A 1,112,635-nucleotide genomic window follows, 5' to 3' on the forward strand; every position below is an offset into this window, starting at 1 on the left:
GGTTTTTCTTCTTCTCAAATATGTTATGACAGAGGTGTTCCCACCATTCCTGATGGGCTCAGCCTTGGCCAGGAGCAGGTCCATTCTGGAGCTGGCTGGCATTGGCTCTGCTGGACACAGAGGAAGCTTCTGGCAACTTCTCATAGAAGCCACCCCTGTAGCTCTTTCCCCTGCTACTAAAACCTGGCCACGCAAACCCAACAGTAGTTCAGGAAAGGAAAAACGTAATTGCAATTAAAACTATAAACACGAATTTTTGTGATTAAATCTCTTCATTATGAGATGAGTATTATTCCCTGATTAGGTATGTACTCGTTAAGAGTCGGGCTCCTCTGTACAGGAAATTGTTTTTGAAATTTTCACATGACACAGAATTAGGGATTATTCTTTTTAAAATACCTTCTATCTTGAACGCTCTTTCCTAAACTTATTACAAGGATGTAATATGTAAGGTACAACATATAAAGCACTCCATGAATAAAATGTAATTATATATAACATAAAATAGACAAAATTTTAAAAATATACACAAGAACTCAAGAACTAAGAAGTTAATTACAGAGGAGATTTCAGGTATGACTTTGCTCTCTTTGAAGCATTCAAGCCTACTTAGTCTGCCAGAAGTGGACAAAAAGAGAAACTGTTTCTAATAAGATCAATGCAACTGTGTTTTGAAAAGGAGAAAACAGCTAGACGAAATGCTGACCTTTTTTCTTTACTGAAACTGTTCAGTAATTAGATTGAGAATGCAGTTTCCAGGAACAAAGGGTTCAGATGTAGACTTTACATGAGCAGGGCTTTTGTTTGGTGTTTTTAATGGGGAAGGGAAGGCATATTTTGGAAATTCTGATTTCATTACTTTTTAAATCTAAAAATCTATGCTTGTTTTCCATGTTGTCAGATTCATATCATGTCATAGTTCTATTGTATATGCACACTCAGCAAGAGAATGTGCAAGTGCTGGTGTTTTGTTACCCTGTTTCTCCCACTGCATTTGCTAAAAAGTAGAAAATAAATACACAAATAGAAGCAATATTTACTATCTAAAATCCACAAGATCCAAATAAATCAAGACCTGTTAGTCTTTGGACCCACTGGACAGATTTGTTGACAGGGTAAGCATGAGGCCGTGAAGTTTTGTAGAACCCCTGGTAGCTAAGGGATGGTATCAGCTCTTGGGCAGTACCCACTCAAGCAGATTGGATTTACTAACCAGGAGCATTCTGCATGATGGTGACATTCTCCAGACCCATATACTCTTCCAGCCCTTTCATTTTAGATATGCATTACTTTCAGAAAAGGGAGCTTCCTTTGAGTGCACTATTTCCCTTTCCTTAATACACCTTTAATGTGATGATCCTTTTAAAGACACACAGTGAGGTATACACGAGGATGTTGTTTGTGCCTCTTCCTTTTCTCAAGGGACACAAGGCATCAAGATCACACACATGGTTCAGGTACAAGATACACTACTCATTCATATTAAACATTTCAGCATGCACTGAATGCCATGGAATTAAAACAATGTTTACAAAACCGACAAGATTATGCTTTTCTCTTTGGTGAAATATCTTGAAAGCACAAGTCATGATGATGACAAGGGAGATCCCCTTCTATATTTTAAAAACCATACTTATTAAGGGGAGGATGAAGCCAATTAGAGATTAGGTATGTGGCTGAGAAAAAATTAAATTTAAAATCTCTTGTGCTTGTGTCCAAACAACTGCATTGCTATTCATAGCAATTCAGTAACTGAGAAATGAACTGAATCTAGTTTCTTTAACCCTGGGATAAATTTAACTCAAGAACCCAGGTGGTTTGTATTCTGCACGTGTGAATGGTCTACAGCTTTTCTGTGTTATTAGTCTGGTTTCAGCCATTTTAGCAATTCCATTGTATTTTGTTCACAGCTTTTGACTTCCACCCTTTTTCATTTTCCGTTTCTTCTGCCAGACACTTAATCAGCCTCTGGGAACTAATATAGCTCCCATGACCACTGTGCAAGAACACCTAACAAACATTAATGCCTTTTTATCTTCACTGCACCCTTATGAATAAGAACTGTGTTAATTCACATTATATAGAGAAGGAACAAAAGGACGGAGACATTAAATGACTTGGCTGTCAGTGGGAAAGAAATCTGTAAAGCATCAGGAACTGAAGGCAAATGGTTAGGGTTAGCCCCAAGCAACTGCTTCCTACTCCCTGCCCTATCCAGACTATGAGCAGCCACAAGAATCTGTTACTCTGTCAAGGTACATGGAAGACTCTTGGAATTCCCGTAATGGAAGTGCCTGTGCTGGGAGTTGTCACATCTCCACGGTGAGAAAGCAGCTCTCCCAAAGGATAATGGTGAGAATCAAAGTTGGGAACCCCTCTGTCTTTCCCTTTCACTCTGTCAAAAAGCTAGGATGCCTGGGCTTCTAAATCAAGCACCCAAACCTGCTCTCTAAAGTATATGGTATGAGTCATTCAGCTAATATAAAATGCCCTATACTGATCCACAAAGAGAATCCCATAAAGTTTTTCATGTCTCTTTTACTTGCCCACACGTATGTATCACTCATCATAGTAGTATCTGAATGCCTGGTTTAACCAGTCACATTAATTCCTTTGTTTTAATGTTGGATTTTGACTACTGGTTGCTGTACTCATTTCTAGTTTCATCTATTTTTTATCTGACATGAAGAATGCCATCCTGTTATAAGGCGAGGTGGGGTGGGGTGTGAGCAAGCTCCACAAATTCTGCAACAGCTCCCACCCCTCCTGTAACCCACTGACTTTGCATGGAACGTTATCTGCCTATCGATAACCCTTTATCATGTTCTGCAATAAAATCATATTCTCCCACGGGATGCTTTTTCTTTTCTCCCTTCTCTTGTCAGATATTGGGGGCTTAATAACTGTAGCAGTTCGGATTCCTCTCTGTGTCCCTACAAGAAGCCAGGAAGGATGAAGAGGTAAGTGAATGTTGCCTAGTCTCTTTGTCCTCGTTTTGGAGAGTGTTATTTACAAAGATATAAACAGATACGTAACTGTACACATTTATCTCATATTGCTCAGCTATTTCCTGCTCCTCCACACTCCCACCCCATACAATGGGTTGTAAGAGTTCAAAATGCCTCTGATCCAACCCTGTACCTATGCACAAGCAACTCCATCTCTTCCCTCTGTGTGTGCACCTGGAGGGTAAATGCAAAGGAAGAAGGAGTGGCTACTCCCCTGCACCTTTGTGTAGGAATGGGAACAAATGTATTGAGGGGAGTGTCAGAATTTGAGTTATGTTTTATAGAACCTTTGTTTAGTATAATAAACATCTGCAAATGACTATTTATTTTGTAAGTAATTAACATTCCTAATTAGATGCACCTTGCAGCTGCTGTTAATCTTAATTGGCAATAATGCAGTTACATTTTGATACATATCTTCAGAAGAGTTACAGAAGACAAGGGAAAAAAAATAAAGACAAAAATCTGAAGGGAAGGAAATAAAACTGTTCCCACACAGTTCAGAGAGTTCGCACAAAGAAGATCCCATGGCAACAGCGAGGCCCACAGTTTGCCTTATAAAAATCCAAGAATAGATAATGTATCATCTCTCCTAAAACACTTCGCTTGGAAAACCGGAGGGGGGGGGGGGGGGGGAAGAAAAATAAAGCACAAGAGGTGAAGCGAAGCCGGTTGACCCCCGCGCGTGTTGCGCGTCCGGCGCTCCCCTCCCGGCCGTGCCCTCGCCGCTGTCCCGGCAGGCGCCGAGCGGAGCGGGCCCGGTGCTGCGGACCGAGGCGGCGCGGGGAGGCGGGCGGTGCCGGGGCGGAGGGAGGGAAGGGAGGGAGGCCCCGCTACCCAGGAGTTTCTCCAGGATCCCTTCGGAAGGGCCCTCCCCGGCGGCTCCCCCCGCAGAGCGGCGCGAGTGCGGCGGTGTCCATCGGGTGGCAGTGCCGGCCCCTTCCTGCCGGCCCGGCGGAGGGCGCGTTCCGCCGAGCCAGCCAGCGAGCCCGTCTCGTAGGAACACAGGGATCGTTTATGCACTGCAGTTTCTCTCGCCTCTCTCCCTCCCTCTCTTCCTCTGCTCCCGAGGATATTTTGGGTGGATTGTGGTTATCAATCAAGACCTCCTCTTCTTTGCTGATCACTTGTCATTTTCACCGGGGATTAGTATCGTTCGGGGCAAGCGGACAACTGATTTTTTTTTTTTTCTCTTTCTTCTCTTCCATTGGGAGATTTTTTTTCCCCAAAACCTCCCCCCCCCCTAAATTTTTTTTTTTATTTTTTATTTTTATTTATTTATTTTTTTTTTTTTGGCGCTGCGGTGCGGGTGCTAGGACCCTTCAAGCACCCTCCCCCGGCCCCCCCGGAGCGTTTTCCCCACGTTCACCCAGCAGCAGGAAAGGAACCCCCTCCGGACCGTCGCTCGCCGGATACTTGTGCAGGCAGCCGGGATCCGGCCCGCGGCGGCGGCGCGCTGGGCGCGGAGCTGCCCGCGGGCAGCGCGGGGGCCCCCAGGTCGGCCGCCCCCTTCCCGCCGCCCCCCTCGCCGCACCTGGATGGTACCTCCCGCCGGCGACGCGGGCACTTTCTGAACTCGGAAGGAAGGGGCGACTCGGGGGGGTGGGGGGGCGCCGAAGTCTGTATGGAATTACCTGCGCCCGCGGCGGAGCTGGCAGCGGTGGATGGATGGGCGCCGCGTCCGCGGCACTCGCGGCCAGCTGAGCCCCAGGAGTAAACACGGGGCTTCTCCGGCCGAGTGCGCAGTGTGGTGACTGGCACTCGCCTCGCTGACTGATCGCACCGGAGGAATATTTCGGGAGACTCCTGTGGGTAAGGTCATTTTATCTAGGCAAAAGCCCGGCATTGTTAAACTTGGTGGCGGGTGACTGAAATGGGCACTTTCGGGATTGCTGCATTACCCTGATGCGAGGGGCTCCAGCCGCTATTGGCAGTTGAGTGGAATAACTGCAGTAGGTCTTCTGGTGAGTGCTTTTTGCGATAAATTAAAATAAAATAAAAATCTCTTCCCTCTATTCATGCATCCTCTGGATTTGGGAGAGTACTGTAAGAGCAAGGAGTCTTTAATTTTTCCTCTTTTTAATTTTTTATTTCCCCGGTTGTAATATATTTGACTGGAAAGGGTATGTGACAGCAAAGAAGCCCTCTGTGATGGAATCTAATTAATATGAGATCGGATCCCATCCTCTGATTAAATAGATCTTTCCAACTCTGTGCAGCGTTCTGCTGCATTTCATAGCTGCAATGAAGGTAGAGAAAAATCTGCTTTTCAAGTTGTTAAACTTTAAGGTGGTGATCCTTATTGATCGTGGTACAGTGCACTGGTGCTAAAGGGGTTAAATGCCATTGGTAATTTGGGATTACAACTGTTCCTGTAAATCTTGCAAGGAAATTATAAACTGAGGGGCGGTAAGGACAAAAACCCCACAGCTTCATAGTAGAGAAATACCATAAATGTCCCTAGCCTGAAAATATCTCATCCAGCTGCTCTTACAAAATATCTTTTTTTTTACCAAATAACTTACCTACTGAAACCTCGGACCACGTGTATGGGAGTTGGAAGATGTGCAAACAGTGATGCTATCTTCGGTATTTCATACATGCATCTGGCTAAGGGACTGTGTGGGAATTCATTCCTGTTACTTGTGGTGTGAAGCGAGACGAGAGAAAAAGGAAAGATCATCTTCTTAAGAACAGAAGCGAGTGAGGGAAGCACTTCAGCCTTCAAAGATTTAAAGGGATCCGAGCAATGCAGATTGGTAATCTCTCTCTGCAAAATCAGTTCTGATAAGAGGGGATGAGGGAAGGTTGAGGGAATCGATAGTGATGACGTTGTGCCGTGCAATGCACTGCAATGCTAAAGTTACATAGTGTGTGCGAAAATATGTACCCTTATGTACTGCTGGTGAGTTCATGCATAATGGATGGAAGAAGATATGCAGATCTGTCTGTAGGAAGATGGATGTATTTGTGCAAAGACGGTGATTATGTAACTTGATTACATCAATGGCATCGGTCGCCGATAGTGGAATAATATGCTCCTATAGCGTATCGATCACTTGTCTTAACTTTGTAGCGCTCCCGGCAGCGAGGGATGGAGACCTGGGCAGAGGCGGGGAGATCCTTGCTCAGCTCCTGACGAGGGGTTTGCCTCTTGCAGGCTGCCTTTCGCATCAGCGTGCTGTTGGCGGAGTTTCCCCGGGACAGGGAGTTCACGGAGGAAGAGGAGGAGGAGGGGGAGGCTGCCGAGGTGCTGGTTCAGCCACACCCGGGCAGAGGCTCCCGCAGAGCCACGGCGAGGCTGCACAATGGTCCCATTGAGCGGCGCGCTCCCTGGCAAAGTCACGCCGCAACCTGGGACTTGGGTGCATGGCAACAGCTGAGCGGAGGAGGAACAAAACCGAGATTAAAACCGATCCTCCTCCTCCTCTCCCCTCGCCGGCGCCTGCCTCCGAGCACGGCGTTGTGCTGACCTCTCTCCCGGTGCTCCCGGCAGAGCTGGTGCCGCTTCCTTCGCCCGGTGTGAGCGGCGCCCGGCGCAGACAGCGCTGTGTCTCTCCCGGTGCGGGCAATGACTGCTCCTCGCAGCTCTGGCAGGGCGCTGCTGCTTCAGTGTGTTACAGCCCGGCGTGACTGACGTGAGAAAAAAAGTATTGTCAGATACAACAGCTTCATACACCTGTTACATTTGCAGGAGCCGAAAATGGGGTCCTTTAACGCGTTTCAAGCATCTTTCAGAAGTGAGTGGGTGAAGAGCAAAGGTGTGGCAGGAGTCCCATTGGTTTAACTCAGACTTTTTTAGCAAATTGTCCTCGAAGATAGCAGTATCGGGATATGCCTTAATGCCCCTTTTACAATCCAGAATCACTTTTCCTATCTGTTCAGGGGGAGGAGGGGGAAGAGCATTCCTTGAAGATAGATAAGCTCAAAAAGGCACTGCTGAGGGCCCATACCTCTAACACGTGCATTTTCTGAAAAATGTAAGCCTGATGAAATCTTTACTCAGCTGAAATGAGTGATCTTATCGCCAGTGACCTGTGTCCTTCCCCACTTCACTCTGAATTCATTCTAGCAAAATGTCACTAAAATACTTCTCAGTTAAGAAGAGGTGAGGGCACAGTGGGTTTTATATCTCCTGATAAACACGATACTAGATTCACATACCTACTAGATTTAATGCACTATCAAACTCACAGTAATTTTACCCTACAGCAGCCTGAAAAATAATTTTTTCCTGCTTCCCTGAAAACATCAGTATTTTAAAGTTGGTTCACCATTAGTTCATGACTGTATTCATATTTCTGGAGGATAGGTCTGGGCAAGCAAAAAATCCTGTTAATGCAGTTTAGAGTTTGACATTCATAGAGTATACTGAATAAACCGGAAAAAAAAGGATATGAAGTTAACTCTGTTTCCATCCTTCAGGGGTCAGAATAACACTATGGCAACTCCTATGCATTGCTACTGCTCTTAAAATTTTCAGAAATGTCCATTGCATACTCTCTGCCACACAAAATTTCAGGCATGCTCTTGCCATTGATTCCTTACGGGACCTCTTGTGACACACAGGCTGCATACCTGTGCCACCCATCTTCCAGGAAAGAAACATTGTCTCCAGAAGGTGTTATAAAACTGGTGCTGTAGAGGAGTAGGCACTGACAGTGTGGGAATGTATCACATGATACGTGTAAAGTGGCATGCAGCATGCAAGGATTTGCAAATTCGGGACAATAGAGAATGGTAAGCAACCAAGTTTTACTTATAGATTAATTTTATTGTTATGCCAGCTTGGTAAAAATAGAGGATTTCAGCACCAATGCAATATTTCTTCAGTTTGCACCAAATGTAGCTTTTTTGAGAAGAAACTTTCCTTGCTGAAGTAAAGCTGTAAATCACTCGGACAAATGAAGAGAAAATGGGAAGAGAAATATTTACATGAAACATTCCCAGGCTCCAAATCTCAGACCACTGAAAAGCAGTGAGAGTTTGGCCACCCACTCCTCACTATTGCTGGAGAACTGGCTTTTAAAAAAAACAGCAGTGCATGAAGAATAATCTCAGTGCCTTGCTCTGAAAGAGCAGGCTTCTGACTGTCATTGTCATAGAAAGCAGTAGACTTGTTTTAGTGCTGATAGGAAAATTTGAAACTGGGCAGATCTTAATGAAACTTTTTGACTATTCAGTGATATTCTTGTAATGTATTTGGAGTACTTTCTGTGGCCATTGTGTTGAACCCATGCATTAGGAAAAAACAAAACAAAACAAAAAAAATGCACGACCAACTAAGGTTTTCCTTCAGTATATTTGCACTTACAGAGAAGTGTTTAGATATACTTCTGTGTTTCATAACAGCTATGATATTTAGCAGCTGGGAATCTTTTTATTTTTATAGTTCACACTGCATGATAATATATGGCAATTGAAACATGAGGCTCTGATTAATATGATTAAAAACTAGCAACTTATCTAGCGGTGCTGAAGTTGTAAAGTTTAATTATAGAAGCACCATTTGCACAGCTATAGGTAAGGTTGTGTCAGCATTTCTATTATAAACCTCTATGCTGTTTCCATCCGTTTTGTCAGGGGTCCATGAAATAAGGAGGATTCACAGTAGAGACCATAATGGCTGTTTAAGGTTACTGTCATGGCCTGTCAGGTCAGCAATCCATGTGTTTCTTTAAGTCTTTATATGAATGTCTACAGCAGCACCAAAGCAGCCATTATTCTTCGTCAATTCAAGTATATTCTTTTATTTTAGAATGTAATTAAATATGCAGTGATGGACCTCAGTTACTTAGTGACTCAGGGGGGATCATTTAACATATCATTTTTTAATGCACTTTCATATAGCTTTCATACAGCTTTCATACTACTAAAAAAACCCCAGATGAAATGCAGCAACTAATTCTTTTTGTGACAGCTTAAAATTAATTTGCATTTAGGTGAAAACTTTTGGAGGGTGACATGGAAGGAGAGAATAATGGAGATGAAAATTTGTGGTTTTTGAATGTTAATATACAAGCTTTGCATATTCCCCTGAGGTAGTCACATATGGAACTCCATCCTGCAGAAGGGGAAAATCCTCTGTCATTTGTCAAAGCTCTGTAAGACCAGGGCAAGGAAATCAGATAATGCTGGTTCTCTGTTTTAACATTGAGTACTCTGTTTTTCTATGTCTCACTGTACCTGTGTATTATAGGTACTCCTAAGTCATTTCATGGTGTTATACAGCACATTATTTATGCCTCAGTAACTTGGTCTGAACAAATGAACGAAGGGTGTCAGTCTTACTGCTTTATGAGCTTTAAAGTTTCATGTTCATAGGAACAGCACACAGACATAATGATAATCCTTAAACAGTCGTAGCATCAACTGCAGCATTTCCTCACAAAGACTTTTAAACTGGGGATGAAGTAGGAGAAATGGAGAACATGAAAACATTTAGATTTTTGCCAATGCAGTAGGTACTGTTTGCATTTTATTTTTTGCTTCTGGGAATAATTTAGGAAATGATCAGTGTCGTTTACAAAAAGAAATACAGAAACCTAATTCATGGGTTGAGAAGACCAATACCATCTGTACAAATCTATACAAACAACAGGCAGACAAGGGGTGGTGGTGTCAGAAAGTTTTCTGTTCTCTGGCCCTTCACAGCTGCCCACAGTGAATAGAGCATTTTGAAAGAGGAAGAAGATGGAGACATGGAGACTGCAGAATGGGTTAATGGTGAAGTATATTCTCTGTCTTCTGAGATGGAATATATTGGATGAATCTGAGATTCTGAATTATGTATTCTGAGATGGAATATTTCTATATTCCTCTTGTCTGTTCTTTACTAGGGATACCCAGATGCTTAACGTTGTTGCAGTTCCCAACTCCCACTGCTTTTTTTTTTTGCCTTTTTTTTTTTTTTTCCCTTAAAATCTTCAGTGCAAGGGCCATCAACTTTTTGTTTTCAAGCCTATTTCCAGTCATGCTATGAGATGGTGATCTCTCAGCTGTGGTAACTTGAGGTCCTTCTCCATAAAATAATAAATTATTGTCAGGAACATGAGATAAACGATGTTTTCTGTTAGGTGAAGAGACTGAAAAGAAAAGGCCAATAATTTTAGAAAAGAGTGATAGTTTGCAGAAATCAGACTTTGCTCTGACAAAGTATAAACCTTTGAATTTCCAACAAGGATTTCACAATGCTCTTGCAAGACTGACATCAAGGTAGTGCAACTGCTGTGTAAAGCCTCAAAACCTCAGTTTCCCCTGTTAAGTTCACTTAGTAATGTGTGCTTGGAGTGTCATGAGCAATTTCTTCTCAATCCCAACCAAAAGTTTAGACTGTTTCAGGGAAAATGAAGTCATAGTAATGTGCATCAATTGTCATATGCAAGGAAAGACTTCTGCTGCTGGTTAAGAGTGGGCTTAACCAGCTCTGAGTTCCCTGACCATTTGCCTCTGACTGAGAATTGCTGTACCTGTATGGTGTAAGGGACCTGCATGTACATTTGTGCCTGCCTACATCCATTTGACAGTGCACCTTTAGTGGATTTGACTCTGAGCTCAGATCATATGCCTCAGGGATAATTCCTACACCAAGAAGATCTGTTGGTATGATGGAAACCTTGGGACAGAGCCACAATGTCTGCACAGGAATGTGTTTGGCCAGGATGCTTTTGTGTGGCACTGATCCCTGGCAGCAGTTTCAGCCCTGTGTCTGTCAGGTTGCTGCTCAGTGCACAGAATTTCAGGATGGCAGCAGAGCACAGCTGTTACCATACAGCACCTTGGCATTCTGCATCTTCGACTTTCCTTTAATGCTTTCTGTCTCTTTCCACATTAAAACTTTATTTTCCTCCCCCCACCCCACCCACCAAACTCTTTTGCTCATTTTAGAATAGCATAACTGGAAATGCATGTTGTTTCAGCAAGTTGTGCATGGGATGGAGATACATATGTTTGTGTACCTGTCTGTCAATAAGATCTGCATGTTTAGTATACAGAGTTCACTTTATTCAACATCTACAGAGCAGACAAGGCCTGTGAACTTTCTCCTAGACATTTCCTTGGGGGATCCCATAGCTGAAGGTGGTGTGCCTACACCAATGTTAAATCAGGCTGGCTCGTTGGCACTCTCTCTGCACCTACTGTATATATTTAGTTATCACAGAATCATAGAATATGCTGAATTGAAAGAGGCCCATCAGGATCACTGAGTTCAGCTTCTTGGCCCTGCACAGGGCACCCCAAGAGTCACACCACGTACCTGAGAACACTGTCCACACAACACATACGAAAATTTCCATGTGAGGAAAGAGGTGAAGGTTTTGTTCTATTCAGAAAAAAGAAGATACAATATGGAAGAACAGGTGATGCAGGGAATGGGAAGGCTATGGGAAGATACTTTGACTTATATATTGTTTTCCTGATGACCAGTAAAATTTAATTGAGGAAAATGTAAAATGAGTAAAGGAAGGCACTCCTTTACAGAGTTCATTCAAATCCTTTGTCTCCAATGGACAAGGATACAGTGAAAGGAAAGGTCTGGTAGAATAGAATAGCTTGATAAAAACAAAGTTTTGAAAAGTTGCATTGTAATAGATACTAGATAAGAACATTACCAGGCTGTGTAACAGATAGTTAGAAGGCTATCACCTTGTGTACCCCAGTTGTGGTGTAATCAGTGGATGTATGTGTCTGTGATTTCTGGTGTGTTAAAGGCTGCTTCTTCCAAAAGATAACATAGGAGGTCTGCTGGCTGTCTGTCTAGATGGACTGTGTGTTCTTGAGACTATAGTTCTTCACTCTCTGTTCATTTTACAAACCCAGCAATTGTAGTACTGCTTAATAAAGATTTTATTAATGTTGGCTGAACAACCTAATTTTGCTGTTTAAGTCCTTATTACAAAAGGGCTGGTACAGAACACAGTGATGGAAATAAAACGAGGCCTACTGCACTCTGTAGGTATGGGATCCATCTCCAGCACTATCATCTAATTTCCTAATTTTTTTTATTTTCTGTGGGAAAAAACTGCTTATGTTTAATAGGTTAACAGTGATCACAAAAAGAAAATATTCTAAACTTTAACAGAATCCAATAATGGCTTACTGTATTATTGACAGTATAAACTGTCGTGTTAATTTCCATCATTAAGGGATATGCAACCCCCATATTTTGTTCATTCATGGAAGGGAATGTCTAGTTTCTTAAAAGGTTGTTTCACTATCCCTGGTCTCTAGTACTTTCAGTTGCTGTGATGGAAAACTCAGAAAGATCTTTAAAATCAATCACTAATAATATATGCAATGTTTGTGGACATCCTGAGCTAGTTCTTTCTAAAAATTGTCAGGTTAATCAAAATACAGATAGGTTTCAGTCTTTAGTTAGTTTAACTTATCCTTCTTTGTCTTACTTCTTCAGTATATGTATAATACTGTATAATTTATTTATTATGTATAATAATATATTTTCTGTCAAAGGACAGTCACATGGCTCAATGGAGAGACACTCTATTTCTATTTATCTCACTTTCAAGGGACCTTCCTTAATTACTGTTTTCTCTTGATTTTGTTCATTTGTAGTATCACTTAATGCTTAAGACTGCCATATTAGCTAATACAATGTATGTCTTTTATTTCTTTGGTGTCTGAAATCAGGCCCTTTCACTAGTTCCAAATATTGCTTCTCTGTAAACTTTGTTACATGTGTCCATATTTCAATTTCTTGTCTCTAAACACTGAAAGACATAAACACATTCTGCCTTCTTGTATTTTTAAGTCTTTCATCTATTTATAATATAAACTCTTTGCTTAATATTTCTATTTTATGCTCTCTGAAGTAGGGCTAGAGAAAAAGTTAATGTCAATTTCATCTTCCTACCTCAGTAGAAATTAAATTTTTACCAGCCCTTGGAAAATCATAGAAAGTATTTCCATTCTTCCATCTTCCAAGAAAAGAAGTAATTTCCATGTTGGTTGGAGAGTGGATTTTTTCATATTTTTTGTTTATTAAGCACTTAGATTTCCAAAGGATTGAATCAAAAGATGCCATTTTAGACATAAAATTTTAATGAAAACATTTTCTGCTCAGTGGAAAATTAATCAGGGAAGATATTTTCAGGGTACTTAATGCAAGTTCTTAGCAGAACAGGACTCTCAGCTAAGGTCTTTAGATGCTAAATAATACAAATATGAAAATAGTATTGTGAGTCATACTACTGGGGGTGGCTGGGTCAGCTGCCTGTTTCCTAAATATTAATCAGTCTTTTTAATTTGAGATTACTTCACTATTCATCTTCTCATTTTTTCCCTGTTGCCTGAATTAATTAGATATAAAATATGGATGGTCGGGAATCAAAGGTAGCTTGTGATTTTTCTTTTCTGCCAGGGTTCAGGTGTAACCCACCTGGTTAACAGAACAAAAATGTTCATAGTGATTGGGCTTTCTGGTTTTGATGCTGAACTTCAACTCTGTGTTTGCTCTTACTCATCAGGTCTTAATCCAGTGCCCGTGGTGTTGTGTTAAAGGCTGCTGTTGGTCTCAGTGTGTAGTGAATTAGATTTGGGAATTTTAAAATCTCAGCAGCGAGGTTCTGTGTTTCCTGCGGCGCGTTTGCCTGCCGGTGCAGAGCCATCACCTGCTGCCGGCTCGCAGGTATTCCTGCCTTCCCAAGAGCAGCTTTCCCCCAGGGAGAGCCGGAGCAGGACAGCTCCTCTTTCCCCGGGAGGAAACCCCAGAGCTGAGGGGGTCTCGGGTTTCGTACATGAAACCTTTGCCGGTTTTATTTTCAGGTCTTGTTGCCGTGATGGAGCAGCCGTGCTGGGCGCCGTCCTTTGGGCTAATTCCAGCTGACGGCTCCGGGCCGGGCCGGAGCGCGGCGCTCCGCGGGGACGCCGGCGGCGTTTCCCCATCCCGGCAGGAATGCCCCGCCAGCGGGCTCCGTGCCCACCACAACCTGTCGCCCGGAGACTTGTGGTTTCCATAGCTTTGTTTAATGGGAGACATTTTGGTCTGCTCTGAAGATACTCGTGTGCGCTGATTTGGAAAAATATTAAGTGAAGCAAGGGTAAACCGATTTCACACGGAATCTCCTGTCAGGGCTCTGTTTTGTCAAGAATAATACTAGAGTAACTCCAGTGAAGCTATTTCATTTGGCTTGCCAGATTGAGTCCAATGTGAACTTTCAACACAGATATTATTGCATTAATTTTAATGAATAAAGATCACAGACTCATTTAATTAACATAGCAAAAACCACTGTCAGCAAGCAAAGAAGTTATTTTGCACAGCCACTCTAATGCAATCACAAGAGTATACTTTATGGCTATGAGAACATAATTTTCTTGTTAAAAACCTTTGATATTTCTTTAAATATATAAAAAAATACAGGAAACGTGTAAATAAGGCTTGCCAGCTATCTCAAATGCCTTGTGTTAAAATTAATCTTTTAGCTTTAATTTGTGTTCATTTTGATGGGTTTCAGATAATCCTGAAACCCATATATACAAGCATATATATACGAGCGTGTATATAAATATAAGTAGAGGTATGCATATACATACAAAACTTTTGTTATAAAATCATAGGTGTTAATACTGAAAACACAACCATTATGTCAATTTCCATATTTTATTTTTATCATTTTATTTGCACAGTTAAGGACTGTTTAACCATTAGAGTTTTACTTTTCAGGCTTTCTTGCCTGGTCCAACTAGATAGAAAATGCTCCTTTAATTTGTTTTTAGGGAATTTAAGAGCACTGTATTGGAGGTTTGCCTACTCCACCAAGACCCAGTGTGCAGTCTCGCCTGCGTGTCTGGTTTAGACCTACACATGTTTTTCCATCCAAACTCCCTCATGCATTGCCACAGGAGCTGGTTTAAAGTTTCTGGAAGTCAAGGAGTCAAGGAGCCACCAGTCAACTAAATGGCAGTATCTTGTCATGTGCAAGACAGGCCAGTGGCTCTGTGCTAGTCCTGAATTCATAACTCAGAGGGAGTCTGTTTTGTAATAGGGGAAGCTGTGGGCAATACATCTCATAGCGTGGCAGGAGCTGCTTGCTGTGTAGACAGCTTTAGATTACTATTGGAGTCAAGATTTTAACATGTACTTTTGGTGTGTTTAATCCCACACTGATATGGAGTATGAAAACCATTGTTTGAAACCCATATATATGTGTGTGTGTGTGTGTATATATGTGTGTGTGTGTATAAAAATGTGTATAAATAAATAAATAAATAAATTTATAAGTCAGAGTCTAGTTTATTAATAAAGAAACCTGAATGCAAGAATGCAAATACAGAATGAAACCCAAAGTGTATCAGGCTATATCAGTGATGCCTGAAATATGTAAATAAGCAAATTCATTGTTTATTTGGCAGGGACTGTGGTTCTACAGTCCTCTCTTTGATTGTCATTTTTATTGACCTCTCAGAATGCTCTCAAATAAGCTTTCAGCCTTATGCTTTGTTTTGATGAATGAGGATGACTGAATTTTTAACTAGAGACAGTTTACTATAGAATTATCTTGTATTTTTTCTAGCAAGGTTGGCACAATATTTTTTTACCTAAAAAATAAGTTTTTTCTTTATTTATTTTTTTACTGAAAATTTAAACTATGAAGGTTTTTGCAGGATAGAGGAAAAATACAGTAAAAATATAATACAGTAAGACTGTGTTCAAATAATAGCATTTTTTTGCACCCATGAACTTTATATTTTATTTAGAGGTTTATCTATTAAGGCTCTAATTAAAAAGAAAAAAAAAAACCAAAAACCCCACCTAACTTCCCCCCAGAGAAAAGGGAAAGGGCACACCATAAAGACAAATTTTTGTTATTAAATTTAGATACCCATTTATTTAAGTCCATAACTTGTTTTAAAGTACAAATTGTCTTTCTGCTTATCTTAGAGGGTAGACGGACCCTCTAACTATTTAAAGCTTATTTTTAAAATAGCTTCACTGTGAAGGGACACATTTTTTGCTCAGTCGTTATCAAAGAATAAAATTTAACAAAATACGCTGTCAAGCAACACTCACTTTCCTTTTGGTGGTCAGAACTGAAGCAGAGAACCATCACTGATCTCAGTATCAAAGTTGTATATGCTTCTAGGGGTTTCCATAAAATTTAGTTTACGGAACTCAAAAGTTTTATGACAGTTATATGGGAATTTTGCATATGGAATAACTGATTTTAGTAGGAGGTTGTGTTTTGTTGATGTCAGATATTCTAGCTCACTTTTTGTGTTACATGGTGTGTGTGGTGCATAGCTTTCATGGTGACTACACACGTGAAACAGGAACTAATTTATCAGTTCCCATGGGTACTGTCTTTGCACATCTCTTTTTTAAGTGAAAACTAAATTTTATTTGAAAACAAAGACATAGAGGAAGAAGTATCTTTAAATGGTCCTTTATTTTATGTGCTGTGATACACAAATAAATCCATGAATTACCTTCAACAATGTGGAATTTATTTATCTCTATCAGATGAGACGTTCTAGCTGTCACCAGTCACTGACAGTGATTGTGACACCCTGCTGCACACATTGCTTACATTATACAAAAATTCTCTATTTATGTAGCGCATTGTTCCTGGGGTTTCATACCACAGGTGAACAATTAGCTGTATACCTGCCAGTTAAGATAACTGAGCTCTGCAATTAGATGGTGTGACAGGTTTTGATGAAACTCAGCCTCCTTCTAGAGGCAGACTGTGAGCTGGCAGTGCCTGGCTGGCAGGGAGTATGTTGGGAGGGTGGGCAGGGTGTGCAGGCAGTGCACCCAGGAAAGGGGCTTGGAAAGCCACAGGAGTGGTCAGCAGAGCTGCCTTTCCATCTTGTGAAGCCCTGTAGTTACCACGTCCTGGGCAGCAGCTGACAGGCGTGGAGGAGCCTGCTTCTGAGATGGATTTTAAGGAAAAACTATGAATAGTGAAGTAGTGAAGACACAGAGAAATCCTCAGTGTTGGTCAGCGGTCTCTGGCATGACTTTGGTTTGATCTCATCTTTTCTGCTGCATACGTCATCCCTAAGGAGGGATTGCTGCCTCCTTGGCCAATGTCACACCTTGGTTTAACATCAGCTCCCGAGTGAAGGAGAGCTTGGCTGGGAGGCTGTGTCCCCACTGCTGCACTCTGGGGCCAGCTGGCTAGGTGGCAAGGAGGGGGACCAGCTTGTGCTGGTTTTGGCTGTAATACAGTTAATTTTCTCCAGGTGGTGGAAAGCAGTTCATAGCCACACTATCTGATGCCCATACCTTCTCAAACAGGTTGCTGGGGACTACAATATTTGCCATTTGACTTTGGGTTCTTTCTGAGCCACCTGTGGGGGACTCCTAGTCGCAGTTATTACTATTAGAGGTGGTTTTTTTATGTAGGTTTGTGGGATTATTTTTAGATTTGTCTGTGTGAAGTACAGCCTCCCCTGCACCGTAGTTTTTTCAGACACAAAACTGGTAGATGCTGTGCGTCCTAGCCTATGTGCTTTGGGATAGGATGGTGTCAGAGGACTGTTCAGTACAGACCAAACCAAGCCTGTCACCTTCGTGTTAGAGGCTATCTGTGGAGTGAGCTGCCTCACCTGTTGAGCCCAGAAACCAGCAGTGAACTCACACTGTGCAGTGTAGATGATCCCTGTGAGGGAGTTTTCTCCAAGACTGCACTGCTTGGCACTGCAGACGTGTTGCCTGACTTGGATTCCCAGGAGCAGAATGGGGTGATAGCATTTCTCACCTCCCTGGCATGCTGAGGGAACAGACACATTAGAGACTGTGAGATGTGAAGATATGGTAAGATGTGGTGTTTTGTGGTGTGATGAGAGTGCAAAAGACAGTCTCCTGTCTGAGAAGATGGATGAGCTCCCTTCACTAAGGCATTAACACGTGCTATATCCTTCCTCTGAAATGCGAGCTGGTTGTCACAGGCTCTGCAGTTGTTTCTGGGGATTTTATTTTGCAGATGGTACTTTCTGATTATCACATTTTAAGACTCAAACACGCATGAAAAGGAATAGTGAAATGGAGAGGGGTAACCTAACTGAATAAGAGAAGCATATTTATAAACAGATTTTTTTTTTCCCTGGGATAAATTAGCTTGCTCTGAGCCTTACACATTGAAGCTCAGTCTGGCTATATCTGAGTTTATGAGATACCTATGCATCTTTTTTTAATTGCCCTTTGAAAAGCCCCAGAAACATGACTGTCATCACTGACATGCTGTGAAGACAGGTCCTTGCAGAGTACTATTCCCCCTGTCTGTTTCTCTCCGTCAGGCTGGTCAGGTGTGTGCCTGCTGCTCTTGAGTCAGGACTGGAAAGGCAAATGGGTCTCCAGTCAGGTCCAATGTGGGGCATCACCATGTAACACAGATACTCTTCAGAAGTAAGCTACAAAGCTTCTTGGCCTTGTATACTCCTTCCCACAAATTGCCCTGCCAAAAAAAGGGCCGGTGAAACAAAGCTTTGGTGAAATAATTCCATACTTTCCTTTTGTAGGAGTGCTGCACTGCATTCAGCACTCTAACAGATCATGTTTGTTCAGCAGATTTCAATTAAAGGTGTTAGTGCTTTTAGAGGCCAAGCTGGACTTCTTCCAGAGTGTATTTTTATTTTCCACTCCATACGTAGCTCCATAAAATGTCTTTGTACAGACAAAATGTGCATCTGCCTATACCCTGAGAAAGCTTTTGTGATTAAATTGTGGAAGAAATTCTTTTACTTTGCCCTGTCTGAATTGGAAATAGTGTATGCTTGTGGGAGGAAGCAGACATTATGGTTCAGTTTGGATGGGAATAGGGATTTTAATGTTGGTGGAGGAATTACTATGATTTCTTTCTATTAAAAGATTTCCCATAATCACCCAGTTTCCATTTCTCTCTGTGTTGTGCATGCTCAGAACCCATGCCATAGAGCTTACAAGACAGAGAAATTGGATTGGGGCATCTGGGGAGCACGAGGTAATAACAAAACCATATTGGCAACACTCTTGACAGTAGCCATCAGCTACCGCATCCTTCTCAATTTTTCGTAGGCATCACAGTGGAGAAGGGATTTGAAGGAACAGAGAATGGAGTTCATTGTCTCTTTAGTCTGCTCAAATGATTGAGGAAGGCTGTAAAAAGCCACCTCAGGCTTAATTTCGTAGTAGCCAATTCTCACAAACTGTCTGTCTGTAGGAAGAGCACAAAGCTTCAGCAGTGCCAGGCCATCTGCAGATGTCACTGAAGAAGAATACAGCCCAGTTTTCATTGGACTATCAAAACAATTCAGTTGCTCAAAATCACGGTGGTTCTGTAAGTTGATTTTAGCTACAGAAGAATAAACTTCTGCAAAAATCTCTATGAGCTTTTCAGAATTCTGTATCATAAATCACACCCCCATTGGTGAAGTCTCAGTTTAGAAGACAGAAAACTAAACTATCACTAGTGAGTAGTTAAACATAATTTTATACTACACAGTACTCAGAGTATTGAAGATATTTGGGCTCTTAATTTGAATTTGGACTTGTCACCTCATATTAATAAGCAAGTTTTAATTTGAAGGGTTTTTAATTTTTAAAGTAGTTTGTGTCATTTTACTTCCTTAATAATCAGAAGGTCACATGGCACCAAATGAAACACTTTATGACAACCTAAATTGCGTGTGTCATCATTATTACCTTTATCAGTCGGAAATAATTAATTGAATTATGAGTATTGCTCATAGATCATGATGTCTGCTTCTGAAAAATGCACTGACCTATAAATTGTCCTCCAGTAGCCATCCCCAGACTAGACAGGAGTTGCCAGAAGAAATTTGTAGAAAGATGTCTTCTGAATGATGGGTGTTTGCACAGTTAAGCTGAGTAAGAAGGCAGCTATTCAAAGCCTCTTTTTAAAGGTTTCCTGTTAGATCTTTTTTTAAAAAATACAGTTTTCTATTTCTAGAATATGAATTAACATAAATCCCATATGAGATATATTTAATTTCTTTATTTCTGTCTAGTTATTTCCATGTAAAACAGGACACTGTAGGAACAAAATACTAACCACCACACGAATTTATAGTTACGTGTTCCTGGTGCCACATTAAATTTTACCCAAATACAGTAAAATTGTTCAGCAGACAATTCCCGAAACAAGTTATCTTTGTATTTATTTTTAAAGGCTGATTTTACAACGATTCATAAACTTTATTTTCAGCTGTTTATCATTTGTTTCTCAGGATATACTCCAGTTTTTAATATATACACCCACTCTTAGGAATAGAGGACAACAGGGCCTTATTGTTATGCAGTCCCTACTCTCTCTTAAAACAGTTTTCTTTTAGGCTTGTCCTTCTAATCTGGTTTCTGCTTTCAAGGCCTAAATAGTTGCTGGACAGCTCAGATTCAGTGCCCTTTAATTGACATGACTTTTCCTCTGACTCATGTCTGTTCCCTGATGGTATACAGAAAGAAACCATAACTTCTCTGATATTTATCACAATAAGCAAAGCTAAAATATTCCATTCCAAATGGACTTCTGTTCCCCTTGTGTGATTTAACAGTTGCCTTTGCACTTGTGGTCTGAGTTCTTTTGGAGAATACTGACCAGAAGCCTCTCCATTATGCTAGAGGAGGTCTTGCTAGTGCTGTTTGCTTTCCCACACACCTGTCTTCAAATGCAGATGCTAAATTTGCAGCTTCTCAGTAATATGTCATTCTGGTTTTTCACTTAAGATATTGTACTTATTGCATGCAGGTTTTCTGACAGCCGTGCTTTGCTGTCAGTCTGTGGCTGCCCCAGCTTGTGATGCTTTACCACTCTAACTAAAGTGTGTATTTAGTGCTGAGAATCTACCCAGAATCTGAACAGAAGCAAGAATTATTGCCCTCTCTGCTCTTGTAAGTGTTCTTAACAGTGAGCTTTCTTCTGGCAGTGTGGGGAATGGAATTAATTGTTCATAAGCTGGCTTAAAAATTCATCCTGGTACCAGAGTGCTGGAATATTTCAGTGCTATTTCATAGCATATATTATGCAGGATATCATGGTAGCTACTAGCATATAGGTATGTAAGATTGAACAGGTCATTCTTGCTCATGGAATCTGAGTACGTTCACTGGATCACCAGAAATAGTGGTATGTCTGAAGCTCAGACCTCATTGAAAATATCTTCCCATAATAAGATGCTATATTTCTCATTGGTTCCTATAGTTATCAGATACTATTTAAAAATACCCTCCTCTCAGCTCTAAAACCATGCCAGCAAATCTGACATTTTAATGCAAGTCACAAATGCAGCTAAGAAAAATTTTATTCTTTTTTTTTTATTTCAGACCTACAGAAACTTCACATGGCATATGTTTAGAGATGCAATACTCAGACACTTCATTATTAAAAAGTCAAGAAAGGGAAGAACAAACCACTTGGCATAGGAGGAGTACTAGCCTTCAAAAAAAAGGGATTCTAGGAAAGTCAAGTGATGGTAAAGTGTAATATCAGCATAATTTTAAGTAATAAACCCCCAAGATTTGGCTCAGTTTAGCTGGGAGTCATGCAAATGAGCCTTTGTAGAGCAGTTGCATGTTTAGAGCAATTGTAGAGCAAACCCTGTGTTTAATGTCCTAAATACTTTGTTTGTGGTTCCTCAGCCTTATGGTCTCATCATATACCAAATTTTTGTGAAAAACCACTTCAACTTACATGCAATTCAGCTTTACTGAGGACGTAAAATTACAGTATAGCCAGTGTGAAATAGGATCATCAATGATGGTGGCATCTGTCAGATGCAAGAATAAAACTACATTATGAACCCCCAGCCATGATTGTATCATTCATTTGCATAACCAGTGTTAAAAAATCCAGTTATGTTAGGCACTTAGCATTTCAGAATGGCCTTTAAGCACAGGAGTGAGGCTAGGAGGGGGCACCAGATAATTTTAAATTGTAGGATTAAGATGCCAGAAACCATCTGGATAAGCAGCCGTGCCTGCAGTGGTGAATACAGCAGATCCATGGACCACTCCAGTCCCCCTCCAAACCATAGCTATGCCAGGGAGAGCACTAGCAGGGAGTGCAGTGGGAATGGCTGCAGATCCAACATTTGAGCTTTCTTCCTGGCTCTATTTCCTGTTGTACTAGTGCAGCCAGGGAGTCTAGCTGACTGCAGAAATGTAATATACAGTTAGTTTAAAAAGGACTTCAGAGCACTGACCTCACACCACTTACACACCAGAAGTTCCAAGCTAATAACTCCCAACATCCTATAATTAATTAGAATAAAAAAAGCCCTAGAAATTATGATGTGCCACAGAAAGAGAGCAGGAGAAATCAAGGGCATTAAGGGTGTCCTAGTATATATATATATATATGGTGCAATGGTGAGAGTACGGACGTAAAATTCTTTATGAAAGTAAATTAAGAAGTTTAAAAGAAAAAAAATACTAAAGCTATAATATAGGAACAAGTCCCATGTTGCATAAAAATGGTATAATTTTTCTTCATTAATGTGTAAGATGGGAAAGGACAGATGGGAAAAAGCAGTCCAGAAACAATATGCTATTAGCTACATCAGAAAAAGGAGATCCAAATGAGACACATCTAGGTGGGGAACACTTTCACAGGCCCTTCTGTCTCACCACTGGGCACGTAGAGAAAATTGCTCTTACTAATCTCAGGTATATTTAATCAGCTAAGCAGAGGTGTATTCATCCTGGCACAAGATGTAATAATTGCCCAAGGAAGCAGCAGGAGGAGGAAGGATTGCTTTAAGGCTGTTGCAGAACTCTGGAGGAGCTAGGCAGGGGTGAAAGTATTTCCAGAAGAACAAGGGCACTGATTTTTCAGGCTTATGTCTTCTCCCCATCACTTTAGGGTAAAAGTGTTTGGGAAGTGCTAGTAGTTATACACCCACGTCAAATGAGTCTCCCCAGACACCACCTGAAGAAAAATGACAGGAAAGAAATAGATGCCTGTTAAATTTTATTTTGGTTTGATTTTACTTTGCACTGCGGAAATTAGTATTGTGCATTTAATGAAGTTAATAGATGTGAGGTTAATGTGTTCACAACATTTACACATAATTTTGAATATTTTCAAGGTAAACAGAATACACATTTCTGTATCACTAGAGGAAACAAACTACGTGTAGAACACAGGAAATTAGTATGTTTCCCCAAGCAGTAATTTTACAAAATTTCTTTTCCAGTTTCTAAAAAAAGAGAGGATTTATATTGCTCCATGAAGTAAAGTTTAAACCACTCTTGTATAGAAAAAAAAAAAAAGGTGAAATATATTTTTGATGAAGTATGATGTTCTTAGTACATGAGATTCCAAAGGGAATTAATGCACTTTTCTCTCAAATAATTACTCCAAAATTTATAAAAACAGAGAACAGAGCACTCTGAAGAACAACTCAAAAAAACCAACAAAATACCTCAAATCCACCTGGTTTTGTGTTGGTTTGGCCCTGGCTTGATGCCAAAACTGTTCTGTCACTCCCCTCCTGAGCTGGACAGGGAAGAGAAAATAAAATGAAAGGCACATGGGCTTGAGAGATAAGGACAGGGAGAGATCACTCAGCAGTCACTGTCATGGGCAAAACGGACTCAACTTGTGGAAATTAATTGAATTTATTACCAGGTGAATCAGAGTAGGATGTCGAGGAATAAACTCAGATCTTAGAAAACACCTTCCCCTCACCCCTTTCTTCTTCCTGCGCTCAACTTCATTCCTGATTTCTCTGCCTGCTTCCTTCCAGGGGCACAGGGAATGGGAGCTGTGGTCTCTGTTGGTCCTTCCTACTCAAATTCTTACCCTACTCCAATGTGGGGTCCCTCCCACAAGAGGCAGTCCTCAATTAGCTTCTCCAGTGTGAGTCCTTCCCATGGGCTGCAGTTCTTCACAAACTGCTTCACCCTTGTCTCTTTCCAAGGGGTGCATTCCTTCAGGAGAAGACTGCGCCGGTGTGGGCTTTTTCTCCATAGGTCCACAGGTCCTGCCAGGAGCCTGCTCCAGCATGGGCTTCCCACAGGGTCATAGTCTCCCTGGGGCATCCACCTGCTCTGGTGTGTGGTCCCTCTGTGGGCTGCAGGTGGATTTCTGCTCCATCAGGGACCTCCATTGGCTGCAGGGGCACAGCTGCCTCACCATGTTCTTCCCCACAGGCTGCAGGGAAATCACTGCTCCAGCACCTGGAGCACCTCCTCGCCCTTCTTCACTGACCTTGGTGCCTGAAGGGATGATACTCTCACATATTCCTCTCTTTGGCTGTTGTTGCACTGCATATTTTTTCCTTTTCTTAAATACGTTATCCCAGAGGTGCTGCTGCTGTCACTGGTGGGCTTGGCCATGGCCTGCAGTGAGTCTGTCTGTCTTGGCTGGCTTTGGCTCTGTCAGACAAGGGGGAAGCTTTTGGCAGCTTGTCAGAGAAGCCATCCCTGCAGCCCCCCCACAACCAAAACCTTGCCACTTAAACCCGGTACATCTGGGTCAGAGTGAATGTTGCTCTGGGCTGAATGCTAATTAGGCTGAACGTCGGAGAATGTTCTGAATTGCATGAGCTGTGGTGGGCTCTGTCTGCCTTAGCACTTTGGTTTGAAACAGTAGCACAATCTTGAAGGAAATCCCTTGGTTGTTCCCACTTCCCACATGTCAGTTTAGTTTCCAGGGCAGCTTTTGTATGATGTGAAACAGGTGGCCCTGCAGAACAGAGAGCACTGTTGGCAGCTCCCTTCCCCTCTGCAGCAGCAGAGTTTGGATCCCCAGCAGGCATGTGTGGGTCGAAGTCCCAGGCTGAACTTCCAGCCAGCCTGGAGCTGGTTCCAAGGACAAGATAAAACCTATTCTGAAGTGCAGTCTACTACACAGTGCAGAAATTGGGGATTACATGCCACATGATTTAATGCAATTATTGTTTCCCTCTCTTTGCCAGGAATTAGCTGATAACATGGAAGGGGTATGGTTTGGTTTTTGGGTTTCAGATTATTTTGAATTGTTGCTGTTAAAAAGGAGGGAAAAGCCCAATGATATGAAACCAGGATAAGTGGAGAGAAGGTAATTTTTGTGGATGCTGGTAAAAGCATTAAGGATATCATATGTAGTGCAGTAAAATAAAGTAAATTGAGTTGACTGAAGAAGCGCCTTTACCTTTATGGAAGAAATTAGTTTCCTAGTAAAAAATGAAAATGAGTAAATAAGTAAATTTCAACAAGGTACTGCTGTGTGGGCTAATCTTTCTTAAGTGCTCAGCCTGAATTTTTTTTCTAGAGCTGCCATTGCTGCTGTTAAATCAGGAACATCAGCTGTGGGCATGCACATTCCAGCCTACCCATCTAGCCCTTCTGGCTTAAAGGAGGCTTCTTCAGATGGTCCGTAAATCTGACAACCAAATTTTCTTAAGCAGAATTTGGTTTAGAAATTTGACCCAGTTTTGCAAATAATTTTAAAAGAGCTGAAATGACACTTTGGCTCAGGAAGAAAAGAATATTAAAAAACCCCTGAAAATAGGAAGAGGAGATTTACACATTTCACAGCACTATTTTGTCAGTTTTTGTAAGAAATGCATTATATAATACAGCCCTTTAATCCATAACAAGATTAAAAGTAATTGTTTTCCCATGTTCTGCTTTCCTCTGAAGCTGGTTCAGTACATATCCCATTGTGTGTGTAATATTGCATTATTTAGTAAAATCCTCAGATATTGAACAGCTGTTTGTTGGATTTGACCTGCGACATTGGAGTAATGGCACTACAAAGACAACAGGTTTTGGCAGCTGTAATTTCTGTACAGCTGAACTATGATATTTGCAATAATGTGTTGCTTGCAAAATTACATCTGCTTGGTTTTGTTTCTGACTGTTTTTAAAGTAGTACCATTTATTAGACCTAAGAAATTTTGGAGATGAGTGCACATTATAATGAGTTTGTGTTCATTGCATTATACATTTCATATCCAAATCTAAATTTGGTGTTCTAAAGTGGTCTGTAGAATTTAAGAACTACTTGATAGTCAATGCTGTCTTAATAGGAAATGGGGTATTCATAGTAAAAATACAATGCAGGTGTTAAATTTTGCATTTTCTTTTGTAAACATATATTGCATTTTATTTCAAATGGCACTTATCCCTGTTATTTTAATTGCAGTAATAGAGTCCGAGATGCATTTTTTAGAATTTAATGCCAAGAATTAATTGACATAAACTCTATTCACTGCTTAACTCTAAACTGTTATTTGTCTTAATACGGTTAGTTGTCGGTCGTTCCTTCACTGAAGGGAAGAGATGTTAGATTAGGAGCTGGAAGATGGCGACTTGAGGAGACTTCACCAGCTGCATAGACAAACAAGGCTTACTTTATTATTGCCTTAATAACAGCTATTGAGGCCTGAGTACAGAGCAGCTCCTTGGCACCTCGTTCCCATAGTGCAGGGAACATCCCATCCTCCCGTTAAGTGGTCTTCTCAGTTACTCTTCACTTCTCCGGCCTGTTTTTTATTGCTTTCCAGCCATCCTCTAGTCTCACTAAACAAGTTCCTAAGCAAATACAATAAAACTCTTCCAAAATATAAAAACCGTCCAGGAGGTGGATGCTGCTCCATGGCCTCTTGCTGGAGGTGAACTTTTCACCCCCATTGAATAGCTCCTGGAGCTAAAAAATCTGCAAGGTTGATTCTCCGTGTATTTATTTTTGTTTAGTTTCTAAAGAAGGTTTTGTATTAGCCAAACTGTGTTTGCATTAGTCAAAAATAAGTAAATTTACCTGTATCATAAACTCTTGACCTTTTTTGTATTTTCTTGATATATTGCTTAGTATTGTCAGAGTCCTGACACCCTGATATGATGTATTTCCAAACAGAAATTTTTACCATGACAACCATTTTGATGACTTAAAGAATCCTAATTCATGGTAACCAAAAAGGAATTTTTTTAAAGAATATTTTATATGAAAGTAAGGAACAAAATTTAACTCCCTGAAAGTCTTGTAGAACAAGAGTGAAAACATATTTGAGTATTACACAAAACAGTTGAAATAGTTCTAATAAATAGGTTTTTTTGGTCTTGTTCACATATGAAAAATATAGAATCTGTGCTTAACTATTCAATAGTCATTCAGAGAAATCTGTGCTTGATCAATATTCTTGACAAAGGTTGATTAATATTCATTGTGCTTCACAGTGAGCAATCTAGAAAGAGGTGATGGATCAGTTTGCAGTCCTGGAACTAAAGATAAGACTGTAGCAGTCTGAACTTAGCCAGCCTGTCTTCAGTTAATAATTCCTAGTTAACTCTTTTTGATTTTTAGCTGTAACTGAGTTTGATTGTATCTGTTGAGTAGAACAAGGGATTTTGTTTTTGTTCTTAGATGTGAAAGAATGATTCAACAGGTTGCCAAGTGCTCTGGCATTCGTGCAACAGAACACATGCTCAAGTCCTTAAATGCCTTCACTCAAGCCTTCAGTCGTTCTTGTTTAGAGTTAAGCAGATGAAGAACATTTTTGCTGGAGATATAAATAAATCATCCTAGCATGTTTCTCTGTAAATTAGTATACTGGATTAGTCTTGTTTTATTTACTTTGCTGCCTTAGGCCATTTGACAGAATCACTCTAGCTTCTTCGATTTTGATTAATCAAGGATGGGGACATGTTTGGTGGTTCCATGTTACTATCACTAAACAGAGCAAGTGGCTTGCAATGTCTGATCCTGGAGAACATTATTTTTCAGTATTCAGATTGGAAAGAGCTTGTATAAGACTTTCTCAAATACCTCTTGCTCAAGTTGCATTTTTTGTTTAAGGTGGTCTGTTTGTGCTCTCAAAAATGATTCAAATATATTATTTTACAAGTTGGTTTTTTATTTGTATAGCTAATGGGAAATGCAATACATTTCTTAATGATAGATTTGAAAATTAGAGGACACTTGAGTTCTGCAAAATGATGATTTTTTTAAAAAATTTTGTTTACAAACCTCAGAAAGGTAAAATTTTCCTGATTTAGTTTGTTACGATTTTTTTTCTCAGTCTGTTGAAACAGCCCCCATTATCCTGTTAAAAATCTTTAATGACACCTGCAATTAGTTGTTCCTGCTGGTTTTATCATCTCTATGCTGCAATGGTGTGCCATACATTTAAGTATGACAGATGTAATATAGGTATCTATGTTTGCTATTGCTTTTTCAATGTAGATTTATCTCTTTGCAGAGATAGTGAGGCAGTGAAACAAGGTAATGGAAAGCAAAACAGGAGGTGAAGAAGTGAGGACTGTGCTGTGTGTGCCTCCTTCACTCCACTTGACAGTGTGAGAGAGGAAGGGCTAAGGGCAAGCAGTGCAGTGATCTGAGCTGGAAGGAGACCAGGCTCACTCCTCCTTCCCCCATGCAGGAGCATCCCAGGAATCCCCAGAGCTTGCTTGTAGCGTGACAGATGATGTCGGAAAAGACAGTTTAAAATAAAACAAGAGGCAGTGTCTGTTAGATGCATCTATTTATAGTTTAGGTAAATATGTTCATCTCTTCATTGATGTCTTTGAAAAACAGTGTGGATCATTACAATTAACATATAAATATCAGCTTGGCTTTCATGTGTTGGCTTGGAGCCAGCTCTGTGAGTTTTTAATGGTGCTGCCAAGTTTATAAGGTTCTCTCATGTAACTGAGGTTATTCATGTGGATAAGTGGTTATAGGGCCAAAGCCTGGTGTCTTTGCAAGCACATAGCAAGGCCTTTAAAAGAGGTTTAATGGCAGAACTAACAGACAGTTCCTCCAGTCTGAGTGCTTTGTTACTGGTGTAGCTGATAATATTTGATAATTAATGGCACTTAATAAGTGAGAAATTCCCTTTTTTTTTTCCATGCAGAAGGAATATAATATTCAGGTTTTGTATTCAGTGAGCTTCTGTTTACCTTTAATCAATGGTAAAAGAAAAATATAAAGACAAGACACAAAAAAGATAGCTGTTCCTTCCTGCCAGTAAATAACTGGGTTGCAAGCATTAGTGCAACAGTATGGCAGAGAGTTTGTTTGTTTGTTTTTGTTGTAGGCTGGGTTCACAAAACAGCTTAATTGAAATTCAGTACAAGTTAGGTTTCTTTTGTGTAGGCCTAAATTGGTAATGCTCAGACTGAAAGGTATTCGAGGATGAGGATGAACTGTTTGTGGAGAGCCTGTCATGAGGGTGCACCTTATGCACTAACAATGCAAACAGTAATATTTGAAGAAACAGGATGTTTTCATGTATGTTTTTCTACTAATGTTTTACAATTGGTACTTTGGAAAATAGGAAAATATATTTTTAAAAAATCAAACACATATACTTGACATGCTCAAGCATTCAAATATGCTCGTTTAAGAAGATGGAAGAGATCTTCAAAATTTTATTCTACAGCCTATGTTTACAGTTTTTTAAATGAGAATTTATATATTAAAAAAAAGCAGAACAGATCAAGATATCTATGCTGCAACAGAGAAATTCTAGTAACATGCACTAAAATATTAATGAACCATGATGCTTCATTGGTTCCAAATTTATTGTAAAGCTGCTTAGTGGTTTTTGCTGTCCAGGAATATGCATACATCCTACCTTATCTACCAAGTTCATGCAAAATTTGATCAATATTTAGCGACTGATTTAAAATACATACAGGATTTCGTGGACAACAAGGATCTTCAGCTTTACCTTTCTTTAAAAGGCATGAAATCATGTAAATTCTACAAGGTACCATGCAGACAATTTTGAAGTATGCTATCCCACAATATTTTCCTTAATGTTTATTGTTGTTTAGACAAACGTTTTTATTATTCCCATATTTGGATGTTTACACTTAAGTCTTCAAAGCATGCAGTATGACATTTACAAAAGTTTATGAAAGGCAGGTCGTTCATGACTAGCAGTCTCCTATGGTATGGTGATGCTATGTAAATGAGGAAAAGGCTATGGATGTTGCCTAACTACAGTTCAGTAAAGCATTTAAAAATGTCTCCCACAGCATTCTCCTGGGGAAACTGACTGTTCATGGCTTGGTTGTGTTCACTGTTCACTGGGTAAGAAAATAGTTGGATGGCAGATCCCAGAGATTGGTGCAGAATGGAATTACATCCAGCTGGGGTTGGTTCCCCAGGGCTCACCACTGGGGCCACTCCTGTTTAACATCTTTATCAATGATGTGGACAAGGAGATTGGGACCATGCTCAGGCAGTTTGCAGATAACCCCACACTGGGCAGGAGTGTTCATGTGCTGGAGAGCAGGAAGGCTCTAAGGAGTGATCTGCACAGATCTGCACACAATCTGGGATTAATGGGCCTAGGCAAATTGTGTGAGTTTAAACACTTGGATGTGAGCTTGGATCACAAACCCATAAATAAAGAGTGGCTGAAAAGCTGCCCAGTGGAAAATGACCTGAGGAGGCTGGTCAACAGCTGGCTGATGATGAGCTGGATGACCTGGAAGGCTGCCCAGGGGGCCAAGAAGGCCAGTAGCATCCTGGCCTGAAACAGTGTGGCCAGCAGCACCAGGGAAGGGACCATCTTTTGAGGCTGCACATCAAATCCTGTGTTTAGTTTTGGGCCCTTCTCTGCAAGGAAGACATGGAGGTGCTGGAGTGAGTCCAGAGAAGGGCAACAGAGCTGATGGAGGTTCTGGAGCACAGGTCCAGAAGAGAAGTTGAAGGACTTGGAGGGGTTTAGCCTGGAGAGAAGGAGGCTCAGGGGGGACCTTATCAGTCTCTACAACACGCTGAAAGGAGGGTGTAGTGACGTAGGGGTTGTCTCTTCTCCCACATTAACAAGGGACAGGACAAGAGTAAGTGGGCTCAAACTGCACCAGGTGAACTTTAGATTGGGTAATAGGAAATGCTTCTTCTCTGAAAGGGTTGTCAAATGTTGGAACAGGTTGTCCAGGGAAGTGATTGAGACACTTCAGGAGTGTGTTCAAGAGGTGTCTGAATGTGACACTCAGGGACATGATTTAGTGATGGATTTAGCAGTGGTGAGTTAACAATTAGGCTCGATAGATCTTAAGTCCTTTCCAGTCTAAATGATTCTGTGAAATATTACAGGCTAGAGTTTGTTTTACAGTAAAGGAATCATATATACCAAGCCAAAGTATCATGAAATTGGTGACGCAGAGGTTTGAAAAGAGAGAGATGTGCCTCCTGTTAGTGAGCTATGCCCTAGAGTGGTACTTTGGCTGGAACATATGACATGTAGTTTATCAGAATTTAGATATCTTCTGCTGTTCTTCTACCATGACATACATTTTTGAATAGGCTTTGGGATCAGAGGCAGATTCCCACATCTTCCTAGTAAGTGCCAGAAAATGAAGCTGGCACTGCTAGGTACTAATAGATATATTTACAGAAATAGTATAAGTAATAGCAGGAATTTGTTCCTCACAGTAGCAAGATAAGACTTTGCTCCAGGTTTCAGGAATTTTAGGAAGAAAACTGGATTCTCAAAGTGCTGTAGTTACACAGATCACATCAAACTCAAAATAACACAAAATACTGAGATACCTTTCCCCATGCTGAGGATGAACAGTTACAGCATGACTTTCAAGAGATGCTTAGGCAAGGTGGGAATTAACCTCTCCCAAATGCAAACATTTGTAGACTGATTTTTTTGGGAGATAATGTAAATTGAATTATTTGCTTACACCTTATGCATATAGGGGTTGATTTTTGCTGTTTGTTTCCATCTCTCACCACTTTTTAAATCACTTTGCTGTTTATTTTGGGCTTTCTAATTATTTCCCTTATGAAAAATATGTACTTTTCTATGCCAGAACATGACAATTGCAAATATTGAACTATCTTCTACCAGATAAAACTTCTATTTCAGCATATGTTAACATTTTACTGTCTGCCATACTGTGGCTCATTTTGGTTTCAACATATTAAAATGCCCTGCTTGATTTTTTCACACAGGACAATTATGATTTTTAATGTGGGGAGATAAGGCTTTCAGTACAACTTCTATAATTTCCTTTGAGGTCTATAACTTCATAAAAGTATCAGACCTGACTGTGTGGGTGCAGAACCAGTGGACTACACACTCCTGTAGAGAACAGCAGCTCCCCAAGGACAGGGTCCGCAGAGCTTAGTAAACATCTTAGAGTATCCTCACATCTGTCATCCTTACAGCCATTAGGGCTTGAACTTACGAACATAAAAATATTTATTATGTTATATTAGTTTTTCTGTAGGTAATACTCCACTTTGAGAGCGGGCAAGAACATTTTTTCCCCTCTATTGATCAAAGAGCTTTTATCAGAAAGGCTTATTTTCATGTAGTCATGTAAAAAGAGTTATGCCTAGGATCCAGAAAAGTTTATGCTTAGCTTTCTTTACATTCTGAATCAACATTGGCGTATACGTGAGGGTAAATCTGGGTATAGATAGATGGTAAAACTAAAATTATATAAAAATCAGTATGTACACACAGTGTTTGCAGACAACATTTTGGGGACAGGTAAAATCCTTACAGACTCCACTTCAGCACAGAATTGTAGAATGGTTTGTGTTGGAAGAGAACTTCTGGGATTGTCTAGGTCAACCTCCTAGGAAGGGTCATCATTAACCCTAGGTTACTCAAAGCTCACCCAATCTCACTTCAAGTCACAGAGCATCCACAGTTTCTCTGGGCAAACTCTGAATGTCTCACCACTCTCACTTAAAAAAAAAAAAAAAAAAAACCCGCAAAAAAAACCAAAGCAAACAAACATTATTGCAATCTAAATGTACTCACTTTTAGTTTAAATTTTTGCCCTTTGTATCTTTTGTTCTGAGAAACACAGAATGGTTGGGGTTGGAAGGGAGTTCTGGAGGTCATCTAGTCCAAGCTCTTGCTAAAGCAGATTCTGTTTCCTTATACACTACAAGGAAGTGAATCTTCTGCAACAGACCTGACCTTTGTGTTTATGCATGTCACCTCTGATGACTTTTCTGAGATGATTTTGGCTACTTGTCACTCCTGCTGGCACTAAAGATTCAATACAATTCAGGCAAAGCCACATGGTTTTCATTCTAGGCCCCTCAAATTCACTTCAGGATAAGGTACTGTTACTGCAAAAGATAGTAAGTAAGGGAGGGAAAAATATAGATTAAAGAGATGAGGAGGAGAGGAGCGGGCTGACTTGCATGTTCAGGAATGTATTTGCATAGCTGTCAATTCAAAAAGCCTTATTTCTCATTTAAAACCAAGAGGTTTTGACCTGAAAATAATTGTTAAGAAAATCATAATCATATCACAATATTTAAATAACTTCTCAGAGTAGAGATATCTTTTAAGTTGTGAATACAAGCAGCTATTACCTAGTTACACAAAATTAGAAAAAAAAGGTAAAACTACATCTCAGCTGATTGGTATGTTCATCTGCTCCCATGGCTACACCTTTCTGTACAGAGTTCCAAGGTTTGAGTTAAAGTTATTGTTTGAATAAAGATACAGTATTTTCTTTTTTTTTTTTCCTGACTTATATCCTTCATTCTTTTACTTTTCCATTCATTAGCTGACTTACCTTTAAAACATTTAGAGCTCAACTTCTCTGTTTTCTCTCAAGAGCAATAGTAGTGATATCAGTTATTTCCACTTCCAAAGTCTTTTAAAACCTGAGTTTTAGACTTGCTAGCCAGGATTCCAGTCTTTTCTCATAAAATTTACCTTTTATTGAAGAAAACACACATTTTGAGTGGACAAATTGTCATTGCATCCCCAGGTACTTCCCGCAGTGATTTCCATTGACTGGAGTACATGAGCTTGTGAAAACAGAGATGATCGACTGCACTGAATCAACAACACACTCATTATACTACCAGATGCTTTTATTTTCACATAGCAAGAGGAGTGTTGTGGACCACTGTTTTCTTTTTCTCCCAGAAGGATTTTTCAGTGTACTTATAATTCCAGAAATGAATGCTCTATTGCATATTTAAAGAAATTCCTGTCAAGACCTTCAGAAATACAGGCTGTGCTGCACAGACCCATTCTTTATGAATGTACTGAACTCTCAACATTTGTTTTAAGAGGTAATTCTGGAGAAAACCAACAACAGCAACAAGGAACAAACACCACCCCCTCCCTACCTTCTTCTCTCATGACAATAATATATTACCTGATTATGGCTTTTTGTAATCCATCATCCTTCATGTCTCACTGTATGAACACAAATAACACTACCTGAACATCATCCCTGAGAGGTTATTTCTGTGCTTTCTGTATGTTTACAAACAAAGTGTGTTGTTTTCCCTCACACATATGTTATTATCTTTCTCTAAGTACTTGTTACAAATCGACTGTAATTTATCAAGTGCCTGTAATGGATGTTGTGTATTTGGATATAGTTGGATTTCTAAAGGTCATGTTTATTACATCTTTGGGAAACCTATTGTAAAAGTTTATCAAAGCCTTTCAAAACTGCTGATGGGTGTGGGAATATCACCAGATTACTAATGCATTCTGCTTCTTCTGGTCTAGTCAGCAAGTGAGAAATGTAAAAAACCTGGTATTTTGTACTTCAGGTTGAAGCTAAAGCAAGAAGCACAGAATGAACATGTTCTCAGAAATAGTCTGTGTTCTGCTGAGCGCTAAGAAGCAAACACATGGATTGAAAAGTTATTGTTTGAATAAAGATACAATATTTTCTTTTTTTGCTATTCAGTCAATTTTTTTTTTTGTGGCGTCGTACATAAACTTTTAAATATTTACTCATTTTTCTTACTGTCCTGGATTAAATTCAGCTTTAGTACAAGAAGTGCCATCACATTAAGCTAAGGAAGACAGGGAGAAATATAGATTTCCACATCTGTTAGAGAATTTATAGAAGTCATTAGAGCTGTAATAACGTATAATTATATAGTTCTGACTGCAGTCAGAATCAAGACAAGTAAATGCTGGTATGCTAATAGCATTTCCAAAAAAAAAAAAAAAAAGAAAAAGAATCCTAGTCTTTTATTCCTTCATGCTCATCAAACAAGTCAGACAGTCACAGATGGATGCAAGAAGAGATGAATCTGTGAAAGGTCTCTTTTTGCAGAGTGGTCAAACAACCTGTCTGTGTCACTGTTCAGTTGGAAGGGAGTGTGAATGTTTCTAGTATTTGCTAGAAATGGAACCAAATTCAAAATATGAGCATGAAAAGTACTTTTTAGAATGTTTAACCAGGAAGAAGGAAATGACACTGCCTTCTTTACATGTAGAAGTGTCTCAGATTTATGTACTTATTCCCACCAAACTGGGGGCATTTTGGTCTTACACACTGCTGCGTTGCTTGGAGCGCTTCAGAGTCAGCCCTGAGATTGGCTGCTTGTGAGATGGGAGAAAATATTTACAGTTATGTACTTTCTTCTTGAATCTGAGCTTAAATGGAGATACACACATGAAGTCGTGTGAGAACCAAGAGCAGTGATTGCATGGCACCACCCAGAAGGGAAGTATATTTTCATTTCTTTTTCATGTATCATTTAGTGCTCAAGGCTTTCATTTTGCGTATCTCTTAAGTAATCAAGGTATACAGACAGAAGATAATTAATAAATAAATAAAAGGAGGCAAAGAAATAAAGAATGAAAAGCACAAAAGAAAAGTCAGTAGGTGAAGTACCAATTGGAACATTGTCACTCTCTTGAACTCATATCATACATCCTCGAGTTTCAGACATAATTTCTGTATCTTGTAATGAGAGGGGAGCAGAAAACAACAGCAGGCAATTACATTCAATCCTTGGAAATTCCAGCTTCTGCCAGTTAACTGGTATGTGATAGGATATCTAAGACTGAAAAGCTGACTGGAGGAAGGATCACTGTCTGGTCTGCAGCAACCTTCCATGGCCCTGAGAGTGTTGTGCTCTTTCATTACCTGGGGAATGACCAAAGCAATAGTGCCTTCATTTCTTACAGTAGTCTTGCTAAAATACTCATTTTAAATCCCCATTGTAATTTTACCTTAAAATTACGTGTTAAAATTGTTTAACACAGAAATATAATACTCTAGTATGACATCATTAGCACTGGCTGTTGTCATCAAACACAAATCTCTTCTGGACTGAGCACATCAGACCAGAGAATAGATAAATATAATAGGGACATCATCTCTCTGATCATTGCAATATGTTTAATAGTCCTTTGTCTTGTGTTACGTCTCTGAAAGGATCTTTGAAGGTAAAATCCATTTTCCATCTCCACCAAGGTCTTTCCTGTTTTCTTATCTGTACTTCAGTTGTGTAGACTGGCTTCTAATAAATATTTTTGATTTCTTTGTCATTCATTTTGGAATAAATACAATAAAACTGTATCTGTAACTGCCATATTAAACCTCATTTTGCAACATTGCATATTTCTAATATTTTTCAAAACATTAATCTAGTGGTGAGAAATTGAAAACGACACAATACTTTGGAAGAAACAAATGATCTTGAAGCTTTTGTTCCTGCCACAGAAACCTGGTGTCAGAGTTCACAAGATAGACACTTCACCTCAGCTGTAGAGAAAGCAAATTTGATAGAAATCACAGAAGCACAGAATGCTGAGTTTGGAGGAGACTGGGGGATGTCAACTGCTTGACCTTTGCTCCAGCAGGGTGAGTTGGAGCCATGTCCAGGTGGCTTTTTTAGTAACTCCAAGGTTGAAGATGCCACAGCCTCCCTGGACAACCTGTGCCAGAGCTGAGTCACCCTCATAGTGAAGGTGTTTCGTGATGTTCAGAGAGAACCTCCTGTGTTTCAGTTTCCTCCTATTGCATGTCCCTTAAGGAGAGCGTAACTCACCCAGACACCAACATTCAGGAGATGTATATGATGAGTTTCTTTGTGCTGTGCTTCAGGCATTCATACAGAACTAACATTTCACCTTCCTTCTGCATAGGTAAAGGAGAAGGTACTGTGAAGCAAGTGGCTGAACTTGATCACTCATATCCTGAATTGTTTCCTGCATTGCAGGATATTCTGAGTAATAATTCCTTAGTGGTACCTCTTGAATTTAATCTCCACTGGTTAAAACACTTAAGTATTGCTTGTAGCAAGAACTGAAATTCTGGGCTTATAGATGCGTACCATGGCTAAAAATAGTATCTATCCTGCCCAGCGTGTCATACATGGTATATTTTGAACAGTACAAGAATATTGTAGGGGAAAATGGTCAAGATACACCACAGTTTGGTGATTAAACCAGTATTCTGGCAGGAAAGGGATGTAAATTCAGTCTGCTCTCCAGTGTAAGTAGAGATGGGATCTTGGTTCTTGCCAGTTTTTAACTGCAACTTCCGTATTTCAACTTCAAAATCTTACCTTAGTTGTGGTCCCTAAATCCAAGAGCAGACTAAGAGTATTATCTTCTTCTTACCTTATCCTGAATGCAAGGCTTAAGATTCAGAAAGCACCTTCTTACATTCATGAGGAACCTGTTCATTTAAATCAGGCATGCAGACACTGCTAGGCCAGAGGTTGCCAAGTGGGAAACTCTATAAAACTTGGTTTGCAGTGACTGAGTGTCTTTGATGACTGGGATTTTTATCTTACTTGGTTCTGCCTTTCAGTATGGCACCATCTAAAGATGATTACCTTCTCTCCAAATATACAGTGCTAAAATCCTTTCCAGCTCTTAACACCTTCCAGCTCTTACCAGCCAGTCTGCAGATACCAGCTCCAGACTCCTGAACAAAGCACTTGCCTGCTGCAATTCAGTGTGTACCTTGCTTGGTCCCCCTTAGATGTAGAGTTTGATAAGACCAGAAGAGTGTTCATGAGATGATCACATATATGTGTATAGAGTCTCTTACATGGTCTTATTTCTGGTTTTTTGCTGCCTTCATGGCCTTTTGTCAGAGTTGACAGGTACTGATAACATGTTGGTGTAGTTATGTAGAAGTATGTACTAGATCTAGCCATTAGTGGAAACACATTCCTTTATCTACAAATCATCTGCAGTATTACAATGTCAAATTTTAGATACACCTAAATTTAAATTTATGAGATATAAGTTTTGAGGTTAAGCAACTTAAATTGTCATGACAAGAAATATTTACTAATAGGCTAACTTTTTGAAAAGGTTCTAAAAAGTCTAGTGACCTTCATGGTGACTGATAGGCTGCCAGTCAGAGGCATCCCTTTCCCTCTTTACGCCACTCCCACCAAGAGAAGCCAGCAAAAAAAAGGCAGTAGGTGTGGTATTCAACCCCAGACTTAGAGACTACATACAAAGCTCTTCTCCTATGAATGTCCCAGTAGAAATGCGGCTAGACAACGGTCTAACTGAATTTAGAAATTATGCAGAGCATTGTCCTCTCTGGTCTTCCACACTTAACTCATGCTTACAACTTTCTTTAGGCGCACTGTCTACCCGTTCCTTGACACTATTTAACATTAGGAAGAGAATGTTTCCCAGTGACAAAAATGAAAATTGTCTTACCATCTAATAATGAGATGTAACTTCCATAGAAAATGATGGTATCTTTTTTCTGCATAGACATTGCCTCATGCAGCCTATACTTAAGTAAAGGAGTGATGTAATCATGAGGAATATTAGTACAAGGTGAAATGAAAAAGTAGAACTAGTCTTAGTTATTCCTCAACTGTGAAGCCTACTCTATGGTCTTCTCATTAATGTCTAGAATGCAAACAAGAGAAAAGCTGAGCAACAAAAAGTCATTTAATTTGTTTTGACTGAAAACATTTCTTTAAATTATTTAATTTTATCCAAGCTGTTTAAGCACTAGTGGAAACAAAACATGCTAAAAAAAGCTTCATAGTGTTTCAGTTCAGATAGGATAGTAAGGAAGCATTTTCTTCATCTTTAAACATGGATATATGAGAGATATAACACAGAGGGTGGAAACAAAGGTCCTGCATTACAAATTTGTTTGGATTAATCATGCCTTTTCTGTGAAAATGTTTTAATGTAATTAAATGTGAACCAGTTTCAAGCAATTTTTTAGCTATTTGGTTTATGTTTGATAATAAACAAATGATTGTAATTAATGGAGGAGTGAACTTTTCAGCACATCCACCTGGGAGCTAACAGACTGAAATAAAAAACTCTCCCAGTTTTGTAGGTCAAGGTGTATTCAGTCAACCCAGTAACAGCCCTAGATATTTTTTTATAACTGACTGTATAATCCTGATAAATGATCAGTAGTCTCTAGGTTGGAGCATTATCTAACACTTTACAGGCAGATAATGCATTTTGTACTTTCAGTTGCCTTTGATAAGCACTATTTATGTCATGGCAAAAGTCAGTCTAGTGGATTTTGCTTCTGATGATCTTGCTGTTGTCTTTACTGCTAAGGAGCCATAATGTAATAATTTCTATTGGAACTATGAGAATTTTTTAAAGAACGTAAAGTGAAGAATATGCCAAGCTGCTATTTAAAAGATGTCCCTGGTCTGATTTTGGCAACCTGGAAAACAAATAGAGATTCTCAATGGGATCTTTTGTAAGGTAGTCCTTGAAGATACTGTAGGAGTGCTATGGTTTTGAAAGGGTATTTTAGCTTCAAATAACTAAGAGTACATACATTTAGCACATAATGTATCTACATCCTGAAGTAGTGGGTTTTTTTAAGAAGAAGTCATGAAAGAGAAACTGATTGAAAACTAAGATCACATGTCCAATATTTAAATTTGACTACTACAGAAGTTTCTTTAGGATAAAAAAAATTCCTTTTTTTCTGTTGATATTATCTCACTGGTTGAATACATTTAGCAAAGAAAAGATTGTACTTTCCAGTGCTTAAAGGATGGGTAAGATTCTTGGGGCTTAGAGGAATAGGGATAGAAAGATTCAGTAGGTGGCACTCTTTCCTTTGAATATTTTCACACCAAAATCTCTTAAGTTGCTTTTGTAGGCTGGTGCCTTTTAAAATGACCTTACAATAAAGAGGTGCCCTCAAGTGGTTAGTCTAGATTGGATGGGAGGCTTTAGAAACACTGTGCTTGCCCTAACCAATTATTATATCAGAAAATATACTCTAATGACTTCCATTTCCTCAGTTGTGTCAGTTGGTTATCATTCCTTTTCCAAAATATGGAGAATTGTTGTTCTCCTTGAAACAGTGGCATTATCTCTCAACAGTTACTGCAATGAATTTAAGAAAATGCAGGTCCTTGTAACACCGTAGTTATGATACCATGCATTGGTTGTTTTTTAGGATCACTGAACAATGAGTGAATTGCAAAAGCTCAGTATTTTTTTGTCTAGATAGGACCTGTACAACCTAAATTCACCTTTTCTTAGAAAAAAAAAAATCACATTTTCTTAGGCAAACAGTGTGTTTTCCTTAGAGTGATCTGACATTTTAAGAGCTGACGGACACTTCTCAAAACTAACAAAAGTTCAGACGTTTTTCACAGACCTGAACACTTGGTAGACAGTTGTATTCTTATTTAACTAGACAAGATGTAAAAGACAGTATGAGTATAAACAGAAGATACTTGGGGCTGGTCAAATCAAGGACAGAAACCTTTAATGCTGATACATGTGTTCTCAGAAATGAATGCACATTTACACACATACAGCTTTGAAATACTGCCCATTAAGTTTCGTTTTCTCTTATCTGTTCATCTCCATTATTTTACTTTTCATGTATTTACTGGTGCTATAAGAAGCAAGAAACATACAGTTTTCCTGCACTGATGCACACTGGGGTAAGGTGGACCCAGTGGAGTGCTCTAGGACGATGGACCCCTAGGAGGAGCCCAGAAGGAGGTTCCAAGGTAATTGAAATGTCAGTACAAACCATTACCAAGTTTCCAGCATGGCTCCTGTGTATCTCCCAGTCTAGTTCTACTGGTAATTGGTGGCATTCAAAGACTAAATGTGTCTGTTGGGCTTACTCATCCATGACAAATCTTTTGCAGATTTGCCATTTCATTCCCTTTTGGTGTTCTTGTAGCTTAACTGAATTACAACTCCAATACTAATAGTGCTGAAGTGAGAATGAGATTTATTATACAGACACTTCTCTTATACTCCTCTAGGCATTGACATAATTTCTCTATTGAGGAGCACTTTTTCTTTAAAATTCATATTTGCGAGATGTCTTCTCATTGTTATGATTTGCGGTCTTATAGTTTTATTTCAAGGGCAAATGCACACTTTTGTTCAGGGTAATTTTCCAGAGACAATGTGCTTCAAAGTGAGATTTATTCCTTCTCTTATACAATTAGTCTTACTTAACTAAGTTTCTATTTGAAGACCTGTTTTCTTCCCTTCATAAGAACATTTAAGAGAAGTGAAGGGTTATTGAATTGAATCAATGTAGCAGCTGGGCTAGTCTGTTTTTACTCCTAGTAGTTGTTTTACTAGCAGAAAATGCCCACTGTATGGTCTGTGAGGCACTGAAGGAAAATAGTTGCTTTCATGCTGTAAGAATTTAGTTCAATGTACTTGTAGTGCCTTTCTCTCTTCTCTGTACAAAGTGATTGGATACCATCTTGGCACTGTCTGGGAAATAGAAAAAGTCAGGAATACAACTGGCCAGTTTCTAAGGTCTGCGTCAGACAATGCTGTGGAACTTTCTCTGATGGATGATTACATTTTGGATAGAGGTTGGGGTGCTGACCTTGGTCTACAGAACCTGATATGATTTAGGTCTTTGATTGGTGGTGCAATCACAGCTGAAATTATTTCCCCTTCTTAAGAAAGGGTAAATTAGTGTCAAGTTATCCTTATTGATAATCATTATTTGAGGGTAAGGAAGAAAACTTAAATCAGGCAAGTTGACATGTTGATTATCATTCGTTAAGAGTTTTGAAATACAGCAAAGATGGGCAAAAATATAGCTAGCACATTTATGTTGTTTTGGAAAAAAAATACTGACTTGACTTCTGTGCTAGGTGCTATGACACTGTCCAGTCACTGAATATTCACACAGATGATTTGCTCATCTAGGAATAAGTGTTAAATTCAAAAATGGTCCAGTGGGAAGTAAGAATCTGTATAAAGTTTTGCACCACAGGACTCTTTGCTTTCTGTTCTCATAAATACTCCTTTTGCTGACATTCTCAACCTTCAAATCCATAAACAGGAAAACATGAGATATTACATAAGGCTAAACAGATTACAAGTAGTAGTAGCCTAGAATTCTAACAGTATCGCACTTCCCAAATTAAAATACATTGATATAAAACATTTAGATTCCAATTTTCAATGCATTAAAAATATGATGGTGTTTCCTTTACCCCACAGTTTTTTAATATACGATAAAAAAATTTCTTCGATCCAGGACTTTCATAAATAGAACTTAACCAAGATTAGGCATCAGAACTTTGTCTGTGTTGTCTGTGTCATGACACAGTGTCTGTGTCTTGAAAGAGATTTCAATAAATTTCCTTCAAAACCTTGGTCTTCCAGTTTGTCAGGAGGAATAGCTGATTTCTTACTATATCCTTCTGTTTGTCACAATAAAAAGAAAGCTGTACTTAACTCAGTCTTTCTGTAGATCTTTCAAAGGTTTAAAATTGTAGATTCCTTGGGAACGAAGTAGTGTGTGAAGCATTTCACACTTCTTAAAACTGCCCCCAGTGAAATGGAGAAACTGATTATAGTCAAATCTGCTTTCCTTGCATTCACTGTGTGTTCATTTTACACTCAATATTTTACAGTCTACCTGCACACCACCACAAGTGCCAAGAATGTTGAATAGTTATCTTATGTTAGATTTGACAGAAACTTAACATTAACTTCTGCTATTACTTGTGACACCTAAAGTGAGCACCTGCTTGAATCTGTTTGATCTGAACAGGTATTCAAGGGTGCACATATTTGAACTTAAAGAAAATAGAGGAATTATTATGAAATGAAGATGTGCGTATGTCAAACATCTGACGTATCATGCCATCATCTGGGAAAAAAAAAAAAATCTTGGTCCGTGTCTGAGGTATTTTGCTTCACATCAGTCAAACAGCTACCAAGGAAAGCAACCTTTCATTTGGAATCAGTGAAGTTCTGTGTCATCACTAAGATTTCCAGGCTCACAGAGGAGCTGATCAGCCATACAGCCAAGTCACTAAGAAGCCCTTTTGAATAATTGGCACCAGACCAAAAGAGACAGAAAGTTTGGGGAGTTCTGTGGTGGTTTTTTTTGTTTGATTTTTTTTTTTTTTAACTAGAAAAACAAAGCAACAATAAGGCCAAATCTGAAAATCAGAATCCAGACTACTACTTAAACTGCACTAATCCAGATTTTGTTCATGCTTCAAGTTATCCAGAAATAACAAATCTACATGAGAGTTAGCTAAGATTTCCCCATTCTGCAGCTACTTATTTCAGGAACTAAATATTGTTTAAAATTTAAGAATATAACTTACTTTAAATTCAGAATTTTCAATATACCTTCATGAAAGAGTGAATTATTCTGGTTTATATGAATTGAGATATTGTGCAAGAAGTGCCAAACTATTCCAGATGTGATACTTGTTAGGAAAGGGCCCTTAGTATTCTTTTTAATTAATCCTTATATCTGAGTATCTCTAGCGAGTTGGTTTTGAAGTTAAATGTAGAAATTAGCACACAGAGGTCTCACTTCAGAAAAAACAAATTCAGCTTTTAATTTAGGTCACTTTATCTCTGCTTCCTTCCTGTGTACTCACTTTCAGAAGACTGGAACATAATGTGACTCAGCTTGACTCTCCTGGCAGGGTCTCCTCAACAGAGGTTCTGTGTTAAGACATTTGCAGGTCAGAGCTGATGAGCACTGGTGGGGCATGGCAAGCATTAGTGTGTCTATCTGCTTAAAGTCAGAGTTATTAGTGCTTTGCTTCTTATTAGGATAAGTTCATTATTTTTCCTGTTTATCTGTTGTTCCAATAATTAACTCATAGTGACACTTCTATTTGCTTAATGGCCCTTTTTTTGACCTAATTCTAAGTATTTCTGCAAGCATTACCCCTTAGCCTATGTTCCAGATTAGCATGTAAAAGACTTTCTGCAGCTTTCTGCTTTAAAACTTTACCAGTCAAATGATTATTTCTGCTTTTAACTGGATTTTTTAGCCTCAAAGTGGGTCAGTGTCATCTGCCAACCTAAACTGGTTATATGCAAACATGCATGCACTAATGCAGGTGCACTTCCATGCCTCTGACTTACCTGTGGAACAAAGAATTTGGATAATAAAACTGATTCAGGTAACTCTGAGATCATGCGCCTCAGTAGCAGGGATATAAGCAAATATCCAGCATGTCACTTTTCACAGGCCTTCTCTTCTTCACTTTTGTGACATGTGCCTAAAGGAGTGATCAAGAGACAAGTGTCTCTTTGAGGAGAATAGTAGTAAAATGACACAAGTGAGAAGAGGAAAAGGAGACATCAGATAATACTTCAAAAAGAAGCTGAAAAGCTACACAGACTCCAGCAGCATGAAGCAACATTACTACATGGTCGCTCTACATTGGAAAAAGGGAACCTTCAATACAACAGTGACAGCATGAAGTAAGAAAACAGAGTTTTCCCAGTAAAGATTTGATGATTTCTCTTCAGCTTGTCTCAGGGACAGGAGAGAGCACTCCCTAGCTTTTCAAAACTTAGTTTTTGCATCATAAAGAACATACCTTTTTTTTTTTTTTTAATTAGTTAATTTTCTCACTCTGGAAGATAATGTCAACTAGATTTGTATTTTTTATCTTTTTTTTTTCTGTTACCTTTTTTACTTTTTTTAAAAAAATCTGATTTTAAAGTTGAAACTCTTCTTGCCTAAAGGCACCAAAACTTCATCAATAAAGCATATTCATGCCAGCATGTGTAAATAAACTCAAATTTTTTTGAGTAAAGCTTTAAACATTACTTATCCTTTCTTAATTTTAAAATAATCAAGTTGTAGTACTTAGTTTTTTTCCTTAGGATTTATCTACTGGCTGATTTTTTAATATTTCCTGTGTTTTTTGCATATTATCAAAACATCTACCCAGTTACATATTGCATATTACATGTCTTACCTGCACGTTCCTTTACATCTGGGCAGCAGGGACACAATGTAGAGAATAATTCATGGTCTAAAACACCCTGCTGTAACAATTAATGGAATTTCTGTAAAGTACCTGCAGAGTTCTGACAGCTGAGAGTCAGCACAGTGAACCTACACACTGAAAGCTGGTGCCCTGGGCTTTTATAGCACTGCCTCTCTTCAATGACAATTTACTTTTCTAGATCCCACTCGGCTCACACTATTACTCATCGTTATCACTAGCATGTCACTGTTACTCTAAAAGCTGTCCTTCCTATATTTATAAAGCAAATTATATTTTCTACAGGTCATATTCTTGATTTAGTTATTCACCTTATAATTCTACATAATTAGTATCTCTATGTTTGTAGAATACTATGTAAACTGTTTTCATTAAGCCTCTGGTTTTGAAACCAAAATGGGCTAGGTTTGTCTCAAAATATATTTATTAGAGTGTGCTAATTAGAGCAGTTGAAATGCAATGTTCTGAAATCACAGAATGATAGAGTAGTTTGGGTTAGAAGGGCCCTTTAAAGATCATCTGGTTCCACCCTCCTGCCATGGGCAGTGACACTTTTACCAGACCAGGTTGTTCTAAGCCCTGTCCAGTCTGACCTGGGCTCATGTTGAACTTCTAGTCAAGATGAGAAGAAACAAATTATCAAAGATTCCCTGTGTAATATTTTAAGTTAATTTACCAGAAACAATAAATAGAAGGTGTATTTTGATGACCTCTCCCCTGCAGATTGTGGATGTAGCCATATAACCACAGCGCTGCTAAAGGGTACTTCAAAAACTGCAGTACAAAATCAGCATCACACAAGGCATCTAGTTTCAGGGAGAAGAAGATTCTAAAACATACATGCAGACTTACTTCATCTGCTTAAGGTTTATTGTGTACCTTCCTTTATGTCAATCAATTTTATTCCAGCAGAGAAATTAAGAGGTAAGAAAAGCACAGGGAGAAGGTTCTTCACAATCACTTCTATAGCAACAGTAGCCTGAAATTAGGCTGGAAAAAAAAAAAAAAAAGGAATATCACTAATCCTTGAGCTATGAACATAAATTAAAGAGGAGCTAGGAGGAAAAGGTATGTTTTGCATCCTTTCTTGCCTTTATACTTAGGAGACTCATTTTTGGAAATAGGCCCCCAAAGACTATGTTTGCAAGAACATTAACTGTAGTTTTTAAAGATAACTTTTTAAATAGGCAAGGTATATCTCATTTCTTTTGAGCTTAAAGTACTGCTTGCAGAGGTCTTTGTGAAAAATTAGTCTCAATTTCCACATGAACATTTTGCAGCTGGTACTTTTCTGAAAGACCTAATTTGGAGAAGGTACTTCCCTATCACTTTCTGCTTTCAAGTGCTTAAACCTTGTTGGTTTCTGAATGTTTAAAATGCTGGCATAGAAACAGTTGAACTTTTAAGTGTTTGACTGAAAGTTATTCCATACCCCTTATTGCCTGGTGGATGTTGTTCAAGTTCAAATTAATTATACTTTAATGTTAAAATAGCTCCTTCTCCTACTCTACTTTCCCCCAAGCTGGCTTAAAGATAATTTGCATAGGAAGATTTTTTAGACAATATAGTAAGATTTTCATCCTGGTAAAAGGTTGTATTTATTGATGGTTGTGCTCAACATGTTTGGTATGTTCTCTTGTTTTTTTTTGGTTTTTTTTTAATGTATGTGATAGGTATATATTGTTGTTTGGTTTTTCAGTGCTTTGTTCTTGTGCAGCTGCAGTGGAAGCTTATGATTTTCACACTGAATTTTAGCTTTTTAAGCAAAAGTAAAGATGAAGGGTCTAATTACTTCAGCCGTGTAATTAAGTCTTTCTTAAAATTACCTTTTCATCGTAATTCATTGTAAATACATAGATTTATGTTTGATTATTTGTTTGTTTTTCCTGGTCAGTTAATGTATGCAATAAAGAGGAACAGTTTCAAAATATTTAGTTTAGCCAGTCTGAAAGGACAAGCAAATAAAAATCTCATTGGAAGATTTATTAAGGAAAATCCTTATCTATAATCCATTTCTATATGATTAAGTCTTCACAGCCATTGAATCAGGCAATCAAACATTGAATGGCAGGAACTAATGTGTGACTGTTGCAGTCAGCAGATTTATGATCATATGCATGCAGCCAAATAGTCATGCGTCTCATGGAATGACCAGAAATGATTAATAGAGCTGAAAAGCTGGGCCGTGTGTCTCCTCAGATTTGTTTCCTCTCCTCTACTTTGAGCAAAAAAGGGCACTGCTCAGTTTCTCAACATTTTATTCTACTGTGTCTCAGCTCGTAAGTCTATCACTGGATCTCTTACTTGTGAAGGCTGACCATTTGCCATTTATCTGAAATGCACTGTATGCATAGATAGATATTATGCTTGGACAACATGTTTTATTTCCTTGTGTTTAGTAAGTTCAGTTGTTCAATACAAAATTTAAAGAGTTGAGTTTGTTTTTTGTTTTTTGTTCTTTATCTGATAGATGAAGTCCATTTGCTAAATTTACTCAGCTACAGTATTTTCCAATGCACACTATTTTGGTACTTCCAGACGTATTTACAGTCTATTGATTGTTTGGCACATTCTGATGATGAATCCTTGTCACAAAGCATAGTACATACCTCTGTCAACTGGATTGCTGACTAGATCAGGTACTATGGCACCAATATAATCTATCCAGAGCAATCCAGGAACTTCCTCTCCTCTTCCTTTCTTTTCTTTTTCTTTTCTCTTGAGCCTAATTCCACACCAGTAAGCTCTCTGAAGTTTTCCTCATCCCATTGAATATCTGTGTCAATTCTAGGCAGCAAATATTGCTGTTGGTCCTGTCATCCCATGAAAGAGTAATCCCACCAGCCACATAGCCATGCTACTAACTTACGTTAACAGAAAAAGAGGGTGTGGGGATTGGTTGGTTTGTTTGTTTGTGTTCTGCTTTCAATTCAGTTCTTCATACCAAGGTCACCTTCCTATTAAATGGAGAAAAACATCTCTGATTCACTTTGCTTACTGTTGGCCTTTTAGGAGAACCTCACTGATTTTTAAAAATTTAGTCCAGCAAGACCTGAAATTCCACATTCCCCACTCAAGCCTGACTAATGTTACACAAAATACTATTATTTTATGATAACACTACTGTTGGCTCATGTTTTCTTGTTATCATCTTTCATAGCTCTGGTCACTCTGAGGTGACAGCGTATGCCTGTGCAACAGCTGTATTCTGCAGGGACTGCCTTGGTGAGGTGACACTGTAGCTGGTGAAGAGTTCCATAACTGCTTTCCGCCTTGAAAATCAGATGTTTAATTTGCATCATGAAGGAGGTGTGGTTTATCTGCTGTGCAGTGCGAGCCTGTTCCTGCATAAGTGCTTCTATGGTGGCTCCTCAAAGTTGCCTTCCTCCTTCCTATTTTACTTTCTTCTCCTTCAGAATTGCTCTGACTGCAGCAAGCCTAGCCCTACTCCCAGGATGCTTACTGGAGGTCTGACATAAAAACCAGACTAAAAGACAGAACTGTGTTTGACTTTTGTAGGAAGCAGAATGGAACATCAGTGCTCTGGTCACCAAACCCCAATTCCTGATTGTAACTTCAGCCAAGTCAATGAAAGATGAGTAATGGTCTAAAGCAGTTTTGAATCATTGCCAAAAATTACTGAGGATCTATAGAAGTAAGAAATGGATGTGAACTTCCAGTATAATTCTGGAAAACAGAGCCTTGAAACTTTAAAATGTTGGCCAATTTCCCTTCCTCTAGGTGACTCTCCCCATACTCTCTCAATGTCCTGTATTTTTAGCCCTTCCATTGACTGCAGATCTCTAACCATAACATGGCATTTAGTCTCTTCATATTATGCCATATAAGAATGTCTCAATGCCTGCCAACAGAGAGAAGATTCATGTGTCTGTTTTTAATGGCAACTGTTAAAGAGATTTTTGTCCACACTCTCTGCAGCACATTGTTGTTTTTGTCTTTTATTCTTCTAGCTGTTGCTCTTTTCAAACCCTAAGCAACTGCCATTCACCCTGACTCTCCCACGTGCTTGGCTAGTCACTTTTTTTTTTCTTCTTGGTGATTGTCATCCTGCCAGTCCCCAGGGAGAGCTGCGAAACAGATCCCTACCTGCATTTGCTCAGCACCTTATTCCCCATCTGGTGTTGTGAATTCCTGTTTTTTTTCTGAACTGCTATTTGGGACAGAAAAGTGTACCTTCGTGCCCTGAGGAGGCATGGTTTGACTGCTTAACAAATAGCCATCCCAGTAAAGGTTTGGAAACATGGGCGAGGCAATGTGATTTCACTGTGCTAAATTCTAATTATTTTGTTAACAAAAATTGCAATGACAACTTCTAAGTTGCCATTGGAAGAACATTGTTCTAGTATCCTCAGATGAATCTCAGTTACTGTGCTGACCAAGCCAGAGAGATCTGAAAGTCTTGCTCCCAAGGTCTTACAGTGTCAAATGAAACTGGTTGTACTGATGGTCATGATCTCCATATTCCTCAAGGCACTGTTGTGTCAACTGCTTTGACAGGGCTGACCCTGACATTAACCCCAGTGAAATACTGCTTCATACCAGCAGTTTGCTTATCCTCATGCAATTATTGCTAGAGATACTTGCATCTGTAATGCCTCCTGAAGAAATAAAAGTAGCATTAGTAGCCATGCTGCAAACATATGGTGCCTCAGAGCAGCTGGGAAAACACGGTGCTCCAGCTTTCTTGATGGAAAGCACTTTTCCTCTGCCAACTGCATTTTGTAAAACAGTTCAAAGCCTTTTACCAGCTTTCAGGGAGCTGCTTGCCACAGGGAAATGCTTGTGAAAGGAGTGGGCAGGCAGGCACCCAAACAGCAGAAGTCATAAGCTGTCTTGCCACCTCTCCCCATCTTCTAGTTTCTACGCAGAGTGCTGGGATTATCTGCTGGGAGGAAAAATTTCTAAAGGTATTTGGATACAAGCCCCCTACATCTATAGGATGGCCAGTTTAGATCATCAGGTTAACTGAGCATTGGGCTTTTAAACATGCATTCTCTAGGAATGGTGTTGCTAAATCAGAGACTTCCTGCCGTACACTTCTTTTGGTGTGCCCCATTGATATTATGTGTCTTTTTGGCCCCCTTTTCTTCCCTGTGGTCAATACTTCCTGATCCCGTATCTTGACCAGTGTGTTTTCATACTGCTAACTTCAGATCTAACACTTAACCAGATGCAACCTCATGGAAGGTCCTAAAGATCAGCTGTTTGATTTCCTTCCACCTCCTTCTCCAAGGGCATTTCTCTATTAGGTGCTATCAAATCTGATCTTCAGGTTGTGGCACTGTCTGTTCCACTTCTTGTTGAGGGTATTGTACTTCTCCTTCAGACTTACAACCTCAAAACCATAAGTCAGTTCAGGTCAGAAAGGCCTCAAAAGTTCATCCAGTCCAACCTTCTGTGGGAAAGAAAGCCTACAAAGAAAGGAAGACTTAAGAAAGGAAGAATATTATGTGTATCAAGTCCATCTGTAGACAACATCCTACAGTAGATAGGAAAAATAGGAATAATTTTAAAAATATTTTCTTAGGTTTACTGAATATAAAAACCTCTCTCAAGGGACGGCCACAACACATTTTATTTTCCCAGCTCAGAACATCAGCATCATATGACAGCTGCTCCCTCAAAGAGTAGAATAACCAGAGGAAATATGGGATTACTCATAGGAATGGTATGTTCTTTGTGTGTCCTTAGTTACCATGCTCCCATTCAGGATGGGGATCCATATCATGTATTCTGAATTCTTCCTGAACAATTTTCTCTCAAATTAAATGAATATATCTCATGACAATAAAGCATCATTCTAAAGCACTGCAATGAGACCAACATCTTTAGTAAAAAAAATATCTCTCAAAATGTTAAAGAAAAGGAGATAAAATAAAGTAAAAGGTACACATACAGGTTCTAAGAAATTCAAGGAAGGAAAGCCTTCCTTATTGAAGCAACAAAGATTTGTGACGTAACCTAATGAGTCATTTCCAAATAATTACATGAACCATTGGGTGTATCTTCTACATCTCTTCTTTCAAGATTTTAATAAATGTTGAGTATATATTCTACACCTCCCATAGCTGCAGTTTAATTATCACAAAGTGTACTTACGGTATTTGGTATATAGAATCTTTATAATGTATTCCTTATAAGTTTCTGTAAAGCTGACACATAAAAACATTAAAAAAATCTTTAATGTGTTCTTCAACTCAAGAACAAGTAAGAGTAATTGAAAGCTAACCTGTCTCAGTGTTTCAGAACAGTAAATGTGAGCAGATGAAGTACTTAAATGACAGTGAGGCTCCTGTTAGTACCTGTGGAGAAAGGAGTCCATGCTGGAGCAGGCAGGGCTTGTGACCTGGCAGGGCACCCACACGGGAGCAGCCTCTTCCTGAAGGACTGTGTCCTGTGTTAAAGAAGATTTTGGGGAACTGCAGCCTTTAGGATGGACCCACCTTGGGGCAGTGCAGGAAGATCTGCCTCCCACTAGTGGAACCCCATGTTGGAGCAGGGAAGAGTTTAAGGAGGAAAGAGCAACAGAGACAATCTATAATGACCACAGCCCCCATTCCCTTTGCTCCTGCACTGCTGCTTGGGGAAGGAAATAAAGATATTGGGAGTGAAGTTGAGCCCTAGAAGTAAGGAGGTGCTTTTGGTTTTGGTCTTGATTCTCACTGTCCTACTCTCTTATGAATCAGCAATTCATTCTATTAATTTCCCCCAGCTGAGTTTTGCCCATGATGGTAATTGATAAGTAATACCCCAGTCCCTGTATCAGCTCACAAGCTCACTGTTGAATTTTCTCCCTTGGTTTTGTTGGGTGTGGTGTGATGTTGTGGCTTGGTGGACCCTTGTCAGTTAGCCAGGGTTAACTTGCCACACCAGCCAAGAGTGACCTTGCAGGAGGTAGGCAAATGTAGGGGGTTTGGACCCCTTTTGTTGTAGATTTCAAGTAATTCACTTTCCAGAGTCAGTCACAGTAAAGTGTATATAGCTTATTACAAACATCAAACTTAACTTTTGCATGACCAAAAAAGGGTAGACCATTACTTCAATTGCCATGACTGTCGTGCTAGAGGTGGAAGGGAAAATATTATTTGAAACTGCAGTTCAAAGTAGTGTTCAACATACATTTAAGCAAGTATGTTAAGAAAAACACATTCATCTATAATAATATAGAGCAATTCAAATTTCAACGCTTATCTTACTGCAATAAGTCAGTGGGATTCCCAACAGAAATAATGTTCAAGGTTAATAGAGCCTAATGAGGAAAAGGTTACTTGATTCAAACTGGTAGACATCTCCAGGCAGTTTTCAAAGAAGTTCCCAGTCACGCGGTTATTTACATTCAGCGTTGCTAAATTGTCTCCTGGTTTCAATCATTTAGTGTTTTTACTCTTTAGAGCTTGATGAAGTTAATTTCTTTCCTATGTTCCTTAAAACACGTATCAACTAAGTACCACTGATTCAGTTAAATTGCATTGTCACAAAAAATGAGCCTGAAAAATGACCTTCAGAATTCTGATGAATTTCTGATATCAAACATTGTAAAACCACTAGAAAATTTGAATTTGCATTTTCAATTTTAAAATTTTCTCTGAAATTTAAGAATGATCATATTTTACCTAGTTGTTATACTTGTGAACTAAATGGTAGTCATGTGGGTCTTAATTCAGGGCTTAAAATTAAGCAGATGTAGGAAGTATAGCAGATCTGGATGCAGCAGAGAAAGGAGGAGAAAAAGTAAGTGCCTTAGGTAGATTATTATAAAAATATTACTGTATTGGAATCATCTCATAGAGTAAGGGTCATGACTGTGCAGTGATCTTATGTTAACTTAATTTTACAGTAAAACTTGAGTATTTGAGGAAAAGGAGAATGGATAGCAGATTAATAATTTTCTCTGGATGTTTTGTCCACTGTGGAAAGAATTCTTGCCTGTTTTCAGGTTTATGATTTGTTTCACAGATTAGTTGCTTTGGGATTCTTCTCATGTAAACATAACAACTACTTACTGAAATAAAAATAGAAAGTTATTTGCTGTGGTATTTGGAAATTTTGGTGATGAATGACATATACTAAAAAGAGGCAATACCTGACTCAAGAAAAGTATGAGGAAATAATTACAGCAATCAGGTACATGGAAGAAAAATGGTGATCAAGAAATGTCTAATGATTGACAAAGATAGATGAGGCACATTCAGAATGCTAAAAAAGTTGCAGCAGCTGCTTTGGGAGTTACCCATGTATACAGAACTCCACGGGAAATAAACAGATGCAGGGTTACCCTTAAGTGCAGTAGAGTGGAAGAATTAAGTGTCTATGGACCACACTGTTCCACCCCTCTCCCAGAGTTGGGATATAATTAAGGTGAATGGGTACAAAATTAACGGAGAAACTTGTGTTTAACAAAACCTCTGTGTGTGTGTGTGTGTGAAGGGTCTGGAGCGCAAGTGCTGAGGGAGCTGGGGTGATTTAACCTGGACTAAAGGAGGTTCACTGGAGGTCCTTTCACTCTCTTCAGCTACACAAAGGGAAGTTGTAGAGAGGTGGGGGGAGGTCTCATCTCCCAAGTAACAAGCAATAGAACAAGAGGAAAAGGCCTCAAGTTGAGCCAGAGGAGTTTGGAGTGGATATTAGGAAAAACCTCTTCACAGTGTTATCAAGCACTGAAAAGAGGCTTCCCAGGGAAGTGGTTGCATCACCATCCCTGTAGGTGTTTAAAAGATGTGTGGATGAGGCAGTTGGGGACATGTGTTAGTGGTGGATCTGGCAGTGCTATGTTAGGGACTGGACTCCATGATCTTACAGGTCTTTTCTAACCTAAATGGTTCCATGTGCATTTGAAAAGTACAAAAGGCACAGGAGACCATGGGCAGAATGAATGTGAACTTTAAAATGCGCTGATAGAATGCTGCCCAAAAGGCTTGTCAGCCAGGTGTTATATCAAGGATGTTATATACCTAGCATAACTTAATGAAGATATATTTCATTGATAGTTCTGAATAAAAGCTTTATTGCATTGCAAGCAAAAAGAAATACAGGGTGGCTGGTGAAGTGTCAGAAGAATGAATATTATGGTTATCATTTACCCTTTATAAGAAAGGCAAGGAAAGCTTCATCTTTCAGCAATAAAACTTTTTACTTGAGAATGGATAAACAAGCATGGTCAGAACTGAAATACAGGTTAGGCTTGCTTATATTCACATCTTAACTCATACTTGGATATGGAGAGCTCATTTCTGGGTTTCAGGCTTGTCCCCAGTGGGATCACAACTAAGAAAAAGAGAGAGAAAAAAAAGTTGGTCTTAGTGTTATTCTTTGAAAGGATTAGTATGTTCCAGGATTTGAGTGTAATTTAAGCTTCTTAACCATGCATATGTCTTCAGTAGATTATAAAAACAAAACTAAATTTCCATTGTCGTTATTAGTATTAATTATAGCTTGCAATTCTTCTCACACAGCAATGGGTATGAGTGAAGTCATCCCTGGAGCAGTTTTGTTATAGACTACTCAGAAAAGCAGCGTATGGTGAAGGAGAAGTGGGAGGGAAAGAGAGACATGTTACAGGGCACGGAGATGGTAAAAGAGGTGTATGAATTTTAATATGATCAAGAAGAATTAATATAATAAATAAGTCTACATGGGGAGAGAAAGGGAGTGAACTGTTCTGAACAGCATACATTTCAACAGCAAAATGGATTGCAGCATTTCTAACCATAGGAGGTAGATTCAAATGAAAGCAACAATGATTAGTTTGGTTTGTGGGGTTTTTTATGTGTTTGGTTTACTGGGGTTTTGTTTGTTTGTTTTATGTAAGCAAAACATTAAAGAAATATTTGAAGGAATAAATGAAGATTTACAGGAACATATAGCTGTGGAGAAGAAAAAAAATAAGCCTAAAGTTCATAGATCTCCTGTTGGTAGAAAGTGTAGACAAGAAATTGTGGCATAGGAATAAAAAGTCCATTAATAGCTATATGTAGCTCAACAGTTGTTCTGTGATAAAACCAAACATGTCTACTGCTACAACTGACTGCCTGTGAATAATTCCTCCATACTTTGGTTTCAGCTGATGGCACCCTGGCAATTCCATGTTTATGAAATCAGATACACAATCTTTATTAAAAGATTTTGACACTCATATGCAATCATAAAACATCACTGACTAATGTGTTGTTTATTGTAGAAACAGAATAATAATGGGTTTGGACTGGCATGATGCTATTTGGAGAACACTTCTCAGCAAAAAAAAATTCCAGGCCTTAATCTTTTGGGAGGTTCTGAGAATTCAATATTAACAGTACCTCCAGTCAAGAGACAGCAGAGCTCAGTACCTGTCAGGATTAAGTCTGGTTTGCATTTCAAAATTCAAGGTGGACAAGGTTAATTTTTGTTTTTCTTTTTTTTTTTCCTTATAACAATAGGGAATAACAATGTAGCACTTCTGAAGGTGTGTCCAAGAAATACAAATTAATCTGTTCTGCCTCTGTGAAGACTTTCTCTACGTGTGTCATATACTGATAACATTACTCAAGTAGTTATCATTATCTCTGAGCAAGTGTTTCCAAACATTTGATATCTTTTAATAAGGAAAACACAATGCATTCTGCATAGGAGAGCTGGCAAGATTCAGGTGATATGGTTACCCAGGAAGAGAACTAGGGGAACAGAAGATGTATTGGGGATAGGAAAAAAAAAAAAAAGAAATAAAGAAAAAAAGAAAAAAGGAAGAAAAAAAAAAAAAAAGCAGACATCGAATGCATAATGAAAACTGCTCCTGTACAGCATTATTGGTTAATAAACATCATCATGTCTCACAGGGGCACTGAAGGCTGAAGGGATTTAGCAGTGAAATGTAGTTACTCATTGGATGTAACTGTAAGACAGTTCACAGAACTGCAAACCACAGTTCACAGAGTGGAGCACAGCAATGGAATAACAAAACACCCAATACACTGTGTATATACATGACACCTTTTTAATTTACTTCACAAATGCACTGTTACTGTTTACTTTAGTTACTTGATTTTCACTTTTGGCATAATTTAACACTCCAGCTGCAAGAATGATTAATTAACCTGCAGTTAATTAATGTCATGGTATAAAATAATAATGTATCAAATACTGTGAAAGCACCATAGTGCTTTTTACCATATTCCACAGGTGTTACACTTTCCTGGGAAACATTTTACATCATTGAGGGTTAAATATGAATTAATTTGTCCCATTTTGCTTTTTCCTAAGCCAACTAAAAGTTACATGTGCTGTTACAGAACTGTGATTTAGAATGATATAAAGGAGTGCAGCAGTCTCCTGATCTCTCTTTCTCTTCAAAAATATTAGCTGAAATAGCTGCAATTTAATTAGAGGAGAATAGTATAGCTTATTTTTCCTGTTTACAATCAGGACACAGTGAAAATTTTCATTAACAAAAAATAATGATTTTTATTGTTTTGACCACTATAAATCATCTTGCCACTTCTATAATTAGAGAACTGATTTTTTTTTTTTCAGTCTCTGGGAAAAAAGTACGGCGTTGTTTTTCTATTTCTTCAATTCTTTGCATGGTCTGAACTTTAGGGTGAATCAGAAAAGCTTTTCTTCCATCACTGTTGCTATCTAAATAGCAGTGGGGTGGATGGTAACCCAGCAATGCACATATTTCATTTACATCAGCTTTAAAATTTTGGTTGAGCAAGGAGTTCATTGGAGGATCTCTTTCTCCTTTTGTTGCGTATGATGGCAAGTTTGAAAACAAGCCTGTCCCGTGCCAGCTTTGTCATGGCAAGAAAAGTCCATTCCTTCAGTCTGGGTGTCAGCCTGAAATCCTGCTGGGAGCTTCTAGTTTCATCAAATACTGGTGAAATCCACAAGGATCCTGCGGTCTTTCCATTGCCTCTGAAAATTTGCTGTGGTTTTGCTCCCAACTGCAAGCAGTGCTCTGTTTCCCTCAGAAGTGTCCCAGTTCAGATGGGCAGCAGCAGGGAAAGGGAAGCAGCAGTGCACACAAGGTTTTGTTTTAGATCCTGAAGCACTTCAGTACTGTCTAAATCTTCAGTACAGGCCAGCTGCTCGTTGTACCTTCCAAGCAGATTTCCCCAAAAGGAGGAGGCAAAGTTGCTCTCAGCGAAGCAAACTCTCCTCTCTGGTGCTGGAGCAGAGCAGAAGGAGCAATCCCACAGCCAATCTTTGGCTGTGCTGCTATTTAAAACTTTTTGTGTAGAATTAAACATGCAGTGGAGGTACAATGAGCTGTAAGCAAGCAGATTGTTACAGCAGTTGCTGTACTGGCTGATCTAGATTAAATGCCCAGCTCAGTAATGCTGGTTGATAAATTGCTTCTGAATTTAACCTTCCCACTTGTCCTGGTTTAGGGCAAATTTGGGAGAAAACCCCCGAATGGGGTCCCTCTGGGAAGCAACCCCAAATGGCCCCTCCCCCCAGCCAGTCTGGGAAAAGAACTTCTGAGAAAAGTGGAAAGATCTATTTATTCAACAAACAAAGTGCCCACAAGCATAAAGAATGAATAATATGAAACAATAAGACCTTCCATTCTGGAGTGAGAATGCAAATTGAGAAAGTCTTTGCTGTGGGTGTAGCTGGACTTGGTCAGTCTCCTGTCAATCCCTCCGGAGGTCCAGGCCCCGGTGGGCCGCAGGTGCCAGCTCTCCGTGCTCCTCTGTGTGTCCCAGTCCAGAGCAGGCTTAAACAGCCCCAAGGAAAAGGAATAAAACAGTCCAGGAAACTTCTTTGCCTCAGCTAGCTGAACTAACTGAAAGCAAAAAAAGATTTCTCTCCTGCTGCCTCTTCCAGCCTCTGCCGAGAACTCAGAGTCCTGAAGCAGGAATGCAGAGGAGTGAACACTGTTTTCCAAAACAAACTCTGCACTTCTTCTTTCCCTGCTTCACTCTCAAAACCAGTCTTAAAGGCACAGAACTCAATATAGAGCACAAACAGAACAGATGACTGGGGATACAAGCATCACAAAGTCACCCCAGGACACCACTGCATCTTACAAGACCAGAAATGTCCATGACACTATGCAGGTCTGACTTAGCCTTTGTAGGAGTGAGCAGGTCTGACAGCACTCCAGCATTTACCAGGCTCCATTGTGAGCTGACCAGGTTTCCCTGCCTAACTGGAGAATGTGTGGAACTTAATTTTTTATATTCCTACTGGGGTATGCGCCTTAAATTATGAGAAGGTACTTCAAAAATTAGTGTTTCAATGGGAACTGTGTGCTGTGCTCTCGGTCTGTTATGTTAGATAATAGGTTTAGGGACTTTCTGGGCTCCTGCTCTTCTTTCTAAACATCAGAAACAAAGAGGTTTTCAGTCAGCTGGAAGTCAGTGGGAGAAAAGGTAAAGGTTTAGGAAGTGCAATGACTCAGGCATTCAGATGCAAAGGAAAGAATGCATTTCCTCACCTTTATGAATATTTGTTGGATGAAAAAAAGTCTGGCAGATAATAACAAGCCCTCTCCTCGCTTGTTGTTAGCATATCTCTGTGTAAGCTCCCCCTCTCATAACCATTTTATATTCAATCACAGGAATGACTTCAGTAATGAACAAAGGCTGCACCACTCCTGTCACTGTCTACTGATCCTTGTCATCTTCCTGCTGTGTGTGCTGAGCTGCCAGTTTAAGATAAAGCTCTATTATTCGAAATCACTGAAATGAGAGTGACACTGTAACAGCAGGAAAATGCACAAGAAGGAATTGTTTTAAACAAGCCTTATCTGTAAGAATTGAGGTTGCAAATCTATCCAGTTGTGTGTTAATATCAGTGTAAGTTAGTGAAGAATGCAAAAGGCCTGCCTTGAAGCCTTATGGGTTGCCTTATCCCCTTTTGTTGTCAAAGAGAACCATGGCAGACTGTCATAACCTTCAGGCCTTGTTTAAAAAAAATTAAAAAAGCATTGAAGTAGCAATAAAATTAAGGAGACAATATGCTCACCTTCAGGGAATAAAGCTGTCTAGAAAACAATCAGTGAATTATTAACTGATGAGTGAGAAAACTCATGATTCCTGACTGACCTGGACAAAGGCTATTGCTTTTAAATTATCTGCTTTACTCCTTCCTTCTTCTCCTCTCCCATCCAGCTCTCACATCCCCAATCAAGTATGTGGAAGTGGAAAAAAAAGGTAAAACAGTCTTAATGTAATTTCAGAGTTCACTGATTTAGCTTCAGTTGTACCTCTGACTCTTGAAATGTTGCAAGGCTCTAAAAGGAGAAAACAGTATGGAGAGAGTAGACATCATACTCAAAGGGACAGGATTTGTACAGTCTAAATGGAAGTCAAACGATGTGTATGAAAATGTGATAATATCTCTTAAGCTGTAAGAGAAGAAAACTCATTTTCTTTTCAATAAACTTATCCTTAAAGTATTACCAATCTGTATGTGGATGACTTCTTATATAGAAAGCAGATTTTATATACATAAGAAATGTGTTTCCTGTATATGTGAATTCAATTACTTCTGTTCCCATTAGCCAGTGCAGGTCAATGCTTTCACATTCAATGAGTCTATAGTTTGAGCTGTGGCATGAAATATGCTAAAGAAAATTCTTGGAGCTCATGCACCTCTACCTCTACAAAAATTGGTTTTGCTTCCAGAAACTGAGTAAAATCATAATGCTTTGTGTGGCTTTGATCTCTCTGATGCTGCTCATTCTCATATTAAAGGAGAGAAAACTCTCTGTAGATTTACTATATATTAAAAGACTAAGTTTGGAAATGGTGAACAATATAAAACATTAAGGAATTACTGGTATGATTTGCATGTCGCTGCTGAACTTGGTTCCTTAGTTAGTTAGTGAACCTTTTATTTCCAGTTTGTCCTAGAGAGTCATATCTGAGACCCTGGATACAAGTAGTTGCAAAATTATTTATATTATCTTGACTATGAAGATCACCTTTAGTAAGGTAATGCAACAGTCAGTTGAAAAAAAACAGAGCTAAAAATTACCTATGTTTTTAACTTTTACATTATGTCCGTGCTTTGGAAGATGAATCTGTGGTTCAGTAAGTGTGCTTTTTCTTATATATAGCATATCCTATGTAAAAGTGTGTATTAGGTTTAATCAGTCTGCATATGCTGCAAAGCTGCTCATGTTTATAGAGCATTTTTATTCTGACCTCACATGGCTTACGACTGCAGGAATTGAACAGGAATTCCTTGCAGTTGTTCCCCCCAGGAGGTCCTGCATTGCTTGAAGATATAGGCAAAGACATTTACAGTCACACAGAAATCCTGTAATTGTGCAGTGCCAGAAGAAAGGGGAAAAATATGAACAGTATGCTGGATGGAGAAAGAAAGAAGACCAGCAGCAAGTGGTTTTGGGAAGATGGTCAGAAGTAAAGAAGACTTAAAAGCACGGATGACACAGACTAAGCAGGAACTACAGATGTCAGAAGAGGTTAGAAGTGAAGGAAACTATTCTATAAATAATAAAGCACTGATGACTGCAAGTAATGGAAATGTGGAGTTGTGAATAGTTTCATTAAAGAGCTGTCATATGTACTGGTAAAACTCATGTTGCCACTCCAGTAAATCTCTATTAGAGAAGTCAGCAACTCTGTACTGCTACCTTCTCCTGCCTTTTTGACATAAAGTCCACTGACCTGATTATTCAAGGTTAGGATGTTTCTATGTTAACAAAGTCAACATTTCTTCAATTTCACCTGAAACAGAGAAAAAGGAATATAAATTTTATGTCCCTGAGTCTTTTTAAACAACATTAGGATTTCTTTTTACCATGAATAACTAAAATCTTACACTGCTCTAGAATACAGCCAAATGTGCAATCTTCAGTGTCTGGTACCTGTATTCATAGTGAAAACCTAATTCTGTTACATGTTTCTGAATAATTTTTGGATAAGAGCTAGCATCCAAGGAGCTAGCACTGATTTTGCAAGTTCCATTTACAGAGATTTGGAGAGCCTGACTGCTGAGGTGAGGCCATGTGTTGTCTCTCACCTGCCTTCCTGCTTGAGAGCTTTGCAGGGAATACTTGCAGGGAACTCTGGTGGGACCTGAAAGGGAACTGTAGGGGGGCCAGATTGCTGCAAGTGGTTCAGCTGAAGATGTATCCTTAGGACACAGAAAACATAATTAGGCTTTACTGGATCTCTCAGACAGCCATAGCTCAGCTCTGACTAATTTAGAGAGTATTAAATTGGAACTGAAGTCCATCCATCACACGCACTCACCTGCAAGATTAAGGGACATCACAACACTTGTGGGCATTTTTGTTTCTCAGCTGCTCCAAGCTGTTACAGGAGGTGCCATGGAGGCACCTTTTCCAAGGGGACTTGAGAGTGGATGAGGTCCTGGAAAATGAGGAAATCATACAGACATGATGCAGATAATATGAATTTAAAACTCTCATAGTTTTCTGGAGATAGAATTTCTCCAGTATTTGTCATAATTCATGCAGAAGATATTTTTATTTGCTTTTTGTGCCTGTCAGGGAAAACTGGGGTAATTACTTTTGTTCTTTGTGATGTTCCTGGTCACAGGAAGAACATCTGTCATGAATAGAGAAATATTTTTCTTCCTTTGCCTTTGGAGAATTGCTTCATGAAAAATACTTACCTCTGAGGAAAGATGTAAATTGTTCATCATGAATCTTAAAAAGAAGCAAAGAAAACTATTTCTCAACAGATAACGGAAAATAAGAATTTTGGGAAAACACTGGAAAATATGAGAGTTCTACCCCAACACATGCTACCTTTTATTTCTTATTCTTCTCCCTGACTGTATTGATTCTTATTTTCCACCTTTCTGTATACTCGCCTTGTATTGCTGTTTCAAGGTGAGGGGTTTACTTTCTGTTGAATGCTATGTAGCTTTTCCCAGTGAAGGCATTAATTTATTCCACACTAGAGAGACATTGTCTCTTAAGTTTAATTTTCGTTGAAATCTTTTGCTGTGTTATCATCAACACTAATCTGAAAGCTGAGTAAAATCAATGTACACAGAAAATGAAATGATTTATTCAGTGCTTGTTCAATCTTATCAGTCATGTAAAGATTCTGACATACAAAGCAGATACATATCTGTTTCCTTCTCCTGTTTCCTTTCAAAAACTTAATTCCTTGATACTATCATTTCATGCCTACAGAATGCAGAAAGATCATGTTTTTTTGCTGGTTTATATAATCTGAATTTTCACTTAAATAGGTGGAATTCTGGAGATATTAAATTTGTATTGATGAATTTTGTAATAGTGAAATGTTAGAGAATATTTATAACATGCTTGAAAATATTTCTCTGTGATACAGTTTTTGATAACATGATAATTTCATATGATTTCATGAAAATTTCATTTTGTCTTTAGCACACCCTCAGTGTTGCAAAATAAAAAACTATAGTCTACTTCTCTATGAGAGAGAAATGTTCCCAATTCTATTCTAGAAATGTGTACACTTCAAGGAATACACATACTGGGACTGACTTACCCATGCTTATCCACTTGTATAATCTTTACTTGTACAAACAGTCCTGTTGAAGTTAAAACTCCTAGATACAGCACAATTACTCACATGCTTTAAGGTTGCATGGATCTTGACAATCGTATTCTGCCCCCCAGCTAAAGGTTTGCCTTAGCTTCATCTGATAAAACTTTCTAGCTGAGTACTCCCTGCTGGAATATTTATTTTGAAAGCTGACAAGGGTATGGCTTAAGAAGTAGAGAACCAATTATAAACTGCCACACAATTTTTATGAAAACGCAAATCTATCTTGTTTTTAATATTATAACTCTCTTTTCAAAACTGTTGAGCTTTGCTGTTTACCTCACTTTACAGAATTTGTTCTCAAGGAAGAAATGTCTGATTATAGATTTCTTGCTGATGGTAGGAGAAAGAAGAAGGAAGATGTGAATATTTTCAATACCACTCTTAACAATGACTTCCTTAGTTGGGGCAAGAACTGAGGTCATATTTGGCACTTAGCCCCAGACTGTTCTGCAACAGTGCTCTGTCCCAGAGTAGACCTTACCAAAGAATTCTGCTCTCAAAACTGGAGGCAACTATTTGCAAAACAGCAGTGCCAAAGCTGAATTTTCTAGTCTCTCAAGGACAATAGTAGGCTGGCTGCATTCTAGGTTATACTGTGTCATGACTGCTGGGTACCCACTGTACATATACAAACAGACTGTACACACAGAATTTGTCTTCCCTATGATACTAATAATGTTAAAACTTTCAAAGTGAATGGTGCATAATCTAGTGAATTATCTGGCTTGGCTTTGCTATGATAGGTGTCATAAATTGATTTTACATGTCAATAGTGGCTATTAGCTAATTGCATAATGTGGCTTTTGGATGTGCTTCACATGCAGCATTACATTTAAACAAAGCTTCCAGCTGAAGAAGGAATTAAGTTTCCTTTTTTTTTTTTTTGTTCCCCTCCTTTGAATTACTTAAATACTTAACCACATCCTTATCTTCCACTGAATGTAATTAAATGATTCTTAGAAAATTATTAAATCAAGAAGTCTTTAGGAAACAGCTATGCTTGTGAATGAGTGAGTGTATGTGTGTGTGGAGCAGAAAGGGAGTGATGCTGGGAGTGGGGATGTCTTTGTTGTTATTTGAACAAACTGAGTTAATGAGTGCTTTCCTGCAAATGCCCAACTTTACAAAGCATTTCCCCTCAGAGTATTATTGTAATAAGCGTTGTCCTTTAGGAGCTCTGATTCTCCATGCTGAATTTCTCTCCACAGTACAGTGGGATTTTTGGCAGGAGCTACAAAGAGCATATGGGATCTCAGTATTAGAGAGAGATGTACTGCTGATGGAGAAAACCGTTGTGCCCTTACCTTGCAAAGATGTGTTATCATGCATGGGAATTGTGCGGGGGTATCTGAACATCATTCCTGGTTTAGTCAATTCCAGAAGAACAATACTGAAGTACATCAGTCAAAATGGTGTGGAAGCAGAATAATTAAGTTATTTAATATCCATTTATATTCTGTGAACTCAGTTTATGGAACGTCTGTGGTATTTGCATGGGCATTTGAATCAAATGTGTATTTCTTCACTGTAAAATGAGTGTGTGCCTCTGCTCACACTCTGCCACAGAAATTTCTGCAGCTCCATGCAAGTGAGCAAAATAGGGCAAACTTATACCAGTAACACTATGACCCAAATACTTGCTAAGCTTGTACATGTCATCTCATTAGATGCAGACTTGCTACTGTGGATTTTTAATATCAGCTGGCTACAGCATATTTTCAGCTATTTAGCCCATGTCTGTTTAGCAGGCAGTATAATTACTGCTGTATATGTCAAGACTAAACTAAGGTGATAAGATCTTGTTCCACTACTCCATTTCCCAAACAAAGAAAAAAATCAGAACAACTCGGTGTTACTTCTTTTACATTGGTACACATTTGCAACAGCCTTTCAACCTAAGGTGAAATTGCCAGTTTACAAGTAAGGGCAACGGTGATAAAATTGCAGTCCTCTGCTCCATGTCACATGTAACACTACCAACCTTCCCTTCTCTTTTGCAGTTCTGCTACCCACAAAATTAACTTAGCTTTCTTGGTGTGATAAAGCCCATCTGAATTATTATAGTTGCAATGTACTTTCCTCTGTAATTTAGAAATGTTTTATTGCTCTAAACACTTTTTTTGAAAATAAATTGACAAATAAATGAAAACCTTCTAGCTGCTTATTTACTTCATGAAGAGTTTATTATAATAGTAACATGGGAAGAAATACTGTATTGGGATAGTTCAGTTACACTGTTTCCATACATCAGGTCTCATTCACTTGGATTCATTTATTATTTGTTAAATATGAGCCCTTTATGTGTATTAAAAATAATTTGATACAGCTTTTTCTGTCTCACCTGCATTAGACAGGTTGTAAAACATAATTTGCAGAGCACTGTGGCCAGCAGAATTGCTTAAGCAGCCTTAGCATATTTCTTTTTTAATAAAAACCAGCCACTAATTTCACCTAAATAGTATTCCTGTCTTTGTAATGGTTGTGAGATTGAGTTCTCTGCCTTTAAAACTTCAGTTTGCCATAGACCTGCAAGAATAAGTTGAGAAAGATTATTTACCCCATTATTCTTTCTCTATTTTTCTTTTTTAATAGTAGATAGGTGTGGCTACTAAGTAGTCCTTTTCAGTGCTTTAGGAAGGAATGAATAGAAAAGAAAGTAATATAACTTTTAAAAGAATGTAATTTTCCATGTTTCTACTTAGAAAAACTATCATCAACCTATTTGATGAGAAGTAAATGAAAGAAAAGGTTATATTTTGCAGACTGAACTTCCGTATGTACAGGATGTTAACTTGTGAGTATCTAACATGTTGGACAGGGACACATGACACTGGGCAAAGGGCTGAAATAGCTTAAATGATTGATTCTGTTCCCGATGAAGCTTTTCTCAACTAAATATCAGATAGTTAAATACATAAATAAATAATTATAAGTCTCCTGCCTCTATGACAAGTATATCCCTTCTGAAGGGGTTTTACTCTTTTGGTCCATTTCTATTTCATCAGTATTTGATGGAGCAGCATGATTATTTTGCACTAATCCATGGGACACATACTACCAGGGATGTCAGTCTGGGAATGGAAGGATTTGGGGAGTACAGGAACAATTGTATTTCATAGAAACAAGTTCTAAGTAAGATAACCAGAAATCAAGAAGACAACTGCTAGCCCAGGAGCTGGGAAACAGCTCTTCATTTACAAAAATCCACTGGAAATGTGTGTGGTTTATTCCTCTAGGTTAGAAACCAACAAAGTAACCGGAGAATCTCATATTCCATTGGCCTTTAAAAATACTCAAACCCCATCACAATGTCTCAATTTTTTAAAAGTGGGCAGGAAGGTCTATTTCAGCAGTATTGTCATTTTCTTGTCTCTTTGGGACAATACACAGGGAGAGGAGAAGGTAAATCTTTCTTGTCGAATTCCCATGTAAATGAATGAAAAAGGAAAACACTTGAGAAATTTTCTCCATAGCATTCTATAGAGACATATATTTATATTGGTGCCTTATCTACAAGAACATATTATCCAGAGGTCACCAAAGAGTGTCACTGATGAAGCATCTCAACTGCTGTACCATGCCAACCTCAGTATACTAAGGGCATATTTTTAAACTACTTTTAATCTCCAACAGGGGTGTAAAGACATAATGATCTTCTTAGGAAAACAAACAAACAAACAAACAAACAAACAATAACAACAAAAAAACCACACACAAAAAAACCCAAAAAACCAAAACAAAAAAACAAGAATCAACAAAACCAGATTGATTAGAAACTATTTATTCTTTGAAATGAACAGCTATTGTTAGTGCTGCCATAGAGATTATACTTTAAAGAGTAGTGTTTCCTCTCTGCATTACATATATTTTATTTTATTTTATTTTATTTTATTTTATTTTATTTTATTTTATTTTATTTTATTTTATAATCCTGTGAAAAGAAGCATTTTGAAAGAGTCTATGGAATGTCATGATTCCAACTGATCTCCTTTGTTTCTGTTACTAGATTAGATTTCTCCGGTCTCATACTTCTGCAATAGCCCTTGAAAGATTATGCAGCTGCTAGTATAAAATTCAGACATTTTCTATGTTAGGAGATTATTTTCTGCTTTTATGAGAAGATGTGTATCTTTTAAACATTTGAAGTCTGCTGCCAAGTACAGTTCGTAATGTGAAGATAAATAATGTCATTAAACTAAAAGAAACCCTTTTTATGATTGGTGACTATTCAGTGGGCTTAGCAATTTAAACTAACACTTCTCTAGAAAAATCATCACAGTTACTCAAAGTTCTAAGCCCAACAATCATTTCAAGACAATGTGGCATTATTCTTTTATAAAGTGGGTCACTGGTGATTTTCTGAAAGCTTAGCCCAGTAATTTTCATATTCTTTTTATTGCTATGTGGAAGAAGAAATATAAAATGTGGTTTGGGTTGTTAAAATGGCATAACATTATTTCAATTTAGCAGAGACTGTCTAGGAATAAGGCATGCTTTGGAGGTCATTCTTAATTCCCTTGAGGACAGTTGCTGCGAGCTGACAGATTTATACTTTACCAGCCCATTGTTTTGCCCTTTGTAATGCTGAAGGGAGAGATCAAGCAAATTCTTATTACAGAGTTTTTCTGTTCACTCCAGCTTTTACTGTTTACTGTGTCTTTTACTGCTGAGTACCAGCAAATTATAGAGACTAACACTTGGCTTATGTACTTCTTTGTCTTGGTTTCGAAAAGACAGGTGTCTGCCAGGGTAAAGCTGGAGCTTCCCTTGGAATAGAGAATTTAGACTCCCTCCCTTTGAAGTATTATAATTTTTCAGTTAAGGGCCATCAGGCAAAGATTTGGGAATAGGAGTAACAGTTTTTCACTAAGATTATTAAAAATTACAAATGTAGTAAAGCAAACAAACAAACAATCAAAAAATCCTAGAAACCCTAACAGTCAGAAATACAACCTGACACCCTGTTGGTCAGGGTGTTGGTAGCAGTCAGATTAGGTCCTTCTGGAGCAACAGATGTGGTTCTGTTGGAGCAGAGAAGATCCTGTAGAAGGGTCCAGTGGTAGCGAGGTGGGTCTGGTCTTCCTCTGGGAATCCAGTGGAAACAGGCTGTCCTGGTGTTCTGAATCCCAGGTTTTATCCAGGTAGGAATGCTTGGCTCCTCCCGCTGGGGGGAGCATCTCACAACGGGATGATGTAATTTTATCAGTGAGCCTTAATGACCCATTAACAGAAGATATCTCCCCTGGAGGGAGGATGGGTTGTGGAAAAGATAAGAAACATTGCTCCACCTGGTTTTAACAGCAGGCCCATTAACAGAAGACACCTGCCCCCTCCCCCCTGGAGTTAAAAGAAAAAAACACTTTTTCAACTGATTTCAACAGATTGGGAATAGAATACACACTTTTGGTTATATATTGCAACTCAAGGTATTCTTTTATTTTACACATACGTAGAAAATATTTTCTATCTAGAAATACCCAGAATATATGCAATTTGTAATTTTTAGTTGAAGAGATGTTCAATAAATCTTAAAGCACAGTAAGACAGAGAAACACTCTAAATGCTAAAATGAATAAGTGATGAGTGTATGTGAACAATTTTACCAGAAATTAGAACTAAATCTTTCTGTCATCCTAAACATGAAACAATGCAGTATTTATTAATTTTCATTTTAACAAGCAGAAATAGGAAAAGGTTAAGATGTTAATAAGTTAATAAGTTAATTAAAAAAAACTTGCTTTTTAATTGTTATTTTTCTAAATGCAAAAATCTTTTCTAAATTCAGGTCAAAATTTGTCAATCAAATATTAATCTAGAAATCTTCTTCCATCTGTAGAAGAGATGGTGTACTCAGAATTGTGGCACATATTAAAGATAAGATCAGAGTGCATTCTTGCTGATTCCATAGCACAGCCTGCAAGGAATGATGCACTGTAATGGATATTCCCTGCAAGGCTCAGCATATCCCTCCCCTTGGGCCCTTTTGTAGTTTGTTATCTCTTCTTTCCACACACATTTACTCACTTCTAGAATCTTAAAACACTTTAGCACATTAACATTTAATTATAGTTTTGGTGAATTTATTCTCTTGTCCACTCTGCTGTATGACTCAGAATTTATTAGGCTGGTATTAAACACCAAAATTATGTTTACTCTAGCACTTCCTAAAAAATAGAGATGCAATTGTAAACAGAGCATTCACACTTTTGTAACTTCTTGATTTGGTTGAAGGGTCAGGGATTGTTCCAAACAGCATTTTAGCAGAATTATTCAAGATTTTCCAAGTTTACCTTCCTAGAAGTCATATGCCCAAATACTGAAGCTTGTGAGAGCTTGAAAAGATATTATTACTGTGATCTTTTCTGGTTCAGATACCTAAGTGACTCATTGTTCTTTGCTTAAAAATAAGTGATGCTGTTTGACAAATGTATTATTCTATGAAAATAGAATCTCTAGACAGGTTCTCAGAGAGATCCATTCCTTGATTTTTTGCTTAAAGTATAAAAATCTAAAGGCATGGTGTCACATCCCTTGTGAAGGTTAATTGTTAAATTTCATGAACTCCTTTTGGTCCCTCCCAAGGGCTGTATTTCAGAATATACTAAAGTAGGCTTTGCTTCTATTTTTCAACCTCTGAATAATCATGGTGCTGGTAAATATTTTTTTTTCAGGTTTGTTTTTTTTTGTTTTGTTTTGTTGGGTTTTTTGTGGTTTTTGGTGTTTTGTTTTTTTTTTTTTCTTCCCATTCTTTTCCTTTTTACCACTTTTTTTGTTTAGCTGTCAAAGGGTATTTCCACTCTGTCCAAGTCTGCCCTTCATGTTCTGGATAGAGTCCGCCCTTATAGAAATCAACAAATGATTTATTTTTAAATATATTAAATAATAAAAATTTTGTTGTATTTATCTGGAGCAGTACTAAGCAACAGACCTATGAGCTGGTGGCTTCAGAGTACATCTTTGGATCTACATGAGCTGTAATGAGTGAAGGAAATATTTAGATTTCCAGAAAAGCATTAATGTGTACTGTTGATGTGTTTAAAGCTTTGTTTCTTTATCAGATTCTTGATTTTAGTGAAGGGTAGCAAACCTGGAAAACAAACGCATTTGACAACAATTAATTCCAAAATGTCATCATGACAAGAAAATAAACTATGAAGAAGTCCTTGAGTTTTTATGTCTATGCACTCATCCAAAGTGAGAGCTGATTCTGGTGGAGTTTACACAGATGATTGTCTTCAGAGACCTTGGTCAGCACTTCAGCTTATAGGAGCAAAACAGGAATTCTCATCGTCTTGGAAACAATTTGCCTTTAAAAAAGGGCAAAGGAAAACAAGAGAGATGCATTAATCCTAAAACCGGTCTCTTGGGTTCTAATAAGTTTTACTGAGTAAGATCCTCAGATATGGTTTGGGAATGGTGATGAGAGAATAACTCCTTTCAGTAATCTGGCTCCTTGTCTTGCCTGTTTTGGTAATAATCAAATTGTGCCGGGAGTAGGATTACAAACTGAAGCCCTTTTGTTTCAGAAAATATCACACAAGCGTCATCTGTTGTTAGGGAGATAGTCATCCAGGGAACAGTCATCAAAGATAGCATGATGTCTCTACCAAATTCAAGCCATAAACACTGTTCTATTGAAAGCAGAATGGTCCCTTCCCATTTTATTTTAAGCTACACTAGCAGCTGCTGTAATACATAAAACAGCTAAATTATTTCAAAACAGCAATAATGAATTTAAATGAGACCTGCAATCTGCTCTTCATCAGTCCAAACTTTCAGGTACTTGGGATGGACAGGGGCTACAGTTTGAAGGATGTCACCCCTGTTATCTAAAAAAACTCCCATTGGGAATTCTATATGTTCACAAATGATGTAGAATTAACCTTGTTGAGAAATTGTCAACCAAATTGTTCTAAACTAGCAGCAGAGGAAGGACTTTATTGGCTGTATTACTGATATTTTCCACAATAGGGAGACAAAATTATTACCAAATTGGTGTGGATAAAGAACCAGGGAAGATGATATGTGGACATAATTGCAGAGCTTCCATTTAATCTGCAGTTTAGAGAAAGAGATACATGAAATATTCTAGCTAAGGTAAATTCAACAAAGAACATCTTGTATATTTAATTTTGACTACATAGTTTTAATATTTCACTAGGAAATATGTCAGTAAAGGATTACTAAACTATTAGAGCAAAGTTTTTGTAGCTTATTTTCATTTTAGGTATTGACAAATGCCAATACTTCTTATGACAGCAACAACTTTAGGTAGATCACAATCTCTGTTCCCTGTCTAAACACGTGTTAATATTGGGAGACATGGATTTGATGGATGGAGCACTTGGTGGATGAGAACTTGATGGTGAATAAGGATGGCCACACTCAAAGGGTTGTGGTTGGCAGCTTGATGTCCGAGTGGAAACCAATGACAAGTGGTGTTCCTCAAGGGATCAGATTTTAGTTGGGGACATGGACAGTGGGATTGAGGGCACCCTCAGCAAGTTTACCAGTGACTCCAAACTGTGTTGTGTGGTCAATGTGCTGAAGGGCAGGGATGCCATCCAGAGGGACCTTGACAGGCTTGTAGGATGTGTCTGTGCAAACCTACTGAAGTCCAGCAAGGCCAGGTGCAAAGTCCTGCACCCGGGTCAGAGCAGCACAGATGCATCCCAAGCACAAGTACAGGCTGGGCAGAGAATGGATTGAAGGCTTCCCTGAGAAGAAGGACTTGGGGTTGTTGCTTGTTGAGAAGCTCAACATGAACAATTACTGTGTGCTTGCAGACCAGAAAGCCAACTGTCTGGGCTGTATCAAGAAAAAATGTGACCAGCAGGTCAGAGAATGTGTTTCTATCTCTTTATTTTTACTTTTTAAAAGTAAAAAAAAACAAAACAAAAAACAACCATGACTTTGACAACATTTTTATTTGGTCTGTTTCATACCACTACAAAATTTCTTTAAGTCACTTTTATTGAAAAATACTTTGCCTCATCTACTTACAAAATGAAAATACTACAGGCTAATCAAACTAAAATTTAGTTTGTTTAGTAAAAGTCTTATTAAGAATGCCCTTAAGTACAAGGTCTTTGCTCTGTTGGTTCAAATTCAGTCTTTTAAATTCAGAAACTTCTTCACAAACACTGGATATTTGGATAAAAAACAAACACTCTTTTTGTATGCATGGAGTCAGGACCTCTCAGCAAGCTGAAAATGTAATTCTCTTCTGGGATGACTGTTTTATCTGAAGAGAACTACTTGTTTGTGAACTATACAGACAGTTCATTGCTGCCTGATATCCCAGGATATTAATCCAGAATTAACAAATGCATTACTCAGTTCTCTAACTTGCTTTGCTGACGCAAGGTTCCACTCAGTCATTGCAGTGGGTCAGGTTAGTCAGCAAGATAAAAGGATGGCATCATGAACTTTGTAAGCAAGTTAAACCAAAGGTTCAGTGAGTCCTAGCAGACTTAAGTGATGATGTCTGCAGCTCTGCTACCTCCTTTCATGTCTTCTTTCTCTTCCACATCATCTGATGCTTCATTGAAGATTCCTTGTTTACAGCAAAAGTGAATAGCACACTCACACAGTTCAGGGAAATAATTGTATTCTCAGTGCTGGCCCAAAGTCAGGTAAAGGCAAAAGTGGAAATAGAACGGCTCAGTAGATATTTTTTAACTCTAGAATCAAACCAGGAAAGATTAGGAGTTAAAATCTAGGGAAGATTTATGTTCCTTCAATGTGTTTGAAAGAGAAATATTTAATAAAATAAACATAAGGATGTACCTACACTGTAATCTTCATGTTGGATCTGACTTGTTTTACTTTAACAAATCAATCTTTTAATCTACCTGTGACAATTGAAGTTAAATTTCTTTTGGTGGACACCTGTCAAACTGCTGTAGAGTTTCGTTATATTAAGTCTCTGTGTTTAAAACTTGAAGAATCTGAATGGCATCTTGCATTGACTTCTACCATACCTTCTGTTTCATGCAGTGCTGATTAGCCACTTCATGTGAGGTGAGGTATTATAACCTGACTTTCCTGCCTTTAGAACTCTTACCTTCTTTTTAGAACTCTATTCAAAGATTCTTAACTACCACACCACCACATTTTATCCCAGTTGTCCTGTCTTGGGAGGTCACTGGAATGCTGGCAAAGGAAACAACAACATTTAGAATTTCTTAAGTAGCACAAAATGCATATACAAGATGAAAGAAACCACAGGCAGGGCGTGATGGAGCAAGACAGTGTTTTAAGACTCCTGTTGGACTGTGCAATGCTTGCAGCAGTGCCTCAAGCCTCCATCTGCTCCTCCCCTGATTCTGCCATATTTGTCCCTGTGCTGTTAGAGTTCTTTCTCTCAGCCTTAACAAGTCCTATAGTGTTTTTGTTATGAGGGGGTGTCTTTGTCTTGTTCTTCAAAACGTGGGGTTTTTTGTTGTTGTTGTTGTTTTTTTTTTTTGTTTTTGTTTTGTTTTGTTTTGTTTTGTTTTGTTTTGTTTTGTTTTGTTTTTTAACTCTGCTTTGGGAACTGCTGTCCTTTGGAAGAGTTACCTGTACTTCCAGGCACAGGGTGGAGAAAATACGTTTTTTCTCTGATGTGGTTAATGCTTTAATTCTCCTAGCTCCTGAGTAGTGCTTCAGATCTCCAGTATAAAAAAATATCCTGATGTTTCTGTCAGGTCAGTCTTTCACAAGACCCTTGATACAAGTCTTGTCTCAGTTTATGAATGATGGAGGACAGAGTAAAAATAGTAATAGAAATAAAGACCCTATTAGTTCAGTTAATCAAACTGAAATTTGGAAATAAATTTTCCTCAGTGCATACACTCATCTACCTTTTTTACTGGATTTTTATCAAAAGTAATGGAAAGTTCATGTTTTTGTGTGGTTTGGTGAAGATTAAGCCTATAGAAGAGTGTAGTGGATTGTAAACTTCCCTAATATTTTGGTGTTGTTCTAAAAATCCTTAATTAACTCACATGTAGCAACCCTGTAAACGGGCCTTTTTGCAGGTTTATGGAGGAATTGAGCCATGGGTTCAGGCTCCACTTCCTGGCCCTGAGAGTGGCCCATAGGAGGTGCCCAGTGCCTGGGGCTAGGGCTGCCCTGGTGCCAACTGCTGCTCCTGGCTGGGGACATGGGGAGCCCTGCAATAGCCCCATCCCATGGGGACCTGCAGGCCTCATGGTGCCCACAGTGAGTTTGCTCACAGCAGAAGACACTGCTTCAAACAATTCATTTAATGTTTTTAAAGAAAAAAAATGCACTTCAGTAAGAGACTTAAGGATTATTTTGATGGTCCTTAGCCCTATACTGTCATATATGTTCTTCTAGGCTTTGTGTCATTAAACTGAGAAGGAGGCAATGAGGATTTCTGTCTTAATGCAAGCTGGGTTGCTCTGTTCATTGTTGAAACCACTGCTTAGCCCTACATTAGCTATAAAATGAACAAGTTCTAAAAAAAAAAAAAAAAAAGGAAAAAGAGTCCTGTTTTTAAAAAAATAGCAAGGTGCTTTTGTGTAGGAGGCTGCCTTTTTACTAGTTGCCTGACCTGCAATAAGTAAACAATTGAGAACCCTTGATAATTAATATCTAATAAAAGTGCTTTCATGAATGTGTGTGAGCATCAGAGTTAGTAGCAGTGGTAAGAATAAGCTGTCAGCTGTCTTGGTAAATAGGAGTCATGAGCTCCTCATCTACCTCTGCACTCTCTGGACAAAGTAGTTAGTATTGACAAGCCCTCAAATCAGTATTGAAAGGGATATATTCTGCCCTGGTAACACTGAACATGCAGAGAACTAATAATTGCTTAAAAATAACCTTACTATTAGGGTTTTTTGTCAGGGTAGATGGCATCTCCATTTTTCTGGGAATTATCCTCTGCTTATGCTACTATATGTTTCAGCCAAGTTTTTCAATATTCTGTTCTTTAAGTTCACAAAAAAGACTAAAATTTCTACAGAGAGTTAAACTAAGGGCATTACCTTGCCTGTCCAAATATACATACCTAAAAAAAATTATCCATGTAGCAAATTAGTTTTTAGATATTGTAGACTTAAATACCTTGAAATACTGCATAAGATTTCATATAAAATAAAGTTTCAGTGACAATCTGACAGCAGATACAAAACCCAGAGTATATCAGAGAATGCTAAATGCTTATCATGACTTCTGCTTTGAAAGCTGGAAATGACTTGCTTGACATGGGATCAAAGCATATTTTAAAATATATTTCTCTTACAAATTGAAGTTCATAGAATCATAGAATGATTTGGGCTGGAAAGGACCTTAAAGATCATCCAGTGCCACTCCTCCTACCTTGGGCAAGGACACCTTACACTGGACCAGGATGCTCCAAGCCCCATCCAACCTGGCCCACAACAGTTCCGGGGATGGGCACTGACAGCTTCTCTGTGCAACCTGTTCCAGTGCCTCACCCCTCCTACAATGAAGAAGTTCGAGTTAGTTGATTGAGACAAGATAATAGTCAAAACTCTGTCAGTATCTAATGGCTTGTACATAATAGAGCTAAAATCTTCTTGGTAAACAGCTAATACTTGTTCCATTAGAACTGTGCTAATATCCTCTATTGCTAAAAGCTTAGGATTTTCTTCCTACACTTGTTTTCATTAACAGTTCATTTGCTTATAATTACTGACAATGCATGCACATTAAACAGAAAATAGGCTTCTGTCCTGAATGGACAAATGGCAGTAAAGAATGTCCTGACTCCTTTAGCTGGGGCCCCACTGTGTGCAGTGATTGCAGCTATTAGGCATCACAGAACAGTCTAGTGTGCACAACTGTGAGCAGGATGTGAAAGGCAATGAATAATGGTCAATGGTTGGAGCAAGGATGTTACACCTGTGTCTTTTGTTTAAATGGGATCTAATGCGGATCTGTGAGGTGCCTCACTCTGAATTCTTAAATTCTCCCTGTATTCTCTCCAGTGAGACTGAGGATGGAAGTAACTATGAGGACATTTCAAGGCTGTTTATCTCTGCTTGACACAATACCAGAAACTAAAAATGTTTAATTTAACAGATCTTTTATTTTTTTCACTCTCCTGAATCGCATTTTACCATAGATCAATGACACTGATGTAATTACTGTGTTTTCATCTCCTTTATGCCCTTCCCTTCCCTTCCCTTCCCTTCCCTTCCCTTCCCTTCCCTTCCCTTCCCTTCCCTTCCCTTCCCTTCCCTTCCCTTCCCTTCCCTTCCCTTCCCTTCCCTTCCCTTCCCTTCCCTTCCCTTCCCTTCCCTTCCCTTCCCTTCCCTTCCCTTCCCTTCCCTTCCCTTCCCTTCCCTTTTTTTTTTTTTTTTTTTTTTTTTTAACTCCAGACACCATCATGAGCCACAATGCCATACCAAATGAAGGACATGTGTCTTTTAGATCCACCTCAGAATTTCTTGTCCCAAAATGGTGGGCAAACATCAGCAATGGCAGTATTTATTCTAGGAATGCCTATTGTTTCCAAATAATGTTGAAGAGGTGAGACAGAATCAGTGTTTCTACCTGTTATGACTGCCCTGGCTGCTGAATGAGTCCTTACAGCACCATCATTTGTTTTGAAATGACACATTCTGGGCAGTGGCTGCTGCCAGTACTGGTGGACTGACCACTGTCTATGCTTTACACTCTTGCTCTCTCTCTTAAACAACTCTATTATTCCTTGTTTGTTTGTTTTGAAGAAGTGTTTTCCAGAATGTGTGGACTTCATAGACATCCAACTCTTATTTTCAGAGGAAGTTTCATACAATCAGAAGTATGGAATTCCACTGCCCAGTGTCAAGGTCAGCTGTACTTAGTCCTTGTGTATAAATGATGAATGTACTTTTAAAAATATTTTTAAAAACATAAAGGTTCTACAACTACCCTGCTCTGTGCACATCTCAGGATGACAACTTTATGTTAGGAAATGTAGTCTGACTGGTACTCAGCTTCTAATCTACTATAATTGATAGAGCCTTTCCTACAGAACAAATTCCTAGCCAGCTGTTATTCATCCTCCCTGCATTTGGTTGATTAGATCTTCATAATTTGACAATTTACATTTGTTTCTCTGGAGGTGTGTTTTTCTTTCCTTTTCATATGATTTCTGTAGTCTGTCAGCATAATTTTCAATACTATCACTGACTTTAAAACCCTTATGCAATTCATCCCACCTTGTTTAATCTGGAAATGTAACAATCCCATCATGTAAACAACCAATAACTAATGCTGAGCTAACAACAGGAAATGTAGAAGTCCATTTGGTATCTGGCCTTCCAGAGTATTGGCCTTTGGTGGTCCTGATGAAACAATGGGACACTTTCATTACAGAATTGATTTTGGAAGCTCTAGTTCACAATTCTTCATGAGAATAATCTCCTTTAACTAAATGTATTAAAAAACCAAAAAAACTAAAAAAACCAAACCAAACCAAACCAAACCAAAACAAAACACCTACTGGAACCCCATAAACTGTTTTACTTCTAGCTTATTTAATAACTCTTATAGCTATTATAAATCCCTTGGTGTTATAATCAATGAAGAGTTAATAAGATTTATATGTGTGGTATGAAATTCACTGCCTGTAAAATAAATTTACCTTACATCTGCATCCACTTCTAATCCCTCAATCGATGTGTGAGCACAGCAGCCTGGAGCAACTGAGAGACAGGAACAGATGACTGTCACTTCTTGTGGGTCAGAAGTAACCTAGAAAATACTGTGTACCCAGTTCATTTACAGAGGCTGGGCTGGCTGCTCTTGGAGAGGGAGTGATCATGTTCTTTCTCAATGTGCATATGGGGAGTATGTCCTAGAATCCAAAATCCTGTGTAAATAATATAAGTTACTGCATTTATTTTTAGAATTTACCAAAAACCTTTTATTTTAGGCATCATTTCTCAAGGAAGTAAAACCTCAGAAGTGTTAGACTAATATAGATTTTGTATTTATGATTTATTGCCATAATCGTAGTCAGTCAATAGCAGAGATTCATGGGCAAATACACCTATGCTAAGTTTTGAATTTTGCAGAAACCAGATGCATTTCTAGTGAGCTTTTAAAGCTTCCTGGGGGCCTTCACAATAGGAGCTGATAAAATTTTATGTAATGCTCCACTTTTATGTTTAGAGTATGATGGGAATCATTCTACCCAGTACAACAGGGCAGAAATTAACTGAATAGTTTTGAATGAGCTACCCATAAACATTTGCTGCATTTATTTTACTAGTTAACGTTTTGCTCATCACAAACTGTTCCTTTGAAAGCATACAATGTGTGTATGTGTTATGGAAGTACAGCACAGGCCCAGGAAATGAAGCATTATTTTGTAAGTCTTCTTGATTTGAAGGAGTTGAACCCACATATCCCAAATGCCTCATCCAATTATTTTGATGACAACAAGCTCTATAATTTCTGGGGAAAACAAGGTGCTGTGCAGTTGTGCATGCTAAATCCAGGGTCCTGGAAAAAGAAGCAAAAGGACACAAGTTCTGGCCTTATAGCTTTAACACTTCTATAGGAAAGAAAGAGTCCCAGGATTACAGTATTTTCTCCTGTTATTTCTGATGTGCCTTTCATCCATTTTAAGACTAAAGGTTTTGAATAAGTGTCTTGGAATCCCAAGCCTCACCTATCACAGGCAAGACCAGAGTGATTCTCAGTCCATGAGTATTTGAAATTCCAGTTTTGAAAGTCTACATAAATTCTTGTTATGGTGGAAGAAAATATTACTGTTTTCCAGAGAAGTTATTTTTCGGATTTTTTTTTACTTTTGATCATTAATCTCTAATCGAGATTTTGAGGAATGTCATTATAATATCTCCCAGCTATGAAAATTGCTAGCAGTGTACTGAATATAATGCAATTTAGTTTGTGACCTGATACTTGTGATACTTAGCTTGTGACCTGAATATAAGTAAATCTTTACTTGATTTATATTTTCCACTGTTATAGTCTGAAATTTTAATTTTGGAACAGCGATTGTTAATTATCAGGATGTTGCAGTGTTAAGTTAAGATATTACGTATTTCATGAGTTCTCATTAGTAATACATAATTGGTAAACTGGAAGCTCTGCCTCTTCTGAAACCATCACCTTGCTCTTAGTGTCAAATCACAAAATGCAGCTACTAATAAACAGTACTATTCAGCAGCTTAAAACTGTAAATGACTGTAAGGAAGTTAAATGCAGCAGTTATTTAGGCCAGCCACACTGCTTTGTGACCTCGGATCTCAGTACAGGCTGAGATTACAGCTTAAAGTAAGCAATAATCATAGATCTGCTACTTTCCACTGAAGCAGTGTGCTGGGATTAGTTGGTAGTTGGTTGGTGCTAGGGCAGTGAAATAGCAAACAGAGTTTGGCTGGAAATTAAAGGCATTGAGATATGCTTTTCAAAAACTAGCTAAACAAAGCAACAAGATCAACACTAAAAATGAAGCAGGACTAAGAAATGCCATCCCTGATGGAGTGATGGGTCTGGGCAGTTTCAAAGTAATCTTGTTCAGTGCAACTAAATGCTCTACAATTTTAATGGGAGAAGTTTTAGTCCTATTTGCAATACTTTCTTCCTTTTACACTTCTACTCCTCTTTATAATAATAGATCAGGACTTATGAGATTGTGATGTGATTGTCAGTGGTGCAGGAGAGCTGACTTACATTGGTGGGGTGCAGAACAGAGCAGAAAGACCTGCTCTACTATACCCACCACTGGTATAGTTGCATATCATCAATGCTTGAATTCTTTACAAACCAATTAAATGATGATAACCTTTGCAGAAATGGCTCAGCTTTAAATTATGGTACACAGGGTGATGTATCAAAATGGTAAAGCTGCCTTATCCTTTGTATGGATATTTCTCTTCAGGTCCTTGTTCATATTCAAATGGCAAATTCATCAGATGGACTCTTGTCTTTGTCAGGCAGTAACTTGCCTGTGAAATGTCATACAGATACTGAATTGGTGCTGCTCAAATGTTTTTATGGGATCTTGCTTATAGTCTGGTGACATCTTAAAAGAATTATATCATAGATAATTGATAGGAGAGTGAACTTCTAAAGCTTTTTCTAAAAACACGAATCTGTTTACAGTCAGTTTCAAGGGGATGCAGCAATTCTTCTCAGGATATTTATAGTATTAAACTTTTCTCCCACTGGGAATGAGCAGGTTTGGGGTAGACATTGGTGAGTAGTTGTTCTGGATTTCAGACTCCTTTGAGGAGCAAGGTGTCAGGGTGTGGTGAAGGTGGACTGTCCAACCCCAAGAGTGGCACTTGAGTGTGCCCTCACCCAAGGGGTGCAGTTCCACAGTCTTTGAACATGGGGTTTGTTGTGGGGTCTGTCAACAGGCATGGCAGTGGTGAGCCATGGCCAGGGGCTCTGCCTAGAAGATGTCACAGGAGAAGGCTAGAGGTGGCACATGTGTGAGGAATCCATGCTGAGATCGGTTGCCTGGAGTGTTGGCAGCATCCAGTCAGGGCCAGCGGTGGGGCTAGAGCCCAGAACTCCTGCAGTGTCACCAAGGCAGGGACTGACATCCCCAGGATGAGTTGAAAGGGGTCCCAGGCCCAGTGGGGGACGTCTCAGGGTAGGCTGGGCAGGGACACTCAGGCCCAGTACTGATCTCAGAATCTGACAACAGGTTGTCAAAATCTGGTTTGAACAAGTGTAAAGGGCTTGTCAGTTAGTCTGTGAGAGAGAGGGGATAAATGAAACACTTGTTTATCCCTTTTCATTACTCTAAAGTGCAAAGGGAGCTCATATAGTATGAAGTGTAATGTAAATTACAGACAACTTCCCTAACATCTTAAATGGCAGGGTAGGGCAAGCATTAAATTAGAAACAAGTAATGTGTAATAGGTCGTGTGTAAAGATTACCTTGTGTTAGCAAAATTGTGTTTCAAGTATCAGCTGTGGAAAACCATTCATGTTGGTGTGATGTAAACTGATGTGATGGTAAGGGAGGGTTATTATTTTGGGTATAAACATTCTGTCAGAATATCCACAGTGGATCTTCATCCTCCACATCCTTCTGTCCTTCTTCATCTTGAGGGAAAACATCTTATCATTAGTGACTCAGATGGAAGATACTATTTAGGGAATTTTTGGAAATAAATCATTCTTGTAAAGTTTATTGATGGTCAGAATACTTAAAAACTTCTGTTAGTGTCTGAGAAATAACTTAATTATTTTAAAAAATAACTATTCAGAAAATTTTATGAAGACTGAATTTTTTAAAAAATTCTTTTATCCTAACATAAGCTCAAAACTAGATTTCCTTTAAGTTACATTTTGCAAATTTATTTTTCAAACATATTACATTGTTATTTAACTGTTACTATTCATAAACTAGAAAATGGAAGGAAAGTACTCATACAGGAAACTAGAGAATTCAGTTGTTCTGGCATGGTTTTACTGCAAATGGTTAGCCTTTGAAAACTTGCCATATGCAGAAAAGGAGCTTGAATTCCACAAACCCATATAGTGAAAATACTTAGCATAGATTGGAAAAAGGGATAATGTAGCCTCAATTTTTAAAAAGGGAATTGGAGAAGACCTGGGAAACTACAGGGTGGTCAGTCTCACCTTAGTGCCTGGCAAGATTATGGAGCAGATCCACCTGGAATTTTTGCTAATGCACATGGAAAATGAGGAGGCGTTGGCTAACAGCCGACATGGCTTCACTAAGGGCAAATTATGCCTAACAAATTTGAGGGTCTTCTGTGTCAGGATTACAATGGTGGTGGATGGGGAGAAGAACTTGATGTCCTCTACCTGGACCTGAGCAAAGCATTTGACACTGCCCTGCATGACATCCTTGGCTCTAAAGTGGAGAAACATTAATTTGATGGGTGGACCAGTCAGCGAATAAAGAATTATCTGCATGGTCTCACTGAAAGAGCTGTGGTCCATTGTGATGGTTCTGGCTTCTTTTTCTCTGCCAGGGTTGGGATTAATACATGGGAGTCATAGTTTCATGTTTGGACTTGGATGTTTATTAATTCTTATCTATACTACAGTCTCATTAGCCATGAGCTCTAACTAGCAAGTTAGAAAAACAAGTTAAAATGGAGTACCTCTCTATGTCTACAAGGTCTTTTCAAGGACAATCTGTCCAATTATGAAATGCCACCCAAATTATTTTTACTTTAAACCCAATAACTAACTACTTGAAATCCACAATGTGGATTTTACCAACCAGTTACAGAAAACCATCTAAACCCATGAAGAAGAAGGAAGAGGAAGGTGAAGAAGAAGGACTTGGACAGATCCTTAAATCCTCCATATTACTTCACCTGACTAACTACACACTAAAATCTTAAAATCTAACTTTCCAGAATTCCAAGAGTCAATGGCTCAATGTCCAAGTGGAAAGCAGTGACGGGTGGCATTCCCTGGGGGGCTGGTACTGGGACCAGCATTGTTTAACATCTTTGTCAGTGACACGGACAGGTCCAGGAGCTTTAAGGTCCCTTCCAAATCAAATCATTCTGTTTTTATGTTTCTGTTATTCTACTGCTATTGTGAATATTTCAGGAGCTCATTTAGTTGCCTAAAACCACAAACATAATTATCCAACAAAGTCACACTTGCAGTATTAAAACCTTGTTAGTTTAGGCAGAGGTGGAATTTCCTCTTGATACAAGCACAAGCATACTAACCCTCAAAAAGCAAAGATACAGAGTGGTCAAGGAACCAACACAAGAGCACATAAGTGGTGGTAGATATCTCGCATCCCAAAATTGTGCCATAAGTTGAGTGATGGTCACCAATGCACACAGATTTGAAAGGAAGGCCTTTTTCTTTATTTGGAAGTGCACCAGTTCAAAATTACACTGATACTCTTTGAATTTTTCTTCTTTATCTGACTTTACATATTTAGGACTATAAAAAGGAAGAGGTCTTATATTTATTATCTTCTACAACTCCCTTTAGAACTTAAGTCACACAGATTCATCTTCCAGCTATCTTTGTTTAAACATTGCTGTTGAGCTAAACTTTTTGATTGTTGCCTGTAAGTTTGCTGCCAAGTTGCTATAATGTTTTTTGTTTGCTGTGCAGAAAAAGAAATTATGGTTTCAAATTTTTCATTAATCCATTTGCCTAATTCCCATTATGGGAACACATTTCTTATGTATCCTACTGGATACGTTGGAAATATCAAGTATGTTACTCTAGATTGATTACATTTTTTGTTGAAAAAACCTTTCTTTAGTTTCAGATTCTTATGATTCCTTTATGATCTTGAATTCTGAACTGTTAAGAGGAAGGCATCTACTTCTAATAACAGTATAAGATTATTTTAAACTTAGGTTACTTTATTTTTTATCTCAAGTAAAGGCTCCTAGAAATGAACAGAGACTTCTGTCCATCCTTTGTCCCCTTACCCTGTAAATAACACACTGCCTCACTATCCAAGGATTTTCTTCCCTGCTCCATTTGCATCAGCACTTCTGACAGACTGACCCACCTTGGTAAATTATCTGGGACTGTCAAGGACACCCTTCTAACCTGGATCCCACAAGGTCCTATGAGACCATTGGAAAGAGACTATCATCTTCCTTTTGTACGTCTTTGCTGAATCTGTATTTCCTCTTCTTAGCCCCTGCAGTTCTCCAAATTATGTGACAGATAGTTTTCAGCTATGTGACTATTTCAGTCTGTGGTTCAGAAGGACAAGATGTTTATCTGTTTCTTCAAAAGAAGTTCCTCAAGCAAATGACAAGTTAAACTTCAGGTATCTGCAATCTGCTACAATTTATTTGTCTCATAATAGAAAAAGCACAATTCAGAAATCTTTTTCATTACATAGTACAGAAAAAAGTCACTTAATAAAATATTTAGAAACACGTTCAACAATCTAAATAGGGTGCAAAATATGAGTGTTTGCTAGTCCGTGTTCCGTTCAAATACTGTTGTTGACATTACTTTTTCACATAAGACTAAGAAAATAAATATTCATCCCATATCAGGATTCTTTTTCATTGTAGAATAATTTTAAATTCTTTTATATGTTTATGTGATGTATGTCTCTTAATGGAAACATTTGGGAAAAGTAGATTTTATTTTCATATACAGAGATACATGGAATAATAATATTAAGTTTCTCCACATAGATTGCCATGTTTACTAGACCTTGTATGATGGATGGAGTCAATAAAAAAGTATATTTTAGAGGCAATAATGAGTACCAGGTTTCATAGGAAGAGTCATAGTGCAGTTGGTTGGAAACCTCTCCAAAGGCTCCATGGAATTCCTGTTCACAATGTGCCCTGCAAGACAGGTGGCATACTGGTATTTGGTTATCTCAGTTTAAAACACTGTCACCATTCCTTTAACCCTTAGTGCTTGTTTGATAATCTTCTTTCCTTTTTGTTTTTGTTTGTTTGTTTTTGTTTTGTTTTGTTTTGTTTTGTTTTGTTGTCATGATCCACAATGTGCATGAACTTAGGAATGCTGCTTAGCATGAAGGAAGAGGGATGAACTGGAAAGCAAATGAAGAAGCTTATTGCTTCCTGTTGCTTTTGACTGGATTCTCAGGAATTCTTTATAATTTGATTGCTGATTTTTTTTGTTTACAGGGACTCTGGAAAGGTCTAATTTTATATATTTTTGTATTTGAAACAGGTATATTTTCTTTTAGCTACCATTTTAAGAATTCCTAAGGTTGTCTTACTGTTCTAGGTCAGCTCATGACAATGAATTGACACATTTATGAAATCACATTGATTCTAATTTTAGTTTTTCCTTGCATTTTAGGAATTTAAAGCTTTTTTTTTTTCTCTCCAAGATGTTTGAATTGTGTTCTGGACATACCGAAGTGTCCTTTACACCTTGTGAGACCTAATGTCATTCTATTCAGGGATTTCTAAAGAACTTCCACATAAAAAGATACAATAACTGAACCAAACAGGCATTTTTGTTTTGTTTTGTTTTTTCTTATGTTCTCAGGTAGTTGTTCTTTGTAATTTTGTTACTCATTCATAATTTACTATCACTTTCATGTCATTACTGCAGAACAATCGTGAAATATCCTGCAGATTTCAGAGGATATTGCAATATTCTTTTCCTTTTTTCTTTTCCTTTGAAGGGCATATGATGGAGAAAGATAATGTAGCAGTTTTTAACATGTATTAAAAAAAAAACCAATCTTCAAAGTTGGAACAGCAGTAAAGGAAGAAAAATGATTTTCAAATAATTAGTCAACACACATCAGCTAGCATTTATAGATTAAGTGACAATCAACTCCTTAAATTTTAAGGGATTGAGCCCATGGAAAATTTCTTACTTCAGTTAAGTTTGATTCAAGTATTGGGAAAGGCCCGATAGTAAATATAAGTACAATAAGGAAATCAAACTTTTCTGTTTTCCTGCCTTATGTGGAACTGCCTCATGATAGTTAATTTAATGTCTGCTGAGCTGTTTTGGGAAGCATGTGTCTATATGTGTGCATTTTCCTCACAGTGAGTATTTATGACAATTGAAGAGAAAAAGCATTCTTGGCATTTCCCCGAAGAATGTTAGTCTTGATATACAGCTGTATTTCTATTTCTGTCTCAGAATTAGATACTTTCTGATGCAGATGCTATGCTATGGCATTTTTGTGTCAAGCAGTGACACCTTCTACAGAAAAGAATTTTTTAAAAGTTATTAATATGCCCAGTTAAAATTTGTGTGCAATATATTTATGCAGAAATATTTAACATTTTTTCAGTGCTTTGGTTTGTGGAAACAAACAACCCACTGCTTCAAAATTGAAGTTGTGAATACTGTTTAAAGATGAAAGAATATTTCATCTTTGGTATTGTATGAAGAAAAAGCAGCCAAAAAACCCTGACTCTGAAAACTTTCTTAGTCTACTATTCACCCTTGGACTATAGGAGTCTTAAACCCAAAGGACATGTAAAAAGTGTTAAAATAGATTCAGATTAAAAACCAGAAATTAAGTTTATAACTACCATACATTGCCTTGGCTTTTTAGTGGAAGTAACTGAAAATCAGAAAAAAAAAAAAAAAAAAAGGAAAATGACTTCTATAGATGTATATGTGAGCTGTCTTTTTACCTATTGCTTGCTGAAACAGCAGACTTGTTCTGCTTGTTAAAATCAGAATTTCTTAATGTTAGTTAAAAAAAAGAAATAGATTACAGCTAAGCGACTAGTAAAATAGTCTCTTCCTTAAAAAAATTCGTTGCTGAAAGAAGGCTATTTCCAATTCATGAGATATCACACTCGACTTAGTGTTAAGAATTTGCCTTCTCAGACTTATGCCTTTTATTTTGTTTTCTCGTTTAAAAGCTACCTGAATGTGTTACAGTGTCTAGGCCTCAGGCATACTCATTGCAGCAGTGAAGGCATTTTCTGTTGACTTTGTTGACTTGTTGTGAGATTCCCCTTGGGATATTCCTTTTATATTTTCTTCTGACTTGCTTATTTTGTTTTCACAACCAATTTCACAAGGGTGACATTTTCTAGAATAGTCAATTTCCGAGGCATTCACCCGGAACAAGGGACAAGAGATGTTAAGTATCTGTTTTGAATCACTCACATGAATAACCAGAGGCCGATTTTCCAATGCCCAGAAAACTTCCGGAGCCATGAGGCACCAGCTCCAATAAACTGATCTTTACTTCTTTGCATTTTCTCTGGTTGAGTGCTTGATTTTTAAAGTGTAGAGAAGACCAGAAATACTTCTCACAAAAGGGAGTGTAAACAGCAGAGAAGGGTTGGAAGACTCTGGGGAGAGCCTATGTAAGATCTGATTTGTTGCTTATATTGCTGTAAGGAGGCAGCGGCTGCTGTTGGGAGTGATCCCTCCCTTCTTTTTTTCCTTTAGCAGTAAGTTCTTTCTGGTATTTCCAAAGACAGTAGCAGACTTTACTTTCTAGGGATTTATGACAAGTCAGGTAGGCAGCAACCAGTTTAGCTTGTGCTTTAAGCTAGACATGAATCTCTGAGAAAAAATGCACATGAGAATGTCTTCCACCATGATATGTTTAAAATGCAATTCCTGCTATAGTGTTGTAGTAATGGTTCCCTTGTTGACTTGACAGCTTAAATTAGTGATATATGCATGGACCAAAATAAGGTTTTAATTTACTGAACTTTTTTTTATTGATATCATTGTATTTACTGAGGCTTGCTTTGATAGAATCAATCTTTGTAGCTGCTCCACAGGAAACTACTGTTTCCCTACACAAATATCTATAAATAGAAATAAATACATGCATACACATAGATATGCAAATATATGTATATATTTGCACTTATTCACAGTGATCAGCGGTATTATCTTTGGATGTGTGGTCAAAAAGGATGTTTTTGGATATGCTTTCACAGTCAGAACCTATTTACTGGATTTGTAATTGCATAGTAAGATCCCGTGGTTCTTTGGGCAATATTTATTAGGCTCACACAGAGCAAGGAGCTGACTCTTGCTAGCTCCCTGGAGGCTGAAGATATCAGCTTCAGGATTTCCTGCGGCATCAGTTAGTGCAGTGACTGAGAAATGAGATTTTGATTTTGATTTTTGAAAGCTTGACTAAAGTCTGCAGTAAAATGTGGTGTAACACATTGTGGTATCTACTCACTGTGCTCCTGGAAAATTAACCTTTATTGCTTGCTTCTAAATTTCTAAAAATCTGTATTATTTATAACTGCCAGTGGTCATGCTATGTTGTTAAATTTTAAACCTAACTAAAAATGTTAGCATTACACTTAATTTACCTCCTAGCAATCCCACATTTCATATTTAATTCCTAAGTTGCCTGGATTCCCTAAAGTAGCACGTGAATGTAGGCAAGTGACAGTTTTTCACTGTGATATTAGCATGCTGAAGCTTGTTAAAGACCATGAATGAACAAACACTTGTGTATTTCTCTGAGTGCAAATATTGTTTTAAAAAATAAGATATCACAGATATCAAAATACATTGTCAAAAATATGTTTTCAAAATATATTATCTCACTTCCTCATCTTTATTAAATACATAGTAATGAATGTAGTAGATTTGTGCTTAGTTCTGAAATGTAATGAAATGTAAAGCTTTAATATGGATTATATATGAAGTCATAATTTTTCAAGCAATTCTTCCCATAATGTCCTTTTCTGTACTCCTGCTCTTTCTTATTTCTAACCTGCTCTCTTCTAAAATGAAGATATCCCTAGATACTGCTTTCAAAAAATGTCTTGGGTACTCAGTAACATGATTATCAATGAAAGTGCAAAAGATTCACAATCTCTTTTGAAATCAAAACTTGTACTATGTGGTACCTTCAGAGAATTTTTTCAGTTGCTGTCCAGTGTGGTGATTAAAAGAGGTGAATATCAAAACCGCATTGGTTTAGCCTGGGTCATAGTTGTAGTATTGAAGAACCGTCGATCCTAGCCCTTTTCTCGTCCCCATTAGACAAGAATATTTTTTTGTGTAAGACACTCTAATGAATATAGATAGCATAGATAGGCTGCTGTCTAGCTTGAATAGGCAGATTTCTCCTCCTTTCCTCATTCAACACACTGAAATGTGAGATACAAGCCCTATCAACCTATCCTTAAGAAAGTTGATAATCACCATGAGTAGATGACACCCTCTTACATATATGAGGAATTAACAAAATGTTTAGTCCCTGCTTTCACCAGCAGCTCATACCACTTAATACCCAGAGTAAATAAAAATGCAAATCTTTTATTCGCATGTTGGAGGTGAAGACTAAAACACAAACTGTGCTCTGTTCATCTCCATTCTAATTAACATTCACTTCTGATTTAGTGCAGTTAATATGTTAGTTTGAACTTGCATGGGAACTTGCTCACCTAAAAGGAAGTTACAAGTGTCTCTGCTGGTTACTTTGATGTGCTCTTATTTTCCCCCTTTCTCTGTTCCTAAGAAGATGATCAGATTTTTTTTTTTTTTTCAATGAAATGTTCATTTTACTGTGAATCTTCTGCTCAACTTATGGTATTAATAAATGAAAGCAAAACTAATGAAGAAGGGCATTATTTTCTTTTTTGTGTTGGTGGGGGGGAAAGGTTGTATGATAAAAAGAAATAAATAGATGCTTCAGGAGATCTGTTATAAAGTTTTAGCAGGCACCCAATGCATTTTCAATGAGTATACAAAGTTGTGACTTAAGCTCCAGGGTTAAATGTAGTATGTGCATGTGTTTGTTTTATGGTGGTTTTAGTTTGCATATTTTTTAAAAAATAAAGAATAGAACATTTTTAGTGCTTTAAATTTCTCACAAAAAAAGTGTATTTAGTTTTTCCACAATGTCAGTATTATGAATATTTACATCAGGGTTGTTTCAGCACTAGTGTACAACCAGCGTTTCTTTCTATTTTTTGGTACTCCAGGAAGCAGCCACGGAAAGACAGAAGATGAAAGCTCCTATTCCCAACTTGATTCTCTTGTATGCTACTCTGACTCACAGCTTGAAGGTTGTAACCAAAAGGGGATCAGGTAAGTAAATCTTTATCTCTGTGGTTACAGTGTGGCTTGGAAAGAAGTGCTTAGTGTTTGCAAGTGTATACCAGGATGTTGTTATGGTGGTTTGAAATACAGTTAAGAGGATTTCAAATTCTGCAGCAAGAACTGTTGTCAACTTCTATATATTTTTAGACTATGGTTTTGTGTGGACTTGATGAAAAAAAATCTGGTATGTAATGTGAAATGAATATAACTTTTCACCTGCTGAGGGAAAGTTATTCCCAGAACTTTTTAACTTACTTAAAAGACTATGTTGCAGTATTGTATTGCATTGTATTGTATTGTATTGTCTGCAGTATTGCAGACTATGTCAGTGTTTTTGGGTTACCGGATTTATCTGTTTTACTATATACTTTGGGAAATTAAGATCAGAGAGTTTGGGTTTAAGCAACAACAAATAGATCAAACACATTAAATTTAATAACCATGAAAAGTGAATTGCAAAATGTGTTTTTGAAAGGGATACCAATACGTGGTTGAGGAGTTTAATTCAGCAAACAAAAATAGTCAGTATTCAGACAGCTGGGTGGTTTTGGATTCATTTTTTCTCCGTCACCCTGAAATTCTAATTTTACTCTCTTTGGCTTTTCACTGGATAAAGAAAAAATAGGATTCTACTTCTGCAAGCTATCTTGCTATATTGCACTAAAGAAAACTAAATCCTTAATGAAAGCCTTAATTCCATGTTGGTGGATTAATGAAAGTCTTAATCCCATGTTGATTGAATTATTAGGTTTGTTGTTCGTTGTAAGTTTCCTTTCGGCATTGGAGTGTTTTAGGTAGCTTTTGTTGTGCTGTTACAGAAGTCTGTCTCTGATTTATTTTTGTCTTTCAGTTGGTAGTAGTTGCAAACTGGTGCTTGGGGAGAACACGGCTCTTTGTACACTTTTGGCAACATCTTAAATTATACCTTGCATTTTCAATGGATCATATTTGTAACAACAGGGTGAAACAGATTATGTCTCCAATATTTTAGTGGCTGGAAATGTTGATGTAGGGAAGGCAAACAGAGAGCACCACTACAAAGTAAGGTATTCCTTAATGAAAACTTGAGATTAAAGTTTATATGGGGTTATTTAAACTCAAGAAAATTTAAACACACAGACTATGTGCAGAGCAAAGGATTTGGTGAAAGGTCGACGTGTTTATAAAATGCTGTAGCCTAGACATATGATGTAGATATCCTTTGAATGTGCCTGGCTAAGATTGTCCTGTTTGATTAAGATTTAATACTTTTAAGCCATAAGTCAAGGCCGCTTAATCCAAATTTAGTAAAAACATTATTGATCATCTTGAGGTAAATTTTACAAAGACATCTATTTTTAAGTAACTAAAAAAAAAGTCCAGCTATCACCTTTTACTTGAAAGTTACATTGATAACTTGGGTTGTCTTTGCATTGCATTTCATAATTTTTTGCCTGTATCCTCTTCATCTGATTAACCAATGCAAGGAAAAAAATGCTAAATATACAATTTAATTTATGTTTGGAAAAGTAATATAATTGCTGTCCAGCAAAAGAAAGCAACATACAAAACTTTTCAAGATATATAGAATTTGTTCTCAAGCTGATTCTGTAATAAAAAGGAAAAACTGTAATGGAAACCTTTGGATCATACCTTACTGTTGGAGTTTTGATGTTTTTGCTTGCTTCTCCTGTGTAAAGCTTCAATTAGATGCATCACCAAGGGGGCAGTTTGTCATGCTGTGTGTGCAAAGGAAAACATCTCCAGTTTACTGAAATCTCAGTAATGGTTTGGCCGTGTTGCTTTGTGATTTTAGATTTGAAGAAGTTCCTTGGTGCTAGGTGGAATGTAGCAGTGTGTGATGGTTCTTGGTTTGCTTTTTTTGTTGTTTGGTTGGATTCGGTTTGGCTTGGTTTAGTTTTTTAACCTCCCTTGGGTGCTCAGGTGGGCTATTTTCGCACTACTGCAGTGTTTCTGCAAAGAAAACCTTATTTAACAGAAGTTTTAACAAAATAAGGTTGACTTACATGTACTGTGAAAATATAGATAGTTTCCTAATATTAGTGCAACTCATAATTGGAAGTAGGAAAAAAAAAATCAACTTAGAGAGTAGAACTTAAGTTTTACGTGAACATGTTAGCCAGAGTCAGAGTGTGGTGAGAGCATGGTTTAAATCTCTTCAGTCAGTTCCACTTGTGAATGCATTTTGTCCTTGAAATGTCAACATGAAAGCGAAGAAAAAAAAGAAGGTTTTTTTTTTTTTAAACTTAGTTACAGTATAACAGTTATAAATATGGAATTGCAGTATCCACCTTTTTTGAGATACAATACTTTTATTTACTTCCTTCTCTGTTACAAATTACAGGAATGTAATAAAGAAAATTTCATTAATGTGCTAAATATTTGTTTTAATTGGGATTTATTCCTTCTAATTCACTTTTGTTTAGCTTGTTTCTGACAACCAAACCTAAAAGCACAGATCTTGTGTTCTTTCTTTATTTATTTATTCAATTTATATGCTTTCACATGTATTATTAATTATATTAAATATGTATGATTATGTATATTTAATGTCTATTTTATATATTCAGTATTCCATATTGAAAAGGGATCTGTCCTTGAAAATACTGTCAGAGTACTTAACCTCTTTTCTATGTTTATTTATCAGTTCTGCTGAAAGGATAGTAATTAATAGCAGAATAAGTTTTTTCAATCTGGTAGAAATACATTTCCAACGACTTCTCTGATTTTTCAAGAACATGAAAGTCGACATTCAGAAAGTTATTTTCTGAAATCCATAGCAGTTCTGACCATCTATTGGCTTTCAGGACTGAAGCTATATCAACTAATTAGCTATATGTGAAAACAATTAGAATCAATATAGCATTCATGGTTTTTGTTTGAAAGGAAGGTTAATAAAACTTTTCAGAAATCTTAGGCTGTGCTGCATTGGATAAGTTGTCTGATCATGAGAGCAGTCCTTGTACAAAGTACTTAAGTTACTTAAAGGTGGACTGGGAATCTTCATACCACTGGCATGAATCAAATAAATATAACAATACAGGGAATAAAGGGAATAGTGTTAATCAAATATTTATTACATTCGCCAGAAAACATACTTTAAATCAGTTTGCTCACAGCTTTTCAGCTTTCCTATTTAACACTTTATCTTGTATGATTGTCTCTGTCTGACAGAAGATACTTTTCCCTAGTTAATACTTTAAATAAGTTCTACACAGTTTCAAGTTACGCTGTAATATGTGTTGGATTTGTTTTGCATTGAGAGCATGTGATGACTGTGCTTGTTACATGAGGATGGATGGGTGAGCAGTTGCAGCAAAAATTCCATTACTAAATACAGATAATGCAAGAAACTTTTTCCTAATTCATGTATGCTAAACACTTATAAGCACACCTTTTCTTGTCAATTAGAGTTCACCATGCAACACCTACAGGTTGTAATGCCATCTCAAGCAATAAGGGATTCTTTGCTGTAAGCTTCCCTGTTCCAACCATGGACTTCACAGTGGACATCATGTTTATGAATTGAGAATTTCAGGCATTCAGTGAAGTCTCCCTGAACATAGAGGCTTCAGAGCCTGCAGCAGTAATTGCAAAGAGGAACTTTCTTTTGTCAAATAATAGATCTGAGATAAGATTTGCTAAATGGGAAGCTGGCTCTTCCACTACTTCTCAGCACCTTTGAATATCTTAAAGCATCTTCCTTCTGATCCTTCTGATCCTGTCTGATCACAGTGATCTGCTTGATGCAAAAGAAGAATAAATGCTTAAAGCATACATATTTTGATTCATTCAGCACACAGTTTTGCGGGAATTGAATGAAACTTCAAAAATGTAGAAAATAATGCCTGTTTCTTAGCATAAAACCAAACTACATGTAAATTTGTGATGTGCCTAAAAAGTGTGTAGGTTTACTTTTTGTGCAGTTCAGTCCTTGACAGTATTTTGAGAACTTTATGGTAATGCATTTCTAAGTGTTTTCCTTTCAGTGATTTTTCCTGAAATTATCCAGTTTCATTGTTTGAACTGAATTGATTTTTTTTTATTTTTTTATTTTTTATTTTTTTGTCATGTGGTTTTACACTCATAGAAACCTAGATTTCTAAAAGTCTCTTCTTTGCAGGTTTGAATGGTATTTGATCACTTACTTGTGCTGAACAGAGTTTTGGCTTATGAATTATTTAATATTCATCAAAGAGGAAACAGGATAGGAACGAGAGCCTCATGCTGATGCATATAGACCTTTTTTCCCTATAATATATATGTTAAATGAAATACTTGAACACTGCATTGCCATCTGGTGGTTTTTTCCAAGGATGCTGAATAGACAATAGAAAGAAAGATTTGGCATTTTTTATTAAAAAACAAACAAACAAACAAACAAACAAACAAACAAACAAACAAGAACAACAAAAAACCCAAAACCAAACCCACAAATGTGGTAAAAGGCAAAATATGGAAAAAAATCTGAAAGAGATTACAGTACATAAAACAATTATGAGCTGATCAGTATATTCAGGCAGTATTATTGTATTCGCTTTTTTCATGCTCAGATTGCCTACTAGCAATCTGGCTGCTTTGTATCTAAGAGGTGAGAGTTGCTAATACTGCCTGTAGTTTTCTGCTTTTCTACGGACTATTTTGCATTATGAGTTAATTAATATTCTGTGTTCAGTTCTGCTGTTGTGAATAGAAAATTTCTTTTCTAGATTAAATTTATTCTGCAATGGAATGACTTAACTGTAAGAAAAATGATGGGTTTTTGGGATCCTTCACATCATTATGATGAGATTGAAGCCTAGATATGTATTTTGGTATGAAGCAGATGATTTCTCTTTTTAATGTCTAGTATTTTTTTCCTAAGCTATCGTTACTAGGTATGGGTGGTTCTTGTTGTACTTGGATGAAAGACCAATATTATAAAAACAAGGCAGTAAAGACTTTGACACTGAGATGCTATTTCTGAATATTATTTTATTTTTTTACAAGGAAAATATTAATTTTAATGAGGCAAAATTATTCAAGTTTTTTTTTTTTTTTTTAGAAGTAGCGGAACTCTGAGGAACAGACTGGAAATACATAATAAAATCTCAAGTAGTTACTCTTTAAAAACTATAAGATTATAATTTTCTGAATTATGACCATCCATGATTTTTTAGGATTTATTGCTCATGAAATAATAAGTATATTTAAGATAATAATGACAGATGTATAAAATAATATCTCTGAATAAAAAGAAAGTTGTTGTTTTTATTTGACTTTTTAACTGGAAAAGGAACATACCTGTGCAATACTGGCCTTAATATCAACAAAGCCAAGATTTTACACTTCATGAGGAAAGTCATAATGAGAACTCAACAATGTAGTTAAAAATAAAAAAGGAATATAAATAAGTCAAGACAGTATGAGAATACTTTACATCTAGGAAGATTTTTTGAATTAAGTTTACTCATCTGTACTTAATAATTGAATTTTCACTATTTTATAGAACATATATATATATATATATATATATATATGTATGTATGTACATATATATTTCAGTTTACATGGCAAAAACACTGTGAGAAATTGTACATAATTAAGTTCTGAGGCTTAGCAGAGATTTGGTACCCAGTATTTGAGTATTTGTATTTTTAATTTACTTTTTATAATACCTCCATGTGAGATTTGGTGTCCTAATTGTTTAGATTGTGTACGTAAATAGTCCTATTCTTCTTAGTATCTCCCTTTCAGTAATTTAATTCTGGTTTTAATTCTGACTGTGTTTTGGTTGCCTAAGTATTTTCCTTTTGGCTTCTTGTCAAAAGGTAATTAGATGATGGATGTCATATTAGATCTAGTATGCACTGAATAGTAATAAGAAGATTCAAAATTAAATTAATATACCTGTTGTTCTTTTTTCTTATACCGTTTATAAGCAGAACACTCACCTATACCATACTCCAGGTACTGTGAGCTTGGAGGAAAGCAATTACAGCAATTAAGGGTATGCTTCTTGTAAACCATTGGAGTTTGTGTCAATTGATATTAATGGCTCCTAGCTGTTGTTTTCACTCTGTTACAGAATGTTAGTTTCCCATTATTAATTGATGAGACCTGTGGCTGTTGTGGTTGTGCAGAACCTGAAATAATATTTAGAATCTATGTCTATTTGATGTACAAGATTAACTTCCGAGAGCAGTGGCTTTTTAAACTGGAACAATCAAGACTACTGTTATTACTGTGAAAACTTTTTTTTATCTCTCTGTGTGGTAACAGGAAGAAAAAGTATGGAGAATATCAGTCCTAAGCAAATATATGTGTACCTTTCTTATTACACAGGGGAACGGAATTATTTTTGCATCATGACCTGATTAAGAAGTGAATCTTGCTTCTTATGAGGATTGTTTCAAAACACTCATTTTGAATTGGCACATAAATATGCAATATAATTTATGGTTATAGCTGTGGGGCTGAATGGGGAAAACTGTGAAATATTTTTCTTTTTGAGGGAGAAGAGACAAAACAATGAGGCTGAATCTTTACAGTTAAAAACACAATAGAGATAAACAGAAATCCTTGTTTCATTCTCAGGCAACTTTCTTATATTGTGATCTATTAATTCATTCCATATTGATTTTATTAACACTAATATTCTTCAGGTTTTTTTTCCTAAGTATAAAAGATGTTTTAGTTTTCTTTTTGCACCTGTTTTTTTGTTTTTTTTTATTTTTTTAAATCTAAAGATGGTTATTCTTCACCATTTAAATGTGTAGTAGAAATCACTGTTTAATTTTTAATGTTTTAACTTCCTCTTCATAGTTGAAGGATTAATTGAGTGTATCCACTTCCTTGGATTTTTTCTAATAACTCTGCAAGATATAGCTGTATGTCAGTGGAGGAGGGGGTTTCTTGCTTTCGTACTTGCACATTCCTTTTAATGATAGAAAACCTTCTAAAGCAATACAGTCATGGGGTCAGCTGAGATGAATTTCTTATGCCTGCTGCGAGGGAGGCCAGGATGATCTAGCGATCACAAGGACTGTGTAAATGCTCTGCCTCCTTCCTCAACACTTGCAGTCTTTGCCCTGAACTTCTGCTGTCTATTGGGGAGAATTGTGAGGCCTTCTGTCATTAATATAATCCACAGAAAATTTTTAATATCTTGCTATTACTACGTGGCACCAGGATGTCAGAAGAGCAATTAATGTACTTTAGTACCTTATTTAAACATCAAAAGTATGCATATCCCTATCCTGCAGCAATTCTGACGAAGCCATTTACACCAATTTTGGTATGATCCTCAACTTCTTTCTCAGTTTATGAAGGTAAACCTTCATTTGATTCTTGTTAGGTGGAAAGCATGACTTGCTGTTTGTGAATCAAGGGGTACTGGAAGAAAGTAGAGTGATGAATCAACTTATTTAGTAAATTTCTGCATATTCAGGAAGTTAGAACTTTCCTTTAGAATATGGTTTTGAACCTGGGGTTTCGGTTTTTTTCTGTTTGCTTGTTTATGCCAACACTATATTGGAAGCATTAGATTTTTAAAAAAGAATAATCTTTTACAATACTGCATATTTATTTAGCTACAGAGTATTTTATGTGTTGCATTACTGTGAAGTAATTTTCAATGTACAATTTTCATTTGAAGAGTGCTGAATAATAATAATGTTGCTGGAAGGAGCACCAAGTTTTGCTAGTTACCTGTGCTTGCTCATGGGGATGGTTTGGCTCCAATGGTCTCTACTCTGCTTTTATAAGCTAAGGATGCTATTCAATACGTCAGATGAACAGCAGATATGAGGATTGTGTACCAAGGGGTGGCAGGGAAGCTATACTGTAAAGAAAGAAAGAAATAGAATTGTGTTCTACTGGAGGATTTGGGCAGTAAGGAATGATTGCATCTCAAGCATAAATCCTTTGTGACACATTACTTATTTTGGAGACACTATGAAAGCAGTAACTGTTACTTGTCCTGTGAGCATTTATGAACAGGATGGCTGGCATTTTAGAAATAGTTATATGACCTTTTGTCGTTTCTAGGATCTATCCTGATAGTTTTCAGAGTCCTGGCAGGTTGTGAATGATACCACAGTATGTGAAAAGACTGTCTGTGTTTTGGCAAAGGGTCAATGCTTTAGAGTGTGCAATATATATTAAGAAATGACTAATGATAGGAAAGGTGAAAAAACAAAATCTGAAGCCAAAAGGACAGTAATAGATATTCTTACATAGTTCGGTCATTGAGTTTTAGCAGCTGCTTAGGATGACTCTTTTCTTCCACAGTCCCTATTTTTCCTGGGGAGCAGTTAGTGGTTGTTTTACTGATTGGCATCTGTTGGCAAAGAGCCTAAAAGACTTTAAAGAGCCAGTGACCTTTGATCAGAAATTACTGTTGCAGGAGATTTATTTATTTGAATATTATCCTGTCAATTTTATGTAGAATAATGACTGTGGAAAATAAGAAGGTAAAGAACCCTCAAGGACAAGTAATGGCCATCTGATATATTCGTTGTTTTATTTTTTAAGTGTACTCAGTAGTGAAAATTATTAAAATATAGAAAAAATAGCAATTAAAATAAGTTCTGCCCTTTAGAATATAATTTGTTGTTATACTTAAAGGAAATTAAAATTGATTAAATCTATCCTATTAAAATACTTCCTGACAGCTGGAGGGACAAAGTACTAAAAGTGCTATATACACAGATATATGGGAACCAATTTAGCATGAAAACAAGAAGTTGTCCTTTAGATTGCAATACTGAATTCTTCAAACATTCTTGCTCAGACTTGTTTCAGCTTTTACGGTCTTTACTTCAAAAGCAGGATACACAAGTTCTTGTAATATTTGTTTTTTTAAAATATTTTTTTCAAAGTGGTTTTTTTGTTGGGTTTTTTTGGGGTTTTTTTGGGGGTTTTTTTTGATTTTTTGGGGTTTTTTTTTTGCAATTAGAAGGAGAATTATCAGACTTTTGTAATGGTAAATTATAAGACAGTTATGTTAGTTGAGAGGTGAGTGCTCCTGTAATTTCATCACCTTGCTCTGAAGGTGTTAACTCATTTCAGGAAACTGTTGGTTGTACAGATGCAAAGCAGACAATTGTGTTGAAATGATCTGAAAATTCATTTAGTGGATTAGTCCACTTCCACAAATGACTCTTTTTCATCCTTGACAAAAAGGAGCAGTTTTTACTCTCTTGAAAATAACAACAACATACATGGCTTGCTCAGACCAAAAGAGAGCAGCCAGCAGTAAAGCTGTTGTTAATACCAATTTTAATAAAAGTACAAGATAGACTTGTCTTAAATTACAAATTTTCTGCTGAATGCCATTTGATGGTATAACCCAGAGCGAACTCTGAGGCCAAAACAGAGAGACAGGGAAGAATAATGCAAAATCCATATATGTGTACGTAGGGATACCTGTGCTATGAAGGAAGGCTGGACTCCTTTCTGCAGATCATGGAGCCTATGGAGATGCTGTTAAGCTTTCACACAGGTGATTTCTGGGGAGCAGCACAACAAAAGAGGAGGGAAAACACGGAGCAATAGTGTTAACCTCTGAGCTCTTTCTAATCAAACAGCATGAGCCAGGTCTGAGAAGGAGTCAAGCTGCCATTTCTGGAAGTGACTAATGCATAACTCATGGGTTCTCAAGGGTCAGGCCAGCATGGAGGCCAGTCAGTGCACAGTTTTCCTTCTGATGACTGTGCCAGGCACATCACACACGCTGCAAAAAAATCACTTTTTTGTGTCGTATGAGTTTTTTTGCAATTGGCAGTGTTTTAAATGCAATTTATATTTTTGTTATTTGAGAGACAAAAAAAAAATTAAACTTTGTATTTTTCTAGGAAATTGAATGAGAGTCAGTAGCAAGGCATTCTAGTTCAGTAATATACATTTTTTGAAACAATTTTTCAGCAGAAATGCTAGGTGGTATAAATTTACAAATATGCACGCTTTCATTTTTTTGTGTACTACTTGCTGTGAATTTTTAGCAAAATGGGACTATTAATGGATGAAGCAGGAAGCATAAAATTAGAGAAAGTCTGGAAAAAACACATGGCAAACTATTTTTGTCAGAAAATACATTTTTATTGTGAGAAGTAGCTCTCATGTCAAGGAGAGAAGGAACAAATCATTTCTGGTGATTATGAATAGTAAAATAGGATATAATTTTTCTAATTATAATATTTTTTCTCTATACATTTGAAATATGTACCATAAAACCCACTTAAAAGTAATATGTAGGATTTGAGTTAAAGGAAATCACTTCTTTTTCTCAAATTTTCAAAGTAAACAGATTTATGACAAACATATTAATGAATCAATAAATTTTATTGGTTTGCTTGAAATAACCACTGTTATTGTTACCTGAACTTTTTTCTTATAATTCATAGTTAAATTATTATACATCTGTGCAATGAAATAATGAGATGTAGCAAAAACCAGTTTGAACAGTTTTAACAACCTAAAAACTTATCGCTAAGAGTTTGCTCAACGGTACACCAAAATGCAAGGTCATTGCCCAGTAATTGCACGCACACACAAAAAAACAAAAACAAAAACAAAAACAAAAAACCAACAAAAAACCAACCAACCAAACAAACAAAAAAACCCACAGAAAAACCCCAGTGGACAATTTTCAGGATGTAAGTGACTGAATCCTAAAAGTGTGATTGTACTTTTACAATGTCTAGAGAATCTGATAACCCCTCTTCACAATAAGACTCCATGAAAAAGCAGTTGTCCTTATAATCATCTGACTAGTTTCATGCTATCTGTAATTCAGGGAAACTGAAAATAAATGAAATTTTATGTATATTTAAGTAGGTGGACTGCTTTATTCATTCATGACTATATTTCAGTTTGTCACTGGTAAGTAATGCATGTGTAATAAACCTTTGCATTTCAAAGTAGCTGAAACTCATCCATGTACAAAGACAGCATATTTTGTGTGTGTCTGGTATTAAAGCCAGTTATGTTAAAATACTGCTGTTAATTCCAACTCTGCCATAGATAGTGCATGAAGTGTTGCTCAACATTGCTGTTGAGGATTTTATGCCCAAGTTCTGAGTTACTTTTCCTGATAGAGTACAGATGCAAATGTTAGTAAACTATAGGAACTCTTGGGAAATGAATTACTTTGACAGGCTGTGCCATGTGGGAGAGGGATCTGGATAGGTTGGGCTGAGTGCAGTTGTATGAAGTCAAAGTGCCAGGTCCTGCCCTTGTGTCACAACAACCCCAGGCAGAGCAACGGGCTGGGGGAAGAATGGCTGGAAAACTGCACAGAGGAAAAAGACCTGGGGGTCAACAGCAGCTGAACATGAGCCAGGTGTGCCGAGGGGCCAGGAAGGCCAATGGCACCTGGCCTGGATCAGCAATAGTGTGGCAGCAGGACCAGGGCAGGGATTGTCCCTCTGTACTGGGCACTGGTGAGGCCACACCTCAAATCCTGTGTCCAGTTTTGGGCCTCTCACTCCAAGAAAGGCATTGAGGGGCAGAGGAGAGTCCAGAAAAGGGCAGCAGAGCTGGGGAAGGATATGGAGACTGATGAGGAGCAGCTGGGGGTGTTTGGCCTGGAGGAAAGGAGACTCAGGGGTGACCTTATTGCTCTCTATAACCACCTGAAAAGAGGTGTTGACATGTGGGGGCCAAGCTGCACTAAGGTTAAGGCTAGACCTCAGGAGCAATTTCTTCACTGAAAGGATGGTGAAGCGTTGGGATGGGCTGCCCAGGGAAGTGGCAGTCACCATCTCTGGAGGTGTTCAAGAAACGACTGGACGTGGCACTTAGTGCAAAGGTTTAGTTGACATGATGGTGTTCAGTCCAAGGTTGGTCTCAATGTTCTTAGGGGTCTTTTCCAACTTTAATGATTCTATGTTTTTTTTGTAATTTTTAAAGTATCTGATTCTCTAATTATTTACTTACATCAAAGATGCTTTGTTATACTCGGAGAATCTCCCAGTTCCTTTCTTTTTCTAGCTTCAGCTATTAAAAGTAATTGAATTGAATTGATGCTTTATTAGGTTGATTTAATTAATATGCTCAGTGAAATAGCTCTTTATTTTCTCTCCCATTTGCTTGATCTTAATTTCTATGCCAAATTTAATAAGAAGGCCTTAAATCTTGTCTCTTGCTTAGGGGAAAGGTCACGCATCAAGTTCCATCATGCTCTAGAGGGAAAAATAATGTGTTATATTATGCTTTATTCACAGTCCTTTACTGCTTTAAGCAATTGTGAATGACCAATCACATATGAAAGTAGTTTTTGTTTGCATCTGCTTCTCTCAAAACAAACTTCTTGCCTTTCCCCCCGTAATTGAATACCTCTCTTGCTGAGTTTTGTTGGTTTTGTGGATTTGTTTTGGATTTTTTTTTTTTTTACTATAGTTAGTTTGGTATCAGTAGAAAACCTGTTTTAATTTTTTTAATTTTTTTTTTTTAAATTTTGGGCTAAAATTATAATACCTGCTGTACAAGTCTCTATTTGACTTGTGGTAGCATAATGACATATTCTAAATACGACTAATTAAAGGTGTCTGTATGTATGAAATATAAACAAATATGGAGGCACATTCCATTACCTGGAATCTACCATTCCAGTAACTGGTGTGGATTGCCTTTGCTACAGTTGTTAGTAGAAGAATACTGATGTGCTTTTTTTACCACAACTGAAGAAGTTTCTCATATTTATGTGGTTTTGTTGGCACAAAGATTTGGTTATGAACTGAAGATGGCTGAGCCAAGTAATAGTTGTGATTTTTTTCACCTTTCTTTTGTAGCGTAATTCAAGTTGGAAGAGATCTTTGGATGTCTTGGGTTTAAGGTAGGGTCAGCTCTGACATCAGGCCAGATTGCTCAGGACATTATCCATAAGATCTTTTAAAACCACTAGGGACAGAACTTGCACAAGTTCTCTAGGAAATTGACAGACTCTTGCCTTCTGCTAGGGGTCTCAAAATACTTTTATAGTTCAGAATGACCTAATGCATGAATTCAAAACTAAATCTGGTAGACTCAATATCCTAAGAAAATCTGAAAAAGGAAAAAAAAAAAGACAAAATCAGCTAATTGAATACAGGCTTGGTTATCTGCTGCAAAATAACAAAAAAAAGAATTAATCTAAATAAAAATAATTAAATTTTTTCTTGGAAAAAACCTTAGAAAAAGCTTTATAATTAAATAAAAAGATAATTTAATATTCAATTAGTTCAACTTTCTGCATAATTTATTTCCATGTGTATGCTTTTCTTTAATGTAAGGTTTTCTTTCTTTTCCTTAAGGCACTTTACTGCTTCTGTTAAAGGCTAGTGAAGATTAAGTTCCTGATGTGAATAGAAACCTGACAGACCCATTCATTTTTTATTTTGTTTACATATAAAGTTATTGAAATTCAATACTCCAAACTTCATTTTTTTTTTTATGAAATGAAGGGTTTTTAAATAAATTGCAGCTCTGATATCTCTAATATATTAGTAGTTAGAGTAAGACCTTTGAAACATTGTGTGACTGGGAAGAATTCTATGAAGTGTAGCTAACCCTGTCAATAAAACTTCTACAATCAGAAAACTGTTCAATTCTTATGTATTGAGCATACTAGAATACACCATTGAAGCAATGAATGACACTAATTATTGAGCAAGAAGCTTAGGTTTTCATTAGCTACCTTGTGACTTCTTGAAAGAGGGCAGTAATACTTGTAACGCTTTGCTCCTGGAAAAAACAAACAAAAAACCCTATCAAAAATAACCACAAAATCAAAACAACTTTTTGTATGGTTTTAATTAATATTACTCCTTTTAATTTGGTATAGGCACAAAAATTCCAAATCACACCGTTTTAAGTGTTCAAGAAGTTCCAGCTTAGTTAGTGATGTTGTCTGCTTCAGATTGGATCGATGGATAAAATGTTTTCATGGTAAGCACTAAAACATTTGTGGATGAATCTCCTTGACCGCAACTGACTCTTTTTTTTAAGGTGAAAAGAGCACTTTTTTTACCTTCTGAATTGGATATTACAGGATCTAATACTTTCCTCAGGACTCTGCTGGATATCTATCATGCTTGAGGATGAACCCTTCAAACAATGGTCAGTTTATGTAGGGTTTTCTTCATTAGTTTCCTCTTCCTTCTGATGTTGGCATCCAAATAGATTAGTGTGTCATCTTGGAAGCTGATCACAGGTAATTAAATTGATTCGTATGCAGCTGAACTCAGGATTTAAAGAAGGGTTGAACTGCTTTCTCTGAGAAAAGAAGGAGATAAAGACCTGGCCAGAGGGAGGGGGGAGTTTAATAATGAAAAAAAACCCAAACAAAATGAAAAAAAAAAAAAAACACAAAACACCTGACTTAATTTTATGTAACGTTCTTTTTTCTTCAGTTCCCAACACAATTATATAGCTTTCTCTGAAAGGATAATTAAAATAAAATATAAATATAATTCTAAAGCAGTGTGGTTCAAGTTTAATACTGGGACTTCAAAATTGTTTTTACCTGTGTTCAGTTCCTGACTTTCTCTTAGTATTGGCTGCCTGCAGCTAACATGGGATTATAAAGAGGTGAAGCACTCTGAGATGAAGGGAGAGCTAATGTGTTTAAAACAAAATCTGGATGAGGAACTTAAATTTACCTTGCAATGAATTGCAAGTCCTACGCAAATTATCAGTGGCATGAATCTTCTTCAGGAGTGTGAAAGATCTACTCAATGAACTGCAACAGAAGAGAGAGGTCAAAGTGCAGCATTGGTCTGAAGACATCTCAAAACACAGTGATTTGGAAACTTCCGCTCAGTTGCATATTACAGTCAAATCCTCCGTATTTAAAGCCAACTATGTTAGTTTACTTCAAATGTTGGAAGAACTGGGAAATATATTTACCCTGAACAAGTAAAAGATATAACCTAAATATTGAATTCAATATACTTAAGCATGGCAAATATATTGTCACATGAAATACTTTATTAGAAAAATGTAAACTTCCATGAGAACTGTGTATTTATAAAAAAAAAAATTAAAAAGGCAGAAAACCTAAAATTCTCAGTCTTTAGTCTACCAAGATAATTTAATAGCTTTTAACTAAATCCAATTTAATTTGAAGTTCTTTTCCCTTTCAAGTGTATTATTTCCTCCTTTCTGGATACTCTCCCTTGTTTCTACCAAACAATCCAATTTTTTGGCAAATTTCCCTCTTTACTTTTGAGCTGTTACTGAGCTTCTCGCCTTGACAATCTCTATGAATAGAAAGTACTTCCTCTAGATGCATTTCAAGATCACTGTTCTTGGCAATCAAACTCCTCAAAAATCTTTTAGAATATGTTCAGAACAGATGTCAATCTTTTCAGTTTAAAGAAACTCAGTGGCTTTCAGGTGAATTATACATCACTTTGATCTATAACATCAGAAGAAGAAACAAAATGACAAATCACTCAGTTTTAGTCCTTACGGATCCCAGAATCAGAATGGATAAGGTTGGAAGAGGCCACATCTGGCCATCTGGTCCAACCTCCATGCTCAAGCAGGGCCATTCCAGAGCACATGGCACAGGAGTGTATACAGCTCTTTAACATCTCCAAGTGAGGGAGACTCCACAACCTCTCTGCACAGTTGCTGCACAGTGAAGATGATCTTCCTCATATTCAGAGGGAACTTCCTATGCATCATTTTCTGCCTATTGCCTCTTGTCATATTACTTGGTAGCACTGAGAAGAGCCAGTGAATAAAATTGTCTTGCTGCCCCTCAATGCCAAGCAAGCATTGCATTAAGGCAGCCATTAAAGTCACCCTTGGGGGTCTGGGATCAGGCTTGGCATCACTGTGGGGACAGCTACAGAGATTGAGACCTTTTTGCCCCCCATGTCCCGCTGAAGGGTAAATGCAAGCTGCCCTTTTCTTCTGGGTGCCTCATCATGTCCTCTGCTGAGGGGAATAAGAAAAACGCTATTCCACGTTTCATTGTGTCTGCAGCCTGCAACACCCATTCAGAATTAAGGACTTTCTGAAAGCCATGCTGGATGACTGTTTTTATCAGGAGGAGGTTTGTGATCAAGGGAGGAAATAGTATTTATATAGTAAATAAAAGTTTCATAATTCTTTATTTCTGTCCCATTCCTTTTCAGTAAGTTCCGCTTTCAGTAAGTTCCGCTTTGGTTTTCAGTATGCCACCATCTCAGAGGTGAGCTGAATACTCTTTGTCTACTTTTTTCTCTTTTTCCTTCCTTTATCTGCTCGGCTTCTTTCCTAGTGTCTATCTGTAACCATGGCAGCTCCAGCCCAAGGCCCTCAACCACATGATTTTCCCAATTCACATTCTAATACAACCCTTGAGTAAGTTAGGAAGGCTGGCTGTGAAATGGCATTATAAGATCTTGCTCCACTTGGGTTTTGGTCCTTTCAGAGCTTTGCCTTAAAGGGCAGGAATGTCTTTTCCTTGCTGGAAACTGGAATTCCAGACCATTGCAGTGTGTGCCATGGATCACAGAGGGGAATTACTGAGGCTCCAAGGGTGCTGTTTCTGCTGTGCCTCCCAAGGGAGCTGTTCAGGTGCAGGTGACAAGGTTCTGGAGCCACATGGGCTCCCAGAGCAGACAGCAAATGTTTGTTTGCTGGACATTTTCAAGCACATTCCCAGCTCAAAGCAGAGGGAAGAAGAAAAGGGAAGCGAAGAGCTGATAGAATCATGGAATGCTTGCATCTGGAAGAGACCCTGTGCAGGTGTTATGATCCCATTAGGAAGAAATGCCTCTACCCAAATGAAGATGGAAATGAGAGCACATGACAACAACATACAGATTTCATTTAACATGAATGTTATTTAACCAAAAAAGGGAGGTGGAGAGATAGAAGTAGACAGGAAAGACGTCACAGAGAGAGGGAGAGAGAGTAGAAGATAATCAGTTCAAACTAGATAATCTTTAAGGTCCTCCCATTAAATCTATGATTCTAGAAGATGTGTTGATGTGTATTTTAATTCAATATTATTATTAACAACTACTGGTATTTCATCTTCTTCAACTTAGTCATCATCTTCTTTTATTTTGCTACTATTCCTTTTTCTTCATCTTAATCATTCTTATTTTTCTGATTCTTCTTATTGCTTTTCCTATTTTTTTCTTATTTATTTCTACTCTTATTTCTTCTTCTTCTTCTTCTTGCAATTCTTATTCAAATTTTTATTCTTATTCTTTTTCTTATTATTATTCACCACTATTATTTCTTCTTCATCATCATCTTTTTCTTCTTCAATTACTACTACTACGATTTTATTCTTCTTATTCAACTTACTATTTTTATTTTTTTTCTTACTATTATTATGTACTACTACTACTATTTTTTCATCATCTTCTTATTTGTCTGCTTTTTTGTTTGTTTTTTTGTTTTTTGGAGGGGGATTTTTTAAATGGGTTTTTCTGTTTGTTTGTTTTTTTTTTTTTTTTTTTCTTAATAGTACGGTTTCCTAAACCCAAATTTCATTATAATGGAAGAATGGGTTTTGTTGCAGTCCTGCTCAGCCTGGAGGGACACATCCTGGCAAAGGATGGCTGGCTCAGCCCATCTGGCTCGCTCAGGACGCTGTGAAGACTCTGTCACAGCCGCCACCTGCGGGGTCCAGCTTGGCGCGGGCAGCGGCCACTCTGTGTCCAGCTGTGTCCTCAGACAGGAGCAGCGGAACAGCCCCCGCAGCACCCGCCTGAAGCAGGACAGGCATTCCTTGGGGGGCCCTGGCAGCTCCCTGAGGGCCTGGACTCCCAGGTGGGGAGATGAGGGGTCTGGGGAGAAGCAGGGGCTGTGTGGGGCAGGGTCCTGGCTCTGTGCCCCTTCTGCCTTCACCTGCTCAGCCAAAGCTGGAGAAGCTGCTGCCTTGGCCGACTCCTGGGGAGCAGCACTGGGGTCCTGCAGCAGCTCTGGGTACAGGGGGTTGATCCAGATGGTACGGATGATGATCTCTTCCCAGTCCTCCTGCGACTCGTCTTTGTTTCTGTCATCTCCATCCTGAGACAATTCTGGGTCTTGACTGGCTTCCCATTCAGACAGCTCCTGGTGAATGGAGTGTTCCCATTGGCGAAACACTTTGTTGCTTCTCTCTTCCTCTTGGGACAACTCTTGGGTTCCCACATCAGGCTGCTGGGTCGGCTCTTGGGGTCTCTCCCAAATGGACAGATTCCTCCACTTGGGAAGTTCCTGGTCCATGGAGGGCTTTTACTCTCCCTCCTCCCTGGCCCAGTCCCACTGTCCCCACTTAAATGTTTCCTCCCACTTCTCTAGGAGCTCTTCCAGCCCCCACCCAGGGGAGAGGTCTAGGGGGCAGCACTCTGTGCCCCAGCTGTGTGGGAAGGGCGAGACTGTCTTTGCACATCAGGGGCTACAAGGCCATGGCCCCCAGGCAGCTGCCCTCCGGCCCCATCCCAGCTCTCTCTGTCTTCTCTCCCTCCGGGGCTGCTGTCACCTGGGGTCTCATGCACAGGCCCAGCTGCTCCATGGTAGGGGGAGAGTTGGGGTTCGCCTCCTTCATGAGCATCTCCATCTTGCTCTGCTGCTGACGCTCTCGGGAGCTGCTTCCTCATGAGACAACTGCTCTCATGGGACTGGGCACCCCAGGGCTCTGCGTCCCTTAGATACCCCTCTGACAGGGCTCCGCCATGTCTCAAGAGCCTCGGGGCACCATAGTGTCTCACATCACCAAGGGCCCTGACACAACGGGCCTGTGTCACAAAGGCATGACATCCTGACATCCCTTCGACAGCCAGATGCACTGAACTGACATGGAGCTGGGCTTGGACTTGGGCACTTGTAGCTCCCAATGTGCCCAGAGCCCTGTGAGGCTTTGGACACGGTCCCACATGACAGCCCGAGCCCCATACTGCAGAGCCCTGGCTTCGGAGGGTGGGCTATGCAGGGCATGAGCCATGGGCCAGATGGACACAGCCAGAGGGTTGTGGTCGGTGGCTCTGTTGAAATGATACAACTTTTAAAATTTTTAAGTCACTTTTGTCATGGTTTTTTTTTTGCCTTTGCCAAGGTAGGGGAGGAACTGAAGGTTTTCTTCAAAAGACTCTTTTCACCAAGGCTTTGCATTTTGCTGGCTGAGGCCTGATGGGCCTCAGTTAACAACAAAGAAGATTCCTAGACTGAAAATTTAGCATCTACAGGCTGGGAATAGCCAGAAGATACATGGACATTAGCAAACATTAGCCCCTGGTGTGGGTGGAAACACAGATTTGTGTCACCAGCAAATTCACTGAAGGTACACTCTGCGCTGCCATCCAGAATAGGCAGAACAGGGCAAGAATGCTGCCAAGGATGGGCAGAAAGGGGAACTTTCCTTGGGGAGAGTGGAGCAGGAGAGGCGTTCTTCAGCCTGCCAAAGACACCAGTGTCAGACTCAGAGGCTTTGTTGGCTTCCCCTTCCCCTTCCCCTTCCCTCAGTGTTACAGAGTGATGTTGTCTGCACAGTAAGCAGCAACTGTGAAAGGGTTATGTGAACAGCCCCACATCCTGTGTCATGACAAATAACCCTATTAATGTCACCTGTGGGCACTTGGCTTTGGTTAGGAATGGGCCAGTCTGAAAGATCATAGCATCTTTGTCCTGGAGGGCCTAGGCCTACTCACCTGACTTGTGGTAGAATTAACTTCAGATACTTGCATTGATACGGTCCCCTATATATTTTAAAACAACCTGAACTTTTTTATAGTTTCTCCCAATAACTGATTCTAGCATTTTATTGCCTTTATTAAGCATAGAAAGTGCATCAGTTGAACTACATTATTTCATGAGATGCCCTAGAGCCATCAAAATTCAGACACCTTTCTGAGTCACAGTGTCATTCTTGCTTTGGGCAAGAAGGTAGCAATTTGCTGCTGGCCTAGTTTTACTAGCTCAAAGTTTCCAGTTTCTCCCCTACCTTCTCTTCTTATATGTGCAGCTCACTTCTCTGGTCAGCAAAAGCTCACTGATCCAAGTTTTTGACAGACTGAACAAGGAATGAAGGGAGATGTTGCATTGCATTAGTCTTGAAAAAGTGCCTTATTCAGGAGCAGCTGAGATCTTCAATTTTCATCTCCCTCCTGTAGGAGCTCTGTTGTGTTTTGACATTTATGAGTACATATTAGAAACCAACAAACAATAGAGCAGTGATAGTAAGTTACTTTTGCTGGTAGTTCAACTTTTCATGTACACTTTTCATGTGTTTACCTAATGTTCTAAAGACAATTTCTAATATTTTGGTAGCAGCCAACTTTCCTTCAGTGTCTGCAAAACAAAACAAATCAGTGAAACTATGGACTGCTTTTGAAAAAAAAAAAATTAAATATCATATGTGAGAAATCAGAATTTGACTTCCAGAATTCACTTTTTGACCATCAAAGATGATCTAATTTTTTGTTTCTCTATCCATGGCTATACACCTTTTCATTTATTTTACTGTGTTGTACGGCACGTCCCTGGTATGCTGTCTGAGAACTTTTTTTAAAGTAATGAAACATTTCCTGAAATGCTACAGTTCTAGGAGAGATTTTATTATATGGCATCACATTTATTTCTGTTCTTTGTAGTATATGCTTGTGCAATCTAGTCTGAAATAGGTTAGTAGATCAAAAATAACACAATGGGATAACCTGTGTGATTGATAATGGAGAGGACTGGCAGGGCAGCAGTCAGGCAGACTGCATGGTATATTTGGCATTTCTACAAAATCATTGTGTTAAATTAATAGCCACATCATTTTCAATCCCATAAAATTTGGCTCCACTTTTAAATTTATGTTATGATCACAGGGAGGACTAATTTTCTTTTCTGATGTTTGACTTTTATAAATGTACCGTAATTCAAAGCTATGACAGTGTAGTGTTATATTACTAAGGAATGAAGTTAAGCAAAGACTTTTTAGGTGATTTCAGGTTTTACAAAATACTTTGAGATAAAATTTAGATATTAAAAGTTGCATGTCGCCTAGCATTTTGGAATCAGGTACTTCTTGATTTAAATATCTCAGAACATGTGTCTCAACTATTTTTGAACCTTTTCTGCAATAGGAGCTCATATGGTAGAGATGCTGTCAATTACCACTGAAAGAGTTGACTTATAGTAATTTTTAAAAATAGATGTGGCAGTCAATTTAGATTTTGTGTTCAACAGAGCAGAAAAAGAAAGTTTGAAACATGGATTTTAACTGAAATGGTAAAAAACTGTCCTAAACCAAACAGATGTTGTAATAGTATTGAGTTAATTAATGTGTTGAGGAAAAAAGTCTTGTTCAACCCCATTTTTAACATAATTCAGAATTCTCTTACTTCTCTGTGTTTTATTTCCGGGACTTGAGGAAGTGGACTATTTTAATTCTGGAGATAAATTTCATCATTTCTAATTTTAAATAGTTAAGGAGATAGTGTTGAAGCAGATTTTCCTTTATGGAGTTGTGTTAAGCCAGTGTAACATAGTGATGTAAAGAACTCTTCCTATTTACCTAAGCACTTTGTATTTGGAGAATACAGTTAAAGATTACTTGGCATAAAGGCAGTGATCCTGTTTTTAGGTCTGAGTGTGATTAAGTATTTTTTTAATACATGTGGGTATTATTTATGTGAAAATGTTTGCGCATGTTTCAAAAGTTTGGCTTTATTTAGACAGATAAAGTTAAGAAATGCAGAGAAACGTGACTGAGGTCTCAGCAATGGTGGTTTTGTGGAAGCTGTTTATTTTTGGTGTCAAGAGCATAGGACTGGTTTATACACGGACATGCACAAAATCGTGGAGCTATTGAAGAGGAACCCTCTTTACAAGGGAACATGAGAGAACATCTCTATGAATCTTTAGCCTTAGGGGTTTCTCAAAATCCCCTAGCAAATCTATGCCTCACTGATGCCATTACAGTACACTTCCATGAATAGTTTGGAGCACTTCCCTTCCTTTCTTTCTTCCAATATCTAGTCAGTTGATAAAACCATCTGATAGTCTGTAAAGAAGACACATTTCTTCTGTGATTTCTGTGCAGAGCAGAAAACAATAGTCTTTATTCAAGCTTGTTTTTCATCTTTTCAGCAACAGTAACCCTACTAGAATTTTCTAAGCCACCTAACACCTTTCTCATTGCACTTAAGAACCCAGAGTGGTCTAATGAAGGTAACATTCTGCTGAGTAATATGATGTAGTATTTAATCTCATTGTTCCAAGGAAAAAAATAGTTTTATTCTTTTCCTATGAGCTCCTGACAGCATTGCACATTGCTTCACATTTCTTTTCCCCAGGCAGAAACTGACCATTAAATATATTTATGTAGCTTTGTCCAGCTACAGTTCTCAGAGTTTGCTTACTATATTACATTATTTTAAAATACTTTCTTTGACTCTATGTAATAACTATATCCATTCCTACTTGCTTAAATTAATGCAGAGTGAAGGGAAGATCAAAATCACTAAAAATTCCTTCTTTCTACCTGTCAGTTTTTCAAATGCTCAGAAGTTGAATTTAAATTTATGAAATTCATATTTTTACCTTTAAATTCAATCTTCTTCAAAAGGTTGAGAAATCAAGTCAATATTTTAATTTCTTTGATTATTGAATAAATCTATTTTGAAGTAAGCAGACCAACAGCACTGTCTTTAAAAGCTACATCACAGAGTCACAGAATCATTAGGTTGGAGGAGACATTCAAGATCATCAAGTCCAACCCAGCCCTAACACCTCAACCAAACCATGGCACTGAGTGCCACATCCAGTCTTCGTTTAAACATACCTGGAATAGTGACTCCACTAGCTCCCCAGGCAGACAATTCCAGTACTTTATCACCTTTTCTGTAAAAATCTTTTTCCTAATATCCAACCTATATTTCCCTTGGTGCAGCTTGAGACTGTGTCCTCTTGTTCTGTCAGTTTCTGCCTGGAGAAAGAGACCAACCCCCACGTGGCTGCAACCACTCTTCAGGAAGTTGTAGAGAGTGATAAGGTCATCCCTGAGTCTCCTTTTCTCCAGGATAAACACCCCCAGCTCCCTTAGTTGTTCCTCACAGGGTTTGTGTTCCAAGCCCTTCACCAGCCTCGTTGCCTCCTCTGGACACGCTCAAGTGTTTCAATGTCCTTCCTAAACTGAGGGGCCAGAACTGGACACAGCACTCGAGGTGTGGCCTCACCAGTGCCCAGCACAGGGGAAGAATGACCTCCCTGCTCCTGCTGGCCACACTATTCCTGATATAGGTCAGGTGCCACTGGCCTTCTTGGCCACCTGGGCACACTGCTGGCTCATGTCCAGCTGCTGTCACCTGTACCCCTAGGTCTCTTTCTGCCTGGGCACTGTCCAGCCACACCATCCCCAGCCTATAATGTTGCAGGGGGTTATTGTGGCCAAAATGCAGGATTCAGCACTTGGGCTTACTAAACTTGGTCTTATTGGACTTTCAAAACCTAGTTGCCCATCCAGGCTGGACATTTGCCTCATTGACTCATCTTTCAGCACACAGGGACAGTCTATTCCTCTTCCCTCAAGATCTCTGTTTTGAAGCATGCCCACCTTTCCTGGATTCCTTTATTTTTAAGGGCTGCTTCCCAAGGAACTCTCTGAATAAGTCTCTTAAATAGGCCAAAGTCTGCCCTCCAGAAGTCCAGTATAAAAAAAAGTCTTCTTGATGTTCCTCCTCATTTCACCAAATATAGAGAACACTGCATTTTCACGATCACTGTGCCCCAAGCAGCCTCCAACCACCACATCTCCCACCAGCCCATCTCTATTTGGAAGCAACAGGTCCAACACAGTCCCTCCCCTGGTAGGCTCACTCACCAGCTGCAACAAAAAGTTGTCCTCCGCACACTCTACGAACTTCCTGGACTGCCTTTTTTCTGCTGTATTGAGTTCCCAGCAGATGTCTGGTAGGTCAAGGTCACATACAAGAACAAGGGCTGGTGATCCTGAAACATTCTCCATCTGCTTCTAGAATAAGTTGTCCACCTCTTCTTCCTGGTTGGGTGGACGATAACAGAGTCTTAATGCGATGTCAGCCTTGTTGGCCTTCCCCTTAATTCTTACCCATAGGCATTCATCTTCGTTGTCATAAGTTTCAATATCCATGGCATCAAAAGCCCCCCTAATATAACAAGGGCCACCCTCTTCTTCCTTTCCTGTCTCTTCTGAAGAGCCTATAGGCATCCTGAGCAGTATTCCAACTATGTAAATCATCCCACCACATTTCCATAATGGCAACTACATCCTAGCTTTGCTGCGGCACCATGGCTTCCAGCTCCTCTTGTTTGTTACCCATGTTGCATGCATTGGTATACATGCATCTCAGCTGGGCTACTGATTTCACCCTTAACTCAGGCTTATCGCCCTTGGGCCTGCTTCCAGGAAGCCCAGCTGCATCCCCTTCCCCCTTCAAATGTAGTTTAAAGCGCTCTCAGTGAGTTCTGCCAGTTCATGAGCTAAAACCTTCTGCCCTTAACAGAGAGATGGGGTCACTCTCCACTTCCAGAAAGCCAGGTGCCAAAAATGTTGCCCCATGATCAAAGAACCCAAAATTTTGCTGATGACACAAACCCTTAAGCCACTTGTTGATAATGTGGGCTCTCCTCTTCCTTTCATTGTTTTCTCAGCCACCAAAGGAGCTGAGGAGAACACTACCTGTGCTCCTGCCCTATCAACCACTTGACTCAGTGCCCTAAAGTCCCTTTTAATTGTCCTGATACTCCTCTTTTCAATCTCATCACTGCCAGCCTGGAGTATCAGCAGTGGGTAATAATCAGAGAGCCAAATCAGCCCAGAGAATCTCTCGGTACATCTTTCTATCAACATCAGTTTTTAAATTCCACATATGAAATAGAAAACAAAATGCCTACTAAAAGTATATTTTCTTTTATTGAAAGCTTGCTGCTTATAGTTATCTCTCTACTTCCAAACACTGTAAGTAACTTCTTAAGGTGCTACTGCATATAAAATTCCTATAGGTTTACAGTCCATATTTCTTTTCCTTTTGCATCTTTAGTATTATACTGCTGATCATGTGTATTTTGGTGTATTCTGGGAGTAACTGCCCAGTCTTTTCTCACTGCTTTGTGAAGAACAAGGATGCCTTTAGTTCACTCCTATCCTTTAGAAGGGGAAGCATGTGTTTATTTTCCCAACACAAGTCTTAATGGCATCTCAAGATAATCAAATTCTGGGGAAAAAAAAAAAGTTTTCATTTTTATTTAACCATTCTAATGTAGGCATTCACCTTGAACTTTCCAGAATAATATACCTGTCTGTGGTTGTATACTTACGCATACATATGAATGAAAGCAACAAGATCCTTTTCAATTGGATGATGCATGTTTTACCTGCAAGCATGGAGCATACAGTTGAACATTCACAGGCATTTTGTATCTTGCCCAAAGAATTTGGGAGAAGTTAGATCAAAGACAAAAATTAACATCTGAGAACTGATGTAAATAAAAGAGACAAATACTTGAAGCCACATAAGGACTCATCAGAGAACCACTCAAGACATTTTAGTCAGAAGTAAAAAAAAATTATTTATTCAGTTTCAACACATCCTCTGTCACATCCTCTACAGAAACCCCCTATTCAGTTGTTAAATACAGGACATCACCACTCTAGTTTCCATTAATTTATTATGAATCATATTTAATTCTTTAAAATTCTCCTTAGCCAATTTAGCTTCATCACAAGAGCAATGTTCATCTGAATCAGTCCTGTGGGGTTGATTTTTTACAGTTAAGTAGGCATTCATTAGCTACTAGCCCATAGAAAGCAGGATGTTACTTTGTTTAAGTGTTAATCAATAGATTAACCCTGTTCTTCCTGTTTAATTTTGTAGACACTGGAAAATTCATGGAAATATCCTTTCATTCTTCTTGGAAAAATACTTATGTTCTAAAATAAATGCTGAAGAAGATATGATAAACATTTTTTCTCATTGATGACAAAATAAGATACAAAAAATCACAGAATTACGATTTCTTTAGATTTTTTTCCTTGACTATGCTGACATTTTGGAAAGTGAGTTTTGCTTTATGTGATGTCTGGTTCTACAAGCTGTGCATTTGATTCCATATTCTGGAATGAGTCAGTATTAGCATACTCTTTCACATAGGTACATTCCCTTAAAATAATGGAACACTTTTTCAGCTACACAGATTACTTCTATTTTTAAATATATTCAAGTAAGTTTCAATAATTTCAGCTCTTATTTCTGGCAGTTTTTGATTTCCAATGTTTTCTTTTCATACAACACACTGAGATTTTTCATGTTTATTATGATATAATGGAAATCAGACTTAGTCTTCCGATTTCTTCTCTCCTTGGAGCTTCAGATAATTGAAAAGAAAAATAATTGGAGCTTGTTTTAAATGACCAGTCTAGTGTAGATTGATTCTCCTCATTTGCACCAATATAACAGGGTCTTTCTGACTCTCATAGAGTAATTATCTCCTGATTACTTGTGAGTCAGACCCTCAGACAAAGGTCTGACATGGCAATGCTAATCGGAAACTAAATTGTTATATTATGTATTTTAATAAGTGCCAGAGACAAGTCAATGGAAATTATAGTGGTACAGTGGAAATTCAGTGAAAAAAATAATCTCACCAGAATCAGTAGTTTTGTAATGAATTGGAATGGCTTGCAATCCAATGGTGTTCAAGCAGCTGTAATTTCAGGATTCCAAAGGGCATTTCAAGGGTTTCCCTGAGATTCACAGGAGCAAATGATACAAGACATAGTATAGTGAAATGGAATATGCATATTTTTCATTTAATTTGATAATTTACACCAAATTCAGTAAACTACTTCTATTTTCTTTTAAAGGGCTTTTGATATGAGCATCTAGGTGTTCGTAAATATTTACAAAAGCTAAATCATTTCTGTCCATACATTAATAAGGAATTTCTGTAAAAGTTACTTTAATATAAATACTTGCTTTATCTTCAAACAAAGAAGTCTTTTAGTGTGACGTTTGTTGTTTCCAACAGATTTAAGTAATGTAAGCTTTCTGTAACTCCAGAAACGAAATACTTCTCAGCTCTTTAGTTGCTCATGTTTTAGTGAAATATGAAATGCTACAAGACACACAAAGAACTTTTTTTTTTTTTTTAACAATAGAACAACTCCTTTTTAAAGAGTCCTTCAAAGCTAATAGAAATTGGAAAATGGAATACTGTAGCACCTCTACATGTTATTCGTTAAGGCAAAGGCTAATTCAAATTTACGGGAAGAATAAATCAGTTTTTGCTCCAATCTTTTCTTCATTTAGTTTCTTTTTCTGAGATTGTTATGTGTTAAGATTATTCATCTTATTTTAAAGTTCCTCCTCTAGAAATGCAGTTAGTCACACAACTGGTACTATGTAAGCTGTCCACTCATGTGTGCATCAGACCGAATTTTTTCCATGGTAATTAATTCTGATTTTGGTCTTCACAATTGTATCTTTATAACAATTGTAGTAAATCCAAGTTGCTCTGTACCTGTTAACATGAAAGGTGCTGAGGTCATCTGAGAGAAGCAGAGGAGTTCACAGAATTTAAATAATCTGAGGACAAAACAGAACTTTTATTTCTGGAACTTTTTTTATATGCTTCTAGAGATCAATAAAGTTGAGCTTGTCATGCTTCTATTTGTGTAAATTAAGGATTGTTTCACAGGAATGCTTCCTCTCAAGGATTACATTAAAACAAAACAACAACAACAACAACAACAAAAAACCCCACAACAATGTTAAGGGAAACAGGACAGTCAAGCAATTCCTAGGGTTTTTTTCCAGCATTATTGTTTTCGCAGAGAATTCCTAGAAACAAATAAAGCAATGCTGTACCTGTCAAAAGGCATATAATTAATTTTGTGTCAAAATAATACTTTGGTTTTTTAGAATTAGAGCTTATTTCCTTGCCTACAAGTATAAAACTTTGCAGTACTAGTAGGGCAATTCAGTACTTGGCTGAATATGTTTGAGTGGAAGTGTGTCTTTGATTTTGTCAGCAAATAGTGTTCATATTTAAAAGCCAAATTTGTCTTTTTGTCTCTGTGAAAATGAAAGCATTTGAGGAAAAGAAAAGAAACTGAACATTAGAGTAAATACAGCTTAATATGAGCCTTGTACCTGACCTGGAGGTGCCATTTATCCAGTACAAAAGTAGCAGGGAAGGGAAGGGAAGGGAAGGGAAGGGAAGGGAAGGGAAGGGAAGGGAAGGGAAGGGAAGGGAAGGGAAGGGAAGGGAAGGGAAGGGAAGGGAAGGGAAGGGAAGGGAAGGGAAGGGAAGGGAAGGGAAGGGAAGGGAAGGGAAGGGAAGGGAAGGGAAGGGAAGGGAAGGGAAGGGAAGGGAAGGGAAGGGAAGGGAAGGGAAGGGAAGGGAAGGGAAGGGAAGGGAAGGGAAGGGAAGGGAATATATGTTAGTAGCTGAAAGATTTCTATTAAGGCAGAGAAGATTTAGATTTAGTGGGCCAGAAAAAAATATACACACATACATGAATACTGAGGATAAAAACCTCACAAGAAGATTATATATCTTGTATCAAAGTCATTAAAAACCAGTCACTAAATGAGAATATATTAATTATCCATCTTCTCTGTGTTCCAGACTGTGAAACAAAACACTAGTATGGGTTTACATGAGTATCTTATTATTATTGTTATACAAAATTAGATTATTGGGGCTATGAATACATAACTGATTATTTGCTTCATTTAACTGATTTATTGAGTTTATTAGAATAAGTTTTGGTAGATGGCAGTGCTCTCAGGTTTAGGGTAAAATTAAGTATCAGAAAGAAAAACTGGAATTTGGATTGTTCTGATTTCCAAGTTCTATTCTAGCTGTTATAATCAAAAACATGGTAATCTTTGGTTATTACAAAAATTATAGCACTTTTCCTTATAAAATTTGGAAATAGATGCAGAATGCATTTTTTATAGTTCACCTAATTCCTCCTCCACTGTTCCATTGCTTTGATCAAGGGTGCAATGTGGTCACAATCTCAGTTCTCCTGGTTATATCACAATAGTGAGTCTGCACTTTCCAAAAGGCTGGTAAGATAAAACTGTGGAAAATTAACCGAAGAATATTTTTTTTGTTTGTTTTTCTACATGCTCTATAAATTTTTATCAGATCACAGTAAAGCACAGTGAAAATGCAATTATAGCAAACACAGATATTTCAGAAAGTATCCTCGAACTCCTAAGGAACTGCTAGAGGTGCTGCAATAAAAATATTTATACTCTGTGTTCTTATTGGACCCTAGTTTTTCAAGATTTATGAGCATCAGTAATCAGGAAATCATTTCCTGTAAAAAAGCAAGACTTGGGCTTTTTTTTCAGCTTTAGAAGAAGTAGAACAATAGTGTGAAGTCTTGTTACCAGGGAGTCTTTATGGATTTCAACACTTCACATGAGAGGAAAAAGTACAATACAAATGGCTTGTGGCACTGCTGTTTGTTTTGTAGATTTTTGGGGACAGATAAGGAGCTTCTTTTCATTTGAACCCCAGGCCACTCTGAAATCATACAGAAGATTTTCTGATGGGTAATATGATCTTCTTTAGCTGATTCTCAAGAAAAAAGATTCTTTTAACTTAGAGTGTTGACTATATGGATGTTATCCATAGTGGTGTTGTGTAAATTACTTGGTATACACTTTTCTGACAGCAGAAATATTTCAGATATTTCTAGTTATATTCAATGGAAATAAAATTTTGTGTTTTATCATGTTTGAAAATATTTTATACTTTTATGCTTAATGCATAGTATAAAAGTGATTTAAAATGTTACATTACTTGAAGGTAGGGGGAGCTAAGAAAATATTAATTGAAAAAATTGAAATTCACATCCTCTTTAGCAGTATCTCAAATGATATGTAGCCAATTTGGTGTTGCTGCGTGATCCTCATAACCTCTCTTGAGGTTTAAAGAATGTATCTTAGGAGTATTGGACTGCAAACCCTCACTAATGTAAAAGGCTCTTTGATCTGCCAGGAAACAGACAATGCATTTTAGCTCTGTTGGAAAATTAATAGCTTAGCAAGATTTGCTTTAAGAAGGTCAAGTATTGTCTGAGATTGTACCTCATGTATTCTATGAATACATTTTTCCATGGACTGAAAATCATCCCTATATACAGCCTGATACCCTGAGCTAGTTTATAAATAAAATTACAGCCAGTACTTGTTGAAATACAGAGTTTTAAATAGAGTCAGTTCATTGATGAGATAAACAAATTTGTCCAGAAATCCTTCAGAACTATATCACAGCAACTTTTTGTCATGAAAATTATTCTAGTGCGAACTGAATCTTATACATGATAACGTAATGTAATTTTTAACACATACTTTTGAGTCTTTGTCAGGATCAGTATCAGAATCAGTTTTTAAACTGCTCATTGACACTGAATTCAGAATTTGGCAGTCTCTAAGTAGCTTGGATTGTGTGTAGTAGTACTGTGCAGTAGTAAATTGGCCTTTCCTGTCCTTTCAGACCTTCCCACGACAATATAAAGTTGAGTACCCCCATCCAATTAATAAATAAAGATTGCTTACTCATATTTTAAGAGCTCTGTTTCAGAATTTAATGTGTAGTAAGAACAGACTCAATAGAGCACACAGAGAGCTTGCATGACCTAATTAGATTATTCAATCATTTGTTAAAATCAAAGAATATGAAGATGTCTTCATCTTTTTTCACCATTTCCCTGAAGACTGGAAAAAAATTTCCATCACTTTACATTTACTGGCAAGGTCTTTGAAAACATTTTACATTATGCCCTAGTTACACATGCATTTAATTAAATCTACCTGTTTACAGTACTGAAAAGACTTGCTTATCAATAAGTGCAGCTAGGATAAAGTTAGAAAAGTGACTACAATGCATATTCTATCATCTCTTACTGTGATTATTAAATCAAGTTAACATTTTAACATATCTTCTCTCTTTTTTTTTTTCCTAGTTTAAATAGAAGTGCCTTGCTTAATCACTGTTTGTCAGATGCCGTAACTAACATTTCATTAAGTACTAATAAATCCAGTACTGTTCATGGGGTGGTTTCTTTTTGTTTCCAAATATGAAAAAAGTATTCTTGTGGCATCACCTTTTCCTGTCTTTCATTTGAATTAGAGTTCTGTCATCTTTCATGACAATCAGAATACATTTACTGATTTTTTTTTTTAATCTAGTAGAGCAGAGGCAACAGATTCAGACAAACTTAGAAGTCATCAATTGATACTTTCATTTTAATAATAAATTTCTAAATGGAATAATTTAAGAGTAATCTCCTCTGGATAACTGTGTGAAATCCCAGTAATCACAATGAGACCAGACAAAATTTTGTTTTAAAAGATTTGTTTCAATAAAATCTATTAAATTAAAGCCTGAAGGGGAATATTAAATTATCTGATCTTTTATGGTGCAATCTGTAAAATTCCATGTAGTCCATTTCTACACTCGGTTGCATACTTGTGTAATGAGAATGTATTTTTCAGAATTATAACTACTGTTTTTTTATCTTCTGGTTCTGAAGTTTCAGATTTCAATGTTTAAGCTTAGACAAGCTGATGTTCAGGCTGTTTTGCTGGCTTGCTTTTGTGTTTGTTTCTTTCAGGTTTTTTTTTAAGGAAAGAAAAAAGATAAAAGTATTATATCTTAAAATTGCTGAGCTTTGAGGAAAAGGAAAAAAGAAAGAACTGATGAATCAAAGGATGAAGAGAGTATGATCTTTATCCTTTAATGCTCCACTAGCAAGTTAAAAAGGAGTAAAATAATTTAAAAAGTCACAGCACATGAAAACAAAAAGGGGTTAAAGTTTGGCTTACTTTCATGAAAAGACACATCTGCAGATCTTGGTGCAGTCTTGTACAAATAGTAGCAGAAAGTTAAAGTACACTGTGTTGCTTCTCTATGAATACTATAGTCAGTAAGCTTCTAAACTAATAAGCTGCTGAGTTTTAACATTTGAAAAACAAAAGCATTGCATTTTAAATTGATACATGTCTATACATAGGTCAATATATGAGGATGTCATTTATTGTAGAGCTGATAATGGGTCTTTTTAGGCGCTTCTGTCTTTTTGCTCTATTTTTCTTATTAAAAGCAAACAAACAACAGCAACAACAACAACAACAACAAAAAATCAACCAACAACCTTCCTGTAAGTTCAATAGGGTTTTCATACTTGTCGCTTAAGAGATCTGAAAAACCTCCCCTACTTCTAATTCTTTACCATTGTAACCAGTGTCCTGTTCAACCTGCTACATCCACAACTCCAAACCAACTCCTTTCATTATGGTATCAAGTCAAGCTATGTACTCAGCAGCTTCTCAAATCCAAAATTTTTAGCAGTAGCAGTTAATTTTTTCAAACATAGAAAGGGTCAAAATATGTTCTAAACACTCATGTCAGATTGCCTTTTAGTCTAATTACTTTAACTTACAAAACCTCCAAAGCATGTAGCTGAGACCAAGACACTGCTTTAGCAGTGCAAGTTTAATTACTTAAAGGCAAACTCTGCCTTCCTTTGTGTTTTCTCTTGGTGTGAATGCAGCTTTAGGCAACAGTGTATGATATTAATATGCACTGAAATAATTATATCAATAGAGTTTAACCAATTTAATTTAGATAAGGAGCTAAAGTTTACTGTTTTTAAATCCCCCAAATTCACTGGTGGTTCACAAACCTTTACCACATGAGAGATGAAGAGAATTGTTTCATTTCTTTGCAATTACTGAAGGAGGTTCTGGAAACATCATAATCCAACAGATTTGAATGTACTCTCAGAGTCTACCTGTGAGTGTTGGGATGTGACTTCTAGAGCCAAATCACATGTGTGCTTGTACCAGCAAAGGAGAAGTTACAGAAAACAAGTTATTGCAATATTCCCCAAAAACTACTGAGCTTTCTGCAGTAGTCACCTTTGCATCAGTTCTCCTTCTCTTCAGCAAGACTAAATGACTTCTCTCTCGCTCCAATTAGACTACATTGTTTTAGTACGGTTCATGTTTAATTCCAGATTGTGCTTTCCTCCAAGACTTGTATTTTGAGAGAACTCCTGAGAACAGATTGAGTATCCTTTGCCTGGGTCTTTCCCCCCACGTAATGATACTTCTGGCAGCGCTTGGAAACTCTATGCTGCCCTTCCGAGGCTCTCAAAACTTTTAAAATCTGCCGTGTGATGAAATTTTGGGTTGAGGTAAATTAGATAATGTAACTGAGCTTGTTTAATTTATGTACTCTTTTTCATGAAACATGCATTACTTCCCTCACAAAGGTTGTAATGAATTTTTTTATTAGGGCTTCTTGAAGTAACAAGCTGTGAATGTAGCTGAGGTGCCATAAGAGGACAAAGTAAATAAACAGTAGTTTTTGTGAAAGAATGCAGACTCATTTTCAGAATTCACTTCTACAAATGATTGTTATGGTTAAGAACTGATTTTTTTTCTGTCCTTAGTATGTGCTGGAATAGTGGCTTGGTCAGGTAATAATTACTCTTTTTTTTACATCAACTTATGTTTCAAACAACCCAGAAAGTATGTTGTCTAATTATATTCTGGTTTTTGTTGTGGCTTTTTGTTTGTTTGTTTTGGTTTTTTGTTTGTTTGTTGTTGTTGTTGTTGTGGTGGTGGTGGTTTTTTGGTTGGGTTTTTTTTTGTTGTTTTGTGTTTTTTTTTTTTTTTTTTCTTTTTAACAGAGGAAGACAAAATTATAAGTCTTATCTTCAGCAGAAGTGGCCTTACTCCAAAGTTGCACAAGGTGAAAGCTTTTTGGTTAAGAAAGTACATTAAAGATAGTTTGATTCATTTTATGCCTACTATGCCTGAGATTTAACTGCTCACTAAGCTGTACATTTATTGTACTCATAAAGGTATTTGAGGGTTGCCTGGATCAAATGATGGTATTGTTACTCGAAAACTTTTGGGTTCTTGTGGGAGTTTTGCAGCATGTTTTGTTAAAATTTTCGTCTAGAAGGTTGCCAGTGCCATAAGGAGGAATCAACTTTGAATGTTTCAAGAAAATCGGGAAATTAAGAGCCTAACTCAGTATCAAATGCATACATATTGACATTCATTGTGAAGCTATTATTATAAGTATTTTTTTTAATTTTTTTTTTTTTTTCAATTCTTGCTTAGGCTCCTCAAAACTAAACTTGATTTCTTACTTTTCCTGCCATGAGGATTAGATGGGTTAGGTCAATGAGAAGTAATTCTCTGTGAATACAACTCAATGAGTGGAAGGATTAGCAATATTATCAATCACTCTGAGGATATTTTAAATAGTCTGTGTAAAATTGTAGACCTGAATTAATCTGTGCCTTCAACAGATTTACCACAGCCAAAAAGAGTTGTTTATCATATGTTTTAAAGGTTTCTTTTCTAAAGCCTCAATATTATTTTTAGCTAAGAAAGGATGTTTTATGTATTTCTTAACATAGAAATCAAAGATTTATTGTTTCATTTTTTATTTATGGTGGGTCTCAGTTAATAGAATTACACATTTATGACGAAAGTATAATTTGATAATCAAATGACCTCATATAAATTTCTTACTCTCCCACAGGCCACATTAAGAAACTCAGTGCTTATTTCACTTACCAACTAGCCTCTCTTTCCTTTTCTTGTTTTAAATGAAGTGTCTATACTTGAAATCTGCTGTTTAAACTGAGGTGTAATTTATTTTTCCTTCATGCTGAAGGAGCCTCAATACGGAAGGATTTTCCTAAGTAAAATTTTGTTGTGTACCAGTGTAATTCCTGGTCCCACATGAAAATACCTGTGCTTCCATAAAGCACTATTTAATAGAGTGAATTAATCCCCCCCTAGGAAGTGTAACTGGCAAAGGCAAAGCAATGAAACATTTTATTGTACAAAGCCATAGCAGACATGGACACACAACTGTATTTTTTTCAACATTTTCCTTGTGCTGAGATGTTGAGAGAATGCTTTGCCAAATCCTGTACTGCCTGATCTCCATGCTGCCTGATTTCCATGCTTCATGAATCTCTTCTTTGCTCCCTAATTCACACTGTTAAATGGCAGAGCCAGAGCAGGAGTGGCCCTGGGATGACAGAGTCCCCCAGGCAGGAGCCAACAGTGTTGGCCGTGGAGCTGGAGGCCCAAACAGAGCAGGGACCCTGTCATCTCAGAGAGGGCACAAATAAGAGCTTTAGCTGAAATACACAAACAAAAACTAAATAGAAGTCACTGAAATAGAAGTCAATAAAATTAAAGGAAGTAATCAAAACTTTGCAGGCTGAAGCAAATCAATTATTCTGGCAATTACTTGTCCATACCACCATATGATTTTATATAAATAATTTTTCCCCCTTATATTTAACTATTTGATCTTGATTCATGAAAGTGAAACTTGCTGTAGGTTGACATATTAAAAATTCTAACAATAAAGTATCTTGTACAAGAATTTTCTAGAGAAATAAAAAGAGCTGCTATGCATATTAAATGCCTTGCAGGAATTTCAGGCTTAGGTTTTTTGTCTAGGTAGGTAGTGTATAAATTTAGGTATTATTTTGAGTAACACAGGGAGCAAGAACATTCAAATGTTTTAACAAAAGACATGAATCTGATCCATGTGGCCTTTCTAGAAAAAAAGGAACACATTTTGGGCAGGTACTTTATAATAAATACTGGCTTCACCCAGCAACATTTTTTTCAAAAATTATTTATAACTTAGTGTTTGCATTGCAGTGTTACAGAAAAGAACACTCAGGCCACTAAAGTGGGTGTTTTAGAAATGTTTTCATCTCTCTCCTATCAATAGTCATATCAAATATAACTGCTGGATAATTTAGTAGAAAGACTTGTAGATTCTGTCTTACATAGGTTTTTCTGCTTTTCAGTGTATTGTTCCCTAAAAGCTCATTGCTGCTATCATCTATTGAGCTTTTTCATGTCATAGAGGAATCCCGAGGGATTGGGGCCAGTTCAGGAGAACACTGACAAATGGTGCACTGACTATGAAAAGCTCCTTGGTAAAATACAAGTTTCATGTCATCCAGTTTAATAACTCTTTAGTTAAACATGTCAAGTATTCTCTTGACCTTTCACAACCTAATTTTGAATGTCATGTGATGATGTAACGGGATAAAAATTGGGACAATACTCTTAGCAGTAGAACTTTCAGATTACCAAGTCTTTTAACAAAATCCTGAAACAAATAGCTTTCTTCCAGAAATGCTACTGTGAAGGTGACAAATACCAGCACACAGGTTTTTGCAGTCAGATTAAAGAGAATCCAGGAATCTCAATGCAACCCTCACGTGAGTGTGGTGAAGGCAATTTAGGATGAGTGTAGTCATTACTAGAGGCTAATGGGCTAATGCCGAAAGGGTGGGATATTTTAAAACTTTCTTCTGGTTCCCTAGATTTTAGCCCCTTCTCTTGTAGTGGAGATGCTGCATCACTTGTGGATGTTTCTTATTGAGTATTTCTATTAACCTGTGTTTACATTTGTAACTATTAGCATTAGTTGGCATTTAAGTACAGAGGCTGAAGAATTCACTGTTGTAAACACTGTGTATACAAATGTATATCTGAATTTATTAGCAGAGAAATGAATAATTTAAATGATATGATATGGAATAAAATTGACAAACTTCTGAAGCTGTATGTGTAGCTGAAGAAGTACTAAGACAGGGAGAAGGATAAACTGAAATTTACCTAGTGTGGCATAGAAGTGACTCAGAGCTCTGCACACACTATTTTTATACCTCCTGATATTAAAAGTGACAAGAATGTCCTCCTGAGGAAATTCTCTTCTTAAACAAAACAAACAACTTCATTGTCAGCCACTTACCAGAAGAGAAGTTGTTAGGGATAGGTTTCCATTTTCTGACGTTCTTACTGTCACCCTTTGATCAATTCTAGAGAAGGGCCAAAACAATTAGGGGTGGAGAACCTCTCCTATGAGGAAAGGCTGAGAGAACTGGAATTATTCACCCTGGAGAAGAGAAAGTTCAAGGGGACCGAATTCTGGCCTTCCAGTACCTGAAGGGAGACTACAAGAAACATGGAGAGAGACTTTTTACAAGAGTGTGTAGTGACAGGACAAGGGGGAATGGCTTCAAACTGAAACAGAACAGGTTTAGATGAGTTGTTGGGAAGAAATTCTTTACTGTTAGTGTTCTGAGGCACTGGAACAGGTTACCCAGAGAAGTTGTGGGTGTCTCATCCCTGGAAGTGTTCAAGATGAGATGGGACTCTGAGCAGCCGTGTCTCTTGGAAGTAGGTGATCTTACGAATCCTTTCCAACCCAAGCCACTCTAAGACTTTATGATTCTGTGAACCAGCACTGCTGAGTTGAGAGTGACAATTTCTTGCAATAATTTTTGGAATGGAATAAGGAAATCAATATCTGAGAACCAGCCTGGGATATAAGGAGACTTGGATCTGATTGCTTCCTCCTTTTGCTAGGCTGCTTGTGCGAATTGTGGCATATATGGGAATCTAAATGCCGTTTTTTCAAAGCTGTTTAAACACCTCAAGCTAGTTGTAATTAGTGGTGGTAAAATATCGTTTTGAAGAATGTTTTGATAATTTCCATTTTTCCTGTGGGTGTTGTGATGTTAGGGATAATTTTGCTCCATGGAGAAGAGTAAGTTTCAGTGTTCAAACTGCTGAACCAAAAGGTGAGACCTTTCTTATTTATATACAGTTAAGAGCTTATTTTCTTTTGGTGTTAGTGGTGGAACAGTTTTTCAGGACTGTACTCAAGTGCCTGAGTGTGTAGCACTGTTTAAGGTGCTGTGAAGAATTCAGCCTGGCCTCTAGCTGCCCATGTAGAGCCTTCCTCCACTCCAGCATCACATCTGCCAAGCACATGCAAGTGGGAAGCTTTGAGTGTCTAAATGTGTGAGCCTCTGCCTGACCATCTGGCATGATGTACTGGAGAAAAAAAAGTGCTTGAAACAAGAGGATAAGTCTGATATTTTTTGTATTATATTGTATTAAAATTTTAACTAGTCTCCAAGTATCAAATACACCTGGTAGGAAAGTTACCACTGTATTTATATAAGAAGCTGGCATGTGTGTGTATGTGGGGGTGTGTGTGTAACTTCTATCTCTAATTTTATATTTGTGTGTATAAACTTTTCAGAGTTTAGGATTATATAATGATTTATTTGTAAGAGAGTAGTTTACATTTTTTTTCCTGTAATATGCCTCTTTTTAATGCAGAAAATGTAACTTGTAGATTGATTCATCATTCTGTTGTATAGCAATGACAAGCAAACACATGACAATAATGGCCATCAGTCATACTCCCCTGAGGGAGATTTTACAAATGCCCTAGAGAATTAAATGTTTCTTCTGCCTTATTCTTTTGTCCCTGATCCACAGCAGCTGAAGTTGGGGGGATTTGGCGATGTAAGGCTGCTGGTGACAAAGGAGATTCTGCCCCACCTGACAACTCTGGTGTCAGCCCTGGCAATTACATGTCCATGCAGAGAGTCACATAGGGTGACAAATCTGACAGAAGGGAAATGTCCAAAATTAGTTACAGTTGGGAATAAAAGGACGAGGACTGGGAATAGGGAGAAGCAAGATTGCAGGTAGACGATATCAAGCCATTTGTAAAACTTTGTCTCAAAATACACAGAAATGAAAATTGTCTTCTTAGTTCCACTCACACTTTAACAAAACAGCGTTTTTACGTGTAACTTCACTAACTAATATCGCTGTACTTTTCTGTTATCTGAAAGCTTACATATTTGGTTAAATGATGGTACACACAAGGCTAGAGCAAGGCACATCTCAATAATGTGCTTCTACAAATCAAAATGAAGAGTATGTATTTTGTTCTAATTATTTCTATATCTTACAAGTGAAACCAGAAATTAATCTAAGTACAGATAGAATGTTTGAAACTCAGGCTGTATTTCCAGTAGGACTTCTTTGTACTTTTATAGCACAAAAATGAATACTTGGAAGATGTAACGATCCTGATATTTTCCATTTTGTAAAAAAATCTTGATACAAATAATAAAAAAAAAGGAAAAATATTTGGCTTTTCATCTTTCATGCTACTCATGAGAAAGTCCAGAGGAAGCCTACCAAGATGACTAGAAAAATGGAGCTCCTCTCCTGTGAGGAAAGGCTGAGAGTAGTTAGGATTGTTCAGCCTGGACAAGAGCAGGCTTTGGGATGACTTTGGAGCACTTTCCAGTACCTGAGAGGAGCCTACAAGAAAGATGGAGAGAGACTTTTTACAAGGGCATGTAGTCACAAGACAAGGGATAATAACTTGCAATGAAGAAGGGTAGGTTTAGATTAAATATTAGGAAGAAATTCGTTACTGTGAGGAATGTGACGTACTGGAAGAAGTTGCTGGAGAAGTTGTGGCTGCTGTGTCCCTGAAGTATTCAAGGCCAGGTTGGATGGGACTTCAGGCAGCCTCATCTAATAAAAGCTGCTTCTGTCCATGGCAGGGCCATTGTATCTGTACGGTCTTTAAGGTCCCTTCCAACCCAAACTGTTCTATAATCCTGTGAATCTGTGATTCTGTGTAAGTAACTGTGGTGGTTGACCCTGGCAGACACCCACCAAAGCTGCTCTGTTCCTCCACACCTCAGCCTAGGGGAGGAGAAAAAAATGTAACAAAGGGCTTTTGAGTTCACATAAAGACATGGAGATCACTCACCAGTTGCCATCACAGGCAGAACAGACTCAGGGCTTGCAGTCAGTCCATCCCACATTGTCTCTGCCACTCCTGCCTCCACAGGGGAGGGAGGACTCCTCCCAGTCTTGACATGCTCAAGAGCAGGGTCTTTCCCACAGGAGACAGGTCGCCATTTCTCCAGCAGAGTTCTTCCCATGAGCTGCAGTTCTTCACAAACTGTTCCAGTGTCCGTCTCCCATGGGTTACAAGTCCTACCAGGGCAGCTGGTCCAGTGTGAGCTCCCCACTCCTCAGGGACACAGGTCCTGCCTGAAGCCTGCTCCAGTGTGGACTTCCTACAAGTCGCAGTCTCTTTCAGGCACCACTGCCTGCTCCAGCGTGGGGTCATCCAGGGGTTGCAGCTAGACCTCTGCTTCACTGTGGGCCTCCATGGGCTGCAGGAGCACAGCTGGTCTTCACCACTGGCTGCAGGGGAGTCTCTGCTCTGGTGCCTGGAACATCTCCTAGCCATCCTGCACTGACCTTGGTGCCTGCAGGGCTGCTGCTTCCACATGTTCTCACTGCTCTCTTCAGCTGCTGTTGTAGCTTGGCTTTCCCCCCCTTTCTTTGACACAGGAGGCACTACCACCATTGCTGATAGGATTTTTGTCTTGGCTGTAGCAGGTCCATCCTGGACCTGCTTATCTCCATCCAGCTTACCTCTTGTACAGCTTCTGGTGGCTTCTCAGAGAAGCCACTACTGTAGTCCCCCAGTACCAAACCTTACCATGCAAACCTTAGAGCAGCCTCTGCAGAGCCTGTGACTAAGCCATTTTGTTGTTCCTGTGGTTGTACAAGGCTCTAAAGTTAGAACATATTTCCCAATTGATTTACTTAATGATAATTTAAGTGTGTTTCTCTTGAATAATTTTCACTGAAAGTCTACAGTCCTGTAATTTACTCTAATACTCACTTTTAGCCTTTTCATCCATAGATATACTCACATCATCAAGACACTATCCAGATACATTATTCTAAATTTGTGGCATATATTTTTTATCCCCTTAGTTAACAGTCGTTATATATGAAACACGGGAAGGAAGACAGTATTTTCACCGAAGAACCAAGGTCTTCGAAGGAAATTATTTAGAAAAGTATTTCTTTATTACTTTTCTCTATGGATTTCAAGTTAAAATTCAACACCTTGAATTTAAAACAGAAATATACAATGCACTGACATTCTTAAAAGCAACATTGTAGGAAGGATTAAAGATGTAAATGTCTTTGAAAATTTGGAGTGCTATAGAAGACTACTGTTGAGAAGGAGAGCAGGTAGACATTAAAGAATAGAGAATAATCCATTGCCCTCTACTACTAGTGTCATTTAATCCAGTTTATTAATATTTGGATTTAGATCTTCATAAACAGGTTAGAAATATGTAAGTAAACATCTGCACAGGTCTAGATCCATGTAACTTACTGGGAAAAGAAATAATATTAGGAACCTGAACTTCTGCATCCTCTGGTCTCTACTTGCAAATTCCAATGCAGAAAGCAATAATTGGTTTTAAATAACTAAGTATGAATTTAAAACACAATAGTTACCAAATCTTGGGTATCCCAGTTTAAAAATTGGCAAATAGATAACTGAATTATTTGTAATCGAACATAAATATGAGAAATAACTTTTTCAGAAAACATAGTTATTAAAATTATTAAAAAAAAAAAAGAAAACCACTTAAAATTAACACCATACTGTTTAGTTACAATACAAAATCAGTCCCCACTAGGCATCCTTTATATCAGAAAGAGGCAATCAAAAGAAAAAAATCAGGTATTAATTTACTGTAAAGATTGCATCACACTAAGTATGAGGCATATTCATATACTTTATTATTTCAGGTTAAGATCCTGGAACAGAATAACCGAATTTAAAAAAAGGAAGTCAGGAATACTTTATCTCTTTATCTGGCTGGTGGGGTTGTTCTGGGATTTTTTTTTTTTTCTCCTTTATTAGCTGAGCTTCCTATGTTTGGTGTAAAGGGTTGAGGCAGTAGTCTTTCTACAGAAGGATAAATTCAAATCAAAGCCTTGTTTTCTCTTACTAACAATTTAAAACAAATTCTAAAGCATTAATATTTATTTGACAGAATATCGATTCTGATTTTTTTATAAAGCTTGTGAGATCTAAGTTTCTGCTGAACCATATATCTTTACATCTGGTAAAGATATACACAGACATTTGGTTTCTGGTGTTCCTCTCCTAGAATGTGACAGTCAAAGCTTGAAAAGATTTCTTCATTGATGTTCGCCAGTTTATAGGATCTGTGCTTCTATATTTATCATGCACACAGTCCCTGTATTTTACTCTGATTCCAATAATCTTCTTTTTCTAAAATGTCAAACTCTGCATCTCCAGAATTCATGAAGGGATAAAATGTAGAATACCTGGGAAGCTTACTGTATAAATCAGAACATAAGAGTAGAACAGCAAACACATGTCTGTCTGCAACTCTACAGCAAAGGATTAAACCAGAAATATTTAGGAAACAAAGTATCTCAGGTATTTCTACCTTAACTAAATACTTTTGCTGTTAAAGGAAATAACTACAAAACTAGTGGGGAAGACATTAGCCATTTTTTAAAAAATTATTTGTAATCATGTCTGTTTAGAAACCCCTATTCAGAGAATTTTTCACTTTTCGGGGTCGAAGAAGTAGCCAGAGGGTTCTGGCTGGATAGGATGCACATTATCCAAAGTAACTGCACCATATTCTTTCACTATGAAAGGAAACTACTCTGTAACAAGTGGATAAAATTTCAGTTCTAAGAGAAATTGACACAAAGGCATTTAAAAATAGAAGGCATAAGTAGAATTTGTTGTTATTCATTGCAATTAAAAATATTAAATTAATTTTCCTACAATAAGGAAGCCCTGCATAAATTATTTATTCATAGCCACCACTTATCCAGCAATAATGCTGCCTTTATTAGGAGGAATATTGATGAGTTAGATGAGTTAGATGAAACTCTGCCTACATGTGCAAACAAATGTGATTCATTCCCTCTTTTTTATTGCATGTTATTTATGCAATTTGTGTCAGAGACTTGTGTATTTCAGGCATGTTTTCATGTTGCATATGCTGTCATATTGTTGTACAAAATTATTTTCTCTTTCCATTGTATTTATTATGTTGCTTGTGACGTCCGAGAAAAATATTAGAAATATTTAGTGAAAGGACAGCTTTTCGATACTACGAAATACAGTGTTTGGAGACTGGTCTGAAATCTGTTTATTTGAATATTTTTGATGCTTCAATCTTTTGAGTAGAAGATCCTTTATTTTTTGTACCCCAAAATCTCCTTTTTCAGCATCTATTGTATCTGTTGTATGTGACGCTTAGTATTCCAGTAGACTCCAGAGCCGACACATTTACAGTTTCTCAAGTCACCCTTGGGCACATTTTGAAGTTGGTGACTGAGTTATCATTTTAACTATTGTGTTGTACTGCAGGATTTAAGCACTAAGCATATTTTACCTTGAGAAGGAAAGCTTGCTACAGTTTCTGATTTCAGAAGCAAATTCTGACCTTGGCTTCTACCAACCTCAGAGGAAGATCAGAGCTGCCCAGACCACTGATTAATGGGTAAAGGTGGCTCCAGACTGGGAGTTTAAGAGGAGAACAAACAAGGATGGAGTAAATGTAGTAAAACAACTGCTTTCCTTCCGGATCAGTTAGGATGGTTATGAGTTGCAGTGAACCATGCTTTGTCTTACTTCTGAAGGATGTGTATAGTTAAAATCAATTTCCAGCTAAACTTCTAGGTGTGACCCTTCAGTGGTGTAGCATGAAATGCTTCCCTTAGGCCAGCACTACCCTCTGGGGATCTATCTGCTATTTCGTTTGCTGAAAATTATTGGGTTTTGTGTGTCAGTTCTTTACAGTAAGATCTAAAGAAGTACAGGTATTCTATAAATATATATTTACACAGCAGCCTCTGTAAAATCCAGTTAACTTTCTTAGAAGGCAAACTGAAAAAGTCACAGTTGTATTGTAACAGCAATGTTAAATGGGAGTTTGAGGAAATAATGAAAAATTTATTGTGAGCATGAATCACTCCAGATAATACAAATCTGCAATCAGTAATTTTAATGTCAGAACCTGGAGGTTTCACCAACAGGTACTGTGCAGGCACTAAAATTAGAAAAAAAATATTATGCCCTTTGAAAAGACACATCAGACCCATGGATTACTCATGGCTGTATTATACAAAATTTACTTGCAACTTTCTTCAGGGTAATAGAACTGCTGACTCCAAATAGGGGTAGTGATTTATTCTTACTCAGACATCCCTAATGTTGACTAAATATTATTTTAGTATATTAATTCCTTTTTAAATGTGCAAACTAAAATAATGTAGAATGATTGAAATTTTAAGTTCAAGTAAATGTTTGCTGATGTAAATATAGATAAGCTGCAGAGCCAGTGAATAATACAAGGAATGAAGTTAGGAGGTCTTGAAAGTCTTTGTGGAGAACAGTTGGAATCTTTTTTTTATGGCGATTCACTATTCATGATGCTGAATACTACCACTTTTTTTGGATTTGCAACCTTTAAAAAAAAGGATAAAAAAGGAAGTATGCTTTCAACTTCTGTCATTTGTACACTTATTTGTTGCCTTTTGATGTTTTAACTGTACCTAATTTTGAATAAAATATAGATCTTTAATACATTATTAATATACATTGAAAATACAATGACATTCGTTCTCTCTGGGTATTTTGTATGACATATCAATATTGCAACCTCTGTGTGACTTATCCTAACCCACTTTATGCCTTAAAGCAGACTGGGCTTTTAAGGAAAAGATCCATCTATCCAAACCACTGGACTATTCCTTGTGATGTCTCTGTATTGGTTTAGGTCAGCAGAAATGAATATAAATGAAACAGTAGACAGTCACATGTTGATTGCCAAGTGATTAGGATCACGCTACGTGACAGTTGATATTTATGTGCATTTCTGATTTTAGAAATTTTTTAGCAATTTTAGAAACAAACATTACAAGAAAGCTTCTTATATTACTAAATTCTTGTAACAAAGTAAGTTATTTTATTTCATTTATTAATATTGAAACAAAGTGAAGATTCACTGGCTTTAGTAGGAGACCTGTTTGTAATTCTGTGTGAAAGACTGAGTCTCTAAATCTTGTGAGTGGTGTTCTGTGAAAATGTATGCTATTTGAGACAGACATTGTGTTTTTACTCTTAGGACTGTGGTAATTAGAATTGATTTTTTACAAGAAAATATTTTAACTTTCCTACCTATTCTTGATAACTCTTATGGGTCTAGATAGTTCCAGCAAATATTATGGACTTTGATTCTCACATTTTTCACTGGTTTTATTCACAAGGACCTCTAAGGAAGGTGAAAAGCTACATATACATATATATGCAGATTTGTAGCCTCAGTGGTTTCCATTTATTTTTTTCTATTACCTATTCTTGAATTAGGGGAAAACTGAAATTAAATGGAGCAGTAAAAAAATCAGTTGTGTTCTGAAGTGTTTGATAGGAGAGATCTTGGGGTTGGCTAATTTGTGTTTAATTTACATAAAATGTTTAAATCATAGGCATGATATTCAAATAGAGAAGATTTTCAAAACTGTTGTAAATAAGGGCAAGACAGGAATTACTGCACCCTGAGTGTTTCCAAGTGGTTTCCCTATTTCTGTAGAAACTAAGTAATTTATTTGTTTCATTTTGATTCCAAGATAGGAAATTCTATGTAGTTTCAGACAAAGCAGGGAAATAAGGAGCCAACAATTATCAGAGAAATTCTAAAAATTTAGCTGTGTGACATGAGTATGCAATCTTTGATGGTGTCTGTGAATTAAAAATTCCTTTTGTTTTGTCTTTGTGAAAGGTCTTCCTAGATTAAAACTTTAAAAAAAAACAGGAAAAAGAAGGATTTTGAAGATATTCACACTCTGAGAATATATTGTTTTTATTTCTTTTCAGTGGAATAATATCTGTGCACATAAAAACTCCATGATCCTTTCAAGTGTGGTGGAGGGCATAATATAAAACTATTAGTTTTTTTTCTTGAACATCTTTATACATTTCTGTAGGTCACAGGTCTCTACAATATTCGCAAAGCCTTTGTTATTAGGATATCTTTTCCAGAAAATTGGTTTAAGGGGATACCTGTTTGACTTCTACTGAACTATCTTTCCTTAAAGGAAATAAATGTTAACTGCTGAATATTTTCCTGCATGCATTGCTATGTTCCAGCTGGGAATCTGAAGTGTGTACACACATTTTCTTGCTGTTCAGCTACACTAGTACTCTACCTAATAGATACAGCTGGCAAGCTCTACCAAGAAATGGTAGAGCCCTTCAGTACAAGAATGCAAAACCTACTTTCAGACACTGTATATTCTGAATTAACTTGAGCATATGTTTCAGATCTGTGTAAGTGACAAGTAGTAAAATATCCTGCTGAAAATTCTGTGCTTTGAAGATATGGTGATGATGATGATGATGATGATTATTATCACGGTTATCATTTTAATCAATATTATCTAGGGCACTTCAGGAGACATTGACCCAAGAGGTTAAGATCCTAAAAATAGTGTACAAAAATAACTTCCACTTCAATTAAACTCTCCTACTGATTACCTGAAGTCATTATAATTTTTTTAATATTCCATTGAATAAATGAGTAAAACTTTTCTTTTGACTATAATGTAAGTTACATAAGACACAATCTGGATATGAATTTTTTTGTAACTTTTCCAGCAGAAGCCTTTTCTTATGGCAAAAAAGGTAGCAAAAGCAATTTCCCTTGAGAGTAGAGGATAAATTAATGGGCATATGGTGCCTTTTGTTTCCTCAAAGCAGCTGTAGTTTTAGTTTCAGTTTTATAATTATCTTCACATCATTCTTGATTACTCATTTTACCTTTGCTGTGATCGTGTTGGGAATAAAGAAAGCAAGGCCATGTTCATGATGTTGAAAGAGAGAAGAAAATAGAGGTTATTATGGTTATTCTACAAAAAAAAAAAAAAAAGAGAACATTGTCAAACTTATGACTTGTGTAACAGCCTCGTAGATAGGAAAAGCCCCACAGATGTCTTCACACCAAAGTCTTAACTAAGCAGGCCCTCAGATGCTTATCCTTTCATTTTAGGAAGATTGCATAAAGTGATTGAAGTGAAAATTGTTACTGCTGCTGGTATATTTTTTTTGTTTTAGTAAAATTATTAACTTTTTTGGTCCTCCTTTCACCTGCAGCAGGAGGGTAAAGTCATTCCCAGAGATAAATATTAAGAGTTTTAACTCAGAGTAAATGCTTATAAAAACAGTTATCTTGCAATTTACTGAGACCTAAGCTATTTAAATAGATGTTTTAGAATTTACCTATTTTTAATTGGAAACAAGTCCCTACATATTTGGGTCAAATGAATAGCATTTTTCTATTTAAAAAAAAAAAAAAAATCTATGTTGGTAATGGGATGCTCAATAACTTGGCAATGGATTGGTTTCCATGTTAAAGATGGGATTGCCAGAGCATTCTGTAAGTGCTCAGGGTAATATCCCTGAAAAACTCTGTAATATGTGAAGTTCTCAAAAAAAAAAGAAAATGAGGATAATCTAATTACTTGCAACAGACCCAGTAATGAGCCAGTATTTCCAGTCCTTAAAAAGTTGATGGAATTGAAATCACAGATTGTTCACAAAGCAAGTAGATCTGGATAAGTTGGAGGTTTTTGATGAACTCTTCCAAAAGCAGGGGTATTCTGCTAGAATCAAAAGTTTAACCAGTATACCTGATGATGTGTTTGCCAACTTTGATGAATAAAAGGTGTGAAAATTAATTTTGTTTATTCTGCAAGTGTGGCAGATTGTTAAATCTGGTGTGAATGTCTAATTATATTTAAAAAGACAAGAAACTCAGCTATCCTAACACTAACTTCTAATGAAATACTAAACTAAGGATTAAGAAAACGTGCTGAATGTAATAGTGTTATTTTAGCACATCTGATAAAGGCAAAACACTGCAAGTGTTGATAGGTCTTTCATGTCCTGTTAAACTGTTAAACTGAAACTTATACCAAATTAAACTCACTTTTAATGACTTTCCTTTAAATTCTTTATGAGGCAAGGATCCTTTGAACATCTTGCTACCTTTGTTGATCTGTTCCATGTTGCCTGTCCACTGTTGTTGTAGGTGTTACACCTAACAATTTAATATCAATTTTGCCTATAAATAATTTTCTAAATATTTTTGCTTATTTTTTCCTTTCTCTTAATGAAAACTGAGACTTTATAATATTGTTGGGGAGGGGCTGGAAATCTGTGATTTTCCTGTCCCCACAAGAATAAGCAGAATCCAACCAGCAAAAAAATGGGGGTCTTTCAGTTAGATAAAAATGCAGCATTATGGTATTTGGACTATTGAAGCAACTGAAATATCTGGGGGGAAAAATAATGTGAAATACCTACAAATTCTGTTGGATAATTCTGCAGTTTTGCATCATAGCAAAATTCTCAAATTTCTAACATATTGAAGTAAAAAGTGTTCTGGCAAATTTCCATTCCTTCATATTCTTTTGAGTCAACTGTTTTGACACTACTTCAGTTCGTCTTCTGGCCCATATATCAGATGGTCAAGCTCTGCTGGAAACCTTTCTGAAATAACCATCTGCTTTTATACACACTGTGCACTTTAAAAACTTACTTATTGATATCTCTCACTTGTTTCATACTGTTTCTTAAACTTCATTTAAATTCAAGATTTTCTTCCTCCCTTTCTAGTTCTTTCCATCAGTTTGCTTCTCATTGCCTTGATTGTTGCCTCTCGTATATTTTACCTCTCTTTGGTAGACTGCTTAGTACAAATCCACTAGAAAATATTCCCCTTCGTTCCTTATAATACTACAAAATATCTGAGTGTTCTTGGTTCTTCACCAAAGCAATTATTTGTAAAAAAATACCTCTATTACGTGTCACTCCACGTAACTGTGACCCTTGATGGAAACATTAATAGAGAAGATGAATTACTTATGCAGTCAATATTAAAAGCTCGTGCATTGTAAATTCACTGTGTATTCTCAGCAGAAATTAAATTAACATGTCACATCATCAAGAAATGGCTGAGAATCAAGGAAGAAAATACAGTTCTGATACCAGTAATATACTTCCTGTGAGGAAGCAACACATTACATGTGGAATGCACACTTGGTAATTTAACTGTCAGGTAATGGTTTTGTTGAGTGACTCAGGAAGAACTGGGGAGTGTGGGACAGGGGCAAACTTGGTGTGATACTCTCATAAGATCCTAATCAAAGCAGTTAAAAATCACTTATGGCCACTAAACTGAATCTGCTGTTCTGTTTTTCTAGATAATTGTTTTGAAGGGAGAGTTGAGGTCTTCAAACTTGGTGCACTGAGGATAAATTACTTCAATAAAAATTCAGTTAAAACTGCAGAAAGTTATCTCTGAGATTCTGACAGAATTGAGTGGATGACTGAATACATATAATCTAGTAAGGCCTACTTTAGTGAACAACACTAGAACTTTAGGAACCTTCTATTTGGTCCAGATGACTTAAATGTGAAGAATTACATTTAAAAGAACAATAGAATTGTTCACAGCTGTTAATAGTTGCTATCTTACATTTATTTAGGTCACTGTATAAGCCTTTCCTTAAGAGCTAGTGGAAAGTATTTCTTTTGCTAGTTTACCTTTATCCCTAAGCATAAGTAATTTATGTCTTAAGTAGAATCATGTAATGATTAAAATATTATCTGATTAATGTAGATTAGTTAATTAATATAACTAGATCACTCCCTTATGATCACTCCCATATGTTACTTCTCTCACTATACCACACAAATTCAGTATAGTTTTCCCCCACAAAGCAAGGTTGCATTTAGTGCATTACTGCTCCCCTACCTCCCTTTTCTTCCTTTCTTGAGAAAGGGGGCAGCAGTGCATGGTCCTGTGGTCAGCCCATAAATAACACACTGAAGTTTAGAAGCCTCAAGGTCTCCCCTTTGACCTGAAGTTCTGGCACCTAAATCTAAATAAGTCAATATAAGAAGGTAGACATGCCAGAGTGGTAACATTTGGTGACTGTTGACATTTTCTTTCTGGAGAATGTCATACTTAGCCTTACTGTAGATTATAGAAGCAATATTTATATATAGGAAAAGAAAATAAAAAGTATCTCAACAATAAAATATCAGCAAGTAAATGCAAGATTCATTTGCTGAATACTGGTGGTGCATTTTGCTGTGGCAGTATCCTTTAAAAATGACTGAATACTTAACCCTTTTAGGATGCTACCTGATGGAAGCGAGTAAAGCAATGCATTTTTAAGGGTAAATGATAATTATTAGCTATTATTATGTAAGATCTATGATGCAAAATACATCAAACTAATCAAATCATACTTTTCTTCTCTGTGATGTCATTTTACAAGCTCTGAGTACATTTTACAGAAGATAACAGACTGATAAAAGCAAGTATATCACTTATATGAAAGTTGGAGGAAAAAAAAGTCTTAATTTTGTTTAGCCAACAAAAAATCTGGGGAGAAAAGTCTGAGAAGATTACTGAGAAAAAATCAGATGACTTAATTAGAATTATTCATGGTACCTAGTTGATGATTGCTGTTCAGTTTTTGACTACTCTCAGATTGTGATCTTATCTTTGTTTTTCAGAAGATTATTTAATGTTTATGATTTTTTTTTTAATTACAACTTTCAGTTGTTTGGGGTTTTTTTTAACTTGCTTGTACCCTATGTGCATACATGCTTTATAGATCAGTCATGATAGATTGATCACAAGAAATTGTTCATAAGAGAACATTCAGAGTTGCCAGACCAACTGGCACTCCCTAGAGTGAATGTGGTCACAGCAGAGATTCCCATGAACCCCAGAATCCAGGGATTTCTTTTACATTGATCATTAAGGAGGCTGCTGTTCCATTCTACAATGAAAAAACTGCTGAAGAAATGCTTAGGGGAAAAAAACTCTAAATGAATTATATATAAGAGCATATAATGTATATAATGAAATATCTAATATCAGATTCATTGTACTTCTTTGTTTTAATACATAATAGAATGTTGTAATATTAGAATATTTTACAAGGAATAGAATTTAATCATTTAATAGACATATTTTCACTGAAATATAGTAGTTTAATACATTTCTTTTTCAAGCCTAATCAGTAAAATTTTCCAGTTGTCTAATTTAGATTTTTTTCAAATTGAATACCCTGCATGATGATAAAAGAACTTCTTAATATTTACATCCCTTGAATTATTTAATACTAATATTAAAATCTTTCTACTGTAAATATTTCTTTCAGTATTCTCTGGGTCAATAAAAAGATGCTCCTGGACTTTACTGAGCTACCCATAGAACTGAATTACATAGGTCAACTCAATTTTTTAAAGTAACAACGAAGATCCTGATTTTGGAAAGAATTCAGTCAAGAATCTTTTATGTAATTTTATATCTATGCCTGTGTCATGACATTCCTTCTGGTTTCAAGGAATATTCCTACAATTTGTCTCCTAAATTAGGATTGAGCTGTAGTATAAATCTACTGCATTGTTTATTTCACTTAGTTAAGGTGGATTCCAGGAGGCTGCACGTTTGTTACCTGCTGCTTGCTCCACATTGGCCACTGACATCACAGGGCCACCACCTCCTGATTGCATTTGGGCAACACAATAATGTCAGTGTGAACCTGTATGTTGAGAAGTGCAGCAGTCTCTAAGGTAATTTCAACCATGCATTCACTTTTCTGAGTAAAAGTTGACAATTTTCTGAAGGCTGAATTCAAGTCTGTTGAACATCAGTGTAGTATATTTCAGTGGGTGCTTGTTCAGAGCCTTCAAAATCAAATGTGGTAAATATAAGCAGTGATTTTACTGGTAAAAAGATCTCAATGAAAGTAAAATTTTTGATCTTTGTTCGTTTTTATAGATATTTTTGAAAGAAATAACTTTTTTATTTCAGTTATTGAAAATAACACCATCTAACCCATGCAAGAAAGAGTCATTAAAGATCAATAAGGAAAAAAAAGGAAAAAATACCAGGCACTGATGGGTCTGCCAACAGTTAAAACAGACGGGTTTTGTGTCACTTCTTTTCCTTAGTAAGTTGTTCTCTATATCCTGCTTTGATGTTGGTATGCACTGAAATTGGAACTAATATTGACATAAACTTGCACAAAATCTGTATGTCTAACATGCCTACTTAATGGTAATTCCGGGTTCAGGATTACCAGCTAAATTAAGTCCTGTGGAGTGTATTCATTAAACAAGCAGACATTTCTTTTCCTGCCTACTTGCTTGGGCGTTTTTTATTTGGTTTGATTGTGGTCTTTTGGTATTTTTAAAACCCAAGTACTTAAATTGTTATTTTTTTTTCTCAGTTTCCTTAGTTTTCACCATCTGGATATTGGCAGCTGGCAGTCACTGTTCCAAAAAACATTTAGCTATGGATCCAATATATAATAGAGGCCTCTTGGAAGATTTCAAGACTTCAAAGAGCCTCCAAGATTTTGTAATACTTCTGAAGGCTGTATTTAGTAATGCCTGTCAAAATGTTTACTCTAGGGTCTTTACCAACACTGATGAAAATATAGTATTTAACAAAAGAATTGGATATTTTATGGAATTTTACCATCTGATGGTATCCATTTCCATGCTTAAAGGTATCCTTGGTGTATGCAGCTTCTTATTTTATGTTGATAAGTAAATACAATTTTTTCGTATGCTTTTATTAAGATACAAAGCAACTTTGCAGGCTGAAACTGGCTAGTATGGTTCCTTGTGCCAAAATGATTTTTAAGAGGAAACCTATCTTGTAGTTTAGAACATTTTGCCGTCTTGGGAAGATTGTGTAGACGGGCAATGTGTGAAAAGGTTGGAGGAAGGAAAATAACGATACTTCTATTTACCAAAGGGAACTCTGTTGGCAACAATAGTGAATAAACACCTTGTGTTAGTCTCTTCAGCCTGAATTCTAAAGTGCAATTTAGTTCTTTTTATCTCTGACAGACCATTCATTTAGTATCAGGAACAGCTTTAAGTGTGGCTTGTGCAGCTTTTTATCACAAGTAAATGCTGAGAGGACACATGTAGATGTAATCTGTTGTATTTTTTTACATATACTGGACATGATGCAAATGTACAGCATGCTGAGATCAAATGCCTGTGGGGCTAAAGAAAGATAATAAAGTAAACTATTTATTTTTTCAATAATGCGCACTGCTTAGGTTGCTTATTTGTGGGATCCAAGTGTTTAGGAGAAATTTTATTCATTTTGTACTAGAAAAGGTGCAAGGATATTGTACATCTGTTGAAAAAGAAATGAGATAATAGTGCTTGAAGTGTTATCTTAATTCTCAGCTTTTTTTTTGATATCTTATATTTTCTTCTTCATTCATCCATGACTCAGTTCTTAAACAATCCTACTGTGGCACTAATGTACACGTATTTTTTCTCACTGTCTTGGCATGAAGAATATGTGGGAGTTGGCCATGAATATTTACTTCCTAAAAGGTTTGCCTGTATCAGTGAAGAGCATGGTATAATGCTCAAAAAAAAGTTCTTTTTTCCTTTCAGGTTGTCTAAAAAAATATTTTAAAGTATTGTTGATTAACCTAAATATTATAATCATATATTACATATTTCACAGAAAAGTTGAGCTTCCTACACTGCTGGGTTATTGATGACTCAGAACTGACAGTTATTTACTGTGATGTACAGATGAGAGCTCACTTCCCAGCAAACAGGGACCCTAAAAATAGCCTTTAAAAGGTGCCAGGAGTCTTCTACCCACTGCACTGATGCACCCATCCTCTTCAGATATGGCTGATATGAATGAACCCTAAGGCTTATCAATCAGGCAGAGAAGCAATTTTTTTAATTTTTTTTCTTTTTCAGGAATAGTTTAGTGAGCTGAGAGTTTGCTCAGGAAGGTTCTTTTGCAGGCATCCCAGAACAGCCTGAAATAAATATGTAAAGAAAATATTCCAGCTACAGAGGTATCATGTCTAAATTGTGTATTTGAAATTGTGTACATTTATTTGAAACCATATTTTAATCAGGATGTCTCATGACTGGCTTGTTCTGTCCATGTAAACAGGTGTTTCTGAGTGGTGATGCTCAGGGTGGTGGCCATCCCAGGAAGTGTTCAAAATGTGACTGTGGGCTTGGAGACATGATTTAGTGGTGAATGCAAATGGTGCTGAATTAATGGTTGTACTCAATGATCCTGGAGGTCTTTTCCATCCTTAGTGATTCTATTATTCTGTACTGATCTCTCCTGATTTTGGTTTAATCTAGTTCTTCCTTCTTCCTGTTTAAAGTCTGAGGAGAGATCATTCTATCCAGAGGTGGAGACTTTCCTACTCTCAGGATGTCATCTGTCATTAGAGCTTCTTCCCTTAGACTACTTGCAGGTCACATCAGGCACAGATGAATACATGGAAAATACAGACTAGGAAAAAAGGACTCCCAACAAAAGTGTAAAGGGTCAAATCTGTTACCACAGCAGTAGAACACTCCATGTAAGGCTTGCATGTGAACTATTATGCCCATATAATAAACACAAGGAATCTTCAGCCTGAGGCTTTTCAGGTTGGATGCCAGCTTGAAGAATACAACCAGTGGTGGTGATTCCTGCAAACTGTTTCTCTGCTCATACTGTTCATTTCATGGTCATCCAATCCAGAACACAGTGTTTGCTAATATATTATGTATCAGCTACAACATCAATATCTAAGAAGGTCTTGGGCTTGCAATGGTTCAGGATCTTGCCCGTGTTTGTCTTCAGCTGATACATTTTGCAGCACATTGATGCTTCATGGGCATGAACATTTTTATCATGTGAAACACTTGTATGAAAAGCTTGATGCAGAATATTATTTTGTGTGAAACTTGAAACCCATTTGAAGAAATCTGTTCCATAGATTAGTCTATTACCTTTATTGCACAGAAGGCCAGTGTGGTTGATATCCCAGTACAAAGACTTGCTGTTGCTCCCTGTTGGTTGACAGAATGTCCGGTATCTCATGACTGCTATAGACAAACAAATGTAGTGAAATAAAAGCGTATCTGCCTCATGAGAACCTTTGATTTGTTCTCCATATAATTTTGATATGGTAGAACTCCTGTGGAAAGAATTACTTTGGCTTTAGATTAGGAAAAAGTCAGCATTGTCATACATGCAGAAGGTCTTTTATTGTGTACTGTTCCAGGTTGTTTTCATTTGGATATAGAATAGGATATTAAACTTTGTTTAATAAAGTTGAAGAGTTGTTTAGTAAAAAGGGCCACATAAGTGCTGTCATCTTAGGATGAAGCAAATCATAAGAGAGAGCCTTTACCAGCTGCAGTATTCATAGAGGGTATTGCTTTCCCTAGCTTTTCCTTCTCAATCAATTTTCTACTTTCCTTCTGTGAGTTCCCAGCTTTCAAACTGATTATCCTTTGACTTGGCACCCTCTAATTTTGTCACATTTTCCTTATTGTACTCAGCTTGACATCAAAGCTCTGTGCAACTCTTTCACTACAAAGTAGTGATCCTGTGTAAAGTGTAAAGGCAAAAACTGATGCTATTTTTCATGGAAAAAAAATTTAATTTTGTTTAACTAGGGAAATAAAAATTGATGGTAATACAGGGAAAATTTTTGTTTTCAGAAGTATAGATTCTTCCACCTAATTTCTCAAAGCCATTTTCTGGATAGGCTTCTTTTACCAGCATGAGCACGTGTTAACTGTTTGTCTTGGTTTGGGAAGACAGGTATCTGCCAGGTAATTAAAAAAAAACCAAAACAAAACAACTGGAGTTTCCTTTGGAATGGAGAGTGTAAACCCCCATCCCACCCCCTACCCCTTTTTTCTTTTTCAATTATAAATTTACAATCAGAGGCTCTTAGGCAAAGATTTGGGAAATAGGAATAGCAGTTCTTTACTAGTACGTATTACAAAGCAAACAAACACAAAAAAACCCCACCAAACAACTACAGCATTAATAACAAACGAAAACAGTACCAAGAACCTTGAGGGCTTTGTTTCACAAAACCCAGGGCAGTTTGGTTTCGGTGTCCCTGCAGGACCCTCAGGCTGATCCAAGCTGAAACAGTGGAAATGTCCCGGGCTGGTAGCTGGGATGGCAGAGTGTCCCGGCAGGCAGGGGCAGGATGTCCCGGCAGCGCAGGGGGTGCAGGGTCACGCTGTAGCAAGAGGAGCAGCGCCGAAGAAGCCGAAGGCGAGGCAGAACCGCCCCAGCTCCCGCGGGGAGCAGAGAAAACTCAGGATTCAGGCCGAACCAGTGATAGTAGATTTCCCAGGACTGGATCCCTTTGGCCACAGTGAAACTCTTCCAGCCAGCAACAGCCGTTCTCTCTCTCCCCGAACGCCGGAAAAAGAAAAGCCCACAGCTGCCTCAAGCTTTGTCTTTTACCTGCGTTATCTCTCCCTTCCAACTTTGTCCACCTCTTTGTTTCGGTTAAGTACTCTCAAGTATCTAACACTTGGTCTCCTTGGTAACTTATGGGGAAAAACTTCTTTAGAGAAAGAAGGAACAAACCTAACCCCCAACACTGTTACCAAATTTTCCAGTTCATTAAGAAGATTCTTGTCCTACTAGTATTAATGTGTGATGGAATAATGAATCACCAATGAGGGGGAAGTACCCATCCTTTCCCTTAATTATGGAGGCAAATAACACTGAGAAAGGAGCTAATGGCCAGAGGTACATCTGTGGTGGAATTCGGCTGCAGAAGGCAATTTTGTCCATCAACAAATCCTGGATATTCTGGATCCGGCAGAATACAAGGTGGTTCAGATAGGTCTTCCCAATCTGCTGTGTCCTGTCAGGATAGGTCCTCATTCCAGTAGTTTTTAGTGGCACCTTGGTTTGCAAAAATTTTGTAGCCTTCTCTGGATCTCTAGGAAAATTTTGCATTCTTGATATGCTTTTGATACTTCTGGGTCTGCTGGCTTTCTCTGTCAGCTGTGCTGCCTCATGTTTATGGTCTTCTGTTGAGCTGAGCATTTGCACTCAGAGATTATTTCTGAGCATTACTCTTAAAACAAGAACTCTGCCCTTTTACCCCAGAAGCATCCCCATTTGAGCCACAGTGCATCAGTCAGGATAAAGCAGATGACCTTTCTGGGTGTCCTGTCTCACACCTAAAAGTAAGGCAAAATCAGCACTTATACAATGCATGTTAAACAAATAAAGATTCATGTTTCTGCTCAGTGAGATGTCAGTGAGACAAATTTCCACTCAAGAGTGTTTCACTCGTGCAAAATGCGTGGGAAATTCATCCATAATGTGGAAATTTTCCATTTTGTGTTTTAGTGTTTGATCAGTGTAACTTTGTTGACTTTTTAAAAAATCAAAGTCATCAATGACTGCTGTGTGTTTGACTTTATATAATTTGATGAACTGAAGAAATATTACTGTGGCTTTTTTATCCACCATTCCTTCACTGCTGATCAGAGAGGCAAGATGATTTCTATACATATTTTTTTTCTCTCTATTTTATGCAGAAATGCTGTGAACATTTCTCAGTCACTCCAGTTCTGAAGCTAAGAAGGTATCCTAGGATTTCCTCATAGATATTACCTAAGGAAGAAAGGGTGATTCTTGTGTTTTTCGTATCTTACTCAGTATGGGTAAATGGCTTATAAAATGCATTGAGAGATTGGGGGTGAGAAAAGCATTACTTTCCATTTCGCTTGGTTCTGGAAAAGCAGAGGAATGTAAGCCAAGTTTTTTTTTTCTACCTCCAAGAAAATTCAGTCTTACTAATAGTCTTTCCAAATTTTTGGTGAATTTATCTTGGTGGCACTACTTATTAACTAAGGCCCAGTGCAGTATGAGCTGAAATAGAATAATTGGTAATTCATTGTAAACATGACTAATTTTATGTCCATTTTTCATTTCTTCTTGACTGGTGTTTAGTATTTATACTCCAAAGTAATTGGCTCCTTTCCCATCTTCCAGCTGTGGGGAATGAGGAATTTCTTTTCCTGAGAGAGGTGTGTGTCCTGTATTTAAAGTGTCCACCTTTAGGTTTGTGGAAAACGCCTCTTGGTTTCAAGTAAAAAAGGAATCCACAAAGAATCTCTTTTCAAAATACAGCAATCAAGTTTCAAACTCAGGATGCCAGACACAGAATGAGACTTTTCAATGCTTTCTCAGAGATGATAGCTTGCATGGTGAAAAAGTGGAGATAAAGGAATGTGTGTTTAACGTGAAAAGCATCTCACAACAACAGATAAAATAATTGAATACAGAACAGGGACATGCCAAGGATCAATATGATATTGTGGTGGATTAACCTTGACCGGAAATCAGGTGCCCACCAAGCTGCTCTATCCCTCACCCTCCTCAACTGGGCAGGGTGAGAAAATATGACAAAAACCTCATGAATCAAGATAAAGGACTGAAAGAGATCATGTAGCAGTAATGCCATGGGTAAAACAGACTTGAAGTGAGAAAATTAATGGAATTTATTGATAATTAGTAAGAGAATAGGATAATAAAAACCAACCTAAAAAACACCGTCCTCCCTTCTTCCCGTCTTACCAGACTCAACTTCACTCTGGATTCCTCGACCTACTCCACCCAGGTGGTGCAGGAGTGCAGACAGTGGGGGTTGTAATCAGTTCATCACACATTGTCACTCTTCTCAAACTGCCCACTCCATTGTAGTGTTCTTTTCATGGGAAACAGCCCTTCATTAACTCCTCCAACAGGAATACTTCCCACAGGGTGTATTCCTTCAGGAAGAGGCTGCTTTAGCATAGATCCCCAGTGAGGTCACAAGCCCTGTCAGCAAAACTGTTCCAGTGTGGACTCCTCTCTATAGGGCCACAGGTACTCCCAGGAAAACTGCTCCAGTGTGGGCTCTCCACAGGGTCACAGCTCCCTGCAGGGCACATCTGCCTGCTCTGTTGTAGGCTGCATGTGGATAACTCCTCCACTGTGCACTTCTGTGGGCTGCAGAAGGTCATCCTGCCTCACCATGGTCTTCAGGGGAATCTCTGCTCCTGAGTGCCTGTGGCACCTCCTGCCCCTCCTTCACTGGTGTCTGGAGGGCTGCTTCTCTTACATATTTTCACACCTCTTTCCCAGCTACATTTGTGTATCTTTTTTTTCCTTCTTAAATATGTTATCCCATAGGCACTGTCAGTGTAGCCCATAAGCTGGGCCTTGGCCAGTGGTGGGTCAGTCCTGGAGCTGTGTGGAATGCCTGTGTTGGATGTAGGGGAAGCTTCTGTCATCTTCTCACAGAATCCAGCCCCATGGCTCTCCCACTACTGAAGGCTTGCCAAGTACACCCCATACATGTACAATGAAGGAATAACCTTCAGAGAAAACCCTCACACAGCCTAAATGCATTCTCCCCTTTCCACCCTCCTGTGTCACCAAAGCTTTCTATATGGTGAAGCAAATTATTTGTAAAGGTCAAAATTTCTGTTTCCACTTTTATTGTTATTGTTGTTGGTATTTTGTTTTGTTGTTGTTGAGGTTTTTTTTTTTCTTTTTTTTTTTTCTTTTTTTTTGTTTTGTTTTGTTTTGTTTTGTTTTTTTTTTCCTGTTTGAAAGTTTCTTGGTTTGGAAAGATAGGTGTCTACCAGAGAAAGCTGGAGCTCCCCTTGGAATGGAGAATGTAAACCCCTTCCTCCAAATTGTTATAATTTTGCAATTAGGGGCTTTCAGGCAAAGATATGGGAATAGGAATAACAGTTCTTTACTAGGAATATTAAAAATACAAACGTACAAAAACCAAGCAAACAAAGCAAAATCCTAGAAACCCTGACAGTCAGAATACAACCTGACACCCTGTTGGTCAGGGTGTCAGAAGCAGTCCAAATAAATCCTCCTGGAGTGGCAGATGTGGTTCTGTTGGAGCAGAGATGATCCTGTAGAAAGGGTCCAGTAATGGCAAGATGGGTCCAGGCTTCCTCTGAGAATCCAGTGGAAAACTGGCTGTTCTGCTGTGCTGAATTTCCATTTTTATCTAGGTAGGAATGCTTGGCTCCTCCCACTGGGTGGAGCATCTCACAATAAGATGATGTTATTGTATCAGCCATGTGGTGAGCTTTAATGGCCCATTAACAGAAGATATCCACCTGAAGGGAGGATGGGTCCTGGAAGAGATAAGGAACATTGCTCTACCTTGTTTTAACAGCTGGCTCCTTCCCCCAGAGTTAAAAGAAAAAAAAACACTTCTTCAACTGGATTCAACAGATTGGGAATAGAATACATGTTTTTGGTTATATATTGCAACACAGAGAGCTAAGAAAAGGTTAGAGAAGGAGAAAGATCCTGTAAAGTTTAATGGCTAGGGTAAGTATGAACGTGATCAGGGTTTTTGGGTTTTAAGGCTTCTCTATAGTAAGCATCAAAGAAAACATGCTTTATTTAAATAATAATCCTTACAATATCCTGTTGTAATGACATTACAACCTAGTGTTAAAACCTTCTTCTTAATGCAGCAAAATATTTCCCATGATTTAAACATTTAAATAAAGGGTTTCTATTAAACCAAGGTCTTATAGTATCCACTTTTCAAATGCATACTATTTTCTCTTTCTTGGAGAAATTTGTCGGAGCACAAGCTTTACAGAAATTTCTCAGGAAGTATTATTTCTACCACTAGTATTAGTGGCAGTAGAGGATGTCTTTGTGAAATGAATGCATTCAAGTTAATTGTTTCTCTTCATTTTACAGAACAGGGAAATAACAGGCTTGCAGACAATATCTAAGATACTAGCTCGTCTACAAAGTATTTTTGAAGTAAGGAGAGCATAGGAAATAAAAGTAACTGGTGAAAAATATGTTCCTTTGCATCTTTCTGTTTTAAAGGAAACTAATAACTAAAAACTTCTATTTCCAAAATGGTACCTGGGTTTTACTGTAGTGTGGTTCAGCTGATAAAATGCATCACTCGTTGTATTTGGGTTTTCTGTTAATTTTCACTACTCTTTTCTCACAGAGGAAGCTGGTATATTTTTAAAACATTAAACAAAGTTTACAACTAGCTTACCTTCATTCCTTTATGGATTACGTTATAAGTCACCCTTTAAAAAATGTAGAATGCTTCTTTAGTTGCTATAAATTCACTGTCCTTATTGACTGCAATAAACGTTTACAATTTATATCACTAAATGTCTGGACAGTGAGCTTTCTTTCAGTTGTAAATATAGGAAATACACCATAGTGCTACAAGAGATAGACTGTAAATCCAAACAACATTTCCCTTTACTTGTTCAGAAAGAAATATAGTCATGAGTTTAAGAGTACATGGTATAACTTACACTTGAAGAACTTAATGTCCAATGTGTTCTCATAGAAGGCTCAATGATTACAGTTTATTCACTGAAGTAATTGTGAACATGTAATTATTTCTTCCATTGCTAATAATTATCTACCCATTTTACTTAGACATAAAAACTGAGACCAAAAAAAAAAAATTAGGGCAGCCTGGAAAAGAGAAAAAAATTATGTTCTTTAGTTGTGAATTCTAAAATAAAATATACAGAACCAATAGGCCAAAAAATTGCTTTTTCTAAACAGTTACATAACCCTCATTTTTTATTTCAATTCCTGTAGAACTCCAGTCAAATGGAAATCTGCATCTTTAGCCTTTTTTTTTTTTTTTTCTGGCATTCAGTTTCTTGCCTAGTATCTCATTATGTTTTTCAACATAAAGTGTGCCTGTGTAGAGTGCTGGTTTTTGTATCAGCGATTTTCTCTTGTGAATATTGATACCATTACCCATGCATAGAATTGCAGCTGTGAAGATGGAAGTATCTGAAGGTATCTATATAAATGAAAGAACAAGTCCTACTGAAGAACTTGGTCTTTGAACAGAACTATTATCAGCTTGTAAAGAATGCCATTATGGGGAAATATAAAACAGTGCTATAAAAATCACTGATTAGAATGTAGGTTCTCTGGGACAGGGACTCTTTCTTGGACTATAAATTTGGGAAAGAAGTTGGAATCCACAGTCTGTAGTTTATCTAGATGAGAATATTATTAACTCCTCTTACCTCAGACCCATTTTCCCTGCCTGAATAGTGTTTGTTTTCAGACTTGATGCTCTAGATGAGGTGTCTAGGTACTCTCAGAAATAAGAGATAATTGAACATCCCAAGAGAAAATGTAAGGCATATTCATGCCACATTCCCTTCTCTTTAATTTGAGATAAAGGGTTGAGGAAGAGAGAAGTCTTTGGTACACTAAAATCTTTAGCCTCCAACTCTCTCTGCTTTCTGACAAAGTTGTCGTCCAAATCCTTGTCATAATAGAATTGGCAAATTCTCTTCATAGGTTTACTGGGTCATGCCACAGAACCGATCACTTTAATATGAACAATAGTGGAGCAGAGATCCCTTCTAACCCTCCATACCTCTCACCTCCTCCCATGGCCATGGGGCATGGAACACTGTGATTTGTTTTTCATACAAGCACAACAACAAGAACAATAATAATGACAAAACAAAAAACAACAGCAACAACAAAAACCAAAACAAAACCAAAACCAAAACAAAACAAAAACAAACAAACAAACAAAGCACACCAAAAAATCCTAAACAACTGCATGGAGTTTGTCAATGCAATAATGGTTTACAGTGAAGTATTTATCTTGAAAAATTGGACAAATCATAGACAACCATTTTTTTCCTCTGAAATATATCAAAACCTGTTTAGTACAGGAATGATTCTGTAAATGTGATAGCAGTACAGCTCTTCTAAGTAAATAAAAAATAATTATGGGAACATTTTCAAAAGGCTCATGGCAACTTCTCCAATTTCTCAGCATCACTGCTACCTTTATGAGTATTTTCCAGTGTAACTCATGCTAAACACCATGGGAGGAATCAATTGTGACAAGTAGGAGGACTGGTTATTGAGATGTCCTCAGATTGATCATAATCACATATTTTCCCTGTGGATATGTGCTTCAGCTCACACTCTTAAAGTCCATTTGCATTTTGATGTAATTAAACCTTTGCTGTGTCTGTTTGGTAGGTTGTATTTGATTACACCAACTATGCATATTTTTAAATAAACCTAGTGTGGTGAACCCAAAACATATCCAGATCTGTTTCTAGCATCCATTCTTCAAAGTGAATTTCCTTAAGACAGCCCAGGTACTTTTCCCATGCCCTGAATTTTTCTTATTTATTCTTGCTTACCTGTTAAAATCCACAGCTTCACTAGCTATTTGAGTAGTGCCAACCAACCTGGTGGTTAGGTCATGCTTCACTCTTTTACTAGATTTCTTCTCTAAAGTTAAGGAAGAAAGCCTGATTGGAACTACAGCTTTCTCCCTCCGACAGACTCTTAGCTTGTTTAGGTTTGGGGTTTTTTGATTCCCTTTTTTATATTTTTTTTACATCACTGAGGTGGTGAAAAGGCATTTTACAAAAAACACCTGATCAGAGACAAAACACCTTCAGTAGCAATAAAAATTATAGAAGGAAAAATAGTAAAAAACCCTTTTGAGGTGTCTCACCTCACTAGAGACAGCATTTCTGTGGTTCATTTATCACTAGAAGCTGGTAGTTCTCTATCAAATGTTAACTTCAGTTGGAGGAAAAGCAGGGAGCAAACATAAAATGTGCTCAGATTCCAATTTTTTAACTTTTCTTTTTTTTTCTTTTTATGGATCGCTATAAGGTCTCAATTATGAAGCCAAATCATGCACTGCCTCTGCAAATGCATCAAGGCTTGACACCTCTTCTGGTCAGATTTCATTTGTGTGTGATGAAATTTCTGCACTTATTCAGGCAAACTGAAAACATCACTGTTAATGATTTTTAAGCAGAAGGCTTTCATACTGAAATTGTGTACGTGAATTTAAGTGAGGCTTTTGACACTTGTGAAAGATACCCTAGAGTATAAAAATTGAATGTATCATGGAAATTACTTTTTATCAGATGAGAAACAAAATATAAAGAAAAAAGAAAATTTAGATAGATTTGTTGAGATTATCCTGTAGTCAAATAATTATTTGTCACTTTATCTGTAATAAGTTCTCCCTTCATTAGTAAGTCCTTAATTCCTAAAGAAAACTAGGAAAACATCTTTTTATTAAATACCTCTATTTGTCTTTAACACTAGAATTCCTTTCAAAAAAAGAGAGTGATATGTAAATTTAAATTGGCTTACTTTTCCTTGAGGAAAATTATGTATGGAATTTGATAGGTTTCTTTGCAGAAATGACAAGGGACAGTGATCCAAATGAACAGTTTATACAACATATTCTGGCTTCTTTGTTCCTTGCTTGTCACGATACAACAAAAATTATGCTATTTAGAGTTCTACTAAAAATCTGAAATGCCTGTACGTGTCAAATAGATTATCTGCCCATAAAATTATATTGCGACCCAACAGCATTTACCTTCATCAAAGGTAATATATTGTATTCTGTAGGTAAAAGGTAATATTCAAAGGTAATATTGTATTCTGTATTTACTTCTCATAATGACATACAAAGTCCTAATAAATCTAAAACAAGAGTACTATCAATTTATTTATAATTTCTTTATTGTTTAATGTCCGGCCTATTACTGCTATTAATGTGGTCTGGTTTCAATATTTTGTGCTAAGCCAGTAGTATTTTAATTTGCTATTATTTTTCATTTTACAGAAACTCTGGCATCTGTCCTGTCCAAGTCCTTTTTCCTTGCACATCTTAGCAGTTTGGCTTTAGATCTTACGTACAATGAAGGTGAAAGTTTCTCTGTGTCCAGAAGACTGCTTTTGGAAAATAAAAGCCACAAAAACAAACAAACAGAAAAACAAACAAAAACACACCCGCCCCCCCCCAAAACCCCAAAAAACAACCAAAAAAACCCCTACAAAAACAACAACAAAAAAAAAACCAACAACCAAACAAACCCCCCCCCAAAAAAAAAAACCCCAAAATACAAACAATTTGAATAACATTCAGCTTTAAAAATAGGTAATCCACTGAGACTCAAAGTCCTGAGCTCTTTCAATAAGCATACCATGACTTTTAAAAAGATGCTCCTGAGGGGAGACAGTACTGCTCTGTGGTCTCTGGGACATGGAGTATGTTAGTATTCACAATATCTTATTTTACCATTTGTCATGTCTTGGCAGAGAATAGAGTGCCAGGTGTGAGAATTCTGATGCTTTTGCCACTAGCAGAAACCCTAAATCATCAGCATGTCTAAGAGAGCAAAAGGTATTTAGTCTGATCACTCAGTTCTAGATTTCAGCCTTTCAGCAGCTGGTGGATTTCTTACAAGACTTCTGATTGGCAATGCACAGCTAAGACACTACAATAGTGGACATTTAATGTTAAAATTATGGAACTCAAAATTTTGACATTCAAGTTCATTGGTTATTAAAAACTTCAGGCACACAAGCAGCATTAAATCTAAATTCTGTAATTACACATGGTGTTACGAATAGATCCTCCTGAGACACAATCAGGTTTCTTGGTTAGCAAAATCTTTAGCTAACCCTGCATATTTCCTTGAATTCTAAGGGAAATAAAATAGTCCTCAAAGATGTAGATGTGTAGTCAATCAAAAATATTCACAGAAAATTGGAGGAAGTGTTCCTGTTGGAAAAGACTCTGCTCCCATCCTCTTGTAGTAGATTTCCTGCTCAGTGGAGTTGTCCTCATCTTTGGCAACCATCCAGGAAAGCAGATCCACAACCTCACCGTTGTAAAAATTCACTTCTACTCACATTTTGAATGTGAGAAATTTTTGGTTCTTGCTCTATTCCTTCCCCTATCCCCAAGAACTAACCTCAATGAATATTTGGGTCTCTGAGGTACATTCTGGTTTGTCTGCTGGGATGGCTGTTGTGTGGATCTGCAGAACTGCTCTGTCCTTCTGTGAAATTAGTGCCACTTCCTGTCTGTCTTAATCATGCATAATATTTGTATATTTGTATATTCCTAATGATTTTCGTGGTAAAGAGACAACTTATCCTTCTAAATGCTGTCACTCAGCTTATACTATTAGACTCTTCAGAGAGACTAATTAACCTGAGCAATCTGGCATGAAATTCTGGTTTACTCTGTTTTTAAAAACCTTTAATCAGTGAATCACCGAATCACCAAAACAGCTGGTAGAGGGCAGTTTTATCCTCATTTATTTTGCAAACTGATGCCTCCTTCACCTACTGTGTGATGGTGAAAGTTAGGTAAAACAAGCACAATATTGACATTTAAATAATTTTGAAGGACTGATAATTATGTGTTTAAAAAACACAACAACTTGTATTCTGCTGGCATTTAATCATTCTGAACTATTTTTTAAAATGACAAAATACTAAATGATGAAATACTGGGAGAAATTTCAAGACTGGAAATTCTCAAAAAATTCATGTCAGAGATCTGTTGGCACTTTTCTATGGTGTTAAAAAAATAAAACAAGAGGTATAGTTGTCCTTACTCCTTCATTTTTATTAACTTTTTTCTTAAACAAATTTTATTTTTAGTTGTCTGTCTGATTGTTTTGTTGTGCTTTAAACAACAAAAACAACATTAAAAATGGGGGTTTGTGGTAAAAGAGTACTTTTTCCATTACAGTGGATGCAATTGTTGTGAGAAGAGACCCTTGGTGTTGATTACATCTTCAGAGGAAAGGACAGATGGTGTCCTGCATTTTTGTATTTGAAAACTGACCAACTGATAATTCTATATATTTATTTTGCAGCATTAGATACTTATTAGGCAGAAGTTCAATAATTCAGGGATGGTTTTTTGAGTGCTGCAGTTTATTTATTTATTACAGGATTATTATTCCAGAATTTAATCAGTAAACCTTCCTGATGGTAAGTTTTAGGATGAGCTACACATCCTCTATGGAGTCATTTTTTAATGAATAATCAGGCAATTTTTTGCTAAGCTTGTCTACAACAAAAATCTTTAATGAATTATCTAGTGGCACCTAATTTTAATAGTAAACCAATGTAGATTAGAACAGAGTTTTTTTGGAAATAGATATGGCATCTGCCTTACTACAAAACAAATTTATTTCAACTACTCTTATTGCAGCGAATAGCAAATGAAATATGAAAATGAATGCTTAAAGTCATCATTCTTTCTAATGCACACTGACATTAATGCATATATCCATGATGTAGGAGGAAAAATCATGAATACTGAAAGTTCCAACATGGCTGAAAGTGGGAGCTAGAAAACCAGATTAGCTGCCAGGAAAACATTGTCATAGAGTGATTGTTTAACCTCAGGAAGAATTATGGTGGTGGGTTCTCTTTTATAACAAAGATTGGCTGCGTGGGTTCCTGGCAGCCAAGGTCAACCCACCACAAGGAGTCAGTTTTTCCTCCTAAAAGTATTTTCCAGTTTGAATAAAAATAATTTACAAACTGTCTTATAGCTGGTTTTACGTATGTGGTATTATTAATGGACCTTTTTTGTTTCGAGGTTTTTGTACTGTTGATAAACAAAGCACAAAAGTACACTTATAGATTTAGGTTCATCTTAAAGTTAAGATAGTACTGCACAGTATTACAAAACTACATTTATGCATATCTTCCCGTTGAATATTTTTCAACAATACATTTTTTAAAGATAGAATGAATATGACATTGCTTTGTCTACTCTGCCTGAGATGCATAGAAGAGTTTCAGCTGATCTGACAAAATAGTTACTCCATTTCTGAATTTTCAGTGTGAATATTTCTAATTGTCAAAGAACATTTTTTTATTTCTCAATTCAGTCTTGTAATCTTTTTAGAAAGTATACTTATATTTAAGATAGATAATAAATGCTGTCCTGATAGTCTCAGTACTTTTTCAAAGCTCCGTAATTATCTTATGGACCTTTGGAAATTAAAGTTTTGGTTAGAAATATTAGGTTTAAAATAAATCTGCCTTTTGCTATTTACTCTATTGGATTGTTGATGTGGAATAATTTAATCTGTCTCTCCTTTTTTTCATCTTAATCCCTACATTCCTCTGTATTTCCCAATGCAAGAGACTAAATGCATTGTTGGACTTGGGCTAAGAGTTTTTCCTCTTCTCTCCCACTCCCTTCTTTCTCTCTATCTCAGACAGATTAGACGTCTGTCTTCTTTTTTTCCTTTTCTTTTCAAATAATTTGACATCAGGAATTCAGGGTCTGAGATTCAGATCAAACCCAAATGGTTCAAGGTTTTGGTACTTCCCGTTTTAGCTTTCCTATAGTGTTGCAAAGAACATCAGCAAAAAGTTTCAGTGCTGAATATAGGACATGCAATCAATTTCTGTAACACAAATAGATATTTTTTGGGAAAAAGCTATGAGTAACTGTGGCTCAAATCTAGCCCTAAATTTGGGTAACATCTGCAAGCCTGAAACACAGCCTTTCTTCTCTCCCACTGTTATTTATGATTATTTGGTTGGTGATTGATATATTTGGATTATATATCCATTATAATGGATATATAATCACAAATTGTGTACTTTTTCTCTGAGCAGAGATGTTATGTGTCTGAGGAATAGGAATTTATCTATATCATACAGAAACAGCCATTTGTCTATTAAGCCAAAAGAATTTTACAAAGTGCTAATTCCAGAGGTGTCTTTCATGCCTGCAGGCAACTATTTGTGATTTTTATTTGATGGTTGTAAATAGAAGTCTATTCATTCAGTGCTCCTGATTATTTCTTTGTCTTTGGGCAAGGACAAGGAAAAATAATTCACTCTTATCATTCCTGTATGACAGGAAATACTAATTAAGTATATTCAAAAATTTTATTGGTTACAATTACATGGGCATACAGTTAAATTACACCTCTAAGATCTTTGTATGAGTGTGAAAACTTTCTGTTGGACATATTTTGTACACTGAAACTTGCAGTTGTTCTGAACAGTAAAATAGCACCTTTAATATAAGACTATAACAGCATACCAGCAGTGTATGTTAATTGGAAGTCTTTCAGTCTCAGTCGCCTTTTAGCACGTATTTCCCAGACTGTTTTTTTCTGTATGGGCACTGTTTAAATATACTAAACATTCACAGTTTTCTTTTAGTCCTCTGACATTTGAAGTTTATTGATTGGATTAACATTTCTAAAGACGCTGTGGTACTTCCTCAGATATCTAAGAAAATATGTGCCTTTATCACCTTATGTTCCCACTTAAAACCTAAAATTTAAATGAAGAAAAACAATAAGTAGTATCTTTGGTTGCACAGCACCATATATAACCTCAGTTTGTTTTTTATTGTGGAGTGGCAATATGCCTTATGAGCAGCTTGAGCATGGGAGAGAAGTGTGACTGATGTGCCAGCAACCTGCTACATCTCAGGAAAAGCCACCAGCCTGGTGGTGTCTGTAACTATTTGTAGGATTAACGCTCCATGTTAATTCCAGCTGTTGCTCGTGCCATTGTGTTCCTGATTAGCCAAATGAGTGTCTCCTGTGCCCAGCTAGGGCAGCTGTGTCTCAGCTTGGCATTTAAGAAGTCCTTCTTGAATTATTCAGAAATACTCTCTCTCCATCAGACGGCCCTTTCCTACCTATTTTTAAGAGTAGAATAGTAAGCATGGATGATGCATTGTGGTTTGTATGTAGATGATGTGTTGCTCTGTGATTTAATTCTTCATGTTAAAAGCACTCCTGCTTCTCATTTGCTTGTCCAGGACATTTTCTGGCTTTTCCTGCCTAGGAGCATAGTGTGTGCAGTGAGACATAAGGAGGATTCTAGTGAAAACACTTTTCATTCTTCCCATTTTGCATCAATGTGAAGGACTGATCTCATCGGGATGGCAAAGAGTCCTGGTCTCATCAGCGACTCTGAGCCTTTCTGAGTGCCAGAGGCAGCCTGAGTGACTCAGAGCTGAGACAGTAGGGCTTTTGAGAGCTGCCTCTGGGGCAGAGCCACATGGAGCCTCACAATCACTGAGCTATCAAACACTACAATAAAGCTTCACAATGCCTGCGTGTGAAAATACCAAACTCTGAGGGGGTTGCTTTCTCATATGGATAAGAGCTGTGAATGGTGCAAAAGTTCAAACTCGCATAGCTGGATTTATTCTCCTCATGACTGAAATCATAATAACAGATTTCAAATATCTGATTTAACTCCCAAACCCGGCTGTTTCAATGACTTCTTCCAGATCTCCCTGTCTTTATCACAGTTGCCTCCAGCAATGGAGGCGCACCTGCTAACATGAGTCAGGAAAAGTTAGCAATCCAATGCTAATAGGAAGCACTCTATTAGTCACCATCTCTCTGACAAGCTTGTGTGTGATGCATGTGTGTGGGCTGCTAGCAGATTAGTACCTTGTGTAAGTATATACATAACACACAACCCCGGGATTTCATTAATACCTATAAAATTCCTTGTTACAGTAAGGAGTCTCTTCAGCGCAGCTTATTATACCAGACACAGATGTCCTAAACAAAAACAAGCTAATGAACAAAAAGTGCTCTGTTCATCCTTGTATTATCTTGGTGTCAAGAGATTCTATGTTTTTTTACAAACTCTTTTTTGTTTGCTTTTGAAAGCCTTTTTGTAGAACAATTGTTAGTCCTCCTAACAGATAATTCAAAATTTCATGTGGTGTTTAGGCTTTTTTGTTAATTGAAGTGTTTAATTCTAAGTATTTGGGGTGGGGAATACTTTTTTCTTATTTTCTTCCATAACATTATAATTCATTTAAAAGCAAAAATCTGGTAGTTTCTCTTCCCCATTTTTCCTGAGTGATCTGATAATGTCCTTAGATCTTGCACTTCTGTTTATTTTTATTCAGCCTTTCCTTTCTTCCTTGCCAATAGGTCTTTTGGCTTTATCTCTTCTCTAATGGCAGACATTTTTTATTTCTCTGGCTAATATCCTTTCTTGAAATTAAACTCTTACTCATTTTGTAGAAGGGAAAATAGAGAAAGAAAATTCCAGAGACATAGGACAGGGCTGAATGGCTGCTGAAAATCTGATTAATTGGGTGCAGAACTCCTATCCTGGTATATCACCGACAGGCGAAAGAAATTGCCTTAATCTGGAAAATGAAATACGAAATTTCCAAAACTGGAATACCACAGTGCTGTGTTCTGCTCGGTGGCAAAGCACCCTAACACAAAGAGGAAGATCATCATTGTTCATGCAAGCTCCTCTGTGACAAGACTGTGTTTTTCTGGTGGTCCTGAATATTACTTAATTATGATGATTTAGTTTACTCGAATTTCTTAAAATTCCTGTATTTAACCTGTGATTTTTAATATTTTTTTAATGAAATCCAGGGTTCACCTTACGATGTAGCTGAGGAAAACAATGAGGTAGATTCAGCTGAGGTTTTTTAAAATTTTTCTCACATTTAATGTCCAAAATACAAGAAAAAATTCACTTGATTTTAAGATTTTTTTTTTTGTGCATTTTGGACTACAAAGCTAGATAATGGAACAACTCTTTTACCTATATCCAACCATCTACAGTTGCTGATAGGAACTCTAGAAGTATATCAGAGGACAATATTATTAGTACTTTCCTTCGGTAATTAAATATTACTCTGAATATATTTTGAATTAGAGGAAATAACGAGAGAGAAAAGAAAGTGTGATATTCAAACAGACATGAAAGGCCTTTGTAGGAACAAATAGAGTGCTTAAATTGTAATGGATTATACAATTTTGCTTTGATTTTACAGTTTTCTAATGGGATAATACATATTGGGGAAATGGCATTATTGTAGTTTATGTATTGTAGCTCTCAAGTGTATGAACTTCATTGTGCTAAGGTATATATATAAAAAGAAAAAAATCTTATGTGCAACTATGCTTGTAGAAATTATCAAGGGGAAAAAATTCTATTTCGGTTTATATTGGGGTAAAAAGGTATTGAGAGGATTATGATGGGATGCACTATACTCCCTTGATGTGGGGAAATGATTTCTATAGTCAGCTGTACCTGTACAGAAGAACTGATGATTTGACTTATGATACAAGAATCAGAGCTCTGGGGATCCATTGCGGCTGTTGATATTTCAGCTGAAGAGATTTGCATTCAGGCAGTTATGGACTAAGACAGACTGGCAAAAGAACATCTGATGTGAGCTCTATTTTAGGGAGCAGGCCTATCAAACACCAATTGTATCTTACCCTGCACTAAATCATAGCAAGAGAATCTTCTGTTGTGGCCAGCTCTGCTGTTTTGCACAGGTTAGGTGATATGTCTGACATTGAGGTGTATTAATTAACAATGCTAGAAAGAAATAAATAGCTTTAGAACAGGCTTACAAAGAATTTTATATTCCTCAAAGATATTGATGCATGTTCTTCTCCTCTTGTAAGTTGTCTGTCACAAACCAGGGAAGCACACAAGCAAAATCTCTCTTTTCAGTGATCTGTAAACTTTAGTTGCCACTTGTCATTTTCCTTTTATTCATCTTTTTTTCATGCACAGTCAACAGAAGTCTTTCCAGGAGTGTCAGTCTCCTGCAATGGCAGCAATAGTTCAGCAAAATGTTTGGTGGGCTGCCTCTGCAGAAGATGCTTCAAAGCAGCTTTATTACTTATGATAAACATGTTATTTTATCCCAAATAATTTAGGACAACAAAAAATATCTCCTTGAACATTTGTGAAGAAAAAATTGGCTTTCAGATCTTTGCTAACACTTGATTTTTTTTATAAGTTAGTCATTCCAATTAGTGTTTGAGATAAAAAGGACAAATTCAGAACTTTGGTGCGCTCATATGTCAAACCCATTTCATAATGTTATTCCATAATATTTTAAAGGAAAAAGAAAACAAAAAGCTGTTGGAAGTTGGAAAGTTTTCCTCACTGTAAAGATAAAATAAAAAAAAACAAAACAAAACAAAATAAAATTAATTTCGGTTTTAAATGAGATAGATGTCCTTTTAAAAAGGAATATGATACATTTTCTCTCATTTGTCCAAACCTTTTTCATTTCAATCATATGTAGCAAGGGCACATATTCTTTCTGAATCTATGAAAATCAGACTATCAGTCTTTTTGTTTATGTGTTGTTATTCCATATTTTCACTAAATCTAGCTTTTCTGCAATCTCATTTCTCTACTATTGTCCCATCCTTCCTCAAATTATCACTTTACTATGAAAAAATTCTTTTCCATAGGAATACTGATTCCTTTTTGGCTTATGTTTTCAGCATATTCAATGTGCATTGTCCAATACAAAAATTATTAGTCAATTTAATAACTATTCCAAAGAGAAATAGATACTAATTTATTAGAAAATATTTGGCTTTTAGATTTACCTTCTAAAGGTTAGGAGTTTATTTGTTATAATAATAGATTTTCTGGATGATTAGTTTGCAATTTAATTATAAATCCTTCTCAAGGTAAATAGATCTCCAAAATGATGGTAAAGCACAAGAGTCTCTGTAACTAAAGGTATTGTACTCTGAAGAAGGAATTGTCATTGCATCTGGTAATACAATTAATTATATTCAGGGAATGGCTAGATACCTATTACACTGCATAAAGAATCATAGAATATTTTGCATTTGAAGGGACCTTAAAGATCGTCCTGGTTCCACCCCCTGCCATAGGCTGGGACACCTTCCACTAGGCCAGATCTCTCAAAGCCCCGTCCAACCTGGCCTTGAGCTCTTCAAGGGATGGAGCTTCCAGAACTTCCTTGGACAACTTTAAAATTTTACTTTTTTTTTCTTATTTTTTTCATGTTAAGATTTACACCTAGTCATAAGAAACTTTGGAATTTAGAAGCAGTCATGGGAGAGTAAAGCAATACTGAGAAAAAAAAAATCCATATGTGTTATATACAAGATATGACATGCATTTTTGTGTAAATGCCTATGTGCTATATATGTGTTTGTGGTTTTAAATTTATGTAAATATCTCATGTAATGCCCTATGAAAGAGGATCACATAATGATAAGTTAAACATCAAAAATGAAAGAAAAAAGAAAAGATCAGGTTTCTTGACCAAATAATTTTTCTTTCCCATCAGTTTTTTGTGTAAGCTGCATAAGGTTTATCACTTTCTATGCTGTTCTTGATGCTGTCAGCTCAGCTTCTCCATGGAAATCAACTGTCTTAATCCTGATGTGTAGGCTGGTGTGGTTGTCTGCCATCATGAAAGAATTAATTTGCTTGTCTCCATGATTCCCTTGACTGTATTTTCCTTAAAGTGAGCTATAGCTCTGTTTAATACTCATGGTGCTGCTCCATAGTCACGAATTCTTCTTAAAGTTGCTTTTTGAATACATAAATGATGTCAACAAAAGAGCTAAAGTAATCAAGGACTTGATTAATTGCATTCTGAAAGGCAGAAATTATTTAATATAAAGCATTTTAACTCTAAATCACATGTATTAGTCTACTATTTATTTCTTATAAAATATGGTAAGATTGAGCTTTTTTTTCCTCCTTTTTTTACTGCAGAATCCCCTTTTAATGGGCTGTGTTAATCTTCACATATAGTATAAAAGGACACAGATGTGGTGGTTTTCTCAGACTTCAAAGGCTATCCAAAATCTTTACCAGATAAAATAGTTTTTTTGGTGTAGTGCAACTGTGCCCAGTATCTCTTATTATTATTCAGTTTCATTGACTGATTTAGAATGTTGTTTTACGGACCAACTTCTGTAGGCAAGTTTTGCTCTTCATGATACTTCCTATAGGATCACACGCATTTTGAACAAACACTTAACTGGTTGGAAGCTGAAGGCTAGAGAAAGAAAAACACAGTCTAAAAGAAAAGAAAGACATAGTTCATTAAAAAGAGAAGCGATTGTAAGTTTCACCTGCAATGGCAGGGTTTCAGATGGAAATCCACCTTTATCTTGCTTTGTACACACCTGAAACTCAGCCTCTGACATCCTGCTCTGAGTTTTTCTTTCCCCCACAGGCCCAGCAGTGTTTTGCTGACCTGAGTGTTTATGTTATTAGTATGTGGTAGGATACACACATGTTGATGATTGAAAGATTTGTAGCTTAAGTCCAGAGTTACATCAGTGCTGATCTCCTGTTGGAGGTTGGTACAAATCCAGGCAAGCCTGGAGCACACACTTGGCACAGCTGGGACCTGGCTGTGCACAGGCTGTGTTCTGAGAGGGCTTTCCTTCAGAAGATAAAGTTCCTTCCCTTTTCCTGCCTGCTTTTTCCATTGAAATTACTTTGGCTTTTTACCTTGCAGGCTTCCTTTCAAAAAAAAAAAAAAAAAGAAAAAAAAAAAAAAAAAAAAAAAAAAAAAAAAAAAAAAAAAGCATCCCACAGTTTCTTCCTAGCTCCTGTGGAAACAATTCAGTGAAGTAAAATACCTCAAAGAAAGTAGAATTTTCAAATCTCACATGCCCAAGGCTGTTAAGTAAATCTATTATATAACTAGAAGTACAAAGCCCTCTAATTCTTTTAGGGGTGCCTTTGAAAACTACCGCTGGCATTTACTTTCTGTCATTTGACTGCAACTTTCCTGGACCAGAGGAAATCCTTTAATAACCTGCGTGGAAGTAAAGGCCTCTGTCTGTGTGAAGAGTGCTAACTAGTATATCAAAGATATACTTACTTTGCTTGAACTGAAATTGTGTGCCAAAGCATAGGTATTAAGAAAAAGAAAATAAAATTATTTTCTTTCTGATTTTAAACGTTATGTAAATCCAGTTGGTCATTTCAGATGGTCCTTGAAAAAAGCAGGGGCAGATGGAAAAACTTATGATTCAGGGTTTTACTTTATGTTCAGTCAAGTAAAAGGTACATTTTTTAAATGATTACCCACCCATGCTTTTCCCACTTCCATAATCTCCAAATGCAGGTGATTAGAAATCAGGGAAATATATATTTTTATATACAGTTAAAGTTGCTATAAGTTTTGGTTTGAATAAAAAATCCTCACTTTGCATGCCAAATTATATTTTGTTTCTGTTATTCTATAAAGGGAGCAGAAAGAAATTCTTTCTCCGGTTGTCTTAAAGGAAAATATGTATGAATATACAGTATACAGTACACATATATATATATGTATGTTGGTTTGTTTGTTTGTTTTCTGTTAGTCTCATAATTCTGCATTGTTTCATGTAACAACATTATCAGAGCTTGAATATATAGGCAGTTCTTACTGATTGGTTCTTTGAAGATCCAAAGCAAAGTTGTGCTTTTATGCATTCACACTTCTATCCTCCGTTTCCTGGTTTTAGCAGACATTTTCCTGACTTGGATGCTCTTCATTTTTCCTGAGTAACATCCTACCAGTCTTTCACTTTGTGTTTACAACATTCATTGTCATCACATTTTCAAACATGCAGAATTTCCATTTCGTTTCTGTTCATAGACCTTGAAAAGAATAATGAAGTTATTAAGGGAACATACGGAGAGAGATTTTTTTTTTCTATACTGTGCTATAATTCCAACATGTTTTCTTCCACTTGAATTGTTTGTTAGTATAGAAGAAATTTTAATGATCTTTTGCATCAAATGAAGAAGACTGTGCCTACAGTTTTGCATTTCTATACCAACCTCACTGAAATATCACAGTGCTTTTAAAAAGTTTTTTTATTTCTACATATGAAAGAAAGATGAGCTGTATTTTAAAGGACTGAATCCTTACTGATGCTAGAGTTGTCTGTTGACCCCGAGTAAAATCTTACTTTATAAGTATTTATGTATCTTTTGAAGGATACCTGTGAGAAAAGGAAATAACATTGATCCTCTTGCTATTTCTGCACACAAAGGTATAAAAAATAGCAAAATGCAATTCAGACTTGGGTTTCTGCTAGTGGATCTATTTTTATGTTAATCTAATACACAAAGCTCTGTGTGTGTTGTAAGTATATCATATCTTCATATATATCAAGATCACTTATGATACTTTTAGCAATTTTCGTTTTTTGGGTGGAATAGACTTTGGAGCTGAATCAGAGTTCAGGATTGAAGACGTATCTTGGAAATATATTGGGTAAAGAACCATGACATAGCAATTTATTTGACTTATTTGTACATGAAATTGGTGTGACTCGAATTCTCTTAAACTGCAACCTCTGTTCTATTTAGGTGTCAGGGTGTCTTGGAACATGTGGTTTTATTGTTTTTCTTGAGAATTTCTGAGTATAAGAGGAAGTACCTGGAATAAACCACTGTTGTCACTATATAATTTAAAACTCCAGATAACTCAGGGATTTTTCTTTTAGAAGCCTATGAGTTTAACCTCCTTTCATAACTGGAAAACATGAATAAAACTGCAGATCTCTGTTATTCATACTGTTTAGAAGGTATAGAAGGTAATTAATCTTACAGATTATTTTTACAAATTGATGTGAAATAGAAACCACTATAAATTCCAGACTGGCACAGCTACTAGAAACAAATTTAGCAGCACGTAGCACCTTTTAGGTGACTGATAGGAGTTTCTTTTTTAATTTCCCTCTTATGGAAGTTATGTAATAAATTCTACTTCATAACTCAGGATGACTGAAAGACTAATTTTAGCTCTGAAGTGTTTTTACTCTAAATTGATCAATAAATTAGATGGGTTAATTAATTTCTGCTATCAGGGCCAAGGACTATCAGTGCATGTAACCTGGCTGATGTATAATTTATTAATTTTTCAAACAATAACTTATTTTAACTCTCTGAATATCCCTTCCATTTTTAAGTCTTTGAAAAGGCTTTTAGAAAGAAAAAAAAATTCATCCTGTTAGGACTAACCTGCAAAAAGATGAAAAAAAAACTTAGGATAAATGCAGTTTATTTCTGACAGCTGCATAAATCAGAAAGGAGTTTCCTGACAAATGAACATCATTGTATTTTTTTCCATATAGCCAAGGTTTTACCTGGTCAGATTGAAATTATGTAGGTGAAAACAGTAGAACTGCTGACACATGAAAAAATATACACTAATTCCCATTCACTGAATGAGAAATCTTTTATATTTGGTGAAGTCTTTTGAAAATATTTAGCTTAAAAGAAAATGTCATTCTTTTTTTTCAGAATAATAATAAAAAAGCCAGTACCTAAGGAAGACCTGAGCTCTTTCCACACACCACAAATCCTGGAATATGCAAAACCATCAGAAGTCTTTTGAATCATACCAAGGATTGTGCTACAAGTTCCAACAATTCTATCCCTCAGAAATAATTCCTTTAAAGAATAAACATATCTTCTAAAATGTTGTGTTCTAATGATGAAAATATGCAAGGGAAATTACCCACAGATAACTTGGTAAAAATCTTAAAAAATTCTAGAAAAATTCTACAGAAACAAAGTATAGTTCTTCCAATTTCCTCTCTGTACTTCCTCATCTTCAGTTATGTTTCTTTTTAATTCCTCTGCATTTGAAATTTAAGTAAATGAAAAAATGCATGAGAAAGCATTTAAAAATTATTTACCATATATACATTCCAGACTATAGTTTGAGAAATAAAATGAACCCTTTAGCAGAAAAACAGAGTAAAATGCATTATACAGATTTTTATATGAAAATGAAAAATACACTCATGTAATCATAATGCCCAGTATATGTTTTCTAAATAATGTACCATTTCAGAGTAGTCTTTTATATAATATTTATAGCATATTTATTGCTTCTTCATTTTGTCCCAATGGTTCCATCACTTACTGCTGAATAAGCAGATAACAATATTTCTGAATAAATTACTTTGATTTGGGATTCTTACTGAAAGCAGCTCAACTTAATCTGAATCCTCAGTATTTTTTTCTATTAAGCAAACCCATTTACCTTGGGTTTATAGTTTATAAGCCTTCATTCTGCTGATCTGTAAAACCTTTTGGGGAAGCTGATTTGAGGTTAGTGGTCAGTCTGTTAAATCAAAGCCCTGGTTTGTGTGTTTGCATATCTGTGTTTTCACAGCTGATACAGGGCATATATTTCCATCAGGACAGTTTGGAGTATTGAAAACTGACCAGTTCTTACATGTCCAGTCTTCTCTTCCTCATAAATAGGACATTAAAAAATGTGAGTAATCTTTATTTCTTTCAATTTACACTGATAAAAGCACCAACTTGAAATTGCTATAAGAATTATGAGGCTCTGATTATGATTTCTGTGGAGTGTAACTGGTGTCTGTAGAGGTAGCTGGATTATTTTTTTCTAGGGATGTTTCTTGATCAGTTAATCAAATGGACACATACAGAAGTAAAAAAAATTAAGAAAGATGAGCTGGTTGTTAGCAAAATATGATTCTTACCAATCTCCTCTTTTCATTATTCTCTCTTTTATCCTACCTTCACTTATTATGCTTTATGATTATTAGTGAATTTTTTCCCCTCAATCTCTGGTTAAGAAACTATTTAAAGAATATCAGTATAAAACTAATACACTAAATATTTGCAAAATACTTCATCTTTATTCTTACGACTGTAGGAAGTAGAAAATACATGCATGGTTACAGATCTTCCTTTGGCCAAATCTTAGTAAGCAGTTTTGAACTTCTAGAAATTAGTGAATATCAATAGACACCAGTACACCCCATTCAAACCAAAACCTTGCATCTTGAGATTTTTTTCATCATATTTTTTGTTTATTTGTTCTTTAGTTATGACAATAGGGTGTCAAGATCATTAATTTTGATGCAAGTATCTGTTTACATCTCTGAGAAACTTTTGTTACTTACATGTAGCTCTGGGCAGTTTCTTTTGCTTTCTGTCAGCATTTTATTTATACCAGCTACTTGTAAAAAGTTTATGTTTGGGTTACAGTTTCACACTCAGGTCATACCTGGCTGGAGCTTATGATACCACTACAAAAGATTAGATTCTTCTTACTTAAAATGAAAACCAGAAATGAGAGAGAAGTACCATTTGTCAGTCTGCACTTGGCACTGAATTTCTTTGAATACAGTGCTGCTGTTTGGAGTGCTGTGGAAACAAGGGGTGTAATGTCTGCATATAGGAATCTGACCTGCACACCCTCAAAAACCCAACAAGGGATGAGCTGCATAATGAAATACCTAAATGTCTTTAATGTTCTTCATCTTGTTAGTCCAGAATTCATCTAATGAAAGAAATAGTTGTAGTGATATGACTCAAGAAAAAAGTGTCTGTAATAGGTTCAAAAATTATATGAAGGTGCATACATTCATTGTAGGGGTGCAAGATCCCTCTGTTAGTTTAAGGATAAAAGCATTATGGTGTGTAAGGTGAAGTTTCCAAAACTTGGGAAACACTCCTGAGCTCTTGTGTTAGATGACCTTCATTAGTACATTTCTTGAGTACATAACAAACTTTAGAAAATATTACACTTTGAAAAATCTAGTTTTCATATTACGGTAAGCTAATGAGTTTCTCTTTTAACTTGTTGAATTAACAGCAACACTGCACAAAAGCTTACAATGGCATGATTAAAGCATTAATTTACTCTTAAGCGTTTAAAATATATTACTCAGAAGTAAGAATAACTATAAAAATAAATATCATAGCAAGATGAACAGAGCATTTCAGAAGACTATTGCATATTCTTATATTTTGGAGTCTGCATGTACTCTGTAAACATAGCCCTAAACTGTGCTGCCAAGATTTGCATGCAAAAATCTATTATGGAATTTTTTGTTCCAGTGGAAAAAAAAAAAAGGAATAAGAACACATCCATTTATTGGTGACCTTTTTTCCCCTCTCCCTTTTCTGCCAGTTGTCACAAAGTAGAGAGAATTCAGTCGAGGAAAGAAAAAATCCTTCTGTAAGTAGCTTTTATTTTTCTCCAAGGAGTTATCTTCATGTTTCTGCAATATTTAAAGTACAGATCATGTAGCTCAGCCTTATCAAGCCCTATGAATTAGGAACACTTTTTTCCTATTGCATCCTTGCAGTGCCTGCAGTTCAGGCTTTCCCGGGACTGCACAGGGGTGTCTTGCTGGATGGAGTGTGTAAGACAAGGCACCATTTGTGTTTATTTTTCTTGCTAGGTCATAGTAAGGAGGGAGGATCTGTCCGTAGCATAGCCCTGTTGATTTTTGGAATGAATGAGGATCTGGCCAAGCTGCCTTTGCTTCAAATGGTATTGGGAAAGAAATAGGTAAAAATTCAAGAAAATAAAGGTGCATTTCTTTTCTCCTTTTTTCCCCCCACATTATTAATACACCTTCTTTTTTTTCTTTCTATGAACTAGCTGCAAAGTGCACTGTATACCCAACATTCACATTTCCACTTAATGAGTGGAATTCCTTTTGTGTTTGAAAATGTGTTTGCTTTCACAGTGGAGAGCTCTCAACAGAGTTGCAAAATTAACTCAACTGCAACTGCTTTGCCAATTAAGTTTCAGGAAATTGCATGTGGTTCTGCTTTATATAAAATTTCAACATAATACTGTTGCAACAGTATAAAAGTTATTCTCCAATTTCAGCTGTCATGATCACCAACTTCTTTAAATGGAGGAACTCTTCACGCTTGATTTGTTGATAAGTTTGCAGCATTACTGTACTCTTCATGGCTTTGAGCTGTTCTGTAGAAAATAATGAGATGTTTGAGTTTCATTATGAAAGAAAAACCACAGCCCAGAGGTCCTGAAGTCTGAAAAGAACTTCCCTTACTGGTTCAGGGAGAGAAGCACCCCCTCTGCTTGCCCCCAGCCTGGCCATTCTGGTTTGGGATGAGCAGTCTTACCTAGATGTGGCTGTTAAAATATCTAAAAAAATCTCCATTTGTAATTTAGAGGCATGGAAAAAAAAATCACTGTTGCAAGATCAAATATTTTATTTAATTATAAGCACTGAAATGTTTGCATTGTTATGCAGATTTGGAAAAATCCTTTTCTGAAAAGGGAAACATTACATCCTCGTAGCTTAAAGTGTAAATGAAAAAATGCATTTACATTAAACCTGTCAATTAAAGATTAAATTTAAGGCTTTGGGTTATTTTCTTGAGGTAAAGTTTATATGCACATTCAGATTAAGAGAGAGTTTTAGATTAGGAATTAGAAAGATAAGTAGAGGGGCAAGGCATTGCTCCTCAGAAGAATACAGAATCAAATCCCAAACAAATAAATGCAAATTTTTAGGGCACAGCAACAAGTTTCCTGGAATAATCAATAACTATGATGGTGTAAAATGTTTTAAGTGCTATCTGCATTGTTTTGTCTATTTATTACTATGATATATTCGTTCATTTAGAGGTGAGCATTGCTTGAAATAATCTTTTCCAAGTCACAGACTATAGAACTGATGTATCTGTTCTGTCCCCTACCGTACGGAAATGCTTAAAGCAATATATTATACCAAAATGCTTTATCTCCAGTGCTTTCATTACTACTTGCTCTGTGATTTCTTGAAGTATTCATTAATTAAGGAAGCATAATGCAAATTATTGAATTTCAGACTAAGACCAAAGTAAATGAATGCACCTTTAAAAGGAGAAAAATGCTATTATTAGAACACTTCTAACTTAGTTTATTTAAATTATTTGCATAGTTGTAATTAAGCTATAGTGCACTTCATTTCTGCATTAAAATTAATTAGAATAAAATTATCACTTTTTAATAACATCCAATTAAATGTCATTAATGAGAATTTAATCACCATGTTTCATATTAGATATAATTAGCTAATGATCTGTAAATCTGTATGAAACACACCTTAACAATATAACACTTTACATAATAAAATAACCTATCTAAGCCCAAGAAGTAATTAAGATGTCATATGTACCATACTTCACTGTCCATGAGAGAAGACAGTTAAAGCTCTAATAAAATATACTATAATAAATTTGACTTGCCCTGCCTACCATTATTTATGCTTTTATTTGGTACTTTCTATTTAAATTATCATAATGGTCTTGTATTTCTTTGCATTTGTTTTGATAATTTGTGGCAGGTGAGGAAGTACCATCTTCTTGTGGGTTTCTCCATTAAACTATTGCATAGACTGTGCTGGAGGTGTTTGCTTTAGTTTTTTTTGGGTTTGTTCTTTACATTAAGAATTTTCACCAGAGAATTTATTTTATTAAAATAAAATTTTTCTGAGAGAGAATTTTGTGACTTCTGGGATGAAATTTCTCAGATTCTCTGGGTACAATTTCAAAATCAGTGAGAAAAAAACCTTCTATTTAGTTCCTTGTGTCAGTGTTACCAACTTTGATGACACTCTGACCTAAACTACCCTGCAAGTCTGCTGAAGTCCTGTTATACTTACTCTTGGTTTTTCCAGTCATCAAAGAAAAGAAAGCCATGCAAACCCTAGGAAACAAATTCCCACACCTTATTACTATTTCCTTTCAAAATAAAAAATATTGATGAAAAAAAATACTGTTGAAATGTATTTGTTAATTTGCCCCCTTCATGTTTATTGAACTTTGTCATCTCTATAACTCAGATATTATTTAAAAGCTGTCTGGACATGGTCCTGGGCAATCATCTCTGTGTGGCCCTCCTTGAGGCCCTGCTTGTTCTCTTCAGACACCTTCTGACCTCAGACATTCTGCAATTCTCTAATTGCTTTGCTACCACCTTGTTGTGAATACCTTGTGCCCTATCAGAATTTCAACATAAGATAAGCACGTTTTATCAGCTATTTCTGACTGGGTGCTGTGAAGTACCCTGTAAAAACTGAGAATCTTGGTTGCCTTTAATCAGATGCACCTGTCCTTGAAGCTGACCCATCAAAAGAGCCTTTTAGTAAATATATTGCTATCAGGGCAGACTTTGTACTGGTATTTAATTTTTAACCTCATCTGTATCTACTTTTATTCATTGATTTATCTGTCTTTGGAGACTTGAAACAGAAATTGAATCTTTCCTTTGCACATGTTTTAGTATGTTATAAAGTTGTATACTGCATTACTTACTCAATAAAGACTTAGAGAAGTAAATTTGATCCAGATATGTTAGACAGTTTTTAAAATGTGTATTGTTGTATCACTCATGTCAAGCCTTGCTTAGAAGATCTTAGTAATCAAAATCATCAACATTAGTCTTAAGGAGAGCAAAGATTTTCTGGTACTATAAATGATAACTGAAAATCCCTGTCATATTTTAAATAATTGAAAGTTATTCTCTATTACAAATTATGAAGATTGATTCTAAATACTGACTGGTAGAGAATGAAGCTACATTTAGGCAGAAAAGGATGATCAAATTACTTTTTAAATTTTTGTCTTGGGATAAAGCATGGAGTTTCTCCATTATTGCATTGAAAGAAAAGTATTTTTAAATTCCTGTATTAATTTCCCTCCTTATAAATATTTTCTCTGTAACTCCCACATCTTAGAAAGTGCAGCTATATAAAACTGGAAGCCTACTGTTAAAATTTCACCACTTCATAATAATTGAATTGGATGTCTTGATGTTCTTTGGGTTTCCATTCATTTCACACTGTAGTCCTAACCTAAAAAAAATTAAATGTTATGCTTTTATAAATGTTATGTTTGTATTCTCAATCACAAATCGTTATATCCTTTGATTTCTCTAAGATCCTTCATCACCATCCTCAGAGATCTTTTATCGCAGAGCAATGGTACAGGTAGCAATTCATTAGAGAGCCTTGGTAAAGTGGATGCACATGAAAAAAGATGATTAGCATGTGAAAGAGTGGTCCATGAAGGGAAATTGAAACCAGAGCTGATAACCCCTGCCCTGGGGAGTCTTTGGCCACCAAAGGCTGGAAGGGCTGGCCGGAGATGTGCTGGAGTGGGACTGTCCCTACACTGGCATACTCTACCAACTCAGCACCAAGATCTTTCCCATGGTGGGAGAAGCCCAGCTCTCAGCCCCCTCCTGATCCTGTGCCTGGTTTTGGGGCTCTTGATTTCTAACAGCTGAGAATCTTCCTTCTGTGAGGTCAGGGAACATCCTGTCCTCAAAACATGGTTGTAATCAGCAATCACTCACTTGAGTGTGTGATGATAATCATTCACTTTCATCATGGATTTGCAACATGAGGTCAGACATTTTTCTCCTCAAGGCATTTGAAGGGTGCAATTGTGTGCATTGATTAGGGTAAAGATAGCTTAGGTACTGTGAAATGTTTGAGAAAATCTATGAAAGGAAGCATTTCTCTGGTCTGGAATACATATTTCACCTTCTGAAAATTAAAATGGGGGGAAAATAGACACCATTATCTATTACAAATTATATAAATGAGGAAGATTGGTGTTATATAGCTTTTTATTCACATTCTCAGAAAATAAGATTGGAAATGTTTAGTTCCTAGGAAAGTTTAGCCAGAGGAAAAGAAGACAGACATTCATAGTTATATGTGTGAGGAAACCCAGCGTAAGATGGCACAACTTTGTTCTGTTCATTTTGCATTTCATTTGCATGGATGCACTTTTGCCCTTTCGTATGCCTTTCTGGGGCGTGAACTTCTAGTTCCTCATGGGAGGTGGAGGATAGAATGTGAGGCATGTTGCTGGGTTCTTCCAAGCCAGAGGAGCACCTAGAGGTTTTGGTGTGAGGTGTCTGGTTTCCAGTATGAAGAAGCATTTGAGATGAAAGGTGTGAGAATACGCCATAGTGTGTGTGGTAGGACATAAGCACTGCTGGCTAAGTCAAAAAGTGGAAGGATATTTGGCAATATCATACTTTCTGCATAGCAATGTATTTAAATTTGTTTGGCATTCACTGAAAATTAAGATTTTTTCCAGGACATCCAGAATTATGACCCATATTCTCTGCTGTTCAGTGTTCTACACTGCTATCTACTCCAGTGATGCCAGTTGTTTATTGATCTTCAGCTGCACAATTAAACCAGCAACATGACTGGGCATCAGGTTTCACTTCTTCACCAAATAATTTTGAGAAAATTCTAAAAATTAAAAGATGACCAAATGTTTAAAAACCATATACTTTAGACTAATTGAAATAGGTTTTTTGGTTGCAGATATAACGTCCCAGCTACTCATCAGATGAGGCATATCTCTTGACGTAGCGGTAAGGAGGATATAATTTCCAACTCTAGTAAGTGGTAGTTGCTGGTAAACACCTTCCTTTTGAAATTGTAATGTTTCAGGTTCTAGCTTGATTCTTGTCATTTCAGCAAAGTAGTCTTCAATCCTGCCCAATGCAAGACCTTCCAAAAAGTACACATCTTTTCCTTATTCTCATTTCCCTATTCTGGAAGTTTCAGCAGAGATTAGTCAGGACTATAAATCACAGGGAGGAACTAGTAGGAAAATATTTGCCATGGCTAACCAAAAATCTCTCAGAGAGACTGTGTACCAGAGTCAGATGGAGAAGCAGACTTGTCTTTTTTAGTGTTCACAGCTTGTGAAAATTTAGTCTGAGTTTTCTTCATCATTCTTCTGAGGGTCACAGCCCCTCAAGTTCATTAAGAGCCAAGTGTCTTCACCAACCTGGTCATTACATGTAATGTTTACCTGAGTTTATCAGAAATGAGTTTAATACTATATATAAGTTATGAGTTAACTTAGCAGTCCTAAAAAACCCCAGAATACTAATCAAAACCAAAAACTTCATGTTTATTTATGTGGAAACCATAAAGTTTAGGTATTTTGTTGTTAATTTCATTAGGTCCTGCAATGCATTTATTACCTGGCAGGTAGTAAATCTTAACTCACTTTGAACTGTAGGCTCAGACTTCTGACTTTTCTCCATGCCATATCTATTAAACATATTTGTTCATTGCACGTTACCAATTTGGAGTCCTGCAGTGTTCATTAGGAGATAGAAATCTGTCTATCTGGGGAAAAGACTGTCATTTTAGCATTCTTATACAAGTTACTCTCTAGGAAGCAGTTTCTGGTGTGGCAAATTAAGTACTGCTATAGCATGCATTTTAAGTAATCAGATCCATTCAGAACTCTATCTGGGGGATGTTTCTGAGTCATAAAATGCTGATGGCTGACTTTCATTAAAGGTTTCAGCTTAAGTACTGTTAGTCTTTTTCAAAATCTCACCTTATATTTAAGTTTTTAAAAAATAGGAAACTTTGATTTGAAGACTAGAAACTCTACTAATCCTTGAGAATCATATGTACAATGGAGCTTTCAGATTGTCTGTTAACTGGGTGGCAAATTTATAATAAAAGATTAAGACCAGGAGTAAAAAAACCCTCTAATCTTCAGCCCTTTCCCTGTGTCAATTAGGAGAGATTGCTGTGAAGAAACAGTCTTGTATAACCTTGAATGCTGCATGCCAGGAACATGGATTCCTTTGCTTAATGTAGACTGAATTTTGCTTACATGAAACAAGTACTTTTCTTCAAAAACAATACTTTTTCTGAGGCCATTATGAAATGGCCTCCCTATTCAAGTGAACCCCATAGATTTTTATCCTTTTTTTTTTTTTCTACAGCACTTGAAGTCAATAACATAGTGTCTTTAAGTAAAAATCTATCATATATTTTGTTGTGTGTCTGTTAAATTGATGAAAGGGTTGCTTGCACAGTGTCCTGGACATTCTTTACTGCTACTCCCCTACTTATTTTCTTCAGTGTTCCATCATAACTGGTATTACAGGCAATAGCAGTCAAAGCAAAGAGATTTTATTGTTTCCTTTGTGTTGCAAGTGTCTGAAACCTAGTTCTCAAATTCTGTAGTTCCAAAGAAATACTTGTCTCTAGCCTGGGAGGAGGCTTGCTACTCTGCTCTCTAGTAATAGTGCTAAGTGCTTCATAGTCACTTAAACATAACACCTGTTTAGCTTAATACAAACAGGCAGTGTTAGAAGGAAAGCAACATTTGCCTTCATGTAGGTGGACCTTTCAATTTCTGCATAATAGTGAAATTTCCTGGTTTTCCAAGTGATATCTGGAAATATCTTCTCCTATCTCATGAATTTTGTAACATGTTTCAAAAAGAAGCTATCCTTTGAGTGAAACAAAGAATTATGACGTTATCTTAGTAGTCTGTACTTGCTGTGTATTATTGCAAACTCCCAGTGTATTTTCCTAACTGATACCTCTAGAGTGTTTATCCCAGTTACCTTTCACTAGGTTTGGTTATTTTTTGGGTTTTTGTTTGTTTGTTTATTTGGTTGGTTGGGGTTTGGTTTTTTTTTTGTTTGTTTTTGTTTTTGTTTTTGTTTTTTGTTTTTTTTTTGTTTTTTTTTGGTTGGGAGGTTTTGTTTTTTGTTTGGTTTTTTTTTTATTATTATTATTTATTTTTTGTTGTTTTTGGGTTTTTTGTTTCTTTGTTTTTTTCTATGTAGTAATATCACTGTATTGTTAGCTACATAGAGACTTATTCTGTACAGCACCTGTGACCTTTTCCATAATGGGATATGTGTGCTTGATTTCCACAAAGTTGGTGTCCTTTCCCAAAGCCTTGTCCATTCCCTGTGTGGAGAGATCTTTAAGCCAGAAACAGAGTTGCCACATACTACCAGCAATACACAGAATTTGCTGAAGCTTGAAAACTTTTGCAAATCAGTTTAATGCTGGGGAGCCTTAGAATGTTTTTTGAGATGCAAGAATGTTTGTTCATGCTGCTTGCTATGTCACAGGTTGTATCCATGAGCTGTACTGTTGTGGAATCCAGCTGAAAACTCTACATATTTTTAATTGCAGAAGACTTTTTCTCAGTTTTGAAACCTAACAAGTTTACAAAGATGTCAAAGTTCAAGACAGACATCCCATGATGTCTGAACTTTGTTGTAGAAATGATGACTTACTTTTCTCAGGAAATTTACATTTAAAACTTTAAAGGATTATCTACAGTTCATATGTTACTTTTTTTTCTGATATATTTTTCCAGATTCAGCTATGATGCTAATTCTTCTTCAAAAACTTTGTTGAAAACTGAGAAACTGTCTCTCTAACTTCTATGTGTTGAAGCCTTTTTCTTGTCCTACTTGTGTTTTGTAAATTATCTGTTTCTTGTCCTACTTGTGTTTTGTAAATTATCTAATTAAGCAAGAATCCCTTGCTTAATTAGTATGTGCATTAATTTGTTAAATTTTGCAGAATAATTTCAGTATCAAGTTATTCAGAGAGTTATTGTCAGAAACACATATATTTCATTAATTATCCTTCAGCCTTTTCTGCATTGGTCTTTCTAGGATCTGTTTAAAGGGAGCTATTTGTACAGGAGTGGGCAGATGGGAAAGAATACTTCTGACCATAAATTTTGGTGCTCTGTGTGTGCAGATTAGTGATTGCACATAAATGTTTTATGATTTCTGAGGCAGAATGATTTTTTAGACCTCATATCCTTGATGGAGTTTACTTTTCAATTAGTTTAGGATAAAGTAGAAACAAAAGCAGAAGAAATCCCTTGAAGCAAAGTGAATTAACAAGTTAGGCATGAGGTCAAACAGAAAGTGAATGTACAGCCCATGGGCACTTCAGAACCATCCTGGAGAACAAATATAAGCATGCATGGGTGCTCCCACATATTACATAGGCAAAAAACAATCAAAAGAAATCAACCTTGAGCCAACAAGGTTGAAATTAAGTAGAAGAGAGGGAAGTAGAAAGAAAAACATATGTTGTATTTTTCTTAGGTTATTAGTATATTTGTTCATCATTGGGCAAATATAAGTGTATTTTAAAATGGTTTTTCATGAAGAAACTTACCTTTAAGCCTTTTTTCACATTTCAGAGCCTCCAACAGAACCTTATTTTCTTTTCCTTTAAAAGTGTACTTATTGCCCAAAGTATATGCAGTGGATGTTAAAATGACATTTAAAAGCACTCAGTTTTTCTACCTCTAGTCATTGCATAATGGGTATAAATTTCACATTATGTTTAATCAATATTGTATAGTTGTAATTTTTTTCATGAATTATGAACTTTTGGAAATTAAATGTTAAGAAGGGAGCTGGAGTAAAAGTAATTAAAAAAATTCCAAACCCCTTAAAGATCCACAAAGCCAACTAACCAATTAAAAAAAAAAAAACAAACAGTAAGAACAAAGTAAAGCAAAAACAAAAAATCCACTGCCCTATTAACAAGAACAACCTTAAGTAAGATTAAAGTAAGGTATAAGAGCCCTCTGATACTGCATGAACATTAAACTGAAAAACTGATTAAAACTTAGTTACTTTAGAATCTCAGATTCAGTTTAAATCCCCAATATTTGAACCATCTCACATTTTGAAAAAATAAACAAACAAACAAAAAACCCACCACCCAACCCAAGAAAACACAACAAACCAATTTGGAAAACTGAGTTAAGGATAGTAATTTCCTGTGGAACTGTGAAGTGTGCATGTTCTTCCTTCCTCTAGGGATTTGCCTGTAATTTATCTGCCTGTTTTACCTAGATCTTCACTGCCATGGTGAAACAAAGAAGAATCAGCAATGTTTAGAATCTTATGTGTCAAGTATACTGTCAGAACTTGGTTCTGGCGAACTCTGCTCATATATTTGCAGAGCCATATTTTATGAGTGATTTCTTTATAGTGTGCAGATGTCTTGGTGCCAGTAAGGAATAATCAAATGCATAAATTTAATAACAGCCTCCCTGTGAACATCAGTGGTTGAACATATATTGGCTGCAGCTATTTGGAATCCTAGACTGAAAACAGAATATGAACTTTCATGGTGAAAACAGAAAATGATTTTTAAGTCACATTGATGCTTTTTAATTCACTGATTTTTTGTTTGGTTTTGGTTTTGGTTTTTGGTGTTTTTGTTTTTGTTTTTGTTTTGTTTTGCTTTGTTTTCCAAGGATAAAAGATTTAGAAAGCAAAGCCAAATTCAGAAAGACTAGCATTAAGTTCTACCCCTCACACAGATTCTGCCCTGTGTCTGTTTTCTCTTTAAGTTTTTCTGTGGTTTTCATGTCGGTGGCTGCAGATACTTTCAGTCTGGAGGGGCCAGAAACATGTTCCTGGATCACTTAAGAATGACTCTGGCTCATTTGTTTCCATATTGGTCTAGCTCAAAAAATGAAAATACAAAATATCATTAACTTTGCAATAAATCTTTTATTACTGAAAACACCCCCTGTAGTAAGTTTCTACCATCTCTGCCTATAGTTAAAATTAAGAACAAAACCCCACACAAAATATTTTTGAAAGGTCCAGAAAGACTTTACTGAAAATACAATTAGACCTATTTTTGTGTTTAGAGCATTATGTGCACTGTAAAATAAAAGAGCTATAGAAAATAGATGAAGAAATTTATCTCTCATGTTAAAAATAGCATAAAAATCTAAAAAAAAAAAAAAAAATCAAAACTGATCACTTGTAATCTACTTTATATGTGGGGAATTACAAAGTAGACAAGTTTTACATGCCCAGATCCAAATAATTCATTGGTGTTACAGCTAAGAGTAGCTAATATAGATTTCCTCAAAACTTATTCTTTTAGAAAATGTCTTCTCTGAGACATAGAGTAATGGGGTTTTACAGCACTATATAGGTTAAAAGACCTTTTAACTTATGTCTTGGAACTGAACCAGCATAAGTCAAAGCTTGGTTTTAAAAATAGTCAGCATGAAAATAGAAAATTATACATTGTTTTCTTCCCAGGGAGTGAGTTTCCATAATGAAATTATGATCAAATATGAATTTTTTAAAAGTTCTTTTTTTCTTCAGCTTTGCATCATTTTGAGTAAAGTATTAAAATACTGTGGTTATAATCACAGAAAATAATTTCACAGTAGGAAATTCACTGTAAATTCAGAAAGCTTAAATACTTGAAATACTGGAATTGTGATAGGAAGAGTACACAAATTCCTGTAATTATGGAATTACTCTGAGGACTAAGATCAAGGACTAGATTTGCAAGGAATTCAAACTATAGGATCAATCCCTAGCAATATTTTGTTACCTAGTGTTTAATTGTAAAATGAATTTCTCTTTCATGTTGCTGATGGTAGGCTACTGGACAAATTATAAGGAAGAAGCAACATATGAAAGGACGTGTTTTACACTGCTAAATGAGCTGCAGTGTTGGTGTGACAGAATTAGTGTGTCTATCCTTGATGCAATCTGTACACTCTGCTACATAGCATCTCACAGATTAAAATATTGATACTTAATAAATGCATCAAAATGCCAGCAAAGAATATGCAAAAAAACATATTTTATGTTTAAATTTATGATAGATAAAAGGTCAGTTGGCATAATTTTGGTGCCAGATTTATCACCAACATGCTGTGCTTCTTACAGAATAAATAGAATGTTCCTGTCTTTGAGTCCAATTTTGCTTGCAAATCCTTTAAAAAATAATTTATTTCAGTGAACCTTGCTATTCTCAATATGGGAATTTTGACATTTCATCTACTTACTTACATGGAATTTAGAGCTCCTTTATGATTCCTACACAGAAAGAAAATTCAAAAGGGAATAATCCATAATACCTGCATAGTTAACAAATTGCCAAGATCAACTTCTCCCTTCTTTCATGAAGATGTGTAGGGATTAATAATTGGAAAGCTGGTATGGAAAGTTGTGGAGAGCAATGGAGTGCCCATTGATCTGCATTTCACTCTGTGAAGTAGAAGGGCAGAATCACTGATGAGTTGTTCTTTTTTTAACCAGAGTTCCTCATCTTCATTTCTCACATCCTATTCTCTTTGTAGATTAGGTGAAGACTCATGCAACCCCCTATAGGTGTAGAAAAAAGCATATACAAATCAGAAGTTACATATAAATCATTCAACTGTAAATTTTTTAAGAGAAAAATTGCCAATTTTTTTAGCATTTATTTAAACTTCATTAAGTGGTTCTGATAATGTTATTTGAGATTGAAAGCCAAATTGTGAAGTTAAGAATTAAGCAAGGAATTCAGACAGGAATTACAAACTTCCATTTTACCAAACAACTTGCTTTACATAAGTGTGTTTTTGTATATGCTAGGATCATTTCTTGGGTCCAAGATGAAATTTTGTAACCTAAGAGTAAAAAATCTAAGGAGTTGATTGAGAGTAAGTCACATTATTCCATAATCCTTCACTGTCGTGGTTGCAAGATGGGTTTAGGAGATGTTTCACTGTTCCCTTTTTTTTTTTTTTTTTTTCACCCCCTTCTACTGTGGTTGGGATATTAATGTACTTCAAACCCTCAAGATTTCATATAATTGAGTGATATTCCACTAACTAGTAGTAAGTAAAATTTAAGGGCTTTTTTGAGATGTTACTGACTTCAGGAACATCCTTCTTTCAACAGAAAATATGGTGAGAGCATCTATACTGTGCTGTTTTTATGCCATGCCTTGAAATACCCACCTGAAAGCTGTTTATATTGTCAGAGGAATTCTTAAGCCTAAACAGCTGACACAGGGAGAAGATTTCTTATGTTTTGTGTTATTTTCAAAATAAGTTGTAAGTAAAAAATGATAGAAAGTTATATTAGTTTAATCTCAAGCAAAGAGATTTTCTCTTTTCCTCAATATAGTTGATGAATATAGTAATTGCAACTTGAACAAGTAATAATTAGCAATTCATTCAGAAAACTGGGAAGAAAATCTCTTTTCTGAATAGCAAGATTTTTGAGGCATAAAAGAAAAAGTGCATGCATGCTTGATCTTCTTTTTCATTACACTTTTTTCTTTCTATAAATATATTTCTATTGATAGTGGTTTAAATTGTGTGTCATGACACTTCTTCAGATCCAGTCCTCTATATTTTCTCTATAATTCATCACCTAGGAGGCTAATTATAGCATTCACTATTTTAGCCCTTGTTCTCTTGTGAGGAGAAGAAATGTTAACACACATTGCTGCTTGCTCTTACTAAGACCAAGATTCAGACAAACCAGAAGGATCACCTTTACAGGTAAAATCTAACTATAATTATTTTAAATGCTCAAGATATGAAGTGAACATACGGAAATTTCAGTGTTTTTAAGCATAAACAGACTATCTCATGCAGAATTAAAATTACTTTAGAAGGGCTCTAGTTCATTATCCAAGAGTGAAATGCAGCTGGGCAGTTACTTTAAATAATAAATATATCGTATTTATGAGTAGAGATTGTGGTGCTGATGTGGATGCAGAGGGAGCTGAAGGAAGCAGAGCAGATCTCTCAAGATGCTTCACACTTTATTCTCCAGTGTCCTACCTGCACAGCTTAGCTGTGTGGTGAGGCTGCAACGAAGTCACTTCCGCATCTTGACAGGTGACTATCAACCAGTTTAAGTTAACTTTAGAATAATTCCTAACATTCATAAGATTTTCAATTGAAACTGAATTTCTTGTGCCTTAGTCATTAGTGCTCCTTTCAGATGTTGGGAAAGATTGTCCAGGTGAAATGGATAGAATAAGATTGCATAGGTGTTGTCAGAGGCATGATTTAATTTAAAACTTTATTTCTTGTAGAAAGTAATATTGCAGTTTTTTCTGCTTACCGTATTATTTAAATGCTTGGAAAGCTCAATATCTTTTCCACAAGCAAAATTCAGTATAAAGTTGAGGAGAAAATATGAGCAGATAAATCTACACTGTCAGGGATTTTCAGAATCACGTGGTTTTTTAGAACTGAGCTTCTTTTGAGGTATCACTTTGGGGAAGTCTAATTCCAGAAAAGACAGGCATGCAAAATTTGAATTGTTTGGGGTTTTTCTTTCTTCCCCATAACCCTCATGATAGAAATACTGACATCATGATAAAAGAGCATGGAGTCCAGAATAGCACATTTTGTGTATAATTTTTTGTCGAAACATCAGTGTTATAAATATCTAGTGATGAAATAAGAGAGACGTTCAGGTGTGTATTTAAGAGTTCGATTTTTAAAGCATCTTTAGAAGAGTCTTCTAAAATTATTACACTATGAAATGGAAATCAGTTTTTCTCTAGTCTCCGAAAGGTCCTGCATTTTTTTCAATCACATCAAAGTGCTTTCAGATGATTTTCTGAGAGAGGTTATGAACTGTCATTACATTTTGAGATTTCATACTTTGTGTTTGAACTGATTCAAGTAACAAGCAAGTATTTGTGACTCATCTGTAGACTCCTATTCCTTAGAGATGCTGTTGTTCCCCGTGGGAGCTGTCATAGTTTGAAGGTTATTGTATCCACAGAGGATTAATCTGGAACATAATAGAAAATGTGATTTGCTATTTGTCCTGGCCACTGCAGGACCACCAACATTATCAGTTAAGCAACTACATCCATACTGCTTGCAAATATTTTTGTGTGATGCTTCTCATCCCTTCTCATTTATGATATTCTTATTTTTTAGTTTATCCAGTCCTCACTTTTTTTCCCATGGGTGAGTGTTCCTCATTTCACTGTTTCAGAAAAAGGGCAATTTCATTTGTATTGTTACCTTGAAGATATGATCCATTCTCTGGAGTTTTCAGGTTTTGTAGAGACTACTTTCTTTATCTCTCAGTTTTCCTCACACATTTTATCCTCTTTATCCTTTTGGTTGCTATTCTTTTCATTTTGTCTAACTCTTCTCTAGGTTTTATAACAATGCAACCAAGCATCACAAAGTAAAACTTAGACTTAATAAAATTCAGAGAAAAAGCTCCGAACACCAGATATTTCCAGTCAAACTTAAGGATACTCAGCCTCACTGGGAATACCAGTCCTCAATACAAATTGATGTGTATCCATGGCATTTTCAACTTCTGACTTTTAAGCAAATTTATCAAAAAGCAATGAAAGACCTCTGAAGCAAAGTGAAATTTTTTTTCAAGTGCTTATGCTACTCTGAGAAAACGTTTTGACTAAAAATGAATGTGAGAAGCATAGAACAGCGTGACATCTGGTCTATGAGGTGAAACCAGTGAGGTTCCTTTCCAAGGAGAAGTTTTGTTCATTATCACTGGATTTACATGTAAACTACTGTGATGACATAAGCAGAACACACTCATACACTTCTGACTTTTTACCCTTTTAATTTAAATGTAGATGTGGTAAATCATTTGCCAGTAAAAACAGAATAAAAAAAAGAGCACCAGTATTTTCAGGGTGTGTAAATGCTGGCTAAATATTTGTCTTGCCTCAATATGCTCAGTTAGTGTTTAGTGAAAAATACTTCCAGCCAAAATATTATATAGCTTAAAAATTATTTGAGGGGTTTTGTATCTTTTTGTGCTACCTTAGGATTTAATGGAAATGTAAGAACTTTATGAAAATACTTTGAGAACCAGCCAAATCTCACTGGATATAAACAAAGTACCAGAAAATTCCACAAAACATTGGCATTGTCCCTGGACTTTAGGCAATATTATGTACAATTTTCCTTTAATATTTATGAAAGTAACTGTAAGACTCATTGATAATTATGACATATTTCTGTGGGATTTCTGAGATTTTATATAAGAAAATAGTTGTTTTCATAGGCAAAGCACTGACTGACAGAAGCTGGGCCTACTTTGCTGACCTCACAGGAGATTTTTATGTTTGTATGAGATTCAAAAGTGGCAGTTGAGTTTTTAAACTTATGCTAATTGTTACTTTCGTGACTTTTTAAAAAATATTTATCTCTAAAAATATATATAATTGTGTACATTTGGCTTGTAATTATTATGAAGTATTGGATGAAATAAGATGAAGCATTTTTTTCATAATTGAAAATTTTGCAGCTCTGCCCTCTGATCCTAAATTGTACCAACTTTCCTGAAATAATGCTCAAATACTGAAAGAAAACTTTTTTGCTTTATTCATCTTAACAGAACAACAAAAGCCTGATCCAGACAAGCACTGGAGTAAAAATTAGTGTAATGCAGAATAAAACCTCACATATTCCACCATACTTCATCCAGTAAGCTCAAACACACACAGACACAGACACAGACACACACACACACACACACACAGTGGAACACCTGCTTTTTTCTCAGTGTATGCACTAATAGCTTACAAAGGTAGTCATTAATAAAAAATAAAATTCTGGATTCATACTGAAGATTTGATATTTGACACATACCGAAAATTTGGGGGTTTTTTAAGTGTTATTTGATTGTTGATTTATCTTTTTTTTTTTTTTTTCTTACATATTAATGTGTTTTGAATTTCGTTTTAAAGTCACTATTGCTTTTTCTTTTTGACTAATCTCAACAGATTCCACTGATAGTGGAAATAACATTAAAGACCTGTAAACTGAGAAATAGACTAACAATATTAAATTATATGAAGGTCCCAAAGTGCGTTTCTTTTTCTGACAGATGGAGAAAATAAGCAAAAATATAGAAAGTCTGAAATTAGAAATTTGATCATTTGCATTCAAGACAGGGATTTATAAATTATGGCATCACGATGGTATAAATATGTAGCCAACTTTTTCATTCCTCCTAAGCCCAAAACAAAGTGAGAATAAGGAGTACTGATTTTCCTTCCACTTCATAATCTGAAATGTATTCCAAGGAGAATATTGTGCTGTATAATTGGAATTGTCAGTGAGATTTGCAGAATAATAATTACTGCTTTTTAAATTGTTAACCATTAGTGAGTCATAGGACATGTCTACTTGAAATTATTCAACCTGCAAATATTAAATTAAAAAAATATAGACTATTAGAATAATAATGGGGATAGAGAGTAACCTAATTCCTTTTCTATGGCAATTTAGAATTTACTGATAATAATTGAAATAGCTGGAAATTTCTAAGGTTTTCATGAGCATTTAGGCAAAGCAAAATGCCTATGGCAGGGTGATCATGGGATTTAGGTCAGTTTTTGTGACCATTAATGCAGTGAGGATGAAGAATCTGCTAGACTTGCGGAGAATATGATTTATATTTCATAATGTTTACTTTAGCCAAGGAAATAAAATCCATGGCATTTCTCTTACTCTGCTGAGTACCCCAAATACATAAATAAAGAAGAAAAAACCCCTTTATTTCAGGTCTGTGTACTCCTCTGATCCTGAAATGGAGTGATTTAGGTGAAAACAAAGAAATGAAAGTTAACATTTTGTCTTTGTGAAAAGCTGATGTGAAGCAAACCTCTTGACACCCTTTAGAACAGCAGTTACTGGTCCAGCATGCAACCACGACTGCTCAGATGGATGCACAGGTTTGGCAGGTGTGAAAGGGGAATGAACGCAGTAAATACCTAAGCAAAATTAAATTTACTCTGTAATTAAGCAGGACATTCCCTCCTCACCTTGTTACTTCTCTGCCTCTGGCACAGGGATTAGTGCTCAACTGCTGATTCACCTCAAGGCAGCTTTCACTCATTTGGGGCCCAACTGGTGAGCAGATTTCAAGACAAATAACAGGGAAAAGATGCAGATTTACCCCACTTCAAAGTAATCATTCCAGCAGTTGTTTGTTGGAAAGGTCTGGCACATGTCACAGGCACCGGAGCCTTGGCAGGGATTTTTTACAGGGAGTCCCTCCTGCCTGTCCCAGGACAGCCCAACTGACCAAGGTTGAGTTTTGGACAGGGCACAGCTGGTGCTGGTGCAGTGGGAGCCCTGGATGGCTGAAGTGTGACCCTGTGGGGGAGGAAGAGGCTTTCTTTGGGGCAGACTAAGTCTAGATTCAAGCACCTAAACCAAAAACATGTGAAAGGAGGAAACAGACTCTTCTGTGCTGGAAAATAAGAGCCTCCTACCCTAAATAAAGGGTGGCCTCGTGCAGCCAATGTGTTCATATCCTCACCCTCTTTGTACATAATACCAATGACAATCTGGTGCATTGGATATCAACACTATTAATAATGAAATGTTATTAATTGCAGTCATCTTGCTCTCTTGCTGTACCTACCCAGGCCTGATTTCAGCAATTCTGTATTTTTGCTGCACTATCTCCCTGTTTTCCAAAGCAAAACCCAGCCCATCTCAGTAGGGTTGCCATGGAGCTCCTTTCCCACAGGAGGGTAAGGTTGTAGAAGACTCCTGATTTCTTTCCTGTCTCTTGCATCCACTAATCCACTAACACATCCCCCTGAAGTGTGAGGGGAGGCCTGTGGGTCCTAGAAGGGAGGCCACGGTGAGGGGTGCAGTGGCGTGAGGAAATGCACAATGTTCAGTTTTAGGGAGTGAAAAGCCCAGGGAGTAACCTTGGCCCTTTTCATGGGAAGAGAATTGGAGCAGGTGAATGGGAGACATCCTTCAAATCCCACTGGAAGTGTGAGAGAGAAACTTGAGCAAAAGGAGGAAAAAGGGTGGAGATGGCACTCAGGAGGGTGGGTCTGAAGGGGAGACCCAAGCAGACAATGGGACAGAAAGGACTGATGTTAGTGGATGGGCATGGAGTAGTGCCTGGAAGGGGAGATGTGAGCAGCAGCACAATTATTGGAGCTAGTTTTGGGGAATCAGATGCAGAAATGGGGCATCTGGGCAAGTGAACATGGATCAAGGGATCTGGGACAATACCAGGGGGATGACTGTGTAAGAAAATGGGGAGAAACTATGGAATAGTTTATCTAGAGAGGTGGTGCTTGGATGAAACGTGTAAAACAAATGCCTGAGTCTGAGGCAAGGAGTGGAGACTTGACTGAAAAGTCAGAATAGGTAGAAAAAAACTATTTCTATTTGAAGGTAAGTCCACAGTTAGGAATTTCTCTGATGTTAGAAAAAACATTTTTTCAAGCAGTGTCTCACTATGTAGTTTGGAGGTGGTAAATTGCTATTCTTGTAAGTTTCTCTGTTTCATATATATCTCAATAATAATTTTTATTTTTAGTCATGATTAATTTGACATATTTTGTCTGTTTCCTCTTAAAAGCATAGAAATTAAATGTAAAAAATGTACTAAAATAACAGATTAAATGCTGGTTTAAATAATATTGTAGAAATACAAGAAGTCATTAGGAAGTTCACAGCTTCAGTTCTGCTGCATTTGCATATTTACTATAAATATTTAATAAAAGCACTAAATCTGTACAGATCTAAGTGGTCAGTATGGTCTAATTTGAGCTCCTGCATGCAGGAGCAAGAAGTAATATAGGAGGAGGCATTTATAAAGTACCCGACTGCAATGGAGTAGGAGCACGTCAGTAAACAATTCCTAAAATAAGAAGTCCTTCTTCATCTAGGGAAAAAAAAGGAAATAGTTACAGGTTTTTGAGTTTATATTGGTGATTGATTCTGAAAAAGTATCAAAAAACCACCCAAAAAAACCAGCAGAGATGGTTAAATCAAGTACTGCCCTGCAGAGCTAGATTTTGTCTCTCTGCCACAGTTCCTATGTGAGTACCTTCTCAGAACTGCCATTTTTCTGGGCAATAATGAATGACTTTTTATTTCCAAGTTTTGAACTTCAGATCTGGAAGTCTGATTAGTAACCAGTGGGAACATATCGCTGAAAATATCAAGTGCTTGTTGTAAATTTAGACACCTGAAATTAGAAGACACTTCTAATTTTCTTTCAGTGGTTCTATTTCTTTTCTGTAGAATGGGAATACTGATGAACCCTTGTCTCATAATGGTGCAGAAATTAAATTATTGATAGCTATGTGGAGTTAAAAAATCTGATGAGATATTGCAATTTGTTTCCAGAAAATGATTTGAAGGGTCTAACAATGAAGAGGAAAGAGGATATTGAGGGATTTGTCATTAAACAAGTACCACTCATTTTAAGATTGAATGCAGCAGGTTTCTAGGGAAAAAAACCCCCCCGATATATTACCATGTCAATAAAACATGCATGTGCAAAGGGATAAGAATATTCAGGACTCAGTTAGTTTAGAAGTACTCTGGGGTTTTTTTAGAATAGTTGGTTATTATATAATAAGTGAACTCATAGTTTGAGATAAATGGAGAAAAAATTGTTTTCTCCTTTATGCAGGAACAACTAAAGGCACAACTAAGCAGATACATGTATAGCACAGGGAACTGCTAATACACACTTATACATCCTGAGTCCATTGACTTCCATGGGAAACTTGAAGCAAGTTAGTAGTAAAAGAATTTCACTCCACAAGATATTTTACTTATTTTTTTTACTGATTTTAGACACAGGAATTAAACATTTTATGTTTTATATAAATAAACAAGACTGTGTCTTGTATGCTGTTGAGGTAAAAAAAAAAATCTTCTTTTCCATGTTTTAAGTTTTTCCATTTTTAATAGTATTTTATTCCAGTAAGAAAAATAGTTATCTTTGTATATATCTCTCTTTCTTTAAAATACAGATAGATGGTTATTTCTTTACTTTGGTTACCTACACTGTAGAAAGTACAGGAAGTTAAAAATCAGTGGAATATACTGTAAACATTTAAACTGCATGTGCATTGAAAAAAAGAAAATAATAATGGATATTTCAAGCCTGATTCTGGAAATTCTACACACACACACACACACACACACACATATATATATATCTATATATATCTATATCTATATCTATATCTATATCTATATCTATATCTATATCTATATCTATATCTATATCTATATCTATATCTATATCTATATCTATATCTATATCTATATCTATATCTATATCTATATCTATATCCACATATACTTTTAATTACAGCCATTTCAATTTTGACAGCAGATAGACCTGCATTACATGCTTCCTGTCTCCCTCTTTTCCACTTGCTTCACCTGGCACGACTTTTGGCAAGTTTTGGGAGCTGGTTTACCACTTCTAAATTCCATGTTTCACCTGACTTTTCCATTCCTCAGTAACTGTGTTTGAATGTGGTCATTTAATGAACTATTTTTGTTTAATGGAAGACAATACACTAATCAGTTTGCTTAATTATGTAGCACAGAAATTTGTAAGGGTACAGCATCAAGCCCAGCATGGAAAGTAACTGGCTCTGAGATATAATGATGGAGATCCCAGTCTCAAATGTCACCAAATGACAAGTGCTTTCATTTTGCCGCTGATATGTGTGAAAGAACAAAACCAATCAAGTCATCAAGCCCACAAGTAAAATACAAGATAGTTGCTCTATTGTTCAGCAGAGCACTTAGACACGTGATTCAAATCCTTCAGCAAATGAGTCAGGTGCTAAAGTAACTGGACAAATCCTTTTCCAAACCTGAATCTACCTGTTTACTGCCCAAAAGATTTCTCATCCCTCTCTGACATGCTCTTTCACAGAGGAGGCTGTTGGTTGTATAGACCTTCCTGCTACAGGAAAGTCAACATTTTTCCTTAAAGTTCTGATAATGTCTGGCAAAACTTTACGTTTTAATACTAACTGATCTAACTTCTACATGATTAAGAAAAGTTTCTCTAAATATTGAAGGTTTCTATTTTTCTTTTACTGTTTCAAAGATGTTTGCAAGTGGCATTTCACTATTTCTTTTTTAAAAAGTACAGACCATGCTATTGTTTTTCCAGCAAAATGTTTTGAATTTGTTGAAATAGGACAGAAGAGTTACCTATGTAAAATAAAACATGAAATGTTACTTAGAACATAAATAAATCATATTAATTTATAGGGAGACATTTTTCTGTCACTCTTTGTAGCACATGAAATTGAGCAGAGTGTGTCGGAACAGTACTGATTTTGGGAATTGTATGTATTCAGCACTTCAATGTTCTAGTTAATTATTTAAGAGAGAAAAGAGAAAAAAGAAATGGAGATAAGAGAATGCCAATTTCTTCACTGCCTTGAGTGCACAATAGTAATTAGTAATCTAACAATAGAAAATTCTATTCGCAAAACATGCAATTGGTCTGAATCTTCTTTTTCTTGTCCTTACCTCATTTCCTTTCACCTAGAAACCAAAGACCTGAAATAAACTCTTCCTTCCATTTACATAGTCTGACAGCTTTCAACAGTGAGATGACAGGTTTGGTGGATGAGGGTAGAAGGGTGAGTAAGATTTGTCTTGACTTTAGCAAGACTTTGGGGGCTGCCTCTCAGCATCATCCTAGGCTGATGAAGTGCGGCTAAAATGAGTGGACAGTGAGGTGCACTGAAATCCAGCTGAACATCTGTGCTCAGAGTTTTGTGAAGAGCGGTATGATACCCGAAAAAAGGAAGTGCCAAGTCCTGCCTGTGGGTTGAAACAACCCCAGCCACAGTGCGGACCAGGGGTGGCTAGAAGGCAGCTCAGCAAATATTTCATGGGAAGGAGTCCAGAAGGAACCAGGCTCTGCTCAGTGGTGCCCTCTGACAGGGCAGATGCCAGCAGGCACAAAACAAAACTCCTGAGACTCCTTGTGAGTAGAAAAGGTGATTTATACTGTGGGGATGAACAGCGGGACAGGTTACCCAGGCTGTGTGAAGTCTCCGTCCCTGGAGATATTTGAAACCCAGCCCTGGACACAGCCTGGATGCTGCTCTGGGCATGAGATTGGGCTAAGCTGTCCATGGAGTTGCTTCATTGTGTTGATGAAACCATGACAGGGTCTTCAGATAAAGCTTGTATTTTGTCTCTGGGAAAGACTGATCAGAACTGAGGCAGTATTTTGTCCCTGTTAAAAATGTCTTTCTCTTACCCACGATGTGTAATTTTCTGTACTTTGGGAAGATTACGCCTGTGTGCTTTTTGTTTTCTTGTTTTTCTTGTCACGTTCTTGCTGCTTGTCAGAGAAAAAAGTGGTCACAGATATTCAAATGACAGAAGGCCTAATGAAATGGTTGCATTTGGAGACCAAATGCTGCTTCACTGCCCGTTAGTACATCTCTCTGTTGGGCTCTACAAGGTGAAGACAATGGATTTAGTTTTTATTTGCCTTTGAGTTGGTATATGCACCATGTATGTAAGACTGTTTTGAAAAGTCAAGTAAGCTATGCTGTGAATTTCCTTTACTTTCATTGTCAAATCAGAAACTTCAGGCAAAAAGAATATATACCGGAGGGAGAAAAAGCCAGTATCTCTGCATTCACAGTCATGTACTGAGTGTGCGTTTATACAAGCATTTGGACAGAAACCAAGTGTGCAGTGAAGTGTGACACTGTACATCACTTCTTCATTTTTGAGGAGTTTTCCTGAGAGATTTTCTAAGAGTGTTTTGTTTTTAAAGAAGGAACAGTCAAAAAGTTTTCAGACCAGGTACAGTTAATGGAATATATTCATTATGTCTTATTTCTAAAAAAACAAATTCAAGGAAAATTTTGCCCAATTATCTGTCATGAATGTTGAAAAGCAATAATTATTCTAATCTGCAGTTAAAAACTGACTGTACTCATCTCACTTTGTATTTTTAAAAGGATATGAGAATATTCTAGCTTTAGATTTTTTGAAAGCATTGTTTGTTGTGAATTTTGCTTTTTATTTTTTTCTATTTTCACTTTTTCCCTCTTACTTGTTGAACACAGTAAAGAGGAAAGCTGTTAAATTTACTCATAAATCTTAGAAATACCATTTGTATTTGGGCTTCCAGAATAATAAGTCATCCATTCTGGCCTTGAGATCACCTGTTTTTGTAGCTGCTATTAAAATGTCAACATTTACTATCAATTACCCCAGAAGCATACTTGCAGTATTTCTCAATAGCTAAAACAGGAAATAGCAGTAGTATTTCAGATAATGTAGTGCTTAAATTGTCAGAAAAATCCACTGTAATTGATGCTTTCAGGATTCTTGAAAATCATAAAAGGCTAGGGAGCAGTAATCAGAAAAGATCAGATGAAATACATATATGGTAAAAATTCAAGTTATTAACATCTTACTAATTTTCTTGTTAAAAAAATCAGTAATAAATTTGTGTTAGAAAAAATTAGAAGATATTAGGAGATACAGTCTTTCCTTTCTGCTATGTTGTTTAAAGTTTTGAATTACAGGACATTGCCACTTTTGCAAGATTTTTTTTCTAATTTGCTAAGTGTAAGCATTTATATTTACCTGAAAATTATTCTTTATGAAGTCATTAAAAAAATCTTTAGTAATATTTTACTGAAACTTAACTTTTATTCCAAGGAGATAAAGAGGAGACAAGAGAGAGAAAAAAGGAGCCATGTCTTTTTTAAGTCAATCAGCATTATTCTTATAATTTACTCATAACCACAATTTCTCTGTGATTTTTTTATTTTATGTTTAATCTAAACTATTATAACTACCAGTGAATCTGGAATTAAAATGAGGAAGTCCACTGTGATATACAACTATCCTGAGACCCTCCAAAACTTTTTCTCTGAGGAATTGATGCTGTTCATATTAATGTCAGGTGTAATATTCTAATCTGGTTTCATTGGAAATGGAATGGAGCCCTCATTTTGAAAGATCTCAAAGACCTGTTGTTCCACTCTGTGTGTAACCAGGCAGTAATTACTGGAGGTCAGAGAGGGAAAAAAAAAAACAAAACAAAACCGTTTCTATAGTGTTTCTGTATTGACACTTTAATATTACACTAGGTTTTGTTTGCCTCTCAAGCTAATAACAAGCATCAGTGTTTACTACAGATTTTCCAACATGATTGAATTGTTTCATGCCCTCCACTTTTATCTCTGCAAAAACAGCATGAACAAACCTTTGCTGTATATTGTGTGAACATTACCCATTGACTAACATCAGCTTCTGCCAGTCAGTATAGAAATTCTTGCCCTTTTTGAAATATGTTTTTCAAGGAATGAGTTTGTCTTGTCCATGACAGTTGACTAAAAATCCTGGATGTGCTGTAACTGTTCTGCATGACAAATTGGGGGTGCACATTGTGTAAATAATTGTCTTTCTCATTTGGGACTTACTTTGATTTTGCATGTTTGTCAGAGTTCCATACTCTCTGACCAAGTTGTTTTAGATATTCCACGTGTGGAGGGATATCTGATTTACCTGTATGAAGACAGTTGATGTTCCCTGGGATTTCTGACCTAGCAGAACAGTACAAAATATACCGCAAAACACAATAGAAATGTAAGTTACACTTAGTGAAATACAGCAGTGTGTACAGTCCGGTCAGAAGTCTATAATTCTCTCACCATCACCATGCTGAATGTCCCCCCTTGTCAGGAGGACACATGGGTTGGTTAAGTCAGCCAAAGCCTGTGGAGCCATCAAAATTCCTTTGTTAATTTTTTGGGTTTCATACTTGTTGCTGGGCTAATCCACAGCCTCTCTTCTTCAGATATTTAATCTCACCTGTGCTAAATTGGCCAACTCAGGGAGATTTTCCTCCTCTCCTGATGAACTCAGGGAGAAACTTTTACAATGCCTGTTGGTCCACTCAACTGTGGATAGCTGTTTACCTGAAACAAAGACCACCCTCTGGTCCCCTTGGTGCTAAATCAGCTTCTGTATAATACCATATATAGTTTGGTCTGTCTAACCCTGCATTTTTCCCTGGATTTCATGGAATGTCTCCTTGTCCATCTCCTCCATGCCTCCTTCCGTTGTAAGGGTTTATTGGTCAGTCATAATGTTTTTAGAAAAGGTTATGAAGATAATAAGGAAGTCACATAACATTTTGCAGTGGACTTAAATTTCATTTCAGGAACACATTCTTTGGTTTATAAAGTCCAAAACCAGCAACCCTCATTAATTAAAGTTGGATTTCTCAGCTTATTCTATAGTGCTCATGTATTTGCCAGATCAACAAGACATTTGAGTTTAAGAGCTAAAGTAGGAGGACTTGATAAAACAAAAACTCCTGTGTATCTTGAAAATGAAGCTATAAGTTTTATTGCTTGCTCATGTAAACTTTCTAAATGTCACTGTACTTCCTTGGTATTTTCAAGAAAACCCTAATAATCTAGAGGAAAGTAGACTAGCTTCTATTTATGTCAGACCTGTGGACATCATTTGTAGATCCAGAGCAGTTCTTACATGGCTGTTGCAATTTAAGTGATGATTTCCCACATTTCCTTAGAACAAGCTTCTGCTGCAATGTAACCTTTCTCTTTTTCTTTCTCTGTGCACAAAGACATGCACACCCATGCAAGTACATGCATAAAAATAGATGACCCAAAAATCTCTCTACTCTAATTTCTGCTTCAGCTGGACTTGTGTTTGTTGTATGCACTTCAGCTTGATTCATACATATTATTTCATAAATAAAAAATTATTTTCAGTAGGTAAAAACACTTAAAAATATTTGTGAATACTTTTTATTCTTTCCAAGTGACTTTGTAAGAAGAGTGACTTGAAGAAAATGTTCATTTCATAGCTTTTAAGCTTCCCTTTTTTGATAAACAGTAGTTAATATACTGTCCATGCAGATGTGCATTAATTATTTGTGAAAACAAGTGTTCTCTTAATACAGTTTCTAACTGCAGAACATCACTGTTTACATCTGTGTGACCATGTGTATGTGAGCTTTTCCCTCCTTAAGGCTTCTTGCTAGTCTGAAATAATGCAAATTCTCTTTGTTTGTTTTCCAGTAAGTTTGGTGATACTGAGCTATAGCAGAATGTCAGTGACTGCTTCTCTTCTCGTTAATATAATTGGAAATAGGTTACAACAGATTCTCTCAAGACACAAACTGGACATGCTAAAAAATGCAGATGCTATTTTCAGAACTTGTCTCCAGTGGTGAGAATGTAGAATATTTCTGAATTACGAGGGGAAATGGCTAGCTTATTTCCACTCTGCCATTTTTTTCCCTTCCCTTTTTATTCATGTTCCCATCCAATGTGTTTGCTCAATGTCCAGAGCAGAGCAGAGACAAGACAAGAAATAAATAATTACCCTTCACTCCTACTATATGCTTTCTCTTCCTAGTGTTTTGCTGTGGGTAACTGGAACTTGTAACATATACATTATATGTTATATATATGATATTTTAACTTAAAACATTAGATAACCAGACAACTCAAGACACAGTCTTTGACAAATGATGCCACAATCAAACATTTCGTCTTTACCAACAAATCAGAGATCTAACACAGGGATGTCCCAAGTCAAAGTGTCAGCTGTTAGAGTTTGTTTGTTGGACATGTGTCATCATGATTCCTCTGAAAATAGGAAGAGTTCTGCAATATTTCTTTATCAATAGATTCTCTGTGATAAATGCAAAAAGAAATTATGATCAGAAAATCTGTTATCCATGCAGAAACCTTAGGAATTTAATTATCAGAGTAATGAAAACATATTTTCTGTGGTGTCACATCTTAAATCTCTTTTTATGTATGAGTGTTCTTAATATTTTTGAATAAAAATTAATTTTGATGCCTTTTTACCCACTGGGGAGTAGAACATCCCATCACACTTGTGAATTATTTATCCTTGTGGTAACAGAATTTTTTATGTTAGTGTCTCTAACTTTGCAATCCTTGAGTAGTCCCAACAATTGCTTGGAGTTTGAAACGACAACAGTTATTCCCCTTGTCAAAGGTGGTCCGCAAACCTTTGTCTTTAAATGAGGGATCTAAGCCTGGGTGTCTCAACTAAGCATTACCATGTTCCCTCACTAGAGATCACAGATCCCTGGATCATGAGAGCCACAGACTTTACAATATTTTCAGGGTTTTTTGTTTTTTGTTAGTTTGATTGGTTGGTAGGTTGTTTTTTTTTTTTTTTTTTTTTTTTTTTTTGTGTTTAGGGAAAATTTCAGCGCCTTCTTTTCATGGGGCTTTCCCGTAATCTTGTCACAAGGGAGAGTCTAAAAGTCATAGCTTGAAAGTGGAATCATGAAAGAAACAGGATTAGAGAACTGTGCATGGAAAAAAGTGCAGAACCTGAGATGTTTCCATGCAGCACTTTCTGTCAACCTAATTGACTGAGAAAAAATTATTATTAAATTGCTGGAGCGCCTGAGGGCTTAGAGGTCAAGTGGACCTCAAGGTACCATTTCTGTGAAACAGTAGCAGATGGAGGGTAACTCTCTTGGAAAGCTGCCAAAATCATAATGATAGTGATGGGCAGGGACCTGCTGGGAACAAGTACCTTGATAGCTGCCTAAGTTTCACAGAAATTGCATAAACTATGGTCTTTTAGGTTGGGGTTTTTTTGAAAAAAAAAAAAAGAAAAGACTGATATTTTGATGTTGAAATAGAACCTACAAAATTGTTTCACAACATCTCTTCCAAAAAGATGTTTGTTTATATTTACAGAAGAACAAATGATAAATCCTTCCTGTTGGTAGAGGTATCTGTAATTTTATCAAATAAAAGCCCTCTGTAACTTTATTATTAATATTTTGTTTTTCATTAATGCTTCCTTGCCAATGATGTTCTTCTAGACATACACCCAAAATGCTAGTGATTTTCAGAAAATTTTGGAAAAAGCCTCCATAAGGTTAAACAATTGTTATATATTTGAGTGCTATTTCTTCTCTTTTTTAGTTATTTTGTGACCTTGATCTGTCTACTGAACAATACAGTGTAATATTGATCCTAATTCTGTAGATTTTTTTTCATAAAAAGATACACAGTGGCAAAGAGACATAGGATGAAAAATTGAAATAATGAGTTGTGTTAAGCTCAATAACCCTTATATATCTTGATTAGAAAAAACCCCACTAGTAGTGAGTGGGGTGTGCTTTATAAATATAGATTGAAATGGGTGAAGCTAGGCAGTGACTCAGGAAAGAATTTGCATAACAAAGATACAGCACTCAAAGGGAAATTCCTGTAAACAGAATAGTAAAGTCAGATTTTGGAATATGCAAATTATTTTCTACACTTCATCAGTCCTTTGAAAAATAAGCACTTCATCCTAAATAAGACACCACCTGGGGGATATGGCTGACCCTTTTAAAAGTGACAATGTGAAAATGCTGTGGATAGCAGCAGTGACCACGCTGATGACAGTACATGTGAGTGTTCTTTTCCCCTTTTGTGTGTCATTAAAACTCCAGAAAAGAAGTTTAAATACTCCTACTCCAGGCAAAACTTTTTGTTAGCTAATGTTTCTGGAAATTATCTGTGTACTGCACATGATTTCTGCTGTATAACTTCTCTCTAACGTTAGATTAGGTAATCAGTAAAAGGTCTTTGTGTTATTTGGTTTGGGTTTTATAAATTTGTTTGTTTTCTGATTTTTTTTTTATCCAATACTGGTATGCTTATTTAAAGTAAATCCTTTGCTTAGACATACAAATATCCAAATTAATAAGAAAATAGTAAGGATTAAATAGGGGATTGTCTTCTTGATTAATAACAAAGAAGAGGAATTACAAGAGACTGAGGGAACTGTGTAATCAGCAATATATTTTAAAACTTTGTGTTGAATTAGTCTGTTTCCTTGTTTTTTGCCTGTGGACAGAAACATCCCCTAAGAAAATATTTTATCCCAGGTACTTCTGTATTTTTGCTACCCTCAGCCTAGAATTAGCACACAAAAACCTATGGAAATTGCTTTTTTGCAGTGAAATCAAATATTATCACCACCTTTCCCACCCTTAACTTTTGTGTATTAGTTGTACTGAAGGAGACTAAATCACAAATTTGCTGTCCTTCTTTCAACTGTACATATTCCGTTTTTACACTGTACATCTTCCCCATTTCTGTTTCCCATACCTTTTCAGTTAGAGGGAAGACAGCTCTTTGGTCTCCGCAATTCAACCTCTAAGTGTTGTGGTTTGTGGTAATTTATTTACTATTCTTGCTTCTCCTGCAAGTCACTCTTGTTTACTCTGGGATTTTTTGATCACTGAGGTTCAGTCACTGTATAACAAATTTTTATCTTTATAGTAAAAATTGTTTGCTTACTAGCCTGATACTAAACAACTTGAAATGGATGCGAATTCTGTTAATTTTGTGGAAATTTTCATATTCTTTCATGACAAAAAATTTAACTTACATTCAAAGCATATCAATGGTTTTGTTCACCTTGTTTGCCTTTTTTGTCTAGTGCTATTCTTTTTCTCTAGGCATAAGAGGTTGGTTGATAGGGCAGGTATTATACATATCTTCATTATACATCACAATCTTTTTTTTTTCCCCTAAACTTGTGTTAATAGGTAAGAGAAAACAGCAAAACTATCACTCCTAAGCATAAGGAATGCACAGGAATGTACTAAGGACATTGCTACTAAGTCAAAATCTGCCTGACTGTTAAACTTATAAAAAATGGAACGTCCACTCTCACAGAGAACAGAGATAAAGGAATATTTGAGTTTGCAATTCATAGTCACGCTTCACAGGAGAGATTGAAGGTACAGGAAATATGGAGAGAGAGAAAGAGAGGGAGAGAAACAGAGAGAGGGAAAGAGAAAGAGGATATTCTAACTTCATAAGCTGGAGAGAGGTCCCAGTATCTCTTCTACAAAAAGTGATAAGTCATCTGTAAGAAGGCATCCACGTGCATACATATTTAATGTTACCCTGCAGAGACCATGGAAACTCCTCTTCACTGGGCTGTGATTTTGTGGGGAATAGTTTAGTGGAACAAAATGCATATCTTCGTGATTTAATCTTCATCGATATGAATACTGAATTATTCTTCAGTACTCCATTATTACAACACCAAGAATTTTTTTTCTAGCCATGTTGAATACATAGAAAACCAAGACTGTCAATGAAAAGAGGTGATGACGTATTTTTCACATTTAACTACTTTACAAGAATCTATTAATTGTCTCTGTCAGTTGTTAGAATAAGTAAGCAAGATGCCCTCTGCACGTCTATCAGGATGACTGGCCTAATCAGGCTCAGCAAATTCAATGAGTATTTTGCTAAGCTAATTAAAATTCAGCCCTGCATTTGAGTAAGCCGCAGTGGTTTGGCAGACCTTCAAAGGGCTACATTGCAGCACAACAATAAAAGTGATAAAGACACACAAAACAATAAATATAATGCAAATGTTCCCATTATTCCCAAATCAGGTATGACGTTGCTCCTTTAATTATTTTGTTTTCTATGGTGATAAAATTCAAATTTTTTACATTTTTCATTTTCAATCTCTGTGAGTGTTATTCTTATCCACGTTATTTTATGGTGCTAAGTAATTGAAATGAAATAATTCTAATAAATTAAAAACTATATGTAAATTATTTCCAATACTGAGAGAATTGCATGGGTTTGTTTGGTAAAAATTTCAATGGAACTTCTGTTTTGCAGTGGCAAAACTTCAGACCTTTGGGGGGGATAATGCCTCAGCTTGAGCAGTTACTCCTTCAGGTATAGTCTTCATTTCTTTGACCATATGACCTCAGGTCTTAGTTTCTACTAGCATTATGTAAACTGCAGTTCTTCAACATTAGACATGAAATGGAGCCTTCCCTGCAGGTACTTCAGTTTAGATTTATAAATTAGAATTGTATACCATCACAACACTTGTTTAGTTTTGTTACAAAATCTCTGCTGTTCCCCACATATGTTAAATATCTTTGGGATGCTTATTTGTCACCCCTCTTGAAGAAATGCTAGACTATATTATTTCTTCAGAATTAGAATTGCCTTTTGAAGAAAAGTTTTTTATGGTCCCTCTAAATGGCAAGGGCTCTGCATCACAAATAATTTACAGCATACTCCTATGTCTTGTCATCATGATGGTTCCCTTACCCTTGTCCCATTAGCTTTGTATCCTGGTAGAGGCCACTGATACTTTAATATTTTGTTTTTGTTCTCAACAAACATTACATTGACAGTCAGTTAATCTTGGCCGGAGTTTTTTGGTTTTTGTGTTTTTTTTCCTTTAAAAAGTCATTGCTTGGACGAGTTATGTCATTCCCTATTGTAATGCTAAACCAGCACACCTAACCTCTGCAAGAAAGTAAACTAACAACTATGGTAACAGATTTTATGATGGCAAACAAACCTGTTTTTCAACAACTAGAGAAGCAAAAGAGGAGGAAACAGCAAAAACTGAAGCAAATAGCAATTACTATTGAACACTGTTATGAAAATCAGATTTTGGTCATAAGAAATAAACATTAGGATTATTTAGAATGAAAAATGATGATTCAGAGATAAATGATAGAAATATCACACAGTGAAAAGACATTTGTAGCTAATTACATATTGTGTACTTTGATGTTTCATATTTGCTAAAATTCATTGTCTCTATAGTGGCTTTTAAAACCAGAATCATAATTGTTTTTCAAGATAAACAAGAAACCAATTAAATATATATAAACCATAAGAAAACATGCTTAACAATAAGAAAAATTCTTTCTCCGAGATAAAAAGTATTCTTCTTTAAAATAATTTAACATGCTGCTAATAATACTACTTTCACAACTGAACAAAGTGAAGTCCTTATTCATGTGAACTCCATAAATCTTGACAAAGCATGAAGCTTCTTCCTATGTCCATGGAAGCAGATTACCTATCTGCCATTTTTTCATTTCTCTTTTCTGCAAATCTAATCTGGACTTTGTTAAATGAAAACCTTTGCTTTCCTTCAACAGATTTGCAGAGAGCAGATCCTTTCCTAGGTAGTTGTTCATCTGTCAGTCCCTGGCCATTTGTTCCTGCCTCCTTCCAGCCTTTCTATAGTACAGTGATAGAAATGCTTCCAGAACATTTAGCATATTCACAGGTAATGGCAAGAGGAATAAAAGGAAATTGCAGAGTTGATGCTTTTTTTAAAAAAAAATTATTAGAACTTATTTTATTATTTTGTTTTGAATTATACGAAAGTATCTTGTTAAATGAGGAAGATTACTAAGTATCCAAGGGGCTGAAGGATTGTGAGTACTGCCTACAAACTATGAGTAAACAGTTAATTCATATTAAAAGCCATTCTTTACAATTCAGTATTTTTTCCACTGATTGGGAATATCCTTAGTCACAATGCCGTGACTAAGGATATAAAGGTATATGAACCTTTATAAATAAGGATTCTTTCTAACCATTTTCCCCAAATTTCCTTCTGATAGCATGCACAATTAATCACTATCAGTAAAAGGATCACTTAGAGGCAAGATTTTTTTTCATAAAAATAAAGATTCAGAGTCAAATTCTTTTATAAACACTTACTTATAAATAATTTTTAGCATAATAGGGTTCAAAGAAGTTGGAATATTGTTCAAATAGCTTAATAGAGAGTTGGCTTTCACATATCAGAGTATGGAATGTAAAATTCCAGAGTAAAAATTCCTTGTTCATGCAAATATCTATTTCCAAGTGTGAAATTCTCAAGGCCACCTTGAAGTAGGATTTTTTATTAAGTAATTTTAGCATCAATGCCCTGCCTTTTACAAGCCAAAAAGGAGACATTAGTGGAATTGAGGAATTGAGTTAGATCTAAACTTTAATTCAGATGTAGTAAAACAGTCAGGTATGTACCTGTATATAATATTAAAACTGAGAGACAGTTGCATTTAATCAGACTTTGCTTGACACGAGTCGGTAGCAGCATCTAAAGAGCAATGCCTCTGGACAACTTTCTGGATGATCTTTCTGTATTGATCCTTTCTCTTCTAGAAGCAAGAAAGGCTTTTCAGGTGCTGGTAGCATTCCTCAAAACTGCTGTACTAACCACAGAAATTACTCTTTTGTTTCCCATTTCAATGCTCACAATTGCTTTCTCCTCTTTCCTTCAGTGCTTGCAATAGTTGTCACCTTGTAAAAATTTTGGGGCTTTTTTCCCAATCAGATGTTCAGGGTATCCACAGTAATTTTCTAATACAATATATATCCCAAAGCATTCTGCCAGTTTCTGAAACTTTTTCATTATCTTTGTCTGCTTTCATAAAAACATTAGTAATGATCCACTCTAACTCTTCAGGGTGCAATTTTGTCTGGGATTAACACATAGAACTTTTTGCAAATTAGGAAGGAAAAACAGCATAGAATCTATGGCTGAATTTTGTATTATTCATAGGTATAATTTTTACTTTAATTAATCTGAAGAGACCTTATTTGAAAAACTAGATTGGAAACTAAATAAAAATGGAACAGAATTGAGGATTTGTTTGATGTCATATCAAGTCTTTAATCTGACTCAGTGGGCTGATGTGGAAGTGCCTGTGCCAGCACGAGGGATTAAGTGAAATTTTACCTTTGGGTCAGAGCTGTAGGTGTAAATGACCTTGAAACAATAGGGCAGGCACATGAATAAGTTGCCAGATCTGACTGCAAGCAGAATGTCACTCGCAGCTGAAATTAGTATAAATCACCAGTATGAAGCATGAGATTTATAATTACAGATATCAAAATACTTGGCATTGTTACAATTCACAACAGCTAATAGCTAAACATTCCAGCCTCCACAACAGTGCTGGGAGATGATGAACAGAAAACTGTTAAAGTAGTAGTTTAATAATAGTTAATATTAGTTGAAGGTTTACGGAAAAGGTGAAAGCTGATGCACAGAAGCTGAAATTTGCTCCTAGTTGTTCCACTAGCATTTACTGTTAAAACTGCAGTTTTGACTTGGTATTTTGTCTTGTTTCTGAAATTGCAAGATTAGTAACACATTAAACTAAGAGCTGCACCTAAAGAAGAGAGAAGGTGTTCCCAGAGCCCTCACACATGATGTAGGAAAAGCAGAAGGAGAGGTGCAGAGTGAAAAGTTCTGGCAGCCAGGACCATGGATATCTATTGCTTGTAAGGACACTACTGCTATTATTATTTTCATTTATGTATTTTAAAAATAAAATAGCTGGTCATTTATTGTGGTTGCTATGCAGTTTTTTGGCTTGGGTTTGGGGTTTGGAGGTGTGTTTTTGTTTGTTTTGGGGTTTTGGTATTGTTTGTTTGTTTTTGTCTTTTTTTTTAAGATATGCATTGAAGATATGGTTTAAGCAGAAAAGTATTCATGACACCTAAAGAGCACAGCAATATAAAACCAAAAAAAATCAGGCAAAGATCATGAGTACAGCAGTAAATAAGTGATTTGAGCACTTTGAGTATTTCAAGTTCTACAGTTCAAGAATGTCTACACCAAGGCTTGAGAGTATCTTTATGCACTTTAGTAAAATCTACGTCCCCTTCTAAAATTCTGCTTTAAATGCAGTGCTTCATAACTACAGCAAATTCCAAGGTAGAAATTAACATGAACCCTGTGGTTGTTTGCAGACAGCCCCAGTGCTCTGCCACATTCACCTCTGTGAATCAGCTCAGCAGGACTTTGGGGGCAATTTAAAACTGCACAGACTGCCTGAGCTACACCTGCATATTTGTTTATCATACACCACACAAATCTCTCCTGGTGTGCATGTGTGCCATGCGTGTGAACATCATGTTCATATCTATTTCATGCATGTTTAGTAATTATCTGCATCATATTGCACATCCCTTTAACTGTGTACATGAGGTTTTAATCTACCTTCAGACTCATCACAATTTCCTGTTTCTTACTTCTTATTAGAAAGTATTTGTCTGCAAGGCGGAATTTGACTGAAGTGTATTTCAATATTTAAGTTTTCAGCAGCTGTAAGCCTAAAAATCAGTGTCATTTTAGGAAACATGTCATTTTATCTTACCCTGATATCTGTAGATGGATTCATTTAATAATGCTGAAATTTATATTGATAATTTTCATTCCAGTTCAGATGATGTCAGCATTTAAGAGTCGAGGGGATTAAGAAGGGAAAGGTTTTATATTGCTTTTCTACTCTTCATCCGGTAGTGTGGAAAGAAGCATAATAGCACTGTGACTGAAGTAGTTTTAACTGACAAAAATTAATCTTTTCGTATTTTTTCTTTTTTAAAATAGAACTTTGGAAATGACCTATGTATAGCTCATTTCACTTCATATTACTTTGTTCTGTTATTTTGAGAATTACATTTTTCAGAGCACGAAAGGCATGAGTGATGTTTTTCAATTAGTAAAGCATGGCTTTTAAACTCCACAACTTTTCTAAAACACATGGGTAAATGCAGAAACTCAAGTTATTTTATCATCTCTGAACCCAAGAATATGTCAAACTGACTACATTAATTTATTTGTTCTTGTGCCTTCTATTTAATGTTACCATCTCATATCTGGACACTTGAAAAAATAGACTGTTGGACTCTAATCCTATAAATTTCTCTTACTTCACTTGTTTAAGCAAAAAATGTGTTCCTGGGAGTTTTTGGTTGGCATGAAATCTTACATGGTCCTGTGGGATAAGCTGCTAAAGTGTCATAGAAAAATGACTTTGTCTTCTTACTTTTTTTGATCATGAAATTTATGATAAAGTATTGTTTTGAAAAATGTGGCTGGTTGGAGTGGATTCTGATACATGAGATTAAAAAAGTGCTAACAGTGATATCTGAAAAGAGTATTTGAACATTTATTTTCTAGTAGTTTCAAAAACTGATAAGGTGGCATGTATTCTTATGCTGCTATATTTCTGAAGCTATTATTTTCTTTTACAGAAATTAAATAAAAAATTCTTTCTGATTTATAGGCATGAGGAAAACTGTGCAAATATTGTTTTCTACCCCACCCACTAATAAAATCATGTGGCTATAAGATTATATGAAAAATCCATCAATGGATTTCTTTTTTCAGAAGTATTAATATTACTATAACGTGCAAATCCTGAATATCTCCTCAGGTGTCATGGCATCACAAGTCCTTATCTGGAATCAGTCAAGGATAAATGTTTCATGTCCACATAAATGTACAAGGCACTCTATAAGTGGATCTCCCTGGTTTAGGCCACTAAGTTACCCTTGGAAAGAAATGTGATGAACCAGTCCTCCCAGTCAGTGTTGATCTGATCCTAAATATGCTTCTTGGGTGGGGAATACAAAACTCTGTCTTGTGAGTGTAGGAAAATGAGAGAAACTTACTGTTAATGATTTGCACAAGGCTCCATAGTGAATGAGACAAGGCTAGAACTTCTGAATCTCTTATGAACAATTATGAAATCATAATAATTGTCATTAAATTATTAATATTTTAAGTATAATTCTGTTTACATATTTATAAAATAGCTTCTTAAATTTTAAGTTACATGAGCCCTTTAGTTACAGCCTCCTGATATAACTGCCTCGTGTGCAATAAAAAAATGCCAGGCATATAAACATATGCTTAACTATATCAAATTAAAGGCCTTCAGGAAGTGATCACCAGAAATTAATTTAATATTGTATCTTTGCTGTAGACTTAAAATTTCACATAAACAGACATTGATTTATAAGTTGAACTTCAGATTTTGCTGAGGAAAGTTTTAGGAAAAGGTCTTTCATCCCCTTTCTCCTTCAAATCTTCACTTAGTATTCTGTTCGTACTCAATTTTAATTGCCACGTTATAGTTTGCAAAGATGGTATGCAGCTGTAAAATGCTGTACTTTATTGCAGCAAGAGGAATATTTATCTGAACAGATACATTACTGTTACTGTAAAGAATGGGCCTATTTTACTTTATCAGCAGCTGAGGGGAAGGTTAATGGCCATGATGTATCTTTTACGTTGTCTGTGAAACATGGAGTGCTCTGCACTGTTAAGATTTACAGTGTAGAAGACAAAGTGTGTGCTATTCCAAGCACTCTCCTAACAACAGACTGTAAACTTGGGAATTAACTTCGAAACCCCTAAATATCTTAAAAAAAACATTAGGACTGGAGAAAGAAATAATTTCTTCACATAAATTCATACTTTTAAGCCTAAGTGCATGAAAAGACCTAATACATTTTCCAGATGTCCTAAGCAAGCAAAGAATGCAAATGACCAGGATGTTTTTAATATTCATTGTATTTCCATCTGTAGTGCAGCAGGAAACAGGGACAAAATTGTACAAAAATTGTTTAATTTTTATTGGAGAAAGTCAGTACCTTCAGAGAGGACATGATCATCCTTCAGCCTACTATTGGAAGGTCCAGTCTATTCAGCAAGAAGGGCCAGGTGGCAGCTTATCTCTACATGAATACAGTGATAAATATCAAGGACTAAATGAATAAATAAATAAGATATATTCTCTAATATGACATGTAATATATAACATATAACATATAATATATAATATATGTATTATATATTCTTTATTATATATTACATATTGTATTTTTATATATCTAAATCTCTATATCTATCTATCTATCTATCTATATTTCAGGAATAGGGAAGATACTCGACTCTTGAGGTTTCCTTCTTTTTTTTGTCCTGTAGCTGAAAAACAGTAGAGTGGTGACACAGCATCCCACTGGGGTAGGGTATCCCTTTGACTGCTAGCTGGGCTTCTGTAGGATCACTGCAGTTCTGGTAGGACAGACTCTAATGCCACTCAGCACAGGAATAATTAGGATAATGTCCATTAAAGATTAGGTATTCTGTACTTGTGAAAGCTAGTGATAGCACATACAGAGTCTGATCACTTGAACACAATTCAGGGCTCTTTTTGGACAACTGTTTCATGCATCACACAGGGATGGTTGAGCATGTTAGAGTAGCTCATAAATCACCAAAAAGCCAACTGAGAACAGTCCCAAATGAGTGTGTTTGTTAGAACTATCCAGTAAGGCAGAAATGTGACTTTTGTTTCATCATTTGTTTTTTCTAGAGTCTAGATAACTCCTTTTAATGGCTTGAGTTTTCATTTGTGTGTCTGATGTGTTTGTGAGGGCTTTCATCCCACACCTGTGGAAAAAGGTGTGCACTGTGCAGCTCTCCTTTACTGCAGAAGAAGGGAAGTTTCATTAGGTGTGGAAAAGAACATGAAAGACAGTAATTTTCCCAGTAGAAAATTCAAATGTTTGGAGTTGTTAGTTTTACCCCTTGCTTCCACAGGCACCAGTATATTTGTAAAATTTAGCAATTTAATTTGAAACCTGGCCAAGAGGCCAGGAACCAGATCAGACATCTCCATCCACCCAGATAAAGAGGTAGACCACTGAGAAATAATGCCAAGTTCCTGTTTTTCTCCTGTTTGTAAACCTGATACTGGGGTTCCTTTCAGCAAGGTGACCCACTTTTACTTTCACACAGAGAAATAATACTGATTTCCTCTATAGGAAAATCATAATTAGTGGTTACAAACATTTCCTACAGCTTTAATCTAAAATACAAATCTATTGGATACTGCAAATTGTCATAGTAACAGACTGTGTTCTCCTAGGATTAAAAATTCAGATTCCTGGGTCATGTTCTAATTTTCTTCCTGTTCTATTGTAGTATTTCTGAACAAGTTCAAATGTAGATGGAGCATCAGTACATCAAGCTACTTTGAAGTTCCTCAGGCAATAGTAACGATATCAATTACTAAGTACAAAGTTTCAGGGTTAGACAGAAGATAAGTTAAACATCTCAGGATCATACCTGTTAAGGTGTGATTTTACATAGACACTGGAGACTGTTCTGACGATGTAGCAATCAGAGCATGGCTTCCTTTCGCCATATAATTATTTACCATAAAATGGACTGCCTTTGTTACCTGCAGGGGAGAATCTGTCCATGGACTTTGAGCTGTGTTAGCAGACAGTTCATGTGTATTGTAGAGTTGGAACCACCATAGTATCTCAGTAAATAGTTTGATACACTTTCATGTTTTGAAATGTAAAATTGGTTCCCAGAAGTGGAAGGATATCACCAGGGTCCTATTGATATTACTTATTGGAGCATGTACTTTAAACTCTCTGACTTTCATAGCTAAGAGAATAATGCATTTTTAAGATTTTTTTCTATTTTATTTATCTGTCCGTAATTTACGCTGAAAGACTTTAATTAAAAGCTATGCTCATCTTGATAAAATCTTCCAATGATGATTAATTTTATTTCCTAAAATACACGGGGTTTTTATTTTCTATAACGCCATTTTGGTCTGGTTAGGTTTTCAAGATTCTTTTAATGTATCGTACTTTTCAAAATGCAATCAATTATTATAGCTTCGAAGCTTCAGTTTGAGCATTTTTTTGATGGAGAATAGTTCCATAGAAGAAATAAATGTTAGCTAGTAAAAAAATTATGATTTTTTTTTTTGTTGAGTACTACATCAACTAGATAAAATTAATTGTAGTTCTATATATTGAAATGATCTTTCCACAAATTGATAAAGGGAAAGATAACTTTCTCCCTTTAGTGAAGCTTTCTTCCCTTCTCAGTCCACAGGGAAGATGTCATTAATTGCCTGTTTCTCTTTCTTCTCATTTGATTATTTCTGATAACCTTCATAGACTTTCCAAACTTTTCAAATGACAACATCCTTCTTTTCTTTGTAGTAAAGTGTTAAGAACATTAACAACCTTCCATCTGCAATATTTCAATATTTCATAGTCTGACAGACTTTATACAGACGTTAAAAAAAAATAAAGAATGTTTTGGGATAATTCTGTAATACTTTCCATTTCACATTAAATATATTTGTGAGAAAGAGCTGTAATAGCCAACGTTGCTATAAATGTATATATGTGCTAAAAGTAAGGGTGTAAAATATAAGGCTTTTTCTTTAATCAAGTAACCAGACACTGGTTTGTTTATGAAATATATAATTTTTTCTCATACGCAGTGCTAAAAGGAGGAGGTTGGTGTGGGAAGCAGCTGGCAAATTTGATTGTAGGTGCAAGTCTGAGTTCCTAACTTATCTGCTGTTCAGCTTTAGGAAAACTTCACACTTCTTGTGTCTCATTTTTGATAATCAAGAGGATTTTTAAAAGCATTAACTATGTGCTATGCAATTAATACTGTGCTCATAGAAAAACAGAATATTTTGGATTGGAAAGGGGTTTTAAAGGTCATGTAGTCCAACCTCCCTGCAATGAGCAGGGACATCTTCAACTAGATCTGGTTACTCAGAGCCCCTCCAGCCTGACCTGGAATGTTTCCAGAGATGGGGCATCTACCATCTATCTCTCTGGGTTATCTGAACAATCTGTTCCATTGTTTCACTCACTTCATTGTAAAAGATTTCATCCTTATATCTTGTCTGTATCTGCCCTCTTTTAGTTCAAAAACATCACCCCTTTTAAAACACTTCCAGGTAAATTCTACATTTCCAATTTGACTTTGTGACTCTTCCCATTGTTTTTCTTATTTTATGGTAACTAAAAATGTCCTTTGTTTTTATCAGAAGGAAATGCAATATTTAAAGTTTCTGTTGTCTATCTCTGTTGCTTCTGGTGACATAAAGGTTTCTTTGTGCCCGAGATCAGCTCAGCTGATCAGAGCATGGTGCTAATAATTCCAAGTTTGTGGGTTTAGTCCCTGTACAGGCCACCCACTTAACAGACTTGATGATCCTTGTGGGTCCCTTTCAACTCAGAATATTCTGTGATTCTGTGACATATTCCAATGTATTTACTTCCTCTCTTTCAGGGATCATGTTTTCATGATCCTTGCTTGAGATGAAACTTCCTAGAAAGTGTTTGGGGGTTTGTTTGTTTGAATGTTCCGTATTATTTGTTTGTTTTCTTCCTAAATTCAGGTTTTGAACTACTCTCTGATTTTGCTAGGTCTAGTATCCATATAGCTTAAACTGGTGGCAGGTTTCCCAAACCTTCTTTTTAGAAACTATCTTCCAACATATTCCAAGGAGTACAGTGTCTATGCATTCCTCTCATTCTTGCAGCCAAACTCAGAATATGCCTTTCCAAGATGAGTGATGATACAAGTAAATCATTTGAGACCCCTGCAGCAATGCCAAAGCTGAAAAAAATCCTGTCGAAGGCCATTAACAGCCATAACATCCTGAATTCATAAATCATCTGGGTCAGTTTTTAGCTGTTTGATGTTTTTCACTCCAGCCCTTAAGGAAAGAAGCTGCCACAAAGCAGAACTGTATAAGGTTTAGGTGTGAATGCCCTAAATTCATTCTGTGACTCCCTGTTCCTGCATCTGCTCCACCTGGTAAGGCTATCTGCAAGCCTGCAGGTGAGAAAACAAGATGATGTAAGTGAAAAGACACGTTTGTGTACTGCCAGCATAATGAAAGACCAGCTTTTTCAAAAAAAACCTCACAAACCTCCCCCCCCACCAAAACCCAACCAAACAATAAAACAAACAAAACCCCTAAAAACAAAACAAAACCAAACAAAACAGAACAAAAAACTCAAACAAACAAACAAACAAACAAACAAACAAAAATAAAACACCCCCCCCCCCCGAGATTTCAGTTTAAATTATGGCTTCTAAAAGACAATGCAGAATACAATTTAAATAATGAAAGCTTCCACTAGAATAGCTACAGATTTAAATAGTACAGTTCATTTCTGCATGCTACATAGTTCAGTGATAACTAAAGTTATCATAAGCAAGTAGATCTGGAATTAAAATATTAATAATGAGACCACTTTTGGCAACCCAGAACTGCTCACTCTTCAGAAATATGGTTCCAAACACTGAATGTTGCAATCAAATTAAAGAAATCATCCTGCCATTTAAATTAGATGCAAGCTTTGCCTCACACTTCAGTGGTATCAAAATTGAGGAGCAACAAGATGTCTTTTTCTAACACTGAGGGTTTTTCCACATCTTGGGGTCCTTCTAAAGGCCTCAGTGTACTCAGGTTCTATTTCTATTTTTCCTTTTACAAAACCTCTCTGAGTACAATGCTATCAGTGAGAAGAAATTTATATCATAAATCTGGGATAAATAATGAGAATTGACATTCCCAGGTCAGCTTAATTTTACTTTGTAGTGGTTTTTTTTTTGGTGTTGTGGTTTTGTTTTTTTTGTTCTTTTTTAGAACATGTATTCTGCAGAATTCACATCCTCTAAGCTCTAGCTGCTGTATGTATATGAGATATGGTAGAGGTTATTAATGGTTGGAGATAGATGTGCCACCGAGGATTTACACAGAACAAGTAATTTAGATCTGAAAGATCCCTAGTTCAAAATGTGTGGTTACTTATGCTGGAAGATATTCCTAAAATTTCTTACTTTCCAAAGTATATTGACCAAAATCATAAGATTGTTTTTCTCAACTGTTAAACTTTTTAATAATGCCACCAGTCTCATTATTTGAACTGTAATTATGATCACTATGGAAACTCAGATTTGTGAGTCAGTTTTTCAGATTCAAAGGGCTTATTTCATCTAATTCAGGTAAATAAGATGAGATTAACATTACTCCTGAATAACAAAAATGGGTTTGTGTTTTTTGTTTGCTATCACAGAAGTATCTAGTATTTTTTGATTTTTCTGTTTCAGCTATTTCAGTAACCTAATATTAAAAACAAATAACAAAAAACTGCCTAAAACTATCCAGATGGTTCTTCTGAACAAGAGAAAAACAAAGTCAGAATATATTGGTATGCAGACCTTTATAAAAACATTGAATAATAGTCAAATTATTTTGAGAGACAGATTACTGAGCTGAAAAGATATTCTCCATATGTTGAGCTCTGTTTCTTCTGTTCTTGCCTTTCCTTCCCTTTCCTGTTCCTAATTCCTATTTGGAAGAGAAGAACCAAATAAGATTGTTTTACTGTTGCTATTTTTATAACTGTGGCAATCCCTATCACTTTTACTTCAATTTTTCTTTATTCACAAGTCTGAGGACCTAGAATCTGATGTAAAAACATCATACATAGACTTTTCTGCTTTTTTAAAAACTGAGTTGTAAATTATTTAGTTATGTCTTGGAACAATCCCGTAATATTATCCAAATAATCTTGTCAAGTGATTTCCTGAACTTCTTCTTTGAGACATTTTTATTCTAGAAGTTATTAATTATGTAATCCAAAATCACTGCCGAAATTGAACCTTCCTAACTATCCTAAGGGTGAGATAGTTTCTCTACATCACTTGTATCAAAATGTATCTGCTTAATAGCAGAAATTATCTCACCCTGAAAGTCCACATCAATAATGCTTCTCTTAAAAAATAAGTTGACATTTAAAACTCAGTCTCTATACTTAAGTTTGAATTAAGTAAATGAGAATTCAGATGTATCAATTTTGTGTATTGGAACATGGGGAAGCTGTTTTAAGGAGAAGTTAACACAAACATGCACTTCCTGTATCCAGAAATGGACAAGCAGATTAGAAAAAGAAATGAAAGAGATGACTCAAGATTCCCTTCATGGTTGGTTTGCTTGGGAGCTTAGGGGAAATGGGTGTGTGCACGTGTGTCTGTAGGGTCTCCCCTCCTTTAACCTTAAGGTGCTGCCCCTCCTTTCCCTGGAACTGCATGGCCCTTGAACTGAATAGGAAATCCTGCAAGCTCAATAAAACAACATTTTGTTAAGTACAGCTCAGAGAATTGGCAGATTTTAAGGATTTTCTTTTCTGGCATCTCTTAATGTCACCCTGAACCTCTAATGAATTTTTGCTATAATAGTTTTAACTAACCTTTTGAATGAAGACAAAATATCTGAAATTGGTATAAAACTTCTCTCAAAGGCATCCTCAAATTCAGTTTGCTGCAACTGCATGTATTTTTTTCCTAAACCTATTATACTCCATTGAAAATTTGATTCAATTTTTATGCCACTATTTAGAATATGTATAGTAGGCTTCAATTTATGTCACATTTTTCCTAGGCTTAAATAATTGTGATTATGTAAGAACAAAGATATAGTGATAATACATCTATTAAATACTGTATTTTTAATCAAGCATTGTCTGGTTGTTGCAGATTTCAAAAATAGAAAACTAAAAGGAGAAAAAATTAATTGATTGAAGTGTCCATGCATTAGTTAGTGTAGATAGTCTCCAAAATTAGAGAATTATTTTAATGTTTTAGTTAACAGAGACAATTACTCAACTTTGTTATTGAAAAAAAGAAATGGAGAAGTGACACAAAGTGTTCCGATTGCCAGTCAAGCATCCCTTCCATAGGTTTACAAAAACTGTTCATATTTTTAAGATGCAGTTTCAATACAGAAATGTGGAAAATGATGGGAAAGCATGCCTGAGAAATTTTATTTTACAAGTTCAAAATCCTGTCTTGCAGAAAGATGGATTTTGCTTGTGTTTCTGTAGATTATTGAAAAAAAAATGCCCCTTGTGTGAATTTCTGTATGAGGAAGGCTTGTTTAATTTACTCATATACCTAAAACTGCATAGTTACCTTCCTTGCCCTCTATCTTACATAATATGAGGAAAAATGAAAAGGTGTGTTTCACAGTCTGTGTTCCCTGACAGAAAAAATAAAAAAAAGGCATTTTCTCTTCTGGTTAAAGTAGTTAATTTATTCTTTCTTTTCATATTGTTTTTAAATCTATGACTTCTTCAGATAAAGATATTTAGACTTTTTCTCTACTATCATGTACAGAATCTAAAATGTAATTTTTCAACATTTTTAATGGAAAATACATTAATAATGTAACTATATTTTCTGATTCCTATAAGTAAATCATCAGAAATGTAAATAGATCATCAATGTTCAAATCAATGTTCAAATCAATCATTCAATCAGTATGACTGTTCTCATACTGAGCACCAAATATTCCTGTAAGCCTCATTGTTTTAGTGATAAGAGATCTGCATCTTTTAAGGTCTGATTTCTCCATTAGATCTTAGAGTTGGGTTTTTTTATGAAGAAAACGGGAAAGATTTCAAGACTTTTTTTAGTGCTTGGGGCATAAAGAAAGAAATGGAATTTTAGCTAGGGCTTGAGTCCAAGATGCTCACAGCAACTTACTATAGCAGAAGGGGATTTGTAGTAATGTGAGTCCATAATTGTATGGTCTGAAACACACAGGCAGGAGTCAGAAAACTTTGAAGTTCAAGCCAATTCCACGCTTAACATTTGCTGGGCTTTTTATCTTCATGGAACAATGATCTTTTTACTAATACCTGCTTTTAATCCAACCAGTGACATTGTTTTCGAGTGTCGCTGCTGCCTCATGAGCTTATTTAAACATGTATTCAGGCAAGGTGAACATTCCAGTGTGCAAAAAATAAGCTAAAGTATAAAGTTTTTCAGCAGTCATAGAATTAAGAATGGCTGTTAAAGATTATCTAGTTCCAACCCTCCTGCCATGGGCAGAGACAATTTCCTCTAGACCAGGAAACCTGTGCCAGTATCTCACCACCCTGACAGTGAAGATTTTCTTCCTAAAATTTGATCTATATCTACCCTCTTTCAATTTGAAGCCATTTCCCCTTGTCCTATCACTATATGCCCCTGTAAAAAGCATCTGCAAGGGGTCTTGCATCTGTAAGGCCCCCTTTAAGCACTGGAAAGTGCCATAAGGTCACCCCAAAGAACTCAGTTCTCTCAGCCACCTCACAGCAGAGATTCTCCATCCCTCTGCTCATCTTTGTGGCCTCCTCTGGACTCACTCCAGCAGGGCTGTGTCCCTCCTGTGCTGACAATCCAAGAACTGAATGCACTACTCTGGGTTCAGTACATTGTGATTAAAACCATATAAACTGTAAGTAAACATTCTTCATGTTCAGAGGTTGGAAGAAAAAAAAAGCTTTGTTTTGCACTTCAGCCTGGCATCTAGATAGTGTAATCAATTCATTGAGATAATTTTCCAGCATTGCAGTGTAGAACTATGAAAAGTACTTCCAAGGATTATAGCTGATGTAAGCTTGCAATTATTTTATCTGAGATCAAGAGACAATTGACAGTACACTATCTGGGTCTTTAATGATTTTCTCAAAATTAATTACTTCCTTTTTAATAAAAAAAGGTAAACATGGTCATCAATCTGCTATGAAAGAAACAATTCTGTGTTCAGGTGCTCAGCTACTGAATGAAAAGCGCATTATAACTTTATTTATTTTGTTTGTGATGCTTTTATTATGCAAATATTACACCATTATATTTCTATAAAATATACTCACATTTAAAGCAAGGATTTTACTTTTCTTCCTAAGCTGTTAAAAATTTCTTAATGTTCCTTTTCTGGTAGGCACTCTGTAAAGACAGCATGCTACGCTGAGGCAGCAGAGACTGGACTAAATGAGAATACACTTGCCATAAATTTAACGGGGTTCATTTTCTAAAGTGACTGCTTTATGCATCTGCAAATAGAAAGAAATAGAGCAGCAAGCTCCTAATTTTTCCTGTACATATAAAAACTGAAATAGTGAATGTCTTGATATAAATCTTCAAAGAAATGCTATTTTTATTAGGTGTAGAACAGAGTACAATGCTCAAAAAAGAGGGAGGTGATGGTGGATGTTTGTGTTTTGTGCCTTCAGTAAAAAAATAACTGTTTATTTTTTACCTCTTCACCACATTTTTCTAAATATTAGAGTGCAAATCACTGGATTGTAATGTTCTGTAAACTTCTCCATTAGTGATTGTGTGAGGGTAAAACATTCCATAAGTTTCAGTAGTGCATGTAAAATCTGTTTCTGCAGCACGTTTATTCCAGATTCGATCCATTTCCACTTCAAGTCACTAATAATAATTCTACTGACTGGAATGCAACAGGATCACTAGATTGCATGTCAATTGCTGTTAGCCCACAAGGTGATTGAGTTGAAAGGCAGGAATACCCTTTCTAGCAATTGACTTTTAAAACTATCCCAGATGGGTGTGTACTTGAAAGTACAAAAAAAATTGTCTTTCTGCACATTTCCTGCTTATAAGTCAGTTTTTGTGGGTATTGAACAGAGTAATGAAAATATAGTGTGTGGTCATGAATACTTACTGTAGACTTAACCCTTCAGAATTTTTGTCAGAAAGTGATACATGCCATGAGTTTGAAGCTCTTAAGTTATATTATTCTAACTAAGAGATACTACTCTTTTCATATAGTAACATAAAAATATAATAAAATCAGGCTACTCAAAAGTTACATGTCAGGATAGGTCTTGGACAAAATGAAGCTATTAATGCATCCGAAAGATATGTAAGATAACTGTCTTGCACAAGGAAGTTAAGTACTCATGTGCAAAAGAGATGTCAGAGAGTAATGACACTTCAAAAAGCAATAAAATAATATCTGATTGTAAATATAAAAATGAATGCATTTTCAGGCCAGATAAAATAACTTTTTACTTATTTTTCTAGAAATAATAATTAAATACTTGGGGAGCCTTGAGATGGCACTAGATTTTTTTCATTTATTTCATAGAAACTTTCTGCATCGTATGTTAGATTTTTAACAGAATTTTTCAACCTAAAATCAGAAAGCATTTTCATAATTGTATCTGCCTAACATCTTTCAAATCTGTTCGTGGTCCTTCATGATAAAATTCCATTTGTCTTTTCTCCTTCTTTTAAGTGCAATCTAATGTAGGGGTATAATGCCTTGTATAGAATATAGATAACAATTAGCAAAAATAGTGATTCAGCATTGTGTGAAAATAAAATTTGGGTTGGTAATTTGTTACCTTTTATTCTGACATTAATATATGTTAATTTCACCCTAGTTATAATCTGACTATCACACAGAGTAATATTTAGCCCTTTTTTACCCATTAACTATGAGTCACATATAGAAGTCTTCTGCCAGGAAAATTGGCTGAATAAAAGGAAACCAATGCTATTAGAGGATGTTTGTGTGCATATGAATGATGTATGTATATTCTTGAACAAATTGGTGTTGCAGATTTGTATTACTAGAAACTGGAATGTGTGACTTTCAAGGAAAATGTTATTTATGCATTTTTTCCTGTGTGCACTAACTTTATGCTGGCTTTGTATATTTATTACATCTTATTTGTATATAATATTAGTGTGTTCACCTACAAGATAGAAGTGAACAGGCTAGGTGCTTAATATTGCAGTCTTAATATATTGTACTCCAAAGCACAGAAAGCAATATGTATGCAATCTATTATCCAATCTATTTCTTTTACAAAATCTATACTATTAAAAAAAAAAAAGAGTGGAATATTTTAATTAATTGTGCTGAAGTAGTTTCATGTGACCTTTTCTGGTTTGCTTGAATATTTGGACTGAGTTTCATAGCTCTGGAAGACAAAATGGGTAATGAAAACACCCGATTGTACCTTTTTGCCACAGCCGAAGATGAGAGAGGAAGGGTAGAGCAGGGAATCAGCTGCAAGGTAAAATGCCAAGAGGACATGCGTGTCAGGGTTTTCCAAGATCTGTGGGCACTAGAAATGCATTCAGATCTTTCAGTGTTTTGGTTTCAGTGTCAGTTTGGGCTAGGAGGAAGATCTTCCAGCTCAGAGTGTGAGGGTGTAGAAGTCCACACAGCTGCACTGCAGGGTGTGACAAAATAAAATGGCAAATTTGTCTGTGTCTAAGAGTTTCATTTTAGAGGTTTGTCTGAGCATGATTTTGCTACAAAGATCCTAAATATCATATGTCAAGGCTTTTAAGTCATTGAGGCCTCTGCAGCTTCCAGGTTCTGGGTTTTTTTTCATTGGGAAGTCTCCTGTCTCTGTGAGTTACACATTTTTGTGGCATCATGGTCAAACAAAAAAACCCTGATCTCAGTTCTCTGTCTTTGCAACTGACATTTAATTACACACCATTCCAAGTTTCCTGGAAGGACCCTACTATTTCCTGTGGAAAGACTCAGCTCTCTCAGTGCTATCAACAGGTTCTGTCTGTTCGGCAGAGTGTTATAAATAGAAACTTCTGGTATTTTCCCCTTACCCAAATAAACTCACACAAGCTAAAATTGCTTAAATTATCATATCCTAATGTCTGTAGATATAGTAATATGAAAGTGTAAACATTTCCCTCAATCTTTGGTATGACTTTTGATGCAGATAATGATGACTCATTTCACTAAATGTTTGGACTTTCATTTGCTTCTGTCTTACTAAACCAGACATTTATGTGATTTTGTTCAGCCTAAGTAGACCTTTCATTTAAAAGAATATTGAGATTTGGATCCTTATTTGCAATGAAATAAAAGAAGGAACATCAAATTACTCTTTCCAATTATAATAGCATATGCACACCATTTCAGGCCCCATGGCCTAACTGACAGCATGGGTGCACCCTGGGGAGGCTGGCACATCTTGGGAACGTGCTCCAGGAATCGGGGAACATGCTTGACTAGAAGGAACTATTCCTGCAAGTTTAGTGATCTTTTCAGGGGAAGAATGACATACTAGGTTTTTTATATGTAGATTTAAAAATAGGTAAATGGCTTCAATAACTGTTATAAGAAATTTAAAACTTTTCTTAACATGTGAAAGAAGAAATACTTTTCTAATATACTGTCTTCCTTTACTCTCTTCTTTAGCTAATTGATGTTTAGATTCTGAATTACAAATAAAATTCAACTTTTTTTTCAAGATGATTCCAAAGTTTTTCCTTTCAAATTTGCAACTCTTCAGACACCACAGATTTATAGCATATGGATCATGTATTCTTGAAGTAGATGATGCTTACTTTGGTGTTGTGTCTTTGAGCCTTTGCTCTGATAATGCAGTATTCAAAGAGGTGAAAATAGCCAAGAGCTGTTTACAAAGTATGCAATGATGTATACTTCAATTGAATAGAATATTCCCCTTTCATTGAATGGATACCAAACCTAAATGAAATAACTCTGTGAGGACAGCTCATTCTAAAGTAGTGCGAAAGCAGCAATAAATGTTACATTATTACGTGAATGGCCTTATTTTCCTCATTTACTGTACTTTGATTTGTGTCTTTGGACATTCTTGGAGATAATAATTTGGCTTCTTTTGCATGAAACTAAATCCGTATCTCCAGTCATGATTTTGTGTTCAGTCTGTGAAGCTAGAATAAAACAATCTAAAGTAAAACCTGGAAAAATGTATATCAGAGAGATAAGGTGCACAACACAAGCTCTTTTGTTGTCCACATCAATATGGATGTATACTAAACACTGTATTTATTTATTATAGCATTTAGAAACCAGGAATTTGTGATTTCAAGAGGGCTTGGCTTACATTGCATTTTCTTTTTTCTTTAATGAATGAAACTAGCAATTTGCTAATATCTGTATACTTTTGCTTTTATAATTAAATCTGTTCCTGTCCACACAAGCACTAAAGGAGTAAATGCAATTATTGCATTAGTTAGATATTATTAAGGCAAATCTCTGATGTATTATCGACAGTCTACGAGGTCTTCGGAAGTTATGAATTCTTAAATTAGTTGTAGTTATTAGATAAGGTGATGAAGCAAACATTCCATAATATGCTTACAGTCTTTGGAGAGCAGATTCAGCATAAAAGCTTGGATTGAAAACACTGAAATTACTATTTCATTGAATAACTTTTTTGGGTATGCTTGAACATAAATGTCACAAAGATTTCTATATATCTGTAGTCAAATCTCCTTTTATATACTTTTATATATATATATATATAAAAGTAAATTTACAGCCCAGAGTCATACCTTCCATTTTAAACTACTGCAGCCGCTAAATCTCTCCTTTCTATTTTTTATGGCTCTCATCTTCTGTAAACATGTATATGCACAATTGAACAAGACTGTTGGGTGCCCAGAAACTTTAATGGGCTGTAAGATGTATGGAACTTTAATGAGTCTCTTTGTCATCCTTGTGGCTATTTAGGCAGGTTTCAAAGTGGTACATATTCCCACTGCCCAACTCTTGGTAATGGAACTTGAGTCTAATGTTATTTCAGTCTCTCTGCAGAGAATGGAAAACCAGAAATATTTCCACGATCAAAACAGAAACATTTCTTAATTCAGGCACCTAGTTCAGGATGATAAGCTGTGTCCCCTCCCACCCCCAACGTGAAACACCCTAGAACCTGAAAGAAGGAATAACAAGTTTACAGAAGATACATAGGAGCAGTTAGAGAGCTAATAAAGCTGCTTTCATTATTGATTTCACTTACTGTTGTGGTTCACCAATCATTGCCATTTTAAATTTTTAAGCAACTCTGTTGAGAAGAAAATAGAGGCACATGTCAAGATGAATTCTTGCCTCTAATGATTTTCACTCTGAAGAAAGAGACAAGGGTAGGTAAAAGCAGCAGCTGATCTTCTATCCAAAATACCGGTCCCAATGTGCCTGAAGGTTTTCTCTCATTTTCATAGAAGGAACAATTTTTAACAAAAATAAGGGGAAAAACCCCAATGTTAACACTAAAAGGAGAATCAATAGCACAGGATTTTTTGACAAAACTTTTAATCCAGTGTAACTGAAAACATATTTTTGAAGTTGTAAACATTTCAGAAAATGGCTTTGCTCTGGTGCATGACAGTACAGCAGTACTTTAAATAACAGGTTTATAGCTGAAAATACTGTATAGGATTAGCTTTACCTTCTAGAATTTACTGAAATACCAGAAAGGGGGATTATATGCCTTCAGTTTTCAGACTTCAGTCCATTCTAAACTGTATTAGCAGTAGTAGTGTACTACATTAAAAGTTTACCTGAATGAAAATGCAGTGCCTGGGAAGCCACAGACTTCACATTTTGTGCAGCCACCGGTAGCAGTTTTCCCTTTGGTGCTCTGGCTTCTCCCCCTGATTTTCTCCAGGTAAATGAAAACCTGTGCGCATGAATCTGCTTCAGCATACAAAGTCCAGAGACAGCTGTCTTTTTCCCAGACTGTTTTCCTTCCACTTTTCAATAAATAATGTTGTTCTTATGACCTGTTGATGTTCAATTCCCTCTTAGAGTTAGTTAAAGGAGGACAGCAATTGCTTTCTGATGGTGAATACTTAAGTGGCTTAATATTGTTTTATATAGCCATTTCTTCTTTTCTCATGAAATCTGAGCCAAAGGTTTCCTTGCAGAATAGCAGAGCTGGAAACTGGGACAGTGCTGGCACACACCATGCTGGGATGCAGTTTTTCTTATTTAGTCATCTCCTACTGGCCACTCTGGGGAGGAAACTGAGCTTGATGAGATTCCAATCTGACAGAAGCCATTTCTGTGTTCTTTTACACCTTCAAAATATGTGTCAAGTACAGTATGAGCAGCTCTTTCATGAAACAAAAGTCCAGAAATACATAATAAAATTCTACAGAAAAAAATTTCAGTAATTTCTTACTCTCTGTTTGTTCATGAACCTTATGACTGTTAAAAATGTAAAATGCTTAACCATTCTGGAGCTCAGTGAAGTCTGCAGCACACTGGCTGCTAGTGGCAGTTTGTAAATTGTATCTGCTCTTTGTAGCAAGGGTCAGTTAGTACTATGGAGAAGAGGAAAGAGTGAAACTTCTATAAATTGTATAAAAATGTTAATTGTAAACCTAAAAAAAATATTGAAATACAATTTTGAAATGATAGCTGTTACTTCCTCTCGGGAGTCACTAAAAATCTTCATGTATTTTCAGTGCAGAGATATTAAAATATATAAAACTTCTTTCAAATATGTATTCAAATACAAATATGTATTTTAAAGCAGAGATTTAAATTACCGTAACCATACAGGTTTTTTGTCCCATCTAAATGCTAGGGAATTCTAATCATTTATAGACAACATGCATTTCATAATACTTATCTCCTAAGAGAAAATCCTGAGGTTTCTCTGAGGAAAGTATTTTTCTCAATTTGTTGGGCTTTACAAATCCCACACAGAGTCCAATAGAAGCCTTGCAATGCCAAGTTGGCAGAGGCTGCAGCATTAGCTACAAGAAGGCTTAAGAAAGAGACTGTCAACATTTCCTCCTACAGACCCTAAATAGCTATGGGACATGAACGGAGCTTTGTATAAAAATGTGCTCTTGTCCAGCAAGTAAAGAAAATCAATTCTGAATTCATGCTATGGCGTATCATGACAGTGCCTCCACTCCTCTTCACTAGGTTTTTTTTTCTCTGTAGAATTGCAGCAGAATATAGTCTTAGCCTGCCCTTTTTTAATGTTCATAATTTCAGTCGAACGAAGTGGTTTCTGGTAGAAAGAAGACAAGGATTAGCTTTTGAAAGAATAATATCTCTCATTCTCTCTTCTTTCATCTATCATAAATAAGGAGAAAGACTGAAAAAAATGCAGGTAGTTAGGAACAGTGAAGTGCATTAAGCTTAGAAAGCATTGGATCATGATTCCACTTCATTATTTGATTTTAGGAATAACCAAATTCAAAGTCTGTGACATAAGCAAAAATGCTGCTACTTCTGGCCTGATGGATATAAATCCATGTATCTGTGCTGTTTTCTTTTTTCTCTTTTAGCAGTCAGATCTCTTTGTGATGAATGCCTTTGTTTTCTTCCACCTGTCCAGTAGACTGGTTGTTATATATTGCCGTGGAACATCATCTCATTTTAAATAGAATTCAAGATTTTAATCTTTGAAAACAAGCCAGTACAATGTCACTATGTAAAATTAGACATTCTGTCTTTCCTATGACAACTCCCAGTGAAACAGATATTCACAAGGCATTGTTTTGTTAATTTCTTACATTCTATAAAATACAACTGCTACCTGAGACTAAACAGTTTTTATGAAATGAAACCTCAAATATTACTTTGGTAGTTGCTGAACTGTTAAACAAAACATAGAGAACAATTAAACAAGGACTGATTTTTTTTTGGCTCTGTGTAAGGACACATATTTGAACAATATAAGTCTCCTTCTGCCATGGTATTTCAACTGTAATTTAAACACAAATATTTAATTTCTAGCAGAAAAAAGTTTTTTTTTTCTTCCCAGTACAGAGGAAGAGCTCTTAGAAGTTCTAGCTCAATATGGATGTGCTTGTTTCATGTGCCTATTTGTTCTTACAAAATTATTTAAATTTTTTGTCACAAGGACATTTATCTGGGAACCCACCATTTGCATTTGTATTGAGTTAATTTTATGCATGGTTTATGTGCTTCTACTTACGAGAAAAAAGCTTTTTTAAAAATAAATTTGAAGGCATTTTGGGAAATGATAGTGATATATTGCAGCAAGATAACTTTTCTGAAATCAAGCTTCTCTTATGAACTTCTGATGTGATATTTCAAAATCAACTTTTTCTTTAGACTTAAAATGGTAAATCGAATCTCTGTCTTCTTCATGAGGAAGAAAAAGGCCCTGGGGAGTTTACTCTTGACCTTTCAAACTCTAAATGCTTACATTTTTTAGGACTTCAGAAGGTAAACAGAAAAAAAATAACATTTCTTGCCCCTCAATAGAGTACATTTTCCCAGTTCCTTCACAACTCAGCTATTACATTGGTAATTTTCAGCAGGTTTTTTTTCCATACTCTGGAAATAATTTGTTCTTGGGTCTTTTTACTTTTCAGTTCACTTAGACTTTCATACACATATTTGATTTTAATAGAGATTAAAATCTGTATAATTTCATTTTTCTTTTTGACACCTCTTTGTAAAGACATTTCATTAGTGCACTTAAGATCAATTGGCTGGTACTGGTATTTATTTTGGGGACTCTGTGACACTGAATGTCTGAGACAGGGAAACTATTCTGGAATAAATTCTCTGTCTTTAGGTGTCTACATGAGTAACCACAGCTCTGCTGTGTGTTCAAAATTTCATTATCATAAATGGGCACCTGCTAAATTAAATATTTTAAGAGCAATTGCTCTCCTCCTGAAGTGGTCACGTTGAGCAGTAAAATTAATCTCTTGCCTCAGACCAATGCCTGTATTGGCCAGGGGTAGTATTTTCATGTGAGCACGTATTGACATTTGGGGTGTGCTGGGGTAGCTGAAACACCTGATGCTGCTGTAGGGCACAGCCTGCAGAGACCTGCACCTCTCTGGGGAGTGTGGATCAGGGATGCCTTTCATCTGGAAATTTATGCATCTGCTTAGGCTGCTGTGATGCCTTGGAAGGCTGACCTGAAACAGAGACTGGACAGAGCTAGAGAATAAAGTAGGTATTGAGTGAAAGGCCTCCAGGATTCACCTTGGACAGGACAGAGCCTGACCAGGGCTGCAGCCAAGGTGGACTAAGAATGGTCACAAAATGGATGACCAGTCACAAGGTCTCACACTTCTATAAGTTTTTGTTCATTTGCATATTGGGGTTTAATTGTCCAATTACAGCTTTGGGTTGTGAGATCTTATCCTTCTTGTTTTCTCTCTTCAGTCCACCCTTGTTTGTGCTTTCGGGCCTGACCTTGGTCTTCAGCAGGAAAAGGATTTGTTTTGTCTACCTACTCTGTGAAGAGAGTTTACTAACACTTAATATGAGGCTCAGAACTACACCCCTAGGCAGCACAGAGTCTGAAAATATGAAAGCTAAAGCTTAAGGCATCAGCTGAACCAAGCCTCTGTGTAGGATTTGCTGGCTACCAGAGCAGTACTTGGCACACTGCTTAATATCACTGCCTCATAAATCTGTTTAAAGGTTTTACTATTTTGAGGTAGCAGCTTCTCTTGTTAAACAAGTTTATTCTTCTTCAAGTGAAAGAGGTTTGTGACTTTAGAGTTTTCTGAGTACTTAAGAGAATCATGTGCTGAGGCATCTGTAAATGTTGGTTTCTTATGTTTGCATGGGTTCATATTCCCAACTTCATGTTTGAACTGAGGGGCTGACTTTTATCCTATTTAGTTTTTCTTTTAGCACAAGCATTGAGATACTTGTCTAGCTGTAGAATACCTTGTACTTTATTTTGCTCTTTATTTATTTCTAAAGATAAGATGATAAATTACTGACAAAACCAAATAAATAAAACAGCTGAAAACTTTTCTAATGGATAGAGAAAGAAATATCTGATTTTATTACAGTTAGACTGAAGTCAGGCTGTGTTGTGTGAGTTTTTGTAAAGATAATAAGAACTTCTGTAAATGTTACTTCAAAAGAAATACAAGATTTATAATGTTATCAGATAAATTCACTTTTTCCTAGGATGTGCATCGTCTTGAATTGCTGGATTGCCAATTCGTCTACTGTGTTGTCAGAAATTGCAAAAACATAATCTTATCAGCAGAGATTGTTTCAGTTGCATTTGCTTTCAGTTAATAAGAACATATTATGTGTGGGTTTGTCTGTGTGGGTTTGTCCCCACATCAGATTGTAAATGAAGAATGACAGAGGATAAAAGGCATTTAGTTTTATCATTTTTAAACCAAAATAAAGCTGTCTGATGAGTGACAATAAAATATCACACAACTGCCAATGTTACTAATTAGTAGAATTTACAGGGTTTGATACATTCAGCAGTATGACTTGTGTTTGTGGCTAAAAATGAATGCTAATGATCTGTGTATTCTTAAAATATAGATACTGCATTGTCAAAAACTGTTATAAATGCAAAGAGTCCTTTGTGCAAAATCTTGAAGGACAAATAAATACAGCTATAATTCCCAAATAAGTTATTATCTTCTCACTTATGTGGGCAGAAAACTTGTTCCAAATCAAAGTGTGGCTATTTTCATGTGTTTATTTTCACATGAGTTTCTTGATCAGGTTTGGAAGATTTTGTACTGACCTAGCTTTCTGTTTCAAAAGAGGATAAGTGTCAAGTGAAGTCAAGTAAATAAAATAGATGGAAACAGGTGGACATTTGACTTTAATGTTCTTTAAGAATTCTCTGTCTGATTATATCTTGTATTTACTTGTTTATCAAACTTAGGTCCAGCTCTTCTCCTACTGAAATTGATATAGATTTCTTCTTTTATTGTGCTGGTTATGTGTGTCATGTTCCATTTTTCTGGTAATAATTCCCTTGAAAATTAACCAATACCATTTTTTTTTTCTACGAAAAGGAAATTAGCCAAGGAATAATTACTTTTTCCTTAAAAAAAGTGAATACAAGCATCTTTTTAACTGCACATAATAATCATACAGAAAGTATATACATAAGACTATGTGTAATAGTATTACATTTTTTCCTTTGACAAAATAATGCATTTCAATACTTGGTGTAGTACTTAAGCTTTTTAATTTTCTGGAACACAAGTCATTGGAGACAAGCAAATGCTAATTCAAAGATACAATTATGTATCTGATATCTAATCACTCAAAATAAAAACTCCCCTTAAGAAGAAAATAGAAAGATTGAGGAAAAAGTGATTGTATGGGAAATTGTTCTGATAGAAATAGAGAGGAAAAAGAGACTCTCACTTCAAGTTTAGGCTTTCCTCAGAATTTACATCTCTCGAGGCAAAGAATAAAGGAGAATCAAATTCCAGCTGAATTCACCTGTTGCTTAAACAGTCATTATTGGTAAATTTTAAGTATGTTCATTGGTATTTTAGCTCCAAAATATTGTGAAGCTTTGAGATATTGATAAATGTCTGAGAATGATATTTGTCATATGGCAGTACTTAAGAAAGAAGTAATCTGAACTTCTCTGAGTCCAGGTTGGTCTGTCTTTAAACTTCATGTAACTTTAGAGGACAATAATCCAAGGACCACTCAAATGGAAAAAGGAAGAGCTGATAAGATCTTATTGCAATGTTTTGGCACTGTGTTGGAGAGTAAACGATAGTTGAGAGACAAAGATTGGTAAAAATTGAAGTATCTTAAAGTCCAGCTGAAGCTAGAAACTTTATTAAGCAATATGATGAATAACATTTAGAGGACAAGGAGGACAAGTCAAGATGGCAAGCCTAAAGAAATTTGGGGAAAAAAGGTATGTTGCAAAACTGGAAGATGTATGTAGGAAATCAATCCAATGCAAACTACAGAAGCCTGCATAAGAAACTGGAAGATAAGAGGAGGGAGAGAAAGAACTGACTTAGTAAAGGATTAGACTTTAGATAGGATCACAACTGTAATTGCTACCTGTCAATGAATTTGATGCAGCTCCCTAAAAGGTCATTTGTCTATGGCAACTTATTACAGAGTTTTTACTCTGAAAGGAATAAGGACTTTCAAATAAAAAGTTAGATATCTCAGACTATTCTTCCTTCCTCTTGCAGAATTCTCTTGATTTGTTGAGACCTTTCACTAAATCAGTAATTCAGTAGTTTTCTTTTATTTTCTAGAATGAAGCTAAATAAATAAATAATAATTTAAAAATTTGTCTACTAGAAGATGGAGGAAACAACTTTCTTCAGCGTAACTAGACAGCAGCAATTGTATGTTGAGTTAGGGGACTTTTAAGAGTACAAAAGATACTCAGATAGTGGAAAGACAAAAAAACCCCTGAGAAATGGAGTTTAGTAGCAACTGTAGTCTCTGTGAGAAAGACAAGATAATTTCCTTTGGAAAGAAAGATTAAACAAGACTTAGTTACTTTATCAACTGTGGATATTAACTTTTATGGAAAGAATACCAGTCACCTACTATGCTTGCTGCTTATACCAGTACTTCTTTCCAGTATGTACTTGGTACTTAGTTATTGCATATGCTGCACTTAGTTCCCTAAAATCTGATCTGTATAGTTTCAAAGCTGCGTTTTAAAGTAGAATTTTGATTAAACAATCATCAAAATTGATTATTGTTGATCTCTTTTTCTTGGAAAAACGAAGATGAATCATTCATTTCAGAGTCGTGTCCACCACCTTCTTAGTTATCTGGTGACAAATTCTCATGTTGCTGGTCATGTCTGAATACAGTCAGAATATAGTGAAGTATTTTGCGACGTGTGTCATTTGAAATGCATGTCCTTTTTAAAAAGATGTATTTCTGTATGGTTATATTTTCACTCTAAAGTTAATTAATGTGCTTAAGGATAATCAAGATACATCAATCTGTGAGTGTCATAAGGAATCTAATAAGTACTGAATCTAATAAGTACTGGTTGCCTGTCTTTTTTAAGGACAATTTGAACCTAGGCATAGAGATTTTTGTCTTGGTTCAGAAAGACAGGTATCTGCCAGGGAGGGTTGGAGTCTCCCATAAAATGTAAGCCTCTCCCTCCCTTTTCCAAATTATTATAAATTTGCAATTAAAAGGCTGTCAGGCAGAGATTTTGGGAATAGGTATAGCAGTTCTTTACTAGGGATATAAAAATACAGATGTTGTAGTACAGAATAATAAGCAAACAAATAAGCAAACAAGAAATACTAGAAAACCCTGACAGAGTCAGAAATACAACCTGACAGCCTGTTGGTCAGGGTGTTGGAAGCAGTCCAAAGTAAGCCCTCCTGGAGTGGCAGATGTGGTTCTGTTGGAGTAGAGATGGTCTTGATGAAAAAAAAGGGGTCTAGTAATGGTGAGATGGGTCCAGTCTTCCTCTAGGGAACCGGTGGAAAAACTGGATCCCTAGTGGGACTTTGGCTCCTTTTTATCTAGGTTAAGATGGTTTGGCTTCTCCTCCCTGTGTGGAGCAACTTACAATAGCGCACTGTAATGTGTAATGTCATTGATGAGCTCTTAATGGTCCATTGGCAGAAGGCATTCCCATGGAAGTAGTGAAAAAATGAAGAGAGATAAGTAGCACTCTACCGTCAGATAAGTGACACTGACCCATTTGAGCAAAGATAAGCAATTCTGCTCCACTCAGGTGGAATAGAATAATATGCTCTTTACAAAACCCATGACAATTTTGTAAAATACATTTTGCAAAACATTGGAAAAGCATCCGTGTAATATATGTTGGCAGAGTAAATTGACATTTTTGAGTGAAATTAAACCAAATATTTTCATTCCTCACAGTCTAACTCTCCTCATGTCACTTCTTTTATCCTCTTTATTTATTCTAAATTTAGTGTTTTATAACTGAGTGTGTTAAAGTCTCTAGTGATCAGCAGAGGATGTTGTGCTTCTGATCCCAGCTTTTGATCCTGGTAAGTACTGTATCCATTCATAGAATCTAGTAATTTTTTTTTTTTTCTGAGGTTCTTATGATGTTTGCTGCATTCTTTGCCCTCAGAGTTGCAGGAACTGAAAAACATATTACACAACTGAATTACGAGTTTCCCTCATGTTACTAAAGTACACTATTGCATCCCCTCTGGTAGGCCTGTTACCTGGCTTAGGAGGTTATTCTTTATGCATCCCAGGAGTCTCCTGGAGTGCCTGAGCTGCTTGTCCAGCAGATGTTGAGGTGGTTGAAGTCCCCCAGCAGGACAAGACCCTGTAGCTGGAGCAAGAAGGCTTTGGCAACAGGTTCCCATTGATGGAGCAACCTGCAGCAGACTCCAAACACTGGTTTCCCTGTGTTGCCTTGGTCTCTGACTCTTATCCATTAGTTTTCAACCTGCTCATGACTATTTCTCAGAGTGTGCTTCTATCTTGATGTAGAGTGAAATTCCAGTATTTTGAGAGGTCTAATATATCTATAGTCTAAAGTGTATCTAAAATAAATGTATGGAAGCTAAACATTTAACACAACATTCATCTGTAAGACTCTTTTCACAGTTTTTGGAAGTGAGAAACTACACGTAGGAGAAAAGAAATCTTTGGAGAGCTACCCTTGAGTGCAGTAGGGCTTTTCTTTTTATATATAGAGCATTACTTCAAAAATTAGGTACAATTCCCTAGGTCCCACAGGCATGGGTCAGTTCCAGCAGTTATATGGATACTGACTTTGCTGTCAGCGTGTGAAGGGAGGAGGTGGGTATAAGCTGCTCTCCCTGCTCTGTGCTCAGGTGAAGATAAAGTGTGAGCAGAGAGGACACCAGCAACTGCATTCACCTAATTAAATGATTCATTCTCTCTAGAGCAATGGACTAGAGGAAAATTACAACATAAACTTTTTTGTAGCCTTGTCCCTAAATACATGGCTGGGCAATTACAGATTTTTGCCACTGTCATGGATATTTTTCATCAGACTTTAAAGTTAGGATGATAGGCAAGCTATTGACTTTCCCTTCAAAATGTAATATGTGTTAAATTATATGTAATTGTTTGGAGTATACAATAAAGTTATTGCAAGAAAAAAATTGAGCCTTTGGTGATTGCCCAAAATGCCTTTGCTGCTTTCCATTGCAAAGAAGTTTTGATATCAAATAGATTGCAATGCAATTAAAATATTTCTGAAAGAAAATTCATTTCATCTATTGTAAAGTCTGCTTACACAAGAAAGGACTTGGCTGAAATAATTTTATAGTCCTGTAGCTACTGATCGTGGCTGTACTGATCCAGAGAATTGTTGGCTTTCAATTACTTCAGCGGGAGGTAAATGCACTCATGATTTTAAGAGCAGGACATTTGCCAAATGTTATAAATATATAAAGGAGATCTACTGTATCTGGAAGCACAAGTTTTTATTGCCAGTCACTTTACCACCTGGACTATCCTAACAGAAAACATGTTCATCCATATAGAAAACCCTATGCAGAAAGCTGAAAACTCTGATATAGTGACTGGAAAAAATCTCCTGTGAATTGAATTATTTATAAGTTAGTTTTCCTTTCTAAGTTATTCCCCTCATTTTAGTTACCCCAAAGTTTTTATGTGTATTTTTTTCTTCACCTTGTTATTGCTAGCAGAGCAATAGGTATATTATGTAGATGTCATTTTCTAGAACAGAAACAGAACATTGTTACCTTGGATCCAGACCCATCTCAGTCTCAAACACAGACTGCTTCTGTTGCCCTTGAGATTTTTTTTTTTTAATTATTTACTCAAACTAATATATTTTCTTTATTGATAGATTAAGGTCCACCGCTTAAAGTTTTTAAGTCTTTCCAGTAAATAATACTGGAAACTAAAAAAACGTGTTGCCTGAATATGGTTTTCCCAAATATTGTTTTAAGTATCATCCTACCCAGTCAAAGGAGCATCTAATAAGAATGATTTACCATTTTCCTTGTGCATGAAAATAAATAAAGGATGTAGGGAAAGAAATAGCATAAAAGGCAATCAAAACTCTTTTAGAAAACAAGTCTGTGCCATTTTCACCCCCAAAATTACTATTTTCAGTTTACGTGTTTGGAACAGGGGTATCCTGAGTGCACCATCTCTTCATGAAAATAGTGAGAAATAGCCTTTCTCAGCTTTTCTCTTATACTTTAAAGAATTTCAGAAACTGTAACCACTATTCCTCACACCTCTGTCTTGTAACAAAGATGATAATAGCATGACTTCTCATACTTGTCTGTTGTTGATTAATAAGCAGGAAATTATGTGTTCTGTCTTCAGAATTCTGTGCAGATTACTCAAAAAGAAAAAGACAGTTCCCTCAATAACAATGGCAAAGTTCCAATGACTTTTAAATAGTTACTCTTTGATGTTAATTGTCATTGCAAGCAAGTTTAACAAAAACTGGCCTTTGACAAGAGATTCATTGGCTATACCCTACTTTTGTATCCTATTAAAAATAAATTCCTATATCACACCTTTTTCCAATATGTAGCATAACAATTCCGACTATTAAAAAAAAACAAAAACAACAAAAAAACCCAAAAACAAAACCACCCCTTAGACAAACAAAACAGCATAAAAACTCAGATATGTCAGGGTTAATATTTGAACAGTGATTTTTTTTTTTTTTGCTGGTCTATATTTTACATTAAGGGAAATGATTCATTGCTAAAATAAGCCTAAGTGATTTTAACATCTATCCAAGAGGTATTACAGGTGTTTCAGCTTGTTTCATTTATTAGAGCATTTTGTATTTATCTCTCGAGTATCTTCCTTCAAAAGCAATATCTATTGCATTCCTGCATCATATTCAGCATCAATCACTTTGATTAGGGTCTCACTCCACAAACTAAACAGCTTTTCTTCCATGGCAGCTCCTTATGTTTGCTGCAGCTGTTACAGTTTCCAGGCAGAATGTGACCGTACTCTGTTCAGAGTTTGTGTCCCTGTCAGAGAGGCAGGAAATTATTCCTCTCTGCTTTGATTTGCCTTGAAGCTGAGTGACTTGAAGTCTGCCCTACAGCTAGACTAGGGTTGCCTACAAAAGCACACACAAAATTGCATCTGTATTATTTTTTCACAACTATGAGTCCAAGGAGCGCACACTGCCAAGCCTTGTTCCCACAGCGCTAATTGAATATCAGGTCAAAGGAGTTTCATTGCTGGAGAGGTTCCTCCACAGAGTTTTTAGCCCAGATCCAATGATAGAAGAATACTGGCATGGCTATGAGCATGAAATGTACTGAGATTTATTCATGATTTTATGGTACTACAATACTACAGTAAAGTATTGGTATAACCACAGTCTGAACACAGTGCAGAGAATGTACCAGCTGGAGTCCATCTCTGTTTGAAGAAATACTAAATATTTCTGTGAAGGGCACCTTGAAGATCCCCAGCTTACTATGATTTAGTTACATCTAAGATGAAGCAGAGAACTCAGGTTAGTAGAACACGTATGTATGAATGTGACTAAAACTCCATGCCAGAAGGAGAGATGATTATTTTAAAAATTCTGATCATTGGTTGAGTCTGACAGTTGTTAGCCTTGTAAGAACTTTATTCATCCTGAAAACATATGCACTTGTTCAACAACTAGGTATTGCTGTGTCACTTTTCTTTGGATTTTGTTAGCTGGCTGGAAAAATAAATATGCAATGGATAGTTACTTTTTGGTGACAAAAACCACAGTTTTTCATGCCTTAAATATGCTTTTAATGAAGTTTCTAATAGTGCACATGTTCTGATGACAAGTATTTTTAAAAGCCCTGTGAGTCCATAGACTCAGTTTGACGATTAAGTTCCAACACAGATGAATGAATGTAATGTATTCACTTTACTAGAGGTGTGAAAAATGGCTTAAATGTCAGAATATCGTACTGTTCACAGATCCCCTGTCTCTGTGATTGCACATTACTACTCTGCTTTTAGCAACTCAGTAGTTGGAGAGGAAAGTTGTTCCTGATGATACCTAGACACTGTTTCTCTGTGTGTTGACATCAGGGTGACTGTAAGTAGTTGAGCTGTCACAGCACAGAATTTTCCTGTTTCCCACCGAGAAAGAAAAGCAGGAAGCACATGCAGAATATCAAACACATGGACCATGACAGCAATGCAGCAACTCTTACAGGAGCTAAGACTGTTTTCATAAGGAAACTAGCTCAACGAAAAATCCTTCTCACAGTACCATCTAACTTTTTAATTGATAGTTGCAGGCCTTTGTCCAATCGTTTTGTTCCCTCCTTCCCAGGAAATATAAAGTTTGGCTGAGTATATATATATATTAAAAAAAAAAGTGTCTTTAAACACTTCTCTTTCATCTAATGTACAGAAAACAGACATCTAAAAGCAACAGAATCAAAAGTATCTGGGTTTTGGTTTTCAATTTCCTGACAAAACTGATTAGCCTTTTCACTGGAGGCAGAAATTTTCTATCTTATTTTAAAATCAAAATAACTTTTTATTGTTATAGTAAAAAGGCTTTCTACATTTTTTTTCTTTGTCATTGCAAAAGGAATGTTCTTCAACTCCTGGATGGGAAAAATACATTTATTATCTGTATGAATACCCTTGTCCTACAAAGCACTTAACTTTGAAGTGTGAATGAAGCCACAGATTTCAGAGAAACTTAAGTGCTGCCCTGAACAAGACTGTAGAAGGAAAATTTTTAATTATTAAATTAGCAGAGGGACGTATTTAATTCTGTTCTCTGCTCCTCATACATCTCTTTCCCTAGTCATTAAGTGCTAATGTGAGGGTTCTTGTTGTTTAAGTGTGGAATAGGAAATGAGAAGAATGAAAACACCGGGGAGGGGCAAAAGCCCATCGGGGGAGTCCCAAAGCCCTGGTGCCCAGTGGTGCCCTTGGGTTTCAAGGGGCTCAAGTCCTGTGTTGAGCCCTTCAGCAGTAATTGCAGTCTGGCAGTGTTATTATATGTGAACAGCTAATAATATTTCTGGTCCCTCAGGAAGATTAAATGCTTGCAGATTTGTGCTGGCTATAAACCAGTTTGTGTTCTGGATCCAAATGCTGGAATTCCAGCTAAAATTATCTTCCCTCTGTAACTGTGACACAAATGACATTAGGAAATCAGTTGTGGTTATTGGCTCAGACCTCAAATGCTAACATTTCGTGGAGCAGGTTACTTCTCTAACCCTAATTCAGATTGCAAAGCATTTTTAAAGGAGTAGACAGTGTGTATTACTTGTTAGCAGAGAATCAAAGTAGCTGTATGGTAAATGTTTTCAGAATGTAATTAATGGTTATTTTGTGTAGGAATCATGAACAGTGAGAAACATACTGCAGTGTGTATGAATAATTCAGACATCATCAAAAAATCTAAATGTTTTCTGGTAATTTTTGCTAATTAAAAATCAAATTTACCTGTATTTTACTCTGTGTGCTGTTACTTAGGTATGTTTTAATTGTGGTGAGTCAAAATCTAGTCATAGAATCACACTAATGAGGAAAGATTCTCTGCTAGATTTTCTAGAGTGTCAATAGTCAATGGATGTATGTTGAACTCCTATATTTGTATTTTATTAAATAAAAAAAACAATGTTAATTTAAAGGTAAACTTATCCTCATCTTACCTGTGCACAAATCACTCATATCTATTAAACAAGGTGCTTTTAGGTGTACTCATTTTATGAAGTAGGGTATAATTTTGTAGTCAGCAAGGCTCTTTTGAAGCTTTTCAGACCAGAAACAGGGCATGTTACTGCCCCCCACACAACCACTGACTAAAGTGGTTCTTCTTTAGAATCAAATATAAAATATTTTGATTTCTTGTTTTATTGTTTATGTAAATTTTTGTACAAAGTATTGTGCTTTGTAACATAAAATTCGAATGAAACCAGCAAAAATCTAAATTAAGATGGGAACCATGAGGCAGCCTGCTTCCAGATTAGACATCGTATGTCCTGGATTCAGGGGCGGTGGTTACCATGCACTTAGATCCTGTATCACTTAATACTTGGCAATATTTTATTTCATGTCTTCAAATGAATTCTCTCTCAGTAGCTGTAATGAATCCTTTCCTTTCTGGCAGTGAATTATGATTTCCTAATATTGACTCAGTTCCCTTGAATATTCAATGCAAAACCATTGGAGATTTTTTAACAGAAGAATTAACATGTACCAAAAAGGAATTGCATCAGGGAGATTATATTTGCTAATAGATTTTTTTTTCTACATTGCTAAATTATATTCTTTCTCTATAAATCTTTATTAAATGCTGCCAATTCAGCATCTTTAACCTGATTGTTTCATTTGCATGCTTTGCCTTTGTGATTGGATTACAGTTTGTTGTACTTTACTCTTCATTATCATCTCTCTGGATGTGTAATTATGCATTATTACTTAACACTCAATTTACTTTGTCCAGGATTTGAGTATAAGGTATTGAGGCAATAATATGCAAAAATGTTTTTCTGCTTCGTCAAGCCCTTCTGCAGCCCCTCACCTCAGCCTCTGTAACTGTAGAAAAAATTAACTGGCATTATATTGGTACCCAAATTTCAAACATCATTTATAATACTCTCAAGGACAGCAAATTAGCACAGGGAAAAAAACAATGGTAAAAGATACAAGATTATATCGAAGGTAAATGACAAGTATTTAAATATGCTTTTATGGCAAATAAAAACCCCAACTTCAAACCTATAAGACAAATATGTGTGTTTTCTGATTTACCTAGATTTAAATCAATAATTTACTCAATTGCTACAGTGGAGTGACTTAAGGTGTACCTCATAGAAATAAAATGAAGAGCTATAAGAAGATAAAGAATTGGCTAACCAAGAGAATGCAAAATGTTTATGTTAAGAGTTCTCTAAATAGGGATTAGTAATGAGATTTTTCAAGGATAATTTTTCGTATTCATCCTCATTAGTATGTTGATTAATGGCATTACAGGAAGAATGACAAATATGACAAAGTGATATTGAAGAGAACTGGGGCAATTCATAGCTAATAATGATACAATCCAAAAGCACATCAGTTAGAGATGGCAATTCAGGAAGCATCTGTCATTGAATCAATCTCTTAAGGATGACCAAACTGCAAATATTATATACCTCTGGAAAAGTCTGTCCTGATTTTAGTCATGGATAGAATTGTAGAACATTTTATATTTAAAATGTTTAACCATTTAACTAGTTTTTATTCCGGTCTCTTAAGCTAGAAAAGAACACAGTCTTTTCACAAGTAGCCACGTGAACAAGGTAAGGGCAGCAGGTACAAGTTGCACTGGGACAGACTATCTCAACACAAGAGGGAGATTTTTACAGCAGGAACAATCAATCACTGCAACAACTTCCCAAGAGACATAGAGTCATAGAACAGTTTGGGTTGGAAGTTGACATTGAAGATCATCTAGTTCTAAACCCTCTGCCATGGGCAGGGACACCTCTCACTATCCCAGGTTGCTCAGTGCCCCATCCAGCCTGGCTTTCAACACTTCCAGGGATGGGACATGCTCAGCTTCTCTGTTCCAGTGCATTCCTTCATATATCTAATCTAAAGGAAATCTCTTTCAGTTTGAAGCCATTCTGCCTTGTCCTGTCACTATGTGCCCTGGTAAATTGTCTTGCCTCATCTTTCCTGTAAGTTCCCTTCAGGTACTGGCAGGCTGCAGTTAGATCATCCCAAAGCCTTCTTTTTCTAGGCATTGTAGAGTCTCTACTGCTGCTTTCCACATATGTTGCTAATTGCCTTCTATTTATGTACTCTCATGACAAGAAAAAACCCAAGGGACATGGCAGAAAAAATTACTCTATTACTAGACAATTCTCCAAGTCTTTGTCTTCCAGTTTCACCTGAGAGCCATTTCAGTTAAAGAACTGGACACTGAACAATGTTGGACAAGCCAGAAGAATGGATCTGATTATCTAGTTGAATCTCAAATTTCTGAGCCTCATCAGTGAGTCATGTGGTATTAAGAGAGATGGTAGCCTGTTTTTTTGTTTGTTTTTTAAAGGGTCTTCAGTATCTATTTGAAGATCATTTACTCATGGCTCTGGAAGAAAAAGTATTCATTGCAGGTCAGTTTTAGCAGAAGTACTTGGAACTCCTTTGCAGACTTCATCTCAAAATTACGCCTGAAAATCAGCTCTGGATTTAAATAACGTAAAGTCTGTTATCTTCAGATACGACTACAGCAAGCTGGTAAACATTTAACAGTTTGCAATGAAACCTGTGAGATTAAGCAGCATCATTATGTCTAGCCTTCTGTATCGACTCCTGATGACTGACTGCAAGAAATAAGCAAACACAAATTTGAATACGGATGCTGACTAGGCAAAGCCATTTTGCAAAATGAGAAACAAAATGACTTAATCTGAGGATGCTAACCTTAGGGATAATTTCTGTTCTGAAATATTAAAATTTAGGGAAGATATTAAGGAAGACTTCATTTTTAACTTTTTCTCGTACAGACCAATAAACAGCCTGACAGAAAAAAAATTAAATAAACCTCCTCATTTTTTCCAGCCCATCACTAAAAACATGGATTGGTACAATAAATGATTGGAAAAGCCATCTGTGCTGTCTATAACTTTGTATCATTCAATATTGATAGAACTCTTTGTGACAGACAAGTAAGTATCTTCCCTGGGGTTGCTGTGGCTGATGAAACCCATCACCCTAGTTTTTCAGTTTGGCTTTTAGTTTTCTTTCTTTGTAAACCTGATGGGTTTCCTGTCATAGTCTACAGCATTGCTGTAGATGAACATTCTAAATTACCTTTCAGAAAACTACTTTATATCGTGTGTGAACCAATATTGTTTCTTTCTTTTCCTTTTTTTCCCTCTTCTCTTTAAAAATGAGAATCATACATGTTTCATCAGAGTATATATATGTGTGTATGTATATGTATATTACATATATACATATATGAATGTATGCACCTGAAGAAATACATGAACCCCAATATATGTTTAAAGGACCAGGCACTTTTCCTTCCAAGTTACTATTGCTAAGAAACCAGTTCCTCCTGCCTGCTGCTCTAATAAAAAGTGTTCTTAACAGAGCTGCATGAAATTGTGTTTCTCCTGAAAAACCCTTGTGGTCAATGTTGGAGGGCTTCACTCAGAGACTTTTAAAAAATCATCAATGGAACATTGTTAGAATTAACAATGTAACAGTACTGTTGAGGTATCCCAAACAATAGTTCAATAAGCTCACTTCAGCTGCCTCTTGGTAATTTTAACAATTTTAAAACCACCTTGAGGGGGTCTAACTTTTGTCACCAGAGTAATCTATGGTTTCTTGATACTTTGAATGGGTTGATTGTTCTTATTGTATATAGATATGCCTGAGTCTGTAATACAAACTCAATGTCTTATTCAAAGAGTCACTACAAAAATGTGATTGTTACAGAAACGTATTTCCCTATTTGACTTGCACTTTAGGGATTTTTCACTTTTACTGTTCCAGCTGTTCTTGGTCCTTCTCCAAAGAAGACTAACCAATTGCCACACAATGCCTGGAGGTACCTCAGAGCTTGGAAACTTCAGACTGACAAAATCAGAAGTTTAGCAGAACCTCCTTGTAAATCTCTCAAATACTACAGAAGGAGGTAAATAGTAGTAGAGTGACAAGAATATGAAAAAGTCCCCCAGTTATTTTTTAAAATATAGGATCAATATCATCCATCTGAGGAATTTAGACTCAAAGTATAATCTCCTAAACTTTCTCATGTCTCTTGGCTTTTTCAGTGAGACCTGTATTAAGACCCTACATCTGAAACAATACTTTTGTACATTCATAATCCTTCAAACGGTCCAATTAAAAATCCTCAGTTATCCCTGCACTATGTTCATGGATTCTTCCTGATCTCTCATAAGGGGCCTATTTAATTGTTCTGCACAGGATTTTTCAGGTCCTTAGCAGACCTCACCTGCTCAAGTGCTATGATTAATAATCTTTCTGAGCTTCTGCTGATAGAGCAGTTTCCACACTACAGGTTTTCAACTGAATAATGTTTACATCCTAAACTTTTCAAATCAGAAGAGTTTTCCTGGTAGCAACTCTTTGTGACAGGGAGATGATAAGAACTTACACAGGAAAATGAACATTTTTGGTGTATGGATTAATGTGCTCCATTCTACCACCACCACTGAGCCCTGCTGTGATGGAGAACAAGCCATTCAGTGACTGTGGGTGAAATGTTTAATGTCTCCATGCAGCAGTTGGTCTGTATTTAAAAAGAGAATACAGATTACTTACACCTTTTTCTACATTATATTCAGAGCTCTGGACCAAAATGTGCTGTACAAGTAGGAGCATTACATCCACTATCTCTGCATGTGTAATGGATTCACCATCACTGCCTGTAGAGGGGAAAGACATTCCTAGTAGCAATTTCAGAGGAAGATAGTGCATTTATTATGCTTTTAGAGTTTCATTTGCTTGCTGCCCAACCAATTTCCTAAATGCCACCAGACTATGATGTCCATGTCATCACCTACAGAAAATATTCCCCCGCAGCCCCCCCCGGGCTAGCTCTTGAGAGGCTTTGGAGGGATATCTCAGAGGGACAGGGTAAAAGATTCCAAAAGAGGCTCTTACTCCAGAATTATTCCAAGGCATTTATTCTCGAAGGGTTCCAGGGGCAAGAGGAGAAACAAGGAAATACAGGGGTCTTATCTAGTCTCCCACTCTGGGAGGATGGCTGGCACTCAGTCAATTAGGTCAAGAAAGGAAGGAAAGGTCAAACCATATGGTTACAGGCATTAGGGTTCTTGGGGGGAAAAAAGACATTCCCCAGAGAAATACAACCACCTATTATGTTAAAAAGAAAAAAAAAAAAGCTATATTTAACACTATTCATACTTTTAGCTGCAATTCAAAAACTACCAGACTATTTCTTGGATGAAAATCAGAAAAGCTACTCTAGTTGCTAAGTAAATACTTAAGAGGAAAGAAAAGAAAAAAATCACCAGACAGACGACTTTATACGCAAGAGTTTTTTGCAAGTATGAACTCACAACATGACTTTTATCAAAATTAATTTTAAAGTATGGTTTTTACTTGTTGATTAAAACAAAATATATATGAAATTCGTTTTGTATTAAGTTGTCTTTCAACTTAAAACCTTATAAATATACAAATTTTACACTAGACTATAGGACAGTACACTGCAATATTTGCACTATATTTCAAATGAGAAAGCATATTTCCTACTGTTTTGAGTGGGTTTTTTTAGAAAACAAAGCCAAAACTGTGTATGTGTGCATGTTGTTAGGGAAAGGAAGGGTATCATCCTGAGGCTCTGCGGATGTGTACAGTAATTTACTTTTTTTAATAACACTTTCAGTACATACAGGTAACTTTTTAAACAATTTTTCCAGTCATTTAGCCATTATACTTTGCTATATAACATTGTGTTTCTGTCATCAATGGAAATGATTAGCTGCAAAAATAAAAATATATTTTGACTTAGAAACAATTTCACCTGCTACTTATTTGTAAGAGGTGTAGTGATATCTAAGGCTTTGTCCTAAGGAAACATCAGTATCTGTTGTTACAGTGACAGAAAAATGCAGGCATGAAAGAAAAGTGTTCATTTTCAATAGCTGAAGAACTTGGTTACTTTTAGGCTCATGGAATTTAAAAGAACATATTAAACATTTAAAGGTTCTTAAAGTAAGTATTTAACAAATTTAAGCATTGATATTTATGGAATTAAAAATTTAATTAAAATGTTAACTAAATTTATAATTAATTAATATGATTCTAATTGTGACTTCCTTAATGTGACACCTTTAAGGCTTCTTTTCATACAAGTGTTTGGTGTACTGTAAAGGACAGAGCCTCTGTCAGGTCTCCCCATTACTGAAATGCCAGTATGTGGTGCCCTTCAGTTCAGGAAAAACAGCAAATGCGAGGGAAAACATACTTCATATAAACAATTATATATTTTCTTCTTTCTGAGGATTGTGGGTTGCTAACCATTGCAGGTTATACGTGTTGATCCAGCCCTGAAGTGCAAAGCTGCTCGAGAGCACAGAGCAGAATTCCCTTTCTTGCCTTGCCAAGTGGGGAATACTGCAGCCAACTTAAATTGCAAGTGGAACTAGAAAGATACGAGGTAATTGCTCAAAATGTCTTGGGAATAACACTTTTAATCCTGTGAAAGGTATTGTGGGATCCTTAGTGACCCACGTGCTTATAGTGTTCATCACCTATCTTTCATCTAGAAGCATTTACCTCCATCCACTTATTTGAAGAGGTTTGGGGTGGGTTTTTTTGTGCTCTCAAAAGAAAAGCTGTGTCTTCTGTGAATTTAAATTGCGTCTTGGCGTTTCTGGCTGCACAAACCCATGAAATTCATCCAGGAACTCATGAAATTTATCTTGACTTTGGACGTAGAGTCACAACATATGAGTTGGCTAGGGTAATACTGCTTTATGTTTGGAATTACATTGGAACTTGTCTGCATTAATGCAATTGTGAAAGTTAACCCAAATTGACTAAAGTTGTGAATTCAGAGCATCATTAATTAAAGTAGATTAGTGGATTCACATCCTGAATAAATTAAATTAAACCAAATGCAAGTCCTCTTTAATTCTGAATGAGAGTGTCCAGGCTGGAGTTTAATATAGTTTAACTAATCCATTTTTAAAGTTAATTCTGATTGATCTTAATGGGTGTCCATGAAAATGAGGCATGAGGAGGTGGATATCTGTATGTGTGGGTGAACTCATACAGAAACTCAAAGAAATATAATCAAATTAACAAAATACAACTTCATTCATTTACATTTTCCATTTCAGGAAGTATGCTGATTAAAAATTCAAAATCCTAGATGCGGTCAAGATAAAAGAGTTCCATGTTTCCAGAGATATTAGGTTTGTAAAAATAATGAACTTTTAAGGTCAAACTGTTTTATTCACTTTTGTGTGTGGATCAATCTCATTAAGCCTCCTGCTTCCTTTAATGAATATGTCAGTGGACAGAGGCAACATGAATAATTGTCCATACAGAAAACCTTAAACGAGGTAGCATTGCAGACAACAAAATAAACCAAACAAACTTGAACATCATACACACAGTGTTCCTTTCACAAGGCTTAGCCTGTCCTCAGAGCTGCAGAGACACGAGCTGGGGAAAACAAAAGGGGATAAGGACTTGGGGTTTAAGGACAAAATAAATTGCAATACTCTTCACAGCCTGTTTATTTATAATTTCTCATTTAATTTGCAATATATATTCCCCTTCCATCTTCTGTTGCTGAGAAATTTTCTTCATTGTGAAATTTTTAAGTCATGTTCCCAGCTCGAAGGACGCTTGCATTTCCTTGCTATAAATGGTCCTTCATACTAATGTGGTGACATCCACAAAATTTGTTATTGCAGTTTCTACTTTCTGAATAATTTTAATTATTATTCATTGTAATAATTACCTATTTGTTCAGGAAACTTTTTCAGCTGAAAAACAATTACTGGGGAAGCAAACTTTATATGCTGCACAGTTTAACTAGTCATAACGTGTGGGGTTTAGAGTAGAATGAATGACTTCTATTTTTATAATATTTTCTGCTAATCTTCGATTCATTATTCTTCTCTGAATCAACACCTTGCAGCAATGAAACAATGCACACAAGAAATTTATTCTAAGTGATTGCAAATTTGAGCCAAAAATACGGGCCATTTCATGTGAAAATGGAATATTGTCATATGCAAATTGATAAACTACTGAAAATAGAGTGTGTGAAGGAAGGAACGCTGATTCTTAGGCAGAATGTTAATATGCTGAACATCTAGATCACTTAATCATTAGAAATAAAAGTAATATGTAATGTGGAAAGCTTAACACTCAGTAGTTGTGAACAATGAGAAAGGTCAGATATCTAATTACTGAGTTTATCATTGCCTGGAAGGATCTGCAGGAGCTCAAATGGTAAAATCTGGTTTTATATTGATTTTATGACTGGTCCCAGTTTTTCTTTCTGTATTTGCCAAGTTCCCCACTAGGTATTAGATCTTACTTAAACTTCTTTAGAGAACTGTAATCTCACATTTCAGGGCTAAAATATCAGTTAGAAAAAAGGCAAGAAATTTGTTAATACTTTCATTTTTAACAGTATCATAGCATACAAATAAATTTTTAGCTTCTGCAGTACATTTGCTTTAGGATTGTGTTATATAAACTTTATAAGAGAAGTGTTAAGCTAAAATGAAACTCTGAAGTTTCACCTGTTAGTTTAGAATATTGAAATTTTAGCCATAGTAGCCTAATAATGACATATTTCTATAACATTTATTGAAAATCCAACTCTCTAAGATTATGTTTCTACTCTGCATATTGGAACAATGTACAACTCTGTACATTGGAACAACATCTTCTGTCTCTTGAAATAATGTCTGGATTACATCCTGTCCCCATGCAGGCAAGACTGGATAACATGCAATCTTCCCTCTTTGCCTTGATTTTTGTGCCAAGGACATGGACACATGTAGGCCAAAGTCATCTCAGCTCATGGAAGAGTTCAGAATTTTGGGACTACAGATCTGTATTTGCTGTACAGGTTTAATAAACACTTCCTGCCTTCTGAAGATGAGTTTTAGGATTTTTTAGTCGGACTGTTTCCAAAGCACTGGGAGACTGGGATCTGAGCTGGTTAGTTGGATTAGAATCCTTCTTGTACAAGGTCTGGGGCGTGTTATTTCAGGGAGAAAATCACAATTACTTACATGTTAAATTTTTGGTTAATAGGAAATATTGAATACAGAGTACGGAGGAACATCTTAGTGCATTTTGCTCTTTAAGGGTCTTCAGTATAGAACTTGTGGATGGGGAAATACCCTGTGTTGTTGGGTTGTCTCTGTTTAGGCATCTAAGTTATTTACTTTAAAAATCTCCATTCCAAACCTCAATGGAAATTTAGTACTGCTTTTCTGTAGATCCCTGTACCCATGCTGTCATCTGAAAGCTGCTTGGTGCATTGCAGTAACCCACACTGTGGGACCCCTGTGCTCTGCCCTCTGCACCACAAGGGGCTGAAGCCCATGCCTGCCCCCTCTTTGCTCTGAGCTGGGGGATCTGGTTCAGCTGTGATGGGGGATTAGGTTTTCCAAGGGCAAGAATGCAAAGCCAAGACACACGAAGAAATGTGACATCCAGGTTTTGGAGTTATCACAAAAGAAATCAGCTTTAGAGACTACAAATGGATTTTATCCAAAATGTTTAATACAATCTGGGCTTAAATATGTACTCTAAATGTTCTGTGTGCTGAACTTTTTGGCAAATGCTCCACTCTAAGGAAAAAATAAATATTTTTAAAATATCTGCAGTATTCTTGAGAGTTATTTAATGTGATGTCATCTCATATGAAATGTGATTTTGTGTACAGTGTTCTATCTCATTAAAGAATGGTTAGAACAAGGACAACAGCTATTTTTTTTTTATGCTTTAAGCATATTAGGAAAGGTTAAGCACTTAAAATTATATTGTTCAGTATGACACTGAATAATTAGTTTTCTCCTTTGCCCTATTTCCATTTTCACACAAAGGGAAACGAAATGAAAGTTTATGAGAGAGATTATTTCAAATAGGCCAAAATTATATCAAATTTTGATGGCATATGTAGCCACAAATTTTCATAAACAGGGAAACTAAGGATTCCTTAGAGGTCACAGAGTACTAGGCTAATATGAAGGCATTGCAGCTAATATATCCTATGTGCTTTGAAAGGTGAGGACAATGTAATGGCCCCTGTGAGACAATCATTAGGCAAAACCATTTGAAGCAGTTTTGTCGTTGCTCTGTCTTACTAAACAAATTAGACTGCAGCTGCTGGAGGGATTTAGACAATAGAAATATCATCACATTTTTCCCTGTTTTTCTCTTTCAATTCTGACAAAAAAGTCTGCAGATGTACTCAGAAATCTGTCCAGTAGTAATTAGATTAGCATGGTAATTGGACTGTAACTTCATTTATTCATGCAAATGAAGATTAATCCCTTTTTTCAAGCTTTGGTTTTGTTTTTGTTTTGTTTGGTTTTTAGCAAATAGAACAACTTATTTGGTGTCACATTTAGTTGAATTTTTTTTATGGTGTCAGATTTTTCAGTAGGTGAGAAAGTTTCTTGAGGCTTAAAGGTTATATTATTGTATATGAACACAAGGTCTTGTCCCTTCAGTGATGTTATTATATTTAAGAAATATATAATATGCAAGCCCAAATATGAGGGTTAATTTCATTGAATAGAATTTGGAATGGCCTTGGGGTACTATTTCATTTTTGCATTTAATGCTATTTATCAAGTGAGAAAAAGCATAGAAGTATAGAAGATAGTGACCTATTTAAATCTTAAATATCAAGATTAGATGTACATTTTGCTCAAATTTTAATATTGTATATTTGGCCTAACCTTACAGGTCACGGGTTTCTGAACTGACTTCCTCCTCAATATTGTTAGTATCTAATTAGCTGTAATCTTTTATGAGGATACGTATTGGGTTTTTTTCTCAACTGACATGCATATCTATTCACATGCATGGATACACGCTCAGGTACACACACGCACACATTTCAACTTCAGTTGAATAAAAACAATTTTCAAATTATGCATTGTCACCCTCAACACCTGAAGGACAAAAAAGAAAAGCTCACCTGATCTGTGAACATATTAGGTGTTGTTTGTCTGAAGGGTTCTTCACGAGAATTTGTATTTTGATACATGCACACACTGTAAAATTCGAACGCTTTCAAACTGCAAATACAGATATCTTGCACATGCAATGCAAAAATACCAGAAATGACAGGAAGAACTGCAGGTTAAAATTTATTTGACAAAGTTGAAGAGATTCATGTGGTGTGGAAGAATGTCATTTTTGCAAAGTATGTTCTGTGGTTGGAGAAACAAAGACTGACTCCACCTCAACACTGTAACACAGTTCAATTGCCAGCTGGAACAACAGCATTGATAAAACTTGTAGGATATTTATGTCTAGCAATGTTGAAACAGAGGTGGACATTTAGTCTGAGGTCTGTGATTATCTGTAATATAAACAAAGATATACGCTTGCCCTTTTTAAAAGGTCAGGTGCAACATTTCCTAAGATGATGGGCAAACTTGCAGAGCAAGAAAGGGCAAAGAAGGAAGTATTCAGTGGGAATGTGGGATGCACAACCAGGCATGTCAGCATGTCTGCAGGACCAGGTTATAACAGGGGAAATAGGCATAAACACAGTAATCTCATGATGAACAGTTTTGGCACTCCAGGTCTCAAGAAGTGGAAGATGGATTGCCTCTATCATCCAAAATAGAAGAACAGAATTCTTTTCAGGATTTAAACTTCATAATGCCCCAATCTTAGTTGCATAGACCACCTGGCAAAGGATAAGAAATTAAGCACACAATGCCTACCTCCTACCCCTGGTTTCCTGTGTGTAGGAAGTGCTTTAAGTGCAAATAGGATATGTCACTTTGCTATTTGTCAGGGATTTTTGTAATTTTTAAGTGAAATAATGACTAGACTAAAACCAGGCTAATATTCTCCCAACATACACACACACTCCCAATCTAAATCCCTACTGATCACTCCCATTTTATGCATATTTAAACTGGTACTAAATGAGTGGGAACTGTGAGATTTAGAAGCCACTAAACTGCTGTTTCTGTGAGCAGCAAATGAGCCACTGCTGTGGTTTAAACTCAGTCAGACCCAAGCCCCAGCAAGCCTCTTTGTGTGGTGGGGGAGAGAATTGGAAGGGTAAAAGCAAGGAAATGTGGGTTGAGACAAAGAGAGTTTAACAGGCAAAGCAAAAGCTCTGCATGCAAGAAAAGAAAAATGAGGAATTCATTCACCACTTGTTATGGTCAGGCAGGTGTTCAGCCATTCCCAGGGAAGCTGGGCTCCATCACATGGAATGGTGACCTGGGAAGACAAACACCATCACTCTGAATGTCCCCCTATTCCTTTTTCTTCCCCCAGTTCTATATGCTGACCATGGTGCCAGATGGTATGGAAAATCCCTTTAGTCAGCTGGGTTCAGCTGTACTGTCTGTGTCCCCTCCCAAATTCTTGTGCACCGCCGATTCCCTTCCTGACAGGTCAGGGTGAGAGACAGAAAAGTTCTTGACAGTGTGCAAAGTGCTTCTCGGCAGCAGCTCAGACATCCCTGTGGTATCAACACTGTTCTCACCACAAATTCAAACTGTAGCCCCATTCTAGCCATTATGAAGAATATTAACTCTATCCCAACCAAAACTAGCACAGCCAACAAATAGTTCTTTTACATGCCTTAAAGAGATAAATACACTTTTATGTACTTCACCAAGCAGGGAGAAATTGAAGTCCAGGTTTACAGTTTTGTTGAACTGAGGTAAATATGTATGTGTGTCTATATATAGATACATGTCTGTTATCACCAATGAAAGAATTTAATCTCACTTAAAATCTTACCGTATTCCCTTCAGTTCTATCAAGGACTACTGAAAACAAAACAACAGTGGAATTGCAGTATATTTTTTTTTCTCAGTGTAAAGACCTGAGACTGTCAAGGTGTGAATTTCTACTCTAAATTTTCTTTTTGCTTAATTTATTTATTAATGAATCAGGCTTTCTCTTTAATTTGATGAAATTAGAGGAAACCAAATCATTTGTGTTAATCATAATGTAATTTCTGTATTTTAAAACTGATCAATCTTGGCTAATAAGGATAGGTACTAGGATAATTCAGTCAATGATTAAGGATGGTACAGAGTGTGCTGGCATGCTGAGTAGGAGAGGAATGCTCAAGAAGTGTCAGAAGGTGACCAGGTGACAGATTTGTTTCCCAGGTGTGGTTGCTGGCACTGTGCCCCCATGTCTACCTTGTTCTTTGGAGGCTGTGGCACCATGTGCACTCTGCAAATCACAGGGCAGGAGTGATCAAGAGCTCATATGAATCAAAGTGATTGAAAGAGAAAAGAAGGTTAAATCTGAGCTGAGAGAATCTGTTTTACTCCATTACAGTGTCTGCTGAGAACACCAGCTGCCTGAAGCCATAGTCTGTTAGGTTAGCTGAACCTTTTCAGCGGTGCCATGCTCCCAAAAAACTGTCAGCAGTTCCTGGTTAAAAGCTATCTGTGACCATTATATTAAAATGTAGTTTTAGTCTTTTTTTGTTCCCCACTGGGAAGAAAAGACACTGAGGATGCTGGGACTACTTCACTTTACCATGACCTCTAGAACCACAAGCTTTTTTTAATAAAAATGTCTTTCCAAGAGCCTTACATCTAAAAACTTTGTATTGCTACGCTAGAAAAACCCAGTGACAACATATACAATTCAGGATTACACTTAAAAACATTTTCCATATTTTTTAGTATATCAGAGACACAAAAGTTTTGGTTAACCGTATACATTTTAAAATACGTTGGACAAGTCAAAATATTTAGTTGGCTCTTGATTAATAATTAAACGGAGGCCAACATTTTTCTGTTACCAGTGGGATTTATGTTTTTACTTTTATTCACTATCTTGCAATTCAGTCTCTTTTTTTTTTTTCTGTTTTGTAAATGTCCTGATAAGATTTTAAATACCTTTTTATTTCTCAGTATTTTTTGAAAAGGGTATATGTCTGCAGTAGTCTTTCCTTAAAAGTAGTTCTGAAAAAGTTTCAGAAAGACGAAAATGTTAAACTTCAGTGTAAGGTCCAGGCCTACACATAATCCTGGGACTTACTTTGTGACCATCCCATGTCTCTTATGACCATCAGTAATCACAAAATCAGTCACTGTTGCCCATCAGAACAGAGAAAAAATAATGCATCCAAAGATATATTAGAGCAAAGGAAAAGATTAAAGAAAAAACCAGGCAAAATCCTTTTTGACTTATAGAGAAGAACACAAAATGTCAGATGTAAAAGATTTATTATAACCCTCACATGCTGAAATTTCTTTCAAGGCCATCTGTGCTATTTACGGAATGAGTTGATCATTATTCCATTTTGTATTCAACATGAAACACAAGTAGCATGACATAAATTTCCTTTTCAGGATGATATGAATTTTCCTGTCAGGTACCCTAGATTAGGAATTCACTGCTTTGCTGTGACAGACTCTGATCTGATGATTTTGAGGTACTAACATAATGTTCTTAATTTTTCCCATGGTGAGCTGAAATGAGGCATTAAGGAAAATATACAAGAAGAAAATCCAGTTAGTGTCTATAGGAAACCTCCTTATATGAGACATTGTGGGAGTACAAGCAGATGAAAGTGACTGGTAAATTCATATGCTGTGATTTTTTATTCTGTATTTCATAAAACTTCTACATCTTGGCGTGAAGACTAAAAGTAAATACACCTAAATACGAGTGTGTGCAGGCCTTTTATGTATGTGAAATCCCTGCTATTTTCAATATACATTATTTCCTTCTGAGATGTATTTTATGCCAAAATCTTCTCAAAGAGTATGTTGTCTAAGGAACAAGCTGAGAGTAAAAATTAGTGCAAACCAGTAACAGCAACAACAACAAAAAAACAACACAAAGAAACAAACAAACAAAAACCAACAAAAAAAAAAAAGCTGATAAGAAACTAGGTATTTTGGAGTCCTAAAGTGGTCCCTTGGGTCTTGCTTGAATTTGAAAAATACCTCAGCTGCACAAAGATGATTTTTGAAGACAGTGAAGATATTAGACTCTGAGTAAGAGTTCTAAAAAATCCACATTGCATCACTGGGAATTCATGGGCTGAAAATAAGCTAGAAACCTCAGTTTAGAGCAGCATTCTCATGAATAGTAAGACCACAAATATCTTTTGGACCTTTCAAATGAAATCCAAGGAATTTTCTGTGGAAAATGAATTCTTTTTTCCTAAGTGCCTATAGTACAATTGAAATACCTCTCAGAAAGAACCTCTTGCTAAGACTGATTGAGTTTATGCCATAGGTAAAGAGCATCTGCAGGAAAAAAGAAAAAAGACGAGATAAAACAACAACAAGAACTATTGAAATTAGCAGCTTATACTTCTCTATTGCTTTCTAGTTCTTTTTTTTTTTCCATTTATGGGAGATTAAATATGATATTTAAATGGAGCATAGATACATAGCCTGGAAGTAGAATTTTTTTTTAATATCAAAATTGGAGTAAAGTCTAGGAATTAAAAATGGAAAGATGCTTTCTTCCTGTTTTAATCATCCGTTCTTCTTTCAACATTCTTAGTCTAGTTCTGCCATTTGTCCTCCTCTATAATCTGAAAGCCATTACCATTTCATAGAGGTTTAATACAGTGGGGAAAACAGCATTACAAATTAACAGGGCAAGGAAGAGATCATTGGATGACAGATAGGTAGAAATTTTTCAAGCAAATTTTTCACTGGATAAGAGATACTAGTAATTCAAACAGCCATTTTTAAATTTAAATTACTCAATTCAAAATTTTAAGTCCTAAAGTTATGGAAATTAGAACTTTTCTTTTTCAGAATGAAAGGTTAACTTTACTCCACATCACATTTAACTTGGCAGCATAGTTACTGCATGCTTGAAGAAAGAGAAGTAAAAGAATAATTATTTATGTCAGATGTTTTTGAACTCAAGTATCAAACAATTATAAATTTCTAAATTAATTTCTTTTTCAGTTTGCAGTTTGCAGTTTGCAATAGCTGATCTCATACTCTTTTGGGACAGAAAACTTTCCTGGTCTTTTGTTTAGGGCACTATGAATCTAAGGGACAAAAGAAAAGCTAATAAGAGAAAACAATAAGTAAAACTTTTGTGCACAATCTCTGTGGTCAGAACATTATAAAATAACTAAGATACTGAATTTTTTTGTCTGCATAAATTTCCATTAAACTTGATAGAGTTTACAAAAAAAGTATTGAAAATTGTATTTCTCAGAAAAGTTTGGATTGAATTCTGTATGTTAAGATTTTTCTTATGTTAATATACAAAAAATGCTGCGTTTAAGTGAGTTAGTCACAATGAATCATGCTAAAACAGGGGTGTGTGTTCTGAGAATGATGCTCCTGGTGTATTATGCCCTTGTAAGCTAAAAAAACCCACAAGGTTTTATCTCATCAAGCAGCCTTTGACTTCTCATTGAATGCTCACAATACATTTGTTAGGGGAAAAAAAACGGCCAGGAGAAAGCAGAAGACACATATAGTCAACTCACATTTGAGTAGAATACATTCCCTACCCTCTATATTTGCTTTTGGCGTGTTCTATTTTTTGCTTTACGTGCCAAGTCTGAAGTTCCTGTTGACTCCCTTGCAAGACTGCAGTGGTGGTCTCAGAGAGGTGACTCCACTTAAGTGTTTCGTTGGCAAGGTCATAAAAGGATTCAAAAGTGCTTGCAAGTACTTGAAAAATAAGTTTTTAAGGAAAAAAGAGTAGAAAGCTTATCTATAACCGTATCATATGATCTATCTCTATAACTGCAATATATATATCACTCCCTGAAGTTATCCTCCATTAGCTGTTTGACAGTGACGGTCTACAAATTTGAACCATTAGGAGATAACAAAAAGATAGTAAGTTAAAAAGGAGAATCACATTTTCAGAAAACTTGAGTTGAACTGTTCAAGACCATACCAAAACATGAAAATACTAGTGTTCAAGAAGCTCCTAGAAACAGAAGTGCCTAGTTGTTATCCCTGATACATTAATTCCCTTCTCTGCTCTCTGTTAACCCTGTTCTAGCTGCACTTCTGCAGCATAGCTTATCCTTCATTCAGCTCTACAGGTGTTAGCCAGTGTCTGAAATCGTTCCCATCCACGTATATATGACAAAATTATTTTTTACCTCCAGAACAAAAGCAGTGTCTGCTTCTTACTGTCATGTAAGCAAGGAAATGTTAGCAAGGAAGTGGGAGCTATTTTTGTCCTTTTCCAGGATGATGAGCATTTTGAGCTACTGTTATTTCCCACTTCCTCTTATTCCATATACCACAATGCAAAATTGCATTTTCTCAGGTGCATCTGAGGACTCTGTTTAATAGTTTGCTTGGTTATAAGGGAGGCTATCAGAACCAATGATTTTGATCATGTAATCATATGCTCTGCAGCACCCCACCCCCCCTCCAAAAAAAAAAAATCTCTTGCCATATGAAGAAGTAGTAATACTGGCTTCACAACATTCCTCTTTACTCACTTTTGCAGCACACTCCGAATTTAAAACCTTATAAAAGTCTGCCATTTGAATAATTATTGTAAAATGCTCTGTAAAATGCTGTTGCCACAATTGAAATGGCTCAATCATGTCTTGCCCACTTACAGGGCAAGAGGTTATTAAATTTAAACTTCTAAAAACCAGAATATGAAATATTAAGGCAAGCCACAGATTTATTCTGTAAGACTTGATGTATGGATTGACATCTTTCCCCACTATTAGTATTGCTCTTTAACTTATGCTCTTTCCTGCACACTATGGAAATACCTTCATGGCCACACAGGTTCACTGTTCTCTCCTTCCCTGGGCACTGTTGGTACCTCAGGTTAGGCAAGAGATCTCTGAGGACATGGGGTTAGAGAAAACACTCTTCCTTTCCCTGTGTCCTCTGGAAGTTATAGTGGGAACAAGGGGAGTCTCAAAGACACACAAGCTTCCCGCTGATGGCAGCTTCTTTATCTCTTTTTGGGAATTCAGGCTGTCAGAAAGCTGTAAATTTAACACATAAAAGCAGTAATAATTTAACAGTCTCTGCTATGGGATAGCATGAACTAGTTGTGTTTTCTGGCTAGAAAACCTTATGAAGAAATGTAGAAAATATACAGGGAAATGCAAGGAAAAGGCAGTCTTGTTTAAACTGAAAGTAACATGTATTATAAATGTTATTACTCAGAGGTACAAGCATGCTGATTGATGGGTTTTCTAGAGACAGAATTTAAGAGCTTTCAGTGCATTTGGAACAAACTTATATGAGAGCACCATGTGTGGCCTATTTTGCTTCTGGCTACTATAGATATAAGGGTCCTCTCTTGTAGATTGGTATTTTCCATGATTCAGTGAGCTCTGAAAAAAATACAAACGTGTGTGTGTGTGTGTGTTTAGAAGTCAAAAACCCAGAATCAAATTTCAGCACACCAGTGAAGGAATATTAACATTAAGCTTGAGTAAGCCAGATGCAGTCAGGAGCAAGTCTTAATTTTAGAACTTTGTCCTTAAATGCTCATGAATTATGTACTGGACTTACTCGTCAGTGTGTCAGATGAGTGTTCAGATTTAAGAAAGTAGCAGTGTTTTCCACACAGTACTACTGAAGAAATATTAGGCAAATTAAACAGAAATTTCATCTTGCCTTCCTACAAACTTTTCATTTCAGAAGGAGATTGTACAGAAGGAATCAGTGGTTCACCTCAAGTTCATGGCAATTTTTTGACTGAGTTGGAGTGTAATAAAAATATTTTAATTTTTGTTTCTGTTATTGTTACATCATTATACAATGTCTTAAAAGGTCCTAAGTACAACCTGGTCATTTTTTTTATGCTTCAATATCTACTATTTTTATACTACCTTTTTGAAAACCTTCACCAAATATAAATTGTATATACATTTTGGAAAGCGAAATATTTGAAAGAATCATATCACTGCCAGTGCATGCTATATTTTAAAATAGTTTCCCAATACCTTTTTTGAAGAGTGGGCCAAATATAGGTACTGACATTTCTTCTGCACAAAACTGTGTTTGCTTGTCATTAACATATATGAACTGCCACAAAATTTTATTGCTTATCTGCCAATTTTGGCAACAGGGCTGCAGAATAATCTTTATCCATGACGATCTTAAGGTGGCAAATTTCTCATTTGTCAAAATACGTCTTCTCTCACTTCCAATCTGTCAGCTTGCAGCTGTAGACTTATACTTGTGTTCTGTCCTACAGTTCTGTGCACTTTCCCTCTCTTTCTTTCTTATGAGTAATGTGCAAAAACTATTTTAGTGAAGACTGCTTTTTGCTTGTCACAACACAAACTAGAGTGAGGTCTTTTAGATGGATACTGATTTTTATAAACACAGTTTACAAAATTTTCCTTCATTTTCGTGACTAAAATCAGGGACACTGACACTTCTTCATCCCTATTCTTAGTATATCTGAAGAAACCTCCCAGCTGTTACATAGAACACTGTAATTTTATACAAGTAAAAACACCAGTTCTCCTATGGTAAGTGAACTTAGAGAACTTCTGGAAGAATAGACCAAAGGTCTTTTATATCAGGAATCTAAAAATTAAAGTACCAGTTTCCAAGAGTGACTTTTACACACACTCTGTGTGTGTCTGTGAGCAATTTCTCCACAAAGTTATCTAGAGACAAGAAGAAAGGAAATAGTATGAACACCACGCTATTAAAGAGTAGAATTTAAATTGCTATCCTTAGTCTTAGAATTGATTTTTTTTTTTTGGCATGAACAAACAGCTCTCCATCTTTTGAGTGTCATAGTGTTTGATATTGTGCTAAAATACTTCAAATTTCTTCTCTAGCGTATTTGATGGCCTTTTCTTTTGTTGTTGTTGTTGTTATTGTTAATCAGTCCACTGGAACTCTCTTATCCCAGCTAAGGAACAAAAATATATTTTTCTGTCACAGAAGCACCTCTAGATCAAGTCACGAAGAAGTAGCACAGGAACAGAGAGCACAGAGAGTTGGTTTAGAATGAGTGAAAAAAAAAAATTCTAAGTGCAAAGAGAAGTAAAAATTAAAGCATTTCTTGAGAATTTTTATTTCTGTAATAGCTGAGTTATAATGCAATCTTTAATTACATGCTCATGTACTTTTTCTATCTGTGAAAGTGAAAAATAGTGCAACTTCATCAAATCTTAATGGCTTTACATGAAACTAAGAATAGTGTTTCTTAGATGTGTGACCCAGACCTTACAGAATGCAATCTGCCTTCATCTAATAAATTCCTTCAACAGGGATTTTATTGAAGATTGGGGGTTTTTTTCTTCTGAGTATCTAAGCAAATTGCTATTCCTGCACCTTGTATGAAATACAAGGCCTATGAGTAGGAATGCATAGAAATACTGATATCAGGAAGAGAATCCTAAATGTTCCTTTTCCCATAAACTTTACAGGAAGGCTTCATTTGGATAAATTCCCTTGGTTTTCACAGAGAAACAAAATGTATTGCCCATAGTGTAGGAGAAAGAAGCAATAGGAGCAGTTCTTGTCAAAGGAGTTTTCAGATACTCTTGATCATCTGCTGTCATTTCCCTCCCTTGTATCTAGCTCTGTCCCACTAGTCTATATCACTTGTCTCTTTTATTTGTCTCCATTTCCTCTCCCAGGTTTTCCACAACTGTGGCAGAAAATGTATGCATTACAAGGAGCTCCTTCATTTCAACTTCCACTTCTATCTCAAGTCTTAATCAAGTCTTAATATTCTGTGTCTGCTGTGTGCTGTGGGGAGATCTGCCTGGTTTGAGTTCACAGCCCTCCGCAGCCTCCAGTCCCCCTGTATACTCTAGGCAGGCACACTCAAAGATCCTAAAAATCCTCTGCTCATGACCCTCATGATCTTCTATTTGATTTTGCAGGAAGTGTGTTTTCATTATTCTGTTGTCTTTTCTTTTCTCTCCAAGTTAATTAAAGTTAATTGATTAATTGGTACTCTGCTATAGCAGCTACTCAGCTGGAAAAGCACCAATCTGCAGAGTGATCATATGTGTAGAGTATGTCTAATTTGTTATCTTATGTGAAAAGGCCAGAACTCCTTTTAAATTAGCTTTAACAATGTGTATTTTCCAGGAGAAGCAGTTGGAATAGAGTACAACATAAGTACTCACAGGTTCTCCCCTGCTTTCTGCAGCAGAGGCACTTGAAATCAGATGTAGCTTTGTTTTCAGCCAGGCAACTTCAGGAATCCATCTTCTGTTAAAATGGCTTTCCTGGCTTCTTGCATTTCATATTGCCACCAGTACCCCTGCACATTTAGGGGGAGAAAAGCCCCAACTTCCTTTAATGATATTTTGGCAAGAGGAGCTGGGTACTTCCATAAGTCAGTGGTGGCAACTGAAATTACATGTTTAGAGATGTACTCTCAGTCCTATTTGCATGCTACAATGAAACCTATTGTCAGTGAATTTATAAAAATTGGGGCATTTGTTTCAGTTCCTGGCATTTGCAAGTAGAGTCCACTGCTCTAAGGGCTCATTTTGGAACACACACATCAACAGTCAGCCTTATGTATTGTATAAGAAAATCTCAAATTTTCCAAATAAATCTTAAAAAAGTTAATATTCCAAAAACATTGACTTGATTTAAAATGTTTCCTTATAATTTCATCTGCAATCAGTTCCAAAATTTTCCTTTCTTCTCCTGATTCAAAAATTTGAAAATAAAAATTCCAAGTTATATTTTACATTAAAAAAGTAATTTTCTCACTATTTGCTTTATTTGAGCAGTTGAGTAAAGCAACAAAATTACAAAATATCTTCCAGTCATTGAAGTTTCTGTAAAAAGAAAGATTTGGTGGTTTTCAGAATATGGTAGCAAGATACACATATATTCACCTCTGTAAAGTTCTTTCAGGATGTGTCAGAGGGTTAGGGTAAACCTGAGTTCGATGATTTTCTCTGAGACTGCACACTAATGCTTTTGCTTTCTGTGGAATAACTTGGTTTTGTGCCCAGGGTGGGCTAGAAAATTAATTTCTGAAAGCATGTTTTCCCTGTTGTCCCAGAAAATGGGGTAGAGTATATGGTGTGTCTCTGTAACTTATAGGAATGAGAAATTATGACAATTGAGGGAAAATGTCTATATATGAATTATCTATTTTAATAGACTATAGATTAATTTACAGTTTTTTTCTAAAATGAAAATTTGTTCCTAAGTATTTTCATGTGTATTCAAAGGTGTAGTGTCATACCTAAACTTATCCAATATCTACATAATATGTAATGTATTAGATAGGTTGAGTTGTGAAAAGATTACTTCTCTAATAAACAGAAATTTCAGTTCAACTTATGCTAATCTAATGATTTTGTGGTTAAAATTGTTTATTAACACATTTTCCCTCATTTTATTTTGGGATTTTGTCTAAAGCTTAAAAAGAATATACAGATTCAAAGGCATATGTCACATTTGAGCAAATAATTATTAGTACTTTTATCAGATAAGCTGATCACGGGGGAAAAAAAATGACCTTATCCTTTTGAGTACTGACCATTAAGTTAATTAAGGGATTTATACTTTTCAAGGCCACTTTCTTTTTAGAAATACTTAGGAACTTATAAAACTTTGCAGGGAAATGCAATTTCTCCAGCCCAAAGAACTAAAGGTCAGACCTCATTGATAACATAAATAAAGTTTCTTACATCTAAAAAAATGATAAGATAGATTTACATACAGATTAAATGTAAAATGATTGCAGTTTATTTATTTAAAGGAAAGTGAAATCAATTAAAATACTATACAAAAAGACATCACTGTTCAAAAATCAATATTCCTCCAGTGCAGAATCTAATGAGAAAATCATCATTTAAAAAAAAGAGCATGTTAATTTGGGAGAAAGAAAAAAAAAAACCCACTATGACGTAAACACCACCAGAAAAATCAGGTAAATCACATAATTAAAATAAATTATTTTTCTTTAAAAAACTAACAGCAACATTTCTAAACCTTGAGATAAATCATTAAATATTTGCTTAAACAATATCTTCTTCAGTTGTGGGAGTTATATAGTTTTATATTGGGATGGACATAGTTACATTATATTTATTAAGCCTTATAATTTTATTCAGGTATGTACTTCACTGGAGACAGAAGAAATCTACTTTCCCTAAACAACTTTATTAAATGTTGGTGGTTCATGGAACAACAAACACAAAAGGGACTTTGAAAAATGTCCATTATTGTCATTAATTGTTTTGCTAGGTTTTGTAGAGAACTGTAGCTTGTGGAATAATAAATTAAGATGTGATAGATTTGTTGTAAATAAGAGCATCAATATTAATTGATTTGGGAAAACAGCTCCTAGTTGAAAAAGCACAAATAATAATTTTTGCAGACATTGTTGACTTAACATGATCCATTCTGCCATGGATCCATCATTGTCTGTAAGCATTAATATCAAAGAAATACACACACACCTCAATAATGAGTATGTGAAGAGTGTGGACCCTGCATGCAACTGGCTGGAATTTTCTTTAGCAGTCATTGTTTGAATGAATGGAGAGTGAGTAATTTGTAATATATAGTCCAGTGGTGTCAACAGTTGAAGGTAGGGAAATGAAGAAAAAAGGACAGCAGAGTCACTTTCTCCACCTCTTTAGGAAGGTCAGACCTGGATGATTTTTTTGCAGGAGACATGAACCTCACTCAGTGCCTCTGTGTGCTTTGTACGAAGGAGGTAACATTTCCTGTAATCTGTTCTGTGGGCTGGACCCATGTAATTATGTGACCTCAAGCTCATTTGGGAGGCTGACAGTTAGTTGCTGTTCATGCACTACAACCCATAAAGCATGGAAGGAATTATTAATGAAAGAGAACTTTGCTGCACCTGTCACCTCAGGAAAGATGGAATTTGATGTATCATCCCCTGGATGCACCCACGGTGGTTGCATTTGTGGTTAAGTTTTTATGGACAAAATGCTGAGCAAAGAACAAAATCTGCTGATATGACTGACAGAATTAAATATAACAGTTCCTTGGAGTAATTGTGGACTGCAAGGTAATTCTGTGTAACTACAGGAATTTTAAATATTTGTCATCTTGAAGACACCATGTCTAATCAATCCCTTACAAACTCACCAGAGTAACAAAAGATGCCTATGAGGGAGAATAGTATATGAAATATGTGGCAACAGTTTAAAAGGCACTGAAAAAGTTCTTTCTAGAGTGTCATTATTTAATTTGTATTTAATATGTAAATGATGATATTTGCATTAAAATGATAAATATTTTCTTAAGGTATATTACTTGTTTTGTAGTGAACTTACATAGATGGTGTAAAATGTAAGATCTTTTTAAACTACAATTTAAATATAAGAGTTGTGAATTCACAGACAAAGTCTGTCAACTAACATTCCACTATTTAGTGAGTTAATCTTGCATAAGGGCTACTCGGGAGCAATTCTGTAATGTAAATATTTGTCATTATATTAGACACTCCACAGTGCTTTTTCTGGTCTCCAGTTGCCTGCCCAGAAGGTAAAATGCTCCTTCTATGATCCATGCCTACCAAGGACCTCAGCAAATTGAAACTGCATCAAACATGTCTAATCTGTGTATGAGCATCTGAACCCCCTCTGTCAGATTCAGCCTTGTGTCTCTGATAACAATATATATATCATGGTTGTGTTATAGGGCCATATTTTGCCTATTGTAGGACAATAAAAAGCAGGTAAATAATGATCTTTGGTCACTTTTGTTTCAAGTAAACCTAATTTAAAAGGTCAAGACAATTACTAATTTCTTTCAAAAGTAAGTAGTCTTTTGATCACTAATATTTAACTGTGAATGCAAGACAAGAGAAAGGCTACATTCTACAGCAGAAGTTTTAAAAAACAAATATTCTGAAAAGGATTTTAGACTGAGTAATGAAAAAACTTAAGCCTTTAATTCAAAGACTAGTCAATTTAAGGCTAATTTGGAATGCATATACATTCACTAAAATAAGGTAAATTGATAGCTGCATTTTTCAGATGAAGTAAAATAGGGTGAGCAATAATTTTCATTAAAGCTTACTAACTGGGTACTTTGGAAAACAGCCCAGTATCTAACTATGTTCTAGTCATCTACATCCATGCAAAAATATGACCTTCAGATCTCAGGAATCTTTACAACTTCTTAAAAATCATTCCAAAGACCAGCATACCAAATGAGTACCTAATACATTTTCATTTGCTTTTCATTTTGAAGTGTGGGGTTTTTTTTTAAATCTTCAAAAACATGAATCAATTTTATAAGTTAGAAAGTCATGTGCAGATAACTATCTGGTCCAGAGAGTACACATCCTTAAAATCATACTGACTTTCCAGGTGGAGGAAAGTTTTCATGGAACCCAAATACTGCAGCTCACCTCTGATGTCATGCTGAACTATGGACTGATTTCCAAATAATTATATGAATCATTATGATAATGATCTGAACAATTTGCTGCACTGACAAATCTTAGGATCACTCAGGAGAGAAGAGACCACAGAAGCTTCTAACACAACTTTTGCTCATCCAGGAGCTCCAAACAATACTGAATTGAAGTCAGGTCACATAGGGCTTTGTTGTGTCAGGTCTTGGAAAACCTCCAAGAAGGAATATTCCACAAACCCTCTGGATGACCTGAATCATTGCTTAATTATCTTCAGAGAAATTTTTTTAAACTTAAATGTGGTTGAAATTTCCCCTGTTTCAGTTTTTCACATTTAAGTGTGATGTAAAATAATAAGACTTCATTTCCTTGATGGTTTTATGAATATAAATAATATTGGAAAAAGTAGGGTTTTGGTTGTTGTTGTTTTTTTGGTTTTGTTTTGTTTTGTTTTTTCCTAATTTATTTATTGCATGTGCATTATCTCTTTAGTAAAATGCAGATGTTCACCCATCACTGAATGACAGGAAAATGAGGTTTAGGGGGAATGAATGTTATTTATTGATCATTTTCATCACTGGATTTTTTTCAGCATCCACTTCCTACAAAAAAAATACCCAGTGCAAAACTTTCATAGAAACTGAGCTTTCCCTGAGATATCTGGATGTGTAAAAAATTGGTGTGTATTTGTTAAATATTATATTACAATTTTTCCATTGGAAGGACAGCTTAATCAATGTATTGTTAAATCTACTGACTTTCTATCTACTTGTCAGAAGGGTAGGATGGTATGATTTATTCTCCAAAGTACATGGATGACATTTTTTCTACTAAACCACAAGATGCACTTGCAGGGTTATTATAATTCAAGTAAAAAAGTGCTGAAACCCACATGATAACAATTTTGATAGAGGAATGTCATCCAGATCTGTTCGTACTTGAAAAATCTCTACAGTGCATGAGTAGAGTAAAAAATTGTTCCTATCTCAGTTAGGAAAGTTGTTAGATTGTAGTTCTATTAAGGAAGTTGTTTTATTCCCTCTGCAAAAACCAACTAAGCAGAAGGACAGTATTTTAAAAATCATGCTTAATATAGGAGGGGATGACATGAGAGGAAAGTGTGGCTCATATGAAGGCAAGACCAAAGTTTAGAAGGAGAATTTCCTGAGTGTAGAGTGACTGGAGAATAATGCCTTATTTGCAGATTTGCTCCTTCCTGTGCTCAGGAGGAGACATTGCCTATATTATTAAACTGGATCCTGACCATCTATATTGATGTGAAATACAGTACATGAAATTCTGTGGTAGAGTTGTTAAGCATTGCAATTCATGATGTGCAAAGTGGAAAGAAATCATGATTTCACATTTTACTCTGCAGTATTAAAAAAGTAAGCCCAGACTCTCTTACATATCTCTCTATACCCTTATGTTAGGATATAATTATGATTTCTGTAATACCTCAAGAAAGATGCAATAATCACAATCCTCAAATTCTCACAAATTTTTATAGTGCATTATGTTCTAAAATAAACCATCAGATAGACATTGAAATGTAAAATGAAAGAATTACTTGGCCAAGAACAGGAGAGTTTTGTTCAAAGAAATGGAAGCATCAGCTAGATAATCCCTGATTTAGTCTTGACACATCATCTCAGATTCTCCACTCTTATGCTGACTTCAGGATAGAAATGGTTAACCTGGGGCGTGATTACACATTTCATTACAGAAAGTGAGGAAGCAATACATAAGTCAGTGAGTGTACAATTCAAGGGGCATAGTGAATAAAAGGAGAGAGGAAAAGAATATATAAGTGCTTAAAGGTAGGATGAAAGAAGCATCTCTTTTTCGTTTATTTTGCTGGTCAGTCTTTTTTCTTTCTCTTCCTTCACTTCTAAAACTGCAAAGCTCTCATATGAATAACAGTGTGATAGCAGTTAATCCTTTAAAAAAATTATGTGTTTTTAAATTATTGACAGTGTGTTAAAAGACAGGAAGCTCTGATGGGATATTGATGTAAAACTTTTAAAAATTGGATCCTGAAATAAAATATAATGCATTTTTAGGTGATTATGATATTAAACAATACCAGAACTCTTAAGTACAAATATGACTGTTTGTATCCCTGTTAAGACTCTTGCAGATTTGCATCAGGCAGAGATGCTGTGTCTTGGGAGTATCTAGTTAGACTCTAGAGAGCCCTAAAGAAAAACATGCACCAAGAAGGAAGACATTAATGGGTAATAACTCCAAAATCTGAGAATCAAGACAGCAGAAAGGGAATCTTATATCCTCTCTTGCTTCCTTGCTTTCTGGCCCCGCCTGCAAGCTGAAGTCCCTTGCAGGACTGCAACACTTTTGCCTTTACAATTTGACCATATTGGCAGTAAAGTGGTGAAGATGAGGGGAGAACTTTCTGGCACTGTCCTCAGCCCCAAAGGCTCTTGTGCGAAATGGGTAATGCAGTAGTGGGTGCTTGCCACGGATATTTTCTTTGGTTTGTGTTTCATGCAGAGCTTAGCTGGTATCTCCAGCATCATGACAGACTTGCTATGCAGCGTATAGAATTTTTGTTTTATTCCTAGTTGTTGTGCTTCTTTTCTACAAATTATATTTATATGTTTTGAGGCAGAATATCTATTGTGGTCCATTTGTGCATGGACTTAAAGATCGTCACAATTAATGTTAGAAGATGAAATATTTTCTTCTAAACATAGCTTCTGTTTGTCTGGGAGGGGGTTTGGTTCACTGAATAGAGTCCTGAACATACCTGAACCATATGTTACTATGTGTAACAGCAGTATGTATCTCAAAAGTTATAGAAAGGAGATTTAAGATTGTCTGAGGTCAGTTAATTTCCTGTCTCTGCTAGAGTGATAAAAATATGAAGAGCTAATGAAGCAAAAAAGTCTTTTTCAACTTTCAGAACATACAAAGACTTTCTTGCAAAAAAGTCACAAAGGAAAAGTTAATAGGAGAAAAGGTTATGACTTCCTTTTACAGTGGTAAATTTGTGGCAAATAAATTCCTGGCTATTTTACATCAAAATATTATGATGTTAATTCTGTCAGATTTGTCTATAACTGCTTTATTATCACAAGTCACTAAAACAGAATGAAGCACTTGTTCACAAAAAGAGATAACATTTTCAAAAAAAAAAAGTTTTTAAACCCAAGAATAAATGAAAGTATTTTTAATAAGTAGCTATAAAATAAAATGTGATCTATTATATGTCCTTTAAAATACAAGATGCCAAAAAAACGTTATCTGCAGGAATGATAGTTTGCTGTGCTACAGTATTTCTAAATTGCCAGAGAAATTTTCTGTATTAAAATAAAGAAAGAAATGCATAAATGTTAATGCATTTTAGCATCATTAGAATTTCACCAATTTCTCCTTCAAAGGTTGGATCATTTGTGTTTGCCTTAATATAGTTAAAGTTAATCAACATAAATAAATATGGCAATGCTTAGCTCAGTTAGGATGAAAACATCAGTATTGGGAGAAAGATATTTTCAGGTATGACTGTAATTTTGGGGATAATTTACCTAATTTTTTGAATATTTGTAAAAAGGTTGTTTATCTTTCTCTTAAGATAGTTCATAGAATTCTAATGATTTATTCATATATGCAAATAAATGCAACATTTCATATAATAAAACAGTCTGTTAGCAGCCTAGAACTTGCTTCTGCTTCCACAGGACCTTTTTAACACTATTCATAATCGTGAAGGGTCTTCCAGAAGGTCAAGTAATCCACTTTTCTCATTAGTTATCATCTCATTATCATCACCTTTTAATTAATTTTGACTATCCTGTATAGGATCTGTGACTGGAGAGTGGACCCCACTTTGTCTCCTGTACACCAGCAGCATTGGTGCCTGTCCCCAGCAGGCTAGCAGAGATGAGGGTGCATCATCTGAAGGACAAAACATAGATTGTTGGGGTTTTTGTTGAGTGTGATGAGGAAATAGGAGTTTATGTTTTTTATCTGCAGACTTCTGTTCGTTGGAGGTTTTAAATAAAGTAATACTGCATATAGACCAGAGTGCAAAAAATAGTGACCACTTTCCAACATGGAAATCTTATCCTGCTCTTTGAGTGTCTGTTTCAAATGGAGTAAAACTTGCAGATTGAATTATGGAAATAAGGATTATAAATCTTTGACATGAGTTGCTCATATACATTTTGCAGAAGTCATTTACCATAAGTGCGTACTTAGGTGATTGTCTCGTCTTATGTTTTTGAGAGTTTTTGAATAAGATTCCCAGATGTTACTAAAATACACTATCACCTGCAGTTTCTTTTATTCATGCTAAGGTACCAACCTCTATGCACATATTCTTTCACCTCCTGCTAATTAATAATAATAATAATAATAATAATAATAATAATAATAATAATAGTAGTAGTAGTTTAGTGGGTATTGAGGTTTAAAAGGCTGAATTACAGCATGGCAAGCTACCAATTACTTTCATACAGACAGTAGATAAAAATCCATTCACCATGACTTTCATTCTGAGCCATAAGTTAAATTTTAGAAAGGAACATTGTAATCTAAATGCTGAAATTATGTTAGAAGTGAGAAATCAAAGAAATGGTGTCTAATCTTTTCCTTCAAGACATGCTAATCAGTGACTTTCATTAGACACTTAACAGCAAATACTTACAAGTATTAAATATCAGAAATTCTTGTGCAGGAAACTGCTGCACTGACAGAACTGAGATGGCTCTTACCTAATCTTCACATTTAATCAGTACATTTCTCTGTTTAATAGTGCTTTTTCTCCTGCTGTTAGCTTTGTGATGATGAAAAACACATTTTGGTTTTGTGTCAGTACTGATGTAGGACTTGCAATCATAAAATCTTTTGCCACTCTGGGCTGTGCGAGTGATTGAACAAAAAAATTCAGTCTGTCAAGCAACAGTCAATAGCCATTGTGGGAGCTGATTTTGTGCTGATCAAGGCTTCTGGAGTGAAAGCTTGTAGTTTTGTCCTGGGAATGCTGATGTCCTCAACTGCCCAGCAGAGTTAAAGACAAATAAAGATAAATGTAAGATAAAATTTGATATACAATGACGTTTATTATCTTATATGATGATGTTATTTATGTAACTTTACATATTTATTTATGTAAATCATAGGGATATAGAATACAATTAATATTAAGTTAAATATTAAATAATTAATATTATTATGCAGTTAATGTTAAGAGAGATATGCTACATTCTGTAGGGATAGTGGAAAAGGAAGAGTTTACATTTTCTTAGCCCTTCACTTTCTCATTTTACCATCATTAAAACCCCTACATTGGATTTCTATAGATTTTTTGAACAGAATCATTCACTGTGTTAGGGTATTATCAGTTGGTTACTGAGAGTTACCTTGTGAGACAGCAATGCTATGATATTGGAAATGCTGTTGGTATAAGTTACTGCAGAATAGAAGAGCTGCTTTATTAACAGCTTCAAATATAAGCTATTTACTTCTAAGGGATAAGTCAGCTTTTCAAGTGTAGAAAAACTTGCAAAATTATGTTAGGGAAGCTGAGTTCTGTTATTATCAAACCTAGCACTGCTGAAATGCTTACCTTTTCTTCTGTATTCCATTGAAATGTAAAGCCACTGAATTGGCAAAGCAGCAAACAACCATTTGAAAAGAAATCTTTAGAGCTAGAAAATAAGCATTGGTTTGTGGCGGGTTTGTTTGTTTGTTTGTTTTTGTTTGGTTTTTTTTTGGTTTTGGTTTTGTTGTTTTTTGGGGCGTTTTTGTTGTTGTGGTGGTTTTTTTGCCTTTTTTTTTTTTACTCTCTATTGTGTTGCTTTAAGCACTTTCACCTATGCAGTATAAACCAACTCAAACCCCATGGTGGCTGACCATAACATCTAGTCTAGGATGTGTTTGTGAGACCATGTCCACCAGTCTGTGACTGATATTTCTTAAAGAAAAAGAACTTGATTTATTTGGAAGGAATTTCTACAGACCCATTTATGACAGGCAGCTTGACCATCTTAGTGCTAAGTTGGAGCTGGTAAATAGAAATTGGAAAGCTACAGGACACCTGGCAAAGAAACAATGGTCATTTCTTTTGCTGCAGCAGGCACTTGGATGTCATGTTGGGTTGTCGAGGCTGTAGAAAAAACCATCATTCAATCTTTACTGAGGATAAAAGGTGATGTGAATTTCCTTGGAAAATGATCTTTAGCTGAATCAAAATCAGGCAGAGACAATTCAGGTAACAAAGCAGATGGACTTCTCGATTTTATTTTTGAAAGTAATCAAAACAAAACAGCAATAAACGAGCAGTTCTATAAATATAACCATGTTGAAAAACAAACTACTTTAGGATGTTTTTGGGTGTCTTCTTTCCTTGCTATTTGTTTTGTACTTTTATTTGCTGTTTGCTTTTGGCAATGCTTCATGTGTATACCTACAGGGAAAAACACTCCTGCTGTGGACTCTTCATATGTTTTTGCATATTTTCAGTGAGAGAAGGTTAAGTAAATTTTTATAATTTTGCCCAGTTTTATGCTTCCAGTTCCATTAGGCTTGGGGAAAAAAAAAAAAAAACTAAAACAAAAAACGAACAAAACCATTTCTGCTGTGCCACAGAAAATTGTTGCAAGGAGGCAGTAGATTCAAGGGCAAAATCAAGGCAAGGAGTGGCAAGCAGAATGTGTGAGAAATGTCACACAAGCCCTTCTTCTGGGTGTGCACACCCACAAACAGGTGGCCTGGAGATGGAGAGTGACTTTATGGGGCTGGGACTGGGAGGACATTTGGAGGGACATGGTCACCACCAGTCCACTACTGCTCTGCTGCTGAATTAAGGATAAGAATTTAACAGGCTTTTGATTGGAATTAATTGGTATTAAGGATGAAGATAACTCTGATGATGTAAGTGGAAGAGATGGAAAGAGGAGAATAAGAGGAATTCTTACACTAAATTTTAGACTCTGTTTGGCTGGGTTTTTAGTATCCTCCTGGTATTGTTCCTAGAGTTGGGTGTTCCTGATAAGGGTGGTGGGGTAGAGCTGAGCTCAGACTAGTTGCCTATGCATATAATAAACATATTACATGACTGAATTATTGGAATGGATTTTTTTTTTTAGTTTAATGTAGAAATTCTACAATTAAGTTTAAACTACAAATTTTGAAAAACATGGTTATGTTACTTATGTCTTGTTACATTCCAGTATGAACAAAATGGAATTCAAGAAATGGTCTTACCTCTTACTCATTTTGTTTATCATAATTTTCCGTATCTGTGTTTGGATCAAAATTAAAGTCTTAGTTGAAAATGTCCTTTTATATATAGTTTGCCACTTCTGGATAAATGTGTTTCAGTCAACTAATCTAAGTTGTGCTTCAGTATGTTTGAGAATGGTGTCTTGTCAATGCCAAGTGGTTTGTTTCCATAAAACTTTAAGAAAATCCAGATTGCCAGGCATCATTATCATTTAACAGTGACTAAGAAACATATATTTCTATTTTTATGTAAATGAAACAAGCAGTATTACCCTGCATATGTGAGGTTCTCTAGAGATTCTCTAAAGATCACAGTTTCACTGCCTATAATGAAAAGTTTGCATTGATGGCTTTTTAAATAGGTATTGCTGCTTCTTCAAAGTGTTAAGACAGTAAGGAACAGTATGTCTTGGATACCATAAATAGGATAAGAGCACGTTGAAGTTGTGCTTTAAAACACTACCTCCAGAGCAATGCGTCTGGCAACTTTTGTAAGTTCTACATAACCATATTGTTGTTCTACATAAGTTCTACATAACCATTTAAAAACATAAACCAGAGAAACAACAAGGAAAATGTGACATTTGCATAATCTGGTTATAGCTATGTGCTTTTTCTATTTAAAAAATGGGCTCTTATTCCAAGAGAACAATGGAAAAATGGGGCCTCCTACCTGTAAGGGGGAAGTTCACCATAAATTTTTTGCTTGTCTTGAAGTCCAGTCATCAGAGTAAGTATATTACCTTTCATTCTACTTACTGATTATATTAAAACACTAAAAAAACATTAAAAAGTGTGTATATTTTTAAATATTGGCCTAGAATATCAATCACAGACATGACTATATAATAAAAAAGGAAAGTCATAAATCAGCTCTGTTGCATGTCTTGTCAGAATTTAGGACAAAATCTGTTGCAGGAAGCTGGAAGACATTCATGGTTGTTATTTTGGAGCAGTAATATTTTGCCAGAAGGGAAAATGCTTTGCCTCAAATCAGTGTCAAATTTTGCAGCTGAATCCAAAACTTTCTTATGACTAAAGTTTTTGTTTTTCTCAGTTAGTTTCCTGAACTTGAAATTCAGTAGAAAATATAATAAGGATACAATTTCCTCATTGAAGTTCAGAAATTAATTCTAGAACCACACCAACCACTATTGTGAAATTTCCTAGTAGTTCCTAATGTGCCATGAGGCGAGCAGAAAATTAATAAGAATAACTATATTAAAGTTGTATCACACCTTAGTGTACATAAAGTTGTGTGTGTATATATCATATATATATAAATATGTGAGATATATATATATACATGTATGTATATACATACGTACATAAACACAACATATGTATTGTTAAATGTATAGGAACGTTTGAAAATGAGACATCCCTAAAGATGGAATTAGAGTCCCTTAATAAGAAACAAATGAAGCAAGGATGATGGTATAATAATAGATGACAAGATACAGGAAGCAATTGTGAAGAGATTGGGAAGACATTCTAATAGTTTGAATTTACTCTTGGGTTGTATGAAATCGACAATACCAAGTCAGAAAACAGTTACATCTATTTCAGTACCTCAGTTTTGATCCCAGTCTGTGGCAAACAGAGAAGAAGCAATGGGCAGCCATATTATTATATATTTTTAGGTGTACTCATAAACTCCGTTAGTCAGTTATTACCATCTTGACTCATTCCTTAAAGTTTTTTTTTCCCCATAAATTAGGAGAAATGTTTTGAGCCTATGAAAGCTGAGGCAATCACTTACCTGCATGCACAGAGTTCAACTATGAACAAAGTGATAGCATATTTCCTGTTTTGAAATTCCAGTCTGATGATTTCAGTCCTTTGATTCCATTTTTGTTTTATGACAAGAACACTCATTCCTTATTCACCTTCTTCTTGGCATCCATGCCTTCACAGACTTTTGTTGCATGCCTGAGGTTTAAAGGTCAGACCTTGTTCAGAAGTGTTTGTATATCTTCAGGAATTCTTTCTGCCCTTCTTCACTTCTTTTCAAATCTTATTATCCTTTTGGGATATGAGGGTCATAAGTATTTTATACTCTCTTGCTTCCCTTATTATTTTTATATGTTGTGGTTTTATGTTTCACTCTACACCCTTTTTACTCTTTCCCCTTTAGATAATACTTTCATAGAACTCTTCATTATAATTGCAAATCTTTGAATAAGTAGTAAGGTTAACAACTGGTATTTATGGACTACCAGTGGTAATTCCTTTTCACTGTTTCCATGAAAAAAAATCAGGATTGTTTTCTTCAGTGTACACATTTTCAATGTGTTCAGTATTGGTTTATCCATTGTACTACCAAGTACTGTCATGTTCTTCTTCTTCACTTTTTGACACTTTTCCCAGCATTCTGCTCATTTAATAGAAAAAATGTTCATTTGAGGTTGGGATATGTAAAAATATTCAGTGTTTTAACTCTGACATTGACACATTTTTACCACAGAACATGGTATATCTTCCAACCCTTCCTAGAAAAGATTTGTCTACAAAATATTAATCCTCACCATTGGATATGCTTATAGATATAAAATTGTAGAGTGAAATAGCTGAAGGATAGTAAGAAATTCTCCTTATTGTACAGGAAATAGAAGGCAGATTTGACCAATCTGGCAGTTCATCAATCTAGTATTTTCTTTCTGATGCTGTTGAAGACAGTATGTTTTGGAGAGTGCTGTAGCAGACATATTTGCAACAACCCATTTGGAGAGTGTATTTCTTTTTGTTTTTATCAGACTTCACGGCTTGAAACAAGAACCTTCAATCCTTCATCCTTTAGGAAATTTCCATCTCTCTTCAGGGCACAAGGTAATCTTTAGCTGACAAGGGCACAAAGCTACATTTTAAGGAGGCAGGTTCCTCCATCATTTTCCACACGAGTACATTGCATCTTTCTCTGATATATGTGGCTCTGGCCCATGCTAGAGGCAGAGTGCTGAGCTAATCACAGCTCTGCTCCAGCACAGCGGATCCTGTAAGATAACAGATGATCCACAACAAATACAGAATTTCCTGTCAATAGAACATAATTCCATCTGAAAACACATAGTAATGCATGTCAAAGGAGCTAATTGACTGTACTTGTAGGTCATTTTATACCTTATCTCTTTGTAAATACATGTATTCATGGTGTGAAATTCAGTATATACAATACTGGTTTTATAACCTTGATTCAAATTGTACAGGTATTCATGTTTGTTTGTTTTTCTGGAAGGGAAGGTTATAATTTCTTTATTTTTCAGAAAGCCTTTTTTTAATGAGATAAGCAATTTAAATCATTTTTTGTAAATACTTTCTTGTCTCTATGGAATGGAGAAGACAACTGCAGACTGGAAATGCAGATTGCTGTTACCATTTCTTTAATTTAAAAGTACTGTCTTGATAAGTGGAAATAGAACTGTTCTTTGTCTTCAAAATACTTTTAACTACCAAATAAAATTTGGCACAGTTCAGTTCGATTTCCTGTTCCATGGTGAGAAAATCTCTGTTCTGTGTTCAATAAATCGTTTGGCAGCTTCTTGACAACTGAAAATGGGAACAATGATATCTTCTTAATTTGCAGAGGTGGTGTGATAGGCTAAAACCACTAATTGCACTAAATTATCATCTGAATAAAGATCTGAGACCTGTGATCATCCTAATCCAGCAGTTCTCTCAGCTGAAATCCTCAGCTGTCCCTTAATTAAGCTGTTTCACAAAAAGACATTGATTGACTAGAAAAATCAATTATGTATTGATAGCTTCTATGTTTTAGGGGCTGTATTTTGAATAAGATGTGGAGTTTTTGAAGTGTTCTTGAGTCATCTGTTGACTTTTAAAATTGTTTTATAGTTTTCATTCTCTTACAGAGTTTAAACCATGAGGTCATTTCATGTAACTGTCTAGAAGCCATATATCAAGATACTCCTCCAGGAAATACTTTAAATTTTGTCTGACTAGAGGGTGACTTGTGGATTGGCTAGCACACATTTTTCAAAAACACTCTAGTTTGGAATTCAAGCCATATGAAGAGAATATGCTATTTTCCATGGAATGTGTGTCAGTTCCAGGAGCTGAGGAAAATTTTTTTTTTTTTTTTTCCCCCTACACAGTGTTTCAACACCTCAAACAAACTGAAAATTTTGCAGGAGGAAAAGGTGGCTGACATGGATACCATAGAATTTCATAAAATCTCCAGTACGATCAGTGAATAAGGGAATATCACGCAGAATAAAGTCTCAGCCTTAAATGGCAACATGTCTTGCATTCAAAACAACATGAAAAACTTAGAGTTATATTTTTAAGGATTATTTCTTTTCATTATTTTTAAATGGATTCAGTCTATCAGTTCAGTTTCTTTTACTCTAGAAATAAATATAACTTCCAAGCTTGACTACCTTCCATTTGAACTGAAAAAAATTCAGATAACATGCAACTGAAGAAGTAAATTTGTTCTTATTTCATTCAACTATTCAGATGTTTATTTTTCCCTATATGTATTTCAAAATGTACTATTTCTTAACTACAAAAAATATCTTCATGCCTCCTGTAGATTAAATTCGATTTTTTTTATAATTATGAAAGTTGGAAATAATTTAGAACACATTTGAGGAAAGTTGGAGCAGTCCAGTTCTGCACTGAACCTCTGAGACTCTTGACCCCATTTTAATGTATTGTGGATTCACAGAAATGATCCATTTATTCAATTTATTTAATTGATTTTCTTCTAATTGCCTCATGATTTATGTAAAATTTTGAAAATTATCCTAAATATTAGATAATAGGGTAATTTGAATCAGTATCATTTCCTGATATCATTGCCATATAGATTTAGGTATCCCTGTAAAGGGCAGTATTAGTCTCCAGTAAATGAGGTGTGTCTTTCTTGATCATACTGGCACTTAACATCAGTGCTCATATAATTCTGTGATATTTTTTCTATTATAAAACCCTGTACACTCACTATGTTAATTATTGTCTTAATTGAGCATTCTTATATAACATCCTAGCTTTATTTCTGTTTGCTGCTTTTCAGTTTTCTGTGGTTCCCCTGAAGATAGAAATCACAGGACTTTGTTTTCTTTTACTGAGCACACAGAAAAAAGCATATTCAACTCGAAAAAATGCTCCCTGACTTGCACCAAAAGGTGTCCATACTATCAGATTTACTCAAGTCTTTTTAAGAAGCAGTGTGCACAGAATATAAAATACTATATAAATTCCTTGGCAGGTGAAGGTACACAAGCAAATTTTCCTTTCACCTGCATGTTTTTCAGGACAGAACATGTGTGTGTATATGATATTTCTGTAAAAAAAGGGATCCCTGACATGATGGTTTTCACTGTGTAAAGCAGCATAAGCAGCACAGATTGAGTAAGAAACACATAAGATAAAGAAGAAAAACACTGGTGGGTAAGGAAATAAAAATTAAGTTTTGTCATGCTTCTTCAATCTTAATCTTTTTCAGAAGTGCTCAACAGAGTGGTGGTGGTGGCTCTTAGCAATTATTGCATCAGAGTCTACAGTCAGAAGTGCAGGAATGTTTTTTCATGACAGCACTCTGTTAAAGACACAAACTGTTATTCGTTATTTTCTAAAATTTGTGACCTTCTAGCAAGTATAATTCTTCAGTTTCATCCCCAGTGAGACATTTTCAGCATTAGCAGGTCAAATCCTTGTTTGCTTTGAAGTCAGTGCTCCTGTGACATATATTTATTTCTCAGCATCGTCTAAATTTGTAAAAAAGTCAGCTCATAGGCCTGTGTAGATAAATACTGAAATACTTTCTTCCTCTGATTGCCATTAGTGTAAGAAATTACTGACTTTTAAACAGCTTTATTGACCTCTTATGCCCTGGATTCATTTCTCTCAATATCTTCAACAGAGTGATTTGTAGTTTTGTTAATTTTGCATTTTCATGATAGTTCTGGGAAGCTATGCGAAATGCACTCCTCCTCCTGATTCTTCCTTCTTTTATCAGAGCATACCAAATTTTCAAACATTATATTTTTCTCTTTTTATATTTGTTGCTCAAACTCTTAATATGCTCAGAGACTTTGAAAAGCTTCACGTTATTGTACTCATCTTTTTGACGCTTCTTACATTTTTGTACATATTTTAGTTCTTTTTCAAGGATTTTCTAGGACCTATGAGCTCTTCTTTTATGATTCTTCATGATCAATCATTGTGCTTTCCAGTTTGCCATCTTGGATGAAAATATACTGCAATTACATAAGTTTGTGTGTGGATATACAAATATGTGTTTGTATATGCACATGTACATAGGCGTATGCATATGAACAAATACGTATACACACCCAAATGTGTATGCATAAAATATACAGAATATGCATACATGGATATTCATAAGGGCATATTTAGGCATATAAGGAGGCACACAGGCCCTAGCTGCCAGAGTGACTAGCTGTATAAAACTATCACAAAGCATGATTTTCTTTTGGTGCTCATTCCAAGGACTCCAGCTCTTCATGACACTGTCAGAAATCTAGTGTACAGTAGTATCTGTCCATCACTGTGACAAAGCACTTTTTGTCTTCTGCAAATTGAAGTTCATTACATTAGTGCTGATGTTCTCTCAGCAGGTGGTCGTTGTCAATTATTTTTTGCTTCTGTGTAATGAAAGCTGCTACATATTCATTTCAATTCTGTTGCAGAGCTCTGAAGTTCTGACAAGCTGTGAGCAGTTCTTCAATCAGGTAAACTTATGAACAGCTTCCTACTAGTTGGAATCATCTTGTCCTGACTAACCTGGATTTCTCACAACTTGTCTCTATGTTTGCCTCATACACAGCTGAGGTTGTCCTTTTCCTTTCTCAATTTATAGAGCTTGTTGCAGAAGACAGGCATCCAAACCTCACTTGCTCACTTGCAACAGCTGTTTCCAAATATTGGACAAGGTGATTTTATTTAAACAGGTGCATGCACAAGATAATTTACACTGATCTGAGACTTGGACTATGCCCACATGAGAAAATTAGCTTGCCCTTGTCCAAGCCAGTACAAAGTATCTAGTCAGATCAAGCTGAGTTCTGTTCCTCTGGAAATAACAGCCCTTTTCTCAAGACTACATGCCAGTATCAGTCACACGGACATGAAAAAACCTAGTCCTGAATCCTGAATAAAGTGCTTCTTGACTATACACTACTCAGTTGAAAATAAATTAAAAAAAAAAAAAAAAAAAAAAAGTGAAACCAAACCAGAATATGGTGCCACATTAAAAATGTCTTCCAAGTCTTCAGCCTGCTGCAGTACTCAAATTCCCAGTTTCACTTCCAGGATTTTGCCATAAATTTGATACATTTTATACACACACACAAACACACACACAAATATATAGTCCCTAACTCTGAATCCATGGGAATTTTTTTAAAAAAAATTTCTAGTATTTAAAAAAATTCTAAAACAATGGATTTTCTTCCAAAGCCTTTGTTTTTCTTATGACTCATTAGAGGGACAGTAACTCATTGGGCACTCATATTACACTGGCAACTAAATCTGTTGAGAAACATCCAAGTCATGCTCGTATAAATCTCCCTAACAGCTAACTGGAGCACCCCCTCTACTATGTGTACACACACTGCCAGGCATAAAGAAAAGATGGTTGAAAAGTTTTACTTTGTGTCCCTCTAGACAATAAGTCATTGGAATTCATTTTTATGACTGAAGCCATAAAGACTTTAGTGGCTGTGGAGCTGTCACTGTTTACTGGAGTTGGTTATCTGGGCTTCCACAATGCAATGTGCATTAAGTAGGTAGAAATTTGTTATCAGCTGTATGAAAACATCTGTCATGCTGTCAAGTTTAATGAGAGGGAAGCATGGAATAAAAGATTGCAATCTAGAAATACAATTAGCTCTCTGGAAAAGAAGTTTGAGCCGTATAACTTGTTCATTAAAACACAGAATGATCAACTCACACACTGGCTGGGGCAGGAAGGCGCCTCTGGAGATCTCCTGGTCCAAGCCTCTACCAGGTCAGCAAGAGCAGGATAGCCAGGAGTGTGTCCAGCTGGGTTTTTAATATCTCTAAGTATGGAGACTCCACAGCTTCTCTTGACAACCATTCTGGTTGTGACATTCCTCCTCTCAAAGAAGATTTTACTTATGTTTAAGTCTCATTTTGTGCCATGTGCCTGAGAAAAGTTTGTCCTCTTTACTCCCCCATCAGGGAGTATGATCCCTCTGAGCATTCCCTTTTCCAGACTGACAAGTCACAGTTCTTTCAGCCTCTTCTATTATGCCAGATGGTCCAGTCCTTGAGCCCCTTCCTTGGACTCACCCCAGTATGTTCAGATCTCTCTCCTACTGGGGAGCCCAGTACTGGACCCAGCACTTCCGATTTGTCTGCCAGAGTAGAGAAAAAGGATCACTTCCCTTGACCTGCTATCAGCACTTTTGCCTAATGCAGCCCAGGTTACCTTTAGCCTTCTTGGCTGCAAAGGCAAACTGCAGACTCGTGTCCAGCTTTGTGTGCACCAGGACACCCAGGACGTTCCCTGCCAAACTGCTTTCCAGATGGGGCATGCACTGGTGTTTGGGTTCTTTCTCCCCATTGTGGATCTCCAGAACTTTTGGTCCATTTCTCCAGCCTTTTGAGGTCCTCCTGAATAATAGGACACCAATATGTTGTATCAGCCACTCTTTCAAGTTTTGTATCATGTGTAAAATGACTGAGGGTGTGCTGTATCCCATCATCTGGATCATTAATTATAATGCTGAACAGTCTTGGCAGTAGTACAATTATCCAAGGGAGAATCTGTGGGATGTCATAGAACTGACATTCATTGCTTTTGAAAGAGGTTATATTCAGTCATTGTATTAGAAACAGCCTTCCTGCCATCTTGACTATCAGATCAAAAATTTTCCATTAGTTTTTGGAGTTGTCTTTTTCATTTCATCTATTTTTGAGAATACTCTTCTTCTTTATTGATGAAAAAAGTACTGTTTAAAAACCAAAACCAACAATTTTTAAACTATCGTGAAACTGATCTTAAACTCAGAAAACTTTACATAATACTGTTCATGTTCTTTGTGTTGGACATTGTTTCAATAAATGTAATTTCAGTTTTCAGTACTGAAGTTTTCAGTAGATGGTCATCTAAATGATGGTCATCATCATTGTCAATTGATAAAGAGATAAGTTATTATAGTTTATGTTAGTCTTCCTTTTCAGACCTCAGTGGTCACTCTGTTTTTTAGTTCAGAAGGCTTTTGTATTTACTTTGCTCAGTTCTTCAGGAAATTCAATGATGTTTCAGTAATTGAACTTCATTACGCTACCTGCTAGAGCTCTTGCACTAGACTAAAATTCAGCTGCTGTCTTCTTGAATGACTTTTATTACTCTTCATGTTGTGCCCTTGGAAATCAAATATCAGCAACGATTTCTCCATCAGTGGTGACAATGTGTTAGACTATAAGGTGATTAAAAAGGAAAGGAGTGGCAGACATAAAAGGAAGTGGTTTACATCTGTAAATACTGCTAATATTACATCAGAAAATATTTTAGTACCAAGCATCAAGTAAGCCCTGCTCCTTTGATGTCCACATGAACCTTTTTTTTTTTTCACAGAAACTGTTACTTCATAGGCATGTATTATCCAAGTGCACAATGTATTGCTGTTTTCTTGTATTCATGACATGCCCAGATAGGATCCAACCACTAAAGGCAGCAAAACATATTAGGAAATTGATGCTTTAATGCCTCACATGTACTTGATAAGTATAGATCTGCAAACATACTTGAATCAGCATACATTCAATAAAATAGTAGAATCAGAATTACTAAGGTTAGAAAAAAATCTCAAAGGTCATCGAGTTCAACCATTAACCAGATAATATTTATGTTTCTGTTGGCATCTAAAAGAAGAGACACTCTCCTAATCGTGCTTCTTCAGAACAGGAGGACATTCAGGGTAATCAAGTCTAATTCTTTTGAACTCTGGGATATCACACCTTCAGCAACTGGCAGAAGTCCACCTTAGTTTTGTTCACCTGCCCTGTAAAATCACACTTCTGCCTTCCTGGCTGCTTGCATCCATTTATTTTTGTGTCAGTCTGGTCCTTTTGTTTAAAGAGGAGTTTTCGCTTTCTGTTCTTTCTTCTTCCCTTTCTCTGAACCTCTCTCCTTCCCACTTCCTGCTAGAAGGAAATATGACAAGTGATCTTTCCTCATTGATTTTGTAGCCTTATCAAGCTACACGTTACCTTCCAGCTATAGTGTTATCCTTCTTCCTTAACTGTTTCTGTTTCATTAATCAACCTGCAAGTCTTTCCCTGGAGTGTTCCAGTGGCTCTGCACATGGTAAATGTGAAGACAGAGAAGTAAAGACACTGTATTATCATTGCTAATATCAAATTTTGTATATTTAAGTTCTCAAAAATACCTGTACGCTGTTATCTTCCCAATCTAGGAAGAAAATGAACAAAGGAAAAAAGGAGAGAGGATAAGGCTCAGTCTTGTAAATTTCACTACTACCTTTGTTCAGAGTAACTGCAGTTTTAAAAATTTGAAGTTAAAGTAAGTACCAATTAAAACCAGCACAGGCTACTGTAACAATGTAGCTCTGTTTTCATGGACCTTGTACCTACATGTCTTGCTTTTTCCTGTAGATTAAGTGGCAGTCACTCAGCATTTTTTCTGCAAAGTTTGAAAGAAAATTTCAAAAGACAAAATATTCAAAATTCCACTTTTCCTCTAATCTTTAGTTCAGTTCCATTCCCTCCCTTCTATCTAAAAATTAGTCTTTGTCCTAGTCTGTGCAATGAAAAAAGCCTGCAGGGCCTGCATAATAGCTCTGTTTCCAAGTAGTTTGATAGGATTATTTTGGTGTGAAACCTCAGGAATACCATTCAGCAATGTCAACTGAACAGATCTTTATAGTTATAAAGGATGTACATAAATAGTGAAGTGTACTGGCTTCATATAGGAAAAAATAATGAGCTACTTCCATGGCCATGTGTACAGCAAAGTTTATCAGGCTGTGATTTCTGCATCAATGGAGGTTCTTAGGTATTCAGAAGGAGCGTAGCAAAATGCCATTTTATTTCTGATATGGAAGAAATACAGGAACATTGAAAATGTAACCTACATCCAGTACAGCAGCAATTGAATTTTGTTTTGGCATTATTTCATATTATGGATGGATTTTTTGTGTGTGTGTGTGTGTTTGTTTGCATGTGTGTGCTTGTGCATGCATATACTATATTTCTGTGTTTGTATGTTTCTATATTTTGACAAGGTATCCTGCAAATTTGAAAAGTGTGAAAATCAAAGCAGTTGTTCCTAATTATTCCTTCTATCTCTATCACAGCATGCAAGTGCAGTAATGAAGAAAGTCAAGAACTGTGCATGCCACCAGCAATATCAATGCTGAGGAATTCATGCAGCTTGTCTGAGCCCTCATCATTTCTTTCCAGCAGGTCAAGAACTAGTTCAAAAGTAATGATTTCTTGAATGGCAGTGAATGTAAGAGGATGCCCTTCCAGGCACTGTGCTTATTCTTGATTTTTCCTTTTACAAAGTTAGAACTAAAGGTATTCCTGCATTCCCAAATTTTTGTGCCAGACTTGAATCACATTGACAGCCATTATGACCAATATTTTTTCCTCATTCATAGGTAGGTCACAAATAAACTTTATCCCAGAAAGCTATTTTTTTTTCAACTTTAAGAAAAGAGCCTATACATTTCTGATAGGACTGTGAGTTTGGAAAAATAAAAATTCCAAAAGTTTATGAGACTACATGATGTCGATAAGACATGAATAAGTATTCCGGCTGACTCCTTCCCTTTACCCTCAATCTCAAATGACTAAAATACATTCTCTTGGACTTCTTCACTCTACTTGTGTGTTTATATGAAGGATTATATTGAATTATATGAAGGAAATTTATTCAAGTTCTTAGGCAGTAAGACCACATAATGATATCATTCATTTTAATTGTAAATGTCTTCTTTTATACTTTTATGTGCAATATCTATCGTCTTCTGTAGATTGCAGTTTGATAATGGTAATCCTTCACAATAATTTTAAAGAGATAAAAGGATAAGCCCATATAATGTACTCTCTGGATTCCTTCACTCATATTTATTGCAGCAGTAGTATAAACATTTAGCTTTTCCTTTAATACTGTATTCCCATTTTAAAATATGCAAAATGGAATATTTGAAAATACTGCTATCAAAAATTTAAGCTAACACAGCTTCTGGCAAGGATCATCTCTTTCTCAAACAGGGAAGAATGTGAAGAGGAAACATTCCTGCTTCTGAGGTATCCTTTAGGTCTGTTCAGCCAAGCCATGCCTCATGCAATGCTTTAAAGATCAATGAGACTTGTTATAGAGTGACTTACTGAAGTCACTTTGGATACATTATTCACCAAGAACCTCACAGTTTTTATGGGATTTTAAGACAATGATTTAACACATCTCAAAGGCATGTCAATTTAAAGTATTGATCCAAAGCTTGGAGTTTCAGCTAATTATACCCAAAGATCACAAGTTGATAAAGTTTTCAAAACTAGGCTAAAAAGTTAGGTGGATTAATTCAAGTGATCTATAACATTCCCTCCTTAGGGTCAAGTTTAAAACAGTGGAAATCTTCTTTATATCAATGGCAGGATTTTTGCTTCCTGCCAGTAATGGGAGGTGTGTAAAGCCTGAAGAAGAAAGATACGCATATTAGGAGAATTCAGCAAATTTCCTGGAACTTCTGTTCCCTCTCATGTGTTCAGAAATTTAATTTATTATCATATTGCCCTGAAAATATAATTTAATTTGAAATAATTCAGCTGTAATTTCAACCTTTTTACATCTTTAACTTTTTACTTTGAGACTGTATTCTTTTGTGAGTGTCAAATACCAAGCATTTAGAAAAATCTGCATAGACTGGTTATAGTTAATGAAAGAAACACAACTTTTAATTTCAAATGCAAAAAAACCCTATAGTTTTGATACAGTTAAGAGAGAGACAAAAGAGCATAGAACATTTAGAAAATGCTGCAAATAAACCAAAAAGTACTTTACAACCTTCTTTTTTTTTTTTTTTTTACTTTAATCTCAGAGAAAATAGCTGCATTCAGCTTTCTTAGTATTTGCAAGAAACCTATATCCTTTGAAAATATATCTTTTAGTAGTCAAAGGTAAAATATATTGCATTCTATTGTATAGCCATATTGAAATTCCCTTTTTAAAGAGACCCGTCAATAAATGCTACTTTGAAACTGAGCCTGAAACATGAAAAATCTTAAAACTACTTTTTTTTTTTTTTGTCTAAAACAAGAAGTGATCTGCTGTTCCACCACTATCCACTCTTGCCTAAAAATCCTTATGGGGAAAAGTGTGAAAAATTAGTGGAGGATGAAATAATTTCTAGATAAAATTAGCTTTTTGGTTAAAGATAACAGAAGCAAACAGAAGCAAACAGAAGGAGAATAAACATGATTTATGTTTCTGTTTTGTTCCATATGCACCAATTAGAAGCAAATTTAGCTGCTGGTGGCCAGAAACCCTAAGGATCTTGTGATGTGTATTCCTGTTTGTCTCTAATCCTATATTAACTATTGTACTGAGGCCTGTTAAACATTGATAAGCTTTTTTTTGCACTGTAAGGTCCTCTGAGATCATTATGCCTAAATACCATGAAGACCTGGATTACGTTTGTGCATTGTTATGGTGGTTTAGATACATCTTAGCTCTCAGTTGTATGTTTCCAAGGGAGAAAGTCAGCCTGACTGTATATTAATATTGGTATCGTCGTAATGATTAGCTGTTCAAATCTTAAAAAACAAAAAAGGTATTTCAGTGTAGTTTTCTAATGCTCTAATTCTTCACTATCAAAGGAATTTTGCCAGTGTTTTATGGGAAATTTGCAAAAATTTTCAGAATTGTATATTCATTTTTTTTTGTGTACAAATCTTTGTAAAGAACTCTACTTTTTTAAACTCATACAATACATTAGTTTGAAAACATTGTTTCTCTATTTCCTTTGGTTTTTCTCAGAGTGAGAACCTTCTGCTTTGGTTAAATATTTATTTCCTCCTTGCCACACCTTTCTGACTTTGTATGGAACAGAGCTTAGTATAGGTCTGGTTTTACATATATATATATATATATATATATATATATATATATATATTTTTTTTTTTTTTTCCTAGCGGGGGCTTTTAAGGGCAGAAAAACCCCCAAGAATATTATCAAATGACAGCCAGATTTGAATTTCCAGTGCCATTTTTTTGAGGTCTTGCACTTTGATTTAGATTGGTCCATACAAGCTTTATATACACATAAATAGTACGTGCTTTTATGCCTATTGACACAAATCATCAAAGGATAGAGACTATTTTCTGGGTGCCAATGGGATAAGGACAGAATGACATCACATATTTGGATGTCTGTGGCTCAGAGCATTTTAGTTTCCATCTCCAAACCCAGCAGCTGTTGTTTATCCTTCAGTATCTTCCTGATAAAGCTGTACTACTAAATACACAAGAAGTGTGTCCAATATATCTATACTCACTCTTCACGTAGATGTGCTGGTGTGTAGCTGATTTCTGGAAGTCTAAAACCAGCTGAGTCCAGGGATATTGTTCTCTGTATCTCAGGATCACAGTTGTTCAAGGCAATTTCCCTAACAAGATAAATATATTTGCTGACATCTATAAGTGGCTTACTACCAAGTGGGATGTTAGCCTGATTATTCTCTACTGTTCAACAGAATGGCACAGCTCTCTTCAGAGCATAAGATCTCCTGACACAAATTTTTGTTCTTAACCCTTAATACCACAACCCTCACTGCCATAATCAGCTAGCATGCATATTTAATACTACCTGTTTGCTCTTTTGCTTAGCCTTATCATATTAGGATCAGATAAATAAACATTTTTTTTTCCAAAGGACATTCATCTTGATATATATATATCTGTTCAGTTTTCTAAACAAGGGACTATCATGTAATTTTAGAGCTTTAGATTTTGAGCTTTAGAAATACATTTGGGAATCTTTTGTGTGTATGTTTGAGATCACAGCAATAACAGCTTATTTTGCATCATCTAAATCTTTTCAACTGTGAATTTATTAACGTCAATGCTTTAAAGAATTATAAGTATGTAAAATACCACACTTAAGCTTTGAAATTATTTGCTTGAAAACCTACAGGAAGGTGTGGCAGGCTAAAAAACCAAACAAAACTTAAATAACAAGAAACCTGAGTTTTGCTTTTCTGATTTTTAGCTATCTCAGGAGAGTAAGTGGACAAATTAATATTAAAGAGAATTTCAGAAGCAGCCCACTGACTTTATTCTGAGTAGTAAATATCCCTTCTCTTTTTAAAAATTGCATTTCAGTTTTCAGTCAAAATAGTAAGTTTCCTCAATCATTATGTATTTTTTAAGTTCTCTACATAGTTCAGCAAACATTTCCCATCAGCCTGATGAAGTAGGTCATGGAAGAGTAATGCTATTTTTTTGGCACAGCATAGTAAAACCCAGAACAAGTTAATTACTTTCAAAATGCTGTGCCAGTAGAGAGCTGTGCAACTCCCAAATTCTGAGGTTACATACACATTCATTTGCTTTAAACATGGGTGATAGTAAAGCCAGAAACTTAGTTGGAGTTTAATGTTTAATGTCTGCTTTTTCTCCTTCTCCTTCTCCTTCTCCTTCTCCTTCTCCTTCTCCTTCTCCTTCTCCTTCTCCTATTTCTTCTTCTTTTTACTTTTCTAAAAATAACTTTTTTTCTTCTGATAATTACTAGTTTTTTCCTGAGGGTATCTGGGTATAGCTGGCCACAGATTTTTTTATTTCCTCCAAAATAGGATATATCATAGTTGAATCTAAATGGCTGAATCAGAAAGCAAAAATAAAACCATATTCTGTTACTTAATGGATGTCATGCCTTGAAAGACTATACCAGCACTGGTTGATACAAACTTCTGCTGAAATTGGAACTTTTCTTTTTGGGATTGTCTATTGAGAAGTTCCAAAATATTTAGGCTGTGCCTGTGAGGAAGCATGTCTGAAAACACAGAGGAAACAGGGCATTGCTGGGTGTGCTATGGGTGTGAGCTGTCCTTGGTTATACAGCCTCTGAATCCTACTGCTGCAGGTCAAGGCATTCCCATAGAAATTATTTTCATAACATGGGAAACATGTCTTGACTGTTCTTTTTAGCCCCCTTTCATTGTGACACCTCTTTAAACTCTTTTTTCCCTTCCCTTCCCTTCCCTTCCCTTCCCTTCCCTTCCCTTCCCTTCCCTTCCCTTCCCTTCCCTTCCCTTCCCTTCCCTTCCCTTCCCTTCCCTTCCCTTCCCTTCCCTTCCCTTCCCTTCCCTTCCCTTCCCTTCCCTTCCCTTCCCTTCCCTTCCCTTCCCTTCCCTTCCCTTCCCTTCCCTTCCCTTCCCTTCCCTTCCCTTCCCTTCCCTTCCCTTCCCTTCCCTTCCCTTCCCTTCCCTTCCCTTCCCTTCCCTTCCCTTCCCTTCCCTTCCCTTCCCTTCCCTTCCCTTCCCTTCCCCCTTCCCCCTTCCCCCTTCCCCCTTCCCCCTTCCCCCTTCCCCCTTCCCCCTTCCCCCTTCCCCCTTCTCTCTTCTCTCTTCTCTCTTCTCTCTTCTCTCTTCTCTCTTCTTGTCTTTTCCAATAGTTCTGGAATGATCAGTGTCAGTCAGCTTGACACCTACTTACAGGTTTTTTTTGAGGATTTTTTTTTTCCCATCAAATTTCAAGTCAACCAAGTCATGTTGCTGACTAAGAACATAGCTCCACAAACTGAGCTGCTGCAATAACTCACTGCTGCTGTTGAAATCCTGTTGCTCCTTCACTGGTATCTGCCTTCAAGTCCTGCTTCATTTCTACCAATTTGACACTAGTGTTAAAATAAAATCCCATTCAGAACGACAGGAGGTAAAAATAACTTGAGATTGCAACAAAGAACCAGGCAAAGAACAGAAAACAGTTCTGCATTCTCTTCTGTCATAGTCCTATGAGAGAGGGCAGCAGTCTGCCTGTTTTCACATGACAATGCTGCCCTTTTCTACGCTGAGAATACAGAGAGGTGCTTCTCATTCTCATGACCACCTTAAAAAGAAATTAAATACATATATCTATTTTTTAATGATGAGCACGAAAATTATTAGACGCTTAATATTTATTACACAGAAGAAGGATAAGTACAATGCGTTCATCTGAACCTCACTCTCTACCTTTCCACATTTACCCTCTCAATCTGATTGGAATATTTACAGTAAATTTGGGGGCCCATGCTTCCATGTCAAAAGTGCATGTAAAAAAAAGAGTAGGAGTTTTCTATATTTTAGAAAAGTAATAAAACACAAATTGTGCTTGAAAACCCTTAAAATACATAGTTCATCTTTGGGCAACTTCATGGTCAGTGACTGAAATAAATTGCTGGTTTTGCCTGAAGCTTGTATAATCAGCAAAATCGTGATGGTGTTTTCTAAAATGCTTAGAGTCAAATGATTTAGGTGGTGATCCATGAAGTTTTAAATATTTTCTATATTTTAAAAATGAGTATTTGATTGGTTCTTATTAAACTGCTTTTACTACAATGCATTGCAGTAATACCTATGAATAAGTATTCTTGTACTGCTGACATTGTGGTTTAACTTACAAGAAAATAGATATAGGCTGCACATTAGACTATGTCTATTTCTATCAAATTGCATGAGTGAATTATTTTTTCAGGTGAAATTTGAAAAGTTCAGTTTTGGAACGCTGAGGAGAAAGGAAGCAGATCTTGAAAGAAAGGAATATACATGTGGTGTTATTTAGACTCTAGAAATTCAAGTCACAAAAAGTTTGTGTGGATTTAATTGAAAGATCTTTTGAATTATTTGTGCTATTGTCTTTTCGATCATGTGAGTTTCTGATGAATAGTTTTTCAATATAAATCTCACATATGTGTTGGCAATTTTTCATAATGAGGGTAACAAAGTGATTTTTGCTTCAAGTTTGAAATTCTTTAAAGTGATGGGAACACTACCTGAATCAAAAGTAATAGAACCTTCATTTATAAAAAGAACGTAATTCATAAAAAGGGTTTCAGAAAGGAGTTCTCTTAAAGTATTGTGATTTTTCTGTAGAGTATTTTATCTTGACCTTTGGGAAATGCTTATAGTCTCCTAGATACTTTTTTTCTTTCTCTTATTCATGTTGAATACTTCTTGTACAGGATATAATTCCACTTAATCAGGAAGCTTGTTTATCAGATAGGTAAACAGGTACTACACCACTAAGGTGATATAATCTTTTCAAATGGATTTTTAGCCCTATCAAGCAATTCCTTTTCTTATATATATGAAAAATGTGAGGTTCCAGAGTCCATGGTTTCTTGAAAGCAAATAATAATGCAATTTCCATCCCTATTCATAAGCAGATCCTTTATTCGGATTCGCACCACCATAACTACAATTGGCATCAGTAGCACCTGTGCATGTGTAACTAATGGCAAAGCTTGGCCCTTAATCAAAATCACTTTCTGCAGCAAGAATATCCATTTATGATTATTCAGTTTATATTTTAAATGAGACATTCAGTTCTCTCTTTTCTGTCAGTAGTGTATCAAAAATTGTAAAACTTCAGTAACTTTGTTGTGTATTATTCCATTGCATTGTCAAATTAATTAATATGTGTTTATATTATTCTGCAAAAATCCATCATATGTTCTAGGCAAGTCTTCCTATTCTGGATGTTTATGAGAAAATCCAAGCATCAAGCCCTGTAACCCAATGAATACATTACTGGCCTTGCTAATGACAGATTTCAGGCTTCACAGTAGCTCTGCAAATCCTTGGGACTTTTAATGCTTTGTCAGGACTTCTCTTGGCCTACTCAGAGCTATGTTTCACAATTTTCAGCTGTAAAAGCTGTAATGACCTATTTTCTAATGGCTATTTCCTATTTTGTTTTACTTTTGCTGAGCTTTGTGTTACCAAGTAGTAATTATATACATATATGTATATGTATATAAAATTATACCCATAATTTTTGCATTGATAGTACTACTAAGTAATTGTTTTGTGTAGAATGAACTATTTCTGACCATACCATAATGATGCAGAGTAATGGAATAAAAGAATGGGAGTAAAGCAGAGCCCCTAAATGTGAGGAAAGATCATGCAGTGTAGAGAGCATACAGGGATGGGATGATGACAGCGGTAACACCTGGTGATATGAGGACCCCCGAGGCTATAAAAAATCATGAGTGGTCAATTATCTATTGATAGAGAAATATTGCCTTCACACCTGTGTAAAACCAGTTTTTTTAGAAGTAACAGGAGAACAGATAGCAAATACGTGAGATAGGAAAGATGCTTGTTTGTCATTTGGGAAATTAAGATATATTAGGGACAAATAAACCATAACAAAACCCCAACAAAATAAAACCCAAATAACACAAAACAAAAAAATCACACACACACACACACACACACACACACACACACACACACACACACACACACACAAAAAAAAAAAAAAAACAAACAAAAAAAAAAAACCACAAACCCGAAAAACACAAACAAACAAAAAAAAACCAAACACAAAAAACCCCAAACAAAAACCAAACAAAAAATGAGGGGGAAAACTGTGTTAGAAATATACACTTGACCTGAAATGAGGAGCAAGAAGTGTCAATATCAAGATGATCCACCTGAGGGAAGGACTGGGATTGCTGATGGTGCTGCAGTGTCCCCCTTTTGCTGTGACGATGCAGACTCTAAGACCTATAGAAGCAGTAAAAGGGGACGAATAACCCCACAGAAAGAGACCAAAATCCAAGAAGTTTCTGCATAACAGTTGTAATGGTTTTATTTTTGAGATTTTCCTCTGAAATAGATTTCTTACCTCCTTTTTTTTTTCTTGTATTTTCTATTAAACAACTAACTGAATTCATTCTACTGTATAAAAGGCAGCTTTTTTTTTTTTTGTTGAAATAAGTATTTTGAACATAACAAATACACCTTAATGCTTTCCAACGGAGCATGCAACCCCTGTGTTGAAATGTAGGTTTTGCCATCTGCTCATGCACTTGGGGAATTTCTGAGTTTCAGAGGTACTCCCTGTGTAGAACACTTATTCATCCTATTCATATGTGAATTCTCAACAAGTCAATCTAAACATCAAATATTTTTCAATGTGTCAAATAGACAATTTTTCTAAGGCATATAAGAAGAGCATCCATGCTTTTAGTGCCTGCTCCAAAAGAGCAAATATTAGATGACCTGTACCAAGGAAAGCACGATGGGCTTGTAAAAGATTAGGTTCTATAGTCTTAAAATATAGTTATTTGGAAGATCATTGAATATCTTTCCCAGTCAACATCTCTGATTTGAGTAGAATCTTCCTAGAACTGTTAAATTTTACAGGGGAACAGAACAATGAGATGACTAACTAAAAACATTTTCCAAGGCATTTACTGAAAGAAATAACACCCAAAAGACTGTCAGCCTTTATCTATTCTCAGCAATAATTTTATCTTCACTGTAATGTCCTTAAATCCCATTAGTTCATTTTATCTATCATAACTCAGAAGGTGATATGTGTTATTTTCCAGTAATGCTGGAAACATCGTGAGATGGCTTTTAATAGGAGACTTGGAACATAAAGCAACAACACTAGCACATATTGGATCCTAGTTCTCATTCACAGAGAAAGATGCAGGTCACATGTCTTAATGCACCATGGGAGTGGGGTGAGAGTGGGGGTTACGGAAATAAAGATACTGGAAGTGCATCCAGCACCTTCAGCAAGCAGGGCTACAAGCTGCTGCCTGCAGCAGTGTTTGAAAGGAGGTACAGATGTGTGCTTGTGGGAAGTTCCCTTCTCACGTGGGGAAAGGGGGTTCAGGAGGAATGGGCAGGTGTCCAGGGTGTAATCCAAGGGACAAAAAAGCCTCACTGTGTCTTTTACCCAATGTCTTTACAAAGGAGCAGTGTGCAAAACCATGGTAACAATGCTCGGAAATCACTTTCTGTGATTTTTCTTCCTGTATTCATCTTCATTTTTGGAGTCATGTTTTTGAGGATTGACAGTTATTTACTGAGTTATGAATGGCAGCAGAAAATTTATGCTGGAGGCAACATTTTGCATCTCCAGCAACCTGCATGTGTGAAAATCATACATCTACCTTTTCTAGACCAAGCGAATACCCATAATCCTGTCTTTATTTTCTCCTTTACTTTTCCAAAAAATAGCTACTTGAATTTGTTACAAAACAAAAGTTTAGAGAAGTACTGTGAAAGATATTTGACACTTCCATGCTTCCGTTGGAGTATTTAGCTTATTAAGTAATTGTTTCTTGCTGCCATACTATCTTTAAAGGAAAGCCCTCTCAAATGTCATGAAAATAATTGCTCTACCTGTTCATATTATTACAATGATTATGAACTAAGAAATTTTATTAACTATCACTAGAACTTCTTCTTCTAAATAAAAATATTCATGCCAATTTGGGAAACACTTTTCCATATTTTTTAAATATATTGATATATTGTTGTTCTGATATAAAACTTTAATACTATTGTTGGTAGAAAATGTTGGACTGAGTCCAAGACAGTGAAGATAAATAAGTAGAAATGGAAATGAAACTCATAGAAAATATTAAATATTATTGTTATATATTTCCTATTTGCATTTCTGTCCATCCTCCTTCAGTATTCCTAATGAAAGAAAACATATTGAATATCAAGAGCTGAACAAGAACTGAAATTCATTTTAAGGATAAGGGAAGTGACATGAAATTGAATAGAACTTTTACCATCAACATTATTCATAAGGACCATTTGTTGATTAAACTATCTGTTGTACTCTCAGCATGTCATATCACATCAATCACATATGAATTTAAATTAAAGCCATATTCCAAAAAATAATAATTGCCAAGTTGCCACGTGTGCCATCTGAGTGCTAAATTTAAGCTTTTGCAGTACTTCAGCAGCTGCATGAACCTATGAATAATTCCTTGACTGTATGAAATAGTAGATTAGAATTAACCAACTAGTTGCATATTTTAGCTAATATTTGGAATTGAAGAAATATAACTAGCCAATTCACCAGATACTTCCTAATGAAAAGCAATTCTTTTGTGCAACACTTTGGAAGGTCTACTTAATGCTTAATATGAGTTTTTGGCAAACAGAGAGGAATTGGGCTAAAATTCAAAATTACAAGAAGAAAAAGAATATAATAAATGATATGCAGAGGAAGAAACAGTCTTCAGCTAGATAATATACAAGTGACTTATACATAACTCCAGGGATTCTTGTTCTTGTATTCTACAGACAACAGGTGATTTTTTAGGCTTGCTTATGTTTGTAATTTTTGTGTTTTTTTAGATTGAAGGAATCATGATATACTTTCTATGCACATCAGAAATTATTTGTCTTTTTTTCCTAACTAACTAGCGTTAAAGTCCATATTTCCAATTGCCAGAGATATGCTGGTACTGGGTTTGCCTGCTTTCTGTGGCTGGTAACCAACAGCAACTATCTGCTGGAAGGAAACTGAAAATTTTCTTTGCAGGCATTAGACATTCTTGTTCTCACACAAACTGCCAACACACAAAAAGCTCATTTTATACCCATGTGCTCAAAAGTAATGTATTTTTAAAGCCAGAAAAAGGGGTGTAATTTCTCACTAAGGTGTGACTGAAATCACATGATGTTATAGAATCTTAGAATATCTCAAGTTGTAAGGAACCTATAAGGATCATCAAGCAGTCATTGCAGGACTAATTAAAACTAAACCAAATGACCAAGTAAATTATCTAGACAGTTCTTGATCTGTAACAGGTTTGGTGCCATGACCACTTCCCTGGAGAGTGTATTCCAGTGAAAAACCTTTTCCTAATGTTCATTTTGAACTTCCACTGACACAGAAAAAAATCAAACTGTCTGGGGAAAGGATTTTCCCCTGAGGAAAGTGCTGGCTTAGGAGCTGCCAGGGTACTTTTCTTCTCATCACAAGGGCAAGTGTGACTCTTGAACATTTTGTTGCACTTTATCTTGACCTCAGGCCTCTGGGTTGGTCAGATGTAAACTGGAAGCTTAAATAATTATGTTCTGGAGCTTATGGACATATGTGATTGCCACTGGTTTGGATTTTTTTAATACTTTTCATAATTTCCCTTTTTAATCTGTGAGGACAGGTACCTTAACACGTCATGCAAATTTGTAACCAAGTCTGCAGCACGACTCTTAAAGGGGAAATAAGAATTAGTGGCACCATGTCCCGTGTTTGGAAGGAGAAGCCCCAACACTGGGTAACAGTATGAAGCCTCATTCCTAGATGACCCCTTGCCTACTTTCTTTAAGAGTTGTCCTTTCACATGTAAAGCAGGATGGGAAGGAGTTTTTTATAGTCTCTGTAACTTGTGTGTGACCTGATGGGTTTTAACTTGCTTTTTTTGACATAGATGCTTAGCCATTCTTAATGAACTTTTATCTAATTGTAGTTTATGAATTATTTATAACAGTCATATCCAGGCCTTCACTTCTGGATTATACAGCTGTCTGCAACTAGTAGAGGAGCACTTATCCAACCTGATATGAAGGGGTCAGGTCGTGCCAAGCAGAATTTAGGAAATTGTCTAATTTAGGGTATGACACGCAAATGTGCTTCCTTGCTTTAGAATTACTGTCTGTAGTTGTAATAGTTGTAGTAGTAGTAGTAGTAATAATAATAATAATTTATTAGTAGTAGTAGTAACAATAATAGTAATGAGGGGAGGAACAGGGGAGGGAGGGAGGGAGGGAGGGAGGGAGAAATGAGATAGCCATGGGGAATGCTACCAGTGTAGTAGAAGTAAGATGGTAATAATACAAAACAGTATTACTTTTATTTAGAATAATATCTGCATCCTTTGGTATAAAATAATGAAGGTGATGCAATAGTCTGATAAAGGGAACTATTTAGAAGAGATTAAGGTACTCCAGCATTGTTTTTATTTGTGTTACAACTGCTTGTACTTAATATACCAGGGCTTTGCAATGACCAGTGCTTTAAAGATATCTAAATGAGAAAACTACTAGTCCAGGAAAAAAAACTCAGAAGAAATAAGTGAAAGTGAAGAGGCAAAATGAAGTAACAGTTCAGTGGGTATTTTAATTAAAAGCAGTGGATGAAGGTGGTGATTGGTCTGATTAACTGGCAGAACAGTTGGCCTGGCAAAATTTAATTCACTGAGGTTAACAGGAACAACTTTCTACACAGATACCCTACTTTGTCGGCCTCTTATTTCACTTCAGTTTTTTCCCACCCTGCCAAGAAGATTACTGAATAAAACACTAAAGGTTTCACAATGCATTATTGTTTCTAACTTCATTTTTTTTTTATGGTGTTATCAAGCATGTACACAGGAGGAGATCTGTTCCATCACCTAAGCCTGTTTCTATAGTAATTTTAAAAAATCTCCATGTGTGATATTTTTCTCAGAATCTCAAATAATTAGGACAATTGGTCAAATGGCACATTCCTGATTCCACAGGGGTATACGGCAATTAAGAAAATTCTCCTCTATTAAGGTAGCTTCATAGTGATGAAAAGATATATTAGTATGTATAATTATAATGTTTAGCATTTACAATATGACTTCTACCTTAGGATGTTAAAAGGTTCTTCAGAAGAGTTTGTTTTGCATTCAGATCATGGTACATCTGCTGCCACCTCTGTGTTACAGATAAGGAAAATAAATTACAGAAAGTTAAAATATGTGCAAAAGCCTATGTATTAAGCCAATGAAAGAGGCTGATTGAAAGAACTAGAAGCAAAGTTTTGTCTCTACTTTGGTTCACTATTTCTGATGCATTCAAAGGGCTAGATTGCAAGTTGATCTGTGTATGTCAGGCATGTGCCCTCAGAGGTCTCCTTGAGAGTGTACACACAGAGAATGTTTGGCTTTAACCCACTTGTTTCAAACAGATGAATCCAAATTTTCACATCATAATTTAATTCTGAGAAAAAAATGGAAGAGTCATGGCCTACAGGCTTGTCTAAGAGGGGTAACAGCTCAGAACTTCTGGAGCACCAGCTTCCTTTATACCTCCTCCTCAGGTCTTGTCTGAGTCACAGTTGTATCCACACCCTTCACAACTTATCTTTAATGCACAGATCCTCCAATGTAAGGATTTGGGATTATGGAATCCTTGGCAATGCTGAGGAAAAACATCACTTCTGACACATGAAAAGTGTATATCACTTCTGACAGATGAAAAGTGTAGAGGAACAAAGACATTACACAATTTTGTATTAGAATTTGAAGATTTCTGTTTTCAAGTTTTAAAAAAATAGCAACAATCAAATTTAAAAAATAGATTTCAAATATTTCAGTTAAAACTTTTATTTCCATGTCCAATACTTATCTCTATATCATCAACAGAAACTTCTTTGTAGCTCTAAATCCCTATGGTGTCTTTCAGATATGGTGTTTCAGTACAAATCTACTTTTTCCTTTCTGCCATATAATTTCAGTTTCCTCCTATACTTAAAATGTTTCTATTCAATGTTAATAACAATTTTTGGAAATGTAAAATCTCCAAACCAAACACTGAAAATTCCCCTGTCATATAGGGTCTACCTAGATGATAGGGAAAGAAATTCCATGAGGCTAAAATAAATTAATTAATGTTACAATCATCCCCAAGATACACTACATGAATGATATAAAGATCATCTGGGGTTGTGGAGATAAAAAAGCAATAAATCAATAGTCCTCATAATCCACACTTCAATTGTTTTCCAGTTATTAGATCTTTAAATTGTGTAGAAGAATCGGAGAATCAGAGTAAAATGTTAGGAAGAAAAGAAGATATTAAATAAAGTTTTGGAAGGTGCTGCTTTTCATTAGAAAGAAGAAAGACAAAATAGAAGGATAAAGAATAAATTTTCCATAACATCAGCAGAAAGTCAAGAAGTTACAGCCATGAACTAAACCACAAGAAGTTCCACCTGAACATGAAGAAGAACTTCTTTACATTGAAGATGCCAGAGCACTGGAACAGCTGCCCAGGGAGGTCATGGAGTCTCCCTCTTTGCAGACATTCAAAAGCCACCTGGATGTTCTAGCTCCAGGTGACCCTGCCTTGGCAGGGGTGGGCAATAGACTGGATGATCTCCAGAGCTCCCTTCCAACCATGATGATTCCGTGATCATAGCAATTGAAAAAAGAAATACTTTATAAAGCAGTTTAATCACAAAATGTGCAATTAATGGTCACTGTGTCTTATCAGGGGTTTAGGAAAAAATGTAGTCATTGATATAGAATACAAAATTTTTTGGTATTAAAACTTATACTATTGATACTGAAATGAGTAAAACAAGCTATAGGACATGACAGACTTTCTCTGATTTTGCAGATTTAGGATGAGTCTTTCCTTACAGCTACTCTATGAATGTCTAAAACAGAAAACTTTTCTTGAAATCCAGCTTGAAGGTGGGATGAGAAACAATATGCTGTATTGAGCCACTGCCAAGCACTGTGTGCTTTCTGCTACACATCTCTGAGATGGGGAGGAGAGGGGAGAATAAAAAGCTTTGGCTTTGCTATGGGGTCAAGTAAGTATTTAGGTCATGTTTTTCCTCTCATTCAAGGACTCAGGATGTAATTATTTGTCACTCCGAACTAGCCCTTTGTCCGTAAAAGAGATATTTATGTGAGGTACTTACAGATTGCTGCAGAAAAATACTGCTTAGACTTCTCCTTCTGTTACTGTCGTTTCAAACCTTAGTTCAAATCTCTTGTTTCCTTCCAGCTGAACTGTAAAAACATGCCAATGTTGTGATGTGAACAAACAAGGACAAGAAAAATCTGTCTAACATAATTTTACTTGACACCTAAATTGTAGTCATGTTGGGTTTAGAAAATAAAGAATGCAGCAGAAAATAAATGGGCTATTTTTTTCTTTAGTACCAGTACATCTTCTGTTGTAATTTTCTGCATATCAGAAATAGAAAGGTTTTCTTCTGAACTAATCAAAACTAACTGAAATTTTAGGTCAAAAATATTTCTCTCTAGAGCTACTTTGATCTTACAACTACCTTATTAGGTTGAAAAAACAGTCAGTTCTAGTTTATCCTACTAATCCTAATGTTACTATGCTGGATTGTCACTAAATCTGCTTTCATCTATTTTTCATGTTAGCTGGAAAGCTCACACAATTTTTGATTTGTATAAATAGTCTTCCAATCTAAAACAAATTATTACCTTTTAATTCTATACAAAGAAAACTTTCATTAAATCAAATGAAATTTTGATTTAACTTTTTATGCAACTTTTTTGCCTTCTTTTAAAAAATAAATATAACTTTGCATAATATTCTATTACTGTAATGATCACTGACCAATCAAAATGCATACTTTCATTTTAATGTATATCTAACCTGGCACATAGAATACAGACATATATATGATGTAAAAGACGCATAAGGAAGCTCTGCATTGGTTTCAACTCTTTTATGTCAGATGAATGTAATTTTTTTGAGATATTACTTTTTTTCTTGTATTCTGAGGAGCTGAACTTTTCCAAATTCTGTTTCAAGAACCTTGTTCTCTTGACCATTGAGGCTAAGGCTGAGCAGCATTGGCACACAGGCAGATTTAGAGGGAGTGTTGCTGCTTACATGAATGGAGAATAAGGCATTGCCCCAAGAACCCTAATGGACACAGACAACCCAATTTATCTGCCTCTTTGTGTCTTTGGCTAACATCATCTCTGTGGGCTTGTCTAAAAAAATCTGACTGACTTACTTTTCTAATTGCTCCAAACTCTCTCTATTTCATCAATTTTCCCTGTCTGAAAAGTGCTGATAAAAGGCCCTCATTCTGGCTGACTGGGAAATGAACAAAAAGGTGCCTCTTCTACTTTTCTTTCCATTACTAATAATAAAGTTTGAGGGATTTTGAAGAAAATTAAATTTTGAGGTGATTAGCTAAACCTGCAGCTTTAATTAATCACAGCCTTAATCCATCATAATGCTTATGCATACATCAAGATTTTAGGCATATGGACATGAGTTCACACAAGTGGGTTTTTTAGAGAAGAAAAATGTCTGAGTAAAGTTTAAAGCCAGTTTTTTGAATTTTCTAATACTTATATAAAATTGTGCAAAGTTGAAACTTCCACAAAATCTAGAAAAATATTAATTGAAGTCTAATTTTCAGTTGCTAGAAACATCCAGATATTATAAAGGTAGATTTAAAAAAAAAAAATCTAAAAAACCAAAAAAGCCCAACAAATCCAAATTACTCTGTTTCAAGGAACTAGAAGTATGAAAGGGAACTAGGAAATTCTGCTCTGATTATACTTTATTGCCTTACAGTGTATTCACAAAAGGGGCTTGATTTAGTGTCTGATACTTATACTTCAGGCATGTTATGGAACTCTCATCAAGGCTAGGGTGATATCACCAGGCTGACCAGAGACATGATGAAATTCCTACTTACAAAAAAAAATGGTTTTCCCTTGTCTACTGAGAAAAAAATTGCCTTGCCTGATACATCACTCTCAACATTTTCTGTCATTATTTATTCCTTTCTGTGGAAGCCCTTCAGACTCTCCGTCCATAAATCATTGGTTATTCTACTGCTTGAAAATACTGGGGCAGCATAACACATGCAAAATTGTTTTAATGGAAGGTCTGTAGAATATTTGCTAAGAAACCAGATAGGTCCACATTATTGAATATCTGTGTTACAGGAAAGATGTGCGGAAAATGCCTTAAGTACATTGATACCTATTTCAGAGATTTTTTTTGTTTTGATTGGTTTGATAAAATACAAGCCATGTGAATCTTTGGATGCTGAATTTTTGATAACCTAGTTTTTAGTGTTGTGGGTTTTTTTCGTAATATGCAGACAAATGGTTGAAAAACTTTATTATGTTTTGGAAAGCTGTAAAATTTCCCAGGCCATCTAGAGGACGAGTTTGCAGTTTGGAAAAGAAGCGGTTAAAGGAAGGAAATGTGGCCCACAGGACTGGTTTGTTGACGTTGCCCCAACAGGGTGGATTAGGTGACATGTTTAAATCCATCCTTTACAACCATTTGAACTGATGAAATATAAAAAAAAAAAAAAAAAAAAAAAAAAAAAAAAGATGCTTGTGTGGTTAATAAAAGTCCTGGAAAAGGGAAAGTTGATAGAGAGGCCACAATATTTAACAGTGAACGATTGATTCTACAAGTCAAAGAGTAGCGATATTTTGTTTTCAGATTGTTTAAGTCTCAGTCCTTTATAAGCAGCCTTTTTGAAGAGGGCTTTGTAGGCAGCTGGCAAGGCCCAGATGGCCTCTGTGTCGAGAGTATAAAGGTTTCCATTATCTTAGACCAATTTGTTACTCTGAGATGAAAAAATTTATTTGTGTGTGTTGCAACTATGAAATTCATGAAGGTTATCTGGTTTGGGGTTTTGTCTCAAAACATGTTGTAAACAGAATAGATTGAATATATATTCACAAGTTGAATAGATGCCTATTAGGTTATTAAGAAAAGATCTTCCTACCTCACTTCAAAGTAACGTGTAATCTTGTTCTCAGAGCCTCAAACTGCGATCTGCTCCTGCACGCTTTGACAGTGCCACTGGAGATCACACTCCTTGCCCTTTTATGAGGGCACTCCAGTAAAGCAGAACAGGACTCCTGACCCTTAAGACAGTGTTCCAATACTTCTGAAATATGTAGTGTGGCAGAAAAAATGCTTAAAAGAATCTCATTTGCAATTTGGTTTGTATTTTTTTGTTTAGTTTTGTTTTGTTGGGGGTTTTTTTTATAAGCACTCCCTAAATATCAGGGTGTCCTGCATTTCTCAAATGGTTTGAGGTTCAAATACTTTTAGAAAAGAAGTGCAACTTCCTTCAGAACCCTGTACAGTACTCTCTGTTCAGTTTGTGTTGCAGAGTCAGCAGGATACCATGCACATGGGTTTGCCTCTTCTGCAGCATAAAAACCCTTCTGCAGCACTTACAGACCAAGATCTTCTAAAAGTGCTGAATCTGTTTATTCCTCTTCTCTGCGGTTTGTCTGTTGCTTAAATCACAATAATATTGGAGATCTGCCTTATGTTTCCTTGTCTTCCCCTTTTGTTACCCCAAATATCTCCCCGTTTTCTATATCCACAATAACTTTAGTAACATTGAAAGATTTTTTTTTTAATTTATTGAAAAATTGTTTGTTTGAAAACTCGTTAAACAAGGAGAGTAATTCAGAAGTGCTAGGCATTGAAAGGAGGTGCTTGGGCTTCATGGCCATATCAAGTCTGTGCAATGTTTACTATGTTACTATGGGGAAATTGTTTATATACGTAAGGCAGAGCACACCATACTTTCACATTTGCTAAAAGCCAAACTCCCACTGCAAGGTTCATAATAGCAATCAAGCTGTTCAAAAAAAGTTTCTTTAACAAGACCCAGACATCATTTGCCTGGTTGGATTGGCTTAGAGAGAGCACGGGTTACTAGTGCTTTTTGCAGTGAAACCTTCTTTTGTGGGAATTTCTCACCTCATTTTTTCTTTCTGAATTAGACAAATCTGTTACTTTCTTTGAAGTGAAGTGCTAATGTCACTTTCTGGAAGTCCATAGGTTGTTGGGATGCCAGACTGTTTCAGGATGGATCCAGTCAGGGTCATGCAGATCTCTGCTTGCCTTGTGGAGCCACTGGGAGTTACTGCTTTTGGAAGAATAGAACATCACCCTGAGCTGCTCAGGGTACACAAGGAGAATCATTTATCATGTAGTATGGTGCAGTGTGCCCTGACAAAATGTCTGGCACCTCTGCTAGCCCAGGGGGAGATGGGACAGCAGAGAAAGATGCTGACTCCTATTCCACCCTTCACATTCACTGCTTGAAAAGAAAACAGGGAGCAGTGCAGAAACTTTGGGATGAGGAAACAATTGCCTCCATGAACTGTGCCTCTCTGCTGACACCTGTGCTACCTGTTCCTGAGTTTGCCTCTCTTTGCCTGGAGAATGTCATGTCCCATGGCTGCAGGGTACTCTATCCGAGGGGAATTTAATTTTAAAATCCCATAGTTGACAGGCACTGATGCAATGTCATTGCATGGTTCTTGAAAAGGCAAAGACGCAAGTTTTCTCGCCCCTTTGTGTGGTTTCAAAACTTGGTGAATATAATAGAGGCTTATCTTTATTGCTACAGGATTGCATTTTTGTACTGAAACACAGGTGTGCTCTGGGGTTTCTTCGCTTTCTGACAGATGACTAGAGTTGTTCACACTAATGGTTAGCTACTGGCCATGTAACACCCTGAATAGATTTCCTTACAGTAATTATAATTCTCAAACAAAACCCCAGACTTTTAAATTACTGAACTGACTTGTTAAAATGCTGAAGGTAAGATATTGTAGCTATCTGAGAAAACTTTAAGTAGGTGCTTGCATTTCTATTTGTAGACTGTGATATTTTTAATGATATATTTATGGTTTGAAGTGAGTAATGTTTTATATACAGGACAAATAGTTAATTTGCTTAGATGACTCATACATTAAACGTAACGTCATTGAATTTTACTCTTGCCTCCATTTCCTGGAAAATGAAACTCTCCTGTTAAAATATATATATATATATATATATATATATATATATATATATATATATATACTGAAATAACATCTTACTGAACTCTGCAATACAGCTGACACTTTGTTACTTCCTTCATCCTGTTAGGAGAAGCACATGGGAAATATTAGGATACAGCAATGTAAACACTTTACATTGACCTCTTTAAAGGAACAAGATCAGTTTACTCCAGGAATAAACAGCACACAAAAATGTATTTCTATTGTGTCATTTATGAGTCCCCTGCAAGTGTTAGACCAGATTGCAGTTCCATTTGCACAGCTATATAGAGAAAATACGGCACACAGTTTTTTCAGGTAAAGAAGGCCAAATTTGTGGATCCTACCTCGTCATATCTTTGGATTTCCTATTGGTTTTCCCACAGAACAACTTTACATGAGAAACTAAGGAAACTGAAATGGATAAAGCCAGGGGCCAGACTGAGAGTAATTGTGTAAGAACCCTTTTTTCTTATAAAAACTCCTGAGACCCACAGTCACTGGCAGTGTGGCTGTGTGGGAGTCATGTTACACACAAGGCTGTGCTAAGGCATTACCAGAGTTACATCCCATCAAAGCAGTTTTTCTGGGCAATATCTCAGTCATCTGGTTTTCATGACGTATTATATAAACATTCTGTCAGATTTTGGGGCATTTTGTGGGAGACCATGGCATTTTGGAATGGCTGCTAATATTATACAGGAATTTATCATCTATAAGGATTATTCAGATAACAGGTGCTTTGTCAAAGTATTAATGGGACACAGAGCTTTGACCTACTAAAACTTAAGACTTGGACTCTGTAGCTCAGGCACCTATTGCAAGAGTTCATAAGTGAAGTCTGAGTCCTATATTGTTGTCACTTATTATGCTCAATACAAATTAGGTGAACAGTTTATAATGTATTAAATATGTTGATATTGGCAATAAATTCTTTGCCATTTTCTTCTGTTACATGATACTTGCCCCCATTTTTTTTCTCAATTATTTGATACATTCCATAATATTAAGTCTAAATTTAAAAACCTCTGTTTTCTAGTCTTAAACTTATGCCCTTGTATACATAGTTTTTGGAGACACTGTCCAGAAGCATTACACAAAGGATGCATTATTTAATAGACCAAAGGTCAAAATGTTCATGATTCAATATGCCATAGGTCACTACATTTTGAAATGACTGCATATTTCCTAAATGATGCCTAGTTCTAAAATATATTTAAGGAACTGACAACACATCCTCTTGTTTGGAAAAACACAAAGGCTTCAGAAATCCTTTGAATGATGAGTTATGGGGTTTAGGGAGTATATATTTATTTTGTCATATCCTTGGTAGGAAATCAGATTTTCAGATTCTCTATCACTGTTTAGCATTCTTTTTGCATTTAATATGCTCCATGAGGAATTCTTCTGCAACACTTTTAGGCCATATTTGTTATTTGTATTGCAACTCTTAATGACATTTTGATAAGTCCATAATGAGTCAGACTTTTTTGTTATGCCTTATGTATTTTCTTCTTTCAAAGGCATAAATGGAGTTGGCTGGTTGCTTTGACATGATATATTTTAGAAATAAATAGTTCCAATATCCTGGTGAGTTACAGTCCCTTCTCTTCCTTCCCTTTGCCAATACAGAGTCTCATGCTTTTGTTGTTGTGTTTGGTTGGTCGCTTGCTTTCATTATGGGCTACTTGTCATATTAATTTGAGGTTTCTGGACCTGAGAGTAGAAGATATTTAGGTTAGTTTTGGACTGGTGATTACAAAAAGATTATGATTTGTGTCATTAAATGACTGATAACTAGTGCTCTTTTTTCTGCCTTTATTTTTTCCTAAATACAGTACTTTTTGAAACTCTTCATGGACTATGGCAGGGTCCTGAAGGAAACTGAAGGGAAAAGTTTAATGTAAGATTTTTTTTTGCATGCAAAAGAAAATGATGCCTTTTTCAAGATGCATCAAAAATGTATTCAATCTTTCAGTCGCTGTCACTGCTGCTACATATAGCCATTTGTTATCAATTTTCAATTGCCTCGTGTACCCTGAAGGATTAATATGAGTTACATTTAAAAAAAATTACTGAGTTATTAACCTAAAGATACTTCATGGAATAGATACTTATGGAAAAAAAGACCTCTAAATTTGCTGGTTTATATTTGTAAGAATATTGTTAATACAGTCCTATAACACTGACGTGTGTACAAAACTGCCTTGTTTTCAGCACATCATAATTGAAAGTTGGATGCATCAATTGGTATTTTCCATTAGAAATTATTTGCACAAATACAAAAATTACTAGTTTTCATAGTGTCCAGGAGGTGTATTGATTCATGATTATCAAAGCCAGGTGATCCTTAAACTTCCTCTGCCTCTTGGGACTAACAATGAATTTGCAGTTTTCCACATGACATGAAAAATCACAATGCTGTATTGTGATGGTTTCAGGTTGAAACCAGGTGGAAACACCGATTCGTGTAGTGGTTTCAGGTTCACTGATTTCTGTTTCCTGACCAATGTACCAATTAGTGCATTGGTTTGAGTGCCCACTAGAATTATTTACTCTTTTTCTGCTGCAAGATAGGATTAGGAGAAAAAGCAAAGCAGGCTCGAACTTTAAAGGGTATAAAGAAAGGTTTATTAACAAAACTACATGGGAGGAAAAAATTAATAGGAATCAGAATAAAACCTGAAAGATACTTCCCCTCCCCCACAACTTCTTTTCCCTTCTCACAGACAATGTATAGAGACAAAACTTGGAACCCTAGGTCAGTTTATCACTTTTAAAATAGCCTTTCATCAGTTCATTTAGAGAGAGAAGTGTCTTTCAGTCTGCCATGGAAACTTCCCACAACAGTTCTCTTGTGGCTTTTTATTCTCACAAAAGCAGCTGCCTGGGAGTCTGCATTTGTGAAGTCCCTCCCGTATGGTGCAGCCTTCCCACCGCTGAATAATGGGCCACATAAACTCATGTGGTACGATTTTAAAGATGAACGGTTCAAAACCAAAGGTTTTCTTCATCTCTCTCTGACATAATTTTATCTCTAGGAACAGAGATCTTTGTCTTCCTGAGGACAGATGTTCATCTTCAATCTTACCTCTCTCTCTCTCTGTTCAAACTTCTCATAAGATCATGGCTACTTCAGTATTTACTTAGTCCACCACAAATACCTTTGCTCAGATATACAATTTGAATGCTCTCGTCTCCCCATCCATGCCTTCCAAAACTTAGAGGGTTATTCTAGTACAGGCCATTACCATGGCTTACAAAAAAATTTCAGCCTAAAACCATGGCATTTTCTCACTCTCTTTCCATCAAAGACTCCTCCTTCCCTGACTCTGATAGCTTCATATTATCTCTCTTTGTATATCAGTGTCTTCACTCTGTCCTTCTCTCTCACTCAGAGAAGATTAGTGCTTTGCAAGTTTCATCTGTCAAGAAAAGAACTAATATCTCTCGCAGGTCTGCAGAGGGTCATGACGACCTTTCATGGGCAGTGGCTGAAGGTGGTAAATTCAGGCCACGCCAGGATGCGCCAGGATCCCAGTGGCCCCAGCTGCACCCAGCTCCAGGTGCAGGGCCACTCTTCATGGCTGGGCCCCGCTCCTCAGCGAAATGTCTTGGTAATAGCAGCCAGAGCTGTTTATGGTGAAGAATTCTTCAGAAAACCTGGGCTACAGCAGCAGCAGGGCCCAGCCAGGCCATGCCAGGCCCAGGGGCCACGCAGCAGGGCAGCGCCAGGCCGGCCTGCCCCTGTTGCCTCTTCCCAGGCCGGAAGAAAAGAGAGTTTTTCCCAGGATTCCTCTGATTTTTCACCTGTGTTTTCACAGAGGCGTATCCCCATAATTAATTGGTTAATCAAGTTGTCAATATTTAAAGCTAGTCACTGGTTATTTTTGCCACAGCTTTTCTTAGAAAAATTACTTCCGTGCAAAGCCAGTGCGTGTATATAAAAGTTATTTCTGTTGTAGTTCCATTCCTGCCAGTCCCACCAGGAAGTCTGATTAGTGGACTGGGAAAGCACTGCTGCTTTTCTCTAGTGCCTGTGCAAAAGATTGGTTCAAACAGTTTCTGATCTTTAGCTATGAGCAACCTGAGCAGCTAAATCCACCCAGCACAGCATTCTTATTACATCTTATTCACCTAGTTGTAAGATGAAAAAATATGCAACTGCACAAAAAGGTGCAGCACGAATTGTCTTTAAATTACTTTGACAAAGCTTGATAATTTTCATTATAGCTGTTTTATCAGTCAGTGTCATCACGCGAGAGCATGAAAGTTCCTGCCCGTCATACTCAAGGCTGATGCTCTTTCATCTTGTCACACTTAAGTAATGTAGGTTGACAAGCCCCTGCATGATGGAGAATCCACATGACAAACACTGGAAAGGCCGAATAGTGTGCCGAGGCTGTGCCTGTAGATCACAGTGTCAAAGGCCCAGTCCTCTTCTACAGTGAGGTGAATGCAGCTTGTAGCATGCTACAGAAAGATTGCTGTGGATAAGGCTTCTAGCTGAGTGTCAGAAATGATTAATGAGACAGATAAGAGAACATCCTCCTTTTGACACCAAGGGGCAGATAGAAGAGAATGAAAGAGTGAAGGAAAGCAAAACATATCTGAAAAATAACAAGGGTCAGCAAAGCTCTGGTCTCAAATTAGAGTTGTGTGTTGGTCCATTTGTCGTTGTAATCTGACCCCTTCTCTCTGATAAAGGACTTTTAAGGGAAGATGGTAACAAAATATCCCCTATAGAGAAACAAAAAGGATGAATTGCTTTAATGGAAAGAAACACAGTAAGAGGAAAGCAGAATACAAGCAAAAACCCAGAACTAGGTGTTTCTCAGAACGAGCTATTTTTGCCTTTGGCTGTGAGATGACTTTGTGGAGATGGGAAAAGATTAAGGCAACAATCTTCAGCAAGACTTTATTAAAAAAAAAAAAAAAGCAAACAAACAACAGAACAACCACATAGAAGACTAAAACCAGAAACAAGTATTGCTGAAAATAGTTTATAAAATACATGGCAAGTTCTAACAGTACAGGGGAGTTCATGACCCACTCCATCAGCTTCTTGGAGGGGGTGGATCAAAAGAATGCAGTCAACATGAATGTCAAAATCATGAAGGAGCTTCCCATTTATGCAGATATACCATTCATGCTGCAAAAGAAAAAGATCATTCCTCGTTCACTGAACTTATTCAAATGAATACTTTTGTTATTAGCAGACAATTTGAAGGCAGAAGATTACTTTTTTTAGATGCAAGAGTTTGTCCAAATCAGAAGCTTTGAGTAATTTGCCATCTGTGTAAAATGTATCAAACCTCATGAGAAACTTGAATGGCAGAGTAAATTAGATTAATTCTCTTAATTTGGGAGTGTCTGGCAATACATTTATTAAACAGCAAAATTAGTCCTTGAGATGCTAGAATTTTGTACTACAATGAAGAGGACACTCATATTTTTTTTAAAAAATAAAATTTTAGGACTTATGTCTCTAAAATATTATCATTTTTATTTATGAAAAAGAGCAAGAAATTAATAGAGTAAAAAAAATTATTTGAAACCATCTAAATTAAAACCTTACTGTTGGTAACTTAGAAGTTGGTTGAAACTTGCATTTCTCTGTGGTATGGTTCATTTGAGACCTTCATTGGAGAATGTGCAGTACTGTCAAAACAACTTGAAATGAAGATTCTTCCAGAACAGTTTCTTTTTCTCAAATATCTACTGATCACAAATAGCTACTGATACTGTCATTGAATCACATTTGTTTAGCAAGCTGGTTTTCTGAGTGTTTTTAGAGCATGAGTTCTTTCTGTTCAGTAAGCAGCAATGTTATATAAGGTAAGTGCAGCCAATAAGTAACTCATATGAAATAAAAGCAAAAGCTTAGTACATTTTAAAATAACGTGGTGAACTTCAAACCTGAGATGTCATTTTCAAGACAGAAAATGTGATTGTACTGTTTTCACAGCTATAATCATGCAGCCTATGGGTGCAAGTTGGTTTATATAAAGATGTTAAATAGCTTTCATTTTGGTTTGGTTTATCAAATGGATCAGCATGAAAGTACTTTTTGTTATAAGCACAGATAACAGAAAACCCATCCCAGGAGAAAAGAAATTAAACATTGCTATTCTTACTTCCATCTAGTTGTTCCAATTAATCTCAAGAAAAAGGTAGTTAAAGATTTCTTCAGACTGGCCTCATCTCAGGCTTTTGAGTTTTTCCCTACCAAACTCTACCTGTGGGGGGAAAAAAATTATGGAAGAAATAGATACTTTACTTGAAACATAAAAGACATAAAAATAGACATGCTTTCACTTAACCATGTTTTGAAAAGGGACGTATGTTGGAGTGCAAATAGATCTATATTTAAACAGAAAGATTTAGCAGATAATAAGCAAAAGACATTTACATGTTTTATCTTACACAAGAAACTGTAATATTCTAGTCAGGTTGCATAAGAGAGCCCAAAGGTCTTCATTTGGCACTATATAGAATTGTTTCAACACAAAGAAAAAGAACATAATACAGAATGAATACTCATTCTGCAATGCTCATTACATTAATTCAGAATTTTGTTTAAGAAATTGGCTCATTAATATCTAAATAACAAAATTAATATCACAAGTTCTTCCATGTGTCAGAGACAGAAGCCTCATCTCTTTTTTTCAGATTTTTTTCTGAGAGATTGCATTAGTCTTTTCGTCTTTATTATAGAAACATTCCCAAACTTTACAGCAATCGAATTATCCTCAGTATTGCCTTTTCTTTTTAGAAACTTCCAATTTTCTTAATCTTCCCATATGTCTTGGTTTAGGAGAGACAATTTCTTGAAACTTTTATTTAAGATTCCAATTTAATGAAATGCAAGTTCTCTAGACCTAAAAGGTAATTTTCAATAAGATAAAGTAGCAAATGAACTTTTATTTTACAATTGTGAATGTAAAGCAAGTTAAATATTTTTGAAACCTGGATCAGAGAAGGCCTCATAGGGGTCAGTACAAGAGTCCATATCTGTCAGGTTTATTATAGCTTGTTATCATATTTTAGTTTCAGAGAGACTTATCAATTGAGAAAACATGAGATAGAAGGGCAATAGGCAGATGGTAATATTCAAATTATGCATATTAGGATCTTCCTTTCCATACTGGAGTCAAGGTGCTTCATCCTTGTTTCCACAAGTGTGAAAGAAATCTAAAGAGCACTCATTGTTAAGAGCTTCTGATGGGGAGAGGTGAGGGCCAGAAGCATCTGGTGGCAGTTCATGCAAGACTGGAGTGACACACATGAAATGCAAGACTTTTGACTACTGGAACTGGGTATGAAATTGTTCTGGCATATTGACACCTTTACAGTGAAGCAGAATTATCAGTTGATACACAACTAGGAGAGTGAATATACCTATGTTAATGTGGATCATTTTATGGACCATTGAAAATTACTTTTTCACTTCCTATTTTCCACAGCACATTTTTATGTAATTGAAAGATAAAAAGGACACAATATTTAATTAACTAAAATTTATAGAAAATCTCAAGTAGAAGCAAACCCACCTAAAGGTCAACAAACCTGGTGAAAATGCCATTAAGAAAGAGCACTACTCATCCAGGTTTTTCTTTTTGTTTTTAAAGAAATAAGTGAAAACCTTATTTCACCAGTAGCCTGTTATGGAGAAAAGTAATATAGAAAAAAATATAAGGGAGAAAGGTATAGAAAGAGTCAGGGAGAAAGCTACAGAAAGAATCAACACCTACAAGGTGGTGCCAAAATTAAACAGTAAATAAGGCCTATATTTTTTAATAATGAGTGTATTTATCTATTCAAGCAACTTCCTATGAGTTATTAACTGTAGGAGATAAATAAATTATTGAAGTGAGATTTGACCAGATATGCAAAGTTCTTTCTTCACTTAATTTCTGTTAATGTGTGATGCTGCTTTACAGGGGGGGAAAAGACCAGCACACTTTATAATCTCAACTGGATTATAAACTGGCTGGATTTAAGATGAAAGCTATAGTTACAGTTTTTATTTTGGCAAATAACTACAGAGAACAAAGAAAGACTAATTGTACTTTCACACATTTTTAATTTTGGAGAAATTCCACTTACTTGCTTCAAGTTGCTCTTCATCCAAACCAAAGAATATACTTCAAACTTGGTTAACATGATACCAGCTTCCTTTTCCAGTATTTCCAGATGATTTTGATTTTTTAATTTAATGTCTTTAACTGGATCTGCATGCTGAGATTTCTATCCAAGGCACACATTTGCATTTCCTTTCCATCAAAACCACAGTTCAGCTGAGAGGTTAATGAACTTGTGCACATATGGGCATAGTTGGATATGATAACAGAATATGGCTGCAAACTTCCAAATCCTGTAGCTCAGATGCTATCTCTGTAATTTCTTATAGTCTTTGTAAAATAGAAAAATATTCTTGTGCTTTCATTGCATGAATAACAGATCAAAGGCTTGGGACACAAACACATCACAAAATTATTGTCATTATCATTATCGGTATTTATGGGTACATTAAAATTCAAAAATTTGTCTTATTCTACTAGAATAACCCATCCTGAGTATGAAGATACCATAGACTAAGACTACCTACCAAGACTATATAATCTCTGTTTTGGTTCATGTTAATGATTTGTCACTGGAGTGATGTGTTTCACAAGAGAAGGAGAAAAAGGATGTGATCTGATTGTGCTCATTCCTCCTTGTTGTATTAACTTCTTAGAGGAGAGGCCTTGAAGTTATATGATCATTTATGGCCTCAAGTAATATGTGTGCATCTTATATTATACTGATTATTGCTTATGTTATAGTGACTGTTGCTTATTTTATACTGACTCAGCTCTCTGGATCTTCTCAGGCATTCTTCTCATTCAAATTAGACACACAGAGCTTCATTTAAATCTGTAGGTTTCAAGTTGAGAACTGAAATCTTGGTTAGGATAATTGTGATGGGAAGATGGGAAGCTATGCATTCAAATATATTCAAGGTCGTTTAAAAATGTGTGAAAAGAAATTGCAGCAGCAGAGCATGAAAAGATTAAAAAAACTTTAAAATTTAACTGGTTGCCTTCTTTCTGACATTTCAGAAAACATGCCCATTCTCTTCCTTACATTGTCGTTCCCTACTGATGTGTTCAGTAAAAGCATTTTAAAGCTTTGAAATAAAGACGTGGTCTACTGAATTCTGTGATGCTGTGAGGTACTCAGTTTTTCACTTAAATAAAACCTCGTATATTCTCAGGCTTCTGGATGCATATAATTGAATCAATGCTTAAAAGCCAATAGGTTCTTGGATGCTTTCAATTAAATTTAGTGCATGAAAATAGCTTTTTTCTGGCCAATACTCACGTATGCTCTTAACGTAGCATCAGTAATCTTCTTATATATGTACTTATAAATCAGGAGTGACTCTAAAAGTCTTGAGGGCCATGTACTGGAGAAACACCAGAATGAGATTAGAATCAGGATTCAAAATTCTTTTATGACTGTGACATAATCAATAATAAATTTGCATGAGTTTTGGAAATGTTAAAGTCAGGAAACAGTATCAGACTTTAATTTATTTTAGCAGATGCACGTGAGTTAGTCACAGGGTCCAGAAATCAAAGTAATGTACACCTGGGAGCTCTGCTACAAAATGAGCTCATCTAAGTGTGAGATGCAAATAGAGCAAACCTGGTGAACAACTTGTCAGCGTGCAGCCTACAGCCCTGGAGCCTGTTTTTCACATGGGCCCAAATTTCTTCAACCTGGAGATTTATGAAAGCATATTCTGTATGCAATAAGCAGAGTTAGCCTTGGTATTGATTCAAAACTGTTTATGAAAGCCAGGAGTCATTCCATTTTAGCCTCTTGAAAATGACTAAAGGTTTTGTCCACAGGAATTGGATTTAATGATCTTTATAGCTACTGACACATCAGTCTTTTCAAAATCCTTTCTGCCTGTATAATTAAATTGAAGGTTGGCACCAGGGAATCTCTGGCTCTGTCAGGCAGTATATGTTTTTCCTGGCCTAGAACGGAAAGACTGTACAGGCAATGAGGTATTATTCTGCTTCAGTGGACTGGAGGAAAAGAGAGATTGATAGTAAGCTTTTTGTCCATGGGTTGATTCAGTATCCCATTCACTAGGCTATTGTTATTGAGGGCTCCCGTCTGAGGACAGTTTTTCTGACATGCTGTATTTGCGTGTTTTAAACAACATTCTGTGTTTCTATGTAAATTGAGATCAAAGAAGAAAGTCTGCCTTTTTGTTCCACAGTGAAATTCCCTCCATTTTCCTGTCTTTGTAGCTGTTGGCATGTCTAATTTGTCAACTGTGTGACCATACACCATTTACAGTCCAGCTGCCGTGTAGATTTATAACAACGTTGGCACATTAGAAGACACAGAGACTTTTGCTCCTAGAATACTATTTGTCCATCTTAATTTGTCTGTTTTCTTTAATCATTATTTCTCCATTCCATGCATACAAATATATAGGTATATGATCAAGAAATTATTGTTTAGAAATGTGATAACTGCACGGATAGGTGTTAAAAAAATAATGCTTGCTTTCAAATATCTTCAAAAGAGAGACAAAGAAAACTGAGTGATGGCAATGCAGTTGCTTTCAAAATAATTCTAATGCAAATTTTCACTGAAGGGGAAGAATGTTTTTTACTCTGATAGAAGAGAATTTTTTTTTTTTCTGATTTAGATAAAGTCTCAGTGAAAGTACCAAAGAGATAGACTAATAGAGCTGGTGGATAATAATAGAAATACATTTTTAAGCATTCTTTGCTGCCAAAGTTGAAAAGATTGAAGAGCAGAAAACTCATCCATATTTTGGGAAAACAAACTTCATAACTTCCCTTCAGATTTACAGTCAGGTCATTTCAGGATGGCTACGGAAGCATGGAAATCAAGTCTCTAAATATTTATAAGATGTTAAGAAGCAATAATTGCAAATAAACATCACGTAGATATTTGTGATGACAAATCTTACATCCCTAGAATTTGATTTATAAACTGTTTTTTGAGAATTTGCCATGCAATAATTTTCTCTTTAGTACATAAAAAAATGTATACAGGAAATTCTAAGTCATCTGGGAAATCAGTAAAACCTGTCTGTTCTCTTTTGAATAGAACACTATTTCTAAAATTATGTATATTATGTTGCACACCTGTGCCATCTACAGTGGCTATTCACTTATTAACAACTTCTTTTTAATCCTACAGTGTATTTTTATGTATTTTGACAGTATTAAGGAGTTTGACCATTGACAACAAAGTGGGGCCTGTAATGGTAATGGCAGAGCATTCATACTATTCCCTCACAGAGGAGTTAGTGTGACATGATAAAAAGGGCTGTGAATAGCAACAGAAGTTCTAACTCCTCTTGGGAAAATTGCTCCCTCTCCTCATGCATTTGAGAGTTTTTGGCCAACTGCAGGCTGACTGGAATTTACTGCCTTTCTCTGCCATACCTGTACTTAATCTTCAACTGGAAGGGTCTGGTGGGATTTTCCAAACCACGGTAGATCTTGAAGGTGACACCACACAGAGTGGTGGTATAGAAATGGGCATCCTCTTGAGCATTTCTGAGTTAGTATTGCTTGAGGAAAATGCTAGAAATTAGGTATCTAGTATTTTATGGGTAGACGAGGAAAGGTAAAAATTCTTCTCTATTAGAATGACTAAAGTGAGACGCGTTGGTAATTGTGCCTCATAAAACTGGTAAAACATTGTGATTGTTCTTACTGTTATTTCTTTTATATTTTATTTCTAGATTTAAACAGTAATTCAGATAAAAACTCTTCTGTCAGACAAGTAATTGTTTTTGCTTCCCTGGAGTTGGTCTGAACTACTGCATCTAGTCAGTTGTTCAACAACCACTGCTGTTTCAGGCTTCACACTGAGAATTGGCTCTGGTGTGATAAAGCAAAAAACCCACACATTCTCTTTTCAATGCTCTCCAAATTTTTCCCTTTAGAGCAGTCTGAATCTCTTCTCGGCTTTCATTAAGCAGGTCCTTCTTAGACTAAGTAAATAACAATATTTCTTGCTTTGTGGTTACTAGATTGTCCCTTTGTGACCATGAAGAACTTACATATATAGAAAGGCCTGCTAAAATGCTCAAATTTTATAGAAGCAAGATTATTTAATCTTTTATAAGGATGCAGAATTTTATTGATCTTAAATACAAGCTGAAGACTGTTGTATAGTAAAAAAGATTACTAGAGTAGCCTTGTAGCGGCATGACATACTGAAAAAAAGTTCAAGAGAAGTGGTTCACAGCATCTGCTCAAGACAAACACAGTAAAAATATTAAAGATCTCAAGAGATATGCCAAACAACTCTCTGCTTTAAATTGCTGTGACATATGTAATTTTGTTTAAAAGGGGTTTGTGATTTGAGATTTGAGTTTGTGATTTATGTTATAACATATATAGTTGTTTTAATTACAGAAGTCCAAAATGTGCTGGGTATTAGCCAAGTTTTATTATTTCCTTTGCCCTTTTGGAGGAATTTCAGTAAAATGAGCTTCACTTTTAAACTCATTTTGTTATAGATACAGGCATTTGTCTTACATTAACGCTTACATTTCATCAGACAGAAGTTCTGTTTATCATCTAAGAATGATACAAATAATGAAGAAGAGAGCTGTCCAGAAGAGGAAGAGACTCCTGCTCCTGTCAGTTTTAGTCTAAACAGACCTTTGGAGGCCTGGGGATACTGGACAAAAGGAAAAGCCTTTTTTCAAGGTCCTGTGAATTTTTTTATTTGTCAACAGTGGAGCAATGTGTTAAAGAGAGTGCTGACTTGTTATTTGAATTCTTTGTTCGCGTCCCTTGGAGGTTCTCACTCTCGTCAGATCATTGCCCTCCTCCCCAGCACAAAACTCTTAATAGGTGACTGACTGACCATCTGTAAAGCAGTTCAAATGTTTTATTCCAGCTGGGAGGGATTTCATATTGTTGTGGTTTTGTGATCTGAGATTCAGTGCCTTGACATTTTGTAGATGGATCTAACAAATTGATGTGAACAAACAGAAGGTAAAAAGGCAAAACCAGGTAATTAATTAAATAGAATATATGCTACCTTCTTGATAACCAGAGGTAGAAATGCAAACACTGATGTTATAGATCTAAAGATGTATAGTTAGCCTTTACTAGACTTATTAGTCTTTTTTCCCCATATTTTGCCTAAAATCTTACTCTGTATGTGTGTGTGTATATGTATACATGTGTATATGTAAATGTATACATATGTATATGTATATGTATATGTATATGTATATGTATATGTATATGTATATGTATACATATGTATGCATGTATATGTGTGCATAAATTAAATTTTATCAATCTATACTAGCCTCTAACAACTATTTGAAGCAGTCTAATGATCCCAGTGTTCTTCAAAGTGTTGCTAAGGGGTGCAAAAACCTTAAAAATCTCAATTACTTCATCCATATCGCAGCTAAAGTGAAGGCTTTATTATGTCTTGGTTCTTATCTTTAATAAGACTCTTAAACCCCCTTTAACCTCCCTGAAGATGTTTTAACCATCCCAGAATATGGGATAAGACTTCAAACTGAGACTGTTTTCAGAGCTTTACTTCTTGGAGCTATTAAAAATAAAATCTAAAGCTCGGGAGAGGAAACATGTCGTGATAAAAGAACAGAGGCATGACATTTAGTGTGATTTTAGGTCTTTCTCCTCAGAAGGTTAGTCATTTACTATTAGGCTCAGTGCACTCACACAGGTTACATACTGAATCCAACTGTATGAAACACAAATATCAGCTTGACACTTGTCATGTAAAGTTGGTAGTTAAAATGCCAGGTAAAAGTCACAAGTCTGTACAATTGATAAGAGTTCCACTAATTTCTTACAGATGTTACAATTAGCGTAATACTCGTTGCACCCTCTCATTTCTCAAAGAATGTTATGTTAGAACATTATGTTAGTATGATAAAGACATACCTCTCTCTGGAATTTCTTATTGCATTAAGAAGACATGGGAGTTTTATGTATAAGGAGTTTGTCAACATTGTGATGTTACTAATTACTAAAACAAACTAATGAAGCATTCTGGATGCTTGTAATGTCCTGAGGGTACTTTTTTTTCTCTTCCATGATCATCCTACAAAATAAAGAGATTATTAAAAAAAAAAAAATAAAAATTTAGTGGACTCTTTCATCTTCTCTTCTATTTCTGCTTCTGAAAAAATATCCTTCTAAAATCTTTAATTTCTCTCAGAGCACAGGGTATGCAGCTATACAGCATATTCAGTAAGAATTTTTTCACAATTGGAGAAGTCTTATAAATTTGGAACTTGCTGTAGGTGGGTAGATTTTTTAAGACATTAGGTACACTCAGTGTCGTGTTCTAACTCAAAATGACATGAAAAATGTATTTAAAGCTCAGGAACCTGTCTAAGTTCTGTGACTTAAAACTGTCACCACTGTAGGTCTTAATTAAAACATGCTGATACTTGTTCATACTGCAAACCCTCAGCCCATAGAATCATAGAACATCCTGGGTTGAAAGGGACCTTTAAGGATCACTGAATCCACCTCCTGGCCCTGCACAGGACAGCCTCAAAAATAACCCCATGTTCTGAAACTGTTTTCCAAGAATTCCTTGCAGTCTGTCAAGCTTGCTCATCATGATCACTCCCCTGGGGGGCCTGTTCCAGTGCCCAGCTACCCTGTGATTTTTTTAGCCTTAGCTAAGAAAATTAGTAAAAATTTCTAGTTTAAACATAAATTGTGATGACGAATTAAGGAACCTTTCTGTGGTATCCTACAGAGTTCTGCTGAGTGTGATGTTTGCAGGAATGCCTTATAGCTTCATGAGCCTGATAAATGTGGCAGGTCAGATGTGACTGGCCCTTAGTGCTACAGTTCCAGAGAAACAGTCCTGTTAGAGACTTGACTGCTGTATTTTTTCAGCCGTGAATGGAGTTGATGCAAGCTGTGGTAGTCAGAGAAATTTCTTCAGGGGACTAGACGAATTGTGTGCGTCGCTTCACTTCGCTTCCCGGTCCTCTCTCTCCACAGTTTGGTTGGAGGTTCTCAGTAGGCTAAGAAGATAGCAGGAGAGGAAGACAGAGAGAGACAGCAGAAATTATTATTATTTAATGAGTGTAAGCTTCATAGTCTTCTCCAGGTACTAACAGGTGAGTAACACACAAGGTACACCTGAGGTTTATACGTGATAGAATTTGAAAGAATAACAAAAACCAGAAAAATCTGAGTTATCACAGGAAAAAAAAAAAAAAAAAGAAGACTGAAGAAATTATTTTCAATCATTTTGTGCATAGGTATTTTGAATTTTATCTTTCAGTCTTGTGGTCTCAAATTTTATTAGGTCCTCAGAAGAAGCTAATAATTTTCAATATAAGCTGTGCTATTTTTTAGCTTCTAAGACAGCATTTCCTGCTCAAAAGTGACTCTCATCCAAAAGTGTTTCCTAATTCAGTATTTTTGGGTTTGCATATTTGCTGCACATCATTGACTTTCAGCTCAAAGCTGCTTGAATTAACACTTGATATTATGAAGTTTTTAAACTGTTCTCCCTGCAGGGAAACCAAGACAAAGTCCTGCTGTATTCTGACTTGTTTTGCAATGCAGTTCACTGTACTAATCTAAAATGACTGGTATCGTGTTTAATGACTAGCTATAGATGCAGACATACATGTTTTGTTCAAAGTAGCTTGTGTTCCCCTCCAAGAGTTTAACTTCCGGGTTTTCTCTTGGGAAATGAAAGCATGATTCAAAATAAATTGTAGGATTCCTCCTTTTGCATGGAAAACTGCAAAACCTTGTGACAGAAATAGATAAAAAGCCAAATTACCCTCCTGTTTCAAATTCAGAACATTTTTCTTTAAATTACGTTCCCACTTTTCTTGTTGCTGTCAGTAATCCTGCACAGTTTAAACTGAGGTCAGAGTTTTGCTTTACCATTCATAAAACACGAGAGGTTCCAGCTGTCTTTCACATCAGCAAATTGGCTATGCAGGGCCATTAGAAATCAACAGGAAAAAAAAAGTAAAACTAGCTTAGTCATTAAACTAAGTGGATAAATGAAGACTCTATATTTGTCACATTTAGAGGAACATTGTCAAATGTCAATAGACATTTAGAAGTTGAATCACTACTTTACAACTGGTTTGACTTTTAAAGCAAATTGTGTACTGTTTTAAGGACTTCAACTGGTTCAAGGGCTTGTCTGAGTTTAAGCAGCTTAATTGAGTTTCACCATGTTAAACGAAGCTGATACGCAGTGCAGGACCTAATTAAGAATGTTCTACATAAGCAGTATCAGGTCTTCTCCTTGTACAGTGTCTATCGCATCTTGTTTCTTTGGGAAAGAAATAAAATATTATTAGTTGTCACTTGATCAACTCCATCAATATAGCTCAGCTCAAAGATGCTGAGAAGAATTTTCTTTTAGCTTATGGATCTCCTGGTTCCTGTTAGCATTACTTGCATGTTGTTCCCATATGGTTCTGCTGAAATGTTTTCCTAAACTTCCACAGGTGTAGAGGGCACTGTCCAACATCAACAGGTTACGTCTTTGTGGGTAAAGATCAGGTTAATAGTAGAAGAGGCAGGGTAAATCTTTTTTCCTTCTATTAGATGCTGAAAGAACTTGAGGTGTAAATAACTAGACCTATATATCAAATCTTTTCTGTAATTTATAGCAACTGTTATTTAAAGACACTCAAGTTTGGAATTCCCAGAAGCTGAAAAATAACAGATAAACTACTTTAAATACTCAGGAACTCATTTAATTTAGATCAAAACAGATTCCTTAAAACCCTAAACTGAAACAATGTTAGCTAAAGGGCTTTCTTAAAAGGATCAGTTCTCTGAGAATTAACTAGCTTGAGCCTAGGTGTTAAGCTCCTAAAACTTCCTGAATGGTTAGGGTGGGCTTAAATACCTGAATTAATCAGTAATACCTTAGTTAAATACCAGCTCCATGATGAAGTGCCTTAAAGACACTTCAAAAAGGGAAGTATTTTCTCTTTCGTTTTTGTCATAATTAGGTCAGCTTAATTAGAAGAACATTAAATTCTCTGAGAAATTAGAAATTTGTGTGATTTTCATAGGCTGTCAAATTAAAAGCTGTATCTTTTGAAATTTTGGCTTAAAAGATTTGAAAGCATTAAATGCAGAAATGTGATAAGAATATGAAAAAAGAGACTGCTAGATAAAGCTGAGAAGACATGTAAGATGAGATAGTCAGATACTCAAGGCTATATTTGTAAGATATCTTTCTGTGGGTTTCTAGGGTTATGAAGACTGGAAAGAGGAAGGTCTTTTAAGCAAAAGTTTGGTACTGCAAACATCTAATAAGAAGATGAGTAGTCCTGCAAAGTTATTATAGATAAGGAAAACAGAAACAGAAACAGTGTGTTAGAAATAAAACAGGTATTTCAAAATAGAAAAAAAACCCATCAAACTTGTAAAACTGTACTTTAATAAATTGTAGAGGAAATGATCAGTCTAAACAAACAAACAAACAAACAAACAAACAAACAAACCCCACCCCGGCCCAATATTTGTCTGAAACTGAATTGAATGAAGCCTTTCTCTCTATTAGAAAAAGGGTTTTCACACAGGGGTGGCTGGGCACTGAAATGGGCTCGCCAGGGATGTGGTGATAGCACCAAGTCTGACAGAGCCCAAGAAACATTTGGATGCTCCCAGGCACATGGGGCGACTCCTGGGGCTGTCTTGTGCAAAACCAGAAGTTGCAGCTGATGGTTCCTGTGGGTCCCTTCCAGCTCAGGACATTCTATGATGCTGTGCCATGCAGTGACTTTAGGGGTTGCCATTATATTAGCTGCAATGCCAAGAACTGTGAATTCCAAATATCTAGTATGAATTCTGACGCATTTATGAAGAGTAAATTTTCATCAGTCTGGGATTATTAATTGAATTTAGTGAGATCTTGTTGTAAATTCTTACATTAACCATTACATAAATTCACCAAAATACTCAAACCAGAGAGTTCAGTACTGTCAATCCACTTCTTTCCAAGCTTTGTGTTCACTAAGATCTTCAACAAATTATTATCAAGCTTATTTATGCCATCAAGCCTGAAGAAGAAAGGTGCCATAAATCCTCAGTGGAAGTGTGAAACTTATTTGTGTACATATGCAGCATTCTTTTTGCATTTTCCTGCATTCTCATCTGAAACTGTGTGTTTTGTTGGCTTGAATGTATGTTTGTGCATGTATTTATTGAAGGTGTTACATGTTTGGTGGTGGAATTATGAAACACTTCTCTATTGCACGATATAAGCTGTGATCTTACAAACTGGAATAAAATCGATGGGCCAATGAGAGATCCATTTGGGAAGAGAATGGAGGACAGCGTGCAGGGCTTTTCTTGTTCTCTGTGTCAATAATTACTGCAAGAAAAAATATCAATTTGCCAACTCCCAGTCATGATTATCAGACTTGGCCGCACCTTCAGTTATGCAAACCAGTGAGATCATAGAATCATCATTTATTTTTGACTCTCACAAAAAAACTGAAATAGGGGAAACTCGTCAAAATCAATACACACAGGCAAGGTAGCTTATTTATATCAAGTCACTCTACTATACCATCTGTGTTTTGTCACACTTATGAAAACTATTGCTGTAGTCAAGCTTGGTAACAAAAAGTACTTTTCATGGAAAAATGACTGTAAAACTATTATCTCTGACTTGAAATAATTCCATAGGAACTCTGGCTTTACCCAAGCCCACCTTCTCATGTTTAATATGAATTCCATTTTTATAAGTATGGAATGATCTGAGGTGGAAGAATTTTGGTGAAACTAAGAACTTACATATAAGTAGCTTCCATAGTTAAACACTGAAAAGAAAAACAATAAAAAGGTATTGTTACTTATGTGCAGATGAAAATTAGTCAGTTTCAGCTTATTGAAAAGTTTGTCTTAAGGTTCCTATAACTACCGTTTAAATCAGATATCACTTAAAAATATGACTAGAGAAAAAATATTTTTATGACTAGTCATATAAATATGACTAGAGAAATATTTTGTGTTACTCTCAAGCTGTAAGACAAAATATTTCAGTGTTATTGCTTGACAGCTTAACCACATTTGATTTATAAAAATTAACTTAAGTTGATTAGAATTTTACCATTCATGATTACCATCATAATTTGATGTGAAATTATTACATGTATGAAAATTAAATTGGATTTTGTATATTTATCCCATTACCTTCAATTTACGCTGCAGACACAAATCACTGGAAGCAGTAATAGCAAATAAAAGGTTTAAGTTTAGGGACTCTAATCTGGTACAATACATTTTTTCTGTCACTGTTTGGAATTCCAAAGCAATTCCACTTCCTTTATTTGTATTTGTTAGCAAATGAAAGCTTAGCTTTGAAAAATCCAGATAAATTATATCGTACCTTGTATGGCAAATATATTCCAATGTCTTTTGGTGTATTCTTGGTTATTACAGTTGGATAGTAAACTAATATGTTTAGCATTGTTCCTTAAATCTGATATCTAAGTTGAATATTGACCAATTAAAAAATATTCTTGTTTGTTATAATAAAGTGTTCCTTGATTATTTTGACAAGCAAATAAGGTCTGGGTAACTTCAGGCTGGATCTTGTAATTAAAATATTTTCAGCAGTATAGTATCTATTAACGGGTCAGATTAAATCCAGACGACCAGTTTATGTGCAGAAAACTTCTCATTCCCAGTTTCATGCTGGGAGAAATAATATAATCTTACACAATTATAAATATGTACTTGATTTTGCAAATAGTTATTTAGAGATAGATTTATCAGATCAATCAGCAGCTAAATGCTTCTATTTTGTTATATAAATTAGCAGTCTCATTTTCTGGAATGCTGGCAGCTGCCAATTTTCAATAGAAATCATTGCATAATTTAAAATAAAATTGAATATTTCCTTTATTGTTTATATCCCCAAACTGAAAGCATGACCAGTCATTAAATACCTCATTATAAACCCCACACAAACTGAAATCAATTAGGAAACTTTCAAGTTGGATTGGAACCTGTTTTTAACAATTTCTGATTACTTTGTACAGGATGTGCAGTCATCTTTCATTTACATCTCTGCTTTACAGCTTTAGTATGATTTTTGGATCTGGTTTTCACTGCCTAACTGGTCTGAGTAGGCAAAATGTGTGATATGTCCTACTCCTGCGTTAATGAGAGGATAAATAACACCCCATTGAGAATTTAGAACATCAATAAGAGTGTAGTTAGTAAGTTTTTGTATGTCATCAAACTGGTTTTTATCCATATCAATGAATTGACATAGGAGTAAATTAACAAACATAAAGAGAATTCTGTTCACCTCTTTATAAATAAGACTTCATAATGCACAAAAATAGTTGATCTGCTACCTGCATCTACAGAAATTTCCCATGACCATCTCCTTTCGTAACACTTCGTTATGACTGGCAGCTCCCTGAGCTCACTTCTACTCTTTGTGGGTCAGTCCAGTCAGGCAGATAAAGGCGAGGGTGCCAGGAATCCTGCCATCTGGGTCAATATAATTAAGTTAGGTAATAAAAACCACAGGGAAAGAAAAAAAAATAGTGCTTTGGCTGATACCCTAAGCAACGGACCGCTGTCAGAAAGGTTCAAGGGATATTTGAACAGCCAGAATTCAAATTCAGACTGCTAAACTTTTTTTTTTTTTTTTTTTTTCCTTTTTTTCTTTTTCCAAATGTGCATGTGCAGTAATCACATGTATGTGAAGATGTACATTAGGAAGCTCCTGTTTTTTGTTTAGCCCCCCTCCCATTTGCACTTGTCAAAAATATCAGTAGGCTTCCCCCTGCATGTAAGAGTAAATATTTCATTTCATCCCATATTCTATTTATTTCTTTTGCTCATTCTGAAGAACTGTGTCATGACAAAGGTTTATTTTCATTGTTTTTTTTTTTACAAGGATATAATTGAATAATCTCTGAGAGCAGTGTTGATCTTGGGTTTTGTGTACCTGGCTAGAGCTAACAAGATAAGGATTTTCTCAAAGACAACTGAAGGGATAAAGGACAGCTTTATTCCTAAAATTGTGTAAAGAGAATCTCTCAGATCTTTAAACTGAATTCTGTGGGAGGTACACCAGTTTTGACACAATACCTTATAATGGATATTGGTCACTTTATGGCTCATTTATATAAGTTCTGTTCATGTTTTTCCTGAAAACCCTGCTTCTCACAAAAATGAGACTCAGAAATTTGCATTTCAAAGCTAGTTATAATTAAAGAAATGGTTCTTTTTTCACATTTAATGTTATGAAATAATGCACTGTTTATGACACTTAAATTTATTCTGCAATTTTTAATATCTGAAATTATTAAGACTATGAAAACAGGTGAAACTGTGAGTTATATTAAGCTTCATGACAAGCCTCCTGCCAGGATAGAGCTTTAGTCCAGAGTTTTCGGCAGAACAGGCACAAAGATTTATTCAGCTATTTGTTTGTGTGGATCATTTGTGTTAGTATAGCTTTTATAATAAAGGTCCTGAGTGTGTAGCACCATTGAAGTGCCCTGAGGTGCTAAGAAGACACAGTCTTTTCATTCTATATGTGAAGAGTGTTTTCATTGATAGAGCTTTAATTAAGAAAGAAAAGGAAAGAAAGACAGCAACCAAACAAATATAAATATTAAAACAAAAAAAAACCCTTAATGAAAGAAGGCTTTAAATTTCAGTAATAATTGTCTACTGTTACAACTGGTGGAGGATACTTTTTTAAATTTTTCAATACAGTTCATTGACATCTACATAATAAATATTATGGTAATATTTTATGATGATGGCAAATCAGCCAATTCCAAATAAAACAGAAAATTTCATTTCTTTTCATGTGCAACACCTTAAAAAAAGTGCTTACTCTTGTTTTACTCAATTAGAAAATATGAGGCTCTATGGAAAACTACAGACAGTGCATGATAATTGTTTGTAATATCTAAACATTGCTCAACTTTGTCTAAGGATTTGATTATAACTTCACTAAAATATTTTTAATTAAGTGAACAGTAGCAATTTAAGTCATATTTTGACGCTTGTGGCACAGAATGTGTGACCTGTATCTGCATTTGGGTTTCAGATCTTGACAGAAGCTGAAGTAAATACAATGGTCTCAGCATGATTTGTCTTGGTGTATTTATTCTCATTAGATATTTATCACAAACCTCAGGTATCCATAGAGCAATCTGTGTTGAGGACGTAATTATAAACAATTAGTTTTAAGCTAGGAAGTATCAACCAAAATATTTTAATTCACAGAGCCTAATATTACACTACAGGCTTGGGGTTTCATTATTTTTTTAATTGATTTTTTCCTTATATTTATTATCAAGTACTTATTCTCACAAAGGAAGGAAAAGCTCTACTTATTTACAATATGTCCTGGCTATTGTTAGGGAAATTAAAATGTTTCCCTGAATGTTTCAAGAACCTTGATCCTAGACATCACAAATCCTACAAAGCAGAAATCCACTAAGTGGTAAGCGACATGCTAACCTGCTCGAGATTCCGATGCAAAGTAAATGTTTGGGGGAGGGTTTTTAGTAATAATAATAATAATAATAATAATAATAATAATAATAATAATAATAATAATAATAATGCATATTTTAAAATTAGCCACCTAAGAATTGTAATAGTGATTCTAATAGTGATTGACTACTCCTTTACATCAGAAGTTTGTTCACAGCTGTCAGAAAGGCAGAGTTTTTTAACTGGTGTTTGTCAGTAGTTACTCGGTGACCCCCAGCTTTAACAGAACTCCTTGGTGGAACAAAACAAGTGAAGCATTATCAATTATATGGGTTTCTTGAACATCTTGTTGCAATATTTGGGGAATGCCATACTGAAGAAAGTGTCTGTATTGGATTAATGAGACACCTGTGACAGGGAAAATTTAACCTAGCAATTTTAATTGTTCTGTTTAGTTTTAACCTAACTCCAAAAAAGGAGTCTAAAGAATTTATGAATATAATAAAAATACTGTATGATGGATGATAAATTCAGTTTTTTGAACTGTTATTTTTACCCTCTACCAGAGCTGTGTTTAGGAGCAGGTTTCTGAATACCAGCTTTTGGATAAATAAGAATATAGATGTAAGAATATACTTTCTGTTCTTTTCTAGTCTTTATAGACTTAGATGCTATTTTGTTGTTGTAAAGTCTTCTTCTGGAAAACTGGTAAGATCTGTGACATACTAGGGAATTAATGCCAGCTACAGCTTCATACCTAGAGATGGTTATATAATATTAAAAAAAAGCCTCTTAAGATGGTAAAATTTTGGTGAACTTAGTCCTAATTTTATGAACAACCGACTCATTGGCAATAATGCATATTTCAAGATAAACAGACCTAATTGAAAATATTGTTTAGAAGAACACTTAAAATTTAAGTTATGTTTGCACTTAAAGATTATATAAATCCTTAAATATTTTGTCAGTTTGTGTTGGGATTTTTAAAAATATGTATTTTAATGTATTATTTTATCGTGAACTTCAGGTTTACTTCTGAAACACATTGTGCTAAACCTACATTTATATCTGCTTTCTAGAAAAATGTCATCTCAGTATATTTTGGCAGTGACAAAGAGCAAATGGAAAGGATTTAGAATTTAACATTAAATTTATATTCCTAGGTCTTAGCATTTCCTCAGTTACGATGGCAGGGAGGGGAAGAAACTTTTGTTCTCTGTTTCGGAAGAATGTATTACTGGAGATTCCCTTAAATGATATTGAATTAAGCAAGCAAAGCCAAAGGATCACAGTGAATACAGGACATTGTGAATCAGATTGGACCCATCAGAGTCATCAAGTCTTAGTCCTGGCTCTGTGCAGGACACCCAAGAGTCCACACCATGGCCCTTTCCACATTTCTTGAGCTCTGTCAGGCTGGTGCTGTGACCACTTCCCTGGGGAGCATGTTCCAGTGCCCAACCACCCTCGAGTTGAAAAGCCCATTCAAAGACAGCAGGTAGAACTAGAATGGTGAAGTTATTGAATATTCAATATTAGAAAATCTATTAAGACTTCAGTAGGATTAAACTTCCATCAGCGTCTTCAACCTATTCAAAAGCAGCAAGATACAGTGTGTCTATCTAAATATTAGGAGTACATTAGTGACTGGTTTCATGACCCCTGCAAGCTTTTGCTTGAGTTATCTCTATATTGATTAGTCAATGACTGATTAGGTCAATATCTAAATAATTGATATTTGGCTTACATAGGCTTCATTTCAGAGAATAATTAATGGTGTGAGTTTTCTTATCTGTGTTTGGTATATAAAATGTTGCCTTATGAAAACAACTCACCAATAAGCACTCAGTACTATTAAGCAGAACTGAGCTTAAAGAGCAATTCTTACAAAAATACCATTTTGATTCTGGATTTGGGGTTTTGGTGGGATTTTTTTTTTCTGGTTTTGTTTTGTTTTTTTTTCTGAGTGGTCTTGTTTTAGCAATAAAGACATGGTAAAGAAGAAAAAATAAATGGGGGAAAAAAAGGAAAAGTGTGAAATATGAAAATTTGAGAAAGTTGTGAAAGACATTGCTTGGATAGTCAAGCTGTTATAAAATATTCATAAAAGAGGAACTTGTCTGTTTCATTTGCCATGCCTTATGTTTCATAGTGATTTCCATTCCTGTGCGATCAAATTGTTTTCTTTAGATGACACAGAGCATCTGATTGAAGAATAGAAAAGGGAAAAAAAAAAAGTAGATTTTAGGCCGTAATAGAAGAGAACCAGGATTATCTGCTTCACTCAGATAAATGCCAGCTGACTGCTTATAATTGCATTGAGGTCTGAATCTTGGAGCATTGGCTGGAATATTACAAGTAGCAAGATCAGGTGTAGGAATGGGAAGAATATAACACAGACAATTTAATAACTTTGATGTGTTTCTGTCCTAAAGAACTATATGTACTTATATGTATATGTATAGCTATATCTATGTGTAACTTTTTTTCTTCCCTATAAGAATAATTAAAAATATATATTTTAACCTTGCACTATAGCTAATTTTCTCTTTTAGGTAGTTTGTGGTTCTTGTTTAATGATAATATTACTTTAATAAAATAATATATAATGTTACTTCTAAAGATGCATTTCATATTTAAATTTCTAATATTAGACTGGTTTAATTACCAATTTTCATATACTCTTTACTAGCATGTTTCAATTAAGGGAATTTTATGTGTCCACAAACAAAAACATATAAATATAGACACACATTTAATTTAAAAAACCCTCTACTTTTAGTCAATGAAGTATGCTTAGGAAGTGAATAATGCATACGAAGATTATTTGCAACTATTACTAAGGTTGTAGTTTTAATTGTAATTCTTTATTGGACAGATTTATTTTAAGTTCAATTTGCATTTAAAATATTTTAATCTGCTGACATGGACTCTAGTTAGATCCAATTATAGATTATATTTCCATAAAGTTTCTCTATTAAACATAATAGTTTAGGGTTTGGATTATGTTTTTTTTCCTTGGCTTTGGAACAGTTAACTCCTGCTGTATTTTTATGTTTTACATGTCTAAAACCTGGACTGAGTCCCCATGTTTCAAACATTATTTGTAAACATTTCTGCCAGTTTCCAAAGATTTATTAGCATGTAAAAAATGCTTGCAAAAAATATATGTGTCAAAAGTATTCCTTTTTATATTATAAGCATCCTACTTCCAGTAGGCAAGAGAATTTATTATCAAACTGAAGACTTGGCCATCAGTAACTAAGAAATGGGATGAACCTGCATGTGTGTGCAGGTAGGAGTTATGCCTGTAGGGTTCTTCTGCTCAGTTTTCTTAAACAATCACTGAGGCAATAAGGTTCTGCAGTCTTCTTTATATTCTTCCACTTCCTTCTTTTTTCTTCTTTTAATCAATGCATGTGCCTTTTAAAGGAAAGTTGCAAGAAAATTGTAAAACAAGGCAGTTAAATCTTGTTATACTGGTAATGATAAAATGAACAACTTGTCTGAATCTTCTATTTCTCAGTCAAGTTTGGGGGTTTTTTTTTGGGGGGGACGACATGTCAGTAGCATGGTCTGCGTGTCTTCTTCATGGTATCCTGTGGAGCAAGGTCCTGAACCCTTGAAAAGTAATAAAGTTGTGACTAATGGATTGCTGGTAAGCAGACAGATTTCATGTAGGCAGCAATACCTAGGAATGAGAAATTATGCTGCATTTTTCTGAATTTTTTTTTCATGTCATGGAGTTCTAATACTATTTTGAAAGTTATGATGATAGGAAATCTCTCATTTTTATAATAAAGTAACTTAGTAACTTTAATTTAGTAACTTTATTACTAAAACAAGCATTTTATTTTTTATTGTCAGTGGTACTAATAGTACATTTGAGAAGGAGGCTCAGAAATTAGAGAGTTGAAGAAACAAACATAATTTATTACCTTATTACTCAAATTTTATTAAAAAATAAAAGAGAGGATACAATTTTTTTTAAACACAGATGATAACCTTCAAAGGTGGTTTTTATCTCTTTTAAAAGGTAATATTCTTCCTAATTTAACACATTTGCTACTCTTCTTTCCTTAGAATACATTATAGGGTTGAATTTTGTAATTTCTGTGACTTCAGTGGTATTAAATGTGTAGTTCTAGCTTTAAAATTAGATGTAGCAATGTAGTTTGTACTTTCATTTGTTTGAAACTGCTCTTAGAGAAAAGATAAAATATAGGCTTTCATTTTGCATTTATTCTTTTCTCTGCCACAGAATTTGTAGAAGTATGTAAGGAAAGCTTACATACTTCTCACTGCAAACAAATTCATTTATTAGGATAAATGATCAGTCTCATCTACTTCATATTATAGTATTGCACACATTGAAAATTTCCGTTTAAAAATTCATGAAAACAAAGACTTTTTTTTAGGGATAGAGTACAACTTTTTCCTGCGTTTATCGTGACTGCCATTATTTTCTGAATTTAATACTGAGCCACTTACTCATACTAAAAACATAGTTGGATAGTGTGGTCGTATCAAAGCACCAGTCTTAGTAATTTCATTTTTTCTTTTTTTTTTTTTTTCAGTAAACTGGACATTCCTTGTTTTCAGGTGGGCATAGTCTACTGTATCTGTTAACCTGGAGGTTTTATTTCTTTTCCCAGCTCAAAGATTCTCATTCAAGGTATCCTTCTGGTGTTCAGAACATAAGATTTGCCCAGCTGCCCATTGAAAATGTTACCTTCTCTGATTTGAGAAGCAGAGGTATACATCTACCAGAGCCTACAGCCCTAAATCTGCCTGTTTGTACAGGCCTGGAAATTCATATTTACAGCTTGGATTTTCTTTCAAGTTCCATAGTGTGTTGTCACATTTGCACAACATGGCAGGGAAAGAAATTAATACATAAACTAAGTGCGTGTCATGAGGTACCTCGTGTTATTTAATGGGGGCTAGGCAGTCATACCTAGAGAAGACCTTGGGCTGTTATGGGTAGTACCAACCCAGTAGTGACTGTGCCAATTGCTGGAGTTAAAGCAGAAGGCATGATCACACTTGAAATGTTGAGTACCTGGATTTACTCAACAAAGAAGTAATCAGATAACAAGGAGAAAGAAAAGATCACCACCACAGAAAAGTCACTATCATCACCAAGTCTTCTGGCACAAACCTCCATCCAGGTTTGTGCAGCATTCATAAGTCTGATTCCAGCCTAATCCACTTGATCTTGGGCAGGGAAACACACAGCCCAAACCTGACACGTCCCCACAAGGTGTTTCCACGTGAAATACTGAGCTCAGCTCAGGAAGCAAATCTCTTGCCTGTCTCTGCTCCCAGCATTGCAGAGGCTGAGGGTCCCCAGGCACACACAGCTGCAGTCAAGCCTCAAAGCAACTCAGGCACCAGGGTTGTTGAGCAGAAGCTCCCTGAAGGACTCTGAGACTCCAAAGCTGGCTGACTCCATCAGGCTGCACCTTTGTAGCACTCACCAAGTTCTCTGGACTACTTATTTCAGGAATTAGCAGTGAAATATCTGCTTTGGTGGGGCATGGGTGTGAAAATAAAATGTAACGTAATATTTACATTTTGAACACATTTTTCCAGTAAAACCTGCAGAAAGCTGCTAACAAAAACAAGTTCAGTGAGGCTCTCACTGAAAAACTTTATTTGTGGCTGCAAAGATTCACTCATATTTATTAACCCCTTTTTCATGAAACTCTATTTAGGACTTCTATGATCAATTCATTATGATTTGAGAAAAATGGAACTGTCTTTCTTTAATATGGGAATTTATTGCCACTATCATTTCCTTAGAATTTGATTTTATGTGTGTGATCAATCTATACTCATGCCAGAGAAAATGTCAAAGGTAATTCAATGGATAATGCAGAAGAAGACTGTTTTTGGTGTTTACTAAAATTCAGTAAGAGCTTTTTAAATACCACTCTTCTGCAAAGTCTTAAACATAAACCTAGTCAATGTGAAGTTTTTGGGGCAGCAGTGGGTGTGTTTTCCTGTGGTGATATTTTGATCCATAATATTTTTTGGCTATAAAATGTTGATAACCTATCTGTCACATCCTCAGAAATAATTAGCTGGTTTTTTGAAGAAAAGTTTGTGCTTTCCTCAAAATACTAACTATCACTGTACTGAATTCAGATGTTCTGCTCTGTAAAGCAAAGTCCTGTGTATCATCATGCGCATACATCAAGTGTATTTAAAAGCTTGTACATCTTTGGCCATAAATTTTATTACAATGCTCAAGTTCCTCATTTATTCTACAGTTAAAATACAAGTCAGACACAGATATATTAAATATCCATCTGAATATCTCTGAAGTTTTGTACTCATCTCCTCAGCTTCCTTTGAAGTATTAACCTGAAAGGAACTTTCTGAGACGTTATTCACACTCACTTGTGGTGTGTAATTAATTTTCTTATTTGCCTGTACCTTTAAGTGAAACAAAGCAGAAAGATTTGCTGCCACTGCATTGTTGTTAATAACAGGGGGTTAGAGATTGGATATTTTGCTTTATGGAAGTGTTTAATCAACCTTTTAAAAATATGTGAATATGTACAATCCTGCAAGTGTCCTGGGCATCATGGCATTATGTAGGATGGGGCTTTACTCTCTTTATTTTTAGCACTAAATTAGCATTTATTATTCTTTAATACTTTGAAAAAAAACCCAAAGAAATTTGGACTCAAGTAAGATATAAATAGGAAAAGATTTTCACAATAAAAAAACATGGTGGAGGAAATCACTGTGTCTGCAGCAGCTTAGAGTGGAATAAATTATAAAAGAATAGAGTGATGTAAAAATAAAAAATAGATTAGAGGGAAAAGAATAAGATTTTTTTTCTGCCATTGAAGTTTTCATAAAAATAAATGTATGGTGGATAAAAAACATGCAAACAAGTAAACTCCATGTTTGTCACATTGTAGTGGAAGATGAGGTAGAGACTGGAAAGTGATGTCTTTCTTTGCTGAGGAAAATGAGTACTTCTGATGTGCATCCTGAAGTCAGAGAATATTTTTCTGCTGAGTTAGAACAGAAAACCACGACTCTCCATTAGGTAGTTTCTGGCTGTCTTCATCAGTAGAAAGTTGCTATTCATATTTCTTGCCCATTTTCAAAATTCCCCTAAAAGCCATGTACCAATTTTGTGTCCTCCAAAAAATATGTTCTGTTCAATGCAGTCCTACATAACTTGTCTGAAAATCTCAGACGCCATAGCACGCATATCCAGACGTCTTTCCCTGACTTTAACATAGAGATTTCAGTTTCTAAAATACAGGGTATTTACTCATGGCTCTATTTACCTGCTGTCTTGAAGTCTCCCCAGTAGGGATATTTTTGTAGAATATGTTAGAAACAAAGTAAGGCTTTGCACAGGTTCAGGTAGATTAAACCAGTTGGTGTCTCCCATCCGCCAATACTGTGAGCCCACCATAGAAATCCATCCAGTTTGACAGGCACAGTTTGCCTTCAGAGGGCCCACTAAAGCCATATGGGCTGCCACAGATTCCTTGTCCGTTTTCCATGTGTTTTAGCATAGTTTCCAGGAGGATCTTCTGCAAGGCTCCGAGGTGAGACAGACTGGTCTGTAGTTCTCTTTTTTGTCTTTTTCATTTTTATAATACTATAGCAAGTCTCACCTAGGCAGCCTGTGAGGGTAAAAATCTTTTCCACTTTGGATATAATTCTTCATTTCAGAGGAAGAAAAGCAAAACAAAGAAAGCTTTAGTTAAATTTCTCATTGTGAAATTACATCCTAACAGAAATTTCAAATTTGAATTAAAAAATCAAAGTAATGCAAGAAGTAAATATTTGTCTGAAGTACCTTAAGATGTGTGATAATAACACAGAATCATGGAATTGTTAAGGTGAGAAAAGACCTTTAAGATCATTGAGTCAACCATTAACATAACACTTCCAAGTTCACCACTAAACCATGTCCTTAAGGGCCACATCTACACACCTTTCAGATATCTCCAGGGGTGGTGACTCCACCACTTCCCAAGGCATCATGATCAATTGCTCAATCACCCTTTCAAAGAAAAATTTAACTAATAATTAACTTTAACCTCCCCGATGCAACTTGAGGCCATTCCCTCTCATCCTGTCACTTCTTAACTGGGAGAAGAGAACCAGTGCCTTCCTTGCTATGACCTCCTTTCTGGCACTTGTAGAGTGATAAGGCCTCCCTTGAGCTTACTTTTCTCCAGACTAAACAACTCTAATCCCCTCAGCTGCACCTCCTAAGACTTGTGCTCCAGAACTTTCACCTGACTGGTACAGAAAAAGAGGAACAGATAAGCTGGTAAATGATGCAAAGTAATACTATTTAAAACTAAGCCAACCACAGCAATTTAAAAATTGGGAAACTATTATGGGTAGTCGAGGAATATTAAAAAAAAAAGTGGTCAGAAATAATGAAATAAAGATTAAAAGCAGTGTAGGCAATCACTTTGGCAGTCTAACTGCAGTGTAGAGTTGTCACTTAATATCTAATCCAATAAAACTGATGCCAGTGGGAGTTTGCTGTGAAGTTCAATGAATATAAAATAAAGTTCTAACTAAATCAGTTTAAAATTATGACCTCATTTTGTCTTTCCTTTCTTTAATGTTCTTTAAGTATTTTGTGTTTTAAAAACTGAATTGCGACTACTTAGCAGAAGCACCATATTCTTGTATTTCAAGAGGTCACCTTTGCAATTCATTAGCATTCAAAAAAGTTGTGTGAAACATTGTACTTAATTTATATGGATGGATGCCCAGTATATTCTAAAAACAAAAGGCTTTCTAAAAAGAACCATGCATTCAGCAGGTTTTCATAGTTTAAGAAAAGCCGTTCAAATGAGACAAAAGATGGAAATCAAATGCTGCATAAGCTAGCTTTAAATTACACATCAAGTTAGACCCAAGAACTTTCATTATTTAATAATATTAAACTTTACCAGAATATAGTCCATTCTAACTTATGTGATTAACTGACAGCTTATTCTCATCTCATATTAGCAAAACACAGGGCAGTTAAATTTAAGTGTTTATTGTTGCTCTATGGCTGCAGCTGTAGCATGCAGTAAAAATTATATATGACACTCTCTTTGAAAACATTGTCTTGGCAAAAAGTGGCAATCCCCTCCATATTTATATTTTATCCATGATACAAATACAGTAATCCTTTCTGGGCATGAGAAAGCATATAATTGAACATGCTTAGGAATCCAAACTAGTGATGTTTAGGAATTAGTTCTTAAGTTTCAGTTCATTATGAAGCCATAAAGAGCAAAGACCAACTGTTACTCCAAATATGTGGTAATACAAAACAGATGTTATAGTACCAAGGAGGACTGAGCTTCAAATTTGTTTTAATTACTCTTGAGTGCACCTTCTAATGACAAATCTTGTTTTCTGTTCCTCATTCCGAGTAGAAGCCATACCACCTAGCCATTTTTAAATGCATCATTAGGCTGAAATCTTGCTGGATCTAAAATCTGTTAGCCTGAGGCCAAATCAAAGGCTCCTGAGCCTTCAAAAAATAAATGTGTGATGAAACAGGTTTTTCATCAGAGAACCAACCATAAGATCTTCCCACATAAAGTATGATGTATTCCTCCATCCCAAGTTATATAACCTAGAGAAGAAAGAGATTAAAGAAGCAAATAATACAGAATACTTGCATATTGTGCCTAAACTGAGATACTTCTGTATGTGCTTCTGACAATTCCTTTTAAACCAATTAATCCTATCTTCCTTAATTAGAGTGACTTTACTTTTCAATAGACAGCTTGCAACTCAGCCTTGAGCAGGTGTCAGGCTGAGGTTTATTTCCTGCCCCTTGTGAAACTGCACAGCAATGTCATCCCTGACATTTTTTTTTTTTTTTTTAAAGAAATAGGTTTTTCCTATTTCTTACCTTCCTCATTTGATTCAGTTTTTACATTGAACCAGGGTGGTACCATATAAGTAAATACATATATGCAGCATTCATCTCACCATGTGCTCAAAGCTGTCAATCTCTACAGAAACATTTTAGTCTATTCCTAGAATTTGAGCTATTTAGATTAAAAATAAAAGGAAACTAGGTCAAGAACATCTAAATTTAAATAACTGAAATTATATATGCAGCTAATAATGAAAAATGACTGTTGACATGAGTGGAACTGCTATTACTGCTATTGGTAGGGATATTTCTTCCCCGTCATGATTTAGATTACTGTTTCATGGGAGAAAAATTTTAAAATAGTAAATTTCCCTAAAAGCTGTAAATACATTGATTGGAGTTAAATGCATTTAAACTCCATATCAAACAGAGTTGATTTTTTCAAACCAGAAATTATTTAATGTGATACACTGTTTTTTTCCACACTGGAATCGCTGACATCTCATAAGCATCATAATTAAATCATCAAATTTTTATGACCCCCCCAGCATTGGTATTGGGATCAATAGCGCTTGGTATCTTCAGCCCTGATATAGACAGCAAGATCAAGTGCACTTTCAGCCAATCTACAGATGACACTGAGCTAAGTGGTGTGGATGACATGTCTGAGGGACATGATGCCACCCAGAGGTGTCGTTGTAGAGACAGACATGACAGTCAGGGTGCTTCAGTAAAACTTCAGAAGGCTTCAAGCATCAGCACCTTGTTATCTAGAAGTCTGTCATACCTTTTCTGTGTATCCTCACAAGGGCAGCTCCAGACAGCTCTAGCTCTTCCTCTCTCTTCCTTCTTCAGTTCCAGCTCACATCTTCCTGTCCCTAGCACAGCTATCTGGCCCTGTCTGTCGTACACACAGCATATCACCCTTTCTGTCCCTTGCATGACCTCCTGTCCCCTCCTCCTCACAGCACAACCAACAGACTCCCAATGACTCCCTCCCAGTTCACTCACTCTTTTATCACACCCATGGCTGTGAGGGCAAGGCTGTTCCCACTCTTTGGTAATTAACACAGCTGCAATATATCAGAGGCAAGATTGCCTTTAGCAATATCTGTCTTCCCACACACAGGGACCTGGACAAGCTTGAGAAGTGGCCTATGGAAACTTCATGAGGTTCAACAAGACCTGAGATTGGGTCTGGGAAACCTCTGGTATCTGACCAGGCTGGGGATGAACAGGGTGAGAGCAGCCCTGCTGAGAAGGATTTGGGGGTGTTGGTAGATGAGAGGCTGGACATGAGCCAAAAATGTCCTCTTGCAGCCCAGAGCCAAATGTGTCCTGGGGTGTATCCAAAGCAGTCTGGGCAGCAGGGCAAGGAGGGGATTCTGCCCCTCTGCTCTACTCTGGTGAGACCCCACCTGCAGAGCTGCACCCATCTCTGGGGTTCCAGCACAGGAAGGACATGGAGCTGCTGGAGTGAATCCAGAGGAAGACACAAAGATGATCAGACAGCTGGAACATCTCCGCTGTGGAGACAGCCTGATACCGCTGGGATTGTGCAACCTGGAGAAGACTGCACAGAAACCACATTGCAGCTTGGTATTTCAAGTAGACTTAAAAAGGGAGTGACTTTTAAGCAGGGGTAGTGCTAAAGGAGAAAGGATAACAATTTTAGACCAAAAGAGGTTAGATTTAAACTAGGTATAAGGAAGAAGGGGATTTTTTTGCTAGGAGGCTCATAAAACTCTGGAGCAAGTTGTCCAAAGAAAGTAGTAAATGCTCCAAGGTCAGATTGGACTGGGCCCTGAGCAACCTGATCTCTTTAGGGATGTCCCTGCTCATTGCATAGGGTTTGGACTAGAGATGACCTACAAAGTTCCCTTCCAACACCAAGTATTATATGTTTCTATGATTCTGTGATATTTAGAAATGCATGGATGAATAAAAAGTCTTAACAAATCATGAAATTATTCCAAAGTATTTTAAAGTAGAGCTGATATTTTGTTTTATTTATTTACAGTGATATTTGACAAAGTAGATTCAGAGATGAAGTTTTTTTTAAGGGAAAACATGAGCATAAAAAGAAATCCAAATCATCAATGCAAATCCTCAGAGTTTCACAATACGAAATGCAAATTTTGCTGATTGTGGAAAAAAAATGTTTATATATACATAAGCAAATATAATGTATGTATTTATGTTGATCTTCATGTTGTCTCATACAACTATTTCAGTTTTATTCTGAGAGTGGAATCCAGTGTATCTCCCATACCTCATTGTAAATCAAGAGACGTTTGTTCATCTGGGAGACAGCTGTTCGCAGCTCTGTGGCTGTTTTCTGAACTGCAGCACCCATGAACCATAGCAATAACATCACACACCCAGTGCTTCTGGTTTTCCCTTCTTTCACCGAAAAGAAAACATTTTCTTTGGAGCACTTAAAAAAGAAGTGGAATTATCTTTTGACAAACACTAATAAACTGATTTATTTCATCATATTGTAAAGAAAGGAGATGGGGATTCCAGTCATGAAGATTGCATTGTGTTTAGTTCCTCTGGCTTTCTCAGGTATGAATTGATTTCTAGAGGTGCTGAATGCATTTGTAACAGAAGACTGAAATGTGAGAGAGCAGATATTACTTCAAGGAATACACTTTTGAAACATATGTTCTAACAGCCAATAAATCAATAATATATTGCAAGACCACAATATACTATTGTGTGTCTTGGGTGTGAGGACAGCAGTCAGTTTTCCTATTTCTAGGTCACAATTGTTCCCATATATATAGGTTTAAAACAGCATCCTAGGAGACACCTTGACAGACTGACTTGACAAACTGCTCCATGGTGTGGCCTGTTAAAATCAGCACAGACCCCGTGGGGCGTGGGGAGACAAAGCTGAGGATTTCCACTCAGCTGCTTCATGTCCTGTGTTAGAATTAAGTTCCCTTGTGTAACCTCAGCATCTGCAAAGTAAAGCACTTGATTCCCACTACCTCTTTCCAGCATTTCTACATTCCCACACTTGGGAACTTTTCTAAGGATGAGTTAAGAAAGTCTTTTGTCCCTGCAGAGGTACCAGGGGACCCAAAATGTAAGAGGAAAAATGTGGAATGCGAAGACACCTTTGATGTCCCTCTCTCTGTCAAATTTTTAAAAGGAAGGTCAGAAATGTGTGGGAATTAAGCTTTTTTTCAACTTAAATATGCCATTTGGCACTTAGCAAGGGAAGTATTTCAGTGATAATTGATATTAACTGAGGAAGTCTATGCATAAATCATACATGTTCAAGCATATGAATAAAAATTATTTGGAAATGTGCTAATTCACTTAAATATCAAATCAGGGAAGTTCTGTCACTAAACATAAAATTAGATGCTTTCGTTGTACATAAAAGTAACACTGCTTTAACCCTTTCTATTTTTAATGTGTGACAATTTTACATATACCCTCCAGCAAGGAGGACTGTATGAGGTCTCAGACTAAGGGAGTACATTAGTTCCTAGTTTCAGGTCCAGTAAGGAGGAGAAAGAGGAAAAAGAGGAGGAAGAGGAGGAGGAGGACCATGATGTCCCTAGAGAAGACCTAGCATGACAGGAACAAGGCTGTATTTCCAGGAGACAGCCGCACTCTCCAATCCCTGTGGCAGCAGCTTTCGCATGCCCGGGCACAGGCAGTGACTGTGCAGCTGATGAATACCAGGAGATGGAGGCTGCCTTCACCAGTCGTGTCAGAGCCTATGTCAGTGAAGAGAAATTATACTAGAATGAAGGCTTAAAATGAAAGGAGATACATAATTAAAAAGTTGAGACTCCTTATCATCATGTCATTTTAACCTTGTTCCATTAGCAAAAATAAAATAAGTCACTCAAGACCAACTGTATTCTAAAGCATCTATTTTAAACTTGTTCCAAATTGCCTCTGAGCTTATAATAAGCTGTACTGGTTTTTACTGACAGTAATTTCCTTTTACTGTGGTTTCTGTGCTGACATATTATGATAATCCCTTGTATATTGAGGTAGAGGACTACACTTAGAATGTGTTCCAATTGATGATAATGAAAATATATTAAACAAGTTAATAAATATCCTATTTCCCCATTTTGGCTGTTACTCTTTTATTCCAAATCATCACAGGCGTTTAAAGAGATTGCTGCCCTGCAGACACACCAGAGGCAACTAAAAGAATTTAATAGTTTCTGGAGCAGTATGAATGTTTTTGCTGCTTTCACACATGGCTCTTGGTAGGGAAAGACATACAGCTTATTAGCAAAGAGACAGAGTTACTGCTCTTTGTGGTTGGGACCTGGGAGCTCATTGCAGTTTTGTGAAACAGTAAGTGTTAGATCTAGGTTTAGTTGTGGCTGTTAGAAATCTTTAAAAATGTTTTCAGGGTGGAAAAACCTAGTGGATCTTGTTTGTATCTATGTTTAAAGGCCCTCAAAATTATGCCATAACTGAGAGGTAAAATGGTGCTTTATATAATGTCCTGAGCATTCTCCAACAGTTCCTCTGATGAAAATAACTGTGTGTAACTTTTCAGAAACAAGCTGAATACACAGAACTTCCCTCTTAATTTTGACATGGTCCTCAGTGCAGATAAAACATTATAATGTAGTTTGTTCTGTAAGGTGCTTGTACAGTACCCGTATAATTCGGCAAATAAAAGGGCTATAAGAATTGAGATTTAAAGTCAACAGGAGAGCTGTGCCTCAGCCTTGGGAGAGAGGGCAGGGTAGTTTGATGTTGGAGTTCACACAAGTAGGTAATCTTGAAGGACTGTATGACAAACATTTTATTCAACTTCTTTCTTGAAACACTTACTGTTGCTCATCTTTATGGGTTTTACCCACACTCCTGAGGGTCCAGCCTGTCAGAACATGGCTATAATAATGAGCAAGACGACTGATCAGGAGTGCCTTGAAAAAACAAAAAGGGTTTTAAAAAAGATGGAAAATAATACAAAATGCAAAATAATGAAGTCGAGCACAGCAAAGAGACAAACTCCTTGCTTGCTACAGCACCTGAAAAGGAAAAGGCAAAAAGCGTGGAGTTCCTTTGTTCTCTCTCTTTTGTACATAATAGCTTAGGTGGGCTTTTTGGCCCTTGGCCCAATGACTGTACCAAGAGTCTTTGAGTAACATTTCCAGGGTCCAATCTACAATTCTGGGCTGGCTCTGAGCCAATAACAAAGAGAAATCCACAGAAATTTCCAGCTAACTTCTTAACATGCCCAAAGGTAAAGTGAAACTCTTTCCCTATTCGGAAGCATCTGCTAGAGGTGTAGGGATTGCATTACCACACATCTTCCCAACAGGAAATTTCACACAGCCCAATGAAAATACCACAAAAAACCCTCCAGAAAACAAAAATTCACATAAAACCAGAAGGAAAAGAGTAGATCAACTGTTTATTCTATATCCAAAGATGACAGAGCATCAGAAGATCAATTGCTCTGTCACTGGATTAAAACAAACTGTTCTGTTTCTTTCAATCCACTTTCAAATTTTATTAAAGGTAATTGTATGCTTTATATTGCTGATGCAGTCAGCATTGTTAGAGTAGTATAATATAAATTCTCCAAGCCATTGATGGCATTTTTCTGGTTCCATCTTAAAATTGGTTTACTTAATCACCTTTTACTTCTTAAAGATAAATGTGGAAGGTGGGCTGTATTTGTGAAAATGAAGGAAGTGAAAGTGACTGAGAAAATTCAGTGAAAGTTATCCTCTTCCATAATTTTCATGAAAGTTCTCTGAAGTTTTCTTGAGCCTACTATAAATACTTGAACCTTCCATGCTTTATTTTTAAAATCTTTCCTCTAGTTTTTCCAAAATTTAAATTCTCAGACTTTGCATGATTTTTTTTAATGAGGTCTGATTCATGGGACTTCTAAAAATAGTTTCAGTAAGGCAAAATTTGCTATCAGAAGCAACTTAACAAGCAAACATTATCGAGTTTTCCTAACTGTCAGATAGAAGGATAAGTAGGTCTTCCTTATTGCTTATAAAAGGTACAAAGTTATTAGTCATTCTACAGCTGGCTTCAGTGATTTGGATGAAAATGAATTTTCAACAACTTTTCTTTCTTGAAAAGATAAAACTGTGTTCTCGCATAATTCAAATCATGTGTAAGCTATTCATCCTGGTACATTTGATCAAAAAACTTGGGGCTAATAAAAGCTATTTTAAAAAAAATCTTCATATTGACAACAGAATTATTTGTCTTTGAAGAGGAAATATTTTTACTTGTCAAACATTTTGTTTGAAGAACAAAAAACTTTGAACAAGATCATATTCAGCTTCTTGGCTAGAGAGAAATATTCAAAATTATTATTAATAGGAGCTAACCATTAGCTGATAAACTGTTGTGGAGTACAGGTGTAGTGTAGCAATGGTGTCAACATCTCACTGGCACAGGTCTTCCACCTTGTTTCAGAGTAAAAGAAAAAACAGTTTCAGGTATTTATGGTGCCATCATGTGGAGACTTCTGAGCATTGAAGAACTTGAATTAGAAGAGCTCTGTTACAAGAAAAGGAAAGATGGTGAGCTGGTGAGCTTGAGCTATAAACTGGCGCTTGAAATTAAGAAATGCTATCTCATTTCTGAGTCAAATTTCTGATCCGCTTGCCCTCCTTAGGTATCTTCTTGTGACAATCACACAGTCTAGCAGAACTTATGGATTTTACTTTAAAGAAAAAAATGCCTGTGAATTTTTTTCCCCCGCAGGAAAGAATATATTTTTGTCTCAGACTAATGTAGATGAAGAAAAGCAATGACATTTTAAATAAATATAAATATATATTACATATTTTCTTCATAGCAGTCATGCTTTTTCCTGGCAGGACAGGGTAAAAGGTTAAAGTTATGCAGAAAAATGCAGGCTGAAAGGTTTCCTGTGAGTATATTAAAAAGACTAGGTAAAAGTTGCAAGTATCCAGGGTTACAGAGATGGAGGGAAACAAGTATGCTTCTTTGCACATGTTAAAAAAATCTGAAAAATATTTACCTGTCAGTAATTCCAATGTCTTGATTTTTTTCCATTTTTTCAAGGACAAAACTATTTAATCCACCTAGGAAGAGACTGACCTAGGTCACTTCCTTTTTTTTCCCCCCTAGATTCAAGATGGAATATTATAATAGCTCCTTTTAATTCTATATAGCTTGGCCTGCACAGATGCTGTGATTCATCGTGTGAGCCTATTTATGCTCTTTTATTTTGCTGCGTAGGACAAGTTGTTCTTTATCAGCTCTTTTATGAGCATCCCATTGAATACCTCAATGCATGCAGAATGGTACATTGTTTCCTATGCCTTTTTTTTTTTCCCTCAAGAGAAAAGGAAAAAAAAAAAAAAAAAGAGCCCCCTAAAACCTGAAATAGATATTTTTCCCACTTTTCTGCTCAAAGCATTTCATTTTTCTAGTCTTTCCTCAGAGAACATAACACTCAGTCCTCTGCTGTTTCCAATGAAGAAACCTCTTGGTTGCTACAAATGATGTCGCAACTGCTAGTTATCAGCTTTTTAGAACTCTGTATGATTTTTTTTTAAAAGATAAAAAGTTGTCCTCCCATTTGCAGTCTATGTTTGAGAATAAGGACTTCTTGGGGTTTTTTTCAGTGTGCCTGCAAGAAATTTATTCAAGGAATCTAAATGTGGTGGAGGCACTTTCCTGTAGCACACTTATACTAATGTTAAGAAGTAACCACTTACACAGACTAATCTGCCTAAGAGGTTAATCTGGATAATTTCTAGGCACGTATCTCATGATTTCACACGACTGTGGTAAAGAAAGCCCTAGTTTTATCATCAGATACTTAATTTAACTATTTTTATTTTAAAAGAGTGATCAGGTATTTAGTTTATGGATATTGTTTGGAGAGTTCAATTATTGAGGTTTAGACCATGTGAAAAAATTCAGTAACTAAAATCCATTATCAGGAGATGAAGATTTATGTAAGACGATGACAGGCAATAATTTTATCTTTCTGAATTTTTTATAAAATTTTGATACAGTGATAGATGGGCCTTAAGTGGACTCTACAGGTATTTCTGTATGTCCTACTGCACATATATTTTGCATCAATCTCCAGTCTCTTTTTCCCCAGGGTGTTAATTTTGAAACTTGTAGCCAAAATGCTGAGACAAGAGGTAGTATAGTATGTGACATTAGAAAATTATTGTTGCCTTGTGAAGGCAGCTTAGGGAAGGGAGAAATTGAATTCAGGCAAAAATAAGTGCAGTAGATAATTGTGAAGTAAACTGGATAAGGATGTACAGGTCAGGAAGAAAAAGGAAAATATGTGAAATGAGTGAACCCAACAAGATTTTTTGTTTGGGAAGGATCCTTTGCAAGTAGGTGACAATTTCTAGTCAGGCCACATCTCAAAATCCCAAACTTGCCAATTTTTTTCCCCAGTACATATAATTCTTACATAGAAAGCGAAATGAGCATTGACTCTAATGGGTCTCTGAGAAGTTACAAAGAAAAAAAATATTGAAAAATTACTTCTTAGCCTCTGGTAACAAGGAAAATTGGGAATCTGGTTAACTGTAGTACTTCATGAACTGTAGTGCAGTTACTGGCCTGTGTGACTATGTTTTGCAGGGTTAACATTCTGGTAAAAATATGGGATTTGTAATGGTTTGTAGTCAGCTGGAGAAGGCACCATACATATTATGTTCTCTGGCAGTCTGAGACTTGAGGAGGGAAGGCAGATTCCTTTTGACCTTAATTTATGTACTGATAAAATTAACTTTGGACAGACAAATGTTTTGCCTTTCAGATTAGATTTGCATACTTAGATTTGCATCAGCAACCCAGTTACAAATGCAATGATGAGACACTTCCAAACTTGCCTTAAAATATCCAGTCAAATTTCAGCCCAAGTCAGTGTCTCTTTCAAGCTACAGAAGAAAGATTTAGTAAGTTTTTGACACTATCTGGAAACTGAGAAAGTTCTTGAAAAAATATAGGGAGAAGCAAGAAAGATTCCCCTTTTCAGGAAATTAAAATTAATTTCCTAGAAAGTTGCTAATTACATTTATTTTATTAGTGTTTTCCATGATACTTGTAAACAACTGCTAGTTTGTGATAAAGCTCATAACCTAAATAGTTTATAAACCATCAGTTTTACTGAATTTGGATAGAAAAATAGAAAAATAAAAAAAAGGGAGAGACAAAGTTGTTAAAAACAGTTTAAATATTTCTCTTACACTTTGATATTTATACTGATATTTATAACATGCACAGTTGCAGGTGACAATGGCATGAACATGTACGTAGAGAGATGGTCATACCCACAAGATTGAAAGTCCAAAAATATGAAAGCAGGACATTAATGAAAAAAGCCCCCAAGATATAAGGAGAGCCAAGAAAAGGTTAACAAGTCTGGTTGATAGGAGATATGAGAGTGAAGGCAAGTTAATAGTGTTATATATATATCAATAAGGTTGACAGACTTTACAGATAACATTTTCCAGACTTTATCTGTTTTGGAGGGGAAGGAAAAAGAAAATAAACAAACAAAAAAAGCCAAACCAAACCCCAACAACTTGCTGAGTACATGAGCTAAACAAAAACTTTTTTTTTAAAAAAACACCATTTATTGTTCAAGTTAAAATTGTGACTGAGCAATCTGTCAGAGGCTGACAGAAAGGTCTATCCCAGTCATACCCAGTGAAAGTAAATTCAGAATTACTGCCGAAGGTTATGGGACTTTTCTGGGCTCAGAACACAAACAGGTCAGAGATTACAGAACTATATACTGTGATAAGCAGAATTTTTTACAGCACTGGTGCTCTTGATAATGGAAAGGAACAGCAAAATCATAATAAAATCACAGTAAAAATCAAGAACTAATGTGGGGGTTTTTTTCACTCCCTTTAAGGCAAATCTAGGGAGAAACTGAAATACTAATAAGTAGGGGTATTTCCAGGATTGCTATTATAATTAATCTTGGTTACTTATGTGGCACAGTGTGAGTGCATGAGTCTGGTTTCTGACACAGCACAGATTATGTACAGCTTGACTTGCAGAAATCGGTCATCTTTGTGGGTAATAAGAGAGTATTAAGGAGGCCCTTAACCAACATTATTTTTCAGTTGCAAACCAGTCCTTGATAAAATTTGCCAATCCTATTGAGAGCTGTAGACTGATTTCTTACATTACTGGAATTAAGGACTGTGAAAATAAGATTGATTTTTTAAAAAAATTTCATGTTATACAACATTTCTCAATACTATATTTTTAACCTAGGCTTTGTTTTCACAGAAATATCATTTAACAGGCATTTCATCCTAGGTTTAGTAATGGTTCTCGTCTTGTTCCCTAAATAATTATTAAAAAAATTCTCAGGTTTGACAGAGATATAAAAGGAGTGTTCTGTTCTTCATTATCCTCCACCTGTGCTCTTCTCATAAAACAGCATTTAATTGTGCCTTTTGAGGTTTTACCTCTTTTTTAAATCTCAAGAGACTGTTACCAAGTTAAAAGTGTCTTCTCATATTTTTCATAATAAAATATATATATATATCAAAAGCAATAAAAATTTTAAGTTATTTTTTAAGACTGTTCATGGATGAAAGGAGAGTGATAACTCATAATCATAGGATCACAATGGTGTCTGCTACAGGCCATAATGTGGCAGTGGTCAGCACTGTGTATACATGCCCAGAAAGGCACTATCCCAGCCCTAAATACCTTAAAAATTCCAGGGAATAAATTGAAAGAAAGCTACAAGAGAACATTTTTCACTGTTAATGAAGGGCCGAATTTCCAAAGGGCTGCAATGCAAGTTTGTAGTAGTTGGACTATACTGAGTGACACCAGTGACATCCTTCTGAAGGTAATAAGATCAAAAGAGTCTCTGCTATTCATTGTACTTACCATCTAACATAAAACGTGAATTTTTTATTCTCTGCCCAAACCTTGAGCTTCCTGATTTAATTTTGTATTGTCTCACAGCAAGGGACTAATGGTGAATTTTCCTTATGTGAATGTAGATAATTAGTTCTACAAATATATTTTCCGATAATCTTGAAAAGATTTTTTTCACCTTTGAGTTTCTTTCTTTATGTCTCAATAACATTATATAATCAAAATTAGCAAACTAGCATACCTAGCATGAAATAACTCCTCTACCTTGTGTTTACCTCCTGTAGTGAATTCTATTATGAAGCTGTCATTTACTGCCTTCCTGTGGCATAAAAAAACCCTTTCTGACTCAGCAGTATCCAAAGATCCTCAGTTTTTTTCAGGCTTAGGACTGAGTAATGCCTGTCCTAGATCTCACAACAGTGTAAGCTGGTGGGGGAAAAAATCAACATTTGGAGGAGAAAAAGCCAGATAGCTTGGTAATGGGATGCTTCTGAAACCATGCAGAGAGGTTGGTGTTGCTAAAACAGCTGAGAGATAGGAAGATATATTAATGATTATAATGCAGAGAGCAGTTCAAAAGTACAGAATAAATGTTGCTTGTGCAGATGTTTGCAGCCTATCATGCATCATGATTCTAGCAACACAGCTAGACCTTCACTGCCTGATAGTTCAGTCTTAATATTTAAAGATGTCATTTGTGTGAAGTGGGGAATAACATCTGGAAAAATGTTAAGAAACTGTTCTTATCTGTAAAGACATATTAAAAGCATTGTCCTATATATAGAATAAGTTGGTTTTTTCCCAGATACATGTAGACAATGGAATGTAGATTAAATCTTTATGAATATGTTTTGTTTTCCTGTCTAATTTTTATGGCTATGAAGATGCATGAAAATGTTTGCCTAAAAGTAAATGTTTGCTCTCATAGACTGGAATTTTTTGTATTAAAAATTATCAATTAACTGGTATCAAGTTCTATTACACAAGCTGGCCTTTAATTTGCATTGTATTTTCAAGGAGTTACTTAAAGCAAAACATTGCCAGCTGGAAGTGTATTTTAATGTAACCTACTATTCACTCTTGCAGTCATTCTTTTTATCCAGATTGTACCTCATATTGTTATACCAACATTATAATTGAAAAATCTAATGGAAACAATTAGCATCAGAAATGCTTCCTGCATAATATGTACTTGTATTGGTACAAATTGTGTACTCTGCCCAAATGTGGGCTTTCAACAAAAAGGTATGGCAGTGCTTTGGAAATAAAAGTAATTTTGAGTCAATCCTCATTTCCATCTCCTACTTTACTAAAAACATAAATCTTGTACTTCTTTTCATTCTTCAAGAATTTAATTACCTATGGAGGCTGATAAGTTAAGCAAGTAAGCAAAGGCTAAGGTCAGATCAGAAGGTAGATTGAAAGGAATTTTAAAGATTGACTACATGCCCCCAGCCTAAGCTAGCATTTCTGGTTTTAACTGTGCATCACAGTATTAGAGTTACCTTATGATTTCATCACTGTAAACTTTAATACTAGTCGTAAGAGTCATTGAATGAGAGAATGAATCATTGTCTGGAACCAAAGGAGCCTTCAAACACCACCTAGTTCCAGCCCTCTGCTGTGGGCAGTGGCATCTTCCACTCCACCAAATTTCTCAGGGTTCCATCCTACATGCCTAGAACACTTCCAGGGATGATGCATGGACTTCTCTGGGCAACCTGTTCCAGTTCCTCACCACCTCCTGAGTAAAGATTTTCCTCCTCACATCTAACTCATATGTCTTCTCTTTCAGTTTAAAGCCATTCCCACTTGTGCTGTCATCACATGCCCATGTAAAAATGTCTCTCTCCAGCTCTTTTTTAAGCCCCAAATGAAAGGTTGTTGTGAGGTCTGCCTGGAGTGTTCTCTTCTCAAGGCTGAACTATCCCAACTCCCTCAGCCCATCTCCCTAGGAAAGGTGCTCCAGTCCTCTGTTCATCTTTGTGGTCTATCTTGGACCTGCTCCAAAAGGACCATGCCCTTCCTAAGATGAGCACCCCAGAGCTGCAGACAGTGCTCCAGGAAAGGTCTCACCAGAGGAGAGTAGAGGGGCAAATCCCCTCCCTTGATCTGCTGCCCAAGTATTTTTGGATACAGCCCAGGACACAATTGTCTTTCTTGGCTGTGGTCATTCACTGTTGGCTCATGTCCAGCTTCTTGTCCACTAGAACCCCAAGTCCCTCTGCACAGGGGCTCTCAGTGAGTTGTTCTCCCAGTCTGTACTCATGTCTGGGATTGTCCCCACTCAGATGCAGCACTTGGCCTTGTTGAACCTCATGTAAGTGACCTGGGCCCACTTGTTGAGCTTGTTCAGGTCTCTCTGGGTGGCATCCTGTCCTTCTGTTGTGTCAGTTGAACTGCTTAGCTTAGTGTCATCTCCCAACTCCTGGGGGTGCACTCCATCTCATTCTCTGTGTCATTAATAAAGATATTAAAGAGCATCCATTCCAAGACAGAGCCCTTAAGGAATGCACTGGTCACTGGGCTCTACCTGGACAAAGAAAAATTGATCACAACTCTCTGGCTGCACCCATCCAGCCAATTCCTTATGCATAAATAGTCCATCCTTCAAATCCATTTCTCTCCAATTTAGAAATATGGATGTCATGTGGGACCATGTCAAAGGTCTTGAAGAGGTCTGGGTAGATGACATCAGTCAGTCTTTCCTCATCAACTGTTTCAGTCATTCCATCACAGAATGACTAAAATACCATATACCGTTATCCAAGGATAAATCACCCCTATAAGGATTCTATCACCTGTCTTAGCTTGAATTAATTCTTCCAAGGTTTGCATCTTTACCAAAAGACCTGACCAACAATCAGTCATTCTTCCTCAAGTGGAACACTATTATTATTGGAAGCAATAACGAGGAGCAATTGCTCTGGACTTACTTAATCTGGTTGCACTGCAAAGCACTTAAAGTCAGGAGTCTATAGCAGTTATCCTGTCCAGAATAGTGAAAACAAAATTCAAGTGATCAGTGCTAAGGGGAGAATGTCCAGAAAAGAAGAAACAGGCCTGCAAAACTCCTTGTTAGCAACCTTTTACAATGAACTTCATTTTCCAGCAAGAGCATTTTGCCGAATATTGCATGGTGTATTGATATTAGTATAAAATAGGATAGAGAGAAGCTTTATCCATAATTTAAATTGCTCTCTTAGAGAAAATGCAAGTAAACTGATGAATTCAGAGAAAAATATCTCTACAGGGTGGCAAAGAAATATCCACTGTAGCTACTTACCTAAAATATCTTTTCCCAGTGGCCCAATTAACTTTATAGTGTGGCACTAAAACTCAATTTTTTCAGAATCAGAAAAGGTTTTTGTGCTCTGAGTTATACACTGACCTTGTTTATATCACAAACTCCAAAATAAGATGACAATTCTATCATGTATTCATGTAAAACATTTCAAAGAAGAAACTTAAAGCTGTAAAATAGAGGCTTTTAGATAATATGCATTGCATATTTGGTGTCTTTGAAAAAATGAATAATAGTTTGTCACTTTTCTTGAATTGATATGTTTTGAGGGAAAGTGAAGAGGCTATAAAATGCAAATGTAAAATTAATTTGTTTTGCAGGTATATCTATTTTTAGAAAGCAGAGCAGCCTCCACATTTACTTCTCTCTAAATGAAATGAATAAAATAGAGAAAAGCCTACCATCTCTATGGAGCATTATGATTTCCAGCTGTGTCATTTGATTTTTGGCAGCAGGATTTCCTGAAAACAGCAAAATAAACCAAAACTTTTTTTTTCCTTTATTTTTTTTTTTTAATGACTAAGTGCTTTAGTAATCATGTGTGTCTAATTCCTGATCATATTTCAGATGGAGGTTTTTTCTGCTATGCTCAAAATCAGTGGCACTTGAATGGGTTGGGGGGAAGACTGGGACAACTGGAAAGTTTCATGAATGACTCATCAGAGAACTGTCTGGCTTCCCTGTTGTGGAACAGCAAGAGGAAGTACACTTTGAGGAAATACACCTTATAGTACTGTTTGAGTCAAGTACATCCTTATTTGGGTGCAAAATTCAAAAACCCTTGGAAGGAATGACACGGCAAGATTTCCAATTAAATTGTGCTCAGAGAACTTTATCTCAGAGAAAGAGATGATCCAAGTACCTCTGCAGGTCGCAAATCAAATGCAAATGAAATAAAGTGAATAAAATTAACTGTCTTTCAGCTTATGCTATTTTGCTCCAGAGCAATTTTTCTAGGGGAAGCCATGAATGAGACCACTGTGAGAAGTCCAAAGCTGAATTTGTGACTTGGCATGCAAACAAAAAGCTGGATCTGACAACAATCAGGTATTTACCAATTAGCTTTTCAGTCTTGTTGATGGGCTTGCCCAGCAAAGCCATTAGCCACGTAATGACTTTTAAATAACTGGAATTCTTAGAGATTCAGAACCTAAGATTCAGGACCTGCAATGGCTCTTTTCAGCCATCTTTCCCATCATTTCTCTCTTTGGTCTTGCAAATATTTATGTTGGGCTTTTTTGCATTCCACTTCTAATTTTCACAAGATTGTCTAAACTAAATACATTTTATTTTATGACAGAAGAACAATAGAAAAGTCACAGAGTTTTTATTTGCTTTAATGCTTGCATGCAAGGCAATGCATTCTGGAAAAAAATACTACATTCTGTGACAAAAAATCATATGTTAGACAGTAAAATTCCATTGTGAAGGTTTTGTAATGCAATCTTGCACAACACCCAGACAAAAACTTGTTGAGGTTTCAAAAATAATATAGACATGGTGAGTTGTAAAAGAAACTAAGGTGTTTAAAATGACAGTTGGCACAGTATAACTGCACCTAGGATTTATATTCAAGGAGCCATTGGTAACTCAATTAGATAAGATTCTGAAAGAATATATTGCTTTGATATAATTTTTTAATATTTTTGGCAAACACCATAGGGCTTCAACATAAAGGACAGTACAAATCCAATACCACATTTGTGTCATTTTTAGGATCTTGGTATCCATAAATTCAAACTATAATCACATTAAAATGTGCTTCACAGTAAGTTGATAAAACTAATAAGTTCCTTCTGAAGGAAAAAGCCCTTCTACTACAGTACACAAAAAGATTTTAGAAAATACCTTCTGTTATTTGTAGCTAATTTACCAGTACTTCACATATTTCCTGAAGTTATTCAAAAAGATTTATTCAATGCCTCTAATTTATGAGGATGTTGTTAATATAAAAACTTGGCTTTTATCCCGTGTTCTTTCTTTTCTTGACCACAATACCATCCTCTGAAAAACTCTGTTACAAGCTAAAAGATTTAAGTATTATTATGAAATACTGCATTGGTTCGTTTCTTTAAATGTGTCAGAACTGATTTTCAAGATATTGTGGTAGCTGTTTCCAGGGAAATATATGACCCAGTGGCTGAGGTGAACTGCAATTGCTCTGGTTTCTTTTGGCTGCCTGCAGCTCCCCCTGGGCCATCACAGCCCTTCTGTGCACACATGTAACCATCTCAGAACATCCCTCACCTGTAAGAGGAAGAGGTACTTGAGAAAAGCAACATAAAATGCATGACTATTATTTTTTTTTAATTGAAAGCAGCCTATTATGAATTTATTGTTTTTTTTCTTTTGACTTAAGGAATTGTATGAATTTTCTATGTTTTCCAGTAAAAAATTAAATTGTTGGGAACACCCAAGAACTTCTAAGAGTTCTCATGATTTTTTTTCTTTTTGTAGTCAATTTGAGGAAAGATTATAATAAAAATTATAGTCAGACCGATTGAGCTGAGCAGGCACTAGTGCAAAGAAAGCCCAGAAGTGCTTACATGGCCTAGACAGTGCTGAAAGATTCAGCACCTGATCTTGTTTGACTTATAGGAAAAATGGAGAAACAAGGCTAATAACAATGTGTAAATGCTTATGTTAAAAGGATTTTGAATTTGAAAGTGTCTAAGATTAGGGTAAATTTCTGAAACATTTCTACATTTCTGATATTAAGGTGATGCCAGCACATTACGGCTCCTGGGGAAAATGTTTAATAAGGCATTATTTTCAAATGTTCATCTGTAATTTGCCTGGTACGTACTTATCTTTTGAAGAGTTGCTACATCATTTGGAGTCTAATTTTAATCACTGAAGGATGAAATGGGAGAATTTTAATCCTGGTTTAAGTGCTCATTTAAATACAGCATTAACTGTAGTGTTGATGCTGATACCTCTGTAATATATCTGACAAAAGCAGCTTGGACAAATTGGATCAATCAATTGCTTCAAATTCAATGAACTTGTTTTGTTTTTTTCAACCATGTTTTCTTATACTTCATGAAAATCCTGTGGATTTTTCACGACTTAGGTTAAAATGAATAGTAAAAAATGGATCATGGTTTAAATAAAATAGGAGGATGAAAAAGTAATTAACCCAATATATGTGTATGAAACAGCATCAAGAAAGTAAAAGTTATGTATGGACTTGGTGCTTTCCATTTAATGATCTTGGGTTGATTTTGTGAGGGTCTTTTGCTTTTGTTCTTCTTTTTTTTTTTTTTTTTTTTTTTTAGGGGGGCTGTTGGTTGCTTGGTTATTTTTGTGGATTTTTAAAGTTGTTTTTTATTTGTTTGTTTGTTTTTAAATTGTTTTTGTTTTTTTATTATTATTTAATTGCGGGGTTTGTTTGCTTGTCTGTTTTTTTCTTGAGTCACAGACCAGGGTTTGATTTTTTTTTTTAAATTTTTTTTTTTTTTTGTCTATGGATGGCTTTGTTTGTTTTTCTGGCAAGTGTTTTTCTTCATTTTTGAACAAGGGGGAAAGGAGGCCTGCTTTGAAATGAGGAAGTAAATAGAAGAAAATAGAACAACTCTTCTAGCTCTAATGTTTGTTGTTACCATATTAGAAGCATCCATAACACTCTTTAAGCTCAATCATGCATATACTTACACTTATGCTTATATGGACACAGTGAATATGCCAGAGTAAAATGATACAAAATTCTTTCACCTGCAAGTTTAATGTGTTTGAAAGCATAAGATGAATTGGTTTTCTTACACAATTCCTTTTTTTCCCTAATGAGGCCTGTAAGATATGTGATAGGTAAATCTGAAGTCTGCTGCACTGAATTTTTCTGAATATGTAATTACATGAAGCTTAGATGGAAAAAAAGAACTCTATTATGAAAGTATGGACGACTCATGCTGATATAAGGAGTTTTATTGCCGCAACAACAAATGGTTCTCAGGTAGGGATTAATTCCTCTGTATGCTTCCTGACTAAATAATTACTGATGTCTAAGGCATTGAAAGATTTTGAGAGCCTCTATGCTGCAAGAAGCTAGCTCATTTCTACCTACTCCGTCAAAAGCTTCAGAAAATGGGACTTCTCACTGGCACTTGGGAAGGCACACTAATCTCACTGTGGGTTTCTGTAAGCCAAGGAAGATTAGCTTCTGCCTAGCACATTAAAACTGCAAATACCAAAACCCTGTCCCTGCCTTCGTGTGCTTTGCCATATAAAATCTGCCTCACAGCTTCTTACCTGCTTGAAATGGTTGAAGGGAATGTGAAAAAACAGAAAAGAAATAGAAGTTGAAAAGAGTCTGTTTGGTCTCAGTTTTGCTCACATTTGACACCTGAAGAACCGTCAGCATGCGGGATGTCTTATTAATTTTAGTCATCAAATTCTTTCACATGAACTTGTGTGCATGTATTTTAGAATCAAGCTTGTAATACCCAGAGAAGACCTGCCATGTCTGTGGCAGGTAGCATAAAGTGGCACTTGCTGATAGCTGTGCATCCTTCTCTTCCTCTTCTTGATCCAGCACGTGCCCAGGGGGCCAGGAAGGCCAATGGCACCTGGCCTGGATCAGCAATAGTGTGGCAGCAGGACCAGGGCAGGGACTGCTCCTGTACTGGGCACTGGTGAGGCCACACCTCAAATCCTGTGTCCAGTTTTGGGCCTGTCACTCCAAGAAAGGCATGGAGGGGCTGGAGCGAGTCCAGAGAAGGGCAGAAGAGCTGGGCAAGGGTCTGGAGAGTCAGTCCTGTGAGGAGCAGCTGAGGGAGCTGGGCGTTCAGTCCGGAGAAAGGCTCAGGGCAGACCTCGTTGCCCTCTGCCTGAAAGGAGGTTATAGCAAAGACAGGAATCAGCCTTTCCTCGCAGGGACCTAGAGACAGGACAAGACAAAATGGCCTCAAGCTGCACCAGGTGAGGTTCAGGCTGGACATGAGGAAGAATTCCTTCCCTGAAAGGGAGTTAAGCATTGGAATGGACTGCCCACGAAAGTAATGGAGTCACTGCCGCTGGAGGAGTTCAAGAAATGACTCAATGTGGCACTTACTGCTGTGGCCTAATTTACAAGGTTTACAGAGTCTAGTTGATTGGTCAAGGTTTGGGCTCCATGATCATGGAGGTTTTCCCAACCTTTAAAGATTCTATGATCTATGATTTTTCCTTGTCAGGTTCAGCTCTCCCTTGAGAGGGCCTTAGCAGTACCCCAAAAGCGGCAAGGATAGACTATAAACATTAATAAAAATGTATATAACTAAGAACAGAACTCAGTAAGGAAAAATACACTTTGAAGTGCATCAAAAGGAATTTGGAAAGAAAAATAAAACTGAAAACCAAGTATTTTTTAATGTCTCTTGAACTTTACCTGCCAGCATAGTACAGTTGAAGTGGTGTCAATGAATATATTCAGCGCAGGCAACTCAGAGTGCAGCTGCAGGGTGAGCAGCAGGCTGACCTATGGGGGACAGGAGCAGGAGGAAAGAGGCTGGGAAGGAGTGGTGACTCTTGGCATAACAAATGGCCCAGGACCTGTGGCCCAGCCAGGTGAGTGACACTCAGAGACCCAGCAGGAGCCACTGACCCCCAGACTTGCCAGCATTTAGCCTGTGAGGGCGTGGAATCCTGAGGTTTCCTTTGTTCAAGGTCCCTCCTCAGAGGCACCCAGCCTGAGCTGTCATGTTGGTCCTGCACCATGATGAAATTATTTTAAGGACTGAGGTGTCTGAGACTCTGATATGGGAAAACTGGGGTCGAGCTGGTAAGGAAACCTTCTCTGACTGGGAGTGTAGCTGTGAAGAGTCCCTGGTCGGGGGGTGTCACCCTTAAGTTTTCTTGTCTTCTCAGTGTTTGCATTTTCATAGTGGAGATTCTCACGCAGTTTCATGTAAACTATGTATATATTTAGAATTATCTACTTTGTTTACATATTTCTCCTCTGGGAGGAGAAATGTGATTGATGGTGATGTTCACCTACAAGGTCGAAGAGGTGGCAACTTGTATAGCCAATCTTTTGCCTTCTGTAAAAACTGTTTATAAATGGAGTCAGAAATATTAAAATAGAGCTTTCCTGCCTGACCTGCTGCTGCCTGCCTCGTCCTTTGTGTATCTGATACAGCGACAAGGGGGTGAGAGAATGGCTGCCAGAATGGCACCTGGATGGTCAGACAGGGAAATAGTGGGAGTAGACTGATTTTTTTATTCCTTACATGAATATGGTCGTGGCACAGTGCCTCATCCAATATCTAAAATGTCTTTTTACTATGTAGAGGAAAAAAGCATGATCAGAATTATTTCAAGAAAAAGATGTTTCTCTGATTTGTTTTACTGGATTTATGAATCAATGCTGGGGGGTTTAAAACATTAATTGACCTTATCTCTATAGACACTTTCTTACTGCCCCTTGAAAATCCTGACATATGTATCTGCAGTACTTGATCTGATCTGTGAGAGAAGTGGCACTTTGAATGAATTCCTATAATGCATATAAATAAAACAGAGCTTCATCTTGCACACCTGCATGTTTTCTGGTGGTTTTTTTGTTTTGTTTTGGTTTGGTTTTGGTTTTTTGGTTTTTTGGTTTTTTGTTTGTTTGTTTTTGGGGGGTTTTGTGTGGTTTTTTGTTATTGTTGTTTTTTGGTTTTGGTGTGTTTTTTTTTTTTTTTTTAAGAGCACTAAATATTCTGTTAAGAGATTTTGAATGATTTAGCAGGAGAGAGGTAGTGCTTTTTCTAGACACATCAGGAAGGGAAAAAGCATATTTTTGACAACTTTTAATCTGAAATTATGAAAAATTAGCTAGTCATTGCTGTGTAAAACACAGAGAAATACAGATTTTAACTGAATACATATAAAAGCTTGTTTACCTGCACTGTTTTGTTTTTTTTTTTTTTGTTTAATAGCCAAGTAAGTACCTTGAGCTATAAGTGGTCACTTATCTTTACATAAAAAGGTGTTTAAACTGAAGAGTGAGGAATTCTCACTTAAGGGACTTCTGAACACTCAGAAGGCACAACTGTGTGCTAAGTGTAGGTAATAAGGAAAAGTTATGAGATTTTGAGTTTTTTTCATCAACTCACTTAAAACACCACACCTGTAAAATTCCAGCATTCTGTCAAAGGAGAGGAAATATGCTTTGGTATTATCACTCTTTTGTGATGCTTAATTTGCCATACATTTATTATCTTGCTGTTTTTAATATTTAATTATTAATATTGTTAATTAATATTGCAATAATCACATATGTTGGAGTGCTTTGCTTTGTAAATGCTGCTACAAGTATTTTGTTCTTAATCAACAGTACATGTGATGGCCCCTGAACTGCATGCCTGCAGGTGACCAACAGGAAGAATTAATTTTATGCCAAAATATGTATGGACATGGCTATTTCTGCTGTGCAAAAAAGTAAACATCAATGCTGATAAAGATTTTATTTATTTCTAGTTATGCCTTTGATTGAAAACTAATGAACTAATTATAAACTAATGATGCTGCAGTGACTTCTCTTTAAAAATATGCATAACAACTTTGAGAAAAATGCACACATTTGAAATACTCCTTTTCTTCAATACAAGTCCTGCATCACATTTGTAAAAAGCATGAAAAAAGTGCTGAACAGGTCTAGCTATCAAAGTGAACATCCAGCTGAAAATTGTAATGGCCTTTAAAAGACTTGATCACAGTGGTGAAATTCCATTTCTGATTTTCACAATGGGTAAAAGGAAACTGCCTATAATGCTTCACTCACTTTAATCAGAATTTAGTTTCTGAATGTGTTTGACCAAATGACCCCCTGGAAAATGGTTAGTGAGAGACAGTGAGATAGTTTCTATGTCTGTTAAACTGTGATTTTTTGCTTTTGCCATCCTATAGTTAATCTTAAAAAAAATTAAATAAAATTATTACTATTACTACTACTACTACTACTACTGTTAATCTCTACTACTACCATTACTATTAACCAAAATTAGCACATAACATCATCAGTCTCTATTTATATTATATTTATCTACAAGTGTGTGAAAGATAAACTTTTCCTGCAAGGGAAAGGGGGAAGGTATTGTAATTACCTTGCAGAAACTTACAGAATTAATAGGAAACACGCATATGTTGTGTTGTACATATGTTGTGTTGCAGTTTTTATGCCACTTAGAGTATGTTTTGTGGCTTCTTTTTTAGTAAAGTTCAGCTCTTTTCTTAATTTTTTCCGAAACCAAAAGACAAAATCCATTATCTTTGTAAGCTTCAGACTCTATCACCTGAAAGGTTTGGTGAACTGAAGAACCACACAATTATTTAAAGTAGCATCTCCTGCCTTTGTTTGAGACACATCTGTTCAGGTATTTCTTGTTTAGCAGTGATAAAGTGGCTGTTGCCCAACAGTTTAATTAGCACTTGCCTACCTAACCTCTTATAACAGATATTACTACTGAATTCAGGCACTCTGAAAATCCCATCTCTGACAAAGCAGGCTTAATAATGAAAATCACTATGTTTTTACATTTTGTCTTGGCAAGAACACCTACTAGAACACATACATTTTTCACTAGCTAGAAAACATGCAGTTCAGAGTTGCAATCCCCTAGTTGTTCACTCTTCAGAAAAACAGAATTGAGCAGGAATTAAAATTGAATGAAAACTGGAGGGGGAGTTGCAGAGCAAAGACAAAGTGTACAACAGAGCATCATTTTCTAGACAGATGTTAATTTGTTTCTCACTGGGTGAAACCGATCTGCTATAATGTATCTGTGTGTATATTTTGAAATGCTTTTGAGCAGAATATCTGTGAAGTGCTGAGCGTTGATTTCAGCCTGTGGGTTTGTTCAGTTGTGTGATTTCTTCACATAGGCTGGCTTGCTTGGCTCCTGCTTTACAGCTGCTGAGAGCTGATTTTTGGTGTCTCACTGTCTGGAGGTGGGAAGGGGGAGTCATTTTGTGTTTTGCCAAAAAGAGGGGAAATATGCTTAGCCAGTGGTGCTCAGAAACAGTGCTACCTTGGTTTTATCTCTTCCTCTCTAGCCCTGCACTTGTCAGGGGTGTGGGGAAAGGGGGAACAAAGGATATTTTTAGTGACTACGTATGGACTACAAAGCTAAAAAGCTGAGGTATGGAGATTTGATTTTCTTTCACTGGCAAACTGGGCATTGCTGTGTCCTTCTAGTAAGAAGTCCTCTAGCAAACATGGGTATGTGCTCTGCTGTACAAGTGTTGATCTTCTGTCTTAGAAATTGCAGGGGTTCTTCTCTGTGGCTACAGAGTAAAACATTCCTTTGTTTTTCCCACCTCTGTTATGGGACCCGTCACAGTTCATGATCTCATGTCATTGGATAAACTGGCAACAATCTTGGTTTCAGTTCATCTCTTGTGCTGTAACCTGTCTTTATTCATTAGCTTCTGCTCAGGGAGATAACCTGTCCCATCAGCAGGGATGCAGAGGACAGGAAGGGCAGGAGCTGCTGCTGCAACCCCGTGGTGAGGTCTCTCCTCCCACGATCCAGTGCTCAAGGACTCCATCGGCAAACGTAGGCAGTTTAGTCATCACCTGATTTTAACTATTTGATTTCCACATTCCAGTTTGCCACCTTGCTAACCTTTCTCTGTTGAGTAGTCAGGAAACCGAGTTTCTATTGGGAACTCAAATTAGATACCTAAAGTAGACAGTCTGAGTAGACAGCACCCAAAATCTCAATCTTCCGTATTTTTTTACAATGTACAAGTTAAATCATTCTTAATAACCATCTTGTGATAAAATGAAGAAAATAGAATGCTTATTTTTTGTTTCTTTCTTACAACAGCATCTCTCCAATCTTTGATATTGTTGTATGGAGATTCACTACTTTTGTGTGTACTTTGGCAAGAGACGTAAAATGCCAACAAGAAATCATAATGATGAAATTGGTAATGAAAAGTGAATGTAATGGTTCTCTTGAAGTGATCTTGGATTCTGCCAGGCAGCACATACGTGTTTTAATCAAATTATAGAAAACCTTAAGGAAATAACTGTCTATAATCTGATGTGATCATATTGAATATTGATAAAGATATTGATAAAGTTTACTTTAAGCTTTTATTAAAATTAATAAATTTGCATTTTTCTTTTGACAATGCTAGATCCATCTGGGGGCAACTTGTAGCATCAGGAGCTGAAGCAATTATTTTCAGTGCTGCTGTTTTGTAATTCTGCCTTTGCAGTGCTCTGGTTCCAATATTTTTAATGCATCTTCAAAAAATAAAACATTTTTTGTTGGTATAATTTGTTGCTACAAAGAGGTTTCTTAGTACTACTAGTAATATTCCACATGTTCACTGGGGAGTGTTCCTTGTACTACTGTGATCAAGGAACACATTGATGAGTCAAATTGTTTTTTCTCCCCTCTTCATTTTAGATTAGCATAAGAGATGACGATAACTTGGCTGTAGGGCTTTCCCAAATTGCTAGTCACAAATAAGAGAGAATAAATTAAGTACACTTGCACAAAGAAGAGCAAATATAAACTGACCACTGATAAATTTAAGGTATAAATTAAATATGGGCTGTGAAATACAAGATTGCTTCATAGTCTCCACCTTTGATTGTTCAGAAACTATTTCCAGCAGGAGTTTCAGAAAAAAAAAAGTTCTTAACGTGAGAATCAATATAAGAATCTTTATTTCCTCCTTTGATAGATCTGATAGACAACAAGAAAGATTGACTCAGAAGATTTGGCCCTGTTTTACCATTAAAACTTTTGGATTATTTATAAAGGAAGAGAAAAAGTGTGTGTTTTAAAATTCTTTCAAAGTCTGTACCTAGTAGGTGCACTGCACAAGAGTGTTTAGGAATAGTTTTATTGTGATAAATTTGATTAATTTAATTTTTGTGCATTATTCATTTTATTTAATATTCAAGTATATATCACATATTCTCCTGTGAAAGGTTATTTTCATTAACCTCCAGTATCTCTACATGTTCATTTTAGTGAAATGTTTCTTATGATTTTTCTAGTAAAAGATAGAATAATGCATTTATATGCAGATTAAATTAAAACCTAAACAGCTGTCGGCAACTCCAAAAATAGGTCAAAATGATAACTTATGAAATCTCCAGTTCCTTGTTTACTTTTGGATGATTTTTCATTACCTAATATTTACTATGTAACTTTTTTGAGTCTAACATTCTAGAATTTAATTTCAATGTCTTTTATTCACCGTGGTTAATTCTTTTACTATTACATTATGTAGCCACCTTTTCAATAGGGTTTGATTCACAAAGAAGTTAATAATTCTACATCATCGAATGCCTTGATGGGATCTGATATTCTAATGGTCTTTAAAACATGCTTTCCACAATAGATCTGCAGGATATTTCACAGTAGAAACAGGATATCTGTCACATAACACTATGAATTAGTTCTGAAAACTATTTTTTCTCCTTCTTTGTGGTTGATTTTTTTTCTTGATAATAGGAACAATATTATATTATACCGAAAGTTTTCCTTAGCAGATTATTTATTAACGTCATGGTGCTATGTTGGATACCAGTGGCTAAATAAAAAATCAAGCCAAAACAAAACAAAACAAAACAAAACAAAAAAAAAAAAAAAAAAAAAAAAAAAAAACCACAGCCAACAACAAAACAAAACAACAACAAAAAAACTGAAACAAAAACCAAAACAAAATATATAACAAAAACCCACGAAACAAAAAATGAACTGAGTCAAAAAAAAAAAAAAAAAAACAGTCAAAAGAATATTTTCAATAGAAAGCAGCCAAGTCAAAGGTGTATTGAAAACTATATAAATTAATTCATTTTCTAGTCAGGGTGAATATTTCCTATATGACTGGAAATCAAACAGCAAAAAATTTACTATATTTCTAAAATATTTTTGTCAAATTGAAATGCCCACTCTCTCATGAATGTTTTAGGCACTTACTAATTTGATGCTTTCTGATAGTTTTACTATACTTGGCTGCAGTGGAGTGAGTTCTGCTCTTTTTTAGACAAATACATCTTCTAATATCTTTGTAAGTTAACTGGGCTATAGTTCATCTGTTGTGCTGACCCCCTCCAGCAACATCAGAACAGGAAAAAATTAAGGTCACTGAAAGGAAATGTATACTTGACATCACTGTAATGGACTAGACACAAAATTTGAATGTCCTTTTTCCCACTAATCAGAAACCATACTCCGATACAGACAAGAAAGTGATGGAAGGGAAGGAAAAAGACATTTCTTCAGAGACCAACTGGTCTCTTGCTCATGAGGAGCTTTATTCCATAGCACTCATGTTGGAGAAGTTTGTGGAGGATTGTCTCCTGTGGGAGGGACCCCATGCTGGCGCAGGGGCAGGACTCCTCTCCCTGAGGGGGAAGCAGCAGGAGATGTGATCAATGTGTGATGAACTGACCACAGCTCCCACTACCCATCTCCCTGCCCCACTGTGGGGATGGAGGTGGAGAACTGGGGGTAAAGTTAACCTCGAGAAGGACAAACAGGTGAGAGGAAGGTGTTTTTAAAATTTGGTTTGCATCGCTTTATCCTACTCTGATTTTGATTGGTGATAAATTAATTTTCCCAAGCTGAGTGTGTTTTGCCTGTGATGGTATTTGTGGAGTGATCTCCCCTGTCCTTACCTCAGCTCACGTGACTTTTGTTATGTTTTCTTTTCCCTGTCCAGCTGAGGAGGGAGTTACAGAGCAACTTTGGTGGGCACCTTGCATCTGGCTGGGGTTAACCCATCACAGCAGTCCATATGGAGGTAGTTGAGTGACTCCTGACTGAGCAGCAAGTCAGGGAACTTCTGTACAAAAGGGGAGATTTCCAACAGAAGGAATACAGGGTTTTTTTCCTAGATAAAGCATGTCCAGAGTTTGGTAATGCAATTTTGTGGAGGAGTGTTCATTTTAAAATCTGGATTTGCTATGAAAAGCAATGTTTGACCATTTTTTCATAAACAAAAGATAAAAAAATTCTAGTCTAGTAAATGTCTTATTTTAAGTACTGATATTGTGCATTAAGTTCTATGTTGTTGTGCAGCAATATAAAATTTAATTATTTGAATATATAAATTAGAATTATTTGACAGGGAAAAGTGAACATATTTTTGAGTTAAATGTTGTCCCCTTGTTTTCTTTTCCAACTTCCATTTCCAAAAAAGTTTTTATTAAGACTGACCCAATTTTGAAGACACCTTGATTTCAGTGAATTGAACAGATAATTTTGCTCGTTTCTGTAGTTATTTCTTCTTCAGAAAACCTGGATAAAAAGTAGTGATGGAGATAGGGTGAATTGTTCAGTTGTAGAATAGAGGAAAGAAGGTTTATGTTTCTAATTCAACTTTTATGGGTGGGATATAATGCATAAACAGAATAAAATGTGTTTTGAGATGTAACTGTCTAAAATGTGGTTACATACGAAGCTATATAATGTAAGTTTGAACTGTGTGATTATCATAATTTTGAGAGGGAACTTAGGAGGATTTAGAAGATAAAAGAAAAATCCAGAAGGAATTGGTTTAATATTTGGGGTTTTTTTTCTCTGAAAGACAATATTTTTGAAAAAAAAAAGAAAATCACTTCTGCAAAGATACCATGTTAACTCTAAAACAGAGATTCAATCAATAAAGTCTGAAATGGAAGAATTTTAATCACTTTCAGCAAAAGGACTTTCAGAGTGTCCTTAACTATGGAGTTACTAATAACATTTTTATAATAACAAAAAATGTCATATCACCTAGAGTTCATAAATAATCATCTAAAGCAGGCCAAGTTAAATAGGAGACCTGAATTTTAATTTTGATCACTCAATTCCTACAACTAAAATCTTTCTTTCTTTCTTTCTTTCTTTTTCTTTCTTTCTTTCTTTCTTTCTTTCTTTCTTTCTTTCTTTCTTTCTTTCTTTCTTTCTTTCTTTCTTTCTTTCTTTCTTTCTTTCTTTCTTTCTTTCTTTCTCTCTTTCTTTCTTTCTCTCTTTCTTTCTTTCTCTCTTTCTTTCTCTCTTTCTCTCTTTCTTTCTCTCTTTCTTTCTTTCTCTCTTTCTTTCTTTCTCTCTTTCTTTCTCTCTTTCTTTCTTTCTTTCTTTCTTTCTTTTCTCTCTCTCTCTCTCTCTTTCTCTCTTTCTTTCTCTCTTTCTCTCTCTCTTTCTCTCTTTCTCTCTCTCTTTCTCTCTCTCTCTCTTTCTCTCTCCCTCTCTTCTCTTCTCTTCTCTTCTTCTCCTCTTCTTTTTCCTCTTTTCTCTTTTCTTTTCTTTTCTTTTCTTTTCTTTTCTTTTCTTTTCTTTTCTTTTCTTTTCTTTTCTTTTCTTTTCTTTTCTTTTCTTTTCTTTTTTTCTGAAAATTTTAAGAATCTTTTTGGAGGGAGCATAAAACCAACTTCCTGAGGATGAAGTCTTTGAGAATTTTGGGATTAATATTTGCATACCTTATCCTTTTTATTTCCTTTTTTAAATGTATGAAATAATGCAGCATGTGCCATACAGTGAGGTTTAATCACATCAAATTTCACCCATACTATACAGTGGACGTGTTTTAGTTTTGATTTTATTTCCTTATCTGCCCCTCTGGGTTAGTGGCACATTAAAGAATGGATTTGCAATTGGCATTTAAGGAGGCATATAATCTTACCTTAGATTTTCTTTTTTGTCTTGATGCTAGTAGGTCTGTATATCATGATATGATTTTTTCTAAATAAAAATAATTCTCTAGAAAAGTGTTGGCCTCAATTTCAAAGGTTAGCTGAAAGAAAAAGAGATTTGTGTCAAAATCTTTCACATCAGCGTCATTTGTATTAATCAGCCTTTTCTGTAAAGCTATAATCTTTTTATTTGTGTTGGTGGAAGACTTTGTTTGCTATGGTTAAGCTACAAAAAGAATTAAATCTTTTCCTTGGGTACCTTTGTTGTCATTGAAGATCAGGCCTTAGAGGACAGTGGTAATTACGCTGCTGATCACCAGTGTAAAAACTAAGTTTACTTACACTCTGCAGCATAGCAGTGCAGAAAACATTTCTCAGCTGGAAACAATTTTACTCTCAAAGACAATTTTCCCTTGATATTAAGAAGACTGTGTTGAGGAGAAACTTGATAAATACTATTTCTTACTCTGTTGGCAAACCCAAGTGTGAAATGAGACTCAAGTGTCAAATGAGAGACACGTGTGGCTTCTCCTACTGCTTGGCTAATGTGCTGAGAAGTTCCATGTGAGCTTCCATCTTGAGCTGCTGGAGTGGCACTAATTTATTGCTGTAAAATGGGACAATGAATGGCAGTACTCACGAAACCCCAGGGAAGGTGTGTGAAGAAATGAATGAGGGATTGCTGTAGCTGCTCTGACTGCTTTGAGAGGCTGAGCTCATCTTGGAAGGGGAAGTAGAAGTTCTGTGTCACTTGGAGATGCCTGCACTGACAGTTGTGAGATTTGCAGCTCTCCAGGCTGGAAGCTGTGCAGTCTCATTAGCACAGAGCTGCTCCCAGTCTGAAGTACAAAACTTAACAGATTGTGCACTGCTGTGCTAATATTGGGCTGTTTCAGGCCCAGTCAGTGCAGGCCAAGGAAAGTGAGCCATCCTGCCTAATAGATATATGTAAGCTGTCTTTTTCTTACTCAAGATAGTAATGGAATAGGTACAGAGAAAAAACAAAACAAAACCAAAAAAAACACCAAGGCAAACCAAAACCAAAAAAATCTGAATCAAAAAAAAAAACCCAAAACAACCAACCCCCCCCCCCCCAAAAAAAAAACAGCCAAACAATAAAGAAAAAATGTGTATGTCCATATTTGTATATGTTGTTTTGTTTTTTTCTCCTGGCTTCTTAAAGAGTCTTGGTAGGCTGTTGTTCTCCTGATGTATCCCTATTTCAGGCAGTTAACCTGGTGTCTAAACACAGATTGAAGGCACTAGAATGACCCAAGTGCTTTTATCCAGAGAAATAAAAGCTGTAGAAAGTCCAAGCAAAGTAAATAACTTGATTATCACAAGGGAACTTGTACTAGGGCTGAATTTCCTTCCCACTGTTTAAATTGCTTAGAAATTCAGAAGTCAGTGTTGCAATTTTAGGCTCTTCTATATCTTCTATCTGTCTACCAGAAATTGCAGTCCTCTCCAGTAAGAGACAGACCTTAAGTTTTGCACATCCTAAAACAGCCAAACTTGTTCATGCAGGAACTTTGTGTTGGAAAATTTCCTAAATTGATATGTATTATTTATCCCAGAAGGAATGTAGGGGGGATAATATGAATTATTACAGGAATTCACTTGTTTGCTATTGTATTCACATGAAAAAAACTTGGATGCTGAGGAGGAGCATAACAAAACAAGACTAAATAAGGAGTGATATAAGCACTTCTGTTAATGACAAGCATATGAAACTTTTTAAATTATGTTGTTTTTCATCTTTTTTCTCAGCCTTTCAGGATTATCCAGTCTTGGTTCCTTCTCATTTTTTTCATATACTTTTTCCTACTTCATTACACTTAATTTTTTTTTTTTTCTTTTAGTTCAGAAGAGGCAAAGATGAAAGTAGTTTTCTTTTTTTTCTAATAGAAAAAGTTCCTGATCTTTTTTCTCTGCTCCATCTGGGCATAAACCCACAAATTCATGTTTGGCTGTACAGATGATGGTATCTATATCTATTTGTCTACTTCAGTCACGTCTCCTTTCTTCTGACATAAATCTGATCCTATATTTGTACATTCCACATGTTGCCATCCTACAGTATTAGCAGAGAGCTGTGACACCAGTGACCCTCAAATTGCACAGCTCCAGATTGCACTCAGATTTCATTCTCACTGGCATTTCTAATGCCGTGGAGCAAAACTCATCATTAATAATTAAATTGTATAGTTAAGTGTGTCTATATGTGCAGAGGAAGACAGTGAAGATACATAGAAGGTGAATCAGTTCTAAAATTGAAAAATCCCTGAAGAAGTTTCAAATAATCACAGATCAAAATCTATTTCAGCTCTGTGACCTTTTCTTGAAAAAAATACTAGAGTTTTCTTTACCTCCGTGCATTAGAGGTAGCAAAAAGACTGTACAGAGATCAAACAGAGTGAAGCACCACTCAATAAAAGTTTGTCTCACAGGAATATTTGGGTTGTAAGGTACAATTACAATCATTTCTAATTTCATTGAATTCCTATATACAAATTTTCATTTCTTCAGTGGCTGGAAAGGTGCAGCGTGAGTTTGCAGGCCAGGTTCTTTAGGAACGGTGTGTTTGCAGAGTGGGATTGTGAGCATGAGTGTGCAAGCAGGGCACCCCTGTGAGTGTGCAAAGAGGCACAGCCCCACTGAGTGTGAGTGTGCACAGCCCACTGCTGTGAGTACCAGTGCAATGCTGCAGTGTGGTGTGAAGGGCACAGTGGCAGCAGAGGAGTGTGCAAGGTCCCGTTGTGATTGCTGCAGTGCTGCAGCGTGTGAGTGTGCAGGGACTGCTGCAGTGTGTGAGTGTACAGGGCATGGCACAGTGTGTGAGTGTGCAAGGACTGCTGCAGCATGTGAGTGTGCAGGGCATTGCACAATGTGTGAGTGTGCAAGGACTACTGCAGCATGTGAGTGTGCAGGGCACTGCTGTGGTGTGTAAGTGTGCAAGGACTGTTGCGGTGTGTGAGTGTGCAAGGCATTGCTGCAGTGTGTGAGGTTGCAGGGCACCATTGGGCGTGTGCAGGGCACTGCTGTGGTGTTGGATGTGACGGAGGGGCTGCAATGTCCAGGCCTCTGTGTAAGGACTGAGGCAAAACCAAATGAAGACGCTGTCATCATGGCAGGCTGTTCTTGGCCCCCCAGCCAACACAGTGGCACCAAAAAGCTATTATTCAAGGAACCAAATTAACTGCGCTTGTCCTTATAGGGGAATTAAGCTGGTGGGTTTTAGTTGGGAACACCACACAGCTGGTAGAAACAGGTCCAGGAGATTCCCAGAACAGCTGGATGACAGCTTCTTTGGTACAAGACTCAGGGAAGTGACTCGCAGAGGTGCCCTCTGTGATTTGTTCCTTGTTCCCAGAGAGGCTCTTGTGGATGAAGTGGTGAATGGTGACCATCTTGGCCACAGCAACCATGCAGTGATTAAATTTGAAATCTCAGTTGTCTTGTCTGCACCCGTCTTGCTCCCAAGATGGACAAGGCACAGGCTAGCATGGTTGGAAAATCAGCATGTTTCATTAGTGTGTCCATAGCAAAGCTGTTATCCCAAAATGTGTCTTTCCCCATGGTGTGCAAGAAGTCAATCCCCTGCAGAGTGGAAATACTTGATTTATTTTCAGTTCTGCACAGAAAGGGTGCTGGATGGCAAATCCACAAAGCCAGCACCAGGACTATCAATACTTTTCCTTATTTACATATATTAGCAAACCAATTATGTGGTTCTCTAATTAATTAGTATTCTATCTTCTATTGTTTTAAAGATACCCTCGTGTTTTATGCAAATTATTCGGCTTGCTCAGTTTTCCTCTTCCCTGGAGTGAGTGGGATTCTTGGATTGGTGAGCCAGGAGCCAGTGATCGTGATCTCCCTGTGTCAGAAGTTCCTGTTATCCAACAGGGGGACTGAGTTTATAAATTTCTTTCTGCCACTGTCTTCACTTTGGGACAACCCTTGGTGTTTCTCATCTTCCCACTGGGACAGCTCCTGGTATCTCATCTTCCCATTGGTACAGCTTTTGGGTACTCTTTTCCCCATTAGGACAGCTCTTGCTAGGACAAGACTGAGCCATCTAACCTGATCATGAGTCCCAATGTAACTGTAGGAAAAAGCACTTTCACAATCAAATAAATATTCTTGTGTCTGTTCATTTAAACACAATGAAAAAATTGTTTTATAAAATATCAAAAATTTATCTTTCAATTGAAGATGACATATTTTCATAATTTAAAATGTTTTTGGAATTTCAATCAAAAGTATTTCTATGGTATTAGTAGAATCAGGATGCAAAAATGTATTTTGGTATAATAATGTATTTTGTTTGCTTTATCTAATGAGTTTTAATTTTGATTGTATTCTAGAATACAGCATAAGTAGAGAAAAGGAAATGCTCTGATGTTTTGATTTTGTCTTTGAAATTCAATGCAGCTAAGCACGTCAGTGTGCTTACCTGATCCACAATGGTACCTGAGGAAGCTTTTTATCTGAGTCTTGTGGGATTTGGATTCCTAACTCAATTAAATCCTTTCTATTTCTTTAGATTTGCTTCAACCAAAACATTCATACTAAGCTTTAAAGTAAACTTTGGTAAAACGTGTAAAGTTTTCTTCTCAAACTCAAATAGTAGTGCTTTTAATTTCCTTTGCCTAATGAGATTAGAGTACTGAACTACTGTATTACTCTGGGGTGACCTCTTTCTCTTTGGTAAGCTGTCTGGAGTGTGGCAAACATGTGGCATGTGGGAACGGAGGAAATGTCAAAAAGGGGAGCAAAGATTTACAAAATTTAATAAATTTCACAAGCTTTAGCTTCTTGACTTAATATGGACAAAAAAAAAAGGAAGGAAAATGCCACATGTTGTAATAATATGGATTCTTCTAAAACGAAAAAAGAGTACAAACAGATTTATAATGACTTTTTGTAATCCTGGAGTGCAGATTTACTAAAGTTAATATTTTCTCTTTAAAGTTCAGTTATCATTGTTGTCTTTCATGAAGTTCCTTTTGGCTTAAACTACACTGCTTGTATGTAGTAAAATCTGCAGGAAAAGACAATACATCATAAAAACCTCTTAAATTAAAATTAGTTTCTATTTAATAATAAAATATGTCCTTTCTTTAGGCATTTGATGATAAATTATCACAGTGTTATACATTATTAGAAGGTGTTTTTTTGTGGTTTTGGAAAACAAGAATACTTTTTTTTTTGTTTTTGGGTTTTTTTGTTTGTTTGTTTGCTTTTTGGTTTTTTTTTTGTTTGTTTTGCTTTTTTTGTTTTATTTTGTTTTGTTTTGCTTTTTTTTTTTTTTTTTTTTTTTTTTTTTTTATTTTGTTCCCAGAATCTGTTATATTCTGCCTTTGGTAGTCATTGAATAATAGGGTTTTGGGGTTTTTTTTGTATAAAAGATCTACAAACTGACAATGAATACATTCCTTATATTTGGTTAACAGATATTTCCTAATCATTATGGTAGTTGGTGCTGCGTTGTGTGCTGGTGGTAAGGTTCAGAGTAATGTCAAGAATCTATTTTTCCTTTCAGTCATTCACACAGAAAATGTTAAAGGGCTCTTGGGACTAAAAAAAGATGAAAAAGAGAAGGAAAGTGTGCCTTTCTCAGAAGTTAGATGCTTGTCTACATGTACACAAAGCAGAGTACCAGTATCTACTATCAGTGTATAATTTTTGATACTGGTTAAGAAATGTAATAACACAACAGAATAGGCTTTGACAGGGACAGTAATGTTTTAAAGTAAACACGCCACCTGCTGAGGATACAGCCTTATGGAGGGGGCAGTTGGTGGGGATTTTTCCCCATCTTCAGTCATTTTTTGCCCCTGTCTGGTGGCAGCACAGTGCAGGTCCTGATCTGCCCTGTGCTGTGGAAAATCCCTTGGGTCTCCCTGTGCCTCCTTCCCTCCTCCCACACTCAGCCTTTCTGCTCCGCTGACCGGCCCCAAAGCAGCCAGGGGGAGAAGACATTGTTTTCTCTTCAAGTGTTTAAATGCTTCTGGACTGTCTCAGAACTGCTGATGATTACTAAAGCCTTGCTTAACAGATTCCTAATGGCACCATACATTTGTATTAATGTATTGATATAAATATTGACATCATATCCCTGTTCAAGAACACTGCGAATGCTAGGTCAATTCTTTTTGCATGCAAATGCACACAGAGTAAATCAAATTGAAGAAAGGATATGCTCCAAAGATTATTTAAAAATTCTCCCAAGCTTTGAGGAAAATAAATTACATTGTCGTATTGAGTAAAGAAAAAAAAAACTTCCTAGAACTGCTTTGTGCTCTCTAATGCTATACTGCATTCCAGCTTCTATTTAATTGCAGTTTTAAACACAAATAAGTATTGTCTTACACATATATGACTTTAAATAAATCCATATCTGCAGTTTCAGTCTAACGGGACCACTTGTAGGCAAGCAACAGCCGTCAAAACCACTGGGAGTTGTATGCAGTTAACATATTCTTTCACAGAGAATATTGATATTTTCAATCCTAGATCCCTTTTTCCATATATTAACATTCTCCCAGTATTTTAGGAGTGAAAGTAAGGTAGAACAGAATAATAAACAGAAATATACAATTTTTAAAAATATCTGGATTCCTGGTAACATCATGGCCTATTTATACTTAATGATTACATGGTTAGAACGTCTAATCTTTGAAATTTTAAAGTAAAAATGATACTTTGATTCAAAGTCTGTTTAAAATAAAGTGTTTCTTTGGGTTTCAGCTCTTTCTGAACCTCTCACTGCAATTTTTGCATTTCTGTACAGTACTAGTCACATAGTCATGATAATGAAGCTTAAGAAATTTCCACCAGATAAGTGACAGCAACTAGGTAATTGTGCTCTCCTAGACACATGTTGTCATTTGATTAATTTTAATCCTCTTGTGTTATGAACTAATCTGCTGAATTTTCTTATATTTACTGCAAGTGGACAGTTCTCACGTATTTAGTTATCACAGTTCAGCTGATACTCAGCGACTTTGTGATATTAAGTGGTTGAGTTCTTTGTAGAAAATGTTTAGATGTATACAGTGCAGCTGTTACTCGAGGGCTACTGAAATTCCAGCATGAAAAAATCCTTGATCTTCCTCATAATCTCCAAAATGAAGTTACTGGTGAACAGAATGTATTTTCAGAAGCAGTTTCAATTATTGTGAGATTGTGGAAGAGATTAAATAATTTGCCATCTGCTCTGCAACATGATACCCCAGTATGGCCCAGAGATTCTCTTTTCTGGAAAATCTCCTTTCTAAGGGAAAAAAAAAAAATCCTCCTACCCTTACATGTGTTTGTTCAATTTATAGAAATTAGTTCAACCTCTCCTCATGGTAGTTCTCTTCAGGCTGAGCTACTATTTTGTTTCAGTCACTTTGTTTAGTCATTCCAGAGAGGGGTTTAAGACCAGCATGCCGCACTTGACTTCCTCACATACTCATATTGAGATTCTATATCTAAAGTGTTATATATATATATATATATATATATATATATATATATATATATAAGATTATATAAAACATTATGCATTACATAGAAATCGTGTGATAGTAAGACTGGGTGGAAGTTGTCAAAATAAATCACAGTGTGTTTGGGTAGCAAGGAGGAAAGAAACTTGAACTCTTAAAGTTCAAAAAGAACTGCAGATAATCTGGTATAACCATGGAAGGAATACAAAGGATTTGGTGATAACAACACCAAAGTTTAGGGTTTCATCCCGTTATGGGCTATGTAATTTAGAGCTGAACTCGATGATCCTTGTGAGTCTCTTCCAACTCAGACTATTTTGTGATTCTGTGTAAGAAAGAGAGGCTGTAGAACCACCCTCAAATAAAGTTGTATAGTAAATATAGCAAAGAAGAACCAATTCATTTCAGATGGGCACAGAAATTAATGCAGTTTAATATCAGACTTTGGAAATTAATCCTAGTAAACAAACTCTCATGTTTTGTAGCTGTTGATTAAATTATGCTGCCATCTCTATGCTGCAACTGTAAATGTACAGACAGTTCCTGAGCTGAAAATGAATAATTGAAAGAAGTTAGCAGACAGAAGCACACAGAAGATTAGGGACCTGTGTACCAGGTCTGGCCAAGATGGAGTTATGTTTATTCACAGCAGCCTTTACAGTGCTGTGTTTTGGATTTGCGACTAAAAAATGTTGGTAACACACTGATGTTTTGACTATTGCACCACAAGACTTTTCTTTTTCCTATTCTACTCCCCAAGGATTGGGGACAAGACATCGAGAGAGGACACTGCTGGGACAACTCATCCAAATTGGCCAAAGGAATGTTCCACACCAATAGCATCATGGTCAGAAATGAAAGTTGAAGGTGTTGGCTCTTGAGGTAGCCATTGTTCAGACACCGGCTGAGCATTGGTCTTTGTGGGAGATAATGAGGAAGTGCTTATGCATCACGTGTGGGTTTTTTCTCTTCACTTATGGAGGTACTTTTATTTGGACCAATGAATTTTCTTTTGTTTTTCCTATTCTTTCTCCTGTTCTGTTGCATGTGTGGCTTAGTGGTTGAGAAGCTATGTGAGTCCCTAGTGCTGGCCTGGGCTCAGTCCAGCAGAACCTGATCAGTCAGTCCAGCCAGGATATCTTTAAAGTGTGTGTTTAAGGAGCTTCCTAATTTATATGACATGATAAAACAGAATAGGAGGGTTTGAAAGATGCAAAAGGGACTGAATAAGCTACAGGGAAAAACTCTTGGTTTAGAGTAGGAACTTGGGAAATGCACCATTTGCTCCTGCATTGGTCTGTCTTGAACACTAATTTTTTATTCTTAAAATAGCTTTTGTGGTTTTACTTTTTCTACAAAATACTTGTGATAATTAAAGGTAAATAAAATGGTAAATAAAAAATGGTAAATAAAAAAATTCCCCACCAGATTGACATAAAGCTATTTTCATGCTTATTATGCCTCTAAGTAGCCCAATACCTAGGCATATATACTATTTTCTTGTTACTACAGTATTCTGAATCCAAGAAACATAGCATTTTGAATTATTTTATGGCAAGACATATATTTCTTGCTTTCATGATTCCTCTTCCTATGGGCTAGTGCATTTGCCAAAATTCCTCAACTACCACATCTACCCCTTTTACAACTTATCTGGGGTTGGGAATAGTGCAATTTTTTGGAACTAACTTCTTTAATAGATGATGATGTCCAAAATAATTTTTTTGTTTCCCTGAAATGTCATTCGACATCTTTTTCCATTACTAGCAACCTCTCATAACAGCCAATACACAGTTTCAGACTGAGAACAAAATACGTTTTTTAGCCTAAGCCATAATTTTTACATGAGTTTTCAAGAGAAAGAAAAATGCCTTTTCAAAATGAAAATGCTATATCCAACAGAAGTGCAGTATAGCAATATGCAAATCTGTAATATCAGTCAGTACAAAAAGAAATTTAATTGCATATAAAATACCTGATGTGGTCGTTTGATAATATTAGTACTAATATTATTTTTTTTCCATTTTTCCAATTCTATCCTGGTAGGACTTTGAAAGAACAAAATCTAAGCAGTCTAAGAATAGAATTGACCATGTTCTCTCTCATCTCTATAATGTGTTGTTTCTAAGCTCTGCTTCTTCATTCCTGTCAGAGCTTATTTTTGTATCAAATAAAAGCATACGCAAACCAAAAATAGATAATTTTTGCATGTCTTCATAATGAGAACCCACACTAGAATACCATGTGTTATGTTGTATGAGTTAATTGGCTCAGACACTGTAATGAGTGTACTATAAACTATGAAATCTTCATTTTTATTTTTCTTATTTTAATGCTAGCTAGTCTAAGCAAAAAGCAGAAAGTAAAAAGGATGGTAAGGAGAGGTAATCTAAAATAGACTCTGATTTTGATGGTAAAATATTGTCGTGAAAACTGTTTTAAAAAAATAATCCTGAGTCTTATACATCACTCAGTGAACCTTTGAAATGCTGTTTTATGAGCAGCCAATTAAGGAAAGCCTGTTTTCTTGACCTGTTATGCCTGCTATTTGCTACCCTACCCAAAATCTTACAGCACATATACAACATCCTTTGTTTGATTTCTCTACCCAGCATATTTACTCTCCTTACATACTGCTATCTTTTTTCTGCATCCCCTAGTGCCCTCCTTGACAATTTTCCTGCTTTAAGAACAAGACTTGGTGCTTTCTCCTTTACACAGCCACTTTTAAGAATTTTTTGTGATATATCATATAACTTCCTTGTCAGGTTTGCAAATGCCTAATTAAAAATCCCCAAAGTAGCTGACAAATAAATAGCAGACACAGTGACATTGCATAATCCTCTTTATATAAAATTAAATTAGGAAGAGAATTACAAACACAAAACCAGGAAAAAGTAAATCTGTTGATAATTTTTATTTTCTTAAACATCATTAAGTGAAAAAAAATAGGATGAGTTTCTATTTCTTTTAAAAATGTTTTAGGAGAACTTTTCCTAAACTGTCAGACCTAATTTTTTTAGATGTTTGGAAATCAGATTTTAACTGATATATTAAACACGTGAAGACTTTTCTTAACCCTGAAACCGAAATGTTGAATGGAAGTTTTGAATGAGACCAGGCTGTAGCAGCAGATCCAAGGGTTATCAGCTTTATATTTTTGTTGTTTTCAGCACTGAATTTTACTTTGAAAATGATACATATGTTACCAAAACTTAAGGGGAAGACCTTCTTAGTAATGTTAAATATTCTGTGTGTTGGATTCTAACCAGATAATACAGCCTGCAAGGCACTTGCTTATTGAGCAGAACAATCTCATGATTAGGACAGTGATGCAGTGTGGTTTATTTCATACCCTGAAATCAGTAAAGGAAATAACTGAGTTGATTATATTTCTCCTGGACTCTGTATTGTGCTATTATGTGTAGCAATAACTGGCAGCATATTAAAATAGAGATCAGGGACCACAACCATTCTTTTGAAGACAGTCCTGAAATTTCAAAGCTGTTGAATTATTCAAGTACTTTTCAATTTATAAAAGATGATTGACTGCTTGATGATGTGAAAATATAAGTAAAAAACATTAAAAAGTATTGAGTGTATTTTTTTTTCTCCATGGTTGTTTTGAACCACTGTAGTTGAAGGTGTTGATTTTGTGTCAGTAGCAGCCATGGTTAAGAGAGGAAACATTAGATAATTTATTTAGTCAATGTCCTACTTTTGCACAAAGAAAAAGAAATCCAATCAAGGTTAAAATGGACACAATTATAATGGGAAACTGAATAGAAATATTCAATCTATTTAATATTAAAAATCTAAATTAATATTAAATGTTTGTTGTTTTCTGTCCTATTTACAAAGCCAGTAACACATGTTTAACATGTAAATATGTAACATTTTTCAGGTAGCAATGTCAATATCAAAATCAAAAGAATTCTGTGAATTTATATTGGAGTCTTTTAAAATGTATCTTTGTGTTCTCCAAGGAATTTGGAAATTGGATTTTTATTTAGTTTTTGATACATCCATGTTTTTCTAGACTGAAGAATGCACGTATACTCTACACACCACATGCAGAGTGTACATAGAAGGTGCTGGTTATGGTGTTTTTCTTTTCATTATGTGGTTTTAAGCTTCTGTTTATGTTCCTCAGTTACTGTGGAATAGGGAGCATTTAATGCAGAGATTGACAGTTATCTCCTGAAAGATCAGCTATCAGAAAATATCACAGAAGGATATCTGTGTCTTATGACGGGAATGATGAACTTCTATTACATCTGACAAAATTGAATTAACACCTTTGCATGAATTAGCACATTGGCTGAGCAGTAGCATGAGGATTTTCCTGGAACATTTTTGAGGTATTAAGCCTTCCAGCTGTAATAAGGTTAATACAGTTATAAGTGACTTGAATGTCAGTATTGGAAGTTTAACTGCTATAATATTTCTGAAAGCAGGAAGAGAAACACTCTCGTGTTCTTTCAAAGACCACTTTGAGAAGAGGACATGTGTTTCCTTAAAGTTATCACGGAAGGTAACTGTAATAGAGCACAGAATTACACAATGTTTGAGGTTGGAGTAGACCTCTGTAGATCATATGATCCACCTAGAAATTGTTTTTCAGCATCATGTCTCTCTTGTTTCTAAATATCTTCAAGAATAGAGACTCCACAACCTCCTGTGGGAATTTTCAGTGACTTACTGAAAAAAAAAAAAAAAAGTTTCCTGGTGTTCAGAAAGAACCTGCCATGATTCAATACGTAGCAAATGGCCTCTTGTTCTGTTACTGGGCACCAGTGGAAAGAGCCTGGCTCTTTGCATCTTCCCTTCAGGTATTTGTAGTCATTACTAAGATTCCCCCAAAGCAATCTCCAGGCTGAACAGTCTCAGCTCTCTGCCTGTGCTCATAGCAGAGATGCTCCAGTCCCTTAATCAACTTTGTGGGCCTTTGTTGGACACTGCAGTCTGTACATAGCACTTATATTCAGGAGCCCAGAGCTGGACACAGCACTCCAGGCATGGGCTCATTAGTTCTGAATCCAAAGCACAGCACTGTAGCAGCTGCTGAAAAGAAATTAACTGTCTCCCAGTTGAATCCAGGACAAGTAGATATACTCCTAAGGTATCTCGTGGGACATTTTGATGTGGTTTGTGCCAAAAAATGAACAAATAGTTCAGTGAATACGTAGATAAATCAGATAAACCTTAGCAGGCCTTTCTAGAATCGTAGAATATGCTGTGTTAGAAGGCGCCCATCAGATCATGGAGTCCAACTTCTGGCCCTGCACAGGACACCCCAAGAGTCACAGCATGTGCCTGAGAGCATTGTCCAAACACTTCTTGAACTCAGATTTGGTGCTGTGACCACTGCTCTGGGGAGCCTGTTCCAGTGCCCAACCACTGGCTGAAAGGCAGTTTCCTGATAGCCAACATAAACCTCTCCTGACTCAGCTTCATGCCATTTCCTCAAGTCCTGTCACTGGTTATAAGCATGAAGAAATTGGGACCTGCCCTTCTGCTTCACCTCATGAGGATATTGAAGACCCAATGAGGTTTCCCCTTGGTCTTCTCCAGGCTAAGCAAGACAAGTGACCTCATAAATATTCCCCTCCAGTCCCATCAGCATCCTCATGGGCCTCCTTTGGACGGTCTCCAGCAGCTGAATGTCTTTTATATTGTGGCACCCAGAACTGCCCCTAGCACTGGAGGTGAGGCCACCCCAGAGCAGAGCAGAGGGGACAATCCCCTCCCTTGCCCGGCTGGCCATGCTGGGCCTGATGCCCCCAGGACACACTTGGCCCTCCTGGCTGCCAGGGCACTGCTGGCTCAGATTCAACTTTCCATCCACCAGGATCCCCAGGTCCCTTGTGAGAAATATCAAGCTGAAATAAAACCAGTGGCATCTACCCTACACAGTTAATCCTTCATCCAATACATGGAACTTGAAAGAGGGTTGATGTTTTTCAGCAATATATTCTCATGGATTCTGCAAGTTAAAGGAATTTGGAACCATTAGAATTGAATATCCTGAGAGAGAAGGCATAACTTACAGAGTAATCATGTAAACCAAGGTGTACTTGCTAAATTAAGCAGTGAAAAGCAAGATTACAATCTGATGATGAGGTATGATGAAGAAATTATTACCTGGTAACTTATATAATGAAATTAACATTGCTTAAAGGTGGCTGTTCTTTTTTGGCATTGGGATTTGGAAGCAGAGAGAAATAAAATTGGGTGAGAGAGTATGCTCTTTCAGAGAAGTGAAAATGAAATGATAAAAGAAGCAATTGAATTCTGGAATAAATGAAAGTTAGTTTCTTTGTTCCTAAGGGGAAGCTAATAGTGTAGCTTTGTTTCCACTCACTTCAATTTATGCATGAGTACAACTAAGTCTTATGAGGGCCTTGTAACAACAGTTACTGATTTTTAGGAACTGTTGTGTAGGAAAACTAGAACAGGGACAAATTATTTTCCTTTCCTGGTCATAAAAGTTAATGCATGAGGAGACAGTCTGAAGATTTATGAAATATTTGTTTGTGTGAATTTTGTTCACAATGCAAACTGTCTAAAGTGGGGTTTTTTTTGTTGTTGTTGTTTTTTTGGGGGGCTTTTTTTGCTCCATCTTTCTATGTTGGATCAACTTAGGCAATTGCTTACAGAGGAATGTATGAAAATGTCTGAGTCTTTCTTATTTTGGATTGTATAATAAATACTGTGGCATTATCCAAATATAAGACTCAAAACATCACTATCTAATATGTTTTTTTCCGAAGTAACAGTTCAAAATATTGTCTAAGTTTAAAGTGCAAATACTACTTTACTTTGCACAATAGCTGGAATTCTCTGTTAAAGTCAGTATTCAACCAATCCTAGGAAGAAAATGGAGCTGTGCAAAAGTTGGTTTTCTAAGATGGCTGTCTATTTATCTGAGCTCATTTAAAGTAAATAAAGTGTCAAATTCAAAGAGAAAATATTTACATGAGAAATAAATACTAATTTTAAGATGAAATAAAATGTCCTTTGGATGTACTGATTGCTTTTTACTGACTGGATTGGATAGTTAACTAGCTGAGACTAGACACTGAGTTTTTTAGTGTATGAATCTAATGGTGAATTTACATGGTTGAAATTGCCTAAGCAAAAAAAAAAAAAAGCTTTTGTTAAAGAAGACATTGTAGAAAATCACTCTTTCCCTTTTGTTGTTTTGGTATTCTTAACTAAAAATACAGGGGAAGAGGGTGTGAGTTTGGTTTTTCTTTGGCCTTGGAGTTTAATTATGTTACTGGGGTTCAGAATGTCGAATAATTTTAGTTTTGCCTTCTGACGAGCAGTTATTGTGGGACAGTATTGGTAAGGGCTGATGATATTCAACAGGAAAAAAAAATGAAAACATTAATAAGCATAATTTGTAATGCAGTTCTGGAAAGTCAGGAATTCCAATGATCTGTTTAACATGTTCTTGAATAATCCATTTATATTACTGATAATAATATTCTTGGAAGTATCTATCTGGTCGTATTGTAAAGACAGTTTCTTCTTCTCCTTCAAATCCACCCCAAACTTTCGTACTTTTTGGTTCAGACCACAGCTCCTTGTCCTAATATCTTCTGAGACTTTCACTTGCATGGTTACCCTGAAGATATTTGAATAATGCAATTTAGATGGTGAACCACATGTCCTCTGTGTTGCACTAATTCCACTTCAGTATTTTATACCTTGTCATGCTGGAGTTCCACAAAAATGAAAGAGAAATTGCTCAGTTATTGCTCAGAAGTTATCAACATTTAGTAATATGTGTCCTAATAGCTCTGTCTGCTACAGACAAGTACGTGACATAAACATCATGAAAATGCAGTTAATTTTCAGGGATAAAAAGCACACTGTTAATCTCTCAAAGGACTTTTTTTTTCAAATGCAATACTTTCCCACAATAAAGACTGCTGTGTGAATAGTGCTTTCCAAAGCCTTTGACAACCTCTTGTCATTTTCTCTTCTCTTGTAGCTGATGGATGCACTGACTGGTCTGTGGATTACAAGAAATATCAAGTTCTAGTGGGAGAACCTGTTCGTATAAAATGTGCACTCTTTTATGGATATATTAGAGCTAATTACTCCCTAGCCCAAAGTGCTGGACTTAGTTTGATGTGGTACAAAAGCTCTGGGCCTGGAGACTTTGAGGAACCTATAGCTTTTGATGGAACCAGAATGAGCAAAGAAGAAGACTCCATTTGGTTCAGACCAACAGTGGTACAAGACAGCGGGCTCTATGCATGTGTTATAAGGTACTATATTTTAATATACTGCATTTTAATTGACCAAATATGAAACAAGGCTCTTAAAAGTGAGACTTCTGTGCCAAAAAAAATCTTTTTTGACTGTGTTATTTTTTCCTTCTCCTTCTGGCATTCCCTTCCCTGAAGGCTTTTTTATGCCTGACTAGAAATTGTTATTGAATGTCTTGAACATATTTAATTTTCTTTTGCATAAATTTAGTCATTTATAACAAAATATAACATTTATAAGGTGGTTGGGACTGGATGAATAAGTCGTCTGTTCGTTACTCTGATTCTGGTTTCACTCTTGCAATTACTATCCTAGAGGAAACAAAAATTGGGGTTTTTTTATGTTCTGATTTAATTTTATGCGGATTTCATTAAGTGATTTAACTTAATTAACTTTCTTTCTGTAAAAAAATTGCTATTTAATGTAAAGCAGTTAGGAAAACAGAAGGTGAAATTTCAGCATTTTTACATACATCCTCTGGTTTAACCTGATAATAGAGGCTGGGTGACAGATGTCTTCCAAAAATATTTAACCTTCTGATTCATCAAGTTTTATCACCAGAAACTGGATTGTATTCTGCTTCTGCTTTCTGCAACAGGTGTTCAGCTTCTTTCTGCATCTTTAATGTGGTTTACACAGATATTTTTCCAGCCCTTTACAGTGTTCTTCTCTATCTGGATAACTATAAAAGTGGTCTCACTACTAACACACAATAGAAAGAGTCAAAAGCAAAGTGTAAAGCAACTGCCTGGCTAAAAAAGGAGCGCATGGTGCAGCTAGTACAGTCATACAAGGAAAATGTGGAAATTGTTTTAACAGCAGCTGGAAAGGTTTATTGTCTGCCACTATTTTTTTTTGTTTGTTTGGTTTTGGTTTTGGTTTTGTTTTTTTTTTAGTTATTGAGGTTTTTCGGTTGTTTGGTTTTGGTTTTTTAACTTTTTGACTTGGGTAGAGGGAAGGGAGCACAGATTGCTGTCTGGCTTATGTGTGCTGAAGGAGATTTTTACTAAATAATATACTTATAAAAACGTTATTCTATGAGCTCTTTATCTAAACTGTGAGACATTTCATATCACATTGTTTGTCCAATAGCATATTCGATATGGTTTTTCTGATGATGACAGTTCTCTTTAAAAGAAAAGCACAAAACCTACATATTAAGCTTCTTAAGGAGAATTTTTTAGTTATATTTGGGTTAATATTTTCTGTTGTGTGTAACGTTAGTCATGAAAATGAAAATAGTTTTCTCAATTATTCCATAATGCTATTTAAAATATCACAATCTCCTCTGTTTATATAAAGAAAACCCTAATTGTCTAATGTTGCAATTTCCATCAAGTATAGATAAATGCTGAATTTAGCTACTCAAACCTACTTTATGTTTATAATCTCAACCTATATTCATGGCTTTTTACATGGATTTTTATTTAATCCAGGGGTAGCTTGGACCTACCTCTGGATTAAATCTGCTTTGAACTACTGTGGTGGCTTGCTACCAGCCAGAAATTAGACCCACAAATAAACCAGTCCTCTTCCCACTGCCCCCTTTGGCAGAAGAGGGACAAAGGCAGAGATTATGAGTTAACAGTTTACTGAAGGCAAGCAGCAGTGGAATAAGAAAGGCACAGTAATAGTGTTGCCTAGAAGGCTGACTTGCAACAGAGACTGGACAGAGCTAGAGAATAAAACAGGTATTTATTGAAAGGCCTCAAGGATCCACCTTGAACAGGACCGAAGCCTGACCAAGGCTGCACCCTGAGTCTACTACAAACACTACACCAAAAACCCCCGCCCGGTCATGAGGTATTACATTTTTATCAGTTTTGGTTCATTTGCATATTGGGGTTTAATTGTCCAATTACAGCTTCAGGTTCTGAGGTCCCATCCTTCTTGTTCCTCCCTTCAGTCCACCATTGTTTGTGTTTTTCGGGCCTGAGAATTGTCCTTGATGTTCAGCAAAAAGGAATTTGTTTTGTCTACTTACTCTGTGAAGAAAGCTTACTGACACTTAATATAGGGCTCAAAGCTACATCCCTAGGTAACATAGAATCTGCAAATACGAAAGCTAAAGCTAAAGCTTAAGGCATCAATAGCAGCAATATTAATAACAAATACGAAGGTGCTTTACACTCAAAAGGTGTTCATCACCTTGAAAAAGACAAGAGGGCTCCCTGCAGGTTGTGCTGTGTGCCTTTCCCCACACAAAGATAAGATGGCAGCTCTTCCTGCACCCAGTCTTTTCCCAGTCAATGACAAGTTGGTGGGAGCTTCCCACAGGTGGCTTTCCCCATCCCTAAGTCCAAGGCAATGGAAAACAATGACAGATAAACCTCTGAAAGCAAAATTGTTCATGTCGCACTGCGCTGCCACTCTGTTGCCCTGGGCTCAGCTCCTCTGGGCTCGGTTCCACCGCCGTTTTGTTCCCCACAGCTGCTTCCCACACCAGCACTGCCACTTTTGCCCACTTCACTGGGGTGCAGGCTGGATTTGCTTCTGTTCAGAACCACATCCCAGAGCCACACCTGAGGAACGGGAAGGGGATGGTTGATGGTGGTAGAGAGTGGGGTCGATCCTTTGGTGGAGGATGGGGTCAATCCTATACACCTCCCCCTGCAATGTAGAGAGGGATGTCACATCACAGGGTTGCTTGTTATTTATCATACATGGACAGTGAATATAGCTGGATAAGCTGCACTAAGAGCTAATGCATATATTCAAGTGCAGCTCCCTGAAATTATGCATGTTACATGCAACTGGTGTAATAGTAAATAATAAGTGGTTTCTGTCAAAAATTCTGCCTTTAAAGTTTCAAAAATAGCTGAAATATTGTTCATATCAAGAGAACACTTCCTTCATGCATTCCTTTTCTTCCCTGCCTGAAAACATCAATAGTCTCTAGTAGTTGCCCAACATAATATGAGCATAGGTCAGTGTAACTTTTGCTCTGTAGTTAGGTCTTAGTGAAGACTTATGTCATTTAGAATCATAGAATAATGGTATCATTTGGGCTGGAAAAGATCTCCAAGACCATCGAGTCCAGCATTTTAACAAGGAGAGTCACATCAACTAAAACACTGCATTATGTGCCACGTACAGCTGTTTCTTGAACACTTCCAGGGATGGTGATTCCACTTCCCTGGGCACTTCATTCCAGTGCTTAATTACCCTTCCAGTGAAGAAATTATTCCTGATATCCAAGCTGAACTTCCCCTGATGCAGCTTGAGGCCATTTCCTATTGCCCTGTCACTTGTTGCCTGGGAGAAAAGGCCAGCCCTCACCTGGCTACAATCTCCTTTAAGATAGTTTTAGAGAATGGTAAGATCTCTCCTGAGCCTCTCCTTGTTTAGACTAAACAATCCCAGCTCACTCTGCCATTCCTAGTCATTCACTCTCTAGACCTTTCACCAGCTCCACACCCCTTCCCTGGACATGCTCCAGCTCTCAATGCCTTTCTTGCAGTGAGGGGCTCAAAACTAAACACAGGATTTGAGGTATGGCCTCACCAGTACCCAGTACAGGGGGACAGTCACTGCCCTGGTCCTGGTGCCACACTGTTGCTGATCCAGACCAGGTGCCACTGGCCTTCTGAGTCACCTGGGCTGTTGACCAGAACCCCAAGATCCTTTCCTGCTGGGTCACTTTTGAGACACTCTTTCCCTATCCTGTAGCACTGCCTGGTGCTGTTATGACTGAGGTGCAGGACCCATCACTTCACCTTTTTTACCCTCATGCAGTTGACCTCAGCCCATCGATCCAGCCTGTCCCAAACTCTCTGCAGAGCCTTTGTAGCATCCAGCAGACCAACCTTCCTGCCCAACTCACTGTCATCTGCAAGATTACTGAGGGTGCATTCATTGACCTCTTCTAAACCATCAATAAAAGTATAAACAGAACTGACCCCAGCAATGAACCATGAGGAACCCCACTAGTGATGGCCAACAAGTAGATGTAGCACCATTCACCATGACTGGTGAATCTGGCCATCCAGCCATGGTTTATATTTATTAACATGTTTAATGTTTACGAACATTATTTGCTTTGTTAAACTGTAACATTTAGTGAAGAAAAATGCATATGAACAAGTCTTATTCAGAAACATAAGTCTATAAAGCATGCTTAAGATACAGGAAAACAGAGATAACAATAGAAGTTTAAATAAAGCATTACAAATTATATTATAAATGAAAAATCTTATCCATCTTTAACATACTTAAATTCATTAGGTACTAATTAGCCATAAGAATACTGCCTATAATTAATTTAGTGATATTCAGCTTTGAAGATTCAGATGACAGCAAGTTTCAAGCAGGGAATAACAGCATCTATGGAGATTGTTCAAATCTGTTTTCATGTGCAGTTGGTAAAAAATCCTGAGCATCTTCATCAGTATCCTTAACTGTTTCTATTAGTAACACACAGTGCAGCATTTTAGACAAAGAGGTAAAGACAGAAAAGTGTGAAGTGTACATAATTTTCTGATAGGAAGGGAGGGAGGAAGGAAGTAAGGAAGGAAGGTAATTTCCTTTTTTCCTTCCTTCCTCTCTCCCTCTCTCCCTCTCTCCCTCCCTCCCTCTTTCTTTTTTTTTTTTTTTTGTCTCTCTCACTTTGTCACTTTGTCACTTTCTCATTTTTTCATTTTCTTGCTTTCTCTCTTTCTTGCTTTCTTTGCTATGAAGGCTAACCATCCAGAGTAGGAACTTGTTAAACTACCAATTCAATTTAAGAATATATATATTTACATATTTAAGGTATGCACAATTGTTTAATTAATTGTCAGAAATCTTGAACACAGAATGTACAATGAAATCTCTGCTTTACTGAAGGAAATGGTGAGCAAAGAAAAGAAATAGAATCAATTTTTCATAAACCTGGTTGAAGCATCATTTCTTTATCATCTTGAATAATGTAAAACATGTTTACAAATGGGATTTGCTATTTCTGGGTACCAACCATTTTTGCAATCTGTCTTACCTGAGGAGGGCCTTTTATCCTGGCTATATATGCTTATAAATAGTTTTAGTTCTGTACAGAGTTTTTAAGAATGACTGTCTTAAGACTAAACATTCATATAACAACTACATATCAAATCTCAATTAAAAAAAACCCCAAAAACTAAGAACCCCCCAAAAAAACAACAACGAAAAAACCACACAAACAAACAAACAATTCCCCCCAAGAAAACCCAAACCTCCCCTCCAAAAAAAAGGAAGAAAGTATCTGAAAACGAAAGTTTAAAACAGCTTGTCTTAAAAGTTCATAAACATGGTGTTCCCTAGATCTGCCTGAGATCTTTGGTTATGTTTATATGTATTACTGACAAAGGAATCTGACAATGGATAAGAGAAATCAGCTTTCTCAAAGCAACAACAAATGAGCTAGCAATACTGAGAAAGAAGAAAGTCTCAGAAGATCCTGTTATTCTCTTAATTCCTTTAAGACAACATCACCACTCATTGTCCTGGGTAACAAGTGATAGGACAACAGGACACAGCATCACAGTGGTGATTGTGAAAGTGCTATGTTAGCAGTTGGACTTCAGCATTTTAAAGGCATCTTTTCCAACCTTAGTAATCCTATTGTTCTAAGAAAACAACTCTGACACTCTCTTGAAATGATGTGCAAGTTCAGGAATACCTGGTTCAACACATGAGACGGACTTTCCTTAGTCCCAGCCTTTGTGATCATTTGGTTTATAGAGAGCGTGGGGGGCAATTAACTGTGTCTTTGTTATTTTTACACTCCATTTGAAAGCTTATCTGAACTTTTTCCAAGATCTTTTCTTTTTTTGAAGATGGTAGCCATCACAAGGAATCTGGCTCTTATTTTCTGATGTTTGCTTCATCTCCTTTTCTAATGCAAGCTTGATAGGCTAGTCAGATATCCATGTAATTTTTGACTGTGACTTAGGGAGGCTTGGTGAGTTGAAAAAGCCTTCAGGCTAACATTAGGAATTTATACAGGGTGGGTATCTGGAGCTTACATTAAGTGTTCTGTACAGATGGCAAAAGCAGTTGCTCCTAGAAATAAACGTGGGATTTTCTTGAAGTTAATACTTGTTGAAAGTCAGGAGATTGAAATCTACTCATTCTCCACTCCCCTGTGCTGACACTGCAGGAGGTCAGCTGTCTGACATTGGCATCTTCATTGTGCATGATAAACACCTTCCACATGTGTCAGGACAAAACAAATATTTAATACTGAGGAGATAAGCAGGAGAGTGCAGGGTACATCTTCTCATTGTGGAGTTGGCATAACTTATGCATAAAGCTAAATTCCAGTTTGTGTTTGCTATTTGCTTGGCTGAGTGAGAACTCAGCAATGAAAAACAAGCAAACAAGTATGGTGACGAGTAGAAAAAAATGAGTAGAAAGAGGCAATATTACCCTTACAGTGGGTGGAGTAATGAATAAGTGAGGAATCTTGATGGGCTAGAACTGAACAGGTTAGTCCAGATAATCCTTTTATGCACGACTTAAAGGATATATTAATTTTTACTGAGGGCAAACTAGAAAATGCCTATACTTACAAAGAATAGGGGAAGAATGTTGATATTGGAAAAGAAGAAGAAATAAGTGTATTTGACTGAGCAGAAGGCATTGTTACTATTGCATTTTAACAGCTCTGAACTTATAGGAGTGGCATAAATAATGCTTGAAGAAGGATTTAAAGAAAAGCCTTTCCTGTGATATCCAGTTTCTTTTTCTGTTAATTTTTTTGGTTTTGAGATATTTGCTTAAATACAGCAGCATAACAAGTAACAGTTTGACTGTTGCTTCCGCTGTTTTATTACATGTTTGTTAGTTTCTCCTTAAGAACACTTTCACCAAATTAAATTTGCCCTTTGATTGTCAAGATTCTTCTGCTCACAACTAAATTAATAATTCTGACCAAAAAAGTATCACTTCAGATCTCATTTCAGCAAAATATCAAAATATTACTGTGATGTTTAGTTTTGCATATGTAATTTCAGAGACAAAAGTCCTAACAGATAGGTTGCATTACTATGCGTTGTTCATAGTGAAAAAACATAATTTCTATTTTGTTAAAAAGTAGGCAGTATTTTTCTGTTTTGCACTCTGCTTCTAACTTCATCCATCTTAGAAAAAGTCCAAAACCCATGCAACAGAATAGAAGAAGTTGCTTTCCACCTGCGTCTTCAGGAAATGCAGGAGAAAGAGAAAATACAGATAAATTCCATATAACAGATATTTAAGTCAAGGATTGATCATTTTCTTCACAATACTACAAAAAATATGGAAGGCAATGGCAAAGAACTAAAATGACTTCCACTCATTTTCAAAACAGTGGCTTTTAATTATTTCAAATTTTTATAGATTTTTTGTTTTGTTTTGTTTCCTCTCACTGAATTCGAAACAACCAAGTTGTATTGCTAGTTATAGTATGGGCCACCTACTTTGTCATCTAAGTTTGCTCCTAATATCTAATATTGTATTTTGAATCTGCCTTGCAAGTGCTTACCTCTTTGTATATCAAATTCATTTTGTGCATCTAGGTTCTAAAAAGCTGCATGTCAGTTGTTTCTTTTTCTAAGTTTCCCTGTTCTCAGGACAGAAAGCAATTTAACTTATGTTAAAATATAGCTAAGATTTGATTCCATTGTACAGGGATAGGTGTCTAATACTGTTTTAGAGGCTCCAGGAGCATTTCCAAGACACTTCCAAGGCAATGACATATTGACACTAGATCTGGAGGAGGCCGAATGTGGGATGCATTTGGGTAAAACCACATGCCACTACTCACCCACTCTAAGGTAAATAAAATGAGCTTTTTGTGGCTTTTAAGCTATACAATTTTCTAGGCTTCATCAGGCAGGCTGACAGCTACAGTAGGAGTTTAGATGTAGCACACAGGTGTATGAATGTAAGTGGATGACAGAACAGTCTTAAAATGCATTCCAAACTAAATTAACTTTGTTTGTGTGTTTCCATCACATACATTGAAATGCAGTGGCTGATATGAAAGTCTAGGGACATATCTCTGTACTTAGTGCTATGACATGAGGCTGTCATTTTAAAATATTTAACCTATTTGATGAATTTATAATGTAAGAAAGTAATGGGATTGAATTAATATATGATCATAATTTTTTTCTGAAATGCAAATCTGAAATAGTGATTGAGGCTCAAAAAATTTATCAGGCTGACTTAAAAGCCATCAGTTCATCAAATAAGTCTTTTAGTAATTAGTTTAACATTTCTAAGGTTTCTGACCAAAAAATGTTACAAATCATCCTTTGGAAAAGGGAAAGAAAAGCAGCAGCTGTGGATCTTTAGTCAGACTCCCAGAAGTACCAAATATTAGATGATCTCTGGTGAAGTTTGGCATGACTTTTCCAGAAAGGTTCAGTCTGAAAAGGGGGTGTGTGCCATGACCCATAAAGGTTACTAATACAGTAGAGACACTGTAAAGAACGTGCCTACTGACTGCTTTCTGCTACCGCTATGGTAAGAGTAAATAAAATTGGGAAGGTGCTGTGTTTTCAGGATGTCCTTGGAACAATTCCATTAACATCTACTTCCCACAGCAATGAGACTATTTCCCCCAAGCCAAGGCTGAGCTAAAGCAGTCCTAGCAGCTGTGAGAAGTTGTCATGGTCCTCGTTCTGACCCTTGCTTCTTTCTCCTCTTCCTTCACAAAGCAGAGACAGGCACACAATATTCCCAAAAATAAAGAAGATGTTGTGTAGTTCCCAGCATAAAGAAGAGTGGAAAGGTGAAGGCCTCCATCCCTCTTTCCCTTCTCTTCAATCTTCTCCTCTATTTTAAATAAATAAAAAAAAACAACCCCAAAAAACCCAAAAAACAAACAAACAAAACCTTTAATACAGAAAGAAAGGAGAAACATCTTTATCACAAATCTTCAAGCTAAGAAGATTTTTTAATTATTTGTCTTGGGGTTGTTTGTGTGTGCTACAGAAAATTGAGTAAATTTAAGAGGATGTAATGGTGAGAAAAATTTTGAAAAAATGGCTGGAGGGTTTTGGTTTTTTTTAATTTTATACCTGTGAGGAGAAGTGTTCAGGAAAATTCAGATGCAAATCAGGTGGACATTTGGAAACTTGTTACAGTTATAACAAAATCAATGAAGGAGAAAATAGTGGTAAGATTAGCAGTGAAAAATAAGTAGGCTGCAATTAAATAGAATTTAATTAATTAATTAATTAATTTCATTTAAGTTTTCTGATATGTCTAACAGATTATTTTTATTTTTGGCCATCCTGTATATTTTTATAGGAATTCTGTCTCCTAATCAGAAGCACAAGTAAGAGAGTATGGAGGGAACTGGAGGAAAAAAATTACTGATACTGATGTTAATGAAATATTGCCTAGGAAATGTAGGGCATGAAAGAAGCAAGTTAGTTGCTGAGTCTGGCAATGTCAAAATAACAGGGTTTTTCAAAGGATTGCTGATGCACAGGATTCAATAGTTCTGTGTGAAGAGAGTAGAGTACTTGGAGAAGTCATGTGAGATCTCAAAGTGACTCCAGATATGATGTGCTAGAAGAAATATAATGATGTCTTGTAACACCTAAATCATTTGGATTAAAATATTTCACTTCCTTGTTCTATTATCATAAAATCAGAGTTCACATGTAGACAAGAGGTAAATAAAGACCCATGCTTGCAAAAATTCTACCTCATAATGAATTGTTTCTTTAGTTCCAATGGTGTCTATAGAATGATTAAAGTGTAACTCTTTTCTAGTAAATATATGCCAAATTGATAGTAGTCTGAAAAAAATAAATTTGCTTTAGTTTTTTAATGTCTTCTTTTAAAGCTTACAGGCAGACTTAACAGGCAACTTATTTGTAACACTGAAAATAAAATTGTTCAGATATTCTCATTATAGAGAGAAACTAATGAAATTTGCATATTTGGTGCATGTTTAGTGTTATCATCTGTCAAAGCAATATAACCTGGTGGTGCTAATTTCAAAGGTGATGAGAGTGACCGAACAAATCTTGTGGTATTTAATTGCAAGAGCTGAGAAGACTATCAAAGGTCAAGGATGTCTCTGTAATCTCCATTCAGCCGTTTAATGTAGTAAAAATTATTATATAGCATTTGAGAGCTAAATTTGGACTTCATTTAGAAAATTCATCAAGATTAGACAGTGAGAAGGGCTCATATTTTCACCTATTGCAAGAGCTGGTTTGTGTATGTAAATACACACTCTAATACACACGCACATACACACATATCCATAGTTGCTCAACTATTCTCAACAAACATATAGATTTGAATATGCATATAATGTACAATATTTGAAGCTATATCTCTGTGTATATAAAAATAGAATCACAGGTGTTGGAAGGCATTTCAAAGACTGTCTATTTCCAACCCGTTTCCAAAGGCAGGGACACCTTTCACCAGACCAGGTTTCTTGGAGTCCCATCCAGCCTGGTCTTGAACACATCCAGGGATGGGGCATGCACAACTTCTTTGTGTAGCCTGTGCCAGTGCCTCACTCCCCCCTGGATAAAGAATTTCATTCTAACACCTAGACTAGACCTACCCTCTTTTAGCTTAAAACCATTCCTACTTGTCATAATGCTATCTGCCTGTGGAAAAAAATCATTCTCCATCTTTTTTGAAGTTCCCTAAAAGGAGACTGGAAAGTCTCCTCAGAGTCTTCTCATTCCCAGGCTGAACTAACAAAGCTCTCTCAGCCTATCCATAGCACAGGTGCCACAGATCACCTTCATGGCCTTCCTCTGGACCCTCTCCTGCCCTCTCTAACCTCTCACATCTTTATTTTGCTGGAGGCCCCAGGCATGCATGTATCTCTAGCTGCAGGAAATAATAGGATTAATGACTTTCAGGTCCAGGTTCACAGCTATTGTCGATCTACATACCATGAAGATAATTCTTACATGTTTCAGCTAGCAGTCAGTAACTCCCAGCTGTGAAATGTTATTAGATGAAGAACACATAGTCAAATACAGCCTTGTGGTGGTTGATAATGGGTAATGACCCTCACAGGCAGTTTCTCAATGTGTGACATTATTTCTACTAAAACAGCTATTGTTCATGTTATCTTCAGTGTTGTTCAATTTATGACTATTAATATGGTACTTTACAGGCAAAAGTTTAATCAAATGCATTCAAATTTGTGCGCTCATTATCAGTGGTACATACTAAAATTAGCTGTGCTAGTAACATCTTTCCTTTTGGCTACAGTTTTCTTATACCGTTTCTCTGTTTGTGGGTCCTTGGAAAAAGGCAAAGCTTAATAAAAATTAAATTTATTTCAGCATAACATTTTATATTGAGACAAATTAAAAATAAAAGCCCTCATTTTTTAATGAAAGTATGCTTCCAGAATCCTTTTCTTCTCAATGCTGAGGATAACGCACACAGACCTTCAGGCCTTGTATCTCTCCAGCAGCAGAAAAGAGCTGATAAACAGCCTCAGAAACCCCCAGATCCTTGTGCCAGAATACAGCAAGACATATGGGTGATACACTGTCCTGCAGTATGATTCTGCATAATGCTAATAACCAAGTGTAAAAACCAAAAGATGAGGCTTCTAAACCAGCATCTTGGCTTAATTTGCTTCAGGACCCACTCCTGCATGGCAGTAATCCAGGACTGACAGGCATTGGGTTTGCCACCATTCTCAGCTGAGCTGGAAAAGAGTATCTTGAGAATGAACACTTAAACTAACACAGCAAAAAAAAAGACTTTAACTGAGCCACTCTTCTGGCTTCAAGGCATCTGAATCTCATTTGCTTTTAGGAGCAGTTCTTTCCCCAACAAGCAAGGGCTTACACTGCTACCAAAGTGCAGAAAATACAAATACTTTTCAGTAGAAAATTCTTCTCTCTCAAAATGTCTGAGTTTTCGATTGAGATTTTGGCTTCTTAGTCACAGGAAAATAGCTGATAACTCCAGTGGGACCTGGATTTGCAGTTATCCATTTGTATCAAAAGCTTTAGAGCTGTTCAAAAACTACAAACACATTCTTTCCTTCTATCACACTAATGTTTTTTCATTTTAGGTAAAATTCAAGAGCTGCTGGTAATGTCCTTCATAGCTACTTAGAGTCTAAACTTGAATGTGAGTCCTCACAGCACTCACTGAGTACTCAGTTCAGCAGCTGGAATGCAGGAATCGTGTCTACATTACTTACCCGTGGAGTAAGCTTTTCAGCTACTATTCAGTCATTCCAAGTACGTGTCATTTAATCGTCTCTTTCATTCAGTCAAGGCTTATTTGAGAGGAGTTAATCTAAGGATTAAACATTTCAGTTAACTCTGCAGTAAAAAAAAACCTCTCTAAGAATTGTTTGGCCTAGGTTTTCAGGTTGGGTAGAAAAAATATTTTACCTGGGAGATTGCAGCCAAATATTCTAGTTTGAAAGGTGAAAGTTTAATGAAAAACCTGGGTAGTGAAGTGATAAAACTATATATAAGTTTATAAGGAAATGAAATCCTTTGTATTCAGTTCAGGATATGCAGTAAGTAAAACCAGGACCTGCATACTGAGCAGTAAGATATGAAGAAGGATGAGATCAGAGAACATTTACTGGGGCTTGCACATCCAGAGTACCAAATCTGAAAAGAAAGTGGCTAAGTGGAGGAAAGACTGGGGGAAAAGAAGTGTTCTCATGCTATTTAAAGATAACATTGTAATATAGGCACACAGGGATGGCAGGTGGCAGGATTTAGGAACCTTTAATTATTGCATTCCTTTACATCTAGGTTTTTTACTTCAATTTTTTGTTCAAGTATTTAAAATATACAGATTACATGGCAGCAGAGATAAAGGATTTTCATTTCAATGGGGTGTGCATACCTTGTTAAAATTAATATATTATCTCCCACTCTTCTGTCCTGTGAATTTTGTCACAGGCTCTGTATCAGTATAGGGAGAAAAGTTATTAATAAATTGTATGGCTTTACTGATACGCAAAATTGTATTGAATCCTTGTCCTTGTTAAAAACATCTCTAAGATGACAGTGAGATTTAGTAGGGACATACACAGCTTTCTCATTTTTAGGGTGTACCATTCTTAGTTTCCCAGACAAGGAATGAAAGGGCCAAGTACCCCCAGGCAGGCAGAGCTGGTGCTGGAGGAGACACTGAGTGTGTGTCCAATCTCCCTGCTGCAGAACACTTGCTGCCACGCGCCAAAATATCCTCTCCCCAAAAGATTTCCTTCACAGTAGCATTGCTTTTATGCTTGGTAAGTGACAGTTCCTTTTTCTGCAACAGCAATGTTGTATTGATCCATTCATCACTTGAAGTGAGAAGAAGAAGGCCCTCAAACAATGTGAGATCTACTGGGCTGTTATGATACACTGACAGTAAATACTCCACTTGTGCTTATTGAAATTGCTAATTTTTCCATTTGGTTCTCAAGTGCTGAAGCCAAAACAGCATGCAGACTCTTTATGGGCCTCAGGAACACCCTCTCAAATTCAAGCCTGTTCATTATTCAAGAGGTGTTATGTTAGAACAGTTGTCTGGCCTAAAATATTTTCTACTGCTTTTGAAAAAATGTTAGGCTTTTCCACTGCAAATAGTTTTCCTTATCATAGCAGATTTGTGTTTATTTTTTTGTGGGAACTTTATTTAGGGAATCATTCTAAAATCATACAGGTCCCAGCATTAAACCTGTGGGTTGCAGGAAGTGTTCAATAGAGAACGAGTAAAAACGAGGACTCTGTTAACCTCTCATATTGCTCACCAGAGAGAAAGTACCTAGCTGTTAATTAGGGCAATAAACTGACAGTGTATGCAATAATGTACAATTTGTTAAAGTGGTACTTTTAAGCTGTGCTTTCCTATTCCTTATGAGAAAAATGCACCCACACATATTCATACCTTGTGGGTGTTTAGCACACGAGGAAAATCAGCAAAGGCCAAATGAAATTAAATCGGCTAAAATCAAAGAGTTCGGATTAATGTGTTTATAGTCAAAATAGTATGATCAACAAGATTAATCAGTAAATACCATTTATGTGGACATGATATGGTCTGAACCATGAATTTTGCCAGCTTTAATGACAGTTACATTGTGTCAGTTAAAGAGAGAAGATGCAATTGCATATGAGGAAAATATGGTATGACCCAGATTTTCTGGAAGGTGTTCCTCAAGCACAGAAAATCACTCCCTTGGTCCCATCAGGGCAGAACAGGCATGGCTGGCTGACAGATGAGATAAGCTGGGCTGGACAGTGGGTTTCTGCTGTATCTCATATAAAAGACTTGGCATAAAGTGATTTACACAGGACAGTGGGTGTTGTCTTATGTGGGATGTGGAGGGTATCCAACAGTGTATGCCTTTCCTCTGCAGTGAATAAATATGTGGATGAGGCTCTAGCAGACTGCAGTGCAATGTTTGTGTATGACACAGAACAGCAAATGCTGCATTAAAACCCTAACTCTTGGAAACTACAGCAAATCCTACTGTCAGTCTCCTCTCTCAAAGTTTCCTTCAAATGGTGGCTTTAAATGACCAATCTGCTTGTGTGTCAGTCCTTTGCTGCCACTGAGAATCTCATTGACATGCAGTACTTACTTTGGCCCTCGTGTTTTGTTCCTTGATGTTTAGAAAATGCACCAAAGAAATTTAATTTGAGTGACAGAATATCTATTATAGACTCTCAACAGTGAAGAGTGCTAAAGGGGAAGTAATGTTTTTGAGTGAACAGCTACATGATTAATAGAGTTTTGAGCATTTTACACGAACCAGTATCTAGCTCTTCCTGGCTCTTCAATAGTTCTATTTGGAAGACTTTTGAGAGTCAAAATTATGCTTCCTGAAGCACTGTATAACAAATTTGTAGATTCTGCAAGTTATAATGCAAAAATGATATATCACTGTATAAATCTGAATAATATAGTGGATGATATTTCTTTAAAGTGTACGAATACTCACTGAGAATTGTATGATGAGTTTGATTTTCTGTCACCAGAAAAAAAAACAAACAAAAAACAAACAAACAAAAACCAAACCAAACCAAACCAAACCAAACCAACAACAAAAAAAACCAGGATAAAAGACTTTGTGTAAAGCACTCAATAATTGTTCGATGAAAATTGGCAAGGAAGTAATTTCCATGTGTTTAGAGTAAATTTGGTGTCTCAATATAGATAACAATCACAATCAAATTTGGATGATTTGCTCATTGTATACTACACTGAGAATTGTTGCAGCTTATTTTTCTATACTCTTTTAAAGTGCATAAAGGGTGTATTTATTTCAGTCATTTCATCTACATTAGTTGGCAAATTACCACCTCAGTTAAAAGTTAGAGGTTGACATGCAGAGCATGTCAAAAAGCTTTATGATCTGTATAGATACCCCCTGTCCACCTCCGGAGGCTTTAACTAGTTCAGGTATTAGGAGGCTTTGGAGGGAATTATACCAAGGACGAGATAAAGATATCAGAAGAGGCCCTTTCCCCAGGACCTTTGTCCCAGGCATTTATTCTTCAAAATTCCAGGGCGGAAAGAGGGAGAACAAGGAAGGGTGAGGCATTATATAGCCCCCCCACTCAGGGAAAAGATAGTTGGACCATAGACAATGGGGTCAGAGAATGAAGGAAGGGTCACTCTATGTGGTAAGGAACTCCAGGGAGTGACCATTCCCCTAGAGAATTACAACAATGATCCTAACAAGGTCATGAACTTCAAATGAATTAGTGCATTTAAAAAAGAAACGGAACTGGAAATTATGCAAAAAATAATCTCCATCTTGTTCAAAATGAGTCAAACCTCCAAAAATCACAAATAAACAAGGATATCAAGATTCACATTATTTATATTTACTTAAAATTTCTGTGTTTACCGCTGCATCCCGGCACAATTTAGTTTTAGGTAGCCCTGTGAGGAAGAGAGAGTTGGACTCAATCGTTTTGCGTCCACTCCAATTTGAGACAATCCATGATTGTGTGATCACCGTGGAACTTTGATCTCTACTATAGTCTTGAAGATACATATTTCTCTATAGAGACAATGAAAATTAAGCCTCCCCTATAGAACCTTTTACAAGTTAGAGAGCAGGCAGTATGGACAGGCATGGTTATCTTCTGTCATTCTGATAGGTGGGCTTCTTGATAGGAATAAATGGCTCCAGCTGGAGAGCTGCCCAACATTTTCAAAAAGTAATGTAATATGTTTCCAGTTCTCTGTGGTATGTATAAGAAAGGAGGAAAAGGGGGGATATACATGTTTAGAATTTTCTCTAGAATATATATATTCTTAATACATAGTGAAATAGGGGCAATTGAAGGTATTCTCATTCATAGCCCATTAGTTCTCCTATTACGTAGTACCCACAGTGAAGAAAACTTAAGTGGATTGACATAGAGATCACTGCTTTGTCTAATTGTAAGATTTTGAGCTTTAGGGAACCTAAAAACATACTTTAGCTAACTTATTCATGCCTTCAAAATATTTTTAATTTCAGTAAAGAAAAGATACCAAAAATATCTGGCTAAATGTAGAAAAATATTGTGAAAAGCAGTCTGATCACTTATACAGTGTTGTTTTGAATCCAAGTAAAATCAAGAATGTAATATATTAAGTGTAAAGAAGTGTAGTATAAAAACAGCTATTTAGCCAAACCATGGTGTGAACCATGTTTTCCTGCTTTCCTTTACTGTGCACTGTCATAGCTGCCACTATTACAAAATAAAAACATTAGCAGAGAAAGCATCTTGCCATTAGCTGAAAATTTTGTTTTAGCTTGAAAAGTTTAAGTGTGTAGTCAAGTCTATAAATATATAGCTACTTTATTATTATATATTCATTTTTTAAATGAGAAATATTAGGAGTTCATTTGAAATGTGCACACCACTGCATCAGTTATGCCATGTCCAGCAGAGGTAACTGATGAGCTAAATCACATCCAAGATGATATGAGAGAAGGCTGAGAACCTTGATAGAAAACAGTCAGAGACAACCCTACTGTGTTGACATTGAATATTTGTTTAAACATTTCAGCCCCTTCTATGGCCATTAGAGATCTCCTTTTTCTAGAGAAAATATACAACTACTCCTGGCAGATTTATGCAAGTGAGACATTTGGCAGATTATAAATTAGATAGTTATAAACACTGATTTTAATTTTCATAATGTAAACCTCTTCCAAAATGTGACTACTTAATCCCATCAAGTGTGCATTAAAATTTCTAGAACAGAGAATTCTTCACAAGGACAGCATGAGGAACTCTGCCCAGGAATCAGTGACTGAAAAGGGTCTATGTAGTCATTTTAAATAGTGCTCGGACTTGAACTCATGTATGTTAGTTTGATGGTTACATAATTCATGCTGTACATGAAAAGACAAAACTGCATGGGTGATTTTGGCAAGATGCTTCACTGAAGTTAATGTACAGGCAGCCAAGGTGGCCTGTGAATTTTTGAAATGAAACAAATATTGTAAATAGGATGAATGAGGCTGATTAACTGTGATTTTACCTGAAAAAGAGCTTTATTTCTTCTGCAGGAGAGAGAATGTGTGAGGGACAAAAATATTGTGAAACCAGTTAATAAATCTTATCTATGCATGTAGATAAGATTGGATTGTGAAGAACATTGCAGATTACAAATTGTATAACTACCGCAAACCCACTTAAGTCTTGGAAAATATGAAAAGGAGCATATGAATAGGGGGAGCAAGACCATGTTGCCCACAAATATTTTATTTTTGTCAGAGTATCACTAGAATTCATGACAGTGAAATGTTCAGACAACATTCAAGGGTTTTATGCATTGATTAAGTTTATTGACTTCGGTCTGGTATTTAATGAACTGCCAGAAAAATTCATTGCTTAGCATACACAAGCAGCATGAATATTATCTATTCATCTTGCTAATATAGACAAAGCAAATGCCAATGTTCTTGGAGTCAGCAAACTAAAAATCTGAGGTGTTTCAATATATACATACAGGGGTTGTGGATTCATCTATGTGCACAGAAAAGTCAAGATAAGATTGGGCTATCATGACTCATTAATAAAGACAGCCACTCTCCTTGAGGAATTGTCTCCTACTATTATCATATTTCTCATTATAAAAGCTCAAAAAATTGTAGTTGAAAATTTAAATTCAAATGTAAGTAATACAATTTAAGAAAATCAGAATATGTACTATGTAACACGGTACTTGTAGATCCCTTACAATGCTATTTTCCTTATTCCCTTGCAAGGTCAGAATGATAAGCTTTCCACACCATTTCCTATTACATTTTTTAAAATTGTGATCAATTGCATCCCCTTGTTGAAACTGGATTCTTCTGACACAGGAATTAATGATTTAATTTCAATGACAAAAGAAGGGGCACCCATCCAAGTCTTGAAGCATCAGCCACGTGAGTTATAAGGAGAAAAATTAAATAAAATAGCATGTTATCCTTCCTCATCCAGGAGAGCTGATTTTCTTCCTTGATACTGAAGTACCCCTAAAAAGATAAAAAGCATGTATCATGGAAATTAGTGCATATGATATTCTAAGAACAAGCAGTTAATGTTAGGCTTCATTTTTTCTTGCAGTTACATTTATAAACTGCTGACATGGAGCTGTTTGCAAGAAAAAGATCCCAACCCACTATAAGTAATCCCTGTGGCAGCCGCTGTGTTACACCAAGCACTTGTCTCATAATGGTAGCCTTGATCTAAAGAGCATAGGGCATAAAAAGGAAACAGGTAAAGGTGCTTCTTGATGTTCAGACTGAACTTTCTTTGTTTTTTTTCCTGGGACTAGGTGTCACTGATGTAAGCCAGGCTCCATCTTGTTCACACCATCCCTTCAGATACTTGTATACATCGGTGAGATCCCCCTGGGACTTTTCTTCTTCTGGCTAGAAGGTCCCAGCTCTCTTTTCCTTTCCTTATATGAGGAGGTGCTCCAGTCTCTTAATCAACTTAGTGTCCCTCCAGTGTTTCCCTGTCCCTCTCAACCTGGGGAAGACAGAGCTGGACACTGCTCCAGGGATGGCACCACCACCATCTGCTGGCAATGCTCCATCTCATGCACTCAAGGATACTATTGGCCTCCTTTACTGCAAGGGCACATTGCTGGCTCATGTTCAAATTGATGTTCCCCAGTACTCTCAGGTGCTTTGCCCCAAAGCTGCTGGGTGTCTCCCAGCACAATTTCGTACCCAGTTCCTCCTTCCCAGGTGCAGGGCTTATCCTTGTTGAGCTAGATAATTTAGATAGACCCGATATGAGTAATATTATTATGATATGAACTAGATAATGGACCTGATATGAATAATAAGGTGTTCTTGCAGATTTCCCATTTGTTAAACAAAATAACTAAAAGCTTTTCATTGGTCTTCTATCAAATAACTGTTATTTTAGTCTGCAGTTTCTTAATATTTTCTTTAGAGATTTTGTTTCACTGAGAGGGGCTCAGTTCTTTCCATTCCTCTTCTTGCTCTCTGTCATGAAATCTGAACTCTGTGCCAAAGAATGTAATGAAAAGCACCCTATCAATCAATAAGGCCTTCCTGTGCAAGTATTTTAAATTTTTTTCCTATGTTTATTTAACAATTAAGTTTCAAGCTCTCCTCTGTCAACAACTAAAATCACTAAAGAATCACAGAAGGTTTTGAAATACGAAACAGGGTGATACAATATTTGTAAGCTTGATTATCTGTCTTACAATCATAAAGTCCTGGTGAAATAATGATCGTTCTAACGAATCTGCTTGTACATCATCAGTCTCTGATCTCAAGTCTGTAACATCTCTGATCTTCTTGCTTCTCTAATCTGTGGTCTGTTTCCCGATAAGAACATTCAGTACCTTGCCATAAAGATTTTTGAAAGGTGTTTTAAAAGTAGAAAACATGAAAAAGAGAAATTTTGTGTTCAAAGGAACACTAAGAAATTTAGGAGTAGTTTAAACAACTTCCATTTCAGTGGTTCAGGAAAAATAATCACTAAATTACTAAAAAGTAATACTAACCAAAGGAAATGTAAATGGAGAAAAGAAAGAACTTCTGAAAGTTTTCCCTCCACATTATATACAGTTGTGATATGCTTGGTCTATATGATGTTTCTGACTTCTATGATATTACAGCATCTCTTACTGTGATAGAAACATTTTAGAGTTTACTCATTCAGAAGTTTATATATGCTAAAGTTCTAGAAAATGCTTAAGAAGATAAATTAGTTAAAAGCATATTTCAATAGCAATTTTTGACGAGCATGGTGTTTTTTTGACAATTAGGAAATAGCTGAATTTCGTTTTGTCGGTTGCCACTTCCAATTCCACTCCAAAATATCATTGCAATAACTCTTAAAGTATCTTCTAAAATAAGGTAGAAAAGGCAGGAAAATATAGTGGTTTCTTAATTGTTTCTCTTTATTATTCATGCTTGCCAGTAGATGCTAAAAAATCTGATTATGAATATTTCAATGGATAAAACGTTCTAAACCCCAAAATTAAAGAGAAAGCTTATTTTATTGCATTTTTGTGTCAGATTAATAAATTTTAAACCTTATATTCCCTGTTTGACTTTAGGGTTACCAGGATGTTCCCTGTTTGACTTTAGGGTTACTAGGATGAATTGCTTTATTTTCTACCTGACATTTATCTGTCCTCTTGCTATCATTTTTCTTTGCCAAAATCTAAAGGGTGAACAATGTGTTGTTTTAAATGGAGATTTTCAACACAACTACAAGATGGTATTTATCAAATTTCCATATAGCAAATAAATATAAAGATGAAATATCAGTTTCAAAGCTGTATTTGGAAATCAGAGGATTGTGTCTTTGGTTCAAAACAACTCCAGAGAAGAAAGTTGGTGAATCAGCCAGAATACCAACTATAGAGAGAGATCATCTTTAAAATGGAGAGAGAGAACACCTAAAATAATGCCCCTCACAACAACCTGACCCAAACCTAAACTAGTGGTAACTTTTTTTCTTAAAGTCACATACAAAAACTCTATTGTTTTTTATCTAGTCCTGTATGGTGTATATTTTAATTCCCTACATCACCTTTGAGATAGTGCTTACAAAGGATTCTCAAGGCAGGGTTACGCTCTAGTAATTCCCACTGTAACTTGCAGCTTAGTCATGGGTACATAAGTTCCAAACTAGGATTACATGATAGTTTGAAATACAGTTTTGCAAGAGGAATATGATATTCAAAGTAAAAATACACTAATTTTAATTCTGTGTGCCCCTGGAAAGTTAAAATTTTTAAATTATTTATTGCTGCAGCTGAGATTGCAGCTGCACTAGGGCCTTTTTCCATTACACCTTTTCCCAGAATAGCTTCAGCGGAGCTGAATCCATTAATGGTTTGAGAACTCAAGCTATTCTTTGAGCAAGTGGGTTTTCATTTTTTTTTTTTTTCCTGTTGCCTACAATTCTGGATATGGCTTTCAGACAGAGAAGCAGCCAGTTGGTGTCATGAATTCAGTAAGAAGTTGTTTTGTCCTGTAGCAAGAAGAAGAGGTTTTATTTAAACTTTACTCCTTGGGTTATTATTCAAGTTTAACTCGTTGGTATTTTTAAAATAATTTAGTTTGTTAAGATGAGATAAATTCTAAAATATTTTGCTCTTCCATTATCTGCATTTTTATGTTAGTGTATTTTCTGTTTATTCCTCAGTAACATGAGTAACCCAAGTAATCTGCAGCTATGGCAGCTGACATAATTTCCTACTGAGAGTGTTTCATTGATTAGTTTATTTCTGTTTGTATTTTTGCTCTACTGGGGGAAACAGAGGTTTATAAATGTGATAGTCTTGAGCTGTAATTCTCAGTGAGCCTACATCTGGGTGATTGCAGACAAGCCACTTGACCTCAATATGACTCAATTAACCCAGCAGCAAAATTGGGTAAACATCAAAATCTCATTGAAAAGCAGCTGCTGCAGCATCTAAATTGAATTGTCTAAAATTGCATTGTGACAGCATTGCCATTAGGTCTCTAAAGATCTGAATTTTAATTGTTTTTCAATCATAACACTACATGAAAATTGCTCTAAAAGGCATGCAAATAATGATGTCTCTATAGTTTTGCAATGACATTGCCTGTATGGTCAGTGGAGGCATTTAGATCAATTGTATAAAGTGGTTTTTTGGTAGTTTTCAGATTTTTTCACAACCATTTGCATGTATATCTACTTGCAAAAGGGTGCTTATTTTTATGATTTTGGACCAGATAGCAGAAATTTCGTCTTTAATTCATCATACAACAACCTTAAGAATTTATTGATCTTGAGGGAAACCTAGAGAAAATGAAGATTAAAAGAAGTTTTATGAGGTTTTGGAAAATGAATGGCTCAGTTTCGGGAAATATTCCATGACAGGTTTTTTTTTTTTTTTTTTTTTTTTTTTTTTTTTTTTTTTTTTTTTTTGGTTTTTTTTTTTTTTTTTTTTTTTTTTTTTCCCAGAAATGGTGGAGTCCACTTAGGAAGCCATACATGGCCTAGGTGCTCTCTCTCCTGGCACAAGCAATAGTAATGTTTTGACAGGATTTTACTTGAAATCTTAAGGAAATTGTTTTCATCATGATGAATTAAAATGATGATTTTTTTATCAGTCTGTCTATCTATCTATCTATCTATTTGTCTTCAGGCTTATGTTTCTCATGCAGTCCTTTTATAGGATTATAGTTCAAGATTTTGGTTGCTATTTTACTTATAGTAGTGAAGAACTGTGCTATTCTGGGGTCTTTCATGATCAGCCACTTGAAAAATATTGACTGTTAATACTATTTCCTCCAGTATTCTTCTCTGTCACTAAAAAAAGAGACCTTTAACTTACTTGGGAAACCCTAAATACAGGTTTACATCGGAGCTAGTCCTGCAGGATGCCTTATTCAAATGCAATGGCTAATAGCAAGCATACAGACTCTTTTTTTCTCATACTGAAATATTTAGTGTTCAGACAAGTCAAACTACTGAACAGCTGAGATACCAGCCTGGAATCCTGTTTTCTATTATTTGTATACAATTCTGTAAGTGTTGCATCAAGATTTTTATCTCCTAATTATCTTTTATTGTGAATTTCTCATCCCAATGAATACCCTCATTATTTTTTTTATCCACATGCAATGCACACCTCAGGTGCCAATCAGAACAGTAGTGGCTGTATAGACAATGCACCTTTAATACCATACTTGGCTATTTTTTAATCTACATGTTGTCTTTCTTTTATGACCAGGAACCCCATGGATGGGAATTTGTGAAACACTTGATAACCTACAGAAAATTTTGTTTTGTATAATCAAAAAGAGCTTTTGAGTTTATCAGTCAATTATTTTCACTCAATACATTTCCTAAAAGCAATCACATGAGGGAAATATGATGTTTATTTCAGTATAGAAGCAGCTTTATAGAGTAGAATTGCCTCTGTGAGTGAAAAACAATTTTATCATTGTTTACTATCAATGATTTGCTTACTTATATAGCAGCAGAGAGATCAAATTCCTCTTAGTGTTTTAATAATTAATTAAAATTTCCCATTTTGAAAATCAAAGAAACAGCATACATCTGTTAGTGTATGTATTCAATTATTCAATGCTATATTCTGTACTACTGTATTTACTATCACTAGGGTAGTCATATCCAGATGATATTACCAAAATAAAAATATACTCCTGATAGGGATCACTAAAGAGTCTTTATATTAAAAAAGAAGTTAAATATTTGGCATTTGGTTTCATGCAGAAAAAAATCCCACTGTACTTCAAAAAGAATAAATAACCATGTCTTCAGTATAGTGGTAAGTAGAAATCTCAGTGGGAATCTTGAAGATGGCTTTAGTAATGTAAAAATACCACAAAATGTACTAAATATAGAATCAATAACACACATCGTTAATTGGACAAGAGCGCAGCACGAGTGTCAAGAATGTGTCTGGCAATACAGACAACGCTTTAGGTAGTCTGATTAAATAAGTATACTTGGTTATGAAATGGTCAAAAACACTGAGAGGTGTGTGCAGGGGTGGTTGCAGATGGATGTTTCAGGGGATGATTGTATGAAAGATGGAGCAGGAAACAGTTCATTTCCCACCAGTAATAACAGAGCACTTCTTTGTACAGCCTGGTTCCTGTCCCTAACTGGGAAAATCAATAGGAGTTGCAGCCACAAGTGTATGCTCAGAGAAGAATAATAACATAAGAAACAGTTTTCATGGACCACAATACACAAGCACACGACTTGACGTATATAGTAAATTTGATATATATACGGATGGCTTCTGCAAAGGTAGACAGCAGCCCAGTCAGCAAAGGCTTTTCTAAGGCAGATGACATTCCATTACATTGCAGGATATCTTCCAGGTTTTACTTGATCCTAACTGTTACTTTCTGCTGTTCCAGTGGAAGGAACCAGCATGTAGCTCTAAGGATTTTGTAATGATTACTATTTACAAAAAAGAAACAAAGAAAAAGAAGTATGTAGTGGACCAAAATGATTCAGATTTTGTTGCTTATTTTCTAGGCAGTCTGATACAATATAATTCCAAAGTTTATCAATACAAATACATATCCTCTTCATGTAAGAAATCATTAGGAACTACACTGAGCATATATCCCTGTGGATTAGATAGTTGAATCCAGGGTCAGTGGAGGGCAGGGATATCCAAACAAAATGTTAAATTCAGACTGTGCTAGTAAAGTACATGTACCATTATCAATTTACCAAATTTCCCCTGAAAGGAATTCACAAGTCAAAGAGGAACACTAGTAGTTAGGAAAAAAATGTGTTTCAACTATCTCTGAGATTTCCTAACATGCTGTTCCCTCTGAAATGTCTCCATCTAATAATAGCAATACTCAAAAGCTGCTAAAGAGGGTATCAGATCGCCAATATAGACTTTAAAAGACTGAGGATTTTGCTTTATAGGCAGTCTTTTGATTTGGTTTCATTTTGGGAGTGGAATGTAGATTTCATGCTTCAAAATTGTATTCATAGCTCAGCTGCTGTAGTTGTAACACTGAAAAATGCATACTCATGAAAATATTCAGGAAAAGCCAAATAAACCCTACTTTTAACTCAACCTGGTTAAACTTATTCAAGTTCCTCACTACTCAGATGATTACTCATTATTTTACTGAATTTAATATATTCTATATAAATTATCTATGGACATTAATGTCATTTTTATGCTTATAAAATGTCAGTTTCCTTCTTTATGTAAAATATCGAATTAAATTTTGAAAGGTTTCAGAGAAAGTTTTTAATATTGCTCTGCTGACAATGTCAGTCTTTTTTCTTTAATGATTTTTATAGTCCCCTAGGTATGGCATTTATCCTTAACTATTTTCTGACCAATTAATAATTGCACATTGTCATATGAAAACTTTAAAAACCAGAATGTTCAGATAGCATTGTATCTACAGGTATAAATTGCTGGTTATTAAGTTAAAAAGCAGGACATTTTTATATAGAAATGTACAGATCTAGTATCTGATCATGTGAAAACTAATCATGAAGCATAAATATCATAAACTAAGTTACTATGAAGGAATTTTGAATATTTGATGAAATTTTTATTTGAAAAGATATTACCAATACTGAAACTTTGTAAAGTGGAGTAGTAGAAAAAAGGCTAAATTTTCACAATCCAAAGAATGGATAGAGTGAAATATTGTACATTAAATTCCTACATCCAGATCATCAATAAAGTTGTTAAGCAGGACCAGACCCAGAACTCAGCCCTGGGGAGCTCCCCTGGTGACCAGCTGACTGAAGCCATTGTGCTTCCTGAACCTTGTCTACTTGCTTGCAACTTTTAATTTTTGTTTCATAATCTGCATTCATATCTAAGTAGTTCCATGTTCCTGATATTCATGTAATCCCAGGTTACAGAAATTATCCACCTTACCCAGAGAGGATCCCTTCTTTGGCAAATCATAGGAAAGGTTTTTACACAGGTAAATAACGTGTTTTTGAGTGGACTGCTGGCTGTTTAGTCTGTTTTTTGTTTTGTTTTGTTTTAATTAATGCAAATATTTAGTTTTCCTCAAAGTAATTGCAGAATGGTTCTTTTTTTTTTTACATGGAAAATATTTTTCTTTTTAATCATTGTTTCTCTTTGGAAGAGTGTCTGCTTGCAGTCACTAGAGATTTTTTATTATAGTGCGTCCTGTGTGATTTTGTTTCTGTGTACACAACTGTTACTTTTTTGGGTGGGTTTTATATTGGCATATGGATTTTTATTCTGTTCACTTTGACTCTTTTAAGTAACTTTCAGTTGTGCTCAGTTTTAGTGTCTGTATTCTTCTGAATAGAATTCAAGGAATAAATATCTGTCAAAATTACACAGTGTACTGTACTATATCTGAAGAAGCATATTTTTTCTTGGCACCATATGTAAGAAATTTGAGTAACTGCTGCTGACAAAGGCAATAATTCTTAAAGTGAGTTTGTTTTTTTTTTTTTTTTTTCCTCTGTGCTCTCAAGGCTATTTTGTTTCATTTCTCTGAAAACAAGAAATTGTACCATCACAGCATTTTCTCCAATGTGGTAGAGGAAGGTATTTAAAAATGCACTCCGCAGAGGTGGTGTGGTTTAGGATGTCTTTGCCACATCTTCTCTGTATTGTCTTTCCGATTTTATAAATATACTGTCTGGACGTGTAAACTTCTCTTAAATCTCTCTTAAATCTCTCATGAGACACTGACTTAACTGTAGTTTTAAGACCTGGACAAATACATACTTTACTGGTTGTTTCTGAAGCACAGTGTTCACTTCATGTTGCAGCTTATCCCGTTCCTATCTACTACTATGTTAGTGTCACATGGGCTTCTATGCTCAGCAGCAGCTCTTCATGGATTTATTTGGTAAACTAATGTTATTTTAAAGGGTTACTTTGTCCGTCCTCAGCTCTTCAGACAAAAATGCTATTGGAAATTAAGCTATTATGCACCAGCTTCTCCTGACTACATGCAATAGTTTCCTTAAGAGTCTGATTCCCTAACCCTGTATCAATTGTAACAGGATTCTTCTTTTTTCACTTTGGGGTATTGAAGGCCTCAGAAATGTAGTCTGAGCATTGGCCTGGAGCAGCAGCGCTGGGTGCTGTTTCCGTGGGGCAGTGCTGGCCCCTCTGGGCAGTGTGTGCAGGATAACCGAGCTCCTGGAGCAGCTCCTATTCACCAAAGTTATGACCTTCCCAGCGCTGCATAGAGATGACACAGGAGAATTAATGCTCCTGTTTCCAATATTGGCACTTGTGGGGTGAGCAGAGGAGACCTGAATTAATTAAGGTCTAATTAAGTCCTTGTGAAGGCACATGGTACCAAGCTGATTGATTTCTTGAAGAATTTACTGCACCTTTTCTTCCTCCTCAGACAGAAAAGAAATTTTAAAAAAAACCAGCCCTGCTACCAACTTATGCCATTAAGTGTAAACATTCCTGTTCACTGCAACTGTCTTTAGATCAGGAACTTTTCTGTGACAGTTCAGAGATCACCCATCTCAGAGCTGGCCTTCCTCTAGCTCTCTCTTCCTGTCAGGCTTTCTGCCCTCTCTGCCTATGTTCTGCTTCTCCTTAAGATACAAATGCTTTCATAAACTTCCTTAAAAGTCCAGGGTTTTCATTTTATGAGTAATTTACCTGTCACCAGTTACAGTTTAAGCACACTCATCTTACTTATCTTTTTCAATTTTAGAAAAAAAAAGGTAAATTTTCTGAAACAAGAAGTAAAACAAGACATCTAACTTATTGTCCCAAACACTTTTCCTTCTCTTCACGAAAGGTCTATTCTTCTTTTATGTAAGACCTTCAGTCACGTGTTTTTTGAGTGTTTACACACAACATCTAAAATAGGGAGGCATTCATTTTGACCAGCGAATATGACGTTACTAGAATACAAATAATACATTACAATTCTAAGAATTGAACTACAGGGAAAACGTATAGTATTTCTCTTAATTTTCAGTATAAAAGAATTTATGGCAGCGGGTTTAAAACTGATGTGCAGAGAGAGACAGATTTTGTAAAATCTGTGCTCTATTACATTTATATGTCTCTACTGTTGGGTATGTGTAACCCATTAAAGTGATCACAGAGGCCAGCCTGCTTAGTAAATAGCAGCTGCATCCAAGTTGCCTTAGTTGGCTTGGAAATAAAAACATCCAAACTCTCGATTCAACCTTTTAGAGATACAGAATGCAGTGTCCCATTCAGGGGAGCAGGCCAGATTGTTTGCATGCAGTGTAACACCACTACCTCTTGGAACCTCGAGCAGTAACTGTGCTAGTTCTGCTGTGCACTAATGCTGCTTGGCCTCCTTTTCAGTTACTCCTGTGTGCTAATTAGAATGTAAGATTAAATGAAATCGAAGTTTCACAGAGAGATGTAACGTGTTTGAATAACAACATCAAAGTATGGCTAAGGAGGATTGCTCCATGTCTTTTGGAGCAATTTATTTGGAATGATCCATCAATTAAAATTATTTTTGTGCCTTTTAGTTGTTTTTTGTTTTTCTTGTTGTTATCACTATTAATACTGTACTAACACCAGTGATGGTTGAAAGTAATTTTGAAAAGCACCAAGTAGTCTATAAAAAAAATGCATTTTACAACTATCTACTGTTGCATACTGGAAAGGTGGCTCTGTACTGTACCTGCAGCTACTCCTCTAATTCAAGATACATCTTTGAACCAGTGCTACCAGTGTTTTGGAAAGCATTTGAGTGTTACTATTGAAAACTTATGTGATTCTGCATTTATTTGACTGTTCATCACTGTATAAGACAGATTAAGATAACATTCAAGGTATTTTTGCTGTTGCTGAAGTCTAGATTTTAAAGAAAGGGAGAGAAAATTTATATGTCAATAATAGTTAGATAAAGAGAAAACAGGAAACACATCTTTAAAAATTAATAGAAGAATTATTTCAAATTTAGAGAAGACCTCTGGCTTCACCCAGCTGTAGATATAGTCCTTCTACAATCCTTCTTATATGACCCCCCAGTCTTCATTCAAACCATTTATTTTGCAATGCAGTTTTATTCTGGTCTTTCTAAAGACAGCTTTTCAGTCATGCTACATTTTATGGTCTTTTTCAGCTTTTTATCATTCAGAAAAACTTGGTATTGTACATCAAAGTGATGTTCTTGTCTAGTCTCCAAAAGTGATGCTTAAAAAAGTAATGCTCCTGCCTAACATGTCATCTTTATGTTCATTCTTTAACTCTGCAAAAGATCATGCAACTTGTGTCTAGTTTTTCGAGCTTACAATATATAACAGCCTATATAAAACAAAGTCATTTTAAATATATGAGGGTATTGCTGAGGAGGATAATATGACTAATAAAATATCATGAAAGAATTAAACGGCAGTAAAAATTAAACCCAAATTTTTTATCACAGCTTTGGGATTCAAAATTACTTTCAGTGCCATTAGGAAGTTAATGATTTGCCCTTGTAGTGTGTTAAACTTTGTCGGCTGCCATATGCCCCCCCAACTGGTCTCACACTCCCCCCTCTCAACAGGATGAGGGGGGGAAAAAACAAGATGAAAAAGCTTGTGGGTCAAGATAAAACCAGGGAAATAATTTACCAGTTACCTTCTTGGGAAAAACAGACTTGACTGGGGTAAAATTAAGTGTAGGATTGTGAGGAAAAAAAGGCAAAACTAAGAACAGCTTCCTCCAGTCTGCTCCTTCTCCCCAGACTAAACTTTATTCCTCTTTCTCAAATTCTCTGTCTCATCTGCACCAGCCCAGTGTGGCACAGGGGGATGGGGATGGAGAATGTTGTCAGTCCACAGCAGTTCATCTTTGCCACTCCTTCCTCACACTTTTACCCTGCTCCATTTGGGGGCCCCTTCCATGGGATAGTCTTTCATGAGGATACCAAGTGTGGGCTCTTCTGTGGGCTGTGGTTCTTCAAGATTTACTCCACATGGTCTTTTCCTCAGGGTGCAGGCCTTCAGGAGCAGGTTGCCATAAAATGAGTCCCCCATGAAATGCAGCTCTTGTCAGTAAACTTCTGCACAGAATCTCCCCAGGCTGCAGCTTCCCTCATGGATTGCCCACCTGCTTCAGCATGGGACCTGCATAGGCTGCAGGTGGATATATCCAACATGATCCTCCAGGAGATGCAGCTAGACAGCCTTTTGTCACCATGGTCATCTGCTGGGGGTTCTCTGCTCCAGCCCCTAGAGAACGTTTTCCCCTTCCTTTTTCACCATGCTTAGAGTCTGCAAGGTTGGTTCTTCCAGTTTTCTCCAAGTCATCTCCCACAGCTGTTGCACTGTGGTTTTTCTGAAATGCACCCTTAAATAAGCTTTCCCAGGGCTATGGCCTGCTTGGCTGCTGAGCTCAGCTGTGTCCTGAGGCAGATTTGTTGGAGGCAGCTGGAGCAGGGTCTGTCTGATCTGGCTCTGCTCTGGTCTCTTCTCACACAGGCCACTTCTGCTGCTAACACCTTCCCATAAAATCCCAATACAGCCTTTTATTTTGCCTGGTTCTTCTAATCTACCTGCCCTTCTCCTAAGATATCTGCTGTTTGACACAGTCTTAGTCCCTGCTGTTTAGTCTATCTGCATCTTGATTTCACTCCTGCTATTTTCTTGATGTTACCACCCTGTTTTGACACATGGCTATGATTAGTTTGTATAAAGATTGAACAAGTGGAGGATAAAATGGTACCGTCACAAGGATGCTGCAAATAGAGTAGTAAGGTCACTTTTTCTTTCATATATTCTTTCTGGCTTTTTCATCCTGTAGTGTGTTAATTTAGAAATAGGGGTGATTTTGGAGGGTGTTTAGACCTGGATTTAAATTATTTTTATGATATTTGGTCATATTACTATTTGTGAGGAGTGGGGAAGTAGTCTTTCTGTTTCAGTTCCTCCTCTACAAAATAACACTTTTACACTTCACAGTTGATGAGGTAAATATGTTACAGAGTGTGAAAAACTTGGCTGCTTTTGGCTGAGGTCACAGGCAAACACCTGAGCAGATGGATGGCATTCTGTATCAGAAAGCTTCTAGTGGCAATGTTACCCCACTTAGTTTGGGCGAGATTTTTTCTACTGGTGGTAGTGATCAGATGTCATTGTGATGGCATGTTGTTCATTGTTCAAGATGGTTGGTTACTGAATTAAGAGTGTGCTATACTCTCTGTGTCTCCGTTTGATTGCTGGATTGATTTCAGAGACAGAGAAAAATAAATCTGAATTTTCTTGCCTTTTTTTTTTTTTTTTCCTTTAGTGAGGTTTCCCTTTAAAGAGGGAAGATGGCTCTATGAAAACACATCTGGATTAAAGTGGTTATCAGATATTTCTGTGAACTCAATATCACTTCACTGGATGTTTGTATTTAGTGAATAAAAAAGGTGGCAATTTTTATAATGGTCAAATAGAGCAGCTGTTTTGAAATCCAAACTGAATATTCATAGACTCTCTCCCTGCCTGATTTAAATGATTTGAGCTTTCAAAATCTAATGTTTCCTCAGAAGTTGTGCTAGAATTGTAACCAATAATCTTCCTATGTTCATAAAACATGCAAACATACATATGGCACATATAGGAGCATTATCTTCATATTAGCTAGATTTTGTTAACAAAAAGAAGATAGATCATTTAACAGATATATAATTTGCTGTCTTCATTGCAGTTTTATAAGAGACACTGTTATAAAAATGGGTATGACATTTGCATTTCTGTTTAATTGCTGTAGAGTGAACATAAAAAGATAAGAGGGCCAAGAGAGCTTATTAAAACTGAAATGAGGGCAACTGATGAAAGAATGATATTTTAGTGGTGCTGCAGTCAGATCTGACACTTTCCCCACAAAAACAATCTTATTCAGGGATTTTTTTGTTGAGGAGAGAGGATATACGGATTATATAACAACTCTTTTCTCTTCTGAGCTACACTTGATATGTAGGATCTCTCCAGGCCTGTATTTTAACTTGAGGGCTTCAGTAGCCCTGGGAACATTGGGGAAAATAATAAGACTTTTTATCTGCTGCGAAGTGGCTTCCTTTTCCCCCTTGCTTTTCCTTTTTACTTTTTCTTTCCTGTGTCAGATTACACCATGCTGCATCTAGGGGCTCCTGAGCCTCTCCATGGCATGTCTCATAGCAACATCTCTGAATTTCAACCCATTGAATGAGACTTAATCATTGAGAGTAAAGAGACAAGGGTATAGAGTAATCATTTAAGTCAGGGACTTGCTGCTTTTGTTTTAATGACATAATCAAGGCAATGCATTTATAAAGAAATTTATAAAAATTCTCCTAGTTTTAAAACATTAAATATCAATCCATAAATGTGCATATGCTGCATGCTGCTGTAGGAACTTCCCTCTGCTTCTGAATATCAAAAACCATTTCACTGGCTGGAACCACTACTGATATTTTTACTTGAGACTTAAGTCTAGCTGTGCAGGGAGCTAGAGCAGGGAAGTGTCTTGGAGGAATCTGTGTGCTGGAACAGCCAGCCAATCCCTCCTCTGGTTGGGCAGTTCAGCAGATTGTGGCAAAATTCTGCTTTGTCAACAGGATGAGCCCAGTTCTGCCAAGTGTTCAGCACAGCCTTCAGTCACAAAGTGATGATGAGCTGTCACTGAGCTGATACAGGAACAGAGCCCACTGCACAGCTTTTCCCCACAAAAAAAAAAAAAAAAAAAAAAAAAAAAAAAAAAAAAAAAAAAAAAAACCACAAAAAAAACACAAAAAAAAACCCAAAACAAACAAACAAACAAACAAAAAAATAATTAATTATTTTCTCCGCAGGAAGATTCATGTCTCCTGATATGAAGCTGTATTATCTTCCAGAAAAATTAAGTAAATCTGCTCAAATAAGTGAAATCTTCCCAGAGTTGCTTTTCTGTGTCCAGTCTTGCTTCTCTGGAAATGGTAGGTTATAACAAATCTAAAAAGGAGGGACATTCCCCCAAAATTTAAGAGAAGTGTACCTAGTATGTGTATATACTAGTGTATAGTATATATATAACTAGTATAACCACTGGATATGACCTTTCCTTCAAGTACACATCTTGTTTGAATAATTGTGTATGCTGATGCTCTGAAGAAAGAATAGACACAAACCCCACAGTTTCTGGGATTAAGCCATCGTACTAGTTTTGTTTAGCTCCATGGTCTGAGCAGGAATAGGGAACAACCATTTATTTTATTTCTACTGAACCTTCATCATACTATCACAGATAAGATTCATGTGCTAATAGTACTTATAGGTGCAAGTTTGGTTTTGGTTTGTTATGGGGTTTTTTTAGCAGTTCCTGTGTTTACTGTGAATGAGTAATGTCATTAGCATGCATTGGGAAATAACTGAAAAACTTAAAAAAAACCACACATATGAATCCAGGAGAGCTATTCCCATACTGTTTTCCTATGAGTGTTTTTACTGTGTGAAAGAAACTGTTTTTATAATTATTTTATTTTCAAACTAATAGACTGGGTTTTTTTTCCTGCTAAAGGGAACCTGGAGTAACCCCAATGCTTATCAGAGCTATCATACATCAAAATTGATGCTTACCTTTATGCTGCAATATATTTAAACATTTTTGAGTTCTGGCCTTCTACATAAAAATCCCTTGTTTCAGATATTTTGATGTTAGGAGAAGGAAAGAGGAAAGGGAAAAAGAATTATACAGAAAGCATTAATATTATGGAGTAGCAGTTGCTGATGCATAATTACAATGGAAGATTTCCCATAACAGGTTCTGTTAAAAAACAAACAACTCCTCAGTGGATCAGAAAGAAAAAGACTTTTCTGATTTTTATGTGCTTTCAGTCCCTCCTCAGAGTACAGTTTTTTTGGTGACAGTTATAATTACTCTATCCTGAAATTTTATCTGGCATTTTTGATAGTATTTTATATATTTTTTTTGCTTGTAGTAGCTCCAAAAGGGGTTTGCTTAGGAGATAAATATTTCTGGTTTTTTTTCTCCAACACACACACACAAAAGGTTTGAGAATATTTAGGATTTAAGGAAGTTATATTGCTATATTATGTATATGTTTAGAGTTATTTATATACTGATGTAAACATATTACTTACATAGTGCAGACAATATCATGGTTGAAATATATTAGAATGTGGCTAAAAATGGTAGATAAAAGGAAATTAAAACTTCCAAGATAAATCTGGTAGTAGAAATACTACTGTAAAACTGAAGTTTAACAAAATAGAAGTTGTATTTCAAATTTTTAGGAAGATGCAGAAACTGGTTAGACATTTTGTGTGCATTTGCTTTGGATTATAGAAAATTTTAGAAAATTAGAAAACAGTATTACCAGAATGTGAAGCATTCAAAAGTAGTTATGATTACACTCACAAACTGACTGCTTTTGCTACAACATGCTGTGATTTCGAAGTCTTTAGATTTAATAGCAAAGAAAGGACAGTGAACGCTTTATAAAAAATAGTCTTAGAGAGAAACCTGATGGGATCTTTGTCAGGAGAGTGACTAAGTGAGCAGAAAAGTGCATTTTGAAAGAGAAGCAAGGAAAGACCCAGCCAGGAAAACAAGGGATACTGGGAAAAAAAATCAGTAACTTGTCAAGAATGTTACCCTGTCTGGTCTTTGTTTTGAAATGAGTATACTGATACCTTGTCTGCTGTCACACAAGTGGTGCCAAGTTAGTCACACTCTAGTGCTTAAAGATGATTGTGGAAAACACACAGGCTCAATGAGGGGTTAGAGAGCAGAGATGGGTTATAAATCCCCAGGACCTGCAAGCAGAAAATCACCCAATCACTTGGAGATGTTCCCTCCTGGAAAGGCCTTCGGACTGAAGAGGGTGTGGGGCTTCTTGTGGGCTGCAGGGAGGAAAAGAATTTTTTGTTTTTGTAAAAAATGTTGTTAAATAATCTTTTGAAAAGATTTGAGGGTGCATAAATCTTACTTAGGGGAAGGACCAGAGATACAGAGAGACTAATGTCATGTAAGAAATGGAGTAGGATATAAAAGGCAAGAGGATAGTAGGAAAAGGTGATAAAATGCTGTTCAGTGTAAATATGCTGATGGTAGGTACTCTAGTCTGAGCTATATAATTTGTGCCATCTTCTCATTAAAGGGCATTTCAGTTCTCCATGTGTGTATTGTCTCCACTAAGCAGGTGTTGGTTGGTGGATGCTAGTGAGCCTTGAGCTGGCCTGGCTGGGGAGCAGGGTGGGTTGTCTGAGGACCAGCAGCTGGTGGGGACTGAAAACCTCATGTGCCAGTGCCAGCAGCTGGGGCAAACTGTGGACCTGGGCCAGCTCCTGAGATGAGAGGCTAAAGCCAGCTGCTGGAAGCACCAACATTGAGTGTTTGTGTATGTGTGTATTCCACTAGCCGACTTCAACTTGATTAGCTGGAGGGGAGGCACTGGGCTGGGTCAGCTCTGGAGTTCATTACTTCGGCAAGCACAGGCACCTGCGGGTGTGTGTCTATGAGGAGCCCTGTGACCTCTGTGGGGGTGTGTGTGTCCACCTGTGGGGTACCTGTGCTTAGCCGGGCTGCTGGATGAACCTGATGCATGTGCTGCAACCTCTCCTCATCCCTCTGGTTACAATATTCACCTGACTCTAGCAAACACATCAAGAGCATGAGCAGAAGTCATGTTTCTGAACAAATGTCAAGAAAATAGCGATTTAATTCAAATCACTCTGAATATTAAAATACTTGCAAATGGATATTAATTCATCCATGAAAAATGTGACATAGTGTTTAATCAATACAGGAATTCACAGGTTCTCTTTGTTCTTTCCCAATATGATGAAAAAAGATGTGACTGAAATAGATTGCAGAAACAAAAATAGAAACCAGAAAATGTGGTCCATAAATGACGATATAGGTTAAGTTTTCTACTCATAAATGGTTTATATATTCATTCATTCTCTACCTATTGTAGAAACTGGTGGCAGGATTTTGAGCCCAAGTGTATTTATAAATGGAATTGAGCTTTTTTATACAGCTATTCCTATATTTAGGTGGTGGGGAATTAGTGGGTGAACCTAGGTGACAAAGAACAGCAGATGATTAAGCTGGCAGCACCAGCCCAGCTGGAAGCTGTGTCCTGCTATAGGAGGAAGCAGCCAGACAAGCCAAAGTGGAGATTCTGCATTTCTGACAAATGAAGTGGACTTTTCTGTGAGTCTCCCACCAAGAAAAAATGTGTCTGAGAGAGAGGTGTCTGCTACTGTCCCTCCTGCATCTGTGCTGAAAGGTGTTGTATAAAGACTCTGGCACAGAAGTGTTGCATCATAGTCCAGCTGAAAAAGAAGTGATTTTCAATTATCTGAAACGTATTTAAACTTGTTCAGTTTACCTTTTATGTTTGAGGTATGAATTAAAATGTGTAAAGCAGGCCTCATCTTAGTGAAATTAAAATAGCTTACACAAGCACGCTTGATTTAAGTGAAATTATTCAAAGCTTCTGTGTAGAAATGCTCTCGTACATTCATATTGCTGCTGTTCATATGACTGGATTTTCATGTCTGGATGTTCTGGGTGATTCATGCTTCTGAGGATGACAGCAAGCTTGAAAGCCATGTCTAGAAATGAAAATATATAGCTATAGTGTCTGGCACCTGCCTGTGCCTTATCCTCTCACTGTTTGCTTGGGCATCCAATGCCTCTGAAACATTTTCATTTATCACATCAGAGTTGTTTACCTTGGTGGTAGGTAATAATATGGGACAAATAATAGTATAATTTTATATACTTGAAACTCGAGTCTCTGCTGAATTCTCAAATGTGTTGCGTTGTACTTAGGCTCATTCACTGGAGATGGAAATGTGACATTAGGAGTGAAGGTCCATATTGGTTTTATGCTGAAAAAAACAAGAAGTAATGTATTTGGGGATTCTGTAGAAGAAAGAATTAATAATTCTTTAGCATGAAGTCACAACTCATGCTTTGAAAGCCTTGCAACAAAGAGTGTGTCCCTCTGGCTGTCCCGACCTCTTCAATAAAATATTTCTTTGAGGAAAGATCCTCAAATCATGTTTACCAAAAATGTCTCACTGAGTTATTTTTTCTTCTCTGTAAAGATGATTATTTTTCTACAATTTCCCTTGACTGTATGGACATAAAGATGGTGTTTAGTACATTTAAGGGCAGAAATGCAAACTGGATAGAAGCTCTGGAGGCTGAACTGAGAATACTTTCAATGCTGGGCAGAACTGGTAGCTCGGGTGGGTGGAAGTTCTTGCTTACACATGTTTGTCTTCAGGGATGCTGTTGATGTGAACATATTGCAAATATTGGTTTAGATTGCCTGAGCTTCTATAACTCTGATCTTCAGCTACAGCCTGAAGGGTATCAGGATCACATTTTAGGGCTTAAAATTAGAGTGAAATAAAAACATTTATTACATTGTTACAGATCACACTAAGGCAATTTTGGAAACTCTTTAGAGGTAAAGCTGTTCATATGAACACAGTCAAAAATGGTTAATAGCTAAGTTTCCTGTATCCATACGGTCCTCAAATGAAGGACAAATCCAAATTGTGTTATATCCCATTATTTATTGATAAGTAGGTGTAAAACAAATATAACTAAAACTGTAGGGGTTGGGATTTTTTTGGGGAGGGGATTGTTCAGGTTTTTTGTGGGCGAGGGGTTTGGTCTTTTTTTTTTTTTTAACAAATGGAGGAGTCATAATTCTAGGAATTATTTAGGGTTTTTTAAAATTCAGAATTGCAATTAAATCCCATTAGAGAATTTTCAGGAGCATGGAAAAGTGTCATCAGTATGCTAGGACACAGCCTTGAATGTAATAAATGTGATGATTTTTAATGTATTCCCATTTTTCCTGAGTAGATATGGGAAAGAGTTATGGAGAGATTTTCAAGGGAATCTTATTCATGTGCAAATGTCATTCTTCTAATATCTATAATAAATGTTGCAATTGTTGGATATCATTGTCCATATCTACCATTAATGAGTAACTTTTCTAGTCAGAAAATAACACTTATGCAGAGTTAGCAACAGATAAATGTCTAATCAGTCAGAAAGACAAACACCTTCATGGGATATCCTTTAGGCATCTGCTGGACAGGCTTAACAGAAAACTAACTTAGCACTTGAGTCTGAATGACAGGATCTGTCTTTGTCTGGGAACTGTGTGAGTTCATCAGGCAAAGAGAGGGAACAAGAGAGAAGCCATTTAGCAGCACTGCATTTTCAATGTTTTCAGTTTTAGTATTATAAAAGAAGGCCAGTTACATTTGCAGAAGGGATGTTTTGGTGATAAAGACACTACAGTATTTGTTGACCTTGTGAGTCATCAGGATGTAGTAACACTCAATTGTTCCTGAACACAGAAGCACAGCTGCTGGAGCAGGTTCTGGTGCACCACAGAGTAGACATAATTTTAAGGACCTCTACCTTTAAAAAGTCTGCATTTTTTCTAGTCATTCTCATACCAAGCCTATTATTTTTTCTGTCCTTTTTATATAATACTTGGAGTATTTTTTTTGTTTAATGGTTCCCCTCCATCCTCTGTGAGTGAAAACCCACCTGAGTAAACACATGTTCCATGAACAAAAATATATGCAATTTTGAAGAAAAGGCCTTGGAGGTTCTGGTGAAAACCAAGTTGAACCAACAGTGTCCCCCTGCAACAAAAGAAGGTGAATGATGAGCCGTGCTCCATTACACAAAGTATTGCCAGCACATCAAGGGAGGTAGCCCTTCCTCTTTACTCAGCAGTGGTGAGACCACTGGAGTACAGTGTCCAGTTCTGGACTTGGTGGTGCAAGAGAAACATGGAGAGAGTCCAATGAAGAGGCATGAAGATGATAAAGGAACTGAGGAATCTCAGCACAGGCTGAGAGAGCTGGGACTCTTTACCCGGGAGGAGGCACAGGAGAATCTTATTGACAAATATACATTTCTGAAGGGAGGGTTGCCAGCAGGATGGAGCCAAGCTCTTCCCAGTGTTGCCTGGTGACAGGACCAGAGGCAATGGGCACAAACTGGAACACAGAATATTCCATTTGAACATCAGGAAACACTTTTCACCATGAGGGCGACTGAACCCTGGCACAGGTTGGCCAGGAAGCTTGTGGAGTCTTCATCCTTGATGATATTCAAAAGCTCCTGGGCAGGCAAATCTGAGTGGCTGTCCTTGATCAGGGGGGATTGGACAAGATGACATCCTGAGTTCCCTTCTGATCTCAAACATTTTGGGTTTCTGTCATTCTATAAATGAAAGAAATGGGAAGAGTAATGTAACTCTATTAGCTTGTAATTTTTGAAGGAAGCATTTCTGCTATTCTGCCATATGGTGCTAAATATGGGTATAAAAATCACTCTTCTTCAGGATCATTGGTTCCCAAAAAAAAGCAAGTGCCATCATGTCCTGTGTTATGAGGACATAGTGTACCTAGAGGCATTTCATGCTATGGTAATATCTCCCTGCTGCAGTTTGTTGCAAGCTAAAAGGGTTTTCCTCCATGAGGGTACACTTTTGCACAGCTCTTAACACTTCTGTCTCCTCTGGGAATGTACATTGATCTGCTGCAGTGAAAACGTTAACCATCATTCTGACACATCTCCATTCTGGCACTTTATGACTCACTGGCCAAAAATTTTTCACTAATGATCCTGGTAAGCCTTACTGAAATGGGTAGCTAATTTAGCACTAAATTTGTAACTAGCACTAAAGTATCAAATGTGCAATTAAATTCAGACTAGTGGCAATACATATTTTACTCACCCTATATGTCCTATGCGGTAAAATCCTTTTTTGATTTATTACTATCCTTTTTAATTACCTCTAATATTTTTACCTGCAATCCATAAGTGCTATTCTCTACATTTCTCATGCCAAATATTTTAATAGAAAGTTATTTTTAAAATTGAAAATTTTCTTATATTAAATAACATATAGGTATACTATTAATATGCTTTTAAAACTTTTATATAGTAACTTTCTTGAATCACATACCTCTAGTATTAGTTTTACAATTGCTGGAATCCCCAGCATACACGTATGACTGGTTTATAGACACATATATATAAACATATAGACACATTTTCCTCTGTAAGAAATCTTTGCTTTCAAATAAAATTTATTTAGATTTATATACATATACTGTAGGAGTGCAGACAGAGTTACATTATAGGAATATTTTTGTATACCTGTACAGTAAGATTATGATTTTTTTTTTCTTTTCATGTATCTGAAAGGAAGCTTTAATCTGAAATAAAATGTTTTATGAAGAAATTAGAGAAATTAGTTAATTTTATGTAATTTTGCCTTCCATGTAATTGCCAGTACAAGTTCATAATTAAGTTTATTGTCATAATTTTGTTTGAGAATTCTCTACTAAGAAACTGAAATTTTATTAAAATGGGGAAATCAATATCAGATTGATTCCAGTTCTCATAAAGAAATAAGTTTCACTTTGACTTTTAAAAAGACAGAGGTCATACAGAAAAACCAGTAACATAAAAATTTACACTTTTTCTAGCTTACCCAAAAATAAGCTTTAGGGTATTGTAAGGATGAGAAAATTAAATTCCCTTTGTAAAGGCTAAATTTTATTTAATTTTTATTGTTCAGAACATCAATAAAAGGCCTTTCACATCAGCCACTAGCTCCCTCTTACACAAGGAAAGCATTATTCTAATGCAGTTAGACTTTGCATTTTGAAATTCTCTTTTGACAGCTTTGGAGTGAAGGGGAAACTCAGGATGGCAGTGTGCACCAGAAACATCTTTGTGTCAGAAAAAAGATAAAATGTGAAGGTTTGGCTTCCAAGGATGGAAGCTGGCGTTAAAACTAAACAATATTTTCTGGTGTGTCTAATTCAAACCTATTGAATCAAGTATCTTGCAGAGTATTGATATTCAAATAGACCTGGAGGCTCCTGTGCACTGGGTTATTTCATAGTATCATGCAAATAATTAGGTGACCCTTGAGGGAAGAAATCAGTGCTTATGTAATTCAATTGAGGTCAAAAACAGTTTTAAAACTGGGTTGGCCCCCCAGGGTATGGAAGCAGGAGATAATTTCTAAGGCAAAGAGGAAAATTCCAGCAGGCTTCTGTCCATCTCCCTCCACTTTTCTTCCCTTTTCACCATGCCTGAAGCACTGCCCCAGCATTTGCAGCTCTGTTGGCTCTTGCAGCTTTGTGGAAAAGGCAATCTGTGGTTTCAGATATCAGAGCCAGTGAGTGTGGGAGTCACCCATTCCAGAGCTTGGGGGGAAAAAAACCAAACAACTAAACAACAAACCCAAATACCAAACAAAACCCAAACCTAATAAAAGGGAATCCTGCATATAAAGTCTGTGAACTGCTGTCCTGAATGAACGCTCCAGAAGCCACTGGGGGAGCAGTGACCTGCTGGGGCCATCAGATCCTGCCCCCAAGGGGACCTCAGTGCACAAGAGTAATCCTGGCTGTAATCCTGGCTGCCCCAAGGTACCCTGGCCTTTCTCCCTCACCACGTGCCCAAGCCCTCAGGCGTGTCCTCAAAAAACCCTGCTGCTATGTAGAGGCTTTAAAAAATTTTGTGTGAAAGTTTACAAGCTCACAAAGAGCCTTTGGAGCCACAGGCCAAGAGCACGAGTAGATTATCAATAACGTGTTTTTGTTGCCGTCTTGAATGAATTCTTTTCTCTCCAGCTTTCAAGCATCCAAATAACTGTAACAGAAGTTACTTGGACTGAAAAACATAATTTTGTCTGCAAAATCATGAAAAAACTAATTAACGAAGTCAGAAAAGGTTTTCCCCAGAAATATGGTGGACCATTTATAGAAAGTGGATATGGACATCAGTGGCTAATTTTGCTTATTTAAATTTAAAATAAAACTGCAAAGAAAACAGTTTTCTCATACTTTCTTTCAAATGTCCAGTTCTGAAGGAGTTGGAAATAAAGTTACTTTCCAACTTTGTACGATAAGGAAGAACATAAGAGTGATTTTCTGGCTTCCTGTTTACTCTCCAGTTTGTTTACTCTGGTAAATAGTATAATGTCAAGGCACCAGAGTGGACAAGTGGCAGGAAGAGTCCCCCTTTCCCTTCTGTCATGAGTAGGGATGATGAGGGATGCTGCCTGGATGGTACTGAGATGTATAAATCCATCACTGAGCTCTCTCTGGTGAGGCTGGAGACTGACAATTACCCACAGGTCTTTTTCTGAGGGAAAAAGAGCGGAGTTTTGTAAACCTATCTGGCACATTTTAGAGATGTATTTATAAAGAAACCATGTGCTTAATTCTCAAAGCAACTCCTTTAAATGTAGATGGGAATATTGCAAAAGCTACGGTTTAGAAAAGCTATTCTTGGTCACTGTGTATTCTCATCTGTTTTCCCCCTCGTGTCTCCTCTTTTTCTGCATTTCTCTCTAGCAAGTTATCAGTTCATTTAATTTTGTTTTAAGATATATTTGATTTAAATGGGTTTGTTGTCTTAAACAAAAACGACCAAAAAGCTTTTTTCTTCCTGTTTTGTATTTTGTACTTTTAGATCTCCTTATTTTAGCACTTGAAAATCTATTGAATAACAGATGAAAATGAAAACCTTCACTTATATGCAAAAAAAAAGATTCTAGCTAATTTTATACTTGCGACCATTTGTGACTGGTAGATTAAGGAAAAAAATAATTAGTTAATTTTTCACTTCTTCTTATTGCCATGTTGAGGAAAAAAACAAAGGGAAACAAATAAAAGAAACACCCTAAAGGTATCGTGATAAGTAAGTTAGAGCACAGTTAGTTTAGCTAACACCAGGTTTTAAAATCCCTTAAACTCATGCCATAGGTTTTTTGCTTGTTTTACTTGTTTCTTATCTGGTCCTTCTAGTAAGAGACATATGGAAGACTTTCTTACTTCTAACACATGAGCATTTTTTTACCCTCTGCAGTATGTGCAGGCTCCAGAGGGCTCTGCTGCCTGTACTTTTCCTGTTGCCTCAGAGGATTTACATCTAGTGTATCCTTCATGCTCTAGTTGTAATCAGCAAACTCACCCCCTCTTTCTTCTTCTTCTTCTTCTTCTTCTTCTTCTTCTTCTTCTTCTTCTTCTTCTTCTTCTTCTTCTTCTTCTTCTTCTTCTTCTTCTTCTTCTTCTTCTTCTTCTTCTTCTTCTTCTTCTTCTTCCTCCTCCTCCTCCTCCTCCTCCTCCTCCTCCTCCTCCTCCTCCTCCTCCTCTTCTTCTTCTTCTTCTTCTTCCCCCTCCTCCTCCTCCTCCTCCTCCTCCTCCTCTTCTTCTTCTTCTTCTTCTCCTTCTCCTTCTCCTTCTTCTCCTTCTTCTCCCTCTTCTCCTTCTTTTCCTTCTTCCTTCCTACCTGGGGACTATTTAATTTTCTTTCTCTCTTTCTGTACTGTGAGCCTATTATCTTGGTTTTCTTACCTCACACTGTTTGTGTTTCTCTGCCTCCTGTACCCACCTCTTTGAGTTTTGTTTCATCCCAACAGCCTTGGTTTTTGACACAGAGCATGAGATGAGTCAGATTGACAGTGCAGTTTGTATTTAGAATTGAAATAAGGAAGTCTGTGTCATCAGTGGGCATCCGGAACTGTACAGTTTTTTGATAATACCTTCAGCTTTTGAAAGAAAATTCTGTTAGGGAACTCAGCTGACAAAAATCCACCCAAAATTTTTCAGTACCATGTATCTGAAAGTTTAGAAAGATCCACTTCAAACAATGAACTTAAACATTCTGAAATATTTCCAAAATGCTTCTCTTAGGGAGCAGGAAGCCTTAGTTGCATCTGCTGAAGGATCTGCTGTTGCGATGGAAACTTGGATGTGCCTCAGATGAAATTCTGTCTCTGGCAACTGACATTGTCACTGTTGCAGAACAGAGTTTTTTAGTACATCAAAACATTTAATCATAATTTTTGCAAAATTCACTCCAAATACTGAAGGATGCCTATGCAAAAATTTTACTAATGTTTCTTCTTCAGAGACTGGGAAGTCAGTAAATTTTTTTCCCCTGCCACGTCCTTCCAGAAATACTTAAATAATGAGATTCAGTAACATGAACTGGAAGGATTTAAAGAGAATATTTAAATGTGAAAATTGTATAGCCAAACAACTCCCTACATACTGCTCCCTGTCATCCAATAATAGGACACTCTCATCTAGTTAGTTTACTCTTAAACCTCAGAGTTTGATGAATTGTTCAGAACCTGTTTCTGGGGGATGAGTCTTCCAAGAAAAAAGAAAAAGCATTTTACCAAATTGGAAAAAACAGAATTAAGTGACTTTTAATGATATTTTCAAGACACACAATAAACAAACAAACAAAATATCCCAAGAAACATCTTAATAGAGAAATAACATAATTTCCACTAATGAAAAAGTATTCATTAAAAAGTGAGTGATTTTAAATTGCTTGTACAGGTAAGAATGGAAATTATCTCTTTACCAGCTTAAATGCAGCAAGAGTAATCCATTCTTTGAATTAATTTTTCTTATTCTTTATCATTAAGTATTTCTACCCCCTCTTACTGAACAGAAAAAGGAAACAGATATTAGGAAACTGATCTTTGAGATTCTGCCATATCTGATACACACTAGTCCATTATAAATAAGCAATCAGCTTGTAGAGGATGAAAATGGTGATAAGGAAGTGAATGTTTCCTCAGTGCTCTCTGCAGGATCTCTGCCAGCAGGCCAGGGGTAAAATGCATTTACAGAACAGTAGGAGAGAAATCTTAACACCATCACAGTGTGCTCCCGGGGAGTACTCAACTTCATACACTCATTGGCTCCCCACCTGGAAACTCAAATGAAAGAATTAAAGAATCATTTCAAGCAATTTTGCTTTTTTGCCTGATTGAATCACATAGTAGAATGTGGGAATGCAGACAAAGATCCCTAGTTTCTGGCTGCCTGGCTTATCAAATCCAGAAGCAGATGTTGTGACAAGTTTCAGGGGAGAGCACAAGCTCATAAAATCTGTAGGTAGTGCAGAACATTTTGTCCTGGGAGTATGGGCATTGAAGGTTACGGTCAACAAACTGGCAGTGCCTTAGACTGAAACATCCTTCATTCTATAATTAATCACAAGATTCTTTTTAATTAACGTCTGTAAAATGTTGCTACTTCCAGTTTAAGGCATACTCAGTGCTGATGAATATGTGGCTCTCGGTGTGTTACTTCAGTTCCAACTTATTAGACTTTTCTTTCTATTTCTATTGCATTACAGAAACTCAACTTACTGTATGAAAGTGTCCATTTCGCTGACGGTGGGTGAAAATGACACTGGACTCTGCTACAATTCAAAGATGAAATATTTTGAAAAAGCTGAACTTAGCAAAAGCAAGGAAATCTCATGCCCTGAAATTGAGGATTTTTTGTTTCCATTTAGGGAGCCTGAAATTCTCTGGTATAAGGTAAGGAATGCAAGAGATTTGTACCTTCAAATATGTATTACGCAATGTTCTTATGATTCTCTTGATCTAAATGTGTTATGAAACTTGTGTTGTTTTTAATTTTGGCAAGAAAAGACAGCAGAACCAACAATGGTAGAAAAGAATGAACCAATTAAGAAATTCAAATGCTTCCTTTAGTAAACAGTATGAGATATCTATGTATGCTTTACCTAAATAAGCATCTTAATTTTGCAGCATAAAACTCAGCAAATGTTACCAAAACTTCAGTTTCTACATATATATTTAAGGTTATATTTGCAAATATAATTTCACTGTTTTTATGAATAACTTTACTCAAATATTGTGTAGTTTTTTCTACATCATTACTTAAGGACCAAATTCTTGCAAGTAGTGTTGCCTGTGGGCAGTGCAGTAGAATTAATTATGGTATACAAGACTGTGCTACCTAAAAAGTAAAATTTTGTGGCCTGGAAAGATAATGCCCAAATTAACTGATAGCATATCTAGGAGAAATGTAGCCAACTATTTGCATGAATCTCATCTTGGATTTTGTGTCTGTAAGAAAATACTTTATTAGATTAAGAATGCACCTTTTAGAAGTTCAGAGAACTTTGATTCTAAGTTGGTTTTAGAGAGAGATATATAGCATCCTTATTCCTCCTCATTCTCATCTTCTGTTTCTTTAATTTTTTAAATTATATTTTTTAAAATTGAATTAAAAAGGAAAAAAAATAATTATCCCCTGAAACCTGAGCTGCTGGTAATATAAAAGTCATAGATTGCAGACATAAGTGTAATGCTAAATAAGTTAATTAAATACGAGCCACTCAGCAAACCAATGAAAAAGAAAAAACAAAAAAAAAAACCCAAAGAAATCAACTCCCTTTATAGCCAGAGGCATAAATATCAAATTGGGTGGTAAAATTAGCTTTAACCAACATCTATATAGACTGGATTTTTACATATTTAGTTTATATACATTTATAGTTAGCCTGGGCTCTTGCCTAGCCACCTTGACTTTGGGCAGCATTGTCCACAGTGATCCATTTCAAGTGTAAAAACACAGTCCCTGATGTTTTATATTCTCTTTAAACAGGAATGCAAGTCAAAGACGTGGAGATCAAGTATTGTCTTTAAAAAGGACACTCTTGTCATTCGGGAAGTTAGAGAGGATGACATTGGAAATTACACTTGTGAGCTAAAATATGGATTCTTTGTTGTGAGAAGAACGACGGAGTTGACAGTTACAGGTAATTAAAGGCTCTTTCTATCGCTTACATTAAAAAAACCCCCACTGAATATTGTGGTTCAAGTTGTATGTTTCTGAGTCATACAATTTGCACACAACTTTGCTGTGTGCTTAGGTATGAATGGTTCATTAAAACTGTCCTGAATACTTCACAGTGGCATCTGTAATACCTTGACAAGTCTGAGTTTTGTTCTGTTCCTAAAGCTTGTGCACAGCTTTTTTTTTTTCTTTTTTTTTTTTCTTCTTTTTTTTTTTTTTTTTTTCTTTTTTTTTTCCCTTTTTTTTCCTTTTTTACTGGAAAGTGTGGTCTAGGAACAGGTAAATTCAGAAAGCTTGACATCTTACAGGAAAGAAAAAAATCATTATGTCTATCACATTCTGTCATGTGATTAAATTACTTGGGACATAAAAACAGCTGTACAATAACTCCATGGCAGAAGCTCTAGTTGTCTTTGGGCATGAGAACAGCTGTAGCCTCAACCCAAGAGCAGTAGCTCTGACCCAGTGTCCATTGCAGGTGAGTGACAGGTTCTTGAGCAGAACATGATGAAGCAGAGGAGCATTTTTCCTGTTGTTCTCTCCCCACTTTCTCTTGTTTATAGTTGAAGATCTTCCTGATCTCAACCGTCATGCACTGTGGTTACCGATTCATGTATTTTACATTAGCCTGATTATTTTTTTTAATCCATTTAATCCAGGCTTCGAAAACATTTTGAAGTATTAAGTTCCACATAGTAATTATGTAACATGAATAAACTCTCTAATTCAGCAAACAGCAATTGCATAAGATGCACTTAATGTATCCTGCTTTTAAAACTACCATATCAATGTTTAAAATCTATTATCAATGAAAACAAAATAAATGCTGTGATAGTAATGTCCACAGTGGGAGAAGAATGTGAAGAATGGTCCATCGAATTTTCAATTTCTCACCAGACCTCTAACCTCCATTTTAAAATTATGTAAAACATATAGCTGAACATACACATAAGCTAAAAAATGAGCTTTTTCTTTTCTGGGATTACAGTGGGAGTACATTATGATCTATGTAATGCTGTGTATTTCACAGTACATTTCCTAAAAGAGGGCAGAATGAGGATTTTCCTGGCAAATTAGAGGTGACCTAGATATAGTTGACAAAGAGGTTTACATGTATAAGTTCTTGCACCTTCAAAATGTCTAGTAAACCAAGAAACAAATCTTCTAGAATAACTATGTGCGTTGTTCTTGATAATTCTTTTGTATCTGATCTATAAATCTGAGGCACAGCAGCAACTAGTAACACACTTATGTTAAGCATTAGGTTGAATTGCAGCAGTTTCCTTTAATGATGAAAAGTTTGTTTTCTCTTTCACTGTATCCCATTTTCCCTCCACATTAAGAGAAATTATAGTCAATTAGGGAATGCAATTTTCCGCTGTTGAATGTGTCTGGAAATCATATTGTTTATGTTGTTTTGGGAGATTCAAGTAATCAATCATACTTATTTAAACTCAATAACCAGGATCTCTTTGTTGTATAGCATTGATTTATTTGGTCAGTACAGATAGACAATTACTGTTGAGTGATTAACCTCACAATAAACATCCATATACGCTGTTTGATTGACTGGGATAAAGAAATCTGATAAAGATTCTTCAAGTGTATGATTTATACCAGAATAATGTCAATTATCTTTTGCAATATTTGATACCTGGATTTCAAAAGTAAGTAATTGCTGCATCTTTAAGTGATCCCTTCTGTCCCTTTGGTTGGTGCTCCACTGCACAGCAGTATTTCAACAGGCTCAGATTAACAGAAAAGAGAAAGAAAAAAAAGGATTTGAACTGGATTCATGTTACCATTTGTAGGAATGGTTTTAAAAATGAAATTCATCACATGTAGTGTAGGTAGGAGTTCAGTATTTAATGTTTAACTAGAGAGAAACAGAAAAAGACTTGGCTGATTTTGATGTGCTAAAAATGAATGAATTCGTAGGGAGGGAGCTATTCAATTTCCACCTCTGCAAATCCCAGCAGAATTAAGGACAACCTCCAAATTAGTAAACACCTTTAATAGTACTGTAGGTCTTCATATCATCTTTGTAATATTATGTGAATAAACAGAACAGGCAGATAGATTTACTCACAGTACTAATTTTTATTACACCTGTTCCTCACCACCACTTCTCTCCAGGCAACTGTGGACAGTCACCACTTAAGGATTTTTTTTCCCACACAGTGTGTTTTGTCAGAATTGCTGTCTCCTTTAGGGAAACTTGCTACTCTTACAGACTGCTAACTACGGATATAATTATAAACATGTTCTTTTCAATATTGGTTTTGTATATTCTTGTTATTATAACCTCCATGCTTCGCACATTAAATATCTGTGCGCCTCATAGTGAAACGTGGAATGGCTCGTATTCTGATTTGTCAAAGTTGAAAAATAAGAAGGGAATTCACACATTTTGCAAAAGGCCAAACTCACTTGATAGGCAGTATCCATCTCATCTAAGTAAAATAGTTGAAAACCCTTAATCCAGGGAAAAAGATAATTTCCTTTTAGAAAAACAAGAAAAAAAATTGTCCCTTCCTATATCTTAAATTATAGGCACTCAATGCCACCTTGGGTACACCTATACAGTAAGAACTATTTCATGGCTCGCATTTTTATTTGTTGTTTTGGAGTTTTTTTCTTTGATCTTAATGGAAACTTAAATATTTTTTTTTTAAGATCTGTATCTCACACTGAAAAATATTATTGTCTAAGTAATTTGAATAAATTTCTTTATTCTTCTGAGATTCCCTGTTTTGCAAAACAAAAAACTATATGCTGATTATTTTAACTTTTAACTAATCAAAATATTCACATGAAAAGCATAATTGGTAGGTTTTTCGGTTTGTGGTTATGCAATTAGACATTCTAAAATGTCCTGCAATGTACAAAGTCATTTGTAGACTTTTATACTTCAGATTAGTAGGTTTTCTTTTATATGTGGAATTTTAATTAAAGCATACCTGCTGTCTCTGACATAATTAAGAATGTGTTTGGTATTGGGAAAGAATCCTATTAGAAAAGTATAATGTTAATTTAGTCATAGTGCACAACATGGGTCAAAAATACTTTTATTTAAATACTAGGTTTAATAACATTGCTTTTTTTACTTATAGTACCAAGGCATCTGCAAACTATTTCCATTTTTCAAGGGTTTCCTTCAGGTCAAATGAAGCCCAGCCTGTGCCTGAGAGAGAATATACACGTTCCCACTCCAATAATATACACTTCTCCATCATGAACATCATAAAGCAAACAGACTACATCAGCCTTGCAGCTGGAACATTACCTATTCTGTTTTAGTTTTAAACATTAAAATACTTCAACCATTCTGTCACAAGTAAGAAAACCTCATACCTTGCAGATGGATTCAAGACTAATCAGTTGGTTCTTAAATCTGAAGCCTTTCCTCAGAGATGCCCTTTGTTTTCTTTATGCAATGATTAGACTCTGAGAAGTTCCCTTGGAAACAACTCCTGCTGGAATGAGCACGTTAGATTTACAGATTCCAGTGTGTCTGCAATCAAGTTACAGGAATAATAAATTGTCAGAGTAATTTTTTATAATTTAAATTCAGCCTGCTTTAACAAATTTCTGCAATAATCTTGAAAGTGCCAGTTTATTCTTTTCCATCTTCAACCCATTACTTTTTCATTTTTAGAGTTTTTAAGGAAAAAAAAAAGGAGTGCAATTTTTCTCATTCAGTTATGCTGTAGTCAACTGTTAGTGCTGCCTAAAGTTTGGGTTATGTTGAATAACTTTTGTCTCCTTTGCTTTCTGACAGATTTAGTCTTCATTTGCATAATGGGAAATTTTAAATGACTACGTGTATGTATGTATTTTTAGAGCTGAAAAGATCACTGTAAAAATACATAGTATGAAGAAATAATTATTATTAAATTATATACCTAGCCTCATAGCTCAAAAATGTGGATCTTTTATATGCAGCTAGCCACCATATATTGTGAATAAAAAACAAAACAAAACAAAACAAAAAAACCTGAAAGGGTCACACACACAAACACACACACACAGAGATACTTCGAAGTTTATAGACTGCTTTAAGTGGACTGTATTTTAACTGTATAAGACAAAATATTCACCATTTCTTTTCCCCAAAAAATTTGGGTTCAGTTTCTTCCAGGTGGGCTGTGCTTTCTCCTTCAATGCATCAGAAAGCAGAGAGGTGCTGCCATCAGTATGTTCCTCTTTATTTTTAGCAGGTTCTAGGTGGGACAAGTATTAAAGAACAAAGAGAGTTGTTTTCTAAGTATTTAGAGCTTTAGCACAGACTCTGCTTGGTTTCTGAAGTTAATGACGGGTATGAACCATATTGAATGTACCCAGTGACTCCTTGATTCAGCTGATCCTAATAATTATCAGAGCTTACTCTCATTCCTTTTGTTCATCATTAATTTAATTCAATTCCAGAACATACTCAGATATAAGTTCTATTTACCATTACTCTGTGCAAAGACTAATAAAATATAAACCATAGACTTATTATGGAAGCAGCATGTTCAGAATACTGACCTACAATTTTAAAATGCATAAAATCCTGTAGCTTTAACAAATTTATGGCTGAAGAGTGGGATGAATTAATTTTTTGTAAATTAGAAATGAGTGATTTTCTTTTATTGTGCAGTCATTTTAATCCACCTGAAAACAAGGGTCTAAATTAATTTCCTTTGTGTATTTGAGTAATAATAATCAAAACATTATGTCAATGTTTTATAAAATATTCTCTATAAATGTTAATTTAAAATATTTATTGTAAATGGGTTTAGAGGGTTGTTCAAAACCAGCCTTATATGACAACAGCAATGAGCAAAGCTTTATGTATTTTACTTCAAAGGAAGTGCAGATGGTGTCATGTACTCTGTGTTATAAATTGAAATGATGAATTAGAAAACCAGCTTCAGCAATTTAGCCAAAGACATGCAAAAGTTTAAGGGAGAAAAAATTCAAGATTCATTTTCAACCTAGCTGCTGGTGGCCTTTTGACATTTCTTCCTTTGTCATATGCTGAGTTGTTGTGCTCACAAAGACACAGTTTTAATTATTAGAGATAATTCCTATCGTACTTCGGATAGACAGAAGATCCTCTAATTAGTAATTCAATGAAGTAGGCAAAGCAGGGTGGTCAAAACTTATTTAATAAAACAGACTCTATGAGCTTTGGAAGGAAAATTTCCTCTCTCTAAAATAAGACCTGATGAATAACTTGTTCCTTTTGGGTGACGTGTTTATGTGCTCATCATTCTGGACAATGTCCTATTTCATGCACAGGATACTTCTCTTTTTCTGTTATTTACCAGAAGTCCTCCAGGATGTGGGCACTAGTATTTGATGATACAGTCATGACCTCTGCTGGAGTCCTGTTCTCCCTGTGGACAATCCAGTGACAGTAAAAGTTAGGTGATGTGTCAATAATTGATAAGAAATAGAAGAAATCTTAGTCCATAATCAAAATGAAGAATTCTACTTAAAGAATTGAATTAGATATTATGCAAAAGTGCAGTGTATTACTGTGCATACTGTTGTTAAATTTACAACAATTTTGCCTATTTCTAAGTGTTATTATAAACCTAATATCTTTTTAAAATTGTACTGGTTGTTTTCATGAAGATGTTAGGGTTTTTTTTTTTTTTTCAATTTTGGCTTTGTGTGTAAGGTTAAAGACTAAAGTAAAATAATAACTCCAAACAAGTTTTGTTTTTATATCAGGTGAGGGGGAAAAAAAAATGGGAAAATGACCTTTCCGAAATGGAAGTTTGTTTGTGTGAGTCAATTTCCCTTTCTTCATGAGTCATATGAGAATATTGAAATAAAAACAATGTGAGTGCATGTAGTTACCAGGATGATTGTTTCATTATGTATATAATGTTTCAGTTTAATGTACTGAGGTTTTTAAGATGAACTACATTCTACACAGAGAAATAATTTGCAGACAAAAGTTTATCACGAAATTATGTTAGTGACTGCTAAAGACATAAAAGACATGTACACTTGTAGTTCAATATCTCACAAAATTAAATAAATCTGTTGTTAAGGCACCCAAGATGCTTGTCAAACAGCCTTTTAAAAAGTAGATAAATTACATTGAATATTAATGTTTCACATTATTGCTATGGAATCAGCAATAATTTATGTTCCCCTAGAATATGTTAAATCCACCAATACTGTCCTAACTGAGCATTTGGCATCTCCAAAGCTTTTCTTATATTTAGATAATTATGCTTTAGATAATTTATATGTACAGGGGAGTCTTCCAAGATGGTACGTTAATAAATCAGAGTATAAAATGTACCAGTACAATATCATATGGACCTTGCATTGCCCCCATCCTGAAAACAATCTGTACAGATTCTTAAAAAGTCTACACATAATTGGACTAACTGAATATTTAGGTTTAAAATGGAGAGCATTTTACTATTCTTTCAGTGTCTTTCAAGTGGTTTAGACAAGTTCTAAATTCAGAGCTACTAAGCAAAATTTTATTGGTAATACATATGTTCAGAGAGAAATTCTGGACAATACATGTACCTGAAGTCATTGTAATTGTTTTTAGAAGCAGAAATTTTTTGTTTACAGAAGAAAAGGAAAGACACCTCATTTTAACTGCAGCAATATCACATGGGAACCTGCGTTAACAGAATAGTAGCCTCAAAACCTATCTAATAAATATTTCTCTATATTAAAAGAGTAACTTTTAAAGAGTATTGACATCCTCAGAAGCGTTGTCATCTCCCCTTCACCACTGCCCAAGGAAAAAAAAAAGGCTTTTTTTATGCTGTTGTACTTTATCTGAAAAGTTTAAAAAATAAAGATATGTTAAAGGGAATAGAAATTACTAAAACAAAATTGTATAATAATTTAACTTCTGATGCTTTATTTATCTATGCGAGATCTTAATACAGGAAAACAATTTCACCAGGGTTTTTTTTTTTTTGTTTTTTTTTGTTTTTTTTTTTTTTTTTTTTTTTGTTGTTGTTGTTGTTTGGTTGGTTGGTTTTTTTCCTGTGTGAACGTGATAACACACAGTAACTGTTTGAATATGAAAAAGAAATTGGAACCAGCAATGGCATTTTCCCATTTCTTTAATGCATTTTTTGCTTTGGAGTATTATGTTCACACGCAGAACTGGATTAATTTAAAAATATTAGGTATAACCTCATAGAAATATGACTGAGCAGTGATATAAATCAATGAATTTCCTCCACATTCTTTACACAAAGTGAAGAAGGAAGAACAAGAGTAGAAAGATGCCTGTGAGTTTTCTCCTCTTCTAAATAATTCTGTTTCACCTCACTGCATTCTTCCCATGTTTAGCAAGAGGATTATATTTCTCCAGACACTCGATATGACAATGAACATTCCCAGCCCTTAACAAGCCCCTTGTGGAGCCACTAGTCCCACAGTGCAATTTTACTCAAGTTGTGGAAAGTTTATTATTGGTGAGTACGTGATCTCTTGTGTGAGTTTTCTCCCTAGAGGTAAGATTCCTTTCACCTAACTTTAATATTAACACTCACTGGCATATGAGCTGGCTGATCTTCCTGGAAATTCCATGGCGTGACTGATATCCTCTTTTTGCCAAGGCGTTGAACGTCAGATGAGCTGAGTTTTACAGAATTCCTCTTCCATCTCTTGACTATCCAAGGGCTTCAGTTGACAAAGTCAAATGTAGATTTATAATATAGGCATCTAAATCACATGAATCCTACTTTAAGTTTGCACAGTTGTTATGGTTATAACCTTTGGAAATGGCAAGCTGGCTCTCCACAATATTTTCTTGTTATAAAACAAGCGCTAAGATTCATGTCTGCTTTTCAAAGCAGACAAGTGCAAATCTGTAGTAGAAATATTTTTTTTTTTTAAACAAAATGTGCAGCTGAGGGAAAAAAAAAGTTCAAGCTTTTGGGTGTACACAGCTGTCTTTAAATCTCAGGGGCTTAATATACCAGTTGGTCTAATAAAATATGTTGCTTTTACCTTGATATGTCTAAAGCAAGATTACTGTTATTATTTTTCATGGTATTTAAGTTTTCTTAGGATGGAATCACAGCATGAATTTCTTTAAGCTAGTTGAAGTGTGCAAAATAAGTATAGGGTTTTTTATTAAAATAATGCTGTTTTGATTAATTTTGGCAGTTAGAATGAATTGTGCTTCACATGTAACACCGAGTTTCCCTTTTTCATTCTGTGCTTTATTTGAAAGTGATGGTTGTGACTACAAGACAACTGGAAGCTTTCCTTTTATACTTCACTATTCTCAATTCAATGTGACTTAAGCATAAAGAAAAATGAGTCCTCTGAAAACAAAGGTTTTGGTTTGAGAGCTGCAGTAAACAGAATAAATGTTTTATTAGAAAGTAGGTGGATTACGATGCTTCAGTGTACAGATGGTAAATTTATTTTAAGCTCCTATTTCTGTTCAGTACTTACACATATCTTCTAACAGGGCATTTTTTATGTTCCTATCAATAGTCTTTAATGCCCAGGTGGGTAAAGAACTGAGGATAGAAGTGATTTTTTGTTTTCTTGTAGAACTCTGCCAGGAAACCTTGCCCCTTCCATGCAGTCCAACAGAGAAGTACAACTTGCCATGAACATCTGGTTCCTACCCAGCTTTGAGCCTGGCACTAGAGTCCAAGCACCAGCTGCCTTCTGGCATCCTATGCTGTGCCTGCCCTAAAATATTACCCCCTCTGACTCTGCATTTTCACTGAAATGTTCCTACCTTTGTATTTTGGGGTTGGTAATTGGCCCTCAGTTGTGTCAGGCAGCAACTGACAGAATGAGAGGACACAGTCCAAGCTGTGCTAGGGAAACATAGGCTGGATATCAGGAAAATGTTTTTTACAGACAGGGTAATAAAAATATTGGAATGGTCTTTTCTTTCTGTTTAAGAAAAGACTAGATGTGGCACTTGGTTCCATGGTTTAGATGAGGTTAGGGTTGGGTTTGACGTGATGATCCTGGAGGTGTCTTCCAACCTAGTGATTCTGATTCTGATTTCAGGGGCCCAAGCCATTCTCTCTCAAAACCTCTTTTCCCAGCCTGCCTCATGAACGCACAAACCAGTGACGCATTTTGGGTCTTGATGTCACATCTGAGATGTGCAGCACCAGGAGGTGCCCTCTAGGGGCCATGCTGACACCCCACAAACACTGCTCTGGTTGCTCCTGCCCTCCAGCAAACCACTCATCCCACTCTGGGCAAAACTCAGCCAAGCCTTGGTAAGAAAGGCAGCACAAAAATTATCCCTGGACATGGAGGCAGCAGGGGCCACTGCTCCTGTGGTGACAAAGCACTTTCCCACCTGGCCACAGCCTCCAGCCCAGCAGCCACCCCTCCATGCAGTGACAGAGCATTGCTGACATCCTATTTTGAATTTTCAGGTGTTTTCTTCTTCCAAAACAATTCCATTAGTTTTTCTGAATTTTTGAGCTAACGTTAAGAATTCAAAAAGTCATTCATGAATAAACTAGGCAAAGGGCAAAAAATGCATTGTGATAAGCTAATTTAAATAGAAATAGGCTCACTCTTTGTGTAGGTTGGATATGAATTTTTATTTTTTTAATTTAATATCTAGACTTTTAGGAGTAAATTCAGTTTTCTGAGGAGCTACTCTGACACCACCAGGAAAAATGAAAACTTAAATCTAGGTGACCTGTTCGTCATTTTCATACAGCTAGCAATATCTAGACTTTTTGCTTACATTTGAGCTGTGACAGTTTATTAGGATGATTTGGAGGGCAGGAACAGAGATTTAGGAAGAAAAGACACTTGCAAAATGTAGATAATATGACATTCAGTGGAGATTATGTGATCAAAACAGGAAAACCATTTATTTTTTCCCTCTCTCATGCACAAATAAAAAGCTCTACATGTAAATTTCCCCCTGCATCCTCCCCCTGGGACTATCTCTTGAGAGGCTTTGGAGGGTTATCTCGGAGGGACAGGACAAAAGGTTCCAAAAGAGGCTCTTACCCCAGGATTATTCCAAAGTGTTTATTCTCGAAGGGTTCCAGGGGCAGGAGGAGGAACAAGGAAGTACAGGGGTCTTATCTAGTCTCCCACTCTGGGAGGATGGCTGGCACTCAGCCAATTAGGTCAAGAAAGGAAGGAAAGGTCAAACCATATGGTTACAGGCATTAGGGGTCTTGGGGGGAAAAACTTTCCCCAGAGAAATATAACATCTACACTTAATAGGAAATAGTCCTATGCAGCTATTTCTCTTACTAAGAGAGGCTCAAAAGACTGAAGAAAGATGTTTGAAAGACCTAGTCTGGCTTTTGAAAAGTCTATGACATTTCAAAATGCTTTTGCATGTGTTCTGTAATGTCTTATTCCAATATATTATAAATGGTAGTTGGCAGATTACATCTCATATTTTCAAAAGCTAATGTCTGTACTGTTCTGCTCCAGGTGTCTTGTCTATAAGGTTCAAAAGCATCTTTGTGATCTGTCATGGTAGTTTTGATAATCACATAAAGCTGAGAGAACAAGGATTTATAAGCTTCGCTCAGAAAGACGTACAGGTAGGAGTGCCCGCAAGGGGTGGGCAGAAAGCATAAAGCACTGTGGGTGTCTTGTCTATAGTATATATAAATTGGAATAGAATATTATAAATACAAGCACAGAGTCCTGTTTTTACTTAATAGTTCCGAAAGGCATGATAACTGTCGTTGTTTTTTATGATCTGTCTTTTGAAAACAGCAGTTCTTAAAACTGCTACTTTATTAAAAAAGAAAACTAACCCAAGCAATAGAATTTAGGGGAGGGGGGGGGCACATTGGGCCTTACAGGCCAAATCAAAAGACTTTCATGACTTGAAAGTTTTCTTTCCATTTTTGAATGTATGGCAAAGTCACTCCTCTAACAAAACATGACAGCTGATCTGGTTCCCTTATTAAACTGAGTGCTTCAGAGTATCAAAGGGCAGAAAATTTGCATTAACTTGATTAAAAATAGTATACAGGGTCAACAGAAAAATGACAAAGTTACTTTTGGTATTTTAAAAGGATTTTGTGCGCAGAAAGGAGAGTTTTTTTAATAAGTTAATTGTTGCAGAATGAATAACTACATGTGTGGAAGGTCCTTATAGTTCCTGCTCATGTATATTATGGAAGAGTAAATAAAATGAGTAGAGTAAGCAATGTAATTCTGATTCAAAAACTGAATTGGAGGTGGTCTTAATTCTTGTTTTTTATAGCAATTGATAACATTTAGTTAAACTGACTGAACTGAACTGACTGAAGTTTTTAGGATGTGGATTGTATCTTCAACATGTGTAGAAAAAGGGTATTTATTGTTTTTAGAAGCCTTACAGCACTGTCAGCAAGTTAGGATGGAAAAAACCCTGTTTTCTGCAATTTCATCCATTAAAAGAGAAGATAAGCCAGTGCTAAACCTGCAGTTTGTAAAGGATTTTGAGAAAAGATAAGATGGCAGTTTTGCTGGGTGCAGGAGAAGAGTAGCTGTGAATTCAAATCAAGGCAGTAGAATAACTGTCGGTAGAGCATTTGTTTAAGACATGTATATTCCTTTCTACTGTGCAATGGGAGCCTGGGAAGACTGCAACAACACCCCCTTAAAGATTTGTGATGTATGGGAGAAAATGAATGTGCAAATATAGAAGGAGTAAGAGGCTCCCACCAATAGAGATGGGAAAAATACATGTAGAGAAGACAGTGATTTATTTTTTTCTACAGGAAGCGCAGTGTAAATGTGACTATGATTTTTCTCTTCTGTGGGAATCTGTAGCATTTTTCACAAGATAGTATTGACACTAAAGACTGGTGAGGTAGTCAGAAGTTCTGAATATATTAAATGAATACAGTTGTATCTGTCATCATGAATGGCTGTTATAATCACAGCTTTTAAAACCCGCTGTTGGCTTCAACAGTCCATGGTACAATGCAGCTTTTCAAAACTACAATAGTTGTTGACATTCCATTAAAGAAAACAATAGAAGTGGAACGAATATGCTTAGATTTCTTTTCACTCTGTACAAGTGATTTATAAAAAGAAATAGCAGAGGGAGAGAAAAACAAGACAAACCACTGTGAAAAGTAATTAAAGATATGAATAATTGGGAAGGGTAAAATACTGCTACAGGTGTAGTAGACAGTATTTGTCACTTTTTAAACTATTAAATGTATTTTTAAAATTGAATATCACTATATCATTAGGATTGTAATAGCTATCACACTGAATTTTGTTTCCAATTTCTGTTAAAAAATGAGGTTATATAAGGTTTTTAATTTATCATTTATGTACCAACAGGCTGTATAACTATTGTTAAATTTGTTCAGTTTAGGCTAAAAGTATTTAGATTCTAACTAGTGAGAAGTTCAAAGGTGATGGATATTTAGTTAAATTTTTGCAATATATATATCTGTGTGTATTAGCTGGTGATGAATGGACCCCACCTGAATCTCATTGAAATGGTGCTTTCATGAAAGTTTGCTGCCCAACTTTGTATAGAATGATACAGTGAAAATATCAGCCGAAAGCACAGCCAGACATCATTTACTTGTTTAAAAAAACATGATTTCTCTCTCCCCCTCCAAACTGTAGTTCTCAAAATCGTTTTAGAATTTATATGAAATACGCTGAGGAGCTTTGCCTTTACCTGTCAGCTTTGCCTTTACCTGTCATCATGAAATACTTCAGCTGCAGCATGCAGCCTTTTCTTGTTTGAAAACCTTTATAACTGCTGTGCTCATTCTAAGAAATATAGAAAGTGAGAGGCTCCAAATTGCCTTTAAAGCTATTACTACGTAATCCACTGCAAGATGTTCCTTTACTGGCTTAGTTGCTTTTATTCTAGAAATGGTATTATAGCAAAGTAAACAACACTGTCAAATATATAAACCTATTTTTCTCCCTCCCTAAGATTATGTTAGCTACCTATACAGACATTTGAGAGAAATCTCTGCATCTTATGCACAAACGGTAAACAATACTGAAATATAAATGCATGAAGAATATTAGTGTAGGTTTTAAAAAGACTAAAAGAATGTTTAATATGGCTTTATTATACAGATAATCTGTTGCTGCCAGAAAGTAAGCCCTCCTCCTCTTGCTGCACTGAGTGAAAGCAGAACACTTTAGCTAGGAAAAATCAGAAATGCTTTTAATTTTGTCTGCTAAATTTAACGTGGGACTTTTGCATCCACATACCAAATTGTTTTCAAATAACCTTGATCATCATTTGAGACTTGATCCATGTGCCTGGAACTTCACCAAGCATTGTTAAACAGGTTAGAGTGCAGGCTGTAAATATTGAAATTGTGAGTCTGAGGCAGTGTGACAACTAGACAAGCATTTAGAATTCTTCTAATCTTTTTTTCATATGTCATCTGTAAGTGAATGCTTAGAATGATTAGAAATCAAGCCTTTAAAACCTGCTTGCTATTCCCTTGTTTTCTTTCTGGAAGATTTATCTCTGCCTGATACACCAGGAAAAATGAACTAAAATTATTTAGAATCTCTTTTTTTTTTTTTTTTTCAGAGTCATGAGCCAAGTCTTAATGGTCCATGAAATATGAATGCATAAGTAAATGAAAAAAAAAAAACCAATGAGAACTTAGACTGTGTGGAAAGGAAGAAATTTGAGAGGAAGAAATGTTAGAGAAGGCAGATATTGCAGCAAATGCAGCTCAAAAACTCTTAGTTGTACTAGTGGGAATTAACTATTAGGATGTGCTGCCTGAAAGATCACAAAGTCTTTTTTTCTGAATGACCTAATTTTGCTACTTGCATAGTAGTTCTGTCATATGATGATTTTTGTAACACTGCTGGAGCCGGTGAAATGTCACCCCTGTCTGGCAGTCATTCCTGAAAAACAGGTTTACCAACAAAATAAAACCACATTCTAAACAGATACTGCAATACTGCATTACAAGAGCAGTCATAGGCAGGAGCTTTTTGGGTGTGTTCACAGTTCCAGGTTTGGAGATACTTAAAAAAGAACTTTAGTTTCACTACTGATTAATTGAAGCACTTAGAGCTCAAAATCTCTTTTAATCTCTCAGTCATCTGTAATAGATTGGTGAGAAGAGGGACAAAAAGACACTAAATTCCTGTTTATAAATTAACAAGCATATCTCATTGTGATTCCTGTCTGACAATGTCTACATCATAGAAAATGCCATTACAGTCAGAATTAATTGACGCCCCCTTTGGTCATCTCAGAGAAGATGAGACTTGAATGGTTTTGGAGGTTGCACTACTAGCCTCACTGTTAGGCAGAGCCCCAAAAGTACATTGGAGGACAGGGAGGATGAAGAAATCACTCTGCTCGGGTTTGTAGATAAAGAATTTTGTTCACAACATGATGATTCTTTGCTACTCAGGATAAATAACTTCATTTGGAATTAAATGATCTCTCTCTGGTTTCTAGACAGCTTTCAATATTTTGCCTGTAGCTGATATAGAAATGGAAAAGATAACTCCTGAATGACAAATAGAGATGTTTACTGAAGTGTTGCCTAGACTCAAATTGGAAGGGTTTTTTGGTTTTTTTTTTTTTTTTTTTTTTTTTTTGCTTCCTTTTTTGTTTGTTTGTTTGGTTTTTTGTTGGGTTTTTTTTGTTTGTTTTGGTTTGGGTTTTTTTGTTTGTTTGTTTGTTTTGGGGGGTTTTTTGGGGGGGTTTTTTTGGGCTTTTTTGGGTTTTTTTTGTTTTCTTTTCACACAGAAAACAAGAAAATTGCATTACCTGGGTTAGAATTTAATTTAGATATATTGATCCCTATTTAAGGTGATGCCCAAATTACTCCCAGATTGTGGTCTGACTGGGGATCAGCCACAGTTTTTCTAAACTGCAGACTTTTGTGTTGAAGGACTGTGATGTATTCTGCTCAGCTTGTGCAGTGTGTCAGCTTTAATATTTGTTTAACAATGTTTTTAGCAGTTGGACTTGATGAACTTAAGGATCTTTTCAAACCTAAAAAATCCTGTGATGCTGTGATTCTATGAAAATAGCTGTGGAATTCTCTTATGTCACTACAAGATTCCTTCAGATCAGCCATGTTTTGCAGCCACATAGTTCAGCAGCTGACTGTAGGTATCAGTATTAGTGTGTGCACTAACTCTTGACAATAGCCTGAAAAGGTGATTCTTTGCTCTTTGCATTTGAAATTCATCATTGCTCCATCTGGATCCCAGACTTCACTTGTTATTCTCAGAATACTTTCCTAACTTCAAATAATAATTTGGGGGTTTAAAATGTAGTTGGAGATAGTTGTCATGAGACCAGTGTGGTTATGTATATATTTTAATGGTATGAAACTCATTAAATTGTACGTAGTTTTGCTTAAATTGTAGATACCTTTTTTCAAAGAGCAATTCACAGGGTAAAAATCAGTATTTGCACTCTGAAAGGCAGTATTACCTCAAAACAAACAAACAGAACCCCACAAGCAAACAGAAGATGTTAGTGATAGCCCGTTCTGCCTATCCCAAAATGTGAAAGTAAAGCAGAACATTTACACTCTGCTGTCAGCATCCTGCTCAAATTTCAAGCCATTGCCTTTAAGTCCATGGCTGCATTGCACTTCTAAAGCTCCTATCTCATTAAAACTGCTGCAAAATTAAACACTGAATTTTGCTCTGAAAGCCAGGATCTGAGGCTGCCCACAGCCCTGCTCCTTGAAGGTAAGCTGTGTGAAATGCTTTCCAGCAGCATCCACTTGGTAATTGTTTTTTCTGTCTGAAGTTTCCAGTGTTTCTAAACCAGGCAACATACCAAACTGGCAGTGTAAACTGCACAGTACATGATTGCTTGTGACTGTCAAACCTCCTGGAGAGGTGTTGGCAGGTAAGAGCTGCTCATTGCTGGCTAATCTAGATTTTTCTAGTAAGTTGAAGTTAGGTTGGAAGTGGCAGTGCTGAGACCAATCTTTAGCTTTGTACTCAGTTAAATGCAGAAAATGTTCTCAAACACATTTTTCAATTTCTTTATTATAAATAGAGGCATGCAATGCTTTGTGTGCTTGCCTTCTCACTCACAAACTCTTCTGATCACATTCTGAGGGACAGAAAAGTCTTCAGATATTCACTTCAGATTCTGTAGTTCCAGTTTGGCATAATTTTATTATGAGCTGAACAGCATCTGGACATCAGAAGAATGCATCAGTCACCCTGAATGATATATAGAAAGACTTGTTTGGTTTTCTTTTTAAGTTAAACTAGCTATTAAAAAAAAAAAAAAAGTTTTGAATTGATTCTGCTCTGAGTTTCATAATTACGGACACAGAAAAATACACCTGTGAAACATGGAGAGCTACAGAATAGGTAGTTGGGACTTTATTTACCCAATAGGTATTGTCTGGATAATAATGCAGGCTAAAGTTCCATCCTGGATTATCATCTTTCATGGAAAACTTTCATTAGCCCCTCAATGGCTCCCAGACCATTTTAAGAATTACATTCGTTCCCCTCACACAGCAGTGAAAAGGTGGGTCAAATGGGACTGACATTCTGCTTCCCCAGGACGTTAAGTCTTAGTGTTAGATGTCCCTCTCTGCCATTAGTGCTGCTTTGGAACAAAAAAAATACCCGTGGAACAGGACTAAGCTGTCTTGAAACTCTGACTTTTTCCATGTAAACCTTTCCTCTCTGACTCTTGCTTATCAAGGAACTAAGTACCTTATGAAGTGGAAAATTGGCATAACATTCATAGAACCATGTGTGTGTATACACAGGTATGCACATGATATGAGGAAGTGAGAATAATAATAATACCCTGTTCAGACCTGAAACATAATTCCTATGAACATAGTTTTTTTTCCCTAATTTTGACCAAAACTGACGACTGTGTCTTTCCTGGTCATCTCTGGTGCTAGCTGTGGTACATTGGGCTCTTGGTTGCTATTTCTAATTGTCAACAATTCTCACCTTTGGCATATAAACTATAAATATTCAGTTTGTTCCAGTGATTCCCTTCACTACAGCACTGCTGCCTTGTTTAGACTGACCTCCCAGAAAAATAAGAATCATGAGAATAAAATTGTTTTGCTCCACTCTCTTATGATTTCACTGAAATAAATTGCATGAATCAAATGAGAACTGTGTTCACCTGAAGGACCAGAATATAATAAAACTGGAGTAGCACTCCATTGCCTTGAAAAAGGGGCTGATCTTTTTTAATTTGCTTCTCAATTCTTAAATACATAAGCTTTTTAAAATGTTGTGTGAGTTGATTAATCAACAAAAAATAATTACTTTGGAAAGAGACTGCAACAAAATAGCCTTAGAATGACAGTCCTATTCTTTCAAAACAGCTTATCTTTTAGCCATTTTCAAATCTTCCTGTTTTTTTAGCCAAAAAAAATTTAAAAAGCAACAAAATCGAATGACAGAGGGAAAAGAAGAAAATAAGAAATTTGGGTTAATGCATTTTCTTTAACACTTCTGTTCCTTAAAGGATAAATATTTCTATTTCTGCTCCCTATGCAAACATTGAAATAAATGTCATTAACTGTGGAAATCACTACCAGAAGCAACTGCTTGGAGGTAGGAGGGATATTTCCTCTGCATTTGACATTTAAAACAGGTCTCAGATAGGCAAAAGCTTTTTTAATATGGTAGGCTGCAGCTGACATAGAGATATTATCTATTGCTGAAACTGTTTCTAAAAATAATCTTTAACACAGAATTTCCAGGAAAGTTTGTTGGATTTTTTGTTCGGGGATGTTTTGTTTGGTTGTTTTTTGTTTGTGTTTGTTCTTTCTTTTAAAAATCTTTTTGAATTTGAGCTAATGCTTTTATCAGAAAACTATCCAGAGTGTTTTCTAAGCAGTCTCTTTTCTAATTTCTGTCTTTGAGATATACATGGTAAAGTAATAATGACAGAGATCAAGAAAGGGGGGGGGGGGAAGGTGCACAAATTTGTGTATAATCTTAGCTGTATTCTCAAAGAAGAGAAATGGATACTGATAAATATAGGATGACATTAAAGGCCCCTTTGACAAAAGTCTGTATTACTATTTCACAGGACCTGAGAAATGATGGTCCTTTCTTCATAGTGAGAGGTGGAGGTCAGTAGAGTGTTTCCTCTCTGAAAAGAACTGAAAGATACTGCCCCTCAGATGAATGTACATTGGTGATAGTATCATACTTTATGGAAGAAAAGTCAATTTTAGGCAGTAGGGCTGTGGTTTGGCAAGTCACACCTCACTGACACGACTAATTGTCTCCTTATAAACACTGACATTAGTACCCAGTATGTGTCAGAATTGTTGTCCGAAGCATAATGAGCCCTAGGCCCAATTATGATTTTAGATCAGGTTTGGCTGTAGGAAGGGAGGGAAAAATTCTCATAAACTGCTTTTTTAAATTGATATCCATGCTACAGTTTCCAGCTTCCTTTATGAGGCATTTCTGTCCATCAGGAACTCCACTCTTCAATAAACATCCTCTAGAAAAAGATATTATTCATGCAAAAGAGTCTTTAAAGGTTTGTATTGATGTGAGACTGTTTTAGTTGGCACTGGAACTGCTTTATGTTTGCATCTATCAGGTACTTACAGCATATCTTGATTCTCTCTGGGGAAATCCATCTATGATCCAGCTGACTGGAGGTCCCAGTTACCACAGTCTGCTGCCAATAGCTGACATCACTTTGGGTTGTTGCTGAAATTCAGTTTTTGAGTAACTTTTAATGGTGCATGATATTTCTGTTTATGATGTGCTTTCTATATTCATCTTTTTTACATTCCTCATTTCTCCAGTTGTCATCCAGTCTCATCTCTTAGTTAAATCAGAACCAAAGGGTACATTAAGATTTATTGAAGTGGATGCACATGGATATGTGTTCTGCATTTGAAATGGTAGGAGTGCACAAAGTAATGAAAGAAAAAATACAACAAAACTAGACCAACTTTTGCTTTTAAATAAGTAATTTATAGGATAAAAATGAATATATCTTAATGCTGAATATCTTTATTAAATTAGTAGTTTCCAGAAGAGTAGGTGTGACATGACTTACAGACCCAATACATTCTTTTGCAAACCCAAATATATAATTATTACTAAGATAATAGTTCAGTAATGCCAAAAACTTCTTGAAGATTTTGTTTTATCTTTGTACAAAGTTTTCTTGGCATATTAATTTCTCTAACTTAAAAGCGTGTAAAGGAATTTAATTTATTTGGTAACCTTTTCTGAGGTTTTATCACATTTATCACTTTCTTGATAGACAGATATCCTGATTGCTGTGTTTTTTGCATATATAAGAGTATTTGAATAATTTTGGATACTTTGAATTAAAAGAAAAAAAAAGAAAAAAAAGAAAAAAGGAAAAAAAGTTTTGTTGCTACTGTGTTGCAGTTGTAACTAAATAAGAAGTGATTTAATCTTAAAGCTGATACAATTGACCAGGGGTACTGCTCTTAGAGCTATAAACAAATAGCATACACAAGTAGTTTTGGATTAAATGTATGTAAAACAAAATGAATAATCAGCTTTCCTTCATGTTCTCTCTCTCTCCCTGAACATCCAAATAATTTCAAAAAGCAGAATTGCAACACTAATTTCCCAATAGATAGCAGACCAAGTGAACAAAACATAGATTTGTAGCCTAAGACATGAATTTTTCATTGAAGTAATAAGAGAGTAGTTACTGTGTGTATTTATGTTTTCTCTTAGACAAATGAAGTAGCTAGTGAATTCTGCATCGAAGGCAAATGCTGAGAAATTTAAAGAGGGCACATATTCATACAGAATAAGTTTATTATTGGTTGCATATATCATTTAATATTTAAAAGCCCTTTTATCATGTACTCTAGCTCGTGGAAAGAAGTTTTCTTCTTATTTTTAGTCTTGGGAAATGGTTTTCAGTTAGAGGATTCTGGGATTTAATTACAGAACTTTTCAGAAGCTCTTGTTAAAGGTACTAGTTCCACCCTGAAAGAATCCATATCTTCACATTTGATCTACAGTAGTTACATCAGGAGAAATGAAAGATCTGAATGTCATGACCATGACATTTCCCAAGAATACCTTTCAGTCTTCTCTTACTTGGATTTCAGGGAATTTTTCCACTGCTATCTTTTTCCAAACTCCATTTTACTTTTTTTTACACTTCTGTGTACCTTTAAAGACTCCACAAGATCTTGCAGGAAGAAATTCAACTCTTGTAATTAAGCATTGTGTGAAAAATGGTATTTTTTACTTGGTTTGAAACTTTTTTCTGCTAGTAGTTAGTGACTGATTCTATTCTATGTTACAGTGCTGAAAACCAAGAACAAAGCTGCTTTAACAGTTTTATCAGAGAGGGTTCCAAAAGATGCAGTTGTTATGCTGTTGAATATTCCGGTTCTCAAATCTCAAAGTATATGATTTCAATCCTCCAACTAAACAGTAATGCAAAGAATGCTCAAACCAATGAAAATACTTCATAATTCTCAGAGTTACAAACCAGGTCTCAAAAATTCTGCACCCTGGGATTTTAAGTTGCTCAGAAAGGATGTAAAGTCAGGCTTTGTTTGGCTGCTTTGGAGTTCTTCAACCTGTCAATATTTATTCCCAGCTTTACTTAGAGGGTTTATTTATTTTACAGCCCCAGAAGTTTAAGCATAAAATAGTGACCAATTTAAAATACCAGTTGTGTAAGGCAGTCACCTAGATATACTCTCAAAGTCTGAAGTTATCTTGAAGGCCCTCAGATGAAATGAATTTCACAAAAGTACAGACAAACACAGATAATATATGTGGCGGTGATCAGTATGTAACTTTGTCTCACCTGTTTAAAACACCAGTGATTAATCTGAGCTGGGCTCTTGCGACAGTCAGTGATGGGCTGATTCACACAGATGTCTCGGTTTCTTGCTTATTTCATTAAGGCAGACTGTATTCACTTCCCATGACTGTGGTTGGTGAGATTCTGTGGGGTTTTTATCTTAGCTTTTTTTCTGTTTGAGCAGGGATTAATACTCCAGAGATGCAGTTTTCTTGTTCAGACTCAGTTGTTTATTAATCCTTATCTGTAGCACAGTCTCACAAGTTGTGAGTTCTAGGTAACAGGGTAGAAAGTGGCTCAGTCTCTAACTCTTTTCAAGTCTTTTAAGCACTTATTATCCAATAATGAGATGACACCTATATTATTTATACTTTTAACCCAATAACCAACCACCCTATGTTCGTAATGCAGACCTTTTCACCCAGTTACAAAAAAACCCACTCAAAACCATGAAAAAGAAGGTGAAAGAAGAAGAACTTATCCAACACCCTAAATCCTCCATATGCATTACTATATACCAAAACCTTAAATTCTAAGTCATACACCCTGTGACATTACACACCTCCATTCAAACTACACACCCACAATCCCAGTGCCACCACTCAACTTTGGAAACCTGTTCCACGACCTCAGGTCAAATGTAGTGCTTGCTTGAGGGTCAGTGCCCGTTAGCACAGAAAGCCCAAAATCCTCAGCTTCCGGACTTCCAATAAGATTCTGTCCACGCAGCGTCAGCAGAAACCACCAGTTACTTAGAACTGGTGACAGCTGAACTGTTACAGATGAGATAAAGGGCAGACTCGTGGCTGGTATGCTCAGGTGCTCTCAGCTTTCTACTACCGTTTTTCATTCTGACATTTACCTTATGTGTACCTTCATTTTCCTTTGAAAAGAGGACACAACTGAGCTTTCATTTTCTTGCTTTTCAGACAATATTTCTCTTTAGATTGTCCTTTTCTTTTTTACCGTGTGTTGACGTCTCTTGCAAGTTCTGCAACATAAATACTAAGTGACAATGTTCTCTATCAGATATATCAGATACGCCAAAAGATACATAATCTTTCTCAAAAATCATCACTTTTTCATCTAACCCTTTTTTCTCTGTTTCTCCCAATCCAGAAATCAGTAGGACAGCAAACTAAATACCAAGTTACTCATAGCAAATTATTCAGGTACCTGAATATCCAAATCCACAAAATAAGCTTTCAATTGTTCGCATGAAAAGATTTCACATTATTCATCATCAAATGAAGAAAAGTGAAGCACCTTTTTTTTTTGTTCAGTAAAAAATGACCAATGCATAGTTGTCATTTAGCAAGGCTAAAGAGGTCCAGCATCTGGTAAAACTAGAGCAAGATTTTCTATTTGATCAGATTCTTCCACTCTACCCTTACTGTCATGCTTGAATCTTTACCAGTGTAAAATAATTATGCTAACACCCTGGAAAGATGTAGGGCATGCACTTCTCATGTAGAGGTGCCATGGCACACAGAAATTAGAACTTGATCACATAATTACAAACATCTTGTCATATAAAGTGACTACTCAGAAAGAACATGTTAGGCCAGGATTTGAAACTGATCAACAATTTCCTTCGCCACTGTTGTACAGCACAATTAGGATGAGGAGAATGCTAATAGGAAATACTCCCATCTAGTAATATGTATGTTAACCTCATTAACAACTCAGTGAATAGAGTTAGACTTATGTCTGAAAATGAAACACTGATGCCTATAAAATATGTTACTTGGTGCAACTAATACTGGAGAATTTCTGTAATGGAAACTTTAAATCTAAACTTCTAAATAAATTTAGGGGCAATAGTAAGAGTTTCAAGGATTAAAAATCTGACATATTTTACTTTTTGACACTTTTAATAAATTTCTTATATTAGTTTTGCTGCTGACTTAATATGGCTGGGAGGAGTGAATTGATATTTTCTCACCACCTTGAACTGATCATATTTTCAGACTGTAACACCATATCTCTCAGTGTTTTCTGGCTACAAAACTGTAAACAGTACCAAAACACGCAGACTTTTAGGAAGCTCAGAAGGTTTAAAAATCAAGGTGGTGTTAAAAGTGGTGCTCAGATTAATCTCTCTCATCACTATTTTCCTTTCCTGTGCTTATTTGCATGGGATGGAATATTTGATCCATAAAGAAGGTGATGGAGGAGTGATTTTGAAGACTTGATAGGAGCAGAAAATCAAGTACATAAGAAGGTTTAGAAATATCTTCCTTGTAAACTGTCACCCTAATTTTTTTAGCCTTCTGATGTTTACATTTTTGTACTGAAGTTCTTACTAGGCATTGTAACATAAACAAAGTAGATGTTTTCACATTCCTCTCTGTGATAGACTTCTAGTTTGACCAGTGGGGTCAGAGAAGTGTCAACCTTGTTGCCCAATCCCTGATCAAACTCCAAAAACTATATAAACCCAAATCTCAAATAAACATCCTTCTTTTTTACTCTAACACTAACTGTGTAAGTGTTCTTTTTGCGTCCTTCTGGCAACAGTAAACCTTTACATTTACCTTTATCAGTCTTAAAAATGTTTAGAGTTTACCACTATGTGCTCTCTTTTATTTAAATGTAGTTCATCCTCTTATATAACAACTGGTTGATATGTAAAAACTTTGACTTTTCAGTGGAATGAAAGAATAGAATTTAGTAAAGACAGTTGACAAAGAGGGTAAATTTTAGCCGTTACTCCTTAATAGTCATCTGGTGACAATGGTATGAGCACAAAAACCTTAATTTTATCAATTTATCATTGGTTTCCGTGTTTAACCACTGAACTCCTACTCATATTTCCATCTGCTGTCTTCTGTAAGTCTACCCCCAGAAACACTGAACAGTGGAAATATTTTAATGGGTTCAATAAAATTGCAAAAACTGAGTTTGGATACTGGGATGAGTGTTTAAGAGTGTGTAGCAGTTTGAAAGCAAAACAAATGAGAGGTTCCAAGTCAGAGATACAATTTAATAGGAAGAAAGGAAAGAAAGTAAAATAAAATAGATGCAATAATACAAAAGGCCACTGACAGAGTCGGAATACAACCTGAGCAGAGTGATGGAAGCAGTCCAGATGAGGTGGTCTTCCTGAAGCAGTGATCCTGTAGAAAGGTCTGGTAGCTCTGTTCCTCTGGGAATCCAGTGGGTATGCGCCCCTCTGGTGTTCAGAGTCTCAGCTTACATCCAGGCTGGAATGCTTGGTTCCTCCCTCTGGGCAGAGCATCTCACAGTGGGATGGTGAGTCATGTGATAAGGCCTGATGGGCCCATTAACAGAAGATAAGCCAGAGTGGAGGAGGCAGGGAGCACTGTCTCACCTGGTTTCAACAGTTCATGAAGATGGTGATAGAATATACTTCGACCCAGGACAGAGTGTCATTCTTATAAGGAAAAGATTGTCTTACAGGCTTTCAGCAACAGCTAATCATTTGTTGAATTCTATTGAACTCTTATGCTGAGATCAGTTAACCCGTATACATATTTTCCTTTCACCCAATAAACCATTAAACATTGTCAGGAAAAAAAGATTTTGAGGCATCTTCTTTGGTGTCTCCATGTAATTCTATTTAAAAAAAAAAAAGTGGATAACATCATCTGGTCTCCCTGAGAGAAAATACTTAGCTTAAGTGCTCCTAACTTGTAAAGCAATAACACACCACCAGCAGAATCCTGTGTAACCCCTCACTGGTTTCCCACACAAGATTCCTTCCGTGTTTCTGTGCAGCATCTCTAATCTCACTGTGCCCATTAACATGCAGCAGCCTTCAGCTCCTTGCCATCCTACATAAGTAGTCCAGACTTCCAGACGCTACTCTCAGCTTGTGTAGGGCCTGATGTGAAATTAATAGGATTTCTTAAGGATCTATCTCCACATTAAAAGAAATAGAAAAGATCTTTTAACAGTGCTTTTTACTGTTTAAGTGGCTAGGAGGAGCGTCTTCTGGCTGAGCTGCAAAGTACTGAGCAAAGAGTAAGTTTTCAGAATGTAAGAGCCTGTTTAGGATTTGAATGATGTTAAGGTATTCCTCTTTCTCAGATAATTTTAAGGAAGTGCAGAAGTACTTTGGGGTTGAAAGTTGTTCCCTGGTATGAAATACAATAAAATGAGGTTTGAGGGATAGATTTGACGGATACTATTATTCTGGTCAGTGTACAATATACTTAATATTCTTAAGCTCTTATGCTAAAATTCTCATTGATTATTCAAATGAAATTATGATATTAAATAAAGTCAAATGAATTACAAAATATTTCCATTATAATAGTGTTATCTTAAATATAATGTAAATATTTTTCCTAACAGTTGATTTATCATTATGATTACATTTTATGTCTTTTTTAAGGTTTACAAGAAAGCTGAAATTTTCAGGTGACTGAAAATAGGATCAAATTAGAAATGCCAAATGGAACTGTATGTGAATTTTGGAGATATTCAGTGAATCCAATATATTATGTAGCAACAAATTAATATGGATCCATTGTAATGCATGTGTAAGAACATGAGCTGTATTGTTATTTGGAGATGGGAGTTGTGACTTTTTTTGCTGACACGATCTATAGAAAATTAGTTATTTCTTGTAGGGGTCAGTATATCTATTCCTGTTCTCACTGAGCATGCAGTCTCCAGTAAGGGTCTGTAATTGGTGTGATGGCTTGGGAAAAAACAGCAGTAGGTCCCAGAGAGTCATAAACCACTCAGCTCCCCTGCTTATTTCTAAGCTGTTTCCATGCCTTCCTGAAACATTACATTAAGTCTTCAGTAGTTGTGCTTGAATTTGCCAAGTGAAATAATTTTTACTGCAGCAAAGAAATTTTCCATAAACATCATAGAGAGGTTTAGCAGCAAATTTTCTCATGATAGTTTTCAAATGGTTCATCTATTTTTCCCTCGTGTGTTCATTTGTCCCTACTCTTCATTACTTCTTCATCTTTCTCACTTAACTCCCACACACAAAGTCCAGTCTGCAGCACCTTAGGCTGATGATTGCTCCAAATCCTTCAGTGGAAATTTCTTTCCTTATGTTTTTTTCATGCTGATGATAACACTCTGAAGGGTGTGAAATGGACACTGGACATTGTTGCTCCACTTCTGCAACTCTACACCTCATTAATACATTCCCATTGTGGGTCGAAGTGGCTGAGACAGGGTAGCACCATTCCACCTACTCTGTCTTCCGAAGTAGTCTCTGCTGGATCCACCCTGAACCAGAAAGAAAACTTCACGTAGTTGATTCAATTAAACACCTGATTTCCTAAATGCATTTGCAGTACTTCTTAATGGTTTTACGGCAATTAGTCCTGACAACATTTTTTGGATAAACATTGTGAAAGAAATATGATTATAATAATGTTCTTAGGTACTTTAGAATGCATCAGTACTATTACTTTATAAGAAGAATTTTCATGACTTCATCGTTCATCTTCAAATTAATTTCTTTTTTCTGAAATTGCTGAAACTTCTGGGATTAAATGAAAACAAACTTTGGACTTAGATGAGAAAATGGTGCAAGTATTTCCATGATTCTATGCATTAAATAGTAAATACAAGCATTAAATATGGTAATAAACCCTCAGGTATGATATTATCCATATTTTTTTACAGGGACAAAGCCATTCATCATTCATTACAAATATTCTTTTACCTCAGCAACAAATTGGAGAAAAACACAAACCTGTCACAGTTTAATATACCTTGAAACTCAATACGCTTTAAGCCTTCTTTTTTGTAAATCTTTTTTTACTTGTAAAAAAAATGAATTAGGTAGGTTTGAATAACTTATTACATATATAATAGCACATACAAAATCAGCAGTATGAAAAGAACCTCTTCCATTGAGAAGCAAACTGTAAGTAAGTTACAAAATTATAGGAGATTCACAGTAAAATGAGGAATTATGGATAGCAAAAATAGAAACTGAATTAAAGAACTTAATTATGTACAAAATATGTTCATACATTTATTTAGAAAACTCCTTAGTAAATGTTGCAGTGTTTTACTGACAATGATGATAAATTTCAGGACTAGTGTTTTAGGTGTATTGCTGCTGTTCTTGGACTGTAAAATTAAATTGTAGCTACTTCTCAAATGCATGTGGCAGCACAGCTGTACTTCTTTTCTTAGAAAATAAATCTCAGAAAATTAACTAAAAAAATGAGCTTACCAGTTGAAGTGAGACATGACTTACTGGAACAAGCCCACGGAAGGAATTTAAATTAAGGATACAAATTAAGGGTCCTTAATATTAAATTAGGATCCTTAAATTAAGGATCCAAATTAAGTATCTGACAAGTGAGGAGCGGCTGAGAGAGCTGGTACTACTCAGCCTGGAGAAGAGACAGCTCAGGGGGGATTCATAAAGGCCCATAAATACATGATTCAGCAGTAAAGACAGCAGAGGCAGATTCCTCTCAGTGGTGCCCAGAGACAGATGAGAGGCAATGGACACAAACTGAAGCACAGCAAATTCCACTAAAAAAAAAAAAATTAAAAATGTTCACTACCAGGGTGGTCACACACAAGAACAGGCTACCCAGAGATGTTGTAGAGTCTGCATCCTTGGAGATATTCAAAACTCAACTAGAGCAATCTGCTATCATGGACTCTGCTCTGAGCAGAGGCCTGGACCAGGCAATCTCCAGAGATGCCTGCCAGGCTCATCCAGTCTCTGTATCTTTGAAAATATATCAGTGAAACAAACATGGTAACATGAATAGATGTTAAGAATTAACAAGAATGATAAGAATGAATGCCTCTGTTGGACATTGTTCTGTCGCATGCTTCTTGCCTCATCCATTTCGTTTATTTACTGGGAGGCTGCTGAGGTCGCTGCAAGCAAATGCAAAAGGAGTTCGAACAAGCACAAGAGTTCTGAGTTTAGGCTATTCCTAGAAGTTTTATATTTCTTTTTTTACTTGGTGAATTCTTCACCGCATTAGTAGCCGTATATGGGACAAATAGGATTTCAATGTCATAACAAAAAATAGATGTCTGACAGGTGCATTCAGAAAATGTCAAGTTGAACTTGACTGTCAATATAATAGCTTCCTGAATTTTGGTGATGCCAGTTGGAAAAAGATAAAGTTATATCAGTGGTGGCTTTTTGAAGCTTCATTGAAATTATCTATCAGCTGAAATGTCTATTGACTGAAGCACCTTTAATTGTGACAATTATTTAGTCAGCTGATACACAGAAAGGAAGTACATGCCTGAAAAAAACGTACAGAGATGAGGTTTAATTATTGCCTGATAGATGCTGACAATCCCTTTTTGCTGCACCATTCTTGTGACAGCTCTGTTGGCCAGCTTGTGAGCAAGCAGCTGCTTGTGTGAAAGCCAATGTTGGGCACACTCATTCTGGGCTCTTTGGAATCAGCTTCCAGACTAACTGAGCTCCTGCTCTGGACCTGTGTTCTGGACAGGTTCCCGCAAGGGTTTGCAGTCTGCCAAATGTAATTATCCCCTGCACTTTTAATTGGCTGTGATAATCACTTCCGGTCTTGTGCAGTTCTGTGAACTGTTGTTAATTGCTTCATTTTATACCAGAGAATGCTGTATTTCAGTAGAAAATGAAATGATTCTTCCCCTCTTCCTCCCTTTCCCTCCTCCTCTCTGGATATACATGTGAGCATTTTTATTAACACAATTGGCTCCTCTTATTACAAGCTCCTGCTAAATAAAAATTGTAATATAGCTTATCAGTTATTTATGATATGTAGTTCAATAATTTTCAGATTCACTGCTTTCCTAAGTATTTCAAAGAGAATGAGAGAGCAGAAAGTAGAATAGCAGATATCTCAGCTCTCCAGTAGAGGAAGGCATGGAATGTTTCCCTTACACTCAGGGGTAGAAGTACACCATAGCTGTTCCACAGTTACAGCATTTCTGTAGAAAAGCAAATTGTGTGTTTTCTCACCTCTCTGTCTCACCAGCCACTTCAAAGTCTTTTAAGCCTCTGCTGATTAAGCTGATATTTAAAGGGCACTACCTTAACAATACTGCAGTAATCTAGGAAACCTGTGTACATCTATAGAGCACTTTCAGAAGATTGTATTTTTAATACAAGATAAAGTTAAATCAAAATAGCAGAGAGGACATACATATTGACCACTGATTTGCAGGGGTAAAATGTAGGGGAGGCTGGTGGGGAAAAAGTAATTTGTCATTTTAAATGAGACTGAAACTGTATGCCTCCAACACAGATGAATAAAACCAAAATTTACTGTATAGCTTGAGCCTGCAGGTCTGTTCTGAAATTTGCCTCTGTTCTTCCTCCCAAAGATATAATTCACTCACTGAAACCACATGTCTAGGCTTGAGCTTCTGCATAAGTGCTCACAATAGAGTCCCTAAAGCAAGAATACTGATTTTCCTGGGAAAAAATAAGAGAATATGTCAAAATTCACAGTCCAGGGCTGTTTTGTTTATTTTTTTTTCTATCCCTCTGAAATAACATTGACATTGTGAACCTCATTTAGTTGCTTTTTCACTGTTTACCATGACTCAAATCCCAAATGATATTGAGATGCCTGACATTCAATTCAATCTATATTTACTGAGACAGTTGCTTAGACTGAGTTTAATATTAGATGCCTATTGCATTTCAGCATGTGAGTGTAAATGGTTGTGAAAAAAACCTCATTAATCATTATCCTATTTTAAAAGAAAAGGCATATTTCCCACTAATCTAATATGCATTTGACAATAACCAAAAGTAGGGGCGAATTGTTCTTCTGCTTCCTTGGTAACTTAAACTCATTTATGATTTTGGTCATAGATGTACAGCTAAGGACATCGGAGCACTTTAATTCTTCCTGAACTCAGACATTTGCAGATCTTCTGTATTTTGTAAGCATCTTTAATCTGAGTGAAAATATAGAAATAGATGCATCATTTTTCACATTCCTGAAGGTTAAATTTAGATTTTCAGCATCCCCCGATTTCAGCAATAGTTATAAATGTTCCTCACTTTCGTATGCAGCATAAGTATGCAAGAGAGTCGAACGCTATCTCATTTATGGTGCTAAAAAGAAAATGCCTGGAGCACATTTTGCAATATCAACTAGACTGAAGGGATTACTTGATTTGAAGAGAGATGCTAAAGTTTGGAATGTCCTAGTCATGTCAATGAGAAATAACTTTTAGAGCTGAGCTTCAAAGGTAATAAAAAATATAAAAGTTGCCATGCAGTGTTAGATATCACTAAATACTGTCTAAGATAACCACGAAGAAACTGCTAAAGTTTTTTTAACTTTAAATTTATGTCAAAAAGTGTACCCTAGATTTTGAGTTCTGAACATGTAAGACAATTGTTGTCATTCTATGTTCTACTATTGAAAAATCACCTGCAAGCCTTCTCAAATGATGTTTTATTGTTCTGTATCATTGCCCTTCTTGTGGCGTGTAATGAATGTGATGCCATCCAATTTTGCAGAAGTGCTGAGTGTAACATTAAAAAGCTAATGACCTTTATGTATCTTACTGATGACATTTGGTGTCAGATTGCTTCCACTTCTCTTGGTTAATGGGTAATTCTGATACAGCATGGAGGAAAATGTCATGCTTTGACTGTAGTTTGAAGGCTCACTGTCTGAATGGGTCTATTCCTCTCTGTCACTGGAATTTATCAAATTTCTGGGTACATGACTTCTCATGACAACTATTTAAAAAGATCATTAACAGTAAATATAGTTGATACATATGAGAAACTCCTATCCTATAGTTCAGCATCTATTTATGAATTAACATATGGAGATATGAGTTATTGTTTTAATGAGAATTTCACCTCAGAACCACTTTCCTCTGAGTTCATTGTGAATATAATTAGGTCTGCCATAGTCTTCTCCCTCTGAGACTGAAGATAAGGCACAGAAAAAAATATTTTTTGCTATAATCCTTCTGCTTAAAAATGATAGGGAGGCACTGATGAATTTAGTGCCATTCATGTTCTCTGAACTAGAACTCTTTAAATAATAAAATATCATATAATGTCTTTTTAATGAAGAACTTGGTTTTTTGAACAAAGAAGGAATAAATCTTTTAAACAATGGCATTATAAGGCACCCACTATAAGAAATGGAGAAATGCATCCCATGCAAACAAGGACTTGGTCATGCACTTCATTTAAGCTGTCTGTAGTGGTGAATAAAGGAACATGTCTTCCCTTTCTGTATGCTGGCTTATATTGTTGGTTTGTATAATACATTAATGTGACAGTAATAATTAAGAGAATCTTTGTGTTCATGGGAGCAGTTGCTGAACGATTTTAACTTCGGACTTAGTTCAGGGATATATCCGATATATATGGGAGATATAGTCATGGATATATTCCATATATATGACGTTTTGCTTCTCAAAAACTCTCCCAAGTCTTGGGAAGCAGTCACAAATTTTTAGCAGGGCTTAGTTAATTAATATTTCCAGTGTTGAGCTTTGACAGAAAGCTTTGACTGTAAAATGTTCAACAATTTATCTTGTAAAAATGCCTTATACAGAATAAGTTTTACTCTGTATTTGCATCTCTATCTCCATATCATAATGATGTAGACAACATCAACTGAAATGAAAATTCCATTAGTGAAATACTGGAGACCTAATCAAAGATGCAAGAAATTCTGGAAGACAATTATTGTGTTACTATAGACTATATATGTTTTACTACAAATACTGTGTTTTCTAATGGAGGGAATGTTAAACTCTTGTGACCTTTTCTAATTCTGGAGGAAATAATGAAACACAGACTGGAAAAAGAGAGTGCAAACCATGAGGCGAGTTTACACTTTTTTTTTCCTTTTGCAATACTTTGATATCCACTAAATAAGTTCTTGGTTGTAGTAAAGCACAGGCAGAGCAAGGGATAGAGGTACCACAGCTGACTTTAGAGCTTTGGTGAAGCCGCAGCATGTATTGAGTATTAATAGGCTTTAAGAGCTGGCTGAAAATCACACTTTTTCTTTAATTTTAAGAGTTTATATGGATTGATAATTTCATGGGAGAGAGTTCACTGATTTTTCAAATGAAATTCTTGTTAAAAGCAAAGGCCTACCCAAGCATCTATTTCTCATTGAAGTTCTATCAGACACTGCAAATGAAACCTTTGGAATACCCTAGGGTGGCATTTCATACAGTCACCACTAAAAAAAAACCCACTTGAAATTTTATGGTTTTGTAAAGGTGACAATTCATTATGAAGATGGTTTATGAGAGCACATGAAAAGATTGGTTTTATAGCAAAACGCTGGTGGGCACCAAGTTTTGTCTTATTGTGCACAAGGTCTGCATACAGGAAGAGAAAGGGGTCCAACCACCTTGGAAAAAGTTGGATCAGGGCTTTTAACAGTCAAAAAAAATCTATCATAATCTGTTGGGTAAACCGAAACAAGAAGAAAAGCAATGAGAAATTAAATTATATGAAAGTAAAAGCCTGAGGTTTTTTAGCTGAAGTTTTTATTAAATATTTATAACAGGACAACCTATGTATTTGAAGGATACAGCACTATTTGTTATCTGTGCTTTTAAAGTGCTGCTTGTGCCCTTGAAATGTGTAGAAAATAATGTCTTACCTGTTTATCAATGAACAATAGTGATATAGAAATAACTGAGAGAAAATCAGTAAATATTTCTAAATACAAATTGATAGATGTACATTCTACATATGTGTATGTTTTAATTTCAGATTTATCTGGAATTATTTGCTGTTAGTGTAAATCTTCCTGAAGATTTGGTTATTTGTTTAGATGTGAGCTACCTGATCAGAGATGACTGGTCAGCTGGCAACATCAATTTTTCACTCAGAAACCAGACTAAGTCATTTGGAAGTTGAATGTTCTCTGGAGGCTGAAAAAGCCAATTTCTGCCCATTTTAGCCAATTAAATAAATTGGATGTAGGAATATAATAACTGGCGTTACAGAATGGTTGTTCATGCTGAAGTAAAGCAATTCGATATAATCAGACGAATGACTGGTGAAAAAAGAAAGGGCGTCAGCAGAACTGCTATTTTGACTTCTGGAGGGAAGTCTGTTTAAAAGACTGACAAAGTCCCTTTGGAGGTAGTCCTGAGGCTAGAGGAGTCCAGGAAGGCTGAACATTCCTCAAGATGAAAAATTTCAAGGGGCAGAAGTGTCTATGTGCTGAAAGGTGAGCCAACAGGGAAGACTGGCTTGGCTGAACAGAAAGATTTGGCTGGAAACCAGCTGGATTTCAGAGAACAAAAGGAAGAGAGTTTACCACCTTTGGAAGAAGGAGAAAGCCACTCAGGAGGATTACAAGGATGTCTGGAGGTTATGAAGCCGTAAAATCAGAAAGGCTGAGGCCAACTAGAAGTTAATTTGCCTATTGTCATAAAAGGCAATGAAATAATTTCTATAAATACATTAACAACCAAAGGAGGGCTGAGGACAATCTTCATCCTTTATGTGTGGAGGGAAACATAATGACAAAGGCAAAGGAAGAGGCTGAGCTGTTTAATTCAAGTCCCACTTGACTCACTTCATCTCTTTCTATGACAAGATGGTCCACTTCGTAGGTAAAGGAGAGGCTGTGGATATTGCTTCCCTGTCTTTAGAAAACCCTTTGATATCATTTCCAAAAGCATTCTGCTAGAGAAATTGCCTGCTCATAGCTTGCGCAGGTGCCCAGTTTCCTAGATAAAAACTGACTGGATTGCTGGGCCCAGAAGTTGGTGGGAGATGGAGTTAACATCCAGCTGGAGACAGACACCAGTTGTGTTCACCTCAGAACTCAGCACTAGGGCCAGTCATGTTGAATTTTTTTTTGATTATCTGGATGAGGAGATCCAGGGCACCCACAGTAGGTTTGCAGATGACCACAAGCTGGGCATGAGTGTTGATACACTGGAGTGTGGGAAGGCTCTGCAGAGGGATCTAAACAGGCTGTATTGACGGAGTGAAGCAAAATTTTAACAAGGTCAAATACTGGATCCTGTACTCAGATCTCAACAATCCCAGACAAGGTTTGGAGGAAGAATGGCTGCAAAGCTACTCAAAAGAAAATGACCTGGGAGTGCTGCTCAACAGCAGCTGAACATGAGCCAGGTGTGCCCAGGGGGCCAGGAAGGCCAGTGGCACCTGGCCTGGATCAGCAATAGTGTGGCAGCAGGTCCAAGGCAGGGACTGTTCCCCTGTACTGGGCACTGGTGAGGCCACACCTCAAATCCTGTGTTCAGTTTTGGGCCTCTCACTCCAAGAAGGGTATTGAGGGGCTGGAGCGAGTCCAGAGCTGGGGAAGAGTCTGAAGCACAAATGTTAGGAGGATCACCTCAGGGAGCTGGGGTTGTTTAGTCTGGAGAAAAGAGGGTTCAGGGGAGACCTTATCACTCTTTAAAACCACCACAAAGATGATTTTAGCAAGGCTGGGGTCAGCCTCTTCTCCCAAGCTGAAAGCAATAGCATAAGCAGAAATGGTCTCAAGTTGCAACAGGGAAAGTTTATATTGGATATTTGGAAAAAATTTCTTCATGGAGAAGGTTGTATCAAGCACTGGAACAGGTTCCCAAGGAACTGGTGGAATTACCATCCCTGGAGGTATTTAAAAGACTTTTAGGTGTGGCACATAGGTTCAGTGGTGAAGACAGTGTTGCTGGTTTAACAGTAGGACTCAGTAGTCTTAGTAGCTTTTTCCAAAATTAACAATTCTGTGGATTTACAAAAAGATAAAAAACAGAGATAAAAAAAGAGTGGAACCAGCCCTCTTCCATGCATCTTCTTAAGACTATCAGGAGTCTAAATTAAAAATAGTCTGAAATAATGGTCCATCAAGACGTCTCTCCTTCAGACTGCTGCATTGCATTAATTTTTTCAAAACAAATTTTTTTTGAGTTTCTGAAGTATTTCTGCATAGCTTAGTCATAGAATTGGAATTTAGCTGTTGCATTTCTGAATGCTTGTTAACTTGGTTCCTCTTCATAGCTTACAAAGCCACATATCTAACAATTCTGTGACATGATGGCCATTTATCAATTTCTTAATCTTTTTATCAAGAGTCACTGTAAATAAATGTATTTTCACAAAAGTTTTAGCGTATATTGTCTGATCCCTGTTTATGCCACGCAAAGATCACTGTGCTTTTATCTATTTCAAAAAAGTAATTCCAAATGCCAAATTGCTGTCTTCAAGGAGTCATAGAGGGTTATATGATCTGTCACATTCAGGTCATGAGTTTAAATTCACACAGGTCGATTGCATCTGAAGATCATTATTATCTGATAGCTCGCTGAGATAAGAAACTTGTACTACAATAGTTTTGGTAAATAAATAAAGTTTTCATTACTGTTATTCCACACTTTTAATCTTCTCTGAAGCGATTGCATCCATGTCAAAACCTGAAACTCCTTTAGTTTTGCAGTTCTTTATGCAATCTGTCTTTCTGACCCTTGAGTTCCAGACATCTCTGAATAATGTATGGTTTTCTTTGCTAGACCTCAAACTGAGTTAAATGCCCCTACAGTGCTTTTGATCGATTAGGGGCTGGCAAATGATCAATGTCAGAAGGTAAAGCACAGCCCCTCCGTGATTCATGTGATTCAGGTCTCATACTTCCTTTGGAGGAGCAAAGCACAAAGCTATAGGCATCATGCTTATTCAATAGCTACACTTTAAAAAAAAAAAAAAAAAAAAAAAAAAAAAAAACAAAAACCAAAAAAAAAAAAAAAAAAAAAACCCAAAACAACAAACCAAAACAAAGAAAAGAGCCCAAACAAACCAAACAAATGAACAAGCAAAAAACTCACCCAAAATGAAGCAAGCAAGCAAAACCTCAACAACCTAAGCAAAACTGAAAAGTAATTATGAAAGAACATATGATTTAAATCCATCTCTTTTTCCTCTACATGATACAATTTTTTAAGTTGTTCAGACATTGAAGCTAAAAGAATGGGCAGTCATTCTTGAAGTCCCAGTTTGTGGTTCAAATAAAATGCAAATTAAAAACAGAATTCTTAAAATTAAAGCAGCTGGTTTTGAGCACATTAAAGAAAAAAATACCATTAAAATAACTAAAGGTAATATTTGATTCTTCTGGATTTCTTTTCATCATCTGAAATAAGTTGTTAAGTTACATACTTTACGTATTTCATATAGAGGAAAATAACACAATGTATTTTTATTATTGCTCTAGTTTGACAACTGGTGATTGAAAGGAAGGCCTAACGAATTGAAACAAGATGGAACTGATGTTCATGTATCCTATTAAAATTGATTACTAGAAGAGCTCCTTAGTATAAGAATGTAGTAGCTTGTCTGTGTATATGTATTGGTATATTCCATATAAGTAAAAGTGAGATTTGATAAGGTTCACATATTGTAATTTCTTATGATTCTCTGCTTTCCACTAACAAAGAACATACTATTTTTTAATAATTATTGTTTTTTTATTTTGAGATCATTAATTTTCAAGTCCTTTGTCTTACAATACCACAGCAGGTTTTTACAGAATGGTAATTATTAAGGATTAGTCTTTTGTTTTATGAACTTTGAGTATGACTGTTGTTGAGCGTATTTTATGATGTCTCGTTATTCTACCCATGTTAATTCATCTTGAGAGATATAGACACACTTATAGAAACTAAGTATTTGAAAAGAAAACCTTTTTGTTTATATGTGTTCTTAAATATAGGGTATTACAGTTGACAAATGTTTCTGAAAACTGACGTAAAAAAGATTGTGAAAATATTTTTGTGTGCAAGTCCAGAATTTATGGAAGGAGATGTGACTGTTCAGGGTTTTCTTGCTGGTCTCCTAGCACTTAAAAATTGCACAGAAGGCTTTTAATGAACAATTAAAGTGCACTTCCCTGTGTTTGCCTGTTCAAAATTTGGTTTCTGACAGGTGTTAGGAAGAGGATTGAATAATAAATAAAAAACCTGATATGTGGATTCTGTTCAGGAGCCAAATTGGGGATTAGAAGTTAAAAGACCAGCTGTGAAAACAAGCTGTCATGGAGATAAAAGTTAATTTATAAGTACAGCAAAAACCATTTTCAAGAAAGTAATAATTTTCTTAATTTCAACCTTAGATTGATAACAAGTGTAAGTTTCAAGAAATGCCCTCATCACTTAACTACACTGAGATATTTAAGCCTGGAAATTGCAAGGAAACATCTGTAATCAGTCACTGGTTTTACATTCAGTTTTCCTGAAAACTCAGAGACTTGTAGCTTAGGTTTCACATACCTCTTGCCTCCATGCTCTATCCCCAGAGACAGTTTCATACTTTATGCAAACTACTCAAAAATTCGTAGGGGCAAAATATCAATTGATTCACTAATTATATGTCCCACATAACCTCGGTTTAAAAATTAATCTGATTTGCACAGGTGGACTCTTCCTTAGCTCTTAGCAGCTGACTAGAATTTAGAAAATAGATCCAGCAAGATGTCCTTCAAGAATGATACCTGGGGTTCTTCGTTAAAATTTCTTTTCCTGCTCTGTTGCTGTGAAACATGGATGTGACTCTTGCATACGTGCCTCATGCACCAGCTGTGTGATACCAGCCTTTTGTGAATGGTTCCTCTGCTGTATTTGTGTCGAGGCTGATGATCTTGTGGATGTTCTCTCATAGGCTGCATTAAGTGCCTTGACACTAAGTGCAGTTGTAAATTTAAATCTAGTTACAAGAAATACAGGTCGTCTCTGAGCATGGATAATTGACCTTTGAGCATTTTACTGCTCTTGGATGCCAATCCCCAGTGGGGTGAATTTGGTCAGAGGTGAGCTGTGTGTACGCCCACTTGTCCTTTCTGTGGTTTTGCATGGAAATCTCATGTATTGCATCATACCGTGGTAGAGTGCTAGATTAATTCCCAATACAAATATTTCAGATAATCTTCCAGTGCAACACTCAAATTTTCCATTATTTCAGACTATTGATATCATACTCTTACAGTATTCTCTGATGACATGAAAAACCCAGAGATGATAACAACTTTCATCACTCTGAAGTAGTTTTGTTGCTTCTGGACTGTTTCCTTTGATTCCATTAAATGCATCAAGTAATCCTGTGGTTTTTCCCCATTTTCCAATTGCATTAGTGCTCAAAGTTACATCACAAATATTAGCAAAAGAAAAATTAAAAAGAAGTTATATTTCACTTTATTGTCAGAATATTGGAATTATTTCATTCCATGTGAATGAGAAGAACCCGAGAAAGTAAAAATGCTCATTTATGGTAGAAAATAATTTTACTTTTCATGACTATATTAATAACTAATATTTATATCAAAGTAATTGTCATAATATGACAGTAGAGCTCACAGAATACCTGTGAACTGTCCTTTACTAGCGTTACTCCAATTAAAATAATTTTTACATAGCAATTGAGAATTTAATAATAAGGATTCAGAGATATGAATTTATTGAGCTAATTACATTTAACTATGGGTCACAGAAAATCCATGAGGAAGAGAACTAATCTAGCCCCGTGTCTTGGCATGACATTTTGGTATGAGGCTTTCCTGTTATACAAAGTATGCACCCAAAAATTATGTATAAAAAAAAAATTACATGATTCTTATTTTATAATTCTATTTTCATAGAGGAAAGTCTTGTTCAGATCTCACTTAACAGGTGATTGTATAAGGAAGAAAAGCTCTTCTTTCGATAAATAGCTTGCAGTAAAACCGTTAAAAAGAGCCCATAATAGCATTATAATTAATACATAAACAATCACAAGGAAACAATAATTCATTGTTAATTATAAATGGGTAACTGCCCTTGAGGACATGGAGGGGGAATTGCATTGTGAGCACTATGTGAGTGGCAAGTGCAAGGTGAATCCTAGATATTGAAGGATAAAGGAAAAGCCCATTGACATACTGTGAAGCCTTTTTTCTCTACTTTCATTTATGATATGATAAAGAGGGGAATTAAACAGAGAAATAAAAAGAGGGAATTTGTATCATCAAAGTAAAAGGAATGAATTATGAATTTTTCACGTGTATCTTGAATAGCTTTTCATTTGAGGTGGAAAAAAAAAAGGACTAAGCTGATAAAGGTTAAAATGATAGACATTTATTGTCTTGGTTGTAAAAATAAAACTTGTCAAGATATAGATAACCCAGATATGATGACTTCAGTAAGAAATATGATTTGAAATTGACATCCAAGACAAAAGTCTGGATGAATGGAGATGGATAGAGATTATTGGTGATGAGGGCAAAGCAGCAAGAAGGAATAGTGTCAAAAAACATGGTTTAGGCAACTGAAATTAAATGTACAGTTGGGAATCCAGTAAAATATTAATCAAAAGTCAAATGGATGTCTTAGCTTTGGTTTCCTGAATGGGGATACATGTCTTTAATGGATACCCACCCAAACTCTTTCATAGCTGAAATAAGACACAACTAGGAAGCCATTCTTTCTAAAGCAGTAGTCTGAAACAGATCAGTGGAAACGCTGTATTTATTTGGGCTGTTTTTCTGCAATAAATATTAGGAGAGATGTGGTTTTCTACTACAGATATAAGGTCTTGAAGTCACATGTGGTAAATTTTTGGGCAAGAATACAGTTCTGGGATGTGTTGCCATGTAACAATGGAAAATAAATTTGTTTTCTGCGGAGATGTTTCATGAAAAAAAGAATTTAAAAGGAAAATGCACAAGGCCTCGGGGACTCTGGTAACCATGGAGAAAATTACCACAGGATTTGAGATCATATTTTTATGTTTAGAATGGACTGAAATAGTGAATCAGGTGAGGTAAAAAAGAAATTTGAGAAAAAATCAAATAGCAGAAGAAAGACAAAGCTGGGTAAGGTTGGCTTAAGGAAGGTATTAAATTAAAAAAGGAAAATGGGGTACCTGTTTTCAGATAATCTGCAGAGTATAATAAGGGCTTCGTATTAGTGGTTTCTGGAAAATACATGGAAACTCAGCTAGCGATAGCTATTGTAATATTCTGTGCCCATAGTAATTGAAGAGAAAGGATGAAAACAAAGTGTTGCTGGAGAGGAATGCTGAATGTCTTTTTCTTTAGAAAATGGAGGTGACTTGACCATGCTTGTATGAAATGAAAGGGGACAAAGGATGATCAACTCTGTGGGAGAATGGTTCACAGAAAGTGGCAGGTCTCTAAATAATATTTCCCATTGATGTTGCTCAGCTAGATGAAGCCAGATTTCAGAGCTAGAAGCAATATTGTCCAACACGGTTGGATATTTATTATGCTCTTAGAGTAAAATGCAATTGAGGAGAGTGAAAACTAAAGGAGAAATGCAAGGAGTCATTTAGATTTGGCGTGATAAGCTGCAATAGGAAAATTAAATCTCTTTTCCTGTCAGGAAAGGCTTCTGACTGTATCTGGAGGAATGGCAGGTGCTGAGGTGAGGAGAATCCGGAAACAAATTGTCAGCCCAGCACAAGCTTAGAATTGCTTGTGGCAAGACAGAATCCAGCCATTGTTGAATAACTGAATGGACATAGATTTATTGGGTTACACATTAATAGCATGACACTATTGTGACTAAAACAGCCTCAGATCTCATTATCTGTGGATGATTCCTGGAGCTGCAACCCCCAGATGAAGAACTACAACCAAGGACTGAGTGATCAGTTTGCTTTGGATCAGAGTTAAGAGGTACTTCACTGTCTCACTGGGAACAGTGAATCATCTGTCAGGAGAAACTGGGTAAGGACATGAAGCTGTCCTTCCCAGAGAGAGGAAGGGAAGCTGTCAAGGCTACTCAAATGCTGCAGTAGAGGAGGGGAGAGCAGAGGAGAATGAGCCTTGCAGAGCATCAGCTGGTACCAGGGAGGAGAACATGCTCTCCTGGAAGCCTCTGCACACCAGCAGGACACCTGTGGACTTGCAGGGTGACCAAGAGATCTTGCAGTACATTGCAGGTTGAGGTGAACTCAGAAAACTGGGACTGCTCATCCGAAAGGGTCTGGTGGTGCTTACAGTAATCACAACACTACAATACTAATACTCATCATGATTGTGTGCCACCGAGTACATTAGAGTTATCCTCTGCCAATTGTCATGTCAGGGTTATTTCAATCACAGACTGTGAAAATTAAGGAAAAGTAGTTCATATAACTTTTATCAGTTATAACTCTGTTTCCATGTTGCATTCTATGTAAGCTGTTGGAATTAACTGCATTATATGCTTCATATAAACATTTTTTCTTCCTTAAACAGCTATAAACTTTTCTATCCCAATATCAGCATTAAGAGGTGCTAAAATACAGTGATTGAGACAAGCATTACATAAACAGATAATTTTGTGTCTCAGTGAAAATTAGAGAGGAAGAAAGCATAAAAAGGATAATGTGTTCTTTTATTCTTAACTACAAAACAGAGTGATCCTGTTATAGGAAAAAATAATGGTAATACTACAAAAAAATGATAACACCTTATGAACAGAATTGGATGTGACAAGTGTTAAAAGGTATAAGAGAATAGATTTAAACTTGAAAAAATTTAATGCATTGCTAGGAAAGTATGTGAATTGAATGTAAAGGAATCAAACTCTTTAAAGAGGATATGTTGTGATAGTAGGAGAAAGGACAGACAAAGCTGAGATAGGAAAATCCACCTTTGCCATGGACAAGTGGTGAAAATAAGGAAGATTTTTTCTAGAGTGAGGTCTTAGAAGCAATAGAAAAAATAGCGGTAAAATGAAATTTCATTAAGGTTCTGGTGGCGGATAGGAGGATAACTAAAACACATATTTAGGACAAATAAATATGCAATAAATATGAATCAGAAGTTATGATGAAAAGTGGGGAAGGTAAAGAAGTTCAGAGATTCTGGCACAATCATAGGAAAGGAGAGATTCAGATGGACATGACTGACAAACATAATGACAGGTGATGCAAACATGATGCAGTGTGTAGCTGTATGTACCCAGTGGTCTTGAAATGGTTTGACAGCTCCTTGGCCTGGGTACAGTGTCTTAGTCTGCCTTGGTCTCATGGATCTGTCAGGGACACGGTAAGCACCAGGCTATTAGCTTGTCTCAACTGCCTTCTGTTTGGGTTTTTTTAATAAATAATAATAATTATTTAAAAATCATCTAAGAAATATCCTTATGTAATTGATCATCAAAATTGGAAGGATGAAAATCAATGTTTTACTGCTGAACCTCATCTTTCTGAAAAGCAATTTAATATAGTTGATGGGCCCAGAAATTCTTCCTAACTTGGTCTGGCTGTGTTGCAGCCTAGTCCATAGTACTCAATTTCTACATAGACGTATTTTTGAAAAGTTTAAGTGGAAAGAAGGTATTTGAATAATTTATAGGAGGCACATTTAAGTGTACAAAATGTGTGACTATCTTTGCTGTACAGATATGTTGAGATTAAAGCGTGCATTTATCTTATTTTCCAGTCAAGTTTCTAGAAAGGACATGAGATTCTGACTAAACAACGTTTTTAGTCAAGCTTGTTTTATTCCCTGTTCCTCTGCTGTAGTCCACCGATCTTCCAACAGACTCTTAATTCAACAGAGCACATTTATTCTGGAAATCACCTCAGAGAACCTATGATTACTGATTTTTTTTTTTCCTCCTGCTATGAAATTTAGAGAAAAAGAATCACTGTGGTAGTTGTTTACAAGACATGATGGCAAAATACATTTTGCATGACAATTTTTTCCTCATAGGCAGTATGTATTATCAGCATTTTACCAATCCTGCCATAGTGTTTTATTACAGGCTTTTCAACTCCAATAGATAAAAATGGTATGTACAAATTTGTTTAAACTGAGCTATTTTAGAGCCTTTTCCATGGCCATTTTTAATTGATTTAGCTCTTAGCAATTATTAAAAAATAAATAGTAAAGTTGATACATTTTCTTTTGTCAGAGTGGAAGAAATATGTGTTATGGAAAGGGATTGAGCGCTTAATCTCCACACAGAGAGAGGAAAGGTTAATGGGAACCAGAAAAACTTCCCCACGAGGACAAGAATATGGACAGATAATGAAAATATTAATGTCTTCTTCCTCTGAGTTCTTTTAAAAGTAGATGGGGAAGAAAAAGGGACAGACAAATTCTGGGAGAGAGTCTGTTTCAAGATAAAGTGGAAACTTGGAACATACCCAACATATATGGAGAGGATTTGAAAATTATACTCGGGGAAGGATGAAAATGTTCAGTTCCTATTCTGTACTGCCTGGAAAGTAACTGTGCTAGGGGACCACAAGGGCAGGACAAGATTTACTGAAAGAAGATGACTACAAGATGTGTTAGAAATTCAAATCTGAGACTTCATCTTCAGCTTCCTACATAAACACAAGGGATTTGCTGTTCTGGAATAGGTATCTCTCATTCCTTCTTAAATGCTAATATATATATATATATATATATATATGTATGTATGTATGTATGTATATTTGGCTAAATAAGGCAATCAGCTGATATTTTGTCTTTTTTAATGAGGCATCTTAGCGAACAAAACAGAGCGCTCTCTTTTTATTGTGCAGTAGACTTATTGATACAAATAGTTCTTAAAAACTAAGAAAAAACCCCATAATGACCATAGAATTATAGAAACCCTGAGCTGGAAGGGACTCAAAAGGATTACGTCCAGCTCTTGGCCCTGCACAACACAACCCCAAGAATTACACCATGGCCAAGAGTATTGTTGAAAAGTTTCTTGAACTCTGCCAGGCTTGGTGCTGTGACCACTGCCCTGGGGAGCCTGCTCCAGTGCCAAACCATCCTCTGGGTGAAGAACCTTTTCCTGATATCCAAACTAAACCTGCCCTGACACAAGTTCAGACCATTTCCTTGGGTCCTGTCACTGGTCATAGAGAGAAGACATCAGTATCTTTTTTTATACTGTAGCACCCAAAACAGCCCCCAGCACTGGAGGTGGGGCCGCCCCAGAGCAGATCAGCGGGGACAATCCCCTCCCTTGCCCGGCTGGCCATGTGGGGCCTGATGCCCCCAGGACACGCTTGGCCCTCCTGGCTGCCAGGGCACTGCTGGCTCAGACTCAACTTTCCACCAGGACCCCCAGGTCCCTTTCCACATCACCATATGTACAGAGTTGCCCTGTCCCAGATGCAGGATATGGCACCTGGGAGAGGGCAACCATGGATGTTCCTCAAAATCCAACAATGAACTGTGTGGGGAGCAGCAAGGATTTTTGCTCTGGTAGACACAGGTAGAGTAATATAATGTGGGATTTAAAGTCCTCTGTGTTTCATCTGTGGTTGCTTGTTGGAGGATTTCTTCCCCCCACCACAGGAAAACCAAACTCGAATCAACTTCTTTGTCTTTCCAATATTTTTTTTTAAAATTCTCTCTCTTTCTGGCTTTCACCAGAAGCCCCAAAATGAAAAGGTGAATTCTTCCTGGAAAGCCTACTGGAATTTGACGTATTATGCTTTTGATGTGAGCCTTTGGTGGGATCTCCCAAATTCTCTCCCATACACACACACCCACACTCCACAGGGCAGCACTAAAGCACCCTGCCAGCTCAGGCTTCAGCCAGGCTATATATATATTGTGGTCTTTTAGAGTCTCCTGCTATTGAATAATTCATTATTCAGTGGTGGCACACAGTGAATGTTGTTGTCTTTCAAGATCCTTTTAGTTATTTCCAAGATATTTCCAAGTCCCTTTTAAAAATACATCTCCTAAATAGGGCATGAACCCATATAAATTTCATTTGGGTTTCAGTCTTCAGCACTAAAGCACTGTGTATTCTTTCACTCTCTCTAGCAGTCATATTTGGAGTATAAGCATCCTGTCAAAGAGAAAACATCTGCTGGTGGATGAACTATTGTAACCCTGAATGGAGGCTTTAAAGTTACATTTTTAATGTTCTTAAAGCGTACTTAAGGAAATGATGTTATTTTTTTTTTCCTAGAACAATTTCTGTACAATGCTTTGGTAAGACACTGTATCAAGAATAAATTTGCAATATATGCAATTTTTTTGTGACTTTTTAATGGGGATGGCTGTATCTCTGAATACCTATTCCTAAATGTACACATGAAAGAAAATTTTCATGAAATCACATTGGAACTGATGTTACTTAGAAATTTTTCTATCTTAAAAATATTTAGTTTCTTCCATCCTTGGGTTTTGAATATATTGTACAGCCTAATGTCTGAATAACTTATTAAATCATTTGTTAAATAATGAGCCTTGAAAATTCTGAAGGAGTCATGAGTACTGCAGTCAATGAAAGACTTTATTCTTTAGACTATGAACGAGAAAACCAACTAAATAATGTCACTTCTCAGTTCCCCTGCCCCCTCTTCCATTGCAGAATTACACATCTGCTCTTGGCTGAGTGCTTTATTTAACTCAGTCAGGAAATTGCCAAAAAAACTTATCCAGGTTCATAAAGTTTGAAAAATAGTTTCGATAGTCCTAAAGATTAGTCTTAAAAGGTAAATTTGAATTTTCATTCCATTTTAAAAAATCTAAGTTTATAGTTTTTCATACCCTATGAGTACAATTACAGCTAAATAGCTGAGGTTAACATTAAATATAAATATTTATTAATTTAAAAAAATACTTATTTGCAAAAGACTGTTATTCTTTTATGATTTTCCTATGAACAGATGGACAGCAGTTGTCAAGGATACAGGTTAAAGTTGTAGCTGGCTGCAACAATCTTTGGAAGTTGCAGCAAGAAAAGTTTTTGTTGTGTGTCTCTAATATATTAAGGTTCTTGAGATGTCAGAGATGATCATTTGCTGAATAGATTCAACTTCAAACTAGTTGTAAGCAGTCACTTCTGAAATGATAGAGCTTGTAATGAGATAGGATCAAGACATATTTGCATTTTGGCATAAATTTCTTATTATATATAGTCAATATAACAAAAAATCTAGTCCACACTATTCCCTAAATGACAAACTAAGATGATTTGATTTATTTTGAATAAATTCTCTGAAGCAATATTACTTTGGTAATATTTAGTGCTAGTAATAGCCAGAGCTAGTGAAAACAAGAATATAGAATGATTAAGCCAGGGCAAATAATTGCATTTTAAAACCTGAAGTCTTAAAGTATATTGGCAGATATAACTTTGTGTCAAATACCATCTTTCAGTAGCTTTTGGAAACATTTCACTGTTTTGAAATAACACTTTCAAATACCTTTTTCTTGTTTAATGTGTCTATTCCTGCTCATATTTTTCAATGGAATGCTGGAGTGGATGGAACCCATCCACACATTGTTCAGCAAAACTATTACAATTAATTTAAAACACAATAATTTAAAATGCTAAAATCACTGACAGTCTGATGCAGATCTGGTGGGAGCTGTGGGCAGTCACTGCCACTCTGAATAGGAGTGTGGTGAAAGCCAAGGACAGGGCTGCTGAGAAAGTGAGCTGGGGATGAGGGGAGAAATCTTGCTTGTCAGCAGAATATTGGACACTGAAATTATTTCAGATGTTTTCTCTTTAAAGTTAGAGGTTTTGCCCTTTTTTTCCTCATACATGGCTTGTCTTCAACTTGTCTGCATCAGTCCAGTAGTTTTATTCATTTATTCAGAAAACTATTTGGTTTTGGGAGCTGATGTTGTATGTGAGTTATAACAGTCATGCCTGTAGTACAGTGCTTATTGGACAGGCAATCAGTGCCATCTCAAAATACCACACTTGATGAATCTCTCTTTTTTTCTTCCTGTTTAACACAATGGTCTATTCAAGACCTGTAAACCCAGAGCAGAATACACTATCAGCTTCAAAATAAATGCTGGATTAACCTCAGGGGTTTAGATGAGATGGAGACAAGACTTAGACACTACACTAAAGTGGTCTCTCTGAAAATCAGGGAAAGTGGCTTCAAGTACTGTATGCTGGCTTTTAGATCAGTATAACTTATTATTTTTCTGTATGTCTATATAATCCAGTGCACAAAAAGCTTTAATGAATACAGGGGTAGTGAAAAATTTTCAAAATAACATTAAAGCTTTTCCCATGTTTTTAATTTACAAAAACATTATGCTTGCAAGGAACTGTGGACATTAATTAACATATTCTGCAGTTCAAATATATTACAATTAAAGGGGTGGGTTGAGGGGAAATTTCCTCTAAAACTATGTTTCACGTTATTGAGGGAAATTTCTTCTATATGTTTCAGCTATCAATCATCTGTATCTCACATTTAAATAGCAGCTATTTATACTCAACTGGTTGTTTCTCTTTGTTCTTACATTGTGTAACAGTTTGTGTATATTATTCTCTGCTCTTTTATCTCAAATTAGCTTTAAAATTTGATACTTTTTAAGCAAACATCATTGCAATATTATTACACAATAAACACTGAATTAAATTTTTTTAATTTTATTGTTTTTATGATGAGACATATTTATAAAATTTATTTATAAAGTTAATTTTGAAGAAATATAAAACTATGCAAAATTATATCATGATAAAGTTATTTGCTTGTTTTCTGAATATAAAATAGAAAATCATACACTGATAATTCACTAAGCATGCACTGAACTAAATGTGTCACATAAATACAAATTTCGCAGTAGATTTCTATATTTAGACTACTGTACCATAAAGGTTTTCATAATTCTTTATAGTTTGTGAGGTGTGAAGAAGAGACAATGATCTGCTCCACTGCAAAATAAATTGCCATTAGTGTTTTTATGCTAAGGGTACTGAACTGTGTCTGATCAAGCAGTACCTTAGAAGTCAGAGGCACCATACAGAGTTATGCTAAAAATTTCCAAAGCATTTTAGTCCAAGCACACAAAAAAATTCCTTCTAAATGTCACCTACCTTATTTAAATGCTAGACTGATAAGAAAAGGCTTGAAATAAACCTCGAGGAGCTGTGATCTTAAGTAGTCTTCCAACCAATAGACATCAATTCTCACAATTGCATTGCACATGTTAATTGCACATCAGCTCTAAAAGCTGTAAATGGTCACTGATAGATCCATGGGATCAGAATAGGACTAATTGTAATTACTGCTCCTGTGATTTTTGTTCAGCTGCATTCAAATATAAACTACACTTTGATTATTTTAATGATAAGGTCAATGTAACAGGAAAAATACATGTAAATCCATGTAGGAGGAGAGCCACCAAGATAATTAGAAGTATGGAGCACCTCTCCCATGAGGAAAAGCTGGAAGAATTTGGATTCTTCGGCCTGGAAAAGAGAAGGATTAGGGGTGACCTACTTGTGGCCTTCCAGTACCTGTGTCTTGTAGACACAAGAAGGACTGAGAAAGACTTTTTGCAAGGGCCTTGAGTGACAGGACAAGGGGAATGGCTTCAAGGTGGAACAGAGTGGGTTTAGAGATATTAGGAATAAATTCTTTACTGTGAATGAGGTGTGACACTGGCACTGGTTGCCAAGAAAAGTTGTGGGTGCTCCATCCCTAGAAGTGCTCAAGAACAAGTTGGATGGGGCTCTGAGTAACATGGTCTAGTGAAAGGTGTCCCTGCCCACAGCAGCAGGGTTGGAAGGAGATGACCTTTAAGATTTCTTCCAACCCAAACCATTCTGTAATTCTACAATTTTATGAAAATATCTATAGTCTCTAAGATTTTTTTTTTGATGTTAGTAATCTAGCAAAATTTAGACAAACCTATGCAGACTGAAAATGGTTATGGAGTATTTGGTTATATCTCAGATATGTGCCATCACACTGAGAATTCCCATCCAGATAAAAAGAAAGTTTAAACAAGACCATGATTTACACAAACACCTCCATTTACCATTTAAATTAATCTATTATAAATGAACCCACTCCAACACCAATTGTCTACCAAGTGTAATTGTTATATATAACACTTCATTTTACCCTTTTTTTTTTTTTTTTTTTTTTTTTAAGATACTTTCACAAGAAACACTTGAAAAGGCACTTAAGTTATCTCTCATAGTATCATTTATCCCCCTTTCTGAATTCCAGGCACAGCATCAGTCTGGAATTACAACACACTTTCTCCCAAGTCATCCCCTGCATACAAAACATTTTTCCTAAGCTAATTTAGATGAGTGTGCTTCTATTTAACACACTTTTCTTCAAGGCTGCAATAATTGCCAGCACTTCCTTACATATAAAAATGGCTGCAGTCTTTGCTGAATCTTTCTTTGGTCTTATCTACTCCACTGCAAGTTTTCCCTCAAGCCTATATTTCACTCTAGACCTCTGCCTAAATTCCTTATAGGACTCACCTCTCTTATATTTTTACATCATGGCAGGCTTGCCAAATTCTTAGGTTTTGTACAAAAGAGTGACTTATAGGAATTACATGAAGAATTAATTACCAAATGACATGGAGCTTTCAATGCACCCTCCAGAAAATTTTGCAAGGACCCTCAAATATTTGTATATAGAACTAATCAGAGAGTTGGCTGTTTAGAAATACCGTTGTTTTAGAAGTGTATCCCTCTGAATATATCATAGCTAATTTAATTTATTCATATTTATATGTATATTTTATTAAGGAAACAAACTATTGGCATCTGACATTCATATGTTAGTATCAATACTTTCAAAGCCACATGTTGCCATAATTTGTAACAAAAGAAATAACCACCACCATACAACAGTTTTATCACTGAATTTTGCTATGTGTCTTTGTGCTGGCCTCTTTTCTCCCAGAATTTTGTGTGGAAATTGAAGTTATTAGATGTTTTACTTTTCTCAAATGAAACAAGTGACAGTTGATTGCAAAAAAGAATTGCATAACCAACACCTTTGACTTTGCATTAATCTAAACAGTTTACATTTGCAGTCTTTATTACATCCCATTTGCTAGTACTTAAATTGAATCATACTGTGTGGCTTAATTGCCTAAGGAATTAAATAAGAATATTCTCAAATTTGCACTGTATTTCTGAATTTGTGTAAAAATTGCATCCCTATTGTTTATGATTTGAGTACGTTTTAGTATGCCATGGATTGTAAATGGGCCAGCAATCAGAACAGCATCCTCTGTCGATATGGGTATGTGGCTATGCAATGCACAGGAAAAAATATAAAACTCAGCATAGAGATAAACTCGATTTTTAATAAGAAGTCAACATTTACAGTGAGTTTTCCATTGTTGCTATTATTAATAAGACTCCGTGTTTTTAAATTATTTCCTTTTACTTGGCATTCTATTTTATGTGCACTGTTGGATGATTTAATAACTCATGAAACTCTTCAAAATGGAAGCAGGGATATTACAACAAAAGACATCTTCAGTAAATCACTAAAACATGGTTCATTTGTGTTTATGGTTAATGTGTTTGTACAAGAAGAACACAGTATCAATATAAACAAAGATACTAAGGTTTTAAAGCTTCTTTTCTTGAATAAATGTTTCCATAGTTTTAAATCCTCACAAAAAATCCAGAAATTTTTGTCTACAGAAAAATAGAGAAGATGAAGGAAGTTTTGTTCAATTCTCAGTACCATAGTGCTCTTAAAAATCAGGCTAAAAGACCAATGTGAAATATAAGCCTAGATATTTCATGTATCAGGTAAGTGACAGTGCATGGGTGTGTATTTTCACTTTTGTATAAAAAAATTGGAGAGCTACTGGTGGCTTGCTGAGGTCCTTGCTGCAGGCTGGGCAGAGGAAGGAGCCAAGCCTCAGCCTCCAGCACAGCCTGGGGCTGTGGGAAGCAGAACATCCCTTCACTCAGGTGGTGGAGGAATTTCCTTGGACCCAGGCAGGGAAACACAGGGATTTCTGCCATGCAGAAAGGCACAGAAGGATGAGAACTGCCACTGCTATTGCAACTCTTGTCTCTAATGACTTCTCCATTGATAAAACCTAAAGTTTCTAGTTTAAATCTAATAAAGCAAAGAACTTTTGACTTTAAAAATGGGGGAACTGGAGAGGAATGGGTGGATGTAAGTGTTTTCTGGGAGCTTAATGTATTTGGGTCTAGACATTTACTGCAACATTTTGTTTATAATTTAAATGTTTTAGTTAAAACAGACTTAATTCTCACCATTATGCTTTTTAATTAAAATGTTTTGGAATTCTTTGGTTGTACCTCATTTTAAATGGCTGCATCATTACAGTTATACTGGCACATATAATTAAAAATGATGTTCTCTGTCTGATTCTGATAAAGAAGTGAACTTCTGTTGTCACTAATTTAGTATTGCTTCCACATGATTTCTGAACTGCCAGTTCAGAATGGATGCAGATTAAAAGTCTAGCATATACAAAATTGATTTTAAAAAGTAATAATTTTTTAATACTTCTCTTAGTTGGCAGAGAATATTTTATGTAAGAGTAGTTTTGTGGTGAATAAAGTGAATCTAGGGTCTATCAAAGCCTTGAATTCCTGGAAACGTAAGAATTTTTGACTGGAGATAGTAAAATATTGTTTGTTTATTTATTTATTTATTTGTTTGTTTTAAATACCATTTAAATGAATCTTTGCTTTTTTTAATACGTGGAGAACTTTGCTCTTGCTGTGGGGTTTCTTCTTATGAGGAAGTGAGAACTCTGATGAAATCTTTATAGTTCTAAGGTCTCTATCAAAACTTGCTTTATTCTTTATCCAGTTCCCTTCCTGTCCCACCTCCCATTTCATCCAAGAGTATGTGTGGTTTTACCAAGAAAGTTTGGACCAGGTGATCCCTAAGGGTTTTTCCCAATCTTGTTTTAATATGCTTGAGGAGTCATGGACTATTTTTTGTGATGGCAATTGAACAAAAATCTGGTGGCTTAGTCCAATAACTTGCAATATTTACAAAAGGCAGATAAGAGTCTCTATAAGGACTTCATCACATCTAACTGTGTTTGGATGATAGGAACTCCAGAAGAAAATCAGCTGGTTACACTAGTTATATGCTTAACTTTTATATCTCTGAAGCTGAAGGGCACAAATACTGCATTAAATTTAGGGCTTTTTGCTACAGTTTTACAGCTCTGTGTCAATGCTCTGTTTCGCAAGGTTAATAACAGTTTTATTTCACCTGGAGAATGTCTTTTTTTTTTTTTTTTCTCATTTACATGAATTGAGAACAGCATTACCTATGCATACATATGTTTAAAAAACTAAACCAAGATAATATCATATTTCTATTAACTAAGTTCCAGCACCAAGGGCAGTCTATCGGAGTCACGTGTATATTGAATATAAATGGAAAAAAAGGGGTTTCATTTCTTTATCCAGACTTGATATAAAATCACAAAGAAATAGGAAATATTAAAAGCCCCTACCCTGTTAACACAGTTTTGTGTGCTGTAACTTTGGTGCTGAGAGGCATTAGGGGAGGGATGATACTAAAAACCTGATCAGTTTTGTTTTGGTTTAGGTTCTCTCGTTCGAAATTCTTTGAGTGATTTTTAATGCCTGTGATTACTTTTCACTTAAAAATCTTCTCTACAGACCAGCCATTTTCAGAGTCATTCTGCATCTACCACTATAAGCTTTTACTGGAGAAAATGCTCTCCTCATGCAGTTCTACAGGCCCATGGAGCATTGTTAAAACAAGCAAATGTTAAATGTTAATCTTTATTGGTCTGTGAACTTAATCATGCATAACCAGGAAGAGTCCATTTTTTTAATTAAATCACCACCCATTCATTACTTATGTTATCCTCAAAGGAATATCAGTAAAAGGGTCAAAGTCTGCTGGACCTCTTGCTCTTCATTTAAATTAACACATCTTCTGATCACAGGTGTGCATGTTGTGCTAAGTTTGATGATTTCTACATATTAGAAAAATGGGAATTCTTTCTGAATGACAGAATGAGATCAGGATTTCTGGAGAAACTGGTTTTCTGCAGCCTGTGTTTGTGAGTAATGTGCCCATTATTTTATAGTAGCTGACATCTTTGAAAATTCTAGAGCAATAAAATGTCTGCTGCAAATTGCTTTTAAAAAATTATACGGGCTGTTTTAATCGTGTCTGAAGAAAAATATATCTTCTTTTATTAGATTGTCTATGGCAGAACCAAATAACTGTTTGAAAACAATCTTGGAGAGGGAAATAAAAGGGAGGACTTTACCTCTATTCATAGACCTATTATATTTATAAAAATCACTATTTGAGAAACTACAAATTTTTCTTCATTCACATAGCATTTACTGATCCCAGAGGCGTGCCAAGCTACATGTCAGAACAAGGAATATTCACTTGCATATGTTCTTCTCAGAAAGTATTATTGAATTTTGTGTTGACTGTTTCCTTTTTGAAAGGCATTTTTCAAAGGCTTGTAACTTCCTAATATGTGCCAGCCAGAGTTTTTAAGTTCAGGTGATTTATTATGGCTTCTTTGTTGAAGCTGAGAAAAGAATACCACAAAAAACCCACCACTTTGTGGATTTGGTACCATAAAACAGATTACCATAATGAAAATCTCATCAGTTGGTAGTTTGTTTTCAGAGAACAGAGTCGAGCATACACAAGCGTTTTGTCACGAAGATCTAAAAAATAATTTATTGTCATTTTGCCTTATTTCACATTGCAGTGACACTGTCAACTAACTCAATGATTGCAGGATGTTAAGGATTTTGCTAAAATCATTGCAACTCTTCAGTCCCCAGGCTAAAATTGATGAATTTATATACCAGATTCTTTTGCATCTTTAAAGAGTATCTAGAAAAAAAGGCTATGTCAAATGTCTGCTGTCTTCAGTCCTGTTGTACCCACTTTGAATCCATGCAAGTAAAACCAGGAACCATATACATTATTTTAAGTTTCCATGCAGCAATGGTTTTGCAATGATTATCTACTGTGTTTGATACTTTGTTAGCATTGCAAAATTTTCTTTCTGTTGCTGTTTCTCATGGCTTCAAATCTGTGTGTATGGAGTCACAGGGCTGAGACCCCAGATGATTGGGCAGCTGTAATGCCGTGGCATCCCAAGCAGCACATCCATGAACCAGGGTGGATCCCACATGCCTTTTTCCCTGGAGGGCCCTGGGATTGAGGGGCACCTGGCAGGCCTATGTAACCTTGTTCTGTTCACAGCTTGGTGCAGCTTGGCATCTGTGTCAAACCAAGTTGCCTCTGTGGCCATGTTTGCCCTTCTATTGGCAAAACAGTGTTTATTGAGTGCTGCAGCAGAGTTAAGGCAACCCTGCCAGAGCAAGCTAATTCTGCCTCTCTTAATTATTCAAAAATTACAATACTTTCCCCCATTAATAATTTATAATTTCCATTTTTGGGAATGCGGTGTATGTCTCTACAGACACATACCCAGATGTGTCTTTACTTCCAGCCTTATTCGATCTAGAATTGAGTGTGTTTTCACTCTACACCACATGGCCAGAGAGAGACAGCTGTACTCGTCTCACATGTATTTTAACCAACTAATATGCACCCAGGGTTGACATCTGCTCTGTTCCATTGAACTAATTGAGATTATATAACATTTTCATGCAAAGGAGTAAGCAAAATAGAATTTTCTGCTTGCTACATATTCATAAATCCTCATAAAATTTTTATTGAGGGTTATCATCTTACTTTAAAGTGATGAATGGCAGCATTGTCCAGCCAGAATTCACATTAAAATTTTTGGCCATGCTAGTGCATTTGCTGATGGAAAACCAGACAAAGTTCTTCAAAACTTCCTTTCAGTCAGTTCTGGTGTTTGGCAGTCTCAATTATGCTTATAGCCTGAGGCAGTCAAGAGATAAAAACCAACAACTTTAGAGAAGCTTCCAGTTAATAAATTGCAGGTTATCACAGAGGATAAGTTATTAACTAATCCTTTCTAACCAGAATGAAAATAAAAATATAATTGAAAGAATTTGTTGCTGACCTCATTTAAAAAGCCCTCCTGTCAGGTACACTCAATAGAAACATCTGTTACTTACCCCAGTAGTTCATTTACACTCCTTTGCTTAAAAGTTGTAATCTTGCCAAATATTTACTTTTGCATTTTACTTGCTAATTAACTGTCATTGCTGTGAATAGTGTATTTAGTATAAAGAGAATTACATATTCTGTTCCTTATTAGTGTGCTTTAAAGCCACGCCAAAAATACACTGATACTTGGCTGCTGCTTTGTACTCTTTCAGAACTAAGTTTGCAGTTTGATTGATTAGTTTCCACCAGAAAAGAGAAGCAGCTGCAGCTCTGAATAAAATTGTGCTAATGAAGATTTCAAAGTGGTGATCAAAAGTAGACTTTGCTCTTTCAATTGTACACTTTTCTGAAGATAAATAATTGTGCTGTTTCAGCAAAATGTGCATATCAAAGCCGCTGAATCATACATTTCAGTGGGAACTGTAGAGCATGTTTAACACATTATGACGGCTAATCTTTGTCACATTTGGTCTGCCAGTTGCAGAAGAGTAGAAAGTGATTAACTATTTTTAGCACTGATTCATGTAGTCAATCAAGAGTCTATATATGGAGGATTTTCTATATTTTCTCATAGATGACTATATTTATATGACTGTGAAGACACACATGTCTGGATGACTAAGTGTTACCTTCTTCAACAGTTCTGGGAATATGTACAAATCCCATAACTTCAAGAATTTTGGGCTACTGGACAGAGGTGACAAAGCTGTGTCAAAGGCTTGGGCACAGTGCCACAGGCTTTCTAACAGATGTCCTGAAATAACATGATAGAATTTAATTTTTAACACATTTAGGCACCTAAAGACAAAGCTGTGAATCTTCAGGAATTTCCATTTGTATGTTCAAGCAAAGGTGAACTGTTCTCAGCTCAGTTAAACCTCTTTGATTTATGCACTTAATTCAGAAGGCAAATTTTAATGGCCATACTCAGTTCTGCAAAGCCATGTCCAGACTGCTCAATCACTGAAGCCACTGACCTCACTCTAATTTCTCCACTTTTTGAATCACATTTCTGTCCCTTGAGCACTGTGGGAAAACAAAAACTACCTGGGGCATGCTTTGTCATGCTAAAACTATCAACAATAAAAATAAATTTTGAAAAATCAAACCCATAAACATAATAAAACCAACTAAATAAAGTAATTTTTTAAAATCCTACATGGAGAGAAGATTTCAACTGAATTACTTGCAATGATATTTTATATCATTTTTGAACTTCTTTTTAAAGTTTAAACGAGGCCAATACACTTTTCAGGACATACAGTGAAGAACTTCTGGCAGAACTGCTCAAATCACTTGACAAAAGATTTTTTCTGTGCAGAGGTTATTAATTGCTTTTAGTTATGGGTTTTGTCCATTTAATCCAAAATGGATTAAATACCTGGATTTAATGCTGGAAGTGAATTTTTTCATGATATTAAAATTTTAGTAACAATTATGTATCCATAGTGTGGTATCCCTTTCTTGGCCACTTCTGCACTCAACTTTAAAAGTATGAGTCTCAGTGACGATATTCTGTGATCCCTTAGGCAAGATATGGTATTCTAAATGAATAAAAATGGTTGCAAATGTTGACAAAACAACATGCCAAATAATATTTTCATATTTGTATCAGTAGAGGGTAATTTGGATGCTATATAGAAAAATTCTGACCTTTCTAAATGCTTATTAGGCTAGTAATAGGAATTATTAGTGCAGTAAATCCTTACTTTTTGTATTTGTTATAATGTTGTACATGGCCTTCACAAAAAAGATTAATTTTCTCTTTCATTCTGTCTTCCTTCTGTATCTCTGTGTTATATATCTTTTTTAACTGAGCTATGATTCAGAAAAATTACATGATTAAATCCTTGTTGCACAAAAGTAATCTTCCTGAACTTTTGTAAATTATTTTACTCACAAAGATAATACCATGAAGACAGACAAGAGAAAGGTCAAACTAAGACAAAACTTTAAATTCTTTTACTATCTGTTAAATTTGATTCATCTATAATATATTCAAAATCATTATCTTTTTTTCCATTCCTTATCAAGCCAGAAATTAAGTGGGAAACTTTCCTTCAATTAGCACTGTTGTAAATGCTTAGCGAACTCTGCTTTTGATTCCCTATTATTTGGTATAAAACAATACTTTCCAATATTTCATACTATTTTGTGGGTTTTTAACAGCATTATATTTTTTTTTTAGATGAAGTATTTCCAGAATATGCTGGTGGTGTTTTTATTGACCCATAAATTTAGGAGATAACCCTAAAAGTTACCACAGTGTCCAGACTTGCAAAAGAAATTATTAGTTTCTAAATACTCCACAAATTGAAAAGCGAAGATAGGGCGAGGAATAAGCAATAATAAATGCTAATTAAAAATAAAGTAGTAAAGAAAATTCAATTTCATCTACAACTCCCGCAGTTTAAACATAAAGTGTGTCCAGTTAAAGCAACTCTTATATTCTCCTATTTTCTATACTCAAAACCCATTATTTCTTGCACTTTTAAAAAATTTTCATACTGAGACCTGTTTAGCTCTTTTAAGGATGCAAGCATAGAAGTATGAAGTAAAGCAGTGACATCTCAAATGGAATGCCTTTGATTAATTTATTTGAGGTACATGCTTAATATGTCAGATTCCAATAATATAAGTTGATTTATGATGAGAGTAAAATCAGAAAAATAAAATATCAGGGTGACTCTGCATGTCAGAATCGAGCTCATAGTTATCTATTTAATTATGTATAGATATAGTTGTGTATCAGTTACACTTAAATATATACATAAATATTTGCTCCTATTTCGTGTTTTACATTGCAGCTGTCACTTGAAATCGTGCATTGCTCCAAAACATCATTTAAGGATGTAGTCATTCATTAGAGCTATTTTAGAGGTTTTTTGTCTTGTAATCCTTACAAGGTTTTCCTGGATTACCTTGTTATTTCACTCGCTCTTTGAACTCTTTTCACTGTTGGTATGATCTTTTTAAATGAAGGTTATTAAAAATGGACAAATTACATGCTCTATTTTGAGAGCTATTCAAACAGAAGCTGTTAAAATCCAGGTTGCCGACAAGTATATTTGCAATCAAAATGCCCACATACCAATTTGTGTGAGGAATCTCTGCAGAGATGAATTTGCAACACAGGTAACGAGGTAAATAGTTTCCCCAGGGTTCCCAGTGAGCACTTGGGTCACTGATGCCACGTCTGGGTTTTGCCTCATATTCTGTTCTGTTGCAGTGGAGGTTTTTTCTAAGTACATTAATATTCTTCTACTTAGAGATGATCCTTCAATATAAAATCAGGGACCCCTGAGGATAATGTGGGAATCCCTTCTACCACTGCCCAAACTCAAAGCTGTGCAAAAGGTATGAGCACAAGGGGTTGTTTCCTTAAATAATCTTCAGAAGTTATCTATTTAAGCTAATTATCTCTTTGGAAATTTGCTCCCAGTTACTGCTTATAAGGTTTTCATAGGATGGCTTAGCGTGGTAAAAGTGAGCTGGGTCTTGTGAAATAGATATGAATTGAGACAGTATTCAAAACCGAGATTTAAAAATAATGTTAGATGACCAAGTAGGATGTTCATTTAACTTTAAAAGAAATTTCTTGATATAAGAAAGTAAAAAACTAAAAAGTATATTCAATGATATGCCTGCTTTCCATCCTTACACTTTTCCCGTCCAACTATGGCTTTTCCCAAAGAAAAATCTTTTAAAAAACCACACTTTTTGAGTTTTAGTGTTGAATTTAGGAAATATTTCTATTCTGCCACTTTGTTAATTAAAAAATAGAAAACCTATTTATGCCACTGGTTTAGAATCCACTTATTTTCTTTTGTTGTTGTCTAAAAAGAGGCCTTTATTGCTGTTTTCACCTACATGTGCTTTAAAGATTCTCTTTTTTTTTGTATTTGTCTTTCAAAACACCCTTTTAACCTCTAGTTTATTTGCTAATATAGACTTTAAAAAAATGGATTGCATAAGAATCTTGGTGAGAAAATGTTAACATTTCTGCTGCTGTTCATAGGAAAATTTTGTTAATACACAGATGAAGTCATTCTGCATGTCCAGGGAATATTAAATTTTATATATCTTGAATGCCATATTACATTTGCCTTTTTTCTTACAGAGTGAACCAAAAATGCCATTACAAAGTCCTCTATAGAAAATAATTCACTTCAGGAGTGAAAAATTGTTTTTAAATAAATGGTATATAACAGTTCTGGAAAAAAAAAATAGCCGTTGTAATTTCTCTTAAAGAAATAGAAAAAATACACTGTACATCAGAAAGATTTTTCTTTCCAAGGTCTCCAACCCAAGGCCCTATTAGAATCCCTCCATTCCCCTTGCCACTGAGCCACAGGTGTTGCTACACTGAATTCACTCTAATCTTGAAATTATTTCTTGAGTCATCCCAGCTAAGGGAATACAGGGGAGGGCTCAGTGGAACCCTCTTCTCTCCTTTATGGTGTGTTCAGTACCACGTTGAGGGTCTGTGTGTTCATGTCTGTCTTCCTGTGAAGCTTAGTGCTAACGACCTGCACAAATCTACATGGGAAAAAAAATAATTGAGGGGCAGAAAATATGAACTGAATAGAACTGCTATATAAAATGTTAGGCCCTTGTGCATCAAAGTGCTCTTGCTTGTTCCATGGTCAGAATAAGAGAAGGAGCTGGACAGTGTTACACACCATCAGTGAGACACTTGACATGGTGCTGGGAACTGCTTTTTCTTTCTCTCACAAAATGCGTCATTAGTTAATTCCAAGGTAGCCGAGAACCTTCATTATTATTTATAGTTTCAGATTTCTGACTCTGTAGAGATTTCTTTAATTTCCATACCTTATGACTGCAGTTAGAGAAAAGCACCCCATTATCCTCATTATTCCTGGGCAGACAAAGCTGTAGGAACGCTAATGATCAAAGGCAGAAATCTCACCACGTCGCATAGTACTAATTATATTCCTATTGTCTACACTTCTTTATTTCTTTTATCTTCAGAAATTTTACATGACTAAGATGTTTTTTCTCTCTCTTTTTTTTTAATAAATGACTTTGTATATGTGAATCTTGTCTATGCTATATTAAACACTTGCTGAAACAAAGCAACACACAGGCCATAGGAAATAAGCTTGCTAGAAAGTTACTGACACAAAAACGACTGGAGTTACTTATAAAGGAATGTCCATAACTGCTGAAGTGAACATGAAAGTAGAGCTGCAGTTAAGGCAGAAGACAGATGGAGGAACCAGGCTTTTCAGTGACATTTTTCTTAGTTCACTTCTCATCTCACTTGCTCTTTCCTGCCTTAGCCTGAGATCCACTCTGCCAGCCACTTCTTGAGAGCTGGGTTCAGCCACCCAGCTGTGCCTCATTTCAAGAGTCTCAGGTGCAGTGATTCTCTGTCTGCAAAAGCTGTGTTGGTATGGACACTCCCCTGGGGAAAACAGAGTAAAAGGAAAAAAGTCATCTTTTTTCCATTCCCTCTACAAGCTCTAAGGAGGTGGGATATCCGGGCGAATCAAATAAAATTTTTCTGAGTTGAAACGAAAAAGAAATAGACATATTTTTTTTGAAAGAGTTCTTTAGGTTTTTCTTAAAAATTATTAAAAAAGTATATTCCAATATTACTACTTCTGCTAGTTATTATTTTCCAACCCAGTTTTCTTACCCTAATACAGAGCAGGGACTAATGACTAAACACTCTCTCTCTTTCCACTTCTGTATCCAGGGTCCATGCCAAAAGGTTATAACATCTCTTGTGCAGTTACCATATGCCACAGTTTAATCCTGATTAGATGTGACAGCAAGATCCTTTTCCTTCTGTCACCTTGTTCTGCCTGCTGATGACACTTGGTGTCCCCAGCCTGCCTTTCCTTGCAGCAGCTCTGTGAGTTGTGTGGGTGCACAGCACTACTTCCATCCAGCCCTGCAGCTGGAGGAAGGTACAGCATTTTCTGCCCATGCCTGTGGCACAAGGTAATCAATTCCAGAGATCATCAGAATTTTTTCAGTTAGTTTGTAATGCTGCCTTTTTCGATTTTTTTGTTCTGACTTTTTTTGGTGGTTTGGTTTTTTGTTTGGGTTTTTTATTTTTTTGGCTTTTTTTTTGCCTTTTTTTTTTTTTCAAATCATCTGCTGACAAAATCTACTGGGCATCCAAATGGCATGTCTGTTATCTTTGGCTGGTGCCAAATTTGTGCTTGTTTCTGGCTGCAGAGCTCATTACCAGACATTTGATAGGAAAAGTGTTTTCCAACAAGGGCTTGATTATAAAATATGTTGTCAGAAAATTCCTAGTTACTAATTTTTTTCTGGCATAAAAACAATGATGTCAGCAGAAGTGCAAGCATAAGAGTACGTTTTTTTTCTTTTTCTTTTCCAGACCTCAAAATTTTCTTGACAAATTTCCATTTAAGATTTCGAATTATGCATACTTGGCATTATGACTTAAATAAAGTACAGTCTATATCTCAACATCATGAAGGGAAAACATCAATTATGTAGATGAACACTTAACTGAATTTGTGCTGCATTTGTTCTGAAGGTTTGTTAGGACATTAGCCTAGGCCTGTGACATACCTTGCTTTCCTGTACTACCAAAGGCATCCTATATCACCTTGGGGACATGAATTAAAGTTTCTGCACCTTAGTCTTTACCTGCAGAGGAAGAATTTCATGCCTCATGTGTGAGATAAGGGAATATTGATTTGTGAAGCTCCCTGGTCATAGGGTAACAATATCTGATTCAGTTTTAGATATGAGCTATCAATCCCTTTTCTGATTCTGGTGGGCTCAAAGTGTTGTATTGATAGCTCAGCACTGAAATCCAACATGGAGAAAATACTGTTGACTACCCAGTGTTGCCACACTAATCCTCTGTAGCTGGGGGTTGTGCAAACAAGCAACACTAAACCTGTCTACAGACCAGAACTCTAATTTTAAAACTTATCTCTGCCTCATCCTTTTCCATATTCTAGGTTGCCTGTTCTCTCCTTTCGCCCCTACATCCCCCTGGATGTCTCTCAGAGCATCTCAGAGTGGTTTTGACCCCCTGTGGGTACTCTACGCGACACCTCTGCCTTCCCAGTCCCAGCTGCCCTAGATCTCAATAATGCCCCACAAAATATGCTTTATCTCCTGACTTCCAGCCTTGCAGACACACTTGTTGGTGTGCTGCTGCCCTCCTGCCAACTCCCTATGCTTTCACAATGCCTCATGCCCTTCTTTTGATCCGCCTTAATGCCAGGGAACATAAACAAATGCAGCCTTCTAGCTGCTCTGTGCTTGGAGAGTGGATCCTGGGAGCCTCTCCTGTGCATGTAGCACCATAAAGTGATAAAAAGCTTTTGTTTTTTATCACTTGGGGCTGATAGGAAATTTTGTTTTCCTCTCAGTTCACCTGGTGTTATTCCAACATTGTCAATTATCTAGGAAAGGACCTGGGGGTTCTGGTCAATAACCAACTGAACATGAGCCAGCAATGTGCCCAGGTGGCCAAGAAGGCCAATGGCACCTGGCCTGGATCAGGAATAATGTGGCCAGCAGGAGCAGGGAGGTCATTCTTCCCCTATACTTAGCACTGCTGAGGCCACACCCTGAGTGCTGTGTCCAGCTCTGGCCCCTCAGTTTAGGAAGGATGTTGAGACGCTTGAGCGTGTCCAGATGAGACAACAAGGCTGGTGAGGGGTTTGGAACACAAACCCTGTGAGGAACGACTGAGGGAGCTGGAGCTGTTTAGCCTGGAGAAAAGGAGACTCAGGAGTGACCTTATCACTCTCCACATCTCCCTGAAAGGTGGCTGTAGTCAGGTGGGGGTTGGTCTCTTTCTCCAACCAGCAACTGACAGAACAAGAGGACACAGTCTTATGCTGCGCCAAGGGAAATATAGGCTGGATATCAGGAAAAAGATTTTTACAGAAAAGGTAATAAAATATTGGAATGGTCTACCTGTGGAGGTGCTGGATTCACCATCTCTGGATGTGTTTATGAAAAGACTGGATGTGGCACTTGGTGCCATGGTTTAGTTAAGGTTAGGTTTGGGTTGGACTTGATATCAGAGGTCTCTTCCAACCTAATGATTCTGATTCTGATTAAGTTCAATCTAAGTATACAAATCTCTGCTAAACAAAGGGAAACTTCACAGATCTTTGGATGGTTGGACAAGGTCTGAATTTTTTCAGTCGACTGTAAGTGTGTGAATGTACACATAATTTTAAGATTTTTTTTTTTTTATTAGGTTTGCAGATTTTTTATACTTAGGAGAGGATTGGTCCCTTTGTAGATCCTTCTTTTCATGGAATAATTCTGTGTTGTTTGGTAGTTGCTTTTAATTACAGGGAAAAAATGTGAACAAGACTCAGTACATCCCTCTGAATAGAATTAATCTCCTGGTTATGAACCTGCTCAAAATGGAAATATTCTTAACAATCACCAAAAAAAAAGGACCTTTGTGGTTTGCTGTTTTGTTTTGTGGGAGTATGTTTCTTTCTGTTTTTTTTTTTTCGTTGTGGTTTGGTTTTTTGGGGTTTTTTTCGTTTTTTTTTTATTTTGGTCCGGTTTGAGGTTTGTTGTTTTTTTTTTTTTTTTCCTTTAAGAAATGAGAGAGCAGCAGGTAATTTTTACAAAGTATTATCAGAGATGTTTGGGTATTGTGAAAACAGTGATTGCTGTTTATCCTTAATAAGTCTTTGATAACCATTCTCCATTTTAAATGAATGGTGTGTGGGAGAAGGACACTTCAGGAAGGAAATAATGTGCCAGTACTATCACAGCTCTTCCCCCATTACCCTTCCCTCTTTCAACAGCCTGAAGCATGTCTGTATGAATTTTTTTCCTTTTCTCATTCCTTTCCCAGTTTCCTTCAAATATGCATAGGGATGAGAATATGTTCCAGTGTCATCTTTCGTCTGTAACAGTGAGAAGTCATGATAGTGTATCTTGTCAGTGTATCAGATCCTGTAGATCAGCAGTGTTCTGTAGTAAAAAGTGGTGATACTTTCTTCCTTTGCCTCTATCTCTTGTACCTTTAACACTTGTATGGTCAAGTGTACAGTGTGGAAATTATTTTCGTACTTCTTGTACATCTTGTGTGGCCTGAGGTTAGTTTGGTGGGATTTTTAACTTGTTTGGTTTTGGTTGGTTTTATTGTTTTATTTTTTTGTTTGTTTTACTTACTAGAAGAGGAACTTGCCCAAGGAAAAAGCCAAGAAAAATATAATGAAATTTAGATTGCACAGACAAGAGACCTGGGAAAATAATTTCTGAATTTAGGAACCCATTGTAGCAATTATGTAAATTTTGTACAGTATGGTCATGTTTTAGATAAGTATAGTAATAAGGAAATGACTTGAGCAAACCAGCATCTATTCTATTAGTGTCTTTCTGCTACATAAAATGCTGTTTGTGTCCTTGTAAATTAGTCTTTAACTGCTACTGTGTCACAACCATTCATGTTTAATGCTAATGAATCGATAAGAAATGTGAAGGATAGATGAGCCATTCATTCCACTATGTTTGCTAAAAGGAAACTGAAAGACTGTGGAGCAAAAACACTGGCAGTCTTTTAAAGTTTATTTCTAAAAGCTCTGAACTGTAAACATAACATAGTGTGGTTTTTTCTGTTTTGTGCTTTAGCTTTACTTCCTAGAAAAACAACATTAGAGAGTCTGCAATTATTTTTAACACCCTATACAACTACTTTTTTTGGTATATTTATCTTTTGAATGCACATTCATGTGTTGTTCTCATTTCAATGTAAACATTTTCCTAATGAGTTTATTCCTATAAAACATCAAGCTAGTGGTTTAAAGGTAAAATTTTCTCTTCTGAAGACAGTTTTCTAACTTTGAACCTGTTAGGTAGATATACATATTCATTGTTGCCATGGTTATCTACAGGCATATAACTAACTTTTCAGCAAAATCCATAAAATCACAGTGTCTGAAAGTATTGTGGGATTCCACCGAGGACACAGCAATGTCACTGCTTTATAGGAAAATTTCATGGCTTTTATTTACCAAGAGCAGTGTATAATCATCACAAGATAAATTAAACTAGAACTTGATAAAATTTCAGTTCTTGTAAAAAAAATTGTGATATTTATGAATTGGAAAAATTTCACTGCTATACTGTGCAAAAATCCTTCAATAACATGGATATTATCTTTAATTATCCAGAAATCTTTGTTTGGAGTGATTTGTATATACTTCATTAAATCCTAATTCCTTTCATAGGTTTCCAAATAAATTATTATTTAAGAGACAGTCATCCTGCAGTTAAATTGAAAAAGATTCATTTTGGTATACAGCAGATATTTGATAAATATAACATTTGAAGTGGAGAAATTAAATCCATAAAATATATATGCTGTTCTTCATGTATTAAATCCTGTCTTTCATTTATGACTTTCCTTTACATTTATGACAGACAAATACTTTGGTTTTGTTTTCCATGACTTTTGCATTATGTACAAACAACCTAATTTTCAGAGACTAAAGCATGAAATTGGCAAAAATAGCCTGTTTCTATTTGTTTTGTTCTGATTAGTTAGAGGTGAGCACCTGTAAATTTTATGTCCTGTGATCACAGACTTGAGGAACAGAACCAGACATGTTCCAGATGTTATTGAATGACAATCCTATTTTCATGCCACTTTAGACTTGTCTCTACTGAGACAAGATACTTCAAAATGTAGTGTATTAAAACATGATTCAATATAGTGGCTTAGGGTTCTGCCCGTGAAAAGTGGTGCTGAGAGAATTCTCAGCAGAATAAAGAATAAATACATTAAGATAACTCCAAGAGATGAATCCAAAATTTAGCTATTAAACTGGAGAAATCAATTTAATTATAAAAACCGTCTGAGACTGTTTATCACTAGTTATCAAATTAAAGTAAGGGAAAAAAAACCCAAGCCAACAAAAAAGTAACCAAAACTTTTCGATAAGGAGTGTTATTTAGACAACATGAATTTATGGGTACTCTAGTTATTCCACTTAAAATGTATCACTTGGGTTTTGTTTTAAATTTCTATTTTTAATTTCTATTTTGTTACCATTTTTCATTGGTAATACAGCTTCCCAAGCTGTACAGCTGCAAAGTAAAAAAGATTAAAAGTTTTAAATAAATGCAAAATTTGCTCCTCCTCATGAATTACCTGAGTCCTGTAGCACACACTGGTCTTACTACTCTGGTAAGGCAGAAATTTGGTCTTGCTGGACACACTCTGCAGTGGTTTGAGCACCTCATATTATTTATGTGAGGTATTTTTTGTCTTATAATTGTGTTCCTGAGAATATCAGAGAATATGATGCATAAGCTCTATAAATTAAACAAATGTAATGGTATCCATATCCTTCAAATTCCAATGCCAGTCTAAGGAAATAACAAATCACATTTCTAATAAATCATCAATATATGTGTGTGATAAAAACAGTTCCATGTGAGAAATCCAAAATATTGCACTATTATTCCTATAGGTCCAGGGTGAATTATTGATTAAGAGAATGGAATAAACATGCTGCATTCAAATACAGGTAATTTACAAATAAAAATTAAATTTACAGAATGTTTTTATTCTGGTAAAAATCCAATTACTTAAATCTCAGAATTTTCATAATGCTTCTTTCTTTAGAAAACATAATATATTCCCTGTAAAAACCTATTTGGCATTACATTTCATATAAGTGGTATTTGATGCTATTAAATACTGCCTACTTCAATCTGGCTCTAAGTGTGATGAAAATATCCTTGATTTTGTTCTTAGTCTTGATTTTCCTGTTATTTTTTAGAAAACTCTTATACAATTTGAACTCTATTTGGGTTGATCCTGGCTATTGTTCTTGCAATTATCTTTCAATGTGAGAGGGTAGAAGACGAATTGTTCTCATGGTTTTAATTCTATTCTAGTTTCTCATGACTGTGTCTCTCCATTTTTTTTTTTTTTTTTTACCTCTTCAGGTTGGCTTGGTGATTTTTTCATACAGGAACATGTATGCCATCCCTTTTCCATTTTCTTGCAGGCTGTCATAGTATAAATGTGTGAATGAAATCTCCACCTTTTCTGGTAACTCAGAGTTTTCATCCTGGTTATCTTATAGGAACATAGTGTGTCATCAAAATATAGTAATGTTTAGTAGTACTGAGTTCTGACAGAAGTGTTTGTAAGCTGAAAGACATCAACATGTTTTCTGTACAAAATATATTTTCCCAGGGTATGAAATTGTGGTAGAATATCTATATATTTTATACAGGATAGGAGAAAATGCAGTAATGTCTGGTGAATACTCAGATCTTGTAAGCATTGAGAGAAATATTCTGAAAAATACAGGTTGGTCCAAATAGTAATGCTTTCTTGTTGCTAGTTATTTCCATGCTGTTTTGGTGTATTGCAGTGTAGGACAATACCACAGAGGAATATTTGATTGTGAAAAACAAATCAGCAATATATGTAAATGAGGTCTCTAACCTCTTAATCATCGTAGAACTGTGATAGCGTAATAGGTACAGTTGAGTATGTGTGTGTGAATTTATAACAGGATAATCATTTTGAAGTGCAGAGCAATCTATCATCTAAGACTAATTTAAGAAAATTTTGTGCAAATGCACGTAACAACTTCCTAGCACTTCCATCATGACTAAAACGAAACAAAGAAACACTTGTATTGTGAATCCAATTAATTAGTCAAGCTTTTGTCCGTAAACTCATATTAGGATTAAAATATTGCTTTAGTTAAGGCAAAAATCATTTATCTTGTACATATATTTAATTTTTTCTTTTAACTTGATTTTGTGTAGCTTTCTCTTTTGTCTGTTCAACTAAATTTACTTTGGTCAGGTTCACAAAAGGACTCCATGATTAAAGCAGAAAATCGTGATTTGGCTTAATTGGTTGGGTCAGAAATTCATAAAGAATTAAGTATTTTCTGTTCTTTCTAATTTACTTTTTTCTAGTATGCAACAAGACATTTGTTCACACACAAATTAAAAAGTTGAAAGGACCTAATAACTGATGATATGTGATATGTAATATATCAGCTTCATTCTTCATCTTTCTTGTCACATTGTCTTGCCAGTCTTTGGGTTCAACTTTTCTAAGCAATATTAAGTGAACTACAGCATTTTTGTGAAAAGAAGATGATATGCCATAAACAAATACCAAACTATGAATTATTTTCACTCAATCTTTTAGCCATTATCATCTTCATAACCTTGGGGTTTTTTTTGTTTTTTGTTTTTTGTTTTTTTTTTTTTTTTTTTGTTTTTTTTTTTGGGTTTTTTTTTTTTTTTTTGGGTTTTTTTTTTTTTTTTTTTTGGTTGGTTTTTTTGTTTGTTTGTTTGGTTGATTTTTTTTAGTTTTTGTTTTTGTTTTTTCATTGGTTGGTTGGTTTGCTTTGGTTTGGTTTTTTGGGTTTTGGTGGGTTTTTTTGCTTACCTAATCTTTTATTTGATAAATTATTTCCTTATGTTAGAAAATCTGACTGGAAAAGGTTTTTCCCAATTCCTATAGAGATTGATTTGCTATGAATACTGCAGGAAAAGAGGCGTTCGTCAGTTTCATTTGTTTAAATTTAGAGATTAAGACACACATGATGAGTTTTTCACCAATTAGTCTAACAAAAGGAAATTTTCCCATTTAATTTTATAACAGCAAAGATTTTACAGTTTATATCTGGCTCTGAATGTGCAATCATTTTTATTGGCCTTTTTCCAGGCCTTCTCAAAACACATAAAGTTGTATTGTCAAAGAGAAGATGGCAATGTCAGTGCCTTCATTGGAATTTCCATTAGTTCATCCAAACAAATGTAAATCAATGTTATTATTTGCTGCACCTGAGTGTATTCCATACCTGCAGCTCATACTGAAAGAGAAATATTCTTTTTATCCTACTGTGTTCTTCAATCTATTTCTCCCATCTGTTATGATTTCCATATCATTCTTAACATTGATTAAGTCTCCTGGAAGGATTTGCTCTTTTCTAAAGCATCAACATGAAGCTTTTATTTCAATTTTCACACTTCTGTTCATCCTGAAATGCATGTCCTGATGTGTCTGTTTCAATGAATATTTTAAGTAGGAAACAGGTGAGAATGGTGAAGTACCACAATGGGAACTGATTATAAACAGACTAAAACAACTGATGTCTCTCATCACTTTCATATTGCATAACTACAGAAGTACAGTATCCTTCCACATGGCAATTTTCTTCACATTCAGCAGAAAATTCATGGTTTCTGAACAATATAGTATAACACTACATTTAGACAGAAGATATAAATACATCAGTTCTGACAGCTAGAAATAGGTCTTTAAAATTAAGAAATTAGGAAATTTTGAACATACATTTGAGTAATTTTAAAATAATTGACTAAATCCATATGGTTCATAAAAACCCATTCAATGCATGATGACTTCTGAGGGAAGAGATAACATTTGTTTTCACTTTACATGAATTGCAAATATACTCAGTAGTTTTACATTATATTTAAAGAGAAAAAAAAATATTATGACAGAATTTGTTTTACAATCACATATCAGTACTTTCAGCCCTACTTAAACCAAGCATTTAAAAGAAATCTGTGTGAGAAAAATTCTGCCTGGTAGAATCTTTGCTTAGCTTCTTATTCATGTATAAATATTGGTTGTTGAAAAAAAATCAATAAAATAGCAAAAATAACAAAGACCAATGGCCTTCTATTTGCTTTTAAGCTCTTAAATGTCATTTAGGAATTCCTAAAATATTATATTTTGTAGTTATCAAACAAGAGCTACAATACACATAAAACTATTTGTCAATAGCAATTTTCTCAGGAGGGAGGAACAAAACTTCCTTCAGTTTAAACTAAAATTAGTCCCACTGTCTCTCAGATTCAAAGTTGGTGCTTCAGCTGATGTCCAGTTATTAACACAACAGGGTTTGGGATCCTGTTATGCTGCAGCCCACATCAGATTTTCCAGTCACAGTGCCTGGGATCCTTCTTATACTCCCATTTTCTTCATGACTAATATGAATATTGGGCTAAACAGCATCCCCACCTCCTTCACTTCATCAATGGAACTGCTCAGGAACTAAAAGGGAAAGCCATGAAGCAGTTCTTAGTAGAATTCTACTTGAAATTTGAGAAAACACATGGCTTAGATTAAGTGGAGAAAATATCTAAGGTATGTGAAGGAATGGAGACATACTTAAATTCTGCCCTACAGCGATACCATCAGAAAGGAAAATTAGGAAATTTTCTGATAAAAATAAATTCAGTGATTCTGGGACATTTGTTTAGGCACTCATCATAATTGTGCATTTAGTCCATGTTGCCATTAGAAAGAGGAGGTGATGTAGCTGTCAACCTCATATGCTGTTTCTTAGGATGCACTATGTGATTGTTTGCTCATTTATGACACCAGAGCTTAAAACATACATAGAATAAATTGCTATCTAAGTGGAAATAGTCACTCCTGCTGTCCATAATGTCAAGGACTATGCAAAGATAATTTTCAAATTACAAAAAATATTTTTTGTTAAGGACAGAGGTGTTGTTTTGGTTTTTTAACTGAAGTACTCGAAAAATGCAGAATTCAGGGCATCTTGTGTTCTTTAAAAAGAAAAAATCAACATATCATGTAAAAAATATATTTTGTGCTTTTTGATTCCTGAGAGGAAAAGAATACTGCTTTTTGTTCGCTTTTTCATTTCACTGGAGTTGATATAAATCTTGATCCTGCACTTGATTATTTTGATTTTATGAGATAGTTTGTACCAGTAGAATGTATTTCTCATCTAAAATTAATTAACAGCTTATTGTCATTACTAAGAGAAGGTGCAGCTCTGTATTTGGATTAATTTTTCTTCACTGATGATTAGCACAGAAGCTAGAATGTGGGTAGTCATTAATGCTGCTGTGAGGGTTGCACACTCATTATATCAATATATTTCTGTCAATACCTAAATGAAGGACCCTGCAGGACACACCACACTTCTGGGTTTGGCACACACTCTCTGATTTTTCTATTTTCAAACTGCAACACAGAATGTAATCAAAGTGCCACTTCATCTCTAGGTACCGGTGGCAAGATGGGTTAACATACCTTTAAATTTTGCCTGCTTTTAGGAGCTAATAAATAGCGAAGAACCACCCATCTGGTGCTGTCAGTCCCATAGTGTATGGCTACATTCTGCAAATAAACCTGGTTTAAGCTGGAATCTTTTGGAAATATACAGATGGAGATTTTCTTGCACTTCCACATCTGCAAAAACAGAAAACATGAGTTCTTGTGATTTCTGTCTGTCCATTGGAATGGAAAGTTCCCACTATGTTTTCTTTTTCCACAGTTTAACAAGCTGTGCTGAGGTGCAGATCCACCATATGAGTGCCATAATCTGTCACCAGCAGGTGAAATTTACACTGTGAAGTAATTTTGTTTGAAAACAAACCTTTCTTTTACATTTTCATATTCTCCCTGTGTTCCCAAGACTTCATGAACATTATTTCTCTAAAAGAGTTAATACTGGCTAAATAAATATTATACTGGTTAGAAATTAAGTGCAGCTTCTTTACTGTGTAAGAGATCCTCTCTGTCTCTCTCCACCTGACTTTTTTCCTTTTATGTCCTCAGCTGTAGTCCAATAGGGTTTAGCAGGTTCTACTGACTGAGGGCAGCTCTCAGTCTTTGATTTTCTCTCTCCACAGTTCTTTTCAGCCTCTTCTGCTCTTCTCTGTACTGCAGTAGATTCTTTAAATTTGAGGTGAAGTTATTTTGAAACACCCGAGAAAATGATATCCACCAATATATATCTGTTGTGCGTGCAATATGACACTTCTTGGTATCAATTTCCTTAGTTGTAGCAGAGAAACACTATTAAACTGTGGGGTTTTTTTCCCATGTATTTTCATCCTGGTTACACTCAGGTCTTTCAGCTTCTTTCACCTGAATGGAAAGCTGTGATGAACTGTGAGCTGCACTTAGGTGTCCTGATGGTGTAGCTGACATCAGGGATGAAGCAAAGAAAGCAGGCAGTACTGGCTTTGTTTAATAGCAGCACATCACAGTAAAGTTGATTACAGTTCAACATGGCTGTGGGACTTTATAAATGAAGTAGTAATACAACTTGAAATGGATGGGGGATTTTATGCATTCCTCAGAAAAGATTATCCAGAGATTATATCCCGCAACACTTGCTGAAGGTTGTTTTATGGTAGACGAGCTGGGGAGCTTTATTACATAGTTTTAATATAGATAAACTACAATTTAAAAATTTACTATGAAAATAGCTCATTATGTGGTAAACTTTTGCCATACTATCACCATCAATTACTAGCATAAAATTTTATTGTTTAGCTGCAGCAAGAGAAGAGAGCTGTATGAGCATGATGTCCTTAGTTTATCACTTCCACTTTTGGAATTAGTCATTCTTTTCCCCTGAATTCCTCAGCAAGACTTCAGCAGAAGAGGATTGTAGGAACAAACTACAGATGCAAAAAAGGCTGGAGAGAGCTAATAGCATTTATAAAATTCTATTGCATAGTTTCAGTAATAATTTTTTATACTGCAATGAATTCAGAAATTAAAATCAGAGTTATTTTTTGCTTTGCAAAATGAAATGAAATATAAGTGCAAGAGGCAAACTAACATGCATAAATATATAGACATGCACACATAGTGATTTCTTCGTGCTGAATTTCCAATGTACCATCAATACTTGAGAGATTTTATTGTTTCTATCACAACAATTATTCTAGGCAGGCTCATTCTTTTTCTCATTGGCATAGAGTTGAGGGGAATTAAAAAAAAAAAAAAGTAAGATGGTACAAAATTGCGTGGCATGGACAAAGTTCTAAAAATATGTCATAGCTGAATAAAGTCATGACTTGCATCTTCCCTGGTTCCTTTTCTGTGCTGAAGATATGCTGTAGGTCTGTGTACAGATTTTAACAAAGTCTGACTATGAATGGGTCATACATCCAAGTAAAATTGGATGCCTAAACTCAGCCCACATTTGCAAGGTTTATTTGAATTTTTAAAATCTACTACAGCATGAATGAATATCCTTTACATGAGTCTCAGAGAGAGCATTCAGTTGGAGGAGTCCTTCAAAAACAAAGACGTTTTCTGCCATCTCATCATGTTTTCTTCTTGCTTATTGTGAATCTTTAATCTTTCCACTACTCACTTTAGAACCATGCAGCTTATTCAGTCTTTGATTTTGTGGTGATAGGGAAAGTCTCTTATGTTTCTGACTAACCATTTCCCTTCTCTTCATTGATTCGTGTTTAGTAAAATGGTAAAATCAACAACATAATCTTGTCCAGAACAGAGACTTTTATGAATAAATTTGTCCACTGTAAAGTCACTGTATTTTTTTTTGCAATCACTCAAAGATTGGAATTAACTATATTTGCTTAAAAACAAAATATCATATCAGACACTAATGGCAGATAAAAGTAATATTGCCATTATATCTGTCTCAGAGGCAGACACCATTCCCTCTATCTGTAAAACCGCTGCATAGAATTTCTTCTGTTACTTTTCTATTGACCTTACAGAGTTACACAAGAACAGCTGTCACCAACGAACCAACAGGACACTGGTACTGCTGAAATACCTGCCTTGTGATGAGCGACCCAAGTAGCTGTCCTGTGCCTCCAGACTCTACTATTTCACATTTGGAATCAATAGCTCCAATCCAAGTGGAGCAGCAAAAGCACCAGAGCTAGAAATACAATTTAGAAATTACTGTGGTTTTTTTTTTTTGTTTTGTTTTTGTTTTTTTTTTTTTTTTTAACAAAATTTCCTCAAGATGAATACTGCAATTTAAAAATACTTCATCTGATTTATTGAGAATTTGGTATGGGAGCCAAATGCCTCTATGAGACATAAACTGACAATTTATATAGGCTTTTAACAAACACAGTATATAGTTCATGACACAAGCTCCTGTCACCATAAGCAGTAAGAAACAAAATATTAATTTGTCATAGCAGTAAATGTGGATTTATAACATTTATGAAAATCTAAAAGTAGGATTGATGTTCCTAATACTAGTATCGTTCAGTTGAACTCTGAGGACAATGCTCAGGAGTAGAACTAGTTTCAAAATACGGTTAAAATTTCAAAACAACCTAATAAAAGTAAGTTTGGGTTTGACGGGGGAATTTGAGGGATTTCTGTAGCTTGATCTCTATACAGAAAGTCCCAAAGTGACAAGGGCTTCATTGTCTACAATTGTTTGGTGCATGTGATAACAGTCAAAAATATCCTGTTAGGTTTGGGTTGGACAAAAACTTGCATACTGACACATTTTTGTGCATTCTGTCTAGTCACACACAGTCCTGTGCCTACACCTGGGGTAGACAACTCTGACAGTAGCATCCCAAGAAGTGCAAAACATCTGATTTTTCAAATTCTTCAGTATGTGTGTCTTACCTCAGTTCAGATACCACAAATCATGTGGTCAAAGATGGTTTCATACTCTCAGGAGTGTAATGGCAGTGATATTTTGCTAAGAGAAAAGATGCCAGTGAATTGACATTGATTACATTGAGAATTATAGCAAAAAATAATTAATAACTCCTGTTTTTAAGATGATTGAAGTATGTGTGAAACCTACTTCTAGCAGGACTGAATTTAGAACCAGGATGTCCTCTTTTATCTCTTGTCTATAATAATTTGTTAGACATGATACGACTTACTGAATTTATTACTCTGCAAATACGTCTAACTATGCATCTTTGCTCTTATTATAAGCATTATTATCAAATAGATTTTCAAATATAGTAGTAATTTCTGCCTTATAGAGACATAATAGAGAAGGATATCACTCCCCTTCAAATATGTTTGTTGCAACAAACTGATTAAGCAAATATCCTGGGAAAAGCATCATTAGGTTTTTGAACAGAACTGTGTTCACTGGTTTTTGGGGGGATGTCAACTTTCTGTCATTCTTCTGCTGCAAATCAGAAAACAAACCCATTAAGTAATTTTAAACAAAGGAAAACATGTATATATGTGTATTTTAAGTGTCCCATAGCATAATAATACATCTATGCTGGTAATTGACTCTTTTATACCACTTAAAATACTTCAGAATCATTAGTTAATTAGTAGAGTACTTACAAAGAGCAATAGTACATGAACATATTGAGAGTGTGTTGAGACACTCAGGGGTATTTTGCTGTTCAACACAAGTATATATTTACTTCAGAATGTATACTCTGGTAAATCCTCCCATTCTTAAAATGAAGTGTTTAGTACTTTATTGAGGTCCAGCTATTTCCTGAAAAAAAGTTATCTTTTATTTGTCTATTTGTAACATCCCCCCAAATTAAAGAAAGCTCTTTGTTTTTGTTAACTTTCCTCTCTCCTGTGTGTCTTTCTGAGTCAGCCTGTATGGATTGTGGACCCATATTTAGAATGACCTGAGAAAGAAGGACTCTTAGGGGCCAGGTTTCATTTCCATTAGCAGAGGTGCTGAGAAGAAGGCGCCTTATTGACTTTGGGCTTTGCACTGATAGTTCCGTCCAGGCTATGGCTGATTTGAGCAGCTGGTTCAGGTGCTCCTACACCTAAAAATAGGCACTGACACTGACATCATGATTGAGTGTCCATGCTAAGAACTGACCCTTTTTGCACAGTCAGATGCATACAAGAAAAATGGATGGGGCAAGCTTAGAAGAAAAGAAATGTTCTATATGTCTTGTCCAAAATGAAAACAGCCCCTTGAAAAATGTATTCTGAGGTAGACCAGGGTTTCTTTGGCAATCATGATTTGGTAGCTGGAAAAAATTTTACTGGGGGGCCATGAGGCCATGAACTGGTTAATCCTCAATGACTGCTGTGGGGAGAAATCTCTGTGGGTTTCTGACAGAAAATGATAGATGGTCATGTTTTTAAAAGCTTCTCATTTCTACTTCCATATATGATAATCAATGAATACACAAGGACCCTATTTATATTAGACTCCTGATGTTATTCAGCAATAGTTTTTTATAAGCAAAATGCAGGAAATCTCTAAATATAATTGCCACATATGATATTGTGACTTCAAGCCCATTTCTCTTTAAATGACTCATAATTTCTTAATACTTCAGCATTTCATTGCACTTTTTACCATATCATTCTAGAGCATGAGTGTTCAACTGCTCATCTAAATAGTCATCAAACCCACATCAATGAACCAGCTCTTATTTTTAACCTGTATGAAGAACAAAGTACAGGAACTGAGCTGTTAAATGATTTTTCCCTTGATCACCGCTTTTAACACTGTTGACTTTGGAAAAAAGGGAAAGTGTCTGTACTCATCTGCATTCTATAAGTCGTCATGTATATAGAAGTCACCACTATGGTGCTTTTCCCAGAATTCAGATATCAGTCTAATTCATTAGAAATCTAAAATGTTTGTCGAATGTAGAATGCTTATTGGATGTTATTCTAAACCAACACTTTTTCATCATGCCTGTGGAACTACTTGAAGAACGATTTTCTCCTAACTTTTTACTATACTGGAACAAGAAGTACAATGGGGAAAATCTGAAATTATGAAGAATTATTTTTTCATTCAACTCAAGTTTTTAGAACATTGAATGGTCATTCAAGGGAACTTCAAGAAGTTTTTCAATTCAGCTTGTTTACCTAAGCATAATAACAAGGCGTTTAATTGGTATTTGACAAGAAAATCTATTACCACTGCATGACACTGAAATTTTTATTGAATGTATTCATTTGGGCTTTAACATAAGTTATTATGCTTTGATGCTTACAATATTGACCCTGAATATATCACATTTAAGAATATGTGCTTGTAAGAACAGATAATGTTATATGGGATAAAAATATAATGCATACAATACATTCCAGATACTTTATAGAATGTTTATTATTACAGCTGCAAGTATGATAGATAACAAATGCAAGGTTGTTTTTAGCAAAAATACTCAGGTTTATAAATAATATCTGTTCTTTTGCTGGTTTTATAAAAGGATTACCTTGGTGGATTCCAAAACATACATTAGGACAGCATATGGAGGAGAAAAGAAGTTTAAAAATATATTTATGGCTTACACATTGTCGGAAGTTAAATAGAGGCTGAAACCAGTCTATTCCTTTGTTTGTCATAGCTGAGAGTCTGAAAATGCTTCAAGAGGAAATGTTAAATAATGAATTTCATGATTTATAGAGCTAATCAACTTTACATCAAATTATTGTTCTTCTTTGCAACTGGTGTCACATTAAGCAGCAAAGTGTCGGGATTCCAAGTGTTTACAGCAAAGACATACATCTTCATCCTATTTGTTTTGGTACTGAATGCCTAAATGATTTGTGTTTAAAAAAAACCAGACAAAACAACAACCTGCTGATATAAATGCTGACAAACAGTGCAACCATTTAAGTGATGTATAATGTATGTCTTATTAACTACTTGAGACCAGTGGTGGGATATGGCTTTGAGTTAATTATAAATACCTTTTTATTGGACTGGGAGAATAAATTTTCTAATTTCACTGCAAAATGTAGATTTCGTGGAGAGAAGAATTTACCTAGCTACCTAGTTTTTAGTGTTAAATATATGGATATAATTAATTTTGCAAGACAATTTCGGGGTTTTTTTCTATATTTATATATATGTATATAAAACAAGTGTTTGCTTAGAGCTGGCTGACTGTTTGAAGTAAATAGGAAAGTAAGAGCTGTTATTTTTAAATTCTCACATGAAAACTCTTATAAGATCTCTGAAGCTTTTTGGTTTCCATGGCAATGGTTATCAGTTTGTCTTTAATATAGGTCATAGTAGTGATACAAGTACGTAAATTCAGTCTCCACGGTAAACTTAATAAAAGAATAATGCTCTTCTTTTAGATATTCTGAATCACTCCAAAAAGCTGTGTTCAAGACAGATTTCATTAACAAATGTATTTTTAATCTTTAGCAAAGATCAGAGGTTGCTTGCAACTAATTAACTATTAAATGAATGTGATCTCCATGTACTACAAGGCAGCAAATTTCAAAGCAGCAAAAAAAGTAATATCAAGCTATTTGCTATTGTTTTTATCCCAACCTGTAAATGAGTGAATGACAGTGTAATTTTTCCTGGCTTTTTGATGAGGACATAATGATCTGAAGATCATCTCATCAAGTTAAAAATAATCAAACTCATCTGTGTAACCTTCTAAAAGTTTGTTGTGGAGTGAATGTGATAAGAAGCTCGTCTTCCATCTAAGACAGGAACTGACAATTCAGCCTGGTCAACAGGACACTGGAGGATGTGTGGCCAGCACCTTCAGGCTGACCTGCTGAAAGCTGGAAAGGTGGCTGTAATGGTTTCACATTTGCCTGTCTCTGTCTGCCAAATTTAGTGTAGTATTGGTTGATGCTTTCACACACCCATGTGCAGCCCCTGGCCAGGAAGGACTCAGGTTGGAACAGTGGGACACAGGTTGAACACCAGGGTACAGCTCCTGCCCCCAGACATCATGCACAGTTATGAAAAGGATAATCCTAAAAGTCTTGGAACAAGGTCTCTTAGCCCAAAGTGTGTTTAATTCCTGTTTATACAGGGTGAGTGGAGTCAGTCTGTGGGGACTAAACCCTGTAAGGGGTTGCTGCTTTAGAGGCTTTACTCCCCTGGCCTTGGGGGGTGCAAGGTGCACCTCAGTCTGAGTTACTAGCTCTCAACTGCAAATAACTCCCCATATTTAAATGTCTGAGGTATTCCTGTCAGGTTTTTAACCACTGACATTCCCATAAAAATTAGCTGTAGTTCAGGAAGCAGAGAAGAAAATTGTGTCATCAGCTTACCATTAGTTAAACTGCAACTGGACACATCAGGGGCACTTGGCAACTGAGATTCCATTTTAGGATTATAGCATAGAGCCACAGTGTGCTTTTAGTAGAGTGAAATAGTGGGTTGTTTAATATTTGAATGACCTTTTTCAGAATCCTGGGGAAGTTCATTGTGATGAATCAGAACATATAATACTTTTGGCATTTGTGATTTCAGACTGGTAGAGGCGTGACTCCATTTGTTGCTCTGTTTACTTCTGATTCATTTCATATATTATTTCAGAATTACAAGAGAGAGAAAGTTCTGACTTTTTGTCTAAAAGAACTCTTACTCTTTAGGAGCATATTTATTTCATGGGCTGATGACTCACAGAGGAAAATTTGTATAGGAACGTGTTGATGCAGCCTTGTATCTCAACCTTAATTTTGTAATCTTCTTCGGAAAGAAAAATTGCATTTTAAAAACTTGCTTTGTGTCTTTCACAAGGTCAGGAGGTTAGCATAGCCCTTGTTTGGGACTTAATCCAGAGTGGTTGCAGTGCTACAAAATCTCTCTGGTCTTCAGTTCTTCGGAAAATGGGTTAGTTGAGTTACAGCAAAGTACCTTTGGAAATGTGTTTTTGAATATACATATGTACACATATGTCTACATATATGCATAATCATATATACTGTGAAATGGAAAAACCTTTATGGATTCCTGCCAAGCCTTCTGATAGAGAGTTCCTGTCTATGGTGACTGCATTTCAATGTCTGTGGCTGATGGTAGAAAATCATGTAGCTATTAGAATTCGTATTTGCCCATCTTTCAGAACCAAACAGCGACCTATTTGTGATAACCCTTCCTTAAAATGTCTGATTAAAAAGTTGTTGTGTGTGTGCCTACACAGCTCTTTACTCTGATTTCTGGTCTGTGCTTCCCCACCACTCCAGGGAGAGTGCTACCAGAAATGGTACTAAAAGTATTGGTTTGGTTTGGTTTGTTCTGAAGTGTCATTCATGCTCTAACCTCAGTTAGGGTCTCTAGAGAAAAACAAGGCTTACATTCAAGAAACAGATCTCATGAACTCTACCTAATATATTTTGGTTTTAAAATATAGTTTTCTCATTTTTAATTATCTATAAGATAAAAAAACCCCACAGAAAACACCTGTTTCCAAAACACTGGCTGTACACCCGGTATGGATAGCTGCTGACGTTAATGATTTCCAAGTCCTTTCCCTTATGTAACTACTTGGTTATTAATTACTAAGCAGATGAAAGTGTCTATGGCTGTGTGCCCCAAGAACTTTTTGTGGATGTGCCGATGAAATTTTCCATCACTGCCATTGCTCTGAATAGCAACGTTAATGTGAAACTGGGTATTATGTGGAACAGGAAGCACATTAGGATTTTGATCTCCTTTGTTTGTTTTCCTGTTCTTTACTTTCTCTGACTTACTTTTACATTTGCATTTGACATTTCTATCCATAATACCTATGAAATTAAGTTCAGAGTTTTAATACCGACAAGCAGTACTCTGATAAGCTTACACATTTCAGTGAAAGAGACGTTATGAGACATGAGGGTTTTTCTTTTTTTCCCCCCAAGAAGAAAAGACAAAAGTTATAAGTGGCAGTTTTGTCTCTCTTCTCTGAGCAACAGAGGAAAGGAAACCTCATGTTCAAGATAGTAACCTGTCTACTTAGAAGGAGTGGTTTAACATGATAATATTTGTTGTACCAAAAACTTGTTTGGAGAGGATTTCTTTGTGGTTAGATTAATTGCCTCATGAAGTTAGAGAAATCACATCTTCAATTACTGCTTAGCTTGAAATTGTAAGCCAACATGCAAGCTTAAGGTACAGTCTTGTGAATGTTGAGATCAATAAAGTATATATGACTTAAGGAAAGGTTGTAAATATAGACAGACTGCAACTCGTTTTATTTCAAATAAATAAAGTTTTGACCAGTTCCCCCTGCAGCAATACCAGAAAAGACAACATCTTTGGATATCACATGAAGAATTTGAATAAAAAATTTACTTGATGTAGTTTTATTCTGATGTTCCTGTATTGCTCATGGACTTGCTCTTGCTTACACAGCCCCATAGTATTTGCTACACATATTCATGAATGCGAGGTGCATTGAAACCAATCACTCTTTGTCCCAGGTGTCTAAGCAAGATAAATAATTTCAAAATACAAATAAGGTTTTATAAGCCATGCAAGAACTGAGTACATTTTTTTAGATAAAACAGAGATCATAGATTCTCATACAGAAGAATATATGTTGTGGAAAAATGTGTTTTTTTATTTTTGTGGAGGTAATAATACATTCACATGTCATTGCCAATTTTCATCAGAGGATTGAATAATTTTCCTGATAATAATTTTATTTGGAGGAAAGTATAGAGGGAATTAGAAGAATATTATTAGTTGGTATGTGTCTTCCTGTGAATTAATAAATAACTCAATCATAAAGAAAACGAGATATTCAGTTTAATGGCAACTTTAATGGCAAACAAAACCCCCAGTTTAATTTTGCTGCTGAAAAAGCCTATTCCTTTGTGTGAAAATTTTTAAGGGACATATGTTATCAATAGCTGGGAAACCTTAAAATGTGTGGGGTTTAATATATTTTGCTTTTTGTCTAGTTCATAAGATAAAAATTTTTACATCTTAAATGAAAAATACATTTAGGTTTCAAACTAGAGAAGTGTTTCAGATAGTAATAAATTGTTTTCCCAAAGGAGAATGAAGCATGTGTGTTTTCATTAAAACAAAGGATGTAGGATTTCATAGGAAAACGGGTGGTGTTCAATATATTCATTACATGTCTGAAAAGAAAGATGAAGTAGGAGGTGAAACAGATGAAACAATGACACAAATCACTGTCTGAGACAGGTGATTCAAGGTAATAGAATTATAATTCAGTAAATTGTGGATTTTCAAATTTGATTTGTAAATTCTCTTTCTTCTCTTCTACTTATATGTTAGGATACTTTGTCATTCCGAATATCCATACTGTGCTTTGGTACAGAACACCTACTTTAAAGACAGCACTTTTTATTATTCTTCACCTCTACATGTAGTCAACAAGAGAGAAACCATATTTTTTCAACACACACCTACATCACAGCATTTTATGATTTTGCTTTTTATTAATAAACCAAAAGGAAATAAACAAGAAATGTAACCATCTCCTAAGAAACTCGATCTTTACTACAGAGTTGTAAAAATCTATTAAAATATTAAAAATAGCCATTATTTATTAGGGATGCATTATCAATTCCATAATGGTTTCTTTTTTCTTTTTTTTTTTTTTTCCTGCAAGTAGATTTAGCATATTTAATGGGTTTGGTAGGTTTTTTTGTGTTTAATTCATTATGTGAACCAAAACCATTTTGCATTTTCATTTTTCACATGCTTTTCAAGTAAGAGCCAGCTTAATCTTCATCGTCATTCCATTTTCTTCTTGAGACACAGGCTGTTCAAAAAGTATTCATTTTCCTAAAACTCTACTCTGAGATTTCTCTTCATTTCTACACTCTTTCCCTTCTCCTCCCCAAATACTACTAGACAAGTTGCTAGCAGCAAAATTTGAAGTGACTAATTACATTGCATTCTCTGCAGTTCTGGTGTGTTACAGTTCAGGTGAGAGAGCACTGGAAGGGTTTCTGGAAAACTCGTGGCTTCAGGAGCCAGGTCACTAACTCAGAGTGGCCAGACAGAGGAAGGGCACTCATCCTCAATTGATGTGATCTGAACTTTACCCATAGTATCCTCCCCAGCCATCCAGCTGAAGGGAAAGTCTTTATGCAATTTGCCTCCAGCAAAATGCAAGTGAATTAATCAGGAGACAGTGGGAAGAAACTTGAGGATTAATGTAATTTGGAAAGGGTCATTAAAAAAGTTCTCAGTGATTCACACAGCATTAAGGAATTATCATGGTCAGAGCGTTGGTGTTTCATAAAACTGGCATACTTTATTCAGCAGTAAGCCTATAGGTAAATGTATAAACTGCTTGAATAAAAAAAATAAAAAGCAGTTTAAAGATTTAATCCATCATTTCTGTCAAGATGATATATTTTAAATTTTCATTATTAAAATATTCAGAAGAACATGGAATTAGTTCTAAAGTTAAATTAATAAATCATGGTTGGTAAAAATATGCTTTCACTGTTAGAGTTTATGGAGTGACAAGACTGTTTTAGGAGAATGCAAGACATCAGACTGTGACCTTTTACCAAACAAGCACTTCTTGTAATTGCCCTGGGCTAGTGAATGCTGCTATTACACTCATTTTCACAATCCTTGTACACATATTTGAAAAGATGTGTGATATATCTTGTATGCCTAACTTACAATAGTTTGATATGATTGCTGCTAATTAAATCAGATGGTAAAACTGTACTTAATCATGTTAATTACTTGACTGAAAAGATACAGAAATTTTTGGATAAGACCTACAAAGGGTTTCCCATACTCTCACTGTAAGTCCATACTGTGAGCTTTTTCTTTTTTCTTTAAGTTTTGTGATCTGTATTGTTCATAGTTTGGGGAAACAGGGATCTCTTCATGTTTTTCCTTCACTCTAATATAGAATTAAATATTTATTTTTCATTTATTATGTAAGGATTTTTTTTTTCAAAACATCTAAGCCAGTTGTGCCTAACAAATAAAATTGAAATTTAAAACAAACAAACAAAACCAAAAAAACCCAACCAAACAAAAAAAACCCTTCTATTTTTAGGGAAACAACCAACTTTAGAGAAGCTCCATGATGATGAATGAGTTTGCTCAGTGGACCTGTTAACTACAGATAAAACAGGATAACAGACTGCAGGCTTTGCACCAGCTGACACACTGTGAGACTGGCCTCAGACTGGGCCAACTGCCCCAGAGGCACAGTTTGCTCTCCCTGAACCTGTGGGGAAGTTGTAAGCACTGCTCATGATTTTAGTCCAAGTCATCTACATCCCTAAAGAGCTGTGGGTCCCAAATATAGATGCAATTTAAAAATCTTTGGACATTATTTCTGCAGAAAAGGTCAATGATTGAATGTAAAATAGAGACAAAAGTGCTGAGCAGCAGGAAGATCTTCGAGAAAAATTAATACATTTGAGACATTACTTTATTGACATAATTAGTTTAAGACTTTATAACCAAATAATTTTCAACAGAGGAAGCACAATATGGGATTTTTGCTTTATAATTTTCACTTCTCAAAACGAGCAATTTTTTTCTGCTTATAGACAGAAGATAATAGGCAGTCTATTGTATTTCCATGAATGTCCTAGTTTCTTTAGAGGTCAGTGTTATTTATCCACTTATTTTTCCAACTTTTAGGCATCACAGAGTTACAGAAATGTGATATTGTCATTGTTAACCCCATCTGACCATCAACAATTTACTGTTTATTTTGAAATAGGTATATAGTCATCCATCTATTTTTTCCATATTCAGCTCTTGTCTTTTTCCATTTGCACATGTCCAAAACATAACAGGAATTGCACATGAAACCTACTTATATTTCTGGAAAGGATGAGAAATGGAGAAGCTAAAACATATCTGCAGATCATACGGACAACTGTTTATACAAAAAAAAATGGTTATTAATGAGGTAAAATAATTTTCCAAAGTGCATCTTAAGGTGCATTTATAATAATAAAAATACTAGCATGCATATAAATGATCTCAGAATATCTGATTGCTCTTAACTTCAAAGTAACATTTTCTGAGGCTGATTAATAAAATTAAATCTATTGCATGAAATAATTCTTGAGATTAAAAACATATTTTAAATGTTCCTAAGTCTGCTGCCAATGCTCAACTATTAATAACTTGGCTATCACTTGCAGACAGCTTTTAGTAAGTCTGTTTTTTAGAAAATTACAACACTTGGCAGAGAAATTGGCCCTTATTTTCTTTGCAGAAAGTTTAGCATTGAAAAACCTGTTTCAGAAAAGTTTGTGAGAGTTTCATACTCTCGTGAGTTCCTATGTCAGAACTCCAGCAGGAGACTGTTCTCTCATGGACAAAGCAGGAGTGGATGGGAACTAAAAAGCCTCTTTTCTTCATCCAAAACATCTTTATCAAAGAAAATACGCAAGATGAAAAAGAAGATTAAAATCTATTAATATAATAAAAATTAAATTTGAAGGTTCCTAGAACAGCAGTTGGCAATTTTGCCCTGTTTTGAGCACAGGTTTTGGACTAGACGACCTCCAGGTTGCAGTTCTTTGCAGCCTAGCTTTGATTCTGATATTTCACACAATAAGTGCACACTTAGAAACTCGCTTTGAAATATCCACATGTTGATGAGTTATTCTGATTAATATTTGAATAGGGCACCTGGTATTGAAAAAATTACAATTTTTCAGCAACTCTTTTCAAAAAATTTTATTGCATGCAGCCTGCTTTTAATTTCTTTACATTAGTTGTTTATGAAATATATTTTTTGAAATCTGCCCAACATTACACTTGTCAATTTTCTGTCATGATTTTCTATATACTCTTTTTTTTTTTTTTTTTTTTTTTGCTTTCCCTTGCATTGCTTTTTTTGTTCTCGGGTGAATATGGTCTAGTTTGATTTGAAGTATGTACTAAGGGTAAATCTTCTCCTCTCCTGCCTTTCCCTTTAAAAAATAAGAAGTTAAGAGTTAAAGAGGTGTGAATATATCAAGGAACATGCATTTCCTGAGAATGCCTTTGCATTCCATATTTTCTTCCTAGTATGAGGTCTTCCCCTGGAAAATGACTATGGCATGGCTCCAGAGTTCTTCCACACCAAAAATTCTTTCAATTTCTTGCTTGTCGATTTCTGACATTTTGAATCTACCTAGTACTAGAGTAATTTTACTCTCAGAAAGAAATCCCAGAAAAATGTATCTGGCTTTGCATCATTTTTATTATTTTAATTATTTATATTTTGGTTGCTGTCATAACTAAAATATATTCATTTTGAATTTTTCACAAGTGAGTCCAGCTGAAGAATACTTAACCTGTAGCATATTGATAAATATTTTTGAAATATGCATGAAGAATAAACATATGGAATTGCTTTGAGACCCCACCAAGACTTGATAAATTCACTTTTATCAGAATAACTAGCAATGCCGTAATAAGGGGGAAAGTTCCAAGTGCTCCAAGTTGCACTTACACATCAAGCAGAAAATTGCACTAGAAATGTGTGATGTTGTCATGTTTTCCTCCACTCTTCCTTATTCAAAGTGAATTTGGGTACAATTTGCTTTCCTTTCCCATATTTTTTAGCTCTGAAAACACGTGATGCATAGTCCTAACAGAAAGTACCCTCAAGTTTCCTTTTTTTGGAGTGCTTTTTCACTCTTCTGAACCTCCATTGTGGTGGGCTCTACATTAGCAATCTGTGATCAGTTCACTCACTGTTTTATTTAAGTTAGTCCTCTAGAACCTACTAAACTTGCCACCATCCTAGCTGAGGTACCATCCCCTGTTACATCATCATTTGCTGCATGTTCCCCAGTAATCAGCTCTGAACAACTGCAGTGAGATTTACCTGAATTTATTAGACAAAAAGGAAAACTGAACAGAAGGGAAAAAAGCAGAGAAGAACACCATACACATGGCATTTCTCAAACTGCTTTAAAAAAAAAAAAAAAAAAAATAGTAGTTACCTTTTCTAGGTTTTTTGAAAAATAGCGTCATTACTTATTTTTCTGCACTGATCTGCTGCTTTGGGTTTTTCTTCCCAGGATTATATATTATGAATCAGGCACGAAAAGGGCCTGAGGTAGCTTTTGAAGTCCTAGTGAAACGCATTTGCAATAGTAATACCTATGACATCTTACCTGTATTGTTTATGATATAATACCAGAGACATATTCCCTGTGTACCACCAACAAATGTTACAGGTAAATTAAACCTCTGATGGAGGCAATAGTGTCTGGATCCTCTCCGGAAGAAGTTACGTGGAAGAAAGCATGTATTGTAACTGTATAGACCAGGGAAGTAGTTCTGTCAGAAAGAAAATGTTAGAACTTTCATTAAGGTTTTGACAAGCCATTTGACTCTTTATCCATAACACAAGTCTGTCTAGTTTTCCTAAATGCCAGATATCTGTGGGGTACAATAGGAATGTGATATCCAGAGACTTCGAAGATCCATCTAATCACAAAAATCCTTCTGCATGTTTTAGTGATTAAAATTTAGACCTCGTTATGTTTGCTGTGAGGGTGGTAAGACACTGGAGCAGGTTGTCCAGAGAAGTCATGGATTCACTCTTCCTAGAAGTGCTCAAAGTCAAGTTGGATGCAGCTCTGGGCAATTTGGTCTAGTGGAAGGTGTCCCTTCCTGTGTAAAAACGATGCTAGAACTAGATGATCTTAGAGATTCCTTCCAACTTGGCATGCGTCTATGAATGTAATGTAGGAGCAGAAGGTATCATCTGTTGTTCATTTGACTTGGGAGATCTTTTTTTCTTCCTCTGATACAGTAGCTTTCTGTACTTCTGTGGAGGGCTTTTGTACTAATTTTTTTATTTCCTAAATATTAATATGACTGTTTTAATTGCTGAGAATTTAAAAGTATTAAATGAAGATGGCTGACTTTGGACAGACTATTCCCAGCCAATGCACTACATAGAAAGATATGGCTATTACTGCTGGGTAATAACTTTTACTTGCCTTTTTCTCTCCTTAAAAGACCCAGAGCCATGTAGCACAATAGCCAATACACACAGCTGTTTATGGAAAGAAATTTGTTCTTTGCTATCAAAATGAAACACAAGGATTAAATATTTGAGGAACAATTCCTCAATCAATATAAGAATGACTATTTTCTCATGAAAACTGAATTTTTCTAGTCTCTCTGTAATATTTGTAATCTGCAAAAATTGGTACACTTCTGAGTTCATCTTTTTCTTTCTCTAGTTCCTTGTAAAAACAACTTCATTTCTTATGGTAGTGTAACAGATCTACATTTTAAGGTTCCATACAGGTTTGGGGGTTTTTGTTAGCTTGTATTTGAGGTGACAGCCAATTTTCACATTTCACTAGCATGGCATGTAATGTACTTTGAACATTCAGAGAAAAGTCAGCTATATAAACAGAAGCCAAGAGTATTTGTATGCAAAATGGGTTGTCGTGCTATTTTCTACACAGACTCTGCATACCAGATTTCTTATCCATTGGGAAAAAGTTTTACTTGCTAGAAAATTGCATTATCCAAAAAAAGCTTTACAGGCAAGTCACTTGTTTTATGGCGATTTAGATTCCTGCTCCTACATTTACACAAAGATTATGGCACCAAGTAGGATTTACAAAAGCATAGGAATTAAAAAAAAGGGGATTCATAACACATTTCTGAGAACTGACATGACAGTTGAGCTCCTAAGTATCTACATCACTTTTGGAAACTTGGTGAAGGCTCCTGAATCCCTGGTGATAGGCTGTAGTAAATTCTGTGCAGTGGCATGGAGCTCAAACACTAGAAGCAGCATGGATTTGTTAGCAGTGCACTCTTCTTTTCTTCACCAGCACACATTAATGGAGTATTTTAACCCAGACAGTGTCCTTATATGTCCTTTCTAATGGGGATCCTCTGTATGACATAGAATAGTGCCTTGTAGACAAACTCTGAAATAGATTAGAAAATTCTGACATATTTAACTGGGCCCTTTGCTGAAAAAAGTTTGGAGTTTTCTTTACAGAGAGTTAGTATATACACAACTAGGGTGGATATTTTTATGCACCAAGCATTAAATATGGTTGTGTAATCACCAGCTCTGGTAGCATTTCTGCAGACCAAATGTTTATGATGTCTAATCTGTTTGTTGCCAAGTAACCGTATGATATGTGCTAATATAACATCTGCCATATTGGGTTTGTAGACAGAGCTTTATTTAAAGCTTGGCACATTAAATGGACAATATGTGTCAGATATCATTGTTCTCAGGCATGCTCTTCTCCCTCTGCTTACATGGACTGTGTGACTTATTTTTGGTTTTCATGTGCTATGGTAGACCTTGATTTCCTACCATGTTATGAACCAGAAAAGGTATGGAAACAAAAACTGCACAGCTGAGAGTTCAGACAAAATTTGTATAGAGATAATGCAGACCTGAAATCCTCTGTTCCAGGGTGTCTGCTGTTATAATGGAAGGATCTGTACACGCAGTATAGAACCAGGCACAACATCTGTATGATAAACTTAGGAGCTCTACAGTGCAATTTGCATGGCCTGTCCCCCATCCCACCTGCTGCATGGACACTGAGTACTCAGGATCCCTGGGGAATTCTCCAGGCTTTCTGAACCTGATTGTATGGTACAAATGTTTGATAAAAAATATAATATATAATATTAGTATATTAATGCATATTATTATATAATATACCTGCTAGAGGTATTTTGGTCCAATCATCTGCTCAGAATAGGGTCAGAGAGGGCAGGCTGCTGAAGGTTATGTCCAGTTGGGTTTTAAATCTCCAATGATGGAGACAATAAAGTATCTCTGGGAAACCTGTTCCTGTGGGTGACCTCCTGTGAAGTGAATATTTTTCCTATGTATAAGTGGAATTTCCTGTGCTTTTTTATCCTGTGCCATTGCCTCTTATCCTGTCCCTTACCCTGAGAAGAGTATTGTTCTGTTATCTTGACTTCACCCATCATGGTTTTCTAGACACGGACAAGATCCCTCTGAGGGATCTCTTCTCCAGGCTGAGCAGTTTCAGTTCTCTTGGTCTCTACTTGTCTGAAATGTTCCAATCCCTTGGTCATCACTGTCCTTATCCCTGTATGCTGGTATCTATCTTGTGTTGTAGGGTCCAGAGCTGGGAACAGCACTCCAGAAGTGTCTCATTACAGCTGAGAACAGGCAAAGGATCACCTCCAACCTGCTGCCCATGCTCTGCTTGGTGCAGCACAGGGTGCTGCTGCTCTTCCCTGCTGCAAGAGCACAGTGCTGGCTCATGGCTAACTCGTGTTCTATGACCCCAAGGTTCTTCCCTGCCAATCTGATTTTCAGCTGCTTGACCCCAGGCCTGTATTGGAGTTTGGGATTAGTGCTCCCCTGGCAATTCACCTGGTTGATCTTCATGAGGTTCCTGTCAGAGTCAGACCATTTCTCCAGCCTGTCAAGGTCCCCCTGAGTGGCAGCAGCCCTGTTGGTCATCAACCACTCTTCCCAGTTGTGTTCTGTTATCCAGATCAGTAAAGAAGTGCTGATCCAGCACTGAGTCTTGTGGTACAGGCTGCCCCAAAAGCTCTGTGCAGCTGGTTGCAGCCCTCTTTGTCCAGCAGTTCACTCAGTTTTGAACCCATCTCCCTATCCACATGCAAAGTCCATTGAGTTTGTCTGTGAGACAAAAGCCTTTCTTAAGTCAAGACAAACAGCATCAGCTGCTGTCTGCAGGTCCACTGAGCCCATCATCTCATCCCTGAGGGCTCTCAGGTGGGTTAAGCACAATTTTATCTTTGTAAATCCATGCTGACTATTCTCAATCATAACCTTGTTCTTAATAATCTTGGTACTGGTTTTCAGGACTGTTTGTTCCATCATTTTCTTAGGGATCAAGGAAAGGCTGGCCATCCTATGCTGCCAAGACCCTCCTTCTAGCCTTTCTTGAAGATTAGGAGTGATATTTGCTTTCTTACTGTCCAAAATCTCTCAACTTAAAAGCAAAACCCTTGTCTCAATAGAGTAGATAAAAAAAAAAAAAGCTTCCTTAGAGGACAGAAAAAACAAGAACAAAAAGAAAATAAAAATCTTCTCATTGTTCATGATAAAGGATTTTTTTTCAGTTTTTAGGTCACAAGAAATGATATTGTATCCCAATTCCTTGCAGAGCAAAGACTGATTCAGAAGACTAAATCACTGAAATTACTTGTAGAACAAAATGGTTCTTCTAATCTTACAAGTCTAAGACAGAAACCGAACAGAGAGAATGAGAGCAGGTCACCTTTTAAATCAGATGATTTTTAAATAGAGCAACAGGATTAAAAGGTTGAATACAAATCCTGAAAGAGAAAACTCTTTGAAATATGTAAAATTTTTAATTGCAAGGCCTTTAAATGTCAGCTCACTGGAAGACTTGAAGTGGTAAGGGTGGATAGGGTCCTCTTCTCTTTACAAGACCTCCTCAGAGGCTGAGAAATCTTACTTTGAAATGTCAGCATTATCAGCAGATTTATATCAGATTTAATTATTTAAAAAATAGAGTATCAAGAATTTCTCTTCAAAGGTCATGAGCTAGTGTATATCCAAGAACTATCTGCCCCAGCTCCAAAAAAGGAAAGAATAATAAAGCAAGACAGGAACAAGTTTCCCACTAAATACCATTCATTTCCTAAAATCATTGTTCTGATGCTACCTTCAGTGGGGTACTTTAAATTGTGGCTGAAAATCTTCCTGGTGGAAAAACACCTGGAGATGCTGGTCAACAGCAGCTGAACATGAACCAGGTGTGCCCAGGGGCCAGGAAGGCCAGTGGCACCTGGCCTGGATCAGAAATAGTGCGGCAGCAGGACTAGGGCAGGAATTGTCCCCCTGGACTGGGCACTGGTGAGGCCACACCTCAAATTTTGTGTCCAGTTTTGGGTCTCTCACTCCAAGAAAGGCATTGAGGGGCTGGAAGGGATCCACAGAGCAGACATTGGAACAGGAGGTACTTAAAAGACCTGTAGGTGTGGCACTCGGGGACATGTGCCCAAGTGGTTTATTGGATTTGACAGTGGTTTTTGGGATTTATCCATGGTTTATTGGATTGGAAAGTGCTGGGTTAACAGTTGGTCTTGGTGATCTTAAAGGTCTTTTCCATGTTTCTTTATGATTCAAATTATTCCAAAACACACTCCACTTCCTTGGGTGTGATCTAAATCTGAGACAGGGTATACAAATAATAGGGGAAAAAAGGAAACTATTGCTAAATTTCAGGGGAAATTTTAATGATTGTGAAAATTTTGAGGACAAGAAATAACAGTAAATACTTAAGTTCAATGACAGCTGTGAAGATGGGCCTGAACAAGAAAATGTAGGTATCACTGAATAATTGGACTGTGTAAATTGCGATCTTCTGGAAAGAATGATAGATTAATTGTTTAAAAAATGGGTATTTTTTCTAGTCACAGAAGATACAACTTTATGCTTCTAGCCCCATATTTTCTGTGTTTTAGCCTAGAGATAAAAGGAAGGAGAACAGGTGAAGGTAATGATATAAGAAGTCAATCTAGGATGATATGCAGAGAAGTTTTACTAGTGTATTGCACAATGCTTGCGTGATGAGAATGTATTTGTCTAACTTTTCTCATAAGTTTACCTAAATAATTTTATTTATATAACTCTGTTTTTCTTCATGAATATGACATCTTTTCGGGCAGCCTCATTGTTAAGAATACTCTGTGTGTTTCTATATGTTTCGCAAGCCTTATACAAGAGTTATAAACACACCACTTCCACAAAGACTATTCTAAAAAAAGTCATGAGCTAACATGTATATACAGGAACAGATTCCCTGACAGGTTCTGACTGAATTGCTGCTGAATAACATGCTGTTGAGCTGCTTCATTAAGCTAAAACATCAGAGGATCCTCTAGTGGAAATGTTCCTTGATACATCATTTAATTATTTTACTAACAAGAGGTTATATTTTTGATAAATGCACTGATAATATATAATCTGACATTTTTGTAGCAACAACATTCCTTTTTTTCCTCCCCAGATGACCTGATAACTCTAAGACTCAAGTAAAGGGAAAAGTTTAACAGACCATGCAGATAGACCAGGTTTTAGCATGACATTATATTGCTTTAGGAATCAGTTTTGTACAAAAAGCAGTGGTGTAGGATAGAGAAACTTTAGGCAAGACAGAAAAAATATTTTGGATATTTCAGATGCTTTAATATTTTTATTTGGCTTTTTTTTTTTGTATTATGGGTCTCTTTTATGTTTGTTTGGAGTTTTTTGTTTTGTTTTTGTTTTTTGGAGGTTTTTTTGTGTGAAACAGGGAATGCTGTCACTATAATTAGTTTTTTTAAATCAAAGATTTAGAATCTTTGCTTTATTCCTTCCCCTTTTTTTAATAAGATCAATATAAAAATCCTATGTCTGCCACAGAGAAAGAGACCAAGAGCCTACAAAGATGTTAAGCTGATATTTCACTCAGTACTTTAACTACATATATTCTGTAGTTCTTTTGTCTTTCCAGACTGCGTTAATATCTTCCATGGCAACGTGTTGATTATTTGTACTTTTTCTATGGAGATGATCTCTGGGAAATGTCATTGTGTGTTCAAGAAAACTAACATCTCCTCTGAATTCATAGGGATAGCACAAGTGTCACATCAGATTCAATTAGAGATGAGCAAATAATGAAAACCCCAACATCTGGCTGCATTTGCTCTTCTCCGGTATTCAGTGTGTTGTTAGTCTCAGGGGACTCACAGGCTTAAAACATTTTGAAAAGCTTCTTGGAAATATTCCTTCGATCTTTTAGATTTCATTTTACAATGTCTCTTCTCAGTATGCATCATGAAAACTTTTGCAACCACTTTATTGAATGCAGGTTTAGCTGTTTCTGTGCTTCCTTTTAGGAAGGGCTGATATTCAGTTAAAAGCCCTATGAAGGTCTTTTCTTAAAAAAAATTCTTATTGAAAAAATTAAAGTTTACAGCCAGTTTGGGGAAAAGTATCAGAAGAAATAATTAGGTGTGAGAAATAAAAACCATTTTCCTTTATGTGACCAAAGCAGTAGGGGTAGGGAATTGTTGTTTTGTTGTTTCTTGGGAGTTTTAATATGTGGTAAGGAGAAGACAATGAGAAAGACATAAAATGAGAGACATTTTTTTTCTGACAATGCAAGATTTATGGGAACATTTCAAAAGATAAAAGCTGATCTTCAGTAAGTCATAGTGGAAACTAAGTCAAATCAGACAGTTCATTTACTGTCATATGCCTATGGCTTTACACACATACATATCTTCAGTATCCTTATATGTATCTGCCCCAGTTTGAACTGCTTGATCCAGCATTCGCACAGTGAGGCAGAATATTCTCATAGGGCTGCTGTGCAATTCATGGCATATGTGACTTTAAATCATGCCCATGTGAATGAAAACTAATCTGAATGTAACTGAGAGCAGAGATTTAAGGTTGTTACAAGACTCAAGCAGATATAAAGAATTCCCTTCTTAAGAAAGACCTTGCCATATATTTAGTTTTTAAAAGGCATTGATGTCTCTATTGATAGATCTGAATACATAAGACTATACCTATGTAAGGAGAAATAAGAAAAAAACCCCAGCATCCTTGTGTTGCATTACTATTTTTTTCTCAGTTCACATTTACGCTGAGGAATCTGAGAGTTCTCAGTATCAAAATTCATCTAGACAGTGACTGTGTAGTTTAATGTTTGCAGCTTCAGGCTGGAAAAAATTTTATTGCAGTCTACTGTAGAGTACTGCTACTTCATTTTCTTTTAAACATTTCTATTAAAACAAAGAAACCAAACATAAACGTATACATCAGAGTTTTTTCAAGGCACTGAAATTATCAACTGGAACGCTATAGTTTTTCCTTCTATTATTATAATTGCTTATGATTCCTGAATATGGCCATTGATGTCAACTTCATAACTGAGGACTTCCCAATGACAGTGCCTTATTTTCAGAGCCCTCTCATGAAGTAGACACTTTAAAATAGCAATCTAAACCCAGATTCATTGTAAAACTCATGGGTTTAGGTTCAAACCTTCTCCTCTGATGCTGGCATAAGATAACCATGCTTGACAATGCTTGGATAAATGTTCAGATGAGGTAGTTGGAAGGGTGAGTGCACCCCATGCTCTTCACAGCCAGGCCCAGGACAACTCTGAGAGCAGGGGGAGCAGACAACAATCCCAGGCACTGCTACAGTGTTTTGAAATGATTTGGTTTGGAAGGGGCTTCAGACATGATCTGGTTTCAACCCTTCTGCCATGGACAGGGTCATCTTCCACTGGACAAGATTTCTCAGGGCCTCATCCAGCCTGGCCTTTAACACTTCCAAGATGGTGCATCCACAGATTCCATGGGCAACTTATTCAGCTTTATAGTCAGTCAAACCTCCTCTATGTTCTCCTCAGATATCCCTCCTCGGACTGAAGTATCATATCTTCATAATTATCTGCCTATGATAAAATTGGAACAACAAGTATAGGAGAAAAAGAAACACAAGCTCAGAAAATTAGCAAGGAAGTACATGGCAACGAGAAACTCTCTGAAGTTTCTAAACACGAACCAAGAGATGGAGTCCTTTTGAACTGTGGGTTGAATTCAAAAAAACAGTGCAGGCTTCATAAAAAGAACTCCATGTCTCTGATGTCCTTTGATTTCAAAGTGTAGGAATGTTTTCTGTTTGCATAGCAATGAATTCTTCCCCGTGTTTAATCCTGTGCTATAGTTACAATATCTTCCAGGGACAAGTCAGTCATTTTTTCTAAAAATGGTCTAAGTTCATAAACATAAGTGGTTTAATCTCATTGTGTTATCTCAAATCTCAGAAAGATCAGAAGGATTTTCATCCTCAAAATGTAATTTTTACTTCAATAAAACATTTGAACAAGAAATGTTGTAAAATATATATATAACTCAGACTGGACAAGTAAGGCAACTATTCCTGTGTATTTTTGCCTGGAATGAAATGTACAGACAATAAACTGGCTTTCTGATTTGCAGAGATAATTCCACAAAACCCTGTCTTCCTCTAAGAAATTAAAAGCTTTTGTAGTTATTTTCAAGGGAGAATCTGAGAGCCCTTCATAAAACAGACATAAATCTAGATCTTCAGAAATATAATTTTTCTATTTTAAAGTTCATGCATTTTGAGGCAGCTCCATTTTGATGTCCTGATTAGTGCTATTTTGAGATACAGGTTGAATTAAGATTTCTTCATTACATGAGTTAAAATCTAACAGTTGGCTGGTCTCCCCAAACAACAATGTTTTGCACAGAGCAAGTGCATGTACGTATCCTGTGACCACATTCATCTAAAGCTAAAGCAACAGCGTAGGAAGAGGAGTATGGAAGGCAGTGGCTGATGTAAAAATATTATCTTCTGGCCAGTTTCCAGCAGGGTGACTGATGGTGGTGGCTCTCACTTTCATTACCTCAAGACAAATTCTTCAATACGTTTTAAATGTACATCCAATCTGATAGACATGGAATGTGAATTTAGTCACTTTTTCTCTGAGCAGGATCAATATGTCTGCAGCTGACTGGTATCTCTGAAGTTGTATATTAATTTTTAATAAATCTTTGGAATTGGTTAGTTCAGCTTTTTATTTTTTTAAACTTTTGTTTACTTCAAGTTTGACACATATTTGTTTTCAAACCATTCATCAGTGATGGTTCAGAAGTCAAACATAAGATGAGCTGTAAACTTGATTTATGATCAAATAGCTTTCTTTTAAAAGGCACTGACCTATCAATCCCAATTGTTTTTAAAGAGGAATATACCAATTTTGATTAAGTGTGTCTGGGATAATGTTCTTGACTCTTAAGTGGGGGGGTGTGAGGGTGGTGAAAAACAAAAGAAAAAAAAAAGTGAGAAGGAAAGAGAAAGAAAAAAATCAAGAGGGAGGAACGGAAAAGTGAATCCATGCATCCGTAGATAATAATATCCAGGAACTCAGATTCTTGCCAAGAGACTTGAGAATTCCCTCATGCAAGAATAGGAATCCAAGCACTCTGTTCCTCCTGTATGACAGCCATGTTGACAAGTACTACCTTGTGGGAAGAGGATCTTCTCTTTATATTTTTAAACATATTCAAAAGAATTTTTGTTCTTTGCATACAGCACAGAACAGGAAGTGCTTTCAAACCATGGATATTTTTGTAGGACACGAAAATTATTGCCTTCCTGCAGCTATTTATTTAAAAAAAAAAAAAAATTAAAGGTATTTAACTTATTTAAGAGACCAGATGTAGTTGTGAGTTCTAAAATTTTGTTAGGTTCTTGCTATTTAGGAAAAGTTTAGGAAAAAAGGATTTAATTTTGCTTCTGCTGTTCTATTTAGTAGATAACTGTGGCTCAATATATCCATCTGAAAATAATATTGATCACACATGGCCTAGTTAAGAAGTCATTCCCCATGATTTTAAGGACATGAAAAAGATTATAGGAGACACATAGATCTACTCCCAAGTTTCTAAACTAAATGAGTAATTCTATGTTGTCCATTGATGTTGCTGTCTGTGGAGAGTGTACATTTGAGAGGTGTAGAGGTAGCTAGAGAAATTCCCTCCTCTGCATCATTCCACTGGGATTAACATTCCAGAACGTATTTGCACACATTTTCAGGCTAAGAAATGGATCGAATAACAGACACTAAAAGCCGTGGTTGACTGAGGAAAAGTTTCAGATCACCTTGGAAAATTAGATATTTTAAGCACATATAGTTATTAAAATTCTTTTCCTTACCTATATAACTCATATTCACAGTATTTCCCAACAGTCTAAAGCTCTGGAATGCAGAGTACCCAAGGGTACTTTTACTTTTCTGGACAGGGGAAGGAGTTGGCCCTGAGAAATATGATTGCTTATGGGACAGATATACAATAGTGCACTCTCAGCAAAATGGGAGAAATGGGTGACAAAGTAAAGAAGAGAGATGTTCCTTCAGGAGGCCCTGAAAAATTGGAGAAAATCATGGAGTCTAATAAAGGCAAAGGTTATGTCTTGGTCTAGAAGTGGAAGAATCCTGGGCAGCAGAGCAGAACCTGGGACTGACTGAGTAGGAAAAAGCTTTTCATGAATGGTCCTGTCAGCCCAGGTGAACAATAAGTTGAGCATGAGGAGGTGAAGTCCAACTGCACAGCTCTTGGCAAGAGTTTAGCCAACATGTCCAGGAGGGTGAACCATTCCCAGTCCTGTGGTGTCTGTGAGGCCACACCTGGGACACTGACAAGTTTTCAGCTCTTTGCTGTTCAAAAAGACAGACGTACTGAACCAAGTCCAGCACAGGGCCACTGGGTGGTTGGCAGCTGGAACACCTGAAGTGGTGAAATCTGCATCCACAGAGAATTTCAAAATATGACTGGATGAGGTCCTGAAATCCTGCTCTATTGGGCCTGCTTCCAACAGGAAGTGGGATCATTCAGCTTCCAAAGGATCCTTCCAGCTTACATGCTCCTGTGAGTTTGATACACCAGTTATGGCCTAATTTATTATTTTCAGCAGCATTTTATTTATGTTAAATTTATGTTAAAGGATGTTAAATTATGTATTAAATCTCATAAATTAAACCTGGTATAAATTTTATAACAACTTCATATTTCTGTTGAAGTATGATTTATCTCCACACATCCTGGGCCTATTCATTTAAAAATAGAAAACTTCTTAGAGGCCGAAGATACAGGATCATAAAAGTAATGTTGATCTTTGCTTAAACTGATAAAAATGCTGGTTTCTAATCTATTTATTCATTGCATTCAGATAAACTCCACAAGTTACTATATCTTTACTTACAATGAGGGAACTTTGCTCACAGTTTCAAAACAGATTTAGAACAACACTGACTCAGAAGACGTTATCTGATGAATAGTAATTGAGTTGAGAATGACAGAACAGCAAAATTAAATTTTAATTCATAATGAATGTTAAAAAAATGGCAATGTGCTGATGAATTATGTGCCTTTACAGAGAAGCTAAGAAATGGGAATGACTAATTTTACAGTTTAAGAAGAAAATATATTTGGAATCCTTTTCCTTTCCACCCACTTTAGCTTTTAAGGGAAAAAAAAAATAAAAGAGAGAGAGACAAAAAGGGATAAAAAGAATTAACATTAGTGTAAAGAGAAGTAACAAGCCAGAGATGACGCCAAAAATCTTTCACAACTGCAGCTCTCTCCAAAGCCTGTAGTGCAGAATGATTTCCCATAGAGACTAGGAGCTGTAAGAAGAATGAGCTGAGAGAAGATTTGTGGACCAAGTACACGTCTTTTACCACTCCACTGAATTTTGATTCGTTGCTAGGTCTGATTTGTTAACACCTCTGATACCAACAGGTTGGGTTTATGCTTTTATCATACAAAGGATAATCTCTGTAAAGCAGAAACTTGAGTTGATAATGGTTCCATTCTTTAATTGTTGCAAAGTTTAAATTAATGCTGTACCTTTTGAAATTATTTAAAGGTTTAAAGTTTTTATTTTACTAAAAGACCAGAGGAAACATAGTGAAGAGAATGCAAATAAACTTCTGCTATTCCACTGACAGGAGATGAGTGTGTTTAGTAGATTAAGCTCATACACATATGGGTATGTGTGTGTGTGTCAGTAAGAAAAGGAGCATTGATTTTGACAAGTTGAAGGGAACAAATATTCTAGAGCTATATCAAAATGTCAAATGTATTTTAAATCTGCGACAGCCCATAATCTGTGTTAAAAACTGAAGTATGAATTGATGTTGAAAAGCCGAATATCAAAACGTTGCAGGTGACTAGAAAAGTTGGAAATTTCCCATGAATATTTACTATCAGTATTAAAGGAAAAAAAAAATCATTCTTTTTTTCTTTTTTTCATATGGCATGCACTCATCTGTCAGACATAGTAAAGTAACTTGCTACTAACAAGAGTGGTAATAATCAATGTCACTTCTATGGATTAAGCAGACAGATGTTATATTCAGTAGAATAGCATGGTTTTTATACATGCATGTTTGGACCACACTTCACCAACCTTCAGAAGGTTTTTGACCACCACAAAACTCTTTCTATGATATTCTGGATAATATTTAGAAAAAGAGAATTATCTATTTCAGTGCATTTTTTTTTGGGGGGGGGGGTGGTTTTGGTTGGTTGGTTTGGGGTTTGTTTGTTTGTTTGTTTGTTGGCTTTTGGGGTTTTTTTCTTGTTTTTTTTCTTGGTTTTGTTTTTGGGGTTTTTTTCTGCTTGGTTATTTGGGTTTTTTTTGTGGGAATTTAAAGATATTACTTTTTTAATACAAGGGCCTTTAATTTTGGGGCTATATTTCCTGTCAAAGCAAAAACATTTACAGCTACTGAAGGCATGAACATTACTGAAAGAAAAGAAAAACCAAAGCCTTCTTGAAATAAAAGGTATAAAACTAAGTCTTGGTCTACCCAATAATAATCAGAACACTACATATGTGAATTTCTTTCTTTTCTAGCACCACTAACAGATAAACCACCAAAGCTTTTACACCCCTTGGAGACTAAGCTAACAATTCAGGAGACCCAGTTAGGTAAGTAGCAAACATAAGCTCTGTTCAATTTATATGAAGGAATTTGATGTGTTAATGTATGATGGTAGTGTGATGTCATGTTGACATTAATAATTCTATTGAAATTATATTAAACATGCGTTGCTTCCATGCAGAGATGTATGACATATCAGCTACAAGATTGTTTTTCATTAAAAAAAATCTTAATAATTAATACTGAATGCTAAGCTTTTGGTTACTGATACTAGGTTTCATCTTGCTGAAAGTCAAGAGTATCTGAACTTTTCTTTCTAAACTTTCTGTTTTCTGGATGTTTATACAGAAATGTTTATACAGTATGTTTATATGTTTATACTTACTGTGGGATTCATTGGGATTTTGTGATTTAAGTTCTGCTCAGAAGACTTCTGTGCTTTGTTGGCTGCTACAGAATTGCAAACATATTCCTTAGTTACAAAGGTTGTGCTGGGCAAATAATCCAGTAAATAGTAGTGTTATCATAATAGCATCTGATTATTCTAAATGCATGGATATTTATGTATAGATGAATGAAGAGAAATTGATGCATGAAGAAAGTATTTTGTTTCATTTTTTCTAGTCTAGTGGATGGTGAGTATGATTGGTCACTTTAGTCTCCTACTGTTGCAGAGGTAATGAAGGCTCCAAAACTGAGTGTATGAGTTACTAGATTTTGCAAGATTTAGCAATTTATCTCTTTTTGTGGATTGGCAATGAGGGCAACTTGTAAGAAACAAACAGTAGGTTACACTGGAATTATGCTTTGGTGTCAGAACAGTAACCTATTGATAGATTTTCTAGCATGTTGGCTACAGGAGAAAATGGAAACCAATCTGGTGGAAACAAATCTCATAGAAAAATATATATATAAATCTCACAGAAAAAAACCAAAACAACCTGCAAGTAAAGCTCAGTACATTTTGCAACACGATCTCAAAAAAGCAGAAGGCTTGCAAATTAATTCTGACAGTCACTGGCAGAGTATTTTATGGTGTTTACCATCTTATGCCTAATAGTGGCCAGAGAATTACTCATATTTTCATTGATAACAATAATAAACTATTACTTTGAAGGATTCAGGCTATCCAGGTAAATTTTTGATATCCTGATATCTATATCTATATACAAATATATATATATTAGAAACTATTATATAGGAAAGGACACGTAGCATGTTTCCATCTAGAGCTACTTTCTATTGTTCTAAAGGTTTTGTTTCTGATACACTAACTCAGAAAATATTTCCTGTATGCCAGTCCTAAATGATTTTACATTGTTTGAACACAAGAGTGGGGAACAGAGAACAAAGTGACTGCACACTTGTTTATTAACTAATGTTTCTAACTGAGATATTTTTGATGAAAAAAGAAAAACCAAAATGCAGAACCTTTCTGGGCTTTGATGTTTTCCTGCTAAATCCACTGTATGGTGAGCCTATTTCAAGAAGAGTGTAATTATTAATGGCTAGCTAGAGGTTTTTTGTCTATGAGTTTTAAAATTAATCTCAGTTTTGATTTCTAACAGTTCTAAGAAACATCAAATAATTTGAAAATAGCTGGGTTTGGAAAAGACTTTTCAGAAAACTAAGTAGCTGTTGGTGAATATGAGTTAACTTGAAAACATCACTTTCAGACACAGATGGGAAAGCCTGACCATAAATTAACGTGAAGTTACAGTACTTATCCTTATATCAAGAAGCTACAAGAATATATTGACTTGTTGTTTAAAAGCCCTTGAAAAATCTATAAGAACTGGAACAAGTTAAAAAACCCCACAGTTCCCTAACATGAAAACTGTGTTTTTCTGCTCTTAGATTTAATGCCTTGGTCTTGCTGGATAACCTTCAAAAGGTCTGTGTTTCCCTGAGGAAAGTCAGTGTTCATTTCTGGGGGTCAGTTCATACCTTGGAAAAGATGCAGAATATTCGAATGTTGGAATAATGCCAAGGTTCACTTAGGTAGCTGTCGTAGCCAGGAGAATCCTACTCAGCTGAGACTTGGCGTGGCCACATTTTGTGACCAGTCTAGACACTGCCAGAAAATGTTAGTCCTCCAGAGTGTGTTTGGGATGGTGTGTTTGTCCCTTACTTGGAAAATAAAAGTGTTGGTGGACACTGGAGAAGTGGAATGGGTGGTGTTCACATTCTCAAAGAGAAGACAGAGCAAGGAACTAGGAGCTTGGGGCAGGCAAGGATTTCTTTAGCAGGGAGCTGGGGCAATCCCTGCTCTCCTCCCACATTTCTGTTCTTCTCACCTTCCAGCCCTCCACTTGGAGCTGGAAATGAAAGAGGTTACATGTGTCAGAGAATGTTCTGGGAGGTCATACCTACCTTACAGGCATGTGTGTTGCTTCAGGTGCACATGATGTACTGAAAAGTCAGCAGTGATGTCCACCTCCAAATCTTTCCCTGCTGGCAGGCCCCTCTGGAGCAGTGCTGGGCACACTTCTGGGGAAGACCTCAGTAATGCCAGTATTGCAAGGATAATACCAGTATTTCTGTTGAAAGAGCTACTGGAATTCAGTTCTTGACCAGGATACTTCCATGCAGTATCTTAATCGAGGTGTATCTAACTCCCAAGACATATCTAAGACATATCCCATTCATTTGGCTCCACCACTGCTGGGTGACAGACATGTAAGACATAGTGGCTCCTTCTATACACAGCATTTAAAACTCATGTCATGGGACCACAAACCTATTGTGTTATTATTTTGTTTGGCTTCCATAAAACAACATCAGACCAGGATATTACTGCAAGAAGGAGTTTCTCTAAGGGGTGACTGGTATGGCTTAAGTCAGAATTGTTGAGGCAAAAGGTGAGAATCCAGAAATGGAGAATCTGCACATCTCAGTCCTAGGAATCCACATGCTCCCATCACATCAAGTTTTCCACAGCTGTTTGAGGAAAAGGCGTCATGCTATTCAGCTGGTTTCTGGGAGTGTGGTAGGCATGGCTGCACTACAACCAACAACTTTAGAGAGTCACAGGTACCTTGATAACATCTGAAATACCTGTTTATTTATACCAATGCCAATATATTGAATAGCAACTAGAAATGCACAAGATAGAAGCACAGGATGAAAATTGAAGGAGAAGTTAATTTCTCAAAGGCTTCTCAAAGAAAATAGCATGGGAGAGCTAAGGAATGAAGTACAAAAAACCTAGGTTCTAGGTTTTTCTAGGATCTTTTCCTAGTGGAAATAAAGATTAGTTTCTGGACTTAATGTTTCTCTGTTTGCTACTTCACTTCCAATTTTGCAATCAATTACTTAATCCTGTTGCAAAGATAAAAAATGCTAATTACATTTAAGCTTTTCTTCTGTTGAAAGGGCTTTTAGGTAGATATGTGACCCCGCTACAAACTACTTCTCTGGAAAAAACATTTCCAGATAAAATGTTATGTTAAATACACTCTGCAAAAGACTGTGTCCTGCAAAGCTTAGAGCTGTAAGCAGAAGAGTGTTTTCAGCTCTGAGCCACTCTGTGGCCTGGCAGCATATGCCAGGGAGAGAAAAACTGGCAATTCAGGGGAGGCAAGGCATAAGAATGAGGAACATCATGACCATTCCACAATATTCTTCTTACCTTCAACGTGCTAACCGTATCAAGTGTACAAATCCCCGATAGCATAAGACTCCCTTGTAATAATAATGAAAACACAAACCTGAAAACACTAATAAAGACCTGTTCAGGAAGGAATTAATTACACATTGTTCTTTATATATCAGAAATCCTAAAACTTTGGGTAACTATATTTTTAATTATAGAGAAATGCAGATGTTTCATATTTATAATAGAAATATATAATATCTGTTATGTGCAAATGTATTTTAAAAATTATATTCTGGAATTTTTATTGGTAATTTCTGAGTCTTTTCACTTTCACCTTTCAGGTTACAGTGTTTTTCAAACCAGCACTGTCCAATATCTGCCCCCCTCAAGGAAATAAAGAATACTATTAGCCAGACTCAAAAAAGTCTGATTTCAGTAACCAATTGGTTCATGTCATGGTACTAAAAAAGACAAATGTGATTCCAAAACAGACAAATCTGGATTAAAAAATTACAAAATATGAAATAATTATATAAAACACCTCAAAAGCTAGCTAGTCCTCCCCACTTTCTCAATGTGCCTCCTGGTACTGCACAAGGCTGCAATTTTACATAAGAAAATTCACCCAGAAAAATAAAGCTATTGCCGAGTTATTTTTAGCTAAGTAAGCTTGATGTTAGAGAAAAGAAACAAAACAAAACAAAACAAAAAAGCCAAAACAAACAAACAAGTTAAAAAAATGAATAAAATATTTCCAGCACTATATGAATGGACCTAAAAGATAAATTTGCACAGGAACCAAGACACTTTCCCTGTCATCTGAACAAAGTGAATTTTCCTAAATTTTATCCAACCCAAAACATTATTTGTGACCAAATATGCAGTAAATACCTGTCCTGTTTTTATCTAGGACATTATTTTGAGAAAATTAAATTCACTATTACATAGTGAATTAGGGATTTCTTTTTTGTCACCCTTTCCTGCACAGAATCAAACAAAAAAATTCTTTGAACTACTTATAGCATATTATTTTTAAGGTAGTAATAGAAAGAAGCTCCCCATCAGGGACAGAAGAATGCTGGTTCATTTATAGCACTCTGTTGTCCTAAAAATCTTCCACAGAAATTGACCTTGTTAACGATAAATGCTATCCTTAACTAGATTAATCAGTAGATGTATAAATAAATTAACTAAAGTGATATGCAATAACCAGCAATCAGTGACTCCTTTCAGGATGGAAATTGAATTGAAAGAATATTGAGAATTTTAAGTTTTATTTTTACAGATTACATTTAAATTCTCTATTCACTTCTTTTTTTTCTTTACATGATGAATTTCAAGTTTATTAGATTACATCAACTGTCTTTAAACAAAATTGAACCTTTTTTCTTGATCATGTGTTTCAATTGGACACTTGTTCTTTGATATATTCTATGGTTAGAGTAACATAATATGGCAACGGTTTCACACAGGAGTAATTAAAACTTTAAATTCACAATTTACTTCCACAATATCATCTAATTTTTTTTATATTTATCTAAGAGCTTGGATTATCCTTCTAAAAGACAACCTGGCGTATTTTGAAAAGAAAAAAAAATCTTTTTTTCTGTTTGAAGTATTTATTGCAAAAAGTTAGATTTGAACAAACTAATATTTTAAGAGCTTTTTTTATTGAGAAATTTATAACCTCACTGTTCTGAAATGTTCTGGTTTAATATTATATCAATTCCTGGTCTTAACTCACCTAGTGAAACATTAGGGAAAACGTTGCTGAAAAACTCATGTAGTTAATGACTTAACTGCAGACTAGTTCATTAAAAGTGAAATATTTGAAATCTAGTATCAATAGATAAAGAATATATATGCTATCAGCATATGGAAAACACAACAAGCAAAACCACAACAAAACCTCAAGCAAACAAAAAAACCCACAAAAACAAACAAAGAAACAAAACTGAAAGTGTCTTTGACAATTTTTCCTACCAAGATATAAATGAAAATATAAATCAACCATTCAGGAAAATCTTACACAGGGGAACATTTATCTGATAAAGAAGTTTCCATATTGCTGTTAATTTTGCTGTCTTTTTGTCAAAGATAACAGCTAGATGTGCCAACCAGTTCAAGCCCTGTTTTAGCAGGCTCTGAGTACCATCATGAGAGACACACACGGAAAAACGGAGAGCCCCTGAAGTGTCACAAGCAGAAATAATAACAACAGTGAGGGTTGTTAGTCGTTTAAGCAAATTTAGTAAATATAAGTATTATCTTCTGGATTTTTATAAATGTGCTCAAGCTGGATCATTTGGTTGGAAGGGAAGAAATGATTAAAAAGGTTCTCTTTATTTCTCTGACGCAGTGCTATTAGGAAGTTCAGAATATCAAAATATATACTTTAGCATGTATGCAATTTTTTTGCACTCAAACCAGATGCAACCTAACCAAAATTACATACAGACTCTTTTACATGTTCTACTTTAAATAGGGAAAATACCTTCTTTTTTTTTTTTTTTTTTCACAATTTCAGCTCAGCTTTCAAATTCCAAAGGCAGAAGTATAGCATTAAAATGTGCTCCCAACAAGGGTCTTGACATAGGAAAAATAAAAAAATCTAGTGAAGAGGGTGATAAGGGAGGTTTTAGTCTCTAAAATCTGACTATCCAAAAAAACCCCCCAAAACACCTGCAAGTGTCTGCAAGACACTCCCTCTTTTAAACTTTTAACCTTCAGATTGCATTAATTCTACTATTCTGTAGCTGAGGCTGTCCATGAAGGGCCTAATACAGTTTACTGAAGAGACAATAAATAATAAATGACTCAGAACATGCAACTGCACCAAGAAAAAGTTTGCAGTTGCAGCGCAGTGACAACGTGTCAGCTGATTTTCCTTCCACTCTTTTTCCTAATTTAATCAAATCCTAATAGGTCATGGTTAAGATATTAAAAATAGCATATGTATTTTAAAGCTTTCTTTTTCTCTCTTTACCCACTTGTGCGAGTCTGAGAATAAATATATATATATATATATATATATATGTATACCTAATCTCTCCCTATATATATAAATGTATATATATATGGAAAAAAAATTGACAATGCATTTGTTCAAATTTTATCCCACTTTATCAATGCTTTCTCTGCAACACATTAAACACATTATTCTGATTTAATGGTGGAAGAGCAAAACTCTTTTTTTCATGCTAGGCTATATTCCATTGAGGAATGTCTGCTCTAGGTACTATTTTCCATCCTTAGCTGTGAAGCATCTAAACAGGATTTAATGAGAACAAAAGTGTCTGTTCAGTATCTCTATAGCTGTGTACATTGATTCTTTATGTAAAGTTTAGCTATATGAAAATATTCTATTTCAGATTGCTTGTGCAATACAATCAGTTTATTTTGATAGTATGAGAGAAGACCATGAGACCTGAGAAGACTTTCCATGTCAGTTGGATAGTCCAGAAAACTGGGTTTCTCTTTAAGACTTAAACAATCAAAAATTTTATGTTCCTCACTAGTGGAGTAAAATATACTCAGTTACAGCAAAACCTTTGTAGGAATACTCTGTGGCAGACAGCAGGATATAAATTATTGTAACCAAGATCATAATAAGTACACAAAGCAAGAAATGCAATTTAGGCACATATAGTACATTATTTCGAGTGAAATATAGTCCTAAAAAGACTTTAATTTTGTACATTTGAAACATCAGTATTCGTATTGTTCTTTGATCATCTATTGCCAGATTTTTTGCTTCAAGCTATACTTTGTATTTCTGAATTTTATGTCGGGACTTCATCATATATGATGCTGAAAAACATACGAGTGGTTCTCTGCATTAAAAAAGACCCCAAACCATCATACAATGGTGTTACGCAAAAATATTAAAATGTTAAACAGCAAATGTCAAACTCAGAATTAAATATTGTGTACCATCATTAATAACTGTATTTAAATTAACTAACTCCTCCAGAATATTGTGCTGTAGGGATACAGGTCTCCTGTGAGCAGCAAAGCTAATCATATATAAAGTGGATCTCAAGAACAATGTATTGGTCAAATAAGAATAAAGTTTTCACTCAGGAATTTACAGATTTACCAGGAATTTACAATTTTTACAGGAATTAGTCTGTCTCCAGTTCTAGAATAAATGCTTTCCAGCCTTATTGGTAAATTCAGCATGTGCTCATGCAGTTCAAAAGAGTAGTTTTACGTGAAGCTGCATTGAACACTGCTTTGGTCTAGGACTAACTGTGGATTTGTATTAAGATTTATTGCTGCACACAGGTTTTATTCTGAAAAATCCATCTAAATCTGAATACATTCTTAATAGAAAAAATTATCTGGGATTTGAGAACTTGTCAAATCACTAGAAAATGGAAAGTTGTTTGAAGGAACATAAAGGGTTTGGAGGGCTTAAATGCTTTTGGTAAACTCTTATAGTAATTTTGAAAGAGAAGTGTAAATATTTTGAAATAATCAGCTGAACAGGATCTTTTTTTATATTTGTTAACAGATGTGTAACTCTGAGACTCCAGATTGTGCATTCTGAAGTGGTATTCCTGTCTGTTTTCATAGGATATTATGGATGAATATACAGGATATATAATCTCAAGATATAATCAACACATATTTTTCATAAATACTCAATTTTTTACCTATGTAATTTTACATGTTTAATATCAGAGGAACTTGAAAATAAAATAAATACAGAAATTAAACTCAATGCTACATAACATAATTGATATTAAAAATGAATATAATTCCAACAACAGCTTACATATGACATGTATTATAAATATTTATATAACTTTTTTTACTAATGAATGCATGATGAACTATAGGTCAGTGTACTCCTTTGTTTTGGGATAGGCTTGAGAATAGTAGGATGCACATGGTTACTAGTCTAAATTTCATATTGACAAAAAAAAACCCAGCAGTGTGTTCAACGCTTACATGCCAACAATAACTCGTGTCCTGTATCTGTCTGAGAATGCTCTAAAGAGTTATAAACAAAGAAAAACACAGTATTTTCCACAATCTGTCCTCTTTTAATTTTTTCTTCTTTTGCCTGAGGTAAAAGTCTGACAATGAACTACTTTTGTGCTTTTGTTCTTTTCCACACAAGAAAGTAAAATATCACCTGAAACTAGAGGTTTATTAAGCAGTTAGTTTTTATGCCAATCTGAAAGTATACACAAATAAAAGACCAAATGCAAAAAACCCCAGGTGATAAACACTGGTCCCACTGCTCATAGGTAACTGCTGAGAACCATGGAGCTAGGAAGTTAAAGGAAAGAGAAGGCATTCAGTTCAGTAAACTCAAAATTTAAATTTACAGGATGTAGGTGTTTGTGAGGCCTTGAGCATTTACCTGGAGCTCTGCAGCAAATGTCACCTTTTAATGAACCAGTCATTTCAGCTGCTTAAATTGTCCTTCACGTAGTTATCTGCTATATTACCAGGATGCTGGTGTCATTCCAACAACTAGCTTACAACAACTGAAAAATTGGAGAAAAAATATTAAACAAATGTTATACTTCCCATGAAATAAAACATATCAAGTGGCTATTCATGTTCACTACAGAAATAAATGAAGCACATACTTCAGTTCACCATATTAGGCTTATTTAGAAAAAATTATAACAAGCATTGCAAAATTACTTCTCTGTACACTAATGTAATGAATAGATTGGAGATGTGAGGCTTTAGGGTTATAAGTTTTGTTTCTTTCACAGCTTTCAAAGCAATTAATTTGAAGTAATACGTGCTTGTAATTTTTAATCATTCATTCACGGTCAGATTTTTATGAGATATCTAAGAGCATGCATGATACATTTCTTCTCATTAAAAATCAAAGAAGACTAGCTTCTTGGTGCTGGTTTTATAATACATAGAAATTAATACAAAGGTACCTATAGGTTTATAGTGGAGATTCTTTGTGGGTTCCTTTTGTGTTGTTTTAATCTCCCATAAATTTCTATTAAACAGAGGATTCATCCCACTTCGGTCAAAATTAGGGGATTTCTGTTTGGAAAACCTTTTCAACTTTTAATAAAGACATTCAATACTCATATAAAGCAAGATGACTTAAAAATACAGCAGCAATTTTTTTTTTGCCTTTATCAAGTGGCAATTAATCTTACAGCTGATATTTTATCATAGCTACATTAGCCAATGTGCCAATTACAGTCACCCAATGCTTTGGAAAGGTCAGGCACTTAAAAAAGCTTATAAATGTAAATACTTTCCGTCATGAGATACTCAAATCAGTGAGATTATTCTTCTTGGCAAAAACAAACAAACAGAAGTTACATTTAGAAGGGCAAAATCCAAGAAGAAATATTTTGGAACTGCTCTTAGGGAATGAGTGATCTTTAGGGTTTTTTTAGAATATAAAAAATATAATATTTTAATACTCTAGTGGACACATGTGCGAATGTGTCACCAACAATAATAGTTCAACCTAGTTTAAATCAAAGAGTAAAATGAGGACTAACATGTTATTGTAGTAGTTACTGGAGAGAAATGTATAAGGCATAACTCAATGTATTTGAAAGACTTTTCTGAGAGTGCTGATACCCATTACAGTTCACTGCCCGCATTTTAGTTTTATTGATACTCACATCTTTTTACAAAGTTGCTTTATTTTTGGTAGTTCCTCACATCAGTCTACCCTGAGGTAAGGAGGAAAATGGAGGTTGGCAATGGAGTGTGGTTTCCAGGGCAGACTGAGCTAGCAGTTCAGAGGGAAGTGGCTGTACAGGCTCCTACTTGTACAGCAGAAAGAGGCCTGGGGAGGAGGAAAATTTTGCTAGTTTTTCCTGCAGTTTCTGGAAGGGAAACCTGTTGGTCCTGTTGTTTTCTGCTTAGAATTATTCTGGCACCATCATCTTGAAAGAAAATTCCCAAAAAGCCCCAACATAAACTCCCTTTTAGAGTAAGATGCACAAAGCCCATCAATATGCCCAACTTCTGTTGCTGTCAGTACCTCTGTGTTCCTGCTATTTATATACCATGAAGAGTGTTCAGTTTTTTCAGTTGAGACTTCTGGCTCAAACAGGCTCCTGAATTAGTCAGTAGAGCCTCTTGAGAGGACACACAGTTTCACCTGGCAGCTATGCTAGCCATTAACGGTGTGATGTTTCATGATTGCTTTGAAGAGGTGTAAAACTGTGCTGCCCTGACATCTGCCTCTGTCACACTCCTCCTATATCATCCAGCTTCAGCATTCTTCCTTACTGGGCTGAAAAGCAATTTAAAGGAAAGAGAACCAATTTAAGCTGGATGGTTTTCTATGCTGATGGTGACATGAGTGCAACTAACCCTCCTGCCAATACATGGGGATGGTGGGAATTATAGCCTGGGAAAAAAAGGGGGGAGAAGGTGTTTTGGCTCAAACTGTTTATGAAACATCGCACTAAGTCCCCACTTAGTCAATGTGAGTTCCCAAAAAATGTCAATACAGATCAAGAAGCACCTATATGACATAAATCATATCACACCAGAGTGGAACTGCTTTGTAGCTACCTGCATCTTCTCATCAAGGTGGATTTTCCTGGACTTCACTGAACTGACAACTTGTTCCATGCTGTGGATAGGATTTTAGACTTTTTTTTCAGACATCTCAGAGGATGTACCTGAACTTGGAGTGTGTGAATGTCTTCTTTCATGATACCTCTACATAACAGGTGAAAGAATGCCAAATTCCAAAAATATATTAAAATATAGGTTTCAGAAACATTTTTCATTGAGCCGTTTAAGAAGAAGAATTTTATAAATGGAAAGGAAAAGATGTGGTATATCATAGAAATTTATAGCCCAAGTCTTCTAATGTGTTTGTATTTTTGACTGTTAAATTCATTGAAATGTACCTCCTTTCAATTGGGTGTGTTAATGATTTACCATGACAAGGATATCATTATTTTGATATTATTTAAAGCTATATTGAATCAAACTGCTACCTAATTAACTACCTGATATGCACTTAAAGAAGCTTGAGAGCAAAGCAGATATTTAACAGTGATAAAAGGAAAAAGGGTATTATTCATATCAACTCTTTAATTAGATGTTAAGTTAACTTTGTTTATCCACTGTTCTTGCTCCATCTCCTTTGTACTCATCAATATGAGTAACAAGCACATTGTATGACGGTTCTTGTTTTTCAGCAGAAGTGCACATATTAGCGATACTGAGAATAACACAGCAAATAATTTTTGATGGTCATACTTCCATGGCTCAGTAAAATTGAAAGATAATTTTAATTTAGGGAGATGATATTTTTGGTACGTTTTCAGTCTTTTAATGCTGTCATGTCAGAAGACTTTCAAGCATTTTTTGGTTGTTCCTCTTAGTGGCATGAAAAAAAATGTTTCTGCATTTGAAACATTGTTTTGTTATGAAAAAATGCATTGATTTTAATACAATCTGCACAATAAGGCCGTTGACTCAACCATATCTGTACAATACATTGAAAAAGTATTGTTAGGACTTTAATTTTTACTTTTTTTTTCTGAATTTATGTTACAGGCAATTATCAGTGAAAATGGTTAAAAATTAATAATTTTAAGAGTAAAACACTTTTGTTTTGAAATTCTTCCCTTTTTCCCTTACACTGGAAACTAGAATTTCAGTAGAAAAATTGAGCTGCCAAATACCAAAGCCCCACCCTCACTGCATTCAGTGAGTCTTTACACACACCTTTTTTCTCAACTCCATCTTCATGTGATTACAAAATAAGCGTTTCAGCCTTAAGCGGACTAAAGGAGAATATTGTACCAAGCCATCTCTCTGAGTTTGAGCACTCCCTCTGTTGAACTTTGCCTGCCATTTAGGAGCATTATCTTTATAATGGCAAGGTGGTGTCACTGCCTGATCCATCATCCACCACCCTGCAAAGCCCCTGCCCCGATCTCTGGTTTTGCTTTGTGCCGTTCTGTTAACAAGTGTGGGTGTGGGCGTGGGCCAGCTCCTCTGAGCTGTCATAATACCCCAAAGGCATGAAATGGAATTTGTGTCCTAAATTCAGTATGATTCAATCCTAATTAACCTAATGGATGAGGAGATACAAAGTGTTGAACTGCCAGCAGCAATTTACAAGCAACCCACGGATGAAAATAAGGACTTCAGTAGTTCGAGATGTCTAAAGAGGGAAGCTGGTGCATGTACAATTGTTGGTTACTTCAAAGCCACTTAATTTGGGTCTCACGCGTGACTGACTTGTAGATGGGCTGAGTCTCAGTACTTGACCTCAGCAGCATTTCCTGAGACATATATCCAGTGTATGGCAAATGGAAGCAATGATTTCACTGCTGAAGTTTAAGTCTGTGGGGTGTCCTTTGCTTTCCAAAAGGCTCACAGTACGCATTATCACTTGCTGTGGCACAGATGTTTTGCAACTCCTTGAACTGTGGTACCACATTTATGATTTCAAGAACAATACAGAATCCTTAATAAATAATCTATTCTCATGTTTGTCTATTCAATATGTAAACAGCTTCTTCACAGTTAGTAATGATTAGCTTATTTATTTATGATCAGTAATTTACCTATCCCCAAATGTATTATCTATCATGCAGGGAAATGTGTAGATAAATTTACCTTCTTTATGAAAATACAACATGATGTTATATTTGGATTAAAACTCTGGAGTTATTTGAAAATTAATTAGGAAAGTCAACAGAGAAAATAATCTAAAAATTACTACTGTCTGTTTTGGCAGTTCAAATTTTGCAGCACAGAAATACATGCAATTAGGTTGGAATAAAAATAAATTAAATAAATTAAATCAAATTAAATTAATACATTAAAATCCAAAACATTTTTTATGCAGAGATGAAAACCCACACCCTGCATCATTGTCCTTATGTAAAGTAAGCCATAAATATGTTTTGAAAGACAAGAACAAGTTGGGTTTTGCCAGTTGAGTGTTTTCTAACTAAAAAAAGAAAAAAATATATTTCAAAAATTGTTAAATTTTGTGTTTAAATTTAAACAGGGGGAAAACAATAAGAATATATATTTTTAATAGGTTTCATCCTTTCTTATGCTACTCAGTTCTGTCTACTTAAAACATTGATCTAAAAAATATTTGTTTTGCTCTAAGCAAAGATTGGAGAAGGAAAAAATAAAAAGAATCAGTCAATGATTAACAAAGGTCAAGACTTGTGAAGATCTATGCTGCCTCAAAAAAATAAGATTATAACAGAAATAGGTGGTATGAGAGACAATCTCTAATGTGTAGCTAAAGAAATTAACTTGTGTTGCATTAATGTTAGGATTTTTTTTTCTTTAATGACTAATCCTGGGAAAAAGTGACTCTGTCAGAATCTATACATTAATTTTGATTTAAGTAGAAAATGCTATTAAAATGTTTAAATTACAAATGTCTTTTTTTTAAAAAAATTCACTTTTAAAAACAAACTGCTTGGAGTTGTAAGTTAAAAATATAATGAGGTAGAAGTCTGGCATATGTAAGTAATGATAAATCTTATTTCAGAAGCATGATATTGAAAGGCATTATAAGAGTTTCTCCAGTCTCAAACTTTTTCTGATTCTCTAAAGTCAATCATTTTCAGTTGTCTTTGCAATTCAAACCCTTTCCAGTACATAAGATGAGATTCAAGACTGTGTATTTCTTTATGGATATAAATGTTTCAGAAGCCTGAGAACAATTGAAATAATTCTGTATTTGAAAAAAAAATATAATTGATTCTTTAAAGACTTAAAAAAAACCCTCTAAATTTTTTATGCCAACTGTTTGTAAAATGTACCATCTCTCCTTCCTGGGCTTCTCTGTCTAGAGGGCTGTACATTTTCCCCTTTAGTAATCTTCCTTGCCTGCTGGAGATAGAGAGTTTTACACACAATACTGCTACCATCTATTTCCTTCCCATAAAGGACATAGCCATCAAATTTTTTGTGGATTCCAATTCTGTTTCTCACTTTTCTCTCCAAATATATCTAGCTCTCTCTATTTAGACAGTCTCTACCACTCTTATCATAAATATTTGTCTTTTTTTCATCAATAATTATGACTTTCTAGTCTGGATTCTGCCTTCTTTTACGCTTATAATTCTCGAGAGCTATTCTAATGTAACTAATGCAAAGGATTACCTGGAATTCAAATACTGTGCCTTTTGTAGAGTTATAATACCTGCAGGCAATGGACTGTTCTCCACTTTTCTATCTGAGATGCATTTCATAGGATTCAGTTTCCAATTAGTCCTTGGTTATACTGCAAGCAGAGGTGGGACAGACACTTCTTGTATCAGTAAAGCAAGAAAGATTTCTGTGAAAGACCATTTTATGGAGCAGCAAAGTCTTCACAAATGGTAGTTCTTGTAATGAAAGGGACTTCCTCACCTGCTGAAGTTTCACCCACATGCCAAGAGTAGAAGAGACTTTCTCCTTCCCCAGTATCCTCCATAAAAGTGACAGACACTGAACAAAAGAAAGTCATTATCTCAGAAATATATTCATCCTCCCACATCCTTACCTTAACTCATCAGAAATTCAAGAAATCTGAACTTCAGGAATGTACCTCTGAACATCAAGAATCCTCTAACACTCACTTGTGCATTTCATGCATTGCAGATTTGGCTAAGACAGGTGTCATCCTCGATCAGACAAATGTAATTAAATACATTCATTGATGATGGCTAGGCAGGATGAAATGTGACTGAAATTATTAAAACTTGCTTGTTTCACAGTCTCCATATGAATTTTTGTACATTTGCTCACCACAAAGGCTGCAGATTTCTTGAGGAAATGCTTCTATTTTACTATGTATGGACTCTGTAGAGTTATACCTGGTCATGGCAGCTGCTACCACAACAGCAATAATTGTTTTGCTCTTTCCTTTGAAAGAGCTTTAGATTATAGTTATCGCTCCTTAGTTCCTCCTTCTTCAATGCACACCATAAACCCTATATAAGTCTAAACTCTGTAAAGGACATTGCCTTCTTCCTCATTCCTTTACCACTATTTTCCCAGACAAGAAGAGAGAAAACTTATTCCATGCAGTAAAATTGTCATGAAAAATTTAACTGGATAAATAAAAAGTTCTATACAATCTAGTCAATGGTCTTCTTATTAGAAGATGTTTTACAACTGCCAGGCATCCCACAGGACTCTACAAAGATGGAAGCTACCAGTGAGCCTTTGTAGTTTTCACTTGATTGGCATGTCTGGATACTGAAAACTCTCTCAGGTTATGGTGTAATCTCAGAATGAGTCCTTGCACTAAAATCCAAATATATGCTGCTTAGCACAGCTTTCATTTGGTGTTTCAGCATCTTTTGAATTTTGGGTGTTTGGGTGCATCCCCCATCCACCACACTGCAAATTTCAATGGGAAATAAAATAGAGAAAGTCTTTCACATACAAATGTGCAGTAGAATCTGTAATCTCTTTGTAGAGATCACAGATTTCAAAGTAGTATTTATTAGTAACCTGCTCCACACCGATCCCAAATGATCCCATTATTTGCAGGTCGAAGCCTCCTTATGTTTTAGCAGCACAGAGAACACTGCCTTACTTCTGGAAGGGATTAGATGATAAGAAATTTCTCTGATATAACTGATACTAAAATGCATAGTAAGGATTTTTAATGATGATGATGATATTTAGAAATCATCCAATATATCATGTCTGCTGTTCTGGTCAAATTTCAGTGAGCAACCTAAACTTTAGAAGTATCTTCACAGGAATTTGCAGTGTCCTTGAAAGACCTCTAGTCAGGCAACTGGCTCCGAGAAAGCTGAAAAATACATGTGGCAATTAGTGCAAGAAATAAGAAGTAGATGAGGTGTAGGTGTAACAGGCATAAACTGAGAGCTTCCAGCAAAATAAAAAGTCCAGCCTGTTCAAAACCAGAAGTTCAGACATCAGTCAGTTGGAATGCAGGAAGCCCACAAAATCTCTGCAGGGGTTGAGTTTTAACAAGTAAATACTGACAAACAGCAGAAAAGAGGAGGGAATCATGGGGTGCAACATCACCACTTCAGTCCGTTACAGAGAATATCATTAGGACAACATGTAGTGCCCGTGTTGTGGCAGAGGAAAGGAAAATCCACAGGCTCTCTCTTTGGGGTACTGAACCATGCTAAAGCAGCAGCTAAGTGCTGAAAGGAAGGAGGATGTATATTGTGCATGTTGTGTGGTTGGGTTGTGGCTGTAATGAAAGGGCAGAAAGAATCTGTCTCGTTCATGAAGCCAGGATAACAATAGATATTAAGTGAGGGATTCCTTAATAGCATTCTAATTAAATTAATGTCAGCCTTCAAAGCTAATACTGATATATTCTGTTTCTTAGATGAAGACTGAAAGAAATATAAATAAAATCTGTTGCAGGAATTATATTAATGTGTGAATTATATTAGACCATGATGGATGTATAGTTATCCAATTGTGTTGCTTTTGAATCCTCATACATAAAAGCAGATTTCAGTTAGTAAGTATCAGAAAATAGAATGCATGTATAAGAAAATATGAGAAAACCAAAGAAAATATAGATAAAATGAAGAAAAAAGGTGGCCAGCAAGTGCTCTGTCTTTTGAGAATGATCAGTAGGGCACCCTTCACTGGCCTTTGAAACTCTAGCATTTTTATATCCATTTATCTTTACTGGGTTTTTTTTCAGATTTAAGCTTATTACTGTCACAAAAGATTTGTGAGAATGACTACTCATGACTAAAATCAGCTCTGGAGGATGATGTTGATCCTGCCTGGGAGAGCTCTGCACTAACTTTGACAAGAGTGTGCTTGCCTTCTTGTTTCTCTATACATCTCTGGACCATATTGACCATGGGAAATTGCATTTGTTTTTGCATTGGTCTGTGAGAGTCTGTGCCAAATTCTCTCTGTTGCTCACATTTTTTTCTGTGCTTGCTAGCAAAATCTGTGCAATCACCAAATCCAAGCAGAACAGGAATGCCTTTAGAGGCCAGAAGTAATTTTGGAATTATCATCAGGTAGAAAGTCTGTTCCTGACATTTCAGTGTCCACCCCCGCCCCTTTACACATATTCATTCACCCACTGATACGCACTAACAGCTCTTGGATAAAGAGAGATTTTGTCAGGCAATTTGTCATGTTGACAAAGCTTTGATAACCTATGTCCTGGAACTTCCAGGAGCTAGTTCTTCATTAAGGTTTTGGTTCAGTTGATTGGAACAGCTGAGAAATGTATGATTTTTTCTTCCCCAGGAGTAATTTGTGTGAATCCAACTCATTAACTCACCAGGCAAGGCTTTTACATGGGGTCTAACTGTAAGCCACCAACATTCATTTTGCAGTCTTCACAGAGAGACAAAGTCTTGGGTTAGCTGGAGAAAAGAAATTACTGTCACCTCCCAAGATGGGCCAGGATCAGGATCTGTGGACACTTCCACAGTGATCCTGATGGTCTATTGTAGTCAAGTGACTTTCCCTACCCTGCCACACTGCCACTTTCACTGTGCATGTTCGGGGCTATCCCTTGTCAGAAAAGAGCAGAAAGAGCCATTGCAGAGTTACCAATAACTAATCACTTCCTTGCACACAGCTGTCTCTTTCAGGTTAGTGGTGTCATTAGTTGGATCTTCTCCAGTGTCCCTGTAACAATTTATTTTGAAAAAGTGCCCCACAGCCTGAGGTTTGGTTGCAGCAGTGCACCTATGAGGCACAATGTCAAAGATATGTCAGAATGAGAAACATGGATACTGCTTATGTCTAAGTGTCTAAATAGAATAGGACAACCATGATAAAGTCATATTTTCAAAATCAAAATACATCTCTTTAAAGAGAAGGAAACAAGAAAACCATGGCTAAGTGGTTGTTTCCTCTTATGCCTGTAAGGTTTGAAAAGTGAGAAATATGTTTTCATTAAAAGCTATGGGAGTTAGTGTTGAGAATATTATATTTGCTGGTAACACTCTTCCTGCTTCAAACAGAAGTGAATACATAATAATTGGTTCTTAGCTTTTCTGTCATTTTCACAGTATATAAAACCACTGGAGTTTTTTTCCATTTTTAATTCCTGAAAATGTTTAGAAAATCATTTAATAAGTGGAACATTGCAAAGGATTTTTGCATATGTGTGGCTCTTACAGATCTATGTCAAGAGAATACCAGACATGAAAGCTGAATATTTAACAACTCACCTCTTTTCCATTAATCACTGAGTTGTCAGGAAAGCACCTTTACAGGGATAAAAGGCTAACATCAGAGTAGTATAGTGCAGAAACACAGTGGGGATCCTCAGTTATTTCATTTGTGTCTTATTGTGGAATGCCCTCCAAAGTTTTTTTAAAAATGCAGTTAGAAAATAAGCTTTAATTAAATATTCATAAGTTATTTTATTTTTAACACATAGCTTTTATGGTTTCTTGTGCATGTCTATAGCTATAATAGCTATCATATAGTTTGTCCATATTCTATATTTCCATGATATTTCATTGTTTTGATAGTATGAGGAATGGGTACTTAAAATATGATCTAAGGACAAAATAAAGGCAAGAAGGACAACAACTTTCTATTGACTCACAGTATGTGAAAGATGTGTTCTTTAGGCAGGATAAAAATCTGAGTCAAAGGAAGATAGGAAGCTCACTTATGCTGGTGCTGGGAAAACTTGGGTCATGCGGCATGGAAAGACATTAAAGATGCTGTGGGCATCCTGCCTCCCCATGGAAAAATAAATCACTATTCACTTTTGTCCCCGGTATTTGAAATATTGCTTCCCCAGATGCATTGACAAAATTCCTTCCCTTATATAAGAAAAGCTTAGGGATTTTCTAATTCCTGTGTCCTGAATTGTGGGGATATAAATTACTTCTTTGCACCTAGCTGTGCAGCAGAGGTAAGTCTTTTATGAGATTCTGGGTTTTACTGTTAAATAGACCTTAATGTCTTCCATCTTTTTGCAAAATTTTCTCTTCATAGCCTAAATAAAACAGTTTGATGTGAAGCACCAATTCCACATGATATGTGCAGAAAGATTTTCTTTAAACCCATAAATACTTTTAGGCTGTGTAATGAAAATATTTTCATGAGAAATGTACCTAACTCGTGATGAAAGAGCAAAAGAAACTAGGCAGAAAACACGGGGAAAGGAATTCCTTGTAGGTTTACCTTAATCTGTTTAGTTTTTTTTCATCTCTCAGGTTGCCATCCCGATGGGTATAGGGGGCTGACCCTCTTTAGTGTCCCCTCGTTTCAATCACCACACGCAGGATGGTAACACCTCCATCTGTGCACCTGGGAGTAGTGAAGGCATTGTGTTAAAACATTCAAGATCTACCCAGGAGAGTCTTACCTGCTGGGACTCTCACTGAACCTCATGCCAAAGTTTCTCTTTTAATAGTAAATATATCCACCTGCTTTGTAAATGGTCAGATGATCCATCTGTAGTGTTGTCTCTTAGAGCATCCTGGGGAAGAGAAATCCAACATGGCCATTAATGTATAAAAGCTACAGGAATTGCCTGTCATTTTAAAAGGGTCAACAAATCATAATCCAGTAGTTAACACTCTAATGCTGTATTTCAATTTTTATAGAGGAGCTATACTTTCAAAGTACTCAGCAATATTGTATTGTGAATTATCATAATCTACAATTGCACTGTGGTCCATTTTTACTTCAAAAGTGTTTAATGTTTTTGCCCCACCTCCTTTTCATCTCTTAGTATTTGTGTCAGATGGGTAACTACTGCCTTCCATGAAGAGTTTGCTGTGTATTTAGCTGCTCTCTAGCAGTTAGGAGTGGATGCTTTCACGATATTGTTCACAGTGTGTTTTTTCATCATCCTGAAGAGATTTCTTTTCTTATCCTATTTCCACACCTATTCCTTTCTTTGCCTATATGGCTGTTTCTGAAGCTGTTCTTTTATTATTTGTTTTATAGTTTGTCTCAGAAAGCTGTTAAACTAATGACAAGCAATCTATCAACAGGGTGGTAGCACAACGATTTTAAATTTGCATCAGCTGAAAGAGACCAGACTTGCTCACTGCTCATTGCTGAAGAACTTTTGTGACCCAATTGTCTTGCATCTCGTGTTCTACCTGCAGACTGGCCTTTTCCTGTGCCTTTTCACTTCCCCTATATCTATCTAGAGTAATAACCTTTTCTTTCCCACCCTACCAGGTGCTGGTATCACTAAAGCTAGATTTGTTCTTTCCCTATTGCTGCAACAAAGTTGCTCATCAGCAACTCAAAGGGTGACATTCTGGGTCCTTAGATGGTTTGGGTAGAGTGCAATAACCTGAACAGAAAGAAGGGTAAGGAGAGAAACCCAGTGCTGCCATAGTTTATGACAGAATTTTACCTCTGGAGAATCTTCTGCTTTTAAAGCTATTAAGGATGATACAGCCATGGCCTTGGTCACACAATCATCTCCTGACCTGCCTTAGTTCTTAGTGCAGGAAGTTTGATAATCAATAATGCTGCAGCATCAGTGTTGGTCCGTGCATGCTTGGGTGGGCATGCAAACCATGAAACATCTCATTGGTAACATTCTACCACTACTCTGAGCACACCTCAAGTACAGACATGTGCTTGTCCCTTAGTGTGTAAGACAAACCTCAGACTCTCCATAAAAACTAAAAAAGGACTTGCTAATGATCAAGTGGCTGCTGAGGCTTTTGTGCTTTTTGCACATGCCAGGCTCTACCCTGTACTGTCCAGCCTGCACTAAAGCCCAGGTTTGGAGGCTCTTGCACTTGGCACTGGAGAGCTCCGTCAGAAAGCTAGGACTTTCTGATTCACAGCCAGCTCACCAAAATTCCAAAATGCAGTTCTCACATTTCTAGGTTACACTTTGACTTTTTTTTTTTTTTTTCTATTTTCCCCTAGAGTCCTGAATTTCATCTCAAGAAAAGCTGCTTTTGAGGTGTCTCTCTTGGGAAATCTGTCTAAAAGCTATGCATTTTTCAGGGCCAGGAGGCAAAATCAAGTCTCTTCAGCCAGCCCAGTGGAGAGGCATGGTGCTCAGCCTTATCCTGTGAAACATTCCCAAAGGTGCTTCCAGGGGCTGTATCCTCAATAATCTATAGTATTTGGTCACTGAAAAGACACTGCAATTACTGGCCTGTGCATTCATGGGATGAGCAGGGAACAGAAATGCCAAGTGATACCACTGTGGTGTTAAATGTCAAATGGGTTGAGAGCCAACACCAAGCATGGGTAGGGATACCTTCATCTACCTGTTGGCAGTGACTGTTACGAACTTTCCCTATTTGGGATAACTCAAGGAAAATCAAAAGCTAAATCAAAAGTATTAGCAGGTTGACAAAACCTGTACTGTGTATTTTTGAACATACTAATTCCTGAATTAAAAACCCCATATATATATATAAGTACACACTTGAAAATTTATTTCTGTAATGGGAACAGTCAGGTTTCAGGTTTATCACTGACCTACTGAATATTTGGACTCTTTTTCCTATGTGTTCAGTTATGAAGAGATAAAATAGACATCCTACCCCCCCCCCCAACACCACCAGCTTCAAGTGAAAAAGAAGATAATTATAATTGTCAATTTCCTGCTTCAAGACTATGTTACAGTGGCTTCAAATTAGACTCAAATCTGGGGATTCTTTTCAGAAGTTCTGTCATGTTCTTGAAACCAGTACTGAGCTGTATTTAAAAAAGGGGCCCATTTGTGAGTGTGGTTAACTGTCCTCTTGTTATTTGCCTTTTTTTTTTTGTTTGTTTATCTGTATACTGAGATACATCAAGCCAATTAATTTTCAGCATTTTTAGGCTATAAAAACCTGGGTTTTTTTTAATTTTACCTAACACATTTCTTAATAAGAAGTAAATATTTAAATTACATCTTTATATTGCTGCTTACTGACATGGATTATGTTTAGAAGAAATGTCATGTTTTTGCAGTTGTTATTCAGAAAAGTTGAAAAAAAGAATCCATTTCAAAACAGATTCTCGGTATTCCCATTTGCATAACTTTCTTGTATGTCTCTTGCCTAGGCTGTAATAGCTTGTCTTTGAGCAGCAGTACAAGGATGGCTCCTGTGTTTATCTGTTGGCTTACAATTCATTCACAATTTACTCACAATTCACTTAAAATTCACTCACAATTGCAACACTGGCTGATATATGACAGGTGCTACCAAGTTGTTCTTGTGAACATTCACAGAGGTCAAATTATTGTATTTATAAATAAGAAACAAACTGGTGGCTAGAAGAAAATACAGTAGAACATCTAAAGGAGTTATTCAGTTATTGACTTTAAATTACGAACAACTATGCTCCACATTTTTCCATTTTATTTACATTTTTGAAAATTCCCTATAGACCCAGACCAAGGTTTGAAGATCAATGAAATAGATATCCAATGCATGGTGACTACACACCATTACTTTATATGAGGGTGATTTTATTTCATTAAATTTCATAAAATATGAAATTTAAAATGTAAACAACAAAAAAACACCCATCCTTTAGCAAATATCAAGTACTTTGTACTTTTCAAAAGCCCTTTGATTTTAAACCTGGTTAAAAAAAGAAAAAAAAAGGATAAGATTATAGCAACAAGTTTTACTTCAAATAAAAGATGTCACAAAAGACATTGTTTAAGTGAATAACAAGAAAGTGTATATTCTTCTGGGTCACTGCTTGTTTCCTATTTTTATGTGTTGATGAATCTTTTACAACAGCAAAGAAGGCTCCTACATGCACACAATCCTTATATATCTGCTAGCAATACCAGTGCAACTAAAAGTCAAAGAGAAGAAAAGAATATGTGAAAGTCATTCATGGGTCAGTGAGTTTATTTTTCAATGGAAATAATATAAAGATTAAATAAACAACAACAAAACCATTAAAAGAATCTACCTAAAGCTGACAGAAACCCACCATTGGCCAAACAGGTTAAAATTTCTACTTTCTCTGTATAATTGCAATTAAAGATTAATTAGACTTTAACTGCTGCCTAAGCAGATGTAATAATGCATAACAAAAGCATGAATTCAAAGTGTAGCTCTCAGATGCATTTGCTAAGTATGTAAGGTTTATTTTCCTGAGGTGTCTTCTTTTCTTGTAAGCTCTTCCCATGGTCTTAGTGTGTGAAGATAACTGAAAAATTCGTATTCAATCTATGAAGATTATGTGATCTATTAATTACATTTAAATCTTTCAGTACAATCAGTAATAAACAGAGTAATCTTTGAAACACGCATGTACATGTGTTCACATTGTAGCTGTAGCCTTTCTAGTATTTGTGACTGTATCTTCACTGATAAAAGCAAACCTTTACCATGCACCCAAACAAACATCACAGGATAATTGATGTGTCCCTCTCAGTAGTAGAGCTGTAGACCAGAGGAACCACTCAGCAGATGACAATTTCTTTAAGCAGCAAAGTTGAAAACAATTTATAGGTGTAAATCCACTGTTCTGCACACAGTGCTGTGGATTTCAATGCATAGACTCTGGCCTTACATGAGTATCCTACTGCTGAACTTAGAGAGGTGGAAGATATAAATGAAAGTGTCTGTTTAAATCCTCCTTGTTTTTATTCTGGTCTGGGGTTATTGGAGCTGGGTAGCAATGAAACAAGAACAATGTCTGCTGGAATCTTTGTACTGTGCTGCCTCTGCATTTCAGAACACATGAGATCAATGAATAGGTCTACCTGAATATCTGGGAATGCTTAAGACATTTTTCTCTCAAAAGACTAAAAGGCTTTGGATCACCCTTTCTCTGTTCCATGCAAGGGGATTGGGAAGGGTTGATAAAGTGTAGTATTAAAGTCTGGCAAAAGGCCAATGAAGCCAAAATAGATTTTATGACAGTATATTTGTTATACTATCAAGGAATTAGATGCTTACTCTCAAAAAGGAAGGATAGGCATGGCTTATCCTCTGGAAACAAATCATGAAACTTGAAGGGACATAAAGAGAACAAGTTTGGAAAAAAATGCAGTTCCTTGTTTGATTCTTTTGTCAGCTCTAGGCCAGATTCCTTAGAAACGTGGAATCATTTAGGATGAAAAAAAACCCTTCAAGATCACTGAGTCCAACCATTACCCCAGCACTGCCAAATCCACCATTAAAACACATTCTCAAGTGCCACACTCACATGTCTCCTGGTCCTGCACATCCCATGTGATGGCACCCAAGATGAGCTGCTCCATCATCTTCCTGGCACTGATGTGTAGACACAGTGGTGTTGCCCTGCAACAAAACGTAGGATGAGAACAGAAAAATCTCTTCTTGTTACTCTGATAACACAGTTTAGCTTTCATATTTCATTATGTCAATTAGGGTCTGAAAATTTTCTTTTCATGGGATTTTGGTTTATAAATTTTGTTAATCAATGGAAGCATTTATTCTTCATTTACACTGACTACATAATAACATAGTTTTACTACTGAAAACGTGCAGCATCTTGACATCTCATAAATTATGTACTTTAAAGCTTTTATTTTTTAAAATTTGAGGTCAAATTCCATTGTTTTTAGTATTTAAATGATTATTCATGTTTAATGCTCAAGCACAGAAGTTTTTTTAATGAGTTTAACGGGACATGCTGTCACTGCAAGGAGGATTGTCTCTTTTTTCACAGTTCAGGAAAAAATGCCAGAAACATTAGCACAGCAGACTGTGCTGTCTATCTGCCTCCTTTTCATGACGTACACAATAATGTCACAGGTTGGTGTCTGGCCCTCAGGGAAGATTACAAAGCACTGTTTATTCTTCGTCAGTAATTGTAAGAAAATGGCTCAAAGCATTGTTTCACCCAGTGCTTTGCTTATGAGCTTTTCACCCATTTTTCTTACCATTGGACGTGCTGTGTGCTGTTTCTTCAAAGCTCAGAAAGATTTTGGATATCTCTTCTTCCCTCCTTTGTGCAGCTGTTAAGGTGCCTCCTCTCCTTTGTGAGTCAAAAACTTTCCAGAGATAGCACAGAGCATTTTGAATAATTTGTTACTCTCCATCTGTCTCTGAAAACACCTGTTTCTCTCCACTGCTTATTTAGGTAATTTGCCCTTAAATTGCAGATCTATTTATCTATCTCACGTTAATAATCTGAAGAACTCCTTTCCAGGATGTTTATCCACTCTGGAAAAGCCCCATGGTGATGCAGAATGAAGCATAACCTGAATTTATCACTCCTGCACAGAACTCACAGATATGGGCTACATTTGCCAAAAAGGCTGGGCAGACACCAATGCCTCCTTCCTCAGCTGGTCTCCTGAAGGAACAGTTAAGCAAGGTGCCAGGGGGAAAGGAAACCTAGGAAACCTTGCACTAGGAAGCTGTGGACTGAAATTTGGCCCTGGATGTCAGAGTCTGGAAGTCTGTGTTTAAAAACAAAGTGTGGCAGTCAGCGTAAAGAGACCAGCACACTATAAAAGTGGACTGTAGCTGCCAAAAGAAAGCCTTAGAGCAAGGTTTACCATCCCTCCATAGCAAAAGGGACTAACTCAAGGTAAATTCACTTCTCTTAAAAGGGCTCACACCAGTTTCATACTGTGAAAGGAAGATAAGGAGCACAGGGATGGGAAATAGTGTGGGAAATGAGGCATGTGTAAGAATCCAGCAAAGCATCTTTTAACAATGTCAACTTTGAAGTGCTAGAAAAGGAAATGAAAGGAGTCCAGTGTGTAGGAAATGAGATTAAAGCTTAAATTTCTCCACCTTTCTTATGAGGAGCTCATTGGAAGGGTTGACAAACTCTCATTTTAGTATCAAAACCAACCTGTTCACATAAATTGCACTCATTTGATTTCTGCAGCTTCACCTTCAAACTTTAATATATACCTTTCATACAATTTTCCTATTAGTACTGATGCAAGACGGTATATACCGTTTGCTTAAGCACTCCAAACATCAGAAGAATCTGTTCCCACCACAAAACAGGCACAACCTAAGCCGTGTTTACAGCACTGTTATTTGCAAAGCAGGTAGTAAAAGACTCCATCAGGCTCTTAAATATTCAAATTTGCCACTTTAAAGAAGAATGCAGGGATTCCAGGTATAGTGTCCAAAGAACAAGACAGTAATGAAGCATGGGCTTTTCCTTTCAGAAGTGAAAGGCTCAGAAATAAAACTGTAAAATCTTCAAATGTGTAAAAGCTTTCTGACTAAAAGTTTCAATAAAGAAAAAAACAAGGAGGCATATCTTAGCATCCATGACGCTCTGGAGTACAATAACAGTTCCAGTTTTAAGATACAAAGGGAACTATATTCAAAAAGCATAGACAATTTTTATATTCTCTGGATTAGTCAGAGTACCATAGTGTGAGTTAATGGATTATGTTTTTGTATTCAATGACATCTAATAGAGTTTTCATTAAAAGCAATCAAAATTGGAAGTTAGTTAAACATTCTGATTGGTGAAGCCTTTTAAATATTAGCAGTATCATGAATGCTTAGTATTACCCATATGTATCCTTTGCATTATTAGAAATCATTTAAGTAAAATGATAAGTGCCAATGTAAAAAAGGATTTCAGTGGCAGTGATGATCATAAATTTTACATTTCTTTAAACTTTGCTTCATGTTTTCTGCTGTAAGCCAATCCTAATGATATTTCTACCAAATATGTACTTGATAATAAAATTAAATTTTCTGTTCAATATTTGAAAAACTGCACACATAAACTTTGTGCTGCTGACCAGGCATCTTTATTCTCACACATTAGGGTATATCCAATAGTCAGCCAACAAATATTGTGAAAACTCTGTACCTTTATGAACTCTGCACCCTCACTTTCTGTGTTTGTGTGTTTCTGTGTGCATATATGTTTAAATATGAAATTTGTGTTGCTACATAGAGTTTGGTTTTTTTTTTAAAGAAGAGAACAAGTAAACATTCTAAGCAGTCTAGTTACTTGTGGATCATCTTTATTGGTTAACGTGGTTGCTTTCTTTACAGCTCTGCACTTTTTCATCTCATCCTTTCTCCGTAAGCCTCTACATCTTCATCCAACCTGGTATTCCCTTGTAGGTGGCTCCATGGCAACACAAGCTCTTGCAGCACAATGCTTGGGACTCAAGGCCACTACTGTTCTGCTTCCAACACAAGGGTGGTCTTTCACTTGGTAATATTCTCATGTTGCCCAAATGTTCTTCCATTCCCCTTACAGGGTCCTCAGGGAACACCAAATTACATTTTCTGGTTTGTCAAACAAAGTAGCTTGAGGGAATCAGTGAAAAAGAATGAGCATAAGAAACTGTTGCAAAGTGTATTTATTAGTGTTGTGAAAAGAAAAGCTAGATTCTTTTTCAGCTGTCAAGTAGGACACAGGCCTATAGAAACCCCTAATTGCCTTTTGGCAGATAGTTTCTCCTATATTTATACTGAACTAATAAGCCCATAGGGAGTTAAGGAAGCTCCTTGCTACCTGCTTTGAAGTAGAAAAGATTCACCTGCAGTGATCCATCTTTCTATCTCTAACTCAAGTCAAACCTTCCCCCTCTGACAAGTGGTGAGAATTGAATTTTTATTACCTGCCATTGGAAGGGGGGAAATAATATACATGCTTTTGATAGAATGCTGATAGTACTAGCCAACTATTTTGCAAGCAAAGCCAAGCAAAATGTAACCTGGAGATTAGATAGTCAAGACTTTTATGGCGTGTCTAGGAAGTCTTTTCAGAAGAAGCATAATACCACTTCCTCCCCCCTCTAAATGGATTCCAGCATTGGGTACTTGGATGTCAGCTTATGTCAGTCAGAAGTACAGCCACATGTGGCAGTGTGAGTGAGAAGCTCAAATATCTTGCCTTTCAGTCCAGAGTAGATTTTCATCTGGCTGGAGAAGGCTAAGAGCAAAGCAAATCTCCATCTGTCTGGAAATTTAAAACATTTAAAATATGGGAAATGGTGAGACTGATCTGATATTGAGTCATCATTTTTAGATTCTGGAGTAGGATGGGATCCACTGGGCACAAGATTTTCCATTTTCTCTTTTGGAATCTGATCCTTTTGTGCTGCTCTTTAAATCCATAATATTACTTGTTTCCTTTGATTCCTTTTGCAGGTCTTATACACCATGCTTATCTATGGATAGCTGGCCCCAGCTAGACTTACAGGCTAATCCACATTTGGCCTATTTCAAATCTTTTCTTCTTATGTCAGATGAATACTTCACTTACAAGGTGCAAGTTATCAAGAAAGAATTTTCAGCTTTCTTTTGTGGTGTCCTTGCTGCTATAAAGAACTTTCACAAAGTTAACATTCTCCTTCAAAATCCACCCTAATACTCTCCTTTGCTGCGATACTGTGATGAAATTTGGAAAATAGATAACTGCCATAAGGGTACTGCTGTTTTTAATGCCATCATCTCATTTCCCCTTGTGTTTTTCCACCTACCTATAACAATCTCTTGCCTCTCATCTTAAGTGTATATTCTAGATTTAGGAACATCAAGATAAGGGTCAACTGTGAGTGTTGTAGTGTGCAAGGATAATGGTCTGCTACATGCCTGAAGTTCTTAGACATTTTAATAATGTCAATTATCATAATTTGTCAGAGCCCAAAGGTTATGATTTCTTTCCCCTGCCCTTACAGCTAAAAGCTAGAAAATATGAAATTATAATTCTGTTTTATAGAATATTTTTCATCAATTAAAGACAAAAGCTATTTATAAAATTGTTGTAAAGGGCAACAAGGAAAGCTCGTGTCCACTCACAATTGATTCATTCTGAAATGTTTTGTGTGGTGGAAGGGGTCCTATTCCTGCTTTTAAAAAAAATCCAGCAATGTGTCTATTTTATTCAAAGAAAGTAATTTTTTTTAATAAATATGAGTAAAGGATATTGAATCAAACAGAATCATTAAGCTCTATTCATGCTATTTCTACATGCAAACCTAGAGTACCAGGAGTGGCCAAAATTACATCCTCCCAGGTGAAAGGAAAATAAAAAATTAAAAAAAAAAATCTGATTAAGAAATCTTTCATCAAAAAGTAATGCAATGGTTCTGTCATCTAATTGATAGTATCATTTTTTAAGTGTTTTCTCTGTGACAAAATTAGGAGAATAATTTACTGTCTCTGTTTCAGTCTTCTGAGGCGGCATTAATGTCCCAAAAACACTTTCAGAGCCTCAGGCAGAATATACCAAAATCACATGCACTCAACCTTTTTTAAATACATATCCTTAGGAATAAATTACTTATATAATTGGAAAATAATTGGGGTTTTTATTATTTTTTTATCATTTTCATGGCTATGTACATTTATTGTAAGTACATATAGTATATGAATGAATGAATAAATAATTTTTGCAAGTTAGCAGTAAGGAAATATTTCAACGTATTTTGAAAAGTTCACAACTTAAAATGATCTACAGAAGACCCTGCAGCTGCCTGCTTTTATAGGGTGCACAGAAAGCTAAGTGATATATATTAAATCTTGGGAGATGTGAATTGCATAGAGGGTTTGTTTCTGTTTACATTTATTTAAGTTTTTTTAAAGCTTGCCTGCACAGTTTAATGAATATTTATTTAAAAAAAAAGGCATGAACTCATGTTAAAACACATTAAATACTTAAACACGTATTTTTCTTGTTACCTGCAAACTTTCCTTTATAGAGTATGCTGGTTTTCTTTCAAGTAATTATTGCATAATAGACCCTCTAATGGCTATGCACACATAATATGAGTTTTTAGAAAATATTTGCAAAATCTATTGAATTGTCTATGTTTTACTATCAGGTCATGTTTATAAAAGTTTGCAATCAAATCACTAATTCTGGCTTTTCACTATTAATTCTTAACCAGGCAGATCTAACAAAAAGACAACATCTACAAGAGAAATGATAGTTCAGAAAGTCCTTACAGTGTTGGTGATGCTTTCCCTGTGCCTGAAAGATGCTTGGCCCTCCAAGGAGCAAAGGCTGGGATCTATAAGTGTTCTGAAAGGCACCAGGAAATGGGATCTCCCCAACTTCAGGATACCCCTTACACTCAGACAGGGTGCTTGACACATTTCCCACTGTGAAGAAGCCTCCACTTCCAGATAAATATATTGACCAGTTTTATCTGTTGTTTAAATCCTTACTTTTATTGGCAGAAATAGTTGAATATCAACAGTTGAATATCAGTTGCATATCAACTAGCAGCTCTGATCAGGAAGAGGAATATGAACATCCTGATTCAGATAATCAGCAAGATCTGAAGCAAGTGAAATAAGCAGTAAGAGAATCAGAAGTTTGAGAAAACGCAAAATGAAATAGAGTTTAATAAAAATATGTGAGTTAGAATAATGGTCATATCTGCAAAAGTTAATGCTGTACAACTCAAAAGCAATGGGAAATGTTTATGGAATAAAATATCCATAGTTGCTGTAGTTAAATGACAATTGGAATTTTAGAGAAGTTGGAAATATCTTCCTCTTTAGTCATCAAGGCACTCACTCAAAGAAAAGATACAGAATAGATATATGGCAGATGATCTCTGATATATCTAAGACTTTGGGATCATCTTTCCATAAAGCACTTAATAGAGCAGGTTAATATTTACTGGTCAGTAATGATTTTTTTATATTTTTTTTTTTCAGAAAACAACCATGTGTTTCTGAAACCTGTCAAAAAGATTAAACAAGACACCTCCAAACTTTTATTCTTTTTGAAAGATAGGTCAGTCTCATAATAACCACAGTATCCATGTTTGTATTCCTGTTGGAACCATCATTCAGGAATCAAGGCTTTCTTGCATTGCTGCTCCATAAGAAAAAGCATTAAAGGTTTTTCACAACACTATAACATCCTCTGAAGAGAAAGAGTTTGTCTTCAGATCAGGCAAGAAAGCAAGTTATATCTCCTCTAAGTCATACAGTCCTCTAATTTCCCTACTCTGGCTTCCCAGAGGAATAACCCTTTTCACCTTTGTCATGGAGTATCATCTGAGATACTCCTGATTCTCTAGGATTCAGAAGGAATTTGTTAGTGTTGGTGATTGCTCTTAAATCTGAAATCATAGCCTTAAGGGAGTGAAGTCTGAAGCCTATACAACCTCCACCTCAGCATCCCCAGACCAATTTCTCATCTGTATAATGTGAATTTTAGGCTTCTTCCTGGGGGAATGTAGGGAATATTTGTATATAGTTTGGACCTCAGGCACCTAATCTCTCCAGAAGCGACTATTATTGTATGTGAAAGAAAATTTTATTTATTGACTTCTGTCCAGTACTCTTCTCAAAAGAAAATAACTAACTCTGAACAGAAGTGGAGAACTACATGTTACAACACTTTCTCTCTCAATTTATAAACTCCGTGCTTCTTCAGAGAACAAAAATCCTCTTTTAAAATTGAAAGCCATTACTTAAAGTCTGTCAGACTGGAAGAAAATAGCTCATCAATTATCCAAGACCAAGAGATTTGCCCGAGCCAAAAGCACCTCTTTGGTAACTTTCTTTGCAGTGCTGACAATTCTCTCTCCATTTCCCTCTTGACACGCAACCCCTGAGGTGATATTGCAGACTGAAAACCCACAGTGGTAACAGGGTGTTTTGATAGGAACATCAAGCATTTTCTGTTCAGCATATGATTGCTATCAGACACTGATAACATATTTTCCACCTTGCTTACCACTGACAGGTAGAACTGGTCCTCAGTCTCCCAGAGACGGGGTGGAGTCCAGGATTAGCTCTTTACTCAGGTATCCTGTTTTTCGAGACATTAAGTGGAACTCCTTTAGCAGCAGTTTTCCACAAAGGACATCTGGCTTGTTAGGAGGAAAAGAAACCACCAGAAAATTGTGGAAGCCTCAAGATAGATACTAAATTTAGGAAGGTTTTATGTCTAACAACGCGTGGAATAACCAGAGTAGCAAGCAAGCTTTCTTTGTGTCCCCAAAGATCAGAGATTTTTCTTTATTCCATTAAGGATGTGCACCAGGATGTGCCCTTTGTCCTCCATGGAAACATCTATGGAAACAGAACAGCCCTTTGTCATTGATTATCTGGTTTGAGCCAAACAAGCCCTGTCACACCGTGAACAGGTCACGAGACTGATTAGCCTATTTACTGCCAGTGTTACATGGCAGTTCTCTGTTCTTTAGAGAGTTTATGAAGTGGTGGAAAAAGAGATCTCCTTTGGAACTGAACATAAGGAAATTATGCTTGCAGATGTATCCCTTTCTTTTTTTTTTTTAATTTTCTTCTCTTTTTTCTTTTTTTTTTCCTTTTTTTTTTTTCCACCGTAGTATAGGTTCCGTCTTCTTGACATGAAAGTAAATTTATGAGGAAACAGTATGGAGTATATAATACATTCTTAATCTTCTTTATATAATATTTTCATTCGGCTGCTTTTTCCAGAGTTATCTGGTTTTGTAATAATTCAATTAGTAGTTAGAAAAGATTTTTAAATTAAATTCTCAGATAAACACATAGTGCAAATGACAGAGGCAAAACGTTTACTCAAACCAGTGTTATTATCATACATTCATTTTTAGTTAATAACACCTTTTTATTTCTGTAAAAAAGTTGTTTTCATAAATAACATTAAACTACAATGTAAAATTGCTCACTTATATCAAATTGAAAGTCTCTCTGATGGAAAATTGTATATATAATATGTATTTTTTCCAACAGAGTTTACATTGTGTGTTAGTTTTATTATTATATTGAAATTTACTAGTATTTTAGGGTATTCATCATTTAGAAATGAAAATGGAAGAAAATGAAGCATCTTATTGTTAGAAATAAATTTCTTCTTAAAAGTCAGCAGGTTCTTTTATCTTCCAGTGTTGACGCTTTTTTCAGAAATTCCATATACTTACACTTAAATACCATGAACACACGAAATACGAAAGGATAGTGTTTTTCCTTTGAGAGTCACAGAAGACTGTGATTTATCACATCACAGATGCATGTAATATCAACTCTCTCATCATGCATTGGGTATAATTTAGGCTGCCACAGGAATGACGTGTCTGCTTTGCTGAGATTAAGCACTTAAAGAACCCTAATATCTGTCTGTATATACATGGTTATATTATGGTTGTTTTTCTAGAGATATATTTATAAGTGCACATACATATATATACGCTTTATATAAAAACACGCACACATACATATGTTTGCATACACATATATACATATATCTATTTACATGTAAGTTTGTACATATACATAAAGATACAAGTATTTAAAAATATGCATTAATGGTGGTACAATTAAATAAAAAATAATAATGATCCTACTGCTACAAGTACTACTACTACAAGTACTACTACTACTACTACTACTACTACTACTACTACTACTACTACTACTACTGTTATATGATATATTACTAAATATAAATATAAAAATAAATATTCTATTGGGAAGAATTCACATAATGTTTCACCCTTCAAAAGTATTTAAAAGGTGCTATATAAAAGAAAAAAATCAGTTTAGGAGCAGATTAAGGTCATGTTTTTAAGGCCCATATCCAAGCCTAAAGAGACATACTGAAAACTCTAATATTGCCAGCCTAAAAAAGCTGGTAGAAATTTCCACCTGGTATAAATCTGTGCACCACAGGGATGAAAGTTTACTTTTTCTGCAACCTGGTTTCTAGTTGGGGAGTAAAATTTTTTGACTCCAGTGTAAAAAACTGATCATTGATATCCTAGTTAAATTTTACTATGTCCCTACTGGCATTAGGTTGGCAGCAGAAAACTCCAAATCTCCTCTCTAACATTATGTCTCTTTCTGCTATTTTCATTCTGAAGCTTATACATGAGAGATTAATAAACACAAATTTTTTCAGTGTGTTCCTTTTTCACAAGGAGTAATATACTGTGTCTTTTTTGACGTAAATAAAGCAAAACTACTCAGAAAAGCTGTTTCAGCTGTTGAAATGTCCATAATTTTTATTTATTTCTAAATAAAATCTTATTCAGAATGACTTCTGGGATCACACTGAGAAGATATTTCTTGTAGTTCTTACTCTCTCAATCTAACAGCAGAGAAGATTAACTGCAACGTAACCTGTGTACTAAAAATTGAAGAGAAGGAAAGCTACTCTCATTACAAAGAAAAAAAAATACATTAGAGAAACCCTTCAAACAGAATTATTGGCTGTCAGTCTTGTTTTTCTCTAAGTTTGGGATGAATACCCCATCTGTTGGCTACAGTAGAAGAAGGCTGATTAGGTAATTGTCTTGAATTATCATGATGTCTTAGCTGAAACCAGGATGCAATTCCTGAAATTGGAGTGCACACTTTGTGCTTTTGCCAATTAGAACAAAAAAAAAATCAAATTCTTCAGCCCTTCTTTCTCAGCTCTTGGGCAAGATATATAGTGCATTCCAACCATAAGCTTGCTTTTTGGCAACTGTATATGTCTTAAGTTTAGAAGTTTTTATACTTAGTGGCCCAAAGAGCACTGCTGAACATAACATGGTACCATAAAAGCAGTGCAAAGCAGCCAATAACTAAGCTTTTGAAATCAGTGTTAGAATATTTATTCTTAGACACATTCTGCAGCAAACTAAAACTCTTCTTTCTTTTGCTGTGAGCAGGCTTCACTGGGAAAAGAGCTGATCAGGAAACTTAGGGAACAGAGATATTTTGACATTTTGAGGTTAAACTGAAAAGACACTTGCTGGCAGGGAGCACATTTCATGTTCGACAAAGTGTTGCATAAGTACTGACAATTTTCGCCTTTTCCCATCCTTTGCAAAGTCAGAATGAGTAAAGCTGCTATCATACACACTGAAGGAACTGTGCTCTCTATTCTGTAATTCAGCCAGGCTCAGACTTGTTTACTTTTTTACACCTATTTAGGAATCCATCAATGATATAAAATACTTCAGTAAAATATGTCAATGATATAAAAACTGTAGGCATGAAAATGTCTAATGTGCTCACTATCATTCATTCAAAACCACTTGGGAGTCCTACAATTTCTTATATTCTGATACCTAATTTCCTGATTTGCTATAGAGGCACAACTAGAAAATTTTACTGCCAAATTTTCTGAGGCAGCAGTAGAAGTGCACTGACAGATGCAGCCCATATACACTTTTCTAAATGCGACTTTGACAATCATTGTAAAGTAACAGTGCTATACTTTGTGTCTCATTATGGATAAATATATTTTATCACGTTCATAAGTTGCTGACATAAAAAAAAATACTGTGTAAAAGCATGGAGGAACACAGAGAGTTTGGCAAATGTGGTTGCCAACATGGTGATATCTATTTAGTGTGAAGCCAAGTAACTGGCTTCCATATGGTATGGTTTTCCTCTAACCACAACCTATGGAGTCAGCTCCATGGCAGAGCTTGGCTTCAGGACGTGCTGAAATCATTTAAAGGGCAGTGAAGGCAGAGGAAAACTTCTTGTTTGTGCACTGTTAACCAAGTTCTATGTGCCTGTTTCCAGTGATCTCTCATAGTGCACTTTTACATAAGCAAGATCAGCAAAAAACTTGAGTTAATTTGGCCATGCTATGGTGAGAAATTTTGAACTGCACTTAAGCAAAATAGGCTGTAACATGGTGAAAAACAAGAGCACTGAATACAAATCATCTTACTGCTAACTTCAACAAGGAAAAAAACAGAAGAAGCAGCACAGAACATTCTGTACTTGTCATGATCCCTGATTTGTAAATGTCTCATAGCAGAGTTCTGGCAGATGCTTTGTGTAAGAGTGATTGACTCCAGTGAAGTAGCTAGCCCAGCCCAGCCCTCCCCAGTGATCTGAAACTGCTTCTCCTTTGCTGCAGGCTGGGTTCAAGCTCTTGTAATAAATCATGCTGATGCCTGTTCCTGAGATATACAGGTTGGACAACGGGGTGTCTCTTCACTTCCTGTTGCAGTTCACCGAAGCTGTTAAAATACTCTAAAGAGGAGCTCATTTGTCACATTGGCCTGCTTAGGAAAAACGCTTTACACAGCTGTCTTCCTACTTACCCAAGAAACTCAATGTTTTCTCAGCACTTGAGACTTCTTGGACTCCTGTGAATTTTAAAAGGATAGCAACCCTTTTATACATATTCCAAAAGTAGGCAATTTGTAGAAAAAATACATTGACATCCTTCTGAGCAACTTGTAAGGTGGAGTCTCATTTTTAATAACTGGATTGATCTTTCCCAGAAATTCCTCAACTAATTGAAACATTTCGATGTGTCTAAGTTGTTTTGATACATTTTTGTATACTAATCTATGACCACTGCTTGACATGTCTGAGATGTAGAATCGTAGAATCACAGAATGGTTTGGTTTGGAAGAAACCTTGGCAATCATCTAGTTTCAACTTTCCTGTCCAGCCTGGCCTTCAACATTTCCAGAGATGGGGATAATATTGCTCTATCACAAACTGTGTGAATATCCTAAATTGCTGATGAATGCCGAGATTTTATATCAATTTGTGGATTTGATAAAAGAGGGAATAACCACGAAGAAGTAAGTGCAATCCAGAAAATCATGCAATAAACTCTATTTTATAAATTCATATGAAAACACATATTTAAAGAAAAATTAAAAGAAATATATATATATATATATAAGCATTTAAATAATAGTGACAAATGCTGAAGTTTTCAGAAATTCCATTCAGATGACACTATTCTTAGATGAATTGGTAGTAGTTTGTTGATTTGGAATCTTACTGGTTACATCTTGACTGGCTTGGAATAAATGTATTTTTTATGTGCCATCCACTTAATATTTCACCTAGACTAGCTCTGAGCTGCATCTTTCATCAGAAGAGAATTAATAGTCACTGAAATTGCTGTTCTTTTTAAAGGGGCTAGATACAATCTTGTCCATTAAATCTCAGGAGTTAAGGAGTGAGCCCAACAATGTAAAGATGATCTTCATTCGGATATAATTTTTTTCGTCCACAAACTGGACAAAAATTAGGAACGTCCATAATATCTTTCAGAAATCCACTGTTGAAAATAGAATTGATTAGCCACACTTACCTATTTTGTCAAATATAGTTATCAAACAGCCATTAAAATTCGAAATTTTATTCAGGTTTTCCAGGTAGTGAAAAGTGAAGAAAGATTGGACCACACATGGGATAGATGACTCTTTTAGGAATTGCACTATAGCTGATTCTCAGATGAGAGCTGGCATTGGGAATGCCTTGACCCTTGAGGATCATATCTTCAAAGTGAGCTATAAATTTCAGGATGGAGAGGATTGATTTTTATCTTAATGGTTTCTGAACAGCTACTCTGGGAATCTGAAGAGCCTTGAGTATTTTCTTACACACATAATTTTTAAGTGTTTTGTTATCTTCCACACTCCTTATAAAAACATCATTTGTGTATTTGCATAGAAGAGGAATGTTAATTTTAGACATAATACTAAGCACTTTATGGAAAATTGGAAAGGGCTGCACCATGGAAAGAGCTTTTACTTTTTACACAAGTTACCCCAAGCAAAAAAAAAAAAAAAAAAAAAAAAAAAAAAAAAAAAGACATAAAATGTCACCTTTAAAAAAAAACAACAAAACACAAAACGAAACACACCAAAAAAACACTCTGCAATGGAATTTTGCAATGGAATTCTTGCCTTGTATAGCTTATATTTCAGTGTGGGCATTTGAGAATTGATAGTCTGTGAAAGAAAAGGTTTACGATTTACTAGACCATTTATATTTTGTCTGTAACTTTTGCAGGCTCTCACAGACCATGTAACACTTCTGGAACAAGTGTGTAAAATATTACAGAAACAGTAAAGGTTGTATATTTTTCTACTTTCTCCATTGTATCTTATGTTAGAGACTGAAGGCTCTTTTCCAGAGCTGGAATTGACAACAGTACATATAAATGAAATCATAATTTCTTTATTTTTTTCCTCCATACATCTTTTACTGAACATTCCCTCTGCCCCCCAAAAAAGGACCAAAAAATTAAAGTGTTGAGGCTATTATTAAAAGCATAATAATATGAATTATATCTCACTTAAGGAAAAAATCTCTTCGTTCTATGCTATGATCTTTTTTAATGTTTTGCAGGCTGTAAAACATCTCTGTAGTGTCACTATCATCAAGAAAAATTTCAGCTGTAATTTGTGAAAAATGTTGTTATCTCCTTTTTAATGCAGTTTTATTAGCTATAATTGCAGAGATGAATTATCCATTCTCTTCAACACCAAAAAATTACCAGAAAAGCATTCCAGGTTAATTATCAAGGAGTATTTTAATATTGTTGTAATAAAAACCAGCAGAAAGCTTGCCCATACCTGTTTTTTTCTTTTGGCACACCCGGTTCAGGTTAGCAAGACACAGATTTAAATTTAGAGCAGGACTGGCTAGAAAAGGAGCCTGCAGGGCTCACAGCTTTTAGATAGCTGCTCTCCTCTAAGGGGGATGGTAAAGGCTGATGGCTTTGGTGTGAGGGCCAGAATCCTCTCCGTGTTCATTCCTATGTGTATTTCTTTACTATCCCAACTTAAAAAAGGAGTTTGGAGTCATGTTAAAGTTGTCCTCAGTAAAGGGCTGGTCACTGAAGTAATACTTATAAACTTTTAGTAGTTGCTCCTTACCTTCTTTCAGTGCCACCCCATGCTAGATGCTCTAGAGTAATTTAAATTATTTTTACAACAACATGATACTTCTATGGTCTTGAATATGGTTCAAGCAGAACAAGGGTTTAATGTACTGAAAAAAAAAATGTCTCCTAAACCTTAGGAAGGAACAGTATATCCCAGGTATGTTCTTGAATGGCACTCTTTACCAGGCATGGGTCAGTATGCGTTACTTACATGGATGAAAATTTTGTAACTTTTTCTGCCGTCTTGCCTTTTTTTACTAATGACTGTAGCATAAATGACTGTCAGAGTGGGTGATTTTATTTACCAGACTTGTTTGTATTCTGTGTAATTTAATTATTATTCTGAAAATACTGCAGCATACTGATTAGTAGCAATAAATGCACTGGAGAGTTTGGAGGGAAGGTAGCTGATAAGAACCATCAAAGTGATTATTTTTCATCTGTTTATTAATTCAACTTAAGAAAAAAATAGTTAATTATTTTTAGACATGTTAACTGAATATTTAGAAATATTGTGTCTTGTGTAATAAACCTAAAATAATCCTCCCCCCCTTTTAAATAACAATTTGTTTTGTGTAGTTTTTCAGTTCAGCTTGTTTGAAGTAAAAGTCATTTTATATGTAAGACTACTCTCCATTTTGTTAGTGTTGGAGAACCACTTTCGAGTGACAGAAAATTGTGCCCAAAATTTATTTTACAGTTGAAAATGTCCAACAGTCATCTGGTTTTGTGTATATCTTTCTTGATCATGGTTTTAGTTCCTTTATTGGAGGTGTTTTGGTTTTATTTCCTCTTTGGAGAAGAAACATTCCAGTCAGTAACATCAAATAAACCCTAACCAGTAATGAACCCATAATCAGTCATGGACCTCATTTCTCTATAACTACCTAAAAGGAGATTGCATTGAGGTTGGGGCAGACCTCTTGTACCATGTCTGCAGTGAGAGGAACAGAGGAAATGGCCTAAGCTGAGACAAGGGAGACTCAGATTAGATATTAGAAAAAAAAATCCCTTCTAGGGTGGTCAGGCTTTGGAATGAGCTGTCTAGGGAGGTGTGGAGTCACCATCCCTGGAGGTGTTCAAGAGGTGTCTGGATCTGGTGGTGGGCGATGTAGGTGGTGTTGGGTTGACAGTGAGACTGGATGATCTTAAAGGTCTCTTTCAGCCTTGATGATTCTATTATTCCACGATTCTATGAACTGTGACTGCATTGGTCACATTTGCTAAATGTAATATTTTTGAGCTTTGTTTCAAGATAGTTCTTCAATTAGTGATATTCAGCTTTTCTTTCTGATACTAAATTTTGGCACTTAGACAAGTACATCAATACCTGGAGAGCAGTAAGTACCTAAAGTGGATGATTTATCCCTTCCTGACACTGCTGTAAAGTAATGGGCTGAATTCCCTAAAGAAATATATTATACCTTTCTGCGGCTGCTGAGTTGTCCTTGATTGGCCAGCTTTGGCACTTAAAAGTCAGGTGCTGTTAGCAGTGCATTTCCCATCTAAGTAGACCAGTGTAATTCCTGCAAATTACAGGAAGCCCAGAATACAGCTTCTGTATCAAGTCAGGCATTTATGTAGCAGGATGTAAGTGAGATCTACTCAACCAATGCTGCAGTCATCCAGTCACCTCCCATGTGGAGAAGAATTTCTTTCAAATGAAAGGAAAATTTCCTTTTTTGGGAGCAGTAGGACCTTCAGGGTTTCTTTAAGTAACTCTTGGGACCTGCCCAGAGACTAGGCAGGGCTTGGTTTGGCCCTCTCACAAATCCCATTGCATTAAAGGACAGAAGTAAATAAGTAAAGACATAAATTGTTTTGACTAATAGCTAATCTTGTCTCTCATTTTGCAGAATAAGTGGCTGAGCATCTTCTGTAGCAAGTTGTACTTCCTCAGGCTGGGATGGAGTTAACTTTGCTCACAGCAACCTATATGTTTTTATGCTTTGGATTTGTGTCTAAACCAGTGTTGGTTGGTAATGTTTTGGCTTTCACTGATGTAGTGGTTTGAAAGCAAAACAAATGAGAGGCTCCAAGTCAGAGACACAATTTAATAGGAAGAAAGGAAAGAAAGTAAAATAAAATAGATGCAATAATACAAAAGACCACTGACAGAGTCAGAATACAACCTGAGCAGGGTGATGGAAGCAGTCCAGATGAGGTGGTCTTCCTGAAGCAGTGATCCCGTAGAAAGGTCTGGTAGCTCGGGTCCTCTGGGAATCCAGTGGGTAAGAACCCCCTGAACTGTTCCAAACCCCAGATTATACTCAGGTGGGAATGCTTCGTTCCTCCCCCTGGCCGGAGCATCTCACAATGGGATGATGAGTCATGCAGGGGGTCCTTGATGACCCATTAAACAGAGATAACCCCCGAGGGAGTTATCTGTGAGTCAAGGCATTTGATGGGCCTTTAACAGAAGATAATGGCCCAGAGGGAGGGGGTCTGGGAAAACACTGCCCCACCTGGATTCAACAGTTCATGAAGATGGTGATAGAATACTTTGTGCACATCCTATACTACAACCCAGGACAACTGAACTGTGCTTCCACAGCCCTGAGGCCTTCTCTTTCCTGTCTCCTGTCTCCTTCCCCTCATGCAAGTGAGCAGGCTGGGAGTGGGTATGAAGGTAGGAAGGGACACAGGCAGAACAGCTGATCCAGACTGCTTAAAGCAATATTCACTGCTGTATTAATATGCTGCTCAGCAACAAAAACTGAAGTAGAGGAAAAGAAAGGGATTTTCATTTTGGTTTGCAAGGTGGTCGTTGCTCAGAACTGGTTGGGCATCAGTTTGTTTATTGGAGATGGTGAGGGATCTTCTTTGCATCTTTTTTTTTTTTCTTTCTCTTTGTTTTACTTGAAAAATTGTTTTTATTTGACTGTCTTGGTTTAGGAAGACAGGTATCTGCTAGGTAAAATTACAATTAGAGGCTCTTGGGCAAAGATTTGGGAAATAGGAATAGCAGTTCTTTACTAGTATGTAATACAAAGCAAACAAACACAAAAAAACTCCCCCCCCACCAAACAACTACAGCATTAATGACAAACGACAACAGTACCAAGAACTTTGAGGGCTTTGTTTCACAAAACCCAGGGCAGTTTGGTTTCGGTGTCCCTGCAGGACCCTCAGGCTGATCCAAGCTGAAACAGTGGAAAAGTCCTGGGCTGGTAGCTGGGATGGCAGGGTGTCCCGGCAGGCAGGGGCAGGATGTCCCGGCAGCGCAGGGAGTGCAGGGTCACGCTGCAGCAAGAGGAGCAGCGCCGAAGAAGCTCGAAGGCGAGGCAGAAAAGCGGCCCAGCTTCTGCGAGTGGCAGAGAAAAACTCAGGATTCAGGTCGAACCGGTGATAGTAGATTTCCCAGGACTGGATCTTTTTGGCCACAGTGAAACTCCTCCAGCCAGCAACAGCCGTTCTCCGCTCGGCGTGCTTTGCGGCGGCTGAGCTCCTCGAGGAGGGGCAGACACGCGTCTCCCCGAACGCCGGAAGCAGAAAAGCACGCAGCTGCTTCAAGCTTTGTCTTTTACCTGCGTTATCTCCCCCTTCCACCTTTTGTCCACCTCTTTGTTTCGGTTAAGTACTCTCCAGTATCCAACACTTGGTTTTCTTGGTAACTTGTGGGGAAAAAATTCTTTAGAGAAAAAAAAGGAACAAACCTAACCCCCAACATTGACTCACAACTTTTCTTAGTGTTTTTTCTTCCTATTCTCTCCCCTGTCCCTCTGGATCAGGGACTGAGTGAGCACTGGTGTAGATACTTGGCTGCTGGTAGTGTCAACCCAACACAGATCTATCCGGCTCTAGGGATTCAAGATAATAACAGACCTGACCAAAGTGTGCTAGACTGAATTTAAAGCTGTTATATGACTTTTTTTCTGACTTGGAGGGCTGCTATTTTCTGTTGCTGGTCTCAGTGTTGACTTATTTACTCCTTCATCTGACCTGTTGCTGTTATGATCCAATTTATTGAAAGATGCCTCTGCCTGAATAAAGGTGCAAATGAGATCATATGTCAAAATACAGGGGTTTTTTAACAGTAAATGTGAGGTAGAGTGATAGAAAAAAAGCAGGAAAGGGTGGGGGAGAAAGGGAGAGAGAGAGAGGAAGACAGAGAGAGACAGAGATCAAGCAAAAGATAATCACCACCTCAAAGATCCTGTAGCATTGCTTCCTTTCCCACAATCTGCCACAGTGGGAATTTTTGTCTGGATGCATTAACTAGGGTGTGCTCACCTCTGCTAGGCCTGGAATTGGGGCTTTCCTGTTCCAAGTTCCTCTCTTCTCTGAGCATCTCAAGTTGCTGCTGTGGTAGCTTTGACAAGTTCCTTCTGTGGCATTAGCAGTGTTCAATGCAGCTGTGATCTTTAAGTCTCTTGCAGTTGCTCACTCCCTTTCTCACTGTACATTCAATTCCAGGGATTGTTTGTGACTGCTTTTGCAGTTTACACTGCTGTTTTTCTCTTCACTTGTAAAACTTTCTCAACTCGCATCTTGTTTTTCCCTTTTGCCTTCCCATTGTCTCCCCCTTCCCATCATAGGGAAGGAGTGAGTGAGCAGTTATGCAAGTGATGATTAGCTGCTGGCTGGCATCAACCCACTGCACAAGCCAATTCCTTAAATTCACAGTTATCAAGCAAATAGAATTATAAATTGACATTGTATTCCTTTTGTTACACTATATATATATATATATATATATATATATATATATATATATATATATATATATATATCAATGAAACTGGTAGGACTTCACAGTTTTATATCAGAATGTTTTTTGAGTTTCTCTGAGACCAGTATCAATGAGTAAAACACAGACGTTTGTGGCAGTGGGACCATGAGCAGGACCTGCATCACATGGAGCTGGTGGTGTGGCACTGCACAAGGGCAGTCTGCAATGTCCACAATCAATTCTCAGCAGAGCTCAGCCGAGAAATATATTTTTTCTACTTTTCTTGATGGTTTATATTTTCTCTGCTTTCACTGCACCTTACACTACTGCATCATAAGCAGTTTTAGCCTACAATAAAGAGGAAAGTTGGTTGTAAATGGGCTCCAGTTTCTTTACTACATTTTTTTCTAAAAATATACATTTACTGCTGCTTTTGCAGATGTTTTGAAATACAGGCAAATATATTTATCTGTGTATTTATATTTAGTCTAAAGATGTTTTAATTGATTCTGAAATTTTCTGAAAAAAAATTCTTAGTTTTCCTGAAGTATTTAAAATAATTGAATTATCTTGAATTCCTATTCCAGATATCTGAGATGGAAACTGATGATTTCATCAAAAAGAATTATTAAGAGTGGATTTTACTTGATTGTTGTTTTTGTTTTTTGTTTTTTTGTTTTTTTTCCCCTGGTTAATTAAGATTAGACTGTAGTTAAATTGCTTGGGAACCATGCTACAGCAATTTGCTATGTATTATGTCAGAAAAAGTAAAAGTGTCATGCAAGGTCAGCATGTGCTGACAGAAATATTTGATGTTTGTGCCAAATTTCTGTAGAGGATGACACTAACTGGCTTTTCTATTAAAAAAAAACCCCTTTGAAGTAAGAGCAAGTGTCATAGTTTAACCACAGAAAATGTGCATGAACATGAAATGTACATAGACTGAGCTTTCTCTTCTTCTTTATGTCAGATAATTAAGCACAGTGAACTGCAACACTCTTGTCAGTCCTGACCTGGAGAGACTCCTGATTTGACATATGTTTTCCAAATTACAAAGGTATTCAGAAATTTTTTTTAAAAAGTTGGGGGACAAAAAAAGATATTCCTTTATTAAGTTTGTGTTGCGTTGTGTTTAGTTTCATCTCAAGTAGAAGTATCTTTTTCTCAAAGTGTATTTTGAAATCATATTTTTAATAACAAAATTGCAAATACTATTTTTTATTTTATAAATTAAGCCTTAGAAAATGCCACTAGTGAATAAAGCTACTATCATCATGTATTCTGTGGAATGTGGCTGCTTGTATAGATATAGCTGTGATTTTACAAATGGGAACAACTACAGAAACAAATTGTCTGGGATCTAAATGGATCTGGCAGGACAGCAGATAATGGATCTCTTGGTTATGGACAGACCAAGAATGACATTGGGATCTGTAGGTGTGGGATTAGCAGGTAGGATAAAGTGCCAGAGTAAACAGGAATCCCTGTTCCTTCTGCTTCTCTTCTGTCACCTTCCCTCCAATGCATTTCCACCATCCCACACCTGCTTTGTTTCCTCACACTCACTTTTCCAGATTATTGAAGTCAAACTGATACAAGCTTTTCCATCACAGGCAGACTGATGAGTTATTTTACACAGCTGTGACATTATGACATTTCAGGGATAGAAAAATGAGTGAAAACTGCAGTCTTGTTCTCATGACACACTAGGAAAAGATTGGCATCAGGAAGCAGGGAATGAATGCTGTTCTAGATGCCTGATGCCTGCAGCCGTCATAAAACCCCCTGTCTAAACAAAAGAACACATACAAATGTGGATGAACTACCTTCCCTGGAAATAAACACATTCTGTTCTAAACAGATGTTAAATATTGTTTTTTGAGGTAATTAGGACGTTATAGTCAGGTAAAAAGCCATCCACCAACACATCAGAGTCATCAGTAAAATGCCCATGGAATTTGCTTAGACCACAATTTTCTGTGTGATTCTTGCCCTAAATATTTTGTTAAGAACTTATTCCACTAGGCAGTCCAGAAGAGTGCTGAGCTCCTTAAGTCAGAGCTAGAGAGAAGAGCAACACTTTGCCATGTGTAGGAAACTGAAAGTGAACTTCTGTCATGAAAAATACTGTGATTGACATTTTATGCCCATCAGTAGGTTAGTTCATCTTCCTTTGCCTCATTTTTCCTGTTAAGAAAACAGCAATAATAACTGGCCTGTTTTTGAAATTTTAATCTTTAAAAATACAGGAAAAACAGAATCAAGATATGGGTGATATTCTGAAAAGCATGATGAACACAATGATAAACTGAGAACACCAAAGGAACTGAAACAGCTAAGCATTATTTTTAGGTTCTTGCCTTTCTCATTTCAGATATTTGTGTCTATGCACATGTGTAAACATGAAATAGGCAATTTTCTGTGTCGTTTTAATTCAAAGTAATATTTTATAAAACAAGAAAACAAAAGCAGCAAACTCAACAAAAATAACAGTAGCAAAATGCCATAAAGGTTTGTTTTCTGGAACTGTGCACATACATCATGAAAACAGCAAGTTTTCCATGGCTGTTTGTACTGTATAAATAACAGTTTATTTAGTATGTATTAGAACATATATATTTATATGATGCAAATATAGTGTGGGTTTGGTATGAGCTAGTAGTTTGCTAAAGTCAGGTATTTGTAGAGGACATGATTTCCTGACAGCTCCAGCTTGTTACCACATTTTCAGTAAGCAATGCAGTGAAGAAGTTGGCAGTAGTAAGATCAGCAAGTGTTCTTACACGATAAGAAGTGGCAGTTGCTCACACTGATCCTTTGAAAGAGAAATGCACTGAAAGGATACTGTCAGAACTGGTAGGCTTGAAGTGTGACCTACCTTGAAAGCATTTCCCTATGGCAAATCTTACTGTGAAGGTTGTAAACATTTAAAGGAATGGGATTTGAGAGAAATAATACAGGGTTGCAATTCAGGAAATTTTGACTTCTGGTCACTGTGCCCCTGACAGTATGTGCCCTGACACAGGGCAAGTCACTTAGGGTAAACTGTACCTCCATGACATCTCTTTATTTTGGTGGACATCCACTTTACTCAAGGCCAACATCTACCAGATTTCCATAGCACAAACTCCTGTGGCAGCAGGGCAGGTACCATTTCCAGGAAATTGGCGTCTTTTTCAGCTCTAGTTCTTAGCCAGACTCCATGAGAAGTTAGGCTTTTCCCTGATTTCTCAGGAGCCTGGACTGTGCAAGTGCACCTGCTAGGTTTTATGCTCTCATCTTTCTTACTCTGCAAAATGTGTGCAGTAAAATAGGGCATGCATTAATGTCAGAACTGTACTTCAAGACAGTACAACATATAGTTACACTTTTGAATTCCCAATTTCTTTGAAAATCTTGATTTCTTATTGGCTTAATATGGCTTTTACTTTTAACTGGAGAAGAATTTTTTCTTTTACTCATCCTTAAACCTGGTGTTTCTGAGTTTAAATAATTCAAGGTCAAGAATATCCTACTCTCCTCAAATCTGTATAAATTACAGGGTTTTTTTTGAATAGATAAATGATATTACCCCTACTTAGATCAAAGTTTCTGTCTAAACTTTTGAGAATCTTTGAATAAAATATGACAACTCTGGGAACAACAGAGTTTTAATAACTTCAGCTGCTTAGGTAGACATGTCTTTTTTACCCAGCTCAGAACATCTTTCCTATAACATTATGTGTCTGTAGTTTTACAACAAACATAAATCAGAATTATGATCCATGACACGAGAATTTCTCACCAATTATCATCTTAAAAAATGAATAGATATAAAAGAAAGTGTGATATTTCTGAATGGTGTCCTAAACTATATGTTCACAGATACCCATTTTTACAGTGAAGGTAATGGCACTAATTCTTTTTCCAGAGCACTTCCAAATAGTACATATAATTACTGGGGTAGGATAGCCTCAAGTTTTATAACAAAATTTATCAATTAAAATGTATTTTGAAAAATATCTTTACATAAAAATGCCAGAAAAGTTATTAGGGAGCTGCAGATTTCAGATTCCCTTGTTGAAATCTTCCTGCTTTAACATTTCTGAATCATTTCAGTGATTTGATATGTCTGTAAGATTACAGACTTCTTATGGGAGGAGTGTATCCTAGAGAACTGATAATCTTACCCCAGAAACAGTTAATCATGGATAATTTGCACATACTGTTATTATTTATGTTTATTGCTGTGATGATGCATGGAAACAAACAAGAATAGCGCCTGATTGTACCAGACAGAAACAAAGCAAAAAGAAAAAAAAAAAAAAAAAAAAAGAAAAAAAAAATAAAAAAAAAAAAAAAATTAAAAAAGAAGGATATGTGCTTTGCATCCAGCAAATTTCAGTCTGGATGAAGTCATTCATGGGAAATGAATATTTCACAGAATGTTGTGTAAGCAGAGCTAGAAGAAAATTTGCATTAATTCCATGGCTGTAAGAGGGGGAAGGAGGAAAACGGAGAAGAACAAGATGGGACGGAAAGGAGTCAGAGAGGTGGCAGTGGAGCTTGGGCTGTGGGGATCATCCTGGTACCTGACTGGCACAGTCAAGCAGCTTCTATTCCCCAGGCTCCTGCCAACATGTGAGAACTATAGAGGTGTTCCTTGGATGGCATCACCCCAGAAAAGCTGCCTTCAGAGATCATGGTGCTGCCAGTACCTTACTCATCTTCATTTCTTGCAGGAGATGGAAACGGGGCGGGAAAGGATGCAAATTAAAATATTCTGTGTAGCTTTTTCAGCAATCACCTGAACAAATGTGGATTTCTCAAACTGATCCTCGGCTCAGTCATTGCAGGGTGTTCTGTTCCCTTGCCTTTCTTAAGGGATTCACGTCAAATAAATCCATTTCTTCAATTGTATTTTCTGTTTCCTGGCAACCACCCACCTTGGAAAAATAAAACCCTGTGCAATGTGGAAGAATGGAAGACCATCTCCTACCCCCTCTACCCACCTCTCGCAAGGCTTTCCATGCTTAATTCCACACAGTCAGACAATCTGTATCTAAGTGACTTTCCTGAGACAATGGTTATGCAAGTTAGGGGCATGTCAAGTCAGCTTGTAATTTAAACCCTAAAAAACTTAATCATATGAATAATTCTGATTTATAAAATTAAAGATATGAAGTTTTCCTTTCATTTTCTCAGCATGTTCATGCAGATGGCCTTTTTAAGAAACGAAAATGAAATTAATTTTAAAAAGATGACTTCGTACAAAGAGCTTTCTCATATAACATGAGAAAAATATGGCAGAAAATTAATTGAAGCATAAAATTAGTTATGACAGAATATTAAACAATAAACAGATTTTGTGAGTTACTTAAATTCATATCATAGAATTTTTTTTATTATATTCCAACAAAGTGCATAGGGAAAATAAATGCAGACATTCATCCAGGAAGCCATCCTGCAGAGCACAAGGGGAGTTCACTTACAAGGGGAAACCAAGTTTTTCCCTGCAGTTTGTGTATGTTTGTGCTCCAGTGTGTGAAGGGGTGGATTTCTCAATCTGTTGTTTCTTTTCCTTTTGTTGCAGTCAAATGTTGTGACTTTCACGTCCTTTATTATACAGGTAATTAATTCTTGGGCGTAGCTAACAAGCACATTTGAAAAAAAGCTTCAAGAAGGTAAACAAAAGGATGCCAGCAGTGAACCACACCAAAACAAAGATCTTTAGTTCTTTGCTTTCATTGAAAGGCAGACTGTAACAAAAGCATAGAGGAGAGCAAAAATATATTAGTTCCCCAGTATATTCTAAATTTCATTAACTTGCACATCAGGGACTTGAATCCTCAAGATTAACTTTTTCAGAGAGAGAGAGAGACTAATGCAGCTACACACAACTAGTATAAATTACAGTAAATAGTGAAGGGTACAACTTCCTGAAATTAGGTGAGGTACACCAAAAGCTTAATGACCCACTTAGAAGAAAAAAAAATGCATTGAATCACAGAATCACTTAGGTTGGAAAAGACCTCTAATATCATCAGGTCCAGCCATTAACCCAGCATTGCCAAATTCACCACTAAACCATGTTCCTAGGTGCCACATCTACATGTTTTCTGAACACTTCCTGGGATGCTCACTCCACCATCTCCCTGGGCAGCCTTTCCTTCTTCAGTGAAGAAATTTTTCCCAATATCTAGTCTAAACATCCCCTGGTGCAACCTGAGGCCATTTCCCTTCATCCTGTTGGTTGGCCCTTGGTGAAGAGACCAATGCCCCCAGCTGACTATAAATCCTTTCAGTTAACTTTAGAGAGCAATTAGGTCTCCCCTCACCCTCCTTTTCCCCAGGATAAACACTCTCAGCTCCCTCATCTGCTTCCTTAACTGGCACCAGCCTCAGTGGTGCATCCTTTGGGCAGAGGTAGAATCATTTAGGTTGGAAAAGGCCGTCTGAGATCAAGTACAACCATAAACATTATGCTACACCCCAGGCACAGCGCCTACGTGGGAGTGTTGGGATACATGAGTGTCCTGCAGATCCTCAGTGGCAGTCAGTCCCTTATGGCACAGCTGAGAGCTCAAGGAGCCGTTTTCTTCCAGAAGGACAGAAAGAAAGCTTAGGGAAAAGGAAGGGGGAAAACCTTCATCCCATTTTTTTCTAAATACCTTAAATTTACTTTCTGTTCAAAAGAGGTAGGCTAATAGTAAGAAGACAGTTTAAACTAGCATGCTATTGATGCAGTTAAGTTTATAATCTATGGCAAAACATGCTAGATTATATTCACCTTGGAAGGAGAGGAGCAGCTGAGGCGGCAGGTCTGATATTACCTGGTCTCAGTGATTTGAAATGGGATTTAGATATACAAGTCTATTATAGCTAATATCACAAACACATTGAATTTTAAAAATGCAAAACAGTACTGCAAAACTATGTTTGGAGGCAGGAACAGCAGAAGCTTTTATTTTTGAGACTATGGAGACTAATCTTATTTGCTGTGGGAAGAAAAGCAAAACTTTACATCATGTGATAGATAAGATCATGAATCATACAGACTGAAAGCTATAGTCATTTTCAATACCAGATGGAAAAGAGGTCATTTAAAATGAAAATGAAACCGATTCAAAACAAGAGCTCCTACTTTTTATAATGTGTAAATAGTCTGTGAAACTCTATACTATATAGAATAATGTTCAAGCAAATAAAATTCTAGGTTTTAAAGTTGTATTTATGTAAGACTACTAATAGTCTGTGAGATTTAAATGAAATAGACTGCTAAGAAAACTATTTCATTGTACTAAAAGAGCCAGAAGTTTTCTCCTCAACTTTTTTTTCTTTCCATTTCTAAAACAAAGTCTTCAGATTTCCATTTAAAATTTACTTAAAATCTTTTTATATTCTAGTTAGCTACTGGGGGTTTTTTTGTGTGTGCCTGTGTCAAAAAAAAAAAAAAAAACCACCAGAAGTAACACTGAATTGTCATTTTCTTAGTACAATAGAAGAAAGATGTGTGTTTATGAGGTAAAATGGAGAACCACATAAAGGGAGGAATCTTACAGATGAAGATGAGATTTTCTCGTGATTAAAGAAATAAATGATTTGTAGTAAGAGGGAACTTGATGTACTCAGGCAGCTGCCAGATGAAGAATGTGGTAAAGCACAAAGTGTCTGACACTGCTTGAAGTTCTCTTCTTGGGTTTTTTTTTTTTCCTTGCAAAAGGGAGGGACAAAAAGACCTTTTCAGTTTTACTCCGATACTGAAATGAATTAGTTGATTCTGACTCAAGAGGGCCCATAATTCCCAAGGAAAAAAAGGAGAAAGAACATCACAACAGAGACAAGAAGCCTAAAGAAAGCAAATTTAAAACTCCAAGGACTGTTATGTTAGACTGTAAGAGGAAATACTAAATTTTGTAAAAAAGGGAGGCTTGGGAGAGTTCTGAATTCCTTAATGACAGTATATTGAGGACATATTAATATTTTTCAATGCAGAATCTTGGATCAGAATTTTGAAAAGGAACCATTATGACTGAATCACAAACTGTTCAACTACATGGAGCTCAAGCTTAAAGTAGAAACAAGTTTAGTTTATTAGAGATGAGTGCAGCAGGACGCTCACATATGTTGACAGAAAATCAGAAAAACATAAAGTTTTCCACAGCTACCAAAAGACATAAATTATATTATGGAAACATTTTTTAATTTTAGAAGGGCCAAAGCTCTGTTTCTATCACAAATATGTTTTATGGTTGCAATAAACAACCTTCTGTTGCCTGTAATACATCTTTTTCCCCTTAAGCTTTAGACAATCTTGCATTTACATTTTTGAGCCAGGCTAGAACTAAAACTGATGCGTTTTTCTGTTGAAAGAAAATTCAAATTATGCTTCTAGTAGTTGTCTTTTTTTCAACTTGAATTGCAAAATAGTCCCCTTTTATTTTTACTCCAGGTACTGCATGGTGGGAGTAATCTGAAAGGTTTGAAGTCTCTACCTTATGCTGAACAAAAAAAATGTATTTCTCTAGAACAAAGATATCAAGGCCCGGATTAAGGAGATCAAATTTTAATGTAGTCAAAATTAATTCTTTTTCTAACACACAGCAGTAGTGTAATTGACAGATGATTATATATCTGCCTTTGCCAAGAATATTGCTAAGCACTTTAAGTCTGGCAAACTCTGTGTTACTTTGTGATTGGTAGGAAAATCTATAATTTTCTCTTGGGGAAAGGCCAATCTTATATCAACTCAAATGTTACGCCATGCTCTTTCCTTTACAAAATTCCAGCTGCACACACTGGATGTGCTTCTAAAAAGATGGATTTTATTTATTTTTAATGGAACTGAAAATTTATTTATGGAAACAAGCTGACAAAACTTGACTTTCCAACTCTTAACATTTTTGAAGATGCTCTTGGCTTCACCTCTGGATTTCCACTCACAACTGAGTTATTAAAATGATGGTAGCAATTCACTACCAAGGATTATAGCAAGTCGTTGAGCCTCTGGAGCCCTTTCCCCTCACTGAGTCTGAGTCTGAGTAAGTTTCTGCTTGTGCAGCACAAATACTTATACTCTGAAAAGCTTTTGGTCATAAGCTCTTGTGATTATTTTGTTTTGTCTAATAGGATATTTGGGATTATGAAAGCTTTTTAAGAACTGTGAATCACTGTAGATAGCAATTGCTTGAACAGTATCGCACATTGCCATGTCATGTTTGCAATGTAAGATTATCTATATACATATATGCACAAAGGAAACTGCTGAAATCTATCTTATGAGAACTTAGTATTTTTAAATACTCAGTTTTACTGTGTTATTCAAATAATAGGTTATCATCCTGTCCTGGTTTAGGGCAAATTTGGGAGGAAACCTCTGAATGGGGTCCCTCTAGAAAGCAGATTTAAGCCTTCTCCCCCCAACTAGTTTGGGAAAAGGTTTCCTTGGAGAAAAGTGGAAAAAACTGTTTATTTAACAAGCAAAGTATTCACAAGAATTATAGATATATATATAACAATAAAACCTCTCATTTGTCTGAAGAGACAGAAAATTCAGAAAGTCCTTTCTGTGGGGTACAGCTCAGCTCACTCAGTCTCTTATCAGTCCCTCCTGCACTGGAAAAAGCCACATCCTAGCCCTAGTGGGCCACAGGTGTGAGCTCCAGGTGTTTTTATAAGTTTTCAGTCCAGAGCACGTTTGAACAGTTCCAAGAAAAAGAAAAGCCACAGTCTGGGGAACTTCTCTGCCTCAGCTAGATTTAAAAAAAAAAAAAAAAAAAAAAAAAAAAAACAAAAAAACCCTAACTAAAAGCAAAGGAGAGCTCTCTCCCACTCTGTGCAGTGCAGGGGAGCAAGTGCAGAGTCTGCAAACAAACCCCACCCTTCTTCTCCCCTCTTTCCTCTCAGAATCAGTCTTAAAGGTGCAGAACTTAATATCCTGCATAAACAGAACAGATAATTGGGGATACAAGCACCATAAAGTCACCCTAGAACACATCCTCCTTTCCAGAAGGCAGCATTGACCATCTCAGGACATAAGGCACATATAGTTTATCAGTGGCTTCCTTCATCAACCAAATAATTTTGTAGCAATTTTCATTTAAGAAAGAATCAATATCAAATATCATGAATTCATTATTTAATGCAAATTTAAATAAGTACTCAAATGTTACTGAATACTCATGCTTCCTTTTTTTTTTTTTTTTCTTTTGTTACTGATCTTTTCACATTTCCCTCTGTGGTAGTTTCGTTTCAATGAACGGGGTGGAAACACCAATGAGGCATAGTGGTCTCATTAGCTTCGTCATGATTTGAGGCTTTCCTAAGAGGTAAACTTTATTCACCCTGATGTGTACAGGCAGCCTGATGAAGCTTTGATATTTTTTATTCAAACCATAGAAAGATATCATTTAAATCAAGTAATAATTGTGGGCCTTACGAATTTGCCACTGCATGCCTAGAGGGAGTTGCATCTAATTTGCTATTGAATAGCTGGGTGCCATCTCATCTTCTGATATCTGAGCTGAAAATGCACTGCTGGTAGATGGATCAATTACTTCTACTGAATGAGAAACCATATAACTGATGCTACCTACAAGGGTATTTTGGGGTTGTAGAAACAAGAAGAGAGAATCATAGGAGGATACAGTTAGTTACAAAGAAATTAAGTGACTGATTATGGCCTACATTTCTTGCTAACCTGCCTGAGTTAGTTATTTTTCACAGATCAAAATAATTACATTGCAGTTATGCATATATTCAAACACGGGTCATTTGCCATCTCAATAAAAAGGGAGAGCAGGTAAAGATGTGTTAACCCTTTTCTACAAGTAAATTAAACAATCTCTTTACTGTCAGTTGCCTTCCTTTAGGGACAAATAATCCATGTACTTCAAGGAGAAAAATAATCAAAAATACCTACATAATGAAATATGCTTCTTTGAAAAAGTACTTCTGGAATACTAGTGCAAAAACTCTTCTGAGACAAAATTGGTAAAGCAATTCATTTTTAACCAAAGGATAGCTTTTCCCAAAGTACACCCACACTCTGATTATGATCAGAAGGTGTATTTGACTGCAGAGGGTCCAGATCCATAAGTCATTAAAAGAACAAGCATAAGTTACATTTTCTTTTCTAGAAATACTGCAAATGCTTAATTAGGATGGAAGTTGTCTCTGGGGTGACAGTGCCCTTACATATATCCTAAATGACAATCATTACCAGAACATCATGCACTCAAATGCAAGAAAAACTGGGGAGCAACCTTGGCTGTGAGCACTGCAGAAGAAGCTCAGTAATGAATCCTGGCAATGGGGCTCTAATCATTGCTTTCATGGCAATTATACAGTGTACTGATCAGGACTTCAGCTCATGGAGAAAGATGGACAATGAATACTGAATTTTAACCTGCCTTTTAAGACATTCTGAACTAATTCAGTTGGGATCACATAATTACTCAAAAGGCAATCTCAAGTGCGTTATCATCCTCCTGTGTCAGCCTTCCATGCCTTGTTATCCTGTTAGAGTGTGTCAAAAAATTGTCACAGGAGACTGAATCTTACACAGGATAATAACCCTACTGCTGCTTCTTCAAGCCTTAAACCTGAGATTTGAAATAATGAGAGGGCTCTGCTGCTGGGAAGAACCTTTTTTTATTTGGGGGGACTTTTTTTTTTTTTTTTTTTTTTTTTTTAGCTAGACCACCCATTTACACCTGTCACAGAGCTTTAAAAACAATATTTTGAACAGTGAAATCTTCGTGGCTTTTGTTCACTGATTTATTATGCATTATTTGCAGAGATATCCAACAGTCCCTTGCTTGCTGGGCTATTTATATTCCCAATGATCCCTTTCCATCTCTGTAGAAAAGAAAGAACATGGAAATTATAGCTCTTAGGATGGCATCTCAGAAAGTTTACAAGTAGAATATATTCTGATTTTCTTTTCCCTTTCATTTGAATCCACAATGAAGTTGATAGGAAGCTGCTGCAATGTATGTCTTGGTGTTACTGTTTGTACCATTTGTTACTAAAGAGACAAAAAGGCAAATGAGCATTACCAACTAAATTCCTTTTTTGTTTGTTATTCATACCCACTCCCAAAAGCTTTGAATTCTACCAAAATGAAGGAATCTGATGGAACAGCTAAGATAAATAATTTTCAGACAAAGTCTTCCATCAGACTTGTCTTTTATGTGTCAAAAAGCAAGATAATAAAATTCTTCTGCTACTGCCATCAGTACTTTTGGATTGGGAGCTTAATGATGCACAGACACATTGTCATTTCCACTCTGTCCTCAAAAGCGAATATTAGACTGTCTTTCCTGCATTTCTTTTTACTTGGTAATCATTCATTTCACCAGAAGCAGCTGTAGCTATTCCTGAACGACTACCTCCCCCATTTCCAGGGGCCATAGGTAACCATGTTTTTATCTCCACAGACACTTTAAATTGTAACACTACTCCCCAGCTGGAAGTCATTGTAGATTCTTAAATTTTACCCGCAAGTTCATTGCTTTGCATTCTTTTGCCAGACCATACTAAGTTCTGTAGCATGCATGGTATAGGATACAGAAAGCAGAAGCATCCCTTTTCATTTTGCTAATTTTCTGGGTGATGCTTTTAAAATCAGCTGAAAGAGAGACAAGCTATTGCTGACAGCAGGCTTGGTTTGAACAAAAGAGATCAATCAATAGCCAGATCAATCACTACTGCAAGTGTTCCCAGCAGCATTCATATTTTTTTACTTGAAGTGCTTCCATTTGGAACTGCTATGCACAGATTTTCTTCCTCTCCACTTTCATCAGCAATGGTGATTTGATGTCAGGTTTTAAGGACCTATAAGTAAATCAGCATAGAGCAATCTGAAAATTACTGAATTACTCTGCTTCTAAAAAAATTTTTCAGACAGAACACCCTAGGTAATCAGGGACAGTTATAGATCAGGTTTAATGTGGTAGCTGGGCATAGCTTTAGGACCCATAAGTGAGAGTGGATGCACACTAACAAAGCTAGTTCAGCATATAATAGTCTCAGAGATGAGTAAAGGGAATTATTGGAACAGAGTGCTCCATGTACAACCCAGCTGAATCTACCCTTGCTGCAAATTCAAATAAATGCCTCAGTGTATTTTTGTGACTTGCTGTGATGGTGAAAATTGGCAGAATTTAGAGGTGGAAGCATTGGAGTATAAATAACCTGTGAGTTATGATGGTATTTCTGGCAGGGTGAGAAGCAATTAGGATTTCCCTAATGCAGAAGGGCTTAGAACGCTTTGGAAAAGACAATGGCCTCATGCTATTTTGACTTCCTAGGGGAGGGAAAAGAGAGAAAAATCAGTAGAAAACGGGTCTTCTTCCATGGACACACTACAGAGATGACCAGAGAAGGCCACTGTAGACAGAACCTGATACAATTGTATATCTAGTTTTTTTTACACTCCTGAGCAAATAGGGTTAATTCATCCCATTATCTAGAAAACATTAACATGTCGGTTATGTGACCAATGGAAATTAACTTACATTACAATTAAAATAATATAAATAGATAAAACAGCCAAACCGAGACTGGTTGACACCGTTACCGGTATTTGTTTCCTGGCCAGTACATAAAGGAAATAAATATTTAACATTCCATAACTTTTCACTATATCACTGACGCATGTGATGATATTTTAATAAATATCAATTACATTACAGTTGCACAGGCAGTCCCATGTCTGCGTAAACAGCAGTAAAATTTTGGAGCTCTTAATATATAAATAAGTATGTACAACATCCTTCAATTTGCTGAAAACTGAAAACTACTACTTTTGGATCAAATTAACCATAAAACAAGACAGCTGTATAACAATTACACTATTTTATTAAATTCTGCAAACCAAATCAAATTATACTAGTTTAAAATTTTTTAAAATATTTTTACTTTTTAAGCACATGTATTTTTAAATCTAAGCAGCTTTCCATTGCAAAATGAATTAAGAAATTATTTCATATTTACAGAAGTTTGGTCCATATCTACGCACCAACTCCAACAACTGAGAAATGAAATATGTCAGCAGAAAAGCAAAACTTATATGAAAAGCTGTTGCCTCTCATCCTCATCTTTCATCAAAAACAGACTAATTAAAATCTGTATTATCATAAGTTAGAATTCATTGCATGTAATCATCAGAAAATTGAATATACTTTTCTTTGTTTCTTATTGCTTTGTTTTCTACACTGGTTTCTGTTGTGCATTCATTAAACATATAATAAACTGGATTGATATGAGCATGTGAAAAAATATTTTGGGGTTTCTCTTCAAAGAAGCTTTTTATTTTAACAGGTATAACTCAGTCCTCAATTGTTTTTTAGGTATAATGGTAATAGCAGTAATTATATGCTCCTTTATCAACATATTCTTAATTGTCACTCACAGTTATTTACATGTGAATTCAGAAACGGCTTTTTACTTACTGCTAGGCAGCTGAGCAGTGTCACTTGTATAATTTATAACCGGACTAATTAAAATGAATGAGTTTTCTATAATGTTCTTTTCAGTGTTTACTGCATGAAGTTTATTAAAATATTCAATACAATAACAATAAAATCTATTTTCAAAGTAACAATAGGCATATATATTTAATTTAATGTTAACTTGCTTTCTGTTAAACTGAAAGTAGATTGAAAACTCTTTAATGGCACCATGGTGTTTTTGTTTATCTTCTTAATGTTTTCAAATACTTCTCTGGAGAACTGTCCTCATAGAATCACAGAATGGGTTGGGTTAGAATGAGGCCTTGAAGATCACCAAGTTCCAACCCCACTGGCAGGGATGACTTCAACTACACCAGGCTGCCCAGAGCTCCATCCAACCTGGACTTGAATTTACCAATTCTGCTTCACCCTCCTGATTATCTATCCCTGGAACCAAAGCTTTGAAAGGACATTTCGAGTGATCCAGCTTACTGGGTTTCTTCATTTTTTCTTAGTTGCTAGGGGAAAACAAGGATATTGGTATGAGTCTCAACAGCTTGTGGCTGTCATTGCTTCTGATATTTTCTTGCTAAATGTCATTTTCACAAAGTGCTTTTGATTATTTTCTCCTAACCACATGAATGGCTTTTGTCACCTCTTTGCATCTATCTCTAAGGACAATGCATTTCTCTCCTTTATCATAGTCATAAAAAGGCAATACCAGCAGTCAGTGTTCAACAAGGTTACCAACTCTTCCACCATAACCAAATGTAGAAGGCTATACTTTAATAAATTACTTGTTAAAAATACTCTAAACATACATTCTTGCTGTGGGCCTATTTTATTAGCACAAAGCATCAAACTGATTAGCAATAGCACACATGCAAATGAAGTTGTTCATCTTAAAGAACTTTGCATAATGCCCCTATGATTAGCAAAGCAATTAAAATAGCAATTCCATGTCATTATTAATTTTTAATAAATTCTGTACAATAGATTTAGTTCATTTTTGAAGTCCTAAATCAAAATATTTCTTTGCATCATATTCAAGACTTTGTATTGTTTCTTGGTTATATTATTAGTTTGTGTATTTTTAATTAATAACTGCAGCTACTAAATTAAAAAAAGTTTTCCATTTCTTCTCATACTTAAAAACAAACATTTATAAGAATAATGTCCTAAAATGAAAAAGTGGCTACAGAATGGCTGTGTCTTTATGACTCTGCGATTTATTCTAGCAGGAGAGAGCGTTTGCATTATAAATTTCTATCAAGTGTCTTTTTATAAGAGACAGAAATAGATAGTTCTGAGCTTAAGCAGGAAGGAATGAAAATGCTTTTTTTATACTCATTCTCTCACCTACTCACAGTTTCATGCACAGGTAGCAGTGCAGTGAATTCAAACCCTTGTTTACTGTTCACTGACCCCAGGGATATAAAATTTGGGTCTATGGCTGTGGAGGCAGGTGCACCTCTGTGCTGTACCTGTAAGGATCTGTTTTTCAGGACAAAAAATTTTTGCAGTCATGTAGAAAGGTATAAGGTGAGAAGTACCAGCAGGCATCCTTTCATCTGTTTGCTGAATCCTCTCTCTGCCCTGTGTATTAATGAGGCCATATGCCTAACACACTGATATCTTTAATTTATGGGTTTATAAAAAATAAAACCAACCCTATCTTCAGAAAAGGGCTGGTGTAACATTCCTTGCTGTTTTTTCTCATATCCTCTCTTCACGTGGCCTGTGAACCCTTCTCAAGATGAGTAGGAAAAGCTGAAGGTGTGCACTGAAAGATGCTCTGTGTGGGCAAGGGGTGGAAGGGTGACATTCCTTTTTCTTTGGAATGGCATGAAGCAACCCAGGGTAGAGGAGAACTGCTGGGAAAGAGCTCTGCAGAAAAGGTCCAGAGAACCCAGTTTCACATGAGCCAGCAGTGGACCCTGTGGCAAAGGCAGCACCAGCACCCTGGGCTGTGTTGGCAGTGCTGGAGCCAGCATGTCTCTGGAAATGATCATTTCCCTTCACTGGGCACTGGTGAGTCTGCAGCTGGAGTAGTATCCTACTGCTAAGGAAAAGAGGGAGAGGGGGAGTGCTCTGGAGTTCCAGGTAGGACTTCCCAAAGTGGTCTGTGTTCTGTGTGCCATGGAAAGAGAGAGGCTGTAACCCATTCCATTTCATTTCTCCATCACTGCGACGACCAATTCACACTGGTACAGTTCATCTGGTAAGAAAAGGGAATTTCCTTGTGCTCTCCTAGTAGCTGTTCTAGCTCCCCCTCCACCAAGTGTCACTCAGGATGCCCTCTCGGGGACTTCTACAACCAGTGCTGTTTCATGCCCTTAATTTCTGTCAAGAAAGGAGGCAAGTCAGCTTTACACAAAAAAGCCCAAACCCAAATGCTGAAAGAGTATCTCTATTTTAACTAAACATTACGATCTACCTTGAATTCCCCCTGGGAAACAGTATTTAAAAAAATGTACAGCGTAGCCCAAATTCTGCTCTGGTCATTAAGAGCCATGTACAAGCTCTTTAGTCTTTTCTTCTATCACTAAGCTCCTTTCATTGCCTTCCAAATCAATACGACTCACTGCTTTTTCAGAAAGCTTCTTCAAAATGCTTTCTATCTCAGAGATTGGTGCACTCTATTGCTCACCTTTATCCCATGTTCTTAAAGCCAAATGATTTTCATTTAAAAATTGCACTATCATCTGAGAGCAGTGGAAAAATGAGAACTGGAAATTTTGGACTCCAAGATACTTCTTCCTTTGCTGACCAAGTTGAAAATTCATATCATACCACGGTTCCTAGCACAGCACATCTTTACATTGAATCAATATGGATGTGTTGGATACTGAAGTGTGCTTTGATCTTATTTTCTTTCCTCTTTAGCTCAGATGACATGATATACTTTGGTAAGGAATGCTGCTCAAGACATGTGGGAAGAAAAATAAAAAAAAAAGAAAGTAGCTAATATGAAGGTGTTGGGTTTTTTTCTTTTGAAATTGGTTCTTGGAAGGCAAACAAAACCCCTAAACAATTTTGAATATCAGAATTATGCTGGCTGAGCATTAGGGGTGAGAATGGGGTATCTTAATATATATATATTCAGGGTACCCTGAATTCTTTCTTTCTCTCTCTCTCTCTCTCTTCACACACTTCTTATTTTAAAAAGTTCATCTTTGTCTAAACTGACATATCTCTGTGCAGTTGTTCATCTTTGCAGAAACCATTTTGATATTTACTTAACTCTGCTTTAAAGCAATTTATTCTCCTCTTGTGAATGATCTGCTCTGTATAAGCGTCCCAAGGATCCATTTGAATAACCCATGACAGATTAAATCTTAGAGAAGTGTAGAAGGTATTTTGGGTATGGTGCAGAGCACAGGGAAGGGGTAAGGGGTGGGAGGACATGAAGACAGTGGCTGTCCCAGCATGTTCCTGCTGCTCCTGTATGATGGGGACAGGAGAGTTTTGCTTGCTGAGCAGCTTGAGGACAGCACTGCTTGACCCAAGCAGGAGATGAAAGGAGCTGGGTGCAGCATGACCCTCTTCCCTTCACAGGAAGGTCAGTCATGATAACATTTGTTTGCAAAGAGAAAGTTTTAGATTTTTACTTCTACTGGCTGCACCGAATGTTTTCACCGGGGAATCCATGCCTAAGGTCTGAGATCAGACCAAATGTTTCTGTTTCATCTAGAAACCTTCCAGTGTTTCCATCCATATTCAACTTTCCATTACATCTTCCAATTCCTAAATTGCTTATAGAAGAAAAAAAGGAAGCTTTTACAATGTCAGTTATTTCCAAAGTCAAAGGTCTTGGCATAAAAAAAGGAGTTGGAAGTTTGCAACAATTTCTCGCACTTTTTAATAAGGAGGAAGGGGGCACTCTGCCATTTCTAGAAATTTATTGCTAGTACAGTTTTTGTTTGCTACAATCTCTCACCAGATGAGCTACATAACTAAAGGTAAACCCTTCAGATTACCTATCCTTTTTTACTGTCTCAGACTTTACGAGCAGAAACCTGCTGAAAAACATTTACCTTTCTCAGAAATGTCATTACTGCTTTCCAGATTGGTTCCTATTGCAAAATCAACAGAAATGCAAGAAGTGCTACAATTCAAACTTTTCAGAGAGTGGTAAAATACCGCCAGAGAAATGAAACTCTAGAAGATGTCAGCCATCTGTTGTTTAACCCAACCAAAATGTATTTATTGCAATTCTTTCATGAGGACTGTGTCTTTAGAAGCCAACACAAGTGCATTTGTTGGCAGCAGAAGGCATCCTTTAATTGTAATAGGAAGAGGAAACATTCGTCTTTCCCTGATGATACAGAATTTGGAGAAATAGTATCAACAAACCCAGAAACATCCTAAATGAAGAATCCAGCTAACAAACACATTGTACTCTCTTGTGTGGATGACAAGATGTTCTAATATGAATCAGTCAGATGTTAGGTTATAAACAGAAGTCTGCAACACATTCTTTCTTACTGACTCACTCAATCTCATCCAGCATGATATTGTCAAAAATAGAGAAAAATGGCAGCAAAATGAAAATCAGATGTGAAAAAGACCTAAAAGAGATGCTAAAAATGCATCTGTTTTTATTAAATTTCAAGATTTCAAAGACCTTTATGTAATTGTCTGTTTTAGTTCAGAAAAAAATCTGATATTAGGTGATTTATTTATTAAGGTATTAACAACACTTCCAAAGCAAGTTAATTACCAAAATGATAGACATATTTTTCAAGCATGGATTTGACTGATGACAACAATTAGCAACATAATAACATATTTGTTTCAAGTCCAAATTAAAATTAGAAATTCAAGAAGCTGTTGTTCTTTGGAAACCTGTCTAAGTACATCACAAGGATTTTTTGATACTTCTAAAGTGAGAAAATTCATCAGTTCTCATTGTACTGAAAATGAAGCCAATATTTTCAAATTTGGAAAACCAGGACTCATAGAAACATGTCACAGATTAAAACATTCTTTAAAAATAACCTTACAGAACAGCATTCTTCTGAAATGGCATTAAAAAAATCAGGTGGATTAGTTTGCATAATTTGTAGTACACAATTATACTTAATTTATTTTTAAAATTTTTTTCCTCTTTTGTTTGTATCACCATAGGAATTTTTTTTTTAATTTATTTTCCCTTTTTTTTCTCTGAAAAAGATACATTTTACCTACAGGAAAATGTGAAAATCTGCTCATTATTATATTATTAAAAGCATTGGGAAACAAGACAAATTCTGCCTCTGGAAGCTGCATTTCCTACAGTAATAATTTTAATTATGCTTGTGTTATGATATTCTGCCTCCAATGAAGGGACAGAAATATTGCTTTTGATGTAAATTAAACCAGGATGTCATCCATAAGGTAATTTCCTTCTTAACAGAAAATCTGGTTTAAATATGGAACTTACAACAAGCCCATAGAGTCAAGAGCTGGGTGAAGAAAAAGCAATCTGAGTTTTGATGGTTTTATTAGCATGAAATGAAGCAAGGGAAACAGGATGTTCTCAAAAGTGGTACCAATAAAAGCTGATTATTCCATACCATAGTAATGTGTATACTGTATATGCTGTCAAAATTTTTTTAAAACTTTGATTGCAGTCTTAATACCCGTGAATCCCTTGTCATTAGAAAAGTTAGGTGCTGCAGTTCTCTTTACATGTCTAAAATGAATCTTTGAACTGGTGATAAATTGAAACATAGCACAGGTTGTAGTCAGAATCTTTCTGGTTGTGAGAGCAAGTTGGACTCTACTAAACAAGAGATTTTGTTTCTTCTTGACATAAAGTCACCATTACAATTACAACTTGTGGCCTCTGTATGTGGGGGCGTCATCTTTCATCCATAGCTTAGTCCTTCCATTGGAGTGTCTTATTCTTGTGAGCTTCTGTGGAAGGAGCATTGAGGCAGTGGGGTGGCAGCAACCTCGTGGTTGTGTCAGTGGTGTGAAGATGAAGTCCATCCTGCTCCAAAAAGGGAGAAAAGATAAAACCAGAAGATGCTGAAGATCATAGAATGAGTCTAAGGAAATCAGGCTGATAGATAGCTTGTGTGTGGGACAGCAAAGTTCCTGAATGCCCATGAGCAGTAGCAACAGTCAGAGTAAGAAACCCATGGGATACGTCTGAATCTGTGCTGAATGGCACTGAATCTGTGCTGACTGTCAGGGACAGGTGTCCTGTACCTGTCTGGACATGAAATGCAGTAAGCTGATCATAATGTTTTTTGTGGGGTTTTTTGGTTGGTTTTTTTTTTTTTTTTTTTTTTTTATTTTTATTTTTATTTTTATTTGAATTCACTTAAATTAAGATTATTTCCAAATTAATACATGTATTTTAAATTAGTTGCATCTAAAGGCTGTGTAAAACACTACAAGTGCTTTCATGCATAATAAATTGTTTGGTAATCTTTTTTTTAATATTTCATAATTGTTGTTTAATTTCATTTATTCTGCTTGTTGTTTCATCTTTAGCGATTTGATAGGACTGAGTGTGACATCCTACATATAAACCTGTATTTTCATCTGTGCCATAAAAAAGAGTTAACGCATGAAGTTTGGTGGTATTTTGCAGCAAAGAACATCTAACAATAAGTGGCAACATTTTCTGTTCTACAGCCTACTTTGAAAGTTGTTCTTTTAGACAAGCAAAACTCCCCACATTGCACATTGCTCATGTTTATAGGTTAGTAGAATTTAAGCCTTCCGATGTCTCCAGTTATTGTCATCAAATAGGGTACACCTGAAAATGAAATCCATAACACCAAGTTTTATTAGTATTTGAAAGAAAATGCTGTTAAAAGCAAGAATATGGTTTAGTAGCCTATCAAATGAACAAAAGTAAAATCACACAAGCTCTGATGTTTATTTGATTCTGCTTTGTTTCCATGGTAACTATAAATAGCTAATTGTAGTACTCTTGCAAATATTTTTGCCTTTTTCTTTCTTAACAATGGATGCTGGTTGTTTCATCGAGGGCAAGAGTCTGTGCAGGAAATATTAACAAATTGCTTTACGTTGTTCAGAAGTCCAAGCTGATTTATTGATATAATTAACCTTTATTATAGCTTAATTTATCCTAAGTTAATAATTATAATAAATAGCATTTTGTTGATGAGAAGTATCTAGTGGCTTTCCGCAGGACATGACTTTATTATCCATCTTGATTAATATCTTAATTTTTTGCTGTGGAAGCTGGAATTATTCACACATGAATGGTTTTTACTGATGATACATAAAACAGGAGAGAGAATTAATATGTGGTTATATTGCTACAAAGAAATAATAAAATTTATACTGAGATATAGTATTTATGGGAAGATTAGAAATTTAGCCTAAAAATATCGGCTTGAAAAAATGTGAACAAACACACCTCCAGGAAAATAACACATTTTCAGTTCAAGACATGAAGCAAGGTCTAGCAACATTCTAAAATGCATTCCAGGGGCCATAATGATGGACAGCAGGTAAAGTCAATGTTCCATGTAATACAGGTGCTCAGAAGGCTTACAAAACTTTATTCTGAGCCTGACAGGAATTATTTATATCTCAGCATGGAGCAGTGCAGAACTCACATTCAGTCTGGTGTACTTCTCTGGGACAATGAAATAGATGAGCATCCTGTGATGTTTGCTTAAGAAATCCTTACAAATAGCAGCAAATATTTGTACTTGGAATTCATTGTGTGATTTTGTATGTTTCCTAGCAGAAATGTTTTGTTTTCTATGACGAGGCCCAAGATCAAGATACCAAACTACAGCAATGCTTATAAGCATGATTTATATAATTTTCTGCAATCAATATTTCCAAAATAGACCCCACCTTAAAAATCTACAGTGCTGAAAATTCACCTTTGTGAGAACGGTTACCTGTTAGCACCATGCAAAGCTTTAAACCCAATGTAACAGAACAGGGGAACTGGAGGGCTGCACAGTCCCTGGGAATTCATCCAGATTTAACTCTGCTCTAAAAAGCATGTGTGTCATGTACTAAGACGCAATTTGCAATTCTGTAAGGAGTTCATGGCTTTGCATAGTTTCATATGTAAAGCGAACCAAAATTTGTCAGTCTTGTTTGAGGTTTAGAATCTGTCATAATCTGGCTCTCACAGAAGTTCCTCAGCATGCACAAGCAGAACACCAATGAGAAAAAGTCAAAGAAACAAGAACTTAATGCACACTTTCCAGCAAGTGAGGATTTAAGTTTCACACTGCTTTGCTAATGAGAAAGCAGCTAATCATTTTTTATAAATAATTGCTGAAAGTCATGAGGAAAATAAGGAAAATAGTCCCAATTTTTTGTCCCTGAAGCAATTTCTAGTAATTTCTTTAGAAGCAGAATATGAAACATACAGTTCACCTACCAAAAGTCACTAGTCCCTAGATGTGCAACAGCTTCTCTTACCTGTGTGAAAATTAGAGGTTATTTCAGAATTTCAAGAAGGCAGCAGTTATATTGAAGGAATACCAGCTGCTGAACAGCCACTTCTTTCTAAGGACCAGTCTAAACATGTGGAACAAAAGCTTGTTGGTTCTCCTTGGATCTTCAATATAAGAGGGAAAGCAGAAATAGGAAAGTAATAATGTTCATTCCTGGTGGCTCTTTTGTGGTGGCTCGCAAGGAATCTGAGGAAAGGGAGATGGCTTTCTTTCCAAGGTCTTGGCAAATTTCAAGTCCCACAGAATCAGAATATGTCGACTGGCAGGAACTACTGTCATTTGTCCATTCCCCAAAATACACAGTGCAGCAAAGTGAGAAGGAGTTAGGGAGAAGTATGGCGCAAAGGAAAATATGCTCTGCAGACTCCTCACTCACAAGGAGGAAACCTTTTCTATTCTGAGGAGAGGATCAGTCCAGCCCTCAGAAAAACAGGCATCACAGCAGATGTCAAGAACAATGTTTCTTTATCACTAGACTGTGAATTCTAAAGTCATGTTTAAAACTGATTTGGGACAAAAACCAGTTCAGCCACTGATTCGAACTTGAATTCAAATTTAAGCAGTTGTCTTGTAGCATAATTCATCGAAATTCTGTGAAGACAGAACTTCTGCTCTACAAGAAGCTCTGCCAGGAGTAACCACCACAACTAGTAACTCTCTGCTGCTTGGGTACCAAAACGTGGGTGGTAAAAATGTTATAAGAAAAAATCTGAAAATATCTGTTTTGCTTTTGGCTTGCCTACTTACTCGGAGAAGAAGTAATGCTTTCCTTTCAGTTTGACTATAAACAGAAAGGTTTTAGATACAGAGAAAATAATTATTATTTCAAACTATCTTTTTCTGAATAATTAATTAAATTTTATAATCAATAAATAATCAATAAAAATATTAATTCCATCTAGGAGTATGTTATTGTCTATTCAGCTAATGAATTGTTCTATCCCCAGAATAATACATGCATAAGAGCAAATACACGGTTTTTTCTGTATATACAAGAATTCCTTATTATGGTTCTGTTTGAGAGTTATTTAGAAGTATAGCTTAAAGAAATCTCTAACTGAAGTAAAATATTCCGAAAGAACCTTTAGCAGTTCCCATAGAGCAGATGGAGGTCACAGGGCACACTCATCTGAACTTGAGGTTACAAAGTGATTTTGTGGCTCTGAAGCCACGCATAGACTTTGTTTTAATAAAGGTGAGACTAACAAGGAGGTGGTTAGTGCTATCCGTGATAGCAAGAACTTACTGAAACTCTTTGTACAGTTCTCATTTAAAAAGTATAAAAAAAATGTCAGAAGTTTGATTTATAAAAGAACTCAAAGAATAATATAAGGTTGAAAAACCTGTCTCAACTTTAAAAGACTAAAAAAAAGTTAATCTATTTTACTAAACAAAAAGAAGGTTAAGAGGTAAATTGTTTGTAGTCTGTAGCTGCCCACATGAGGAAAGTATTCTAGTGGTAGAAGGCTCTTTAATCTTGCAGATAAATAGAGAATGAGACCTAGTGGCTGGAATCAGAAGATTAATAAATTCAAAGTCAAAATAGACTTTTCAGCAATAAAATTTAATTAAATTGTGCAAAATGTGCTGGAGTTTGTAGTGTATCTTCCACCATTTAAAGTTTTTAAATCAAGATTAGCTGTCGTTTTAAAAGATATGTTCAAATGCCAGCACTGTGGGCAAGGTGAAGAAATCAGTGGTTGCAGTTTTTGGAGCTGTTTTGCAGGAAATCAGATTTGGATGATCATAATTTTTCCCCCTGGATAAAATCCTTTGAACCTTCTGAAACATTCTGTTGTCTTTTCTCATAGTGAACATTATTTTTCTTTGTAATTAACCTCTTTTGAAGCCATTGGCACTTCACGTCCAATATGTGTAACAGAATCTGGCCGTCAGGAATGCTGCTCTACAACCTCATTCTGTTTTAGCACCAGTAAGAAAAATAACATTTGAATTTGTAAAACATATAGTTCTCACATGTATTATGATTGTGACAGAAATCATTGTACGGTCTTTAGTGTTAGTTCATTATTTGCCCACCTCCACTCCATCCTGGCATGTCTTTGTGCAGGGTAATGAGTGACCTCTGCTCACTGAGAAGAAAGTCCTTGGAGAATTTTTAAACCTGATTACTCAGGATTGCTCAATCCATGGAATTATCCTGAGTTCTACTCAGTGATGCCACTGGAACCTCTTTTTTACAGGCTAATCTTTTCTGCACTCTGGACTTTAGTGCTACAAGAACTGGATAGTGACATTTTCTGGTCCATTTACCCTGAGCATGACTTTCCAGAGTAGTGATTCATCTTCTCCAGATAAGAATGCCACATTTCTGCCTTGATCATACATACATATATATATATATAGAATTGCACATATATAATGAGCTTGCTTTACTGGGACACAAAAGACCTACTTCTTACATACAAACATGCACGAAATAAAGAGGGCTCCATAGTGAAGAGGGTGCTGTTATATCTGGGGTGATTTATAACATGCTCAAAGAAAGCGATTTTAGCATGCTCATGAAGTTTGCTTTGGTAAATATATTAGATTAACTGCAAATGAAAAATTATTCACAATTTATCAGTGTTGTACAAGTACAGTAGGCCTAACATATCTTAGAGACTTCTTAGAGAAGTAAATACTCCAAAGTACATTAAGTGAAGGAATGGACAGATGGAACCCTGCTTCTCCCACCACCCAGGAAAAATAACCCAAACTAGGTGGAAGATGAGTTGGGTCAGAGGACAATATTTATCCTTTACAAGAGCCTTTTTGTTATGCTCTGGTATGTTGTCTTGTAACTGGCTAAAATAAATCCAGTTGATATTGCCGTGTACAAAAATTCTCTTGCAGTACATAACTTTATATGTGCAATAATGGTAATTCTACAGACAGGTCATTTTCATCAACTAAACTCCAGCATAGTCTGTAGTTAAGTATTTTAAACAGACTCCTAAAAAAGGTTAAATTTAATTCACAAATTTCAGTTACCTGATTAAAATTTTCCGTTGAGCAAATGTGGTGTTCCCTATTTGTGATAAACAAGATGGTATTCCAAACACTTACCTTCCACTACAATAAGAAAATTACATTGTAATTTAGAGGGCAGCTTGCACTCATTTTATGAGACTATTTTCAGAAGGCATAACTAGCAAACTGACAACATGCTTTTGAAATAGCTCATATACTTTCTTGTAAAAAAATGAACTGCACAAATGTTATTAACTTGCCTCGCTCTTTTATATTTGCATTATAATGCTTCTCTGTCTAAAGCAGGTAATGCAAAAACCATCACATAGCCCAAGTCATATACATTGAATATATTCAGGTATTCAGATTATATATTTTATTCTTAATTTAAATCATTATTTTAAATTTAATGTTTACTTAATATTTCCTTATTTTATTTTCTAAGTGCAAAAAGCATAATAATTGCATAAAGATCCAATCCTATTAAACATCTATTGTGAAATTCAACAATAATATCCTCATGTGTGGATATTATTACATAATTATTTGAAATTATATGAACTCATGTTTGAATGTTCCACACACAAGTGACTGCAGAAATCTACCCATCAACATCTTGCATATGTTCACAGTAGAAATTGCTCTCCGTAATGAATGTTTGGATGTAAAACTTCTGCCTCTGTAAAGAGGCCCCATGAGATGGTCAAACTTCTGAGATGGTCAATAATATTGTAGTTAAACCCTTTTGGGCAGACAAGCACCACACAGCAGCTCACCCACTCCTGCAGTGGTGTGGAAGAAGTAAGAAATCTCATGGACTGAGATTTGACAGTTTAGCAGGTAAAGTAAAAGCCACACACATGAGCAATGCAAAGCAAGGAATTCATTCACCACTTCCCCTGGGCAAGCAAGTGTTCAGCAGGAAAGCTGGGCTCGATCACTGCAGTGGTGGCTTGGAGAGACAAATACCATAGCTCTGAATGTTCCTCTTCCTTCCTGATTCCCCAGATTTTATTGCTGGGCACAAGCTCCATATGCTCTGGGATATCCCCTGTGGTCAGTTGAGTTTAGCTGTCCCAGCTGTGTCTCCTCCCAATTTCTTGTGCCCTCCCAGCCTGCTTCCAGGGGAATGGTGCAAGGGACAGAGGAGGTCCTGACACTGTGAGCTCAGCTCAGCAGCTCAACAGCTGAAACAGCCCTGTGCTATCAACTCTGATTTCAGCACAAATCCAAACTGCAGCAACTTATGGGTTGCTAAAAAGAAAGTCAACTTTATCCCAACCAAATCAATGAGAAAAAATATTTTTGCCTAAGTATACAATAATGGAATAATTAAATTTAGTGATGCAAATCCTGTAAATACAATGTCAAATCCAACTTTTACAGACACTCTCCCTCTGATGACAAAAAAATATGATTTTTTTTAAAAAAAGTTATTGTGCCATCAAGCAATGAAAGCTGTATACTTCAAGTCCATTAATGAAGGCTAGCATGTCTGGCATTTACCATTTTCACCTCCTTGGAAAGCAGTCTAGATCCAATTTAATATCTACTAGGGAGTCAGGTTGATCTACTTTGCATACATATAAATTTCCAGCTCATATCCCAGTATGGCAGCCAAATTCCTGATGTGCTGCTTCAGTGAAGAGTCAGGGAGGTGTGCTGAAAGCCTTGGATTTACTCAGAAACTTCATCTGCATTATTGATGTACATGTTTTTTTTCCATTTTGCCACTTTGTAGGACAAAACATCTGGAACAGAACCAGATTTTGAAAGTTATTTTTACCTTCAGTCAGACTTAACAGTGAAATGGCTGCCAGGTTTTTCAGGCATGCTAAACTTCTTCATTTCTTCATCACCTTGATATATTAATGGTTCTCAATTTCTTTTGAGTTTTTCTTTTTTTTTTAATAAGATACTATTTATTTCATGCACTATAAGCTCTATTCACAGGAATAAGCTCTATTCACAGGAATTAATAATAATCTTTGATAGGTGAATATTTGATGTTACAGGAAAAGAACATAAACATTCATGAAAAGCCTCCTCATCTCTTCCATCCCTTCTTCTGCTTCCCTGCTCTAGCCCCCCCAAACTTGACAGGATTCAGTTTCCTAGTTTTGCCTATCTGAAAGTTAAGCATTGTTAAATCTTTAAGGGGCAAGAGAGGGACATGATCCAATGGAGGTTTATTGCATCCACGGACCTGGAAAGGTTAAATTTACCCCAGGATGCAGAAAAACCTAGAAATTGTTTTTGAACCAGACACACAGTCTTTAAACGGCTGCCAGGCACTATGAAGAGCACACACTGTATTTGTCCATAGTGCCCCACGGTGACATAAGCAGAAGAAGAAGCTCACCACAACTTCAGTACTGGAGAATCAGGTGCTTGCATCTGAATGAAATTCCTCCCTTCTAAGTAGAACTCTTGGAGCTGGCGATATTTCTCACCATGGCTATTTCAGGTTAGATCCTGTTGCTGTGATCCTGATCACAACCCATGTGGTCTTTTCACTGACTGTCACTGGAATGGTGTGCTTTTGTTGTCCCACCTCAGTGTGCACTCCACATCCTATCCCTCCATCCTTCTTGAGTGAGCTGTTGTACATTTGTGGTCACTTCTTTTGTCCCAAGGGTAGCAAGAGTCTCCCTGCTTTTACTCAGATGCCAGTGCAGGTAGAAGTGCATTATAAGGATCTGCAGTGTAATATTATCTTAGCAATTGAAAACAATCTCAATTTGAATTTGGGAAAAAGAAGGCTGTTTTGTTTTAGAAAATTATATATTTTACTGCAATTGAAATTAATAATGGGAGTGCTTTTTCAGCTTAGAGGTTTTCTCATTATCTTAGATTTTAAGTATGATTGTTGGAATTCCAGCAGAGAGAAGCAGTTTTGAAAAACATTTTGTTACAGTTAGTTAATTCTTCCCTACATGTGCTATATTCAATGTGTCCATTTTAAGACCAAATGAGGCAGCTCTGTCTTCCTTAGAATCTACAAAAAACCCTAGATGTGCAAATTTTAGAGTATGCTCACTTCTGTGGGAATATGGTTTCCTAATCTTTATGGCATGTTAAAATTAAAATAATAAAACCCCTGTTTCTTTCATAATATCAGGAAATACACAGGTGGCTGAAGGATTTTTATAGTTCTTCAGCTTGGCTCTTAAAACTAAGAAATATAATTTTTAGAAATGTGTTAAGAAAACCCATGCTTGTAGAATTGTTTCAGAAAACAATGTGGGATGGTCAACTCATTAACCTCTGAGTAATTTCCCTGCAATATATTGCCAAACATAATTCTCTACAGCAGTGGCCATTCATGATACTAGATTGAAAACAAGGTGTCATGAAAAAAAAACAAAACAAAACAAAACACAAAAACCAAATCAAACCGAACCAAATCAAATTTTTAAAAACCCTCTTAAAAGTCTAGTTCTGCCTCCTACAATAGTCTGATACAAGAAGTTAGGCACTGAAAGATGTAGGGGATCTTCTGGCCTTCTGTAGGAAGAATTGTAATATTTGAAATAGTACTTCATTGTTACTTTAGCAGAAAGCCTCAGCTTTATTTGAAAGGAGTTATTTGCTTTTGTTAACAGACACATTTGTGACTAAAATCAGTGCCCAGAATTCTCTGAAGAAGTCTTCAGAATTCTTCACATACAGTGAAGTCAAGTCCTACAGAATCCAAACAAAGGAGTGAAAGTCATCTTAACAAATTAAGGAATCTGCAGTATAGGTATTTTCTTCTGATTGATTGACCTGAATGTCTTTTGGAGTAAACACAAGTGGTGTCCAAAGCATGTCAGATGTATTGCATCTTATAAGTGATAATTTAATTCCACTGGCCAAGGGTCAGTTAGCTTTGAGGTAAACTGTGCAAATGTAGACTTTGCAAAACATAAAGTAAGATCCAGTCTTAATTATTCCTTTGCTGAGAAAGGAAATTAAATTCCCTGGCTCTTGGTGTGTTTTTCATTGAGAAATCACAAGCGTGATTAATGCTGGTCTCCATCAATGATCTCTCCTTTCTTGTCATGAAGGAGTGGTTTAGGTCACTTAAAGGATCATTGCCAAAGGTTCTCCTCAAAGCAGATTTTACCATAAATTTGTGACTTTAACAGATTCAGTGGCAAGGTTCCCTCTATTACTTGCTACATGGTGAAACATGCAAAGGAAAATCAAGTTAGATGCAATTTAGAATGACTTACATGGAAGCCAGCGTTGCAACAGGGTAAAGGTGTAAAAGGGTTTAACAGCACTTAATCATTGACTAATTTAACATTTACAAAGTGATTTGATAGAGTTTACTACAATTGCAACAGTGATTTAATTATAGATCTGAGCAGCAACGTCCATACTGTACTATCTAGAGGGTATTTAAATCAATACATACAGACACAAACACAGTGATGTATACATTTAAATGCACAAAGGCATACCTGTTAAAAATTCTGAATCCATCTTGTTCCACAGAGTGGCAGTGTAGTTGCCCCTTGCCTCTGTGCCCATAAACATATTAATGCCCTACTTAATTGCAATTTGAGAGAATTTTTTTGTTAGGCTACCTACTTATCAAGGTTTTGTCAAATGTGAGTGAGTGGTATTATACATGCAAGGCAGTCTTTGGAACAGTGCCACCCACTTAGCTATTCTCCACACTCTAACATAGAGAATAGTATTCAATAATAGAACATAATACAACAGAAATTAGCAAACTTCTTATGGGGTGTAGCATCTGAAGCAGAGTTTCTGTCACTATTGGTGACCATATGAATCAGGTGTCCCACTGGCACTGGTCTCATTATTCTTCACTCTTTCCAGGACATGGTATATCTTCTCTGTGTCATGATGAACATGGATTAGAATTTTTTGTCCATTGTTTCAGACATGTTCTAGCTGCTGACACAGGCCAACATGTTGCAGTAATTTCTTTACCAATGTAAGATTCATTCCAAGGAGGGATAGGCAGTAAATCTTTATATGGTGTGCAGCTAGATTATAACAGTAGATAGGTTGTGACATGACCTGAATAGCTCAAGTCAGTTCCCACAATTTTGGTAAAATTACAGATATTTGAGTGACTGCTCATCTCTACAGTGGTGTTGTCTATAACGATAGCGTCACAAATAGTTCTCATTCAGACACATCTATTTCCAGCATATCTAAGTACAGTTTCAGGAGTTTCATCGGAAAGTATTTCAAAATGGCATTTGTTCAGTGTCAGAGACAAATGTCTTAGGCCTTGATGGTATTACTTTTACAATTAAATCCTTGCTTTTCCCATACAACATATACATCAGCATTGACAATTTAACGTTTGTTCCCATTTTGCTGGGCTTGTACTCCCTGTCCTATTGGTTAGAGTATAGTTCCTTTATGGTTTATTCCCAGTACAATGATCTCCACACAACCTTCTCTTCCTCAGGCTGAACAGCCCCAGCATTCTCCACCAGTCCTCATAAAGAAGCTGATTCCATCCTCTTATCAATGTCATGACCTCCTCTGGATTTACTCCATCAGATTCTATGCATATAGCTCTATCTGTTCTATCTAAGAATGCAGAGCAAGGTTACATTATTCTCATTATGTCTAGAGTTTGTCTATCTTTGCAAAAGGTAGTGCCACTAAACTTTAAACTAGATCTTAGGCCTTCTCTTACTAGCTAATGCAGGCACTTAAAATCCTCTATTTATTCAAGGCTAGACTTATATTTCTACTTCATGTCTGTGTGGATTTATGTATTTTAGATTTTCTGAAGGTTCTAATTGGATTGTCATATTTCTGAGCACTGCTGGGCCTGTATGGATCTGTCCCAGAGGGGATTCATACTCCCACACACCAGAATTGTATGCACTGCTCCAGGTGGGGTCCCACAAGAGCAGAACAGAGGGGAAGAGCCCCCTCCTTCGACCTGCCTATGCTGCTTTTGATGCAGCCCAGGATTTGGTTGGCTTTCTGAAGCGGGAGTGCTCAGATAGGGCTACTGTTAGATATGGTTTATTTGGATGTAGCATCAGCTAACCTCAGGACACCAGCCTGGAAGGCCTCCTGTCACTAGCATTTTTGCAGGACATTTTCTACTGTCATTGTTCCAAATTCATCTGCTTCAGAGTCTGACCCTGCTGGGAAACCTGCAGCAAATAATAGTGCCTGTTTCTCTTGTTTGAGCTGTTGATCGTTACATAGAGTGTATGTTTTTGCTCTAGGACCTCTACAATTTTTTTCTCCCCATCCTCATATTTTCTTGTTCTTTTATGGTCACTTCTCCCAGTGGCAGTTTTGCTGAGACTGAAAGCAACAGGATACTATTGGAAGCTACCACTAATTTAATATTATTGCTTTTTATTTTTTTAATATTTTATGACATGAAATTCTGACTGTTCATCCCTGTCCATTGGGATTAGAAGCGGCCTATTATTTTCCATTGTCTCTCCCAGTGAAAGACTGGCAGTTCTTGAGAAAAAAGAAAATAAAAGAAAAGGACATGTGATTCCATAGAATTAGATTGGTAAATTTAGAGCCATCATTCCTATTCACTCCATGCTTCAGTGTTCATATAAATTATGACCTGGATGTTCAAAATCATCTACTTATGTGTTCTTTGTCTACTCTGAGGGGTTACAAAGGTACCTTAAGGGAATGGTAGGGCTGATCATAGAAAGTCTTGACAAGGTGCACTTTAGGGAAAGTGATAGCAGTTTAATGTGCAAACGTGTAGGCACTCAAGCTCTCCGGTGCTTTTAAATACCAATTTTTCTGACAATAGATCTGCCTTATCCCATATACATTCAGTACTTCCCTTTGTATCAAAGAGCAATAGCCTAAAAATATCTAGGGAGACAATGCAAAGGTTTTCCTAACTAAAAGTGACTTAATCCTTAGTCATTTTTCTGAAAGCAATTGTTATAAACCCACTCTTATTCCATGCGCTAGACCATAAGAGATAGATCTGCCATACAGTCTAATTTATATCTTCTGAATGCCAAAACTGTTCTTTCCCCATATTTAGCTCATACAAAATATAAAAAACTGAGATAACTTTTGTCTCTAATACTTTTCCCCAGAACTATAAGTTTTACTATGTCATCTTTAACACCACAATTCAAAAAAAAAAAAAAAATTTGCCATTTTCTTTCTTTGCAGAAGAAAATACTCATATTAATATTGTAGAATCATCATTTTATTTAGCAGAAAAGTAGCTGTTATGTCCTCTCTAGCAATATGTAATTTCAGAATCATGACATTTTTGTCCTCTGACATAGCTGGAGAATAACCAACACATTTGAAATATATAATATTTATGAGATTCATTCATCTAAGTTTTCTTTTTTGTATACTTATAAACTTCATGAGGCCTATCAAAATTTAAGTATACTCCTCAAGTGTAACTTCCTTCAGAAAAGGGGAATTTCTCAGCTAAGAGCAGTTGCCAGTTCATGTCTGACCCAATTCGAAATCACAGTAGTGTCTCTCAAACTCAGCTGGGCAAAAGTACGCTGTGGATTATCTGCTGAAATTTGATGTGATGTAAGAATATCTTGGAATTATATCTCAGAAGTGTATGTGATCCATATAGCTTTGAATCACTCTAAATAAATGCCATGCCAATATGTAAAGAAATTAATTTACAAAGAAAAAAAAAAAAAAAGAAGAGCAAAGTTATAAAGACAGAAATGTCAGAAAAGAGAATATTTGGATTATTTCAAAATCAAATCCCTGTAAAGCTTGTTGGAGATCTCTCTAGAAATTGTACCAAATTGGCACATATCCTGAAATTCAGAAACTTGTATCTCCTGCCAGCTGTGCATCTTCAGATTTTGTTCATAAGACACTTTGGACAGAACGCTAGCTTGCATATTTATGCCATTTTTATTTAACTTCAAAAATCTTTTCTTGTCGTTGAAAATGATGAGACAGCTTACCACGAAGAAGTTTCTTTCCTGGATCACCAGTGGCTCTTACTTCTCCTTAAATGCTAATGTAGTTTGGACAGGATCAGTGCAGACATCTCCTCTCTCTTACTTAAACCAGCAAGTCATTAACCTCTTAGTAAAATGTTCTTTCTTACCTAGTACAGCAATACAGATATTTCAATTGGCATTTATTTCCATTTATCAAACATTATACTTTACCAAATGATATAGAACAAGTTATTGTTCCTTACTTAATTTGTACAAATGAAAGGAGATTAATACCTTCTTTTCATTATAAGCTTATAATTGAGACCAGATGTGATTTTAGATTAGTGTCTCTGAAGTGATGACCACATCTATGACAACTGACTCCAACTTTTAACATTCTTATAACATTCTCTTTTTTTGAAATACTGTATAAGACCTGGCCTAGAGCAAAAGGAAGGGTAGAGAAAAATATGAGTTCTTCTGAGAAAAAAATGCCTGAAAAATGTTTCTAAACTTTAACATGTTCAAGATATAAATAAACTGGTTTATCACTAGTTACGTTACACAATTAATATCAATTTCAAAATTTTAACAGCAGAATGAGTTACTTCTCCAAAGCACAAACAAAATAAGCAGATAGCTTTGCATTGATACTATTTCAGTCAAATTGAATCATTCCAAGAAAACTGCTGTTCATTTTTTCAGTTTTACTAGCATTCTCTTTTTCTCTGTTACTAGTGGAATTTGAGTCTGAGGACAGCATCAGCCTGTTTTCTATGCTATTTTCGATTCTAAAGCTGTTGTATAATTGCCACTACTTGGCAACCTTTTCCTCCTGATGTGCAAAGTTTTTCTTGCAATGTCTCTTGCTTTCTTGCCTTGTGAAGCAGCACCAGCCAAAACAGTGGGAATGAAAACCTCTTCATGCTATCAGAAAGTACCCACAAGATACTGACAGTCTATTTTAAACTGTTTATATTTGTTCACGTTTGAAGTTCCTCCAGCATCTGCATGGATTCGTTTCACAAGAATGCCATTTGACTTTTCCTGAATTAAATAAGTTTAGGTTTAAGAAGGCTTAATTAATTTTATAAAAGAAAACTTACTATAGCCATTACTGAAATCCACCATGCCACTCAGCAAGCTGGCAACCAATGTATCTGTAACTATCCATACATTCCATTCTCCTTGTAAGAATTGGAAAATTAAAATAAGTAAAGAATAATTACCTCATGTAATCCATCATTATTGCCAAAGTTCTCAGATGTTTTCTAAAGATCTGAAATCTTTTAAATGACTGCATTTTCCGTCTTTTACCCAGAAGAATTTTGCCCATCCCAGAAGGAATGCTAATTTCATTTTTTCTCTCAAAACTCATATGTGTTCTTCTATAGCCTTTCAAACTGATGGTTTTCTTGCTGTTATGAAGTGCCCTTGTGTCTCCTGTGTATCAATTTCACATTTAATGGTTTCCATAAGAAATACTATATCTGTAGTTAATGTTCTGTTCAAGTACAAATTTACCAGACTCCATACAATTATACTGTGTTTTATGCTCAAATCAAAGCTGAATAATAGAGAGTGAATTCAATAATCAGAAAAGGGATTGGGAAGGGCTTCAACTCGTAAACATATTTTGGTTTCCTAGTAGCATACAACTTGCTGTCAAGAGTCCCACTTATCTGCTTTGGCTTTTGATCTAAAATGAAAAGCTGTGCTTGTGCCCCTGAATGGTTTAATAATACTGACAGTTGAAAGATAGATACAACATACACAATCCTAATGTTTTCCTTCCAGTGTGGGGAATTCTGAGATTTAAGAAGCCGAAAATCACTTTCATACTGGAGTTTATAAACTGAAATCAGAAGCTTGGAGGCAGTGAGTATCTCTACCTTAACAAATAATTTGGTGCAATATCAGCAGTCAAATAGACTGAGCTGGTTTGTGTCAAGGTCTAAATTTTACGTCTTTTTACATTTTGGAATTTTACTTCAGTATAGATTCAGGCCCATCCCTGTGACTGCATGCCACCTCCGAGTGTGTGGCTCAAAGCTGCCCATAGGGAGCAGATTTGGTGCACACATGAGGTTCTCTTTGAAAGGGGTTTAATTCAAGCCTTCTCTGTAAACTTTGTCTGTACATGGTGAATAGAGCACATGGCCTGTAGAACTGCAAGGCAGCTCTGAACAGCTTGATGAAATCCACAGGAAGAACTTCTTAATGGGCTGTAGATTCATTGTTTCTTAATACAGTCCTGATTGTACTTATTTACTCTATAGAAAATAACAAAGAGCAAGCAGATTTAAATGCCAGCGGAAGAGGAGACTTTCACCAGCTTTGAGAACATAGTCATAGAAAGAATCTACTTGCCCTAACATATACTGCAATATTTTCTTAATTGCAGAAAAACGTGGTTTCCACTTCAGTTTTGACCTCTGTAGCCCTCTATTTGTCCTCCATGGAGCCTGGGTACGGGGCTAGCGGGAATTTTAACTGACCTAGTATGAGCAGTCTCAGCCCCAGTCAATCATGATAACCTTTAAAAAAGAAGTTTTTAAAATGTGTGTGGAGAATGCCAGGTACCACTGAAAGATTCACTATTATTGCAGTTTTTTGTCAGTCTGGAACTTATCAGAAGTGCCAAAGCTTGCAAAATTGCATATATATTTATATTTATATTTATATTTATATTTATATTTATATTTATATTTATATTTATATTTATATTTATATTTATATTTATATTTATATTATTTATATATTTGGTGTCCTGAACTCTGTACTGACTGTGTATCCCTTTACTGTGAAGACAGTGGTACTGTTTTCTTTGTGCTTATGTGTTGATTAAAGTTCCAGAATGGAATGATTTCTTTTCCAGCATAGTCTAGTTCATGTGTCTCAGAAAAAGAAAAAAACAAACAAAACAAACAAACTCAACCAACCAACCAAAAAACCTCTCCAGCTAATCGTGAAGAATCTGGTCCATGGAGGGATAAGTGATGGTGTGTTTTGAACTCTCACTAAAAGAGGATGTAAGCAATAGTCAAATTTTTATAAGGAAAGTATAACTGCAATATAAACAGAAGAATCAGCTTCAAATTCAAACTCTCAACTGAGAGGAAATTGTGGATTTTGAATTAAACCTATAAGATAGGTAGGGAAGGATTAACTAACCTTTATGACCATTCTTCCTGCAATCGCAAGGCCATTGGTCTCCCAAACCCATCCCACAAAGCACCTTGTGCAAGTGCAACTAAAATGGCATTTGATGCATTTGCACTGCTGTCTGAACTGAGCCAGGCACCATGTCCTGCCATCGTGGAGTGGTCAAAGGCTGAAAAGAGTGAAGTACAAATTGTTGTGCATAGATACTTTCATCAGTATGTAATCCCAGACCCTTCTCTATTTGATTTAACACTCCTCTGCAGTCAGAGTTAGCAAATGACCTAAGGTCAAGTGCTGATCATGCAGCAGAAATGTGAGTAAGACACGAATGTGAAAAAGAGCAAAGTGTCACTTCAGTCATGGAAGTGGTTCATCCGGCTATTCAAGAAAGATAATTTCATTTAAACATGCAAAAGGTTATGCTTAGGGCTCTCAATTGTGTCTAAGCACAAACCATGTGGACACAATAACAGAAACGCTGTTGCAACAATCCTTTATATTAAGATATATTTTAACTTAAATGTTTTTATCCTAAAAATTTTGTATGTAATAGTTAAAGTCTTTGCTGGTATAGCCAAAGAGAATTTAAAAGGAGAACTGGCTTTTTAAAATCTCAAATGGAAAACAAAAGCCACTTTGGCCTAGATCTACACTACTTCACTCCAATTCCTTTTAATTTATCCCAATTAACAGGATTCACATTTTGTGATTTGTTTGTATAGAAACCTTTGTGACTGATCTTTGATTGAAACAATAGAACCACAGATCTGAAATTCCAAATGCAAGCAATAAAATGGATTATCCTAAGACTTAGTAAGATCAGGGAAGAGGAATGTGAAGTAAATAGAACAACTGTACTAAATCCAGGAAAAACATTCTGATTTGCGATGCAGGGGAACATTAGTAAGATGCCCTTGGAGCAGCAGAAGATAAATAGAAGAAAAATCTCAAATAAATGCTCTAGAATGTTTCCTCTATCTATATTGTAACAATGAAGTCTTAATAAAAGAAGACCAAAAAGGAGGACACTTGGAAAAATTGTAAATATTATGATTTCAAATGTAAAACAAAAAGTTAAAATAACAAGTTGTTCGAGAAAAACTGGCAATTGCATTGGGCATCATAACCAACTCCTCTGCATTTTATCTGGATACTGAAGAATTCAGGAGAGGATGGAGCAAAAAAAAGAAACACTGCTTGTTTGATGCTACCTTGCTTTTGGAAACACATCTTGCAACTGCCTGTCTTTAAAATCTGGGAGTTTCTAGGTACTTCATAAGGAAAATGTCCAAATGCTTCCTCTGAAAAGCAGGTTTATTTTAAAAGTGCACTGGATACATGCAATTATTAGACAAAACATGACTTAGGTATTGCTATTTTTTTTTCTGTCATTGTTAGGGTTGTGATAAACATGCAGTGCTTCTAAATAGTTGTTTTGAAATGCTGCACACTGTGATTTCTTCCATAAGTTTCTTCAGACTACCCTGGTCCTGAACCTAGTTTGTCTTCCTCAGAAAATCAAACAATATATTCCACACAGAGTTTGTTTATATAAAAGCAGGTTAAAAAAGGAGGATGTACAAGTATTGCATTCCCCTGATTTTTGTGACAAAATACCTTGTATATAAAGGGTTCAGAAATTAATATTCTGCTCAAGTTCTGATGCCGCACCCGCTATCTCATTTTCTCAACACTTACACAGCTTGATAAGTATCTCAGTAAGTATCACAGCTTTTGCTCAGTATCTCCCCATAATTTGTAAAATCTCTCCTTATATTTCCTCAGAGGTTGCAATTTTGTTACTGATACTGAACATACAGATTAGGATATCTACCTGTACATGTCTAGACGTGAGTCAGGCCTCTTGTTATTGTAGTCAATGAAGGTTTAGACAACACAGTGGACTCTGATACATTATTAATCTCATTGGTAATAAGACACCAGGACAGACTAGTCATACTTACTGTCTTTTCCATGACTCAAAAAAACCCCAACCAAACAAAAAAAAAAAAAAAAAAAAAAAAAAACACCCCAACATATACATATATATATATATATATATATGCTCAGCGTTCCTTTTTCTGTGAAAGGTGAAATGTGTCATAAGAGTCATGAGAGGACATGAGGACATGAGTGGACACTTACTCTGCACTACCATTTTGGGGACTCACTAGAAGCTTGCCCACAATGGTATACTTCATGTTAAGTTTTTTTAGCCATTTTTCCATCAATAAATTCTTCTCGGATATTCATGAGGCCTTTGGTACTTACACTCAGATGTAAAGAAAACTAAAGAATCATGTTTCACGGCTGAATTATTTGAGAAAATCTTAAAAAATTTACTAAGATACGGGACGACTCCCAGTTGGTATGCTAACAAGTCTAAAATTCTTATGAGAATGCCAGTGTATTTATGGTTCAATGTTCCATTTCGGATACCCAAAATACACACAAAGCCTTGTTGGATGGATCATCTGAGTCATGATGACCTGTGTGGTTTCTTTACACTCCAAAACATGTATTTTACCCATCCAAGAGAATCTTTGGAAAAAGCACTTGCAGACTGAAGTACATTCCCTGTTAGCAGCAAAATTGTAGCCAGGAAGGAGAGGTTGTGCACTCTCTCCTCTTTCTCAAGGACAGATGAAGATACAACTTTCCTGCTCCCCGTGTATTGATCTTTGCGAAAGAAGGCATAGATATAAGGGATACATTCCAATTATTTGAACATGTTCACGTTGGTTTAGCTATTCTTCATCTAAGGCTTACTTATATGAGAGAGAGAGACATTACCAAGGAAAAGATACATCTGAGCATCACAAGACAGTCTATTGGTGAAAGAAACCTGTATTTCACTAGTGCTTATCATGACATCAATAATGTTCTGAGGTAATGACATGCAAAACAGGAATCTAATCCACAGAAATGTGACTTAACAGCACTGACAAAGTATACCTGATACGAAACATAAAAGATGACCTTCTTTTTTCTTCTTCATTGGTGGAACTGTGACAAAAACTCATGCAGAGAATTTAGTAAATGTGTTTCTTGGAGAAAAATAGCTTGAATGATTGAAGAATATTGTACTAATAAGGTTATTTACCTCTTAATTGAAAAGGACAACGTATTCAAGAGAATTACTATAAACTCCTAGATTTTCTTTTGTATTATACCATTTCTCATTGATTTAAATACAGGGGGGATGGGTCCTTTTTTGTTGCTAGTACTTCACATGTAGCACGTTTTCAATAGTGTTATTTTGGGGTTTTATCTGATAATGACAAGCACTCTGGTTACTATATTAAAATGTGCTCTCTTGTATTTACATAGAGATCTGAAAATACATATCTGAATAAATGTATTAATTAAAATTCGGCTTCATAAATCAGTGAGTTATTGATTCAGTATCTGCAGCTAGCCCTTCATTACAGGTAGCATAAACATCTCATTTGTCTTTAATACACAGTCCTTTGTTATGGAAATAAGTCACAGGTGTTCCCAAATTAGACTCATGATAATATATTTTGCTCATTTGACCCTTCATTTTTTGCAATATAGCATCTATGAGAAAGAATTAATGAATCTTTTATTGACTTTTTTTTTTTATTTCATGTAAGTGAGTACACACATTTCATAATCTCATATAAGGAAGACTTTGAGATTTCCGAGTGTTTTTCTTTATAATTTCTGCTTAAATTGATTAAAAAATTTATTTATGATTAGGTAACTCAGTGACAAGATATAAATCCACCATCCATGGAAGATGCTTACTTTTATTTTTGTCCCTCTGTAACTCCATTCATACCAAAAAATAATGCAATGCAAGTGTAGCCATTTTTCCAGACCAATTTATTTTCATGGAATCATGGAGTCACAGAGTACTTTGGGTTTGAAGGGACCTTTAAAGGTGATCTAATCAAACCCCCCTGCAATGGGAGAGGACATCCCCAGCTCGATCAGGCTGCTCAGGGCTCTGCATTGCCTGGCTTCCTGTGTTTCCAGGGCTGGACCATCTTTCACCTCCCTGGGCAATCTGTCCCAGCGTTTCACCACCCTCACTGTGAAAAATTTCTTCCTTGTGTCTTGGGAGCTTGTTCTGTGCTGTCCTAATGGCTGGTTTGATTGAACTATTAATCTTCTCTCTGTGAGGGAACACTAACTTGCTACAGGATCACCACAGTTATTCCTTTACACTGTATTCAGCTACTGACAGAGGAGCATAGGCAGAACAACATATTGTATTATCCTGTCCTTTTTTGAACAGATATTTTTGGTCTGCTCTATTTAGAAAACTGGGAAGAAGGGTATAGAGGCACAACAGCCCTGAACTTTGACCAAGTGCATTTTAACAACTCTTCAGCTGTGATTTGGTTGTAATGAAATGTATAGAAATATGCACGTAATGGGCAAATAAATAACCCAGATGGACCCCTTTTTACAGTCAGATACACTTATGTAAATTAAAATGGATTTTACAGAAGTAAACAGTATGTACCCATATAAAACCCTTGTAAATGGGAGCAGGAACAGCCCAAATTTTCTACTGTTAAATGACAGTAGTTCTCCATAATACATTGAAACACTTAGGAGATTTTCAAGACACAAAAGTTCAAGCTTAAATATCTCCAGATACCTGGCCTTCTTTTTTTTGGGAAATCTGTCCAAAGAGATCTTTTAGCTCCATTTTTACAAGGAGAGCTTCTTTCCTGACTGAATCTGTATTTCAGTAAAACAGAAATATTGGTAAAATATATATTTAAGGAAAGGTGAACACCACTGAAGTATCAAGTAGGTTCAACAAAATTTTTCATTTCATTCCTTTTTCTTTTAATAAATGAGATATTGTGCATACTCATTGTTTAAAACTTACTGAAAGAAAATGCCTTTTCTTATGAAAATTCACAAAATTATGTGAATTTCCTAACACTAAATAGAGATGCTCCATCTTTTTTTTATCTTTGCACACTAAGGAAATGAACTAAAATGAAGATTTATTATGAAAAATGCCTAAGTGAACAATTAAGTGATAGTTGAACACTCATTTTATAAAAAAGTAACTTGTTCCAGGGTCTGACACATCTTTGTTATCACCAAGTACTTTGGATGTTCTGCCTCATTATTGTTCACTACAAAGGTGCTTTCATTGATTTCATTACTTGGCCAATTAATGGCACTGACTATAAATTAGCCAACAAGCACTGATAAAATGGAAAAATTTTGAGTCAGTGTGCATTGCAGCTAATATGCAGAGCTAAAAATCAGTAACAGAACTTTAAATTCCATTCCTCATATTCCATTCTGTCACCTTCATTATCTTGAGGTGATAAAGAAAGAGGTTTTGAGAATAATATAAGTCATTTTGTATGCAGGCTGAAGTGAAATTTTCAGTTCTCTTAGGACACTATTTCATTGCATAATACGCTGATATGAGAAAAGAGAAAAAATGCCAACAAATTGAAATCAATTTTTCCCCAAAATCTTTCTTCTATCCTTCAACAAAAAAGAAAAAAAAAAGGCTCACACAGATCCAGTTCATGTTGCATTACAAGGATGTCAGAAATACTCTTTTAACTGCTCAGCGTCATGCAGAGATTAAAGTCTAACTTTCAACTTGGTCATCATTAACACTTTGGCATTCACTTAGCCTCTCTGTTCAGAGAAAGATTAATTAATTAGAGATAGGTAAATAATAAAAACCCAGTTATTTTCTCTCTAAATTAATATAATGGCACACTTTCATGATGAATTTTCTAAATCATTTTCAGCTTATACTTTCCTCTGTATGGGTTCAATTATCTCTGTCATAAAAAAGAGCTTTTTCATGGACAACCTTTAGCCATTTTTCATGGCCTTATTTAACTACTAAGCTGTTAACATCACATTTCAAAGATGGTGACAGATTGCCTTTTAACCTGTTAGAAATTTTCAGATTAGATATTATAATATTCATAGATATAACCTTAAAAATTAAGAAGAAAAACTCTGAAAACATAAATATGGCTTTAACCTTGAAACCTGACTGGATTTCAGATATGAAGCTCTCGTCCTACCAGTGCTTTGTCACTGCAAGTTCTGTGCTGCCTTGAATTAACTGAGACATGTGAAGGCCAGATTCTTCTGGGGCTTTGGTTTGAGTCTTTTGTTGTAACTGATTTTACAGCCAGATCCCTCAGGTCTTTCAGATAGTTTTTTTTTTTTTTTTTCCAGCTATTTACTTTTCCACTAAAATGATTACTTTCATTTGTTTTGAAAAGGGGATGGAATTTGGTTGCTTTATTACCTTGCTGTTTTGCTTTGCCATTTTTGCTTTCAGAAGTTAGAAAGTATGTTTTAACAAAATAAATAATGACATAGTTACACTATTCACTGAATTTCTTTTTGAGTACTTGAATAATAATATTCATCGTAGGGGAACTGAGATGTTTCTTGGAAAAGATTTTCTGAATTCAAAAAATATTGCTAAGTTATGTGTTAGAATTTCACAGAGATGTCTTATATAGACACCTAAAGAGAAAAATCTGTACAGCAGCCAAGTCTTTTTCCAGGTGACTCATGCTCATGAGTCAATGACAATCTTCCTTTCACCTGTGGACGGTTTTCTCAGAGCACAGGAAGGAATATTTTATAAAGTGATAAAAAAGAAAGAAGAAACTTTTTATCTATGCCTGTGAAGACTTCTCTTGAGCTAAGACTCTCGCTATTTAAAAATATATTTTATGATTTATCAAGGAAAGAAAATTAATTTTACCTGCCTGATGTGATCCATCCTACTTGCCTCATTAGATTGGCTTTCATTATGGCACTTGCTTCAGTGTTTAGGGACAGAATTCTTTGCCTAATTAACCCCTTTCTTTGATGTTTTCTTCCTTTGTGGAAACTCTCATTGTGGTATCAAGGCTGCAGGTATCTGGGGTGTAAAGCCCAGTAGCAGTTATCTGGAACTCACTCAGCTGGCAAACAGGAACACAAGGCTTCAGCAGCCGCAGCAGCAGGAGCATCTCTACCTCCTGCAGATAAGAGCTGCAGCTCTTACAGACCTTCCTTAATTCAGCTGTAATTAACAGATGGAAAAATGAGGTACCAGGCCACCAAACAGAGTATAGCTTCCCTGTGGTTATCCTTGCTGAATATCAGGGCTTGTGGCAGGTGTCCTCATGACATCATAACAAAGAATCTCTGCTCCAGCCAAAGCAGCCTGTTGTGGCCAGTGGTTCTGTGAGCGGGCTGCCAACTGCCTGTCTTCCTTCTGTGACTGAGGAACTGCAGCAATGGACAGTGTTATATGTGATTGAGGGTCTAAGTTAAATCCATTAAGGTAATGAGGGCTAGAGTTCAAGATGACAAACTGAAGTATGTCCTTGATATAGGATTCTTGGAAGAAATTTAATTTCACAGTGTAAACATGTCTTCCAGTAAGGTACAGACACCTCTATATATGTGTATAAGTATGGTATTTTTAAAATGTGTTTTTAAAACAAAGACTTAGACACTTAGAATATGCAAATTTTTTTCCCATTTAATGTGTCTGGGAGCCACTGGTTTCAAAGCACTATATTGTTGAAATCTACGCATGTTTATGAGCTGAACATAGCTGGATTTGATTTCCTGAAATTATAAGTATCCCCACTGCTTGATACTCTTTAAAGAAAACCTTCTCTCCTATCTCTTGGTCTGATCATGTCCCTCATTCTCAATCCCTTTATTGACTGTTTTTCTTCTTTCTGTCATGGTAAAACTATTAATTATTGATGATAGAACCCTTTGCAATCTCACTGATATCTCTATTCCTAGTTTATTTTCATCTGAAAATACTTTACTTCTTCTTTTCACTTTATTTCTTCTTCTCTTGACTTGACTTAGGTTTCTATCATACTCTCATTCCCCAGCTAAACCAAACCTTCTTTTTCTGCTGTTCTTTTCCATCATTCAGAGACCACTCCCAAGCTTCCTTCAGCCACTCCTTTCTTGTCGTCATGAATAACCATCCATCCAGTACTCCCCAGTGTCTGGAGTTGGATGTCGCTGAAAGCACTTTAATAAAATACCTTGGAATATATTTGTACAGCATTATGTGACCAACCAAGTACTGTATAGAGCTTATTTAGAATGAGTGCATATAAATGGCTTGGTCTGCTGTGAATATCAAGTCAAGGCACAAGATCATCTGGTTACCAAGAGAAAAAAATTGCAGTCATTCTCCATTATGCTTCTATTCCATGTTTTCATCTTGATTACCCTCCTAGAATTCACATCTGAAAATTTTTGACAAGGTTTTTTGACAGACCACACTTTCTGACACCTTGAAATCTGGGTGAAGCCAGTGTTTAGCCTACAAATCCCTGTAGAATAGTTTTAGTAAAGTCTCTTTAAGCACCTGTACTTGCAGCCTGAATACCCAAAGCACCTATATATAAGAACACCTAAAGCTGGACATACAGACACCACTACCTTGTCCTGAACTGCAGAGTGCTCAGCACTGTAGAAAATCAATGCTCTAAGTGGTTCACAGTTAGAATTTAAGAATCATCTTTAAGGTACCATTTTTATGTTCTTAACTACCAGGCTTAAAGTAGACCTTTAATGCGAAGTTGCACCTATTTTTCTCAGCACAACAGTCTGAAAGCTGACAAGGTGAGACACCCTTGTGTCCCTGAATAAATTGCAAGATGTTTACTTTTGGGAAGCTTTAGTTGTCAATATCATTCTTTTCTGAAGTGTTGTGTTATTTATGAGGAGTTCAATATGAAGGTGAAAAATAAAGGGGGGCTGTGTTCTGCTTAAATACGGATTTAAGAAACATTTAAAAAATCATCTAAATATTTAGCAATGGTCTTTTATGCCTGCTTCAGCAATTACTGAAGTAGAACCAAAGTGTGTTTACAGATTCCTGCACTGAACTCTTACACCACCACTGTCACAAATCACATTGCTTTTCAAGAATGGGTCATTTCTAGTACTCAAAAATGGAAAGTTGCTTGAAATGAAATATTGCTATGAATGCACAACCATTTATTTGTTGCCTTTAATATTCTCTTATGTGACATCTCTCTTTTTTGGCATTTTACAATGTCTTGTTTATTTTTCTTTACAGTATTACAGTAAAAGGGAGCAGAGCTTTTTCAAAAGATTTATTTTAAAAGTGTAGAGAGTTTGCACTAAAAATTCAGCTGACATGCAAGTTTTTGGAGTACCTGTGCATTATATATTTGGAATCTGCATAACTTATTTATTTATTTGTTTATTTTATGCAAAATGTGTAATAAGACTGCTGCTGTTTCTAGTGGAGACTTGCAAAGATAGAGAAAGGGAAGAGGAAGCTCAAGAGCTCAGCTCTTGATGTAGAACAATTCTTGTCTCCAGATTCAGTCAACCCAGGATAGTGTCTATCTGATTTGACTGTCATGTGCTTAAAAATATACAATATATTGTTGAAAGGAACAGGAACGTTTTCCAAAAAAAAAAAAAATCATTTTTCTTCTCTTTTGGTCATAGTAGCTATAAATCCAAGGCTCCGCTTTTCAAATTAAATCAAATAATTCCAGCTGGATAAGAATTCTTTTATTTATCCTCTCTTAAAATATAGGTCCAGATGAGGGCTTTACACATCACTGAAGTAAAAATCCCTGTCCCACCTTAACTTTATAAGCATGCAATGCTTTCTTCTTTTCCTGCTGCCAGATTTTAATCTCAGATGCTATTTTTTTCTTAAATTACAATGTTGGTTTATACCCCATGGGATATGAAACAAACACCTTGAGCATGATGGAGGAAATATCATAAACCTTTACTGTATCATTATAACAGTTTCTGAATGAGTTCAGGAAAAGAAATTCTCAACTAGAGAATTCAGATTTAAAGTTGTGGGCTTGTTGCCCATTCTGGAAATTGAAAGGAATCTAACAAGAACTAAGGTTTCAGAACAAGCACAAAAATTGCTTGTCTGATCAATGACTGATGGCAAACATGAGCCAGCATTTCTCAGTGTTACTGGCTTACTGAAACGAAAATAATAAGGACTGAAAACTAAAATCTGTTATGAAGTTTGTCAACTCCTTTACCTAAAGTAAAGTTGAAATCACCACATGGAGAATGTAGCCAAACTCCAAATCCTAATTTTCTCAGAATTTAGGCTTTTTCACCTTCAGGATCTTTGTTCAGATCTTTTTCTATTTTGAAGTTCTGCCACAAAAGATGTGTCATGGACTTTACATCCTATACATTGTAGGACCAGATATCTTGCAGAGAAAGTTCTAATTTGAGACTTACGTTGACAGAAATAATGCATCTATTTCTACTTAAACAATGCTGTTGTAAAATATTAAAAGGCTAGACATCACCTGCTGAAAGGAATTATAGAATAATTCTGGTTTTCTCTCCTCCCACGTATGTCTTTGCTTTTGCTTTTTTTAGCTGCCTTCATCTTGACACACAAGATTTTACCATCTTATTTTTTTCCCTACTGTCTGGATGATGGGGAAAGTGAGGGCTTGGTGGGCACCTGATATTCAGCCAAGGTAAACCCATCACAGTTCTCTTTGATGCCCAACAAGGGGCATGAGGAATTGGAGATAAGTAACTGGGAGAGGTGACAGGCAAAACATGGACTGAACAATGTTAGAGTGCAGAATGAGGAGTGAGGAATCCTACCCTGAGGGGGAAAGAGTGACAGAAACATGTGATGAACTGACATAGCCCCCATCTGCAGTCTCTCTGCACTGCTGCAAGGAGGAGGCAGAGGAATCTGGAGTGAAGACGAGCCTGGGAAGAGGGAGGAAATATGTTATATAGTTTCACTTTATTTCTACTTACTCTGCTCTGATTTTATTGGTTATAAGTTAATTTCTCCAAGCCAAGCCTGTTTTGCCCATGATAGTAACTAGTGAATGATCTCCCCACCCTTATCCCAACCCATGAGCCTTTTGTTGTATTTTCTCTTTCCTGTCCAGCTGAGGTGAGGAGTGACAGAGTGTCTTTGGTGGGCACCTGGAGACAAGCCAGGATCAGCCTCCCATGATCAGTCAAAAGTTCAGACATATCCCTTGTGGTGTTACCACTTCTCACTCAGGGAAATAGCCTTGGCTAGAAGGAAGGGCATTTCTCAGAGCAGAAGTGCACCATGTGTTACAAGAGCTGCATGAACAGACCTGGACTAGCCCAAGAACTGGCATCAGCATTAGTAACTGCATTCAGGGTTGAAAACCTCAAATGCAAACTGCTAACATGCCTATAACATGTTTAGGACAAGAGCTTCTGCCCCTACACAGCTGTATCATACTGATACCTCCTCCTGTTGGGAAGTGACACTATATTCCTGGATTGCATGGTGCAGGCTCCTAGTCAGTCTGCCCTCCCTCCCCAGATAATGTAACAGAATGGTGAAAAATGCATTATTTTGGCTTCTATTAAGGATCTTTTATTAGGTCTCACTGGTAAATATACTGAAAAATGGAAATATATTCAGTTTCTATAACAGATCAAAACCAATAATGAAGTGATAGATAAATATTTTGCAGAAAAAATATATATATATATTTCAAGTAACAGAAGTCTCAGATGGACAGAGAAAGAAGAAAGTAAGAATTTCGTATCAGAGTGGCCTCAGCAGAACCATATTTTTATCAGGGAACAAGTTGAAAGAGACCAAGTATCTCAAAGGGGAAAAGCAGCTTTTTTTGAAGCATAAACAGGATTTGTGACCATCCACAAGTCAATTAAAGTTCAAGGAAAATGAGCCATAAATAGAATAAATTACTTTTTTTGTTCTTAAATGATAGTCATATCTGCACGCAAAAACGGTGTGATGAGACTGGGACAATTTTATCAGGGCTTTTGATCTTCAAAAAGAGGTCACGGCTTCGTCTCTGTGCTGCTTGCAGTGCCAGTTCTGCAGCAGAGAGAAGCTGATGGTCATTTCATGAAAGTAAATTTCCATTTCTCCAATACGTAAAATTTTAACAGAATCTGGGAGCAAGCATTTCATAAATAAGAATGAATTAATTAATTCACTTACGTGTCTGTCTTCTGCCCTTCTAAAATATTTATTGCCCGAATGAGGTGTCTGGGTGAGCTGCATATCAAAGCTATGGGGCATTACAGGTCTCATAACATCTCCCTGCCTTTGATGGCTCAATAGCTGCCTCTGCAGGACAGGATCTGAGCTGAAAAAAGGACAGAAAAGCCGCTGACTCACTGTCATGGTTTGACCTCAGCCAGCAGTCAGGCCCTAGGCAGCTGCTGGCTCACTCCTCACCAGAAAAACTGGGGAAAGAATCAGAAGCATAAAAGCTGGAAAGCTCAAGGGTTGAGATAAAGACAGTTTAATATGCAAAGCAAAAGCTGCACATACAAACAAAGCAAAACCAGGAATTAATTCAGTGCTTCCCATGGCTGGGCAGGTGTTCAGCTATCCCAGGAGAGCAGGGTCCCATCACAGGTAATGGTGACTTGGGAGGATAAACTTCATCACTCCAAACATCCTCTCCTTGCTCCTTCTTCTCTCAGCTTTATATGCTGAGCATGGCACCATGTGGTGTGGGGTATCCTTGTGGTCACTTGGAGTCACCTGTCCCAGCTCTGTCTCCTCCCAGGCCCTCCCAGCCCCTCACTATCATGGCTTTAGGAAAAGCAGGAAAGACCTTGGCTCTGTGCAAGCCTTACTCAACAGTAACAAAAACATCTCTGTGTTATCAACTCTGTGCTCAGCACAGACCCAAAACACAGCCCCTTACCAGCCACTGGGAAGAGAATTACTCTACCCAAGTCAAAAGCAGCATTCACTCAACCTTATTTATAATTAATGGTAGTGGCATATTACCACATCAACAGCACATTCAGATGAAGGAGGTAGTGATAAAGAAAATGCAACTCCCTGTGAGCCGGGCAGGAAATGAATTAGGTCAGAAATACATTGGAGCAGGTGAGAGTTTTCCTTCCTTAAAACAGGAGGGAAAAGGAAAGCTTTTTAGGTCTAAGCTTTGACAAAGAATCTCCTACCTCAGATTTGAAATTCTGGTGATATGGGAAGCTGCTGGATCTGACTCCCACTTAGTGACTTGTGACTTTTGATGTTGAAGGGTAGGGAATATGCTGTCCCAGTGCTTATACACTGCCAGCAGAAATGTGGCAGTCATCCTGCCTAGCTAACACAGTAAAATAAAAATGATAAAATTTGTGCTACCCTGTTTTCCCTTGTTATGTTGGGAAAACAAGAAAAAACATATTTTATATTTTTCTAATATGTAAATGGATGAATTCCTATATGGCATATTTTATGACTAAGAAGAATAACACAAGGTTTTAAGCAAACACTGGAAAATGCCTGAGGCGGATCAAAATCCTGACAATTTGTTTAATGTGAACTATCTAATTCTAGCTTGCCTAACAGTTGACATCGTTGCATCTTAATACAAAAATGGATGACTAAATTTCCAAATTTCTGTGTCTGCCATGGCCAGAACTGTCTTTTAATTTTTTTAACCTGTTCTGAAGATTAGTACTAATTCACTGTAGGTGTAATGGAAGTGGGAAAAGTGGAGAAGCTGCTTTGGAAATCATACTTTCTAAATGTCATATAGAAATCCTGCCTTCTGAAGGAGGAATATGCCATTTTGCAATCAGTAATGATCTATTGGGACAAACCAGTCTTTTAGTATCACTGGAAACACATAGCAAATACATTTCCAGTTCTTTCATTTCCATCTTTTACTTAAAAGTTACTGTGATTTCTTGAGTCTCTGTTGTTTAGTGAAACTTCTAATCTTAACCTGAAGGTACAGGTATTGCACATCCTGAGGAAAGGGTGCTGTATTATGGCTGTTGCCTCTATTTCCTGGCAACATGAGAGAATTAAATCTGATTACCTAAGACGTTTCTTTTGTTCTGTTCATGAATTACTCCTGATCAAAATCTTAAGCAGTTTTCACTCCAGTGTTTTCACTCCTGAAGTCCTCACTGTTGTATCTGAAATCTCTAAAGATCTTGAAGGATAGACACATAATCCATTCTTTGTGCAAAATATTTTATAAGGTGTATTATATGCTGTGACCTTATGTTTCAGAGGATTCTGTTTAATTCAATACATTCACATGTAATGTGCTTCTTCTTGTCATCTTAATTTGAATCCCTGTATTTTTAAGATTTTATTATCCTTTTAGATGACTAGGATAATATTATTTCTTCTATCTTCAAAAAATAAAATTATATGAATACTAATGAAAAAGTTACTTTCACCTTCAAAAATATTAGTATGCAGGACATATGAAACTTCAGAAATTTGAATGCATAAGGTAATAAAGACCAAAATGGAGACCAGGGAGGCAGGAAAGGATGACAAACAAAACTACCCAGAACATCCCTGATTCATCATCAGAACTTGCCTATTCTCAGCATTTGCTCACTTGAAATACCTGTACCCAATCTCAAATCTAGAAAATCAAATAAAGAACTACAAGAGGCCAAACTTTATATGTGGAAAACTTTAAGAAATGTCTGGTATTGAACCACACAAAAGAAAACCAACCACCCAAAGCCAAATCAAGTAAAACTGAAAGAAACCTATGTTAATTTCAAGCCATCAAAATAAAAGGAATAAACAACCCAGAAACATGGGAGAGAGCATGTAAGTGCATGTGTGTGTGTTTGTTGCTTTTCCCTTAGCTAATCTCTTCAGCTGATTTCCGCAAGTTTTTTGTCCTTTTTTTGGTTTGTCATTTTGTGTTGTTTTTTTTTTTTTCCTATTGACCCAAAACCAACGAAAGTAAAACCCAAGAGATAACTGAGACAGTTTTTGTTTATGTGTGTTTTTGTGGCTTCATATATTAACCATAAGTAGAAAATAATAAATGTGCAACAATTTATACATAGTACGTGGAGAGACATTTTTGTCTTTGGTGGATTTGTGTTTGTGATGTTTTTTAGTGGAGGAGACAGAGAATTCTAAATGAATCAAAACACAGAAAATTTTCTTGTTGGAGACAAGTGTAAAGTGATGTGTAGTCAGTGACATAAGCATATGCAGTGACATAAACATAAGCAAGCAACTGAGCATCATAGATTTTTCTTATTACAAGAATTTGAAATGAGTGTTGTTTATAGTTAGATGGACAGCAACAGTACTGAAGATCTTCAGTTCTGAATTATGCATGTATTTTTAAAACTCACTAAAGTGTGCATAATCAAATGGTTTGTCAACACCCTAAGAACTGACCTGGTACTTGTCTGGTCTTGCATCTTCTCTCTGTCACTCTCACTAGGCAACACATAACATTAATGGAAATACAATACGGTTTCAAATCATAGTATTTGTAATATTAATTCACATCTGCAATTAATGAGAATAAATTGTATCCATGCTGAAAAAGAAAATATTGATCATCTTTAAATACATGCAGTTATTAACTTTATCAATTTACCTCAATCCCATCAACAGCTTGCTTAGCTCCAGTAATTGTAATTCAGAACTGCAAAACAAAATTGCTGGTAAAGAATGATTAGATACATATGAGAATTAATGATGATTTATAAGGTATAGATCATAGAAAGAAACATTTTCCTACTTGGAATAATTCAGTTTTGCACTTTGAGCTGGACTTGTGATGTAGTCAATTCCTAAATTTGATTTTCACCTTTTCATTTCCACTGAATTCATCTCTTCCATCTCCTAGGAAAAAGAATAATGTTGTAAAGCTCATACCAGAGAATATGAGAGTGACAACATAGAAGAGGGAGGGAAAATATGAAGAATTATTAGTTGAGCTAATTAATCAGATGCAACTCCATTTAATTATACAAAATAAGCAAAGTAAAGAATAAAATATCTGTAAATAAAAAGGCAAACCAGTGATGAAGAAGAAATCCTTTCTTTTTCAGGAACAGAATCTGATTTTATAATCCCAATATGAGTTCTTTAAATTTTTATTATTTTTAAGGCTGACAGTGTTGATATGTGTCTTGTTATAAGTGGCCTTACCTTGAAGATGTTCACACTGTGGAGTAGAGCTCGGGTCCTTGAGGGTATGGTCTCTCCACTGGGAATCTGGCTTCAAGTTGTACTTTCAGTAGTCATGGCAGTGTATCACTGACATTAATAATGCAGTTTATATCTGCTGTCTCACTTGTACTATACTTTATAAACTTATGTTTGAAAACACCTAAAAGTTTTAATGTCAGTGTGTTTATTAAGGCAATTTCTTGTTTCTGCACCGGTCATGGGAAAATAGGTAAGCACCTGTGATAGATTAAACTGTGCTGTTTAGTGCACTCTAAAGCCACACTTAAGTCATCCTACAATCATCTTATATTATTTCTGGCTTGAAAGCAGTAGTAAGATGTTAACAATGTGAAAGGCAGCAGGTATAACTAACTACATATTATATCATAAAAAGAGACAATTAGAAAAAAGGGTATGAGATGAAGTACATGCTTAGAAACCTGTAATTTCGACTGGTAATTAAACTCAAGTGTTTCATTTTCCCAGTCAGCTCATCAGTGACTCTAGAAAATAAATGATCTGAAATTGAAATCTGTTACATGAAACAATAGTAATTAATTACATTTCTCAAGGGACAATGTATCCCCCAAGCCGGTTTCTGGATAACCTCTTGAGCAATAGATGCTACCATGTATAGGTGGCAGACTAGGGACAATAAGGAAGAGAGATAACTTTATCTCAATGTTCATGAAGCTTCCAGCCTGGCTTTCAGTCTACCATCTTTTCCTTAGAAAACACAGAATTAGAAAATTTTTCCTATAGTATGACATGGTTAATAATTACCACCTTTGCCCATGCGAATGTAAGACAATATTCTAAGGATTTGCCGCAGGGTTTTTGCTGTTAATTACATATACAGAGAAATTGGTGATAAAACGTACCTAGTATATCAGAAAACAATATTTCTTTGCAATGAGGGAATTCTCCAAGAGAACACCCTTTTATGTTTTTCCTCTATATTGGATTTAAGGCTTGAAGTGTTGGGAATTCCCCTTTTGTTCTAGGAAATTAATCGATTCTGCTTTTCCTATTTTTTTTCTGACTAATTTTTCTTCTGATAAATTTCCTTCAGTTGCCTCAAGTTCTTGTGTTTACTCCCTGCATGGCTATCAATCCCTTCTCAGTTTTTATTTAGCTACTCTACACATATTAAAATTTTAATCTATTCTTGTATGTCAATCCCTTCAGACCTCTACATGTTTCAGTATTTTTCTCCATAATCCTTCTGTTCTGCATACTCATTCCAGTTATCAATCATCCACAGTGACTATTGAATCTAAAACCCCTATTATCAACCCAGAGATTTTATAGACTGAAGTAAAGACATCTTCCAAAAGAGAACTAGAAGTTTTGAAATTGTTGAGGTAAAATACCAACCTTTTCTTTCCTCCCTGCAGAAAAGATGCAAACCTGCACCTTTAATGACTGCCTCAAGTTGTTTGTGGGTTATGATAATGGCCTTAAAGGATGAACTCAAATGAAGCTTTTCATGATGAGATGGTTGAAAGGCAGACAAGAGATGTTTCACAGCCAACATAGAAGATAAACAAGTATGCTGCCAACAGCACCTCCCAGGACAGGCAGCAGACAGACACAATAGCAATTACAGACTTTTACTTTCAACAATGCTTCACGATAATATTGATTTGGTTTTGTTGTTTGGTTGGATTTGGTTTTTTTTTTTTGGGGGGGGGGTTGGGTTTGGGGTTTGTTTTGTTTTGTTTTGTGGGGGTTTTTTTGTTTGTTTGTTTGTTGGTTGGTTTTTTTTTTTTTTTTTTTTTTTTTTTTTTTTTTTTTTTTTTTTTTTCTGGGATATGGATGAGTTTCTTGCCTGCAGAAACTTTCTTTACCTAGCTAGGTCAAGTTGGCTACCACAGCTCCCCAGCTGTCCAGGAAAAGCCAGGCAGAAGTTTTCTGCTTGTGCAAGAAGAGTTCAATATCATCCTTCTTCACTAGCCCACTACTCAGGCTCCAAAGCAGATTTTTTGCTATTTCCAGTAAGCCTGCATGCAGAATCCTCCAGGATACTGGACCCCATGTGAGAGTGTTCACAGTGCCCTGATCAAGCACTAAACAAGGTTGGGAGTGATAAAGAATATGTCTTATTAAATTATCAGAACTAGCAATGAAACAAACTAGCAAACATGATAAAAGATAGAGAATCTTAGGCATTATTCATGGAAACATCATTTTCTACCTTAATAACATAATTTTTTCTGCCCTTGCCATTGAAGATTGCTCTGTCTTGTCCTATCCTCACCATATGGTCCCTCCCATAAAGATCAGACAGCTCACATCACTTGAGAATCCATCAACAGCTTTATGTATGGGAATAATAAACTTTTATCAAAGAAATGTCTGCATTACCAGCATACACATTCTTAAAAACTTCTTGATTTGTTATAGACAAAAGCTCACCCATTATTCCCTTATCAAGAATAGTATTGTTTCAAATTTTCAATTCCCTGTAATTTTTTTTTAATTTTAGCAGCGTGACAGAATAATAGAATCATTTAGGTAGGAAAATGAAAGAAAACAAGATGATATCAAGGCTCCTCCTAAGCATCTGAACCTTTTACCTTTAATTATCTCCTAAAAGTTCAAGTATTAAGAGAAAAATTTCATATGTCATATGGCCTATTTCATAAGGCCACTTTTCTAGCTAAAAACTAGTGCTAGAACATCATTCCTACTTAAAGTAGTCAGTGATGAAATAGCTTGTAAGGAAAAGTCCCTAGTGTTTCATGGAGATAAGTGTCATAAAAAGATGAAAGATGAAAAAGCATAGAGTTTGTCTGAAACCTGTTTTAAATCAGTGGTGTGGATAGAATCCAGCTGTTATGAGACAGGTTTTCAACACAGGATTCCTAAAGATTTGGTGAGTCCAATACACCAAGATGACACAATCTGTGTGGCACTCAGTGATTGGAAATAATCATACTGACACATGCAGAAGTGCTCCCATCCCCACAAGATGTCTGAAGAGCAAAGACAGAATAGTGTAAGCAACAAGACTCAAAGCCAAGAATAATAAGTCATATTCATAAATAATTCAGTGGACAAGAATATTTCTCTGAATTTCTAAACCAAAACTTTAGTAACAGGTTATTAATCCAAATTTCCTACAAGATTTCAAAAACTACGGCATATCTAAACATCTGAACAGACTTGCAATGTAAGATTTGCTGTTTATTTATTTATTAATTACTTTCTATGTGTTGTGTTATTGCCCTGGAATAATTGCACTAGGCAGCAGGCAAGTACATTATAGAGATATTGTCATTTGCCAGGAAAGCTTGGATTGTAGAATAAGACAAGAAGCAGACACAATGAGCTTTGTCACTGAGCTGTCTCTTTCCACCTGTAGTTCTCAGGATCTGTCACAGATCTGTGAGTAAAAACAGAAAAGAAAAGGGCACAAAATAAGCACAGAAGGTACAAGGTTGTGTGATTGTAACAGTATATGAGGAGCTCCGATGAAGAAAACACTTAAATATATTCTTAGCCACTGGTTTATGGCATTAATATTGTTTTATGAAAATTGGATACAAAAACTACGGAAAGTATAAGACTCTAAAGTAAAAAATTAGTAAAATTCCCTAAAACAGTTATTAATCTCTTAAGGTCATTGAACTTTTAGTTTAGCCAATTATTACTTAATCAGCATCTATAATTACATGAAAATAATACTTAAAATATTCTAATGATCTGAAATGTCACTGTACAAATTCAGTGTTTCATTCCTCCTTCAGCCTTGAAAGTTTGAAACTGCCTAAAGACAAAATATTTGCCAATATTCTTTAGCTATCCCTTTACATATGCTAATACCATGCTACTATAGCCATAGGAATTTCCGATGCCATTTAGCAGAGCATCTCAATTAAGACTGCACATGACCTACAGCATTCTCCTTTCACACCTCACAAAATACAAAATGTTGTATCCCTCATAAGCACAGCGCTTCTTGTTCAAGGGAACTTCCCTTGACAAAGAAGAAGAAATGAACTACATTAGACATATAATTATTTTGAAAAATTATGGAAAAGTATCACTCAAATGACAGAAGAGGAACAACCTATAAACGTGACTATGCAAATCCACGGCCACAACTACATATTGAAATTTCTTCTTAATCAAATATAATAACTTGGACATCAAAAGTGACAGCTTCACTCACAATCTTCATCCAAAATCATTTATAACTTTGCTATGGGAAGTTAATTGGTAAAGTCATATAAATTCCTGTTTTTAAATTGCCATATGATCAAAATCCAAATCCATAGAAAACTGCCATAAGTACATATTAGTATTGAATCCCAACGATTTACTATGGTCATTTTATTCACAGACTTTGTTAGCCTCCAGTGACATATAGAAGAAAAATCTGACTTCGATGTTTTAGGTGAATAATTTATTTTCTGCTTTTAGTGTCTTCAAACTATTACCTAGGAAAATCGGATTAAAAAAAATCAAATAGGATTAGAGGACAGTCTTTGGCAAATGTTGAAGTTGAGGGAGTTCATGTTGTGATGAGAGGAAAGAAGATAATTTTTCCTTTTCTGCCTGATGAAGAGAAGATACTTACTTTCTCCTATGATTTCTTTTAGGCATCTAGGCAGTGGGTTAGAAAAAACTCACTTCAAAACCGGAACATGATTAAAGCTTTATTTAAACTGGAAAACTGAACTAAAGTGGTTTTTGTTTGGATTTTCTGAGCCCAACATGTGTCACTAAAAAGAAAATAAAAATAACTGGAAACTAAAATTTCACCATTATTTTCATAGTTTTGGGTGTTTTAAAATGTATTGTCCTTGTGTTTGTTGAAGAGGAAAAATTCTTAGGTTAGCAATCTAGCTGCACTGATGGGTTGAGAGGAAGGAATTTTCTTGAACCTTAGTTTCATATAGACAGACTGCTTACAGAGGAATAAAATCCTTCCAAAATGAAACAGATTTGTTATGCACATTTTGTACAGATATTAATGGCCTCAGATAATGAAGAAAGAAGACCAGAGTAAGATCACATGTATGTAACCAATTTTCTTTGCTAAAACAGGTATTTGTTCATGTACGTAACAGACACTGGGAGAGAAGAGACAAAAAAAAAGTCCCATTTCTGGTGTATGGATAAGGAATCAGATAGAAATTTATCTGACCAGATAAAATCATCCAAAATTCACTGCAATTCATTTTGAGATGCCTGGCTATTTCCAAAGTCAATAGCAGCACACAAAAACAGTGGTTCGCTTTGAATACTGGTTTAGTCTAAATTAACATCCAAAATTTGCAAGTGTTTCTTATGGTTTTGCACAATTGTAAGACTGGATGAGAAAAATTAAAATCAGTCATAATGTAAAAGTTGCAAACCACAAAACTCCCTCACATCAGGGGAAGTGTTTTAAAGGGAAATTTATTTTCATTGATTAATTTTTTTCTGAGATTTTGGTGCTCACATAAAACAGAACACAAAATCTTGTACAGATCATCTTAAAACTCACTATGACTTTAAGAATTTCTACACTATTTATTTTTTCTTTATTTTTCCTGATGGAATATTTTTAACTTGATTATGGTTGAATTTTTGACTCTGTTTATATGAAAGTTTTCATGTTTTTAGATTTGATTATAAAATTAGCTTTTTGAAGCCTTCTACATTGAGCAAGTATTTCCCAACATACTACAGATTTTTTTATTTTAAAGGATTTGTTTTTTCCTAAAGGTTACGCCTGATAATCTATCCTCTCTTCCACCATGCAGTGGCCTGTGTTGTAGCAGTGTAATCACATCCACCAGCTCTTGTAGTTTCTCTTGGAATGTTCTTAATTATTTTGTGTTGCCAACTTTAGAACTACTTTGGACTCTAACCACTATTTGTCATTTATTGCAATGATCCATCTTTGGGAAGCACTCACATCCAGCTCCATGTGCCATGGAATGTAAAGGAAGGCGTAGGTCTTGCCCAAAAATTTAAAGACAAAGTAGATGGGTGGCAACTGAACAGACATGTTAGACACAAAAATTTTAAATAATAAATATAAACCTATTTTTATTATAAATTTATTTTTTACTTAAATTTATTTAAAGATAAATATAAATTTCCTTTTCTGATGCTCTTAAAAAGGTTCATATCCAGACAACTATGCTAGTCCAGTATTTTTAAAGTTCCTGTATGTTCTTTTGTAATACCATTAACCCATCTGGTTAGAGTTTGTGGATGTTCTCTAAGGAAGGGTGCTGAGAAATTTAAAAGGAAAGGGAAGAGATGAGGCACATCTGTGTGAAAATAAATGAACTGAAAGTTGTACAGGCAAAGTGAAAGATTAAATTTGAGATGTAATTGGAAAAACATAAATCCTCCATGGAATATTGGGGTGGTGCAAGTAATTGTGGTTTTCTCCTTTTCCTGCAGTATGTTTTTGAAAAGCTTTCTGGATGGTACACAGAAGAGACTAGAGAAAGTCAGCCACTCTTGGGATGCAGATATTACTCTGGTAGAAAGAACGAGGAGTCTTGATTTAGCACCTAAATAAAGCAGCTAGTGGCAGCAGCGTGTAAGGAAAATAACAATCTGACCTTTGCAGTTGCCATGACTTTTCAGACCAGGAAGAACATAGAAAAGATTGTCACAATTGCCGCTCCTCCTAGGCTGTTGACACAGTCAAAAGGCTCAAACCAGCTATTAGGATGAAATTGGCAGGAAAATACATGAATACATTGGATATATATTCCTGGGATTTGAATCTAGTTTTTCTTAATTTTGAACTTTACACATACTGAAAATTCTAATAAACTTCGAAGGCAGTGGTGTTTGTAATGGCATACTATCACAAACGTGTGTTGAATTATTTTCTCCCTTGCTTTACAACAAAGATGGGAAAAGCTACTCCTGAAATTTTCTCCTTTTATTTTTTTCACTATTACCGCACAGTAAATAAGATACTTGGCTCTGACTCATTGTTATTTGTTGATTTATAGCATATGCTTCACACACGCAAATACTCTTTTTTAATACATCAGAACACAAGACCTAACATGACATAAAATGTAATTGATAAATTGCAAAAATGAAATTAATGTAAAGAGGCAGCACTGTGGGTTGAACCTTTGAGGGACTGAGACATCTGAAAAATGTTAGATTCTGCACTCCAAACAGTATTTCCAGACTTCTTTCCAAGTTCATATTGTTAACATAGAAATTCTGTAAAATAGTCCAGCTTACACACTGAAGGCATGTTGTGAAATCAATAGAATTTAGCCTCAGCAGCATCTGTAAGATTTGGCCTCTGGAAAGTGTAAAAGAACAAGAAAAAAATTATTCAGGAAGAGCATATATTTTATGAGTAGAAACAGCAATGCTAATTGAATTCTACAAAGAGACTATCATTGAAATGTGAAGAGCCTTTGAGCAAATTTATGGCCACATTATGCCTTCTTTTTGCATCCCATTGTGCTCATCTGGCTCATAACTTGGCCTCAAGAGCCAGATCCTCAGTTGCTATAAATTGGTGTCATTCCACTGAAGACAGAGAAGCTGCACTGATTTATACCAGCTGTGGACCAGTCATGTTAATTTCTTCTATTTTTTTCCCACTATCAGAATGAAGGTGTAGCCAGAAAAGCTACTATGGTCTAAACAGGAGATGAATAAACATAGCTGGAAGCATATGTAGCATGGCTATAACATATCTATTGTTTGAATAGAAAGAGATGATCCAAACTACAACGGGAAGTCAGTTCATTGGAAATTCAGGGATCTCCCTCATGTTATTAACCACCAACCATACATATAGGCACATTCTACTCAGAATCATTTAAAACATCCTTTTATTTGTAGAAAGCCAAGTAAAAATGTGAATTTTTTCTGAGCATATTTAGTTCTTGTGTGTTTAGTTTGGTGACTTTGGTTTGGCTTTTTGTTTTGTTGGGATTTTTTTCCTAAATCAATGAGTCATCATATAGCTCTCTGAATTTCTGTGTTGATTTTTGAAACTCAAGGTCTTTTGATAGAACTAAATTGTATAAGTCATATTGAAATGTGAATGGCATGCATTTATGCACAGTCTAACCTTGGGTAATAGATATTGGCTTCTGAAATCAGAGTTCCCAGGTTTATTACATCCACTCTCCTTTTGTTTGTATCCTCTTTCATATGAATTTAGTTAACAAGAGCATCTTAAACCAAAAAATGGAAATTAATATCACTATTTTTTTTTCCTTAACTGAAAGTCAACATTATTTTTCCTCAATAAGGTCTTCATGAAGAAGACTCCTGAATTTATGAATCTATTTTACAGCCTGAATGTTCAGCATGACTCACAGAAATTTAAGATTTGTGTACTATGCCCAGAGAAAATAAAATAGAAGTACCTGATACAGTCTCTGCACTCTGACATATACCTGCAAAGCTGTAGATATATTTTAAAGAAACAGCAATTCTATTTGTCACTTCTCCACAAATTAATCTGTGAGATCTGTTATGCATCAGACTGCCTCTGCCTGGATAGACCCTCAGCATATTGAAAAGTATGAAATATCCTGATTTCTGGGTGACTCATCCCATTCTTTGTTACTCAAAATTTAAAAAGCTAAAGGTGTACATTAGAACTTGGAAAAGAAGCGTACATTAGAACTTAAAAAAAAAAAAAAAAATTCTAAAGGGCTTTTATTGAAGGTGGTTTGAAATTTCCTGAAGTGACACTCAGTTCTTTGGAAAAGCCTATGATTAAAACACTGAAGTACCAATTCAGTGACTGGCTATTTTTTTTTTTTAATTCACCTTTTTCCACTGGAACAAGTTCATTAGCCAGGACAAATTAAGGATAAGGGGCTAATTTGTGGCAGGCTGGAACTGCCCCAGATGAAAAGTTCCAAGGATGTATCATTGGGACCAGGGGTTCTCTCTTTAAGAGTGTGAAGAAAAAAAGAAATATGAAATAAATTTTGAAAAATATTAAAAGCATCCCTTTGTGAGGTTTATTGTTTTTAGGTAATTAATAATAATAGTTATAAACTATTAGTTGATTAAAACTTATCAGTTAATGAATAATTAATACTTAGGTGGATGTGATTAGTTGCTAAATAATTATTAACTCACTAATGATTAATAGTGGTTATTATTCATTATAATTCTAAATTCCACTTCTAGTGTGTCTGCAATAAAATTATTTATCCATTTCCCTAAGCATCCATCCCCACAGCACCTAAAGTGCAGATCAAACACATGACAGGAAAATGAGCTCCCTGTTCTCTTTAAGAATTTATCTAAGTGACTTTGTAACTCTTGGGCAAATGGATTGAGCTTTTGGTTTGTCTGTAATATCCATTTGGATACAATCTCTGTAATTCTCGTTGGATTTTTTTACCAAGTCTATGCCAACAGGACATGATTCTGCTGTTGAGGTAATGTGCTTGCAATAACCTAAAATGCTACTTTATAACAGACGTGTGGAAATGTCCCTTATGTTATACATTTAGTTTGCCATTCAAGGACAAAAAAGGCAATTCAACACAGTATGAAATGACAGCTATTAAGAGGGTAACAGATGAGACAGTAAAATGAAGCTTGTACTTACTTGAGACAGTAATTTGAAGAATATTTTCAGGAAAATTCTACAGATTGAGTTGGTCATCATAAAACTCAGAGTTGTAGTAATAAGGTTTAACCTCAGAGTTTTGAATTTAGCTGCTGTTATGCAAGGATAATGTGAAATTTGAGGAGGGAAAAAAAATTTAGGAATTTGGATTAAACCCTTTTGAAATAAGCCCATAAACTAGATGTTTTAGAGTCAATATGGCTGAATCCCAAGATAATATGTATATGGCAAAAGAACATTCAACAGCAAGTGGTGAAGCAAAATTATGAGTACTACATACTGATATCAAACTTGGACCTGGCTAAACACTGCCTTCACTGAAACTTTTGAATTTCTGCTATTTGCCACTCCATCAGCCTCCAGAAACCCAGAGCCACAGATCTTCTCAACTCCTCTGTGACCATGATCTGTTCAGTGCTCCCAGAAGAATAAAGAGGTGCCAGCATGGAGCACAGATCTGAATTTTACTCCTTTCTGTATTTGGTCACTTTGGTATTACTTCCTTACTTTATTGCCAAAACCAGACATTTTGCTATCTCCAGCTAAATACACTTTATATCTAGGGAGAGACTTTGCCTCATATTTGAGTTCTGCCTAGGGAAACAGAAGCTTAAAGATGGGAAAATCTTGGCCTGTGATGCAAACCAGGTCTAGGTGTGTTTGCTCGGTGTTCCATCACCATCGGTGTCTCTGGCACTGCTGGGTGAGATTTCACCTTATTTCTTGTGTGGAGTCAATAAGAGACAGAAATGTTCACGTCGCCATAAGCAACATGATGGCAGCAAGCACTGGAGCTCTGAACTCCACCCTGTGGGCAAGGCTCTGCTCTGGATCTCCGTCCCCTCAGGTGGGGTCAAAGGCTGATGGATGAAACTCATAGGTGTTTCTCCCTGTGCTGCTAAAAGCATCCAGCTGCACAGGCAGAACTATTCAGTGTGGGTAGAGTGTGATCACCTACTGCCTTTCAGAAGATGTGCCAGTTCTCTGGTGTATGAAATGGAAAGTGACAGTAGGTTATAAAATTGTGATGGATGATTTAGGTTGCTGTATTCAGCTGTAAGCAATAAATGCTGAGCTCGGCAGAAACTACCAAAGGCAAAACTGCAAGTCATTTACTAGCAATTTAAAGCACATGAGATTTGTAATGCATGAGGCCCTCAGGCCCAACACTTCTCTCCAGTAATGGGAAACAATATTTTGGTGAAAAATGGCATGTTTAGTTTCAACTTTGTGCTGCAAAATATATGGGTAGCCTAGTTTTCTTTATTTCTAAGGGTGGTAGCTATTTACATCTTATTCAAACTGCAAGTTTCTCTTCAAAAAAGTTGGCAATATTAGTATTCCTTGAATGAGTTTTGATAAGAAGGAAAATCAATACTTCAGAATAACTAAAACTGCAGTTTTAAAACTTCTGATCTATGTGATTTACGTTTCATCTTATATTTGATAAACTTGTGTGAGATTAACTCCATAGTGAGCCAATACAGCTATCCTTTGAAGGAAAAAAATGAAAATGTCATCTATTTCTGCACACGTACCAATACAGTTAAGTAGTTCAAATACTAATTCTCATTTAGGAGGGCAGTGGTGGGTGAAGGGTTGCTGGCATGAAGCTGGATACTGAAATATCACATATTTGGTGTGACAGAGATAAACACCATCCAGCCGGGGACTTATGCTGAAGTTTTCCTAACATGCCAGTTTTTAAGTTCATGAGACAACCTTCGAAATGCTGTTCTATTTTGAACAGTGAGCATGTGAAGATGGTGCAGTGAATGTCACTGTGGGTTGGATCACCTGGAATTCCAGCAAAATCTATGACTTTGTTTTCCAAGTATGCTTGACCTAAACAGTGGAAGGCACAATAAGCCTGCCATCTTACAGCAACACAGTCTGAGACAAAAGGCACTTTCATTCATCAAAGCTAATTAGGTTATGCCACTTTTCCTTGGGTCATTTTCAACGTGGTCATGTTATCTTAACTCGTGAGTTACAGCCTCTTCTCTGTCAAAGGCTTAGATGGTAGGTGAGTTCTGAAAACAACCAGATGGTAACCTAATGAGTACAAATCCTTCCTAGCTAAAAAAGATCTGGTGTCTGGTTTCTCCTATGGTACCAACAGCTGAGCAACAGTCTACTGATAACCCAAGATGGAGATGAATGATTTGTTGTGGCTGGCTCTGAGTGCTGCCCTAAATATCCCAACTTCTGTCTGTTCCTGTGTGAGCTCTTCTGTGACCACACATCTCCTTGTGTACACTTTTGCAGAAAGGATTGTGCTAGTTTTAGAACAGCTGTTGCAAACATCCCAAATTCCAAAGGTAGTACAAATGTCCTGAGATACTTCTTCTGCATAGGTAAATGAATAGGTGAAAATTGCATCCATTCATCCATTTGGTAATGAAGATTAAAGCCCAGTAGCAGGCACAGAAATTATGCTTCCAATTTTTTTTCCATATGTCTAATTAAGAATTTCCTTTACTGAAAACTTGAACCTTTGTAACTTTATTTATCACAGCTAAACTCTAAAAATTTTTCTATTCAGAAATACAAGTTACTCGGCACTACAAATCCTTAGAATGGCAGCATGAGGCAGGAGGGAGGAAGTTAAAGCTATGAAGTTGATATTATGCTTTTATCCTGAATCTATTGAAACCATGGTAATACATTAATCATTTCTTTTCCATCAGTGAAACCCCTCCTAACTTGGTCAATAAAAAGGATTAAGATGAAAGGAAAGTAGTAAAAGTGCTTTCTGTCTAGTGGCAGTGCAGATATCAACTTGAAATCAATTACCTATCCAAGGAGCTATAACTGTGAGAGACAGTTTTCATGCCCTACAGTGGCTTTCCCCCTCATATTATTCAATTGGAATTAATAAACATCAAAATCACAAAAGCTTTCAAGAACTAAAACCTCAGGGTAAATCAGATCATTCAAAACTTTTCACCGTAGTTTCTGAGGGGATCTTTTAAAAGTATTGTTTCCGTTTTTAAACAAAACATTTATTTTCCAGCAAAAGGTTCACCTTTTAAAAGGTTGTGTTGTGGTTTTTTTTCCATTTGGAGTAATTTAGTAGTGGCAAAATGTTTAGATAATTAAACAAGAAAAAAAAATTGAATAATGAGAGAATAAAATTATTTTGGATAGCCTTGGTGATAAAGGATTTTTGCTAGCCTTTAAAACTGTTTTAAAAGAAGCAGATATAGTAATCAGGTTTTATGACAATGGGTGAGAAAATTTTACAAGAGTGCTAGAGCAAGGCTGATGTAGAAATTACATGAGGTGTGGATCTTCAGAGTTTAGGGATGTCCAGAAAGGACAGATACCACAAATGCTGTAGAAGAAAATTACAAGATTTAGACACATTGATGGCATGAGTAGGAACAAGATCTGGATGTGTTCATAGTTGCTTTCCTTCTTTCACACACAAGTAATTGCCATCAGCCAAAGTGTTTTTTTCCCATGTGTGGGTGCAGAAAACAAGTTATATTTTCATCCATTTCTTCTACTTCTAACTTCCTAATTTTTAAACGAATCTACACAGCCAAATCTTTGAAGACATAAAGCAATTTTCTTTGACTTCTTTAATGTAGTTTCCCCTTTTACTGTCCCCTCATCTAAACACCGTGGAGTATTTTTCATTTCTTCTTTTTTTTCTCCCCCCCCCCCCCCCCCCCCATTTTACGAGCAGTGTGTACAGCACTTTAAATCAAAGAGATTGGATCCTGGGATCCTAGAGATCACTATTCTTCCAAATTCATACTTCAGAGGAAGTTCAGAAAAAGGAAATGATTTGCAATTTATGTTCAATAATTGGAGTGGAGCACCTGCCAAAGCAGAATATTAGGTTTTTTCATATAGTGACAAATGATGAGACACTGATGTCCAATAATTCTTGTAATGTAAATTGATTTCAGATTACTGTGGAGTGTCTCTTTAGTTGACAGTGATTGTGCAGACATCTATGAAGAAGAGTTACTGTGCTCTGTGGGTTTTTACTGTATGTGTTTAGGGGTTTCAGTAGCAATGTTTTAATGAAGACTGTTGAAGCTGTGACCACACAGAATTTATTTTGAATAAAAATCTTTTCCATACCAGGAGACTTCTTTTTTTGTTTCTCCCCATGAGCGATATGGCCACGGTAGTTAGTTTCTGACATTTCACACTCTAGAGCCTGCTGAGAGATAAGTCACATTTTTCTTGCCTCTTTCTCTGGACTTCTGCCTGAAGCCTTTCTTCCATGGAACACTCTATTACAAGTTGCTCAGAAACAGCAGGGAAGGAGCCAAAAGATGCAGTGCCCAAAGAGGAGAGACCCATGAGTGTGTGCCTGCTTAAAATGTACCTGGTGTTCAGATGAAATTGTGGCATGGACAGGAACATTTCTGCAAGTGCTTAGACCCAGAGAGAATATGGTAGTTATTTATCATATTATGTCAATCTATTTCAAGCTTCCTGTTAAAGTGGTTTGGTTTAAAACCAAAAGAAGATTCAGATTGTGATTATAAAGGACTTTTTTTAAAACAACAACAAATGTAATAACTTTCAAGGCACATTTTTAGATCTATTTCTCTCAAATCCTGTTTTTGTAAGTTAGATATCTCCCTCTTTGAATTTTATTAATAACAGTAGGTCTCAAAACTAATGATGCCTGTTTTCAGGAATGTTGTCATATGTGAATAGTATTTGAATAAACTCTTATCTTTCAGGGTAGCATGGGAGGGCAGAGGGGGATTAAATATGTTTTTATAACATTTTTGTCAGTCATTTGAAATGCTTCACACTTTAATAAAGGGCACATTAAATGCAGATATACTTATAATCTGAAGATTTATTCTGTAGCCACCAAAAGCCACAACTGTACAATTTAAATATTTCAGAGTAAACTATGTGTAAGCAGGTTGTGTCTAATTCTTTGTATGTACAATTTCTATTTGTACACATCTAAACCTAATATTTTTAAGTTCCTGACTTTGGAACCTTTGAAATAGAAGGCTTACTGTATTATGTAATTTATTATTTTGCTGATAATTACTCTGCAATCAAGAAAAAAGAAAATAATAACTTAGACATTTAGAGACACTTTGTTATTGGCAAGGACAGACCCCTTTTATTACAAAAATCTGCATTAGGTAAGCCCGTGCTTAAAATATGAAACTGTATTTCTCACTATTTTCTTGGCCTGTGCAACCTAAATATGGTTAATGAAATAACACCGTGGTCTACTTTTTGCTAGATATTTAATTCTATATATTTTGATTACCTGAAATTCTTTTAATTAATCTTATCGTCATAAAAACGAACTTTTACCAAATATTCATCATTCCTCCTTCTTGGAAAGATTGTGCTACTTTTCAATACTCAGATATACAGTATGTCTTACATGGTAAATTATGCTTAAAAATTGTTTTTCATGATTATGTTCCCACTATATGAAGTCAAACTATAATGAAAAATTATGAAAATGCTCATGAATAAAAACTTTTGAGTAGGATTTAAAAATAGGGATTTTTTTCTCACAGCACTGGAAATAGCCTGCAATTTTTTGTTAAGTACACTATTCTATTCAATTAACTTTTTTTGGTTTTGTGTATGAAGTTCATTTATTCTTAATTAGGCAATGGTAATGGTCATGACTGAGACTGAGACCACTCTTGGAAAAATTTTAGAAACAATTGAAAGGATTTTCCCACAAGTTAAAACTGATTGAATTTGAAAAGTCTGATGAAGTCTCAATTACAGAGAATCTCTACTGGGAAAATTCAAAACTGTGACATACTTGTCCAACAAAACAAAAAAACCCCAAACCAATCCAAACAAACAAACAAAAAAACTTTGTTCAACCTAAAGAATCTGATAAGGCAGTAAGAGCAGCTTGAATTTAAGCAAACACATACACATGCACAAATCTTTAATTTATTTCTATAAGTTATAACCTTTTGCTGAATGAGTTTTTTGATGAATGAGTTTAATGTCTGTAATAAGAACCACCACAAGAAAGGATAAAAATGTGATATGGGTTTTCAGTAAGTCTGTGGTATTGTTACAATGTTTATTACACCATCACTGAGATATGGATGGAAATTAGTTTTTTCCCCTAAACAGTTTGATACTAGTTCAATTTAGCTCTAAATTACTCGCTTTCTCTTGTAACCTGTGATTTTTAGCTAATTTCTTTTATTTGTGTGAGCGCAGCAGAGAGCGGAGTGAAATGTTTAAAGGTAATCCATGTTCTTCACCACAGTGCTGAATCAAAACCATGATCAGATATAAAACAAGAGTTCATCTCCAGAGAATTTAGATTTGGTCAAAGTGCAAGAATGGTATCTTACATCTGAGGTTAATTGTGGCTGTTTGAAAGTTTCACCAGACCCCTGGGTAATCCTCACAGCACCTTGGAATGAAGAAAAATCAGCTGCACTTTTGTTTCAGTAAACTACCTCTGTTTTTGTGAGATTATGCAAAAGTTCTGAAAATTCCTGGGTTACTTAAACAGTTACACTGACCACTTTGTAAACTTTCTTTGTGGTTGAAACTTTTCTGATGAATCACAGAGCAGAATTCCCAGCATGGCCCTCCAAGGGCCTGGGACATTTCTTCAACCCAGCTTCTGTAATATGAACTCAAAAAGCTCTGAACATTAATTAAAAAAAAAAAAAAAAAAAAAAAAAAAAAAAAAAAAAAAAAAAAAAAAAAAAACCCAAACAAGCAAAACCCCAAACACACACACAAAAAAATCCCAAACTAAAACCCAACAAAAAGTCCCAAACAAACAAACAGAAACCAGACCAAAACAAAACACCAAACACCAAAAAAGCCAAAAACATACTAAGCAAACATTTTTGTAAACTATAATTCTATCTCATCTAATGTGGGTACAGCAGGCATTAGTCATTCATAAGGATTAGTACCCTGTTTGAGAACATTACGCCTGAGTTGACAGAGGTGCATGGAATATGGCAAAAAAGAATTTCTTATTTGAAATTCAAGTCAAACAACAAACAAACTGTAGTCTCTATGGTTCAGAAGATTTAAACACCTTTTGTCTATTTTTGTGACACTTACAAGCAATTCTTCTGGCTTTATGTAGAATAGAAGTGCTAAAACAAAGGTCAAAATGACCTCAAAATGCTGAAAGCACAGTAACCTGGACAGAAAATGTTCTGAGATGGCATATTTTGTTCCAGGCCTAAGGACTCAAATTGCATTTTAGTTTTGATACACCACCATAATTTTTTATGGAGTATTTTCTGTTATAAATGGTAACAGATAAACTTCTTTTTATCTGTGAAAATTTTTACAGTAAACTTCTGTTTACTGTAAAAATTGCTTCATCTGGGGAGATATTTTGTCCAGAAAAATTCAGGAAAGATCCACAGAAAATTTCTTGACATGTGGCCTTTCCAAGTTCTTGGGTTCAGTCTGTTGCTTTTAGAATACTGAGAAATCAAGTAAAATCCACGCAGGCTCCTCCATAATTTTAGGCTCTGCGTAATTCAATGTCCACACTGCTTTTCATTGACACAAGACAACAGTGACCACACAAACGTAAACTGTCACAGATCACTCAGATGGCAGAGCTCAAAGGAAATTTGAACTCATTGGAGATAGCTTAACCTGAGTCTAAGGGACTTATCCTATAGAGTGTTGAGTTGTGTTTACACATCTCACCCTGTGATAGAACTCAGGTATCAGGAGATGCTCCTCCCTTCCTCCTTGCTGTAAAAAATGACATTTGCATCAGGGCAGAAAAGGACAATTTAGATATGGGAACTTAAACATTAAAGAAGTCTGTTCTCACAATAATTAGCCCAGTTAAACCCTTGTGATTTGAATCTGCCAAGGATCAATACTTGGCTAAGAAATGAGTGCACTTTTTAGGGTTGAAATTAAATAACCTTTTAGGAATATTTGGTGTAACAATGATGTCATGCATTGTCTCATTTTGGAGAAGCCAGCTATGTCTTTCAGCGCAAAATAATAAGTTGCATTTCCTTTCCAGATTTTTAAGCCCGTTTGAAAAATCCTTCCTTTGTTGGGGTGGGTCATTTCCTAAAATAAAATAAGTTAGAGTAAGAAGTATTGAATTTTTTTTTAAATCAAAGAAACACCTCTCTTTATATTTTCTACCCTTCTTTAGCCAAAGTTCATCTGAATTCATGAATAATTTTGCATCTTTCTTCCTTTCTATAACTGGACATTGAAAAAAATTACCTCTGTTAAGGCAAAGTGAATTATGTAAAAGCTTTGTGCACATCTGAGGAAGGAGGCATAGGCATGGTCTATATAGTATTTTACTGAGAATTCTGTTCCTTGCCATCTCCTGAGTATCTGGGACTGTGACAATCCTAAATGAGAGTAAAATGAACCCTGTTTAGATTGCCTCTGTTTGAAAATGAGTCTATAGTGGGTATTTCTGCCTTTTACCCACTCCAGTTTCTTCCGTTTGCAAAGAAATTTCACTCTCTACCAACAGGATTACAAATTTCAGTATATTTTTATCATCATCCTTGAGTAGCTCCGAGCAATTTATATGCATGAACCTTTTAATTGACTTAACATGCCTTTCTTAAGAGGATAAGAATTAGTTATGAAGCATTACTAAACAGGTCAATTCCCACGATGTTATAGTCTCTGGATAGTCCTCCATTTTATGCATAAAAAAGCAACGGGTTTTCTTAACAAGTCTTTAGAGTGTAGAAACTTTGTTTTCCATGAAATCAGAAGAGGAAGACAGAATTATTATTTAAACTGGGTTATTGCACATACCCCCACAAGAAGATATAGACTGTATCCAGGCAAGTCACAGAGATTACTGGCAAACCTGGCAATGGAACCATTGCCCGAATTGTTTTATCAGGCAGCTGGGAAGAGAATGGGAATACATATTTACTTCATGAGGGCACATATTCCTGCTAAAACTCTCCCAAAGGGAGTATATTACAATCTATCAATAAAGGGGATAAATTCTAGTGAATTTTATAGTGAATTAAAACTAATTATATAGTATTTAATCGAAAGGCATTTGTCTTGGCTTATTTTCAAATTATACTACTTTCTTGCTGGTCTTTTGGATAGGATCCAGTAAAATATACTGAGTATGTTAGAAGTATGAAAACTATTTCCTGCATGAAGGATGTGCACTCAGTGGTCTGAAAGGTCTTTGCTGCAGCCATCGTGTTTCCATGACTACCTTTTGAATTAGCAGGAAGTGTTCATCCCCTAACACCAGAAATAAAATCCTCTCATGCAAGGTATGAGTTGATTTCATTTCTTGCTCTTCACAATTAGCCCCTTCCTCAAGCTAAGACTTCATCATCCATCTTGGCTCTCAAAGGAGCTATTGTCATATTTCTTTTCCCAGTTCATCACACTCATTTTTTTGTCTGTGGTCATCACAATGGCATTTGGTGGGGAAGACAGGCAGCACTGGACTCTACTTGGTAACATGAGCCAGAAATACAAGAGGCACATCAGTAATTGTTGCGAGCAGTGAAAATTATTCAGAGACCCATGGAGGAGTGATTGACAAAACCCCCCTCGTTCTTGGTACACATAAGCACCCAGATTCCCTTTCCCTACTGTTCACCCATTATAAAATACTCCAAAGTGATGCACCTTTTCATAGAAGGAGTTATGTGGATTGAACTCATGCATTTATCTCACAGCAATAGGAGGCTTAAATGGTTTTGTATTTCATTACACTATTACAGCTGTTGAGCTGGGCAGTGGTAATGATGAGGGTTATTTTGCCAGCCATAAACAGATGGAGAATTACTGTGCAAAATGCTGTGGTGCTGTGAAGACTGTGGGTGAAATCCCAGACTAGGATGGGAGTTCTGCTGGCAGCCCAGATAGTTCTTCAGCAGTTGGTATTACACAATATTTGTCACCATAAAAGTACATTGTAATTGTGTAACTGTGTTCAACTGAACAGAAAATACAGACCCAGCCATTCGGATCAGAAAAGTTGCTGCACTATTTAAGAAAACTGCAGGATACCTTAGGTGGTCTATACAAAGGCAGTATAGAAATACAAAATGCTATCCACAGGAGATGTCAAACTAATCATTTTGTAAAAATAAAAAGATAATTTTTAATGTAATTTGGGGACCCAGATTTTCCAAGTGGATTGCAAAAAATAGGAAAAAACAGTGAAACCAGGAAAATCTCAACCTTCATCAATGTAGGGAAGTTAGACCTGATGGTTTTGGGAGAGGCCTTCCAACACAAAATATTCTATGATTCTGTGAACTAATAAAATATTGGAGACCCACCAATTTTATAGCATGGAAGTCAGAATTATTTTAATTAGAGGGGAACAGGACAAGTGTTTGTCCTAACTTAGAGATGACTGTTTCCAGTTCTTCATGTCTTCATCTTCTAGAAAATATTGCCTCTAACCAATAAAACCCCCTCAGATATATAATCTGAGTGTTAGGGTCCAAATTTATCACGATTACAATACCACTCACAAGAGTAATTATGCTTACAGGTTGTATCTTAAAAGTTGTATTCAAATAGTACCTGAGCCATTAAGCAGCACATGAACATCCATGTAAGAACATTTACCTATTTCTCTATCATATTTTATATGTAACCTAAATTGTAAGTTAATGACATGCAATATCAGACAAAACAGTGACCAGCACCCATTTTATATCCCACGTATATTTCCTTCTCTAATACAATGAATTACCTTACAAAATGTTTTCCCTGATTTGCATTTTTACTACTTCGCCTTTTTTTTTCATTTTACCTCTGCTTTTCTGGTACAAAAGCATCCCAAAAGCACTATGTTTACTAGAAGTTAGTAGTGCAAAGGAAAAAAAGTAAAAATATATCTGGGATGTTATAACTTAAACTGCAAAGATATTCCTAGTATAAGCAGGCAGACTTCTAGAAAAAGAATTATATATTTGGTGTGTAATGAGCATGGGAGAGATTATTCCCTTCCTCCGTGGAGGTTAAGATGCAATGCCCCCAGCCTATAAACAGTTATGTAAATTCTCAATTTGAAGCATATGAATCATCTCAGAGCTTAAAGAGTGTTAAGCAGTTTCCTCAATGCAGAAGTGTAGCTTAGACAAGAGTGATAACAAGGGCTTTGCTAAGGTTTCACTACCAATTTGTTTAGAGCCCTTTCCAGTGCCTAGCCATTCTGATTTTATTTATTCTTTTCCTAATAAGTTGAAAGTAATATTGCCTTACAAATTATACTGAATTAAACTTGACACCCTTTATATAAATGCATTAATAAATATTCTCCTTTCTTCACACTTCAAGTAGCCTGCCAAAAACAAATGACCTCTTTGAGGAGCAGATGAAGAAATAGTGAATGAAGAAATGAGCAATCACAAATGTAACTAGCAGTGCTTGTTATCACAGTGACATTTACTGGCCTCCACCAGAAGGAGGTTCCATTTGCAATTTAAATCCAATTTGCACAAAAGAAACACTGTTGTGGACCTACAGTAAGCAATGCATTCTATACTCATAACACCAATGGGATCCAGAATAAATAAGCTCTGGTACAGAAGCAGTGCAGATGATCCAATACAGCATTTTACAGCTGTATTGCTTTCAGAATTTTAGCTATTATTTTCTGAATATTGTTTTACTGTGGGACATACTCAGGCCTACCATTCATTCGGCTGATCCTGGAGAACCTCTGTTGTGGAATCTCATTGGCTTGCTGCCCTTGTAGTTGAATTAAACTAAACAGAGGATTAGAGGATAACTTTCTCTGAGCCCTAATGGCAGGTAAATTGGAACAGCAAGTGACAGTAAGAATCCCAAAGTCCAACAGAACGCATGCAGAAGAGCTGGAGCTACACCTAAATGTCAAGGTCAGCAATTTTTGGGAAAAGTTAGTCTCAGCCAGAACAAATGGGTTTCACAGCATTTTAGTAAATCAAACATCTTAGATTTATGATAACTGAGTAAAGATCACCAAGTTTACAAAGACCTGGTCTTGAATACTGATAGTCTTGTAGGATGTTTCCTACCTGATCAATAGAGCTGGAAGTCTGAATTTCCTGTGGGCTACAGTTGTCATCTTGGAAGATGCCTTCTTGTCCAGTATGACCAGAGTGCTAGTGGTCTTGGTGCATCCTGGGTCTTGAGGTGGTCAACAGGGAGACAGTCTACAAGCTACAGCCTTGAGAAGCTCAAGCTGGACTTTCAAGGACTGTGTTTCCAGGCAGAAAGACATGTAAGATTTTTCAAGATCATAGATATGAAGCCTGCTAGCAGGAAAGCCTTGGGATCCCCTGCCCCGAGTAATTTACTCTCCTTAAAAGAATTTTAAAACTCTGGGAAAATAGTAGTCAAGGTCCAACTGGGTTGCCAAACTTCTTCCTGCATCACTTGAGTTCAGATTCTGCAAGTTCTGGAAGAGATCACAAAATCTTGTTTAGCAGGCCAATCTTGCTTTTGTGACAATCCTGGTCTAACAGCTCTGAGGTGCTGATCTATTCAAATTGAATAAACTAAGCAGACAGGAAAAAAATCAATAACATAAAATGGCAAATATTTTTATCAGAAATCCTGTCTCCTAAAAATCTCTGCTTTTCATACCACTGTCAAAGCCACAGAAAATTAATTCTGTTGAAACCAATGTGTCCAGTCTATGTATTATTCATTTATAAGCAGTAGATAAATAAAACTGCGAAAATCCTATCAAAGGTAATTTTATTCCTGTATAACCTGTTTAACAATTTGCCTTTGTAATTTTAATAAAAACTATTTGAGCTTTTCATGTTCCCACTTAGTGACAGGGTGAGCTAATAGCTCTGCATTTTTTGTCTTTCTTGGAGAAAACCTGTGAGTTTGCAGTTCTTTACACAAACAAGAACTCATCTGCAGTATCTCCTATGGCACCAAGATAAGTTTTTATTCATAAAAGTGACATTTGAGTAACTAATAGCTTTTTAATAGAAATACCTCTACAATGAATATAGAAAGCAGAGTTTTTTCCTACTAAGTCTTCATTTATGCAGAAAATGTCATGTCAACCTTTTTCTTCAGCCTTTTCAACAAATGCTCTTTTCAAACTTAAATTTCATATTCATTCTAATATGCAACATGTGCTAATCATATAAGGAGTGATTCATTTTATTCAGAATGGCAAACTGTTGCTCCTATCTGGTTCTTATTGGTAATGTCACTCTAAAACTTACAGCAGAAGAATCTTTCTCAAGGATGAAGGAAAGTGGCTGCTCTCAGCCAGCTCTCCCACACATCCTATGCAGTGGTTTATTTTGTTGACTTTGTTATTTTTCAGGATCACACCTCAAATTAATTTCCTAATATTTAATGATCTCTTATGTTAGAGACCTGGCAGGTTCCAACCTTCCTAATTTTATGTGTGAAGACAGAGGTGTAAGTTGAATTCACATGTTAGTAGGGTTCAGGCTGCCTCTTGCCTGCCTTGGGTGCTGGAGATGAAAGCCTGGAGTTGTCTCCAGGCAGGGAGGTATTGGAGGTTGCAGGAAACCTTTAGGATGGCGAAGAGGGATGGGATGAGACAGGGTGGCTGTGGGAACAGGACAACAGGAGTGTTGAGGGTTTTGTTTTGTGGAGGAACAGCAATATCCTCTTTCAGCTCAGCCTTTGATGGAACCTGGTTTTAGGCTATTGCATTGTCACTGCGTAGGTGCCAGTTGCCCATCTCTGAGAGGCACCTTATCAGCATCATCCAGCTTTCCATGTACATGCTCTCAGTGAGGTCAGGTCCTAACCTTAAAGAAACCTTTTTCTGCTTCTCAGCTACTCCTTCCACACAATACTGACCTAAACATTCAAGATGGAAATAGCTTTTACAAGAATTCCTTTTTGCAGTACAAGGGGGAAAAAATGAGCAGGACTTTGAAAAGGTATTGCTGTTCCTATTGAATTAGCTTTATCCTCGCACTCATCAGGACAGGTATGTGCTTTAGAGACTGGCTGAAATGAAATAGAAAAGATAAAGGACCAAACACCCTTTGTCATCCTATTACCTGCCTTTGACACCAAGGAAGTGCTGCCTGCCATCTCAGTCTAGAAAAAAAATCCTCACTTCATCTTTAAATGACCACCTAGAACAGAAGCAATTTTGCCTCTTTTCCCTCTGCCTTTTATCATCTTCCTCTGTTTTTTCATGCTTTTTAAATGAGCTCATTATTTAACAGTTGAACTTAAGCATCTCATGCTACAAAGTGTTTTAGGACAAAAATTTATGTAAAGTATGGTTTCACATACTTGCTATCCAAAATTTAATGCTTAAAAAAAAATCCTAAACAGCTCTCTTCAAAGCTGAGTTTTATCTATCTTCAATTATACTGAGTGGTGGAGAAAATAAATGATGAGAAGTTGGAAGCAAAGCACTCAGTTGGATAAGATCACTTAGCTTCTTATTATACCAATAAATACATATTTTAAAGTTTCATATAAGTGCATATTTCTTTTAAAAAGCACAACTTCCATCATAAGGCCTATTTTTTTTTTTCCTTTTGTATCCCAGTGCTAATGAAACTTGTTCCTGGTCCTATTTTATGTGCACGACCTGTTAGAACAGACAGACTAACTGCTCACAAAGGACAGATATATGACCTTGCTTTTTTATTATTTGCATTGCTGTAGTTAAAATCTGTCAAAATTTCCATCTTAAAATTAAGGTTGTTTTCAAGGACTGTGGAACTCAGACTTTTGCCTCTCATGCTATCGAATGGTACAGGTAGAGGATGTTGTAGATCTTCTTTGCTCTGATTCAGCATGTTTTCTTTCCACTTTTTGCGTTTGTAGATCAATGATCCTAATTACCATTACAGTGTTTTAAAGTGGTATTTCGGCCTCACTATTCTCATCTCAGGTGATCCATATGACTTCGTTTATGTATGGATTTAAACTCCATTGAGAGTGTATACTGTACATATGCAGGAAAACTTGTTGGATATATGATCATGCAATACTTTATGCTTAAGGCCATCCATTTTGGACTGGTAAATAATACTCATTTTCATGCGAGCATTTTTTACACATTTTTAAAGGGATGGATGCCATTTAGATGGCAAAGGAGTGAAGGTAAACATTGTACTAAGCATTTTCTAAAAATCCATCAATGTTTTACTGCCAGTAAGTTTACAGTAGTTTGTAACAGCATTTGCAAAAAATTGCATTGATGATAATCAAAGCTTGTAGCTGCAATGATATGCTTTAGAGTCGCTGATGGGCCATGGAATGCAAGGGTTAACACTCCCTTTTCTTTTTCCCCAGACTTGGACTAAATTTCTAGCTCTGACCAACAAGTGAAAATGGGTTTTGAGAAGTTACTCTGGTCCCTTGTGGCCAGGTGTCCCCATTAAAAAGCCATCATGCAGCTTGGGGTGACTGGCAGCCTCCGGTCAGGGGGGACAGAGGACTGGGTGAGTGGTGGCACACACAACTCTGCAGTTACAGACACCAGCCTGCCACCTCTCTCCTTGGACAGTTTGTATCATAAATATTGCATAATGAATATTTGTCTCTGTTCCTGTAACCAGCAGCTGTCGTACATTATATTTGTATTGTCACTCAAACCCTGCTTTTAGTCCTTGCTTTGAGACCTCCAGAAACTGTTAAAAGCACAACCTTGTAGACAGCGTTCTGTATTCCCAGGGTTCAAATTCAGCAAGGTCAGATTTTCCTTCATTTTCTTCTACTTTTTAGAAATGCCATAATGCCTCTTAGAACATTTAGAAAATATAAAAATAAAAAGAAGAAAAAAAACCCCAACAAATTTAAAAAACCCCACCCAAGCATCAACAACAAAAGCAAATACAAAACCAAAAAGCCACACAAAAACACAAGCAAACAAACAAATTTAAAATAAAAGAGGAAAGACAAAAGCAACCAAAACAAAAAGTATAACAAGGAGAAATTACAGCATGGGTGGGCATGCAGCACGAGGAGGGTGGATTGTATTGATTGTTCAGGAAATTCACAATTATATAAGTAAAGAGGATTAATATCCGGCTGGCTGACCTCAAGCATTTGGCTTCAGACACAGGAGCCCTAAATCTCTCAGAAGTTTTGCTGGCAGGACCCTGTGCTGTGCAACCTTGGAAATTACAACTAAAAGAGATTGAAGATGGGCTAGAGAAATGAGGCCCACATGGCTGCTGCTAGAGGAGAAATCATTTCAGCCTTGCTGCTGTTCAGACTTTCCAGGATCAAAGAGCATCTCCTCTTGACAAAAAATATGCAAGAAACCTAAATAATTTGATGACAGATTGTTCTTGAGAAGGAAGTTGTTTTGGGAGAATCACATTTTATGATGCCCAGGACTGTACCTACTACAAAGACAGATGGGGACATGAGGCTCTGCTTCTTCATGCTGTACTTCCAGTCTGGCCAGGTCATTTTCCCATTAAAGGACAACAACCAATGTGAAGCCAGCCCTTGATCAGGTGTTATTTAGGAGTACAAGAAACTCTCCCTTTCTGGCCTGTGAGATAGAGGGATCTTTGCAGAGGGGAATGAAATTCACTGGTCTTCACCCACAAAACCAGAGTGAGATAAGGGGTTGGGAGCAGTAGGTAGCTCTGCCATAGAAGAGGAGCTCTCGGAGTGAGAACCTGGAGGGTGAAGCTGTGTGGCCCAGGAATGTGTGGCAGGAATCCTTCCTTTGGTCAGACACATATTTTTCCCTGTGGGAATTCTTCTTGTAACTCAGGTCCTCTGCTCCATAGGTCAGAAATCAGGGTACAGCCTCAAGAATTCATGCTTGCTCCCATTTATAAACTTCTTTCTTCTAAAGTCAGATAGCACATATGCAGTGCTAGCTGGGTTTTTTTTAATTCCATTTATTTTATTCCATTGGTGAGGGCAGTTGCCTTTACCAAGCATTGTCTATCAATCTGCAACTTAGTGAGATATAACCTAAAAAATGCCGTCATGCGTTTCATGTGGAAAGGAAGCCAATCAATAGCAGTGGATCATTCCAACATGTGTATGGTCCAAGAGTACAGCACATTTGTCCCTGAGAAGCAAATGAGTTTCTCTATTTGCATCTTTGTGATCCAGAGGGGTTTGTTCTAATGGATTTTTTTCATTTTTTCCTTAGGAAAGCACTTATTAACTAAAGGTTAATTTCTTAACACACGTAAGAGAAATGGAAAGACTACATAATGTAGTGACTAGCATGTAAGAGCAGAAAGCCTAGAATGCTTTTCTGAAGCATGCAGTTCCATTTTATGCAATAGAAACATTTGATGTGCTAGGATTTTAAAATCATGTAAACAGATACTAGTCCCTATGATACTTAATTAAATGGCAAATTGTTTCTAACATTATGCTAAGAATTAGTATTTTCTCTGTCAATTGCATTGCACCTTTTTGATTTAGAGTAGAAGCACATTTAAACTATGCCTATATATATATATCACTCTTTTTCATTCTTTTGTTCAAGTAGAAAAAAGCCAGTATGAATAAACTTAAAATTCCTTTCTACCATCAGAGGCTTTACTGCAGTAAACTGAAAGTTGGTGCTGATTTTATTTATCTGTTTTCTAAGAAATCAGCAGGTTCATTTAATCAGGGCTCCAATTTTCAGTGGTTCTTAATGGCTTTCCTGGTGAAAATTGGAACAGACTAGTGGTGTCACATATTTTAGAACCAAATTGAAGTATTTTGATTTACATAATACATAAGGTTTATTTCAATTGGATTTATCCTGTTGTGCCACATTGCTTCATGGGAGCAGTAGTTTTCCCCATTCTAATGTTTGCCAAACTAGTCATTTTCCAAATGATATTTTCCATCATAAGATCTAATCTGACAGAAAGATTAATTCATGAAAATCTTAGAACTGGTGATGTTTGCTCTGTGTGTGCTGAAGAGAAATACCATCAGAGGGAAATAGAGTGTTTACTTGTTGTGTGCATGTTGGAGTCCCAGTTTCCTTAATACAAACCCAGGTGCAGGTGACACTGTGCATGTTATTTTCAATGACTGTATTTTATTTTTTTTAATCTTTCATATGCAGCCCATCCCTACACCATTTTTTCAGAATACCTCCTCACCCAAATAATTCCCTGCAGCCTACTCAGTCTGTGGTAGACTTGTTAAGAAGAAAGTGCAAAGAGAGGAAAAGAATAGTCAGGCTGACCAATAGAAAATAAACCCACAGTTTATTATTTAGTATATATGTGTGACTCCAAAGCTGAGAATTTGATGTATACGCTCAAATTACCTAATGATGATATGAACACTCCAGTCCCTCTCTCCAAAGCAGTTAAAGAGAAGCTATTATAAGACATTCCAGTAAAATACATTTTCTAATGCTGTTTGTTAAATTCTGTGCCCAAAGATTTCAACTGTGTGAGCACTTAGGAGCTGAAAGACCCACAAGAAGTTGAATTTGTATTTAATTTGAATTGATAAGGCTGTTCCTTAAGATTGTTGATATTTACATTTAAGTGTGATCTGACATACTAGGTTGTTTGCAAAATAAGTATATTATTTATCATTATCTAGAATCCAGAACATCATCTGCTATTCTTTCCACAGAACATATTGTGCAGTGCACCTGAGAGGGAGGCTGGGGGAAGGTACTGGCTGTGATGATTAATGAGCAGAGTTTTTTGACATGGGCTAGCACCCACAAGAGACCAAAGCAAACCCACAATAATCTGTTCAGAAAGAAGAGGAAAACAGGATTTAGTAAAAAAACCTCCACAGTAAGACATTTGAATTCTCTTATCTGCTGGAACAACACTCTTCAGGTTCAAAAAAAAAAAAAAAAAAAGAAAGAAAAAAAAAAGGCAATGATATTTAGAGTTTTCACAAGCAAAATAAACAAAATAAAATGGAAAGGGAGCTGTGCTGTTGTGTGTTATTCAAGTATTTCCTCAGCAAAAATGTCCAGAAACAGCTGTGTTCTGACAGGGAGCCCCTGAAGTCCCTCTTTGAGCCTGCTGCTGCTTTACCTCTGGATTCTGTTTGGGATGGAGAAACATGTAGTGAGAACTGTAATGGCTTGAAACTGTCTTTCCTAACTAGTAGAGAAATTATTCTAGCTTTGTAGTTTCTTGAGACCCAGAATCACCTACAGAACTCCAGGAGCTTATAGGTCCTATTGCATTTCTCTAGTAAATATTCTTTGCCAGAAGGACATACATTGATTTTTTTCTTCTTTTTTTTTTCTTTTTTTTTTTTTTTTCCTAATGTAAACTCTCTGTGATGTGAAGGTCTTAAGCAGGAAAACACTCTGTTTTTCTAGGAGTTTTCCAAAATATGACTCAGAGCAGGACTTCACAAAGCTAAAGGCACAATGCCTTTCTGGAGGTCAGTGACTGTTGAGGGGCCGTGGCAGCCCTGGGTGTGGGACTTGGGGACAATTTTCAGGAACAGGAAGAGGCCATGCAGTCCTTATGGGAGCCCTTTTGGACGCCTTTGTGCAATGGGAACTTTGAGCTGTCAGATAAGGTTGGTTTTTTATATTTTTTACCACATAACATCATTAAAACAAAAAAACCACAACACCATAATCAAAGGCAATGGGGTTTAAACAGAACCCAGAAACGTAACACTTAACAATATTAAGCTGTGCATGACATGAATAGATTTAAAGTTCCCAAGACACAAGTCTGTAAGAGGTAACAAACATGTAAAGTTTGACATTTAGAGCCACCTTTTTCCCTTTTTTTTCAATTTGAGATATTTTGTTACCTAGGATATTTTCTTGTAACTTATATTTAAAAACAGCTAGGCTTTTAAAAAACAAACTGTCCTTTGATCTCACAGAGAAGGCACAGTAAAAAAGTGTTTATAAATGCATTTGCTAAAAAAAACCAGAAAATATAAGCTTCTAGAGTAAAATTTAAGTCAAGTTTTTAAAACAATTGCAGTGGCTTTCCTTTTCTTTAGCAATACTTGCTTTATGCATGTGATAGTTGTCTCCCACTCCAGACTCTACTTCTGAAGAGGAAGGAGTGAAAAATAGTTGCTGAACAGCTAATTTATCAGCCTGACATTACCATCTATCAAGAGAAGAGGCTTGCTGTTAGGAAAATCAAGATTATTGGTTCAGGGGTTTTGTTACCTCTTGTGAAATGAGAGCAAGTTTGACAGTCTGTGCACCTGAGAGATGTTCTGGACATTTTGAGTCCCAAGTCCCATACTTCACTTTATTTTCTGCAATCTGCTCTGGCGGTTGCTGTCTTCGTTGACTCTCTCTGACAGTCCAGCAGTCCAGGGCTGCTAAAGAGCACATTCAAAGCAGAAAGGATTTGGGTTTCTTTTCCTTCACAAGCTATGAAGAAGCCCACTATGAAATTTTTATACTCATAGGTTAATCTTAGATCTCACTATATATGTTGGAGTTCAGCACCCTATGAAGTGTTGCAGACTCCAGTATCTTAGGGTTGATTGCAGGAACATATCAACAGGAACATATCAGCAGGAACATACAGACACCTCCTTTAGGGGTCCTGCTGTTGAACTGTATTTCAGCAGATGGAAGCCCTGGAAGGCAAAGGGCTTTTTATATGGTAATGGGTAACCCTGAATAGGTGGAGCAGTTCAGCTCCATGGTGAACAGGACTATCTGCTTAGTTAAAAAAAAAAAAAAAAATCCAATGAACGAGAATTAGGCTTTTGATTTTTTATTTCTAATTAAAAAAAGAAAATCAGAAATTGAAGGAAGCGATTTGTTTTACCTCTCCCCTAAATAGTGATATTTACAAATTCTGTAAAAGTTAAAAAACTACAATTTCTCTCTGGTCTTGTTGAGAACTTCCTGCTGATTTGTTTGTTGTTGTGGTGGTGGTGGTGGTTTTCTGTTTTTTGTTTAGGTTTGTTTTTTGGTGGATTTGGTTTTGTTTTTTGGGGTTTTTTTGCGGAGAAATGGTAGTGTTTATTCTAAGTTTACACCATTGTGGCCTGGAGGATGTACTCAAAATGTGATTTAGATTCCAATGCAATCAAAATTCCACTCTGCAGCTCAGCAAAATATGGACAGGCCTATTAATGAAGAAATATAGCTGTGTAATCACATTCAGCACTTTGTATGATGCTTGCATGATGACACTTAGTGGAATGATTATGTCCAACCCTCTCAAAATTACATCTACTGAACTCAAAATACAGGGCATTTGCACATTGGATCTTCCCAATTGTATGGATGCAAAACCTTTTTTGCCAAAAACTTGAAAAAACTGCTACTCAGTGATGAGATTAGGATTTTGCAATTCCAAGGTTGCAGTTATATTTTAGAAAAAATTAATTGGTTTTGCTTGGTTTGTTTTGATTTTTTTTTTGTTCATTTGTTTTTTAAATTTTTCCTAACTTGCTATATGAAACACGCAGCAGGACATTTACATTATGTTAAGGGAGTACAAGATACCAAGATTCAATCATAGGTATGGAAACTGGAGGGCAGATAGCAATAGGTGGTGTTTTGTGCATGCAAGGAAGGAATCCAGAGAAGTCTCTGCAGTTCACCTTCTTCTAAGAGGATCCTTACAGATCAAGGGTAGATGATCATAGGATCAAGTCACACAGCTGGAAACTATGTGGTACTTCATATTTCTTTTATTTTTTTTTTTCTTAATCACATTTACATGAAGGCTTTCAAACACTGTTGAATTGTTTTAGGACAAAAGACTTCTCTGAAAATGAGAGCAGCTTCTACTTACCTGCCTGCTGGCCTTGTCAGATGACATTGACAAAACAAGTGGGGTCATTGACTTGTTTCTTTCAATGCTGATCTGCACACCTAGGGACTTACCAGCTTTCACAGCCCTCCACTTGAAAGACTGATATTTTGGCAGTATTTTTTCTCTAATGTGAATGGAAAGAATAATATTTAATTCCTGTGTGGGAGATTTTGATTGCATCTGTCTTGACGTTTTTATAATTTCCTTTTGAGACGCTAGCATTACAAATAAATGGCACATTTGTAGGTGTATAGGTATTGCCTAAGTATTTCCTGTACATAAGTTGTATAAATGGCTTACATTGCACGGTTTAAGAAAGTCCCACATTTCAGTGCACCTAACATTTTCAGTCTTTTGGCCCTCAATATTGCTAGCTGTTGAGCAGGGCTCTCAAACACTTTCATAATACGCCTTTGAGAAATCTTCTATAAAGGGGTTGCAGAGCACTTCTGATTTTTATGGTTTCTGCCAACAAAAAATTGTTGCCCGTCACTGAAGAACCTGTCAAAACAAAGGTGAGGGAGGTGCTCTCATGCTCTATGGTAACTTCTACGAGTAACAGTGCAAGTGGAATCTCAGCTGACCATACAAGATGGCATTTCAGCAGTCACAAAACATTCACAATTTCCTAATTACAACTCGCATGTCCTTAGCAGGTTGATGTTTTTAATGAGAAGTTATTCACTAGGAATTTCCTTTTATTTTTCAAATAATGTTTGGAGGTTAGGCACTGCCCTCTGCTGGGTATAGGCTCCCATAGCAGTAGTTTGTAAAGAGCCCCAAATATTGACAATTGGTGAAAATGAACACAAAATTTGCGTTGTTCTGCTCAAGATATTTGCTGGTTTCAAGGAAGCACACCTTTTTGTGATCCCTTCTTGCATTCTGCTGTACTTGGAAGCGTACTGTGCAACAAAAACGGGTCTCAGTTTGGATGGCAAAGAGGTTTTGAGTCATTAAAGTTGAACCCACTTGGCTTGAGCTGACAGTGTGACTATCACAGTGAGCAGCAGGAACATGTAGTGCTATAGATTGAAATTTTTACGAAAATAAACTCAATGCTGTAAGAGCATATTCATCAGAAATAAAAAGGTGATGGAGAAGAATGCAGTTGAATTTACTGCTTATGTGTTCTCTTGCATGTCTTTACTGCATTATTTCGCAGTTAAAAAAATTACAATTATACTGAGAACTCAAAGGTGTTATTTTTCTCTTTAGCCTTTCTTTAAGTTGTTTTGATTTTTCTGTTTGTTGTTTTGAGAGGATGCCAATAAAAATAGCAACACTCTACGTTTCACTTAATTATTCTATTCTGATCCCACTGGATTTTTCCAGAGTCCATTAAAAAATGCAAAAGAAAACAAAAAAAAAACACAACAAACAAACACAAACCAAAACAAAGCAGTTTACCTAGGATGTAGCTTGAATTTATATCTTACAGCAAAGGAGACAGAAATAGATGAATTTCCCTAGTAATTTAATTGAAAACATTTAGTAAATTTAAAACATGAAATTAAATCCTCCAGAAACAAACTATAAAGCTGTAGTAATCCAGCATTTACAGAAAAAATTAAACTGATGGCATAGAAAGCATTATATATCCTTTCATGAAACTTTTATGACTTTCAGATCTCTTCTCTAATTTTTCTTCGTACAGAAAACACATGAAGAGAAATAGTTGCCTCAGGTTAACTGTGAGGGATTTCTATTAACTGATTGACAGGTTGTTCATACCTTAAAGATGAAGCAAAGCAGCTCTTATGTTTATTATATGTTACAAGTTTTCTACAGATCTGTAGACTTTTAAAAATAGATTGTCCATGCAGAGAAGCTGCTCGGTGCCAAAATAGAGATTGTCTGTCTGTTCATCTCAAAGGTAAATTTCCAGGGAAAAATGCAGCCCCTCCTACAGCACCAGCCCCTCCTGCAGCACACAGTCACTCACTCTCATGACAGCAGCTCTGGAGTAGAGATCAAGATGAACTCCCAAAATACTCTGTCCATTCACAGCACTGCCCTGCAGCCAGCCTTTATTTACATGTGTCTGCAGCTGGAAGCCTCTTTGCTTCACCCAGGGAGCTCCGTGCCCTCTGCAAGGATCTGTGAGTCCTGGAGTAACAGGCTCCCTTATTAATGGTCACAGCTGGTCATTAGCTGATCACTGAATCTTCCTTGATGGCCAGCTAATGAACATCCCACTGCCTTATTGTGAAGATTGGTCAAGATAGACAGTACAGGTAATTTATAGCTGAAGCCCCAGCATGCTAATGGCCTTCCCTGAGTAACTGCAATCAACACAGCACTACTAAGTGGCATTACATTCTTCCTAATTTATTTCTCAGTTGCAACTATTTTATGTTGAATGGAAACTTCAGATTCTATGCTTAAAGATATGTTTGCATGTTTTATTTAGGGGGAAAACTTCCTTAAGAATTTAATGAGGAAAGCAACCTTAATCTTAAAAACTTTTTTGACAGTTTTTGCCCTTATCAGAACATGTTTATTTTTAAAAAACAAATCTATGCTCATAATATTCATCTATAAAAGGCTCAGAAGCCCACTCAGAGCAAAAATCATCTCTCAGGGGTACCTGTTAGCTGCTGGAGCCTGGAGAGCTTTGATGGTTCAGCACCTGTGGTGTCTAATCTCTGTGAATTGTGGATAAATTGGCCAGAAGTTACAGTCTCTAGCTGTGATCTTGCCAGCTCTTAAAAGCCATAAAGTTTCAACCAAGCCTTGGCTTTGTAGGAAAGCTCTGGAAAAAACCCAAGAAGTGACAGTGATGCATTAGGTAGCACACTTCTCTCTATGTCTGGTAGATATTGCCAGAGGGGTTGTCCAATTACCACAGAAGCCTGCTTTGGGTTTAGATGTGCAGATATCTTCTCCCATTTCAAGAGCGCAAGGATTCCACTGTGGACAAGATATTCATCATACTTTAAGGTTTTATATTTTCATTTTCACAAGTTCAAGTTTCAAATTTTAATGCAAAACCAAAACAAGAGCAAATCCCAAACAACCCCACCCTCCACTTGGTATATAACTGCAATGCAGTTGCTATAAGGACCTGGGTTTGCATGTATCCTGTTAGGGCAAATCTGGAAGGAAAGCTCTGATTGGGTTCCCTCTAGAAAGCAAAATTCAAGAGGCTCCTCCCCCAGCTGGTTCAGGAAAAGATTTCCTTGGAGAAAAATGGGGGGGGGGAGGGGGGAGGGGGAACAAACAAAAAAACAACAACAAAAAAACCCCACCTGTTTATTTCACAAGTAAAATATTCACAAGCATAGAAAAAAGAGTAATATTAAACAATAAAACCTCTCGCTGTTCTGAAGAGATGGCAAACTCAGAAAGTCCTTGCTGTGGGTGTAGCTTGGCTTGCTCAGTCTCTTATGAGTCCCTTCTGCACCGGCAAATGCCACATTCCGGGCCCCAGTGGGCCACAGGTGTGAGCTCCAGGTGGGGTTTTTTTGGGTTTTCAGCTCAGAGCAGGGCTGATCAGTTCCAAGAAAAAGAAAAACCACACTCCGGGGAACTTCTCTCCCTGAGCTACCTAAAAAAACCTAACTAACAGCAAAGGAGAGCTCTCCCTGCTCTCTATGCTGCAGACAGCACAGTCCATGAGAGAGAATGCAGGAGAGCAAGTGCAGTGTCTGCAAACAAACCCCACGCTTCTTCTCCCCCCTTAGCTCTCAGAAACAGCCTTAAAGGTGCAGAACTCAATATCCTGCATAAACAGAACAGACAACTGGGGATACAAGCATCATAACGTCAACCCAGGACAGTGTGGCAAGGAACCAAGACACTGATCATGTTCCATTACAGGCTTTCATGCACTTGACCCACGTTAAGTGATGTCCCCATGCTCATCTCATTCCCTGCAAATAGCTTCAAGACTGAAAAAAATCTTTCCCCCAGTGATTCCAAATTGCACTTCTTGAGCCATGAAGAGATTGAGAAATTGAGTTTCCAGGGAGGTGGTCTGACCACCATTCCCTGGGTGTGAAAACAGGAGCTATGCTCGTCTTTAGAGAGTTTTTGCCCTCTCACTGAAGATACTCATCTTACATTTGGCAACTTTGCTCTTGAATATGTGAGATTAATAAAATTTCTCATTATTCAGAGATTCCATTTCATACTTTATGGATTATGAATATGACCCTTCTCTCCATCCCAGTTTCAGTCCTGTCTCCTTAGCTGACATTGCTTGCAAAAGGTAAGGTAGCAACAAAACCTTCTGGAAATGACTAAAGGGAAATGAGTTCCTATAGTTCCAAAACAGATTGTGAAAGTAGAAGAGATGGTACTTGCCTTGAGGTTGCACATTTGGAACACAAACATTTGATTCTGTACTTTTCATGGCATGGATGTGAGAGTTCAAGCCAGACAGGAGTCATTTGTAAGACATTTATTTGATAATTGTCTTCTTGTCACACAGAATCCTGCATTTGTTTTCATGTTAAAAATAAATATGCTATTCAAATATTAATGTTGTATGTTTTAGAAGGACCAGGTCCTGACCCAAAACAGTATATTTTTGAGGAAATCATTTGAATCCAACTGGATTTATGGCATCTTGGTACAGATGAAGTAGTGCTAACAATGCTTTTTTCTTATTTTTTGTCCAGGAGCTGTGGTCAGACAGCTTTTAAGTCTGAAAATCAAAAACTGAAAGTGTCACTAAAATATGAATTTGGCAGTAATATGAACCCCATGGAAATACTCTCTTCAGGGGAGAAAAGACTGCTTCTTAAATCCCAACACTTCCTTAAGTTACTGTGTAATTATCCCCTAAAGGAATGCTCATGGCAGTTTAGAAGAGTTGGTGCGTGTTGAGACAAATCTCTTTACAGCAGTGAATGGGAGATTTCCAGCTCTGTCTGTCCACTTGTTTTATCCAGTCTTCTCAACACACAAAAATGTGCAAGTTCCCATTTCAATCTCTGTATGTGCTTAAGATAAAGCCCAAAAACAAGTGGTGCAAGCCCAATGTAAGATGCCATAATGAAAATCAACAAAGCAACGGCATATTAGTTTTTAAAATCCTCATTATAATGATTAAATAAGTAATTCTGTACATATATATAAAATTTCTGCTCCCTGCTGCATGTTTTGCTAAAGGTTCTTACCATTCTAATGACTTATAATGTTCAGAATTAGTTCATATGTGGGTTTTTTTCAAGTGTCAATGCATAAAACTTTCCTGCTAAAGTAGTTTAAAATGAGCACATGTCTTTCTACAGATATCCCTTGGGAATGGAACTCTACAGGAATATACCAGCCTCCTGGCACAAACCATTGCAAGGCTGAACTAACACAGTGATTGCACGTCTATTTTACCTAACTTTTATCTTTTTCAGAGGAAACATAAAAATATTTTGTTAAGTTAGGTTATTTTGAAAAGACATAGTTTCTGATATCCTTACCAAACAGAAAACATATTTTAAAAAATAATCCTGTTTTTACATATAATTTAATTTCATTTTTAGTGTATTTATTTTCAGAAAATGTATTAAACCTAGTGTAAAGACAAGCAGATACTCTTGGAAACTTTCAACAGCAGCTGGAAATTGAGGAGCTTTCTGAATATTTTGGTTTTTAAAAGAAACTTATATTAAATTTTGAAATGAACGTATTTTCTTACATTCTTTGCAACAGGCAGTTCTGCTAATCTAACCTGCAGAGCTTTCTTTGGATACAGTGGAGACGTCAGTCCTTTAATCTACTGGATGAAAGGGGAGAAGTTTATTGAAGATTTGGATGATAGTCGAGTCTGGGAAAGTGACATTAGGTAAAAGAGAAAGGTTTTTTTCTTTTTTTCTCTATATTTTTTTTAGTTAATGTTATACTTCTTATCACAGGCTAACTAAAGAAGCATATTGGGTCTGATCTTTGTTTTTTCAACATCCATCAGTAGAGAACAGAAAAATGCCCTCCTCAGCCAAATCTGATATCGGAGACTTGAAAACGCAGAATAGTTACCCAAAGAGAGCTGTAGTGTTGATCAGCTGGAATTTACTTAGTGACTTTTTCAAAATGTAACAATCCTCAAAATCAGCCATGAAGGCACTTTGTAAGATGAAATTATGAAAAATAAGTATATTGAGAAAATCAGCTCAATTAAGTATTTTCAAGCTTTAAATGAAGCCTTAAATAAATGGTGAAATTTGACTTCCCTTTTGGAATGTTTTGATTTAAGGTTTTTCAAGCTTTAAATGAAGCCTTAAATAAATGGTGAAATTTGACTTCCCTTTTGGAATGTTTTGATTTCTTCACCAAAAAACCCCGAGTTTCCTGGGATGTTATAAAGCTTGTGAGAGCCAAGCATCCTGTTATGTGGGCTGCTTGTATCTGCTGAAGTACTTGTTTTGGAAAGGATCTGGAAATTCATGCCATGTACTTCTACTGCTCCTAAAAGTGCTGCCTCATTTAGAAATTAAGGACAAAAGTGGATTCGTATTGAGAATTACATGCTTGACATAGCATACTAAATCCTACCAATATGGAGTATCCGCTTGGATCTGAAGAGATTCCTTTTTCATTTATAACTCTGTATGTGTGAATATCACTGCTTCTATGTATCATAGAAATTAATACTCAGAAATTCAGGCAATTCTTAGTGTGCAGGTCATGGCTTAACCTCAGCCAGCAAGTAAGTTCCACACAGCCCCTCACTCACTCTCCTGTTATCCCTCTAAGGTGGGGAGAAGTACCAGAATAAGACTTGTGGGTTGAGATAAGAACAGTTTAATAATTGAGACAAAGTAAGAGATAACAATGATACTAATTATAATAGTAAACATATATTATTAATAATAATTGTAATGAAAATGAGACATAGAGGAATAAAACCCAAGAAAAATAAATTATACACAATATAACCACAATTAGCAAAATCAAGAAGACTGCAGAGACTTTCAAGGTCATCATCCCCAGATACAGGCAAAAAGGAAGTGTATTTCACCCCAGTGCGCTTCAAGTTTATTCTATAAAAGTCAAGACCAGTACATTGAATGGCACGTGATGATAAGATCAGCTCTATTTTGTGTTTAAATCTTTCCCAAGTCCTTTAGCCAATGATTTGGCTGTCTGATGACAGACAAAAATAAAGTGGCAAGAAACCTGTTACAACTTTCTTGTTTTGTGGAGCGAGAAGCAGAAAAGCTCATTTGCACTTCATTTGTCAGGCTTGGAATAATCTGTCATTTTCTTTCCTGAGTTTCTGAAGCCACTGATGGTCTTGTTAAGAGGGAAAGAAAGTAATAAGAAGACAGGTGGACTCTTACACCGGGAGCTTTTTCTTTATAATTTGTATGAACTAGCATCACCTGATATAGCAGTTCTTCCTACTGTTTGATAAAGCATTACCAAATTTTATAATGCATTCTAGAAATTATCTCTCAGACTGTGGTATGAACACATTGTTTCTGAGTGGCATGTTGAAGAGCCTCATAAAAAGGACAAATGTTGTGTTTGGCCCAGACTCCTGGTGTGACTCTAAGCCCCTAGAATGACTGTTTCCAATTTTCTCTCTTCTGCCGTTCCAAGACTTCATGGATCAGGGCCTCCATCAAAGTGTGCAATGCTATGTTATCCATGTGCATATCATTCTGCTTAAAAAAGACAATGAACTGCAGCTCTCATTAACATTTACAAAGCCAAACCTCCTCATTAGAAGTGAGGAAGAAAAGGGCGTGATATAATTAAATTAAGATTGCATCAAACCATAACCAAATTTGAAGCCAGAGATTTGTGAGTTGTAAGTAGCATTTTTATGTCATGATTATCTAAAGCTTCACTGTGGTACAAGCAGAACAGCAAGATGGTTGCTTTTTTTCTCAGGGTTCTCAAGGAACATCTCGGGGAACAGGAGGTTTCCATCTCATTGATTCTGGACTCAGTCGAAGAGGCAGACCTAGGAAATTATTCCTGCTACGTCGAGAACGGGAATGGACGCCGGCATGCCAGTATTCTTCTACACAAAAGGGGTAAATATTCAGCTTTTGTCCATGAAAGGGTAAAATGTAGGGGTGGTCACTCTGTAGAGATTCCCTCTGATGCAAGAATGAATTTTAGTTTCCTAAGAATTAATAGTCAATGATGATTTTTCCCCAGGAATTTGCATAACTTGCAAAATAAAAGAGCAAGAATGTTATTAATTATGGCTGTCACTGGAAAAAATAAAGTTACTCCTTTAATTAGATTTCCATAAAAGATGCATTAAATAATTCATTATCTTTAAAATTAACATAGGCTCAATAGAGATAAAATAGTAGGAAACCACAGGTGATACAACTGTAATAATTTTCAGTAAGAAAATAAATCTAATTTTAGGAAAACCAAAAAAAACCACCTTTCCACTTCTATCAGAAATGACACCTAATCCCATGCCGGGGGGGGTTCCTGCATAGCCTGACGTGGACATTTTCCTTCCAACACTTTTGTTCAGCATCAACATTTCTGAAGTGAAACATCATGACAGAAGCTCCTAAGAACCTCCCTGTTTCTCCTCACTGTGGACATCCCATGATTCCAGCCTGACTAATGGCCACAGCCATCTCCCACCAAGATGATTGCAGGGAGATGGAGAATCTCTTGCAAATCAAAGCTCCCAGGCACACTTTGTCCACTTTACCCTCCAGAGGGTGCTCCCCGTGCCTGGGATTGGCACTCCCCACCCTCATGCAGCTTCCTGTTGACTTAAGAAAGCAAAGAATAAGCAGGAGCAGTGTCCGCATTTTGCTGACATCCCTGTGCTTTTTTTTTAGACTCTTTGTAAAAGTGAGCAAACCAGGATCTTACTGTGGTGTTGAAGTACTTGTGGCATCTCAATTTATACCAAAGCAGTGATATCTTCCCTAAATTTAGTTTCAGAGCATGCAAAGTCTGTCTAAGCTTAGAAGGAAACCATAAATCAAGATAGTGTGACCAATTTATTTAAACAAATTGTTAGATACCTCCAATTACTTGAATAGAACTTCATTTGTAGCCATTTTTCTGAATTCTTGTCATTGCTTCTACAGATGTGAAATACCAGATGTTCTGCTTAGCCTGGTATTTGTCTTTTTTTTTTTTTTTTTTTAATTTACTGAGATGAGAAATTAACTTATTAAGTAATTGAACCTCCACAATATACCAGCTAGTAGTCTTATACTCCGGTTCAGAGACATTTGAACACAGAGCAAGAGCTTAACCCAAAAAACCACTGAAATCCTGCAGCTTGTTCTTAGTAATCAAATTACTTGATGGAATACTGAAAATAAAGAATTTTTAAAGTTACTTTAAAGCCAGTTCTTACTTAACTGACATCCATTGTCATATGCTGATGGTGAGTCCTTATTTTCTCTTCCATACAAGCAGTAGCTTCAAGACTGTTGTCTTCTCTGTTTTGTGACCACCAGATTTCTAATTTAACTTTGTGCATGCATGAATATTGCAAGAATCTACTTTCCTTGCTCCCTTTCTCAGAGAACTCAGTAAGTCAAACATACCACAATATGTGGCCTCATGATGGCATGCTTAAGAGGGAGTAATCTCAATATTTAATTGCCCTTATAAATAGTAAAAAGACAAAAAATAGCAGAAAAACTCCCAAAAATATTTTTTTCTGCTTTAAATAAGGCTGAATCTGAAATAGATCTGGAAGCAAAATCTGTTGTGCCCTCGAAAGACAAAAGTTACCGGATACAAGGCTTCTACACATTTTGCATGTTGACAACTGTTTCAGTGAAATGATAAATTAAGCATGACACATAAAAATTTGAGCTAGTCTCTCAGGTCTCCTAGGAAGAGGAGTTTTGCGCTGCTTGCTTAGTCTCCTGTATATCACCATGACAACCCTTCGGTTTAGGTTTCCTTGTTTAGATCCATATTTAGTCTCTGCTAGGAATGAGTTAGCTGTTTATTAATTTCTGATTATTTGACTGACTTAGAACAATTGGGACCTCGCAATTAGGTAAATTTGCTTCCTGAACACCAAGACATTTGCAGATGTATTCGTTTTAGCTGGTTTTCTGGTTAATGATCTTTTTTCCAGCAGTATAAGAGCACAAAAATGATGAATCTGGAATGTTCACTGCATACCTGAAAAGGAAATTATAATCCTTCTTGAACTTCTAGTGTGGAACGTTATCACCAGGATCAGAAGGGACAGCAAAGCAGAAAACTCTGCTGCTGAACAAAGAGAGTTCCTGGAAAAAGAGGTATTTAGGACTAAACTCTGCAGGGGGGATTCAGGTCCAAAGTTTAAGCTTTTCAAACACCCTTGCAACTGCTGCTTCACCCAGGTCAGTAGAGCCTCTGTACACTTTAAAGTCCAGGGGGAGATTTTAGACATGCCTACACTTACAAAAGCTGTGAAAGGATAAGAAGTCAACAGTCTAAATCACCAGAAAATGCCTGGATACATCTTCCTTAATATTCCCCCTGGTCAGCCCAACAGGGACACACTCTCACCTCACAGAAACCCCCAGCAGGCTCCAGCAGAGGGTGGTCCCAGCCCAAACCAGAGTCTGGCACATTCCCCCAGGGAGAGGAGAGCTTCTGCTCTTCCCCTGACGTGGCACTGGAATGGAAACCCAGAGCCTCTCCTTTCCTGACATGGAGGAATTTCAGGAAGGGAGCAGAACACAATGCCCCTGGATTCCAACACCACGTGTGCAGGAAAAGTGACCCCAATTTCAGCATCCAGCAGTGGGAAAAGCCGAGTGCCCTGGTACCATCCTCTAGTGCAAACACCAGTGCTCTGTAGCCCAGGGAGCCCAGCTCTTATTTTCCCCTGAACTTCTTTTACTTTTTGACACCCGTGGAGAAAACCTATGATCTATGTTTTTCTGCTGCCAGCTAACCATTTTTAGAGTCCTAAATTTCCTCAGATGCTGTGCGTAGGGAGCATTTAACTGGAAGTTAAAAGCAGTAGAGCATTTTAAGCATGACAATGCCAATGCTGATTCCTTTTCTCATTCATTCCAAAAAAATTTGTAAAAAAAATAGGAAAAAGAGAGAAATCAGAACCCTAAAGATTTAACTTTAAGCCCCATTCTCCACCTTCTGACCAAATCCCCGTCACCCATACAATAATCAAGTTATTTTTTATTTTGTGTGGGAAGAAAAACCCCTACTTGTTATAATCTAAGGTCAATGTTGTTACTTACTAGTGATAGGTGCCATTGATCATCCAGAGCAGTTTCAGGTTAATGTTCAGCCACGTAGAGGAACCTTCTAGAAATTAATTCTGAGAGTGGTACTGACAGCAGCTAAGCAGAAACTTATTAATGACAGACCACAGATTGCAAATGATATAACAGGTGGATCACAGACTACAATTCTATCTTTTTCATAAGTCTTTTAATTAAAGAAGACAAGCTTATAGTCTATCAATGCAGTAGATAAAAATGCAATGCACAAGGATAAAGAATGCTCTTCTACAATGTTATGTATTGACAAGTATGACTTTCATGCAGGATCAAAGTCTTCATAATCTTACTTTATTATAGACTGTGTTGTTAATACAGGTTATTATCTAATTATGTGATTAGTTTTTTGAAAGTCCTCTCTGTATATCTGGAAGTAGAACTCTACAGCAAAAATAATCTCAAATTCTATCTTGGCATTATTCTTTAAGTGGTATGGATATTTTAAAAGCTTAATAATATACTGGTATTTTTCCTGGGACAGACACCAGAACTAAGGTAACATGCTTTCATGCATTTTTTCAAAGTATCTGCTTCCCTTTCTTCCCATTTTCATCTATACAGTATTATCGTCTAATATCCTACCCTTATCCTCTTATATGGTTTCAGTTTGTTTTCCTCTGTCAGAGGTGTTCTCAGTGGGCATATATGAATCTTGTTGACTGTAAGTTAATGAGAGGTAATTAAAGCAAGTTTGGTGTTTTTTTCTGTCAAGAAAATTAAAGATTTTCACTGAAATAAATTGTTTAGAGAAAGAGTGTGTTTAAAATTGCCCATGAAAATACGTTTGAAAAATATGCAAGATAATATTTCCTAGATGGAATGCATCTTGAACAAAACTACCTTATTTTAAACTCATTTCTTAATGCATAAACATCATATTAATATTTTCTGTACAATGTAATAGCAAATTCTGAATAGAAAGTAATTCCAAATTATCTTCATATGGTTATTAATGATAATAGAATTGCTGACAAGTGCCTTAAATTGCAGTGCCATTCACATAATAGTGTAAATCTGGTTCATTACTTACAGACTTGAATGTGTTATATGCATTTTCAGTTAGTTGGACACAATTTCACATAATGGTAGGGATGAGTGACAATTAAGACTTAAAAGAGAAAAGAAACTAGTTCTTTTCTAACCTGTACAAAGAAACCCCAGGTGTTCTATCTCCTTCTACCAAAAAGCTTCACAATGCTTCTGAAATTTCTGAAAGAAACTCATCATCTGAAGTATGACAGCAATGAGTTATATTACAGCTTCTGCTAGTTGGACCTGAGTACTTGTCGAATCCAGTGAATCTTTGAGTCTCAGTGGAAGCAAAACTGTTGAAGAACTCCAACCCACTTGGTCAGTTCCGACCTTACACGAGTCTATCTTCCACTGTATAGAGCACTTAGTTTTTATTCTGCCCTGCAGGAAAAGCTTTTCCAAGACCCTCATCAGGTTTTAGAATTGGAATTGAAATTGGATTGGATTTGATGGAAATTGATTTTTCATTCACCTATGGCCACTGAAGAAGTCTTCAAGTTGTCACTGTGCTCAGCAGTACAAAGGTTAATTCTCCCAAGGGGTTCATGACACAGGGCCAAAGGTCAAATATCAGCTCCCTTCTTGTCCCAAACCTAAATAAAAGTGTCTGTCCTTTTACACTCAACCTCGTCTAAAATCAGTTGAGGAATAGAATACTAAAGGCCTCTGCCTGAAAGAAATTCTTCATAAGACCACTCTTTAATCAGTCAGGTTTTTCCCATCCTTTAGAAAATTGGACTAGGATAACTCCAGTAAAAAGATTTATAAGATTACTCAGCATGTGCCTAAATCTAACTTTCCTCTGACAAATCTTAGTACTGACAATGTGTCAAACAAGTTGGTTTGTTTAACAGATTACTCTTTAAAACAACTTTTGCACCACTTTTATCATAGTTCTTTCTTTTATGCAATGTCTAAGTGCAAGCCTAACCTTGATTGGCAAGAATGAAAATACTTTAAAATAAAATGTCACAAACTGTTCCCATAATCCATGCATAACTAAATTATTCATTAATGTTATGTCAGAAAAAAATGCAAACAATATGTTTTATATCTTACATCCTTGGAAATCAGTACTCAATTTTTCCCCCACATTTTTTTGTACCTTTCAGTGCCTCTTACATTCATTTTTTTTCAGAAGATCGAAACAAAGAAATCGTTTCTTGGGCTTGTCTGATTTCTGTAGTACAATTAACAAATAGAAGCTCTTCTAATGAGGAAGATTTCAGGTCATACACAATTCCTTAATTTGGGGAAGATAACCAGAGATTACTGCTGTTCCACACCATGACACCTTTTTCCTTCAATCTGTATAATAGACTGCCTTTAAAATGCATTGTTAAGTATTTAAATGTAGTAAGTTTCAGTAACATTGCAGCATCTATATTTTCCCAACCTTATCCTCTTTTGAGCTAACATACTGTTGGAGATAGTCAGTTTAATTACTCTCCTACTGGGAACAGGTATCCTGCACTTCTCAGCAGAAATAAAAATGCCATCAGTAACAACATACTTCTATTATAATAATTTGCTCTCTCTCTTATAATAACCCTGGAAATCCAACAGCACCAAGGCTCAGATACTTTTTCTGTCATACTAATGAATAGATTAAAAAGATCCCGGCGTTGCATTTGCACATATATATGCTTATGTATATATAATCCCAAATGTGACTAGTTCTCTTTCAGAAGGGAATCAGGAATGTGTATTATTTATTGCTAGAAAAAAAGTAAAGAAAGGCAACCAGGTCCCAATAGTTCTAATAAATAAAATGAAACTACTGCACTGAAAATAATTTTGAAAATCTTGACTAAATTTAGTTGGCTTCAGTCAACTCTGCAGACATCCACAGGTATGCATGGCCCATGCTGGCAAAAACTGTATACATTGTGCTAAGAAATAATTTCATAATCGAGCTAATGAGCAGTCTAGATCCACTTCCACTGCTATCAGATGGACTATTGTCCTACAGTATCAATCGTAATTATTCATAACAATATCCATATAGGATATCCATATAGGACATTTGCACATATCCATCTAGGTACCAGATTTTTTTTGGCAATTTGAAACAAACAACAACAACAAAAAAGTCGATTTTATACATACGTGTATTGGATATGTGTACTCTCTATAAAGCTATGGTTTCATATACTATACTTTGGGAAGATATTTTTTTTTACAGCCATGCCATGATGAATATTGTACTAAGCAGGGAAATTTAAAAAAAAAAAAAAAAAAAAAAAAGGAAAAAATGCATACTTCATTTTTAAAATGTGATTATGGGTTTTTTCATTGCTAACTTAAGCTCTGCCTACTCTTTATGTCTGATCTCTGAAATGAGACTCAGGGAAGTGTTCCTGTGTTAGCGAGTTTCCTTCTTCCTTTGGAAGAAACACACCAGTTCATAACCAAACCTGCATGTTGTAACACAGCAGTCCCTGCTCCCCTTCCAAATTATATTCATTATCTTTATTGGTTCCTTTAATAAATGAAGTCTCTGAAAGTATACCTAAACAAACTGAGAACTGCCTCTAACCAAACCCTATCTCTTTGTGAGTTAAATCATCCAAGACAAGCAGAGAGTAGAAATCAGTTTAGGCCACAAAGTTGCAGAGATTTATTTCTGTGCTAACCTGAAGCTCTTTGAATAGTCCTGTTGACTTCAGAGGGATTACTTATAGTCCATGAAGTTGAACAATCTGCGTAAGTGATTGCAAAATTGAAACCTTAGATAGACTGTAATTGGATTTTGAAACAGGCTCAGAAACTGAATACACAGCTATAAATCACATGTGCTCTTAGGGTTATAAATCACAAAAAAAGAGAATGTTTGAAATATAATTATTTTTCTTAGTAGTTCAGCTGTATGAGGGCTAATTAATGAATAAAATTAATTTTAAATTTTTACAGATCATTAAATGTAAAGCCCCTGAAGCATGTCATATAAGTCAAAAAGATACGAATCTTTGACAGAACACTTTTATTTACTTTCTTCTTGCAGCTTCAACTATGATAAGTGAATTACCTGTATGACACAGTAAAAGGAAGTTTATCAAATATTAGAGCCAGGTGAAGATCAAAGATAATACCTACAAATGTGTCCAGTAATTAGGAAAGATAAGGTATAAATTGAGGGCATTCATTACAAACCATATATGCTAGATATTTAGAGAGGACACGTGCTTTGTTTTAATTAGCTGTCTGTTTCACTGAGCTGCTTGGCCAATGCCTCCTGATAAGGAAAAAAATTGTAGCCATTGGTCAAAATGCTTGTAACAAATCTTGTTTTGAAGTCAAGCTATTTATTCAGAAACCAATCTACTACTGCTGCAGCAATCAATGTGTTTTCCTTGGAGAAGAACTGCTCCTGTGCTACTGGAAGACTATTGTTAATTGCCTGTAACTAAATGATTGCTGTGCTTCTGGATGTAACTCTCTGGCACTTGCTCATTTGTTGTGTTTAACAGAATGCCTGTCCCCCTAAGGGTTAGCCAAGTAATTTTCCTCTACTATTTTCTACATTCAGTCTCAGCTTCTTAAGGAGGGCCAGGTCTGTAATTTGAGCAACGCAACACAGGGGCTAAATAGATTTTAAAGGGTTTGCACTTCTCATATCTTGCTTCTGATGTGGAATTGTGATGAAATTGAATCTTTTTAACATGTTGCCACTACAGGAAACCTGAATTTCAGCAGGAAAAACAGATCACACTTCAAAGGGAGTGTAATGCCTGCTGCAGCAACTGTGCTCAAATCACACTGTAAAAGGCAGAATAGAGCAGCAGAAAAAAATGTTATTGTGAAGGTAACCATGGTCTGGAACCTTGCTGCTACTCTTTAACTTTGTCTTTGACAGTCACTACATCATTGCTGAAACTGTTGATATGCGCATCACCAACACCCTTGGCACTCCCAGAGGAGCCAGAGCACCTTCCCCAATTCACACTGGGAATAATGAGGCACAGAAATGTGAAATGGCTTCAGCCACCTGAGGGGCCAACAGTAGAGGCAGGACTGAGCCTTCTGCTTCTTGTACCTTCAGTTCAGCTCAAAACAGAGTAACACTGTTCCTAAAATCCCTGAGGTAACTCAGAGGCCTTTTAGGGCACAGTTTAGCATCCTGGAGGAACACAAACTCAAGGCCTGAAAACAATCAGCCTCGTGTGACCCTGTGTCCAGGACAACCCCCTGCCTTCCACCATGTGCTTGTCCCATTTCCAGCACTTTGGGGCCAGCTCAGGCACCTCGTGGGCGGGGTGTAAGGATGCAGAAATCTGCTGGGCTAATCACTGTCCCTCTCTGCCTCTGAACCCTGACAAACTGCACCCAAAACACAGAGTGAACATGTGCTGGTAGATGCTGTCCAGCACAGAGGAAGGTACAGGCTGGCTCTGTTACATCAGCAGACCATGAAACTTCTTTTGCAAACAAATCTGTTTAAGAAAGAATCACTTTGTCTGTGTATGATCACAGAGGCTCAGCAGCAACACATGAGAAGGTAATTGCTAATCCGTTTCAGGCTGACTAGAGAATTTTGTTGTTTGCTTTGATGGCCTAATTAAGGACAGTTTCATGTACTTTCAGATAGATTTTACTGAAGCAAACATAAAGTCATAATCTTACTTTATGGGGAAACGTATAACTAAGGGGGACTCTGATGGCAAAAGTGATGCAGTGTATTAGTCTGATTTCATGCACAATGACAGGAAACAAATGAATACCTGAAGTTATTTCTTTCTATTTAATATAAAAATCATAATTTTAGGAAAAACTTCTGTTTTCCCGTTGTAAAGTTTTTCTTTGCCTTTAGTGAGTCATAACAACAGGCACATAAATAGAGCACTTTGCACCTAGCAATCCGAAATACTAAAGGCTTTCTTATAGTTACCATTGAACAGCTGCATCACCTGTATTACAAAATGATAAACAGGGTATAGTAAGCCAGTGCAGACTAATTTCCATTTCCATTTATATTCTAAAATACTGCATTACTTGTCTATGCAAACTGTATTTTGTCAGATGTTTTTAATAACATTTCCCTCTCTGGACCAGAAAAGTATTGGGAGTTTGAAATCACCATGTCAGTTTTAAAAATATCTAACACAAAGTAGTTTCCAGCATGGTTTTAGAAAGAATGACATGGAATATAAATGCCTTTTTATTTTATTTTATTACACTTTTAGTGTCTTCTAGAGAGCAATGAAATCTTCTTACAGTTCCCTCATAATAATAATAAAAAGGTGTGATTCTCAGTAGAAGCTGTCAAATAAATGCAATTGTCAATTTTTCCTCTAAACTTTTATTTCTCTAATTGAATTGTATTCTGCTGGATTATCAAATCTGAACAGCCACACACATACACAAAAAGGTTACTCCAGGTCCACACTACTTCACTCAGACAGAAGCTGCCCACCAGAAGAGGACACTGTGAAAATAACACTTGTTCCAGCACAGATTTTTTATGAAGCAAACTCTGTATCTTAGATTTCCAAGATCTGGTATATTTTCATTCCTCAAAACTGAGTGATTTGGGAAAGCATGGAAGGTCTTCAGGCTTGCCATCTAGTGATTTCAAATCACAAAATTGTTAACAGCTCTCCTCCTACCCTTCTTTTTTGAAACTACCAGTTTTCAATCAATGAGCAAATGAAAAGTAAGCTCTGTGAGCTTCCTTCAAACTGGGTGAGGCAAAAGTCCATGGTGGCATGCTACCTTTGGCCTAAAAAGTGGCTTCGCTACTGGTGCTGGGCACTTGTGGTGGCCACAGCCGACCACTCCCTGTCCCCAGGAACAGTGCTCCATGGTGATGATCTCAATCCATCCTGTGAGCAGATGGCAGCAAAGACACCAAGGGGTCAGTCTGAATGGGAATGTCACAACAGACAAACCAGGACTCTTTGCTGTGTCCACACATTAGCTAAGCCCACTGGGGGAAAAGTGAGAATAAACTGCAGACCTCTGTGAAACTATTAAAAAATATTAACATAAATATAGCTGAGATGTGAGGTTGTAGGGTTCCTTGGATAATGTGTCTTCACATCTCTCAAGGGTTTTTTGAAGTTTTTAAATTATTATTATTATTTCTATTTTTGTTTTGGAAAAAATAATAAAATCCTTAATCTTGCCCAATTTGCCTACATCCTATTTGTATATGGAATAAGGGAAGAGCTGGTTTTACATAATAGTCCTCAAAAAAGAAACATTCGCCTTTGCTTTCACTCTAAGTCAAATGGCTACATTTATGTAGGTTAAGCAAACGGTGGTCTATCTACAGAAAGAAAAAAGGAAGAGAGTTATAAAATATATATATGCATCATATATACTCATATACAAACACGCACACACACACATCCCCAGCAAAATTTATTTTTTAAGTGAGCAATTAATATGGTGTATCAGAGGGAAAAAAACCAGCTTATTGAAGAATAAAACCCCCATCAATTTAATACTCATTCAAGGGCTTTATAATGAAATAAATAACCCATCATTCATTACTTTATTTTTAATATTTAACAGAAGTACAAGGTCTGCTGCTAATATTTCTCTGGTTTGGAATGTGGTTGTTACTGGGTTTTGTAATTCTTTGCAGAGCTGATGTACACAGTTGAGCTTGCTGGTGGGCTTGGTGCTATTCTGCTGCTGCTTGTTTGTTTAGTGACTATCTACAAGTGTTACAAGATAGAGATTATGCTCTTCTACAGAAATCATTTTGGAGCTGAAGAACTAGATGGAGGTAAGGCAGCTTCTTAGCACATTTCCTACTTTCTAAGAATATCTGTCTTTTATTTCTCTCCACCAAGGCCCAAATTTCATTTCAGTTCAAGATGTATTAACAACTGCAATTTTAGGTGCTGACTTGAATATACATTCCTCATACAGTACATAAGCACAGTCACTGCTGAGCTGATGTATGTGCTGCTCTCTGGAGCTCCAGAAGACATCCGTGTCTTTTAGAATTTTATTCCCAACACTGAATGTAAATTGCCAACATCTGTGCATTAAAGATTTTCACTTCCCATCAGTACTGAAAGCCAGCTTATCTTCTCTGTGAGCAAGGGGGTGTTCTCCCTAATTATATTCAACAAATAGATAGAGGTTGAACTGAATCTCAGCTTACTGCTTGTTTAAACTGATCAGTTTCAATAAACTGTACTGAGTGTGTGGGAATGTACCCAGTTGTTCATTTGCTTGAGTTCATTTACTTAATCACTGAGCAGGCTGCAAATGGTCATTAAAGCTGTTCTGTAATTCAAGAACACCCAGCCTAAACAAAAGTAATCCACAAGATGTGCACCAGCTCTGTCAAATATATACATGCATTTTCATCTTTATCTTTTTATGGACTGAAGGAAAAGGGGGTTTTTGCCTCTTGCCTTACTAATCAAAATTGTTGTTGAATAGCAAACTAGGTTGAGCTGCAGTCTCTGATTAATAAGATTTGGTTTCTAAGGTCAAGAGTTCCTGATGTTTTGGGCTACCACTCTGTCTTTGGTGACAGGACCTTTTTTTCCACAGAAATACTAATCAAAGGGGTTTTTTGCAGGTCAAGGTAATAGCCTGTAGGCAGAAGCCACTGTGATGTATTAAAATAAATATGTACTGATAAACAAGTGATGGCTAAATCTGTCACTGATAAGGAAAAGAGCAGTTGCAGAATTACAGGTCTTTATATAAGACTTCCGTTATAAAATCACTAGGGAATGACCCATTTCTGCCTCCCATCTAAAAATGCACAAGGATTCAAAATAGAAAATGCTCAGAACAACAAGCCCAAGAACATCAGAACATTTTGTAACCTTCTATGGGATTTACAAAAAGATGCATTAATGTAGCAGCTCAGTGAGGAAAAAAGGTTATTCTATTTATTTTACTGAGGAGGAAACTGAGGCCCAGAGGGACTGTGAGCCATGGAGGATTTTGACAGGCACCTTCTTTTTTTTCAGAAGCTGAGATCCTCTCCTAACCACAAAGCAGCTGCCAGTTTAAATGGGCATGCTTACTTCCATAAATTATTTGAATTTAATAATAGTTATATTAGTCTATGCAGAAATATACACTAAAAATAATAATTGTTTAGATAGATGTAATTTAATTTTTCTCTTTTAGTATCAGTAATTCTTGCTGTTATAGTTGTAATTTATCATTTTCTCAAATAATTCCAACTTATTTGCAGACTTACTCTGCCAGGTGTTACACTCTTGCCTCTCTCTCTCGTCTCATCCCAAACATTGGTCACTTGGGAACAGCAATACTTCAATCACGGATTTTATACATCAAAAAAAGTTACCTCTAAAGGATACTGTTCTGTGATTCAAGAGGAGGAAAACCAACACCCATTCAGTTTATTTTTCTGAGCGAAGGTCATTGTTAAAGAAGGTCAAGAACGGATTTTCCTTAGAAGATCAGTGCAAACACTGATATCTTGGGTGCTTAACCACAGCAATATAAAAAGATAAATACTACTTACAAATTCCTAATGAAAACATGTAGCTTCTACCGTGTTCAATATGCTGGCAACATGGATAAAACCCATTGTGCTAATGAAGTGACTGGAGCTGCATGTTTCACTCTGTCTCTTTCACCTAAACTTCTGCAAAAGAAGGATGATGGAGAGAAAATGTTCCCCAGAAGCCCAAGATATGGCTTGTGCAGAAATAAATTGCAGAAATACACTGAGATCCCTTCCTTTGTCTTAGTTTTTGACAGACACAAAATGCTGAACTCTAAAATCCTATTCTAAACACATCTCCTGCAGTGCAGCAGCAGAGCGCCCACGTTCTATTCATAATTTACACCATGTTCTGTCATACTTCAGGACAGCATGGAGATAAGCAAACATCAAAATATCACAGTCTTTTTTTTATGTGCACTGTATTGTACCCAGAGAGGATTTAAAACACTTTAAAGGTGAGGTCCAATTAAAATTTTCAGTTGAAAATCTCTTTTAAAATTCAATGCTTCTTTTCTTCCCTGACCAAAGAGCAAGCCCTTCAGGATGTCAAATCTCATCACAATTCCTTTTTCCTTTCCAAGCCTTAGACACATCAGTCTTTCTCAGGCTAACTAACATACATATTTTTGTGGGAGGCATGGGTAAGTTGCGAGAAGTATTTGAAAACAAAGTATTTAACCCTGACAGCAAATGCAACTCAATTTATTGTTTTCTGTAGGGATACCGCAGATTAAACAAGTGCTCACAGATGTTGATTCCTCATTTCTCTAACTTACAGTGTTGAATTTCTTAATGTTTTTTCTCAGCCTAAGGACAAGACTCTCCTTCTGGTTTTTGTCTCTCCTGCAGACACTGCAGCTCAGTCCTGGGAATGGGAACTGAAGCCCTCTTTTATGTTTTCATGGTTGATTCCCTGCCTTTCCTACCAATTTGGAGTACAGTAATATTGCTGCTTCTCCTCTCACTCCACACCTGTGCTTTCCAAACATGTGGGAGCTGACTCCACACCAGGGGATGGTTTGATAGACATCACAATGTGTCCTGCAGTGCAGAGGAGCACAGGGCGCCCCTGTCCAGCCAGGGGACCTCGCTGTGAGTGTCTGACAGCTCCTCTGGTCACTGCAGCACAGGGGCAAGAGAAACACTCTGACCTTTGGCAAAGCAGCAGCTTCTTTACCCGCTGGTGTTTGCCATGACCTTGCATCTCTGAGCCATAACTAACCACTACTGGTTTGGTGGCCAGAAACTCCCAAATCTGTTTAAGAGGAAAAATCCAGTTCAAGATCGCTCCACATACACAGTAAAGATGATAGCTTGAAGTGCTATGCAAAGAAAGAAATGTCCTGTACTGTACTGAAAACAACAACATTTTTAGAAATAGATGCTTCACTGGGAACTTCTGAGGGTTAATCTTTGTCAAATGTCAGGTAACCTTTCTAGTTTTGCAGCTTTAAACTTAAAAGCTTATTTTAAAAAGCCTTGTCTATAAAGTACACTTTAGGGACTAAAATGATACTAGTGAAAGCCACTTTTAGAAGTGATGATTTCTTCTATTTTGTTGTACACTGAACTCCAACAAAAGAGATTTTATATCACGTTCATTCTCTGTGGTGCATTTTAACAGTTGCTTTTCATGTATTTTTATTTTTCAAGGACCTTCTTTTGCTGGTGTTCCCAGTTTTTAAATGACTTTATAAAAATAAATGTTGTACTTTAACTGACAGAGTGAAAATGCAAATAACAATTTACAAGTACCTGTGAGCAACACATGCCCAGACTTCTTTCTAGCTTGCACTCTGTGACCTTAAAAGCTATTTGTATAAGAAGAGATTTACCACTTGAAAGAAATCTGCTCTTTTTCTAGATATGAGCTGACTTCCAGGCACCTTAAAATCAGTGGAAATTTTCCCATTATTTTACCTGGAACAACTTTCTCCTTTGTATTGTTCTTGCTCATCAAATTGTGCAAGGATCAGTACCCAGGCATGACAGGCACATCAGGCACAGTGAGGGTGGAGAGGGAGTCACTTCTCTCAGTAGTGCCAGTTACAATCCTGCCTCAGAGTGGATAGGAGGCTCAAAGTGACCAAAATACCTTTATTTTACACCTTTCTTTTTTTTTTTTTTTCGTTTCAACATCTTAGAGGTTCCAGTGCATATGTGGATGACTGTATGCCAGTTTTAGTTAACATTATGGATAAATCAAGAAGTCTATGGATGACAGGCTAAAAACCATTGGACATGGTCAGATAAGCAAAAGTAGTCAAAAACTTCTACATGTGTTTGTGTTTTAGATTCTAGTTTCAGAGGCAAGACCATATGGTACAGCTAATAGTAGAAACAGTTTGCAGGTATCTGCTGCTACCATTACCTGGGTAGATTTTTAACATTTTAAATTGCAAAAAACAAGCCGTAATTGAAGACAAAATCTGACCAAAAGTGTTGTAGACAGTTTTCTAATGAAATTTACATAAATGTCCTTTCTCACACCTATGCTGATAAGAAGTCAAGCTTTAGACTCAAGAAAAAAAGGAAAAGTGTAGGCAACTGATAGCTAGAAATTGAGACCTTTGTTTAAGAGCTGAAATGAATACCTTCACAACAACCCTTGGTGGCTTTAGGTTCCATCAGCTGTCTCTAAAATATTGGGCAGGAGTTCACTGTGGTGTCCTCAGTCTTCTTCTCAGCCTTCTTTGCCATGGAAACCTTGGTGAATTGAAGGAAGCCATGACCTCTGTCCAGCTCCATTAAAGGGAAGGCAACTGGGCCCAGGCCTAGGGAGTTTCAGCTCTGAAAGAGGGAAAGTGACTGCTTTGTTTGTTTGTTTGTTTGTTTTCCACCACGTTGCTGAAATTAAGCAAAGTGCTCCTAATGAGATTTAAATGTGCCACTGCTGAGCTCTCTCAGTTCTGGAAATCTTGTTTGGGTTTGGTACATGACATCTATATTGTTCCTTGGCTGACCTGTTTGCCCTTTCATGAGAGATGAATTTCTGCTCCTTGCTGAGGGAAAGCAAATCAATGCCCAAATTAGGAGGCTGATGAAACTGATTCTTCCTTGTAGTTCCTGTTGCACTTGACAGTCCTTACATAATCATGATTTTGTTCTTGCTATTATTTAGCTACAAAAGACTAGCTGGGTTCATGGATGAACCTGTGAGAATGCCCTGATAATATCTTTGTTAACTGTCCAGGACAAGAGCAGGTAAGAAATATTTTTAGTGCTTTCCTGGGTTTCATCCCAGTGAAACTCTTAAGCAGCAAGGAATGGCAATGTTTTGAGATTCTTCAGGTTTCTGTGTGACTTAGTTATTAACTTTCTAATATAACTTCTAACATTGGTTTAAGCACCACCAAAGCACTTGTGTTAATGATTATGCTATGCAGGTATAGCTAGACTGAAATTACTGCTGAAGTTAGTAACTTTGCAATTACTGGATCTTCCCTGGGGACGCACGAAATAAGTTTGCAATAGTAGTCTTACCACTCGTTTGTATATTCTTATTGGCTATTGGCAAATTGTGACGATAAGAAATCCTGCTCTATGAATATCAATTTCAAATTCTATTAAAATCACCTCAGAAAAATACGGCTCTCTTCTTTCTAAACATTAGTGGTTACAAAAAGGGATTTTTCTCTTATTTAATTACAATTTTATTGCTGGAAAACTCTTTCTTTTAACTCTTCTTGTTTATGTTATTTATTTACATCTGAAATGCAATTCAAACAATAAAAACTCAATTTATGTCTCCACTGAATATGGGATTTTCTAGGTTCTGTGCATGAAATGCGCTAATTTAAAGGAAAATTCCTGCTTTTTCCTCTCTTCCTAATTCATAGCCTCTGAAGTGCATGTGTAATATATGATATATATTTATCTTAAAAAACCAAAATATTACCAAGATCATCTTTAGATTCCAAACTAAGAGATTGCTATGGGTTAAAAACTTCAGCCGTAGATCAGAAAAAAAAAAAGGACCACCATACAATTCAACATCGCTCACTTGCATAAGAATATGAACTATCATGAGGAATGCTACACTTAAAAAATACTATGCCATGGAAAAAATTGTATGGGTAGTTCTTAATTTTTATTAACATTAAAAGGGCTTGACATTTAAAAATAATAGAAAATGTTATATCAGCAACAGTAAATAGCGTGAGGAAAAGCATAAGTATTTTGAAAGTCCTAGGATTTGAGCATTTTATTCAACTCAGCATTAAATGACATTTTTTCATTATATTAAGGATAACCAGTATCCCAATGTATACATTAAATGTGTCCCCCAAAATAGTGAAGCAAATACAGATCTAGAAATGCCATAATTTTGAATCAACTACAGTCACTGAGAAATTTTGAAAAGTTCTTTGTAACTGTTTCTGAACATAGCACTTTTTTTTTTTTAAGACAAAACCTTCTTTTATCAGTGTGACTCCAGCTCCCTGTGGCATTTGGAGGGACCCAGTCTCCTATTTCCAAAGCTCCCCTTGAAATCCTGAAACACTGAGTTAAATCAGTGCATTGATCCCAAGTCCTGTATGAGTATCTGAGTATTTAAGAGGAGAGCATGTGCTCTGCCGAAGGAATCAGCTGTTCTGTTCCCTGTTGATCTGGAAATGGAAGACCTGCCCAGCCCTGCTGGCTACACTGAGTTGTGGAGCACCCTGTGCTTGGTCAGCTGCGTCCACTGCGCTGAATGTTTCTGAAGGCACTGAAAACCACTCTGAGGATTTCAGGATGCACAGACACATAAACTGACTCCACCATCTAGGTCTTAGGGCTTCATTGAAATAAGGCTCACTATAAAATGCAATGTTGTGGAATTTCTCCTTGTTTTGATCTCTTAATCTGTTTTGTGCTAGAATATATCATACCAGCTAAAAATCAGAATTTGTCACTGGCTGGAACGTGGCTGATAAGAGTGTCTAGAAAGCCTTTTTTCTTTTCTTAATTTTTTCACACATGTATATAATTTTTCTGTTTCCCATTAGCAGAAATAACATCAATGTTTAAGTCTAATAAACGCTTAAAGGCCCAAACTGCTGACTTCTTTCAGTGCAACATGGAAATCATTAGAAAACACATACATCTATAATGCAAATTTGATGTTAAATTTGTTTGGTGGTCCCTGTAGTTTTATCCTTCTTCCTGTAGGCACCAGCTTATCATTTCTTCATGTGTAGCTGTTAGGAGACCATGCATACAGATGAGTTCTTAGATGTCTGATAGCAATTTACTTACCCAAAGATCCCATTTGCATGTGAAAAAGTAGATGGATATAGAGTCTGGGTTTCATTTTATGCTTACTTTGAGCCTTTAAGTGACTGCTGCTGACCACATCCTTGGAATAACAAGAAGCATTTACAGCTTCATCCCCTAAAAATTTATATCACTTCTGTTGGATTAACATTGTAGAAAGTTACAGGGAGTATGATACTGTACTCTGCATTTAAATGAGTACCAAAATGAATGGGCAGTATTAAAGAATGCATATTCCAGTGATGTAAAGGTGCTTTGGCAAGAATCCTGGGCCACTAAATGAAATGCCCTGTTCCATGTGTTATTAACGAAGATGAGATTTGACCCTCAGTGTTTACCCCTTAGGTATATCTAAACCTGTGGCTGAGTGTAGTTCCATGACCATTGCTCACAAAGTTCTCACTTTCAACTCCATAGAACGGTTGAAATGATAGGACAGTTTGTAACACACTCTGTTTTGCCTGGAGTCTTGCAGTACCAGTGGTTTGAGGCTGACTGAAACATTTGTGGACTGAATGCATCACACCTTGAGCACAAGCTGCATTTGACCTCATTGTGATGAACTAATCCAGAACTTCCCCATGCCTGATGCCCAAACACATCTCTGCAGACATATCCTAGACCCCAACCATTCTTTGCCCTACAAATACTAATAAAATGAGGAGGGAAAGATATTTTCCCTGCAATGCAGGATGATGCAATTGTAGATAGTGGAGGTGCTGGAGCCACCATGATAAGAAAAATGTGTATTTTGAGTAAGTAAAGTAAGTAATGTACTTGTAAATTAAGTAATTGTAAGTAATTGTAAATGCATAAGTGCAATATTTGCATATGCAATTAAACAATGTCATAGCACAAATAATTTCCCCTCCAAGTAAGAATGTACAAATCATCTTAACAGACAATACTCAGCCTTTAAAACAGTTGTTTTATTGTGCATTATTTCTTATTATTTATCCCTTTGAGAAATGATACATTCTCATCTTTATTCAAAGACTTTGAACAGAGCAGCACGGGTCTCAAGCATGTACCATGGTCATGACCATGGATGAGGTGACAATACAATGTGTCATTGCAGCACCAGCATTTTGTCAGTTGTGATAATTTCCTCATATATTTTTTGACCTCACTGTGTGCTAAGTCTTTTGCTGGGTGAACACTGTCCTACTGCCGAAACAAAAGCCCCCTCTATATGTCCCTCTACATTATACTTGATCCAATCAGTCTTATTTTAAGGCATTGTCAAAGGCAGGAGGTGTTTGTCTGTAATAAAGGACATGTTTTCATAAATACTCCCAAAAATCATGGGAAGTGTGAACTATAAAAGACAGTGCATCTCTTTTTTTTAATTTTCTTTTTTTTTTTTTTTTGCTGTTTTGATTGTTGTTTTTCGCTTGTTTTGTTTGTTTGTTTTTTTCTGTGGCTATAACAATCTAATAGATAATATCCCACAAAAGATGTGCAGGGCACAGAATGAGCACATGACCATTTCATGGGTTTAGAAAGTTTAAAAGTAGTAACAGTACAACCACATTTGTTCTGTCATCTGCAAATGTTAATGAGCATAGTGCACATGGTTCCTCAGAAGGGAGAAAGGACTGCTCAAGATTAACACCGCTCCATTGATTTCATTCACAATCTTTGCATCCACAGCTGGCAGGCTTTTCAAAATAATGCTACCAGACTACAAAAAGGTGTAAAATGAAGAAAGGAGTGGCTCAATAAATAAATGAAGTCAGAACTGACTGAATATAACATTACTTATGACACACAGTATTTAGAGTATTCAGTCAGATCTCTTTTACAAGCAATTGATATTCTGGGTAGTCTGTTCATAATGTTGTCAAGAGAGTTAGAAGGATGTTAACATTACATTACTCTTGTCATTGATTTTCCTCTGCTTTCTTCACAACAAAAGTCAAAACGTGACCTCTTATTCCAGTGAATTAGTTCCAGAGCAGTTGGCATTATTGACCTCCTAATGAAAATTAATGGTGGCTCTTTTGATTCAGTCTTTCAAGCAGGCACACCAAGCACATTTAAAACACAGGCATAGTTATTTCTCACATTGAAGTGAAGTAACACACTGTTAAGTAATGAAATGTACATTAATGCAACATTAAATTTGCAAATTTAAGTGCACAGAATTCAAGAAACTTAAACTACATTATCAGGAGCTGATACTGGAAAGATTTCAGCTTGGCTATACTTTGGGATCTGGAGAGCTAAAGAGTTTTACAAGGAAGGCTATATGTACACTTAGAGTATTTCAGCCCCAGGTCCTAAATTTATAGTAAAATTCTGGTTAGACTGAAATGCTTTTACTATGCAGCAGAGACATTTACATATTAGCTTAGTTATTTCCATGCTCTTCTTTCTCCTTTTATGTCAGAGAAGAATGCAAATTCTTCTCAGTGACTTTTGACTTTTGTGCTCGTGAGCTGTCACCCTGCAGTTGAGTGGATTTCCTTCATCCAGGTTCTTACATAAACTGACTTCTGTCTATGGATATGGAACCCCCCTTCCTTGCATCTGTGTAACTAAGGATTGTCTCTACCAGGTGAAACAGGAAAGCTGAATGGATGCATATCTGGAGACTGGGTGAAAGCTTGCCATTTCATCTAAACCACTTCCTGAAAAATTCTCCCAGAAATAACACCTGGGGAAGTATCTGGAAAAACTGCTAGAATAAGGAATAAACTAACTTAATTTTTCTCTTTCCTTAGACAACAAAGACTATGATGCATATCTATCTTATACCAAAGTGGATCCTGACCAGTGGAATCAAGAAACTGGAGAGGAAGAAAGATTTGCTCTTGAGATTCTACCAGATATGCTGGAAAAGCATTATGGATACAAGTTGTTCATACCAGACAGAGATTTGATTCCCACAGGAAGTAAGTCATGTCTTTATTCTCATGTGATTTTCAAGAAGAAAATGACTGATTGCAGTGATTTTTTTTAGTCTTGTTTCTATACCTACTCCTTCAGAATGTCATCTTTTCTCACATGTCTTAGAGAATGGTAAAGATAAGCCACCAAACGTTAATGTGCTTTTCCCAGATAAGAGGATTATTATTTAGCAATTGTATTGTTTTAATTGAAGGTAAAACAGTGCAGACAAGGTATGCATAAGTAGAGGAAATGAAAGATGCTAACACTTCAGATTTTTTGAGACCTTGCATCTCTAGGAATGAATACCAAGTTCTTTCTTTTCAGTTCCTTATGTTTTGTTTGGAAAGATATTCATGATTGTAAGTATTACAGAAATTCACAGAGAAAAGAAAAAGTTGGTTTTTTGACTAAGGCAATGGAGGAATAATAACTCCTAGACCAGACAAAAGTAGTGAATTCTGCCAGTGTTCACTGTAGACAAATATGTAGTGGATGTACTTGATCATTCTCAGAGACTGAATACTGGAATTGATTCCAGCTGGTACAAGTAGATCTTTTTCATTTTTCTCTCTCATATTCCAACATAAGTACAGTAATGTTTTGTTAGCTGTTGTAATATTCTTCATGACTTCAGTGTAACCATATAGAGGGCAACTAAGTTCAATACCTTTAATGAAATATAAAATAAAGGATGCTTGGTATAGGCAAAACACAACATAAAGCATCTAACAATCTCATGGATATTTTTTAAATCTACAACAAACTAAACACTAATTTACAAGAGACAACACTTTTTATATATGTGTGTGGCAAGGGCATGAAAGAAAAACAGAGTCTAAGCCTACCAAAAAACTTAGAGTTTCATTTTGGTTTGAGACTGAAGTCCTGAAGCACATAGCTGCTGCTCTGCTGTCTAACTGGGTGACTTTGCCTTTTAAAAGGTAAAAATCATGATGGACATGTTTGTTCAAATAACGATATAGACAATACAAAGCCACAGCTCATGAACAAACACTCACAATCCATAGCACATGTGGGAATAGATCACAGAATGGTTGAGATTGGAAGAGGCCTTTGGAGGTCATCTTTTCCAACCTCCCTGCTCAAGGATATCCACATAGAGCAGGTTGCTCAAGATCATGTTCTGCCAGGCCAGTCTGGCACATTTGCAATTGATGTTTTTGTATATTTCAGTGAGATATTCTGGAGCAGGGATTTGCTCTGTTGTTTCTCACCAGTGTATGAGAGCAGACTGTTTTCTTAGAGTGTTTTTTTGAGCAATTGTTTTGTTTTGTAGCCTACATTGAAGATGTGGCAAGATGTGTAGACCAAAGCAAGCGACTGATCATCGTCATGACTCCAAGTTACGTGGTAAGAAGAGGTTGGAGCATCTTTGAACTGGAAACAAGGCTTCGAAATATGTTAGTCACAGGAGAAATCAAAGTGATACTGATTGAATGCAGTGAATTACGAGGAGTTATGAACTACCAGGAGGTTGAGGCCCTAAAACATACCATCAAGCTCCTCACTGTCATTAAATGGCATGGACCAAAATGCAACAAGTTGAATTCCAAGTTCTGGAAACGTTTACAGTACGAAATGCCTTTTAAAAGGATTGAACCCATGACAAACGAGCAGGTTTTAGATGTCAGTGAGCAGGGGCCCTTTGGGGAACTGCAGACAGTCTCCGCAATTTCCATGGCCGCTGCCACCTCCACTGCTCTCGCCACTGCCCACCCAGACCTGCGCTCCACCTTCCATAACACATACCATTCCCAGATGCGCCAGAAACACTATTACCGGAGCTACGAGTACGACGTACCTCCTGCCGGCACCCTGCCTCTTACCTCAATAGGCAACCAGCACACCTACTGCAACATCCCCATGACACTCATAAATGGGCAGCGGCCACAGACAAAAACTAACAGGGAGCAAAACCCCGAGGAGGCTCACACAAACAGTGCCATATTGCCCCTCTTGCCACGGGAGACCAGTATATCCAGTGTCATCTGGTGACCGACGTGCAAGGGGCTGTCAACCCCCTTGAGTAGGAGCAGAGTCTGCAGTCTGGTGCCTGGAACTACATCCTCGACTGCTGCTGTTAAACATGCATTACAATCGATCACAAACGAGGAAAAACAGGGTCTTGTACATATGTTTTTGCAATTTCTTTGTAGCATCAGTCTTCCTGTTTTACCCATGTCTCTTCCCATTCACATTTTTGACTTTGTTTTATATGTCATTGGAATTTGTATATTTACATTTTTTTTAAAATGAAGAGACTGCTGTATAGATAGGAAACTTTTTTGCTTCATTAGTATAGTTTTAGACTTTTTGTTTGTTTGTTTATAACCTCTCTTGGGAATGCTTGGACAAAGCTATGTTGTTATCAGAAGCACCATCCATTTTGTTGGCCTGCCTAGCCATGCCTGCTGCAGCTCACCTCTTTTGGAGGGTTTTTGTTCTTAGAAAGACCCCATTGCTCACTGAGAGCTCCAGTTTCATTTCTACTCCCGTAATGTGCACTGCTCCTTCCCTGCCCTTACAAAGACCCCCATTTGGGGTAACACTACAGTCTGATCATCTAACATGTAACTTGGTAGATACCTGTCAAACAAGAGAAAATACCCAATCTGTATTGGTTGCTTCACAGTAGTCACTAGAGTGTGTAGAAACTATAGCCGGTTTGGTTTTTGCTTTCTTGGGTTTGGTTTTTTTCCTTAATTCTTATTTTAAGAATGAGTTGGTTGTATCCCTTTTACAAATATAAAAGCAACCCTATTTTTAACACGTCCTGGAAAAGTATTAATGTGGTTGTGGATTTTATTTTTTAAGCACTCAATTTTTTTTTCTTTCTCAACTTTCAAAATCCTGCAAATAACATTTGCAAATGTCAGGCGAGTGAGACAAGTGAGGCAATAGACACTGAAGTGCAGAGTCCTGCTGAAATGTACAGTGATGACTTCCAAACCAAAGGGGAATGAAAAAGACAGTATTGTAGATGGTTTGTCACTTTGTATTATAGAAAGTGTTATTTTCAGAAAAAAAGTAAGAGCAAAACATTATTTTCCTGTGGATTTCAGAGTCCCTTGTATTTTAATGTTCCAAAAACTGTATTTGCTTTAAAATGATATATTCAAGATTAAGAAATCTTTTTTTATTTGGTTTTAGCTTGTAACAAATAATAAAACTTCATTAATTTCAACATGATTTCAGTAAGAACTCAGGCAGAAAAATGACGTGATTACCAGAAATATAATTGTTTTCAGAATAAACTTTATTTATACAAAATCAATATTTAAATCAGACCTGGAAGTATTAAAAACAATTTATTCACTTTAATGAATAAATAAATTAGTTTTATTTTTATGTATGATTCTATCTTTGAGGAGTTGCAAATAATGCATGCACCATGGCTGACAGGGAAGAATAAAAGCCCACCACTGTATTTACATCCAGACATCTTTGAGACAAATTAAATAAGCACCTTGCTCATGCTTATGTTTTAAATAACCGAAAGTCCTTTCTGGTTTTAGAAAGGAGAGAAGAGTGGTGCAGCTCTGCAACATATTCAGGCCAAGCTCTCTGCTAGTCCCTGCTGGCAGAAGCAGAGAAGCTGGAGCAGAGTTACTGGTTGCAGCACACTGTCATAGAGTCCTGGCTTTGATTTACCCTGGCAGAATTGTAACTGGTGTCCTGGCAAACAGGCCTTAGAGTCTATCTATGTAATTAATTAGCTGTAGGTGTTTTTATGGCAGCTGAATGATATCGGCCAATATAATGGATGTTGTGGAGTTTGCTCATCATGATTGTCACAAGAAGAAAAGCATAGCTTGTAATATTTTGGTCTTCTTAATGAGAAGAGAGTCAAGAAGCTGCAGTTTGGGGGATGTTTGTGGGACCAATCCAGAACTGACAGTGTGGGAGGAAATGACTGCGCTCCTGTTGTGAAAGTCAAGGAATCTCAGTATCGGCAGAAGAAGCTAATAGACCTTTGAGGTATACACTGATTTTTGTTTGCTTAAAATGTTTATTTCTCTGAGATTAAGCTCAAGTCTTTTTCTACAATCTGTTCTTTATTATAGTGTCTCTGGACATGTGCCAAACATCCACAAAATGGAAATTAGGCTGCCAGGTCACATAAAATTTTAAGAGAGCTTTGCACTTTTGCTTTAAGAAAGCTACTATTTATTTGCTCTTACAGACACCTGTCAGGCAATGATGGCATTTTCCTTCATTCATCTCGATGCCTGTCCTGGTTTTCACTGGGCTGAGGGGGGGAGAAGGGAGGGGTTGAGTGAGTGACAGTGTGCTGCTTAATTTCCATCTGAGCTTGAACCACAACAGTCCCAAATACCCCAGGATCCTCTGAAAGCAATGCATTATTTTTTCCCCTTTACATCCCCTGGTGTAAAGACTGGGATGTGGAATAAATGTAGGATGTAATTATTTGACCACAGTCACATTTAGACAATTAGTAGGTCTTTTGTTAGCCACATGGGAAATACTTTTCTGTTCTTCTAATTTTAGTGTAGATTTAAGCACTTTGAATAGCATGATTCAGGGATTGACAAATACCATTTGATATTTCTCACTGCTTAAAGAAAGCTTTTCTTATAATGTTTTGTCATAATACTAAATATAAGAAAAACAAACAAACAAAAAAGATAAACCACAAAACTGAAATAAGTGGAGAAGTTGTCTGTGGCTTTAGAAACATTCATCCTTAGTATTCCTCCTCTGTGAACAGCTGTGTGGGGAACAGTGAAGGAAAGTGTTGTGTGTTTACATGCTCTATGTTTGACAAAAATTCTGTTGAAATGCAAAATAAAATGGAAACAAACAAAAAAACAAACAAACCAAAACCAACAAAAACTGTCATTGCCCTAATGCTTAGGCTCCATAATTTTTGGTGAAGGTGTTTTGGTTTTTGACAATGCAGTCTGAACTGTGCATGCAATAGCCACATATAAGGTTTAGCCATAAGCAAATAGCACTTTATTTTTAAAAAGGCACAATGTGGTGATCAGAAAAACTTGCTCTGCCTGGTCAATAACTTTGGGTCTGTATGTGGATTTTATGCACGTGAATTATCCAAGTGTGGTGCTCTGTCTTTATAAGGCTCTCTCTAATCAGGGTAGTCCGTGTTATAAAAGGACTCTTGTTACACAGCTTGTGTAAATTCAGTATATAGGTTCTCCAGATAGCATATATAGCTGGACAAAAATGGGAGATTGTATAGAATGCAGCTAATTATTTTGAAGACAAAACATATTGCTGGGTCTGATTCTGTTTTCAGTTATGCTACTATGATTTGAGAGTAAATCTAATAAATCTGAATGAGTGCAAGATTTATTTGTGTGAGAGAAGAAAATTGGAAAAGCAAAGAGAAAAGGAATTCGTATTTGCAGTCTGTGACAAGCTGAAATCTTGGCTGCAGGGAAAAGAACAGCAAAATGCCCTCTGGATTTTAGTGGGGACCCAGTTCTCACCCGGCAGCCAACATCAAACAGTTTCAATATGATCTGGTTCAGAATTCAATACTGTTAGGCTTAGATACAAACTAAGATTTTTCTATTACTGCACAGCTGTGAAAGCCATGTGTATTTTACATAATGGGTGATCATCAGCTTCAGAATAGTCAGCAAGCTTATTATACCCACCTGATCAAAATTCACAGTTTTATTTGGATATTGTGCATTAATGACCCATTTAAATTAAATAAGAAAAGGTAGAGCAGTAAGATTTGGGGGAAAGCGGCCTAGTAAACATGAAATGAATAAATGAAGGATTCCTTCATTCTTAAACTAAAAATTTCAAAAGAAAAAAAGAAGAAGAAAATGTCAAACTAGTAAGCCTAAGGAGAGTTTAATTAAAATCCAAAGGAAGAAAACCTACACTAGTAACGTAAGCCAAAAAATAGAACAATGGCCAATGCAGAATAAAGGGCAAAATACCCACTTGCTTTTTGACTGTATTGTGGTTTCTTTTGTCATGCAAAGCCCTGTACTCTGGCTGACCTACATCAGGCAACTGGCTTTTTTGGAGGCCATCCAGACAGATCAGCAACACAAATATGTCCCTGTATGTCTAATACACTTCCAAATGGTTTTGTACTCATTGATAGTCTAGCACAGAGAGATTTTTGTTTGCCTTCTATAGTTTTTATAAAGAGGATGACAAAAATCTGTCAGTGCTAAAAAATCTCTTAACAGATTTAGTTTATTAACTAGATTATTTCATCACTCCCACCCCCTATCTGGTTTGCTGTTGTTAGAACACTTTTTCTAACCCAGCCTAAAGTGGCTGGCAACAGAAAAATTGTGAGCAACCTCATAACAATGAGTTTCCTTGTATTATGAGGGCTGGAAGTTTTTGGGGGTTTTTTTTGTTTTGGTTTTTTTGGGGTGGGTTTTTTTTTTTGTTTTTGTTTTGTTTTTATTTTTTTGGTTTTTTTTTTTTGGTATAAACACATCTCTTCACCTCCTAAATAGCCCACTGAGTGGAGGTTGAAGAACAGCAATGTGCCTTTATTTCAGATTCACTGAATTTAGCATGGATACTGAGCTGTTGTTTGTGATGCAATTCTGCTGGGCCATTTTCCATTGACTCTGTCTCTATCCTCCAAAAAGATGTTAGCAGCATCACACTTCACCAAACAGCCTTGACTTGATGTTGCAAAACTCAGAGTTGTTGCCCTGGGGCATGCAAATGATAAAAATATTTCAGTTATTAAGAGTTTTCCTACACTTTTTTTTCTTTCTTTTTTTTTTTTCTTTTCTTTTTTTTTCCTAGTTCTGCTTATAACAAAGTTTGATTTTGCTCTGGACTAATAAGATCTGGGTGTAGGTTTAGAGTCCACAGGGTCATGAAGTAGTTAGAGAAGAAATTTCAAAAGCAGGTCTGATACCTTATGTGGAAAACATATAAATTCTGAAGCTGTTCAGATTACTGAAAAATGAGTATATTTTTATTGAGGGCTTTTAAAGGGAAGTATTCAACTTGCAATTACAACCAACCTCATCCCAAAAGCTTATCAGCATTCTTAACATTAAATAGCTAATACCGTAAATAACATAATTTCAGAAACATTCAGTAGTCAATTCAAGTTTTTTTTGGAGGGGGACTAGGAGTTACATGATTCTCTAGGATCTAAATGTTAAATAAAATAGATTATCTAGTTCTGAGCTTATACAGAGTACAAACTTTTTTTATTGATCAGTAGTATTAGGAAAACAGTTTGAAGCAAAATGCAAGAGCTAACAATTTGAGGGAGGTATATTGATATCTTTTATAAAGACATCTCTAAACCATCAGAACATGTCAAAATGAACACACAAATTACAAAAAAAAAATAGAATTTAACCTTCTCTTTCTCTGTTAATCAAATATTAGCTCTCTCTCTGCCCTCCTCTAAAATACAGTCATCCAGGAACAATTAATACATTCTGAGCCCATTCTCTCAAACACATTTCGTGACAGAATAATTGCAAGCCAGAACAGGCAGCTGCACCACATATCTACGACTGAGAAGCTCCACAGAGGGGAAAGTGTGTTCTTGTGCATGTACAGGAGAGCAAAGGCCCCTTTGGCCTCATGTTTAGTTACACCTCTGCCAGGTGGGTGCAGAGGGAGCCAAGGGCTCAGGGTATCACCACTAACCCACCTGCCGTAGGGAACACAAAGGGAAGTTGGGCAGTAAGTTGCTACTGATATTAATTAAAATAAACATGAGAACTATCAGATGTGGAGGGGCAGATACCCTTTGGCAAAGCAGCTGGAAGAGCAGGGAGAGCTGACAATATTTCCCATTAGTTCCATGTTTATACACCAGCATCGAGCATAGAAAGAGGTCAGCTTGCTTGGTTAGTGTGCAATCCACTAAATGACAGCTGCAGATAATGCCATCGCAGTCAAGTAACACCACACCTGAGCACCCTTGCAGAAATTTCCATCCCATCCCATCCTGTCCTGTCCCATCCCATCCCATCCTCCCGTATCTGTTTACCTTGCAGACTGAATTTGAAGTACAAGCACTCAAAGCTTGCTGTAAGGCCTCAGGTTGGGATCCACACAAAAAGTCTTTGCAGAGATGTTTAGGGTTAGTAGATGTTTTCTTTCCTGAGACTTAAAGGAGTAAAGCTTTGAGCTGAAAAAAGGCTGTATTTTTTGTTCTCAGTACACAGTTTTTCACATTCACATAGACTGTTCATATGAAGCAACATCCTGATACTCTTTTGATCTTCTCTGAGGTAAAAAGAAAGTCTTGGAATTGTCAGTTATGGGCTTAAGACATTACATTAAATTGCAGTCTGTACACACACACACCTGAAAAACAAACATAAAGAAAGAAAAGCAAATTAGCAATGCAACTTCTTAATCTTTTTAAACCTGGGTTTAGATGATTCTTTTTCAAGAGATGATTGTTTTCTCCTGATGTTTTCTAGGAAGTTAAGTAAGAGACTTTTCCAAATTTTCTCTCCATTCTTTGCATGATAGGTAAATCATAGAAAAAATTGTTTAGGAAATCTCATTATTCATTGTAAATTTAAAACACAAGTGGCAATGAATTTACAGACATACAAGAAGTTGTTTGCCAGAGTTAATATTCTCTGGTGAACAGCTCACTGCAGCCCTAATTGAGTTCTTAGGAACATTTCAGTAGAAAATTTAGACAATTGGTATTATACGTTTACCTTCAGCATAACACTAAAACACTGAACATTTGTCATCTTAAGGTCCAGGCAACTTCAAATGGAACAATTACGTAAATACAAAGCAGTGGGGAGAACAGTGACACAACGCAACTGTCTCTCCATCTATCTTAGCAAAATAGTTCAGTGACACCAGGCTCCTTCTTTGAGACCACTAACCTATGCCTACCTCAGCAAAACACATGAATCTGCAAACTGTGCAGATATCTGAGACAAAATTGTTGCAATAAGCACTCTCAAATCTTAGTTACGTCACAAAAAGCACTTTATGTAATTTAATTCCTGTACATAGGTGTTTTAACTTGTAACCATTTAATCATAGAACTGTACAACAAAATCAGTAGCATTCAAAAAAAGGCAAGGAAGTCCCAAAAATCTGGTTTTTTTCATAGCAAGACATTTCCCATGTGCTGCAAGGAGATGACAAACTTGTAACTAAGCCATTGCTAGTGATACTATGACACAGATCCATTGCCAGGTTGACACGAGGTGGGAGAGGTAAAGGGAAGATCTTTATTGGTCATGTCATGACCAGGTAGGTTAACACAACTAGCATTCATCTAGTCCCGCTGCCACAAGAAATCACAGCCATCTTTTGCCCGGAAACCCAAATTTAGCAGATACTTCCTTCACCAACTGCTTGCTATCAAAAGTCATTTAAATAACCTTGTCAGAGGTAGGAAACGTTTTGGTTTTTTTTCCTAGTTAATAGGACCTACCTGATTATCTGCCAAATTTTCTATTGCAAATAATGGTGTCGGTACAGTTCATGTCTTATTTTCTCTGATTATATCTTCACTTTTCTAAATAAAAGAGCTTGTGAATGGCTCTCAGTACCACACAGCAAATACCATTCCTACTTTTTTTTTAATATTGTTAGTTATTTGAAGAGTGAGAAGCAGCAGCAAAGATGCTATCTCCTTCAAATGATACTTGCCAAGTTGTTCATTAAGGAATGTTGAAGAAAAATTCCCTTTTAGTCATCTTGGGCACCTTACCAGATATACAACTTTCAAGATCCCCTCAGACATCAATCTAGAGCATAAGGAGTTGGGCACAGACTGAGATGCATGTGCATATAATTTTCAAGAATGTTTTCGTTCCTTGTAGTTCCTTGAATTGTGTTTTTGTTTTTTTGGACTTGCTTTGTTTTGTTCTGATTTCTTTTCATTAGGATACATCAGGACTGAGGTACCATTGCGCCACATGAGTTTTTTAGAAAGAATGAAGGGGAAGTCCAGAGAACTGGAGAAAAATAGTCATAAATGAGACTGAAAATCTCCTAATTGAGCACATGGCAGCCGTTCAAAGAGCTGCTGGATTTCCTTAGCTCCCACTTCAGTCAGTTCTCCACTTCATAACCAATCCAAAAATTAGGTATTTTAAGGGAAAATTGTACTTTCAGGTGTCATTATACCTGGAGTCTCAGACACAGTGGGTCTGATTCCCACTGCTCATTGAGAAATGAGCTTCCTTTGAAAAGCTGAGGTTTCCTCCTCCAGCCTTCTATTTGCTGTCTGTTGGCTTTCTAAGGCTCTCCAAAGTCTTGAAAAATAAAATAAAGTAAAATGTTTCAGAGTCAAGGTGAATTCATATGAATTTACAAAATCATTGTTGGTTACTTCAAATACCTGACTAGAACACAGATATCTACCCCTTCTTCCTGTAGCTCTTACAGTTCTTCTGCCTTAGATAGTAATTTGCTCTAATTTATTTTACATGTCCTGTAAAAATATGACCTAAGATATTTTGATTTTATTCAGAAAACTCATAAATAGTGTATAACATCTTCATCATAAAGGTTTGCAGATTTGTTAATGGTACATGTTCAGCATGCTAATAAAGTCAAAGAAGGCAGCTGCCCAGTGCTGGGAAGTGGTGAAGCAGCAACAATTAGTGAGTGGAGTATGCTAAAAGACAAAATACTAATCCTAGCCTTAATACTAAAAGGGAGTTAAATTATCTCCCAAAAATGCATCTAAATATCCACTGCTGTCACTCATGGCAGTTTTAAGCCACCTATGAATTTCGCAAGCACACTATTAAATTCTGTGCAGTTATTAGTGACATGAAACTGTTCATAATATATAAAATTAAGCATATGCACCATTTCATAAGTGAATCTTTTTATTAGCATATTGTACATTCTGCACCTTCTTCAGATGACAAGAAAGCAAAATGGCCAAAAAAATCTTTAACAGAAAGAACATACCTCTAGTTGAAATACTGGAAGAAAATGTCATCACCTTCTCTTTCACTGAAAAAGCTGCAAAACAATACAAATAAAGCAATTTGTCTAGGTGAATTAGTTTCTTTAATTCTATTTAGTTACTTCGCTCATCTGAGAAGGAGCTGACTGTCCATTAGCAGAATACACAACACAACTCAACAGTAATAGTCCCTTCTTGGGAGCTCACTGTTCAAAGTTAACACCTGGCTAAGCATCCTGATAAAGCATTTTGTTAATTAAGCTCTCAGCTGGTCTTCCATAATCTGAGGAACCAGCTGAACAGAACTGCTTTGAAGTTCCATGCACATACATTGAAGATATAAATGTCTACTTACCATCTTTAATTTTGCATTAATGGAACGAAACAAGGAAGTGCCATGCTAGGCTTTGGCACTTTTTATCTTAATTTTCTTTATAGTTGATTAAAGTAAAAAAAAATTTCTACGGAAGTCAGAAGAATTAACTGGAGCTGTATACAACTGGTGCAAAATAAAGAGCCGAATCAGGCCCAAAATTTGTGAATATGAATTTCTGTCTATTCTACAATTTAACTGAAATTTCAGCAAAATTGCCTTTTCCAAATGTTCATAACTATTGCCATAAAACCCATAAATTAACATATTGGTCCTTGTCAAAGTTTTCTTAAAGGCTGCAGGTATGACTATAATCTGGAAAATCTCTCTTCCTTTATACACTTTGTTCAAAATCATTAAAGTAAAAATAGAAGCACTAAATTTAAGTAGAAATACATCAACCTATATTTATGCCTACTGTATAATAAAGATTTTACCTAAAGAGATTAATTTATATTTATTTTTTTAAAAAAATTAGATGGGTCACAGCTAAAAGGAACTGCATTTTTGAAGTAATACTATACTTATTGCTGAGAGGCAAGAGAGTCATGATCAAAATGTTACCTAGTTTCAGTGTATGTTACTTTAAAAAGAACATGGTTTATATTATCCTAACTTACGGAAAATTCGGCAAGACTGGTATAAAAAAATGAAGAGCTTATTGTAATAGCTATAACTTATTAAACATTTTTTGTATTTTCATTGATTTTATTCTTACAGGAGAAAAGACATCACTCACTAAATGTGAATGCTGCACATGTTAGCAATAGAAACATTGATTTTTGTAACTTTGCACTTGCCTTAACTTTTCCACACATATAGACAAATACAAATAACACGTAGAGGGGGGTAAAAGAGGATTAAGAGAAATAAAACCCACAAAGGTAGGCAAGTTTTACATTATTTAATGAATAACACATGAGCTTTTTCAATACAATCCTTGTAAAGAGCACATGATGCCATAAGTTTGTTAAAGCACAAGGTGTATTTTGTCTAGATTAAAAAACAACAAAACAACACAAAACCAAACAAAAAAAAAACCTCCTTTTTGTGTGACTTTGATTTAGGTTTAAAAAAGCTGGATGTTTAAAAAAAATCTTTATTACTTGCATATGAATATTTTTGTATGATAATATACGCAGAAGGTTTTAAAACAAAACGAAAAAACACTTGCTTTATAGTGTGCAAATATTAGAGAAAAGTAAACAGGGTATGTGTCCAGTTTGTAAAACAATGTTCTCCTTTCAAGATTACTCTTTCACTGACTAAATGCAAGGTTATGACAACTTGAAATATTTTTTTGTGAACTGACAAAGAAAAAATAAAGCAATGTGAATAATTTGCGTACGCAAATTTTTTTTTTTTTTTTAAGAAATTGTTGCTAGTAGCAATACAAATTTAACAGCATGATAGGGAAAGCTTTGAAGGTACCAGTTCAGTGATTTGACTAGAAGGGCAGACTGGGCCAGGGCATACACATTGGATAAGCTGGCACAACTCCACTGGAGGCAATGGAGCTGCTCCAGCTTACACCAGCTGAGAATCTGACCTCTAATATTTTCTTTTGTATTGTTTCTTCTTGTTCTTCTGCATTATTTCTTCAGGATATTTTCTTTAGGATATATAACCTTTTTCTCTGTGTACTCTTTTTTTCTTAAAAACTCTAAGGGTTATGGTTATAATCATTGTAAAGCAAGAAGTGCAGTCTCATAACTCTCTGGGGCAAAGAGTTTTTGTGTGGGTGGCACATACATGTTTGATTTGTTACAGCATTGCTCGAGTTTTGTGACAGTTTAGCTCCGCTGGAACCACAGGGTGACAGGGGAATAGAATAACATGGTGGGGAACAGAGTAACATGGTAGGGAATCATTTTTAGCCATCCATGTGTGTGTGTGGTGTGTTTGCATGAGCATCATGGAAGACCCTCACTGATACAGAAACTGTAGTGGGACAGGAGGAGCTCAAATCAAAGCAATGTTGTCACTGTACCAATGAAAGCTAATAAGAAAATGACAAAAAGGGCGTTACTGAAAACCTGGAAGAATGCTTTTCTTTTTTTAAGTTTGTTGAATATGACATCGTGCCTGGGTCAGGACAAATTCCGTCCTTGGGTTCCTAAACAGACTGTAAGCTCTGTGGTTCTCTTCTAAACTGCAGTGGCATAAATCATTATCCAAGGCAATGGGTTTACAACCATATTACACCACTCAAATTAATTACAATCAGCTTCTTTTTTTGCCTTCCTATCAAGACCCTCAAGTTCTGAAGTCCTGAAAGATGAAAGAAACACTGAATTGTTTCCACTCTTTAGTTATTTTTCAAGGCTGTGATTCTCCTCAGATGCTGGGGGAATTGCTCCAAGTTTAAACCTATGTAACACAAGGATTTAGGTACTTGCAATAAGAGACAGGCACCAGTGCACAGCAGCTCTTACAAAGGTCTACTGTGTGCCATAGCTAGAGCTGAAGTTCTCAAAAGGGCTAGTGATCTTCTGGCCCCAGAAGCCCAGGCCATAGACCTGTGCCAGGCCTCTGCCTCTGTAGTTCATGAGTATCACAAGACTTTTAAGATGTGACAATTGAATTGGTTTACCTGCAGCAACACATATTTAAATGCATTTTTAATATTACTGTATTTTGCACCTGCAGTCTAAAGTCAAGGTGAACTATATTAAAAATACTGTTTCTTCAGACAGTCACTCTTTTGAACTTCGTCTTCTTCATCTACTCCTCATGAAATTTTTATCTTTGCTATACGAAATATTAGTAAGATCATTTGAATAAATGATCATGGTTTCACCAGTATCAACACAATTCATTGGCCTGGTATGGTGGCAGGAAATGCATTTAGCATTTGATTAGACATCATAAGAGTTATGATTACTCAACTACCAGCATGTGACGTGCACAGAAATATGGTATCCACTGTAAATTAAACAAATATTTATGTATATTTAGTTACATTTTTTAAATATTGCTATTTAACAGACATTAATAAAAAAATTTGAAGAACATAATTCTCTATTCTTTACTGCATTATTTGGAATTCCTTGCAATTCTTAGACACATGACTGATACAAATACAAGTGCAAAAATTTTACTAATTGCTGGTATTCTCTCCCAAAATCATGCCTGTGTGAACAGGCCGAGAAGCTACATAGGGCTGCATTCTTGAAGAGGGAAAATCACAGGAAAAAAGTAAGTAAACAAGACTATGACTTGAAGAGTGTTGGAGCCTTGATTTTAAAATAAATAAATAGAGAGAAAGACAGAGAAAAACAAACAGAAAGAATAAAAGCACCAACAAACACCAATATTGATCAAAACGTTTAGAGTACCTCTGGACATCTTTCTTGGATTCCCCTGATATGTGCCCCTTAGAGTTATTCTTATAATCAATTGCGTTGTTTGATTAAATTCAATTTTCCCTCTCTTTATGGGTACTTCAATTTTTTATTTTTCCCAATATCCTGGGGTGATTTTATGATGTTGTATTCTGGGGTCCCCATCATTCCCTTCTAAATTCACCCCAAACCAGGACATCCAACCTATGTTTTTTAACTGGGAACAGGTTTCTCCATATTTGTTTTATTTTGCACAGATAATTGAATTTTGCATTTAATGAAAAAAATAAGTATCTTTTAAGTACTAATTTTGCGTTGTTAGGGATTTAGTGTGGTATCTGTAATTGAAACATAGGTTTATGAACAGACCTGTGAAATGCAACTATTCGCACGCTATGAACCTACATGTCAACTACTGGATCAGGGAGATGGAAATGTCATTTGAAGTAATACATACATGACATTAAATGCTCAGGTGTTTACAATATCCACTGAAGTGCAAATAAAACTGTTGTTTGCAAGTAAAAAGCTGGTTTATTTCAACTGTAGAATTTAAAGAGAAGGTCTTCTGTTATACAAGAAACATAAAAGACACCCTGATAGTCATATACTATAAAAAGTGGTGCTGAAAAAAAGAGACACTATAATGCATGATAGATCTGCAATTGTAAGTTTTCAAAATTGCACCAAAAGGTCTGGGAAATGCACCCTTACCTCAAATAGACTCATGTATTGTACATAGGTTAGTTTCAAAGCTCGGTGAAAATAAATGCCAAAAGTAAAATGAACAATAAATATATTTTTCTGCAGAACAGGATTGCAGTATTGAGAATAATGTGAACAGAGGAGATAAAACAGTAATGTAGAAGTGATGTCCAAATGCATTGTCTAGAGATTGAAAAATAGGCTCCAGAAAATTAGTCAGAGATCTTTAAAGTGTTTTACTTTCCAGTTGCATGCAGAAAGGGTTCATTCTTTTAAATCAATATGCAAGCCACAAAATCAAATAGCTATTCTCTGAACGCTGATGAACCTTACCCAGGTCAACATGTTCTCCCTACTTATACTGCAGGGAAATAAGCATTGAGCAAGGTAAAGCTAGGACAAAGCCTGGGCCCCTTATGATTACTTTATATAGCACGCTCATTTCTGTCTTGAGAAATTAGGTGTTGACTGTCTTCAGATTTAGTATTGGCCGTGGTGGAGACAGCTGTCAGAAGCAACACAGCCCAAATATTTGATGTGGGAATATACTGTGGCTTTTCTGTCAGCAGCACTGGATACACTGCCAACAACAAGCACAAGATTTTTGTTCTCCAGTGAGCATCATCATGCACCCGACAGTAGCACCACATCTGCTGGAGAGAATGAAAAGGATACAAAAGCATTAAAGGCAGAATATACTATGAAAGAGGATGCAAGAAAAAAACTATTGCTCCTATGGTGGTTGACTTCTCATCCCACATGATAGATAAATTCCTTGTTGCCTCTTCCAGGCATTTCTCAGTCCTGGTTTCTGGCCACAGACAAATGAGATCCATAGGCAACATTAAGCCACATTTGAACACCTCCAGGCAGCACCAGCTCAGCCACCTTTACAAACCCCACTGCAAGAATTAACTTCCAAAGCACCTCCAACTGTAACTAATTATTATGTCTTCTGCTTGGCCACAGAATTTAGTATACTATCAATACATTTCATTTATGTCTTCGGTTTTTGATTCTGATACCCTGCTTTTTAATTTTTTAATTTATCTAAGAGGACATTTTTGTTATGAAGATTTGGTTGTATAGCTAAAGAGTATAAATTTGTTTAAATGTACAAAAGAGAAAATCTTATTATGTGGTGGTTTGACCTTGACTGGACAACAGGTGCCAACCCCAGCCACTCTGGCACTGCCCTCCTCATCCGGATAGGGGAGGGAAAATACAATAAAAGGCTCACGTGTTGAGATAAGGACAGGGAGAGATCACTCAGCATTCCTCCTCCTCCCATGCAGGGGGAAAGGGAATAGGACCTGTAGTAATTTCGTCACACGTTGTCTCTTCTGCTGCTTCCTTCTCAGGGGGAGGACTTTTCACTACTCATCCTGTTCCACTGTGGGTTGCCTCCTTCAGGACATAGTCCTCCATTAACTTCTTCAACATGAGTCATTCCCATAGGCTACAGCCCTTCACAAACTACAGCATGGATCCCTTTCTCAGGGTGCAGCCCTTCAGGAACAGACCGCTCCAGCATGGGTCTCCCATGGGTCCACAGATCCTGCCAGAAACTAGCTCTAGAACAGGATTCCTGTGGCATTACAGCCTCCTTTGAACATCCACCTGCTCTGGAATAGGACTTCAGGTCCTATAGGGCTCCATGGGTAGCAGGGACACAGCTGCCACGCCATGGTCTTCATCATTGGCTGCAGGGGAATCTCTGCTCTGACACCTGGAGCACCTCTTTCCACTTCTGCTTCACTGACCCTTGGTGCCTGCAGGGCTGTTGCTCAAATAATCTCACTCCTCTCTTGTCTGGCTGCTATTGCTTGTTGCACATTTTGAATCTTCTTCATTGCTTTTCTATCCCAGTGGCACTGCCACCATCACTGGTGGGCTCAGCCTTGGCTGGTGACAGGTCTCTCTTTAAGGCAGCTGGTTTTGGATCTGTCAGACATGGCAGAAGCTTCTGGCAGCTTCTCAGAGAAGTTCCCAAAAGTTACCCCTACAGTTCCTCTACTACCCAAACCTTGTCATGCAAACCCAGTACGAGTGGTGTGAGTTTGAAACTCTAGTAATGTAAGAAAACATGATTTTAAGGCTGAACCCAGAACAGAAGAGCAGCATTTATTCTAATGATTGGACTGACAGGACATACTCTTCCAAGCAAATAGTCAATTAGCAATTAATGCAATCAATAGATGCCTGAGGAAAAAAATCTCCTTAGGTTATAGGTAAGTGAAATAGAAAAAAGATAGCAACCTAAAAAATCATTTGCCAAAAAGATTTGAGCTGTTGAAAGGAATTGTTTCAAGTTATTAAGTTTAAAAAAAACCTCAAAAACTATGTTTTCATCCATAATAACTTTGTAGAAGTTGCCTCAGTCTCTCTGGTAAATAATTATCATCTTTAAATTGATTAAATAAATATTTATATTAGTGATTAGAAGGGGTTTCAAGGACTTACTACAGACTGTCTTTGTTGTAAATAGGATGAAATGGCTCTGATCTAATCTCCTGGGTAAATAACAGATTTTAGAACTTTTAATTAAAAACGGGAGAAGTGAGGTCATTGTAAACAAATACTAAATACCATCAAGGATTTGATTCAAAAGTGACAAAAGACATCAGTTGTAAAAAAACCAGAAGAATATTCTATCCTTGATTTCTGTTTCCTCAATAAAATAAAATGCCAGTTGCTGACAGTTCCCTTCAGAGTTTGTAATGTGGGACTGAGAAATGAGGTCTGGTCTTCAAACTGGTATGGACCACTTCACAAAAACTATTGTGATTTGAAGCTGGCATAACTTTAAACAGACAATTTTTAAGATTTGACATTTCATATGTTTTGAACATGAACAGAATCTGGAGAACAAGGGATAGAGTTAAAAAGATTTTATTTCAGTGTGGAAAGAGACAGCTTTGTTCATGAAGAGATTACTCTCACAGGTCAGAAATTTTTGTAACTGCTCATCCTTATATTAGTCTTGATTTTAAAAAATCCACTCAGAAACAACAGGAAAGAAATTGATTTTCCTTCTGACTGCTACCTGTAGGTCACTTAATCATATGAGGGAGAGACTTTCACCCTCTTTCCAGAATTATGAATGAATTTACAGTGGCTGTAAATTAATTTCCCCACCCATTTTTCAACTATGAAATTATTTCTAGGGAATTTTTTCTCCCTTGAGAATCTTGTTGTCTTAAAATACTTTGTAGGATGTGGCCACTGTGGAAAACAAATTATGAAGGTGTGAAGTAGAAACGTAAATCTCCTCTATTAGTTATAAAAGAGACAAGATACAGAAGAAGTTCAAAAAAGGCTTAGTACCTACTTCAGTTACCTCTTGAGGGTGCCACTAAGCAGAAATAAAGGACAGTCCTACAAATATTGCACTAACAAAAAAGCTACTGGCTGTCAAATCCAGTCCTAACTATACATACTCTAAGTACTCTGTGTGGCACATTTCTTAAACTTAAATCCAAGCAGGTTTTTTTATTATTACTGTCTTAAATTTATTGTTCCAGGCCATCAATTTCTAGCATTCAGAAATCATTGTATATTTACCTTGAGTATACTGTTTCTGTGCCAGTTTTGTTTCCATGCACAATTAATTCTCTCATTCTTTGCATTTACTCAGAAAATATTAGGTATGTGTCATCCATGCATCTTGGCCTTTTTTAAGTTAAGATGAACAAGACAAGATAGCCCCACAATTCTCTTCCCCCTCAGCATCTGTAAGGTTTCTCCATGACGGTTCCAATGTGGTATGCTGCTGAGGATCTACAAGAAATCTTCCACCAAGGCTTTGTAAAATGTCAGTGGTATATCTATCTCTATTTCATATGCAGTTGTGCTGATTAAAATAATCTCTTTTTTTTTATGAATGTCTAGAACAATGACTCAGAATTGCCTAGTGATGAACTACATGCTCTATACATAATGCTCTATACACAAGGTTTTGGGCTTAGTCATCATTTTTAGTGGTTGTTTTTTGGATGCAATAGTTATAATCCCTCATGAACTTCCAGACTTTACCTAAGTCTTAAAGTCCTCTGTTGTCTGTGTGTGGTATTCTTAGACTTATTCATTGACGGTGCATCCCAAATCTGTGAATCAGAACTTTTCCAAAATAAATCAGGGGCAGGATGCAAAGACTGTCCTCAGTACTCATCTAAGAGCTTCATTACCAGCCTCTCCTGACTATTTTAGTCAGGACTACTTAGATCTGCTTTCAGTATTGTCCAACATAATCTTTTTTTTCTATTATTTTATCAGTTTCTCTGTATAGTTTAATAATTTCACATGCATATTTTACTGAAATCTGGATTGATAATTGTCATGACCCAATGGTGGTGTTTGGTAAATTCTCATTAGGCTGAAGAAAGACACCAGATACCATTGTCAGGGAACTCTTTGGCTTTATTTTACAGTCACCATAACTTTGACAACCAACCCACTGTTTAGTCTGGAAAGACATTGGTTAACAAGCCCTTAAATTTGTACAATAGATTTCCCCAAGAGTGGAGACAAACATGTCCTTAATTTTGTACAGTACACTTCAGTATTCACCTGTTCTGGCTCACACATCACAACACACCCATAGTCTCCCAGCTCCCACAACAGTGTTCAGAATGGAGTATGGGGAAAAATATGATAGACATGTTTTCCTCAGAAGACAAAGATTGTCACCAGCCCTTAGATCCCACATTGGTCCTGCCATGTGGATGGTCCAGAGCTGGAGTTGCAAGACAAAGTGAAAAAGAAAGAGAGGAAAGGAGAGGAGAAAGAAAAGAGAGGAAAAGATCAGGAGAGGGCCAAATCCACTCCCTTATTTAGTTTACCAGGTGCACACCTCTTATGTAAATTAGCTTTTTCATGCATTTTGTTCGTGTGTTCCCAGACAGCCATTTTGCAGGAGGTGATTTGGGGGTGGCAGGAGCTGAGCGTGAGACTCAAGGCAAAGCAGGAAGTCAGCTGAGAGCAGCAGTGCCTGACCTCCACAGGACCCTCTGCTCAAATAACTTTTCTCCTGTCATAGTAGTCAGAAATTGAGACAAAACATGCTGAGGTCTGGTCCTCTATGATTAGTTATATTTTATTTTCATTTTCTAAGAGGCCTTACCTGGATGGTATTGCACAATGCATAGATGATAGACTCACACTACTCACCATCATTTTTATTTGCTTCCATAGCTTTCAGTAGTTTTTTGTTTGTTTTTGAAAAATCTAAAACCCTGCCTACTGTTTAAGTCAGATAAAGGACTATATTCAACTGTTTCTCTTTCTCCATTTATTAAATGTAGATGCTACAATTGCAGTTGTTTAGCCAAGAGGTACAGTTATCAGCCTTATAAATGTATTAACAATTCTTGGTATTTGACTTAGACTTAATGTGCAAGTTCTCTAGACCTTTGGAATGGATATCTCCAAATTTAGATATCTCCAAACTGAATTTTACTTCAGTCTTAGATTTAGTAGTTCTGCTTGCCTACTGTGTCTCCTATTATTTTGGGGGATAGTTGGGCAATCTCTTTCATCAATCATACCAGAAAAAAGACAAAGTTTTAATTTACGTTTGGGTTTATGCCAACATTGCCTTTTAATCTGTGCTCTCTCCTTACTATACAGCAGGAGTGGGGCTAGAGATTGGTCGCCTTTTTTGTTCTTGATTATTTATGACTATTTTTATGGTATAAGTTGGTTTGCAAGCTCTAAATCAGCTTGACTTTTGCTGTTGTTGATATTATCTGACCACAGTTTTCTAAGTCCCCTTTGCAAATATGTATCTCATTTTTTTTATTTTTCTTAGTTAGATTTTTGTTTATTTTTTATGAGAAGGGTATTCTCCCAGTGACTCTACTGCTTTTCCCTACACATTTTCCAAACATTTTCACAAGGCTTCCTTACTTTGGTCACCTTGAAAGTAGCAAAGGAAACAGTGACAGGCCCATTCTTTGGCCCTGGGGCCAACTTGTGCATCGATACAATTAAAACCCTTTTGGCATCCAAAAGAAGTGCCTTATCCAAATTGACTATTAGGAACAATCATGCAGACTTGCTTAGGCACTGACTAGGAGAGCCCTTGGTGTCCCAGAGTAAAATCATGCCAGAGACCCTTTTAACAGCATGAGAGTGAGATAATAGAGCACCGCAGGCAACGTTTAATTAACTCATGTAGATGAGTCACTGTGTTCCCCAGCTCTTCCTGCACATTCCCTGCAAAGGAGGACAGAAAGTTGTTAATTCTCACAATCTTATCATGAGTTTCACATATTTTGGAGTATGTCTTAAAGCATAAATACCCTAAAAGAAATATTTTGGGATAGTTTTACTATCCATTCTAGGAAAAAAATGGTCCATTTATTTGTTTGATTAGTTGGTTTGGGGTTTTGTTTGGGTTTTTTTTGGTGGTTTTGTTTCATTGTTTCAGTTCATTTGTTTGTTTGTTTGTTTTAATTTACCAGTGGAGAAAGAAAAAATATCACTCTACTACTGGAACACAAGACTTTCAATAAAAGCTATTCTGAACCCTGACTTCTATTTTCTCCTCATTTCTCTACCAGAAGTAAGAAAGGTTTTGCGTAATTTCTTCTGCATCTTCAATCAAACTACTGACCTAATTTAACTGTAATCTTGAGTGTTTTTCTGGAGAAAACAGAGCCGGAACATGAATCAGCACATAAACTTCTCAAAAACTGCAGCAACTCCTGATGTGAAGTATCAAACCATGACAGGTTATGGATCAAATGAAAGCCTAAAATAACAACACAAGTAATATTTGAAATGTATTTTTCATGGATTTGAGAGAACAGCCAACTAAAAGATAGAAAAAAATTAAAAAGCAAACCATGAGATTTATTGCGTGCCATTTGAAAATGAGACGCAGCTAATTCACAAGTTGAAACAAAAATACATTATTAGTAGGGCAATATGAGATTAAAAAAAAAAAAAAGAGAGAGAAAAAGCTGGTACATGTCAGTATATCTTTCACTTTGCATTTGAAATGACACTCATTAGCTTTTTGGGGGTTTTGTTGTTTTGTTTGGGGTTTTTTGTTCTATTGAATTAGTTTTTCCAAGACATGATTTAGGTTTCAAAAATACCAAGTTTTATGGTAACTCTATTGGAATCTGTTGAAAAGAAGTTTGAGTATCCTATGTTCCTCATCTGGATTAGCACACTAATAATTAAGTTTAAAAAGAAAAGAAAAAGTGAAGTGATCACTTTTTTTCCTTTTCCCATGAGGCTATTTTCCTCTGTAGTGGAACTATTGAGATGTTATCTTGTGCAACTATTACAAATATTAGCAGAATTATTATTTCAAGACAAGTTTTAAAGACAGACCACTAAAGACTTTTTTCTTTTGATTTTAACTGAATTGCTGAATAATTATCTGATTTCACACATCTCAATCAATGCTGCTATGGTGATTTTATTTTGTTTGTTTGTTTATTGTGAAACTATTCCTGTAGAATCTTAGGTTTTCTCTCTATTTTCATTAGATCAACTAACTTTGACTGACTGCTTGGTACCCCCAAGCTGATGTTTCTCTGCCCTTCCTGAACACATAAAGGAGAGAAAATTTAATGGAAGGCTTCTGTGTTGAGATAAAGACAGGGAGAGATCACTCCCCAGTTACTGTCATGAACAAAAGAGATTCAAGTTGGGAAAATCAGTTTAATATATCAGATTAGAGTAAAATAATGAAAAATATGAGCAAATCTATAAACACATCTCTGTTCTCACAGGCTCAGCATCACTCCCAACTTCTCTACCTCCTCTCTCTGAGTAGCCCAGGGGGGCATTTCTTTCTCCTTATCCTTTTCCTCTGCTACAGGATGGAATCCCTCCCATGGGAGACAGTCCTCCAAAAACCTCTCCAGCGTGAGCCTTTCCCACAGGCTGCAGTTTTCCATGAGCTGCTCCAGCCTGGGTCCCCTGTGGGGCCACAGGCCCTGCCAGCAGCTCCAGCATGGGCTCTCTGGGGTCACAGCTTCCCTGCTACCAGAACCTTTCCAATTACACCCACTACACCAAATTACAGTGATCTGCAATAAGTCCATCTCATCATTTTCTGGAAAGCTTTCCTGTTTCTCTTCTAAGTTGCCATTGCGTGTATTTGCCAAGAAAGTAGTGCCAGTTTACAGAGGTTCAGGGCTTACATAAGTCAGCATTATGTTGAAAAATGAATTCTGCTCTCGAGAAAGCACTGGTTATCAAGGTTCAATATCAACCAAATAATCACAGCCAAAGAAATACCAATTCAGGTACTTTTAACTGAATTTTGTCTCTTCAATAATACCCTTGTAAAATCTGTGCACAGATGATTTGACACTATTTTGGCTTCACCCAGGGGAAGCATCTTTCATTTATCTTAGTTCCTACATAGCTTAAACCAATAACACTGTTTAGAATTCCTTTTTTGTTTCTTTGTGCCTGTGTGGCTTTCCACACAGGAGGAAGTACCTTTTGAGTTATGAGATGTACTAATGAAATAATGAAATGCAAATTACCCCAGTGGTCTAAGAGAATCCAAAAATCTAAGGTGAAGGCATCTGATGCATCCTTGCCACCTGCCACTGTATTGAACTAAACTGAAAGAGAGAAAGAAGAGGGCACCACTGTAAGGATTATGGATGATGTGTCAGGCATTATTTTAAATCTTTTTATCTTCTATCAGCTTAAATCAGATTCTTGAAAGGTTCTGGGGCAGAGAACAGGGCTGCAAAATTACCTAAATTAAAATTTTTTCATTTGTACTTATGAAGCAGGATCATTTCTGTTACTTATTCAGAGTACTATCTGTTAAATGTGGCTAATATGTAAGATTTTATTTCTTCTGCTGTTATAGGCAGTTACAGCTGTGTTCAGATGAAGGCTTCTCCCCAGAAATAAACAAAATAACACCGAGTGCAATCTGAGGCAATGATCCAATCTACTGATGCCCTCGGGTTGCCTAGGTGCCACAACTGACTCTGAACGAAGGTAATGTGACTTTACAGCTGTCACCAAGGGATGGGGAAATAAGTGGGGCTCCAAAAATACACACAGGGATATGACCATGGGAACAAAGAATGAAGAAGGATGTTGGAAAAGACTGATTTTGGTACCTCAAGTAGGATGAAGAAGGAAAAACAAAAGTATCATTTTGTTAGCATGCTCTGCCCGTGGCTGGGTATTTCAGTGTCAGCGCCTCTGCCACCTGTCAAAACACAGGTGTACGCTGTGTCCTTATGGAGGGATTGGAGACAGCTCAGGAGAAGTTAATCTCAAAATGTAGACTGACAGTGCAATGCCCAACTTCACAGTGCACAGTTACCTGGCAACATTCACAGCCCTTCCTAAGGGTTTATGTTCTTTGTGCTGTACAGGAATAAATCCTCATGTTTAAGGCAAATCACAGAAAACAGCACACAGAGTAATGAGCATTTATGCCAGAGGATACAAAACTGTGAGAACAAACATATATAATAAAGTGTGTCTTTCTCTCAGAGTTAGACACTTCCCTCAGGTCAATATAGATTGTCTGTCCCCAGCAGAATTTTAGCCCCTGAGCTCAGTGTCTAGAAAACTCCTTCTCAAACTCAGACTGGTGCTAGTGTTGTGATGGCTTTTCCTCCTCTGTTCCTGCCAAGGGCAATGGGGCTGATTTAAGCATTATCAGGTAAGGATTTTTGAGGCTGGATAGATTCCTTCCATTGAAGCCGTTCTGCCTCATATACAGTAATTAAATATTCAGTAGTCCAAAGAAAGCATAGGAAAAATGACTTTTTAGCCTGTGGGTGAGCAGCTTGTTTATGAAGAAGTTGTCCAAATTCATATGCCTCCTCTCTTCATTCCTTTCAGGTGTTGCCTAAAATTTGCAGCTTCAACCTCTCCAACAAATCAACTATTAGATTTTCCCAACTAACATGAGACAGCCAAAGGCACTGAATTTCAGAATGTACTGGGTTTTTTACAGGAGATGTAACCTTCCTTGTGTCTTGTAGACAAATAGTGTTTTTGCAATGCTCTTTGTTTTGGTTGCGTATTGCTTCATACACTTTTCCAAAGCAATTAAGTAAAGTAGTAACTCCAAATTTTATTTTTTTTTAGACAAGATACAAATACTGCTGCAGACGTTTTTCACAGTTTGTTTCTACTTGGAGATTGAGAATAAAACCTGGACACAATTTTTTAAGGATTTGACACCAGATTATTGCTGAGTTTTCCGAAGTCCCTCATTACTTCATTGTAAATCCACACAACGTATGCCTGGATGGAACAGAATATGAGATCAACACCTGAGAAGAAATGCTCAACCATGCAAAGATTTCAGTGGGAGGTGAGTATGCAGAAAATCCCTTGGGTGGATTTTTGGCTATCAAGAAGTATGTATGAAAACATGTGTCAAACAGAAGTGATTTCTTACAGCCTAAAGTAAAGGTTAGAAAGTCCCTAGAGTCCTTCTCTTTTTCTTGTACTACTTTATTGTGCTTTCTTCAATTTAATTCATTTGTCGCTGTGAAGTTTGAAGGTTTTCATAAGAATCTGGCAAACATTCATTAATTTACTGGCCCTAAAGTGGAGAAAAATTCTTTAGTTGTTTAGGCATGAAAATAAAACTGTTTTGAGACTACCTACCTTTAAGGATGCTTCACATCTGTTAATAAAACCTTTTTCCTGTTCTCTCCTTGTGTGCCTTTAATGCCTCAAAATCTCTTGCTAGTCCTTTTCTCTGGATGGAATTAAATGGGTTAGTTTTATTGTTCTTGGTTTTTTCCCTTTCTGAATTTCCTGAAAGATTATAGGAGAAAAATTATGCCCAACGGGAACAAGTAGTTTATAAATATATGCCAGGAGTAATTATGCAAACAAACAAAAAAAACCCATGATATATTAAAGTGAGTGAAGTGACTTCATAATGATTTTCCATGTATTGTGAGTCAGATATGGATTTTATTGGGCTTTTATTGTTATTGGGTTCCGGTGCATGGAGAAAACACAACAATTTAAATTTATTGAAGTTACCACGATAGATGGCAGCTGCAATAAAGAAGACAGGGGTACAGACTGTGAAAACAGGGCAAAAATTCTTGCTTCTGACTTAACATCTTCAGAAAAGCTTTTTTTTTTGCTGTCCTTATCTTCTTGATTTCTTGGTAGTGCTGTACTGATGCTGATGGCAACTACTGCACTAGTCCCAGAGGGACCTGAAAAATGAGTAAAGTCTGTATTTAGGCTCAACTCTCTCACGTTCGGCTTTGCATATCTTTTGTACACAATCTTGTAAACTCACTCTGACAAGGCTCTGTGCTATCAAGCAAGCTCAGGTCTGACAGATCCCTCACTTGAAAAAGGCACAGTGTTTTCAGCAGTTTTCTGCACCAAGCAGAGCATCTTTCAGCTGGAGCTCTCTGGCATCTGTTGGGTGCAGAATACAACACATACCTCTCAAACAGTGTAGCAGTGTCATGGTTTATCCCAGTGGGCAACTAATGCTCCTGGCAGTCACTCATTTACTAGCCCCTGGTCAAAAGGGGGAGAGAATCAAAAGAGTAAAAGTGAGAAAAACTCATGGGTTGAGATAAAGACAACTTAATGAGTAAACAAAAGCTGTGCACACAAGAAAAGCTGAGAAAAGCAAGGAATTAATTGAGTGTTTCCAGTGGGCAGGCAGGTTTTCAGCCATCCCAGGAAAGCTGGGGTCTATCATGCTTCCAGTGACAAACCATCACACTGAACATCCTCCCTTCCCATCTTAGGTGCTGAGCCATATAAACCAGATGGTCTGGGATGTCTCTGTGGTCATTTGGGGTCAGCTGTCCTTGCTGTGACCCCACAACATCTTGTGCACCTCCAGTCTCCTCTCAGGTGGGGTGGATGAGAAACAGAGGAGGCCTTGACACTGTGCAAACACTGCTCAGCAATAACCAAAACATGCCTGAATAATCAGCACTGTTCCCAGCATAATACCAAAACACAGCCCCATACCAGCTACTATGGAGAAAATTAGCTCTACCAAAGTCAAAACTAGCTCTACCCAAGCCAAAACCATCACAAACAGGCACATGAAAAATTCACAAAAAACCCAAAACCAAAACCAAAAAAAACCAAAAAAAAACCCCAAAAACAAACAAACAAACAAACAAACAGACAACAAAAAAACAAAACCACAAGGGAATAAAAGGAATAAAATCTGATTTGAGCAAATGCAGAACTAACCTAAAGCATTTTAGGCATGAAATGGTCATTTTGTAACAGTCTGAACGCTATAAAGATCTCTAAAGCTGTTCTAAGTAACATTATGTATGGGTACATAATTTCCTCTTAGGTTAAGTCATCAGCAGAACTAAATCAAAAAATCTATGCATACATATATTTAATTTTTTTTTTCTAATCTTCATAGTCCACATTCAGGCTCAGAATCCACATTTTCTCTTCTGTGTGATAGTTCTTGCTCCAGCAATAAGGAATATCAATGCACCTTCTGAGGGGAGGCTTGACATTGGAGTCTGCCATCTAGGACAGAGAGAAATTTCACAATAGACAGAGTACTTTGAAGGTAATTCATGAGAGACCGTTGCTGAGAACTGTGTTCATTCATTTTTCAGATGGATGATTTTTCATTGAACGCTGATCTGTCCCTTGTTTCCCCCTCCCTATTCCATACTGTCCAATATCATCTTCTTGCTGGTAAGAAAAAATCCATTTTGGTAACAGAGGGAGAGTGATTCTCCAGCTGCCTTAAAGCATAACCTAAATCATCACCTTCATAAGCAATGTAAACAAAATCATAAGTTCCCTCTGTGTTCATTCTTGTGATCACATGAATGAGCAGTACATGGTGTTTCTGCAACATCTTTAATAGAGTGTCTCAAACTAATTTTCCAGCAATTACCAAATTATAACACATATGTGACCTAGGATTTTCAATAATCCCACTTGTTTCAACAGCAAACTTCATGTTCGTAGAGTTTAGAAGATTAATTTTAAAATGAACTTCAATTACTTTTAATAAATTAAGAAAAGTTAATTGATTTTAGAATTTGAAACTTTATATAAGTAGAATTTTAACTGTATAATTATATTTTTAAGAATTTGTTATGGTTATTTAAAACCTGAACCTTCTAAAATTCTGAAACATGAAGTTACCCTAGACAAATAGCTTAATTATTTTCTATCAGTGTTTATATCTGTTTTCAATAACAATAAGGAATCCAAACTTCAGTTGAGCAAAGTAGAAAAGCAGAACTAAAACCAGAATTACTTTAAATATTGCTAATACAGTATATCTCTCAAAATTATTACCCTAAATGACCTGGGGTACTAGATATTTACTATTTATGTGCATTTATTCCTTTAAAAAGCATCAACAAACTAAACCCCCCTTTGCAGTTGTCATTTAGGTTTGCATCCAGAGAGAGGCAACAGAGTTGGCATTCACATTCCTTGTAGTCACTGTAACGCTCTAGACATGATCCTCACTAGGACGGTGACATACATTCACTAAAACAGAGCGGGACTCAACTTTGATGAGAGACTAAATTCAGAAAAGCAATGAGTATCTGGGTTGACTGTTACCACAAACCACGTCACCATCTAGATTAAAACACTACGGTCACAGTTTGGGAGATATAGAGCAAGGGCTCTGAGCAGCCTTGTTATGGCCATGACAGAAGCACTCAAAAGATCTGGACTGGAAAGTCATCTTCAGGATGATGCTGAATCCACAGGCCACTTTTGGAAAATTCTACTTTTTATTTGTTTGATTGCTCACAATCTTTAAAAGAGCTGTACAGAAATTGCTGACAGTTTTGACAGAGCAGCTCTTTGTCAAGAATCAGATGCACCTGTTGTTCCATATATACAACAATAAAAATTATGCTAAGAGTAAAACACAGTGGGTGTCATTCTTAACCACATTATTGCTTATGCAGCCCTTCAGGGTCCAACACAACAGGCAGGTAACAGGAAATGTAGTTCAGGTGAAATGTGCACATAATATCATGGACTAAATTTTTATCATGTCTGCTCGTTTTTCAGGACGCATTGCTATTGGATTAGTTTAAATGGAGTACCATGGTCTCTAAAACAAAACACTCTCTAGTGTGTGTAGGGGGAGCTGATTGTTACTATTGCTTTCATAGATATATTTTGGAAAAGATGTGAATTTTCTTGCAGACAGGACACCTACTGGGTTTACTGTGTTTCTCCATTCTTCAAATATGCTTTGGGGCCACATTCTGGGACAATCCATACTAGTGGCTCCTTAAGAAAACTGCCAGCATATTGTGTCACTTGAGATATTTTCCAGCACATACTTTTCAAATGGATTTTCCTGGCACTCTATGAAAATTCCAGATGCCTTTGCAGAGATGGCACCTGATACAGAAGACTGTCATAGCCTTTCCTAGAAACGCCCTGATACTTGGCAACATCAGGCCTGTCAGCAGCTGGAACTCTGCTGAACTCAGGCTGTGTGCCATGTACCAATGATCAAATGTGACAGGGCTTTTAGGGAACACACCCAACAGTGGGCACGCATCAGCCCTTTCTTTAATATCTTAGCAGATCTGGCTGTATATATAGCTGGTTAATATACATGATATACATTATATCATTGATATAATTAGATTGAATGTAAATAGCTTTTTTAATGCAACATAATTCAGCTTCAATGACAGTAGCCTTCCATTTATATGGTGTGGGGACATCAGAGTGGGAATTATTCCTCAAGAACACCTAATGATAATGATGAAGCTGATACAAAGGTAACATTTCTGGGTCTACTGAGAATAACAGGAACATTTACATTAGCAATAGAAAAAGTGGCTAAAAATAAAATGAGCCACAAATGTATATTGCAAAGAATAGGAAACCCAGCTAAACACCAATCTTTTCTTTTTCTCCTTCAGTTTGCCCCCTCTGGATTTTTGTCTCCAGGACTATCTTCCCTTTAATATATGGAAAAAAAAATCCAAATTTTTGGACGAATTTGGACATGAATAAAGGATAAATCTTTTTCATTTCAAATCCTTGGCTAAAGATTGGTTTTCACTTTAGAGAACTTACAGTAAGGTTGTGTTTAACCCATTGCCTTCATCCATATGAATTAGAGTGGAAGCATCCAAGTGCGAAATCTCAGAAGCCTGCATAGATTGCCTTGTGGCCCTTGAAGAAGGCCTATCCCTTGTGCCAAGGCAGTGCACATATGCCTAAGGGTTTTGGAGAGGCAGAGATCTGTTTCTGCCTCTCCCTAATGTGGTCAGGTGCTGGGAAGAGCAGCAGCAGTTCAGTTTTCCCCTCCTCTCCTCTCCTCTCCTCTCCTCTCCTCTCCTCTCCTCTCCTCTCCTCTCCTCTCCTCTCCTCTCCTCTCCTCTCCTCTCCTCTCCTCTCCTCTCCTCTCCTCTCCTCTCCTCTCCTCTCCTCTCCTCTCCTCTCCTCTCCTCTCCTCTCCTCTCCTCTCCTCTCCTCTCCTCTCCTCTCCTCTCCTCTCCTCTCCTCTCCTCTCCTCTCCTCTCCTCTCCTCTCCTCTCCTCTCCTCTCCTCTCCTCTCCTCTCCTCTCCTCTCCTCTCCTCTCCTCTTCTCTTTTCCACAGTCCTCTTCAACTTAGATTTACACTGATTGTATGCACAGAAAATCTCTAAAAACATGAATAACCTGGTCATCATGAAAATGTGCAATCATGTGGTTACTTACTCATTTTCACAACTTTATTCTTCCTCCTGAAGGTAAAAATGATGGGAATAATTCTACAACTTTTGCATGTAAGCACATTGAGTTTACATATAACCCTTTGAAAATAATTAAATAGGTTCTCATTTCTAGATTTTGCATGCCTAGTTCTTTGGGGCATATATGGGAAGTTGGAAAGCTATCTGCTTTAGTTTCTAGGAACACAGTGAATTTCTGAGGCCTTTTTTTTCCTAGCCCTTGAGTATTGTTTAAAAGCTGAGGACCCTCAAGAAAGCTTAAAGTTCATCTCAGCAAGACTGGGAGTCATGGACTGTCCCACCAGTCCTGCTCAAGAGCCTGCCCCACCTGGGAGGCAACTTCCAGTGGAATTTGGTATTTATGACCATTCATATTTCAAAGGACACCCACAGCTTCCACATGAACCATTTGACACTGAGAACACAACCTGGTGCCATGGCACTGATCAGCTTTTTCTTAGCAGGAACCTGACTTGAAACATTCCAATGGAGCACTTGTAAAGAGAGATTAATGTTGAGGAATAAGTAAATCAGGATCCTCTTAATTTCAGTAATTGATTAAGTTCCCTCAGATTTTATTTTTCTAAAGTTTATATCTAAAATAACACAAAGGTTCACATCTATTAGTTCCTGAAAAGCACAGGTCTAGTTCCATTAGAAGATCCCTAAACACAGTGGCACCTTACATTTTCTTCTGCATTAAAGACAAAAACCTGTTTTTCTGCACACTCTGTAGCATATAAAGTTTGATTTTATTGACTTACATTTTTAAAACTAAAAACAGCACTTCTAACTTACATTTACAATGGCAATCCAGTACCAATACATTATCACATTTGATTTGTTTTGATAGCTAGCCAAGCTTATAGCAAGTCACAAGTGAATACAGTAGGCTGTGGAAGAGAAAATGAAAGTTTCAATGGAAGAAGTAGCCAGTATGATTCAGTAGTTGAAAAACAGTAATAGTATTTACTATTTTATTTGAGGTTACGGTCTATTTAGCACGTCTTGCCACAGAAGGGGAGAAAAAAAAAAACAAAAAACGTCACAAAAGCCAGTGGCTTCATGATAAACCCCATGATTCTGTCTCCAGTATTAACTGGTAAATATGCTAATACTTCACGTTTCATGATGGACTGTGTCTGGCTACATGCCTTGTAAGTCATGTGAAATCCTTTGAAATTAATGTCCTTGAGAGTTGTAAATTTTATGAACCAAAACTGAGCATTTTAAACCACCTTCCAGTGGTTTTTATGAGACTTTTCTATACCTCATTAAAAACCTGGTTTGTGCTTTGACTAACACAAATTTTCTTTCCATCTTTTTCTTTTTTTCCCTTATTGCAGTACTTAAAAAATGCCCTCCAAGCTGGAATTATGTACTTGTAGTGATTGCAGTGGTTAAAACTCTTTAAACAGTTTTCAATTCTATGAAACTGAATCTTGCCTTACTCACAAATTAGAATATGGCTTTTACTCCTCATTTTATCCAAGTCATTAATTCTCAGAATTAAACAACATTAACTATCACAAACAGTAAACAATTGCTTCTGTGTATTGATTAAACCATAATATGTTACTATGACCTAAATGAGAGCATTTAAACTCATATCCCCAGTGGGGGATAAAATTCCCAGAATGGGAATTTTGGGCTAAACTGCTGAATGCCAGCATTTCAAAATCTATTTGAGTGCTAAGACCCAAGTGATAGATCACAGATGTCTTACCTATTAAGAAAGTGCAACAACACTAAATTAAAAACAAGTCTCTTGCTAAATACATTTGCAGTTTTCATGCTCAGAAAATATTTCATTTTTCTTACAATATTTAACTGTCTCTTGTGACAAAATGATAACACGTTTCTCATCAATCCATTCCAGGACATCCAGGAAATTGTGAATACACCACAGAGCTTCCTCAGCACTTGACTGAAGTGGAACATTTTGAATTCAGTTAAATTTTAAATTATTAAAAGGCCTTTTCACATCGACATTTTTCATGGTCTGTATTTATTCTGTTTAAGTAATTTTTAATTAATTTTCTCATATTTTAGTGTTTTTTCAGGCTATATATTATATATCAAACTCAAAGGACAATCTGCTTCTTATATCACACTTTTTTTTTAGTTGCTAACAGATTGGTGATTCCAACACAGATTTGTGAGAACAGATAGAATAGGTAGCATTAGCTTTTCAACAGTTCACAAAGAAAAACTTTTGCCTGGGTGCCTGGTAATATTGTCCCAGAGCGCCTTGCTGCCCTTAACACTTCTGCTTCTAATGAAAGAGGATAACCTGACTCCCTGAATCAGCAATTTGTTCAATAAGAAAAGGATTATTTTCACATCTGTTTACTTAATAAGGACTTTATTTCAACACCTGGATATGTTTCTGGTATCATGTCTGCAATTAGCAGTGTTAGTATAAGCCTCAAATTTTCCTGTTATAGTCCCAGCAAGCAGAATTTAAGATAATTAAATTTTTATAAGCAAACAGGAAAGGAATGTCTTTGCTTTGTCTCTGTTGCCAGCTGGTGATGGTGAGAGGTAAATTGACTTGTGTCTTCAAAACTCAACGCAGGTGAAAACAACATTTGTTTTATTTTTGTTAATATGTTCCTGAGGTCTATTCTCATTGAGCATTGCTTTACTCGGATCAGGAATACTATTTCAAAATGTTTCTTCAATGCCCCCTTCTTATGATGCTTTGGTGCACACTACAGATTTGGCTCAGTGTGCTTGATCTGAATTCCTTTTGGATGGAACTGAACTTCAGTGAACTCTCCAGGTATTCACTGAGTGGGAGCTCAGGCCATGGAACCAGACAAGACTTGGCCTGAAACCTCCTTTTTCTCCCCATGCTTGAAATGTGTGTACCATGGACACAGCATGCCTAGCATTGCCTGGTTTGCTCACCAGGGCTGTTCACATTGCTAAACCTGACTGGGGAACAGAAACATGATCCCTCTATTTTCCTTCTTTGTGTATACAAAATAAAGTTGTTATGAAATGTAAATGCCTGAGAACATGAACCCTAGAAAAACTTGGTGTCAATCACTCTATGCTAATATACATGTAATGAAACGCAAATGTCTGTTTATAAAATTAGTTTCACAAGGAATTACTGAATATCTGTTGGCCGGATATTTTTCAAATATCAAGATTAAAGCAGATATATATATGGATGTTACTTTTAAATTAAGTGAACAAGATTACACGAAGTTGGTTGGAGAACAGCCATCCTTATCATAGGCTGCATTACTGCAGTTAAGACTGTTTTGCAATCGGCATTTTTTAGGAAATCATTTCATATTCAGAAAGATGTGTAGGTTTACCAGACAGGAATAGGAACATACCAACCTCACCTGAACGGGTGCAGGTTCATGGGAGCAGTTTTGATGAAGGTTTTATAAAAATGTCAGACAGAATGATTTTACGGACAGGAGACACCATTAACCCTCATATGATATTTTAAAAGCACTTGCATGTACTGGTAAGATGATGAATGAACTAATAATGTGAGAGAGGAAGTAGGCTGCAGAAGATCTAGCTGGGTCTCTAAGTTAAAGATCAAAAGAATATGTCCTGTTGCTCAGATTTTTTTAATTTTAAAACTATCCAAATGTCAGAGACAGGACTATGACCTCTTTGAATTTGTTACCATTCTAATATTGGAGTGCTTGCAACTGAAATATTATGGTTCAATTTCAACAGACAAACACGTAATTCTAGACTAAAACACATACTTTCTTCCCTACTCTGTTATTACTTTAAACAAACTTGAGAGGTTAAGGTGTCTCTGGAGAGTAATCCATCCAAAGATTATTCAAGAGCTAAAACAGGAGGAATTACTCCCACTCTGAGGGTGCCTGTCTCGCTGAAACTGAAGCATAACGTGTAGTATATGCTGACTACATAGGTAACCATAGTTCAGTATGAAAATTCCCGTTCTCAGTGTCCATTAAAAATTGTTGTGGCAGATGAGAAAATTCCCTTAAAATTCTTTCTATCAGTATTAGCTTCTGTTCTCAAGTCCTAATTCTTCCCTCTTTTTAACTTATTAGGATTGCATGTATGATGTCACTCCATTGACACAAATGGGGGTTTGAGCAGATTTCTGAGCTCAGGTCAATGCTGTTCACCATCAACCATCAGCTTTTCTTCCTTCTTAGGACTGTCCTTGTCTGGAAAGAGCCCAGACTTCATAAATTATACATCATTGTCAGTGCTGTTTCATAATCTAACTGCTTAGAAATGCTCAGATCTGCTGCTCTCTGATGCTTAGATGGGACCAGAGTCAATGATAAAACATTGGGTAGCAGCAGTGGCTTGTACAATATTGTAACCTCAGGGCATTTCCGGACCCTCACTGCTCTGCCAACCTCTTTGCAGCACCGTGGGTGCCAGTGAGAGAGTGAAAAGGTAAAATCAGTGTAACTGCTCCTGCCTGGGGCACCATATTAAATCCTACTGCCCCACCTGGAATGTTAAACCTGCAATTACCCGGTGTTTCCATGGGTAGGAATGAAGGTTTCTGTGCTGCTTTAGGACCAGTGTACATTCTCACTCATCACAGAACCAAAGGCAAAGAAATCCTCATGGTTAGCCAGTTGAATTCTCCTGGTTTTGAAAGAGGGCTTCACCTAGTCAACGTATGTAGAAGGTGGTACATCCTTCCCAAAATTACATCACGTTATTTCTGAATATCCAGGAATTCCTTTTTTTTTAATGGATAAAATTAGTAAGTAGTTAATTTTAATTTAGTCTACCTGTCTTTAAAGCAAGTGTTCAAAACAATTTTGTAAAGCTTTTATATGACTTCACACATTTATTCAGATCCTTTCAATGACTATATAGCTACATATTGAATATTTGTCATAATAAAAATTAAAATTTCTGGGATTTTAGAATGACTTGTTTTATTTTCTTAAACTGAAAGTTCAATTTGAAACAAAGGTAGATAGTTATATTTTATTCATATTTCCAGTAGCGGAATCATCAGTATGATTTCTTCTAGTTGTTTACTGTAAAAAAAAAAAAAATTAGGAAAGAAAAATCCATATATGTAGTAAACACTGAACACCATATATTTCATTTACAATAGTCACACCATTGTTGCAAAGGAGAATATTTTTTAACTTTATTTCCAGATCACAGAATATTCTAAACTGGGAGACACAAGGATCATCTTGCTATTATGTTCTCAACTTTTTTATCATCAGATTAGTGTATTTTGATTGGACTTCTTTAATTTTTTGAGGGCGATGTTTGATTTGTGTTGTTTTGTTTTTCCCTGAGACCTACTTTAAAACAGTAAGGTGTTTCAGGGCAATCTCAACTATATCTGAAATAATAAGTCCTGATGTGCCTCAGGTGCAGAATGAGTCTGTGCCCAGCCAGAGCTGTCCAGTGCTCTAAATTTCAGAATGCTTATTAGCTAGAATCCACTGCTCTACCTGAGCAGGATAAATCTGTTATTAGTACATTTATTTGAGCTAGCGGCATTTCCAGGTTCAAAGTGAAATGAATTTGTGGTAGCCTGAGCTTTATAAATTGTAATAAAAGTAAGGTTATGCAACGAGTTCCAAGGCATGAGGATTATGAGAATTTTTCATCACCTGAACTATCCCGCTCCCCTTGTTTTTTCCTTTTAGTGGAGACTCATCTGCATAGTTATCTTATCAGGTATCTCACAGCCCAGAGATAATTACATCCAAAACAAACAACAAGCCTACCTTCTCAGTTTGACTCCTCTCTAGTCTGCTGGCCTCAGCTCTTTAGTTCTTGACACAGCAAATTCTAATCACAAACTTAACTCAGAAGAGCAGCAATTCTTGTTAGTCCCTGCACTTAGTGTGACCTATTTAAGATATCATCCTAGCCCTGCTAATCTTGGAAATTCAATCGATAAACCTGGCTCTATTCTTCCAGGCTCCTGCCCTAACACAACCATTAAATGCAAGTGCAGTGACCTTCCCCAGTCCTGATATCAATCAAATGCCAAATGCCACTGCTAGAATTGACCTTCATCTTATCTTTGCAGGCTTTGTCTGATCTCTCGGTGAAACACAGTGGTCAGACTTGATTCTTATTCTAAATCAGATTCTGCCGCTGGTATAAAAACAAGATACTGTAATGACCTTGATTAACTCAAGCAATAATCACAAATGTGCAACTCAATTGATTTGTTATTTTCTGGTCATACCTTTCTTCCAGTGGCAGTGTCTGGATCTAAAGAAAAAACATGGGTTTTACCTCATGCTACTTTATTCTGGTATAGTCAAGCAATTAAGCTAACCCTAGATAAATTCAGCCAGTTTTCCCAAAGACTGTCACTAAGTCTGACTCAAATGTAACGCTACCTTTAACAAAGTCAGCTACCCTCTGTTGGCAATTACTCTTACTTAGTACAATAAAATACAGTAATTCTTCCCAAAGCCTAATGCCAAGCCTATATCTAACACAGGAGTTTTTTAACTCCATCTAACCAGGACCAGAATGAAATGTATCTAAAATCCCAGCTCTGTGTGCCCATCAGAATTCATACTTGACATTAAGTCTCATTCTTCGGCTGTCCCAAGCCCTGCTGCAGGCCTAAACACAGACTTAACACAGCACTCACCCCTCACAGTCTCAGAATAAATTATATGCTGAATCTCACAGAATTAATCCAGAGTTAATCCTTCAGCCTCTGATATCCTGAGATCTAACTCAGGGCTAAAGTAATCCCACCCCTGCATCTTGCAGGATCAGACCAGCCTTTCTTGCTCTCCCAGGGATAATCTGGAAGTCTTCAAACAGTCCATGATTCACCTTCCCTGTTCCAAAATTGCTCATCACCGTTAGACATGCAGCATTTTCAGGCAGCGGCATGGGATTGTTCCACACCTAACCACAGCCATAATGAAAACTATTCTAACTCATTCTCATCCTGAATTCCGTGTAAGATATTTGCCCATGTCAGCAACAACCTTTATTGATCTTAGCAGTACCAAGATTTACAGCTGTCCCCACTGTTCTAAATTTTACTGCTGCTCTGGCAGTGGCAGCAGGGATCTCCTGACAGCTCCTGGTCTGACAAACTGTCCCGGCTGGGCGTTTTCAGAGAAGTCAGTCACAGTACCAATGTGCAGCTTAATGTTAATTCTTGAGCCAGTGACAGATTCTGCTGTATACTGTCAAGAAGAGATTAAGACTAGAGTTAGAGGACTGGAGAGCAAGAAGGCACTGGGATATTTATTGCTCACTCCTGTGAGGCTGGGGTAGGAGTTTTTCACAAGTGAATGTTTTAAGACACTTTTAGGAATTGATGAGTGTTGGCACTGTAATTTCATTAGGGTTAAGACTAGAAGTAACAGGATTTAAAGAACAAAATATATATATATCATGACAGATCCACAGAGTCAGGATGTAAATTTTATGTGCTTATAATATCAGTCTTTTCCCCTTGCTCTGACAGGCTCCAGGGGGAAAACCAGCTTCCACCCTCATAGGGGCAGCAGTCATGAGCACCAGTCTTAATCACAAATCCTAATACAGATTCTGCTGGATAAAATCTAGTGTTATCATCAATATCTCCAGTTCTCTATCAGTCCTCAGACTTCATGTTGGTCACAGGGCGCAGATGGCCTGGAGGCAGTCATGCTGGCACTATAGAATCAAGCAGGTCATTAGATCAGAAACTTGTGCTTTCAGATTTTCAGTTTCAGAAGAGACCCAGAGTGCATTCAGAAAGGGAGAAACCCAGCATATTTAACAGAAATATTAGTCAGCTTTATTTAATGAATCAACAGTAATGTTTGGATTGTCAAATTACAGTCTCACAAATAATCAGTGAACCATTCCTTCCATCAAACACCTAGCTCCTCCTTGGTTCCTGCAGAAGTCAACGAAATGTTGGACTCTGCCATTTTATATGTGGAAGAATGATTATTATTTTTTCGCAAGCCACAGGTATTTCTAGTTAGATAAACTTTTCCCCATCAGTTTTCCACTTCTATCGCTTTGTCTGGAAATTTATATAAATAGCTATAGGAACAGCAATCTAACCTCCACAAAGAAAAAAAAAAAAAAGAAAGAAAACAACCTCTAATTTTTCTTTTGGACACTTAATCGAGACCAAGTACGTACACAATTTTCCAATTTACACACGATTATACATTCATACCTGTTCATCTTCTGAGCCATCACAAGTTAAAAATAACTTCTAATGCTCCTTAAATTGAAGGTTAGGGTATTCATATATTAAAGTTCATTCCCCCCAGCCCCTGCTGTCTTAAACAGTAAAGCAAAATCAAGTTCTAAACTCAAATCTTGCCAGTCCCAACTACAACGTCTTGTTTGTTCTTATCCCGTGCTCATCCGCTTGCCAAAGCAGGAGGGAAGAGTGTTCACAGATGAGAAAGGCAATTACTGGTTTAAGATGTGCAATTGTTTCAGAGTGAGGACTAGCCTAGGTTATATTTTAAATATCCTAAAATATTTAAGTCACAGGACTGCTTTAAATATTGCAGTAAAGTTTGTGTCTTGGATACAATCCAGACAAATGGAGAATAATAAATAAACTGAGTCATGCAAGGCTGGTGAGAATGCTCTGGTGGAAAGAAATAAGTGTCATACTTTAGTCTGGACCAGGATGGGTTCACTTATAAGCAAAATATATTAAATTTTGAATCAGTATTGTCTAAATAAATAGTTTTACTGCTTAAATCATCTTGTATCCTTGTGACTAATATGACAAAAATTTACAGAAAATCTTAATCTTTTTAATAAATTCTGGATGAAGAAGATGTGGCTCAGCTTCAGTTCAGGGGTCAGGGCAGGAAAGATTGAGTAGCTAAGATTATTGCTATGGTCAGAAAGTTTTACACTTAGTAGCAAGGAATATGGTCATCTCTGGTCTAAGGGCAGAGTTTTTGCTTTTTGGGGGAGGCAAGAAATAAGGCTCGTAGGGTTGAGCTGAGCGGCAATGGTGTAATTTTTAGCTTGAGAGGTAGTCCTGAACAAGAAAAGGAAATCTGTTAGAATTCAGAAAAGCAAAGATACTTGGTGTTCAGAGGTAGATTACAATTTGGGAGTTAGGTTAGTGTCTGTAGCCTTCCAAATGTATGGAGTTAAGATCCTGGGCATTAGCAGGAATTGAGATCATGATTTATGGTCCTAACTTGATTTGGTGTTACATGGATTTTGGTGATTTTGGTGTAGCATGGATCAGTTCCCAAGCTGAAAGCAGCAGTTGATCATGTACATTAACTTCTATATCCTCTCAAGCAGTTAATACTGGGATCAGAGGCATCAGCAGAAACAAATAATTCAAAATCTGATTTTCAGAGATATGATAGTAACCCATGGAGTTCTGTAGACTAATTATGTTTAATATTTCATTATGGGTTTGGCTGAGGGTAAAGGCAAAAGACCTCAATCTTCTGTTGGGAAGTGCAAGGAAGGAGGACTCGCACAACGCCTGTCTGAAAGTGCAAAATGTTGTGGCACTATTCTGACAGCAGGTAGGATTTACTGCAGCTCTGGAAGTTACATAGCATTGTTGGTGTTGGATTTGGAGTTAGGATTCAGCAGAACCTGAAATGCCAAGTTTGTTTCTCAAATACCACAGGACAAATGTAAGGGTTTGTAATGATGTACAGCCATCAGCTAAGGGGATAATGAGGTGCTCTGCTGTTGTAATAATTTGGCTCCAGTGTAGATTGCAGTCACAATCGCCTACATAGGAAATATTCTTAATTCTAATACTAAAATGAGGATAAGTAACAATAGGAATGTTTAAGGAAGACACATGGGAGTCACAAGGTTATGACAGTAAATTCAGAGTTAGGAATTCATTTTAGGGAAGCAGGCGCTAATGGTTGATTTGAACCCATTGCTGGTCCTGGCTGGGCAAATGCAACTGTCAGTTGAATACTTTGATGTCATTCCAGGGTAATAGTCTCTGTGGTGCATGAATGGGCATGATTCCACATGTGTATATGTAAAGACATGTATAGAATATATTTGTATAAAATATATGTCTCTATACATGTATGTAGGTATTCACAGAGTTAAATTTTGACTTAGGGCTGAATCTAAGTTAGTTTTCAGGAACACTTTTGAACTGAATGACCTGAATAATTGACTATTGTGTCTTAATTCCTTATATTCTTGAACAAAGAAATAATTTTGAGTCTATATTATTAAGCATGGAAATAGAATTCAAGCCACTAGACTTCCCAGAACACTTGTTGCTGAATTCAGAAAGCCCTACCATGGCCCTGAGAAACAAACAGATTATATACACTTCAGAAGTCAAACAGGGCTCACCTGGCTCTGATAGTAGCATGTACGTGCAGATGTGAAGGCAATAAAATTCAGCACTGCCTTTAGCCACAGCTAAAGGGAGCAGCAAGAATGTTGCCTTTAGACCACAGTTAAAGCTGGGTTAATAAAAACATCAAACTGCATTTCCTTTCAGCCTAGGACAGATCATCCAAGCAGGAAAGAGTAGAAAGATTTCAATTTCTACAGTAGTCTGTTCATTGAGTTGCTTGTTGTTTCCTCTCTTCAACACCCATTATATGAATACACGCAGAATAGAGGAGCATTTAGCTTAATTATTACACTGAAAACATCATTTTGGGGCTCCAGAATATAAAAAGTAAGGCTGGGTAAAAGGAGAATTTAAAAATAATTAGATCAGGGTTTAACTTTGTTTCTTACAAAAATAGGGATCAGATAGAAGCAAGTAATTACTTCATTGGTTACATTGTTCTCTCTTGTTAACATATAAAACCAATTATGAAAAATGTAGATATTTTAATATAATTACAACATTGATTCATTTTTTCTTGTTCTTTTTCTTTCAAATGAGCATGACAGATAAGTAGTTACTATAATCAGTTTAAAGTGAATTCTCTGCTGGTAAATGAGGTCAGACTAATGGCCTTCACAAATGAAGATTTCAGAAGTGGTGCTAGTTAAAAAAAAATTTAGAACTTCCTCTACAGAAAAATCTGATTTTTTTTTAAATATAAATTGAAATGCCTCATTTAGTTGCATTTATTTAGAAATGTGACGGATTCCTTGTAAGATTGAGAATATAAATGCCATTTTACTACATTCTCCTATCAGTTGCGTCTAGCACCCAACAGTGGCTTTATATTTAAATATACACTCTGCCTATTTTCTCATTATTTTCATGGTTGTTAAAGAAAATGTTGCATCGTTTAATCTGGTGAAATATGTGATATTTAATAAGGCAGAGTTTGTCCAAATAGAGCACCTAACGTGTAATTTCTTAGTCTATGATTGAAATGGAAACCAAAATATTCATAGGATGACAGAAGCTGAATGGAGAAAAGCTTTTGAAGTGAATTTCTATTATTGCATTTGACACTTCCTATGGTAAACTACATTCCAACCTAATAAACGTACTTGTGAAAAACGTTCCCTAGTTCTGACGGAAAACCCATTTCCATTAAAATCAGAGCATAAGCTCTTGTAGGCTATGAAGGGTCCAAGATTTCAGTTATTCTTACATATATTTTTATACCAAGTCAGGCACAGACACACAGGCAGAGGGTACCTGCTTGAGTAAAATGGGCCATGGTGGGTTTCTAAAGTCCTCATTCCTCTGCCCATCCCCACTTCTCTCTCTCCTTGAAAAGCTACATGTGTCTCTGTGTAAGAGAGCATCAACATGAGCTAATAATCTCAAATCAGGCTCAAGAGAAAAAAACACTGAATGAGGTACCTACTTTTCTCTTTTTAGCTGCCTTAGACAGCTCTTCTCAGCCCTTTGCCCTTTGTGGCAAGGGACCCTCAGGATGAGACACTTTATCCATGGCTTTAGCTCCTTAAAGACTGGAAACTTCATGCCCCTGATGAACTGAATTTAAGAAATTACTTTTTTAGTATTTTAGGTAAAGCATTTAATTATTTTAGAAGAAAAAGAAAGATTTAAAGCACTGTAAATCTTATTTTCTGTCATAATTTTGGAGCTGTTAAATAAAATTCATTAATTTTAGTTCATTTTGTGGGAAGTGTTAATCAGAAAACAGTGCAACTATAGAAGCCTTTTCATCATATGTAAGCACTTTCATCATTAAATGTGGACTCCAATTCTATTTAAGTAAAAGACATTTTGGCAGCAGTACCCATGTGTTGTTTAAAAAGTGTCCATCCTCCCCTATAGTTCTTTATGGCATAAGGAAGTATTTCACAGATAAAACTGATCAGCTGAAACTCACTGTTCTACAGTGGAAAAGTTCAGAGTTATAACAAAACATTGCCAGTCAGAGCTAGTTCCTGATTTTACATTTCTCAGTAGGAACACAGTTTTCATCCAGTAATTACAAAACCTTTTGTGGATACATGATGTCACCTGAGAACATGGATACAGTTGAATAAATGCTGACAAGAAATGGACAGAAGTTACCCTTAGTTGGGTAAAGAGACACAGTCCCATTCCAAACCCTTACAAACATTTGCCATGTGGCAAACTCAAAGCTTTAGTAACTTCCAGACAAAAAGACATATTAATTGCACTTGCCTGAATAGTAAAATGTTTTCTGAAGTTGTCTATTTTTATAGTGCTGAGGAAAAATGACAGAAAAATCTGTCATAAACATAAAAAACAAGAAAAAAAATCAGAGCTAACACAGTCTAGCATATCAAGAAATTACAGATTGGGAAAATAAAAGCCCTGGGTTCCTCCTAGAGTTCCTACAAACATTTGTACAGCATGGAGCCTTCACAAAGCTTTTAAAGTCTCAAAAAACTGAGAGAGTCTCACAGAACTCTGTGTTCTTGATAGCGTCTGTAAGAATTTTACAGTGAATCTTGAAAAGCCACACAGTTACTTTTGAAACTATGATATCATGGCAGATATTTATATTTAAAAATTTCAGGGAAAAACATGCATCACAACTATGAGGTAGTTCTTGATTTCATGTAATGCATATGAGTGTACGTGCATATACAAATTTTAGTTAAAGCTTTGTAAGATCACGGCAATGTGAGGATGGAGAGATTGTGAAAGTATAGTTATTAATAATGAAGATTCCTGTCCCATTTGGAAAGATTTGAAAAAAATGAAAATTCAAAACCTCAATATGGGAACCACTTTGTTCAACGCATACTTCTGGGAATTTGAATGAATAAAAGCAAATTGAAATGCCTTCATCAAAGAGAAAAGGAAAAACAAGAAGAAAAAACATCACCCACGCATATATTATCTGCAGAGGCAAACTCTATTTTCTGTGTCTCAGGTCTTGACTCAAAGGTTCTGCAAACATGAAGAAGAAAATAAGAAAACTAAAGATGAGCTCATATGGAATGCTTAGATTATATCAAGTATTGTTTCTTTCCTAGCACCAGTAGTATTTTCAGTACTGCCATTCTGTCTTAAGGAAGTAATTAAGAGAAAAGAATTTTTTTAAAAACTTAAAACTTAATTATTTGTGATGGACTTCAATGGACAAACCTTTTTAATATAATAACAAGACAAAGGCTATATGATAGAAATACATACAAAGCATATATAGTGAAAGGGATATATGAAATAACAGATGCCATTACACATACTCACATTTCATAAAACAAAATAAGTGGAGAGACATTAAGCAAACACTGGATACAATGTGAAGAGTTTCTTTCTTTCTGGAGGAAATTGCAATCATTGGGATCCAAGGCATGCAAGAAACTTTTATCTTTATGTGGGTAATAATGACATTCATACTGCATCAGTCAGGAAAGAGGATCAAGCATCAAACTCCTATCCTTAATGTCTTAAAGAGGAAAATAATCCATAGTTATTTTTATTGCTAATGGAGAATGTATCCAAGTGGATCCCAGAACAGAAAATAGTTGAGGTTTTGCTGGCAAGTACTGCCTCATGGGAGGAGGCTCTGTTGGGTTAGTCCTATACAGCTCTATAGGGTCAGGTTGCTGCTAAGGGCACCCATCCGGGGAGAAGGAAGGGTGAAGAATCCCATCTGCTTTTTCCTGAAGTATAGGAAATCCTTGAGAGTGGAATTTTTTTAATTGTAATTTTTCTTGCATGCTTGTCCTGAACTTATGCCTGACCAGACTGCAGCACATGCCCAGGTCCAGGATGTGCATGGTGAGATTCCGAGAGGACTCACCATCAGGGCCACGACAGCCAGTAAGTGCCTGCTGCTTTACTTCATTAGGCAAGAGCAAAGAAAGCAATGCATTCTGCCATTTATAGCCCTCAAAAACATTATTATTGACCACACTGAAGCATATATGAGCTGTCTCGAAAGAAAGCATTTGGATTTCCCACTATGAGGAAAGCACCTGCTCTGATGTTTTTAGAGGAATTAATGAAACCCCTAAATCTCAGAGCAGTTTCCTGATAGACTTAATGAATAGCTTTCAGCACAGCTGGCACTAATTGGCATGCTTCTGGGTACCCTGAAGGAGAAGGAGCCAAGTGGATAATAATCTCATACTTCTTTGATTTATAAATGTTCAGAGTCAGGCTGACATTTCATTTCTGGGGAAGTACATTGATATTTGTATTTTTGTTTGTGCTGATCCTTGTTCTGTGCACATGCAGGGATGGCAAGGTCTCCAAAATGTCAGTTTTGTGTTTTTCCAGAAAGCCCTGTGGAAGAATTTTGACAAAAATGATTGTGTGGGCAGGAAGGAAAAAAGAAAAACCTTCAAATTGTAGAAGGAAAAAATATCTAACTTGCATGTGATGCTTACAACCCCAATTTCATCAATCATCTAGCTATTGTGCTAATTTAAGTAAATCTAGACAGCATTGATTCTGACTCTAATGAGGCCTCTGGCTTTCAAAGCTTTGCCACAGTCAGAAGTTTTCCACAAGTGAGAGAGATTTAAGTGCAGGTTTCATGCTTGGCAGGTTATACCTGTCCCAGAGAAAAGGATTTTTGCATAGGAGTTATCAGGGGTCAGTGAAAGAACTTTAAATGGATTTGAAGAGGAAAAGGGATAAAACCAAACTCACTCAAGATAAGCCTGGGGACACCACACCAATATTTGAGGGATGTTTGTTGGTGAGGTCTTTTGGTCTGCTGTGGCAATGGGGCTGGAGATCTATGAAACAGTAAAGACACAAGAGTTACTGATGTGTTAGGAATTGTGGAAGTGCCTGAGAAAGATCACACAGGAATTATGGCAATTAGGCATTCAAAAGAGCATTGGGATCAACAGCCCAGCTGAAATTCCCCTAACAATAATGCACATGGGCAACAAACAGGAGGAACTGGAAACCACTGTGCATCTGGAAAAAGATCATAGTCATCACAAGATGTGGTGGGATGGCTCACACAACTGTTACAGACCTCCCACCCAGGTGGAGGAGGAAGATGAAATATTCTGTAACTGGCTATGAGAAGTCCCATAATCAGTAGTCCTTGTTTTCAAGGAGAACTTCATCTTACCAGATGTCTGCTGGAAATACAATTCAGCAGAGAGGAAATAGTGTAGCAGTTTCCTGGAGTGTGTGGAAGATAACTTCCTGATACAGCTCGTAAGGGACCCAGCCAAGGAAGGTGCTCTGCTGAACTTGCTGCTTGTGATAAGTGAGGGATTGGTGGGTGACATGATGTTTGGTGGCCATCTTGGGATCAGAAATTCTCAATTCTCAGAGAAGTAAGGATGGTCAGCACAATTGCCACCTTGGATTTCTGTAGGGCAGACTTTGGCCTGTTTTAGAGACTGTTTGAGAGTCCTCTAAAGGACAGTCTTTTAGACCTCCTTTGGCTTCAGAGAATACTGAAGGAGCTGGAAGAAGAGCTCACTGAGCCACTTTCTGTCATTTATCCATTCCATGGATAACCAAGAAGATTCCAGCTGACTGGAGCTCAGCAAATGTGATGCCAATCTACAAGAAGGATGCCTGTCAGTCTGACCTCTGTGCCAGGGAAAGGCGTGGAACAGATCACCCCGAGTGCCATCATGGGTAGGAAAATCTGGGGATCAGGCCAAGCCAGTATGGGTTTATGGAAGGCAGGTCCTGCTTGGCCAACCTGATCTCCTTCTATGACAAGGCTGCCTGATCACTGGAGGAGAGAAAGCTCATGGATGTTGTCTACCTGGACTTCTGTAAAGCCTTTGACACTATTTCCTACAGCATTCTCCTGGAGGAAATTGGCTGTTGGATTGGATGAGTGCTCTGTTTCCTGGGTAAAACTAGCTGTGGAGCCAGGTCCAAAGAGTGGTGGAGCCTGGAGTAACATCCAGCTCAGGCCAGTCATCAGTGGTGTTCCCCAGTGCTCAATAATGGCCCCAGTCCTGCTTCGCATCTTTACTGACAATATAGAAGAGGGGAGAGAAAATACCCTGAGAATCTTTGCAGATGAGACCAAGGTGATTGGAGTATTGATCTGCTGGAGGGTACAAGGCTCTGTAGAGGGATCTGAAGAGGCTGTGTGGATGGTCCAAAGACAGTTGTACGAGGTTTAGGAAGGCAAAGTGCCAGGTCCTGCCCTTGGATTAAAAACAACCCCAGGCAGAGCTCCAGGCTGGAGAAGAGTGGCTGGAAATGTGCCCAGAGGAAAAGGAGGTGGGGGTGCTGGTCAACAGAAGCTGAACATGAGCCAGATGTGCCCAGGGGACCAGGAAGGCCAGTGGCGCCTGGCCTGGATCAGCAATAGTGTGGCAGCAGGACCAGGGCAGGAATTGTCGCCCTGTACTGGGTACTGGTGAGGCCACACCTCAAATCTTGCGTTGAGTTCTGAGCCTCTTACTACACAAAGGACTTTGAGAAGGGTCACAGGGCTGAGGAAGGGTCTGGAGCACAGGTCTGATGAGGAGAAGCTGAGGGGGCTGGGAGGGTTTAGCCTGAAGTAAAGGACACTCAGTGGGGATCTAATTGATCTCTCCAGCTGCCTGAAAGGAGATTGTGACAAGGTGGGGTTCAGTCTCTCAAGTAACAAGTGACAAGAGCAGAGGAAATGGCCTCAAGTTGCACCGGGGGAGGCTTAGACTGAGAATGTCAGGAAAATTTTCTTCAGGGAAAGGGTTGTATGGTATTGTAACAGACTGCCCAAGGAACTAGTTAAACCACCATCTCCGGAGGTATGTAAAAGACTTTTAGTTGTGGTGCTTGGGAACATGTTTTATGGTAGACTTAGCAGTGCTGGGGTTGCATTCAATGATCTTAGAGTTATTTTCCAACCTAAATTATTCTGTGATTGAATGAGAGGGTTTTTTTGTTTAGAATTTTCCCAAAATATCTTGTTGTGTGCATATGCCTTTTGAAGCACCATTCTTGGCTGAGAGTGGTAGCCACGGTTAGAAGACATCAGCTGAAGATGAGACATAATTCTCAGTAACTTTTTCACTTTTCTTATATTGAAATATTAATGGTTACATTCCTATTTTGAACAAAAATTGACCCAAATGATTATTTAGATCTGATCTGTTCACAGAAGCTACGGTGAAGGTTGCTATAACCTCAGACAGGTTCTCTCAGAAATCTCAGTATCAGTTGCCATGTAGAAGAAAGTGATTCATTTTTAAAATCTATTCAGCATTTCATCTCCACTTGTGGATTTTGGCTGAAGTCCAGAATTAGAGAAAAAAATTGATAGTAGTATCAATAACAGCAGCTTCTTCTATGTAGACATGAGTGTTTTCTCTTGATTGTCTAATTTTTGGAACAAATAATAATCTTTAAAAACATTCAAAATTGCAAAGAAATCAAATTTTGCTACAAGAATGTAATACCTTAAAATGGAAATTTGAAATGTAAGGGTAATATACTAATATAATTGAATCAAAAGAAAAGGAAATGCAATTATCTTCTTGGAACAAGGGCTTTTACATTATAATAGTGGCTGCATTAATCAGATGTCATATTAATACCTGTAATAAAATGCCTTATGAAGCGTTCTCAGCCTACAGAAAATGTACAGAAAAGAGTGATGAAACCAAATGTTAAAAGAATAAAATTATCTTGAAGTCTGGATGGATTAAAAAGGATAGAGTCAAGTCAATTCAGGATTGTTTTTTGAATTCCTAGAAGTTAGGCAATGAAAAGAAAAAAAATGTATATATCATAGCAATTTTAAAATCAAAGGGTGTCCTTAGACTTCTAAAAGGAATTGTAAGAACTGGTCAGTCATATCCTATGCTGTTAATCTATCAATTGTATCTCATCAGTGTCATGCCAAAGGATACACCAACTACCTGCAACTGGAAATTCTGTCCAGCTAGCTGCAGTAACATTTTAAGGCTGTCTGGATAACAAGAGTGAAAGCCACTGAGTTGTGTTCCCTTGTGAATGTAAAAATTATTATATTCCAGGCATGGCTCTCCATTTATGGCCACAGAGTCACTGACTTTGAGTGAATCCCCTTTGTGTTGCCTCTCCAGTGCCCTTCCCAGATGATGGGCAGCTCCTCCTCCTCCTCCTCCTCAGCAGATGGGAAGCATAGCCTGCTCCTGGGAACCCCCAGCTCAGCCCATGCCTCTCTCACCAGCAGCACAAAATACGCACTTTTTCAAATATTTCAGGGGATTTAAGTTGGTGAAATTTGGGCGTGTTCTGTAGCCTAATTTTCACTGGGTCTCAGTTCATTTTTGCTCCTGCATAATGCATGAAATGACACATAAGAAAGCAAGATGTAATGAAAGCAGCAGCTATAAATCAACATGAAAACTTACCCACATGTTTTCTTAAAGGAAATCAGATAATGGAATCAGGCTCTCTTATGGAAGATGGATTCTTGTCTTTTCAAGCAGTAGTCTTATGAATATTTTCATGACAATACTTTGAATGTTTCAGTACCTACAGCTACCATGTTTGGAGTACTGAAGAGAAATTCTTCAGCCCAGAGATATTTTCAGGAGAAATCCAATGCCCTTAATGCTACCTCTAACTGCAGCATTACCTGCTGAAAAACAAGGAGCTTAAATATTTCAGTTCACTTTCATTTTCAATTCTATTTAATTCTGTTCCACTGGATCAAGCCTTATCATTTCATAAGACTATTTCTTTCTGCTTGAACAAAGCAATGAACTCAAAAGTGTTTTTAATCATGATGAACACTGAATTAGGTTAGGTTCCTTATTCAATTTTTCCATATTGGCAACACATAATTATACCTCAATTTAAACTGAAATTTTCTTGACTGATCCACTAAATTTGATACATATATATAACAAAAAAAAAAAACAAAACCAAAAAAAAACAAAACCAAAAACATTAAGTTCCACAGTTTTAGAAAAGTTTGTTCTGACAATGTTTGCTTAATTACAGCAGCTGTAAAAGTCTAAGATGCTTGGGTTTATTTTAGTTGAGCAGATCCTGTGCTATGGTGAATAATGGCTCATTAAAGAAGAGCCTCCTAGGAGAGAAGTTGTCTAAAGCATAATGATTCAGATTAGCTTTTCAAAGGAATTTGGAATAGTCAGAAGCATCTTTGATCTTGTTTAGTACACCAAAATGAGGATTCTGTATATCAAGTCTGCAAGCTAAATCCATGGCAAAGGAAATTGAATAAAATGGATTATATCCTGTGTGAGGTCATTTGATAGATTTAGTTCTAAATTCTCTCTCTCTGGAATTGCATGAGATCTTGAAAGCTGGAGGACACACAAGCAGGAAGATGCGAATAATACTGCCTCGTGAAATCTATCAGCAGCTGACAAAAAAAGTTGAGTGGATTTTTCAATGTGGAATATTAAGGCAAGTAAGGAAGTTGCTAATATTTTTAAGAGGGTACATTTTGATCCAGCTTCAGTTAAAAAGCATAATACAGCACCCATGGGAACCCTACCCCTGTTGTGCTCTCCCCAGGTTGTTAGAGACTAAAAGGAGGGATCTATGTTTCTACCAAACCTTTCTTATGATGTCAAAGCCCAGATAAATCCCTGATGTTTTGGACATACAGATGTAGGATCTCAGGCTGCTCTTCTCTTCAATCTCCTTCTTGTTTTCTTTCTCAGGTCACATTCTCACCCACACTGGAAGCATTTTTACATTTCCTTAATAGGAGATATCTTTCTTCTGCGAAATAGTTTTGTACTTATATTTAATTTGTCTTATTTCTTTGGCAAAATCACAGAATGATTTTTCATTCTTTTATTACGCCTCAAATTTGGCATTTGATCATAAAAATCTGGTGATTAGACATCAAATCTGATGATTGGACATGTCTGAAAATTTGAAAATTAGCTGGGGATTTGCCAGGCCGCAGCACTATTTTAAAAGTCCATGTACATAAATTCTCTAACATGCCCTAACTCTTTGGGAGAAAGGGGGAAAATATATTATAGAAATATTCTTTTAACAACATATCTGCTTAATATTTAGTCTGGATGTGCTATATTGAAAATGTTAGTGCATTCAAGAACACAAGATTGATCTTAAACTTTATACCATCACTATGATTTCTTCAAATCCTGGGTATACAAACTCAGATTCAATATATTTGACAACCTACAAAAAGGCAATATAATTTTGGCAATTTCTGAATGGTTAAAAAAGGCCTTTAATAAGATAATGTTAACCACTGAATGTAAACCACTTTCATGGAAAACTAAGGTTTGTTCTTTTTTCTTTAAATCCAAAACTATTTGGGGTAAATATACAACCATCTCCAGCAACAAAAAATAGGCTTATAATTTGTATTCAAAATTTAATATAGATTTCCCACAGACAAAAGTCATATGTATCTAACCACCACAAAAGAGTGTTTCCTGACCCTCAGAACGGTCCATATCTTGTGCCTTTCTTTTGACTTACCATAGTTCTGTGTTTACTCACCATATCATCAACTTTACAGATTTGTTTGCTAGTTATTTCAAGAGACCTCCACATTTTTATTCCAATATCCTTTTTCCCATCACCATGGGAACCACTGTCTTTTTTATCCTTCAAGAATATTATGTTTTAGAAAAGCTCTCATCCTTGTAATGGAAATTTGCAGGTGAGAACAGCTTCATTCTATATTCTTAACTTACAATTTTGGCATTTGCAGTGATTTATCATCTCTGTCGGTTCTGTCTCCACTGTAGCCAAAGGTACCATTGCACCTCCTGGAAATGCAGTCACAGTGTCCAACTGAATACTCACAATTGAATACATACAGTTTTAGCACTGGGCAAGGGTGAGTCTGCAGTAGCAGCAAAGGGTCTACAGCCTCTAAAACAGCTCTGCAGCTGTTACAAATGCTGCTCCATAAGTCTTAGATACATCCAAACGTGCAAATTTTAGACCTACTTTGGTTATGCCTATGTAATCTGCACCTACTACAGGTTCTCCACTGCAGATGTTATTTTAGGAACCATCTCTGTATTTTTCTCATTTAGTAGTGTGCATTGACAAATACTAGGGAAGCCAGGCGAAAAATCTAAGAGGAGAATTGGAGTATAAAAAGATGTCATTACAGAATTAACATTAAAAAGAAAAGAACCAGTGGAAGGGAATTGAATATAATTTTCAAGGCTTAAAAGAAAATTTAAATTGCCCTGAAGGATAAATAGAAGAAAGACAAGCGTATTCCCAGAACAAATTGTTCTGTGCTGGGTTTCCCTCTCCTTCACACACTCTAGTTGTAGGACCTTGGGGGTAACAATGTCTCAGAGGCCATCACAGTAAGAAAACTGCAGTAGATTTGGGGAAGATACCTTAATATTTGCTTCCTGTAGGGTCACCTAGACTTTCACATCTGTGAACTACAGCTGTCAGATTACATGATATTATCATCTCATGGCAAGCTACATGTTAATTCCTCATGGATTTACTAAATGTTTAGGGTTTTATCCACAGTTTTTCTGACATGTGAGAGAAGGGGATGAAGAAAGAAGGTGGCTGTTTCCTAATCAGCTCAATTTGTCACCCAGGTCTCTGGTGACATTCAGCTTCTGCCTGAACCCAGCAAAGAAAATAGCTCCCACCTCTATGCCAGGGAAGAAGGCAATGATGGCTTTGGTTCCAAATCTAAGGTGGCTGAAACATTTCTCAAGACATCCCTTTTCTATGTGCAGGCACACAGTGAAATACAACTTGGCTTCTAAATGGACCCCCCAAGCACTACCATAATGTAAATATCAACAGTTTATCACATGGCAGGCAGGTACAGCCTGCCCATAGCAGTAATGATATTTCCTATTCTGTTTCTACAAATCTCCTGTCAAAGCCTTTCAGTCATGAGTATCTGCGGACATAAGCCTTTAACAGTATGAGAACTGTGCTTTATCTCCATTCTTTATTTTCCATGCTGTTTTCATCCCCCTCCCCGTTCATGAGACACACAGACCTAGGTCTATAACCTTAAAAACAGAGAACCAACTTAGACATTTAGGTGGGATATTTTTTTCCTTTTTTTTCTTTTTTTTTTTTTTTTTTTTTTTTAAGAGATAAGAAATTTGGTGCATTAATACCAAGAACAAAATAAAACCCTCAGACTCCATATCATGATTCAGAGTCCATGTCTTTCCTGCAGAAGGCAAAGTAATTCTTTAAGTAAGGAATCTAGTCAGTTTATAATTTGCTGGCATAGCACAAAGTTAATTTTATCTACTAATGCCCTTTTTGTTTCCTGGACCTTGCACATTCAGAGATCAGTTTGAATCTGTGACTCATCAGATTTTCATAAACTTCTGAGAAACTACATTCTAAGAAGCTAGTTGTCATGATATGAAAGATAAAGTGTTGTTGGGGCATAAGAAAAGCTGAAGATAGAAAACTAAGTAGGGAAAAAAAAGTCAATTTTCAGCAGCACAAAAGGGTTAATGGTGGGGTGTGATCACAGACTTGTAGCAGTATTCTGGTTATCCAAACTAAATATAATATTATGTAAATTGCAACTGTTCAGTGGCAAGTAATAAAAATCATTATAAAAGTAAAAAAAAAAAAAAGTTGCAAAGAGATTAATTACAAAGATCAGCACTGGGGTTTTCTGTGTAAATGTACTGAAGAAGATAAAAAACTTATGTAGCTGGTTAATAAAGCAAATAATTTCAAAACTCTTCTCTGTTGTCACTTACACAAATACAAAGTGTCACGCTCTAAGCTGATGAAAGGAAATGTTTATTTCAGACAATTTACAGCCAATCTGTAAAATTCATATGGTGGTTCAAACTAAGCAGTATAGACTTCAGTAGAATAAGAACTGTTTATAGTTTTTTCATCAATGATCACTTTGCTGAAAAACAACACTTCAAACATAATAAATATTTTACTATTTGTAGTGTTTTTCCCTTTAAAGTAGAAAGATTTTATGTGTGTTTTCTAAGAGAAATAAGCAAACTAAAATAATGCTTCCACACTGTTTATTTCAAACTTTTCCAACTCATTATTATCTGATTTTTTTTTTCTTATTTCCCCATAACTTCATTTCAGTTATTTTCCTTTCATTTCAAAACTTGAAGAATTGAAAGGACTGGAGTACAAAGATTTATGACAGAGAAAAAAGTAGATTTTTTTGCAAAGTGTTTTGATCCAACATATATTACCATGCAAGCTTCAAAGAATCATAAAATCATAAAATATGCTGAATTGGAAAGGAGCCACCAGGACCATCAGGTCCAGTTCCTGAACTTGCCCAGGACATGCCAATAATCACCTCATATGCCTGAGAGTCCAAACTCTTTTAAGACCTTTTTGCTTTTATTTTGGTACATATTACTAGAAAATATTTAACATACTTTCAGTGATTCAGGAGAATTTCAAGGTTAAAGGATCCTGTTATGTGAGGATACAAGCTGCATCTTTACAGTAGAATTTCTATGATAATTCTTTTATATTAAAGAAAAAAGCCCTGTGAGTGGGTTACATGGGTTTTTTAGCTTTGTACAAAGCTACAAAGGCAGTTGTGCCAGTTTATCAGGAAGCTGGCACACACTCACTGCAAGGTTTGGAAGTGCTTACAGAGCAGTAACTTTTTGTTCCCTCTCCAGGGGACTGTCACACACTGAACAATGATTACTGTGTCTAATGCTTCACACTGCTCCTCCTGTCCCGCCTGTCCCTCCTCTCCATCTTCTTTCACTGGATTCTGGGACCAAAGTCTGAAAATGTAGGTTAATATCCTTCATGACTGAAAGTTTTCAAAAGCATAACAGAATATTTAAAGTCATGACACTGACCAGACTAAAACAGATATATCTGCAGCCTCTCTGTATCAGTGAGAGCAGAACACACATCCTATACTCCCCAGATTGTGTCTGTCTCTCTGTGTGTCCATGTGTCTGTGTGTGTGTGTTGTTACAAAACACCCCGAAACAACCAACCAACACATTATCTGTAGCACACAGGGGTGATGCAGGCCAGCAGGTAGAGAGAGGGCTCCCCAGATGGTGACACTGTCACAGGGATTTTTGGAGGGGGCAGGATGGGGTATGAGGGGTGATCTGGCACTGTGATGGTAGAACCAAGCTCAGGCCATTCAGGCAGCTTCTGGTGGGGAACACGTGCTGGTCTGGAGTGCTCTGGAGAGGATTAAGGGTTTATGAAGCAGTAGGAGGACAGAGGTTGGAGGTAGGAACAGAGTTCAATGGGGCAAGAAGTCAGTGGGAAGAAGAAGAGAGGAGTTTGATATACATAGAAGAGCCTACACCTATATAAAAATAAAAAAAATATATAGATGAATACACATACACAAATACATCCAAAAGTGGCAGGGTCATGCTGGGGTGCGTTTGGAACCTTCGGGTTGGACTCCTGAGACCTGGAGTACCCACACAATGCCACAGGCTCCTGACAGTAAGAAAATGCCTTTCCCTCATCCTCTTTCCTGACACACTGCTCTATAGGAGAGTCATCATTAGAGTACTTTCAGCCCCACAGGCATGTCAGGCTCTGATCTTTTTTCCAGAATTGTTAGAGAGAAGAGGCAAACATTTCTCCTCTGCCCTCTGAGCACATTTTCGAAGCATGAAAATGTCACATTTCCTGGTGATCAAGGTGCCAGGGGAATTCCATACAGTGAGACCCATTTGAGGTTCATTTTATTGGGGTTGGGGGGAGGAAAGAAGAGACAAAAGGCCAAACTTCTACAAGAGGCAGAACTGTACACTCTGATTCTTTGACTTCAGAGATTCTACAGAGACCCTTTTCTGTAACAAAAATAAAAACCAGTGTAAGTTGTTAAAGGAGAGTGATAAATTCTGTTTTCCAATATCTTGACTTTTACAATTTCCAGTAATAATTTGCTCAATGTTTAGAATACATTTCATCTTCAAAATAATGAATTAATTCTTGCTGTTGTTCTCTAGGAACATTTTCTCATCATTTCTTCATCTTCAAGAAAGCTTTCTATTTCTCTACTTTTCATTAACAGTCTTATCCTGAATTCATAAAAGTTAAGTGATATGATATGCAAACATAAGTATAAAATATTAAACTTTAACACAGTCTTCAGAATGACTAAAAATTATGGGATGAAAATCTTCCTTTAGATTTCAATAGTCATTAGATGCAACAAAGGTACACTCCTCAAATTAAAGATAAAATATGACATTCTTTTTTCTTTTCTACAGTACATCCTTCACAATGATACATCTTGTTTAAGAGAAGACTTTCATTTCTTACATTGAAGTGGTATCCACAGACCAAAAAATTAGACAGTACTAAAGGAATCTATTGTAAAATTTTCCTCCCCTATTTTTTTTAATGGTATTTTTGTCTTAAATCTATCATGTGATCTCCAGGAGATTTTTGACACTATCTCATCAGTGTTGTCAAAAACTCTTCCATGTACCAGGCTATTCCTGTCCTATGTAGACTTGTTCCCTATCCTACAACCTTTTCTAGTATTTTGCTGATAACATCTAGCCTTGGAAAAGCCCAGGGGGTTCCACAAATCCCCCTGGGAGTAAAGGCCTTCACACTTAATGAGGTTGTTTGTAAAGTCGGCTGAATCTGCAGGACAGGAGGATTTCTTTTGGATTTATCATTCAAATTCCTGTGCCACTAAAAAATATTTGCTGGCACATACCAGGGTCTTATATTTACAGATTCTATTAACAAATCTGGCAGCTTTATGGAGCATGAATTGAGCTGCAGTCTCTTTCATGAAACAAGACACAAATCACACCTCAGATCAAGTAGTATAATTTTCATAAATGTTTAATCCACAAGCACAACTGAAAGGATAAAAAGAAGTTTTTATTTCATGATATATGGTGATGCATATATACACAGTTGGCTCTTATTCCAGTTAAAGTTCCCCTTAGGCAAATAAAGGTCAGGAAAACCTCAAACATTACCAAAAAACTTTCCCAGACCAAGACATTTAACTTCTTAGAATTAATTTTTAAAACTGATTTTCTGTGCAGTAAAAGCACTTTCCCTCTGTAAAGTCTTTTTTCACAGTTATGGGAGGTGTCATTTGAACAGGAATTACAGTTCCCTGTAGAAGATCCTGTTGACTGACATCCTCTCCTTCATTCCATCTTGTAAATTCCTTTAAATCCCATCTCTGTAAAGCTTTTTCTCCCTTCCATATCATTATTTAAATGAACTCTGACATTTCCAAGTACAAATCGATGGGAGACTTAGCTGCGTTATGGAAGAGATGGTGGAACAAAATGCCTAAGTGCAGTAAGATGTTCCGAAATTGGCAAATTTACCTTTTTTCCTTGTTCCACTGCATCAGGTTATGCCTCTGTTTATGTTATCTGTGGTTAAATTGTCTCACTGGTCATAAAGTTGGTTTATTTGTACCACCACAAATGACAGGGAGGATGTGAGGACACAAGAGAATGCACGTGTGTGAATGTGTGAGCAAATATATATGTATGTGCATATGTGTGTAAATGTGTGCATATTTATATACATACATACATACATACATACATATATATATATTTGCAGTAATCAGGATTGTGACCACTTAGGACATTTGCATACCAACAAAGACTACACTGGAAATTCCCTGAAAGGGCAGCCTTTTTGGAACTCAAGCAGAGCAGAGGCAGCGGTTGATGTCAGAGGAGGAGCATAACCATGAGATAAAAATCCTTGTCCCAATGAGCATGGCTTCCTCACCCCACTGCTGCACCATTTTGACACAACTGTGGCATTTGCACTCCCAAAGCTAATTTCCTTTCAGAGCACATATGGTATAAAGGACTCTGCACCAATGATGAGAGTAGACTCAGGATTTTGTCTGAGGCAGCCCCACAGCCCCGTGTATTTGCCTTACCATCCTAGGGCTTTTCATGTCATTCAGGTACCAAATACAGTCCAGAGTGAAAACAAATGGAGGAAAGGAGAGGGGAGAAAGAGACAGATCATTTGTCTTCAGGTTTATGTGAAATAATTGGCTACAGAGAGAGAAAGAAGGCAGTGAGAAGGCTGTTCTGACCACGTCTTCCTCCCAGCAGGGAGGAGCAATGGGGGATGTTTAGGAATGAGAAATCTTGTCTGATGCAGAGCAAAGGCACATCTCTGTGAATTCAAATAAGCCTTTAGATTGATTATGTGCTGAGAGTAACAAATTATGTTGCAAAGAGTGAAAAACCAATGTTTATTTCAATGTCCAAAGTAATTTATGTCTCCTCAAACACTTTGAGGAGTATCTGATGCTGCCAGAACTATTTTTCAGCATGATTTGTCTTGAACTGAACTTTCTGGGATTTCAGGCAGCCCTTTGAACACAGCACATGCTGCACACATCCTCATGGTATGCCCAGGTCTTTTTTAATCACTTAATTAAATAGAGTAATTTGTAATTGTTTTGGGAAGATAAAAAACAGCTACAGCTGAGCAAAATAGTACTGAATGCAATTATAATTGTTATTACCAGCCTTCATTTGTCACTGATTGTATCAGCATCAGTGTGTTCACAGAATCGGTGCTCCCAGATGGACTTCCCTGGGAACAGTGCATCAGGTCCAATGATCTTGCCACCCTTCTTCCCTGCTCCTAAGATTGCTTCTTTGGGTTTGGCTGAGGGGAAACAGATGCCCTGTTAATAAACCTTCCCTCCAGAAAACTTAGGGATACTGGTTCCAAATGTGTCATAGGGAGGGAGAGAATGAAATTGTCACTGTGACCATCTGACTATGCTAGCAATACAGAGCAGGGACTGATGGGAGAGGACTTCAGTGGTTTCCTCACCCTCAATCCATCTCACAAAATATGTAAATTTCTCTGGGACAACTTATAATTGTTATCAGCATTTAGGAGAAAAAGCCAATGGGAGGTGAAAGGCTCTCACAGTTGCACTTCCATAGCACAGGGGATCTTCATGCTCAGAGAAATGCTTTCAAATCCCTGAATGAAAACTGCTAATGACAGAAAAAAGAAGTGTAGGAAAGGAAATGGGGATTTGCTAACCTGGAGGTGTTGAAACTGAAAAAAAATGAAACTGTCTTGGATGTAGAACTGAAACAGATTATCACAGCGGGAGTTGCAAAATGGGAACCTGACAACAGGGCTGCAGCAGACACAGGGCTGAGGACAGGCTGGTGACTGGGAGACAGGACAAGCTGTAGTTCCAGGTTTTGGGTTCCTAACTTCTCTGAAGCACATCCACACGTCATCTACAAAATTTGTTGGGGTGAGGTACAATCTCAGTCACAAATATATTTTAGCACTGCTTTGTTCTTTACCCTGTTACCTAAAAAGCTGTATCTGCTTTTCATTTGCACCTGCAGCTATTAATAACTTGGTTTTTAGTAAAAGCAAAGTCTTTCATTACAGCCCCTGTGCTCTGCAAGGAGCTGCATATTCAGACACAACCATATCCCACTGCATGTACCAGCTCTGCCTCGGTGGTCAGCAGGACTTCTGAAATAACCTGTTGAAATAAATTATGATTCAGCGTATGTAAGGCTTGGACAAACCAGCTCATCAAAGGCACTGTAAGTGTTCCTGTTTGAGGTATTCACCATGGCTATTTTTCAGCTATTGCCAGCAGGGCTAAATGGATAGGATTGCTGATCTGTGGCACTTAGGGCTTTCAGCTGCAGCAGTAGCAGTTGCATTAAAAAACACTCTGCTAAGATGCAGCTCATTATGTCACCTTTGTGGCTCTCCTTTGGCAGCAAGTGGTTGAGATTCTTCAGTCTTTATTTGCTGTTTGTTTGGGGTTTCTTTCCCAGCAAAAATCACTAGTGAAATCTGAAATTGGAAAAGGATACTACAAAATCATTTTAACAATTACTACTAATTGTTTAATTTTGTAATGTGTGTCTACCCCTGTGTTTAGTGATTTTGCAATTGCCCTAAAATCTGCTTTTTGTCAGAGAATCATTTTCTTTGTTCTTCATTATCACAGAACTTGTTATTAGAAAGAACACCTTTTCAAATATCTTGCAAAACTGACCTTTTTGGTGTCTTAAATAAATACCGTATTATGCTATAAAATGACCTGTTTGTCTTAGTTTTGAACTATGAACTAATTACTAAAATGTAATTGCATGCATTTAATTTTTAAGATAGTAATTAATACTAATGATCTTTGTAACAATCACCTAATATGATTACCCCCTCAGTCCCAACTATCTAGCAATTAGAAAATATTGTATAATTTTTTTAACAGAAAATACTGATGTGTAAAAAAACTACCTAGCTGATTTCAAAATGTAGGAAAATATTTCTAATTTGGTGTTCGATCTCCTGGAATTCCCCTCCACCATCCACCAGCAGACACTTCCAAAGCAGTCAGTAACTTAGTGGTAAGAGAGGAAACCTACAGTTTGATATTCTGAATTAATTCTGTCATTCAGACCAGGGTCTTGAATCTTGGTGTCCTCAATCCATGCCCATTTAATACAGATAAATCCAGAAGCAGCCTTTAGTTCTTGACTTTATAGGATGAAGTGTGTTGTGTCCTCAGTGTTGTTAGGGGCAAGGCACATAAAAATTACAGGATGGCTGATGTTGAAAGGAACTTTTGGAAGGCATCTGATCCAGTTTCTCTGCTCAGGACCCTGTCTAGATGTTTTTTAGTGGATTGCAAAACAGAAAAACTTGCATAACTAACATAGCATTGATTTTTAATCCATAAAAAAATGCCCATTTTTAATCCACTTGTACCTGTCATAAAATCTACTGTGTATTGCAAAAGAATATTTTCAATATTTTTTTGCATATCAGAAAATCGATACAAAGATAAATGCTATTCAGACTAATCTGTGCTACTGAGGCCAAATTTACACTTTTAAAACTAAGAAAGTAAACAGATTTGGGACAAAAAAGAAGTTATTGTATAGCGAGTTTACCACACAAAGCTATGAATATTGGATGCTTATGAGTGAGAAAATGTCAAATCTGGGCAGAATAGTCAATGGTACTTGGCATCCAGCTTTAGGAATGGCAAAATGAGAATTTTACATTGATTCAGGAAGAAATGGAGCTGCAGTGGGGGAAAGGACTGAAGGTGATGGGCTTAACTGGGGAATTGTCATTGCCATTTGTGATGTGATCATTGCAAACATTGCAGATATTCTTAACACATACAGCCCATGTGGAATATTGTCACATGCCAGTTAGATTCCATGAGGATTCACCAGGATTTAGGATGTGAAAACAATTGAAATTTATATATATATGTGCATGTGTGTGTGTGCATGAATAGATTTCTTATATTTTGGCAATTTTATTTTTAAACTTTCAGAGATATAGAGCAGCAAGATTCACCTCTGCAGATATGCTTGTTTTGGCTGGGGTAGAATTTATTTTCTTCACAGTGACTAATGCAGGGCTAGGCTTTGAATTTATGCTGAACACAGCAATGATAATATAGGGATATTTTTGTTATTGCTGAGCAGGGCTTGCACAGAGCCAAGGCCCTTTCTGCCTCTCATGCTGCCACACTGGTGAGGGGGCTGGGGGTGCCTGGAAGGTTGGGAGGAGACACAGCTGCTACAGGTCACCCCAGATGACCACAGGGATATTCCAGATTGAGTGACAGCATGCTCAATGTTTAAAGTGGGGGGAAGAATGAGGAGGGTGGGGGTGTTTGGAGTGACAGTGTTTGTCTTCCCAAGTCACCATTACTCATGATGGATCTTGGTTTTCCTGGAGATGGTTGAGCATCTGCCTGCCCAAGGGAAGCAGTGAGTTAATTGGTTTTCTTTGCTTGTGTGCATGGCTTTTGCTTTTCCAATTAAACTGCCTTTATCTCAACCCATGAGTCTTCCAACTTTTACTGTTCCAGTTCTCTCACTGATCCTGCTGGTGGGGGAGTGGGTGTCAAAAGAAGTACAGAGCTAAAGATTTCAAGTTCCACAAAAAGGGAAAAGGAAGAAGTGAAATATGACATTGAAAATGAAGATGCAAGTGGAAACTGGAGCTGGAAAGTTATTTCAATTGCCCTTGTTCCTCCACTGGACCATACCTCTGCAGTTGACCTGGAGATGACTGGTGGGAGGACAGACAGTATTCTCTGCAAAAATTGCTGTCATTTAGCAACTTTTATACAGTTTATACAAAGCTGAAAAAAAGCTTTTAATTCAACTAGAGAGACCAGCTTCAGGGCAGGCTGTTTCTCTTGCTCTTTTAGTTACAAAAGATGTCAAAAATGCAAAGTGAGAGAGAGCACAGACCTGAAAAAGTGACAAAGTGCACTCATTCCTTCTAAAGCTTTGAACGATTCATGGTCTCTTTCCCATTCAATCCACCTGTGGGAAGATTAAAACAATGTCTTCTGGCCTGATTGCCAAAGATGCTGAGTACTTGCCACCACCATTGACTTTTTTGCTCCGTTTGCCTGGCTTCTTGTAGTAAAACATCTCAGACTTCTCACAGGAGCAACCCCTTCTCAGCTTATCTGTGGGAGGCTGGAGACCAGCTCCACCTGGGGCAGGAAAGTGAGAACTCTCTGCAATTACTCAGCGTGGGTGTAAATGCTCACACCTTTTCCCTGTGGCAGCTACACCAGGAGTAGCACTCCGAGGCACTTCACTTTACCCTTGATATATCTTTATATAATAAATATTTGTAGATAGTATTGGCAGCAACTTCTCCTCTTGGAATAGTAAGCAATTTAAAAAAATATAAAAGTGCTGCTATTTTTACATTTTGCAGCTCTTTGCATTTTTTGTGGTGCCCAAAAACATTATCATTCTCCATTTGAGAGCATTGTGCTAGACTGGCAAAGCACCAGGGCTGAAATCAAGACTATGTCTACCACTGAATTGCTGGTACTTGTAATATGTAAAACGAAACTGTTTGTTTCCCTTTCAAATAATCTGAAAGGAACCAGTTCATTAGACCCCCTCCAAATAATGAAGAAAATTATTTATTTTGCTTTTTTTTGCTTTTTAGTGAGAAAAAATGACTGGCTTTTTAGCTGTTTGTTCATTTTCTGTCATAGAGTGTGCATCAATTTTTAGGAAATCAGTCTGTATTTAATCCACACAAAAAAAAATTGGTACATGCAAAATACAAGCAGTCGATTCTATCAAGGTGACAAGGTGCAAATTAACTTTAATCCATTTTTATTCTAGTAATCATGGGGGCACTCAAAAGCCAAATGGTGGTGGTTTTGCTTGAAGAGGTGATCTGTTCTGCATAGTACTCTATCATTTTAAGCAGAGGAGTGGCAGGTTTTTATTGTGCATTAGCATTATTTTAGATCTAATCTATGCACAATTTTTACATTAGCCTGCATTGATTGCAACATGAAAGAGGCTAGTAATATAATGCTACATCCCAGGCAGTTATACCAGTGCTTCCTGCTGGTACAACCTCCCCATTGTAGCATACAAACTTTCCCAGTATAATCAACTTGTGCTGCTAAGAGAGATGGAGACGTGGAGATTCATTTGTAGTCAGGCTTTAGTATATGAATTGGTGAACAACCTGCCACAAAACTACAGAGTGAATTTACAGAGCCAGGTCATTTGCCCAATTATTCATTGGAAAATGCAAATTCATTGCTTGCCTTTGAGCAAAAACAACGTTTGCCACCCCAAAGTGAGTTGTGTGAGAGGAGTCTGCCCAGGGCAGTTAGTATAGATTAATTGCTTGTCTGTACCTTCATAGACTGCAACATGTTTGTCACATGCCCATATCTCTGCAGTACAATTTCTTATATTAATGTAAATACATTTAAAATGGAGACGGGAATCATTACCTACTTGATATAGGTGAATTTACCAGTATCTGAATTGCCTTTTATCATATAGAGCCCATACTTGTCATTCATGGTACACTGGAAAAACTATTAATGAGGTCTGTGACCTAAAGTCTGTCCCAAAACAAAACATAGTTCAGAAACAGGGTTAGTGGATCTTCAATTTCCCCAGAAAAATAGTCAAATGGAGTTGACATACAGACACACATGGGAGAGTCTGCTCTTGCTAATTTTACTCTTTAAAAAGCTGAGCGAAACACAATTTATTTGCTAAGGAAGTCAGCACTTTATATTATCAAACTTTCACCACTTTTCCTCATATGACTTCGTATATGAAAGAATTTGTTACCCCACAACAGTCACAACTAGGGAGTAATTAACATCTTTTTTTTTCTCTTCCTCTATTGAGCTGGATGGATCTGGGATAATAGAAATAATGAGAGTAATCACAGTGCTGTATTTCAGTCTTGAGAGATCTGCTGACATCAGAAACTGCCAGGATGGCAACACTGCCAAGCTGCCATGAACTGCCACCAAGCCCAGGGCATAAACAAGGTCTGGGCAATTCCTCCCCTGGGGACAATGCTGCTCCCAGAGATTTTCTTCAAGCCAGACACTTTCTAGAGCTGCAGGGGTGAGCCCTGGTGTGAGAAAATGTAACTGCACCTTATCTTTTTGCTGCTCTTTAACTTCCCTGAGGAACAGCAGAGAAAGGATATTTCCCGGAAACCAAGACAACCAATTATGTAAATGCTGTATCTTGAAAACCAGACCATTTACTTAGATAAAAAAAAAAAAAAGCTATGTAGAAAATAAACTAACAAACAAACCACAAAACAACAGTTGCTTGTAAAAACATGGTTTTCCTTTACATTTCCCTATTTTCCCTCCTGTCCTTGAGCCAGAGAAGACAGTTTTGAAAATGTTTGTTTCAGGTCACAATGAGTATCATACCAGAGCATAATGAAATGATACCTATATTTGTGCATGTAGTCCTAAATCACAATTTTGATTTAAATTTGGTATGATTACATTTTTATGTTAGATATATCCTCTAATTATTTTCTTTCTACAGCTGTACTAGTGTATAGGAAAAAATTCCAAACCCCAGTTACAGAGTTTCTAAGGTTTCAGCAGAAAATTGATGCCTTAAATAACCACCTTCAGGCATTTCCATTTTCTGGGGATTTTTTTTCAGCATTATATAAAGTGTGACTATTTACAGAACAGGGTCTTCCCATTTTTCTCTGAAATAACAGTTCTCAGACTTCAACTGGGACTATTGAAAACATTTCAGAATATTTCCGAACCAAGTTTGAAATATGGATACATATGTCTTCTTTTTTAATTCTTGTTCTATACAGTTAGGGTGATAATGTTTTCAATGGGGGAGATTTTGGTTATTTTTAGAAAGGTGACAACTCATTTCGAATGACCACTGTCCTTATTTCTAAAAAATAAAAAAAAATAAAATAAAATAAAATAAAAAAAAATAAGATAATACATATTTTTAGTCCTGAACTAGCAATTTCAAAGCAGTTCTGCATTGGAAATACTCGCTCTCTGTTTAATTTAATTATGTTAGTCAATTAGACAATCTGAAAGCAAAATGTGGATATCACCAGTCAGGAAAAAGAGGATGTCAAAAAAAGAAGAGATGATAAGGTCATCAGTTCCTGAGAGACAAAAAGAGAAATTGGTAATTATCAACTATGGAACACTGAGTTATCAGGAAACAGCTTGGGAAAAACTGCAGTATGCCATAACACTAATATCTCAATTGGCTCAATGGCTTTTAGTATCTTTGGAGGTCATTCAACTTTGAAAGGTATATTTTGTGAATTCCTGCTGCTACAATGCCATCAACAGTTCCACACAAAGTTTTATACAGAGCTCCAATCAAGTTAAGTCTAGTTAAGTTAGGTCTAGAGGAGGTAGTCTTATATCTAGCATCCATTGAAATCAATGAGAAGATTGTCACCAAAACCAGAGTTAATAATTATTGTAATGACATTATTTATTGCTACTATTATTGCTGTCACTACTACTGCTATTATTCTTGTTATTCTGTAGATTGTAAGCCAACATTTAGGGAAAAAGTGTCTTTCACTTAGGTGGAGTCAAATATTTGGTCTGAAAACTTCACTAAGGTGCTTGAAACCAGAAAAGGTGCTACAAAAGTTCTCAGTGTGAAATTATTAAACAAAAGATGTCTTACAATTATGAATTCAAACCCATGGTTACAATTGTTCACAAGTGCTCTCATTTTAGTTAAATAACACTGCTTAAAAATTATAAAGGAGAATGATTAGAAAACCTTAAGTAGGTTACCTCTCACAGTATCTCTAAAATGCAGGTAAATTAGCATTCCTCTTTTTTTGAATGGCAAACTGAGGCAGAAGATGTCATTAAAATTTCTGATTTCACAGAGCTGCTGACTGTTTCCAAACTTTCTGCTCTAGAGGATTCTTCCCCAGGCTGGATTGCAATACTTCACACTGCCTTCATACCTCTCCAGAACTGCAAACTCTGGAACGGACCAGAGCCCAAAGCACCAATCACATCCAATGTCTTTTCATTACATGAAATCTAGTCACTCAAACCTAGCACAACTTCCCTCTCATATGCATCTTGAATAGAAGCAAATGCCATGTTAAGACATTCCACACAACTGCTTTCCTCTCCCGTCACAAGACAGTGGTTCATACAGGAATAGCAGCAGCTGGAAGCCAGCAAGGGGCACTTGAAACACAGACAAACTGAGTCACTAAGGAGGAGTGACTGTTAGCCAACCTCTACATTAGACTAAAGTGTTCTGAAGACAGTGAGGGTAATTTTAATGTGATTGTTTTCAGTACCAGACTAAGCTTTCTCAAGTTCAAGCTTATGTGATGTTGTTTTCCTTTCATCAATTTATTCAGCTCCCAGGAACTCACCCAGCTAAAACCAAAACAACTCAAGTTACAGTTTTGTTGGTTACCCAGGGAATAATGCAAAACCCAGGTCTCTAGAGTGCCCAAAATATTTTGAAACTGAGGGCTTCAAGTTAGTTATGCCAACATTTAGAAGATGCCCTGCAAGATAAATCATCCGATACAGACCTCCTTTCCCAGAATTTTCTGATACTTCAAATTTTCCTGGAGGCTAACTTACACATTTTTCACATAAATCCTCTGCTTTGTTTGTCACTACTGGCAACTCTCTCATCTCCTGTAGTCCTCAGTGTCACAAACTTGCTGCTTTTTTTTTAACTTCTGCCTTCATTTCTTTCCCCCTCAGTATTGTCATTAAATCCTACTGCTGTTTCTAATCTATCTGAGAAATCCAGTCATTCTTCTCTGTCCCTACCAGAAAAACATGTGTTCCTACTACATTTTGCTTTTTTTGCTGCAGCAGATACATTTCACTTAATAGTGTTGTCATTAAACCCAGCTCATATTCATTCCTCTCAGCAAAGGAGTGTGATCCAAACTCATCTTTTCTCTGCCTCCTTCTGCAACTCAGACTCTGCTGCCTTCTGTGCATTTGACTTTTCAGATGATATCCATTGCTTTCCTCCACTCCCAAGGGAATCCTGAAGGACATCTTAAATTGCTGATGTCATGTTTTCCCTGGTGTGGGTAGTTCTCCATAGTTTCCATTATTTTGGTGGTCTCCCTCCCTTTATGAAAGAAATAAACTAGTTACAAGAGGAAAAAAAAAGAGGAAATTGTGATTATGGAGAGGCAAAGTCAATGGGAACAGGAAGAGAGGAGTTTGATATACAGAGAAGAGCCTACACCTATATAAAAATAAAAAAAATATAGATGAATACACATACACAAATACATCCAAAAGTGGCAGGGTCATGCTGGGGTGTGTTTGGAACCTTCGGGTTGGACTCCTGAGACCTGGAGTACCCACACAATGCCACAGGCTCCTGACAGTAAGAAAATGCCTTTCCCTCATCCTCTTTCCTGACACACTGCTCTATAGGAGAGTCATCATTAGAGTACTTTCAGCCCCACAGGCATGTCAGGCTCTGATCTTTTTTCCAGAATTGTTAGAGATGAGAGGAAAGGCAAACATTTCTCCTCTGCCCTCTGAGCACATTTTCGAAGCATGAAAATGTCACATTTCCTGGTGATCAAGGTGCCAGGGGAATTCCATACAGTGAGACCCATTTGAGGTTCATTTTATTGGGGTTGGGGGGAGGAAAGAAGAGACAAAAGGCCAAACTTCTACAAGAGGCAGAACTGTACACTCTGATTCTTTGACTTCAGAGATTCTACAGAGACCCTTTTCTATAACAAAAATAAAAACCAGTGTAAGTTGTTAAAGGAGAGTGATAAATTCTGTTTTCCAATATCTTGACTTTTACAATTCCCAGTAATAATTTGCTCAATGTTTAGAATACATTTTGTCTTCAAAACAATGAATTAATTCTTGCTATTGTTCTCTAGGAACATTTTCTCATCATTTCTTCATCTTCAAGAAAGCTTTCTATTTCTCTACTTTTCATTAACAGTCTTATCTGGTTCCCATCCAAGTAAATGAAAAAATAGTGTTTGTGTTACAAATAAATGAGGATTTACTTGGATTTTTCCTTCTCTTCTGGGATATTTTTTATTTAATTCTTTCCTTTTTTCTTTTGATTTTTTGTCGTCTGTGTTCCCTTAGAAGATTTTTAACTCCTTTGTTTAGCTTGTATCAGTACATCATTTTTTCTGCTCTCTATACTGTTCATCTAATTCCTCTTTATTTACTTTAGGTATTTTATTAGTGTTACTTGTCTGAATATATCCACTTTCTCTTCTCCTTTTGATCATTCTTTTTCCCTCTCTCTTTTAATATTTCTTCCACTCCAGCAGATATTATGAAATGTTAGTCATGTAGGAAAAGCATGATGTTTTTGAGTTCTTTGGCTCAATACAGTTGGGAGCAAATACAATATGCAGGCATATGAATAAATGTTATGCCTCCAAACTATTTTTATGAGTCATTTTAAAACTATTTTTCTGAAAACATGTACCTCTGTGAAACTCAGTGGTGTCACAAATGGATAACGAGATAAAAAAAATCTAACCAGCATCTCTGAAAAAGTTTGGGGAGAAAACCATTACAGTGACAGTGGTTTTGGAGGGCAATGTGTTGTGTGGGCACCGTTCATTTGAATGGTTGGGGTTTTTTCTTTACTAAGCCTATTCTTGTATTTTAGCTGTGGTGGCATTGCTCTGTGTTGCAGTGTAAATTAAAACCCAACACCAGATTCCTTAAGATAACAGAATAAAGTAAAGACACTTGCAGCAATTCCTGAATAAGAAGTAATCATGTTTTGTGCTAATATGCACAGCCTCCCGTTTTGAGGCCACATACAATCAGAAGCTGATTTTAAACAACTGGAAGTATTTCTTTACTGCTGTACCAAAGGGCAGGATTAAGTCCTTGATATTTGTGTCACATTTTTCATTTTGCCATTCTGAATCTCACGGGTTATTAAATAGGATAACTCTGTGCTGTGGTTTTAAAAGACACTACAAATTCCTTGCATTTCACCAGTTTTAGAGGCAGAAAGGACTTTTAGAAGCTGATGTACCAAAATATGTTCTTTTCTTTTTCTTCTGAATGTCTAAAAGCATCTGGGATTTTTCCTCTTTCTGCAATAACAGTTGTGCTTCTGTCTCTCTCAGTTGGTTTAGATTTTGGGTTTTGGTTGGTTTGTTGTTTTGGTTTTTTTTAAGGCAAATGAGATATCGCCTTAGAGCCTGAGCCAGGCGAGTGGTGAGCAAGGCACCTTTCTACAGGTTCCTTCTGCCCTGTGAGAATGTTTGACAGAAAGAAGAAAGAATAAGCCAAGAATAAGGGTAAGAGCCACTGAGATATATCAAGCTTCTATCCCAAAACACATGTGTAGAAAATTTCAAGTTGGCTCTGCATAGGCACCAAATGAAGAGCATGCAAGTTAACACCATTCAGACATGCAGGTATGGGGCTGTGCCCCCATTCATTCAGTGGGGTCTGAAAATGGGGCTGGCTCACTGCCCACACTTTGGGCTTCAGTGAACCTGGGTCCTTTCTGTTGGCACTGAACTCTCTAAATAAATACATACGTTCATCAGTTCTATAGCTGCGGGAATTTTGGGAATTCCAAACAAATATCTTGTTTATAATATTCTATATGAGAAAGGTTAGTGATTTTGACTGCATGTGGGAATTTGGAGGGTGGTAGGCCTGTCTGGTCATCAGATGTGAAAACAACAGAAACTCTTAAAGGTGCCTCAGCATCTCTTAAACACTATGGGAAGCAAAAGCTGGGTGCATAAATAAAGCAAAGCAAAACAAGGAATTCTGTCACTGCTTACCATGGCTGGGCAGGTGTTCAGCCTCCCAGGAGAGCAGGGTCCTATCACAGGTAACGGTGACTTGGGAAGACAAACTCCATCATTTCAAACATCCCCCCTTCCTTCTTCTTCCCCCCACTTTATATAATGATGGTGATGTCACATGGTCTGGAATATCCCCTAGGTCAATAGTGGTCACCTGTCCTGGCTAACCATATGTTCATAAGAAACCACCTAGCTCCCATTTAGCTTACTCTCAAGAAATCATCCCTCTGCAAGATGAGATGTATCAGAGGGACAGGGTCAAACATGCTGAAATGTAGGTGGCACTCACAAGTCAGTTTCTGAATTATTAATATTGTCACCATGTATTTATTGATTTTAAAGTGCACACCCAAAATATGGCAAGTTGTATGTTCCCTTTCAGAAAGATGTCAGCTTTGTAATTCAACTAGTAAAGGGTACAACAGGAATGGCTGAGCATTGTGTCATCCATCTTGAAGGGTTGCACCAGGGCTGTATTGCCAGGGCAGGAGAACTGTAATTTTTGCCCTGCTTTCCCTCACCTTTGGCTGAGAGTTTACATCTTCTTCCCTTTAGATGATTTCTTACAGTATTACTTATTATTTCAGCTAGTCAGATTGCTAATGAAGGCAGCAGAGAGTACTGTAAATACCATTTAAGGATACAAGTCATGCCGACTACTCTAGCACAGCTTGTATCAAGGGGCACAGAGAAAGTTGCTATAGCACACTTCCACTCCATTAGCACTGAGGGGAGACTAAGTTCAAAGGCAGCTCTTTGTGTTCCTTACACTACTCTGTGAATGTTTTTGCAAAAGCAGCTGAGTTTGTTTGGTCTCTAAAGCCTATTTGCCTTTTTGCTCTGTTTTGGCAACCCAAGGGAATATAAAGAAGCTCAAAGGGTACATGTACCAAAACATCTAGCAGGTCATTTCTGTGAGAAAAAGCTGAAAGTAAAATTTACACTGATGGTGAGTTGCAGCCGCACCACTTACAGTAACTTAAGTGCACTTCTCATTTCTTTTGCTGCAGAATTGCAGATCAGAGTGGCTGAGGTAGATAGAGCATGAAATTAATGTCATTTATCCTTAAATGTCAGGATAATGTTACACTTGATGTCTACATTTTGACATATTGTGTTACACCACCTACATTTTTAACATTTCTTTAACCTGGGGCATTAGATTGTTTGGAGAGCTGAAAGTGAATATGGGAAGACCTCTTCAGGAATGCAGATACACACAAAATGATGGAGGCAGTAGTATAATCTCCCTACTCACTTCTATGGGCACTTCCATTACTGCAGATTATGTTCAAGCTCTTTTATTCCGTTTCTTCTTTCTTCCTTCTTTTTCCCTTTTGCTTAGAACAGCGCACTAACAGAAAACCTGTACCATGAGCAACTTCTTCTCTCCCTGCTTTCTTTTTTAATACCATTTGATTTGATAATTCCATATTGGGTTCCTTTAGTGCTTTGCACTCTTCTATAATGAGCTAATTAAAGATATACGAGTTCTCTTTATTGAGGCATATGCAGGCTGTTCTTTTTGCGTTACTTTTTTGTTTCTGCTGTGAGTCAGACCTTTCTTTCCTCCCACAGTCTCCTCTTACTGGGTGGGAGGGTGGGGTTTTTTTGAGATAGAGGTCAGAGAAGGTTATTCTGAAGCTTGTTCCCCCACTTGTCTTCTGGCACTGTACTAAAAGGTTCCCCATGTTCCCTGGGATTTTTTTGCCTTGTCAAATAAAGTACACCAACAGCACCTCATTGCTTAGTGAAGCTGCCTTGCTTACCTAAAAAGAGAAACCCTCAGCTGCTCTATTGAGCATGAGTCTGCTGTGTTTGCTTCCTGGAGGAGTAGAAATTGTATTTCAGCCTCCTGTGCCACAATTAACACCAGCACCAGTTGTTTGTTCTTCATGAGAAGATGTACCATGAGTGTTGTGGCTTTCTGCAGGCATTATCTCCCGTTCATACAGAAAATCTCACTGGTCAGCTCTGTAGGTATGGAGTGGTAGATGCTTGTGGCCAGGCTTTAACTTGAAAGCAGAGGTTTTGTACTGTACTGCTACATGAACTCAGTTCTGCCCCTGTTGTTGACTAGCATATTCTCTTAAGGTGAACTGAAAAGCTTGGGAATCCAGGTTTTTCGAAGCTTCCTGGTGAGATGCAAGGAAAGTCAGATCTTTTCTGGGATATGAACAGTATGCTGGTGGGTGTCCTTCTCAAGTTTCAGGCTGAAGGGAAGATCCAAAATTTGTGAAGTGCAACATTTCAATCTGCAGTCAGGTTGAGACCAAGCCATGATGTCCATGTGGGCCTTTAATTTTTCTGTGTATTCTCTGGGTCTTGAGATATTAGAGTAGTCCATGCAGCTCAGTTATGCTAGGGTAGTTCGACAATTATTATGAACTCTACCTAAGAAAAGGAAACTGGTCAGTGTGCTCTTGAAATCAAGTTGCAAGCTGTCAACTCCTGGTGGCACAGTAATTATTTTGGTAAGTAGAAAAGCGGATAAGCTGGCCAGAACATAAAAATGGAGATGCAGTGTCTTCCAGAGACGTCTCCTTGTGGGACATGCAACATCATTCTGCACGCACACACTGTCACTAAGCCAGGACAAGTCAGGAAATCTTTAGCTATCTATTCTCTTCTTGAACAACTCATTCTGTGAGGAGTAAGGGAACATTAAGATTTGTCCATTTCCTTCACCTTCACTTAAAGCAAGAGGTCTCCCAATCAAATTTCCAAGTTCTTTCTTTGATTGAAGCCACTTGGCAGAGTTATTTAGAAAAGAAAAGCTGTATTTGAAAAAATATTCTGGTCATCTCTTTAATTTATGCACCACAGAACCTAGTCTATCAACATCAGGGAGGAATAGTCACCCATGCACTAATGTGTGATGAACAACTAATCAGCCTATGCCTATTCTCTTCCAGTAAACCAAAATAAAACGATCCTCTGTTCCCTAGTTTCAGCATTTTATTTGCAGCAAGAAGTGTCAATGATTGCAGCTCTCCTAAAAACGTCTTCCTTTTTCATTCCTGAGGCAGCCATATAGATGTGTGCTCTGAATCCCTAGTACACTCCATATCTTCTCTGCACACCTGCAGAGGGACCTTCTTGCCCCAGTAGCCTGAGTACTATAATGTCTTTATATATGCTGGTAGAATAGCAAGAATTTTATTACGTACCATATCAACGGTTCTGAGATAAGAGAAGAAATGGGAAAATATTAAAAATAGTAGGCCTTTACATCTGTTAATACTGGTTTCCTAGGTTACCTTAATCCCCTCTTATTATGTATGGACAGCCAGTATGGTAGCCAGAGAAGAATTGCCTAAAACCAATAATTTCATTGGAGAAATAAATTTTTGGTTTTTATCTGTCACAGATCAAAACCAGAGAGTTTTTAAACCTCAGTGTAAGTAAAAATGGCATTGCAAGACACTTTATTTATTATCCTACCACAATTTCCACATTTCATTTTCTTATTTCACAAATCAAAACAATTAACACAGTGTTTACTTGTACAAGGCAGTACAGGAAATTGTGAAAATTTCATAAGCAAGTTTGTTACTTTTGAGCGGTAAATGAATTCAAGAGGACATATAAAAATGATAGAAGTTTTAAACTAGTGTAACATAATTAAATCTGAAATTTTGTGCATGCGATTATGCTGAGAGGTAATGTAGTAATTTGTGATTGACTGACTTGTACATTCTTATTGTTAATTTTTATGCTGTTACTTAATTTAATCCCTATTTAGTTCCCAGACTGCAACAAAATACAGTATTCTTCCAGTTATGTTTATGCACATTACTATGCCTCTGGCATTACACATTATTATGTCTCTGACATTATGTATAAATCATGTACAGGATTACCTACCTGTCTAAATTTTCCTGCCAAAAAACATGGGGCTAAATTAGTAATAAAGATGAGAAACCTTCAGTTCAGTTTTGCAGACATTTCAAGGATGCTGTCGCAGTGCTGTGGCAATTGGGACAGGGTACCCATTAAGTTTTCTTTTCCTAGGGTTAATGCATTAAACCAAGCATATAAAAGGATATAAAAGGATGGAACTGCCTATGCCTTACCCTCACCTAGAGACAGCTGAGCTAGCTATAAATGCAAGAGTATGGGCTGTTAAAATAGGGTATCTTCAGCAACACACACCTTAAGGAAATCCCAAATTGTGGCAATGAGGTTGTTTCTGGTACTTGAGCTAAGCTAATATAAAGCTGATGACACTGAAGCTTAGACATGGGCTTTTAATGCTTCTTGATGTAATCATGTTTTCAGAGCTTCACAGCTGGCTTCTCAATGTTCTTCTGTTATGCTGGAGATTATTTAATGGCCATTAATTTTTTTGCCCCTAAAACTGGAATTTTGGTTTGTATAAAATATCTAACTCAAAAAAACTGATTCTATTCTCACTTATTATATCTTTTTCCTATAGATATAGGAATATAGGCATGTATATATGTGTAGATGTTGATATATTTAATTGCTGATAGATATTGACATATCTTTGTTTATGTATTCATATACCTATATAGTCTCTTTAAAGGAATCAATCTGTATACATCACCATCTGTTCAGGTCAGATCTTTTGGAGAAAATGCATCCTTTCCCTGGCCCTTATTTGTAGAATAGAGTATGCTCAATGTACTTAGTGAAATGTTTGCTTCTGACATACAGTGATAATGTAGCTGTTCTGAGAAATGGGCATTTACACATCTGATCTGAAATACATAAAATAATATAGCTCCAGATAACTACTTTCTTGCTGACTGTAAGACGTTGTTTCAAGGAATGACAGCTCTTTAAATTCTGGACCATCTCTGTAGTTCTCCAGAGAACTGGCTGTTACTAAGAACATCATGTACTATCTCCAGTATGCCAAACAGTCTGGGCTTTGCTGACCAGCAGGCTGAGTTACAGAGTATAATACGTGACCAATATTCACACAATGTAAAAGTAACTCTCACTCAATCCCCAGATTTACCTTTCAAAAAGAAATAAAATAAAGATGATCTTAAGTGTTTTCCTGCAGCAAAAGCATTGGAATAACCCATCAACTAGAAACCCTGAGTTTCACCTTAAAGGTCTTTTTGAAACAAAGCTTTTTGCCCTGAAGCTATGAAGAAAGACAACAAATTTGATTCATCTTCACATTAAGTTATGCTAGTATAATTGCATCCCTTCCAGTGGATTTGCATAAATGCAAATCAGGCTGTCTCTCTCTTACTTGAAAGTAAAGAGATTTTCCAAGTTCTTTAAGGCATTATCTCTACCCCTTTAATGAGTTAATTCTCCTCTCTTACCATTTTAGCCATAAGTTGTAGGAATAAAGCAATGTGAAATGTGATAAATTATCATTTAGAGTCGCATATTTAATTTTCCACCTATAACTCCTGAGCCATCTTAAGGATCAGAGAATGTAAGAAAAAGCTCAGGGGAGTTTTACAGTCTTTCACATGAGAATGGCAAAGACTAACATTTTTTTCAATGCTTTTGCTGTAAATACCAATTTTTCTCTTCTTGACAAAGACCCATTTCCATTCAAAAGCTTTTTCTGAATCTCAACAAAACTACAGAAATTATCTCATTTGCAGTGAAAAGTAAGAAACAAGCATATTTCACATCATTTATGGTACTACTAGGGACATTTTGTTCACCCCTTCTGCAGCCAAGCAAGTAATTAACAGAAGGACTTGACTGTAGCATTCATGAGATGGTGTCGGCACCAAAATCCTTTCAGAGATGGCTTTTCCTGGGCCTTTCATTTTATTTTATTTCACCTTCGAAAGTAATGTGATGGCTGAAGCCACCCTTTAGTAAAAACCAATAACGTGTTTTCTATAGGCACAAACACAACTATCCTAGGAAGATTTGAGATTAGTCTGAAAAATTTCATCCTACTTATTATCTACAATTTCAGAAACCCTGCTATGTAGAGCTGAAATTCCTCTTTTTCTCCGGAAGTTTGGTCCCTGAGCCTAGGGTTCACTTCAGCTGCTGCCATGTGCTGGCAGCAGCATCACCTTCTTTGGTATTGTGTCCTGAAATGAAAACTCAAAATCTCTTATTCAGTTTCTCTTGCAATCATGTAAGCCATGTTATGTATTTAATAAAAAGTGTCTGTATTTAAAGTGGATATAACTTATGGTTTTTAGATAGAATTTCTACAATCCACTGTTAGAGAAGCTCAAGCCTTCATGTGCTACAGGTGAGTTTAAGAAGGAGTGGATAATCTTATGAGCAATGTTTGCAGTTACACATAATAAGCTGGATAATCAAAATTCATGTGACAGAGGATAAAGTAAATCACATTGGATACAAACAAAAATTTATAAGCAATGAAACATATTGCAAAACATGACCAGGTGCCTTATATTATTTTAAATATTGCCTTTTACTTAAATATCAGTCGGTAATCATTGGCAAAGCATGAAACAGCATTCATCTGACCAAGCTCAACATTCTGCTCTGAGAACTGAGCTTTCAGCCAGCTTTAATTATACCCTGCTTTGGATAAAATCCAGTGACAGGGTGCAACAGCAACAGTAAAAGGTATTTAGGAAAAGACACATAAGAGCAAATTGCTGCAAGGCACATGACTTCTCCAATTCGAAGGCATTGTTAGTGTGGGCAACATCATTAAATAGCTTATCACAGTCAAAAACATTCTCTGAAGGCAGATGGTCTACAATTGCATGATTTTATTTAGGTTTTGATTTACATACTGATCTGAAAAGATATTTCATTTCATTTTACATGAAAATGAAAAAGTTAGTTGCATTTTTGTACAGATAATTTCATATGCTTAATTGTCTCAGTAGGGTATATTTTATTAACGCACATGTTTTGCTTTGAACATATTTTACTTTACATTTGTGGCAAGAAATTTCAGTCTTTCTTCTGCACTATTCCCTGCCCCACCAGTACCACTCGTTGTTTGGAGAGGAAAGGATATTTTGTTTCTTGTTGACTCTAACGAGCATTTCTGAACCAAGTTTACTGTCGGGGCCCTGAGTGCACTAATTTTTCTTGATGACCCTGAACAGTATCACCAGAGTCCTCCTCTCATCCTCTTTCCTCAGGAGCCTCCGCAGTTCCTGCCAGCCTAGGTCCTTGTCACACCTGGCTCACCTGCCCTGGTCACCATCCCCAGCACCTCTGGTGGGATGGGGACACTGCAGGAGGTCCCTGTGATGCCTTAAGCTTTAGCTTTCATATTTGCAGATTCTGTGCTGCCTAGGGGTGTAGTTCTGATCCTCATATTACGTGTTAGTGAGCTCTCTTCACAGGGTAAGTAGACAAAACAAATCCTTTCCCTGCTGAATACCAGGGACAATTTTCAGGCCCAAAAACACAAACAACAGTGGACTGAAGGGAGGAACAAGGATGAGACCTCACAACCTAAAGCTGTAATTGAACAATTAAACCCCAGTATATAAATGGACTAAAATTTATAAAAATGTAAGACCCTGTGACTGGTCAGCCATTTTGTGACTATTCATAGTCGACCCTGGGTGCCTGTCCTGCCCAAGGTGGATCCTGGAGGCCTTTGAATAAATACCTTCTTTATTCTCTAGCTCTGCCCACTCTCTGTTTCAGGTCAGCCTTCCAAGGCATCACCTGTCCCACTGCCCTGCCACTGCCTGTCCCACTAACGCTGCATCCCGATGGTCCCTTAGAAATGGACATTTTTAACACTTAACTCATTCCATGAGTAAGTTAGAAGTGTGATGATCATTTGTCATAAAAGTCTTCAGGCAGCTGCAGCACTCAATGACAATTGGCTGACAATCAGCTCATTTGGGTTGAAGACCAGGGTTGGGATTTACTTCCTGTTTTTGTCTGTAACGCCATTTGAATCATCTACATGCAGAGGTTGTTTTGTATCAGGATGAATAGTAACTAAATGACAGCTCCTCTCACACTCAAGAAATATTTAAGTTTTTAGGCAGAAAGGGGTCAAAGGGACCCTACAGCCTTCCTGAGAAGGTGAATCTTTCTTCTGTCCTTCAGTGACAAGGAATCTGGATGAGCACATAATCACAGACATCCTGGTCCAACCCTAGAAAACCAGGGCAATGTCTTAGTGAGACATTGTCTGATAGTGCCAAGGAGTGTCCCTCTGGCCAGGAGAATGTTAGAGATTCCATCTCAGCTTGGGATGTTGGAGGAGATGGCCTCATTTTGAGAGCTTACACTTGGTCCATCTTGTAGAATCACACACCCTCTGCCTCCACACAGCCACAACCTCACTATGTCCTGAAGAAGTGCCTAAAGGCGATATCACCTTTATTTCTCCTCTAAAATTTGGACAAAGCCATCCCATTTCCAAAGATAAAGAAGAGAAGGTGTACCTGGCCTATACAGGATAATGCTGAAGTTGGGAAGCACATCTGCAATTCAAATGTTAGAGGTAGATGGCCAGCTGTCCTCTTTGATGAGATGATCTCTATTTTTGTAGTCAGATGTCCTGTTCTTTTGATGAGTTTTATACAGGCTGCCATTTGTCTTTCATTGTGGCTTTAAGATAAATATTTTAAATTGTCCATTTCGCAATGCAGATGTGAAGTGTTCCTGATTACCATGAAGAAGCTTGCTGAGCAATTTTATTTTAATGTTGGGAAAAATGAGCTGGAAATTATCTTGGCATCATACCAAAATCTATAGAATTAAAAAGCAGGTTGATTGGGTTTTATGCTTGTATGCTTTGTTTCATCTGCTCTTTCTTCTGCACTCCATTGCAAGTGGTTTTGAAGAAATGGACCTTGTTTGGTCTCCTAGTCCTATCTTTTCAGTTTATTATTACTTTTCAATACAACACAGATAAACCCGAATGTGATGATTTAATGAAATTTTAATTGCATACTTTTTGTTTTGGTAGCTTTAGACTTAAATAGAATTGCTATATTTTGGGGAAGTTAATTGTATATCATGAAAAATAAATAAACTCAGCAGTCACAATATTATTAGTTTTATTTGAAAAAATGTGTTTGGGGCGAACAGAGTCAGGATTGTTTCCTCTTGCTTCCTTCAAAGAAAAAAAAGTCAGCAGCTGGTATACCCTGGAGGGTAAGTGAACTTGCTCAGGAAACAAATGGTTCTAGATGCTGCCAAGCGTGGCAGAAGAATAAAATTCTCAGCAAGGAGTAAGTCAAGCAGGTCTCAAGGTCAAATTCTTCTGGCACAAGGGCAAGCTTGTGTACAGAGAGCCTTTAGACAATCAGCAAGACAGAACTGACACAGAGGTAGAATTATGTTTAGGATACTTCTCACTGCTTTTCCAGTTACCTTACCAGCTAGTATTAGTTTTCTCTGTTCAGAAACCTCATCATTCTTGTTTAAGCATAAAAGAAAATATCTTGCTGGAACTTGAAGTAGCTCTCTGTATGGGAAAAATTTGTGTGGACTGATCTCAAAATGCTAGGTCCTAGCACACAACAAAGATTTCCCTTCATCATTCTGAAGGGTGATGGAAGACCTCATTCTAAAACTGAAAGTGCAGACCTAAGCATATTAATTCTGTATGATTTCCAAGAATTTTGGGGTGATCTGGTTTATGAAACTCACCTCTCTCCTAGATGTTGCTTCAACTGATACTTAGCTATTTTTGCATCAACTAAAACTCTGTGAGAGAAGTATGTTTGGAGTTTCTAACTTTTCAGATTTAACTGTGAGAATGCAGAAGATATGCCAGAGAAATCTGGTAAAAAGAAAAAAACATACATTTAACACACATTTTTGCTGCCTTTTAGGATGACAATCTCAACCCACTTTTCCATAGGTCCAGAAGAACAAACACAACGGGCATAGGGAGAAAATTAAATAAAACCTTGAAAAGTAGCATCCTGGATAATCCTGGTAGGGGTTATTTTGTCAGAACTGCTAGGAGAACTGGGATCTCTGTTCAGTCCAACAGCTTTGGACTTGGACTTCTCAGCTCTGGACTTGGTCAGTGTATTGCTGAAGATGTTGCTTCTCCCTGACTAGGGGATGCTATAGACAGGTTTTCCTGCTGCAAACCCAGCCAACCACTTTCAGCCTGAATTGCTGCACATGCAGAAATATTTGAGGCAGCAACATGGATTTATGTGGCTTGTTTCAGAAAAATCCAGACTCTCAGTCCAGAGATAGTTATAAAATTATTCTTTTTTTAAGGAAAAATTACTATAATAGGTGTGCTGGTTTGCCTGCCCTGCCTGCTATAAGATCATAAATCAGTGTATTACTGGGTTGTAATAATGTCATTCACATCCTTTCGGAAATCTAGCCACCAGCATCATGCAAAATCTGAGATCATCATGAATGTATCTCCTGGGAGATGGTGCAAATAGTTTTGCTGTCAATTGGAAATAGCTTCTGACTCAATTGTAACACAGCAATTATATTTCAGTCCACTCTCTGGCATTGCACCACACCTGTTCCCACCTCCAAGACACCTATAGGCAGGGGAATAATAATTTTGAAACTCATCGTTTACTACAAACCACAGGAGGATGTATCCCTTAGGATCTCAGTATGCAAGCTATTTTCAATGCAGTCACACGCCTGCAGGAGGGCTGCCCTGAGGCATGCTTTGAGCTGGGTGCTGGGATTAGATGATCTGCTGAGGTCCCTTCCAGCTTGGAAGCCCTCTGTGATTTTGTGAGGCATGGGCTGGTGATATGGACACTCTGTCAGGGCTGAGCTGTGCTGCACTGCCCTGGCATCAGTCATCTGTGATGGGATCCCTGCCACCCACCAGCTGACTCTTCAGCCACCACCATGTTCTGCTCCACTCTCATTTCTCTTCCAAAAATGCTTCTGAGAGCCCACTGACCTTCTGAGAGACTTCACAGATGGGTTAATTTATTTTTGCTTTGTCACTGGGACAAAGAAATGTTCCCTGACAAGATCAGTAGAGCTGTGTGGCAGTGGCTGCCGGTATCAAAGCTTGCTCATTCTGTTTCGTGCATAGTTCCTCTTCTGCAGCTCTAGCTTGTTTTCCTGAGCAGTATGAGTCTGCAGAGCTGGGAAATATAAACCAGAGGATTTTCTGTTGTCCCCTGTGCTTTAGGTCTATTTCATTTTTTCCCATATTTAAAAAATTTGGATAATTTGTTAGGCCTTCATTGTTTTTCTTCTGTAAGTATCCCACAGTGTCGTGTGCTGGGTGCACTGAGGTTTGAGCTGATCCTCTGGGTTACTCCCATCAGCTGCAAGGAAGTGCAACCAAGGTACTTCTTCCCCAAACTCCACAGCTCCAATAATCACTACAAACCAGGCCACCCTATGGCTTGAAAAATATTAGAAGGGTTGGTTACCTCTGCAATTTCATTCTAATCTAAATCAATAAACATGTTGACATAAATGATATTTTCCCCTTCCCAGGGAGAAATTTGAGCTGTTCAACAATCCTGCTGTGGCTGTAATTCATGTTTTTCAGGTGACTAGAAAATGTTTTTCATAACAACCACAAAATAGAAGATAATAATATCTTGACCTGTGAAATGAGAGAAAAGTTTGATTTTTCTCATTACAATATTTAAAAACAGGGAAAAAGAAAAATTTTAGACAACAACCAGAAAGAAAAATTTTAGTCTACTTTTTGCAAATAAAGCTTGAATTTTCTGCAACATCACACAAAGAAAAGCAATTCCTCTTCCATGAATGCTTCTGAATTAATTAAAAAATTAACTTCTTGCAACAAGCTAAAGATTTTATGACTTGTATTAATGAACTTGACAACAATACATACAGAAGAAGCTAGCCTTTTTTATCAGTTCCCTCATGTTTAAAACAAAAAAAAATGAGGTTCCAAGTGAAGGTTGAAAATAAATATCAAGATAATATTGATGCAGATAAAGGATGAATAGATGTATTCAAATATTTGAATACACAGCATGTACCTTGTAAAAACATGAAAGCACAAACTGAATTTTCATTGGTAGGAGTAAGAACTACTGCATAATTAAAAATGTTGCTTTCATCTATGAATTCTTTATGAAGAGATGAAAATTTCTCGTTTAGCATTGGAATTATTAACATTGTTATCATAAACCAATATTTTTCAATATTTTTCCTACTAAATATTTTATTTTGCTTTTTTAAAATCTTAGATTTTAAGAACATTGTTCAAAGAAACATGAGAACTGAGAAGGCTAGATCCTACAGCTACAGAGTATTTACGTAACTGTAACATTCAGTAAGCAATTCAATAATGTTACCTAAAAAAGTTGTGGAAAATGCTTTCCAAGACATAACACTTGGCCTCAACACTCCTATTGTTTCCAGTAGTTTTAGATAGACAGACAGATAGATATAAATATAGATACAGATATATAGAGATAGATAGATAGATAGATAGATAGATAGATAGATAGATGTCTTGAATCTAATGAAGCAAGGGTTAATTTAGCCTAAAATATTTAGTATATTAAACCTATGTGTTCCCTATACTTCATCAAGTGTGAAGATGTGGAAGGCAGAGTATTTAGGATGTCATGGTATGAACCAGCTGCAAGCAGTAGTTATGTTCTGCAGAGGACAATGTGACCTAATGTTGAATATTTAGAATTATTAGACATGCAATTTTTTTGGCTCATAAAGAATTTAGAATAAGCACCAGGCAAGCACAATTCATTTTTTAATTGGCATGGTTCCTTGTGTCTTTTTTCCTGATCCAAGAATAATTTTCGTTCCAAGGCTTTCTATTTTATTCCTTTTTTCCTCAAAGCAACACAGTCTCACATCTTTATCAGCTCTATAAGAACCCTTTTTTAAGTTGTTTTGCTGTGTTAAAATTATTTGTCTCATTAATTTATCTTTTAAAAAATTGAAAGTAAAACCTGTATAAGATATCTGCATGTTAAACTTACCTGCAGTAAGCTAAAAACCATGCTCATAATACAAACACACAAACACATCAACAAGGTATAGCTTTTACTGTATTAACATTGAATTCAACTTTATTAATGCCAAATAAAAACTTTTATTTACAAGTAAGATCGATGCTTAGCCAATCAATGAAAGCCAAGTTACCACCACTGCACAATAAAAGTGAAACACCACAAATTGATGGGAGCCTAGCAGTTATTTTCAGAGAAAAAAAAAAAAAAAAAAGTCTGTGGGAAATAGTTAAGTGATTAGAAACAACTTAAAGAAGATAATCATTTTAAGGTGCAGTTTCTTTTCAGCCAGGGAATTCAACATTAAGTATTTACTGAACCCTCACAAACTGAGGAAATGCTGGAACTGGGCTGCATATTTGGGACCTGGCACTGTGGGGACCTAAAGACGAGGTAGCTCTTAGGGGCTGCTAGAGGCAAGTGCTGCTCCATTTCCATCTAAAGGAGCTACTGACCATTTCCTATGGAGAACATTGTACATAGGGATACCATAACATTTTCAGAGCTTCCATGCAAAGTCCGTTCATCACAGTATTGATTCCTGACTACGTTTGAAGTGTACCAGAGCAGAGAAAAACCAAAAATGAGCTGCAGCCAGCAGAGAAATCCACACGAACCGCTGCAAGATCCCCCCTGTCTGCAGGGAAGACCCAGAATAATTGTTTTGGCAATGACAGAGGCATCTCCTTCCTAGATTTTATATTTCTCAAGGTCATTTATTCTTTTCTCCTTTATGACTTCCTGTCTGGGCATGTAGTACAATCAAGAGCAATCACAGGGCTCCCAGGAAAAATTAAAAACAGAATGAGATGTCACTGCCAGCAGAGCAGTTTGTCAAGCCTGCAGATGGGTTTTGAGGAGCTCTTGGGAAAGATACTCAAGCAGGGAAAGAAGGTTATTAGCTGCATGAACTAAGGAGAAAAATCCACTCTAAAATGCCATTCTTTTGCCATAAATATCCACCAGACTCCATGCCCTCAATGCTTTTCTCTTATTTCTGTGTGGTATTTATGATCTCCAGCCTGCATAGATCATCCTTTCACCATGAGAAGCAATTCCAAAAGGAAGGGTAAGACAAAGCAAATCTGTATGACTGTTCCACAGAGTATTCTTCACTGTGAGCAGAGCTTCATGTCTGTGAGGACCACAGAGCTGCCTGTGTCCATTTTGGATTTCTGCCTGCAATCCATGAGTCTTCTGTCAGGGTGCAGCACGGCCAGGGCAGGTAGCAAAGGGTCCCATGGGACAGACAGGGGCAAGGACCTTCCCCAGCAGCCTCGTCCCTCTGTGAGGAGGAGAGCTGAGCCAAGGGTGGTGATGGGGAACACCAAGAACCTCCCACGGATCAATTCATACAAGAGTTCAGCCCAGGATTACTCAAAACCACTTTGGGAGAAAACATATGTTACCCAGAGAGTAGAAATGCATTTGGAGGGAAAAAATGAAGCAGGAAGAAAGACACTCAGCAACTCTGAGTGTCCTGCTCACTGCCCTGTCCCTGAGTTAATGTCCTTGCAGCACAATGAGGACAGTGGGTCAGAAGCTGGCAGGGAGGAGACTTTCACACTAAACTCTACCCTGGCAGAGCAGGAGTGCCCAAAAGCACTGCTGGGTGCTGGGAGCAGAGACATCTGACACAGCTTATACAGGTGACTTATAAATGGAAGAGAGGAAGCCTGTGACAAAGAGCCTGTTGCAAAGGGAGAAACAGGTGAAGATGCTGCTGTCAGTATTATGGTAGAGGAGTGATTCACCTGGCAATCATTCAGACACACTGCTGCTGCTTTCATCTCCTGAGAAGGTTTTCTATGTTTCCTATTAGAACTGAGAGCTTATGAATAGAAATGTGTTGTCTATTAATGTAAGGCACACAGTAAGCATAGTTTAGTGAATTCAGAAACACCATGTAGAAGGATCAAGCAAGTTATACAGCTATGTTTATATTTTAATAAGTATCTCAGCTATTTAAGCCCACAGCATATTGCTGTCTATCATATCTCACTGCAGTCTCCTGGTAACTTGCTGAAAAGAATTGGTTTTGCTGATGCCTTCCATACTATCTAGGGGAGCAGTGATGCCATGGCCCAGTGAGCTGTACACCCACTATGTGTGGAAGGTAGAGGACTATAGCTGATTGGACTTTGTCAACACAGGGATCAGAGAGTGTGGTCAGAACACACACACTACTAGCACATGGCTTCACAATAGAAGAAAGTTCAGTAATGCCACTTGCCAAGTCCTGTCTCTGGCTCTCATCCCTCCTGCCTAAAATACTGAATGGATGCAGAAGTTACAGCCACTGAATTAAGGGCAGAGATTTAATTTTGGCACAGAATAGGCTCATTAAGTATATTTCACCCATGCTTCTAACATTGTTAATCTTTTTTAAAGTGCTGTGAAATTTGAAGGCACACATAAAAAAAATCTGCTGAAAACATATCCATTAACACAGACCACAATGACATCTCTAAAGCTTTTGCATCATTTCAGCAGTACAGTTTATCACATGTATATATAGGCAATTTATTTTTCAACCATAGATAGTTAAAGGATAATAAAACAGGAGTCATCTTTATAAGGTAACAATCCAGTTGCAGATCTCAAGTGTAACATCTACAAGGACATAGCTCAATTTCTATCAATATGGTATTAGATAGCTCTGAAATGGCATTAATTTCACCTTTCCTTGCTTCTCCCATTGTGCATGGCACTTCCTCGTGCTGAGTTCAGATGCAGAGCTGAGAAACTCAGAAAATACTCAAGGGTCAAGGAGTACTGTGTCAGGTTGAGAACAGAAGGGGTGATATTGCTAATGCTTAATGTTTTCAAAATTGTCAACACTGAACAATGAAAAGGGGACTAAAAGAACTGATTACATTTTAGCAGAATGGCAATAAACTAAAAGATGAAGGAAACTTAGGAAATGATTTTGAAGATCTGAAAACAGCTGGTGACCAGAATGAAATCTGACAAAGACTGAAAAAAGTCACACTGCCAGCCTTTGTACAGAAAGACTGGGAATACTTTCTCACTTTCTTTTTTGCTGTGAAGTAATACATTTGATAGGCTAGATTAAGTAGTAGCAACCCAAGAGTTGCAATTAGCACTTGTTGATGGTGCTCCTTAGGGACAGTAACCATTTAAGAGTTTAATCAAGGAGAAGAGGCTTGTAAGGTGCTTCAGAATATCTGCTGGAAACAAGAGAAATGCTGCGTCAGTGATTGATTGATTGATTTTCCTCATTGCTCTGCTTCCCATATGTCCAGCTGATGTTCCTAGGGATGTTTTCCTATCCAGACATGAGCCTTTCAAGTAGACAAGCATGTTATATAATAATGGGAATCTCAGGACTCTGTGGATCACAAAACTTTCTGACAGAATGGATTCAGAAAAATTACCATTTTATTATCCCATTTAATACATTTATTACTGCCATTTAATAATGGGAGTATTTATGATGGTAAATGTTGCCGATATCCATAACCTTTAGAATGAAAACCCAGATTCAGAGACAGCTATTCCAAGGCAATTGCAGAAAATTTACATGCTTGTCTGCTGTACTCAGCTTTACCTCTGTAGGTTGCTAAAGCTGTCCCCTTAAAATACAGAAGATGCCACTGTTAGGAGAGTAGGAGGGCAGAATGTTTTGTTACTGTAATGAACGAAGTCATCAATCCTTTGGTTGAACTGAAAATAATGAGACAATTTAGAAAATTCCCTCCAGATTGATTACTGTGTGTTGTCACTTAGACCAACACACATTGCTCAGAGCCAAAGGCAGAAGTCAAGAAGTTCACCAGCTTCAGGAAATGAGAAGAAAAGAGGCCATGGACTGATGATGCAATAATTCAACATTCAGCCAAGAAAACCCAACAAGGTGACTACAGACAGCTTGAGTTTCAATACCATCAGTGCAGATTCTGAAATCTCAGAGGCAGGCTCCCAAATCTGCTAACCCGGCATAACTCCCTTCTGTGTCTCAAAATCTCACATTGTCACTTCACTATTTTTATGTTATATTTGTGTTATTTGTACTTTTCACAGCTTTACTCATTGATTTTCTTTTAGTAGCAAAATTACTATAGCTTTCCATCTCATTTGTTCTTTGCTATCTACAGTGGGTTTTTGCTTTAGAAAATAATGCATCTGTTGCCCCAGTAAAAGTTATGTAATTCTCCATTTACCCATAGAGTTTTGCTCACTCTCTTATGTTTTCCTGCTCATCAGTATGCACACAATCTGTGCCTCTACTACAGTGTTCTGACATGGGCTCCAGACTTAATGGTTTTAAAGTTTTATTACTTTGTCCTTCAGTCTCATGTTAATAATTTTGCTCACTGTTTTAAAAATCTGCCCTTTTAAACTTTGCTTGTAGCTTGTCACCCACTGAGAAATTCAGCCCACTCGCCCCTACATGATGTCAAATCTCATTGCACGATATGGCTGGCAATTGGTGGAAATACTGTAAGAACAAGAACTAAACATTGCAGTTATATTCCAGAATACACAAATTTATTAATTACAGAACAAAAAGATAGCATGCAAAGAACACAGATGAAGAGCTATTACCAATGATTACAAATGAAGAAATGTTTTTAAAATAAACTTGGTCACTTTTTTATAGTAATGACTGAGAGATCTCAGACAGCACCTACAGCTAATTTATGTAATGCCAGCTGGAAAGACATTGTCACAGTGCTAAATTCCCTCAGTCTCTGATAATGTGCCTTGTGAATCCTGCTAACTGACCCTCAAATTTAAGTTCTACCCAGTTTAGCTAAGGAGATTTTGGAGACTGGGAACTCTTGCAGGCAGATTTCATGGAACATTTGGACTCAGAAGGGCTGGACAATATTATTTTGTCAGACCCACGAATGTTTTGCAGAAAAGCTGATCACTTTCAGGCTGCAAGAGGAATAAAGGTTTTCTGATTAAGGCACTGAGCAGCAAGATGAAAGTGTAAATCCCAGCTCTGCCAGAGGTCGCATGTATATCCCTGGACAAGTCAAATCACCTCTCTGTGATTTGTGTCTGCAGCTACAAAAAGCAAATCATTATTTTTCCATTCTCAAGTATTTCTGAGAGTGAGACCTCCTTTGGAGCTGGACTTTTTCCAACAGTATGTTTGTAAGGATCTAACACAAAAGCATTTTATCTAACTGAGATTTCCAGATGTTCTGTGGAATAGACCATTAAGGCTTCTACTTAATGCATAGTATGAAAAACTGCAAATGATCTTTCAATTTTTCTTTTGTAATGTAAGCTAAGAATAATGTACACTGGGATATTTGGATTTATATAGATTGTTATAAAGGCGCAAATGAGAGCACAATCATGACTTAATCATTCTGAAAGATTTTACTACCTAAATCTGATTTTGTTTATTGGTGTTTTCAAGTTTGTGGAACATGAAAAAGAAAACAAGAGATGCTTCATTTTGAAATTGATGAACACATTAACATTTATTGTGGAAATATAAACAAACTTTGCAAGAATACAGACTGCTTCTTTTGTACCCTATCAGTATTCTTGAGGGAGAGCAAAGTGGAGGACTTCCCTGCAAAGTTATTCTCAATGACAACTGAGCTATTTTGTAATGTTTTATTTCATATTAAATATGGTTATATTTTATTATCTTCTACAAAATCCTCTTCATTGTTTTCATTTAAACAGCTAAACCTTTTCCATGTTAATAAAAAGATATAATTAAAAAAATTTATGCCATTTTCATCCAATTCCATCTGTTCAATTTTCATTATCACAGTTCCAGTGTATTAGTATTTCTTTTCTATCAGAAATAATGAAAACCTAAGTTGAAGCAGTTGTTATTTGGAAGAAAAGCATTTGCCAATCCAAGGCCTTCAGCAAAGATTATTTTAAATTCAAATTTAGTTACTTATCAGAACTACAGCAGTTGATTACAAGGTAAAAAAATATGTGCATAAAAATTTGGAAGAAATCAATTCCAGTGCAGCTTTATGGCACTGAAAAGACAGCACAAGCCTAAATTTTCAAATATCCAAATTAAATTGAGGTTGTATTTCCCAACAGGATGAATCCTGGAAAAATTGTGACACAAGCAACAGTAAAGTAATTTTAAAATCATTATTAATTACAACAGTTTGGAAATATACATTGTGTGTTTGAAATACACATGGGTCAATGCCCAGAAATGAAAAAATGAAATACTGTTAAAAATGTATCCAGATCACAATGACAGAAGAAATTAACAATAACAACTAAAGAAGTTTTAGAACATTATCCAGCAAAACCTCCTTCCCTTCTTTTTCTTAATCCAGAAATTTGTCTGTTCTCCCAAGTAAAATTATTTACCTAAATTATGAATCTAAAGGAAACTTTATAAAATGTCCTCATTTAATGAGTTCATAAAGCAGTTTTTCAAATGAGTTATTTTTAAGCTAGGGGAGGCCAAGTGTTTTCATCATTTATTGGTGAAACACACAACATGTCATGTTGCTTTCCAGTATGGATTTTTCCTTCAGGCTCCTCCATGAGGTTTGCCACCTTAGACTTACATATAGAGATGCAAGAGAGGCATGTAGAGATTTTCATTCAAAACAGTGTGATGATATATTGATTTTCTTCTAGCCATACCTCCTATTTCAGCAGCCCTATTGAAACGTAACTTTAGCCTTCATTAAAATTTCACTTTTGCTGTTTGCTGAACATTGGAATTCTTGCTCATCTCTTTAAGTTTTTCTCTTTCAAACTAATAGAGAATGCTCACTCTGACTGACAGCAAAATGGCATGCTCTTTGGGCATTTTTGGGACCTAAATATCTGAGACAATCAGAAGGTTTTCCAATGGGCATAATGAAAAACATTATTTTGTTAACAGTGTATGTGCAAGCAAGAGCCAGTCTGATGGCTGTAGATAGAATTACCTGTTCTTGAAAGTGAATCTAGATCTGGTCAGGTGAGAATTGTGGAATAACAGCCTGTATAGCTCAGCCCTACATTAAAAGCAGCTCTCCCCAGATCCTAAATAACAATTCATTTGCTGAGATCTCTTGAATTGTAGTTGCTTTCAAATGGAAAATAATATTTGTTGATTTTTCATTTCTCTCAACTGTGTTTTCCAAAATGACTGCAAGCTGCCAGCATGGTACTCAGCCACTAAATTAGATGGAATGCTCTCCCTGCTTTTTTAAGGACTTGAATCTTGGAAAATGTTGGTCTGGTCTCCCACCCACATGCTCTCATCCCATTTCCCTCATCCACACAGCATATGCTTCAGGTCAGGCTGGCTCCGGTGAGCAGCCAAACAGGAATGCGTCTCAGGAATGAACGTCTTCATCAGCAGTGGAATGGTTAGTATGTCACAATGCCATGCTCAACAGTTGCAAATTACTACAGTGCACATTTCAGTGAAGAAATCACACAATGTCACATACAGCTGGGTCTTTCTAAGGGTTGGTAACTGAAGGACTATAAAATGGTGCTGAGATTAAAGCTAAAATTCATTCTCTAATGAGGATATACAAATTCTTTGAGCTGTAGGACTGATCATACAATAGCACCTTTTTTTGTAAGGAGCCTATTTAGGTGATGTTATTCAAAGCATAAAACCAAAACCAAACAAACACGGGGAGAAAAAACCTCAGAAGTGGAAGTACTTAAAAATGTAAGAAGGCAAAGACTTTTATGAAAACATGTTTTTTTAAATGAAAATGCAAATTCATAAAGCTTAGCCACACTTCAGCATGTCTTGCTGGTTTTGTTTCTTTAAAATATAAAACACAGTCACTCTTCTGATCACAGACATGCAATAAAGCCTCTTGGAGCCTGTCTCTAGAACCAACAGTTTTGGGGTAAAGCTGTGCTCTTTGAATACAAGAAAAAATAGTCCCTGAAGTCTCTTTTATAAACTTTGCTGCAAAGCCAACGTCCTTTGCACGGGCACAGTGACACTTCTGAACTCTCCTGAGTGACAGGTCAGATCTGCTCTGGCTGGGCTCTGTTACCCTCCAGCACTAGGATACTGTAAGTATACCATGGTTCCCCACTGGAAGTACAAACCAAGATTACAAGTGGAAGAGATGTGCACCCACCTGTCTTTCTTATCCTACAGAGGCATAATTATTAGCCGTAACCAGCAGTTTGTCCAAATGTCCTCTTATGTTTAGGTTACAAACATTTTGGTGAAGGGCGTGTCCTGATGTTAGCGTCCAGCAATAACACCAGGCTTCCAACTACTGCAACTTTCCTCATCAAGCCTTCCCAAGTTCTTGTGGACTATAGGAAACTGCTCAAGAAGAATTAGAAACAATCCCCTGGTCTTCAGATCATTTTTGCTGAGGGCTCTGTAAGTGGTGATGGTCAGACACCTTGTTGGTTCTTGGTGTGGCTCTAACAACCACCAGGTTTGAAATACATTGCAGATTTCTCAAAGTGCCTGCCCAAGGACAAAATAAGCTCATACAAAATCAGATTATCAAAGCTTTACTTTTATATAGCATTTATTTTTCAGTAAGATTCTCTCTGACATGTCACTGTTTCTAAGATTGAAGCACCTTGAAAGATACTTTCAGTATAAATGAGATCTGATTCCTCACTGCCAGAGGTGCAGTTCTCTCTGCTGGCATCAACTGGCTTTTGTTACCTATGAATTTGCTCTCTTCCCCTTAATGTCCTCTGCAGGCTTCTTCATGCAGAAATTTATTTTTTTTCCAAGACAATTTGTAACTCAGAATAATTACGAATACAGCAGTATTCATGAGACCCAATTAGTTTTTGAATGATTCTGCCAGGACACCAAGCAAAATTTTTTTCTGAAATTATATTTTTACTTCTAAGAAGTTTCATTGTTCAGACTACTTATTAGACTCATTAATGTAATTATGCTGACACAGAACACAGTGCTTCAGCACTTGTAAAAGTGACTAATTAGGTATGCAATGCACTGATAAACCTTTGAAACACTCTTAAAATGGTTGTTTAAAATGAGGTTCCATGTTAATTTTTTTTTATTTCATGGGATGTGTATGGTGGGCTTCCTGACTAAATAAAACTCAAGAATAAACTAGAGAAAATGGCAAAAAAAAAAAATAATTTGGCTGGTGTAATCTAAAAAGTGACAGGAAAGGCGTGCAACCTATACAGCTAAGAGAAAAATGGCAAAGAGCAGATATGATAAGTGTGTCTAACTACTTCAGGAGAAGTAACATAAAATATTGGAACTAAGTATTTTAAGTTATAAAAGCAATATAATAAGAAGAAGTGGCTGAAAATTGAAGAAAGAAGATAAATTTAGGTTATGCACAAGGAATAAAAATGCTAGAAACAAGGACAATTAGACAATGGAAATTTCTACCAAGAGGGTTAATTGGGGGACTACCATTAGGAATACTCCAGAATACACTAGATAAAACATGCACAGATTTTATGCTGAGAGTAAAACCTGCTCTAGTGCAGAGTGATGGTACCATTTCCTAAGCTGTTGTCTCATTGTCACAAAAAAAAAAAAAAATTGAGGTACAGGAGAAGACGTTTTCATTGAGCTCTGACTTAGTAAGTTTCAAAGAGTGATATCCCGAGCTGAATTCCTCCCAGAGAGCATGGAGAGGGAAATGAAGACTGACAAAGCTAAGCATGGAAACCTGACAGAGGATGTCAGACAGAAATGAGAAGAAACAAAATGCAGAAGAGGCAAACACGTCTTCCAGAGCCATAAGCTGCAGTCACAGTGACTTCCTGGCTCCTGCTGCAGACACAGCCCCGTGTGCTGATGCCCGCTAGGATCCTCGGGAGCGCAGATGGACACACGAGCCTGTGCCCCAGTGTACAGGCCTCTGGAACTGCAGTCCAGCAGCCTCTCCACTGCAACACAGCCCTCAGCAACACTTCCAAATGTGTATTAATTATTGGATGTGTACTTAGCTAAGGCAAGCTCTAATTTCATTTAATTTCTACTTTTTTTAGCCAAAATCACCCTGGCACTAAGCAGAGGGTATTAAGTGCTTTTCTCGGGTGTGGAGTATACAGTAGCTCTATTATGAGCCCTTGATAATTCATGAGCAGTTTTACTCCTCATCTTAATCTGTGATATAATTTGAGATCTAATTTTCTTCCATCCTTATCCCATCTCCCCCTACATTACCCTCCAAATAATATACACTCTCAGAATACCAGAATAGAAATAGAAACCTATAAATCTTTCAGAAGCATTTATAGAGCTGCTCTGCACTGTGGCATGCATTCAACTGACAGCTGCTGCATGCCTTTGTGTTCTCATTCATTAGACATTGCTGTCTGGATTACATCAGCATAGAGGAATTCTTTATATCCTAATTATCCTTCTGCTCTTTCACTTGCTTCACAAGGTAGATGCTTTGTTGGTGTATTAGGAAGAATGTCTGAAGTATTGCTCTGGTTAACCAGTAAAACATCAACTGTTCTGCCGAATCTTCTCACAATTTAAAAAAAAAAATCTGAGCAGTAGGTTGGGGAGGGTCAGTTTGTTTAGGGAAGGAATTAATAATAGATATTCAGAGGCACAATTAAAGTAAGTGAAATAATGGCCTTCCTTTGACCTCATTATTTAAAGAATTTCAGGTATTTTCTGAAAAAGGGGAAAAAAAAAGGAGCAAGGTCAACTGGGCAACATAAAAGGGCTGTGGTCTTAAGTTCAGAGAGAAAATAGCTTTGTTAGTTTAACAATGCTGATCTGTCAGCTGTGCCACAAGTTTCAAAAGTATGTATGAAAATGTAGCTTTGAGAAGACCACCTCCATAGAAATTTAAGTGCTTTGCCTTTCTCTAAATATCAAGGACATCACTATGTCATATCTGATAGCAAATGAGAGATACAAGTCATCCATAAAAAGAATCAGAGATGTGTTGGATGGGAATAACTGACGCACTGCATTTTTAATTTCTCCAGTTTACTAATTAAAAATCCTCCTTGGACAAAATGTCAGTTAATGATACAGAAATAATACAGAATTTCTCAAGTGATGGTTTATTAATACACCCACATGTGTATACCCCATTTGATTTTTATAGTTCAGGTCTACTCAGGATCTTTTAAACAATATTTGTTGCGTTTATTAGCAAATAGTACAATACTTATGTTTTCAGCCTTAAAGAGTTGTGACTTCTGCAGCAAAGTGAGAGAGCTGTTTCTCTTTGCTGCAGGCTGATGGCCATTTCCTGCATTGCACATCCTCAGGGCCAGCTGGCCTTGAGACTGACTGTGACTGTGTCCCAGGGGATGATGAAACAAAGATGACACAGGGTGTATCACTCTGGCAGTGGGCTCTCAAATGGAAGAAAGACAGTGATATACTTCCTCATTACACTGAGCAAAGATTAAAGCTGATGCTTGTTGCAATTTTTAAGTAAAAATGCCACCTGACCCTCTTCTCTCAAAGTCTGCATTTTGCCTCATTAAGGCTTCATTTAGGTGCTTGGATTAGCTTGTATATTCACCAAAAAAAAAGGTTTCTAAGTTGTGACAGGGAAGGATGAGACTGAGATGTGCTTTGTAAATCAGCCATTCCTAGGAAATGAGTTTAACTCTGTTGAAATTTGTGTATGTTGCTGTATATACATTTATGTTCATGCTCTCCTGGACCATCTTTATAAAGAAGGAGGTACTGGAGAACTGAGTGGCCACCTCTTTATCACAGTCCAAATCTAAACTAGATTCACTTTTATCTCACTTGTCACAAGTGGTACCATTTCCCCATCTTTAAATGGTTACAGATTAGGATGTCTCTCCATTACACCAGGCAGGCCAGAAGGCAGAGGCCAGTAGTACTAAAAACCAAGACTCTTGTTAAATACAGTGGGTGAGCAATGCAGATTCACAGCAGTTGGGGCACTTCATACTCACAACTGTGATTTAACAGAGAATCGGCAGAAAGGAGATGAGACCTACACATTGGGTGGAAAAGGAATTATTCATGCATGTGGTTAACTGCTGAGTGACAGAATAGTGAAGGCACAAATCACAGCAAACAGCTAAGTCTTTACCAACCCTGTATTGGATACCTGAAAGGGGTTTTTTCAGCCACTAAAGCAGTAGGGTTCAAAGGGAGATGTGCAGACCAGGGAATGGCCAAAGTCAGACCAATGTGGCACGTGCATGACCAGTCACATGATGATTTTTGAGCTGCATACTCAGCAAACTCCTCTGTAAAAGAATTTAATCCATGACCAGTACAGAAAAGGCTAGGTGTTACTTTTTTACAGTAGAAACAGAGAATATATAATTAAAAACTAAGGCACCAGTCCCTCTATCTTTTACCAGAACACTGAATCCACCAGGCTGTGTAACAACAGAAATGGCTTCTCTTCAGACCTGTGGTTTCTGCAGTGAAAATAGACCATATTCAGAATGTTAATTCATTAGTTGTAGATTATTTTAGCATTCCCCCTCATGCAGTTGCCAAGCCCTCTGGCCAAAAGCACTGAGACATCAAAGGTCATTTGGGCCAATGATTACTTTTGTCAGCTGGGTAGTTTCTTTCACTTGGTTAATTAACCATGCTCTGCATATTTCTCAGCCTCAGCCTGTCTCAGGGAAACAGTATGTGTCATTATTGGTACTGGGTTTATTAAAGGCACAGCAAAGAAACTAATCTGCAGATAATACAAAATTACGACAACAACGGATAATATCACAATATTGGACATTGTATAATTGACTGAATGGATGATGGAAATATTTTGCTTTTCTTGCAACTCAGATATTACCTGCTGGGGCATACAGAAGGACAGGTAAATAAATCTGGGAATCAGATAGTTTAAATCCTGCAACCTTGCCAGGCTGTAATTTGTTTTACAATAATTTTGCAAAATTGTCTTCTTACAGTAGTGTACAGCTGACTTTCATACCACAACTTAAGATAGGAAAGAAAGGTAATTTGAAACATGAAAGAGTAAAAATCCTGAAATATTGAGGAATACAGGCAGAATTATGAAAATTATGATAGTATTTTCAGATAAACATATTCTTGCAAGAAAATACACATTTGGGGACAGATTTTATGTAGCATACTTCAAAATTTGCAGTTGCAGTTACAAGTTGTCTATTGTTTATTTCACATTAGGAGTCAGTCTAGGCTTAGCATATTTCTCTACTACTGTGAATGCAAAAAGCTGCAAACAATAAAACCAAATAAATAAACAGAAATAAATACAGAAAGTAACTCCTGTTAAAAGCTTGCAAGTTAGATCTACAAATTGAAAAAGGACATAAAGGAATGATGTCCCTAACATCTCACTCTGGATAATAAGTTCAGTTATTAATGATTTGTCTTTCCTTCCTTTAACAATGGGGGTCATTATTTTTGAAGACTGACAAAAGCTGTATATAAAATAATTTGCATTTTGGCAAAGATTGGAAAGATTAAATGGCATCCTTAAATTTATATTTGCGGAAGCTCTAAAAACTTAATTTACTATTTTCCTTTCTAGTTCTTTACCAAAAAATCTAGGTTCTTCTTTCCATGGGACAGCACCAGTAGCTTTAGAGTTGTGTTTAGAAATGCATCTTCCAAAACCAAAGAAACTATTAAAAGATGTGTAGGTAAAATTATCAATATATCAGAACTTAATTTATGGACATAGGGGAGGTGGAAACTTCTACTGTTAAACTTGTTCAGTGTTTCCCATAAGGAGGCAATTTTCAGGTGCTTGCAGTACTTTTTCTTAATTTGATCTGTTCCACCTAAGGCAAACACATTATTTAGCAAATGTCAAAAAAATATGCAGGTGTTTTTTTGAAATGCTGTGGCAGTGCTGTGGTTTCTTACTTCGAAATTTTAGGAGTGGTCATCTCATGAAAAAACACTGACATCTGGACTAAAATCAGCTTTTGAAAATAGGAATTACTTAGGTTGTTCAGCTGGAAATAACTTCATCCCCCTTCCAACCCATACGGTTGAGAAGACAGTGAATGCACAATATCTGCAGGAAGAGAAGTAGCTCACAACAAAGGGCTGTGAGGATTTGAGAACATCTTTCCTGCAGGGACAGCTCCCAGGGATGCTGGAGGTACCGCAGATAATGAAATTGAATGTGGAAAGTTTATCCTCCTGTCCCTCTCAGTCTTTGTGAGAGTGATTTTAAAACGTGCACTTTCTTGCCCTAGAAATATTCTCTTTCCTGATAAGTACTGTGGCAAAGTCAGATGCAGAATGGCCTCATGCAGGAAGGAGGGGGAAGTCCAACACAGGACAAGGAAGGATCCCATGTGATGTGAGACTCTGGGCAGCCCTGCTTGGAGAAGGAGGCTGAGGCATTTCAGGAGACAGGACTGGGGGAGGGAAATTTTAAGGCATGGGAGAGGTGATAATACCAGAGAGAAACAAGCAAAAGAAGACATACCCTGCAGAACATATGCCCGGAGCTTGGAACGGAAAACATGACTCCAGTTTTAGGTTTCTCTGCTATCAGCTGATAACTGTGAAACTTGCTGTAGAGCATCTTGCCCCTAGCTGAGTGTTGCTCTGCCGAGGAGGGGATCACTATTCTATCCAAAATTCTGTCAGCTCAGAGGGCCCAGGTCTCTGGAACAGAGGCACAGACTGCAGGAGCTGGAGGATTGTTCTTCTGGTTTACTTCTTTCTAGAAACTGACCATTTCAACTCAAGCAGCCTAAAAATGCAAAAGATTATTGTTAATGATTGGGTGGGAATTAGGTATCATTTTGGGGGTTTTTTTCCTACTTCTATCTGTGGATGTTGCAGATATGGTTATCTTTATTTACATGTTGCACACAGGGTTACATTTCATTTTTTCCCAAGGGAACCAACTGCACTAACATCAATAGATAATTCATTAACTGAATCAACTGTTTTATAGATATATGTATGTATGTATTTATTTATGTATGCTCTGTGTGCATTTTTAGGTATTCATATATTTAATATTTTCTGTTTATCAGTGGCCTTGTGTCTTTTTTTACTGCACATTATTAATTCCTTGCTATGAAAATAAACGATTATTAACTTCCTCACAGAGTTTACTATAGCTATCTGCATTAATGCATCTCAGTGCTTGACAGTTATTTTGCTCACATCATCACAGTGGTGGCTGAAATGAGAAGGAACCAAATTCCATTCCACAGAAAGCTCTGAAATGATTTATTTCAAAAATTGCCACTAATTTTCATTATGTCTTTGACTTGAGCATTTTGATAATCTATTTCTATATAGTGTGCAATGCATTCACAGCGGTTGCAAAGACATATATCCATATTCAAGCTGAATTGGTGGTTTGCTTCTGCAAAGCAGCACAGCCAAGATGGGTCTACTTTGCCACAGGGACAGAAGAAGCCAGGGCTAGAGGCAAAACTATGGGGGAGGCATCTGAGGAGGCCTGAGAGAAAAACATTTGCCTTCCTAAAAGTGTTGGAATCAAGTGGATTCTGCAGAACCAGGTGTGCTTCTCCTGCTGCAACCAGAGGTAGGGCAAGAGATAAAAAAATAACTGATACTTCTAAGAGGAGTTTTACTTCTTCACAGCCACATTTAGTGCCCTACATCCACAAAGTTTCTCACTGTCACTGCAGAATTCAGCTCGTCTTTGCAGGACCTTGAGCAGGGCAGAGCAGCCAGTGGGGCATGGCCACTTTGCAATTTCACTTTTCCCTGCTTTTACCCTGCTCCTGTGCTCCACTGCCTTTTTTCTGCATGCTCAGATCCAACCCTAGATACATCACTTACCAAACAATGTTCTGTGTGTTACAGTCTGTCAAGTCCTCTGACAACTTTCTTTTGCTCAGTATTAAGACCTATTCATTTTAAAAGGGAATTAGCACATACCTTTGTTAGTGAATCAACAATTCAGGCTTTTCTCTTGTAATATTAGCTCATACAACAGGTGTTCCAAATACCTCAGTCCAATTGTTTCATTTAAAAGACAGCAGTAATTGTCAATCAGCTCTCATTACCTGAAGTGCTTACTTTTAAGCCCTGACAAATATTTTCCTTCTCTTTCTTGCATAAAAACCTCAGTTTGGAAGATCATATAAATGGGTTTGTTGTTTTTCTCTTTTTAAATAATCCAGTTAAAAGCCTTTTTGCCCAGAGATAAATGCCGTTCAAACCCAGAGGGGTGGCTATAAAGAAAAAGCTGTCAGAGATACAAAGGAAACTGTTGATATACCTTATATAAAGACATGAAATGGAAAAGTCGAGAGAGAGTAGTAAGGAAAGGTCAAGGAAACTTCAGAGGAGTCAGATTAGAATGAGCCAGAGGGAAACGAGGTGGGGTGGGTGAGACTAGGACAGCTTTTCAAAGGAGAATGCATAGAGAGTGTCTTCCTATGTCTAACAGACATATTTTTATTCAGATAAGTATCTCTTCCTTATGTCTATAGTCCACTGGCTTTTTCCAAGAATGCCTCAAGCACAGGATATTAATTTTTTTTTTCTTCTCAAAGTAACACGTTTGGAACAGTGAATTCTGTAGAGACAATAGAACAAAGAATCCTCATCTAAAACTCATTTTAGCATATTTGAGTCTAAATCAGCAGGACTCACAGTTGAGGTAGATGGCAAAATAACACTTCTATCATTCTGGTGAATTTACAGAGATAATTCAAATAGGAGCATTAAAGAAAATGGTGAGCTTATTTGTTCATGGAGAGGTGAAATGGCAGCCATCATTAAGCAAACACACAGAAAAAAGGGAATCAAGCAGTGAGCAAAAAAAGCGTAGCAGGAGTGTGAGGAGAAAAGGCAAAAGGATGGAATTATTCAGCAATTCCTCAGGAATATGTTAGATTCAATCTGTTCTGAACTTTAGTCTGCTCGTTGACTTCAGTGATAGTTGTATGTAGCTAAGGTGTGGGAAAATTAACCATTACAGTTTCTGTTTTTAACATGCCTCCCCATCAGCTAACAGTTTATAATTTAGTGGATTTGAAAAAAATGTGACAAGTCAAGAACTTCCCCTTCTCCTGGGTACTTGAAGGAGCAGAAAAAAGGATGGATTTGCCCAGACATGGCAAACTCCTTGTGATATGCAGCAAGGAAAAGTGGCCAAAACCTCAGTACTTAGAACTGGCATGCAGGGAGCAAGAAGATTTATCATCTTTCCAGTTATTTCCTCCCTATCAAACGGGTTGTCTGTCACTGACTTGTTAGGAACCCATAAATGCTGCTGTTCATATTAACCCCTTGAGATCTGCTGTGGTGTAGAAATCCCTTGCTGGCATCCTGTCTCCTGCATCTTCAGACAGAGCAGGCTGTGCAGTTCAGCCTGTGCAGCGTTAGGAGCTGCACCTGCAGCAGCAAGCTTCAGTACTATTTTTTAAGCTTTGCTCAAGACAGATACCTGCAGAGCCTTCTGTGGAGTTGAGTGTATGCCTAGCACAAATTGAACGCTGCAGGATTTTTACAGCCTGTCTCTAAAGAGTTCTGCTAAGTATGTAAGAACATGGTTTTTGAAAGGCTTTATAGGCTGGTCAGATCAGTGTAAACAATCAAGGAGAAGAAATAGCCACCTTCATGTCCTCGAGATTAGCCCCCTGTGAAAACTGAAATCCATTGCCTGAAAAACCAAAGACAATAGCGCTCCTCAAAGAAACAACTGGAGATGCTGTAACTTAGGCAAACCATTTCTTTTTTTAACTTTAGTCTGGAAAACACTCTGAAATGTTAACTGCAAGCATTACTGCTCTCTCTGCACATAGATAAAAGGAGAGCATGCAGTCACCAATTACTACAGAATGCCTCTTCCCTTGCCACAGTCTGGTGTTAAATTCTACCCAGCATTGTTTACTGAGGTGCCACGTTGCAGAGAACAGAGAGGAAAACTCTTCTTTTTCCAATTTACTTGCTAGCTTTGTATCTTCAGTGAAAGCCTGATCAAACATAAGCTGCTGCCCGAAGTAGGACACATTTGCTTATTTTCTTTGTGTGTGTGTGTTTAAATGTATTCCTTTAATCAATCCACCTGTTTGCTTATCAATTGACAGATATTTTTGTTTTCCTAAAGAAACCCATGTTTTCATGCTACTGCAAGCTCTGCTAGTTTTTTAGTGGCGATTGTTTTTCTAGAAACAAAGGAATTCCATTCTAAATCAGACAGAAAGCAAGGGTTTTAGTCCACTGAACCACGAAGAACAATTTTATTTAACTGTATGAGCAGTCTGGTGCAAAAGGTAAGTGAAACATGGCCCATCCCGATCTTTAAAGGCTTAACAGGATTTTCATTGCTAATATTGCATTGAAGAAGAGCTCATTTTTCTGTTTGTGGCTCAGGATGCACAAAGTAAACATATCCCTAGGAGAAAAAATATTATCTTCAGTACAAACTGTGAGTCACGGCTCACTTGAGAAGAGAACTAGTGAGGGAGCAGTGCCATCTATGGGATATTTCCCTGTATCCTTCAACAGGTCTGGTTGTCATAGTCCTCTCTTTCAAGCACTGACATGAATAAATAAAGCAGGGTGTCTCAATAATCTGCCATATGTGTTTGACTACCTGTTGGGGATGCACAGAATAAATTTTGTTTTCCATTATTTTCTCTGCTTATGATCTTTTTCTAGCATGCCTAAAAACCTGGCAGCTTTTCTGAAGAAGGGAGAGTACTTTATTTTGGAATTGAAATCTGCAGGGCTGCTATGTGCTCTGAGACCAAGAGGTTTCAATGTTGAAAGGAAAACACTTCTTTCATAATACAGATTTATACAAAAAAATCTTCAGGGTTGAGGAGACTTCAGATGAGCAATGTGTATCCATGATGTCCCACCAGAAGATTCAATGTCCCTGGTAGGTACCAAAGCAATGACTATGAAGAATATTAAATAAACAAATAGCACACTGATTTGTTGAACTTACTGCCAGATGTTATCATGGAGCCAGGATTTATATGTTTTCAGAAAGGAGTTAGACCCCTGCACAGATGGGAACAGCTGGTCCATATATGTTAGGAAAACGAGTAGTCTGGGAGTCGTTTTTCTGAAGAAAAGTCTTCATTTTTTCAAGGATGTCTCTAAATTTTTGAGCTCCTTTGAGCGAGTTCTTGTGCACTGTTTCTTGTATTTGTTCTCTGTACAGCTGTATTTGCTACCAATAGGGACAAGATAACCAAGTACAGTGGAATTTCACTTCATTCAGTGCATCCATTACAGTTCTATTTATAGAAATACCTGAGTGTGCTTGCAAGAACTAATCCTAATACAACACTAAAATCTCAAATACAAAGGAATAAAAAAAGAATAATAAAGGTCTAAACCATAATTAATATTAAGCAACATAATGGGCTATGCATGGAATGTTCTTCACTGTAACATATCACAAAAAAATCATGTTATCTTGCTAGATTGTTTCCAAAAACAAAGAGCCCAGAATTTAGGCATGCAGGCTGGGAGAGAAGCTTGCTACAACAGAAGATACGAGAGGATGAGTAAATGAACATTTTTACTCTGAACATATATTACATAATGATAAAAGGAATTGATACAAGTGACTACATAAAGAGGCTTATTGTCCCTTTCTGGGAGAACCCAAATAAGCATTTTCCTATATTTTCCCCAGCTTTTAAACTCATGAAGAGTCTGTAATCAGCAGAAATGTAGATCTCATCAGAAGTTGTTTGCTAAGAAATACGTGTTTTCTTTCATTTCATTTCATGCCTAAAAGCAAATTTTTGTTGTTACTCATGAAATGGATTAGTATAACTAATCTTAAAAGTGACTTTCTATTTTTCTCTTATTCAGTTCAGGATGCTTCCCTATTATGAGCAGACACAGGTGTGCTGCCCATCACCAGTGTTTTGCACTTTCTTTTGCTTCTTACTAGCACATTTTCCTTTGGCCTTTGGAATGGTAGCAGTCCTGAAGTGGTTAGTGAATATCAGATAAGCTGCACTATATTCACATGTTACCAGTTTGAAGCTATTCTTTTTTCTGCCTTCAAAGGAGTGAGAGGCCTGATACCCTCCATTTAAATTGTGTTCATTTAAAGGCTATCACATTCCCCCTGGAGTTCTCATACAACTTCCCATCTTCTCAGATATAATCAGAGGAGACTTGCAATGTTAATCTCAGTTCTCTAATCAAAAGAATGCAAATTTTACTGCCCTATCTCAGTTTGACATCAGTAGGACTACTGATTACTACTAAGGGACAAGGGTTATGCTAAGCTTGCTCTTTCAGGGGCAAAATATGATATGGCTTTATGCTGTTGGTGCTACCCTATTTCCCTTCCTCATCATCATCATCACTGGTAATCATAGAATAGAATTATAGAATTATTTTGATTGGAAAAGGTATTTAAGTCCATTGAGTCTAACCATCACCCCAGCATTGCCAAGTCCATCAATAAAAGAGGTCCCCAAGTGTCACATCTACAGATCTATTGAATATCTCCTGCGATGGTGATTCAACAACTTCCCTAGGCAGCCTGTTCCAGCATTTCACAACCCCTTCCCTGAAGAAAACTTTCCTAATAACTAAAATAAATCTTCCCTGGTACAACTTAAGGTAATTTCCTCTGCTCCTGCCATTTTTACTTGGCTTGGGAGAAGAGACCAACCCCCACCTCACCACAGCTTCCTGTCAGAGAGTTGCAGAGAGTGATAAGGTCTCCCCTGAGCCTCCTTTTCTCCAGGCTAAACACCCCCAGCTCCCTCAGCTTCTCCTTATCAGACTCCAGACCCTTTACCAGCTCCTTTCCCCTTCTCTGGACTCGCTCCAGCCCCTCAATGCCTTTCTTGGAGTGAGAGGCCCAAAACTGGACACAGGATTTGAGGTGTGGCCTCACCAGTGCCCAGTACAGGGGTACAATTCCTGCCCTGGTCCTGCTGCCACACTATTGCTGATCCAGACCAGGTGCCATTGGCCTTCCTGGCCCCCTGGGCACACCCAGCTCATGTTCAGCTTCTGTTGACCGTCACCCCCAGCTCCTTTTCCTCTGGGCAACTTTTCCAGTCATTCTTCCCCCAGCCTTCCCCCTTCCACAAACTTGGGGTTGTGACTCAAGTGCAGAATCTAGCACTTGGTCTTGTAGAGTTTCACGCAATTGGCTTTGGATCATCAACCTTGTCTGTCCAGATCCCTCTTCAGAGACTTCTCATCCTCCACCAGATCAACACTCCTGCCCAATATGACATTTTCTGCAAAGAGTACAGCTGTCCAAATCACTGCAGACAGTTTCTCCAGGAGAATTCTGCAGGAAATGGTATTAAAAGCTTCACTGAAGTCCAGATAGACAACAGTCATAGCCTCTTTCTCATCCTCTAAGTTGGTCACCTTCTCACAGAAGCAGATCAGGTTTGTCAAGTAGAACCTGCCATTCCTAAACCCATGTTGGCTGGGCCTGGTTCCCTGGTTGTCCCATTTGTGCCACATCATGGCATTCAGGATGATCTGTTCCATCTCCTTTCCCAGCACTGAGGTCAGGCTGACAGGTCTGTAGTTCCCTGGATCCTTCTTACAGTCCCTGTTGTAGAAGGACATTAGGTCCCTTCCAGTCAGCTGGGATCTCCCTGGTTAGCCAGGATTGCTGGTGAATCTTGAAAAGTGTCTTGGTGAGCACTTCCACCAGGCCCCTCAGGACCCTCGGGTGGATCCCATGTGGCCTCATAGACCTGTGTGTGTCTAAGGGGTGTAGCAGGCCACTGAACATTTACTCTTGAGTTATGGGGACTTCATTCTGCTCCCCTTCCCTCTCTTCCAGTTCAGGGAGCTCAGCACCTAGAGAGCAACTGGTCCTACTACCACAGCCCAAGGCAAAGAAGGCATGAAGTACCTCAGTCTTTCCCTCTGCATTTGTCACTGTGTTCTCCCCCTCCATGTGTCCAATAAAAGATGAGGACTCTCCTTTGCCCTCCTTTGGTTTCTAATGTATTAATAGAACAGGTTTTATTGACTTTACAGCAGTAGCCAGACAATTTCTGGTCAAGGTTTGTCTCTTCTCATTTTCTCCCTGCATAACCTCAAAACACCCTCATCGTCCTTTTAATTAGCCGGCTCCTTCTTCAAAAAGTCATAAACTCTCCTTTTAGTCCTGAGTTCCAGCCAAATATCTGTTTAGCCAGGCCAATTTTGTTCCCCTGTTCATGTTTGACTCAACATTATCATTAGATCACACAGCAGGGGTACAGAATGACCATCTTTATTGCAAAGACTATTTATGACCTTTTCCCTAACTGTTTTATCTCTGCTAGGGATTTAGGAAAAATTGAAATTTAGTGCAGGGTATGTTTTCTATTGTGAACTACATATATCTGCTCTGGAAGTGGTAATCAATAAAGATGATGTGCCACATTGCTTGCTGCATATGGACATATTAAATTTTTTATGCACATTTCTTGTTGCTTAAAAAATAATTCTACTTTTTCTGCCTATATGCTGCTTAGGATCATTTCTGCATTTTCTGCTGCTGTTTTCACTACTGTTCACATATTCCCTGGATGCTATGAATGGGAACATAGCAACCATTCTGGATGGGATTGCCAACTGAAAACAGCTAAAACATGGAGATATGCAAGAGATTCAACTATTCAGGAATCAAACTGGGGGCAGAAATTTATGAATAGTAGCCCTATTGCTTTTGACTTTAGTAAAGCTCAGTGCTTTACTTTGGTTCTTTCAATATCATGGTACCCCTTGTACTACTGTAAGTATTTAGTATTATAAGTAAATCTCTAATACTAGAACTGACAGTAAAGTCCAGTGTAAGCTCGATTTTTATTGATGAATTGCAGATATGTTTCAGTGTAGTGCAGGAACGAAAATCTGACATGTAAGCAGGAGCTTTAAACAGATCTTCCATTATATTCAAGTTGATAAATATGCAGCCAAATTCAGATATGATAAAACCTGCTCTATGGAAGAGGTTTTTACTTATCTAGTCATCTCATCCATACAGGGACACACTGACTCTTACCCAAAGTGTTCTTTGGATATACACAATCCACAGGCTCAAGTTTTAAAGTAAGGTTAATAGAAGTGAAGTGCCCTACCACTTAGTCCACTCAAAATATGCATGTATTGAAAAGTCTGATTCCAGAACAAGGGATAAGGGAACAATGGGGCTGTGGAGCTGAATAGATAGTAGTCTTTTTTTCCATTTTATTTTTGGCTTAAACCAGAATAAAAGCAAATCCTATTTCAAAGCTCTGAGAGGTTTTTACTAGAACTGAAACTAAACCAGTTGTAATCACAACTGAACTCAAACAGGCCGAGAGCAAATTTATTTGTTACGTGGGACTTAGAGGTCAGATGCTGAAGAACAAGAATGTGGTCCCAATATGAGTTTATAAATTCAGTGGTGTTCTGGTGATTTTGCTCTTATCATTCTCATCTATCTAATACCTTTCCTTTGGCCCACTTTTCTATCAGTTTAATGTAATATTCTATTGTTTATGCAAAATTTTCACATGTGAACTATATAATAAATATTCAAAAATAATAGAAAATTTACAGAAGTTACTTTCCTCCTATTGCACTTTCCAGAGAAGCTAACACTAGCCAAAATTACCCTACCCATAAAGATTTTATTTTATGATCTCTAGCAGATTAGAGATAACATTACAAAATCTGACTCAGAAAACAAGAACATTTAGAGGTTGATTCTGCCCCTTCTGAGCCTTTGCAACACAAGGTGTCATTCAGGGAAGCTTGGATTGAAAGAAAACCAAATGTATGGAAGCAGCCTACAGTCAGCTGAACAAGCCCTGCACAGACTTCCCCTGAACCTCCCTAGGAAGGAGTGGAAAAGTGGGGGAAGAGTGAGAAGAATCACACCAAGTGTTCCAGGACTATTTAAGCTGGTTTGAGGCCTGATTTCTATCCTGAAATTCTTGCTACATGCTGTAATTTAGCCAGATACTTTGTCAGAACAAGAAGCAGAACGTGAAATCCAAAAATTTTATATAATCTTTTATGCTGGCAGATGCAATATTGCATTCTCCCAATAAAATATTTCGAAAAATGCAATTTTGTGTTTTCAAAAAGCTTTATTTTTAGTCCTCCTGTCACTTCCTTTAATATGGGCTTGTTTATCAGCATCATTCCTCCTGGACTGCCTCTGTAGGGATATAATGTATTCTGATTGCATAGTGCCTATTCATCTATAATGCTGTTGAGTCAGTTGCAGACGTATTTGAACATTTGGTAGTTTAACCTTGAAATAAATGCTGGAGGGATGTCTTTTCACCACACCCAAATGTGTTCCTGACTAATCATCATTTTTTACTTCCATTCGCCTTTCATTATTACAATTCCATTTTTACAGCAGAAAACCATCTTTTTAAAAATGTTTCCCATTATCCATAAATAAATAACCCCACCATCATGCTTAATATGCACTCGTTTTGTGGGGGTGTTTGCAGGGTTTGTGTGTGTGTGTGTGGGTGTCAATGCATGTCCTTTCTGAAATTTCCTCTCAAAGTTAGGCTGAAAATCTGTGCTTTGGTTCCAGGCAGGAATGCAGCTGCTTATTTCCTAAGGGAAACAGGGAGCCTAACAGCTGCCCCTGCTGCAGCAAAAGCAAAACAGGAATTTGGCTTCAACAGCATCATGATTTTGCCTTCCTGATGCTGGAGACTTAAAAGTAATGAAGGACTGAGGAAACAGCATTTCACAAGGCATGGTGTGCATGCTGGGCTACACAATTCTGTGTTACTCATCAATAATGACCTGCACCTGCCAGGACCTAGGTGCCATCTTTAGGAACAACACCCAGTATGAACTACTAGGAACTACAACTAACACAAATCTTTTTTTTAAAACATTCAGAAACACATAATAATTATCCTTAACATCCCTTCTTCTCTCAGGGATGCAGTGGTACCTCAGGTAACACGACCCTGTGCTGACAGAACTCAGGAAAGAAAGCTCTTCAAAAAGTACTTTTTAGGTGCCACCTGAGCAACGGGTAACTATTCCCTGGCACATGCCTGTGTAACCCTTGGAAGCTGGAATATGTGGGGGTTAAAGGATGCAGCTTCATAAAGCCATTGTGGCTCCCAGGTTAGAAGCTGGGCCACTCTGAATCAAAAAATGTGAACCTTGTCAGCCACGAAGAGGTTGGAAATGCCCTAAGAAGATGTGCATAAGGAAATGACTGAACAAGAAATCAAAAAGCTACAGGGTCAGCAATGCAGCACCTCTCCTTATCATATCCTTATTGTTACATATCTTTATTGCTAATTTATATATTCCTACACAGAAATCTTTCTGGACTTAGTAGGCTACAGTTTAAATATACATTGCTGATAACTTTCTCTTTTCTCTCTCTCTCTCTCTCTCTCCTTTTTTTTTTTTTTTTTTTTTTTTTTTTTTTTTTTTTTTTGAATTTACTGTATGAAAAGAGTTACCAAGGAATCTGAAAGAAGCCTGCATATCAGGTCAACTGGCAAAGAGGAGTCTTGTTATGATAATGATATATATCATGCAGACTCTTTACATTTTTCTCTGAAAGATTAGGTATTTGGCAGCAATTCAATGAAGTATAGTGAACTCATAAAACTGAAAAGTTAGAGGGTTGCTAAAAATGGAAACTCATTAAATTTACGTGATAATAATGGTAATAAAGGCTTTTATACTTTACAGTCTGTAAAAATAACTATTAACCAATAATGAAGTATTCATGAAAAAAAGAGTTCAATCACATGAAGAAGAAATGTTTATTTTCTTTATAATTCTGTTGTGACCATAAACGAACTAAGCTTGTTCTGACAAGATTGGTTAAATTTACATTCCTTGTTTGCCATAATATTTTTTCAAATGTGCTCCAAAATTTTTAGACATATTAGTGTGAATCATGGTTAAAATTGATTAAATTAGGTTTTTTAGTCGCTTGATTATAGTAAATTTTAAATATATGGGTTTATTTATAAAAATCAATTAATTAGAATGGAATAAATCATTTTGACAAGTGACATAATCATGTCAAATGTTTCAATTTCTCAAACTTAGATTGTCTCTGCCCCAGTGTCATCTCTTTTATTAGTGTTCCCTGCAGGTGTCACTGAATGCTTCAGTATGGCTTTGTATTCTGACACTGATTTTCCCAGAGTGTTTTTGTCATCGGTGTCTGATTTAGCAGCCAGCAAGGTGACTGCCTTGTAGGTCGGTTTTCCTTCTAAATGACAAACTCCTTTTAAGTTTCTGATATTTTTTGACATTTCACACTGTTCTGAAATGATTGCTTACTAAACTCTCAAAATTTTCCACCTATGTGTAAATTCCTGTTATAATTTTTTTTTAAAATAAAGAATTTTAGACTTAAAAAGTAGATATGGATCAGGACTATCTCAGAGGAAAGAGAATCTATTAGTATAAGCAGGATGGCTCTGAGGTAAAGTAATAAAATTATGCAGTACCCTAAATAATTTATAAGGAAGAAAATAATATAAGACAATAAAATAACGTTATAATTTTCAATAAGTCTTCCTTAGAAAGTCTGTAAAAAATTATGAGAATAATTAATCAAATGAAAAAAAAAAAACCCTGAGAATTTAGGAAGGTAATACAAAACAAAAATTGTTCTGCCTACCTTACGAAATAGATCAAAGCCAGTAATGAGTATAAAATCTGGACAGTTGCCTGTGAGGAGTCAAATATTTTAATGAAGCTTAACAAACAGTAGGACCTAAATACTATTGTATTTAATTAAAAAAAAAAAAAAAAAAATTCTTAGGATTGGGAAGACAAAGAGTAGCTTTTTATCCTTCTGAGCATACAGAATTCCTATTTATTGCTGTAGCAAGCCAACTAAAAACATCAAGGAAGATGTACAGGAGAACAGATGAGATGATGGGTAAACAATTTTTTTACCAATACCATATAGTACATCTGATTTTGTTCCCATGTATCTGTGAAATTCTCATTAGCATACACTAATGAGCATTTCTTGTCAGTCCTCAGTAAAATTCATGGTTTAGGATACATTTGTTTATTCCTCTTACAGGGCCTGCAAATACAGTCAAAAGTTGGTACTGCAAATTCTCCTGCCTCTTGCTCTCTGTTCCAATATTTTAGCTGGGTTCTAGTGACTTTCACCTGCTTGGTTTTCAAAGCACTGCCTAGGGTACAAAACCTTCTTTTTCACCAGTTTCACATTTTATATCTGCCATACCAAGCACAGAAGAGTGTTTAACTGTGCTTCCCAAAAGCAGTGATCCATTCTCTCCACTGCCACCTTCTTAATGCATTTTTATTTCCTTTAATACAAGTGCAGCCAGGATCATTGTACTTTCTCAGTAGGCTATAGACAGCTTACAAAAAAATTAGTGTTTTAAAGGTGGTGTATTATTGTCTGAAAACTGGCAAGAGGGCAAGACTGTGGAATTAAGATCTGAGACAAGAGAGGACAATATGTCATATGCAGAGAGGCTTTGATATGGGTAATAACTGGATGCTCAACAAGAATCCTCAGATGAATCCTCAGACAATTCAGGCAGAGATTTCTGAGGCACCCCTGCACCTCCTCCTCTAAACCTTGAACATAAACTAAAGCATCTTCTTGTTCTTCAGCAACTGGTCTTCAGACAGGTGCCATTTGACAGAGCATTACCAGAACTATGTAGTAAAAATATGTTATAAGGCCACGTTCTACCCCTCAGATAAACTTAAACAGCAAAGCCATGTGTACAGTCAGCTCATTTCTACATTTTTGAGGGACCCAGCTGGCTGTGTAAGGGAGTTCCTTTATTCAGAGCAAGACATGAATCAAAACTTCATATGTAGGTGTTCAAAGTGCATGGCTTCAGGTTCCCAAAGCAGGAGGTAAGTTCTGTCCTAGTTTTGCTTGGAGGGTTTAGTGATCATCCTGTATCCCTGTTACACAGAGGTAAAATATACATGATGCCTCAGCAGGAAAACAAAGCCAAATTTACTCTGCCACTAAAACAGAGCTCTCAGACCTTAAGGAGAGTGAGAGGACAAGACCTGGCATATCCTCAGCAATTAAAACAGGTGCAGGGGATGTGCTGCAACTCTGCCCCTGCAAAGGGCCAGACCTCATCACAGTGGAGAAGGACATGTTCTGGGCTGCAAAGGCCAAAATAAGAAACTCAGCTATTTCATCATTCCTGCCACTCGCTACTTACACATTGTATAAATGTATATTTACATAAAAGCAATACCATCCAAATTAAATTAACAATAAAAATTTACTGCAAGAGCATCATATTAATGTAAATCTATGCAAAAGTATAACTTTATATAAATTTAATGCAGTTACACTAACATAAGTGCATTAAATATTTGTATTTTTAAGTAAATATAACTACACAAATATATATATGCTCATCTTGAAACAATTGAAATCTCAGGACTTTGTCTTCTACATAATTTAAAAACAATACTCCATAGGACACTCACATAATGAACTGTATTTGAGGTATTTCTCTGTATTAGAAGTAGGCATGACAAAACTATTTCATGACAGGTTTGTCCATTTGAGGATACAGAATTAAAACTAAAGTAATCCTAATTCAGATATGCAGTTTGACTTGCTACGTGTTTCATGCCTTTTGTGCTTACCATTGGCATTAACATTATTGGAGTAAAAAGGAATATTTCAAGAAGATTATTTTTTTCACAACAGAAAGTTAAGAAACTATTTCTTGCAATTTAAACATAAAATTTTATTTCAACTTTGGGAATTATTATATTCAAAAACATATTTTTTAAAAAAATAACAGCTTTCTGGTTTACTTATTTTCTGAAGGACTACATAACCTCTCTCCTAATATTTCAAGTGGAAGAGAAATGCAGACTTCCATGAAATTTAGTGTTCCACTGAAGTACAGGAAACAGCAGTCACGAAATACTGCCTGGAAAAAAAAATTCCCTTGTTGTAGCGGTGTGAAATTATTAGTTTGTAATTTTATGTAGAATGGTTTGTTCCAGACTACCCCATGTTTTAACCCCTTTGGTTTTTTGCTAGTTATGGGTCCTGTCCATCTCCCTGCAACCCAGCCCAGACGCTGCTGAGAGGCTGGGGTGATTGGCAGAGCCTTTGACTTCTCCGCCCTGTACCATGTATCTGATGTCCTGTGTATTGTCTTTCTGTCTTGGTCACCCCCTCCTTACCTGGTATTGGTTATGGTTCACCCTTGCCCCTCTCCACGCCCCCCATACAAAAGCTGAAACCAGAACCCCAGGAGACACTCTCTGGATGTGGCTCTGTAGAAGGAATAAACGTCTAGCTTCAGCCTGCATGAGAGTCACTCTTTCTTCTTCCATGCCCTCTCTACGCTTCAGCCTGAAGTTCAGACCCATGGGAACCTAAGGATCCAAAATTGCATGCAGACTGGTGAGTGAATAAACCGGTAAATTACTCCAGACACCACCACACCTTGTGACAGATTGCACTGCTTGAGGAGAAACCCTGTATTGGTTTAGACCCTGACAGAAAAATGCCACAAATTTACTCCAAGGAGAGTGATTGTATTTAACAAGTTGCCCTTGGCATCTTTTGTATCTCTGATGACCGCTGCATCTTCTTTCAGTTATTGAAATATGCCAAATTTTATAGGAAAAATATATGGAATACAGGGATCTCCTGGCTTTATGTATAACTATCAAAACAGTTTTCAAATGGCTTTTAATTTGGGTGGGGTTTTTTTTTTTTACTTCTCCTAGGATCTTTAGCATCAATGTGTCACAGAAAAGTCACTTTTTGTTTATCTGGGAGCCTGTGTGACCTACAGTGGACATCCTAGGGAGGGAACCACTGTGACCTGGCCAGAGTGGCCAACATGGGGTGATCTGTAGGTGATCACTGATCAAGTCCACATCTGCACCTGCCCTATAACCCCCAGAACTGGTGGTGCTCAACTACAGAAAGCTGCATTCCCCTCCCTCCTCTTCCCAAGTTATCTCAGACTTCCAGATTATGTACTTTATTTATCTATTCTCTGTAGCTAATAGTCCTCTCTTCTAATTTCTTATGGAAATCACGTAAATGTAGATGTCATCTCACTATGTAGACATTGTAATTGTGTGCTCCATGTGGACATGTAAGTCTTTTAGTTGGAAGCATCATCTTCCATCCATCATGCAAAGGACATAACAAATCATACCCAGAATAAGGGAGAAGATTCACCAGTGCTTTGGCCCAACTTGAGCACAAAGCCAGACGGACCATAATGTTATGGGGATTATAGAAGATAACAACTGCAAGGAGTGTTCTGTGCATGCACCCTGAGAAGGCAACAGGAAAAGAGAGGGGCTGTAGTAGGTTGACCCTGGCTGGATTTCAGTCACCCAACAAAGCCTCTCAATCACTCCCTTCCTCAGCTGGACAGGGGAGAGAAAATATAAAGAAGGGTTCATGGGTTGAGATAAGGACCAGGAGAAATCACTCATCAAATGCCACCACAGGTAAAAACAGGCCAGAATTAGAGATATTAATTAAACATGTTACTAAAAAGGTCAGAGCAGGATAATGAGAAGGAAAATAAGACCTTATAAACACCTTCCCCCACCCTTCCCTCTTCCCAGCTCTAACTCCTCCCCCAGTAGTGCAGGGGGATGGAAAAGGGGGCTGTGGTCAGTTCATCACAGGTTGTTCCTGTCACTGCTCAAGGAGAGTTCTTCCCCTTCTCCAGCCTGGCGCCCCTTCCACAGGAGACAGTTCTCCATTAACATCTCCAGTGTGAGCCCATCTCAGACAATTGCTCTCCACAGACTGCTGCAATGTGGGTCACTCTTCCAAGGACTCAGTCCTCCAAGAACATGTTGCTCCTGTGTGGGTCCCCCACGGGGTCACAAATCCTACTAAGAAATCTGCCAGGAGCCTGTTCCAGCATGAGCCTCCCACAAGTTCCCAGCCTCAGGCACCCACCTGCTCCAGCCTGGGTCTCCACCATGGGCTGCAGGTGGATCTCTGCATCCCTGTGCCCTCCATGGGCTGCAGGGGCACACTGCCTCACCATGGTCTGCACCTTGGGCTGCAGAGCAATCTCAGTTCTGGTGCCTGGAGCACCCCCTGCCCCTCCTTCTGCACTGACCTTGGTGCCTGCACAGTTGTTCTTCTCACACGTTCTCACTCTTTTCTGTAGCAGATATGGACTATAATTGAATCACCCAGACTGGGCCTCATCCGGAGGCCTGTAGGAGTTAGTGGCACAGGTGGAAATTCAGCGCCAAGAGTGTGGCGCAGTTAGAATTATAACTTAAGGTGTTAGCAAGGGTCAGAGAGTTTTATAGTAGTTAGCAAGTACAGTAATTAGTGTGGACACAGTAGCTGCCTTAAGAGTTTATTAAACAATAAGTGTTTGCATTCTTCCCTGTGCTGTGTGCCAATGAGAATGCACCTGTAACTATAAACTGTGTAGAGTGTATAAAACCTGCCATCTCGCACACAATAAATGGAGAATGTAGCATTGATCATATTGGTTGGATCTGCATTTTGCTCTTGCCAACTTCCCACTTTTATTGGGGTTCCCCTGTTACTTTTGTTTTTCTTCTCTGGCAGCAATTATATCTGCAAAATAACTTTTTTTTTCCTTTTTCTTAAATATATTATGACAGAGGTGTTTCCACCATTCCTGATGGGCTCAGCCTTGGCCAACAGTGGTCCATCCTGGAGCTGGCTGGCATTGGCTCTGCTGGACATGGAGGAAGCTTCCACCAGCTTCTCACAGAAGCCACCTCTGTAGCCCCCCCATTACCAAATCTGGCCATGCAAACACAATACAGGGGCAAAGACTGCCGTCCCTTTCTCATGACACAAGCATACCAAATATCAAAGGAACTTTAATTTTCGTTTTCCTTGGTATAGCCTCAAAATCAGACCTGAGAGAGGGAAATAGTCTCTATGACCAATGAGTACATGGCATGCTGGCTTTTCCAAAACAGATTTAGTGAAGCATTAATCTAACCAAGTAAAAGCAGGTTTGGTTCTGTTTGGGTTTCCCCACCATTGTCAGGAGAGATTCCAGGCTCCAGAACTACAGCAAAAAATGTTTGTGGCAGAAGGTAGGACACAGCAGGGTCAAAAGACCAGGCCTACATAGAAGCAGAGCAACACAGGTGTGTACTGAAGACCTATTATTCATACTCTAGGCCTAAAAGATATTTTACTTTGAACTAGTTCTGGCCCAGTCCCATGAACTGGATGTCCAAGAGCAGCTGAGCTCACCCTTGGCCTCCACTGAAGGGAACCCACCCCTGCTCTTCCATGGGGTGAGCCAAGGCATGGTAAGTGGGGGTGACTGGAAAATCCCCTTTCAAAGGTAAACTCCTAATCCAAGTGATGCTGCTAAGGATGGCTACTCTTATGCTGTGTGAAGGCACACAAGCACAAGCACCCAAACAAAGCCTTTTTTTTGAAAATAGGACTGCACATCCAGTACCAAATTGAGAGAAATAAGAGATTTTTAGGTGCAAAGCAAAATTACTTGTTTCTCGAAATATCACATCTAAAACTGCAGATATTTTACACTAGTCTTAGGATGGATTGGGGGTGGACTTTGTTTGGGTGGGGTATACATATATATATATACATGAATTCCACATATCTAATTTAATTCTCCTTCAGGCCTAAAAAATACAGGAGCTCTGAGTGAAATAGTTATTTTTGTGCGTTCCCTGACCCAAGTCAATTCTGTTGGTTCCAATTTTACCATTACCACACATTTTAAAAAAATAATTTTCAGAACAAAACCTAAAAAGGAGGTCCTGAATTTTTTTCCATTATTGATTTTTAAATTAAAAAACTTGGAAGAAAAGAAAATAATATGCGTACATAATCATGAAAGTTACAACACTGTAGTCATTATCTTCTTGTATTTAATTTTGAAGCAAATAAATTTCACACAGTGCTGAAGGGAAAAGAATATGAGCCTGTAAGAACTTTTATTTTTGTTGTGAATTAATATACCTTAAACATCACTAAACATTCTAATGAAATAGCAGCTGAAGCAGCAGTGCGTAAAGTTAATATGCATCAAATGACAAACAGGAGATGATCTGTTGATAGGCTGATCCATAAAGTGTGTATGCATAATTCAAATTATGTTTAGCAATTCACATATCTCAGTTATAGCTCCTTTTTATTGCCAAGTCACAGACTGTATTTGTTCAAGTAATAGTATCACTTTTTTTCATGGCAAAGTTTAAACAATTCAGATGTCAAGTATTTGATCTGCCCATGACTGCTTTAGAAATGGAAGACAGGGCTCGGGGTAAAAAAAAATAGCAAAGATTTTACTAAATACAAAGACAACAGAGGAACTTGTCATCTTTTTTTCTTTTTGGCAATATAACATCAGCATAACTTCAGCTCCTGGAGAGGCTTGTACTAAAACTGAGAAGTATTTCAGTTTTCAAGTTGATTACTTGAACATTACTGAGACATAAATGCCTGTAATTTAAGCTGTGAATAATGAGACTACTGCGTACAGACTTGGAAAGGGCTGAGATATAGAATGTTTATATGTGGTATAGAAAGAATTTATATTTAGTAGTTGAGAAGGAGTCTGACATATTCTTCTGACATATTTGTATTTGATGTCCAGATAGGGGCAAATTGTTTTTCTTAATGCAAAACATCTTGAGGTTTAGTCCTTTCAGCCCAAGATTTATAACGTGGGCACAAAGTGACTCTGGTCTTTGAGTCTTCAAGAACAGTCAGTAGCAAAAATGGCACAGCAGTGTAACAGTGACAGATATCACAGAATGATGTGTTCCCATTATGTATCTGAGAACATGGATGGATTCATAAACAAGGGGGGTGAAAGCAGAAGAGGCATACATCAGATTATTACACAATCATGCAGTTCTCTGCTAGCTGGTGTAAGAAGTGCACTGAAGTTAGATATGTATAGAATTTAGATTTCGCTAACAATTTTTTTGTTTTTAGAAATCCACTGTGTAGTTAAATAGAAAAGAGTACAGTCAGATGGACTTTGAAGAGTCAGTATAAAGGTGGTTATTATTGTTTAAGTGTTATTGTGCCATGGGAAACCTTATCACCACAGATTTTAAACCAAACAACTTCTCTTACTCTGCCTCTTCCAAGTTCAGAATGCCTGGGTGAGGCTGAATTAAGGTAATATATTATATTTGCTAACTGAAAAGTTATTAACCATAAGAGAATTTTCAATGGAAAATACTTTCCAAGTGTGTACAAATATTTCACCTGCCATTAGTGAAAGAAAAGTCCAATGGTAAAACTGTATAAAATATGGAAATTCCGTTCCACAGAGAATTTCAAATTTTTCTTTGTTTTGATTGTAAATCAAACACAGAATTTTTTTACACAATCTGCAGAGGAGCTCAGTTAGGGGAGGAGGGAAGAATGCTGTCTGTCAACTAAACCTACATCTTGCTACTTTACACTGATGCTCATCAAAGCCAAATGTAAAATTAAAAACTAAGTGAGCCAAGCAATTTGAAAAAAAAATGCATCTCGTTTCAGTTCCTTTAAGAGGGATATTTGACTACAAAAAATTGAAAAGATTTCCTTTCAAATAAAATTGCTATCAAATGCACACAATTCCTGAAGCTTTAATATTGATAGAATCACACATTCTCAGAGGATTTAGCTCTTCTGACTGAGAAACTACATCTAAAGAAAGGTAGCCACTAGGGCCCACATATTAGGAAAAAATCCAAAAACCTCAGTTGAGCCACACGCCTGTGCTGCCTATAGAAATAAAAGGCTTCACGCAGCTGGATTGCAGAATGGGCCCCGTGGAGACATTGGACGGTGTAGCCCTGAAAAACAGAGTTGATATACATCATATTTTTGAATATATTCTCCCTCTCTAGAGGCAGAGTATGATTTACATAGTGCTCCAAATTAGTAGTTAAAAAAAAAAAAAAAGTATTAAACTTATTTGGAATTCTTTTTTTACACTTTTAGTCACTTGGAATGAAATCCTAGTTATGCTGATTTTGCAGGGAGGCTCGATGATGATTTTTAAGTACTCATGATTTCTTTCACCCTTTAGTGTCTATTTCAGCATTGCAAACTTGCATTTAGCCTTCTTAGTCATTCAGATTCTACCCTACTGACAAGAAGAGAATGATTTAATATTGTGAGGATAAGAGTGGAGATCCCAGAGCGTTATATTTTTTTTTCCTTTGATTATGTGCTCTCATTTTCTTGCGATTTTATCCCTTTGTCCTCTTCTATTTGATTTTCTCACTGAGAATCCATTGTAATAAAGTGCCATGTTCAATGAAGTTGCAGTGAGCAATTTAAATAATAGCAGGTGTAGATGTGTAGGAATTTTGATTGCAACGCACTGCTGGGAAGAGCTCATGCATTTATAGTGCAGTATATTTCTGAAACCATTATGGCAATAAGCCAATCAACTCAAATGTGCCAGGGGCAGTGCTGCAAATGTATAGAGTTGATGGAATTCATTTCAGTCACTTATCCTTGAGGTAGGATTAGAGGAAATTTTGGTCAGTTCATGCATCTCCAATTTGGCCTGCAGCTTTGAGCTCTGGCTGCAGCAGAGCTCTCAAGCTGAGCACAGATGGGGCTGGACAGTATCTGGGTGAGAAGCTTTCAAAAAAATCAAAATGGTTCAGTGTGTAGGTGTTGGTAACCCACTAGGCAGCATGCTTCCCTCGGATCTGCTCCTTAAATTCCTGCCTTTCACCATGTTAGAAAATGCTGGCTTGTTAGAGGTATTTCCTTTGAAGATAAGAGTTAAGATCAAGTTCCTTATCAGTAGAAAATCTTATTGTGTGTTCACCAATACTAGCCTTGATATTGTGTCTAGCTTCCAGCTCTAGCGGTTCTGTTACATTGTCTGCTTTTTCCCATTTCGTTTTCAAAAGGAGCAAGGTTAGGACTGCTGTCAATATAAAACAGCTATGACTGCATTTTGGAGAGAATTAGTTGAGGCTATTTGTCTTAGAAGGGGTGGTTGTGGGTACTAGTCACAACCTACTGCAAAAGCTCACTTTCATACATACCTATTGAGAAAATTTAGGACAGGTACTTTGATTGTATAATCTCTATAATCTCTTCAAATTATCCCTTATCTTGCAGTTCAAGTCAAGCCTTAGTTTTCAAACTACACCTTCAGTTGTGCTAGGGGAATTCAGTTAAAAGTTCAAGTGCTGCATCTGGGAGCACTTTCAGCATGTTATGCAGGTAAACATGACATGACTTACAACTTATGTACTCTATGAAACACTTGCTTACCCACTGGACACAGTGTTGAACAAGCATTTATATGGAATGGTCTGGGACAAAGTAGAAAAGGCCACTTTTTCAGGTGCTTAACAGCATTTCTTACCCGTTGATTTTAACATTACTTTGCAGTCCAGGGTAGGTGTCTCTCAGATCCACTTCCAACACATTTGCCACTTAGGAAACTCTGTTAAGCTCTTCAAACATGAAGGAGGTTCTTACTGAGTTCTCTCACACCACAACTGTGTGAGGATGCTGGGGAGTGAGTTTGGTGCTCAGAAGCTCTGCTGAAACACTGCTGGGGACAGGGGTGGGCGAAGTGGCACCACGGCTGTGTGAAATGTCAGTCATGCCATGGGCCAAGTTCTGCTCAAGTTACTTCTCCAGCCTCTAGAAAAATCAGTAAACTTGCATGAATGTATAGCAATCGAGAGCCTCGTCTTAGCCTGAATTTGCTAAGCTAATGACATTGCTTTGTAATTACACAACGGATCATTAACTTTTTTCTGCTTCACATTGTTTACAGGTTAAACATGGTGGTCAAGGTATAGTGGAGAAAGTATAGGTGACACTGTGAAGTTACATGCAGGAACATTACTGTTGTAAAGTGCTTAGGAATCAAAATGCACCCACTGACACACCATCATCACATATCAGTAACCTGCCCCCAAAACTAACAAATGTAGACAAGATGATAACTGATGTAATTTTGGTGAAAATATCTGTGATCTACCAAAATTTAATCAAGAGATGCTATCATCCTGAACTTCTTCAAATACAGAAAAAAGTATTTTCTGTAGTGGTAGAAGTGCATTTTGAAAGATAGAAGATAAAGCAGCCTAACATGCAAATAATATCTGTAGTAGAATGACCTTAGCTATCATATATTATTTTAAAAAAGCACATGGGATATCTCAGAAGGCAGAAGATCTCTTTTATTCTCTTACAGATGAGACATTTTCTGTCTTAATGAATTTTTGGTCCCTGTAGTTACAAGACAATGAACGTGTTAGGTTATCTGATCAAAGCTCACCTGCACATACACAAAAGGGCCCAGAGAGACAATGGAGTAGAGACACTCCAAATAACACCCTGTCCAAGCCCACCCCTGCAGCCATAAACCCAGAGGAGCACAGAGGGACAACATCAGGCAGGGCCATCCCAATTCAAGACTCAGAGAGAAGGCAGTCCTCCCTGGACTTTCCCCAGGGCTGCCCCAGCAGAACCTCAGTCCCAGTGTCCAGGTGTAAAAACTGTCACCATGAGTCACTGGGGGCAACTCTCTGAGTCATCTTTTGGACTCAGGATGGTTCCTGTCTAGGACTGGAACACACCACGAGGTGCAGGGGAAGAACGTTTTAGGATTGCACAGGATTTCTATGGGATTCTTAAGGGAGGACACAAAGATGAAAACAAGGAAAGAATTTTTGGAGTTTGAGGGGGAAGGTGGGAGCAAAAGGGTCCATTAACACGTAAGCAAGGCCTGGTCAGTGCAATTGTCTGACCCTATCTTGCACTTCAAGACAGAATGACTAGTTCCAGCTGATGGCCTATCTTGCACTTGATCATCACTGTCTACCTCTCTACTTCCAAGTGCTTTCCAGCAAGGGACTTCTCACCCTCTGTGTGTGTCCCTGTCTGTCTGTTTGCCTGCTGTGAATCTGTGGTGCCAGCTGCTGGAGTGGGGCTGCATCCTTGGCAGTTCAAATGTGCGGGTGCCCTGAGCTGGGGAGACAGAGTAGCCTCGCTGCTGGCTGGATGCACCCTGTGTGTGACCCCAGACGCCCAGGGATTCTCTGCTGTCCTACCCAGGCACAGAGGGGAGCAGGACAGGGCTGTGGGTGCGGCCTGTGCTTTGGGAATGCCCTGGGTGTCTGTCAATGACCTGCACTGCCAGACATCTCTGTATGTGCCCTGTGCCTGCTGGCAATAATTTTTCAGCCTCGCTATCAGTTGGATCTGGGGACACAGAGTGGCAGCAGCCCTGTCTTCCCCAAGCTGTCAGGTCCAGCATGATACACTTCATCATTTTATATTTGGAATTGGAAATTCCAAATACCTCCAACAGAATGCCTACCAGTTTTAACAAGTCTAAGCAGGTCTGTTGCTTGCCTTCCTGAGCACAGTTCTTTCCTTTGACAGGAGAGATTTATTTCACTTGCCAGAAGAAATGTCTACCCTGAGAGTCCACTGGCCACCATGATAGCCATGAGATTCTCACTTGGTGCTGGCAGCCACAGTGTGCAGGTTTAAAATTCCCTGTTAAACTATTCAAATACGTGAATACATCTTAATGTACCCTTGCCACTTCAGCGTTAGATCATGAATGTCAGACAGCTGAGTTACAAATGGAAAAAGGTTCTTCAAGTTACAAAGTATAATTTTCAAAACTCCATGTCTAAGAAGCGATTGTTCTTCTAAATTAATAACTAGGCGCATTAATGAGAACTTGCTTAAGTACATAATATTTATGTGAATGCATGTACCTGTGATTGCACTGGAAAGTGTTCAACAGGAATCATACTAATGTTTGTATGAAAATTATTTTGAGGGAGAAGAGTATTAAAACTAAGAAAAAATAATCAGTAGAGATTAAAAAATCAGATTTTAAGGAAAATTGCAAGCTGTCACAAAACAAAGTAGATAAAAATACTGACTCTCATGAAGCAGCACTGTAAGTTATAGATGCTTTATATTCATTCTGCAGATTACTGAAAAAAACCCCATAGATGTTTAAAAAACTTCATTGACTGTTCCAGTCTTGAGAGAGATAAAAAATAAGCCTGTTATTGAAAAGTACATGAGCAAGAAAGAAAGCTTTTGATAATGTCAGCATGGACCCCAATCATTCTTTCACAGGCTTAAGGTGAATATTGATTAGTGTAATTTCCTTGCCTATTGGACTGTGCTTTTTTTTTGCATTTCTCTAAGGAAGTTTTCAAAACAGTCTTCAGTTGGGGTTTTTTCATCTCATTTCTTAGTATGCATATGAACAGCATCTGCTTTCTTCCCCAGCAACAGCAATGATACATTTCTACTGCCTCAGTTCTAACCAGTTTAATGTGCTGAAAAGCACAGTGTTGCACGATAACAGCAATTCTGCAGAGCAAAATGTTGATGGAAATGGCAGGCTGCTGTTAGAGGCAATGATGGGTTTATGGGAAGCCCAGATTCTCTGTGAAAGGAGTCGGTGAGGGTCTCTGGGAGAATATGGAGCAGCAACATCTGTGTTTCACTAAGCTTTCATGAGAGAAAATGTTCTGGATGTATTTTATTGCAGGTTTATGATGAAACTGAGATGGCACCATTGAATGCATCCAAGATTAGGAATGTTAACATTTCCTTCACCACACTTGGGAGCTGCTTTTGACAGAGTATGGCATAGCAGATACAGGGAGACCTGCTGTGTAGCAGATTTTGCCAGGTTCTATAGCAGTCATCATATGCTCCTTTAATCTTTCTGCCTTCTTTTTATTTTATTTCATTTTTCCTCTTCTCAGCAAAATTCCTGATGTAGAAAAGCCTGTGTTGTTTATGAAGTAAAAGGCCTGCAGAAATGATTGTGTTTCACTTTTGATGTAAAGCATTCTTCTTGTTGCAAACAAGTTTAGCTGTTTTCCTTTCATATTCTCTGCATACTAATTCCAGAGGCACTGCTATGTTACACATGCACTTGGTTCCTTTTCTTTGTTTAAGACATTTTAAATAAGTAAATTAAAATCCACCATAAAGTGGAACCTATTTTCTTAAGAAATAGGATAATGGTCATTGGGACAATGGCATATGCTGATGATGCATTGAACTGCATTTCATAGAATCAGGGCAATTAGGCACTGAAAGCTACCCACCCACCAAGCTCATCCACCCACACTGACAGTTTAAGAACAGTCCCATGAGGGAATTTCTAAGTGCTTTGAATAGTCTTATTTTTAAATTTTACAAGTGTCAAGACCACCTTGAAAAAAGAAAATACAAGAGATTTTTCAAATATAACTGCATATGACATCAAATACTACAACCGTGAGGTTAGGAAAGTATAAATAAAATTCTATGCAGGATGTTCAGAACTGAAGCTGGAAAATACATTTTAACTGTGATTACTGATTATCAGAAAGTGCTAGAGTGGTATAAAAGCAGTATTTATAAAAATGTCTATAAAGGGTTCATTGTGCTATTTAAAAGTTGATGACAAGATAGTATAAATGGAACATAGAGGACTATATTCACAATTTGTACTTTTTTCCTATTCCAGTAGAAAATCTGGAGTTGCAATTCAGGAAAAATATTGACCAACTGGGTGTGTAGAGGAGGTTCTAGGGAACATGGCTGATTGAAAGAATCCTGGCAAGAAGCTTTGCACAAAATGTAAGATTAACAGCCTTCCAATGCAAGGGTCGTCTGCCACAAAGTTTGTTCACGTGACTGGTGAATAAGTTAAGCAAAAGGGAGATTGTGCTTCAATATAGAAGGGCCAGCTCAGATGCCTGGAAAACTGTAGAGTTTTAAGGGTAGTGATAAAAAAATAGGCTAAATGGAAGTTTCATAGAGTCTCCATCACTAAAATATTTAAAGACAGATAAGCTCTTGCCATGTGTGATATGGTGTACAATTCATCCTGTCAGGACAGGAAGATGGATTAGATGATCCCATGAAATCCCTTCCAGCCATATGACTATGCAGAAGGACAGAATATACACCCACTGTAATTTATAACCTGTTTCAGCTTTACTGCTTCTCTTCATAATTTTTTCTTGTCACCTTTACTGTTCTGTAATAAAATAACTGATGGAAAAAGGGGTTCTTTGTTGAATTACTTCTGTGGTTCGTATTAAGGAAACATTGAAACCATAACAACTCCAAATGGGCTCTTCAGGAGCCAGGCAAAACTAAATAAGCAGTGCCTCCTTCATGTTATCAGTAATTGCTTTAGACTTGTAAGGTCTCTATGTTTGTCCCATAAACAAGGTAGGAAATACTTTCAAATATTTGTCCCAACATGTAAGAGAGTGACAAGGAGGGAAAGACATGGATAACAGAAACATGAATTACTCAGTGCTGAGAAAAGGAGTGGTCTGAAACTTCCCCAATGCATCTGGAGTAAGTAGGGCAAGCTGCTGTGTGTGTGATTGTCCTGAACAGCCTAACTGGAAGGAGCCACAACTTCCTTTCAGCCCGCATATCTGATGGGCTTATGCATCTGGAGTAAGTAGGGCAAGCTGCTGTGTGTGTGATTGTCCTGAACAGCCTAACTGGAAGAAGCCACAACTTCCTTTCAGCCCGCATATCTGATGGGCTTCCTTTAAAAACCAAAGCACTGTGAGGGAGAGAGGGAAGAAGAGAACAGAGAGAGGAAGCTGGAGGCAGCACTCAGCAGTTTCACTCCAGAGCAGAGTTGGGCTGTAGCTTGGGTGTGCCTCTGGTTACAGCAGGGCACACTTCTAATTGAGCTGGACTCTGAAAGTCTAAGCCCTTTCTAAGCACAATTTCTAGACAGAATAACTAGTTCCAGCTGATGGCCATTGTCTTATAGTTCAGCTGTCTGATGCACCTACCTTAATTCAAAGTGTTAACTAGGCTGTGATGATTTGACTACAGCAAATGTCAGTGAAAATTTTCTATTCACAACTGAAGATCTCAGAAATTATAAAAAGAACCTGTTGAAAATCAGTTTAAAGGTGGTATCTTCTTGAGTTTGGGGAGTTCTTTATCAGAACCCACTCAAGCATCATTCCTACATTCTTCAATTTCTGCACAGATTTCCAGCATGTCTGGAAATCAGCTAGAAAAAACTTAGAAATTACAGGTCATAAATGTTATCTCAGCCATTCATCTTGTTTGGGAACAGCTGAAGTTCCCAGCTCAGATCCCACCCGCAATAGGATTTTGTTCTCTTTACCTTGTTTGAGTCAGTTGATGGAGAAGCAGGATTTCCACCTAATTATTCTGGAATTAGAAATGCAGCACTGCTCCTCAGCTTTCTGGAAGTTCTTCTTAAAGATCTCCTCCAGGTCTGGTTCTTCAGTACACCGAAGTGTATTTGACAAAAAGTAGTATACTGAATGGCTCCTGCCTGCTAAGTTGCAATATTTTGAAGACAGAGTCACATCTATTCTTATATCTCCCTGATCTGGTGAAGATAGCATGGGAAAAGGAAAAAAAAAAATTAAGCCCCCTATAATAGCAATGTTAAAAGCCCCTTGTTGCAATACTGATATTTTGGTCATTTGCTCAGTCAACCCTATCTGCTCATTCATTTCAAAGAGACAAAATAAAGTGGATTGTCTCTTTCTTTGAAAAAACATCCTCCTGTCCTGACAGGATGAATTGTACAGGTACAAAAGGGTTTTTTCTAAATACTTTTTCCTCTACTTTTGGAGGCTTTACTGACTTTTTTTGGTTTTTTCCTATTAACTCAGCCCCACTAGAAGAAGAGGATATGAATTGTCCTGACACATTTTGCAATGTATGTGTGTATGGGTATGTGCATATGTGAGGACCCTTATTAAGGTCTCAGCTGGGAGAAGATGGCTGATGGTTTGCCAAAAGTGAGGGTGACTCCAAAGTTTCACTTTACCAAACTGTAGTGATTGACAGTTCAGTGTATAACTTGAATCAAGCCTTATTCTGCAAAGTACAAATCCATGATGACACCCTACAGCAGGGATGCTGGGATCACAAGCAACCTGGAGGTCTTTGTTTCTCTCCATCCTCTCCAGACAGCCCAGATGGCCCAACTAGACTGGATGTTAAATTTTCAGACAGCTCTGTTTCAGCAAGGTGAAATTCATCCCGTGTGACAAAACAGTGAGTGCTTCTATACAACTAAAGAACCTGAAAATAGTGTAATTTTCACTATATAAGTAAATAACAAATGTAAGTAAATAACGTAATTAGACACAGAAGAAATAGGATCTGTGTATCACCTATGCTTGTAGAACACTTGTGTGGTTATTTACCCACATCTAGGCATGTTGTGAATATGTAAATGAAGCTGGGAAAATGTCATAACTGACACAAGCAGTGAAATGATTACTCATTCCTATCAACAATGTGACTTATATCAACAACGTGAACAATTCGTGGATTTGCATGGAGCTAATAAGTGACCTCACAGAGCTTGTAGATTTAGGAATATTTTTGTCAAAGTTCCTCTGACAGTCTCTGTCTCAGCTATTGAATTTTACTCATGTACATTTTAGATTTAAAATACTACTGCCATAATTTAAAATAAATATTAGGAGTCCTAAGAAAATATGTGTGTTCAAATCTCACACTTCATCTCGAAATTTCAAAAATTTTTGAGATAACATTTGCCTACACTGTTCGGGACCTTTTTCCAGTGAATTAAGAGCTGATAAATTGCAATGCCCAGAAGGTCCTTTAGAGGAATAACTTCTGTCTGAAAAGAGATGAAAGTGACTGACTACCATAATTTCAAGCCAGTATATGAGGCAAATTCACAACAAGAAAATTTAAGTTGCAGAATGCCACCTTTGGTAGGAAAGTTACCACTCATTAGGCATTAACAATGTTCACAGTCTAGCCACAACAGCAAAATGCTGCAAAGTTTAAAGCAAACTATTAGAAAGGTTAACAAAACAAAGGTTATATATTAAACTTGGAAAAGCTGGATTATAAATAAATGCTATGCTTTTCCTCATCTAAAAGAAGCACTCATACAACTGAAAAGGCAACTTGTTTTTTAAATTATCCTCTCTCAGATCTCTGCAGAGAAAAGGACATGGCAAGGCCACTCTGCCACATGGTGCTTTGTGATTAGAAGCCATGTCTGGACTGCTGGAGCAGCAGGGCTGACCAGGAGCAGTGGGAATCTCTGCTGAGGTGGGTGGGAATGTCTCTTTGTACAGCACTGCTTCTGCCTGAGACACTCACTGTGGGGACTGCAGGATTAAATTGCTTGGGAGGCTGCTCTGATTTTAAATGTCTCTAACACCCTGGAGGACTGATAAAAACAGTGCTCTTTAGGAGACTCGTGCCTGGAATGACAGGGATAAGGAGCAAACAGAGAAAATGCTAAAATATCCTCAGAAGCCATGTCACTATCTGATCTGGAAAGTAGTCCTTACTAGTACATTTAGGAACACGAGGAGGAATTCTGCGCTGCACGTGACAGTGCAGAGCTCCCAGCACAGGGCAGAGCTCCTGGCACAGTGCTCCCAGCACAGCACTGCTCAGCAGCAGGCAGGGCTGGAGGCTTTTATCTCCACAGGAGTCCCAGGCAGCCAACAAACAGAGCTCTCACACATTACCTGAGCCTGTGGGAGGGTCTTGACCTGCCCTCCTTCTAGTAAAGGCTACATTACCAAGAAGCATCCTTTAATGGACACTTTCCTTTCCACCTTGAGGCCTCCAGTTCTTCGTCCTATTTCTGCTGCCCAAGATATCCAGAAAGATCACCCCTTGTGTCACAGCAGCGGCCATGGCCATCTGAGGCTATCTGAGCCAGAGTTCACCCATCCTGCACAGGACAGAAAAGGATCTAGCTCTGTACTTCTCCTACCCAGCAGAAAAATGAGCATCCAGGGCCAAAGATCCAAGTAGTTTTGCTTAATTCTGTGAGCACTGTAGGCTCTTGAAGGCTGAGGAGCTCACTCTTCACATCTGCACAGCTGTCATTATGGCCCCTTCTGCAGCAGCAGCACCAGTGCAGAGACCAGGCCACCTGTCCCAGCAGGTCAGTAAGGATGCCTGTGTCCCCTCCAGTGTCAGCTTCTGGGGTTGGTTCTTCCCTGCTCTGCAAATTTTCTGGACTTGACAGGAGAATCTTCCCACTGTGACCTTTTTGCTCAGCCTCTGGCTTGTTTTGTGAATTATGATCTCTCGCCAACTACTTCTGCTCAGCTCCTGGCACAGTGTCCCCACACCAAAATCAGACCCTTCCCCACTGCATTCCAGAGCCACACCCAACTGCTCTCTCCCATTCTTGCATAGTTCTCCCAAGTCTTCAGCTCAGTTCTTCCTACAAATCTGTTTTTAATGTCTTGCTTTGTCATTCCTCTTCCTCTAGCCTATGAAGAGACACTTTGTTGAGGGTTTTTTGGGGGGTTTTTTGGCCATTTCTCTGCAAAAACCTTGATAAATTTGTTTTCCCATACAGATTTCCTACTTACCATTCCCAGGTGCTTCCACTAGAATAGACAACAGCTGAATGACTAACAGTATTGCTGGTCCAAGAGAAATATGATAGAATACAGTTCAAAGTGGATTTGCAGTGCACGTTTTTCATGACAACTTCAGAAAATTGAGCAGAATATAGAATTTGTTGAGACATCAGACCTGAGGATGTAAGCAGGTACCCCTGAGTCATGAAAACTATGATATTTAGTAGCACAACTAAGATGTCTCAAGGTAACTGTTCAGCTGAAAATCCTGGCCTGTGACCAAGGCTCAGCTATTACAATTAATTGTTAGGAGTACTGCCAACAAGTCTCTTCTGCCACTTGGCAGAGAAATCTGAACGCTAGTGTGAGTATTAATGAATTCTCTGTGGTGATTGTTTCAGTCTGAGGCTGTTGGAGCTCTTTTTAGTTCTTACCCAAGATTCATCATCTGTCACTAACCACTATTTCAGTGTTTTAGCATCATGCTTTGTGCTTTTGTGGAAAGAGGTTTCTTTGTCAGACATCCTTGGAAGCTAACTGTTGTGAGCTCATATGCTGCCTACAAGGACAGAAACATATATACCTATTTATGTTACAGAGATATCAGGTAAGTTCAAAAGCTCTGGCAAACTCACAGAACATTTACACATGCACAGTAAATATTATTCACATGTAGATGTCTGTTATAGGTATGCATTTATGTGTGTGTACATATAGAAGGATCAACCTATTACAAAAACTAAGCCTGCTCTATTATGGTCTGAACTGATCTGAAGTCTGGACTGGCAGTAAAGATCATTTTACTTACATTTTTTTTCTTAATTTGAATTTTTGGGACGTTCCTCATGATACACAAGCCCACACAGAGTTATGTGAGCACTAGAACACGTTTTATTTATGGGTCACCATTGCTTTTTGGGATGGGTGTTGTTTCTTGCTCAGTTGTTTTTTTCTCGGTGACAGTGCCCAAGTCCATGAGGAGATCCTTAGTGCCACAACTATACAAAACTCCGTGGTATTTATGAAAGAACTTGTACACCTAGGAATCTTTGGCTACTTCTCAAACAATTTCTGATTCCCATAAGTTTTATCTAGGTAGGTACAAGCCAACAAATGTGCCCCTGCTCCTTACCTTAGTGTAGGAGCTGTGATAATCCTTTGCGCAAGGTGGCAGCAAAAGAAAGCTCTTCAAACTCCTTCCTCCCTCCCCTGCACACCCCCTGTTAGGGAGAGTAACTCCTTCAACTTTATTAATTGTGTTTTTAAAACCACCTGTTGCTAGTTGTTAACATATGTCTGAACAATACATGGAATTACTGATACCTTTTACTTTGGGAAGAGTCACACTTCATTCTCCATTTCTTTACCAACATTCCTCTGGGGAAAAGCTAGAATATTGAATGCAAAGGAAGGAAAGCCATGAGACAAATCCACCTTAAATCACTGATTTTCCCTTTCTAATTTCATTTTTACAACAGGGTATTTTTTCGAATGAAAACACAATGACTTTGGGAGAAAGGATCAAGTCCAAGAAAAAATAAAAAATAAAATAAAATAAAATGTTAAGCTCAATTTTTAATGAGACATCCTCACAGGAACTGACAAATTGTGATGGATGTACCAGTGGTACACCATGTTTCAGCATAATAATATGGTTTTTCAATAGGAATAAGTAGTCTGGAGAATCTGACTGTTGAAGACCCAGTTAGCAGTTATCTAGATGAAATAAAAGTGTGGAGTACACCCTGCTGGTTCTCCTGACCATAATCAGCATTTGCTGTTTGCAAATTTTTGGAGGCAATTTTTGTTTGTTTGTTGTTTTGGGGAAAAGATTTATTTAATTTTCCTGGAGCCCAAAATGTGTTGAAGGGCATGTTTTACTGCAAATATTTGAGTTGGGGAAGCTACTTTAAAGTTCATTAAGCCTCAAAATACTCCTAATACATCTTCTCCACATGGAAGAAAACCTTGGGCAAATATTTAATAACCTTCATAGTTTTCACTCTCAATAGAAGTCAATAAAGTCAATAGAAGTAGTAAGAATAGCAGTAAGACTGCACTTATCTTGAAAAAGCAGGGATTACTCACCTTGAAAGTACAATATAGCAAATATGCTCTTTATTCGGAGGCATGGTAAAAGAACAGCCAGTCAGTTTTGGATTTGAGCATTCTCCACAACTTTAAAGCTCATTTTGATGACCATAACCTTTTTCCAAAACCACTGTGTTTAATAAAAATTACTTTTAGAACTTGAAGAATATTTTATTATGGAATACAAAAATACTATCTATGCAAAAACAATAAGTTAGTTTATTTACAATACTTTACACTATCCTGCTCTGGGCTTCCTTTGCACTGGACTTCTTTTCATTATTTTACACACCTTTACAATTTTAATTATAATTTTGCACAAAGCATTTCCAAAAGCATGTCATCCATGTTCACGGCTCCAATGATGGGCCTGAAGAATAATTCAGCAACCACATTAGCATTAATAGATCTTAACAAGGAGAGAACAACATTCAGCTTGGCAAATCTGGCTTCATCACCTCTGTGAATGAGTCTGACATGTTCATTTAGAGCTTGTTGTGCTTCCCTCTGCAATCCTTCTATGTACTGTGTGCACTGCAGTCCAGGTAGATCTGAAAAGAAAAATAATTTTTTTACATTTTGTTTATAAAACATTAGTCTTACAGAACAACTCCTAACAGCTCACAGACTGCAATTATCACTCAAGGAAAGAAGCAAAAAAAATTGCTAGAGGACTTCTTGTATGCAAAGTCAACATGCCAAATTTTATTGGGCAGGTCAAATTCTTATCATATTGGTGTTCTGGATATTTAATACTCTTCTTCACAACTCTGAAACGTGATGTTTGTCAACATTCACTTAAGTGTTAATCAAATTAGGTGATAAACACTTTGATTGAAGAATGCTCTCCAAAACACCATTACAGTGGGGAAGACAACAAAAATAACTTTCTCAGTGTTTCACTTCTGCAAAAATGCACTGTTTACATTTAAGGCTTCTTTTGACAACAGTTTCTACTCCAATTTATGAGTGGCAAGAAGTACTGACTCCAACATGAGACAGGAAGTTTCCCAGTATCCCAACCACAGTAGGGATACTGAAAGATGGAAGGTGCAGAATTAAGACAATATGTGACCAGAAAATGATTTTGGATGGGAAAGACCTCCAAGATCAGCGAGTCCAACCATTAACCTAACACTGCCAGGTCCACCACTAAACCATGCTCCTGAGCAACATATCTACACATTCTTGAACACTTTCAGGGATGGTGATTCAACCACTTCCCTGGGCAGCCTGTTCCAATGCTCGACCACCCTTCCAGAGAAGAAATTTTTTCCTACCAGAACAATGCCTCTATCTTTTTGCATTAGACCAACTTGCAAATTTGACTTGTGTAACGTAAGCTTCACCTGAACTATTATACACTTGTCTGTGTAGAAAGCAAAGCGACACAAGCAGGATGATAAAAGCAAAGTACCACTATAGGAACCCAACCATCAATAACTGAGGGTTTGGCAGTGGGAGCAGCAGCAGAGTCCTGTCCCACTTTCACAGGGTACTGCCGTACTTGGGACGTGCTATATCAGCCTGCCAGCCGCCTTTCAGGTCACTCACCGACGTGATAATAAGTCCCTTGGTAAAGTTGCATCTATGGGAGTCTCCACAAAGAGAGATGGGAAAAAAAACAAAAAACAAAAAACCCACCCGATCATAAATGCTCTGCCAAAAGCCACCACAACACTTTGTTGCTGGAAGCCCTGAGCCTTCCCTCGCTCCCCGGGGCGCGCAGACCTGCGCGCACGGCACGGGCAGACCCGCTACCCTCGGGCCGGGGAGTAGAGGTGCCGCCGCTCCCGCTGAGGGAGACGAGCAAGGAGCCGCTGCTGAGCCCCAGCTTTCCCTAGCCGACTGCCAGGTGCCTGGAATTCGCTTTGTTCGTGGAAAGCATCTGTGGAAAGCGCCAGCCCTCAGGACCCCACACGGAGCCGCAGCCGGACTCCCTCCCTGCCTGCGGCCGGCTGTCGAGGAAGGGGCAGAAGGTGAAACCCTGCTCCGCGACCCTCTCCTCCAGCACCTCTTTCACCCTGAGGAAGGTGAAAGCCCCGCTTCCCTGGGGATACAGGCGGGCTCTCCCCCGCCCTCCTCGCTGCCCTGTGGCAGAGACCCCGCTGCCCCGCCCGGCCACTCACCCGGGTTGAAGAGCACCGTCCCCTTGAGGTAAGCGTACTCTTTGGTGCTGATGTCCAGGCTCCAGCACTTGGCCAGGAAGCCCTTGATAGCCTGGATCTCGCCGGCCGAGGGCAGGTGCGGGCCGTGGTGCTGCCGGCCCGGTGCCGTTGCCGGGGCCCGCGGCGGGGGCTGCTCGCCCTGCTGCTGCCGGGCGGTGAGGATGCGCTGCAGCATGCTGGGCTCCGCGCTCTCCACCGTCTCCAGGTGCACCCGGTCCTGCGCCAGCCCCAGCAGCAGCAGGGGCGCCCAGCAGCTACGCACCAGCAGCAGCTGCTCCTCCAGCGGCAGCTCCTGGAAGCAGGGCACGTTCTGGACGAAGCGCAGCGTCTTCACCAGCACGGCCGAGGCCGCCTTGCAAGCCACCTGCGGGCTCCGCAGGGCCACCCGCCGCCGCGACCCGCACGGGCAGCCCCGCGGCGTCGGCCCGGCCGGCGGCACGGCCCGCTCCTCGCTGCGGAGGATGCTGTAGAGGATGCTGCTGTGCCGCCGGCCCTCGGCGCAGCAGCGGCAGCAACGCTCCGCGCACGCCATGGCACCCGCGGGGCCGGCGGCGGGGGCCGGGCTGAGCCGCCTGCGGGGCTCGGCGGGGCGGTCCCTGCTCCCGGTGCCGCCGGCAGACGCGCTCCGCTCGCCCTCTGCCCGGCTCCTTAACTTATTTATAGCCGGCGGGTGTGCGTGTGCGTGCAGCCGCAGGCGCTGTACCGGCGGTTCAAAGGGGCAGACACTCTTTACTGGCTGGAAAAAGGGGGGGGGGGGGGGGGGGGGGGGGGGAGGGGAGATGGATGAAATAAAACAAACCCTCCTCCTCCTTTCCTGAGACAGCGATACCCGGCCGCCTCCGCCCGCAGGCTGCGGCGTGATGAGCGCAAATCGCACCCTTCTCGCCTTTCGGGATGTCCCTTCCCGGCCCCTCTTTCCGAGTCCCAGCTTGGCTGATGTGCCGGGATGCTTCGAACAGGGCAGGGCACGGCAGGACAGCTCCCTCCGCTCTCTCGTTTTGCCACCCGCAACCCCCGCGGGACCCCACCGAGAAATGACAACCGGCCCCGCTGCCTTCACAAGCACCCGAGAAGTCTGGGGGAGCAGAGAGAAAGGTGTATGGGTGAAGAAAGGAGCGCTGAAATGGTCCAAAAATGTCCCACCGCTAACGACATCGAGGACTTTTGTGTATGCCTGCCCTAAGGAGTGATGGCTTTTGTGCCAAATGAACTCCTCAGTGCTGCCATGCGGGAAGGGAGAATCGGACACGTCCCTGCCCAAATGTGTGCTCTGTGAGGGCAGCAAACAAGGCTCCGTCAGGGTGCCCTGAGGCTGGTGCTGCTGCAGCACCCTGTGGGATCTCCCATGGAACCACCCCCATTAGTAATTCCCTCGCTCTTTCAATACATGGCCCATCTTTCTGATGTCATGTTGTCCCATCCATTTTCATTATCCCTTCAGGCTCTGCTTCTCCATGCATTTCTCCTCCTAGATACTTTCCTGTGACCCATGTCCAAGTGCCATACGGACTCCAAAGCAAGGGAGCCTTCCATCCTTCCGGGCCTTGATGTTTACACAGGAGGGACAGGGGAATAGTGATTGTCCAAATGTGGACTCTTGAATGGAAAATAAGCACCTTCTCAGCTGGGCTAAGTAAAAGTGGGTGCAGCAGAGCAGAGTAAATAAACACTAGAGAAAATAGTTACTTCTGTCTGCTGCATATGCAGAAACATTTTCTGGTTCACGTGATCTGGAGGAACCTTGACAGAGAGTTAGAGAAAGTATCTGGTTTTAAGCAAAATTCTATCCCTTCTCCACCAGTATCTGCTACCAAGAGAAGACTAAATCACCCTTGGAAAGCTGAATTTTCTTTCCATAAAGGTGGTTTGTTTGTTTGTTTGTTTGCTTGTTTTAAGCAAATGGCATTGGGTGCTTTGGATTTTGTAGAAACAAAATAATTTTGGGCTGGATCTTGGCAATTGCTTTTCTCTGTTAAGTCAGTCCAACCCTATCAGCCTACACAGGTAAAGAGTCATACAGTCTTTTCCCTCTAAGTGTTTCTTCACAATTGGACTCAGAGGGGATATTCTTTACAAATGGCTTTTACAAATGGCTTGTGCTTTTTGTAAGGCACTTTTCTATAAATTTATGTAAAACACTGATGGGCAACCTGCCTCCAAATGCAAGCTGTGCAAAGTCTAGATTATCATACTTTTTGTTTTACCTATGAAATGCATTTTCTTTTTCCACAGACCCAAGCATGATAAAGCCCTTCATTGGCTTTGCAGTAGAAGAGGACTGCTACAGTGCACCAATTAAGTGATGTCTAAAGTTTGCTGACAGGCCAGTGATTGTGCCAAACATCCTGTAAGAAAGAAAAGATGTTAGATTTACTAAACAAATGTACTAATACTAAATATTACCGAAATTTTTTTATTTGGATAGTGTCACCGCTAATGGGAAAACAGTTATTTATTTGTCTAGAATATTTTTTTGCCATTCTAGGTTGTTTTCTGTTATAGTCATCAGTGTTTCCTCAGCATTAGGATTTTAGATGGTTTCTTTCAGCCTTTTTAGTTTTTTTCCTTCTTAGTTTTTTGAGGGGAGGGGTTGTTCATTAACTTCAGAGATAAGTCGTGCCAGTTTTTAGAAAAAAGAGCATCTTTAGGTTTTTAGCTGTCTTCAGTAGCATTTCTCCTATGAGGTACAGATTATTAGTCTGACTGTGGAATCTAAATGTGTTTTTTATGAGTTTGTAACTTGGAAAATATCTGTGGGAAAGCACGGTACAGCTGAGACTGGAATCACTGCCTTTGCAGCTCTGACCTTGGACTCCAACTGTGGGAATGTTCTGCTTAATATGGGAGGATGCTGCTTACACAGGCCTATAGACAAAGGAAATATTTGTAAATATAACTTTTACACCAAGTATACAACGGATTTTTTTTTCCCTGATGTAACAATATTGGTTGCAGGGGTTTAATTTTTCAAGGTATTTCTCTTTCAAACAAGCCTCAAATGTAGATGCAATTCTTCTGTTATATAATCACTTTGCTGGCTCTTCATTTTCTAAACAAACTTATACAAAAAGTCTTTGTCTTTGATAATTATAACAAAATGTGTACCCCACATTGGAACTGAAACTTGGTTTACCCTTCAATGCCAGAAATCACATTGCTGTAGTTATAAGTGTACTCCCATCTCTGACAAGTGCCTGTAAACACTCCTTTCTCTCATTCTAATTCTTAATGTATTCTGATATACATGGAAGTTTATTTTATTCAGGGTAGATCATCTCTTTCCCAGCTAAAATATTAAGAATATCCTATAAATATTTGTGGATTTCATGTTGGTATTTAGCAATTTGTACAGTCTTTATTTAAAAATCTGGGTTCTGCCTGTCCATAACATTCAAGCTGAACTAACAGCAAAGCATTCTATTCACAAGCAAAACCAAAGTCTCTCACAGAAAACTAGCTGTTGGATGGAAAATGCATGAAAACCCATTTAGAATAAAGAGGAAGTGCCTGGTTTCTGCTGGAAGATCTGATGTTACATGGATATTGCCAAGCTCCTTGTGGTACAGTCATGGATAGGTTTACAAGCTTCCAGACAAAGGATTACTTGTTTGTATCGTTTGGGGCTTTTTTTGATTGTTTTGTTTTGGGTTGGTTTTGTGTGTGTGCCTGTGTGGTTACAGGATTTTTTTTAACTCAGACAAAGCCTTGGATATGGAGGTGATACAGTGAAGTCTTGGCAGCCTCACTCTCTCATGTTGCTGCTCAGTGTCTCTGTATCACTCATCTGGTAGCACATTTGGTTCTTGGCCAGAGGGCAAGACTTCAGTTTCAGAACAAGACCAAACAAGCATTTGTTTTTATGCCATCAGTGCTTCAGTGCACCATTAGCTTGAGAAAAGCCTTTTTTTTCCAGTGCAGAATTTGATCCTGATGTTCTATAAATACACACTATTCCTTTTAGTATAAGTGCTGAAAAATAAAATTTGATTTTAAGATCAGACATAAAGCAGACTCAATTTGGCGATTAGCACAAGAGAAGTTAATTTTTCTCTACAGAAAAAGTTTAACATGGAATATTGTTATAAGGATATGACAAGCAACACGTCTTTTGTTAAAATAAATGCTTTATTAAAACAAGGCTTTGGAATTGAAATATATTGCTGCTTTTCATTCTTTCCTCATTATGACTATCCATTCATTAGACTGACCACCATTCACATTTCCCCTATTTTTTCTGGGGTGTTTTTCGGGGATTAAGGGAAAAGTAGTTCTACCTGTGTGCTGTACCACACACTCCTGATGGCACTATTGTCCCCTTCCTGGATGGGCAATGGATTCCTGAGGAGCAGTACACTGAGAGCCTGAGGCAAAGACAGTTGAGGTGGCCCCAGCTGAGAGATGCCGATCAGAATTTCCAGAGCTTTTTTCAGCTTTCCTAAGGCTGTGATTTGACAGTGTTTCTGTATCCCCCTCAGCAGCTCACCTAACAGTATGTGCTTGTTCTGGAGCAGGATGAGCATATGGTGGCATTTTTATGGAATTAGCCAGAGTATGTAAAAAGGAGTTTATCCCAAGTTTAGACCTTCCTGCCAGCTGCTTGAAAGCAGATGATGTCTAATATGGTACAAACTGTAATGGTGCAAAATCAGCCTTTTAACATATCTTATAGAAACCAGAACATGCAAAAGGGAATATGTCGTTGTTGTCAGATCAGTGCTTTGTAAAGTACGGCCATGACATTTGGATACAGAAATGGCAACACTGAATTTCAATTTACTTTTTTTGGACCATGCACTTCACTGTCATATTTCCACTGGCAGATAGCAAATTTAAGGAGGCCTCACATAGCCCAGGACTGGCTTTTCTTTTTTCTTCTACCTTCTTTTTTCTTCTTTTTTTTTTTTTTTCTTCTACCCATATGGTAATTTACCTTAGCTAGGATATTCTGTTAGAGTTAACTAGGTTTGGGGGTGGACAAAATTAGGGAAAAAAGCAAACTTGTAAACTTTTTACAGTGAAAGGCACTCAGTTGTTTCCCGTTTAAAAAAAATAAAAATAAAAATTAATTGATCTTTGGGGTCTGTAAAGAGCTATGGGCCCCAACAACCCAAAACGGTACATTTAGATATGCTGTTGGGGTTTCAGAGTTTGGATAAAAGTAATAACTTATATTTTGGTTCAAAGTGGGTTCATGGGGCTCCCAAACATCTGCCAGTGTGGAATACTGCAGGGTGCAGTCCCATAATCCCTCCTGAGCCAACCTAGCAGCTCACTGGAGCTGTGAGAAGTGACTCCCACAGAAGTGCTGCTACCGCTGCTTCCCTTGACCCAGCTCTGGCACACACCCAATTCTTTGGTGAACCAAATCTTCTTTCTAACCTGGCAGCAGGTTACAAGCCATTACAAGAAAAGTAGCAGAGAAATGAGATACTTTCCATGCTTTATTTTACCCAGTGATACTTTGAAGTTTCTGCCCCACCTGAGAAGTTGGAACACTCATGATACAGCAGAATTGTGCCTGTAAAGAAAAAAAAAAATGTAGTTTTCTGCTAATTGAACTAAACTGAATTCAGCTAGGGTTAAAATGGGTGCCAGAGCAGGTGGAGAGGTGAGGTCTTACCACCCTTCCAGAAGAATGGGGAAAAAGCAGGAAATACTGCTGCCAACCAGGATTCCATTCAGCCACCAAGTGGAACTGCTCCCCCAGAAAGGTAAAGCCCTAAATCTTGAGAGCAGAAAATAATATGTGTTAGGAGAGGGCTTGTAGCAGGTTTTGGATTTAAATTATTCTTTTAAATATCATGCAAAATTGATCTGTACTCTTGCTAATGGCACTTGAATAAGGGAACTGTGTTTATAATATAATATTAGTGTAGAAAGAGCTTTCAGTTACTTACCTTGAAGAACACATTGCTGATACAGAATAACAGATAGGTAACAGGCAAGAAGCTCAATTAAGTTAGATACTATTCAAGGTTGTGGCTTAAAGAACAAAACACATTCTAGCTCTACAGTGGTGTGATGATACGATGTATCCATTGCACCAATTTTTAAGTTTAAAGTTCTCTATGTTGCCTCAGCTAATTGTCTGAGACTAGTGAGTTCACAGATACATTTTCTTTTGTGACTAATGGCAAAGGATATTCTCCTAATAAAAATTTACATTCAAATAGGCCTGTAATTTGGCATGTATTTTATCTGAATATCAATGTGCAGATTTTTAAAATCTGTACATCTTTCTATAGGTTTTAATCCAGATATATTTCATCCAAGGTGGGTATTTAAAAATACCATCCTCCGGTGAATCAGTGATAAAATTTCTCATTAGATCAAGTTTGTGTTATGGTATTAAAACTGTATTCCTTTCTTTTCTATTATTCTTCAAACATGAGTTTGAAAGGTACATATTTAATTTAAAGCTTCACCTAAAATCTGTATCATAAATACTTATGATCTTCAAATATCTTCAGCAGTTCCTTGCATTCTTTGCTTCAATCATCATCCACCAGGTTTCTAAATTTTCTACCCATTCTGTAGCTAACAGGGAAATCATTTGGCATTCTGTTCTGCTGGCAGACAAGACAGACTGCATCTTCAGTTTTGTCAAAATAATCACATTAGCTTATCCTCTTTAAAGAAGGGATTTTTCTAACCTGGATCTTTTCAACACCAGTGGATTAGGGAGTGACCCAGCAGAGGTGTTGGTACATCCAGTGTACTTGCAGTCATTGATAGCCCAAAGTACAGTGGGAACTGCTAACATCTTATTTGAGCTGCAGCCAGACAGCATCCTTGGCTGGGCTGCAGCTCACACTTCCAGGCTGAGGGGGAGCATCCACTCCCCTTTCTGCCTTCCTGAGGGCACTGTAAAACAGAGCTGCTGCTGACTGAAGTGCAGCTTCTGCTCAGCTCTGTGCCTCAGCAGGACACCATTCATCTCTGTTTGCAAACTCAGTCCAAGACATTAAAACCCACCAGTCCACTGCTTGTTTATCTGGGGTTTTGCCACTCTTACTGTATAAAATGAACACTGTGTTACTGCTTTCCAGATTCAGCTTATAACTTCTAGGCTCCTGATACATATCTCTCTATTAATTTAAAATAACAGGAATAATCCCTGTCAGTAGTCACCCCCTTTTTAATGAGTAAAACATATTTTATCTTATAAACAGCTTTCAAGCTAAAACTTTGAAGGTCATTTTTCTCTTTAGATCTGTTTCTTAGATACTCTTTGTGCCCATTGCAGCACTTTTTCCAGTTTCTAGAAGGCTTTGAAGTGTGGACATCAGAACTTTACAGAGGGTTCCACTTACGCTGTTCTGTCCAGTACCAGAGAGAGAGACTCCCCATCTCACGTTCATTACTCTAGGCTCCTACATTAAAGAATCATTAGTCTTTTGGGGTCATAATTGCATATTGCACTGGGAACTCATGTCAGACTGCCCCCCTACTGTGACATCCTATATAGTTTCCTGATCTTTTTTCAACAGCAGAGCTGTTTATTAGCAGAGGTAGGATGTCTTTCTTGTTCCAATTCTGTGTTTGGCTGCTTTATAACATGTTCCATGAGAACAGGCCCAGCAATCTAAGGGGAGAGCTTTTCTGGCCTTCAATTACTTCTCCTCATCACCATTAATCCTCATCTTCATCCATGAATGCCTACATATCTCTTGAGTTGGAGATGGAAATATTTTCCTCAGTTAGTGTGTTTTGTTCATTGCAATTTTGTAAATTTCTTAAGTCCCTTTTTGCTATTGCACAGTGCTGGTGTTTTAAATGGTATGTCATGTCACTCAGAAAAATGCTTTACCAGAATTCTAAAAAATGTTGTATCTGAGTAGTTACTTTGGCTTGGCCTAAGCACAGCTGAATATTATAGTGTACTACTGTAAGAATTTATTTAGGTTCCTCATAACTGAAAATTTTCATGTAATGCATTATGTTAAAAAGATGCACACACTATTTTGTGATTAAAAAAAAAAAAAATCAAGAGTTTGAATCTTCTGGTGCTTCTCATATCTGAAAACTTGAGTGGCAAGAGTTGAACTTTTTTAGGGCCACTTTTTGAAACATTCTGAAACCTCTAAACACTGGGGTAGTAACACTGAAATCAATACCATAATGTCACTGAAAAACACAGACAAATCAAGAATCATATGCTATTTTGGAGTTAGTTGTTCAATAAGGATGTAATAGGCAATCAAATTAGCAATGTTTAGGTTGTTCTGCCTGGAATACTAATCAAGTAATAAAGTAGCCATAAGATGTGACATAGAAAATAAGCATGTAGAGGAAAACTTTAGCTTAGAAAACTGGAAGAAGAAATTTTGAAGTGATGAGAAATACAGACAGGAAAATTAAAAAGAACTGAAAATACAGAAAGGACTGCAGGAAATAGAGATCTTTTAAGAACAGACATAATTTTAAGCTGGTTGGCCCCATAGAAATAGGAAAGATTGAAAAATACTTTTCCCTTTATTCTTGTGCAAATCATACTTCACATAGATCTCTCTTTTTAGTGAAATTACACCAGAATGTGATTACTTTGCTGTTTCTTTACTTCCTCTATCATATCAAAGCATGTCTTTCTAGGTTTTGTCTCTGAAAATTTGGGTTCCTTAGAAGAGGCAGATTGTAATTCCTTCTTTCACACTTTTGTCATTTATTTTGCTTACTTGTATGCACCGTGCAAAGGGTCCACCTCAGAAAAAAAAAAAAAAAAACAAACAAAAAAACCAAACAAACAAACAAACAAAAACCCCCCCACACACAAAGTCATCACTGACACTTCTTTATCTCTTTCTTACATCCAGGAACATACTCAGTTTAAATTTTCCACTTTTTTCACAGTCAAATTTTCTCTGTACACCTGTAGCACAGTAAATCACACAATTACCTTGTCCTTCTAATGTCAGTACTGCAGTAGCTCTGAGAATTTAAGCTGTTGCTGATTGTAGATATTAATATTTTAGACTCTCACCAATTACATGAGGGTTAGTTTGAATAAAACTGTCATGCTTGCTTTTGATTTGAAATATGACTTTTTACTTTTTATTAACGATCATCTATTTTTACAATAAAAGTTTCCACATAAAGCACAGAAAACTTAATCTGATATTTTATAGCTTCTTTTTACTTCTCCTGAAGCAAAATTCTGTGTTTTCCTTTACCAAACTTGGCAAGGGTGAGTGCTTTGCACACACAAATCCCAGAAGTTCCCTGGAGACTTTTTTTTTCCCAATCAACCTCCTTCCCCTCCACCTCCAAAACCTTTGTCAGTTCAGGCCTTTTGAAAGTTTTGGTCATGGCCAGCCTGAATCTTTGACACTCTTTCCTGATAAGGAAAGAGGGCTTAACTTGAAAGCAGGTCAGACTACAATTAAAAATGTGTAAAGGTGAGAGATAAAAATTACCTTACTGTAACAGAAACTGGTTGAGTGAGTTATTTTCCAGGGTCTTGCTCATATAAAGAGTCTTAGCCACTTAGGATATAAAGAGTCTTAGCCACTACCACAGCAGATATTGAACTCCATCTTGACTCCTGCCATTCTTCTCTAACCACTGGAATTACACCAGTGTTATGGCCTATGTAAAATTGTGGTTCCTTGGACTGTTCAAGGAAAGTCCTCTAAGGTTTTCTCCATCCCACAAAATTACACAAGAGTGGTTTTATTAAGTCTAGGAGGAGTAGCAATGACAGAGGGGAAATGACAGTCACTGTCCAAGTCCCCTAGGCTGTCAGCAGTATCACCTTCATTCTAATGGCTAAATTAAACCTGCTGTGGCTTCACACCTTCATTTTGATGAGTAGAGATATTCTTAATAACTTTGATTTATTTCCTATGATTACTACAACTCCTGATATTGTGAAGCAACAGAAAAAGGAAATCCCATGCGTCCCCAACATATGGAGCCTGTGCCGTTTTCTGAGACTGTAATTTGGGAAAGATGATGCACTACTAAAAGAAAATTAACAATGTTTTCCCAAAACATTTAAAAGCTGAGGTGATGTGGCTGAAGCACCATCATTTCACATCTCCGTTGCTGACGCAGCTTGTGTAGAAACAGCTTTAATAAAGTCATTACAGGGTCAATGGAAAATCTCTGTATATATCTGAAGTATCTTGAGTGATTTATGTAAGTACATGGATATTCATTATGATGATATTCTTTCATGTTTCCATTGCCAGGCAGAGCAATGTCACCAGTAATGTCCAAAATAAATTATAACATCATAAAGCTGGACCCTAAATGCAACAGAATTAAATTTAGGGTAACTGTTAAACTCTGACAATTAAGGAAAGTTAAAGGGCATACTTCAATACTAAATCGCCCTGCTCTGGGTAAGTGTTGTCATTCAGTTGGCTTCGTGACACAGAAACAGACCCATCATCTGTAACCCGTGCTGCAAGTGCAAGGAGCAAATGTAATGAGAGACCCTATTCTAAATTCTCTCACCTTGCCTGGTTTATAGGTACTTTGTATCAATACAGTGTTTTCAATGCCCTGTGTCTGAGCACTTCAGTTTTCTGTATTAGGTGTTTGCTGTTGTCTGCAACCTTAAAAAGATTCTTCAGTGAGTGTTCGTACACATGATTATCCCCAGCAACTGTGCAACTGGCCCAGTGAAAATAAGGAATGCTCATGGATTTCCTGATACAGTCTGCTTTTATATTGGCATTTATGTGGAATGATGATAATGTGCCATTGTGCTTAGGATCCCTGACTAGTGACGAGAGACCATCAACAGTTTGGCACACAGATTATCACAATCGGCCAAAGAGGATCAAAACTTCAAGTACAAGCAACAAAGATATGAAATTATTTGCCTGAGGTTATTTATAATCAAAAACAGCATTAAATTTTCCCCTGGGCCCAATGAGGCCAAGGTTCTTCCCACATATTACGGATTTCCCAGTTTATACTCCCTTCCACACCAGGCCTAGCAAACACCTTAATTTTAAAAGACTGCAGGCCATGTGCAATACAGTGTGTTCATTTTGCTGAAGATACAAAACCAAACTGAAACTAGATTCTCTAATCAGCTGAAACAGAGGTCATCCAATTTCCTCACCAGTGAAGCACTGAGAAATGTGAGCAGTATTCAAAAAGGTCTGAGCATGCTGGGCATTAAATGTTCTGGGTCAAAGTACCACTATCAGAGAAACAGTGGAAACTAAGAAAACAGGGAGTAGTCAGCATTTCTGGCTGCTGTACCAACACTGGAAACATTTACCTTTTTATCCATCACTGGTGATGTCCAGAGCCCTTTCCACCCAGGAAATATTCCAGGGCAGAATCAATTCTGCAAAATTTCCCATTTCACTTTCATTAACCTTGTTTCCTAATGTGGTGTTCATTCTCTAAAGCCCAAGTTTTTCTCTGAAAATGCTCTTGGAGGCATTACAGGGCCCCTAACTCCAGGATCCAGTCATATCTGTAGTAGTTTTCTCCAAAACATAGAAGATACTGATACACATCTGTGCCACATTTCCAGAAAGCATTCACTGCTCCTGGGGAATGGGGCCTGGGGAGAAGAAAAAACTGCTTGAAAAGCTGGAAAGAAGAGCCTGTTCTTTCATAATCATCTAAAGCCATCAGAGCAGTGTTTTAGTTTTTTTGTGATAAATGAGAAGAAGCAGGAATAAGATCAAGTCAAAGAGAGGATAATTTTCCTATGTTGAAACCTATCATTATGATGAAATTAAGAATATGATTAACGTCCTCAAGGAGACTATCTGGAAAAAAAAAAAAAAAAGGCAACATTTTGAGACTCCAACTTAATACACGCAATTTACATGCTGTTATCCTAGATTTCACTGCTAAAAGGGACTGAAATCTTCAGTGTTTTAATCCAGTGATAAACAGCGAGTTAATGAAAAGGAAGAGGCTCTATTTTCCCCATTTGAAGTTGTAGCTGCATGAAAGCCTTTCTGTATATCTCATATCTACCATCAGGGCACTGCTCAGCCCAGTAATTTTGGTCAGCGAAACACTAGAGCTTAACAAACCTATGGTGACTTGATGAAGAAAAGGTAAAAAAAGTAATGAATCTTGGAGTTACGTATAGAGAAAACATTGCTGTTTGCTTTTGCAGCCTTACAGTTGTTCAGCTGCTTCACTGCAGACCAAGAGCCACCCAGAAAGGAATGGAGACAAGATGGGTAGAAACAGGCACAGCAAAATTTGTAGAGTCAAAAAATGTCTGCAGTTTCCCACCAGGTAAGGCTGTGTGCTAATATAAAAAGCATTTCTGATGCTTAATTGCATGCAAGTGTAATGTGGTTTTTTTTTAATTAAAAGGTAAATAATGAGAAAGAAGCCTATGACTTTTTATTTCCATTAAATTCACCTTTGAATGAGTGATTTGGACTGAATACTTTTGTTGGCATTTTTCAGTTAAATGCTTCAGTAGTGCTCTAATTTAAATAGTTTTATGGTCAAATGGTTTTATACTTCCTTATTCTGGTGCTGAGAATTCAGTGTTTAACTCAGGGCAATGAAGAAAATCCAGTTCAAGGAACAAACCAGCTTTTCTACTTTTGTTTGTGTCAAGAGAAAATAAGCTATTTCCATAAATTTATATACCAATAAATTTAGAGCAATTTTTATACCAGGGATGATATTAAATTTGCTTCACAAATATGTATCCATACATATTACCATATGGAGGTGTTTTACTCATTCTGAAACAATGCACCTGCTTCTGAAGAAGACCATGGCTGGATTAATGAACTGAAAGTTTCAAGATTTGATGACTGCTGAAAAGTTGATTGTTTCCTTAAAACATTCTAATCAACTAGAGACACCATCACAGAGCAACATAGATTCATTTGATTCACAATCAGACTCACATATTTTAATGTAGCCTTCTCTGCCACCTTTAGTTCTCATTTTCGTTTAGATCATACAAGTGTGCAAATGGAATAAAATCCATTTTCCAGTATTTTTGAAAATGAACAAGTAAAATGCTTGAACCTTGTAGCTCAGTGTTCAATTTACCAGTCTGAGGATGCTCTAAATCTTTTGGTTAAAAATTTGAGACCACTTAGATAACCCCACTGTTTTGAAAACTAACTAGATTAGGCGGGGGGGGGGGGGGGGGGGGAGGGGGAAACAACCAACAAACATTAATGAAATGTCAAAAAAAATGCATTCTTTTAAGAGGTGGGAAAAAGCATCAGGATACCATGAGCGACTGAAAAACAATTCATGACCCAGACTGTGATTCAGAAAAATACTTTATCAGAAAGTTGTTCTGAGAGGTGGTGAATCCCTTGATTTGCCCACAAGCTCATTTTTTTGACTCTGAGAGCCAGTCATAATCCATCCATTCATCCATCCATCCATCCATCCATCCATCCATCCATCCATCCATCCATCCATCCTTTTCCCTCTGTATCTACTAGTTTCGTCTATGACTAATATATTTTGTGTTTTGACTGAGTTTCTACTGAATCCTCTAGTTATGGTGATTTTTTTATTTTTTTATTCAGATTCTGTACAGTATGGAAAGGTCATAGGTGAGCCAAATATTTGTAGTGCTCAGCCAGTAATGAGGGGGAGTAGAAGCTTGATCAGTGTTCATATTTATTGCATCCTACCTTTCCAGGGTCAAGTTTTCCATTTCACATCCTGTGTTTTGCCATGGTTATTAACAGCCTCACTAGAAGACCTAAATCTATGGAGAGTTCTCTCAGTGCTTAACTTTAAACTCAGTGTTTAAACTTTAAAAATCTGATTATTTACATGAATTCAAGAAATCTGCCCTGAGCAAAATATTTGAAATATTTGAATGATGGAGAATGTGCCTTTTTTTACTCCTAATTAAACTGAATTAAACCTCTCCCTGTCAGTTCATCTTGTTATCATAACCTTAAAATTTAGTCCTATAATATCTAAATTCAAACCAAATTACTCAAATAGATTTGGATACTTGGCTTGATTTATTCCTGCCTTCTTGGCTGCTCTTCTTCTGTCAAACATTTTTAGTGAAATAAAGAAAATCTGCCTTATTTGTGTCCTTCTGTCCTAGCTTCATGTAGTGAGAAATGGATGGGAATGGTATAAAGAGGCTCAGAGCAAAAGGAGCTCTAGCAGAAGAATGCAGAAGAGACATTCTGCAATAATTGACAAAATCATTAAAATATTGCACCACTCTGTGACTTAGAATTTGGACCATAGAAATACTGTAGCATATTCTGTATGAAAATATCCAAGAGCATTGATAAACTAGAGACTTAATCAATTTTGGTTTTTTCCCCCTTCCCTGTACTTGTGTGACACTAAACTGTGTCCAGCCAGCCCTAACTCAAACTATCTCAAAGCAATTTGGCTTACCAGCTTGGAGAAGTTTTGGGGTTTTTTTTTAATTCCTTAAATAAAATTTCATCAGCAAACAAGAATATCTGGGCCATTTTTCAGGTAGGAGGCAGTAATATGTTCCTGTCACTACTGGATAAACAGAAATTCAGACTGTATCATGCATCACCAGTGAAGTAGGACTACAGTGGTTTTTTTTCACATACTGTCTCAAACACCTCAAGTGTTGTCATGGGTAGAGAGACTGTGAATAACCACAGGTCATTTCAGCAAAGCTTCTATTGCCTATTTTTCAACTGACTATTTTGTTTTTATTTTTATTATTATCCCCATACTAAATAACAAGAAGGAGAAGCCTTTTGTCCAGAAAATGTGTGATAAGGCAGTGCAGATGTTGTTCGACTGTGTCATTTTAAAGTAAACAGGAGGCAATTTTTCCTGATATACAACAGCTGTCTGATATCAGTTCTATTTGTTATCATTGCTATTAGAAGAATGATCTATTAGGACTTCTCTTTCCCCTAGAGAAGCTTAAGTTAAAACTCCAAGGACATTCCCAAATAGACTGTAATAGTTCAGACATTCTTATCAGCAGCACATGATGAAACTGTGCTGGCTTTCTCCTGCTTTTCCAACAAGCCTAAGAGACATTTTTCAAAACATCAGCAAAGGAAAGGGCAAATTCTATGTACATAAGTGCAAAAAGTACTACCAACCTACAGGGTACTAGCATACAGACAGTTGTAGATGACTTTGCACCTTTTCTGAGTACCCAGTCTTCCACACCTATTGTCTGTTGAAATTCCATTTGTAAAGAGTTTATCCATACCCCAAAGAAAGCTGCAGTGGATTCACAGGAGGATGATATGCTTTGTAAAATGCAATGTGCAGCTTGTAGTCTTAGTGATGAGGCTAGCACTATTTAGAAAAAACATTCAGCATGGTCTTCCACATACTCACAAATACCACTGCAGTGTAGGTCATTAAAGTCTTTATCATACCAAATCCTGCATTGCTAAGACAATGGCCTCTTTTGACTTTGGAAAATAATATCTGATATTTAAAACTGTATCTGCATTATGACATTAAAACCAAATTTATCCACCAGATTAGGATCAGAATTTAAGCAACAGAGTAGGAAAGTAAATCTTATTACATGTTAGAGCCACTTCTATTTTTTTGTCTATTGATATTGCATGAACTGAGCATAAAATCACTACTTTTCATTGATTACCTTGCAAAACATTCCTGTTGACTCATGTCCACTACACCACATTCATCGTTTTTATGACACAGTTCTTTGAGAGAATTTTTCAATTCTGCTTTCTTGAAATTCACCTTTCTCTACACCCTCTTTTATGATGGTGATTGGGCAATGAAAGTGCAGTGCTTGAGAACTGCATCACAAAGCAGAGGTGAAGGGGAATGTGTTGGAGCTCTGAATTACCTCAACAAATCAACATTTCAGCACATTATCAATGCTGTTTTCAGGCTGCTGTTTATGACATGTAGCTGTCAGTCAGGTTTCAAGCACACCATACAGACACACTCTTGTCACATGCACTCACACCGTGTTGTGCTGTGAAGAGAAAAGAGGAAAGGTCCAGGGATTTAAAGTACACAATGGTCTGATACATATTCTTTAATGAAAAGCAATCATTCAGAGCAGAGGAATTTCGGTTTTGACATATTATACTGACAATTTCTAATATGTTATAAATTTATATGGAAATTCACAGAATTGTAGAAGTACAGGCTGCTGTCCAGAGGAGTTATATTGCATCTGTTAAAGGTGTCTGGGTTACCCTGAGCTCCATTAGCAGGAATGAAGCTTTGCTTGGATATTGATCATAGCAGTTCCTGGGTTCCTGTGACTGTCTTTAGCGACGTCACCAAAACATGTAGTGACGGCAGAGGCTAGAACTTGGTTTGCAATATTGTGATTTGCCTTTCCCCCATAACTCAGTAACAAAAAAAAAAAAATATTCTGTATTCACTTATTTATTGTTAAATTTTCTTGGTTTCCTTGACTTAGGGATTGTATCGAAATTTGAGGTTATTTTTCTGAGCTTTAAAGGGGTTATGGGCAGTGCAAAAACATAAGCAGAACAACCCTGCTTCTATCTCAGTGTTTGTGTTTTGACTGTCAGGTAAACAAAAATGAAAACAAAAAATATTTATGACTTGGTACACTTAAGTAAGGGGAAAAAGAAAGAAAGCTTGTTTACTATAAGTTCCATCTATGACCTTTAAAAACATTACATTATTCAGAAAGCAAAGAACAGTGACAAGCCAAGTGTTCTTTTCACTAGAAACACTCTTCTGAAATTATTTCATAATTACAAAATTTGGTGAGATACCAAGGACAATAGAAATATAATGTTTTCAGAGAGGAAGAAAAAAGGCATTGTTTAACAAAAATGCTGGCGGTGCAATGAAGCAATTCAAGAAACTCACTGTAATATGTTAATTTCATTTGCCTCTTGTGCTCTCTTAACAGAACCCTTTATGTATTTCTGTTTACCACCTGTTTCATCCTTCTGCTTACCATTAGATGCTAAATTATTTTTTCCAGATGTTAATGATTCTCTAGCTAATCATTATCCTAAAGCATGGCATAAGAGGTTTTGGCTATTTTTGCTTCTGATGTTTTGTTCATACAAAGAAAATGAAAATTATGGATATACAAACTGAAAGTTACCTTGATTTTACCTGATTGTTACCTTGATTTTAAAGGCCTACGTCACTGGCTTAATAACGTAAATATTTCAGAATTAATTTCAAGTTTTAGATCTAACATATTTTACCATGCTGTAAGAAAAAAGGACCCTGTGATACTATGGGTTTTAACAGCAATGGAAGGTGTGACCTTACAGAGCTCATGTTAGAATTGTGAAGAATTGAAAAGAAATTCTATTTCCATATTAGCACTATATTTAAAAATATAGTCTGTAGCATAACAAAATAGGATTGTTCTCCTGGTGAATTAAATATTAATTTTGATTAACTTGGTGTTGATGTACCATTTAATCCTCGATATTGACCCACTTTTCTCATTAATCATTTGAAAAAGTTATTGCATTGAGACTTATGTCCTTGTTGTTTGGAGAAAAAAATGTCACACTCTTGTAGGCTGTAATTAAAATATATTGTATTTACTGAAAGTTTTAGCCTCGTTGTGTTAACTCCTCACAAGCTTGCAAGGAGGCTTGCAGGCAGCAGCTTATTTTAAGGTGATAGCAAGTCTAAATTAAGGTCATATTCAATGCAAACATAAAGATAGAATTAGATGGAATGCTGGCAGAGTGCTGGTGCAGGGCGGTGCAGGTCTCTGCTCATTTCCCAGCTCAGACAGCAGATACGGTGCCTGACCTTGGATAAAACAGTCTGTCTCAGACTTCAATTTCCCGCCTGTGAAAGGGGGCTAAATATCTTCCTGCTGCAGAGGCCTGTTTTGAGAGGGATGTTTATTCATGACAGGGAAACAGTTACTCAGGGAGGCTTATATAGGCACTTGGTAGTTCCACCAGCTGCAACACAAGGAGGTGGTGCAGGTCATGAATAGTGTGCCTGGGAAGGAGGGGTTCTACCTGCCAGAATTGATTGCTCCTGTAGAGCATCTCAGAGCATGGCTGAAATCCAGCTTTATCATCTTTATGTTCACACTGTTCTTTTCTTTCTTTTCTGTTTCATATTTTTCAGTTGTATTTGAATGTACTCTCCCCCATGATTTTCTAAGTCTGTAAATTAAGTTTAAATGAGACTGACCAATAATTCCCCATAAAGGAAGAAGGTGCAGAGGAGATGGGTATCCATGAAGTCCGGGGAAAAATGGAGGGTTTGACTGACCAAAGCTGTTATATAGAAGCTGATTTAGCACCAAGGGGACCAGAGGGTGGTCTTTGTTTCACATAAACATCAATCAACAGTTGAGCTGATCAACAGGCATTGTGAAAGTTTCTCCCTGAGTTCATTAGAAGAGTGGGAATGTCTCCCTGAGTTAGCCAGATCAGGAGAATACCTGACTCAACCTAACAAAGAGTACAAAAACTGAAAAACTAACAACAGAGATTCAAAGAGAACAAAAGACTTGTGGTGGCTTGAACCTCTCCACAATTTCCTGGTGACTGGGGACCTATTGTCATGGTGGTGAGCATTTTCTAAAGGCCAGTAAAGGGAATCACATTGATATTGTGATTGAACTCCATATTACAGTTCCTCCACACGCATTTGGCTAAGAGTAACTTAACATTTGTACTGTGCTCTGCAACATATTTTGTATCACTCTGACAAATCATAAATCTCAAGTAACATGACCTTTAAATAAGTACGTTTGAGGTTAAACATGGTATGTCCCATGGAATATCTGAAAGAACCTGAACAGTATTGGGCTTTGATGCTGCTTCACACCCAACTTCTGAAATACATAAAAGAGTGGTGGCTAATGAAAGTGACTAAAAATAAACTCTGAAGCAAGAATTCGTCTGCCTTTAAACAGGTGTTAGTCAACAATTTTGATGTTTGAATATAATGGCTTTTTTTAACACGTGTGTTTTCCCTTTTGTTTTCAGAGCAGTTCCCTAAGCATGCCAAAGCTTTCAGCTGCTATGCAGAGTCCATCTTCTGGCAGCTCTGTTTGGTTTCCCTCATGTTTTGCAAGGACAGCATCTTTTATAAAAACAGCTGCAAGAAGATAAGAGATGCTATTGTTGGCAATAAGAAAGTTGTGGTAGTGTATAAAAAGTAAGGGATTGTAATAGTATAGGGCTCTGCTGGTACCACACCATCCTTAACAGGTGTTCCATGCAAAGACCAATTATAAAAATGTATTCAAACCTGACTAGTACCACACTGCAGAGATAGATAGCATTTCAAAATTTATTTTGGGCTGTGTTAGTATCTCCTGGTCACCAAAATAATCCCACGTAGGGTAAGGATTTGCACTGTATTTAATAAGAGCATAGAAGGGCAACTATTTATAGCTTCTTGTGATAACAGTTCATGTGTGAACTTCAAAATGTAGAAGTATGTCTTTGTAGAGTGCACTCCAAACAGGAACTATTTTGTTCTTGATTAAGAATTCTCAGTGTTGAAGAGTCATCTCTTATTACTAACACTAAGTACATGCTGGTCTGTCAGTATGGGTCAGAAATAACCCCCAGGAGAAAGAAGGCAGGAGGGAAACAAGGAAATGCAACTTTTGCAAGATAGTTCCACTTCACAGCTATCAGATATGAACAGTCTTTTTAGTCAAATGTTTCAGACTAATATAGTTTTTTTTGCAGCTGGTACTTTTAAGGCTGAAACTCATGAGCTTCATAGTGGGTTTCTAACTGGAACTGTGATCCCAAACTATGCACTAATGACTAAAGAAGACACATTAATTATGAAAAAATTCAGTTACTGAGCTTTACAAACATTTGGTTTTCATTAACCTTTCATTTAAAGCATCACAAGCAAATCTAGGTGTTCATAATTTGACATAGATAGACATAAAGTGCCCAGATGCTTAAGATAGCTCTAAATGTAGCTGAAAAGAGGGCATTACCAGATCCCTTTCTTCATTGCATTTTTTAGAACCGTAATTTTTTCTCCTATCTGTAAGCCAGTTTTCTTACACCAATAGTTAGGCAAAAGATACCAAGGGTCAACTGTGACATCCATGGTTTGCATTGGCCATGAGCTGTCAGTGGGACATAGGAGGAAGTGAGACCAAAATATTTTAATATTTTTCATTATGGTAAGAATTTCTACTGTTTCATATTGGCATACCATGACTGGATGGAACTTAGGGGTATTTTTTCCCTTAGACTGTGTGCTTACAGTGCAAACACAGTTCAGTAGAGTTTCTGGAGGGAGCATTGTTCAAATTCCAAGTCTGCTCTAAGGAAAGACTACATAAAAAACAAATGCTCTCAACAGCTCAATGCTGTGTGCATTTGGGCTGAGCACTAATCTCAATCTCACATTGCCTTTAGCTCATAATAGTGGTTTTATATCTGTACATAGCCCTTCATTCTCCTGTGCTGTAGAATTTCTGAGGAGTATGACCACATTTTTGTCAGATAGTGACATATGGTTTAAGGTTTGCGCTAATGAAAATGTGTACAAACTGCTGAGGGGAATTATTTTTTATTATTATTTTATAACTTTTTAGTTGATTAAATTAGTAAATACCCCACCTTGTGTAGATTAGGAGTATGTTTTTTACATTTTTTTCTTGGATGTGGTTAGTTTAATTTACTCCATTTTGAAGTAACTATGATTAGAAATTAGGACTAAGAAATCTTAATTTCTTTTGGGGTTTTATAGTGCAAATTCTTACACATAAAAAGAACTGGGTATTATTTGGGCTAAATGGAGGTGTATAATATTTTGGCTTTAACTGTGGAATTATATGCAGATGAAAAAATAATTCTGGGAAGGCATAGGTCTTGAAATTACACAGGCAATTTCCTAGCATTCAGTATTTTTTTCTTCAGGGGTTAGTCTATTTTTGCTATGTTTTCTTCACAAAGATACTATAACAGCATGCCTGATCAACCTTCAGTTGGCTGCAGATGAGTGAAAACTCCAAGTTAATTGCTTCTTTCTGTCAAGGTCAGGAAAATCTTAATTTGGATCCACTGAGGGAGAAAGTTTTTCAACCAACAAGTTCAACCTATTAGAGTGTCCTCAGCTTCATATGACTGAGAGCTTTCAACAGCACACAAGGGCAAGCTGACCTCATCTTTCTTGTGAAAACTTATTGCCAATTTATACTTTTCATCGTTTGAGAAGTGCATGTGCACTGCTGCATTGTGAATCTGATTTTGTCTTTTTCCAAAGGCTGTGTTTTGAATCCTTTTCCTTCTTCAGCACAGCCTGTTGTGGGTGTGCTGGTCAGAGCCTTTTTATGCACACAGAAAAGGTGCAGCAGCAAACACATGTAAGGTTTTGATGATGTCTTTGAAAGTTTGAATTATCAATTGTCTTTTACATATTGAAACCATGATACTGTGTAATTTTTATATTCTAAATTTTTGCTTGTAAACCACAAATTTTAAATAGGAAAGGTAAGGGAGGGCAGAAAAATCATAAGGGAAATACCAAATCTCCTGAACTGTTTAGAGAGACCACCTTCATTCAAGGTTTATCCCGCATGCATTCAATAATGAGTATCTGCTGACACCTTCTACATGATCCAAAGGAGACCTTGCACCGAACGTACAATTTTTTGACGAGAGTAAGAGGCAAATTTGATACCCAGAACAAAGCAGTTTACTGCAGTACAGCCTCATGATGTATTATTTTTCTTACTGCTTCAACTCAGATATTTTTTTCTACAAAGCTACTTACAAATAAATTGCACTACCAGTAAGAAAAAATCGTGACATTGTAATAGACAGTGGTATTTATGAGGGAATAAAGTAACTACATTCATTTTTAATTGATTGGTGTGTTCACAATTTCTTGCAGTGACTTGAGATGAAAATCTGAAAATGGCCACTTCATTTCTACTGTTTTTTGGGAATTTTTTTTTTTTTTTTTTTTTTTTGGCCATTCTCCCTGCTGGGTTCGTCAGTGTTTGATTGCAGGTTAAGCAGATGAAGTGAAAAGTAAAAGCAGTAGTTTCAGTGAGAAGAGCAAAGCCATTCGGGGACAGCTTCAAGGCCCCTCTCTGAAGCTACAGATCAGTCTTTTTTTAAAGGAAATATGTTTTCCTACATGTCTTCAGACTTACTTTAAAAATCACCTTTGCCAGTATATTAACTGATATACTTATTTTCTGGAACTTCTAAGTTACAATTTTCAATTTGCACTCTCACTTTTCTATTTTCTTCATACCATGTACACCAGCTAAAATGCAAATTTTGATTCATTTGCCTTGTCCAGGATGCTATGAATAAATATTTGCTATCTTTGGCTTTTATCTTCTTTAAAAATCTTCCTTCATTTACTGGTTGATGCTATTTCTTCCCTTCCCAACTTGTTTTGGTGGCAGTTATGCATTCACTAGTCTTCTTTCTTTTTAACTTAGACAGCTCTGCCAGTTCAATTTATTAATCACATTTCTTAAGAAACAGCTTGTTCTCTGATACCAATGAAAAAGCCACCCCTAATAGTTCAGAAACATCCAAAATAGCATATAGGCATAATAAATGTCAAATTCAAAGATGGTATTTGAAATATATTTGGCTTTCCTGTGTACATTCTTTCACAATGATTTAGCTGTTTTCTTCTAGTCTTGTGATGTGTGTCTTTGCATGACACTTTCTTGAAAAATATTCAAGACAGTATTTGCTATCCACTTCTGCAAATATTAAGCAGAAAATCAAGAGAAGGAAAGTGTAGTAGAGCTGAAAATACTACCTCAGCTGTGGCTCCCACCACTGCAGGTGCTACTGCTAGTGGGAATACTCTGTTTATTTATCTCAGAGATTTTGCTTCACATCCAATTCAGATGAATGAAGAAACGTGGTGAAGAAGGAAACTTAATACAGCAGTCTAGTCAGTATTTCAGTTGAGCTCAATATCCCTGCAGACTGTTTGCACTGCAGAGGGGTTTTGGATTGTTCAAACCAGATTCTTCTGGGTGAAGCTAGACTGAGATATTATCCTCAGAAATGTACCTGTACTCTCCAGATGCCAGTGGGACTGGTTCAACCGACCAGACTGGAGTCAGCCCGAAGGAAAGCCCCTAGAATACAGGCAGCATCACTGTTGAATCCTCAGCACTGTTTTATTCTACACACCGGCTCCCACTGTGCTGCATTGCAGTGCTTGCTAACGTGGCCACAATGTGATTGTGTTCCCACTTGGTATAAAGTTGTCCATCTACCCCTCACAAAATTGTTGTAGCAAATCTAAGTAAGAGGCAGACGAGAAACAAAATTTTTCCAAGGGAAGGAAAGGTAAGGCTGCATTTCAACTACTAGAATTGCTCTTTGTGGAGGATGCTCTTGGAAATCTATTACACAGAGAACCCTTAGAGAAAAGGAGAATAAACTGGATTCCTGCAAGAGATGAATCGGCCACAGGAGACAACTTTTCAGAAAAGGAGCATTTTATGTGGCCAGGCCAGGGCTCAGAAACAGAATTAATAGAAAAAACATAGATGCAGGTCGAAACCAGGAACACCTTTTCTTTCTCTGATATTTTGGTTTTAGAGAGAGTAACGTTTTTAGAGGAAAGAGACAGTCATACAAGGGCATTGCTTCTTCCCCTGCATGCAGTTTTTCCTCAGCAGCATCAATCATCATGCATAGTTTCTTACAAATTTCCTCAATGTGTGTTAAAAATAACTTGCTGTCGAGCAAGATTTTTGAATCAAAGGCTGGGAAAAAAGTATCACTTTTACAGACACAAAGTCAGTCAGTATGACCTCCCAAGCCACGAATATCACATATTCTTATACAGTCCCAGAGTACCTGTACTGTGCTTAAGACCCTCATGACAAAACTAAAACATGGAAAAGTTCTCCAGGAAAGCCAAGCTGCATCTTACCAGATGGGAAAAGACGTCAATGTTTAATGATAGAAAATCCTGCAAATGTGTAAAATCCTACCCCTTTCTTGAAAGGACATGATGTGGAGTGTCTTTGGTATCCCTTTCATCAGAGGGTCTTCCTAAAATAAATTTACACCTGTAGAATTTTCTTTATTTATATATAATAACTGATTTCATCAAGTCATCCACTTACATCTCACATCCTTTGTCCTGTAATATTGAGTATGTCATTTACATAAAAATTACCTTTAAGTGCTCTTTTCTGCTGGCAGACTCAACTAAACACAGTAGGTAGATAATAGTAAATGCACTCTAACTTGACATTAGTGAAAAAAAGACATTCTAGTTTGGATTATCATTAAAAAAAACACAACTTCTGCAAGAAAAATTTTTTTCCCTAACATGAGAATTCATCTTTTTCAGGTGCCATCTATTAATATATTATCTTGTAGCCCATCTTAAAATTTGCTTCATTTTTCCTAGATTTCACCTCCATGCTTCTTTTCTCTTGTATTTCGATAGCATGCAAGTTTAAGTTTCAGCTGTACAGAGGAAAGCAGTTACAGCTGCACCTGTGCTCAAAATTCAAAATAGCCTTAAAAGTCTGAGGCACACGTTTTAGCATCAGTATTTCCTCTAAATGGATTACTGCCCTAAATTATGTTATTCCTCCAATGATTGATCAACAGACACTAACAGCTTCTTTATAAAGGTGTCTCACAAATAAAGAAATCACAAAAGAGGAAATTGGTATTACAGCACTTTAAAGTAATTCAGTTAAGCTTGAGTCATTACGAACTTTTCCATGATTCACTTTATCAAGGTTTAATTTTAAAATTTAATAAGAAAGTCAACTCTCAAAGTCACCCTTACACTACCCACATTGTTACTTTGAAGCTTCTGGTCTCCAACACTGTACATGTTCTCATGCATTCCCAGCTGTCCCATTCATCTTTTTATATTTCTTACTGATGCTGTAGAAATATCCGATGGATGCAATGCCAACTTTTGATCTCTATTTAAATACAATTTTTTCTCTTAGCTGTTATTCTTTACCACATGATGTACAGATGTATGATGTTCCAAAAACCTTTCATGGTGTGGAAAATACAGAAGTACTTTCTTCAATTATCCAGGAACTCATCATTGAACAGGGAGTGCAAGGAAATGAAGGAATACAAGTATTGGATTCACAATAAATTTTGTAATTTGATATAATTATGGTTAGAATGTACCTCTTGTAAGAATTTTGCCTTTGTGATAGCACTTAACAATCGAGTTTTTAATTTTCACACCATTTATCCAAAAGCTGATAGGCTTCTATTTTTGACTTGTTTTTACTTTTTACGTAACCAAACCTAATGTTATTCCCTTTCAAAAGTCTTTAAAAAGAGAACAGTGAAATTTTATCATGAATGTTCATTTTTTTACTGAAGGCAAGACATATTTTAATTGTGGTCAGGGATTCAAACAAGAATTTTATAGTGAAGACAGCTTTGAAATCCAGGTACAACATTTGTATAGGTGCTGTACAGTGCAAATATGTTCCAGGGATCTGTGATGATATTCACGAAGTGCTACTCCAATAATCTTATACTTCTGGGGGTGAAGTTAGTGTCATCTCTTAGCTTTTCTACTACTGTGGATATAGTCCTGAAATTTCTGTTATTGGGAATTGCTAAATTACTGCATTAAGAAATGTATTCAATATCATACTGTATCTGTCTTGCAAAATGAAATTCCAGATGACTTCTTCCAAGGCTGCCTGAAAAGTTTCTTGGACAACATCCAGATACTGCAAAAGCATTTCCAGGATTATCACAGAATGAGGAATTTCTCAAGTGTTCAGAAAGGCAAAAGCCTCAGGAATGTTTTAATTCTTCCTATTTGTGGCACACACACACTTCCCACATAGTGCTCTCAGTGCCAACTAAAAATAAAAGAAGGTCTCCCTTTGGGTCTCAGGAGTAGGTACCAGTACAGATTTTTTAGATGTCTAAAATGACAAAAACATGTAAATTAGCCTTTTTTTTTTTTGAAGTAGATCCATTAATAGAGTTCCTTCCCATTGCATCAAGTTACTTCACATATCATAGGAATGTAATGCTTCCGTGACTTAGAAGTTACTGAGATGGAGAACAGCTACACAGATTGGTGAGCAAATTTAGAGTGACTGCCTAATTATTATTCTTTCCCTTAGAGATACAAGTTAAAATGCATCTGGAATAATAGTTCATAAATGACTAGCAAATATTTCACACAGTTATGTCCCCATCACATCTTGGTATGGATTATAATGAAAATTTATCTACTTTAAAGTATTTTTCTGCATAAGCTCACAGAGCTGTCCTCTGGTGTCCAAGTCCTACATAACTTATGAAATTTATGTGCTGCAAGCAGGTTTGGATAATCCACCCCAGAAACTCTCATGTGGAAATGCTGGTTATTTCAGCATGCATACAGGAAAAATGGGCTCATCTGCTGCTTTTTGTACTAGATACTAGTGATGCAAACAGTAATATTCCTTTTAGAAAGAACCACTGGTCAGAGTCCTTTGGTTACAGCTTGGAGTGCTTTTGAAGGGCATCAGAGATGAATCAGAATTCTTTTCATTCTCATGAAATAATCAAAACAAATACTTGCTAACCTGGTGGGTGTTTGGCCTAAAAGTGTGACAGTTTAAATGGTCAAACCAAAATAACTAGTTTGTATTTTACAGTGTCTGAATGCTTATTTATTTTAGTGCTGTAAGTGTTTATGTTGTTGATAGGCCATGCATTCATGCAGGTTTTGTCAATAGGATTATGTTGCAGCAATTGATTTTCTTTCAATGAGTTAGTAACAAAATAATCTTGCTTTCCTTCGGCCTTAATCAAATATAGGCCTTCTATTCTTCTGTGAGAGGCTGCATGCTCTTATCTTTCAATAGGTTATGTATGCACTGATGAACTATTTCTGCAAGTAGCACTCTGTCTTGGTTTAGGAAGACAGGTATCTGCTAGGTAAAATTACAATTAGAGACCCAACCCCTAACACACAGTCATTCAAAAGTCACCTGTTCCTACTCATGTTTCCCCCATACACAATTATCAACAAACACTATTTTTCCAGGGAGGTACTGTCTTCATGGTGCCAGCCTGATTAGCTTGTGTTATATCAGGTACTGCTTGTTTTTAAAGACCTTAAAAATAGGTCTTTCTCTGCTGTGGTAGGTTAAAAAAGTAGATTACTTTCCATTTTAAGGATAGGAAACGCTATTTATTCAAAAGAAATAGCTCCTAATTATTTCTTTCCAATGTGTATGTTTAATGAGAAATCTTTACAATCAACAGGAAGCAAACATAATTTCATGATTTCAGTGGAAGTGCATCAGTTTACAAACAAGTTAGGATCTTTTCTTTATACTGCCATATCATAACACTAAAATTCTTATATTCTCAACATGGTATATATTTTGTTGTCAGGGTCAGACCTAGCGATGGTGGTAACAAGTAAAATGTAAGTAACAGCGTAGAGATTTCTGAAGGTGTTTCGTTTGGGTGGTTTTTGGGTTTTGGGGGTTTTTTACAGAGATACTAGAAACAAGATGAAAAATCATGAAAAGATTGAGAATATCCTGTTTAGTCTTTGAAAATGAATGCTGAACACTCTTTCAGTAATCAGTGTGAAACAAAAGTAGTGTCTGAGTTTACCTTAAAAAAGTTTTTCTTAAATTTCTTTGTGTGACTCCCTCTGAGAAGGCAACCGAGCCTCTGCTGGACCAAACTTCTTCTGCAGAGGGCGGAAAAAAAAGGTGATAATGTGTGCCATACTATTTAAAATACAGTCATTGAGTGTGTGTCATTCAATATGCTGAGGGGGATGACTGGAAAAGATATGAAGATACCAAAAAGTTCTGCAATTTTACAGCTAATATTGCATTTCAGAATAGAGTTTATGTAAAACACAAATCTAGATCTTGAAAAACCTTTATTGTAAATTTTCATACAGCAGAACAGCATTTTACATACTTCACAAAGACTTTGTATGCAATTCTTGTTGTATCTCCAGATAACTATTTCTCTTTTTTTCCAAGCTGCTCAGAAAATCTTTATCCATCCTCATCAGTAGGTCTGAAGGCCTTTACCAAGCATTAAAAATTTATATACACATATATATATATGAACAACTGTACTTTGAAGCTTTCAAAATTACTCACAGAACTTACCTGCAAAGAGCAGTAGTGCCAGAGTCTCACAGCAACACGTTTTGTTCACACACATTGAAAGTCTTAGTAAGACCACTAAACTTTTGTGATTTCCTCTCCCGTTCAGTTTTCTCTCAGATCAACATGCTTCCGTGTCAGACTCCTCAGCAGTTGATAAGAATGGCTTGCTCAGGATATAACAATGAGAAGGCTGAGTAAGGAGAAATAAAACGACATGTATTTACTATTTACTATTTTCTATCATGTTGTGGTAAGAAGAATGGATATGCTTTAATCACCTGGTTTAACTTCATTGATTTTCTTTTGCAAAACTGATTAAATTGTATCAACTATGACTTTCCTAATAATCTGCAAGTTAATAAAATTCTTTCATTTAAAAACCTCTCTTATGATTTTTAATACTAGCTGTAGGGGCCTCCTAGGACGGCAGGGAGAGGGAACTCTGCAAACCTGAGACACTTTAAAAAAAGACGAGGTTTTATTGCAAGGGTTGTGGGTGAAAAAGGTCTTGCCTTCAGCCACCAGCGTCGGTTGAAGGGAAGCCCCAAGGAGAGTGAGAGAGAGAGATAAGAGGTAAGAGCAAGGGGTAAGAGCAAGAGAGAGGGATATGAGGTAAAAGCAAAAAAGGGCGAGGACTCCATTACAATACATTATATCTCCTTTTCTATTGAATACTCTACTTTACAGTGACCAACCGCTGCGAGATACAAAACCAACAAACTTTGCAGACAGCCTATGAGAACTATTATACTACCACATCACTCTGTATTCTAAACTCTAAAGACTACTTTTTCTTATCTACATTTTCCCTGATACCTTGGTGGGGCTACTCCCCAAAGCCCCTTTGTAATCATCTCACCCATCACCAATTAATCGCTGTCTTCCTGCCTGCCATGCCTACATCTCAAAGCTAGCTTTCGTTTCTATTTCACTCACAGGTTTTAGGTTTTCAGTATTTCTTGTCAGGCAATCATATTTGTAGGCTTTCCCTGTCTCACCTTTCTCAACAACTAGCCTTGCCATAAAAGGAAAGATCCCTGACCTGGTGCTTTTACCAAAGTGAAAGTAGAAGTAGATCTTCAGCTCATCTGCATTTTGCAATTCCCTCTAAGTTGTGAAGATCAAAATCAACTTTGTTTGGCTTCTCCTCCCGTAGCTGAGGCTCTGGAAGCAACAAGAAAGTTTTTATTAGACATTTTAGAGGTGAGTGAAATCACAGTTTGAGCAAGCAGCAGGGCAGCTGCAGGAAGAGCTGGCATGGCTTTGTGGGAGGTGAAGATGTCAGAGAAGTGTCAGGGCACAAGACAGACAAATCATCAGTTGCAAGAAATGTTCATACTTGCTACCGATACTTTTTGTCCATTACTTGTTCTAAGTGAAGCCAACAGCTGTAGTGAGACATTATTACTTGAAGCACATAGACTGAAAAAATGAAACATTCATTTGCCCTTAATAACCACACAGTAAAAGCACAGAAAGATCATTAAATTAATCTGTTTCTAGTCAAACCTACGATAGAAAATCTCTGAGTGAGGTGAACTAAATAAATATGTTTGTGTAAGTCAAACCAAGGTTTTCTGCGGATTTCCTGTGATGTTTATTCAGCAAACAAGCCCAGTAACTTTTCTGCATTATCAGTGGCTGAGATCCATCCAATCTGTGAAGTTCACTTTCAAATGAAAAGCCATCTTTCATCAGTGTGCAGTGTTCCAGGTTTCTTTGACAGATGACAGGTGACTTTGGACATATTTTTATGTCTACTTTTTATTCCTTTGTTTGTGTGACAGCTTATTTTGATATTGATGGCTGCTGCTGACTTACTTTTTTGGGTTTTCAGCCTTTTTTCCTTTATTTAATCCATGAGGTCATTGGATTCCAAGTTTGTATGAGAAAAGAAGATTCTCAGATAGACACAGTGGTAACGGCTTTGAATTAAAGGAATTGAATTACAGGTTGCCTAATTGGGTGGGAGTAAAAAACAATGTGAACAGAATTAAAATAGTCAGGAAAATGGAATAACTGCTGGTCTTGGGGGATGCCTCAGAACTCTCCTTAGGTGTTTCCCTCTTTAGGTGAGGGATATTAAGTGCAGCTGTGAAAGGCTCGGGCACAGTCTGTATCTAAGCGGGAAAAAAAAAACCTTAAATTTTTTTTTTAATATCTTATTTGAATTTTATCTTTTTTCCATTCAAAAGATTCATATTTTAAACTTCATAATTAAAACCAGAGAACATACGTGACAAAGAATTCTCTCTTTTCTTTTATCAAACATTCTGGAGAACGTGTATTTTACTGATCCATGCTAACAGTTGCACGATTTATTGTATAGATGGCATCCTCTCCTTTCTACCTGTAATAACAATCAAACAACTGAGCCCCAAACAGCATTTGGTTCTGGTCCATGTCAACTTTTCATTTTCTTAATATAATTTTAATGCAATATCAGTCTAAAAAATATGAAAATCAAAACTAGAAATTTCACTTTGACAATCATGTCTATTTTTTTAAATGAAAGATCAAATGGCTTTGTGAAGGGTGTAACAAAACTTGGAAAGCATCCTATTTACATTACCACATATACCCATTTTCAGAACAGTTTGTGCTACATTTTCACTCAGAAAATAGGCATGCAAAACTTTGTCTACTTCTAAAAATTAATGTTAAAACAATATTAGTCCCCCTTTTTTTTTTCTTTTTTTTTTCTCTCTTTTTTTTTTTTTTTTTTTTTTTTGCTAATGACACAGTTCATTATTATTTTAGGAAAAAAGTCCCAGAGTTTTGACCACAAAAGATTTTTTTGCGGTGGAATGAAATACAACAGAAAACTCCTGAACAGTCTATTCTTCAAGTGATTTACTGCATAGGTCTCAAGTAAATGGCATTACTCACAAGTATTTCAAATAGACTGTGTTCCTTTTCTGGCACCTCCTTCTGCACTTCCGCATAGGAGTTCTTGTAACTTCAGAGAAAGTAAGAGGAGAGCAGTCTGCCAAAGAAACACTAGAAATAAAAAGTTCCCGTTCAAGCCTGACAGAGCCCAAGAAGTGTTTGGACAACACTCTCAGGCACATGGTGTGGCTCTTGGGGTGTCCCATGCAGGCCCAGGAGTTGAACTTGATGATTCTTGTGGGTCCCTTCCAACACAGGATATTCTGTTATTCTATTTCAATATGTATGGAAGATACAATGAGAAGAAAATACAAAAGGTAGAGTCTAAAGGAATGAAAAAAAAAAAATAGTTGAAGCCTGTTTCTGTTTTCAATTAACTTGTTAAAAACCCTAAGCAAAACTGTCAAAAGATGCTGGAGGTATTTCATTAAAAACCATGAAGATACTGAAATGGAAAATTATACCATTCCTTTTTTACATATAAAACTTATCATTCTTTCCCAGTCAGGTACATGGGGACAAAAGAATTCCCTGTGATTAAAGCAAACTTTCCAGTGAGATATTTAATCTCCTCTGAAACTCCCTGAGTGATTTAACTGTGGGATCCAAAGTGGGTTGAACTCTTTCTGTAGTTGTGGGATTTTCTGGAGCTTTCCAAAGGTATTTCATACCCACACCAAGAAAAGGATAAAAGATGTTGTTATTAAAAGCATCTTTCTGGCTTTGTATCACAAATATCATTTTGAAGACCTTCATTATCTCTTTTGTTAGTAAAGTGTTTGAATGAATTATGGCTGAAAGTGAAGTCCATAAGGAATTTCTGCTCTCAAGGCAAAGATGGCACAACAGAAAAAGATCCAATTTATTCTCAAAAGGTTGCAAGAACTCAGAACTCCATTTTGTAAAGATCTGACAAACAGATTGTAGCTTCCTATTATATTACTGCTCATCACCTGTGTCAGTGTTGCTGCGAGATGCCCTTCTTTTATTCAGGGCAAACCTTTGATACTGAGGCAGAACAGTACAATGGGGATGAGCTCATACTTCATGAGGTGAAATTCATCTCAAACAAAAGGCAGACTTCATCAAAGTAATTTAGGCTCCCTTCAGAGAGTCACTGAGGGGACAGAGGCTTCCTTTGCCATTATTCATCTCATCCTAGACTGCTGTCCTAGGGTAAGAATGATGAACTCAGTCTGGAAAGTTTCCTGATGGGCGACTGTAACTCATTCATGGGCCTGAGCCCTTGAAGCAGCTCTTCAAGCTGGTCTGCAGCCTGCAGGATGGGTAAATTCCACCAAAAGAACTGTCAAATAACTGGTCTAATGCCCTGTTCACCATCCCCCTACTATTGTATTGAAGTGGACAAAGGTGACTTAACACATTATTTCTGGCACAGAAGTTATTTCCTTTTGTCTTCTACCCTGTTCTGTTTCTGAAATGCCTTCATTTCTGTCATATGGCAGATGCAGCCAAACATTTGAGAGGGGGTGTCCATCTGCCCAATAAACATGTACTGTCTCATCATGTATTGAAATTTTGTCTCTGGACTCATCTGTTCTCCTTCGTCTTTGTCCAGTTACAATAAGGAAAACAAGGTTTTGCCTGTTTACCTCATAGCCAAAGAATTCAATCTTTGCCTGTGGCCATTCTTTTTTCCTATATATTAGCAGGAACATTCTGTAAATGTCACAGGACAAGTTCTGATATTTATCAACTTCCCTTTTAAAGATAAGGTTCACTCAAGAAGAGCTGACATATTAGAGAAACTAGAGAAAAAGCTCTTCACTCTATAACACATCACTACAGTGAGAGATTTAAAGTTTGATGAAGGTTATGCAACCAGTAGAAAGTATTTTACATTGTGCAGCAGGTCAAACCATGTGATCATGATCCCCTCAGGTACAGTTTATTCTGCTCATTCTTCTCTATTGGAATTGCATTTCTCTAGAAATTATTCAGATGTCAGACTGTCACAATCCGCTCACACAAGCGGGGTTCGTGATGGTTCGTTTTAGGGATCTCAGAGCGTAAAAGACACAGAGGGGGACAAACTCAGTTTACTCAATCACAAATGCACCTTTATTTAGTGCCAACAAATGCGATAGTGGGGAGAGAAAAGAGAATAGTAAGAAAGACAGAAAAAGAGGGGAAGGGGATTATAGCTACCAACATGGAGGGTCGAGTCCTCGAGGCTTTTGAAGATGCCTAGAGACGCGAGTTTCTCCAGTGGAGTGATCACAAAAGTGAGCGGGCGTCTCCAGGGTTTTTATAGTCCTCTCCGAAGCGACAGGCAGTTGGCCAAACAGGTGGGGGAAATCATTGCAGTGTGTTCATTTAGAGAACTCAGAACAAGTCGGTCGTCAGCAGGTACAGTGTCAATCAGTACAAGTCAGCAGGTGCAGTGTCAGCAGGCGCAGTCACTTCACTGTGACTTGCCCATTCTGCTCAGGTTCTGATGTTCCAATATGGGTGCTGGGTTTTTCCACCAAACACACCTGCAGGCAGCACTTGGCCAACATCCCACCTCAGCCAGGCCAGAACTCCTGTATTGAGATTTTAAAGTCCCTTTTAGGGGTTTCAGTCTCTGTCCTTGACGATGGTCGTGAGGCAGATGAGGGATCTTCAGACCGTCTCTTACACAGACTAATTGAAGTTTAGGATAATGAAGGAGTTTTAGTTATTATGGAAATAGCAGTAGGCCATATTTGATAAAAGTGATTGTAGCAGCTTGAAGGAATTTACTCTCAGAATGAAAGATAAATTAAAAACAGCGAGCCACCAGGAATATGAGAGAGCAGATATTGAACTGTGTTATGGACCCTTCTGTGTTTATCACACTATATGGCTGCACAAGCCTAGAGAAAATTAATGTTCTAAATGCTGGATTAATATTTTGTTTCTAATTGCTATTTATTTTTTCTTTAATTATTATAGTCCTGACTTTATGGAGGGAAGATAGACTTCTTAAAACATGAAAATATTAGAATTTTAGCTTCATATATTTTGTTTAAGTTTTTGAAGATCCAGAAGGCAACTGGTAAGAAAAGCAATTAATCTAATCTCTGAATTGAGCTCAGATTCCCTGTGAAGAAGGTCATAAATATCTGATAACCTTTGCTCAGATTCTAGTGTGTGTTTAATTTCTTTCTGCCAAGAGATAACTTAGCCTCAAGAAGCAGATTTGTGCATCTTTAAGTCAGTAATTGGCTAATGATTGTCGAAACACTGATAGTGAGGTGCACAGGGGTGCCAAGAACTGCTCTCCTATTGTCCATTTTCAAAGAGAACACATCCCTACCCTTCGCAAGGACAGGGCAATCATCTGCTCATGGGCTAGCACCTTACCTGGTTCCCAGCAGTTCCCAGCCTCAGCTTCAGAATGAGGGCACCTAGAAACCATCCTTCCTTATCTTGCACACTCAAGCTAATTTTTATGCCCTTGCCCATGTGTCTCTGAAATATATTCTCCCTGTCTGTCATTCCTCACTTTATTTCATCCTAGTAAACTTGTAGAAAATAAGTTTCTACTGTGCACTAAACCAACAAAAATAAAAGACCTATCCAGCTTCTTGTCATTCTTTCATAGCTGGGATCTCAGAGCAGCACAGAATTTATGAATACATCTGAAAGATGGACTTCAGCTTCTACCATCTTTTCTAACCAAAGAACTGAAATATTGATGAAGAGTATAAACCATTTAAGGTTAAAATATGTACTGTAAATCAGACACAAACAGATGACCCCAAGCTGGATATACAGCTGAATTAATTTTGGTTTCATGTGACGTCAGTGTGGCCCATTGAGTGAGTTACGGCCTTGCATTCAGTCTGGGACTATCCATTATCTAGTATGTCTTACTTGATTTTAAGTTTCAGGCAGGCAAATTGACCATGTATTCTTGCTTGTGTCAGTAGCTACTTTTAGGTAGCTGGTCTAATTGAAGATGTTATGGTCCATTAGCTCGTCAAATAGAAATTCACATTTTCTGATTAATGTGATTCCTTTTTATCAGATTTGACTTGACAGGATTGACAATGTGTAATATAGAACACAAGGATGACAGGGTTCTCCATCTCATCCGTAACATTTTCTTATGAATTTTCTAGTCAAGGCTGTGGCTTCAGTTTCCTACTTGAGCTATGATAAGATTTGAGAAGTACTGCAGCCACATATGGCCGACACAATCTGTTCTCACAGCTGGGGGTGTGCTTTCAGAAGGGTGACAAGACAAATTGCTTTCTTACATTTGTAACAACTATACGTAACTGGCTTTGCGACGTTTGGGTATGATTGAAAAATTACTGAGAAAAACTTGAAGAAAAAGAGAAAATCCCTGAAAGAAAGTTTAATAAAACTTTAAATTACGCAAAATAGCAAATACATTTTGGAGTGGTGGGAAGTATACAAGGAAATTTATTGATGACTAACATATCAGCTGCTGGAAGGGAGAATGCGTTAGATGGTCAAGGTGGAGCAGTATCCAGAACTTGAAAAACGTGCCAAGAAATAAAAACACGGAAGCAAATAAAAGAATACCAGTAGTTCCAGCACAGAGAAGAAGAGGAAAAAGCAGTAGATAATAGAAAAAACAGAAAAGCAGTCCACAGTTGTGTCCGTGGAGAAGGAATACACACAAGCCCATCCACCGCAAGGATCTGTGTGTCAGAGATGCAGAGCATGGTCTGTCAGTCCAGAGCCTCTCACCCTCAGGAACACACGTAGCAAAGGACACAATCTGACCAAGACTATAGATGATATAAAATAAATAACATTAAGTGGAAAACTGTATATCCTGTTGGCTCTATAGGTTAAATGTCTTGCATACATACAATGCATCTTGAATACCCCATTTCCTGTGCCACAACAGTGTCCTTTCTAACAGTGTTGGTAATCTCACTGCCTTCCCCTGCTGGAACAGATCAGCCTGCACAGCCACTCCTGCCTCTCCTGGCCCATTAGTCCTACCATACTCCCACTGGAGCTGCACATGTACAGCTGTCACTGACTCAATAGCACTACTCAGTTTGGAGGAACTCTTGAAACACATCTGGTCCAATCTCCTGCTCAAATTTGGTTCAACACCAAGTTTGGGTCTTTAGGGGCTTTGCACAATTGGGTCTTTGCAGGAAGAACTGTCTCCAAGGACAGAGATCCACAACCTCTGAGATGTTCAGGTTAAAGCCCCTATCTCCCTTCTGTTGCAAGAATTTACTTCAAGCCCTTCCCTACTCCCTGCAAAACTGGATGTGCATGCTTACTCAACCCTTTTCATACTACAGCACAATAAAAGAGTGAGAACAGAGAAATCGGGAATTAAATGGAGCTCTGTCAAGGTGAAGGCTATATTCAAAAAGTAGTAGCACTGCTTACAGCCATGATGTATAAAAGCAAGGCATAGTGCTAAACACAAATCTTTTACTAAAACCAACTGGGATGTCAGGGGAAATAAATAAACATTGCTAATTCCTGCATATCAGTATATCATAAATATAAAATATGTCCTTCAAAAATCAGATACTTATTTGAGATTCTTTGTTCTTTATGCATATTCTTGTCCTTCCATCTTTGCAATTTTGCAGTTGCAATGCTGTTGTAGTTTAATGATCTAAGGAAATTTTCTGCACTGCATTACATTAAACAACTCTATTTTTGAAACACAGGAGAGAATCCTGGTGTTTTGTGACCAGAGAAAATATAAATAATAACTAAAAAAATAATTTTTGAAGCATACTTTAAACAGAAAAGTTCTTGAAAGTGAGGGCCACCAACACCACATGCTCCATGTAATGTGGAGATTGCAGAAGATGGAAGAAGTGGCTGATGGGGATCTAATTTTTTGAAAATAAATGAAAGCCTTTTTTGTCTTATCTTTTTTTCCAAATAATAAAATTTACTACCCATTCTCCCCATCCTTAATTTTTAAAGAGAAGTTAAAAGAAAAGATTAAAAATATGTAGACATGTTTAAAATTAATTATTTTATATTGTATGAATGTCATTTTTCAATGAAAAAAATGTTCATATTCCACACTGATATTCCAGTTAGCATATTGGTGCTAATATTTGTGAATGGTAATAAAGATCTACAGGTGACTTATATGAAACAGGCAAGAAAATTGAGCTGTGCTTCTATTTCTTTATAAATACAGCAAAATGTTGCCTCTGGTTTTTGTGAGTAATATATGTGACAGTACACATATAGCTATAAATATGAAAACAAGCATAATGCAAGTTGTGTGGAAAAACTCAGAGCTGTGTTTTAATGGGTCAAGTATAAGTGGAATCCACAGTTCAGGATTCCATAGAGGAGGACCAGGGTAGGTTTGACATTGTGTTCCACTGTTGCCAAACAAAAGATGTTCCCCTTTTATAAACCCTTGTTAAAAGGGATTTTTCCAAAGAGATATGATTCAGCCTGATCTTAAGAGCACTTCTCCTGTTCCCTGCTCTCAGCTAATCTAATCAGGGTCCTCGTAGCTTGAGTGCCAAGGCCAGTCCAATTTTATCCTTCCATAACAATATCACACAGGTAGAATTATACCAATGTCATCATCGATGTTACCCTTTCATCAATTTCTGGTTATTGTTTCTTTTTTGACCATTAAATAAAGTCTGGTAACTTTATTTCACGTAACTTTAGCACAGATTGTATTTATTTCAGAATTCCTGAGACAACCATGTATGCAATGATCATATTCCTTCTGCAGATACCACTGTGGTAGCTGATGCAGATTTGGAGGTGAAGATAATGGAACCAGAAATTTTATGGTAATGATAGATCTCTTTCTCTTCATTACATGAGGCATTCTAATTCATGTAATGTTCCTTCTCCAGTGGAGAACTGCAGCAGATCGCCCATTTTTGAGCTCAGTATTAATTATGCTTACTAGTGATTCTGTAGTTGAAGGTCCCACGATAAACTCCTATTTTATTTTTAGGGGTTCATAATTCATCTTTAAAATCCCACTTTGGACTGAAATATGTCACCACCATCTAACACCGACTGATCTGACCCAGCAGTAATATATGATAGATATGGAAGGAAGAAGCTGCACTTTGAATAATTCAAGGTGATTATCTCATGTGCAAAATCATTCTTTTCATGTGCATGTCATCAGAATGGCCATATAACTTTGCACCTGGCATTGACAGGCTGTATCTCATCAGAACACTATGTCAATAAACACAGGCTGGGTCCTCTAACCTACTTTTTCTTCCTGATACAATCTGCATAACAAGAACTGAATTAGGCATTTTTTTTAAGTCAACAGAAAATGTGGAAAAGGCTAAATTTATCATCCTTTGCACATTCTCAGTGCTAGGATACATGGTAGCAAGATTTTTAATAGGAACCTTAAATTGTATGTCACCAAAGGAGAAATCATCTCCTTCAATTCTTGTATAGTGGTTTTTTGTGAATTATGCAGTTATTTAATTTCAGAGCAGAGTTACAACTTTAGAGGACAGGTGTGTGCATCACAAGGCCTGACACTAATGAATCTTGATCTCAATAAAATCATTGGACTTAGTACTCTTTTTACAAACTATCGACTCAGCTCAAAATTGAGTATCAACTTATTTCTGCCAAAGAATACAAGTAAATTATAAATCAATGGAGCCTGTAGCTGTCAAAGTAGAGTCATCAGAATAATGATTAAACTGCCCTTTGTAAAAAGGAAATTAAGCTGCTACTTAATCAATCTCCAACCCAAGGGATTATGAATTAATGCCCTCTTTTTTTTCCCCCAATCCCAGCAGTGACGGGGAGCAGACCAGGTGCTTACTCAGAGCCGTGAAACATTAACCCAACATAAGATCTGCCAGACTATAAAACAGACTCTCCTCATTTTATTTTTATACTCTATGGTCATCTGCTAGCCTTCCCAAAAATTTATACTGTACACGAGGAAAAGCCCTCCAAAAATGCTAAGACGGAAATATGGATGTAGTTATAACAGTGGAAATAACCACACTACAGAGAAGTAGAGATCTTTTCTCCTCTAGAAACTATTGCAACATGGTTTTGGTTCTCCATTTAATAGCTTTTACTTCACTGAAAATGAGGTAATTTTTAAGAATAATTTAAATTCAGAACCAAAGTAGCTGCAACATCCATCTCTTGCTGCAATATCTATCTCTTTCTCACCTTTTCTTATTATGATCTTCACTTCCTTTTTTTTTTTTAATATATTAGTGGATGGAAATACTTCAGTGAAAAATAGCAGTTTATATATTTGCTGAGCATTTGACATTGATCCCCCCTTTTAAAGCGCACCATGTACTGGGCTCATTCCAGAGCACAGCTGTTTCTATCTTCCCTTAACCTGTACATACTGCATATCCTTCCTAGGTAATTTTTTTTCCAGATAATATTTGCTCTGATGAACTAAATCATCAATAATTCCAGATTTTTCATTTGGGAAAATGGGGCTTACAGGACAGCTTCACAACTGAGATATGGCACAGCACACTTCACTTCCAAAGCTCTCTGTACCACAACTACAGGGACTGGAGCACTAACATTTTAAATGTACTCCTGTAGTATTAGCCTTCAAACAGATGTATTATGAGGAGGACCTCCCAAAGAAAAATTAATGGTAGAAATTTTTGCTAACTATTAAGAAACAGCAGGGAAGTCAGTAAATATCTCAGCCAGGCACCGTATTTTTAAAATATGGGGAAAAAATCTTATCTTAAAAGAAGATTCCTCAGTCTGTTGCCACCATATGCAATGCTTATTATTTCATGTCTTCTACTTGAGCCAGTATGATCCTCATAAAATTCTGTTTAGATTTTAACTTGAAATGGCTCAAGAGCATTGAGAAACATTTAAAGAAAAGAATTCTGGCAGCATGTGTAAAACTGAGGATGAAATATTCTTCTTTAGAGTGAGATAATTATGTATTGTCAGTCAAATGTGTTTGATTTTTCATACATATTTTCATTTAATACATAATTCCTATTTGGTGTTCAAAATGTAAGTTTAAAGGCATTTAGTCCATACCTGAAATTATTACATTATCTCTTTTTGTAAATTTCAGATTTAAATAACTTGCCTATTCTCTACTGTTACTGGATGATGACTAGAATACAGTTTCAAAAGCTGACAACAAGATGTACTTATTAGTTTGAAATTGTACATTTTTCTCATTAATAAAAATAGTAGATATTCCCCATTAATAAAAAAGTAGTAATAATTATAATATTCAAAATGATCAATGCAAATTATAGTAAAAACATATTTTAAAGTATTTTAATTATTCCAGGATCCTGAGTAAACTTAAGAATCACAAATTAACATTTTAGGCTTCCCTTCACCCCCCAAATCTGAAAGCTCTGCCTCATTTACTTATTCTCAAAAGGATGAATTTAAATTTCTGAAAAATAAAAATTATCAGAAACACTGAACAGGGTTGAAAAAGTTCCTTTAAGAGTGAGTTCACCATCTCTCTGAGAGACAGCACTGCAAATTCATGTGTATTTTGAAGTCGATTTGTGCTTTTCAAAGATGGATTAAATATATGAAAAGTCACTGCTAAAATTCAGCTAGATGTAAAATGAACAGATGTACTGTGACTTTTGTAAGCAACAGCTGAAAGTGACACTATTGCTATAGTACAGTTCCCTTTTTCTGTTAGAGGAATACTATGTGAAAAAACAGCAAAAGCAAGGAAACCCACCACTGCTGTCATAAGACAGCTCTTGTTTCCTCAGCAAGTCTCTACACAGAATGAAGAATCACTGCTTGGGTGCTGTGGATATTCTGGCTTAATGAAGTTGATAAGGGGAAAGCAAGAAGCTTCCTTTAGCAGTGCCATGTGTTCTGGCTGTCTATGTCTCTTACATGTTTTGCTTTTAGGAAAATTGTCCTCATCTAACGTTGTTCAATGCCATTTTATCAAAGCCCTTATTTGAGGAACTTGTTGAGAAAATTAGAAGTGATGAAGTAGCCCAAGGAGGTAATGCCAGAGTGCACAGGAGATTCTGATGTGAAGCCCTGGCTTCCTAATTGTTATTATGTTTACAAGGACGCCCTTAAAAGAAAAATGAATGCCTTGTTTCACACCTGCTGTAAAAGGTGCTGCAACTCTGGAGCTTACTTAAATCATTCCTCCTGCAGCAAACTACAGAATGAAACTCAGGCCATTTAATTTCCAAATACCAGTAATTAAAATGAGTCACATCATCAGAGTTTGGCAGGGTTACAGCTTTCTTTCTTCATTTTCACATAAATTTCAGCGAAGGTCAGATTTGTTGGGGGAGGAGAAGAACCTGCCTGCTTTTGTGCTTGCAGGTTAAAATATGACTTGTTCACAGTGTCCCTCATAGTTCAGGACTTAATGGTCCTTGACGGGGATAACCTAGAAGTTAATTTTACTTTGTATCCCAAAAGCAGTCATTGTCACTGCAATCCTTCTTGCAGGCTGAAAGGTATCTTCACCACCTGATCAGACTTTCAATAGCAATTGATGAGCAATATCATCAGCCAAGAAGCACTTTCCTAGTGTCTTCTGGCAAAAGACAAAAAGCAAAAGAATTGCGCTAGCACACCTTTCCATAAATGTAATCCTTTTCAGTGCTCCTTACTTTAAATGTGAGATTTTGCTATTTGTAAAAATCAAAGTCAAGTACTGCAAAATGACAAACTGCTTCCTCTTTGTTTTCCTTCATATTGTTCAAGGCCTGTCAGGGAGAAGGATGAGTACATAATGGAGATATAGACTTTCTTTCCAGATATGTTATCCAGAGAAAAGGAATACTTGAAGCCAAAGACCAGCACTGTCAGGAAGACCTTTTATCTAACCTCCTGACAGCAAAGTGCCCCATCGTACAAAGAAACCTCAAAATAAATTAGTTTCCTGCCTGATAATCTTTAACTAAGCCAGTTTGGGTAACACATCTTTAAAACACATACACATGTGATTTCTTATTTGTTTAAACTTTTCCAGAATCAGGACTGTTATACATAGTAGGCAGAGTTTTGGCAGAAGAGCTGTCCTCCAGCCCTGTTTAAAGTCACTCTTTTAAAACCCAAGCAATAAATCTTGTGAAATCAACAGAAGTAAAAGTATCTTAACATACACATAATAGATTGCTTTTTTTCTTCCCAAGCTTCTGTACTAAAACAGAAAAATCTAATGTTTTATTATATACTCAGTAGTCTATGTTATAAAGGATTTCCTCAGCTGGGATCAACTACAAAAGCACTGGCTTTAGGACAGCTCTGACATTGCAGCAGCAGGGCATTTGTCTCTAGAGAACTGCACTAAATGATGTCAAGTTATGGAAACAGAAAACTTTGCTGTGTGATGAATTTTGTATGTGATTCTATTAAATTCTGTGAAGATTAGACAGAATCACTTAAACTGTTTTGAGTCATAGAGAATAACTCCTACATTCAAATTTCTCTAATTGTGAAAGTATTGCTTCAATAGCAACTATGATCCTAATCTTATTTTCAAAGAAAGTGTCTTTGATTTTTTTGACCCCAGTGAAGATGTTAACATAGTAATTATATTTATTCCCATGAATCCTACTTCCTGTTGGGAAGATTTACAAGGTACTTTGATGGGTTTAGTCATTCTAATGGTTCTTCAAGGGAATTGAAGGGCATGTGGCTCCAGAAGCATCTCTGTGAGCAAGGTAGAGATATTTATTGGAATTGTCAAAATCAAAAATTACATTGAAAATTGTTTCAATTCTACTGCTAGAGAAGTCAATCTGACTTCTTTTTTAGAAGGGCCAGTCTTGCCTACTTAAACACAGTGGCAAGACTGACTTTGGGATTTCAGTAGAGCCCCTGAAACCAACAGATCATCTACACAAAAGGTAAATTGCTGCTGTGGCTGACACCTCTACCCTACCCATTTGTATGGGCTGACCAATCCTAAACATCCTTTGGCATTTAAGGAGGGGCCCACTTGGGAAATTTTGCACTATAGGAATTGAATGAACACGAAAAGCATGTGCTTTTTAAAAGATGTTTAATGTTAAATAAAAATCAATTTAGATTTATCTACAAATGGGTGGAGTAGTTTTAAACACACTGCATGCTAGTTTTTATCACAGCTGATGTCATTAAAATTAAAGCTGTATTGTTTTGTGTAACTAATAATAAACATATCAAATATGGTTCAGATTGTTTTCTGTTACAGCAGAAAGTTTAAGTTCATGCAGCATTGTCTCCTAACTATGATAAAACCTGGCCTAGAAAGGTAAGAAAATAGGTTTTTTGATCCCTGTTACCCTTAGTAACTGATAACATCACTTTATGAGTATTAGTGACTAGAAAGGTGAAAGCAGTTTGTGTGTTCAAGGAGAAATCGGCAACTTTATTTTCCAATTATATGAATATGGAATCTTCTTTACTCTGATCAGCTGGTATGGTGGGGATCAATAAGCATCAAGTTACTTATCAACCAGCATATGCAGTTAGAATTGGTTTTAAGTATGAAAAAGAGTGAGCAAACAAAATAATTTCTTTTTATACAAAGCAAATAGTACTTGAATAGTCAACCATGAGGAAAATTTTCTTCCCTGACACTGCTCACATGAGTGAGGATTATTCAGTTTCACAGGTCCTGTCCTTGAATTATTTTTACTGGAGTCATCTCTTGTAGAAGATTAACATGAAGCATTTAGCAGTACTAGGAATGATCAATCATATTCCCTAAGCTAAAATTTCATAGTAGTGACAGTAACAGACTAAAGGTGAAAAGGAAAAAAAAATGCAAAATATTCCCTAAGGTTGCATATAAGCAACACAGAGACCATTATCATCCTCTTTGACCTCCTCTACTATTTCCAGTTCAGCGGCAGTTGAACAATACAAATTTCCAATTCAAACACAATTTGCCTTTCTGAACATGCAAAATAGAATTAATATAATTACTACAGGATTAACAGAGTAGAATATATTGTGAAAATTAAATGTAACCTAGTTTGATCTAATATAAATATATGGTTATGAGGTAGTGCTCATTTCCGGGGTTTAATACCTCCCAGCACATACTGAGCACATCCTGATCTCACAGCTCAGTGCTCCTGCCCAGTGTCAGAGCCCCCCTGCAGTTGTGGGGTTTTTTTGGGCTGTGAGCAGGTTTGTGTTTCCAGCACAAACACAGAGCATACTCTGGAGCAGGGAAAACAACAAAAGAGGGACTGCAGGGCTGTTGATTCCTCATTGTGGAAACCCTTGAACTCCTCAGAGAAACTTCCAAGACTTTGCCCTGGAAGAATCTACCACAGAGTTGCCCTGCCTAGGCTGAAAGAAGAGACTCTACCCCATGGCACCCTGCAGAGCTATTGCCAATCTGTCGCCGTGCCGTAGTCCAAGGGCTAGCTCTGCCACCCCAACACTGGTGCCAGGGGGACACTATTCCCAAGCAAATGATGGGAGCCACGGCTTAGAACTACTGGTCTGCAGCACAATGCTTTTAACAAGCGCAGGTGGGAGACAAGAATGAGAATGAAGTCCTTCTACTTGTTTAATCCAAGAGGTTCATCGAAGGAACAAATTCCCGAAGGGACAAAACAGACAAAACCCACGATGCAGTCTGTAACTTGCTTATAAACTGAGGAGTCCAAGGGGTGGGAACCAGGGCCCGACCAATAAGGAAAGAGAGTGGGAGGACCACAAGGCGTGACTTATAAAACAATAACCAATGAGAGGATATAAGGGGCGGGTAAAGTCAATCAGGCAGGTGGGGTATTAGGCAAGGGGAAGACTGACAAGGAACAATCTGGAAAAAGGGGCAGGGCAAGGGTAGATGGACAACCCAGGGAGGGATACAACTTTGGGGACAAACCGTTAACTTAAAAGGAACAGGGTGGTACAGAACTTGTGACCATCAGCTATCATAATGAACTTGAATGCACCACCACAGCAATCTACCTCAGTTTTGCTGTTTCCATCAGGCTGTGGGCTTTGCCCACCTCTATTGTTCATATGTCTCTAGTTCTCACGGTTTCTCCTTTCCCTTTTCCCCACTGGTTGTGGTATCCCTGGTGACCTGCCCTGTGTCCCCTAGAAGGCATTGCCCTTTGCCCTGCCCTTGTTCTCCCCCTTGCCGTCAGACCATTTGTTCCTGACCCCATACTTAGCCCTGAGCACTCGTTTGATCTGCGTCTTTTGTCCCTGATCCCTTCAGCATGGTAAATGCAATAAACCCTCACTGGAATTCTTCATACAGAAGGCCCTTCCTGTCTTTCCTTCGCTGAGCCGTCTGTGTCGTATGCGTGCATGGACTGGAAATGGCTGTTCCTCGAGCAGCTTCTGAAGGAGACACTTTGAGAAGGTAGCAGCATTTCTCCATCCTGCCACGCTGCTACACCTCTGTCCTGGGGTGGCTTTTTGATGCTTGTATCCCCAGTTGTCTGTTCTGTATGTTAAGTTTGCACCTTTAAGACTAAGTAACCCCTGATAAGTAACATCTGTGTTAATTAACCAATACAGCCTTGTCCCTGATGAATAATAGCTATATCCAATAAGGATGAATGGGATAAAGAGGAGGTTAGCTGGTAAGGGAAGGATTATCATGGAAGAGCAATCTTGAGAGGCATGAAGCCGAGACTAATGAAGCAGGATCCTGGGGAGAGAGAATCACTGCTGTGAGACTGGTTGTGAGAGTGGAGGGGGAGAAAGAAGACATGCGGAGTTTGTTTTGAAAAGTGCATTCACCCCTCTGCATTCCTGCTCCTGGACTGTGCCCATCTGAGGCATGGACAAGCAGCGGCGTGAAGACCTGCTTTACTCTTAGTTAGTTTTAGCTAACTGAGGCAGAGAAGCTCTCTGGACCGGTGTTTTGTTTGTTTGTTTGTTTTTTTCTTGGGACTGTTTCAATCTGCTCCAGACTGAAAAATCCAGAGGAGCACCAGGAGGTCACACCTGTGGCCCAGTGGGGCCTGGACCTCCAGAGGGACTGATAAGAGACTGAGGGAGCTGAGCTACCCACAGCAAGGACTTTCTGAATTTTCCACCTCATTTCAGAGCAATCAAAGGTTTTATTATTTCATATTATTCATTCTTTATGCTTGTGGGTACTTTGTTAAATAAATAATTTTTTCCACTTTTCTCTGAGAAAGTTCTTTTCCTGGACTGGTTGTGGGGGGAGGGACCGTTTGGGTTTGATTCCCAAAGGGACCCCATTCAGGAGTTCTCTCACAAATTTGCCCTTTAATCAGGACAACCTCACAGCTCCATCATTCCTGTGCTAGGCTGCAGAGCCACCCAGTGCCCCAAGGGTTGCTCTGGGCACACTTTCTGCTCCACACGGGGAGCCTGGCCCCATGGGGCTCCTATGGGTGGGATGTCCTGTAAGATTGAAGGAACTCACGAGGAACAGGATGATAGGTGGGTTCAGCCCCTTACTGCACAAAATTTCAAAAGCTATTTAAAGTGAAGAAGAGGGAAAATGCAAGTATTTTTCCAATACGTGCTGGAAGCTGCTCAGTTAGTCCTCATTTCTCCATTAGGCCTGTCATTAAAACAGGTACTTCTGTGATGTCCTGGTAGCTGTCTGCCAGTGGGCATCAGAGCTCTGCTGAAGGAGACTTTGCCCGGCAGCACCCTCAGGCCCTGTCAGGTGTAAATTCTTTGCTGTCTGCTAAAGTGAGGTCACATTGCTACCTTCTCTTAGCACTTCTTCAAAAGTTAATTACAGGAAACTAATTGTCTTTGAGGTGTCTGTCCCCTGACAAATTTAGATAAAATTGGTCAATGAACTGAACATCATTATAAATTGATATATGAGGGTATGTAGGCATCTACAAAGAAGGTGAGTTCACATGCAAGCCCTAGGAAACCAAGCTAAAAAAATTTAAAAAGTGAGACTATGGAACGATGAACAGAAATGAAGGAGGTATGTTTTTCCTTTTAAAACAAGACTCAAAAGATTGATTAAGAAAAAAGGTATGGGCCAGTTATACAACAGAATGAGGAAAGCAGAGGGGCCAACTAAGCCTTCCTGTTTGGAAGGACAAGAGGGCCCTTTTTGAAAACACAAGGTAGTAAAGCCAAAATAGAATGTACTTGAAGTAAATTGCTTAGATTTTTAAAAAGCTCCAACATACAAAGGACAGCATTTGCAGTTGCCGTACCTGAGATGGCAATTACAGTAATTATTCATCTTATTAATTTGGAGAATAAAGTAAGTGCCGTGATCCAAAAAATGAACCTTTTCACCATGATCTATTATAAGCTCATATGAGTTGTATTACAGAACAAAGCACTGGAGCTTCACTGGAGCTTCACCCGGACCTCACTGTTGACTGAGCCAGCACACTGGTAAGGATTGGGAGAGCTGTGCCCTGCCTTGCTTTGCAGTTCCTCTCCCTCAGCTGCCACCCTAAGAGAGAGCAATACTCAATAGTAAATTTTAGGAAACAACATCTCCTTAATTATTTCCCTTGTTTGTAACAGTATGCACATCCTGCTGCTCTATCATCAGCTGCATTGCTTAGTAAAGGATTCAAAGGGTTTGAAATAAACAGCACTTCTCCTTTGCAAGAAAGAACAGCTCAGTTTGGCTGCTGAAACCATAAATATTGATAATTCCTGGAACTACAACTTCTTTGTTTTACTATAGACAATTTTGGGGGTCTATTGTGGGTAACACATACTCCTGAAGACAGCAGAGAAATACCATGCAAACCTCCTCTAGGAGAGATGCATTTTGGAAAAGTCATCATAGTATTTTTGACTGGCCTCTACAGTGTTCTCATATTTACACTAGGATTGGTATTATTTATTTTATGCTTAATTTTGACCTTGTTCACCTAGATACCACGAGAACAAGCTTAATATTTTTCCCCCTGACAAATATGCTGAGGCCATTACTGAATCAATCACAAGTACTAACAGGACTCCTTCAAATGAAATTGCCTCTAAACAAATCGTGATTCTTCAGTATACTGTGGCATTTGTTTTATGCTTCTGCACTGAGCTCTCAGTTTTATGCAATCTGCTGTTTGTTAGTCTCCTGTGATCTTCCAAACTTTGCTGTTTAGTGCTTGGAGGAACAAATAAATTGACCTTTGTTTTCCAATCTTCAAATTTATCCAACCTAGGGTATACCTCGACACAAGTCTAAATATATTTTAAATTGCTTGTGATGTTAAAGAAAAACTTTCTTGATAAATCTGAAATTGTGTTAAGCACCTCGAAAATCTCAATAATTATTTTTACATTGCAATAAAGCCTTCTTTCACATTTTATATGAATATATAAAATGAGGGGGGAAAAAGGTTGTTTTTCCACAGGTTGGAAAACTTATAATTGTTGTGGTTTTATGTGATTTGTGCTCCCAGTTTCTTTGCAAGAACTTAAAACTGTAAAACTGAGGGTTCCTCAAGTAATGCCCTCAATGCTTTTAAATGAGTTAATTTACTCCTTAGAAAGATATAAATTCACCTGCTGGTTTACCTTAATTACCCATCTAATCCCTATCCATTTGAAACGTCTCAAAGTATTTATGTATTAATTCTCACAACACTCTTGTGAGCTACACAGTGCTATTACTTTCATTTTACAAGAGCCTCAGGTCATGGAAGTGTGTTTCAAAGCAAGCAGTTGAAAGAGCCTCCAAATCACAGGCTAGCTCAGTGCCTTAAATATTTGTATCTCTATGAATTTTTGTCCTCTCTTAAGATGAATAAAAATTGTGAAGCAGAGCAAACAAAAAAATCAGTGGATTAACACTGTTATCTATTCAGCTTTGGTATTTCTATGAATTCTTTTGTGGTTAATCTTGTAAGAAGCAGGAGATAGTGAAAACTGAAAATCTTAGTATAAGTGGTAGAAAGAGCTATAGTGCGTTCACCTTTTATATTTTGCTCACAGTTTAAACAAATGCAAATGTTGTTTTGAAGGAATTTCAAGGTAAATAAATAAATTAATTTTAAAAAATAGGAAAGACAATCTAACTTCAATGTCATTTCTCTTCCAGTACTAAGGCACTCAGAAGCTGCCATTAGCCCACCATAAGATGTGTCATTATTGACATGAAGAACACCAATAGTCTGTGCTTCTGTTCAGCTTTTTTTAGAATGGAATTGTCAGACTAAAATTTCTTTGCAGTTCACAAAATCAGTGCTGGACTTCAGTTCAATAACAGACAAGAAACTAAAGAAACTTGTGGAGTAAATAGCCAAGTAGTATCTTTCTGTTTGAAACCTTTCCTCATGGAAAATGTAAGATAAATGCAAGCAACCAAATGTGAATCTGGATTTCAAATCGCAATCTGATGGATTTCAGCATGGGATCAAGGTCTTCAGACACCATAAGGCAGCTTTTCTCACCCTAGCTCCAACATTTCTAACATCAGTTGTGTGCATAGTTCCAGCTTAAGGAATTTTCTTTCCATAAAACATTGTTTATTTTATTATTTGAACAATTTGAATTGGTTTTAAATATGCACAAAATTCAGGAGCTTTGGACCTTGGAAAAAAGGAAGCAGTTTCAGTTCTGCCTTTGACTATACCTCTCAAAAACACATAGCTAGATAAGTGAAAGAAAAAAAAAAAGGAAAAAAATAAAACAAAAAGAGAAAAAAAAAAAGCCACAACCAAACCAAAAACTTTAATTCATGATCATATTTTCATCACCAGAGAACGACTGTGCACCCTGAAAAATGAGCAAGTACTCTTTGTTGCTATCTAACTGTACACTTACCCTCCCACCTGCCTGTACTGGCCAGCATGGCAATCAGGCTAAGAAAGGACAAGACAGGACATCACAGATTGTGTCACAGAGGGGACAACACATTCCACAGAGGAAATTACAGTGCAGCGTGACCCACAGTGTGTTATCTCAGAAAAGTGCATCCCACTTGTGCAGTGACATCACAGGCATGTCCAGCACCTTTTGGAATGTGCACAGGTCCTCCACCCTTTGCCTTGGTGTGCTGCAAGGAAGGAGACAGATACAAAAATGTGCCTCTTTCTGGCTACTGGGTTCTTTCTTTCTTTCTTGTTTCTGTTGTGTACACCTTCAAATCAGGGAGTCACTTCACAGATTTTTCCAGAAGGCTGCAGGATAGACCTTCAAATCCAGAGCTGCAGTGAAGCATGTTACAGGTTTCCATGGGAGGCAAAAGGAGTGAAGTTAAACAACCCTAAGCTGGTTCACCTTGTAAAGTTCCGAAGAAAAAGGACCAATGTCAGAAGGTGTACATGGGTACTAAGTCGTCATAACTTCCAAAGATTTCTTAATACGTTTCACAAAGTTAAAGAACATATATCTTTAGCACTTGAGAGAATTAAAAACCACAGGTTTTTCAGTACATTAGTTATTGTGGAAGCTCAACTGCCTATTGCACTTCCAAGCTCTGATTCCACAACACTGAAATGACATGAAATCGTATTGCCCTTTTCCTTAATATCCCTGATGAGAAAAAGAAGTCATTCCTAAAGCCCAGCAGTCAAGCCTGCTGCCAAATCCCCTCAAGAAATCTTTCCCTGGGAAATGACTCACAAGAACACCAGAAAAAAAAGTAATAATGAAATGCCAAAAATGCTTCAAATCAGCACTGGTAATGAATATGTTTCTGGGGCAGGATGACCCAACAACCACCCTTATTTATAACTTCATAAATCAGGCTAAATTATGGTTATTTGTACTACCTATTGCTAGGCTCTGCAAACAATGGACTCCAAGAGAGTAATCATCCCAAAGAGTTTGCTGGCTAAGAGCAATTTATTTCTAAAAAACAACAATAAAAAAACCACCACAAGATAATTGGTCAAACCTATGACATTGCTATAATGAAATTCATAATTCTCAGGAAAGGTACACCTCTTTTATAGGTAATTGCTTAAGGATTTAAAAAATGTTCATTAAAACATTTTTATTTCTAAGGGATAATACTCATTAAATTTTTTTCTCGTTCATCTTCTTCTTTTCTTCACTTTTTATATTTTATAATAGCATGAAGCAAAACACGCCAAACTACCGAGATTTATTTTGTTTTCCTAAGGACTTGAGTTGTAATAAGATTGGAGAGCAATGGGTGGAATTCAAACTTTTTTTTCCCCTGAAGTTTAAATTAAGATTTCTGTTTTGTTCATTTTACAAAAGTCTATTTATGTTCAGTTGTACAAACACATTACTCAAGAGAGTCGGGTACACACCAGATAGAGCTGTGAGTCTACCGCCCTAACAGAACATTAATCCTACACATATAAGGGATTTGTGTGTTTTTTCCCACATAATAGTCTGAAAAAAATATTATTATTGGAGTTTTTTTCATCATTATTCTCATACCCAGAAGAGCAAGCTGGCAAGGATTTTCTGAAAATATATTTTGAGAAAGTTCCTTCCTTATAAAGATTACAATTTAAGTAGAAAAGAGAGAAATTAGAAGGGGAGGTCTGACAATAGAGAAATTACCCAGAGTTTTGCCGAATTTTTTATAGTGTTTAATTATTATATTTATTGGTATCTAATCCCAACAGCTGCTCTATTCTAAAACCAGGAACAATAATGACTAAATCTTGTATTTGAGATTTCACTGAACACTGAGAAACAACTAAAATTTTTGTTTGTGTGTGTGTGTGCATGAAATATATTAAAACAGGCTGAGTCTTACAGGATAGCACGTGGGACCTGTTGGGGGTGTTTTTCAAATGTCATATCTCATGGAATTTCTGCTTTTGCATTTCTTGGCCCAGGGAGCACATCCTGCATGAGCCCAATCAGAAATAATAGCTTGGAATTATAACATACATGGGCCATAGACATAAACACAACATCTCTGAGGCCATGACATGTCTATCACTGTTATTGGAACTTAAAAAAATGTTTAAAGAGGAATAACAGACAGATGACAAACACACAAAAGCTATATTTGGCTAGGAAACTATGCTGGAAAATTTAAAAAATGCACCAAACACTAGTGTCTTGAAGGATGGTAATTTTTTCCTTTGGTTTGAGTTTTGAATTAAGACATGTCAGGAGCTGAGGTCTCACCTGAATCTGTTAGATTAATCCTAATCAGTTTATAAGTCCTGCATGTGTTGAGTCCTAAAGGTTTGGATATCCCAGCTGAGATGCTGGGCTCTATAGTGCACACATGAAGATGTTGTTACCTTCTCTGATTAGGTTGTGGCATGACATCTGTGTCCAGCCACAAAGGACTTAGTTGTTGTTATAAATGATCGGAGCCAATTTCCAAAATCAAAGATTTCTTTAACAAATTTGAAAAGCAATTTCGGAAAATGCCACAATAAACTCGGACAACATCGATCAAATGCTGGGTGGACAATCTGGGAGCAGCAAAGGGTGCTTCTCTGGAGTACTACCCGCAAATTTGGGGTCTCAGGGTAGGTGTTTTACACCATTTTTCTACCCTGAGGTATAAACAAGACGGTAACAAAGAACCCGAAGAACGTGACATCATGCACATAATACAATCATTGAAATGTCTGGTATCCGGCAAGGGATGTTTGAAAGAGTTTTCTGAGAAATTGAAAAGAAATCTGAATGAAAAGTCTCCGAATCTTCTGTTGTAAGGTTCCTGCCGCCCTCCGCCCAGATCGATATCGGATCTCCTGATTAACTGTGAAGATGCGGTCAGCCCATGATTAATGGGCCTCTTCCTGGTTATCTCTCCTGCAGATGTTGAGGTAACACCTTTGGACTAAGAAAAGACTGTGGAATGTAAAGAGATGCCCTGGAATTGTTTCCAGGAATCCAGGGTTTTTACATCCCACTGCAAAGTTTGATACACACAATTTTTAATGCATGAATTTAATACAGTATATCTATTACAGTTGTCATCCTTCAAAACTTTTTTTTTTAAAGATAATTTAAAAATCCTTTTTACATTCAGAGCTATAAGCCATCTGGTTGATAGTCATGAACTGGAAATAAAACACCAGCTCATCTTAACAATATGGCATCATATGGAATTGTCCATTGAAATTTTAGCAGTAGACTTCAAATACCTAAAGGATATTCTATAAATAATTTCAATAGGCCAGTAGTACTGTAGAGCTTGGATTGAGACATGATTCACTCCCAGATACCCTTACCATACTAGACACTGCTGATAAATTTGGCACAAAAGAATTTGTGATTCAAATTAAAACTTCTTTTGAGTACAAGATACACTTTATCATTGCTGGATCCTGAAGAAAAGTATTTGGGCTGTAACAAGTCTGCTAGATTTTTTTGTGAAACATATGCAATAGTAGTAAATAATTTATAGATTCATACATTCCTGGTTCCATAATGGAAGGAAAGCAGGGGAGAGATTCACATTCAGCAGGTTTATAGTGCCTCCTGCAACACAGGATGCACACCAACATGCTCCCAGAACAGAAAAGGCTAAGAAATTCAAGAACACCTAATCAAACATCAAAAGAAAACATTTACTGTCAAAGAGATCTTTTCTCTCTTCTCATACCTCCCAGCCAAACAGCCAGGGAGCAGACAGGAGGGTGAGCTGCCAGTGAGATTGGTGTACCTCCAGGATTTACTGTAGATTCCCTGATCACTTACACTACAAAACCAGCCTTGATGCTGTAATCCCCAATAACCTGGCCACTTAGTTTTCATTTAAATTCAGTTTTCATTCAAATAGAAGGATTACATAGCTATAACTGGCCTTTATTCATCCTGATCTACAAAACAACCCACTGTATCCAGCACATTGTCTAAGGAAACTCTGCCAGCCCCTCAAGAGAAAGCAGGTTAGTCAGGCATAATCTGCCCTTAGCAAATCCACCTTCATGTTTTATGTGGCTGAAAGTGACTTCCAAAAATATTGGTACCCTAGAGATTGAGGACAGGCTGATCCTATGAAGCCCGAAGCCTGTAGTTCCCTGGATCTTCCTTCTTTCCCATCATCTTTCAAAGAAAGTCTTTTCTCTAAAGGATGCAGGGAAACCAAAATTCTGCTAAGTAACAGCATCCAAAGTTCATACCGTTAAAGTTCCTGCTTGCTTTCAACTCAGCTCAGAGAACACCTGAACCAACAAGCTTTCACAAATACCTATTCACAGGAACACAGAAGCTACTCTGTGGCATGCTCAGGAAAAAAAACGTGTTGGAGAGTGTCTAGCTGAAAACTGAAAATTCACTTCAGTGAAGTCACAGCTACTTCCCTTTCCAGACTCAGCTGAACATGTGAAGCAGACTTCACAAATCATGACTTGTTCCCTTTCATCTGGGAGTAAAACTCTTATGAAAAATGGGAAATACACACATTTCCTTTTCTGCCTGACAAAACCAAAGCTATACATATAATTTCTACCACAGCTGTGTCTATTTTGCTCTTAAAATGCTACATGGATGTAATTCCCTCAACTTCCCAAAACAACTTGCTTTATTGGTATCCAGTTCTCCATCCTTTATTTTCATCCTTTTAAAATGAAAATTTAAGACAGTGACTTCTTGTTTCCAGAATGGAGAACACTTCACACACTTGCTGTGGATTTCCATGCCAGGAATGTAAGAATCACTTTGATCATCCTGTCACCCTTCTGTGCACACTCTATGCTTTGAGCAGTGTCCAGAGTTGGATACAGCCAAGCCTCCACTATGCTGAACAAAGATGGAACAGCCCTTGACAAGCCTTGAAAACAACAGCGTTGGTTTATATGCGGCGGCATGTGTCTTCTCACGCCTGGCTAGCCCCGACACGCCCCCAAAGGATCTTAGTGGGACCTTTGCTGCCAACTTTCCCTGCCGCTTTGCTATGGTGGAGAAAAGAAAGGCAGGACTCTCAGAGGCAACCGGAACTTAGGTTTCATTGAAGGGAGGAGTCCCTCGCCCTAAAGCCTGAGCCTCAAAGAGACCCAGAACTTGGGGAGGCTGGGGGTTTTACACAGAAGGCGGAGACTTGGGGTGGGTAAGCACACACCAATAGGGAAGGAGAGGAGGGGCTTCATTAACATAACAGACAGTGACAATGACCAATAATCAAAAAGAGGGAGGGGAGAGTCCTCTAACCAGCCAATCACCTGGAAGCTCCTATGGAAGCTTCCAGACCTGGGGGACAGGCCCTAGGTGACTGGCAGGGAGAGGGACTCTCCCTGAGGGATGACAGAAAACTACGCAAGGCGGGAAAGGGTCGCCAATCAGGGACTGGGGGTTACAAGGAGAGGCAGAGGGGGGCAGAGGGGAAGGGAACTGTAACATTAGGGGGCCCAGACTAGGACAGTACAAGCTAGGGTGCATTAAACCAAAGTACAGAAAACCAAAGGTATACCATACAACTGTAATACTTTTATCATAATGGAAAACTTTTGCACTACCACGTTTATACATCCTAATTTGTAGTAGGCCTTTTTCACAGCATGGCATTCCTGACTCACACTAAATTTCTCCCCCGCTGTTGTCCCCAGAACACTTTTCATGGTTTGGTGCTAGCCAGGGGTTCCCCATGTGAAACATTAATTCTCACTCTCTTTCTCTCTGTTTTGTAGAGTTTGGGTTTGGTGTTTTTGTCCTTTAGGGTTTTGGGTTGGCTTTTTGGTTGTTTTTTTGGGAAGTGAGGAGGGACTGTGGGGGGACATGTCTCAGGGGTTGTAGAGGATACCACAGGGTTTTATTTGAAAGATTATAAGTACAGTTCTTCAAGAGGGATTTCTGCCTGTGGAACCCAGAAGACTGAGATGTCTCTGTACAGCACAGTGGTGAAATAAGCACCTGTTGTGTCTCTGAAGTGTCTCTGTTGCTGAAATGTTTCTCTCACAACAGCATTTTGAAAATGCAATCCTCAAAGGATCTGGAGACTCAAAGGCTCTGCTGAGGCATCTGGTGCCCTTTGTATAGATCACTGTTTCCTGAACCACAGAGACTGGACCTTGTTACCTACTCCTATAGGGATAAGACATTTAAGTGAAGTCCCCATGTGAGTTGTTTTCAGCTCTATTCACTGAAGCTTTACTGGCACAAAGAAAACTGCCAAGAGGGAAGTTCTGATGAAAACTAGCATTTAGAAGAAAAATACAGACAAAAAACCTTCTGGATCCTCTGACATTTCCCTTTGAAAGAGTCACATCTCACTCTCTATGAATTCTAGTAACTTAGGCTTTGTTGTAACGAACAGTGCATGCCCTGTTTGTATTTAACCTGAAAGTTAAAATGATTTTGAAGTACTAGGAAGCAAGCAACATCAAGTATCCTCAGTTAAATACCTTACTGCAGTGGCCTGAAATGAATGTGACCCAGCAAGGCTTTGTCTGGAGCCAAGGATTTTTATTTTTTTTTTTGAAACTATAAATCTGTTCTTGCCCATGGTATACAAACACTATTTTTACTACCCAAAAAAGCAGTCTGGAAGTGCCCTCATTAGCATTTTACAGTAGGCTGCTTTTTTATTTTTCTTTTTTTTTTTTCTTTTTTTTTTTTTTTTTTTTTTTTTTTTTTTTTTTTTAGCACTAACTGGACAAGCTTTTGTCCTAACAAAGGATATAACTGGATGAGGACATGAACTGCTCCAGAGCAGCTGCCTCTTTGTCAGGTGAGGGGAGAGAAGGGGACAGGCAGGAATCCGCCATCCTTTCTCTTGGCTTCTCTTTACCTTTGGGCTCCAACATTGGCTCCACCCAACAGAGAAGCATAAAGGGTTTTGAGTACCCCAGTCTGTCTCTAGATTTAAAGGCAATTGAGTGCTTTATTTTGGTAAACCTCTGGTAGTTGTGAGTTTGGATGCTGTGACAGCAGCTCTGAGGTGCATTGGCACACAGAGAGCTGCAGGAAGGAATGCTGTTCCACACTCCCTGCCCCTCCTAGGTTACATCCTTCTGAAGGCACCCCACTGAAATAAAACAACAGGGTGTTTTTGTTGGGTTGGTTTGGAACTTATTCCTAAGTGAAGCCAGAAGATACAGTGACATGAGAGACTGAGTGTGATCTAATTAAATTAAAAGGGGAAGGACCACACAGTGCAAAGACTTCAGCAGTCACAAGTTGAAACTGAAGCACTGTCCCCTGGAAAAAGCATTTACAAAAGGCATAAAGATCATGTAGAAAATGAAGACAAGTGAAGAAACATGCTGGTAACTCATGGGCAATCAGCACATATGTAAGAAAGTGATGAGGAGTTGAGGAACACACAGGGCAGGGCAGACACTGGAGGAGGAGAAATAGAGGATGCAGGTGGAGGGCACAGTGCTGGACACACGGCTGGAGGCACACACCTTTATGGGAGAAGATTCTGGGGCCTGGCACTGTGCTCACACCTGTTAAAAGTGTGCTGGAGGTGATGCTTCACACACAGTTTGAGTTATGGTGCTGTTGGCCCTGGCCAGCACCGTGTTTTCATACAGGCAGCAGTAATCTGGGTATGTTCTGGCTGAGGTCTTGTTTGAATACAATTTTTGAACCATCCTGTCCAGAAGCAGGATGCTGGCCACTACTTAATTGTCAGTGAAGAACTGAGCAGAATGAGTTTTCTTATCATTCAGTCATTAAAAGTTCAAAGAAATCTCAGATTTTATTCTTTATTGCTGATGAATAAAAGCTCTAAAATTTTTCAGGGGATCCACTGATGTCTTCAACTAATCACAAGTTATTGGCAGGAGTATAAACAGTGTCACTGAAAGTTGCTGGAGCAGGAAGGAGAAGGGAAAAGAGCATCAAAGTTTTCCATGATGTTTTATGTAATTTCACATGTACCATTGCAGAACAAAACTGAACTATGCTGTAAATCCTGCAGAAGCTACATGATCTACTCTCGTTACTTCCATTTCACCAACTGATACTGTAGAAGGAGCTAATATTTTTTTCTGCCTCTCAAAGTATCATGACAGTACAAAAGTGATTAGAATTGCCAGCCAACTGGCATGATGTTAATGTGAGTTTTCCAACTGTGCAGCTGCTGCCCTGGCACCCTCTGTTCTTTAGATAGCAACAGTTGCATATATTAATTATGCCAGCAGGGAGACAGCAAATTTATGACAGTGCTTAGGGGAAAACTGAATGCACCTGGCATTTACAAAGAAGAGCAGAAAAGGGAGCAAGCAATGATCTTGCCTTTTTACTGGTAATTTGAACAGTTACAGAACTTGGGCACTGTGGCATAGGTCAGGGTGAGTGGAAATGTATTTTTAAGCTAATGCATACATTTAATCCCTTAAAATGCTTTTAATTGCATCTCTTGCAAGGTCTTTAGCACGTGTCTGCTTGGATGACTGCAGTGTCTTGCCTGCTTGCATCTCTGCTATGGTGTGAGGATGCCTTTCAGGTTCCCAGAGGTGAATCCCGGGCTGTCACAGAGCCTCAGGGACTGCCCGGAGCCAGAGGCTGCTGCATCCTGACCGCAGGTGGAGCTCCTGCTGCCGCAGAGGCCTTGGCGGCTCCCTGACCCCCCTCCCTGCTCCCTCCATCCTGCCGCCGGAACAAAGCAGCACTCCTGCATTGTTTCCTGCAGGAACTCAGCCAAGGAAGCCAGAACAAGACAATAGACATATAACCTGATATATTCATCCTTGGCTGAATCAGAGCTCCTAACAAGTAGAAGAGTTTAGTAAAGTGGAATAAAAATATTACAAATATTTGTTGTCAATGGTTTTTCAGCTGTGCCTTTGAAAACAGCATTTCTTGTGCTTTTATTTAAGATTAAAGCTAAGCTCAAGGACACTAAACAATATTAACAAGGTCAGAAATTACTTTAAAAAAACGCCTACTACAAATGCTAACTAGAGCAGGCAGGCAGACTTCTTCATTGTGTTCAAACATCAGCAAGTAAAATGACGAAAAAAGATATGCCATTCCAAAAATCTCTGTACAGAAATAGTCTACAATCTGCTGTTTCATATTTTATTAGGACTAGGCTGTGACAGTGCCAGAAATCCTAAATGAAGCACCACGTGTATTAACACTGTCTCATTAGCTAGTGATGAGTAAATTGGTGATCCCAACCATATCAATCACCCATTGCTCCTCTCAGAAAACAGTCTGAGCTTCCCTTCCCACAGCAGTTACCCTGATCTGACTGGTGCCCCACGGCAGGATAGAAGCCAGAAGGCAGCACATCCCACACCGCTGCTCCTCCTGGACTGTGCTTCCTGAGACAAGGTGTGCACACATGTGCACGTCTGTTCTAGTTCATTAACAACCAGAAATCCAGAAATCCCACTTTTCCTCTTCTGTAATTGTTAGTTTTTTCTCCATTACCTAACCATAGTAATCGTATCTTTCATTTCAAAGGATTCTGCCTTCAAGTTCATTGAAGACATTTATCAATACTTGAATAAAAAGTTATATGCAGTGCTAAATAATGTCTACAAAAAGTAGAAAGAGAGAAGGTGTTATCTATGGTCTCGACTTTCTTCCCTTGGAGGAATCATGTATCTCATGGGACAGGAATGTCATTTTGCTTGTACCATTTCCCAGAGGCTAGTGAAGAGTCATAATGGCAGATGCTGTTTAAGCAATGAATTTTTTTTTTAATATTCAGGGAATTAAAATTATTTAAATTGGTAGCATTTGTTCTATTTTTAGGCAAGATGAGCAGAAAAAAAAAACTACAATATATAAAGAGTTGGAGGAAACCCTTCAACCCAGATTTGTCTGTCTTTCAGTGTTTCTAAGAGTGGCATTACTTACTAAAAAGTAAACTGTATTCTGGGAATCTGCCTAGTGCTGAGCACTCATGAAAATCAGATCACTTCTCTACATGCCAGATTGAGAGCTCTAACTTCAGGCAGCCAGACTTGAAGGGGAAGAATCAGTCCTGAGGAATCTTACTGCTCCATCTGTACAGTTACATCAGTGTAATTTTTGGTGTAGGCATTATTTTTGTAGAAGAAATTGTCTTGTTTATCTTAGAGAAACTATTTTAGGATCTGCTTTCCCTGGCAGAAGGCAGTTGCAGTTATATTGGTAGTTCTGTGGCTTGTTTTTGTTAGAAAAGCAGCACAGTAAAGCCACGAATTTTGAGGAAAAGTAGCTATATCTTTAAAATGTATTTTTGGTAGTAGAAGTGTAACTCCCTGGGATGTCCTGCTGACACAACCACCTTTAAGATTGCAATTTTTACCTCTTCAAACTGCGCTACCTGAGCTTGCAGGAACGTGGCTGTGTGTGATGGCAGGACAGGGTCCTCACTCTATTGGATGGGACAAGGAGGGGGAGCTCCAAATCTCTGTCTTACACAATCAGAGAGGCAGGGAAAATATCCTATATGGAGCTGTTAGAGAGACAGAAATGGACTCAAATTTCTCTGTTAGGGAGACAGAAGTCCACTCAGGTTTCTCTGATCCTTTGGGGCAAGAGGATATAAATTTTATGAGAGTTTTCTTCAGACACAACCTGGGAACTGTGGTTAGGAAAGGGCAAGTGGTCACCCCCTTCTCTGGTGCTGCTGGTAGCCAGGTGCCCAGTGACATCGTGGGTGCAAGACTTGGGCAGCCTGGTCCAACATAAAAATCAGTCTGCTTTACTCAGCAGCCTGGCCCAGGTGCTCTCCAGAGGTCCCTTGCCTGTTAGTTTATTTTAAGATTGTGCAGTGAAACAGTTCTAGAGAAAGGAAAGAATCAGCTAGTTCCCTCTCCTTCCTCACTCCTCTGTCATAAGCAGAGTGATGTGCAAGAAATTATTTAAGAGTCAGAAGTTTCTCCTCAGCTCATAAACTTGGCCTGAATGCTCTTTGGATCTTTAAAAATCTCATTGTTTAACAGGAATCTTTCAGTTCTTTTATTATTTTCCAGTGGAATACTCAGAATTTTCTGTGCTGAGTACATTATTGAAGCTCTATTTCAAATCACAGAACTTGGAGCTACTGAGGAAAAGGCTTTTGTTGGAAGTTTCTTGATTTTATTTTTCAAAGATCACAAAATAATTTAGCAACATTTTTTTAAAAAAATAAATACAGCTGCTACAAAGTCAATACTATTTCACTGAACCCCCATGTGACTCTGAAAAATAGTCTTTTGCTGAAAATCAAGAACCCCAGTGACAGTCTTGATCCAGCAAACAATGTAAGTATGGGTTTAAAGTGAGTATTACCCACTTCATCAGAAAAGATAAAATTTCTGTTCTAGCAAGGAACTTTTTGAATAATAGAGACGGGATCTATCTGAACCCATGCAACCAGCTGCTTAATTTCTGCTGCTGTGCTCCAAAACTTTGTAGAATATGAGAATTTTAATTCTGCTAATGACACTTCATGTGAAAGATTAGTTCTTGGATAGCTTTAAATCCCCTGAAACTGCTTTTAAGAAAGAATAACTCTTCACTGAACTGTGATAAATAGTATCAAAATACTTCCACTTTTTAGAAAAATCCTACAGAATTAAAGGAAAAGAAATTTATATTTCAAATAATTCTTTATTAGAGCTACAGTATCTGATGTCATTGTAGTGGATATTTTTAAGATTACAGAGAGTATTGTTTCTTATCCAGTACAATATTATTTGTTATCTGTCTTCATTTAACACTACAAGAGGAAAAAACACTCCTAATTTCTACCTTCCTTTTTTTAATTAGGGATACTTGTGGTGAAACAACAAATCTGCATGATTTTTACAAGTTCTCTCTTATTATATTTTCCAATATTTGCAAGTCCCGTGTGATTTGAGGGATTGTTGCTTTTCTCCAAGGTGAAACTTTGAATAAAATAACATTTATTATATCCTCGTTTAACATTTAGTGGGTTTTTTACTATTTATCATCTTAATGAATTTCACGTTTAAAAAAAAAAGTTCTTTTCAGCCTTGAATATTAAGCCTGTAAAAACAGATTTTGGACAGAATTTTAGAGTTGCTTCACATATTTGTAAAGTAGACAGAAGTCTGATGGACATTGATATATCCCCTCTGGATTTCAGAAAGGTGCTGAGCACTCACATCTTGTGGGAACTGGACACAATTTGTGCAATCTCTTCCTTGATGGTTCAAGACATGCAGGCTGACTTTGTTACCACCTTCTCAGGATGCATGTAAATAAAATTCTTGCATAGACCAGCCATTTGCCTCATTAAACATACTCAGAGTAAGCTGATATTTTGCAATTTCTGCTGTGAATTTCTTTACATTATTTTGATTGAAGAAAAAATAAAAATTAAAAATAGAAAAAGGCAGCCCAGAATTAGCTCAGATTTCATGAAGGAATCTTCCAAGGTCTGTAAGACAATAGAGGCTACTCTTGGCACTACCAGTGAATTTTTGTTGGTGCCTATGTGGACTCTTTGGACACAGCTAGAAAATAACACAGGTCCTTCTGTCCCACTGGTAGCAATGCTGCTGGTCCCAAATGTGGAAAGCAAAACAGATTTGCTTTCCCTGTGCAGGAATCTTGACTTATCCCTTTGTTGGGGGTTGGGTTTGTTCCTTCTTTCTCTGGGGAATTTTTTCCCCACGGGTTGCCAAGGGGACCGGGTGTTGGATACTTGAGAGTGCTTGGCTGAAACAAAGAGATGGACAAAAGGTGGAAGGGGGAGATAACGCAGGTAAAAGACACAGCTTGAGGCAGCTGCGTGCTTTTCTGCTTCCGGCGTTCGGGAGACGCGTGTCGGCCGCTCCTCGAGGATCTCAGCCGCCGCAAAGCACGCCGAGCAGAAGCTGGGCGCTTTCTGCCTCGCCTTCGAGCTTCTTCGGCGCTGCTCCTCTTGCTGCAGCGTGACCCTGCACCCCCTGCGCTGCCGGGACATCCTGCCCCTGCCTGCCGGGACACCCTGCCATCCCAGCTACCAGCCCGGGACTTTTCCACTGTTCCAGCTTGGTGCTCTGAGGATCCTGCAGGGACACCGAAACCAAACTGCCCTGGGTTTTGTGAAACAAAGCCCTCAAGGTTCTTGGTACTGTTGTCGTTTGTCATTAATGCTGTAGTTGTTTGGTGGGGGGGGAGTTTTTTTTTGTGTTTGTTTGCTTTGTATTACATACTAGTAAAGAACTGCTATTCCTATTTCCCAAATCTTTGCCAAAGAGCCTCTGATTGTAATTTTACCTAGCAGATACCTGTCTTCCTAAACCAAGACAGATTTTGGCGCCCAAGTGTGGGGCTTGAGGGCACTGAGAAAAGAAAAGGGAAGAGAAATAGCAGTTCTTAACTAACCTAGTACTTTCTTTTGTGTGCGTTGGATATAAAAACCTCATTAGGCTGCATCATGTGGTCTAACTTAGCCTGGTTTGGGTGGCATGTGGTTGTGGCTGTATTCCTTCCATTTGCAGGCCCTTATCTAAACATGGGCCCTATAACTAAGGCTACTGTGACTGTCATCCAGTTTATTTTATGGCTTAATAAGGTGAAGAACTCATGGATTTTTAATTTCCTCTGGAAGGCAGGCACATGGATTCAGGGCTATCGTACACTAACTGTGTGTTTTTGGAGTTACTTTAACAATGGTACCTACTGTGAGGAAATGACACCGGGGGAAGTTTCTTTTTCCCAACCCTTTACCCATCTCTTTGGGTCTGCCCCACCAGTTTTTGAAGGGTTTAAATCCTCTCTGAATGCTAATGATATCATACAATGGCTGGTGCTGCTAATATGCGTATTCTGTTTAGCATTCAGAGATAAGGGAAGATTGACCTGGATAACCACCCTGATACCTACCCCACAGAATAGGGATGATACCCCAGAGCCTGACTCTGCCCCACAGCCTGCCTCAGAAAGGACCCACCCGGATTGGGTTGAGGCTCTGGTAAAAGAGATAGGCCAAATGCTGAAAGAGTACATTTCCCCAGCTCATGAAAAACCCTCCCCCTGCCCCAAGAAGGCAGAGACTGATGGTGCAGCAGTGGAACCCACAGATGTTACAACTGTCCAGGTTCCAGCTGAACCACAAGGGCAGCCACAGCCAGCAGCAGTCGCCCCTGTGGAAACAAGGAAGTGTAAAGTGAAATCGTCAGATCCTGATATTAAGGGTAAGAAAGGAGGGTCCTCACAGTCCACAGAAGAGCCACAGGTTGAGATCATCACTGAGTCCCTGACATATGAAAGTCTACGTAATCTGCAAAAAGATATTGCACGACGAGGACGTGAGGCTTATACAGCCTGGCTACTTCGAGTCTGGGACCTTATGGGTACAGGTGTGCAACTGGATAGTGCTGAAGCAAGGAATTTGGGACCCTTGACCCAGGACTCAGGTATAAATCAGGTATTTGTAAGAGAGCAAAGGCCCCTTCCCCTTTGGGAACGACTTCTAATGAGTGTGAGAGAGAGATTTGTCCACAGAGACAGAATGCAAGAGCACAACAATAGAATGCGATGGAAGACCCTTGAGGAAGGAATCCAACAGCTGAGAGAAGTGGCAGTATTGGAAGTACTTTTTGGGAGGACCGGACAGCATGATAATGACCCCGACAAGGTTAAATGCACAGGGCACATGTTGTGGAATCTGGCAACTCATGGACCATCCCAATACGCCACATTCATCGCAACAATTAATGCCGAGGATAACCGAGAGACAGTGGGTTCTGTTGCCAACAAGCTCAGAAATTATGAAAGTATGATCAGTGGTCCAATGCAGGCTCATGTCTCTGCGGTGGTGAAGGAACTCAAAGAGGAGATGAGGGAAATGAGAGAGGAGATGAGAAGGAACAGTTCCCATGTAGCACCGGTGCGAGTCACAGGCCCCAGAATCAGAGCCCAACATTCCCCAGCGAGAGAGAGAGGGTACACCCCTCGAGCTGACCTGTGGTTTTATCTGCGGGACCATGGGGAGGACATGGGAGCGTGGCATGGGAAACCTACTTCTGTCCTGGCAGCACGGGTACGTGAGCTCAAGGAGAGAAACGCTAACAGAGGGAGTTCCACTAGAATGAAGGTAGCCTCAGCCTCCCATGAGCAAGCTGCCAGGTATTACGGAGGTGGGAATGCTGTGTCAGATTCCCTCGAAGGAACCTCTACCATGTACGTCCAAGAAGGGAATAATAACCAGTGCTAGAGGGGCCCTGCCTCTAGCCAGGAAGAGGCACGGGAAAATCGGGTTTTTTGGACTGTGTGGATTCGATGGCCTGGCACATCAGAGCCACAAAAATATGAAGCTTTAGTAGATACTGGGTCGCAGTGTACTCTAATGCCATCAGGACATGTGGGGGCAGAACCGATTTCCATTGCCGGGGTGACGGGGGGATCACAGGAACTGACTCTGGTTGAAGCCGAGGTGAGCCTGACCGGGAAGGAGTGGCAGAAACTTCCGATTGTGACCGGCCCAGAGGCTCCATGTATTCTGGGCATAGACTTCCTCAGGAATGGATATTATAAAGACCCTAAAGGACTCAGATGGGCTTTTGGAATAGCTGCTGTGGAGACAGAGAACATTAAGCAGTTGAACACCTTGCCGGGACTATCAGAGAACCCATCTGCAGTGGGACTCCTGAAGGTAGAAGAACAACAAGTACCTGTTGCCACCTCGACAGTGCACCGTCGGCAGTATCGAACAAATCGGGACGCCGTGATCCCCATCCACAAGATGATCCGTGAGCTGGAGAGCCAAGGGGTGGTCAGCAAAACCCACTCACCCTTCAACAGCCCCATCTGGCCTGTGCGCAAGTCTGATGGAGAATGGAGACTGACTGTGGACTATCGTGCATTGAATGAAGTGACTCCACCGCTGAGCGCTGCTGTGCCGGACATGCTGGAACTTCAGTACGAGCTGGAGTCCAAGGCAGCGAGGTGGTATGCCACTATTGACATTGCCAATGCATTTTTCTCCATTCCTCTGGCTGCAGAATGCAGGCCTCAGTTTGCTTTCACCTGGAGGGGCGTGCAGTACACCTGGAACCGGCTGCCCCAGGGGTGGAAACACAGCCCCACCATCTGCCATGGGCTGATCCAGGCTGCACTGGAGAAAGGTGAGGCTCCGGAACATCTACAGTACATTGATGACATCATTGTGTGGGGAAAGACTGCAGCTGAAGTGTTCGAGAAAGGAGAGAGGATCATCCAGATTTTGCTGAAAGCCGGGTTTGCCATCAAGAAGAGCAAAGTCAAGGGACCTGCCAGAGAGATCCAGTTCCTGGGAGTAAAGTGGCAAGATGGACGGCGGCAGATCCCCACTGAGGTCATTGATAAGATCACAGCAATGTCTCCACCGACCAGCAAAAAGGAAACACAAGCTTTCCTAGGAGCCATAGGTTTTTGGAGGATGCACATTCCTGAGTACAGTCAGATCGTGAGCCCTCTCTACCTGGTTACCCGCAAGAAAAACAATTTCCACTGGGGCCCTGAACAGCAACAAGCCTTTGCCCAGATCAAGCAGGAGATTGCTCATGCAGTAGCCCTTGGCCCAGTCAGGACGGGACCATATGTGAAGAATGTGCTTTATTCTGCAGCCGGGAACAACGGTTTGTCCTGGAGCCTTTGGCAGAAGGTGCCAGGGGAGACCCGAGGCCGACCACTGGGATTCTGGAGTCGAAGTTACAGAGGATCTGAAGCCAACTACACTCCCACAGAGAAGGAGATCTTGGCCGCCTATGAAGGAGTTCAAGCCGCCTCAGAAGTGATTGGCACAGAAGCACAACTCCTCTTGGCACCCCGACTACCAGTGCTGGGGTGGATGTTTAAAGGAAAGGCTCCCTCCACGCACCATGCCACCGATGCCACATGGAGCAAATGGACTGCCCTCATCACACAGCGTGCCCGTATTGGAAACCCAAATCGCCCTGGGATTTTGGAGATAATTACAAACTGGCCGGAAGGAGAAAACTTCGGTCTCACGGACGAAGAGGAGCAGGTACAAGTGACACGAGCTGAAGAAGCTCCTCCATACAACCAACTGCCAGCAGAAGAAACACACTACGCTCTCTTCACTGACGGTTCCTGTCGCATCGTGGGAATGAACCGTAAGTGGAAGGCAGCCGTATGGAGCCCCACACGACAGGTTGCAGAAGCCACTGAAGGAGAAGGGGGATCAAGTCAGCTTGCTGAACTCAAAGCTGTTCAATTAGCCCTTGACATTGCTGAAAGAGAGAAGTGGCCAAAGCTCTACCTCTACACTGATTCGTGGATGGTAGCCAATGCTCTGTGGGGCTGGCTGGAAAGGTGGAAAAAGGCCAACTGGCAGCGTAGAGGAAAACCAATCTGGGCTGCTGATGAATGGAAGGACGTTGCCACTCGTGTAGAGAAGCTGCCTGTGAAAGTCCGCCATGTAGATGCCCATGTTCCCAAGAGTCGGGCTAATGAGGAACACCAAAACAACAAGCAGGTAGATCAGGCTGCCAAGATAGAAGTGTCAAAGATAGATTTAGATTGGCAACACAAGGGAGAGTTGTTCCTAGCCCGATGGGCCCATGATGCCTCGGGTCATCAGGGCAGAGATGCCACCTATAAGTGGGCCCGAGACCGAGGGGTGGATTTAACCATGGACAGTATTTCTCAGGTTATCCATGACTGTGAGACATGTGCTGCAATCAAGCAAGCCAAGCGGGTGAAGCCCTTATGGTATGGTGGGCGGTGGTCCAAATATAAATATGGGGAAGCCTGGCAGATTGACTACATCACCCTTCCCCAAACCCGCCAGGGCAAGTGTTATGTGCTAACCATAGTGGAAGCCACCACTGGATGGTTGGAGACCTACCCTGTGCCTCATGCTACTGCCCGGAACACCATCCTGGGCCTGGAAAAACAAGTCCTGTGGAGACATGGCACCCCTGAGAGAATCGAGTCGAACAATGGGACTCATTTCAAGAATAGTCTTATAAGCACCTGGGCTAGAGAACATGGCATTGAGTGGGTGTACCATATTCCTTATCATGCACCAGCGGCCGGGAAAGTTGAACGGTGCAATGGCCTGCTTAAAACTACCTTGAAAGCACTGGGTGGGGGAACCTTTAAGAATTGGGATACTAATTTAGCAAAGGCCACCTGGTTGGTGAACACTCGAGGTTCCACCAACCGAGCAGGTCCTGCCCAATCTGAGCCCTTGCAAAAGACAGACGGAGATAAGGTTCCAGTGGTACACATGAGAGGTATGCTGGGAAAAACTGTTTGGATTAATCCTGCCTCCAGCAAAGACAATCCCATCCGTGGGGTTGTCTTCGCTCAGGGACCAGGTTGCACCTGGTGGGTGATGCAAAAGGATGGAGAGACCCGATGCATACCTCAAGGGGACCTTGTTTTGGGGTGAACTACCCATGACAATGTGGCTGCATCCATATTTGCATATATATATATGTATTTTTAATAGTTAAAACTCAATGTAATATGTTTGTATGGGAAAAAAATTCGGGGTGGATAATGTTGGGGGTTGGGTTTGTTCCTTCTTTCTCTGGGGAATTTTTTCCCCACGGGTTGCCAAGGGGACCGGGTGTTGGATACTTGAGAGTGCTTGGCTGAAACAAAGAGATGGACAAAAGGTGGAAGGGGGAGATAACGCAGGTAAAAGACACAGCTTGAGGCAGCTGCGTGCTTTTCTGCTTCCGGCGTTCGGGAGACGCGTGTCGGCCGCTCCTCGAGGATCTCAGCCGCCGCAAAGCACGCCGAGCAGAAGCTGGGCGCTTTCTGCCTCGCCTTCGAGCTTCTTCGGCGCTGCTCCTCTTGCTGCAGCGTGACCCTGCACCCCCTGCGCTGCCGGGACATCCTGCCCCTGCCTGCCGGGACACCCTGCCATCCCAGCTACCAGCCCGGGACTTTTCCACTGTTCCAGCTTGGTGCTCTGAGGATCCTGCAGGGACACCGAAACCAAACTGCCCTGGGTTTTGTGAAACAAAGCCCTCAAGGTTCTTGGTACTGTTGTCGTTTGTCATTAATGCTGTAGTTGTTTGGTGGGGGGGGAGGTTTTTTTTTGTGTTTGTTTGCTTTGTATTACATACTAGTAAAGAACTGCTATTCCTATTTCCCAAATCTTTGCCAAAGAGCCTCTGATTGTAATTTTACCTAGCAGATACCTGTCTTCCTAAACCAAGACACCCTTTGTTTTGGAATTTCCTTTGTCTTACTAAAGTCTGCCTTTGATAGAAGCAGCTCCAGCCTGAGGATGTATAATATATACATAAACATATATAATATATACATAAACAGAGCTAGGCAGCAGAACAGCTCTCTTGCAGCATCAGCAAGAACTGCTTGCTCTGTCTGAGATTTGAACAATTCACAGTTGTGCCTGTTTACAGCCACACAGCAGGTCAGACAGGACAACACAAACCATCCTTAGTGTGAAACCATTCCAGCTGGAGGCTTGGTACTAACCCTCTGAGTGCAGAATTTCAAGAGTTTACTCCAGATCCAAATTAGAATGCCAATTTAAATACACCCAGTAGACCAGAGGAAATGTGACATCCTTTTACTCTTTCCCAGAAATAAGAGTTGCTAAATTAGAATTTTGACTCCACCACTGGAGGACACACATTTTCTGCACTGTGAACTTGATGCTTTCCCACCTCTGAAAGTATTTCCCTTGCCACTTCCCCATCCTGCCTGGCAATCCATCAAAGCAGCAGGAAAAGGATGAAAGCAAGCAGATTAAAGCTTAGAAAGCTACTTGCAAGTCTTCTAGTTAATTGAAGGGCTACTAAGGAGGTTATAAGGGCTCAGTTTGGGCACATGCAGTGGTGCTCTAGCCCATGTTAAGAGGGAAGGAGCAGTGTCTGTCAGTCACTGGAGTTTCACTCTAATGCCTGGGCACTGTGCTTTAAGCTAAGATGCAACCTGAATGACTTAGCAGGAAAAAAATGCTTCATGTCCACCACTCTTTTCCTCAGGATCCCCCTCATTTGGAGTCGCAGGACACAGCAATGCAAACAAATGCAGGTAAGGGAGCTGCCTCTGCCTGGTGACGCAAGGGGAATCACTGTGGTCCAAGCCTCCACACCACAGCCCACTTCTACAGAGGTTTGGCCAAGCTCCCATTCCTGCTTATTGTGGTGTGAAAATGAGGTCACAGCAAGTAGTAACTATTAATGAAGCAAAAGCTAGAGAATTTAATGATGCTTTTCACTGGCCACAATTGCAGAGATCAGTCTGTGTTTGCTAGTATCCAACTCAGTCTCTCACTGTCTCTCACTAGGATACAAATAAAGATTATCACCTCTTCATTTCTGTGAACTTCCATACACTTCTCCATAAATGAAGTTTTCCAATTAATTTCCCTACATCTTTACAAGCAGATTCTGAAATTTGAGTGGAATTATGCTTGAGGTGAACACTGAGCAAAAGGTGAAAAAACTGAAAGACAAATTGAAAAACAAAATTGCCTTTAATGACTATATCAGGTAAAATCCCATTATCTTTTATAAATGCACTGTTTGACTGGTAAGGTTTATCCACTCCATATCATATTGCTTTATAGCATCTCTTTTTTGAAAAAGCCCAGGACCTTTTGTTTGCCATAGAATATACGTTTGTAAATCCATATGGTTTGTAAAGCCATAGAATAAATTGCTGCCACATCTGAAACATCAGCTGCATTTTGGGGGTCCTTTATCTCTCCCCAGATACTGTTATTTCATTAAATTCCAAATAGCATACACAAAAGTAGGGAAGACATCTTTGAATATAAAGAGATTCCAATCATTCCTGAAATATCCCCAAATCTACTGTGGTTTATTGCTCAATTGACTTAAAAAATAAAAAAATAAAAAAAAATAAAATTTTAAATAAAAAAGGTATTAACTCTAATGAAATGAAACCCAGTGAACCGACATGGTTATATAATGTGGCAAAAATATCCTGTTTTACACTTTTGTATACAGACAGTATTCTTGTTATTATTATTAAGCAAGTATGTAAGGGCATGAATGCAACATTCATATCATAGGGGAATATTCATATTAAGCAGTCAAATTAAAAGGAACTCTTAGTAAAAAGGCAAATGAAGTTGTTTTTCATGCAGAATCACTGAGGTTTATCTGGTGCTGGGATGTTGCTGTGCTCAACGGCATGTATTAAGCAATAAAATGTGACAGAGAGTGCAATGCTGAAGGTTAAAATATGACTAAAAGTGCATTATGAGTCACAAGGCTGAGAGAATAGAGATTTCAGTCTGGAGAGCAGGGCAGTCACCTTCTGAAAATGGAGTGCCCAAAGTGACTTATGATGATTGTGTAGATGTAGAATACCTGTAATGCTATGGTTAACTATGGATTCTCAGATCCAGGTCATTCTATTACCTGGCTGGAGGTGAGCACTGACAAGAGAGGCAGCTGCCTGCACTGCAGCAAAGAAGTATGGCCAAGTCCAGATATACATATAGGCCAGAAAGTGTAGATTTGAGTTGTTGATTTCTTGAAAATTTCTAAATGCTTGAAGTCTAACTCATTGAAAAAAAAACTGCTTAACTCAGCTGATAAGCAGGAACCTCATGCTTTGCTCCATGTTTTCAGGTGTTACATAAATCACATTATTTTGGGAGGAAGGATAGTTTTAATGTTTAAACAGTAGCTTGGGTATGCTAAGTTCAAGATAAATCCTTTAAAAATCCAATTTCTGACTTAAGATCTTGAACAAAGCCAAAGTTAAAACCTTATTTATTTCAGTGTAATGTAGGACTTATTACAGAACCTCATTTAAAATTGGAAAAAAAAAAAAAACTGTTGCCAAATTACAATCTAGAAGATGGCAGTAAAATTAAACTGTCAGCTGTTACTTAGAAAATCAAAGGTATTGGCTTTTTCCTTTTGAATCAAGCTTTTTGATGTTCTTCTAAGCTCTAAATTGATACAGAAATCTAATTAAGACAGTATCTCCTATATATTTCAATATTCTGAAGTCCATTTCTTATTTCTCAGTATACATTTCAGAGTGTATGAATAATTTTCCTCTCTTTATTCATAGAGTTCTCTTTATTCATAGAACTGTCAGTGCTTTGTGTTTACCTACAAGAACTTTAGGATAATTTAAACCTAAACCAGACTCCCTGACATACACCACTTCAAAAGACAAGAAGATGATACCTGCCCCATTCATGAATAGTTCTTCAAAAACAACAGAAGCTTCCAATAGGAAATTTCTACTTGTGATCAAGCAGCTTAAAGAATCATTCAAAAACTAAAATATAAAGGAAATTTTTTGCCAAGTGCATACGCCTGTGAAGGTCAGTTCATGTAAAAAACCCCAAAACATCATCTCTAACTGGTTTCATTGTTTTGAAGAGTGAAATACATCCCTTGCTACCTAATTAATGGTGGTTTAGTACAGTGAGAAGCAATGATACATCCTACCCAGCATAACAGCCACTGAGGAAATCGGTCCCCAGCCTTTGTCCCAGCAACCTAAGAGTGGAAAACTGCTCAGAGGATCAGCAATGAATTCCCCAAGAGATACTTGTTCTTGCATTACAAAGTCTCTTGCTTTAACCTTTCCCTAGAAGTGTGAATTCCACACAATAATTTAGAAGTCTGATTGACAAAAAGCTGTTGATATTTTTCCTTCTCTTCCTGTGATCAATTGACTTTCCCTTTAATTGCACTATCTCAGCTGAGGTCTGCAATGCACCATTTCTTAGGCTGCTTTGATAAAAATACCTCAGGCTCCTCTTACTCGTCTCTCAGGTTAGGAGCTTATTTTGCCTTCCAAAACATGCTATAGGGCATTTATAGTTTTATAGATTAAATGCTCTTAACTAAACGTTAATTTAAATTGTTTTAGAATAAAAAGAAATCAAGAGAGAGAAATATAAGCATGAAAATTCAGTGAAGTATTTGATGTCTCTGCCAGCATTCATTCTTGTAATTAGGTGTAATTGATAAAATTACATAAATAAAGTTTATGGTTCAGATTCAATAATATGCTCCCAGGCCTGTGTACAGGTTTTCAGGATTTTTTTTCAGTCTTTCTTTCATTGTTTTTATTCTTCTATCCATCTTGCTCCTCTTCTCATTGCTCTTGTCATTATCAGACATTTTTGTGCTTAGAGTTCTCATTATTACCAGCACATTTTCCCACAGAAAAGTTCGATTTTATAAAGAATAAAATAGAAAAGGGAAAAAAAAAAAGCTGTGTGTTGTTATAGAGCAGTCTCCTATTCAACTATACATAATTGTATTCCCAGAATAAATAAAGCACTTTCTTTCTTATATTTCACTTAGCTTTACAATCAAACTTTTTTGAGCTTCTGATGTATCCAGGTATGGGTATGAATGTATGTTGAGTATGTGTGCACACAGAAATGGAAGCAAAGATGAAAAAGAGCTTACTAAATCAGCATGACAAAGACTCTCTAGCTATACCTGGGGGCAGTGATCCTTAAAGAAATGAAGAATAAATCTCCTCTTAAAAGTGAAAAAGAGAAGTTTCCTGTGTTCTGTGCTGAACTGTGAGACCAGCCATGACATGGTGATGCCTGAAAACAGCTGAAGGAAGCTCGAAACATCAGGCAATTCCTGTCTCTGCAGGGCCTAATTACAGCACTTAAGAGCATCATCAGACTAGAACTAAATTGGATAAATAGAAACGTTGGAAAAGGGCTTGGGAAGAGACCACACTGGTGATTTGAGGTCCATAAAGATGTCCATTACAGAAAAGATGATGGTGTGATTCTTAACGTGTGATGAAGAAAACTCTGGAAGCCTGCCTGCTGCTTTTATGTATTTTACAGAACTGAACCATTTCAGAAATTCTTTAACTATCTTTAATCTTCTTTGTGAAACCATTAAAAGTCTGTGCATGTGCACTGGAAAAATGGTTCTATTTTCACAAATTGGGGAAGTTTGAGTCATGTGTTACTAGATTTTATAGTGCTTATGAAAAAGAAAGGAATAGTCCTTTCTGTTGCAGAAATGTCTTGTGGCATTACAGAAAGATTCAACTGTCACAACAATTCATTCCTCACACTTTTCCAATTTGTTAGCCATCTTTTGCTTTGTCAAAGTAGGCTCAAGAGTTGTTGTTGTTGTATTGGGTCTTCAAGCATTTGTGGAATTTGTAGTTAATTTTCACGTGTTTCCAAAATTCAAACATTCGCATTGTGATTCTTTAAATTACACACATCACTAGAAAGGTCTTCAAGACCTTCCTGTCTTTACAAACCATACCCACATACTCTGATGAATAACAGACTCTGGATATGTACACTGTCTGCCAGTGTTCGCTCAACAATTATAAGTATCTTTTTCTGTCCTTTTAGAATGCTTCCCTTTTTCCATTCAAATACAATGCCAGTCCTTTTTAGCACTATTCTAAGTTAATTCTTTTAAGTATCACTGCTTTCCTTATGAACATTGTCCTGTATTCTTTTTCCCTGTGCTTTCGCAGTATTAGGACATTCCCTCTTTGGTCACCAAGAGCTTGAGCAATCCAGAATACATGATCTGCCTCTTTTCATTATTTAAGCACTCTTCCATTTTCTTGACGTTGCCAAAAATAGCAGCAAGGGTTTATCTTTTCTTCCTAATAAAAACACCGAATTGACAACCAATATCAGCAGAGGTTTATGTTTTCTTGTCTAAGCACCAAATAATGCAGTGGCAAGCAGGCATTCTGGTGGGAAGACTTCAGGCAGGCTTCTATTCAGTCATCATTTCCCATGGACAAGTGCAGCTGGAGAGCCAGGCATGGGTTTGTCCATTGCATGGACCTACACCAGTGACATGTGAGATGATCTCAAATACTGTTCCCCACTTTGTGAAGGTAATTGTTTTCATTCCTTTTCGGAAAACAAGAAGCCTATTAAGCGCTACCTAAGATTAGGTGGTTTGAGACAGAACATAAAATTGAAAAGTAATGTAAGACAAAAGCAGTGTCCTTAAGGTCACATTGCTGTGTGTCATCTATCTATATTGCAGTCTTGTAACCTTCCTGTCCAAATATTATGAAATAAAATGGCTCTTATTGTACTTCTATGAAGTCAGGAACCTTCTATTAAGGAGGGTCATCTTAAGGCCACAGCCCTTTGTTATGTTACTTCCACATTGTTCTCCTGCTGCCTGTGCAAAGGGAGGAATAATGCAGACATTGCTAGTGACTGTAGTTACAACGTTACCCAATCAAAACTTGATTGGAGTATTAAATGTATGATACTTGTGTGAAGGACAGTCTGTACCTTAGGATGTTTTGGTTTTTTTTAAGAACTGGTAATAGTCAGGCTGTTAGGAAAAAAAAAAAAAAAAAAGGATTGAAATTAAATGTGTATTTTTCTCCATTGTGCTGCATCTGTTTTCTGTCAGAATGAATCCTGCTGATCTTGGTTTCAAGGTTTCCATTCTCTGTGCTTTTAAACCAAGGTCAAGCAGTAGGCAGCAGAGGGACCTTGAAGGTGTCATTGGCTAGAAATACATAAGCTTTATAGCTACACCACTAATTATTTATCATTCATAGAAAGACATATAGGTGGGCAAAATGATATAGATACTGATACTTCTATAGCTGTACACAAATCAGAATGGCAAAAGACAGAAGCTTATTTGGCTGTGCATGTGAGTACACATGTACATTTATTAGTGAGTGCAAATGTCTAAATGGTGATATGTGTTCCAACCTCTCTGTCCAGAATGAAATTGTTTCCTGTATGTGCTACATTGCTCACACATATGGTCTAAGATGCCTAAGAAATCTATGAAGGGAAAACATTTAACAAAGCTGTCTGCCTAGTATGGTTATATACTGCTGTGCGTTTTTTCAAGGTGGTTTCTTTTCATTAAAAATAAAGCCCTTGGAATGAGGCCTTACACCTGAGAAAGCAGACTTTTTTTTTTTTTTTTTAGTGAAAAAAATAAAAGATTACTTTAATAAATTGGGGCCTTCTCTGTATTCCTTGCTGTGTTTTTCCTTAATTTTGTGTTTGCCTTGAAGAAGGTACAACATCCTTGTACACATTACCAGTAACTTATGTCTTCTCATGCATTATCTGCTTAACTTGAATTTAAAGCAGTTTATAGGAATGGTTAATGTATATTCAGGGAAGACATCCTATTTTTCTAAGGCAGATGTGACTTCTGAAAAGCAGCAAGAACAAAGATTTGTATTTGTCAAACAGACACCATGCAGACTGACACATTGGGCTCTCAGGAGATATAAATAACAAGCCCCAAATAACTCATCCTCTGAGTGTCCAAGCATAGGGGCAGTTTTTCCTCTCCAGTGTGCCTACACTTCTGGACAGGCAGTCTCTGTCAGGATAATAGACCCAACCATCCTGACCCCAAGTTGTCCAGGACAAGGAGCCTGGAGGGCACCTTAGCTCAGCCCCTGGCTGTGGGTCCAGATGTCAAACAGGACCAGGCTGAGCATCCAAACCAGGACTGGGAAATGCACTTGAGCCCCCGGTGGGTTGGGTGTTGCCTCAAGCACTGAGTGCTGGCACTTTCAAGCTGTTTCCATTACCAAGATTGCTAAGGCAGGTCTGCTGATTGCAGCAGTGGATGCTGAGCATGTCATAGCACCATAGGAGTCTGGGGGCGGGGGGGCTATGCCAGGGCAGCTTTGCTCTGGCTTCATGGATTAATTGCTCATTAGCAGCTGAAGTGCCTCAGGTAGCCACCAGGACAGTGTCAGCCAGTTCAGTTTCATCAAGGAATCTGGTTTGCATCCTCAAGACAAATCTCTGATGTGAGATGCAGTAAGTGGAGACAAAAATGCAATCCTGGTTCAAACTGAAATCCCTCACAGGGTCATTTCATGACTGTGGCATATTGATATATTGCACCTGTATGACTTTCTGCATTTTCTGTAGGCAAAATATGCAAAAATATTCAGGCTTCACAAAATATAGATATTTTTCATAAGAAAAGCCCCCAGTGTTTGAAAGAGGACATGAGTTTGATTCACACAGTATATGGCTTTTTTATTCAAACTGCCAAAAAACACTGAATTTATGGTGACCTAATAAAAAAGTTGGAAGAAAAATTCCTTTAATAAACTTCTTTCTCTTTAATGTATGACTGAAAATGCTTCAGTCTATCTATCAAAATCATCACTGATGTTAACAAACTCATATTTCACATATTGTGACACATTCACTCATATTGCTAGGGAGCCATGACATTCCCTTATTAGGAAATAAAAATTCAAAAATACCCTGTCTTAATTTAACAAAAAAAATACTCAATTTAGGCCACAGCACAGCACACAGCTTGTCCTTCCTTTATTGCCTTGTTCTCTCTAAACAATTCTGTGAGATAAAGATCAACTCCCAAAATTCCTCTTTTTACAGAAGAAGCACCAACACCTACATTTGCTGACAATTAGTGCTGTGTCATGCTTTAACATCTTTCTCAATTTCTTCAAGTTCTTCCTCTCAAATGAGGATGACATTTTCTCCCTCCTTTCCACCCTCTCAATCCCCTCTATTTTCATGATGACTTCCAATTTTGTCTGCCTTGTTTGCTGCTTGCTTTCTTTCAGAGTGGTGGAACACTGGAGTAACAGTTCTAACACCTATAAAAATAATAAAAAAAAAATACTAGTTATTTTTAAGGCTGATAATTGCAGCATGCATGAAGGTGACAGGAAGCTCAACGTGACCCAGTGATGTGCAAACCTATCCTGGACTGTGTCACATGAGCAGTGGGCAGTGGGCCAAGGGAGGTGATTCGACCCCTCTGCTCTGGTGAGACCCTCCTGGAGTAATCCATCCAGCTCTGGGATCCCAGCACAGGAGGAACATGGACCTCTTCAAGTGAGTCCTGAGGAAGGCCATGAAGATGATCAGAGGAATGGAGCACCTCTCCTGTGAAGATGGGCTGAGAGAGTTGAGGTTGTTCATCTTAAAGAGAAGGCTCCAGAGAGACCATAGAGCATCCTCAGTACCTAAACGGAGCCTACAAGGGGAAGAGAGAAACAGGGATTTTTACAGGGACATGGGAGAATGGTCTTAAGCAGAAGGAGAGTAGATTTAGATTAGATATTAGGAAGAAATTCTTTACTGTGAGGGTGGTGAGGCACTGGTACTAGTTGCCCAGACAAGCTGTTGATGGCCCATCCCTAGAAGTGCTCCAGGCCAGGTTAGGTGGAGCCTTGGGTCTGGTCTAGTGGAAGGTGTCCCTGCCTGTGGCAGGAGGGTTGGAAGCAGATGATCTGCAAGGTACACCCCAACCCAAAACATTCTGTGATTCTAAGATCACTTGATGTAGAAGTCAGGAAATTTTGTTCAGATTCTACTGTCATTAGAACGGGAACTAATGAATTTTGACTTCCACAGGATTAATTGCTTGTAAGTTTTGTTGAATTTCTGATGACTAAGGTGATGAGGCATTAACTCCCCTTAAATGTTTCCTCTGGGACAGGCATCCACTTTTCTCTGTGTATGGAACCTCAGATACTTCATACAAACTGGATATTTACTTCAGCGTTTTTTCAAAGTGGGCCTGGAAAGCATTTTCCTTATCTACCCAGCTCCTTAATATGTGAAAATAAAACAATTGAGATTTTCACAGGTGGTCAGCCTGAAATCTGCAAACAGATACAAGTTTATGGTGGAAGAACTAGGTAAAACTAGGTCTAAAAATATTTTCATTTTTAGTTGGGGAGAAGGGAAGGAGTGGAAGGCTGAACTGCCTTATGAAACTCAGCATATATTGACAAAATATTTTGATTTATCTATAGATACATCTCAAGAGAGTAATGTATTAGTTTGAAAAACTCCACGTAGCTGTATTTGTGATCTGCAGTGTCCTGACTGGACCCCACACCTTTACCCAGCACTGCTGGAGCTTCAGTTCATACACCAAATCTTGGGCACCCCAGACTTTGCACACTGTGGCCCAACTGCAGCAGTTTTGCATGAGATTCTGTACAACTGAAAAATAGCTCAAATAGCATGTTTTATCAGAAATGGGTTGAGATAAAAATGCACTCCACAGGGAGTACATCTAAAATGGAGCTTTCTCCACAGGCACTCTCCTTTTATGCACATACAGCATCTGTAATGGAAATGAGCCTCTCAAACTGATTCTTTTAGGTGGAGGAAATGGGAGGGGAAAATGAACCCACAAGGCAGTTTCATTATTCAGAAGGCAAATGGATGTATACAGGATTTATAAAACTTTTTAAAACTGATCACTGAGCTTGCTAATATCTTGTACTGCTGAGAGTAGACATGTGACATGTGTTTTGCTTTAAATGTATTAGGAGTTTCTGAGTATCAGTTCTTCCACTGTTATACTGCCTGCAAATTGTTGCTCATGCGAAGTCATCATAATCCTGGATGTAAACATCAATACTTCAGATTAATTTGATTTGTTGGGAATAGCACCACTTGGACAACTCATAAAGAGAGCCTGCACCCTAACAAGATTTAGTTCACAACAATACCTTTGCTTCTTCATTATTTTTTCCCCCTGCCAATTAGAATGAACATATTCATTTCTTTTATTGTCTTTCACATCATCCCACAGAGCAGCAGTGTGTCAAGGTTGCTGCATCCTGCAGAGAGAGTGAGAAGTTTATCTATTTCTTGTCAGGAGAAGTGTGGGACATGGGAGGGATCCCAGCAGGCACTAGCACTTGCATGCTCTTCCAGCTAGATTTCCCTCCTTCCTTTTCCATCCTGGTGACTCTTCTCCTCATGAGGTCCCTTCCTCCCCACCTCCTTGTTTGCTCTCTTTCTCTACCATTATATTAAATTATGTTTGTTGATCGAGTGTAAAATTTAATACAATCTGTACAAAATAATTCCTGCGTCATAAACCCATTTGTGTGGAGTTTTTTCCCCAGACATATTAAAATAAGCAATAGTCTGGCCACTGAAACTGGTGAGAGCTCCTAACATCTAATTTGTGTTTTCATTTCTATTGTGGGAATTGTAATGACTGAAAAATTTCACTTTATAAAACTAATTTCTGGATTTTTTCCATGCAAGAACATCAAAGAATGATTGAACTATGAAGCACGAACTCATCCAGGCTGATGTCTGACTGCTACAGATGTGTGCTGGAAAATTATTGTATCTGAGTTGAACCAGGCAAAGATTCATATATTTTAATCCATGTTGATTAAATGAATATTTTTCCAGTGACATTTTACATTGCACAGGCAATCTGGTCTCTTCGAAGTTCCAAGAAACACTAATCATAAAGGGGCTCTAAGAGTCTTTATTAACAATTTAATTTCTCTACAGTATTTAATTCAGAGCCCTTTAATACTGTGTTTGAGTTTTCATTTCCTATAAACTTATTTAACACTGCTCCTAAATGTGATTTTTGGGACACTGTAAATTTTTTTTATTTTTTATTTTTTACTGTGAAATGCGGTTTATTCTCATTATTTATTTCCAAAAGCCACCTTGGAGTCCACAGACAAGGGCTTAGAATCTTCAGAAGTAATTCTCTTCAGTTTCCTGACGTACATTCTTAAGCTTCAGTCTCCCTAGAAAAATACAATCCTAACAAGCTCAAACACACAAATGGAATTACCTACCATTTGGCATTACCTGTGCCTGGTGTTTAAATGAGGTCATGTGAAATTTTAGCTGTAGTAAAGCATCCATTTATATATCAAATAGACAAAAAATTACACTTTCTTTAATTTGTTTCAAATTAATGTTTTTTCAACAGGTTGCAAAAATTGTAGTTAAGCAAAAAACCATATTATGGCACCCTGTGCTGATCTTAGCAAAAAAGAATTTTGCTTAGCAAATGAGCCTCTGTTTCCTCTTATATTCTAATATAGAGTGGGGATAAAAAAAAAATAGATGCTGAAATGCTAAAAAGGTCTTTCAGTTTTCCTGTATTAAGTTCTGCTGTGACTATTTTATCCCACCAGGATTTTAGCACAAATTTTGCCCCCTGGTTCACTCTCCAGGCAAGTAACAAGCTGGCCAGGACTCCAAGCCCAGGAACCAGGTCCCAAACCAAGAGCCAGGTCAGGACCTAAATCCATCAATCCCGAGTGTTGAGGCATCCCCACCTTCCTCCTGCTTCTTCCTATCCCTCCCCACCTCCAAGTTTAAGTGAGATCTCCTTGTTTTCATTTGAAGTGAGGTACCCCAGGGAGCCCCAGCCTGTTCCCTAGGGCAAATCCCAACTCCCAATTTATATTTGCTCTCAGCTGCTCTGCTGTACCACACTGTACAAGGCCTGGGTCCTTGAGATACAATTATTACTTCTTAACCCTTCAAGCAGAAGATTTCTGGAATTATCATTTATTCCAAATGCAGACAAGCATCTCTACTTATCTCCTTCCTTTCGCACAGTGAAATTTATCCCTTTTATTATGAATAAATGAAAATATTTATTAGCAATGTGTGCAGCCATTATTATTGTTGTCCTGGTTGATGCTGTCTCTGAGGCAATGGCATATGAAATACTGCTTATGGCATCCCCAAGTGGAAGCAAAACAGCTCTTAAAATGTTCTTTGCAGAGTTTAATACAAAGAGTGAAAATAAATAATGTCAGGTCCTTGCCATGATCTGCCCATTTTAAACTGCTGGATGGCACAAATCATCATTAATGAAGCACTTAACATTACACTCCCGACAGCACAGCATAAAAATTACTGCAGTCATCCAAAGGATAAGAAGAAACATGGCAGATAACTTCTGGAGGGGAAAGATTTACACTCTTTTGATGAAACTTTATGGGTCCAAGTTTACATTAGAATAAAGCAGGGTAAAAATGCTTATCTCTTGAAAGCTTTTGGGGGAGATGTTTGGAAGGAAATTGTGGGACTTTTCCCCAAATGAATAAAGAAATGTCAGAGAGCAAGGTCTCAGCAGCAGTGAAATCTGGGTTGCATCATCAGCTATTTTGGTATAAAATACTGTAGCTGGAGTAATAGGACATAGAGATTGGCATTATAATGAAGAATAAAGTAAATTCTATTATGCAAGCCCTCTTGTTACATAGATTTAGTCACAGTTTGCTCCAAAATAGATGACACTAAGCTCAACAGCTGGTACCTAATGCTTAATTTCCTTCCTGATCATTTGTAAAAGCAGAATATCATGCTCTTTGCATAAAATTATGCATAGAAAACAATCTCAAATTCATATGCCTGAAGGACAGGGATCAGCACAAAGATTCCTGTTTGTGATAAAGGATATGACAATCCAAGTGAGAGTCTGTGAGAAGTAGAGGTTTCACTCACCTCCACTTAGAGGCATATGAGGGTTTCTGTGGAGTTGGGATGGAGGCTGAGCAGGTCCTGGTGATGGAGGGGGACAAGTGATGTCTTGTGGCACAAGCTGATCAGCGAGATGAGAGAAGACCACTCAGTCCAGACAGCTCCCTGGTGGGAAACAGGTTTTAAGCCAGGACATGGCCACATGAGCAAAAGGGAAGAGGAATAACTCTGTAGAGAGTAATAAGCATTTGTGATCAGAGGACAGAAAAGTAAAAGGATGGAGATATCATTTAGCAAAACCAAAATGAACAGATTAAAAATTTCAATGCCACATTTCACTGTGCGGCGATTTTGAACAGAACCACCACAAGAAAGAGGTAACCTTTAATAGCTTGGTTCCACAATGCATGTAACTAGAAATAGAAGATTTGGGTGCTATGATGCCTTCCAGGTGAAAAACAAATAAACAAAACAAAACAAAACAAAACAAAACAAAAAAAAAAAAAACAAAAAAAAAAAAAAAAAAGGCAAAAAACTCCAACCAACTAACCAACACCCCTACTCTTCATCAACATTTCACACTATTCACTCCAGTGAACACAGAATTCTCTTCTCCTGTAGAAAGTGTTTTGAGGAGAATGAAGCAATGTATTATATTCAGAGAAGTGTTTTGCTCTCCTGAACTTATAAAGATGGCATCTAGGTTCTGAAATTCAATTTGTCTGCTTACCAAGAGGAACATTTACTCTCCTCATGGCAATCAATTCCTACTCAAAATAAGGTGATGATGTTAAACACATATATTCTCTCAAACTTGATCCACTTGATTGAAAATTTGGCATTTTCTCACTATTTATTAACCAAAGTATTTCTAAATTTAATCCTACTTTATCTTCTATGCAAGTATGTGATCTATTTAAACCCTGTTTGTATTGCTTCACACTTTCTCAGAGATTCACCTTGTTCACTAACATATTTAGCTTATCCTTTGTGAAGAACAGATTGTCTTTGTGGAAGGATCATAACCATCTTAAAGTCTTCTCTGCTCTCTGTGTTCTATACAGTAATTCTCTAGAGTATCACAGATTCTAGCTTCTGGGATGAAATAAAAAAATAGCAGCAGAAAAAGCAATAGAAAATTCTGATGTGCTCACATGTTACTAACCAAGGAAAGGGGGAAAGAGAAGTAGTTTAAGATTAAATTCTTTCTGATCCTAGTTCAATACTTTGCTGTGATTTGCACTGTAGATTGTTTTTGCTGTCAAATTTATAATCATTATAACAATATCCCAAACAGGAAACACGGAATTAACTCTGTTCATAAGTTTCTAGAAAATGTATCACTAAAATACCTCACAAAGGTGAAAGTGTTGCTTTTCTTTGACCCATTAATTTTGCTTTCTATCTAAAATGGGTCAAGCATTCCTACAATATAATCTTTTTCTTTTTTTTTTAATTAGAATAATTTAGAGGAACTGGTGTGTAACGCACATCCCATCTTAACAATAGGGCAACCAGCTTTCAGAAATAACAATATGATAACTCTGCCTCTGATTTTGTCATGGAATAATGTTATCATTTGACCTACTTTCTTCCAGTATTCCTGATGGTTGCTGTGGAAATCCAAGACAATTCTGAGCTTCTGCTAAGTTGAAACATGTCCCTGTGGGTTTTCTTGTTGGTTTTTTTTTTTGTTTTTTTTGTTGTTGTTTGTTTGTTTGTTGGTTTGTTTTGTGGGGTTTTTTTTTAATTTAGGGCTAATGCTTTTCAGCACAGAAGCTGGAGAAGAAGGGTTTACTGGATATGTGATAAACACTGAATATGACAGACTGCTGGAAATGTGTTTGGTACCATAAGAGGAGAATTTCAAAAGCAAAAATAGGAGTTCAGTGCCTTTGAACATTAATGAAACATTGGTAGATGAGCACCCATATCCTTGATTAACATAATGACAGTGGGACAGGATAGAAAATAATTTGGTCCCTAGAAGCCTGTTTCTTATGTAGTCTTTAGTACCTCTTGATATTGAGACAAGGTATTCTAGGGGATCACAATGTCTTCCTCTTAATTTTTCCACAGAGGAAAATCATGCACTTGACTCACCTGTCCAATGAATTACTAGTCTGTTTTAGAGCCAAAAATGCAGATTAAACATGGTGAGCGTAAAACTTGGCTATAAGCAAAGTCCCCTTTAATCTCACCAATTTTCTCTTCCTCATGTTGAAGATAATTTTGATCTTACCTGCTTCTGCATTCAGCATCCACACAGCTCTATTCTAATGTTTGTCATGATGTGACAAAGGCAGTACCAGAACTGGGCAGTCTGACTGACACTTCCCTGTCATGTCACCATGACTCCTGAGCCTCGGCTATGGTCAGTGGTTATTCTACATGAATACATACTTCAGGAGTAATATCTGACCAAGCAATGAGTGGTTCTTACTAGGAGATTGAAGGGGAAGGTCAGCCTGTTTAGCCTGGAAGGACTCTGAAAAGACAAATACTTTGATTTTTGTCTTTTTCTTTGGTTCATGACAACTTGAGTGTTCTCAGTGAATCTACCACATACCCCGCTGTGCATCAAGCAGGACACACAAACAGGGCACATGGTAACCCCCTGCCTGAAAGGTGTTCAAGGACCAAGCTGTGCCTGCACAGTCAGCTCCTGTTCAGATGCTGAAAATCTGGCAAATGCAAAAAGATTTTATGAAATAGGTATTGTCAAGTCCTGAAAAGAGTCAGGGCATTTCTTTGCCTTGCTGCTCTGGAGAGCAGAGAAATGTTTTCAGTGAGGCTGAAGCAGCACTGGGGCACTTGAGCTGTTTCTCCCAGGATGGCAGAGGAAGAAGGGCTATGCTGAGACCTTTGGCCAGCAGCAGACTGAGGTCCAGCTCCAGAAATCCCCAAATCCTATCACAGCCACAGCTGCAAGCAGTGACCAGACCCTCCACTGCTGCGTCTGTATTGGCACACAAGGAGGCAAAAAAGAGATCTGACTCCTCACCTCTTCCTAGGAACAACAAAGTGCACAGTAAAAGATCCTGGTTTGATGGGAGTTTTTTATGATAGATGAAACATTATCTTTGTAACTGTTACATGACATTTTGAGCCCTTCTCTGGAAAGCATTTTCCATCAGAAATGTTATTACTATTTATTCTTTTCCATTTGGTTTGAGGTGCAGTTTATACACGTTATCTCTCTCAGGAGAAATAGACATCCGTGGCTTACAGTTTGAGCTGAAAAGAGATCATTAACATGTTGACATTTGTAGAATCATTAACAAAGGTGATAGGTACCCTTGGCAGCTTGGGGAAAGATTTCATACAGTGCATAAAGATCCTAAAGGCATTCCTCATAAAGATCATAAAGACCTTCTGTCCCAGTGACACAAGTCATGCTCTGACTGACAGTACAAAAATTTAACACTGGTTCTGTGAAGACTGTTTTTCAGCTTAGATACTTAAAAGCATGCATATGTTGGCTAGGGAAGCCTAATGAAAGCAGAAATAAAAGCAGAGCGAAATAGCTAAACACAGAGAAACGTGTCAGAGAAAGTGCGAACTGGAAGCAGGGGGAGGTGAGACACCAGCACACAGTGCAGTCGATACCGCATTGCTCACCTCTGCTGTCAACACCTGCAGGAACTTCAGGTAAGAGATATTGCACATTAAGAGTGTGATTTGTTTTGTGTATTAAACCAAAGACAAAAAGATATGTTTGGTACATTCATTGGTAAGAAAAGAAAAGCAGAAGGCCCAGGGAGAATAATCTGTGTGCTTTTTTACTACAGACTTTTTTAGTATCAATACTGAATGACAGCTCTCTGGCTGCTCAAAAAATGTATCTCTAACTAGGCAGTGATAAAATTCAGAAGAAAAGTTGATGCAACAGAGCCATAATTTCCTCTCCCTACAGCAAACTGACTGAGGCAATTACACAGACTAATGCTTTTCTGAAATCCAGCAAACTCCTGTGGATAAATCCCCTCTTTTCCACACTTCAACACTCTTCAGAGTGTCACTCTTTGTGCACAGAAAAGGTAATGATTTAGACAGCAATTTCCACCAAACTTTTCACATGCCGTTCTGTCTGTAATCTTCATCCCAGGATGAAGAAACATTTCCAATGGTTTTGAAGTTTTGGAAGGTCCACTGAGATTTCCAAGACCAAATACAAAATAAAATATCTACTCACTACTTTAAACATCCATTTTCAGCTGAGAGTGATATGATTTAATGCCTAGGATGTCTGGTTATATTTTATTTCATTTCATTTCATATTTTATTTTAATTTTAATTTTGTTTTTTAAGCAATATGTTGCTAGATTTATAATTTATGGACACACATGTCCTCCCCAAGGTCATAAGTACTGGGCAAAAAATTCCAAGCAATAGCCCCGCATTCACTGCACAACATTCCTTTACAACTCTCTTGTTACATCCTCTTTCCCAGCACTTCTCCCAGTCTTGCAAGTGAATGTCGGGTCTCTCCTGCTGTATTTGTGGGCCAGCTCATCTAACTCCCTCCTTCTCACTCTCTCTCACAACCTAGCTTTTCTCAAGGTTTTTGCCTCATGACCGCTTTGGAGATATTGTTTCTGGCTGCCCTGAGCACAGAGCAAACAGCTCAGTGGCTGAGCAGCTCTTTACGTGGTTCCCCTACAGAACAGAGAAATCCTGGCTGAGCAGCCAACCCCCAGCACTGTGCCAGGCAAGCTCTGTAAAAGTGGTGGATATCTGCTTTCCCCCAGGCTACCCCTGAGAAATTTAGCCATGTTTTGGCAACTAGGCATCTATCTGGAAAATCTCCCGAATGCATAAATATTCCTGGGGTTTACTAGTGCTGAACACTCAAGTCCATTCTCTTCCTGTATGTGCTTAATAGTGGATTTTCTTCTTTGCAGTGTCCTACCTGATGTCTGTGTAACAGGCTCAGTGTCACAAAGATGTAATACCAGCACAGGGGCACAGGCTGAGAATGCTGGGGCTGTGCAGCCTGGAGAAGACAAAGCTCCTGAGAGACCTTAGAGCCCCTTCCAGTACCCTAAAGGGGCTACTAGAGAGACAAAGAAGGGTTTTTTTACAATGACCACAGTGACAGGCCAAGTAGAGATGGCTTTTAGTGGAAAGAGATTTAGATTAGATGTTAGGAAGAATTTTTTTTCTGATGAGGGTAACGAGGCACTGGAACAGGTTGCCCCAAAAAGTAATGAATTCTATCCCTGGAAACATTCAAGGCCCATTTGGGTGGAGCTTTGAGCAGCCTGGCCGAGTGGAAGGTGTCCCTGCCCATGACAGGGGTTGGACTAGATGATCTTAAAAGGCCCCTTCCAACTCAAACTGATTCCTAAAGCTTTAGCTTTCGTATTTTCAGATTCTGTGCTGCCTACGGATGTAGTTCTGAGCCTCATATTAAGTGCTAGTGAGCTCTCTTCACAGGGTAGGTAGACAAAACAAATACTTTTCCTGATGAAGGCCAAGGACAACTTTCAGCCCAAAAGCACAAACAACGGTGGAATGAAGGGAGGAACAAGGATGAGACCTCACAACCTGAAGCTGTAATTGGACAATTAAACCCCAATATGCAAATAGACCAAATCTTATAAAAGTGTAAGACCTTGTGGCCAGTCAGTCATTTTGTGACCATTCTTAATCCACCTTGGGTGTAGCCCTCGTCAGGCCCTGTCCTGCCCAAGGTGGATCCTGGAGGCCTTTCAATAAATCCCTACTTTATTCTCTAGCTCTGTCCAGTCTCTGTTTCAGGTCAGCCTTCCAAGGCATCAAAACCATTCCATGATGAAGTGAGGCACCTTCCCTGCGCAAGCAGCGGGGCCGGGACTGCAGCAGAGAGGCGAACCTGGCCTTCGCCTGAGGGGCACAGAAACATCTGGGTTTGCCCAAATGGCACATCTTCCTCCAAGCCCTCAAAACAGAACTGAAGTTCTTTGCCACCTGTCGAGGCAAGGGGATCAAATGGCCACACAAAATTCCTCTGCCCTAGGAAAGGGAAAACCAACAAGCCTGAAGACCTTGAAGGCCTGCTAGTACATTAGTAGGTGTCAAAGACATATTTCTGATTTAGTCATTGACAAGTTGCTATTTTCTACATTTCTCAAGCAACTAAAACCTAGATAATTATGTGTGTCTGTTTCCAAGTTCTTAAAATGCCAGACGAAGGAATTTTTTTCAGATTTTCCTATCTTGGGGCTTTAAGAGCTGATAATGGTGAAACAATGACACCTTGTGGCAGAGAAGGGCAACCAAACCCACACAGCCACACGTTTAGATAAAGCATTGCCAAGAAATAGATTACATTTCCCAGAACTACTTTGAATTATTGATGAGCTAAGTTTCCAGCTACAAGTTTTTGCTTAGATCTTTAATCTAAAATTGTTCTTGATGTTTACAACGTTTGAAAGCATCCTTCTAATGATGGGAATAATTTAGATGCTTGTTATTCAGGAATATAGCAAATTTCCAAGATAGTTCTGTAACTATTCTTGCAGTGAATAATAATTTTTTTCGCTTATCTAATATATTCATGTTGTTAAAAAAACCACTCAGAGTAATTGTTCATCTTTTTGTCCCTGACCTTACTTCAGGCAACCCAGTGATTTAAATTGCACTGGCTGGCAGGAGAAATGTTGTGCAGAATTGCTAACAAGAAAGATATGATGCCTGTTAGTTTCATGCAGGTTAAAGGGAAGATTTCAGCTGTCCAGAGTTTTCACAGCAATGAAGATTTTCTGTTATAATTATTTTAAATGGGTGTAACTGGACGGAACAGATACGGTGCAATGTCATTTTAGAGTTCTTATCAGATTTTAGAAGGTTTGATAATGGTGATTTTATGTCAACCCTATTAACTCCAAAAGACTGGAGATTTAATGATTTGAAGGCAGCTCTTCCTTTAATTTGTGGATCTGTTCAAATCAGAAAGCATTAATGACTATAAGTGGATGAGAATTCCTATAAACTGAAAAAGACTCCAAGATTGTTGCAGCCTCAGAAGTAAAACATTTCATACAGTTCACAATTATTTTCATATCTACCAAGTACCAGCTTTCAGTACCAGAACTGATTACTGACCTTACCGGTACCTTCTCTGACCTCCATTTAGACAAGGTATACTGCAAATTATAAAGATTTTGAGAGAATTATGACCTGATTAAGATGACTGGTGAGCTATTCCTGGTCTTACATTATGCAACTAAAACATTATGCCTGCATTCTTATATTTTATAACTGTCTAAAAATTAAAATCTTTTTGTCAGCATAATAACATTGCTGGGACAGCACTACTCAGTTTCAAGGGTATTCTGGGGACAGGAATGAAACCCACAATGTTATAATAAAAAGCACATCATCATCAAAGAAGTGATATACAGGAACAAGGTATATTTGGTGCCTCTGTCATTTGCCACTGGTGAGTTTCAAATCTTGACGCCCTTTTTGCTTCAAGAGGTAGGTTTTTTTCCAACCTGATGGCAACAAACTATATGTTTTACATTGGCATAGTGGAAATTACAAAATAAATCTTAAATAGTATTCACCTCAAACATTAGACAACAAATAAGTTAAATATATCAGCAATGGCACATGACTAATAGTGCACACACCTAAAATGTGGAAATCACTTCTTCTCTTGTAAAGGAGCCCGTACTCACAAATTATTGCAGGATCTGATGGTGCATTCAGTGATTGCTGCTGTAGGCAGTGCACACCCCAAAAATCACGGAGCTTCTCTACAGCACATTAAACCAAAAATCCCACCCTCGTGCTGTCCCAGGACTGCAGTGCAGGCCTTGGCATGTGCTCAGCTGCATCTGCCATCCTTCAAACATCACAGCCTGACCCGGGGCATCCTGCACCTCATCATCAGCGTGGGGCTGGTAGGTGGAGTGCTGCTGGGAGATTCCTTGTCTGATGGGAGTGGTACTGGTGGTCAGTGGGGCAAAGAGGTGACAGTTTACACCTCCCATTTGCACTCCCTGTAAATTTGTTCTGCAAAGACTAAACCAGCCCTCAGTTACACCTGTGTTTCAACAGTTCTCCTGTAGCTGCAGAAGAGCCAAGGGCAAGTTCATGACAGCCAATCCTCTTCTCACCTATTTATTTATGCCTCTCTCCCCACCTGAATCGCAGCTCACCTGGATGCTGGAATATTTTCTGCATCCAGCAGTGACACAAAGCTCACAGGTGAGAGAGTTTCCCATGATCCTTGTATCTGTGTTATACTGCCATCATGTAGCCTCCTCTGACGTGTGCTCTGTACGCACTCAGTTTACATCGGTCACTGACTTCAGGGACTATTTCTGGGTTTGCACTTTCAGTAGAGATGAGGGAGCTCAACTGCCTGTTTTTAAGAGAATATGCAAATGTTGGAAAATGACAGAAAATAACAGTTATTATGCTTATGCACAGTAAAATATCCAGACAACTCCAAATAAAGGGATGTGCTTTTTTACTCCTTGTTATGGTGTGATGGAGATGGAATATCTATGTCCTGATGTGCAGAGCAAATGAGATGCTTTTACTTGCTTGCTGTCTCACTGAGTCATTAAAGTGAGTTGATGAACATTAATTTTTACATCAAAAAAAAAAAACAACAAATGAGTCTTCCTTTTTTCCTTTGTTCTCACCCTCTGTTTGTAAAGTTCAAGGAATTAATAAAGACTGTCACTTTCACAGCTGACAAATGAGAATTAACCATCTTTATTGTGAGTTTGGAGATTGATTTAACCTCCTTTGGCCCTGTTATGAACTACACCTGCCACATTTGTAATGTTTTACTGACTTAAACAGAATGAAATCCTGAATCTTCTAAAATCCCTTAAATATATTTTTATTTCATGTTTCTGAAAATACCCAGACACCTCTGTTTCTTCTGACCTTTTGCTTCCTTGGGTTACCAGTCTTCTGATTTGCAGCCACTAAAATCCTCAGGGTAGCTTTGCTCCACCACATAAACAGGTGGTTTATGGAGGGTTCAGAGAAGTCTGATTTTGGGAATACCTGGAGGCTGAAAGCTTCAGGCATCAGTAAGACTGTGTATCATCCCCTCAGAGAGCCTCCAAAATCTGCCTGCCTAGTAAAACCCTTCGAGAAGTAATAGCATTTTACCATAAGCAGCATGTGAACTGCATGTCAGGATGATGATGCACCCTTTCATCAGCCTCTCACAATTAATTTGCTGCAGCCCCTGCCACATGTGGAATCTTGACAAAAAAAAAAATGAAATCTTTCCTCACCATGGGCTGCCTGGCACTAATATTTGAACTAGAATTAAGAGCTGCTAGAGCTCAGAATTCCTCCCCTCAAAATACAGCCATAGGAAAAGCCCCAGAAAATTATCCAGGGCTGAGCTAGTATCTGGCAGGTAATCAGATGGCACAGGCTCAGATTTCCCATCTTGAAGTGGAGCAGAGATATTGTCCAAAATGTAATGAGCACCTTTTTTTTGTTTGTTCGTTTCTGTTTCCCCACCCTTGCATTCAACCAGTCATTCCTGTTCACACCTTGCCTGACACTCCAGCCCAGCCACTGAACTTGTGCTGCTCCAGCTGGTGCTGGTGAAATACAAAATACAGTGACTCAGCCCTTGCTGGGGTGACACAGTAAGAAATGAAAGTGGGTACAAGGATGAAGACATTTAAATGTGGGCTGGGGCAGCTGAGGGAGGTGCCATCTTAACCCCCACAGAGCATCTGCAGTTCTGAAGCAGGGCTGGTTTCCCCAGGTTTGAAACAGCAGCAGAGGAACTTTGCTGGATGTTTTCTTCCTCTCCTTCTGTTCTTCACATCAAAAACTTTTGAAAATGGCTTATACTTGGCTTCTCTGCTCAGTTTCAGACTCTCAGCAGACTCAGAGAGATAAGAAAATTCTGAGTATGATTACATCAAGTTTCAAACTCTCCTTCATAATTTTTTCCTACCAAAAAAAAAAAAAAAAAACAAAAAAAAAAAAAAAACAAAAAAAAACTTTTTTTAATTAGCTGGCTGTAATTCTTGAATCACCACAGGCTAAGATATGTTCTCATGGCTCTAGCTCTATGTTCATGTCAACCATCCACTGCTCATTTTCAAACTTTTTTTTTAGCCTTAGTCAAACTTGAACTTTAGTTGATAAATAAATCATAGCAGCATGCCCACTACTCTAGTTTATGATCTTAAGAAAAAGGGATGTTAAATTCAGGCAGTGTTTGGGGAGGACAAGAGACTTGTTTTAAAACTGTGATCTGAGATTAAAGCTTCAGAAGGAAATTGCTCGGAGTTGGATCTTACAATCAGGACATGTCTAAACCAAAAAATATTCCCCTCTCTAAAACCCTGTTGTGCAATGTGTTTCAATTACAGAAGCTTTGGACTAACATTACCACTGCTCAGGTCAATTTAGCTAACATGTTCCAAAATGTATTATGGCCTAAACCTTATAAAAAGAATTTAAAACCAAATTGCATGAATCATGTGCTCATACATTTTTAGCTATGCATCAAGATATAATTTCACTACCCTAAATATAACCATAATACTAAATCAGACTGTTTATGTAAGGATGATTATTTACATAATTCCTCAAATTAGTCATTTGGTTCTTAAATTCAATTGTGGCTGTTGCATGTATTAATGCTAAAATCCTTTAAATACATTTTTCCATTTCTGAGAAGCAGACAAAAACCTCTGCTTCTTCTTAATATTAATAGCCTTTGTCCAATGTGTGGACCAGGCCCAAAAGTGAAAAGATCAAGTATAGAAATCCCCCAAAACTGAATAAAACCAAACTGTTTAAAATACTCTGATGAAAAGACTTCTCATTTTACTTTGCTCGACCTTCAATTTTTAACAGACTAATAGCTCACTAGTCCTTCAGTCATTCATAAAACGGAAGATAAATAACTTTGTCTGGTTTGCTTTTGCACATTTTTTAGTAATTGTTATTTAGATTTAGCTCAGTCAGAACTCAGTCACTTTGTCTTGTGTGCAATGATATATCTACCATTGCAACAGTGCATACTGAATTAATACTTGACTCAAAGCTAGCTTTTTTGATGCAAATTTAGGAATTTTTTTTACTCACAGGTTGAGTAGGTGTATAGCAGGTGAAGATTTTCTCTGCAGTCACACCAAATGCAATGAAAAGGAAACAGAAGAGGTTGAACAAATGAAATCTTGAAACTGGTCACCAGAGAGAAGAGATCAGTGTTCAGGACAGTTTTGTAACCCCCAGACACCGGATAATTTAATCAGTTTCTATTTATCCCAGCCATGCATGTCTGTATCACTGAAAGTCATGAGTGGACTCATTTAGTTTAAGGTGCAGTTGAAGCTGGAGATCCCCAGGGGGAAGCATCTGCTCCTGGAACAGCCCAGACACTGCTAGGGGAATTCCCTTACTTTGTATGGAAGGATTGGGGGAAACTTTAACCTAAACCTTGCATCCAACCTATAAATTTTCACTTAAATTTGTTTCTTTCTAGGAAAGATGCTGCACAAAAGGCTTGTGTGGCCAGGAGAGGTTTCAGATCTTCTAAACTTGCCTAATCCAATCTAGCATCTTCCTGAGTCATTTCATGTCCCGGTAACTTAGGGAAAGCTTCCAATTAGGATGAGAAATCAATGCTCCTGACTCCATTGATACAGTCAATCAGCGGGCACAGCTTGAATTTCAGCTGACAACTCACACTGAGCTGGTCAGAGTCCATTCACAATGGAATAAAATGCCAATAGGAAATCATTAAGAAATCATTTCAGTGGAATAAATGCAAGAAAATAACATTATTCTCAGTGCACTTTCTGCAAGCACAAACAGAAACAGGAATTGTCCAGATAATTGTTTAGGGTGATTATTGAATACTTTTTATTGTTCAGATACTGAATACTGTCACAGAAAATGTGTCTGCTCTTCTCTAAAACCTCTTTACTCAAATAATTGTGTAAATTAATTAAAGGTTTGATCTTCAGAGTTTATTTTATTCCTTGCTTGTACACTTGAAGTAGATATAAAATTTAGATCCTGTCTCTCATTTTACTTACAATACTTGTTTCAAAATTCACCTGGGTATGAGTCAAAAGCTATGCAAAAGTATGCACACATAATATTTTACACACTCCCTTGTGGATAAAAAATCATAAACAAAATACTTGTCATGTTTTCAAGCATTGTTTGCATATCAGCTTAACAATTAGTCCAGATAAATTGTAAATTGTAAATGTTATTGTAAATAATGGCAGAACCTGTATTTTCCCTTCTAAGAGTGAAAGATAAATTCAAAGTGTAAGACTGAAAAGTTCAAGAGAATTTTTATTTAATCTACATGTCGAGGGGTTCTGATGGCAACTTTTTAAGGGTTTGTGTTTTTGGTTTTTGTTTTGTTTTGTTTTCCCAAGTGTCTTTCCTTGGCATGACTTAAATATCACTTGCTTTTACTTTGAGAGTTTGAGCCACTTTTAATTCCTGTGGTTAGACACAAAAAATACTTAGTGGTTATTGTCTACCCACAATCTTCACCTTATAATGATTTTTTTTCTTTAGATTGCAGTCCCTTCTCATTTCTTATAGAACAAAACTGCATTCACAATTAAATTTAATGAAAGCCAGGAAAAAATATGGAGGTCAGACAAATTAAATTATGTCCTTTTCCATACTGCAATACACTTCTGAAGAATTGCTTAGCAGAATGGAAGGCTGTTAAAATCCATTCCCATACCATCTTTTATTTTACTTGTATGAAAAAAACTAATTAATATGTCTGAAATAATTATATTTAATGAGGAGTTATCTATTCTTTTTTTTATAGAGAGTTCTGGAAGAGGAGTATACAATTAAGAAATGGCAGTTCAGTGATCCAAAGTCTACTTATTTCCCAAGGTGCTATGGATCAGTCCAAGTTCCAGCTTCTTTCTATAGACACTCTAATAGGTTTTCCATCTCTGGAGAGTATTTTTGAACAGTTAATTCCACTTTGAAGAAGTAAGAAGCTTTCCAGATGACATTTTACATTCATCAAAATATGTCATGCTAGATGTATTAGGCCTTTCTTCTGCTAATTTACAGACAAACTGAAGAAGGATAAAAAAACTGATTCAAATTAGTTCTAATGATGTGCATCAGGAAGACTTCATAATTAAGCCTTAGTCAAGACATGAAAAAGGAACAGGACTAAATATGGCTTCAAAATATTGATCATAATATACAACTTATATAAAAATACATCCAGCTACAAATTCAGATCCAGTAGAAAAAAAGTCAGAACGGGAATTTCTGTATGCTTTCTGCATGCAGTGCTGCATACCTATTCTTTTCCCTTAGAGCTCACAGGTGAAAGCCAATAAACTCTCTTGTTTTCCTTTTTCTGTATCAATAAGGTATTTGCCAAGGTAGACAGCAAACATGGCTCTTTGTTTCATTGCAATTCAGAATTACACAACAGAATATCTGTTACCCTTACAAGGCTTGCCAGCCAAGGAACACCAAATTTATGACCCTTATTTCAGTCAAAGATTCTGATCTTCATTTATCAAGTGCTCTGAAATCTCAAAATTCAGTTAGGTCATCCCTCAGTCTCCACAATGAAAGAACAGTGTCAAAAGAGTGCCTTTAAAGCAAATTCCTGTCTTCCTTTTGCAAATGGATCTGGACAGAGTGCCTTTCATTTCACTGCCTCCAGACTGCATTGCTACAGCTGTCACTAATGTAGAAATGAAGACAAATACAAAATCTATGTTTTGAAAAAATCCATTCCTTCAAAGACTGCAAAGCAGCACACAGTGTAGGCTGTAAGGACCATGTTCATGCTGGATTGAGTTCCACAAAATTGAACACCAGGGTCTCTGTGGTAGGTGCCTTTAATCAGGACAAGCTGCTCTGAAGCATTTTAATTTGTTTGTTTGCTTCTCCATGTCCCGCTCCCCCAGTCAGCTGAAATCTAGAGGCCTGATTTTTCAAATGCATTTGTTTTTCTGGCTCCCACTACAGCAGATGCAAACAATGCTACAGCTGTGCTCATGTGGGACACATCAGGTCATCCAGGCCAGAGGGAGAGAACTGAGGAGCAGAGAAGTCAGGCATGGTATGTAGTACATGTAAAAGAACCTTAATTATTCCAAGTGGTTAAAAACAATCTCCAGGGCATTCTGCCTAGGAAAAGCTTTCCCATAGTATGACTACTTACTTACTTACTTACTCCTTTAAGTGTGAGTAAGGAATAAGAAGTGACCGGCTATTTCTCTTCTCCATCTCCATCTTCAAGAGGAAGAGGAAGAGGAAGAGGAAGAGGAAGAGGAAGAGGAAGAGGAAGAGGAAGAGGAAGAGGAAGAGGAAGAGGAAGAGGAAGAGGAAGAGGAAGAGGAAGAGGAAGAGGAAGAGGAAGAGGAAGAGGAAGAGGAAGAGGAAGCCAGTGGGAAAGCTGCCATCTTTCCCTGCCCAAGGGCGAGCTGGGAGCCTACTCTTAGGGCTAGGCACACTTACATACTCTCATCCAAAAATCCATTTAACCACTACAAAATTTACCTATCCCAGAATATAAGGTTTTCTCTACATAACACGAGTATGCTTCTCAACAGCATTCCTTTCTTCTTATTATTAATTCACTCTGTAAAATGAAATTGGAACACTAATATAAACTTGAAAGTATCTCTTCTTGTCCTAGATAGCTCAGTAGACTCTTGGCACACTATCATGACAACTTGCTGTAAGGCTCTCTGATATTTGGAATTCGTTGTTGGAAAGTCTCTAGAGGAAAAGCTGAAAGGTAGCAATCTGCATTCTAGCCAAAAAGTGGAATCTGTGTGTACAGAATGGCAAGTCACATCAGAACAACTACAGTATTTCATTTCTATTTCCCTCTGTTCTCTTACCATCTCTGGAGTAACCACTCCATTTATAAAAGTTAGGATGCCTCTGAAGCCTCTAGACATTTCCTTCAGCTCTTAGTTTTCTTAAGGAAGTGTGTTTTTAAAATTGGTACTCAAGTAACTGCCTTTCCTTGCAAATTGACACTGTGCATCCCGGATCAAAGCACTTCCTGGGAGTCTCAGGTTTCTCTCTTATTCAACACTTCTGTTCTCTCCCTTTGCTCTCTTTCTTCTCATCTAAATGCAATTTTTTAAGGTCTTCTCTCCTCATGTCTCCTAATTCCTGTGATCCAAACCCATGAGTCTTTTTCCCCAATTTCATGCTACTTTTACATTTTTTCTCTCCAGTTCCTGTGGTAGGGGTTGACGCAACCCCTTTGCTGTACATTTCACCACACACTGAGCAGCCCCAGTCAGCTCTCCAGGGCTGTTTTCACCAAACACTGGCCTCTTCTGATCTCCCACTGTTTGTGTTTTACCAATCTTGTCATTTTCTGCACTTCTTTCCCACTTGTACCTAGCCAACAATATTGCAAATTTTTATATGGACAGCCAGTTCTTCCAGTTCAATTACGTTTTTTCATCTTAAGATATCTCCTTTCTATTCTCTTTCCTTTCTTCTATCAGCATAATTGTTGATTTTCCCTGTTTCAGCCATGATTTCGAAGTCTTCCTAGACAAATTACTCTAGTTTTGCAACTCTGTTGACCACAGCTCTAGATCTTTTCCCACCTTTTACCTAACATCACGCTTTTTCCTATTTCTCCCTTCATTATTTTTCATGATAGAAGAACTGTTGAGCATGCCAAATTAAAATTACATTTTAACCTTTTGATTCCATGACACTTTACTTTTTCATGATTTCATTTTTTCTTGTACAATTTCACCCTCCTTTTTAAATTTAATCTCCTCTGTTTGTCTCCATGGCTTCTTGTCCCCAGTATAATTTCTTTTGTATTTCTCCTGATTTTTTTTTTTCTTACCTTCACAGTACAAAGATGTTTTATTCCATTCTATTTTCTAAACAACAATTTTAAAAAGCCTTTTAATTCTATTTGGTTTTGCAATAACTACGTCTTCAGTTGTCCTTTTACCTTAAGTTTATTCCGCATGCCAGTTACAAGTGGTGTCCATCAACAGACACAGATGGCTCTGGTCCAAGTTCTCAGCTTCTGCATTCTCAAGCACTACAAAATCCTTGATTAATTCAGTCCTGCCTTCCCCACGCTTCTACAAAAATTGTTTTACTATTTCCTTGTTCTGAGCACGTCATTCTTCTCTCTTAATTCCTCCATTGCTATTCTGCCTTCATATCATCAATCATGAATAAAAATGAAGTGTTCCATCTCCTCACAGCGTTATCCTATTCCATCTATCAAAATAACATAATTAATTAAATATATAAATAAATAATAGCAATAACAAATGATCCATGGAAAAACACTACCTCCAAGATTATGAGATTTGAATGTCTCATTGTGAGAACAGCAATCTAACTTGGCACATCTAACAGAAAGCTTCTCTCCCAGTTATAGTCACATCACTGAAGTTACTGTTCATATATTATGGATAATTTTTCTTTATTTGTATTAAAAGTTTGCATCTGGTACCGTACTTAAACTGGGCAATACTTTGTTTCATTATTTAGTCCTCTGAGGTCATGACTTGCAAAGATAAGTGCTATTTAATTGGAGACAAGATGATACAACTTGCCTGTAACAAAACTTGGCTTTTAAATATTATTTTTAATTTTGTATTTGAAAGATTGTACTTTTTTTTTTCCCTGTTCTTTTGCTTTACTGTTTTTAAAAATATGTCAATCACATCTAAAAATCAAGGATCAGAGGCTGTGTGACTTCATTAGATAAAAGAATATGATTCATGGATTTTTCCATATGCTGTTGTTCATGTGTGCAGAATAAGGAAACAGGTCACTGGTGAACTTCATTTCACGGTACATGACAATTGGCATGCAAACAGAATGCAATCTCAACTGGTTTATCTTCTTACAACTGCCTTTGATCTTCAATTGCATATTTCTATACATAAATGGTTCAATAACTTTTATAATGTATATAATCACAGCCGACATCAGATTAATTGATTTTTACACAAGTACCTTAGAAATATGATGAAATAATTAGTAAATAATCATGTTCCTGACTGAAAGGTAATGTATTATTTTACAAAGGGATTAATCTATCCTTTTAATAATTTCAAATTGATTTAATGAATGTGATTCTATCAGGCACCATTTTGCTTTGCTGCAGTCTTCAAAAGTACACTTATTAATAGATCTTCTGTTTTCCACAGGAGTGCTCTGGATTCTATGTTCAGTCTGGAATTTTTGTTGGGTTTATTTTTTTGTTTGTTTGGGGGTTTTTTGCAATAGGTCGTAGGCTAACCGAAATAAGAAACTTTACTGTACTTGTTTTAAGAAGCTTATGTTGCTCTAATTGATTCATTTTAATAGTTTTTCCAATGACTAAACCTCTAGCTTCTTATCTAAGTTTTTCTGGTCAAGGCCTGAACTAAAAGTAGGGTGAAGGGGAAAAAATATCTATCCTAGAGTTGCTCTGTATGTCATCATTGATTCAGTTGTGTAACGTGCCTGCGACCTCCTTATGCCAAAGGAGAGCACATTACAAGCTGCCTGGACTGAGGGGATGCATCCAAATAACACATGGGATTCATCCAAGTAAAGAGTAAAGTAACAGAAGAAGAAAATAGCAAGACCAGAGGAAAGGAAATTAAATTAAGTGCTCGCAGATCAAAGTTGCCAAGAGAAGATGATAAAGCAAATTGTATACAAAGAGCTGGTAGCCTCATTGGAGTTACAGCTGTAAATTTGATGCTATGAGTTTGAAGAACATAGTTTGAAGCAAAAATTAGTTCTGTGAACTGAAAATAATTAACTAGTTCTCTTTTCTATGAATAAATTTCTTTCTACCATTGCACCCAATCCAAGTCTCACATATGTCTAAAATGAACAGTGAAGCTTTATATAAAATTGAATGTCTTGATAGCAATTTGAGTTGCATTTTTTCATGGCCTTGAATGTACTTTAGTCAAGCACTGGGCTCTGAAGTGACACTGCAGCCAACTTTTGCTAAATAGGTCAACTAAACCTTGAGATTAATTGGTTTAAAAGTGCTGGAACTGAAAACTTCTAACTTCTCTTTCTTAAAATTGGTGAGCCTACCTTTGTTAAGTTCTTTCTTTTTTTTTCTTTTGATATGGTTTCTTTGTAGAAATGCACTGGAATGTGTCACTGATCAAATTAACACTGGTTGGTTTTATATCCTGTTCCACCTCTACCCTCCAAACAGGATCCATTTTCAGGCAAGGGAGCTTGTGTGTAAACATGAACATTGGACAACAGCATCAACGAAAATACCAAAGTCAGCTCTGCCAACTATGATTTTATTCTTACAGTCTAGCTCTGGTTACAGAAAAATTAATTTGTAAAAAAAGCCACTGCATGGCCTGACTCTATAATTTCTGTCTTTCTCGTTGCCATTGCATGTTCCTAAGAAAGGTCTCCTATCCCACTTTGTATTTAACAAGCAAAGTTCAGTAAGGGAGGAGAATACCTGGTGGTCAGAGCTGAGTAAGCCAGTGTGGGGGTCTGGAGGAAGGCTGTGGAGTGTTTGGGTGGCCACTGGGTTGTGGAGTGTCCCGCAGCAACAGCAGCAGCAGCAGCAGCAGCAGCTCCTCCAACCCCCAGTCCCCAGTGTCACCCCCAGGAGCAGGAGTGGAGGCTGGAACACCTCTGTCCAGCATAGTTGATGGACACTGCTGTGGCCAGAGGCCCCTTGTGTCCCTGCCCGGATGTGGCTGCAGAGGGAAGGAACATAACCTCATGTGGGACTCTACAACTCTTTATGCTTGAAAAATGCCATGGGTGAAGCTGGGGAGATTGCTGTCTTTTAAGCACAGAGCCACTCCTTCCATCCAGGGAGTGGCTGGAAATACTGGCATCCCTCAGGCTTGCCTTCACTGGGAAAATTGTGAAACCTCTTTCCTCAGTTCCCCACCATGTCCCAGGATGTTTCACAAACTCTGCTCTGCAAGGGCTTCCTCCACCTTCACAGGAGTCCCTCGCTTCTCCCACAGGAACTCAGGCCATCACCAGCCCTTTAAGTCTCCCCATCTCCCTCTGCCAGTGGTTCCCTCCAGATGTTCAGTTCTGACTCTGCCATCGTACTGGTTGTTCTGGTTGTTAGGGGAGCCAGGATCATCTTCTCTGAGGGGGGATTATAGGGGCAAAGGGAGGTTAGAGAGCACAGGAGTGCAGCTTCCAAAACCACCAGATGTAGGGTTGCATGGCAGGAGGATGGAGGGAAATGCTGGAGCAGTCCTGGAGCTTTTGACATGACAGAAAGGCAGGAGCTCTCAGTGACCAGTTTTGTGGAAAGCTAAAGCAGGAGTTCACATTGTGAAGGACAGCAGCACAGAGTTCAGTAATAACAAGATGTTAACAAAATGAGGCACTTTTAATACTCCTGGAGGGGATTTCCACTTCAAGCAAGGTAGTTCATTCAACACTTGCCCTGAAAGAGATGTAAGAAGGTCTGAGAATGAGCCTCGGGAACATTGTTCCCTTCAGCCCTTCAAAAGCCTGCCTAATGTTCCAAAAAGCCATCCTAATCCTGTCAGCAGAAATGCCTGAGAGAGAGTAAGCCAGCTCTTCTCAGTCAGCAGAGGCAGAAGTAACGCTGCAGTGCACAGAATAATTGTGGTTTGACCTCAACTTCTGTTCCTTTACATGTCAGTCATATTCTGCTACATATTTCTAAACTGCAAATGCTCTTCAAAGACAGTTTTACCCAGCACAATACAGACTGAGGACCAGGCCTCAGTCCATGTTAGCTGTCGTGGCTCCACCAGCTAGAGACCAGCCCTGTCAATTTGGATGCCTATACATTGATTTAGGCTGCTGTCGTGCTCACACTCTATGTAATTAATGAAGATGGAGAAATTCATGTCCCTTCTGAGCACTGTCCATAGCCATTGTGAGAGTCTGTCAGAGAGGGGGTGACTGTGAACAGAGAGGTGCCAAGCAGACCCACACCAACTGTCCTAGACATAGAGGTTGCATTTAATGAGGTGTGTGGCAAGTCAGTGTCCTTTCATAATGTCAATACTGTTTTAAAATCTGCAGTGAGATGTCACTGCAACATGGTGATTGATCTCCCTAAATTGTTAATTATCCCTCCTGAATCTGGGAGACCAAGGGATGCTTCCTAGCCCACACTGTCCATACCAGCAAGATATGTTACAGCAACTCTGATAATCGAGGTAACAAAACCTGCAGTCCCTTTTACCCCCTCCTGCCCAAGCCATTTATAGTGGCAGCTGGTTACATCCCAGCAGGTCCTGTCTCAGAGAGAAATTTGTGGTAAGAAGAAGCTTAGGGAAGGGATGGTCCTAAATAAATCCCCACTACTTCAGTCTTTGAAAGGACAGTAGAAAGGGAATGAGATGAACCTTGGGGTGCTGGGAGGTCCCAGCTTCCCCAAGGTGAAATACCAGCAATACGCCTGGCTGGAGTCAGCACTAGAACTTTATTTCAGTTTTAGATGCTTGGCTTTTTGCCTTCATCTGAACCTAGCAACCAGAGCATGAAATGCTCACTTTCACATTCAGCACAAAGCCTAGTCTGTACTTTATAGCCATTTCTCTTCCCTTTAGTGTTTCTTGGTACAGACAAGAAATCAGAGCCAGCCAAGGGGTTAAAACCAAAGGCAGGACCTACAGGTTCCAACAAATTCAACCAACTCCTTCTCCCTCTCTTTTCTCCCTCTGCCAAGGGTTTTTCTTGTCACACTACACATCCAGCCTTCCTGGAGTCCATAGGTAATGTTCATCTGCCACACTGATGGGCTCAGACTCTTGGAGGCACAGTCACAGCATCTATAAACAATAAAATTCCTTACTGCTTGTCTTGGTTTAGGAAGACAGGTATCTGCTAGGTAAAATTACAATCAGAGGCTCTTTGGCAAAGATTTGGGAAATAGGAATAGCAGTTCTTTACTAGTATGTAATACAAAGCAAACAAACACAAAAAAAAAAAACTCTCCCCCCCACCAAACTACAGCATTAATGACAAACGACAACAGTACCAAGAACCTTGAGGGCTTTGTTTCACAAAACCCAGGGCAGTTTGGTTTCGGTGTCCCTGCAGGATCCTCAGAGCACCAAGCTGGAACAGTGGAAAAGTCCCGGGCTGGTAGCTGGGATGGCAGGGTGTCCCGGCAGGCAGGGGCAGGATGTCCCGGCAGTGCAGGGGGTGCAGGGTCACGCTGCAGCAAGAGGAGCAGCGCCGAAGAAACTCGAAGGCGAGGCAGAATAGCGGCGGCCCAGCTTCTGCTCCGCGTGCTTTGCGGCGGCTGAGATCCTCCAGGAGCGGCAGACACGCGTCTCCCGAACGCCGGAAGCAGAAAAGCACGCAGCTGCCTCAAGCTGTGTCTTTTACCTGCGTTATCTCCCCCTTCCACCTTTTGTCCATCTCTTTGTTTCAGCCAAGCACTCTCAAGTATCCAACACCCGGTCCTCTTGGCAACCCGTGGGGAAAAAATTCCCCAGAGAAAGAAGGAACAAACCCAACCCCCAACACTGCTATAATCATGTTGTCAGCAATGAGTAATATGTTCTGCAGAAAAGGCCTAAGGAAGCTGCTGGAGTATGCTGAAGGTGGCTGTAAATGATCCTTCAGAGAGCTGCTTCTTGACAAATTGGTCAAAATATCAACCAAAAAAAATACTGCAATGTTCATCACAATTTTCTTTGCCTCCTTAAATTATGTTAGTCATATTAAAGTACCCATAGTGTTAAGATGCATTGTGAGGGCAGAATTCAAACTCTCCCCTCCAACACACACTCCCCAGACACCAGGGCTCCTATCCTATCCTATTGTTTTGATAAGCACATGTCTTGAAATTTTGTGCCCTTGACTAAAAATTAGTTATTTAAGAGAGCTACTAAAAAATTGTGATCTCTCTCTTTAAATGCTTGACCCTGAGGCAGAAGAGAAGGTGGGAGAGAGAGAGAGAAGGAGAGAGAATACGATAATCGCTTTAGATAACAACCTGAGTCATGCTAATAGCAGCCTAATTGCTATCCAAGTGCTTTCAGCAGGAAACAGGCACACCTAGAGAGGCACCTGTGCAGAGCAAGATTAGGTTTAAATGGAAGAAGGACAGGGATATAAATGCACCTTCATCTGAGTGTCGTGGAAAGTAAGAAATAGTTGTTTTGTAGAAACTGTCTGAAATCCAAGAGCTGCTTCAGATAACGGGATGTGGCTGGAATGTAATTCATGTAAGAAACAGGCACACTACAGGGCTCAAAGTGAAATGGGGCATTTATATTTAGACAGAGAAAAGAAAATAACCGTATGTGGGGAAGAAGTGGCTGACGCTGTCTTTCCAGAATAAATCAGCTTCTGCAATTATTATGGCCATTTTATAAAATAAAATAGTGATGTCGGTCTGACAGTACAAAATAAGATCTTTCCTTGAAAGTCAGTATGACTGCAGTAAGCGATTTGCTTGGAAGAAAGCTGCCTGAGAATGGAATGGTTTGTAGTTGACTGATAAATATCAAACATGCCCTTCATATGCACGAGCCTGCTTTTTTTACATTTAAGGTTTGTTGTTGTTCTCCACTGCTGTTCTCTGAGCACTGCCCCTGGCTGTGGCTGCAGCCCCCCGACACAGGCCCCTGACACGGCAGCTGTGGGAGGTTCCCACCCGGGTTTGGGCAGAGCTCTTGGCCCCTGTTCTCCAGCCGCCCTCCTTCTTTCTTGCTTCAGTTCTGAGAAAGAGGACGTGGTGACCAGGTGCTGCCCACGCGTCTGGGGGGGAAATGATGGTCGGCATTTCTGAGTAAGAGACGATAAAATGCTGTTTTGTTTGCCCAGGACAAGGTCTGTGGAGTGGGGAGAGCTGAGTGCAAGAATCGATTGCGTCCTCTGATGAAGGAGTCAGATCCTTCAGCAAGGGTATTGATTTACGCATTCTACTCCGCAAGTTGCTTTCCACTACGTCTTTTGCAACTGAAACTCAGTGATGTGAATGTCAGTAGGCATGAACAAAAGCCTCGTGTTTTGAAAAGCCTGAATCTGTATCTGTAAAAACTGCTATATTTCCATGTTTTTGCTCTCCTCTGGAAGTCGTTTTCCAGGTTGTTGGTAACGGATGTTGCATGCAGAATGTATTTGTGTGCCTGTGCAATACCATGATTGTTGTTTTCCCCTAAAAAATACCCTTTTTTTTTTCTTTTCTTTTTTTTTTTTTTTTTTGTATTTGTAAATAGCACTTGATCACAGTCTAGAAATATTGCATGCCAGAAATTATCTGTCTTGAATTGCTGAATAATAGTATTTGGGTAGGCTGTTATGGCAACAGAGGTACATCCTCTGGATTTAAGTATCACAGGTTCTCACGGCAACTTTTTTTTGTATACTTGCACATGCAGGAATATATGCTGAGCTATCCCAGTAATCTCTGGAAAACCAGCAGCAACAGAATAAACTGACATGTTTATCACTTGACTTTTGTTTTTGAAATATACATAAAACCCTTCCTTAAATAAAATACATAAATAAACAAATCAGGAGGGGGAAAGCACAAAAAGGCCAAAACAACACTGTGGAAACAAGAACATGAAATCATTTTATGAATATTTAGTATAAAATAGTATTAATGTTATACTGATTTCAGAATTTCAACCAATGATGGATTGGTATTGTCAATACATCATACATTATGAACACTCAGAGTAGGTACCAACCCTTGCCATAAGGCAGCTCTGGTTATTGTTTTTTTTTTTCTTTTTTTAAGACTTGGTGAAATTTTACAAAATAGGACCTTCTACCAGAAATATATCAAGTTCCAATGACCTTTACCTATGATACAACAATCCTAACAAAAGGAAGTGTTCAGCCATGGTGTCTAATGCTCCATTTCAGGTTTTCTTCTGCATTCTAGGGCACTGTTCACATTAATCCAATGGACTTTGGAGTAGCCCTTTTTCTTCAACATGCAATTCTCATAACAAAGGTGAATTCTCCTTCCTTTTCTCCTTTCATTATTACTGCTGTCCCCACATGACCCCTCCATAGCGTCAGGTGTGTAAGCACCTGGCAAAGGTGGTGTCTGTCTGTGATCACAGGTCCCCAGTGCTCGTTGTGAGGATTCAAGTCACTGCAAAGCACATGGGTTTACACACACACTCCAGAGGATGTTGCCTGTTTGGAAACAGAGTTTGTGCTTCACAATAAGGGATGGGAACTCCTGAACAGGAAGACACCAGTTAAATAATTAGGGTTAACATAGAAAGGGCTCTAAAGTGTCTATCCCTTAATATCTTTAAGAACAAATTATAAAACCTTCTGTGAGGGTTGTCCTAAGTAAAGCTCTTAAGGGCAGGGAGATGAACTGGATGACATCCTAAATTCTGTATTTCTGTGGCTGTGCCATCACTGTGCTTGCTTGTCCTCACATGAATGTAAGCCTGCACAAGCATGGACCCAGAGGTAGGATAGCAGATGCCAGAGAGGGGAAATTTGAAAGGATACATCAAGTATGTGGAGAAGAAAGGGAAAACCTGAGCATCTGGAAGTATTTAATATGCTCTTAGTCATTTTTCTGTGAAACTTTTTTAATGTCTGAGGTTCATTAAAAACACTTAAAAGAAAAAAAAAAAAGTACTGGTCCACAAAAGGAGCTGCACAGCACAGGAGTACAGGTTGTTCTGCGTATTTAATATGTACTGTAAGGTTTTATTTAAGTGGTGGATGGTAAATACATTTTTATTAAGCAAAAAATATCTTAAACTAAAAACTGACTTTGAAGAACATAAAAACTTGCTAACATTCAAACACTAAGCATTAATGTGACTATATTGGGAAATATGCAGAGTGGGTGTGCTCATTTCTGAGGAAATCTTCCCACTGGCTATTTGTAAGAAGCGGCTAATGACAATGTCTTTGGCCTTGACAGTCTCCATGTTCCTCTCCCGCGATATCTGCATGCTGATCTGATCCACGTTAGTCATGATTAGCTCCGAGGCCAGGATCTGGGTGGGGGATGCCCTGTTTGCTGTGCTGTCCATGATGTACTGCTTGTACAGTTCCAGCAGCTTCTGCTCCAGGTAGTCGTTGAGGGCGGAGTCGGAGAGGGGCCGCAGGTGGGGCCCCAGGCTCGCCAGCCGCCAGCACGAGGAGTGGCCTTGGGCCGGCCTGCGGATGGTGTCACTTGTGGGGGGAGCCTTCACTGACTCCATGGGGGGAGGAATCTCCGAGGACTCCAGGAAGGGGCCTATGCCGCTGTCACAAGCAAAATCTGTCGTGACTGAGCTGATTGGCACCACATAGTCCCCAGCTATGTGCAAATCGTTGTAGTTCTTGCAAATGCTCTTGCAGGAGGGTGGGACCAGGTAGGTGACTTTCTTTGTCTGCTCCTCAGGGACATGCGTACCTGGAGGTGGCTGCCCTGTGGGCATTGGGTGATGGACAGGGTGTGGGAGATTATCCTTCTGCCTCCTGCTGTGCTTGCTACCTCTAGAGCAGACGGAGGAAATGCACTTGCCAGCAGATCTGCATCTCTGAAGGAGGCTTTTTCCTTGTGCTTCGCCTGTGGAAGAATTATTAATGGACTTCATTTCATACACCCCTTCATCAGGCAAACTCTTGCAGAGTGCAGGGTTCAGTTCTTCATAAAGGTAGGTGATTCTGTGAAGGTAACCTTCTGACAGCATCCTTCTCCAAGGGAAAGGATCCACCAGCAGACACAAAAATGATAAGAAGAAATTAATTACAAAAAGTTCATTTAAAACTCGCTGAGCTGTGATTACACTTGCCAGTGGGTTACTGGCTGCAAAGAAATGTCTCCAGTTTGGACATAAACAAGAGTGTCTCTGCCTTACTAGGGGCCTTGAGTCAGGGACTGAAGTGATCAGCCTGTCTCCCTGTTGCGCTGAATCTCACCAAAGCACATTCTGTATAACATAGTTTATGGCACGTCCAATCCATCCAATGGCAAGTGAGCAGTGGATAGAGGGACAAGTCTTTTGGTATGGAATAGTTGCTGTAATAGGTTATACTTAAATGCATCTAATTTTGTCCTGGACTTCATTAAGAAGCCAGGGGTTGCCCCCTTTTTCTCATACGCTTTTAAGAAGCCAGGGTTTTCCCCCTTTTTCTCATATGATTTGAAGCAACTTTTGTTGTGTGTGGTTTGTCAGCTGCCTCTGAACTATGATGATTTGAGATTCATATTGAGAGTATTGCCCCTTCTGTTCCAGACTAATCAACAACTGTAGGTGTGGTTCCTTTTTCATTAAAAAAATCTCAGACGATTAAATTTGCACTTTGCACATCTGCGTTGTAATCAGTCTGGAATTACTTGTCTCTACCTTTTTATACATGAAAATGTCAGTGGAAAAAGCAAAACTTTTTGGAGGCATGATTCATCTGACCTGGTTTAGACACCTAAATCAAAATGAAATTAATTGTGCCCTAGATTTGCTTATCACTCTCCAGTTGCTATAAAAGGATCTTAAACTAGATCCTAGATATGGATATCTGCAGGGTACTTTTGAAGAGAGAGATTTCAGTACAATGCATAGGAAAGTGCACATTTCAGAAGTACTCCAGCTCGCTCTTTGACTGTGGGATTAGTCGTACCACAGCTCTGGAAACAGCTTTCATTGCATTTCTGCAAAGGCACAGTCAGGTTCCAGCAGTCACTAACTCTCTCCACTCTCTGAGTGGCAGCTCAGACCCAAAAGCTGCACAGAAATATTAGTAATTAAAGACAGGATTTGCCAGCAAGGACACACATGCTGGGCACCAATAAATGTTCTGCCCAAGGTTTAGCAGCTTCATTACCAAAAAAATTGTTTTAAATTCATCTCAGTCTTTTTTTTTCAACAGATCTCAAGGACACAATCAATGGGAAAGATGTTCTAAAGAAACTGTTTGGTCCAGCAAAGAAGAGAGCAGATTAAGAGTAAAAATGTATTAAAATTAAAACTATTAAAATAATTTTTATATATATACTACAAATGGTATTTTCCAAGAATGAAGGTACTCTAATTTATTAGACTTTACACAGATGTTGGGGAGGAAACAGTGTGAGAAAAGACTTTCCTCGGGGGAGGGGTTCGCTTCCGCACCACGAAGAAGGTTGAAGAGAAAGTTGAAGAGAAAATAACCTTCCTTCAGGCAGAAATATTAATGGGAATTAGATGTGTCCAAACACTTGCTTTGGTGACCCTGAATCCTCTTTGTTGCTGCCAGTTGTGTAAGGTTTCCCACAGGCAGTAAAATGTAATTAAAGGTGACCTATTTACACAGAAAGGGGGATAAATGTTTGGGGCTTGGCAGTCCTTGCAGTATGCTGCTGTTATCTTGCTTTGGCTTTTAGCTGTAATTAAGGTGCCTCCTCAGAAATCTTAGCCAAATGCTAGAGCTGCTCAGGTTATCAACTCTCTCTTCTGCCTCTGTTCCCCACTTTTGCAAAGGCTGTTCCCTTCCCCCCACCATCCGTGCGTGGCCCAGATGTCTTTATTGCAAAGTCACCACTAACCATAGCTGGCTTGAATCTGGAATTGTTATACATTTGTTTGTACGTTATTTTTAATGTGGATTCGGAGGAATGAGTGGAAATGTAACATATGGCCTGTCCACTGCTCAACCAACATAGGCAAAGGCAGTTGTGTTCAGGTAGCATGTGACACTTTGGTCTTTCCTGCTCCCCAGCTGTGAGTTGTTTCTGCCATAAGGTGCTACATGAGGGAAATGAAACCACTGGTTTCATTTCTTTGCGCTGCATTCTGCTATGCTTATTTTAAGGGTGTTGGAGTACACTGAGACAGTAAAGGAAATAAAAGAACTGGCAAATTCAAAAGTATTAGGTCTCCTTGTGCTCAGAGTTGTGTGTTCTGCTGAATGAGTTACAATCTTACCCTCTGAAGGTGGCAAAGGCTGCCACACTAATCTGGCTCTTCCCAGCTCTGCAAGGAAATCTGACTGAAGTTTTGACAGGCAGTGCTGAGACCATGAATGCAAAAGGGAGGTGCATGTATCTGGTGTTTCTTGTCCTAGTATATAATATATCTCTGCCAAGTTATTATCCCATCACCCCAACAGTCATGTAACTGTGCCACCCTTAATTTTTGCATTTTAAATCTGATAAGGCTTTCATTAATTCTGCTTTCTTGTGTCTCTTCTCTTAATCCCCTCTCCATGGCACTGAAACACACCAGGGATTCCAAGGGCATAGAGATTATATCTAATGTCTTTCAATATTTGGGTTTCATGGTTCTTAAATCCAGATTTCACTTACATGTGCCTGAAAATAATTGCATAACTTTTTGTTGCACAAGGAAAACCCATCCCTTTTACAGTTCTGATCTGACATATTTTGCGTGTCAGGTGAACAAAAAGAATTTTCCTTGTGTTGCTACTGCCCTGACAATGGGCACTGACTACACTCTCTCTAAGCCTAGTGGAGAGAGAGGGAGAAGACTGTCAGGTTTACACTGCCTTTTCTATCTGACATAGGCTTTATTACAGTCAGATGATCTTAAAAACTCAAATGTCTTGCTCGAGGCTTTTGTTCAGTTCTTCAGCAGAAGAAAAGCCTGAAGGCAGGATGAATGTTTAAGGTCACACGGAGAATCCAGGGCTATTACCAGTGTGTGGCAGCAAATTTGCTAGGTTGTAATGCTTGTAGACAGTGCCAGTGTTTGCATAAAGACCTCCGATTACAGTCTGAGAGCAGGAAAACAGAATGGGAGTTCTTGGCTCAGGATAAGCAAAACACTTATGGAAAGCCTGAAAAGTGTGCACAAATAGATATGATAAATTGTGTCCTGTTCAAAAACCTAAGCAAGATGAAAAGTTGCTAGAGAGAATGGAAAGAACAGGGTGCCAGCTGGGATCATAGCTCAGTGGGGAAAGAGACATTCTTCTGCATTGCAAAAGGAGAGGATGGGAACTCACAGAAGAGACAAGCTTGTGTTGGATGTCTGGTTTTCAGATCCCTGACAGGGCTCTGAATGGCATTAGAGTTGTGCTACTGGGGATCAGAGCTCAACTCTTATCACAGGGTATACCTTGAGTTCTAGCTGGGATCCCAGATGACAGTCTCCCTGTCTCAAGGAAACTCAAATCCTATGGATCTGTCTGTATTTTTCCCCTATTTTAGGAGACATTTTTCCAGTTTGTGGAGATAGAAAGATCCCCACCGTGAGGTGTGGGATCCACCTCAGATTGCCAGACACACATGCAAGAGTCCTGGCAAGCAGGATAGTCTGTAGAGCAAGCTTACATGTATTGCAGGACCCATATCTCACCTTCCCCTGGGGCTAGTGTGGAACAGCTCCCAGGAAGCCCCAGCACAGCCAGCGTGGGGAAACAAGGGCAGTGAAGAAGGTAGTATAATGAGCTGTGCACATGGGTAAATAGAGCCTCTCCTTAATGCCAGAAACCTGCAGATCTTTGGTATCTGAACCTCATTTGGCTTGGGTAAAGGCAAAGCTGATGACACCAAATTGTGTGGTGAGATGGACACATTTTACAGGGAGACCTGCCCAGGCTGCAAAGTGGGCCAGCAATAACAGTATCAGGTTTAACAAAGGCAAGTGGCAGCTTCTGTACTGGATGACACAACCAAAGACCGCGGCACAGGGATGTGTCCCTGGGGAGCCTTGCTGAGAGGGACCTGGGGGCCCTGGTGCACAACAAAGTGACCCTGAGCCAGCAGAGCAGGGCTGCTGCAATGAGGAAAATCAGATCCTGGCCTGCACCCACTGGGGCACAGCTGGATGAGATAGAGATGGGATCTTCCCACACGGCATTTGTCAGGCTGCCCCTGGAGCATCCAGTTCTGGTCCCAAAAAATTCAAACAAGATGTGGACAGACTGGAGAGGGTCCAAAGGAGGGCCAAGATGATGATCAAAGGACTGGAAAAGCTGCCTTGTGAGGAAAGTTTGAAGGAGTTAGGACTCTTCTCCCTGGAGAAAAGAAGACTGGGGAAAGAGGACAGCTCATCATAGTATTCCAGTATCTGCAGCTGCAAAGAATACAGAGGTTCTCTCTTTACAAGAAGCCACATGGAGAAGACAAGTGGGAATGAGCACAAGTTGCATTGGAATAGAATCACAGAATCATGTAGGTTGGAAAAGGCCTCAAAGATCATTAAGTCCAACCTTTAACCTAGCACCACCACGTTCACTGCTAAACCATGATCCCAAGTGCCACATCCACATGTTTTTTTAACTGCTCCCAGGGATAGGAGGGAAGAGGCTTCATATCAATGTGAGAAGGAATTTTTTTACAGTGAGAATAATCATTGACTGGAACAACCTCCCCAGAGACATGGTGGAATCCCCTTCACTGGATGTTTTCAAGATGGGATTGGACAAGATTCTACATAATCTCATCTTTTCCTATACTTTGAGGTCCTTTCCAACTTATGCTGCTCTCTGACTATGATTCTACAGTAGCAGTGGCTGCTGTTTGATGTCGGAGTGGCTCACTTTGCCCACAGCAGAGGAGAAGATGAATAGCCAGCGGATATTTTTGCACAAGCATCCGAATGCTGCCCACTACATTTGTCACTTCCTCTCTCTGCTGCTGCTGCTGCTGCTGCTGCTCTGGAAGATCTGGGGCCCACAGAGCTGCACCATGAGGCTCTTTATGCAGTCACTGTGAGCCAAACCACCCTTGTCCCTTCCTCACATCTCACTTCACTCTGATCTTTTGGTCTTCCCACAGGAGAAAACATAAGCCCTGTTCATCTTCTTTATCACATGTCAATTGTTGAAGAGATGCAGAAAAGCTGGAGTACCTCACCCATAGGGAAATGTGGGCTGGTTTGAGAGAAACAAGTAGGTTTGAGAGAATAATAATCCTGTATATCAGGAGTATGAGGGAATCTGCTGGAAGGACAGGCTAAAGAAAGCAAGAGAGGAGACATCTGCCCCAAGAAGTCTACTATACTGTTGAATGCTCTTGTCATACAAATACCTACCAATTTTTGATTATGCCAAATGGATGACAATGAGTTTCAGGAGCATTCAGCTTCTTTAATTTAGAAACAAATACATCCTCAGTGTATTTTTGAGTGCTGTTGTATCTTTAAGTTGAGTTAGGGGGACATTCTTCCATAAAAATATGATGAAAACTGTATGTTGGTAAATGTAGTTTCTTGAGCTCTCAAAGTTTTCCACCCAAGTTTGTTTTATCAGTTCAAGATCCTTGAAACTTCATACAGACCAAGACTGATTCATCATTTTCCATACTTTTCTTCATCATCTATGCCTATACAAAGGTTTAGGACCCCATCAATCTGGTTGGATAGCATTTTACATCTCATATCCACAGCTGTAAACAACAGCATGAAATCTGAGGCAGGAAAGAATCAGGCTCCACATTCATAAGGAAGACTTGACTACATAATATTTCTACCCTGTGCTTTTATCATTTTCTTCCTGGGGTGGAAATCATTTCATGTCTCTGGATGTCTGTGTTAATTTTAATGAATTGTTAGCTGTTATGACTGAACTGTGTGTACTGCAACATTTTGAATCTAGGCATTTGAAGTAAAGAGGCAATAAATCCACATGAACTCTTACAGAAGAGAATACACTTCCTAGAAATGAAAAGACTAAATGGTGAAGCAAGAAAAACAGAAAAGGCTGAAGGTGTTTCCCAGAAGGAGTGAAGGAAATGGTCCACAAAAAGGCATTGAAATGTTAGTTAAATTTGCTGTAGAGCATAAGAATGAGGGGACAGGAGGCATGTTGAGTGTGTATACCCTAGTTGAAATGTGAATTTGCAGTAAAACAAGAAATTCACTGAGAACTGGAAAAAGGCAATCATAAAGTTTTTGTTAATAATTTTTAACATCATCATGTTTTCAGAGAAGTCTCATCTTTCTTTTTATTAACTTTTTTAAAAAATAACATGCCCATATTCATCTATTTTGGTGCCTATTTTTATTTGTAATCTACAAATAGAGTACTTCATTTAGAGAACATTACTTAGATATACAGTAACATACACAGAAATTTCAATAACAATATCTTAATTATGATAAAAGCATCACAGCTAGTAAGGCTCAGTTCTAAAATATTCTGAAAAGCCTATTTAGTCTGATTTTATGAAGTCTAAAAGTATCAGAGGAAAAAAATTGTTTTCATTTTGAAGTCTCATTGCAACCATAGTTCGTCATGGTTGTGAATATGGCACCTTAGAAATATTCTCATCACTTCTTAAGGCAGCAGAAAGTGTCTATGGACAGAAGCTGAGACTCTGCAAACACATGTGCATTCAAAACAGAAAAAGTGCATCCTCATTTTACCAGCTATCAGCTGTGGTTCCACACAAACAGAACCAAGCTACTTTGATAAGCAAGGGCAACATTTTCATAAATTTATATAATCTGCAGTATATTTTAGTTCTTACCTCCAAAGAAACAGCAGCTGACGAGGCACAGAAAAAAAATGATGTCTTCTAACTAGTTTGAAGCCCCCTGTGAGTCTGTTCTACCCCAAAATGCAATGTTCTGTTTTTATTTCCTTTTCAATTACACTTCTAAGATAACATCTGCTTTACTTCTAATCCTCTAGAGCAAAGAAGTATAGAAAGAAAGTCCCTTAGGAGATGAGGGGGTTTTATAACTGACTGAACTGCAACACGCTGAACTTGTTTCCTCTTTTATGTCCAAATGAAACTTCATTGTGAAACTGTATACTGTTAAAATAGCTGATTGCAACACACAGTCCAGGCAGATGGGCAGTTGTAAGAAAAAAAGCCCTGGTGAGTCAAACGCTCAGAACAATCTCAGAGAAACTGTTCATGTGTTGGCAGCTTACAGTGCACCCCATTTCAGCATCACTCTTCTTTTAGCTGACACAGTGAGACATCTTGACATGGCAAGACTGTCATGCCAAAGAGGTTGGAAGAGTGAGGTGCCAAAGCAGAAAGACATTGCACAGCAGACCTACTTCGTTGTCTGCAGACCCTTGTACATATAATCTTCCACCAAGCAGCACAGCACAGCTGCTTTCTCAGGTTTTGCTTTGGCAAGGTTGACAACACTTGTCAAGACAAAAGATAGACCTGAAAGTTAGGCCTTGTCTGTTTTAGAACTCAGTGCCATACCCAGGAAGTTTGTCTTAGTAGGGGCAGTGGATGAAAATACCTGGGGCCAGCAGGAATTCATCCACCAAGTGTGAGGTGTGAGAACAGTGAATATGGCTTTGAGATTGGTGTTGGAGTATTCCTTAAGGACAAAAGACAAATACTGTTTGAAACACATAACTGGACTCTTTGAATTGATCCCAATAGGACATACAGAGTTTGCTTTAAGAGGCATAATTATGCATCCATATGTTGCAATAATAAGAGAAATATATTAGAAATGTATTTTAGTTCTCGGTGAATTTTAACTTCCTCATTCAGTACCATGTGTTTTTCTCAGAAGCCTCCTACTCTGCCAGCCAGAAACAATACTTCTATTAATGTCATTTTCCTAAATGTCCACTATGATGCAACATATGATTGGGACTGATATCAAAGTTTTCTTCCAAAGTCTTCTTATACATAGGCATGAAGAAAGTACAAGTGTCAGTTTGTCCCTACCTACACATTTGTAGCTATTTCATACAACAGTTTAACAAGTAATATTGTACCCAGTCATTTGCCATGCAGGGATCAACAGCATCTAAACAGCACAAGAACAGGACAACACTGGCAGTTTAATGAAACTCTCATCAGGTATCTTTGCTGTAAAAAGTTCTCCCTGTGGAAACAAAGCTCCTGTTGTAACACACCAACTCTTTTATGCTTAACATTAGCATTAACATTAACATTAACATTAACATTATTGTAATTTTTTCTCTGATCTCTCATTTGTGCTATGGACCCAATCTCAGGCCTTGTCACATTTATACTGGCCCAATATTTTTTTTTCCATGTTTCCTTACCTGGATGAAATCTATCAAGAGAAGTAAGAAATAAATCTCTGTGAGGTTTTATCTCTTCTGTAGATCCAGAGAGCTCTATATTCACAGAAGCTCAATATTTCTAGTTAGACTGTTGGGGAAAAAGAATTGGTAGTATAAAAAAACATTTCTGTAAATGTCCTCAGAGAGTTTTCAAAATATTTTTTTTCAATAATCTAAATCCATGCAAAACCAGGAAGATACAAATAGGCAGATACTTTAAAGTGCTTCTACTGCCAGAATAGCACAGCTATCCAGACCAACTGTAAAATCAATCTACTATCATAGATTTACCTAAGTATGTATTTAAGAATTATCTTCAGGCACCTAAATTTGGATAAAATAAGTGACCCTGTTTTGTGCATATGGAATGTTTTCAGTTTTCTAGAGGAACTCAAACATTGTCTGCATTTCTGCACAGTAGCTTTGTGTACCTATGGAAGGGAAATATAAAACTGTAATTTCTTGTCACTGAAATTGCACATTAACATCTTGACAGTCTAGGCTTTCAGGACATCCACTTATTCTAGTGACCTTTTCCACATTCACTCCTGACATTGGAAGAGTTATCCTCAGCTAACATGTACTGTCCTATATGAATTTTTGCCATGTGGCTTATGAACTGCTCTGACTGCAGCACTCTGAGGACCAGATCCAGATCTGAGTGAGCCGGGTACAACACAGCAGCACCTGACCCCTTTTGCAAAGATCCCCACATGTGTTGTGCCTCCCATGCCCGGTGAAACAGATGAGAGGGAAGCAACCTTCAGCACCTTAGGGGATCTTTCAGTCAGTCTCTTCATCTCTTCATCTGTAAATGTAGCTCAGATTGTCTGAGGCCAAGCCAAATTATTTTTGTCAGTGTAATTCACTACAGCAAGCCCAATGCATAAAGATTGTCTATCCCTATCCACCCCCATCTCCCCACCCCTCCAAACAAAGAAGAAAAACGTTTCAAGTAAATTTCCATGTTTTCTTCTCTACCACATTATTCTACTCACAAGGAATTTCCTTGAGGAAATTGCTTTAATTTTGATCCTAAGTAGTTCTGATCCTTAGTTTTTTATTTCAGCTCCAGAGTTTGTCTTCAAGACAAATGTGCCAGTTGTTTGCCCTCACTCTGCTTTGGTTGGCCTGTGCTTAGCCTCTGTTTGGTCAGAGAGTGCAAAAGGAGCTGCCTGTCATTTGCAGGTGAAATGTTTATATTCTAGAAATGATAAATTGGAATCTTTTGATAAGACAATATTCCATGGCTTTTTGTTACATTTAATAGTAGGAATAAGTACATAAAATAAATCAATTTTCCTGTACATATACTCAAGCAGGTATGTACACAGCAAGCTCTCTCTGGTTATTAAACTATTTTATCTCTATTCTTATTTGGTATGTCTATACTTTTAATCATGAATTTTGAAATTTAAAGGGCTAAAGATACCACCTTAAGATTACTACCTAGTTTATAAGTGCTTTGTGCAGTAGGACAAAGGGGATATTTTTACACCTTTTGATCTTTGGAAGGAAAGATTTTATAGGAAGGAGATAAGCATGCTATCCAGTACTCCATCATAAAAAATAATCATGAATGATTTATATCCCTTACAGCAGTAAAATCAGATATATGTCAAGCTTTCCTGTATATGTGAAAGTTTAACTTGTTTTGACCTGAAAACCCAGTTTTCAATGCATTAATTGCTCCAGTATAATCAATTATTTGAGCAAATCAGAAGTCTTTTAACAGGGAAGAATCTCCATCATACACAGTAATCTCTTCTCTTCCTTCATTGCTGGTAGTAGAAAATAGATCAGTAGAATTTTCTAGGTAAAATGTAGAATTCTCATCGTCCAAATAAGTGCCAGGCAAGTCTGGTTTTGAGTTATCTCAGGCCAAAGGGAGTCTCCTGGATTAATTACTCCAGCCCTTTATCTGTTGCGTGGGAAAAATGTGGTTGTGACATTGTTCTCTTGGCCATGCATTTCCAAGAAAGAAAGACCATGGATACACAGAGAGCCCTGCCATTCTAGAAAAGGTGAAGGAGTTTTGGTGCCCACCAAAACTGTATTTGCTGTTTCCAGCTGCCCATGGCCAGTGATTGCCCACACAGCAATGAGAAGCCTGGCTGTCCTTGGGGCCCAGAATCTAAACTCCAGGAACTCAAGGAGCACAGCACTTTCCACAACAAGGCTGGTGAAGGACTTGGAAAACAAGCTGTATGAAGAATGACTGAAGGGCCTGGGGTTGTTTAGCCTGGAGAAAAGGAGACTCAGAGGCGACCTTATCACTCTACAACTTCCTGAAGGGTGGCTGTAGTCAGGTGGGGTTGGACTCTTTCTCCAGGCAGCAACTGACAGAACAAGAGAACGCAGTCTCAGGCTGCATCAAGGGAAATATAGGTTGGATATTAGGAAGAAGTTTTTCACTGAAAGAGTGATAAAGTACTGGAATATTCTGCCTGGGAAGGTGGTGGGGTCACCATCCCTGGACGTGCTTAAAAAAAGACTGGATGTGGCACTTGGTGCCATGGTTTAGTTGAGGTGTTAGGCCTGGGTTGGACTCAGTGATCTTGAAGGTCTTTTCCAACCTACACATTCTGTGATTCTGCGATTCTGCGATTCTGTGATATAGTTATATCCATCAAGTTCTGCACCCAGAGCGTGATCCTTCAAAATGAAGCAATTGTTTCATCACACAAGTGTCCTAACTAAATCTTTTAGTTAACTACAGAGGCATTTGTACTTCAAGTACAAATAGGGTAATAATAGGGAACATTTGCTGCTTTTCATGCTCCTTGTCCATTAAATATAAAATTTATTCCTGTGTTAAATTTCTTTTCTCCTTTGTGGATCACATAAACATTTAGTTATATGCAGACATCTCTACAGGTTCAATCTAGGTGCAAATCAAGGAAACAAAGGCAAGGCCTTTGATATGATAAAATTATGAACAAGAACATTGCACCCTCTGATAAAATCTCCAAGGTCAAGGGAAGTTTGCTTTGGGAAGAGATAACAGTATTGGATGTAGCATATTGAAGCTGATCTACATCATGTTCCCAGCACTAGTCTTTTATAGTAAAAAGTAGCCAATTAGTGAAGTCTTTTCGGTTCATGTTCTTTTCTTCTCTCACTAATTTACACACACTAGGAGACTGATCTTGGTCACAGTTCAGAAATCTTTCCCTTCAGTTTCAACCTCTCTTCATTTGTAACCCCTTATTTACCTTTAGTAGTCAAACAGTTCTGCCCGTATCCTTTTTCTTAATGGTCACAAATAATGCACTGATGCATCCTGAACAAAATACATTATTGTACAAGTGATCCCACTGTTAGCAGGGACTATCCTGAGGTTTCCATGCATAACCACACATGGGCACATAAGCCTTTAAGCACTGCAGAGCGTGGTGAATCATGTGAATCACAATTGGCTTGTAAAGCATCAGAGGGCAGCAGGCTGGGCAAGCTGCCCTCTTTCCATTGTCTGTGTCTGGCCAGAAGCCAAAAACTTCTCTTTCTTTTATTTTGTTTTTGTTTTTGTTTTTGTTTTTGTTTTTGTTTTTGTCTCCTAACTAGTACCATGATAACTTAAAAATGGATGGTTTTAAACCAACAGTCAAGAATATCTAAATGTAAATGCCACCTACCCTTTTGCACCCTCAAATAACAACATGCATTAAAGGTGGTCTACAGGGTGCAGATATATAGAAATATATTTTCTGGAAATCCTGATGCACACCACAGGTACTGTGCACGGCTTGCTCTGTGCTGCTGACTGAAATACCCCAAGGTCTGAGGCATTTCAGTCAGCAGCAGAGAGGAGCCTGACCCTCAACACACTGGGGAGAGTGCAAACCACAATTACTCCTCAAGCAATGAAGCATACTATTCCCCAGCTCACCACCCAGCTCAGCAAAAGGCTTTATCAGCATTTATAACTCTCATGTTTGCACCTTCCAGATCTTGTTAGACAGTCTTCTGGAGTCATTTTTTAAGCTTCCCAGAATGCACACATTAGTTCTGATCCTTTCAAAGAATTTTTGTTCTTGTAGGTCTCATCATTCCTTTGAAAGTCTGGTTTTAGAGAGGAATTTTAGCAATTACCTTTTTTTTTTTTTTGGGGGGGGGGGGGGAGGGTGACTTTTGCTCAAGATGTGTCATTCCTCTGCAAGGACATAAATTTTCAAAATATGTCAATATACACTGAAGGTTTGGTGGTTTATCTCAGTTTTGGATTTATTTAATGGTTTTCATACCTTGAAAACTCCTTTAAATGCTTGAAATTCACATAAATCAGTTCAGCAATGTAAAAAAATTTATAAACCTGAGTGTGCATAGCAAATAGAAGTGATGAAAATCAGTATTTCAGGTGTCACACAAATAAATCCCTGAATCCAAGGCATCTCCTGCAGAATAAGGAAGGGCTTGAGTTCCTGACTATGTCAGATCATTTCCTACCATAGGAAATCCCCAGGGATATTACACTGCATTCTTGGCTTCACAAGTATGAAATGATTACCCACACGTGCTCACCTAATTAAGTAGAAGCTAATTGCATCCTACCTATCAGATAGAAAGGTATACCATTGGATTACTGATAAAACTAACCAGTAGGTTGGGAAGGAAACCCAAGGCTGCCTCCACCTTTTATTGAAGGAGTCTTTTTGCAAATGCAGTGTCTAAAGCAGAGATTCCAGCAGCCCACACCATCCTAGGGAGAGGGCAGCTTGACAGAATTCGACTTTCTTTTCACAAGATTCTTTTTTTTGCTTTCTTGCCTCTGGGTGAGCTCATGATTCCCTTCTCAGCAGGTCTCTAGATCTAATACACTCTAAGCCTCAGCAAATCCCAGCTGATAAGAGGAGGAGCTTGTTCTTTCACCTGGCTGCACCTTGAGGACAAGGAAGACTATTCATCTCTTCAGGACAAGTGCATTACAGTATTTGCAGGTTTTTTCCTGGCTTTATGCCAGATTCCCTCTGTGGCTACACACACCCTCTAGAATAAAACAGGATATTCCTAAGGAAGAACTGGCTAATTACATTATAAAAGTTTCAAATGTCATTTCCAAGAACAATAAAGATTGTCTGAGAGAATGCCTACCTTTACAAAATCCTGTCATATGATACATACGCTAATTCTAATGCTTGCATTGGGTCTTTGTTAAAAATAAATTGTGCATCCAGCTGCTAATGTACTTCTTGGTTCAGTGACAACTATTCACTAGTGGACAGGATTTATGATCAGGCAAAGAGCTTTTATCTGTAAAACAGGACTCAGCAATAAATGAGGGCTTTACACATCTGTGTTCAACAAAATTGAAGGCAGTCAGGCTACTAAGAAATTATTTCTTTTGTTAGTGTATCAAAATACCACAAAAAAATGCAGAAATCCAAGAAGTGATACAGCAGTCTGGTTTCTTTAGGTGCATTGGCACATATCTATAATTTCTAGGTAGAGCCAGCCTGTGATATGGGTTTTCATGATTTTTTTTTCCTCAAGTACTGGCTCTTAATTTGACTCTGATTTCTACATTCCTAACTTTCTTACTCTTTCATCTTTCCAGCAGTCAACTTTTACAGCTATTCTAAATTCTGTGTCAGTAACATTAATTTGAAAATTTTGTCTGAAAGTAGCAATAGAATAAGCAATTGATGTGCTGAGTACTTTTAACAAAATAATGATAGAAAACCCTCCTGCACTTTGGTCCATGCAAATCAGAAGCTGTCACTGCCCACAGTGGTTTTTTTTGTTTGGGTTTTTTTTTTTTTTTTTTTGAGTTAGGTAATCCTGGGCAACCATACCATGAGAAAAGAAAAACAGGAAAAGCAAAAAATGTGAGGGTCTGGAACAAGTGTGGACAAATCTCTGGTTCCATCTGCTAAGAAATGATGCTCAGCACAGTTTGCTGCTGCTGAGCATTATCCAGGGGCATAAGACCTGCCAAAGGAAGTGAGAGGGAGGAATGTTTTAATGGAAAACTTTATGAAAAGCAGATTGAAAGCAAAGGGTGACTGAGTTGATCTTTTTCTAAAGAGGTGGTTGCTGGAAAGGGGCAGAAAAACACAAAATTGAGCAATTACACAAGGATGGGGAACCAGGGAAGCTTTTTCAGATGGAGTCTGCAACCGAGATTTTGCAAGGAAGACTGGTAGGAAAAGGTTGTTTAGTTACATGAGTAAGAGGGAGAAAAAAATTCAGAAAAATGGCTCCAGAGTGGTTTCTGAAGAAAACAAACATATTTATGTGAAGATGGAACTCAGTGAGTTAATGACAAGTGTGTGTTTGATGTGGTACTTAGGGAATATATGGAAGATGTATATATGTATTCAGGAAGACTGGGACAGAAACAATACAAAGATTTAGAAATAAGATAGAGCATTTTAAATTTTAAGATATAAATTACAAGCCAGCAATGTGTCATTGTAGAAAGAAGGCAAATATTATCTTGTGCTGCATTAGGTAGAGCATTGTCTACAGTTTCAGAGAGCTGATCCTTCCACACTGCTCCAGCCTTGAGGATGCTCAAAACCAAATGGACACTGTCCTGAGCAACCTGCCTGCTCTCACAGACTTGACTTTGAGCAGATATTTGGACCACAGGAACTTCACAGGTGTTGTTATCCTTCCTGCCCCAGCTAGTCTGTGATCCTAAATAGGAAGGAGGCAGAAAATACAGCATTTGGTACAACAGTCAACAAATATTTCTCTGCAGATGTTTGTTGATACTGCAGCATAAAAGAGCATTGATGTGTGAATACAATAAAATGAAATACACAAATATGTGTGACTGTAAGCACAATGACACAATAGAAAATAGCTGGATATAAAACTAGACAAAGAGGTAGCAGAATAACCACAAAGGAGGAAAATGGATACTAAAAGTAAAGAAAGTTTTTTTCCTCAAAGCAGCATTTGATACTTGAGAATTGAGGCTATATTGGCAACACTGCCAAAATCCTCTGTTTCCAAATGAGATCTGTGAATATTATATGACTAATTTTCTCAACTGGTAAAATCACTTAATAGCAACCATGGGTTTACATAACACTTTCAGGGAAACAGACAATCTCTTGGATTTGATTACACAAAAGGGAAAAAAAATTGATTTCAGTAACCACTAAACAAAACAACAAAGACAGTGGCCACAGGCCAAATGATTGTATTTCCACAGTGAAAAGTATGAATGCTGGCATCAAGAATCTCACACAAGCAGAGAAATTTCTGAAAACTAGTAAGAGGCAGGAAACTTATAGTTCAGGACCATGTGGATTACTCCTAAGTCAGTATTAAGGAATGTTTGTATCTTTCAGGGCATTACAGAAATATTGAAAAAATGCAAGGATGTAATGTCAAGTAAAATTGGTTATTTCATTTTTTTTAATAAATTGTTTATCTTTTATTTCATGTTAGGTAGCTGGCATCTTTAATGACTTGGTAAAGCAATATCAATAGGTAAAGGGAAGAATGAGATAAATGATCAGAAATTAGAGATGTTTAGTATTTGTGCCATTTTTTTTTTACATCACATCAAGCTGCACAAACCTCATTATTTACACAAAAATTGTAACCTAAGAATTATACTGACCTCTCAGATATCTGTATCATCATCAAACTCAAGAGCTATTCGTGCTAAGTCAGACAAGGCAAAATAAAATAATAGAGAAGGTCTATAAAATAATTATACATACCAGATACCATGATAAGGAGCACTTACCAAGCATAATTCACATTTTGCTATGGATTTACTATTACCAGTAAATGGGAAATATTTCACAATATCCTTGACTCACCCATGTGTGATACATGATGCAATCAATTTCCATGGAAATTTGTATCTAGCCCTTTACTAGAACAGTACTTTGAACCCCATATTATTATGCCTCAGCAAAACTCAGGATTCAGGCTGCCTGCTGTCAACAGCCGGTTGTTTAACACCCACAGACTGCAGGGAAAAGTGGGCATATTATTGTCAATGTTCTCTGGGAGCCCTGAGGGACTCTAAAGTACAACTGCTAAGGTCAATGCTTCTGGTGTCTGATGACTACCCTGAAGGGTTGAGCTTTTATTTTGCTGAAGTGTTTGAATCACTTAAGCCATTCTAGAGAGAAGATTGGACTATGGAGACCATATCTCCACATCTCCCCAGTTACATCCCACAGCTTCTTTGCAGACCCAGCTGTACCTTCAGTCTGAAGCACAAGATTTCCTAAAGAGCAGAGGGTGTTTGGTCACTGCCTTGCTGCCTTTCAGTTGTGGTTAAGGAAAGGACAGAGAGGAGACAATTTTTGCCATTCTGTTGTTGGCTTTGCTGCCAAGCAATGTGACCTCTGGGATGAACTGAGCAGGTCTGACAGCTCTGCACAGCAATGGACGGGCACTTCCCATTAACTCTGCAGGTTCTTCGAGCAGCGCAGGGAAAAGGACAAACCACCAGTATCTTGACTCACAGCCCTGGCAGCTGAGGCAGGCAGGGGAGGGGAGGAGAAGCAAAGTTACCCCTTTTGCTGTTTAAAGTGTTAAATTGAGTTACTTGGGATTAGGACATACCTCTTGCACAGTGGAATGTTTCTCAATGCAATAAACATCAACCTGACATGAGCAACAGTGGGTATCTTTGTAGAGCAGCAGAGAAGGAGCTTTATCCTGTCGTCTAAAAAACGTGTTCTTATGAAGCCACTTGAGAATTGAGAACGTGTTTTACCTGAAGACTGGAAAGAATCATTCTTTTTTGTTTTTTTCTTTTTCTTTTTTCCTTAATTCTCCAGCCCTCAGGCTCACATACACAGAATATTATTGGACTGACCTGCTCCAGGTGACATCATGCATGTTTAAATGCACAAAGGTGAGAAGGAACATTTGGGCCTCTTAAGATTTGAATTAATAAGAGTTAATTGATAAGATTTTCTAAGAAATGGACACTCCACCTTTGAATTGCTTCTGTTGCAGAACACAGCCCAGTTCCTCATTCTTTGCCTTCTGAGGTAAACGAACTGAGTATTACTCGTGGAAGTGCGTGACACTGTTTTACACCACAACAACACAAACTCCGAGATTCAGAAGGCTGAAAATGACTCCTTTATTTTTGGGATGTGTCTCCCTTTTATACTATTTTTCACAGACCAATTTGATTGGTGAAACAAAGGCAAACCTCTTCATTTACTTTGGTCAGACCAGAGGGACATCAAGAAGTCCGACCTAGGAAAAGGAATGAATAACGAAGTTACAGTTGCAAAAACATTTCTCCTGTTTAAAGAAAATTCCTTGGGAAAAGAATTTCAGAAGACGAAAACACCTCAGGCATGGAACCAGGGCTACAAGTGCAGAATGAACTTTCCTCGTGAAATTCCCTATAATCAAGACAGCCTGAGAACTTGAACCAACAAATGAGGGGCAGAGCAACTGTGGAATAAATACAGCATCCACTCACCTGCTGCTCTACATGTAGAAGGCCACACCACATGCAAGGAAAGTACCTTCTCACCTTTCTTCCACAGTAGCCTCTTCCTCAGTGAGTGATTACGTATCAGATTTCCTTGGGAGGCTGATTGTTTGAAGTTTACCTGATGTGGGCTTTTTGCATAGCCAAAAGATAGTGTACTGTTCATAAATCCTCCCTCTCTTGACCAGAAAAGCTCCCAGGAGAAACCTTTGTTAGCTGGGACCGCTTGTTTTATATACACTGTTTCAGTTGTCAAAATCACAAAAAGGTTAAATCTTCTGCTGTTGTGTACAAGGAAAACAGCATTTCAGCCACAGAAGAGGTCTGTGTTTTATATCAGGCTTCAAATCATTACAAAATTTTAAAGAGGAAGAGGCAAAAAGAAAATAGGAATCGTTCTTTTTGGAGAAGATATGGAAAAAGTTCTTTTATTTGGATTTTGTGGCCTCCGATAAAATAAAGCACAGCATAACTGAATGTCTGGGCAAAAAACAGATGGTGTTTTCAACCTTAGAAGAGGGTGATGGGGAGACTTTCTAAGTTCCCTCCCAACCTGAATTATTTTATGAAAATAATGGCATTGAACTATTAGAAAGCCACCTACTACTCTCTGCTATTTGATGTATATTGTGATCTTATTTTAATGTAATATCTGGAATTATTATATTATACAAAACTTTACCTCTGTTTTTATTACATATATATATAAAACATTTACTCAATCATATGTATTATATCTATGTGTATTCATTTTAATTATTTAGTGTACATACCATTTCTTTTCAAAGTTCACATCATGCATATATTGTGAATTAATAGAACTGTATTTCTCTATGTTTCATATGCCCCCAAGATTTCTAATACCCTCAGTTCTCTTTTGTTTTAGCAGACTCACATGCTCCACCATCTGAGAAGTCTGTACAAAATACACCATGGATGTAGGTCTTTTCTGTTCACTCACTGTTTTCATGGTGTTTACAAAAGTACAGCAAACAAAACAGTAAGCAAAGATAAGAGAAAGAAACTAATCTTTATGTTAAAATTTTAATCTTGTTTCTTTCTCAAGTAAACAGTGACAAAGCAAAGCAAACACACACATCAAGCCCTTTTTAGGGCACCCTTTTTAAGCACACGTCCTTTCCTTCTAAAAATCCCTGCAAAAGCTTCTTTTGACTGCAGGGGGAGCAAGAATTTTCCTAAAGTATTTGTGAAGCATTTAGCTGTGGTGCGCTCACTGTGCAGCGTCTTGCTCATTAGCTAGATAATTATTTCTCCTTAGAAAGAAAGAATAAACTACATAGCATATGAAACACTGAGCAGTGTGTTGCCTCAGGCTGACTCCTTGTATAAACAAATGTATATAAGAGGCTAAAGTCAGTAATTTAATTTCTTTGTATTATTATACCAAAAATATAATTTCATACAGAATGAACACCCAGATACAAATTTATTTTGGAATAACAGGAAACTTACATCATTAGAAAGGTACTTTTTCTATTTCTGCAATAAATAGATGAATTTTACCAGTGCTACACTGATGTTCATCACCTGAAAGTGTAGACTTATGATTTTATCTCTGCCCCTATTATCTTTTGTCCTAATATCCTCAATAAGGAGTATAAATGGACAAATCATTCTTTGGTAGTCATTAGAATATTATTAAACTGCATAGAAGAATCAATGCAGCTTCTAGAAGTTAATGTACTCACAGGGATGACTCAGAAATAAGGCAGCTGGAACAATTTCCACCCCAGCTCTAACTTTGCCCCCAAGGAGCTTCTGTTCCTGCAGAAGAACACTGTAACCTGGAAAGAACCAAATGCTGTGAGTAAGCTCTTCTCATAATGAACCAAGAGTATTGTTGCAATTAGCAGTTGATAACAAGGAGCTGCAATATGAAGACTGGCATACATTCTGTTAACAAACCACTCATAGGTAGACTGAAATGTCAAAGGCCCTAGAATATGAGGGGATAACATGACTGCAGTGTGCCACAGTTATCAGGAATTCACCTCAAGAAACTCAAGCAGGAAACTATGTTTTGAGGTATATGAAAGCAAAACAGGAACCTGCTGTTGGGAAACCACTCAGACAGTGTATAAATTCAACATAATTTGACCATGTATGGAACTCCACAACAACCTGTTGAAATCGCCATAAGTGATAGCAGAGGCGGAGCCATCTTCAAGTTGCAAATATAAGCCTGTAACAAATTCCTCCTGCTGCATAAGTGTCTGTGCTTTAGAATCCAGAATGCAAACCTGACTACTCAGATTGCCTGCAGTTCTCCCACCTAAGTGTTATCTTACTGTCATCCCAGGGAAAGACACCTCTTATCTTCACCTCTGCTCCAGCATCCTGCCCAGCAGGTTTGGCTGTAAACTAGCTGGGTCTGACAGAGGCAGGTGTTAACCCCAGCATTGCCCTGGGTTTCCAGGATTGACAAAGGCTTGGTGTCTGTGCTGGATCTGCACAGTATGGTCATCCTCACCTTCCAGGACTGGAGCAGGAAGAGCTGAACTGGTCACTGTTTCAGACAAGTGTCTTTGTGTATCATGCTCCCCCACCAGTGCACCAGGAAAGTGCATTCTTTAGATCAGCTTTCCTAAGTATTGCTTAAAATATGTGGCCTTGGCAGATGCTCAGAAAGCAAACAATAAATCATCAAAATGTCAAATTCAGTCTTGAAGATCAGCCCACATATCCACTTTCTATTTGGGTGACTGGGCTTTTTGCCTTAATGATATCTCCTAGATATGTCATGGCTTTCTCATACTTTCGTCAGGATATTTTCAAGCTTGCCTCACAAATTCAGTTATCCTCCACTACTGAAGAGCCTTTTTCTCTTGGGCAGTTTCATTGATAGCATAGTTATCTTCCTCTCTGTGTTTTCCTGGGAGTTTATTTTAGTGGATTACATCTGAGAGTATTTTCCTTCTCCATGAGCACAGCTTTGAGGTTCTGCTTTGGCAACCACAGAAAGAAATACATGCAATATCATCCAGATTCATTTCAAATCCAATTCAATTCTCAATACAAACACAGCAAGGCATCTTTTATGAAGCTAATCAAAACTGGTGTTCATTTCAGTGTGCCTGGTGAGAGACACCATGGGTTAGGAGTACTATTCCTCAATTTAGTATTCCCACTGTAAAGAAAACTGTAAGATACTCTCCTCCTCCACTCCAGCAAGAGAGACAAAAGGCAGAGCTTACAGGTTGAGATTTACTGGAAACAGCAATGAGATAAGAAAGTGAACAGTAAAACAGCATTAATAACAAAAGCATACAGAAAGTGGGTGATTTACACACAAAAAGATGTTCACTGACATTCCAAGAGATCCATGTCCTCTATACTCTCCCACTAGGCAAAGCTTTAAGCAGCAGTGAGATGTCCCAAGGTTTTCTCTTCCTAGGGCCAAGCAAACACATCTCTCTCAGCAGCTGCCTGTACATTATCTATGAGCCACCCAGAACTCCACCTGCAGGTAAGTAACACCATTTTGCCTTCTGGTATAAGCAGAGCATAAAGAATCTGCAGAAGACCTCAGTGTAGCTGAGCTCTTCCATCAGTTTTATGAGAGATACACTTGTTTTGTGATGTAAAATTGGAAACATCAATGTATTAAAATTGTTCTCAAAAGCAGACAGTACAGTCTAGCCCTCATGATAATAATGCAGCCATTAACATCTCCAGAATTTCCTAATAGATGGCTAACATTTGATTTGATGATATGGAGGCTGAAGGTCTGTCAGCAGCTGAGGCAATCTAAGAGGTTGCAGCTGCTGAATATTTCATGCTGTCCCAGTCTCTACCACATCATCTCCTTTTTATTCTTAACCTTTCCCATGCTCCTTGCTGTGGTAAGCTCTGCTTTTCCACCAGCTCTGGCACTCATTACGGCAAGTGAGTCAATTCAGCTTCTTGGCAGAGAACAATCTGCTTTTATTTTGTCTGGGTATGTTTTCTGCCATATAAATGAGCTCAGGGGAGTCAAGAAAGGATTCAATAAAAACCAGATCCCTTGCACAACAAACAGAAACTGCATGGACAGGATCAGGATGGTAGTGATAAAAACATCAATCCTTTAGAATCTGTGTGAGGCTAGATCACCTACCCTGTGGAATCCTGCCTCTGCCAGTTTTTACCAGTTTATTCAGTCCTGTCCTTTCTGAGGGCAACAGGAATGTAGTTACTGATTCCTGAGAAAAGCAGTGGCCAAGGAAAGCAATGCCTTTGGACCTCAGAGAAAGCTGTGCTTTAGCTCTGCTCTGTTAAGCACTTGCTACATGACCATTGGTCTGCAATTTAGCTGCTCTAGGCCCACCTCCATGTCTGTAAAAAAAAAAAAAAAAAAACCAAACAAACAAACAAAAAAAAGCCATAGGCATAACATTTTCACAAGAGGTTTCACAGAGATAATACATAAAAACCCTTAGACAAATGTCCAGATCCTGACAGCATCTAATTACCTAGAGTAAATTTCTTGATGGCTTTATAACAATCAGTACTGAATTCTCAATTCGTATCTGAGAGTGTTGCACAGCAATTCAGCATGCCATCACCAAACTGAAACAGAAAACCAAAAAGATGGGATATATTTTCTTTACTAAGTATGTATTTTCCTTAGTAGAACATATATTTGACAGTTTGCTTTAATAAAAACTATCCTTCTGTACTCCCTATAGACATACGGCACCTCCCACCTGGAACTCTATATTCTCTTCCTTTGTTTTAGTCCTTCTGCTTAATATAAGAGCTCAGGTTTGTGCAGGATTAACAGAATTTAAAACCATTGTAGCAACAGTCTCAGGGTCTTAATGTAGTTCTGTTGCTGCTCCTTGGTTTTAATACTTTACCACATACGAAAACCTGAGCCTAGAGTGTACATCACTAAATTTTCAACCTCCAACTAGGATGTGTAGAGGCAAAACTATCAAGTATTAGTATTTAGAGCAATTTGCCTTTTTTCTAATCCTATTATAGTATGCAGCAATTTCTCATAAGCCTATTTTTGGAAATATTCACTGTGCAGTTGTCCTAGGGTGACTTTATGATGCTTGTATTCCCAATTACCTGCTCTGTTTGTGCTGTATATTGATTTCTGTACCTTTAAGACTGGTTCTGAGAGTGAAGGGGGGAAAGAAGTGGTAAAAAAAAAGATGTGAAAAGATGTCCTTTATGACCAGCAGTTGCCTTGCCTCTGCTAACTTAAGGCTAAAGTAAAGTACAGAATGAGCCTATGAGAATTGGCCCTATCATCATCTTATGGAGCACTAATTAGATTAGCTCATTTGATTAAAAATAAAATTTTAAAAAAAGCAAAATACAGTTGTTATGAAAACAGTGGAAAGCTAACTCATATTTAATGTGTCTTTTCAATGCAGTGTATAGTTTCAGGAGTAAATTTTTCAGTAAGTTGCCATAATTTTTTATGGAAGGTAGAAGACCAAGTATTGCAGTTAAGGATTTTGAAGCATGGAGTAGCTACTATACCACTAATTAATATTTATATCCTCTGAATTATTAATTTTAATTCCCAAGAACATTTACTTTTATCCATACAAAATTCTTGTGGGTTTGTTTTTGTTTTTTTTTCTGATTTCCCCATTTTGATTTGAATAATAGTGTTTTGAGCAACCTGGTCTAGTGAAAGGTGTCCCTGGTCATTGGCAGGGGAATTACCACTAGATGTACTTTGACTTCCCTTCCAACCTAAGCCATTGTGTGATTCTATGACCCTTGTAAAGACTTACTGGCTTAATAACTGCTTTTTGAAGGACTTCGTATTAGCTGTCTTCAAAATGTGAATTTATTTTTATTATTGATTTATTTTATTGTCCCCCAGAAAGACAGCAACTGCAAAAATGATTACTCAGGGTTTGAACACTGTGAGAGTGATTCTAAATATAAAATGGCATTCAGGGAAAACTATTGTCTAATACCAGGTCAGAAGTAAAACATATCCTGCGAAACATTCATTGCCTCACTGCAGTCATGGCTTCACAATAAAACGGTTCTTGCCAAATGGTGACAGAGTAGTGCATGTGCCAAAACAAAAGCAGAAGACAGAACATATTATGGGTCATAGCAATGGCCCTGCCCTCCTCAGGATCTATGGAAAGGTTCCCTGCACACGGGTGCTGCAGATGAGCTGTAGAAATGTGAGGGCAGCCAAGGTCACGACCTGTTTGTGCTGGCTCCCTGCGCCAGAGCAACAGAGTTTATCCACTTGTGCAGGCACAGGCACCCTCACACATACCACTCATCTTCCCAGTAGGCTAAAGGGTGCATGTGGCAGCGTGACTCGTTACCCTGGTGCCCTGGACACTTTAAAAATACACCTGTTCCAGCCTAGCTCCAAATATGTGCCTTCTGTCCCTCCTGGGGGAACCTAAGGATCTGACATCTGTGAGGAAGTGCAGGACTTGACAGCCGAGCCCTCTCTGTCACCAAGAGGCAGAAGGGAAAGACATGGACCTCTGGCATCCACTCTTTAATTCACACTGTATCACATGATTGGAGTAGCCTGACACAGTCACATTCTGTCCTTAGCTTGAGGTCAGTAAAGAAGAATCAGCCAGGAAAAGCAGAATGTAATTGCCAACTTCCCTTCACTCCTCTGAGATTAAAGACAAAAATCAAACTGAAACTAAAAAAACTCAAACCAAAAGCAAACAATTGGGTTTATGTGCTATTGAAACCAGTTCTTTAGGAACTAAATTATGTCAGCTTTGAAAAATGCACTGCAAATATTTACGTGCTTAATGAATGTCTTCCAATGTGTCCACTACCTTAAAAATATATTTCAAAAAAGCAGTGAGGCTGCATTCAAAGATGGAAAAACCCCCCATTTGAGTTCAGATTACAGAACAAGAGGTCAAAAACTGCATGTGGAACAAGGGCATCATTTACAGGAATCTGCATTGCGTGGGCAGTTGAAAATAATCAGCAACTTTATAAATGTTATATTTTGAGGAACTGAATTCAAGTTTCTTATAATTAAGTCTTCCAAAATCAATGAGAGCCTCCATTATTTCTGCCAGGCTGGAAATTGTTATAGCAAGTATATCTAAATTCCAAAATCTCTCCTTCTGTCAAGAATAATATACACAAGGATCTCAACTAGCATTTGAGGTTATTTCCTTTTTTTTTTTTTTTTTCCATTTTGCAACTTCTTCAGCAGGAAAACAGAACAGCAAACAACTTCAGCTGCATTGTGTAGACTTGCCTCAGTGAGATCTGAGCAGAAGAAATTAGTCCACACGGATATCCACACTCCTCCCTTTAAATGAAGCTAATTCCTTAGCCGAGCATAGCCTCACATTATCTTACTGTAAAGGTATGGCCAGAGCTCCACCCTTCCTTCCCCTGCAGGCTTCCCTGTGACAGTACCCTCTTATCCCTACTCTGCAAATAGTATTGCATAATAAATACTGCAAGGAAAAAATGTTCTATTCAAACACTGAATAGCAATGTGAAGGAAGCGAGAGCACACTGTTGAATGAGCGAGGAAGAATAAACTCTTCTCCCTAACTCAGTATTTTCTAGTTTTGGACTAAACTATTTCCCCCTTCCGGCTGTCTAGCATGTCTGTTGAGAGTTAAGGAAATATCACAGGTTATTGCTGTCACGCCTCCTGTTTCTGGTCTATAAACATTCACGGCATTGCTAAAGAACACCTAAGGAAACGGCACCTCCCAGAGAATTTCTGTAACTCTTGATTCTTAACAGCGCAGTGGGATTCCATGTTTTGCATACATGTCTGTCACGATATTGCTTCCTCCCTTCTTGGATCTAGAGAGACCTCAACTTTTCCTGAAAATTGTCACATCCAATCTTGAGTTGAAATACACTAAGAACACAATACTGCAGCTTTTAAAAGAAACAAAAGAAATGACACAAACCCCACACTTTTCTGAGTAATTATACTAATTAATTCAGATTTAACTAAGATCCCATGGGATTAATTCCTTGAATTCCTAATCTACATGGAGATGTTGTAGCCTTGTATAAGTATTCCTAATGAACTGGAGTTCTTGGCCGTGGCTTTAGAGTAGAAGCTCCCTGTGACAAGCGAGGGAAGTAGAGGGGGGACGTCTGGCAAAGCCAGAAAGGATCATTATGACCTTGTAGTACAAACTCTGTGGATCCCCCTCTAAGGGTTGCAGCATGTTCTTGAGCAAGATGATCTCTAAACTATAGCTAGGTTCCAAGAAAAAAAAAATTACCCATCTTGACAATAAGATTTGAGAATAATAGATAAGATTTGAGAATATTTGGCAAATGGTCCAAGTGCTACTTTACTGTCAGTCTTGAAAATGTGGGTGTGGATCTTACCACAAGACTGTATTTGTCTCATTTCAGATGTTGTAGTTAAGGGCGGCAATGAAATCCCCTGCTATTACACATGAGTAGTAAGTGCTGTTCACACCCCATCCAAGGCTCCTAGATGCCACCCGAAGCACTAACAAACAAAAAAAAAATGAAAGAGCTGGGTAAGGTATCTCACAAAACATTCCTAAGTGGCAGCAATCAGATTTTGCTTATCACGGAGCAATTGCAGTAAAACACCCCAAGTTTGGACAACTACCAGTAATGGGGATTAATGGCAAAGGCAAATCTTTTTAATAGTGTCTGTGGGAGCTGGTTTGCTGGCACCGTGTGTCACCGGTATCTTTTCAGGCCCTTCAGTCAGCATTGTTGGCTTTTGCAATTCCATCCCAGCTCTTACGACACCAGCGGCTTTTCTTGAACCACAAGTTACCAACATGCAGTAAGGAAGGAAGACCGAGATTCCATTTTTTTTTTTTTTTTTAAGCCAATGAATATAGAGTAAGGCTTTAAAAGATAAAAGAAGCCGCTTTGGGGATGTATCATAAATACGTATAACATATATCGGTCATCCATGATCACTCAGCTTTGCCCAGTTCCTCGGCAGTATTCGCTCTGCACGGAAGATTTCTAGAGGATACCCCGGCTTGGCACCTCCCCAGCGGGGTCCCGCCTCAGAGGGAGTGGGGTTTCTTTCCGCTCTCCCCGATAACGAGCGAGACAGGTTTCGCTCCGTGGAACGCCGCCTCAAGGCACAAGCGACCCGAAAAGGGATCCCGGGGCAGGTCCTGCTGCTCTCCCGGGAGCGACCCGGGCTGCCCTCAGGAACCCCGTGCGTGCCGCCGCCTCCCCCTCCCGCCGCCGGCCGCCCGCGCGCCTCCGCCTCAGGGGCGCTGGGGCGGGGCGAGGACGGGGGGCGCGCCGCGCGTCACGTGACACACCCCCTCGCGCTCCCCTCCCGCGAGCCGCGCCCCGCCCCCTCCGCTCCGCCCCCGCCGCGCCCCGGGCGCCGATTGGCTGCGGGCTGACAATGCGCGAGGCAGCGCCCCCCGCCCCGCCCCCCCCGCCGGCTTCACCCCGGCAGCCACGCGCCGCCGGCCGCGAGCTGCCCGCGCGGCGCCGGCGGGGCCGTTACGGGAGCGGAGCGGGCGCTGAGGGGCCCCATGGCCGCGTCGCTGGGGCCGCTGGTGGGAGCCATCGACCAGGGCACCAGCTCCACCCGCTTCCTGGTGAGCACAGCGCGGCGATCGGGGCGGCACCGGGGGCAGGCGGCGCCCCCGCGGCCTGAGGGGAGCCGCGGCTTCCGCGCCTTTACTGCCCTCCATCCCGGCGGGGGCCTCTGCCATGCCCTTGGGGAAGGGCAGGGGAACGGGCCCGCAGGGCCGGCTGAGCTGTCCCGGCTGCAGCCTCCTGTCTCCCGGAGAAGCGGCGCCGCTCGGCCCGGGGGTGCCGGATCCGCCGCTGTCCTTCCGTCGCGTTCCCGCGGGGAGCAGCGCCCGTCCCGCCGGGAGCGGTCCCGGGGCGACCCCCAGACCAGCGTCTCTTGCTGCTGCTCCAGGGGACTGCGAGAACCCTCTGCTCCGGGCAGGCTGCCTTTGTAATCTGTCAGGTTTTCAATCTGTCGGGTATCTCGCCCCGAATGGAATCAAATGGACTAGGTCCTCAAGCACTGTAGAAATAGATCCGTGCGAATTCAGTGACAGTGATTAGCTGGTGTTCAAATAATGCGATGACTCCGCTGTGTTCCCCGCTAAAACCTGCCCGGGGCCTGCTGGAGTGACTGCTGCAGTTCCAGCCCTAATGTCAGTGCATCTTGTCCACTATAGGTATTCAGGTGCCTGAACCTGCACGCCTTGTGAAACACTGATTTGTTTAAACCCTAGAGGAAGATAAGTTTAAGGAGAGGGGAATTGATATATTAATCATATATTCAACCCTTTAGTTGAAGGATCTAGTTATTTCTGTATCATGCAATAGACTGTAACTAATGTTGTCATGTATGGAACTTACTATAGATACTTCTGGCTTGCAAATCTCTACGAATGTACTGTCCCCTAGTCAGTTAAATCGTGGTAGTTTGACTTAATTAAAGCCCTATGGCAATTTCCTCTATGGAAGTGGAATAGAGATAATTACTAGAAATAAACCATTGTCAAATGCGCAGAGTATGAATTGGGAAGATGAATGTTTTGGTTTGCCCTTGCTGGTTTTTTTTGGTTCTTTGGTTGTTTTTGTTGTTTTGTTTGTTTGTTTATTGTTTGTTTTTTGTTTTGTTTTGGTTTTTGTTTGTTTGTTTTGTTGGTGGTTTTTTTTTTAATGCTTCCTCCATATGAAACGTTCCTTCATGAAGCAGGAGACTAGAATATCTTCTTGACCTATGTTACCATTATTACTCAATATCACGACCTTCATGCGATTGTCAAATGAGAAAACACAGCTCTGGGGGTGGAGAGAAACTCCAAACTGACAAATGACACCAGGGGGCTGTCTTGGATGCCAGTCAGGAGTCCTTTTTGAGAACGAACTTGAAGAAGGTCCCTGTAATGTATTAAGATGAATTCTATCTGCTTTTATGTATATGCCAAATTAACTTTTTTTCTTATCCTAAAAGGATAGCACTAGTAGAAGTAAAACTTAAGCTCTTTTTACCAGTATTTTTTCAAGTTCCTCTTAGGAGGAATTTCTTACACTGCACACGGTCATCAGTGGCTTTTATGCACTTGGGGAGATTTTGCCTGTCTACAAGAGGATTCAGATGCTTCCTAATTTTTTCAAGAAGTATATTGTGTCTTTTACTTTTAAATTCTTGTATCCATCTCAGTGTCTCGCAATTAATGTCAACATACAGCATTGTCTTAAACTTGGTAGTGTGGTCTTGTCATTATGATAATGAAATTACATATGGACTTGGGCAAATAAGATACATCAGAACACAGGGGAGAGGGAAAGAGGAGGGTAAAGTGTGCCGAGATCTGCTACAACTCACCTCAGTCATTCAGATAACAGCACATGTATCTGGAGAATTCTGTGCTGGAAGGTGATTGCTGCAGTGGGAAGAGAGATTTTGCCTTGAAATATTTTAAGCCAGAATGTAATGTATTGTTTTCTGTGCCCAAAGTATTTCCTTGGCTCTGTTGGTCATTTGCTTTTGGTTGTTTTTGGTTACATTTCTCACTGATCTCTCTATATTTTGTTTTTAAACATAGTGTTTCCAACAGTTTTTGTCTTCACCAAGTTTCAAGTCAAAATCAACTTGCTGCTTACTTTGCACTTGTGTATTCAGTAGTTCAGAGCAACTGTTACCTAATTTTTTAAGTGGAAGACATATGATTTTGACTAGGTTAAAGGGTTCTTCTGGGTGAAAAACTGTCAGGTCCAATGGGGCCAAAGCGTAGTGTCAACAGTTCAGAGTGTAAATTCCCAATCTCAGGTGGCAGATTTACCAGTGGTGTCCACAGCAGTCAGTAGCGGGGCTGATACCCCACAGTATCTTCATCAATAGCCATGGGGATGGTTGGAATGTTCTCTCAGGTGGGGGTGATCAGTTGACTGGAATTCCAGTCAGAGAAGGGGCCTGCCAGAATATTCATAAACAAAGCTTAGCACTTGAGACAGAATGGTAAAGAAGCTGCTCAGTGAAGAAAGACACTCCTGCTGGACATCCAGTTGGATATATGTGAGCAGTACATCCTTGTGGTGCTGCACATTAAGAAAAGTTCAGAAAGTAATTGTTGCCATCGTGTAGCACTTAGGAGGCAACATTTGGACACCACAGAGGACGGGAATTTGAAGAACTGGATTTTATCCAGCCAAAGGAATCCTGTGCTGCAGCACAAGGCTGTGGAAAGAGGGTTTGGGAGGTCAGGGGTTCTTTCTTCACAAGAGAGGCTGAGAGGTGTCCTCAGCTATCTGAGCACCGTTTGTGGAGAACCAGAACCAGCCTTCTCTCAGACGTGCACAGGGAAAGACAGTGGGCAGTGGACACAAGCTGCAGCGAGTGACATATCCAGTAGATGTAAAGAAACAATGTTTCACTATGAGGGCTCCCGATCAGGGGCTGGAGAAGGTGTGCAGAATTGCCATCTTTGCAGATACTCAGTGCCTGACTAAAAAAGGCCCTGAGCAGCCTCGTTTTAAATTTAGGCTTACCTGAGCAGCAAGTTAGGCTAGGTGATCTGAGATTCAGAGTAAATAATCCTGTGCACAGACACAAGTTTTGTTTCTCCTGCTTGTGTGAATGAGGAGGCTGTATGAGCACAGGGGATGAAGGAGCACCAGAACTCAGGTGCATTTCTGTTACTGTCGCTCCTTATTGAGCCTTGTCTCTCACACAGCACGCACACCGTGGTCATTTTATGTTGTGGCTTTATCCTCCACAAACCCTATTTTGGATATTTACCTTTATTAACTACTTTTGCAAAATGAGCTGTAATTATTTTTGAGATTGTAACTTTTCTGTTAAGTTGGGTTGAAGCTGGGTAACAGATTCAGAGTTACCAGGGAGGGCACAGTGCTTCGATTACAAGGCAATTGTTTAAGACTCATTTTCTGTAAAAATATCAAGCAGGAACATAAATTGGGTAGGCTAAATAAGTGTACCCAGATGACTGAATTCTGGCGAAGATGTTTCACTGAATATTTTCATCAAATACTTTCATCTCTCATGTTCCATTTCTTATTATTCAAGAATCATAAAGATACGCTCTAACTTTTTTTGTGAAAAGTCTTAGGATCAGGAGCTAATGGCCAGCTCAACCATTGTTTGGTCTCTTGAAAGATATTTGCTGGACAATGTTTTTGTTATCTTATCCAGGAAGAGCAAGAACTGAAAGACACAGTGAAGTACCTACACAATACTTTAAGTCCTAAGTTTGTCAGTGAGCTAGAGAACATTTTTTTCCCACCTCTGTGAAATATTTCTCTTTTCCTTTCCTTCATCTCTAGAAGAAACAATCAAATAAAGCTATATCACTCTGCAAGCATTTTTTTCAATAAACAAAAACTGATTTTAGGTAAGGAAGACATTCATATCCATTGAGCTTTCTCTTCAGAGGGGAATCCATTTTACCCCTTTACTGAAGTATCATGACCTTTTGGGAAAGATAAAAACTTGATTGTATAACTAGCAAGAAGGGTTAAAAATGCTGTAAATACTTTTTTCCCCCCTACCTCTTACCACTTAAAGTACAGTGTAGTTTTATTTTTAAATGCCATAATTGTAAGCGCCTCCTAGATGGTGAGGGAGATCTCTTCATCATGAGCCTTCCAAGAAAGGTAATTTCTAGGAGACTTGTGAAACTGTACTTATTCATAAATTCTGACTGTGCTACTCCTAGTTAAATACTGGGGAGGGAATTATTGTTTGTCTCTTATCCTTGCCCCAGCTGGGTTGATTTCAATGCAATTTCAGAACTCCAGCTCTGAGCTTGTTTGCCTGCAAAACCATGGCTGTTCCAGCTTGGCAGAAACTCATGAAAATATGGCATAGAGTAGCAGAAGTAGCTCTTCTGCAGGCAGAGTTACATGACAAAGCTTTAGAGATATATGAAAAGTTACTTCTAAAATCCTTTTTTCAGCTGTGCAGCTTCTTGTGTCACCTCCATGGGCCTCATATTTCTGTTCATTCCTTGAAAATTGTTACAAGTGATTGATGTGAATTTTTTTCCACTAAGATAATAAAACATGAACATAATACACAATAATATATAATAATGCATAACTGCCCCCCTTGATGTGATGTGATACCTTATATTAAAGACCCTATAAAAGCTTGAATTAAATGATCAGCCCCTGTGCCTCTCATACAGGACACCTTTGTAGGCCTTTCTTCTCTGCAGTCCTGAGGCTCAAGGCTCAAGCTCTACTCCTCTGTTGGGAGTAAAGGGAGGATGTTATTTATTCCTTTTCTTTAATCTCTCACTGGAGAATTCAGTACATATCTGGTGGCTTTCACTTTCATCTCTGTTCAAGACAGCTGTACAAGTCCAAATAGCCTAGACAATTCTTCATTATTACTGCTGATAAAATTAGGGCAAAACTGATTTTGGCTTCCCCCCCCCCCCCAACTGAGATATCAGTAGCATAAACTGGAATCAGTTCTTAATAAATATGAAAGGATTGAAAGCCTTTAGTCCCAACAAATTACAGAAATACACTTCAAACCTGATTCAACAGGAATGTATTGACCTTATCTGAATTATTCATACTTACTGGCACTTATTTATCTATCTCTCCTCTGTCAAACAGGGACAGTGTATGGAATTTTTTTTGACAACAGTAGTGGCTTTTGGAGGGAGTGGGAAAGGAAGGCTTTGAGGTCCCATTTGATCTATTTATTCCCTATGTTATTATTTTGTAGGTTTAAATTTATTGACTCATTCATCTTTCCACCTATCAGAATTCTGTTTATCAATGTAGAAGTCATAGAGTCAGAGAATGATTTGGGTCAGAAGGGACCTTAAAAGTTACCTGCTTCCACCCCCACCATGGGCAGGGACAGCTTCCACTGGACCAGGGCACACAGGGCCCTGTCCAACCTGGCCTCAAACAGGGGCTGCTCCCAGTGAAACTTTTTAATCCCTTGCGCTGAATAGCAGGGAGTGTCTGCTGCTTTTGTCAAGAATGTCAGAAGCTTGCAGGTTTGTTTGTGGTGGATTAGCAAAGTGTGTTTGCCTAGTTCTTCTCTATGGATATGAAAAAAATCTGTGCATTTGTAGTGTTATTGCTTCCATTGAAAATGTATTCCTGTCACAGTTCATTGCTGTGTCTGCAAGTCACACACTCCACATTCACTTGATGACTTTGTCTGATTGAATCTGTATTTCCTGCTACCAGTAGGAATCCTTTGCATTACCATCTGTTTCAAGAAATACTGAATGATTAGTGGTGAATGATTAAGACATGATATTTAATATTGTTACTTTGTTAGATCTATACATATAGATTAAATAAAAAGCCTTCTATCTTTCTGTCTATATTCTGAAAACCTAGTAAATGTGAATATACTTTGGGCAGAAAGGCAGTTTCAAGTAAAGAAATCTTACTGCATACATATAAAACAGCCTCTCCTATTAAGTATGTTGTGTAGCATTTTGAGATCCATCTAAAAATGCTACACAACTTACTTAATAGGATATTAATACTTAATAAGACTTCATTCCATCTAAAACGGAAGCAATCTAAAAGTTGCTTCCAAATGTGTAGTACTGACAGAGCTTTCTCCTTCATTAGGATAGATTCATCTCAAGCTTGAGCTGGTAGATGAAACACAGATAAGTAAATAAAGTAAAAATAATTCAGTGATGCTCTTTCTATATAATCTTTCCAGCTGATAGGAGAAAAGAATGATCATGTACCTACTTAGGACTTCTTTTCTGGGCAGTGGAGCTTTCAGTGTTTTCCAGAGTTTGTGCTGTTTTCATCCTTGGAGGTTTTCAAGACTTGCTTAGAAAAGTTCTTGAGCAACCTGATCTAATCTCATTGCTGATCCTGCTTTGAGCAGGAGGTTGTACTGGAGATCGCTCAAGGTCCCTTTCAGCCTGAATTATTCTGCAGTTCTAATATATACGTAGAATGTTTCTAAACTTCAAAGTTTCACTCTAAATATACCCTTTAAGGTTCCGAAGAAACTGGAGAATCAGAACAAGATCTCCTTTTTGTCAGAGTTGTTCTAATAGTTTCAGAGTAAAGTGTACTGCGTAGATGATACCAAGAGTTTATGGATTAAAAGCTTTAAGAGAAATTCCTAAAATTTGTGGAATGAGAAGAGAGCATTAGCAAGTATAGAAAAGATTCAGTTGTATCCTAGGGGGTGGATGGATATAACAGAATTTTGTTTCTTAGGCATGCGATTGTTTTCTAAATGTGGCTCAGCTCTGCTTGCCATAAAAAGGTGGGATGATGTCCTACTGACATGTTCTGCAGTTCACCTGCGGCTGGATTTTACTTTCTAGGTCCCAAAATGTTCCGCACACAAAGATTCTGCGTGGTACTGGGGAGCAGGAGCCGTTCCCACAGGAATGCCCCCACTGCCCAGCCAGGCACTCTGGCCACTCACTGGTCACTTCCATTGAATGTTCCACCAGGTGTCCCTCAGCTTGGCCTTGGCAGAGATTCCTTTTGGGAACAGGCCACTGCTGGTTAATGAGGCTTGTTGTGCATTCTTGATGAGCTTCTACTGCAAGGCAGGACTCTAACTTGTGATTCCTTAAGAACACCCATTGATGGAGTCCTCTTGATTCTCTACTCTGCTGGTTTTTATTGTAGTGTATCCAAATTTAAGTTACTTTTCTGCATGTTCTTCTTTTTTTTGATGTGTTGTGTTGCTGCAGTGACATTCTTTTCTTGTCAGATTGTTCATGAGCTCTGTACTTGTAGCTTGTTTTGAAACAAAATGGGTTTTGCCTATGTACTTTCTTGTTCTTCAGTTTGGACCCTTGTATGTGTTGTCACAGATTTTCACTCTTCCTAAAAGTGAACTAACCCAAGAAAACACACAGATAACTCCAGCAGTAGAATGGCACAGCAAGAGCTAAAGAAATGTTATTATCAACAACAGTGGGTATTTTACTGAGAAAGATTCTAAAATGCATCAGGAGTTTAACTTCTATAACCACCACAAGAAAAAATCTACTCCTTTTCCAACCCATCAAGGAAAGAAAAAGCAGTTAAAATTGACAGGGTGACAGCAAAGTTTGCCAAAATAATCTTTGCCTACCTTAATTTTAAAAGTGTATATATCTGAATCCTTGTTTTATAGATATTGGGGTTGATAGAAAATTACTATCTGTTGTCACAGCACTGCATTTGTTCAAAAGAATAAATGTTAATTATTGTTGTTTTAACTTCTGTGTTCATAGAAAATTTCAACTATGTAATTTATTTCCAGGTTTTTAATGCAGAAACAGCAGAGCTCTTGAGTCACCATCAAGTGGAAATAAAGCAAGAATTCCCTAGAGAAGGGTATGTCTGGGTTGTTCTGTTTTGTTTTTTATTTGTGTGCAGTTTGGTAGAGCTTATGATTTTTTATCTATGAGTCATCAAAACTGAAGCTGATTAATAATTCTTAGTAGCACAGTAACTGCTATAAAAGACTGGGCAGAGAAAATGGCAACAAACAGCTCCCACTGGGTGTCCGGAATGTGCTTGAGTTACAGAAACTAAAAGTTCTTGGTGTTTGGCTCTGATCACTCATTTACATATTTAACGTCTAAACGTTGAAGTTTAATGTTTAAATGAGACTTAACATCTCATTTAAGGTGATAAAGCTGGTAGTTTTTATATTTGAATCATAGTCTTGAGCGTGGTTCATAATAATATCTTAGTTTTCTGAGGTTTTGTTTGTTTGTTCCTAGCTGACCTACCATTTGCTGCCAATGCCCTCTGCATAGAATAAAATAAAGCAAAACTCTTTGTGTGTAGATATGTAAAACATGGTTTTAGCTATAATTGTATTAAAATGCTCAGCTTGTTTTTCCGACTAGTATTCTTTTTCCTTTCTGTGTAATTTTTTATTAACTGGTGTTTACTGTTTGTTAAAGATGGGTGGAGCAAGATCCAAAGGAAATATTAAACTCTGTCTATGAATGTGTGGAAAGGACCTGTGAGAAAATGAACAAACTGAACATAGACATCGCCAACATCAGAGGTACTTCTGGGTAGAGGGCTTGAACATTCTCATGGTTGAGCAATTCAGATACCATAGTTTGTAAGTTAATAAATAGAAACGTGGCAGCATGTGCCAGCCTCAAACAAAATGTAAATTGTATTTGAAAGCAGTTTTTGGGGAAGGAATAATGAGAAAATAAGTCCCTTGTGTATATTAACAATGCAGAATCTACTATAGTAGACTTAACCTAATCTTGTAAAATCATAGAGACAACTGATGAAGAAATTCTGAAATTTTGTTAAGGACTTTAATTTAGGAAAGCTGTTTTCCCTGTCACTGTTGTTGTTGTCTCAGTTTGTGGCTGAAAAGGAGGTTTAGAGCATATAGGTTAATCAGCAAAAGTGAGTTCTTAGAAGTAATATTTCTAGATTATACCTTGAAAAAGTTGGAAGCTTTTTATTTCCCATTTGCTTTCCTCTTCTCCTTACCTGTTCCTCCCTCCTCTCCACCTCTCCGTTCCCTCCCTCACTCCCCCCAAAAGGGGAAAACAAACCTTCTGAAAAGGATACTTTCTGTTTTGTCCTGAAGCCATTGGAGTCACCAATCAGAGAGAGACAACTGTGGTTTGGGACAAGACAACTGGAGAACCTCTTTATAATGCTATTGGTAACTATTATACTTTCTGAATATGTAATATCATAATATGAACATGTTGTGGAAAAAATGCTTTTGTAGTTTCCTGTGCAGATCTGGTTGAGGCCTAGCCTAGAAATTTCTTGGATTTTTTGGTATCTGTGTTGTAAGATGTGTGTTTGTGTACACACCGGTGCAGTTTAAAAAAGCCTATTCCATAAAAATTATTACTTAACAAATCACTTCATTGGTTTTCAAAAAAAGCCCCCAGTGTTCCTGAGGGATTCCTGACACAAAATGCTCTAACTTGCACCCAATCACTTCCTTAGAAATTTTCAGGATGCTGTTGATTTAACTTTAAAGGAAAATCCTGTTAAGTAGGTTTTATGAATACTTATTGATGATTTAATGAATTCTTATTAATACTCAGGGTTTTGTTTTTAACTTACCTTAGGTTTTCAGATATTGTCAGTTGAAAAATGGTAATTGTCTGGAGTTATTTTTTTAGGTCATGCCAAGTGCCAGATAAAGTTTGACATAGTATGACTGTAAAACCAGGACTCTTCTATAATCAAATATATGTACTTAACAGCTTTATCTTTAACCCAGCTATACTTTGATGACTCCAACATAGTCTTTTTGTTGAAAGTTTACATAGAAATAGTAAATAATCAACCTGCTATTTGTTTTGACCTCTTAGTCTAGTCATAGTCATCTGCTGCAAAGTAGCATTAATCACTTGCTTATATTCTGATAAAGTAAATATCCTATTTGTGGAAAATCCTGCTTCTTTCTCAAATAGTTTTTCTTCTAAATCAATAGAATTTATCTAACCATTTTAATTTTTACAACAGTGCCCTTAAAATACAATGGCAATACAGTATTGTTTCAACTGCATGCAAAGATAAAAATAGACAGGAATTCACCAGCAAGAGCTGTGGTTTCATAAAAGCAGGCTGAACATGTCACTTTTTCTGTATTAAATCACATGATCAATTAATTTTGTTCATGTTATTAGTGTGGCTTGACCTGAGAACCCAGTCAACAGTTGAACGTCTTCTTAAAAGAATTCCAGGAAAGAACAAAACTTTTTCTAAGGTAGGAGATATTTCAGAACATGTAAATGGGAGCTGCTGCAATATATAATATTTTGGATATGTGTGTTTAAAATTCCCCAAAACAAAGTCAGATATAGTTTCTGGTCCCTGCTTAGCTTGTCAAATAATAAAAAATGAGCATAAGACACCAATCTGAGACCAGAAAAATTTTAGTTTCCTTAAAATAAATGTTTAGCACTCATTTAATTTCTCACTACAGAAGTTAAATGAGTAATAGTGATACCTAATCCTGTGCTATCTAGCCAATATAAAATAAACATTACACACAAAAATTAAGATCAAGTGGAAAAAAACCTGAGAAATAATTTACTGGTATGAAATGTATTATCCATTCTCATACCTTAATATTGAAATTAGTTGCATCCAATCTGACAACAAGAAAGATCATTCATAAAGAACAAATTCATGCTTTTTTTGTGAGCATATACATAATAATTTGGAAACTAAATGCTTGCATAAAGGTGTCACAATTGTTTGGTTAATATTATCCATTACTGATTGAATAAATATTATATATTTTTCATAGTATATGTTTTCCTATAGGCAGGAAATGGATGTCAAAAACTGTATAAACTTACTCTATTTTCAAGTTCTAGTAGAATGCAAATTTCATCTTTCCTGTGTTGCCCTGCTTATTTTTGTTGTTGTTACTTATTGTCTAGTCATATGGAGATATCCTAGATAAGACAGGCCTTCTGCAAACAACTTTTTCCACGTAGATGATCTTTGAACTGCATCTGATCAGCTTTGATCTTTGTCCAATATTGCACTGGTCATTTGATTTTGATGTTTCAGACTTGAGTGTTATATGCTTAGTACTTATTTAAATAATTACACAAGTTTGTGTAATTTCTCTGAGTTTTGTATCTTTTTTTTTACCCTTACTGTTGCTATTTTTACATATAACTACTGTATTTATGGAAAAAATACTTGCATAATGTTTAAATCTTTTTTTTTTTAAATTTTTACAGTTTAAGACAGGTCTTCCACTTAGTACTTATTTCAGTGCAGTGAAACTTCGGTGGCTTTTGGATAATGTGGCAGAGATTAGGAAAGCAGTTGAGGAGGGAAGAGCTATGTTTGGGACTATTGATTCATGGCTTATATGGGTATGTACTTGTGAGTTTATTAGCACTCTTCTTACAGTGAATTTCTATATCTTGTGAATCTCCATGTATATGATACATGATGCCCACTGATGACACAGTGATGTAAATAAAAGTTGCTAAAGAAATTCCAGTAAAGTTCCTTGCAAGATGTACTTTTACTGTCCTTATACCACTATAGTTTTTTCTAGATGCTTATGTGTAGTTTACCATTGTAGTTTGCTGTAAAACTTTGCTCACACTTTCAGAGAAATCTTGGACTTTAGAAAGGTATATTAGGTCTGCCTCTTTAGTTGTTGCAGAAATACCAGAATTCCTAATCTCAAAGTGAAAATTTTGTGATTTTGAAATTTTTTTTGTGATTTGTTGAAGTAAACTTGTATCTCTCCTTGAGGAATGCTGTGACTTTTTTTTTGTTCAGAGTTTGACAGGTGGAACAAATGGAGGCATTCACTGTACAGATGTCACCAATGCCAGTAGAACGATGTTGTTCAACATTCATTCCTTGGAATGGGATCCTGACCTCTGCAAGTAAGCTCAGTTTTTCATTGTTACTGTTATTTAGAGTTTCTAATTCGTTTAAAGGTAAGACTCTCTTATCTAAACTAAGATCAGCAGGTACTGTTCTATTCACTGTTGATATTAATAACTAAGATTCATTGTTCTCCAGGTGTGCAATTTACAATGGTCTGGATTAACTAAAAGTAGCAGAATCTTTCTGTAGGTGGAGGCTTGGCTCATGGAAACAATTTAGCTCAGTTGATGAGAGCATGATGCTAACAATGCCCAGGTTGTGTGTTCAGTCCCTGTATGGGCCATTCACTTAAGATCCTTGTGGGTCCCTTCCAACTCAGAGTATTGTGATCTAATAGTTTCTTTATAACTTAATCAAATTTGTACAGCAGCTGGAATAATAGTGTCTCTATTTGAAATTTGAATTAACTAACAAGTGTATTATTAAGATGTTGTTGGAAGAGGCATGAATATCTATGTAAATTAGTTGGATATGTCCTCAAATATTGAAATAGATGCTGTTTTACTCCAAAATTGGGTGTCCATTGTAACAAGCGGAAAAACACATAGCTATACTTTAAAACCTGGAAGCAAAAGTTCCTTTTATAGTTTTTTTCTTTATACCTTGAACTTATTTAAGAAAATAAATGCAAAATGCTTTCTGATTTAGCACTGACTGTATAATATGGATTATTTTTTGTTGTGTTCAGGTTCTTTGATATTCCTATGGAAATACTTCCAAACGTACGAAGCTCCTCTGAGATTTATGGCTTGATGGTATGTTTTCCAGTAGTTTTGTGAAATTCCAGTATTTGTGTGAAATTCATCTTATAAAAGTATTACTGGATCAATTTGGATTTGACAGATTCCATAGATTAGGACTAATGGCTTTTTCTAGACCAGTATTGTTTGGTTTATGATTAGTATGCTGTTATCCACTGTTATATAATATTATAAGAAGTTGAGTATTTGATTACTTCCATGCAGCACCAATTCTTCTGACACAGTGGCATCTAATTAATGAACTTCAAGATTGGATAAACTGGATGTTGCAATTTTGCCTTCTTTTTCCTGGTAATTTGAGCTATTGTTAAATAAGAATACGGGTATTTTGTAGTGAAGACAAGTTACAAGATGGATTGTTCTAAATAGAACTCTTAACTTCCCTGAAGTGTAAATATTTCTGCTGATGTGCTAATGGAATTGCCACTAGAAGTCATTGCTGACATTTATTTATGTGAAGGTAGGATAAGAGTGAGTTGTATTAAGCTGAATGAGCAAGGTAAATGGAAAAAGATACTGGCTGACCACCAAAACAGAATTGCTCATCACTTTAAATGTGAACTTCTGTTTCTCTTCCCCTTTCTTTCCATTTTTTTTCTTTTTCTTCCTTTTGCTGGCTGTAGAAAATCTGTCCTAGCCGGGTGAGTAGAGGCTTCCATTAGGCTGACCACCTATATCTTACCCATTCTGCTCAGATGCTGTGCATTTTCATTGGTTTAAGGATTAAGAAAACTGTACTTTCTAGGCCAATAAATTTGCCGTGTGTTTCCAAATCTGAGATAATACAATCAGAGTTCATGCCAAAATTATTTCTAAAATGTGATCTCAACGTATGTGTTTGTCTTAATTCCCATGCTGTTGAATATTTCTTCTTATAGTGAGCAAAAAAATATGGATAATAAATGTTAGCTATAGCATTTCATAAATGAGAAAAACTGTCCATTCTGTCTAAAAATATTAATTCTATGGTAGCTAAACATCAGATTCATGTAGAGCTTTTTAGTGCATTTATAACCAGTTATCTTAAATCCAGTTAATTCAAATGACAATTAAAGAAAAAGAAATTCAGATTGGAAATACACTTGCATGGCTTCACTGAAAATGCATTTTCACAATTGCACAAAAAAAAAATTCAAGAAACAAGTAGAAATTGTCATGAAATAGTTAAATAATTAAATAAAATTTTCAGGACACCCTCGCTAAGTTTGCACATGACACTGAGCTGGGCAGAAATGTTGATCTGCTGGAGGGCAGGAAGGGTCTGCAGAGGGATCTGGACAGGCTGAAGTGATGGGCTGGGACCAACTCTGTGAGGTTCAACATGGCCAAGTGCTGGGACCTGCCCTTGTGTCACGACAACCCCAGGCAGTGCTGCAGGCTGGGGGAAGAGTGGCTGGAAAGGTGCCCAGAGGAAAATGTCCTGGGGATCAACAGCAGCTGAACATGAGCCAGGTGTGCCCAGGGGCCAGGAAGGCCAATGGCACCTGGCCTGGATCAGCAATAGTGTGGCAGCAGGACCAGGGAGCGATTGTCCCCCTGTACTGGGCACTGGTGAGGCCGCACCTCAAATCCTGTGTCCTGTTTTGGGCCTCTCACTCCAAGAAAGGCACTGAGGGGCTGGAGCAAGTCCAGAGTAGGGCAGCAGAGCTGGGGAAGGGTCTGGAGCACAGGTCTGATGAGGAGCAGCTGAGGGAGCTGGGGGTGTTTGGCCTGGAGAAAAGAAGGCTCTGAAGGGCACCTTACCACTCTCTATAACTGCCTGAAAGGAGGTTGTAGCCAGGTGAGGGTCGGGCTCTTCTCCCAGGTAAGAAGTGATAAAACAAGAGCCTTCACAGTTTGTCAAATACTGGAGCAGGCTGCCCAGAGAAGTGGTGGAGGCACCATCCGTGAAGGTACTTAAAAGTTGTATAGATGTGGCACTTAGGAACATGGGTTAGTGGTGGACTTGGCAGTGCTGGGTGATGTCAGGGGGCCGGGGGGTCCAGCTAGCTCTCACCCCTGTCATGCTGGTCAGGAGTGGCCGTCCTTAGGCTGCAAGCACTCCAAGTAATGGTAGAGAGCAGAACAGTTTTCTGCTCTCTTGGTCCTGGATATCCTCAATGTCTGGGTTCGAAGCAAGAGTCAGAGGAGGCTTTCTCTTACAGAGGTCTGTGTTCTTCAAGGTGGTACAGGAGAGAGCAAGGGCAGGGTCCCATACTAACATATCTAAGATATCTTTGGAAGGTACCTGAGGTATCGGGGGCAGGGGGGAAAGCAGGGATGAAGCTTTGGGATAAACAACTCCAAAACGGCTTAACAAAACCCACCACCACAGCTGGGTTAATGGTTGGACAAGATAATCTAAGAAGTCTTTTCTAATTTAAGTGATTTTATGATTCTGTGACAGGAATGTAACTGAAAAACTCTAGTAGTGTTTGGAAGAAAGCCTATACGAGACCTAAAACGCTGTATTGTAAAATCAGGCATCTGCCTTTGCTTAGGATGTCACCACAGCCATGGTTTTTTTCCTAACCACTTTACCATTTTGCACTTTTGCATTTTACACTTGGCATTTACTTCACAGCTTACGCTGAACTGGATTTTCTATATAGTATTATTTCAAGAAATTTTATGCTAGGAACTTTTGAGGTCACAGAAAGTATATTTCTAAAACTTCCCGCTCTCCATTTCTTAGTGGTTTAGACATGAGCTGCATTAAGCTGAACCAAAGTGTACGCCTGAACTGAACCATGTTGCTTACATGACCCTTCTTTGTTTTCCTTTGAGCGTTAGAAGTTTAGCTTATTTTTCATTGCCTTCAATTCTAGTCATGGAAAGCTAACTCAGAGTTTTCTTTCTCTTTTTGCAAAACAGGAATCTGGAGCTTTGACAGGTGTACCAATTTCTGGGGTAAGTCCTACTTAGATTCTGGCATGACAACCTGGAACTGCATGAACATAACTGCACAGGAAAAAGCTTTAAAGATGAGTGAATCCTGCTATGAATTAAGTTTTTGGGTTTTTACTTCAGGCTAAACAAGAAGTAAATTTTTGAAGACGAATCACTATTTGGCTTGATCCGTTATTATTAAGGTCTGGCTGTGGAAATACAAATGAGAGCTTTCATGTATATGTGTAGTGCTGTTGGAAAATTGGTATCTCTAAGTAAATGAGTAACATTACATAATGGAAGCAAGCTCTGCTTCATATATGTAAGAGAAGTATATACATAATCCAGAAACGCTGGGCAAATTCTCAGCTTTTTCCAATAACGTATAAAGATAGTAAATTTTCATTTTTATTTCTTTAAATTGCTCGCCATAAGTAGCACAACATATTTCATTTACAGCTCTCACAGAGGGAATAGTAATAAAAAGCATAGCTTTTCTCTGTAGGTTTTTCCTTGCTTTCAGTTACCTGTGTGCTACTAATAGCTTAGAGTTATAGTCAAATATGTAATTCATGTGAGAACATTTGCTAAAGGAAAAAATCTCTCACTTTCAGTGCCTAGGTGACCAGCATGCTGCTCTTGTTGGGCAAATGTGTTTTCGAGATGGACAAGCAAAAAACACGTAAGTTATTAGGAAAGTAATAAGGTAAACATACTGCTCTGTTTTGAATTAATATTACGTTCTCTTTCAAGTAACTGCCAAATTCTTTTGTAGTTAACCTGTAATTACAGATGTACCTTTTGAGTGTGTTGACCCTCAAAGTAAACCATGTCTTGACTCTTATATAAATAATGAAGATATTGAAGTTACATGGCTTGTGAGGTCTATTTTTGGAACATAGTCACAGTGAGGAAAATCTCAATGTGACAGCAGGGATTTAATTTTAACATGCTTCAAAACACAGATTAAAACAGTTGCAGTGTCATTTAAATGGTGACCTAAGGTTGAGCAAGTCCAAGATGGTGAGTTAGATTGCATAGACTTGAATGACACAGCTTTGCTAGATGGGAAAGGTCCATTTCAATTGCAGTGCTTAGTTTTGGTTGTATGTCCAGCTCTGAGTGGAGAATTTTACGTTTGCTTGTTTCTGTTTCTCAGTCTCTTAGTATCCTTTGTTCAAAAGGGCTCATCAGTTAAATCAGGCAACTGGTATAATCAAACAATCATTGGAGGAAAAGCTGTCTGCTAAAATGACTTACTGTTCCATTTACAACCAGGTGCTTAACTAAGCATGTAAAGACATATACAGTATGGGAGTTTCACAAATATGATTACATATTAGTCCATCTTGTTTTAATTTCTTTCTGTTATTGCTTTACTATTTCTTTTTCCCAATATAACTGGAGGCTATTTCAGTACTGGTTTAAGCTATTAATTTTGAAGGTTTTAAAAAGGTAAGGAATATTTTTCTCAAGAATAACTTCTTAGAGTAAGTTGGCGTGATTTGTAGTGTTTTGTATTCCTTATATTAAACTATGTTCTTGTATGAGTGTGTATGCACACACATAAATGGTTTGGTCTTCAAATGGGAAACATACCATTTTTAGAAATTTTTGGATGGGATATGTCTAAAGAAAACCCTCTTTGTGACAGGAACAAAGTTTCTTAAAATTTCCTCTTTAATGTTGTGAAATATTTGTCTTATAAAGTCGCTCTCATAATCAGCTTAAATTGAAGTAGGTAAACACTGCCGCCAAAGAGGAATTTACACTTAGTTTTCAGCCATATCTCTCCTTCATCAAGTGTTAGACAAAAAATAGCAAGAGAGAGAGACATGTGACTAGATTTTTCAGCTTCAGGCTGCATTAAAACCCAACTTTTTGAGAATAGTTTTATCATCAGTTAATGGTAGCAAAATGTTCAAGGGTCAAAAAGTGGTGTCTTGATTCTTCACAGGGGACTCATGGATTGCAGTAACAGGTTATTCTTTAAACATTCTGCTTTTAACTTTGCTTTGCTTTCATGCTAGGTACGGAACAGGTTGTTTCTTGCTGTGCAACACAGGTCAGAAGGTCAGTTGCATTTTTGAGTTGTTTGCTGTTTTGTTTTTCACAATCTATTCAAGTTCTGAAGCAGAACTGGATGTTAGCCATTCTTGGACTCATTAACAACAATTATATTGCCAGACAGAAGGAAAAACACATACTGAAATCTCAAAGAATAAAAGTAGTAATTCTTTCAAGGTGTTTCTGTAAGACTCCATTTCCTACCTCCTTAAGTTTCCAAACAGAACTTTTCTTAAAACATTTCTTGCTCTTCCCTTGTATATATTTCTTGTTGTCACCCAGACAAGATTAAGTGTTGTATTATTTAACCACGTGCTTTTTTTCTTGTCTTGGCTGTCTAATTTCTTCCCTTCATTTTCTCTCATTATTTCTTTACAGTTGGAGTTGAATAAATAGCACAGAACTGTAATTTCCTTCTCATTTACATCTCCCCTTAAAGACCCGTAATTCTTTTCTATAAGGTAGATGGAAAGATCTGCAGCAGCTTGTGGAAACAAAGATTAGCACCAGTAATCTGAGTGTTCTATCTTAGGTGTTTATTTAGAGTGACTGGTAATTTACTTTGTTTAAATTTTGCATATTTCATTTGAAGGTATGGTCCCTTGTTTATTATAATTTGAATGTTTTTATTTAAGCACTTTCTGCCTCTGTTCATGCTTTACGTTTTCTTTCCCCTTTCCCCATTTAGTCTGTGTTTTCTGAGCATGGTCTTATAACCACAATAGCTTACAAAATGGGCAAAGACAAACCTGTTTTTTATGCACTAGAGGTAAGTTCAATACTTTCTTCCTTTTTGTAATTATACATGTTCTTATTTACTTCTGTTATCCGGTATTTTTATGGTATCTTTAGGTGTGAGGAAATGAAAATAGCTCTGTGTTATGCTTGTGTGCTTGAAGGCTTATCTGTGGTTTTGGTTATCCCCGTCTCCAATCTGTATCATGTAATCTAATAAAAAATATTTCTTCATTGCATTATTTATACTTTCAGAGCTAGATGACTAAAACATTTTTTTCTGTTACTCAGTCTCTCAAATCTTTAATAAATGCTATAAATAAAAACACATAATTTTTAAATACTAAATTAGGTTTAAAAAAAGGGGAGGGATGTACTAATGTTTCAGTTATTACCTCATAATACAAGTAATAGCCAAATGTTTTAATTTTGTTCTAATGTATTTTACTTCTAACTTTTAAAAATGCAAATCAAATTACTGGGGAAAAAATCCTCTAACAATTTAGGGTTTTTACTTCTTTGATTCAGGTGCCTACTTACAGAGTTTAGTTTCTCAGTTCTCCAAACAAGTCTGAGGACATCCAAATTCTATAGAAAATTATATTTATGCTTAAACTTTGGGGTCCATTGTTCTAAAGCTCTGCTTCTGAAGCACAGATCAACTGAGCACCTATTTGGCACCAAAGCTTTGTTTAGAACAACAAAATGATTATTCTTCCATCTGTGCTGCTTAATGTGCTAAGTACTGTAATATAATAATTACTCTCAAAACACATACACTGAATGCTGATGTTGAGCTTTTGTAGACAGACTGTGTTTCCCATGTGAGACAGAGACAACACAGGATTTTCTTCACTGCGAGAATAGTTTGTGGCTTATGGTACTTTATTAGGATATGGGAGGCTGCATTTATTTCCTTTTCCTTCCCTGAGGAAAGTGAATCTTGCATTTGCCATGACCTGGCAAACTCAGGGACTTTTTTATTTTGTGTGGGTGTGTGAGAGGTTTGTTTTATTTTTAAACCATGTTCTTAAAGCAAGAACTGAAGCTGTCTTGAGAGTGATTTGAATTCCTGCATGCTGAAACACCTGCACTTTGCTTCTTCTTCACCTCCAAGTCTTTAATGATACTGTCTGAAAATATGGCTTCAGCTGTTTTCAGCTGTTAAGTGTGCTTTGTCCTATATCCATTCAAGAATCATCTACTATCTGCTGGTTGAGACACTGCAAAGAGGCAGAAAATGTGGATTCAGCATCTTCCTTTAATCAAACTGATATCTTGTAACTGTAATAGCCAGCTGCTTAGAAAACACCCCTGCTCCTTCTAGCAGTGGCTTTGAATGAAAATAGAATGCTGTTTCTGTTTTACCGAAGCTTAGTCTGCTGGACTTAGCTTTGGGGTTTAAATGTGAGCCATGCCATCCATCTGTGATGTGATGAAGCCATTCAGGGCCATTTGCTCAAGCAACAGAGCAATTTTGCTGGCAAATGCACAAGTCCCTAAATTTTCTGTCTTTCTGGATATTTGCAGTTAGACTAGGAATAATTAATCTTGGGGGTTTTTTTTAATCAAAGCATAAAAATATTAATGTGTCAAGAAAAGAAGCCTGAGGCTACTGAATCTCATAACTGTATATTCAGAAGACATAAGTTAGAAGGACAAGAAGACTGCTTAGAAAATGTCATTGGAACTTCCCTTCATGGAAAAAAGCATACAATATGCACCTTTTCTACCTGGAGTCTGTGTAACAGGCTACCTTTTTTACATGGCAGTCTCCAGATGCCAAGAAACTTTGTGGTTTGGTTATGAGTGTACTTGGGAGTGCTTCAAGCTGTGACTGTTACCCTGCAGGTGGAGGCCGCAGTCACCTCTCCTCCCCAGACTTTTTAAAAGCAGCACAAAGCTACCAGTTGTTGTCTCCTAATGGAGTGACTTTGTCTCCTTCAGGGATCTGTTGCAATAGCTGGGGCTGTTGTTCGTTGGCTGAGGGACAATCTGGGTATTGCTAACACTTCACAGGAAGTTGGTGAGTATGGAGTTGTTCAGTTTTTTAAGTTTTCCAATGTCACAATGTCTCTATTGGTGAATGAAAGCTCAAAATATTGAAGTAAAGAAAAGCTGGAAGGTGCATGTATTTTGCTGTGTTTAAACACAACAAAAATTTACATTGCATCCATGAGCTCACTGTCTCATTGAGTTTGGTACATGAATTTCATAGAGTCTATCAACAGTCTTGGAAAGGTTCTGTCAGCTTTGCTCTGTTGCAATCTATACTTTTTTAGCAGTTTCCCTGGTAAGCAGATATTCAGGATGATACTATACTTACAGAGTATCTCCTGGTTTTATACAGTGTTGAAGTTTCCAGAGCCAAGAGTATTTAAGTCTATTACAGAAACCAGCTGTATTTGATCCTAAACCTACATACTCTTGTCATAAACATGAGAACCTGAGGCCCTGCAAGCGCAAATATTTATGCAGAAGGCTTCATATCCATTGAGTTAGGGATCTCAGTTTGCAAAGTTGCCTTTCTGTTTCAGGTAAGAATGCAGTAGTCCTTTAGCATTTATGTAGCTGACATTTTCTGATTCAGACGAACTGAAAAAAGCTGGTTTGTGACATAAAAACTAGGAACATATCAAAATCTGGAAAATAAAAAATGTCAGAAGCATGCAAGGGCAAAAATTTGAAAGTGACTGAGATTTAGGATTGAAAAGACATTCATTATATATATTTAATAAATTGATATCTTATTCAAATTCTAAAATTTAGAATTAAAATTTTACATAAAACTTCAAAGGTTTAGCAAAAACTTAGAGCATCAATCTGTTCTTCTGAAAGAAAGCTTTGAAGATCATACAGAAGAATATAAACTACTGTCACATAAATTAGCCTTTTGTTGAGACTACAGTACCTCTTCACAAGTTTGACAAGTTTGACCTCTTTGGAAGGCTTGAGTTTCAGGACCTTTAGCCTTGTCAGTGTTGTTAAAGTCACACAGAGATTCATCATCTCTTCCTGTTTCACTGAACTTGTCTTTCCTTCTGCCTCCACTCCTTTTTTTTTAAGCGGAGTCTGTATGAAAGAATAATTTTAGAAAGACTTTTTTGAAGATGTTTTACTAATTCTGTCCTACACTGCTGTGTTTCTCTGATCAGTGCAAACAGAACAAATTTGAAAAAGCAGAAAGAAAATGCTCCTTTCTTGTTACAGAAAAGAGCTGTTCATTAGCATTATCTCTTTTGTCATTCTAAATGTCTTAATATAATTTTTTAAATTACAAATATTTTGGTATTGAGGAGTTCATATATCCACAGTTATTATTCTCATATTAAGAAACTTCAGATTTCCTTCTAGCTGGCCTTGTGATTTAATACATAAGCTGACAATTTGGAGCTCTAAATCCATTTGAAATTAATGGGAATTTAGTTCTTAACTCCCTTTGGTCTTGATCCAGTTTCAGTTGCTTGCCTTGACTTAAATGCAAGTAAATTGTGACCTTTTGGACTGCTTTGAAGGTTGCACTGTTTACACACATGATAGATAACATTTGAAAACCTCACAAAATCCAGGTCAGAATATTGAGTACACAGTTTTGGGTTTCACTTTTGATTTTTCATTTTGCATTTTACATTTCCCACAACTCCCTATGCTCCATCTTCTGTTTATATTGTTGCAAAAGGAAAACTGGTTAACAAGGAGCAGAGAGCCATCATTAGTTGTATTTTCTAGTTGTATACATGGCTGGATTATGTTTGTAGCTGCCTAAAATATCCTGAATATTTTTCTTAATTAAATAATAACACTTTTAAGTGCTGTGTTTAAGTGTTGGTACAGTTGTGAAAAGCTAAGTAAGTCTTTTGTTTGTGCATTAGAAAAACTGGCTGCAGAAGTGGGAACATCTTATGGCTGCTACTTTGTGCCAGCATTTTCAGGACTGTATGCACCATACTGGGAACCCAGTGCAAGGGGGTAAGGACCTGACTGAATGCTGCATTTGCAGGGGGATTTAATCATTTTACCATTTAATTAAATACCATTCCTTCCAGGTATGTGAAATTGTCCTTTTTGTTACCTTATTGTGTCTGGATACATCATTCTCTGTGATATTTTCATGAGCTACTGTGTTTCTGTTTTATATTTAACCTGCTCAAAACAATAACTGCCACTGGGAGGAAAGGAAGGATTAGCTAGCCCAGCTATTCATCCTCCTCTCCTCTCCTTGTGCCACTCCAAAAAAAAAAAAAAAAAAAAAAAAAAAAAAAAAAAAAAAAAAAAAAAAGTGTGGGGCACCAGGGCAGGGAAAACAATTTCTGGTTTGGAAAGGATTCTTATCTCACTAAAGTAAAAGAAGAGGTCTGGCTTCTTGTGAACTGTCAGACAACAGAAGTAGTAAAGGATGACTTTTGTGCTGATTAATGTTTTTGAGTTCAGTTTCATGCTATGTAATTCCTTCCCACTTTGCCTCCTACCCCTTGTATACAGCTTTCTTTCCAGTCTACTGAAAATTCTTTCCTACTCCTTTTTTCCAATCCCTTTCCTGATAGTTCAGACTCAATCACCTGGTAATAGTTCAAACAATAGGTTTGCATTTTTTTCTGCTGTTGTGAGCTTGCCTGCTGTTGCTGGAATCACAACGTGCCATGGCAGTCATGGAAGCATAACAAATAAAATTATAAAATAACTTTCCTAGGGTGGAAAAAGAAACCTTGTTCCCAAGGTTTCAAGTAGTTGCATCTTTAGAATTTAGATGCTTCTTGCATGTATCTTTTTATTTAAGGAAAAAGAAAAATCTCTGAGTTAGATGTTTTTACAGTTTTTCATATCACAGTGCTTAACTTTTTAATAGTTAAAACCTGATCTTTGCAATGGTAACAATGAAAAATGTCCTTTAATATCTTTGAGCTTGCATGTATCCAGCAGCATTTCTGTGTAGTACCGTGCTGTTCCTCAGCTGTTGAAATAGAATAAAAGATGGTTATTTCTTCTGCCCTTCAGAGTGCATTGGCAGAATTCTGCTTACTCATGGTTAGATGTAGCATAATTCCCATACCCAAAAATCTCTTTGAAGGTTCAGAAGCAACTAATGATCAGACTAGATCTGAAAACAATTTCAAACATTTAGAGAACAGCCCTGACCTATATGGGCTTTCCCTTAAGAACTGAAAGCGTTAGAGAATTTGTTAAGATTTTTGTGATAATTTATATTATTTTTTAAAGAGGCATCAACCTCAATCATACTTTTTTTTTTTCTTAAAGACAGACTAGAATTTGTGGGGATGTTTGTGTGTGTGTGTGTACAGATGATTTATGGCAACTGTATTGATTGGACCCTGAAAGCACCTTGTCAGGAAAATGAGAGAGTTTAAATTAAAAAACAATCTTTTTAATATTAAAAAGTAGTCTTCATACAGTGGAACTGAATGAGATTTGAAGACCTATGTATGAAGTATAGGTTTATGTCTGATAAAGAAGAGTGTCCTAATTGGGCCTAATTGGGTTTTTTCTCTCTTCAACAGTATCATCTGTGGCCTTACTCAGTTTACAAATAAAAACCACATCGCCTTTGCTGCACTAGAAGCAGTCTGCTTTCAAACACGAGAGGTAAAGGCTAATTGGGTCCTAAATTCATTGTTAATTAGTGTGATAACAGGAGCTGTAGCTCTTCAGGAAAAGAGGATATTTTCATTAAAAGATTTAATGAAGATTAGTCATAAGTTTTATATTGTACTTGGATGCTATTCTTGTCTATACTTGTTGCTAATGTTGTAAAATTGCTCCTGTGGACTTAGCTAAAATTGAGTGGTACATTTTTTGGAGTGGTAATGCTGCTTTTTATCATCATGTAAGATAAGATGAACATATTTTGTGAATATTTTGAGGGGCAGAACACAGAATGTTTAAAATGGCAGGGCCAGTGACATAACTACAAAGTCTCATTAGTGTAGGAATCTACACTTTATGGTCTGGTGTGACAGAGAGGGCCAATGTCACTTTTGGTACACAAGAACCAAAAGGAGTTACACAAGAACAAAAAGGAGTTAAAGCAAGACAGCAGCAAACATACCAAGGGAAATCTGGCTTCACCTCCTGCCTGTTCCATCCTTCAGTGCCTCAGCTGGCATTCAGGAACAGCCAACCAAAATTCTCACAGACGAAATGAATCCCCCAGCCAAATCAAAGGAGTTGATATCAGTATGAGCATTGAATCTTTGTATCTCCATCTACTCCTCCCTGCGTTTGCAGTCCCTGGGCTCTGTGCAAATACAGGAGGAAATGAAATCCCTAGACCTTGCAGGATAACAGTCAAGTCTTAATTTGATTACATGAATTAAATTGCTGTTATTTAAACATACTGATTTTTAAAATAGCATCCTGCTCAAACCGTGTAAGATGAGGGAAGCAGTGTGCTGTTTCTGTAGTGACACAGAATAAAGTACTCATTGAAAAAGACTGACAGAAATTTCACCCAGGCTTCTGCTTTTGAAGTTGTGCTGGCAGCCTCTGAGTCCTCAGGAGGTTGTGAAGGAAATTGGAAGTAGCATTCTAATTTTCTAATTCTTGTACTAGAAGTCAGGGTAAAGTTACAGGCAACTGAACTGATTTGTTGTCTGCTCTTCTTTCCTTGTCCATCCTCCCATCCATTCCCTCTCATGTGACAGCTCAGTGAACTTTCCAGCAGAAAATTATCCCTTTTTTTTGCTGGGCTATTTTTCTGCTGGATTAATGACCTCAGCTGCCTCACAGAGGCATTCAGCAAATGTCAGAATGTAAGGCAGGGCTTGTGGCTGGGAGTAGGAGAGGGGGGAATAAAACTGTCAGACTGAGTGAGGGTGAAGTTCACTGTTTGAACAGATCTAACATTTCTCCATACTTCAGTCACTCTGATTTTCTCACAATGACAGGAGTGCCTGATCAGGCACTCACTCTTAAATGAACAGATTAAGTTCTAGATTATTTACACAGGTAAAATATATGTATATTTTCTAAAGATACATCATTAGTTCTGCCTTGTCAAAAACAAAGTTCTTTCAATTCCAGTAAAAACAGAAGTCTTCAGGAAAGCTCTTCATTGGAGGTCACCTGCATTGGAGTTCTTGCCTGTTTGTGACATTCCCTCCTGAGTACCTTGTTATCTGAAAAGTCAGATGGCACTTGTTACGTCTGTATCTTCCAGGAGACATTTTGGAAAAATAAGCAATTTTTCAGTTCTAAGAGTTGCAAATGCTGTCGTTAGGCAAAATCTGCATACTTGGATCCTTGCTCTTCATCCAACCTCCATACAATAGAGACAGCAGCAGCAGTACCATGATTTGTTTTGTTCCTTCATCCGTTCCTGGCTTCTAGCATTCTTTTGATAATTTTAATGTCTGCTGTGTGCACGCTGATCCAACATGCTCTTACGCAGTGGGAAACAAACCCAGAGCCTCCAATGGTTCTGAAGTTATGAATGGTAAAAAAGGCAGATAATATCACCTTAGACAAATGTAAAATGATGTATGTGAAGGAAATAAGACTAGTATAGTACCGCCAGCAAACTTTGTGCAAGAATCCTGGTTTCCAATTTACTTCTAGTTGTCGCATTGAACATAGGCAGATGCTACCACCATAAAAACTGGCCTTACTCTTCTTACCTTGTAACTTTTAACCTTTGTTTATCCTGGGCAGTTCCTTTAGTTCCTTTAAAGATTTTTCTGGTAAGGGACCTTGCTGGCTTACTTTCTGGAAGCTGGGAGAATCTCTTGGATAGTTTATCTCCATGTAGTTTTCACTGTCTTGCAAGCCTACAATTTTTTTGTTCTTTTTTTATATAGCATGTTGACTTTTCCTGGTAAATATCGTATTACTGGGTACTTTGTGAGCTACAGAACAGGGTAGAATGCATTGTAGTTTTGATCTTTTTTTGTGGTCTGTGTTGCTTTGTCATTTAAAGCTGAGAAAAACACACCTCTTGTCTTTATTTAAATATGCTGAAAAATTGCAGAGAGAAAATCTGTGCTTGTTAATGCCTAACTTGTGAACAAAAATTATGCAATAGCCTTATAAAATGTAAATGAGGCATTTAAGTAACTGCTTTTACAAAACCCTACAAAAAAAACACTATTCTGTATTTAATGGTGCTTGTGGAGTAATGCCATGGTGTTACCAGTAACTAAGGTTTGAGGCAAGTCTTATGCTCTAAAAAGCAAATTGAGAGGTATCAGTGGAATAGATAATCCATCTTAGTTAATTATCCCTTGCAAACACTTCAACACTTTTCAACTAGAGACTGTGCCCAAAAGAAGGAAACATAATTTTACCAAAAATTATACTAACTGTTTGTTTTTGCTGTCTGTCATGTTTGATATAAAATTCTCAGTTTTCAAAAACTAATTGAAAATATTTGAAGAGGCTGCTTTTTCAAAACATTTCAACATTCCTCAATTCTTATTGAAGAGTCTTCCAGATTGCCAGTCCAAATGTTTTAATTCTTTAATTCTTTAATCCCTCAAATTAGAGAAAGTATATAGACAAAGGATGATCAGCTGAAGGACTCCATTTATTATTGCTGCTTCCTTTGTTAGTTTGGATAAATGTTCTCATCAGCTTTTCTTAAAATTCCTCTTAGGCCACATTAGCAGCACATAGGCTACATCCAGAGTACCTGAGGAGAGAGGTGTCCTATATTAGGATTTCTGTAATGAAGAGAATGCACATGCTGTATATTAAACAAAACTGTGTTGCCTTTACATCTGTTTTACCTTTTAATTTTTAGGAGAGAGGAATGAGCTACTTAACCCTCTTCAGCAAATGCTGTAGTATTTACAGAGGGTTTACACTCAGAGGGTATCAGAACATTTCTGTGCAATTGAATTGTAACATGTATTACTCTTACTTAAGATTCTAGATGCCATGAACAAGGACTGTGGGATTCCACTAAGTCAGTTACAAGTAGATGGAGGAATGACCAATAACAAAATCCTCATGCAACTCCAATCAGACATTCTCTGTATTCCAGTAGGTAAGATAAAAGTACAGCTCCTGCTTTCTTTTTAATGCTGAAAACAGCATTAGTTTGTAATAGCTGTTGAGAGCAAATTGGGTAGCTTGTTTTGTTGTTGTATCTTGATAGATATGTCGATCTTTAGTTCTGATGTCATCAAGGTGGATTCCATTAAAAGTCATTATGGTCTTCTCTGTTTTGCTTCAGTAAAGCCATCAATGCCTGAAACAACAGCTTTAGGAGCTGCCATGGCAGCAGGAGCTGCAGAAGGTGTTGAAGTTTGGAGTCTGAATCCTGGAGATTTGACAGCAGTGACATGTGAAAGATTTGAACCACAGATAAACCCAGAGGGTAAAACCCCCATGTTATCTGACTTGCAAACTTATTTTTTCACAGATGTTGACAGGACCGGTTTGGGGTACTCTTCTTTTGGCTTTAAAAAGCCTACATTAATTATTGCTTTTTAGCTAGCTATCTTTCTCATCAGTTCTTAAGTGCTTGTAGAGGTGGAAAGCATGTACTTGACATAATTAATCAAGATAAATGCTTTTTTGTCTTTTCAATTATTCCTTAATTTTTGGTACATAATTTTGTCTTACCATTTTGATTATAATTACTTCTAAAATCCCTACTTCAAGACAGTATTTGAAGGGTTTCTACATAAACATTAATTGCTTAATTTTGTCCTGCTTGTAAATCTTACTAGTGAACATGAAGAAAATTTCTTCTATTTCTTTTTACTGTGCATAACTGTGGGGTTTGGGGTGGAGTTTTTTTGTATTCAAAAAAGGATTTTATATTACTTTCTCTATGCAAAAGAGTGAAAAACTCATATTGCTGTGTCTGGTTCTTAAATACTCGTGGTTGTATTCCTATGCACTGAGAGGCTTTTCTGTTTTCTGATTTCCTAATTCCAGAAAGCGAATATCGCTATGCCAGATGGAAGAAAGCTGTGATGAAATCTATGGGATGGGAGTCATCTGAAGGTCCTTCAAATGGTAATCCAAAACTTAATGCAGGTCAAGTGTCATTAATTATTAGCCAGTTAACCTAGGTAGCTCATCTTGCTTTTGTTGACCTTTTCTGTTCATACCATCTCTGGACTATTATATTGAGTTAAAGGTCGTTACTTAAATTCTGTGGAAACAAACAGGAAAATAGATAGCTGGGTCTTCCTCCTGAATAGCTGCAGGTTTTGCAGAATGGCACTGTTTTGCAAAAGAAAATGTCTCACCTGCAAGTCGAGATACAACATAATGCTTAGAGCACAGGAACTTTGTAAACTTTCTTACTCCATAAACTCATGCTGCAGAGAAGAAGAGTTCCATCCTGTGGTTTTGCTTGCTGTGTCTTGCCTTCATTATTTCCTGTGTAGGAAGGAGGGATTGATATCCACATCAAAATCTATTTGACCCATAAGGGGTAAGAGCAAGGAGTTATCATAAAGAATTACATGGACCTATTGTTCACGTACAGAAAATATGAAAACGCTTTTGAGGGACTGAACAAGATCTTTCTTCTGAAGTGGAGGCCTTTCTCATCTGTCACATTTGAATTAAATTAAACCTGCAGTCTTCTTTGATTTATAATTTGAATTTTTATTTAAGTACTATTTTGGGGTAAGTTTTTAGTCCTGAGTAATAATATAACACATAATTTATGGGCTTTATCTTAATTTAATTTCCCTTTTTATTGGAAAAACTGTTAAAATGAAATGTATTAAGTAAAGAATTCTCAACATTTAAACTTCCCCCACAGTCCAAAATCCACAGTTGGAGCCCTCAAGCTGCATGTGGCCATTTTCTTCTTGAAAACTGAAATTTTCCTTTTCCCATCCTTGGTTGGTTTAAATATTTTATTTAACACTGTGGTTTACAAACAATTCTGCCAAGGCTGTTGGGAAGAGTAGCAGATAACTTAACATGAGCAATACGATTCCCTTCAGTATTGACCTGTATGATTTAGTACCCTTACATCTAACCTGATGCTTGTCTTACTAGGATAAAAAATTCTGCCTTGCAGTAAATAAATCTAGATTCTTTTTTTCTTCAGTTTATGTGAAGAGATATGTTTATCGAAACTTTAATGATTTTCTGGTCTAACATCTAGGGGGAAAATGTTATTTTCCTTAGTTCTTTGAAACTTTACGGGTAGGTTAGGATTGGAGAATACTAGAAATGGGCTCAACCTAGATAGTGCTGACAGTGGAATTTGGACTTGAACTCTTACAGAGAGAACCTGTTTTGAATTATTATGGGCTTTATGCGTAATTTTTTTAGTTCTTCTGCAAATGTCACTACATTTGTTACTTTTTACATTTACTTTTTACATTTGTTACTTTTTAAACATTTGTTACTTTTCATATATATTTGACACATACATTGCAATTTATATATATATTTCTCTTTTGATTTGCTTGACTGGAAACACCATCCCCTGGATGCCATCAGGTGACAATAGTATCTTCTGTAATCTGCCTTTGAGTATTTTTATTATGAGTAGCATGGTAATGTTAATCGGAGCAAAGTACCTCTCAGGTTAGTTATTATTTGAACTAGATCAGTTTAAAAACTATCTGCACTATTTTAAGTTTTGGGGGTTTTTGTATTCTATCTGCCTGTTTCTAGCAAATGTGACTGATGCTTTTTGTTGTTCATGCACACAAACATTCAAGGGTGTGAATCAGGCATAATGTACCTAACGGAACCAAGGGATTGCCATCTCAAATCCATCCTCATGTGCCATTTAATTTGTAGCTGTTGGATGCACATGAACCCTTGGACTCTCCCCTCCCTTTGTCTGTCCGTGCAGATTGCACACATATTATAAAAGGGATACAGGTTGGAGCAGCCTAGCAGGCTTATGCATTGCCTGCTTTACAGTGTGCATGGCAGATAGGATAAGATTCCATCCTTTATCCTGTATTTCTTCTTGCACTGTTTATAATTATTTTGAGGATCTTGTTTAAATTAAGTGAAAACTTTTTCTTCTGTCCCTGGAAGGCTTCATCCACCCATTTGATTTTTCTGGACTCCTTGAAACTGTTGTATTGTTAGAAATCTTCATCTGCAAAATCGATAAAACATTCTTCTTTGTACTTTGCTCTTCATGGATAAGTGAATTAATTTAGTCTAAAAAGAAGAGACCCTAAAAGGCTTAGCTGCAAAACTGGGAAGGACTGTGTGCATATGCAATGAAGATGCATCTTCAACCTGTTATTATACAATTTGTTTTAAAAGAAAACTCTTAATATAGATGACAGTGTTAGTTACTTTTGCCAGAAGTAAGACATTTCATTAAGATATTCTTACGGTAAGAAGAGGAAGTCTATTTGATGATATCATTTATCCCTTGTCACAGAATTTCATTCCAGGGAAAGTATTTTACAATACAGGCATTGTTGCTGCTTAGTAAGCTGTTTGGGGATTGTTTAGTTTTCTTTTTTTGTTTCAGTTTTGGAGAGATAGGCAGGGGTTCTAAATTCAACAGACAATTGAGGACTCTAGCTTGCTTCTGTGGTGATGTGTTTGTATTTTGTGTCTACTCATTCAGCCTGAATTAACTATTCAATTGTAATTTTCCTTGCATGAAAGAGATGGTTGCAGCTTGTAGGAGAACTAAAATCAACTGAACAAGTGCTAAGAAAAATCAAAATATGGATTGACAGTGATTTACTAACTCTGGAATGTATCTGTGAGTGAGAAAGATCTATATTATGAAGAATAAAGTAAAAACAGCTATCAATAATTGGGTAAATTTTTAACAAGCTGAACAAAGTAACACAAATATAAATTCTAGGTCAGGTGCTTCACCACATGGAGGGTACCTAAAATAATATGGAAAATCAATGATAAATGAGCAAATAAGCAACTTAAATTCTGGTATTGCTTTTTAAAAACAACTAATCAGTAACCTGCATATAACTTGCACTGCTGGAACTCATAAGAAAAGATTGCTTTTTCTCCCTTCTTTAACTTATCAGTGACTTTCTGACCCACTATTGGGAAACATATTCATCTCAACTCACTGTGGCCTTAGGAACCCATTTTTGACCTTGTTTTCAGATAACAGTAACTATCAATATGGTTACTGTTACTATGTGTATATAGTCCTTATACAGACCAGTATAATTACTTGATATATGAATATATTGCATTACTATTTACATGGTAAGCTTGGGAAGAGGAGAAGTTGTGAGAAATCTCCTGTTCCTTGTTTTTAAAATGATGAGGTCTCAAAAGGAACAGGGACAGTGATGTCACATACAGGTTGTAGTTTTGCCCAGCTGCACATTAGTGTAGAACATGAGATACAGAATTTGCATTGTCAGTTGGAGCATGGCTGCTTCCCCCTTAGACACTTGCTCTGGCAAATATCCTTTTGTTTTTAAAAGCTAGAACTTGCTGTCCAGGCTTTCATTCTAATTCAGTGCAGAAACTCCATTTAAGTAACTTGTTACATATTATCTTTTAGTGAAACACTGTAACTCCAATGCAGTCAGCAGAGTAGTAGGTTTGAGGATTGAATTTAGGGAGGATTGAATTCATCCTTCATGTGCTGAAACAGCAGTAAGGCTCACATAGCAACAGTGCTGATGTTGAACACAGCTCTCCAGGGCAGGGCCATGACTTTACAGCTACTGAAATGTGAAGGAAAAATCTGGTGTGCCAGAATAGAGAACACTAGCATAGCAAAACCCCATTTACAGAACTGCTAAGCTGCCTTTTCATGTGGCACCTGATGACTGAACAGTACTCCATTTAATTATATCATTTCATAATTTCATCAAAATCAGGCCAATTGCTTGCATTTTATTTTATGATCTTCATTCTTCTGTCTTGGAGAGAAATGGATGATATTATTTCACTATTGAAGCAAGCTGTGTATAATAACTGGAGTCCTTATGCTAAGATTTTTGAAGTCTTTCACACTCTTTTCGGAAGTGGACATCAGAGAGATTTCAATATTTTCCATAGCTTTTTTTGTGTGTGTGTGTGTGGGTAGGGGTTAACTGAAAATGATTCTGTATTTTATTAGACTCATATTTAAATAAATGCTTTAGTGGGCTTAAATTGGCATCTCTCAAGTGAGGTATAGTGGAGATTGGCTATATATGGTGTCTTATGTTACATCTTATAAAGTTGTATTCCCACAAAGTTCTTTGACTTTATTCTCACAGAATGAGACAGTGCTGATAGCAAAACTATATTCTCCCTGCTTAAATATCCTGTGGTTTTTTTGGGTTTTTTTTTAAGATTCTGTTTTTCCTTTTTAGTTTCTTGTGTTGTGATTGTTACTGACAAATTGCATACTAATTTATATTTAGGGATCACTGTGCAGTTCTGCAAGATAGTTGCAATAATATTTTCCAAATTTCTGAAAATTGAGTTTTAAAATATTTAGAAGAAAATAAGCTTAAATTACCTTCTTTCAATTCTTCTACTTGTTAAAAATTTACCCATCTTAGTAGTGTGGTCTCTGCTCCCCTACTGTGCACATCCTACACACTTAAGAGCTGCCTTATCTGGTGTCACAAGACACATCTAATTTATAATTGCAGTAGCTGAAAACAAACGTTGGTTTTACTGAATTCTTCTTATAGCTCAGCTGTGTTATAGAGTGTTGCTAATGTTTTAGAGTAAGTTCTGTGTTCCTAATGCACACATTTTTTATTTAAGGTAAATGAGGCTACTTACTGGACTCAGTGGATGCAGCTGATTTTTTTGTTTCGGTTTGTTTTGTTGTCTGAAGAGATTCCACCACCAACGTGATTTTGCTACTTTTGTGGTTCAATCTGTTCATGAATCCTTCTGTCACCTGTCCCTCCGTAACGTCCCAGCGGTGCACTGAAAATTCAGTCTTCAGCCCTTCATTACTCTGTTTCTTACCCAAATCAACTCCAAATGCACTGGAAGCCTTTGCATGAACTATCTCACATCATCGTCTAAAATTTCACAAGCCCTAGCTTCGTCTGAGAAAGTGGTATGAAAAAAACCCTGCTATCTCTGAGGCAGTGATGGCAGATGTTTAGCTGTCCTTTTCAGGGGTTTGGTACTTCGTGCAACACACTTCAGAAAGTTAATGGTGCACTGTGGAACTTTGTAAACATCTTACAATTCTTCCAGCTGCTGTGAATTACTTTTCATACGCCAATGGTTGCCAAAGATGTTTTATTGTAGTTGCCACTGGTCTGAAACATCTTCCATGGTACAAACCTTTTAAACACTAGCCCAAGATGGATTACCATAGCACACATTGCCACTGGTTTGGCAATGAGGAGTTTGCTGCTATGGTCTACAGAGTATTGCTGAAACATTCAGTTGCAAGGTTAAAAAGTTGGGTTTGGCTCTGGCATATGTACTTGGCCCATCATAAATATTTACGACACCAGGTCCTGTAGTTCTACCTTTAAAGAGATGAGAGACAATAGTGTTTTGGTTAAGGCCATGTTTCATCTTGTGGTTTTGTGCTAGCTTGGAAAAACAAGTTGGATGCAGAATGCTACTGACAGGACAGCTGCTTGGTCCTCTGCAACTGACAATTCTTCAAACAACTCTGTACAGTGCACTTTTCTTGACCAATACTGCGTATATCCTGTCATCCTGCTTAAGTGACTATTTGTTAAACTATAGAAAGTTGAAGCTAACTTAGTTTTCATTAAAGAGGGTCCACTCCAAACTAAATATCAGTGCTTTAGTTCTTGATTTCATTTAGTATATCTCAGGGACCAAAAACTCCCTTTCAGTTTCTATGTTCGTAGTTTTAACTGGAAGTTGTTGCAAAATATGCTGGGACAATCCAAAACCCTGGCTAGTAGAGCAAGTACTGGCCTGAAATGGGCCACTGGAATTTACGGACAATGGTGACAACTAAATCACATCCACTTTGAAATCTTTTGTTTTCCACATGAAAGGGGTGAGATGATAATCTTATCTTCAGCTTTCTTGTTTTTACCAACAGCATCCCAAATGCCAGCCTTATTGGTTAGATCAAGGAAAAGGTGTTCTTGTGTACTGATGTTAAATCAGTATGGAATGGCAGCAAGGTTAAATGTGGGAACAACACAGAGAATTTCAAAGATTTGTTTAAATGCACTAGGAGTTAAAGGGAGAGGTTTTTTGTGTGCATTTGTTCTTAAAGATTTTTGTCTTTAATGAAGTTTTCCTTTGATTAGAAACTTAGTTTTAAAAGGATGTTATATACGTTCGAAGCAATGAATTGCACAGAAGTTCAGGTCTGTACAATATATTTAATATCAGATGCATATTAATTGCCTTTTTATTGTCAAGTGCAATGACTTTTGAAAATGTGACTTTTAACTTAGAAGATAGAGAAGGAACATTTTTCGTCCTGTGGTTGCATGTATAACTTCAGCAGACAGAAGGGATTTTGTACACAAGTGAAAATATAACAGCATCATTTAAATCCTGTCTCTCCTGTAAATACTCACATGTGAAGTGTGACAGCCAAAATTTCTGGTGTTTCCAGTGTGTTTTGGAGAGGTAAAGAGTGAAAAAAGAATATGATCCCACAGAAAAAATTTCATACTCCTTTACCTTTACTCTGAGCTGTTTCTGATCCCACTGTATTCCAAGGAAGAGGAGTGGAGCAGCCTCTGGAGCACAGGGAGCAGGGGCAGCACACACCTCAAACTCTGGACTTCTGAATATGACCTCTGAGTCTTGCCAAAACCACTGAAGTGCTGAACCTGGGAACGAATAATGCTGAAGTGTTGCCTTTGCCCATGATAAAAGTGGCAGGGGGAAAGCTTGTACTTAACAAGTAGGAGAGGGAATTTTTGCTGCTTTTCTGACTTATCTTTTACTCGGAAACACAATTCCTATTAATTTTTCACTGAGTAAGAATCATTATTTTATTTTCAATTGCTGTTGCAAATGTTTTTTAAGAGTTTCACATCACTGTTAACTTTCTACCAACGTAGTTGAAATATATTGTAAACTGCTTGTTGGCGGGGAGGGGACAAACTGTTAAAGTTAGCTTTTTGTGAAGCTGTGATTTATTTTTTTTTTTAATGAATTACCAGTTTATAAATTCTTAATTGAGAAATGCATTAACTTGGTATTAAAGTACCATAAAAGAATTGATGTAAGGTGTCAGTGTATTCTTGCACATCATCTTTCAGACACATTGTCACTAATATTTTTACATGAGGCACGAGTATACACTGATGTATATAAAGCAGTAAAGCAGCCTCACTGAGACGTGCTTTAAGTTGCTCAGATGTAGAGGTGAAATACATGCAGTTCTGCATGCTGCTTCAGTGATGCAAGGACTCAAGGGTTGGATTAGAAATTGCATTTCCTCAAATCCCTCCATGTTCGGGAAAAAGCAGGAAAACACAAGTAAAATGACAGGAAGGAACATGGTAATAGTACAAGTCTGATGCAAAGGTGGGCTGGGGCCAATACACCAAACAGGTTTTGGTCTTATACCGTAGTCTGGCAATGCCTACAGGTCCAAAGGCCTTTGTGAGCTGTGGGGAGAAATGTTCATGAAATAGCAAACATTGCTGGGGGTGGTAGCTGGGAGCAGAAGGTGCTTCTGTTATTTTAAGAAAGGAGCATGGGGTGTATCTGATGGGTACATTTAAAAAGTTCACCTGCTGGATTCTTATTCTGTCTCTTTGTGGCTTCCAGCTGCCTTCTACACATCCAGTGCTCCATGATTATCCAAGGATATGGCCTTCATCTGTAGCTTTTACAAATCCTTAGGCTTTACAAATTCTTGGTCTCCTAAATGGAAATCAGTTGTGTGTGTCAGGAACAAACACAACACACACACCAACGCACACCCTGGGAACAAAAATACATTTAAATTTCACATCAGCACACAAACCTGAGGTAACACCTTATCACCCAATATCTCTCTCTGCTCATGAGGCTCCAGTGTCTTCCTTTCACACGGTAGAATTGCAACCTTGCCCTTAGCTGCCCTGCACAGGAGCATACTCATATTTCATGACTCATCAAGCTGGAATGTTATGAGAATAGAATTCTATTAATTTAATTAGTTTCAGAATCTTATAAATATTTTTTTCAGTGAAAGCTCATACAATATCTGTTACTGAAACTTTATTCAGTATAAGCAAGCTTCTTAATATCCACGTCAGCATCCAAGCTCTAATCTTCTCATCTAAGGAGCTCTAAATCTGTATCAGCTATTGGAATGCTGTCCCATTATGAGCTGTAGCTGGACCCAATATGATTGCTGTATGCACATATATGTTTTTCTAATTACTATATATATTATATATAAATTACTGGAATTTATGGCATTAGTACTCATTGATCATGGAGATAAAGATGGGCAAATGAGTAGCAGCCCTCTAAAGCTGGGAAGTGGCACAGGAACATTGCTGGAATGATTTGTCCAGAGGACCCAGTGCTGTCCTAAGGGATCTCTACAGGCTGAAGAAATGGGCTGACAGGGACCTGACAGAGCTCTGCAAGGGGAAGTGCCCCAGGAGGGGCAAACCCCTGCACTGGGACAGGCCAGGGACCAACCCTTGGGAAGCAGCTCTGCAGGACAGGTCCAGGGGGTTCCTAGTGGACACCAAGTTGAGCCCTTGTTTCCAGCAATTGAACAAAGAAGGCAAACAGCCCTTGGGCTGGGTCAGGCAGAGTGCCAGCAGCAGGCATGGGGAGGTGATCCTTCACTCAGCCCTGCTCACACACACCTGCTGCTGCCTACAGAAGCTGTGGATGCCCCACCCCCAGAAATGTCCAAGGCCAGGTTGGATGGGGCTTTCAGCAACCTGGTCGAGTGGAAAATGTCCCTGCCCGTGGGAGAGCAGCTGGAACTACATCATCTTTAAGATCCCTTCCAGCCCAAAGCAGTCAATGATTCTGTGATACCTGGAGTGCTGCATCCTGCTCTGGGATTGCCAGGATGAGAGAGACACGGACATAACAGAGGGAGACCTGTGACAGGCCACAAAGAGGGATGAAGTGTTAGGGCATTTGTCATGGCTGAGAAGTTGAGATACCTGGGCATATTCAACTTGGAGGGAGCTCAGAAATACATTCCTGACACAAGGAATGAAACTCAGACCCTTCTTTGTGGTGCCCAGTGACAGAACAAGAGACAAAGGACACAAGTGAGCACAGGAAATCTCATTCAAACAAAAGGAAAAAATGTTTTACTCTGAGGGTGGTCACCCAAGGGAGCAGGTTGCTCAAAAAGGCAGGATCTCTATCGAAGATACTCAAAACCTGATGGGACACGGCCCTGATCTCAATGACCCTGCTCTGGGCAGAGGCTTGGCCCAGACAGAGGTGCCCTCCTGCGTTGTTCCATCTGTGGGGCTAGTTGGATCAGCCCCAGCTCAACCCCAGCACAGGATGGAGGCTTGGGCCAGCTCAGAACAAAGGCTAGGGAAAAGTCCATGCTGGTTTATTTGGACAAAACCAGTTCAGTTTGCATGAACCAGCAGTCACCCACTGTTGTATTTCAACATTCTTCAGCTGGCAGCCTTACTGTATTACCCAGTCTATGTATTTGCTTTGGAAGAGTCAGCCCGACTGTGTGGGCTGCTTATCTTGCTTGGTTTACTCCTGAGAGACATTCTCTTAAGCAGTTGCAGTGGGAGTTAAAGTAAAATTACTCTTTTTCAGATTTCTGATCTTTAATCTAACACCCTATTTTTCACAGGAAATTACACCACCAGGTGGTTCAAAGGAGCCTAGAAGGCAAGCATGGGATATTGTGTTTCCAAAGACATCGCAGTTAGCAAAACCAAAAAGTACGGGTTCCTTAAGTCCTTGTAATGGGAAGACATCTGTTTGGGAGTAATTTTTTTTTTCTGTAGGTTTTTTTTTCTTCAGATCTATGGGCTGCTGGTCTAGGAGTTCCTTCCCTGACTTCAAAGTACATCCACTTCAGTTGGAAGGATCTCCCACACTGTTCCTTTTCAGTTCTGCAGGTATGGGGTGCTTCAAGAACTGAGGATCCAGCAGCTCTAGCTTCCTGATCACCTGACACAGTTCCTAGGTCCTGTGCAACTAGAAAACAGACAGGATGGCACTGGCCATCAGTTGTTACTGTCTAGAACAAACATTTTCCCTCCCACCACTAAAGCCAGCTGCAGTTGTATTCAGTTTGGTTTGGCAGGAGGATGAGTTCGTGTGCTCAACAGCACCCACATTTGCTTTGCTACTTCCTAAACAGCTTCAGCAGTTGGGGTATATCACTTCAGAGACTTATTTTTGCTAAGCTTTCAGTCCTATCCCTCCTTCTTGCATAGGTTGTCTTGCAGGTGAAGCCATTGCTAAAAAATTGCCACAGAGCTTATTGTTTGATGCAGATTCATGAACTCTTTGCCTTTAGCTTTTATGAGCACAGAAATCCCTTTGTTATTACTACTCGCTCTTCAGCAGCAGGAGTCAGTTTGAGAGGAGATATAACACAAATATTAATGCCCTTCCCTACATGATATTTCAGTATTAAAATCACTTTCTTCCACAAACACTAAAGCCCAGTGCTGCCCCAGTGTGAGGGAAGGTTACTCGAAAAACTATGTAAACTGCCTCAACCTATATCATCTTATAACTAGAACCTAACTCCAAGTCTGCTGTGGACAGCATTTTTGGGAAATGAATGTACCAGTGCAGCTTGTCAACCTTGATTTCTCAAGGGGAATTTATTGTTCAGTTGTACAATTCTGAAGAAATGACTCTTCAGCAGAAGAAGGTGCTTTAACAGAATGAAATGCTTTTAGAGATCTCACAGTAGAAATACTGGAGGCAGCAGGTATTCTCCATTTTTGGGGTTTTTTAAGGAAAAATAGGAAAAGGGGGGAATCTGAAGCATGCAAGAATCATGTTGTCACTGTGAAGCAAAATACAAGATGATAACTATAATATTGTTCTCAGCTAAACTTCATGTGTTTTTAAGTTTCTCCACCAGGAAATAGGCATGTATCACCAACACAAGCTATATTTATGTGGACTCGAGTCCTCTAAAAGGTGCAGACCACTTCAAGTGCAACATGATGCCTCTATCCTTTGACACTAATACATAAACCTTAAATTGCACCTTGTCTTGCTTTGGATTTCAGCTCACTGATGAACTTCCAGCTCAAGTCAGGGGCTGCCATACCCAGTGACACATTTAGGACCATCCTTACTTTAACTCTTGCCAGACTTCTTGTTTGTCTTCTGATATCACTCCAACAAACAAGTGCATACAAGGCAGGGTTTGTCAAACTTTGAAATGTTAAGTAATGTTGAGCAATGCTAAGCACAATTCATGTTAGTATAATTAATGATTAAATTAAATGAAACATAATTGTGCCGAAAGATTTTATTTGCTAATCTTGAAATAGGTTATTTGCTTATTCATGAGGATGTGAAATACGGAGTCACAATTGATGTGCAGATGAGCTATGGTGTATATTGGAATATGCAGGTAGGGTTTTATTATTCAGTGAGGTAAGAACTTAGGAAAGGTAGAAAATTAACATACCCAAATTTTAGCAGTTCAGAACACACTGTAACACAATAGTAGATCAATATAACAAGCAACAGGATGGTTAAAGGTCATAATAATAGAATGACACTGGTTTACAGAATATCCTTGATGTATCTGAAATTGTTGGAAGACTTCCTTATAGCTTCATTAAAGAAAGCCAATCAGTTATTCCCACTTGCTTTTCAAAATCTGTTGAAACTATCACAGCAGCATTTGGCACGGTATTGTCAAAGTGAAAATGTTGAAATCATAATTTAAATATTTATGCAGAAACATGAGTCACAGCTGTACTACCTTACAATAGAAACAAAGATAACATCAGCATGCAGGCAGCTCACTTACACACTGTAGATCAGGACTGCCAAACTAGTTTGCACTAAACATGTGGTACTAATCACTTAGGAAAGACAGTGAGAACTTTCACAATAAAATTTTAAAAAATAAGTGGTGCGGTAATTCTTGTTTACAGATATTCCCTTAAGATTGTTCATATTATGAATTTCCACCTAAAAGTCAGGAAGTTCCAGCACCAAGGTTACACACAGACCTCGTAGTCCATATCCATTAAAGGATAATTAGTAATTTCCTTCTCTCAATGGGTATTTCATTTTGGACACTGCCTAGACTTTGAAATGACTGATGTTCCATAATGAAGAAAATGGAAGTAAGAAAGATCCATGGATCTCTTGTTTCTCTTTTATTTTGAAGTTAGAGGTTTTGTAGAGCATGAGACACTGGACTGAAACTACACTGAGCCACAACCTTTGCAGACACACCTCCATGGTGCCTCTCTGTCGTTCTCTTCTGGCACCATAAACAACACAGACATGTTTAGACGGCTGCTAGCAGTTGTTGGTTTATTATTTTGGGTTTGCTTATCTATCCCTCTGTCTGCTTATCCATCACTCTGTCTGAACAGGGTGTCAGTAAAAGCATTCCTGTTTCAGAGCAGGAAAAAGGAGCTGGGATTTCTCCATCTGTCCCCTCACCCTGCTACTGTATTGACACAATGTCTTAGGGTATACAGAATCACACAGAGATGCCAGGTAAGATCCTGCTTTCAAAGCACATTTTCAGACCATGTACTCCTTTTTCCACCTTTACTGTGTATCCCTTCTCTTGCTGGATGGCTGTGTAGCTCCAGCCCAACAAAAACTCTATATAGAGGGATGAGCTAAACAAGAATTCTGCCAAAGTCCACACATTGTTTCTTGGGGTTCAGGGTAGTATCTCATGGGTTTCTGACAAGTCTGGCTTACATCATGTCAAGAACAGAGTACTGCTTCTGGAAAACAGCATTTGGGAGGGAGAAAATAAGTGTTTGATGGACTGCATTTGTAGAAATCCAAACACTCCCTCTCTTTCCCAGGCTCAGTGCTGAAGCCAGGCCCACACAGTAGCCCCTGGCCAGCAGGGCTGTGCTGCCCATGGCCAGAAGGATGCTCTGCTGCCTGCACACCCCACACATAATGGCACTGCCGTGCTCTCACTGACTTTTTGGGCATTGGGGTGGGGACTGATCTAAAATCTCTGTATCAGCACCACAGAATTTCTCTACTGCTGTCTTGTTTCTCTGCATTTAGAAAGGCTTTTGCAGAGCTCCCCTTGGCATCTTGGGCCTGAACTAAACCAGACTGTTATCAGAGCAATTACAACAGCTCATTTTTCAGGGCAAGTTGCATAATGCTTCTAATTTAAACAAATAAGAACAAATAGATACTATTCAAAACTAATCATTCTTCAGTGAAGACAGACTTACAAATCTGCAAGAAAAGAATTAGTGGTGAGAGTTTACAAAAGCCCCCAGTGACAGAATCTCTTCATTTTGGGTGTGTGCACAGCTAAGATTGATTAATTCCTCAGTTCCCTTTGTCCTTTCATTGAGTTTGAGTAGCATCCCACACGGTGGAAATTTTCCAAAGGACAAAAAATAGATTCGTCACCACTGTCATTTTCTTACCAGAGCAGATGTTAAGGAAATGTGGTCCTGACTGTAAACATGAAAATACTGTTTGATCAGTCAAGTAAGTACATTCCTGGCCCCATGTGTGGGGCTTATCATTTAGCAAAGCATATATCATACACAAAAGTCATTGCATAGATATTTATTATGCTATTATGTTCATTTTCAACAAGCCTATATTTGTTTTTGTTCTTTGATGTTTTCGTCATTTGCTAGTGCCACCTGGGTTAACATTCAATTAATGCCACAAGTGACTTGAAATAGTAAATAATTGTTCAATTTATAAACTGCAATACAAACAAAACAAAACAAAATATGTCCACATGGTTATGGTAAGTTCTGCTTTGAATCTGAAGTTTTGACTGATTTAAAGTTTAAAGCACAAATTGTATTTTCTGAACAGAGGAGCTTTCTTAATCACATTTTGCCTTTGCTGAAAAGTACCATCTGTTTATAATTTAAGAGAAGACACTTGTTGACTGTGTTAATTTCTCAAGAAAGCTCAATCCACTTATAATTAAAGGCGCTCACTTGGCAGTTTGACAAACAGAAGTCCTTTGTTTGTTCACAAAGCCAGCCGTATGCAGGCAGCACACTAAGCCTTGCTCTCTTACCCCCGTGCATCACATACCCAAGCAGATTCTTCCTGCCAGTTTAAATCTGGGCCATCTTTTTGGGAAAAGGATGTGTGTTGGTGAGATTACATTTGTCCCTGTGTAGGTCCTTGTTGGATGGATATAGAGGAGTGTTTAACACCATTGTCAGGAGGTGGGCAAACACCACTGGCTTTGTGTCAGTACCCTGGATCTGTCAGGCAACAACCTGGCATCATCCTGGCATCATCATTCACTCACCTTCCTTCATTCATTCCTCTTCTCTTCATGCACTGACTGTTTTGATGTGGGCACACCCTGTTTAAATGACTCAAAATAAGACTAACAGCAGTGGGACCAGCAGCTGGCCCTAAACTTGTTCCCAATGTGCACCAAAAGCTGTACTTTGGGAGGACTTCAGGATCTCTGAGGAAGGATTTTGGACCTTAAAAGGCAGCAAGGCTCTGGGCTTCTAATAGGACCGAATTATTCACCTGGGGTCACACCAGAATTCTTTTGCTCAGGGCTCTCACTCTCAAAGGTGTCAACAGGACCGAAACAGAGAGGTGCAGTCTGGTCAAAGACCAAGTCCTTAGCCAGGATGGTCTAAGCTGCCACAGGCAGCTCCCACTCAGTCATTCACATCATGTCAGCCTTGCCCAGGTGACATTTAGAAACCTCCAGGGTCTTTGACAAAAATAAAGCAAATTTAAAACTCCAGAGTACTGCAATTACTCAGGTTTATTGAATTTATCAAATAAATTGTGTAAAGGAAGTGGACTTAAAGCACTACACAAGTTTTAATTAATATTTATTTCAGCATGTAAAAGGAAATCACCAACTTTTATAATTAAATCTTGGCAAAAAGATTTTAATGAAAATGCCAGTGTGCAAATTATATTAATTGTGTAAATCTACTCAATATGGTTTTCTCTGCTGCTTTACTGATAGAGTAGGAAGAAGGATGAAAACACCATGCTAAAACCTCTCGTCACAAGAGTGGATATTACTCACTTCAAATTCTTTCCTCTTTGATAGAATGCATTAACTTAACTTTCAGAGGGAGGAAAGTAATGTTCTCAGTGGTGAAAAACAGCTGGGTATCATTAATGGCTTGAAAGTGGAGGTGGTGCTTTCATCACTTCCATTTCACTTCCTCCTCCCTTCTGCCTCCTTTTCAGAGCCATAGCTTTATTTCCCCTGTTCTCACTTAACTGACTCTCAATTACAGTTTTGTGGCAAAATGAAGCTGGATTTTTGGAGGTTTCCTTCTACATCTTGTCAAGCAAGACACTGGTGGGTAATGCTCAGCAGATTTGCTTTTTCTCCGGGTTGTGTTCCTTTTGTTGTCTGAGCCACCTCACAAAAAAATGCGAGAGAAGCTCTTCTACATCAAACCCCCTCGCTCCTCCACAAGTGGAGCTGTAACTTGGATATCAAAAAGACAGACTTCTATTATGTTCCCGCTGTTTCCATCAATGACTCTTGTCTCCACAATGGTGGCTGCAGCCCTCTGTGCACTCTGCTCTGGAGGGCCCTTTTGGTCCCCTTGCCCTGCCCCAAAGCCACAGCTGGAGCAGAAGGCAGGCTGTGTGCTGCACAGCCAAGGGGATATTTTCCTCCTCTTATCCCAAATCTGTTTGTCATCCTTTCTGTGATCCATTGGCAGGAGAAAGAACAAACAGAAATGGGTTTTTATGTGGCCTAGTCTTCCTCTCTACTACTTTTTTATGCTTGTCTTTGCAGATAAAGAAATTTTGATGGTTTCTGAGAAATAAGAAAGGGAAAGACTCTGCCTTTTGCAGCAGCTGCTGCTTGTTGCTCTCCCCAGGAAGGAGTTGTCAAGCAAAGAGGGATTTCTTTGGGGCAGTCCAATAGCTGAAGACCAGATTTTGCAGGGTTAGTTCCAGTCAGAGACAAGATGCCATCCTTAAGGGTATGTCTGAAAAAGGTCACAAAACAGAAGAATTGTCAGCCTGGCTCTATTTGTTCCCTCCCATGGCCAGGATCCAGTGTTATCTGGATGTTACTATACCCAGTCTTATATTAAAGATGAACTTCCCTTTTCTCCCATACTCCTTCATCTGGTACATGCTTTTCTCCTGATTACTGCTCATTCCTTTGACAATAGGAGACCCTGCTGCTCCTTGTTTTACGCATCAGGAAAAGCCCTGGTGGCACTCCTGGATGATCAAGAAATGAGCCACAGCCCGTGGCATTTACTTATTTACAGTTGTGCCCCAAACAGGTTTCAGTGATATAGCTGTGGTTATGTGGTGGAAGGCAAAGCTCTTAATTAATAAATTTCTCATCCCAGAGGGATGGGGTGGATGTTTTTCACTGCCACCAGCTCCCATGTTACTGCCAGCCTTTAACCGGTGAGGAAAGCCATGAGGCCTCACCACTGCCCCAGGGATGGTGCATTTACCAAATGAGGTAGGTGCATATCCTAAGGAACATAGGCAGGATTAAGGGTTTATTCTCTTCCTCTAGGGGGCTACAACTGTTTTTTCAGCCACTGGGTTGTTTTTTTTTTTTTGCTTTTCCATTTTCTCCCTCCCTAGAGATCACTTTTCCACTTACAGGGATTACCTTTGTTAACTTTAATTATTTTAATACTCAGTACTTAGAGTTCTGGATTAAAGATATTGATTGCAGGTATAATTATGTGTATATATATGTATTTTATAGTTCCTACTTTTCACCTCTTCTCAGGCTTCAAGGAGAAGATAAATATAATTCTATTTTTCAAATCATGCGGTCTGTTTTGTTGGACTTGGCACCATATTTATGTCCCCTAATTGGACTTTGGAAGACAGTTCTCAGATAGAAGGTCTGTTGGGTTTTAAGGGATTATCTTCTCTTTATGTATCTTTTCTTTTCTCTGTGATGTAGTGTGAGTATGTCAGGAATATTCTACCGGAAGTTTATTATTTTTCCATTTCCTCCCTTTATGAGATGTTAAAAGAAAATCTTAGTTATACTGCTTCACACCATTGTAATATGTCAAATAGGTGATTTTTATTTTTGACTCCTTTTTTAAAATTAAATGGTATTTTCTGCTTTTTAGGATTTGATCTGTAACATTATGAATCATTGAAAAAATTTAGTTTGATAATTTTTTTCTGATTTACTGAAAAGTGAATACAGCAGTTCCTTATTAGAATGCAAGAAGTTCACAAATTATTCCAAAATCAAAATGTGAGTAGGTGGATGAATACATAAACTCCTGGCAATTATTGTGCTTTCCAGACTGCATGGTGGGACTTGTATTATTTATATTCTGTCACAGATCTATTACCTATTAACTGTGATGAGCCATCAGCTCCAGATGAAGTTTTGAGCCAGTGTGCTTTTCCTTGCATGATCATTTTAGTTTCAAAATAACCTTTGTTCTGTTCCTGCTGCTCCTGATGGGGCTAATGAGCAAAGCTTGTCTAAAACACCCCAAAGGCACTTAAAACCCCAGAATTTAATTGCTAGTTAGAAAAAACTTTTGCTGAGAACATTTCTATTCCAAGCCCTGAATAGTCATTTAAAATCACCCAAGTGATGTTTACGTAGCTCCTTCAGGATAAATATTTTGTAGTGGGCTGTTGACTGGGTCTCTAAATATTATCTTTGGGGTTTCCTCAGGTCTTCTCTGCTCATAAGGAACCCAATTTGTGTCTGAATAACTCCTTTGCTCATTTTCAAACACTGAAACTGCATTAGAGAAAGTGGGGATAAGTGAGGAAGTTTTGGGAATGTGGGGACATGCCAGGTTTTGACTGGGCCATGAGTAGATCTAATGAAATGTTTACCCCAGTAGTAACAGTGAATGGGGATCAAGACAGGCTATCTTCTCCTTATTTTCCTCAGTAGTAGGAGCAGCTTGGCAGTGCCCAAGGACATCTTTTTCTCCTTCCCATAACTAAATGTGCTGGTTTCAAAGTAAACCTGTGGGAGAAATGGACCCCACACAAATACCTTGAGAGAGACTGCGGGTCAGCTTTACAATATAATAAAATTACAATAAACGCAATGATAGAGAAAAGCTGGTTTAAACCCACAAAGAGTACAGCCTGGCACCCTGTCGGTCAGGGTGAGGGTGGTGGCCACAGTCTGATTAAGCAATGGTCACAGTCTGTGGACAGAGGATGTGGATTTAATTAGCATAGCCAGTTTGATAACCAAGATGCCTTGGCAAGAACAAATAGAACCTTGAAGATTACAAGAAGACTGGATCAAGACTAGTGACAGGAAAAGAAGATTGAATCAGCCTCTGCAAGCAAAAGATGTTGCAAAATGTGTAAGTTTGCTTGTGAGATGTTTAACGTAATCATTGTAGTAAAAGATTACTAGCCTTCCTAGAATAGTATATAAGCATATGTATCTCACAGCAAAAAATGGATTCTGATCACCGGTGAGCCTTCCCTGTCTCTCTTGAGATCTGTCCAGTGCTTGTGGCTGTTCCAAGTCCCCAAAGCACCCAGATTATACGTGGTCAGAGTCAGGCAGGAGGGCTGAGTACCTCCCCCAGGGCAGGGAATGTCACAGTGAATGTGTCTGTGACTATGATGATGTGCCAGAGATTTAGATTTTGATCTATACCAGCTCTCCTGGAACCTGCCCCGGTGCCATCTCAGGATTTTGCTGCGATGCCTCTCCTGGCACAGTGAGGGGCTGCTTCTCCTTGGAGAGCAGCTGTGCCTTCTTGCAGACGTACTCCAGCTCCACCTGTACTGCACCACTGGAGATCTGCCAGGTTTGTCCAGATCCCTGTACCCTCTCCTGCAGTAGTCCAGAGATGGGATTCATTCCACCTTTTCATCTTCCTCATCCTCCTCCTCACTAGATTCTGCATCATCCATAGCTTTTTCCAGAGCACTAGCACAAGTCTGGAGTTGCTCAGCTCCTTCCAGAACATACCGTTTCTGTAGTCGAGGCAGGGTGATATCGCATACATGGAGCAGCTCGACAATAAATTCATCCATGTACATCAGCTCAATTTCCCCATGTCTGTTCTGATGTTTTATTTGACAGCTACTGTACAGAGGTTCCAGGTACTTGCAGCAGTTGATGGCAGTGCCTGTCAGCCTCATGTACATCACTCCAAGCATTCAGATGTACTTGAAATCCTCGTTCCTTATGAACTCCACAATGTCCTTCTCAGGCTGGATCTGCAGCATCAGGCACAGGAAGGGTGTGGGTTTAATGCTCCCTCCATAGACACCACCCACATATTTCAGTTCCATGGCCTTGCCCAGCATCAGCTTGGCCATGAGGCCAAAACCCTCCTCCTTCCAGTACTCGGGCTGGTAGATGCAGGTGTGGATGATCTTTTCCCCCAGGTTCTGTGGGTTAGTGCTCTGGCTGCTGAGCATGTCCTTCACTGTGCTGGCCAGCCCTGCTCACAGCAGCTCCAACTCCCCTCCTCTTCTGAGGGGCCTTCTGCCTCCCCCTCCTCTTCAGTCCCTGTGCAGGCTGATTCGAGCTTGGGTTTCCTTTTCAGAACAGGGGTGGCTGCTACCGGCTCAGGCTGTCCTGGCTCAGTGATGGTTTGCGTGCATGTGGTGCCTCTTCCTTTTTTTCCTTTTCCCTCTGGCTTGGCTGGTTTGAAAGTAAACAGGCAGGAGAAATGGTGGTCAGGGTGGTTGGTGGCTGCAGAACTGTTGAAGCAATGGTTGCAGTCTTGTCAAAAGCAATTCTCCTCCTGTGGAAGGTCTGGTCCTCCTCTGGAGCTGCTCAGTGGTGGCTGTTCCATTTCCCCAAAGTGCTCAGATTATATATGGTCAAATCCAGGCAGGAAGGTTCAGTATCTCCCCCAGGGCAGGGAATTTCACAATGGAATGATGCAATCCTTTGAGTCACAGGATATTTGGAGGACTCCTTGGTGGCCCAGGTGGTTACAGCTGCCCTTGGGCCTTTGAGCCATTAGGGCCGTTGGCAGAGATAAGCCCCTTGGGCTGGTTGTAGTTATCACAGCTGAATCAATTTGTGAAGACAAGGAAAGGCTGCCCTGCTGCAGGGTTGGCCTCTTTCCCCTGTCTGACACCCTGCTGGGGGTGGGAATGTGCCCTGGGCAGCTGCTGAAAACGACCCCCCCATCAGGAGTTCTTCAGGAATAATGCAGTGGGGGTCAAAGCCACGGTTTGGTTACACCCCAGAACACTAAACAGTGGATTAAGTGCAGGGAGTGGAAATAGAAGTGAGAAGACTACTCACTGGAGGTTTTAGTAGTTCTGATCCCAGAAAATCCTGTGCACTGGCCACAGGCTCATCCTACAGGTTTCAGCAGGCTGAGGAGAGCAGACTAGGGGCTGTCACCATTTACTTCAGGCATGCTAGCAAAGCAGGATTGAGGGCTGCTGGTGGGAGGGTGATGATGGCCTAGTGACTGAAATGAAGAAGCAGCTGTGAATCCCTCATTCCAGCCACCCTTTCTGCCTGACATGGGCCTCCCACAACAGTGGTGCACACAGGATTTACCCTGCTCCTGCCCAAGCACGAGCCTCAAACAATGCTACAAATTCTGCATTTATTGGACAATACTTCTATTCTTCTATTAAGTTGCTCAGGGAAAAATTCTCTTGTTGTGTAAATGCAACCCAGAAAAAGTTTTGCTTTGATTTTAAGAGGAAGAAAGCTATTGGCTTTTCAGCCTGGAGAAGAAAAGGATCAGGGAGACTTCAGGGTGGCATTCCAGTATCTGAAGTGGACTTATGAAAAGGAGGGGGAGGAACTTCTTCTTTGGGGACATAGGGCAATGTTTTTTAAGTGAAAAAAGGGTTTAGAGCTGATGTTAGGAAGAAATTCTTCCTTGTGAAGCTGGTGAGGCACTGGCACAGGTTTCCCAGAGAAGCTGTGGGTGCCCCATCCCTGGAAGTGTTCAAGGCTGGATGGGGCCCTGAGCAACCTGAGATAGTGAAACTGTCCCTGCCCAGGGCAGGAGGGCTGGAAGTGGATGACCTTTAAGGCTCCTTCCAACCTAAACGGTTCTATGATTCCATGACTTTAAATTCTACAAGATACATCAAAGATTTCCTGACAATTTATAAGCTCCTTTCCTCCATCACTGAAACACTGATGCATCTTTTCTATGGATTAAAGCTGGAGATTAAAGCAAAGGCATCTATTTGTTGGTATCTGCTACTGTATCTCTATTTGAAATTTGATTTTGCAACTAAACAAAACTATTGATGCCATTTGATAGCTTAAGAAAATCATAAAAAAACATATAAAGGAATAGCTTATCATTATTTTATTTATAATTTAATAATCATTTAAGTTAAATAAATATATGCAAATCAAAAGATGTCTAGTCATTACTTTTGTTGTAATTTATCTTGTGCTTTTCCCATCTTCTAGCTGAAGGACAGGAAAGGATTTTAGTTTTCCCTGACAGTGCATTTTTTTCTTTAAGGGCAGGCAAATGGAAAAAAAAAAATACCCAGGACAAAGTGCTGGATGTAATAGCTGTGATCCAGGGAAATGTCTTCATTCAGAAAAGGATTATAACTGTATTTTAACATTACCATCAGCTTCAGTGAGAAAGAAGTAGGTGTGTGTTTCCAGAATAAAAAATCAGCTTTGAACAATTTGCATGCTTCCTCCTTCTCCTTAGGAGGGACAGGAGGTCTGAGTTCCTTGATGAATGAGAACAATGAATATGCAGATCCAGTACATCAGCCTCTTAAGTCCTTTCAGGAGACCTGGTAAAAATAGACAGATCAAATAGAAGTAGGGGAAATCTCAGTGTGTATCTCACATCACTGGCTCTTTGAAATACAGAGTGCCTGAAGCAAAGTGAAACCAGTAAATGTAAGGACAGGATGGTAAAACTGGAGTAAGAATTTTTCAGGGAAAAAGAGAAGTTTGCAAAAGTAATAAATGTTTCATTGTCTTAAATTCTGAAAGGGATTTAATCAATAATGGGAAAGGTACCAACTTTTTTTGCATCTCAGTATTGATTTTTATGCTATATTTATCCTTTGAAAGGCACAAGCAGGTCAGTACTTGAATCAGATGGAATCAGACAAAAGAGCCCTGAAAAGCTGAGGACTTTTATCACCCTCCAAAGCTACGTATTTGTCACTCAAGATCACAGTGAGCATTTATTTTTGGAAAACCATTAGTTCCAGTAGTATGTAAGGGAGAACAGTCCCTGCTGTCAGACAACAAACTTGATGTTTCTGCTGTTGCCTGTGAGTGTTCAGACATCATCCTTTATGTTTGAAAATAAGACTATTTTTCTAGCCTAACGAATAATTTATTAATTTACTTTGGCTTTTCAGTTAATCATTACCCAGCATTGCTGCATTAGCAGATTTGTGACCCTCTTTATTACAATTTTATGTAAAACCCACGGCACTTACATGTTGGCCTTTGTATAAATAAACTCTGGACTAACCAGAGGCTCTGTAAAAGAAAACAAATACCGTCCTGATGTCTAAAAATTCCCCCCTCCCTTGACAAGCTCTGCATTTGTGTGAGGGTTTTCAGGGCTTGGACTGTTCCCTACTGGGTTTCCCACATGGATCCTCTTGCCAAAGGACAATGTGCAGCCCTGTTTTGGCAGCAGTAGCCAAAATGCCTGTTGTGCAATGTTTATTTTACAACTTCTCTATATTAGCTTGCCAGCCTTCTGTTTAATTACAGTTTAAACTTCAATGCTAAAAAACTCCCCAAACATCTCTATTCCTTTTTCAGTATCTCATTTCAGTGCCCTCTCTGTTTTATGAGTACTTTTTACTTTTTCTCAGCCTTTTTTTTTTCTTCTATTGCTTGATGAGGAAGACAGTATTTTCTTTAAATATTAAACACACAGTAGGACATAAAGAACAGGGAAATCTCCAAGTTAAGCCTTTTATCTCGCTATGTTTTACAACTTCATTTCAGTTTTTACTCTAACAGCCTACCAAGATCATGATAAACTGCTCCAGATAACACTTTTCCCTGAAAAGAGATCAAATGATTGTGTTGGGGTTAAACCCAGGAATTGTTTAGGGAATGAGAAACTAACACCATGACAGTTCATAATAAATTTCCCAGAAAAGCTGGCTGTGAATGAGATTAAGGGGGATGTGCTATGGAGGGCTGAGCAGCACTGCAGTGTGTCAGACCCCAAATTCTGTTTGGCTGTACCTGGTGAGGCACCAGCAAACAGCTCCACCTGGATCCTGTGAAAAAAGCAAGACTAAACTGGCTAAATTAATTCTGTGTTATTTCAAGGAGTTGTGAAGATCAGAAAAAGGAAAATAAATAAAACCCCAATGCCTCAAAACACCTGCCCCTACTGGTTCTTTTTCGCAGGTGAAAGACGATCAGGATGTTAAAAATAGCACGGTGTCCATAATTTATTCAGTTGTTTTTATTTCAGGATTTGGTGCCCCAGTTAATAGATAGGTTATTTAGGCTTTCTTTGAAAAAATAATTTCAAACTTTCCCTGCAGATAGGGACATTTTGACAAGGGCTTTGTGCTGAGTGTCTGCTTTAATCATCCTGTGAGCTGCAGTAAAATAGAGTTACAGTGAATCTGAAACTCAACCCCAGCATCTTTCATGTTCTTCCAGTGTCTAATGTCTGTAATTTACATAGAATCTGCTTTGAAGATTTTTTTTCTCTTTGTGAAAAAAATACATTTTTTGCTCTTTCAATTAGACAACTGCTGCATCTTGTATTATTGACAGGTTTTGCCAGAGAAAGTGGGGAAAATTTAAGTTGTACAGTTTCATTTCTCCTCAATTTTGAAAGATGTGTTTATTTCTGTTGATGTTTTCTAAAGATTATAAGTCTTCAGGTAGAGAGCTTTAAACAGTAATTATTCCTGTCAGGATGAAAGGGGGAATAAATGGACTTGTAGGTTTTTGCTATTTACACTGATGATATTCAGCCTTGCTCTAAATGTCATTATCTTTACAAGATAAAGTAACCTCTGTGTTATGGCATCAAATTTTGCTGCCTTTCTTAATGTATGCAAAAGCTGTCCAAACAACTGTTGTTTGACAGCTGTCCAAGCTGTCAAAACTAGTAACAAATAGAATGAAAATGAAATCTGTGGAAGACGTGGACAAAAAACTCTTTTTCTTATTGAAAAGAGAACTGAGCAAATGAACCAAAGAGACTTTTCCCATTAATACTCTTACCTGCATTTCTATTATTGCAAAGGTGCTTTAGTGCTGAAAATCAGAACTTGCATTAATATTGAGCTGATTTATTCCATATTTTCCTGTTAAATAAAATTGGCTTCTATAAATAAATAGACTTGTGTGTTCCAGGCTAGTACCTTTTTACTCTGTGTTGTAATCTCTGTAAGTGCTGCAGTTCAGATATTCCAGGAATGCACACAGAACATTGACTGCAGGACACTGTGCCCATTGCATTCTCATAAATATTCCTGTAAAGCACGTCAGGAGTGTCACACATCTAAATCAGCACTAGGCAGCTCTCAATAAATGTTTTTTTTTGTGTTCTAAGTTGCTTCAGGCAGAATTACATGAATATCCTAAATTCAGATATTTTCAGATAACATGAAACAAAATATTATTAATACCTTTGAGACTGTTGTTTTATTTACCCCAAGGCTCTAATTTGGGACAGTAATATGGAGGGCATGCCTTTGACAAACTGGATTCTTGCAGAAGTTTTGAGGGACACAGATTTTTTATTTCCCTTTGTAGCTTGGTTTTGAAGCCTCCTTGTACCTTACCTGAAGAATTTTAAAGGAATTAATTTTGTGCAGGAGGCTGTTCCAGTGTGAAAAATGCCATTGCAGGCTTGATACTGAAGACATGATTTCTTGTGAGCATAAACTCATGGACTAATAAAGTAATAGCTCAACTGGGGGTGCTCTACACAGGCTCAGTCCCAGCAATTTCACAGCTGTTTTTGGCTGAGTTGATGCATATCCAGTGTTGGGGATAACTCAATTTGAATTGACTGAAGGCAAACATCTTTTACCCTGCCCTTCTGTATTTATTAAGATTTTCCGTTTGCCTATTTTAATTTCATGAAAAATGGTAATGTCCAGCTAGGCATATTTTATCTGTCCATAGAGGGGGTCATGTTCACTTTTACTTCAGCACATTAATAATGGTAATTTCTAGTTTTGATGTAGCAAAGGATGTTTTCCTTTATTTTCAAGGCTTGTATTATGTATGCTGAACCTTTTCTTCAATCAGTTAAGATACGTAAATTATAAGGAACCAGACTTGGATGATCCTTGTGAGTCCCTTCCAACTCAGGATATTCTATGATTCTGTAGTTCTATTAAGTAGTTAATTCATGTTATATTGACGTTCATTAAAGTGGATTTTTCTAATACTACCTAGAAGTTGATGTAGGTATTTTTAACCATGAACTATGACTTGCTCAGATGATTTCCTTCAACAGCATGTCCCATAGCTTGTACTGAGATGAAGATTGTGCAGTGTTAATTTTGCTGTATGGGACTGATCAGGAAAGCAACGATGGTGTTTTCTGTCCGGGTGCCCGATGTCAAGGCTGGGGTCACACCGGGGCTGTGACAGGTTTGGGTTCAGCACATGGTGTGTGACACTGGGCCAGTGCAGGGTTTGTTCCCGTGGTTCACCCCTTCCAGTGGGGCAGCAGCAACACTCAGCTGCTGGCAGAGGATATTGTGGGAATGCACTGGCTTCAGTGCTGTCCTCTTGAAGGTCAGCTGCCTAATAGTTCAAAAATAGCTTCCTTCCATTGTTTTGTTAGGAAAGTAACTACTTCATTATCTCAGCTCAGGATTAATGGAACTGTTTGATGAGTGGCTGGGAGAGAGGAAAAGAAAAGCTTTCCAGGCATTCCTTTGGTTTACGGCTTATCTCAGTTTTAACAAGTGACACAGCAGCACAGCACTGACCTCCAGAGAAGGATGCTGAGCATGTTTGTACATGGTAATTTTACTGCATCTAGCAAAGGACCAATGGTATCAGCAGGTTTGCTCAGTGTTGGGAAAGGTGAGACAGGGAAAGCCTACAAATATGATTGCCTGACAAGAAATACTGAAAATATAAAACCTGTGAGTGAAATAGAAATGAAAGCTAGCTAGAAATGAAATAGAAATGGCAGGCAGGAAGACAGCGATTAATTGGTGATGAGTTAGATGATAACAAAGGGGCTTTGGGGAGTAGCCCCACCAAAGTATCAGGGAAAAGGTAGACAAGAAAAAGAAGTCTTTAGAGTTTAGAATACAGAGTGATATGGTAATGTAATAGTTCTCATAGGCTGTATGCAAAGTTTGTAAGAGTTGTATCTTGCGCTGTTTGGTCACTGTAAAGTAGAATATTCAACACAAAAGAAGATATAATGTATAATGTAACGAGGTGTTCTCTCTCTTGCCCTTTTGCTTTTACCTCTTATACTTCTCTCTTGCATACCCCGCTCCTACCTTCCCCTCTTTTCTCACCCTGCCACCTCTCTTACCCTGCTCTCACCTCTTAGCTCTTATCTCTCTCTCTCACTCTCTTTGGGGCTTCCCTTCAGCCGAGGCTGGTGGCTGCAGGCAGGCCCTTTTACCCACGACCCTTGCAATAAAACCACGTGTTTCTGTAAGTGTCTCAGGTTTGCAGAGTTCCCTCTCCCTGCCGTCCATGGATGCTCTTACAATCTGGTGCCCAACGTGGAGTGCTGAGCACAGGGACTGTGGCATGTGGGTTCTCATGAAAATCAGTAAAACTGACCACTAAACTCCTTGGAATACAAGACATCACCCTGAGAGCCCCATGCCTGCAGATAGAGTGCCTGTCTATGAATCTAAATTTATTCCATACAATGACATGATCTTGGTGAACTTCGTCCATTTACCCTTGTAGTGTGTGGTTTTGCCAGGATTTGGAATGGAAAGTTTTGGCTGAGTGGCAGCCTTGGTGTTACAAGTAAATATTGGTAACTGCCTTAGTAGTGGCCGGGCGTGGTCACAGATTAATGCCCCCACTGCAGTCTCAGATGCTGAGAACACAAACACTATCCACACTATAAGCACCAGGAGCCAATTCCCAGAAGGCAAAATGTTGGTTTCTCTGCAGTGAGAGCTGAACAAGAAGAAGCACAGTTGCTCTATCCTCCTCTACCTGACTTTCAGACTGTTACACAAGCATCACAATGATCAGGTTTCTCGAGGCACTCACACCACCCTTTACCAATTTTTCTAGGCTATTCTGGCTTATTTGGATGCAGGATCAAGTGTTTGGACACAAGTTGAAGTGCTGATTGGTTTTAGCCACCTTCAGAAGCCAGGGGATGCTGCAGAGCAGATTGTATGAGATGTATTGTCTCTGCAGCTTCAATTCCTGTAAATCCTGGATAAATTCCTTTGTCCAGGTAAATCTCTGGACTCTTGCAAGCCCTTTCCAATTCAAGAAATCTTTTCCTGATAGTTACTTAGGTCCTGCAGCTCACTGTGGACACCGACATGTCAGTGGAAGTAGTTCAAAACCGTACTAGTGGAGATTTAGACCGGGTATTAGGAAGCAATTCTTTACTGAAAAGGTGGTCAAAACCTGCACCAGACTTCCTGGAGAGGTGCTGCATGGCCCAGGGCTGTCAGTGTTCCACAGGTGCTGGGACAATGCCCAAAACAATCTGCTTTAACCTGGTCAGCTCTGAGGTGGTCATTTCAGCATTATGCAAGTGATCAGCCCCTCTGGGACCAGCTCCAAGCAACCAGTAAACTGGATTGTTTTATATTTGTGTACACACACACATCTGCACTCCCAAACATCCTGCTAGCAGGGCAGGTAAAAATCAGGTAAAACTATCAATATCTTTTTATCAGAGGAAAAGAAAACCAAACCAGATATGAATACCCATCTTGTGGTTCATGTCATGGATACTCCCTTTGTAAGGAACTCTCTTTTGTTAAATTCAATGATTCAACTGCAGTGGAACAACACCACAGCAATTGCAAAACTCCATATATTGGAAAGTGAGAAACAAAAGAAAAAATTCCCTTGGAGAGGCCCATGCATCACACCAATGTCAACTGAGAGGAATTCATATTGGTTTTGCTTTCAAAATCTGCCAGGGATGATAAAGCTGAAGGTGTGAACTGCTGCCATGCACACAGAGCTGGAGACCTTGCCTTCTATTCCTTCCATTTCTCCTCCTGGAAGGAACAGGGCACTGTTTCAGTGCTCAAGTAATACTGTTGTTCTTTGTAGGTAATGTCTGAAAGCTTAGAAAAGGGGTTTGGGATTAACCTGTCAGAAATCCTGAACTACTGCAGTGTGGGAATAAATGTGACCTGAAGACTAAGAAGTTTGTCTTGAAGGAATATTAGATTTTACTAGCATCTTCTCCTGTCAAAGCTGATGAGCAAAACCAAGTCATACACATTTAGTGCTACTAGTGCACCTTTCAGAATTAGTGCAGCACATCTGGTAGCCTTACGTTAAAAAAATCAAAAAATAAGGAAAAAGAAAAGCAATAATGATTTCAGTGAAGGTGTGACATTTAGAGCCTTAATCTAGATTATATCTCTCCCTACAGCATGGGAAGGGGTTTAATCTGCTGCAGACTTTTCATTGCTGATATCTGAAATGGTGGCAAACTGAACATATTACTTGATAGAATGTTAATGTTGGTGCATTCCTGAGAATCACCCCTGAGCTAATGAACTGCATTGTGATGTGCACTTCCTTGTAGGAAAGAAAAGAGGAAATCAGAGAGAAAATGAGACTGTTTAATTGCTATTTATTTATTACAAAATAATATTGAAAGTATAATCTATATTTTATCTGACCCTTTTTCATAGCTTTTGGGAAGAGGGTAATAAGGGCACCATTGCCACAGTGACAATAATGGCAAACTTGGTGATCCAGTGCCCCCCAGTGTGTCCACAGATGACACCAAGCTGAGTGATGCAGGTGACACACCTGAAGGATGGGAGGGCATCCAGAGGGACCTGGACAAGCTTGAGAAGCAGGACCATGGGACTCTCTTGAAGTCTAACAAGACCAAGAGCTGGTGCTGCTCCTGGACTGTGCATTCCCAGGCAGCAGCACAGACTGGGAGAAGAGCTCACGGAGAGCAGTGCTGAGAGAAGGACTTGGGGGTGCTGCTGGGTGAGAGGCTGGCCTGGAGCTGGCCATTGGCACTTGCAGCCCAGAAAACAAATGGTGTCCTGGGCTGTATCAAAGAGGAGTGGCCAGCAGGTCCAGGGAACTGACTGTCCCTCTACTCTGCTTTCATAAGACCAACCTGGAAAGATAACCACTACCAAGAGGATTTAATCCCAATGTCTTGAACACAGTATTTAATGTAAGTAACTACACCGAGGTACCAACCCATCTTTCTCTTGATTTTCCTCACTATCACCTTACTCTTCTCACACCTGAATACTGAATATTATAAATAAACATAGCATCTGGCTGTAGTTCTTCACAAATTCTGTCACTAAACTCTTAAACCTGTGCAGTTTCAAAAGGAGTAGTTCAAATGGGCTGCCCCAAAATCAGACAGAGAGAAGCAGATGCCCTGAGAAGTGACTAACACCATGAGAGGAGCCCATGTTTGAGGGTGCTGAGATTTCTGAACGCTAATGGCACAGCACAAGTGTCGACCTCTTCCCGTAAGAAAGTGGCATGAGGGTGTGTCACATACACGTGTGTCTGTCACAGGGCAGTGACCTGCAGGAGCCCAGGGAAGCCCTTGCCTGCAACTCGCAAAGGCAGGTGAAAAAATGTGATAGCTGAAAAGGAACAGGACCTTAAAATGATCTGAACATCTGCAAAAGCTAGAAGAGCCCAGACAAGACAAAATTAATATCTGGGAGATAGCAAGTTATTCCTCTGGATATGGAAGAGGTCCCTCATTTGTCAGAGCAGAGAATTTCTTTCAAAAGTTTCTTTTCTAGAATAAATTTGATGCCAGTAGAATTTGCAAGCTGGAAAACTAGCAAAGTGGTTATCTTTCACTTCCAGTTTTAAGGAACAGCTTTGAAAACTACTGGGAAACATTTACACACTCTACATTTACTGCTGCAATAAACCCGCTTTCCTTTTTAAAGCCAAGCATCATCACGTGGGAATTCCACACATTTGGTGGTTTTCATAGCTCATGGAAACATCTGTATTTCCCTCCTTGGTGTAGAGATGATTAGAATCTCACCAGAATACCCGAATAGTGCAGCTGTATTTAGTGTAACACCCTGCTATTGCTGAGCTGCAATGATCCTCACACTGGATCCTGCACAGGTGGGAGCACACAAACATCCAGCAAGGATGCCCCAGCAGCAGGGAGCAGGCCAGACTCTCCCTTTCCCCTGCTGCTGGCATCTCTGCTTGTGTGCATTCGGGTTCTCCTCCAAAAGCTTTCTGGCCTCCTGGAATGTGGCATGGTATCCACCCACCCTGACCCAAGAGTACAACTTGGATCCTCATAATCTGATTTTCCACAGCCCCAGTAGTGTGGATGTCCTGTCAATGCAATATGACAATCCCAGTTCATTCCCAGTGAGGCAGAATTTATTTGGAGAGGGCACCAGGCCATGGGAATCCTTAGAGATGGACGAGCCAGGTGCCTGGAGCCAGTCTCTGCATAACCATTGATCCAGGCAGATCAGGAATGACAAAAAGGCAGAGTGACCATGGTTTCTCAGCCCCACATATTGAGAATAAAGCTGGGTTTGAAACGGTCAGTCTCTCATGAGAGAGAGCTGAATTCCTACTAAGATTAAAAAATAATAATAATAATAAAAAAAAGACACCATAACAAATCAGAAATGCTAGGGCCTTGCACCTCAGGCTCACTGGAGGGGAAAAATCCAAAATGAGGAATTAACTATCACCAAGCAAGAAAGCACATGGATACAGTGAACTCATTCTTTTCTAGCATTAAATTCAGAGAGAACTTGAAGTTCTACATGAACAGTGGCCTGGGATATGAATTGCATCAGCTGCCATTCCAGATGACCATCTCAGAATGTTTAATAATGGTTATTTTTCATGACATATCCTGCCTGCACACAGCTGTTCAACACTCAAGAGTTGACTTTAAATGTTCATAGTTCATCTATTTGGATTTTGTCACTTGTAAGAGTCTACTCCATTTACAGAAATGCTGCTGGAGAGAAGGTAATGCTCAGCAGGTGAACATTTGCACCAAGAACTGTTGTTAATTTGGAAAAAATTTACTGTCCATCAGATAACCTTGGCTAAGAAGCCATCAAATACATGCGGAGCCTCCTTGGCCAAAGAGGATGTATTTCATCTTGGATTAGTAGTGAAAGGCAAGCAACTGGGAAAACATGACAGAACATTTAAAGGGCACATGGTATTTTGCTGACAAGTTTAATACTGCTGTAGTGGAAAAGGATTTTGCTATCACTGTTTTGAATCATGGACCTCAGTTTTACCATTGTGATGCAGACTGCTAGATTAATGTTGTGCATGCAAATCACTGATCACATGATTGATTAAATAAAAAACTAAGTCCAATTTATATGCTTTTAAAACCAAATCCATTTCAAATATCTCAACTTTGGTGTATAACACAAGGTATGTAAATTTTGCTGGCAGTTGTTTCACTGGAGGTAACAATTCTTACTACCAGCATTGGCTTGACTTACTTAAAAGGGCACCAGGATTCAAAGCAGCCAGTCTGCTTCTCAGCTTCACTGAAAAAAGCACTAAAGCCTGCAGTACGTTTCAAAATGACTTTTTTTTTTAAAGAACTGCTTTTTTGATTCATAGAGTATTTATCCAGTTCTGTATGATACAACACTGACCTGAGGTACCAGTGTTGTGAGGAAGAGTGTGAACATACACACAGCTTGTTATCTACTCACTGCAGCTTTGAAATTTTCAGAGATTGAAGGATGAACATCAGGGTCACCTTCGTGGTCATACAACATTATCAGTCAAAAAAAATGTAAAAAGATAAAAGGATGTCTGTTTGGCTTATGAACAATCAGTTTTGAGACAAATGGGGGGCTGGGGAAAATGTAAAATTAGTTACCTGAACAGCAACCAAGCCTGCACAGGTGGGAGCAGGTGAGGCTTCAGGATCCACGGTGATGAAAGTCACCCAAGGCTCTCCACCACCACAGCTCTCACCACGAAGCAAAGCAAGGCATATACAGAAACTTAATTAGAGGGAAGGATTCACAAGCTCTCATGAAGCTCAACAACTTCTCTGCAAAGTTTTCTCAGACCCTGCTTACTCCCATCATCCACCTGGAAAGTGTATTTGACTGTCACTCTCTGTGTCCTTGGGGGCCAGGAGGCTCCTCCACGTGGATCTGACTGTGGGCAGTCACACCAGGCACTTCTCCAGCCCACAGGGTATTGCCAAAGCAACTCCTGTTTTGCAAAATCATTAGATTTAACTCTACGGGTCAAAAGTAGAGAGTAATTATTTCAGGTGAAATGAAATATAATATAATTCCCCAAGCCTGAAATGTGCAAGACTAGTTTGGGTACTATAGAACAATCCAGCAGAGAGCCACTGAGAGTTTGGGATGAATATTTGAGCTGTGACTATTCCATCTCTGCAACCAACACCAGAATTTGGCACCAATTGCACAACACATTGTTGAGCTGTACCAGCCTGGAATCAGAATATCACATTAAAACCTATGAAAACCTTCCTCACCTAGCAGCTTTTTTCCTGAAGTATTCCATATTTTCCCTAAACTTCTTTTCCTAAAACTCTTCCAAAAGGTAAAGAAGCCTTTAGTCAAAAGCAAAGCAACACCTGCATTGCACATTTTTCATTCCCAGGCTTTGTGGCTTAGTTTCTAAAGCAGTAACGGAACCATATTGACTTCATAGGCAAATCTGGCAAGAGAGATTTTGTTAACTTAAAGAAGGAAGAAGGGACAATGAATTTGTACCTTCAAAATGGAGCTAACAAAAGCAACAAATACTTTCAAGGTTATAAGTCTTGCCTACCTGGAAAATTACCTGCAGGGTTTTTTTGTTTTTTTTTTTTTTTTTTTTTTTTTTTTTTTTTTTTTTTTTAACTCAATACACTACTGTTTTCTAGAGAAACAGAGTATTTTCTGAAGCAGAGTGGCGCCACTGAAAGGGGCCTTTACAGGTCTGGCCTGGCTTTACCGTCAGACTGGAACATGTCACAATTTAGCTGTGACCTTTTGGCTAAAAATTGTTCTAACAAAGTCCATTATTTAACAATTTCACAGGGGTTCCACAAAAAATTAGGTGACCCACTGAGTACACAACACTTTGAGTCCAGCTGTTCAGACAAAATCAGGTATCAGTCACTTCCAAAAAGTGCATTTACAACCAGAGATGGTGCAATAAAGAATACACAGCACCTACCCATGACAGCATGAACTATCCTGACTAAAAGCAGCAGCACTAAATTCCAGGAGTACTTAGCAGACCACAGGACAAACCATCTCACAAAGAGCCACAGGTTCAACACATGGTTCACTGCTGCCAAAACAAAGTCATTCTGAGGAATTAATCAACCAGTTTTATGCAATTTAGGCACATCCTCCTCATGACTTCAGGGAAACAACAAAAAATGGTGACCACTTGTTGTTAGACTGGTTAGACTGTTAGACTTTTGGCTCTGTGTGGTCTCCATTAGCACAATACACTTGACAGGTACCATAACGTTTTTGGTTCGGGTTTTTTTTTTTTTTTTTGCATCAGTTTTAACTGCAAAGATTTCTAAAGCAACAAAAATCAAACGCTTAATTAAAATACAAACCTCTCCTGAAACTGGGATAACTTCAACCTAGCAAAAGGAATGCAAAATGAAATTCTTACCTGTGTTTCCTGAGTGAGGACAGCAGGCTTGTCAGCGGGAAGGCGCTGAAGAACCCTCAGTGTGTGTGAACAGAAGGTAGCAGAGGAGCAACTGCAGAGATGCCGAGGTTTGGGCTGTGGAGAGCTGATGCTGTCGAGGAGATCCAGAACACAGCCCTAGAAAGTGTCTGCACTCAGGTTTGTGCATTTCCACCTCTCCACCCTCTCCCAGAGCAGTGCCTTTCCAAGAGGTTAAAGCAGCAGAGGGACTGCTGTGATGCAGACACTCACAGTACTGCTGAGAAGAGGGATCCAGCCCATCATTCAGGCTACAGTCCAGAGGTGCTACAGCAGGTAAAGCTACTCCTTCAGTAATGACCTTCCACTCAAAGGCAAGGGAGAAACGCTAAGGTCAACCTCACATTCTGAACCTGCTACATCCTGTTTCCACAACAGAAGCTGCACAGAATATCCATGATCTAAATGCTCATTCACATCCATGGGAACAGGATTTGGACTCCAGTTCAAAATTCAGCAAGTGCCTAATGATCACCAAAACAAAAACCCCAAAAGGCCGGAAACAAACTTGCTACAGCTACAGGTCCAAGTGAGGGACCAGAAACAGTAAGGCTATGAAGGCCAAAAAAGGCTGCACTTTGAAAATGCTTCCTACTACATACAAGACCAAATGCAGGATGTGATGTTTGCTTAGTTTTATTAATTTATTTTTGCAGGAATCTGCAACTTGGAGTATGCACTTTCTGGAGGTACCATGCATGCATAGCCTCTGAATGCTTTTATACAATTTCATCTCTTAGTAATAAGTTCATTCACAGCATACACAAATCCAGAATGTAGACACCATATATACAGGATTAAACAAGATCGTGTCTTCTTTTTTTAATGAAAAAATTTAACAGGGTTTCACACAGCAGGAAGTATGGATTAGATACACCGGTGCCACCATAAATAAATAAGTTTAAAGAACACAATTTTTTAAAATTGGTTTCAAAGATACTGGAAATCCAGGATTATAATATTGCATTAACTCCATTGATTTCTGATTATTACAAGAAAAAATATTTGCATTTATGGACATAAACGAAAGCCCCAACTGAAGAAATGTGGCAAAACTCAGTCATGTCTGGGTTCACGTAAGACTGACATTTTGAAGCGAAAACAACTGCAGCTGCACACAGAGACAGTACTGACTGTGAGATGTGATATCTGTGCATGTCTTCCTTCCATGTGGGATTTGGAGTCACTGCAGTACACAGCACATCAATTCTGTGGTACCAAATTGGCTGTTGAATTATTTATATCCAACCAGCCACTTCTTATCAGGATAGTCATGTTCACATTCTAGGGTACACCACTGGATTTTAAAAGAACTATCATCCTGATGACAAGCTTGTTTTTAACATATTTAATATTCTCACATTCTTTTTTAAAACATTCTTTATTGGTTTCATTTTGTCCCCATTTCTACTCAAGTATTTCTATTTCCGTTTCAAGGGATTTTACAATCAATATTAAATGTAAAAGTATTTAGAAATTGAAAAAGTATTTAGAAATTGAAGTGAGAAATGTATAGCTGGGAGAGATAAAGTAACTGAGAGAAAAGGGTTTTTTTAAAAAAAACAAAATGTGATTCAGTAGCATATCTTAATCAGAAAGTACTGAGACCAGCTCTTTTAAGAATTATTACACCTTTTCACCACACCTCCCATTTTTCAGGGGAAACACACACATACCACAGACACACAGATACACAGTTCAATCTGATCTAAGACTACATTTTACAAAGTACTTCCTTTTGCTTGACTTCCCACCCCTTTCCTCTTCACCCAAACAAGACTAATAATTACATCAAATTAAAAGCAGATCCAAAGTTCAGGATTTCTTTTGGTTTACTATGTTCTGAATAATTTTCCACAAGCCCCACTCTAAATAAACTTTTTAAGAACTAAAGTAGTATCCTATAATTAAAGGGAATTCATCTTGATAGCACAGTAAATATAAAATAAGCTTTATAAAATTTCAATGAACAGTGAGATCATTTTGAATAACTGAATGTCCAAGTCAGTTACAAACTCTACCAATCTAGTAGTAGCATGATTGAGGGAAAGCTCAGTCATTATGGAAAAAACAAAACACAAGTAGTGCATTAACTCAACACAACAGCATCAGTGTCCCAACATTCTCACTCACACACACACACACAGACATTTTATACAATACAGTGCATTTTGTAGGCCAGCTGACATTAGGGTTTTATGTGCATTCAATAAATATTCCATAAACCAATCTTTTTTGGTATAATCTACAATTCAGTTGGGGTTTGAATGGTATCACCTGCTTTCAGAAGGAAAATGGATCTTCCAATAATCAAAATACAATTACATTCTAACAAACTAGAAATTTTCAAGCACCATGTCAAGTCTTTACTATTGATGTTTGAGTATGGGCATTTACAAGTAAAAGAATACAACAGAAGGGTGTGGTGGGGGGTTTTTTGTTTGTTTGTACAAGCAACAAATGAGAGTAATTGAAAAAAAACCCAAGTAAAATCATTGGTACAAAAGACTTATTTTTCAATTTAATGGCGCTCACTCACTCTTCCAACAAGTATCTTGCTGTGGTGGCAGCCTGCCTTCTCTTCCTCTGGTGAAGCTGGGACTAAGATTTGCAAGTCTCCACGTATGGTTATTGCAGTTCAGGGCATTTTTGGACTGAATGCATATTTGCACCTCCTCCTTTGAAAGTATCTATTCTGTCTGAAAATGGCACAACTATATTTCTGCACCCCTACTCTCATTTGCTGACTGTCACTTCAGTTGCTATTTTTTTGTAATTCCAGCAAAAACAAATGCTTCTAGAACTTCACCAGAAGTACAAAGGAACAGAAAATTGAAATAACACAATGGCAAAGGCATCAGAATAGAAAAGCCATGAAGTTACTGGTATTGTTTGGAGTAATTCATTATACAGCTGATAACAGCAATGCTTCCGCTCATCTGTTTTCTAGTTCTCAGTTTTGTCAAACTGTCCACTGACATGCACAAAATTAATATTTGCCTTTTAATTTCGACTGACAGTAATTGACAGTAACTTTCTTACCCCCTTCCACATGTGATGAGCTCTCCCCACAGCAGTGTAAATCACTAGGAAGGAAGGAAAACTATCTCTGATGCCTTTGACTTAGTTTTGCACATCAGTGGTGCACACTGATTGCTGGACATCTCTTAGCTTATTTAAAATTATCCTGAAGATTTAGTTAGTGCAAGAACATATTGAATAATGCCAGATAAAATAGTGGTTCCTCATCTAAGATCAGCAGTTCAGTTCTTACTGTTGTCTTTATAAACTGTGGGAAGAGAAGACACCAGATTGAGCAATGCAGTCAAGATGAGTTTATCTCTACCCACCCCTTGCAAATGCTGTTTTATTTTAAATAAGGATTCAGACATATGATTGTTCTACCACAGCTTAGCATGTTATCACACATCAAGAGAACTGTGGTAATTGACAATATGGATGTGGCTGCCATGAGCTAAAAACAGCTTAAAATGAAGTAGTTTAAAACTCTCATGGCAAATTTTGCTTTACCCAGTCAATTACCACAATTCAGCCAAAGTGATTGGCTGCATCTCTGAATTGTGATGAAGTTATACCATAAAAACTCAAATGCACTGTACCAGCCTCTGACCAGTACACAGAACACCCTACTCAGTCACACAGTTGTGTCACAGGATCATTCAGCTGCCCAAACCCAAGTTTGATCTCAAAGTATCGAGTGCTTTATTCCCACAGCCTGAAGCATTCAGACAGATTGAACATCACCTTTAGAATACAGTGTATCATAGGCAGATAAGTACCAGTAGGATTTTCAATTGCAAGTCTTGTGTTCTTTAACCTATGACAAATATTTTCTGACCAAAATAGAAAGAATGCAGCGTGTAATTCTTCAGGATCTGGCATCTGCTATTTTGTACAGGCTGGTTTATTAATAATGTGCAAATAAACTTTTACTGAAGAGCTGATTAATTATCTTCCAGCTAATTTTGATCTGGGGCACAAAGTACCTTCTGTGCTGTAAACACCATGAATTCTTCACAAACTGGAAACTGAAAAGGCCTAAGGAACTGGGTACAAACTCTTCTCAAACACAACCATGGCTGAGCCCAACTCTTCCAAATGGAATTTGGAGCAGCCTGTGTTTGGCATATGTCACTGTGCTGCTGCAGAGCACAGGCTCAGAAGGTTGTACAGAAAAGCATCCTTTGAGCTTGGAAACACGACGGCCCAATGAAAGCATGCAGCAGGATTTTCATCTGCAACGCGGTAGAATTCATTCTCGGTTTATTACCAGTGTTGACACAGCCAGGTGAGCACTGTACAAGCAAACGGGATTGTAAAAAAATTACCTCTGATTACACTCTCTGTAACACTCACACCATTCCTCATTTAGTCACCTCGGGTCACTATTTCAAACAGTAATTTTTTTGTAGACATAAGTTACCCTGAAAAAAAGCAGCAATTACAAATACCCTTCTCCTTGGTTTTTTATACATTGCAAAATTTATCATTGCATTTACCTGCCTTCTTTTTCAGTAGCTTACAATCTAGAAGCACAGGGAGCCTTTGTTTTCCAGCTAGCTGTGGCCAGGTTAAGTCAGCTCTGGCTCTTCAGTTTTTCCGGTTAAGTGTAACACTTCACACCATTACTAAGAGTCCTATAAATCTCTTAAAAAACAGTAGTTTTGGGTTGGTTTTCTTAGAGCCACTAAGCAGTAACTATAACCACAGGAATAAACACCAGTAGTTATTTGCTTTCCTGCATACATTCTTCTCAAAATAAATCCTTTAACATTTTCAGGTTCGTTTTCTGCTTTGCTCACTGCAATGGGAAGGAACTTAACCCTTAATTTATTTATTTTCTAGTGCAGCAGAAGCAGAAACATCCTAACATGTTACTCCCACCCCTTGCAATATGAAGATTGTTGACTGGCAAAGGCCGGGCAGATGGACTGAAAGGTTCCCCATGTTTCCTTCTCTTACAGCTGTTGGCTTGAGAGCCTGTGTTCAACCCAGTGCAACCCCTTCCTGAATTTCAGGTGTATCGTGGCATTTCACACTGTTCACAGCGATTTAGCGCTGGGTGATTTAGAAAGGTGCAGCTACCACAATTCCATGGGGCCCCTTCAAAGTCTTCATCTCTTGGCTGAGTTCGTGGAGTCTGTTTGGAGCTGTTTTGATGCTCTAAAGAAAAGCCAAAAGAAAACATTTTATTTCAGAACAGAAGGATTAACAGTCAAGACCACACTACTGGAAGGTCACCTAACTGAACAGTATCTTAAAATGAACATGGAAACCTTTTCCCAAAGCACTTCTAATTCAGTTTGTAAAATCTGAATATTTGAAGTATTTCACTTTTGCAAAGAGTCACTTAACTGTAACACCTTATAACCAAGAAGAGCACTCACCACTGTCAGGTCACTGATACTGCTAAAGGTTTAATAGCTTAAAACATACAAGTTTGCTACTGGCACTGTAGCACCATCCTATTAAGGTTTACACACAGCAGTCTATTTCCAAATTTTAAACTACGATAACCCTGCTTTACCTGAAGGAGAAAACTACTACTAACTTAGCTGCTTCAGTGACAAAAGATACATTTTTCTAGCATTTATTGAGGCTGAAAAAGAATACAATCTGAGAATATGACAGGCCTATTTCAAAATAAGACAATTCTTCCTCATGCCATTTAGGCAGGGCTATAGGTATGTCAAACAGCATTTACGTCTGTTTTCATTCATAAAATCAGTATGTATGCAAATCACACATTAGGCCTTTACCCACAGAAACACTCAGTTTTTCATGTCTCCTGACACCACCTCAGGTTATCTACTCTAAGTAAGGAATACTTCCAGGATGTGGGAACACAGCAACTTAGAAAATGTTAATATTTGTTAACATTAAAACATACCTAGAAGGTATGGCTAGGATACCCAACTGCTGAACATCTGAGAACTTATGTCTAACAAAGGCTTGCAATTTGTAACTGCACACAAAGTAATTTGCAGTTGCTGCCCCACCTGCTAAGAAATGCAGCAGATGCTGACGACAACCTTAGTGCAAACAGTACTTAAGTCTTCGGAGAAAAACAAAGAAAATAAAAGTAACCTCTTTACTTAGATGCAAAGTCTCCAGCCCAGAAGCTGCAGAGTCAGGTCAGCAGTACTTGACCTCACCAAATTCCTCCTAAGCCAGGCAGTGTGGGCACTCACTGCGTTCCATCAACTGGCCAGATGGCAGCACAGAGCACACCCTTGTCTGCCCACACCCGTCTGCCTGCCCACGCTTTCAACAGCTCAATATTAAACAATATTTATTATTTAAGAAAAAAAAAATGATGTCTGCATGTAAAAATCCAAGCTCTGAATACAGTACAGCAACCCTACAACTGATCTCTAATAAGCTGGCAGACAAAACCTGGAAGCTAGTTGTACAAATCCTTACAAGGCACTATCTTCCTAACTGCCAAATAAAGTAACTTATTTCACATGAGTTTTGCACATTGTTTTGCTTTGAAATATTACATAAAATATGGCAGTGTAATTAGGAGAACGTCTTCAAGCACCACAGAGTTAACAATTCTTTAATCAACTGCATGATCACTGCAATTTAAGGTGACCCCAGGCAGCTGCCTGCACACCACAGCTCACCCGATGCTACTGCTGTCCTGGACACTACCATCTAACACCGGAAACTCCTCCCAGTGTTATCTTTTCTTTGAGACACAAGCAGCAGCTCTAGGCTTCCTCTTTCTTTTGAGTTTCCACACAGTAATAATTTTATTACATTGAGAGGTAAAATACTTGCTTCAAAAGAAGAAGAAAATTTCCTAATATGAATTCAAAATTCACCTACAGAAACCTTTGTGGAGTGTTATCATCAATCAGAACTCATTTCTCATTTAGAAATTTTGGTGTCAGGGAGAGTGTATGACTACTGATTCAGTAGAGCTACTTCTTTTCCACTAAGAAGTGCAGTACATGCTAGTAACAGCAAGAGGAGACACAATATTATAAATCTTATCACATATAACATTTTCAGGGAAAAGATCGCTGTTTTTTCCATATAAGAACATAGTATCCCACATTGGCTATTTCAGCTCTTTTTTCTAATAGGGAACAACTACTCATAATCAAGGTGGTATTAACAGAACGTGCATTTGCAACAATCTGCCTGAGGAAAACAAGTTGTAGCCAGGATTACTGCACTTACAGAAAAATATTCTGGTTTGAATGACAGAGAGAAAAGTTAAATAAGCAGAGCTGCTTCCTGTCACCATACGGTTTGTTTAAAAAAAGAAAAAACCTCCCTAAATGCAGATTTGGTGATGATGCCTGTTTGTTGACCTACCTTTTTTATATGGCTTTGGTGGCACAACAGGACCAGGCTCTATGTTATCATAGAAGTTACACGTGGCTTTCGGATCAAAGTTTCCTGTCAGGAAAGAAAAGGAAGTGTAACTTGAAGGTTATTTAAATGTCTATGCCAGTGATATGAACATCCAAAGGCTTCTTATTTTATACATCTTTTTATTATGACATTATATCTTAGCTTTTTCACAAGTCTTGTCACATATTCTTAGTTTTCCGTCAATCATAGTAATTTTTAGCAGGGCAATCCCATATTGAAAAATTAACTCCAGCTCAACATTTTGTATTGCTGTGAAAACATGTAAAATGTATGTCTTCCTACAGGATACTTCCTTGATAAAAAAGGACTGAGTATATCCTAATCTTTTTGATTCTATTTAAGACAAGTTTCTGTTGCAAAAAAGACTTTTGAAAACCCTAGTAAATTTCTGTTTGCCAGCCTCTTGGTTGCAACCCATTGTTCAGTTCTCTATTACTAGGCCACAGCCTTTGTCAGCAAAAAGCAAAAAATTTAAGTGAAGGATCTTCACAAAGGAGTAATTTTTTTAATATGCTCCTGACAAAGTTACTTTATGTCACCATTTTCTTGCTAATGGAATTTAACTTGGCCAACAGAAGTATTAGCAAGACAAGTTTATTAGGTTGCAACTGAAAAAACACCCACCTTTTAGAGATAAGTTGTCATTGCTAACGTAAATTGAACTCTAAAAAATCCAAATATTCACATTTAAGTACATGTCATATTAGAACCATAGGATCATTTAGGTTGGAAAAGATGTCAAAGATCATTGAAGTCCAACCACTACCCCAGCACTGCCAAGTCAATCACTAACCCATGTCCCCAGCTGCTGCATCTACAGGTTCTTTAAATACCTCCAGGGATGGCAACTCCACCACTTCCCCAGGCAGCCAGTTCCATTGCTTGACAACTCTTGCCCTGAAGACACTTTCCCTAATAATCCAATCTAAACCTGCCCTGGTGCAGCTTGAGGCTGTTTCCTCTCATCTGCCACTTGCTACCTGGGAGAAGAGACTTCACCTCGCCACAGCCTCCTTTCACATTATTGAAAAGAGCAATCAGGTCCCCCTGAGCCTCCTTTTCTCCAGGCCAAACACCTCCAGCTCTCTCAGATGCTCCTCATCAGACCTGTGCTCCAGACCCCCGCCCAGTTCCATTCCCCTTCTCTGGACTTGCTCAGCCCCTCAGCACCTTTCTTGTAGTGAGAGGCCCAAAACAGGACACAGGATTTGAGGTGCGGCCTCACCAGTGCCCAGCACAGGGGGAGAATCCCTCCCTGGTCCTGCTGCCACACTATTGCTGATCTAGGCCAGGTGCCATTGGCCTTCCTGGCCCCCTGGGCACATCTGGCTCATGTTCAGCTGCTGTTGACCAGCACCCCCAGCTCCTTTTCCTCTGGGCAACTTTCCAGCCACTCTTCCCCCAGCCTGCAGCTCTGCCTGGGATTGCTGTGACAAAAGGGCAGGACCTGGCACTTGGCCTCATTGAATCTCATAAAATTAATCCTGTCCCATTGATCCAACTTGTCCAGAACCTTCTGCAGATTGGTCCTAACCTCCAGTAGATTAACATTTGTGACCATATCCAAATGATGTTTTTCAAAAAGTATCAATTCAATACCTCTAGATTGAAGGAGATCAACTTCTTTCAGTGTACAGTCAACATTTATCTGGAGTTGTCTGTTGAGGCTTCTCAATCTTGTCATTTCTTCAGGCTAGAAAGAAACATCCCAAAATAGTAATTGTGGGAAAGTCAACATCTTATTTGAAATAGAAGTAACATTGCCATATCTTTGTTAACAGTTTTATTAAAAACTGAGTATACATAAGGCACTGAAAGATGCCCACTACCTTAACTCATCTGCCCTCAAAAACCATTCTTTTATTGGCACATAAGGAGGAAAACAGACAAGTTAGTTAATATTAAAATTCCTTAGTAAGATGACACAGCTGAGCTGAAGTTTATAAAACCACACATTAATAAATTCTGTATAAATGGATGACTTGCTACCTGAGTTTGCATCAAGATAATAAAAAAATAGAATACAAACTGCACCTCACATTGACGATTACTTGATTATAACTGAATGAGGTCACAAGTTTATTCATTTGCATCAACCCAAGGAGCTCCAAGAAGCCAAACCTTCTAGCCCAGTATATTTAAATCATTCAATGATGAAAGATTGTAATTATTCTTAACAGCATAATCAGTTATTTAAGTGCATACATTTGCATATCATTAAGAAGCCCTAAGTTACTGGAATGCAAAGCTTTGTTAATGCTAGCAGCATTAATCACTAACACATTTTATCCGAGGATACATTCCAGTATCACAGTAACAAATCACAGATTATTCAAGGTCACAAGGAACCTCTGAAGGTCATTTGGTCCAGCTCCTCTGCCAAGCCTCCAACCAGACTTTGTGTGACTAACTGCCACACTCTTGGCCTGGCTGTTGGTCCACTTTTCAATAAACCTAAGTGCTCATCCAGCCCACACTTCACCAGCTTCTCCATGAAGATCTTACAGGAGACAATGCTGAAAGTCTTGCCAAAATCTTGACAGACAATAACCACTGTCTAGGTTACCAGGAGACTTTGCATCCTAGAAGTTTACCAAATTGGTCAAGCTTGGCTTCCCCTTGGTGAATCTATGTGACTGCTGCTGACTACATTCTTGTCCTTCACGTGCCTGGAAATGGTCAGCAGCATTAGCTGCTCAATCACTTTCCCAAGGATCAAGGTGAGCCTGACCAGCCTGTAGTTCCCTGACTCCTCCCCTTCTTAAAGAAAGCAGTGATATTTGCTCTCCTCTAGACTTTGGGAACTTTCCCAAACACCATCAATCAACCAAAGATTATCTGGAGTGGCCTTGCAATGACACCTGTCAGCTCCCTCAGCACTCATGGGTGCATCGCATCCAGGATTATGAGCTCATGTATGCCTGCTTTGCCTAAGCATTCCCTGACCTGATTCTCTTCCACTAAGGGTGTATCTTCCTTGTTTCACACTTTTCCCAGAGTCTCTGGGACCCGGGACTCCTGAAGGACTGTAAAGACTGAACCAAGAAGCTCATTCAGTATTCTACGTACAACCATATCCCCCAACTTGCTGAGCCCACATCTTCACTGGTCTTCTTGCTGTCACCTAGGCAGTAACAGAAGCCTTTCTTTAGGTCTTTGAAATCCTGTGCCAGATTCAGCTCCAGTTGGTCTCTGGCTTTCCTAAACTCACCCTGGCACACTCACTGCCTCTGTACTTCTCCCAGGTACATCTTTGCCAAATGCTGCCCTGAAACAGGTGAGACATAGAACAGACATAGTAGCTAAGCAGCCAACAGCCCTTCTGTGCCTTCCAGCCTACACCTGTGTGCATTGTTTATGTCAGTACAGCCAGTACGCCTGAGATGATTTGCTTAACAACTCCACACAGTGGAAGCTATTTTTCAGCCAGATAAATTCCCTTATCAGAGCCACACACATGTTTGGGCTAGAGTCACTTACAGGTGGAAGTCACACAGATAAGGAGAATGAACAAGGAAAATACGAGAGTTCCAACTATTTCAGGCAACACTGCCACTGAAAAGTTATTTGGCACATCCTGCACATACCAAATGAGAAGCACTGTCTATGAGAAGCAACTATTCAAACAATAAAACAGCTTTTTAAAAACAAAAGTTAAACCTTCCTACATGAACACCAGGCTCTATGTAATTAAAGCTTATTGAACAGACTTGGACATACTTTTATTGGTTGTTAGGAAAAGCAAGCATATTCAGTTCTATGGTCCACAAAAGCACATGCATACAACTTTCTGTAGTTTAGTTGGGAACGGTAAGAAAACTGGACACATATCCATTTCATAAACTACAAGAATTAGCTTATGACGAGTCAAGTACTTAAAATAAAGTGTCTCCAAAGACTGAATATTTTATACTCAGAGGTACTTTTTGAACAGTACACAAAAAATAAATGTGTATGTTGAATTAAAATACTAACAAATTGCTTACTGTTGGAATTGCAGTTGTACAGCTGACTCTTCGAAGCCGCCTCTGCATCAGATCATGCTCCATACCATTGACTTCAGTCTTCAGGCGTTCCAGTTCTTCTTTCTCAAGCTTCAGTTCCTTTGCTAATCTCTCCATCCTTGCTCGTTGATGTAACAGCAAGGCTGATGTTTTACACAGAAGAAATAGTTACTAGCACATAAAAACCTGGAACACTGAATTCTTAACTTATGCATAAGATTCATGAGTGACCTTTCTGGAAAAAAAAAGGTGATCGTAGACATGCAGCCAAATATCAGTGTGAAGATGCTTTCATGCCAAATGAACTACAACTTAGAACAAAGTTCTTCCAGAATAAAAACACGTTTTATACAGTAACTTGAAGTTGTTATTACCATTTTGGTCAAAGCTTCTTTTTTTGCATTTGGTTTCTCCTCTCAAAAATACAAAGGCACCTGTACAAGGAGACAGCTTCTCAGGACGAAACAGCAACCTAGTTATACTAATAGTCTACTGATAAAAAAAAAAAATACCAGAGGTAAGATCAGAAGGTAACATACACTTCATAGGTGCTGCTTAACAGCAGCTGACACACCAGCCTTGAGACATTTGCCAAATGTCAGACCCAAACTGGTTTTTTTCACTGCTATTACAAACTGTGGTATAATTTTTAAGTAGTCTTAGCTTTTCACGGAATATTGTAATCTCAATACTGTAAGTTCTCCAGGGTTCTGACATAAAACTATAGAGCTTCAACAAAATTAACTAGAGAATCCAGAAAATAACAAGTTGAGTCAGCTCAGGTGCTTCAGACTCATTTTATGACAGATTTCTGCAACCTCTCTCTGCTGTTAAGTCACTCCCTTATTTTCATCATCGTACTGAAATTTATGACTCTCAGTCACAAGCTGATGTTGGGCTTCCAGAGAACCAAATAAAAGAGTTTTTACTAGCTAGAAGATAATATTGAGTTTCCTAAAGAAGACCATTTCTCAGTATTTCATCAAGATGCAAAGCTGGCCACGTCAGTGTGATGCTTAATCCTTTCTGATCAGGCTGGTTCTACCTGATTGAAGTCTGCTAGGACAGAGAAAAGTAAGACATTTGATGTGCGTACTCAGACAAACAGGCTGCTCATACAACAATGTTCCAGCAAACTGTTCCAAGTAAGGATGCTGCAGAACCTGCAAAATGCTACCTCATGAAAAGCCCCAACCAGAACTTGCCCTTTTCCTCACCCCATCCAACAATGACAAAGGAACCACACATAATATCCAAGAATATTAACATATAAGCTAAAAAGAATTAAAAAAATAAGTAACAACATCACAACTTACTGCAAAAGCAGATGAACTGCCCAGCCTGTTAGAAGCAGATATCAGCACTCTGCACAAAAATGTAGCATTGTAATTTGGATTTTGTATGGATTCAGCAATTCATGGCCAAAGAATAAACACCAAAAAGTCTAGCCAAGAATAACATCAGGTGTTTTTACACTACAGGCACCAGAATTATTGAACAGAACTGTTCTCTACTTTTTCAAGTAGCATAAGTCATGCAAGCAGAATTAAGAAAAAAAAGTACAGATACCAGACTGAATGATTTTCCACTATTGTTACCAAACCCTGTCTCTGTGTGATTCCTTCAACTTAACATGGTGTGACTACATTTCAGAACTTCACATTATACTCTAGTACAACTCATCAAATATGACTCATATTACAAAGAAGCAGTCAAAGTACAGACACCAGAATGAATTTCTGGTAATACATTTTACAGTGGCTCACATTGCAGCGAAAATTAAATAAGCTTGTTCCCTAAATTAAGCTGTTAAATATATTCTTTTCTATGACTACTTTGTGGTAGTAAAGAATAAAATGTTTATTCTTCTAGGATTTATTTCTATCAAGAGTTCAGAGTGCAGCAATAAAAAAACTCTGGCAGGTATTGCCACAAAAGCAAACATTCCAAAAAGCATATACTAATTAGTTTTATTTGGTTTGCTTTTCAGAGACACAAATCCAGTGGAAGGCATAAAGGCAAAACCAGGTTTTACATTTCAGAACATGTTTTTCACAGCTATGTGAAGCTACTTGCATACTTCTCACATAAATGACAACCTTTACTGAAGCTGTAATAGTAACCAAACAAAGCACAAGACCTACTGGCATTCATTTTTACTAAAGAATTGGGTCTACGAGGTATGAAACAGCTTTGTTGATGAGTTAGAAGAGCTCAAAAGGCAGTAAGTGAAGTAAGAATTACTGAATTCTTCATTTATATATGGCATTAAAACCATGTTTTATCCCAATGCAGCAGAACACACATCCTAAAATTTGTCTGCCAATCTCTTCTTCCTCTTTGAAAACTCTAAGTGGAAGAAGTGAACTCTTGATATAAGTTCTTCAAAATAATTATTTTATTACCTTAAAAAATATTTGTATTGACAAAGTTTTCTAGCTGCATTCTTATTTCTCTCTCTCTTCTTTTTCACTTAACATTCTTCATTCTAACTCAAATGCAAAAGACAGTGCTTCAGGTGTTCTAGAACACTTGAATACAAAACAAATGCAGAATATTATAAAAATCCATATTTAAATTTATGACCCATCCTCAACGCAGAACTGACAAAACTGACACATGGTATATGAACAAACTACTTATCGTTGATAACGGCAGTGTTTTAAGGAAGTCCCCTAACATCAAAAGCACAGTAACATTAAGACCCTTAAAAATTCTACAAATTCTTTATGTATTAAACTGAAAATTGGCAATATTAAAAAAAAAAAATCAGAAAAAACAGTCAGTTTTGACATAGTTTCTATATTTCTCTGTAGAGGTTCAAAAATTCTCACTAAGTAGCAAAATACAGCTGAAAATGCATTTTACACCACCACAATTTGCAGGGTGAAACATTTACCTTGAGTGTAAGCATAGTCGTCGGATCCAGAACTAGAACTTCTCTGATACTTATGGCTTCCTTTTTCTCCTCCAGATCCTGGGATTACAGAAATAGGCTGAATAGGTTCTGGTGCTGCAGAACGCTCTTCTTGGTCCACTAAATTTAAAAGATTCTCAGTCGGTGCTCGACCTACTGTGATTTTAAAAATGGTTGGGTTTGGCTGAGATACCATTACCCGAGGAGACTGTGTTGGTGCACCTGCAGGTCCAGTTGGTTGAGTGTAGGTAATATATACTGGATTAACACTAAATGGAGGTTTGGGTTGTCCCGACATACCTCTGGATGGAGAGCTTGAAGGAGGAGTAGTGGCTGTATACAGCGGGTGCTGGTTTCGTTGAGAAGGTTGATTACTTATTGGTGAAGGGCTTCTGTTCATTGCAGTCCCAGGTCTTTGAGGTGGCTCAACTGTAATTTCTATTTTATTCATGGAACCTTTGGATAAACTAGGTCCAGCAAAAGGAGGAAGGTAAGATACAGAGTGACCACCTTGCTTTTGATAAGTCTGGGATGCCTGCTGATACGCATGGGGTGGGACAGTGGAAGGACTAGGAGGCATGAAAACATGTGAACTCTGGTGACTCAGCTGTGGAGGTTGAACCTGGTGCTGAGGAGAGCCAAAGGGAGAGGGACACTGGGATGCCGGTGGTGATCGAAAAGCCGACTGAGGGATCTGGGGTTGTTTGGGAGAATACTGAGAAGGTTGGTAGTTCTGTTGATGTGGATATACAGGTAAAGGACGAGGAGTATAATGTGGAACTGGGCCCTGTGGCGATGAATGCCACTGCGTATTCTGAGGAGTCTGTCGTCCTGAAGAACTTTGAGATGTTTGCCTAATATAAATAGAGCCAGGAGTCCCATAAAGATTGCTTGGAATCTGTGGAAGAATTTGTAGAGCTCTGGGTACGCTCTGTCCAGAGGGGAGGTTTTGTGATACTGTAACAGTAATGGGATTTGTACTGTACCGAGGTATGTGCATATACGTGGGAGGGCCTTGCATAGCAGACGTGTTCATTCCTGGTTGTATGGAAGATGGCTGTGGAGGTGGCTGTGGAGGAGGAGTAGCTGCATTTCTATTCTGGTCATTCATGAAAAATGGATTGTAACTAGGAGAAGCTGCCACAACGGCGGGAGCAGAATGTGGTTCTTGAACTAAGCAAATCAGCTGTTTACCTGCCGTGCGCTGCGGGTCAATGTGTCCATCGCTTGAGCTGTGTACCAGTGTACGACCACCATTCAGTTGAGCTCCATCCCCCGCATGATAGCTGGTATGAGGATGAATACCCAGATTAATGTGCAAAAGGCTATTTCTATTCATTCTGCTGTCATCAGGGCTGTGGTACTCCATATACAGATACTTGCTGCTCTCCTGTGCAAGGGCTCGACAACAGGCATCAAGGTTGTTGTTGTTCTAGGAGCAAGAACAGACACCTATTACTGTCACAGAGCACAGGAAAGAGCCACCACTCCGTGTTCAACATCCAGCTGAGGACACAACCAGGCTGAGCCAGGACACGACTAGGGGTAATGTTTCATACATAGGTATTGTGAAATAAAGGTGATACTTGATACATTTTTGTCAGTAATACATAGCTCACATTGCATCTGGCAAATGCTCTGGTAACACTAGTTACACTATGACATATTAAAAAAAAAAAAAACAAAACAAGTCCAGTTTTAGGAGAGCAATGGTTACAACTCTCTGCGTGTTCTTCAAGGAGCAAATCTGTACAATTAATTACTTCTAGTAACAACACACATCAAATTAAACCAGATCAAAATTACAAACACTGGAAAAGCAAAACAAAAATGCAGGTAACATTTCAGTGTTCATCCGAGTATTTACTGTTGTCACTTTCAGTTTACTGTTTACCTGACTACTTCTCTTCACTCCAAAGTTTAAAAATCCAACATTTTAAACCAGCTTTTATTGGCAGAACAGTATTTAATACCTTAACAATGAAGTCAAAGTATTGCTTGAAGAAGTACTGGGGATTCCATAAAGAACATTACAATTCCAACCAAATTTAAACTGTCTTTAAGAATTTCAAGCTTAAGGCTAAAAAAAAGGTTTATTCATATATCAGTGAGAAACCAAATAACCCTTTTAAATGTTTGATTTGTTCTGTGGTGCTGGCAGTTGAAACTATAAAGAAAATAAATTATGAATCAAATAAGAAATATAAGGGGGAATCCCTTTTCCCTTCTTGCCCTCTCCACTCATTTTAGCTTAATGTAGTCTGTTAAAAGAACAACACAAATGATAGCTTTTCCAAATGAGTAAAATCACTAAAAAGCATTCCAGATGGTGGACTTCTTTTTCTCCCCAGTTTATCATGTAAAAGCCTCCATCAGCTGTGGTTCAGATTCTAATTTAAATAGCAGCTAAAGAAAACAAATTCCACTTTAAGTTCAAGTAAATCTGGCCCTCAGCACCCTAACTTTGTTAAACATGACCCAAGACTGGTACCTTCTGTGACAGAGAGCACCTCCTTCCACAGCAAGTGCGTACATATTTATATGTGCACATACACCCCTGCCTTCCTCAGTGTGCTGAAATTACCATTCTAAGGAATATACATTATTAATGGCTGCACTTCTATTTTAAACACTATCACTATATAAATTTGTATGCATATATTACATATATACACACATTGCCTTGCAATACAATGTTCAACAGCCACTGGCTGAAAAGTCATGTTACATTTCTTTTCTCATGGACTGATACCTAGTCAGTCTTAATACCAGAGTGAAGATGATTTTCCCAAAATTTCATATAATTTCACTATCAGATGAACTTACATATTCTGTATCTTCTCACATGAAGAGATACTACTAAACATGACAGAAGAGTCCAGCACTTAAATAGGAACAGCTCTCACTCTACAGATACTTCTCCCTGACAACCTACCTTCCTGCTGAGTTCTTGTTCTAGACATCAGTGGTCAGTGGGAATATCCAGATGTATCACTAAAAATTTAAGACCAGAATATGTGGAAGCCAGACCTTGCAACAACAACCAGCACCACAATGCCAAGACAGCAGTCTCAAAAAAGTGAGCCACTACCATCAGCCACTTGCCATCTAAACAGAACTTAATGAACAGAGCCTTCAGCTTCCTTAGGTCACTTGGCCAGTGTGCAGGTAAAGAAAATGTATGTAGGATAAGCTCTGATTTGATTTTATCAGGGTATGGAATCTATTTGTCATTTCAAAGGACCTTTAGTTTTTGACAGGTCTAAAACTTCAAACTGATTTAAATCTAGAGCATTTATTGCAAATGGTTATTGGAAACCAGCTCACACATCTTTAAATATAAAGTGGGTTTGGAAACAAAATCTATACTTAAAAACATAACAAGTATTTGCTGTACAAAGTTAACTAGCTATCCAGAATGCCATAATATAGATACAGAACACCATATGCCTCTGCAGCATTAGGGGTTCTTTAATTTTATCAGTTTAAAAATGTCAATGACAAACACAGTCCATCAAAAGGACCATTTATTTAACAGTACAGCAGATATGACTGTCACAATAAGTAAAGCTTTAAATTGAAGGACTTCCCCTGCTTTACATTTGACTGAAAGCAATTAATTTTTATTTATATGGTTTAAAAGACAAAATGCAAAAATTACAACCCCTATTCTAAGTAAACCTACTAATCTGCCAGGGACAGGCAGGATGCAAGTACAGCTTTCCAACCTCAGCCATGGCCACACAAAGCCAAACCAGATTTTGCATGTTTCTACTCCATTCCTCAATCTTCCCATTAACTGAAGGTATTCCCAGATGACCACTACTTATTACATGTGGTAACTTATTATCACTTCCAATTTCGGATTTTAGATGAAGGCAGAAAGATGAAATGGAAAGGGAGTGCAGGGAGAAGAATCACCACCTGACCTAGAAAGAGAGAAGGATAACTAAACCTCTGGAGAACCATGGGAAAAAAATACCATGAAGAGGGAAAACTGTCAGATTGCAAGCTAAGTTCAGCTCCCTTTCTTGGAAGGATGAGTGCCTGTTTACTAACACCTCCTCCAGTATATGTATGTTACTTATGTAGCCATCATCACTTAACATCCCATTGGCCACTTTCTTTATTACCCATATGCATACAGTCACAGGTCACACAGACAATGAAAAAACATCAGTGTAAAATAACCTCCACAAACCTAAGTGAAGAATGACGAAATCTTTGTACCTAAAAGACAACACAGAAATGCAGGTAGTGGAGTCTTTCAAGCTTTTAAAATAAAACCAGGAGAATAAAAATCTGCGCTCCACATGTACTACTAAAAAGGGTTTTCACACTAAACTCACAGTTCATGCCAAAATAAACCACACAGACTCCTCACCATACCTGAAGCATGCACTGAGACACCACTCCTTCAGGTATCTCAGGGAAACGCTGCCGGAGATCATGGAGTACTTGCACGTCAAGCTGCTGGCTGCCCTGCGCCATGCCAGATGGATGATGTTCCAGATTACCAGAGAATGGAAGTCAACAGGCCTTCCAGTGATTGTGGTCTTCTGAGGCTTCTGGCATTTTCTGGAAGAAAGAAAACACAACCTTTTAAGCCATCACAACTTTTCATCCTTCCCAAATTGCTTGTGTAGAAAAACTACCGTAATGCATTTTAACTACCAAGAGAGACAACGGCTTAAATGTAAGAGTGGGGATAACCATGTCTCAAATGGTAATATTAAAACACTTAACATAACACAGGTATGTCTATATATATAGCATTGCACTGGAATGTGCTAGTTCAGGCCTTTACTCAGCCCCACTGTGGCACCATGTGTAACTTTAATTAGTGTGACCTGCATAAAACAGAACTGTTACATATTTACTCCCAATGTAATTCTGAACAGTCTGCAGAAAAGTCTGAAGTTATCACCAAGTATAGATGTCTTATTTACAACATGCTAGAAATAATAGGCTGGAAAACTAAATAGAATAATTATCCAAAAAATACTCCTCTATTAATAGGGTTAAAACTCTTTCGTCTTTATATCACTACAAATCCAAGAAGTCAGAAGCAATTTTTGTGAAACTGAATGAGAATTAAACAGAATTTAAAGAGCTCTTTCCAGGATTAGATAATCATCTAGGTAAGATTTTTGTAAAGTACCTGTTACATTCAAACTAACATGATGAGTGACTAAAACCAAACCAAACCCAAAACCTCTTTCCATTTCAAAATTCAACAACAAAGATTCTATCTAAACTTCAATACCCAAGGAGTACTGGAAGGCAACTACAGTCTGAGCCAACAAACACTTTCTGAGCTTGTGGCTCATGATCACAGCAGTAACCAAAGGCAATTGATGTCTAAGTGAAGATACACAAAAACTTTGCATGAGGTGGTGCATGACACAGCCCCTGTTACACGTCTATCACTGCTAAGCTTCAAAAGCCTTTCGAACAGTGCTGTTCAGTGGAATTCTGCACTGCAGAGAATGCACTGCTGTGTTCAAAAAGGAAATGAAAATCAGATATCAGCAGAGCTGGTGTTCAATAATATATTAGCTACCCAACGTCCCAAGTTTAAATCATGGTTATCCTGACCTCAGTGTAACTGTGGGTGGCACATGGCACAGGTATTCCAGTCAGCTTTTCATTTGTTAGTTCAACAGAAAGGATCCTCTCTGTCCCATCTCACATATTCCAGTACCCAGTGTGACACCTGTCACATCACACACTCTTTCAAGATAAATGAGACGAGTCCAAAGAACAGTGAGATATGTGAATTATCTTGCTGCGACTTAAATACTGCAATAAACTTATATTGTATGTCATAATTAATTTCTGTCCACTGCAGTGCTTTTTTTTAAAGGAAATGGAACTTCCTCCACTTCCACCAGAAAATTCCTATTCCCACACTCACAATAGGGGATCTTTTATAAACTAATTTTTTTTAAATTATGAACAAACATCATACTCTGAAAGGCAGAGCATCACAAGAATACTCAAAGAAAACCTGACACCAATCAAGCTCTGTGTGTTTCTAGACAACTCTCTTTATCCCAGGAGGCAAAGGCTGAAATGCAGTAATGAAGGAGTACCCTACCAGAATAAATTGCAGTTAAAACCTCTGTGGAATAACAAATGATGGCATTTGAAACTGAAGTTAATAACTGTAAGACTTTCAATTGCATGGGCAGGAGCCTTAGCATCACTCCTCTCTTCAAATAAAAGTTTAAATATAACATGGGTGACTGTGTAAATGTAACATGTGGACTGAAGATCCATCATCAATACATTCAATGCTTTTCTATTACAGTTTTAAAAAACCAGAGGTTAATTTTTTGTTTTCTGACATTTCCCAAATATGTGTGGTGAGTAGAAGTATAACAAAGTAACTGGCAGTTACTGGCCAACTATGAATTTTACCAGACTTCTAAACACAATGAGTAACAAAGTTCCATTTTTATTTTGAGGAGTTGAAGCTTCCAGCCTTTAAAACTATACAAATAGCCTCACAAAGTCAATAAGAAACCCAAAATAATTGTTGAGAAGCATGAACAAAAGCACAATCATTCTGAAGTCCTTGGATTACAGAGCTAAGCTACTGTGGAAATTTGTTGGGTTTTTTCTTCCCCACAGCCAATACCACAAATTTTACTACTGTCATTATGTACAAGCCCAACCTTTTGTCCAACCTATCGTCCAGCATTTTGTTCAGCTTATTCTACTTGACCTGACTACAACTGACTGCACATTTTCCACTCTAAGCAGGCACAAACTGGCTGGAATACAATACCCACTTCCCATGTTGCTCCACAGCACACGGCAGGCAGAGAAACAAATTATTCTGAGAGCCAAGGGCTTACAGCAGAGGCTACACAGCTGAGATGCTTCGACAAGGACTCCTGCTGAGCCACAACAGGCCAGGAAAGCAATCCTTCAAAGACTTTCTTCCACAGCATTCACAGGCTAAGGGACACACTGAGGTGCCTTACATGACCAGCCTTGTAATGACTGGAAGTTCAATGCATCAAACACCAACCCAAAATCAAAATGAAAACAAGATGCTTCATCTATAGCTAGCAGGAAGCAGTTGAGGGTACCCAAACTCTAGGTGAAATGTCTCATGAAGATGGAATAAATTAACAGTGCTAAATACAAGGCAGTTCTAGTGGCAAAACCACAGCACACTGTCACAGAATTGGTCCTGCTGTGTTAACACACAGAGCAGCCTGAGAGCCACTCAGTGAATCTCAGGGATTATGCAAACCATGACTCAAGTCCTAAAGAAATACAGTAATTTGTTTTCTCACACCTTTTACATGTCCAAATGATATATAAAAAATATATGATATATAAAAAAATGAAAAGAGTATCTTTATATTTAATATTTTCCTCAAGCCATTTGTGTAAATTACAAGTTAAGAAAACAACCAACAGTTCCATCAATCAACTGATGCCTCTTTTCTGGAAGAAAAAATAAAAAAGAACTACTACTACAGTCTTGATCCTCCCCAAAGCCTGTTCAAACACGTAAAGAAGGAAATCTATTCTGCTACCATCATTTTTGAGACACTAAACCAATTATAATGAAGACACCTAAATTACCAGGAATGAGATCCAGTTAAAATGAAATTATGTCAATAAATATGATCTAAAAATGTATAAATTACATACTGATGTGCACTTAAATAATTAGTATGTATGGAACAACTAAGTAATTCCTGAGTGAATTTCCAGAAAACAGGCCACCTGAAAGACAGGCCTTAATAATTTAAATTTAATTCTTAAAGAGTTTTACAACAATAGCTGGGCATTGAAGTGAAAGAGGAAATAATCAAGAGGCAGAACACAATAATAAAATACAGCTTACAGAATCATAAACATACTGGAGTCAGAAGTGACCCACAAGGAATATCAAAGTCCAGCTCCTTGCCTGCACAGGACAGCCCCAAGAATGACACCATGCCTGAGAGGGTTGTCCAAACACTTCTTGAACTCTATCAGGCTTGGTGCTGAGACCACTTCTCTGGGGAGCCTGCTCCAGAGTAACCAGTCACTCCCACGGTGAAGAACCTTTTCCTGATACCCAACCTAAAACTCCCCTGATTCTTCAGGCCATTCCCTCGGGTCCTGGCGCTGGTCACAGAGAGGAGATCAGTGCCTGCCCCTGCTCTTCCCCCCATGTGGAGGCTGTAACTGCAGTGAGGTGTCCCCCCAGTCTGTTCCAGGCTAAGCAAGCCCCGTGCCCTCAGCTGCTCCTCCAGACCCTTCACCACCACTCCTCGGTGGTTACAACTCACATAAAACTGAACAGCTTTCTCCACCTTTCTTCCCACCCTCAGTCGACTGTACTAACTGGACATGTTAAAACAATTTAAAAACCAAACCAAACACTTTTTACTAGTTTAACAAGCTTTCTCTGCACAATGCATACTCACTGAACATCACACCATTGCGTAAAGGAAGACGAAAGGTAAAAAGGGGAAAGGGATACAGGACCAAGAACACCACACCACCTCCCTCGTTTCAGCACACCTCAGTCATCTGATCTGTTAAAAGTCATAAAAAGAAGACACTTTCACCTGAAGCATATTTGTAACAAAAGCAAAATTTGTTCTTGTATAAACAGGATGGGGATTTTACCAAGTGCTGTCAATACTGGAGTTAGACAAGAGACCATGCTGTGGCACTGCCAGAAAGCTGAGCCCCAAAGCCACCACCAGATACCAGGTCAGAACCAAAACTGCACTTCAAACTCCCCATCACTTGCTCACTGTCCAAGGAACACTAACACTATCTACAAAAACTCCCTGTGAAAACTATGACAGACCAAGTGATTACTGGCAGCAGCTCTTTATCACCGCAATGATTACACTCCCTACATCTCCGCTGACGCATTGGTTAAATGTTTCCAAAGGCCAAGATACTGTCCATATACCACCTGCCAACAGTAACACATGAGAAGACAAGAGACTAACTAGCTCAGACAACATATTTAGAAAGCACTTTCTTAGACTGAGTATTTGTATCTTTAGGGTTTTAGTTACTACTGTCGTTTTAACAAATAAATTATGATTTTAGCCACTACTGCATCATCACATCCCAATTCCACTTCTGTATTTCAGTACTCAAGTAGATCTTAAGGTGTGTAATTATTGTGGTACTTCCTATAGTGACTGCAAACACAGCAGAAAAGCTGTTGAGGAGCAACATTTCTGTAAATCAGCTTGTACAGAACTATGACATTTGAAGATAAAAATTTAAACTGAGTTGCTTCACACAAAGGATTAACTATGCAAAAACGTGGTTTGTATTATCCCATCCCACACATACCTATTATTTAATAGGCATCAATTATAGCCTCGTAAACATGCCCAGCCTATGACCTGGCTGCAGATGCAATCATGTAATCCCACCTCTAATCCTTGAGCAGGCTCTAGAACCACTGTTACCTTAAATTCAAAGTTGCCTGCCTGCAGTAGAAAATAACACTGGCTGGAATTAAAAATCATCACAATCTATTAATTCCAATACTGAAAAGAAAGACAATAGATTTGTACACTAAGTTTGCATTTATTCAACCATTCAAATAAGCAAAAACAATTAACTCATCCTGCAAACATCAACCACATCAATCCAGCTAAAACGGTGGTCTGCTCCTACAGCAAAGGCAGGCAAATGATTTTTTGATAATGTCACACCTTCATAAAGGCTAGCTGGAAGACCTTAAGATCTCAGAATTACAAGAAACCAAAGTGTTGTAACAGTGCCAAGAGCAATTTTTCCTCACAGCCATCTTCAGTCACACACTCACTGCATAAACATGATATATGAGAAAAACCAAGGTTTATTCTTCCCGCAACTGTCCATATAAAATAATTTTTAGGATTATATATAGCTAAGCACAACTTTCCAAAACCAGAATACCTATTTCTTAACAGAACTTTTCTTTATTTATAAGGTGATACATCCCACAGCTTTAGGACTGTATTGCGTCACACAGTAGGAAAGACACAACAGAACTTAAGACATTTTGTCAGTTCAGACAGACTTACAAAGTTCAACACGGCAAAATTAAAGCAGTCAACATTTAAAGTTGTGCTCAACATGTTGCTGCCACTGCTCTGAGTGACTGGCTATGCCAGTAAAACCACAGCTTCATGGTTTAACAAGCTGTCTTCTGATGAACAGTCATTCACTTGTGTAAAAGATCAACAGATTCATAAACCCCTGGATGGTTGGAAGGCAATGTGAAGGACAAAAAAGAGGTATAGAGCAGAATGAAACTAAAAATAAAGCTGACAAGCTATCACTGTTGACCAATTGATCTCTTATGGTAAAGTTACACAAGCTCTCCTGACAATTCCATATCCCTGCCCACTTATCCATACAACAGTTACCCAGACGTGTCATGTGATGGCCTAGAAGAGCTCAGAGTACTGAAATGGAACGTAAATCATTAAAGTCAGCACGATTAGAATACTATCATCTCAGATAAAAAAGGAGTGTAGAGCAACAAAATCATTCATTCACTTGTTTGGGTTTTTTTTTTCCCCCAGTACCTTGAACTTAAGTTGTGATCAGTTTTATACATGTTTGAAACTCTTCCCATAGACTCTTATGTTGCAATAGAGTGTGATGTGGTTTTTTTCATACAAAAGCAATATATAACTCTGAGGTAACAGAAAACTGGACAGAGGAAACCCATTTTTGGCAGAACAGTGACACTACCTAGAAATATGACTCAAGCATAAAAAGATTTCATCTGTAACCTGTGTGCAAGCATGTTAATTACACAGGCTGTTACAAAAATTCAAAAAATCATTATCAATCACTATTCCCTCTTAATGTTGTTTTGTGTGCTTTAGTATTTGGTTTGCTTTCCTCCCTTTAATTACACTCTGCATCCTTATGAGCCATCAACACTGAAATGAACTAGTGTTTAGCATTACTCATTTACTGTTTTCTCTCTTCCGTCTACATCACAGAATCACTACGGTTGGAAAAGACTTCCAGGACCATGAAGTGCAACCTCTGACTGAATAACACTTTCCCCACTAAACCATATCATCAAGTCTACTCATTTTCTGAACAGTTCCAGGGATGGTGACTCCCCTCTTCCCTGGGTAGCCTGTTCCCACGTTTAACCACTCTTTCAGCAAAGAAATTTTTCCTGTTGTCCAACAGGAACCTCCCCTGGCACAACTTGAGGTCAGTTCCCTTTGCTCTACCTCTCCTAACCTGGGAGAAGAGACAGACCTGGCTACAACCTCCTTAAAGGCAGATGAAGCGAGCAATAAGGTCACCCCAAGGCCTCCTTCTCTCTCCAGGCTAAACCTGGCTCCCACAGCTGCTCCTTAGGAGGACTGTGTTCCAGACCCTTCACCATCCCCACTGCCCTTCTCTGGACATGCTCCAGCACACCTCAATGTCCTTGCAATGAGGGATCTAAAACCTGTCTTTTCAAACTAAACATTTATATAAAGACATTATTTATTCCATTGCTTTGGAAGCAAAATGGGTGAAACCCATCCCTATCCCATATGCAAGTCAAAGCTCCACAAAGTAGATTTTACTTTTAATACCTACATTACACTGGGAAATAGTAAGAACTGGATGATAATGAGAAGGACACTTAACTGGAACAATGATACTCCTTTTAGCAAGTAGCTAAGAGGTTCTTGGCCAGTAATTCCTCTACTAAGTAAGTCACAGCATGGTCTGGTTGGGATGAGACCATCAAAGGTCACCCCAGTCCCAAAGTCCTGCTGAGGGGACACTAGACCAGGTTGCTCAAAGCCCTGTCCAGTGTGACCTGGAACACTGCTAACGATGGGACATCACCTGTCTGAGCAGACTCTTCAGTGTCTCATCACCCTCATGAAAAATTTCTTCCTTATCTCCAATCTGAACCCACTAAAATCATTGCCCCTCATCCTGTCATGACAGACTTTGGTAAGTAGGAAGTCTCTCCTAATCTTTCCTCTAAGTCTCTAGCACATTGAGAGGCCACATCACATAGCAGTAAATACTCTGATGGAACTGATGGTTCTCTCACTCCAGTGAGCAAGTAGAAGCAGCTCTCACTACAGAGCAAAGTTACAAAAGAGAAAGTTTCCAAGGCAGGAGGGTGGTTCAGGAATGAAGCTACTATGCCACAAATACCAGCTTCCACAAGGGCTCTGCTGAAAACAAGGCACAACTACAAGCTGCAAACACAAGTGAGTTTGCACAGCTCACAGATAATCCTGAGGTTACCACAAGTGTCATGATCGTACCCAAAGCCATGAGAACAATGAACTGCTTTTCTTACAAGGACATACGATCTATGATTTCTGACTGAACATTTGTGAAATGAGGCTGTGGCTGGGAAAAATCCTGCAGGGAACAGTACACTGTCAGATTACCTAATTCATCAGCTTCTGTGTTGGCCCTGATAAAAGCAGTTATGATGATGCAAGAAGTTTTTGGTAGTGATATCCTATTCTGGGAATCAAAATGAGCCAGAAAGGATATAAGAAAATGTGAAACTGAGTATGTACTATAAAGCATTGAAGATGGTCTACTGTAAATCCATGGATCATAAACTTCAGCTTTTTCTTCATTTTCAAGTACAGTCTGCTATTCGTATTTCCAAGTTTAGCAACTACTAGAAGCTGAGGTTTACACAAGAGAGAAACTGAGCTAACAAAGTGCAAAAGTACTGGACTATCGTTTCATACACAATCAGTTTGAAAAAGTGAGCTCTCTTCTCAGAAGTTTGAGATCAACACTTCTCAAAGAAGCAATGTCTCCGAATATTGCCATGGACAGTGAGTTATCTGCACAGCACCAGTCTGAATCCTGACCAGCACAACAGGAATTCAATATTGTTCTAGCCTGAGAAGTTTGACAGCTCCTACACAAGGAGATTCTCAGCATTAACTCCTACTGCTACATGACAAATTCATTGCTATGTACTGAATTCACCTGTAAAACATTTGAAACAGGCTTTTTTCCTAAGACATATTTACAGCATCAAAACACGAGTCTGTCCACAAGACACTTCTACAAAATGAAACACTGCAAGTACTTTTGCAGTAGCTCACATCACTAAGAATTCACTAAAGCCAGAAGCTGCAAAAAGTCTCAAGACAGATGTCATAATTGAAAAAAAAAACCAAAAACCCACACAACCAACCCACCAAATCTGGATTACTCACACTGAACTTGTAAAATTTCAGTGTTACCAATACTCATAAATCAGCTGTTACACATTTCAATGGCTGGTCACAAAATTAGCCCGAATGTGTTCCTCAACTTTTCTTCACCTTTTCACTTTGAGTTGGGCTTCGCCCTATTAAAAACTACTTCTCAAAACAAATTGCTATCAATAAATCTGAAAGAGGCTCCATTTGCAGAGTAAAAGCAACAAAATCACGCTGATTGGTCTGGGCCTGCAGATACTTCTATAAAAGACACACCACTGCACTTTACACTTTCAGGGCTACACTATTTGAATTTTTAACCAGTTTTTTACTTGGGTGGTTTAAGAAACAATTTTACAAAAAAAAATCCTGTCAGAACTGAAGCTGTGCAGTAACTACAAAATTTAATTTCACTTAGTCAATCATGCTGTGAATCAGAAATACAATGAGTTATAATAACATAAAATTTGAAAAATAAAATCTAATCACTTATGCTACCAAAGAAAATTTCATCTATTTGAATTAAAACTTGAAGTATTAGAATTAAGCAGTTATCAAGGCAGAAAGAAGAGGATGAAAGTTCTAAAGCAACTGTTTAAATATCAGGTTTCCTGCTTCTGAAAGTAGGACTTTTGTGATGGCTTTTATTAGTAGTGTTGCGAACAACAGTTTAGAATAAACAGACCAGTACAGTTTCTCTGTTAAGTCTCTGATGAGTTCTTCTATGACAAACCTTGAAAATACTCTACATTCAATACACTGAATCAGAGCTTTCTACTTTGTTGATAACTGGATATATAGAAAGACTTCACAGGATGCAGACAATTTCTGTAACACACCTTGTCTTAAATATTCACATTTTTCTGCATCATTGAGAAAATGATCACAAAGTATATTTACACCATAAAGTAGAAGTATTCCTTTTCCTGCAGAAACAGAAGAGACTGTAATTACCACTAGTTTCAAGTTAAGTGACCAGTGTAAGTTTATTAGCAGCTCTGCAATAAGCAACATCAATTGCAGACTGCCTGCACACTTTATTCCCTACATTTCTACACCCAATATGGCAAGATGAGAAAGGAGAAAATGATACTGGGAAGCACAATATTCAACACTCTTTGGCATGATGACCACCAGCCTCTCCTCACTTCGGCCATCTGAAACTAGAAGAAAAACCCTAGACTGGAAAGAAGTGGAATGAGGGGATGACAGAACCACCTTTCAGGATCCCCAACAAACACAAATTGATGGAGGATATGACTCTTCACACGAGACTGAGGAGGGAAGCAAACAAGCACATATAAACAGGAACAAAAAGAAAGAAACAATAAGGGAGAAAGCTGACAGAGAAAAAAAAGGAACAGACAGGGGTCAATACAGAACAACAGTACAGAAAAATATGAACCATACTCACTACAGCAGAAAGCATCAACTTCCATTTTTAAAGTTTTGAATTAAACTTTGGTGGCCTGTCTGTGTAAATTTCTTTAACATGAATAACTGCTATAAAATACAATGAACAAGTTACACAGAGTGCCTGTCTTTTCCATCACTCCAGAAGAATTTTTTAACATAAGGAAATCTAACATGGACCTTGCTGATTCTATGGTATCTTCTGACAAGTCTGAGCATGAATACCTGCTCATGGGAGTGTTGCAAGACAGTCACATAAAGAAGTTACACACCACGTCATATTAATGTTATTTACGTTTATTGCAATATAACATATTGACACATTGAGATTATCCATGATCACACCTGCATAGGTGCTTGACCATTTGCCACAGTCAGGGAACTGCTGTGCCCAATATCCTTGGGGAAAGCAGGATGCATCTTAAAATAAAAAATTATCTGCCAATAATATAAATATATACAGGCATGTATGTGTATGAACTATATAAGTGTAGATACAGATGTCATATACACACAAGATTATGCTTTTTACATCCTTTGTTTGCCTTTGCGTTTGGGGGCAGAGAGGGAAGAATGCCTTAAAATTAGATTGCTGTTTCTGCAACATGAGACCACAATCATCTTCTATTAACATTATTTTATCTCATCTTAGCCCCAGATGGACTTTATGGGGAAATGTGCCTTAGATACTACACAATGCAGACATTTTGAAATGTTTTCTTTCTACACTGACTTCAGCATTCTCTATTAAAAAATACTAATGCAATAATAATAATTTTTAAAAAAAAGTCTGGTGAAAGGAAAGCTGTGTGTTTCCCCTCTTTCCATAAGCTTTCCATCTGTTACATCTATTGAAGGAAGAAGGAATGTAACCTTCCATTACTGGTATGTAAGGTAATGTTTAAACAATCAACACTCAGATAAAGCTGTAGCTGTCCTGTCTGTGGAATTGCCTGAATAGCAAATCTCCATAAGGAAGTCTCAATATTATTTCAGATTCACTTGTTCCATCATCATGGGCCAGAAATGGGATAAGCCGAAAGAGATAATGGAAAGACTAGAATGTGATGTACTAAACTGTTAGTTTAGAACTGTTAGTCCTAAAATGCACTGATCCATTCCTGCCAAAATTCTTGTACAGCTTCAAAGACCTTGAAGATTATCCAGTATCTTTACTTGATGAGAGCTTTACAGTATCCTCTTCCTAGAGAGAGCTCCAAACCAGGTGGGTTTTTTCTCAACACCCGAGAAACTACAGATAACAGCTGGAAAATTGCAGCCACCTACGCTAAACCTTTTCATGAACAAAATTAATTTCTGCTTAGAGTCACAGAATGGGGTTGAGTCAGAAGGGATTTTAAAGATTACCTAAAATTCAAACTCACTATCATGGGCAGTGACACTTCTTCACTAGATTTATGTGTGTGTTTGTGTATATGTTTGTTAATATATTTATATTATTTCTATTTCCTGTATTTATTACTTCTCCCAAATAAAAAACCTAATAGCTACTTGGTGAATTCTTCTGTTCCAAACTCAATGTAGTATCCAAAGTCTGTACATTTGAAAAACAATGCTTATAGCTAGAATATTCTATTCTAATAATGCAGCAATCTTCATACTGTCAAATAACTTTCATGCTCTTCTGTATACTCTGGGCACAATTTTCAACTGATTTTTTCTAACATTTATTCTAGTTTTCTTATTTTTCTAAAATTAAATTGGAAGATTAATAATGAATTATAATCACTTGTAGGTCAGCTATAGTTACATAAAAGCACAAACTCCTCCTAAAACCCACACATCAGATCAGTCCAAGGCTGTAAGTCACGACTTTGGTAGGTTACCCCAATCTGTGTTTGCAGTCTGGACACCTGAAGTTACTTAACTTGATGACAGTGCCTGCAAAGGCAGGTTGGCAGTATTCAGGCCATCAGTCATAACTTTTGTTTATTTTTGTTGGTTTGACACCAGGCCAGAAAATTTCAAATCCAAGTGATGAGATTAACGCAATTCCTGGTTGGAGCACGTGTAACTTTTTACATACAGCTGAGCATAAAAAGACCATTTTTGTGATGATAGGGCTGGATGCTCTTTCCCAGAGCCTGTGACTGCAAGCTATAGCAAGAACATGTTGAACAGCCCTGTGGCTTTACAGAATCAGGAATACAAAATAGAGGGCAAGAGGTCCTTGACTACTAGGCAGTCTTGCCAGAGCTGACACTGCATGGCTGGCTGATGGTGAAGTTACAAATAAATGTCGCTCTCATCAGGTAGAGATACTGAAAAAAAAAAGGGTATAAATCTGAATATGAATGAGGAACACTTTCTGGAATTTTCAGGAATAGGTAGTATTTGACTTTTCAAAGCATTTAACCTTAAAGTTCCTATTCATAATTTCAAAGGTATCATTTCAAAGTATTTTTACAATATTTATTTTTATTCTACACGACAAATATCCTTCAAAATGTAAGTTACACATGTAAGTTAAACACTCCCTAAAGCCAAATCATTTCCACACTGATCTGCCTTACTGTACTCCATTAAGGTTGGTAGGATAAACTGCACTGATTTCATTTCCCTTTTAGGAAGCTATCCTCATAATCCTGCTTTAGAAGAAAAAGAAAAAAACACTAAGGGCTCAAAGGCAGCTTCAACCTAAAATACTTATTCTGCTCTTAAAGAGGTTTGTAATATTTCACTTCTCAAAACCAAAAAGATGCTGGCTAGCAGCTCAAGGTAGGTGCAGCCTCCAAAATCCACATCCTCCTTTTTTTTAATAAACCTCTCTCTTCTGTTAGGATTTATGGAGTTTTTTGGGTAACTCAGTAAAGCAACAGCCAAAGAACTGCTGAAACATTTTCTACACTACACCGAGCTTGCTCTGGAATTTGTGCTGGGCTCAGGGCTCTTCACCTCCATCAGAACCCAAGACTGGAACTGACACCCACCCATCAATTTGAGTGTCTCAGATGCAAGAACACAGAAGTCTTTCTTTCACCTGATATGTCACAGTGGTTTCCTTTGCTTAGATACTGCAGCAGAGAAGTGGTATTTAGTTCTTTAACAAATCTCCCAGTTTCTTTACTGTTGAGAAGTGGGAGTGTCCATATGGTTTGTAGAAAGCAATAATGTGGAGCATGCCCAGCTCTTCAGTTAGCAACTAATAATTTCAACCTTTTCAAACCAGTCTTCTTGTTTAACTCTCTTGAGTCCTAGAGGGGCATTATGTACAGAAAACACACAGGGAAAAAAATCAGAAAAAAATCAAGGTCATATCGTCCCACAAACCCAATGCAGTCTTATATATGGCAGGAGGTTAGAGGGTAGAAAAATCTGAAGTTTAAAATAACTTGGTGTCTCCCCCCTGGCCAGCCAAGCACAAGGGCCACCAGAGTATTCTCCCGAGGCACCTAAGTGATACATAATGCCTGCCCTGGACAAAGGAGAAGAGTGAGAGATTTGAACATTTCTGAATAATTAAAAAAAAACCCAAACAAACCTAACCAGCTGAAAGCACAAATACATTAAAATAACATTGTAATCTGATGCCTCGATTCCAAAATCATAGCACAAGTAGTCACACCCTGTGCTTCACCAAACAGCCCAATGACTCCTTCAGAATTCTCACAACTTTACTGCAAACAAACTCGGCTCTGAGCATTTACATAACCCAACTCAAGTGTAAGCTTTGGCTTCTCTCTGCTTTTAAAGAAGAGGGGGGAGAAGGAAGGAGATGAAAACCTTTGACATTTTAGTGCTGTTTAAGCACAAGCCTTATTCTATTTTGTTCTGTGTCATTCCTCCCCCACAGGATGGAAAGCAAAGCTACACATTCAGTATGTGAATGGCCACATGAGCTGAGCAATACCATAATAAACCTGTTAAGTTTGACTATAAATCATATGCAGATTCTGTTCCTTCCAACTGCTGGAGAAATATACAATTTAAGTAATTAGATACCTCTGAGAAGCCTGTTCTTTGATTCAGCATCAGCTTTAAAAAAACAAAGGTAATTAATGTTTTAAAAAACCCCAGACAATACAAAAATAATTGATGCTTATTTTCACGACTATTTCACACCACCAGTTTTCCATCATGGTGAACCAAACTCAGGACTATTTAAAGTCTGGGGGTTTTATTGGCTGAAAAATGATGATTTTTTTTTTTTTAACAATATTTACCCGAGAACCACAATCCAAAGAACCCCCAGTTATCAGATTTACACTATAATAACACCTCATCCAACCTTACTGATTCCCTGTTTTAGGCACCTTCTGCCAAGATGGGTTACTGGGCTCCACTCAGGGAATACACAAGACTTTGGATACTCAACACCCACCAATTCCCCAATACTGCCTGCACAGTTTAACCTACGGAGTTACTCTTCATTCGACTATCTTATTACACATTTTGTCTAATTTTCAAATGGATTGAAAGTAAATTCCACACAAATTTGCATTACTAGAAATCAAAAGTATGTGTCCCTAATTTACAAAATTATTCATACAACTGCTTTTACCTAAATAAAATGGAACTGCCTAATGTATTTTACATTTTAAAAGCAGTTTTGAAATTAATAGCATAAACCAAACATATCTCTAATGAAGGCTATGTAATAAACATATCCTAAACTGGTCTGGGAGTCAGTGAAAGGCAATTTAGCAGTGAATTCTGGAATATTAGAACTGCTGAGTAAGACACTATTGAATGTTACTTCCAGAAACAAAAACCAAAACAACAACAACAACAACCAAACACAAAAAACCAAACAAACAAAACCCAAAACAAACAAACAAAAACCTAAAAAATACAAACAAAAATTCTGAAACCTCAAAAGGGCAAAAAAACCGCACCAAAAATTATGAACATACTACACTCAAATACCAAGCTTCCTACAAACTTTAACTGGGAACATAGGGCTGCAATCTAATTCCCTTCTATGCAGAGACACAAAAATACAGTTACAACAGAAAAGCAATACTGAACATCCAAATCCATCATTTTTTTTGGTCCAGCATACAGCGTCACAACACAAAACACCAAGGAAACAGCCATCCCAGCAAAAGAGTGGTGGTTTTAATACTGCTGTTGAACTCTGAAAAAAAAATTTAAAAAATTAAACGAGTATTAGGCACAAAACCCCTTTAACTTCAGGAAGTAAGTTGGGGTGGTGATGGGGGGGGGGGGGGAATCTTTGTCTAGGGAAGTATTTATCATCATAAAATGCTCTCCAACAGCACACACTCTGGCTGCTTCCACAAGAGGAATTGTCACAAAGGAAGTATCATCTGACTGTTTCATAATCACTTGAAACCAGTAAAAACACAATAATTTTGAAGGAAGAATTTGCTTCTCCTTTCCTTTTAACACTTGCTCCACCCAACACACCACCACAAATGGCAACATGGACATCACCAAAGCTAAACTTTGATTTAAAACACTAAATATTCACCCAAACTGGATCAGCTGCCTGATTCCCCTCAAAACCCCACAATATCTTGTGTCCCAGACAGACACAAAACTTGGAGACAGAAGCAGGAAGCCAGGGTGAGAGAGAAGGAAGTGTCAGACCAAGTGTCAGGATGAGATCTGACCATGAAGACCTCAGCGCAGACTCTCCCTTCAAGTAAAGCACAAAAACTTCTTAGAAATTAGACTTTCTCCTTAAGAAAGCAGTCCAAGTCACAGTCCAAGGCTTAACTCTTTGATTCCATTTAGCAGTTTTCCTGTTACAGGAACCTCATAGTTGCAAGGAACTATGCAACCAACAGTTCTGGTTGCAACCAATGCATCTGGTGGGTCACACTTTACTCAGTGATTTAGATACTGAAGTGAAACATGTAACATCTCTAGAAGTCTTATTTTCCACATTAAATGACAGAAAAATCAGCACCTCTCTGAAATCCACATGATCTATATTCAAGCAATCCAGAAACCTAAACCTTGGAGAAGCATTGATTGTTCCCAACCTCATGAAAACCTGCCTTCCTGAATCTTCATCTTCTTTTTTATTTGGAAGAACTGGGAAAAGTTCTTAGCCTTGACCACAGGAAAAACAAAGCCATCAAACCAGATTAGTTATAAATTTCAGGGATATGCAAATACAAATCACAGAATAGAGAAAATAATCCAAAAACCCGAGCAAACTACACAAAATACTAATATTGTGATTGAAAAATGTTAGTATTTTGAGATACATAGAACTGATATTAGTTTAATCCAGTATCATATAAGAATTAAAACACACATCTAAAGACAACTTTACAATCCTCACAGATTCCTTCAGAGAAGTTATTCTGCAGAAAGGTTTACAATCTCAGTAATATACTCAGAAGTTACTCATCTTTAAGTATTTAATAAAACACAAATTTCATGTACTTGAATATATGTGTAATAAAAACCTATTATAATTCAACCTTGAGGTTTGCACCTTAGTAAACTCATTTAATGTTTAAGCAGTCTTTTTTCATAGCTAGTAAAATCATTAACTATTAAAGGAACCCAAATTAAATACTGCTTACTACAAATGCAATATAGCTATTTAACTGCTTTTTAAGAATACTTTATTGAAATCATCACCAAAATACTTTCGGAATTTAAAAAAAAAAAAATCCAAATTTTTGGTAGAGTATTTGTCTACTGGATAGGTTTCTAGTGGCATTCTGCCACCCTGTACATGCTATGAAGTAACCCAACAACTAAGATGCTCATAGTACAGAATATGGGATCATTAGCAGTACTGAACAAATAACCCCAAACACCAAGTTTTTCTCCCTGCTTGACTTTTATTATAGTTTAATAAAAATTAAGATTATTTTTATGATTATGTAACATGCTTACATAACTCAGAAATTCTGTTATACACAGAAATAACTTGCCCTGCAAGTCTAAGTATACCATACACTTGCTGGGAAAAGAAAACAAACACCACCCTTATCCCCCATAAATCCAACTATAGTGAAAAAAAAAACACCAAAATCAAACTCAGAAAAGCGGACAAAAGAAAGCCCTAAGCAACTCTAAGTGCATTCCCCTTAAGTATGTAGAGTGTTCATTTTCTGAACAGACTAAACAGACTGTGCATAAATAGTTTCATTTTAAAAATGAGTGCAGCTTACAGAAGCATGTGGCAGTCAACCATTTTTACTGATGGCACTACAACCAACAGTGGCAAAACAGTTCAGAAAGCAGCACTTAGGAACTAATTCAAAATATCTATAGTCCATGCTCCAAGGCTGACTAAGTAAGGCTTCTGGCAAAGCTTAAACTCCAATATTTCATGAATTGTCAAGTGGATAGAGTAATCCAAGGATTATGCTCAAGAGAAGTTATTCAGAGTAGCCCCAAAGCAGAAATTTGCTCCTGTCACCAGGACACTTCTCCCATAAGACACATCTGTTCTTTCTGGAATCTGTGTTCTAGCACATAATCAAAGCATAAGAACAAAACATATCAAAATGTCAATGTTACAACTGCTTTCTTCTCACCTGAATCATAGAAATTCTAACACTTAAACCTATTTCTTTTTTTTTTCCCCCCTCTTCTTCTAGAGCTCACAAAAGCTATACCTTTCAAAACTTTCAAACAACAAGAGACCTTTAGAGTCTCATTCTTTAAACTTCTTTACAGGAAGCTGGACAAAACAATGGTCTGTGGTAAAGATTTTAACAGGATTCAGTGGTGGGGGGGAAAGCACGTAAGGACTGCTTGGTTTTGTGGGGGTCTTTCCAAAACTCAATTCACAGAAGAGAGTCAGATTTCTTTTGATTCTTTCCTGTCAGCTCCCCAGCACCAATCCCCCTTCAGCTGGTTCTCTGAGCCACCGAGTCCATGAACTGCAGCCCCACAGCGAGCACAGCTTCGCTGAGCCCAGGACTGGCAGCAATAAATTTCCGCCACCTCATCCAACCACCAGGAGAGTGAGCAGAATCGCTCAGAAGATACGGATTCCTAAACAGGTAAGAGAAGTAGGAGCTCTTCTTCCACCTCCTCTGTGTTTTCAGGACAGGAATCCTCCATCAGACTGAAGACACCAGTCCACTACCGCTGGGCTTCAACCGCTCAGTAACAGATGGACACGAGAACAAACTGCACTGGGACTGCTGAAATCCAAACCCAAGGACTGAGTGGTACAGATAAGAATCAAACAGCACAAGCCTCCATGCCCTGATCACATCTTGGATAACATATGCTCTTAGGAGAAGTGTCATAAATTTTTGCTACAACTTTTCCAGTAAAATGTCTCAGTTAAGGAAAAGCAGCTTTCAAGTGACTGGGTGTTCCTCCAGAAATAGAAGTAGTGTTTCTCACAGCACCAGAAATGTCTGTGTTGTTGGTACTAGTGCCTCCATGAGTAACAGCTACAGAGATCACTGCAGATGCCTCAGTGTCCACATTACTATAGGAAGATGTCACTCACCTGATGGAACTAAGACCATCAAGACCTGTTGTAGAGAGGTGCTGAGAGGATTCCTTCTTCTCTTTGGAAAACTTCAAGCTGCCCTCCACAAAAGCCATCTCCCACTTACAGACCCCTTACTCCTAGATGAAGGAACTTTATTTCAACACTTATGTGATTTTTGAACTCTTTCTCTCTCTCTCTTTTTTTTTTTTTTTTTTTTTTTTTTTTTTTTTTTTTTTTTAATACAGTAGATGATAATTTCTAAAGACAGACCAAAATAGCTGATCTTACTCAGGTCTTTCGTAGGCCTAAGGCTACCTTCAGCCTCATTTACCTCAACTCCCAAATCTTGAAAAGGATTGGCAGGTAGAACATTTACTTGACTTGGAACTTTCTTTAAAGCAAAAGAAGCATTTACAGCATCTAAGAGGCTGGGCTTCAAAAGCAAAGAGGCAAATTTCATTTAAGAGAACCTACATTCTGCCATTTATGAACTTAATTCAGCTGCAACAGATGTGGTACAAACTCTTCCCTGTCTGACCTCTCTTCGTTAAACTGGATATTCCAAGAAAACAGTAATTAAATATGTTTGTTGCAGAAAGCGCCAATGAACTCAAACCAACACAGAAGGAAGTTGGATGTGAACAGGGACAATTCTCACTGTCACTGCCTGCTACTAAAACCAACACACATCCAAGAGTAACAGCTTCAGTATAAGAGCAGGAGAAAGCACAAAACTGCAAACATATTCCTGAGCAATTACTCCAAAAGTTCTTACTCCCAGTGCATGAAGCATTCAGCCCAACTGTGAGATCCATTGTGAAACACCGGTGTAACACATTGGTGCTCATGAAGTTGGGACAGTATGCAAACTTTTATAACCACATTTTCATGATGCTGCCCAAACAGCAGGAAACAAAGCACAGATAAAAGACTCAAACAGCGGCTCCCCTGTGCTCTACATTTGAAACTTATTAATGAGTTGAAAAAAATCCATGCTAATGTACAAAAGCACTGACAAAAGATTTAAAATATAATTTCATGTAAGTGTTCCAAATTCAGCTAAAACACTTAATCAGCAATTACTGAAGTCATATTTGCAAACGTCCCCATCACAACTGCAGCTAAAACTTGACTTTTACCAGGAAAGAACATAAAGTGACTTTTCAGCAGAATATCCAGAAAATAACTTCAAAGTTTTTAACACATTCAAATCAGCAGTGAGAAGATGATATTTGATGCAATGCCTGCTAGTAGAGATTTAGCCTATTCGTATTTTTTGGAGCAAATATGAAGCAACAGAGAAATTGTACCAAATTAACACTTCATCTTATCTAGACACATCATTTCTGATCCAACATTAGCAGGATTACAGTGAAAATTACTATTCTTTCAAGATAAATAAGAGAATTTCAAGAAAAAAAGGCAGACACATTTTAATGCAATGCTCTGCAACAGCCTAGTACCTGGCTGAAAATTTCTGCAAGCTGATCTTCGAGAACATCCGCATGAAAGCAAATTTCTTTCATAACTTGCACAACATGTAGGCAAAAGGAAAAAAAAAGACAACAAAGACCAGCCATCTCCTATTCATAAACTATTACTGATCCTATGCCCAAACTGAAAGAACAAAACAAATCTGTAACTCTTTCAAGTGCTAGGAAAAAATGCCCACATCTTGAGTCAAGCCAAAGTACACAAACTCCCCACTGAAGACAAAGATTTACACTTGAGGATTTATACCAACGTGACAAAAAACATACATAGAACAAACCAAGCCTTTTGGCCAGCCCCTTCCTAATGCAGCTGTGACACTGTAAACCAGGAAGAGTTGTTCAAACAGATGAGACTTGGGGGCAAATCACCTCAGAATATAACTGAGGAATGGAAAAATGCTTAACGCTGTAGCAAGATTAAAATACAGCACTTCTGTGGTTCTTTTTACCAAATCTGGTAAGAAATAGTCAATACTGAATGCAGTTTATTAAAAAGTACAAGTTTTGTTCCTGCCACAACATCCAAGACAAATACTGATAGCAACAGGTTTTTTTTTTTTTTTTCAACCACGATTCCACAGAAATTGACCCACTTTTCAAATTAATATACACTTTAGTGGATATGCAATTTCATTTGAAAGAAAGTATTTTATTGTGAGCTTGGAACAAGACTAAACAGAATCTGCTGAAAGGTGTTTTCCAGAAAACACTCAATGATCCAGCAGGAAGCCCACACCCCATGCAGGTAGGAAAACATCTGTACTTGAGCTGTGACAGCCAGGCTGCTAAACATTAGCACAGCAGAATGACCTCTCTCTTCTCTCTTTATGACTTTGCTATTTGCTTACAAAGCCCTGTGCTTTAAACAACTCTCTGAAAAGAGCAGCAATTTTCCTTTTAATAGAGCCAAATTAGGACAAAACCTGGTAATTCAATGCTTTTAAAATACCACTTCTTTGCATTCAGGCCCTTAATAAAACAAAGCCCACCAGGAACTGAAGAACGAATGCTTTTTGAAAACACAAAGCTCTATATAACCTCAACAGAGATGGCATTTTTCATTTTTACACTGTAGTGCTATGCTGGCCATTTTAAAACAACACTTGAATAGGGAGAAACATTCAACACAGTAATCAATGGGGTGTAAGAATACTGACATGTTACTTCCACTCTGACATTAAGCTGAGACAGACATTGTGATCCATCTGGTATAATTAACCTTCAAAAAGAAAAAAAAAGAACAAGAAAAATGCCAAACAATAAGAGCTCACTGCACAACTTGAACAGTATAAGCAATACAGTGGCATTGTCTCACATTATATACTGAATTTTGTGACACATATTTCAGCTTCTCAAGTCAATGAAAACACCTCAGTGACCTTTTTTCCGGAAGTTGTGCACATGAGTCTCCTGGACACAAATACCACAGTGCCACCTCTTAAACACCGACTGACACAGCACACAAGTTGCTGACCAATCACTCTCCTCACACAGAACAGGAGATACCCAGCACAGATATTCAATACCACAGAACACCTACACTATAACCGTCTGGAGCTGGAGAGAGCATTCTGCTTAAGTATTTTGAGCAATTCACAGTCTGAAATCCTTTCAAAGGACAACTTTGACTGACACTTGATGGTTTGGCAGACTACAGGAACTTATTCTAGCAGTGTTTTCAACCAACACCTTCAACATTTGCACACACGAGTCTAAACAAGTATTTCAAAACTACTCTTTCCATTTACGGTGAGAGCTTCACAGGTGAGAACTGGCATCATGACATCACCACACACTGAACTTCTGCAAAAGGGTTCTCAATCTCTCACAGAAACAAGACAGGCAATAGTGCCCTCTGGACAGTATTTAAGTCTACTGTGCCCATACAGAAATAAGCCCAGAGAAAATTTTTATTATATAGAAAACCAAGAGTTCCAACTTGGAAAAGAAAAATACAATAATAGAAAACTTTGCCAGAGGTTTGAAAGTAAATCCCTAATATCAGTTTACTGCACTAGGCAGCCCCAAAATTTTTCAGTTTGTCTTTATTTTTCTGTTTGAGTAAAGACAGCAACAGGGACAGGAAAAGATATTGCAAAACCACAAGTTACAGATATTTCTACCATGTACCTTGCAGTCAAAAGCAGTCCAAAAGCTTATGATAATGTTTCAGGCTTTGTATGAACCATCTTAGTTTCACAGCCCATTTGTCACCTGCCTTTTAACCATGCCATGTAGGAAAAATACCTTCCACTGCCAACACCTTTAGTTACACTTTCCTTGCACTTATGTGTGCACACACAGGCAGTGCACCCACTTCAGCCCGCAGCAGTGGAAGAGCAGCACCAGAGATGCTCCCAGAGCACAAAGTGTCACAGCAGGGTTGAGCTGGATGACTAAGCAGGCACAACAGACCTGACATTACCCAAAACTTACCAGATTTGATAATTTACTCAATGACTCCATCGGCACTAAAATACCTTTGGTGTCAAAAAAGGAAATCAAAGGCTTTTGCTTGTGCTGATGATTTTGTTGAAACACTGAAGCTGTGAAAGCAGGGATTTGAAAATCATCCCAGTTGAAGACAAAGCGCTTTGAAAAATAACTCAGTAAAACATCTTAGGTTTCCTATTTATTATGTACTACAGCACACACCCATGGAACTCTTGCCCTAACCAAGAACACTTTTGCAGCTCATACTTTGGGGCTACTTATGCTGTTTACAAATACACACAAAATGAACCACCACAGGTTTGAAGTCAGGAGAAAGCAAGCCTCTACAGACCAGCATAACCAAAAACTTCATTTAAGCCCTACATAATTCTTGAGGGGACAGAGGAGAGCTACTGCTGGATAACCCAAAGAAGCACATCAATGTACCCTTGTGGATGACTTCAAAGGAGTGTTTTTCCATCAGGATTACCTTTTACTCTGCAACTCAACAGAGAGACACCAGCACAGACATCACCAAAGCTGGCTGAAAGTCAGATATGTTTTCTCTTCCTCAAGATGAAAAGTCATGGAAAGAAACAGGAGCCTCAATGAGATTCAGAAAACAAGAATGGACATAAATCTCACAATACCCTCATTATATTTATCTCCAAGCATTATCTGTAAAGGTTACGACCCAAGATGAAAAAAATACATCATGAAAGTATAATTTCATAGTAAGAATACATCACACCCAGCTACCTGTGTTTAAACCAAAAGATTAAAGGCAGGCTTAAATGCAGATTTTATTATTCTTTACTAATGCATGCAAAATTTGGTATGTTGGTAATTTTATGGACAAACTGAGGCAATCTATATATATACTTTAATACAGGTTTTTATAGCACTCTTCAGATTGCTGCAGTCAACAGACACCATTCACAAGGCAGGACAAAGTGCAAGCTTTGACAAATGTTGTGAAATACTTTATTTTTAAGAATGCTGTTCCTCTCTCTCTACAAAGAGGAAATGAATTTAACATTTCTTCTTTTTACATGAAATATATTAACTACAAATATACTTAAGGAGCGGCAGAAGAAAGTATTGCTTTTCTTGCAGATTGTGAAAACAAAAATAAAGTTACCAGAACAGGGACTGGCCTTTGACCACACAAGCTTTACCGGTAAGTTTAAAGAGTTCTGTTATACTAAGTCCTCTGGAAACATTAGTGATCAGGTGGTCCTGCTCCAGAACATAAGCCCATAAAGAAATGCTACTCTATTTTGTCACAGGAAACACCAGCACTAAAAATAACAAACACATATTGACACATCAGCTGGACAGGTTGACCTGACCACTCTCGGTATTTATTTAGAATTCAAGAATAGCATCTTCAAACCTATCAGCATTGAGACCTTCCATGACAGGTTTATGCCTGTTTACCTGAACAGTGTCTTACTTTAAGTTTTCCCATCACTTTCCTAGTGTGGCGTATCTGAGCCATTCCATTTGTTCTGGACACAGGGAATCTCCACCAAACTCTGAAGTACAGATCTAAGCCATCTAAGCAATTGTCTTTCCTCTCCTTGTTTTCTCCTTGCCAAAGCCAGGGAAACAACGGCTAATATCATGTTTCAAGTTATGTTTGAGCAAGGGGAAAAGCACAGCCACTGCACAGTCCCACACCAACACTGAACAGTGTTAAGAGCCGCATCCATCACCATATCCACTTACATTAGAAAAACCAACTAAAATGAAACTCGAGTTAATCTTCCTCAGAGCCAATACAAGCAGTCGATAAGATCTCAAACCCGACCTGAAGCCAAGATCCTGGGCAGAGCATAGCCAAGGCCTTGCTACCTTTGGGGGCCTTCTATTTCTAGAGCCAAAGCACAGCAGCAGCAGCATCGCGCTGCAGTCACGTCCAAGGGGCAGCGGCAGCGTTTACCTGTGAATCCATTCGCTTTTTATTATTTAATTTATTTTCACGCACCAAAAGCAGCACCAGTGGCCCGGCAGACGGCACAGCCTCCGCCGAGGGAACACCCGCACGGGATCCCCGGGCAGTCCGCCCGCCTCGCTCCGCAAAGGGCTCCAAAAACAAAGACCAAAGTTTTCCCTGCTCGCTGCGTGGGAGTGCGGCAGCAAAACAGGAGCCAGGATCAACACGAGCCGCCTCCCGTCACCACACCCGGGCCCACGCAGGGCAGGACACCCCTGTTCCCCGGGGCAGCCCGTCGGTGTCCCCCGGGACGGCTCAGCCCGCTCCCTCACGGGGACGGGGGGGGGGACACCCACAGCCCGGGGGGATGGGGGGACGGAGGGTGTCCCCCGAGCCTCCCTCCCCGGCCCTCGGCAGCGGGGCGGCCCCGCCCGCCCCCAGATTCACCCCCCGCCCCTCTCCCTGACCACCGCCCCCCCTCACCGTGCTGCGCTGGCGGCTCGGCTCCGGCTGCGGCTGCAGCTCCGGCGGCTGCATTCCCGCCCCCCGGCTCTGCCCCGGGCCCCGCTGCGGGGATCCCCCCCGCTCCTGCTGAGAAAGGGGAGAGGGAGAAGGAGAGGCGCGTGCCCCGGCGGGCGCGGGGAGCGGCGGCGGGACCGGGCACGGGCTCCCGGGGCAGAGCGCGGCCGGGAAGCGCTTCCGGGCTCAGTGCGGGGCGCTGGGGCCGCCGGGCGGGGCGGGGCCCCGGCTGCGCCCAACAGCATCCGACATGGCGCGGCCCGCGCGCGCCGGACCGCACGGCTCTCGCGAGACTTGGCGGAAGCAGCGGATGGGGGGGAGCGGGGAGCGCGAAGGTGCGCGGCAACGAGCGGGGGAAGGCGGAGCGGGGGAAGGCGGAGCGGGGGAAGGCGGAGCGGGGGAAGGCGGGGCGGGGGAAGGCGGGGCGGGGGAAGGCGGGGCGGGGGAAGGCGGGGCGGGGGAAGGCGGGGCGGGGGAAGGCGGGGCGGGGGAAGGCGGGGCGGGGGATGGCGGGGCGGGGGAAGGCGGAGCGGGGGAAGGCGGAGCGGGGGAAGGCGGAGCGGGGGAAGGCGGAGCCCGCCGGGGGGGCGGGGCCAGGGCGGTGTGAGGGGGCTCCGGGCTGGGGGTTCTCTCCTGTCCCTCCTCCGCCCCTTCCCCGCGGGGATACTCAGCGCCTTTAAACGGAGCTTCCCCGGAGCTGGGGCAGGACACGGTGCTGCGTGCTAGAGGTGATTGGGGGCCCTCCTCCCGGGTTCCCCCCTCTAGAGAAGCCTGAGCGTGGTTGGGCAGTGACTGGAACTAAGGCGTTACTTTCTGAATATTGACAGCAGCGATAAGGTGCGCGGACACAGTGGCTACGGCACAATTCACAGAATGTGTCAGGTTGGACCGCAGTGGGTCAGATGGCCCGGCCTCTCTGCTCATGCTGGGCCATCCCAGTGTACGTGGCACGGGACTGCCTCCAGACGGTGCTGGAATGTCGCCAGGGAGGGGGACTCCGTGCCCTTTCCGGACGATCTGTTCCAGTGCGTGTTCTTACATACCACAGGATAGCTATGAGCAGAAAAACGCTGGTGTGCTGTGCTCTTACCCAAATGTGTCATCATCCCGTGCCCCTCCAAGTAATATTTTTGTGTCCCTCTACTTGCAGGACAGACTTGGGGCTGTTATGATTAATATGGATTGATCCAATGTGAACTTTTAATTGACATCCACGGAGGCTGAAATCTTCCTGTTGAGGCAGAGCCTTGCAGATGGTTTAGTGGGTGTACTCTGATTTTTCATCCACAGACTGGGGCTTGAGATTACATTCGGTTTGTGTGCCAGAGTAAACTGGTGTAAAGCAGCTTTTCCCAAATCATAAAGACCATGATTTGTGTTTTTCAGGATTTGTGTGTGTGTGTGTTTAGGTATTTTTCTTTGTTTAGACAGCATTTGTCTTTGTGTAGATTTTTTTTTTCTTTTTCACTTAGCACAGTTTCCGAGCCACAGAAACAGCCTTGCACTGATACCGATGAGAGCAGATGCCGAGCTCTGTAACCGCCCTCTGTCTCTCTCTGGTAGAGAATTGGAAGTGCAGGGGGGACATGTGTCTTGTATTGCTATTACTGACTCTCCACGTCATCTTCCGTGTGCACAGGCCTCGGCTCCTGTGTCAGAGGTTGTGTGAAGTTAATTAAGGAATTCCTGTATTCCGATCCCTGCATGGGAAACATGCCAAGCCTGACTAACATTTCTGGAGAGGTAAGATGCAAAACTGGAGGTAAACAGGATCTCGGTGCAACAATACTTTCATCTAAAAGAGATTGGTTCTTATCCTCTGATCGGAGCTATTATCAAGATGCTGAAGTGCATATTCCTCAGCAAAAATTCATAATTTCAAAATATAAGTTTGTGCTGCTAATGCAAATGACTAGCTCCCATAGCTGTATCTAGTCTCACTTAAAATGTAAGAAACAGCCCTTGGTAGAGCTGTTGACGTGGCTCACATGACAGTTTCTGTGCCCTGGCTTACACCTGCTGGCCCTGGCTTCTTCAGCCTTTTTAGTATTGTCCAGCTACTGTCTTAGTTCATCCTGTCATTGTCAGTTCCAGATTTTCCAAATCAACATCTGAGTCACTTTGTCACTGCCTCTCTGTAAATTCCTTGTACTAAAGCTCCAGTGTGTCCTGGCAAACCACTGTAGCTTCATGCAAGTGGGCTCCATGGCTCCGTTTCACTTCAGAAGCAACCAGTGCTTTATTTTTGTTTGGAAATGATGCTTTTCCTCTGCAATTTCCCTGCAATGGAATAATGGAGGACTATAATCCAGCAATTGCCTGACTTTTATCCCACTTTCAAATCAGGACTGTTCCAACAGAAATTGCAGACACTCAGAATTTTTCATTTATCCTTAACTAGTTGTAGGCTTGAGAGCAGGGTTGTGAGACTGGGAAATTAATCAGTCTTGAAACTTCACAATTAATCACAGCACAGCCAGGGCTGTGCTCAAGAATTTAAGAAAAAAATCCTTATGGGTATTAGGTGCCTGATTACCCCAGAAATCAAAGATTTTGTATGTATTCTAACTTTGCTGAACACATCTCTGAGGGCAGTTAATTTTATTGCTGATCCAGCTTTTCTGTTTCGTAGCCATATGACAACTGCAAAAATTGATTATATGGAAAAGTAATGTTAGGAAAGCGCTTAATGCATTTTTAGCTGCTTGTAATGGGATTTAGCAGCTGGAAACAAGGAGAGCTGGCACTGAGTAATCAGGGCTGTTCTTAGACAGCTGTGTGGGAACCAGAGTGTCAGGACTCTGAGATAAATCACCATTTTTTCCTCCTGTATTTTAAAAAATGAAATATATACAATGCAGAATTTGAAAGCTAGACCTCAATACTTGCAGCTCAGACAGTTAACTCGAAGTCAAATGGAATTCATTGTTAAATCCAGTCTATGTAATAACTTCTGGATGAAAATGCCCCTGGGTTCTGTGTGATTTTTTTTTTCTATTTAATGCTTATGGCAGTTACCACTTCCGATCTTTAAAAGGCCTCAGGATTGGATTTAAATTCCATGCTACATTAATTTTTAAGCAGAACAAAAATGTAGTTATTTCTGCTCCCCTTTTCTCTTTATGAGCAACAGTCCAAGAGACCCATTTTCCTATTTTGGAAGAAAGCAATTTTATGCATGTTTGTGCCTAGGAACTACAGTCAGAATAGCATCTTGGTAAAATGTCCCTTCCATAGGTTTTCTGTCTGAATAGTTCCTATACTCACTTAGTTCCATTTACAAATCAAAAGCACAATTTTCCAATGTAAGCACCGTAAACTGAGTCTTGGATCTAAAACGTCAGACTGTGTTCTTTCCCCCTGTTACACCATAGGCGGTGTTCTGTCACTGAAATGCACCAAACAAGTTTATTGGGTGATGAAGGGGAATACACTCCCACTGTGTGGGAATGGAATGCATCCATTTGTCAGAGTTTTAGTAAAAAAAAAAAAAGTTATATTTTTTGGTCCTAAAATACTTCAAGTATTTAACACTATAATGAAAAAAACCAAAAAACCCAAAACAGGAATGTGTGCCTAGAGTAAGAAGGTACCATCTTTTTCATACTATTTTCGCTATGGAAGGAAATTACCTTGGGATGAAATCTGAGCAATCATCTATAGGTCTGTGGTTGTACTTTGTGTCAGATCCTGCTGACCCCGTGGTAGTTTGTGTTCAAGAAATTGCAGAATTAGGTTCTAAGCAGGATTATTTAGGTGGATGCCTGTGGAACTGGAACTCAAAGTCGACGATATCCTTTCTATGATAATTTTAATTCTGCCTGCATATTCTTTAACAAGTCCTGTGCCATTGGGTTGTAAATCTGCCTCACTTCACTGTGTTTCATTACATTTAAGGAATGTATCCTTGGCCTTTCCTCACCTTAAGGTGAATTCTCTGCCCTAAAAAAAATTTCTAGAGTACAATTCATCTACTAGATTCCAAATTTAATCAAAACTTTTTGGAATTATGCATCATCCTTTGTACTTCTCCTTCTGCTAAAGCTGTTTGCAAAGCTGTTGTAAAGCTGTTTTGACTCTGCTGGATACCCTGATTATTTTTTCTTTTCAAATTGATGTCAGCCATGTCACTGAGGTAGCAGAAGAAAATGTTTATTTTCACAGGGATATGGGTCAAGAAGTTGAGGTCGAATGAAGATACCTTGGAACTTGTTAGTAAACACAGCAATAGTGAAGCTGAGAAGTCAAAGAAAATGGAAAATATTCCCAAGAACAGGCAAAAATGTTATTGCTTTATCCTAAGGTAGAATCTTTTGCTGCCATAGGAACTGCAGACCTAAATAACTATGTATTGTTAGACCCTCAGAAGGGTCACCTGACACAGTTTGGGGAACCTGTTGGTGCATTTTCAAGGGTGCATGTGTGTCCAGGAAAGGATAAGGCATTATCCCCCACTATTCCCTTTTCCTCTTATTCTCCACTTCAGATTTACAACGCTGTGGTCAGATCTCTTTTTGTACCAGAACATTTTGAAGGTATACCTTTGTACTCTGGAGTTCTGTGGGTGACTCCAATAGGCAGGGACAGAACTCTGCTGCTCTTTGGGAATGATCTTCTGACCCAGAGAACAAGGCAGACACTGGGAAGAGCCACAGAGCTGCTCCCCCAGGGTGCCAGCCCCCACCTCTTCATTGGCTGGCAGTCATCACTTTTATTTTGCAATTTCTGTAATTAAGTTTGCTGCTTTACAGATTAGTCTGTGACTTGGAGGAACTAGACTTTTTGAAGAACAGATTCTTCAAAAGCATGCTTAAAAACTTATGAAAATTTCAAGTGTTCCTTTTCAGAAGCTCCTTAACAGCTGCAGTCCTGGCATAGTTGTTGTCACTAGAGCTGTTAAGCTGGTGGTGAAAGACTGATGAATTAAATCAGTCATAACATATAAGGGACTGGGGCAGAAGTGTTTTCTCAGTGTTTGAATGGGATCTGTAGCGTGAGGAAAGTGAAAAGACACCCTTGTGTGTATGCCTTTTATGAGCATGCATTTTTGTTTTTAGGCTGTAGTAATAATTCAAATGGAATTTGTGATTTTTTGTTTTCCTGAAGTGACATGAAGACTGTGTTTCTCTTTTGGATGATATATATAAATATAATTGATTCCCTTGGAAGTGTTTTTCATTGCTGTTAATTTTGGTGGTCTGGTCAGAGGTAGTTTCTGAATACGTAGGGTTCCCCTCTGCTAGCAGAAATTTAAGTGAACGACGTCATTTGCTCCTTCTGTGCCAGTGCTATTGTGTGGGACTACTGCATTTCATAAAATGAGCTTCCATTTTTATCTTAGGTGTGGCTGTCCTTCCGCAGCATACACAATGCCCCCGCTTTGAGTCCATTGGGCCATTTGTGTGTTACATAGGTGCACCTAGACTGGGGAGTCTGACTTGTAACATTGCTTTTAAGGATTTTTAAATCCTTGACAATAAAAGAAAAACATTTGTAAATTGTCATAATAGATGATTCTGTGTGCATTCCTTAACTTAGGATGAGTTGGTGGTTTGCAGTTCCCTCAGGGTGAGAGTAACATTTCTGCCTCAATTCCTGTAATCAGATATAATAGTATCAGGGTGTTTTTTCCAGTTCCCAGATTTTTCACTGAAGTGTGGCATTTGAAAAGGAGATAGTGCCTTTGAGTTGTACTGACTGCTTGTCCAAACTCATCATCACATACAGTCAGTGGCCCAGCCCTTGCTCAGAGCTGGCTGATCCTGGGAACAGGAACAGAGGCAGATAGCAGATCCCCTCATTGCATCAGATAAGGCTGCTAGTGAAAGCAGTCAGAATGATCGGGGCAGAAAAACCCAGTCTGTAGGAATGAAATGCTCATCCTTATGGGGAATTCAGGAGAGTTCTGTGCAGTGTATAGATAGCAGTACTGCCTAAGGATCAAATGTTCTTTACACTCTTTCTTGCTTTCCTATTCATTTGTTGGGCAAGAGAGATACAAGGGGTGTTACAGCCCTGTGAGTTGTTCAGAGAGAAGGAACAGTGTGTTTTGACTTTGAAGCAAAGACTTCCCTTTATTGTTGTATTCCTGGAAAGATGCACAAGTGTAATAGAATATGATTTTCAAACCACACTCTGTAATACCACACAAAGGTGCAACCCTGCTGTGGGATATGAGTGAAAACCAACTACTTACATGAGGTTTGGGCAAGGTTCCTATTTATTATATAAAATACAACAGATTTCATTCTGTGATTGTTTTGATGGTATTTTATAGCCTGCTATGGAAAGTTTAGTTTCAGCCATGCTGAAATATTTTGGGCTAGCAGTAAGAGCATAAGCTGTGTGGAAAACACTTTCAGCGTCAGTCTATTGAGTCAGCACTTGTAGTATCTTTACTCAGTAAATTATGGGGCATGACCACACCAAGCTTAATCCAGCTAGCATGCAGTTTGACAATCATATTAATATAGCACTGTAGGTTCTACTGAGGGCTCACAAACTTCATATATATTTATATGTATATATATAATATATATAAACTATATATTCTATATATATGTCTGAATATATATATGATATATATAAAAATATATTTTATATTTTATATATATATATTATATATATATATATATTATATATATATATATATATATACATATATGTAGGCTTTTCTGCAGGTTTGTAGAGTCAGTGATAAAATGTGTGCTGCTGAATCTATATTACTCCTGTTTCTAGCTGGATGAAAGTTAATGTGAATGTTCCCACTACACCAGAACCAGCTCTTGTGGCAGAGGCATCTGCAGAGAGGCTGCAGTGGTATCATAGTAGAGACTGGGTTAGTAGCCAGAGATTAATGTAATTTATGACCTCCGTGTGTTCCTAAATAGTAATGGAGAATTTTGTCTCAAATCACTTGGCAAAGCTGGTAACTTCTTGGACCTTGAAAAGGAAGCTTTAAGGTAGAGCCCTATAATTAAATATTTAAAAGTATCTTGACTGTTGATTTGCAGTTTATGACATCTTGCAGTACTGCAGAACAGCCTACAGCCAGAGCAGTTCTATAACTCAGCAGTACCACTTCTGGAGGAGGACTGGGGTGGTTGAAGAACACTGGTACTTCAGGGAGAGTTGAGGCCAAGAAGTTTTTTAAAGCACAGCTTGTGCTGCAACACTTTGTTGAAACAGTTCCCCTCAATCTTTGAGAAACTAACACTTAACTCTGAAGGCATCTGTGACTTCCTGTTCCAAACTGTCTTCCCAGGACAATAATCAGTAAAGCATTGAACTTCCAGCAGCCTGGGCCATATTGTGAGTATTTTACAGGTGTAATGATAATGGAAGGCCAGGGCAGGACACAAGACAGTGTTGATGGTGCACAAGGACTGTGCACAGCATAATCTCAGTGATTTTGCAGCTGGGACACCATGGACTGGTGTGTGCAGCAAGGGGATTTTGCAGAGTCACTCGCAGACATTTCCCCCAGAGAGATGGGGACAAACAGCTTCTATTTCCAAAGTGATACCAGGTCATATGTGGGGTTTGAGCTGTTAGTTAACTTGCTTGCTGAGGGCACTAGTTTATAAACAAGGGACATCTCTTGTCTCCAGCCTGCTGAAAAGCACTGGCCCTTCGTTCTGTGTGATGCCGAGGTCAATAGTAGCAGGTGCTTCCAACTCTTCTGGTATGGTGTACTCTAATTGAACTGGAATGGGAAGACAACTGATGAAAAAAAAATCCTCTACACCTGTATTTTTTGCTGGGGTTCTTTTGCTAGCTGCCATGGATTCCTCGGGAGTAACTTTAAATCCATTAAAATATGAAGTCATACAGTGTCAAATACTATGATTCTCTTTTGATCCAAAGACCATTGGCTTTTTCCAGTTACAGGACCTAATATAAAGCATATGAAACCAGAAAACAAATCCTGCTGTCATCAGGTGGAATTAGATTAATGTTTCCTTTTTAGGAAATTCCAGATGGTCTATGGAAAGGTTTTCCCTGAGACACTAATAATAAAGATTCAACACCTTCTGCTCTCTTTGAAAATATACACTCCCGAAATTCATTCCACCATTCTTCTCCTTAATGAATAGAAGTAAATTTTCTGAAGACAAGGAAGAACTTCCTGCTGCTGGTTTTGTATGGATTACTTAAATTTTATAAAATTAGGCAACTATTCTAACATGCAGAGCTTAAGATGCATTTGTTCTGTACTAATCAAGGCTCTCATAGTCCAGCCGTCTGTATTTTTTTTTTCTACACAGATTATCAGAGCATGAAAATGAGTTCTGATTAACCTTCTGTCAGGTACTGCAGAAATAGGTGCTAGCAAAAAAAGGACAGAAAATTCCAGCAATTCTGCTGAGTTATATGGCCAGACAAAATCTGGTTGGGTTGTCTTCAAGCCAGTAGTTTGAAAAGATAGGCGAAGTTCACAGGGGGTAAAGGAAAAAAAAAAATCAACCAGAAAAAAAAGAGAAAGAAAACAATATGAATGCTGACTTTCAGAGAGATATATCTCAGGGAACTAACACCTTTTAAACAAGCCTTTAATCAGACATGCAGCTGTCCACCACAGAAACTGAACATCTTTTCCAATCAATGTATTTTCCTTTGTGTCAAATCTGTGCCAACACAATAGTAAACACAGTGAATGCAGGTTAAAAAGAATGAAAATCTTCATTATAAAATGAAATTAATAGACAAGAGAAAGTAAATACTCCATATTTCAGTCAAGTAGTATTGGTGAACCAAGTGGAGCAGTAGACAAATCAGGGTAAGTATTTCACTTTTCACTATTAAGGGTGTGACTTAAAACACATTTTTCAACATCTGCGAGAATTATTTTCTTAACTAACACTTCCAATTATGTGTGAAACAAGGGAGCTGCTCATTTCCAAGGACAGGTAACTATGGGTTTGTTTTTTTTTTAATTTATGTTGCCACACAATCCTTTATTGCAGTAAAACACAAAGCATGTTCTTGACTTTTTTCACATCACACAGCAGCTGACAGCCACTCCCACTGGAGATTTAAAAACTTACTTTTCTGTCTGTCTTGTCCCCAAGGCAGTGTTTTGTTTCAAAGTCTGCTTATGCCTTTGAAAATGTACCTTCAGCAATATAATAGCTGGAATGATGTTACTCATCCTTGGATTCAAGCATTCCACTCCAAAACTGTTACCCAGAGTTACCAAGCTGTGTTGCATGTGGCTTCAAGTGAAAGCCATTCAGTTTTCCAGTAACTGGAAAGTACAGTGAAGTTTAAAGGAACAGCTGCTTCTGCTTTTAAAAATTGCCTTTCAAACCTCACTCACACAGGGTCTGCTACTTGTTAACATTCGAGTCAAGGCAAAATTATCTGTGCTTCCTTTGGCACAGAAGCTAATCCTCATGCATGGTTTGCATGGGAAGGCAGCCAGACCCGGAGCGTAGACAAAACTCCGCGAGTGTCCCCGGAGTGAGGGTTTGCAGGACACCTGGCCCTGCGCCTTTCTTAGCTATGCCATAAATCTTCTATCTTCTGGAACCCATCAGCATAGGAGAGGCTGAGCTTCACCGCTTCTATTTCCTATCTCACTGCAGTCCTTCAGCCAGAAGATGTGTCTGCCAAGGTGTGCATAGAGGGAGCTGGTATAGTTCCAGGAGTGAGTTTATGCTATTGAGTTCTGTCAGCACTGCAGCTTCACCCAGATAAAAATGTTGCTGAAGTCAATAAGCCTGCAAGGACTTGCAAAAGCTATGTGGTTTGCTGTTCGGTTTGGTTTTGTGTAAGGATGAGGCAGGTTTTAGGACTGTTGCAGCAGCCCTCTTGTTAGAGGGTAGAAGTGAGCTGAGACACAGACTGGTAGTTTATCACAGCATGTAAAGGGTCCTGGTTTATTCCTCTTTACAGCTCAGCCATCTTGACTCCAACTATTCACTGACTATGGCTGCAGCAAGCTCCTACTGTAGGTTTCCATTGCAACCTCTGACTGCTGGTTACTCCCTGCTAAGCTCTGCATACATTAATTTGCAGACCAACTGCAGGCTTTTACCTGGCTAGAGTGTGACTGCAGGTTCCAACACCAGGCTCTAACTGCTGACTGAGACTGACCTCACAGCAGTGATTCTCTCTCCCCAGCACCCTTCTTCTTTGTCATCTTCTCCTTCCTCAAGGTTCCTCCTTCTTCATGAGCCTCCACACCAGCTAACCCACTCCCTTTTATCACACTTACCTTTATTGGCTATAGCTATGACTCATCAGGGACAAGGCTGAACTGGGTAATTAACATAGCTGTTACTTACCAGGCATGAGGTCACCTGTATTCTGTTCTCCTATATAGGACAATATTCAAATGGGATCACCATTGATTATTTTTCAAGTAACTATAGAAAATTTACATTGTGTATAGAAATTAACGCTTAAACCCATCGCAGCTGGTTTTGTGTTTAGATTTTTAAGGACCGCATTTAAACCTAACGCAGCTGGAAGATTTTTAAGTGATCTAATGTGCACAGACTCAGACCCTTAATATCTGAGAAAGGAATTAAGAGAAAGACATGCTCAGTTGAAAGAAGTTTAAGCCTGCAATAGCTTTCCTCCTAAAAGGAATTTTTTCCTAGGCTTTTCTCAGTGAATTATGACCATGTGCAGAGTTTCCTTGCTGCATGAGTTTTGGTTGTTAATTACAGGAGCCACAGACATCAGAGAAACTTGTACTGTCAATTTGTATTTCCATTTCAGCCCTCTCAGTTGTCATTGTAAGCTGAGAGTCTTATCTAGAATTTACTATGGCAGGCTAACACCTCTGAAACCAAGTGAAGAGAGAAGAGCAGGGTCAAAGTGTGAATGGGGTTGGAATAGAAAAATTTCATAGCCGTTCAGCGCTGGCAAAAAAGAATACACAGGATGGTTTTTCCTTAAATCGAGTGAAAAGTACCTGCATCAGTTCCACCAGAGCATTTGTAATAGAAGTCACCAAATCCTGAAATTAGCTTAGAAATTCTGAGGAAGTTTAATTTTTTTTCTTGCTTGTGATTTTGCCAGTACATTTAAATAGCTTTATTGAGACATTTGCTTTCCAAAATACTAAACACCTTTTTTTGTTCTCCAAGTGTTCATTTACAGCAGACAGTTTAGCTCATATACAGCAATTGCTTCCTAAACAATAAACAGTAGAAATGTACTTCCTAACGGATCTGCTATTCATCCTTCCCAAAATATTTTACGTAGATAATTAACACTGGGTAATTAAAAGTATCTTCAGTCTCTGTAATTGTGTACAGCCCGTAATTTCTCACAGTACTGTGATTCACTTTATCTGAAGTTGTTCAACATATATCTTTGTAACAATTTAATTTGCGTGCCTGGTTGGTACCGCCTTCCCTCGGTTTCCTTTATTTTGTGAGATGCTCAATTAGTCACAAGTCTGAACAGACAGATTCAGGCAGACTCATGGCTTGGAGTACCCCTTGCTCACTGAAATTCTTTATAGGACTTAGAAAGCACAGTATCCTTAGGGCTAAACCTCCAGTGCAGCAACACAGCCCACATTTTTTATAGATAGCACACCAAAAGGGAGCAATTCCATGGTCATTACTTTGTAGCAAAAGGAGGAAAGCATCCGTGAAGATGGAGGCATCTGTTAGTCATGTGTATCTTTTTTCCACAGCTTTACAGAAGGCCCAGGATATTGGCATCCCTGTTCTCCCCATCACGGGCTTCTGTGTGTTCTCTGGAAAAGCCCAGCTTCTCACTACGCTTGGTAAGCTGTGGTATTTTTATGGCCAGGGTGCTGCATGAATCTGAAACTGTGCGGCTTTGGCTCCGCAGAATTGACTTCTAAGTAACGACTGCCTTCTAACATGTTACATGAAAAGATGCAGTTTGATAATTTTCATTTAATAAAATGTTTTGTGAGTAAGCTGTTTAGAGATTAGCACCCTTTTTCTGATAAAATTGCTAGGTGAATGCAGATGAGAAGTATTTCATATGCTAACGTATCTACGTTGTTGCTGTCTAAATGTTTTAACAGAAATACTTTTAATAAGAAAGTATTTCCGAAGTGATTGTCAGTTTGGTAACAATTCTAATTCAAATCACATAGAACAATGGACCGTGTTTGGTATTTAGCATGGCACGAGGCTCCAGCAGAGAATAAGGTGGACAGAAGTATTTTCATGTTGTCACTGTGCTGTCTGTATTCTGGGCTAGATTGGGTCTGCTTGCTCTAGGTCACAAAGCTCAAGGGTCAAAAGTCATAACTGTGTCAAATTCAGAATCCACATAAGAAAACTTAAACTTAGCAGAGCTTGGCACTAGTGTGCAATGCTTTTGTCATGGGGTCAAAAATCACTCTTGATTATATTTTTGATAACTCTTTGTGATGAACTGTGTTGCCCAACGAGAAGAAAAGTCTATTTGTGCACAGGAGAACAAATTGTTCCAGCCATGACTCTCCAGAAATGCCTCAGATTCTGTGCCAGCTCCTGCATTCCCCAGGTCTTTGATACTCATGAATCATTTCAGTAAACCTAATTCCTTCTGGCTTTATTTGATTTTTCTATATTAGGATGTATCATAGTGGATAAATGTTGTGCCATTTCTTTGTCCAGTGGTCATTTTTTCTCTGCTTTAAAAAAATCTCTGAATTTGATTTTCCTCTTCCATTAGATCATGTAGTGAAGCAATTGGATCCTTCTTAAGTATCATAATTACATTTTTTCAAAGTTCCTTTGTCGCACTAGTTGCTATATACACATTTTTCTTTCCATGTTATTTTCAATCCACCCTATCAGAATGACCTAAGCTCAAAGAATCAATGAAGGAGATGCTGAGGAGGATTGAGAGGAACAGTAGCCAAGAAACTAGCCAGGCTTCCAGTGAAGAGACTGAAAAACCAGCCTCCAGTATACAGAGACACTTCTCTTGGACATTTTTAATGTTTGCAGGGAGCAAAGATTGGGGTGTTTTATTTGCCATCTCCAAAAGTCTCTTGGCAACTAGATTCCCTTATTTTAATTAATACAGTTCATGACTATTCTGATGAAGACTGAAGATGTAATAAAGAAAAGAATATAGGGTTCTTTTTTACCGTGCATTTTGTTCACAAGAAAGGGTGCCACAGACTGTACACCCTAGGGCACCCTAAAACGAGTTGTATAAGTGTGTGGCATGGACAAGAAGCAGATTGAATACATTGTTTCTATGGCTTTCTCTTCCTTTTGGCGAGGGGTGTGTGAAATTCTCACCTGGCAGAGATCCAAAAGGTGAGCACTGCTAGCAGAAAGGTAGATGTAAATAGCTGAAGCCTTCGTTTCCCGACCCAGGCTGTGCAACTTTGCTAAGTCAGAGGACTGAGTTTGTGTGAGGTCTATGATGTAGAGAAAGTTATTGGAACTTTTTTACTTTCAAGTGCTGGTAGTACTTGTGATAGAGTCCAAGACCAAGTTCAGAACATGTTCTGATACAACATCACCACCACCAAAATAACCCAAACTTCTGACAGAATGCATCTAAGTGGCACTGTGACTTGCACACGAATGACTGTCAGCAGGTTTGAGTCAAATTTCATTCTCAGTTACCTAGCTGAACTTGGAGATCCATCATCACTGTGACACACATCCTTCTGGGCCGGTTCCTGCTGGCAGTCCCCGCTGTTCCAGAAGTACACAGTGGCATTGCCTCTTGCCCTAGGGAGGCTCAGGCTGTGGATGTAGGGTGGTTTTCAGAGACTGAATCTGTAGTGATCAGCTGACTCCTTTCTGACCCTTTCATTGATACTGCAGTCCACTGCACATGGCATCACATCCACATGACAAATCTGGAACAGAGCTGGCTTCCCTGCTATCATTAACTTTGGTTCATCACGATGCTTCAGCGACCTGCCAAGCTCTCCAGTAGTAATGGGATAAATATAACCGGCTGAAGCAACAACACGAGTGTAAGCAGCAACTTTATCTTGCCATTTCAACTTTACACTTTCAAAAAGGAATGACTGTTCTGAACAACTATCACAGCAGTTGCTGATATTAGCCTGAGCTGTTGATGGTGACAGGGTTTCCAAAGGTGTCCCAGTGGATTCAGTTTTTACATATGTCAGCTTGTAAGTGGCTGGAACTTCCTTTTGGCATTACAAGGGATCAGCAGTAAAGAAGCTACGTAAGCCAATTTCTCTCTTGTAGTTGATGCAATTGACTTTTCAGAAAACCAGGCCCAAAGTACACATTTAATGCTTTCACACTGTACACATGTAGTGCTAGCTTTTTATTCTTTTTAGTGGAACAGCTTTCTTGGGTTTGCCCAGGATATTTGTTGATACAAATAAAGGATACCAAATCAGGTTCCATTAAAGAATTCAGTGCTGCAGAAGAAGGGCTAAATACTTATCTCATCCCCACTGCTGTAAACCCAAACTAATACCAACAAATCAAAATGATTTAGTTTGACAGGAAACTGTGATACCTAACACAGAATGCATATAGTCTTGAACACCCACTGTGGGGGACTTCAATGTGGGACTGAGAGCAAAATGTGTTTCCTGTAACTTTAAGAGACCAGCAGCCTTAGAACAACAAATTAGCCTCAGTCTGCAGTCTATATGTTAAATGAATGACATTTTATTAAACTTCCTCTAAGAGTGCAGATAGTATGAGTAGATATAGGGTGTACCTGTGCTTCTTGTTAGTTGCTCAGGGATGACACCCTCTATGTTATGCTCGCTACCACTGTACATTAATCTACTTTACAGTTTTATGTCAAATACTTTTTTGAAATCCAAGTAGATTATGTCCATTAATCACTTTGCCCACTCTGTGTTCCTTGTGATCTCATCTCTTATTAATATCTTTAGGATCTTGCCTACCACCAAGGTCAAACTGGTCTATAATTTCCTAGCTCCACCCCAGGCCTGTTTAAAGAGGGTTGTGTTTGTCTTACGGTGTCCTTCAGTAGCTGCTTCATTTTCAGAAGGCTATTAAGAATCTTTCACCTGGTTTGTATGGTTTTGATTTATGAAGTTTTCTAGAAGTACTGAAAATGTTGCTTTAGTTGGCCCTTTTGGTGTTAAACCTGGACTCTTCGCTGCTAGAATCTTTCTACATCTGGCATCCTCTCATCTTCTTTCTACATAGAAAGTACCTCACTTCAGTTTTCATTTACTTCCTTATAGTGTAAGATTTATAACTGCAAATCAAAAAGCCTTCATCCTGGTTTGTTTGTTTTTTTCCTGCTTCTGTGAACATGGTGATTTTTTTTGTGGTCAAAATGTGGGCAACATACAGGGTTGCTAGGGCTATACAAATATTCTTGATTAGATTCTGTTTTTCAGGGATGGAAATCAAAAAAAAAAAAAGAAAACCCCGACTTTTATTAATAACTATCTGGTTCTCATTGTATTCTGTCTTCTCTTTATATATCCATCAAGTTTGAAAGAAGTTCATTAGAGACAAGACCACTTTACTTTAAAGACTTCAACACATTCCAAGCATAGCAATGGAATTTAAAAAGCAAAAAAAAGCAAAATTGCAGCACAGTAAACAATTATATACAGATTACAGGCCAAAGCTGATTAAGTTGAGGAAAAGTTATCAGACAGAAATAATATTTTAGTGCATTCTATAGGTAAAGTCTTTGTCCAGATTGGAGTAATTACAGTTAAAAGTGGTGTCCAGAAAGTTAATTAAATAAATAGCATCATTGACAATGGCTTTAACAGAAATCCAAATAGGCTAAAAGAGCTATCAGCAGCAAGTACTGTACCTGTCATAATTAGAACCAAGCCTGGCTACTGTAATGAGTCACAGAGGGAAGTTTTGACTTCATTTTGTCAAATGTATGTGTGACATGAGAGTAAACAGGAGATTTCACTGGAAATCCTTATTAGAAGTCCTTCAAGAGAACGAAAATACGTTAAAAATAAACCATGGAAATTTGCTTTATTTATTTCCAAGGAAAATATCTTGCTGTTCTAAATTTTCTTACCCTGATAATTTCCATCAGTGACATGAGTATATATATATATATATATATATATATATATATTTGACTTGGATTCTCTCCAAAGTTCTAGTTCTGAGCGAGATTGCCCGTTCATGTTGTATGCAGAGCAGTGCAGATGAGGGCATAGAACATGCCACATATATGGTGTCAGCATTCTCAGCATGTAGCATAGCTTCAAAAGCATGTCACAAATTAAGATCATGTTTAATGTACTGTTGTCTTTGCTGATGCTTATGAAATTTGCCACTGGTGTTACAGGGGTTTTTTTCGTTGTTTTGTTGCCCAGTCTCTTCATGACGGAGTTTACATGTGTGACTTGGTCAAGGATGAAACATAATGGCTGTACCATTATGGATTTTTACCACAGTAAGTACAAATATGATGTGGGAGGGGCATGAGTGGAGTTCTCGGCCCTTTCAAGGAGAGGGAAATGTTTGGGCAGGAGTGAGTGCCTTCAGTGGATCAACACTTGGTGCAAGGCTCATGTTGCAGACAGGAGCTTGGCTCTTACCACACGTGCAGTTAGGAGGAGCAAGGACTTCAGAGCAGGAGAAAGATCCATCTGACAAGGTGTGGAAAAAAGAGGTTCTTTGGGAGGCTTCAAACCTGATAAGGGCAGCTTGAAACTGGTAAATTACTCTATGATGGAGAGCAAGGAAACAGTGTTTAATCTCATGGTGCACCATGTTTAGACTGATTTCAGAGAGACCACACACTTAAGCTGAAGTATGAGTAAGAACCATACCAAAACTGAAATTAAAATCCGTTATTTTTTTCTTTTTTTTTTTTCCCTAAAAAACCAAATAGGTACATTTTCTTTTCATCTCCTTCACACAAATACAAATGGCCACCTGAGAAAGAGAGGGCATAAACAGCAACTCATGTATTTACTTTATTTGCTTAGTATTCACTTGAGAAGCAGAAAGAGGGGCTTAAATCCCTCATGTTGAACAAACTCCACACAGTAAAATCAGTGAGCTCCCAAAGCTGCTCTATCACTGCACCCATCAGAGGGCAGCAGAAACTTGCAGAACAGGCCACAAATGCTGTTTCATTGCTTATAATTTCACACTGAGGAAGAACCAGAAGAGAAAAGAAACAATTTAGAAAAAGAAGAAGGAACACTTCAGAAACACTTCTGGTAAAAGCTAGATTGATGCCTTTTTTTAATAGCTTTGAAGTGATCTAGTGCAATTCTGAGCACAACAATTTCCAACAAAGCAATGTAACTACCTGTTGGTGAGAGCAGCTGTTCTGCATATGGTAGTTGGAGCATTAGCAGTGAGGATATAAGGCCATGTTAGTATAATGGTAATTAGGGCAAGGGTATGAATAGTCATGACAATGACTGAACAAAACATTGTGGTAGAAGAAAACCAGACTAGTTTTTTAACAAATTAATGTTTGGTAGCATGGAATTTTGGATGAATGTCTTCAAATAACAAAGAGAAAAATATGTGGCAGTTTGCAACAGAGATATACAGGTTTGTAGTGACACTCAAATAACACCTGTTGGAAAATAAAAAGATTATTCCCTAATTTACAACAATCTAGGGATTTCCAACACTTATGCATTTTCAGAAATTGTATCCACAGTGATAAATGAATGTCATTTGGAAAAAATAAAAAGCTAGAATTAACATGGGATACAGAGACTGTCAGCCTAATGGTTTCTCCACATGTCTACTGTGTCATACAGAAGGGATGAAATTAGTATCAGTAGTTTTTATCTGTAGACGATACTTTGAATTAAGTTGGGAGTAGCAAGTGAATATAAATAAATGATGCATTTTTCTTGCTGCTTATCTGAGTTATTAACAGTATTTTGAAGAGCCTGAAGTAATTGTCAGAAAGTAAGTAAATTCAGTATTATTACCCTGAAATAAACATTGAAAATACTTCTGTGAGTAAAATCTTATTACTGTGCCAAAGAAGTACCCATGAGGAGAGGGGATTTTAAAGGAATGGAAACAGGAGCAGAGCCCACTGTCTGTAATCATCTGTGGATTGCACACTAATCTGGACAGCTAGCAGCTAGTTCATCTGCTTAGGAACTTCTTGGAAATTTCACCCAAATCTGATCTGCTTTCCCATCTGAAGAATTTCTGGTGTATAGCATGTACAGGCAGTCCTGGAAATGGCACAGAAGCCTGTTCTGGCAGCTCTAAAGGCATGGAAACAGGTTAGTTGAAATTATTCAAGCAGCCTGCTCTTTGCTTCTTCCCTCAAGCAAAACCACAAATCAGAGCTCAAGGAGAAAAATGCAAGAGATCCTTCCTCAGAGACAAGAAAGGTCTGCTTTGCAGAGGGTTTCCAATCCATGCTGCTTCAGGAATGTACCACTCACTCATGGCTTAGCTGACCTTGTTTCTTTTAAAAATCACATCCATCATCATGGAGCTTTCATGCTCTTTGTGTTGGATCAGGCAGGTGATTTCACCTCTCCATCCAAGGCAGTACCACAGTGATCTCCCAAACTAAGAAAAATGCAGAATATTGTGACACGGGGCAAGGATCTGGGAGGAAAAAAAAAAACCCCTAAGGCATGCCAACTGTAGGGTTTCTGAACTGTGTTTTTTCTTTGAATTTTTAGAAATATATTGAGAATATGTAATGCTTGGGGTTGAGGCAGAAGTGCATCTAAACCCAGTTTAGCAGAAACTGTTTTTCCACAGGAAATGTTGTTCATTCTTACAAAATCTGTCCAGATTTTGTGAATTTAGGAGGGAGACTGTTCTGTGTGGGTTTTTGTCTCTGGTGGAAGGCAGGACCTGGCAGTTCTCTTCCATCTAATTGCTGACATCAGTGAGAACTAGGTGACAAGTGATGGCATTTCTCATAAAAGCCAGAGGCAGTTCAAAGATGCTGCCAAGAAACAGTTAATTCAGTTTGCTGATGTGTTTTTAAAGTGTTTTTTCCTCACGCAGTGCTATGTCTTACATTGCTTTGAATATTCATTCCCTTCATTTTCAGCCCTGAATAAATGAATACACCACTTTTCACTGTCTGTAATTTATGTAATTACCTTTGTCATTTGGATAAGATTTAAGCAGATGAAAGGATTGAAGAGAGGATAAGGGTTTTTTTCCTCTAAGTTTTAACAGTAAAAGTAAACATGTTGTTTTAGTAAAAGAAAACAACAAACATTCTTTGTCACACTTGAGGGCAGCCCTTGGAGGCTGCAAGAAGAACTACCTAGGATGATGCTTTCAGTGCTGTCATGAGTGGCAGAAGGAGAAGCATGTAGAATTATTATTTCCCCTGAGGACTCAGAACACAAAATAGTTTAAAGCTGATTATACTTTAGTTTTTTTCTCAAAAGGGTCTGAAAGAATAATAGAAAGCAGGCCTTGGGTGACAGCATTTGTTCCATAAATGATACTCATCATAGATATTGGTAAAGCATCTTACAAATGTCTGATATTGGACTAGCACCTCTTGCATCCAGTGACGATTTTGCACACTTCTTAGTTCATCTAAAATCAGGTTTGTGTTATATTAGTTATTATTTTTATAAAAACTGAAATAGCCATGCTAGGTAGCCCCTGGTGTAAACACTGCTGTAAATGAATAACAGCGATTAGATTAGCATAAACAATTCTCTCATGGAAGGATATTGTTAACTCAGCACAGCTAAACTAATAGGAATTTTCTGTATTGGAAAAACCTTTGAGAAGTGTGAGGTGGTCCTGGAGGCAAACATCTTCAATCCTTTTACAGTCCCTATCAGGGAGTAGTATTTCACTGCCAATCCCCACTCGGTGTTTGGCAGCATTTCCTCATTACTGCTAAACCTGTTGACTTCACTGACCCAGGAACTCTTGGCAAAGAATCCAGCGAGCAGTTTGCTTTATCCAGGTCTTAGTCTCAGTGAAGCTGTTTGTGAAATGGTCATCATTTGTGCTGCCCCTCTCTTAGCATCTTTCATTAGACTGATGTGATCAGTCTGTAACTGGACATAAGCACAAGGCTAAACCTTAGGTCATCAATGATGCTGACACAGGCAACATAAGGCAAAGAAGAGTGGGGAAAGGGATGAAACAGAGAACTACAGGGAAGAATTGAGAATGAAGAACAGGAACGATTGCAATTTTGGAATTTGTCAACTTTCCTGCCTCTACCTTAAAACTTAAAATTGAATGTATTTTAATTCAAATACATAACAAATGTATTTCTATCACTGCCTCATCATGTTTCCTTAATTCCTCGTAGGTCACAAGGTTTTGTTCCTGAAGAAGCTTGTCTGTCACTTTCAAATAAATTTGTACATCACTAAGTACTTCACAGATTGGGAGTCAGTAGGGGTTAGGAAAAGGTATACCAGGGCCTTTAATTTCTTCATGATTAAAAGAACAGTAATTCATTCAGAGGCTAAAAATGCAAAATAAAAGGAATTACCACTTGAGGTGGAAGAGTTTTTTGTCATGCAATAGATACACAGGTACAAAGACTATGACAATCTTTTCTCTTAGCCTCTCAGAAAAAGCATTTTAAAAGTGGATGCTGTTTATGACAGAAAAATGGACAGGCTAGTTCTCTTTTTTTCTGTAATATCCATTATCTTCTTCCAACATGGGCAAATATTGGTGTTGATCCTGTAGTTCTGAGTTCACTAGGCAAGGCAGTACCAGCAAATTAACCTGTGAGGTCCACAGGCATGGGTTTTCTGGCTTTTTATTAATTTTCCAGCTGAAAAGTTTTCTGGAGGAGTTGTTCTATGAAATTGCACTGTCTCCCTCTAGTGACTGCTTCTGTCTGTCATCTCAGGTTTATCCTGGAATTCTCAGAGACAAGGTCATTTACAGTTTGTATTGCAGTCAGGTACCACCCCATCAAAGCCCCAGCACTCAGCTGTTTTTATTGTGGCGGTTAGGTTTGCAGTGTTGGTATGCAACTGTTAATGGGGCCAAATCAGGTTTAGGAATTCTATCTTGCACCACAACAAAATCCAGCACTGTGATACACCATCAACCCTTGAACCAGGGAGCATGGTGCAGCCTCTGGATTTCTTTTAGTGTCAGGGTTAACTCGAACCAAAGGACCACAGGTACCATAGTTCAGAACATTGAAACGTAGAGTGTTTTCATTGTCATCTTAAATTGCAAATCGGGTGGCCGACATCTGCTCTCACCCAGGACCCCTAAGTTTGCAGTTCAGCAGGTAACACTTGCTCCATTTACTCTGCTGATTTTAATTCTTTGCCATCTGGGTCATACATCCAACATCCTACTGCATTAATATTGAGGGTTGTTCTCCCATATCTGTTAGAAATTTTATTGTTGACAGGAACCTACTGGAATCTGAATGTATGGGCTGTTATGATGTCTGCATTGATAGGATTCCATGTGCTGGCTTTCAATCCTGCCTGACTCTTGCAAATCAGCCACCTGAATTGGGTCAAATTGGGCAATTTTCTGGGTGTGGTGTCCTCATCCCCTCCAAGGTTTTGTAGTGCATCTGGCTTCATGCATGTGGCAGGGGGGATTTGAAAGAGATAAAGGATCATTTTTCCCTAGTTCCTTATCACAGGCATCACTCCCTGTATTTCCATTTCCATTTCTTTCAGGAGAAGTAATTAGTTTTCTAATCTGGACAGTGCTGGGAGATTAGCAGCCTGCTTCGGCATCATCTACACCTTTTCTTCCAATTTTTGTTTTTTCTCCTTTTCTTCCTGTAACTATTTCTGGACCTGCCTCAATAACAGTAATAATTCTGCTGCTTTCCTTCCTTTTGTGGCCTCAGAGAAAAAAAAAAAAAATGCTGCCCTATCTCTGCATGTCTCCCCTCTCCAGCCACATTTTATTGTTATTTGTCCATTTGTTATTGGTCCTTGAGACTCAGCAGAGAATTAACTCCTTGTTGATAGAATAGAAGTCAAAGACAAAAATTGTCTAACCTAACACCATCTTCTCAACTAGACCATGGCACTAAGTGCCACATCCAGTCTTTTCTCCAGGGATGGTCACTCCACCATCCAAATGCCCAATGGCTCTTTCTGCGAAGAACCTTTTCCTAATGTCCTGCCTAAACCTCCACTGGTGTACCCTAGGAATATGTCCTCTTGTCCTGTTTCTGGTTGCCTGGGAGAAGAGGCCAACCCCCACCTGGCTACACCCTCTTTTCAGGGAGTTGTAGAGTCTCCCTAAGGAGATAAGAGATAAGGTCTCCCCTGAGCCTCCTTTTCTCCAGGCTGAACACCCCCAGCTCCCCCACAGAACTGGTGTTCTAGACTTTTCACCAGCCTTGTTGCCCTTCTCTGAATATGCTCCAGCAGGTGCTGCTGGAATCATCAGTTTCGTCATCATCATCATGGGGATCTCCTGTTTCTTTTCAGGCTGTTCCTTTTAGGAGGGTGGTCCCATAAACTGCAACACCCAAAGGCTTGCAGAAGCCATTGCGTCACTTATTTTTGACCATCAGATCTTGACCCACAGTTGGAGCCTCAGCCATCCCTGGACACCGTTTGATGGGTCTCTGCACTCCACTTCCAAAGTGGGAACATTGCCTGTGTCTCCCAGGCCGCTGAGAAGTCACTCTTGGCACAGGCAGAGCTGTGTCTTTGGCCCAGGCATTCAGGCCTGGCAGCGCTGGAGCTGCAGGGGAGGCCTGTGTGACAAGAGGGAAGATGCAGCATGGAGGAGGGAGGAAACAAGTGTGAGGAACAGCCCTCCCAACAGCAACCTGAGGGCAGGATGAGAAGGAGGAGCAGGAGGAGGAAGAGGAGGAAGATGAGGTGTTCCTGGCACCAGAGTAGGGACACATGGACATTTCCTGGAGAAGGTGTAGCCCATGCAGCCCGTGCAGTGCCCCTGCAGCAGCAGGTTTATCCTGAAGCCCTTGGAAGGAGCCCCATGCCAGAGCAGGGGACAAGTGTGATGAGATTGGAGCAGCAGAGAGGAGCAGGTGGAGTGTTCCCATGCATCCTGTCACTGGGTCCCAGGGAAAAATGATCAGCAACCCCCCTCTCCACCTCCCCTCCTCAGCAAGATGTAAAGAGCAGTGCTTGTTGAGCTTGTTCTTCTCCAGATTAAACCCCTCACACTCCCTCCGTCACTCCTCATAAAACAGCTGCAATGCTGAGCCCTGGGGAACATTTGTGGTGTCTGTCTGGCAGCTGGATGTGACTCCTTTCTCTGGGGCCAGCCCCACAGCCAGTTTTTTAACCAGCAAAGAGCACACCATGAGCAGTCAGTTTCTCCAGGAGATTGCTGTTAGAAACAGTGTTAAAGACTTACCTAAACTCAGGGAACTGAGACTCTCAGCCTTTCTCTCATATGCCGAATGGGTTGTCTTGTCCTGGGAGGAGATGAGGGTACTGTAGAAGGCCTTACTTTAACTACCTCACTGCCTTCCCCTTCCTCCTCCTTTGTCACTGTCACTTTCCCCCCATCCGGTAAATGCTGAAGGTTTTCCTGAGCCCTCCTTTTGTTGCTAATGAAGTTATGGGAATGGTTTTTATTGTCTTTTTAGGACACTGGTCAAATGAACTTCCAGTCAGACCTTGACCCTTCTGATTTCCTCTGTTCCCAACACTACAAAGGCTGTGTAGTCTTCCCAAGTGGCTGTCCCTTCTTCCAAAGGTTATAAACTCTGGTTCTATGTGAGTTCCACCTGAGTTCCAGAGCCCCAGCTGACTGTATCAGCTGTTGCTGGGGGCTCTGGTGACATCAGAGGGCACAAGTGCCCAGATGCCCCATGCAGCAGTACTGTCACAGCTGCAATGCAGCTCACATTTACCTATTTTCAGCCTGTGCTCAGCACTCCAAACCTGCCTAGCTCTGGAGAGCAAAAGGAATGTGCAGTACTCATGAGCTGACCTTTTTGAGTTTAGGTGTGTGCAAAAACAAATTAGAAAATGAAGGAGGCGGCAGGAAGTGCTGGGTTATCCAGTCATGTATTGTTGTGATCTCCACTGAGAGATTACTTCAGTGTATTGGAAGAGGAGAAAAGTAAATGTCAGATCTTGAAAAAGATTATCCTCACCCTATCTTCAGAAAGTTCATTTTAGTGAAAGGAGTCGTGAACTGAAAAGCATTAGAATCAATGGATAGTCCAGTGGTTTGAGGTCTCATTAACCAAATCCCCCTCTTAGTGGGAGTGGCTGTAAGCCTGCAGTGACCCACAGCACTAACTGTGGGCTGCAGACATGAAAACAGAGTTTGGATGAGTGCTTTAGCTGCTTTTATAGATTTTATACTGTGTTTTAAGAGGCACATGGGTCTTGAATTACTAAATGAAAAGACATTAAGTAGAAAAAAGAATTTAGCCTGTTACCTGTCTTCACTTTACCTTTTTTTGATTTTTTTTCCTGTTTATCTGTCTTATACATGGTCTCACCTGAAAACTGTATTAGAAGATAGTTTTAATGTCCTTTGTTAAACTGATGTTTGTGCTACGTACTTTGCAATCTGTGTCAGCACAGTGCAGCATCACATAAATCATCCATCCTCTGCTACCTGGATGCTTCTGACAGGAATGGTGGCATGTAATGACATTTTTCAGGCACTTTCAACAGAGATGTGTAAAATCATTCATAGATCTGTTCTTTCAGAACAAGATTAAGGAAAAAGCCTAACATGGGGAGGCATTTTTACTTTGAGCTTCATATTTGTGTATGTTAGCAGTGGAAATTAAACACAGCTTGCATTTCTACCACATATCCAATTCTAAGCATTTAGAGATGGACTGGTACTCTTGGAGAAGTTTTACTCATTTATAGAAATTCAGTTCTGAAAAATGTCTCACTTAATTATCAGGGATTAAGGCTGAGGCCAGCTGCTACACAAACTCCTCCGAAACTGCAGGATGAATGTGTGTGGCCACATCTCCCAAGCCCCATATTATGAGTGGAGGTCCAAACAGGGTGCAGTTTAGATTTCTCCTTGGCCACGCATCCATGTGTTCATTTCTCAGGTTTACCGATCTAGGCGTATCAACTGTGAGTAGCGATAAATAATAATCACTTGCTCTTTCCCAGCAGTTTCACATGGAGAGCACATTGCCAAAAGGCAGTGTTGCCTCAGTTTCATAGGTGAGAAACCACTGAGGGCAGAGAGCAGTCAGTGAGAGTACCTCCGGATTTCCTGATCCAGCCAAGAGGGGAATTCCTCAGTCCTAATGTGCTGTCTGTGTTTTTCTGTGAAAAGGTGCTGCCAATGCTTTTTGTGCTGTGCATCTCTGAAGAGCTTCCTGTGTGCTCACCCGTAATGTAACAGAAACCAGAGTGGCAAACTCTGAAAAGCTTAGTTAGCTGCCAGTGCTGTCTGGCTGCCATATCCTGCTGGACCACATCAGTATGCTGGATCAGCTTCTGGAACAAGAATTCTTCCTTTTAAGAGGAATCATACATGTAGTTGCAGCGTTTGTTCCCTTTTCCCTGGCACCTTGAAGCTGTAGCACTGTTTCCAATGAATTAAAGTGGAATACGAGGCAAGATGTAAGGCATTTATGCAGTCTCTATGTTCCCCAACTCTCTTCTGTTTTATTTTCTTTTAAGGTTTATTTGATGTTTCTGATTCCTTGTGAAAATTAGTTTCTCTTCAATAAAAGAAAATCTGAGAGTAGACTGAGAGTCAGGAGTTCTCAGCTGTGTGGTGGCAAGTGAAATTGTGCATACTGGCTCATTGTGGATGTGCTATTTGTGAGAGACTGAAAACATGAAAGAATTAATAGAAACGTGAAGGAAACGTGAAGTGTCTCAAACATGCTGTAGAAGAGAAAGGGAATGCTACCATACCAATGAGACAAAGTGGGATTAGAAAAGAGGTTCTTGTCGAGGTGGGATAGCATTTTTTGAGGACTAACTTCCTTATCTTGGTAACTATTTCTAAAAACAAGTTTGAGACAGGCTTGCATTTGCATCACTGACAGGGAGGAGGGAAATTTAAACTACACCAGCTCCCAACCCCCTTCCAGGTTCAAGAACAACAAAATTTGTATATGCTACAAATAGCACAACTGAGGGGGCTGTGTGTATACTCACCATCCGGAGGAACTGGACCAGAGACAGCCTGGTGGTGACCCAGATCTTTCTTCTCTACCTCTGTTTTTCTATCCTTCCTTCTTCCCTTCTTCTACTTCTTAAAAGTTTAATTAGTTGCTGCCATGGACTGTTCAGAAATGTTTAAATCATGTTTGGAAAATTCACTGTCAACATCCTAATGAGTCTTTATCCACTATAAACAAACTCTGCTTTTTTAATGCTCACCACTTAAAACACTTGAGTGGGTAGATTTTCCTGACAGTGATTAGGACATGCTGCTTACACCAGCATGACCCTCTCTGTCATACCTCATTTTTTTTTTACAACCAACACTTTCCCTTAATTCCCTGAAACAGCTGGATCACAGTGACTTAAGCTTAAAATCAACAATAAGGACAACTCAAAGCAAGCCTTGAGTCTTGAAATTTTTGGTATAAATGCTAAAGCTTACTAAATGCATCTGAAAAAGACATTTAAGTCTGGCAACATTAGCTAAAGGAAGGACTGCTAGGCACAATGATGACCTTGGGTTTCAGTGACCAATTCATACCTAAAAACAGCCGTTGTAAGGACCTTGTACTAAAACCAAAATCAATTGGCCTATTCATTACACCACTAGGGAAAACAGCTGGGGGAGAATGAAATGGGACAGACCAAAGGAGGGTGGTAGGCCTGAAAACTCAGTAGTGTTTGTTTTTCTGGATCCCTGCTGGGTGATCTTTTCACAGAGACAAGTTTCCTTTGAAAAAATGTATTAAAAATGGATGAGAAATGGGGCTGGCCATTTTGTATCAGGGAGTATATTCCTGGATAAATAAGTTAAACCAAATGCAGATAACTGATTAGAAAGACCTCTGGCCAAAACTGTTGTTATTCTGTAAGCAGAAGGAGAATAAATTAAGCTTCCTCAGACAGCTACAGTAAATATGAAGTTATTGCATAGATTAATGTGCTAATGATTTATGCACCTGCCCTTTACCTGTGACTCCTTTTCTCTGGGATTAACTCTAATTTTCAAGGAGTCAGCACATTGAAACAGCCTATTTTCATTACTGATTTTACATTTTTTTCTCTTTCTCTCATATCACTTTCTTTCCCTAAATTTTAAAAAAAATCAATATTCAGTCTTTTGCTATTAAAAAAAGTTTTAAAATGCACAAGGTTTCAAGTACAACTACTAGACATATTTTCCGTTTCTCTATGTAATATATAGCTTTTATTTCTAATTCTAAAAATGTCTATGTAGCTGTTAAAGTCAGTATGTTCTCATGCTTAAAACCCCCCCGTTTCCATCCCTTTAAGGCTAGTAAAAGATTATGCCCTGAATATCCAGTGCCAGAGGGACACTGCTGCCTGTGGCCTGCCCAGACTCCTTGCTCCTGCTCAGGAATCCCTGAACAGCAACAGAACTGATGCCATGGGTTTGCAGGTGGGCTGAGGTAAGGTTGCACCTCAATGTCAGTCTGTCTCAGTGCCACTCATAATGATGTAGTAAAGCACCACTGCATATTTTGCTTTCGACCGATGAGATTTCCTTCATTGGAGACCCTCTTCCATGTTTTGCATGACTGGGACAACATGGCCTGGGACAAATAAAAATGTTTGGTTTTTAAGCAGAGAGATTTAAAAATTGCTTCAAAACACTCATAATTCCATGCATTTTGATCTGGTGCATCCTTTTTTGTGGCTTCCAGGGCAGTAGTACCCCAAACATCTGAAACAGAGACACAGTTATGGCAGTGTGATGTAGGCACTTGATGCTGCATGGTTCTCCACTAGCACTAGACATGTGAGCACCAAATAAGCCTCAGAGAAAGTACGTAAGTTTTATCAGCCCTAATTTGAGATGGATGACCTGAGTGTTGTATTTCTCTTGGCATGCCATACCATGTGAGTTCAAATCAAGACTTTATTCCCTACTATCCCCTCAAGCCTCAGATATATATTTACAGTTAGAGGTGAGGAACCAAGTATCAACAGAATAAACAGAACAAGGGTCACATTGACAAGTATTCCTAAGATGCTGATTTATTCTGTCTTTCTGTTCATATTTCATCTCTGCTTTTAACCCAGAAAATGTTTACCCTACAGAGATTTTCTCTGTAATAAGTATCAGTGAGGCTGGGCTTCACATCTCTGACCTGCAATCCCTCTGCTGTACTACAGGTTATATTATGTTTGTTCTTACTGTTTTGAGCATCAATAGTGCAGTAAAAGGTGTATATTTGAATAAGCATAGCTTTGCACAGGATGCACCAAAAGGCAAGATCATAAAGTTTAGCTTCTGCAAGGAAATATTTTGAGGAATGCGGATTCATAAGGGAGCACCATGACCCTTGCAAACTATTCCAGGGGCTGTTCACTGTGTAATGTGAATGGGGTTTGTATAATACTGCAAACACCTAAATGTTGCAGGGCACACAGTATTTGCCAGTAGTTCCTATACTGAAGCAAAATATAACCAAAGCAGGTGTAATGTGACTCAGAAAAAGAGGAGGTTATCACACTAGGTCCCTGACATGGCAAGGAATGTGTTAGATGACACAGAAAACACACAGGGGTGTGCAACTCCCCATGCAACAAAGAAAGAAAGAAAAAAACCCCACATAATATAAAAGCTTTTTTCAGTTTTGTTGTTGTTGTTTAATTAAAATCTCTTATGTTTTACCTACCTCTAAACTGATCCATTTTCTGCATTTTGGGGCATTTGATCTGGTCTCTCAGGAAAGATTTGGCCAGTTAGTGGCTGGTCCTGCTACTGTTTTAACCACCAGGGGACACCTCAGAGCTGGCGTAAACCAGCAGGGCTGCAGGGACAGCTGCAGAGCAGCACTGCCTCTAGGCTTCCTTAATTTCAGCCAATGTTTTAAAGTGTCCTGCTTTTTACTTATGGTAACTTTGATAAATAGGGATTCAACAGGAGTTGCTTCTAATGCCCTAAATTGATTAATAAGAGGTTTATGCAATGCTTAGTGCAAAGTATTTATTTGGCTCATAATTAAATATAAGGTTATGACAAAGAGTGATCAGGTCCGTCAGGAGGGGTTGTAACACAACAACTGTAAGGGAGTCAAGATTTCCCCTATGCTTTGTTTACTTCCTCTGTGAGTCCAGTGCTCAAAGTTTTATATTCATGCCTTCAACATTGTCAAATATTGGGAAACAAAGTAGGAAAATTTTCATCTTTTCACTGTGTAAAGAGTTTGTGTTCTGTCCTGGACCAAGAATACAGTTGTTGGGACTCATTTAGCTGTAGAGAAAGCAATTTCAACAAACATTAATATACTTATATAGTATAAATAACAAATCATCACAAGTTTTATTAAAGACTGGTCTTTTGATTTTTCTATGGCTTTTCAGTGAAAGCAAAAAGAAAAGCAGAAACTAAAAAAAATAAATAAATGAACATAGGCTAATTCAAATTAGAAAAGAGGACATGTTATTATTCACAACATGTCTATCTTTTCTACCTTAGAGTTTTGCAAAATAGTTTATCACAAACCAGTTAATCTCTCTAAGAGACTTCCAGTTCCTTCAAGCATGTGCAAGAAATGGGTATGGCTGGACTTTGCTGTGGGAAAAGGGTTTTTTTTTTTCTCACATTAAGTGTATATCCTCAGATAAAATAAACATCAGTATGGCCTTATGTCACACTATTTCCAAAGAACACACAGAGGTTGTAACTGAATTTATAATTCAGATGTATTCAACTACTGAAAGCACCTAATTGGCATGACATGTGCCTTGGGGATTTTTCATTGTTCTTAAATCACAATGTGTTAAATGACAAAAGCAACCATATTTGGCATGCTTTTCCAATCTGAAACTTGATTTAAGGACAAGTTGGGTAAACAGGGTCTAAATTCACAAAATTAGTAATTGCCAAGTGTTTTTATTCACAGGTTCCCCCATCAATGTCAACAGTTCAGGTGCTTGGACAGCTGTGTGTGTCACAGCAGAGTCACCTGTGAGTTCAGTGCTGCACCTCCCTGTACTGCTGGGAGGGCTGCTGTCAGTCCTGCCGTGCCCTCAGGGGGCTGCCATGGGGTTCACTGGTTTTGCAGCTGGAGAGACATGCACTTGCTTAGAGAAAGAAATTCCAGCCTTTCAATTCACAGAGTCAAGTCAACTTCTTACATCACAGTGAAGAGCCTGGCTGAAGAAGAAAAAAAAGTGAAACCAAGGCAACTTCCCTGAATTTTAGAAAAAAAAAATTGCAAAGTTATTATCTTAACATTCTAGTGCTGCATACTGAAAGTCAGATTAAATCTAAGTTACTGCATTCCCCCCTCAATTCTCCTTCCACAAGTTCCTTCTTAATCTCAAAGAATCTGAGTAGACCAACTGCAGAACTGTCGTGTGGAAAAGGATGGAAGCTCTGCCATGCTCTTATCTCCTCCAATACTGCAATGGTTCAGCAGGACTTTGGTGTCTCTGCTTGAAAAGACCATTCTTTTGCTGCTTTGAGCATCAGGATTTGATGTGCAGCTCACATATTTTGATGTTATACCTCCCCCAATTAGTGTGTCATCACATATCTGCAGAAGGGGAGGCAGCAAAGTAATGCTCAGATCGGTGAGTGTGAGTCAGGTGGATGGAAACATTTAAATGTCTGGTGCTCAGCCACTCCTTCTGCTCACAGTGCTCACATACAGGACCCTTGTCAGAAAACCAGTGTCAATTGGAATTGTACTGAACCTTATCAAAACTGCTGTCCTTTTAAACCAGGAAGATCTTTGGCTGATTTCTGCTTGTGCCCTCTCAAGAAGGGGATCACTTGTCTGGATGAAAAACAAATTTAATAGTACTAAAAATCCTTCAAAATTATAAATCTTGACAGAAGGGCACTTACAGTCATTTGGAAGTGGGATTTATGTGACCCAGCTGCTTTTCAGAATAAAATGGGTTCTTTTTACAGGTTTTCTCCCAGTATTAAGTTCATATAACCAGATTGTGTTTGTACAAAGACCTATACTGAGTGTTTTTTTTCTAGAAAACTGCTGCTATAGCTCCTGTTGTCAGTTTGATTAGCCTGCCTGCTTGACTGAAGTAATGTCAAGGAGTTTTAGTCTTAAATGTCAGTATAAATAGCTTAAGAAATATTGCCATTTATGTGGACATAAAAATGTGGAATCATATTTTCTCTATATCTTTTCCACATTCTTTGCCTACTTCTTAATAAGATTTTTTTTTAAATTTAAATAAGTGCTGAGCATCCAGTATTTCACTTCCCTTCTTCTTTCAGCATATATTATTCAGCACCCCATCATCTATCCCTGTGTTGTTCAGCTGCTGGCTCCAGCTGAAAATGCTCTGTGCTTTCCTGTGTTCAGGCTCTGGCCGAACAAACTGCCCACAAACACAGTTATATGCAGAGCAAGGCTAGGAAAAGTTTGATTTCTGTGGGGCAGAAATATTCTTTCCCCATTTGTTTTACCAGGGTACAGAATAGGCCAAAATTAAGGGCATACATGGGCACTGTGTTGAATCTGGGCCATTGAAATCAATGGAAGTTTTGTGGAAAACTGAGTATCATACATGGGTTTTTTTCAGTGATGGCTGTGTAGAAAAATGTTTCTGAAAAAACATTGTCACACTTACCACAGTTTCTGTAGCCACAGGCTGGTGAGGGAGGATGCAGACCTATTGCTTTGAGAAAGATTCTGTTGTCTCTGTGCTTTTTGTTTCAGCTGATTAGTGCCATGAGTGTTCCTGCTGCAGTGAGAGGCATAGATAAGGATTAAATTTGGAAAGCATATTCCAGACCAGCCCTGCTCAGAACCCTCCTCATGCCCCATCCTGTGCTGCAGCCACTGGGGGAAGGAGACTGTTGATGCTCACAAGTCTCATCCTTGATTTATTGATTTGGGCTCCTCTGGGAATTAACTACCTCCATCAGGTATTCATTGTTAGCGTGGGGTTTACTGTGGTACTTTAGACAAAGCCCTTTTTTGAGATTTACTGCTTGGCTTCTGTTCATTTGAGTTCTCTTTGAAGCAGAGAGAAAAAAGAGCATCTTTTCAAACTTCTTAATGAAAGCAGTGTCAGCTGATGGCTGGTATCCTTGTGACAGTGAATGCACAGATACATAATGTCTGCAGAACTGGTTCAGCAGCAGGCCAGTTTAGAAGAACTGAAATATGTCTCAAGGTTTTTCAGTAAAACACAATGCAACCATTTGAAAATGTTGTGGGTTTTTTCCTAAATGCTGGTTTTGAAGGTATGCACTACCTCAGAAAGCAGAAAAGCTGTCTTTTGATTGTAGAATCACAGGAGGCAGTAAAGTAAAATAAAATCTATTCAATTAAATTAATTAAAGTCTGAGACAACTTGTGTTGAATGAGCTAATGATGGGCCCTCTATGGAGAGAGCAAACCCTTAATCAAGATGAGTGCAAGGTGGTGCAGAGCACCTGAAGGCTTCCATTGCTGCAAATAGCAGCAGAGGAGAAAAGGGTGCATGTGAGGCTGCGTTTGCTGTAAGCAACTAGAAAATGGACTGAAAAACAAGTGGCTTCTTGCAACTAGAAAGCAGGATGGTGCAAGTACGCGTTGTTATTCCTTCAATATATTGCAATTTTTTCTGCCTATTGCCCACCAGCAGCAGAGAAATGGCTCCAGACCTGCCTCTTACCAGCTCTGTGGTGATGCCTGCATACCCCCAAAAGTACAAGGGAACAGAAGGACAATTTGTACTAAATAAGATAAAATGTTATGAGACATGTGAATGTGCACATGCTAATGAACGTGCTGGAGGTGAGGCAGCCACATATCCATGGGCATTACCAGTCACAAGCACAGAAACTGATGTCAGCAGGGCCATGTGCTCTTGCTGCTGTATTTTAATCATTTTACCATGGTTTTGGTGCCCTCCTGTTATATCCTGGCTTGGTTTTAGATCTTTGGAAAAGTATCAGTGCCCTTGTGTATGTAGGTGTTTAAGAAATGTTCTATTCCTTACCTGGGAATTTGTTCACCTCAGGATTTAGTGAATATTACATCCAAACGTGGTACATGGTGAGCTACTTCAACTGCTAAACATTGTCTTCACCATGTGTGAAAGAAAAGAACCCATTCAGCAAACAGCCAAGGCAGAGAGAACAGTTATAGAGCCCCTTTTTAAAGTCAGAAGTGCTCTCCTTTGGGCAATTCCAAGTGTGATACTTTAGAGTAGTAAAATGCCATGAGTAGTATGTGCTTCAGGGTGAATACTGTAAAACCTGCTGTAACTGAATGGCATTACAGACCTGTGGACTGCCTCATCCAGCCTTGGCACTTCATGCAAACTGGGGTAGCAAAATAATGTAAGCTTGGCTTTCCTACATAGAAGAATCTCATTTGTAAAATACACTAAAAATAAAGTCAAATCAAGGAAACATAAAACCTAAGAGATTAATTAGGTTTAGGTTTTTATCCAAATCCTCTTAGTCTTTCCCGGGATGAGATTTAAACAAAGCAAAAGCTAAATGTAATAATTCCTATCACCAGTTGATTTTTGAGAAGTGATTATTCTGAGGCAGGCTGCTGCATATCTGCAGGAAAAGAGCCTCTTAAGCATCGTGTTATATTTTCCTGTTTAACCGCAAGATGCATTCATGCTGATGTCCCAAAGCAATGCCTTCAGAGCCTGTATTGTCAGAAATTGGAGGCATCTGTGCAGATATTAGTGATGTCTGATCTTACCATCAGCCTCTGGCATCCCTCAAAAGACTGCCTAGACATACCAATCCAGCAGATTAGAGCTTCTGTATTTTACTGCTCTGTTAGGGTGGCACATGATGGGGAACTGAGTCTGTCCTGATGCATGTGCTCAGGTGCTGATTCTTATTGGTGCTGCCCACCCCCAGCTGCCAAGAGGCTCAGTACAGTTGCAGCCAGAGAATATCTTTCAGCTGTCATTACATATTTGAACATAGCAAGAAGCTAGAATGGCAGCTAGAATGGTATATTTATCAGATTTTTTTGTTGTTGTTGTTCTTCAGGATTTGCTACAGGTGCCATAAATATACTGGAATTCATTTTATCCTCTCTTTATCTGGGTCAGAACAGCAAAACAACTCAGGGCAACATGACCTCAGAAGTTCGTTCCTCTGAATAAGAGGATTCTAAGAAAGTTTTGAAGAAAGTAGCCTGAAGAAAGTCCATATTCAGTTGCAGTAAGAGGACATTCTGGCCATTTTGCCTTCTAAATGAATTTCTGCATGGGAAGAGAGCAAAAAGTCAAGAAAAGGAGGATCCCTTTATAAACAGGAGGGTTAGTAAAGATTCATCCTGATAGATGATCAGATGCCTGGGAAGCTTGTCTGCTGATGCACACAAAAACTTACTAACACAGAAATCAGAAATGTTAGAGTTTATCCCTGCTGCTTCTGTGTACACTGTCAGGTTAAGATTACTTTTAAACCCATTAAAATATAATATCTAAGACACTTTCTTCTTTTCGCATTCATCAAATTCTACTACCTCACAGTTCAATATATTCTCCTGCTGTGCAGAAAAAGCAGAGATTTTCTCTTGATTCCCCAATGCATGTCCAGTGCTGAAGAAGAAGAAGCTGCTCAGCAAGGGGTATGGTTGACACTTTAAAATGCTCAAAACAATAGCCCTGTTGACTGGTTATCAGAAGCAAAATCTAGTAACTGATTGCAAAGCCTGAAGTAATATTTGTGGCTCTTGTTATTTGGCTGCTACACTGACTTCTGTCAGGGCATTGTACCTAAAAGTCTGAGGTGGTAAAACCCAAGCAGCCCCTGAGAAGCACAGAGTTGCTGTAGTCAAAACCCAGGGAATGAGAAAATATCTGGGGGTCTTGAGTCAGCACTCACTAATTTTTAAAAGCAGGCTCTGAGCAGGTTACCAGACCCATTCAGGTCCCTTTTTTCAATTAAAATAGCACTGTACTGAGTGTGAAAAGGGGGCAATTGTGGGGCTGCCTTTGGTGCAGCTGCAGCTCCTTGCACCTCCTTCACTTAGTCACACTTGTGGGCTGTCGCCGGTAGAGACACGAAAGAACTACACTCACTCAGGTTCAGAGGTGAGCAGAGAAAGAGGAAGTTTATTATCATTTGTGATTTAGATAGGATTTGGAGTTTGGTCAAGGATTGGTAGATGAGAGGAACACTTTTCTGACCCTAGTGGTCGGTTCACCAGTTTATCAGAGACTGGAATGAAAACAATCTACTTGTTTATGTTACATTTGTGAGAGACTCCACTAGAAATATGTAAACAGTCATCAGAAGGCTAAAGAATCAGGGCAACAGTGGGCCAGCTTGGCACTGCTGGAAGGGCTGTCTGACCCACTAACACAGAAAGAGGGAGACTAAAAAATGCGTGGATTGGGGAGAGAAAAGAAAATCAGAGAATTACAGAATCATCAGATGGTTTGAGTTGGAAGGGACCTGAAAGGTCATCCAGTTCCAAACTGGCTGCCATGGTCAGGGTCACCTTCCACTCACCAGGTTGCTCATCCATTCCCATCCAGCCCAACATTAAGCACTTCCAGGGATGGGGCATCCATGGCTTTTCTGGGCAACATTAAAAGTTCCAGTCTTTCACTACCTTATGAGTAAAGAATTTCTTCCTAACATCTAACCTAAATCTCCCCTCCTTTTGTTTGCAACCAGTCCCCCTTGTCCTATCACTATCTACCCATTTAAAAAGTCACTCTCCATCTCTTTTATAAGCCCTTTCAAGTACTGGAAGGCTGCTATGAGGTCTCCCTGGTGCCTTCTCTTGTCCACCTCGCAGCCACCTCCTAAAAACTTTCACTGAACTGCTCAGGGTGCAGTCAGCCCCACGCTGCTCCACACAGTGACCCTCTTGTTTCTTGACAGAATTGCCCTTTGCTTTTCACAAGAAGATGAGGAACCTGAAGCTGATGAGGTCATACACCAATATTGCTCTTCTTGAATGATGAAAGTGAGAGGATCTTGCATTGCAGATTCAAGAATACTGGAATGGACTCCCCGCCCCCAATCACATTAGATGTATAAATGCACCAGAGTTCCACAATCAGGGAGCGTTATTAACAAATTAAAACAAACAAACAAACAATCAACAATCTGTGACCCTGAGGAAACACACAAACACAAGCAGCAGTTTGGTTTTAACATTTTCCTTGGCCCATGTTGCCTTAAGCCAGCCTCTTTTCACAATGTGTGTCTGATGTGGGGATCTTAGTCCCAAAAACTTGGAATGCAAGTGAGCATGTGCAAGCTGCACCGAGTTTCAGGGTCTTTAGAAGGACCATGAAAGTGCCCTTTTGGGGTGCAAACAAAGACTCATTTGCCAAATCCATTAGCAGGAATGGATTAGCTCATAGAGGAGGCAGGATGCCTCTTTGGGGAGAGACAGCTTGTAAGTATCTGTCTACCAAGATATGCTTCCCAGCTATTAATTTAGGTATTAAAGATCATCATAGACGTGACAAGGATTCCATCAGCCATTTTAATTTCTGTTCAGGGACTTGCTAGGTACTGTTGTTATACATAGCACTACTCAAGTAGATAGAAAAGACTAGAAAAAGTCCAGTTCTTCTCATTTCAACTCCTTCCTTCCTCAGTTTCTTTCGGCTTTCTGCAACTGCTGAGTCTGTTTTGCAGTCAGTGCATGCTACTGGGGACATTAGCAATCTGTCCCTTTAGCTCCTTTGTCCTGTGTTAGATCCATTGAGAGTTGGATGTTGGGCTGCTGCTCAAGAAGCAGAGATCCCTGTGCTTCACACGCATCTCTCAGCACAACGGCAGTTCCATAGGTCCTGGAAGGGGTGTATAATAGTCTCTCACCCTAACTGGATAAAGGAAGGGAGCAGAGGAGGGATGCATATTGCAACAGGGACTGGGGATTTTATATATGTAAGTATCATTCATTAAAAAAAAAAAAAAAAAAGAGAACCCAATGGCTTTGTTACACCAATGTAGTGGGTGCTTCCTGGGGTTGCACAAAAGATTTTTGGAAGTCAGCAGAGCACTGAAACAGAGGGAACAGCCTTTTATGTCTAGAGGAGAGGTGAAATTGCACCTAGCACGTTTGGACTTTTTCTTTCAGAAATGTTGTTTCCTCTGCATAAACTACTTTTTCCTATTATAAGCTGCAGAGTCTTTTTTTTTTTTTAATAACATTTTAATGAAGCTGCTGTTAATGAGAGCTCTGTCAAAATTTTCCAATTATTACCACAATATCCCTTGATGTTTGTGAGGAAATGGAGCACTGGAGTATTAATTGACCTCCTGACAGTAAAGAAGACCCCTCTAGCAGAACAAGAATTAAAACTGAGAAGCTTTTGGAGTCCAGTCCTGCAATACAGGAAAAAAGAGTTCTGAAGGTGTTGGGAAGGTCATCATGATGATCCAAAAACAAATTTCTCTGCAGGGAAGTGAAAACAGCTGGATTAGCAAAATACCTGCATACAAAATGCAGAGTTTATCCAGAAGTCAAAAGGAGTTGTTCTCCACACAAAAAAAAAAAAAAAAAAAACAAAAAACGAATCCTGGGTAAAGAAGGAAAAACTGTTTCTTGCATACCATAAATGCCTGTGGGTCACATCAATGCAGTTGTAAGCTGTAGGCTACTGTACACCATATTGCCAAGAAAAGATTTTTGAGAGTTGTTTTCAGTCAGTTTTATTTTTGTTAAAAAAAACCCCCAAGCAATCAAATGAGCCCAGACAGCACTGGCATCGGTAGTCACAGTGGCTGCTGCTCTCTTGGACTGTTAATCTCATAGAGAAAAATAATTGGTTTTCCTCATTGCTTTACTTGTCTGCCTCCAAGACCTGTTTCATCTCTCACTGAATCTGATGGTAATGGTCTTTCCACATTCTGGTTGGAAAATAGGCTGTCTCTGAGCTTCTGCAGAAAACAGTAAAGGACTGATGGGCAAAAGCGACCATCATTTCAACAGGACTAGCTGGCTACATCTCTGTGAGTAAATTTAGTGTGCTGAGAACCAAAGTTCTGTTGCAGAAGAGCCACACTGTTGGACTATCTTGGCCTCCTGAACAGGGTAGTCATATGCAAGATGTGTTATGAGGTTATGGAGTATGGAGACTATGAGTTACCCAGGGCCAAAATTGTCCCAGAGGCCATTGTCATGTTTTAAAAGCCTACCTGCTCAAGTGCAATGCCCAGGAATGTCTTATGGTGTCAAATAGTAAAGATATAATCTCTGTTGAAACCCAAGCATAAGTACTGAATACAAGCCTAATTGGTTACCTTTTTTTTCCTTTAGACTAGTGGAGATTCTTACTCAATGTTTCTTCATAGTCTTTTGAAGTAAGGTCTTACCCTGAAAGAAAGCTCAGCCCACATATTAATCAGGAGCTCCCCATTTACTGTGTTTCACTGTAAACCAGCTTCCTTAGTTCTTTTTTGTGTGTATGTTGGTTTGGGGTTTTTTTTGGTTTTTTTTTTTTTTTTGGTGTTTTTGTGTTGTTTTTTTTTTTTTTTTTTTTTTTTTTTGTGTGTGTGTTTTTTTTGTTTTTGTTTTTGTTTTGGTTTGGTTTGGTTTGGTTTTTTTTGTAAAGGAAGGTGCCTGTGCTTTTTGCTATTTAATTCTGTTTAACCTGGAACATGGCACAGAAAACTGCAAGTTTGTCCATGATGAATAGAAACAGAGATAGTGTAGCTGACAAATTCAGTCTGTTAAATCATGCAAGGTGTTGCTGGAAAGGATTTGGTGATGATAAAAGTGTTTGCAGCTCTGCTGAGGATGTAGGAGACACAAAGGCATCTGAAACAAATACTAGAAAAAACACAACAGACTGTAAGGCCCAAAATTTGCCAAGAGTAAATTCAAAAATATCCTGACAGTTATTCTATCATTATTCATGTAAATAGCAAAGCTGAAGTCATTCAGACTTTTTAGATAGGATAAAACTTTGACACAGCCAATGACTGTAACCAGAAGTGATATATTGCTCTGTGTCACCACTGGTTCAGTGATATATGGAGGCATTGTAGAAACAGCAGATTATTAGGGAAGTTAGCAGCACTATAAAAGACAGTAGGATAATGCCAGATTTGTGTTCCCAAGTTACGTGACAGAATGAGTACAATTTTGAAAGCTTCGACATCAACCAGAATAGAAACACAGCTTTTAGTATTTTAGTAATAGTGTTATTAACAAACTATCTCTAACCCATGTCAGAGTACTTAATGTGCTATAATAATGTCAATTAAAATACAACAATGGACTTAATAATGTGGCCCATAATGGGAAAAAATATTCATGTGGATTATCTCTTCATACCCAAGAGAGAAGTTCTAATGAAAGACAGTATAATGAACATAACACTAAACAGCTGTAATATAATATGAGTTAGAAATATGCTGGGATAGAAAATAGTGTGGGTAAAGTCAAAACCATGCCCAGAATGTTCATTGGCTGCTTTGCTTGTTGTTTAGAATTCATAAATCTTCAAAGGACCACTAGAAAAAGCTGGTCATTGGCTCAGATAAGTTTGATCTGCACTTTTGAGCCAAAATTCCATTAAATTCCATTTTTCCAAGGGCAGGTCATCTTGGTGTCCTCTTCCAGGACTTGCCTCTCTCCCAATGGCTGGACTCACATCAGTGAGTGCTGGCGTGGCAGTGGCAGCAGTAACCATTCTGGGTAGTCAAGGGACCCTGACCCAGTACTGGCACTGCAGGGTGAGGTTGCTCACTGCTGGCTTCACCCAACAGCTCTGGTTTGTCTCATCCCAGCACTTTACAGCCCAAGTCCATTTTGTTTAGCCTTGGGCACAGAGCTTGGCTTTCTGCTGGAGAAACCTCTTCATAAGCAGGATATAGGAGGGGCTGCTCAAACAGCACATTTGGGATCCAGCAGCCTAGTGTCCTGTTGGACAGGCTGAGGCTTTCTGTGTATGTCAGTCTTGTGCGGGGTGTGCTGTTAGCTAGGGACAGCTGCTCTGCCTGGAGTTCCCTATTTGGGAAGTTCCAGGCTGTATCTGCACCACAAAGCACCAGTGTGCTCCTGTTTGTCAGCCCTCTCATGTACTTCGGACACCTGATTCATTAGTCCCTTATATTAAAATATGTAAAGCAGCTCATTTATTTGTTAGGCATCACTCAGTTAGTTAGGCATCTACTTTTGCTTACTGGCCTTTCCTGAGCATATTTGAAAATCCAGCTGCAAGCAAATGGTATTGCAGAGGATGGCTCAATTCATTTCTACCAGGGTCCATTTCACCCAGCAGGACCACACTGCTGGCATGGGAAGCAGTGACAGTGCCTGTCACCTGCCACCTGTGGCCAGGCACCTGAGTGGGTCAGGGACAGCAAGAGGAGATTCAGGCTTTCCTTTGGGAAGGTAGGAGAGGCCACTCCATGTCTGAGACCTGGTGAGGTCCATCCTTCACTGTCTGCCTCCAGGGCACTGAAATTAGGCCCCATGCAACATTTTAAGGCTTTCACCTGCAGTTCCTGGTTCCTACTGAGGGATTGATTACAGGGTTGAGCTGTGTAAATTGCATCCAGAGACTTCTTGAAATTGAGTCTGGAAAAGGAGAATGCTCTTAAAACTATGCTTACAATGAGCTGTGTTCTAATGAGACTTCATTCTGCATTTTTTATGGATTGAATTTAGTTTTATATTCAAGAACTCATTTCTACATTGAAGTAAAATACATCAAAAGGTTACCTTTTTTTCCATAACTTTCCTGCTTATTCCAACAGTGTAAATTCTTTCTGTATTTTACTTGTTCCAAGATAAAGTAAGATCAGAATTCATGAACACTGACAGATAGCTAAGTAATTATTCCAGAAAGCAAATCTACTGAAAAAGGTGTTTTGAAGAGGCACTCAAATAATTAAAAAACAGTGGTGCAGAATGTACCATGCAATGACCTAAACAAGAAAATATATAGCACAGAAAGTAAAGAAAGTGGAATATAATTGGAGTTCATTAATTTCCTAGCTACATGCTACCTCTCTTAAAATATGCTGCTACACTCTTCTCACTCCTCTGTTTTATGTATCTCTCAGTGTACCTTTCCAGCAATGTGATTTAACTGCTTTTACCCACTGTACACCCTTGTTATGTTTATTATCCATAACGTGGTTTGTATAAACAAATACTCAGATAGGCTTTATTGGGCTTGCAATCAAAAAGCTCTAGTGAGAGATACATTTAACTAATACTCCAGTACAAAGGTACAAACTAAAAGAAACTCAGAGTAATACAATAAAAATTGAAATATATATATATATATATATATATATATATATATATATATATATATATACATATATATACATTGAACAGGACATTCCAGATGTGGTTTTGTGCCATTCCAGAAGCAGCACAATCCCTGATCACTCTGGTTCAGCCTAGAACCTTCTATATTTGTCTCACATCAGGAGCTGCTTCATTTAAATAGTCTTAGCATAAGCATGTTTTCTAAATGTACAGTAAACCAGCCCCACCTCCCAGTCAAGCAGCTAAGGACATTGTAAGTTAATATGAACAACAGCCTTTGCTATAATTTACATTCATTGCCAGGTGCCCCAGCTTTGGTGAAATAATGAAGGCTTACCGAGGAGACACTGTAATTGGTGAGTTCCTGACTTTAAAAATCAAATGGCTAGACATAAAACATGCTGGGGAAATGACAGAAAGGAAAGTGATGGAAAGATGAACATAGTACTGTTTACCAGGTGAAGGCACAAAAAAATGGATTGGAGAGGAACAGTTTGAAACTGTCACTCTTTGGGTCACACCTCTTCAAGGTGCGGAGTACCCTCCACGTGGGGAACCTTTTTTCTCCATTTTCTGAGCATGATACCAGAGTCACTCAGCACCTTGCCAGGTACAAACACCATCAAGGTACTTTCTGGTGTCAAAGAGGCATCAGGATTAAAGGGTTAAGTGAAGTAATGAACGGTCCAAGGGGATGAGACAGAGGAGCTTGTCTGATCAGGTCGTGGTCTCAAAGACAAGGTACTGGGGAGGAGGGAATAGATCAAATGGGACCTAACTGGTTATTGAAGTACCCACGGCCACATGTGTACTGCAAGCTGAGGCATAACTAACTCAGACAAGATAATTGCCAAATCTCTCTGCTCCCTCCTCTCCCCTCTCCCCTGGATGCTTTCCTGTTAGATGATTTGGGAAATCAAAAATCTCAGCAGCTAATCTATACCACCAGATTTCTGTCACCCCAGCAGTTTCTTTTTCTAATGAATAATGAATGTGTGCTGACCCTGAGATGATAATGGTGAAGAATATTTTCAGGTTCTTGAAGGTCACAATAAATTTTGGGAAGCATTGTCAGCATTAAAAGGCTTTGGCGTTCTTTCACCTAAAGCTAGACATAGATGTGCTATGACCTTTATTTGACTCATATCAATGTTTGTGAACAATGTACAGCTCAAATGATGAGGAGACCAGCACCAGCAGTTTTTGCTCAGTTTGCTGCTGTGTTACAGTTGGTTGGCTGATACCTGTACAGCTGCTACTGGGCAGAAAGCCTCTATAAACAGGCTGTCAAGTTTAATTGGACTACCTGGTAAATATATTGATAATAAATAAGATGTGTTTTTGCTGAACTATTCTCCTTGGATTTACAGGGGGCTGCAGCAGCTCAGTACTTCCCAGGATGAGACCCGTGGTGCCTGCTGTTGCTGGCATCTAATACAATTGCAATTTCATCATTGATGTTATTACCAGCAGGACTAAGCCTCGAAACTTGTGGGAAGGCTTTTGAACTTCTTTTGATCTGTGCACGACATAGCGGCGAGGCTCTCCAACGCTATTAAGTACGTATTGCAGGAGCCTGAAACAGCCGATAGAAGTTGTGACAATGCAGCCAAATGAGCCGCGTTCCTGAGTGTTTGTTTTCTCAGAGCCCTGGAGACGGGTAGTTACGGGAAAATCTTGAGTTCATTAAAATCAAAGGAGCTCCTGGTGTGCGTGACAGCAGAGAAAGGTGACAGGGAGTGTTCCCTGGACGGAGAACAATGTACGTGTGTAAGTGCGTGTGCCTATGCGATAATATGCCCATTGTGCTTTTTGAGTCAATTTAATGAATTCTAATAGCCCGACTTAATGCTTTCTGAATGCTGCACAGCAGTGGGATGTGGTTGTTTGTTAGTAGGTAAAATATTTTGCTGATGGCTGAAGTGGGAATTTTTAGCAGACTTATTTATTTAATGATAAAAAATGTTATTGAGTCAAATGTGCTGATTTTAGTTCTGTAAGCTAGCCTGCCTGCTCGGTCTGATAGCCCGACTGCACATACATGAATGATGCCGGCCTTAAAGAAAAGGAGTGTCAGCATCCCTTCCTGGTAATGACAAATGCTATTTGCTCCAGAAAGGCAGTTCTTTAGCAAGCAGGAGTAATTCCAGGTTTACACAAGGCAGCAGGGGAGAGGGAGTCCCTCTCTCCTGGAATCAGTCACACAGTCCCAGTCCTGTCCCGAGCCCTCTTGGTCAAACGTGCCCGAGGCTGTTTATGCCACAGTCCTCTGGTTCAGATAAGCAATCAGAAAAGCGTCTGATTTCTACCCTTAAAATTGCATTTCGTATTGCTTTTTCTTCAAATGTTAGCTTGAAAAGCCACCTAAAAAAATAGCTGACTTTGTGGTCTGTTTATCATTACACCTCTTTTGGACTGAAGACAGCCCGAATCAAGCCGAAATAAGCAAAGCCACTGGAGTTTGTCTCTCTCTGAGCCCGGGTACCCAGGGCTCGCAGATGCCCCTGGGGCGTTTAGGGGAAGTGTTCACAGGCGCCAGGACCGAAAAATGTACAGATTTACTGCAAAAGACCAGAGGAGGAGAAGCGTGGAAAATGTTCCCTGTAGCAGACAAGCAGCCGATTATCACCCTCCTCCCTAGTGAGGGGAGAGTGAGGGACGCGCCGCCGCTCCAGGCAAAGCCCGTCTCACACTGGGGCTTTGTTACTTCAATGCTGCTCTTGTTACCGCAGTTTCCAGGTTAGGGAGTGCTGTCCTTACTTCCAGCATTTGGCCTGAAGGGAAACACATATCCGTAGTAGTCACATATACAAAAAAAACCCAACCTGGCTCTACCTTTTAAACATACCTAGAAATCACTACTTTAATCAACATAATATGGATGACCCATCCCTGGGCGTGGTCAAGTTGGATGGGCCTTTGAGCAACCAGGTTGGAATTAGATAATCTTTAAGGTCCCTTCCAAAGCAAGCCATTCTATGATAATACTTGAGGAGAAAAATGTTTTACTGCTTAACCTAATGCAAGGCACTCCATGGCTCATTTGATATGGTCTCCCAGCTAAGGAAAGTAAATACAGCAGTGTCTTTTCAAGAAATGCATCTTTGCTGGTACAAAGTAGCTACTTCAGCTAGAAGAGCTCAGATTCAGGCATCATCAGTTTGCAGTGCTGCATGTAATCTTTCAAACCCTCACTTCTGGACAGGCGGCTTCTTGCTGACCGCAGCCAGAGCAGTAAGGAAGATAACTTGACAACTTTATGCCTTCTTCTGTCACTCTGAATGCTGGAGCCACTTGTCCCTGCGTTACAAAACATCAAACATCTTCTCTCCATCATCTGACAGTGAGATGAATCTTACCTACTGACGTGATTGCTGCCTTCTGGCCAAGAATATACTCATTTGCTGAATACATCATGTTCAAAACTGAGTCCTAAAATAAATCTCTCACCTCTTTATGTCTCCTGTGTTGGAATTTGGGAAGAATAGACAGAATCCCATGGTGGAATAAAATAACACAATCAAATTACCATATAGCAACCAAGAAAAAGCTAAAATAGCAACATGGTGCTGTTTCATTCTGGTGCTGGAGCACAGCCAGTTTTCAATCTCCTTTTCTCTGCTGCACCCTTTCTATGATAAATAATCCATTATCCCAGGGTACCTTGGAAAACCACCTGTAATGGACTCCCAAGTTCTAGAAAAGAGGAATTAGTTACATGGAAAGGCTGATTCCAAATACATGATACAGCCCAAATGTTTTAAAGACAGCTTTGCCACCAGCAGAAATGTATTTAACTAATCATGCTGAAAAGCTAGCCATATTTTCAAGCTGAGCTTATTTTATGATTCTTATAAATACAAGTAATAATAATTGTTACTTGTGGAGAAACAAAAATATTTTCTTTATTGTACAAAACATAAAAAGAGATACCATCTCCTCCAGCTCAAGAGCATTCAAATCTGCTAAACTCTTGAAAATTTTCGACACAGAGACAGTGCATAAAGTGGCTGCCAAGATATCTCAGTGGGATCACTCTTCATAGAAGTCCCCTTTTCCTGGAGTGCAGAGTTGATTCCCCTCTCTCTCCTTGAGGGTCTGCTTTGCCCAGGCACTGGTTAACAAAAGCTGGACCAGAAATCAGATGCTTCTCAACCTTAATGAACTTTATGACCTGCACTGCCAGAATGAAAAAAACAGAAAAGCAAGTGAAAAGCAACCCTGCCCAAACCCCTAAATCTAGTTCAAATAAGTATTAATAGAACTAATTAGTTGGTTTTGATTTGCTGAATCCAATCCAATAAACATGTTTCAGGATCAGACAAGCATCCATCATCCAGACCAGCTGCTCTTAGACAGGTCATTATATGTGAACAATGACTATTGATTAGCAAAACCCTTGGCCCAGAGTTTGCAAAACTCTGAAATTTATCACCTGGCTCTCAGAGGCACCAGATATTCAGTGCTGTTCACCTCAGAGGAATCTGGCAGCAACTTGGCACTCCTGAGATTAGGGGCATTTAGCTGGCTGGATAAGTGTGGATTTATAAACCTAGACTTCCTTTTCAAATTTTCAGGGGTTTATATGCTTGCTAAATCAATGCCATTTCATGAAAATAAGAGAATGAAATCATAAGATAAGCTAATGTACTTTAGAGAGCTGTGCTCAACACTTTTTCTCCTGGCTGTGCCAGTCCTGGTACCCCTTTACCTCGCCCATCTATCTCTATGAGACAGAGAAGACATCACTAACAGAGGTGTATGGACCTGCTGGTGATGGCTTCACTCCTGTGTGAATTTATTTTAGGAAGGGTTGTGTGTTTTGCTGAGGCCCTCCCATGCCTCCCTCCCTCCTCAGCAGCAGTGCTGGCTGGGTGCAGCATGTCCCTGCAGGCCTCTGCCCAGCCCCGGAGCACTCTGCACCACAGCTGGGTGCCAGGCCAAGCCATGACCTGATCCCTCCCATAAATTGCGCAAACACTTTCTCTCCCACAAAGGGAAGGACGCAAACCATGTGCTTTCTTCACTGAAGAATAGAAAAGGAGACTGTATCAGAATCACTAATTATTTTTGCTAATAAAATCGGACAAAGAGTATGAGTGTCTCTCTTAAGCAAACATTATCTCCCACTGCCAGAGGAAGCTGAATTGTGCTAACTCTAATGGCACCTGCACTCGTTTGGAGCACCCTGTCAGGATGGCAGTACTGCAGCAGTGTTGCTGGCCATGATTTCATCTTCTGCAAATCACTCTGCTTTCAGAAAATGCTGCCAGCACTGGAGCTGTCAAAACCAACTCTGTGTTACAGGGTTTTCCCCCTTTTCTGTGACCTTGGTGGTAATTAAGTGTCTCTTTCACACAGGGAAAAATATGTGAAGCATGAATTGGACCTGTTGGCCTGGCTGCTGATTTATGGGTCAAGTCTCTAGCTGTTACAGACAAAATTTTAAAGTCTCTGATTAAGAAACCCTGCTGATTTAAGGATCTCACAAGAAATGTGTGCATAATGAATTATCTACAGATGATAATTCAAATTATTCCTTGATGATTCATATCACCTTCTTCTATTAAATTACCATTTTAGAAGTTTAACAAGGGCCATGCAAATGGACAGGTGGTGACATTACCACATACATAACAGGTCAGCAGAGCAGCATTCTGCAAATTCGGGTAAGTGGCATTTGGTCCCAATCAGAGATGCCAACAGAAAACAAAGGCCGAAGGAGATACAAGAGCCAAACTGGTATCATTATGGGGTAAATGTTTGCCTCTTGTGTGTCTGAACCTGTGATCTTTTTTCTTCTCGAGCAAAAGTTTCTAGAGAGCAGTCTGCAGTAAAATCCTGCTCCAGTATTACTTGCCATATTAGCATTAGGTCTTAATTACAGTATTATCTGCCAGTAGAAAAATGGCATTGTCTGTTCTTGCTTAGGAAACACTGAGAGCTACCAGGCATCACCAAAAGAACATGGGTAACAGGTTACAAAGACATATAGAAATGTGTGGCAGAATAAACATTTTTTTTTTTCTTTTTTGGGTTCAGCTTGTTGGATCTTAAACCTACATACCTGGAACATGGAAACACCTGCTGTGCCCTGTCCTCTGGAAGGGGTGTGTGCAAATCAGTGCTGCAGACACCACGTGTCTCATGTTCTGACAGTGGAAGGAAACAGTGAGCTTGAGTAGTGGGAACTGGGAAGTGCAAATGCACTGATTCTGATGTTGCTTTAGTTGCATGTATTATTTTTCTCCAAGAAAATGCATGATACCAATCTGTGTCCTACATCTGACATACCTCAAGAAAGTACTAGAGAATGCAATTAGCCACTGTTAGTCTTAACCATAACATGTCCCAGTGAGAAGGCTCCACTTATTTCTGTCTGTATTTCATAAGCTGATGTGGGCAAGGTCTGAAAAGGAGCTCTGTACCTCCAACCTTCTCCAGCAGCACCATTTTCTCATGACTGAGTGTTAAGCAGAGAATGCAGAGCAGATGGCGGGGGGTGGCCTGGACCACAGCACTCGTGTCATTGCAGCTCTGGCAGGGGCTAAGGATCTGCTCACAGTCATCACGTGAGCACCATCCCAGGTGGGATCAGCTAAGCACACAAGGGAAATCAGAAAATGGTGTCTGAGTTCTAAAGGTACTAAATAAGTGGCAAAGGCAAATGGCACAGTTCCATGTCTACAACAGTTTCAGAAAGAGATTGTGCTATTCCTGAGAAACATTAGCTCTGCAATTGCTTAAACCCTGGAGTTTTGTATTATCTAGCCAATACAGAGGCTAAAAATGAACAAAACCATATTCTGGACTCCAGTAATTTTTACATTCCATTGCCTGTAACAAGCATCTTCCTGGCAATAACTTAGTAAGCCCAGCGAAACAAGGCTTCAGCAAATGCACTTAAAATGTAATTAATATACAGAACACCAGACCTGAACGGCTTGTGCAAGAAAAATTACTTTCAGCAGGCAGATTTCCATATTTTCCACAGGGAAATCCTGGAAAATTTCTGTGTATATACTTATGCAGTGCATGCACAGTAAAATCCAGTGTGTTCTGCACACCCAGGGCTTTGCTGAGCTTCCTGAAGTGCTGCTCAGCACACAGAGCCCAGCCTGATGCTTGGCACACAGGAGTCAGTGCACCTTCAGTGCACAGGATGTGAACTCGGGGTCTGCGGGGTCTCAGGGCAGAGCCACTGCCCCAGGTGAGTCCTCAGATGCCCTGAAATCCTCAATGACTGCCCCAAGAAGCCTTTTCAACATTTTTGGATGGGAAAAATAAGTGCTCTTGGGGCAGTGGAGGTGGTGGCTGCTTGTGATGCTCGAGGACATAACAGCCAAATCAAGCCCCAGTGACACCTGTCTTCAGAGGGTGCTGAAAAACATTTGTGAATTATATTTTCTTAATTTGTGATTTTCTGTAGTTTATGAACCAATTGCTTTACAGCTCATACGAGAATGCTACTGAACCACAAAATCATATTAGCACGTCTCTGTGCTGGGGAGGAGGGTGTAATTTATCTATGAGACTGGTTTTTCCATAGCCAAAAGCCTCCTGTAACACTAACTCCTTCAGTCACAGCAATGAAATGGCACTTCTCACCATCCAATCTCATTATGTTCCCCTTCACTTGATCCTAATTATTCTGCTATATGCTCACCTCAGAAAGCTTCTCCAGTAGGGCCTAACCTCTCCTCAAGCACCATCTTTATTTCAAAAGCCTCTCCAATTTAATTCTAAACCTCACTTCTTCCATAAGCTGCTTTATACCTCCAGACCTCTTAACACCCTTCCAGTGCCACCTCATCTGCCTCTCTTATTTCTACTCCCTTACCAGGGGCATTTCTGTATCTGCATGTGTGGAACCATGAAGGTAGTGGCCATGATCCTTCTCAAAATCTTTCATTCATTTTCAAGAGCTCTGGACTCACTTCGGGGATACTACTGAGGCAAAACACATAGGTAATTTCTAGAGCTCTCAGAAGCACCCAAAAGAGTCAGTTGTGTCAGGCCATTGAGGTGGCAATTGCCAAAGACAAAAAGACAATGCTTGTTTCAGGCTGCAGATAAACTGATGGGCTGATGCCAGGGCAAACCCTAGAAACAGGTTTTATGACAAAGCCAGTCAAAGAAAAAGACCTGAAGCCACTGGAAAATCTCCAAAGGTACCAGAAAAAGCAGGTAAATGTCTGGATCAAAGAAACAGCGAGTACAGCTCCAGTTGGGGACAGGCTCGTGGGGGAGGTGGTGCCAAGACCCAGGCACAGGCAGAGCTGTGTACACACGGTGCAGAGAGAGGCTTTAAATCATGCTGAGTGGGGCTGTGGCTCCAAACAGCTCACCAGGAGAAATGAAATATGGGAATTGAAACCATTACAATAGCATTTCCTAAAGTGTTTTTAAGGGTGAATTGCAATGCAGTTCTTTGCTTACTTAAAAAAAAAAAAAATTATCCTTCCATGAGCCTTCAGTGTAATCTTAGTGGCTTCAGACAGTTTTACCTAGCCACAGACACTTTTTGCAGCCTATAAACACTAGCATATATAATTTTTATGCTTTTTTTCTGTACTTTTAGGGGTGAAATTAACACAAATCAGTCTTTTAATTATCATCTCTCTCTATGAATGTAAGCTCGTTTGCACTCACTTCTCTAAATTTCTAATGCAGATCCTTCAGCATCTACTTCTTAATGTCTACCCTAAAAATGTAGTATTCTTGTAACAAAACTTTTAGCATTTCTTTAACAGATCTCTCAAATTCTCTCTCAGCAGGAGTATCATCTCCTAGTCTATCATGCTTTTATTTTTACCTCTCAAAGTCTGTTTTTTATGAAAATTACTCTGTCGTAAGTTGAGGTTCCCTCCTTTTTTTAGTGAGATCTGAAGGGTAAGATAAGAGAGAATTATTTTCAAGAGTGCAGCTGGAAGAATGAAAATAAAAGCAAAGAGCTAAAAAATTCATGTTACTGATTGAAAAGCCTAAATGCTGGAACCCAGGCTATAAAGTGCAGAGAATTGTTATTTACCAGCTCTTCATTTTAATAGCTGTCAAGGATTAAAGTGGGTAACCAAGTGAAGTTTCAGAGCACAAAGCTCCATCCCCAGAAGAGTTCGAAGCCAGGTTGGATGAGGCTTTGAGCAACCTCATGGGATTGAAGATATCCCTGCCCATGGCAGAGGGCTTGGAACTAGCTGGTATTTGAAGGTCATTTCTGACCCAAACCTTCTGTGACTCTATGGTTACAGGACTCTCATGCAAGAATTTCACACTGGTAATTAAAATGATCTCAGTGTCTTGGTGATGGTGCTGTGGCAGAGAGGTAGGCAGGGCACAGGCTGACCCATGGGGCCTCCCAGTCACCTGCCTCCCTTCCTCTACCAGTCACTGCTTTGAAAGAGGAGCAGAGCCGGGGGAGGGTAACTTGTCCTGCTCATCAGTGGTACAGCTCCTGGCTGCATGGCCATGAGGATTTCTACAGCTATTTCTAGCAAACCCTGCAGTATGGATATAATATTGTACCTCTTGCAGAAAAGGTTCCACCTACACAACTGTTGTGGTTTAGGAATGGTACTCCCAAACTTAGTGTTTCCACTGAGACTCTCCAAGCTGTGTGTTGCTCCCTCAGTTCCCCTCCTCCTTTTGTGGCAGGCTGGAGAGAATTTGAGGCACAAAATGGTGAAAATCACAGGTTGAGGTAAGAACAGTTTAATGAAAACAGCAATTTGTTTAGCAGGAGAACAGTAACAGGAGCGATATTAATAACAAAGTTCACAAGATAGAGAAATTATTCTCATGTGATTGCTCAGAACTGATGTTACCTGACAGCTGCCTCCATCACACTTACTCTACCAGAAGGAACCCCTTCTTTCCAGAAGAGATTCCCTTCCCCTGCTCCCTACAGTTGCATGAGGTGGTATAGAATAACCTCCAGGTTGCAGCCATGTCCCTCCTGCTTGCTACAAATATTACCCTGTCCTGGCTGAAACCAAGACAATGACTCACAAGAAAAGGGTTACTTTTCACTTCACACTCCACAAAGCAGAGTCACGCTGAGGTTTTCATAAGTTACGCCTCTTAAAGTACAGTTCTAGCTGTCTCTGAAATCCTGGAAAATTTACTTTGGTGTAATCAGATTATTTGACACGGGTCCTCTCAGTTCTGCACTGGCTCATTTTCACATTTGAATGCACCAGCTCATTTAAAATGTATTTCTTTTTCCATTTTCTTATTTTCCACATTCTCCTTCACTGCGTGTATCCATGTATTTGCAGATGAAAAATTAGCCTTGCAGACCATGCTGTTCTCCTTGTCAGAAGATTTGTTCTGCTCCTGTAGTGTTTCACCGTCCTTTCTCTGCCCTGTCCTCTTCCTCTGCCTCCTTTCTGCAAGCAGCAGATCGAGGCCAGCCTACCTCCCAGCTTGTCTCTGCCTTATATTCTCTCTCCTCACACCCCTTTCATCCCTTCTCTTTTGCTTTAGAAATCTGTTCTTGCCCTCATCCCAGGTGTGTGTGTGTGTGCCGGCAGGACACGCTGGTGGCAGCTGCTGAAGGTGATGGCACTTCACCTCATCACCCCTGCCTCTATTAGAGCACCATTATGTTTATTGCTTATTGCGTTTCCAAAATCTCATATGAACTTCAGAGCAGCTGGGCAGTGTTACATAGAATGAAGGACAACAGTGAGGCAGTGCTGGAACTGGTGTTCTCATGCATGGAAGGGGAACAGGGGCACAAGGCTGGGGGGGGAGGGGGACATGACCCTGCTCCTGCCCCTCCCAGGACTGACACTGGGGTGACCAGCCCCATGGCCACAGAGGAATTTATTTGTAATGGGGTCAGCAAAAGGCAGTTGGACACCTTTGACTTGCCCCCCATCATGGCCTGCATGGGGATGGGACTTTATGGGGTGCAAGGTAGAGCATCTTGGAACTGTGACTTACAGGATGTTTCAGGGTCAGGAAGGAACCCAAAATGGGAAAGGGGAGGGACCAAGACATTTTTGGGAGGAACAAGCAAGGAAAACGTAAGGAATAAAAGTTAAAAGAGGGTGATTATGTACGTGAGTTGCTGGTCACTGCACTTATCTGGCCCTGCTCTGCACATGACCAGTGCTGTCTGTCCTTGTTTCCTCATGAAAAACCATCTCTGCCTATTTGTGTGTGTGCGTGTGTCTCTGTGGCAGCAGCTGAAGTGGGATCCAGAGGGGCGTGTGTAGGTGTGTGTGTGGCCTGTGCCACCAGTGAGCATCAGGCTGGACTGTCCAGAGAGTAAATTGAGTGGTCTGGGAGCCAGGGAGAGCCGAGGGGATCTGCCTCATGGAGGGACAAGGTTCAAGCCAAGCACTGGGCAGAATGTGGGGCCTGGAGGTGCCCTGAGGGCTCCTGTATGTGTCTGTATGTGTGTGTCCACTGGCAGCACTCAGCTGGATCCAGGGCACTCAGCAGCCCCTTGTGGCTCTGGGCTGCACAGACCCAGAGCAGTGCCATGGCTCTGTCCCCTGAACAACTGCTGGTGTGAGGGGAGCAGAGCTGGGCTGATGCTGACAGCCTTCAAAGCTCTGCTCATGCTGTCTAAACTGGAGGAAGACTTTGATACAGACTGTCAAACCTCAAATCCCTCCTGCTTCAGCTCACCTGGAAAACATAGTTCTGCACCATAACGGTGTAATCCCTAGGGAAACCTCTTCACGAAGGAATAAAAAGAGAAGAAGCTGTAACACAAGTCAGGCTGCTGTTTCTCAGTGTTTCGTATTAGCTTTGTAGATAAAAGTGTTTGCAATCAATCGCTTTGAATTCTATTTCTGCCTAGGTCCTTTTAAGTGACAAATAACTAAGATCACAAATTTGGACCAAAACCTTGATAAAGAGTCATGAATAGTTCATAATTCTTAATGTCTGTGCCTTGGATTACAATTTTAATGCAGCATGTGTGGTTGCTGGGTGTAGTAACTCACATGTAATCAGCCATTCCACTTGTGTGGCAGAACAGGGAGGGATTTCCCCTCAAAGGAGTTGAAAGAAAATAGAAATGCTGGAGCCCTGGAGATTGGTCATGCAGAAAGGCCACCAGAGTGTGCACCTTCAATAAAGTGAGGAGAAAATAAGGCTGAATGCACTTTGAATGATCCCTCTGAAGTAAAAGGCATGCTGGAAGTGGTAGGGATAGTCACCTACTGGACTTCCTACCTGCCTGATTTCTAGGGGAGGGCAAGGAATGGGATTATCCCCAGTCTCCATAAAAAAAAGGATAGGAAGGATGTAACTGAACAGCGTGCCGGAGGAAAAACAGAAACTGTATCTAATTTTACTCGGACCCTTACAGATTACAGAGGAAAAGATGATTTTGGACTATGGCAGCTTCATTTCTACTGGCTCCACACGCGCTCGGTCAGGCACTGTGTGTCACTCCGGCCACTTGCTCCTGCCTGCTTGTCACAGGTGTGCCACAAGGTGTCAGGACACCTTCTCTTCCTCTCTGTGTGTTTTCCCTGCTCTTTTCTTCCTGTACCTTTTCTTTGCCTTGAAATTTTCATTCTTTCCCCCCTCCTTACTGTTTTACATCCCTCCCTTGCCTTGTCACTTGCTCTCCATCGTCTCTCTGCCCTCAGCTGTGCCCTTGGTCCCCGGTACCTCTCCTGTCATTCGCTGGCTGACCTTGTCATCTCTTTCTCCTCCCTGCCTCCTTTTTTTGGCAATAGGCTGAGGTATAGCAGAGCAGTTTTCTGGTTGGAAGCTGTGTCTTCCCAAGCAAGTCTCTTTCCCTGGGTCCCTCTGTGTTCCTTTGTGCATGGAGCTGAACGTCACATCAGAAACAGCGACTTCGCACATACAGTCTTCCCTTTCTCTCTCTCTTCCCCTCTTCCCTTCTCCTTCTTTCTCCTGTATCCTTCCCATTTTGTGTGCACTTGAACAGAGTCATAGCCTCAATCTGATTACAAATTAGTGCTGTCTGTCAAAACCAGCAGACAGGGTTGAATTAAAGGTTCATATCACTGCAAAGTGAAAAAGGAAGCATCTTCTTTTCAGGAGGAGACAGACCTGATACAGAATGATGAAAAAGTAGAGTGGATTAATAATGAGGACAAGGAAGTGGTAACAGAAGCATACTTCATAAGCCCACCACTCTTTCGTGGCTTTTATGAATTTCTGCAATATTTTCCAGAATAATAGAGAGAAGTAGCTGCAGACAAAGGCACAGACAAATTACAACCCACTGGTAATATCTGTATGCAGGACAGGACTGAAATAAACTCAGGTGATGTCCTGTGAGATATTAAATGATAATGTTATTGCATTAACCTGTGGTTAGTTACTGCTCTGTCACAAACACACTGCACTGTCTTGGGCAATTGCTGTGCACAAGGCTTTCAAGGCCAGCAGGGATCTGCACAGCTTCAGACAGGTCTATATGGCTGGATATAGATGGATCTGTGCTCACTCCAGCCATGCTCAAAGTGGTTTGGGCAGAGAAAGAGAAAGCCCAGGGCCATATATTCTTGTTAGTGTGACACTATAACAGAGGGAATGTGCAACTGGACAGTGTAAGGGCAGGGATACCTGACTATGTGCATCACAGCCATGTGCTTAAACACTTTAAAAAATAGATCGTGGCAAAAGTGGCCTCCCTGACCCCTGTGTGAGGACATCAGTATATTTATGTATGTACATATATATGAGTGTATGCAGGTATATATGTACTATATATATGTAAAGATCTATCAGTTTCAACATACACAAAAATATTCTCCAGGACAGACCTTCTAAAGGTTCAGTGTGTTTTGATTTTTTCTTAGGAGAAAACAAACACTGAGTAAATTATCCCTTCTACACCTTAGAGCATTGCATAAGTCCTATTTTCCAAATATCTTTTTCCTTTTGGATTTTGAGTGATGTTTGTAGTTTACTTTTTCTCTCTTCCCCTGACTGTGTCCTGTGCATAAACCCTTTGGCTGATGGAGGCACAAGCAGAGTCTTGCCTCCCTGTCCCTATCTGAGCAGCAGTTCCTCCCTGGATGTGACAAAACACCAGACCCAGCTCTCACTGAGAATTGAAAAAATCCCCAGAAGATCGTACTGAGAGTTGGATTTTCAATCAGCTTTATGACATTTAAAAGTCTACATATCTACTTTTGAGCTGTCATGGTGGCTCTGACACTGAGTGCTCCTGGACATGTAACCTTCAGTTTGCTTTGAGTCTCTGCCTCCTCTCTTTCACAGGAGACATTGTCAGACATCCCATGAGGTGAGATACATCCTGTGTGGACAACAGCTGCTCTCAGGCTTTACTGATCTGAAGGGAAAAGAGTCCTGGACTGGGAAAGGAGATTAAGGGAAGCAAGGTTTAGTTGTCTATAAAAGCCTAGGAACAGGAGGCACATATCTGTCCATTCCACATTGCAGTGGCAGTAGGAGCAGCTCTGGTTATTGGGAGAGGGAGTGCAGAAGACACAGAGGGAGGTGGGAGCCCTGGGAAGTTTGTCCATCTGCCCTGCCCAGCCCCAAAACCTTAGAGATGAAGGTGGCAGCAGCCAGAGGGAATCTGACCTTGGTTGAATGAGGTATAAACTCCATTGTCATCAATCAGAAACAGGATGTAACATTCACAGAACTGTCCTCTTTTGGGAGCTTTGAAATAAATCAAAATGACTTTACATGGCCAAGCTTGCTGCAAGCTCACATATGCTTGAAGCATCCCTTTTTTAAAATTGAAAGTGTTCTATCTTCTTTTACTTCTTTTTCTCCTGCCATGTAGCCCTCATCTTCTCTCACTCTCCTTTCTTCACATCCATTTTTCCTTTCTTCTTTCCCCTGACTCCCCTCCAAATGTAAAAATCGAGAGGACGGCAGCACGAAGCTCTCAGTGATGAAGCCGCCTTTCATCCCGGCTCACTCTGTTGTCAATGAACAGTAGGTGGAGCACATCCACTGTTTTAAGTACCGGTGGCTTTCATAATTTTTTTCCTCCTTTCTCTTCCTCCTGTAAAATAATCTATCATTTCTACTGCAGTGAATCAGTAGCTGCAAGGTAGTGCAGCACTGTACAAAGCAGCCACTCTTGGCCGGCCCTCAGCAAAGAGCATCGTGACTCACGCCGAGCCGCACGGGGCCAAACGCCGCCTGATCTAGACGGGAGATTAAAATCTGGGGGAAAAGCAGTGTCTTTACAGTTTCCGGTTCTGGGCACAGCTCTTCGTTTTGTTTTGTTTTGTTTTGTTTTGCTTTGCTTTGTTTTGTGTCGTTTTGTGTAGTTTTGTGTCGTTTTGTGTTGTTTTGTGTAGTTTTATTTTTTTCCCTTAAGAAAGATCTGTTCTGTGAGTGAGCACAGGCTGGGGTCCATCTCCCTCCCCTGCTTTCCTGCCACTCTGTGTCAGGCCTGCATCTTCGTGATGGTTTTGCACCACTGCAGCAGCTGAGGCTGCTGAAGGGCCCCTGAGTGGCTGGAGGAGGGCTCAGCATCAAACTCCCCATAAGCACATGAGACCTCCCTTCCACACGAGCGCTGGGCTAATGGGAAATCTCTGGGCAGCCATTATTTCTGTCTGATGTTTCACTTTTTGTCTCCTGTGTGTTTTTCATGGGTCGGGGGAAAAAATGAACAGTGGCAACAGGCATAGGCTAGCTTTTAGGCAAGCAAGTCTAAAAGTCCAGTGTGCCTGAATTCTTCTCTGTTTTTTTCCAAATAGATCAGCTGCTGTAATGAGAGAGATTGCAAATCTTGATCTACTCGCATGCTTGAATCACCTTGGCTACATCATTCCTGTCACACCACAGGTTGTCTCACCACCGCAGGCTTCTGCATTTCCCTGTGAGTCCTGGGCCCTCCCTTGCTCTGTGCAACCTGCTGTGACACAGCTCTTGCAGAAAAGCAAACGCAGCCTTTCCAACAGCCCAACTGCAGAGGTTCATGTTGGGAGGGTCTCAGCCAGCCTTCCTGGCATTGTCACTGGCCTGCCAAACCAGCAGCTCCTTCTCAGCAATATCCCACCCCCTCTGCTCTCCACTGAGCCTTGGGGAGTGTTGGGATTTAAAGCAGATGTTCATCTTTCCTTTTCGGGGTGTTTTCCTGTTAATGATGAGAGGTGAGATGGTGACCTTTCCAATCTAGCTGCCTTAAGTTTAGCACCCCTCCCTGTTGTGGGCACCATACAAATGTCCACTGGGGGTTCAGAAAAGGAGTGAGGAAAGCACAAAGTAGGACAGAGAGCCCTGGGTTGAACTCACTGGACTGAGCTAAACCTGCCCATTCCTGCTGTGTTCAATGGAGACCAGCAGATTCACTCAAGACACCATCTGCCTGATCGGTCTCCTCCTTTGAACAGACCGATTTTGTCTCTGCCTCTCTTTGTGTCAGAGACATTTTCTTGGCCCCCAGCATTCCAGCAAGGGCAAGGACAGCTTCACCAGACACCCCTCTGCTTCATCTTGGCTGCACTTGCAGCACATTCCCTCCTCTGGGGGCTCTTCGGCATGTGCCCCCAGAGACAGGATTTAAGGTGCCTCCCTTCAGGAGTGGTGTAGACAAGGGGACAGTTTTACTCTCAGTTACACTGGCAAACCCCAAGAGGCTTTTTGCTAAAAGCATCTTTCCTCCCCCTCCTCTCCCTCCTTCCCAAGATCCTCTCAAGGTTTCTCACTCTTTCCCTTCTCGTCAGTCGCTGTGAGGGAGGCAGATGCTTCATCTCATGCCCTACTCTGCCAGAGAATGCCTTGTCAGTGCTGGTTTTGAGACAGGACATTGAGCTACTACTGCCGCTGCTCTTGAGGCCGGGGGAGGGGAGGAACAGGGTGTCCAGAGAGCAGCCAGGCCTTGCTCCTGGTGACCCACTGCCAGTGCCCCTCCTCAGTGTCCTCTCCCTGCCAGCTTTGCCAGAGCACAGGGGAGCAGGACTGCATCCTGTGCAGGATGCTCCGGGCCTGGCCGCACCCCTGGGAGCAGCCTGCCCTCCCTTTCTCCTGGTGGGGCTGTTGGGGCTCATCCCCCTTCTGACATGCAGGACCACTGGTTTTCCTCTGCCCTGAAGCACAACAGCCAGCAGGGAAAAACAACAGGCATGCCTGAAGGAAATGGATTACGACCAGCGGTCATTGCTGTGTGTGTTTTCCAGGGCTCGTTTTATTCCCTGCTGTAGTCCTTCAAATTAACAGTGGTCTAGTTATTTACATTTGAAAATTGGATGATATGCTGGACTGCTATTTCTCTATTGACTCTGTGCCGCTAATACATTTGGAAATTGTCTGCCTGCTGCAGATAGGCACTGCCTGCTTGGAAACATTTGGAGTCCCTCTATCAGCGTCGCAGAGGGAGACACAGAAAATAGGAAAGGACATCTGATTGTTTGCGCTTACCTTCCCCCAGCGGTAATGGAACAACGTTTGTGTTTGATACATCCCCCTGCTGTGCACCAACAACCTGTGCTCTGCCTGCCTGAGGAAGGCAAATGCTGGCTGGCATTTCTGCCCCTTCCTTTTTTGAGCTGTAACCAGCTCATCCAACCCTGTGTGTGTGTCCAGAGGGACCACTTGCTGGGAAATTTGGATGGTGCACCAGGGCCTGTGAGCCAGTGGGATCTTGTGCTGCCCTCAAAGCCCAAGGCCAATGCCAGCCAGCAGGCAGGAGGGTCCTGCCTCCCACCGTCCCTTCCTGCTGTGCCAGTGGTGTCTCATCACCCTACACTGGGTCATCAGGGTGGGTCCCATCCTGTTGAGTTTCTGGGGTGTAAAGCAGAACAGGAGCTGCTATCCCATGGGCTCGACAGCTGTAGGTGTTGGGGACAGAGTGCTGAGGGCTGGCAGGGCTGGGTGGGTGGATTCCTGTTCTCCAGGTACGGTGTGTGCCAGTGAAAGGCCTCTGGGGACAGCAGGAGGTGGCAGGGGAGGGGGCAGAGCCCCCAGAACTTTTACAAAGACAAAGAAACAGAAGACTCGCTGACAAAATGTACGGGGGATAAGGCACCCAGAGAGGGAGAGCGGGGTAAAAGCCTTCTGGAAAAGGCAGGCAGCCGGGAGGAGCGTGGCACAAAGGGCAGCAGCAGCTGTGACTGGGAGGGCCAGGCTGTAGCTGAAGTGAAAACTGTAGCAGAAAGGTTTCTGCTCCTCTGAGCCACCACTTGTGAGGGAATGGTGTGCCACAAGCTGCCACAAACTCACCTCTGTGCAGGGCTGAAATTGAACTAAGCTTTCATTTTCTCTCTCACCCCTTCATCCCAGTTTTGCTGCCTCACAGATGAGACTCTTGTTGCTGCTTTGAGCAGGATGGCTGAGAATGTCTTCCTGCCTCCAGGTGCTTGGCCCTTCCCTCCACCTCTGCCCCACTGGAATAAACCTTCCTGTGGTCCTTTTGGTCCTCAGCTCCTTCATCCCCCACTGTCATGGCCATGGTGGCTCGTTTGTGCCCCTGTCCCTGCTGTCTCCAGGGAAGCCATGGTTCCTCTGGCAGCAGAGCTGCTGTGCCATGCCCCTCAGGAGAGGCTGAGGAGGCTCCTGCCTTCCCTGTGGTACCTCGATGGCACCTTGTGGTACTGGCAGAGTGGAAAGAAAGGAAAGAAAGTCTGGAGTGTGGACATCCCAAGAGGTCCCAGGACAAAGAGTGGGAGCTGGAGGGTGAGTGAGAAGCAGTCCCTGGAGCAGGTGGGAATGGGCTGGGATGGGGTGAACGAGGGATAGTTTGCAAACGAGTTGGCAAAGTCGGGGAAGCTTTAGGGGATCCTATGGGAACTACTAAAGAATAAAGAACAGAAACTTTTTGGAAATCTGAGAGTCTGGAGATTTTTGCATAGCTGACTTATATTTGGGGCAAAGAGTTCCTTGTTACTTGCTTGTTTAAGAAAGAAACATCATCTCTAGATCTGTTTTTCCCACTGGGATGTTGGATCCAGCACTCCAGCCAGGCAGCAGAAGCAATCAGCCCTGATTCCAGAGGACATTCCCATTTCAAGCTGGTGTGAGGGTGCCACAGGCTGCCAGGTGTCAGGGGCTGCTGTTCCCATGGCTGGGCACCTCACTGAGCTGAAATGGAATAAAAGACCAGACAAGCAACCCGAATCGAGGACTTCCCAGCTGAAGCCTCCTCGTGTCACCTCTCTGTGAGAGACACTGTCCTCCCCTGCTGGGGGGGTCCATGTAGGGGTAGGGAAGGTGCTGCACAGCCCTGGACACCCAGTCCCAGTGCCACCCCTGGGCATCCCCTCAGGTCAGCAAACCATGAGCAGCCCTCAGAGCTGCCCAAGGGCCCCTGGCAAATGCTGGCGCATAATGAAACCCTTCACAGAAAATCAGAAGTCATTTGCAAATGATTTTCCACTCAGTCAGGAGGCTGAAGCCGTTGCAAATCGTGGTTGCTTTGACCGTGCCTTTTTTGAGCTGGAAGGCCATGGGTTAATAAAAGTTTGATTAGATATAGATATTTCTATATAACCCCTGCTGCTTGCAGGCACATCTGTGCCCCCAGATGCTTTGCAGACTGCAGTGCAATCACCAAAGGGTAGCAAAGGCACCAGGGCTGGCTGCAGGAGAAAGAAAGATTTGTTGTTTGCTTAGCTGTGACTGAAGAGAATATTCCCTATGTGCAGGCAGGTTTGATTGTCATGTATGGCTGCAGTTAGTCATGTGCAGTTGCATTTA

The 1,112,635-nt window shown here is 37.6% G+C and overlaps 5 protein-coding genes, 4 long non-coding RNA genes and 1 pseudogene across 15 annotated transcripts; 2 read left to right on the forward strand and 8 right to left on the reverse strand.

Annotated features, from left to right (window-relative positions):
* Positions 1 to 3,994: 3,994 nt before the first annotated feature.
* Positions 3,995 to 682,973, forward strand: IL1RAPL1 (interleukin 1 receptor accessory protein like 1). 2 transcript variants are annotated; one of them, XM_066176970.1, is made up of 11 exons: positions 3,995 to 4,820; positions 88,785 to 88,890; positions 375,732 to 376,011; positions 421,097 to 421,283; positions 422,380 to 422,533; positions 521,937 to 522,011; positions 655,534 to 655,666; positions 657,718 to 657,863; positions 668,692 to 668,835; positions 678,540 to 678,710; positions 680,006 to 682,973. In XM_066176970.1, exons 2-11 carry the CDS (start codon positions 88,809 to 88,811, stop codon positions 680,722 to 680,724), a joined length of 2,091 nt encoding a protein of 696 aa, XP_066033067.1. In that variant the 5' UTR covers positions 3,995 to 4,820; positions 88,785 to 88,808; the 3' UTR covers positions 680,725 to 682,973. The 2 variants fall into 2 exon arrangements, with proteins under 2 accessions (XP_066033067.1, XP_066033068.1); XM_066176971.1 differs by lacking the exons at positions 3,995 to 4,820; positions 88,785 to 88,890 and adding an exon at positions 351,664 to 351,747.
* On the reverse strand, positions 21,775 to 24,091 carry LOC136286109 (uncharacterized). The gene is made up of 3 exons (XR_010719765.1): positions 23,771 to 24,091; positions 23,391 to 23,464; positions 21,775 to 22,894 (listed from the first exon to the last, which is right to left on the reverse strand). It is a non-coding gene; the product is annotated as an uncharacterized lncRNA (long non-coding RNA).
* On the reverse strand, positions 327,368 to 332,441 carry LOC136285600 (uncharacterized). Its single transcript, XR_010719494.1, has 3 exons — positions 332,228 to 332,441; positions 331,137 to 331,191; positions 327,368 to 329,256 (listed from the first exon to the last, which is right to left on the reverse strand). It is a non-coding gene; the product is annotated as an uncharacterized lncRNA (long non-coding RNA).
* On the reverse strand, positions 651,295 to 653,220 carry LOC136286110 (uncharacterized). Its single transcript, XR_010719766.1, has 3 exons — positions 653,130 to 653,220; positions 652,725 to 652,791; positions 651,295 to 652,633 (listed from the first exon to the last, which is right to left on the reverse strand). It is a non-coding gene; the product is annotated as an uncharacterized lncRNA (long non-coding RNA).
* Positions 682,974 to 808,685: 125,712 nt separating the features above from the next.
* Positions 808,686 to 812,157, reverse strand: NR0B1 (nuclear receptor subfamily 0 group B member 1). Its single transcript, XM_066177518.1, has 2 exons — positions 811,466 to 812,157; positions 808,686 to 809,887 (listed from the first exon to the last, which is right to left on the reverse strand). Exons 1-2 carry the CDS (start codon positions 812,034 to 812,036, stop codon positions 809,643 to 809,645), a joined length of 816 nt encoding a protein of 271 aa, XP_066033615.1. The 5' UTR covers positions 812,037 to 812,157; the 3' UTR covers positions 808,686 to 809,642.
* A 105,542-nt stretch (positions 812,158 to 917,699) lies between these two features.
* TASL (TLR adaptor interacting with endolysosomal SLC15A4) lies at positions 917,700 to 925,748 on the reverse strand. The gene is made up of 2 exons (XM_066177519.1): positions 925,574 to 925,748; positions 917,700 to 918,855 (listed from the first exon to the last, which is right to left on the reverse strand). Exon 2 carries the CDS (start codon positions 918,852 to 918,854, stop codon positions 917,979 to 917,981), a length of 876 nt encoding a protein of 291 aa, XP_066033616.1. The 5' UTR covers position 918,855; positions 925,574 to 925,748; the 3' UTR covers positions 917,700 to 917,978.
* A 20,252-nt stretch (positions 925,749 to 946,000) lies between these two features.
* GK (glycerol kinase) lies at positions 946,001 to 981,396 on the forward strand. Of its 3 annotated transcripts, XM_066176972.1 has the most exons (21): positions 946,001 to 946,110; positions 953,769 to 953,842; positions 954,421 to 954,527; positions 955,077 to 955,154; positions 956,140 to 956,219; positions 957,211 to 957,348; positions 957,767 to 957,876; positions 958,569 to 958,635; positions 959,265 to 959,282; positions 961,495 to 961,530; positions 962,124 to 962,191; positions 963,540 to 963,582; positions 964,265 to 964,345; positions 966,259 to 966,337; positions 968,184 to 968,280; positions 969,828 to 969,912; positions 973,189 to 973,309; positions 973,499 to 973,642; positions 974,209 to 974,289; positions 975,742 to 975,828; positions 978,970 to 981,396. In XM_066176972.1, the coding sequence occupies exons 1-21, from the start codon at positions 946,045 to 946,047 to the stop codon at positions 978,975 to 978,977; spliced, it is 1,668 nt and encodes a 555-aa protein (XP_066033069.1). In that variant the 5' UTR covers positions 946,001 to 946,044; the 3' UTR covers positions 978,978 to 981,396. The 3 variants fall into 3 exon arrangements, with proteins under 3 accessions (XP_066033069.1, XP_066033071.1, XP_066033070.1); XM_066176974.1 differs by lacking the exon at positions 975,742 to 975,828; XM_066176973.1 differs by lacking the exon at positions 959,265 to 959,282.
* Positions 981,397 to 990,583: 9,187 nt separating this feature from the next.
* On the reverse strand, positions 990,584 to 994,661 carry LOC136285779 (pre-mRNA-splicing factor 38A pseudogene; annotated as a pseudogene).
* A 14,060-nt stretch (positions 994,662 to 1,008,721) lies between these two features.
* On the reverse strand, positions 1,008,722 to 1,052,055 carry TAB3 (TGF-beta activated kinase 1 (MAP3K7) binding protein 3). Of its 4 annotated transcripts, none has more exons than XM_066176977.1 (8): positions 1,051,811 to 1,052,053; positions 1,026,845 to 1,027,033; positions 1,022,756 to 1,023,887; positions 1,022,438 to 1,022,515; positions 1,019,521 to 1,019,681; positions 1,017,134 to 1,017,227; positions 1,015,475 to 1,015,558; positions 1,008,722 to 1,013,308 (listed from the first exon to the last, which is right to left on the reverse strand). In XM_066176977.1, the coding sequence occupies exons 2-8, from the start codon at positions 1,026,944 to 1,026,946 to the stop codon at positions 1,013,160 to 1,013,162; spliced, it is 1,800 nt and encodes a 599-aa protein (XP_066033074.1). In that variant the 5' UTR covers positions 1,026,947 to 1,027,033; positions 1,051,811 to 1,052,053; the 3' UTR covers positions 1,008,722 to 1,013,159. The 4 variants fall into 4 exon arrangements, with proteins under 4 accessions (XP_066033074.1, XP_066033073.1, XP_066033072.1 ...); XM_066176976.1 differs by having other exon boundaries at positions 1,022,438 to 1,022,611; XM_066176975.1 differs by having other exon boundaries at positions 1,022,438 to 1,023,887; positions 1,051,811 to 1,052,052.
* A 29,643-nt stretch (positions 1,052,056 to 1,081,698) lies between these two features.
* Positions 1,081,699 to 1,084,907, reverse strand: LOC136286113 (uncharacterized). Its single transcript, XR_010719767.1, has 3 exons — positions 1,084,773 to 1,084,907; positions 1,083,414 to 1,083,527; positions 1,081,699 to 1,081,968 (listed from the first exon to the last, which is right to left on the reverse strand). It is a non-coding gene; the product is annotated as an uncharacterized lncRNA (long non-coding RNA).
* Between the last annotated feature and the right edge of the window lie 27,728 nt (positions 1,084,908 to 1,112,635).

The sequence above is a fragment of the Chamaea fasciata genome, unplaced genomic scaffold (assembly GCF_029207755.1).
Source record: "Chamaea fasciata isolate MVZ Bird 193981 ecotype frontalis unplaced genomic scaffold, bChaFas1.0.hap1 SCAF_2, whole genome shotgun sequence".
Classification (NCBI taxonomy): domain Eukaryota; kingdom Metazoa; phylum Chordata; class Aves; order Passeriformes; family Sylviidae; genus Chamaea; species Chamaea fasciata.

Excerpts from the sequence above, each read along its gene's own strand:
- TAB3 (XM_066176975.1), bottom strand. The coding sequence starts at position 1,026,946 with ATGGCGCAGGGCAGCCAGCAGCTTGACGTGCAAGTACTCCATGATCTC. Across the intron at positions 1,019,682-1,022,437 it reads CGACTATGCTTACACTCAAG|CCTTGCTGTTACATCAACGA; the intron begins GTAAATGTTTCA and ends GTAAAACATCAG. Across the intron at positions 1,013,309-1,015,474 it reads ACCAAAGCCATATAAAAAAG|AGCATCAAAACAGCTCCAAA; the intron begins GTAGGTCAACAA and ends GCTTTTCTTTAG.
- TASL (XM_066177519.1), bottom strand. The coding sequence starts at position 918,854 with ATGCTGTCAGAAGGTTACCTTCACAGAATCACCTACCTTTATGAAGAA.
- GK (XM_066176972.1), top strand. The coding sequence starts at position 946,045 with ATGGCCGCGTCGCTGGGGCCGCTGGTGGGAGCCATCGACCAGGGCACC. Across the intron at positions 956,220-957,210 it reads AGAACAAAACTTTTTCTAAG|TTTAAGACAGGTCTTCCACT; the intron begins GTAGGAGATATT and ends AAATTTTTACAG. Across the intron at positions 974,290-975,741 it reads ATCTGAAGGTCCTTCAAATG|GTGACAATAGTATCTTCTGT; the intron begins GTAATCCAAAAC and ends GGATGCCATCAG.
- IL1RAPL1 (XM_066176970.1), top strand. The coding sequence starts at position 88,809 with ATGAAAGCTCCTATTCCCAACTTGATTCTCTTGTATGCTACTCTGACT. Across the intron at positions 422,534-521,936 it reads GACGGAGTTGACAGTTACAG|CACCACTAACAGATAAACCA; the intron begins GTAATTAAAGGC and ends TTTCTTTTCTAG. Across the intron at positions 678,711-680,005 it reads AGATTTGATTCCCACAGGAA|CCTACATTGAAGATGTGGCA; the intron begins GTAAGTCATGTC and ends TTTGTTTTGTAG.
- NR0B1 (XM_066177518.1), bottom strand. The coding sequence starts at position 812,036 with ATGGCGTGCGCGGAGCGTTGCTGCCGCTGCTGCGCCGAGGGCCGGCGG. Across the intron at positions 809,888-811,465 it reads GACGGTGCTCTTCAACCCGG|ATCTACCTGGACTGCAGTGC; the intron begins GTGAGTGGCCGG and ends TTTTCTTTTCAG.